This window comes from Phyllobates terribilis, unplaced genomic scaffold (genome assembly GCF_046119375.1).
Source record: "Phyllobates terribilis strain yellow unplaced genomic scaffold, ASM4611937v1 Scaffold_1__5_contigs__length_1240528914, whole genome shotgun sequence".
NCBI classification, from domain to species: domain Eukaryota; kingdom Metazoa; phylum Chordata; class Amphibia; order Anura; family Dendrobatidae; genus Phyllobates; species Phyllobates terribilis.
Window position 1 is genome coordinate 888,866,182 of NW_027362761.1, and position 1,101,445 is coordinate 889,967,626.

At 44.0% G+C, this 1,101,445-nt stretch overlaps 1 protein-coding gene across 4 annotated transcripts; it reads left to right on the forward strand.

Moving 5' to 3' along the window:
* Positions 1–11,212: 11,212 nt before the first annotated feature.
* Positions 11,213–931,511, forward strand: LOC141154249 (bifunctional heparan sulfate N-deacetylase/N-sulfotransferase 4-like). Of its 4 annotated transcripts, none has more exons than XM_073639869.1 (15): positions 11,213–11,754; positions 70,779–72,006; positions 303,761–303,848; positions 399,275–399,429; positions 486,457–486,642; positions 547,514–547,642; positions 764,306–764,488; positions 851,900–851,996; positions 861,695–861,818; positions 866,077–866,251; positions 872,768–872,938; positions 877,170–877,279; positions 895,383–895,485; positions 907,091–907,201; positions 931,196–931,511. In XM_073639869.1, the coding sequence occupies exons 2-15, from the start codon at positions 71,026–71,028 to the stop codon at positions 931,235–931,237; spliced, it is 2,655 nt and encodes an 884-aa protein (XP_073495970.1). In that variant the 5' UTR covers positions 11,213–11,754; positions 70,779–71,025; the 3' UTR covers positions 931,238–931,511. The 4 variants fall into 4 exon arrangements, 2 of the variants coding, with proteins under 2 accessions (XP_073495970.1, XP_073495989.1); XR_012247418.1 differs by having other exon boundaries at positions 11,214–11,754; positions 907,091–907,591; XR_012247419.1 differs by lacking the exon at positions 931,196–931,511 and adding an exon at positions 920,715–922,099 and having other exon boundaries at positions 11,214–11,754; positions 907,091–907,591.
* The last annotated feature ends 169,934 nt before the right edge of the window (positions 931,512–1,101,445 follow it).

The following is a 1,101,445-nucleotide window of genomic DNA, read 5'->3' on the forward strand; positions in this document are numbered from 1 at the left end:
GGAGGTTTCCTTTCATTCTCCCCCTGTACCATTTTTAATGGATCAATAAATTGTTGGCTTTTAAAGAAGATTGGTGAGTGCTACCTTTTTTTCCCTTTTTTTCCCCTTTTTGGACATTTACTCATTCACTAGTAAGCACCAGGTCGCATTGGACATTGTGGATTTTCTGGTCTCTCATCTGGATTGTGTTCCAAGGAATTTGCTCATCAGTTGTACAGGTGCGGACTTTTTTTCTTTGTACAGATCTATAAATGAGAAGGTGTGTCCAAACTTTTGGTCTGTACTATATATATATATATATATATATATATATATACATATATTAATTTTTTAACTCATTGGTGACTTTCCAAACACATGAATTCATTAAAAGTTAAATAATTAAGCCTAATTATTATTATTATTTATTATTATAGCACCATTTATTCTATGACACTTTACATGTGAAAAAGGGGTATACATAGCAAGCAACAAGTACAATACTTTGAACAAAAACGTGTCAGCGACTCTTATAGGAGGAAAGAGGACCCTGCCCGTGAGGGTTCACAATCTAACTGTATACACTAGACCATGCCCTGTGGCAGTTACAAGAAGAATTTTAACGGTTCCCATTATTTGCTTACTGAACATGAAACTCTACATCATAAATGGGGAGCATTAGTCATTATAAAGTTATATTAAGCAGTCATTCAATGCAGCGTGTTGTACCTTAATATGATATGTTTTTTTGAAGATTAAGTGGAAATTCACATTGAGCAGATCTATATTTTCAAAACAGGTCATTTGTACACCGATGAAGTTAACATCAATTTAACCCCTTCACACCGTGGCCATTTTCCGTTTTTTTCTTTTTCATTTTTCCATCAATATAGCTGTATAAGGGCTTGTTTTTTGCGGCACGAGTTTTACTTTCAAATTACACCATTTATTCTACCACATAGTGTAATGGTAAATGAGAAAACAATTCCAACTCCATTGCAAATAATGTGCAATTTCACAATTGTTTTTTGGTCATTTTATTTACCTTGTTCACTGTATGGTAAAACTATCCTGGCAATACATTCTCCAGGTCAGTACGAGTATGGAGATATTAAAGATATCATTTTTTTTTTTTATTTAGGAAGTGAAAAAAATTAGAACATTTGTAAGAGAAACATTTTTTGCTAATGTTGTCATTTTGCAAGACCCGTAACGTTTTCATTTTTCGGGATATGGGGCTATGTTAGGGCTTATTTTTTGCGCCCTGAGCTGAAGTTTTACTGATACATTTTTGGGGTAAATACAATGTTTAGATCTTCTTTTATTGCATTTTATTGTAATTTTGCAGCAGCCAAAAATATGTTTATCTGGTGTTTTTTTTTTTTTTTGTTACGCCTTTTAGTGATCTGATTAATTTATTTTATATTTTGATAGATTGGACTATTACAAAACACAGCAATCCCAAATATGTGCATTTTTTATTGTTTTATTTTTAATGGGGCAAAAGGGGGATGATTTGAACTATTTTTTTTTCATTTTTTTTTTTTCCACTTTTTACTTTTTCTGGAAAAGGGGAAAAAGCTGTTCACATCTTTTAGGTTGATATACTATAGGTTCTTATCATCTTTTTAAATTTGCTAATAAAGAGGAACAAAATGCCATTTTTTGCCCCTGTGCTAAAAGAGACCCTATAAAAAGGGGAAATGGTGAAAAAAAGTATATTTTAACAATAAAAACTGGATAAACTGTAAATATGAGCTTGGTAAACTCATTTTATATCTCTTTTTGACACATCTCAAAACCTCATGTTTCTGGTTATAATTTTATTAAAATAAATGAAGAAAAAAAAATTTGACTTCCTGAAGCCACCACTTTAAACTCCACTTTAAGTCTAAGACTAATGGCAACATATGTCGTGTTACACTGAAATCTCAGTGCCGCATTATGATATTGAGTCTAATAATTTCTTATGGAGACAAATTGCAACCTGTGACCTTCTGTGACTACGACACTGAGAGGCAAATGTTCCCAAATGTGTTTGATTTTCTGTCGCTGTTCACAAGTCACATGCGACTCACTTGCCATAGACCTCAATGAAAGTCATATGCAGTTGCTTTTTGGGTGCGACTTCTCTGCGATTTGGCTTTATGTTTACAGCAAAATCAAAGCTGTAAAATAATTACTCTTATGAGAATTGCTGTCACATGACACATTTTGTCGTGTAGCGCTTGCCTATATTTGAGTAAATCTGCATGCAATGCTCTCATCCAAATATCCACATAATGTACATGAAGATGATTTAAACTGGAGCTTCACACAATGTTGTCTGCCTTATAAATCACTACTGAAGTTGCTAGCAAATGTCCAGAAATGTTCCATACAAATTTTTAATGGAGTATTGGTTTCTTAAAACAAGAACTGTGTTTTAATATAAAGAAATAATAAGATAATAAATTAATAATCTTTATATGGAAACCTTTTTGATTCAAAACAATACACTAGTTCAATTCTGAACATTCACAAGTCTGGGATCAGTACCAGACAACGTGAACAATAAAATGTCAATTAACATTGTGCATTTTGATTTCTTTTCTGCACTGAGGAAAATCTGATAAAGAAATGTCCTATTTGCATTTAACTTAAGAAATTATACAAATCGATGGCACTACTATGTTCCCCTATAAAGCAAATCATATTTAATAGAGACAATTGGGCAAAATGTGAATTCACCAGGGCATAGTAAACTTGATTTAAAGAATAAACTCCAAATACTAACCTTACTTTAACCCTCATCTTTCTGACCCCTCAGCTCCTCACCACCACCCATCCAGTCCTCGCCACATCTTTAGATCTCCACTGATTGTGCTGAAACCCTCAGACCTCTCATGCTCGTATGGGGCTTCTTGCTTTGTGGAGGCTCAAGAGGGTTCTGCGCAAGTGCACGTAAAATCATGGAGCATGGCATGGCTTCATGACGCAGTGACTTTTCGTCCGCTTGCCGGAAGTCTTGGTCCAGTGTGGGAGTCTCAAAGATTTAATCGCGAGTGGTGGCGATCTGAAGATGTGTCGAGAACTGAACAGGTAATGCGGAAGGGCTGGAGAGGTGAGTAAAAGGATTTTTTTTATATATTTTATCATTTTGATGGCCATTTATGGTTCTGAAAAATGGCGGCTAATGGATGCAATTTTGCTGAATCCGGGCAAAGAGAATTACATTTTGGTGAATGCAGAATTTTTGTAAAATTTGTGTAAAATTGAGATCCATTCTAATTTATTTTCTCATATCTAATTTTTAACAGTACAACCACAACTGTTATGGCTCACCAAAATGCTTTGCATTTTTCACCTTCTTTCTGCTGCTTTCATTAAATGTTCTGTTGCTCTCTATACAACTATATAAATAAACTTCAATCTTAATAGATTTTTAGTGACTGAAGAAGTTCCATAGAGATCTGTTAGGCAAGGAAGGGGAGCTAAAGGCTGCCAGAAGGTGAGGAAGATGCTTCTTTCATCTAGAAAGATATATTCAAGATATAGAAATAAAATATATTCCAAAATAAATGTATTCAAAATAATCAATGAGAGTGAAAGATTGGGAGAGGGGAAGTGCTTAACATTTTACATTTATTTTGAAGAGAATCTAGTCTGAAGATATACTGATACATAAAAAGTACAAATGTAGCAAAAGTAAAAACGTACAATTTTATATAGAAACATATCATTATATTCGGTATTTTGTATATTGCATCCACAATGAGGCTACACTTGATCAGACAGATGGCTCAGTTGGGGGAGCAGTACTTGGACTACCTTGTGATCATCTAATGATCTAATGTCCTTAATTTACCACTGTCAGGACTAGAGAAGAGCAGATCTGACCAAATTCAAATTTGCCAAATTGTGCAGATTTTCCCAGGAAATTTGATTTGCGATAAAGCTATTTCTTTATGAATTGAATGTGGTTTATTATTCTCTGATATCTGACCGCCACTGTTCAAGGTATAATAATCCATAAGATGTCATAGATTGTAAGCTTGCGAGCAAGACCCTCACTCCTCCTGGTATCTGTTGATTTATGTGATTATTGTTATTCAGTAATGCCTTTGCTGCGGAATATGTTGGCACTATAGAAATAAAAAAATTATTATTATTAAAATTATAGCTGCAGGACATTATGAGAAAATCCATGCTACATCGTAAAATATTGTTAGCCTGCTCCCTGATGCTTCAGTAGTGTGGAAAATGGTGCCAGGCAAGTGTTTTTTTGCAAACCGAGAATCGAATTTTGAAATGTTTGAATTTGTGTGAAACATTAAATTTCAGGAAATTCGACTCGAACTCTATCCTCCTTGGATCGATCCACTCATGTCTAACTAAGAGTTATTAATACACGAGCAAACAATTAGGCAGTGAAAACTGCTTCATAAATGTATATGTTGGAGTAGAATTTAACAAAAGCAAATACAAGGTTAGGGTTAGTGAGTTTAGTTATGATTGTACCTACACATTAAAGAACATATATTTATGAGAATCTTCACCTAAGATAAATGCTCTTTTCTGACAAAAGTTAACTGGAATTTGGAGGATTTTCAAGAAACTCTGTAACCTTGTTGTTTTCTATATTCAGAGCCGGATACATTTAAGATCTTCCACTTGCACTTTGGCCTTAATTTCATTTCAACACACAGTATAACCAATGTTGAATACACAAAAATACCCGAGGTGTTCTCACACTCATGCGCACTTTGATATACCAAACAGTGCTGGAAAATGCAAAGGTTTTAAGAGCATTTCCATGTAAAATGTATTTATATATTGATGCAGTCAGTATTTTAAGGTTTAGGTTATCCATTATAAATTAAGGGTCTGGTTCCCATGGTTGATTTACAAGTGCATCTGTGTATCAGGGAGGCTGATTTGCTGCACCCTTGCACAGGTTAAAAAGAAAAGAGGCAAAAGACAAGATAAATTATGTTTGCTCTCACATTAAAATTGCACAATTTACTAACTAGGCAAAGCATTATAAGACAGGGAGAGACATTTACATACATATATACAGATTTATATTCATACATACTGACATACATGTAAGACTGAGAGAAAGATAGACAGATGGATAGGTAGATAGATGATTGATATAGATAGACAGATATATAAATAGACAGACAGATAGATTATATACTTAGAAATTACAGGGCCCATTGAAAAAATCCTTATGTGGCGCCCCCAAAAATGTGGCGGACTGGGTGGGGTAATACCTCTCAACTTTTAAAATCAGGGAGAGGGCCACATCTTATGACAGGTACACAGCAATTGTCAATGCTGATGCCCCTTAGTTTTCTCATACACTACTATTCTCCTTTCATGGCCCCATTGTGTATAATGCCCTAAAAAATGCCCCTCATACTGCATGATACTTCCACATTGAATTCCCCCTACAGACCCCCCCACACACATTATGATGGCACAGCAGTGGCTCTAGCAAAGTATGATACCATCACAATAAGCCCAACACAATATGATTCATCCTACAGCATAATGCCTCTAAAGTGACCCCCCCAAAGTGTGATGACCTCAAAGCTCTTCTACATATATCATTGAGGCCATACAGCCCTCTATACAAATTATGATGGCCCCCACAGTCCTCACACACAGTTTGAGGGCCCCCACACACAATATGATGCCCCCTAACAGATCATTCTGTCAGTGTGAGGCCCCCCACATACAGTATCATGTCACCCATAGCCTCCAAAAGTATGAGGGCCCCCACACAAAATATGATGTTCACTACAGATATCACAGGCAGTGTGAGTACTTCCACACACAGTATAATATCACCAGAGCTCCTCACAAATTATGAGGGCCCCCATAGCCCCACACACAATATAGGGTCCCCTACAGCACCAACATGCATATTGAGGGCCCCACACAGTATGAGGGCCCCTACATACAATATGATGAGCCCTGCAGCACTCCACTCAGCATAAGGGACCCACAGCACCCAACAAATTATGGGTACCACAACACTGTTGGATAGCACTGCAGTCCCCCTCTACGACCCCACACACTATGATGCCCCCACAAGAAATCATGTCACCCAAAAAGTATTAAGAATAAAAAAAAATACAAACTACTCAATTTCCTCGGTTCCCCCGATGTCTGCTTCAGTCACTGCACTGTGTCGACTAACACTCCGTCCGCACAGGAGACATGATGTAATAATGTCATCATACCTGTTGTGCTGAGTCACTCAGATGCACAGGCAAAGAAGTGCAGTACAGAGCTGACGGCTCCCTCCTGCACCATTCTATTCAACAGTATCTGCAACCTATGAATAGATAGAGAGATAGATAGATAGATCGATTGAACAACATGAATTATTACAATACTATAACATCAGTCAAAAGGTTGGATACATGAAGCACAGTTATTTATTAAAGTTGTTATCCTGGAAACAGGAAATATCAACCAGAGTAAGGATCTGAAAAACTTTGAAAATGGCCATAATATGATGGCTAGACAATTGGGTTAAACTCTCTACAGATCTTGTGGGGAGTTCCGGTATGCAATGCTAAAGACCAACTGTGCCAAAAGTCATTCAAAGAAGGACAACTGGTGATCTGGCAACAGAATAATGGGCACTAAACACCCACTGAGGCATATAAGAAGTTATGTCTTGCCTATTTGATCCAATTTTACAGAAGACTTATTGTAGTACAAATTTCTAAAAAGGTTAATGCTTGCTATGAGGAAAAGCTGTCAGCACACAGTAATTTGTGCACCATAACCACAAACTAGCCAGAGAGCCCATGCTCACCCCTCACACAATAGCAGAACTCTCAACATTATGCATGTGAACATTAGAATTGAACTACTGTTCAATGAAAGAAAGTGGCTTGGCGGTGTTGCTTACCTAAGAAAAAGATGGCAACAGGATGCATTATGGATTAAAGGCAAGCCAGCAGAGGTAGTGTGATACTCTAACGAATATTTTGCTGAGTAATTTTTAATCTTAGCATTTATGAGAATGACACATACAATTTCCCTCAATATTGTTGTAAACCAAGTAGAACCCTTCATGACAATGGTATTTCATGATGGCAGTCACCTCAAGAATACTTTAGCTTGAGGGAAATGTCAAAAAGGTTAAGTAAATGACTTGGCTTTGATCAAACATTTGTAGGATATGTTGGAAAAACAAGTCTGATCTTTGGAGGATCCATCTTCCAAATAACAGGACTTAAAAAATCTGATGTTTTCCTCAATTCTTTTAATATCAAAGAAATATGTTGATTACTTCATTACTGATATTACTACAGTGAACTGCAGAAATTTGACAAAACATATGTAGCATTTTTTTAACTTGACTTTCAATGCATTAAAGGGAACCTGTCAGGTCTGATAATGCTATTAACCTGCATATATGGAGTTAATCTGCAGGTTAGTAACGTTATGAAGGTGCACAGCAACTGTACTGAAAGTGCAGCACCCAAGATGAAATTAACTTTATTCTTTCAGTGAGCCACCGGCCTTCAGTCATGCACATGTGCCGGCAAAGCTACAGCCACCACTCACAGCACTGTGAGCTATACTTTGACTGACAGTAAGCTCTGCACTAATGCACTCTAGAATCATATGTCAGTTAAAGTATCAGGGCATGCTTACAGCCACTGCTCATTGTATAGTTGGTGGCACCCAGGAGGAAAAGAGTTAATTTTTTCTTGAGTGCTGCAATTTCAATATGGTAGCTGGGCACTTTTCTAACACTATTTACCTGCTGTTATGTACAGGAATAACTACTCTGTAAAGACTCGCATGGGACCAGCAATAGCGCAGTCAGAGACACACTTTGGGAAGCCACCACTGCAAGGTAAGTCCTTAAGGGCCGGGATATTCTACACCCTCTCCCAAAGGGGAGATTTACAGAGCCCTTCCCAGACTGCTGTCGCAGGATAGCTGGTGTCTGGTGACATGGACAATGTGGAGTCAGGTAACAAGAGTAAATCCAAAGCTAGCAGCATAAAATCCAAATGAAAACCAAAGAGAAACCCCAGGACAATAGCTGATAAAGGAGAACCAATAACGACCATTAGCAACTACTGAGAAGCAACCAGAGCTCAACCAGGAAGCACTCACCCACCAGGAAGCACTCACCAACCACTACGCAAGGGAACTGAATAAACCTCTCTGGACTGGATTAGGAGCAGGTCTTATATAGCCAGCCCAAATCTAAGGATAACAATCAGGTGATGCATTCCTCCTAGTCATGTCCAGGGAGCCACTCCCTGCTCACCTGCACAGCAGGGTGCACACATTCCCACCATTGGCTAACACCAGGCAAGGCAGCGTCCTGCATTGCCTGGCAATCGGGAGACACAGCGTCCCATGTCTCCTAGGCCGCGAAACAAGTGGGAAGCACGGCGTCCCGTCTTCCCACATCACTCACCACTTCCACACACGAAGCACCACTGTGTGTAGTCGCACCACCCAAGTGGGAGATAGCTCCATCCCCAGTGCAGACAGGTCGGCGGAGCAGTTTGAAAACCGAAGGAGGATGATTGCGTCCATGGCAGGTATTCCTAACACCTGCATATTTACCCTTTATCTGTAGGTTAATAGTGTTAGCCAATGTTACAAGTTTCCTATAACTGGATCATTATGTGGAAAAATATCTTGATGCAGAAAACTATAACTTGACCCTTAGCACATCACAAGCCAATTACTAGGTCAAGTTAGGGAAAGACATCCTACTGCATTGTAATCTGTATGTCAAATCATATAAAATAGAGGGTGTTCTTGTCTGACATCTTAGCATTTCTTCATACTGCATAGTCATAGGACAACATTATTTAGGTACGATGAAAAGGAAAGGATGAAATGTGATTTCTCCCATCAATAATTGTCAAGGGACCCTGAGAAACTGATAACACCACTCCTTTTTCCTTATACCATGCAAATTAGCTTCCCCAGAAGGATGACATTTTATACTAGCCAAACTGAACCCTTATCTGTAGACTACGGTTTCCGATTTTTTGCCATTCATCAGTACAGAGTAGGCTACTGGTTTGCTGCATTGGATGCCTTTGTTGCAGCTTGAAGCGGTACTTTTTTTTGCTGAAGAAACCAAGCTTCAGCATGGAGACTTACTAGCGACAATGTTCCATGAAAATAAATAATACACGTGATCTCTACAGTGTTTGTCAAAAGTCCAGGACACAAATGATTAAGCTTATAAGAAATTGCCTAGAAAGGTTAAGGATCATTATTAAATTACTGAATATTGATAATCCTGGTAATCTTCAAGTGCAGTAAAATGGAATTAATTTTATGAAATATTTTTCAAGGGGTTGTTCACAGCATTCAAACATATTCTTAATGTGCCCAGGATGGGGCAAATAAAGGATTCTCATCACCTACCACATTAGCTCTACTCTTCTGTTCTCTGTACTGTGTTATGCTGCTTGTTTCCTGGGGGTATCACATGGATGCTGCAGTGACCGCTAATCAGCTGTAGTAGTGATGTTAAATTATAAATAGAATTAGGCAGAATTACTAAACTGTCTGATTATTACTTAGACTAGACAGTCTTAATATGTGCCAAAATTATCACAGTGGTTCATGCTGGATGACAAATTTCTGGCATCCTTATAAATGTTGAGTAACTATGCCCCCGAACTAACCCTAACTATGCACTATCTTTTGGTTGTCTTACTTTGCTCTATTTTTCTATAGCTTAAAGGGGTTGTCCAGTCTTAACCTACAAGTCTTCAGTCAATATATTTGACAGCGGACTTGCGAATCCGCCCATCGTGCGCGCTGTGAGCTGAGAGGATTCTCTGATGCCTGTGCCAGGACCAAGCGGTCATGTGATTGCAAGTATGTGATATGCATACTTCTGGCCATATTCTGACTAGACTGTTTCCGACCTCACTCAATACAAGGCGCCCATCTAGTCGAAATGAGGCAGGAATATGTATATGACATACTTTCGGTCACATGTCTGCTCGGCCCTGGTGCCGGCACCAGAGAATCTTCACAGCACACAGTGCATCCAATGTAAGGATTCACAAGTCTGCAGTTACATTGAGTGACTGCAGAGTTGTAGTTTAAGACCGAACAACCCCTTTAATTTTGTTGCAATTTGGAGAAAATTGTTGCATTTTAAGTAGTCCCATTTTTAAGCCAAACCACCTCTTTTTCTATGAAGCCATGCCCTTTACTTTGAACAGCCTAAACAGTGTTCTTAACATATAAAATAGGTCTAAGACAAGGTGTGACCATTTTTTACAAAATGGAGCAAAGTTTGACACATTTTCTGCCAGCGTCAAGGCACTGCCAGCACATTGCCAGCTATATGATAGTAGCCAACTGATAAATTGGGGACCTAGAGCACAATGTGAAAAATTACTAAACAATGTCAACTTTTAGTATTTCCTGTCATTAATCTTAGTAATGTATGTTATTAAAATTACACTGCTCTAAAAAAATAAAGTCACAAGCTCCGCTCCAGCTGTGACCTGTCCTACAAGTCCACACATTTTAAAATAAAAGACAAAAGTCTATCTTTCTAGACATGTCACCCATCTCTGCTTAACAAGCACATTTGCCATCATGCCCCTTATAACAGTAAAAAAAATGTGAATATTCCTGTGTATAAATATTCAGTAACTGACAGCTTTCAGGACTCTCTGAAGCTGCTTTTCATGGGTGGGGAACTTCATATTTACATCCAGGTCATTGTACAAGTAAGCATGTGCTAAACAATGTAACATACATTAAGTTTTTTTTTAAAATAGTTTTTATCTACTTTTTTAATTGTGTGTATTGAATTCACATGAAATATGAGAACCTAATTATAGAGACTTGACAGGCACCTTCAATCAGTCAGTGATCGCTATAAGACTTTGCAGAATTAGTATAACACATGCCACCTAATTACTAAACCTTCAGAGTTTGTATTCTTTTACTTGCCTGACAGGACTGCTGAAGAAAAAAAAAAAAAACTAAGCAGCAGCCAGAATCCTCAGAATTTTTTATGACACCATTGATTGGAGGTGTCGGCAGCTGTATGTGGTATTACACTTCAGTCTGCATGGAACACAGCAGATGTGTAAAATAAGAAGAAGTGTCCCAATTGTATAGTGACAGATTTTGCAAATCCTTGAAGACTTCTAATAAATCACTCTGCTTTGAGAGGGATGCAGCTTCCATAGGAAAAGGATCCATGTGTTACATCCCACTATCTGGATGACATCACAACAGCTTCTAGCCCTTGAGAGTCCTGAGGGTGATCAGCTGAAGGAATTGGCTGCTTCTGCCAATCATAGTACTGCAAGGATGCTGTTATAGTGCCAGTGATGAGAGAGGCAGCAGCAAGATCTGCCTGTAGCCCAACAAGACATTCAGAGCAGAGGAGCAGGGAGCAGCTGGTGTTCCTGAGATTAAATAGTTTTCACAGCATTTCGGTGTGTGCTGTTCCCAGAATTCTCCCTCTTGTCCAAGAAGGAAGGTGCATTGTAACACTAGGCTGCACAGAAGTGTGAATCCTTCCAGCTGTCTGCATGCTTACAGAGCAGCACAGAGACTGCATGCATGCCTGTGTCTGCCTCTATAGAACATCACTGGCTTGGCTTTAAGGAGTTCAGTATCCTCAGCCTCCTTGGCGACTGATCCAGCAGAAGGTGAGATCTGACAGGTAGCCTCACCAACTGAATCTCCAGCTTCTTCTATCTTGTGCTGCATCTAGGAAGAAACACTCATCTGCTCCTTCCACAGGTAAATCCTTCTTTACAAAGAGTTGCTAACTAATTGCAGTTAACTATGTGTGTACCGACCTTAAGGATTATTTGTTATTGAGTATTAGTGATATTATTGATAGAATTGAACTAGTTTACTGGGTATTTGGAAAGAGGTTGACTTATTAATACATTATTATCTACCCCAGCTATCCAACCTATATAAGGAAAAAAAAGTGCAAACAAGAAAAAAGGATTAACTAACATGAAGTAATTGTCAGTTTAAGGTCGAATTAAAATAATTTAAGATCTTACATGTTGTACATAGTCATCAATGTTAGAACACAGTTTGCACAGTGACACTTGCAGACAGCTAGGTTGAATGAACAAGTGACTGGAATACTCTCCTATACAATGATCTGTACTGGAGGAGGTACTGACTAGTGACACTATACTATAGTAATACTATTGTCCTTCCTTGTGTCAAATTTTTTTCAGTGAATGTAGATGAAATAATAAGAATGTTTCATTTTTCTGCTCGTCTGTATTTTCTGATGTCTGATCTTTTTTTTTTCTTAAACTTAATGAAGAATAATTACAAACCATTCTCCAGCCATTATTCACTGGGATTATTCTGCAGCATATCCTCGCATTGCTTATTTTATTCGTCCATTGATCCTTTTTCTTTTTTTGATTCATTAGAGATGCTTCTCTGATAAAGACGGATTGTTTGCAAGTCGATTTTTCTTTTTAAAGTGCTGCTCGAAAATCAGTTTTCCCATTATTGATCTGAATTCTAGATTTGTTATTAGTCTGCCTATTTGTGACTGTGTTATCATATTGGCCATGAAGAAGGAATGTATTTTCCGTTTTAATAAATCACAGAGGACTGTGCATTGAACACTGATCTTCCATCTGCCCATAGGTAGCTCAACTTGGCAGAGAGTTAAAAAGTAAATCACATTGCTGTTCGGCACTGGTCATGCAGGAGAGTGCGATATATAACGGGAGTACTTACTTTACAAATAAGTAGTGATGGGACCAGGAACTGGTAACTTAATGTATGTCAAGCTAAAATGTTTATCACATATCACACACAGGTGTATATCATTTCACTCAACTATGAATTAATTTACTGTAATCAATGGTTTTACATAAATCTGCATATAAAGCTACTGTGTTCTGCCTCTTAGCACAATGCTAAAAAATGCATCCTTTAATGAGTTAAATGACAAGAACAGATCTGTTTCCTCCCTATATATGTAATAGCTTAGGAAAAAGGGCTAAGTTCGTTCAGTAGGTCTGATATATACCAAACTTACTAGTCTCTTCAACCATTATAATAGGACTAGGTCAATGTAGTTTATTGCTTCTTTGGTCTTTTCCTAGTCCAAGTTACTTGGCATATACTAGTAAACCTGTAAGTATATTGATCCATTAGTCTTCAGCCTCTGAGCCCCTGGTCAGTTCTGATCTTTATATGGCTGTATTTGGGGCTGACGGTTATGATGTTTGTTTGCTAAGTAACTTGTAGCATTCCTGTCAAAAGTAGCAACTAGAATGCATTTTGAAACTCCTTAAATTCTGGATAGGATAGACAGTGCTCCTATACTGATTAAGTCAGAGGCCAGCTCTTCAGCTAGAGAAATGCCACTGTTACAATCTATTTTTACTATGGTTCACAATGTTGTTGGTCTTCAAAGGATTTTCATCTGAAACTTTATGTGATTTATACTCCGCTCTAGTCATCCATTTCTAATCAGATGCTGTGACTTACCAGTAGACAGTTCATCGGTAATTGCATAAGGGAAAATGTAATTTATCTGCTTTAATAGTGACGGAGAAGCCTTTTAGCCCCTAGAGGAACTGAAGTGGTTAAGGTAAGGTTGACCTTGTTCAGGAAAACACTTTGTGCATTATTGATCAAATTTTCCAGAAATGCTAGACAAATCATATAGGCAGGGAGCTTTTTCAGCATTTGGAAACAAATAAATCTATTTATTTTGTTTTGCATCTAAAATTTAAACATATATACGCAAATGTCCACAAAATACAAACCTCTGTCCCCTTGTAACATCCCAAAATGCAATAGTCCTGCTTTCCTTCTGGTCAGTTCACTATAAAAGAGCACTTTGTTATGACCTCCAGCAACCAGTTACCAGCAATGTCTCCCTTGTCTAAGTTGCACTTTTACGTTTGTAAACCCAATCATCCTATAGTTTAGTATGCACTCTTCTTTTGTGATGTTATACTACTTCTTAGACTATGACAGGTTCATTTAGTTTAATTGGACTCTGGCATTAAGTAACCAACAGATGAATAATATAAATATATGAAAATGAAGTGTTCAGCTCCTAAGCCCAGAGCTGATTGATGGAATCCCCATAAATTTGATTTGTGAAAAAAGCGTAAAAAGTGTTTTAAAAGCATCAACATGCAAATTGTCTCTTCAGAGAGGAAGAGGACCAGAACTTTAGTGCCACCTATAGGAAGTAGCAATCCTAAAAGTCAATAGTGACCCTTTAACGAGACTTATAATATGACTTAGGATATAAGGCAGAACGAGAAACTCAATTTGCGACACAAATCTGTAGCTCTAAAAGTTGGACTCCAAAATAATGGTTAAGTTAGGTAGTTGTGGACAAGCCCTTAAAATAAATATTTAAATCATTGCTCACTTTATAAATATGTATGTAAATATTTGTGTTTTAACACATTTACATTAATAGACAAATCATACGCATATAGTCACATTATGTTTATACCTGTTTATGAATGACCTGTTTTTTTCTTCAGTCAGGTCTTCTACAATTGATGACATTGTTTGAATGCATTGATGGATGTCTTTCAGTCTTGAGGGAGTATAGTTTATTACCTGACTACTTATATAATGTATAAAGCCATACAATTTGTCATTGAAACTGGTGAGTTATGATATGGGTGTGGGTGTAAAACTGATATCTTGATCCTTTAGAGATGTGATTAATGGAAACATCCTATTAGTCAAAACTAATGGAAGTATTAACGATTAATTATATACCCGGAAAAGTTTCCTAGAATATTTTATAATTTGAGGTACCTATAAGCCTTCACATCAGTTACCCTGATTTACTGCAGTTATACAAAAGTCATTGTATAATTGTATTTAATTATGATGAGTTAAATAAGACATTGTTTATGTTAGATAATTCTGCAATATATCCATGACTGGTCACAGTCTTGTGACATAATGGATTTCTGACACATTATGCCTAAAATAATAATAATTAATAATAAATATGACTTAATAATAGCTTATAACAATATAATTACATGCTGGGGACAACACAGCTCTTACATCATCTTTTGTACAATTTCATTAATTTTGTCTGTTGAATAACTTAGTACGCACCAGGCTGTAATCCCCCGTTTCAGTGAGGGCTCCAGCGCTGAGCCCGCACTGAACCGGGCACATGTCAGCTGATTATTACAGCTGACATGTGCCTGCAACAGCCGCGGGTGGAATCGCGATCCATAATAAAAATATATAAAAAAAAAATAAAAAAATCTAAATGTTTAAATCACCCCATTCAAAATAAAATAATAAAAAAAAAACTACATACACATACTTGGTATTGCCGCGTTCAGAATTGCCCGATCTATCAATATAAATAAAGAATTAATCCAATCGGTAAACGGCGTAACGAGAAAAAAAATGTAAACACCAGAATTACGTTTTTTTGTCGCCGCAACATTGCAATAAAATGCAATAACGGGCGATCAAAACATCGGATCTACCCCAAAATGGTATCAATAAAATCTTCAGCTCGGTGCGCAAAAAGTAAGCACTCACCCGGCCCCAGATCCCCAAAAATGGAGATAGCACACAGAAGTGAGAATTACAGTTGTCCAAGAGTAGACAAATTCAAGCTATATTGTGTAATATTCCATCAGAAGAAAAAGCTTTCCATTGTAAGCTGCCTTTGAAAATGTGCATGTGTTATGTTTTAATCTTAGGCATCCAAGGTTTGACCTAAAGTGCGATCGGAATTGTTTCATCATTATTAAAATCACCAATTCTTTGAAGCACTTTTGTGTCCTACGCACCTAAGCATGCTCCATGCATTTATCTTCCTTCAGTAGACAAGTCTTTGTGTTTACTACCTTGTTCCAGATCTATTCTACTGTTTATATGTTTCAGTTCTCTCCCTAACATTATTCTGTACATGGTTAGATCTTTACGCTATTAATAACATGGTTGTTACGTTCTGTTGGACTTGCAGAACTTTCCAGTTGTTTCAAGGAATCTACAATGTTTAAATGTCATTAACACATTGTGAATTCATTAACCACCCTTATATTAAAAAATAAATCTAGTTATGATTAAACAAAGTATTAAGTTAGCTTTCACCCCTTCTTGCCAACTTTCATACAGTGTCATTCCTTTCTTCTGTTGCCCCTGAAATCCATTTCTCTATGTTTATTTAAGGGATATCATTCAATATAATGCAAAATGTAATGTCAACTGCTAATTGACATATGCTCCCTGGTGTGTGTCCACAGATCAGTTAGCAAACACAATTCAACATAATGTATATTAGTAGGCTTCAGGTTCAGACCCCCTCCCTCTTCCGTAATTTCAGCCTTATCTCTAGTAGTTTGTGTATGTCATGAGATACAGTGCCTAAGTAAGCAATATCCACTGATTCTCCTTGATTAATACAGTGATGGATACAAAAGACATGACATCTAGAGATCTGCTGAAAGTTCAAGAAATAGAGCTTTGCACTACAATTTATGAGATGATTGTAAAATATGCAGTGTGAAAAACTGTCAGTCTTCAAAGACATGTTCACTATAACTAGTGAGAAATTAAAATAAGCTGTCATTCTGAATGATTTCTTGTTGCGAAATGTCATCTCCCAGAAGACGTATTTGTTTTAATTAGCTAATAAATATGTTGAATGTGGCAATTAGATTGTAACTACTGTACTTGCTAACTTGCTATGTAGTAGATCCAGTATGTACACGCACACATAATGGTAAATAGATTATATATATATTAATTTAGGTGTATCCATATACATGGCCCACCCTGTATACATATATACATATACACATTCAGTTAGGGCCAGAAATATTTGGACAGTGACTGAATCTTAATGATTTGGGCTCTGCATGCTGCTATTTTTTAATTAAAAGGAAACCACAGAGATGCAACTGAAGTGTAGACTTTCAGGTTTAATTCACAGGTACAACAAAAATGTCCTGTGAAACGTATAGGAGTTACAACCATTCTCCTACAAAGTCTCCACTTTTCATGGGCTCAAAAGTAATTGGACAAATTAACTTCAACATAAATAAAATGTTCAATTTTAATACTTTGTAGAGATTGCTTTGCAGGCAATGACTGCCTGAAGTCTGGAAGCCACGGACACCACCAAACGCTGGGTTTCCTCATTTGTGATGCTTTGCCAGGCCTTTACTGCTGCTTACTTCAGTTGTTGCTTGTTTGTGGGTCTTTCTACCTTAAGTTTTGTCTTAAGCATTCAAAATTAATGCTCGATGGGGTTGAGATCTGGTGATTGACTCGGTTATTGCAGAATATTCCACTTCTTTGTCTTAAAATACTCCTGGTTTGTTTTCGCATTATGTCTTGGGTCATTGTCCATCTGTACTGTGAAGCGCCGTCCAATCAACCTTGCTGCATTTGGTTGAATCTGAGCAGAAAGTATGGCCCTGTACACTTCAGAATTGATCCGCCTGCTTCTGTCTTCAGCCACACCATCAATAAACACTAGTGACCCAGTGCCATTGGAAGTCATGCATGCCCATGCCACCACACTGCACACACCATGTTTTACAGAGGATGTGCTGTGCTTTGGAACATGAGCCATTCCAAGCCTACTCTATACTTTCTTCTTCCCATCATTATGGTAAAGGTTGATCTTAGTTTCATCTGTCCAGAGAATGCTTTTCCAGAACTGGGCTGGCTTCTTTAGATGTTTTTTGGTAAAGTCTGATCTGGCCTTTCTATTTTAAAAGGGAATCTGTCAGAGAGTTTTTGCTACCTCACCTGAGAACTCTATGATAAAGGCAAACAGACCCCCAATCAAAAGATGTATCATTTAATTTAGTGGGTGAAGTGCTATGACACAATCAGAGTTTTTAGATTTAGTATGCAGAAGAGCTGATAAAGCTACCCCCGCCCACACCAGGCTCTGTATTTACCTTGTCTACTAGTGAGCTGCGTATCACAGGAGGAGGCAGAGTTGGACTACCAGTCATGTACACATCAGACCTGGAAATGATAATACCCTGGTGATAAAACCTTCAGTATAAGTAAACAACAGCAAACAGCTTAATAAATGACACATCATTTAGTTCTATATTTTAACCCCTACCTTATTCTATGCTTAGATTACATAGCAAAAACCTGCTGACAAATTCCCTTTAAGGCTGATCAATTGTTTGCTCCTTGTGATGAAACTTCTGTATTTGTTCTCATGAAGTCTTCTCTATGGTAGACTTAGATACTGAAACATCTACTTCTTGGACAGGGTTCTTCACTTGTTTGGATGTTGTGAAGGGGTTTTTCTTGACCATGGGAAGGATTCTGTGAAGATCCACCACTGATGTCTTCTGTGAACGTCCAGGCCTTTTTAGATTCCCAAACTCACCCGTGTGGTCTTCTTTTTTTGCAGAATGTACCAAACTGTTTATTTGGCCACTTCTAACATTTCTGCTGTCTCTCTGATGGATTTCTTCTTTTTTTCTGCCTAATGATGATCTGTTCTTTTTTCAATTGAGAGCTCCTTTCTTTGACCACAGGTTGTGGGTTAACAACAACAGCTTCCAAATGCAAATGCCACACCTGCAATCAGCTCCAGGCATTTTATCTGTTTAATTAGTGATGGAATAACGAGGGAATAGCCCATGCAGCAGCCCATTAAAGTGCTTTTGACATAATTTTTCAATTATTTTGGTCACTTTAAAAAGACGCAGCTACATAATAAAGAGCTGTAATTCCTAAACTCCTACTACAGTTAGGATGTGAATACCCTCAAATTAAAGCTGAAAGTCTGCACTTTAAACCCATATTGCTTTTAAAACTGTATCATTAATATGTTTTGGTAAAATGACAATACTTGTCTCACTGTTAGGCGTCGGGCGTTTGCTGGATCTGAAATTGGTTAAGAATCAACAGTGGATTCTGTGGTCTCCCATTCCAGTCCAGATGCTGCTCAGCATCACTGTCGGTGCCAACGCCTAGCTGGTGCATGAGATGTACAAGTTCTCTTGGGTCTTGGTTCCTAGTAGTGTGAAGCATAGGTTGCGAAGGGGAACAGGGCTACTACAGCCTAAGTCCAGGATGCACTGCACTGAGCATGCCCGTGATATGGCGGACCGTGATTGGTGGTTTGGTGTCAGCTGATCCTGTGACCTGGCACCACCTGATTGGCCGCGGGTGACGTCATCAGTAGAGCGACCAATAATGCGACGGTGGGCTTGGCTTAGTCTTTAAATAGCCCGTCCACAAACATGGCGGTGTGCTCTGATCATTGAGCTGAGGTTGTGTTCATGTGTGCACGCTTGTCTATTTGGACTCCATGTGCTCTCTTGCTGCTTTAGCCTCGGACAGGCAGGTTTAGCAGGGGATAGGCAGTCTTAGCTGGAGAGAGGCAGGTAGTTCTGTCTGACAGTCTGGCTCCGACAAGGGGGTCGCTATACACCCCGAGCAGACTGCGGACTTCGTATTCCTTGCACCGCCTGTTAGCCATGTGGAGAGATACTCCGCAGTCCGGTAGCACACTGGCTGGGAGCACGTATACACCGGTGTGAGTCACACACACGTCCTAGCGCCTGCTGCGTATCCTCTGTGCAGTTAACATGGCTACGGCTACATTATTTGTCGCACATCTCTCGTGCAGTTAACGGACATAGTACGAATCCCTTTTCCCGTCCCGGTGTGCAGTAACACTGGAAGGATTTATATATTAGTTGGTTGTTTTACCTTCTTACCCGGAAGGTGTTCGTCTGCAGTCTTCCAGGCTGCATCGCGGACCCCGGGTTCGGTTGCTTTCCATTATTAATAAAGTTGTTTGCAACCGTCCCCTTAACACTCACTGTCCAAATATTTCTGGAGCTTGCTATATATGCAGTTGAAACCAGATGTTTACACACACTATATAAAAAGACACATATGCATGTTTTTCTCAATATCTGACATAAAATCAGAATAAACCTTTCCCGTTTTAGGTCAATTAGGATTACCATAATTTTTAATATTTGCCAAATGCCAGAATAATGAGAGAGAGAGGATGTTTTAAAGCATTTTTATTACTTACTGCAAAGTCAAAAGTTTAAATACACTAAAATTACTATGGACTGCCCATTTGTTTGGAAGCTTCTGCTTTTTTGGCAACATCTGAGTTAATTAGAGACACACCTGTAGATTTATTTTAATGCACACCTGAAACACACTGCTTCTTTGTGTAGCATCATGTGAAAGTTTAAAGCCAAGATATCAGGAAGCAAATTGTGGACTTGCACAAGTCTGGCTCATCCTTGGGTACAATTTCAAGATACCTGAAGCTGCCTCATTCATCTGTACCAACAATTATATGCAAGTACAAACAAGATGGGAATGTCCAGCCATCATACCGCCCAGGAAGGAGATGGGTTCTGTGTCCCAGAGATGAACGTGTCGTGGTCCGACATGCACATATCAACCCAAGGACAAAAGTAAAAGACCTTGTGAAGATGATTGAGGAAGCTGGTAAGATTGTGTCAAAATCCACAGTGAAACAAGTCTTGTATCAATATGGGCTGAAAGGCTACTCAAGGCACCGTGTGAATCTCAGATGGACTAGAGATTAAGATAAGTTTATTACTATTTCTTATTTGGTCTTACACATTTCTACCTATTCCAGTGGGTTGGGACGAAGGGATTAATTATAACCTTATTTGCGGGTGACTTTACACCAGTCTGAGGAATTTTATAATATTGATGTCTGGAATATTGCTATTATAGCTTTGGGAAATTTTGCATTGTGGATTGACTACATTTAGTTATTGTACTAAAGGCCAACTAATTGATATCATTTATGGCATCGCTCGAATCTTAGTTTGATTGGGGATGAAAATATTCTTAATATTTTTTTCGGACTTGCTCTGACTGGTATACATTTCTATCTATTTATATTAGTGGGCTACTGTAAATCAAAAACCTTCTATTTGTGCAACTATATCTATTTTTGCCCACTCCCCACTGATATGGTATTGTTGTAATTTTTTATATTGAGCTTGTCAATTATGACATGAATAGTCTACAATTGGTCCATTTATATGTATGTGTGTGGCATCTTTTGACTGTGTAGGGATACCTAGGGAAAGGAGAGGGACAGCCTCCGAGGAGCGGGGACACCATCTGAACCTTAGGGTGAAAAACACTCCGCTGTTAGATAGGGAGAGCAATCCTATTAGGTGCTATTCAGGGCAAGTTTGTCTGAATTAATTGCTAATTTCATATTATATTCTCCTTACATGGTATCCTGTCTTTGAGATAGATGTGTAGATTTTTCTCACTTGTACAATAGAGTACACTTTTAAGGATAATTATTAAAAATTAATTTTTATTGGGTATTTTTTCTGTCTATGGTTCTCTGGTAAATATATATACCCTATTACCAATTTAGTTTGGTGAATATTTTTCTGGTTTTACTTCCTAGTATGCATGGTACCCCTCATCCCTGTCCTGGTATGCATGGCACCCCTAATCCCTATCCTGGTATGCATGGCACCCCTAATCCCTGTCCTGGTATGCATGGCACCCCTCATCCCTGTCTTGGTATGCATGGCACCCCTCATCCTGTCCTGGTATGCATGGCACCCCTAATCCCTAGTAGAGTGGTACCATATGATGTCCTGTTTCATGTTTGGTGATAGAAGCTGTGGAAAAGTGACTGAAGAGTCATCCTTCTTATAATGTCCCATTTGAGACTCCCATGAAATGAAACATCATAGGAAGTAACTTGAAAAAAAAAACGGGAATTGGATGTTTCGCCCCCAGCAGGACGCCCCCAGAAGTTCGCCCCCAGCAATTCGCCCCCGGGTACATTTCGCCACGCACATTTCATCCCCAGCATTTGGCCCCCAGGATGTTTTGTCCCCGCACATTTCACCCCCGCACATATCGCCCCCAGTTCGCCCTGGTCCGGGGGCGAAACGTGCAGGGACGAAATGTGCGGGGGCGAAATGATAGGGGCGAAATGTGTGGGGGCAAAATGTACCTGGGGGCAAACTGATGGGGGTGAACTGCTAGGGGCAATTTGCTGGGGGCGAACTGCTGGGGGCAAAACTTCCTATAACCAAAAAAAACAGGCAACCCTTTAATGATCACCATTTACTACTGGCTAAAATTGACTTGCAATGTCTTAATAGAGTTCCCATCCAAAGATTTTTCTACATGAATTTTAGAGTTCAATCACATCTGCATAATAAAAATATCTTCGATGTTTGTCCTGCAAAGGTGGATAAATGGAATTAGTATGGCTTACCTTGTGTCATGCGAGAACTACGCGAGTGTGAGTTTTTTTTCTCGCCTAATATCTGTATGACATGTGAATGCAATCCGTATGCAATGTGTTTTTAACATCTTTTACATACTATAATACTCTATGTAAACTTAAAGCTAGTTGACAAAAATAAAAAAGCAATGTTTCATAAAGATATAGATAGATGATAGAAAGATATTAAATATATAATAGATAAATAGAAAGATAGATAGAAAAGATAGAATAGATAGATATCATGTACATATATCATTTCACAAGCTCCCTACATATTATAAATTTGCACCCTTTATTGCATTTCATGTCAAGTTTATTCTACAGTTTTTTTGGCTTGTTTAACCAAATAAATAAATGAAAAAAACAACATGGGGTCACCCATATTTTATGGAACCAGCAAAGGTCCATGGTTATTGCGTCCATCCCAGCCAAAAAATACCAGCCTGCACCCTCCCCAGAAGTGGTGCATCACATTAGGTGCACCAATTCTGGCACTTTGCCTTCACTGTTCCTGACTCGGTGCAGTGTCAATTGGGGTAATGGGACTTGGGGTTGATGTCAGCTATGAATTGTCCAAAATTACATCTGGCATCAAGCCCTGGTGTTAGCAATGGAGAAGTGTCTATCAGACACCCCCATTACTAACCCAGTAATAAAAAAGACACGCACAAAAAAAATTCTTTATTTAAATAGACAATCCACGATACTTTCCCTGCATCACCAATTTATTTAAAAAAACAGGCAGGTCTGACATAGTCCAGGGAATCCGACGTAGTCCAGGGAATCCGATGAAGTACACAAATGGATACCTGAAAAACATAAAAAGAGAGAAATATAAACAAGACACTCTTCCTCATTCACCTATTTATTAGAAAATAAGGATCCCACACAGGTCCAATGTGTTTCATTGATTCCCTCAACATTCTCTGATTCCGTTAAAAGCATTTGGAGCTACTGCAGGCTCATGCTGCACTCCACGACACCCGGCGGCTCTTAACAGTGGTGTAGTCAGTAACGATAACGCTCAACATAGTCGCCAAGCCACGTTGCCCTCTGTGAGATTCAGCTACTCTGATCAGCGCTATCGTTACTGACATCACCGTGGTCCAGAGTTTCCAGGTTTCACGGAGCGCAGCGTGAGCCGGGAGTGGCTGCTATTAAAAGCCTATGGAGAGTCAGAATGAGTCTCCATAGGCTTTTAACGACGGAATCGAGGATCGTCGTGGGAAGCGCTGGAATACGTCAGACCTGCATGGGACCTTTTTTTTCTAATAAACTGGACAGTGTCTTGTTTTTCTCCCTCTCTTTTTATGTTTTTCAGGTTTCCATTTGTGGACTACGTCAGTTTTGGTATACTAAATCCAGTTCCTAGGACTACGTCTGGACTGCATGTTTTTTTTTTTAAATAAATTGGTGAACCAGGGAATGTGTCGGGGAGTGTTTATTCAAATAAAGTATGTTTTGTTTGTGTGGGTTTTTGTTTGATTACTGGGTTAGTAATGAGGGTGTCTGACAGACAAATCTCCAATACTAATACCAGGGCTTGATGCCAGGTGTGATTTTGGACAAGTTAAAGCTGACATCAACCCCAAGCCCCATTATCCCAATTGGGGAGAGCGAAGGCAAAGTGCCAGACTTGGCACATGTAATGTGATGCGCCACTTCTGGGGTGGCTGCAGGCTGGTATTTCTTGGCTGCAAAGGACCCAACGGACCTTGGAAGCCATGGACCTTCGCAGCCTGATAATATCAGCTCTCAGCTGTCTGCTTTACCTTTACTGGACTAATAAAATAGGTGTGACCCCATGTTGTTTTTTTCACTCATTTTTTTATTTATTTATTTGGTTAAACAAGCCTAAAAAAATCTGTAGAACAACCTCCACATGAAAGGCACTTAAGAGTGCAAGTTTATAATATGTAAGGAGTTGTGAAATTATATATCTGCAGGATATCTATCTATCAGTTTTCAAGGTTCTGGATGTGAACTTCCTGTGCTTGGCTGGGGAAATTTCTTGGTTCCTTTGAGATGTGTGCGTAAAAATCGGATCGCATATGGGCGTATGCCGTTTTTTTCTTACAGCCATTGACTTGCATTGGTGAGTCTCGTCTGTTATACGCAACCACTCGCAGTATGCTGTGATTTTTTTCCTCAGTCCTAATACAGCTGAGGAAAAACTTACAGATCAGCACTTACTCATTGATTAACATTGGTCAGAGTGCAATGCGATTTTTTCTTATATTGCACTTGTCCGATTCGTATGCTAATGTGAGCTAAACCTTTAAGTGTATTTCATTATTAGGGGCTGTTTTTTCCCAGGGATCTATTTTAGATGGGTCCCAATAAATTCTTGCAAATTCTTATATTGGAGTCCAACAGGAATCATGGCAACACAGTATTTTTAATGGCAATAATATTGCTTTAAGTTACATTATTTTTCCTTGAAAAAATGCAACTGGAAAAATATTAGTGTGAAAAGATCTTTGTTTTTATAGTTGTCCTATTTGGTTTCATAAATTTGAGGAAACTTATTTGCAAAAACCACCCACAACTGCATGAAAAAGGGGCCTGCATGAAAAAAAACATGAAAAATATGGTGTCTACACTCACAACTGCATGAAAAATTAGGAATCTAAAGTGCAAATTTGAGCATCAATCTCCATCCAGGCTGTAAAAGAGATCATTCTTGAAGAATGGAAAAAAGATAAGTATTTCAATATGTTGCCGACTTTTTCATTCCATGCTCAGAAGACTAGAAGAATTGTTGCTGTCCTAAAAAATCATGGAGATCATACAAAACACTAGATGTACAGTACAGACCAAAAGTTTGGACACACCTTCCCATTTAAAGATTTTTCTGTATTTTCATGACTATGAAAATTGTACATTCACACTGAAGGCATCAAAACTATGAATTAACACATGTGAAATTATATACTTAACAAAAAAGTGTGAAACAACTGAAAATATGTCTTATATTCTAGGTTCTTCAAAGTAGCCACCTTTTGCTTTGATGACTGCTTTGCACACTCTTGGCATTCTCTTGATGAGCTTCAAGGTAGTCACCAGAAATGGTTTTCACTTCACAGGTGTGCCCTGTCAGGTTTAATAAGTGGGATTTCTTGCCTTATAAATGGGGTTGGGACCATCAGTTGTGTTGTGCAGAAGTCTGGTGGATACACAGCTGATAGTCCTACTGAACAGACTGTTAGAATTTGTATTATGGAAAGAAAAAAGCAGCTAAGTAAAGAAAAACGAGTGGCCATCATTACTTTAAGAAATGAACGTCAGTCAGTGCAAAAAATTGGGAAAACTTTGAAAGTCTCCCCAAGTGCAGTTGCAAATACCATCAAGCGCTACAAAGAAACTGGCTCACATGAGGACCGCCCCAGGAAAGGAAGACCCAGTGTCACCTCTGCTTCTGAGGATGTTTATCCGAGTCACCAGTCTCAGAAATCGCAGGTTAACAGCAGCTCAGATTAGAGACCAGGTCAATGCCACACAGAGTTCTAGCAGCAGACACATCTCTTCAACAACTGTTAAGAGGAGACTTTGTGCAGCAGGCCTTCATGGTAAAATAGCTGCTAGGAAACCACTGCTAAGGACAGGCAACAAGCAGAAGAGACTTGTTTGGGCTAAAGAACACAAGGAATGGACATTAGACCAGTGGAAATCTGTGCTTTGGTCTGATGAGTCCAAATTTGAGTTCTTTGGTTCCAACCACCGTGTCTTTGTGCGACGCAGAAAAGGTGAACGGATGGACTCTACATGCCTGGTTCCCACCGTGTAGCATGGAGGAGGAGGTGTGATGGTGTGGGGGTGCTTTGCTGGTGACACTGTTGGGGATTTATTCAAAATTGAAGGCATACTGAACCTGCATGCTACCACAGCATCTTGCAGCGGCATGCTATTTCATCCGGTTTGCGTTTAGTTGGACCATCATTTATTTTTCAACAGGACAATGACCCCAAACACACCTCCAGGCTGTGTATGGGCTATTTGACCAAAAAGGAGAGTGATGGGGTGCTACGCCAGATGACCTGGCCTCTGGCCTCCACAGTCACCAGACCTGAACCCAATCGAGATGGTTTGGGGTGAGCTAGACCGCAGAGTGAAGGCAAAAGGGCCAACAAGTGCTAAGCATCTCTAGGAACTCCTTCACTCCTTCAAGATTGTTGGAAGACCATTTCCGGTGACTACCTCTTGAAGCTCATCAAGAGAATGCCAAGAGTGTGCAAAGCAGTCATCAAAGCAAAAGGTGGCTACTTTGAAGAACCTAGAATATAAGACATATTTTCAGTTGTTTCACACTTTTTTGTTAAGTATATAATTCCACATGTGTTAATTCATAGTTTTGGTGCCTTCAGTGTGAATGTACAATTTTCGCAGTCATGAAAATACAGAAAAATCTTTAAATGAGAAGGTGTGTCCAAACTTTTGGTCTGTACTGTATACAGTTGAAAAATAAATGATGGTCCAACTAAACGCAAACCAGATGGAATAGCATGATGCTGCATGACGCTGCAAGATGCTGTGGTAGCCATGCTGGTTCAGTATGCCATCAATTTTGAATAAATCCCCAACAGTGTCACCAGCAAAGCACCCTCACACCATCACACCTCCTCCTCCATGCTTCACGGTGGGAACCAGGCATGTAGAGTCCATCCGTTCACCTTTTGTGTGTCGCACAAAGACCAGGTGGTTGGAACCAAAGATCTCAAATTTGGACTCATCTGACCTTTCCACTGGTCTAATGTCCATTCCTTGTCATGAAAATACAATACAGAAAAATCTTTAAATGAGAAGGTGTGTCCAAACTTTTGGTCTGTACTATATATATATATATATATATATATATATATATATATATATATATATATATATGTATATATATATATATATATATACACACACATATATCACAACCATCATCTTGAAATCTTCAAATTGATTGAGAGAGGCTATGCTACAGTAAAAGTGTAGATGGTACATCATGGTGGTGAATGCTTCTTCTATATATGTGATTGCTTTGTGTCCCTCTGAGTCCACGAACTGAAAATGTAGAATGACAGTCCTGTGATTAAATTTATTTATGGCATTTCATTTCATTGCATAGTTAGAGTTTATTTCAAAGCTTTGTAATGAAGACATCTAACAGAATAGTCTTTAAATGGCTAAATGCATTAAATAGTGAATTATACTCCTTGTTATAATTGGATAATATCTGTACAATGGTCGATAAATTACATTTTGTGTTTTTTGGAACATAGCTAAATGCAGCCAAAAAGCATCAATATTCTCATTGTGAAGTTGTGAAGTGGAAATGCTTTTTACCTGAAGGCAGTGCTATGACAGGAGGATAATGTCAAACATGACACAGACTTTCCTTTACTCAAAAAGACGAAATACTAGAAAACATAATATAATATTTTGAAATGTTGAAAATGTAAAGGATATTGACTTAAACAGGTTTAAAAGGTGTTTTATTTGAGCTGATAACAAGTCTGTAATAAGCCACATAGCATATTGCTCACATGGCTCCCTCCTGTGTTCCTTAATAGACTCCAACAAAATAGGCAATGTGATGTTTACTGGCTAAACAAAAATCTATAGATGATTATTTCTTCATTTGCTATGGGTCAGATACTTCATTTAGTTTATTCATTTACTCTTATTTATAAAACACTAACATAGTCTACATAATGTGTCCCTGGGGATCTCAAACTATTATTCTATCTTAGCCATTCATACAGGACAACATGTGTTTTGTAGAAAGCTTAATTGAACTATTGTATTTTTTGAGTACCCAAAGGAAACCCATAACAGCACAGGAAAGAATCCACAAACTCATAAACTTCATATTAGTGTTTCCCTAAAAAGATTGAGGCTCACTTCTTAAATGCTGCAAGGCAAGAAAGCTAACCAATTTGTAATAAAAGTTAAGGTAATTTTCAGGTGAATTTGGCATAGCTATAATTAGAGTTGAATGGATCTTTTGAAATTTGATGACTTAGCTGAATTTTCCCCAAAAAATTGATTTGCGGTAATAAATTCACGCCAGTCTCAATACGGGAAAGCTTTTAAATATTCAGAAAATACATGAAATACATGTGAGGAAAAGGAGAGAGATAGAATCCTGCTGACAATAAGAACTTACATTGTACTGGAGAGAGAGAGAAAGGACCACACTAACCAAAAGGGCTTACACTATACTGTATCGAAGAGAGAGGACCCATCATAAGAGCTGACACTCTTCAGGAGACAGAGAGCAAGATTACCTTGCTGACTATAAGAGCTTTCACTGTACAGGCAAAAGAGAGAAAGGACCCTATTGACCGTAAAAGCTTACACTCTACAAAGAGACCGACATACCCAGAAACCCTGGAGATGGAAAACGACTCTGCCATATAAACTGTGTTCTACTTGGAACTGCTGATCTGTGATGGGCCAAAAACTGACCACCATGGTAAAAGGTATGATAATCCATAAGTTAAGGAAATAGAGACTGTGAAGGGAGAAGCACACAATAGGGTTAAACCCTCATATAGGAGACAGTAAAAACAATAGGTTTGCTCACCTTGGGTGGTTGTGTGAAGACACAACTGCTGCAAAGGTTTAGATAGCCGGCAGCTGCTGCCCCGTGGCTGGGGGAAAGATCCGCCAGAGGGAAATTACCAAAACAGGATAAAAAAAAGTATAAAAAAGTCTCTTGCTGTGATATCCTTAGAAGGTTCTTTATTGTCCACTATGCGTTTCAGTGTCGTACTGACATCTTTATCAAGTGTAAAACCTGTTGTTTTTTTTTACACCTAATAAAGATGCCAGTACGGCATTGAAACGCATAGTGGAGAGTAAAGAAAGTTCTGAGAATACCACAGCAGAGAGACTTCTTTCTAGCAGCAGAGACAATTTTTAAATGTGTTTTTTTTTATCCTGTTTTGATTATATTCCATAAGTTGTCATAGCTGCAGGGCTTTATGGGGAAGCCCGGCCAGCAATGCAAAATTTCCTTAGCCTGCTCTCTGATGCTTCAGCAATGTAGGACATGGTGCCCAGCAAGTCGTTTTTCTTTGTTTTTTTTTTTGCAAACCATGAATCCAATTTCAAAATGTTTGAATACGTTTGAAACCATAAATTTCAGCAAATTTGACTCAAACGCAATCCTTCACTATTCAATTTGCTCATCTCTAGATATAATATTTGTAGGTGCTTACCTGCAACTTCAAGATTCCGAGCAATTAAACTACAGCTTGTCTGTGTATGGGGGTGTGAGAGTGCTACAATCTAAATACAGAGCTGAAAATGCTTTAATGTTGTGAAAAAGGGGCTTTAAACTGATTGAAAGAACTTTATCTGGCATTTTCATTGAACTTTTTTTTTGACAAAACATAAATGCAATGACAATTTTCCTACCTTTTTTTGCAAATATCAGAAATTGACAGAAAAAAAAGTTAGTCATAATGTATCTTCAATTTGAAACCAGCCAAAAATATATATCTAATCTTCAGAAGATGACTTGTGTGCATATCAGTACTGAGTCAAGATTATGTGAAATGTTGTTTTTTTTTGGCACGCGTCATATATTTAATTAACCTTTTAACATATAAATGTCTTTGAGGTCAATTAATAATGCCACTGTTATGATGGGTGGAACTATCTTCCATTTTAGGTTGCTTGCATTACCTTATTCCTTAGTATTTTATAAACTAAGGCTTTTGTGATACACTGAATATCATGTAAATTCAACTTCCAATGTAAAAATATCATGTTTAAATAATTATTATTCATATCATATTATTCTTTTTTATCTCAATATATGCCAGACTTGTGCCTTGTTAGCAATGAAAAAAAAATAATATATTTTTTTCAGAGTTTTTATGCAATTTTACAAATCTTGCAAATTTTTGTTTTGCATACGAAACTCGTAAATTTAGGAAAAATGAAAGCTGGTAGTTTCTAATGATCATATGTGGTCAACATTAGAAGGAACAATGTTTACAGAAGCATTCTATTATCAGGGATAGTCAACCCGTGTATTAGCTTTCAAGGAAAATTTATGACCCTTGAGATCCCTGTCATGCTGCAAGATAGAATTACAGACTTTGCAGGTCAGAGGGGATAAGGATGACAGAAACCAGTGAGATGATCTAGATATTTTTATTTCTGGAGTCAAGATCTTCGAATAAGCCAGGATTCTAACACTATGACATTGATGCACGCTAATGCGAGTAAGGCCGGGACATAGTTACATAGTTACATAGTTTATAAAGCAGAAAAAAGACAAGCGTCCATCCAGTTCAGCCTATTTCTTGTGCACTGCAGCTATTCCGCAGCGTTGATCCAGGGGAAGGCAAAAAAAAACCATGCGGTATAGGCCAATTTACATCATTGTGGAAAAAATCACTTCCCAACTCCAATCTGGCAGTCAGATTAAATCGCTGGATTAATTAACTATCACTAAGCATAAGATGTAATTTTATTGTTCTCAAGAAAGGCGTCCAGGCCTCTCTTGAACTCATTAAGTGAGTTGGACATCACCACTTCCTCTCCCAGAGAGTTCCAGAGTCTCACGGCTCTGACCGTAAAGAATCCCCTTCTATGCTGGTGCAGGAACCTCCTTTCCTCCAGACGCATAGTGTGCCCCCTCGTCTTTGTCACCATCCTTGGTATAAACAGGTCATGGGAGAGATCTCTGTACTGCCCCCTGATGTATTTATACATGTTTATGAGGTCTCCCCTAAGCCTTCTCTTTTCCAACGTAAATAGGCCTAATTTTGACAACCTCTCTGGGTATTCTAGTCCCTCCATTCCCTTTATTACCTTAGTCGCCCTCCTTTGTACCCTCTCTAGCTCCAATATGTCTTTCCTGTGCACCGGAGCCCAGAACTGTGCACAATATTCTAAGTGCGGCCTTACCAGCGCTTTATACAGAGGAAGAACAATGTTCTCATCATATGCCCCTATTCCTCTTCTGATGCATGCCATGACTCTATTTGCCTTCGCAGCTGCTGCCTGACACTGGGCACTCCAATTTATTTTACTGTTAACCAAGACGCCCAGGTCCTTCTCCATGTCAGATTTCCCCAACGGTTTCCCATTTAATATGTATGGGTGACTGATGTTTTTCTTTCCCATGTGCATGACCTTACATTTATCGGCATTGAACCCCATTTGCCATTTTTTGGCCCTACTCCCCAATTTATTTAAATCATCCTGTAGCTGTGCCCTATCCTCATCTGTATTAACTACTTTACAAAGTTTAGTATCATCTGCAAATATTGCTATTTTACTATGCAACCCTTCCACTAGATCATTAATAAATATATTAAATAATATAGGGCCCAAGGCAGACCCTTGAGGCACCCCGCTAGTAACCCTGACACACCCTGAGCTTACTCCATTGATAACCACCCTCTGCTTTCTATCACTCAGCCAGCTATTTACCCACTTGCACACATTATCCCCCAGACCAAGCAATCACATTTTATATACCAACCTTTTGTGTGGCACGGTATCAAACGCTTTGGAGAAGTCAAGGTATACAACATCCACTGACTCTCCCCGGTCCAGCTGTGAGCTCACCTCCTCATAGAAGGCAATTAGGTTTGTTTGGCAGGAGCGATCCCTCACGAATCCATGTTGATATGGAGTTAGACAGTTATTATCATTAAGATATTCTACAATAGCATCTCTAAGAAATCCTTCAAACAATTTACCCACAACAGACGTTAAGCTTACTGGTCTAGAGTTCCCAGGGTCACTTTTTGACCCCTTTTTTAATATTGGTACCACATTTGCTTGGCGCCAGTCTAGTGGGACAGTCCCTGTCCATAAAGAGTGCTTGAATATAAGATACAGCGGTCTGTCTATCACATTACTTAATTCTTTTAGTTCCCGGGGGTGTATGCCATCTGGGCCTGGTGACTTGTCTATTTTGATATTATTTAGGCGTTTCTGAACTTCCTCCTGGGTTAGGTGGGTGATATTTAGTGGAGGGTTTACTTTATCACTCTGCATTTCCTCCGATAAATTGTTTTCTTTTGTGAAAACAGTGGAGAAGAAGCTATTGAGTAGATTTGCTTTACCCTCATCGCCCTCTATGATTTTACCCAGATTATTCTTCAATGGGCCAACTCCATCAGTTTTAATCCTTTTACTGTTTATATAGTTAAAGAACAGGTTGGGATTCATTTTACTTTCCTTGGCAATTAGTCTCTCTGTCTCCTCTTTTGCTATTCTTATTTGTTTCTTACAGATTTTGTTTTTTTCCCTATAAGATATTAGCGCTTCCTCGCTGCCGTCTTGTTTAAGTTTACCGAAAGCCCTTTTTTGTTTTTCATTGCCCTCTTGACTTCCTTATTTAGCTACATTGGCTTCCTCCTATTCCTAGCCCTTTTATTCCCATAAGGTATGTATCTTCTACAGTGACTATGTAGGACTGTTTTGAAAATTTCCCATTTTCTATCCGTGTTCCTATTACAGAAGATACTATCCCAGTCTATAAGGTGAAGGGCATCTCTTAGCTGATCAAACTTTGCCCTCCTGAAGTTCAGTGTTTTTGTGACTCCCTTGCTGGGCACCCTACTGAAGCACATGTGGAATTGTATAATATTGTGGTCACTATTTCCCAGGTGCCCCCCGACCTGAACCCCAGTTATTCTGTCTGGCCTGTTAGTTAATATTAAGTCTAAAAGGGCCGTCCCTCTAGTTGGTTCCTGCACAAGTTGTGACAAATAATTGTCTTTGATAATTGACAGAAACCTGTTTCCTTTCTGAGATCTACAGCTTTCGGTTTCCCAGTCAATATCGGGGTAGTTGAAGTCCCCCATAATAATCACCTCGTTATTTTTTGCTACTTCGTCTATTTGTCTCATTAATAGACTTTCCGTGGCTTCTGCTATATTTGGTGGTTTATAACAGACTCCTATGTTAATTTTATTATTGTTTTATGCCCCATGTATCTCCACCTATAAGGACTCGACCTCCTCATTTCCCTCCCATACATCCTCCCTTATTGTAGGCTTTAGACACGTCTTTACATATAGACAGACTCCACCCCCTTTCCAATTTCTTTGATTCCTTCTAAACAGACTGTAACCCTGTAAGTTAACTGCCCAGTCATAGCTTTCATCTAACCATGTCTCGGTTATTCCCACGATGTCATAGTTACCTGTAGATATTTCTGCTTCCAGTTCATCCATCTTGTTTGTCAGGCTTCTGGCATTTGCTAGCACGCAGTTTACATGATTTTGTTTTGTTCCAATCTTCTCCCTGTGGATTGTATTAGAAATTTTCTTACCTCCCTTCCAAGTATCTTGTCTTGGACCTTCTTTGTCGCACTTCATATCTTTCATTAGTATGTTCTCTGGTTTCATGTTCGTGTCCGGCATTTTTCTTCCCATCCCCTCCTCTTCTAGTTTAACGCCCTCCTGATGAGTGTTGCGAGTCTCCTGGCGAATGTGTGTTTCCCGGGTTTGTTGAGGTGTAGTCCGTCTCTGGCAAGGAGTCCGTCATAGAGGTAATTCACACCGTGGTCCAGGAATCCAAATCCTTGTTGTCTGCACCATCGTCTCAGCCAGTTGTTCACATCAAGGATCCTGTTCCATCTCCTGACGCCATGCCCGTCTACTGGAAGGATAGAAGAAAAAACTACCTGCGCATCCAGTTCTTTTACTTTCTTTCCCAATGCTTCAAAGTCCTTGCAGATTGTCGGTAGGTCCTTCCTTGCCGTGTCATTGGTGCCAACATGTATCAGAAGAAATGGGTGGACGTCCTTGGAACTGATGAGCTTCGGTATCCTATCGGTAACATCCTTGATCTTCGCACCTGGGAGGCAGCATACTTCTCTTGCGGTTATGTCCGGTCGGCAGATAGCTGATTCTGTTCCTCTCAGTAGTGAGTCTCCCACCACCACCACTCTTGCAGCCCTACTAGTGATTCTCTATAAATCATCCGTGTGTGTACACTATGTAGAGAAATCTTATTGGCAAAGTAGTATTTTCTGTTGTAGGTCTACATAAAATTAAAACCCCACCAGTCACACTTCATTATTGGTAAAGGGATTAAATGATAGTAGCCACAGTCCTGATGCTGTAGATCTCAATAAGACTTGTGCATTTTGTGCCAAGAGTCATATATTTTTGCAAATAATGGGTTTAAATCTATCAAAGAACAGAAACCTTCCCAAACAAAATCTTTAGACAAAGGCATAGCTGTTTTTCACTGGCAAGGTCCACTCCAATTCTTGGCAGAACATGTGTGACTCCCATAGGGAGCCATATTTCTTCATTTTGAATATAGTAATGAAATATTCTATTACATTCTATTATGTGACATGGATGTCACATACAGTACTCTGGAGTAATGCTATCATTATATGTGGGTGCTGGCTCTAATATATTAATGTGGTACACTGCTTAAATAATCAAAATTAGAGATTGCTTCAATTATGGCTGCATTGAATGATTGAATTTGCTGAGGTGCTGAGGCAAGAGGAGGCTGCTCACACTGCTGTCCACCATGTCTTTGCGATCTAATTCTGGAGATACCTAGGTTGCTGAGGTAGGAAGAGGCTGCTCACACTGCTCTCAACCCTGTCTATTTGATCTAATACTGGAGTTCCCGAGGGGCTGAGGTAAGAGAAGGCTGCTCATACTGCTGGCTACTCTGTCTTATCGAATCCTATAGATACCATGGATGCTGAGGTAAGAAGAGGCTGCTCACACTGCTATCCACCATGTCTTTCTGACTTAATACTGGAAATATCAGGGGTGCTGAGGTAAGAAGAGACTGCTCACATTGCAGTCCACCCTGTCTTTCTAAATGACTGTTATCTCCAGGTAAGAGCAGAGGAGATTCCTAATGAACATGTTCACAGCTACCTCTCTTAACATTCTTTGAAAGGTTTCTGTTAGTATGAAAAGGTGGCAACCATATTAGTTTGATAGTAAAGATGTTCCTAGACATAGCAATTGTAATTTGCTAATTAAGTATTTGGGAAATTATAATGACATTTCCCTTAGTTATTTATTTTTTATTTAAGGGGTTAATGCATTTTCTACTTTGGAAATGTCTTTGCGATTATGATACAAAATTATCTGCAGTTTCTGCTTCAATCAGAAGCAATTCAAAGCTTCAAGTACAGAAATTTCAAAAATCAAATTCCCCTACATTTACCCTTTTAGCTTTTACGGAAACCATCCATGATTTTTTTTACAGGGGTCCTAATTTTTCCTGTAAGAGTCAGGTCCCACACCGCTGTAAAACAGTGTGAAACCCATTTGCAGGCCAATGGAAAAATTATGAAATTTTGATTTCCCTGCTGTCACCCCACTGCTTGTAGTGATTCTGCTAGTGAGAGCTTTTTAAGAATTGCAAATTCTATGGTTTGATAGTATATTAACATGTAACTCCATATTATCTATCTATCAATCTATCTATCTATCTATCAATTCCTTCATGGGAAGTTGTTAAAATTTCACTGAACGTGGAGGGATTGAGCCTAAATTTAATTGTGAAAGCATATTTTTGAATGTATTTGTTTAAATTCAGGAATGAAGAGTATGTTTGTAGTCCAGATGTTTGGCCATAGACCTGTCAAAAATAAAAAAACAATAAAAATGAATTTTAATAAACATTAATTACACAGGGCTCTCATTGCAAAGAGAGATGTGACAATCATAGTCTACTGTTCATATAAACAGCTTAATAACTTAGTGTTTCTCTCTGCTATCATCTGGGACCCCTATGATTCCACTACTTGTGATTCCTGTCAAACTAAGATGTGTGATTTTATTACAGTTTTTTATATTTCTTTTACTGATTATATTTATGTAAAATAGATCAACACTATTTGATAATTTTCTCATATGTTTATGGTATCATGCTAAGCCAGTAATATATTTGGGGTGAAGTGCACTAATTTGACCATTACAATACTCTTATTGGTAGAAACACTTATAGGAATTGTTCCTCTGAGATTGAAGAGTTCATGACTAAAATTCCATTGTTAAAGTACATGTATTCAATGTATTCTTTTTTTAATTAAATTGAGGAATTAAGTGTATGGTTGTAGACTAAAATAAATAACTTCAAAAATATGCTTTCACAATGATATTTTAGCTTGATCTTTTTCAACTTTAACCATTTCCAATGAAGGTATCTAATATAAAACCATAAGGCTATTGTTATGGTCTAATTAGGGGTTTTCTCCCAATACCTGTTACTATCATGCCAAAATATAATAAATATATGGGGAAATTCTCAATAGTTTGTCATGTTGTACATTAAATCAGTTGGCCAGCACTTCTTTCCGTAAAATAGCTGTTGATGGAGGATCAAGTGACCAGACCGTCTGTCAGCCTTCTCCAACAGAAAAGTAGCTTTTCCATGTGAGGTGTTTTACAATTGGATGAGACTGATGGACAGGTTTGTTCACATGCTCCTCCAGCAGCTATTTTATGGATAGAAGTGCCGGTCAATTTGTGAGGAAAGCTGCACTAAAAGGATAAAATGTTCAGCCCCTTTAATGTATATGTAATATGTATATGTAATCAGTAACTTTAAAAAATGCACAGGTAAATTTTCATACCCCCTAGAGCCTCTACTATTCTGGCTTCATAGATGGCAGCCGTATTTCAGTTCTGCCCTTCTTTTTATAAACAGTTCAGTAGATCTCATTGTTCTCTATTAGGGGAAATTGGTTATTGCAATTCTGAAATATTGCATACACCTTGGGCTAAATGATTGCCAGGTTTGAATGATAAAAAGTCCAAAAAAGCTGAAATTACCCAGTGACCTATAGATGAAGTAATAGATGAAGCCTCTGTCTGGATTCATTCATTTTCCGATTTAGTATTGTTGGATATTAACATTATAGTAAATACTCTTGGTTAACCCCTTCACGACCTTTGACACATATATACGTCAGAAGTCATGTCTCGGTCTTTGATTCGGGCTCGCATGCCAAGCCCGCTTGTTTCCTGGTACATGATGGTTGATTTAACCAGCCATCATGTGCCTTTAACAGCCACTGTTAACCTGTGAAGTGCCACTGTCAATTCACCCACCCTTCGTCGCACCCATTAAGTGTGTAGCATCGGCGTCTCTGCCTCCTGCCGGGCAGAGATGCCGTTCCCCTCACCGCCGCAGTCCAGGTCCGGCGTCTTCCCGCTCCCCTGCTGCTGTGCAGTTTCCCGGGCACTGTGCTTAGGGCGCGTGCTCCCTCCCTCTTAAAGGGGCCATGCGCGCCGTCCTATAGAGTCCCCGGCCAATGGCTGAAGGACTTCCCCTATATAAGGCACCTCCTCCAAAATGGAGGTGCCTGTGCAAAGTTGTTGTTCCGTGTGCTAACACTTACTTCAGCCCTCAGGTCCCACTGCCTGTCAGTCCTGCCCGCCAGTCAGTCTAACAGTCCAGCCCGCCAGTCTGTCTAAAGTCCAGCCCGCCAGTCTGTCAGTTACCTGCCGTGCCCACCAGCCTGTCTACCTGGAGCACCTGCCAGTTACCTGCCATGCCCGCCTGCCTGCCTAACCTGAGCACCCTCCAGTTACCTGCTGTGCCTGCCAGCCTGTCTACCTGGAGCACCTGCCAGATACCTGCCATGTCCAACAGCCCGTCAAACCGCAGCACCTGCCAAGTAACCTGTCATGCCCGCCTGCTTGCCTACCCAGAGCACCTGTCGGGCTATTAGCCGTACCTGCCTTCTTATCTACCTGGACCACCCGCCAGCCTGCCTGCCGTGCTCATCCGTTGTACCGGTCAGTTCCTGCCATCTTACCCGTGGGAGTCACCTGCTCTCACACAAGGTCGGTCCCAGAGTGGCACCTGGTCCACCTGCCTGGTCCTTCCCTGGTTCACGGAGTCGACTAAGCCGCCATGTGACCTTGGTCGGGCCGAGTAGGCACTTAGTCACACCCCTCTGGTCCCTCCTTGCACCGAAGCACAAAGGTTCCACCGCCCGGACCCGTAACAAAGTGATTGTAGGGCATTGATGGGTTGTCATACCAGTCAGGGGTGGATGATCACCTCGATGTCTGTTATTGCAATACTCCAGCTTTTAGCTGGCATTCATGGGAGATCATGATTTTCTATATACATAGCAGTGCTACTGCACTGCTAAGTATAACACAAGCAACCTCCCTTTTGCCCCATGAATAATAAAACAATTTTTAAAAAGATAAAAGATACACATATTGATGTCACTGCATTGATAAAAGTCTGATATATCAAAATATAAAGTAATTAATCCGATCGGTAAGCGGCATATCGACAAAAAAAATCTAAACAGAAGAATTATGTTTTTTAGCAGCTGCAACATTGCAAAAAAATGCAATAAGAGGCATATTCAAAACATTGTATCTACCTCAAAATGCAATAAATAAGCCCTTAGACAGCCCCATATCCCGAAAAATGAAAACATTACAGATCTCAGAAACTGGTGACAAAAGCAATTTTCTTTGTTACAAAGTTTCAAATTTTCTTTCACCACTTAAACAAAAAAAATATCTATATACACAGGTCTTGTATCTATATACTCATACTGACCTGGAGAATCATATTGCCAGGTCAGTTTTACCATACAGTGAGCATGGTAAATAAAAAACCTAAAAAAAACAATGGAAATGCAGTGTTTTTGGAATTTTAATGCATTTAGAATTTTTTTCCCCATTTTCCAGTACCCTATTTGGTAGAATAAATGGTGTTATTCAAAAGTACAACTTGTCTCACAAAATACAAGTCCTCATATGACTATGTGGATGGAAAAAAAAAAGTTATGGCTCTTGGAAGAAGGGAAAGAAAGAATGAAAACGAAAAAAAAAGAAAAATCACCTGGGAGTGAAGGAGTTAAGTCATTAATTCTACCTAGAATCAAATGTTTTTTATATTGACAAACTCAAATGCAAATGGCACTTGTACGACAGATGGAAAGTATTTTTTTTACGTATTAGAAATAAATGTTATGAAGAAGAACCAATGGTTCCAATGGAATTATATCATATTATTGGACAATGCGCAATCTGTCTATGTAAAGCAATCTTTCACAGCAAAGTTTTGGCCAAAAGTATCTTTTAAATAGACTCAAGTGTGTTTAAACTCATTCCTACATTGGCCAATATTTGTTTTAACATTTTTGTTTTTTCCTCCCTTTCTTCTAAAAACTATAACTTTTTTACAGAACAGTCCACATAGACATATGATGGCTTGTTCTTTGTGGTACACGTTATAATTTTGAATGACATCACTCACCTTACCAAACAATGTGGTGTGCTGTGAAATTATGGTATTGTTTTTTTTTATTTTATTCTATGGCCTTCATTGTGTGGTGAAAATCACCTGGCATCAAGATTCTCCAGATCAGTGCAATTTTTTTATTAGTTTAAAGGTGAAAAGTCACCAGAAATTTGTAAATGAAATGAAAATTGGAGGGGGGGGTTGGCTTGTTGTTGCGATTTTCCACGACCTTTTTAGATTTTCGGTCCACAGAGCTGTGTGAGGATTTTTTTTGCGAGGGAAGGAGCAAATGTTTTAATTGATACCGTTTTGGAATAGTTTTTGACATTTTGATTGCTCCTTATTGTTTTTCAGCATTTCTACTGTAGAACGAGCTAAAAAGCTTGTAACAGAACTTCAACATGATGTTTCAAGGATGGAGCGAGACTGCCATCTACTGGCCAGAGACAGTCAAGCGGAACCAAAATACACAAAGGAAGTTGCAGGCAGGGCAGATTCAGAGGCTGGACCCGATCAGGTGACTTCCAGGAAGGAGTTCAGAGAGATAAGAGGCCAGCGCGCCAAACCTGAGGGGTCTTTGGCGCCAAGCAGCAGAGAGGAGCAGACGTGCTCCCTGCGTCCTGAGAAACCCCGCGTGACAGGCCAAATCCAGAGGCCTGAGAGGTGCTCCAGCCGGCCACCGGTAAAAGAGCTCCGGATCCCTCACAGTTGTGACTCGAGTGCTGTGCCTGCTGAGGATACTAGGAACCTGATCGCTGTGCTGAGTGAGTTCGCGGAACCCGACGTCGGCCGCCGACAGACGAGGCCTGGACCCCCCTATCCAAGGCTCGAGAGACTGCCCCCAACAGCCAAGCAGAGAGGAGCTGCATACGTGAGCAGGGCCGTCACTTCCACTGCTCACCCACGGTACCGGGGACAATTGGGTTTAAGTACTCAGGTTGGGAGGGGGACGGTTGGGGCTTAAGTAGCACAACGTGATTTAATTGAATTCATCCGGAAAGAGACTCACGGCCTAGCGGGAATAACCGGTAACCCCCGCTAGGGCCAAATTCACGGTTAAAGAACTTGTGTGGTGCTTCTCATGCTTGAGGGCATCACCTTACTTTAAGAGACTGCGCCTTATTTTAAGAGACTGCGCCTTACTTTAAGAGACTGCGCCTTATTTTAAGAGACTGCGCCTTATTTTGAGAAATTTCGTATTTTTCTGATATTTCAAACCACTGTTCATTACCCTTGTTGCTAATCCCTTGTTTCAGTATACCTGTTGTATAAAACTGTTTACAAACATCTCTGACAGTTCTCGCCTTGTGTCTCTGTGCGTTGCATTCCGGCACCTGCATTACACTACAACCAACAAAAAACACAATTTTGGTGTTTTCAATTGTTTTCTGTTTATGGTCTTTACCAATTAGGTTAATTCATTGTACATTTTTATAGATCAAATGTTTATGGTTGCAATGATACCACATATATGTATTTTTTTAATACTTTTTTTTAATGGGGGGAAGGGTGATGATTAATGATGAGCGAGCACTTTAATGCTTGGGTACTCGTTGTTGGAGTTGAGAAAATTGGAATGCTGGAGTGCTCGAACCGAATATAGAGCCCAATGTAAATCTGAGGGAAACTCGAGCATTTTTCCGGCAGCTCCCCCCGGCGGTCAGCAGAAGGCCTAAAAATTGCCCAAATGACATGGGAACAGCATGGGGAAGACCCCTGGAAGCATTTCTGACTCCCAGGTCACTGCTGTCAACAACGTTGTCAGAGGTATTACGCCACTTTTACGGACTCACAATAAAACATACAAAAACGAAACCAAAATGGATTTTCCTGGGAAATATGTTAAGGAACATCCTTTCCAGGGTAATGATTTGTATATAAGGCAAAATAAATATACAAAAACAAAAATGCTCCTCCACACCTTGGGCTATGTTCACACGTAGCATTTTTGATGCACTTTTGCATTGCTTTCAACCAAGACAAATGCATTCACAGGGAAATGTCATTTTAACATTTTACAACCTTATCTGGCCATGTAGTGTGTGACACATCATCAGACACATCCTGTTTCATTTATGACGGAGGGACTCTAAAAGTCACAAAGACTATTTTTATATGGCAATTAGGCGGCCCTTACTATTCTTAAAGGGCGAGAGACGTAGAGGTCAGAGGGCCTGCTGAAAACAATGCTCCCATTATTAGGAAGTGTGTCTCCCATACTGTTTGCCTATGCAGTGAAGCAACGGCTGCCAAAAAATGTTAGGAACTCCTATGCCCCTTGCAAGAGATGTAGATATGTTGATATAGTACATATGGTGGTGGAGGATGAGGATGTGGAGAAGGAGGAGGACAAGAACAAATAGTCAAAATCAGGATCTGTATACCTATGTCTGAGTGTGAAGGCAGGTGAATAGGAATAAAGTTAGACCTCCCCAAAAAAATACACTATATTTCAGTTTATGTTATGCTGCTATCATTCGGTGGTGTTAAGAAGTCTGGCCTAATCCAGCCCTTGTTCATTTTTATAAGAGTCAGCCAGTCAGCATTTTCAGTTGACAGGCGTATGAGCCTATCGGTTATAATTCTACCAGTGGCACTAAAAACCCGCTCTGACAAAACACTAGCGGCAGTGCAGGCCAGGACCTCCAAGGCATAGAGAGCCAGTTCATGCCACATGCCCAGCTTGGATATCCAATAATTATAAGGCACAGAGGATGTTGGTACGGTAAGCAAGGTACTCCCTCACCATCTTCCGAAACTTTTCCTTCCTTGGGAGAATACCCCGCATCTCAGGGCCTGTGCGATGGGAGGGTCTGAGAAAACTGTCCCAGAACTATAACAGTGTTCCCATGCATCTGCTGGATTGCATTTGTGTCTCTCTTGCCTGTACTCCTTGGATGTCCAACGAACTGTGACCTCTGCCACCAGCATTTTCAGGTGGGAATTGTTTAAATAATTCCACATCAAGGGCCTTCTCGTACTGCCTCATTTTATTAGGCCTGTCCTGCAAGGGAATAAGAGACAGAAAGTTCTCCTTGTAACGAGGGTCTAGAAGTGTCATCAACCAGTAATGACTGTCACCCAAAATTTGGAAAACGCGAGGGTCACGGGAAAGGCAGCGCAACATAAACTCAGCCATGTGTGCCAGACTGCAAAGAGGCAAGACTTCCCTGTCCTCACCAAGAGGACGACTGACCATGCTCTCCTCCTCCTCTTCCTCCTCCTAACTGTCCTCAGGCCAGCCATTCTTAGCAGATGGTATGAAAGTTGTGCAGGTAGTACCGTCTATAGCGCAGGAAACTAGTTCCTGTTCTTCCTCCTCCTGTTCCTCATTGTCACCCAATCCACGTTGGGATGAGATGAGGCTGGGCTGTGTGTAATCACCCTGTATGGTTCCTTGCTCCATCTCATCGTGCTCCACCTGCAATGCATCCTCTTTAATTGAGAGCAGAGAGAGTTTCAGAAGACAGAGAAGCGGGCGTCATCGCCACTCACCATCTTGGTGGAGTCCTAAAAGTTTTGGAGGATGGTACAAATGTCTAACATCAATATCCACTCCTGAGGTTTTATGTGTGAAGTCTGACCTGAATACCGACGGCCTTGTTGATGCTCGTGGTCAACAACTGTCCTCTTCTTCTCACAAATCCATCCCAACCTGCCTGCTCTTTCAGAGCTGTCCACAACTCTTCAGCGTTGTGCGGTTTGTCACTTAAGCATATTAGCTTCAGCACAGCCTGTTGCTGCTTGGCCGATGCAGTGCTGCAGTGCTTCCAGCTTGCGATTGCTGTGGTCATTTCAGAGATGGAGGCTGAAGAGGAGGAGGAGGTGCAGAAACTGTAGAATGTGGGGCAACCCTGATTGACCCAAGGTCCGCAATCCTCAGTGTTGGGAGGACATGTTCCGTCCCAAGGTCCGACTGGGTCCTGGCTTCCAATATATTAACCCAGTTTGCTGTCAGCGAGATGTACTGCCCCTGCCCACAAGCACTTGTCTGTGTTTAGATGGACTTTCCCAGTAGATGCGTTGTTGAGGGCACGTCTAATGTTGAGGAACATGTGCTCGTGTAATGTGGGGATGGCACACCGGGAGAACTGAGTACTGAGTACCGAGGGATGGCTGCCGCTATCAGGTCGCGGAAAGCTTCCTTCTCCACGAGCCTAAAAGGCAACATTTCAAGCGCAAGCGGTGCTATTTGAAAATGTGCAACGACAGGTGTAGGGCGGGATGCATCTTGGCATATGCCATGGACGGGATTGGCGCGCATGCACAACAGCGGAACAAGCAGTGATGTCACCCGGATACACTGTTGCTGGACATTGGGGTTAGGCTCACTTAGTCGGGTGCTTTGCTGCCATGTGCCTGATCATGCTGGTGGTGGTCAGGCTGCTAGTTTTGCTATCCCTGCTGATGCTGGCCTGGCAGGTGGTGCAAATGGCCTTTTTGGGGTTATCTGCAGAGTCTTTAAAAAATAACCAGACTCGGGAAGACCTAACCGTTATACTTGCAATTTCCTTTGTGTTGGCGTTACAAGAAACGGGTGTCTGCGTCCACCACACTGCTTCTTCCTGCCTGTTGTGGTGCTACGCCTTTCTCACCCTGTGTGCTGCTGTCCTCACTCTGTATGTCCCCCTGCCATGTTGGGTCATTTACTATATCATCCACCAACTAGTCTTCCACTTCCGCACCCTGGTCCTCCTCCTGACTTTCTGGCAATTGTGTCTCATCATCATCATCATCCACCTCTTGCGACAGTAATTGCACCTTCGCTTGAAGGTGGCCAGGCAAGAGGCCCGAATCTACAAATGGAAATGTAAACAGCTCTTCTGAGTGTCCAAGTGTGGGATCAGTTGTCTCCGGGCACTCGGCATGGTGGGAGGAAGGAGGATCAGGGTGAGGAATATGCTGTCCAGACTCACGGCTACTGAGACTTGACTGTGTGGAAGACAGGGTGGTGGTGGGTAAGTAACTGGAAGCATTATCTGCTATCCAACCAATAACCTTTTGACACTGCACTGTGTTCAATAGTGGTGTTCTGCGGTCCCCTATTAATTGGGACTGGAAAGTCAAGCGACAAGATGTGGGTTTATGTTGTGGCACAATTTCAGCTTGCCCACGGCCACGTCCTCGGCCTCTGCATGCACCATCACCATCACGTCCACTTCCCCGTCCCTTGCCATGCACCTTGCCCATTTTTAATGGAGGACAATATTTTCCACGTTCACAAGAAATGGCTGATTTTTTAACACAGTTATATGTGATACGTCTGACAGAGAATAACAATTTTAAATAGCTGGCCTGTAATTTGCTAATACTATCCTTCACAGACACCTAGTGTGAATAGCTTGACCGACACACCGCAACGAAATGAAAATGGAAGAAATGTCAGATTTTGGAACACTCTTATAGGTGTTATGTCTGACAGAGAACCATGGTTTTAAATAGCAGGACTGTAATTTACTAATATTATTCTACACAGAAACCTAGTGTGAATAGCTTGACCGACACACTGCAACGGAATGAAAATGGGAGAAAAGTCTGATTTTGGAACACTCTTATAGGTGTTATGTCTGACAGAGAACCACGGTTTTAAATAGCAGGCCTGTAATTTACTAATACTATTCTTCACAGACACCTAGTGTGAATAGCTTGACCGAAACACTGCAACAGAATGGAAAAGGAGGCCAATATTTTCCACGATCGGTTTTAATTTCTGTATTTATATCACTGAAATATGGAACAGATCTGGCTTTATTCTGCAGTGAGAACAAGCAAATGGAGCAGAAAATTGGTGTACTCTGGATTGCTTTTTAAGCAAATAACCAGGATTAAGATAAAAAAATCTGGGGCTATGTCTACAAATATCTGTAAGAACAGCAGGAGGAAAGTTCAATGGACCCTCTTGCACTGCCTAATTCTTGCTATCACCACTGAAAATATGCAGCTGGATTAGTCCTCAGAAGGACTGTTAGTTCGGATGGATACATATATGTTATAGAATACCTATACTAACTATGATGAAACAAATCTCTCCCTGATGCAACAGCAGCTCTCCCTACTCTGCCTGGTTCCGGATTAGACTGTGACGAGCATGGCGGCGCCCGGTCTTATATACACCTGATGATGCTGTGCGGCCAGCCAATCACTGTAATGCCCACAACCAACATGGCTACGGCATTATTGTGCATGGCAGGCAATCTTTGCATGTTCATTGGCTCTCTAAAAGTGCCAAACATGCAGGGAGGGGACCCGAGTTTCAGCCCGAGCAACCCGGAAATACTCGCCGGGTGCAGAGCTCGTTGAGCACAGTGATGCTTCGGCGAATACCGATCAGTGGCGAACACGTTTGCACATCACTAGTGATGTTTAAAAGTTTTGTTTTTTTAATTTTTCAAAACATTTTTTCTTTAACTTTTTGCTGTATTTGTTAGTCCGTTTGGGGAACTGAACATCGTCTGATCACTTATGCTATGTATAGCAATACTGTATAGTATTGTTTTTCTGTGTATATTAAAAATAACAGTCTACTTTGAAAGCTAGCTACAGGCTAGGGTTCAATGGATAGTTGGGATGGCAGTCACAGGGTTCTCTATCACAGGGTTCCTCAACTCCAGTCCTCAAGGCCCACCAACAGGTCAAGTTTTCAGGATTTCCTTACTATTACACAGGTGATGGAATTATTGCCTGTGCAATACTAAGGAAATCCTGAAAACATGACCTGTTGGTGGGCCTTGAGGACTGGAGTTGGGGAACCCTGCTCTATCAGACCTCCAGTTGCCATTACAATCAATCTGCAACCTGCGATTGTCTAGCAGGGGTGTGATGAACTGGTGGAGTGGCAAACTTCCATGCTGATGTGCTGTAAATACCTTTGTTACAGATTGATAGTGTCATTTAACAGCCATGCACCAAGCTTCAATTCACCCGTGGCTCTTAGAAGCAGATCCTGGCTGTGGCATGCAGCCATTATCTGCCAGGTGTGTTTTCTCTGAGCCTGTTCAGTAAATCTGCTCTCAACTTGCGCCTTTCATGCATGGCAGATGTTACTAATGGGTTTAAAGAAGTCTATATTTTTTGCTGGTCAAATCCTCACTGTGGTGAGATGTTTGGACATTTACTGAAGTTTGCACTGTTGTATCAATTATGAGATTTCCCCTTGTCATGTCATAAATCAATTAACAAGTGCTAATCACTTCTGCATCCTGTCGTCACGTGACCTTGTCCTGCTGAAGATGTGTTACATGAGGACACTATAAATAGTGCAGAGTAATATATCTGTATACATTTTTTTAATTATTAAATGACCTGGAATCATTTTTTTTCAGGAAAAATCAAACATTTAAGCTTTTAAAATAATTTACACACCCTGAATCAAGCTGTTGGCACATGTACCGGTATGAATGATATGTACTACAGCACAGCTGGGTATAAAAACAGGTAAAGCTAGAAAGGTTATATGAAAATTTGATTCATTAAATCTATGTCAGTCTTCAGAAATATTTTACTGGCTTGATCCCTGGAGGATTACTACACTGTGTTTGTAGCATTGTGTCATGCAATGTTGTAAAGTTGCTGGTTTTTAATTACCGGTATCTATCTCCTTACCATTCATTGACCTTTGATTGGTTCTACATTTAGTGCTTGAGCAGTAGAGTTTAGTTTACAAGAACCTATAGTGTCTTAATAGAACAGTGCTGAAATACATTTATACTTTGACAATTGAATGACTCGATTTGTATCTAATTTATCCAGCTGACAAGAATTCCGAAAAGTAAAGCTTTAATAAAGGATGCTATGCACCAACAGTCTGTCAAAGGAACATCTAGTCTACTAATTAAATAGTAAGTTAGCCCCAGTGCCCCAACCTGCTGGTCACCGCTCCAGTAACAGGTTTCTGTCACTGCACTTTTAGTCCTCTCCTTGACACAAGGTGGCTATTCCTGTGGCAGCACATGACTGGAGCAGTGAGTAAAGGCTGCCGACTGCTAATTTCAATAACCAAGCCAGCTGTCTTTTCTATATATGTATCAGAGAAAGGGATGAGTTTAGCTGTTGAAATTAGCAATTAGCCTTCATTCTCTTCTCCAGTAATGTGCCGCCACAAGAGCATTGTCTGACTGTATATCTAGAAGTATTGGTGTAGCGAACAGTTAATAAGGACATCTTGGCTAAGTAAGTTAGTAAATTAGTATATTAGTAAATTGAATTACCATTGAATGATTATATATATATATATATATATATATATATATATATATATATGATATATATATTATATATATGTATATATTTATATATATATATATATATATATATATATATATATATATATATATATATATATATATATATATATGCTTTACATGTAGCTGGAAATGCCCTTTAACTGTTTTAATAAAATCCTTCAAAGACAATGGAGACCATTCATCCAAATTAAATACTCAAATTGCTTGACTTAAACTCTAGTGCCACCTATTGGAAGTTCCAATATTGCATCATAAAATAGGGCATGTGTTGTATCTTCACCAACACGATAAAAGCAGACGCAATCAGCATTAAGGAAAAAAACATTGACTATGAGTATGAACTGCTATATCAGAAATGCGTCAGTCCTTGTCATGTTTTTTTATCGATGATGATTAGTCTGTTTTTAATGTATTGGTGAAGATATTGGTGAACTTTCTTCATTGTGAACATTGTGCTGGCCTTTGTGGATGCGCGATGGATTATTAATGAAGAGAAGTGCCTGTGCGTTAAGTACAGTGAGCTGACAGACTTTATGATACATATATCATGAAGAATCAATCTATCAGTCATCATGGAGGATATAAAAGATTTTAATGGGTTTCAAACTTATATTATCTATTGTGATGCCACAGTATACTAAGTAGCAAGATTGTAATTTACTTACATTATAGAAAGAATATCCATTCTGAGTTCACCATGGTGGTCATGTCACAGGTTCCCAAACCATGCTCTGTCAGTGAACTTTGATTAATGATGTCCTCTGTTGGGGTGGGGTATTGAGCTGTATGAAAAATACAGGCATGGACCCAGCACACTGTAGCTGTATCCATGTAAGTGCTCCAATTGTCATGCTGTACAAGTAGAATAGAGCAGGAGTTGTTCTATCAATACTGCAAAGCATCTCTGATCAATAGATCACCTCATTCAGCCACATTAATATGACACTGTCGCTGTGTGGAGCCATATACAGTCACAAGATGTTATGTACAATCACATTAACTAGATTCATGTGAATGTGTAGATACAGTATGTATATATATATATATATATATTGTATATATGTCTAGGAGTGTAAAGACATAAAGAAGCAATCATGTGCAATCAGGGGGAAAGACATTTTAGTTTTGTAATGTGGAGTCCAGTTTCTGCATTCTCGACTATCAATATTTCTTTTGCACAGCGGTGCTTCTGACCACCCTCTATGCATAGAACAGCAAAACAGCTTAATTCAATTGATGCTACATTCATTTTCCATCTGAAAAATAAGGTGAAATCCAATTGATTGCTATGAGCACAAACAGTAACTTTGATAAGTGTAAATGGATGGGAACAATAAATGACCAGTGAATGGAAAAAAAATAATAAAAGTGTGTTTTGGTTAAAGGCTCTTGTACATAATTTAGCTGTATGAATGAAGACTGTTAAGTGGCACATGGAGTCCCTATGCCTCTGAATTTCATGTCCTGCCATATGGTATCTCTGTATGACGCTATATTATTGACATTTTCTCTAATAAAATATCTCTGTAATACACAACATTTTCCTGTAAGATTCTGAATGCTATATAAAATTAGAGGTATATGGAGACATAATAGGACCCCATAGTCTTCTCTGGGTGTTGTATAATGTTACATAAGTATTTTAACTCTGAGTTGGTATAGAGCCATAATGCAATCATGGAGGCTACCTGGTACTGGAGATGATCTTCTATTCAAAAGATCCTATTTGAATAAGAGCTGATCTGCTTTAGGCCTCCTTCACACATCCTAGTGATTCTTGTACAGGAAAATCCAGTACTGGTGAGATCTGTGGTCCATGACCGTATGCCATCTGTGTGTCCGTATGTGACATCCATCTGGCATCTGTGTGCTATCCGTATGTCCGTGTCCGTGTGCCATCTGTGTGTCCGTATACAGCATCCGTGTTTTGTCCAGGAAAGAAACAAATGCTTTTTATACAATTTATTTTTAAAATTTAATTGCAAGAAGTTTAACAACACAGGACTTGCAGGAGGGAGAGCAGATGATAGATAGATCGATAGATAGAATCAAATACATAAGGGAGATATATAATCAGTGCTTTGTGATTGTAGCTTACTGTACATGTAATTTCTTAATAAATGATTAAATTTCAGAAAAAAATGACGTGAGATCGCCCTACATTTTATTAACCAGCAGAGGGAAAGCGGACAGCTGGGGATGATGTTTATAGCCTGGGAAGAGGGTAATACCCATTGAGCTTCCAAGACTATTAATATCAGCGCACAGCTGTATACTTAGCCTTTACTAGTTATTAAAATGGGGGATCCCAGAGGCTAGGCAGACAGCGTCGGACTGATATTGATAGTCTAGGAAGGGGCCATGGATATTGGCTCCCTCCCAGACTAAAAACTTCAGCTCTCAGCCATCCCATAAATGGCACAGCCATAATATGTGACAATTCTGGCACTTAGCCTCCGCTCTTCCCACTTGCCCTGGTGCGATGGAGAGTGGGGTAATAGGATTGGGGTTGATGTCAGCTTTGTATTGGCAGCTGAGCAAACCAAGGGGTTAGTAATGGAGAGACGTCTATAAGACGCCTCCATCACTAACCCCAATAAAAAGTTTTAAAAGAAACACAGAGCCTGAGTAAAATCCTTTATTTGAATTAAAAAAAACACATTTATACTCACCTTACACCTATTCCTCTGTAGCTCATGTCCCCTGTGAAAAACATAAAACAAAAAAAGAATACAAAAATACTCATATTACACCTAATCCTCTGACGCCATTGGTACCTGTAAAAAAACTAACACAAAAACAACAATATCCCTCACCTGCTCCACACTGTAATCCATCTCTGCAATATTTAGTTTACAACCTGAATGGTGCCAAGATGTGACGGTCCAGGCTGTAAACCAGGGCACAATGAGGAGTTGCGAGTGCAGCTTCAGTGATGGGTGGTGACATCATAGAGGTTACCGCCTGTCACTGAAGGTGCGTTCCCACGGGCAGTTCACTGTAAGCCAGGATGATGAACTGCCGTGACCTCAGTGAGATCACCGCGAGCACCGTGAGAAAATTTTATAGTGTGTTTTTTTAAATTTTGTTCTTATTTTTACACCTGTTGTAGATAGCGGGGGCAGCCTACAACTCTCAATATTGTCTCTTGCTTTCTGTACCACTGATTCCCAGGTGCCGGTACGTGTCATGCTGATGACACTCGGATGTCATCTGTGCGTCATCCATGTGCATGTGTGCAGTACGCATTTAGTGCAAGCTGGGCAAAAAAAACTGATATGTCTGCTGGTTTATCACACAGACACAAAGTCTGTGTGAAAAACCTGACATGTGCGCACACCCATTGAATACAATAGGTGTGCGTATGTCCGTATTTGCGGCCCTTTAAAAATGGGCCACATGCGGACAATAAATACGGAAGTGTGAAGGGGATCTTACCTGGAGCAGCCAGCAGGATGAAGCCATGGTGTTACACTCCGAAAACTGTTTAGATCTGGTTACTGACAGAATTGGCAGAAGCTGATCGGTGGGGGTGCTGGGTGTTGGACCCTCACTGATCTGATATTGATTATAATGACCTATCAAGATCATAATTGCAGCAGTAGAAAATCGTTTTAAGTTTAGCTATATCATGTTAATAGATTTCCAAGCATATAATGAATACCCATAGGATTTAAAGAAACGTTCAGTTTTGCAGTTATTATTTAATAATGAAACACAAATTGCCAGGCATTAGATTTCTAACATTAAAACATTGCAATGATTTAAGAATTTTAGCCTTTGCCCATTTTCTTAACTGATCTTGGCCATTATGCATAGACTATGTAAATCAAAATTCGGTCTTGTGGGAGTATGAATAATCTTTGGCAGTTGACATTTAGACTAGTTCACATAGCTGTACCCTACTTAAATTGGTTCAAATTAAAGTATGGCTGTTAACCCTTTAACAAAGCACAGTCATATTAACGGAGAGATGGATAGATAGATGGATAGATAGATAGATAGATAGATAGACTAGGTTATATTATTGTGGTAGACTGAGCTTGAAATATGGTGAATTATCTAATTCAGCTAATGTATTTAAATTCATTCTAAAACTGTATAGTGCTGTTCTCTAAAGAAACCTACTCTATGCTTTCCATTCTGCTGCTCAGTGACATTCTGCAAAAATCCCCACTGACGGCCATAAGAAATTTTGCCTGAAGCCATGCATACACTATACAAATTTTCCAAGGAGTTTGTATTCAGTTCTATTTTTTTTAGTTTCATAATCATTTTAGTTTTAAATTTGTTTTCCCAGTCTGCGTTACTAACTTTAGCCTTACTCTAATATGCAGCTATATTTTATTTTTCTCTTCTTCCTTCTGTTATTTTATATGCAATTTTTCAATCTATTTCCATTCTAAAATTTGCATTTTTTATATTTATTTTTTAATTCATTTAAATTATGTTTAATAGTAAAGGTCTAGTCATAGCAGTTTTTGCACAAAAAATGCAGCAGCAATAATTCAGTAGTGTTGACTTAACACATTCTCTCTCTCTCTCATTATTCTGACATTTGGCAAATGTTAAAAATGATGGCAATCCTAATTGACCTAAAAAGGAAAGGTTTATTCTGATTTCATGTCAGATATTGAGAAAAACATGCATATGTGTATTTTTATATAGTGTATTTTTATATAGTGTATGTAAACTTCTGGTTTCAACTGTAATGTGAGTCTATATAATAATTAGATGTAATTATAAAATATCTCAGTCTCATAATAACTGTATATACTATTATTGTGTGCTGCGTGGAGATTTTCCAGTGAATTTTATGTATCAGAGCTTCATATGACTGTCCGCTGACTCCTACTTATAAGTGTTTCACAGGAGAAACCTATTACAAGCAGGAGGCAGGGAAGAATTTCTGAAGCTACATCAGATAAGATACACTGAAAATCTTGTGAACTAAGATATATTTTACACAGCATATCATGGTACTGTAATATGATTTTAACTTTTACCTATCTACAACAAATGTGAAGTTTTATTATATACTGTATATACCATTTCATCACTGGATGTTTCTCTTTGCTATTGGTTGGATTGGAGCCTTGACTGTGGTGAATCAGTGCGGTTATCCCTAATTATGGAAGCAGGTATGTCATTGTTTGGAGAACTACAACAGAATAAGGAATGTGATGATTAAAAATCTGTGCTGCCAAGTATCCAAAGTACGATCATAGACAGAGATGTGGTATGAATGCGGTTTATTTTGTCAAATGCGTTTCAAGGTTTTCAAGCCTCTTCATCAGGACAAAACCACATGACTGTGGTTGTGCACACAACCACAAATTAATAGAGACTAAACTATGTTTTGTCTGCATTCATTTATACTGATATAAGTATTATTAGTGCCTTATAAGCCACCTTCAGATGACTGTAATATGGACACATTTCAGCTTTCATATAATGGACATGGCCATGTTCCGAACTCTGGCAGTTTTATTAAACCAAATCAACAAAGGATCTGTTCAGTAAAACTGATAGAAATCTGGGCATATAATTTATAAGGCAATCACTAAGATTAACATGATATTATTTTTATTATTGTATTTTCCTGTTATTATTAACATCTAATCTCCCGATTGTATATTGAAATGCTGATCTGTAAGACTAAAGTAATACAAATTTAATATATATACAGGGTGGTCCAAAAGTAGGTGGACAGAAAATAATAACATTTATTTTGATTTATATATAAAATTATATTTACTAACACAAGCATAATATTGACAATTACATTTTATTGTCAACAATAATACAAAAGCCCTTAAATTTTATCTACGCAGGTGCTCAAACTGTTTTCCATTACAATTTGCACAGCTTTGAAGTCTGCCTCTTATGCTTCGACAAACTTTTTTGCACAAGTCTCTTTGGGTATTAATTTCTTGAAATGCATCTCTTATGTAATTTTTCAAATCACTGACACTTTTTGGTTTTCGACTATAAACTTTGTCCTTGAGTACTCCCCAAAAGAAAAAATCCATTGGGGTCAAGTCTGGTGAATGTGCCAGCCAATCAAGTGGGCCTCTTCGGCCAATCCATTTATTAGGAAATGTTTCATCAAGATACTCGTGGACTACTCTTGAATAATGTGGAGGGGCCCCATCTTGTTGGAAATAAAGGTCATTTGAATTAGGCTGTTGCTGTAACTAGGGAACAACTTGATTCATTAGAATTTCGAGATACTTATCTCCTGTGACTGTTCCATCAAAAAATATTGGTCCTAAAACACAAAAACTTGAAATACCACCCCAAACATTGACACCAGGCTCATTTATTTGTTGCTCTAATGTTAAATGCATGTTCTCATTATACCAGTAAATACAATTCTGTCTGTTAATATTGCTGGATAATTTGAAAGAAGCTTCATCACTCCACATAATGTTATCTAAAATTACTGGATTTTCTTCAATTTCGTTAAGCATAATCTCACTAAATTGCAGCCGCCTGTCTGGATCATCCTCCAATAAACCATGAATTAGACGTGCATGATAAGCTTTACACCCAATAGATTTCAGGCTTCGCATGATAGAAGCTCGTGAAATTCCCAATTCTAAAGAGGCTCTTCTGGTGGACTCTTTTTGACTCTGAACAAATGTTTCAGCAACAAGTTGTTTATTATCTTCTGTACAGACTGTTTTGCGTCGACCAGTTTTTGGAGCATTAAGGATTTAGCCAGTGGAATTGAATGTGTCACGGTTTGTCGCTTTGGGGCTTGAGTACCAAATGTTTCAACCCAATTTGCTCTAACGGTTTCAGCATTTTGAGATTTCCAATACTCTGTTAAAATCCATTTTCTTTGATCTGTATTTAAATTATTTGCCATTATGTGTTATCTGAATTATCTGAAAAGAAAACAGATTTGGGGGAGATCTATCCGTGAAAACTAGATCTGTGAAACTGGCTCAGTTGCCCTTAGCAACCAATCAGATTCCACCTTTCATTTTTCAAAGAGTTTGTGAGGAATGAAAAGTGGAATCAGATTGGTTGCTAAGGGCAACTGAGACAGTTTCACTTTACACCATGTTTGATAAATCTCCCCCTTCATAACCTTATTACACTTTCTGTCCACCTACTTTTGGACCACCCTGTATATAATATACAGTACAGACCAAAAGTTTGGACACACCTTCTCATTTAAAGATTTTTCTGTATTTTCATAACTATGAAAATTGTACATTCACACTAAAGGCATCAAAACTATGAATTAACACATGTGGAATTATATACTTTACAAAAAAGTGTGAAACAACTGAAAATATGTCTTATATTCCAGGTTCTTAAAAATAGCCACCTTTTGCTTTGATGACTGCTTTGCACACTCTTGGTATTCTCTTGATGAGCTTCAAGAGGTAGTCACCGGAAATGGTTTTCACTTCACAGGTGTGCCCTGTCAGGTTTAATAAGTGGGATTTCTTGCCTTACAAATGGGGTTGGGACCAGTCAGTGCGAAAAATTGTGAAAACTTTGAAAGTGTCCCCAAGTGCAGTTGCAAAAACCATCAAGCGCTACAAAGAAACTGGCTCACATGAGGACCGCCCCAAAAGAGGAAAACCAAGAGTCACCTCTGCTTCTGAGGATAAGTTTTTCCGAGTCACCAATCTCAGAAATCGCAGGTTAACAGCATCTCAGATTAGAGACCAGGTCAATGCCACACAGAGTTCTAGCAGAAGACACATCTCTTCAACAACTGTTAAGAGGAGAGTTTGTTTAGCAGGCCTTCATGGTAAAATAGCTGCTAGGAAACCACTGCTAAGGACAGGCAACAAGCAGAAGAGACTTGTTTGGGCTAAAGAACGCAAGGAATGGACATTAGACCAGTGGAAATCTGGGCTTTGGTCTGATGAGTCCAAATTTGAGATCTTTGGTTCCAATCACCGTGTCTTTGTGCAATGCGTAAAAGGTGAACGGATGGACTCTACATGCCTGGTTCCCACCGTGAAGCATGGAGGAGGAGGTGTGATCATGTGGGGGTGCTTTGCTGGTGACACTGTTGGGGATTTATTCAAAATTGAAGGCATACTGAACCAGCATGGCTACCACAGCATCTTTCAGCGGCATGCTATTGAATCCTGTTTGCGTTTAGTTGGACCATAATTTATTTTTCAACAGGACAATGACCCCAAACACACCTCCAGGCTGTGTAAGGGCTATTTGACCAAGTAGGAGAGTGATGGGATACTACGCCAGATGACCTGGCCTCCACAGTCACCAGACCTGAACCCAATCGAGATGGTTTGGGGTGAGCTGGACCGCAGAATGAAGGCAAAAGGGCCAACAAGTGCTAAGCATCTCTGGGAACTCTTTCAATATTGTTGGAAGACCATTTCCGGTGACTACCTCTTGAAGCTCATCAAGAGAATGCCAAGAGTGTGCAAAGCAGTCATCAAAGCAAAAGGTGGCTACTTTGAAGGACCTAGAATATAAGAAATTTTTTCAGTTGTTTCACACTTTTTTGTTAAGTATATAATTCCACATGTGTTAATTCATAGTTTTGATGCCTTCAGTGTGAATGTACAATTTCATAGTCATGAAAATACAGAAAAATCTTTAAATGTGAAGGTGTGTCCAAACTTTTGGTCTGTACTGTGTATATATGTATATATTTATCTGTAATATGGGTCTCTTTTCATCTCTTTTGATGTTTATCGTATATCCAATGATGAATGTAGCATATTGTGCTGACTTTATGTTAATTTCTATAGTGACTAAAATTGTAATAATAGTTAGAAACAGTTAATATGGTGACATGCATGAGGTCTTATACTGCAGTCTGAAATATGAAATAATAGGACAACTGTCTAGCTGCTTTGGTCCTTTTTTGTGTTTAGCACCAAGTTAGAACAGTTTTGTGCTAACCCTGCATACACTGCCTTACAATCACATTCTTTTCAATAAGTTGACAGCGTGTATATAGAATGTAGTAAAGTTTTCAGCTAATGATAGAATTGCCATTGAAGTGGGATGCAGATGTGGAGTAAAATAACATCTGATCACTACCAGTAACTGAAGGGTGCTGCCAATGTGTAGAAAACCTACTTTAAGTAATCACAAATGGAACAAACTAAGGTATAGCTCACAACCCTGAATCCCTGGATAACAATGAATATCCTAGATTTAGTTAAAGAATCACTTCCATAAAATGTTTATGCTCTTAATATATTGCAGTCATCATATTATATAGCACTGTGCACTTACAATTGCTCATTTTGCCCTTCTACCCAGTTATTTCTTCTCTTTTTCATTAGTTCTATGACATCACTTGATCAAAAACTGACTATCTGAATCCTTCTAAGCTCTATGTAGAAACAGGAAGTCTATTTTCCCTGTGTGAGTCATAAATCACTGCAAAAGTGCCTGACGGGGAGGAGGGAGCAACTGAGGAGTCAGAAGCTGAAGAGGGGAATGATAAATGCAGGGACAAGATACTTCCTGTTGAGAAAACAGAAGAATTCACTGGGTACAAATGCAAAATGAGCAATTGTAAGCACACAATGCTGTATAATATGATGATTGCAATATATTAAGAGGATAAAAACTTTGATGGGAGTGCTACTTTAATAAAATAAAAGGAGAACAGAAAAAATTAATTTAGAAACATTTAAAAAAAACATATGCTAAAAATACTGGGGTTGATAACATACATTAAGTGGAAGCATTAGTAATCATCAAGCTTAGCCTGTAAACTTTATTAATAGCTACATGAGTGAAACTATGAATAATGCAGTAGCTGCAGAGTGAAAAAGACAAAGTTATAAAGAGCAATAATGAAAAATGGAATAAAAGCATGTAAGTGTGCCAACCCTAGGGCTTGTACATAAACCATACCCAGGAGTTATGGTTTATCACTTTATACAGGCACCATGTCAGGGATGCCATATTGTCTGTATTGTTGACAATATTGTCAGTTGCTGTGTACTGTTATATTCTATGCTTTTGTCATTTTACATTGTGAATCACATGTATCTATTGACCCCAGATTCCAGGCTACATTGGAGCCAGTTCTAGCAGATAGGTCACATTTATTTTATGTTGACCTTATATTTTAATGTATAATAGAAGCGGAGTGAGACTTGACTGCCACTTTAATCACATTTTTCTGAAAATACATTTAGATAGGAAACGTTCAATAAATTGCTTGTCCTTTCTTCATTGGCAAGGGAAAATAAAATATAATAATATTTTAAAGGTTTCAAAGTACATGCAAGTCTTCTCTTTTGGAATTGGTTTGATCCAATGTACCACTAAATGTACCTTCATCACAGGAAGCATTTAATTGAAAGGGGTTTCAAAATGACTCTTGTCAATGAAGCTTCTAACCGTTAAGCTGTTATCTCTTTGCAGTCGGTGGCCTACTGCACAGGGAAAGTAGTTGTAACATTTGATAAACATGTGGACCAAGTTTACGAAAGCAAGAACTACTTTGTATTAGCAGACCCTTGGTCCTAGGTAATTGAGACGTTCTAAAGTTATCTATTTGCATTTTTAGACAACCCCACTAAACAAAAAGTAGCTTACATATTCACAACCCAGATCAAGCAAGGGGTTAAAGGGAATCTATCAGCAGTTTTTTGCTATGTAATCTGAGGACAGATTGAGGTAGGGGTTCACTGAATTCAGCTATTTGTCACTTACCAAGATATGTGCTATTTACTTACAGTGAAGGCTTTATCACTATAATATTATCACTGCCTGGTCTGATGTGCATGTTACTTCTAGTCCAATTCCACCCCCTCCTATGATAAGCATCTCACTGTCAATAGCCTATGTACATACAGAGCCTGGTGTGGGTGGGGATTGCTATCTGAGCTTTGCTGCTCTGCTTTATTCTACATCTAAAAGCTCTGATGGTGTCACAACTGCTGCACCCTTTAAACTAAGTGATACATCGTTGGAGTCAAGGTCTCTTTGTCTACATCATGCTGCTCTCATATGAAGTAACAAAAATTTGCTGATGGATTCCCTTTAAATCAATATATTGTAAGTGACTGTTAGGAGGGTGGTTGCAGACAACTTTATTAAAATGGAATGCAACCGACTCCGGGGTTCACGATGCAGCCTGGGAGGCTGCTGCCGAACACTTTCCGGGTGGAAAGGAAAGCGACAACTTAAAGACTAAACCCTTCCGTGTTTCTCCACACAGGAACGGGTATAGCGGTACGCTTTATCTCCGTTAACTGCACGGGAGATGAGCTTCCGGAGACGCACCTAACTGATTAACCCCTCCGTGTTAATGCACATGGAGCGGGTATAACGGTTCACACAATCTCCAAGAACCACAGGGAGACGTGTGACCGGGGGAGAAACAGTAGCCCTGTCTGCGATACAGGCGCTACGCAAGAGGAGTTGGCGCTAGGGTGCGGGTGTGACTACGCCAACAGGTACATGTGCCAACAGCCGGCGTGCTACCGGACTGAAGGGAGCTATTCCACGTGACAGACAGGCGATAGCCGTGAATAGGGCGTCTGCAGGCTGCTCGGGGTGTTAGGCGACCCCTTTGGCAGAGCCAGACTGCTAGATGAAGCCACCTGCCTACTTTCACTAGCCTGCCTACTTTCTCTAAACCTGCCTGCAGAAACTACGTGGAACCAGTCGTCCACACACCGCAACACATGCTCAATGATCTGAGCGTGTCGCCAAGTTTGTGGGTGGACCTTTTAAAGACTAAGCCCTGCCCACAGACGCGCCATTGGTGAAGTTACCCGTGGACCAATCAGGCGGTGCCAGGTCACCGAGTCAGGTGGGTACCAGACCACCAATCATGATCCGCCAGGTCACGGACATGCTCAGTGCGGCAAATCCTGGACTTAGATTCCACAAGCCCTGTCTCCCTCTGCAACCCAGGCTTAACATTGCTAGGCACAACTACCTGGGAGATAAACAGTGCTCGAGGACCAGCTAGGCGTTGAGGCTGATGACGATGCTGAGCAGCATCAGCCCTGGCTGAACCAAAATGGGAGACCACAGAAGGTCCTGGACCCATTTCAAATCCAGCACCAGACTGACGCCTAACATTATCCCCCCTCTAACATCTCCCTCCACTTGACCCTCATTTTCCTCCATGAGCCGGTGGGCAAGGATGTGGTCCATCGGGTCACAGAGAGGATTCACGAAACTGTGACCCCTTCGGTGTACAGGATACCTTTTTTTAGGGCGGGAAGCAGGATGGCAAAAAGTGACAGCTGGTTCTCTATGTGTGGGATCCTTCACAGGTGACAGAGGGAAAGGACCCGCCGGTCTCTGGCGGAAAGATTTATCTCTCACACAGACGGGACACGCGAGAACAATGTCCTTGACGTCCTTGCGCCACCGGGGCTATCAATAGGACCGTTGAAGGAACTTAGTGGTACGTTTGACCCCCAGGTGAGCTCCGGTCTTAGGGGCATGAGCCCAGGAGAGCACCATACTCCATAGATTAGGGGAAACAAATGACCTCTCCGACGGAACCGGGTTGGAGGACACTGCAGCCACCCTCTCCTCCTGAGAATTTTTTGCGACAAAATCTGACAAGGCCCGGGTCCTGGAAACAGACCAGGATTCTGTACTGGATGTCGCAACGATAGGAGGATCAGAGACTAACCTCCAGGTGACTTTGACCAAACACTGAGATGCACAATTCTCACTCCAGGAAAAAATTCTCCCCGTCTTCCAGTCAATGTGTGGAGTATGACAACGTAACCAGGGGAGACCCAGTAACACCTCGTCTAATCCACCGGAAATAATAAGAAGTGAGATAACCTCCCGGTGGCCCTGAGGGAATGACATGGTGAGAGGAATCGACTGATGGGTGATTTGCACATCCAGGAGTGAACCATTGGCAACACAAATGTTTATTGGTCTGGAGAGTAGCTCAATAGGTATGGCATGCCTCTGGGCAAATGTAGATGATAAAAAATTGTCATCAGCACCAGAGTCCACCCACACCTTGGCAGTAACTATAGATTTACCAAAGGACAATGTCACATTATATAATAATTTGGAGGAAGAAGTCCCGGACTTTAATACACCTCCTCCAACGGTGGTAAGACCTACTCATTTTACCGACTGCTTGGAACCCTTATTTACGGGGTGCTCCAAGAGATGTGCAGGTCGGGAACGAGAGGGACTAGACTCAGTCCGGGATATATCCATAGCCTCAGGCTCCGGGTCAAGAGTCTTGGATTTGGGTCTAAAGGCGCCTGGTGCCAACAGATGCTGAGGTCTAGCAACCTCCAGCTCTAACTTATGTTCCGCATGACGCAAGTCAATACGGTCAGCGAGAGATATGAACTCCTCCAGAGAGGTTGTAATTTCTCTGGTAGATAAAGCATCTTTAATATGCCCAGCCAGACCCCTCCAGAATACCGGAATAAGCGACCGCTCAGACCAATCCAGTTCAGCCGCTAGGGTTGAACTGGACGGCATAGTGGCTGGTGGTGACCGAACCCTGGATCAACGCAAGAAGCTGAGGAGCCATATGATGCGTGACCTGAGGACCCAGGAAAACATTTTTTAGGGTCTTAAGAAAAAGACCCGCGTTTACTACAACCGGGTCGTTCCGCTCCCATAGAGGAGTAGCCCACTCCAGAGCCCTGTGAGAAAGTAAAGAAATGATATATCCCACTTTGGCTCTTTCAGAGGGGAACCGTGCCTTCATCATCTCCAAATGAATGGAGCATACGTTAATAAAACCCCTACAGAGTTTACTGTCCCCAGAAAATTTCTCCGGGAGAGCAAACCGGGGTAATGGGGCACTTTCAGTGGTTGCAGTATTCACCGCAGCCGAGTTAATAATGTTGGCTGCTAGAGTAGCCGCCTGGGAAGCAACTGCAGTGATATCAGCGACCGAAGCAGTTTGTTCCAGAGTTCTAAGTCTGGCCTCCAGTTGCTGTATATACCGCTGCAGTTGTTGGTTGTCGGCCATGTTCGGCAAGACCCTGGCGCTCAGATACTGTTAGGAGGGCGGTTGCAGACAACTTTATTAAAATGGAACGCAACCGACCCCGGGGTCCGCGATGCAGCCTGGGAGGCTGCTGCCGAACACTTTCTGGGTGGAAAGGAAAGCGACAACTTAAATACTAAACCCTTCCGTGTTTCTCCACACAGGAACGGGTATAGCGGTACGCTCTATCTCCGTTAACTGCACGGGAGATGAGCGTCCGGAGATGCACCTAACTGAATAACCTCTCCGTGTTAATGCACACAGAGCGGGTATAACGGTTCACACAATCTCCAAGAACCGCAGGGAGACGTGTGACCGGGGGAGAAGCAGTAGCCCTGTCTGCGATACAGGCGCTACACAAAAGGAGTTGGCGCTACTGTGCGGGTGTGACTATGCCGATAGGTACACGTGCCAACAGCCGACGTGCTACCGAACTGAAGGGAGCTATTCCACGTAACAGACAGGCGATAGCCGTGAATAGGGCATCTGCAGGCTGCTCGGGGTGTTAGGCGACTCCTTTGGCAGAGCCAGACTGCTAGACGAAGCTACCTGCCTACTTTCACTAGCCTGCCTACTTTCTCTAAACCTGCCTGCAGAAACTACGTGAAACCAGTCGTCCACACACCGCAACACATGCTCAATGATCTGAGCGCATCGCCATGTTTGTGGGCGGGCCTTTTAAAGACTAAGCCCTGCCCACAGACGCGCCACTGGTGAAGTTACCCGTGGACCAATCAGGCGGTGCCAGGTCACCGGGTCAGGTGGGTACCAGACCACCAATCATAATCCCCCAGGTCACGGACATGCTCTGTGCAGCAAATCCTGGACTTAGAATCCACAAGCCCTGTCTCCCTCTGCAACCCAGGCTTAACATTGCTAGGCACAACTACCTGGGAGATAAACAGCACTCGTGGACCAGTTTGGTGTTGAGGCTGATGGTGATGCTGAGCAGCATCAGTCCTGGCTGAACCAAAATGGGATACCACAGAAGGTCCTGGACCCATTTTGAATCCAGCACACGACCGATGTCTAACAGTGACATTGAATCTTTTCCTGCAAAACTGTATGTCTATCTGCTCAGTCCCTTCTTAACAGATTGCCCACGTAGAAGTTATTTAAGCTATTTCCATATATACTACATATGTTGTATTGGCATCATTTACAAAGTAGTAATGTTAATATTTTATTCAATATGGCTTCAATGTAAAGACAGAAAAAAGCATGCAGCAGTTTTCTGGCTGGTGAACGAAGACATATTGCATCAGAACTGAAGTATCAAATGTTAAAGTGGAAACCATGATATCAGCATAGGCATCATTTTGGAGAAAATAAGTAAAAAGTGTCCCTAGCAAAGTATGAAATCAGACACTTTTTTTTTTATTTCTGTTTTTGGGCTGTAAACACAGGAACAGAAAACAAGATAAACTGTTTAATACCTAAATTGTAGAGCTTAGTACAAAAACAAAAAAGTGGATAGAGGGAGTTTGCTTCCAAATTATGTTCCATAGCTACAATAACAACCCGGCTTGGATTACCACCAATCATTTTCTCCATTGATTGCTTTGTATGTGTTGGTCTTGCCACTTATGTCATGAGCCAAAAAACATTCTAATCAGCCAGATTGTTTGTGCTTGCTCTTTGGAACAAGATGGATTATTGTATGCATTATAAATCCTAAATATGTCATGGTTTTTCCTTAGAGATAATAAGAAATAATCATGTGCACAGCAATTTTAGGATTCTGTACCTGTTTTACTGCATTTATACAAAATAACATAATTTTCGCTCTATGAATGAAATGTTCCAGTAATAGAAATCCAGAGTATGCAAAATATGAGCATTTCCTTATAAATGTCCGTGCGTTATGTACCTTCCTTGCACTTTGTCTTATATTTTATTAAAGCTGCTCCAGCAAGGGTTTTATTCCACATCATACTTACCTTGACACTGAACTCTTGGAGAAGGTGTCTTACCTACTGCTTTTGATTGTTGTGACCTTTGTAGTCCTGGCATGATTGCAGATCCATTTGTTTTTGTAAGTTTATATGAGGATTTTATAAACTGTTGACAAAATTACAAGAAAACACTGCCCTCTTGTGATTAAAAGAGATAAAACGGACTTGGTTGTGTAATGATTTGTAAGATAGTATGATTACCTTTATCTTATTTTGCAGGTCAGGCATCATAGATATATACAACAATGAGAAATAAAAGATTATTGATACACATAATTATAATAAAGGTCCTTTATTTTAGTAAATATTACAAGCAAACTGTATTATGTCTAACAAGTATAATAAATAGATACAACTTCATCGCATAATAGCAATAAAACATCTAACAAGCTGCAATATATAGCAATATAAACACTGATTATGTAAAGTCCTACTTATTATGCTTTCTCTCATACAGTTGCTGTGGGAACAAAATATGGAAATACAATTTCACAAACATAAACTGCAAAATCGAACAAGGTGAACTACACAATAAATAATTGTAGTCATCTGTATTTTGGTTTTGTTGCAGTTTTTCTGACACTGAGAATGCTTGCTCATTGTTCCTGCTGAACAGTCATCAATGTAAGTGGTTTCTCATTGGGAGGAATTAAATGAAGTGCCTCATCATTATGAGAATTGCTTGTTTGTTCTATGATACTGTAATTAATCATGGGAGTTTGTTTACGGGGAGAAAAAAGACAAATGATTGTTGTTGTTTACAATATCTGAAAGCAAAATAGTGCATGGAAATGTATATGTGTTTCCAGGCAAAAGCCAAGCAAAAAATAGCTAGTCAGGAATAAAATAGTTCCAGTCTCTTATTTAGCAGCCATAGAGTGACATTTTCAATATTTACATTCTTTACTATATAACGACCTTGCTTCTATCTAGATCATATTATGTAAATGGAGATCAGGAAAGTACAAATAGGGGTGCAGTAGTAACAGTTGTAACTGGTCCGTAGAAGTGTGAGTGCAAGCAATACGGCCATCGTCGGTATTGTTCTTTGTTAGTGTCACGTGTGTATCAGATGTGACAGACAGTCGCCCTGCAGTTGGTTGCAGGAGATCTCTTTGTGTGGCATTACAGACACCTTCTTAGATCTGTCTCACTCTAGTACCCAGCGGCTACCTCCCTCCGGATAATTGACACCCAGGCCTGGGTGTGTAAATAGTTCCTGTTTGCTATAGGGAGGTGCCGGTGATATTCTCATCACCCCTTGTAAAGCCTTGAAGCTGTTGCAGTCTGCTTACTTCCTCTCTGGTGCTAAGAGGACGTGTGTGTAACCTCTCTGAAGTCGGCTCAAGCTAAGTTACTTCCCCCATGTCTGTCTCTCCTTGCTGTCTTTAGTTGTTTGTGGGGACTAACTAGCGCTCATCATCCCCTTCCCTAGCCAGGGCCTAGCTCTAGGGAGATACAGGGTTTTAGGTTCCTGATCGGCGATTGGTGAGAAACCAATATAGGGACGGTAGAGAACACATGGTGATATCAGATCAATCTAAGAGGTCTGCACCCCCTCTTTCTTTAGTGTCTGGGCTCCCTTTCCCTCATCCCTTCGTGTTGCACTTTGTCTTTCCCACACTGTGCATGACAGAGATTAGTGGAGTAATGAATTTGAGTCGAATTTAATAAAATGGCACTATTTCCCACATTAATGAAGCATCACTGAATGGAATAACATCTTTTTGCGATGATGCATGGGTCTCCTCAAAATACCCTGCAGCTGTGACATCTAGTGAATCGAGTAAGGAAAATTGGCGTGCACACAGTAGTGGAGGCGGAAGGAGGTTCTTGATCCCTGAAGCATCTAGTCAAGAATAATCACTGCACACTCTTATTTCAATTGCAGTTTATTTTATTGAAAAACCACATGCAGAAGGGCATATGTTTAGAAAACCCTTAGGGTGCAGGAAATCAGAGTGACATAGGTAGCATTTCAACCTGGGTCTTATTCACACGGTCACTCTTAAAGGGTGAAATGAACATACAGTGAGTGACAACATATAAACAATATTTATATATCTCCATAATATATACAATATGTACCTTGGCAATATATTAACTATTACTTTACTCCATCATATATCTCAGTCATAGTACTTATCTTACATACTTACCTATCCCTCATGCCGCCATATGTTGCCAGCACACCATCATGAATCATTTTACCAGTGCCTCCTAGTCTCTTACTGTGATACACCACCATCAAACTGGGTGCCTCATTAATTGCTGTTGAATAATGCATAATACTGCTTATACCATTTTTGTACTGTTGCTGTTCTTATAGCCTTATACAAATTGTTTAATTTGGGTCTTTGTGTGTATATTGTATATATTGCATAAAATTATATGCAATGTCCTCGCCCCTCCTGTACCAGTCGCTGTCACATTGTGTTCAATATTATTGTAATTGTTCTTGTATTATACCCCTTTTTCACATGTAAAGCGCCATGGAATAAATGGCGCTATAATAATAAATAATAATAATAATATAAATATATTCCTTTCACCCTTCCAGAGCGACCGTTTGAATAAGACCTGGGACTGGGTCAAAACGTTGCGTATGTTCCTTTGATTTCCTGCACCTTAAGTGTTTTCTGAACATATGCCTTTCTGCACGTGATTTTGAAATAAAATAAACTGCATTTGAATTAAGAGTGTGGTGAAAATTACTGCCAAAATCGAGTGAATTATCACACCTTGTACAGTAGTGATCAGTATCTGGGCGATCACAGATCAGAAGTCCAATCTGGTGCAGTAGTGTGCTGAGCTGTCGGTTTTTTGATTGACAGCTCGCTGTCCAGGCTGAGACTGGGTGATTCTGGGCTGTCTACAGGTGTTCATTGTCCCAGGTGATTGCCTGGCTCCTTAGCTAGGCTGTTAGTCCCAGGCCTCTGCCAGACATAGCTCTAGCTACGTGCGTTTGGTTTTCTCTGTGCTTAGTATACTGCGTGATGATCTTTCATTGCCTTACCTTGGACCTCATTCTGACCCTCTGTCTGTTTAAACCCTTGGCTCTGATCCACTATCCTCCTGGTATTTTGACCTCTGACAATTACCAGACTACGCATTTGTCTCTTCTCTGTGTATATGACGTACCCTCCTGCCTTTTGACCTCAGACTCCTTGACTATCCTTATGCACGGCTTGTCCATGAGAAGTGACTAAGCGCCATATTTTCAAGCTGGTCAGGAGGTAAAAGATAGGTGGATACAAAATATTAAATATCAACAGAAATATCAGACTGCACCTGTGACTCTGTGCAGTTAATGTACATCCATCATTCTATCTCCCAATCTCCCATAATACTGTATGAGTGAACATGTGGAAAAAAAATAACTTAGACTGCTACCTTAAAATTTGTGAACCAATGGAAGTGGGCATTAGATGCAAGTTTTTGGAGAATTCGGACATATACACTATTTGGATTGAACTTACTGTACAGTACCTGAGGTCCGAAGATGTCACCATCTTTAGGTACCACACATCCAAGGTCGGTTTGTACAGCTTTCTCACAAGTAGCTTAAAGGGAACTTGTAAATTGAACTGAAAAATAGAGCTGCAAAAGGAATGAGGAACTGAGCTGAATAATTTACAGGATTATTGGAAAATATTCAGTACAACTTGAATTTTATTCAAAACCCTGATATTTACTGGCATGAGTCCAGTAGATGGTCTTACTCAGTGATTAACAGCTATTTCTGCATGCACAGTCATACATGGATGAATGTAAACCACTGAATAGGATCACCCACTGGACTCATATACATATTAACGCCAGGTGATTTCAATTAATAAAATGCCAGTTTTACTGAAACTTTTCCCACCGAAATGTATATCAATCTGATCAGCTCCTCCTGCTCTATAATATCCTACCTGCAGATTAGATACCATTTTCAACTTGACATGTTCCATTTAAATAATCCTTCTATTACTTCATAAAACATAAGCAATACAAGATTGTCAGATCTTATGTCATCCAATCCTATTGCATTTTACAATCTGGCACTGAAAGAACAGGAGTACAAAGCAAGCCATAGATGTAATGGCTAGCTTAAATAATCTAGGCATCAACACTAATCATTAATTATAATTATGTTGTCTATGACTGTGAAAATGACCATTAGAGACAGATATGACAATAACACTTTTCCCCCTATGGAAAATGATTCTAATTACTGGCAAATTATTTACATGTTCAGCCCTGCACAAATGTGAAAGTTCATCTACTGCAATTTAATTTTCCATAAAAACAGCCATTCAGAACAATATTCTTCAATGTCAGTAAAATATCAGGAAAAGATATGTTCAACACAAAATGAAGCAAAAAACTCAAAAAACTAAATATTCACATTACTTTCTTTAATGTGCATGTACACCATTTACCATTGGTCCAGCTTTCATTATTTTGAAGAATCTTGCAATTAGGTTTTCAAACAAATCTAAATGTATATTTTTCATATTGCTTGCTGCTTCTAAACATATTACATTTTAATTCTAAGACATTGAAAGCATTTTATCTATCCAAGACCAGATGCAGCAAGTACCATCTTGACAACTACATTATGAATTGTCCTAAAGTAAAATGTAAAAAACTGCAGTAGCGCTGCTGCTATAGTATGATCAGATAGGCAAAGAGCCGCAATCTCAAAGCACCGTATGCCCTGGTGCATATAATAATGAAATGATAAAAAGAAAAGAGATGCGCTGCAAACCACTCATAAAATACCAAGAGAGTGATTCCTACCTGTCTAAGAGAAAATGGTAGTCCAAATGAAGATATACGTGTGCAGCTTCCAGGGGTCCTTTGAAGAAGTCACAACTGCAACTAGAGGTGATAGACACGTGCCGGAGTCTGTAGAACAAGCCGTGAGTGTTTCAGAAAATGGGTTCAAGCAGCGTATTAGAGGGGATAGAGGGCTGCCTCATTCGTCAGGGATCCAATCCCTGACGAAGGAGGCCGTGACCTCAGAAACGCGTCGGATAAGCGCTGGACTGTTTTTCCCTCAGTGGAATCCCCCAGCTGTTGTGACGTCACACAGATACTATGCGCTCACTTCCTTGATCATCAGCTGTCCTGCAGGTGTGACCGGCCGGCACACCTACCAGGCTGTCTGCAGTCCTTCTCACCCATGATCTTCATCCCTGTATCCACCTAGTGCAATGGCTGCATGTACCTGAAAGCCAGAATCTCTGAGAGTCTCTGCAGCCCTCTATCCCCTCTAATACGCTGTTTGAACCCATTTTCTGCAACACTCACGGCTTGCTCTACAGACTCTGGCACGTGTCTATCACCTCTAGTTGCAGTTGTGACTTCTTCAAAGGACCCCTGGAAGCTGCACACGTATATCTTCACTTGGACTACCATTTTCTCTTAGACAGGTAGGAATCACTCTCTTGGTATTTTATGACTGGTTTGCAGTGCATCTCTTTTCTTTTTATCATTACATTATGAATTGGCTATAGGGCAGCCCACCTAAGCTGTATGTATACCATACTGCCCAAGACAAAAAAAATTATTAAAGCAATAGGCCATATCCATAGTTATGTTCTTCGCGATTTCACTTGAATTCGAACATTTTGAGTTTCAATTTGCAGTTCACAAAAAACTTGCCAAGCACCATTTCCCACACTACCGAAGCATCAGAGAGTGGGATAAGGAGCTAAGGTCATTTTGCTTGGTCGTATTTGCTTCCCCATAATGCTCTGGAGCTATGACATTTTACGGATTCTCATACACTGAACAGTGGTGGTCAGTACCTGGGCCATCATATATCAGTGGATACCATGGAAGCACAGTTCTCTAGAGTCACTAAGTCTCTCTTTTCTGTAGTGTGATGTACAATGAAAAATTACATTGTAGTAGGGTGTAAGCTCTTATGGTCAGTGAGGTCCTTTCTCTCTTTCCTGTAATATATAAGCTCTTATTGTCAGCGGAGTCCTCTTTCTCCTTCTCTCCTGTAAACTGTAAGTCCTTATGGTCAGCAGAGACATCTCTCACTCTCTTTCGCCTATAAGTGTAAGCTCTTATGGTCATTTGGGTCCTCTCCTGTAGAATATAAAATTTTATGGCCTCTTTCTCTTCTTTAGTTTGTAAACTATCATAGTAAGGAGGGGTCTCGCACTCTCTCTCCTCTCTCCACTTTCATTTTCAAGGCAATTCCAAGCTTTGCAATTTTGAGATTTGTGCAAATTTAATTATGCAAATCAAATATTTGGGTAAAAGTTGGTGCAATCAGCAAATATCCATCCTCTCTAATCTTCACCCTTCTCTGGCTCTTGAAAAGCCAGGTCACTTATTCAAAGATGCAAAGGTAGTAGGGTTGAAGGTGCCCTTAGCCAGTTCAAGTGTACACCAAGAGCCAGTGCTTATTAATAATAATAATGTTTATTTCTACAGTGCCAACATATTCTGCAGCACTTTACAATTCAGAGGGGACTTGTACGGACAATAAAGAGGTAACAGAGTAAACCCATAATTTAATAGATTCCAAAAGGAGTGAGGGTCTTGCTCGCAAGCTTACAGTCTATGAAGAAATAGGGGAGACATGAATGGCAAAAGGTAAAAAGTGCTTGTATTGTATGGTCCAGCCATCAATATAATAAATAGGTTATTCACAGAATGCGCCATGATCCAGTCACCAGCCAGTATGTGTACAAGTACAGGCACAAAGGACTATTAAGTGCTTGGAGGGTGTGTAAACAGATGATACAAGGGACCAGATTCGGAAGAATATTTTGAAGGGAAAGTCAGAAATAGTTAAGAGAGGTGAGTGCTTAGTTTCAACAGTCGTTTTGTACTCATAGACTACCTTCAAAGTTTTCACATCCTGACTACATGACATTATACCCATGCACAGGAAATATCCAGCACGTTGTTTTAATTGTTGGCTACTACAGGGTGCAGTGGTGTATCAGCATTTTATCTCTATATGCAATGTCTTTCAGCTTTAGCACTAACCTCTCCCCAAAGAACAAAAACTACAATTTTTTTTATACATACTACAACTGCTATATATTTTTCTCATTTGTAATGATCAGTGTATGAATGTAAATTTTTATTCATTCTTTTTTTAGGTGATGAAAAATATTAATTGTGATGATCAAAGAATTCCAGATGCACAACATTTTGATTCTACAGTCTACTGCGTATGCTAACCTGATTTAACTTGTCTGAAAGACTTTACTATAAATGCAGTGCAATGGTCACATAAACCTTTGTAGAGGAGTGCAAACTCACTTCATTATCCTGATCACATCATCACTTTAGTATGAAATAAAGAGACATTGGAGATTTGCAAAAACTAAATATACAAAGCAAAACATGAATCATATTGTAAAGCTGAGAAGGAGCTTCCGAACACTTGTAATTCTCTTAGCCACCTTTTGCCTTGTAAGTATAGTAATTTCTGCTTACTATTTGTATTCTGGTCACAAGCAGGCAATAGTACTTATTGAAACATCAACTCAATCTGGCTGTGAAGACTTAAACATGTTGCCATATCGGACTGTAGACATGAAATTAACAAGGCCAATCGAAACTTCCAAGACAGATCTCACGATATTACTTTTTGTGGAAAGTCAGTACTCACAGCTTGGACAGGATATCGTAGCAATACTGGAATCTAGTAGGTTTCAGTATGACATTGTAATTGCACCTGGAAAAGGAGATATTCCTCCCCTTACAAAGGATGGCAGAGGCAAATATGCGATTATAATTTATGAAAATGTTTTGAAGTATGTAGCAATGGATGCATGGAATCGGGAACTGTTAGAAAAGTACTGTGTTGAGTATAGTGTGAGCATCATTGCTTTCCACAAAGCTACAGAGAACAGCTTTCCAAGTTCCAAACTCAAAGGCTTTCCTTTACTTCTCTACAACAATGTAGCTCTAAAAGACTGTTTTGTAAACTCAAATTCCCCACTACTACACATAACAAGAGCTTCAACCATTGAAAAAGGTCATTTGCCAGGAGAAGACTGGACTGTTTTCCAATACAACCATTCTACTTATCAACCAGTGATTTTATCTGAGCTTCAAGCACCAGAGCAACATGAATACTCTTTATCCAGATCTTCCCATCATGCGACCGTCATCCAGGATTTAGGACTTCACGATGGAATTCAACGAGTCTTGTTTGGCAACAACTTGAATTTTTGGTTGCACAAGTTAATTTTTATAGATGCTATATCTTTTCTGTCTGGGAAGAAGCTTAGTTTATCTTTGGACAGATATATTCTTGTTGACATTGATGATATATTTGTTGGAAAAGAAGGCACTAGGATGAATGTAAACGATGTTAAGGTAAGTTCATTTAGCTTTGAAGATATATGTACATAATGATGAAAAATGTCCTGATTTGGTCACCATATGGTACATAAAATCTATGAAAATCAAAATGCTAGTTGAAATATGTTTAGTGCAAATAATTTTAAACTATTTGCCAAATTTTAAGATCATTGTAGCAATATATTTATATTCTGTTCAATACATCCACCTTACAAAATTAGGTATAATTATTATTATTATTATCTAGCAACTGTCAAACTTTTTTGGCAAATAAATTACTTAGTAATTTTTTACGGATGAATAACTTGAAACCCAATGATGCAAACTTAATTCTTATGCCATTATTATTTATTTATTTATTTTTAGATTCATGGATCTTAATCAGACAGATTGCAGATACTGCAAAGGGAACAGGAGAGGTAATAATATGAGTGCTGGTGCGGCAGTGGAGTCTGTCACTGAGGAATCACGATGCTGCTGTGTAGTGCTGCACAATTCGTAGCGACATATGTCACTGCCGCACCAGCACTCACATATCTAGCTCTGATGTTCTGTTTACAATACATGCAATCTGTTTATGAAGGTCTGGGATTGTGATCTGAAATATCACATGCATATAATTTTGGATTGCATAAAAATTTAATTTTGCATCTACTTCATTGGAGTGCTGAGTTATTCATCTCTGAATTGTACACGATGTACAACCCAGTTCACACAACTGTTAAAAAGACCAGGAGTGTCGTATTCTTACAAATCTATAGTTTTGATAGTCATTGCTTTATCCATCACAAGTCTCAAATACCATTTCTCACCACGGTATGAAAACATATCACTAGACCCAAAAAATCACATAAACACACTTTCAAGATGAAGAATACCTATAGGTACCACTTATAAGGTGCAAACACTCCTAATACAACCAGAATATAGCAGACAGTCCTGCCCACCACATGATGTCATCTTAACAGTGAATACCGCAAACAAATAGGACCCATAAACTCACATAAAGTGTCACTGGGCAGAGAGAGATACAGAGTGCTGTCCTATAAGAGAGATAGATAGAGGAGGATAGCATTCTATCTCTCTCTAGAATGCCCACCACTGTGGGATTCATTTACTATTTTGTCTATTTTTTTATACTAAGCACTTTTGAAGCACTGAAGCACTTTTCTACTTATGGGTTTGGAGAGAGTTTTGGACTTCGTTAGTTTCATTTGCTTACATTTTTTCCCCCATTACAAGTACACTCCCCTGATGACATCTCTAGACTGAGAAAAAGAAACGCGTTGTGAGGGATTTTTTTATGGAAATTAACATTTGAGGTCCATACTTGGGTACTGCCCTTGTTAGGGCAGCGGCAACTGCAAAGGGCACGACAGGGAAGTTAGACCTGGACATCAGCCTTGGACCATCCAGAAAAGCCTGTCTCGCATGGCAACCCCGTTTGGATAAATTGGGTGAGAGTGACACTTTTGTTGCACTATTATTTATGCACAGTGACACTTTATGTGAGTTTATGGGTCCTACTTGCTTGTAGTACTCACTGTTAAGGTGACATCATGTGGTGGGCATGACTATCTGCTACATGATGCTTGTATTAGGAGTGTTTGCACCTTATAAGTGATACCTATATGTCCTCTTCATCTTGAAAGTGGGTTTATGAACCCGGTTTTGGGCCTAGTGATATGTTTTCAGAAACCAGGGTTTCGAAAAAATATTGTATTGAAATGTTTAATTAAAAGTTATGTATTAAATTAATCTTTCAATGCTGTAAATATATTCAGAAAGATAGAATCTGCAGTTATTAGCAGGTGATAGAGCTATATTGCCTCACCATGGCATGTCCTCAAAATCCTCCCCACTGTCCATAGGTACAATGATTAATTAGATCACAAGATGATGGAGGTCTTTTGATTTACTCCAGAGACCACCTACCTAGCTATTTCTTCTGCTGCAAAGCCCCTAAATCAAGCCAGTGTCAGACCTCACTACTGACATCTTATTCTCCTCCAAAAATAAAAAGACAGGGCCTTGATAATCCAACTGCCTAATTCTTCTCTCTTGTGACATCCTCTGTTGGAGAGCGTTGGGAGGCGTTCAAACTTATCAGATATGTCCCATTGAAATTGACTATCATCTAACATTTAAGGGAGCCTTAACGCGAATCTTTCAACAGTTTTTGCTATCCCATCTGAAAGCAGAATGATATATGAGTAGAGATTCTGACTCCAGGGATGTATCATTTACTGGGCTGCTTGCTGCAGTTTTGATAAGATCATTGGTTTATCTACTGTAGTTCTCTGAATGCTGAGCTCTGTTCAACCCAGGACACATCACAGATTGGAAGCTTTCTGTGTACACTGTGCATGTGCAGAAAGCTGCAAATCAGTAGTGAGGCTGAGGTTATACAGAGCTCACGAATATGGACAACTACATGGCAGCAGGTTTACTAGTCTTCAAGTGATAATCTCCTGCTGATAAAACAGTGATGTTATCAAAAGTACAAACAAATATGTGACAGTTCTCTGAAACCAGGGTCTCTGTATCCACATTATGCTACTCCAAGATTATGTGGCAAAAACTTGGTAATAGATTCCCTTTAAGGGACTTTCTGACTCTAACATTGATACCTATGACCAATCACAATCACTGTTGCACCTGCAAATTCATAATAAGCCATTTTAATTGAAAAGAACAGATATTATTTGCAGTGTGAAATTTTAAGATAATATTTGTATCATGCAAAAAAAGAATATTGACATTAACTTTTTTTTCTCTAAACCTTTTGCAAGAGCGCAGGAGGTAAGGTCCCAGATGGCAGGTATTTCTTACTGAGATGGCTTTTATGTTGACTTGATTTTGGGTCTGGGATTTAGCAACCAAAAGAGCCTGGTGGGAAAAGCAGCTCTCATACTTCAGTCTGGGTCTTACTACCCTAATAAATGTATCTGGTCTACCTCAGGTAGTAGTAATGTGCTGAGGCTGGAAAAAGACAGAGCTAGTGCATAGTCTGTATGTCAGCCTGAGAGGTTCTTGTAATACCAAGTTGGTGAGACCATTTTATTTACTTTCCCTTACCCAGAGAGAAGACTGTTTTGTTATTCATTTGTGCTGAAATAGAACTGTTTAGTTATTCATTTGTGGTGAAGAAAGGCTGTTTCCTTTTGGAGCTTCAAAGTTTATGAAGGACAATAAACTTTATTCTGTTTTAATATCAAAACCCTTTCTCTGTGAATATCCAAGAGGCTACCAGACAGCTGAAACCCCTACACTTTGCAAATTTTAGTATAGTGTAGTGTAAGAGTGTTAATATATTCCCCGATCATCGTCTCCTCCAGTATCCAGCACCATTACGGTCTTCTTCTGAGTCACTTGATGGTAATTTAGAGTCTGCAGGCTATGTAGAAGCCGGAAGTCTCTTTTACAATATAAGCCTTCTGTAATGTAAGCATTCCAGTGTTTGACAGTACATTATATGCTATATATATATATATATATATATATATATATAAAATTATATATAATAAAAGCAACTCTCTGGTCACACAGAGCACTGTGTGATCCAGAGGGTCTGAATTGCCATCACACTACTCAAGAGAGGACCAGAACGGTGTTGGATATCAGAGAAGATGGCAGCCTCTTAATTAATAATACTGCTAAGAATTTCCCCAATTCTATAATATTGGGAATTTTGCCCTGTAGTAAGTATTAATGCCTATGTAAAAGAAAAAATAATAAAATACATCGGTGGCACCTATTCCAGGATACTGACACCTGGCTCTGCTACCTTGTAAGTCACAAGTAGTGTTGAGCAAATTTGTTTTGCATTTCAAATTTGTGTTCGTGTTTGGGGTTCCGGCTTGCTCGAGCTGAAAAATTGTCTCCGCCCACGAACATCCCTGATTTGCCACACTGTCACGCAGATAACATCGTGGCAAATCAGGGATGTTCGTGGGCGGAGACGATTTTTTGACGCGAACAAGCCGGAACCCTGAATACGAATACGAATTTGAAATGCTGAACAAATTCGCTCAACACTAGTCACAAGCCAGAAATGGCCTGCAGCTAATTAATCTTGTTATCTCGGTCACTAGGCTACAAATGCAGATCACAAGAGTCTAGCTGACTTTGCTCTGCACATTGAATACTTATTGAGCTCAAGTTTAGCTCAATTTTGTCAGTTAACTAAAGTGCTGCCTATGCGGGGCTCAACAGCCAGTGACAAATTCAGCATGACTGTTGCTCTCAGGATCAGTAGTTTAGTGACCAGAATAAAAAATATAATGATCACGACTCTCTAGGTTCCAGCAGGGCTAGCAAATTGCAATGGTTTCACCCAAATTAGCAGGCTCAAGACAGCTGCTCCCTCTACCCCCTGCAATCTTTGCTTCTGATCCAAAATACCTAAGATTACTGATTAGAGATGAGCGGTGTTCGACTAGAACTGTTCGCCAATCTCAAATTCGAGCTGTTTTGGGCGGTGTTCGAGTTGTTCGATGAACCCGAACGATTTGCAAAAAATTCGGCTGTTCGAGGTTATGTTCGATAACTGTTCGTGCACCAAAAGCGTGTCCTGCATGTCTGGCGCTATTTAGAGCACCAATCATGCAGGGATTGTCTGCCACTCACTGTAATGCCACAGCCATGGTGGTTGTGGCATTACAGTGATTGCCCAAATCGATGGGAACAGTGCCAACAGTGAAACATGAAAAGCCGGCAATTCAGCAGCGGCATACACCTGTACCCGACAATTTAGAACCGAAAGAATAGAGCTTCACACATAGATTAGATAGATATAAACATGTCAGCCACATATATACGAAGTACAGTGAAAGTGCTGCTTACTGTACTTGTCATTTAGCGTAAAGGATTTATCAAAAAAAATAATAGTGTTTTCATGCACCGTCTCTTTAAAAAAGCCGGCCGGCAATTCAGCAGCGGTACCCGACAATTTAGAATAGAAAGAATAGAGAATCACACATAGATTAGATAGATAGAAACATGTCAGTCACATATATATGAAGTACAGTGATAGTGTTGGTTACTGTACTTGTCATTTAGTATTAAAATAAAGGATTTATTATTAAAAAAATTGGCGTGGGGTTCCCCTTAATTTTAGGCTCTAGCGGAGGTTAAGCAGACGGCTGGGGCAGATGTTTGAAGCCTGGGAAGGGGGTAATACCCACGGAGCTTCCCAGGCTACTAATATCAGCCCCCAGCTGAATACATAGCCTTTACTAGCTATTAAAATGGGGGACCCCCCAAAAAACATGACGTGGGGTCCCCCCTAATTTAATAGCTAGCAAAGGCTAGGCAGACAGCTGGGGGCTGATATTAATAGCCCAGGAAGGGAGCCATGAATATTGGCCCCCTCCCAGGCTAGAAACACCAGCCGTCAGCCGCCCCAGAAATGGCGCATTCATAGGATGCGCCAATTCTGGCACTTAGCCTCGCTCTTCCACGCTGCCCTGGTGCGGTGGCAGGGGGTAATAGGGTTGGGGTTGATGTCAGCTTATAATGCCAGCTGACATCAAGCCCAGGTTAGTAATGGAGAGGAGTCTATAAGACACCCCCATTACTAACCCCATAGTCAAAGTTAAAAAAAACACAAACACCCAGAATAAAGTCCTTTAATTGAAATAAAGACACAATCCTTTATTGTTCTAAATTAAACCATACTTACCGTCACGCCCATTCCAGCTGAAGCCAACGATCTCCTGCAATAAAAGAAAAATAATAAAGCAACCTCATCCTTACCTTTTCATGGTTCCCACGACAGCTTCAGCTCTGCTACATCGAGATGACAGGCTGGACCGCAGCAGAACGCTGCAATCCAGCCTCTCATCCCGCAGACACTGAGAAGCGCAGGCTTGCTTGCGCTGCTCAGCGTCTCTCTGTGACGACATCCAGATGAGCCGAGTTCATGTCCAATGAACTCGGCTCACCTCATGCACGTCACTGACAGCGTGGAAAAATTCTCACGCTGAAGCGGTGAGTGCAGGAGAATTCTCCCACGCTGTCAGTGACGTGCATAAGGTGTGCTCATGTCCAATGAACTCAGCTCACCTCCTGCACGTCACTGACAGCGTGGGAGAATTCTCCTGCACTCAGCGCTTCAGCGTGAGAATTCTCCCACGCTGAAGCGCTGAGTGCAGGAGAATTTTCCCACGCTGTCAGTGACGTGCATAAGGTGAGCTCATGTCCAATGAACTCAGCTCACCTCCTGCACGTCACTGACAGCGTGGGAGAATTCTCCTGCACTCAGCGCTTCAGTGTGAGAATTCTCCCACGCTGAAGCGCTGAGTGCAGGAGAATTTTCCCACGCTGTCAGTGACGTGCATGAGGTGAGCCGAGTTCACTGGACATTAACTCGGCTCATCTGGATGCCCTCACAGAGAGACACTGTGGAGCGCAAGCAAGCCTGCGCTTCTCAGTGTCTGCGGGATGACAGGCTGGATGGCAGCGTTCTGCTGCGGTCCAGCCTGTCATCTCGATGTAGCAGAGCTGAAGCTGTCATGGGAACCATGGAAAGGTAAGGATGATGTTGCTTTATTATTTTTCTTTTATTTCAGGAGATCGTTGGCTTCAGCTGGAATGGGCGTGATGGTAAGTATGGTTTAATTTAGAACAGTAAAGAATTGTGTGTTTATTTCAATTAAAGGACTTTTTTCTGGGTGTTGTGTTTTTTTTAAATACTTTACTAGAAATTCATGGTGGTCATGTCTAATATTGGCGTGACCCCATGAATTTCGGGCTTAGGGCCAGCTGATAATGCCAAGCTGGCCCTAACCCCTTTATTACCCAGTGAGCCACCGCATCAGGGCCCTGGATGAGTTGGGTACAGCGCCAGAAGATGGCGCTTCTATGAACGCGCCATTTTCCGGGGTGGCTGCGGACTGCAATTTGCAGCGGGGGTGGCCCAGAAAGCTTGGGCCTCCCTGCGCTGCGGATTCCAGCCCCCAGCTGCCTAGTTGTACCTGGCTGGACACAAAAACAGGGCGAAGCCCCACGTCAATTTTCTTTAAATTATTTCATGAAATAATTAAGAAAAAAAGGGCTTCCCTATATTGTTGTGTCCGGCCAGGTACAAATAGGCAGCTGGTGGTTGGGGGCAGCCCGTTCCTGCCTGCTGTACCTGGCTGGACACAAATATAGTGCGAAGCCCCACGTCAATTTTTTTTAAATTATTTCATGAATTTCCTGAAATAATTTAAAAAAATTGAAGTGGTGCTTCGCACTATATTCGTGTCCAGCCAGGTACAGCAGGCAGGAACGGGCTGCCCCCATCCACCAGCTGCCTATTTGTACCTGGTCGGACACAACAATATAGGGAAGCCCTTTTTTTCTTAATTATTTCATGAATTTCATGAAATAATTAAAAAAATTTGAAGTGGGGCTTCGCACTATATTTGTGTCCAGCCAGGTACAGCAGGCAGGAACGGGCTGCCCCCAACCACCAGCTGCCTATTTGTACCTGGCCGGACACAACAATATAGGGAAGGCCTTTTTTTCTTAATTATTTCATGAATTTCATGAAATAATTAAAAAAAAAGTACGTGGGGCTTCGCCCTATTTTTGTGTCCAGCCAGGTACAACTAGGCAGCTGGGGGCTGGAATCTGCAGCGCAGGGAGGCCCAAGCTTTCTGGGCCCCCCCCCCGCTACAAATTGCAGTCCGCAGCCACCCCGGAAAATGGCGCGTTCATAGAAGCGGCATCTTCTGGCGCTGTACCCAACTCATCCAGGGCCCTGGTGCGGTGGCTCACTGGGTAATTAAGGGGTTAGGGCCAGCTTGGTATTATCAGCTGGCCCCAAGCCCAAAATTCATGGGGTCACGCCAGTATTAGACATGACCGCCATGAATTTCTAGTAAAGTATTTAAAAAAAACACAACACCCAGAATAAAGTCCTTTAATTGAAATAAAGACACAATTCTTTATTGTTCTAAATTAAACCATACTTACCATCACACCCATTCCAGCTGAAGCCAACGATCTCCTGCAATAAAAGAAAAATAATAAACCAACCTCATCCTTACCTTTCCATGGTTCCCACGACAGCTTCAGCTCTGCTACATCGAGATGACTGGCTGGACCGCAGCAGAACGCTGCCATCCAGTCTGTCATCCCGCAGACCCTGAGAAGCGCAGGCATGCTTGCGCTCCTCACTGTCTCGCTGTGACGGCATCCAGATGAGCCGAGGTCATGTCCAATGAACTCGGCTCACCTCATGCACGTCACTGACAGCGTGGGAAAATTCTCACGCTGAAGTGCTGAGTGCAGGAGAATTCTCCCACGCTGTCAGTGATGTGCATGAGGTGAGCTCATGTCCAGTGAACTCAGCTCACCTCCTGCACGTCACTGACAGCGTGGGAAAATTCTCCTGCAATCAGCGCTTCAGCGTGAGAATTTTCCCACGCTGTCAGTGACGTGCATGAGGTGAGCCGAGTTCATTGGACATGAACTCGGCTCATCTGGATGTCGTCACAGAGAGACGCTGAGCAGCGCAAGCAAGCCTGCGCTTCTCAGTGTCTGCGGGATGACAGGCTGGATGGCAGCGTTCTGCTGCGGTCCAGCCTGTCATCTCGATGTAGCAGAGCGGAAGCTGTCGTGGGAACCATGGAAAGGTAAGGATGAGGTTTCTTTATTATTTTTCTTTTATTGCAGGAGATCGTTGGCTTCAGCTGGAATGGGCGTGATGGTAAGTATGGTTTAATTTAGAACAATAAAGGATTGTGTCTTTATTTCAATTAAAGGACTTTATTCTGGGTGTTTGTGTTTTTTTTAACTTTGACTATGGGGTTAGTAATGGGGGTGTCTTATAGACGCCTCTCTATTACTAACCTGGGATTGATGTCAGCTGGCATTATAAGCTGACATCAACCCCAACCCTATTACCCCCTGCCACCGCACCAGGGCAGCGTGGAAGAGCGAGGCTAAGTGCCAGAATTGGCGCATCCTATGAATGCGCCATTTCTGGGGCGGCTGACGGCTGGTGTTTCTAGCCTGGGAGGGGGCCAATATTCATGGCTCCCTTCCTGGGCTATTAATATCAGCCCCCAGCTGTCTGCCTAGCCTTTGCTAGCTATTAAATTAGGGGGGACCCCACGTCATTTTTTTTGGGGGGTCCCCCATTTTAATAGCTAGTAAAGGCTATGTATTCAGCTGGGGGCTGATATTAGTAGCCTGGGAAGCTCCGTGGGTATTACCCCCTTCCCAGGCTTCAAACATCTGCCCCAGCCGTCTGCTTAACCTCCGCTAGAGCCTAAAATTAAGGGGAACCCCACGCCAATTTTTTTAATAATAAATCCTTTATTTTAATACTAAATGACAAGTACAGTAACCAACACTATCACTGTACTTCATATATATGTGACTGACATGTTTCTATCTATCTAATCTATGTGTGATGCTCTATCTTTCTGTTCTAAATTGTCGGGTACCGCTGCTGAATTGCCGGCCGGCTTTTTTAAAGAGACAGTGCATGAAAACACTATTATTTTTTTAAATAAATCCTTTACACTAAATGACAAGTACAGTAAGCAACACTATCACTGTACTTATTATATATGTGACTGACATGTTTCTATCTATCTAATCTATGTGTGAAGCTCTATTCTTTCTGTTCTAAATTGTCGGGTACAGATGCTGAATTTCCGGCCGGCTTTTTTAAAGAGACGGTGCATGAAAACACTAATATTTTTTTAAATAAATCCTTTACACTAAATGACAAGTGCAGTAACCAACACTGTCACTGTGCTTCTTATATGTGTGACTGACATGTTTCTCTCTATCTAATCTATGTGTGATGCTCTATTCCTTCTTGTCTAAATTGTCGGGTACCGGTGTATGCCGCTGCTGAATTTGCCGGCCGGCTTTTTTAAAGAGAGTGTCTTCTGAGCAGTTTGTCAGCTTTTGGACACCTTTGCAGGTGTTTTCTATGTGTTTCTATGTGTTTTTGTTTGCCTGCCATTGGTTTTAACGGTGTTCGACGGTGTTCTAAGGTGTTCGACGAACAGTTCGACGAACAGTTCCTCGAACATCCCGGTGTTCGACGAACCGAACCGAACCCGAACACTACGGGGGTGGCTCAACACTATTACTGATACTCCACATGCTATAAGTCAAATTATTTAACACCTGAAAATATGTATTTTTGGATATGTGGATGGATTGGCATTGGATTCCTATGGAAAAATTGCTGTAAATCGTTTATTAAGCTGGCCATAAACATCCGATATACAGTACAGACCAAAAGTTTGGACACACCTTCTCATTTAAAGATTTTTCTGTATTTTCTTGACTATTGAAATTGTACATTCACACTGAAGGCATCAAAACTATAAATTAACACATGTGGAATTATATACTTAACAAAAAAGTGTGAAACAACTGAAAATATGTCTTATATTCTAGGTTCTTCAAAGTAGCAACCTTTCGCTTTAATGACTGCTTTGCACACTCTTGGCATTCTCTTGATGAGCTTCAAGAGGTAGTCACCGGAAATGGTTTTCACTTCACAGGTGTGCCCTGTCAGGTTTAATAAGTGGGATTTCTTGCTTTATAAATGGGGTTGGGACCATCAGTTGTGTTGTGCAGAAGTCTGGTGGATACAAAGCTGATAGTCCTACTGAATAGACTGTTAGAATTTGTATTATGGCAAGAAAAAAGCAGCTAAGTAAAGAAAAACGAGTGGCCATCATTACTTTAAGAAATGAACGTCAGTCAGTCCAAAAAATTGGGAAAACTTTGAAAGTCTCCCCAAGTGCAGTTACAAAAACCATCAAGTGCTACAAAGAAACTGGCTCACATGAGGACCTCCCCAGGAAAGGAAGACCAAGAGTCACCTCTGCTTCTGAGAATAAGTTTATCCGAGTCACCAGCCTCAGAAATCACAGGTTAACAGCAGCTCAGATTAGAGACCAGGTCAATGCCACACAGAGTTCTATCAGCAGACACATCTCTTCAACAACTGTTAAGAGTAGACTTTGTGCAGCAGGCCTTCATGGTAAAATAGCTGCTAGGAAACCACTGCTAAGGACAGGCAACAAGCAGAAGAGACTTGTTTTGGCTAAAGAACCCAAGGAATGGATATTAGACCAGTGGAAATCTGTGCTTTGGTCTGATGAGTCCAAATTTGAGATCTTTGGTTCCAACCACTGTGTCTTTGTGCGACGCAGAAAAGGTGAACAGATGGACTCTACATGCCTGGTTCCCACCGTGAAGCATGGAGTAGGAGGTGTGATGGTGTGGGGGTGCTAAGTTGGTGACACTGTTGGGCATTTATTCAAAATTGAAGGCATACTGAACCAGCATGGCTACCACAGCATCTTGCAGCGGCATGCTATTCCATCAGGTTTGTGTTTAGTTGGACCATCATTTATTTTTCAACAGGACAATGACCCCAAACACACCTCCAGGCTGTGTAAGGGCTATTTGACCAAGAAGGAGAGTGATGGGGTGCTACGCCAGATGACCTGGCCTCCACAGTCACCAGACCTGAACCCAATCGAGATGGTTTGGGGTGAGCTGGACTGCAGAGTGAAGGCAAAAGGGCCATCAAGTGCTATGCATCTCTGGGAACTCCTTCAAGATTGTTTGAAGGCTATTTCCGGTGACTACCTCTTGAAGCTCATCAAGAGAATGCCAAGAGTGTGCAAAGCAGTCATCAAAGCAAAAGGTGGCTACTTTGAAGAACCTAGAATATAAGACATATTTTCAGTTGTTTCACACTTTTTTATTAAGTATATAATCCCACATGTGATAATTCATAGTTTTGATGCCTTCAGTGTGAATTACAATTTTCATAGTCATGAAAATACAGAAAAATCTTTAAATGAGAAGGTGTGTCCAAACTTTTGGTCTGTACTGTATATTTGCCTGCAAGTTTTTACAGGACTGGTCAACTTTATAACAAGTATGGGGTGTTTCATGATCCCCTTTAAGGGAGATAAGGATTACCAGTTTGATTTTAACTGTCAATCCTTGTGTTCTTGAGAGTATAAACCTCCTCTGGAGCAGGATATTTACCATTGACTCCTCTCTCTGAAAACATTGTATGGATGGTTTTAGATAGATAGCTGTCAGCTAAGCAAAAGCTTTACTAAAATCTTATGCATTGTACAGAAACTCATTGCTCAATATTAGATTCAATCAAGTCCTTTTGCCAAGAATAAATATCTCTAAAATTAACTTTCCTTTTTATTATAAATCAATGTACTTCAAAAGGGAAACCATTAAAGAACTAATAATGAATAGTCACTTTTGGATGCCTAAGTTTGGACATCTCGGGATTAACATCACAAATACTTTTCTGGGTTAGAAAGCTACTTTTTCCTTTAAAAAAGATGATTTTAGGTGGATGCAATAGGAATTGCTATTTCCAAATTATTTCATTTTATTTATGTAATAATTCTCTACTCTGTTTAAGCATGGTGTGGGTAGGAGGGGGGTGAAGATTTTGAGCAGCTTTTGTTTTCTTTTTATATTATGTTTTCATTTTATAAAACTTTATAAAGGTTATGTGAATGATAAGCATGTATTAATTCATTTAAAATTCAGCTAAAATTGATAAATGTAATTTATAGTATAGAACAAGCCATATTCCTAATAGTATCATTACAGTATGACTTCAGTACAGTGCTGCTCCTTTATAAAATCTCTTGTCTATAATTTGTCTGTTCTACAGAAATCAAACTAAACCTTTCCACAATAAATTATTTTAATTGTTTTAATATTAAGTATAATATAGTATATTTTTTTGAGTTTATTTTAATCAGTTAAAAAATAGTTTTTTAACTGTTGCAGTTTTGAAGATAAAGTTAGGACTAAGAGAAAAATTGAAGACATCTGTAACGATCGTGGCTTTCATTCTGGCATGGATTTTAAAAACTGCATCAAAAAGTCTGGATTTTCCAACTAAGCCTTATTCCATTAAAAATTAAATATTCCTATTTTAAAGACAATTATTTTTAATGATATAGATATTTTATGGAGAAAAAAACTTTTTTTATCTTTGTTGATTTTACCTTGCTTTAGATTGTAATCTTTGCTAACTATTTTTTTACTTTGATTATTCAATGCAAAAAAAGGTAATCATTGCTATGTGCATTAAATTAGCCAAACTATTGAGGCAGTTTGAAGAAAATAAATAGCAGATAAGTATTACTAGGTAATTATTCATGGGTAATTTTCAAGCCATTAACAGAAAACTTTCTTTAATCTATGAGCAATTTAGAATTTTTGTCCAATTGATAAAAAATGAAAATATCTATGAAAATTCATTGTCACTCCGAATACTTCCATGTCATTGCTGGCTTTCACAGATATATGTGACTCCTAAGACCCCTATATCAATGAGGAAGGCTTTGACATACAGTATGAGTGGTGGTAATCATCACAGACACATCAAACAATCTCTGTGCCTGCAGCACTCCTGAGCTGTACAAAGTGAACCAAACATCACCATTAAATCACCTTTGTCATTTATCTTTCAGCGGATGGCAATGCTGTGTGAATCTAATAGAAAACACACACAGAACAGGAGGTACTTACTATCATGGCATAAATATATTAGACAGAATATGCTCAGGAGAGGAATACACATCATGCATTTTAATGACTTTGTTCCTGCTTACCTAAACAAATTTCCATGTTTTTCTATATTATAAAATAATTTTTTTTTTAATAAATGCTTAGAAATGTTTAATCTAATAATTGGTCAGATGAATCAAATAATTGGATTTTGACTGAATATTAAGCAAACATAAATTTGAAAATTATAGTGATATCTCATAGATTAAGTCTTGGAGGAGTTGGCTCATGAATAACATTTATCACCCTCAGCGATCATGCATTTATCAACTATCTTTTGAATACATCATACCGGTAGTTCATTGGTCAACCCTTTTACAACCTAGCTACGCAAATTATGTGCAAATTCTGAAATCTTATTCTTCTCAGCAACCTTGTGATTACTAAACAAAATAGAAAAGTTACCCCATAGACAAAATTTTAAATATGTACAATATGTATATGTAGACATGTTAAATAGTTGCAGTTGGCCGTATACTGTGATCTATGGCACTTTTCCAAGAACGTATTCAGTTTGGAAAATGTAATTACAAGCACACTATAATAGAACTGATGGAAATGTTAATATATGGTCATCTCAAAATGCAAAACCAAAGGGACTTGATTTGTGTTTGTGCCTATGATCAGTGTTTAATCCAATTTATATACTCTCACTTCTGAAATCTTCAGAATCTCTCAATAATATGAAAAATATTAGGATAGTCAAAACTGAGACTTCACTTACAGGTAAATGAAGAAATGAACATGCTTAAATATCTTCCATAGGCTTTGAGATTGACCACACAGGCAAGGTTATTTCTTGACCACAAAGGACTATTAGGTGACTTTTTTTTTAATTGGAGGGTCTGACTGTTGCACTTACATGATGGAGACTATTATAAAAATAAATTTGCCATGAGCATCAATTTTGGATTTTTTTTAAATATTATCAATTCCCATAGAGATGTTTTGAGCTCACCTTCCTTTACTTTGCTTTACTTACAATCTATTTGTAATTACACATTGGATATTATGATTTATATGGTAAAATAGTAAAATATTAAGCATCAGCTAAATCATAACATTTTATAATCATGGTAAAAACATCTTTTTTCTCTTTCTTCAGTAGCTTCTTTTTTTCCAATTTATGTTTTTTTATTAGCAAACTATGAGAATTCAAGATTTTTTCCCATTCTAAGAAAATGTGTGCATAGGGTATTTCCATTGTGACCGGTTACTTCACTAATTATGCATATATACAGTTAGGTCCATATATATTTGGACAGAGACAACATTTTTCTAATTTTGGTTCTAGACATTACCACAATGAATTTAAAACAAAACAATTCAGATGCAGTTGAAGTTCAGACTTTCAGCTTTCATTTGAGGGTATCCACATTAAAATTGGATGAAGGGTTTTGGAGTTTCAGCTCCTTAAAATGTGCCACCCTGTTTTTAAAGGGACCAAAAGTAATTGGACAATTGACTCCAAGGCTATTTCATGGACAGGTGTGAGCAATCCCTTCGTTATGTCATTCTCAATTAAGCAGATAAAAGGCCTGGAGTTTATTTGAGGTGTGGTGCTTACATTTGGAAGGTTTTGCTGTGAAGTAAACATGCGGTCAAAGGAGCTCTCCATGCAGGTGAAACAAGCCATCCTTAAGCTGCAAAAACAGGAAAAAACCATCTGAAAAATTGCTACAATATTAGGAGTGGCAAAATCTACAGCTTGGTACATCCTGAGAAAGAAAGAAAGCACTGGTGAACTCATCAATGCAAAAAGACCTGGGCACCCACGGAAGACAGCAGTGGTGGATGATCGCAGAATAATCTCCATGGTGAAGAGAAACCCTTTCACAACAGCCAACCAAGTGAACAACACTCTCCAGGAGGTAGGCGTATCAATATCCAAATCTACCATAAAGAGAAGACTGCATGAAAGTAAATACAGAGGGTTCACTGCACGGTGCAAGCCACTCATAAGTATCAAGAATAAAAAGGCTAGACTGGACTTTGTTAAAAAACATCTAAAAAAGCCAGCACAGTTCTGGAAGAACATTCTTTGGACAGATGAAACCAAGATCAACCTCTACCAGAATGATGGAAAGAGAAAAGTATGGCGAAGGCGTGGTACAGCTCATGATCCAAAGCATACCACATCTTCTGTAAAACACTGCGGAGGCAGTGTGATGACTTGGGCATGCATGGCTGCCAGTGGCACTGGGTCACTAGTGTTTATTGATGATGTGACACAGGACAGAAGCAGCCGAATGAATTCTGATGTCTTCAGAGCCATATTGTGTGCTCAGATCCAGCCAAATGCAGCCAAACTGATTGGTCGTAGTTTCATACTACAGATGGACAATGACCCAAAACATAAAGCCAAAGAAACCCAGGAGTTTATTAAAGCAAAGAAGTGGAATATTCTTGAATGTCCAAGTCAATCACCTGATATCAACCCAATTGAGCATGCATTTCTCTTGTTAAAGACTAAACTTCAGACAGAAAGGCCCACAAACAAACAGCAACTGAAAACCACCGCAGTGAAGGCCTGGCAGAGCATCAAAAAGGAGGAAACACAGTGTCTGGTGATGTCCTTGAGTTCAAGACTTCAGGCAGTCATTGCCAACAAAGGGTTTTCAACCAAGTACTGGAAATGAACATTTTATTTACAATTATTTAATCTGTTCAATTACTTTTGGTCCCTTTAAAAACAGGGTGAAACTACTAAAACATTCATCCAATTTTAATGTGGATACCCTCAAATGAAAGCTGAAAGTCTGAACTTCAACTGCATTTGAAATTGTTTTGTTTAAAATTCATTGTGGTAATGTCTAGAACCAAAATTAGAAAAATGTTTTCTCTGTCCAAATATATATGGACCTAACTGTACACATATGGACATTGATTTGTATGCTGTGAATAGGGCTCTTCCTGTTTTATCACTACTGGGTTTGGTTATTTGACCCATTTTTTGTGTCACCTCGTCATTTATTTTGCTTTATTGGCAGTTGATGGGTGAATTTTGTCTATGGTTTTAAGGACAGCGAGGGAAAGTCTATGTTGAGTGGGGGCGGCACAACTTACGTTGCTTCTAGGGTGCCAACTTCAGCGGCAAGGTAGTACCAGACAGTAGGGCTGCCTAGTGATAAATTATTTTCCTCCCATCAGATCAATATCTCTCAATAAGTTGCTTATATGTGGGTGTATAAATATGTATATATATATATATATATATATATATATATATATATACAGTATATATATATATATATATATATATTTTTTTTTTTTTTTTAATACACCACAATCTTTTGACTATATGTTGTCCGTTTTTCTTTGTAATGCATATCCAATAAAATTTGTGTTTTATCCTTAATGAAGGGAATTTTTTTTATACTAGTGAGCACCTTGGAATTTTTTCCCCAAATATACTTTTCATACGTTAAACGATAATTATGGTAAAACTCTTACCTAATTCATACACAATTACATTTTTGTAACATGGAGAGTTAATTATATGTCTGTCGTAATAAATTATTTTGCACCATAATGAATGATGGACCAAGGATGTTATTTGTCTGTTTCAGTTAATAATGATTGCGTTGGTGACTGATATTTTCACAAAATACATTTTGCAGGAAGACACAATTTGTTGTACAAGGGCTGTTTGCTTTCTGCTCATTTCTTTGCAATTACTGAGACTGTTATAATTATCCAAAATGTGTGAAGTGTGTACAGAACTTTTCAAGACATTCCAACATTAATAGTTAATATGACTGTCACTGCCTTTCAGCTTATATATCTTTATTTACAACATGTAATTATTAAATATTTTTTTATTCAGATGCCAAACTGAAAATGTATGTAATTTCAAGAAAATATGTGATACAAAAGAAAAGACATTTCAATGCAGGCAATTTAAACAAAATGCCTTTTGGTTAAATTGTCATCAATAAGATTTAGATGTTTTGGATTACAATACTCAAGTATTAGAGCTCTTATGCTAAAAAGAAAAAGGACTGAATAAACATGGAAAACCATGCCAACGTTGACTTTGTCATTAGATCTTGTTCAAAATTGTATAGCTTTATACTTTATGATGAATCACGTACTTTTCATGAATGCAATAAAGAAAAGATTAAAGACTTATTGTCACTGACAAGTAATATATATTATTTTATATTTTGCTAATGGAGAAAGTAATCAGAGGAGATAGTAATCTTAACCTAGCTATATTTCCACACAACAGCTACATTCTTACCTTAAAGAAAACAAATTTTTTTTTTCAAGGGAAAATTGTATAAAACTTTTACAAAAACCCACACAAATGCCACATAAATGTCACAATGCTGTGTTCAAATAATTGTGTACTCCAACGCCCATATAATTGTTTAATAGGGTGTCCAAGTAATGCCATCATACAGTTTTGCAGGTCATTTCCACACTGTTTGAATGTAACAATTCTATGCAGGCTTCAAATATTATACCTTATAGTTCATAAATAATAATATTCTCATGTTGTTCCAGTAATAGTACACGATTCCAATATCATACAGTCACATTGACTCATAATAGTGTATAATCTTGTGTTTCCACATCACTATAGCTTTAAAAGAAACCTGTCAGCACTACCCATCCGCATTCTACCCCCAAAACTGTTTATATGATCATGATGCTCCCTGTAGATAATGTTATTCATCTACAATATCTGGTCTAATTCATAAGAAAATGAGTCTTATCTACTCCTGATAAGTCACTTTCCAAGCGTCTACCTCTCCGGCTTTATACCCCATACAGCACCATCTTCCTCTACTTGACTGACAGTTCACTGATGTGTAATTAAGCTAATGATCTTTCAGTCTAGCAGAGGAAGGTAGGGCAGGGCATGGAATAGAGCCTGGGAGGCAGAGGCTTGGAAAGTGCTTTGACATGCCCAGAGAACTTGACACTCATAGGCATATTAATTAAAATTGTGACTTTTTTAGCAAGATATCAACATATTGCATAACTAAAGATATGGATGACATATTTCAGAGAGCATTGTGACTATATAAATAATTTGGAGAGTGTGGAACTGCCTTCTGACCTCAAAGGACAAATAAATCAGCAGACTGTAGACTTGGGCACAAATTGAGACATGGCTGAAGAGGAGCTGAAACATATGCCATACTAAAAACATTGTGTGTTATAAAATATTGGTATAAATGAACATCTATTTGAAAATGACTTGTCTTATGAGTTACATATGTTATATATCATGCTACATGTGTTATTCAATACATTTGGTAATATTTTGCCTAATCATACAATTTTTTAACCCTGTGACAGTATTGAGAAATCTCTCTCATTGTGAATGACTAAGGACAACCTTGTTATGCAGGATGGTATCAAGCTTAACCTCTCCATGATCTTGCGATTTTCCAATTTTGCCCATTTGTTTTTTCCTCTCTTTATTCCAAGAGTCATAACATTTTTATATTTCAATCTCCATAGCCATATGAGGGCTTGTTTTTTGTGGGACGTATTGTACTTTTGAGTGACACCATTGATTTTTTCATGTGATGCGCTGGAAAGCAGGAAAAAATTCCAAGCGTGTTATAATTGCAAAAAAAAAGTGCAACTCCACTATTGTTTTTTAGTTTTTTTTATTTACCATGGCAGTAAGATTATCCAGGTCAATTCGAGTATGAAGATACCTAACATAGGTATAGTTGTTTTTTATTTAAGTTATGAAAAAAAATTCAGAAATTTGGAAGAAAAAATAAATTAGCTTATGTCGCCATTTGTCAAGAACTGTAGCATTTTCATTTTTCAGGTTATGGGGCTGTATGAGGGCTTATTTTTTTTGTGCCCTGAGCTGACAATTTTATTGATACTTTTTTGGGGTGGATACGATATTTTGATCACCTCTTATTGCATTTTGTTGCAATGTTTGGCAAAAAAACAAGAGGGGGGATTTGAACATTTTTTATTATTTTCATATTTTTAAAAACTTTTTTTTCTCACTTTTTACTATGTTTAATGATCCCCTCAGAAGACTTGAAGCTGTGATTGTCCTTTCACCTGTGCTATATATAGCAGTGTTTCACCACTGCTATGTGTAGCAGAAATTACGATCTCCTATGAATTCCAGCCACGGGCTGGCATTCACAGGAGCCTCGTAATGACAGGCACAGGGGTCATCAGCAACCCCCGGCAGATATGACAACCTATTGGCTCCCCGTAATCATGTGACAGGGGCGCTGATGGTTGGGATGAATGCTCTGCTTCCAGTTGGCACATTAAATCCTGCTGTCAGTGATTGACAGGATTTATCTGGTTAACCGCCACGGGTGGAGCACCCCTCCACCTCAGGCTGTTAAAGGCATATGATGGCTGATGAAATCAGTCATCATGTGTGAGGAAAGGCGTGGGCTTGCACTCCAAGGCAGGGACAAGACCTTTGATGTAAAATACATCAAAGGTCATGAAATGATTAACGGAGAACTTTATTTTCCTCTTCTGTTAGCCATCTGTAATATGTGTACAGTGTGTGCATTAAAATACTTACCCATTGCTGTCTTCAGTTGTTTCGAGCGGTACCTTCTTGTCAATTTTGCATCATGTGATCGCAGCTCTGATTTATTGGTTCACAGAGCGGGCTATTAGTTCCTTCATTAATTTAGAGTTATGAAAGCCTCATTCTGAATCTCATAGACATTTAATGAGAAAGAAAAGCCGCATAAACGTACTTGGCACAACCCCAATAACATGGAGCAGAAAAAGACCAGAGCTGCACTGGAAAAGGCGGAAGACAGTGATGCATAAGTATTTTTACGCCTTGGAGTTGCAACCAGTTTTGACCTTTATGACACCATTTTTTCCACTTTTTTCGTGTTTTAGGGAACCATAAATTTATTATTTTTTTTAGCTGCATAGTCATTTGAGGAATTTGTTTTATTTATTTCTTTGTTTCAATGAGTTCTATTTGACAGTGACATAATTTTGGGAAACACATAACTTATTAATAAACTATTGTGCTAAACAATATAGGAAAAATAGCAATTGTGACAATGATTTTGCATTTCAAATTTACTCTTTTGACTGTGCTACACAAATAAAATGTTAGCTATATTCTGTGGGTAGTATGATTATACCACATTTCTGTTATTGTATTGATTTTTTTACTTTAGTGCAGTAAATACACGCTTTGAAAAAGTATTTTGTATTTGAATTACCATATTCTGTGTCAGTAGGGCTATATGAGGACTTTATTTTTGAGTGAAAAGCTGTAGTTTTGATTAATGCCACTTTTTGGCACATTTGACTTTGTGATCACTCTTTATTATACTCTTCGGGAGCCAAAATAAACAAGCATTGGATACAATGGACATTTTATCTCACTATGTCCAGCAATGTGATCACCACAATATCAAATTCATATATTGATAAAAGGATTTATGTTTTGTTACTTTTACACACTAAAAAGACTTTGAATTTTTTTTTATTACCATTTTATGATTCCCAAAAATTTCTCATTTTTTCCTAGATGGAGATCTATGAGGGATTGTTTTTTTTGCGTGACAAGCTGTACTTTTCACTGGTATCATTTATGGATAAATATAACTTTTTGATCACTTTATAATTTTTTTTTCTTCTCCCTCTGTCAAACTCCTCACCTGCCAGTGTCCCTATTGACAGAAGCATGTTAAAAGTTATATTGCAGGGATTGGAGCAAGCTCTGGTCCCAGCACATAGAGGAGTTGCTTAGCTTTGCATTACAGCCTGACCTTGCTATGGATGGCGCAGACAAAACTCCTGGCATCCCTGAAATGTAACTGTTCTATCAATTGCAGTCAACTACTTGTAATCTGGGTGTACAGCTATATCCATTTGCAAGAAGTGGTTAATGCGCACATTGTACACACATTACTAAAGGAGTAGGCAATAAAAAAAATGCTGGTGTAATTCTTTAGAATTAACTTTGCTTCAACTGCAAGTTTGGTAATTCACTTTAAGAAAAATCATAGGCCTATCTTTCTGCATTGTGTATTGCATTAACCTAGTGTTTAAAATGATTTATGTTAAAGTGCCAGAGGGTTATTTTGGCAGGATAACTAAAAAAATCGAGTATGATTTATTTTCCCATCTGCTATCAACCCTGTGAGATGTAAATAAGCTGTCTTATTTCCATTGTGATGTTATTAATGTAAGGAATAAATGTAAGGAATAAAAATGGGGAAATTGTGTGATTTTTTTTTTATAATTTTTTATAGGGTTTTTTTTAAGTAGTAAATAAAGCTTGCTTAATCTTTGCCTTTTTGTATGTTCATTATGTGGAAGTATTTGATATCTTAAAAAATAAAAAAGCAAAAGAACATTGTGATATATAATTTATAATTTGGGATATCATTTATTGTTCTTGTCCAGAAAATAGTATATATCTTTAGTCGCTATGGACACATATTTTACACTATAAAATACCTATTGTAATTATACTAATAATTAAAATATTGATACCTACTTACAGATATATTTATGTATATACCGTACCTATATGTTATACAAAGACACAATTATACAGTTTGCCAAAGTACTCAAGAGATTCTTCAAATATTCGTATGTACATTTTTTGTATTCTGTATTTTCTTCTAATTTCCTTGGAGTAAAACCTGCAAGTTTTAGGAAGAGGTGGTAAGCACACTAGGAAGAGTGTTATTATTACTTATTTTATATTAGGTCATTTTTTCCAGGCCTATTTTATGGACTAAACTGCACAATAAGTATTGTTAAAAAAGGCCATAATGGGGCAGTTCTGGCAGGTTTCAGAGCACACTGATGTGAATTGGAGTGGTTTTTACACATAGCCTCTTTGAAGCTTTTTTCCACTACCCTGACTCAGCTATGCGGTTGCCATAAATGCATAAGAATAATGCCCCTACAGATTCCTATTTACATTTTCTACCAAGCTTCATGTTGTTATATGCCATTCTGCTTCACTTCCTGTGCCCCGACACCAGTTCTGCTGTCTTAGTGATCGCTGATTCTTTAGAATATTCTCCTCTCTTCTTCCTAGATTTCCCATTATTCCTCTTGCTGTGCTGAAAGCCAGCAGTGAGCACAGACCTGTAACTCCACTTAAATATCTCCCACTCCTCATGTCACACACAGCATCAGAACAACCTCCAGTACAGGACACTGAGATGAATAGAAGTAATGCACAAAGCAACATTACAACAGCACTGACAATAAAGATTATCCCATACTCCTCCTCGCTGAAATGGATGATGGGATGGATAGGATGGATATATGGATGGATGGGGTAAGATCTGAATGTATTTATATTATAAAGAAAATATAGCAGGGTGAATATACATATTAAACATTGTATACAGCAATGAATGTATATACACCCTGCTTTATACATGCAGATGCAAGGAAGAGCTGGCAGCATTCACAGCATTGAGCTTTGCTGAATGCAGCCCTTCCCACCTATGTGACAAGCCCTGCCCACTCATGACAAGCCCAACCCAAATATAAAGCCCCACTCACCCAAAAGCTTCTACAGCCAAGAATCTGACATGACATCACAGGAAGACAGGAAATTCTCAGCCTGAGGTTATGTGAACAGAAAAGCAGCACAGGTTCCAGCAGGAATTGGCGAAGTGAAGTGTTTATCTATGTCAGCTAGTTTACATGAAAGGAACATGTAAATAGCTGCTAACTTTAAATGCTGTAAAGTATAGAATTTTTTCCACTCCAATAAGTATTGGCTAGAAAAGATCAAATTAATTCCCTACAAAATGACTTCAAGTCAAATTTCATGACATTTTTAAGTTCTGGCAAATTCAAACATTTTTCAGTTTTATTCATTTGGATCGCAAAAAATTCCCAGTGCCTTTTGACTCATTGCTGAAGATTGTATCAGTTAAAAAGTGGGCTCACATGATGTCAGGTTCAACCACGCAGGCTTCCCAAGAAAGGCCTAAACAAAGTATCTTGCACTACTGAAGAACATGGAAAATGGAAGTAATAATCTCAGTCTGTAACTAATACATGATTTCAAGTGACAGGAAGATGCTGGACATGCAGTCTCTGTGACTAAATTATTCTGTCTCTGTGAGATACTACAGAATAGCACCTTAATAATAACATTTGTTGTTCATTCTTGATGAACTACACACAAGGAAGTGAACTTAATTCTCTTCAGTCCTAATTTTCTCACTGAATGAAATTACTGATAGAGGGCTAATTTGTCTAGAATTATTTTTTCTTTTTTTATAGGGAAAAGAAACTTCCCAACATTTTATAATTTTATATGCAGCTTTCTACTTTAGAAAATAGTTAATATAGTCATAGCCGAAAGTGTTGGCACCGTTGAAACTGTTCCAGCAAATGAACTATTTCTCCCAGAAAAGTATTGCAATTACACATGTTTTGTTATGCACATATTTATTTCCTTTGTATCTATTGTAACAACACAAAAAAAACAGGAAAAAAAACAAATTGGACATAATTTCACACAAAACCCCCAAAACGGGCAGGACAAAATTGTTGATACCTTCACAAAATTGAGGGTAAGAAAAGAACAGAATTGTCCAAGAAACTGAGAACCAAAATTGTCAAAAAACATCAACAATCTCAAGGTTACAAGTCCATCTCCAGAGATCTTGATGCTCCTTTGTCCACGGTGAGGAACATAATAAAGACGTTTACAACCCATGACACTGTAGCTAATCTCCCTGGACATAGTCGGCAGAGAAAAATTGATGAAAGATTGCAATTCAAGATTGTACAAATGGTGAATAAGCAGCCTCAATCAAGTTCCAAAGAAATTCAAGCTTTCCTTCAGGCTAAGTGTGCATCAGTGTCAGCGGGAACTGTTCATCGACATTTAGATTAAACGCTTGTGGACAGAAAAGACCAAGAGAGAGCTTTATGGTAAAGCACATCATTCTACAGTTTACCAAAATGGGACCTACAAACACAGTACCTACATTCAAATATGGTGGAGGTTCAAAGATGCTTTAGGGTTGTTTTGCTGCCTCTGGCACTTGCTGCCTTGACTGCGTGCAGCCCCATTCAAGTTCCAAAGAAAATCAAGCTGTCCTGCAGGCTCAGGGTGTATCTTTATCAGCGTGAACTATCCGTCAACATTTGAATGAAATTAAACGCTATGGCAGAAGACTCAGGAGGACCCCACTGCTGACACAGAAACATAAAAAAGTTAGACTGCAGTTTGCCAAAATGTATATGAGTAAGCCAAAATCCTTCTGGGAAAGAGTCTTATAGACAGAAGAGACCAAGACAGAGCTTAAAGCACATCATTCTACGGTTTACCAAAACTAATTGGGGCCTACAAAGAAAAGAACACAGTACCTACAGTCAAATATGGTGGAGGTTCAAAGATGCTTTGGGGTTGTTTTGCTGCCTCTGGCACAGGCTGCTTTGACTGTGTGCACGACATCATGAAATCTGAAGATTACCAAAGGATGTTGGGTTGCAATGCAATGACCAGTGTCAGAAAGCTGGGTTTGCATCCTAGGTCATGTGTTTTCAAGCAAGACAATGACCTCAAACATACTTTAGGAAGCACCCAGAAACGGAGGGAAACAAAGTGCTGCAAAATTCTGAAGTGGCCAGCAATACATCTGGATCTAAATCCCATTGAACACTTGTGGAGAGATTTTAAAATTGCTGTTGGGAGCAGGCACCCTTCAAATATGAGAGACCTGGAGCAGTTTGCAAAAGAAGAGTGGTCCAAAATTCCAGTTGAGAGGTGTAAGAAGCTTGTTGATGGTTATAGGAAGTGATTGATTGTAGTTATTTATTCCAAAGGGTGTGCAACCAAATATTAAGTTGAGTGTGCCAACAATTTTGTCTGGCCCATTTTGGGGGTTTTGTGAGAAATTATGGCTAATTTGTCTTTTTTTCTCTGTTTTTTGTTGTTTCAGTGCACACAAAGGAAATAAACATGTGTATAATAAAACGTGTGTAATTGCAATAATTTTGGGGGATAAATACTTCATTTTCTGGAACAATTCCAAGAGTGCCAACACTTTCAGCCATGACTGTATGTTTTAAAAAAATGTTTACATTTTTGTTTTGTTGTTTAATTGTCCAATGTTAAACTCATGCATGCTACACAAATACAATGATCTATTGCAGGTTCTGGCTTTTGTGACATGTACCTGTCTAGCTTTTCTTTTTATGTGCTTTGTGGGAAAGAAAGGCTATTATTTCTTACATACCTGTTTTACTAGGAAAATAGTAAACAATGTTCAGCAAGTGATGAAGTTCAAAAAATCTTTATTGTGCCATACACAGGATGCGACATTTCAACCTTTCACAGGTCTTTTTTAAGCATACAAACCAGTGCAACACAGCAGGTTTAAATAGTATATCCAATTAGACAGAACACCAATCAATATTTCACCACATGTAAAATACAAATGATTACACTAGTCCAGGTTTCAAAAGAGTTAAAGGGAGGATCAAAGTTGTGATGCTCCAATCATGGTAAAGCATCATAGACACCGTGGTAACAGTGGCCCAATCGGATAGGTGCAACACTGAGTATGCACGGAATCCATCCAATCACAGCTCCCAGTTATTGTGACAGCCCCGATCACATGACCCCAAACCCCTCAGCATTTCTACATTTTATACTGTATTTTTTGCAACTTTACTTGTTTAATATTGATGATTGAAAATACACAAAAATCTTTGGCATATCTATGCACGAGTGTAATTCATAATACCATTACATTTTCTTAGCAATTCTTTATGAAAAGGTTTTTAGCTTTTTAAGTATAATATTCCATCTGTTAAACAACACGTGTAAAATCATCAACACCTAATCTATTCTGAACCACAGCTGTCCCTAAAATTAATACAACTCCCACTAGAAAGGTTAATCACTGTGTATCAAGAGTGAAAATACACATTGTAAGTGTATGTTTTTTTAAATGACCTTTTGGTGCTTCTCATAGTCTATTCATCAGCAAAAAGAACATATATTGAGAAAATTGTGTAATTAGATTAAAATCATTATATTCTGACAGAATTAGTTGTCTTTAACTAATCCAGTATATTATTTTCTTGTGTTGGCAGGTCAGTGTGAGCAACACTGACTGAAAGCGATGGCACAGTAGGCAGTACTTGCCCGTAGGACATGTGGAAGAGCAAGGATCAGAATAGAAGACATACTGTGGCTTGCAAAAGTATTCATAACTTTGGCATTTTTCATGTTTTGCTACCTCACTACCTGGAATTTCACAGGTTTTTTTATGGTTTGCATCAGTTCATGTAAAGAACATGCCTACAGCTGTGAACATTTGGTTTTCTTTTCTTTTTGTGAAGGAAACAATAGATAGGACAAAATAGCTGAAAACTTCAGTGTGCATAACTATTCACCCCCTAAAGTCAGTACTTTATACAGCCTCCTTTTTCAGCAATTACAGCTGCAAGTCACGTTGGATAAGTTTCTATTAGCTTTCCACTTCTTGCCACTGGGATTTTTTCCCATTCCTCAAGGCAAAACTGCTCCAGCTTCTTCAAATTAGATGGTTTCCTTTGGTCAACAGCAATCTTCAAGTCTGGCCACAAATTCTGAATTGGATGAAGGTCTGGGCTTTAACTAGGCCACTCCAAAACATTTACATGCTTCTCCTTAAACCACTCGAGTGTTGCTTTAGCAGTATGCTTTGCGTCATTGTCTTGTTGGAAGGTGAACCCCCTTCCCAATGTCAAATCACTGACAGAACAGGTTTTGCTCAAGAATATCCCTGTATTTCGCACCAAATTTTTATCGCCACTTTTCGATAAAGGCCACCTCTATGGAGTGTATGGCTTATGTGATCGTATGGACAGATACTTCAGTCTCTGCTTTGGAACTCTGCAGTAGTGTTGAGCCACCCCCGTAGTGTTCGAGTTCGGTTCGGTTCGTCGAACACCCGTGTGTTCGCCGAACTGTTCGTCTAGCTGTTTGTCGAACACCTTCGAACACCGTTAAAACCAATGGCAGGCAAACAAAAACACATAGAAACACATGGAAAACACCTTCAAAGGTGTCCAAAAGCTGACAAACTGCTCAGAAGACATAACTAACACATGGAAAAGTGACAAGTACATATAGTCATGCGAAAAGAAAAGAGGTGGAGGAGTAAAAGGAGGGGGAGACACAGATATAGGCATGTCATGCCCTTCTAAAATGCAAAAAGTGAGAAGCCGACACGGCCAGTCCGTTCCTGCCCGTGCCACCTCCTTGTCGCCGGGTTTGTGCCAGAGCCGCGGTGGACCCTGACGGCCAGCCTCCCTCTCCCAATACTGGTGCCTGTCCGCTGGTGGGTCGAGCGAGCCCCCCTGTTGTGGAGGCAGCTCTAAGCTTTTTAATTTAAATTGTCTCTCTAATTTGAATGAATACACTTTAAATCCTTTTACAAGGATCTATTGGAGGGCAAGTCTCATGCCAGCAGCCACGTAATTCCAGCTCCAGTAGCGTCCACTAAAGCTGCTGCAGTTAAAAAGCTTTTTTAATGATCGAGCTCGGCTGTCCACCGCAAGGCGTCCTACCGCCAGTCCCAGCCCCTATGCCTTGGGGTGCCTCCTGATGCTCTTCACTGAGTATCCAGTGGTCCCGAAGCATTTCCTTTGAAAAAATTAAGTGTCCAAACTACTGGTGGTGTAGCTTGCTTAACAGCCGGGATAATCCGCTGACTATCAGACACTGCTACTAGGCACAAAGTATTTCCTGGGCTAGATGCAGTTAAAAAATTGTAATTAGATACTCTCGCTGGATGCTGAGAAAGCATTCCATAGAGTCTCCTGGCACGCCATATATTGTTCTCTTAAAAAGCTTGGGGTAGGGGTCTAGGGGACCCTTTTATAGCCAAAATCACGGCCCTGTATCGCAATACGTCACCTAGGCTGAAGATAAATGGAACTGTAGCACCCCGAGGGCTTGGTTGCTACAGAGGTATTGCACCTCACCCAGAGGTGTGATATCTCACTCTCAGGTAAGGATGGGGTGTGGATCAGGACCCCGACACCGGAATGCATTACACCACATTGCCGTGGGGCAGGGCGACCAATATGCCCCTGAGATGGGCATGACAGTCCTTTTCCCTGGCTGGAGTGGGGGGAGGGAACACTGAGGAAGGGGAACCCTGTAGTGCAGGAGCAGGGAGGAAGCAGTTCCTGGGTGCATTGAGAAGGGAGTATAAAAGGTGGGCACCATCTTAGTTCAGTGCAGAGAAGTCTGAGCAGAAGTGACAGGGAGCAGGGGCTCTGCATGAGCTCTGCTCCGGAGGCGGGTCTAGTAACAGAGGCCCAGGCCTGGAAGAGGGAGAAGGAAGGAAGAGGAGCGGTGAAGGCTCCAGGAACAAGGACCGAAGGAATCCCAGGGGTGCGGACGGGCGAGTCGCCATGGAACGCCCGAATCCACCTGCGTGGAGGGGTCAGGCCAAAGGGGGAGACCGGTCCCCGAAACTAGTGGAGGCGGGAAACGACCCTCAGCTAGAAACCGGAGGCTGTGACATTTTATGTGGCGCAGCCCCTCGCTACACCCGCTAGGAAGGCACCACATAGGGGCAGGGAAACTGGCGCCAAGTTTACCAAGAGGAGACCCGAGGCAGCCGGACAGAAGGGTTGGTAAGAAAGACCAGACAAAGGACACACAAATGGGGTCCTGTGAAGCGCTCCAAAGTTATCTGGGAGTTGTCTGAGCCCCTCACCTGGTGAGCACAGTACGACGTGGGCAGCCGTTACCTGCAGAAGTGGTCTGGATAATAAGAACTGTGAGTAAAGGCCCTGGACTGCATCACTGACTCCGTGTCGTTACTGCTGCTGCCCTGCACCATCACCCCCATCCTTCGCATGCACTGCCCTGAGGCTATACTCCTCCCGTGGGGAGGTATGCTACGCTCTGCTGCACCCACAACACCAGCCTCAGCGGTCTGCCCGGCAGCGGCGGTTCACTCTGACCGCAATCCACGGGTGGCGTAGTCGGACATTTAAACATCAAAACCACATAAATAGTTCCGCCACTGGTTTGACCGCCCTGAGCCACGGAAACAGGTCGCCTCCACGGAGACTACAACCACCAGCATCCACCAAAAAGGGTCCGGCTCCGGATATCCCAAAGCCCAGGGGGCGCGTCAGAACATTTTCATCACCTTTCATAATCACCAATGGGACAAGGCAGGGATGTCCTCTGTCCCCTCTCTTATACATCCTAGTGACGGAGCACCTGCTCTCATCAATTCGCCATAACCCCAATATTAGGTGGATTGAGGTGGGAGGCACCGAGTACAAGTGCTCTCTATTTGCTGATGATGTCCTAGTATATATCACTCAATCACATATATCCTGCCCTGCTGTTATGGCTGAAATAGATCAATTTGTTACATGGTCAAATTTTAAAATCAATGCAGCGAAGTCTGAGGCCCTCGATGTCTCCCTCCCCAAATCCATGCAGGATTCCATCCAGTCCAACTTTCCCTTTGCCTGGCCCTCACAGGGTATCAAATACTTAGGAATTCCTATTCATAGAGACCTCTCCCGTCTATGTTATCTTGATTTTGGGCCCTTTATTGAACAACTCCATACAGACCACGGTTGGCAGGTTAGAACTGTAAGATTTGCTACGTGAACCACTGGTGTTTTGTGGAAAAGCACATGTACACTGTGTTCCAAATTATTATGCAAAAAGTGTTTAGGAGTGATCAGGGAATAATTTGTTTGTTTGTCAGTTAAACTCATTGATGGTGATGTTTGTCAGGGCTCTTTATATCACTGTAAGCAATTGCAGACACCTGTGCTAATTAGTTTGGCAGGTGTGTCCAATGAAAGTCAAGACTACTTAAGAAGGCTGTCCCATATTATTAAACAGCCTACATTTTCTGCCAAAATGGGAAAGAAAAAGGATGTGTCGGCTGCTGAGAAGCAACAAATTGTGGAGTGTTTAGGTCAAGGCATGACTACAATCAACATTGTGCGATGATCAGGATGAAGTGTATTGGCAATCAAGAAGTATGTAGCTGATTCACAGTACACATGTGTGCGTGCTGATAAGGGCAAATTGAGGACTCTTTCCTACAGGCAATTACGTCAGGTTAAAAGAGCAGCGGCAAAAAAGCCTTGTCATAGCAGCAGACAAGTTTTTGAAGCTGCTGGTGCCTCCAACGTCCCCCGAACAACAAGATGCAGGGTCCTTCAGAGGTTTGCAGCTGTGCGTACACCATCCTGTCGACCTCCTCTTTCCACTGCACACAAGCAGAAACGGCTCCAGTGGGCCAAACAATACAGGAAGACAGACTTCAAAACTGTTTTGTTCACGGATGAGTGCCGTGCAACGCTCGATGGTCCAGATGGATGGAGTGGAGGATGGCTGGTTGATGGACACCCAGCGCAAACACGGCTACAGCGCCAACAAGGAGGAGGTGGAGTAATGTTTTGGGCTGGAATCATGGGGAGAGAGATTGTCGGCCCCTTTAGGATCCCTGAAGGGGTAAAGATGAACTCCATAATGTATGTGGAGTTTCTCAAACAGCACTTCCTGCCATGGTTCAAGAAGAAGAACCGTGTATTCCACAGCAACATCATTTTCATGCATAATAATGCACCGTCTCATGCTGCACATAACACATCTTCATCTCTGGCTGATATGGGCATAAAAGGGGACAAACTTATGGTGTGACCCCCATGCTCCCCTGACCTCTACCTAATTCAGAACCTCTGGAGCATCATCAAAAGGAGTGTCTATGATGGCAGGAGGCAGTTCACATCTAAGAAACAGCTCTGGGAGGGTATTCTGTCCTCATGCAAAACAATTGAAGCAGAAACCATCCAAAACCTGACAAATTCAATGGACGAGAGAGTTCAGAAGCTCCTTTCGAACAAGGGGTCCTATGTGCAAATGTAACATAACCTAGAATAAAGTTTTGATTTGAAAACTGTTTGATTTCTGTTTCTAATAACCTGCTAATGCTTATAATTTCAAAAATGACCACTTTTTTGGTCTTTATTAAAAGGAAAAGGTTGATCGAAGAGTGTGGGGGATCTAAGAGTGTGGCAACCCAGTAGTCAGGATTACTTCAAATTCTGACAATCTGAGGGTCATGTTGCAGGTAGTGCAGCAAGAAGGCACTTATGTGTCTTGCGCATCTCGGAGCCCCAAAATTATTTTCCCGGCTAGATGCAGCTAAAAATTATTATTAATTTTAAATCTGGTGGAGCTTAGTATAGATGGCCTAATAGAATCAGTACTGCACACTGCTACAAAGCCCAAATTATTTTCCAGCCAAGATACAGATAAACATGATTAGTAATTTTAAATCTGGTGGAGCTTAGTATAGATGGCCTAATAGAATCAGCACTGCACACTGCTACAAAGCCCAAATTATTTTCCAGCCAAGATAGAGATAAACATGATTAGTAATTTGAAAGCTTAAAACGGTTGGTGAGGTGATTTTAACCAATCATCAAGCTTTTACTCTCCCCAGGATGACACAGGGGTTGAAAAGTCATTTCGGATCCATGATTTGTTCATCTTTATGAACGTGAGTCTGTCTACATTATCAGTGGAGAGCCGCGTGCGCTTATCTGTCAGCACACCACCAGCAGCGCTGAACACACGTTCAGACAGAACGCTGTCTGCGGTGCATGACAAGATCTCCAAGGCGTAAGTGGCGAGCTCCGGCCATTTATCCAGATTGGAAGCCAAAAAAGAGCAAGGGTCCAGTGACACAGTCATGGCTTCAATGTTTACTTGGAGATACTCCTGAACCATCGTCTCTAGGCGTTGACTATGTGTCAGACTTCTTGTCTCCTGTGGCCTTGCAAAGGATGGGCTAAAAAAGTGGTGAAATGATTCCGCAAAATTGATGTTACCAGCAGATACTGTGTTTCTGTTACGGTTTGAGTGCTGAACACTCGACGGTCCCACGGTTGGCAAGTTGGAACTGTGAGATTCACTACGTGCACCACAGGTGTTTTGTGGAAAGTCACATGTAAGATTCTGCAACAGTCTCTGCTGATACTCCTGCATGCGTGCAACCCTTTCTATGGCAGGAATATTTTCTGCAAATTTACTTTTGTACCGGGGATCTAACAGTGTGGCAACCCAGTAGTCAGGATTATTTCTAATTCTCACAATTCGAGGGTCATGTTGCAGGTAGTGCAACCAGGAGCACCAAGTCCCTGTTGTGTTGGTGGCGAGGTAACAATCATGCTTCCTTCCTCTGTCCTCTCCCCCCAACCTCGCACAACAGAAATGTGATCAAGGTCTCCCTCATCTGATGAGTCTTCCATCAGTTCGTCCTCCACTTCTTCCTGGGCTCCTGCACCTTCCTCACTAGTTTGGCTGCTACCATGCACCCTGGTAAAACCATCTCCCCCACCCTCACATGCCTGCCGCCTTGGTGCTGCCGACCGTCTGGACCTTGCAGATGTAAGCCCTTCCGCATACAACCCCTCCTCCTCTACTTCCTCCACCTCCTCTTGTGCAACCACCTGACTCCGAATTCTGTTTAACATGTGCTCCAGCATGTAAATCACCGGAATAGTCATGCTGATAATGGCATCGTCAGCACTAAACATCTTCGTCGCCATTTAAAAACTGTGCAGAAGGGTGCATAGGTCCCTGATCTGAGACCACTCCTCCAGCGTGATTTGCCCCACCTCTGGATCTCGTTGGCCCAGGCTATACGTCAGAACGTATTGCACCAGGGCTTGTCGGTGCTGCCTCAGTCGCTGCCACATGTGCAGAGTTGAATTCCACCGGGTAGGCACATCGCATTTTAGCCGGTGAAGTTGCAGGCCCAACGACTTCTGTAGAGATGTAAGTCGCTGAGCTGCAGGATGCGAACGGCGGAAGTGAGCACACAGTGACCGTGCCCTCTGAAGAAGGCCATCTAGTCCGGGATAGTGGGCTAAAAATTGCTGGACAACCAGGTTCAACACGTGAGCCATACAAGGCACGTGTGTGACATTGCCTCGGTGAAGGGCCGCACCCAGGTTTGCAGCATTGTCGCACACAGCCTTCCCTGGTTGCAGGTCCAGTGGAGACAACCATTCATGAAATTGGTTCTCCAGAGCTGACCACAACTCCTCAGCTGTGTGACTCACATTTCCCAGACATTTCAAAGTAAAAACCGCCTGATGACATTGAGCCCTACTGCCAGCATAGTAAGGAGGTGTGCAGGATCCCTTCTGCGCAGTTAGAAAGCTTGTGGCATGACCAGACAGGCTTTGGGTGCAGGTGGAGGACCGAGAGAAGGTTGTGGGGGCAGAAGCAGTGGAGGAACTTTGAGATAAAGAGGATTGACACACAACTCGTGGGGATGGCAAGACTTGGACAGCAGCCCCTTGTCCTGCTGTCACCATAGTTACCCAGTGCCCAGTCAGCGACATGTATTGCCCCTGTCCATGCCTACTCGTCCAAGTGTCTGTGGTGAAATGCACCCTGTCACACACAGAGTTTCTCAAAGAAGCGGTGATGTTGTGTGCGACATGCTGGTGGAGCGCAGGCACACCTTTCTTTGAGAAGTAGTGCCGACTGGGCATCTGGTACTGGGGCACTACGACGGACATTAGGACTCGAAAATCCTCTGTGTCCACCAGGTGGAAAGGCAGCATTTCTGTAGCCAAGAGCTTGCAGATGGTGAAATTCAACCTCTTAGCTTTCTCATGGCTAGGAGGAAATGGTCTTTTACTTGTCCACATCTGAGGGAGCGAGGGCTGGCTATTATGCTTAGACGGGGTTGATAAGGGTGTCCCCGGCAAACTGCCGGTCTGTGAGGAAGATGCAGGCGGACATGTTAGGCTGCCTTGATCCAAAGGTGGTGCTATCGATGTCGGACAGCGCTCAACACCAGCTGGTGTTACCACCTCCAAAGAAAATGATGACCTGCCAATCACTCTGGCTGTTGCGGGTAAAGAGGTGGCAGGTCTGCGTCCCAAAACAGGTGTGACTGCTGTCCCCCCAGTCACAGAGGATGAAGAGGCCGCAGATGCACAAGATGGGGCAGACGGTGTTTGGCCTGGCCGACTAGGCCGCATTGTAGCACAGTGAGCTTCCCACTGCAACTTATGCTTCATGTCCATGTGCCGGTTCATGCATGAAGTACTCAAACTATGTATTTTTTGGCCTCTACTTAGCTTTTGTTGACAAATGTTACAGATAACACGAGTTGGGTCATCTTTATCGATCTGAAAAAATGCCCAGGCTATGCAAGGCTTAGCACCCATGCGACCTGAAGAGCCACCACGACTTGTGGTCAGAGGCAGAGTTGTGTTTGAGGATGCAGTTGTTGACGTGCTTCCAGTACTACGTCTCTGTCCAGGAAGGCACAACCTGACCTCGTCGTCACTAGCATCCTCCTCCACCTCCTCTGCTGACCTCATCTCTTGGCTGACTGTGGGTTGACAGTAAGTGGGATCTGCAACCTCATCATCATCACCCTGTGCGTTATCACACCCGTCGTCCTCAGAGCCAACCTGTTCCTGCCCTGACAAAAAACTAAAGTTGTCGCTCCAATCAGGTATTTGAGTCTCATCATCGTCTTCCTCATTGTCTCCACCAACAGGAGTTACAGTTTGGGAATGAGGGTCTACATTATGATTCTGGGAATCAGTGCAGATCATTTCCTCATCTGGATTCACAAAAGCGCTGGAGCCGACCTATGATTCCCAGGCTATAGTATGAGTAAACAGCTCTGCAGACTCAACCATCTGTTCTACCTCATACTCAGACGGGCAGCTGGAGATTTGGGAGCTGTGAGGAAGCAAGTGCGATTGGGGTGACACCTCTGAGGACTGGAGTATTTGTGATGTTGAAGTTGATGTGGAGGAGAGCCCACTTAAAGGAGCACTTGATATCCGTTGAAGCACCTGCTGTTTTTGTGGCTCATCTGGAAATTGTAGCGATTGGCGTGGCCGTAAGAAAAGGATCTTATCACATTGTCCGTTAAAAGAAGTAGACATTTTAGTTTGGCTGGAAGATGGTCTTTCTTCTGCAGATGTTACTGTTGCTTTAACACCTACCCCACGGACACAACCTTTTTTCCCCTTCCCAACACGCCTATTCCCCTTTCCACCAGCAGCAGGCATTTTTCCACTCATTTTGGTGGTTAACTAATTCACATCTCTGGAGTTTGCACAAAAAAACAATGGATGGGAACCGAGCAGAGCTGAATGGCCAAACTGTGGTATTAGGCCAAAACTATTGTCTGGGTTAGATGCAGAAAAAAATTATAATCAATTTGCAACCTGATGGAGGTCAGTATAGATGGACTAATAGATCAAGTCCCACACACTGCTAGAAGCCCAAATATTTTATCAGAGCTAGATGCAGAAAAAAATTATATTCAATTTGCAACCTGATGGAGTTCAGTATAGATGGACTAATAGACCAAGTCCCACACACTGCTAGAAGCCCAAATATTTTTTCAGCGCTAGATGCAGAAAAAAATTATATTCAATTTGCAACCTGATGGAGGTCAGTATAGATGGACTAATAGACCAAGTCCCACACACTGCTAGAAGCCCAAATATTTTTTCAGAGCTAGATGCAGAAAAAAATTATATTCAATTTGCAACCTGATGGAGGTCAGTATAGATGGACTAATAGACCAAGTCCCACACACTGCTAGAAGCCCAAATATTTTTTCAGAGCTAGATGCAGATAAAAATTATTTTTAATTTGCAACCTGATGGAGGTCAGTATAGATGGACTAATAGAACAAGTCCCACACACTGCTAGAAGCCCAAATATTTTTTCAGAGCTAGATGCAGAAAAAAATTATATTCAATTTGCAACCTGATGGAGGTCAGTATAGATGGACTAATAGACCAAGTCCCACACACTGCTAGAAGCCCAAATATTTTTTCAGAGCTAGATGCAGAAAAAAATTATATTCAATTTGCAACCTGATGGAGGTCAGTATAGATGGACTAACAGATCAAGTCCCGCACACTGCTAGAAGCCCAAATATTTTTTCAGAGCTAGATGAAGAAAAAAATTATATTCAATTTGCAACCTGATGGAGGTCAGTATAGATGGACTAATAGAACAAGTCCCACACACTGGTAGAAGCCCAAATATTTTTTGAGAGTTAGATGCAGAAAAAAATTAAATTCAATTTGCAATCTGATGGAGTTCAGTATAGATGGACTAATAGAACAAGTCCCACACACTGCTAGAAGCCCAAATATTTTTTCAGAGCTAGATGCAGATAAAAATTATTTTTAATTTGCAACCTGATCGAGGTCAGTATAGATGGACTAATAGACCAAGTCCCACACACTGCTAGAAGCCCAAATATTTTTTCAGAGCTAGATGCAGATAAAAATTATTTTTAATTTGCAACCTGATGGAGATCAGTATAGATGGACTAATAGAACAAGTCCCACACACTGCTAGAAGCCCAAATATTTTTTCAGAGCTAGATGCAGAAAAAAATTATATTCAATTTGCAACCTGGTGGAGGTCAGTATAGATGGACTAATAGACCAAGTCCCACACACTGCTAGAAGCCCAAATATTTTTTCAGAGCTAGATGCAGAAAAAAATTAGATTCAATTTGCAACCTGATGGAGGTCAGTATAGAAGGACTAATAGACCAAGTCCCACACACTGCTAGAAGCCCAAATATTTTTTCAGAGCTAGATGCAGAAAAAAATTATATTCAATTTGCAACCTGATGGAGGTCAGTATAGATGGACTAATAGACCAAGTCCCACACACTGCTAGAAGCCAAAATATTTTTTCAGAGCTAGATGCAGAAAAAAATTATATTCAATTTGCAACCTGATGGAGGTCAGTATAGATGGACTAATAGACCAAGTCCCACACACTGCTAGAAGCCAAAATATTTTTTCAGAGCTAGATGCAGAAAAAAATTATATTCAATTTGCAACCTGATGGAGGTCAGTATAGATGGACTAATAGACTAAGTCCCACACACTGCTAGAAGCCCAAATATTTTTTCAGAGCTAGATGCAGAAAAAAATTATATTCAATTTGCAACCTGACGGAGGTCAGTATAGATGGACTAATAGAACAAGTCCCACACACTGCTAGAAGCCCAAATATTTTTTCAGAGCTAGATGCAGATAAAAATTATTTTTAATTTGCAATCTGATGGAGGTCAGTATAGATGGACTAATAGAACAAGTCCCACACACTGCTAGAAGCCCAAATATATTTTCAGAGCTAGATGCAGAAAAAAATTATATTCAATTTGCAACCTGATGGAGGTCAGTATAGATGGACTAATAGACCAAGTCCCACACACTGCTAGAAGCCCAATTATTTTTTCAGAGCTAGATGCAGAAAAAAAGTATATTCAATTTGCAACCTGATGGAGGTCAGTATAGATGGACTAATAGACCAAGTCCCGCACACTGCTAGAAGCCCAAATATTTTTTCAGAGCTAGATGCAGAAAAAAATTATATTCAATTTGCAACCTGATGGAGGTCAGTATAGATGGACTAATAGACCAAGTCCCGCACACTGCTAGAAGCCCAAATATTTTTTCAGAGCTAGATGCAGAAAAAAATTATATTCAATTTGCAACCTGGTGGAGGTCAGTATAGATGGACTAATAGACCAAGTCCCACACACTGCTAGAAGCCCAAATATTTTTTCAGAGCTAGATGCAGAAAAAAATTAGATTCAATTTGCTACCTGATGGAGGTCAGTATAGAAGGACTAATAGACCAAGTCCCACACACTGCTAGAAGCCCAAATATTTTTTCAGAGCTAGATGCAGAAAAAAATTATATTCAATTTGCAACCTGATGGAGGTCAGTATAGATGGACTAATAGACCAAGTCCCACACACTGCTAGAAGCCAAAATATTTTTTCAGAGCTAGATGCAGAAAAAAATTATATTCAATTTGCAACCTGATGGAGGTCAGTATAGATGGACTAATAGACTAAGTCCCACACACTGCTAGAAGCCCAAATATTTTTTCAGAGCTAGATGCAGAAAAAAATTATATTCAATTTGCAACCTGACGGAGGTCAGTATAGATGGACTAATAGAACAAGTCCCACACACTGCTAGAAGCCCAAATATTTTTTCAGAGCTAGATGCAGATAAAAATTATTTTTAATTTGCAATCTGATGGAGGTCAGTATAGATGGACTAATAGAACAAGTCCCACACACTGCTAGAAGCCCAAATATTTTTTCAGAGCTAGATGCAGAAAAAAATTATATTCAATTTGCAACCTGATGGAGGTCAGTATAGATGGACTAATAGACCAAGTCCCACACACTGCTAGAAGCCCAATTATTTTTTCAGAGCTAGATGCAGAAAAAAAGTATATTCAATTTGCAACCTGATGGAGGTCAGTATAGATGGTCTAATAGACGAAGTACCACACACTGCTAGAAGCCCAAATATTTTTTTAGAGCTAGATGCAGAAAAAAATTATATTCAATTTGCAACCTGATGGAGGTCAGTATAGATGGACTAATAGAACAAGTCCCACACACTGCTAGAATCCCAAATATTTTTTCAGAGGTCAGCATAGAAGGACTAATAGAATGATGCTATGCCCAAAAGGTTTTACTTCACTAGGTGCAGCAAAAAAATTGGTATTCTATACACAGGTGTTGTAGCTTGCAACTCAGATAGGCTACTCCACTGACTAACACACTCTGCAATAGGCCAAAAAGGATTAGCTTTGCTAGATTTAGCCAAATGCTGTGAAAAAAACTTGCACAGCACTGGCACAGACCTGCCTGGCAAAAACTGATAGGAACTGATGTAACTTAGTCCTGAAAAGGACTGCAATTACAATTAGTCTTTACTCCCAACCTATCTATTTAAGAGCACAGACCTGCCTGATAAAAGTCGTAGGAAATGCTGTAACCTAGTCCTTAAAAGGACTGCAATCACAACTATTCCCTACTCCCAAGCTATCTGTAGATTTGTGCGAAAATTGGCTTTAAATTAACAAGGTATAGCGCACACAGCAACAGCGGTGCCGTCTAACACGCAGCTGCAGCAGTGAGAAAATGGTGGCGACGGGGAAAATGGCTGGGTCTTATAGGGCAAGGACATGTGACATACACTGCCAATGACACATGCCCTTGCTTGTGTGAAAAAAAAGCAGTTCGCTCCGTGTGTGCTCTGCTGATAGGCTGACAGATTGCACCTCCCCACTGTAAATGCGGGAAAGAGAAAAAAAAATGGAGATCTTCATTATTCCTGCAGAGATCCATCCCCTGCCCCTCCCCCCGCCCCGCTGAACACTCAAACTGCGTATTAACATTAATTTTCAGCATTACTGAGAAAAAATCCAGTTATGATTTTGGTGCACGAACAGTTATCGAACATAACCTCGAACAGCCGAATTTTTTTCTAATCGTTCGTGTTCGCCGAACGGCTCGAATACCACCCAAAACAGCTTGAATTTGAGATTGGCGAACAGTTCGAGTCGAACAACGCTCATCTCTACTCTGCAGCTCCTTCAGGGTTATCATTGGTCTCTGTGCTGCCTCTGATTAATGCCCTCCTTTCATGGGTTGAGAGTTTTGGTGGGCGTCCCTCTCTAAGCAAGTTTGTTGTGATACCATGTTATTTCCTTTTAATGATAATGGATTTGATGGTACTCCGGAGGATCATCAGAGATTGGGATATTTTTTTTAATAACCCAACCCTGACTTGTACTTCTCAACAATTTTGTCCCTGACTTGTTTGGAGATCTCCTTGGTCTTGATAGTGTTGTTTGGTTAGTGGTGCCTCTTGCTTAATGGTGTTGCAGCCTCTTTAGCCTTTCATAAAAGGTGTGTATATACTGACAGATCATGTGACACTTAGATTGCACACACATGGACTTCCTTTCACTAAGCATGTGACTTATGAAGGTAATTGCTTGCACCAGAAATTGTTATGGTCTTCATCACAAAAGAGGTGAATACACACACACGTGCCAATTTTTAGTTATTTGATCCCATAAATTTAATGTATGCCTATATTTTTTTCACTTCACATCACCAACTTAGACTACTTAGTGCTGATGTATCAAACACAAATTGGATTACAATTACAATTACAAAAATCTTTAAACACAGGTTGTAATGTAACAAAATAGGTAAAAAGCCAAAGAGAGTGAATACTTTTGCAAGCCACTGTACAAGTAGAACAGGAAACACCAGAAGACACATAGCCAGCAGTGACACATAGGGATGTAAGATGTAAATTCAGCACTTGCAGTATTGTTAGTTGTGGGAACAATCTTTTGTCTGCTATTCGCTGATTAATCAGACTAAGGCTGCGTGCCCACTATGCGTTTTTCAAGCGTTTTTGCTACAGAATTTCCGCAGCGAAAACGCTTAAAAAATGCTTGGTAAAACACGCCCCATGGTCCCCAATGATAATCCGAATGTGCTGTGCACATGCTGCGGAAATTTCCACTGCGGATTATCATTGCGGAAAAATATGCAGCATGTCCATTAATTTTGCGGACATGCAGCGTAATCGCCGCCATTGACTTGCATTGGACTGCGTAACATCCGCATCATTGCATCTGCACAAGCGGATATCACTCGGTTCAATGTGCGGATGGTACCCAGGTCTGGAGGAGAGGAAACTCTCCTCCAGACCTGGGTACCATAGAAGCTGTAAAAAAAAATGTAACCACTTCGCGCCAGAGCCTGTTTTTACCTTCGTGACCCTGCCAATTTTTTCAATTCCGACCACTGTCACTTAATGAAGTAATTACTCTGGAATGCTTCAACGGATTCCCCTGATTCTAAGATTGTTTTTTCGTGACATATTGTACTTCATGATTGTGGTAAAATTTCTTCGATATCACTTGCGTTTATTTGTGAAAAAATCGGAAATTTGGCGAAAATTTTGAACATTTTGCAATTTTCAAACTTTGAATTGTCATGCCCTTAAATCAGAGAGATATGTCACACAAAATAGTTAATAAATAACATTTAACACATGTCTACTTTACATCAGCACAATTTTGGAACCAAAATTTTTTTTGTTAGGAAGCTATAAGGGTTAAAAGTTGACCAGCGATTTCTCACTTTTCCAACAAAATTTACAAAAACATTTTTTTAGGGACCACATCTTATTTGAAGTGACTTTGAGGGGCCTTTATGACAGAAAATCCCCCAAAGTGACACCATTCTAAAAACTGAACCCCTCAAGGTGCTCAAAACCACATTCAAGAAGTTTATCAACCCTTCAGGTGTTTCACGGGAATATTTGGAATGTGGAAGAAAACAATGAACATTTAACTTTTTTTCACAAAAATGTTACTTTAGACTCAATTTTTTTATTTTCACAAGGGTAACAGGAAAAAGTGGAATGCACAATTTGTAGTGCAATTTCTCATGAGTGCGCTGATACCCCATATGTGAGGGAAAACCACTGTTTGGGTGCACTGCAGGGTTCGGAAGGGAAGGAGCACCATTAGACTTTTTGAATGTAAAATTTGTTTGAATAATTAGCAGACGCCATGTTGCGTTTGGAGAGCTCCTGATGTGCCTAAACAGTGGAAACCCCCCACAAGTGACACCATTTTGGATGCTAGACCCCTTAGGGAACTTATTTAGATGTGTGGTGAGCACCTTGAACCCCAAGGTGCTCCACAGAAGTTTATAATATTGAGCTGTAAAAATAAAATTTTCACATTTTTCCCACAAAAACGTTTTTCATCCCTTAATTTTGCATTATCATAAGGGTAATAGGATAAATTGTACCATGAAATTTCTTGTGCTATTTCTCCTGAACACGCTTAAACCCCATATGTGGAGGCAAACTACTGTTTGGGCGCACGGTAGGGTTTGGAAGGGAAGGAGCGCCATTTGACTTTTTGAATGTGAAATTTGCTTGAATAATTAGCGGACGCCATGTTGCATTTGGGGAGCCCCTGATGTGCCTAAACAGAGGAAACCCCCCACAAGTGACACCTTTTTGGTAACTAGACCCCTTAGGGAACTTATCTAGATGTGTGGTGAGCACCTTGCACCCCCAGGTGCTTCACAGAAGTTTATAATATTGAGCCGTAAAAATAAAATTTTCACATTTTTCCCACAAAAAATGTATTTCCTCCCCTAATTTTGCATTATCATAAGGATAATAGGAGAAATTGCACCATGAAATTTGCTGTGCAATTTTTCTTGAGTATGCCGATACCCCATATGTGGGGGAAAACCACTATTTGGGTATACTGCAGGGTTCGGAAGGGAAGGATCGCCATTTGACTTTTTGAATGTTAAATTTGTTTGAATAATTAGCGGATGCCATGTCGCATTTGGGGAGCCCATAATGTGCCTAAACAGTGGAAAACCCCCAGAAGTGACATCATTTTGGAAACTAAACCCCTTAGGGAACTTATCTAGATGTGTGGTGAGCACCTTGCACCCCCAGGTGCTTCACATAAGTTTATAATATTGAGCCGTAAAAATAAAATTTTCACATTTTTCCCACAAAAAATGTTTTTCATTCCCTAATTTTGCATTATCATAAGGATAACAGGAGAAATTGCACCATGAAATTTGTTATGCAATTTCTCCTGAGTACGCCGATACCCCATATGTGGGGGAAAACCACTGCTTTGGTGTACGGTAGGGTTCGGAAGAGAAAGGAGCGCTATGTTGGCTGGGATAGGTTGCAGACACCATGTCAAATTTGAAAAGTCGCTGACATGCCGAAACAGCAGAAACCCCCACAAGTGACCCCATTTTGTAAACTACACCTCTCAAGGAATTCATCTAGGGAAGTAGTGAGTATTTTTTAATTTTTTAATTAGTACCATTGGGCAGTGAAAAAAACATAATTATATATATATATACCACAAAAAAAGTTTTACCCTCAGATTTTACATTTTCACTCAGGGCAATGGGTAAAATTGGTGCTGAAATGTGTCACACAATTTCTTCTAAAAGTGGCAATACCCCATATGTGACTGTATCATACCACTTAGCCATACGGCGAGATCTGGGAGGGACGGAGCGCTATTTGACAATTGGAGAACAAATTATTGTAGAATAGGCATTTGGATTTGGGAGCACAAATTTTTTTGAATTTCTTTTGGGGGGCAAGGGCCATTTTGCTTTTCCAGAGCCTTTCTGCTACCAGTAACTTGGAATATTTTTAACAGATGACGGACCTGAGTGGGGACTAGCTTTTTTTGAGGACTGAGTTGACGCTTTTATTGGGAACATTTTACGTAACATTTATCCGGCGCTCGAGGCTGAGCACTTACATCGGGGTTTCCATCTAAATTTCCAAGTGATGTAATTCAGATGAAACCCCTGCGGGATCCATTCACTGTAATGAGGCAGCAGAGTTACTCTGGACTCCGTCTGGCCTCTGTTTAGCGGTGTTCTTTTTTTCAGAAGTGCACAAAACTGGGGCCAACCGCACTTTTATGCACGCCTAAAAAAACTGACACCGTGGGATCACAGTCCAGATGGCATCCACAGTGGCCTATATCTGCCTCATTACAGGGAATCTTCAGTCATGGGTTCCGTCTGAATCACGTATTTCAGAGATTTACATGGAAACTCTGGTGAAAGTGCTCAGCGCAGAGCACAGGATAAATGTGAGCAGAGCCTTACTACGATCTTTGGGAGACATAATAAACAAATCAGTAGCAGGTGAAGAATTGGTTTTTATTTTTTACGCCGTTCCTCATGCGGTATAAGTGATGAGATTACTTTATTCTTCGGGTCGGTGCGATTACAGAGATACCAGATTTATATCGGGTTTTTATGACTGACAGCTGTCACGCACTAAGAGACGCTTTTTTTTTTGCAAAATCTAGTTTTTGCATCGCCATATTTTGAGAGCTATAATTTTTCCATATTTCGGCCGACAGAGTCATGTGATGGCTTTTTTTTTTGTGGGATGAGTTGACATTTTTATTGGTACCATTTTTGGGTACTTAACATTTTTTGATCACTTTCTATTCCGTTTTTTGGAAGGTAAAATTGACAAAAACCAACAATTCAGGAATTGTTTTTTGAGGGTTTTTTTATGCCGTTCTGCGTGTGGTAAAAGTGGTAAGGCAGCATTATTCTTCGGGTCAGTACGTTTACAGCGATACTACACTTACTGTATATTTTTTTATGTTTTGGCGCTTTTACACAATAAAACAATTTTATAGAAAAAATATTTTTTTTGCATCGCTTTATTCTGAGAGATATACCTTTTTCATTTTTCGGCTGATGGAGCTGTATGGCGGCTTTTTTTTGCGGAACAAGATGACGTTTCAGCGGTACCATTTTTATTTCCATTTTGCTTTTTGATCGCATTTTTTTCCACCTTTTGTTTGGCGATATGATGAAAAAGCAGTTTTTTGCTCCGTTTTTTATTTATTTTTATTACGGTGTGCACAGAAGGAGTTAATTAGTGTGGCAGTTTTATAGATCGGGTTGTTTCGGACGCGGCGATACCAAATATGTGTACTTTTTTTGTTTTTGCATAAATATACGGATTTATTGGTTTAATATTTTATTTATTCATTTTTATTTATTTTGTGATTTTTTTTTAACAGTTTGAAAACATTTTTTCGACTTCTTTTTTACATTTTTACTTAGTCCTCTAGGGGACATTAATTTTTATTTTTCTAATCACTGATCTCATGCAATGTAATAGACATGTATTACATTGCATGACATCTTTGCTGACTGTTTCACAGCCAGTGCCTCCTGTTGGACTCAGCTGCAGGCTGAGCTCAGCAGGACACCATATATGGCAGATCTGGAGGCGGTCATGTGACCTCCAGCTGCCATAACAATGGCAAGTCCTGGAAGATATCAGGGGGCTGTCGAAGAGGTAAGTGGACGACCCCCTCTCCTCTCACTATCTTCTATATGCCGCGATCTCTATAGATCGCAGCATATATAAGACAGCAAAGGGTTAACATCATTGGGACCTGATCCAATCAGGTCCCGATGATGTCTCCTGTCAGAGCTATCGCTCTGCACCGGAACCGCAGCGCTTGCAGGACCCTGGGGGTCCTGAGCGCTGCGGGACCACCCACCGTTTTTAAACATCGGCGCTGCACAGAGCCCAGGCAGCACCGACGTTTATGTACAGTGGGCGGTCCTGAACCGGTTAAAATAAAAAAAGATTATACTTACCTTCCGATGTCCTCCCGGTGTTTTCTCCCCTCCGTCTGGTCTGCTGTATGGGTCGTGGTGTTGTGAAGGACCTGCCATGATGTCTTTGAGTCATGTAACCTGTCACATGACTCAATTACGTCACCACAGGTTCTTCACACTACCGTGAGCCGCCCAAGACACCGGACGCAGCACAGAAAACACCGGGAGGACATCGGAAGGTAAGTATAATCTTTATTTTTTATTTTTTACCATTCTTATTCTTTTTTTTTAACTATTAACTTGGTCACACTATATAAATCCATGCCGGGTGCATGGATTTATATAGTGTGAACAAGTTGTCAAGCACTTTTCCAAGTGATGCTAAAATCGCTTGGAAAGCGCTTGATAACCCGCATGCAGAAATGCATGCAAAAACGCTTGACAAACGCTTCCACCTGGCGGGAAAAACGCATGTAAAAACCGCATGCGTTTTTCCTGCCAGGGAGAAGCGGAAAAAATAAGCAGCATTTCTTCATCGTGGGCATATAGCCAAAGGATTAATCAGTAAACAAATGGATAGCTTTTGAAAGCAGTGATAAACAGGAAAATGTGTTTGTAGAGTTAGCAACAATTGTATTGTAATCAAGTCCAGAGATGATTTTTTTAGGTTTACAGCAGACAAAGGGTTAGTTGCAGGTCTGCATCACAAAGTAAATGTGAATTATAGAAACAAAAAAGGATTTGCTGAAATATTTGCCTGCTGACAGAACTGGGTAGACAAATTCAAGAGCACAAGGTAGCAAAGCATGCTTAATACTTAGTCATCGTGGAGTGTCAGAGTCAACTTTTAAAGGCCTTGGATGACAATGTCACAGTTGATCGATGAGTAACTTTTGAAACCCAGTGTAGAACACAGAAAAAGGCTGCTGCCATAAGGACAGGGGGCAAGCTCGGTGATAGAGTCAAACAGGTGTGTAGCAGTTTGTGCCTTTTAAGTTTCTAGCTGGCTACTTTTCCCACTAAAACTACTGTTTGTATCCACTGTTTAAATAATGGTAGAGTTTGGGATTTCCAAAATGTTTATACAAAAATCCTAGCACCTGCAAGAATCCGGTTTGTAGGAGTTTGGGCTTAGGGATTTTATCTAGGAAATGGTGCAATACTCATCTGTAAGGAGTTATAACTGGGGACCGGTATTGGAGAAAGGGGCCATGTAGTAGGAACCTTATAGCCACTCTCCTGAATTCTGATACATTTACAAGTTTATTTAGGTGCTAGAATGTTTTATGTTGATCTGTCTATCATACTGTTAGAAAAAGTAGTGACTGAGGTGCTCAAATTGACAGATTTGAGAGAATTCACTAACCCCTTAAAGCCAAAGTCAGTTTTCACCTTCCTGACGAGGAGATTGTTTTTTCTCGACACATTGTACTTTATAATAGTGGTAAATTAATGACGGTCTGATTAAATGTATGCATGAAAATATGTTAAATTTAATATCTAAAACAAGACCCCATTTTCAAATCTGTACCCCTCAATGTATTCAAAACCGCATACAGAAAAATGGTTAATCCTTTAGGTATACAGGAATTTAGCATTTTTATAATTTTCATAAAAGTAAAAGAATAAATTGCAAAACTAATTTTCTCCTGAGTACAAAGTTACCCCATATGTGGCCAGAAACTACTGTTTGAACACACGTCAGGGCTTGGAAGGCAAGGAGTGCTATTTGATTTTTGGAATGTAAATTTACCTGGAATAGATTGCAGACACCATATTGCATTTGCAGAATTTCTAAGGTGCCAAACAACAGAAACTTCTCACAAGTGATGCCATTTTGGAAATTATATCCCTCAAAAAATTCATGTGCGAGTATGAGGATCATTTTGAAGGTGCAGGGTCGTGAAAATTAAATAGTACGTTTTTTTCCATGAAAATGTTGATTTTAGCCCAAAATTTCTCAAGGTGAAGTGAGCAAAATGTTCCTCCACTGGGGTCCAAGAATCATTAGCTGGTCATTTTACCCAGTCAACTATCCTCTGAAGATATATTGCCTTTTGGAATTGTTTTTGTGCAAGCAAATGAATGCCTTTATGAGTGTGTTTCAGTGTAAGAATGTGATATGAAATTATAGGATTCAATGAACTAAAGGACGGGACAAATTTAAAAATTGTTGCAAGCATGCCTTCACACTAGTTCTGCCTTGGCAGCGTCTCCATGTGCCTTGTTTAGTTATCTAGATGCCTCATCTAACAAAAGTAGAGGTGAATATATTTAAAGAAAGACCTGATTTACGTAATGCTCGCTATATTTCTGTCATGTAAAATATGGATTTAAATATAAGCATTTTGAAAAAAGAAACTAAATGTATATTTGGGATTATTTTTCTGTGAAAATATACACCATAGAAATTCCTAATAGAGACAAAGAATAACCAGGGAACGTGGATTGGAAGGACCTGTCAAAGACAAGTATTTTTAGGCCGGACAATTCACTTTACCAAGCTTTTTCTACCAAGCCAAGAAACATAGAGTATAGACAAAATGCATTTTATATATATTATGTAGCACGGTGAGGGAATTTATTATTGTAAATGTCACCAAATTATATTGATTCCAATGAAGTGTATAAAGAGTGAAGACCAATCAAAGGTTAATTTTCGTATTACCTAGGAAGTTAATTTGCAACATGCTCATATTGATCCTAAAGATGAAACTTCAGATATTTTCGGTCCGGTAGTAAGGGCTACTATAGAGTTGGAGATGAATAGTTGTCATTTGAAGTCTTTTGTGCTCAAGATCCTTTTGATACTATTATCTGTTCTGAATATTTTAAGTAATGTCACCATGAAAAGTACAAATATTAAAGCTGGCAAGGGGCAGCTTCGTTGGGTATCATTATATATAGGGATTGACTGAGATAAGTGTTCATTGTCCAGAGCAGGTAACAATGACTTACTGTACATTGCAAACATTGCTAATATATATTTCTGCAGAAAATTAAAGGCAAATGTACAATTGTTTCCTGAATGCACTGTATGTCTAACCTACACCATCAAAAAACTTGTCAGTATCCTTTAAGAGCAAGATGATGATTTTTGAACATAGGATTCTGTATATATTGTCTTTCCCTTCTCTGTATTGTAAAAAACCAACCTGGTGATAATTAAAGAAGTTGTGCACTACTTTAGACTACCCACACAATGTATCCCCCCGGGGCCCCTAAGACTTTTTGTAAATACCTTCCGTTGCAGATAATGCCTGTGAGCGGCGCTATCGGTGACCGCTCACAGGCATCACATGACCCAGCGCTGATGTCATGACAAGTGAGGCGTGACTCAGCGCTGGAGTCCCCACGTTATCCCCCGCGTCACACCCAGCATCCACCGCTCCTTTTCAAAGAATGGGGAGAGGCAGAGTGCGCGGTGGATGCCGGGTATGATGCGGGGGGGTAACCCCACCCACAGCCTGGCATCCACCATGGAACCAGGAAGAAAAAGACCCTCAGCTGCTGCCAGCACTTGTAGGGACATCAGCGGATGTCAGAGCCGGCTGCAGCCGGGGGTCATGTGATGCCTGTGAGCGGCCAGTGATAGCGCCGCTCACAGGCATTATCTGCAACGGAAGGTATTTACAAAAAGTCTTAGGGGCCCTGGAGGGATACATTGGAGGGGTAGTCTAAAGTAGTGGACAAGCCCTTTAATGATTGTGGATTGTAGAAGTCTGAGTCTAAGGGCCAGCAAAATGTGAAATTATTTTTAATCCCTTAATGGCCAAGCCGATTGCCATCTAATGACCACGTCTCACTTTGAAAATCTGATATGTGTGCTCATATCAAAGAATAACTTTGTAAAGATTTTGCAAATCCATATAAATATGACATTTTATCTTTTATTTTTTTTTCTTAAATCTTTAATACATTTTTTTTTCTCGAAAAAAAAACAAAAACACGTACAGATGAACAGCCCCTTATCTGAAGTGGGTACATGATGTATGTGAAAGCCATGGATGGAACATATATGTGAAAAAATGTTCAACTGAATGAACGCTAAGGTATTTGTTCCAAAAGGTTCATTGCAGCCATATAGTTACATTGAAAATACGGTTGAAAAAAGGCATGTCTATAAAGTTCAACCGAGACAAAGGGAATGAGGTACAACAATAATGTACAACAATAATGTATAACAATAATGCATTATCCAGTCTGCCCCTAAAAATCTACTCTTTCTGCCCTGATCCCAATTGTTGATCCATTGGACCAAACATATGGAAAAAACGTAACACATTTACGCTATTATTTATGCTATTTTCTGTTATAAACATATAGAAACCATTTTTAAAACTATAATAAGTAATCACTGTGACCAGTAACCACGGTGACCAGCTCTTGAGGTAGACTATCCCACAGATTAATAGTTCTTATGGCAAAGAAGCCTTTGTAGATTGAACCTATCTTTATCAAGATGGAGGAAATGCCTCCTTGTCTTTTCAGGCAGGTTTACATGAAAGCACTTTTGACCATACTTTTTGCATGGGCCATTGATGTACTTATACAATCATGCATCATGTCGTCTTTTAGAATTCTCTTTCCTCATAACCATGCCTCTTATCAAATGCCTTTCCAAAGTCCAGAGCTACCCATCTGTCCAGGCTTGTACTCACCTCTCCATAAAAATGAAACAGGTTAGTTTGAGAAGTTCTGTCCTTTATCATTTAGAATATTTTTTATCACATATTCCTTTATATATTCTTTTACACACCCCTCACTAATTGTTCCCACAGTGGACACTAAGCTTACTGGTCTATATTACCCAAGAGAGACCAATCACTTGGTACAGGACCAATCACTAGAGAATCCCTAATAATTTTGTATAGGGACACAGGAGTAACTTAGCCAAGTACACGAAAAACCCTTAGATGCAACCCATCTGGGCCTAGAGGCTTGTTTACATTGATTTTGTGTAACTTAGCTTTAACCATATCTTACTCAACTGAGTATGTTAGATACCATATTAAGATCACTGAGATCGACTGCCTCCACCGCACTCTCTTTTTTGGTATATACAGAGCTAAAGAACCAATCTAGTAATTCTGACTTCTCTTGATCCTCAATGACCAACTCCATGTTAACATTATTTAGGTGCCCATTTGTGCAGACCTTGTTTTTTGGGGGATTTGTCTTGCTTTTCTTGGCTGCATGTCATTAATTTTCTATTTTAACTGATTTGATTACTTATCTACAGTTACATTCAGTTTTTTTAATTGCTGACGTCTCAGATTAATATTTTCTAAGTGCCCTCATTTTTATTTTGCAGTCTGATTGCCCAATATAAATGTAAACACTCCCCATTTATCATTTATCACTATTGCTATCTGACAGATGCTGCTTCCAGTTAATGTCCTGAAGTTCAGCCTTCAGTTTGGGAAAATTAGCCTTTTTAAAATTGTTTTGCCCTCCTGTCCAAGTATGTTTTTTATGGTGTAAGGAAATGGAAATTATATTCTGGTCACTTTTACCAAGCTTTTTATGAACAATGACATTTTCAACAAAATTTGTTATTAATTATTAGAAATGACCAGATGCAGCAGAGCATCGCCTCTTGTTGGATCTTTGACGAACTGGCTCATAAAATTATATTACAATTTGCTGAGCAATTTATTCCCTTTTGCAGTGGAAACAGAAACATGACTCCAATCAATAGCTGCATAGTTCTAATTTTCCATAACCACTACGGTTGCAGCCTGTGCAACAAGCATCATCTGATGACTCAGCTGACCCTCCAACTCCTCAGTGATGTTGGGTCTATAAACTACACCAAAAATGACTTAATCAGCATTTAACTTCTTATATAATTCCACCCACATGGACCCAACCTCCTTACAATCTTCTTCCCTTATTTCTTCTGTCACACGCGCTTTCATATCACTCCGAACATACAGAAATTCTCCTTCTCCTTTTCTAATTGCCCTGTCTTTCCACAAGAGCATAAAACCAGGAAGATTTACAGTATGATCTGATCAAGTGAAGAGGCCAACCATGTTTTAGCAACTCCAATTACATCAGTGTGTTCCACTAGTACCAAGATTTCAAGATCTTCCATTTTGCTTGCTAGACTTCTGGCATCTGTAAATTGACCTTTGAAGTTTTCATCTATTTTCTGATATTTACTTTCAGAAATGCTTATTTCTGAAATTTTCTTAGCACATTCTTCTTCAGTAGTTTTTGTAACACATTGATTACCTTATCCACTGACCTAATCTTCCCATCAAAGTCCATTTCTCCCCCTCCAATATAATCTGACCCTTCTCTAACTTACCTACACCTTTACTATTTGTCATGTCCTACTCCTTTCAACTCCTGTTTTGGACTCAAACTTGTTTAAAAGCCACTTATTTAGTGAACCTTAGAATTAGGCTGGTATAAAATAACCACCTAAGAACACCTGAAAGCAATTAACTCTTCCACCACCTAATGAGGTACAAAGCCATACAGCCCCCAGGAAAAATAGGTAAAGAAAGTTATACCACAAGCTGGATGAAATTGCACAAAACTCTGCTAAATAAAGCACTCATCCATTCACACTCAGCAGCAAAAATAGTTTTTCTTTACTCCCACTTTATTTCAAGCCACTTATTTAGCAAACTCAAGCTGAGTCCTCTGGAGTAATACAAGTTGATTCACTCACTACTTTACCTGTAAAAATTGCTGTAACTTCTAAAATAGAAGAATTATCATACTAAAGTTTGGTCTGTACATACCTTGGTTTTTGAGAAACTGATATTTTAAAGCAGGTGTTGAAAATGTCTACTGTTCCCATCCCAGCATGACTGCATGTGCCCCTCAATGCTGTTGAATGTATTTCGCAGGACGTCTGGGGTCATAGCCTGAATTTCTTGCTGTATGTTCCCTCAAAGTGCCTGTAATGTCCTTGGCTTTTTACTGTGCACCCGACCTTTCAAAAGGCCCCAAAGGAAAAAATCCATTGGACATTTTTGGATGGCCTCCATCATGCCTATCCAGTAATGTTCCTGTACATTCCAGCTTATTCACCAATGACAAAATACTTGGTTTAGACAGCGAATTTCAATTTCCAAACTTCTTTAGAAGCTCACTTTGGCTCCTCTTTAAGGACTTTGTTTTCCAATAAGTTTTCACAATGAAAACACACTCCTCCAAACTGTATCTATACATTGTTAACAAATGAATAAGTAATTTGGTAGAAGCGAGATGCAAGCACCACACATAAACTACCAATGTGTAGAAAGGTGTGCAGAAAGTCTATCTTGCAGTGGAGACAAATGGGGGGGCACAAGTTGGTGAGAGCACTCGGTGCGAGAATTTTTCATGTCGCTCTGCTTATACACAGCTGAACAGGATCCACTATTCACAATTACAATATCACTGTTGACCATGTTTCCCCTTTCATTATAATGACCTTTTCACATGCTAATTAGAAGATTGAATAGAAGCAATAGGGTCAGAGTTGTAAAGTTTATCAGAAGGACCTTGATTCAAAAAGGCTATCTTAGATAGGCTTCGTTCAAGCCACTTATTCTAGCAGATCGCAGAAAAAATCCAGCCTTCACCCTTTCACCTCCTATACAGAGATCTTGATTTAAAACTCTGTCAACTTTGTTGTATCAATGGAGTGGCTGCTGGCCAGAAGAGTGAGCTGGACGTGAGGATGGTCAAACTAGTTAAGGGTCAGATCGGGAGACCTTGGTGGCCATTCAATTTGCCACAACGACCAATCCACTTTCCAGGAATCTGTTCATGTACGAATGCTCGGACCTGACACCCATAATGTGGTGATGCACCATCTTGTTGGAAAAACTCAGGGAATGTGCCACATCATCATGTAGCAATTTCAGATATCCAGTGGCATTGAGGTTTACATTGATGAAGAATGGCCTCACTATCTTTGTACCCCATATACCACAGCATACCATCAAGATACGAGATGTGCAGCATCTGAAACAACGGATACTGGAAGCCTGTGCTAGCATTTCTTCTACGGTTTTGCTGTCAGTGTTTCAAGAGTGGGAGAAAAGGGTTGCATTGACAATCCAACACAATGGGCAGCACTTTGAACACATTTTATAAGTGGTCATAAACTTGTAAAAAACTCAAGAAAGAATACAGTTATGTTAAAACCCAGCACACCATTGTTTTTCGTATGAAATTCTCAATAAGTTTGATGTGTCACATGACCCTCTTCCCATTGAAAAAAATAAAGTTGGATCCAAAATGGCTGACTTCAAAATGGCTGCTATGGTCACCACCCATCTGGAGAAGTTTTCCCCCTCCCATATATTAATGTGCCACAAACAAGAAGTTGATATCACCAACCATTCCCATTTAATTTAGGTGTGTCCATATAAATAGCCCACCCTATATTTTCGATCACCAGTAAATTGGTCATGGGGGTTCACATAGGGTTCTAAAAAGGTCAATGGAGCTACTAGAGTTGAACAACTTTCTGATGTTTGAGCTATTCTGCAACATCCTGGCTGATTGGGCCAAGACTTGCGTTGCCTAACCAAAGCATCTAGGTGATCCATAAAGGCCAGTTATCCTGTAGGGTCTGTCTGAAGCCATCAGCCTGAGAAGGCAGACTTGGCTCAAGCCACATTGTTTAGCTGTACCCTGTACTTTACCTTTTAATTCCTATATAGGAAAATGGACTCATGGATGGGTTGACTGGATTGTGTCCTCAGAGTGGCTGCTTGTCAGACATGTAAGCAGGGCCGGCGTCAGCACCCGGTGTACCCGGGCAAGTGCCGGTGCCCTGGAAATTCAGAGGGGCCCACCACCCACTCACAGTCGGGGCCCACCGCCCACTCACTGTCGGGGCCCTGGCCGCTTCCTCGGCACCTGTTCAGTGACGTAGGCACTGCTAAATTGCCAGCACTTCAGACATGGCCGCGCACAGTGTGCTGTGTCTGCTAGTAATGACACGGCAGGATCGATGGCACTGCACCTTTAATTGTGCTTGTGTGTCGCCCCTGCCGCGTCATTACTAGCAGACACAGCCGCACAGCGCGTGGCCATGTCTGGGGGAGTGCCGGCAATCAAACACCGTCGGAGGTCCTGCACAGATGGGGGGGAGCGGCCCGGACCCGACCGCAAGTGGGCCCCTCTGATGTTCCAGGGCCATGAAGTCTGTGACACGCCGGGGGCGCTGCACTGCCCCTTACCTGAGGAGCTGCTGGACAGGACACTGGACCAGGGACAGGTGAGTGAGGCTTCCCAAATCCCCATATTAAAAATATTTGTAATGGGTCTGTGTGAGTGCATGTATGTGAATGTCAGTGTGTATGACTGTGTATATATATTTGTCTGTTTTATATATGTTTTTAAGAATTTGTGTAAAAATGTGTGTATGTCTGTATGTGTACATATCTGTGTACCATGTGTGCGTGCGTGTGTATGCGTACCGTGTGTACGTGCATGTGTCTGTGTACCGTGTGTGCGTGAGCATGTCTGCGTACCATGTCTGCGTACCGTGTGTGCGTGCGCGTGTATGTGTACCGTGTGTGCGTGCATGTGTCTGTGTACCGTGTGTGCGTGCATGTGTCTGCGTACCATGTGTTCGTGCATGTATCTGCGTACCATGTGTGCGTGCATGTATCTGTGTACCGTGTGTGCGTGCATGTGTCTGCGTACCGTGTGTGCGTGCATGTGTCTGCGCACCGTGTGTGGGTGCATGTGTCTGCGTACCGTGTGTGCGTGCATGTGTCTGCGTACCGTGTGTGCGTGCATGTGTCTGCGTACCGTGTGTGCGTGCATGTGTCTGCATACCGTGTGTGCGTGCGCGTGTCTGCGTACTATGTGTGCGTGTGCGTGTCTGCGTACTGTGTGTGTGTGCGCATGTCTGCGTACTGTGTGTGCGTGCACATGTCTGCGTACTGTGTGTGCGTGCACATGTCTGCGTACTGTGTGTGCGTGCGCATGTCTGCATATGTGAAGGATGAGGTGGCAGGCTGGGCCCTGTGTACTATATATATATTTCTCCGCCATATCTGTGCATCATGAATCATGTATGTGTTAAAGGGGCCCACAGAGACTCTTTCGCCCGGGGCCCAGAAAAACCTGGATCTGGCCCTGCATGTAAGCCTAAGGTTAGTATGGTCAAATTAGCTGAGTCTAGAAAACAGGACTAGTGTTGAGCCACCCCCGTAGTGTTCGAGTTCGGTTCGGTTCGTCGAACACCCGTGTGTTCGCCGAACTGTTCGTCGAACTGTTCGTCGAACACCTTCGAACAGCGTTAAAACCAATGGCAGGCAAACAAAAACACATTGAAACACATAGAAAACACCTTCAAAGGTGTCCAAAAGCTGACAAACTGCTCTGAAGACACAACTAACACATGGAAAAGTGACAAGTACATATAGTCATGCGAAAAGAAAAGAGGTGGAGGAGTAAAAGGAGGGGGAGACACAGATATAGGCATGTCATGCCCTTCTAAAACCCAAAAAGTGAGAAGCCGACATGTTCAGTCCGCTCCTGCCCGTGCCACCTCCGTGTCGCCGGGTTTGTGCCAGAGCCGCGGTGAACCCTGACGGCCAGCCCCCCTCTCCCAATACTGGTGCCTGTCCGCTGGTGGGTCGAGCGAGCCCCCCTGTGGTGGAGGCAGCTCTAAGCTTTTTAATTTAAATTGTCTCTCTAATTTGAATCAATACACTTTAAATCCATTTACAAGGATCTATTGGAGGGCAAGTCTCATGCCAGCAGCCGCGTAATTCCAGCTCCAGTAGCGTCCACTAAAGCTGCTGCAGTTAAAAAGCTTTTATAAGGATCGAGCTCGGCTGTCCACCACATGGCATCCTACTGCCAGTCCCAGCCCCTATGCCTTGGGGTGCCTCCTGATGCTCTTCACTGAGTATCCCGTGGTCCCGAAGCATTTCCTTTTAAAAAATTAAGTGTCAAAACTACAGGTGGTGTAGCTTGCTTAACAGCCGGGATAATCCGCTGACTATCAGACACTGCTACTAGGCACAAAGTATTTCCTGGGCTAGATGCAGTTAAAAATTTGTAATTAGATACTCTCGTTGGATGCTGAGAAAGCATTCCATAGAGTCTCCTGGCACGCCATATATGATTCTCTTAAAAAGCTTTGGGTAGGGGTCTAGGGGACCTTTTTATAGCCAAAATCACGGCCCTGTATCGCAATACGTCACCTAGGCTGAAGATAAATGGAACTGTATTACCCTGAGGGCTCGGTTGCTACAGAGGTATTGCACCTCACCCAGAGGTGTGATATCTCACTCTCAGGTAAGGATGGAGTGTGGATCAGGACCCGACACCTGCATGCATTACACCACATTGCCGTGGGGCAGGGCGACCAATATGCCCCTGAGATGGGCACGACAGTCCCTGTCCCTGGCTGGAGTGGGGGGAGGGAACACTGAGGAAGGGGAACCCTGTAGTGCAGGAGCAGGGAGGAAGCAGTTCCTGGGTGCATTGAGAAGGGAGTATAAAAGGTGGGCACCATCTTAGTTCAGTGCAGAGAAGTCTGAGCAGAAGTGGCAGGGAGCAGGGGCTCTGCATGAGCTCTGCTCCGGAAGCGGGCCTAGTAACAGAGGCCCAGGCCTGGAAGAGGGAGAAGGAAGGAAGAGGAGCGGAGAAGGCTCCAGGAACGAGGAACGAAGGGATCCCAGGGGTGCGGACGGGCGAGTCGCCACCGCACGCCCGAATCCACATGCGTGGAGGGGTCAGGCCAAAGGGGGAGACCGGTCCCCGAAACTAGTGGAGGCAATAAACGACCCTCAGCTAGAAACAGTAGGCTGTGACATTTTATGTGGCGCAGCCCCTCACTACACCCGCTAGGAAGGCACCACATAGGGTCAGGGAAACTGGCGCCAAGTTTACCAAGAGGAGGCCCGAGGCAGCCGGACAGAAGGGTTGGTAAGAAAGGCCAGACAAAGGACACACAAAGGGGGTCCTGTGAAGCGCTCCAAAGTTATCTGGGAGTTGTCTGAGCCCCTCACCTGGTGAGCACAGTACGACTTGGTCAGCCGTTACCTGCAGGCGTGGTCTGGATAATAAGAACTGTGAGTAAAGGCCCTGGACTGCATCACTGACTCCGTGTCGTTACTGCTGCTGCCCTGCACCATCACCCCCATCCTCTGCATACACTGCCCTGAGGCTATACTCCTCCCGTGGGGAGTTATGCTACGCTCTGCTGCACCCACAACACAAGCCTCAGCGGTCTGCCCTGGAGCGGCGGTTCACTCTGACCGCAATCCACGGGTGGCGTAGTCGGACATTTAAACATCAAAACCACATAAATAGTTACACCACTGGTTTGACCGCCCTGAGCCACGGAACGGGGTCGCCGCCACGGAGACTACAACCACCAGCATCCACCAAAAAGGGTCCGGCTCCGGGTGTCCCAAGGCCCAGGGGCGCGTCAGAACATTTTCATCACCTTTCACAATCACCAATGTGACAAGGCAGGGATGTTCTCTGTCCCCTCTCTTATACATCCTAGTGACGGAGCACCTGCTCTCATCAATTCGCCATAACCCCAATATTAGGTGGATTGAGGTGGGAGGCACCGAGTACAAGTGCTCTCTATTTGCTGATGATGTCCTAGTATATATCACTCAATCACATATATCCATCCATGCTGTTATGGCTGAAATAGATCACTTTGTTACATGGTCAAATTTTAAAATCAATGCAGCGAAGTCTGAGGCCCTCGATGTCTCCCTCCCCAAATCCATATAGCATTCCATCTAGTCCAACTTTCCCTTTGCCTGGCCCTCACAGGGTATCAAATACTTAGGAATTCATATTCATAGAGACCTCTCCCATCTATGTTTTCTTAATTTTGGGCCCTTTATTGAACAACTCCATACAGACCACGGTTGGCAAGTTAGAACTGTAAGATTCACTACGTGAACCACTGGTGTTTTGTGGAAAAGCACATGTACACTGTGTTCCAAATTATTATGCAAAAAGTGTTTAGGAGTGATAAGGGAAGAATTTGTTTGTTTGTCAGCTAAACTCATTGATGGTGATGTGTGTCAGGGCTCTTTATATCACTGTAAGCAATTGCAGACACCTGTGCTAATTAGTTTGGCAGGTGTGTCCAATGAAAGGCAAGACTACTTAAGAAGGCTGTCTCACATTATTAAGCAGCCTACATTTTCTGCCAAAATGGGAAAGAAAAAGGATGTGTCGGCTGCTGAGAAGCAACAAATTGTGGAGTGTTTAGGTCAAGGCATGACTACAATCAACATTGTGCAATGATCAGGATGAAGTGTCTTGGCAATCAAGAAGTATGTAGCTGATTCACAGTACACACGTGTGCGTGCTGATAAGGGCAAATTGAGGACTCTTTCCTACAGGCAATTACGTCAGGTTAAAAGAGCAGCGGCAAAAAAGCCTTGTCATAGCAGCAGACATGTTTTTGAAGCTGCTGGTGCCTCCAACGTCCCCCGAACAACAAGATGTAGGGTCCTTCAGAGGTTTGCAGCTGTGCATATGCCATCCTGTCGACCTCCTCTATCCACTTCACACAAGCAGAAACGGCTCCAGTGGGCCAAACATTACATGAAGACTGATTTCAAAACTGTTTTGTTCACGGATGAGTGCCGTGCAGCCCTCGATGGTCCAGATGGATGGAGTGGAGGATGGCTGGTTGATGGACACCCCACGCAAACACGGCTACAGCACCAACAAGGAGGAGGTGGAGTAATGTTTTGGGCTGGAATCATGGGGAGAGAGATTGTCGGCCCCTTTAGGATCCCTGAAGGCGCTAAAGATGAACTCCATAATGTATGTGGATTTTCTCAAACAGCACTTCCTGCCATGGTTCAAGAAGAAGAACCGTGTATTTCACAGCAAGATCATTTTTTTGCATGATAATGCACCATCTCATGCTGCACATAAAACATCTGCATCTCTGGCTGATATGGGCATAAAAGGGGACAAACTTATGGTGTGACCCCCATGCTCCCCTGACCTCTACCCCATTCAGAACCTCTGGAGCATCATCAAAAGGAGTGTCTATGATGGCGGGAGGCAGTTCACATCTAAGCAACAGCTCTGGGAGGGTATTCTGTCCTCATGCAAAACAATTGAAGCAGAAACCATCCAAACCTGACAAATTCAATGGACGAGAGAGTTCAGAAGCTCCTTTCGAACAAGGGGTCCTATGTGAAAATGTAACATCACCTAGAATAAAGTTTTGAGTTGAAAACTGTTTGATTTCAGTTTCTAATAACCTGCTAATGCTTATAATTTCAAAAATGACCATTTTTTTTGGTCTTTATTAAAATGAAAAGGTTGATCGAAAAGTTTGGGGGATCTAAGAGTGTGGCAACCCAGTAGTCATGATTACTTTGAATTCTGACAATATGAGGGTCATGTTGCAGGTAGTGCAGCAAGAAGGCACTTATGTGTCTTGCGCATCTCGGAGCCCCAAAATTATTTTCCGGGCTAGATGCAGCTAAAAATTATTATTAATTTTAAATCTGGTGGAGCTTAGTATAGATGGCCTAATAGGATCAGTGCTGCACACTGCTACAAAACCCAAATTATTTTCCAGCCAAGATACAGATAAACATGATTAGTAATTTTAAATCTGGTGGAGCTTATTATAGATGGCCTAATAGAATCAGTGCTGCACACTGCTACAAAGCCCAAATTATTTTCCAGCCAAGATACAGATAAACATGATTAGTAATTTGAAAGCTTAAAACGGTTGGTAGGGTGATTTTAACCAATCATCAAGCTTTTACTCTCCCCAGGATGACACAGGGGTAGAAAAGTCGTTTCGGATCCATGATTTGTTCATCTTTATGAACGTGAGTCTGTCTACATTATCAGTGGAGAGCCACGTGCGCTTATCTGTCAGCACACCACCAGCAGCGCTGAACACACGTTCAGACAGAACGCTGGCTGCGGGGCATGACAAGATCTCCAAGGCGTGAGTGGCTAGCTCCGGCCATTTATCCAGATTGGAAGCCCAAAAAGAGCAAGGGTCCAGTGACACAGTCATGGCTTCAATGTTTACTTGGAGATACTCCTGTACCATCATCTCTAGGCGTTGACTATGTGTCAGACTTCTTGTCTCCTGTGGCCTTGCAAAGGATGGGCTAAAAAAGTGGTGAAATGATTGCGCAAAATTGATGTTACCAGCAGATACTGTGGTTCTGTTACGGTTTGAGTGCTGAACACTTGACGGTCCCACGGTTGGCAAGTTGGAACTGTGAGATTCACTACGTGCACCACTGGTGTTTTGTAGAAAAGCACAAGTAAGATTCTGCAACAGTCTCTGCTGATACTCCTGCATGCGTGCATCCCTTTCTATGGGAGGAATAATTTCTGCAAATTTACTTTTGTACCGGGGATCTAACAGTGTGGCAACCCAGTAGTCAGGATTATTTCTAATTCTCACAATTCGAGGGTCATGTTGCAGGTAGTGCAGCAAGAAGGCACTCATGTGTGTTGCGCATCCAGGAGCACCAAGTCCCTGATGTGTTGGTGGCGAGGTAACAATCATGCTTCCTTCCTCTGTCCTCTCCCCCCAACCTCGCACAACAGAAATGTGATCAAGGTCTCCCTCATCTGATGAGTGTTCCATCAGTTCGTCCTCCACTTCTTTCTGGGCTCCTGCACCTTCCTCACTAGTTTGGCTGCTACCATGCGCCCTGGTAAAACCATCTCCCCCACCCTCACATGCCTGCCGCCTTGGTGCTGCCGACCGTCTGGACCTTGCAGATGTTAGCCCTTCCGCATACAACTCCTCCTCCTCTACTTCCTCCACCTCCTCTTGTGCCACCACCTGACTCCGAATTCTGTTTAACATGTGCTCCAGCATGTAAATCACCGGAATAGTCATGCTGATAATGGCATCGTCAGCACTAAACATCTTCGTCGCCATTTCAAAACTGTGCAGAAGGGTGCATAGGTCCCTGATCTGAGACCACTCCTCCAGCGTGATTTGCCCCACGTCTGGATCTCGTTGGCCCAGGCTATACGTCAGAACGTATTGCTCCCAGGCTTGTCGGTGCTGCCACAGTCGCTGCAGCATGTGCAGAGTTGAATTCCACCGGGTAGGCACATCGCATTTTAGCCGGTGAAGTGGCAGGCCCAACGACTTCTGTAGAGATGTAAGTTGCTGAGCTGCAGGATGCGAACGGCGGAAGTGAGCACACAGCGACCGTGCCCTCTGCAGAAGGCCATCTAGTCTGGGATAGTGGGCTAAAAATTGCTGGACAACCAGGTTCAACACGTGAGCCATACAAGGCACGTGTGTGACATTGCCCCGGCGAAGGGCCGCACCCAGGTTTGCAGCATTGTCGCACACGGCCTTCCCTGGTTTCAGGTCCAGTGGAGACAACCATTCATGAAATTGGTTCTCCAGAGCTGACCACAACTCCTCAGCTGTGTGACTCACATTTCCCAGACATTTCAAAGTAAAAACCGCCTGATGACGTTGAGCCCTACTGCCAGCATAGTAATGAGGTGTGCAGGATCCCTTCTGCGCAGTTAGAAAGCTTGTGGCATGACCAGACAGGCTTTGGGTGCAGGTGGAAGACCGAGAGGAGGTTGAGGAGGCAGAAGCAGTGGAGGAACTTTGACATAAAGAGGATTGACGCACAACTCGTGGGGACGGCAAGACTTGGACTGCAGCCCCTTGTCCTGCTGTCACCATAGTTACCCAGTGCCCAGTCAGCGACATGTAACGCCCCTGTCCATGCCTACTCGTCCAAGTGTCTGTGGAGAAATGCACCCTGTCACACACAGAGTTTCTCAAAGAAGCGGTGATGTTGTGTGCGACACGCTGGTGGAGCGCAGGCACACCTTTCTTTGAGAAGTAGTGCCGACTGAGCATCTGGTACTGGGGCACTGCGACGGACATAAGGTCTCGAAAATCCTCTGTGTCCACCAGGCGGAAAGGCAGCATTTCTGTAGCCAAGAGTTTGCAGATGGTGAAATTCAACCTCTTAGCTTTCTCATGGCTAGGAGGAAATGGTCTTTTACTTGTCCACATCTGAGGGACCGAGGGCTGGCTATTGTGCTTAGACGGGGTTGATAAGGGTGTCGCCGGCAAACTGCCGGTCTGTGAGGAAGATGCTGGCGGACATGTTAGGTTGCCTTGATCCAAAGGTGGTGCTATCGATGTCGGACAGCGCTCAACACCTGCTGGTGTTACCACCTCCAAAGAAAATGATGACCTGCCAATCACGCTGGCTGTTGCGGGTAAAGATGTGGCAGGTCTGCGCCCCAAAACAGGTGTGACTGCTGTCCCCCCAGTCACAGAGGATGAAGAGGCCGTGGATGCACAAGATATGGCAGACGGTTTTTGGCCCGGCCAGCTAGGCCGCATTGTAGCACACTGAGCTTCCCACTGCAACTTATGCTTCATGTCCATGTGCCGGTTCATGCATGAAGTACTCAAACTATGTATTTTTTGTCGCTCCAATCAGGTATATGAGTATCATCATCGTCTTCCTCATTGTCTCCAACAACAGGAGTTACAGTTTGGGAATGAGGGTCTACATTATGGTCAGAACCTTCTGCGTCTGGTCCTGGATCCGACTCATCAAGATTCTGGGCATCAGTGCAGATCATTTCCTCGTCTGGATTCACAGAAGCGCTGGAGTCGACCTATGATTCCCAGGCTATAGTATGAGTAAACAGCTCTGCAGACTGAACCATCTGTTCTACCTCATACTCAGACGGGCAGCTGGAGATTTGGGAGCTTTGAGGAAGCAAGTGCGATTGGGGTGACACATTTGAGGACTGGAGTATTTGTGATGTTGAAGTTGATGTGGAGGAGAGCCCACTTAAAGGAGCACTTGATATCCGTTGAAGCACCTGCTGTTTTTGTGCCTCATCTGGAATTTGTAGCGATTGGCGTGGCCGTAAGAAAGGGATCTTATCACATTGTCCGCTAAAAGAAGTAGACATTTTAGTTTGGCTGGAAGATGGTCTTTCTTCTGCAGATGTTACTGTTGCTTTAACACCTACCCCACGGACACAACCTTTTTTCCCCTTCCCAACACGCCTATTCCCCTTTCCACCAGCAGCAGGCCTTTTTCCACTCATTTTGGTGGTTAACTAATTCACAACTCTGGAGTTGTTTGCACATAAAAACAATGGATGGGAACCGAGCAGAGCTGAGTGGCAAAACTGTGGTAATAGGCCAAAACTATTGTCTGGGTTAGATGCAGAAAAAAATTATATTCAATTTGCAACCTGATGGAGGTCAGTATAGATGGACTAATAGAACAAGTCCCACACACAGCTAGAAGCCCAAATATTTTTTCAGAGGTAGATGCAGAAAAAAATATATTCAGTTTGCAACCTGATGGAGGTCAGTATAGATGGACTAATAGAGAAAGTCCCACACACTGCAAGAAGGCCAAATATTTTTTCAGAGCTAGATGCAGACAAAAAATTATTTTGAATTTGCAACCTGATGGAGGTCAGTATAGATGGACTAATAGAACAAGCCCCACACACAGCTAAAAGCCCAAATATTTTTTCAGAGGTAGATGCAGATAAAAATTATTTTTAATTTGCAACCTGATGGAGGTCAGTATAGATGGACTAATAGAGAAAGTCACACACACTGCTAGAAGGCCAAAAAATTTTTCAGAGCTAGATGCAGAAAAAAAATTATTTTGAATTTGCAGCGTGATGGAGGTCAGTATAGATGGACTAATAGAACAAGTCCCACACACAGCTAGATGCCCAAATATTTTTTCAGAGGTAGATGCAGATAAAAATTATTTTTAATTTGCAACCTGATGGAGGTCAGTATAGATGGACTAATAGAGAAAGTCCCACACACTGCTAGAAGGCCAAATATTTTTTCAGAGCTAGATGCAGAAAAAAATTATATTCAGTTTGCAACCTGATGGAGGTCTGTATAGATGGATTAATAGAACAAGTCCCACACACAGCTAGAAGCCCAATATTTTTTCAGAGGTAGATGCAGAAAAAAATATATTCAGTTTGCAACCTGATGGAGGTCAGTATAGATGGACTAATACAACAAGTCCCACACACAGCTAGAAGCCCAAAATTTTTTCAGAGCTAGATGCAGAAAAAAATTATATTCAATTTGCAACCTGATGGAGGTCAGTATAGATGGAGTAATAGAACAAGTCCCACACACAGCTAGAAGCCCAAATATTTTTTCAGAGCTAGATGCAGATAAAAATTATTTTTAATTTGCAACCTGATGGAGGTCAATATAGATGGACTAATAGAGAAAGTCCCACACACTGCTAGAAGGCCAAATATTTTTTCAGAGCTAGATGCAGAAAAAAATTATATTCAGTTTGCAACCTGATGGAGGTCTGTATAGATGGATTAATAGAACAAGTCACACACACAGCTAGAAGCCCAATATTTTTTCAGAGGTAGATGCAGAAAAAAATATATTCAGTTTGCAACCTGATGGAGGTCAGTATAGATGTACTAATACAACAAGTCCCAAACACAGCTAGAAGCCCAATATTTTTTCAGAGCTAGATGCAGAAAAAAATTATATTCAATTTGCAACCTGATGGAGGTCAGTATAGATGGAGTAATAGAACAAGTCCCACACACAGCTAGAAGCCCAAATATTTTTTCAGAGCTAGATGCAGATAAAAATTATTTTTAATTTGCAACCTGATGGAGGTCAATATAGATGGACTAATAGAGAAAGTCCCACACACTGCTAGAAGGCCAAATATTTTTTCAGAGCTAGATGCAGAAAAAAATTATATTCAGTTTGCAACCTGATGGAGGTCAGTATAGATGGATTAATAGAACAAATCCCACACACAGCTCCAAGCCCAATATTTTTTTCAGAGCTAGATGCAGAAAAAAATTATATTCAGTTTGCAACCTGATGAAGGTCTGTATAGATGGATTAATAGAACAAGTCCCACACACAGCTAGAAGCCCAATATTTTTTCAGAGGTAGATGCAGAAAAAAATATATTCAGTTTGCAAACTGATGGAGGTCAGTATAGATGGACTAATACAACAAGTCCCACACACAGCTAGAAGCCCAATATTTTTTCAGAGCTAGATGCAGAAAAAAATTATATTCAATTTGCAACCTGATGGAGGTCAGTATAGATGGACTAATAGAGAAAGTCCCACACACTGCTAGAAGGCCAAATATTTTTTCAGAGCTAGATGAAGAAAAAAATTATATTCAGTTTGCAACCTGATGGAGGTCTGTATAGATGGATTAATAGAACAAGTCCCACACACAGCTAGAAGCCCAATATTTTGTCAGAGCTAGATGCAGAAAAAAATTATATTCAGTTTGCAACCTGATGGAGGTCAGTATAGATGGAGTAATAGAACAAGTCCCACACACAGCTAGAAGCCCAAATATTTTTTCAGAGCTAGATGCAGATAAAAATTATTTTTAATTTGCAACCTGATGGAGGTCAGTATAGATGGACTAATAGAGAAAGTCCCACACACTGCTAGAAGGCCAAATATTTTTTCAGAGCTAGATGCAGACAAAAAATTATTTTGAATTTGCAGCGTGATGGAGGTCAGTATAGATGGACTAATAGAGAAAGTCCCACACACTGCTAGAAGGCCAAATATTTTTTCAGAGCTAGATGCAGAAAAAAATTATATTCAGTTTGCAACCTGATGGAGGTCAGTATAGATGGACTAATAGAGAAAGTCCCACACACTGCTAGAAGGCCAAATATTTTTTCAGAGCTAGATGCAGAAAAAAATTATATTCAGTTTGCAACCTGATGGAGGTCTGTATAGATGGATTAATAGAACAAGTCCCACACACAGATAGAAGCCCAATATTTTTTCAGAGGTAGATGCAGAAAAAATTATATTCAGTTTGCAACCTGATGGAGGTCAGTATAGATGGACTAATACAACAAGTCCCACACACAGCTAGAAGCCCAATATTTTTTCAGAGCTAGATGCAGAAAAAAATTATATTCAATTTGCAACCTGATGGAGGTCAGTATAGATGGAGTAATAGAACAAGTCCCACACACAGCTAGAAGCCCAAATATTTTTTCAGAGCTAGATGCAGATAAAAATTATTTTTAATTTGCAACCTGATGGAGGTCAATATAGATGGACTAATAGAGAAAGTCCCACACACTGCTAGAAGGCCAAATATTTTTTCAGAGCTAGATGCAGAAAAAAATTATATTCAGTTTGCAACCTGATGGAGGTCTGTATAGATGGATTAATAGAACAAGTCACACACACAGCTAGAAGCCCAATATTTTTTCAGAGGTAGATGCAGAAAAAAATATATTCAGTTTGCAACCTGATGGAGGTCAGTATAGATGTACTAATACAACAAGTCCCACACACAGCTAGAAGCCCAATATTTTTTCAGAGCTAGATGCAGAAAAAAATTATATTCAATTTGCAACCTGATGGAGGTCAGTATAGATGGTGTAATAGAACAAGTCCCACACACAGCTAGAAGCCCAAATATTTTTTCAGAGGTAGATGCAGAAAAAAATTATATTCAGTTTGCAACCTGATGGAGGTCTGTATAGATGGATTAATAGAACAAGTCCCACACACAGCTCCAAGCCCAATATTTTTTTCAGAGCTAGATGCAGAAAAAAATTATATTCAGTTTGCAACCTGATGAAGGTCTGTATAGATGGATTAATAGAACAAGTAACACACACAGCTAGAAGCCCAATATTTTTTCAGAGGTAGATGCAGAAAAAAATATATTCAGTTTGCAAACTGATGGAGGTCAGTATAGATGGACTAATACAACAAGTCCCACACACAGCTAGAAGCCCAATATTTTTTCAGAGCTAGATGCAGAAAAAAATTATATTCAATTTGCAACCTGATGGAGGTCAGTATAGATGGACTAATAGAGAAAGTCCCACACACTGCTAGAAGGCCAAATATTTTTTCAGAGCTAGATGAAGAAAAAAATTATATTCAGTTTGCAACCTGATGGAGGTCTGTATAGATGGATTAATAGAACAAGTCCCACACACAGCTAGAAGCCCAATATTTTGTCAGAGCTAGATGCAGAAAAAAATTATATTCAGTTTGCAACCTGATGGAGGTCAGTATAGATGGACTAATAGAGAAAGTCCCACACACTGCTAGAAGGCCAAATATTTTTTCAGAGCTAGATGCAGAAAAAAATTATATTCAGTTTGCAACCTGATGGAGGTCAGTATAGATGGACTAATAGAGAAAGTCCCACACACTGCTAGAAGGCCAAATATTTTTTCAGAGCTAGATGCAGAAAAAAATTATATTCAGTTTGCAACCTGATGGAGGTCTGTATAGATGGATTAATAGAACAATTCCCACACACAGATAGAAGCCCAATATTTTTTCAGAGGTAGATGCAGAAAAAAATATATTCAGTTTGCAACCTGATGGAGGTCAGTATAGATGGACTAATACAACAAGTCCCACACACAGCTAGAAGCCCAATATTTTTTCATAGCTAGATGCAGAAAAAAATTATATTCAATTTGCAACCTGATGGAGGTCAGTATAGATGGAGTAATAGAACAAGTCCCACACACAGCTAGAAGCCCAAATATTTTTTCAGAGCTAGATGCAGACAAAAATTATTTTTAATTTGCAACCTGATGGAGGTCAGTATAGATGGACTAATAGAGAAAGTCCCACACACTGCTAGAAGGCCAAATATTTTTTCAGAGCTAGATGCAGACAAAAAATTATTTTGAATTTGCAGCGTGATGGAGGTCAGTATAGATGGACTAATAGAACAAGTCCCACACACAGCTAGAAGCCCAAATATTTTTTCAGAGGTAGATGCAGATAAAAATTATTTTTAATTTGCAACCTGATGGAGGTCAGTATAGATGGACTAATAGAGAAAGTCCCACACACTGCTAGAAGGCCAAATATTTTTTCAGAGCTAGATGCAGAAAAAAATTATATTCAGTTTGCAACCTGATGGAGGTCTGTATAGATGTATTAATAGAACAAGTCCCACACACAGCTAGAAGCCCAATATTTTTTCAGAGGTAGATGCAGAAAAAAATATATTCAGTTTGCAACCTGATGGAGGTCAGTATAGATGGACTAATACAACTAGTCCCACACACAGCTAGAAGCCCAATATTTTTTCAGAGCTAGATGCAGAAAAAAATTATATTCAATTTGCTACCTGATGGAGGTCAGTATAAATGGAGTAATAGAACAAGTCCCACACACAGCTAGAAGCCCAAATATTTTTTCAGAGGTAGATGCAGAAAAAAATTATATTCAGTTTGCAACCTGATGGAGGTCTGTATAGATGGATTAATAGAACAAGTCCCACACACAGCTCCAAGACCAATATTTTTTCAGAGGTAGATGCAGAAAAAAATATATTCAGTTTGCAACCTGATGGAGGTCAGTATAGATGGACTAATAGAGAAAGTCCCACACACTGCTAGAAGGCCAAATATTTTTTCAGAGCTAGATGCAGAAAAAAATTATATTCAATTTGCAACCTGATGGAGGTCAGTATAGATGGACTAATAGAATGATGCTATGCCCAAAAGATTTTACTTCACTAGGTGCAGTAAAAAAATTGGTATTCTATACACAGTTGGTATATCTTGCAACACCGATAGGCTACTCCACTGACTAACACACTCTGCAATAGGCCAAAAAGGATTAGCTTTGCTAGATTCAGCCAAATGCTGTGAAAAAAACTTGCACAGCACTGGCACAGACCTGCCTGGCAAAAACTGATAGGAACTGATGTAACCTAGTCCTGAAAAGGGCTCCAATTACAATTAGTCTTTACTCCCACAACCTATCTATTTAAGAGCACAGACCTGCCTGATAAAAGTCGTAGGAAATGCTGTAACCTAGTCCTTAAAAGGACTGCAATCACAACTATTCCCTACTCCCAAGCTATCTGTAGATTTGTGCGAAAATTGGCTTGAAATTAACAAGGTATAGCGTACACAACAACAGCGGTGCCGTCTAACACGCAGCTGCAGCAGTGAGAAAATGGTGGCGACGGGGAAAATGGGTTGGTCTTATAGGGCAAGGACATGTGACATACACTGCCAATGACACATGCCCTTGCTTGTGTGAAAAAAAGCACTTCGCTCCGTGTGTGCGCTGCTGATAGGCTGACAGATTGCACCTCCCCACTGTCAATGCGGGAAAGAGAAAAAAAAATGGAGATCTTCATTATTCTTGCAGAGATCCATCCCCTGCCCCTCCCCCCACCCCGCTGTACACTCAAACTGCGTATTAACATTAATTTTCATCATTACTGAGAAAAAATCCAGTTATGATTTTGGTGCACGAACAGTTATCGAACATAACCTCGGACAGCCGAATTTTTCTCAAATCGTTCGTGTTCGCCGAACGGCTCGAACACCGCCCAAAACAGCTCGAATTTGAGATTGGCGAACAGTTCGAGTAGAACAACGCTCATCTCTAAACAGGACCAGGATCAGAACTGGATAACAAAATCATAGGATAAATACCAGGTGGTCAAGACCAGACCAATAGATAAAACACCATGGAAACAGGAGTAAATTGAGTAATCATGTGATTCTTCCCCATTAGTCACATAAGGCAGCTGATTATTTCTGATAAGCTGTTGGACAGCACACACCTTTTCTATTTGACTGGCACCACAGGTCCCAGCTACACGAGTGTACCTAACTGGGCAATGCATACACTGTGTAGAAATATTTGCCAGAACACCTCTTTCAATAGCACCTCCAGCTGGATGAATATGGCATGCCAGGCAACAGAGGCAGACATTGCTAGTGCAAGTCTTGGCAGAAATATAACAAGAGTGTGGATTTTGGCAATTCAACACTTGTTGTTTCCTGAAACCTCAAGAAGTTAGTCTAAAAAAACTCAGTTGCCAATGTGAAAATTAGATAATTTTCTTTCTTATTTAAAAATACAGATTATGATTAGTGTTGAGCCACCCCCGTAGTGTTCGGGTTCGGTTCGTCGAACACCGGGATGTTCGAGGAACTGTTCGTCGAACTGTTCGTCGAACACCTTAGAACACCGTCGAACACCGTAAAAACCAATGGCAGGCAAACAAAAACACATAGAAACACATAGAAAACACCTTCAAAGATGTCCAAAAGCTGACAAACTGCTCAGAAGACACTCTCTTTAAAAAAGCCGGCCGGCAAATTCAACAGCGGCATACACCGGAACCCGACAATTTAGACAAGAAGGAATAGAGCATCACACATAGATTAGATAGATAGAAACATGTCAGTCACACATATAAGAAGCACAGTGACAGTGTTGGTTACTGCACTTGTCATTTAGTGTAAAGGATTTATTAAAAAAAATATTAGTGTTTTCATGCACCGTCTCTTTAAAAAAGCCCGCCAGCAATTCAGCATCTGTACCCGACAATTTAGAAAAGAAAGATAGAGCATCACACATAGATTAGATAGATAGAAACATGTCAGTCAGATATATAATAAGTACAGTGATAGTGTTGGTTACTGTACTTGTCATTTAGTGTTAAAATAAAGGATTTATTAAAAAAAAAATTAGCGTGGGGTTCCCCGTAATTTTAGTCTCTAGCGGAGGTTAAGCAGATGGCTGGGGCAGATGTTTGAAGCCTGGGAAGGGGTAATACCCACGGAGCTTCCCAGGCTACTAATATCAGCCCCCAGCTGAATACCTAGCCTTTACTAGCTATTAAAATGGGGGACCCCCCCAAAAAAAATGACATGGGGTCCCCCCTATTTTAATAGCTAGCAAAGGCTAGGCAGACAGCTGGGGGCTGATATTAATAGCTCAGGAAGGGTGCCATGAATATTGGCCCCCTCCCAGGCTAGAAAAACCAGCTGTCAGCCGCCCCAGAAATGGCGCATCCATAGGATGCGCCAATTCTGGCACTTAGCCTCGCTCTTCCCACTGCCCTGTAGCGGTGGCAGTGGGGTAATAGGGCTGGGGTTGATGTCAGCTTATAATGCCAGCTGACATCAAGCCCAGGTTAGTAATGGAGAGGCGTCTATTAGACACCCCCATAACTAACCCCACAGTGAAAGTGAAAAAAAACACAAACACCCAGAATAAAGTCCTTTAATTGAAATAAACACACAATTCTTTATTGTTCTAAATTAAACCATGCTTACCGTCACTCCCATTCCAGCTGAAGCCAACGATCTCCTGCAATAAAAATAAAATAATAAACCAACATCATCCTTACCTTTCGATGGTTCCCAGGACAGCTCCAGCTCTGCTACATCAAGATGACAGGCTGGACCGCAGCAGAACGCTGCCATCCAGCCTGTCAACCCGCAGACACTGAGAAGAGAAGGCTTGCTTGCGCTCCTCAGTGTCTCGCTGTGATGGCATCCAGATGAGCCGAGGTCATGTCCAATGAACTCGGCTCACCTCATGCACGTCACTGACAGCATGGGAAAATTCTCCTGCACTCAGCTCTTCAGCGTGGGAGAATTCTCACGCTGAAGAGCTGAGTGCAGGAGAATTTTCCCAAGCTGTCAGTGACGTGCATGAGGTGAGCTGAGATCATTGGACATGAACTCACCTCATGCACGTCACTGACAGCGTGGGAAAATTCTCACGCTGAAGCGCTGAGTGCAGGAGAATTCTCCCACGCTGTCAGTGACGTGCATGAGGTGAGCTCATGTCCAATGAACTCAGCTCACCTCATGCACGTCACTGACAGCGTGGGAAAATTCTCCTGCACTCAGCGCTTCAGCGTGAGAATTTTCCCACGCTGTCAGTGACGTGCATGAGGTGAGTTCATGTCCAATGATCTCAGCTCACCTCATGCATGTCACTTACAGCGTGGGAGAATTCTCACGCTGAAACGCTGAGTGCAGGAGAATTTTCCCACGCTGTCAGTGACATGCATGAGGTGAGCTGAGTTCATTGGACATGAGCTCACCTCATGCACGTCACTGACAGCGTGGGAGAATTCTCCTGCACTCAGCGCTTCAACGTGAGAATTTTTCCACGCTGTCAGTGACGTGCATGAGGTGAGCCGAGTTCATTGGACATGACCTCGGCTCATCTGGATTCCGTCACAGCGAGACACTGAGGAGCGCAAGCAAGCCTGCTCTTCTCAGTGTCTGCGGGATGACAGGCTGGATGGCAGCGTTCTGCTGCGGTCCAGCCAGTCATCTCGATGTAGCAGAGCTGAAGCTGTCATGGGAACCATGGAAAGGTAAGGATGATGTTGGTTTATTATTTTTCTTTTATTGCAGGAGATCGTTGGCTTCAGCTGGAATGGGCGTGATGGTAAGTATGGTTTAATTTAGAACAATAAAGAATTGTGTGTTTATTTCAATTAAAGGACTTTATTCTGGGTGTTGTGTTTTTTTTTAAATACTTTACTAGAAATTCATGGCGGTCATGTCTAATACTGGCGTGACCCCATGAATTTTGGGCTTAGGGCCAGCTGATAATACCAAGCTGGCCCTAACCCCTTTATTACCCAGTGAGCCACCGCACCAGGGCCCTGGATGAGTTGGGTACAGCGCCAGAAGATGGCGCTTCTATGAACGCGCCATTTTCCGGGGTGGCTGCGGACTGCAATTTGCAGCGGGGGGGGGGCCCAGAAAGCTTGGGCCTCCCTGCGCTGCAGATTCCAGCCCCCAGCTGCCTAGTTGTACCTGGCTGGACACAAAAATAGGGCGAAGCCCCACGTTTTTTTTTTTTAATTATTTCATGAAATTCATGAAATAATTAAGAAAAAAGGCCTTCCCTATATTGTTGTGTCTGGCCAGGTACAAATAGGCAGCTGGTGGTTGGGGGCAGCCCATTCCTGCCTGCTGTACCTGGCTGGACACAAATATAGTGCGAAGCCCCACTTCAATTTTTTTTAATTATTTCAGGAAATTCATGAAATAATTAAGAAAAAAAGGCCTTCCCTATATTGTTGTGTCCGGCCAGGTACAAATAGGCAGCTGGTGGTTGGGGGCAGCCCATTCCTGCCTGCTGTACCTGGCTGGACACAAATATAGTGCGAAGCCCCACTTCAATTTTTTTAAATTATTTCAGGAAATTCATGAAATAATTAAAAAAAAATTGACGTGGGGCTTCGCACTATATTTGTGTCCAGTCAGGTGCAGGAGGCAGGAACGGGCTGCCCCCAACCACCAGCTGCCTATTTGTACCTGGCCGGACACAACAATATAGGGAAGCCCTTTTTTTTTTAAATTATTTCATGAAATAATTTAAAAAAAATTGACGTGGGGCTTCGCACTATATTTGTGTCCAGCCAGGTACAGCAGGCAGGAGCGTGCTGCCCCCAATCACCAGCTGCCTATTTGTACCTGGCCGGACACAACAATATAGGGAAGCCCTTTTTTTTTAAAATTATTTCATTAAATAATTAAAAAAAAATTGACGTGGGGCTTCACACTATATTTGTGTCCAGCCAGGTACAGCAGGCAGGAACGGGCTGCCCCCAACAAACAGCTGCCTATTTGTACCTGGCCGGACACAACAATATAGGGAAGCCCTTTTTTTCTTAATTATTTCATGAAATAATTTAAAGAAAATTGACGTGGGGCTTCGCCCTGTTTTTGTGTCCAGCCAGGTACAACTAGGCAGCTGGGGGCTAGAATCCGCAGCGCAGGGAGGCCCAAGCTTTCTGAGCCACCACCGCTGCAAATTGCAGTCCGCAGCCACCCCGGAAAATGGCGCGTTCATAGAAGCGCCATCTTCTGGCGCTGTACCCAACTCATCCAGGGCCCTGATGCGGTGGCTCACTGGGTAATAAAGGGGTTAGGGTGTCACGGGTGTGTCGCCACGAAGATCGTCACGATTACACAGCCTGACTTCTCGCAGCTGACTTTTTGGTACTTTGTGTTTTTCGGCAGTGAGGGAGTTAATTCTCTCTCTCTCTGTGCTAGACGAGGTCCAGCCTCGCCCAGCTGCAATCAATGCTGCTGTAGTGAGACTCCTTCAAATGCCTGCTGGTCTGTTAGGGAAGTGTCGGTGAAAGCATTTCATGCAGACTAACAGAGCTGATCGTGGTATTTGGAGTTTCAGAGATAAGTGTATTTGGAGCGTTTTTTCCCTTCCTCGCTTTATCATTTATCTCCTTTCCCGTTGGTGTTCCCTCTGTTGTAGTTGTGTAGTTTTTGTATGCAAGGTGGTTTTGGTTTTTCCCTTGTACTGTCTCGTTCGTCTAAGTACTGTGTGTGGGCATATTATTACTTGTCCCCTTTTGTTGTGATCGGGGTCCTTCTCAGGACTAGATTACTTAGGTGCAGGGATCCTCAGGAGGTAGGAGTTACGCTGGCGGCCTGGACCTCTGTACCTTTAACAGTACCTCCAGGTTGAGGGATTAGTCAGGGCCCCAGCTTAGGGTCAGCTTAGGCCCCCTACCTCCAGTATACAGAGACAGCGTGACATAGGGCCAGCTTGGCATTATCAGCTGGCCCTAAGCCCGAAATTCATGGGGTCACGCCAATATTAGACATGACCACCATGAATTTCTAGTAAAGTATTTAAAAAAAACACAACACCCAGAAAAAAGTCCTTTAATTGAAATAAACACACAATTCTTTATTATTCTAAATTAAACCATACTTACCGTCACGCAAATTCCAGCTGAAGCCAACGATCTCCTGAAATAAAAGAAAAATAATAAAGCAACATCATCCTTACCTTTCCATGGTTCCCATGACAGCTTCAGCTCTGCTACATTGAGATGACAGGCTGGACCGCAGCAGAACGCTGCCATCCAGCCTGTCATCCCGCAGACACTGAGAAGCGCAGGCTTGCTTGCGCTCCACAGTGTCTCTCTGTGAGGGCATCCAGATGAGCCGAGTTCATGTCCAATGAACTCGGCTCACCTCATGCACGTCACTGACAGCGTGGGAAAATTCTCCTGCACTCAGCGCTTCAGCTTGAGAGAATTCTCACGCTGAAGCGCTGAGTGCAGGAGAATTTTCCCACGCTGTCAGTGACGTGCATGAGGTGAGCTGAGTTCTTTGGACATGAGCTCACCTCATGCACGTCACTGACAGCGTGGGAGAATTCTCCTGCACTCAGCGCTTCACCGTGAGAATTTTCCTACGCTGTCAGTGACATGCATGAGGTGAGCCGAGTTCATTGGACATGAACTCGGCTCATCTGGATGCCGTCACAGAGAGACACTGAGGAGCGCAAGCAAGCCTGCGCTTCTCAGTGTCTGCGGGATGACAGGCTGGATGGCAGCTTTCTGCTGCGGTCCAGCCTGTCATCTCAATGTAGCAGAGCTGAAGCTGTCATGGGAACCATGGAAAGGTAAGGATTATGTTGCTTTATTATTTTTCTTTTATTGCAGGGGATCGTTGGCTTCAGCTGGAATGGGCGTGAGTGTAAGTATGGTTTAATTTAGAGCAATAAAGAATTGTGTCTTTATTTCAATTGAAGGACTTTATTCTGGGTGTTTGTGTTTTTTTTTAACTTTGACTATGGGGTTAGTAATGGGGGTGTCTTATAGACGCCTCTCTATTACTAACCTGGGCTTCATGTCAGCTGGCATTATGAGCTGACATCAACCCCAGCCCTATTACCCCACTGCCACCGCTACAGGGCAGTGGGAAGAGCGAGGCTAAGTGCCAGAATTGGCGCACCCTATGGATGTGCCATTTCTGGGGCGGCTGACGGCTGGTATTTCTAGCCTGGGAGGGGGCCAATATTCATGGCACCCTTCCTGGGCTATTAATATCAGCCCCCAGCTGTCTGCCTAGCCTTTGCTAGCTATTAAAATAGGGGGGACCCCACGTCAATTTTTTGGGGGGTCCCCCATTTTAATAGCTAGTAAAGGCTAGGCATTCAGCTGGGAGCTGATATTAGTAGCCTGGGAAGCTCCGTGGGTATTACCCCTTCCCAGGCTTCAAACATCTGCCCCAGCTGTCTGCTTAACCTCCGCTAGAGCCTAAAATTATGGGGAACCCCACGCAAATTTTTTTTTAAATAAATCCTTTATTTTAACACTAAATGACAAGTACAGTAATCAACACTGTCACTGTACTTCATATATATGTGACTGACATGTTTCTATCTATCTAATCTATGTGTGATGCTCTATTCCTTCCATTCTAAATTGTCGGGTACCGCTACTGAATTGCCGGCCGGCTTTTTTAAAGAGACGGTGCATGAAAACACTAATATTTTTTTTAATAAATCACTTTACACTAAATGGCAAGTACAGTAATCAACACTGTCACTGTACTTCTTATATATGTGACTGACATGTTTCTATCTATCTAATCTATGTGTGATTCTCTATTCCTTCTATTCTAAATTGTCGGGTACCGCTGCTGAATTGCCGGCCGGCTTTTTTAAAGAGACGGTGCATAAAAACACTAATATTTTTTTTAATAAATCCTTTACACTAAATGACAAGTACAGTAATCAACACTGTCACTGTACTTCTTATATATGTGACTGACATGTTTCTATCTATCTAATCTATGTGTGAAGCTCTATTCTTTCGGTTCTAAATTGTCGGGTATCGGTGTACGCCGCTGCTGAATTGCCGGCTTTTCATGTTTCACTGTGAGCACAGTTCCCATCGATTTGGGCAATCACTCTAATGCCACAACCACCATGGCTGTGGCATTACAGTGAGTGGCAGACAATCCCTGCATGATTGGTGCTCTAAATGGCGCCAGACATGCAGGACACGCTTTTGGTGCACGAACAGTTATCGAACATAACCTCGAACAGCCGAATTTTTTGCAAATCATTCGGGTTCGTCGAACAACTCGAACACCGCCCTAAACAGCTCGAATTTGAGATTGGCGAACAGTTCTAGTCGAACACCGCTCATCTCTAATTATGATAAGGAAAAAAACATTGCCAAATTAAAAAAATAATAATTTAATACAAAATCATAAACAATATGTCCTTTTCTGATGATAGCTTTAACACAATAAAAGTCATTGAATTTGTATAGCTTGGTTTTGAGTTACACTAGTCTACATTTTGTAGTTGTACAACTAAGTTGCAACTTTTGCCGGTTTTATGCCGGCATCAAAATATTTTTGAAATGTGGGTGGGCCTTAGGAGGAAAGAGGAGATGCTTGAAAAATTCATCTTGATTTACATCACAAAAATTTCATAAATTATGACAGAAATGCTTGTGGTGGCGCATGGCACTTGAAAGATGTGTCAATTTAAAACAAATATGTTAGCATGTTTTTGCTATGTAATCTGATGACAGCATGAGGTAGGGGTTAAAACACAGAATTCAAGGATGTGTCGCATGTCAAGCTGTGTACTGTTGTTTACTTGGACTAAAGGCTTTATCACCTGGTGATTATCATTGCTGGGACTAGCTGGCACATGGGCTCTCATCTAACTCTGCCCGCTTCTGTGATAAGCACCTCACTGTCTATAGCCATTGTATATACAGAGCCTGGTGTGGGCGGGATTAGCTTTCTCAGCTCTGCTGCATTGCTAAATCTAAAAACTCTGATTGTGTCAGAACCGCTGCGCCTACTAAACTAAATGATACATCGTTGGATTCAGGGTCTCATTGCCTACACAATGCTGCTCTCAGATGAGAAAGATAAAACCTGCTGACAGATTCTCTTAAATTAAGAGGTAAGAATTTTCATTAACTTCAGTGCACTCTTCATACAGACTGCCATATAAGACACCTGTCTTGATCACGGCCAGAGTCTTAATCGCAGCATCAAATGTGCAGCAATTTAAATCCGAAGATTGGCCACTCCTACTGCTGTGACACTGCTGTGACACAATTGTATTTATTTAAATAGTGAATACTATGACATCAGAAACTTATCATACATCAATAAGCTCTGTATCTCAATACATAATTGTCAATTTGTTCCTAATGTTTAGTCCATATAGAAATAAAAGATTGAGAATTGAAAGGCTTCCCTTTTCAGAAGTGTTTTCCTCCAGTTTCCACTACTTTTTTTCTCCGTTTTATTAACCCTTTCTTAACCCTTTAATAACTTAAATGTGCTGTTAATACGATTATGGCCCTCTAGAAAATTGTTTGTCTGCTTCTGAAGTATTAAGCATTATTCTTACTTTATACTGTATATCCAATAAATGCTCTGCTATCCTAGTTTTGAGTTTTTTAAATTTGGATCTTATCTACATCAAATGATAACACATATAATTGATCATGTACACTACAAAATTAATGTCACAATTTCTAAACTATTTAAGTGAACCTGGCTGATATCATACAACCAGTGCCTGATACAATGCTGCCTGTGGCTCAGCTAGTATGTATCAGCTGTAAGTTTCTTTTTAAATATAACGACTCTCTGACCAAAAAAACTTGAAAACTAGTTTTCTAGACATTGTATTTACACACCATACATTTTCTTCCCCAACGTAAAAAAAAATATTTTCTGTGATAACAAAGTTTTGGCTCCACTTGAATTCTGCTACACATTTGTTATTTTTTTAAGATGTTATCAGGGGAATAATTTTGAGGTGAATCTAAATCAAATTTCACAGATTATTCAATTTTGCTAAGATTGCAATTTTTTGCTATTTGATTCAGGCAAATTACCTGTCTCTCATCTGTATTTGTCAGAGATGTCACCAGTGTGGTCTTAACTGGACCATCCTTAGCTTCTTCTGGCTCCTGGCATATTTGACTTCTTTTGTGCAGATACCATCATAGCATTGCAGCCTCATCAGACTGAAATATGTCTTGCATGCTCAGCAACAGATGACACCAAATGTGGGCAGTGACGCCCTCATTGGTGAAAGGACTGAATAAGACACTCTGACTGGAGTGAGGATGAGCAACTAATATGGCCCAAAGGGGTAAAAGGGAGTCACCCTCCAACATAGATCCAAAAATGAGAAAAGACCCCTTTAATTAATATATAATAAAAAAATGTATCTTTATTGTCAAAAAAGAAACATGATCTAAAAACATCAAAAGACATATAGAGGGCGATTTGACATGATGCTGGAAAAATTAATGGTGATTACACATGGAGCCAAAACCATAGCATGTAAACTCATAATCATAATTAATGAACGATTTAAAACCAGTAAACGGTATATATATAATAACAACTGGGGAAATGTGTACCACAGTATAATAAAGTGTCTAGTGCTCAAAAAATTACCATACAAAAAATATATAATATCATTTATAGCACTGAGGTACACATTAATCATGAGCAATGCAGCATGTGAATACTATAGTAAAAGGAATCTGTGTGCAGTTGATTGGAAGGACATCACCAGATAATATGCCAAAATAGCATGCTCACAATATGCAGTGTATCCAAACAGAACACTAATACCATGCATCTCATATTCAACCATAATATACATTTTCATAGCAATAGATTCCACTTGGTCAAGCACTGTATTCTGTCTGGTTAGGCAAGGGACGATCATATGCCCTGCATGGACAATATTGCCTAAAGTAAAGTGCCTAGTGCATAAGGCTTGTAACATACCCCAAGATAACCCTTGTAGAATTCCTAATAAGCAACAGAGCTACCCACTGCAAATTATACTGTTACTCATGTTTCACCATATGCCCCTTAAGGTATGAGTGACGGTATGATTTGCAGTGGGTAACTCTGTTGCTTATTGGCAATTTTTTTAATTTTGTTGATATATTAATTAATGGGGTCCTTTCCTGTTTATGGATCTATGTTGGAGTGGGTATGAGCAGCAGGGAATATGCGGGCTAGGAGAGTATCATTTTTTAATTATATATTTGTATTACATTATTGGCAGTTTTTCTCATAACCAGATTTAATATAGATCACCAAATTAATATGAGCAAGCTTTTTACTATGTACAGTATCATTGCAAATGTGGGGCAAACATCTTTAGATTTTTTCACACTCTTTTTTCACTTCCAACTTGTAAGAACCGTTTAATTGCTGCTGTAAGAGATTGATAGCATACATCTAAATATTTTAACAGAAGCAATAGGAGCTAATTCCAATTACTGTTCTTAGAGACAGATGCTGGATGTGTAACACAGCTGACATCCATCCTCTTTGAAAGCTTTTTTTTTGCAACATAAGCTGTAGTTTTGAATTACACCAATCGCTTTACCTTACAATGTACTGCAAATGGGAGTAGAGTCCAAATTTACAGAAATGATGAAAAAAATGCAATTGTACTATAGCTCTTTGGGATTTAATTTTACTGTGTTTATTGTGCACTAAAAATGACTTGGCAGCATAATTTTCTGGATCAGTACGATTATTGCGCTTCCAAATTTGTTTCTTTTTGTCTCTATTTATTGGTGGAGACTTCTAAAAAAATGTTTTGTCTTACCATTTTTTGAGCTGATGTTTTATTGGTACCATTTTGAGGTGCATATGATGTGTTTTACTGCTTTCACTGCATTTTTTAGAGGGGTGTGGTGACTGAAAACTCGTAGTACTGACATTTAGATTTTTTTGTCTTTGCAACGTTTACCATAGGTTACCCTTAGGTTAATTCATTTTATATTTTGATAGACCAGACTTTTATAAATACACCAATACAAATATGCTTTTTTATATGTTTAATTTTAAGAAAAAGGGGGTTATACAAATTTTTTACTCTTTTTATATTTTATTTATGACTTTTTTTTACTTTAATGTTTAGTCACCTTAGGGTGCAAAATGACTATAAGAGGACTAGGATGGAAGCCATAGAGAGCGTTCAACAGGATCCGCCTGTGGAAGCAACTCATCAGCACCCTGCAATAAAATCATTGGGGCAAACGGGAGCCAGTGCACATTGGCATTCTCGTTATTGCAAGGCTGGACTGGCCATCAGGCCAATCTGGTGAAAACCAGATGGGCCAGTCTGGTTATGGGCCACATTGATTGCAACACTGTCAATAGTATCAACATTCTCAGAACGCCTATATTGTTAACAGTTGTGACAGAGCACAGAGCCACTGGCGGCTTGCTCCATTATTTACTCTAGAATGATGCAGGCTACTTTTAGCCTCCTGCTTAATAAAGGCCAGTGCCACAGATGGGACATTGGGTGGTGTGATGATGTCACTGTATCATACCACCCAAGCTGGCTCATTATGAAACACCATAGCGGGAAGACTGATACTATGGTGGACAGGGAACAAAAATTACATAAGTTTAAGGTTTATTTTTAATTTTACTTATATTATTGGGACTGAGAGGTGATTGGTGTGGGTATTATACTGTATGGGGGGCTGTGACGGACCATTATACTATATGGTGGACTGTGGGGGACTTCATACTGTTTGGGGGCTGTGAGGTGCATCAAACTAAGTTGGGAGCTGTGGCGTTCACTATACTGTGTGGGGGCTGTGGGGTTCAACAAACTGTGCGTTGGACTGTGTTTAACATTGTACTGTGTCCGGGTAGTGGTAGCAATACTGCGTGGAGTCTGCGATGGATATCATACTATATGAGGGGCTGTGGTGACCATCATACTATGAAGGGGTTGCTGAGGTGGACATTATACTGTATTGAAGACTGTGCAGACCATCATACTATATGGGGGCTGTGCTGGACATCCTACTGTGTGTGGAGCTGTGGGTCTCATCATACTTTCCGAGGGGGTCTATCATGCTGTATGGGGAGCTGTGGTGGACATCATACTGTGTGGAGGGCTGTGTTGGACATCATTCTGTGTAAGGTCATCAAAGTGTGTGGGAGCATTTTTTGGACCATCATACTCTATATGTGATAATGGTTATCATAGTTAGTGGGTGAGAATATTAAGTGGCTTCAATAATGGGAAAATAACTGTGTAAGGACCACAATACATATCCCTCTCTGTGTCTTTAAAAGTTGGGAGGTATGTCCTTTTGTGACTTTGTCTATGTGCTCTGTGATTTCCCTGTATTATTATTATTATTATTATTATTATTATTATTATTATTATTATGTGGTAGGGGGTTATTATTAGCATAAGGTGACAAAAGGGATTATTTTTAATAAAGGCACAGGATAATTATTAACATAAGGTGGCACATGGGGGATTATTATTATAATAAGGCACAGGGGGACATTATTTCTTTAGGTTGCTGTATAACTGTAAGGAGACATATGGGGGATTATTATAAGGAAGCACAAGGGAAAACTATTCCTATAGGGTGTTATATAACTGTAAGTAGGCATAGGGGTTATTACAAGGAGGTACAGGCAGGCATTGTTACTATTAGGAAGTACAGAAGTAACATTACTATATTGCTTTGTAAGGGCACAGAGGGCACACTGTTATTGTTTGAGCACAAAAGGAGGGTGTTATTACTTCACAGACCACAATTAATCCAACTTATGGCATGTCATGTCCCTGCCTTTGATGCGGGTTTGCACATTCAGCCTGCATCTTTCCCAGCACATGACAGCTGATTTAATAAGCCATCATGTGCCTTTAACAGCTGCGGGTAAAGCAGTACTCCGCCCACACCTGATAACCTGTTAACTCCCACAGTCAATTGCCTCTAGTGATGAGCGACCATGCTCGTTTAACCCTTCGCTTGGGTGCTTTCCAAGTATCTTTGACGTGCTCTTATATTAAGTTCGAGTCAATGCGTTTGCATGATTTATGACTGTTAGTCAGCCTCAACACATGTGAGATTTCCCTAACAAGCAGGCAATCTTTGCATGTGTTGAGGCTGACTAACAGCCATAAATCATGCAGACGCAGGGACTCGAGCTTAATATAAGAGCACGCTGAATATACTCGGAAAGCACCCGAGCATGCTCGGCGAAAGGGTTAAATAAGCACACTCGCTTATCGCTAGAGGCGATCAAAACATCATCTCTACCCCAAGATGGAATCAATAAAAATGTCAGCTCAGGGTGCAAAAAAATCATGATCTCCTATGAACCCCAGCTATGGACCTTCAGCAGACACTGGCTGTCATGACAACCCATGGAATAATGTGCTACCTGTCACCGCTTGTTAAATCCCGCTGTTAGAGATTGACTGTGGGAGTTAACAGGTTATCAGGTGTGGGTGGAGTACTGCTATACCTGCAGCTGTTAAAAGCACATGATGGCTTATGAAATCAGCTGTCATGTGCTTGGAAAGATCAAAACATCACATCTACCCCAAAATGGAATCATTAAAAATGTCAGCTTAGGGTGCAAAAAATAAGCCGTCACACAGCCCCATATCCCAAGAAATGAAAAGATCACGGGTCTTGAAAAATGGTGATAAAAGCAAAAAAATATATATATATCTTTCAAATTTCATTTTTTTTTTCACCAACTAAATAAAAAAACTATACATGTTTGGTATCTATGTACTTATATTCACCTGAATAATCATATTACCATGTCACTTTTACTATATAGTGAACATGGTAAATAAAATACTCAAAAAGCAGTTGTGGAATTGCACTTTTTTTGCAATTTCACCTCACCGCAATTTTTTCCCATTTTCCAGTACACTATGTGGTAGAATCATTTGTCATTCAAGAGTAGAACTTGTCCCACAAAATAACAAGCTTTCATATAGCTATATTGACAGAAAAAAAATAAAAAAGTTATGGCTCTTGGAAGAAGAGGAGGGGAACACTAAAACAAAAAACGAAGAGGTGAAGGAATTAATGTAATTAAAATACCCCTCTATATGAAGTGACATTAAAATGGTTCCTTACTGTCCATTAATAATATTTATAGAGGATCCCAATTAATCACACCATCATAAACTAGCACTTTATGCAATGTATGTACAGTCCCTCACATATTGATGTAGTTTTAAATATCATTATAAGCTAGCAGTTTGTCAATTGACTTTATCAATATCTATTGATCATTAGCTGTGATATTAAGATGTCAAAGGTGGAGAATTAATTAATTGATATAAGAATATTGGTTGCTTAATATGACATTAGAACTAGTGTTGAGCCACCCCCGTAGTGTTCGAGTTCGGTTCGGTTCGTCGAACACCCGTGTGTTCGCCGAACTGTTCGTCGAACTGTTCGTCGAACACCTTCGAACACCGTTAAAACCAATGGCAGGCAAACAAAAACACATAGAAACACATAGAAAACACCTTCAAAGGTGTCCAAAAGCTGACAAACTGCTCAGAAGACACAATTAACACATGGAAAAGTGACAAGTACATATAGTCATGCGAAAAGAAAAGAGGTGGAGGAGTAAAAGGAGGGGGAGACACAGATATAGGCATGTCATGCCTTTCTAAAATCCAAAAAGTGAGAAGCCGACATGGCCAGTCCGCTCCTGCCCGTGCCACCTCCGTGTCGCCGGGTTTGTGCCAGAGCCGCGGTGAACCCTGACGGCCAGCCCCCCTCTCCCAATACTGGTGCCTGTCCGCTGGTGGGTCGAGCGAGCCCCCCTGTGGTGGAGGCAGCTCTAAGCTTTTTAATTTAAATTGTCTCTCTAATTTGAATGAATACACTTTAAATCCATTTACAAGGATCTATTGGAGGGCAAGTCTCATGCCAGCAGCCAAGTAATTCCAGCTCCAGTAGCGTCCACTAAAGCTGCTGCAGTTAAAAAGCTTTTATAAGGATCGAGCTCGGCTGTCCACCGCAAGGCATCCTACTGCCAGTCCTAGCCCCTATGCCTTGGGGTGCCTCCTGATGCTCTTCACTGAGCATCCCGTGGTCCCGAAGCATTTCCTTTGAAAAAATTAAGTGTCCAAACTACAGGTGGTGTAGCTTGCTTAACAGCCGGGATAATCCGCTGACTAGCAGACACTGCTACTAGGCACAAAGTATTTCCTGGGCTAGATGCAGTTAAAAATTTGTAATTAGATACTCTCGTTGGATGCTGAGAAAGCATTCCATAGAGTCTCCTGGCACTCCATATATGATTCTCTTAAAAAGCTTGGGGTAGGGGTCTAGGGGACCAAAATCACGGCCCTAGGCTGAAGATAAATTGAACTGTATTACCCTGAGGGCTCGGTTGCTACAGAGGAATTGCACCTCACCCAGAGGTGTGATATCTCACTCTCAGGTAAGGATGGAGTGTGGATCAGGACCCGACACCTGCATGCATTATACCACATTGCCGTGGGGCAGGGCGACCAATATGCCCCTGAGATGGGCACGACAGTCCCTGTCCCTGGCTGGAGTGGGGGGAGGGAACACTGAGGAAGGGGAACCCTGTAGTGCAGGAGCAGGGAGGAAGCAGTTCCTGGGTGCATTGAGAAGGGAGTATAAAAGGTGGGCACCATCTTAGTTCAGTGCAGAGAAGTCTGAGCAGAAGTGACAGGGAGCAGGGGCTCTGCATGAGCTCTGCTCCGGAGGCGGGCCAAGTAGCAGAGGCCCAGGCCTGGAAGAGGGAGAAGGAAGGAAGAGGAGCGGAGAAGGCTCCAGGAACGAGGAACGAAGGGATCCCAGGGGTGCGGACGGGCAAGTCGCCACCGCACGCCCGAATCCACCTGCGCGGAGGGATCAGGCCAAAGGGGGAGACCGGTCCCCGAAACTAGTGGAGGCAGGAAACGACCCTCAGCTAGAAACCGGAGGCTGTGACATTTTATGTGGCGCAGCCCCTCGCTACACCCGCTAGGAAGGCACCACATAGGGTCAGGGAAACTGGCGCCAAGTTTACCAAGAGGAGGCCCGAGGCAGCAGGACAGAAGGGTTGGTAAGAAAGGCCAGACAAAGGACACACAAAAGGGGACCTGTGAAGCGCTCCAAAGTTATCTGGGAGTTGTCTGAGCCCCTCACCTGGTGAGCACAGTACGACGTGGGCAGCCGTTACCTGCAGACGTGGTCTGGATAATAAGAACTGTGAGTAAAGGCCCTGGACTGCATCACTGACTCCGTGTCGTTACTGCTGCTGCCCTGCACCATCACCCCCATCCTCCGCATACACTGCCCTGAGGCTATACTCCTCCCGTGGGGGGTTATGCTACGCTCTGCTGCACCCACAACACCAGCCTCAGCGGTCTGCCCTTCAGCGGCGGTTCACTCTGACCGCAATCCACGGGTGGCGTAGTCGGACATTTAAACATCAAAACCACATAAATAGTTCCGCCACTGGTTTGACCGCCCTGAGCCACGGAACCGGATCGCCGCCACGGAGACTACAACCACCAGCATCCACCAAAAAGGTTCCGGCTCCGGGTGTCCCAAGGCCCAGGGGGTGCATCAGAACATTTTCATCACCTTTCACAATCACCAATGGGACAAGGCAGGGATGTCCTTTGTCCCCTCTCTTATACATCCTAGTGACGGAGCACCTGCTCTCATCAATTCGCCACAACCCCAATATTAGGTGGATTGAGGTGGGAGGCACCGAGTACGAGTGCGCTCTATTTGCTGATGATGTCCTAGTATATATCACTCAATCACATATATCCATCCATGCTGTTATGGCTGAAATAGATCACTTTGTTACATGGTCAAATTTTAAAATCAATGCAGCGAAGTCTGAGGCCCTCGATGTCTCCCTCCCCAAATCCATACAGGATTCCATCCAGTCCAACTTTCCCTTTGCCTGGCCCTCACAGGGTATCAAATACTTAGGAATTCCTATTCATAGAGACCTCTCCCATCTATGTTATCTTAATTTTGGGCCCTTTATTGAACAACTCCATACAGACCACGGTTGGCACGTTAGAACTGTAAGATTCACTACGTGAACCACTGGTGTTTTGTGGAAAAGCACATGTACACTGTGTTCCAAATTATTATGCAAAAAGTGTTTAGGAGTGATAAGGGAAGAATTTGTTTGTTTGTCAGTTAAACTCATTGATGGTGATGTGTGTCAGGGCTCTTTATATCACTGTAAGCAATTGCAGACACCTGTGCTAATTAGTTTGGCAGGTGTGTCCAATGAAAGGCAAGACTACTTAAGAAGGCTGTCCCACATTATTAAGCAGCCTACATTTTCTGCCAAAATGGGAAAGAAAAAGGATGTGTCAGCTGCTGAGAAGCAACAAATTGTGGAGTGTTTAGGTCAAGGCATGACTAGAATCAACATTGTGCGATGATCAGGATGAAGTGTCTTGGCAATCAAGAAGTATGTAGCTGATTCACAGTACACACGTGTGCGTGCTGATAAGGGCAAATTTAGGACTCTTTCCTACAGGCAATTACATCACGTTAAAAGAGCAGCGACAAGAAAGCCTTGTCATAGCAGCAGACAAGTTTTTGAAGCTGCTGGTGCCTCCAACGTCCCCCGAACAACAAGATGCAGGGTCCTTCAGAGGTTTGCAGCTGTGCATACGCCATCCTGTCGACCTCCTCTATCCACTTCACACAAGCAGAAACGGCTCCAGTGGGCCAAACATTACATGAAGACTGATTTCAAAACTGTTTTGTTCACGGATGAGTGCCGTGCAACGCTCGATGGTCCAGATGGATGGAGTGGAGGATGGCTGGTTGATGGACACCCCACGCAAACACGGCTACAGCGCCAACAAGGAGGAGGTGGAGTAATGTTTTGGGCTGGAATCATGGAGAGAGAGATTGTCGGCCCCTGTAGGATCCCTGAAGGGGTAAAGATGAACTCCATAATGTATGTGGAGTTTCTCAAACAGCACTTCCTGCCATGGTTCAAGAAGAAGAACCGTGTATTCCACAGCAAGATCATTTTTATGCATGATAATGCACCATCTCATGCTGCACATAAAACATCTGCATCTCTGGCCGATATGGGCATAAAAGGGGACAAACTTATGGTGTGACCCCCATGCTCCCCTGACCTCTACCCCATTCAGAACCTCTGGAGCATCATCAAAAGGAGTGTCTATGATGGCGGGAGGCAGTTCACATCTAAGCAACAGCTCTGGGAGGGTATTCTGTCCTCATGCAAAACAATTGAAGCAGAAACCATCCAAAACCTGACAAATTCAATGGACGAGAGAGTTCAGAAGCTCATTTCGAACAAGGGGTCCTATGTGAAAATGTAACATCACCTAGAATAAAGTTTTGAGTTGAAAACTGTTTGATTTCAGTTTCTAATAACCTGCTAATGCTTATAATTTCAAAAATGACAATTTTTTCGTCTTTATTAAAATGAAAAGGTTGATGGAAAAGTTTGGGGGATCTAAGAGTGTGGCAACCCAGTAGTCAGGATTACTTCGAATTCTGACAATATGAGGTTCATGTTGCAGGCAGTGCAACAAGAAGGCACTTATGTGTCTTGCGCATCTCAGAGCCCCAAAATTATTTTCCGGGCTAGATGCAGCTAAAAATTATTATTAATTTTAAATCTGGTGGAGCTTAGTATATATGGCCTAATAGAATCAGTGCGGCACACTGCTACAAAGCCCAAATTATTTTCCAGCCAAGGTACAGATAAACATGATTAGTAATTTTAAATCTGGTGGAGCTTAGTATAGATGGCCTAATAGAATCAGTACTGCACACTGCTACAAAGCCCAAATTATTTTCCAGCCAAGATACAGATAAACATGATTAGTAATTTTAAATCTGGTGGAGCTTATTATAGATGGCCTAATAGAATCAGTGCTGCACACTGCTACAAAGCCCAAATTATTTTCCAGCCAAGATACAGATAAACATGATTAGTAATTTGAAAGCTTAAAACGGTTGGTGAGGTGATTTTAACCAATCATCAAGCTTTTACTCTCCCCAGGATGACACAGGGGTAGAAAAGTCATTTCGGATCCATGATTTGTTCATCTTTATGAACGTGAGTCTGTCTACATTATCAGTGGAGAGCCGCGTGCGCTTATCTGTCAGCACACCACCAGCAGCGCTGAACACACGTTCAGACAGAACGCTGGCTGCAGGGCATGACAAGATCTCCAAGGCGTAAGTGGCTAGCTCCGGCCATTTATCCAGATTGGAAGCCCAAAAAGAGCAAGGGTCCAGTGACACAGTCATGACTTCAATGTTTACTTGGAGATACTCCTGTACCATCGTCTCTAGGCATTGACTATGTGTCAGACTTCTTGTCTCCTGTGGCCTTGCAAAGGATGGGCTAAAAAAGTGGTGAAATGATTCCGCAAAATTGATGTTACCAGCAGATACTGTGGTTCTGTTATGGTTTGAGTGCTGAACACTCGACGGTCCCACGGTTGGCAAGTTGGAACTGTGAGATTCACTACGTGCACCACTGGTGTTTTGTGGAAAAGCACATGTAAGATTCTGCAACAGTCTCTGCTGATACTCCTGCATGCGTGCATCCCTTTCTATGGCAGGAATAATTTCTGCAAATTTACTTTTGTATCGGGGATCTAACAGTGTGGCAACCCAGTAGTCAGGATTATTTCTAATTCTCACAATTCGAGGGTCATGTTGCAGGTAGTGCAGCAAGAAGGCACTCATGTGTGTTGCGCATCCAGGAGCACCAAGTCCCTGTTGTGTTGGTGGCGAGGTAACAATCATGCTTCCTTCCTCTGTCCTCTCCCCCCAACCTCGCACAACAGAAATGTGATCAAGGTCTCCCTCATCTGATGAGTCTTCCATCAGTTCGTCCTCCACTTCTTCCTGGGCTCCTGCACCTTCCTCACTAGTTTCGCTGCTACCATGCGCCCTGGTAAAACCATCTCCCCCACCCTCACATGCCTGCCGCCTTGGTGCTGCCGACCGTCTGGACCTTGCAGATGTTAGCCCTTCCGCATACAACTCCTCCTCCTCTACTTCCTCCACCTCCTCTTGTGCCACCACCTGACTCCGAATTCTGTTTAACATGTGCTCCAGCATGTAAATCACCGGAATAGTCATGCTGATAATGGCATCGTCAGCACTAAACATCTTCGTCGCCATTTCAAAACTGTGCAGAAGGGTGCATAGGTCCCTGATCTCAGACCACTCCTCCGGCGTGATTTTCCCCACCTCTGGATCTAGTTGGCCCAGGCTATACGTCAGAACGTATTGCACCAGGGCTTGTCGGTGCTGCCACAGTCGCTGCAACATGTGCAGAGTTGAATTCCACCGGGTAGGCACATCGCATTTTAGCCGGTGAAGTGGCAGGCCCAACGACTTCTGTAGAGATGTAAGTCGCTGAGCTGCGGGATGCGAATGGCGGAAGTGAGCACACAGCGACCGTTCCCTCTGCAGAAGGCCATCTAGTCCGGGATAGTGGGCTAAAAATTGCTGGACAACCAGGTTCAACATGTGAGCCATACAAGGCACGTGTGTGACATTGCCCCGGCGAAGGGCCGCACCCAGGTTTGCAGCATTGTCGCACACAGCCTTCCCTGGTTTCAGGTCCAGTGGAGACAACCATTCATGAAATTGGTTCTCCAGAGCTGACCGCAACTCCTCAGCTGTGTGACTGACATTTCCCAGACATTTCAAAGTAAAAACCGCCTGATGACGTTGAGCCCTACTGCCAGCATAGTAAGGAGGTGTGCAGGATCCCTTCTGCGCAGTTAGAAAGCTTGTGGCGTGACCAGACAGGCTTTGGGTGCAGGTGGAGGACCGAGAGGAGGTTGAGGAGGCAGAAGCAGTGGAGGAACTTTGAGATAAAGAGGATTGACGCACAACTCGTGGGGACGGCAAGACTTGGACAGCAGCCCCTTGTCCTGCTGTCACCATAGTTACCCAGTGCCCAGTCTGCGACATGTAATGCCCCTGTCCATGCCTACTCGTCCAAGTGTCTGTGGTGAAATGCACCCTGTCACACACAGAGTTTCTCAAAGAAGCGGCGATGTTGTGTGCGACAAGCTGGTGGAGCGCAGGCACACCTTTCTTTGAGAAGTAGTGCCGACTGGGCATCTGGTACTGGGGCACTGCGACGGACATAAGGTCTCGAAAATCCTCTGTGTACACCAGGCGGAAAGGCAGCATTTCTGTAGCCAAGAGCTTGCAGATGGTGAAATTCAACCTCTTAGCTTTCTCATGGCTAGGAGGAAATGGTCTTTTACTTGTCCACATCTGAGGGACCGAGGGCTGGCTATTGTGCTTAGACGGGGTTGATAAGGGTGTCCCCGGCAAACTGCCGGTCTGTGAGGAAGATGCAGGCGGACATGTTAGGTTGCCTTGATCCAAAGGTGGTGCTATCGATGTCGGACAGCGCTCAACACCAGCTGGTGTTACCACCTCCAAAGAAAATGATGACCTGCCAATCACGCTGGCTGTGGCGGGTAAAGAGGTGGCAGGTCTACGCCCCAAAACAGGTGTGACTGCTGTCCCCCCAGTCACAGAGGATGAAGAGGCCGCGGATGCACAAGATATGGCAGACGGCTTTTGGCCCAGCCGGCTAGGCCACATTGTAGCACAGTGAGCTTCCCACTGCAACTTATGCTTCATGTCCATGTGCCGGTTCATGCATGAAGTACTCAAACTATGTATTTTTTGGCCTCTACTTAGCTTTTGCTGACAAATGTTACAGATAACACGAGTTGGGTCATCTTTATCGATCTGAAAAAATGCCCAGGCTATGCAAGGCTTAGCACCCATGCGACCTGAAGAGCCACCACGACTTGTGGTGAGAGGCAGAGTTGTGTTTGAGGATGCAGTTGTTGACGTGCTTCCAGTACTATGTCTCTGTCCAGGAAGGCGCAACCTGACCTCGTCGTCACTAGCATCCTCCTCCACCTCCTCTGCTGACCTCATCTCTTGGCTGACTGTGGGTTGACAGTAAGTGGGACCTCCAACCTCATCATCAACACCCTGTGCGTTATCACACCCGTCGTGCTCAGAGCCAACCTGTTCCTGCCCTGACAAAAAACTAAAGTTGTCGCTCTCATCAGGTATTTGAGTCTCATCATCGTCTTCCTCATTGTCTCCACCAACAGGAGTTACAGTTTGGGAATGAGGGTCTACATTATGGTCAGAACCTTCTGCGTCTGGTCCTGGATCCGACTCATAAAGATTCTGGGCATCAGTGCAGATCATTTCCTCGTCTGGATTCACAGAAGCACTGGAGTCGACCTCTGATTCCCAGGCTATAGTATGAGTAAACAGCTCTGCAGACTCAACCATCTGTTCTACCTCATACTCAGACGGGCAGCTGGAGATTTGGGAGCTGTGAGGAAGCAAGTGCGATTGGGGTGACACCTTTGAGGACTGGAGTATTTGTGATGTTGAAGTTGATGTGGAGGAGAGCCCACTTAAAGGAACAATTGATATCCGTTGAAGCACCTGCTGTTTTTGTGCCTCATTTGGAATTTGTAGCGATTGGCGTGGCCGTAAGAAAGGGATCTTATCACATTGTCCGCTAAAAGAAGTAGACATTTTAGCTTGGCTGGAAGATGGTCTTTCTTCTGCAGATGTTACTGTTGCTTTAACACCTACCCCACGGACACAACCTTTTTTCCCCTTCCCAACACGCCTAATCCCCTTTCCACCAGCAGCAGGCCTTTTTCCACTCATTTTGATGGTTAACTAATTCACAACTCTGGAGTTGTTTGCACAAAAAAACAATGGATGGGAACCGAGCAGAGCTGAGTGGCCAAACTTTGGTATTAGGCCAAAACTATTGGCTGGGTTAGATGCAGAAAAAAATTATATTCAATTTGCAACCTGATGGAGGTCAGTATAGATGGACTAATAGAACAAGTCCCACACACAGCTAGAAGCCCAAATATTTTTTCAGAGGTAGATGCAGAAAAAAATTATATTCAGTTTGCAACCTGATGGAGGTCAGTATAGATGGACTAATAGAACAAGTCCCACACACTGCTAGAAGCCCAAATATTTTTTCAGCGCTAGATGCAGAAAAAAAATATATTCAATTTGCAACCTGATGGAGGTCAGTATAGATGGACTAATAGAGAAAGTCCCACACACTGCTAGAAGGCCAAATATTTTTTCAGAGCTAGATGCAGACAAAAAATTATTTTGAATTTACAACCTGATGGAGGTCAGTATAGGTGGACTAATAGAACAAGTCCCACACACTGCTAGAAGGCCAAATATTTTTTCAGAGCTAGATGCAGAAAAAAATTATATTCAGTTTGCAACCTGATGGAGGTCAGTATAGATGGACTAATAGAACAAGTCCCACACACAGCTAGAAGCCCAAATATTTTTTCAGAGGTAGATACAGAAAAAAATTATATTCAGTTTGCAACCTGATGGAGGTCAGTATAGATGGACTAATAGAACAAGTCCCACACACAGCTAGAAGCCCAAATATTTTTTCAGAGGTAGATGCAGAAAAAAAATATGTTCAGTTTGCAACCTGATGAAGGTCAGTATAGATGGACTAATAGAGAAAGTCTCACACACTGCTAGAAGACCAAATATTTTTTCAGAGCTAGATGCAGACAAAAAATTATTTTGAATTTGCAACCTGATGGAGGTCAGTATAGATGGACTAATAGAGAAAGTCCCACACACTGCTAGAAGGCCAAATATTTTTTCAGAGCTAGATGCAGATAAAAAATATTTTTAATTTGCAACCTGATGGAGGTCAGTATAGAAGGACTGATAGAGAAAGTCCCACACACTGCTAGAAGGCCAAATATTTTTTCAGAGCTAGATGCAGAAAAAAATTATATTCAGTTTGCAACCTGATGGAGGTCAGTATAGATGGACTAATAGAACAAGTCCCACACACAGCTAGAAGCCCAAATATTTTTTCAGAGGTAGATGCAGATAAAAATTATTTTTAATTTGCAACCTGATGGAGGTCAGTATAGATGGACTAATAGAGAAAGTCCCACACACTGCTAGAAGGCCAAATATTTTTTCAGAGCTAGATGCAGACAAAAAATTATTTTGAATTTGCAACGTGATGGAGGTCAGTATAGATGGACTAATAGAACAAGTCCCACACACTGCTAGAAGGCCAAATATTTTTTCAGAGCTAGATGCAGAAAAAAATTATATTCAGTTTGCAACCTGATGGAGGTCAGTATAGATGGACTAATAGAACAAGTCCCACACACTGCTAGAGGACCAAATATTTTTTCAGAGCTAGATGCAGAAAAAAATTATATTCAATTTGCAACCTGATGGAGGTCAGTATAGATGGACTAATAGAATGATGCTATGCCCAAAAGATTTTACTTCACTAGGTGCAGTAAAAAAATTGGTATTCTATACACATGTGGTATATCTTGCAACACAGATACTCTACTCCACTGACTAACACACTCTGCAATAGGCCAAAAAGGATTAGCTTTGCTAGATTCAGCCAAATGCTGTGAAAAAACTTGCACAGCACTGGCACAGACCTGCCTGGCAAAAACTGATAGGAACTGATGTAACCTAGTCCTTAAAAGGACTGCAATTACAATTAGTCTTTACTCCCACAACCTATCTATTTAAGAGCACAGACCTGCCTGATAAAAGTCGTAGGAAATGCTGTAACCTAGTCCTTAAAAGGACTGCAATCACAACTATTCCCTACTCCCACGCTATCTGTAGATTTGTGCGAAAATTGGCTTGAAATTAACAAGGTATAGCGCACACAGCAACAGCGGTGCCGTCTAACACGCAGCTGCAGCAGTGAGAAAATGGTGGCGACGGGGAAAATGGCTTGGTCTTATAGGGCAAGGACATGTGACATACACTGCCAATGACACATGCCCTTGCTTGTGTGAAAAAAAGCACTTCGCTCCGTGTGTGCGCTGCTGATAGGCTGACAGATTGCACCTCCCCACTGTAAATGCGGGAAAGAGAAAAAAAAATGGAGATCTTCATTATTCCTGCAGAGATCCATCCCCTGCCCCTCCCCCCGCCCCACTGTACATTCAAACTGCGTATTAACATTAATTTTCATCATTACTGAGAAAAAATCCAGTTATGATTTTGGTGCATGAACAGTTATCGAACATAACCTCGAACAGCTGAATTTTTCTCAAATCGTTCGTGTTCCCCGAACGGCTCGAACACCGCCCAAAACAGCTCGAATTTGAGATGGCGAACAGTTCGAGTCGAACAACGCTCATCTCTAATTAGAACATGAATAATCCAGTATGACATCAGAACATAGAGCATTCAATGTTATATTAGAATATTGGTCATTCATTATGACATTAGAATATTGATAATTTAACAATTGATATTAAGGTGTGGATCAACCCACTTGATATTAGAATATTAATCATCCAATATGGCGCTAGAATGCTAAGATTATAATATGGTAATAAAATATTAGAATACGTTTATATATATTTATTTTTCTTATCAATTAAGACAATCTGGACTTGAGAGAGAAGACAAACAATTTTGCGAGCATGTAGTATATAGTAATTAGGTATACATATCAATTGATGGATGATGGGCCTGTAGTAACCATCACCCGTATAATATTGGGACTGAGAATGCTGTAAAACCTAATGAATGCACCTTTCAACATGTCTCATTGCTAATTGCCAATATCAAGAAGAAGTGGGCTATAGTGGTGGACACCATCACCAGATTGGCTTTAATAAGCTATGAAGACCCTCGTTCTTCCCTTTAGTCAATGATGGCACCAGATGGATACATGGTCGACAACATTTTCAAGTTCTTTTATCTCAGTTTTCATTAGTTCCAAATATTCATGTTTGTCATCTGGATAAGAAAAAGGAAAACATTTTTGTGGAATTTGAAAAGACCCATTCTCTATTTCTATTGCTTCTCTCACTTTTCATATTCCCATTCTTGAGAATTTTAATCACATGTGTTACTTGCATGATCAGTGGGGGATTCAGCATCTTGTCTTTCAGAATAGCAGCAGTTCAGACACTGCAGTCCAATGATGAGCTCTTTAGTACAAATCCTTAGCTAGTGATTAGTGATGAGCAAGCATGCTCGCTACTGCTCGGTGCTCCCCCGAGCATCTCATTGCTCAAGATGCTGGGAGCTCGCCGAGTGTTTCCGGGGTTGCTCGGCGGGAGCTCGGGTCCCCTCCCTGCATGTTTGGTGTTCTTTAAAGAGCCAATGAACATGCTAGGATTGTCTGCCACACACTGTAATGCCGTAGCCATATTGGTTGTGGCATTACAGTGATTAGCTGGCCACACAGCGTCATCAGGTCTATATCAGACCTGGCGCTGCCATGATTGTCACAGTCTACTCCGGAATCAGGCAAAGTAGGTAGAGGTGCTGCTGAGCTAGGGAGAGATTTGCTTGTTTCTAAGTTAGTGTAGGTATACCACCATATATTATACACATATCCATCTCAACTAACAGTCTTTCTGAGGACTAATCCAGCTGCATAGACATCAGTGCTAGGCAGGCAGTGTATGTGGCAGACTGCAGTGCATATAGCAAGAGGGTCCATTCCACCAGTTCTGTCAGCTTCTGGTGCATTTACAGATATTTCTAGAAATAGCCCCAGGTATCAGGGGCCAGGAATAATTTTTTTTTGGATCTTAATCCTGATTATTTGCTTAAAAAGCAATCAAGAGAACACTGTTTTTCTGGCCTCTATTTTCTTGCTGGCACTGCAGAATACATCCAGATCCTTTCCATATTACAGCTCTAAAAATCCATCTATTTAAAACTGTAGTTTGTCCGTCACACAGATCACATATAAGTGTGCTGAAAATTCTGCCATTTCTGGCCTCCATTAAAATTTTGTTGCAGTGTGTCAGTGAAGTTATTGACACAAAGTTGCTGTTAAAAATAGTTACCTACAGGCCAGCTATTTAAAACTGTGGTTTTGAGTCACATGTATCACATATCACTGCGGTTCATATCCAGCCATTTGTAGTGAACATGGAAAATATTGTCCTTCATTTAAAATGGGCAAGGAGCGTGGCAAGGGACTTCAAAGTGGACGTGATGGTGATGATGGTGCATGCAGAGGAAGAGGCCGTGGGCTAGCTGAAATTGTGCCACAACAAATACCAAAATCTTCTCGCTCGACCTTCCTGTCCCAATTAATAGGGTACCGCAGAACACCACTATTGAACACAGAGCAATGTGAAAAGGTTATTGGTTGGATAGCAGATAATGCTTCCAGTCACTTAGCCACCACCACCCTGTCTTCCACATGGTCAAGTCTCAGTAGCCATGAGTCTGAACTGCATATTGCTCACCCTGATCCTCCTTCCTCCCACCATGCCGAGTGCCCGGAGACAACTGATCCCATGCTTGGACACTCCGAAGAGCTGTTCACTTTTCCATTTATAGATTCGGGCTTCTCGGCCGGTCCACTTGAACCGAAGCAAGAGGAGATCGCATGTAGCAATGACCAAATATTTGAGCAGCCACAGTCACATGAAGGTGACTGTGGGAAACTGTCTCAAGAGGTGAATGATGATGAGACACAATTGCCAGAAAGTCAGGAGGAGGACCATGGTGCAGAAGTGGAAGACGAGGTGGTGGATGATATAGTAACTGACCCAACCTGGCAGGGGGACAGAGAGTGAGGACAGCAGCACACAGGGGGAGGTAGATGTAGCGCCACAACAGGCAGGAGGAAGCAGTGTGGTGGTCGCAGAAAGAAGGCGGGCAACTGTTCCCCGTAAAATCAACACGATGGAAGTTGCCAGTACAACTCTTAGATCTTCCCGAGTCTGTTTGTTTTTTAAAGACTGCCGGTAACCCCAAAAAGGTGATCTGCACCACCTGCCAAGCCAGCATCAGCAGCGGTAGCAAAACTACCAGCCTGACCACCACTAGCATGATCAGGCACATGGCAGCAAAGCACCTGACTAAATGGGCCGAACCCCAGGGTCGAGGAACAGCGGCACCACTGCTTCTTCCACTGTTGTGCGTGCAAACCAATCCTCTGTCCATAGCGCATGCGAAGATGCCACCTGCCCTGCACCTGTGGCTGCACACTCTCCACTAGCACGATCAGCAAGCACATTCTTGTCCCAGCTGTTGTCCCTACCCCAGTTCTTTGAATGCAAGCGCAAATACGCAGCCAACGCCCCAAAGGCCACACTACTAAATTCACACATTTTGCGAATGCTTGCGCTCGAAATATTGTCTTTAGGCTCAGGAAGACGGAAGCTTTCCGCAACCTGATGGCGGTGGCTATCCCTCAGTACTCGGTCCCCAGCCACCATTATTTCTCCCGGAATGCCGTCCCCGCATTACACGAGCACGTGTCCCACAACATTAGCCGTGCCCTCAACAATGCAGTTACTGGGAAAGTCCACCTAACCACGGACACAAGGACAAGTGCTTGTGGGCAGGGACGGTACATGTTGCTGACGGCACACTGGGTTAATATAGTGGAAGCCGGGACCCAGTCGGACCTTGGGACGGAACACGTCCTCCCGAAGCAGAGGATTGTGGGCCTTGGGTCAATCAGAGTTGCCCCACATTCTACAGCTCCTGCACCTCCTCATCCTCCTCTTCAGCATCCATCTCCGAAATGACCACATCAGTCGCAAGCTGGGACAACTGCAGCACTGCCTCGGCCAAGCGGCAACAGGCTGTGCTGAAGCTAATATGCTTAGGTGACATACCACATAACGCTGAAGAGTTGTGGACAGTTCTGAAAGAGCAGGCATATCTGTGGCTGACACTGCTGAACCTACAGTCAGGCATGGTCATGTGTGTGCCCATTTTAGAAAGTCACCTACAGCTTCCACTGCCCTTGCCGTGTTTCAGCAGCATTTGCAGCTTCCGGCACACCGACTGGTGTGTGATGTCCCCACGCATTGGAACTCTATATTATAGATCTTGGGAAGGATTTGTGAGCAGAAGAGTGCAGTTGTTGACTACCTGCATCAACAAGCTGTCGGTATTCAGGTCAGACTCCACACATAAGACCTCAGGAATGGACATAGATGTCAGACATATGTACCACCCTCCAAAACTTTGAGGACTCCACCAAGATGGTGAGCGGTGATGACGCCATAATTAGCGTCACCATCCAGCTTCTCTGTCTTCACAGTCAAAGAGGATGCATAACAGGCGGAGCACGATGAGATGGAGCAAGGAACCATACAGGGTGATTACACACAGCCCAGCCTCATCTCATCCCAACGTGGATTGGGTGACAATGAGGAAGAGGAGGAGGAAGAACAGGAACTAGTTTCCTGCGCTATAGACGGTACTACCTGCACAACTGTCATACCGTCTGTTCAGCATGAATGGCCCGAGGATAGGGAGGAGGAAGGAGAGGAGGAGAGCATGGTCAGTCGTCCTCTTGGTGAGGACATGGAAGTCTTGCCTGTTAGCAATCTGGCACGCATGGCTGAGTTTATGTTACGCTGCCTTTCCTGTGAACTTTGCGTTCTCCAAATTTTGGGTGACAGTCATTACTGGTTGGTGACATTTTTAGACCCACGCTAAAAGGGGAACTTTCTATCTCTTACTCCCAAGGCGGACAGGTCTACTAAAATGGGGCAGTAACAGAAGGCCCTTGTTGTGGAATTATTAAAAAAATTCCCATCTGAAAACACTGGCAGCAGAGGTCACAGTTCGTTGGACAACTAAGGAGTACAGGCGAGAGAGACACAACTCCAATCCAGCAGAGACAGGGGAACACTGTCAAAGTTCTGGGACAGTTTTCTCAGACCTTCCCATCTTACAGGCCCTGAGACGTGGGGTACTCTCACAAAGAGTGCAAAGTTAGGGAAGATGTGAGGGAGTACCTTGCCGACTGTACCAATGTCCTCCGTGATTCCTCTGTGTCTTATAATTGTTGGGTATCCAAACTGGACATGTGGCATGAATTGGCTCTCTACGCCTTGGTGGTCCTGGCCTGCCCTGCCGATAGCATTTTATCAGAGTGGGTTTTTAGTGCTGCTAGTGGAATTATAACGGATAAGCGCATCTGCCTGTCAACTGAAATGCTGACTGGCTGACTCTTATAAAAAAGAACAAGGGCTGGATTGGGTCAGAATTCTCAACATCGCCGAATGACAGCAGCTTAACATAAACTCAAATCCACTGTCTTTTTTTGGGAGGTCTATTCCCATGCACCTCTTCACACCTACACATGGGTATACGCTTCCTGATTTTGTCTATTTGCTCTTGTCCTCCTCCTTCTCTTCATCCTCCATCACCATATCATTCACCACCATATCTGCCATATCACCTCCTCTACGTGTCTTGCAAGGGGCATTGGAGCTCCTCCAAATTTTTGGCAGCTTTTGCATTCACTACATAGGCAAACACTATGGGAGACCCACTTCCTAATAATGGGAACATTTTTCATGAGGCCCTCTAAGTCTCTTTGAAGGGGCATTGGAGTGCCTCCAAATTTTTGCCAGCTTTTGCATTCACTGCATAGGCAAACACTATGGGACACCTACTTCCTAATAATGGGAACATTATTAGGAAGCCCCATTTTATTCTTCTTTTGTAGCGGGAAACACACATCAACCTCACAAAGGGAATACATATAAAAGTTTTCTCAATTTGTTTAAGTAACACAAAGTTTATTAGATTTTGTTTTCAATCATATATCACTAGTGATCATGGGCGAGCACTAAAATTCTCGAGTACTCGTTGTTCGAGTCGAGCAAATTGGAATGGTCCGAGTAACGAGCCCAATGTAAGTCTATGGGAAACTCTAGCATTTTTCTTACGGCTCCCCCCCGTGGTCTGCAGAGGACCTAAAAATTGCCCAAATCGATGGAAATAGTGCTCAAATGACATGGGAACAACATGGGGAAGACCCCTGGAAGCATTTCTGACTCACAGGTCACTGCTGTCAACAACGTTGTCAGAGGTATTATGCCACTTTTACGGACTTACAATAAAACATACAAAAACTAAACCAAAATGGATTTACCTGGGAAATATGTTAAGGAACACCCTTTCCAGGATAATGACTTGTATATAAGGCAAAATAAATAACCCAAAACAAAAATGCTCCTCCACACCTTGGGATATGTTCACACGTAGCATTTTTGATGCGTTTTTGAACTTTTGCATTGCTTTCAACCAAGACAAATGCATTCACCGGGAAATGTCATTTTAACATTTCACAACCTTATCTGGCCATGTGGTGTGTGAAACATCATCAGACACATCCTGTTTCATTGATGAAGGCAGAATCCTGAAAATCACAAACACTATTTTTCAGCCTTACTTTTCTTAAAGGGCCAGCAGTCGATCGTCGCTATTGTTAGAGAGCCATCAGCCAACTATGCTTTGTTGTTTCAATTATTAATGAGTGTGTCTCCTATACTGTTATTGCGTATGCAGTGACTGCAAGGGCTGCCAAAAATATGGACGCAACCCAATACCCCTTTGAAGACACATAAAAGAGGGTCTCAGTAAAAATAATGTTCCCATTATAAAGGAGTGGGTCTCCTATAGTGGTAATGCCCATGCTGTGACTGCAAGGGCTACCAAAATTTGGGAAAAACCCCACTAACAAATTAAAGACACATAGAGCTGGGCCACAGTAACGAGTACGACATGTTCCCATTAGAAAGGAGAGGGTCTTCTATTCAGTTATAGAGTATGCAGTGAGTCCAATGGCTGCCAAAATTTAGGAAAATCCTACTAACAATTTAAAGACACATAGAGCTGGGCCACAGTAACAACATTATCCCATTAGAAACGAGAGGGTCTACTATTCAGGTAAAGGGTGTGCAGTGAGTCCAACAACTGCCAAAATTTAGGAAAAACCCCACTAACAATTTAAAGACACATAGAGATGGGCCTCAGAAATGACATATTCATATTAGAAAGGAGAGGGTCTCCCATACTGTTTGCCTATGCAGTGACTGCAATGGCTGTCAAATATTTGGAGTCACTCCAATGCCCCTTGCAAGAGACGTAGAGGTCAGAGGGCCTCCTGAAAACAATGTTCCAATTATAAGAAAGTGCGTCTCCCATACTGTTTGCCTATGCAGTGAAGCAACGGTTGCCAAAAATTTGGAGGAACTCCAATGCCCCTTGTAAGGACGTAGAGGTCGGAGGGCCTCCTGAAAACAATGTTACCATTATTTATGTTAGCCTCTGTGTTGGGTATCTCTTCCTTTGACATTTGGCAGACCCAAAGGTAACAATAGCAATTACATCAGGACTGTACTAAATCCATCAGAGGAGTCAATATTCATCCATTTCAAAATTTCAATACACGAATATCTGCACATCATTATTCACCCCATACCCTCTTGTATTCAGAACCTTTTAGAGCACAGAACATCCCTCTCTCTTCTACACGCTATACAAGACATGTAATGGCCCCTTACCAGTGAGACCCATGTTGGACCTTGCAAAGGTCACTTACCAAAACCCAATGTGCAGCTCATATTTTTGTAATATGCCAGCTCTAGTGGATCGACTGTTACAACACCACCCATTGTGGCATATGATACATTCCTCTCCATGTGTCCAACCAACCGTACCCAGTCTGACTGCAATATGATACTGTATGATAGCACACTATTGTAAAATTTATTTCTTCAGGAATTGGGGTTGTAGGGTCGGGGTTAGGAAAAATATGTTAATCCACCAAGGAAGTGGGTATATGTCATTCTCTCTGTATCTTAGGTGAAGATCACACAGCAATTCCCCAGGGGGTCAGGATAACTCAAAAGTTGTACTCTCTACTTATCCTTACAGAAGCTCATAACTCCAGATGGATGTTAACTAGTGATGAGCGAGCATGCCTGTCATGTGAATGTAGCAGAGCTGAAGCTGTCCTGGGAACCATTGAAAGGTAAGGATGAGGTTGCTTTATTATTTTATTTTTAATTGCAGGAGATCGTTGGCTTCAGCTGGAATGGCCGTGATGGTAAGTATGGTTTAATTTAGAACATTAAAGAATTGTGTGTTTATTTCAATTAAAGGACTTTATTCTGGGTGTTTGTGTTTTTTTTTAACTTTGACTATGGGGTTAGTAATGGGGGTGTCTTATAGACGCCTCTCCATTACTAACCTGGGCTTGATGTCAGCTGGCGTTATAAGCTGACATAAACCCCAACCCTATTACTCCACTGCCACTGCTACAGGGTAGTGGGAAGAGCGAGGCTAAGTGCTATGGATGCGCCATTTCTGGGGCGGCTGATGGCTGGTATTTCTAGCCTGGGAGGAGGCCAATATTCATGGCACCCTTCCTGGGCTATTAATATCAGCCCCCAGCTGTCTGCCTAGCCTTTGCTAGCTATTAAAATAGGGGGGACCCCACGTCATTTTTTTGGGGGGTCCCCCATTTTAGTAGCTGGTAAAGACTTGGTATTCAGCTGGGGGCTGATATTACTAGCCTGGGAAGCTCCGTGGGTATTACCCCCTGCCCAGGCTTCAAACATCTGCCCCAGCCGTCTGCTTAACCTCCGCTAGAGACTAAAATAACGGGGAACCCCACGCCAATTTTTTTTTTAATAAATCCTTTATTTTAACACTAAATGACAAGTACAGTAACCAACACTGTCACTGTACTTCTTATATATGTGACTGACATGTTTCTATCTATCTAATCGATGTGTGATGCTCTATTCTTTCTGTTCTAAATTGCCAGGTACCCGTGTATGCCGCTGATGAATTGCCGTCCGGCTTTTTAAAGAGAGGGGTGCATGAAAATATGAGTGCACTAGTGTGTTCCCAGTGCCCTGCTATGTTTTTCATGCACCCTCCTATATACCCTGCCTGCCTGTCTGCCTATATATTTAGCCTGCCTGATGTTTAATTGAGCACTGTTCCCATCGATTTTGGAAATTTTTGACCTTCTGCAGACCGGCGGGGGGGACCACCAGAAAAATGCTCGAGTTTCCCATAGACTAACATTGGGCTCGTTGCTCGGGTCGAGCACCCGAGTATTCCAATGTGCTCGACCCGAGCTTCAAGCACCCGAGCATTTTAGTGCTCGCTCATCACTAATGTTAACAAAAACACTCATATGTCTTTGAGACACATAATGCATGCAACATGTACAAAGAAGGAATGAGTCAGATTGCCGAGCACGGAAACTCACCTGTCTCATTGCTGCTACAAAGAAGAGAAGAAATAGAGCATTGATAATTATGCACTCACCATAGTTTATATTTCTACTGTTCTCTGCATCTTCTGCATTGGTTAGGTAAGAGCCAGTCAGTTATGGATCTCAGTGGAACCTCCCAGAACTGTTAAAGTAGCCCTTCTTGTATTACAGCAGTTTCTTCCTTGTAAAAAGAGAGTGATTGCAAACAGAGAGAACTGTAATCACACACAGGATTCAGGTGGAAGTATAAGGGATTCACCAAAGTTTACTGAGTTATAGAAGAATATATAGCAAAGTCACGTAACTACCTTCATAATACGCAAATGGAAAGAAATCAACTTTAATAAGTGCAATAGTTTCTTCTCAGATAAAAGTCTGGGTGTTATGCCAAAAGAAAAACCCTACACTAATCAAAGACAACATAATTAGTTAAAAGCATATAAAAAGGAGTATAAGGAAAGTTAAATATTGAAAACATATAACATGCAAAAGTACTAGCGAACCATGGTTGGATATTTATAACTATTTAGCAAGAAATTCCTATAATTCACACCCTGCTTTAGATGTCTATCATTAACAAAAGAGTTGAATAAATGACTCAGATTAGGAAAAATAACCTCTAATCAATCCAAAGGATAGAGAAAGCATCATTGATATGTATGAAGATGACCAAGATAAGAAGTAATGTTAGTTATGCCAGATGTATTTTCCTACCATGTACTGTACTCAACATGACATTGGCAGATTGCAACAGACCACATGAGCATCCTAATCTTCCTCTAGCAGCATTGACTTTCCTACCTCTGGTTTCTTTCTTGACACCTAATTTGCACTTACTTCCAACTTGCTTCTCAGCCCAGAAAGAAGCCCTCATGTTTGTGTTCTCTTGTACATTCTATCAGTGGTCATGAGACTGTGTTCTCACAGCAGTCACATATGCCACAGGACATTGTTCAGGTGCAGTAGAAATTAAAAATCAATACTATATTTGGTGATCTAACATCATCTTCCATACTGCTGACATTCCCATCAATGAAGCTACCTTATTAACCTTATCATTTGTGCTTAGATATTCACTGCCATCTGACATTTAAACTATGCTTTCACATCTGCAAAAATATAGTTCTGATATTGGCAATCACACATCTACTGTTCATAGAGTGGGTTGTTGCCTAGAATTACAAATGAACACAAGTAAGGTGACTCACCCAGGGGAATGGGGGATGACTCGGTACCCGGGACTTTAGCCTGACCTTCAGGGATGTTGCGGTGGTCGGCTCCCAGGCCCGTACCCTGGGGTCTCTCCTAAAAAAGGGTGGATAATTTATTAAGTTTATAAAAGAGTTTGTGACGCCACCTGTGGCTTCTGGTGAGGATCACCAGCGCTGCGGAGTCCACTTAGGCCGATGATAAGGCAGCTCGAGGGTATAACTCCCCACAGGTGGAGCTAGGCCTCAGGGCAGTGTAGGGAAAGGGAATGCAGGACAGACGAGACCGAACCGGGTCAGAGCAGGAACAGGGACAGACACGATAGTCACTTCAGTACCTTTTACTGAAGGAAATTCAGGTACGTCCCGGAGCACTGTAGGGTGAAGGGTGCATGTCAGGATCCTCCCCAATGAGTGGGTGTAGGGCCTCCTGTTACTTGCCTCTGCGTAGTAAGTTTCTGACCTGCCTGGAGCTAGGCCTAACTTTGTCTCTGTCCTGCGCTGGCTGACCTTGTGGTAGGGCCTTTCCTTGGAGTACACGCTCCTCAGCTTGCGGGGCCTATGTGTCTCCCGACTCTGTTTTGTATCAGCACTTTAGCTATCCTGGGACTTGTAGTTCTCCAGGGATTCCGATTATATCTTACTGGGTCATAGAGATCCCGGTAAACTTCGGACCCGGTGTCCGGTAACTTCTTCGGGGTGAGCAAATTAAGCTCCTCTGCCCCCTATGTACTAACTCTCCACTCGCCTTCGGCCTACTCGGGCCCTCACTAGGCTACTCACACTAACGGCAGCTCGCCGCGCTTCACCGATCTTATGGCACCGGCACACCTAAAGCTCACTTCTCTGAGCTACACTGAGTCTTGACTGTGCTCCAATGCCGACTAACCTCTCTCAGGCTTCTCTACTGCAGGAACTCTCTCAACAGACTTGGTTCTCTGTCGACTCCAGTCTAGACTAACTACTGCCTGGCTCCACCTTCCCTATTTAAATCCCAAAAGGGCTCCCTCTGCTGGTCTGAGGTGGAAGGTGGAGATGTGTGAACGGTATGGGGGCCTCTTGTGGAGGAATCCATCAATGCACTCTTCCAGGATCTGTGATACCAAGCGCAGATGGGCGTCACATAAATTTACCTTAGTTTCTCTTTTTTTCCAAAATGATAATCTTAGGCATTTGGTGGGGGTTACTAATTGCATGAAGGAATTGGGGTCAAATAACAGCCATTCAGGGCTGAATACAGTGTTAGCTAAAATGGTCCAGAATTAAAATAGTAAAAGCGGACAGTGGTTACTTTAATTGTGAACAGGCAGGTAAATGGAGTTTTAAATGAGGTGGACGTAACAGTAGAAGAAAATAAGATCTGAATACAGATGTGCATATACAGTAAATGAGATGTGTGAAATACAACACAGCGAGAAAACATTTAACACTCACTGATCCTGTAGCAAGTCATTTATTTCAAGTTGGAGGAATCTATCACTATGGGACCGAAGACCATTCCACTGGTTGGTGGACATTTCAGATTATGGTAGAAATTAACAGCTTTTGCTGCGTGTAGAATAAGTAGAAATGAAGCTATTGCATGTGACGAGAAAACAAGTGTTGAGTGAATTTGTTCTGCATTTCAAATTCGTGTTCATGTTCGGGGTTCCGGCTTGTTCGTGTCAAAAAATCGGCTCCACCCATGAACATCCCTGATTTGCCATGCTGTCACGCATATAACTAACAAATTCGCTCAACACTAGAGAAAACCCCAGCAGTATATTAGCCCACTGTATTTTATTAGCTTCCAAAAATGTACTTCTTTTTGCAAGTATAACTGACTGAAAAGAACACAACATTCAAAAACATCACAATAAAGAGGCAGCGATATTTAGCAACATCACCGCAGTGCTGGTGAATCTCACCAGAAACCACAGGTGGCGTCACGAACTTTAATAAAATTAATAAACAACTATCAATGCTTTTAAAGAGAGACCCCAGGGTACGGGCCCGGGAGCCGACCACCGTGACATCCCCAAGGGCAGGCAAAAGGCCCGGGTACCGAGTCATCCCCATCCCCCCTGGGCTAGTCATCTCTCCTGGCGTCACGAACAGGATCACGTGCCCGCTGCAACACCGCAGTGTTTTGCCCGTTGCTACCGGGTACTGTGCGCCTTTATTAAAGTGAACTGTAGATTTGACTGTGGTGAAGATTGCCGCCATTGTTGGGCCTCCGAGCGGGAAGAATGGCGTAATCGTGGGATAATTAGGGGCGTACCTGCAAAAGAGCGCGAAGCCCCGGACATGCCCCACGCCTCGACCTCAAATCAGGAAGCGCCAGGTCCTGTAAGGAGCATCGCGGAACGCTCTGACGTAGGACGCAAGCGACGCAAGGTCCTGAAGATGACCGTCACCTGTGGAGCTGTGGCCTACCGGAAGAAAAACTAGAAGGTAGGTCACGGTTAACTAGGGGGGCGCCAGAATGTCCGACGAACAGCAGAACGCCGACATGCCGGTTAACGTCCCTGAAGCTCAGCCCACGCCCGATGATGAGCAGGCCGAAGCCGCCGCTCCACCAGCAGCGCCTGAAACACCTGTCATTCCTATGACTTTACCATACATTACTGGAGCAAAGTGGCTCCCCCAGTATAACGGCAAACCAGATACCCTGTCTGGATTCAAACGGAATATATGTGGTATCTTGGATATGTACTCCATGACAGGTAAACAAAGAGCCGCTGTCGTATTAGGACAACTGACTGGTGCTGCGGAACGGGAAGTGGAAACATGGTTGGCCGCAGACCAAGAGTCAGTGTCCACAATATTCCAAAAACTACAGACTGTCTTTGAGGACCTTACTGAGGCTAACCTCCGGATGAGGTTCTACAACTGTTCCCCACAGCCGGAGGACAATGTTTGGGACTACACCTGGCATCTACAGGGGGCTCTGCGGGCTCTTAAACAGGTCAGTCCAACCAGCAATGAAAATGAGAACAAAATGCTAAAGGACCAGTTTGTCCGGGGACTGAGGTCTCCAGAGGAGAGCAGGACTGTGCGTTGGTGGTCCCTGGATCATCCAGATGCCACCTTTGATAATCTTAAGGACATGGCTATAAAAGGACTGCTGCCCCTGGAAACAAATGCCATCCAATGTTACCAGGGTGTGGCTACCCCAGTACCTGCTACACCCACCTTTTCCCCAGTGGCTGCTGAAGCCAAGGTTCCAGCAACGTCCCCTAGAGAACTGGACAGTTTGTGCTCTGAAGTGCGTCAGTGGAGCAAAACCCTGACCACTGTGCTGAGTGCCCTGCAGCTGCGGATGGAGCCTGAGGAAGGAGGGAAGATCCTGTTAGCCGATAGCCCTGAGGATGTCCCCTGGATGTGAAGGAGGAGGAGGCCAACATCACCCTCTTCGAGGACCAGTGACCAGCACCGTCCGCCGAAGGACCCTGCCTGCTACCGATGCCGCAAGACTTGACACATCGCCCAGAACTGTCCTTTAAACGAGAAAATCCTGGGTCCGAGGGCCGACACCCAGGAGTAAACTCACCAGGCCCAACAGACTGGTACAACAGGTTCGTCAGAGGAAGACCTTTCCTGTCCATTGTATTAGATGGGATCCCGACGCATGCCCTGCTGGACACAGGATCTCAGGTAACCATCATGCCTGACGTCCTCTACAAGAGGTTCTGGTCCATGGACGACCTACGTCCGCCAGCTCCAAATATTTCTGTATATGCCTCAAACGGACTCCCCCTTAACCTACTCGGGGTTAAGAATGTGACTCTAAAGGTGGGGAGAGTGGAGCTGAAGGACCAGGGGCTAATTGTAGCATAGACTAATCCTGATGACACCAATCCGTATATGGTACTGGGCACTAACATTGTTGGTAACTGTTTGGAAGAAGTTGTGTTCTTGCTCCAACAGATAGCCGACACTGCCAGACCAAGACAGAGGAGGGCACTGCAGAAGGAGATCCGAGACCTGATGTATCAACAGCAAGTAAGGTTAACAGACGGTGAAATCAGTAACGTGCGGGTGACGGACCCAATACCCATTGTCATCCCCCCAATGAGTGAAATGTTTATCTGGTGTAGAGCAGCTATAGGTCTTAGAGGACAGAGCTATCAGGCGGAAGTAGAACCCCTTTGCTCCGAGCATAGACCCACGCTCTTAACCGCCTGGGGAGTGGTAGATGTACGCAATGGGAGGGTGCCCGTCCGTCTTCTCAACTTAGGGGAAGATGAGGTCAGATTGCCACGTTATGCCACTGTTGCCAAATTACATGCTGTAAATAACAATTGCATTCACGAGGCGGAGACCTTAACTTCACCAGACAAAGTGGAGGATAATGACCCTGCAACCCAGTTGGAGGATTGGTGTCAACAGCTCCATGTTGGGACCGACACCACTCCTGCCCATCAAAAACAGGGTGTACACCAGGCGGTTCAAGAGTACTCGCAGGTGTTCAGTAAACATCCACTAGACTTTGGGAGGATCAAGGGGGTTCAACATCAAATCCCCACAGGCGACCATCCCCCAATCAAAGAAAGTTACAGGCCTATGCCACCAGCTCACTACCAGAAGGCTAAGGAAATGCTGCAGGACATGAGGAAAGCGGGAGTAATAAGGGATAGTTGTAGTCCCTGGGCAGCTCCCCTAGTGCTAGTTAGGAAAAAGGGCGGGAGCATGAGAATGTTTAGATTACCGTCAAGTAAATCGCATTACACATAAAGATGCATACCCTTTACCAAGCATAGAGGAGTCCCTAGCTGCCTTAAAGTCTGCAAATTACTTTTCCACCCTTGACCTCACTATTGGATACTGGCAAGTAGCTGTGGCTGAGGAGGATCGGGAGAAGACGGCCTTCACTACCCCGATCGGACTCTGCAGGGTTCAACAGTATGCCGTTTGGACTCTGCAATGCCCCCGGAACGTTCCAGAGATTGATGGAGTGCTGCCTGGGACACCGCAACTTTGAGACTGTGTTACTTTACCTGGACGATGTAATAGTGTACTCCAGAACGTACGAGGACCACTTGAAACACCTGGCAGAGGTATTTGAGTCACTGTCCCGATACGGATGAAGTTGAAACTCTCAAAGTGCCACCTGCTCAAGAAAATGGTACAGTACCTGGGGCACATTGTCAGTCCAGAAGGGGTAGCACCAGACCCGGAGAAAGTAACAGCCATCCAGAAGTGGCCGGAACCGAAGAACCTCTAGGAGGTGCGTTAGTTCCTGGGAGTAGTAGGATACTACTGGAGGTTTGTAACAGACTACACTAAGAAAGCAGCTCCTCTGCAAGACCTCCTGGTAGGGCAGTCCCCCAAAGGCAATACCCCCCCATTCCACTGGGGTAAGGAGCAAGCCGAGTCGTTTCAGGAGATGAAGGAGATCCTGACAGGTGATGAGATCCTAGCCTACCCTGACTACAGCCAACCGTTCCTGCTGTATACAGATGCCAGCAATGAAGGGCTGGGTGCTGTCCTAAGTCAGAAGCAGAATGGCCAAGAGAAAGTGATCGCATACGCAAGCAGGAAGCTCCGCCCGACCGAGAGAAACCCAGAGAACTATAGCAGCTTTAAGTTGGAGTTCCTGGCCTTAGTCGGGGCCATCACTGAAAGGTTCAAGCACTATCTAGCATCCAGTAAGTTCACTGCCCTTACTGATAACAACCACTTGACCCATCTTGAAACAGCTAAGTTGGGGGCACTGGAACAACGATGGATGGCTCGGCTGTCAAACTACCAATTTACAATTAAATACCGGGCGGGCCGCAAGAACGCCAACGCCGATGCCCTATCTAGGATGCCTCACCAGTCAGACACAGTAGAAGAAGTGGATGACCTAGAAGAGATAGAGCTACCTGCCTTTCACCGGAGTGGGATGATCCACGAGCAACGAGCCTCCAGGAGGCCGCGTGGAAAGACGTTAAACCCCCAGCGACACCACAGCGGGAAAGAGACCCAAGACAGCGACCCGGTTGTCAGCCGCATCAAGGAGCTGATAACCCAAGAAGGTGCCTGCCTGGAGAAGGAAGCGTCTCTGCAAGCAAAGCAGCTGTGGAACGAGAGAAGCCGGCTGTTTATCTACTGTGAGAAGCTGTGCAAGAGGTACGTCAATCCAAAAACCCATGAGATGGTATGGCAGATAGTGGTCCCGAAGACAGACATCCAGATGGTATTAGAGGCTTACCATGATGAGGCGGGTCACTTTGGCTGCAAAAAGCTAGAGACCTTGCTGAAGTGTCGATTCTACTGGGTAGAAATGCGCAGCTCCATTGAGAGGTGGTGCCGGGACTGTGGCCCTGTGGCATAAGAAGAAAAGACTTCAGCAGCCAGAAGGCACCCCTGCAGCCCATCAAGATGACTCGTCCCCTGGAGATCGTGGCCCTGGACCATGTCAAGCTGTCCCCCAGCAGGTCAGGGTACTCTTATGCTCTGACCATGGTGGATCATTACTCACGTTTCCTAGTGGTCGCCCCCGTCAAAGACCTGACGGCAGAGACAGCAGCAAAGACGTTCCAAACATATTTCTGTAGACCTCATGGTTATCCTGAGCAGGTGCTGATGGACCAAGGCCCGGCCTTTGAGGCTGAATTATTTAAGGAGTTCTGCCATTTGTACGGGTGTAAAAATATAAGAACTACACCATACCACCCACAAACAAACGGTCTCTGTGAAAAGATAAACAACATCATAATCGACCTGCTAAAGACCATACCACTTGAGGAGAGAAACCAGTGGCCAGACCTACTACCTGACCTAGTAGATCTGTATAATCATATACCAGTAAGTTCCACCAATTGTACTCCGGCATATCTCATGCGGGCAAGGCCAGGAAAGCTGCCCATGGATCTTGAGCTTGGTTTTGTTGAGCCTGAAGCTGATATGACCACTGAGGACTGGGACAAGACCAGACAAGAGCAGTACAGAAGAGTACAAGCCTGTGTTGAGGACAGTCTCACTCGGGTGAGAGAAAAGCAGGAGGCGCACTACAACAAAAACGCACTCGCAGAACCTTTCACACCTGGTGAAACAGTATTGAAAAGGAAAAGATGAAACCACAAACTTGATGACTAGTGGGAAAAAGAACCCTACACTGTGTTACCATCAAGATTTGACAACAAGAAGACCTGCATAATCAGTCGAGATGGAGGAAAAACGTCTACAACAGTGTCCAGGGACCACCTAAAGTTGTGTCCAGACTTACTGAAACCTCAGGAAGAAGTGCCTCTCACAATCCCCGAAGAACCTAAAGAAGCGGTGATACACACTGACCTAGGAGACTTCCAAGCAGATTGACCTCAAATAGGAGGAGCAATAATCCTCCCAGTACTCCAATTCTACGAACAGCCAGAAAACCACAGCAAGTTGAACCTGTAAGCGCTGCAGAAGAGCCAGCTCAAGAAGTATCCCCGGATGAAGGATCCCCGGTAGGAGCAGAGCAAGAGGGCCCAGCCAATGGTGGACTTGCCAGTCCAAGAGAGAGGTTAAGGCAGTTTTACAACTTGGTCACATGTAGAACTGGTAGGGTAACTGAAAATGCAGACTCTGATACTCCACAGACCACCGCACTACGCAGATCAACACGTAGCACGAGAGGCAAACCCCCTGTTAAGTACACTCAGTAAATAGTTAAATTTCTGAAAATGTAGATAGTTACCCCTGCGGTATTAAAATTGTAATGTACAGTATTAATTGTGTATTTTCATGCATATGTATATTACTTTGTGTTTTGCCTAATGACTCCCTTATTGTTTACCTAAGAACTTCGTGGCTGAGGACTATGTGCAGCCCAAAAACTGCTTTTGTATATAACTGCGCCCCCTGGAGTGCCCTTCTAGGTGACCTCAGAAGGAAAACCTGTCAGGTTGGAGGTCCAACTCGGGATCTTCATGCCCTGCAGCCACCCCAGGGCCTACGTTGAGGGTTTAGGACAGGTCCCTCAAAACCACCAAGTACTCTACCCTGTGAGATGGACATCCTGTCTGGGAACCTCACCACAAGAGACTTGAATTCTGAGACTTTGTACCTGTTAATATTGTTATGTAATGTTTAAGATTGGTGCCTCCCATAAAGGGAAGATTGTTCATGTTTCCTATTGTTATTGTTTTATAAAAATGTACTTCAGCCCAGGAGTGCAGAACTTAACTAGGGGGGAATGTGACGCCCAGCGGCGCTTGGTATCACAGATCCTGGAAGAGTGCATTGATGGATTCCTCCACAAGAGGCCCCCATACCGTTCACACATCTCCACCTTCCACCTCAGACCAGCAGAGGGAGCCCGTTAGGGATTTAAAAAGGGAAGGTGGAGCCAGGCAGTAGTTAGTCTAGACTGGAGTCGACAGAGAACCAAGTCTGTTGAGAGAGTTCATGCAGTAGAGAAGCCTGAGAGAGGTTAGTCTGCAGTGGAGCACAGTCAAGACTCAGTGTAGCTCAGACAAGTGAGCTTTAGGTGTGCAGGCGCCATAAGATCGGTGAAGCGCGGCGAGCTGCCGTTAGTGTGAGTAGCCTAGTGAGGGCCCGAGTAGGCCGAAGGCGAGTGGAGAGTTAGTACATAGGGGGCAGAGGAGCTTAATTTGCTCACCCCGAAGAAGTTACCGGACACCGAGTCCGAAGTTTACCGGGATCTCTATGTCCCAGTAAGATATAATCGGAATCACTGGAGAACTACAAGTCCCAGGATCACTAAAGTGCTGATACGTAACAGAGGCGGGAGACACATAGGCCCCGCAAGCTGAGGAGCGTGTACTCCAAGAAAAGGCCCTACCACAAGGTCAGCCAACTCAGGACAGAGACAAAGTTAGGCCTAGCTCCAGGCAGGTCAGAAACTTACTACGCAGAGGCAAGAATCAGTCGGCCCTACACCCACTCATTGGGGAGGATCCTGACTTGCACGCTCTGGGACGTGCCTGAATTTCCATCAGTAAAAGGTACTGAAGTGACTATCGTGTCTGTCCCTGTTCTTGCTCTGACCCGGCTGGGTCCCCTCTGTCCTGCATCCCCCTTTGCGTACGCCGCCCTGAGGCCTAGCTCCACCTGTGGGGAGTGATACTATCTAAGCTGCCTCATCACTGGCCTCAGTGGACTGCAGTAGCGCTGGTGAATCTCACCAGAACCACAGGTGGCGTCACGAACTTTAATAAAACTAATAAACAACTATCAACACTTTTAAAGAGAGACCCCAGGGTACGGGCCTGGGAGCCGACCATCGCGACATCCCCAAGGGCAGGCAAAAGGCCCGGGTACAGAGTCATCCCCATCCTCTCTGGGTTAGTCATCTCCACTGCAAGTTAATCATGAACGAGCATTGTTATAAAAGCTAATTTCGCTATTGTCTTGCCATGTAAACAGGCTGACGATCATCTGATTCATTTGGTGAAATTATTTTTTATGCAGCTTAAAATATCATCATTCTCTGCTCTGCATTGTCCTGCACAAACAAGTTCTCTCTTATTTACAGTGCTCAGTGCGCATCATTTACTTTGGTCTTCCTGTAATGTAAAGCAGGCATTTAATAAAAATAAAGGTTACTGATTAGTGGTCACATCCTGTTGCTGGTCTGTTCATGTTAAAGGACCCTTAGTGTTTCTATTTGTGACAATCTAGCGTTTAATCTGAAATAGACAGCATGGGTAGATTTATCAACAATTTTCATTTTACATTGGATTAGATGCTTTCAACAAGTATCAACTCTAGCTTTATTTAATAAAAATTACATCAGGTTAATAGAAATAAACAAGAGAATATTAAAAATGGATGATTTCAATAAAATGTTGCCCTCTTTAGACTTGTCTTCTCGTGAAAATATGTATGGTCCCTTTAAACGTCATCAAATTACTCACAGAAGAGATGTATGGAGACTTCAACATTTTGTAACAAAAAGATTACACATTTTTTACCCATCCACACAAAACATATTCAAGGACAAATATTTTTCTTACAGATAAAGTGATATTTCATAGAGTTACAGGTGCATCTCACTAAATTAGAATATCATCACAAAGTTAATTTATTTCAGTTCTTCAATACAAAAAGTGAAACTCATATTATATAGAGTCATTACAAACAGAGTGATCTATTTCAAGTGTTTATTTCTGTTAATGTTGATGATTATGGCTTACAGCCAATGAAAACACAAAAGTCATTATCTCAGTAAATTAAAATAATTAACAAAAAACACCTGCAAAGGTTTCCTAAGCATTTAAAAAGTTCCCGTAGTCTGTTTCAGTATGCTCTACATTCATGGGGAAGACTGTTGATTTGACAGATGTCCAGAAGGCAGTCATTGACACGCTCCACAAGGTCCCAGAGTTCCAATTTTCATTTGGAAATCAATGTCCCAGAGTCTGGAGGAAGAGTGGAGAGGCACACAATCCAAGCTGTTTGCGGTCTAGTGTGAAGTTTCCACAATCAGTGATGGTTTGTGGAGCCATGTCATCTGCTGGTGTAGGTCCACTGTGTTTTATCAAGACCAAAGTCAGCACAGCCGTCTACCAGGAAATTTTAGAGCACTTCATGCTTCTTTCTGCCGACAAGCTTGTTGGAGATGGAAATTTCATTCTCCAGCAGGACTTGGCATCTGTCCACACTGCCAAAAGTACCAATACCTGGTTTAAAAACAACAGTATCACTGTGCTTGATTGGCCAGCTAACTCACCCGACCTTAACCCCATAGATTGGTATTGTCAAGAGGATGGTGAGAGACACCAGACCCAACAATGCAGACGAGCTGAAGGCTGCTATCAAAGCAACCTGGGCATCCATAACTCCTCAGCAGTGCCACAAGCTGATCACCTCCATGCCACTCCACATTGATGCAGTAATTAATGCAAAAGGAGCCCCGACCAGGTATTGAGTACATTTACTGAACATATATTTCAGTAGGCCAACATTTTGGATTTTAAAAACATTTTTCAAGCTGTTGTTATAAAGTATTCTAATTTACTGAGATAATGACTTTTGTGTTTTCATTGGCTGTAAGCCATAATCATCAACATTAACAGAAATAAACACTTGAAATACATCACTCTATAATGACTCTATATAATATGAGTTTCACTTTTTATATTGAAAAACTGAAATAAATTAACTTTGTGATGATATTCTAATTTAGTGAGATGCAACTGTTTCTCTGCTGAATTTGTGCTTATAAGTTGGTCAAACCATGCTCTGATACATATGACTGTTGCAGAAAAATATAACTACTCTGCCTCCTTCCCCTCGAGGATCAGTCAGTTTATATTACATTCCCTTAACTATCTACAGCAGTCTGAAAAGACCCTGTGAGAATTTTTTCTGTTCAACTGTGCTGAAACTACTAGTGATCTCATAAATTGGTGTATACATAAAGGTTTTATTAGAGAACATTATATCAAACTGGAAGCAAAGGATGAAAAGAGAGGGGAACACACACATAACATTTTTCTAAATCAGTTCTATAATTCATAGCTTAACACTAGGACTACTGGACTCGTGACCCCGCCTAGAACTACTGAAAGGAGTCATTTTGACTCCTTGCTTGTTTTCGTTTATTTTTAGAGTTTCATTTGTGGTTATTTATTAATAATTATATTTTTTGTAATGTATTATTATTGTGAGATCCAACAGTAATGCTTTTGATTGTTTTTTTTTCTGCTTTTCTTATTTTTCTACAGAAAATAACAATAATTATAATAGACGTTTTTCAAACATTTTTTTTTATTCAAGTGCACACATATAAACAACAACTGAGGAACAAAAAGCAGAGAAAATGTAGGTGGAGGAGCATAAAAATGAAAATATGGCGCAGAATTCACCTTCTAAACATTTGGTGTTTCGCATTTTAGGCATTGCCTTTGATTTATGGCAGTACATTGCCCACACAAAGACTTACCACAAGTCTTACAATTTCCGACAGATCTATTTTTCTTGCACTTTTCTTTGATCTGGCAAAATTTTGTTTGAACCATCACTTCTGAGCATGTAGAAACTTGGGACGTGGAACCCTTTTCCCTATCTGTGACATAAGGACCACTCAACTCTCTCACAAGCGTTTGCAAAAATGCCTTGCGTGACATTTTTGGGTGGGTAATCTCCTTGAATATTATCCATGCATTTATACCCGCAAAGTCTAAGGCATTTTCAAATGCATGAACAGGCCATCTCCTTGTGCATGTTCGTGTGGTATATTTTCGTGCCATCTGATCCACTACATCTACTCCATATTTTGTTTCATTGTAAAACTTTACCGTTTCTGGAGTTTTTTTAGCGGAATCAGACGCAACAACAACATCTGGATGGACGGAACTCAAAATGACAACATTTTTGTTGGGCTTTCCTTGATATACTGTAAGTGTAAAATTGTCTTCATTTCTAAACACTTTAGTGTTGTACAATTCCTCTTTCATGGATTTTATTTCTTTAGGCACTTCTCGCCTTATCTTGTTCAGTGTTCCCACGATGGTTGTTCCTTTGCTTTTTAGCTGTTTAGCTAATTTTACTGAAGTAAAATAATTATCGGTTGTAACATTGCGACCTTTTTTCAAAAACGGGTCCAATAACTTCATTACCACATGGTCAGCTAAACGGTCCTCAGCACGGCGTGTGTCATCTTTGCCTAGATAAGGGAAGCCATTTGCCAGATATTTGCGCCTCTTATCAACAGCTAGCCAATATTTGTGGCCATATGTATCTGGTTTGGAAGGCATGTACTGCGTGAATGGACACCTAGTTTTGCTTGGGAAAAGTTGCTCATCCACCGTTATGTATGGGCCAGGTTTGTAACACGCAATACAATTTTCAATAAACCTGTCCCACACAGTAGAAAATAGAGCAAACTTGTCCGTTTGCAGTCTCTCCGATCGAGTAGATTTCTCATCAAATCTGAGAAACCTCATAATTTCAACAAAGCGGTCCCTAGACATTGTCGCTTTGCAAAACGGTATTCCCCAGTCATTACACCAAATACTGCTAATCGAGTGACGGTTCGTGCCAGATATTCCACGAGCATAGAATATCGCAATGAATGCATCTAGCTCCTCATCAGATAGAGTTTGTTCAGCATTACACAGTAATACAAGCAGGTAAAACACAAGGAAAATGTGAAAAGTTGACATGTAAATTGAACTACATCTATATGAACATCAGGGTAAATAAGACAGAGTGAAAAAATTATGCACAAAACTTTATAGCAACATTTAGTGACAAAAGGACCTCAAAATATAGTAGGGAGTCAAAATGACTCCCTTCAGTAGTTCTTGGTAAATTTTGAAAAAAACGCGCAAATTTTTCACCAAAATTATTTATTCTCACAAAATCTTTTTTCACATCATATTTGAGGAAAAGTCACCGAGTTTCAAGCCGGAATTCTGAAAAATGTAGTCACAGAAGAGAAATAAAAAACGAAAGGAGTCAAAATGACTCCATCAGTGGTTCTAGTGTTAACTAAGCCTCCATTTGCCAAGTCTGGGTTCAGGAATTTTGCAAACTTCACAAATTCTATCTATTAAATTTAAACAAATATGATATTGCTTTTCATAGTGCAAAAGCATCCTACTATGGGAATAATAATAAAGTTAATTAAGATCTTAATTCATCAGTGGCCAGAACTAGAATCCTCTAAATTCTCATTCCCTTCAGAAAAAATGTTTTCAATCCCGAAGCTATTTTGAACTTTATTGCAGTTTTCTGTTGTTCACTTAAGAAAAAGATAAAACTATGACGTTCTTAAAGGGAATCTGTCAGCAGGTTTTTGCTATATAATCTGAAAGCAGCATAATATAGGGCAATTGAGCCTGATTCCAGATCACTTTTTAAGCTGTTTGTTGTAATGACCTTGTGCCAGTCATTACACTGGTTACCCATTCGCTGCAGGGTCCATTATAAACTCATTGCTCTCACCCACAAAGCTCTCCACAGTTCTGCACCATCTTATATCTCCTCTCTCATCTCAGTCTATCGCCCTACACGTGCCCTCCGTTCCACAAATGACCTAAGACTAACATCCCCCATAATCCAAACCTCGCACCTCCGTCTCCAAGACTTCTCTCGTGCTGCGCCAGTTCTCTGGAATGCTCTACCCCAGACGATTCTATTGATGCCTAGCCCCGATGTCTTCAAGCGCGCTTTAAAAATCCATTTCTTTAAACAAGCCTACCATCTCAAATAGCCAGTAAACTAACTTTCCCCTGTTCCCTCCTAAATACTATTCAGAATCTGCCCCCTACTGTTCATCTGTTCTACACCCTCCATGCACACGATAACTGCACTCGGTAATTGAGTATTGCACTTGAACATACAGGCTGATGACTGGATCATACAGCTTTATATGATAATCCTGACTTATTATAATTGCCTGACCTGAAATAACAAGCACTTTCCACCTATTGTGTCCCCCCATTTCCTTGTAGAATGTAAGCTTGCGAGCAGGGACCTCACTCCTGATGTAACTGTTAAACTGTCTCACCTTGTATTAAATTTATTGTTTGTACATGTCCCCACTTAATTGTAAAGTGCTGCGGAATATGTTGGCGCTATATAAATAAAAATTATTATTATTATTATTATAGATTGTTTCAATACAACCAGTGTTTTATTAACAGAAGATTATCAATACCTGACTAGGTCTCACATGCCCAGGAGTCAGGCTATTCTATGTAACCATTCCTCCATCACTCATTAGCAGCTCACTGACACTGTGCACAGGAAACTGCAAATTTTGAGTGTAGGTGGGGTTATTCACAGCTTAACATTACAGTATGACCACTGCTACATCTACAACAGAGAAAACAGGGATTCTATCAAAACTATACCAAGCAGCCCAGTAAGTGACACATCACTGGAATCAAACATTTTGAGATTTGATTCTCATCTTGCAAAAAAAAAAATCTTACCTTGCACAATTTTCCACACTTTTGAAGAATCAGAGAGCAGGCAAACGTTATTTTGCATTGCCGATCGGGCTTCCCCATAAAACCCTGGAGCTGGGACATCTTACGAGTTATACCTTGTACAGTGGTCAGGGCCGGCGTCAGCACCCGGGCAAGTCCAGGGGCCCTGAGCAGGCAGGGGGGCCCACTCACCATCGGGCACCCCGCCGCGCTATGGGACCCATGAGCGCAGAAGAGCGGTATCAGCTCCCTCTCCCCCCGTGCCTCTCCCCGTGCCTCCGCAGCAGCTCCAGTCTCTTTCGCGGCTGCTGCACTGTGACATCTTAAGTCAGAGGGTGAGATGACGTCTTTCCACCATGCCCTCTCCTGAGCCATCACAGCGCAGAGCGGGAAGACGCCGGTGACGTGTGTGATGAGCCCGGAGCAGCGGCAGCAGGTGAGACGTGAGGTAAGTATTTGATTTTTTTTTTTTAATGTATTGAGGCATGGGGCATTATAAGGGAGGAGGGGTGTGACATCCTACATGGGACATTATAAGGGAGGGAGGGGTGTGACATACTGCATGGGGCATTAAAAGGGGTAGAAGGGGGGAAGTGACATCCTGCATGGGGCATTATAAGGGGGGGAGAGGTGACATCCTGCATGGGGCATTAAAAGGGGGGCGGTGACATCCTGAATGGGGCACTATAAGGGGGGAAAGTGACATCCTGCATGGGGCATTATGTGAGGGGGGACAGCCTGCATGAGGCATTATGTGGGGGGGACAGTCTGCATGGAGCATTATGTGAGGGCACAGCCTGCATGGAACGTTAAATGGCACCAGTATTCTGTATGGAGCATTATATGGGGGCCAGTATCCTGTATGGAGTGTTATATGGGGCCAGTATCCTGTATGGAGTGTTATATGGGGGCCAGTATCCTGTATGGAGTGTTATATGGGGGCCAGTATCCTGTATGGAGCATTTTATGGGGGCCAGTATTCTGTATGGAGGACTATACTGTCTGGTCTGCACTGTGCGCTGTGAGGATTCGCTGGTTTCTGAGCTATTGTGGAATTTACAACAGATATTTGTCATGTAATGTAAGAAGTGAAATCTTTGGCATTGCACTATATATATATATATATATATATATATATATATATATATATTTCTCCGCTGTATCTGTGCATCATGAATCGTGGTATGTGTTAAAGGGGCCCACTGATACTCTTTCGCCCAGGGCCCACAAAAACCTGGAGCCGACCCTGACAGTGGTGGTGGTCAGTATCTGGGCCAATCGAAATCAGTGGTTTCCAGTGGAGTATCACAGCACCAATTTGGCCATGTGTGTACTTTACTTAGCGAAATCCGACTGATAGGTTCTCTTTAATTAATTCATTATAATTTTGGTTATCATGCATTGCTTTATGTTGTAATATAAATCTAATTTCTTTGCTAATAAATAGAATATTCTTAAATATTTGAAAAAGATACAGTAAAAATCTTATATACCTGTATTATTGGTGTTTTCAAATTATTCTACATGCTTACATGCGTTAAATTTAATACTTAAAATAAACTAAGACTTTATAAAATAAGAAAAATATTAAACAGTTTTTGTGTATTTAAAGTAGGTGAAAATGGTCACTGCAAAAAAAAATTGGCAAGCAATTTCTCAGCCACAAATTTGGCTGCCAGTTTACTCAGTATATAATTGTGCTATGAGGAAATTTTCAGAACATATGGCTTTCTTTTCAGCATACAATTTCAGTTTACCAAGTACAGTTGGTGTATTAAAATTCTGTCTTAAAGACAGAAAAAATGTTTTGAACAAAATGTGACCATTAAAGATATAATTATCAATTTTAAATAAAGATATATTTATTATTTAATTGATTACAATGAGTAAGTCAATAGGAAATTTGTAAATTGAAATGCGTTGGCTATGCGAAATTGCTAATCACTAAATTTTTATTTTGTTCAAAAACTTGTTAATTGTGCTTTTTTGTTCTAGCCCCATCCAGATACCCTTTTTGCCATGTAAACACTCCTGGCTGTGAATATTATAGTTTATTCAGCTAAAATACACTAATAAAACATTGATAAAGCTTAACTTACTTTTCCTTTGGTTAGAGGTCAGATGGGTGACCGTCTACCAAAATTAAAATTCATTCTTTGAAGTTAAGAGTTTTCATATCTTAGATATTTATGGCATATCAACTGGCTATCAATGGATATCATAATGTTCATCATGGTGAAGGGGAATGGGAACTTGGAGAGTAGATCAAGCGAGGACCAACTCCCCACAGTCGAGAATTTTAGTTTGAATTGTTCAAAAATATGAACAACATGTACTTGTTGCAGGAAGTTGGTAGGGTATTTTTTGGCTTCCTTTGGCAATGAGTTTTCCATGGGGACTTTGTTAGTTAAGAATTGGGATACCAGTCATAATATTACTAATATAAATCTCTGCTGATAATTTAGATACCTAATCTTTAGGTTATCAACTGTTTGATCATATAATTTCCTATGATCGTGGATTCATGGCTTAGCATTTCATCTTTCATTGTCCTATATGAGTGGATATAATAAAAAGCAATTTTTAACTTGACTCCTTAAAGTTTCTCTTCAAAACACTCTTTGTGATCACTTTACAATTAATAATATTATTTTATTCAAATTATCCATTTCTCATCATCAATCTTCACGCGGCCTAATATAACAGGAGAAACTGTGCAAAGTAATTTATAGTTTTGTGTGAAAAATGTAGTATATTTTATGCTTAAGAGTCCAGTGAACTCAAATTTAAATGGTTAAAAATGGTTAAATGAGTCAAAGTCCTGACTTGAATCCCATTAAGATGAGGCGGCAAGACCTAAAGAGCACAGCACAGCAATGTAAAAGTCTCATTGCAAAGTATTTCAAATATTAGGTTGCAGTTTTTACAACCATAAGTAGCACAACTAATTATGAGGTTTAGAGAGGCAAGTACTTCTACACATGAGTGATATGTTTTAAATACATTTTTATCTGCAATAATCATTTAAAAGATGCATTTTATGGTAACTTACGTTGTCTTTATTATATATTAAAATTATTTGAATAATATAAAGCATTTATATGAGACAAATAAGCAAAAAAAAAAAAGAAATTGGGTAAGGAGCAAATACTTTTATACAGCTTACAGCTTGGAAGCATAGCAAGTACAGCGATTTACATACTAAATGACAAGCTCTATTGAATCTTTGCAGCTTCTTTTGCTTTATGAAATACTACTTGCAGGTAGGAATACATATTTAACATTAAATATTTATTTTGAAGAATACTCAAGGAATCATCTTGACCATAAAGTATTTGCTACAAGAAGACAACCTGAAAGGATTTGTCTGAGGCTTAGAAGGCAATTTTTGGCAGATTTTGTGCAAGCCACTTTGCTTAGCCGGTATGTGGAAACCATGATCTCCCCCTTTAACCTATATGCATTAATCTGGACTTACAATGGGGCCCCTGGAGTTGAAACCACTTAGTAGTTATTTGTCAGAGGAGCAAGCTTGGGACATGAGTGGCTGATCTAGCCAGGTCAATAACTAAACAAGTACAAACTCAGGAGAAGTAATAAATTCAGAGAAAGGGGTCACGGTCTGGATGAATTACCGATTCAGATGAAGTTGGGATCAGAAGCAGTATCAACAGCATACAACAGCAAGGATAGCACATCAGGATTTTAGGAATAAGCCAAATACACTGGTTAATGATTCCTAGCATACTAAAGGGAATTTGAATAGGGTGTGGTGCTGTCCTATTGGACACATAAATTCTAATAACCCTACTGATTATCCCAACTATAGGCTGGTTAGCAGACACACACACTAGCTGGCTAGCACCCAGCAATACTAGCCTTCTTCATCTCCAGTCCTACCCACAGTGTCACTGCCATTACACCTGGTGGCAGAGACAGATACCCATGGAGCAGGTCACAGTAATATATTTCATAAATCCATTCGATATGATATATTAGAGAATATCCCACTCAATTAAAACAGCTCTCCCTCTGGCGGACTTGTTAGGGACATTATTTAGTTGCCCACTGGCCATTCCATTTCTACAATGAGGTGTTGCCATAAAATCATCTATCTACTTGAGATTCAGGAGTCAAACTGACAATCAACATTTTAAAATGACAAAATGAGCAGTTATTGGTTGAAGTTACTACACCTGTATAAATCAATTCATTATCTAAACCAGTTCAGATAATTCCCTCCCTCCCTGACAAGGCACGTTTTTTTCATTTTTTTGTACATGTCCGTTTAACATCAGCAAAATATAAGTTTTGCCTCTATATTTACATATGACTACATTTTTATATATTGGACATATTTTGCTTTTTCAATCGATATGAGGCTGGAAACAACAATTCAGACTGGCTGTGTCTCATATTTTTTAGTTTTGTGGGCAGTGGGGCATTTAAACATATTTGTTCTTTTTTTATTTCTGATTTCCTACATAACAGATTGACAGGGTCTCCTAGGACAGTGTTCCCCAAATCTAGTCCTCAAGGTCCACCAACAGGTCATGTTTTCATGATGATCAAGTGATCATTTTTTTTTGTTATGGTTGTTATCATTACAATATACCAGATCACATTTATTTATAATGGGTCATACAGCTTTAAATCTTTTATCTTAAGCCTAAATTTAGATCATCCTGAAAGTAACAACGATACAATAACAGATTGCATAACTGAGTGACAATTTAGTAAAGTACTTCAATCAATTTTCTGTACTTCCTTCATAGATTTGTTTCTACAGGCTGTGAAATTAAAACAGAAAAAAAATCTGAATTGCTGTTCCTGCAGGTCAGGAGATAGGAATTTGGCTCAATAATTGATTGGTAATAACTGATTTGACCTTTTTCATTCCTACCTCCTGCATGAGACCTACGCTATTGTTAGAAAATCTTATATCAGTGATGAGAGAGCCGGAGATGAAGCAAGGCTTAATTAAAAATACCTGTTGTGGAAATTGATGTAATAAGAAATGAAGCATCAGTGTTTTCAACTAAGGAAAGAAACAAAAATATAGGAGGAAGGAAACTTGGAAAAAAGAAAATACCAATACCACAATACCAGCAGTAAATTGAATAGAAATATTAAGTTATATTATGGTATAGCTATAGGGGGAGCAAAGGTAATAGTCACACTTTGGCCATCTCCTACATGCAAAAATAACAATGAATAATAAACTTCATAGGTTAGGTGGGGGAGGGGCTGTTAAAGATTTTGTATTGGGACCTAAAAGCTTGAAGTTCAGAGATAGTTCCAGGTTGATGCCCATGGGTGATACAAACCAATGGCTGATCACATGAAGTGGAAAAATTTGCTGTGTTTCCATAGCAAAATATGTGCTCTATGTGTTATCACTAATTGTGTTGTGGATTTCTGCAACATAAATGAGCATTCTTTATATTTGAAAATCCCCAACATGGTTGTTTATATATATATGTATATATATATATATATATATATATATATATATATATATATATATTTACAGTGATGGAAATAATTATTTGATCCCTTGCTGTTTTTGTAAATTTACCTGCTGACAAAGACATGAACAGTCTATAATTAAGGGTAGGTTAATTTTAACATTGAGAGATAGAATATCCAAAAAAAATCAAGAAAATCACATTGTATAAATTAGATAAATTTATTTGCATTTTGCAGTGAGAAATAACTATTTGATTCATCTGGCAAACAACACTTAATACTTGGTGGCAAAACCCTTGTTGGCAAGCACTGCAGTCAGACGTTTTTTGTAGTTGATGATGAGGGTTGCGCACATGTCAGGAGGAATTTTGGTCCACTCCTCTTTGCAGATCATCTCTAAATCATTAGGATTTTGAGGCTGTCACTTGGCAACTCGGAAATTCAACTCCCTCCACAAGTTTTCTATGGGATTAAGGTCTGGAGACTGGTTAGGCCACTCCATGATCTTAATGTGCTTATTTTTAAGCCACTCCTTTGTTGCCTTGGCTGTATGTTTTGGGTCATTGTCTTGCTGGAAGACCCAGCCACGACCCATTTTTAATATCCTGGCGGATGGAAGGAGGTTGTCACTCAGGATTTTACGGTACATGTCTTTGTTCATTCTCCCATTGATGCGGTGAAGTAGTCCTGTGCCTTAGCAGAGATTTACCCCCAAAACATAATGTTTCCCCCTCCATACTTGACAGTGGGGATGGTGTTCTTTGGGTCATAGGCAGCATTTCCCTTCCTCCAAACACAGCGAGTTGAGTTAATGCCAAAGAGCTCAATTTTGTCTCATCTGACCACAGCACCTTCTCCCAATAACTCACAGAATCATCCAGGTGTTCATTGGAAAACTTCAGACGGGCTTGCACATGTGCCTTCTTGAGCAGGGGGACCTTGCGGGCTCTGCAGGATTTTAAACCTTTAAGGCGTAATGTGTTACCAATGGTTTTCTTGGTGACTGTGGTCCCAGCTACCTTAAGATCATTAACGCGTTCCCCCCGTGTAGTTTTAGGCTGATCTCTCAACTTCCTCATGATTAAAGATACCCCACAAGGTGAGATTTTGCATGGTGCCCCATATCGTTCTCGATTGACAGTCATTTTGTATTTCTTCCATTTTCTTACTATTGCACCAAAAGTTATCTCCTTCTCACCCAACATCTTACTTATGGTTTTGTAGCCCATTCCAGCTTTGTGTAGGTCTATGATCTTGTCCCTGACATCCTTAGAAAGCTTTTTGGTCTTGCCCATGTTGTAGAGGATAGAGTCTGACTGATAAATTGAGTATGTGACAGGAGTCTTTTATACAGGTGACTATGTAAGACAGCTGTCTTTAATGCAGGAAACGAGTTGATTAAGAGCGTCTAACTGGTCGGTAGGAGCCAGAACTCATAATGGTTTGTAGGGAATCAAATACTTATTTCTCACGGCAAAATGAAAATAAATTTATCTAATTTATACAATGTGATTTTCTTGATTTTTTTTGGATATACCATCTCTCAATATTAAAACTAACCTACCCTTAAAATTATAGACTGTTCATGTCTTTGTCAGTGGGCAAACGTACAAAAACAGCAAGGGATCAAATAATTATTTCCTTCACTGTATGTATGTATGTATATATACAGTACAGACCAAAAGTTTGGACACACCTTCTAATTTAAAGATTTTTCTGTATTTTCATGACTATGAAAATTGTACATTCACACTGAAGGCTTCAAAACTATGAATTAACATATGTGGAATTATATAGTTAACAAAAAAGTGTGAAACAACTGAAAATATGTCTTATATTCTAGGTTCTTCAAAGTAGCCACCTTTTGCTTTGATGACTGCTTTGCACACTCTTGGCATTCTCTTGATGAGCTTCAAGAGATAGTCACCGGAAATGGTTTTCACTTCACAGGTGTGCCCTGTCAGGTTTAATAAGTGGGATTTCTTACCTTATAAATGGGGTTGGGACCATCAGTTGTGTTGTGTAGAAGTCTCGTGGATATACAGCTGATAGTCCTACTGAATAGACTGATAGAATTTGTATTATGGCAAGAAAAAAGCATCTAAGTAAAGAAAAATGAGTGGCCATCATTACTTTAAGAAAGTCAGTGCGAAAAATTGGGAAAACTTTGAAAGTGTCCTCAAGTGCAGTTGCAAAAACCATCAAGCGCTACAAAAAAGCTGGCTCACATGATGACCGCCCCAGGAAAGGAAGACCAAGAGTCACCTCTGCTTCTGAGGATAAGTTTATCCGAGTCACCAGCCTCAGAAATCACCGGTTAACAGCAGCTCAGATTAGAGACCAGGTCAATGCCACACAGAGTTCTAGCAGCAGACTCATCTTTTCAACAACTGTTAAGAGGTGACTTTGTGCCGCAGGCCTTCATGGTAAAATAGCTGCTAGGAAACCACTGCTAAGGACAGGCAACAAGCAGATGAGACTTGTTTGGGCTAAAGAACACAAGGAATGGACATTAGACCAGTGGAAATCTGTATTTTGGTCTGATGAGTCCAAATTTGAGATCTTTGGTTCCAACCACCATGTCTTTGTGCGATGCAGAAAAGGTGAACGGATGGACTCTACATGCCTGATTCCCACCGTGAAGCATGGAGGAGGAGGTGTGATGGTGTGGGGGTGCTTTGCTGGTGACACTGTTGGGGATTTATTCAAAATTGAAGGCATACTGAACCAGCATGGCTACCACAGCATCTTGCAGCGGCATGCTATTCCATATGGTTTGCGTTTAGCTGGACCATCATTTATTTTTCAACAGGGCAATGACCCCAAACACACCTCCAGGCTTTGTAAGGGCTATTTGACCAAGAAGGAGAGTGATGGGGTGCTACACCAGATGACCTGGCCTCCACAGTCACCAGACCTGAACCCAATCGAGATGGTTTGGGGTGAGCTGGACCGCAGAGTGAAGGCAAAAGGGCCAACAAGTGCTAAGCATCTCTGGGAACTCCTTCAAGATTGTTGGAAGACCATTTCTCGTGACTACCTCTTGAAGCTTATCAAGAGAATGCCAAGAGTGTGCAAAGCAGTCATCAAAGCAAAAGGTGGCTACTTTGAAGAGCCTGGAACATAGGACATATTTTCAGTTGTTTCACGCTTTTTTTTGTTAACTATATAATTCCACATGTGTTAATTCATAGTTTTGATGCCTCCAGTATGAATGTACAATTTTCATAGTCATGAAAATACAGAAAAATCTTTAAATTAGAAGGTGTGTCCAAACTTTTGGTCTGTACTGTATATATATATATATATATATATATATACACACACACACACACTCATCCATATTTATGTGAATGGGTTTTATTAAAATCCTAATCACATGTATTGTAATATAAATTTAAGAAGATTTTATTGAAATCTGCACCTCAATTCCACAGAGCATGAATTCACGCTTATGTCTTAATTTATTTCAACTATATATTAAATAATGACAATTGTTATTCTGTTTTCACAGTTTTTGCTTCACTTTTTTGCATGGGATTGGTAATAATTAAAAATATATTTCTTATAATTTCTTTTTTTTAACCAAGGATCTCACCCCCTCATACTTCCTACATACTCTTAGAAGGAGGAAGATACTGTATGTTGCAAAGTTTGTAAGAAATAATATTTTAAGTGCGTCAGCACTGTGGGTGCATTGGGAGCAGTTGCCTTCTACACCATCCTGTATGATAAAAACTACACAGGAGGAAAAAATAATACATTGTTGAACTGTGTAGTTATGCAGCTATGTAATTTAAACTACTCAGAATTCAGAACACAGATGGTCCAATGGGCCACCACATCTGTCCTTATTTTTTATTACGTCAATGATAATACAGAAAGTTTGAATAGCTTAAAAATATTTTTACAATAAAATAATATGGAATATTATAGATATGGAACAAGAATAGAAAAAAAAGACTGAGCAGCAAGTTCACAAATAATAATGCTATTGTTGTAACATTTTATTTTGAATTGTTTTTCTTAAAGCATAGCTGTCTCCAAACCTCACAGTACAAACTGCAATTATTATAAAATAGATCTATTTGGCCTTAGAAAACTGATGCACTCACTTTGAAAATCCATGTCAGAATGGTTGAATTATGTATTCAGATGTTAAAATTCGCAATTGGGTAAGAGATCACGAGTCTACATGTATTCAGTCTTCATCCACTTTGCCTGCAAGCTTGAGCTTGCATTATAAAATGTGAGATCTCAGCAGGAGGGAAACCTAGGAGATGTCAATCAGGATAGGTAGGCGGAGACAACGCAAAGGATTACACAGCAATTCTGACATTTATTTTCACAGTAAGAAAACCAGACCCATTAGATCTAAACAATCTATGTAAAGAGAATCTGCCACCAGATATTTTCCACCTAGTTTGAGAGGAGCATAATTTAGAGAGAGAGACCTTGATTCAATTGATGTGTCACTTACTGGGCTGCCTGTTGTATTTTCAATAAAATCACTATTTTATCAGTATGAAATTACTAGGAAACTAGTAAAGCTGCTGAAATGTAGGCCTCCATATTAATGAGCTCTGTATAACCCCATCATAAGCACTGATTGGCAGCTTTCTGCCTATGCACAGTGTACAAAGAAAACTGCCAATCAGTGATATGGGCAGGGTTATATAGTTCTCAGCATTCAGAGAACTAGCAGAACTGCAGCAAACTAAACAGCGATTTTAGGAAAAATATATCACACAGCCCAGTAAGTGATATATTGCTTGAATCAGGGTCTCTGTCCCTAGATCAAGCAGCTCTCAGATGGGGTAGCAAAAACCCGGTGACATATTTTTTTAATAATGTATACAGTTCACGTTGTGAAATCTGGTGATAACTCTGATTTAAAATTGTTAATCTTTACAAGTAGCTATCATTCATTTTTTATGTCACATTTTTATTAAACATTTAATTACTACAGTCTCTCCATCCTCTAGTGTTTAGTGGAGAGTCAACTGCACTTCCATACAAATATCAAAGCAAGCAAAACATTTCTTTTCCCACAACAACAGTAAGCAACATGCCCAATTCTGCGGTGAAGGGATCCAATTCATATGAATATATGTCAACAAGGAATAGATTATGTATTCGATCAATTAAAACTTAACTATTAATGATATCAATTAAAAGGGGGGCTTGGCCTACAAAATCGCACATATAACATAGTGATAAAACATAACACATGTAGAAGTGTCGAAATAAACCAGTGCAAATAATAAAATGGTTTGGGCTCACCCTTAATTATATCAGAGGAGGTTATCCATGGAATCATGAAGGGGCAATATATTATATGTGTGATTTTGTAGGCCAGACCTCCATTTTACTTGATATCATTAAAAGTTAGGTTTTAATTGATCTAATACATATCTTTTCCTTGCTGATATATTTTCCCACAACAGCCAGAGATTTAAATATATGTCCAAGAACATACAGTGGGTACGGAAAGTATTCAGACCCCTTTAAATTTTTCACTCTTTGTTTCATTGCAGCCATTTGGTAAATTCTAAAAAGTTTATTTTTTTCTCATTAAAGTACACTCTGCACACCATCTTGACTGAAAAAAAAACAGAAATGTAGAAATTTTTGCAAATTTATGAAAAAAGAAAAACTGAAATATCACATGGTTATAAGTATTCAGACCCTTTGCTCAGTATAGAGAAGAAGCACCCTTTTGAGCTAGTACAGCCATGAGTCTTCTTGGGAATGATGTAACAAGTTTTTCACTCCAGGATTTGGGGATCCTCTGCCATTCTTCCTTGCAGATCCTCTCCAGATTCCGTCAGGTTGGATGGTGAACGTTGGTGGACAGCAATTTTCAGGTCTCTCCAGAGATGCTCAATTGGGTTTAGGTCAGGGCTCTGGCTGGGCCAATCCAGAATGGTCATAGATTTGTTCTGAATCCACTCCTTTGTTATTTTAGCTGTGTGCTTAGGGTCATTGACTTGTTGGAAGGCTGTCTAGCATGAACTGCGCGGTTGAGATTTCCACTGAGTGTCTCAATGATATTGAGGTAAGGAGACTGAGATGGCCACTCCAGAGCCTACACTTTGTTCTGCTGTAGCCAATGACAGGTCGACTTGGTCTTGTGTTTTGAATCGTTGTCATGTTTGAATGTCCAAGTACGTCCCATGCGCAGCTTCCGGGCTGATGAGTGCAAATTTGCCTCCAGTATTTGCTGATGACGTGCTGCATTCATTTTCCTTCATCTTTACCAAGTTTCCTGTGCCTTTGTAGCTCATACATCCCCAAAACATCAGCCATCCATCTCTGTGCTGTACAGTAGGAAGGGTGTTCCTTTCATCATAGGCATTGTTGACCTCTTTCCAAATGGAACGTTTATGGTTGTGGCCAAAAAGTTCAATTTTTGTCACATCACTCCAAACTACTTTGTTCCAGAAGTTTTGAGGCTTGTCTCTGTGCTGTTTGGTGTACTGTAGGCGAGATACTCTGTGGCATTTGCTGTTAGAACCTTGCTGTTAGGTTTTTTTTCCTTTGCTGGTCACATGACCTTGTTGGCCTATTTAATCCTGCTCCGCCCTTCTGGCTTTGCTGGACTTCATTGTATATCTACTTTCTAGCTAGCCTGTGCTCTGTATCTAACTCTGTTAGTTTGCTTGGTCTACGGACCTCTATGTTCTATCTATTTTGTTTGTTCGTCTGTCTGCTACTATTTCTGTTAGGAGGTGTCCCATATTCCTCCCAGTCCTTAGTACTTGTAGGGATTCCCTCCCCACATCTATAGGTCTCCGTACAGACTAGATTAGGACTTTAGCAGGTCTGATCGCAGGATCAGGTTCCCTGTTACATCGTAGGGATTCAGCTGAGTCCTATAGTAGGGACAGATCTCCTCTCTTTCCTTAGCTTTGGTAGCAGAACATAACAGTAAGTCCAGCCAGCAAATTCTCTAAGGAAAGATTTTTCTGTTCCATCATGGTGTCGGTTCAGGATTTGGCTCATCGCCTGCAGGGACTCTCTCTGGAGGTGGCCGAGCTCCGTCAGCACGTGAGTAACTGTCCTGGAGCACATTTCTTGGAGCCTATGGTATGTTTGCCGGATTTATTTTTTGGTGAACACCGAGAATTTTTTTCATTTAAAAATGCTTGCTTATTGTATTTTCGTTTGAGACCTAAGTCCTCTGGGGATGAATCCCAGCGCGTAGGGTTCATAATGTCACTTTTGCGCAAAGAGCCTCAGGAGTGGGCCTTTTCTTTGCAACCTAGTGATTCATGCTTCAGATCAGTGGATAGTTTTTTTTCTGCTTTGGGACTATTATATGATGATCCTGACCGTGTCGCATCAGCTGAGACTGAGTTGAGACGTTTAAAACAAGGATCGGGTAATGTGGAAAAATATTGTACACATTTTCGTCGTTGGTCCACTCAAACAGGGTGGAACGATTCTGCTCTGAAAAGTCTATTTCTTGCTGGGCTCAGTGAAAGGGTTAAAGACCTGCTAATTGCTTATCCTACACCTGAGGATTTGCAACAGGCTATGCAATTAGCTATACGGGTGGATAGAAGACTGCGTGCTAGGGTTAATGAGAGCAAATCCTCTGCTATGTCAGTTTCTGGTTATGATAATGTGTGTATTAACAGTGGTGAACCGATGGAGATTGGATCGGTGGCACCTCGCTCTCAAGAAAAAGACCGTCGTTTTTCGGAAGGCTTGTGTTTCTATTGCGGAAAATCTGGTCATTTGATTAAAGGCTGTGAGCTTCGTATGAAGAAAGAAAAAAAAATGGTCAGTCACGCCCGTATTGCCTGTTTAAATTCCAAGGGTATATTTTTAGCTGCTTCCACGATTGCTCAGGAAAAATTGATGGAATTTCGGGTGTTTGTTGATTGCGGGTCTACACTGAATGTAATTGATGGGGGATTCGTGGAAAAACTCAATTTAAAACTTGAACCTTTATCATCCCCCATTGCTGTGGTTTCTGTGGATGGCTCCCCTTTGAAGAATATTACTCTCAAGGTCAGTGAATTTCCTCTCACTATTAATGGTGTTCACCATGAGAAATTGGATTTGGTAGTGTTGAATAACTTGCCTTCTCCAGTAATATTGGGTTTGCCCTGGTTAAAATTTCACAATCCTGTACTGGATTGGTCTACCAGTGAAATTAAATCCTGGAGCCATAAATGTGATGACAAGTGTTGTAACGGGCATATTGCAGCTTTGGATAGGGGAGAATTGCCTGTTCCTATTCAGGATTTTTGGAGAGTTTTTTCTGAGAAAGAATCGCAGGTTTTGCCTCCCCATAGAGACTAGGATTGTTCTATTGAATTTGTCCCTGGAGCGACTCTTCCTAAAAGTCGTTTATTTAACCTTACTATTCCTGAGAGGAAGGCTTTGGAGGAATACATACAGACAAGCTTGGCCGCCGGTCACATTAGGCCCTCTAAGTCTCCTGTGGTGGTTGGATTTTTTTTTGTAAAAAAAAAGGACGGCGGTTTACGTCCTTGTCTGGATTTTCGTGAGATTAACAAAATTACGGTACGCAATCCTTACCCACTGCCATTGATTCCTGATCTGTTTAACCAGTTATTGGGGGCCAAGTGGTTCTCTAAAATTGACCTTAAGGGGGCATACAATCTGTTGCGCATGAAGGAGGGTGATGAATGGAAGACTGCTTTTAACACTCCTGTGGGTCATTTTGAGAACCTGGTTATGCCTTTTGGTCTTACTAATGCTCCTGCATTTTTTCAGAATCTGATTAATGACATCCTTAGACCTTTGATCGGTAAAAATGTGGTTGTGTATTTGGATGACATTTTGATTTATTCGCCGGATCTGGAGTCTCATTGGCGGAGCGTGCGTGAGGTATTACAGTTATTAATGGACAATTCGCTTTTTGCTAAGCTGGAGAAATGTGAGTTCGCTGTACAGAGAATTAGTTTTTTGGGCTACATTATCTCCAGCAAAGGTTTTGAGATGGATCCGGTTAAGGTTCAGGCTGTGCAGGAATGGCCTAGGCCTATTGGTTTGAAATCGATACAGAGGTTTTTGGGTTTCGCCAATTACTATAGAAAATTCATAAAAAAAATTTCTAGTATTGTCAAACCTCTGACTGATCTCACCAGGAAAGGTGCTGATGCGGTTCAGTGGTCTTCTGAGGCCATTGAAGCTTTTGTGTATCTCAAGGAGAGGTTCACCTCTGCTCCCATCCTTATGCAGCCTGATATTACTAGGCCGTTTTTGGTTGAGGTTGATGCTTCCTCGTGGGGGTTGGCGCAGTATTGTCTCAGGATAACGGGGATGGATTACATCCCTGTGCCTTTTTTTCAAAAAAATTTTCGGAGACTGAACTGAATTACGATATTGGTAATCGGGAATTATTGGCTATTAAACTCGCATTTGAACACTGGCGCCACTTCTTGGAAGGTGCGGAATTTCCCGTTCAGGTTCTTACGGATCATAAAAATCTGATATATCTTGATGCTGCCAAGCGCCTGAATGCCCGTCAGGCTAGGTGGGCACTGTTTTTCTCGCGGTTTAATTTCTCCGTTACTTACATCCCTGGTACTAAGAATGTTAAGGCGGATGCCTTGTCTCGCAGTTTTTCTCCCATAGTCGGTGCTGAGAAAGAGGAAAACATTTTACAAGAAGGTGTTGTGATAGCTGCTTTAGACTCCGTTTTGGAAGATGAGATTCTTAAAGCTCAGGAGAATGCCCCATCTAACACTCCTCATGGGAGGTTGTTTGTGCCTGGGACCTTTAGGAGAGATTTGTTTGTTGAGTGTCACGAATCTCGGTTGGCAGGTCATCCCGGAATCTCTGAGACCAAGAGACTGGTGGGTCGCAGTTTTTGGTGGCCTGGATGGCAGAAGGAAGTCATTAAGTGGGTGCGCCAATGTACTATATGTGCTAGATCTAAGTCCTCACATACTCCTGCTGCGGGGTTGCTTTGTCCTTTGGAGGTCCCCAGTGCTCCTTGGACACATTTGGCTATGGACTTTATAACTGACCTTCCCCCCTCTGAGGGTTTTACTGTCATCTGGGTGGTCGTGGACCGTTTTAGCAAGATGTGTCACTTGGTTCCCTTCGTCAAACTGCCCTGCGCTAAAACTCTCGCTAAGGCCTTTGTCAAGGAAATTGTCAGACTTCATGGCGTTCCTACTGACATTGTTTCTGATAGGGGTCCTCAGTTCGTGGCTCGTTTTTGGCGTGCCTTTTGTGACAGGTTGGGAATTCATTTGTCGTTTTCGTCCGGATATCATCCTGAATCTAATGGCCAGACAGAAAGGAAAAACCAGGATGTTGAGCAGTTCTTGCGTTGTTTTGTGGCAGACAATCAAGAGGGGTGGTCTGAGTTTCTGCCACTTGCCGAATTTGCTCTGAACAATCATACATCTTCTTCTGCTGGTTGTTCGCCTTTTTTTCGTTGTTCTGGGAGACATCCGTCGTTTGGGTCGTTCTCCAAGTTGGGATCTGCCGTGCCTGAGGAGGAGAATTTTTCCGGTGATTTGGAAAGAGTTTGGACGGATGTGCGTGGTAATCTTCAGGAGGCCAACAGAAAATCTAAAGACTACTTTGATAGGAAACGACAGGAGGTTTTGTTCGCTGTTGGTGACATGGTTTGGTTGTCCTCTAGGAATCTGCGGTTGAGGATTCCTTCTAAGAAATTGGGTCCCAAGTTTGTAGGGCCCTTTAAGGTGCTTCAGGTTGTCAACCAATCTGCTGTTAGGTTGGAGGTTCCTACCTCCTGGAGAATTAATCCGGTCTTTCATGTCTCTCTGTTAAAAAAAGCTGTTGTGTCGGATGGTGACGCCTCTGCCTCTGTTCCTCCGGTGGTGGAGGACGGGGAATATGAAATTTCTCGCATCCTTGACTCTAGACGGTATAGAGGTAGTTTGCAGTATCTTGTGGCCTGGAAAGGTTTCGGACCCGAGGATAATTCTTGGGTGAGGTCAGATGATGTTTCCGCGTCCAGACTTATCAGAGCGTTTCACAGGAGATTTCCTGATAAGCCTGGTTCTAGGGGATCCAGAGGATCCTCTTAGAAGGGGGGGTACTGTTAGAACCTTGCTGTTAGGTTTTTTTTCCCTTTGCTGGTCACATGACCTTGTTGGCCTATTTAATCCTGCTCCGCCCTTCTGGCTTTGCTGGACTTCATTGTATATCTACTTTCTAGCTAGCCTGTGCTCTGTATCTAACTCTGTTAGTTTGCTTGGTCTACGGACCTCTATGTTCTATCTATTTTGTTTGTTCGTCTGTCTGCTACTATTTCTGTTAGGAGGTGTCCCATATTCCTCCCAGTCCTTAGTACTTGTAGGGATTCCCTCCCCACATCTATAGGTCTCCGTACAGACTAGATTAGGACTTTAGCAGGTCTGATCGCAGGATCAGGTTCCCTGTTACATCGTAGGGATTCAGCTGAGTCCTATAGTAGGGACAGATCTCCTCTCTTTCCTTAGCTTTGGTAGCAGAACATAACATTTGCGCAGCAATGGCTTTCTTCTGGCGACTCGACCACGCAGCCTATTTTTCTTCAAGTGCCTCCTTATTGTGCGTCTTGAAACAGCCACATTGCTAGTTTTTGAGAGTCCTGAATTTCAGCTGATGTTATTTGTGGGTTTCTCTTCGCATCCCGAACAATTTTCCTGGCAGTTGTGGCTGAAATTTTTGTTGGTCTACCTGAACATGGTTTGGTTTTTACAGAGCCCCTGATTTTCTATTTGTTAACCACAGTGTGAATGCTGCTGACTGGCATTATCAATTCCTTGGATATCTTTTTGTATCCCTTTCCTGTGTTATACAGTTCAACTACGTTTTCCCATAGTTCCATTGACAATTCTTTTGCTTTCCCCATGACTTACAATCCAGAAACGTTAGTGGCTGGATGAAAGATGCAAGAGTCTGTCTGGATCCCAGAAACTCACTCAGCTTTTATGCACACGCACTGATTACAAATAAACAGGTCACAAGTGAGGATGTTACGTTTAGTAGTCATTCAAACCCACTTGTGTCAAATTATGAGCATATTAGCAGGTCAAAATCACAAGGGTATGTGAACTTTTGATCTGGGTCATTTGGATGTTTTTGCTTGTCATTAAGATTTAAAAAGAGAAAACACAGTAGTTTGATAAAAAATGGCTTCACCCAACCAATATCCATGAGTGGAGAAAAAGTTTTTTTGTTATCATTCATATTCTCTGAAACAAAACCAAGAAAGCAAAAATTCTGCCGGGGTATGTAAACTTTTGAGCACAACTGTAACTAAGGGGATTTTTACAGGTTATTTATCACAGAGGTGCAGAATTAAACTTCTCATACTAACACAAAATTTATATGATATTCTCGCTATCACTATAATTTCTTTCTTTTGAAAAGGTCATGATTAGAGATGAGTGGATCGATATGCCGAGGATTGACTTCAAGTCATATTTCCAGAAATTTGGAGGTCCAAGCAAATTCAAAAACTTTCTGATTTGATTTGCGATGTCTGACCAAAAAAAGTGCCATTTCACACACTGCTGAAGATTCAAAGAGTGGGCTTTCGATCATGCACAGCAAGATGGCCTTATTCATAATGTCCTACAGCTATCACATCATATTCTTCTAGTGCAACCAAACAATATTAAAGATGGGTGCTGACCAAGAAGCACCATTTTAGGCTTGTAAAGTGTAGAGATAGGCTGTCAGAGCACACATTTCATTCCACCTAGGATTACATAGAGGTCTAATCTAATTGTGGAGTACTACTTTCAGTATTCAGACAAATTGAAAATGGGAGTGCTTGTCTCAGTCTGTGAATACTACTCCAAAGATTCAAGTGACATATAGCATAATGCTGTAACTGTAAAATCACTGTGGGACTGAATTAAGTGATCTGAGATACAGCTGATGAAATAACTGTTGAACACACCACCAATGTTCTATGTAAATACATTTCTAAGGTGCTATTGACATGAAATTCTCAGATGTTGGTATCAACCCATCCAATCCACAAGGGCAAAGAAATCAAACCATAGATGTCCATAAATTAAGTTATTAGTAATAATGAGAAATGACACAGGGAAAATGTATTGAACATGCTTACTCAAATGTATTTAATACTTCATAAAGAAGCCTTTGCTGGTGATGATAGTTTCACTGTTGTGCGTGCACGCCAATCCCCTGCCCATAGCACATGCCAAAATGCCTCCTGCCCTGCACCTGTCGTTGCACACTCTCAACTAGCACCATCAGCAAGCACGTCCAAGTCTTTGTCCCGGTGCAGCATTCAGTTGTCCCTACCCCAGTTCTTGGAACGCAAGTGCAAATACGCAGCCAACGCCCTACAGTCCACACTACTAAATTCACACATTTCGCGAATGCTTGCACTCAAAATGTTGCCTTTTAGGCTTGTGGAGACAAAAGCTTTCCACAACCTGATGGTGGCGGCCGTCCCTTGGTACTCGGTTTCCAGCCGCCACTATTTCTCTCGCTGTGCCGTCCCAGCATTAAACAAGCACGTGTCCCACAACTTTAGATGTGCTCTCAACAACGCAGTTACTGGGAAAGTCCACCTAACCACGGACACATGGACAAGTGCTTGTGGGCAGGGACGGTACATCTCGCTGATGGCACACTGGGTTAATATAGTGGAAGCCAAGACCCAGTCGGACCTTGGGATGGAACACGTCCTCCCAATGGCGAGGATTGCGGGCCCTGGGTCAATCAGAGTTTCCCCCACATTCTACAGCTCCTGCACCTCCTCCTCCTCCTCTTCAGCCTCCATCTCCGAAATGACCACATAAGTCACAAGCTGGAAGCACTGCCGCACTGCCTCGGCCAAGCGGCAACAGGCTGTGCTGAAGCTAATATGCTTAGGTGACAAAGTGCACAATGCTGAAGAGTTGTGGACAGCTCTGAAACAGCAGGCAGATCTGTGGCTGACACCGCTGAAACTACAGCCAGGCATGGTCGTATTTGACAATGGCCGGAACCTCGTGGTTCAGCGGTTTCTGAAAACCTACCCGGATCTGTCGGATCTGCTTGTCAAAGTAAGCCACCTGTGTGCCCCTTTTAGAAAGTCAGCTACAGCTTCCACCACCCTTGCCATGCTTCAGCAGCTTTTGCAGCTTCCAGCTCACTGACTGATCTGCGATGTCCCTACATGTTGGAACTCTACATTGCAAATGTTGGGAAGGATTTGTGAGTAGAGATGAGCGTTGTTCGACTCGAACTGTTCGCCAATCTCAAATTCGAGCTGTTTTGGGCGGTGTTCGAGCCATTCGGCGAACACGAACGATTTGAGAAAAATTCGGCTGTTCGAGGTTATGTTCGATAACTGTTCGTGCACCAAAATCTTAACTGGATTTTTTCTCAGTAATGATGAAAATTAATGTTAATACGCAGTTTGAGTGTACAGCGGGGTGGGGGGAGGGGCAGGGGATGGATCTCTGCAGGAATAATGAAGATCTCCATTTTTTTTTCTCTTTCCCCCATTTACAGTGGGGAGGTGCAATCTGTCAGCCTATCAGCAGCGCACACACGGAGCGAAGTGCTTTTTTTCACACAAGCAAGGGCATGTGTCATTGGCAGTGTATGTCACATGTCCTTGCCCTATAAGACCAAGCCATTTTCCCCGTCGCCACCATTTTCTCACTGCTGCAGCTGCGTGTTATACGGCACCGCTGTTGCTGTGTGCACTATACCTTGTTAATTTCAAGCCAATTTTCGCACAAATCTACAGATAGCTTGGGAGTAGGGAATAGTTGTGATTGCAGTCCTTTTAAGGACTAGGTTACAGCATTTCCTACGACTTTTATCAGGCAGGTCTGTGCTCTTACATAGATAGATTGTGGGAGTAAAGACTAATTGTAATTGCAGTCCTTTTCAGGACTAGGTTACATCAGTTCCTATCAGTTTTTGCCAGGCAGGTCTGTGCCAGTGCTGTGCAAGTTTTTTTCACAGCATTTGGCTGAATCTAGCAAAGCTAATCCTTTTTGGCCTATTGCAGAGTGTGTCAGTCAGTGGAGTAGCCTATCTGTGTTGGAAGATATACCACCTGTGTATAGAATACCAATTTTTTACTGCACCTAGTGAAGTAAAATCTTTTGGGCATAGCATCATTCTATTAGTCCATCTATACTGACCTCCATCAGGTTGCAAATTGAATATAATTTTGTTCTGCATCTAGCTCTGAAAAAATATTTGGGCTTCTAGCAGTGTGTGGGACTTGTTCTATTAGTCCATCTATACTGACCTCCATCAGGTTGCACACTGAATATAATTTTTTTCTGCATCTAGCTCTGAAAAAATATTTGGCCTTCTAGCAGTGTGTGGGACTTGTTCTATTAGTCCATCTATACTGACCTCCATCACACTGCAAATTCAAAATAATTTTTTGTCTGCATCTAGCTCTGAAAAAGTATTTGGCCTTCTAGCAGTGTGTGGGACTTTCTCTATTAGTCCATCTATACTGACCTCCATCAGGTTGCAAATTAAAAATAATTTTTATCTGCATCTAACTCTGAAAAAATATTTGGGCTTCTAGCTGTGTGTGGGACTTGTTCTATTAGTCAATCTATACTGACCTCCATCAGGTTGCAAACTGAATATAATTTTTTTCTGCATCTAGCTCTGAAAAAATATTTGGCCTTCTAGCAGTGTGTGGGACTTTCTCTATTAGTCCTTCTATACTGACCTCCATCAGGTTGCAAATTAAAAATAATTTTTATCTGCATCTAGCACTGAAAAAATACTTGGCCTTCTAGCAGTGTGTGGGACTTTCTCTATTAGTCCATCTATACTGACCTCCATCAGGCTGCAAATTAAAAATAATTTTTATCTGCATCTACCTCTGAAAAAATATTTGGCCTTCTAGCTGTGTGTGGGACTTGTTCTATTAGTCCATCTATACTGAACTCCATCAGGTTGCAAACTGAATATAATTTTTTTCTGCATCTAGCTCTGAAAAAATATTTGGCCTTCTAGCAGTGTGTGGGACTTTCTCTATTAGTCCATCTATACTGACCTCCATCAGGTTGCAAATTAAAAATAATTTATATCTGCATCTAGCTCTGAAAAAATATTTGGCCTTCTAGCAGTGTGTGGGACTTTCTCTATTAGTCCATCTATACTGACCTCCATCAGGTTGCAAATTAAAAATAATTTTTTGTCTGCATCTAGCTCTGAAAAAAATATTTGGCCTTCTAGCAGTGTGTGGGACTTTCTCTATTAGTCCATCTATACTGACCTCCATCAGGTTGCAAACTGAATACAATTTTTTTCTGCATCTACCTCTGAAAAAATATTTGGGCTTCTAGCTGTGTGTGGGACTTGTTCTATTAGTCCATCTATACTGACCTCCAACAGGTTGCAAATTGAATATAATTTTTTTCTGCATCTAACCCAGCCAATAGTTTTGGCCTAATACCACAGTTTGGCCACTCAGCTGTGCTCGGTTCCCATCCATTGTTTTTTTGTGCAAACAACTCCAGAGTTGTGAATTAGTTAACCACTAAAATGAGTGGAAAAAGGCCTGCTGCTGGTGGAAAGGGGAACAGGCGTGCTGGGAAGGGGAAAAAAGGTTGTGTCCGTGTGGTAGGTGTTAAAGCAACAGTAACATCTGCAGAAGAAAGACCATCTTCCAGCCAAACTAAAATGTCTACTTCTTTTAGCGGACAATGTGATAAGATCCCTTTCTTACGGCCACGCCAATCGCTACAAATTCCAGATGAGGCACATAAACAGCAGGTGCTTCAATGGATATCAAGTGCTCCTTTAAGTGGGCTCTCCTCCACATCAACTTCAACATCACAAATACTCCAGTCCTCAAAGGTGTCACCCCAATCGCACTTGCTTCCTCACAGCTCCCAAATCTCCAGCTGCCCGTCTGAGTATGAGGTAGAACAGATGGTTGAGTCTGCAGAGCTGTTTACTCATACTATAGCCTGGGAATTAGAGGTCGACTCCAGCGCTTCTGTTAATCCAGACGAGTAAAGGATCTGCACTGATGCCCAGAATCTTTATGAGTAGGATCCAGGACAGACGGAGAAGGTTCTGACCATAATGTAGACCCTCATTCCCAAACTGTAACTCCTGTTGGTGGAGACAATGAGGAAGACGATGATGAGACTCAAATACCTGATTGGAGCGACAACTTTAGTTTTTTGTCAGGGCAGGAACAGGTTGGCTCTGAGGACGACGGGTGTGATAACGCACAGGGTGATGATGATGAGGTTGGAGATCCCACTTACTGTCAACCCACAGTCAGCAAAGAGATGAGGTCAGCAGAGGAGGTGGAGGAAGATGCTAGTGACGACGAGGTCAGGTTGCGCCTTCCTGGACAGAGACGTAGTACTGGAAGCACGTCAACAACTAAATCCTCAAACACAACTCTGCCTCTCACCACAAGTCGTGGTGGCTCTTCAGGTCGCATGGGTGCTAAGCCTTGCATAGCCTGGGCATTTTTTCAGATCGATGAAGATGACCCAACTCGTGTTATCTGTAACATTTGTCAGCAAAAGCTAAGTAGAGGCCAAAAAATATATAGTTTGAGTACTTCATGCATGAACCGGCACATGGACATGAAGCATAAGTTGCAGTGGGGCACCTGTTTTGGGGCGCAGACCTGTCACCTCTTTACCCGCAACAGCCAGCGTGATTGGCAGGTCATCATTTTCTTTGGAGGTGGTAACACCAGCTGGTGTTGAGCACTGTCCGACATTGATAGCACCACCTTTGGATCAAGGCAACCTAACATGTCCGCCTGCATCTTCCTCACAGACCGGCAGTTTGCCGGGGACACCCTTATCAACCCCGTCTAAGCACAATAGCCAGCCCTCGGTCCCTCAGATGTGGACAAGTAAAAGACAATTTCCTCCTAGCCATGAGAAAGCTAAGAGGTTGAATTTCACCATCTGCAAGCTCTTGGCTACAGAAATGCTGCCTTTCCGCCTGGTGGACACAGAGGATTTTCGAGACCTTATGTCCGTCGCAGTGCCCCAGTACCAGATGCCCAGTCGGCACTACTTCTCAAGGAAAGGTGTGCCTGCGCTCCACCAGCATGTCGCACACAACATCACCGCTTCTTTGAGAAACTCTGTGAGTGACAGGGTGCATTTCACCACAGACACTTGGACGAGTAGGCATGGACAGGGGCGTTACATGTCGCTGACTGGGCACTGGGTAACTATGGTGACAGCAGGACAAGGGGCTGCTGTCCAAGTCTTGCCGTCCCCACGAGTTGTGCGTCAATCCTTTTTATGTCAAAGTTCCTCCACTGCTTCTGCCTCCTCATCCTCCTCTCGGTCTTCCACCTGCACCCAAAGCCTGTCTGGTCATGCCACAAGCTTTCTAACTGCGCAGAAGGGATCCTGCACACCTCCTTACTGTGCTGGCAGTAGGGCTCAACGTCATCAGGCGGTTTTTACTTTGAAGTGTCTGGGAAATGTGAGTCACACAGCTGAGGAGTTGTGGTCAGCTCTTGAGAACCAATTTCATGAATGGTTGTCTCCACTGGACCTGAAACCAGGGAAGGCCGTGTGCGACAATGCTGCAAACCTGGGTGCGGCCCTTCGCCGGGGCAATGTCACACACGTGCCTTGTATGGCTCACGTGTTGAACCTGGCTGTCCAGCAATTTTTAGACCACTATCCCAGACTAGATGGCCTTCTGCAGAGGGCACGGTCGCTGTGTGCTCACTTCCTCCGTTCGCATCCCGCATCTCAGCGACTTACATCTCTACAGAAGTCATTGGGCCTGTCACTTCTACCCGGTGGAATTCAACTCTGCACATGTTGCAGCGACTGTGGCAGCACCGACAAGCCCTGGTGCAATACGTTCTGACGTATAGCCTGGGCCAACGAGATCCAGAGGTGGGGCAAATCACGCTGGAGGAGTGGTCTCAGATCAGGGACCTATGCACCCTTCTGCACAGTTTTGAAATGGCGACGAAGATGTTTAGTGCTGACGATGCCATTATCAGCATGACTATTCCGGTGATTTACATGCTGCAGCACATGTTAAACAGAATTCGGAGTCAGGTGGTGGCACAAGAGGAGGTGGAGGAAGTAGAGGAGGAGGAGTTGTATGCGGAAGGGCTAACATCTGCAAGGTCCAGACGGTCGGCAGCACCAAGGCGGCAGGCATGTGAGGGTGGGGGAGATGGTTTTTCCAGGGCGCATGGTAGCAGCCAAACTAGTGAGGAAGGTGCAGGAGCCCAGGAAGAAGTGGAGGACGAACTGATGGAAGACTCATCAGATAAGGGAGAACTTGAACACATTTCTGTTGTGCGAGGTTGGGGGGAGAGGACAGAGGAAGGAAGCATGATTGTTACCTCGCCACCAACACAACAGGGACTTGGTGCTCCTGGATGCGCAACACACATGAGTGCCTTCTTGCTGCACTACCTGCAACATGACCCTCGAATTGTGAGAATTAGAAATAATCCTGACTACTGGGTTGCCACACTGTTAGATCCCCGGTACAAAAGTAAATTTGCAGAAATTATTCCTGCCATAGAAAGGGATGCACGCATGCAGGAGTATCAGCAGAGACTGTTGCAGAATCTTACATGTGCTTTTCCACAAAACACCAGTGGTGCACGTAGTGAATCTCACAGTTCCAACATGCCAACCGTGGGACCGTCAAGTGTTCAGCACTCTAACCGTAACAGAACCACAGTATCTGCTGGTAACATCAATTTTGCGGAATCATTTCACCACTTTTTTAGCCCATCCTTTGCAAGGCCACAGGAGACAAGAAGTCTGACACATAGTCAACGCCTAGAGACGATGGTACAGGAGTATCTCCAAGTAAACATTGAAGCCATGACTGTGTCACTGGACCCTTGCTCTTTTTGGGCTTCCAATCTGGATAAATGGCCGGAGCTAGCCACTTACGCCTTGGAGATCTTGTCATGCCCCGCAGCCAGCGTTCTGTCTGAACGTGTGTTCAGCGCTGCTGGTGGTGTGCTGACAGATAAGCGCACACGGCTCTCCACTGATAATGTAGACAGACTCACATTCATAAGGATGAACAAATCATGGATCCGAAACGACTTTTCTACCCCTGTGTCATCCTGGGGAGAGTAAAAGCTTGATGACTGGTTAAAATCACCCTACCAACCGTTTTAAGCTTTCAAATTACTAATCATGTTTATCTGTATCTTGGCTGGAATATAATTTGGGCTTTGTAGCAGTGTGCAGCACTGATTCTATTAGGCCATCTATAATAAGCTCCACCAGATTTAAAATCATTAATTATGTTTATCTGTATCTTGACTGGAAAATAATTTGGGCTTTGTAGCAGTGTGCAGCACTGATCCTATTAGGCCATCTATACTAAGCTCCACCAGATTTAAAATTAATAATAATTTTTAGCTGCATCTAGGCCGGAAAATAATTTTGGGGCTCCGAGATGCGCAAGACACATAAGTGCCTTCTTGCTGCACTAACTGCAACATGACCCTCATATTGTCAGAATTCGAAGTAATCATGACTACTGGGTTGCCACACTCTTAGATCCCCCAAACTTTTCGATCAACCTTTTCATTTTAATAAAGACCAAAAAAATGGTCATTTTTGAAATTATAAGCATTAGCAGGTTATTAGAAACTGAAATCAAACAGTTTTCAACTCAAAACTTTATTCTAGGTGATGTTACATTTTCACATAGGACCCCTTGTTCGAAAGGAGCTACTGAACTCTCTCGTCCATTGAATTTGTCAGGTTTTGGATGGTTTCTGCTTCAATTGTTTTGCATGAGGACAGAATACCCTCCCAGAGCTGTTGCTTAGATGTGAACTGCCTCCCGCCATCATAGACACTCCTTTTAATGATGCTCCAAAGGTTCTGAATGGGGTAGAGGTCAGGGGAGCATGGGGGTCACACCATAAGTTTGTCCCCTTTTATGCCCATATCAGCCAGAGATGCAGATGTTTTATGTGCAGCATGAGATGGTGCATTATCATGCAGAAAAATGATCTTGCTGTGAAATACACGGTTCTTCTTCTTGAACCATGGCAGGAAGTGCTGTTTGAGAAAATCCACATACATTATGGAGTTCATCTTTAGCGCCTTCAGGGATCCTAAAGGGGCCGACAATCTCTCTCCCCATGATTCCAGCCCAAAACATTACTCCACCTCCTCCTTGTTGGCGCTGTAGCCGTGTTTGCGTGGGGTGTCCATCAACCAGCCATCCTCCACTCCATCCATCTGGACCATCGAGCGCTGCACGGCACTCATGAGTGAACAAAACAGTTTTGAAATCAGTCTTCATGTAATGTTTGGCCCACTGGAGCCGTTTCTGCTTGTGTGAAGTGGATAGAGGAGGTTGACAGGATGGCGTATGCACAGCTGCAAACCTCTGAAGGACCCTGCATCTTGTTGTTCGGGGGACGTTGGGGGCACCAGCAGCTTCAAAAACTTGTCTGCTGCTATGACAAGGCTTTTTTGCCGCTGCTCTTTTAACCTGACGTAATTGCCTGTAGGAAAGAGTCCTCAATTTGCCCTTATCAGCACGCACACGTGTGTACTGTGAATCAGCTACATACTTCTTGATTGCCAAGACATTTCATCCTGATCATCGCACAATGTTGATTGTAGTCATGCCTTGACCTAAACACTCCACAATTTGTTGCTTCTCAGCAGCCGACACATCCTTTTTCTTTCCCATTTTGGCAGAAAATGTAGGCTGCTTAATAATGTGAGACAGCCTTCTTAAGTAGTCTTGCCTTTCATTGGACACACCTGCCAAACTAATTAGCACAGGTGTCTGCAATTGCTTGCAGTGATATAAAGAGCCCTGACACACATCACCATCAATGAGTTTAACTGACAAACAAACAAATTCTTCCCTTATCACTACTAAACACTTTTTGCATAATAATTTGGAACACAGTGTACATGTGCTTTTCCACAAAACACCAGTGGTTCACGTAGTGAATCTTACAGTTCTAACTTGCCAACCGTGGTCTGTATGGAGTTGTTCAATAAAGGGCCCAAAATTAAGATAACATAGATGGGAGAGGTCTCTATGAATAGGAATTCCTAAGTATTTGATACCCTGTGAGGGCCAGGCAAAGGGAAAGTTGGACTGGATGGAATCCTATATGGATTTGGGGAGGGAGACATCGAGGGCCTCAGACTTCGCTGCATTGATTTTAAAATTTGACCATGTAACAAAGTGATCTATTTCAGCCATAACAGCATGGATGGATATATGTGATTGAGTGATATATACTAGGACATCATCAGCAAATAGAGAGCACTTGTACTCGGTGCCTCCCACCTCAATCCACCTAATATTGGGGTTATGGCGAATTGATGAGAGCAGGTGCTCCGTCACTTGGATGTATAAGAGAGGGGACAGAGGACATCCCTGCCTTGTCCCATTGGTGATTGTGAAAGGTGATGAAAATGTTCTGAAGCACCCCCTGGGCCTTGGGACACCCGGAGCCGGACCCTTTTTGGTGGATGCTGGTGGTTGTAGTCTTCGTGGCGGCGACCCGGTTCCGTGGCTCAGGGTGGTCAAACCAGTGGCGGAACTATTTATGTGGTTTTGATGTTTAAATGTCCGACTACGCCACCCGTGGATTGCGGTCAGAGTGAACTGCCGCTGCAGGGCAGACCGCTGAGGCTGGTGTTGTGGGTGCAGCAGAGCGTAGCATAACTCCCCACGGGAGGAGTATAGCCTCAGGGCAGTGTATGCGGAGGATGGGGGTGATGGTGCAGGGCAGCAGCAGTAACGACACGGAGTCAGTGATGCAGTCCAGGGCCTTTACTCACAGTTCTTATTATCCAGACCACGTCTGCAGGTAACGGCTGCCCACGTCGTACTGTGCTCACCAGGTGAGGGGCTCAGACAACTCCCAGATAACTTTGGAGCGCTTCACAGGACCCCCTTTGTGTGTCCTTTGTCTGGCCTTTCTTACCAACCCTTCTGTCCGGCTGCCTCGGGCCTCCTCTTGGTAAACTTGGCGCCAGTTTCCCTGACCCTATGTGGTGCCTTCCTAGCGGGTGTAGCGAGGGGCTGCGCCACATAAAATGTCACAGCCTCCGGTTTCTAGCTGAGGGTCGTTTCCTGCCTCCACTAGATTCGGGGACCGGTCTCCCCCTTTGGCCTGACCCCTCCACGCAGGTGGATTCGGGCGTGCGGTGGCAACTCACCCGTCCGCACCCCTGGGATCTCTTTATTTCTCGTTCCTGGAGCCTTCTCCGCTCCTCTTCCTTCCTTCTCCCTCTTCCAGGCCTGGGCCTCTGTTACTAGGCCCGCCTCCGGAGCAGAGCTCATGCAGAGCCCCTGCTCCCTGCCACTTCTGCTCAGACTTCTCTCCACTGAACTAAGATGGTGCCCACCTTTTATACTCCCTTCTCAATGCACCCAGGAACTGCTTCCTCCCTGCTCCTGCACTACAGGGTTCCCCTTCCTCATTGTTCCCTCCCCCCACTCCAGCCAGGGACAGGGACTGTCGTGCCCATCTCAGAGGCATATTGGTCGCCCTGCCCCACGGCAATGTAGTGTAATGCATACAGGTGTCGGGTCCTGATCCACACTCCATCCTTACCTGAGAGTGAGATATCACACCTCTGGGTGAGGTGCAATACCTCTGTAGCAACTGAGCCCTCAGGGTGCTACAGTTCCATTTATCTTCAGCCTAGGTGACGTATTGTGATACAGGGACGTGATTTTGGCTATAAAAGGGTCCCCTAGACCCCTACCCCAAGCTTTTTAAGAGAATCATATATGGCGTGCCAGGAGACTCTATGGAATGCTTTCTCAGCATCCAACGAGAGTATCTAATTACAAATTTTTAACTGCATCTAGCCCAGGAAATACTTTGTGCCTAGTAGCAGTTTCTGCTAGTCAGCGGATTATCCCGGCTGTTAAGCAAGCTACACCACCTGTAGTTTGGACACTTAATTTTTTCAAAGGAAATGCTTCGGGACCACGGGATACTCAGTGAAGAGCATCAGGAGGCACCCCAAGGCATAGGGGCTGGGACTGGCACTAGGATGTCTTGCGGTGGACAGCCGAGCTCGATCCTTATAAAAGCTTTTTAACTGCAGCAGCTTTAGTGGACGCTACTGGAGCTGGAATTACTCGGCTGCTGGCATGAGACTTGCTCTCCAATAGATCCTTGTAAATGGATTTAAAGTGTATTCATTCAAATTAGAGAGACAATTTAAATTAAAAAGCTTAGAGCTGCCTCCACCACAGGGGGGCTCGCTCGACCCACCAGCGGACCGGCACCAGTATTGGGAGAGGGGGGCTGGCCATCAGGGTTCACCACGGCTCTGGCACAAACCCGGCGACACGGAGGTGGCACGGGCAGGAGCGGACTGAACGTGTCGGCTTCTCACTTTTTGGATTTTAGAAGGGCATGACATGCCTATATCTGTGTCTCCCCCTCCTTTTACTCCTCCACCTCTTTTCTTTTCGCATGACTATATGTACTTGTCACTTTTCCATGTGTTAGTTGTGTCTTCTGAGCAGTTTGTCAGCTTTTGGACACCTTTGAACGTGTTTTCTATGTGTTTCTATGTGTTTTTGTTTGCCTGCCATTGGTTTTAACGGTGTTCGAAGGTGTTCGACGAACAGTTCGACGAACCGAACCGAACTCGAACACTACGGGGGTGGCTCAACACTATTTGTGAGCAAAAGAGGGCAGTTGTTGAATACCAGCATCAAAAAGGCCATCGGTATTAAGGTCAGACTCCACATATAAGATCTCCGGAGTGGACATGGATGTCAGACATTTGTATCATCTTCCAAAACTTTGAGGACTCCACCAAGATGGTGAGCGGCGATGATGCCAAAATTAGAATTTTATATCTTTATGTTTGAAGCCAGAAATGTGGCAAAAGGTAGAAAAGTTCAAGGGGGCCAAATAATTTCACAATGCACTGTATGTACATCTTCCAAAACTTTGAGGACTCCACCAAGATAGTGAGCGGCGAAGATGCCATAATTAGCATCACCATCCCACTTCTCTTTCTTCTGAAACGCTCTCTGCTCGCAATTAAAGAGGATGCATTGCAGGTGGAGCACAATGAGATGGAGCAAGGAACCGTACAGGGTGATTGCACACAGCCCAGCCTCATCTCATCCCAATGTCGATTGAGGGACAATGAGGAAGTGGAGGAGGAGGAAGAACAGGAACTAGTTTCCTGCGCTATAGACGGTACTACCTGCACAACTGTCATAATATCTGTTCATCGTGGATGGCCTGAGGACAGGGAGGAGGAGGATGAGGAGGAGAGCATGGTCAGTCGTCCACTTGGTGAGCACACGGAAGTCTTGCCTCTTTACAGTCTCGCACACATGGCTGAGTTTATGTTATGCTGCCTTTCCCGTGATAAATAAATGAAGTCTGATTAAATAGGACAATATTCACAAGGGTGGACACCACCAATTGAACAATCAGTCTAAAAGGAAGGGGAAAAGGACGGAAAACAGATTGTGAATAAAAATGAACTTTTATTGATCACATAAAATCTATGAAAAATGTGAACTGAAGCATATATCCTGCAAGGATGTATATAGGGTCACTGCTAGATATTTTTAAATTGAGTAGCTGTGACCCTGTAGATCCTGGAATATGTAAGACAGCAATAAAGTTATGTGGTTCCACAACCAATGTCCCTTTAATTAAATGGTTGAGTGATATATCCAACTAGGAATCTAAAATATGCCTATCCCCAAGAAATATATGCAAAGTGAAAGTGACATCTGCACGAATTTCACGGGGAACTATATATAATAAAAGCATCCGCTGCAATCCTCATATAAAGGTCAGAAATTTCCTGAGGATTGCTATCATGTAGAGTCACTATTAATTGTGCCGGTGTTATGAGAGCTGACACACCGTTAATGGGGATCACACCAATATTACATGCGGTCATATATGTCATTCATGCGGGGACAGGAGTCTCAGTCACCGCAGTAGCCACACAAGGCAGAATGTGGCGTCTTGTGGTTAGATGAATGGATAGACCACCCGTCCACACAGTAACACCTGACAAGGAGAAGTGCGTTCTCCCAAACTGATCGCGTGCACGTTGTACGCACGCGGTCTGTATAGCCGGAGACAATCAAGCTCTGGAGAGACACTGCAGCAATCTTCTGTTCATGTCAACTGGTATGCCAGAGACATGAGCGGCACATGGGGACCGGACATAGAGAGCTTAGTAATGCTGTCACATATAATCACAGGACAGATCGCCCCTGATGCGCGTTTCGCCGCGGGTGCAGGCTTTTTTTATTGTCCTTACTGTCAAAGTTCTGGGACAGTTTTCTCAGACCCTACCATCACACAAGCCCTGATGCGTGGGATACTCTCTCAAGGAGGGAAAAGTTGCGGGAGATGCTAAGGGAGTACCTTGCCGACCGTACCAACAGCCTTCGTGATTCCTCTGTGCCTTATAATTATTGGGCATCCAAGCTGGTCACGTGGCATGAACTGGCTCTCTACACTGTTATGATCTGCAACAAATACTAAGGAAAGATAGGGGAAAGCTGTCCCTACAGTAAAATTAAGCTGAATCCCTACGATTTAGCGGGCTGACTGTTCCTAGCAAATAGACCCGCCTTAGTCCTCGGCTAGTCTGAATGAAGACCTATAGCATAAGGGGAGGGATCCTTAAAAGAACTAAGGACTGGGACAAAAATGGGACACCTCCTAAACAGAAAACAGAACACAAAAAGACAAACTGACAAAAAGGTAATAGAGGTCCCAGAAGGACCAAGCGAACTGACAGAGAAAGGCACCGAAGCACCTGGCTAGAGAAACAGTCAAACACTGAAGTCCAGCACAGCCAAAAGGGCGGAGCTGGAATATAAAGGCAGATGATCACATGACCGCAAAACACAAGATGGAAAAAACAAACAGGAGGGTTCTAACATACGCTTTGGAGGTCCTGGCCTGCCCTGCCGCTAGCGTTTTGTCAGAGCAGGTTTTTAGTGCCGTCGGTGGAATTATAACCAAAAGGCGCATCCGCCTGTCAACTGAAAATGCTGACAGGCTGACTCTTTTAAAAATGAACAAGGGCTGGATTGGGCCAGACTTCTCAACACCACCGAATGATAGCAGGTGTAACTCTATTCCCATGCACCTCTGTCTTCACACCCAGACATGGGTATACGCTTCTTGATTTTGTCTATTTGCTTTTATCTTCCTCCTTCTCCCCATCCTCATCCTCCACCACCATATCACCACCATATGTACCATATCAACATAAACTCATATTCTTTCTGATTTTGAGAAATTCAATTCTATTGTGACTGCATCTAATGTGTATTTTTTCCACTAGCGATCAAGATCATGTGCAAGGGCAGTTTTTTTTAAGTTATCAAACCTAAATTCTTTGAATTCCACAGCTGAAATTTTCTTAAAAAATCATGATTTTTTTTTATAAAATGCGAAGAAACTTTTGGGCAGAGAAATTGGTGTATTACCATGAAATCTGTGTTCTCTATTTGATAAAGCTTTTGCACAACAAACAGTTGCAAACCGTATTTCTGCATCTCTCCTCTCCTTGCAGAGTCAACACTTACCAGAAAGGGAAAAATTGTCAGAAAGGGCAAAATTGTTCAAAATTATCAAACCAAAATTATTTCACTTTCACGACCATGACTGTAATTTTATTTCAAGAAATTTACAATTTTTTGTTCCCTAATCATTTAAGCCCTTATTAGTAGCCCTTGTGCAAGGAGGGACAGAAAGGAAAAAAAAATAAAATTATCAGACCAGAATTCTGTAACTTCTATGACTGCAAATTTCTTAACCAAAATAATATATTTTTTCTAACATTTTTAGGAAAATTTTGAGATGGGAGAATTGATTTATTACCAGCAAATTCTGTTAACTCTGATTGGTGAATCTTTTGCACTGGGGACGGTTGCCGACCAAATGTTTAATCAGGTGTTCATTATGCCATCACTACAGAGTCAACCCTTCCACGAATGTGCTGCATCAAATACTAAATATTAAACTTAAATACTTTGAATTTTAGAAGTACAATTTTCCTTAAAAAAATTAACAATATTACAAATAAATAAGGTAGTAGCAGCAACAATTAGAATATATTTAACTTGATGGACCAGGTGGTTTACCTACCTGTGTAAGAAACTGATGCACATAAGTAATCAGAGTTGTATCACATGAACAACCAGGTTCAGTCATACCTGCACTGTGTCCTTTCTCTAGCAGATACCCTGAGCTCTGATTGCAGTATTCCTGGATCAACAGATTGTACCAGTTGCAAGAACTGGCACAGTTTGCTATGAGCGTACTGTCATGTCCAGTCTCTACTATAATGTTAGGATAGGATGCGTAGATTGGTTGGTGGCTTTGTCCCACCCATGTGGACACAAGGGGCCCACTGGAGTCAATGTGCAAGGCCAGATTAGAGGTGTGATGGATGAGCTTAGAGAATCAATAGACAGCACACATACATAGTGTCCAGCCATAGATTTTGCTTTAATGAAATGCTGTGGGGTTTATATTCGCCCTTGAACAGAAAGGGCTTTATGCCAAGAAGTAAGTAACTGTTTTCTGAGATTAGACATTGGATCAGCCTACCACCACAAGCATTGAAAACATTTGTCAAAATAAATCAGGCACGAATCAGTACCAACATTCCTTCACCCAGGGTGGACATACAGCCGGTGCAGCTGGTGCAGCTGCACAGGGGCCCCAGAGGGGAGAGGGCCAGACCTCTTCTAAAACTTCATGGTTAATCATAGATCCAGAGGCAGCATCAACATTACTTGGGGAGGAAGTGGCTGTACCTGAGTCATTTGCAGACAGAGGGGGCAATCCACTCTGCTGTACTCTGCAAAAAACGCTATACGGGGTCCCCTTCCTCTCCTCTTCCTGATGCTGCTGCTGGATTTTTGATGCCGGAGACTTGACTCACAAGACTGCAGGGGAAAATCAGTCATGCTGAGCCTCACAGTCAAATTGTGTGTGTGACTTCCTCAGTCCATCTGCATGGCTCTGTGGGGGAAGGGATGCTCTATGTGCCATAATACCAGTCCTTACAATATGCAGTCTTTCATGTTGATCTGCACGAGGTGAGTGAGAGGGGGGTTGCTAGGGAGGGAGAGACCATTGTGCTTCGTGTCTCCATGTCAACATTGCCCATAGCGAGTATAAGGAGTCTGGAGAGGGCCCCTTATACAGTACTAAGCCCTGCACACATTGGGGACTCATCCCGTGTCAGAAATTTAAAGACTGTTTTATGAGCACATCTATGATAGGCTCAACAGGGGATGAAGAACAAGTATCTTCTGTACCATTGAGTCATATCTTGGATCAGGAAGCTGAGAAGAGGACTGTGGGAAAGTGTGGCAATTACAGCCACTTGATAAAAATTTGTAAGAATTTTAACAAAATAAAACTTATGTTAAAGGGGTTGTCCATTACTTAGACACCCCATTCTGAATCTGAATGTTTGCTCCCAGTAAAATAACACGTTACATAATCTCACAAAATCCTAGGGAGACACCTCCGAAATGGTGCTGGCATCGGAGGTGAGTAGAGGTGTTGTTATTTTACTGGGGGGGACAAGCTGATTGACACAGGGTTGTCCGAGTAGTATAGTAGCAACCATATTTTGATATGATCTCTACTGTCCTACCATTTAAATATTTGCTGTTAATCACTGACATTTAAATTATGTGATTGCCAGTTTGAACGTGCAACTACTTCGTGTATCACAAAAATGTCATTGTGTAATGTGCATATTATATACTGTATATTCTTTTGTGCATGTGTACTATGTACATGTGTGTAATGTGTAAATGGTCATATGCATATTTTATTATATTGTGTTTAATGTGAATATACATGTAATTGTGTGTGTATATGGGTGGGGCCCAGACACAAGTCCCGCACAAGGGCCCTTCACTTTCAGTGTCCGTCCCTGCCTTCACCTATGCCTGCCTTTCTACATATCTTTCTTTTCAACTTATATAGTTTTATCCCCATATACTAATTGCAATCAAATAATATTGTGGGCGATTTCTTATTGATATGTCTTTTATATCTTTTACATTGTCTCAATATATTGATTTTCTACTTGTCTACCTATGGTATCTTCAGTATATATCTATCTATCATCTATCTGTCTGTATTATTTCTATTTCATGCATCATCTTATACTTAAATGTTATTATACTGAGTTTTGGCATAAACATATAAACTTTTGTCATATGTGTCTGTACAATTAAGAATATGCTATTTATATTGTCACTGCTATAAAGTGTTGTAAGGGAAATATCAAAATAAAATGGGTTATTCATAGAGTCATTTTATATGTTTTGATATCATTTTTATTGTGCTGCCTACATGTAGTGGAAATCCAGGATTCAACTTCAATTTTAATGACATCTGTAAAGCTTTGAAAAGCAAAGTGGAAATTATTGGATCCTAGAAATGCACAGCAGAGTCAATTTGAACAATTAAACCTAACTTGCCCTGCCAATAGCTGCATTACAGAGCACTATGAAATGAGTTGTATGGAACTCTTTAAAATGGTAATGTGAGTAAATTGCAGAAGCAACCATGACCATTGTCCTATTAATGACCTTGCATGAAGATACTTTGTCAGACTCATATTATGAACACTTATATTATGAAGATGTGTACACTTTATATAAGATATGTATCACAAATAAATAAGTGGGTTGCATATTGTCATTTATTCTTTAGTAGTAGATCAAAGGAAACATCCCTAATTATTTTGAATTAGTTCACATGGTATTAAAGCAGGAACAAAATACTACAGTTTACAAATCATGGCATATGACTCACCATTCTCTAACAAGTAAAATTGTTAAATACGAAATGTTAGCTTCAATTCATTAAACGGTTGTTTGGTCAAAAGTGATACGTCTGAAGTCACCCTGTGTGACTGCAGACTCATGAATCCCCCCAGCACAGGCACTGTGACAGTGGGGATTTTCCGGTATGAGACCCAGGACTGGAGGTTATGTATACGTTATACATATACCCGTTCATTCACTTGTATGGAAGAAGGCCACGCCCCATCTAGTGACGTGGACGGCGAATCCCCGCAGCGCACGGTGCCTGCGCTGGGGGGATTCATAGGTCTGCAGTCACACAGAGTGATTGCAGACTTATCACTTTTGACCAGACAACCCCTTTAAGACTGGCCTTGTGTATGCCAGTCTTAATACAGGGTGCACTGGAGTAAGATATGCTACATTTATTAAGAGGTGTGCACCTCTTTAATGAATATGGCACAATTTTCAACTGCTGTGTGCCACAGACAAAAATGTCCTCCAGACAAGGGCTGGCATACATTTCTGCTATAATTTACATCACTTTAGTGGCGTAAACTATGAAGAATTTGTTGATTGACCATTCCTCATTAGAGATGAGCGGTGTTCGACTCGAACTGTTCGCCAATCTCAAATTCGAGCTGTTTTGGGCGGTGTTCGAGACGTTCGGCGAACACGAACATATTTGAAAAAAATTCGGCTGTTCGAGGTTATGTTCGATAACTGTTCGTGCACCAAAATCATAACTGGATTTTTTCTCAGTAATGCTGAAAATTAATGTTAATACGCAATTTGAGTGTACAACGGGGCAGGGGGAGGGGCAGGGGATGGATCTCTGCAGGAATAATGAAGATCTCCATATTTTTTTCTCTTTCCCGCATTTACAGTGGGGAGGTGCAATCTGTCAGCCTATCAGCAGCGCCCACACAGAGCGAAGTGCTTTTTTTCACACAAGCAAGGGCATGTGTCATTGGCAGTGTATGTCACATGTCCTTGCCCTATAAGACCCAGCCATTTTCCCCGTCGCCACCATTTTCTCACTGTTGCAGCTGCATGTTAGACGGCACCGCTGTTGCTGTGTGCGCTATACCTTGTTAATTTCAAGCTAATTTTCGCACAAATCTACAGATAGCTTGGGAGTAGGGAAGAGTTGTGATTGCAGTCCTTTTAAGGACTAGGTTACATCATTTCCTACGACTTTTATCAGGCAGGTCTGTGCTCTTAAATAGATAGGTTGGGAGTAAAGACTAATTGTAATTGCAGTCCTTTTCAGGACTAAGTTACATCAGTTCCTATCAGTTTTTGCCAGGCAGGTCTGTGCCAGTGCTGTGCAAGTTTTTTTTCACAGCATTTGGCTAAATCTAGCAAAGCAAATTCTTTTTGGCCTATTGCAGAGTGTGTTAGTCAGTGGAGTAGCCTATCTGTGTTCCAAGCTACACCACCTGTGTATAGAATACCAATTTTTTTACTGCACCTAGTGAAGTAAAACCTTTTGGGCATAGCATCATTCTATTAGTCCATCTATACTAACCTCCACCTGGTTGCAAATTCAATATAATATTTTTCTGCATCGAGCTCTGAAAAAATATTACGGCTTCTAGCTGTGTGTGGGACTTGTTCTATTAGTCCATCTATACTGACCTCCATCAGGTTGCAAATTACAAATAATATTTATCTGCATCTAGCTATGAAAAAATATTTCAGCCTCTAGCAGTGTGTGGGACTTGTTCTATTAGTCCATCTATACTAACCTCCATCAGGTTACAAATTCAATATAATTTTTTTCTGCATCTAGCTCTGAAAAAATATTTTGGCTTCTAGCAGTGTGTGGGACTTGGTCTATTAGTCCATCTATATTGACCTCCATCAGGTTGCAAATTGAATATAATTTTTTTGCGCATCTAGCTCTGAAAAAATATTTCGACTTCTAGCAGTGTGTGGGACTTGGTCTATTAGTCCATCTATACTGACCTCCATCAGGTTGCAAATTCAATATAATTTTTTTCTGCATCTTGCTCTGAAAAAATATTAGTGCTTCAAACAGTGTGTGGGACTTGGTCTATTAGTCTATCTATATTAACCTCCACCAGGTTGCAAATTAAAAATATTTTTTATCTGCATCTAGCTCTAAAAAAATATTTGGGCTTCTAGCAGTGAGTGGGACTTGGTCTATTAGTCCATCTATACTGACCTCCATCAGGATGCAAATTCAATATAATTTTTTTCTGCATCTAGCTCTGAAAAAATATTTCGGCTTCTAGCAGTGTGTGGGACTTGGTCTATTTGTACATCTATACTAACCTCCACCAGGTTGCAAATTAAAAATAATTTTTATCTGCATCTAGCTCTGAAAAAATATTTGGGCTTCTAGCATTGTGTGGGACTTGGTCTATTAGTCCATCTATACTGACCTCCATCAGGTTGCAAATTCAATATAATTTGGTTTCTGCATCTAGCTCTGAGAAAATAGTTGGGCTTCTAGCAGTGTGTGGGACTTGGTCTATTAGTCCATCTATACTAACCTCCACCAGGTTGCAAATTAAAAATAATTTTTATCTGCATCTATCTCTGAAAAAATATTTGGGCTTCTAGCAGTGTGTGGGACTTGTTCTATTAGTCCATCTATACTAACCTCTATCAGGTTGCAAATTCAATATAATTTTTTTCTGCATCTAGCTCTGAAAAAATATTTCGGCTTCTAGCAGTGTGTGGGACTTGGTCTGTTAGTCCATCTATACTGACCTCAATCAGGTTGCAAATTCAATATAATTTTTTTCTGCATCTAGCTCTGAAAAAATATTTCGGCTTCTAGCAGTGTGTGGGACTTGTTCTATTAGTCCATCTATACTAACCTCCACCAGGTTGCAAACTCAATATCATTTTTATCTGCATCCAACCCAGCCAATACTTTTGGCCTAATACCACAGTTTGGCCACTCAGCTCTGCTCGGTTCCCATCCATTGTTTTTTTGTGCAAACAACTCCAGAGATGTGAATTAGTTAACCACCAAAATGTGTGGAAAAAGGCCTGCTGCTGGTGGAAAAGGGAATAGGCGTGTTGGGAAGGGGAAAAAAGGTTGTGTCCGTGGGGTAGGTGTTAAAGCAACAGTAACATCTGCAGAAGAAAGACCATCTTCCAGCCAAACTAAAATGTCTACTTCTTTTAACGGACAATGTGATAAGATCCCTTTCTTACGGCCACGCCAATCGCTACAAATTCCAAATGAGGCACAAAAACAGCAGATGCTTCAACGGATATCAAGTGCTCCTTTAAGTGGGCTCTCCTCCACCTCAACTTCAACATCACAAATACTCCAGTCCTCAGAGGTGTCACCCCAATCGCACTTGCTTCCTCACAGCTCCCAAATCTCCAGCTGCCCGTCTGAGTATGGGGTAGAACAGATGGTTGAGTCTGTAGAGCTGTTTACTCATACTATAGCCTGGGAATCAGAGGTCGGCTCCAGAGCTTCTGTTAATTCAGGCGAGGAAATGATCTGCACTGATGCCCAGAATCTTTATGAGTCGGATCCAGTACCAGACGCAGAAGGTTATGACCATAATGTAGACCCTCATTCCCAAATGTAACTCCTGTTGGTGGAGACAATGAGGAAGACGATGATGAGACTCAAATACCTGATTGGAGCGACAACTTTAGTTTTTTGTCTGGTCAGGAACAGTTTGGCTCTGAGGACGACGGGTGTGATAACACACAGGGTGATGATGAAGAGGTTGGAGATCCCACTTACTGTCAACCCACAGTCAGCCAAGAGATGAGGTCAGCTGAGGAGCTGGAGGAGGATGCTAGTGACGACGAGGTCAGGTTGCACCTTCCTGGACAGAGACGTAGTACTGGAAGCACGTCAACAATTGCATCCTCAAACACAACTCTGCCTCTGACCACAAGTCGTGGTGGCTCTTCAGGTCGCATGGGTGCTAAGCCTTGCATAGCCTGGGCATTTTTTCATGTCGATAAAGATGACCCAACTCGTGTTATCTGTAACATTTGTCAGCAAAAGCTAAGTAGAGGCCAAAAAATACATGGTTTTAGTACTTCATGCATGAACCAGCACATGGACATGAAGCATAAGTTGCAGTGGGAAGCTCACTGTGCTACAATGCGGCCTAGCCAGCCGGGCCAACCACCGTCTGCCACATCTTGTGCATCCGAGGCCTCTTCATCCTCTGTGACTGGGGGGGACAGCAGTCACACCTGTTTTGGGACGCAGACCTGCCACCTCTTTACCTCCAACAGCCAGCGTGATTGGCAGGTCATCATTTTCTTTGGAGGTGGAAACACCAGCTGGTGTTGAGCGCTGTCCGACATCGATAGCACCACCTTTGGATCAAGGCAACCTAACATGTCCGCCTGCATCTTCCTCACAGACCGGCAGTTTGCCGGGGACACCCTTCTCAACCCCGTCTAAGCACAACAGCCAGCTCTCGGTCCCTCTGATGTGGACAAGTAAAAGACCATTTCCTCCTAGCCATGAGAAAGCTAAGAGGTTGAATTTCACCATCTGCAAGCTCTTGGCTTCAGAAATGCTTCCTTTCCGCCTGGTGGACACCGAGGATTTTCGAGACCATATGTCCGTCGCAGTGCCCCAGTACCAGATGCCCAGTCGGCACTACTTCTCAAAGAAAGGTGTGCCTGTGCTCCACCAGCATGTCGCACACAACATCACCGCTTCTTTGAGAAACTCTGTGGGTGACAGGGTGCATTTCACCACAGACACTTGGACGAGTAGGCATGGACAGGGCGTTACATGTCGCTGACTGGGCACTGGGTTACCATGGTGACAGCAGGACAATGGGCTGCTGTCCAAGTCTTGCCATCCCCACGAGTTGTGCGTCAATCCTCTTTATCTCAAAGTTCCTCCACTGTTTCTGCCTCCTCAACCTCCTCTCGGTCCTCCACCTGCACCCAAAGCCTGTCTGGTCATGCCACAAGCTTTCTAACTGCGCAGAAAGGATCCTGCACACATCCTTACTATCCTGGCAGCAGGGCTCAACGTCATCAGGCTGTTTTTACTTTGAAATGTCTGGGAAATGTGAGTCACACAGCTGAGGAGTTGTGGTCTGCTCTGGAGAACCAATTTTATGAATGGTTGTCTCCACTGGACCTGAAACCAGGGAAGGCCGTGTGCGACAATGCTGAAAACCTGGGTGCGGCTCTTCGCCGGGGCAATGTCACACACTTGTATGGCTCACGAGTTGAACTTGGTTGTTCAGCAATTTTTAGCCCATTATCCCGGACTAGATTGCCTTCTGCAGAGGGCACGGTCACTGTGTGCTCACTTCCGCCGTTCGCATCCCGCAGCTCAGCGACTTACATCTCTACAGAAGTCGTTGGGCCTGCCACTTCACCGGCTAAAATGCGATGTGCCTACCCGGTGGAATTCAACTCTGCACATGTTGCAGCGACTGTGTCAGCACCGACAAGCCCTGTTGCAATACGTTCTGACGTATAGCCTGGGCCAACGAGATCCAGAGGTGGGGCAAATCATACTGGAGGAGTGGTCTCAGATCAGGGACCTATGCACCCTTCTGCACAGTTTTGAAATGGCGATTAAGATGTTTAGTGCTGACGATGCCATTATCAGCATGACTATTCCGGTGATTTACATGCTGGAGCACATGTTAAACAGAATTCGGAGTCAGGTGGTGGCACAAGAGGAGGTGGAGGAAGTAGAGGAGGAGTAGTTGTATGCGTAAGGGCTAACATCTGCAAGGTCCAGACGGTCGTCAGCACCAAGGCGGCAGGCATGTGAGGGTGGGGGAGATGGTTATACCAGGGCGCATGGTAGCAGCCAAACTAATGAGGAAGGTGCAGGAACCCAGGAAGAAGTGGAGGACGAACTGATGGAAGACTCATCAGATGAGGGAGACCTTGATCACATTTCTGTTGTGCGAGGTTGGGGGGAGAGGACAAAGGAAGGAAGCATGATTGTTACCTCGCCACCAACACAACAGGGACTTGGTGCTCCTGGATGCGCAAGACACATGAGTGCCTTCGTGCTGCACTACCTGCAACATGACCCTCGAATTGTCAGAATTCGAAATAATCCTGACTACTGGGTAGCCACACTCTTAGATCCCCGGTACAAAAGTAAATTTGCAGAAATTATTCCTGCCATAGAAAGGGATGCACGCATGCAGGAGTATCAGCACAGACTGTCACAGAATCTTACATGTGCTTTTCCACAAAACATCAGTGGTGCACATAGTGAATCTCACAGTTCCACCTTGCCAACCGTGGGACCGTCGTGTGTTCAGCACGCAAACCGTAACAGAAACACAGTATCTGCTGGTAACATCAATTTTGCGGAATCATTTCACCACTTTTTTAGCCCATCCTTTGCAAGGCCACAGGAGACAAGAAGTCTGACACATAGTCAATGCCTAGAGACGATGGTACAGGAGTATCTCCAAGTAAACATTGAAGCCATGACTGTGTCACTGGACCCTTGCTCTTTTTGGGCTTCCAATCTGGATAAATGGCCAGAGCTCGCCACTTACGCCTTGGAAATCTTGTCATGCCCTGCAGCCAGCGTTCTGTCTGAACGTGTGTTCAGACTCACGTTCATAAAGATGAACAAATCATGGATCCGAAACGACCTTTCTACCCCTGTGTCATCCTGGGGAGACTAAATACTTGATGATTTGTTAAAATCACCTCACCACCATTTTAAGCTTTCAAATTACTAATCATGTTTATCTGTATCTTGGCTGGAAAATAATTTGGGTTTTGTAGCAGTGTGCAGTACTGATTCTATTAGGCCATCTATACTAAGCTCCACCAGATTTAAAATGACTAATCATGTTTATCTGTATCTTGGCTGGAAATTAATTTGGGCTTTGTAGCAGTGTGCAGTACTGATTCTATTAGGCCATCTATTCTAAGCTGCACCAGATTTAAAATTACTAATCATGTTTATCTGTATCTTGGCTGGAAAATTATTTGGGCTTTGTAGCAGTGTGCAGTACTAATTCTATTAGGCCATCTATACTAAGCTCCTCCAGATTTAAAATTAATTATAATTTTTAGCTGCACCTAGCCCGGAAAATAATTTTGGGGCTCCTAGATGCGCAAGACACATGGGTGCCTTCTTGCTGCACTACCTGCAACATGACCCTCAGATTCTCAGAATTTGAAGTAATCCTGACCACTGGGTTGCCACACTCTTAGATCCCCCACACTCTTCGATCAACCTTTTCATTTTAATAAAGAACAAAAAAATGGTCATTTTTGAAATTATAAGCATTAGCAGGTTATTAGAAACTGAAATCACACAGTTTTCAACTCAAAACTTTATTCTAGATGATGTTATATTTGCACATAGGACCCCTTGTTCGAAAGGAGCTTCTGAACTGTCTCGTCCATTGAATTTGTCAGGTTTTAGATGGTTTCTGCTTCAATTGTTTTGCATGAGGACAGAATACCCTCCCAGAGCTGTTGCTTAGATGTGAACTGCCTCCCGCCATCATAGCCACTCCTTTTGATGATGCTCCAGAGGTTCTGAATGGGATAGAGGTCAGGGGAGCATGGGGGTCACACCATAAGTTTGTCCCCTTTTATGCCCATATCAGCTAGAGATGCAGATGTGTTATGTGCAGCATGAGACGGTGCATTATCATGCATGAAAATGATCTTGCTGTGGAATACACTGTTCATCTTCTTGAACCATGGCAAGAAGTGCTGTTTGAGAAACTCCACATACATTATGGAGTTCATCTTTACCCCTTCAGGGATCCTAAAGGGGCCGACAATCTCTCTACCCATGATTCCAGCCCAAAGCATTACTCCACCTCCTCCTTGTTGGCGCTGTAGCCGTGTTTGCGTGGGGTGTCCATCAACCAGCCATCCTCCACTCCATCCATCTGGACCATCGAGCGTTGCACGGCACTCATCCTTGAACAAAACAGTTTTGAAGTCAGTCTTCATGTATTGTTTGGCCCACTGGAGCCGTTTCTGCTTGTGTGCAGTGGATAGAGGAGGTCGACAGGATGGCTTATGCACAGCTGCAAACCTCTGAAGGACCCTGCATCTTATTGTTCGGGGGGCGTTGGAGGCACCAGCAGCTCCAAAAACTTGTCTGCTGCTATGACAAGGCTTTTTTGCCACTGCTCTTTTAACCTGACATAATTGCCTGTAGGAAAGAGTCCTCAATTTGCCCTTATCAGCACGCACACGTGTGTACTGTGAATCAGCTACATATTTCTTGATTGTCAAGACACTTCATCCTGATCATCGCACAATGTTGATTGTAGTCATGCCTTGACCTAAACACTCCACAATTTGTTGCTTCTCAGCAGCCGACACATCCTTTTTCTTTCCCATTTTGGCAGAAAATGTAGGCTGCTTAATAATGTGGGACAGCCTTCTTAAGTAGTCTTGCCTTTCATTGGACACACCTGTCAAACTAATTAGCACAGGTGTCTGCAATTGCTTACAGTGATATAAAGAGCCCTGACACACATCACCATCAATGAGTTTAACTAACAAACAAAAAAATTCTTACCTTATCACTCCTAAACACTTTTTGCATAATAATTTGGAACACAGTGTACCTGTGCTTTTCCACAAAACACCAGTGGTTCACGTAGTGAATCTTACAGTTCTAACTTGCCAACCATGGTCTGTATGGAGTTGTTCAATAAAGGGCCCAAAATTAAGATAACATAGATGGGAGAGGTCTCTATGAAAAGGAATTCCAAAGTATTTGATACCCTGTGAGGGCCAGGCAAAGGGAAAGTTGGACTGGATGGAATCCTGTATGGATTTGGGGAGGGAGACATCGAGGGCCTCAGACTTCGCTACATTGATTTTAAAATTTGGCCATGTAACAAAGTGATCTATTTTAGCCATAACAGCAGGGATGGATATATGGGATTGAGTGATATATACTAGGACATCATCAGCAAATAGAGAGCACTTGAACTCCGTGCCTCCCACCTCAATCCACCTAATATTGGGGTTATGGCTAATTGATGAGAGCAGGTGCTCCGTCACTAGGATGTATAAGAGAGGGGACAGAGGACATCCCTGCCTTGTCCCATTGGTGATTATGAAAGGTGATGAAAATGTTCTGACGCGCCCCCTGGGCCTTGGGACACTCGGAGCCGGACCCTTTTTGGTGGATGCCGGGGGTTGTAGTCTCCGTGGCGGCGACCCGGTTCCGTGGCTCAGTGCGGTCAAACCAGTGGCGGAACTATTTGTGTGGTTTTGATGTTTAAATGTCCGACTACGCCACCCGTGGATTGCGGTCAGAGTGAACCGCCGCTGCAGGGCAGACCGCTGAGGCTGGTGTTGTGGGTGCAGCAGAGCATAGTATAACTCCCCACGGGAGGAGTATAGCCTCAGGGCAGTGTATGCGAAGGATGGGGGTGATGGTGCAGGGCAGCAGCAGTAACGACACGGAGTCAGTGATGCAGTCCAGGGCCTTTACTCACAGTTCATATTATCCAGACCACTTCTGCAGGTAACGGCTGTCCACGTCGTACTGTGCTCACCAGGTGAGGGGTTCAGACAACTCCCAGATAACTTTGGAGCGCTTCACAGGATCCCCTTTGTGTGTACTTTGTCTGGCCTTTCTTACCATTGCTTCTGTCCGGCTGCCTCGGGCCTCCTCTTGGTAAACTTGGTGCCAGTTTCCCTGACCCTATGTGGTGCCTTCCTAGCGGGTGTAGCGAGGGTCTTTACCACATAAAATGTCACAGCCTCCTGTTTGTAGCTGAGGGTCGTTTCCCGCCTCCACTAGTTTTGGGCACCGGTCTCCCCCTTTGGCCTGACCCCTCCACGCAGGTGGATTCGGGCGTGCGGTGGCGACTCGCCCATCCGCACCCCTGGGATCCCTTCGTTCCTCATTCCTGGAGCCTTCTCCGCTCCTCTTCCTTCCTTCTCCCTCTTCCAGGCCTGGGCCTTTGTTACTAGGCCCGCCTCCGGAGCAGAGCTCATGCAGAGCCCCTGCTCCCTGTCACTTCTGCTCAGACTTCTCTGCACTGAACTAAGATGGTGCCCACCTTTTATACTCCCTTCTCAATGCACCCAGGAACTGCTTCCTCCCTGCTCCTGCACTACAGGGTTCCCCTTCCTCAGTGTTCCCTCCCCCCACTTCAGCCAGGGACAGGGACTGTCGTGCCCATCTCAGGGGCATATTGGTCGCCCTGCCCCACGGCAATGTGGTGTAATGCATGCAGGTGTCGGGGTCCTGATCCACACTCCATCCTTACCTGAGAGTGAGATATCACACCTCTGGGTGAGGTGCAATACCTCTGTAGCAACCGAGCCTTCGGGGTGCTACAGTTCCATTTATCTTCAGCCTAGGTGACGTATTGCGATACAGGGCCGTGATTTTGGCTATAAAAGGGTCCCCTAGACCCCTACCCCAAGCTTTTTAAGAGAATAATATATGGCGTGCCAGGAGACTCTATGGAATGCTTTCTCAGCATCCAACAAGAGTATCTAATTACAAATTTTAACTGCATCTAGCCCAGGAAATACTTTGTGCCTAGTAGCAGTGTCTGCTAGTCAGCGGACTATCCCAGCTGTTAAGCAAGCTACACCACCTGTAGTTTGGACACTTAATTTTTTCAAAGGAAATGCTTCGGGACCCCGGGACACTCAGTGAAGAGCATCAGGAGGCACCCCAAGGCATAGGGGCTGGGACTGGCGGTAGGGCGCCTTGCAGTGGACCGCCGAGCTCGATCCTTATAAAAGCTTTTTAACTACAGCAGCTTTAGTGGACGCTACTGAAGCTGGAATTATGAGGCTGCTGGCATGAGAATTTCCCTCCAATAGATCCTTTAAAAGGATTTAAAGTGTATTCATTCAAATTAGAGAGACAATTTAAATTAAAAAGCTTAGACCTGCCTCCACCACAGGGGGGCTCGCTCGATCCACCAGCGGACAGGCACCAGTATTGGGAGAGGAAGGCTGGCCGTCAGGGTCCACCGCGGCTCTGGCACAAACCCGGCGACATGGAGGTCGCACGGGCAGGAACGGACTGGCCGTGTCGGCTGCTCACTTTTTGGGTTTTAGATGGGCATGACATGCCTATATCTGTGTCTCCCCCTCCTTTTACTCCTCCAACTCTTTTCTTTTCGCATGACTATATGTACTTGTCACTTTTCCATGTGTTAGTTATGTCTTCTGTGCAGTTTGTCAGCTTTTGGTCACCTTTGAAGGTGTTTTCTGTGTTTCTATGTGATTTTGTTTGCCTGCCATTGGTTTTAATGGTGTTCGACGGTGTTCGACGAACAGTTCGACAAACTGTTCGGCGAACACACGGGTGTTCGACGAACCGAACCGAACTCGAACACTACGGGGGTGGCTCAACACTATTCCTCATCCCACTTGAGCTCTTCCCATTTTTCAAAAAGTTTGTGGAGGTTACCAGGGAGTGTTATGAAACTGACAAAAGTCTCAAAATTTTTGCTCAGCTTCGAGTTAAGAACAACAAAACAAAGAAGAAGATATCCAATTTAAAAAGTGCTCCCCAAAAAGGGCCAACAAAATCAAGGTAATTGAATAAAAATAGATGTATTTGTGAATTGTAGATTACTAAAAAAAATAAAATATTTTCTTTAAAAAGGTTTTCTCAAGTTTTTGTCTTCAGGAGCTTGCTGAGGGCAGTGTGCACCTGAGGATTGACACTAGAAGCCAGCAGCATTGCTAAGCCACAGGCCTGAATTGCGTGCATGTTGCCGGTCAAGTGAAGACTTCACACCAACACATCTCTTAGACTTCTATAAAGTTCATGTACAAACCCCCCCCTTACTATCCACATTTATTTAATTTTAAAATGAGGTAAAATTGATAACACATTAAAGGTTGAATATGGCAAAATGTATGTAAATTAAAAGCCGCAAAAGACACATCGATGTTACATATGTAATGGAGCCCTGAACAAACCGTTGATAAGATGGCAATAATAAATGAATACATTTAACATAAATATATTATATGGAAAAAACCTAAGTATAAACGATACCTGATAATGACAGGTTTCTATATTTTTTCCACTATTTCATTTTTACTGCCCCAAGATTATAGTCTGACACACATTGTAAGTTTAATGAAAATGCTAGTATATCCTTATCTCCTAGATTGCTCTGTATTCAGTGTTAATGTGTTTTGTACGCATGGTGCATATTGTGTTTCACCTCCCCATATGGTGTCCAGCCCAGCGATTTTAATTTGAGGTTTTTGAGTTGGTAAAGTATTTAAAACGGATCTTCCTATTTGCACACAAGGTTTAATAAAGAACTTTCTGTTCAAAGCATTTTGTTGTTTATAGGGAAGGAAGTGAACATGAGTAGAAATCTATTTCATAAATAGGATTAAATGAAAGTTTTTTTCTCATTGTATCCAGTTGTGCTGGACTTTCAAAATGACATTATTATCAAGGTGTTCAAATGCCAGCATTGCACCTTGAGGAATAAAAGTTGCAGACGTGGCGATCTGATTTTTGTTTACTTATAAAACTATATCTAATAGAACAAAATATATTCCCATAATATTCAATAGAGACAATGTTATAAATTATAAATGACAAGTATACCAAATACATTTTCCCACTTATTGAAGCCTCTTCCTTTTTCTTATATATGTTTCAAACCAGCTCCACTGCAATGACAAATCATTAATCAACAATCCCTTCCATTGTCATTACTGATATAAAAAAAACAATTGTATGATTTTCTGATTAATAGAACCAGCAGGGGTTAAGGAGTTCAACATATAAATCCATTTGGTCTCTTTTTGTAATACAATTTTTTTCCATATTTCCATCTCTACGGTTATCATGAAGTTGGAAAATGACCATACAGTGGTGGCCAAAAGTATTGGCACCCCTGCAATTCTGTCAGATAATACTCAGTTTCTTCATGAAAATGATTGCAATCACAAATTCCTTGGTATTATTATCTTCATTTAATTTGCTTGCAAGGAAAAAACACAAAAGAGAATGAAGCAAAAAGCAAATCATTGATCATTTCACGCAAAACTCCAAAAATGGGCCAGACAAAAGTATTGGCACCCTCAGCATAATACTTGGCTGCACAACCTTTAGCCAAAATAACTGTGAACAACCGCTTCCGGTAACCATCAATGAGTTTCTTACAATGCTCTGCTGTAATTGTAGACCATTCTTCTTTGGCAAACTGCTCCAGGTCCTTGATATTTGAAGGGTGCCTTCTCCAAACTGCCATTTTGAGATCTCTCCACAGGTGTTCTATGGGATTCAGATCTGGACTCATTGCTGGCCACCTTACAAGTCTCCAGTGCTTTCTCTCAAACCATTTTATAGTGCTTTTGGAAGTGTGTTTTGGGTCATTGTCCTGCTGGAAGACCCATGACCTCTGAGGGAGACCCAGCTTTCTCACACTGGGCCCTACATTATGCTGCAAAATTTGTTGGTAGTCTTCAGACTTCATAATGCCATGCACACGGTCAAGCAGTCCAGTGCCAGAGGCAGCAAAGCAACCCCAAAACATCAGGGAACCTCCGCCATGTTTGACTGTAGGGACCGTGTTCTTTTCTTTGAATGCCTCTTTTTTTTCCTGTACACTCTATGTTGATGCTTTTTCCCACAAAGCTCTACTTTTGTCTCATCTGACCAGAGAACATTCTTCCAAAACATTTTAGGCTTTCTCAGGTAAGTTTTGGCAAACTCCAGCCTGGCTTTTTTATGTCTCGGGGTAAAAAGTGGGGTCTTCCTGGGTATCCTACTATACAGTCCCTTTTCATTCAGATGCCGACGGATAGTACGGGTTGACACTGTTGCACCCTCGGACTGCAAGGCAGCTTGAACTTGTTTGGATGTTAGTCGAGGTTCTTTATCCACCATCCGCACAATCTTGCGCTGAAATCTCTCGTCAATTTTTCTTTTCCGTCCACATCTAGGGAGGTTAGCCATAGTGCCATAGGCTTTAAACTTCTTGATGACACTGCGCACGGAAGACACAGGAACATTCAGGTCTTTGGAGATGGACTTGTAGCCTTGAGATTGCTCATTCTTCCTCACAATTTGGTTTCTCAAGTCCTCAGACAGTTCTTTGGTCTTCTTTCTTTTCTCCATGCTCAATGTCGTACACACAAGGACACAGGACAGAGGTTGAGTCAACTTTAATCCATGTTAACTGGCTGCAAGTGTGATTTAGTTATTGCCAGCACCTGTTAGGTGCCACAGGTAAATTACAAGTGCTGTTAATTACACGAATTAGAGAAGCATCACATGATTTTTCAAACAGTGCCAATAGTTTTGTCCACCCACTTGTTTAGGTTTGGTGTGGAATTATATCCAATTTGTCTTTAGGACTATTCTTTTTGTGTTTTTTTATTGAAGACAAATTAGATGAAGATAATAATACCAAAGAATTTGTGATTGCAATCATTTTCAGGAAGAATTGCAGAGGTGCCAATACTTTTGGCCACCACTGTAAATTGTAAACTGGAAAATGTTGCTATATGGTATGTAAAAAGTGTAAGGCTAGTGGTTAGCTTAGCTGCTATCATTTCTACAAATATTTCTCATGTGTTCAGAAGTCCAAACATTTGACGAGCATCTGCAACAAGGTCATAAGCGGACAATTATTGATCTTATTTTACTTCTGCTGTTCCACTGGGTATGATGTTTTTTGTCTTACTGTAAGTCTGCCATATAAAATAGAAAAACCAGTAGGGTACATACAGTTCCGGGAGGGAATACATACCAAAAGGAGAGAACCCCACTAAATAACTCTCACTAACAGGACCTAAAATTTAGCTTTCATTAATTATATATAAAGGAGGGTGTAGAAATAAACCAATTAAAATTGCTTTGCCCCCAGTTTGCTAATTTGACACTTTATATTGAGCAAAATTTTCTGCTATTCCTAAATAAATGGCATTCTGGGTGCCATAGTTTATAAGCAAAACAGGGTAAACTATTAACCCCTTTATCCCCGAGGGTGGTTTGCACGTTAATGAACGGGCCAATTTTTACAATTCTGACGACTGTCACTTTATGAGATAATAACTCTAGAACGATTCAACGGATCCCATTGATTCTGAGATTATTTTTAGTGACATATTGTACTTCATGATAGTGGCAAAATTTCTTCGATATGTCTTGTGTTTATTTGTGAAAAAATCAAAAATTGTGAAAATTTTGCAATTTTCAAAATTTTAATTTTCATGCTCTTAAATGAGAGAGATATGTAACACAAAATAGTTTATAAATAACATTTCCCACATGTCTACTTTACATCAGCTCAACTTTGGAACCAATTTTTTTTTTTTGTTAGGAAGTTATAAGGGTTAAAATTGACCAGCGATTTCTCATCTTTCCAACAAAATTTATAAAACCATTTTTTTGGGACCACATCACATTTTAAGTGACTTTGAGGGGCCTTTATGACAGACAATACCCAAAAGTGACACCATTCTAAAAACTGCACCCCTCAAGGTGCTCAAAACCACACTTAATAAGTTTATTAACCCTTTAGGTACTTCACAGGAATTTTTTGAATGTGGAGAGAAAAAATTAGCATTTAACTTTTTTCACAAAAATGTTACTTTAGACCCCATTTTTTTTTATTTTTGCAAGGGTAACAGGAAAAAATGGACCCCAAAATGTGTTGTGCAATTCCTCCTGAGCACGTTGATACCCCACATGTGGGGGAAAACCACTGTTTGGGCATACAGCAGGGTTCGGAAGGGAAGGAGCGCCATTTTACTCTTTGAATGTAAAATTTGCTTAACTAATTAGCGGACGTCATGTTGCATTTGGGGAGCCCATGATGTGCCTAAACAATGGAAAACAGCCTCAAGTGACACCATTTTGGAAACTAGACCCCGCAGGGAACTTATATACTTTTGTGGTGAGCACCATGAACCCCCAGGTGTTTCACAGAAAATTAAAACATTGAGCCGTAAAAATAAAATTTTCACATTTTTACCACAAAAACGTTTTTCAGCCTTCAATTTTGCATTTTCATAAGAGTAACAGGAGAAATTTCACCACGCAATTTGTTTTAAAATTTCTCCTGTGTAAGCAGATACCCACTATGGGTCCGAAAACTACTGTTTGGGCGCACGGCAGAGTTCGGAAGGTATGGAGCGCCATTTGACTTTTTGAATGTAAAATTTGCTTGAATAATTAGCGGACGCCATGTTGTTTTTGGGGAGCCCCTAATGTGCCTAAGCAGTGGAAACCTCCCACAAGTGACAACATTTTGGAAACTACACCCCTCAAGGATTTTATCAAGGGGTATAGTGAACATTTTGAACCCAGAGGTAAGACACAGAATTTGATAATATTAGGTCATCATTAGTGATGAGCGAATGTGCTCGCCACTGCTCGGTACTCGCCCGAGCATCTCACTGCCTAAGATACTCAGCGCTCTGTGACTATTTCCTGGTTGCTCAGGCCGGAGCTCGGATCCCCTCCCTGTGTGTTTGGCTCTCTTTAGAGAGCCAATGAACATGCAGGGATTGCCTGCCACACAGTGTAATGCCATAGCAATGTTGGTTGTGGCATTACAGTGAATGGCTGGCCGCACAGAGTCATCAGGTCTATATAAGAACTGGCACCGCCATGCTCATCACAGTCTACTCTGGAAACAGGCATTATAGGGAGAGATGCTGCTGAGTTAGGGAGAGATTTGCTTGTTAGTGTAGGTATACCACCAACTAATCCAGCTGCATCTATTCATTGGTGACAGCAGGAGCTAGGCAGGCAGGCAGTGTATGTGGCAGACTGTAGTGCATACAGCACAAGGGGGTCCATTCCAGTTTTGTATGCTGCTGTTACAGATATTTCTAGAAATCAGGGGCCAGGGATAATTTTTTTTTTATCCTATTCCTGATTATTTGTTTGAAAAGCAATCCAGAGAACACCGTTTTTTGCTCCATTTGCTTGTTGCCACTGCAGAATACAGCCAGATAATTTCCATATTACAGTGATAAAAATCCAGAAATTTGTTGTGAACGTGGAAAATATTGGCCTCCATTTAAATTTTGTTGCAGTGTGTTAGTAAAGTTATTGACACCAGAATGCTGTGAAAAATAGTAACCTACAGGCCAGCTATGTAAAACTGTAGTTTTCCGTCACACTTATCACATATAAGTTCGCTCCAAACTCAGCCATTTCTGGCCTCCATTTAAATTTTGTTGCAGTGTGTCAGTGAAGGTATTGACACGAGATAGCTGGAAAAATAGTAACCTACAGGCCTGCTATTTAAAACTGTGGTTTTCCGTCACACGTATCACATATAAGTTCGCTCCAAATTCAGTCATTTCTGGCCTTCATTTAAATTTTGTTGCAGTGTGTGGACAAGTGCTTGTGGGCATGGATGGTGCATCTCGCTGATGGCACACTGGGTTAACATAGTGGTAGCCGGGACCCAGTCAGACCTTGGGATGGAACAAGCCCTACCGGCGCCGAGGATTGCGGGCCCTGGGTCAATCAGAGTTGCCCCCATATTCTACAGCACCTGCACCTCCTCTTCCTCCTCCTCTTCTTCAGCATCTATCTCCGAAATGACCACATCAGTCGCAAGCTGCAAGCACTGCAGCACTGCCTCGGCCAAGCGGCAACAGGCTGTGCTGAAGCAAATATGCTTAGGTGACAAACAACACAATGCTGAAGAGTTGTGGACAGCTCTAAAAGAGCACGCAGATTTGTGGCTGTCATCGCTGAACCTACAGCCAGGCATGGTCGTGTGTGACAATGGCCAGAATCTGGTGGCGGCTCTGAGGCGAGCTCACACGCGTACCATGCCTTGCCCATGTGCTTAACCTCGTGGTTCAGCGGTTTCTCAAAACCTACCCGGATCTGTCGGATCTGCTTGTCAAAGTACGCCGCCTGTGTGCCCATTTTAGAAAGTCAGCTACAGCTTCTGCTGCCCTTGCCGTGCTTCAGCAGCATTTGCAGCTTCCTGCTCACCGACTGGTGTGTGATGTCCCCACACATTGGAAATCTACATTGCAGGTGTTGGGAAGGATTTGTGAGAAGAAGAGGGCAGTTGTTGACTACCAGCATCAACAAGGCCGTCGGTATTCAGGTCAGACTCCACACCTAAAACCTCAGGAGTGCACATGGATGTCAGACATTTGTACCATCCTCCACAACTTTGAGGACTCTACCCAGAAGGTGAGCGGCGATGAAGCCATAATTAGTATCACCATCCCGCTTCTCTGTCTTCTGAAATGCCCTCTGCTCTCAAATAAAGAGGATGCCTTGAAGGCAGAGCACGATGAGATCGAGCAAGCAAACCAAACAGGGAGATTACACACAGCCTAGCCTCATCTCATCCCAACGTGGATTGGTTGACAATGAGGAAGAAGAGGAAAAGGAGGAAGAACAGACGGTACTACATGTACAACTGTCATACTGTCTGTTCAGCATGGATGGCCTGAGGACAGGGAGGAGGAGGAAGAGGAGGAGGATGAGGAGGAGAGCATGGATAGTCATCCTCTTGGTGAGGACACGGAAGTCTTTCCTGTTTGCAGCCTGGCACACGTGGCTAAGTTTATGTTACACTGCCTTTCCCGTGACCCTCGCGTTGTTCAAATTTTGGGTGACAGTCATTACTGGATGGTGACACTTCTAGACCCAAGCTACAGAAAGAACTTTCTGACTTATTCCCTTTCAGGACAAGCCTAATAAAATGGTGCAAGACGAGAAGGCCCTTGTTGTGGAATTATTAAAAAAAATTCGTATCTGAAAACGCTGGTGGCAGAGGTTACAGTCCATTGGACAACCAAGGAGTACAGGCGAGAGAGCCACAAATGCAATCCAGCAGAGGCAAGGGAACACTGTCAAAGTTCTGGGACAGTTTTCTCAGACCCTCCTATTGCACAGGCCCTGAGGCGCAGGGTACTCTCACAAGGAGTGCAAAGTTTCGGAAGATGGTGAAGGAGTACCTTGCCGACCATACCAACGTCCTCCATGATTCCTCTGTGCCTTATAATTATTGGGTATCCAAGCTGGACACATGGCATGAACTGGCTCTCTACGCCTTGGAGGTCCTGGCCTACCCTGCTGCTATTCTAGCGTTTTGTCAGAGCGGGATTTTAGTGCCGCCGGTGGAATTAATACCAATAGGTGCATCCGTCTGTCAACAAGGTGACTCTTATAAAAAAGAATAAGTGCTGGATTGGGCCAGACTTCTCAACACATGATAGCTGCGTAACATAAACTCAAATACAGTGTCTTTTTTTGGGGAGGTCTTACTCTATTCCTATGCACCTCTGTCTTTACACCCAGACATGGGTATACGCTTCCTGATTTTGTCTGTTTTCTTTTGTCTTCCTCCTTCTCTGCATCCTCATCAACCACTATATCACCACAATATTTACCATATCAACATATCTACGTCTCTTGCAAGGGGCATGGAAGTTCCTCCAAATTTTTGCCAGCAGTTGCTTAACTGCATAGGCAAACACTATGGGAGACCCACTTCCTAATAATGAGAACATTATTTTAGGAAGCTCTCTGACCTCTTCCTCTCTTGCAAGGAGCCTTGGAGTTCCTCCAAATTTTTGCCAGCCATTGCTTCACTGCATAGACAAACACTATGGGAGACCCACTTCCTAATAATGGGAACATTGCTATTAGGAGGCTCTCTTACCTCTACGTCTCTTCCAAGGGGCATTGGAGATCCTCCAAATTTATGGCAACCGTTGCTTTATTGCATAGGCAAACACTTTAAGAGACCCACTTCCTAATAATAGGAACATTGTTTTTAAGAGGCTCTCTGACCACTATGTCTCTTGCAATGGGCATTGGAGTGCCTCCAAATTTTTGACAGCCATTGCAGTCACTGCATAAACAAACAGTATGTGAGACACTCTCCTTTCTAATGGGAATATGTCATTACTGTGTCCCTGCTCTATGTGTTTTTAAATTGTTAGTGTTTTTTTTTCTAAATTTTGTCAGCCGTTGGACTGCATGCCCTATAAATGTATAGCACACCCTCTCCTTTGCAATGGAAACATTTCATTACTGTGGCCCTGCTCTATGTGCCCTTAAATTGTTAGTGGGGTTTTTCCCAAATTTTGGCAGTCCTGGCTTTCACAGCATGGGCATTACCAGTATAGGAGACCCGCTCCTTTAAAATGGGAACATTTTTTTACTGAGACCCTCCTCTATGTCTCTTCAAAGGGGTATTGGGTTGCATCCAAATTTTTAGCAGCCCTTACAGTCACTGCATACACATTAACAGTATAGGAGACCCACTCGTTAATAATGGGAACAACAAAGCATAACCGACTGATGGCTCTCTAATAATAGTGAGGGCCGATTGCTGGCCCTTTAAGAATAGTAAGGGCTGCCTGATGGCCCTATAAAAATAGACTTTGTGGCTTTCAGAGTCCCTCCATCATAAATGAAACAGGATGTGTCTGATGATGTGTCACATACCACATGGCCAGATTAGGTTGTAAAATGTTAAAATGACATTTCCCGGTGAGTGCATTTGTCTTAAAAAATAACGTAAAAAACAAAACAAAAAAAAAGAAAACAGTAGGATCTTTCTTTAGTATTAAAACCAGAGTCACCAATGTAACCTCAATGTAATGACATTGTTCAGCTCCTGCATCTCCTCCTCCAGTTTGGCCTCCATCCCCTTAATGACCACATCAGTCAGAAGCTGAAAGCACTGTAGCACTGCCTTTGCCAAGCGGCAACAGGCTGTCCTGAAGATAAAATGCTTAATGCTTTGGTGACAAACCGCCCACCGCTGCAGAGTTGTTGAAAGCTGTAACACAGCAGCCTGATCTGTGGCTCTCACCGCTGAACATAAAGACAGGCATGGTAGTGTGTGACAATGGGCAGAACCTGGTGATGGAGAAATGATAGCCAGAGTAGATACGGTTTCCCTCTATGCCTGTCCTTTCACCGAGCTAAAGAATATGGCTGTGGTGAAATACAACTCCCACTGAGAAGCAATTTCCACCCGGAAAAACATTGGGCCCACCAGAGGATTTGATTCTGAGGGCTCACCTTTCTCCTCCGCTCAAGAGCCCCATAGCTGCTGCAAAGTTTGCGCTATCATGATCTGTCCTGTTGGAGAAGCCAGGGCTCACCCGAGGATTCTCTGGTGGGACTGTCCAACCCTGCCGAGAAGCAGTCCTGGCTAAGAAAAGTGTGTGGGAAGGTTCCGGGACGCTCTATGGCTCCTTTTTTACTGAGGTGGTAACTCACGCAAACACGGGGAGAACATACAAAATCCTTGAAGATGTTGTCCTTGCTGGGATTTGAACGCAGGATCCCAGCACTGCAAGGCTTCAGTGCTAACCACTGAGCCAATGTGCCGCCGTTCACCCTCTGATAATAGACTGGAGAAACTTGCACCTACTGCCACTCTATCTTCTGCTCCTTTGTGAGAAACTAATGTATTTGGGTAGCCACTCAGTCTACCAAATAGAATTCCTGAGAAGGAAATTGGGGATTTCTTCGCTACTGGTACTGGGGGCAATGCTAATACCATGGCATCGTACCATAGTTCACTGGAAATATTACAGGCTGGGTAGGAGGCAAGCAGATTCCCACAGAAAAGTACCAGCAGTAATGTTCAGGGACCCTTGCTTGTGGAAGGCGGAGAGGATACCTAGAGAAATAGTGGCGGCTAGGGACCAAGTATGGACACTGGGCCGCCGCCGGCATGAGGTTGTGGAAAGCTTCCACCTCCACGAGCCTAAAAGGTCACATTTTAAGTGCAAGCAGCTTTAGAAGACTTCCTGGGAGAAATGACAGCTGGAGTAGATACGGTTTCCCAAGTCCTTTCACCAAGCTAAAGAATATGGCTGTGGTGAAATACAACTGAGCAAAAAAAGCTGTGGACTGGCTCCGTACCGTCCCTGGTCACATTCACCTGTCCACGTGTTTGTGGTTAGGCGGTCATTCCCAGTAAAGGCACTGGGGAGGGCATAGATAATGTTGTGGGACCCGTGCTTGTGGAAGGCAGAGACGACACCGAGATAAATATTGGCGGCTGGGGACTGAGTATGGACACCCGGCCGCCGCCATAAGGTTGTTGACAGCTTCCGCCTCCACAAGCCTAAAAGACCACATTTATGTGCAAGCAGCTGTCAAAAATTTGCCAGTGTAGTATTGCAGCCTGTGGGTGGGTGACTGCCTGGCTGCATACTTGCGCTTGCATTCCAAGGAATGTTGTAGGGACGACTAAACGCTGCACTGGGACAAGGATGTGGATGGTGATTATTGCAAGTCTGCAATGACAGAGGCATCTTCGCATGCGCCAAGGATCACTTGTAATGGACACATTTTTAGGCAGTGACCTGAGAGTCAAGGCTGCTTTCAGGGGTCTTCCTTATGCTGTTCCCATGTCTTTTCCACTCTGTATGCATGTGTCTGATGATGTGTCACACACCACAAGGCCAGATAAGGTTGTAAAATGTTAAAATCATATTTCCTAGTGAATGCATTTGTTTTGGTTGAAAGCAATGCAAAAGGGCAAAAACGCATCAAAAACGCTACATGTGAACATAGCCCAAGATGTGGAGGAGCATTTTTCTTTTTAGTTATTTATTTTGCCTTATATACCAGTCATTACAACTGAAAGGATGTTCCTTAACATATTTCCCAGGAAAATCCATTTTGTTTTTGTTTTTGTATGTTTTATTGTGAGTCCGTAAAAGTGGCATAATAGCTCTAACAACAATGTTGACAGCAGTGACCTGGGAGTCAGAAATGCATCCAGGGTCTTCCTCATGCTCTTCCCATGTCATTTGAGCACTGTTCCCATTGATTTGGGCAATTTTTAGGCCCTCTGCAGACCGCCGGAGGGAGTCGCAGGAAAAATGCTAGAGTTTCCCACAGACTTACGTTGGGCTCGTTACTCGGTCCGAGCATTCGAGCATTCCAATTTGCTTGACTCGAACAACGACTACCCGAGCATTTTAGTGCTCGCTCATCACTAGTCAACATATTGAATAAGTTGCCATTAGTCTTGAGCTCAAGTGCTCGCTACTTGAGTTTACATCAGATACTCGGGTATGCACGAAGTATCGCGGGTGCTCAAGTGACATGCTCGAGTCCCCGCCCGCATGTTTCACAGTTATTAGACACCCCAAAAAAAACATGCTTGTGCATGGCAGGTAATCCCCGTGAGTTTTTTTTGACTGTATAACAGCTGCAAAACATAAGTGGCGGAGACTCGGGCATGTCACTCGAGCACCCGCGATACTCGGTGCATACCCAAGCACCCGGTGCAAACTCAAATAACGAGCACTTGCGGTCAACACTAGTCGCCATATCGTCGTCATTTTTTTTCTTTACTTTTGAAAAATTCCCAACCCCAACACAACACTAACCCCAACCCTAATACACCCCAACCCTAATCCTAGCCCAACCCTGACCCTAATCCTAGGCCAACCCTAACTCTAGCACAACCCTAACTCTAGCACAACCCTAGCCCAACCCTAACCCTAGCACAACCCTAACCCTAGCCTAACCCTAACCCTAGCACAACCCTACCTTTAGCACAACCCTAACCCTAGCTCAACCCTAACCCTAGCCCTTGTATAACCCTAATCCTAGCTAGAGATGAGCGGTGTTCGAATCGAACTGTTCGCCAATCTCAAATTCGAGCTGTTTTGGGTGGTGTTCGAGCCGTTTGACGAACCCGAACGATTTGAAAAAAATCCGGCTGTTCGAGGTTATGTTCGCTAACTGTTCGTGTACCAAAATCGTAACTGGATTTTTTCACAGTAATGCTGATAATCAATGTTAATACACAGTTTGAGTGTACAGCGGGGTGGGGGGAGGGGCAGATCTCTGGATCTCTGCAGAAATAATGAAGATCTCCATTTTTTTTCTCTTTCACGCATTTACAGTGGGGAGGTGCAGTCTGTTAGCCAATCAGCAGCGCACAAACGGAGCGAAGTTTTTTTTTCACACAAGCAAGGGCATGTGTCATTGGCTGTGTATGTCACATGTCCTTGCCCTATAAGACCGAGCCATATTCCCCGTCACCACCATTTTCTCACTGCTGCAGCTGAGTGTTAGACGGCACCGCTGCTGCTGTGTGCGCGCTATACAGTATACCTGTGTGAATTGCAAGCGAATTTTATCTGAAATAGACAGATAGCTTGGGAGTAGGGACTAGTTCTAATTGCAGCCCTTTTGAGGGCTAGGTTACAGCATTTCCTACGACTTTTATCAGGCAAGTCTGTGCTCTTAAATAGACAGATAGGCTGGGAGTAGTGACTAGTTGTAATTGCAGCCCTTTTGAGGGCTAGGTTACATCAGTTCCTATCACTTTTTGCCAGGCAGGTCTGTTTTAGAGCTGTGCAAGTGTTTTTCACAGCATTTGGCTAAATCTAGCTAAGCAAATCCTTTTGGGCCTCTTGCAGTGTGTTAGTCTGTGGAGTAGCCTATCTGTGTGGCAAGCTGCGGTTTCGCTTTGCTCAGCCCTGTCCACCGCGTCTGCGATTTTGCTTTGCTCAGCCCTGTCCACCGCGTCTGCGGTTTCGCTTTGCTCAGCCCTGTCCACCGTGTCTGCGGTTTCGCTCTGCTGAGCTTTGTCCACCGCGTCTGCGGTTTCGCTCTGGTCTGCCTTGTCCACCGCATCTGCGGTTTTGCTCTGCTCAGACTTGTCCACCGCGTCTGCGGTTTCGCTCTGCTCAGCTTAGTCTACCACGTCTGCGGTTTCGCTCTGCTCAGGCTTGTCTACCGCATCTGCAGTTTTGCTCTGCTCAGCCCTGTCCACCGCGTCTGTGGTTTCGCTTTTCTCAGCCCTGTCCACCACGTCTGCGGTTTCGCTTTGCTCAGCCCTGTCCACCGCGCCTGCGGTTTTGCTTTGCCCAGCCCTGTCCACCGCGTCTGCGGTTTGGCTTTGCTCAGCCCTGTCCACCGCGTCTGCGGTTTTGCTTTTCTCAGCCCTGTTTACCGTGTCTGCGGTTTTGCTTTGCTCAGCCCTGTCCACCGCATCTGCAGTTTCGCTTTGCTCAGCCCTGTCTACCGCGTCTGCGGTTCTGCTCTGCTCTGTCTTGTCTACCGCGTCTGCGGTTCTGCTCTGCTCAGCCTTGACTACCGCACCTGCGGTTTCACTTTACTCTACTTGTTTACCGCGACTGCGGCTCTGAATTTGTCTCACAGTCTGTACAGGACCCTACCCAGCCTGCGCTCTAGTCTGCCTGTTCCTGTATTCCCCAGTGTGGGTCAACAGCCGTGTCTGGAGTCTGACCTGGAGTAGACCCTGGTCCCTCTGCTCGGTTCCTCCCTGGTGCACTGGCGTCGTATGCCGTCGTGCGACCTTGGTCGGATCGAGCAGATACTTAGTTACGCCCCTCCAGGCACTCTCTGGTTCATGGCACAGTGGAACCACTAAACACGCACACGCCAGTCAGTCCGGGCGTGTGCATTACAGCATGCTCAGGCCATGGTTCCCGTTGAGCCCCACGGCCTTCGCTCTCTGAGACGTTTTCCAGCGAATACGTGCATCTAGAAGAAATTTATTTATTTATTTATTTATTTTTTTGCTGCTAGCTGAGTTCCAGGCAAATTTCACACCCATCCAGATGGAGCTTTCTGCACTCGTTCCTGCGGATCCGGCACGGTACTTTGGGGATCCAAAACAAAGTCGTGCATTTGTGGAGCAATGCATGCTACACTTTAAGGCCTACCCTCTCTATTTTCCTTCCGATTGGGCTAAAGTGGCCTTTATGATTGACTACCTAGCGGGTGATGCCTTGAAATGGGTCACCCCCCTATGGGAAGCATGGGATCCTGTCGTCCTTGACCTGCAGGCCTTCCTGGTGGCCTTTTGTATGGTCTTCGAGGACCCTAACCCTGAAGTCCCTGCCGAAGCTTTACTTCCCAGTATCCCGGAGCAGCCCCGACGAGTAATGTGCGTGGGTAGCGCAACAGTTCTCCTGCCCGAAGAGACTGCTGCCCACCCAGAATCCACACCGGAGGACCCCCTGTTGCCTCCTGAATCCTCCGGGATACCACTTGATGACAATTGGAGAGAGACTTCCTTATACTCTGCACCTGATACCTCACCCGCTTCGTCCAGTGAGTCCGACCTAGTGTTCTCCGAAGCAGAGGTTACCCCCGAGTCTCTACACCCCTCCGATCAGGCGGAGGATCTCCAGTTGTCTCCTGAACCCTTCGGGGTGCTACCTGGTAGCGAATGGACAGAGACTTTCCTATACTCTGTACCTGATACCTCGGCTGCTTCATCCAGTGAGTCCGACCTGGTGTACTCCGAAGCAGAGGATACCCATGAGTCTCTTCACCCCTCCGACCTGGCGGAGGACCTCCAGTTGTCTCCTGAGCCCTTCGGGGTGCTACCTGGTAGCGAAAGGACAGAGACTCTCCTATACTCTGTACTTGATACCTCGCTCGCTTCGTCCAGTGAGTCCAACCTAGTGTACTCCGAAGCAGAGGTTACTCCCGAGTCTCTACACCCCTCCGACCAGGCGGAGGACCTCCAGTTGTCTCCAGAACCCTTCGGGGTGCCACCTGGTGGTGAATGGACAGAGACTTTCCTATATCCTGGATCTGATACCTCCCTCGCTTCGCCTAGTGAGTCTAACCTAGTGTACTCCGAAGCAGAGGTTATTCCCGAGTCTGTACACCCCTCCGACCAGGCGGAGGACCTCCAGTTGTCTCCAGAACCCTTCGGGGTGCCCCCTGGTGGTGAATGGACAGAGACTTTCCTATACTCGGCACCCGATACCTCGCCTGCTTCGTCCAGTGAGTACGACCTAGTGTTTTCTGAAGCAGAGGTTACCCCCGAGTCTCTGCACTCCTCTGACCCGGCACAGGACCTCCAGGTGTCTCCTGAACCCTTCGGCGTGCTACTTGATATCGTATGGACAGAGACTCTCCTATACTCGGTACCTGATACCTCGCCTGCTTCATCCAGTGAGTCTGAACAAGTGTTCTCCGAAGCGGAGGTTACCCCCGAGTCTCTGCCCGCCTCCAACCCGGTGTAGGACTTCCTGTTGTCTTCTTTACCCTCTGGGGTGCCACCTGAAGATATGTGGAGAGAGACTTCCTTGTGTGCTGTTCCTGGTACTCCACCCGTTTCGTCTGTTGCTGAGGATGGCTGGATAGGAGGTAGCATCCTAGCTAACCAGATGAGACCAGTTTTTCCTGTGGACAGTGGAAGTGATCTCCTTGAAGTGAAGGATTGGCCCTCGAATTCCCTGCGGAAGATTCTGGCAGGCCTGAAGAAGAGGGGGCGTAAGGGGGGGGGTACTGTAACATACCTGGCGGCGTCCTTGCATAGTGGTCCATCTCCCACTGTGCAAGAGTGCGCACTTGATCTCCAATCCAGAATGTCTCTCTGGCTTCCCTCCATGCTGTCTGTTTGCTTCTGTTTCTGCTGCTTAAGGGCGGCGACCGATCACATCCTGATTTTTGTACCTGCTGCAGGCACACCCCTTGTGCGTCCTCAGCCTATTGCTGTCTGTCACCTGGTATTTAAACCAGCTGCTCCAATTAACCCATGCCTGAGCATCTTGCCCTGTCAGTTGGCTTCTTGTCTCTGACATGCCAGGTCCTGTGTATGTTAGCTGTCTTGCAGTATCTGTTCCCGTGTCTGTACTGTGTCCTACCTGTGTACTCTAACCTGCAGTCTGTACACGCTCTCTAGCCTGTTGTCTTCTGCCTATCCTGGAGGCTGTATTTCCAGGCCCGTGTGAACACACTCCTAGCCTGTTCTTTCCGCCTTCTAGGGGCCGCATACCTAGACCTGTTCCTGTATCTTGCCTCTTCTTGTCTGTATACTCTCCTAGCCTGTTACCTGTTTTTCTCCATGTCCGTACCTTCCCTTTTCTTGCAGAATCTGATCCCTTACCTATCTCCTACTCATTGTCTCTGTACTCCCGTTTGTGAGTTTAGAGTTCACTCGCTACTTCATTGCAAGTATCCTGTGTGTACCTGGTTCTGCCTTTCCGTTCCAGTCTGTTCCGTGTGAACAGAGCCCTGTCCCCTCCACTCTGCCTTGCATGCCGCTTCGGCGGTTCTTGCCTGCTCAGCCCTGTCCACCGCGTCTGCGGTTTCGCTTTGCTCAGCCCTGTCCACCGCGTCTGCGGTTTCACTTTGCTCAGCCCTGTCCACCGCGTCTGCGGTTTCGCTTTGCTCAGCCCTGTCCAAAGCGTCTGCGGTTTCGCTTTGCTCAGCCCTGTCCACTGCATCTGCGGTTTTGCTTTGCTCAGCCCTGTCCACCGCGTCTGCGTTTTCGCTTTGCTCAGCCCTGTCCACCGCGTCAGCGGTTTTGCTTTGCTCAGCCCTGTCCACCGCGTCTGCGGTTTCGCTTGCTCAGCCCTGTCCACCGCGTCTGCGGTTTCGCTTTGCTCAGCCCTGTCCACCGCGTCTGCGGTTTCGCTTTGCTCAGCCCTGTCCACCGCGTCTGCGGTTTCGCTTTGCTCAGCCCTGTCCAACGCGTCTGCGGTTTCGCTTTGCTCAGCCCTGTCCACCACGTCTGCAGTTTCGCTTTGCTCAGCCCTGTCCACCGCGTCTGCGGTTTCGCTTTGCTCAGCCCTGTCCACCTCGTCTGCAGTTTCGCTTTGCTCAGCCCTGTCCACCGCGTCTGCGGTTTCGCTTTGCTCAGCCCTGTCCACCGCGTCTGCGGTTTCGCTTTGCTCAGCCCTGTCAACCGCGTCTGCGGTTTCGCTTTGCTCAGCCCTGTCCACCGCATCTTCGGTTTCGCTTTGCTCAGCCCTGTCCACCGCGTCTGCGGTTTTGCTTTGCTCAGCCCTGTCCACCGCGTCTGCGGTTTTGCTTTGCTCAGCCCTGTCCACAGCGTCTGCGGTTTTCTTTGCTCAGCCCTGTCCACCGCGTCTGCGGTTTCGCTTTGCTCAGCCCAGTCCACCGCGTCTGTGGTTTCGCTTTGCTCAGCCCTGTCCACCGCGTCTGCGGTTTCGCTTTGCTCAGCCCTGTCCACCGCGTCTGCGGTTTCGCTTTGCTCAGTTTTGTCTACCACGTATGCGGTTTTGCTCTGCTCAGCCTTGTCTACCGCGTCTGCGGTTTTGCTCTGCTCAGCCTTGTCTACCGCGTCTGCGGATCTGCTCTGCTCCGTATTGTCTACCGCGTCTGCGGTTTTGCTCTGCTCAGCCTTGTCTACCGTGTCTGCGGTTCTGCTCTTCTCTGTCTTGTCTACCGCCTCTGCGGTTCTGCTCTGCTCGGCCTTGACTACCGCACCTGCGGTTTCGCTTTACTCTGTTTGTTTACCGCATCTGCGGCTCCGAATTTGTTTCCCAGTTTGTACTGGACCCTACCCAGCCTGCGCTCTAGTCTGCCTGTTCCTGTATTCCACAGTGTGGGCCAACAGCCGTGTCCGGAGTCTGACCTGGAGTAGACCCTGGTCCCTCTGCTCGGTTCCTCCCTGGTGCACTGGCGTCGTATGCCGTCGTGCGACCTTGCTCGGATCGGGCAGATACTTAGTTATGCCCCTCCAGGCACTCTCCGGTTCATGGCACAGTGGAACCACTAAACACGCACACGCTAGTCAGTCAGGGCGTGTGCATTACAGACATGACCTGGCACATCAGTGACAAGAAGCCAACTGACAGAACAAGATGCTCAGGCAAGGATTCCAGGGAGGAGCTGGGTTAAATACCAGGTGACAGACAGCAATAGGCTGAGGACGCATCAGGGGAGTGTCAGCAGCAGCTCCAAGAAGCAGGAAGTTCGGCGAGCGTCGCCCTAAACAGCAAGAGCAAAGCAAAGCAGACAACATGGAAAGAAACCAGAGTGGCAGTCTGGACTGGAGATCAAGTGCGCGCTCTTGCACAGTGGGAGATGGACTACTATGCAAGGACGCCACCAGGTAGGTTATATAAGCTACACCACCTGTGTATGTAATACAAATTGTTTACTGCACTTAGCCAAGTAAAACCTTTTGGGCATATAAGCAGTGTGTGTTAGTCAGTGGAGTAGTCTATCTGTGTTGCAAGCTACACCACCTGTGTATGTAATACAATTTTTTTACTGCACCTAGCCAAGTAAAACCTTTTGGGCATATTAGCAGTGTGTGGTACTCATTCTATTAGGCCATCTATACTAAGCTCCACCAGCTTTCAAATTACTAATAATTTTTAGCTGCATCTTCCCTGTAAAATAATTTTTGGCATATTAGCAGTGTGTGGTACTTATTCTATTAGGCCATCTATACTAAGCTCCACCAGCTTTCAACTTGGTAATAATTTTTAGCTGCATCTTGCCTGTAAAATAATTTTGGGCATATTAGCAGTGTGTGGTACTCATTCTATTAGGCCATCTATACTAAGCTCCACCAGCTTTCAAATTACTAATAATTTTTAGCTGCATATTGCCTGGAAAATAATTTTGGGCATATTAGCAGTGTGTGGTACTCATTCTATTATTCCATCTATACTAAGCTCCACCAGCTTTCAAATTACTAATAATTTTTAGCTGCATCTTGCCTGTAAAATAATTTTGGGCATAGTAGCAGTGTGTGGTACTCATTCTATTAGGCCATCTATGCTAAGCTCCACCAGCTTTCAAATTACTAATAATTTTTAGCTGCATCTTGCCTGGAAAATAATTTTGGGCATATTAGCAGTGTGTGGTGCTCATTCTATTAGGCCATCTATACTAAGCTTCACCAGCTTTCAAATTACTAATATTTTTTAGCTGCATCTTGTCTGTAAAATAATTTTGGGCATATTAGCAGTGTGTGGTACTCATTCTATTAGGCCATCTATACTAAGCTCCACCAGCTTTCAAATTGCTAATAATTTTTAGCTGCATCTTGCCTGTAAAATAATTTTGGGCATATTAGCAGTGTGTGGTACTCATTCTATTAGGCCATCTATACTAAGCTCCACCAGCTTTCAAATTACTAATAATTTTTAGCTGCATCTGGCCTGGAAAATAATTTTGGGCCTGTAGCAGTGTGTGGTACTCATTCTATTAGGCCATCTATACAAAGCTCCCCCAGCTTTCAAATTACTAATAATTTTTAGCTGCATCTTGCCTGGAAAATAATTTTGGGCCTGTAGCAGTGTGTGGTACTCATTCTATTAGGCCATCTATACTAAGCTGCACCAGCTTTAAAATTAATAATAATTTTTAGCTGCATCTAGCCCGGAAAATAATCTTTCTTCCAAATAGTGGTAGCAATAGAAATATGGGGCGCGCGCCTGGCTAACAAAAATATACGCTTCATAACAAAAACACCAGCCTAGCGCACTGCATTAATAAGATGGCATCATCATCTCTCCCAGTGCTAGGCCTACTACGCTGGTTAGCATTCCTGTGCCTAAAACACAATGTATGGGTCCGCGCTAGCCACGATGCTGAGGTGTCTAACGCTTTATCACAATTCAATTGGCAGATTTTCACAGAGCTCCTCCCAAACGCCCACCCATCGGGCAACAGTTGCCCACCCTATGGGATCTAGTGGCGAATAGTTGATGCCATTAATCAGAGCGTCAGTTGCCCCGTCGATGTGGCAAGCATACGGTAAGGCATGGGAAGAGTGGACACGACTAGTAGCAGGCAGACGGGTTGACCAATGTGAACATGCCAGATTACAAGTCACCATAGAATTTCTCCGCCAGCTAATGATGAGGGGCATATCAGGGGCATCAGCGCAGCAGTGTCTGACCGGAGTAGCATTTCACTTCCAACTACTGAATTGGGGAGCTGTGACAAAGAGATTCATAATCAGACAATCCATAAAAGGGTGGAAAAGGGGTCAGCCAAGTCAGGAGTGTAGACGTCCCATCCCGTGTCACTAAAACTGATTTCTCACATCATATCCCTAACACCATTAACATTACACTCACAATTTGAAGCAACACTACTGTCTACTGCATTTGCGATTGCCTTCTTCGGGGCGCTATGCATAAGCGAATTAGTCCCTCAATACAAAATTACCACCAGTGGAGGCTTATTACACCAGGACGTAGTCATAGCCAATAATGCAATACGTCTACGCATACGCAAATCGAAAACTGTTCCAGCGGGCAGGGGCACTGGGGGAGTTCTACAACCCACAAACGGTACACTGAGTCAGGTAACTATAGTAAAAACATATATAACCATCAGATCACAAAGTATTTTCTTCCTATCACACATTGATGGAACGCCATTATCAAGATACCAGTTCCAAGCTATATTTAATAAATGCCTAACATCGGCAGGGAACCACCCCAAAGATTACGGGACACACTCATTCCGCATAGGCGCGGCCACTGAAGCAGCAAGAGCAGGACTGTCAGAAACGGAAGTTCAGAGGATAGGGAGATGGCAATCCACGAGTTTGGCGAGATACATAAGACCGGACTTGTTATCCTAATGTGGTTTGTTTCTTTTACAGGTGACGCTAAGCCAACAGTGTGGGTGTTAGGCCACTCGTATATATATTGGGCAGAAAAAAGGGCGAAAGTCCGCCCAGGCGGGGGGAAATTAGAGTTTCATAACACATATTTCAACTGGAGAGGTATTAGAGGCCTGCAATGGCCACAGGTAATAATGGAGGTAATCAAGGTAGGGAGAGAGGCAAGAGGTCCGGTCATCTTAGTTATACAGGCCGGGGGAAACGACCTAGGTCATCACAAGAGCGCATAACTAATGGCAATAATGAAACTAGACACTGAGCGCTTCAGAGAATTTTTCACAAAACTGACTGTAGTATGGTCAGAGATTGTGCCGATAGCGGTATGGCAAGGTCACGGCCATCGAACGGACAAGGAGGGTAACAAATATTTGGATGGCAGAATTTAAAAGAGACAGAGATGGTGAAGTGATACGACACCGACAACTGGAAGGAGAAAAAGCAGGCCTCATATGGCCCGACGGTGTTCACTTAATGGATATTGGACTGGACATATTCCTGTCAGGACTCCAGGACAGAGTGGAACAAGCATTAAGAGTGATGGATGGGGGTCAGAGTCCTGCATACGAGTGCGCAGGATCCTCCGTGGCCTGGAAATAGAAAAGACATGTTGGAGAGTTACACTTGTTGACCAACTTGCCGGTGTGGAGACACAAGGCATGCTGCAACAAGCTGAATTATTTTAGAAATAAAATGCCTTTCTAATGGAATGAGTATAAAGAGTTAATAAAGCTGTGACCGATCCTCACCCATCCAGTTGTAAGAGTTACATTATTGTATTGTCAAGGATAGGGGGGCGGCAGGGGGGCTGAGCTTCTGGGTTTGGTTGGGGGTCCCCACAGTCTGCCTAGGCTAGATGCAGTTAAAAATTCTTATTAGATACACAGGCGGTGTAGCTTGCTTCAGAGCTGGGCTACTACGTTGACTAGCAGACACTGAAGCTTTGCAGCAGGCCTCTGAGTAAACAGCTCTTCAGACTCAACCATCTGTGTTACCCCAAGCCATAGTGTATGTAGTTTCTTACGGTTAAAAGGGGGGGGGAGCGACCCAACCCACCTAGAATTGACGATGCCAACGTCACGTAAAACACAGCAAGGGGACTCCAAAAAGGGTCTCCATTTTTTCCAAAAATTGTGGCACAGACACCACTTAAGTGGCATCAATTGCCCCAGACTTGCTTAAAACGGTTGGTGAGGTGATTTTACCAAATCCTCAAGCTTTTACTCTCCCCAGGATGACAAAGTCCTTGTGGAACCATGATTTGTTCATCTTTATGAACGTGAGTCTGTCTACATTCTCAGTGGACAGCCGCGTGCGCTTATCTGACAGCACACCACCAGCAGCGCTGAACACACGTTCAGAGAGAACGCTGGCTGCAGGGCATGACAAGATCTCCAAGGTGTGAGTGGCGAGCTCCGGACATTTTTCCAGATTAGAAGCCCAAAATGAGCAAGGGTCCAGTGACACAGTCATGGCTTCGATGTTCACTTGGTGATACTCCTGTACCATCCTCTCTAGGCGTTGACTATGTGTCAGACTTCTTGTCTCCTGTGGCCTTGCAAAGGATGGTCTAAAAAAGTGGTGAAACGATTCCACAAAATTGCTGTTACCAGCAGATACTGTGTTACTGTTACGGTTTGAGTGATGAAGACTCGACAGTCCCACGGTTGGCAAGTTAGAACTGTGAGATTCACTACGTGCACCACTGGTGTTTTGTGGAAAAGCACATGTAAGATTCTGCAACAGCCTCTGCTGATACTCCTGCATGTGTGAATCTCTTTCTATGGCAGGAATTATTTCGGCAAATTTACTTTTGTACCGGGGATCTAAGAGTGTGGCAACCCAGTAGTCAGGATTACTTCGAATTCTGACAATCCGAGGGTCATGTTGCAGATAGTGCAGCAAGAAGGCACTCATGTGTCTTGCGCATCCAGGAGGACCAAGTCCTTGTTGTGTTGGTAGCGAGGTAAGAATCATGCTTCCTTCCTCTGCCCTCTCCCCCAAACCTCGCACAACAGAAATGTGATCAAGGTCTCCCTCATCTGATGAGTCTTCCATGCCCATCACCAGTTCGTCCTCCACTTCTTCCTCGCCTCCTGCACCTTCCTCAACAGTTTGGCTGCTACAATGCGCCCTGGTTAATCCCTCTCCCCCACCCTCCCATGCCTGCCACCTTGGTGCTGCCGACCGTCTGGACCTTGGAGATGTTATCCCTTCCGCATACGACTCCTCCTCTACTTCCTCCACCTCCTCTTGTCCCACCACCTGACTCCGAATTCTGTTTAACGTGTGCTCCAGCATGTAAATCACCGGAATAGTCAAGCTGATAATGGCATCGTCAGCACTAAACATCTTCGTCGTCATTTCAAAACTGTGCAGAAGGGATCATAGGTCCCTGATCTGAGACCACTCCTGCAGCGTGATTTTCCCCACCTCTGGATCTCGTTGGCCCAGGCTATACGTCAGAACGTATTGCACCAGGGCTTGTCGGTGCTGCCACAGTCGCTGCAACATGTGCAGAGTTGAATTCCACCGTGTCGGCACATCGCATTTCAGCCGGTGAACTGGCAGGCCCAACGACTTCTGTAGAGATGTAAGTCATTAAGATGCGGGATGCGAACGGTGGAAGTGAGCACACAGCGACTGTGCCCTCTGCAGAAAGCCATCTAGTCCGGGATAGTGGGCTAAAAATTGGAGAACATCCAGGTTCAACACGTGAGCCATACAAGGCAAGTGTGTGACATTGCCCCGGCGAAGGGCCGCACTAAGGTTTGCAGCATTGTCGCACATGGCCTTCCCTGGTTTCAGGTCCAGTGGAGACAACCATTCATGAAATTGGGTCTCCAGAGTTGACCACAACTCATAAGCTGTGTGACTCACATTTCCCAGACATTTCAAAGTAAACTCCGCCTGATGACGTTGAGCCCTGCTGCCAGCATATTAAGGAGGTGTGCAGGATTCCTTCTGCGCAGTTAGAAAGCTGGTGGCATGACCAGACAGGCTTTGGGTGCAGGTGGAGGACCGAGAGGAGGTTAAGGAGGCAGAAGCAGTGGAGGAACTTCTAGATAAAGAGGATTGACGCACAACTCGTGGGGACGGCAAGACTTGGACAGCAGCCCCTTGTCCTGCTGTCACCATAGTTGCCCAGTGCCCAGTCAGCGACATGTAATGCCCCTGTCCATGCCTACTCGTCCAAGTGTCTGTGGTGAAATGCACCCTGTCACTCACAGAGTTTCTCAAAGAAGCAGTGATGTTGTGTGCGACATGCCGGTGTAGCGCAGGCACACCTTTCTTTGAGAAGTAGTGCCGACTAGGCATCTGGTACTTAGGAACTGCGACGGACATAAGGTCTTGAAAATCCTCTTTGTCTACCAGGCGGAAAGGCAGCATTTCTGTATCCAACAGCTTGCAGATGGTGAAATTCAACCTCTAAGCTTTGTCATGGCTAGGAGGAAATGGTCCTTTACTTGTCCACATCTGAGGGACCGAGGGCTGGCGGTTGTGCTTAGACGGGGTTGAGTAGGGTGTACCCGGAAAACTACCGGTCTGTGAGGAAGATGCAGGCGGAAAAGTTAGGTTGCCTTGATCCAAAGGTGGTGCTCTCGATGTCGGAGAGCGCTCAACACCAGCTGGTGTTTCCACTTCCAAATGAAATGATGACCTGCCAATCACACTGGCTGTTGCGGGTAAAGAGGTGGCAGGTCTGCGTCCAAAAACATGTGTGACTGCTGTCCCCCCAGTCACAGAGGATGAAGAGGCCGCGGATGCACAAGATGGGGCAGACTGTGGTTGACCCGGCCCGCTAGGCCGCATTGTAGCACAGTGAGCTTCCCACTGCAACTTATGCTTCATATCCATGTGACAGTTCATGCATGAAGTACTCAAACTATGGATTTTTTGGCCTCTACTTAGCTTTTGGTGACAAATATTACAGATAACACGAGTTGGGTCATCCTTATTGATCTGAAAAAATGCCCAGGCTATGCAAGGCTTAGAGCCCATGCAACCTGGAGAGCCACCACGACTTGTTGTCAGAGGCAGAGTTGTGGTTGAGGATGCAGTTGTTGACGTGCTTCCAGTACTCCATCTCTGTCCAGGAAGGCGCTACCTAACCTCGTCATCAATAGCATCCTCCTCCACCTCCTCTGTTGATCTCATCGACTGGCTGACTGTGGGTTGACAGTAAGTGGGTTCTGCAACCTCGTCATCATCACCCTGTGTGTTCTCACACCCGTCGACCTCAGAGCCAACCTCTTCCTGCCCTGACCGAAAAGTCAAGTTGTCGCTCCAATCAGGTATTTGAGTCTCATCATCGTCTTCATCATTGTCTCCACCAACAGGAGTTACAGTTTGGGAACGAGGGTCTACATTATGCTCAGTACCTTCTTCATCTGGTCCTGGATCCGACTCCTAAAAATTCTGGGCATCAGTGCAGATCAATTCCTCGTCTGGATTAACAGAAGCTCTGGAGCAGACCTCCATTTCCCAGGCTATAGTATGAGTAATCAGCTGTGCAGACTCAACCATCTGTGTTACCCCATACTCAGACGGGCAGCTGGAGACTTGGGAGCTGTGAGGAAGCAAGTGCGATTGGGGTGACACCTCTGAGGACTGGAGTATTTGTGATGTTGAAGTTGAGGTGGAGGAGAGCCCACTTGAAGGAGCACTTGATATCCGTTGAAGCACCTGCTGTTTTTGTGCCTCATCTGGAATTTGTAGCAATGGGCATGTCTGTAAGAAAGGGATCGTATCACATTGTCAACGAAAAGAAGTAGACATCTTAGTTTGGCTGGAAGATGGTCTTTCTTCTGCAGATGTTACTTCCCCCCCACCGCGGGGGGGCTCGACCCACCAGAGGACAGGCACCAGTATTAGGAGAGGGGGGCTAGCCGTCTGGGTCCACTGCGGCTCTGGCACAAACCGGGCGACACGGACGTCGCACGGGCAGGAATGGACTGACCGTGTCGGCTTCGCACTCCAGCGTAGTCCCTCTGCCCGCTCGCGCCCGTAACCTCAAAGGGATGCGCAAGCGGCTTTTCTTCCCAGGGCTGTTCCACGCCCAGCAGGAACGTGGGGGAGCTCAGGTCGGCCTTCCACTGTACTCCTTTACCTCCCTTGCCCTCTTTCCTTCTTCCGTTCTCCATCTAACCCTTCGGCTCTGTGGTGTCCGTTCTCCCTCCAGCTCTCTCCTTCTCACAGGTGGACTACCTCGTGTATTCACACTGTGGCAAATCTTTTGGGCCCAGTCATAAGAAGTTGTCGAGGTAATGGATAATATGTGCCCCCTTAGAAACGTCCATTACAACCCATTCGAGGAAGCAACTGAACGCCTCAAATAGTGAGCAGGATCTTGACCACCCCATGGGCAAACAGCGATCTATATAGTATGTTCCTTCCCAGAAGCAGCCCAATAGGTGGACACTATTCGGAGGCACAGGTAGTAAGTAACCGGAACGCCGCATCAATGTCTGTTTTGGCCATTAGGGTGACCCTTCCCAACTTCTTGATCTGCCTGATTGCCTTGTCAAAGGATGTACAGTATATACTACTGTACTTGGTTCCGCGTCGATGTTGTCGCTTACTGACCTGCCCCTTGGATTTGACAAATGGTGGATTAGTCTGAATGTATTGGGTTCCGTTTTTGGCACAACTCACAACGGGGATACCACTACGTCTTGTAAGGAAAGTGTTCTGAATGGAACCGCCATTCTACCTAAAGATATTTCTTTTTTTAATTTTCTTGTCACGACGTCTGGGTGTTGGTAGGCTGATTTTAGATTTTTACTCCAGCCTTTCTTGATTTTAGAAGGGCATGACGTGCCTATATCTGTGTCTCCCCCTTCTTTTACTCGTCCACCTCTTTTCTTTTCACATAACTATATGTACTTGTCACTTTTCCATGTGTTAGTTGTGTCTTCTGAGCAGTTTGTCAGCTTATGGACACATTTGAAGGTGTTTTCTATGTGTTTCTATATGTTTTTGTTTGCCTGCCATTGGTTTTAACGGTGTTCGAAGGTGTTCGACGAACAGTTCGACGAACATACGGGTGTTAGACGAACCGAACTCAAATACTACGGGGGTGGCTCAACACTAATCCTAGCCCAACCCTAACCCCAGCCCAACCCTAACCCTATCCCAACCCAAACCCTAACTCTAGCACAACCCTAACCCTAGCACAACCCTAACTCTAGCACAACCCTAACACAATCCTAACCCTAACACTACAGTTTATTTTTTATGCCGTTCCTCATGCGGTATAAGTGATTAGACAAATTTATTCTTTGGGTCAGTGCGATTACAGCGAAACCAGATTGATATTGGGTTTTTATGATTGACAGCTGTCACACACTAAAAAACATTTTTTTTGCAAAGAATTGTTTTTGCATCGCCATATTTTGAGAGCTATAATTTTTCCATATTTCAGCCAACAGAGTCATGTATTGGCTTGTTTTTTGCGGGATAAGTTGACGTTTTTATTGGTACCATTTTTTGGCACGTGACATTTTTTGATCGTTTTCTATTCTGATTTTCTGGAGGCAGAATAAACAAAAAACAACAATTCAAGAATCGTTTTTTTTTTATGCTTGTGGTTAAATTCATAAGGCAGCTTTATTCTTCGGGTCAGTATGTTTACAGAGGTACCACATATATATAGTTTTTTTATGTTTTGGCGCTTTTACACAATAAAAAGTATTTTATAGAAAAAATACTTTTTTTGTATCGCTTTATTCTGTGAGCTATAACTTTTTTATTTTTTCAACTGATAGAGCTATATGGCAGCTTGTTTTTTGCGAGACAGATGACGTCTTCAGTGGTACCATTTTTATTTACATTCGTCTTTTTGATTGCGTTTTATTCCATTTTTTGTTTGGTGGTATGATGATAAAGCATAGTTTTTTGCTTCATTTTTTTTTTTTTGTTACCGTGTTCACTAAAGGGGTTAATTAGTGAGACAGTTTTATAGGTCAGGTCATTCCGGATGCGGTGATACCAAATATGTGTACTTTTATTATTTTGTTTTTTTGTGTTCATAATAATATTTACTGTATTTATGGGTACAGTATATATATATTTTTTTTATTATTATTTTTTATATATATTGACAATTTTTTTTTGGACTTTTTGACACTTTTTTTTACTTTTACACATTGTCCCACTATGGGACTTTCACTTTTTGCAATCTGATCGCCTGTATAGCATAGGAATGCAGCAGCATCCCTGTGCTTTACAGCCCGTCAGTGATGCACAGGAAGAAGTTACTTTGATCGCGCACTGCTCATGATCAAAGTAACTTCCTCCTGTCTGGTGACCCGAATGTCATCATGATGATATCTGTGTCACCATGACAACCACTGGGACCCGGCTCAGACAGTGCAGGACGTCGGAGAGGAGGTAAATATCGGCGCTTACCTTCCCTTGCTCCCGGATTGGTACGATCGACTTAGATTGCACCATTTCAGGGGTTAATGTGGAGGGAGCAGTGTGGGACCGCTCCTTGCACATAGCACCAGGTGTCAGCTGTGACAATCAGCTGACACCCTTCAAAGATCTCACCCGCACTTCCTGTGTGCGGGTGCAATCGCCAGGGCATATTATTACGTATCTGCCCCAAAAGGCCCAGGGTGTAGATACGTATTAATACGCCCCATGTCAGAAAGGGGTTAAAAAAAATCCCCCCTATATGTTTCATCGTTTACACGGAGTCATCAGTGGAAGGGACACAAACACAGTTTAACACAAGAGGGTTATTTACATTAAGAATATCCAAGCGGCTGTAACAGCTTGCATTATTTTAGAAGGAATCTGTCAGCAGGTTTTGCTATGTAATCTGAAGACTACCGGAGATATGGACTGAAACCCAGATATCAGCAATGTGTCACTTTTTTTTCTGTGTGCTGTTGTTTACTTTCAATAAAGCTTTTATCACCAGGAGATTATCACTACCTGGGCTACATTTCACGCACCTGCAACACCGCCCAGGCCCCCTCCTCTCATAAGCAGCTCACTGTCAATAGACAATGTACACAGAAAGCTGAGGTGTGGGCGGGGTTAGCTTTCTGAACTCTGCAGTATGCTACATCTAAGCCCTCTGATTGAGTCACAACTGGTGCACCCTATAAACTAAGTGATACATCATTGGAATCATGGTCTATTTTCCTACATTATGCTGCTCTCAAATAAGGTAGCAAACACATGGTGACAGACTCCCTTTGCTATTTCAAAAATTAAAGTGAGAGTTAAAAGTAAGGAGTTGTCCAAGCATATGATATTGATGACTTATCATTAGGATAGCTTTGATTACCAGACCAGTGGGTGTTCAATATTTGGCAACTCACCGATTAGATGTTATCAATTCTGAAGATGGCTAGATGTAAACAAAAGCATTGTTAGCGGTCAGGTACTACAAATAAGCTTTAGTTCTCTTCTCTTTGCCTATAGTCTTTGAAAAATCAGTCGACCCCCTTCAATTATATAAGTTAATTACCATTTTGGTAATTCAAATCTGCAGAGGGAATAAGATTACACTTTTTTTAGACATTACCACAGTGATATTGATGAATTATCCTTAGGATAGGTCGTAGCAGAGGCAGAAACTGACAGCTTGGGGCCCCTATGCAAGATATGTGCTTGGGCCGATCTACTCTCCTTGTATGATGACAAAGGTACAGATTATACATGTGGTATTTACATATATATGTATATATGTTGCAGGGATTTACTTGCTCTGGTAGGCATTAAACCTTAGGTAGCGTTCACACAGGCAAAACAGTTTTGGTCCAAACACGTGTAGTTTTTATTTCTATTCACAGGTTACACAGCGCCAAAGCTACAAAATCATAAAAATAAATCCCTAGCCTTGTCCAGGCATTGACTAAACATTAAAGACCCTGACTACTTCAGCTAGCCCCAGTCAAACAAAATGGCTATCATCTATAGCAGCCATTGATATTTGCATATACAGTATATATTTAAATATAGATATGGATATAGATATAAATATATGGAAAGATGCTTTTCTAATAGAGAAAGCTGATGGATTGATCTGGTAACATGCTGCTCCATCAGCGGTCACTTTATTCTATATCTAACAAGAGAGCATGGAGTTTAATAAAGAGAGGGCACTACGAATAACAAAAGTAACACGAGAACATGCTATGTAATAAGGGAAAGGGACTGTGCTATATAACAAGAGATGACACTATATAAGAGTGGGAAGGCTCTGTGCATATCAAGAGATGACACTCCATAATAAAGGATGTCACCATGCATAACAAGAGAAGATATTACATAATAAGTGATGATGCTGAACGTAACAAAAGAGGATGCCATGTAATATGGAACAGCACTATATATAACAATAAAGTACACTATATGCTAACTGATGGTGCTATACATAACAAGAGGGTACACAATGTAATAAAGGACGGCCCTATAGAAACATGATAGAGTACACGTTATACTAAGATTTAAAGCTGTGTATGATAAGTGAGTACCCTATAAACTAAAAACTGGTGCTATACATAATAAGGCTACATTCACACATCCATGTGAAGTGTAGGTTTGCAGCCAGAAATTTTGTTGGACAGCAAATGGACCCATTCAGTGTGTTTTATTTTGATTCTCAAAACTAGATCATAGTAGGACATGTTCTGGGTTTAATTTTTTTCATTCTCAGACCTTTCATTTTCACAGATGTGTAAATGGATATATGAAACTCTTTGGGTCCGTGTGATGTCTAATAAAAAAAATTCTAGCAGCACATAGACATTTCACACAAATGTGTGAATGTAGCTTAAGAGAGGTTGTTTTACATACAATATTATTACTCCGATCTTCTTTCGGTAAGACATACAGAATGTATAAAGAATAAATATTCACATATAGGGGTCACAACATTTTTTGGTCCAAAGGCCACATTGTCATGCAGAAACGTCTCCAAGGGCTGCAAAAAATTGAAAGGGGCACTTATATGAATACATCACCAGAACCACCATCAGTGCATTAATACATCACCAGAACCAAATTTTGAGTATTTGAGGAGGATTTGGAGAGTTTCTGCTCCTAAAAAATCAGCGTGAACACATGATAACTTAAGCTGAACAGAAACTCACCGAATTATCCTCATAATCTCACATCTCTAAGTTTTGAGGATTTTTTATTTTTAACATAGCCATGAAGCATGTTATGGATTGCTATATGTGTACAACATCAGAAATACTGTCAGCAAGCATGTGGCACTAGAACCATCATTATTACATAAATGCAGTGGCAGAATTACCATCAGTACATGATTGTGGAGTCAGAACCACCATCTGTACATGAATACAGCGCCGTAACCTCCGTCAGTACATGTATACAGTACCAAACTTAGTACAGTCATCAATTGCAATGTCACGTCAGCCCGATATAAAATTGTACCGCTTGAATCTATAATTACTAGTGTGTTCTTAACAATGGTAAGGAGATACTGGGATTCATTGTTACCAGTTACCAGTCATCATCAGATTGTGAATCAGTCGGTGAGCTGGAAGCTGCAAATGCTGCTGAGGCACGGCAAGGGTGGCGGAAGCTGTAGCTGACTTTAAAATGGGCACACAGGTGGCGTACTTTCACAAGCAGATCCGAGTAGGTTTTTAGAAACCGCTGAACCACGAGGTTAAGCACATGGGCCAGGCATGGTACATGTGTGAGCTTGCCTCGCCTCAGAGCCACCACCAGGTTCCAGCAATTGTCACACACAACCATGCTTGGTTGTAGGGTCAGCAGTGTCAGCCACAGATCTGCCTGCTCTTTCAGAGTTGTCCACAACTCTTCAGCGCTGTGTGGTTTGTCACCTAAGCATATTAGGTTCAGCACAGCCTGTTGCCACTGCAGTGCTGCAGTGCTTCCAGCTTGCGACTGATGTGGTAATTTCAGAGATGGATGCTGAAGAGGATGAGGTGCAGGACCTGTAGAATGTGAGAGCAACCCTGATTGACCCAGGGCCCGCAATCCTCGGCGTCGGGAGGACGTGTTCTGTCCCAAGGTCCAACTGGGTCCCGGCTTCCACTATATTAACCCATTGTGCCATCAGCGAGATGTACCACCCCTGCCCACAAGCACTTGTCCACGTGTTCGTGGTTAGGTGGACTTTCCCATTTACTTCATTGTTGAGGGCATGTCTAATATTGTGGGACACATGCTCTTGTAATGCAAGGACGGCACACCGGGAGAAATAGTGGCGGCTGGGGACCGAGTATGGAGGGACGGCCACCGCCATCAGGTTGCGGAAAGCTTCCATCGCCGCGAGCCATGTTAAAGGCAACATTTAGAGTGCAAGCATTCGCGAAATGTGTGAATTTAGTAGTGTGGCCTGTGAGGCGTTGGCTGCGTATTTGCGCTTGCATTCCAAGAACTGGGGTAGGGACAACTGAATGCTGCGATGGGACAAGGATGTGGACATGCTTGCTGATGGTGCTACTTGAGAGTTTGCAACGACAGGTCCATGGCGGGAGGAATCTTTGCATGCACCATGGACAGGGGATTGGCGTGCATGCACAACAGCGGAGGAAGCAGTGGTGTCTCCCGCAGACACTGTTGCTGGACCCTGGGGTTCGGCCCACTTAGTTGGATGCTCTGATCATGCTGGTGGTGGTCAGGCTGCTAGTTTTGCTACCCCTGCTGATGCTGGCCTTCAGGTGGTGCAATGGCTTTTTTAGGTTTATCTGCAGAGTCTTTAAAAAATAACCAGACTAGGGAAGACCTAACAGTTGAACTGGCAACTTTCATCTTGTTGGCATTATGAGGTATACTTTCCCGCCTTTTGTCTGAGGCCACCACACTGCTTCTTCCAGCCTGTTGTGGTGCTACGCCTCCCTCCCCCTGTGTGCTGCTGTTCCCGCTCTGTAGGTCCCCCTGCCAGGTTGGGTCAATTACTATATCATCCATGACCTCGTCTTCCACTTCCGCACCCTGGTCCTCCTGACTTTCTGGCAATTGTGTCTCATCATCATCATCATCCACCTCTTTCGACAGTAATTGCACTTTCCCACTGTCACCTTCGTGTGACCGTGGCTGCTCCAATATTTGGGCATCGCTACATGCGTTCTCGTCTTGACTCGCTTGAAGCTGGCCTGGAGAGAGGCCCGAATCTACAAATGGAAAAGTGAACAGCTCTTCTGAGTGTCCAAGTGTGGGATCAGTTGTCTCCAGGCACTCGACATGGTGGGAGGAAGGAGGATCAGGGTGAGGAATATGCGGTCCAGACTCATGGCTACTGATACTTGACCGTGTGGAAGACAGGGTGGTGGTGGCAAGTGACTGGAAGCATTATTTGCTATCCAACCAACAACCTTTTGACACTGCTCTATATTGAATAGTGGTGTTCTGCGGTCCTCTAGTAATTGGGACAGGAAGGTCGAGCGACAAGATGTGGGTGTTTGTTGAAGCACAATTTCAGCTTGACCACGACCAAGTCCTCGGCCTCTGCATGCACCATCACCATCACGTCCAGTTCCCTGTCCCTTGCCACGTGCCTTGCCCATTTTAAATGGAGGACAATATTTTCCACGTTCACGAGAAATGGCCGATTTTGGAATGCAGTTATATGTGATACGTCTGACAGAGAACCACAATTTTAAATAGCTTGACCGACACACTGCAACAGAATGAAAATGGAAGAAACGTATGATTTTGGAACAGTCTTAGAGGTGATATGTCTGACAGAGAACCACGGTCTTAAATAGCAGGCCTGTAATTTACTAATATTATTCTATTCAGAGACCTAGTGTGAATAGCTTCACCGACACACTACAGCAAAATGAAAATGGAAGAAATGTCTGATTTTGGAACGGTCTTATAGGGGATATGTCTAACAGAGAACCACGGTTTTAAATAACAGGCCTGTAATTTACTATTATTATTCTACACAGAGACCTAGTGTGAATAGCTTCACCGACACACTTCAACAGACTGGAAAAGGAGGCTAATATTTTTCTCGTTCAGTTCAAATTTATGGATTTTTATCGCTGAAATATGGAACAGATCTGGCTTTATTCTGCACTGAGAACAAGCAAATGGAGAAGAAAAATGGTGTACTCTGCATTGCTTTTTAAGCAAATAACCAGGATTATGATAAAAAGAAAAATTGTCCTGGCCCCTTTGAGGCTATGTCTAGAAATATTTGTAATTATTACAGCAGCAGCAGACAGGATGTTCAATGGACCCTCTTGTGCTGTATCATACACTGCAGTCTGCAATATACACTGCCTGCCTGCCTAGAACTGATTATATGCAGCTAGATTAGTCCTCAGAAGGACTGTTAGTTCAGATGCATATAGATATACGTTGGGGAATACCTATACTAACTATAAACAAGCAAATCTTTCCCTGACGCAGCAGAAGCTCTCCCTACTCTGCCTGTTTCCAGGGTAGACTGTGAGGAGCATAGCGGCGCCAGGTCTTATATTGACACCAAACAATGAGGAGGGCACCATCTAATAGACGGGATCTACCTGCAGCATCTCATAAAATAGTAAGTATGAAAACAGCAAAAAGAAGAGATGCAAAATAGCAGTGATCACCTAAATAATCAAAAAGTAACCAAATAATTATCAATAATAGCCAAGAACAAAAAAAATATATCAGTTTATTGAATACAAATAATTCCTGACACATATACACAAAATAACAAACCGACAGACAAGTAAAACACCATTAAAAATAGTAGTGAGAGAACACCACTATCAAAGGAGCCAGCTGGTACACTGAAAATGAGAAATAGTAAATAATAATGCAATGTGTAACAATACAGAGATAAGAATAAGAAAAGGAAAAAATTGCGTAATATCAAACGCACAGGTTCAATATAATATCTGTGGTCAATACTGCATAGACCCAGCAGTGCATGTATTAAAGAGGAGAGTAGCTAACAAAAGGCGTGTAAAATACACCAAAGGCTGAAACAGCAAAGTATAGCTTGAGGTCCCTATAGACAGACTAATGCAACCATTATCAATAACAGGGAGCCAAGCCTTATATAGACCTGATGATGCTGTGCGGCCAGTCAATCACAACAAACATGGCTACGGCATTACAGTGCGTGGCAGGCAATCCCTTCATGATCATTGGCTCTCTAAAGAGCACCAAACATGCAGGGAGAGGACCTGAGTTCCCGACCGAGCAACCGGGAAATACTCGTCGATTGCCGAGCTTGTCGAGCACAGTGATTCTTGAGTGAGTACTGAGCAGTGGCGAGCTCGTTCGCTCATCACTAATCGAAAGCACTGTGAAGAAATAGTTTAAAAGAAAATGCAACATTGAGAAACACTAAGCAGCTTATTATATTCCTGTAAATTCGTATTATAAGCTCTTATTTATTGCTTATTTAAAATACAACACTGGTATGTTTCTTAACCACTTCGCGCCAGAGCCTGTTTTTGCCTTCGTGACCGGGCCAATTTTTTCAATTCTGACCACTGTCACTTTATGAGGTAATTACTCTGGAACGCTTCAACGGATCCCCCTGATTCTGAGACTGTTTTTTTGTGACATATTGTACTTCATGATAGTGGTAAAATTTCTTTGATATCACTTGCGTTTGATTGTGAAAAAATCGAAAATTTGGCGAAAATTTTGAAAATTTTGCAATTTTCAAACTTTGAATTTTCATGCCCTTTAATCAGAGTGATATATCACACAAAATAGTTAATAAATAACATTGCCCACATGTCTACTTCACATCAGCACAATTTTGGAACCAAAATTTTTTTTTGTTAGGAAGCTATAAGGGTTAAAAGTTGACCAGCAATTTCTCATTTTTACAACAAAATTTACAAAAACATTTTTTTTAGGGACCACATCTTATTTGAAGTGACTTTGAGGAGCCTTTATGACAGAAAATACCCAAAAGTGATACCATTCTAAAAACTGCACCCCTCAAGGTGCTCAAAACCACATTCAAAAAGTTTATTAACCCTTCAGGTGCTTCACAGGAATTTTTGGAATGTGGAAGAAAACAATGAACATTTAACTTTTTTTCACAAAACTGCTACTTTAACCTCAAATTTTTAATTTTCACAAGGGCAGCCAGAAAAAATGGACCCCAAAATGTGTTGTGCAATTTCTCCTGAGCACGCTGATACCCCATATGTGGTGCAAAGCCACTGTTTGGGTGCACGGCATGGCTTGGAAGGTAAGGAGCGCCATTTGACTTTTGGAATGGAAATTTGACTGGAATGGATAGCGGACGCCATGTTGCATTTGGAGAGCCCCAGAGGTGTCTAAACAGAGGAAACCCCCAACAAGTGACCCCATTTTGGAAACTAGACCCCTCAAGGAACTTATCTAGATGTGTGGTGAGCACCTTGAACCCCCAGGGGCTTCACAGAATTTTATAATGTTGAAGTGTGAAAATAAAAAAACACATTTTTAACACAAAACTGCTACTTTAGCCTCAAATTTTTAATTTTCACAAGGGCAGCCAGAAAAAATGGACCCCAAAATGTGTTGTGCAATTCCTCCTGAGCACGCTGATACCCCATATGTGGTGCAAAGCCACTGTTTGGGCGCACGGCATGGCTTGGAAGGTAAGGAGCGCCATTTGACTTTTGGAATGGAAATTTGACTGGAATGGATAGCGGACGCCATGTTGCATTTGGAGAGCCCCTGAGGTGCCTAAACAGAGGAAACCCCCAACAAGTGACCCCATTTTGGAAACTAGACCCCTCAAGGAACTTATCTAGATGTGTGGTGAGCACCTTGAACCCCCAGGGGCTTCACAGAATTTTATAATGTTGAAGTGTGAAAATAAAAAAACACATTTTTAACACAAAACTGCTACTTTAGCCTCAAATTTTTAATTTTCACAAGGGCAGCCAGAAAAAATGGACCCCAAAATGTGTTGTGCAATTTCTCCTGAGCACGCTGATACCCCATATGTGGTGCAAAGCCACTGTTTGGGCGCACGGCATGGCTTGGAGGTAAGGAGCTCCATTTGACTTTTGGAATGGAAATTTGACTGGAATGGATAGCGGACGCCATGTTGCATTTGGAGAGCCCCTGAGGTGCCTAAACAGAGGAAACCCACAACAAGTGACCGAATTTTACAATCTACTCCTCTGTATAAATTAATCTAGTGGTGGGAAAATAAGTAGATAGGTAAATGGTCACTAAACCCATAGATGAATTCCCACAGAGGTGTCATTTCTATAATGGGGTCACTTCAGGGGGGATTATGCTGTTCTGGCACTTTTCAGAGTACCAGAGCTAAAGAATCCCCCCTGAAGTGACCCCATTTTGGAAATGAAACCCCTCTGGGAATTCATCTATGGGTTTAGTGACCATTTTAACTCAATGGATGATTTCCAGAAACCAGCACGCAATGGAAGGTTTAGATTCTGGAGAACCCCCCCTGGAAATTAAGTGAGCTCTACTCGAATGTGTCATTCACTAAATGAACCAAATGTTTGAATGACAAATTGGGATACATTTTTACAGTTTAAAAACGTGGTTCTGTGTGGAAGATTTTAAAGCAGTCAGTGACGCATAAGGCTGGCAATGATGGGCATTGTGGGCAATAGTAGCGGGTATCACGCCTCATTCCTCTCTTAGTACATACACGACATCTTTTCTGGGGGTTCCTTCTTGTTTCCGTTGCTGGAATAAGTGCAATAAAATGTCGCTCAGTGAGTCTTTTCACATCCTCAGATTCTAATGGATGAGCGGGGCTAACACTTTGAAAGACAAGATTTTCAATTACCTTTTCTTGATAATCAAGAAAAGGATCTGAATTTCCTGCTTTTTTGTACAACACAAAAGAATTGTATGTGGCCACCTGAAACAAATAAATAACCAACTTTTTATACCAGGTATAGGACTTTCTTGATACCTGGTATGGCTGTAGAACCTGGTCTGCAAGGTCCACACCCCCCATGTGTTTGTTGTAGTCAATGACTGACACAGGTTTTTGCTTCGGAGTGGTGGATCCTAGTTCTACAGTGGCCCTTGTGGCATCTGTGTGGATCGAGCTGAGGACAAAAATATCCCTCTTATCCCTATATTTCAGGGCAAGCAGCTCTCCGTTGCGTACAGCCCCTGACTGCCCCTTTTGAAACTTTTGGTTGACCAATGGTTGTGGAAACCCCTGACGGTTTTTACGGATGGTCCCACAAGCCCCGATGTTGTGTTCAACCAGACTTTTAAATAGGGGTATGCTGGTGTAATAATTGTCCACATATAGATTGTAGCCTTTTTGAAAAAATGGACTTATCAGCTCCCAAACAATTTTTCCAGATGTCCCCAGATAAGTAGGGCATCCTGGTGGGTTTAGTTGGCTATCTTTCCCCTCATATATGCGAAAAGCGGATGTGTATCCGGTTGAACTTTCGCACATTTTATAGAGCTTTATTCCAAACCTTGCCCTTTTAGATGGGATAAATTGCTTGAGGTGCAGTCTTCCTTTGAATTTTACAAGGGACTCGTCTATAGAAATATTTTGTGTTGGGGTGTAGAGCCTTAAGAATTTTTCTGACAAATTTTCAATGATGGGTCTAATTTTATATAACCTGTCATGTTCTGGGGCATTTCTGGGCAGGCATTGACTATTGTCGTTAAAATGCCAAAACCGCATGAGCATTTCATAACGGGTCCTAGGCAGAATGACTGAAAACATAGGGGTGGCTTGAACAGGGTGGTTGGACCAGTAGGATTGAATGCTCGGTTTTTTAACAAGCCCCATGGCAAATGTAAGTCCTAAAAATTTTTTTATTTCCGGGACATTAGTTGGTGTCCATAAATTTGCCCTAGCATAGTAAGATCGGGGATTCTGGCTTAGGAATTGGGATGCGTATAAATTTGTTTGCACGACAATATGCTCTAGCAAGCTGTCTGTAAAAAACAAATTAAAAAAATGAATTGGTCCAAAATCTTCCACCTCCACATTTATACCAGGAATGGCGTTGAAATCAGGGCTGAATGGAGCAGCCGAATCCGAAGCCTTCCATCTGGGAAATGCTAGATCATGTGGCAACGCCCCTTGTACACTGGGGTGCGCCAATTCACTAGTAGCAGGGACAGCGCTTGTACTGGGCAGTGTTCCCTGATTTGGAGACGTTTCTCCAGTATCGCTATTTGCCCCTATTGCTGTACTGGTCCTTGGGCTTGAGGATGGAACAGAATCACTGCTCATTTCTGGGCTCTCAGTGTCGCCGCTACTAAAACCCTCAAAATCCATATCTCCATCTGAGATTGCGCTGTCATCAGTGTCAGAACACAGCAGGGCATACACCTCCTCTGCGGTATAAGTCTGACAGGCCATTTTATTTTTATATTTTTTGACTGGACTGAACGGACCGGACTGAAAGGACGGGACCGGACTGGACTGACCGGACTGATCTGACAGGACTGACTGACTGATGTGACAGGACTGACTGACTGATCTGACAGGACTGACTTACTGACAGATCTGACAGGACTGACTGACTGACAGATCTGGCTGACTGACAGATCTGACAGGACTGACTGACTGACAGATCTGACAGGACTGACAGATCTGACAGGACTGACTGACTGACAGAGCTGACAGGACTGACTGACTGACAGATCTGACAGGACTGACTGACTGACAGATCTGACAGGACTAATAGAAAAAAGAGAGGGGTCGCTCACTGGTCTATTCGGGTGCTCTGAAGAAAAGAGTAATCTCAATAGCAAAAAGAACTTCGGCACTCCATACATGAAAATATAAGAAATATTGTATCTAGACTAATGTCATTTTGAAAAATGAAGGTTTTTTGCGCATAATTTGGCCAATTTATGTGTGCCCATCAACCACGACAAGGTCACCTTCGTATGATGGGAAACTACGCTATGCTACCACTGGATATGCCACTCTTGGGCTGTAAGCCTGTATGGACAATATGTCTCTGCTTGGGCTTTTAACCTACAATGTATGGGCTGGTAGAGCTAGTTAAAACCACCTGTGACTGAATGGGCGGGACACATGGTCAGAAAAAAGGCTGTCAAACTTCTAATAGTGTGAACACGTACCTGCTGCAATGCTCCAGGAGCGGGATCCCAAAAATGATTAATAGAAAAAAGAGAGGGGTCGCTCACTGGTCTATTCGGGTGCTCTGAAGAAAAGAGTAATCTCAATAGCAAAAAGAACTTCGGCACTCCAAAATGACATTAGTCTAGATACAATATTTCTTATATTTTCATGTATGGAGTGCCGAAGTTCTTTTTGCTATTGAGATTACTCTTTTCTTCAGAGCACCCGAATAGACCAGTGAGCGACCCCTCTCTTTTTTCTATTAATCATTTTTGGGATCCCGCTCCTGGAGCATTGCAGCAGGTACGTGTTCACACTATTAGAAGTTTGACAGCCTTTTTTCTGACCATGTGTCCCTCCCATTCAGTCACAGGTGGTTTTAACTAGCTCTACCAGCCCATACATTGTAGGTTAAAAGCCCAAGCAGAGACATATTGTCCATACAGGCTTACAGCCCAAGAGTGGCATATCCAGTGGTAGCATAGCGTAGTTTCCCATCATACGAAGGTGACCTTGTCGTGGTTGATGGGAACACACAAATTATGCGCAAAAAACCTTCATTTTTCAAAATGACATTAGTCTAGATACAATATTTCTTATATTTTCATGTATGGAGTGCCGAAGTTCTTTTTGCTATTGAGATTACTCTTTTCTTCAGAGCACCCGAATAGACCAGTGAGCGACCCCTCTCTTTTTTCTATTAATCATTTTTGGGATCCCGCTCCTGGAGCATTGCAGCAGGTACGTGTTCACACTATTAGAAGTTTGACAGCCTTTTTTCTGACCATGTGTCCCTCCCATTCAGTCACAGGTGGTTTTAACTAGCTCTACCAGCCCATACATTGTAGGTTAAAAGCCCAAGCAGAGACATATTGTCCATACAGGCTTACAGCCCAAGAGTGGCATATCCAGTGGTAGCATAGCGTAGTTTCCCATCATACGAAGGTGACCTTGTCGTGGTTGATGGGCACACATAAATTGGCCAAATTATGCGCAAAAAACCTTCATTTTTCAAAATGACATTAGTCTAGATACAATATTTCTTATATTTTCATGTATGGAGTGCCAAAGTTCTTTTTGCTATTGAGATTACTCTTTTCTTCAGAGCACCCGAATAGACCAGTGAGCGACCCCTCTCTTTTTTCTATTAATCATTTTTGGGATCCCGCTCCTGGAGCATTGCAGCAGGTACGTGTTCACACTATTAGAAGTTTGACAGCCTTTTTTCTGACCATGTGTCCCTCCCATTCAGTCACAGGTGGTTTTAACTAGCTCTACCAGCCCATACATTGTAGGTTAAAAGCCCAAGCAGAGACATATTGTCCATACAGGCTTACAGCCCAAGAGTGGCATATCCAGTGGTAGCATAGCGTAGTTTCCCATTATACGAAGGTGACCTTGTCGTGGTTGATGGGCACACATAAATTGGCCAAATTATGCGCAAAAAACCTTCATTTTTCAAAATGACATTAGTCTAGATACAATATTTCTTATATTTTCATGTATGGAGTGCCGAAGTTCTTTTTGCTATTGAGATTACTCTTTTCTTCAGAGCACCCGAATAGACCAGTGAGCGACCCCTCTCTTTTTTCTATTAATCATTTTTGGGATCCCGCTCCTGGAGCATTGCAGCAGGTACGTGTTCACACTATTAGAAGTTTGACAGCCTTTTTTCTGACCATGTGTCCCTCCCATTCAGTCACAGGTGGTTTTAACTAGCTCTACCAGCCTATACATTGTAGGTTAAAAGCCCAAGCAGAGACATATTGTCCATACAGGCTTACAGCCCAAGAGTGGCATATCCAGTGGTAGCATAGCGTAGTTTCCCATCATACGAAGGTGACCTTGTCGTGGTTGATGGGCACACATAAATTGGCCAAATTATGCGCAAAAAAACTTCATTTTTCAAAATGACATTAGTCTAGATACAATATTTCTTATATTTTCATGTATGGAGATCTGACAGGACTGACTGACTGACAGATCTGACAGGACTGACTGACTGACAGATCTGACAGGACTGACTGACTGACAGATCTGACAGGACTGACTGACTGACAGATCTGACAGGACTGACTGACTGACAGATCTGACAGGACTGACTGACAGATCTGACAGGACTGACTGACTGACAGATCTGACAGGACTGACTGACTGACAGATCTGACAGGACTGACAGGACTGACTGACAGGACTGACTGACAGGACTGACTGACAGGACTGACTGACTGACAGATCTGACAGGACTGACAGATCTGACTGGACTGATCTGACAGGACTGACAGATCTGACTGGACTGATCTGACAGGACTGACTGACTGACAGATCTGACTGGACTGATCTGACAGGACTGACTGATCTGACAGACTCACTAACCCTAACTCTTACTTTCTTTTTTATTTATTTTTTTTTTTACTTTCACAGTGGCAAGGCTGACAGCTCTTGTCACACTGTTTCTCCTCTGCTCTCTCACTGAGATCGGAGGAGAAACTGCATTTATCAGGCAGATCGCCCGGGAAAGTTTGTTGCTAAAACAAACTTCCCTGGTGATCTCTCTGATTGGCTGGTGTGACGCTGACATCATCGAGACCTGAGCCAATCAGGTCTCGATGATGTCAGAGGTCACAGCACCGGGATCCCCGCCGCTGACAGGTATGTGGGGGGTCCAGATCGCCGACCACCGGCTGTCCCTATCTTTTAAATGCCGCGATCGCTATGGATCGCGGCATCTAGAAGATAGGAACAGGTTAACATCATGGGGACCTGATCCAATCAGGTCCCCATGATGCCACATGTCAGAGCTATCGCTCTGAACCGGTACCGCAGCGCTAGCAGGACCCTGGGGGTCCTGAGCGCTGCGGGACCACCCACCGTTTTTAAACGTCGGCGCTGCACAGAGCCCAGGCAGCGCCGACGTTTATGTACAGTGGGCGGTCCTGAACCGGTTAATATTTCACAAATTTTACTTTATCAGTACATTAAAGGGCATAGTACAGTAATAATGACAACAAAATAAGTGTTGTCAGAAACATTCTGTGATTGTGACAATGTGTAAAGCTGTAGGTCTCGATGAGATCATAGATTTCAGATAGTCTAGTTTGAAAATAACCATTTTTTGTCATAGGAGACAAAACTCCACTTTCCTCAAATGTTAGTAGCCTGCTCACTTTTCCTAACCCAGAGTTCGTCTGACCTTTAATTAAAAAGAAAATTTGTTGTCCTTCGTTCTGAAGACAGCAAATAATGAACTCATTAAAATGAGGTTAGTGTTTGGCCCTAGAGCAGCAAGTGCTGAAGTCTCATTAGCAGCTAACAATTTGGAGCATGGCACATAAATAAAACTAATATGGCACAGCAAAATGTCTTGGCACATTCAATTTGAGAAGAATCGAATATGTATTGTCAGTGATAGCTAAGGCATGAAGTTTTAATGCACTTAATAAAGAAAAGTAAATTACTTTCTATTAGGCATGAAATGCTTGCAGAAAAATAGCCATGGAAAGTATGGAATGCAAATGAAGGGTTCAGCCATAATTAGCCACAACATTGTTACAAAAGATCAATCCGATGAAATAGATTCACCAATTAAGAGAAATACAGACAAGCCATCTTGACCCACAAACAAGTAAGGACATGGATTAATATGCAACATTTGCACAGTAGATAAAATGACATCTTCAACATGACATGCTAAAACCCTTAAGTGACAGAGCAAAGGGTAAATTAATAAAATATTAAAGCTAACTTTTACTGAACCATCACAAGTAATTAGCTTTAAGTGTTTTATTCAGATGTAGAATCTAAATATTAAGCAATGAAATGATTCAGTAACTGCATTCATTAAAGTCTTAGTGAGGTTTTCCAAACTTCAATATTTCCTAAGCTTTCTAATTAATAAAATATTTGAAGTATGTTTTAGCCTACTTGTCAGACACCCTTAACAAGCTAACGTTTATGATCATCCCTAACCATAGGACTCTAAGTGTATCTAATACACATTAACATGTAATCAAATACAGCAATGTGCCCAGTTGTTTCCCCTCTGCATGAGCATAAATATGAAAGCAATTCCTTTGAGTTATAATTTTCACATTATAGTATGCATTTATTAAAATTAATGTCAGGTCAAGACTTTTTATCAGAATGAAAATTGAATCAGTCTTTATATACTTTTTGTAATTCAAGATGAAAACAAAGTTCTCCCAGTCTGCAATATTAAACATTGCAAAAGTACAAAACTGGAGATAAAGGGCATTATATAACCTAGATTGTAAACTGTTCTTCATGAAACCCATGAAAGTAACTATTTAAGCAAAGTCACAATTAGAGATGAGCGGTGTTCGACTAGAACTGTTCGCCAATCTCAAATTCGAGCTGTTTTGGGCGGTGTTCGAGTTGTTCGACGAACCCGAACGATTTGCAAAAAATTCGGCTGTTCGAGGTTATGTTCGATAACTGTTCGTGCACCAAAAGCGTGTCCTGCATGTCTGGCGCTATTTAGAGCACCAATCATGCAGGGATTGTCTGACACTCACTGTAATGCCACAGCCATGGTGGTTGTGGCATTACAGTGATTGCCCAAATCGATGGGAACAGTGCTCACAGTGAAACATGAAAAGCCGGCAATTCATCAGCGGCATACACCGGTACCCGACAATTTAGAACAGAAAGAATAGAGCTTCACACATAGATTAGATAGATAGAAACATGTCAGTCACATATATATGAAGTACAGTGACAGTGTTGCTTACTGTACTTGTCATTTAGTGTAAAGGATTTATCAAAAAAAATAATAGTGTTTTCATGCACCGTCTCTTTAAAAAAGCCGGCCGGCAATTCAGCAGCGGTACCCGACAATTTATAACAGACAGAATAGAGCTTCACACATAGATTAGATAGATAGAAACATGTCAGTCACATATATATGAAGTACAGTGACAGTGTTGATTACTGTACTTGTCATTTAGTGTAAAGGATTTATTTAAAAAAATAATAGTGTTTTCATGCACCGTCTCTTTAAAAAAGCCGGCCGGCAATTCAGCATCTGTACCCGACAATTTAGAATAGAAGGAATAGAGAATCACACATAGATTAGATAGATAGAAACATGTCAGTCACATATATATGAAGTACAGTGACAGTGTTGATTACTGTACTTGTCATTTAGTGTTAAAATAAAGGATTTATTTAAAAAAAAATTGGCGTGGGGTTCCCCTTAATTTTAGTCTCTAGCGGAGGTTAAGCAGACTGCTGGGGCAGATGTTTGAAGCCTGGGAAGGGGGTAATACCCACGGAGCTTCCCAGGCTACTAATATCAGCCCCCAGCGGAATACCTAGCCTTTACTAGCTATTAAAATGGGGGACCCCCCAAAAAAATGACGTGGGGTCCCCCCTATTTTAATAGCTAGCAAAGGCTAGGCAGACAGCTGGGGGCTGATATTAATAGCCCAGGAAGGGTGCCATGAATATTGGCCCCCTCCCAGGCTAGAAACACCAGCCGTCAGCCGCCCCAGAAATGGCGCATCCTTAGAATGCGCCAATTCTGGCACTTAGCCTCGCTCTTCCCACTGCCCTGTAGCGGTGGCAGTGGGGTAATAGGGTTGGGGTTGATGTCAGCTTATAATGCCAGCTGACATCAAGCCCAGGTTAGTAATGGAGAGGCGTCTATAAGACACCCCCATTACTAACCCCATAGTCAAAGTTAAAAGAAAACACAAACACCCAGAATAAAGTCCTTTAATTGAAATAAAGACACATTCCTTTATTGTTCTAAATTAAACCATACTTACCATCACGCCCATTCCAGCTGAAGCCAACGATCTCCTGCAATAAAAGAAAAATAATAAAGCAACATCATCCTTACCTTTCCATGGTTCCCACGACAGCTTCAGCTCTGCTACATCGAGATAACAGGCTGGACCGCAGCAGAACGCCGCCATCCAGCCTGTCATCCCGCAGACACTGAGAAGCGCAGGCATTCTTGCGCTCTGCAGTGTCTGGCTGTGACGGCATCCAGATGAGCCGAGGTCATGTCCAATGAACTCGGCGCACCTCATGCACGTCACTAACAGCGTGGGAGAATTCTCACGCTGTAGCGCTGAGTGCAGGAGAATTTTCCCACGCTGTCAGTGACGTGCATGAGGTGAGCTGAGATCATTGGACATGAATGAGCTCACCTCATGCACGTCACTGACAGCGTGGGAAAATTCTCCTGCACTCAGCGCTTCAGCGTGAGAATTTTCCCACGCTGTCAGTGACGTGCATGAGGTGAGCTCATTCATGTCCAATGAACTCAGCTGACCTCATGTACGTCACTGACAGCGTGGGAGAATTCTCACGCTGAAGTGCTGAGTGCAGGAGAATTCTCCCACGCTGTCAGTGACGTGCATGAGGTGAGCCGAGTTCATTGGACATGAACTTGTCTCATCTTTATGCCGTCACAGCCAGACACTGCAGAGCGCAAGCAAGCCTGCGCTTCTCAGTGTCCGCGGGATGACAGGCTGGATGGCAGCTTTCTGCTGCGGTCCAGCCTGTCATCTCGATGTAGCAGAGCTGAAGCTGTCCTGGGAACCATGGAAAGGTAAGGATGATGTTGGTTTATTATTTTACTTTTATTGCAGAAGACATTGGCTTCAGCTGGAATGGGCGTGATGGTAAGTATGGTTTAATTTAGAACAATAAAGAATTGTGTGTTTATTTCAATTAAAGGACTTTATTCTGGGTGTTTGTGTTTTTTTAAATACTTTACTAGAAATTCATGGTGGTCATGTCTAATATTGGCGTGACCCCATCAATTTCGGGCTTAGGGCCAGCTGATAATGCCAAGCTGGCCTTAACCCCTTTATTACCCAGTGAGCCACCGCACCAGGGCCCTGGATGAGTTGGGTACAGCGCCAGAAGATGGCGCTTCTATGAACGCGCCATTTTCTGGGGCGGCTGCGGACTGCAATTTGCAGCGGGTGGGGCCCAGAAAGCTTGGGCCTCCCTGCGCTGCGGATTCCAGCTCCCAGCTGCCTAGTTGTACCTGGCTGGGCACAAAAATAGGGCGAAGACCCACGCATTTTTTTTTTAAATTATTTCATGAAATTCATGGAATAATTAAGAAAAAAAGGGCTTCCCTATATTGTTGTGTCCAACCAGGTACAAATAGGCAGCTGGTGGTTGGGGGCAGCCCGTCCCTGCCTGCTGTACCTGGCTGGACACAAATATAGTGCGAAGCCCCACGTCAATTTTTTTTTAATTATTTCATGAAATAATTTTTTTAAAAAAGGGCTTCCCTATATTGTTGTGTCTGGCCAGGTACAAATAGGCAGCTGGTGGTTGGGGGCAGCCCGTTCCTGCCTGCTGTACCTGACTGGACACAAATATAGGGCGAAGCCCCACGTCAATTTTTTTTAAATTATTTCAGGAAATTCATGAAATAATGAAAAAAAAATTGATGTGGGGCTTCGCCCTATATTTGTGTCCAGTCAGGTACAGCAGGCAGGAACGGGCTGCTCCCAACCACCAGCTGCCTATTTGTACCTAGCCGGACACAACAATATAGGGAAGCCCTTTTTTTCTTAATTATTCCATGAATTTCACGAATCTAAAAAAAAAATGCGTGGAGCTACACCCTATTTTTGTGTCCAGCCAGGTACAACTAGGCAGCTGGGGGCTGGAATCTGCAGCGCAGGGAGGCCCAAGCTTTCTGGGCCCCACCCGCTGCATATTGCAGTCCGCAGCCGCCCCGGAAAATGGCGCGTTCATAGAAGCGCCATCTTCTGGCGCTGTACCCAACTCATCCAGGGCCCTGGTGCGGTGGCTTACTGGGTAATAAAGGGGTTAAGGCCAGCTTGGCATTATCAGCTGGCCCTAAGCCCGAAATTCATGGGGTCACGCCAATATTAGACATGACCACCATGAATTTCTAGTAAAGTATTTAAAAAAAACACAACACCCAGAAAAAAGTCCTTTAATTGAAATAAACACACAATTCTTTATTGTTCTAAATTAAACCATACTTACCATCACGCCCATTCCAGCTGAAGCCAACGATCTCCTGCAATAAAAGAAAAATAATAAAGCAACATCATCCTTACCTTTCCATGGCTCCCACGACAGCTTCAGCTCTGCTACATCGAGATGACAGGCTGGACCGCAGCAGAACGCTGCCATCCAGCCTGTCATCCCGCAGACACTGAGAAGCGCAGGCTTGCTTGCGCTACTCAGTGTCTGGCTGTGACGGCATCCAGATGAGCCGAGGTCATGTCCAATGAACTCGGCGCACCTCATGCACGTCACTGACAGCGTGGGAAAATTCTCACGCTGAAGCGCTGAGTGCAGGAGAATTTTCCCACGCTGTCAGTGACGTACATGAGGTGAGCCGAGTTCATTGTCGGCTCATCTGGATGCCGTCACAGTCAGACACTGAGGAGCGCAAGCATGCCTGCGCTTCTCAGTGTCCGCGGGATGACAGGCTGGATGGCAGCGTTCTGCTGCGGTCCAGCCTGTCATCTCGATGTAGCAGAGCTGGAGCTGTCCTGGGAACCATGGAAAGGTAAGGATGAGGTTGCTTTATTATTTTTCTTTTATTGCAGGAGATCGTTGGCTTCAGCTGGAATGGGCGTGATGGTAAGTATGGTTTAATTTAGAACAATAAAGAATTGTGTCTTTATTTCAATTAAAGGACTTTATTCTGGGTGTTTGTGTTTTTTTTTTAACTTTGACTATGGGGTTAGTAATGGGGGTGTCTTATAGACGCCTCTCCATTACTAACCTGGGCTTGATGTCAGCTGGCATTATAAGCTGACATCAACCCCAACCCTATTACCCCCTGCCACCGCACCAGGGCAGCGTGGAAGAGCGAGGCTAAGTGCCAGAATTGGCGCATCCTATGGATGCTCCATTTCTGGGGCGGCTGACGGCTGGTGTTTCTAGCCTGGGAGGGGGCCAATATTCATGGCTCCCTTCCTGGGCTATTAATATCAGCCCCCAGCTGTCTGCCTAGACTTTGCTAGCTATTAAATTAGGGGGGACCCCACGTCATTTTTTTGGGGGGGGTCCTCCATTTTAATAGCTAGTAAAGGCTAGGTATTCAGCTGGGGGCTGATATTAGTAGCCTGGGAAGCTCCGTGGGTATTACCCCCTTCCCAGGCTTCAAACATCTGCCCCAGCCGTCTGCTTAACCTCCGCTAGAGACTAAAATTACGGGGAATCCCACGCCAATTTTTTTTAATAATAAATCCTTTATTTTAATACTAAATGACAAGTACAGTAACCAACACTATCACTGTACTTATTATATATGTGACTGACATGTTTCTATCTATCTAATCTATGTGTGAAGCTCTATTCTGTCTGTTATAAATTGTCGGGTACAGATGCTGAATTGCCGGCCGGCTTTCTTAAAGAGACGGTGCATGAAAATACTATTATTTTTTTTGATAAATCCTTTGCAGTAAATGACAAGTACAGTAAGCAACACTGTCACTGTACTTCATATATATGTGACTGACATGTTTCTATCTATCTAATCTATGTGTGAAGCTCTATTCCTTCTATTCTAAATTGTCGGGTACAGATGCTGAATTGCCGGCCGGCTTTTTTAAAGAGACGGTGCATGAAAACACTATTATTTTTTTTAATAAATCCTTTGCAGTAAATGACAAGTACAGTAAGCAACACTGTCACTGTACTTCATATATATGTGACTGACATGTTTCTATCTATCTAATCTATGTGTGAAGCTCTATTCTGTCTGTTATAAATTGTCGGGTACCGCTGCTGAATTGCCGGCCGGCTTTTTTAAAGAGACGGTGCATGAAAACACTATTATATTTTTTAATAAATCCTTTACACTAAATGACAAGTACAGTAAGCAACACTGTCACTGTACTTCATATATATGTGACTGACATGTTTCTATCTATCTAATCTATGTGTGATGCTCTATTCCTTCATGTCTAAATTGTCGGGTACCGGTGTATGCCGCTGCTGAATTGCCGGCCGGCTTTTTTAAAGAAAGCGTCTTCTGAGCAGTTTGTCAGCTTTTGGACACCTTTGAAGGTGTTTTCTATGTGTTCCTATGTGTTTTTGTTTGCCTGCCATTGGTTTTAACGGTGTTCGACGGTGTTCTAAGGTGTTCGACGAACAGTTCGGCGAACAGTTCCTCGAACATCCCGGTGTTCGACGAACCGAACCGAACCCGAACACTACGGGGGTGGCTCAACACTAGTCACAATCTGCATCATTTCCAACTACTAATTTTTAAATCTTTACTGTCTAAGAATTTGTCCCCCGCTAAGTGACATAAATTTAGAGAGGTGTAGTTTACATACATTTTCACAATTTCTGGTATGATGAATAAGTCATTGGCAGTTATGTGGAAACCATGCTTTAATAGCTTATACTAGAGATGAGCGAATCAGGCGGCGGAATTTAAATTTGCCTGTTTGCTTGTTTTTATTTGGTAAATTTGATTTGCAGAGAAGTTCTTCTTCACAAATTTCACGTCCCTTATTATCTTCTGAGGTCTCTCTCCAGACCACAAGAGCATAATAAACATAATGTGTAAAAATGTATTAAAATCATTTTACTCCCTTATGTACAGCACTAAACGTAACAATAGAAGATACTATGTAATAAGGGATGGTGCTATACATAACAAGAGGGGATGCTATGGAAAAAGGTTTTTTTTTCCCTTTCATTCAGTGCTGAACATAACAAGAGAAGACCCTATATACTAAGGTAAGGCATTGAACCTAAGTAAAGACCTTAAAGAACGGCGCTTAATAATAAGGGAGCTTCTTTTGCAAACAAGAGTATTGCTCCAATCATCTCTCTGCAAATAAAGCTACATTTACACAGAAAGATAATTGTTGAACAATCGTTCTTAAGATAGATTCTTTCAGTGTGAATAGACTGCTGATCACCCAAAGAATTAGCAAAACGCTCATTCATTGGGTGAAATAATATTTTGCGCAATGTAAAGAGGACTCGCGCTGCCGAGAACCATGGCCACTTATGTGTAATGAACAACTTATTACAGATCACTCAGTGTGCATCATTTACTGTGGTCTGTCTGTGTAAATTGGCTATTAAATGAATGCCGAGCACTAATTAGTTTACAGATCAGTAGTCGTTTAGTGGATGTGTAAACAGACCTTTGTATGGTGCAGTTACAGAATAAATATTTGCAGCCAGTAATTGTCTGCTGAAGCACCAATGGGTTCAACATGCTCACAACACCCCTAGATGAATTCCTTGATGGGTCTAGTTTCCAAAATGAGGTAACTTATGGGGGTTATCTACTCAATTGCTACTTCAGGGCTCACAAATGACACATGGTGTCTGGAATCTATTCCACCAAAATTTACATTCCAAATACCAAATGTCACTTCTCCCCTTCCAAGCCCTGCCGTGTGTCCAAACAGAACTTTTGACTACATGAGGGCTATCCACCAAGCTCAGAAGAAAGTGGGTGACAAACTGTGGGGTCTATTTTTTATGTTACCTCTTGCAAAAGTGAAAAAAAAATTTGGGCTAATGCAACATTTTCGTGAAAAAAATGAAAATTAACAAAATAACTGGTTTGCAAGCTGTGGTCAATCATTTTCATGGCCTGGGATAAATGGTCCAGGATCTTCCAGAATGGCTCCAATGTCAGAGAGCTGTTGAGACACAAACTTCTGAAGTAGTTCCCCTGACTATTCTCAATCCCAAGCTAAAACTTCCTGATCAGTTTACAGGTGACTTTAATTTTTTTCACTTTTAGAGAAAGAGTCAGTGGGACTCATTATATCAATGGTGGAGAGTGGCCCCCAAGCTTTGATCTTTTTCCAACCCCCTGAAACTCCAGAACACTCCACAGTTAAATTTTTCTTTGTAGCCTTTCTACCCCTGTATATTGTCCATGTAGCAGTAAACAAGCATTCCTATGTCAAAGTCAACATATTCCTGAAGAGTATTGAACATAGCTTGGGCTTTGGGCTATGGACGCTTAGTGGAATGACTTTTGCCATTAAATTTATACTGGACTTTGTGACCAAATCAATGACATTTCAGTACAGTTTTTTCCTCCAGAATCCCTTTAATCAGCCATGTCTTTAGCAATACATTCTTATAGGAACCTGATTATTACCAAGAATTCTGATTGAAGCCCACTACTGAACCTTCACTTAATACTTGTGTACCCACTTTAACTAGTGAAGAAACCTTGTAGATTGAAGAAACTCTGTCCCATCAACTGAAAAGGGTAAAGTAATTAAAGTTAGGTCTATGTTTATGCAATCGAGAGTCTGGACATCAGATACATGTCTGAGCAAAACGACCACCAGAGGGATGCCTATCTAGGCACACACGTATTTTACTATAATGATGCAAAATGATTTGCTTATCTTGTCCTGAAAAGTCTGAGTGGCTCAGGGTACAGATGAGCAAAAATGATTTAATGCAACTTGAATCTGTGTAGAATTTTAGGGATTTGGCTGGACCCAACCAATTTGCACAATTTGTTTTTTGATTTGCTTGAATTACCAAAGCAAAATAAACACTGACATTTAGCGCAATGCTTAAGATTGCATTAACCAGAGAAGGTTCAGATAACCCCAGGTGCAGCTGCAAATGTTTCTCTATAGTGCTTTGCAGCATCACATGATATAGCACAGACTGTATAAATCCCAAGGCAGGGCATGTAATAGCCATCTTAGAGTGATTGTGAATAGTGAGTTTGTATCAAAGCTCACAGCTCAGCAATATAGGGAGAAAAAGCCATAAAACATTTAAAATATAATAAACTATAGACAGTGTGTATACCACTGCATCCGTAAAAAAGATGAGTGCTATAGTTTGTGAATAATGCAAAGATTCTATTGATGGGAAAGAGAGATATAAAAGGGGCAGTAGCAGTGCAATTGATTGATCTAAGAGTGTTTTAATATTTCTAGAAGCTGTTCTGCTGCATGTAAAATGCCCCATTTTTCATTCTTCAAGCACAAAACTGCAACACGCTAACACAATATTTATGGAAAAAAAATCTAAACATAGTGTCTGTCAGAGTTTGTGTTTGTCACAAGCAATTGTACTGAAATTTATTGCATTTCTTGTTCAATTAATTTTGGGATGCAAAAAAATACTAGAAAATTTACCAAAATCAAGACATGTACAGTATGTAACTGCAACTGTCTACCTCGCAAAGTGTGTGTGTTAATAAATACTTTTTTTGCACACCTTTTTTAGTAGTAAATTTTACCATGTACACCCCACATCAGTAATGCATCCTGTTGCCACATTTGGCTTATCAGAAGAAGCCCTTTTTGGTTTTAGAAAAACGCAAATAACCGTGTTTTTTTGCACATTGGTTTTGTTGTACTGGTCAAACTTGACACCCATACATGTCATACCAATACTACAGCCTGCAGCAAATGCTGGCTTTTTGGATTTGTCACTACCTAGTATTTCTTGTTCCATCCTTTTTGGTAATTAGGGGATATCTGAGGTTGAAAACAGAGACAAAGTTAATTATACTTTAGTACAAATTGTATGGTAAATTAAATATGACAGTAGCACTGAACAGCATCTGACAATAAAAATATGGGAGCTGCGAGCAACAGCAGCACACCACGACTACAGGCACCAGTTGTTCGGGCAAGAGTACTGCCAAACACAGGTCACATTTGGCCTCCTTTACTTCCAGGAATTTTATTGGTTGAGGACATTAGCGAGTATATAGCACATCTCTCATCACAGTCAACGCAGGATGATGTTACCTCTGACAGCGATACTGTCAGTTTAAGTCACTGTTCTGCACAGTTCTCCTCTGCCACACTATGAGTTAATATTTTACATTGCAGAATTTCAAATCTGTCATGAGCAACAATTCCCAGAACATTGATACTGCACTTCGTTTTGGGCGAACTAACAGCAGCAGGTAGATGTGTAATGGAACATAGGCAGGGGAGGAGGCTGACAATTAGTGAGAAATTCATGATGACAATGACAATGCTATCATTGCAGTCTGGTACAGAAAGTGAACCAAGAAGACCCTCTGTCATGCTGATGAGCATGACAACAAGTATGCTTGATTGCTTGTGGAATGACAAGTGTATCAAATGCTGGCTGACCAGGAGTCCCCTTTTTACTCCCTGCAGAGCCAACGCTGCCGTGGCTTTGCCAGCTCTTGAGCTACAATGAGTAGGAGGCAGCAGCCACAGTTATTACAGTATCTATGATAAAGATGGACCTCTTGTTTTAACTGGCAATGTGATATAGTGATGCACTTTAGTAAATAGAGATGCACTGCCTAAATTTTCAAGCTTAGTCATAACTAGACTGTGTGCTTTCTCTGTCACATACTATGAGCCCCAGCCCTATGAACCTCTGGTCCAGTATATTTGGCCAGTGCCAAAAACAAGCCCAGTTTGTTCTGAGTGTATTGTTTTGTTCAGCCTTCAGTGTACTGTTAGAGATGATGAGTGTGACAGATGGCTTTGTCATGACAAATTGGATTAGATAGACTTCCGCAATTGTGTAAAACCTTAAAATTGTCAAAATCAATCAAGTATGGATCAATGCCAATTTTAATCACCTAAAGCCAATGAATAGAACAGCCACACCATCTGTTTGACCATTTCTTTGTGTTCTACACTGCAAATATCCAGTGCCAATATCTCCCACTCAGAAAGGTATCTCCTACCATACATCATCTTATATTCATACTGAGCTTGTGCTATGGCTGCCAGTGCTGGTCCTACACAGCTAGTCATCTCCATGTCCATCTCAGAATTTTCTATTCTGTGCAGTTACTGCCACTGCCATTACCAATTTACAGCCCCACATTGTTTTGTTTTCTACAGCTATACTGTGTCTCTGCTGCTTTGACAGCCAGTACTGACCCTAAACATCTAGATGTCTACTTGATTGTCCCAACATTTTCTATATTGTATATTGCTGCCTCTGCAACTTCTACTGCCACTATCAATAGACAGCCACACACAAATCCTGCTTTTCCATTGTGCTCTAAAACTAAACTGTACTTGTGCTGGGAATCCTAACCTTTAAATTAACTTTAAACTTCCTAAACTCCCAAAAAGAGTATATAATTTAGATTTTTTTGCACAGATTTTTAACCCCTCAAAGACTGTGATTTTCATTTTTGCATTTTTGTTCCCCACCTGCCTTCCCTTGTCTTCGAAGAGCCATTGATTTTAACATTCATGATACTGAAAACTTGAAAAAAAATTAAAGTGTGATGCAAAAAAAATTTGTTTACTTTTAATGGGAAAAATGGACGAGGTACTTGAACCTGCAATCACTTAAACAGTATACTGCAAAACTACAGGGTGGGCCATTTATATGGATAAACCTAAATAAAATGGGAATGTTTGGTGATATCAACTTCCTGTTTGTGGCACATTAGTATATGGGAGGGGGAAACCTTTTCCAGATCGGTGGTGACCATGGCGGCTTTTTTGAAGTGGGCCATTTTGGATCCAACTTTATTTTTTTCAATGGGAAGAGGGTCATGTGACACATCAAACTTATTGAGAATTTCATAAGAAAAACAATGGTGTGTTTGGCTTTAACGTAACTTTATTCTTTCATGAGTAATTTACAAGTTTTCTTTGTTTACAGCCATTGACATGTCGCAGAGGTTAACACGTGAGGAGCAGATAGAAATTGTGTTGATGTCTGGTGAACGCAGTACCCGGGTCATTGCAGCAGATTTCAATGCAAGACACCCTACGAGACCACCCATCTCCCATGCTACAGTTAGCAAACTGCTTGCAAAATTTCGTGAAACAGGTTCAGTGTTGGATTTGCCAAAATGTGGACGCAAATAAACTGTCACTAATGAAGAAACATCAGTGGCTGTCCTAGCTTCACTCAGAAAGAGCCCACAGCGTAGAACTCGCTGCATGTAACTGGAGAGTGGCATCAGTCGAACATCCCTTTGGCAGATATTAGCTACTCACAAATGGCACCCTTACAAAATCCAGCTGCTGCAGCATGTCAACGAGGATGACCCAGATCGGCGCACTGAATTTGCAGAATGGGCAAAGCAAAAATTGAAACAGGACCCTCAATTTACACAGAACATTATGTTCAGTGATGAGGCAAACTTTTTTGTGAATGGTGATGTTAACAAGCAAAACCACCGCTATTGGTCTGACACTAACCGATAGTGGATAGATCCATCCAAGACTGTTGGAGCAGAAAAATTTATGGTTTGATGGTATGGTGTGGTATATGGGGTACAAAGATAGTGGGGCCATTCTTCATCAATGGAAACCTCAATGTCACTGGATATCTGAAATTGCTACATGATGATATGTTGCCCTCTTTATGCACTGAAGATGGCACGTTCCCTGAGTTTTTCCAACAAGATGGTGCACCACCACATTATGGGTGTCAAGTCCGAGCATTCCTACATGAACAGTTTCCTGGAAAGTGGATTGGTTGTCGTGGGCCAGTTGAATGACCACCAAGGTGTCCCGATCTGACCTCCTTAGACTTTTTTCTTTGGGGTCATCTGAAGGCAATTGTCTATGCTGTGAAGATACGAGATGTGCAGCATCTGAAATAACGGATACTGGAAGCCTGTGCTAGGATTGCTTCTGCAGTGTTGCTATCAGTGTGTCAAGAGTGGGAGAAGAAGTTGCATTGACAATCCAACACAATGGGCAGCACTTTGAACACATTTTATAAATGGTCATAAACTTGTAAATAACTCATGAAAGAATAAAGTTACATTAAAACCAAGCACACCATTGTTTTTCTTATGAAATTCTCAATAAGTTTGATGTGTCACATGATCCTCTTCCAATTGAAAAAAATAAAGTTGGATCCAAAATGGCTAACTTCAAAATGGCCGCAATGGTCACCACCCATCTGGAAAAGTTTTCCCCCTCCCATATACTAATGTGCCACAAACAGGAAGTTGATATCACCAACCATTCCCATTTTATTAAGGTATATCCATATAAATGGCCCACCCTGTACAGTATTGCAAGATATACTGAAAATCGCAGTATCTTATGTATTTAAGCCACAACAGCATTTTGGCAATGATGGGTCTATCAGTGTCTTGTGATTGCATCGCTTGGGGCAGATGGGAGCCAGTATGTGAGCACCATTTCATTTAAATATTGCTGTAGATATTAACATTTATGTTTAAATGGTAAATAACCGCGATCAGAGCTGTGCTCTGTCAGTAGCTGTTATACACAAATGCCGACAATGCAGTATAGCTGATATCTACCGTTTGCACACACAAGCAACCCCACATGTAAAGGATTATGTGCTAAGGGTTTAACAAGCCATTGCTTCTTCACTTTCAAAATAGTAAATCTGTTGCTGTTTCCAAAAAAAGGATAATTTTTGGATGGCTTTGAAAATAGTTTAGCTTTTTTTACTTTCCAAACAGCAAACCTATTGGAGCTCCCAAAAACTGTTTAATTTTTAAAAGCCAAATTAAAAATCTACAGTTTTCCATAGCCCCATGGCTTCTTCTGTGTATACAATTACAAGCATTCCAGTAATGAAATTTGTGCTCATTTATTTGGCGCAAATCATATTTTTTGGGGAAAATTTGTTAAAGTCAGTGAATTCAAATTTCAAAAGATTCACTGATTTCTAGTTGCTACCTTGCGCTAATTTCCCACCCATTGTTGGCTAATAATACAGTTCCTATGTAGAAAGGTCTCTAAAAATTCCATAGCTACTGCATAGACCATCATTATGGAATATATGCCATTGTCAGAAATTTTAGAATGTAAGCCTAAGTAGACCCTGGTGGATCTGTACATGCAGTAATGATTTTGTTGTCTCCATCATAATGAAACAGACTACATATGATAATGATAACAACATTACAATAGATAGTATTTGCTACATCAACTCAAAGTCATCACAATAAGCCAAGATATGTGGGCCCACAGTATGTGCAGTAGGTCAAGATTAAATAAATATGGGACTGCAATAATTACAATGAGAATTATTTTATTCAAATAAAAGGCCAACATGAACAAAATGTCGGGAAAGTGACCAGTCATAGCAGAAAAAAATATTTAGATTGGGAGGTTGGTATTCTGAAAGATGTGGTTGTGTAGAGAAGTTCTACTGTATAGTGCATAACTGATTTAGACATTTGCCATCTAGATATGTGTAAATATTTCACAAAGGTTTACAACATGAAAATTATGTTTTTATCCTGAAATTTGAAAATTGAGAAATTCTAAAATGTGCAAGCTTATGTTCTTTCTAAGTTGATACTAGTGATTTTATAAGACTTGACAGCACTATTTTGGCACAGTTTCCATTATACACTGAGAGGCAAAAAGGAGAGAAAGAAAAACATCTTTCATTAACAAATGACAAGCAAAATGCAAAAATTTTTAGAAACTTTATATACGTATGTATAGTATATATATATATATATATATATATATATATATATATATATTTATATATACAGTATGTATATATAGGTTTATATATATGTATGTATATACACTTATACACTGCTCAAAAAAACAAAGGGAACACTTAAACAGCAGAATATAACTCCAAGTAAATCAAACTTCTGTGAAATCAAACTGTCCACTTAGGAAGCTGATTGACAATCAATTTCACATGCTGTTGTGCAAATGGAATAGGCAATAGATGGAAATTATTGGCAATTATCAAGACACACTCAATAAAGGAGTGTTTCTGCAGGTGGGAAACACAGACCACATCTTAGTACCAATGCTTTCTGGCTGATGTTTTGGTCACTTTTGAATGTTAGTTGTGCTTTCACACTTGTGGTAGCATGAGATGGACTCTACAACCAACAGAAGTTGCTCAGGTAGAGAAGCTCATCCAGGATGGCACATCAATGCGAGCTGTGGCAAGAAGGTTTGCTGTGTCTGTCAGTGTAGTGTCCAGAGGCTGGAGGCGCTACCAGGAGACAGGCCAGTACACCAGGAGACGTGGAGGGTGCCATAGGAGGGCAACAACCCAGCAGCAGGACCGCTACCTCTGCCTTTGTACAAGGAGGAACAGGAGGAGCTCTGCCAGAGCCCTGCAAAATAACCTCCAGCAGGCAACAAATGATCCTGTGTCTGCACAAACGCATAGAAACCGACTCCATGAGGGTGGTATGAGGGTCCAACGTCCACAGATGGGGGTTGTGCTCAAAGCCCAACACCATGCAGGACGCTTGACATTTGTGACAGAACACCAGGATTGGCAATGTCGTCACTGGCGCCCTGTGCTCTTCACAGATGAAAGTAGGTTCACGTCTGTCACGTATGCTCAGTGTGAACCTGCTTTCATCTGTGAAGAGCACAGGGCGCCAGTGGCAACTTTGCCAATTCTGATGTTCTGTGGCAAATGCCAAGCGTCCTGCACGGTGTTGGGCTGTGAGCACAACCCCCATCTGTGAACGTTGGGCCCTCAAACCATCCTCATGGAGTCGGTTTCTAACCGTTTGTGCAGACACATGCACATTTGTGGCCTGCTGGAGGTCATTTTGCAGGGCTCTGGCAGTGCTCCTCCTGTTCCTCCTTTCACGAAGGCGGAGATAGCTGTCTTGCTGCTGGGTTGTTGCCCTCCTATGGCCCCCTCCACGTCTCCGGGTGTACTGGCCTGTCTCCTGGTAGCGCCTCCAGCCTCTGGACACTACGCTGACAGACACAGCAAACCTTCTTGCCACAGCTCGAATTGATGTGCCATCCTGGATGAGCTGCACTACTTGAGCAACTTCTGTGGGTTGTAGAGTCTGTTTCATGCTACCACGAGTGTGAAAGCACAACCAAAATTCAAAAGTGACCAAAACATCAGCCAGAAAGCATTGGTACTAAGATGTGGTCTCTGGTCCCCAACTGCAGAACCACTCCTTTATTGAGTGTGTCTTGATAATTGCCAATAATTTCCATCTATTGTCTATTCCATTTGCACAACAGCATGAGAAATTGATTGTTAATCAGTGGTGCTTCCTAAGTGGACAGTTTGATTTCACAGAAGTTTGATTTACTTGGAGTTATATTCTGTTGTTTAAGTGTTCCCTTTATTTTTTATGAGCAGTTTATATACTGTATATATCGAAAACTTTTTGCAGTACAGTTTACCTATATAACATAAGGGAGATGTGTAATGTATTGACTTAACAATGGTTCCTTTTCCAATGTTCTTTAATCTTTAAAGACATTACTAGACTTTGAAAATATGAGAAGAAAAGAAAATATTCTTGAGTGGACATATGTTACATAGGCTAGTAATATCACAAAGTTATTCTGCATCAAATAGTTGCCCAGCTTCTTTTAAGTGTTTGGTATTGTATCTTTATGTCATGATTTCATGAATAAGAAAGGTTTTGAAAATATAATAGTTTGAACCCAATAGACCAAACTGTGTGTCTATGAACATGATTCTCTTTGAATAAATGTAATTTTAATTGATAATGAAATTCCTTGATTATTAGTAAGGTTTTACACTTTATTGTTGTTTCTGTTCATGATGGAAACCATAATACAATGGATCCATCACAAGACAGATACCCCAGGTGTTTGGTGAGTCTTATTGCCCTATATGGAGATATGTCATGTTCTTCATGGCTTCTAATCTTTTGAAATAATGGTAAAATAGAGATGCAGTGCTATTTGATGGATTCTATGATTGGTGCCATTGATGGCAACATGAACAGAGTCTACCTCTCATAGTTATTGAATAGATGTTTTTTTAATTTAAAAGGGTAAGTTTATTTACAATCTTCTTGGCTCTATAAGAAAAGATGCACTAGAGGACCAACTAGTCTTCTCTACAGATATATAAAAAATGTTTTTAATTGCATTTCATAAACTTCGTTGTTCTTAATGCACACTTTATACACTTCATCAGTAAGGTCTATTAGATTATTTGTGGACCAATATTACAGTACATTCTATTTATTTAGTGGCAGCATATTCCGCAGCGCTTTACAAATCAGAGGTTTCATGCACAAATAATATCAGACATTACAGAATAACATAATTCAAAAAATGAGACGTGAGAGCGCTGCTTGGAGCTTACAATCTATAAGGAACTGGAGTAATCACATACAAATAGTCTAAGCCACAGAGGTACATGTGAAATATATCGTATTAATGTCATCACAAAAACTGAATATAGAAACCTATAAAAATGACTACCATAAGCAAAATATAATTCAAATAATTAATCTTTATTAGAGTAATAATTATTTCATTAAAACTATTTAGAATTGTCATGTTACCAGAAATCAAAGGGGAAGTATACATCATTATTGTTCTAATATGATAATAAATGTCATGTCATAGGCTATATTGGTGATAAATATGCTAAGCAAAAAAAAGGAGCATGGACCGCACCTCCATAAATATGTTAAGGATGTTGACCCAGCTAGGAGCTTCCTCAATGATACATAAGTTTTATAAATACAGCATAGATGCATACATGCAAATTAATAAAATAGTATAATCCATGAGGAAACATACAGAGTAAAACTGATTCTAATTTCTTAAATGCATAGAGCACCATGCAATGAGATATGTGCCACAATGGTAGCTTAAAAGGGTTGTCCAGTACTTTCAAAAATATTCCAATGTGTTTTAATGATTAATAGAAGCTTCTTTCTAATTACCTCCTGGCACTGTTTCTGCCTGTGAGCGGCGCAATCGGTGGCCGGTCACAGGCAGCATGTGACCCCCCGCTGACGTCACGTAAAGTGAGGCATGACTCAGCGCTGGGGTCCCCATGGTGGCTGCTGGATTGTGGGTGGGGTTATTCCCCGCGTCACACCCAGCATCCACCGCGCGCTTTCCCAATGAATAGGGACAGGGAGAGTGCGCGATGGATGCCGGGTGTGACGTGCGGGGTAACCCTGCCCACAACCCAGCAGCCACCAGTGGAAAGTGGAAGAGGGACCCTCGGCTGCAGCCTGGACTTGTCATGACGTCAGTGGATGTCAGAGCCAGCTGCAGCCGGGGGTCACGTGCTGCCTGTGAGCGGCCAGTGATAGCGCTCACAGGTAGAAACAGCACCAGGAGGTAATTAGAAAGAAGCTTCTATTTATCATTAAAACACATTGGCATATTTTTAAAAGTACTGGACAAACCCTTTAATAATAAATCACTTTATATAGATCATGTTGAACATCAAAACTGGGCACAAAAGTCTTACAGGCAAGGTAAATAGTGAATATAGTCATCACCTAAGCTGCATAAGGATTGTACTACTCCACAAAAAAGCTCAATGTGTGTTTTGCCTCTGCTTCCTCAAGATGCATGTCTGAAGGGAAGGCGTCAATGAAACTTCCTCCGAAGCTTCGGAAGATGTTAGTCTTAGGCTGTGTGCCCTCTATGCATTTTTTAAGCTTTTCCGCAGTGGCAATTCTGCTGCAGAAACGCTTAAAAAACGCTTGGTAGAAGGTCTGTCATGTTTCCCAATGATAATCCGCATGTGCTATGCACATGCTGCGGAAATTTCCGCTGCAGATTATCATTGCGGAAAAATACGCAGCACTACCAATTATTTTGCGGAAGCCCTGCGTTTTCTTGCATTGGAACGCATGGAATCCGCATCATTGCATCCGTACATGTGGAATCCATGTGTTTCAATGTGCAGATGGTACCCGGGTCTGGAGGAGAGGAGACCCTCCTCTGGACCCAGGTACCATAGATCCTGTAAAAAAAAGAATAAAGTAAAAATAAATATTATACTTACCTTCTGATGACCTCCGGTGTGCTTGTCTTGGCTTGCCGGCAGATTGCGGTGGACTCAAGGACCTGCGCTGATGTCATTTAGTCATGTAATGGGTCACGAGACCGCTGACGTCGGCAGGTCCTTAAATCTACCGCGAGCTGCCGGCAAGCAGAGACAAGGACTCCGGGGGCCATCAGAAGGTAAGTATAATATTTATTTTTTATTTTTTTACCATTCTTTCATACACACTATATAAATCCATGCCGATTGCATGGATTTATATAGTGTAACCAAGTTGACAAGCACTTTACAACTGATGCTAAAATCACTTGGAAAGTGCTTAACAACCCGCATGCGGAAATGCATGCGAAGAACGCTTCACTTCCGCTTGCCCCTGGCAGGAAAAACGCATGTACAATCCACATGCGTTTTTTCTGCCAGGGAGATGCAGAAACGCTCAGGAAAAAATCCGGAGCATTTCTGCATCATGGGCACATAGCCTTAGATCATAAACAGAAACCGAAAGCACAGGCAAAATTATAGACAGTGATGAAAGAGGAAATGGAGAGTAGAGCAGAACTGTGGAGAGCTGTGTGGGTGAGTATGATACATTTATATTGTATTCTGTAGTAGAGGAAGGCAACAGAATTTCAGTTTTGGAAAGATTCAGTTCAGACAATCACTGGGGATTTGTAGTAATGTGGTACAGAATTCAGGAGATGTGTGTAATGGGTTGTGCTGAACACCAAATCTGCTGATGATTTCTCTAATACAGACTGTATAAAAAGAGAAAAATAAGGGCACCTAGAACTGATCCCTAAGGAACCATACTAGTAAGAGTAAAATAGGAAGACAAGCCCGTAAAATATACACTGAAGGAGTTTTCAGGGAAGTAAAAGGTGAACCATTCAAGAGCAGTCTTAGGCCAACAGAGCAAAACATAATGAGGCGGATTTGGTGGTCCATGGTGAAAAATCGAGCCTTATGAAGTTGTCCGGCGAAGCATGAGATAGGATTCATAGTATTCTCAAAATACAAATATAAACTCTTATCATCATAGAATTGCGTATTTTTCCAAATATGTTTTTAATTTAAAATAATTGCATATATTTTGGATTTTTTTCACATTGGTGTCATAGATTTTTGACAATGCAAAGCAATACTTGCGTTTTTGAACAGTGTTGTATATTATCTTTCTTCATTCTTTTATGTTTTTTAGGCACTACTAGACACGCAAAAATTACTGCGCACTCAGGTTGCAAATTTCACCTTCAATCTTGGATTTTCAGGGAAGTTTTTTCACACAGGTGAGTGCTTTTGCAAATTACCAACCAAATGTAAAAATCATACATGTTGATCTTATAATATATATACAGTATATATATATATATATATATATATATATATATATACTGTACATACATATATATATACAGTGGTGGCCAAAAGTATTGACACCCCTGCAATTCTGTCAGATAATACTCAGTTTCTTCCTGAAAATGATTGCAATCACAAATTCTTTGATATTATTATCTTCATTTAATTTGCTTGCAAGGAAAAAACACAAAAGAGAATGAAGTAAAAATCAAATCATTGATCATTTCACACAAAACTCCAAAAATGGGCAAGACAAAAGTATTGGCACCCTCAGCCTAATACTTGGTTGCACAACCTTTAGCCAAAATAACTGCGAACAACCGCTTCCGGTAACCATCAATGAGTTTCTTACAATGCTGTGCTGGAATTGTAGACCATTCTTCTTTGGCAAACTGCTTTGGCAAACTGCTCCAGGTCCCTGATATTTGAAGGGTGCCTTCTCCAAACTGCCATTTTGAGATTTCTCCACAGGTGTTCTATGGGATTCAGATCTGGACACATTGCTGGCCACCTTAGAAGTCTCCAGTGCTTTCTCTCAAACCATTTTATAGTGCTTTTGGAAGTGTGTTTTGGGTCATTGTCCTGCTGGAAGACCCATGACCTCTGAGGGAGACCCAGCTTTCTCACACTGGGCCCTACATTATGCTGCAAAATTTGTTGGTAGTCTTCAGACTTCATAATGCCATGCATACGGTCAAGCAGTCCAGTGCCAGAGGCAGCAAAGCAACCCAAAAACATCAGGGAACCTCCGCCATGTTTGACTGTAGGGACCGTGTTCTTTTCTTTGAATGCCTCTTTTTTTTTCCTGTACACTCTATGTTGATGCTTTTTCCCAAAAGCTCTAATTTTGTCTCATCTGACCAGAGAACATTCTTCCAAAACGTTTTAGGCATTCTCAGGTAAGTTTTGGCAAACACCAGCCTGGCTTTTTTATGTCTCGGGGTAAGAAGTGGGGTCTTCCTGGGTATCCTACCATACAGTCCCTTTTCATTCAGACGCCGATGGATTGTACGGGTTGACACTGTTGTACCCTCGGACTGCAGGGCAGCTTGAACTTGTTTGGATGTTATTCGAGGTTCTTTATCCTCCATCCGCACAATCTTGCGTTGAAATCTCTCGTCAATTTTTCTTTTCCATCCACATCTAGGGAGGTTAGCCACAGTGCCATGGGCTTTAAACTTCTTGATGACACTGCGCACGGAAGACACAGGAACATTCAGGTCTTTGGAGATGGACTTTTAGCCTTGAGATTGCTTATGCTTCCTCACAATTTGGTTTCTCAAGTCTTCAGACAGTTCTTTGGTCTTCTTTCTTTTCTCCATGCTCAATGTGGTACACACAAGGACAGAGGTTGAGTCAATTTTAATCCATGTTAACTGGCTGCAAGTGTGATTTATTTATTGCCAATACCTGTTAGGTGCCACAGGTAAGTTACAGGTGCTGCTAATTACACGAATTAGAGAAGCATCACATGATTTTTCAAACAGTGCCAATACTTTAGTCCACCCCCTTTTTTAGGTTTGGTGTGGAATTATATCCAATTTGGCTTTAGGACAATTCTTTTTGTGTTTTTTCATTGAAGACAAATTAAATGAAGATATTAATACCAAAGAATTTGTGATTGCAATCATTTTCAGGAAGAAACCGAGTATTATCTGACAGAATTGCAGGGGTGCCAATACTTTTGGCCACCACTGTATACAGTCATGGCTGAAAGTGTTGAAATTGTTCCAGAAAATGAAGTATTTCTCCAAGAAAATTATTGCACTCACTTATGTTTTTCTTATACACATGTTTATATCCTTTGTATGTATTGGAACAATACATAAAAAAAAAAACAGAAATCCAAAAAAAAAAACAGAAAAAAAAAGTCAAATTGGACATAATTTTTCATAAAACTCCAGAAATAGACCAGACAAAATTGTTGGTACCCTCAGCTTAATATTTGGTTGCACTCTCTTTGGAATACATAACTGCAGCCAGGCAACTACTTAAAATCACCTGAGGCTGATGGGGGGGGGGGGTGAAGTGCACATGTAAAGAAGAGAATTAGAAACAAATAGCGAAAATGACCAGCACATCCTAACTAATGTGAACAGGAGCCAACAAGAAAAATTCAAACTATAAAAAAGGGTCAAAGTTGGGTCAAGTGATTTTAAGTAGTTAGCTGGTCCACTCCTGACCCATAAATTGTAGCCTTCCAGCCCAGGAGAGGTGACAAAACAGGGCAGGGACCCGACAATGAAAGATGCCTTGACACTAGCTGTTGGGCACACATATATTGGCCAATCTGTGCGCTAAGTGCTTTCCTTTATTGTAATTTTTCATATTAATATTACAGATTTTTTTTTAAATATTTAATGTGTACATTTTTCAGCGCTTTCTTATGTTTCTATTGCAGTTATACAGTTTCAATATCTTAGAGCAATCACTTTTAGCAATTTAGGAGGCCACTTTGACCCTTTTTTATAGTTAGAATTTTTTTTGTTTGCTCCTGTTCACATTAGTTAGAATGTGCCGCCCATTTTCGCTATTTGTCTCAAATTTGAAGGGCGCCTTCTCCCAACAGCAATTTTAAGATCTCTCCACAGGTGTTCAAGGGGATTTAGATCTGGACTCATTGCTGGCCACTTCAGAACTCTCCAGCACTTTGTTTCCATCCATTTCTGGGTGCTTCTTGAAATATGTTTGGGGTCATTGTCCAGCTGGAAGACCCCTTACCTAAAACACAAACCCAGCTTTCTGATACTGGCACTGCATTGCGACACAAAATCCTTTTGGTAATCTTCAGATTTCATGATGTCTTGCACACAGTCAAGACACCCAGCGCCAGTGGCAGCAGAACAACCACAAAACATCTTTAAACCTCTACCACATTTGACTGTAGGTACTGTATTCTTTTCTTTGTAGGCCTCATTCCGTTTTTGGCAAACAGTAAAGATGTGATTTAACTAACAGCTTAACTAACAGCTCTATCTTGGTCTTATTTGTCCACAAAACGCTTTCTCAGAAAGATTTTGGCTTATTCATGTACATTTTGGAAAAAACTGAAGATTTTTTATGTCTCTGTGTCAGCAGTGAGGTCCTCCTCGATCCCCTGTCATGGTGTTTCATTTCATTCCAATGTCAACGGATAGTTTACGCTGACACTGGTGTACCCTGTGCCTGCAGGACAGCTTACATTTCTTTGGAACTTGATTGGGACTGCTTATCCACTTATCCGGACTATCCTGCATTGCAACCTTTCATCAATTTTTCATTGCCGTGCACATATAGGGAGATTAGCTACAGTGCCATGGGTTGTAAACTTCTCGATTACGTTGCGCCTTGTGGACAAAAGAACATCACGATCTCTGGAGATAGACTTGACTTGTGTAACCTTGAGATTGTTGATATTTTTTATCAATTTGGATTCTCAAGTCCTCAGACAGTTCCCTTCTCTTTCTTTTTCCCCTGCTTAGTGTGGTACAATGCAAAGATTGAACCAACTTTTACCTTTTCTATCAGGTTTCAGGCATGATTTTCATATTGCCCACATGTGTTACTTGCCACAGATGAGTTTCAACAAGCATGACAAGCTTGAAACAGAGTTGTTTACCCACAATTTTGAAAAGGTGATAGCATTTTTGTCCTGCCCATTATGGTTTTTTTGTGTGAAATTATGTCCAATTTGACTTTTTTTGCAGTTTTTTTTCTGTTGTTCCAATACACACAAAGGAAATAAATTAAAAAAAAAACGTGTATTTTCGATAATTTTCTGTGAGAAATTCTTCATTTTCTGGAACAGTTTTAAAGGTGTCAACGCTTTCGGCTATGACTGTGTGTGTGTATGTATGGTTCACATAACACCTTGGTACAGAGAGATTGTGGAACTGACCAAGTCTAAGAACCAATGGACTGCAGCATTGGCTGTCGCAACTCCTACTTCACTTACCCTGCCTGGAGTACTGTTCCTCATCCTGGCAAGAGGCCTCATGCATACCAGGTGACTGTAAATGGTGCCCAAGTGATGAGACTCAGAGAGTTTGGTGGCCCTGGTAGGAGCAACACTTCCACATGTGCTAGTCCCTGTAAAAGGGGTGGGGGTAAGGTGTATTCATGGAGACGCTAAAAGCTATCCCATGGCCCAGGTCAACATACCCACAGACTGTAGTTCTGTGTCCCACAAAGTGGGAGTGGTCAAGGACTTGTTGCATGCTATTGTTATTGGTTGAGATTTTCCTTTATTCTGGGAAATATTGGCTGAACCTGTAGCACCAAGTAGTCCGGTATATTGCTGTGAGTTGTCTATGGTAACATGTTCACATGATGTAAAGGATTAATTTCCTTTTATGTACTGGCTAGATAGGGGGACATAGTTTACAGAGCACAAACCAGCATCAGTACATGTGTAGCAGAGCTGTGTGAGGCTGCGTGTCAACAGAGCAGTATGGTGCTGGTGCAAGTGTTGTATGTTTCCTTGTACTACAGGACTGACTACGTGTTGCAAGCTGTGAGAGTCTTTGTATTATGCAGGTGGCAGAGCCTATGTGCATGATGTGCAGGCAGCAGAGCCTCTGTGCATGATGTGCAGGCTGAAAAGCCTATGTGCGTGATATGCAGATGACAAAACATTGCATGTAATCTAGGTAGCAGAGGCCTGTAGGCTCAGTGTGTTGGAAGATGGTGCCCAGCCCACAGCTATGGGCAGAAGGGGGGATATTTAGCAAAGCCAGGTATGACTGGGTTAAATCCTAGCTCTGCAGGGTTTGATTAGATGCACCTGACTAGTTTTTTACTAAGAACAAGTGTGTCAGTCTGCTGGATGGAGCAGAGTCGGGTGTGCTGCTGCTGAGTGTCCAGTTAAAATGTGAGCTGTTGCTGGGAGATAGGCATGCCAGGGTCTCTCTCTGAATGGAGACTACATGGGTCAGCTAGAAAAGCTGATCAGTCTGTTTGTGAGAGCTTCAAAGAACCGTGTATAAGCTGCAGCCTGTTCAATGTGATCTGTGCCCAAAGTTGAATACTTCTGTTTGGCACTAAAAGCTGGTGGAGCTCAGGCTGAAGGGGATATCAAGACAGGGTAGGGCCATACCTCTGCTTTGTATAAAGTTTGCTCCAGGAGAAAGGACTGTAATCTGTTCGGGTGAGCCCACGCTGACAAATATGTGCCCCTCTGAATGAACTGTTTATTTCCCGTGATACCTTTATGTCTAGAAGAGGCTATTTTTGATTTTGAATCCCCTGGAGTTTTATGAAAGCCATAAAACTGCACCTGTTTGGACTAAATCACATTGTCTGTGTGAACGCTATCTAATGCCTACCTGAGAGAATAAATCCCTACAGTATATATACATATACAGTGTGTACAGTTGTGCTCAAAAGTTTACATACTCCGGCAGAATTTTTCCTTTCTTGGCCTTGTTTCAGAGAATATGAAGGATAACAAAAAAACTTTTTCTCCACTCATGGTTATTGTTTGGGTGAAGCCGTTTATTTTCAAACTACTGTGTTTTCTCTTTTTAAATTTTAATGGCAACCAAAAACATCCAAATGGCCAAGATCAAAAGTTCACATACCCCAGTTCTTAATATCGTGTATTGCCCTCTCTACCATCAATGACAGCTTGAAGTCTTTTGTGGTAGCTGTGGATGAGGTTCTTTAATTTCTCAGATGGTAAAGTTGCCCATTCTTCCTGGCAAAAAGCCTCCAGTTCCTGAAAATTCCTGGGCTGTCTAGCATGAACTGCGCGCTTGAAATCTCCCCAGAGTGGCTCAATGATATTGAGGTCAGGAGACTGAGATGGCCACTCCAGAACCTTCACTTTGTTCTGCTGCAGCCAATGACAGGTCGACTTGGCCTTGTGTTTTGGATCATTGTCATGTTGGAACGTCCAAGTATGTCCCATGCGCAGCTTCTGGGCTGATGAGTGCATATTTGCCGCCAGTAATTGCTGATAACGTGCTGTATTCATCTCTCCTTGAACTATTACCAAGTTTCCTGTGCCTTTGTAGCTCACACATCCCCAAAACATCAGCCATCCACCTCTGTGCTTCACTGTAGGAATGGTGTTCCTTTCATCATAGGCCTTGTTGACCCCAATCCAAATGTAACGTTTATGGTTGTGGCCAAAAAGTTCAATTTTGGTCTCATCACTCCAAATTACCTTGTTCCAGAAGTTTTGAGGCTTGTCTCTGTGCTGTTTGGCGTATCGTAGGCGAGATACTTTGTGGCATTTGCACAGTAATGGCTTTCTTCTGGCGACTCGACCATGCAGCCCATTTTTCTTCAAGTGCCTCCTTATTGTGCATCCTGAAACAGCCACACTGCTAGTTTTCGGAGTCTAGAATTTCAGCTGATGTTATTTGTGGGTTTTTCTTTGCATCCTGAACAATTTTCCGGGCAGTTGTGGCCGAAATTTTTGTTGGTCTATCTGACCATGCTTTGCTTTTTACAGAGCCCCTGATTTTCCATTTGTTAATCACAGTTTAAATGCTGCTGACTGGCATTATTAATTCTTTGGATATTTTTTTGTATCTCTTTCCTGTGTTATACAGTTCAAATACCTTTTCCCATAGTTCCGTTGACAATTCTTTTGCTTTCCCCATGACTCACAATCCAGAAACATCAGTGGCTGGATGAAAGATGCAAGAGTCTGTCTGGATCCCAGAAACTCACTCAGCTTTTATGCACACACACTGATTACAAGCAAACAGGTCACAGGTGAGGATGTTACCTTTAGTAGCCATTCAAACCCATTTGTGTCACATTCTGTGCATGTTATCAAGCCAAAATCACCAGGGTATGTGAACTTTTAATCAGTTTTGATAAGGGTCATTTGGATGGTTTTGGTTATCATTAAGATTTAAAAAGAGAAAACACAGTAGTTTGTCAAGAAATGGCTTCACCCAATCAATAACCATGAGTGGAGAAAAAGTTTTTATGCTATTAATAGTGTTGAGCGAGCACTAAAATGCTCGCGTGCTCGAAGCTCGGGCCGAGCTCACCGTGATACTCGGGTGCTCGACCCGAGCAACGAGCCCAATGTTAGTCTATGGGAGGCCCAAGCATTTTTGCGGCGGCACCCCCGGCAGTCTGTAGAAAGCCAAAAAAGTGCCCAAAACGATAGTGACCATGCTCAAATGACATGGGGACACCATGGGAATCACCCAAGGAAGCATTTCTGACCCCCAGGTCACTGCTGTCAACAACGTGGTCAGAGGTATTAAGCCACTTTTACGGGCTCACAATAAAACATACAAAAACAAAACTGAAACTGTTTTCCTGTGAAATATGTTAAGGAACATCCTTTCCAGGGTAAAGACTTGTGTATAAGGTAAAATAAATAACCAAAAACAAAAATACTCCTCCACACCTTGGACTATGTTCACATTTAGCATTTTTTATGCGTTTTTGCACTTTTGTATTGCTTTCAACCGTGACAAATGCATTCACCGGGAAATGTCATTTTAACATTTTACAACCTTATCTGGCCAAGTGCTGTGTGACACATGCGTACAGTGCTGAAAAGACATGGGAACAGCATGGGGAAGAACCCTGGAAGCATCTCTGACACCCAGGTCACTGCCTAAAAGTGAGCCCATCAGAAGTGATCCTTGCCGCATCAGAAGACGCAGACTTGCAACTATCCCCGTTCAAGTCCTTGTCCCAGGGCAGTGTTCAATTGTACCTCCCCCATTCCTTGCAATGCAAGCGCAAGTATGCAGCCTGCCACCCACCCACCCCCAGGCTGCAATACCATACTGCTTGCTTGCACTTGAAATTGGGCCTTTTAGGCATGTGGAGGCGGAATCTGGCCACCACGCCATGGCTGAGTCGGCGGTCTGGTATCCATACTCAGTCCCCAGCCGCCCGGTGGCCGGGTGTCCATGCTTGGTACCCAGTCACCAGGGGGCGGCCGGGTGTCCATACTTGGTCCCCAGCTGCCCCACGGCCGGGCGCCTACACACGGTCCCCAGCCACCTGGGGGCGGCCGGGTGTCCATAAACGGTCCCCAGCCGCCCCTATTTGTCCCAGTGCGCCTTATACACAAGCGCGCATACCAAAACATTACCTGTGCCTTCCACAGTGCATTTAGTGGGAAGGACAGCCTAACCACAAACACGTGGACAAGTGAATGTGGCCAGGGATGGTCCATCTCACTGACGCCTTCACTGAGTTAATATTGTGGAAGCCGGGATACAGTTGGACACTGGGATGCAACACGTCCTCCTGACAAAGAGGATTGCGGGTCCTGGGTCAATCAGGCTTCAACACAAAGTACAGAAGGTAGACAGCAGCAGTGGTCGGCCTCCTACACAACGAGTAAATTATTCATGATCATGAGGCCATCCATCTCCTTAGCTTTCTGTTCCTTGGAATGCAAGCGCATGTATGTAGTAGTGGCTAGGCCTGAGGTGGTCAGCGTTTTGGCGCATATCCTACCTCCTCCGAGGATTCCTGGATGTTTTTCTACTACTATCCCAGTTCTATGACTCCCATTAAAACAAAGCTTCAGGTGATGAATGATGGATGAGGTGGTGGCAAAGGAGAAAGAGCAGGAGGAACAGGGACCATTCACATCAATATCAGGCCAGTCAACCACACAAGTCTTGTAGGATATGTTTCTGTACCTAATGAGTGGTTTGGCTACACAGTTATAGGGCATACAGTGAGTGCAATGCCTACCAAAAATTTCGAGGCACTCCAATGCCCCTTGGAAGTGACATGGAGATCAGAGGGCCTTAACTAAACCGTTTTTTCCATTTATAGCAACTGGGTCTCCAGTACACTGTTGGCCTCCAAAGACAACATCAATGCCCCTTGGAATAGACGTGGAGGTCACAGTAGCTTTACAAGACGGTTTTAATGCCCCTTGGAAGAGACGTGGAGTTCAGAGTGGTTTAACAAGACGGTTTTAATGCCCCTTGGAAGAGACGTGTAGGTCACAGTTGCGTAACAAGACAATTTTTATGCCCCTTGGAAGAGACGTGGGGTTCAGAGTGGTTTAACAAGATGGTTTTAATGCCCCTTGGAAGAGACGTGGAGTTCAGAGTGGTTTAACAAGACGGTTTTAATGCCCTTTGGAAGAGACGTGGAGGTCACAGTAGCTTAACAAGACGGTTTTAATGCCCCTTGGAAGAGACGTGGAGTTCAGAGTGGCTTAACAAGACGGTTTTAATTCCCCTTGGAAGAGACATGGAGGTCACAGTAGCTTAACAAGATGGTTTTAATGCCCCTTACAAGAGCCATACAGTAAAGCATATTAAAAACATTATTCCCATTATTGGGGAGTGGGTCTCCCATAGTCTTTGACTATGCCTTCCAAGCAAAAGCTGCCAAAAATTAGGACAGAGGAACTTGCAATGCTCATTACAAGAGCCATTCAATACAGCATATTAAAAACATTATTCCCATTATTGGTGAGTGGATCTCCCACAGTCTTTGCCTATGCCTTCCAAGCAAAAGCTGCCAAAAATTAGGATGGAGGAACTTGCAATGCTGGCAACACGGCCCACGGTCACTCTGGTGGTATAGTGGTGGTGGAGGCTGAGGATAAGGAGAAGAGCAAAAAACAGCCAAAATGAGTAAGCGTATACCCATGTGTGAGTGTGAAGCGGTGCATGGGAATACACCTCCCGAAATAACACAGCGGATTTGACTTTATGTTACTCTGCTGTTATTTTGTGGTGATGAGAAGTCTGGCCCAATCCAGCCCTTGTTCATTTTGATAAGGGTCAGCTTGTCAGCATTGTCAGTTGACAGGCGAGTGCGCTTATCAGTTATAATTCCCCCAGCGGCACTAAAAACACGCTATGATAACACGCTAGCGGCAGGGCAGGCCTCCAAGGTGTACAGAGCGAGTACATTCCAAGTGTCCAGCTTGGATACCAAATAATTAAAAGGCACAGAGGAATCACGGAGGACGCTGGTACAGTCGGCAAGGTACTCGCTCACCATCTTTTAAAACTTCAACTCCTTGTGAGAGTACCCCGCGCCTCAGGGCGTGTAAGCTGGGCGGGTCTCAGAAAACAGTCCCAGATTGTTGAAAGTGTTCCACTGCCTCTGCTGGATTGGAGTTGCATCTCTCTCGCCTGTACGCCTTGGTTTGCCAACGAACTGTGACCTCTGCCGCTAGCGTGTTCAGATGGGAATTTTTTTAACAGTTCTGCAGCAATGATCTTCTGGTACTGCCCCATTTTTGTAGACCTCTCCACCTCAGGAATAAGAGAGTGAAAGTTCTCCTTGTAGCGGGGTTCTAAAAGTGTCACCAACCAGCAATGACTGTCACCCAACATTTTGACAACGCGAGGGTCATGGTTATGGCAACGTAACATAAAGTCAGCCATGCGTGCCAAACTGGTAACGGGCAAGACTTCCGTGTCCTTGCCAAGATGACGACTGACCATGCTCTCCTCCTCCTCCTCCCCCTCCTCCCCCCTGTCCTCAGGCCACCCACGCTGAACCGACGATATGTTGTACAGGTACTACCGTCTACAGCGCATGATACCAGCTCCTGTTCTTCCTCCTCCTCCTCCTCTCCCTCATTGTCCCCCAATGCACATTGGGATGAGATGAGGCTGGGCTGTGTGTAATCACCCGCTATGGCTTCTTGATCCATCTCATCATACTCTAGCTGCAATGCCTCCTCTTTAATTCTCTGCAGAGAGCGTTGCAAAAGACAGACAGTGGGATTCTGACGCTAATGATGGCATCATCACCACTCACCATCTTGGTGAACTCCTCAAAGTTTGTCAGGATGGTACATATGTCAGACATCCAGGTCCACTCCTGAGGTCTTATGTGTGGAGTCTGACCTGAATATCGACGGCCTAGTTGCAGCTGGTACTCCACAACTGCTCTCTTCTGCTCACAAATACTTTGCAACATGTGGAGGGTAGAGTTCCAATGTGTGGGGACATCACACACCAGTCGGTGTGCCGGAAGCTGCAAACGCTGCTGCAACACAGCAAGGGTGGTGGAAGCTGTAGCCGACTTCCAAAAATGAGCTGACAGGCGGCGTACTTTGACGAGCACATCTGGCAACTCGGGGTACGATTTAAGAAACCGCTGAACCACGAGGATAAGCACATGAGCCAGGCATGGTACGTGTGTAATCTGGCCTCGCCTCAGAGCCGCCACCAGGTTACGGCCATTGTCACACATGACCATGCCTGGATGTAGGTTCAGCGGTCTCAGCCACAGACCTGCCTGCGCTTTCACAGCTGTCCACAACTCACAAGCAGTGTGAGGTTTATCACCTAAGCTTATGAGTTTCTGCACAGCCTGTTGCCGCATGGCTGAGGCAGTACTGCAGTGCTTCCAGCTTGAAACTGATGTGGTGAAATCTGAGATGGAGGCTGAACATGAGGAGGAGGAGGAGGATGATGCACAGTAGCTGTACACTGTGGGGGCAACTCTGACTGACATAGGGCCTGCGATCCTCGGTGTGGGGAGGATGTGTTCCGTCCCAAGGTCCGACTTGGTCCCGGCTTCCACTATGTTTACCCAGTGTGCCGTCAGGGAGATGTTCCGTCCCTGGTGGACTCTCCAGTAACTGCGTAGTTGAGGGCACGGCACATGTTTGGGGACACGTGCTTGTGTACTGCGGGGATGGCACACCGGGCAAAACAGTGCCGGCTGGGGACCGAGTACCGAGGGATGGCCACAGCCATAAGGTTGCAGAAGGATTCCGTCTTCACCAGCCTAAAAGGCAGCATTTCCAATGCAAGCAGTCGTGAAATGTGCGAATTTCGGACTGTGGCCTGTGGGGCATTGGCTGCGAATTTGTGCTTTCGTTCAAAGGTCTGGGATATGGAAAATTGAATGCTGTGGTGGGACGTGGACGTGGACGTTGATGCTGTTTCTTGAGAAAGACAGAGAGGAGGGGGCATCTTTGCATGCAGTATGGACAGGGGATTGCCTTGCATGCACAGCAGGGGGTTCTCTTACACTCACATCATTGGAAGAAGCAGTGGTGACACCCGCTGACACTGGTCATGGACCATGGTGTTCGCCCCACAAAGTCGGGTGCTTTGCTGACATGTGCCTGATCATGCTGGTGTTGGTCAGGCTGGTAGTTTTGTCACCCCTGCTGATGCTGGCCTGGCAGGTGGTACAAATGGCCTTTTTGGGGTTATCAGCAGAGTCTTTAAAAAAGTTCCAGACTCTGGAAGACCTACCGGTTGTACTGGCAACGTCCCTCGTGTTGGTGTTATGGGGAACGATTGCCCGCCTTCTATCTGCGGCCACCACACTGCTTCTTCCTGCCTGTTGGGGTACTCTGACTCCCTCCCCCTGTGTGCTGCTGGCCTCACTCTGCGTGTCCTCCTGCCACGTTGGGTCAGTTACTAGATCATCCACCACCTGCTCTTTTCCACTTCCGCACCACGGTCCTCCTCCTCACTTCGTGGCAATTGTGTCTCGTCATCGTCCACCTCTTGAGACAAATTGCCAGCGTCACCTTCCTGTGACCGTGGCTGTTCAAATATTTGGCCATCGCTACATGGGATCTCCTCTTCCACCACTTCAAGCGGAGCAGGCGAGGGGCCCAAATATGGAAATGGACCAGTGAACAGCTCTTCAGAGTGTCCAACTGTGGGATCAGTTGCTGTTTGATGACACTCGGAATGGTGGGAGGAAGGAGCATCAGGGTGAGGAGGAGTATGCAGTCGAGACTCACGGCTTCTAACACTTGACCGTGTGGACGACAGACCGGAGGTGGTGGTGCCCAGGTGGCTGGAAGTATTATCTGCTATCGAATTAATAACCTGTTCACACTGATCATTTCGCAATAGTGGTGCTGTTGTGTGCTTCCCTAGTAATTCGGTCAAGAACTGGGAGCGAGAAGATGTGGCTGTTGGTTGTGGCACATTTTCACCTTCGCCACGGCCCCGTCCTCTGCACGCACCATCACCAGAACGTCCAGTTCCACGTCCCTTGCCACGCGCCTTGCCCATTGTAAGTGAAGTAAAATAGCTTACACTCGCACTATCAATGGCAAAAGGGTAATAAAAAGGAGATTTGAACCGTGGAAGAGGAAAACTACAATTCTAGTTCTCTGGCCTACACCAGAATTTTTTAAACAGATATATTTGTGTCTGAACAGTCAGCGAGACACTCAAACCGTTGTTTTTTTTATGCAAAAAGGCGGATAACACCCAGATTTGAATCGTGGAAGAGTAAAACCACAGTTCTATTTCTCTGGCCTACACCAGAATCTTTTAAACAGATATATTTGTGTCTGAACAGTCAGCGAGACACTCAAACCGTTGTTTTTTTTATGCAAAAAGGCGGATAACACCCAGATTTGAATCGTGGAAGAGTAAAACCACAGTTCTATTTCTCTGGCCTACACCAGAATCTTTTAAACAGATATATTTGTGTCTGAACAGTCAGCAAGACAGTGAAACTGTTTTTTTTTATGCAAAATGTGGATTACACCCAGATTTGAACCGTGGAAGAGGAAAATCACAGTTCCAGTTCTCTGGCCTACACCAGAATCTTTTAAACAGATATATTTGTGTCTGAACAGTCAGCGAGACACTCAAACTGTTCTTTTTATGTAAAAAAGGCAAAAAAGTCGATAATACCGAGATTTGAACCGTGGAACTGCAAAACCACAGTTCTAGTTATCTGGCCTTCACCAGACTCTTTTAAACAGATATATTTGTGTCTGAACACTCACGGACACACTCAATTTTTTTTTTGGGGAGGGGGAAATACCCAAAGGTTAATAAGACGGGTATTTGTACAGTCTGACTGAGGAAAAAAAAAAAAAGTGGATTTAGATGAAAAAAAAGGATTTTTCCTGGCCCCTGAGACCTGGGGCTAAGTCTAGAAATTTGAGAAGCAGCACACAGGACTGCAATCCTGTGTTTGTTGGTATAACCACTGCATCTCCTAAACAGCCTGCCTGTCTGCCTACCTGATATATGGGATGGATATTAGTCCTGAGAAGGACTGTTTGTTTGATTTTGCAGGCTTTAGAGTCCCTAGCTCAGCAGCACTCTCCCTACACTGTCTTATCCGGAGCGACTGTGTCCAAGATGGCGGCACCCGGTTTTAAATACTCGAGGTGACTCTGTGTGGCCAGCCAATCACTGTAATGCCCACAACCAACATGGCTGCGGCATTACAGTGACTGGCTGGCAATCCCTGCATGTTCACAGACTCTGTAAAGAGCGCCAAACATGCAGGGCTGAGACCCGAGCTCCCGCCCAAGTAACCCGGAAATGCTCGGTGCTCGCCGAACATCCCGAGTAGTGAGATGCTTGGGCGAGTGCTGAGCAGTGTCGAGCATGCTCGCTCAACACTAGTTGTTGTTCATATTCTCTGAAACAAGGCCAAGAAAGGAAAATTCTGCCAGGGTATGTAAACTTTAGAGCACAACTGTATATGTCTGTATATACTGTATGTATATACTGTGTGTATATATATCTACACACATTTTTTATCACTACCCCAGCAACTGGTTTAGGTAGATTTAGGTAAACAAAAAACTACCTAAACCTATTGCTGGGGTGGTGATATCTAGAGATGAGCGTTGTTCGACTCGAACTGTTCGCCAATCTCAAATTCGAGCTGTTTTGGGCGGTGTTCGAGCCGTTCGGCGAACACGAACGATTTAAGAAAAATTCAGCTGTTCGAGGTTATGTTCGATAACTGTTCGTGCACCAAAATCATAACTGGATTTTTTCTCAGTAATGATGAAAATTAATGTTAATATGCAGTTTGAGTGTACAGCGGGGTGTGGGGAGGGGCAGGGGATGGATCTCTGCAGGAATAATGAAGATCTCCATTTTTTTTTCTCTTTCCCGCATTTACAGTGGGGAGGTGCAATCTGTCAGCTTATCAGCAGCGCACACACGGAGCGAAGTGCTTTTTTTCACACAAGCAAGGGCATGTGTCATTGGCAGTGTATGTCACATGTCCTTGCCCTATAAGACCAAGCCATTTTCCCCGTCGCCACCATTTTCTCACTGCTGCAGCTGCGTGTTAGACGGCACCGCTGTTGCTGTGTGCGCTATACCTTGTTAATTTCAAGCCAATTTTCGCACAAATCTACAGATAGCTTGGGAGTAGGGAATAGTTGTGATTGCAGTCCTTTTAAGGACTAGGTTACAGCATTTCCTACGACTTTCATCAGGCAGGTCTGTGCTCTTAAATAGATAGATTGTGGGAGTAAAGACTAATTGTAATTGCAGTCCTTTTCGGGACTAGGTTACATCAGTTCCTATCAGTTTTTGCCAGGCAGGTCTGTGCCAGTGCTGTGCAGGTTTTTTTCACAGCATTTGGCTGAATCTAGCAAAGCTAATCCTTTTTGGCCTATTGCAGAATGTGTTAGTCAGTGGAGTAGCCTATCTGTGTTGCAAGATATACCACCTGTGTATAGAATACCAATTTTTTTACTGCACCTAGTGAAGTAAAATCTTTTGGGCATAGCATCATTCTATTAGTCCATCTATACTGACCTCCATCAGGTTGCAAATTGAATATAATTTTTTTCTGCATCTAGCTCTGAAAAAATATTTGGGCTTCTATCAGTGTGTGGGACTTGTTCTATTAGTCCATCTATACTGACCTCCATCACGCTGCAAATTCAAAATAATTTTTTGTCTGCATCTAGCTCTGAAAAAATATTTGGCCTTCTAGCAGTGTGTGGGACTTTCTCTATTAGTCCATCTATACTGACCTCCATCAGGCTGCAAATTAAAAATAATTTTTATCTGCATCTACCTCTGAAAAAATATTTGGCCTTCTAGCTGTGTGTGGGACTTGTTCTATTAGTCCATCTATACTGACCTCCATCACGCTGCAAATTCAAAATAATTTTTTGTCTGCATCTAGCTCTGAAAAAATATTTGGCCTTCTAGCAGTGTGTGGGACTTTCTCTATTAGTCCATCTATACTGACCTCCATCAGGTTGCAAACTGAATATAATATTTTTCTGCATCTACCTCTGAACAAATATTGGGCTTCTAGCTGTGTGTGGGACTTGTTCTATTAATCCATCTATACAGACCTCCATCAGGTTGCAAACTGAATATAATTTTTTTCTGCATCTACCTCTGAAAAAATATTTGGGCTTCTAGCTGTGTGTGGGACTTGTTCTATTAGTCCATCTATACTGACCTCCATCAGGTTGCAAACTGAATATAATTTTTTTCTGCATCTAGCTCTGAAAAAATATTTGGCCTTCTAGCAGTGTGTGGGACTTTCTCTATTAGTCCATCTATACTGACCTCCATCAGGTTGCAAATTAAAATTAATTTATATCTGCATCTAGCTCTGAAAAAATATTTGGCCTTCTAGCAGTGTGTGGGACTTTCTCTATTAGTCCATCTATACTGACCTCCATCAGGTTGCAAATTAAAAATAATTTTTTGTCTGCATCTAGCTCTGAAAAAATATTTGGCCTTCTAGCAGTGTGTGGGACTTTCTCTATTAGTCCATCTATACTGACCTCCATCAGGTTGCAAACTGAATATATTTTTTTTCTGCATCTACCTCTGAAAAAATATTTGGGCTTCTAGCTGTGTGTAGGACTTGTTCTATTAGTCCATCTATACTGACCTCCATCAGGTTGCAAACTGAATACAATTTTTTTCTGCATCTACCTCTGAAAAAATATTTGGGCTTCTAGCTGTGTGTGGGACTTGTTCTATTAGTCCATCTATACTGACCTCCATCTGGTTGCAAATTGAATATAATTTTTTTCTGCATCTAACCCAGCCAATAGTTTTGGCCTAATACCACAGTTTGGCCACTCAGCTCTGCTCGGTTCCCATCCATTGTTTTTTTGTGCAAGCAACTCCAGAGTTGTGAATTAGTTATCCACCAAAATGAGTGCAAAAAGGCCTGCTGCTGGTGGAAAGGGGAATAGGCGTGTTGGGAAGGGGAAAAAAGGTTGTGTCCGTGGGGTAGGTGTTAAAGCAACAGTAACATCTGCAGAAGAAAGACCATCTTCCAGCCAAACTAAAATGTCTACTTCTTTTAGCGGACAATGTGATAAGATCCCTTTCTTGCGGCCACGCCAATCGCTACAAATTCCAGATGAGGCACAAAAACAGCAGGTGCTTCAACGGATATCAAGTGCTCCTTTAAGTGGGCTCTCCTCCACATCAACTTCAACATCACAAATACTCCAGTCCTCAAAGGTGTCACCCCAATCGCACTTGCTTCCTCACAGCTCCCAAATCTCCAGCTGCCCGTCTGAGTATGAGGTAGAACAGATGGTTGAGTCTGCAGAGCTGTTTACTCATACTATAGCCTGGGAATCAGAGGTCGACTCCAGCGCTTCTGTGAATCCAGACGAGAAAATGATCTGCACTGATGCCCAGAATCTTGATGAGTCGGATCCAGGACCAGACGCAGAAGGTTCTGACCATAATGTAGACCGTCATTCCCAAACTGTAACTCCTGTTGGTGGAGACAATGAGGAAGACGATGATGAGACTCAAATACCTGATTGGAGCGACAACTTTAGTTTTTTGTCAGGGCAGGAACAGGTTGGCTCTGAGGACGACGGGTGTGATAACGCACAGGGTGATGATGATGAGGTTGGAGATCCCACTTACTGTCAACCCACAGTCAGCCAAGAGATGAGGTCAGCAGAGGAGGTGGAGGAAGATGCTAGTGACGACGAGGTCAGGTTGCGCCTTCCTGGACAGAGACGTAGTACTGGAAGCACGTCAACAACTGCATCCTCAAACACAACTCTGCCTCTCACCACAAGTCGTGGTGGCTCTTCAGGTCGCATGGGTGCTAAGCCTTGCATAGCCTGGGCATTTTTTCAGATCGATAAAGATGACCCAACTCGTGTTATCTGTAACATTTGTCAGCAAAATCTAAGTAGAGGCCAAAAAATACATAGTTTGAGTACTTCATGCATGAACCGGCACATGGACATGAAGCATAAGTTGCAGTGGGAAGCTCAGTGTGCTACAATGCGTCCTAGCCGGCCGGGCCAACCACCGTCTGCCATATCTTGTGCATCCGTGGCCTCTTCATCCTCTGTGACTGGGGGGACAGCAGTCACAACTGTTTTGGGGCGCAGACCTGCCACCTCTTTACCCGCAACAGCCAGCGTGATTGGCAGGTCATCATTTTCTTTGGAGGTGGTAACACCAGCTGGTGTTGAGCGCTGTCCGACATCGATAGCACCACCTTTGGATCAAGGCAACCTAACATGTCCGCCTGCATCTTCCTCACAGACCGGCAGTTTGCCGGGGACACTCTTATCAACCCCGTCTAAGCACAATAGCCAGCCCTCGGTCCCTCAGATGTGGACAAGTAAAAGACCATTTCCTCCTAGCCATGAGAAAGCTAAGAGGTTGAATTTCACCATCTGCAAGCTCTTGGCTACAGAAATGATGCCTTTCCGCCTGGTGGACACAGAGGATTTTCGAGACCTTATGTCCGTCGCAGTGCCCCAGTACCAGATGCCCAGTCGGCACTACTTCTCAAAGAAAGGTGTGCCTGCGCTCCACCAGCATGTCGCACACAACATCACCGCTTCTTTGAGAAACTCTGTGTGTGACAGGGTGCATTTCACCACAGACACTTGGACGAATAGGCATGGACAGGGGCCTTACATGTCGCTGACTGGGCTCTGGATAACTATGGTGACAGCAGGACAAGGGGCTGCTGTCCAAGTCTTGCCGTCCCCACGAGTTGTGTGTCAATCCTCTTTATGTCAAAGTTCCTCCACTGCTTCTGCCTCCTCAACCTCCTCTCGGTCATCCACCTGCACCCAAAGCCTGTCTGGTCATGCCACAAGCTTTCTAACTGCGCAGAAGGGATCCTGCACACCTCCTTATTATGCTGGCAGTAGGGCTCAACGTCATCAGGCGGTTTTTACTTTGAAATGTCTGGGAAATGTGAGTCACACAGCTGAGGAGTTGTGGTCAGCTCTGGAGAACCAATTTCATGAATGGTTGTCTCCACTGGACCTGAAACCAGGGAAGGCCGTGTGCGACAATGCTGCAAACCTGGGTGTGGCCCTTCGCCGGGGCAATGTCACACACGTGCCTTGTATGGCTCACGTGTTGAACCTGGTTGTCCAGCAAATTTTAGCCCACTATCCCAGACTAGATGGCCTTCTGCAGAGGGCACGGTCGCTGTGTGCTCACTTCCGCCGTTCGCATCCCGCAGCTCAGCGACTTACATCTCTACTGAAGTCGTTGGGCCTGCCACTTCACCGGCTAAAATGCGATGTGCCTACCCGGTGGAATTCAACCCTGCACATGTTGCAGCGACTGTGGCAGCACCGACAAGCCCTGGTGCAATACGTTCTGACGTATAGCCTGGGCCAACGAGATCCAGAGGTGGGGCAAATCACGCTGGAGGAGTGGTCTCAGATCAGGGACCTATGCACCCTTCTGCACAGTTTTGAAATGGCGACGAAGATGTTTAGTGCTGACGATGCCATTATCAGCATGACTATTCCGGTGATTTACATGCTGGAGCACATGTTAAACAGAATTCGAAGTTAGGTGCTGGCACAAGAGGAGGTGGAGGAAGTAGAGGAAGAGGAGTTGTATGCGGAAGGGCTAACATCTGCAAGGTCCAGATGGTCGGCAGCACCAAGGCGGCAGGCATGTGAGGGTGGGGGAGATGGTTTTACCAGGGCGCATGGTAGCAGCCAAACTAGTGAGGAAGGTGCAGGAGCCCAGGAAGAAGTGGAGGACGAACTGATGGAAGACTCATCAGATGAGGGAGACCTTGATCACATTTCTGTTGTGCGAGGTTGGGGGGAGAGGACAGAGGAAGGAAGCATGATTGTTACCTCGCCACCAACACAACAGGGACTTGGTGCTCCTGGATGCGCAACACACATGAGTGCCTTCTTGCTGCACTACCTGCAACATGACCCTCGAATTGTGAGAATTAGAAATAATCCTGACTACTGGGTTGCCACACTGTTAGATCCCCGGTACAAAAGTAAATTTACAGAAATTATTCCTGCCATAGAAAGGGATGCACGCATGCAGGAGTATCAGCAGAGACTGTTGCAGAATCTTACATGTGCTTTTCCACAAAACACCAGTGGTGCACGTAGTGAATCTCACAGTTCCAACTTGCCAACCGTGGGACCGTCAAGTGTTCAGCACTCAAACCGTAACAGAACCACAGTATCTGCTGGTAACATCAATTTTGTGGAATCATTTCACCACTTTTTTAGCCCATCCTTTGCAAGGCCACAGGAGACAAGAAGTCTGACACATAGTCAACGCCTAGAGACGATGGTACAGGAGTATCTCCAAGTAAACATTGAAGCCATGACTGTGTCACTGGACCCTTGCTCTTTCTGGGCTTCCAATCTGGATAAATGGCCGGAGCTCGCCACTTACGCCTTGGAGATCTTGTCATGCCCCGCAGCCAGCGTTCTGTCTGAACGTGTGTTCAGCGCTGCTGGTGGTGTGCTGACAGATAAGCGCACGCGGCTCTCCACTGATAATGTAGACAGACTCACGTTCATAAAGATGAACAAATCATGGATCCGAAACGACTTTTCTACCCCTGTGTCATCCTGGGGAGAGTAAAAGCTTGATGATTTGTTAAAATCACCCTACCAACCGTTTTAAGCTTTCAAATTACTAATCATGTTTATCTGTATCTTGGCTGGAAAATAATTTGGGCTTTGTAGCAGTGTGCAGCACTGATTCTATTAGGCCATCTATAATAAGCTCCACCAGATTTAAAATTACTAATCATGTTTATCTGTATCTTGACTGGAAAATAATTTGGGCTTTGTAGCAGTGTGCAGCACTGATCCTATTAGGCCATCTATACTAAGCTCCACCAGATTTAAAATTAATAATAATTTTTAGCTGCATCTAGCCCGGAAAATAATTTTGGGGCTCCGAGATGCGCAAGACACATAAGTGCCTTCTTGCTGCACTACCTGCAACATGACCCTCATATTGTCAGAATTCGAAGTAATCATGACTACTGTGTTGCCACACTCTTAGATCCCCCAAACTTTTCGATCAACCTTTTCATTTTAATAAAGACCAAAAAAATGGTCATTTTTGAAATTATAAGCATTAGCAGGTTATTAGAAACTGAAATCAAACAGTTTTCAACTCAAAACTTTATTCTAGGTGATGTTACATTTTCACATAGGACCCCTTGTTCGAAAGGAGCTTCTGAACTCTCTCGTCCATTGAATTTGTCAGGTTTTGGATGGTTTCTGCTTCAATTGTTTTGCATGAGGACAGAAAACCCTCCCAGAGCTGTTGCTTAGATGTGAACTGCCTCCCGCCATCATAGACACTCCTTTTGATGATGCTCCAGAGGTTCTGAATGGGGTAGAGGTCAGGGGAGCATGGGGGTCACACCATAAGTTTGTCCCCTTTTATGCCCATATCAGCCAGAGATGCAGATGTTTTATGTGCAGCATGAGATGGTGCATTATCATGCAAAAAAATGATCTTGCTGTGAAATACACGGTTCTTCTTCTTGAACCATGGCAGGAAGTGCTGTTTGAGAAAATCCACATACATTATGGAGTTCATCTTTAGCGCCTTCAGGGATCCTAAAGGGGCCGACAATCTCTCTCCCCATGATTCCAGCCCAAAACATTACTCCACCTCCTCCTTGTTGGCGCTGTAGCCGTGTTTGCGTGGGGTGTCCATCAACCAGCCATCCTCCACTCCATCCATCTGGACCATCGAGCGCTGCACGGCACTCATCTGTGAACAAAACAGTTTTGAAATCAGTCTTCATGTAATGTTTGGCCCACTGGAGCCGTTTCTGCTTGTGTGAAGTGGATAGAGGAGGTCGACAGGATGGCGTATGCACAGCTGCAAACCTCTGAAGGACCCTGCATCTTGTTGTTCGGGGGACGGTGGAGGCACCAGCAGCTTCAAAAACTTGTCTGCTGCTATGACAAGGCTTTTTTGCCGCTGCTCTTTTAACCTGACGTAATTGCCTGAAGGAAAGAGTCCTCAATTTGCCCTTATCAGCACGCACACGTGTGTACTGTGAATCAGCTACATACTTCTTGATTGCCAAGACACTTCATCCTGATCATCGCACAATGTTGATTGTAGTCATGCCTTGACCTAAACACTCCACAATTTGTTGCTTCTCAGCAGCCGACACATCCTTTTTCTTTCCCATTTTGGCAGAAAATGTAGGCTGCTTAATAATGTGAGACAGCCTTCTTAAGTAGTCTTGCCTTTCATTGGACACACCTGCCAAACTAATTAGCACAGGTGTCTGCAATTGCTTACAGTGATATAAAGAGCCCTGACACACATCACCATCAATGAGTTTAACTGACAAACAAACAAATTCTTCCCTTATCACTCCTAAACACTTTTTGCATAATAATTTGGAACACAGTGTACATGTGCTTTTCCACAAAACACCAGTGGTTCACGTAGTGAATCTTACAGTTCTAACTTGCCAACCGTGGTCTGTATGGAGTTGTTCAATAAAGGGCCCAAAATTAAGATAACATAGATGGGAGAGGTCTCTATGAATAGGAATTCCTAAGTATTTGATACCCTGTGAGGGCCAGGCAAAGGGAAAGTTGGACTGGATGGAATCCTATATGGATTTGGGGAGGGAGACATCGAGGGCCTCAGACTTCGCTGCATTGATTTTAAAATTTGACCATGTAACAAAGTGATCTATTTCAGCCATAACAGCATGGATGGATATATGTGATTGAGTGATATATACTAGGACATCATCAGCAAATAGAGAGCACTTGTACTCGGTGCCTCCCACCTCAATCCACCTAATATTGGCGTTATGGCGAATTGATGAGAGCAGGTGCTCCGTCACTAGGATGTATAAGAGAGGGGACTGAGGACATCCCTGCCTTGTCCCATTGGTGATTGTGAAAGGTGATGAAAATGTTCTGATGCACCCCCTGGGCCTTGGGACACCCGGAGCCGGACCCTTTTTGGTGGATGCTGGTGGTTGTAGTCTTCGTGGCGGTGACCCGGTTCCGTGGCTCAGGGTGGTCAAACCAGTGGCGGAACTATTTATGTGGTTTTGATGTTTAAATGTCTGACTACGCCACCCGTGGATTGCGGTCAGAGTGAACCGCCGCTGCAGGGCAGACCGCTGAGGCTGGTGTTGTGGGTGCAGCAGAGCGTAGCATAACTCCCCACGGGAGGAGTATAGCCTCAGGGCAGTGTATGCGGAGGATGGGGGTGATGGTGCAGGGCAGCAGCAGTAACGACACAGAGTCAGTGATTCAGTCCAGGGCCTTTACTCACAGTTCTTATTATCCAGACCAAGTCTGCAGGTAACGGCTGCCCACGTCGTACTGTACTCACCAGGTGAGGGGCTCAGACAACTCCCAGATAGCTTTGGAGCGCTTCACAGGACCCCCTTTGTGTGTCCTTTGTCTGGCCTTTCTTACCAACCCTTCTGTCCGGCTGCCTCGGGCCTCCTCTTGGTAAACTTGGCGCCAGTTTCCCTGACCCTATGTGGTGCCTTCCTAGCGGGTGTAGCGAGGGGCTGCGCCACATAAAATGTCACAGCCTCCGGTTTCTAGCTGAGGGTCGTTTCCTGCCTCCACTAGTTTCGGGGACCGGTCTCCCCCTTTGGCCTGACCCCTTCACACAGATGGATTCGGGCTTGCGGTGGCGACTCGCCCGTCCTCGCCCCTGGGATCCCTTCATTCCTCGTTCCTAGAGCCTTCTCTGCTCCTCTTCCTTCCTTCTCCCTCTTCCAGGCCTGGGCCTCTGTTACTAGGCCCGCCTCCGGAGCAGAGCTCATGCAGAGCCCCTGCTCCCTGCCACTTCTGCTCAGACTTCTCTGCACTGAACTATGATGGTGCCCACCTTTTATACTCCCTTCTCAATGCACCCAGGAACTGCTTCCTCCCTGCTCCTGCACTACAGGGTTCCCCTTCCTCAGTGTTCCCTCCCCCCACTCCAGCCAGGGACAGGGACTGTCGTGCCCATCTCAGAGGCATATTGGTCGCCCTGCCCCACGGCAATGTGGTGTAATGCATGCAGGTGTCGGGTCCTGATCCACACTCCATCCTTACCTGAGAGTGAGATATCACACCTCTGGGTGAGGTGCAATACCTGTTATGTTCTGCTACCAAAGCTAAGGAAAGAGAGGAGATCTGTCCCTACTATAGGACTCAGCTGAATCCCTACGATGTAACAGGGAACCTGATCCTGCGATCAGACCTGCTAAAGTCCTAATCTAGTCTGTACGGAGACCTATAGATGTGGGTAGGGAATCCCTACAAGTACTAAGGACTGGGAGGAATATGGGACACCTCCTAACAGAAATAGTAGCAGACAGACGAACAAACAAAATAGATAGAACATAGAGGTCCGTAGACCAAGCAAACTAACAGAGCTAGATACAGAGCACAGGCTAGCTAGAAAGTAGATATACAATGAAGTCCAGCAAAGCCAGAAGGGCGGAGCAGGATTAAATAGGCCAACAAGGTCATGTGACCAGCAAAGGAAAAAAAACCTAACAGCAAGGTTCTAACAGTACCCCCCCTTCTAAGAGGATCCTCCGGATCCCCTAGGACCAGGCTTATCAGGAAATCTCCTGTGAAACGCTCTGATAAGTCTGGACGCGGAAACATCATCTGACCTCACCCAAGAGTTATCCTCGGGTCCGAAACCTTTCCAGGCCACACGGTCAGGATCATCATATAATAATCCTAAAGCAGAAAAAAAACTATCCACTGATCTGAAGCATGTATCACTAGGTTGCAAAGAAAAGGCCCACTCCTGAGGCTCTTTGCGCAAAAGTGACATTATGAACCCTACGCGCTGGGATTCATCCCCAGAGGACTTGGGTCTCAAACGAAAATACAATAAGCAAGCATTTTTAAATGAAAAAAATTCTCGATGTTCACCAAAAAATAAATCCGGCAAACATACCTTAGGCTCCAAGAAATATGCTCCAGGACAGTTACTCACGTGCTGACGGAGCTCGGCCACTTCCAGAGAGAGTCCCTGCAGGTGTTTAGCCAAATCCTGAACCGACACCATGATGGAACAAAAAAAAAAAAATCTTTCCTTAGAGAATTTGCAGGCTGGACTTACTGTTATGTTCTGCTACCAAAGCTAAGGAAAGAGAGGAGATCTGTCCCTACTATAGGACTCAGCTGAATCCCTACGATGTAACAGGGAACCTGATCCTGCGATCAGACCTGCTAAAGTCCTAATCTAGTCTGTACGGAGACCTATAGATGTGGGGAGGGAATCCCTACAAGTACTAAGGACTGGGAGGAATATGGGACACCTCCTAACAGAAATAGTAGCAGACAGACGAACAAACAAAATAGATAGAACATAGAGGTCCGTAGACCAAGCAAACTAACAGAGCTAGATACAGAGCACAGGCTAGCTAGAAAGTAGATATACAATGAAGTCCAGCAAAGCCAGAAGGGCGGAGCAGGATTAAATAGGCCAACAAGGTCATGTGACCAGCAAAGGAAAAAAAACCTAACAGCAAGGTTCTAACAATACCTATGTAGGAACCGAGCCCTCAGGGTGCTACAGTTCCATTTATCTTCAGTCTAGGTGACGTATTGTGATACAGGGCCGTGATTTTGGCTATAAAAGGGTCCCCTAGACCCCTACCCCAAGCTTTTTAAGAGAATCATATATGGCGTGCCAGGAGACTCTATGGAATGCTTTCTCAGCATCCAACGAGAGTATCTAATTACTAATTTTTAATTGCATCTAGCCCAGGAAATACTTTGTGCCTAGTAGCAGTGTCTGCTAGTCAGCGGATTATCCCGGCTGTTAAGCAAGCTACACCACCTGTAGTTTGGACACTTAATTTTTTCAAAGGAAATGCTTCGGGACCACGGGATACTCAGTGAAGAGCATCAGGAGGCACCCCAAGGCATAGGGGCTGGGACTGGCAGTAGGATGCCTTGCGGTGGACAGCCGAGCTCAATCCTTATAAAAGCTTTTTAACTGCAGCAACTTTAGTGGACGCTACTGGAGCTGGAATTACGCGGCTGCTGGCATGAGACTTGCCCTCCAATAGATCCTTGTAAATGGATTTAAAGTGTATTCATTCAAATTAGAGAGACAATTTAAATTAAAAAGCTTAGAGCTGCCTCCACCACAGGGGGGCTCGCTCGACCCACCAGCGGACAGGCACCAGTATTGGGAGAAGGGGGCTGGCCGTCAGGGTTCACCGCGGCTCTGGCACAAACCCGGCGACACGGAGGTGGCACGGGCAGGAGCGGACTGAACGTGTCGGCTTCTCACTTTTTGGATTTTAGAAGGGCATGACATGCCTATATCTGTGTCTCCCCCTCCTTTTACTCCTCCACCTCTTTTCTTTTCGCATGACTATATGTACTTGTCACTTTTCCATGTGTTAGTTGTGTCTTCTGAGCAGTTTGTCAGCTTTTGGACACCTTTGAAGGTGTTTTCTATGTGTTTCTATGTGTTTTTGTTTGCCTGCCATTGGTTTTAACGGTGTTCGAAGGTGTTCGACGAACAGTTCGGCGAACACACGGGTGTTCGACGAACCGAACCGAACTCGAACACTACGGGGGTGGCTCAACACTAGTGATATCAGAATGTGCCATTCAAGATAAGAGGTATTTTGAAATAGGATAGATATAACGCTATTTTTACTATACTTTTACTAGTATTCACGGGTGCTAATTTATTAATTTATTTGTCATCTACTTGGGGCTGCCATTTTTATTTGCTGGTTTGTCGGTACCACAGCACAACATTTACAATTTGCAAATACGGCAGACCCATGCCATAGGAGAATGCAGTCGGACACTTACTACATCTCCTATGCTGTGGCCCTATCAGATTTAAACTGTGCATCCCTCAGCATGTGCAATTTGCAGCTGTGTAGGGAGCCCAGCACCATTTTATTGTAGCCCAGCTCTGTGTGCTGAGCTTCAGTCTCCCTTTGTCATCGCTACTTACAGCAGTGAGCGATGATGGGACGTCCTGCCAGTTATGGTGACAGAAGGTATGGACACAGTGCTGCGACGGTGAAAACACGCAGGCAGCCTGACATTGTACTACTGATGCCAGGCTACCGAACTATACTCAACACTAGAAGGCATCATTGCCACAGTGCTGCTCATCACTGTAATAAAGCAAGGCTGTGGTGTTACTTCTTCCAGTGGTGAAAGCAGGTCGGTAGCCTGGCAGTAGTAGTACAGTGTCAGGCTGCCTGGCATGTTCTCGTGGCTCAGCTCAGTCAGTATAAAGCCTCATTCAGATGTGATGCACAGAAGTGTGAATGAGACTCTCCTGCTGCTTGTGCAAAGTGTATCATAGGCAAATACTGTCTGCACGTTCAACTTTAATGTGCAGAGGACTGTAACCATTGGCACAGTTATATTATTTGTTGTGCATTGTACAGGCCACAGTAATGTTTAAAAGATAACAAAATATCAAACTATTGAACCCCTAAAGTAAATGCTATAAACTGAAAAATAATCAAAATGGCAGAATTGTGCTTTTTTTTGGCCACTACACATCCCTAAATAATGTAATAAAGATCATCAAAACCTTATACAATCTCCAAAATGGTATCAATACAAATTTCTGCTCTCCATGCAAAAAACAAGCTCAAACACATCTCTATAAACAGAAAAATGAAAATATTACAAGTTCCAGAAAATGGTGCCACAAACCACATATTTTTAACTTTTGATTTTTTTTTCATTGGTTAAGAAAACAATCAATTCAATCATAATAACTAGTAGAATCCAAACAATGAATGATGGAATTTGAACCCAAAGCACAGGAAAGCATATCATGGGCAATTAGGAACCGTCTTTTATTTTAACTTATAGCTTTTGTCTATTAGTAAAGATGTAAGGTTGTGTCCTTTCTTAACTTTGCCTTTAGCTCAACATATCCAGAGATGCTACACAAGATTACTGATTTTTAAAATATGATTTTGCAATCTACAGCAGCTATAGCACTTACCATTAGCAAGTGTTAATTTCTTTTATGCCAAATCTCCACTATTTTTTCTTTATGTCGGGCAACAAAGCCACAAGCCAAACCAATTATATATCAATATAGCTGTAAACACTTCAATAAATAAATGCAAGCACTTTAGCACTCAGTGGAAGTAATTCTTTGGTTCAGTGTCAAAAGCTGCAGCAATTTTTTACTAACTATTGATGATGCTGGACATCACCTTTGCTAAATATTTTGGCTTTTTGCCTGATGTTGGGTTGGCTTAGCTGTCCAGAGGAAGTAGAAGCCCCAATTTGCCTTGTTAGCCCCAATGTTGGATTTTCCATACAAGTCTTGCTCTAGTACTTACTCTTTGACTGAATAATGTGTCTCCTGTCTTTAGGCCAGTTTATTGCTGCTGATTTGTCATGTACTCCAAACAGTTGCTACTAGAGATGAGCAGATTGTTTCAAATTTAAACTTGCTGGTTCAGCTGAAATTTCTCCCAAAATTAGATTTTCGGCAAACATATTTGCTGCAAATTACATTACTGAAAAGCCTTTAATTGACCGAAATATATACGTAAAACACTCTTAGTAGAGATGAGCAGATCTTTTGAAATTCAAATTCACGGGAATAGCTAAATTTTCCACAAAAAATTGATTTGTGGCACAGAAGTTTGCATGAATTTTGAGTGAGGGAAATCTATGATGTGCAGAAAGTGATTAATCCAGGTTAGGCAATACTCATTGTCAACACTATACTATGTAATGTGATAACTGCATCCAAGGATGATCAATACGATATATATAATTCACTTACCACTGGGATCTAGAGGAGATACAAACTGACTCTGCCATACTGACTGAAAGTCCTATGCTCCACTGGGAATACTGATATCTGAATGACTACCCATGTACAAGGTATGATATCTGATAGCTGTCACAGATATACGACATTATGGAGTAGCGAAAATGGCTTTAGCATTCACTCACTCAATGAAGGTGTCACTCAAGATTTGTTTTGGGAGGCGGTTAAAGTATCAAATCTCAAAGTGTTCAATTTCACAAAAAAACATGAATATCAGGAAATCTATACGCTCATCTCCTATGTGTGTGTTGAACCTGTTTTGAGCTATATAATGCAAAACACAGCCTTATTAATGTTCAAGTGACCTCAATCTATTTGGCTAGGGGAAAATGGATGGTAAGAGCTTTTAACCAGCAGACTAATTACCTACATACTGCTGTTTTTAACTTTGTAGGCTGTTCAAATTGTATAAACAGTTCAAACATTATTCATTTTTGGCAAGCAGATATCTGTTTTTCTGATGTTTCTGGTAGGCATTGCAAACAGAAGCTGTGTTTTTTTTCAGATGAATAGTTAAAAAATTACCCATTTGGGGAACATCAAGAGCTTTGTTTCTTGCTGACTGAAGTAGTAAAAACATTGTCACAACCAATCCAAAAATTATGCCTTTATTTAGAGAATGAAAACAGGTGTACTTAATGTGAAAAAGTAATGGCTTCACAAATAACAGTGAAAACAATATCCCTATTTAGGGATCTGCAACAGGTTTGCTATTCACAAAATGATTAAGTAATTACAAAGGCTTTTTATTATTATTATCATTATTATTATTATTATTGTTGTTGTTGTTATTATTATCAAGTCATTCAAAAATATTCCACATTTTTAGGGTGCAGGAACAGTCCAGCTGTCTTTAAAGTGAAAAAGCAATGGCTTATCTCCAACCCTTTCAAAAACAAATGTCAAAAAGTGTAGGGCCACAATGACAGCACTAGCCCAAGTACAGTCTAGCATTGTAAACCACAGTGGACAGGCAGCCAGGAGATATGGGGCTGGCTTAGCTGTTTAGTGGAAGTGGTGGAAGCCCCATGGTAGATAATTAGAATGGGATAGGCAGAAAATGTCTGGCAGTGTAGGGCCAGCAATGACATTCCTGGCAGCAGCGGTATGGACTAGCACTATAAAGCACAACACAGTTGACAGAAAGAAGATGTGTTGCTAGTGTGCTTCTGTAGTGGACGTGGGAGTCGCAGAAACTGCACTGTAAAAAATTAAGACAAGGAGATGTCTGGCAATGTATGACCAGCAATTTAAGCCCTAGCAGCATCAGTATGGTCTAGCACTATAAAACATGGTGGGCAGCCAGGAGAAAAGAGGCTGGCGTGCTTGTGCAGTGGCATTAGCAGCAGCATTAGCCACATGGTGGAGAATTAGGATGGAACAGGCAAGGAGATGTCTGACAGTTTAAGGCCAGCACCAGCAGTCCTGACAGCAGCAATACTACCGTATAAATTATATGATGGACAGATAGTTGATGCCCAAATGAGCACTGGCAGCAGCAGAATGGTGTACAAGACAGACAATGGACATTTAGCATTGCCATTAGTCTTAGATGAATGAAAGTTGGCACTGATATATGCCTGACCTTTGATAAATGTGAGATTTTCCATGCTGGTGGAGGATAACCTGGTCCACTCGGATATACAGCATGTTAAATAAGTATTGAACACATCAACAATTTTCTAAGTAAATATATTTCTAAAGGTGTTAATGACATGAAATTCTCACTAAATGTCGGTGACAACCCATCCAATCCACACAGGCAAAGAAATCAAACCATATATATAAATAAAGTTATGTGCAAGAATGAGAAGTGACACAAGAAAAAGTTTTGAACAAGCTTACTGAAATTTAATTAATGCTTCCTATAAAAGCCTTTGTTGGTGATGATAGCTTCAAGATGTCTCCTGTAATGAAAAACTAGTCACATTCATTGCTCAGGTGTGATTTTGGGTCATTCTTCCACACAAACAATCTTAAAATCCTGAATATTCCGTGGACTCCTTCTAAGAACTCCGAGCTTTAGTTCCTTGCATACATTTTCTTTTGGATTCAGGTCAGGTGATTGGCTGGGAAATTCTAGCAGCTTTATATTCTTTCTCTGAAACCAATTGAGAGTTTCCTTGGCTGTGTGTTTGGAATCATTGTCTTGCTGAAATGTCCACCCTAATTTCCTCTTCATTATCTGGGTAGATGGCAGCAGATTTTTATAAGCATGTCACAGTACATTTGTCCATTCATCCTTCCTTCAGTTACATTAAGTTTGCCAGTGCCGTATTCTGAAAAACAGCCCCACACGATGATGTTCCCACCTCCAAACTTTACTGTTTGTATAGTGTTTTAGTGGTGATATGCAGTGCGTTTAGCATCCAAACATGGTGTGTATTATGGCATCCGAAGAGTTACATTTTTGTCTCATTTAACCAGACTATATTCTCCCAGTATTTCACAGGCTTGTCTAAATGTTGTTGAGCAAACTTTAAACGCACTTGAACATACTTTTTGTTTAGCAATGGAGTCTTGTGTGGTGAGCCTGTATACAGACCATGGAGGTTGAGTGCTTTATTTATAGCTTTCTTTGAAACAATTGTACCTGCAGATTCCAGGTCTTTCTGTAGCTTTAGACAGGCGGCCCTTGCCTCTTGGACAACTCTTCTGATAATTATTTTCACTCCTCTGTCTGAAATCTTGCAAGGCACACCTGGTCTTGGCCGGTTTATGGTGAAATGATGTTTTTTCCACTTCCAGAACAGTGCTCACTGGAACCATCAGTATGTTTTGCAATAATAAGTTTGTGAAAGTCTTAAGACAGCTCACAGGTCATGAGATGTTTCTTGTGTGACACCTTGGTAATGAGATACCTTTTTATAAGCCATCAGATGAACTAGCTGATATTATTTTTCACTAAGTGGCAGGATTGCTTCCTGATTACTGATAAATTCCAGCTGGTGTCATGACTTTCCAAGACATTTTGCACCTTTCTTAATGTATTCAATACTTTTTCCCTGTGTTATTTCTCATTATTACACATAAATTAATTTATCGACATCTATGGTTTGATTTCTTTGCCTGTGTGGATTGGTTGAGGATTTCATGTCTATAGCACCTTTAGAAATATATTTACTTAGAAAATTGGTGACATGATCAATAATTATTTCACCCGCTGTAACAAAACCAGCAGCCATGAATACTTTCTCTAAAAGTACACTGAAGAATGGACATTTCATTATGATCATAGCAAGGAAAAGAAGGTGGCTTTAGCATGCAAAATGGATAAACTTGCTAGTAAACATCTTTCCTAGTAAACATCTATGTATTTGTCAAGCTATGACAGTAGAGCACAGCCATCCTATGTAAGCTCTTTGAAACTAGAGGTGACCAAAAAAACTAGTTGCCATTGAATACATTTGCATGAATCTCAATGCTGGAAAGCTTGTATTCTGCAGAAAATATACATGGTGGAGAGGAGAGAAAGAGAAAGAACCCGGTTTAGTATAAGAGCTTACATTCTATAGGAGAGAAAGAGAGGTTCCTTCTGACAATAAGCTTACACACTACAGAAGAGAGAGATAGAGGACTCCACTTATCATAAGAGCTTGTGTAAGGAGATGGACATACTGCCCATGTTCCCCCTTGAAGACACAAGCATTGCTATGGTGTATAATGTGTATTGTGTCATATGTTTTTAGTGATAGAGTTGTGCTCTGCCCATCTGCCCAGCAACAGGTAGTTATCAGGGGCAGACAGTATTAATAGTTGGGACTGTTCAAGAGTGGGAGGGGATAAAGTGAAGGGATAAAGACAGCTTCCTGTTAGAAAGTCAGTTCAGGCCTAGCTTGCAGCTAGAGCAGACCTTTGGCCTGGCTACTAAGCAGAGTCACATGACGTGGGTGTCCCCGACATGCTTGGAGACCGAAGCAGTAGATTGAGTGATCCCGAGCAGAGAAAGAGAGAGACATGATGAAAGGACAGAGTGGTGTACTGGAGACGGATCCAGGGACAGGATGCCTAGCGGTATGGCCCCAAGTTTATAACTCAGCGAGGTAACTGGCCAGGACGGAACAGAGAACGCGAGATGAAGCGAGTGCTCCGGGTGGGAGTTCCAAGTCATCAGCAAGGTGAGAAGCTAAGTACAGGCCATATTGGAAAACTAGTTTCCTTAAGAGGGAAGAGGATGTGGAACTGGGGAATTGAGAAAGGGACTCTCATTAACTGGACTGTAGTAGTGTGCTGGGTGGTGATGTAAACAGAGAAATTTGAGGAAGGAACAAGAGGACTTGTACTATATAGCGCCACCTATTGGAAGCAGCAATCCTACAAGTCACAATCAACCCTTTAACGAGTCGTGCAATATGACTTAGGATAAAAGCCAAATCAGAATCTCAATTTGCAGACACGGTGTTTCTGGCTGTTGGCCAAATCAGTTCTCATATTTTGCACTGACGAGGGCCAACAGCCCGAAACACCGTGTCTGCAAATTGAGATCCTGATTTGGCTTTTATCCTAAGTCATATTGCATGACTCGTTAAAGGGTTGATTGTGACTTGTTGGATTGCTGCTTCCAATAGGTGGCATTATAGAGTACAAGTCCTCTTTTTCTCTGAAGAGGCAATTTGCATATTACATTTCCCAGAGGAGCATTGCACGGCGAATAAGCCTCCTTACCTTGACATGCCAGAGCTGGTTTGTCACTCTCCATAAGGAGAAACGTTACCCCTTAGGAAGAAACAAGTAAACTTGAAGAGGTAGAGAGACTGTGGGTAAATATGCGTTCGTGAATTTATGCACCCACTATCTATTGTACATTGTTCCCACAAAGTTAATGTTGAGTTCAAGACTGTTTGTTTTTGGGTGGTTGTCTCCCTCATTGAACCGTCTAACATCCGGTCCTGATCAGCTGAAGTCACCAGCATCATGCGGCCTGCAAAGGCATAGCTCCCCTTAAGATGAAGTCCACACACCCAGCAAGGACACTAAATTTCATGTAACGTGCCGTGGCATAAGAGGCGAGTACATCACCCATGGCTACTACCCCGCACCACGTTAAAGAGGTGGAAAACAACTGAAGAGGGGAAATATCTCTGCCATACCAACTGCTCTACTGGGAACCACTGAGCTGTTATGGCCCTGGTACTGTGCACTACTGTACAAGGAACATTATTCTGTTTGCTGTCAAAGCTACACAGAATTATTGGAAAGTCAGCAAAGCCACACAGAAAGACATTAGCCCACTCTCTGATGCTTCAGCAGTGTGGGAAATAGTAGCAGACAAGGTTTTTATTCCTATTTTTTCAAACCACAAATCGATTCTCAAATTTTACTTTGCATAGATCTACGAATTTCAGGAAAATTGCATTGATCTCATTCCTTCGCGCATCAATCCGCTTATCTCTAACTGCAACCAATAAAGACTTCTATATATATCCACCAATAAATACATTTTTATAGCAAACATATCATAAAACATATTTATAGTCTCAGAGTCCTACATAATAATACTGAGGCTGGGAAACATACTCTATTGAGGGTACACAAATATGAAACAGCTCCAGGCTAGTTTTTTAAAAAGCTTGGTGACAACCAAGCTTATTCACTTTTAAAACCGAAGTCTTGTTTTGTCTCCGTATAAGGGTGGATCATTTTGGATGTTTTAATAATAAGCCTTGATAATTGATTCATAATTTTGCTATTAACAAATCTATTATGAATCCCCCAAAAGTCCTAGCTGATGACCTCTAACTCCTTCACGTTCAAATTAGTACATCTGTTTTGTCTCCATATAAAAGGGGATAATTTCAGGGCAGCTTATTAAAAAGTTAGTTCAATTACCAAATCATTTTGTGATTAGCAAATCAGCTGTGGATCCTAAAAAAAGCAATCATGTTTCAATCCTAGTTGGGAAACAACTTCTTCACATTCAAAATAATACATAAAAATGGGTTATTTTTTGGATAATTTTTTTCAAAAGTTTCTGTAATTGACTAATCATTTTGTGATTAGCAAAGCTGTTGAGGATGACAAGAAAAGGGATCATGCTTTTTTCTCGTAGTTGAGAAGCCATTACTTCTTCACATTCAAAACAATACACCTGTTTTTTGTAATAAAACAAATCATTTTTGGATAGCTTGTGAAAAGGCTATCACTTTTTTGCTTAGCAAAGTGCAAAGCTATTAATACTCCCCAAACATGAATAATTTTTGCATCCAACTGTATGACAATGCCATGGTTTCTTCAGTTTGCACTGCCTGTGTATAAAAAACAGCAATCTATGCATCTGCCCAAAAAAGGTATAATTTGTGGACTGTTTATACAATATAAATAACATGCAAAGTCTGAAACTGCAGTGTGGTTAAATAGGCTGCCAATTAGCACTGCTTACCAACCATTTTTCCCTAACTAGATTGATTGAGGTATCTTTGTCATTGAAAGGATATGTGTTCTTTACTGAGCACAAAGTGGATTCAATAGACTTCATGGAGAACTCAGAATGTTTTTCATAATTCCACACATTTTCCAGGCAATTAGAAGTTTTTTAATTAGGTGATTTACATATAAATTTAAAATAATTCTAACAGTGTGTATTACACAGTGTTAGGATTCCGAAAGCTGCAACGCTTCCGGAAAATCTGCACTGGAATGGGCAGCCATATTAATTAGATAATCCAATCTATATAACCTAGAATTAAACCAATGAATAGATACCCAGCAATAATTAAATAAATAATAGTAATACACGTAAAAAACATATGATATATAGTTTCAATTTTTTAAATAAAAGAGCATAAAAGATGTCCCACCACGACAAGTTGTACCCAATCAGTATGGTCCTTAACTCTAGTATCTCAACTTGCTATGTACATACATGCCTCACCAAAATAGACAGGGACAGAGAAGGATCTGCAACGGACAGTGATTTACACCTGCCGGTGGAAAGCTAAATAGACAAGGAGCTTAGCCCAAAAACAGGTGGGGGCACACCCTCAAATGTACAAAGTATACAGAACTAAACAAAAACTAAAAACATAGGCCAGCACAACTGTTGGAGCAATATGTTTGTGCATATCTACACTGTGGCCATTGACAGTCAAATATAACCTAGAATACAAACAATGATTAGATACTCTGCAGTAAGTAAATAGTAGTAACATATGTAAAAATGTAAGCTACATAAAAGTCTTATCCCAATTTCACAGTACATTTTAATTAATCATAGAATAAAAATGTTAGGTATGAGGAGATCCAAGATAGGGCCAAGTCTGTGATGCCAAGAGATGAGAGAGTCTGTAGTAAGAGGGAATGGTCTACTGTGTCGATGTGTCGAAGGCAGATGACAGGTCCAGGAAGAGGAGGACAGAGTAGTATCGCTTGGATTTGGCGGTTAGTATGTCATTGGTGACTTTAGTTAGGGCAGTTTCAGTGGAATGGTGTGGTCGGAAACCAGATTGTAAGCGGTCAAAGAGGGAGCAGGAGGAGAGGTGGGAAGACAGTTCAAAACCGTTGGGTTTTTCCAGTTTTGAGGCACTTTTTAGTTTCTCACCTTGCTATTTGCCAGCATTCCTCAAAATTGATGGATACATAGAAAGACATGTGCCTGAATGTATTTTACACATGCCTGTGGAAAGTGTGAATGTGCACCTACATATTACACTTATACCAACAGGTGTGCTGACTCATGCTTTTGGTTTTGTATAAAGTGAACCTCTCATGTCGGATAACACTATTACCTGAAAATATAGGGTAATTCTTCAGGTTAGCTCTAGAATCTATGTGCCAGTAGGCCTCAAAATAGGTGAGAACAGAGAAAGACCTGGATCTGAATGTATTTTTCACCTGCCTGTGAAAAGTGTGAATGAGCACCTACATATTACACTTAAACCAACAAGTGTACACTGTGCAGGCCTATGTTTTCACTTTTGTTTAAATGGGAACCTGTCATGTCATAAAAAGTTATTAACCAGTGTTAGAGAGGTACCTCAAGATATAGTATATCTTGACTTCAGCAAAGCATTTGACAAAGTATCTCACACCATCCTTATTGAAAAAATGACCAAGTATGCAATGGACCAGGCAACTGTTAGGTGGATTCATAACTGGCTTAGTGATCGGACTCAAAGGGTGGTTGTAAATGGCTTCACATCCAGCTGGATGAATGTCTCAAGTGGGGTACCACAGGGCTCCGTCCTGGGACCTGTATTGTTCAACATCTTTATCAATGATTTAGATAAAGGAATTGAGGGTAAACTGATTAAATTTGCTGATGACACTAAGCTAGGAGGGATAGCTAATACTAGACAAGAGAGAGAGAGGATTCAAAAAGACCTAAATAAACTGGAGCAGTGGGCAGCAACCAACAGAATGGTTTTTAACAGGGAAAAATGCAAAGTACTACATCTGGGCAATAAAAATGAAAAAAGCATATACAGAATGGGAGGAAAAGAGCTAAGCAACAGTAAATGTGAAAAAGACTTAGGTATACTAATAGATCATAGACTGAACATGAGTCAACAGTGTGATGCAGCAGCAAAAAAGGCAAATACAATTCTGGGATGTATTAACAGAAGCATACAGTCTAGATCACGTGAAGTCATTATCGGTCTTTACTCCTCTTTGGTCAGACCTCATCTGGAATACTGTGTACAGTTTTGGGCACCACATTTTAAAAAAGACATAGACAAACTGGAGCAAGTTCAGAGAAGAGCGACCAGAATGGTGACTGGTCTGCAAACCATGTCCTATGAGGAACGGTTGCAGGATTTGGGAATGTTTAGCTTGCAAAAAAGAAGACTGAGAGGAGACTTAATAGCTGTCTACAAATATGTCAAGGGCTGTCACATTGTAGAAGGATCATCTTTATTCTCATTTGCACAAGGAAAGACTAGAAGCAATGGGATGAAACTAAATGGGAGGAGACACAGATTAGATATTAGAAAAAACTTTTTGACAGTTAGGGTGATTAATGAGTGGAACAGGCTGCCACGAAAGGTGGTGAGTTCCCCTTCAATGGACGTCTTCAAACAGAGGCTGGACAGACATCTGTCTGAGATGATCTAGTGAAACCTGCTTTGAGCAGGGGGTTGGACCAGATGACCCAGGAGGTCCCTTCCAACTCTACCATTCTATGATTCTATGAACCGCCATACTGAAAATGTGGCATCTAGGAAAAAATTTACTTTATTCCTCTTGGCAGCCATCGGTTTTCCTTCATACAAGTGTGCTTTTAACTTGCAAATTAACTCTTTATCTGCCGGTTAATAGGAATTTGCGATGTGACAGGTTCCTTCTAAGCCTGTTATAACCCAAAATGCTTTGACATATGCCATATGTCAACCACCTCCAGCCATTGTCTCAAATATTTTAAAAGGGATATTTTTAAGGAATTATCTTTACTGGATGCTGCAATATTGTATTGAAATTATGTAATAACACATTTTAAAAGCAAAGTAATTAAAAAAAGGCTTAGTGTAGACAAATCTGTAGATATGTTTTCATAGCGTATTAGTCTGTGTTAAAAAAAAAATAATATAAAACCAACTTTAAGTAAAATACTGTAAAATCTATATTTAAAATTCATAGAAAATATGGAATTGTACTCCTTTATTCGTAAAGACACATAAAACCATTTTTAAAAGGCACCTAGCTAACCACATGGCTCCAGGCACTCATTCACTCATTTTTGTCATTCACATCTACGTAGCTCAGAATTTAATCAATTTTAAAAGCTATTATTCTTCTAGTGTAATTCGGACAATATAAGTGTAATATGAAATGTATAAATGACAGCTACTGTGTCCTTTCAATAAAGATTGATGCAATATAAAATCATAGACAGTTACGCCACATTAGTTTCAGCCAGAGTAACTATATCAGTTTATTGTAATCTTCTTAAAGGACATATAACAAGAATTAGGATATTATTTTGCTGTTCACAGAACTGGAGAGGACAGCCAAGGATGTAACATTGTTTTATTATGTACGCTAAAGCAGGGAGCAGAAGATTTGCCTAAGGAAGACAAAATAACTGTGCCTTTTTGTGAATGCATTCTCTTAAGCAGGGATTGAAAAATATATTAAGCAGTACAGCTCCATAGGCTGTACAGGCAAATATCAGCTTCAACGAGGCACTGATAAGAGATGATTTAACACAGTCATATTTTCCTTTTAAATCAAGGTATTTCAGACTTCTGTAAATTAAAGTTGCTTAAGATATTCAAAAATCCAACTAATTTATGCATATTGGCACATACTATGTATAGTCATCCCTACCTTCAACTTGCCATGAAAGGATGTACAGTATTTTTCACTAAACCGGTATGTACGATACAGTACACTTTATTGATCCCGAGGGAAATTACAGCATCACAGCAGCAGAACATAGACATGTATTACAACATAACAGTAGAATTTTGCAGTTATAATCTCTTACATTCCTATTCATGACCGGTCAAAACGATATACAATTAAGACACCAATAATATACCCATCACTTGGAGAATTTCACACTTAGGTAGTTGTTGTACATTCCCATAGCGGTTGCCACGAACAATTTCTTGTATCTCTCCTTCTTCCACTTTAGTAAGATTAGACGGTTACTGAAGGCGCTCCTCTGTCCATTGAACAGCTCTTATAATGGGTGTGCGTTGTTGCTCATTATCGCCAAACACTTCTGAATACTTTCCTCCACTACCTCCTCAAAAGTGGCAAGATGGCAGCCAACAGTCGCGCTTGCCTTCTTGATAAACTTATTTAGCTTATTAGCATCAGACATCCACACACTATTTCCCCAGCACATGATTGTGAAAAAGACGGCACTTGCCAATACGAACTGGTATAAAATTTCTAACATTTGCTGCACACATAAACTTCTGTAGGAAGTACAGTTTGCTCACATCCTTCTTGTAAATCCTCTCTGTATGGTACCTTCAGTCCAGTTTGCTCCCCAAGTGAGCCCCCAAATATTTACAACTCTCGATCTGCTCCATTTCCTGACCAGCAATAGTGACAGGTGAACAGTCCATCTTTCTACTGCTATATTTAACCCCTCAACAGCTCCTTAGTTTTCTTTATGTTTAGTTTTAAATAGTTAGCCTGGCACCACTCAAGAAAATCTGACACCACCCTCCTATATTCCTCCTCACCCCGGCCTCCCCTAAAGTATCCCACTACCACAGTCATCGGAGAATTTTTTGAGGCTGAAAAAATCTGATTTATACTGAAAATCTGCTGTATACAACGTGAAAAGGGCGACAGACCTGTTCCCTGCGAGGCACCTACACTGCTCAATAATCTGCCAGATACAACTGCTCCCATCTGTACATACTGTGGCCTATCTGACAGGTAGACAGTTATCCATCCCGTCCTCCACCTTCATAGCAGTCATGTTTTTGCATTGTAAAAGTGGCTGTAAGGTATTGAACACACTGGAGATGTTGAAGAACACTGCGTGTACAATGGTTCCATCACTGTCCAAAAATGAATGTACTGTATGTAACAGAGACATAACAGCATCGTCATGTAATATGTAGTAATGTAGTATGTATTTGGATATATGTATTTAGAATAGATTCCAGGTTTTATTGTATTTATTTTTGCAATATAATACATCTAAATACAGATATAAAGGGTGAAGAAATAAAATGGAGTTTAAAAATGAAACATAAGGATGATATTTCTGTGATACAAATCACAAGACAGAGATAATGGTCTATTATGGTACTTTTATCATGGCTTTTTAATTCACAACACAATTACATTTTGCCATTATTTTTCTGCACAAAACTTAATTATAGCCTGTGAAATATCATGTTTGAAAGGTACTGAGAAATTATATACCCAAGATTTATTACTTCATAAAATAATAGCTGTGATAATGAACTCACTTGTTTGTGGACGCAGATAGTAAATGGAAGCCATTTATTTTATTTAGAAGGGATGTTTCCCAATTGTGTTATATTTTAAGGCATTTTACTTTTGCTCTTTGGGAAACAGTAAAAAGACATAAAATATAAACCAATAATTCTCTACAGAGCAGCAGACAAAACAATGGTGCTTCACACTATAAAAAACAAGACTTGAGTAAAAGAGTAATAAACTAACATTTAATAAACAGGCTGTATTTCACATTGGACCCCCTATCATTACATAGTCAAGCCCGCTTTGTTGGGAACAAATAATTTCCACTAATAGTTAAATAAAAAAAATATATAAATAAAACATGCAGATAGCCCCATCTTTCTAGAATCTGCATGTTTCTCTGCACACACTACCATCATGGCTCATAAAAAGCTCCGTAACAGCTCTAGAAGAGCAATAAAACAATTTTTTAAAAATGGAAATTTATACTCAGGGGCGGTCATACCATTGGTTCAACCTGTGCATTCGCACAAGGGGCCAAGAGCTAAGGGGGCCCATTTCCACCTCCAAAGCAGATGGAATTTTACATTATAACGAGCTATTGGACTACAAAGGACCCATATATTATTTTTACACAGGGGCCCTGGTCTTTCAGTATCTGCCCCTGCCGATATTGGGGGTTATCAAGATTCTGTTTTATCTATAAAACTGAAGTGGTTTGACATAGTCTGGTTTCATTCTTTTTTGTTTTATGTCTAAAATCAAGTGTATTGCATCACATGGTGCCTAGACGTAACATGGATTTCTGCCAGTTTATTTATAGTCCAGAGAACCAGCCAAATTCATCAATCAGATTCATTACTGAAAGCAATGTAACTCTTGGACTAGCTATAAACAGGATTATATCATTCGCATATAACACCAAGCAGTCCTCAAGGTAACTCACTTTAATCTCTTGCTACACTCTAGTCTGACGGATCCTAACAGCTAGTGGTTCCATGGCAATGGCAAACAAAAAAGAGGATATAGGGCATCTCTGTCTAGTCTCTCTCCTCAAGGGAATCAACGAAGACATAAAACCATTAATCAGGACCTTGGCTTTTAGAGATCGATGCAATACTGCAATCCACCTTCAGAAGCCTGGTCCAAAGCCAAATTGTCAATGGGCCTTCTCAAGGTAGGCCCACTCAACCAAATCAAATACCTTAGCAGCATCCAGAGATGCCAAAGCCCAATCTTCCTGTCCTTTCCAACCTAACTATGCAATTACCTGCACTCTTCTTATATTATCGGATGAAGACCGACCCGAAATAAATCCGCACTGGTCTAGGTGAATAATTTTGTGAAGTACTTTATTTAGTCTATTCGTTAGAATTTTGGCCAAAATTTTATAATCTAAATTTAAAAGGGATATGGGTTTATAGGTTACACAATCTTTTGAAGACTTATCTGGTTTTAGTATTACCACGATATTGGCATCGTAGAAAGATTCGGGTAGAATGCCTTGGTTCCGCGAGGAATTATATATATTTCAGAAGCTGAGGGGCCAGTTGGTCTAAATATCTTCCATAGGGAGTCCATTTGGACCCAGGAACTTCCCTTGCACCATACCTCTGGCCGCTTTCATTATTTGTTCTTCAGTAATAGGAGTCTCTAGTATCAGAGCAGTTTCCTCTCCAAGGATCATGAGATTTATACCATCTATATATGCCTCTAGTGTTTCCTCTGGTTAATCAACCCGAGTGGTGTACAAGTCCTGGTTGAAATCAGAAAACACAGACAGAATCTCATGAGAATTGGACACCACCCTCCCTCGAGGATCACTAACCCGAAGGACTGGAGTAGAGACAGTATTATGGTTAACTATATGGGCTAGCAGATGCCCAGTCTGATTGCCAAGTGCAAAAAAAAGATTGGTAAAAAATAGATGTCTATCCGCTTAGCCTTTTATAAGTTGTAGATATTGTCTACCAGTCTGAAACCAGCTGTGTTTATTCGGGTCAGCGGGGTCAGACACAAAAGCAGTCTCTAGTGACCTACATCATGAGGCTAACTCCTCCTCCTCTCGAGAGAAGGAATTTTTAATATGGGAGATGGTAGATCTCAAACATCCCCCTCAAATAGGCCTTGAAGGCCTCCCAGGTCACTGTCACATCTCTTTCCCCAGTGTGAGTTTCTCAGAACAATTGAATTTGGTCAATTATTCTATCATTTTTCCCACATTTCAGGTGGGAGAGAGGTCAGCTTCAGTAATATTGGGGAATGATCTGAAATGCCCCTAGGTAGATATTCCAGGTGTGACACCAAATGAAGTGTCTCCACACTTCCAAACACATAGTCAATTCTAGTCGATGTGTTTCTAGGGAGAGTATGACAACCACCCCAACTCACCCACAAAAGCCTGTAAACACAAAGGCCCCTGAGCACCATCTTGCATAATGTTAACAGTTTATATTTCTAAGGGTCCATTAACAAGTTAAAGTCCCCTAAACAGAATGTTGAAGCAGAGGGATTTGTGGCTGCAAATATAGCATCCTCTTTTAAGTCTTCCAGATTAGTCAGAGGGGAATTGTACATTCAGTAGCTAGGATTACAATGAGTGAACCTTCAAGGTATGCATAAATGAATATATAACGACCTTCGGTGTCAGACCATAAAGATATTACCTCCCACCTGAGGAATTTATGCACAAGCACTGAAACTCCCCTAGTGTATGATGTTTCATAGGAATGTAGGAATCCCTGGTCCCCGGGCTTCAGCAAAAGACTACTTGTGCTTGAAGTGAGGTGAGTTTCCTTAAGGCACACCACCTGGGGGTTATATTTCTGGAAAAAAGAAAAGACTTAAACCCTTTAACTGGGTGTTTCCAAGTCCTTTACATTCCACGATAAGAAACGTATCTTAGCTATTATAAAACAACTGAAGGGTGTACAGCTCAATGCATCTCCTTTTGAAGATAGTGTATGCAGAGAAATCATCAATGCAAGAGAAATATACAACATAAAACAGGTCAGGTTCAACTGGAGCCATAGTATAAAGTAGTTGAACCTAAATTCACAAATCAGAGCCATCAGGTAACAAAGGTCCGATGCTTGTGGCACAAACATTAGAGGAGTTCATACAGTTGCATCGAAGCTATCATGCCACAGACTGTACTGTATATCCTGAAGGAAAAGATTGGGGGGTAAAGACTGTTCTTTCTAGTCAGAGTAAATGGGTTGGTGAGGACTTGAATTCAAGTAAGCCATCAGAATTACTTTCAAAAATCAAGGAAAAATAATAATAATAATAATAATTTTTATTTATATAGCGCCAACATATTCCGCAGCACTTAACAATTAAGCGGGGGCATATACAGACAATAAATTCAATACAATTTAAGACAGTTTAAACAGTTACATTAGGAGTGAGGTTCCTGCTCGCAAGCTTACATTCTTACAAGGAAATGGGGGGGACACAATAGGTGAAAAGTGCTTGTTATTTCAGGTCTGGCAATTATAATAAATAGGGATTTTTATAAAAAGCTGTATGATCCGGTCATCAGCCAGTATGGTTAAGTGCAATTCTCAAGTACCGAGTGCAGTTATCTTGTGCATGGCGGGTGTGGAGACAGATGAAGAGTAGGGAACAGATTCTGAATAATATTTAGAAGGAGGGAACAGACGAAAGTTAATTTACTGAGTAGTTAAGGTGGTAGGCTTGTTTAAAGAGATGGGTTTTTAAAGTGCACTTGAAGACATCGGGGCTAGGCATCAGTCGGATAGCCTTGGGTAGTGCATTCCAGAGAACTGGCGCAGCACGAGAGAAGTCTTGGAGACAGAGGTGTGAGGTTCGGATTATGGGGAATGTTAGTCTTAGGTCATTTGTAGAACGGTGGGCACGTGTAGGGCGATAGGCAGAGATAAGAGAGGAGATATAAGGTGGTGCAGAACTGTGGAGAGCTTTGTGGGTGAGAGCGATGAGTTTATATTTGACCCTGTAGCGGATGGGTAACCAGTGTAAAGACTGGCACAAGATAGAGGCATCGGTGAAGCGGCTGGACAGAAATACGACCCTGACTGCCGTATTCAGGATGGATTGGAGAGGAGAAAGTTTGGTAAGAGGGAGACCGATCAGAAGAGAGTTGCAGTAGTCCAAACGAGAGTGAATAAGAGCGACAGTCAGAGTTTTAGCAGTTTCAAAGGTGAGAAAAGGTCAGATTCTGGAGATGTTTTTAAGATGCAGGTGACAACAGCGAGTGAGTGATCGGATATGGGGAGTAAAGGAAAGGTTAGTGTCGAACATGACCCAAAGGCAGCGGGCGTGCTGCTTGGGAGTTATGGTTGAACCCTCCAAGGTAATTTTGATGTTAGGTAGAGTTGGGTTAGTAAAGGAGAGAAACACAAGAAGTTCAGTTTTAGAGAGATTCAGTTTAAGATATAGGGAGGACATGATGTTAGAGACAGCGGACTGACAATCCTTGGTATTTTGTATTAGGGTAGGGGTGATGTCAGGTGAAGAGGTGTATAGTTGGGTGTCGTCAGCATAGAGATGATACCGGAACCCAAATCTGCTGATTGTTTGTCCAATAGGGGCAGTGTATAGAGAGAAGAGGAGGGGGCCTAGGACTGAGCCCTGCGGGACCCCGATAGTAAGGGGATGAGGAGAGGAAGAGAAGCCGGCAAAAGATACCGTGAAGGAGCGGTCAGAGAGGTAGGAGGAGAACCAGGAGAAAATGGTGTCCTTGAGGCCTTTAGTGCAGAGCATAGTGAGGAGGAGCTGATGATCCACAGTGTCAAATGCAGCAGAGAGATCCAGGAGAATCAGCAGGGAGCAGTGACCTTTGGATTTAGCTGTTAGATCATTAGAGACTTTAGTGAGGGCAGTTTCAGTGGAGTGTAAGGAGCAGAAACCAGATTGTATAGGGTCGAGGAGAGAGTTATCTGAGAGATAGCAGATTAGATGGGAGTGGACCAAGCGTTCCAGGAGTTTAGAGATGAAAGGAACGTTAGAGACAGCCCTGTAGTTAGCAGTGCAGTTCTGGTCCAGGGATGGCTTTTTAAGTAAAGGGGTTATGATAGCATGTTTAAATGGGGAGGGAAAGATAGCTGAAGAAAGAGAGAGGTTAAATATTTTAGTCAGGTGAGTGGTGACCACCGGTGAGAGAGACTGCAGGAGATGTGAAGGAATGGGGTCACTGTTGCAGGTTGTAGGTCGAGAAGAAATGAGGAGCTTAGTAATTTCTTCTTCTGTAACAGGCTTAAAGATGGCTAGTGAGCTTAAAGTGCAGCAGGGAAGGGGAACCAGGCAACCAGGAGATCAGGCTGAGATGTCCTGATGGATGTAGTTGATTTTTTTCTAGGAAATAAGTGGCCAGATCATCCCTGCTGAGGTTGGTGGTGGGGGCCTGTGCTTTAGGTTTCAGGAGGGAGTTTAAGGTTTTAAAAAGTCGTTTTGGATTGTAGGACAGTGAAGATATGAGAATGGTGAAGTAGGATTGTTTGGCCAGATGAAGGGCAGAGTTAGAGGTTTTGAGCATGAATTTGTGTCACCCCAGGCCTGGATGCCACAAACTTGTAAGGCTGTGTCTGAGAGCAGGAGGGAGGTTCTCTGGTCATGGACCATTTGCATGCCGCACCTCCTGTCCCAGGCCAGTAGGGGGAGCATTCTGCCCCTATAAAAACTGGTACTGAGGGCAGGGTTAGGGAGACCAGGACCCACTTCTGAAGTATCCAGAAGGGTTCCCAGAAGAGAGGGACAGGTCAGCCGCAGCTGAAGAGTCCAGGAGGCAAAGGAGGAACAGAAAGCCAGGGACAGAGGCGACGAGAGCCGGTCCTGGCAGAGAGAGACTACACAACCGGACACTGGGGTCCGAGGCTGTCAGGGTTGCAAGCCCTGCAGCAGATAACAAACCCGCAAGGGATTTCAGGCCCCTTGGCCAAGAAGCCTGGAGGTTCCGCCACACAGAGGGTCCGGTACAGCACGGAGAAGCTACAGGTACCTAAGGCCCGAGTCGCAAGCCATACAGGCGTAGTACATGGCAAGCTCAGGGATGTGGGCTATCATACCACTAAAGGGGGAGATAGTCAGCAAGGGCAGAGAGAGAGAACGGTAGGCCTACCCACTCACCCTGACCAGTGGAGCTCGCCTGAATGCCCTCAGACACCCAGGTCCATTCCTACCCTGTACTCCTTTTGGGTCTATGATAAGATCAGTAAAAGACCCTGGACTGCATTATTGGACTCTGTGTGGTTACTGCTGCACCTGCACCATCACCCCCAGCATCCTATTACACTGCCCGTGGGGAGTTGTACTATTCCCTGCTGCATCCCCAACACCAGCCTCAGCGGTCTGCCTTGCAGCGGTGGTCCTCCCTGACCGCAATCCACGGGTGGCGTAGTCGGACATTACCTAAAACATATAAAGGGCTGCCACTGGTCAGACCACCCTGAGCCACGGGACCGGGTCGCCACTACTACTCCCAGCATTGCCATGAAGTCCGGTCTCGAGTGCCCCACGGCCCAGGGGGCGAGTCAAATTTATTGTGGATGAAGTCCTGTGCTAAAAGAGATTTTCTCCACTGAAGCTCAGCACACCTTGAGAAACGCTGAAGAAAGCGTGTTTGCATTGTGTGCCCGGGCTGCCGTTGTCTGTGTCGGGTCTTTCTGCGTGTAGAAGGTGCTGCTTCATCTAGGGTGCACTTCGGTGAATTATTGTAGTGTGGCAATGCTAAGTTCGGACAGGAGAGGAAGGAGATGGGGGCTAAAGATGTGTGGAGATTGTCCATAAGCTGCTGGGTATTAATGGTACGTGTATTCCTATAAGTGTAGTAAGTGAGGGTGTCCCGGGTGAGGAGACATTTCTTGACAGAGAAGGAAAGAAGATTGTGGTCCGAGAGTGGGAGAGGAGAGTTAGTAAAGTCATGCAGCGAGCAGAGACGGGAGAAGACCAGGTCCAGAGTATTCCCGTCTTCGTGCATAGGAGAATTAGTAAATTGTGAGAGGCCGAATGAGGAGGTTAGAGAAAGTAGATGAGAGGCAGATTGGGATCATTGATGGGGATATTAAAGTCTCCCATGATGATGGTGGGGATGTCACAGGATAGAAAGTGAGGAAGCCAGGTGGCAAAGTGATCCAGGAACTGGCGGGAGGAGCCTGAAGGGCGATACACAACCCCCACTCACACGGAGAAGGGTTTGAAGAGTCTGATGGTGTGCACTTCAAAGGAAGGAAACATAAGTGAGGAAACTGGGGGGATGACCTGAAAAGCACATTGTGGTGAAAGGAGCAAACCAACACCTCCACCCTGTCTATTCTCAGGTCTGGCGGTATGTGAAAATTTCAGCCCATCAAATGAGAGAGCAGCAGCTGCGGTGGTGTCTGAATGCTGGATCCAGGTTTCAGTAATAGCCAGAGGGTTAATGGAATTAGAGAGGAAAAAATTGTAAATGTAAGTTAGTTTGTTACACACAGACCGTGCGTTCCAGAGAGCACAGTGGAAAGCAATAGGAGAGGGCATGCACTGAATGTTAATAAGATTAGCCGGGTTTCTATAGGCAGCTGGAGGAGAGTGGTGTATGCTAGTGGAGGGAGACCCAGGATTGGGGGAGATATCGCCAGCGACTAGTAGAAGGAGAAAAATGAGAAAGAGCAGGTGGTGCAATGATTTGTATGAACGTTTTGAGTGCTGTAAGGAGGTAGTGGATGGTTTGGAGTGGGTGAGAAAGGTCAGTAGAGCCTCAGAGTTTTACATGGGAGAGGAGAGAAGGGAGGAGTTGATATGGAGAGAGTGCACAGAATGTCTTAAAGGGCGGGTGAGATGTGAGAAAGCAGAGGTTAAAACAAGTAAGAAGCAGATTGCTATGACCAATGCATAATGCAATACAACTGACCAAGAAGCAGCATGTTTGTATGAATATCTTATGCACCTTACGTGTCTCCTGCCCTGTCCAACTGCCGTTGTATAACTGCTTATTAAAAGCACTTTAAGCTATTGCACTTAAAGTCTGTTGCATGCGTGACCCAGCACGTGTTCTATCCTGAGTCACAGCTGAATATATATGAATTGAACTGTCTGCTAACATGCAGCACCAGTTGGCCAAACTGAGTAATTAGCCAATTAGCACAGGGCCAGAGCAGGCAATGCTATGCAGGATAAACAAACCAATATACAACAGAGGGCCATAAAACAGTGAAATAGATAGCTTTGAACACTTTAAAACAGAACCAAAGAAAAAAAAAAAATGGAAGATGTAGTTATCTTAGCTGGATTCTAGCGCTTCACCTTCCATCTTTTAGTCAGCCAGTCATCAGCATCTGTAGGAGTGGTAAATAAATGGGTCGGTCTCCATCAACCACTATGGTACGCCATAGAATATGGTACCTGGAGATCTTGCAGGCAATATTTCATGTTGATGAATGGAGCTTTTTGCTCCTGTAATTCAACGGAAAAGTCCAGGAAGATGGAAATAATGGCATTGTCAAACTGGATCTCTTCTTTTCATCTAGCCATGCAGAGTGTCTTGTCTCGGTTCTAACAGTTTAAGAGTCTGGCCAAGTGTGGCCTGGGTGGTGCCCCGGTGGGGGGGGTTGGCATGCACCCAATGAACATGTTCCACAGAAAAGGCCAAGGACAAGGGTGTATCAGGGAATAAACTCTTGAGCTACTTCTCAACAATTTTGTCAGGTTGCTGTCCATCTGCTCTTTAAGGAAGTCTGATAATGCAGAGATTGTTTCGGTTGAGTCAATTCTCCAAGTCATCTGCCTTTTGACACAAAAGCCCTGACCTCCCAGTGTGGTCTGGTATAGTATTAGGATTCCCTGCTGTGAGGTCATCTACAGCCGATACCCGATCACTCACCTCAGACACCCTTGATCTCCATTCTGCATATCGTGCCTGAGTAGGTCTGCATCAATTTTAACTTTGTCCAGTTTCCCAGTCAGGGAGGCAGTACTAGATGCAATAGCAGATAGGAGTTGATCGGATACCTGTTTCAGAGTCGGCTCGATCTCCTCCATCTGTTCCTCTGGGGATGCCTGTTCTTGTTTCTTGGGGGGATGATGAGTATGGAAGGGCTCGGTTGCTTGCCTCTTCTTGTGGGGTAAGACGGGCAAATTATTTTAGTCTCTCAGTAGCAGAATTTCTGGTTGGACTAATCATTTTGGGGGTGCGCAGCCCACGGAATTTGTTGCTTTTAGAAGAAATTATGCATAGTGTTGAGCCACCCCCGTAGTGTTCGAGTTCGGTTCGGTTCGTCGAACACCCTTGTGTTCGCCGAACTGTTCGTCGAATTGTTCGTCGAACACCTTCGAACACCGTTAAAACCAATGGCAGGCAAACAAAAACACATAGAAACACATAGAAAACACCTTCAAAGGTGTCCAAAAGCTGACAAACTGCTCAGAAGACATAACTAACACATGGAAAAGAGACAAGTACATATAGTCATGCGAAAAGAAAAGAGGTGGAGGAGTAAAAGGAGGGGGAGACACAGATATAGGCATGTCATGCCCTTCTAAAATCCAAAAAGTGAGAAGCCAACACGGCCAGTCCGTTCCTGCCCGTGCCACCTCCTTGTCGCCGGGTGTGTGCCAGAGCTGCAGTGGACCCTGAATGCCAGCCCCCCTCTCCCAATCCTGGTGCCTCATCAAAAGGAGTGTCTATGATGGCAGGAGGCAGTTCACATCTAAGCAACAGCTCTGGGAGGGTATTCTGTCCTCATGCAAAACAATTGAAGCAGAAACCATCCAAAACCTGACAAATTCAATGGATGAGAGAGTTCAGAAGCTCCTTTCGAGCAAGGGGTCCTATGTGCAAATGTAACATAGCCTAGAATAAAGTTTTGAGTTGAAAACTGTTTGATTTCAGTTTCTAATAACCTGCTAATGCTTATAATTTCAAAAATGACCATTTTTTTGGTCTTTATTAAAATGAAAAGGTTGATCGAAGAGTGTGGGGGATCTAAGAGTGTGGCAACCCAGTAGTCAGGATTACTTCGAATTCTGACAATCTGAGGGTCATGTTGCAGGTAGTGCAGCAAGAAGGCACTTATGTGTCTTGCGCATCTCGGAGCCCCAAAATTATTTTCCAAGCTAGATGCAGCTAAAAATTATTATTAATTTTAAATCTGGTGGAGCTTAGTATAGATGGCCTAATAGAATCAGTACTGCACGCTGCTACAAAGCCCAAATTATTTTCCAGCCAAGATACAGATAAACATGATTAGTAATTTGAAAGCTTAAAACGGTTGGTGAGGTGATTTTAACCAATCATCAAGCTTTTATTCTCCCCAGGATGACACAGGGGTAGAAAAGTCGTTTCGAATCCATGATTTGTTCATCTTTATGAACGTGAGTCTGTCTACATTATCAGTGGAGAGCCGCGTGCGCTTATCTGTCAGCACACCACCAGCAGCGCTGAACACACGTTCAGACAGAACGCTGGCTGCGGGGCATGACAAGATCTCCAAGGCGTAAGTGGCGAGCCCCGGCCATTTATCCAGATTGGAAGCCCAAAAAGAGCAAGGGTCCAGTGACACAGTCATGGCTTCAATGTTTACTTGGAGATACTCCTGTACCATCGTCTCTAGGCGTTGACTATGTGTCAGACTTCTTGTCTCCTGTGGCCTTGCAAAGGATGGGCTAAAAAAGTGGTGAAATGATTCCGCAAAATTGATGTTACCAGCAGATACCGTGCTTCTGTTACGGTTTGAGTGCTGAACACTCGACGGTCCCACGGTTGGCAAGTTGGAACTGTGAGATTCACTACGTGCACCACTGGTGTTTTGTGGAAAAGCACATGTAAGATTCCGCAACAGTCTCTGTTGATACTCCTTTCTATGGCAGGAATAATTTCTGCAAATTTACTTTTGTACCGGGGATCTAACAGTTTGGCAACCCAGTAGTCAGGATTATTTCTAATTCTCACAATTCGAGGGTCATGTTGCAGGTAGTGCAGCAAGAAGGCAATCATGTGTCTTGCGCATCCAGGAGCACCAAGTCCCTGTTGTGTTGGTGGCGAGGTAACAATCATGCTTCCTTCCTCTGTCCTCTCCCCCCAACCTCGCACAACAGAAATGTGATCAAGGTCTCCCTCATCTGATGAGTCTTCCATCAGTTCGTCCTCCACTTCTTCCTGGGCTCCTGCACCTTCCTCACTAGTTTGGCTGCTACCATGCGCCCTGGTAAAACCATCTCCCCCACCCTCACATGCCTGCCGCCTTGGTGCTGCCGACCGTCTGGACCTTGCTGATGTTAGCCCTTCCGCATACAACTCCTCCTCCTCTACTTCCTCCACCTCCTCTTGTGCCACCACCTGACTCCGAACTCTGTTTAACATGTGCTCCAGCATGTAAATCACCGGAATAGTCATGCTGATAATGGCATCGTCAGCACTAAACATCTTCGTCGCCATTTCAAAACTGTGCAGAAGGGTGCATAGGTCCCTGATCTGAGACCACTCGTCCAGCGTGATTTGCCCCACCTCTGGATCTCGTTGGCCCAGGCTATACGTCAGAACGTATTGCACCAGGGCTTGTCAGTGCTGCCACAGTCGAAGGGCCGAAGGGCCGCACCCAGGTTTGCAGCATTGTCGCACACGGCCTTCCCTGGTTTCAGGTCCAGTGGAGAAAACCATTCATGAAATTGGTTCTCCAGAGCTGACCACAACTCCTCAGCTGTGTGACTCACATTTCCCAGACATTTCAAAGTAAAAACCGCCTGATGACGTTGAGCCCTACTGCCAACATAGTAAGGAGGTGTGCAGGATCCCTTCTGCGCAGTTAGAAAGCTTGTGGCATGACCAGACAGGCTTTGAGTGCAGGTGGAGGACCGAGAGGAGGTTGAGGAGGCAGAAGCAGTGGAGGAACTTTGAGATAAAGAGGATTGACGCACAACTCGTGGGGACGGCAAGACTTGGACAGCAGCCCCTTGTCCTGCTGTCAGCATAGTTAGCCAGTGCCCAGTCAGCGACATGTAATGCCCCTGTCCATGCCTACTCGTCCAAGTGTCTGTGGTGAAATGCACCCTGTCACACACAGAGTTTCTCAAAGAAGTGGTGATGTTGTGTGCGACATGCTGGTGGAGCGCAGGCACACCTTTTTTTGAGATGTAGTGCCGACTGGGCATCTGGTACTGGGGCACTGCGACGGACATAAGGTCTCGAAAATCCTCTGTGTCCACCAGGCGGAAAGGCAGCATTTCTGTAGCCAAGAGCTTGCAGATGGTGAAATTCAACCTCTTAGCTTTCTCATAGCTAGGAGGAAACGGTCTTTTTCTTGTCCACATCTGAGGGACCGAGGGCTGGCTGTTGTGCTTAGACGGGGTTGATAAGTGTGTCCCCGGCAAACTGCCGTTCTGTGAGGAAGATGCAGGCGGACATGTTAGGTTGCCTTGATCCAAAGGTGGTGCTATCGATGTCGGACAGTGCTCAACACCAGCTGGTGTTACCACCTCCAAAGAAAATGATGACCTGCCAATCACGCTGGCTGTTGCGGGTAAAGAGGTGGCAGGTCTGCATCCCAAAACAGGTGTGACTGCTGTCCCCCCAGTAACAGAGGATGAAGAGGCCGCAGCTTTTGCTGACAAATGTTACCGATAACTCGAGTTGGGTCATCTTTATTGATCTTAAAAAATGCCCAGGCTATGCAAGGCTTAGCACCCATGCGACCTGAAGAACCACCACGACTTGTGGTCAGAGGCAGAGTTGTGTTTGAGGATGCAGTTGTTGACGTGCTTCCAGTACTACGTCTCTGTCCAGGAAGGCGCAACCTGACCTCATCGTCACTAGCATCCTCCTCCACCTCCTCTGCTGACCTCATCTCTTGGCTGACTGTGGGTTGACAGTAAGTGGGATCTCCAACCTCATCATCATCACCCTGTGTGTTATCACACCCGTCGTCCTCAGAGCCAACCTGTTCCTGCCCTGACAAAAAACTAAAGTTGTCGCTCCAATCAGGTATTTGAGTCTCATCATCATCTTCCTCATTGTCTCCACCAACAGGAGTTACAGTTTGGGAATGAGGGTCTACATTATGTTCAGAACCTTCTGCGTCTGGTCCTGGATCCGACTCATAAAAATTCTGGGCATCAGTGCAGATCATTTCCTCGTCTGGATTCACAGAAGCGCTGGAGCCGACCTCTGATTCCCAGGCTATAGTATGAGTAAACAGCTCTGCAGACTCAACCATCTGTTCTACCTCATACTCAGACGGGCAGCTGGAGATTTGGGAGCTGTGAGGAAGCAAGTGCGATTGGCGTGACACCTATAAGGACTGGAGTATTTGTGATGTTGAAGTTGATGTGGAGGAGACCCCACTTAAAGGAGCACTAGATATACGTTGAAGCACCTGCTGTTTTTGTGCCTCATCTGGAATTTGTAGCGATTGGCGTGGCCGTAAGAAACGGATCTTATCACATTGTCCGCTAAAAGAAGTAGACATTTTAGTTTGGCTGGAAGATGGTCTTTCTTCTGCAGATGTTACTGTTGCTTTAACACCTACCCCACGGACACAACCTTTTTTCCCCTTCCCAACACGCCTATTCCCCTTTCCACCAGCAGCAGGCCTTTTTCCACTCATTTTGTGGTTAACTAATTCACAACTCTGAAGTTGTTTGCACAAAAAAACAATGGATGGGAACCAAGCAGAGCTGAGTGGCCAAACTGTGGTATTAAGCAAAAACTATTGGCTGGTTTAGATGCAGAAAAAAATTATATTCAATTTGCAACCTGATGGAGGTCAGTATAGATGGACTAATAGAACAAGTCCCACACACTGCTAGAAGCCCAAATATTTTTTCAGAGCTAGATGCAGATAAAAAATATTTTCAATTTGCAACCTGATGGAGGTTAGTATAGATGGACTAATAGAACAAGTCCCACACACTGCTAGAAGGCCAAATATTTTTTCAGAGCTAGATGCAGATAAAAATTATTTTTATTTTGCAACCTGATGGAGGTCAGTATAGATGGACTAAAAGATCAAGTCCCACACACTGCTTGAAGCCCAAATATTTTTTCAGAGCTAGATGCAGAAAAAAATTATATTCAATTTGCAACCTGATGGAGGTCAGTATAGATGGACTAATAGACCAAGTCCCACACACTGCTAGAAGCCCAAATATTTTTTCAGAGCTAGATGCAGAAAAAGATTATATTCAATTTGCAAACTGATGGAGGTCAGTATAGATGGACTAATAGAATGATGCTATGCCCAAAAGGTTTTGCTTCACTAGGTGCAGTAAAAAAATTGGTATTGTATACACAGGTGGTGTAGCTTGCAACACAGATAGGCTACTCCACTGACTAACACACTCTGCAATAGGCCAAAAAGGATTAGCTTTGCTAGATTTAGCCAAATGCTGTGAAAAAAACTTGCACAGCACTGGCACAGACCTGCCTGGCAAAAACTGATAGGAACTGATGTAACTTAGTCATGAAAAGGATTGCAATTACAATTAGTCTTTACTCCCACAACCTATCTATTTAAGAGCACAGACCAGCCTGATAAAAGTCGTAGGAAATGCTGTAACCTAGTCCTTAAAATGACTGCAATCACAACTATTCCCTACTCCCAAGCTATCTGTAGATTTGTGCGAAAATTGGCTTGAAATTAACAAGGTATAGCGCACACATCAACTGTGGTGCCGTCTAACACGCAGCTGCAGCAGTGAGAAATTGGTGGCGACGGGGAAAATGGCTGGGTCTTATAGGGCAAGGACATGTGACATACACTGCCAATGACACATTAATTTTCAGCATTACTGAGAAAAAATCCAGTTATGATTTTGGTGCACAATCAGTTATCGAACATAACCTCGAACAGCCAAATTTTTTTCAAATAGTTCGTGTTCGCCGAACGGCTCGAACACCGCCCAAAACAGCTCGAATTTGAGATTGGTGAACAGTTCGAGTCAAACAACGCTCATCTCAAATTATGCATAAAAATCCTGTCCCCAGCAAGATATCAAATTACAGGAATTTAGGAAGGACAACACACTCAGACGTTACCAAAACATAGGGTCACCAGTGACGATATAGCCACATCTATTTTGACGGGAATTAGTTTATTAAAAAAATATAGAGAGAAAAAGTTCTCTCAAATGAGTGAGCTCAGTATTGTAGTATTGGAAAAAAAATAAATTCATAAATTAAAAAAGGAGAGATTGATTATAGTGTAGTCTGCTTGGTTTATGCCACCATGGTGTCCTATTACTTTACTTGAAAAATAATGCAAAATGCTAAGATTATTTCACCTGTTTGTCTCCTTATGTCTTGAACTAATACTACAGTCAAAAAAGAAAGTAGCATTCAAATATTATTTAAATATGCACAAATGTCACTGCAGTCATCTACATTTGTATACTGTATCTCTAATGATGTTTCTAACTCCATCGTGAGCACAGTTATTCCCCTATTTTTGTGTCAATATATCAAGAGTGAAGCTGTGAAAGCAGGACAGTTTCAGTTCTGAATTTTTGGTAATACTATACATTTGCAAAAAAATTCTAATGTTCAATGTTAAATGTAACTCATTAAAATTAGATGTCAAGACCTATTGTCTGTCACTTATTATTGGATCCTCAAAAAGCGAGTTACTTTGTTAAAAGAACAAAAACTTGCCTAGCCTGCGATAGGAGAAGTGCATGAAAATTGACTTGATTCCTTCAGTCGGAAGTTAAAAAATGTTGCAAATCCATGCATTTATGCAAAAATATGCACATTAGGTCACAATGTTGCCTTTGTTCAGCAGTTTTCCTGCTGGGAAGGACTCTGCATGCATTCAGTTAAAAGTGTTGTTATGTGTCTGGTTGTGCATATAAAGTATAACATATATTTATAAATTTACTGTACATATAAAATTATGTACTTTTAATAAGCAATTTGTGCATGACTTTATTTGAATAGCAGAAAATAGTAATATTTTTCTTGAATAACAAATTTGAACTAACTGTGCTAACATGTATAACATATCTAAAGCATATATTTGTATAAAAAACTTAGAGTATACATTAAATTTTCCATAATAAATGGCGATGATCAGTTTGCACAGGTTAAAATTCATATTTATTATAAAGTATTTGCTCTAACCCACAAACTAAGCAATTTTAGATTTGGTAATTGTGAAGAAAGAAAAAGGCTTTTTTAATTAGCACAACATTCTTTCCCATTGCAATCAGTAGAATGTCAGAATATAAACCTCTTTTTTTTACCACCTTGGATTTTTCAATTTTTCTGTTTTTTGCTCCCCTTCTTCCCAAAGCTATAACTTTTTTATTTTTCCATCAATATGGCCATCTGAGGGTGAGGGCTTACTTTTTGCGGAACGAGCTGTACTTTTGAACGCCACCATTGGTTTTACCATATCTTGTATTGAAAAACATGAAACAATTCCAAGTGCGATGAAATTGCAAAAAGTGCAATTCCACAATTTTTTATTTTTTTTTATTTTACCATGTTCACTAAATTCTAAAACTGATCGGCCATCATGATTCTCCAGGTCATTACTAGTATATATCAAACATATATAGATTCTTTTTTATTTAAGTGGGGAAACAAAATCCAAAGTTTGTAAAAAAAAATGGGGCTATTTTCCGAGACCCATAGAGTACCATTTTTCATTATCTGGGGCTTATTTTTTGCGTGCAGAGTGGACCTTTTTATTGATGCGCTTTTGGGGTAGATACAACGTTTTGATTGCCCGTTATTGCATTTTAATGTAATATTGCGTCTACCAAAAAAATGTAATTCTGGCGGTTTGATTTTTTTTTCCCGTTCCGCCATTTACTGATCGGATTCATTCTTTTTTTATATTGATAGATTGGGCAATTCTGAATGAGGCGATACCAAACATACATTTTTGATTGTTTTTAATTGTTTTATTTTGAATGGGGAGAAAAGGGGGTGATTTGAACTTTCATATTTTTTTTATTTTTTTAATATTTTTAAAAACATTTTTTTTTTTACTTTTCACATGTTTCAATAGTCTTCATGGGAGACAAGAAGCTGCGATGTTCTGATCATCTGTGTTGCACATAGCAGGGCTTCAGCCCTGCTATGTGCAACAAAAGTGCTCATCTGCTATGAGCGCCGACTGATGCGCGGCACTCATAGCAGATCGGCTATGACAACTACAGGGATCTCCTGCAGACCCCAGGGTGTCACTCCAACCCATCGGCAACCCACGATCATGCGACGGGAGTGCCAATGAGCGGGTCTTATGACACATTTCCAGTGCATGCTTGTTAATTAAATGCTGCTGTCAGAGTTTGACAGTGGAGTTTAACATGTTAACAGCTGCGGGTGGATCGCAATTCCACCAGCGGCTGTTAGGGGCACAGGACAGCTGTTCAAATCAGTGATTTTTTTCAGTCTTGTAGAATGAAATTGGAAAAGTATCTTAGCATATAAATTTAAATAATGATATTTCAGAACAATAGATTCCATAAGCGTAGGTGACGATAACATTATCTTTCAGAGAGCAACATGATCGTATAAAGAGAATGGGGGGGTACGACATTCACTGTGCAGAAAATGTAACATGCTATCTTTATTCTGCAAGATTATATATTAACGGTGATACCAAACTTATATACTATTTTGTCTTTTTCTAATTCTGCCAAAGAAAAACAGTTTTTGTAAAAACTAATTTTCTGACAGCTATAACTTTTTTTTTCAACAAAGCTGTGTGAGGGCTTCTGTTTTGTAGATTGAATTTAAAGGAACACTCCCCCTAAGCTTCTAATTCATTAAATGTGTGTATATATGCATGTAATGAAGTGTGAGGTTTTATCTGCTTCTTTAATTTATGTACATTTTGGGCTACATAAGAAATTTCTATTGCTATTTACTCCATTTTCTTGGAAGGGAGTATAAAGAAAAGCCAGCAATTCTGCCACTGTATTTTTGGGGTATGTTTTGGCTTTCACCGCACAGTATAATATGTATTCAGTGGGTCCTGTATGATTGTGGCAATACCACATTTAGATATTTTTCTTTATGCTTTAATAATTAATTTTGTGTAATAAAGCGATTTAGGTACACGGACGTTTCAATGACAACGTGAGATAAATTTACAGCTATGTCCCTTATTCTTTAATTGGTTGTCTACATGTTAAATAGCCATGTCTACCTCCACACCTACTCATTGGGTGAGTTTTTGTGGTGATTGACCAGTACTATGATACAATGCATTGATTACTTCATATGTTTCTCTATTAAATTTATTTTATATGTATTTCCAGCGTGTTTATTATGTTCCGTACAATTTTAGTGATTTGCTCTTTAGTTTGACCCCCTGTGCCTAACTATTATACGTTTGATTTATACAACATGTTCTCAATATTTTATCTAGGATTATCCACTGCCTCGTTTTTTGTCCATTGTGCTTTATGTTGATTTTTAGTGGTCATTTTCATTTGATTTGCATTTCATTTTATACTATCACCAATACACCTTTTTACAGCAGTCATTGAAAAGGACCTTTCACAACTTTTGAACTTATAAACTGTACATTCCTGCGCATAGTAGCAGGGATGTAGATAAAACAAAGACAATCATTCATCTGAGCATTTCTTTTTTTCAGCCATGTGGGCATCATAATGAATTGAAAATACACAGAGTTGAAAGAAATGAAATGCCCAGTTGAATCATAAAAAATCTAACACATTAGGTGCCAGTCATTTCAGTGCAATGTATCTCCACAATGGAGTGGAGAAAATAAAAATAGAGAAAAAAAGAACGATTTATCTTCATGCCTGCTACTACATACCAAAATGTACAGTTTATAAGGTCAAAAGTTGTGAAGGGTTCTTATTAAAGGGTCAAAATTCTCAGCACTGAGCATTAAGTAAACTGCAATCCCCTATAGGGTCAAAATGCAGCAGGTATCAGTTGTATCAAAACAGAGGTAGGGAGTGGACACCACCTAAATGACAACATTAATAGGCTGCAGTATAACAAAAAATCATTGTGGCCTAAGATCATCAGTAATATACCCTGCTGCATTGGCCATGATCAATTTTAGCAATGATCATTGCCTTTTAACCCTCTAGATTCTAATGTCAATCAAGAGAGTGGCAACAAGATGACTAAGGCCACATTCACACGTTGAATATTTGGTCAGTATTTTAGATCAGTATTTGTAAGCCAGAACCAGGAGTGGGTGATAAATACAGAAGTGGTAATGTGTTTCTATTATACTTTACCTTTGATTGTTCCAATCCTGATTTTGTCTTACAAATATTGATGTAAAATACAGACCAAATGATGAACGTGTGAACGTGGCCTTACAGTGGAACAGAGAGCTTTATCTTTAATCCTATAAAGATTCCGTGATCATAATTCAGGGAGCTTATAATTGTCATGGGAACCTAGGGCCAAATTATGGCTTTCAGTACAGTGGCCTATAAGCAGGGTCTAAAAGGCTGTGTCAGTGCACAAATAACAGGTCTCATACACTGCAGTGCAAAAGAATTGTTGTCACAATTCTGTTGTCAGATATCCTGAAAATATGAAAATATGTATGATGAAAATATCAATCACACCAATAAGCACTCACAAACAACAACAGAGTGGAACACCAGGGAGTGAAGGAAGGAAAAAACAAATAGGAGAGGATGAGGATTTGCACACAGCCGAAAACACCAAGCAACAGTCTTTAGACAAACACTCCAAACGCCTCCTCAAACAACCAACTTCTCCAGCTCCAGACCTTCGGCGTCGTCGTATATGTGCCCCAGCTCCTGAAAAAATTACTCAACCGTCCGAAGCAACTGAGAGTTTGCCGGGAGAGAGAATGCCAAGGCTTGTGGGTCACCCTGCAGGAGCAAAATTACAATCTCCACTCATTGCTCCTCAGTTTTTCAGGAGTGAGGATGTAATTTAAATTATAGCTTACAGGCCTCCCTGAAAACAACAAACTTGTCTCGCCCCCAAGAGAACCTGTCAGGCCAAGCAATCTTGGGCTCCACCTGAGGTTGCCTGAGAGTAGCGGTCCATAAACAAGCCGTACTAGGTTATCATGTAACCATAGTGCAAAGATCTGCCACCTCCAGGCTGAGTTGCTGCAGTTGCCCAGCCAGAGCAGTAATAGGATCCATAATGGATCAAAAATTAGTCTGAGCCAGTGTCAATGACACAACTCTGTTGTCAGATATCCCGGGGCTACGGGCTCCATTCCCTGTCGCTAACGCTAGGGTCACCCTAGCTATCTCTGCTCTCCAGATTACTTCTAAGGGTGAAGATGTAGTAGTGTATGAGAATGCACAAACCAGACTAACAAGGGATTAATGAAAATATCAATCACGCCAATATGCACTTAAAAACAACAGCATGAAACACCAGGGAGAGAAAGAAGGAAAAAAACACATAGGAGAGGATGAGGATTTGCACACAGCCGAAAACAACGAGCAACAATCTTCAGATAAACACTCCAAATGACTCCTCAAACAGCCAACTCCTCTAGCTCCAGAACCAGGCAACATTAAACTAACACTGGCATTCCTGATAGCCAGAGGCGAGTATATAGAGTGGGGAAAATAAGTATTTGATACACTGCCAATTTTGTAAGTTTTCCCACCTGCAAAGAAGGGAGAAGCCTGTAATTTTTATCGTGGGTACACTTCAACTGTGAGAGACAGAATCTTAAAAAAAATCCAGAAAATCACATTGTATGATTTTAACATAAACATGAAATAAGTATTTGATGCAATAGAAAAACAGAACTTAATATTTGGTATAGAAACCTTTGTTTGCATTTACAGAGGTCAGACGTTTCTTGTAGTTCTTAACCAAATTTGCACACACTGCAGTAGGAAGTTTGGCCCACTCTTCCATACAGATATTCTCCAGATCATTCAGGTTTTGGGGCTGTCGCTGGGCAACATTGAGTTTCAGCTCCCTCCAAAGATTTTCTATGGGTTCAGGTCTGGAGACTGGCTAGGCCACTCAAGAACCTTGAAATGCTTCTTATGGAGCAACTCCTTAGTTGCCCTGGCTGTGTGTTTTGGGTCATTGTCATTCTGAAAGACCCAGCCATGATCCATCTACAATGCTTTTACTGAGGGAAGGAGGTTGTTAACCAAAATCTGACGATACATGATCCCATCCATCCTCCCTTCAACACGAAGCAGTCATCCTGTCCCCTTTGCAGGAAAGCACCCCCAAAGTATGTTTCCACCACCATGCTTTATAGTTGGGAAGGTGTTCTTGGGGTTGTACTCATCCTGCTTCTTCCTACAAACACGGCGAGTGGAGTTAATAGTAAAAAGTTCCTTTTCAGTCTCATCTGACCACATGAACTTCTCTCATGCCTCCTTTGGATTCCCCAGATGTCATTGGTGAACTTTAAACAGGCCTGGACATGTGCTGGCATAAGCAGGGGGACCTTGCATGCCCTGCAGGATTTTAATACATGATGGCGTAGTGTTTTACTAATGGTAATGTTTGATTCTGTGGTCACATCTCTCTTCAAGTCATTGACTAGGTCCTCCTGTGTAGTTTTGGGCTGAATTTTGACCTTTATCAGTATCATCCTTATACCACGAGGTGAGATCTTGCATCGAGCCCCAGACCAAGGAAGATTGACAGTCATCTTGTGTTTCTTCCATTTTCTAATAATTGTGTCAACAGTTGTCCTTTTAACAAGCTGTTTGCCTAATGTCCCTGCTTTGTGCAGGTCTACAATTTTGTCCCTTGGGTCCTTAGACAGCTCTTTGGTCTTGGCCATAATGGAGAGGTTGGTGTGTGATTAATTGAGTGTGTGGACAGGTGTCTTTTAAAGAGGTAACAAGTTCAAATAGGTGCAATTAATATAGGTAAGAAGTGTAGAGTAACATAGTAACATAGTAACATAGTTTGTAAAGCCGAATAAAGACTTGCGTCCATCAAGTTCGACCTGTTAGTTCTGTAATTGCTAAAGTTGATCCAGAGGAGGTCAAAAACCCCAAATGATTTAGCCAATCTTCACCTGAGGAAAAATTCCCTCCCGACTCTGAAACCAGCAGTCAGAATAAATCCCTGTATCAACCTACTATTTTATTTTATTTTAAGACTAGGATGGCTTCTTTAAAAAAAAACTATCTAGTCTGTGAAAACTAGAATTCTTGCTGGTTGGTAGGTGATCAAATTTATTTCATGCAATAAAATGCAATTTAATTATTTAAAAATCATACAATGTGATTTTCTTTTTTTTTCTTTTTAGATTCTGTCTCTCACAGTTGAAGTGTAGAGAAGATAAAAATTACAGACTTCTCCATTTTTTGTAGGTGGGAAAACTTGCAAAATCGGTAGTGTATCATATACTTATTTTCCTCACTGTATAGGAGAGGGGAGTGGCCAACAACACTTCATAAGTGCTAGAAGCTCTGAACTGAACAGTTTAACCCCTACATTGCTTGCAGAAACCTGCACCGTTTAATATGATGGTGAAGAGCTTCTAATCAGTGCAGGAGTACAGGAAATCAGACAACGCAGTCTTCGGGCACCTCTTTGTCGAGGTAAACCCGTGACAATTGCAGTGCATGAGATCAGCAATCAAAGTGAAAAATATTCAAGTTCCATACTGGGACTAAGTAAAAATTAGTGTTGAGCCACCCCCGTAGTGTTCGGGTTCGGTTCGGTTCGTCGAACACCGGGATGTTCGAGGAACTGTTCGTCGAACTGTTCGTCGAACACCTTAGAACACCGTCGAACACCGTTAAAACCAATGGCAGGCAAACAAAAACACATAGAAACACATAGAAAACACCTGCAAAGGTGTCCAAAAGCTGACAAACTGCTCAGAAGACACTCTCTTTAAAAAAGCCGGCCGGCAAATTCAGCAGCGGCATACACCGGTACCCGACAATTTAGACAAGAAGGAATAGAGCATCACACATAGATTAGATAGATAGAAACATGTCAGTCACACATATAAGAAGCACAGTGACAGTGTTGGTTACTGCACTTGTCATTTAGTGTAAAGGATTTATTAAAAAAAATATTAGTGTTTTCATGCACTGTCTCTTTAAAAAAGCCGGCCGGCAATTCAGCATCTGTACCCGACAATTTAGAACAGAAAGAATAGAGCTTCACACATAGATTAGATAGATAGAAACATGTCAGTCACATATATAATAAGTACAGTGATAGTGTTGCTTACTGTACTTGTCATTTAGTGTAAAGGATTTATTTAAAAAAATAATAGTGTTTTCATGCACTGTCTCTTTAAAAAAGCCGGCCGGCAATTCAGCAGCGGTACCCGACAATTTAGAACAGAAAGATAGAGCATCACACATAGATTAGATAGATAGAAACATGTCAGTCACATATATATGAAGTACAGTGATAGTGTTGGTTACTGTACTTGTCATTTAGTATTAAAATAAAGGATTTATTATTAAAAAAATTGGCGTGGGGTTCCCCTTAATTTTAGGCTCTAGCGGAGGTTAAGCAGACGGCTGGGGCAGATGTTTGAAGCCTGGGAAGGGGGTAATACCCACGGAGCTTCCCAGGCTACTAATATCAGCCCCCAGCTGAATACATAGCCTTTACTAGCTATTAAAATGGGGGACCCCCCCAAAAAAATGACGTGGGGTCCCCCCTAATTTAATAGCTAGCAAAGGCTAGGCAGACAGCTGGGGGCTGATATTAATAGCCCAGGAAGGGAGCCATGAATATTGGCCCCCTCCCAGGCTAGAAACACCAGCCGTCAGCCGCCCCAGAAATGGCGCATTCATAGGATGCGCCAATTCTGGCACTTAGCCTCGCTCTTCCACGCTGCCCTGGTGCGGTGGCAGGGGGTAATAGGGTTGGGGTTGATGTCAGCTTATAATGCCAGCTGACATCAAGCCCAGGTTAGTAATGGAGAGGCGTCTATAAGACACCCCCATTACTAACCCCATAGTCAAAGTTAAAAAAAACACAAACACCCAGAATAAAGTCCTTTAATTGAAATAAAGACACAGTCCTTTATTGTTCTAAATTAAACCATACTTACCGTCACGCCCATTCCAGCTGAAGCCAACGATCTCCTGCAATAAAAGAAAAATAATAAAGCAACCTCATCCTTACCTTTCCATGGTTCCCACGACAGCTTCAGCTCTGCTACATCGAGATGACAGGCTGGACCGCAGCAGAACGCTGCCATCCAGCCTGTCATCCCGCAGACACTGAGAAGCGCAGGCTTGCTTGCGCTGCTCAGCGTCTCTCTGTGACGACATCCAGATGAGCCGAGTTCATGTCCAATGAACTCGGCTCACCTCATTCACGTCACTGACAGCGTGGGAAAATTCTCACGCTGAAGCGCTGATTGCAGGAGAATTTTCCCACGCTGTCAGTGACGTGCAGGAGGTGAGCTGAGTTCATTGGACATGAGCTCACCTCATGCACATCACTGACAGCGTGGGAGAATTCTCCTGCACTCAGCACTTCAGCGTGAGAATTTTCCCACGCTGTCAGTGACGTGCATGAGGTGAGCCGAGTTCATTGGACATGACCTCGGCTCATCTGGATGCCGTCACAGCGAGACAGTGAGGAGCGCAAGCATGCCTGCGCTTCTCAGTGTCTGCGGGATGACAGACTGGATGGCAGCGTTCTGCTGCGGTCCAGCCAGTCATCTCGATGTAGCAGAGCTGAAGCTGTCGTGGGAACCATGGAAAGGTAAGGATGAGGTTGGTTTATTATTTTTCTTTTATTGCAGGAGATCGTTGGCTTCAGCTGGAATGGGTGTGATGGTAAGTATGGTTTAATTTAGAACAATAAAGAATTGTGTCTTTATTTCAATTAAAGGACTTTATTCTGGGTGTTGTGTTTTTTTTAAATACTTTACTAGAAATTCATGGTGGTCATGTCTAATACTGGCGTGACCCCATGAATTTTGGGCTTGGGGCCAGCTGATAATACCAAGCTGGCCCTAACCCCTTTATTACCCAGTGAGCCACCGCACCAGGGCCCTGGATGAGTTGGGTACAGCGCCAGAAGATGGCGCTTCTATGAACGCGCCATTTTCCGGGGTGGCTGCGGACTGCAATTTGTAGCGGGGGGGGGCCCAGAAAGCTTGGGCCTCCCTGCGCTGCAGATTCCAGCCCCCAGCTGCCTAGTTGTACCTGGCTGGACACATAAATAGGGCGAAGCCCCACGTACTTTTTTTTTAATTATTTCATGAAATTCATGAAATAATTAAGAAAAAAAGGCCTTCCCTATATTGTTGTGTCCGGCCAGGTACAAATAGGCAGCTGGTGGTTGGGGGCAGCCCGTTCCTGCCTGCTGTACCTGGCTGGACACAAATATTGTGCGAAGCCCCACTTCAATTTTTTTTAATTATTTCATGAAATTCATGAAATAATTAAGAAAAAAAGGGCTTCCCTATATTGTTGTGTCCGGCCAGGTACAAATAGGCAGCTGGTGGATGGGGGCAGCCCGTTCCTGCCTGCTGTACCTGGCTGGACACAAATATAGTGCGAAGCCCCACTTAAATTTTTTTAAATTATTTCAGGAAATTCATGAAATAATTTTAAAAAAATTCACGTGGGGCTTCGCACTATATTTGTGTCCAGCCAGGTACAGCAGGCAGGAACGGGCTGCCCCCAACCACCAGCTGCCTATTTGTACCTGGCCGGACACAACAATATAGGGAAGCCCTTTTTTCTTAATTATTTCATGAAATAATTTAAAGAAAATTGACGTGGGGCTTCGCCCTGTTTTTGTGTCCAGCCAGGTACAACTAGGCAGCTGGGGGCTGGAATCCACAGCGCAGGGAGGCCCAAGCTTTCTGGGCCACCCCCGCTGCAAATTGCAGTCCGCAGCCACCCCGGAAAATGGCGCGTTCATAGAAGCGCCATCTTCTGGCGCTGTACCCAACTCATCCAGGGCCCTGATGCGGTGGCTCACTGGGTAATAAAGGGGTTAGGGCCAGCTTGGCATTATCAGCTGGCCCTAAGCCCGAAATTCATGGGGTCACGCCAATATTAGACATGACCACCATGAATTTCTAGTAAAGAATTTAAAAAAAACACAACACCCAGAAAAAAGTCCTTTAATTGAAATAAACACACAATTCTTTATTGTTCTAAATTAAACCATACTTACCATCACGCCCATTCCAGCTGAAGCCAACGATCTCCTGAAATAAAAGAAAAATAATAAAGCAACATCATCCTTACCTTTCCATGGTTCCCATGACAGCTTCAGCTCTGCTACATCGAGATGACAGGCTGGACCGCAGCAGAACGCTGCCATCCAGTCTGTCATCCCGCAGACACTGAGAAGCGCAGGCTTGCTTGCGCTCCACAGTGTCTCTCTGTGAGGGCATCCAGATGAGCCGAGTTAATGTCCAATGAACTCGGCTCACCTCATGCACGTCACTGACAGCGTGGGAAAATTCTCCTGCACTCAGCGCTTCAGCGTGGGAGAATTCTCACACTGAAGCGCTGAGTGCAGGAGAATTCTCCCACGCTGTCAGTGACGTGCAGGAGGTGAGCTGAGTTCATTGGACATGAGCTCACCTTATGCACGTCACTGACAGCGTGGGAAAATTCTCCTGCACTCAGCGCTTCAGCTTGAGAATTTTCCCACGCTGTCAGTGACGTGCATGAGGTGAGCCGAGTTCATTGGACATGAACTCGGCTCATCTGGATGTCGTCACAGAGAGACGCTGAGCAGCGCAAGCAAGCCTGCGCTTCTCAGTGTCTGCGGGATGAGAGGCTGGATGGCGGCGTTCTGCTGCGGTCCAGCCTGTCATCTCGATGTAGCAGAGCTGAAGCTGTCGTGGGAACCATGGAAAGGTAAGGATGAGGTTGCTTTATTATTTTTCTTTTATTGCAGGAGATCGTTGGCTTCAGCTGGAATGGGCGTGACGGTAAGTATGGTTTAATTTAGAACAATAAAGGACTGTGTCTTTATTTCAATTAAAGGACTTTATTCTGGGTGTTTGTGTTTTTTTTAACTTTGACTATGGGGTTAGTAATGGGGGTGTCTTATAGACGCCTCTCCATTACTAACCTGGGCTTGATGCCAGCTGGCATTATAAGCTGACATCAACCCCAACCCTATTACCCCCTGCCACCGCACCAGGGCAGCGTGGAAGAGCGAGGCTAAGTGCCAGAATTGGCGCATCCTATGAATGCGCCATTTCTGGGGCGGCTGACGGCTGGTGTTTCTAGCCTGGGAGGGGGCCAATATTCATGGCTCCCTTCCTGGGCTATTAATATCAGCCCCCAGCTGTCTGCCTAGCCTTTGCTAGCTATTAAATTAGGGGGGACCCCACGTCATTTTTTTGGGGGGGTCCCCCATTTTAATAGCTAGTAAAGGCTATGTATTCAGCTGGGGGCTGATATTAGTAGCCTGGGAAGCTCCGTGGGTATTACCCCCTTCCCAGGCTTCAAACATCTGCCCCAGCCGTCTGCTTAACCTCCGCTAGAGCCTAAAATTAAGGGGAACCCCACGCCAATTTTTTTAATAATAAATCCTTTATTTTAATACTAAATGACAAGTACAGTAACCAACACTATCACTGTACTTCGTATATATGTGGCTGACATGTTTCTATCTATCTAATCTATGTGTGAAGCTCTAGTCTGTCTGTTATAAATTGTCGGGTACCGCTGCTGAATTGCCGGCCGGCTTTTTTAAAGAGACGGTGCATGAAAACACTATTATTTTTTTTGATAAATCCTTTACGCTAAATGACAAGTACAGTAAGCAACACTGTCACTGTACTTCGTATATATGTGGCTGACATGTTTATATCTATCCAATCTATGTGTGAAGCTCTATTCTTTCGGTTCTAAATTGTCGGGTACCGGTGTATGCCGCTGCTGAATTGCCGGCTTTTCATGTTTCACTGTTGGCACTGTTCCCATCGATTTGGGCAATCACTGTAATGCCACAACCACCATGGCTGTGGCATTACAGTGAGTGGCAGACAATCCATGCAGGACACGCTTTTGGTGCACGAACAGTTATCGAACATAACCTCGAACAGCCGAATTTTTTGCAAATCGTTCGGGTTCGTCGAACAACTCGAACACCGCCCAAAACAGCTCGAATTTGAGATTGGCGAACAGTTCTAGTCGAACACCGCTCATCTCTAGTAAAAATGTAAAAGTCGAATAAGACTTGTAAAAAATGTGAAAAATACAAGCAAACAAAAAAAAATAGGAATCAACTGTTTTGCAACTAAAAGTGCAGCCTTTGTAGAAAATCATAAATAAACAAAACAGTACACTTAATTGTACTGAGCGACCCAAACAAAAAAAGCTGTCACGTTATCCCATACAGTGGGGAAGACAGTTTAAAAAAATATATAAATGTTTTAACATACTGACATGCAAGAAATGGAATAAAAAGCAATGAAAAAGTTGTATATAAAACATTTAAACCACTGAAAATGTCAAATCTTTTTCTAAAATTCAAGCCTTCATACTTCTCTGTTGGCAAAAAAATTACAGCTTTCAAAATATATACATAGTAACATAGTTATATTGATTAAAAAAAAAGTCACAGGTCCAGCTGGTTCAACCTTTCTCCACCAGTTATACATTCTCTATCACTAAATTATTTATAACCCACAATTCCATTTGCTGTGAGAAAGGTATCTTGCAATTTTTTAAACATTGCAATGCAAAAACTAATAATAGTTTGTAAAATATTATTTTAGTTTTCAAAAGTAGCAAATAGAGATGAGCAGATCTTTTGAAACTCTAATTCACACGCTTTGCCAGATTTTCTCCAAAATTTTGATTTGTGGCAAATTTGCTGCAATCTCAATACTGCAAAGCCTCTAATTCCTTGGAAAATATGTACAGTGCATTGTGAAAGTATTTGGCCCCCTTGAACTTTTCTACCTTTTGCCATATTTCTGGCTTCAAACATAAAGATATAAAATTTTAATTTTTTTGGGAAGAATCAACAACAAGTGGGACACAATCGTGAAGTGGAATGAAATTTATTTGGTATTTTAAACTTTTTTAACAAATTAAAAACTGAAAAGTGGGGCATGCAATATTATTCGGGCACTTTACTTTCAGTGCAGCAAACTCACTCCAGAAGTTCAGTGAGGATCTCTGAATGATCCAATGTTGTCCTAAATGACTGGTAATGATAAATAGAATCCAACTGTGTGTAATCAAGTCTCCGTATAAATGCACCTGCTCTGTGATAGTCTCAGGGTTCTGTTTCAAGTGCAGAGAGCATCATGAAGACCAAGGAACACACCAGGCAGGTCCGAGATACTGTTGATGAATTTTAAAGCCGGATTTGGATACAAAAAGATTTCCCAAGTTTTAAACATCTCAAGGAGAACTGTGCAAGCGATCATATTGAAATGGGAGGAGTATCAGACCACTGCAAATCTACCAAGACCCGGCCGTCCCTCTAAACTTTCATCTCGAACAAAGAGAAGACTGATCAGAGATGCAGCCAAAAGGCCCATGATCACTCTGGATGAACTGCAGAGATCTACAGCTGAGGTGGGAGAGTCTGTCCATAGGACAACAATCAGTCATACACTGCACAAATCTGGCCTTTATGGAAGAGTGGCAAGAAGAAAGCCATTTCTCAAAGATATCCATAAAAAGTCTTGTTTGAAGTTTGCCACAAGCCACCTGGGAGACACATCAAACAAGTGGAATAAGGTGCTCTGGTCAGATGAAACCAAAATCAAACTTTTTGGGCCACAATGCAAAACGATATGCTTGGTGTAAAAGCAACACAGCTCATCACCCTCAAAACACCATCCCCACTGTCAAACATGGTGGTGGCAGCATCATGATTGGGGCCTGCTTTTCTTTAGCAGGGACAGGGAAGATGGTTAAAATTGATGGGAAGATGGACAGAGCCAAATACAGGACCATTCTGGAAGAAAACATGTTGGAGTCTGCAAAAGACCTGAGACTGGGACGGAGATTTATCGTCCAACAAGACAATGATCCCAAACATAATGCAAAATCTACAATGGAATGATTAAAAAATAAGCGTAGAAAAAAGAGAGGGGTCGCTCACTTGTCTATTCGGGTGCTCTGAAGAAAAAAGTAATCTCAATTGCAAAAAGAACTTCGGCACTCCATACATGAATATATAAGAAATATTGTATCTAGACTAATGTCACTTTGAAAAATGAAGGTTTTTTTGCGCATAATTTTGCCAATTTATGTGTGCCCATCAACCATGACAAGGTCACCTTCGTATGATGGGAAACTAGGCTACGCTACCACTGGATATGCCACTCTTGGGCTGTAAGCCTGTATGAACAATATGTCTCTGCTTGGGCTTTTAACCTACAATGTATGGGCTGGTAGAGCTAGTTAACACCACCTGTGACTGAATGGGAGGGACACATGGTCAGAAAAAAGGCTGTCAAACTTCTAATAGTGTGAACACGTACCTGCTGCAATGTTCCAGGAGCGGGATCCCAAAAATGATTAATAGAAAAAAGAGAGGGGTCGCTCACTGGTCTATTCGGGTGCTCTGAAGAAAAAAGTAATCTCAATTGCAAAAAGAACTTCGGCACTCCATACATGAATATATAAGAAATATTGTATCTAGACTAATGTCACTTTGAAAAATGAAGGTTTTTTGCGCATAATTTGGCCAATTTATGTGTGCCCATCAACCACGACAAGGTCACCTTCGTTTGATGGGAAACTACGCTACGCTACCACTGGATATGCCACTCTTGGGCTGTAAGCCTGTATGGACAATATGTCTCTGCTTGGGCTTTTAACCTACAATGTATGGGCTGGTAGAGCTAGTTAAAACCACCTGCGACTGACTGGGAGGGACACATGGTCAGAAAATAGGCTGTCTAACTTCTAATAGTGTGAACACATACCTGCTGCAATGTTCCAGGAGCGGGATCCCAAAAATGATTAATAGAAAAAAGAGAGGGGTCGCTCACTGGTCTATTCGGGTGCTCTGAAGAAAAAAGTAATCTCATTTGCAAAAAGAACTTCAGCACTCCATACATGAATATATAAGAAATATTGTATCTAGACTAATGTCACTTTGAAAAATGAAGGTTTTTTGCGCATAATTTGGCCAATTTATGTGTGCCCATCAACCACGACAAGGTCACCTTCGTATGATGGGAAACTACGCTACGCTACCACTGGATATGCCACTCTTGGGCTGTAAGCCTGCATGAACAATATGTCTCTGCTTGGGCTTTTAACCTACAATCTATGGGCTGGTAGAGCTAGTTAAAACCACCTGTGACTGAATGGGAGAGACACATGGTCAGAAAAAAGGCTGTCAAACTTCTAATAGTGTGAACACGTACCTGCTGCAATGTTCCAGGAGCAGGATCCCAAAAATGATTAATAGAAAAAAAGAGAGAGGTCGCTCACTGGTCTATTCGGGTGCTCTGAAGAAAAAAGTAATCTCAATTGCTAAAAGAACTTCGGCACTCCATACATGAATATATAAGAAATATTGTATCTAGACTAATGTCACTTGATGGGCACACATAAATTGGCCAAATTAAGCGCAAAAAAACTTCATTTTTCAAAGTGACATTAGTCTAGATACAATATTTCTTATATATTCATGTATGGAGTGCCGAAGTTCTTTTTGCAATTGAGATTACTTTTTTCTTCAGAGCACCCGAATAGACCAGTGAGCGACCCCTCTCTTTTAACTATTAATCATTTTTGGGATCCCGCTCCTGGAACATTGCAGCAGGTACGTGTTCACACTATTAGAAGTTTGACAGCCTTTTTTCTGACCATGTGTCCCTCCCATTCAGTCACAGGTGATTTTAACTAGCTCTACCAGCCCATACATTGTAGGTTAAAAGCCCCAGCAGAGACATATTGTTCATACAGGCTTACAGCCCAAGAGTGGCATATCCAGTGGTAGCGTAGCCTAGTTTCCCATCATACGAAGGTGACCTTGTCATGGTTGATGGGCACACATAAATTGGCCAAATTATGCCCAAAAAACATTCATTTTTCAAAGTGACATTAGTCTAGATACAATATTTCTTATATATTCATGTATGGAGTGCCGAAGTTCTTTTTGCAATTAAAAAATAAACGTATCCAGGTGTTAGAATGGCCAAGTAAAAGTCCAGACCTGAATCCAATCGAGAATCTGTGGAAAGAGCTGAAAACTGCTGTTCACAAACGCCCTCCATCCAACCTCAATGAGCTTGAGCTGTTTTGCAAGGAAGAATGGGCAAGAATTTCAGCCTCTCGATGTGCAAAACTGATAGAGACATACCCCAAGTGACTTGCAGCTGTAATCGCAGCAAAAGGTGTTGCTACAAAGTATTAACTCAAGGGGGCCGAATAATATCTCACGCCCCACTTTTCAGTTTTTAATTTGTTAAAAAAGTTTAAAATAGCCAATAAATTTTGCTCCACTTCACCATTATGCCCCACTTGTTGTTGACTCTTTCCAAAAAAATTTGAATTTTATACCTTTATGTTTGAAGCCAGAAATGTGGCAAAAGGTAGAAAAGTTCAAGGGGGCCAAATACTTTCACAATGCACTGTATATAAAACTCTGAGGTCTGACTGTATTGTACCCTGTTTCATCTCTTTAAAGCAAAGACAGCACTATCAATGTCTATGTGACCGCTACAATCTGGTTAGGACAAAACATATGGTAAGTGGTAGTAATCGGCATCTGTATTTGGGTGGCATGTAAGGGTGTAATATTGGACTATTACAACAAGGCAGTGTGCAATTTTTTTTACAATATAAACACTTTATGAGTAGTCATGAGCGAGTATGTTTGGTTAACCCTTTTGGCGAGTATGCTAGGGCGAGTACCGAGTATCTTCAGCATACTCAGTGATATGTTTGAATCAATCCCGTGTGCATTACGTGCAGTGAAGCAACGGCTGCCAAAGATTTGGAGTAACTCCGATGCACGTTGCAAGAGACATAGAGGTCGGAGGGCCTCCCGAAAACAATGTTCCCATTATTAGGAAGTGGGTCTCCCATACTGTTTGCCTATGCAGTGAAGCAACGACTTCCAAAAATTTGAAGGAACTTCAATGCCCCTTGCAAGAGACGTAGAGGTCTGAGGGCCTCCTGAAAACAATGTTCCCATTATTAGGAAGTGGGTCTTCCATACTGTTTGCTTATGCAGTGAAGCAACGGCTGCCAAAAATTTGGAAGAACTTCAATGTCCCTTGCAAGAGACGTAGATATGTTGATATGGTACATATGGTGGTGGACGATCAGGATGCAGAGAAGGAGGAGGACAAAAGCAAATAGACAAAATCAGGAAGCATATACCCATGTCTGGGTGTGAAGCCAGAGGTGCATGGGAATAGAGTTAGACCTCACAAAAAAAAGACACTGTATTTGAGTTTGTTACACTGCTATCATTCGGTGGTGTTGAGAAGTCTGGCCCAATCCAGCCCTTGTTGATTTTTTTAAGAGTCAACCTGTCAGCATTTTCAGTTGACAGGCAGATGTGCCTATCAGTTATAATTCCATCAGCGGCACTAAAAAGCCGCTCTGACAAAACTATAGCTGCAGGCCAGGCTAGGACATCAAAGGCGTAGAGAGCCAGTTCATGCCATGTGTCCAGCTTGGATACCCAATAATTTTAAGGCACAGAAGAATCACGAAGGACATAGGTACTGTCGGCAAGGTACTCCCTCAGAATCTTCCGAAACTTTTCCCTCCTTGGGAGAGTACCCCGCGCATCAGGGCTTGTGCGATGGGAGGGTTTGAGAAAACTGTCCCAGAACTTTGACAGTGTTCCTCTGCCTCTGCTTGATTGCATTTATGTCTCACTCGCCTGTACTCCTTGGTTGTCCAACGAATTGTGACCTCTGCCACCAGCATTTTCAGATGGGAATTTTTTAAATAATTCCGCAACAAGGGCCTTTTCGTACTGTCCCATTTTATTAGGCCTATCCTGCGCAGGAATAAGAGACAAAACGTTCTCCTTGTACCGTGGGTCAAGAAGTGTCACCAACCAATAATGATTGTCACCCACAATTTGGACAAAGCAAGGGTCACGGGAAAGGCAGCATAACATAAACTCAGCCATGTGTGCCAGACTGCAAAGAGGCAAGACTTCCGTGTCCTTACCAAGAGGACGACTGACCATGCCTTCTTCCTCATCCTCCTCCTCTTCCTCCTCCTCCCTGTCCCCAGGCCATCCACGCTGAACAGATGGTATGACAGTTGTGCAGGTAGTACCGTCTATAGCGCAGGAAACTAGCTCCTGTTCTTCCTCCTCTTCTTCCTCATTATCACCAAATCCATGTTGGGATGAGATGAGGCTGGGCTGTGTGGAATCACCCTGTTTGGTTCCTTGCTCCATCTCATCATGCTCCTCCTGCAATGCATCCTCTTTAATTGTGAGAAGAGAGCATTTCAGAAGACAGAGAAGCGGGATGGTGATGCTGATTATGGCATCATCGCCGCTCACCATCTTGGTGGAGTCCTCAAGGTTTTGGAGGATGGTACATATGTCTGACATCCATGTCCGCTCCTGAGGTTTTATGTGTGGAGTCTGACCTGAATGCCGATGGCCTTGTTGATGCTGGTAGTCAACAACTGCCCTCTGCTGCTCACAAATCCTTCCCAACATCTGCAATATAGAGTTCCAACGCGTGGGGACATCGCAGATCAGTCGGTGTGCCGAAAGCTGCAAACGCTGCTGAAGCACGGCAAGGGCAGCGGAAGCTGTAGCTGACTTTCTAAAATGGGCACACAGGCGGCGTTTCGTGGCCGGTACCTGTTAAGCTCCGGTGCTAAACAAATGCACCATATTCTAATAAGCCTCCTGATGTATTCCTATGAGCATTAAAAAGGGATGAAATGCGTCGAGGTGTGATATGAATGTGCTCCCCTGGTATGAATGAAGCAGTGTAAGCTATAGTATTATTCGCTGGCTACCAATGGAACAGTGAAATCAAGGAGCTAGTAATTAACTTCTAGGCAGTGACCTGTGTTATAGACCATAATATTTGTGGGAGCTATCTGTAGTAAGCTCTAAGGTGCTCTGGGTGAATGAGGGTTATAATAAGGAGCTCTATGACAAGGCTCTATGATAGGCAATTGGGCTATTGTGCAATATATAACTGATTGCACTTTATGAAACAAGGAACTCTGTTACAGGACTCTATGACAAGTATTTGGGCTAGTGTGCAATATACAACTAATTGCACTTTAAGTAGGGGGACTCCTTTCTTGGTTTAGTGTTTTTATGCCCTCTTTCATTAGTTGGGGATTTGAAATATCAGTGAGTCTAGTACCTCCATATATTATGAGCTGATGCTGGACATTTATTTGTCATTTTTAGGTCTATTAATAACCATGCTGTGTCCTGCCTATGCAGGCACACTTGGGTAGACTGCACACAAGCACGGTGGATTTGGTGTATTATTATTTTATATATTCAATAAAAGTTATATTTTATTATGTTCCACTGCAGTCAGTAATATACACACAGGCGGCGTACTTTGACAAGCAGATTCAGCCGCTCCGGGTAGGTTTTGAGAAACCGCTAAACCACGAGGTTATGCACATGGGCTAGGCATGGTACATGTGTGAGCTCGCCTCACCTCAGAGTCACCACTAGGTTCCAGCCATTGTCACACACCACCATGCCTGGCTATATGTTCAGCGGTGTCAGCCAGAGATCTTAATGCTCTTTCAGAGCTGTCCACATCTCTTCAGCATTGTGTGGTTTGTCACCTAAGCAGATTTGCTTCAGCACAGCCTGTTGCCGCTTGGCCGAGGCAGTGCTGCAGTGCTTCCAGCTTGCGACTGATGTGGTCATTTCGGAGATGGAGGCTGACAAAGAGTAGGAGGAGTTGCAGCAGCTGTAGAATGTGGGGTCAACCCCGATTGACCCAGGGCCAGCAATCTTCGGGCCCGCAATCCCTGCCCACAAGTACTTTTTCACATGTCTGTGGTTAGGTGGACTTTCCCAATAACTGCATTGTGGAAGGCAAGTCAAATATTGTGGGACATGTGCTCGTGTAATGTAGGGACAGCACACCGGGAGAAATAGCGGTAGCTGGGGACTGAGTACCGATGGACGACCGCCGCCATCAGGTTGCGGAAAGCTTCCGTCTCCACGAGCCTAAAAAGCAACATTTCGACCTCAAGCATTCTCAAAATGTGTGAATTTAATAGTGTGGCCTGTGGGGCGTTGGCAGCATATTTGCGCTTGCATTCCAAGGACTTGGGTAGGGACAATTGAACGCAGCGCTGTGACAAGGATGTGGAAGTGCTTGCTGATGGTGCTAGTTGAGAGTGTTCAACGACAGCTGCAGGGCGGGAGGCATCTTGGCATGCGCCATGGACAGGGGATTGGTGTGAATGCACAGCAGCGGAATAAGCTGTGGTGTCACCTGCAGACACTGTTGCTGGACCCTGGGATTCAGCCCACTTAGTCGGGTGCTTTGCTGCCATGTGCCTGATCATGCTGGTGGTGGTCAGGCTTGTAGTTTTTCTACCCCTGATGATGCTGGCCTGGCAAGTGGTGCAAATGGCCTTTTTTGGGTTGTATGCAGAGTCTTTAAGAAATAACCGGACACGGGAAGACATAACAGTTGTACTGGCAACTTCCATCGTGTTGGCGCTACGAGGAACGCTATCCCACCTTGTGTCTGTGGCCACCACACTGCTTTCTCCTGTCTATAGTGGTGCTACGCCTCCCTCCCCTTGTGTGCTGCTGTCCTCACTCTGTATGTCCCCCTGCCAGGTTGGGTCAGTTGCTATATCATCCACCACCTCGTCTTCCACTTCTGCACCTTGGTCCTCCTCCTGACTTTCAGGCAATTGTGTCTCATCATCATCATCTGCCTCTTGCAACAGTAATTGCACTTTCTAACCGTCGCCTTCATGTGACCGTGGCTGCTCCAATATTTGGGCATTGCTACACGCATTCAGCTCTTGACTCGCTTGAAGCTGGCAGGGCAAGAGGCTCGAGTCTATGAATGGAAAAGTGAACAGCTCTTCTGAGTGTCCAAGTGTGGAATCAGTTGTCTCCGGGCACTCGGAATAGTGGGAGGAAGGAGGATCACGGTGAGGAATATGCGGTCCATACTCACGGCTAGTGAGACTTGACCATGTGGAAGACAGGGTGGTGGTGGTGACAAAGTCACTGGAAGCATTATCTGCTACCCAACCAACAACCTTTTGACACTGCTCTGTGTTCAATAGTGGTGTTCTGTGGTCTCCTAGTAATTGGGACAGAAAGGCCGAGTTACAGGATGTGGGTGTTTGTTGTGCCACAATTTCAACTTGCCCACGGCCACGTCCTTGGCCTCTGCATGCACCATCACCATCACGTCCACTTCCTCGTCCCTTGCCACACACCTTGCCCATTTTAAATGGAGGACAGTATTTTCCACGATCACGAGAAATGGTTGATTTTTGAACGCCATTATATGTAAGACATCTGACAGTGAACCACAATTTTAAATAACAGGCCTGCAATTTACAAATAGTATTCTGCACAGAGACTTAGCGTGAATAGCTTGTCTGACACGCTGCAATTAAATGAAAATGGAAGAAATGGCTGATTTTGGGACACTCTTATAGGTGATATGACTGACAGAGAACCACGGTTTTAAATAGCAGGCCTATAATTTACTTATACTATCCTTCACAGACACCTAGTGTGAATAGCTTGACCGACACACTGCAACAGAGTGGAAAAGGAGGCCAATATTTTCCACGTTCAGTTCAAGTTTCTGGATTTTTATCGCTGAAATATGGAACAGATCTGGCTTTATTCTGCAGTGAGAACAAGCAAATGGAGCAGAAAAATGGTGCACTCTGGATTGTTTTTTAAGCAAATAACCAAGATTAAGATAAAAAATTGCCCTTCGGACCTGATATCTGGGGCTATGTCTACAAATATCTGTAATTACTACAGCAGCAGACAGTACGTTCAATGGACCTTCTTGTGCTGTATCATACACTGCAGTCTGCCACATACACTGCAGTCTGCCACATACACTGCTTGCCTGCCTAGCACTGATTATATGCAGCTGGATTAGTCCCCAGAAGGACTGTTAGTTCAGTTGGATATATATATATGTTGTGGAATACCTATACAAACCATAAACAAATAAAGTTAATAAAAATAAACTATAAAGCAAATCTCTCCCTGACGCAGCAGCATCTCCTCCAACTCTGCCTGATTCCAGGGTACACTGTGACGAGTATAGCGGCGCCAGGTCTTATATAGACCTAATGATGCTGTGCGGCCAGCCATTCACTGTAATGCCCACAACCAACATGGCTACGGCATTACAGTGCGTGGCATGCAATCCTTGCATGTTCATTGGCTCTCTAAATAGCACCAAACATGCAGGGAGGGGATCTGAGTTCCCGCCTGAGCAACCCGGAAATGCTCGCCGAGCTTGTCGAGCACAGTGATGCTTGGGCCAGTACAAACAGTGGCGAGCACGTTCGCTTATCACTATACTTAATCCAAAATGGAACCACTAAAAACTTCAACTCATCCTGCAAAAAACAAGCCCTTACTCAGGTTTGTAATCTGTCAGTGGAATAATTTTGAATTTCCATGTTACTAGTAGTCCAAAGGCTTTGGAATAGCATGATAATGTGTCATTCCCGTGTCCCTAATGGGTAATGACCAAGTTGACATGATATGAGCCACTAGTTCAGTGTAATAAAGAACTGCCATTTGTGATAACAGACTGATGTTTGATCTAAAATGGAGCCTTTCCTTTAGGTTGGTCACATTTCTTTATGTCACATTATTTGCCTTAATTTTTCCTCGTGGGTCTGCAGCAACAATAAGCCTCGTCAATGATTGTGTGAACACAATCCGACCAGGTGAGCACGATTGTGCAATTTTTTCTATGCAATTTACCTAGATAAGACCCTAGTGTTTTTTTTGTCATTTTCTAGTTTTACAATTAAACTGTAGTTTGCATGCACATGTATGGCATTGCTGTAGCGGAAGTAGCGGAAGAGCCCACTTAACAATTTATGGGATGCGTGTCTCCATTAGCACAATCTGGGTACAATATATTGGTCAATAAGCGGACATATTTGCAATTCTCACTCTGTTTTTTTCCTGAATACACCTGTGGGATCAAAATAGCCACTGCAGCTACAAACTAATACATGAAAGGGTCTAGTTTACAACATGAGGTTAATTTTGACGTTTCTAAGTGGTTCTTAGGTACCTTAGAAGCTTCGCAAATGATGCCCACAAATTATTTCAGCAAATCTACTTTCTGAACGTCAAATGATGCTTATTCTGAGCCCTGAATTGTTGACAAATGATAATTTTCAATGACATATGAAGTATCCCTGCATTTGGCAGAAATTGCGTAACAAATTGTGAGGCCCATTTTCTCCTATTACCCCTTATGAAACTGAAAACTTGGCAGCTAATAGAACATTTTAGTTGTATAAATGTATTTTTTAATTTCACTGTCAAATGTTATCAAATTCTGTGAGGCACATGTGGGTTCAAAATACTTCACATGAGCAGTGTAGATTCTGAATTGGGTCACCTGTGTTTTTTTGTTTTTTTTGCTGACATGGCTCCTCAGTGACTCTGCAACTGTCACCCACAATCTATTCTAACAAAATCTGGATTCCAAGGGCCAAATAATGCTCCTTCTGTTTCAGATCTCTGCAGTATGCTCAAACGGTAGCAATGTAATTCTTCATTTGTAGTAATGGGTTAAAATTCTCACTACAACCATATATGAATTCCTTGAAGAGTTTAGATTCCAATAATTTACTATAAAATCTATAATTTCTTGTTTTCATATCTCAATGTTATGAAGCTCTGTTAAGCAACTGTTGGTACTACATGCTCAAAACATTTCTATATGAATTTCTTGAAGGGTCTATTTTACAATATTGAATTACTTGTTGGCGATTTTGTCACCCATGTGAATATGCAAATACAACATGGTGTTTTTATTCCAGCCAAATTTTAAATCCAATAATGCTGCTTCACTTTCAATTAATTTTCTCCAATTACCATTTGTGAAAATGACAATTTTGAGGCTTCATCAATATTTTACTGGAAAAAAATCATTTTTTTGGTATTTTCTTTCCACTGTGCATTAAGGGTAAACAAATTTCAAATTTAGTTAAAGTAGTTTTGAATAATTTGAGAGGTACCGTTTCTAAAATTGAGTCACTTTTGAGGTATGATCCAATATATAGGCCACCCAAGTCATTTCAAAATGAAATAGGTCATAAAAAATAGGATTTGTAATTTTCCTTGAAAAAATGAAAAATTTGGGCAAAATTGTAACTATTGCTATAAAATAAAAGGATGCTTACAAAATTAAACTGACATGAAATAAATAAGTAAATTGGAAATGTTGCTTGTTAACCACTTTATCCCCGAGGGTGGTTTGCACATTAATGACCGGTCCAATTTTTACAATTCTGACCACTGCCACTTTATGAGGTAAATACTCTGGAACGCTTTAACGGATCCCCCTGATTCTGAGAATTCTATTTTGTGACATATTGTACTTCATGATAATGGTAACATTTTTTTGATAACTCTTGTGTTTATTTGTGAAAAAAATGGAAATTTTGCAAAAATTTAGAAAATTTAGCAATTTTCAAAATTTTAATTTTCATGTCCTTAAACCAGAGAGATATGTCACACAAAATAGTTAATAAATAACATTTCCCACATGTCTACTTTAGATCAGCACAATTTTGGAACCAACATTTTTTGATAGGGAGCTATAAGAGTTAAAAGTTGACCAGCGATTTCTAAATTTTCCAGCAAAATTTACAAAACCATTTTTTTTAAGGACTACATCAAATTTGAAGTGGCTTTGAGGGGCCTTTATGACAGAAAATACCCAAAAGTGACACCATTCTAAAAATGCAACCCTCAAGGTGCTCAAAACCACATTCAAGAAGTTTATTAACCCTTCAGGTGCTTCACAGGAATTTTTGGAATGTGGAAGAAAAAAATGAACATTTAACTTTTTTCACAAAAATGTTAATTTAGACCCCAATTTTTTTATTTTTGCAAGGGTAACAGGAAAAAATGGACCCCAAAATTTGTTGTGTAATCTCTCCTGAGTATGCCAATACCCCATATGTGGGGGCAAACAACTGTTTGGGTGCACGGCTGGGCTCGGAAGGGAAGGAGCGCCATTTGACTTTTTGAATGTAAAATTTGCTTGAATAATTAGCAGATGCCATGTTGCGTTTGGAGAGCCCCTGATCTGCCTAAACAGTGGAAACCCCACAAAAGTGACATCATTTTGGAAACTAGACCCCTCAGGGAACTTTTCTAGATGTGTGGTGAGCGATTTGAACCCTAGGTGCTTCACAGAAGTTTAGAACATTGAGCCGTAAAATTAAAGTCTACACATTTTTGCAACAAAAATGTTTCTCAGCCCCCAATTTTTCATTTTCATAAGGGTAACAGGAGAAATTGCACCATGAAATTTGTTGTCCCAAGTATTACGGGTGGTCAAGTGATATACTCGAGTCCCCGCCCACATGTTTCACGGTTATTAGACACCCAAAAAAACAATATGCAGGGATCGCTCGTGCATGGCAGGCAATCCCCACGAGGTTTTTTTGGCTGTATAGCAGCTGCAAAACATATGGGGAGGAGACGCAAGCATGTCACGCCAGCACCCGCGATACTCGGAGCATACCCGAGAACTCGATGAAAACTCAAGTAGCGAGCAATTGCACTCACTAGTCACCATATCGTCATCATTTTTTTTCTTTACTTTTGAAAAAATCCAAATCCTAACCCTAGCACAACCCTAACCATAGAGTTTATTTTTTATGACGTTCCTCGTGCGGTATAAGTGATTAGACCGCTTTATTCTTCGGGTCGGTGCGATTACAGTGAACCCAGATTCATATCGGGTTTTTATGATTGACAGCTGTCACACACTAAAATACACTGTGTGCAGGATTATTAGGCAAGTTGTATTTTAGAGGATTATTTTTAATATTGATCAACAACTATGTTCTCAATCAACCGAAAAGACTCATAAATATCCAAGCTTAATATTTTTGGAAGTTGGAGTGTTTTTTTTTTAGATTTGGCTATCTTAGGAGGATATCTGTTTGTGCGGGTAACTATTACTGTGCAGAATTATTAGGCAACTTAATAAAAAACAAATATAATCCCATCTCACTTGTTTATTTTCACCAGGTAAACTAATATCAGTGCGCAAAATTTAGACATAAACATTTCTGACATGCAAAAAAAAAAAAAATAGTGATCAATATAGCCACCTTTCTTTATGATGACACTCAACTGCCTTCCATCCATAGATTCTGTTAGTTGCTTTGTTATGCACATGCCCGGACTGACTGGCGTGTGCGTGTTTAGTGATCCCACTGGACCATGAACCGGAGAGTGCCTGGAGGGGCGTAACTAAGTATCTACCCGATCCGACCAAGGTCGCACGATGGCTAACGACGCCAGTGCACCAGGGAGGAACCGAGCAGAGGGACCAGGTGCGACTCCAGGTCAGACCCCGGACATGGCTGTTGACCCACACCGGGGAATACAGGAACAGACAGGTTAGAGCACAGGCTGGGTAGGGTCCAGTGCAGACTAGGAGACGGGTTCAGAGCCGCAGATGCGGTAATCAAGCAGAGTAAAGCGAAACCGCAGGTGCGGTGGACAAGGCTGAGCAGAGCGAAACCACAGATGTGGTGGACAAGGCTGAGCAGAGCGAAACCGCAAGTGCGGTGGACAGGGCTGAGCAGAGCGAAACCGCAAGTGTGGTGGACAGGGCTGAGCAGAGCGAAACCACAGTTGCAGTGGATAGGGCTGAGCAGACCGAAACCGCAGGTGCAGTGGACAGGACGGAGCAGAGCGAAACCACAAGTGTGGTGGACAAGGCTGAGCAGAGAGAAACCGCAAGTGCGGTGGACAGGGCTGGGCAGAGCGAAACCGCAGATGCGGTGGACAAGGCAGAGCAGAGCGAAACCGCAGATGCGGTGGACAAGGCAGAGCAGAGCGAAACCGCAGATGCGGTGGACAAGGCTGAGCAGAGCGAAACCGCAGGTGCGGTGGACAGGGCTGAGCAGAGTGAAAACGGAAGTGCGGTGGAGAGGGCTGAGCAGAGCGAAACCGCAAGTGCGGTGTACAGGGCTGAGCAGAGCGAAACCGCAAGTGCGGTGGACAGGACCGAGCAGAGCGAAACCGCAAGTGCGGTGGAAAAGGCTGAGCAGAGCGAAACCGCAAGAGTGGTGGACAAGGCTGAGCAGAGCAAAACCGCAGATGCGGTGGACAAGGCAGTGCAGAGCAAAACTGCAGATGCGGTGGACAAGGCAGAGCAGAGCGAAACCGCAGATGCGGTGGACAAGGCTGAGCAGAGCGAAACCACACATGCGGTGGACAAGGCTGAGCAGAGGGAAACCGCAGGTGTGGTAGACAAGGTTGAGCAGAGCGAAACCGCAGATGCGGTAGACAAGGCTGAGCAGAGCAAAACCACAGGCGCGGTGGACAAGGCTGAGCAGAGCGAAACCGCAAGTGCGGTTAACAAAGCAGAGCGGGCAGAAACCGCCAGAGCAGTAAGTGAGGCAGAGCAGAGATAAACCACCAAAGCTGTGAGCAAAGACAGAGCAGAGGGGACAGGGCTCTGTTCACACGGAACAGACTGGAAGGGAAAGGCAGAACCAGATACACACAAGGTACTTGCAAAGAAGTAGCGAGTGGACTCCAAACTCACAAACAGAAGTACAGCGACAACGAGTAGGAGTTAGGTGCAGGTTCAGACTCTGCAGAAAAAGAGAGGAAACAGACAAAGAGACAAAACAGGTATCAGGTTAGGAGACAGTTCAGACAGGAACTGTACTGCAGCGAAATACAGGAACGAGCCTAGGTATAGCCAAGAGCTGGTTCAGACACTGCAGCAAAAAAGGAGGAAATGGACATAGAGACAAAACAAGTAACAGGTTAGGAGACAGTTCAGACAGGAACTGTTACTGCAGCGAAATACAGGAACGAGCCTAGGTATAGCCAAGAGCTGGTTCAGACACTGCAGCAAAAGGGAGGAAACGGACATAGAGACAAAACAAGTAACAGGTTAGGAGACAGTTCAGACAGGAACTGTTACTGCAGCGAAACACAAGAACGAGCCTGGGTATTCGGCCTCCAGAGGCAGAAACGAACAGGCTAAGAGCGTGCTCAGACAGGCCTGGGAATACAGCCTCCAGGAAGGCGGACAGGCAGGGAAAAACAGAACAGGACCTGGCACATTCAGAGTCGAGGATCAACCTGAATGTTAAAGTTGCTCAGGCATCAGCTTCCAGGTGAAGCTGGTTTAAATATCCAGTGACTGAAAGCAATAGGCTGAGGACGCATTAGGGGTGTGCCCACAGCAGCTACAAGAAACAGGAAGTTACCGGGCCGCCGCCCTAAGCAGCCAGAACAGAGGCAAGCAGACAGCATGTAAAGAAGCCAGGCTAGCAGACTGGACTGATGATCAAGTTTGCGATCTTGCGTAGTGCTAGATGGTGCCCTATGCAAGAACGCCACCAGGTATGTTACATGCTTGAACTGTTTTCGATCAACATTGCATGCAGCAGCCACCACAGCCTCACAGACACTTTTCCGAGAGGTGTACTGTTTTCCCTCCCTGTAGATCTCACATTTTATGATGGACCACAGGTTCTCTATGGGGTTCAGATCAGGTGAACAAGGGCGCCTTGTCATTATTTTTTCTTCTTTTAGACCTTTACTGGCCAGCCATGCTGTGGAGTAGTTGGATGCATGTGATGGAGCATTGTCCTGCATGAAAATCATGTTTTTCTTGAACGATACTGACTTTTTCCTGTTCAACTGCTTGAAGAAGTTGTCTTCCAGAAACTGGCAGTGGGTCTGGGAGTTGAGCTTCACTCCATCCTCAACCTGAAAAGGTCCCACAAGTTCATCTTTGATGATACCAGCCCATACCAGTACCCCACCTCCACCTTGCTGGCGTCTGAGTCGGAGTGGAGCTCTCTGCCCTTTATTGATCCAGCCTCTAGCCCATCCATCTGGCCCATCAAGAGTCACGCTCATTTCATTAGTCCATAAAACCTTTGAAAAATCAGTCTTAAGATATTTCTTGACCCATTCTTGACGTTTTATCTTATGTTTCTTGTTCAAAGGTGGTCATATTTCAGCCTTCCTTACCTTGGCCATGAGTATCGCACACCTTGTGCTTTTTGATACTTCAGTAACGTTGCAGCTCTGAAATATGGCAAAACTGGTGGCAAATGGCATCTTGGCAGCTTCATGCTTGATTTTCCTCAATTCATGGGTAGTTATTTTGCGCCTTTTCTGGCCAATACGCTTCTTGCGACCCTGTTGGCTATTTGCCATGAAACGCTTGATTCTTCGGTGATCACGCTTCAAATGTTTGGAAATTTCAAGACTGCTGCATCCCTCTGCAAGACATATCACAATTTTGGACTTTTCAGAGCCCGTCAAATCTTTCTTCTGACCCATTTTGCTAAAGGAAAGGAAGTTGCCTAATAATTAATAACACCTTATATAGAGTGTTGATGTCATTAGTCAACACCCCTCCTCATTAGAGATGCACGTCATCAGATTTACTTAATTGGTAGTTGGCTCTCAAGCCTATGCAGCTTGGAGTAGGACAACATGTATAAAAAGTATCAAAGTGATCAAAATATGCATTTGCCTAATAATTCTGCACGCGGTGTACGCTTTTTTTTTGCAAAGACTAGATTTTGCATCGTCATATTTTGAGAGCTATAATTTTTCCGTATTTCGGCCGACAGAGTTATGTCATGGCTTGTTTTTTGCGGGACAAGTTGACCTTTTTATTGGTACCATTTGTGGGCACGTGACATTTTTTGTTCGCTTTCTATTCTGATTTTTGGAAGGGAGAATAAACCAAAACCAACAATTCTGGAATTGCTTTTTTTTCTTACACCGTTCCGCGTGTGGTAAAATTGATAAGGCAGCGTTATTCTTCGGGTCAGTATGATTACAGCGGTACTACATTTATATTGTTTTTTTATGTTTTGGCGCTTTTACACAATAAAAACTATTTTATAGAAAAAATATTTTTTTGTATCGGTTTATTCTGAAAGCTATAACCTTTTTATTTTTCAGGCGATGGAGCTGTATGGCGGCTTGTTTTTTGTGGGACAAGATGAAGTTTTCAGCGGTACCATTTTTATTTGAATTCATCTTTTTGATCGCGTTTTATTGCATTTTTTGTTTGGTGGTATGGTGATAAAGCATTTTTTTTGCTTTTTTTTTTTTTTTTTTTTACCATGCTCACTTAATTAGTGGGACAGTTTTATAGGACAGGTCATTCTAGAGGCGGCAATACCATATATGGGTACTTTTACTGTTTTATTGTTTTTTTCCACAATAATATTTATTTATGGGTACAATATATTTTTATTTTTTTGGATTATTTTTTTCATTTTTTTTTATATTTTTACAATTATTTTTTTTTACATTCTGATTCTTTTTTTACTTTTACACCTTGTCCCACTATGAGACTTTCACATTTTATTTTCAGATCGCCTGTATAGCATACAGAGCAGCAGCAGCATCCTGTGCTATATAGGCTGTCAATGCTGCAGAAGGAGAACATTCTTTGGTCATGCACTGCACATGATCAAAGTATCTTCCTGCTGTCTGGTGACCTGGATGTTGTCATGATGACATCGGGTCATCATGTCAACATCTGGGAGCCATGACAGACCGCGTTGGATGCCGGCAGAAGAGGTGAATATCGGCAATCACCTCACCTTGCCCCCGCAATGCTGCGATCGACTTCGAAGCATTATAGAGTCCTTACCCCATAAAAGAACACATCAGCTAAATATGCAGCTTGGTCATTAAAGTCAAAATTGGCTCCATCACTATGGAGTTAGAAGAGTATCTGACTGTTTATTATGACAGTCGTGTCCTGTCACAGAGATATCAATAATTTTTGTCTCTTTAAATTTTTACATTGTAAAGCATTTTTTAATAGGCAAAACTTTTGTGTTTATTGAAATATCTTTACACATTTTATTAGTATTTTTTTGTAATTTTTTGTTTGCTCCACTAGGGGATTTGAACTTCAATGGGCTCAATCACTCATATAATACTTCTATATTATGCCTGTCAACAAAATGCTCACAGACATTGGTTTAGCCCATGCCTTGGTTGGGTCTAAGAAAAGTAGTACAATCGCAGATTAGTGGCCTTTGTAAGGCCTCTAGCAGTTATAGCAACCCACTGAAACCCACAATTGCAATGGAGGCCTATTGACTACTATTGATCTTTGCATCAGGAGGGTTAAATTGCCAGGGTCAGCATTAGCACTGATCCCAGCAGTTTAGGTAAGTAATTCAGTCCCATTCCTACCAGTGATCTCATGAGTGCTCTGTGAGCATTCACGAAAACAGCCCTATGAAAATGTAAATTGCAGGGCCGGTGCAGACTTCCTGCTGCAACATACATAACATAACTTAGTTTGTAAAGCCGAATAAAGACTTGCGTCCATCAAGTTCGACCTGTTAATTTTGTAATTCCTAAAGTTGATCCAGAGGAGGGCAAAAACCCCAAATGATTTAGCCAATCTTCACCTGTGGAAAAATTCCCTCCCGACTCTGAAACCAGCAGTCAGAATAAATCCCTGTATCAACATACTATTTTATTCTATTTTTAAGTATATGCTGAAATCTGCCTGGTATCTAGAAATGCATCCAGTCCCCGCTTGAACTGGTTTAGTGAATCCGACATTACCGTCTCCTCACTCAGTGAATTCCATATTCTCACTGCTCTTACCGTAAAGAACCCCTTCCTATGCTGGTGCTGAAACCTTTTCTCTTCTAGTTTTAGTGAATGCCCTCTTGTTACCGTAATATCCCTCCTTTTGAACAAATCCCTGGCAAGGTCTCTATACTGTCCCCTAACATATTTGTACACATTTATTATGTCCCCCCTCAACCTTCTCTTTTCCAGGCTGAATAGTCCTAGTTTTGCCAACCTCTCTGGGTACTGCAGTTCCTCCATACCCTTTATTAATTTTGTTGCCCTTCTTTGTACCTTTTCAAGCTCATTTATATCCTTTCTATATATTGGGGCCCATAACTGAGCACAGTATTCCAAGTGCGGTCTGACCAGTGCTTTGTACAGTGGAAGAACAATGTTCTCATCCTTTGCAGCTATACCTCTTCTGATACATCCCATTACCCTGTTTGCTTACAGCAGCGGCCTGACTTTGGGCACTCCAATTTAGTTTGCTATCAACTAAGATGCCCAAGTCCTTCTCCATCTCTGAATTCCCCAATGATTTCCCATTCAGTGAGTACTGGTGACTTCCATTTTTCCTTCCCATATGTATGACCTTACATTTCTCCTCATTAAACCTCATTTGCCATTTAATGCTCCACCTACCCAGCTTATCCAAGTCCCTCTGTAGGTCTGCACTATCCTCTTTCGTATTAATTGTTTTACATAACTTTGTGTCATCTGCAAATATTGACATTTTACTATTTATCCTGTTGACTATGTCGTTAATAAAGATATTAAATAACATTGGGCCTAGTACAGACCCCTGTGGTGACGCTTACCCAATCTGAGTATATTCCATTTATAACTACCCTCTGCCTTCTATCCTTTAGCCAGTTAGCTACCCACTTGCAGACATTTTCCCCCAGACCCATCATTCTCATTTTGTATACCAACCTATTATGTGGCACGCTATCGAACGCTTTTGAGAAGTCGAGATACACAGCATCCACTGGTTCCCCCTGATCTAGTCGAGAGCTAACCTCCTCGTAGAAGTCAATCATGTTTGTTTGGCAGGAGCGATTCCTCATGAATCCATGTTGGTTCGGGGTTAATAGATTATTAGCATCAAGATGCTCCGTAATTGCCTCTTTAATGAAACTCTCAAAAATTTTGCCCACAACGGACGTCAGACTCACCGGCCGATAGTTTCCGGCGTCACTTTTTGCTCCCTTTTTGAATATTGGTACTACATTGGCCTGTCGCCAATCAAGTGGTACAGACCCAGTCTCAACAGAGTCCTTAAATATAAGATATAATGGTCTGTCTATCACATTACTTAGTTCCCTTAGTACCCGTGGGTGTATGCCATCAGGTCCTGGTGATTTGTTTATTTTAATGTTACTGAGTCGTTTCTGTACCCCAACTTGGGTTAGATTTGTCATACTTAGTGGAGGATTAAGTTTGTCACTTCTCATTTCGCCTGTTAGTTCTATTTCCTTTGTGAAAGTTGTCGAAAAAAAATTATTTAATAGATTAGCTTTATCCTCATCTTTCTCTATGATTTTGCCTTCATCACTTTTTATCGGTCCAATATTATCCGATTTAATCCTTTTACTATTTATATACGTAAAGAACAGTTTGGGATTTGATCTACTTTCCCTAGCAATACGTCTCTGTTTCCTCCTTTGCTATTTTTATTTGTTTTTTGCAAGTTCTCGTTTTTTCCTTGTAACACATTAGTGCCTCCTTACTGTTTTCCTGTTTTAATCTCTTGAATGCCTCTTTTTTGCTATTTAACGCCCCTTTTACGTTCTTGTTCAACCATATTGGTTTCCTCTTATTTCTGGCCCTTTTATTCCCATACGGTATATATCTCTCGCACTGAGTATTCAGAATTCTTTTGAAGGTTTCCCATTTACTATTCGTATCCCTTTGATTAAGAACTTTGTCCCAGTCTATAAGCTGAAGGTTTTCTTTCAGCTGATCAAACTTCGCCCTCCTAAAGTCTAATGTTTTTGTTGTTCCCTTATTGATAACCCTACTGAAGGGCATTTTGAAATTGATTATGATCGCTATTACCTAGGTGCCCCCCTATCTGTACCTCAGTTATTCTATCAGGCCTATTAGTCAATATTAAGTCCAACAAGGCCTTCCCTCTCATTGGTTCCTGCACTAGTTGGAAAAGTTAATTATCCTTAATATTTGTCAAGAACCTTTTTCCTTTTTGAGATCTACAGGTTTCTGTTTCCCAGTCAATATCCGGGTAGTTGAAGTCCCCCATAACAATCACTTCATTATGTTTTGCTACTTTGTCTAATTGTCCTAATAGCAGATTCTCATTCTCCTCTGTTATATTGGGTGGCTTATAGCAGACCCCTAGTAATATTTTATTATTATATTTTGCCCCCTCTATCTCTACCCACATGGACTCGACCCCCTCTTCTCCCTCTCCTATATCTTCCCTTAGTCTGGGCTTTAGACATGACTTTACATATAAGCAGACTCCTCCGCCTTTCCCCTGTTTCCGGTCCCTTCTAAATAAACTATAATCTAATAAATTTACCGCCCAGTCGTAGCTATCGTCTAGCCAAGTCTCTGTTATACCTACGATGTCATACATCTCCTCCGATATAAGCGCTCGCAGCTCATCCGCCTTATTGGTCAGGCTTCTTGCGTTGGTCAGCATGCAAGATAAAACTTTGGGGTTATTTAGCATCCTATTCTTCTCTAACGATCTAGCTGTACTATCCACACCCCCCTCTCCACCCTCATTATATTCACTTCTCCCCGTCCCCCTTGCTTGCCTCACATCCTACCTATATCCTTGGTTTCCCCCCCGTCTCTAGTTTAAATACTCCTCCAACCAATTAGCCATCTTCTTCCCCAGCACTGCTGCACCCTCCCCATTAAGGTGCAGCCCATCCCTACGGTAGAGCCTGTAGCCGACCGCGAAGTCGGCCCAGTTCTCCATAAACCCAAACCCTTCTGCCTTACACCAACTCTTTAGCCACTTATTCACCTTCCTAACTTCCCGTTGGCGCTCCTGTGTGGCTCGCGGGATTGGTAGTATTTCTGAGAAAACTACCTTGGAGGTCCTTGCCCTAAGCTTCCTACCTAGATACCTGAAATCATTTTTAAGGACCCTCCATCTACCACTCACTTTGTCATTGGTGCCAATGTGGACCATAACCGCTGGGTCTTCGCCAGCCCCTCCCAGTAACCTGTCAACCCGATCCGCGATGTGCCGGACTCGAGCGCCAGGGAGGCAGCACACTGTTCGGCGATCCCGGTCTTTGTGACAGATTGCCCTATCTGCCCCCCTAATAATAGAGTCACCCACTACCAAGACCTGTCTAGCCTGCCCTACACTTCCCCCCTCCCCCTCATCACTGGAGCATACACTCCCCCGGCGGTAAGAGGACCTGTCGTGCTCCAATAATACCGGTTCTGAACCAGCCTTCCTATACTTCTTCCCTCCATCCCTCCTAACTGTTATCCAGCTCCCTGCCTGTTCAGTCTGCACTTCCCCACTAAGCTCCACCCCCAGTGTTGACCCATTGAGTGTCTGCTCGGTGAGCAGCAAACTCCGTTCCATGTTGTCGATGCTCCTCAGTATCGCTATCTGAACACTTAGATCCAGGATTTGGGCTTCCAAGTGCACGATATGCTCACATCTCTCACAGCAGTATGGATCCTTGAGCGGTAGCTCACAGAATGCATACATGGCGCAAGATGTACACTGCACGGCTCCGGCCCACATGGACGCCATTCTAAATATGGGGATACAGTCGGTATATATATACAAGTACAAAACACAATTATTTATATATAGGTGTATGGACGGGGATCAATTAGGGATGTGCAAGTGTATCGATTAGATATCGGCGCGGGATCAGTTAAGTATGGACAGGGGATCAATTAAGTATCAATTAAGTATGGACGGGGGAATCAGCTGAGTGGGTCAGGTAGATTAATTAAGTATGGACGGTGTGTCAATTAGCTATGGACTGGGGATCAATAATTGTGGACTGGGGAAATAATTAATTGTGGACTGGGGAATCAATCAATTAATTAAGGACAGGGGGTTAAATAAATATGGATGGGGGATAAGCAAATAAATAGGGACTGGGGATCAGTAAAAGTGGACAGGGTGAATCTATTAAATAGGACAAGGGGGTTCAATTGATTATGGGCTGGGGGGGTCAATCAGTTAAATGTGGTCAGGGGGATCACTTTAATATGGACGGGGGGTGGTCGGGGGTCAATTAAATGAGGATGGGGGGGTCAATTTAAATGTGGTCAGGGGATCAGTTAAATATGGACGGGGGTGATCAGGGGTATCAATTAAACTGTAGACGGGGGGGTGATCTATTAAATATGGACGGGGGGTGATCAATTAAATTAAATATGGACTTGGGGATACAAATACAATTACAATACAAATACAATACAGTACAGTACACACTCGGGTTCAGTAGGGCCACTTATCGCGGCCTCCTGCCCCTCACTCACCTCCTCTAGGGACGCTGCACACTATCACAGCGTGCTCGTCCCTCCGGTCGCCTCTTACCGGTCCTCCTGGTCACCACCACCTGGCGCCCTCCGCCAGCCGCTATCACAGCGCTCTCTTGCGCTCGTCCCTCCGGTCGCCTCCTACCGGTCCTCCCGGTCACCTCCGCCTGGCTACCTCGCCGGAGGGCCGCGAGCCGAGTAGGACCTCGCCGCACGCCTCACACCGCTCCCACAGCCACACCACGCGCGCTCTCTCACTTCCGGTCGCGCGCTCTCTCACTTCCGGTCGCGCGCTCTCTAAGTGACATTTTTGTCACTGGTTGTGAACTCGCTAAAGGTGTATAGAAAATTATTCCCATGAATTATTTTATGAAGCTGATAAGCAATATGGATTTGGGCACCATTTCAACTTTTAACTTTGTTATTGCCAATATCTAAAGCCCTGTGAAATTTACTACCCAGGAACAGCACTGGATCTATCAGCACCCAAGTCTGATTTTTGTTAGTTTAGACCAAGCATATTTAGATTCCATTCTTAGGAGCACAACACAAATATGGTAATCTAATTATGAAAAGCTAAACACCAGTCTATTTTAACATCTGGCTAATACATGTTGAAAAAAAACCCTAATTTTTAAAACTTCAGTGCCTGTGTTTTCTTTAATCACTGTTAATATCGCTGATCTTCCATTTTAATTATGCTGTCTCCTTACATGTCACTAGGATTTCCTGATATATACCTGCTATGGATACGACCAACAAATTTACTGTCTAAGGGTATATAAACACAACGTCTTTTATACAGCAGTGAAAAAAGCTTAATGGGGTATTACCATCTGCAAGATCTTATCCCAATGTGTAGTAGGTGTAATAATAGTAATAATATTAGCAAATACCTACAATTAGAAATGTAATATAGTTTTTTTTTATTCGCTATGTCTCTTTCCTCATGTGCAGGCATTGCAGGACCTTAGGCATCCATGGTTACAACCACTAGCAGCAAGCTAACTGTCACTATATCAGTGGTCATAACCATAGATACCTAAGGTCCTGCAATGCCTGCACATGAAGAAAGAGACATAGTGAATCAGAAAAACTATACTACATTTCTCATTGGATGTATTTGCTAATATTATTTTTATTATTACACCTACTACATGTTGGAATAGGATTTTGGAGATAGGAATAACTCTATAAGGACACAACAGCATCGTTTGTCTTTAAAGGAAAACGATCAGCAGAATTTAGCCCTATAAACTAAAGACATGGTTATAATAGCGCTGTGATGCTGATTAATATGATATCTGATTTGAAGGGATCCACTCAGTGGCTGCTGAATACTCACCTTATGAAGTTTTCAGAAAATGACATCTGCCGTGCTCCAGTGTGCTTTTGGATGGAGAGTGCAGGCAGGACTTTCTTCTTGTTCTTCACCACCCCCCCCCACAAGCCTCCTCTATTTCTTGTACAGGTCACTGATTCTTCAGTGACCTGCCTCCTTTTTAAAATTCAGTGCCGCCACCATCATTGTGTGGATGGTGCATTCACAGTGGAAGCCAGCGTCCTGTGTGCAGGAGTTCAATAAAATAGTGCCAGAGGCGGCGCATGCGCAAATCGAGATCTTGCCTTGGTTCAGAGACTAAATCTTGTTCTGCGCATGTGCCCTCTCCTGTGCCGTTTTATTGAATTTTATTTTATTGAATTTTAAGGAGGCAAGTCACTAAATAATCAGTGACCTGCACAAGAAACAGAGGAGGCTAATGGGGGGGGCATAGAACAAGAAGAAGACCCTGCCCCCATGTCGCGCCCAGAAGCAGACAAGATGTCATTTTCTGAAAACTTCAGAAGGTGAGTATTAAACAGCCACTGAGCGGATCCCTTCTCATCAGGTATCAGATTAATCAGCATCACAGTGCCATTATACCCATGCCTTTAATTTATAGGGCTAAATCCTGCTGACAGGTTTCCTTTAAGCCTTCTTTTCTGTTGTATTTTTTGTTTTCTTCCGTGTTTTGCCAGGGAGTAGGGGAATTGGGGGAAGGCTTCGAAGCTTGAAACTGTTAAAAGACTCAAAATGACTGAACAAATGTACAGCAAGTTGTTTTGACATTGCAGTGTATATTTTACTGTGTAGCATTTTGTAAGCACTTTAATAGTCGGATTTCAGGAGAAATCATCCTGAAAAAAAAGTCATGCACATACTCCAATCAGAGAGTGGAAACTCATCACTTGTCAAATTTCAATGTTATATATAGCAAAAAAAAGGTAAATCTATGAGTACCATCCCAATGGAGGCTAAAAGGACAGTCATTTGGCCTCTATAGTGTGGCCTGTGAACGCATATGGCAAGTAATACTGCAAACATAGCATGAAAGAAAATGTGAGTCATCCATCATTGTAAGAATGTGACTTGTATCTGAGATAATATGATTTACCAGAAGAGTTTATTTTGAACATTTTTCTATTCTCTAACAATTAGGATATTCTGCTAAAACATAAAAATAGCTCCATAGTTTTTAACTTTTAAGCTAAAAAATGTAACTTGCTCTTGTACACAGTTGGACATGACTATCCTTTCTATCTTTTTCAACTTTTACATTATTAGGTACTATTAAGGAGGATGAAGGAGACGACCTTTTGTTGTCATCAGTGGATGAGTTTTGGTGGTTCCCTCATATGTGGAGTCATATGCAGCCTCATCTTTTCCATAATGAGTCCTCATTGGTGGAGCAAATGATTCTCAATAAGGATTTTGCGCAGGTAAGATCAACACTGTTAAAGTAGTTCAAGAGGTGTTTTAAAATTTGCATTCTGGCTTCAACAGTTGTTCAAAAAATAAAGGGAACACTCAAATAACACATCCTAGATCTGAATGAATTAAATATTCTCATTGAAATCTTTGTTCTGTACAAACTTGAATGTGCTGACAACAAAATCACGCAAAAATCATCAATGGAAATCAAATTTATTAACCAATGGAGGCCTGGATTTGGAGTCACCCCCAAAATTAAAGAGGAAAAACACACTACAAGCTGATCCAACTTTGATGTAATGTCCTTAAAACAAGTCAAAATGAGGCTCAGTATTGTGTGTGGCCTCCACGTGCCTGTATGACCTCCCTACAATGCTTGGGCATGCTCCTGATGAGGTTGCGGATGGTCTCCTGTGGGATCTCCTCCCAGACTTGGACTAAAGCATCCGCCAACTCCTGGACAGTCTGTGGTGCAATGTGACGTTGGTGGATGGAGCGAGACATGATGTCCCAGATGGGCTCAATCGGATTCAGGTCTGGGGAACGAGCGGGCCAGTCCATAGTTTTAATGCCTTCATCTTGCAGGAACTGCTGACAAACTCCAGCCACATGAGGTCTAGCATTGTCCTGCATTAGGAGGAACCCAGGGCCAACCGCACCAGCATATGGTCTCACAAGGGGTCTGAGGATCTCATCTCGGTACCTAATGGCAGTCAGGCTACCTCTGGTGAGCACATGCCACCCCACACCATTACTGACCCACTGCCAAACCGGTCATGCTGAAGGATGTTGCAGGCAGCAGATCGCTCTCCGCGGCATATCCAGACTCTGAAACGTCTGTCACATGTGCTCAATGTGTACCTGCTTTCATCTGTGAAGAGCACAGGGCGCCAGTGGCGACTTTGCCAATCCTGGTGTTCTGTGGCAAATGCAAAGCATCCTGCATGGTGTTGGGCTGTGAGCACAACCCCCATCTGTGGACATTGGGCCCTCATACCACCCTCATGGAGTTGGTTTCTAATCGTTTGTGCAGAAACATGCACATTTGTGGCCTGCTGGATGTCATTTTTCAGGGCTCTGGCAGTGCTCCTCCTGTTCCTCCTTGCACAAAGGTGGGTTGTTGCCCTCCTACGGCCCCCTCCACCTCTCCTGGTGTACTGGCCTGTCTCCTGGTAGCACCTCCAGCCTCTGGACACTACGCTGACAGACACAGCAAACCTTCGTGCCACAGCTCGCATTGATGTGCCATCTTGGATGAGCTGCACTACCTAGTAACTTCTCTGGGTTGTAGAGTCCGTCTCATGCTACCACGAGTGTGAAAGCACAACCAAAATTCAAAAGTGACCAAAACATCAGCCAGAAAGCATTGGTACTAAGATGTGGTCTGTGGTCCCCACCTGCAGAAACACTCCTTTATTGAGTGTGTCTTGATAATTGCCAATAATTTCCATCTATTGTCTATTCCATTTGCACAACAGCATGAGAAATTGATTGTCAATCAGTGTTGCTTCCTAAGTGGACAGTGTGATTTCACAGAAGTTTGATTTACTTGGAGTTATATTCTGTTGTTTAAGTGTTCCCTTTATTTTTTTGAGCAGTGTATTATATTTGAAATCTCATTAATTGTACATAATTTCAAGATGCTGGGGTTGGTTGGAAGATTCAGGTTTCAAGAGGGTTGATTAGTTGAAGCAGTTGAAGGATTTATTCTCATTCTGATGATGTCCTGAATGGAGATGAAAGAACCCGAACTCAAGTTCTGGGTTTGTACTGGACAGTTAGTGTCCAGAATTAAACGTCAAACAAAGACTTCTCCCGGAAGTCCGTTGCAATGTTCGGAGTTGCGGGGGAAGTCTGTTGCAGAGAGAGAGAGAGAATTTTTTTCCAGCTCTAAATTTCGGTTCTCCATTGTTTTCAATGGGTTTCGGGTTCTGGTTCAAGTTTGGGTACAGTTCTGAACCTGAACTTCCATGAGTCCGCTCATCCTTAGTTCTGAAGTACACTTTCCCTAATAAAATGCAAATTGAAAGTATAGATAGTATAGCATTTGTAGGACTATAGGTTGAATTTAAAACACTGTAGGACTATAGGAAAATAGGCTGAATTTGATAGACCTGAGTCTTTATTCAACTTTAATTGAATTATAATCGACAACTGAATAATTCAAAATAAATAAAAATATACCAGGCCATAAAAAGTCCAAAAAATTGTTAGTGACCTGTGTCAAATGATATGTACAAACTATCTAAATTTACAGTGAATTGTAAAATTAAGATAATTGCAAACACTGCAAATAATCCATACTAGCTTCAAAAATCAAAGAAGTCATTTTTGAAAAAAAAAATATGCATATATTATATTCAAGAATATAGTTCCATTATGTAATTTATTTTTTAACTTCGACCAAAATGAATGAGACTTTTCCACAGAATAGCTTATTATGTGCTGATAAGACATGATATCATCTAAATACCATTACTTGCACTTAATAATGGAAAAGATAAAACTTCAATGCTTTGAAACTAAAAGTCAGCTAAATGTACCCAATGAAAGCAAGTTACAATATGTGTTAAAAGATTAGTTATTCCACTCAGGGTATAGTTGTTATGTCTCCAGCATTTCATTATATTGGAATCATTTTGTGGTTGACATTCACTATTAAATTACAAATACATTCTGATTACTTCGTGATAGATATCCGCATTGTAGTTGTTCATTTTTCCTAAGCGCAGATGTCTATTACATTTGCTATTTTCATAATATTAGAGCAATTTAAGATTCCTAACACTTGCTGCTTTTCCTTTGTTGACAAGAAAGGTGCTATTGTGCTGAATGGATACCACCTATTGGTGCTTTTTTGTGCCCTTTTTTAATTGATGAATAGAATATACCCTGCATAAAATGCACATTATTTAAATTTAGATCAATGTAAATTCTGTATAATCCACTGAATCATTATATCTATTTAAGAGCGTACAAAGGAATCCTATTGAGCATTCGGTGCATTCATTACCTTTTAAATAACCATGTTTGAAGTATTGGGCAGGGCTCAAAAGTAATTACAGTGCTTTGCAATTTAATATCTAAAGCTGATTAGAATCCAGAACAATCCCACTTGGTTGTTCTGCATTTCAAATATGTAGTCTAAATTTGAAGGTTATAAATCTTTGAAATTACATTATGAGGCACATTGCTTAAGCCAAGAGTGCTATAAAAATACCTAATCAATTAGGAATTAAATTGTATTCAGCTTTCAGAAAAGCATTAGTCCCAGTGATTTCTAATTACTTTACAGTGCCAGTAAGGTATTTCCTATTAGTAAACCACAATCATTCTTTCTACTGCATTAGGCACCTGTTCACATATAGTATTCTCTCATGTCATTTTTTTTTCTCTCAGTGGATTTATACTTTTTTTTTATATTCTCATATCTCTTTTGGAAGAATAAATCTATAACTCCATGCATTTGTTTCCAGTGTGTCCACAATAAATGAAATGCCCAGTTTTCAAAAATTACAAAAGGGAATTTATTAAGACCATTATTTCATACACTCTTTTTTAATCTACTGTAAAGTGCGCTAAAGTAAGATGCATCTAATTTAACAGGAAGAATCCAACCCTAATAAATCTAAAGCAAGTCTGGCCATTCATGCGTCAGAAATTCAAATCTAGATCAGCTCATAGCTACTTTGATTTACACAAATATTGTAAATTATAGTGTAAATCATAGTACATTTTTCATGATTTCAGAAGCCCCATCCCCATCTATGAAACTGACCCCTTTCTTAAAAAAATAGTATTTTGACAAAATCAAACAATATAAATTGTAATGTGAGTCATGCCCCAAAATTTGTTGCCTTTTCAATGACACAGTTCTGATACATGATTCTTCATATGTGTACTCCCATTCAGAACTTATTTTACATATGGTGTACTTCCAAGCAGTTCAGCTCTCTCTTCATTTCTTTTCAGACTCCCTCTTAATTCTCAGATTTCCCCCTGCAGTTCATTCCTTGATGCTGTGTTATAAATCTCCTGAAGCATCAATACAAAATTCAATGGTCACCTAGAGCCAGTACCATATCTTACTGATGTTGGGCCACAGCAATTATTCTTTCATTTATACTCTCGTAAAAAGCTAACATATACTGTAAAATACAATCAGTAGGTGACCAGTTATCTTCTACATTAAAACTGTATGACAGGAGCTCTAGCCATCATCGGTGACTGTGATAGGAGTCCACGTGGAGAACTTAAAAAGTATAGTCCATGCAATTGCATCACACAGAAATTTCTGGTGATGAAGACAGTGACTCCTTTAATGACATGTAAGTCCCAGGGGCTCATATATCTATATATATATATATATATATATATATATATATATTTATAGATATATATAGATATATTTATATATATATATATATATATATATATATATATAGAGAGAGAGAGAGAGATCTATATATGTATATTTCTAGATTGATAGTTATATATATTTATATACAGTGGTGTGAAAAAGTGTTTGCCCCTTCCTGATTTCTTATTCTTTTGCATTTTTGTCACATTTAAATGTTTCAGATCACAAAACAAATTTAAATATTAGAGAAAGATAACAATAAACCTAATAACTGGTTGGGCCACCATTAGCAGTATTAACTGCAATCAAGCTTTTGCGATAACTGGCAATGAGTCTTTTACAACACTCTGGAGGAGTTATGGCATGCATCTCTCATCTCTGCAAAATTGTTGTAATTCAGCCACATTGGAGGGTTTCTGAGCATGAACCGCCTTTTTAAGGTCATGCCACAGCATCTCAATCGGATTAAGGTCAGGCCTTTGACAAGGCCACTCCAAAGTCTTTATTTTGTTTTTCTTAATCCATTCAGAGGTGGACTTGCTGGTGTGTTTTGGATCATTGTCCTGCTGCTCAGCGCTTGAGCAGGAGAATTCTCCCACACTGGGATGGCATTGAGATGACAGGCTGGATAACAGCTGAGCGCTGCCATCCATCTTGTCATCCTTCAGAGACACTGCAGAGCACAAGCATGCCTGCGCTCTGCAGTGTCTATGAAGGATGGCATGCTGGATGGCAGCGCCCAGCTGCCATCCAGCCTGTCATCTCAATGCCATCCCAGTGTGGGAGAATTCTCCTGCTGAAGCGCTGAGCACAGGAGAATTTTCCCACGCTGTCAGTGACGTGCATGACGTGAGCCGAGTTCATTGGACATGACCTCGGCTCATCTGGATACCGTCTCAGCGAGACACTGAGGAGCGCAAGCATGCCTGCGCTTCTCAGTGTCTGAGGTGTGGCAAGCTGGATGGCAGCTTTCGGCTGTGATCCAGCCTGTCATGTCAATATAGCAGAGCTGGAGCCGTCCTGGGAACCATGGAAAGGTAAGGATGATGTTGCTTTATTATTTTACTTTTATTGCAGAAGACATTGGCTTCAGCTGGAATGGGCGTGATGGTAAGTATGGTTTAATTTAGAACACTAAAAAATTGTGTGTTTATTTCAATTAAAGGACTTTATTCTGGGTGTTGTGTCTTTTTAAATACTTTACTAGAAATTCATGGCGGTCATGTCTAATATTGGCGTGACCCCATGAATTTCGGGCTTAGGGCCAGCTGATAATGCCAAGCTGGCCCTAGGCCCTTTATTACCCAGTGAGCCACCGCACCAGGGCCCTGGATGAGTTGCATACAGCGCCAGAAGATGGCGCTTCTATGAACGCGCCATTTTCTGGGGTGGCTGCGGACTGCAATTTGCAGCGGGGGGGGGGGCAGAAAGCTTGCAGATTCCAGCCCCCAGCTGCCTAGATGTGCCTGGCTGGACACAAAAATAGGGCGAAGCCACACGTATTTTTTTTTTAATTATTTCATGAAATTCATGAAATAATTAAAAAAGGGCTACCCTGTATTTTTGTTTCTAGCCAGGTACAAATAGGCATCTGGGGGTTGGGGGCAGCCTGTTCCTGCCTGCTGTACCTGCCTGGACACAAAAATATGGCGAAGGCCACGTCAAATTTTTGGTGAAAAATTCAATAAAATTTAAAAAAAAAACACATTTAGGGACTGCATCTTTATTAACCCCTCCATGTGAGGGGTTAATAAAGATGCAGTCCCTAAATTATTATTTTTTTTTATTATTGTTTAATTAATTTTTCCCAAAAACTTTGACGTGAGCTTTGCCATATTTTTGTATGCCAACCAGGTACAGCATCCAGGAATGGGCTGCCCCCCACCACCAGATGCCTATTTGTACCTGGCCGGACACAACAATATAGGTAACCCTTTTTTTTTAATTATTTCATGAATTTCATGAAATAATTTAAGAAAAAATACGTGGGGCTTCGCCCTATTTTTGTGTCCAGCCAGGTACAACTAGTCAGCTGGGGGCTGTAATCCGCAGCGCAGGGAGGCCCAAGCTTTCTGGGCCCCACCCACTGCAAATTGCAGTCCGCAGCCACCCCAGAAAATGGCGCGTTCATAGAAGCGCCATCTTCTGGCGCTGTACCCAACTCATGCAGGTCCCTGGTGCGGTGGCTCACTGGGTAATAAAGTGATTAGAGCCAGCTTGGCATTATCAGCTGGCCCTAAGCCTGAAATTCATGGGGTCACGCCAATATTCGACATGAACGCCATGAATTTCTAGTAAAGTATTTAAAAAACACAACACCCTGAATAAAGTCCTTTAATTGAAATAAACACACAATTTTTTAATGTTCTAAATTAAATCATACTTACCATGACTGCTCCAGCTCTGCTACATTGACATGACAGGCTGGATCGCAGCCAAAAGCTGCCATTCAGCTTGCCATGCCGCAGACACTGAGAAGCGCAGGCATGCTTGCGCTCCTCAGTGTCTGGCTGTGACCGCATCCAGATGAGCCGAGGTCATGTCTAATGAACTCGGCTCAACTCATGCACGTCACTGACAGCATGGGAAAATTTTCCTGCGCTCAGCGCTTGAACAGGAGAATTCTCCCACACTGGGATGGCATTGAGATGACAGGCTGGTTGGCAGCTGAGCGGTAAAAAAAAGAAATAAAAAATTAAGCAAAAAACAATGCTTTATCATCATACCACCAAACAAAAAATGGAATAACACGCGATCAAAAAGACGAATATCAATAAAAATAGTACCGCTGAAAACGTCATCTTGTCCCACAAAGAAACAAGACATTATACAGCTCCATCAGCCGAAAAACAAAAAAGTTAAAGCTCTTAGAATAAAGCGATGTAAAATATTTTTTTCTATAGCTTTTATTGTGTAAAAGCACCAAAACATAGAAAAACAATATAAATGTGGTACCGCTGTTAACGTACTGTGCCAAAGAATAAAGCTCCCTTATAAATTTTACCACACGCGGAAGAAAAAAAAAAAAAAAAAAAATTCCAGAATTGTTGTTTTTTGTTTATTCGGCCTCCCAAAAATCAGAATAGAAAGCGATCAAAAAATGTGCCTGAAAATGGTACCAATAAAAACGTCAACTGATCCAGCAAAAAACAAGCTGTCACATGACTCTGTCAGCCAAAATATGGAAAAATTATAGCTCTCAAAATATGGCGATGCAAAAACTAGTTTTTACAAAAAAAATGCATCTTTTAATGTATGACAGGTGTCAGTCATAAGAACCCGATATGAATCTGGTATCGCTGTATTCACACCGACCCGAAGAATAAAGTCGTCTTATCACTTATACTGCACAAGGAATGGCATAAAAAATAAACTCCAGGGTTAGGATTGTACGAAGGTTAGGGTTGGGGTTGGGGTTATGGTTGGGCTAGGGTTAGGGTTGGGCTAGGGTTAGGGTTGCGGTTAGGGTTGGGATTTTTTTCAAAAGTAAAAGAAAAAAGATGACGATATGGTGACTAGTGTTGAGCGCAAGTGCTCACTACTTGAGCTTGCATCGGGTGCTCGGGTATGCAGTGAGCATCGCAGGTGCTCAAGTGACATGCTCGAGTCTCTGCCCCATATGCTTCACGGCCAGAAAAACCTCGCGGGGATTGCCTGCCATGCACGAGCGATCCCAGCATGTATATTTTGGGGTGTCTAATAACCATGAAACATGAGAGCGGGGACTCGAGCATGTCACTCGAGCACACGCGATACATAGTGCATACCTGAGTACACGATGCAAACTCAAATAGCAAGCACTTGTGCTCAAGACTAATGACAACTTATTCAATATGATGACCTAATGTTATCAAATTCTGTGTCATACCTCTGAGTTCAAAATTTTTGCTTGATAAAATCCTTGAGGGGTGTAGTTTCCAAAATTGAGTCACTTGTAGGGGGTTTCCACTATTTAGGCACATCAGGGGCTCTCCAAACGCGACATGGCATCCGCTCTTGATTCCACCCAATTTTGCGTTCAAAAAGTCACACAGTGCTCCTTCCCTTCTGAACTCTGCCGTGTGCCCAAACACTGTATTTTCCCCACATATGGGGTATTGGCGTACTCAGGAGAAATTGTACAACAGTTTTCGGGGTCCATTTTCTCCTCTTACCCTTGTAAAAATATAAAAATTGGGGCTAAAACATCATATTTGTGGAAAAAGTTTGATTTTTTTATTTTCACGGCTCCATGTTATAAACTTCTGTAAAGCACTTGGGGGTTCATGGTGCTCACCACACATCTAGTTAAGTTCCCAGAGGGGTCTAGTTTCCAAAATGGTGTCACTTGTGGGGGGTTTCCACTGTTTAGGCACATCAGTGGCACATCCGCTAACTATTCATTCAAATTTTACATTCAGAAAGTCAAATGGTGCTCCTTCCTTTCTGAACCCTGCCGAGCGCCGAAATAGTGGTTTTCCCCCACATATGGGGTATCTTCTTACTCAGGAGAAATTGCTCAATAAACTGCATGTTGCAGTTTCTCCTGTTACCCTTATGAAAATGCAAAACTGGCAGCTGAAACACATTTTTGAAGGAAAAATTTGATAATTTTATCTTTATGGCTCCATGTTATAAACTTCTGTGAAGCACCTGGGGGTTCAAGGTGCTCACCACACATCTAGATAAGTTCCATGAGGGGTCTAGTTTCCAAAATGGTGTCACTTGTGGGGGGTTTCCACTGTTTAGGCACATCAAGGGCTCACCAAACGCAATATGATGTCCGCTAATTATTCAAGCAAATTTTACATTCAAAAAGTCAAATGGCTCTCCTTCTCTTCCGTACCCTGCCGTGCTCCCAAACAGTGTTTTTTCTCCACATATGGGGTATCAGCGTGCTCACAACAAATTGTGGGGTCCTTTTTTTCCTGTTACCCCTGCGAAAACAAAAAAAATTGGGTCTAAAATAACATTTTTGAGAAAAAACTTAAATGTTAATTTTTTTCTTCCACATTCCAAAAATTCCTGTGAAGCACCTGAAGGGTTAATAAAGTTCTTGAATGTGGTTTTCAGCACCTTGAGGGGTGCAGTTTTTAGAATGGTGTCACTTTTGGGTATTTTCTGTCATAAAGACCCCTCAAAGTGACTTCAAATGTGATGTGGTCCCTAGAAAAATGGTTTTGTAAATTTTGTTGGAAAAATGAGAAATCGCTGGTCAATTTTAACCCTTATAGCTCCCTAATGAAAAAAAAATTTGGTTCCAAAATTGTGCTGATGTAAATTAGACATGTGGGAAGTGTTATTTATTAACTATTTTGTGTGACATATCTCTCTGATTTAAGGGTATAAAAATGAAAATTTTGAAAATTGCAAAATTTTCAAAATTTTCACCAAATTTCCACTTTTTTCACAAATAAACGCATCGAAGAAATTTTACCAAAGTCATGAAGTACAATATCTCACGAAAAAACATTCTCAGAATCAGGGGGATCCATTGAAGAGTTCCAGAGTAATTACCTCATAAAGTGACGGTGGTCAGAATTGTAAAAATTGGTCTGGTTATTAACGTGCAAACCACCCTCGGGGGTAAAGGGGTTAATTATTTACGTTTATCCTAGGTTCACACCACATTTTTGCTCTCTTTTAGCTATATTTTCCAACTGTATGCCAAATATGGAAGCAACAGAGATATGTCCACTATGGCACCATGAAAATAATGATTGACAATATGTATTTATTTATTTTGGTTGAAGACAGCTGATATTTTCTTCATCATACACCACACAATAGGCCTTCAGTAACACTGTCAGGATGAAATTATTAATGATTAGTGGATTTTATGGCCATGGGAAGTTTTATACACAGGCTTACAAGGCATAAATATTGACATACTTACATTTAGTTACATTTTTGCAATATTTAAGCATTCATTATTAACAAAGAGTTGAAAATCAATATAAATAAAATTGCATTTCTTGTTTGCATTAATGCTGGTGAAAGGCATAATGTCCTTGGCAAGTTTAATAAAGCAAAGAGTTTAAATACAATTGTCCAATAGCATGTAAATCTATGTTAGATGGAACACAATCAGAAAGACCTGTTTTTAAGGCTACATTCACACGTTGTGACGATGGTGAACATTGTTCTGCTCTTATTCTACAAAAATGCAAAAATATTGCATTTCTACTGCAATTGCACGCAAAAAATGCAACCAGATCACATTCTGTGAATGTAGCCTTACAGGTCCATATAATGATAACTACAGAAAATGCAATCTAAAGGCAATACATGTAATTATCTTTACCGTACTCTGGGTAGGTCTCAACACCTCTTCATTTTTATAATTTCAGAGAGATAGACTCTAATTTTTTCAGACTTTCTCCTGATTTCCAATGATATTTAAATCTATGATACCTACCACTTCAGAGACATAGTGGGTGATTCACCAAAGCTTGTTCACATGATTTCTGGTGAGAAAACCTTTGAAAAGTCTCATTTTTTGCGCAAGTGCGAGTTTGCACAAAAAAATCCAACTTTTGACGTGTTCACACCATTCACGGGGGCAGAGAGTGGCAACCACTACTCATCAAATTTATAACTAGTGGAGACGTTCACTACGCCAGAAATCTTGCTCCAACACTGATTGGAATAACATTTGAGACAAGGCACATAGAGCAGCACAACACTTCAGTACGCACCTCGCCTGATTCATTAAGAGGTGTGAGATTCAAAATGCCCCCTCATCAAGACTGGCAAGATAATCGCTGGTCTTGATGAATAGCCCCTATAGTTTCAATTTTTAGGACTCTCTAGGGTTTGTAGTTCAATGCAAACTCAATGACAGGCAGCATTGCAGCAATTTGTTCCTTTTGCACTCGTTGAGCTTCCACTATTCATTTTTATTTGCCACTCTCACCATACATAGCTGTACACTCTTTCCTTCATAGATATCTGTCAGTAAATCCTCAAGATGGCTGCTTGAACCCTTTCTCCAGTTACCTCAGGCATGTCTTATACACCCATCAAACTCCACATATTGGCTGTATTCCCACTTATCTGCTTTTATCTACTTATACATTTCCCTGGGCTATGGGAAAAAAAACATGCTAGTGGACATCATACAATGCAAAATATAAAGTTGTCTGGACCCCACATGCTGCTGTCATAGCAACAACACCATCTTTATCTCCTGTTTACTTCATTGGTTCTACTGCCTTCTAGGAGCTTCTAAGTGGGTTCAGTGACAATAGCCTTCTGAATCTTCTCAATCAACCAGTCACAGTTAGTGATCACTAGAGATGAGCGTTGTTCTACTCGAACTGTTCGCCAATCTCAAATTCGAGCTGTTTTGGGCGGTGTTCGAGCCGGTCGGCGAACACGAACAATTTGAGAAAAATTCGGCTGTTCGAGGTTATGTTCGATAACTGTTCGTGCACCAAAATCATAACTGGATTTTTTCTCAGTAATGATGAAAATTAATGTTAATACGCAGTTTGAGTGTACAGCGGGGCGGGGGGAGGGGCAGGGGATGGATCTCTGCAGGAACAATGAACATCTCCATTTTTTTTTCTCTTTCCCGCATTTGCAGTGGGGAGGTGCAATCTGTCAGCCTATCAGCAGCGCACACACAGAGCGAAGTGCTTTTTTTCACACAAGCAAGGGCATGTGTGATTGGCAGTGTATGTCACATGTCCTTGCCCTATAAGACCAAGCCATTTTCCCCGTCGCCACCATTTTCTCACTGCTGCAGCTGCGTGTTAGACGGCACCGCTGTGCTGTGTGCGCTATACCTTGTTAATTTCAAGCCAATTTTCGCACAAATATACAGATAGCTTGGGAGTAGGGAATAGTTGTGATTGCAGTCCTTTTAAGGACTAGGTTACAGCATTTCCTACGACTTTTATCAGGCAGGTCTGTGCTCTTAAATAGATAGATTGTGGGAGTAAAGACTAATTGTAATTGGAGTCCTTTTCAGGACTAGGTTACATCAGTTCCTATCAGTTTTTGCCAGGCAGGTCTGTGCCAGTGCTGTGCAAGTTTTTTTCACAGCATTTGGCTGAATCTAGCAAAGCTAATCCTTTTTGGCCTATTGCAGAGTGTGTTAGTCAGTGGATTAGCCTATCTGTGTTGCAAGATATACCACCTGTGTATAGAATACCAATTTTTTTACTGCACCTAGTGAAGTAAAATCTTTTGGGCATAGCATCATTCTATTAGTCCATCTATACTGACTAGTGTTGAGCCACCCCCGTAGTGTTCGAGTTCGGTTCGGTTCGTCGAACACCCGTGTGTTCGCCGAACTGTTCGTCGAACTGTTCGTCGAACACCTTCGAACACCGTTAAAACCAATGGCAGGCAAACAAAATCACATAGAAACACATAGAAAACACCTTCAAAGGTGTCCAAAAGCTGACAAACTGCTCAGAAGACACAACTAACACATGGAAAAGTGACAAGTACATATAGTCATGCGAAAAGAAAAGAGGTGGAGGAGTAAAAGGAGGGGGAGACACAGATATAGGCATGTCATGCCCTTCTAAAATCCAAAAAGTGAGAAGCCGAGACGGCCAGTCCGCTCCTGCCCGTGCCACCTCCGTGTCGCCGGGTTTGTGCCAGAGCCGCGGTGAACCCTGACAGCCAGCCCCCCTCTCCCAATACTGGTGCCTGTCCGCTGGTGGGTCGAGAGAGCCCCCCTGTGGTGGAGGCAGCTCTAAGCTTTTTAATTTAAATTGTCCCTCTAATTTGAATGAATACACTTTAAATCCATTTACAAGGATCTATTGGAGGGCAAGTCTCATGCCAGCAGCCGCGTAATTCCAGCTCCAGTAGCGTCCACTAAAGCTGCTGCAGTTAAAAAGCTTTTATAAGGATCGAGCTCGGCTGTCCACCGCAAGGCATCCTAGTGCCAGTCCCAGCCCCTATGCCTTGGGGTGCCTCCTGATGCTCTTCACTAAGTATCCCGTGGTCCCGAAGCATTTCCTTTGAAAAAATTAAGTGTCCAAACTACAGGTGGTGTAGCTTGCTTAACAGCCGGGATAATCCGCTGACTAGCAGACACTGCTACTAGGCACAAAGTATTTCCTGGGCTAGATGCAGTTAAAAATTTGTAAGTAGATACTCTCGTTGGATGCTGAGAAAGCATTCCATAGAGTCTCCTGGCACGCCATATATGATTCTCTTAAAAAGCTTGGGGTAGGGGTCTAGGGGACCCTTTTATAGCCAAAATCACGGCCCTGTATCACAATACGTCACCTAGGCTGAAGATAAATGGAACTGTAGCACCGAGGGCTCGGTTGCTACAGACGTATTGCACCTCACCCAGAGGTGTGATATCTCACTCTCAGATAAGGATGGAGTGTGGATCAGGACCCGACACCTGCATGCATTACACCACATTGCCGTGGGGCAGGGCGACCAATATGCCCCTGAGATGGGCACGACAGTCCCTGTCCCTGGCTGGAGTGGGGGGAGGGAACACTGAGGAAGGGGAACCCTGCAGTGCAGGAGCAGGGAGGAAGCAGTTCCTGGGTGCATTGAGAAGGGAGTATAAAAGGTGGGCACCATCTTAGTTCAGTGCAGAGAAGTCTGAGCAGAAGTGGCAGGGAGCAGGGGCTCTGCATGAGCTCTGCTCCGGAGGCGGGCCTAGTAACAGAGGCCCAGGCCTGCAAGAGGGAGAAGGAAGGAAGAGGAGCGGAGAAGGCTCCAGGAACGAGGAATGAAGGGATCCCAGGGGTGCGGACGGGCGAGTCGCCACCGCACGCCCGAATCCACCTGCGTGGAGGGGTCAGGCCAAAGGGGGAGACCGGTCCCCGAACTAGTGGAGGCAGCAAACGACCCTCAGCTAGAAACCGGAGGCTCTGACATTTTATGTGGCGCAGCCCCTTGCTCCACCCGCTAGGAAGGCACCACATAGGGTCAGGGAAACTGGCGCCAAGTTTACCAAGAGGAGGCCCGAGGCAGCCGAACAGAAGTGTTGGTAAGAAAGGCCAGACAAAGGACACACAAAGGGGGTCCTGTGAAGCGCTCCAAAGTTATCTGGGAGTTGTCTGAGCCCCTCACCTGGTGAGCACAGTACGACGTGGGCAGCCGTTACCTGCAGACGTGGTCTGGATAATAAGAACTGTGAGTAAAGGCCCTGAACTGCATCACTGACTCCGTGTCGTTACTGCTGCTGCCCTGCACCATCACCCCCATCCTCCGCATACACTGCCCTGAGGCTATACTCCTCCCGTGGGGAGTTATGCTACGCTCTGCTGCACCCACAACACCAGCCTTAGCGGTCTGCCCTGTAGCGGCGGTTCACTCTGACCGCAATCCACGGGTGGCGTAGTCGGACATTTAAACATCAAAACCACATAAATAGTTCCGCCACTGGTTTGACCGCCCTGAGCCACGGAACCAGATCGCCGCCACGAAGACTACAACCACCAGCATCCACCAAAAAGGGTCCGGCTCCGGGTGTCCCAAGGCCCAGGGGGCGCGTCAGAACATTTTCATCACCTTTCACAATCACCAATGGGACAAGGCAGGGATGTTCTCTGTCCCCTCTCTTATACATCCTAGTGACGGAGCACCTGCTCTCATCAATTCGCCATAACCCCAATATTAGGTGGATTGAGGTGGGAGGCACCGAGTACAAGTGCTCTCTATTTGCTGATGATGTCCTAGTATATATCACTCAATCACATATATCCATCCATGCTGTTATGGTTGAAATAGATCACTTTGTTACATGGTCAAATTTTAAAATCAATGCAGCGAAGTCTGAGGCCCTCGATGTCTCCCTCCCCAAATCCATATAGGATTCCATCCAGTCCAACTTTCCCTTTGCCTGGCCCTCACAGGGTATCAAATACTTAGGAATTCCTATTCATAGAGACCTCTCCCATCTATGTTATCTTAATTTTGGGCCCTTTATTGAACAACTCCATACAGACCACGGTTGGCAAGTTAGAACTGTAAGATTCACTACGTGAACCACTGGTGTTTTGTGGAAAAGCACATGTACACTGCGTTCCAAATTATTATGCAAAAAGTGTTTAGGAGTGATAAGGGAAGAATTTGTTTGTTTGTCAGTTAAACTCATTGATGGTGATGTGTGTCAGGGCTCTTTATATCACTGTAAGCAATTGCAGACACCAGTGCTAATTAGTTTGTCAGGTGTGTCCAATGAAAGGCAAGACTACTTAAGAAGGCTCTCTCACATTATTCAGCAGCCTACATTTTCTGCCAAAATGGGAAAGAAAAAGGATGTGTCGGCTGCTGAGAAGCAACAAATTGTGGAGTGTTTAGGTCAAGGCATGACTACAATTAACATTGTGCGATGATCAGGATGAAGTGTCTTGGCAATCAAGAAGTATGTAGCTGATTCACAGTACACACGTGTGCGTGCTGATAAGGGCAAATTGAGGACTCTTTCCTACAGGCAATTACGTCAGGTTGAAAGAGCAGCGGCAAAAAAGCCTTGTCATAGCAGCAGACAAGTTTTTGAAGCTGCTTGTGCCTCCAACGTCCCCCGAACAACAAGATGCAGGGTCCTTCATAGGTTTGCAGCTGTGCATACGCCATCCTGTCGACCTCCTCTATCCACTTCACACAAGCAGAAACGGCTCCAGTGGGCTAAACATTACATGAAGACTGATTTCAAAACTGTTTTGTTCACGGATGAGTGCCGTGCAGCGCTCGATGGTCCAGATGGATGGAGTGGAGGATGGCTGATTGATGGACACCCCACGCAAACACGGCTACAGCGCCAACAAGGAGGAGGTGGAGTAATGTTTTGGGCTGGAATCATGGGGAGAGAGATTGTCGGCCCCTTTAGGATCCCTGAAGGCGCTAAAGATGAACTCCATAATGTATGTGGATTTTCTCAAACAGCACTTCCTGCCATGGTTCAAGAAGAAGAACCGTGTATTTCACAGCAAGATCATTTTTCTGCATGATAATGCACCATCTCATGCTGCACATAAAACATCTGCATCTCTGGCTGATATGGGCATAAAAGGGGACAAACTTATGGTGTGACCCCCATGCTCCCCTGACCTCTACCCCATTCAGAACCTTTGGAGCATCATTAAAAGGAGTGTCTATGATGGCGGGAGGCAGTTCACATCTAAGCAACAGCTCTGGGAGGGTATTCTGTCCTCATGCAAAACAATTGAAGCAGAAACCATCCAAAACCTGACAAATTCAATGGACGAGAGAGTTCAGAAGCTCCTTTCGAACAAGGGGTCCTATGTGAAAATGTAACATCACCTAGAATAAAGTTTTGAGTTGAAAACTGTTTGATTTCAGTTTCTAACAACCTGCTAATGCTTATAATTTCAAAAATGACCATTTTTTTGGTCTTTATTAAAATGAAAAGGTTGATCGAAAAGTTTGGGGGATCTAAGAGTGTGGCAACCCAGTAGTCATGATTACTTCGAATTCTGACAATATGAGGGTCATGCTGCAGGTAGTGCAGCAAAAAGGCACTTATGTGTCTTGCGCATCTCGGAGCCCCAAAATTATTTTCCGGGCTAGATGCAGCTAAAAATTATTTTTCATTTTAAATCTGGTGGAGCTTATTATAGATGGCCTAATAGGATCAGTGCTGCACACTGCTACAAAGCCCAAATTATTTTCCAGTCAAGATACAGATAAACATGATTAGTAATTTGAAAGCTTAAAACGGTTGGTAGGGTGATTTTAACCAATCATCAAGCTTTTACTCTCCCCAGGATGACACAGGGGTAGAAAAGTCGTTTCGGATCCATGATTTGTTCATCTTTATGAACGTGAGTCTGTCTACATTATCAGTGGAGAGCCGCGTGCGCTTATCTGTCAGCACACCACCAGCAGCGCTGAACACACGTTCAGACAGAACGCTGGCTGCGGGGCATGACAAGATCTCCAAGGCGTAAGTGGCTAGCTCCGGCCATTTATCCAGATTGGAAGCCCAAAAAGAGCAAGGGTCCAGTGACACAGTCGTGGCTTCAATGTTTACTTGGAGATACTCCTGTACCATCGTCTCTAGGCGTTGACTATGTGTCAGACTTCTTGTCTCCTGTGGCCTTGCAAAGGATGGGCTAAAAAAGTGGTGAAATGATTCCGCAAAATTGATGTTACCACCAGATACTGTGGTTCTGTTACGGTTTGAGTACTGAACACTTGACGGTCCCATGGTTGGCAAGTTGGAACTGTGAGATTCACTACGTGCACCACTGGTATTTTGTGGAAAAGCACATGTAAGATTCTGCAACAGTCTCTGCTGATACTCCTGCATGCGTGCATCCCTTTCTATGGCAGGAATAATTTCTGCAAATTTACTTTTGTACCGGGGATCTAACAGTGTGGCAACCCAGTAGTCAGGATTATTTCTAATTCTCACAATTCGAGGGTCATGTTGCAGGTAGTGCAGCAAGAAGGCACTCATGTGTGTTGCGCATCCAGGAGCACCAAGTCCCTGTTGTGTTGGTGGCGAGGTAACAATCATGCTTCCTTCCTCTGTCCTCTCCCCCCAACCTCGCACAACAGAAATGTGATCAAGGTCTCCCTCATCTGATGAGTCTTCCATCAGTTCGTCCTCCACTTCTTCCTGGGCTCCTGCACCTTCCTCACTAGTTTGGCTGCTACCATGCGCCCTGGTAAAACCATCTCCCCCACCCTCACATGCCTGCCGCCTTGGTGCTGCCGACCGTCTGGACCTTGCAGATGTTAGCCCTTCCGCATACAACTCCTCCTCCTCTACTTCCTCCACCTCCTCTTGTGCCACCACCTGACTCCGAATTCTGTTTAACATGTGCTCCAGCATGTAAATCACCGGAATAGTCATGCTGATAATGGCATCGTCAGCACTAAACATCTTCGTCGCCATTTCAAAACTGTGCAGAAGGGTGCATAGGTCCCTGATCTGAGACCACTCCTCCAGCGTGATTTGCCCCACCTCTGAATCTCGTTGGCCCAGGCTATACGTCAGAACGTATTGCACCAGGGCTTGTCGGTGCTGCCACAGTCGCTGCAACATGTGCAGAGTTGAATTCCACCGGGTAGGCACATCGCATTTTAGCCGGTGAAGTGGCAGGCCCAATGACTTCTGTAGAGATGTAAGTCGCTGAGCTGTGGGATGCGAACGGCGGAAGTGAGCACACAGCGACCGTGCCCTCTGCAGAAGGCCATCTAGTCTGGGATAGTGGGCTAAAAATTGCTGGACAACCAGGTTCAACACGTGAGCCATACAAGGCACGTGTGTGACATTGCCCCGGCGAAGGGCCGCACCCAGGTTTGCAGCATTGTCGCACACGGCCTTCCCTGGTTTCAGGTCCAGTGGAGACAACCATTCATGAAATTGGTTCTCCAGAGCTGACCACAACTCCTCAGCTGTGTGACTCACATTTCCCAGACATTTCAATGTAAAAACCGTTTGATGACGTTGAGCCCTACTGCCAGCATAGTAAGGAGGTGTGCAGGATCCCTTCTGCGCAGTTAGAAAGCTTGTGGCATGACCAGACAGGCTTTGGGTGCAGGTGGAAGACCGAGAGGAGGTTGAGGAGGCAGAAGCAGTGGAGGAAAAATTACATAAAGAGGATTGACGCACAACTCGTGGGGTCGGCAAGACTTGGACAGCAGCCCCTTGTCCTGCTGTCACCATAGTTACCCAGTGCCCAGTCAGCGACATGTAACGCCCCTGTCCATGCCTACTCGTCCAAGTGTCTGTGGTGAAATGCACCCTGTCACACACAGAGTTTCTCAAAGAAGCGGTGATGTTGTGTGCGACATGCTGGTGGAGCGCAGGCACACCTTTCTTTGAGAAGTAGTGCCGACTGGGCATCTGGTACTGGGGCACTGCGACGGACATAAGGTCTCGAAAATCCTCTGTGTCCACCAGGCGGAAAGGCAGCATTTCTGTAGCCAAGAGCTTGCAGATGGTGAAATTCAACCTCTTAGCTTTCTCATGGCTAGGAGGAAATGGTCTTTTACTTGTCCACATCTGAGGGACCGAGGGCTGGCTATTGTGCTTAGACGGGGTTGATAAGGGTGTCCCCGGCAAACTGCCGGTCTGTGAGGAAGATGCAGGCGGACATGTTAGGTTGCCTTGATCCAAAGGTGGTGCTATCGATGTCGGACAGCGCTCAAGACCAGCTGGTGTTACCACCTCCAAAGAAAATGATGACCTGCCAATCACGCTGGCTGTTGCGGGTAAAGAGGTGGCAGGTCTGCGCCCCAAAACAGGTGTGACTGCTGTCCCCCCAGTCACAGAGGATGAAGAGGCCGCGGATGCACAAGATATGGCAGACGGTGGTTGGCCCGGCCGGCTAGACCGCATTGTAGCACACTGAGCTTCCCACTGCAACTTATGCTTCATGTCCATGTGCCGGTTCATGCATGAAGTACTCAAACTATGTATTTTTTGGCCTCTACTTAGCTTTTGCTGACAAATGTTACAGATAACACGAGTTGGGTCATCTTTATCGATCTGAAAAAATGCCCAGGCTATGCAAGGCTTAGCACCCATGCGACCTGAAATGCCACCACGACTTGTGGTGAGAGGCAGAGTTGTGTTTGAGGATGCAGTTGTTGACGTGCTTCCAGTACTACGTCTCTGTCCAGGAAGGCGCAACCTGACCTCGTCGTCACTAGCATCTTCCTCCACCTCCTCTGCTGACCTCATCTCTTGGCTGACTGTGGGTTGACAGTAAGTGGGATCTCCGACCTCATCATCATCACCCTGTGCGTTATCACACCCGTCGTCCTCAGAGCCAACCTGTTCCTGCCCTGACAAAAAACTAAAGTTGTCGCTCCAATCAGGTATTTGAGTCTTATCATCGTCTTCCTCATTGTCTCCACCAACAGGAGTTACAGTTTGGGAATGAGGGTCTACATTATGGTCAGAACCTTCTGCGTCTGGTCCTGGATCCGACTCATAAAGATTCTGGGCATCAGTGCAGATCATTTCCTCGTCTGGATTCACAGAAGCGCTGGAGTCGACCTCTGATTCCCAGGCTATAGTATGAGTAAACAGCTCTGCAGACTCAACCATCTGTTCTACCTCATACTCAGACGGGCAGCTGGAGATTTGGGAGCTGTGAGGAAGCAAGTGCGATTTGGGTGACACCTTTGAGGACTGGAGTATTTGTGATACTGAAGTTGATGTGGAGGAGAGCCCACTTAAAGGAGCACTTGATATCCGTTGAAGCACCTGCTGTTTTTGTGCCTCATCTGGAATTTGTAGCGATTGGCGTGGCCGTAAGAAAGGGATCTTATCACATTGTCCGCTAAAAGAAGTAGACATTTTAGTTTGGCTGGAAGATGGTCTTTCTTCTGCACCTACCCCACGGACACAACCTTTTTTCCCCTTCCCAACACGCCTATTCCCCTTTCCACCAGCAGCAGGCCTTTTTCCACTCATTTTGGTGGTTAACTAATTCACAACTCTGGAGTTGTTTGCACAAAAAAACAATGGATGGTAACCGAGCAGAGCTGAGTGGCCAAACTGTGGTATTAGGCCAAAACTATTGGCTGGGTTAGATGCAGAAAAAAATTATTTTTAATTTGCAACCTGATGGAGATCAGTATAGATGGACTAATAGACCAAGTCCCACACACCGCTAGAAGCCCAAATATTTTTTCAGAGCTAGATGCAGAAATTTTTTTTATTCAATTTGCAACCTGATGGAGGTCAGTATAGATGGACTAATAGACCAAGTCCCACACACTGCTAGAAGCCCAAATATTTTTTCAGAGCTAAATGAAGAAGAAAATTTTTTTATTCAATTTGCAACCTGATGGAGGTCAGTATAGATGGACTAATAGACCAAGTCCCACACACTGCTAGAAGCCCAAATATTTTTTCAGAGCTAGATGCAGAAAAAAATTATTTTTAATTTGCAACCTGATGGAGGTCAGTATAGATGGACTAATAGACCAAGTCCCACACACCGCTAGAAGCCCAAATATTTTTTCAGAGCTAGATGCAGAAAATTTTTTTATTCAATTTGCAACCTGATGGAGGTCAGTATAGATGGACTAATAGACCAAGTCCCACACACTGCTAGAAGCCCAAATATTTTTTCAGAGCTAGATGCAGAAAAAAATTATTTTTAATTTGCAACCTGATGGAGGTCAGTATAGATGGACTAATAGACCAAGTCCCACACACTGCTAGAAGCCCAAATATTTTTTCAGAGCTAGATGCAGAAAAAAATAATTTTTAATTTGCAACCTGATGGAGGTCAGTATAGATGGACTAATAGACCAAGTCCCACACACTGCTAGAAGCCCAAATATTTTTTCAGAGCTAGATGCAGAAAAAAATTATTTTTAATTTGCAACCTGATGGAGGTCAGTATAGATGGACTAATAGACCAAGTCCCACACACTGCTAGAAGCCCAAATATTTTTTCAGAGCTAGATGCAGAAAAAAATTATTTTTAATTTGCAACCTGATGGAGGTCAGTATAGATGGACTAATAGACCAAGTCCCACACACCGCTAGAAGCCCAAATATTTTTTCAGAGCTAGATGCAGAAAAAAATTATATTCAATTTGCAACCTGCTGGACGTCAGTATAGAAGGACTAATAGAACAAGTCCCACACACTGCTAGAAGCCCAAATATTTTTTCAGAGCTAAATGAAGAAGAAAATTTTTTTATTCAATTTGCAACCTGATGGAGGTCAGTATAGATGGACTAATAGACCAAGTCCCACACACTGCTAGAAGCCCAAATATTTTTTCAGAGCTAGATGCAGAAAAAAATTATTTTTAATTTGCAACCTGATGGAGGTCAGTATAGATGGACTAATAGACCAAGTCCCACACACTGGTAGAAGCCCAAATATTTTTTCAGAGCTAGATGCAGAAAAGAATTATTTTTAATTTGCAACCTGATGGAGGTCAGTATAGATGGACTAATAGACCAAGTCCCACACACCGCTAGAAGCCCAAATATTTTTTCAGAGCTAGATGCAGAAAAAAATTATATTCAATTTGCAACCTGCTGGACGTCAGTATAGAAGGACTAATAGAACAAGTCCCACACACTGCTAGAAGCCCAAATATTTTTTCAGAGCTAAATGAAGAAAAAAATTATTTTTAATTTGCAACCTGATGGAGGTCAGTATAGATGGACTAATAGACCAAGTCCCACACACTGCTAGAAGCCCAAATATTTTTTCAGAGCTAGATGCAGAAAAAAATTATTTTTAATTTGCAACCTGATGGAGGTCAGTATAGATGGACTAATAGACCAAGTCCCACACACCGCTAGAAGCCCAAATATTTTTTCAGAGCTAGATGCAGAAATTTTTTTTATTCAATTTGCAACCTGATGGAGGTCAGTATAGATGGACTAATAGACCAAGTCCCACACACTGCTAGAAGCCCAAATATTTTTTCAGAGCTAGATGCAGAAAAAAATTATTTTTAATTTGCAACCTGATGGAGATCAGTATAGATGGACTAATAGACCAAGTCCCACACACTGCTAGAAGCCCAAATATTTTTTCAGAGCTAGATGCAGAAAAAAATTATTTTTAATTTGCAACCTGATGGAGGTCAGTATAGATGGACTAATAGAACAAGTCCCACACGCTGCTAGAAGCTCAACTATTTTTTCAGAGATAAATGAAGAAAAAAATTATTTTTAATTTGCAACCTGATGGAGGTCAGTATAGATGGACTAATAGACCAAGTCCCACACACTGCTAGAAGCCCAAATATTTTTTCAGAGCTAGATGCAGAAAAAAATTATTTTTAATTTGCAACCTGATGGAGGTCAGTATAGATGGACTAATAGACCAAGTCCCACACACCGCTAGAAGCCCAAATATTTTTTCAGAGCTAGATGCAGAAAAAAATTATATTCAGTTTGCAACCTGATGGAGGTCAGTATAGATGGACTAATAGAATGATGCTATGCCCAAAAGATTTTACTTCACTAGGTGCAGTAAAAAAATTGGTATTCTATACACAGGTGGTATATCTTGCAACACAGATAGGCTAATCCACTGACTAACACACTCTGCAATAGGCCAAAAAGGATTAGCTTTGCTAGATTCAGCCAAATGCTGTGAAAAAAACTTGCACAGCACTGGCACAGACCTGCCTGGCAAAAACTGATAGGAACTGATGTAACCTAGTCCTGAAAAGGACTCCAATTACAATTAGTCTTTACTCCCACAATCTGTCTATTTAAGAGCACAGACCTGCCTGATAAAAGTCGTAGGAAATGCTGTAACCTAGTCCTTAAAAGGACTGCAATCACAACTATTCCCTACTCCCAAGCTATCTGTATATTTGTGCGAAAATTGGCTTGAAATTAACAAGGTATAGCGCACACAGCAACAGCGGTGCCGTCTAACACGCAGCTGCAGCAGTGAGAAAATGGTGGCGACGGGGAAAATGGCTTGGTCTTATAGGGCAAGGACATGTGACATACACTGCCAATCACACATGCCCTTGCTTGTGTGAAAGAAAGCACTTCGCTCCGTGTGTGCGCTGCTGATAGGCTGACAGATTGCACCTCCCCACTGCAAATGCGGGAAAGAGAAAAAAAAATGGAGATGTTCATTGTTCCTGCAGAGATCCATCCCCTGCCCCTCCCCCCGCCCCGCTGGACACTCAAACTGCGTATTAACATTAATTTTCATCATTACTGAGAAAAAATCCAGTTATGATTTTGGTGCACGAACAGTTATCGAACATAACCTCGAACAGCCGAATTTTTCTCAAATTGTTCGTGTTCGCCGACCGGCTCGAACACCGCCCAAAACAGCTCGAATTTGAGATTGGCGAACAGTTCGAGTAGAACAACGCTCATCTCTAATACTGACCTCCATCAGGTTGCAAACTGAATATAATTTTTTTCTGCATCTAGCTCTGAAAAAATATTTGGGCTTCTAGCAGCTTCTGCATCTAACCCAGCCAATAGTTTTGGCCTAATACCACAGTTTGGCCACTCAGCTCTGCTCGGTTACCATCCATTGTTTTTTTGTGCAAACAACTCCAGAGTTGTGAATTAGTTAACCACCAAAATAAGTGGAAAAAGGCCTGCTGCTGGTGGAAAGGGGAATAGGCGTGTTGGGAAGGGGAAAAAAGGTTGTGTCCGTGGGGTAGGTGCAGAAGAAAGACCATCTTCCAGCCAAACTAAAATGTCTACTTCTTTTAGCGGACAATGTGATAAGATCCCTTTCTTACGGCCATGCCAATCGCTACAAATTCCAGATGAGGCACAAAAACAGCAGGTGCTTCAACGGATATCAAGTGCTCCTTTAAGTGGGCTCTCCTCCACATCAACTTCAACATCACAAATACTCCAGTCCTCAAAGGTGTCACCCAAATCTCCAGCTGCCCGTCTGAGTATGAGGTAGAACAGATGGTTGAGTCTGCAGAGCTGTTTACTCATACTATAGCCTGGGAATCAGAGGTCGACTCCAGCGCTTCTGTGAATCCAGACGAGGAAATGATCTGCACTGATGCCCAGAATCTTTATGAGTCGGATCCAGGACCAGACGCAGAAGGTTCTGACCATAATGTAGACCCTCATTCCCAAACTGTAACTCCTGTTGGTGGAGACAATGAGGAAGACGATGATAAGACTCAAATACCTGATTGGAGCGACAACTTTAGTTTTTTGTCAGGGCAGGAACAGGTTGGCTCTGAGGACGACGGGTGTGATAACGCACAGGGTGATGATGATGAGGTCGGAGATCCCACTTACTGTCAACCCACAGTCAGCCAAGAGATGAGGTCAGCAGAGGAGGTGGAGGAAGATGCTAGTGACGACGAGGTCAGGTTGCGCCTTCCTGGACAGAGACGTAGTACTGGAAGCACGTCAACAACTGCATCCTCAAACACAACTCTGCCTCTCACCACAAGTCGTGGTGGCTCTTCAGGTCGCATGGGTGCTAAGCCTTGCATAGCCTGGGCATTTTTTCAGATCGATAAAGATGACCCAACTCGTGTTATCTGTAACATTTGTCAGCAAAAGCAAAGTAGAGGCCAAAAAATACATAGTTTGAGTACTTCATGCATGAACCGGCACATGGACATGAAGCATAAGTTGCAGTGGGAAGCTCAGTGTGCTACAATGCGGTCTAGCCGGCCGGGCCAACCACCGTCTGCCATATCTTGTGCATCCGCGGCCTCTTCATCCTCTGTGACTGGGGGGACAGCAGTCACACGTGTTTTGGGCCACAGACCTGCCACCTCTTTACCCGCAACAGCCAGCGTGATTGGCAGGTCATCATTTTCTTTGGAGGTGGTAACACCAGCTGGTCTTGAGCGCTGTCCGACATCGATAGCACCACCTTTGGATCAAGGCAACCTAACATGTCCGCCTGCATCTTCCTCACAGACCGGCAGTTTGCCGGGGACACCCTTATCAACCCCGTCTAAGCACAATAGCCAGCCCTCGGTCCCTCAGATGTGGACAAGTAAAAGACCATTTCCTCCTAGCCATGAGAAAGCTAAGAGGTTGAATTTCACCATCTGCAAGCTCTTGGCTACAGAAATGCTGCCTTTCCGCCTGGTGGACACAGAGGATTTTCGAGACCTTATGTCCGTCGCAGTGCCCCAGTACCAGATGCCCAGTCGGCACTACTTCTCAAAGAAAGGTGTGCCTGCGCTCCACCAGCATGTCGCACACAACATCACCGCTTCTTTGAGAAACTCTGTGTGTGACAGGGTGCATTTCACCACAGACACTTGGACGAGTAGGCATGGACAGGGGCGTTACATGTCGCTGACTGGGCACTGGGTAACTATGGTGACAGCAGGACAAGGGGCTGCTGTCCAAGTCTTGCCGTCCCCACGAGTTGTGCGTCAATCCTCTTTATGTCATTTTTCCTCCACTGCTTCTGCCTCCTCAACCTCCTCTCGGTCTTCCACCTGCACCCAAAGCCTGTCTGGTCATGCCACAAGCTTTCTAACTGCGCAGAAGGGATCCTGCACACCTCCTTACTATGCTGGCAGTAGGGCTCAACGTCATCAGGCGGTTTTTACATTGAAATGTCTGGGAAATGTGAGTCACACAGCTGAGGAGTTGTGGTCAGCTCTGGAGAACCAATTTCATGAATGGTTGTCTCCACTGGACCTGAAACCAGGGAAGGCCGTGTGCGACAATGCTGCAAACCTGGGTGCGGCCCTTCGCCGGGGCAATGTCACACACGTGCCTTGTATGGCTCACGTGTTGAACCTGGTTGTCCAGCAATTTTTAGCCCACTATCCCAGACTAGATGGCCTTCTGCAGAGGGCACGGTCGCTGTGTGCTCACTTCCGCCGTTCGCATCCCGCAGCTCAGCGACTTACATCTCTACAGAAGTCGTTGGGCCTGCCACTTCACCGGCTAAAATGCGATGTGCCTACCCGGTGGAATTCAACTCTGCACATGTTGCAGCGACTGTGGCAGCACCGACAAGCCCTGGTGCAATACGTTCTGACGTATAGCCTGGGCCAACGAGATTCAGAGGTGGGGCAAATCACGCTGGAGGAGTGGTCTCAGATCAGGGACCTATGCACCCTTCTGCACAGTTTTGAAATGGCGACGAAGATGTTTAGTGCTGACGATGCCATTATCAGCATGACTATTCCGGTGATTTACATGCTGGAGCACATGTTAAACAGAATTCGGAGTCAGGTGGTGGCACAAGAGGAGGTGGAGGAAGTAGAGGAGGAGGAGTTGTATGCGGAAGGGCTAACATCTGCAAGGTCCAGACGGTCGGCAGCACCAAGGCGGCAGGCATGTGAGGGTGGGGGAGATGGTTTTACCAGGGCGCATGGTAGCAGCCAAACTAGTGAGGAAGGTGCAGGAGCCCAGGAAGAAGTGGAGGACGAACTGATGGAAGACTCATCAGATGAGGGAGACCTTGATCACATTTCTGTTGTGCGAGGTTGGGGGGAGAGGACAGAGGAAGGAAGCATGATTGTTACCTCGCCACCAACACAACAGGGACTTGGTGCTCCTGGATGCGCAACACACATGAGTGCCTTCTTGCTGCACTACCTGCAGCATGACCCTCATATTGTCAGAATTCGAAGTAATCATGACTACTGGGTTGCCACACTCTTAGATCCCCCAAACTTTTCGATCAACCTTTTCATTTTAATAAAGACCAAAAAAATGGTCATTTTTGAAATTATAAGCATTAGCAGGTTGTTAGAAACTGAAATCAAACAGTTTTCAACTCAAAACTTTATTCTAGGTGATGTTACATTTTCACATAGGACCCCTTGTTCGAAAGGAGCTTCTGAACTCTCTCGTCCATTGAATTTGTCAGGTTTTGGATGGTTTCTGCTTCAATTGTTTTGCATGAGGACAGAATACCCTCCCAGAGCTGTTGCTTAGATGTGAACTGCCTCCCGCCATCATAGACACTCCTTTTAATGATGCTCCAAAGGTTCTGAATGGGGTAGAGGTCAGGGGAGCATGGGGGTCACACCATAAGTTTGTCCCCTTTTATGCCCATATCAACCAGAGATGCAGATGTTTTATGTGCAGCATGAGATGGTGCATTATCATGCAGAAAAATGATCTTGCTGTGAAATACACGGTTCTTCTTCTTGAACCATGGCAGGAAGTGCTGTTTGAGAAAATCCACATACATTATGGAGTTCATCTTTAGCGCCTTCAGGGATCCTAAAGGGGCCGACAATCTCTCTCCCCATGATTCCAGCCCAAAACATTACTCCACCTCCTCCTTGTTGGCGCTGTAGCCGTGTTTGCGTGGGGTGTCCATCAACCAGCCATCCTCCACTCCATCCATCTGGACCATCGAGCGCTGCACGGCACTCATCCGTGAACAAAACAGTTTTGAAATCAGTCTTCATGTAATGTTTGGCCCACTGGAGCCGTTTCTGCTTGTGTGAAGTGGATAGAGGAGGTCGACAGGATGGCGTATGCACAGCTGCAAACCTCTGAAGGACCCTGCATCTTGTTGTTCGGGGGACGTTGGAGGCACAAGCAGCTTCAAAAACTTGTCTGCTGCTATGACAAGGCTTTTTTGCCGCTGCTCTTTCAACCTGACGTAATTGCCTGTAGGAAAGAGTCCTCAATTTGCCCTTATCAGCACGCACACGTGTGTACTGTGAATCAGCTACATACTTCTTGATTGCCAAGACACTTCATCCTGATCATCGCACAATGTTGATTGTAGTCATGCCTTGACCTAAACACTCCACAATTTGTTGCTTCTCAGCAGCCGACACATCCTTTTTCTTTCCCATTTTGGCAGAAAATGTAGGCTGCTGAATAATGTGAGAGAGCCTTCTTAAGTAGTCTTGCCTTTCATTGGACACACCTGACAAACTAATTAGCACTGGTGTCTGCAATTGCTTACAGTGATTTAAAGAGCCCTGACACACATCACCATCAATGAGTTTAACTGACAAACAAACAAATTCTTCCCTTATCACTCCTAAACACTTTTTGCATAATAATTTGGAACACAGTGTACATGTGCTTTTCCACAAAACACCAGTGGTTCACGTAGTGAATCTTACAGTTCTAACTTGCCAACCGTGGTCTGTATGGAGTTGTTCAATAAAGGGCCCAAAATTAAGATAACATAGATGGGAGAGGTCTCTATGAATAGGAATTCCTAAGTATTTGATACCCTGTGAGGGCCAGGCAAAGGGAAAGTTGGACTGGATGGAATCCTATATGGATTTGGGGAGGGAGACATCGAGGGCCTCAGACTTCGCTGCATTGATTTTAAAATTTGACCATGTAACAAAGTGATCTATTTCAGCCATAACAGCATGGATGGATATATGTGATTGAGTGATATATACTAGGACATCATCAGCAAATAGAGAGCACTTGTACTCGGTGCCTCCCACCTCAATCCACCTAATATTGGGGTTATGGCGAATTGATGAGAGCAGGTGCTCCGTCACTAGGATGTATAAGAGAGGGGACAGAGAACATCCCTGCCTTGTCCCATTGGTGATTGTGAAAGGTGATGAAAATGTTCTGACGCGCCCCCTGGGCCTTGGGACACCCGGAGCCGGACCCTTTTTGGTGGATGCTGGTGGTTGTAGTCTTTGTGGCGGCGATCCGGTTCCGTGGCTCAGGGCGGTCAAACCAGTGGCGGAACTATTTATGTGGTTTTGATGTTTAAATGTCCGACTACGCCACCCGTGGATTGCGGTCAGAGTGAACCGCCGCTACAGGGCAGACCGCTAAGGCTGGTGTTGTGGGTGCAGCAGAGCGTAGCATAACTCCCCACGGGAGGAGTATAGCCTCAGGGCAGTGTATGCGGAGGATGGGGGTGATGGTGCAGGGCAGCAGCAGTAACGACACGGAGTCAGTGATGCAGTTCAGGGCCTTTACTCACAGTTCTTATTATCCAGACCACGTCTGCAGGTAACGGCTGCCCACGTCGTACTGTGCTCACCAGGTGAGGGGCTCAGACAACTCCCAGATAACTTTGGAGCGCTTCACAGGACCCCCTTTGTGTGTCCTTTGTCTGGCCTTTCTTACCAACACTTCTGTCCGGCTGCCTCGGGCCTCCTCTTGGTAAACTTGGCGCCAGTTTCCCTGACCCTATGTGGTGCCTTCCTAGCGGGTGGAGCAAGGGGCTGCGCCACATAAAATGTCAGAGCCTCCGGTTTCTAGCTGAGGGTCGTTTCCTGCCTCCACTAGTTCGGGGACCGGTCTCCCCCTTTGGCCTGACCCCTCCACGCAGGTGGATTCGGGCGTGCGGTGGCGACTCGCCCGTCCGCACCCCTGGGATCCCTTCATTCCTTGTTCCTGGAGCCTTCTCCGCTCCTCTTCCTTCCTTCTCCCTCTTGCAGGCCTGGGCCTCTGTTACTAGGCCCGCCTCCGGAGCAGAGCTCATGCAGAGCCCCTGCTCCCTGCCACTTCTGCTCAGACTTCTCTGCACTGAACTAAGATGGTGCCCACCTTTTATACTCCCTTCTCAATGCACCCAGGAACTGCTTCCTCCCTGCTCCTGCACTGCAGGGTTCCCCTTCCTCAGTGTTCCCTCCCCCCACTCCAGCCAGGGACAGGGACTGTCGTGCCCATCTCAGGGGCATATTGGTCGCCCTGCCCCACGGCAATGTGGTGTAATGCATGCAGGTGTCGGGTCCTGATCCACACTCCATCCTTATCTGAGAGTGAGATATCACACCTCTGGGTGAGGTGCAATACGTCTGTAGCAACCGAGCCCTCGGTGCTACAGTTCCATTTATCTTCAGCCTAGGTGACGTATTGTGATACAGGGCCGTGATTTTGGCTATAAAAGGGTCCCCTAGACCCCTACCCCAAGCTTTTTAAGAGAATCATATATGGCGTGCCAGGAGACTCTATGGAATGCTTTCTCAGCATCCAACGAGAGTATCTACTTACAAATTTTTAACTGCATCTAGCCCAGGAAATACTTTGTGCCTAGTAGCAGTGTCTGCTAGTCAGCGGATTATCCCGGCTGTTAAGCAAGCTACACCACCTGTAGTTTGGACACTTAATTTTTTCAAAGGAAATGCTTCGGGACCACGGGATACTTAGTGAAGAGCATCAGGAGGCACCCCAAGGCATAGGGGCTGGGACTGGCACTAGGATGCCTTGCGGTGGACAGCCGAGCTCGATCCTTATAAAAGCTTTTTAACTGCAGCAGCTTTAGTGGACGCTACTGGAGCTGGAATTACGCGGCTGCTGGCATGAGACTTGCCCTCCAATAGATCCTTGTAAATGGATTTAAAGTGTATTCATTCAAATTAGAGGGACAATTTAAATTAAAAAGCTTAGAGCTGCCTCCACCACAGGGGGGCTCTCTCGACCCACCAGCGGACAGGCACCAGTATTGGGAGAGGGGGGCTGGCCGTCAGGGTTCACCGCGGCTCTGGCACAAACCCGGCGACACGGAGGTGGCACGGGCAGGAGCGGACTGGCCGTCTCGGCTTCTCACTTTTTGGATTTTAGAAGGGCATGACATGCCTATATCTGTGTCTCCCCCTCCTTTTACTCCTCCACCTCTTTTCTTTTCGCATGACTATATGTACTTGTCACTTTTCCATGTGTTAGTTGTGTCTTCTGAGCAGTTTGTCAGCTTTTGGACACCTTTGAAGGTGTTTCTATGTGTTTCTATGTGTTTTTGTTTGCCTGCCATTGGTTTTAACGGTGTTCGAAGGTGTTCGACGAACAGTTCGACGAACAGTTCGGCGAACACACGGGTGTTCGACAAACCGAACCGAACTCGAACACTACGGGGGTGGCTCAACACTAGTGATCACCCTCTCAGATGTTAACCTTTTAGAGAAGTTTAAGTTGTTCCTTCAGTAGGAATTATTGGTGACAGTTACAAGATTATTTAATGACCTCAAAAAAGAGATATGGGAATTGGGTGGCTGTACTGCTAAGAGCAAAAAATGGATGAGGTTGTGAAGACTTTTTCTTCAAAGTGTGGTGTTAATGGTAATAATGGTATGCATATTTTGTTACTACTTGTTAACCTTTTTAATTATAGCATGACTTCTCACTACCTTTTAATGAAGATACATTTTATATTAAAGTTGATAAATAGTCATTATTATTGAATAATGAAGTCTAGATCTATCCTGTCCATATGAACCCCATATTACTTATAACTATGTTGCTTAGATCTAATAATTTACTACTCATAGTACTCATGTACTGTTATCTCTTCAAGTAAATTTTTTTTTTACTTTCATGTGCCTGAAGTGCCAGCCCCTCTCTGTTTTCAACAAAGATTGAGGGATGCTTCATGCTATTCAGGCTTGATAACACTTCTAATTGTAGCCACGCCATCTGATACTATTGTCAACTCCCCTTTTTTTTCTTTTTTAAAGTTATATTCTTAAATAAGCACTCGCACAAAGATTTTTTGAAACAAATCTGTATATATGTAAATGTAAGGTAATGTGTATGTGTTAAAATACTTACCTACTGGCACCTTCTCCTAGATCCAGTGCTATTCTGCTCCACTTCTCAGTGACATCATCGCTCTTCAAACTCTCTGGGACATACTGTGCTTTCCGTGACCTGGAAGTGACTTTTACAATGTAAGCCTATGGGATCTCAAAAAGACGCTGCATAAGGTTACATTGTAAAAAAGATTTCCATCATAAAGCATAAAACGAGTCGGGTAAACTTAAGTGCGGTGACATCACTGAGAAGAGGAGCAGGATGATGCCAGATCCCAGAGAAAATGGCAGTAGGTGAGTATATTAACACACATACACACTAAATACACATAAACAAAGAGTTATAAAAATCTTCATGGAATTGAATCTTTAAATGTTTTCCAAATGCCAGCATTTCTCTCAAAATTGATCTCTCACAACGTCTTTTGTTTTCTCTTGGAAATTGCAAAAAGCATTCCAGTTTTACCAGTGCATGAGTGATATTTTATGTTTGTAGGAAAACAAATTCTCCACTTCTGCAAGTTCCAGATTTTTAAGTCTGTATTTCCCATTGTTCTAGCATACATGTTTTACTGAAAAACACAGAGATGTCTTGATAGATTGTAAGAAGAATCTGCCCTTCATTTGTTCTTTAGAATTATCAGATATGACGGGTCATTAGCTTCTTCTGAAAGAGTCATTGTTCGATATTGAGTTGAGGACAGACTTTTACTCAGGTCCCAACAATACAAAACTAATTTTTTTTCTCTTCTCCTTAAGGTCTTTCACTCGCTACAGAAGGGATTCCTGTTATGCGATCAGGATCTCAACTTAGTTTTAGACCGTGCTTTTAATAGAGCTATTCTATCGGCCTTAACCTTTCATCCTGAACTGCAGCTTTCACTGAGCTTTACCTTTTTCATAAAGTTCTCTGACCCTACCGGCTAGTGTTGAGAACTCCATCCTGTCACAAATGTTTTCACCTTTTACTCTAATCCTCATTTCTCGTTTTTGTAGGACAGATCACAAATATTCATCTTAGTCCATCTTCTCATTCAAATCAGGTCAACTGTGAATCTAACCACCTCTCCTTTGAGATACTGAGAGAGAAATACTCAACTCCTTTGTCAAATATTGCAGATATACTATATGTAAAAAAAATGTTGGTTGTCGTTACTTGACTGGTATTGACCTTTTATGTGCTATTGTGATGCTAGCCACTATTCACTGACAAGCCGTGAGGCAAGGTAGTCAAACGTTTCAGAGTCAGATACCAAGAGAGCACGTTGTAAACTAAAGGGGAAATATAAAAGCTTAGTCTGAAATACATATCAGGAATTGAAGTTGGTCTGCGCTCTTTGGAGTCACAACAAATCATTAGTAAGGATAAAAATGTAGGTTTATTTTCTATGCATTTCAGAGTCCACCGACTCCTTTCTCAGGACAACCATACAAGTTGTATGGTTGAAAATTCCCCAAAATGAGGATGAAACCCATATTTGCAAAAAAAAGGCGAAGTTCCAGTAGACTGATTGATCCGACTGTTAAATGCAAATTCTCTAATGCTGATGGCTGATCTAGTCTGAATCCTGCATAATGCGAAGGTTGGCACCCTAATAGACCTGCGCAAAATGGCGCCCCCAGTCAACGGCGGCTTTCTCTCCTCTTACTGTTCCTATTTCAATCCTATGTCATAGAATTGGGCGTTCGTTTAATCCCAATGGGGAGATGGTTTTGAGGTAGAATATCCATTGGGCTTCTCTCTGTAGTATCAGTTTGTCCCAGTTTCTTCCCCTCACTGGTAGTGTTATTTTATCAATCCTCATAAATTAGATTTGTTAACCTGGCCCTGATGTACTTGATTTATGTGGTTGGCTACCGGTGTGTCTCTCTTAGTTAAGATGTCTCGCAAATGGTCATCAACCCTTCTGTGAAACTGTCTCCTGGTCTTCCCTACGTATTCAATGCCACATTCGCATGTAGCCTTGTAGATTTTGCTTGTGGATCTACAGTTGATAAACTGTCTGATGGAGTAGACACCCCAAGTGACATTTCTGCTATATTTTTTACCAACTGTAATAGCTTTGGATGCCTTACATCCACCGTATCTAAAACAGCCTTTGGTTTCACTGTGAAGCCAAGTCTGGGCAGTATTTGATTGGAAATGGCTGTGGACTAAGCTATCCCATATAGATTTGCCTTTCCTTTAAGTGATCTTGGTGACAGTTGTGATTTTGTCCCTGATGTCATCATCCATGATTAAGATGGGCCAATGTTGTTGAAGAGTATCTCTGACCTCCTAGGTTTTACTAGAAAACTTAGTGTTGTAAAGGGGAGTGTTCTCATCCTGATGTTTGGTATGGGAGAACGGAGTTGTCTGCAATTCCTACTCAGTGATTCCCTATAAGCCTCTTATAGAACTCTTTTGGGGTATCCCCTTTTCAAGAATCTGTTATGGAGATCATCAGCTTGTTCCTTAAAAGATAATTCAGCCCATACCTCTGAAGCATCCACCTCCACAATAAATGTTTTCTGGAAATCGGGTTGGATTAAAACTGGAGCAGACATAAAATACTCTATTTTTAATGCCCCATTAGCATCCAGTGACCAAAACTTAAGTTCTGGTCCCTCACGTGTGAGATCAGTTTAACTATCTGTGAGAAACCCTTAATACATTTTATGTAGTAAGCGGAAAATCCTAAAAAATATTTTAATGCTTTAATACTCCCAACACAATAACCATCTTTTAACCATTTATTAACCAAAAATGTAAAATAAAAAAATCACAGCATTTCTCACCTGTCTGCCAATAACCCATATGTCCCACAATGTGTCCCAACTCTGCTACATCTGGATGCATTGCTGAGCGGATGCATGATGCGCCCGCTCAGTCCTATATCCAGGAGATGCTGGTTTGAGCGTGAGAATGTACCTTCAGTTCTGAGCAGTAACAGGTGCTTCTCACAAAATTAGAATATCATCAAAATGTTAATCTATTTCAGTTCTTCAATACAAAAAGTGAAACTCATATATTACATAGAGTCATTACAGAGTGATCTATTTCAAGTGTTTATTAGTGTTAATGTTGATGATTATGGCTTACAGCCAATAAAAACACAAAAAAAATGATTTCATTAAATTAGAATACTTTATAACTCCAGCTTGAAAAATGATTTTAAAATCCGAAATGTTGGCCTACTGAAATGTATGTTCAGTAAATGCACTTAATACTTGGTTGGGCTCCTTTTGCATCAATTACTGCATCAATCCGGCGTGACATGGAGGCGATCAGCCTGTGGCACTGCTGAGGTGTTATGGAAGCCCAGGTTGCTTTGATAGCAGCCTTCGCCTGCATTGTTAGGTCTGGTGTCTCTCATCTTCTTCTTGACAATACCCCATAGATTTTCTATGGGGTTAAGGTCAGAAGAGTTTGCTGGCCAATCAAGCACAGTGATGCTGTTGCTTTTAAACCAGATATTGGGAGTATGGACAGGTGCCAAGTCCTGCTGGAGAATTACATTTTCATCTCCAAAAAGCTTGTCGGCAGAGGGAAGCATGAAGTGGTCTAAAATTTCCTGGTAGACGGCTGCGCTGACTTTGGTCTTGATAAAACACAGTGTACCTATACCAGCAGATTACATGGCTCCTCAAACCATCACTGATTGTGGAAACTTCACACTAGACCTCAATCAGCTTGGATTGTGTGCCTCTCCACTCTTCCTCCAGACGCTGGGACCTTGATTTCCAAATGAAATGCAAAGTTTACTTTCATCTGAAAACAACACCTTGGACCACTGAGCAACAGTCCAGGTCTTTTTCTCCTTGGTCCAGGTAAGACGCTTCTGGTGTTGTCTATTGGTCATGAGTGGCTTGACACAAGGAATGCGACACTTGTAGCCCATGTCCTGGATACGTCTGGGTGTGGTGGCTCTTGAAGCAATGACTCCAGCAGCAGTCCACTCCATGGGAATCTCCCCCAAATTTTTGAATGGCCTTTTCTTAACAATCCTTTCAAGGCTGCGGATATCCCAATTGCTTGTGCACCTTTTTCTACCACACTTTTTCCTTCCACTCAAGCTTCCATTAATATGCTTGGATACAGAACTCTGTGAACAGCCAGCTTCTTTAGCAATGACCTTTTGTGGCTTACCCTGCTTGTGCAATGTGTCAATGACTGCCTTCTGGACATTTGTCAAGTCAGCAGCCTTTTCCATGATTGTGGAGCCTACTGAAACAGACTAAGGAACTTTTTTGAACTCATAGGAAGCCTTTGCAGGTGTTTTTTGTTAATTATTCTAATTTACTGAGATAATGACTTTTGTGTTTTCATTGGCTGTAAGCCATAATCATCAACATTAACACTTGAAATAGATCATTCTCTTTTTAATGACTTTATGTAATAAATGAGTTTCACGTTTTGCATTGAAGAACTGAAATAAATTAACTTCTTGATGATATTCTAATTTTTTGAGAAGCAACTGTATGTCAATAAGGTGCCCAATCAACCCAATCATTTATGGCCTGCACCTTTCTAGGATCCATTTTAAACCTTTCAGCCGATACAATGAACCCCAGGAATGATATCTCTTGGACAGAAAAGGTACATTTTTCCAGTTTAGCATATAATGAATTCTCTCTAAGCTTGTTCATAAAATTTTGAAATACCACTGGCACATTGATTAAACCCAAAAGGCATGACAAGATATCCAAAAAGACCCTCAGATGTTAAAAACGCCATCTTCCACTCATCGTCCTCCCAAATGCGAATCAAATTTTAAGCCCCTTTAAGATCCAGTTTAGAAAACCATTTAGCCCCCATAAGCTGATTAATTAATGGGAGTGGGTAGGTATTTTAACCATTAATTTGTTTAATTTATGAAAATCAAGTCAAGGACGGAGAACCCCATCTTTGTTGTTAACTAGCGATAGGCAGACCCTTGGATAGTTGGTCCATTGGGTCCAGCCGAACATTTAAAAAAAGTTTGGTTTGGGTACCACAACGATACCCAAACTCGAACCCAAATCCCCAATGGGGAGCCCAAACATCAGGAATTTTCCGATGAACTTCAGTCACCTTATTAATGTCACTGCTCGGCACTGAAGACGCGTTTTTCACGCTCAACTCAGTGTCTCCTGGATGCATGACTGAGGTGTCACATCATGCCACCACTCAGCAAAGCATCCAGATATAGCAGAGTTGGGCTCTTTGTGGGACATATGGATTATCGGTAGACAGATGAGGAATACTGTGTTTTTTTATTTTTATTTGGATAATAATAAATGGATAAAAAAGGGTTGGGAAGTTTTTATGTCAAATTAAGGACTTTACACTGTGTGTGTTTTTTAACTTAAACTTACGGGGTTAGTAATGGGGGAGTCTGATAGACGCCTCTCCATTACTAAACTGCTGTACTTGATGTCAGCTGATATTACAAGGCTGACATCACCCTTAATACTATTACCACACATGCTACCGCAAAAGGGCAAGTGAGAGGAGACTGGCAAAGTGCCATAATTGGCACATCTAATGGATGCACCTTTTCTGAGGATGCTGCGGGCTACTATTTTTAGACTGGGGAGGGCCAATATCCATAGACCCTTCTCAGTCTGAGAATACCAGCCCCAAGCTGTCTGCTTTAGCTTGGCTGGTTATCAAAATGGGAGGCCCTACACTGTTTTTTTTAATTACTTATTTAAATAATTAAAAAAGGCATGGGACCCCTCTATTTTTGATAACCAGCCAAGATAAATCTGACATCTAGAGGCTGCAGCCCGCAGCTGTCAGCTTTACCTACACTGGTTAGCAACAATAGAAGGGACTTCAACCTTTCGGGCTGCCAAACCCAAACAGTAATATGGGCTTCCTGGAGAAGTTCATGTTCAGGGTCCATGCACCGACACTAGGTGTCCAGTACGGATCCTGAACCTTACCATTCAGAATCACCCATCCCTATTTTATGCAAAGAAAAATCCAGCAGGTACTGGCAAGAAGAAAGGACAGGTATGACTCTTTCATAAACATTTGTTAACATATTCTTTCATGGCAGCTCAGGTCCTGACAAATTATACAGGCAAGCTTTAGGTAATTTAACCTTATGGACAAGATCAATAACACAATCATAAGGATAATGAGGAGGTAAAATTGATGCCTCTTTTTCCAAGAACACATCTCTGAAGTCTTTCAGTTACCCTAGCAGACCCTCCAGACTAGGACATTTCTTATGACAATTGGGGCTCCACTTTCCAATATACTTTTGACACCAATCAATAACTGGATTGTGAATACATAGCCATGGAAACCCCAATACCAACCCAGCAAGTAAATTGTCCAACAAATGGCAGGAGATGAACTCAGAGTGAAGTGTTCCCACTCAAAGTGTGAACTCAACCGTTACCAGCTGGACAAGATTCTGGAGTAATGGTCTCTTGTCAATTCCAAAAATTTGAATGGGTCTTTCCAACCAAATTTTCCCTAACCCAGATTTCAGAATCAGTGACGTTGGTAGCAGATCCACAGACAATGAAAGTTAATGCAGATAACCATTGGTGTTTGAAAAGTAGTTTCACGATTATCAGTATTTTGTCGGAGGAGTAAAAAGGTACCTGGGAGTCTGGGTAACCTCTTTAACAATCACCCTGACTTAGGCGTTTCCTGTTGGCTGGTTTACTTGCTTGAGGGTATGCCGAGCAGTCCTTAAGGAAATGTCCAGCACCACCACAACAAAGGCTGAGTCCAAGATCGCACTAATGTCTCCTCTCAACGGCCTGAGAGCTGGCAGGTCTAACCTTCGTTGATTCCGCCTCAGGTAAGTGAACAGACTGGGAAAGAATGACCAAAACCCCCTTTCACTCATCATATATCTCCCAAATTCTTTGAACAATTCAAATGGCCTGAGTTATGGCCTTACCCAGGGAACAAGGTGGAGTATGCAGAGCCAGAGCGTCTTTAATAGTATCAGAAAGATCTCTATGGAACTGGTACTTGAGAGCTGCATCTTTTCCCCGCTCTTAAGAGGATCATTGCCGGAACTTGGAACTTTAGAACTCAGCAGTGTGATCCCCCTGTATCAGGCTCATGATCTTTGCCTCCGCAACCTGGACCCTGTCAGGTTTGTCATAGATCATCCTTAAGGCATCAAAAAAGGTGTCAACAAAAGACAGATCTGGGGCTAGCAGGGACAATGAAAATGCCAAGTCTGAAGGCCCCCTTGCAGTAAGGATATGATTATTCCCACCCACTGGAACTTATCCCCTGAAGACCTGGGTGGTAAGGCAAAAAATAGTCTATAGCTCTCCCTGAATACTCTAAACTAGTCTTTCGCCCCTGAAAATTTCGCAGGAAGTGCCAATACTGGTTCGGGAGAGACCAACTGTATGGCAGAAGGTACTGAAGTAATAACTATATTCGGTAGCAGAGAGTTTTGCGAAGCACCCATAGTACTATAAAACTGACCCTGAAGCTGGGACTGTGAAGGTTCTAGCTTCTGGTGCTCCGTTGGCAGATCCTCTACCATCTGGGTCAGATTTTCCACCTAATCACAGAGTGTACGAACTGGATCCATTGGTGGGGAAAAAAATGTATATGGCCAGTCGTAATGTGATGCTAGTTCCCTAAATGAACGTCTAAAAAGTTAAATTTAACTTTTGTGGATGTCAGATTCTCTTTAAGTAAAAGCTTTTAAGGAAGCGCTCATTTGGATAACTCTCATGGTAAAATATGTCTTGACACAAAATATGTGTGAGTGCAGCCTTATTTTCAATATATGATTGTATGTCAGAAAAGCAGAAAATTATCAAATTGATTCTGAGGATGATGCTGAGTATAAGTTTTGCAATAATTATTATAGGAAAGCAAACATTTTACACTGAAATTGAGTTCAGTGCCATATGGCAACCTTCATTTTATGTGTTCTTTCTTCTCTCATAACCTCTTCAGACAGAATCAATACTTTTATCTTTAGGACATAAAATCTGCGGCCCCTATAATTTCACATTTTTGTACTGAAGCATTACGCTATGCTCAGTTAGACAAAAGTCACTAACGATAGTGTAATAAAATCTGGATAAAAAGAGGATCATGTTGCAGTTTTACAACCTCAATTTTCTAAGGTATTAAATTCACTCAACTGTTATTTTCAAACAATATTTAAATTTACAAAATAGCCTTGAAAATGACAGGTTTAAATTGAAGGTCAGTATATCCTTTCTTGTCCACTTTTATTCTGCATGTTAGAGATAAAAGGCTATATGTTTTATGATCCAATCTGTTTATGCTTTTTTTATTATGTTTTGGTACATTGTATGACTGTATTTTAGGGAAAAAAAGATTAATCTGTAATCTTAGGTTTCTTTTCTCTTCAAGTTAACTGTTTAATGTCCATAAATATTAACATTTAAGACACAAACAAATCCTAAAATTGAAATTAAAGAGAACGTCAAGGTTGAATCATGTCTAATTCTTAGCATGAACTCTTAAGAATGCATGGGCCAAATTGTTTCCAGTTTCTGAAAATCTAATTCAAGTGGTATGTTATTGGGCTGTGTCCATCCAAAAAGTTGCAGATAGATTTTTTGCTTCAAAATCAGAAAGAAATATTTTTCTTACAGAGACGCACATCAAGCTCAGCGACTTCTGCCACTTAAGACTAGAACAACTGCAACACTGATTTAAAAGGGAACCTGTCATGTAAAATAACGCTATTACCTGTAGATATGGGGTTAATCTGCAAGTTAATAGCGTTCTGACACCGTGCGGCGCCAGCACTGAGAGCCTTGCTGCTGGGAGGAAATGAACATTGATCCCGCAGCAGCGATAGGGAGATTAAAACTTCTAGTAATAGGGGAGGTGCCGGAATGGTTTTTGTCACCACTCAGTGCATAGTGAGCGACGGCTGCAAAAGCACCCCCTGCTCTGACTGACAGCATCTCAGCCTAATGGGCTTTTTATTTTTTTCACCCTGAACATAAAAGGTCTTTTTTTATTTTTTATGTTTTAATTGTCCACTTTAGCTTGTTATGATCTGCAGCATAAACTAAGGAAAGAAAGGGTAAAGCTGTCCCTACAGTAAGACTAAGCTGAATCCCTACGATGTAGCGGGCAGCCTGTTCTTTGTGAACAGACCCGCCTTCGTCCTCGGCTAGTCTGAACGGAGACCTATAGAATAAAGTTAGGGGTCCCTAAAAGAACTAAGGACTGGGACAAAAATGGGACACCTCCTAACAGAAGTTGTTGCAGAGCAAAAGACAAACAGACAAAAAGTACTAGAGGTCCCAGAGGACCAAGCGAACTAAACAGAGATAGGCACCGAAGCACCTGGCTAGAGAGACAAGCAAAAAACACTGAAGTCCAGCAAAGCCAGAAGGGCGGAGCTGGAATAAATAGGCAGCTGGTCACGTGACCGCAAAACACAAGATAGCAAAAACTAACAGGAGGGTTCTAACAGTACCCCCTCTTCTATGAGGATCCTCCGGATCCTCCATGCCCAGGCCTATCAAGAAACCTCCTGTGGAAAGCTTTAACAAACCTAGGAGCAGAGACATCATCCGTCCTTACCCAGGAGTTGTCTTCGGGATCGAAACCCTTCCAGGAGACAAGATACTGTAATTTCCCTCTATGCCATCTTGTATTCAAAATACAAGAAATTTCATATTCACCGTCTTCCACCACAGGAGGAACTGTGACAGTGGCATCCCTATTAGAAACGTCAGCCTTTTTCAACAAGGAAACATGAAACACAGGATTAATCTTCCAGGAAGTAGGGACATCCAACCTGACAGCAGATGGGTTAACAACCTGAAGCACTTTAAATGGACGCACAAACTTAGGACCCAGTTTTTTAGAGGGAATCCTCAACCCGCAGGTTCTTCGAGGACAACCAAACCATGTCACCCACAGTAAACAAAACCTCTTTACGTTTCCTGTCAAAATACTTCTTGGACTTCTTGTTAGCCTCTTGCAGGTTGCAACTAGAGATGAGCGGTGTTCGACTAGAACTGTTCGCCAATCTCAAATTCGAGCTGTTTTGGGCGGTGTTCGAGTTGTTCGACGAACCCAAACGATTTGCAAAAAATTCGGCTGTTCGAGGTTATGTTCGATAACTGTTCGTGCACCAAAAGCGTGTCCTGCATGTCTGGTGCTATTTAGAGCACCAATCATGCAGGGATTGTCTGCCACTCACTGTAATGCCACAGCCATGGTGGTTGTGGCATTAGAGTGATTGCCCAAATCGATGGGAACTGTGCTCACAGTGAAACATGAAAAGCCGGCAATGCAGCAGCGGCGTACACCGGTACCCGACAATTTAGAATGGAAGAAATAGAGCTTCACACATAGATTAGATAGATAGAAACATGTCAGTCACATATATAAGAAGTACAGTGACAGTGTTGCTTACTGTACTTGTCATTTAGTGTAAAGGATTTATAAAAAAAAACATTAGTGTTTTCATGCACCGTCTCTTTAAAAAAGCCGGCCGGCAATTCAGCAGAAACATGTCAGTCAGATATATAATAAGTACAGTGATAGTGTTGGTTACTGTACTTGTCATTTAGTGTTAAAATAAAGGATTTATTTAAAAAAAAATTGGCGTGGGGTTCCCCGTAATTTTAGGCTCTAGCGGAGGTTAAGCAGACAGCTGGGGCAGATGTTTGAAGCCTGGGAAGGGGGTAATACCCACGGAGCTTCCCAGGCTACTAATATCAGCTCCCAGCTGAATGCCTAGCCTTTACTAGCTATTAAAATGGGGGACCCCCCAAAAAATTGACGTGGGGTCCCCCCTATTTTAATAGCTAGCAAAGGCTAGGCAGACAGCTGGGGGCTGATATTAATAGCCCAGGAAGGGTGCCATGAATATTGGCCCCCTCCCAGGCTAGAAACACCAGCCGTCAGCCGCCCCAGAAATGGCACATCCATAGGATGTGCCAATTCTGGCACTTAGCCTCGCTCTTCCCACTGCCCTGTAGCGGTGGCAGTGGGGTAATAGGGCTGGGGTTGATGTCAGCTTGTAATGCCAGCTGACATCAAGCCCAGGTTAGTAATGGAGAGTCGTCTATAAGACACCCCCATTACTAACCCCGTAGTCAAAGTTAAAAAAAAACACAAACACCCAGAATAATGTCCTTTAATTGAAATAAAGACACAATTCTTTGTGTCGTGCAGTGACGTGCATGAGGTGAGCCGAGTTCATTGGACATTAACTCGGCTCATCTGGATGCCCTAACAGAGAGACACTGTGGAGCGCAAGCAAGCCTGCGCTTCTCAGTGTCTTCGGGATGACAGGGTGGATGGCAGCGTTCTGCTGCGGTCCAGCCTGTCATCTCGATGTAGCAGACCTGAAGCTATCATGGGAACCATGGAAAGGTAAGGATGATGTTGCTTTATTATTTTTCTTTTATTTCAGGAGATCGTTGGCTTCAGCTGGAATGGGCGTGACGGTAAGTATGGTTTAATTTAGAACAATAAAGAATTGTGTGTTTATTTCAATTAAAGGACTTTTTTCTTGGTGTTGTGTTTTTTTTTAAATACTTTACTAGAAATTCATGGTGGTCATGTCTAATATTGGCGTGACCCCATGAATTTCGGGCTTAGGGCCAGCTGATAATGCCAAGCTGGCCCTAACCCCTTTATTACCCAGTGAGCCACCGCACCAGGGCCCTGGATGAGTTGGGTACAGCGCCAGAAGATGGCGCTTCTATGAAAGCGCCATTTTCCGGGGTGGCTGCGGACTGCAATTTGCAGCGGGGGTGGCCCAGAAAGCTTGGTCCTCCCTGCGCTGCGGATTCCAGCCCCCAGCTGCCTAGTTGTACCTGGCTGGACACAAAAACAGGGCGAAGCCCCACGTCAATTTTGTTTAAATTATTTCATGAAATAATTAAGAAAAAAAGGGCTTCCCTACATTGTTGTGTCCGGCCAGGTACAAATAGGCAGCTGTTGGTTGGGGGCAGCCCGTTCCTGCCTGCTGTACCTGGCTGGACACAAATATAGTGCGAAGCCCCACGTCAATTTTTTTTTAATTATTTCATGAAATAATTTTAAAAAAAAGGTCTTCCCTATATTGTTGTGTCCGGCCAGGTACAAATAGGCAGCCGGTGGTTGGGGGCAGCCCGTTCCTGCCTGTTGCACCTGACTGGACACAAGTATAGTGCGAAGCCCCACGTCAATTTTTTTTAATTATTTCATGAATTTCCTGAAATAATTTAAAAAAATTGAAGTGGGGCTTCGCACTATATTTGTGTCCAGCCAGGTACAGCAGGCAGGAACGGGCTGCCCCCAACCACCAGCTGCCTATTTGTACCTGGCCGGACACAACAATATAGGGAAGGCCTTTTTTTCTTAATTATTTCATGAATTTCCTGAAATAATTAAAAAAAATTGAAGTGGGGCTTCGCACTATATTTGTGTCCAGCCAGGTACAGCAGGCAGGAACGGGCTGCCCCCAACCACCAGCTGCCTATTTGTACCTGGCCGGACACAACAATATAGAGAAGGCCTTTTTTTCTTAATTATTTCATGAATTTCATGAAATAATTAAAAAAAAAATACGTGGGGCTTCGCCCTATTTTTGTGTCCAGCCAGGTACAACTAGGCAGCTGGGGGCTGGAATCTGCAGCGCAGGGAGGCCCAAGCTTTCTGGGCCCCCCTGCTGCAAATTGCAGTCCGCAGCCACCCCGGAAAATGGCGCGTTCATAGAAGCGCCATCTTCTGGCGCTGTACCCAACTCATCCAGGGCCCTGGTGCGGTGGCTCACTGGGTAATAAAGGGGTTAGGGCCAGCTTGGTATTATCAGCTGGCCCTAAGCCCAAAATTCATGGGGTCACGCCAGTATTAGACATGACCGCCATGAATTTCTAGTAAAGTATTTAAAAAAAACTCAACACCCAGAATAAAGTCCTTTAATTGAAATAAACACACAATTCTTTATTGTTCTAAATTAAACCATACTTACCATCACGCCCATTCCAGCTGAAGCCAACAATCTCCTGAAATAAAAGAAAAATAATAAACCAACATCATCCTTACCTTTCCATGGTTCCCATGACAGCTTCAGCTCTGCTACATCGAGATGACTGGCTGGACCGCAGCAGAACGCTGCCATCCAGCCTGTCATCCCGCAGACACTGAGAAGAGCAGGCATGCTTGCGCTCCTCAGTGTCTCTCTGTGACGGCATCCAGATGAGCCGAGGTCAAGTCCAATGAACTCGGCTCACCTCATGCACGTCACTGACAGCGTGGGAAAATTCTCAAGCTGAAGCGCTGAGTGCAGGAGAATTCTCCCACGCTGTCAGTGACGTGCATGAGGTGAGCTCATGTCCAATGAACTCAGCTCACCTCATGCACGTCACTGACAGCATGGGAAAATTCTCCTGCACTCAGCACTTCAGCGTGAGAATTCTCCCACGCTGTAAGTGACGTGCATGAGGTGAGCTGAGATCATTGGACATGAACTCACCTCATGCACGTCACTGACAGCGTGGGAAAATTCTCACGCTGAAGCGCTGAGTGCAGGAGAATTTTCCCACGCTGTCAGTGACGTGCATGAGGTGAGCTGAGTTCATTGGACATGAGCTCACCTCATGCACATCACTGACAGCGTGGGAGAATTCTCCTGCACTCAGCGCTTCAGCGTGAGAATTTTCCCATGCTGTCAGTGACGTGCATGAGATGAGTTCATGTCCAATGATCTCAGCTCACCTCATGCACGTCACTGACAGCGTGGGAAAATTCTCCTGCACTCAGCGCTTCAGCGTGAGAATTCTCCCACGCTGAAGCGCTGAGTGCAGGAGAATTTTCCCACGCTGTCAGTGAAGTGCATGAGGTGAGCCGAGTTCATTGGACATGACCTGGGCTCATCAGGATGCCGTCACAGCGAGACACTGAGGAGCGAAGCAAGCCTGCTCTTCTCAGTGTCTGCGGGTTGACAGGCTGGATGGCAGCGTTCTGCTGCGGTCCAGCCAGTCATCTCGATGTAGCAGAGCTAGAGCTGTCCTGGGAACCATCGAAAGGTAAGGATGATGTTGGTTTATTATTTTATTTTTATTGCAGGAGATCGTTGGCTTCAGCTGGAATGGGCGTGACGGTAAGTATGGTTTAATTTAGAACAATAAAGAATTGTATGTTTATTTCAATTAAAGGAATTTATTCTGGGTGTTTGTGTTTTTTTTAACTTTCACTATGGGGTTAGTAATGGGGGTGTCTTATAGACGCCTCTCCATTACTAACCTGGGCTTGATGTCAGCTGGCATTATAAGCTGACATCAACCCCAGCCCTATTACCCCACTGCCACCGCTACAGGGCAGTGGGAAGAGCGAGGCTAAGTGCCAGAATTGGCGCATCCTATGGATGCGCCATTTCTGGGGCGGCTGACGGCTGGTGTTTCTAGCCTGAGAGGGGGCCAATATTCATGGCACCCTTCCTGAGCTATTAATATCAGCCCCCAGCTGTCTGCCTAGCCTTTGCTAGCTATTAAAATAGGGGGGACCCCACGTCATTTTTTTGGGGGGTCCCCCATTTTAATAGCTAGTAAAGGCTAGGTATTCAGCTGGGGGCTGATATTAGTAGCCTGGGAAGCTCCGTGGGTATTACCCCCTTCCCAGGCTTCAAACATCTGCCCCAGCCGTCTGCTTAACCTCCGCTAGAGACTAAAATTACGGGGAACCCCACGCTAATTTTTTTTTTAATAAATCCTTTATTTTAACACTAAATGACAAGTACAGTAACCAACACTATCACTGTACTTATTATATATCTGACTGACATGTTTCTATCTATCTAATCTATGTGTGATGCTCTATCTTTCTGTTCTAAATTGTCGAGTACAGATGCTGAATTGCCGGCCGGCTTTTTTAAAGAGACAGTGCATGAAAACACTATTATTTTTTTAAATAAATCCTTTACACTAAATGACAAGTACAGTAAGCAACACTGTCGCTGTGCTTATTATATATGTGACTGACATGTTTCTATCTATCTAATCTATGTGTGAAGCTCTATTCTTTCTGTTCTAAATTGTCGGGTACCGCTGATGAATTGCCGGCCGGCTTTTTTAAAGAGACGGTGCTTGAAAACACTAATATTTTTTTTAATAAATCCTTTACACTAAATGACAAGTGCAGTAACCAGCACTGTCACTGTGCTTCTTATATGTGTGACTGACATGTTTCTATCTATCTAATCTATGTGTGATGCTCTATTCCTTCTTGTCTAAATTGTCGGGTACCGGTGTATGCCGCTGCTGAATTTGCCGGCCGGCTTTTTTAAAGAGAGTGTCTTCTGAGCAGTTTGTCAGCTTTTGGACACCTTTGAACGTGTTTTCTATGTGTTTTTGTTTGCCTGCCATTGGTTTTAACGGTGTTCGACGGTGTTCTAAGGTGTTCGACGAACAGTTCCTCGAACATCCCGGTGTTCGACGAACCGAACCCGAACACTATGGGGGTGGCTCAACACTAGTTGCAACGTACATTAGTCCAAACTCTCTCCAAATCACCGGAAAAATTCTCCTCCTCCGGCACCGCCGACCCCAGTTTGGAGAACGAACCAAAAGACGGATGTCTCCCAGTACAACAAAAAAAGGAGAACACCCAGCAGAGGAGGATGTATGATTGTTAAGAGCAAATTCTGCGAGAGGCAGAAACTCAGACCACACCTCTTGATTGTCTGCCAAAAAGCAACGCAAAAACTGTTCAACATTCAGGTCCTTACCTTCAGTCTGTCCATTAGACTCAGGATGATAACTAGACGAAAATGACAAATGAACTCCCAACCTGTCACAAAAAGCACGCCAAAAGCGAGCCACAAACTGAGGTCCTCTATCAGAAACAATATCCGTGGGGACGCCATGGAGCTTGACAACCTCATTAACAAACGCCTTAGCGAGTGTCTTGGCGCAGGGCAACTTAATGAATGGAACCAATTGACACAGCTTACTAAAATGGTCCACGACCACCCAGATGACAGTAAAACCCTCAGACACAGGAAGATCAGTAATAAAATCCATAGTGAGATGCGTCCAATGCGCACTAGGAACCTCCAGAGGGCAAAGCAAGCCCGCAGCAGGACTATGTGAAGCCTTTGACCTAGCACACACAGTACACTGACGCACCAACTTGATGACTTCCTTCTGCCATCCAGGCCACCAAAAACTGCGACAGATAAGTCTCTTAGTCTCTGAAACTCCTGGATGACCTGCCAACCAAGACTCATGACACTCCACAAACAAATCTCTCCTAAAGGCTCTAGGTACGAACAACCTCCCATGGGGAGTGTTAGATGGAGCATCATCTTGAGCATTCAGAATCCCATTCTCCAAATCAGAGTCCAATGCCACCACCACAACTCCTTTCTGCAAAATGTTATACTCCTCCTCAGCACCGACCATAGGAGAGAAGCTGCGAGATAAAGCATCGGCTTTAACATTCTTAGTACCAGGGATATAGGTAACAGAAAAATGAAACCGAGAAAAAAAAAGTGCCCACCTAGCTTGACGGGCATTCAAGCGCTTGGCAGCATCCAGATAGATCAAATTCTTATGATCTGTGAAAACCTGAATAGGAAATCTTGCGCCTTCCAAAAAATGATGCCAGTGTTCAAACGCAAGTTGAATAGCCAGCAACTCCCGATTTCCAACATCATAATTCAGTTCGGTTTCCGAAAATTTTTTCGAAAAGAAGACACAAGGATGTACTCCACCCTTGTTCTCTTGAGACAAAACTGCTCCGACCCCCACTGATGAAGCATCAACCTCAACCAAAAAAGGCTTGGTCTCATCAGGCTGCATAAGGATAGGGGCAGAACTGAACCTCTCTTTGAGATACTCAAACGCTTCAATGGCCTCAGTAGTCCACTGAGCCATATACGCACCTTTCCTGGTGAGATCGGTTAGAGGTTTAACAATTACAGAAAAATTCTTAATGAATTTCCTGTAATAATTGGCAAAACCCAAAAATCTCTGTATAGATTTCAAACCAACAGGCCTACACCATTCCTGCACAGCCTGAATCTTCACAGGGTCCATCTCAAAGCCTTGCTGGAGACAATGTAGCCCAGAAAATTAATTTTCTGCACAGCAAACTCACATTTCTCCAGCTTGGCAAAGAGTGAATTATCACTCAATAACTGCAAAACTTCACGTACACTCTGCCAATGGGACTCTAGATCTGGTGAATAAATCAAAATGTCATCCAAATACACAACCACATTCTTACCAATCAAAGGTCTCAGGATGTCATTAATAAGATTCTGAAAAAATGCAGGTGCATGGGTAAGACCGAAAGGCATTACCAGATTCTCAAAATGACCTACCGGAGTGTTAAAAGCAGTTTTCCATTCATCACCCTCCTTCACACGTAACAAATTGTATGATCCTCGGAGATCAATTTTTGAGAACCACTTGGCTCCCACTAACTGGTTAAACAAGTCAGGAATTAACGGCAATGGGTAGGAATTGCGTACAGTAATCTTATTAATTTCACAAAATACAGACATGGACGTAAACCGCCGTCCTTTTTTTTAACAAAGAAGAATCCGACTGCTACAGGCGACTTAGAAGGTCTAATGTGACCAGCAGTCAGGCTAGTCTCTATGTACTCCTCCAAGGCCTTTCGTTCAGGGATAGTCAGATTAAACAAGTGACTTTTGGGAAGAGTAGCACCCGGAACAAACTCAATGGCGCAATCATAATCCCTATGAGGAGGTAAAACTTGCGACTCCTCCTCCGAAAAAACTCTCCAAAAAACTTGAATAGGTACTGGTAATTCCCATTTTTCCACAGCCTCAATGCGAACATTACAACATTTATCATAGCAGTTCGGACCCCAAGACTTAATCACATTAGTAGACCAGTCCAATAAAGGATTGTGCAGTTTTAACCAAGGCAATCCTAGAACAACTGGAGAGGGCAAATTATCCAAAACAACCATGTCCAAAATTTCTTGGTGAACACCATTGATAGTGAGAGGAAATGCAGCAGTCTTGTGAGTTATACATTTCAAAGGAGTGTTATCAATTGCAACCACAGAAATAGGAGATGACAAAGGTTTGGATTTCAATTTAAGTTTTTCCAAAAACCTTTTATCAATCACATTAAGTGTTGAACCACAATCCACAAATACCTGAAATTCAATCAAATCTCCCTGCAGAGCAGTACTCCCAGAAAGGAACACTCCTGCAGAGCGTAAACAAGCTATACGGGCGTAACTGACCTTTTTTTTTTCTTTACTTAAACTACGCTCACAATACTTAATCAAATTTGCAAGAAACAGACTTGATAAACGAGGAGGAGGTGTTGCATTGTATGTTAGAAAAGTGTATATCTGCACAGAGATTGAAGCTTCAGAGACTGGGAGTTCTGTGGAAACTGTTTGGGTAAGAATACAAGGAGAGAACAACGGAAAGGACACCATTGTAGGCATTTACTACAGGCCACCTGGGCAAGCTGAAGATATGGATGAACTCCTTATGTATCAAATGACCAAGTTCTCCAAAAAATATGACGTAGTGGTCATGGGAGATTTCAACTATCCAGACATTTGTTGGGAATCTCTCTCAAGTAAAACTAACAGGTCAAGCAAATTCTTATCGTCTCTTGCTGACAACTTTATCTTCCAAAAGGTAGGGGAGAAAACAAGGGGATCTGCTACTTTGGATCTAATCCTTATAAACAGGGAGGAAATGGTTGAGGAGGTAAAGGTGGCTGGGACCCTAGGAGGCAGCGATCATGCTATTATAGAATTTTGGATAACTAGAGGAGGAAGACATGTGAAGACTCAGACTTCAAGGTTAGATTTTAGAAAGGCAGATTTTAAGAGACTCAGAAAGAGAATAGGAGGGATCCAATGGCTGGATGTCCTTAAGGACAAAAATGTCCAGGAAGGATGGGAAATTTTTAAAAATGAGATTCTCAAAGCACAATCGTTAACAATCCCGAAAAGTAGGAAGAATGGGAAGCATTTAAGGAAACCAGGATGGATGAACACAGAACTTAAACACATGCTAAAAAGAAAGAAAGAAATGTTTATTAAATGGAAAGAGGGAGGCATATCTAAAGAAGATTATAATGCAGTCTGCAGATCCTGCAGGGCACGTATCAGGCTAGCTAAAGCTGACAATGAATTAAGGCTTGCAAGAGATGTCAAAAGCAATAAAAAAGGATTTTGGGGGCATGTCAAAAGTAAAAGAAAAGTCAAAGATGCTATAGGATTTTTACAGGATGAAAATGGAGAAATAGTAAGAGAGGATGTTGAGAAGGCCGAACTTTTTAATTCCTATTTTGCATCTGTTTTCTCTCAGAAAGAAAATGTAACATCAACTGATCTTCACTGTCCTTTTAAAGGAATAGAGGAATCCAAGTTATCTGTAAACAGAAAGATTGTGAGGGAATATTTAGCTAACATAAATGAGTTCAAGTCTCCAGGTCCAGATGAATTACACCCCAGAGTACTGAAGGAGATCGTAGAAGAAATTTTAGAACCACTCTCCATAATCTTTGAAAATTCTTGGAGAACAGGAGAAGTCCCAGAAGACTGGAGAAGACAAATGTTGTTCCTATCTTCAAAAAGGGGAAGAAGGTGGACCCAGGGAATTATAGGCCGGTGAGTCTGACTTCTATACCAGGAAAGATCTTTGAACAAATTATTAAACAACATGTATGTAAGTATATGGATAAGAATGAAGTGATTAACCAGAGTCAGCATGGGTTTGTAACTAACAAGTCATGTCAGACTAACTTAATTTCCTTCTATGACAGAATCACTGACTGGGTGGATCAGGGAAATGCTGTAGATATAGTATATCTTGACTTCAGCAAAGCATTTGACAAAGTATCTCACACCATCCTTATTGAAAAAATGACCAAGTATGCAATGGACCAGGCAACTGTTAGGTGGATTCATAACTGGCTTAGTGATCGGACTCAAAGGGTGGTTGTAAATGGCTTCACATCCAGCTGGATGAATGTCTCAAGTGGGGTACCACAGGGCTCCGTCCTGGGACCTGTATTGTTCAACATCTTTATCAATGATTTAGATGAAGGAATTGAGGGTAAACTGATTAAATTTGCTGATGACACAAAGCTAGGAGGGATAGCTAATACTAGAGAAGAGAGAGAGAGGATTCAAAAAGACCTAAATAAACTGGAGCAGTGGGCAGCAACCAACAGAATGGTTTTTAACAGGGAAAAATGCAAAGTACTACATCTGGGCAATAAAAATGAAAAAAGCATATACAGAATGGGAGGAATAGAGCTAAGCAACAGTACATGTGAAAAAGACTTAGGTATACTAATAGATCATAGACTGAACATGAGTCAACAGTGTGATGCAGCAGCAAAAAAGGCAAATACAATTCTGGGATGTATTAACAGAAGCATACAGTCTAGATCACGTGAAGTCATTATCGGTCTTTACTCCTCTTTGGTCAGACCTCATCTGGAATACTGTGTACAGTTTTGGGCACCACATTTTAAAAAAGACATAGACAAACTGGAGCAAGTTCAGAGAAGAGCGACCAGAATGGTGACTGGTCTGCAAACCATGTCCTATGAGGAACGGTTGCAGGATTTGGGAATGTTTAGCTTGCAAAAAAGAAGACTGAGAGGAGACTTAATAGCTGTCTACAAATATGTCAAGGGCTGTCACATTGTAGAAGGATCATCTTTATTCTCATTTGCACAAGGAAAGACTAGAAGCAATGGGATGAAACTAAATGGGAGGAGACACAGATTAGATATTAGAAAAAACTTTTTGACAGTTAGGGTGATTAATGAGTGGAACAGGCTGCCACGAGAGGTGGTGAGTTCCCCTTCAATGGACGTCTTCAAACAGAGGCTGGACAGACATCTGTCTGAGATGATCTAGTGAATCCTGCTTTGAGCAGGGGGTTGGACCAGATGACCCAGGAGGTCCCTTCCAACTCTACCATTCTATGATTCTATGATTCTATGATTCTATGAAATGATCAGCTTTACCACAATAAAGACATAAACCTTCAGCGAATCTCCCATCTCTTTCTTGAGAGCGGAGTGACATCGCCCCAACCTCCATTGGTTCTCCGCTGTCAGAGCAGATTTTCTAGAAACTAGGACATGAAGTTACAGGAGTTTTTAGATCATTGACCCTGGAACTTATTCACCTGTCCACATGAACAGCTAACTCCATAGCTTCCTGCAGAGTCTCAGGTGCAGGGAATGCAATTAGTATATCCTTAACCCTTTCACTCAGACCAGCAAGAAATAAACATTTCAACGCCGAATCATTCCATTTAACTTCTGACGTCCATCTCCTGAAGTGTGTACAATAAATTTCAACATCATCTGACCCCTGATTCAAATGTATAAGTTCTGATTCAGCAGATGAGATTCGATCAGGATCGTCATATAATAGCCCCATAGCAGAAAAAAATTCTTCAACAGAACTTAAACACGGATCATTAGGTTGGAAAGAAAAGGCCCACCCCTGTGGTTCATTGCGCAAAAGTGACATAATAAAACCAATGCGCTGTGATTCATTCCCAGAGGACCGTAGTCTCAAACAAAAATATAACAAACTAGCATTTTTAAAGGAAAAAAAATCTTGCTGTTTACCATCAAAAACATCAGGCAGTCCTACCTTTGGTTCGACAAAATGCGCTCCAGGACAGCTACTCACGTGTTGCTGAAGCTCGGCCACCTCCAGAGACAATCCCTGCAGGCGTTGAGCCAAATCCTGGATGGAAACCATACTGATCCCCGAATTTCTTTCCTTATAGTTTTTTTTTGGGCTGGACTTACTGTTATGATCTGAAACATAAACTAAGGAAAGAAAGGGGAAAGCTGTCCCTACAGTAAGACTAAGCTGAATCCCTACGATGTAGCGGGCAGCCTGTTCCTTGTGAACAGACCCGCCTTCGTCCTCGGCTAGTCTGAATGGAGACCTATCGAATAAATGGAGGGGTCCCTAAAAGAACTAAGGACTGGGACAAAAATGGGACACCTCCTAACAGAAGTTGTTGCAGAGCAAAAGACAAACAGACAAAAAGCACTAGAGGTCCCAGAGGACCAAGCAAACTAGACAGAGATAGGCACCAAAGTACCTGGCTAGAGAGACAGGCAAAAAACAATGAAGTCCAGCAAAGCCAGAAGGGCGGAGCTGGAATAAATAGGCAGCTGGTCACGTGACCGCAAAACACAAGACAGCAAAAACGAACAGGAGGGTTCTAACATAGCTGCCGTACACTCCACAACCATACTAACCTGTTCCCGCTTGGTAATTTCAAGCCATAAATCTATTTGTATCAACTTTGCAACCTAGTAATTTCAGATTTTTTATCCCTTTTACTGATGTTGGACATACTGCTCCCTGTTTTTCGTGCTAGCTCATGAACTAATCCTGTATCCCGAGGTGGCGCACTGTTCTAATCAGCCTTCGGTGCACCAATAAGTTGCAATGACAGCTGAGGTCTGCTGACAACCCCCATGCCTGTCATGACAGAACTCCTATGAAAGCCAGCGTGTGATTGATGTTCATAGGTGACTTTGTAATTGTCATATTGCTACATATGGTACAACAGAATAGACGATCGCAGGTTCAAATCCCCCAAGGCTCTACAGAATACAGAAAAAAATAAAAAGAAATGTTTTTAAAACTATGAAAAAAAAACTATAAAAGTTCGAATCACACACCTTTTCCCCCATTCAATATAGATAAAATGAAAAAAATCACATGTGGTATCTCCACTTGTATGAAAGACTGATCTATCAAGATAAAAAATGTATTAATCCATTCCGTAAATGTTGTAATGAGAAAAAAAATCTAAGCGGCAAAATTGCGATTTTTCTAATTTGTTTTCATCACCACTTAAATAAAAATAAAAAAAAAATGCATGTTTGGAATCGCCATAATTGTGTTGACCTACAGAATGATATTGCCAGGTCATTTTTATTTTATAATGAATACTGTAAACGCAAAACCTAAAAAACAATGGCAGAATTGTGCTCTTTTAGCAATTTCACGAAATTTCAATTTTTTTTCTTGTTTTCCAGAATATTGCATGACAAAATGGATAGTGTCTTTAAAAACTACAATTTGTCCAGTAAAAAATAAAGCCTAATATGTCTATGTTGTTAATAAAAAAAAAGCTATGGCTCTTGGAAAAAGGAAGGAAATTTTTTTTTTAAAAAAAAAGGAAAATCATCCGATTGGAAGGAGTTAAATTATGTTAAATTCATTTCAGTTTAGTTAAAATGAAAGGATTGTCAAAAGTTAAAAAAAAAATTAAATATGTAGAACAATTAAAAAAAATAAGAGGTTAAGGTTTTCCATCTGTTTGACTAGTTGTATTGTAGGCACCACAAGACTTCTGACTGTTGTCACAAATTACTTTCGGTGTGTACCTATGCAGCGATTTCTTTATTAAGGGTTGAGCATTTTTTAAGAGTGGCAAAATTATTGTCCAAAAATATTTTCCCCACAAAAAAATTAATAAAAAAAAAACAGTAGCCTATATTCTGTCATTTGATAGGAAAGATCAATGTAAAATGGTAAATCAATTTTACAAAAATTGATTGTCTTTTATCATAATTTAAAATAATAAGGTTTTGAAAACTGCCATAAAATAACTAGGACATGCTGAATTTTAATAAAAAACACCCTGACCCTCAAAGAATGCAAGAAAGACAGCCCTAATAAATAAATACCATGATGCTATGCCAACTCCATTTTAAAAATAACCATGAAATGGTTGTGGTGGTGTGGTATTTGGCTGAAACATATTTTCCCATTCCATTCATACTTAAAAAATACCACCACAAATGTTGCTTGTCAGGGGCACACATTGAAATCATGGGCCGCATATAGCGGCAGACCACACGGTATGCCTCCGGATATTGTTAAAATTGTGATGGGGGTGGGAGGGCTTGATACCATTCGACACCAACTCCTCCGTCTCATGGGCCCAATAAAGGATGAGTGGTCTGGGCTATTAGTGGTGCTACACTGGTGATGGTATCAGAGAACGATATCTAAACCTACCGTAGTTCATCAGTTAGCTGAAGAACAACTCAAAATATAAATTCAGTTTTATATGGCTGACTTAATTAGCTTTTATTGTCATCTGAAAAGTTGTAGTAGCTCAAATTATCTTATCTGCAGTCATCCATTTATTTATCTATTTAGACAATGAAAATCTGAATAAGCACAAAATAACATTTATTTCCATAAGGTTGATACCAGTTTCATGTGCCAGTTTTTTTTCTCATACATGAAAAACAGTCCATATTTTTTCAGTGGACTAATTATTGATCCATATGTTAGATTTTACAAATCTTCTTGCATACAATTTTTTTACATGAGGAAAAAAATTGGCGAGTTTGTTCCACAACACAGATTCTATTTTTTCTTATGTTTTGGGACAATCAATCTACAAAAGAGGACAGGACATTTGAAAAGGTACGTTGATTGTAATGGGCCATGACCTATCCGGAAAAATATCGGACAGCACTCTCATGTATGAAAGAGATCTAAATTGAATTGACTGGATCAATTAAAATTATAATTTGCCTGTTCATGCAGATTTTCCTGGTAAATTCGACTTGCAGAGAAGCTATTACTAGTGAATTCAATGTCACTTACTGTATATGGCCCTGGAGTATTTCTAGATCCCTGAGCATAATAAATATATCATGTGAAAAAACAAAAACAAATACTTAATAGAGATGAGCGAACGTTTCAATATTTGGTTCGGATTACAATCGTCGAATTTGCAATATTCGCCAATTTATTAGTCGAATGTTCATCAAACGTTAGCAAACGCCATAGGATTCAATGGGCAAAAATAATGCATACACAACACCTTCAAACGAGCCCAAAACTTGTCAAAACACCTCAAATTATGGTTAGACACCTGGAAAGTGCCATCAATGGACCCAGAGTACAAGTACTATAATTATTATTACTATTACTGCGACATTTATTCCGTAGTGCTTTACATGTGAAAAGTAGTCACCGTCGATGACTCACCCACTGGTACAAGAGGAGAGAGGACCTTGCCTGCGAGGGTGCACAAATAATCTACAAGGGAAGGGTGAGGATACAGTAGGTCAGGGTACAGCTAGTCTTGCAGTGGTATGCTGGAGTGAGGGTTACTGCAGATTGTGCGCTTGTCACAAGAAGTGGGTTTTCAGCTTCCTTTTCAAGGTTTCCACGGTAGGCAAGAGTCTGATGTGTTGGGGTACAGAGTTCCACAGTAGCAGAGATGGACAGGACAAATTTTGTATGCGATTGTGACAGGAAAAGATAAGAGGGAAGTATAGAAGGAGATCTTGGAAGCATGGGAGGTTACGTGCAAATAACTAGTATAGCTAGACTAGGTTACATATGTACGGAGGAGACAGGCTTTCGATGGCTTGGTATGCCAAAGTTAGGCTTTTCAACTGGAGTCTCTGTGCAAAGTGGAGCCAGAGAAGGGATTAACAGAGGGGAGAAACCTGGAATAGCCGGGTGATAAGTGGATTAATCGGCCAGCACAGTTTAGGATAGATTTGAAGGGTGTGAGAGTGATAGAAGGGGGGTCACAGAGCAGAAGCTTGTAGTAGTTGAGGCGGGAGATGATGAGGGCATGCACTGGTGTTTTTGTAGATTCATGGTTGAGGAATGTGCGGATCCCCGAGATACTTTGGAGTTGGAGTCAGCAGCAAGTGGAAAGGGCTTGGATCTTACGTTTGAAGGACAGATCAGAGTCAAGCTTGCGGGACTGGAGAGAGTGGGCAGCCATTCACTTTGATGGCTATGTCAGTTAGAGGGTGAGTGAGATGATGGAAAGATAATGCATTCTGTTTTATCCATGTTAATTTTAACAAATCTAGCAGAGAAAAAAGATTAAATACAGGACACACATTGTGGGATTCTGTTTAGTAAGGAGGTGATATTAGGTCCAGAGAGGTAGATCTGTGTGTCATCAGCATAGAGGTGATACTGAAAGCCATGAGACCATTAGCTGTCCCAGGCTGAAGGTGTGGATGAAGAAGAGTCTGGGTCCTAGAACTGAACCTTAGGGGACACCGACATATAGGGAGTGAGATGAGGAGGTGGTGTGGACTGGAAGACACCGAATGTACTGTCGGTTAGGTATGAAAAGATTCAAGACAGGGCCAAGTCTGTGATGCTGAGAGATGAGAGTCTGTAGTAAGAGGGTATGGTCTACTGTGTCCAAGGCAGATGAGAGGTCTAGGAGGAGGAGGACAGAGTAGTCTGGCTTGGATTTGGCAATTAGTAGGTCATTGGTGACTCTAGTCAGGGCAGTTTCAGTGGAATGGTGAGGTCAGAAGCCTGATTGTACTCAGTCAAAGAGGGAGCAGTAGGAGAGGTGGGAGGACAGTTCAAATAGATGTGTTGATGTAGTACTTTGGAGGCATAGGGGAGAAGTGAAATGGGGCGATAGCTAAACATAGGATGGGTCAAGGGAGGGCTTTTGGAGGATGGGTGTGATCGAGGTATGTTTTAAAAAGGAGGGGAAGACGCCAGTTGTTAGTGACAGGTAGAAGTCGAGGGTTAGGCTTGGGAAGAAGACTGTGGTATGGTTTGGAATGAGGTGGGATGGTATTGGGTCAAGTTCACAGGTGGTGAGATGTGATTTGAAGTGTAAAGATGATCTTCCGTGATGGCAGAGAAGCTGGTTTTGGAGGAGGAGAGTTGAGTCATTATGAGAAGGGGCTGTTGGGACTTTAAGCAAAAGCTTTGCCCTATGTTGTCAATCTTCTGCGAAGAATGAGGCTAAGTCTTCAGGTGAGATGAGAGGAGAGCAAGGGATTGCTGGTGGACAGAGGAGGGACTTGAAAGTAATGAATAGCTGTTTAGGGTTATGAGTAGACATGAGCGTTGTTCTACTCGAACTGTTCGCCAATCTCAAATTCGAGCTGTTTTGGGCGGTGTTCGAGCCGGTCGGCGAACACGAACAATTTGAGAAAAATTCGGCTGTTCGAGGTTATGTTCGATAACTGTTCGTGCACCAAAATCATAACTGGATTTTTTCTCAGTAATGATGAAAATTAATGTTAATACGCAGTTTGAGTGTACAGCGGGGCGGGGGGAGGGGCAGGGGATGGATCTCTGCAGGAACAATGAAGATCTCCATTTTTTTTTCTCTTTCCCGCATTTGCAGTGGGGAGGTGCAATCTGTCAGTCTATCAGCAGCGCACACACGGAGCGAAGTGCTTTTTTTCACACAAGCAAGGGCATGTGTGATTGGCAGTGTATGTCACATGTCCTTGCCCTATAAGACCAAGCCATTTTCCCCGTCGCCACCATTTTCTCACTGCTGCAGCTGCGTGTTAGACGGCACCGCTGTTGCTGTGTGCGCTATACCTTGTTAATTTCAAGCCAATTTTCGCACAAATATACAGATAGCTTGGGAGTAGGGAATAGTTGTGATTGCAGTCCTTTTAAGGACTAGGTTACAGCATTTCCTACGACTTTTATCAGGCAGGTCTGTGCTCTTAAATAGATAGATTGTGGGAGTAAAGACTAATTGTAATTGGAGTCCTTTTCAGGACTAGGTTACATCAGTTCCTATCAGTTTTTGCCAGGCAGGTCTGTGCCAGTGCTGTGCAAGTTTTTTTCACAGCATTTGGCTGAATCTAGCAAAGCTAATCCTTTTTGGCCTATTGCAGAGTGTGTTAGTCAGTGGAGTAGCCTATCTGTGTTGCAAGATATACCACCTGTGTATAGAATACCAATTTTTTTACTGCACCTAGTGAAGTAAAATCTTTTGGGCATAGCATCATTCTATTAGTCCATCTATACTGACCTCCATCAGGTTGCAAACTGAATATAATTTTTTTCTGCATCTAGCTCTGAAAAAATATTTGGGCTTCTAGCAGTGTGTGGGACTTGGTCTATTAGTCCATCTATACTGACCTCCATCAGGTTGCAAATTAAAAATAATTTTTTTCTTCATTTAGCTCTGAAAAAATATTTGGGCTTCTAGCAGTGTGTGGGACTTGTTCTATTAGTCCTTCTATACTGACCTCCAGCAGGTTGCAAATTGAATAAAATTTTTTTCTGCATCTAGCTCTGAAAAAATATTTGGGCTTCTAGCGGTGTGTGGGACTTGGTCTATTAGTCCATCTATACTGACCTCCATCAGGTTGCAAATTAAAAATAATTTTTTTCTGCATCTAGCTCTGAAAAAATATTTGGGCTTCTAGCAGTGTGTGGGACTTGGTCTATTAGTCCATCTATACTGACCTCCATCAGGTTGCAAATTAAAAATAATTTTTTTCTTAATTTATCTCTGAAAAAATATTTGGGCTTCTAGCAGCGTGTGGGACTTGTTCTATTAGTCCATCTATACTGACCTCCATCAGGTTGCAAATTAAAAATATTTTTTTTCTGCATCTAGCTCTGAAAAAATATTTGGGCTTCTAGCAGTGTGTGGGACTTGGTCTATTAGTCCATCTATACTGACCTCCATCAGGTTGCAAATTAAAAATAATTTTTTTCTGCATCTAGCTCTGAAAAAATATTTGGGCTTCTAGCAGTGTGTGGGGCTTGGTCTATTAGTCCATCTATACTGACCTCCATCAGGTTGCAAATTGAATAAAAAAATTTTCTGCATCTAGCTCTGAAAAAATATTTGGGCTTCTAGCGGTGTGTGGGACTTGGTCTATTAGTCCATCTATACTGACCTCCATCAGATTGCAAATTAAAAATAATTTTTTTCTACATCTAGCTCTGAAAAAATATTTGGGCTTCTAGCAGTGTGTGGGACTTGGTCTATTAGTCCATCTATACTGACCTCCATCAGGTTGCAAATTAAAAATAATTTTTTTCTTCATTTAGCTCTGAAAAAATATTTGGGCTTCTAGCAGTGTGTGGGACTTGTTCTATTAGTCCTTCTATACTGACGTCCAGCAGGTTGCAAATTGAATATAATTTTTTTCTGCATCTAGCTCTGAAAAAATATTTGGGCTTCTAGCGGTGTGTGGGACTTGGTCTATTAGTCCATCTATACTGACCTCCATCAGGTTGCAAATTAAAAATAATTTTTTTCTGCATCTAGCTCTGAAAAAATATTTGGGCTTCTAGCAGTGTGTGGGACTTGGTCTATTAGTCCATCTATACTGACCTCCATCAGGTTGCAAATTAAAAATAATTTTTTTCTGCATCTAGCTCTGAAAAAATATTTGGGCTTCTAGCAGTGTGTGGGACTTGGTCTATTAGTCCATCTATACTGACCTCCATCAGGTTGCAAATTAAAAATAATTTTTTTCTTCATTTAGCTCTGAAAAAATATTTGGGCTTCTAGCAGTGTGTGGGACTTGTTCTATTAGTCCTTCTATACTGATCTCCAGCAGGTTGCAAATTGAATATAATTTTTTTCTGCATCTAGCTCTGAAAAAATATTTGGGCTTCTAGCGGTGTGTGGGACTTGGTCTATTAGTCCATCTATACTGACCTCCATCAGGTTGCAAATTAAAAATAATTTTTTTCTGCATCTAGCTCTGAAAAAATATTTGGGCTTCTAGCAGTGTGTGGGACTTGGTCTATTAGTCCATCTATACTGACCTCCATCAGGTTGCAAATTAAAAATAATTCTTTTCTGCATCTAGCTCTGAAAAAATATTTGGGCTTCTAGCAGTGTGTGGGACTTGGTCTATTAGTCCATCTATACTGACCTCCATCAGGTTGCAAATTGAATAAAAAAAATTTCTGCATCTAGCTCTGAAAAAATATTTGGGCTTCTAGCGGTGTGTGGGACTTGGTCTATTAGTCCATCTATACTGACCTCCATCAGGTTGCAAATTAAAAATAATTTTTTTCTGCATCTAACCCAGCCAATAGTTTTGGCCTAATACCACAGTTTGGCCACTCAGCTCTGCTCGGTTACCATCCATTGTTTTTTTGTGCAAACAACTCCAGAGTTGTGAATTAGTTAACCACCAAAATGAGTGGAAAAAGGCCTGCTGCTGGTGGAAAGGGGAATAGGCATGTTGGGAAGGGGAAAAAAGGTTGTGTCCGTGGGGTAGGTGCAGAAGAAAGACCATCTTCCAGCCAAACTAAAATGTCTACTTCTTTTAGCGGACAATGTGATAAGATCCCTTTCTTACGGCCATGCCAATCGCTACAAATTCCAGATGAGGCACAAAAACAGCAGGTGCTTCAACGGATATCAAGTGCTCCTTTAAGTGGGCTCTCCTCCACATCAACTTCAACATCACAAATACTCCAGTCCTCAAAGGTGTCACCCAAATCGCACTTGCTTCCTCACAGCTCCCAAATCTCCAGCTGCCCGTCTGAGTATGAGGTAGAACAGATGGTTGAGTCTGCAGAGCTGTTTACTCATACTATAGCCTGGGAATCAGAGGTCGACTCCAGCGCTTCTGTGAATCCAGACGAGGAAATGATCTGCACTGATGCCCAGAATCTTTATGAGTCGGATCCAGGACCAGACGCAGAAGGTTCTGACCATAATGTAGACCCTCATTCCCAAACTGTAACTCCTGTTGGTGGAGACAATGAGGAAGACGATGATAAGACTCAAATACCTGATTGGAGCGACAACTTTAGTTTTTTGTCAGGGCAGGAACAGGTTGGCTCTGAGGACGACGGGTGTGATAACGCACAGGGTGATGATGATGAGGTCGGAGATCCCACTTACTGTCAACCCACAGTCAGCCAAGAGATGAGGTCAGCAGAGGAGGTGGAGGAAGATGCTAGTGACGACGAGGTCAGGTTGTGCCTTCCTGGACAGAGACGTAGTACTGGAAGCACGTCAACAACTGCATCCTCAAACACAACTCTGCCTCTCACCACAAGTCGTGGTGGCTCTTCAGGTCGCATGGGTGCTAAGCCTTGCAAAGCCTGGGCATTTTTTCAGATCGATAAAGATGACCCAACTCGTGTTATCTGTAACATTTGTCAGCAAAAGCTAAGTAGAGGCCAAAAAATACATAGTTTGAGTACTTCATGCATGAACCGGCACATGGACATGAAGCATAAGTTGCAGTGGGAAGCTCAGTGTGCTACAATGCGGTCTAGCCGGCCGGGCCAACCACCGTCTGCCATATCTTGTGCATCCGCGGCCTCTTCATCCTCTGTGACTGGGGGGACAGCAGTCACACCTGTTTTGGGGCGCAGACCTGCCACCTCTTTACCCGCAACAGCCAGCGTGATTGGCAGGTCATCATTTTCTTTGGAGGTGGTAACACCAGCTGGTCTTGAGCGCTGTCCGACATCGATAGCACCACCTTTGGATCAAGGCAACCTAACATGTCCGCCTGCATCTTCCTCACAGACCGGCAGTTTGCCGGGGACACCCTTATCAACCCCGTCTAAGCACAATAGCCAGCCCTCGGTCCCTCAGATGTGGACAAGTAAAAGACCATTTCCTCCTAGCCATGAGAAAGCTAAGAGGTTGAATTTCACCATCTGCAAGCTCTTGGCTACAGAAATGCTGCCTTTCCGCCTGGTGGACACAGAGGATTTTCGAGACCTTATGTCCGTCGCAGTGCCCCAGTACCAGATGCCCAGTCGGCACTACTTCTCAAAGAAAGGTGTGCCTGCGCTCCACCAGCATGTCGCACACAACATCACCGCTTCTTTGAGAAACTCTGTGTGTGACAGGGTGCATTTCACCACAGACACTTGGACGAGTAGGCATGGACAGGGGCGTTACATGTCGCTGACTGGGCACTGGGTAACTATGGTGACAGCAGGACAAGGGGCTGCTGTCCAAGTCTTGCCGTCCCCACGAGTTGTGCGTCAATCCTCTTTATGTCATTTTTCCTCCACTGCTTCTGCCTCCTCAACCTCCTCTCGGTCTTCCACCTGCACCCAAAGCCTGTCTGGTCATGCCACAAGCTTTCTAACTGCGCAGAAGGGATCCTGCACACCTCCTTACTATGCTGGCAGTAGGGCTCAACGTCATCAGGCGGTTTTTACATTGAAATGTCTGGGAAATGTGAGTCACACAGCTGAGGAGTTGTGGTCAGCTCTGGAGAACCAATTTCATGAATGGTTGTCTCCACTGGACCTGAAACCAGGGAAGGCCGTGTGCGACAATGCTGCAAACCTGGGTGCGGCCCTTCGCCGGGGCAATGTCACACACGTGCCTTGTATGGCTCACGTGTTGAACCTGGTTGTCCAGCAATTTTTAGCCCACTATCCCAGACTAGATGGCCTTCTGCAGAGGGCACGGTCGCTGTGTGCTCACTTCCGCCGTTCGCATCCCGCAGCTCAGCGTCTTACATCTCTACAGAAGTCGTTGGGCCTGCCACTTCACCGGCTAAAATGCGATGTGCCTACCCGGTGGAATTCAACTCTGCACATGTTGCAGCGACTGTGGCAGCACCGACAAGCCCTGGTGCAATACGTTCTGACGTATAGCCTGGGCCAACGAGATTCAGAGGTGGGGCAAATCACGCTGGAGGAGTGGTCTCAGATCAGGGACCTATGCACCCTTCTGCACAGTTTTGAAATGGCGACGAAGATGTTTAGTGCTGACGATGCCATTATCAGCATGACTATTCCGGTGATTTACATGCTGGAGCACATGAATTCGGAGTCAGGTGGTGGCACAAGAGGAGGTGGAGGAAGTAGAGGAGGAGGAGTTGTATGCGGAAGGGCTAACATCTGCAAGGTCCAGACGGTCGGCAGCACCAGGGCGGCAGGCATGTGAGCGTGGGGGAGATGATTTTACCAGGGCGCATGGTAGCAGCCAAACTAGTGAGGAAGGTGCAGGAGCCCAGGAAGAAGTGGAGGACGAACTGATGGAAGACTCATCAGATGAGGGAGACCTTGATCACATTTCTGTTGTGCGAGGTTGGGGGGAGAGGACAGAGGAAGGAAGCATGATTGTTACCTGGCCACCAACACAACAGGGACTTGGTGCTCCTGGATGCGCAACACACATGAGTGCCTTCTTGCTGCACTACCTGCAACATGACCCTCGAATTGTGAGAATTAGAAATAATCCTGACTACTGGGTTGCCACACTGTTAGATCCCCGGTACAAAAGTAAATTTGCAGAAATTATTCCTGCCATAGAAAGGGATGCACGCATGCAGGAGTATCAGCAGAGACTGTTGCAGAATCTTACATGTGCTTTTCCACAAAATACCAGTGGTGCACGTAGTGAATCTCACAGTTCCAACTTGCCAACCGTGGGACCGTCAAGTGTTCAGCACTCAAACCGTACAGGAACCACAGTATCTGCTGGTAACATCAATTTTGCGGAATCATTTCACCACTTTTTTAGCCCATCCTTTGCAAGGCCACAGGAGACAAGAAGTCTGACACATAGTCAACGCCTAGAGACGATGGTACAGGAGTATCTCCAAGTAAACATTGAAGCCACGACTGTGTCACTGGACCCTTGCTCTTTTTGGGCTTCCAATCTGGATAAATGGCCGGAGCTAGCCACTTACGCCTTGGAGATCTTGTCATGCCCCGCAGCCAGCGTTCTGTCTGAACGTGTGTTCAGCGCTGCTGGTGGTGTGCTGACAGATAAGCGCACGCGGCTCTCCACTGATAATGTAGACAGACTCACGTTCATAAAGATGAACAAATCATGGATCCGAAACGACTTTTCTACCCGTGTGTCATCCTGGGGAGAGTAAAAGCTTGATGATTGGTTAAAATCACCCTACCAACCGTTTTAAGCTTTCAAATTACTAATCATGTTTATCTGTATCTTGACTGGAAAATAATTTGGGCTTTGTAGCAGTGTGCAGCACTGATCCTATTAGGCCATCTATAATAAGCTTCACCAGATTTAAAATTAAAAATAATTTTTAGCTGCATCTAGCCCGGAAAATAATTTTGGGGCTCCGAGATGCGCAAGACACATAAGTGCCTTCTTGCTGCACTACCTGCAGCATGACCCTCATATTGTCAGAATTCGAAGTAATCATGACTACTGGGTTGCCACACTCTTAGATCCCCCAAACTTTTCGATCAACCTTTTCATTTTAATAAAGACCAAAAAAATGGTCATTTTTGAAATTATAAGCATTAGCAGGTTGTTAGAAACTGAAATCAAACAGTTTTCAACTCAAAACTTTATTCTAGGTGATGTTACATTTTCACATAGGACCCCTTGTTCGAAAGGAGCTTCTGAACTCTCTCGTCCATTGAATTTGTCAGGTTTTGGATGGTTTCTGCTTCAATTGTTTTGCATGAGGACAGAATACCCTCCCAGAGCTGTTGCTTAGATGTGAACTGCCTCCCGCCATCATAGACACTCCTTTTAATGATGCTCCAAAGGTTCTGAATGGGGTAGAGGTCAGGGGAGCATGGGGGTCACACCATAAGTTTGTCCCCTTTTATGCCCATATCAGCCAGAGATGCAGATGTTTTATGTGCAGCATGAGATGGTGCATTATCATGCAGAAAAATGATCTTGCTGTGAAATACACGGTTCTTCTTCTTGAACCATGGCAGGAAGTGCTGTTTGAGAAAATCCACATACATTATGGAGTTCATCTTTAGCGCCTTCAGGGATCCTAAAGGGGCCGACAATCTCTCTCCCCATGATTCCAGCCCAAAACATTACTCCACCTCCTCCTTGTTGGCGCTGTAGCCGTGTTTGCGTGGGGTGTCCATCAACCAGCCATCCTCCACTCCATTCATCTGGACCATCGAGCGCTGCACGGCACTCATCCGTGAACAAAACAGTTTTGAAATCAGTCTTCATGTAATGTTTGGCCCACTGGAGCCGTTTCTGCTTGTGTGAAGTGGATAGAGGAGGTCGACAGGATGGCGTATGCACAGCTGCAAACCTCTGAAGGACCCTGCATCTTGTTGTTCGGGGGACGTTGGAGGCACAAGCAGCTTCAAAAACTTGTCTGCTGCTATGACAAGGCTTTTTTGCCGCTGCTCTTTCAACCTGACGTAATTGCCTGTAGGAAAGAGTCCTCAATTTGCCCTTATCAGCACGCACACGTGTGTACTGTGAATCAGCTACATACTTCTTGATTGCCAAGACACTTCATCCTGATCATCGCACAATGTTGATTGTAGTCATGCCTTGACCTAAACACTCCACAATTTGTTGCTTCTCAGCAGCCGACACATCCTTTTTCTTTCCCATTTTGGCAGAAAATGTAGGCTGCTTAATAATGTGAGAGAGCCTTCTTAAGTAGTCTTGCCTTTCATTGGACACACCTGCCAAACTAATTAGCACAGGTGTCTGCAATTGCTTACAGTGATATAAAGAGCCCTGACACACATCACCATCGATGAGTTTAACTGACAAACAAACAAATTCTTCCCTTATCACTCCTAAACACTTTTTGCATAATAATTTGGAACGCGGTGTACATGTGCTTTTCCACAAAACACCAGTGGTTCACGTAGTGAATCTTACAGTTCTAACTTGCCAACCGTGGTCTGTATGGAATTGTTCAATAAAGGGCCCAAAATTAAGATAACATAGATGGGAGAGGTCTCTATGAATAGGAATTCCTAAGTATTTGATACCCTGTGAGGGCCAGGCAAAGGGAAAGTTGGACTGGATGGAATCCTATATGGATTTAGGGAGGGAGACATCGAGGGCCTCAGACTTCGCTGCATTGATTTTAAAATTTTACCATGTAACAAAGTGATCTATTTCAGCCATAACAGCAGGGATGGATATATGTGATTGAGTGATATATACTAGGACATCATCAGCAAATAGAGAGCACTTGTACTCGGTGCCTCCCACCTCAATCCACCTAATATTGGGGTTATGGCGAATTGATGAGAGCAGGTGCTCCGTCACTAGGATGTATAAGAGAGGGGACAGAGGACATCCCTGCCTTGTCCCATTGGTGATTGTGAAAGGTGATGAAAATGTTCTGACGCACCCCCTGGGCCTTGGGACACCCGGAGCCGGACCCTTTTTGGTGGATGCTGGTGGTTGTAGTCTTTGTGGCGGCGATCCGGTTCCGTGGCTCAGGGCGGTCAAACCAGTGGCGGAACTATTTATGTGGTTTTGATGTTTAAATGTCCGACTACGCCACCCGTGGATTGCGGTCAGAGTGAACCGCCGCTACAGGGCAGACCGCTAAGGCTGGTGTTGTGGGTGCAGCAGAGCGTAGCATAACTCCCCACGGGAGGAGTATAGCCTCAGGGCAGTGTATGCGAAGGATGTGGGTGATGGTGCAGGGCAGCAGCAGTAACGACACGGAGTCAGTGATGCAGTTCAGGGCCTTTACTCACAGTTCTTATTATCCAGACCACGTCTGCAGGTAACGGCTGCCCACGTCGTACTGTGCTCACCAGGTGAGGGGCTCAGACAACTCCCAGATAACTTTGGAGCGCTTCACAGGACCCCCTTTGTGTGTCCTTTGTCTGGCCTTTCTTACCAACACTTCTGTCCGGCTGCCTCGGGCCTCCTCTTGGTAAACTTGGCGCCAGTTTCCCTGACCCTATGTGGTGCCTTCCTAGCGGGTGGAGCAAGGGGCTGCGCCACATAAAATGTCAGAGCCTCCGGTTTCTAGCTGAGGGTCGTTTCCTGCCTCCACTAGTTCGGGGACCGGTCTCCCCCTTTGGCCTGACCCCTCCACGCAGGTGGATTCGGGCATGCGGTGGCGACTCGCCCGTCCGCACCCCTGGAATCCCTTCATTCCTTGTTCCTGGAGCCTTCTCCGCTCCTCTTCCTTCCTTCTCCCTCTTGCAGGCCTGGGCCTCTGTTACTAGGCCCGCCTCCGGAGCAGAGCTCATGCAGAGCCCCTGCTCCCTGCCACTTCTGCTCAGACTTCTCTGCACTGAACTAAGATGGTGCCCACCTTTTATACTCCCTTCTCAATGCACCCAGGAACTGCTTCCTCCATGCTCCTGCACTGCAGGGTTCCCCTTCCTCAGTGTTCCCTCCCCCCACTCCAGCCAGGGACAGGGACTGTCGTGCCCATCTCAGGGGCATATTGGTCGCCCTGCCCCACGGCAATGTGGTGTAATGCATGCAGGTGTCGGGTCCTGATCCACACTCCATCCTTATCTGAGAGTGAGATATCACACCTCTGGGTGAGGTGCAATACGTCTGTAGCAACCGAGCCCTCGGTGCTACAGTTCCATTTATCTTCAGCCTAGGTGACGTATTGTGATACAGGGCCGTGATTTTGGCTATAAAAGGGTCCCCTAGACCCCTACCCCAAGCTTTTTAAGAGAATCATATATGGCGTGCCAGGAGACTCTATGGAATGCTTTCTCAGCATCCAACGAGAGTATCTACTTACAAATTTTTAACTGCATCTAGCCCAGGAAATACTTTGTGCCTAGTAGCAGTGTCTGCTAGTCAGCGGATTATCCCGGCTGTTAAGCAAGCTACACCACCTGTAGTTTGGACACTTAATTTTTTCAAAGGAAATGCTTCGGGACCACGGGATACTTAGTGAAGAGCATCAGGAGGCACCCCAAGGCATAGGGGCTGGGACTGGCACTAGGATGCCTTGCGGTGGACAGCCGAGCTCGATCCTTATAAAAGCTTTTTAACTGCAGCAGCTTTAGTGGACGCTACTGGAGCTGGAATTACGCGGCTGCTGGCATGAGACTTGCCCTCCAATAGATCCTTGTAAATGGATTTAAAGTGTATTCATTCAAATTAGAGGGACAATTTAAATTAAAAAGCTTAGAGCTGCCTCCACCACAGGGGGGGCTCTCTCGACCCACCAGCGGACAGGCACCAGTATTGGGAGAGGGGGGCTGGCCGTCAGGGTTCACCGCGGCTCTGGCACAAACCCGGCGACACGGAGGTGGCACGGGCAGGAGCGGACTGGCCGTCTCGGCTTCTCACTTTTTGGATTTTAGAAGGGCATGACATGCCTATATCTGTGTCTCCCCCTCCTTTTACTCCTCCACCTCTTTTCTTTTCGCATGACTATATGTACTTGTCACTTTTCCATGTGTTAGTTGTGTCTTCTGAGCAGTTTGTCAGCTTTTGGACACCTTTGAAGGTGTTTTCTATGTGTTTCTATGTGTTTTTGTTTGCCTGCCATTGGTTTTAACGGTGTTCGAAGGTGTTCGTCGAACAGTTCGACGAACAGTTCGGCGAACACACGGGTGTTCGACGAACCGAACCGAACTCGAACACTACGGGGGTGGCTCAACACTAGTTATGAGACACGTGTGATATGAGAGATGAGAAGTAGGTTTGTTTAACTGCAGTGAGCAATTGTGCAGCATGTTCAAAAAACTTTTGTTACTGGACTCCACTACCTTTCTTTGGCAGTCGCACAGTGATACGCCTTGTAGATGAGGGGCAGGAAGAACATGTGCTCAAGTAAATGACAAGCGCTGCATCAAGTGGCCCCTGCTCCTCTTTCTCACCTTAACATCACACACAGTACAGTCCTCAGTGGTGGCACCCCAATTACCCTTGTTTTCACCCATGTCACAACTCTCCAACCGGCCAAATAACTGTGGAGAAGCAAAGATGGGCGAGTCTGCAAAGCTTTTCACACATTCTATTCTGGGGCATCAGAAGTATGATCCAAAACTTCACAGACTCAAGAGGGGGAAAGCATGTGTAGCGATGCCCAAATTTTTTTTCACTTGATCCAGGCCCGGACGAAGTAGGGTCCGAGAAGGATCCAAACCCTCGTCACCAGACGTTAACCCCTGGGGGTGGGCATGGATGCGTTAGAGAAAGAAATAAATACACACCAGAACATGAGGAACTAAACTAAAAGAAAATAGGGATTGGAGAACTAAACTAATAAGACAACAGGGGTTATAAAACTAACCTACTAAACAGCCAGGGTTGGAGAACTAAACCACTATACACCAAGGGATGGAGAACTAAACCACTAGACACCAAGGTGTCACTATACAGCAAGTGTTGGAATCCCCAAGGCTTGCGGGACAAACCTCTGTATCTAACACTTCCTCCAGTGCTTCTGCATCCTCCACCTCCTCTAGGGCCTCCAACTGCGCCCTCAACCTCTGCCTTACTGAGACAAATGTTCCAACAGTGCAGAGAGAATCCCCCCCACCTCCAGACAGCGCAGCCAGGGCTCACTGCAATCAGGCATTGTTAAAATTAATATGCCTTGGGGATCGCAGTCATAAAGCTGAAGAGTTGTGGACAGCTCTCTAGGACGAGTTTGAGCAATGGCTGTCTGCACTGAACTTGAAGCAAGGCAAGGCCATGTACGATAACAGTGCAAACCCGGTAGCAGCCCTACGCTGTGGCAACCTCAGACATGTGCTTTGCATGACTCGCATCCTATCCTGATGGTACAGCAATTTCTCTGCCACTATTCTGGCCTGGATGAGCTGATGCACAAACCACGGTCTTTGCGTGCTCACTAAAAACTATAAAAATGAGCAGAATCTTTAGTATAAAAGGCAGACTACTAGACAACGAGAAAACTCCTTCATGATGATAGACGTCACTATCTACTTAGCTTGCTGGTACTTTTCTGTGGGAATGAGCTTGTCTCCAACCAGCCAGGAATATCCAGTGAATGGCACGCTACTGTTTGGTATTAGCACCCAGTACCAGAAGCAAAGCCATCCACAATTTCCGTACCTCAGGAATTTTATTTGGTAGTCTGGCTGAGAAAACATTAGTTTCTCACAAAGGAGCTGAAGACACTGAGAGACAGTAGGTGCAAGTTTCTCCAGCATGACCTGTTTGTTATTGTTAGATATTAGAGGCAGAATATAACTGGGCTTTGCCAATGTGCCATATTGCATCTTAAGTCTTATAGACCCTGCACTTGCGGCCTTACATTCTACAGGATGGTGGGGAAGGAGACAGGTCGTGGAGTTGCATTAACTCTGGTGGTGTTGAGGTGAGGTGGCAGCAAGGCAATGGTAAGCTGTAGGCTGTCTTGAAGACATGGGTTTTCAAGTTGTGTCTGAAGCATCCAAATGTGGTGGCTAATCGGACATGTTGAGGCACAGAATCCCAGAGAATGGGGGATATTTAGTAGAAGTATTGAAAGCGATTGGGTGAGGAACAAATAAGTGTGGAGAGAAGGAGGTCTTGGGAGGACCGGAGATTACGTAAGGGAATATATCGGGAGATTTGGTAAGAGATGTATGGAGAAGAAAGGTTATGGATGTCTTTGTACGTCACTGTTAGTAGTTTGAAATGGATACACTGAGCAATTGGGAGCCAGTGAAGGGATCTTATAGATTACAATCTTATGGATTGCTGGAGCTAGGTCACAGTAAAAAAAGCAGCCATAGAGGGTCTGAGAACCTTCCCACAAACTTTCCTTAGCCAGGGGTGCTTCTCGGCAGGGTTAGACGGGCCCACCAGAGAACCGGAGAATCCTCACGTGGGCCCTGGTTTCTCCATCAGGAGAGTTCATAGTGCAAATCTTGCAGGTTGTGATGATGATGAGGCCATCCATCTCCTTAGTTTTCTGTTACTTGGAATGCATGTGCAAGTATGCAGCCAGCCACCCACCCACAGGCCGCAATACTAAACTGCCACATTTCTGGACAGCTGCTTGCAGTTGGAATGTTGCTTTTTAGGCTCGTGGAGGCAAAAGCTTTTCACAACCTCATGGCGGCGGCGGCCGGGTGTCCATACTCGGTCCCCAGCCACCACTATTTCTCCCGGTGTAGTCTCCGCCTTCCACAAGCACGGGTCCCACAACATTACCCGTGCCCTCCCCAGTGCACTTACTGGGAAGGACCGCCTAACCACAAACACGTGGACAAGTGAATGTGGCCAGGGACAAAATGGAGCCAGTCCACACTAAAACAGCAGCCATAGAGTGTCCGGGAACCTTCTCACACACTTTTGTTAGCCAGGGATGCTTCTTGGCAGGGTTGGATGGGCCCACCAGAGAACCGGAGAATCCTCCGGTGGGTCCTTGCTTTTCCTTCAGGAGAGTTTATAGTGCAAACCTTGCAGCTGCTATGGGGCTCTTTTGCGGGGGGGAAGAAAGGTGGTCCCTCAGAATCAAATCCTCTGGTGGACTCAATGTTCTTCAGTCTGACACTGCTTCTCAGTGAGAGTAGTATTTCACAACAGCCATATTCTTTAGCTCAATCAAAGGACTGGCATAGAGGGAAACCGTATGTACTCCGGGTGTCATTTCTCCCAGGAAGTCCTCTAATGCAGCTTGTTGCATAAGCAATGGCAGCCCATCCCACAAAAGCTCACACTTCTCGGTGGTGCTTAGTCACAGACAAAGATCCTTCTTTATGCCTTGAATTTAATCACTGCAGAGTTGGACAATGGCATGATCTGCAATGCGTTTTGAGAAATAACGTGCATAAGCAAAGCCACGGTTTGTGCCACTGCAGGTCATTAAGTGAAACTCATACAGCTTTGCCATAGCCTGAAAGAGGGGAATCAAGACTTCCAAGACAGCCAAGAGTTCCCTGTTCTCACCAAGAGGACAAGTGTCCATGTTCTCCTCCTCATCCTCCTCCTCCTCATTATCAGCCAATCCGCATTGAGTTGAGATGCGGCTGTGCTGCATAGTTCCTTGCTCCGCCTACAATGCCTCCTCTTTAACTTTGAGCACCAACCGTTTCAGCAGACAGAAAAGCGGGATGGTGACGCTAATTATGGCATCATCACCGCTCACCATCTTGGTGGAGTCCTCAAAGTTTTGGAGGACAGCACAGATGTCAGAAATCCATGCCCACTCATCAGCTCTTATGTGCAGAGGCTGACCTGAATGCCGATGGGTGTGTTGAAGCTAGTACTCAACAACTTCCCTCTGCTGCTCACAAATCCTTTTCAACATCTGCAACATTGATTTCCAAAATGTGGTGACATCGCACAACAGTCGGTGAGATGGAAGCTGAAAACACTGCTGAAGCACTGCCAGGGTGACGGAAGCTATAGCTGACTTTCTGAAATAGGCACACATACGTTTGTTGTACTTTTATAAGCAGCTCTGGCAAATCTTGGTAGGTTTTGAGAAACCGCTGAGCCACTAAGTTGAGCATATTTAGTGATCTCTCATTACTAATGTGTACAGCTGTATGGAGAGCAATATCAGCACCGAAAAATTAAAAGATGAAATACAGACTGCTTTATATACCACGGTACTACGAAAACTAACTTGGATTATATCCTGTGTATCCTTGTGACAAAAATATCTGCACCAAAGAATTAATTTCACTAGAGTAGAACTAGTATAATGGTGACCGACTACTTTTCCACTACAGCCAAACCCAATTGATGGAGACCCAATTAGGATTTTCCACATTTCCATAAATTAGTGGCAGGCACCAGCAAAGTGGCATCAATTTCACTACAGTAGAAATTGTAGAATTTGAAACGACACCTCTTCCACTACAGGCATCCCAATAGATGGAGAAACCCAATCAGGATTCTCCACATTTAAAAAAATTACGGCCAAAAAACACCAAAGTGGCATAAATTTCAGTACAGTAGAAATTGTAGAATTAGGAATTACACCTCTTACCCTACAGCCAACCCAGTAGATGGAGACCCTATCAGGATTATCACATTTCCAAATATTAGTGGCAGACACCAGCAAAGTGGCATCAATTTCACTACAGTAGAAATTGTAGAATTAAGAACTACACCTCTTCCACTACAGCCAACCAAGTAGATGGAGACCCTATCAGGATTCTCCACATTTCCAAAAATTAGTAGCAGACACCAGAAAAGTGGCATCAATTTCACTACAGTAGAAATTGTAGAATTAGGAATGACACCTCTTCCACTAAAGCCAACCCAGAGACCCTATCAGGATTCTCCACATTTCCAAAAATTAGGGCCTAAGACCATCATTTCTGTGGCCATCAGGTTGGAGATGGTGGAGTTCAACCTCTTAGCTTTGTCATTTGTAGGAGTAAACAATTTATGTGACCATAACAGCGAGACCGAGGGCTGGCTGCAGTGCTGAGAGAAGGCGGAGTACAGTGAAATGGACAAACTGCTGGACCGTGAGTGAGTTGCAGGCGGAGATGTTACGGTGGATTGAGAAACATGTGGTGTGTTCAGTAAAACAAACACAGCAGGCATGTCCGCTTCCTTTAGAGCTGATGGGCTCTCACTCAGCCTGACTGGAGCAGGTATACAACCGGAGGTTCTGCGGTGGTAGACCTGCGTGACAATACTTTGCACCCTTGTGTTGAGAACAATATCTGCCCCCAAAAAAATAATTTCACTAGAATATAACTATTTTAATGGAGGCCAAAACCTCTTCCACTACAGCCAACCCAGCAAATGGAGACCCAACCAGGAGTGTTCACATTAAAAAAATTAGGGTCTGACACCACCGAAGTGGCATCAATTTCAGTAGATTAGAAATAGTATAATGGGGACAGACACCTCTTCCACTAATGCCAACTCAGTAAATGGAGACCCTATAAGGAGTCTCCACATTTTCAAAAATTAGTGGCAGACACCAGCAAAGTGGCATCAATTTCACCAGAGTAGAAGTAGTTTAATGGAGACAGAAACCTTTTCCACTACAGCCAACCCAATAGTTGGACCCCCCAACCAGGATTCCCCACATTTCCAAAAATTAGTGGCAGACACCAGCTAAGTGGCATCAATTTCACTGCAGTAGAAATTGTACAATTAGGAACCTAAACCTCTTCCACTACAGCAAACCCAGGAGTGCACCATCCTCTACAGTTGTTCACCACATGTCAGACTTGTACTCTGTTGTGCAGGTGCACAAGCTAGTCTAAAAAATGTGTGAAAGGACTCACAGAAATTGCTTCTGCCACTTACACTACTGCTGCTGCTAATATTTTGGCATTGACGAATTGACGTGCCAAAGGTTGGAAGTGTAGAGCTGCGATGAACTATGTGTGCCTAATTGCTTGCTTGGGGAAAACCTATCTTAAGGTTGTGTAAAAGCGTGTTTCGATGCTCCAGCATTCGCGGGTCCCTTTCCAGGGCAGAAAGCCTCTGGCAAAATTTACTCTTAAAACGTGGATCTAACAGAGTGGCAACCCAGTCGTCAGCACTATTTCGAATCATAACTATACTGGGATCATGTTGCACTCATATGTCTGGCTCTTTTATGAGGTTCAAGCCCATGCGGTGTTGGCTGGTTAATTCTGATGCTTGTCTCCTCCATCCCCTCCTGCCAAACATGAACAAAGAGGGGATGATTATCCTCTTCATGTTCTGACTATTTCTCGCCTATCACCTCTTCCTCTTTCATTTTTTCCTCGCCTTCACTAACACCTTCACTAACTGTTTTTCTGGTATCGAACCACCCTCCCTTGGTACCCTGAGGTGTCCCCTAGTGTATGATGTTAGTAACAGAAGAAAGTATTTTTTTACTATGGATGAGGCCTGTATAACATAGGAGGTTTTCTCCAAACTATTTCAAACTGAGATGTCCCTACTGTATAACGTTAGGAACCAAACAAAGTATTTATTTTACTGTGGATGAGGCCAGTATAACATAGGGGATGTTCTCCAAACTATTTCAAACTGAAATGTCCCTGCTGTATAACGTTAGGAACAGAAGAAAATGTTTTGTTTTAGTGTGGATGAGGCCTGTATGACATAGGAGATATTCTCCAAACTATTTGAGACTGAGATGTCCCTGTTGAATAACGTTAGGAACCGAACAAAGTATTTTTTTAGCGTGGATGACGCCTGTATAACATACATATTTCCAAAATTTAACAAATTTTGCTCACCTTTTGATCACGAATCCGAATGTGCCATATTCGTGTCGAATTTAAGTGTGGCGATCGGATTTCTAACATATTCATTCATCACTAATACTTAGGTTTCATACAGATGCAAGTTTTTTTCACATATAATAAAAACAGACCAAGTTTTATCAGTCATTTCCATCAGATTTTCATCAGCGTGTTAGCCCTGTTTCATGAGAGTTGGTCTGATTTTCAGAAATTTTTCTCATAAGTGGGGAAAATAAGTTTATCCACCTTCTTCTAACAGTCTGTTAAAAATGGACAGCACTCGGATGGCAGTCAAGTACGATCTATTTTTTCACGGACCCATAGGCTTGAACTGTCAATTTTGATATGACACTTGGATCAATATCGGACATGTCTCCATGATTTTGTGCATACCACCACGCTAAAAAAAATGGACATGTGCTTCATGGGCAATCGGACATGGGCCTCCTCATGCTAAGCCAGGATTTCCGGCGCTGATGAGATCCCGGAAGGTTCTGCGCAAGTGCCTGTTATGCCATGAAGTCTTTATGATGATGGGTGATGGTGAGGAGCATAGGGGCCGGAGAGATGATCGGTAAGGTGAGCATAAATATATGTATATTTTTTTCATTTATCGATGGCCTATTACAGTTCAGAAGAATGGCATCCACTTGCCACCATTTTGCTGAATTCGCAAATGAAGCGAACAACAAAAAATCTACATTTTTATTATTGTAGATTTTTGTAATCACTTCCACTCAAATATAATACCTCGTCTCTAGTCCTAAGTAATCAAGTTGGGTGAGTTCATGGAATTTTGTAAAAATTCAACAATTTCATGTTTATGTGTACAAATCTGAGAGAGCAGATTTACAACACCAACACTAATATGCACATAAATTAAAAAAAAATATCAAAAGGATAAAAAAATACAAGATAGAGATTGCAGTAAACATTTTTATTGAGAAAATTTGACCTCAAACAGCACATATTTTGATTAGATAGTTAACTGCTCATATTCTCTTAAACTTGTCTCTTATAACTTGGTTATAACTAGTGATGAGCGAGCACTAAAACACTCGGGTACTCGTTGCTCTGGTCGAGCAAATTGGAATGCTGGAGTGCTCGGTCCGAGTAACGAGCCCAATGTAAGTCTATGGGAAACTTAAGCATTTTTCCAGCGGCACCCCCCTCCCCCGGCGGTTTACAGAGGGCCTAAAAACTGCCCAAATTGATGGGAACAGTGCTCAAATGACATGGGAACAGCATGGGAGAGACCCCAGGAAGCATCTCTGACTTCCAGGTCACTGCTGTCAACAACGTTGTCAGAGGTATTACGTCACTTTTACAGACTCACAATAAAACATACAAAAATGAAACCAAAATGGATTTTCCTGGGAAAAATGTTAAGGAACATCCTTTCCAGGGTAATGACTTGTTTATAAGGCAAAATAAATAACCAAAAACCAAAATGCTCCTCCACACTTTGGGCTTTGTTCACACGTACCATTTTTGATGTGTTTTTGCACTTTTGTATTGTGAAAAATGCATTTACCAGGAAATGTAATTTTAACATTTTACTACCTTATCTGGCCATGTGGTGTGTGACACATTATCAGACACATCCTGTTTCATTTATGAAGGAGGGACTCTGAAAGTCACAAACACTATTTTTATAAGGCCATCAGGTGGCCCTTACTATTCTTAAAGGGCCAGCAGTTGGCAATGCTTTGTTGTTCCCATTATTAAAGAGTGGGCCTCCTGTACTGTTATTGCGTATGCAGTGACTGCAAGGACTGCCAAAAATTTGGATGCACCTCAATACCCCTTTGAAGAGACATAGAGGAGGGTCTCTTTAAAAAAAATATTCCCATTATAAAGGAGTGGGTCTCCTATAGTTGTAATACCCATGCAGTGACTGCAAAGCCTGCCAAAATTTTGGAAAAAACCCAATACCAATTTAAAGACACATAGAGCTGGGCCACAGTAACGACATGTTCCCATTTTTAGTAAGTGGGTCTCCCATATTGTTTTCCTATGTAGTGAATGCAATGGCTGCCAAAAATTTGGAGGAACTCCAATGTCCCTTGCAAGAAACGTAGAGGTCGGAGGGCATCCTGAAAACAATGTTCCCATTTTTAAGAAGTGGGTCTCCCATACTGTTTGCCTATCCAGTGAATGCATCGGCTGCCAAAAATTTGGAGGAACTCCAATGCCCCTTGCAAGAGACGTAGATATGGTAATATGGTAGATATGTGGTGATATGGTGGTGGAGAATGAGGATGAGGAGAAGGAGGAGGACAAGAGCAAATAGACAAAATCAGGAAGCTTATACCCATGTCTCGGTGTGAAGATAGAGGTCCATGCGAATAGAGTTAGACCTCCCAAAAAAAAGCACTGTATTTGAGTTTATGCTGCGCTGCTATCTTTCGGTGGTGTAGAGAAGTCTGGCCCAATCCAGCCCTCGTTCATTTTTATAAGCGTCAGCCTGTCAGCCTGTCAGCATTTTCAGTTGACAGGCGGATGCGCCAAATCGGTTATAATTCTACCAGTGGCAATAAAACCCCTCTCTGACAAAACGCTAGCGGCAGGGCAGGCCAGGACCTCCAAGGCATAGAGAGCCAGTTCATGCCATGTGTCCAGCTTGGATACCCAATAATTATAAGGCACAGAGGAATCACGGAGGACGTTGGTACGGTCGACAAGGTACTCCCTCAGCATTTTCCAAAACGATTCCCTCATTGTGAAAGTACCCCGTGCCTCAGGGCCTGTGCGATGGTAGGGTCTGAGAAAACTGTCCCAGAACTTTAACAGTGTTCCCCTGCCTCTGCTGGATTGCATTTGTGTCTTTCTCATCTCTACTTCATGGTTGTCCAACGAACATTAACCTCTGCCACCAGTGTTTTCAGATGGGAAGTGTTTTAATAATTCCGCAACAAGGGCATTTTGGTACTGCCCCATTTTATTAGGCCTGTCCGACAAGGGAATAAGAGACAGAAACTTCTCCTTGTAGCGTAGGTCTAGAAGTGTCACCAACTAGTAATGACTGTCACCCAAAATTTTGACAATGCAAGGGTCATGGGAAAGGCAGCGTTTCATAAACTCAGCCTTGTGTGCCAGACTGCAAAGAGGCAAGACTTCCGTGTTCTCACCAAGAGGACGACTGACCATGCTCTCCTCCTCATCCTCCTCCTCTTTCTCCTCCTACCTGTCCTCAGGCCATCCACGCTGAACAGACGGTATGACAGTTGTTCAGTTAGTACTGTGTATAGCACAGGAAACTAGCTCCTGTTTTTTCTCCTCCTTCTCCTCCTCATTGTCACCCAATCCACGTTGGGATGAGATGAGGCTAGGCTGTATGGAATCACCCTGTATGGTTCCTTGCTCCATCTGATCTTGCTCCTCCTGCAATGCATCCTCTTTAATTGTGAGAAGAGGGCATTTCAGAAGACAGAGATGCGGGATGGTGACGCTAATTATGGCATAATCACCGCTCACCATCTTCGTGGACTCCTCAAAGTTTTGGAGTATGGTACAGATGTCTGACATTCATGTCCACTCCTGAGGTCTTATGTGTGGAGTCTGACTTGAATACCGATGGCCGTGTTGATGCTGGTAGTAAACAATTGCCCTCTTCTGCTCACAAATCTTTCCCGACATCTGCAATGTAGAGATCCAATGAATGGGGACATCGTTGGAAGCTGCTAGCACAGCTGAAGCACGACAAAGGCGGAGGATGCTGTAGCTGATTTTCTAAAATGGGCACACTTTGAAAAGCAGATGCGACACATCTGGGTAGGTTTTGAGAAACCGCTGAACCACGAGGTTAAGCACATGGGCCAGGCACAGTAGGTGTGTGAGCTCGCATTGCTTCAGAGCCACCACCAGTTTCCGAGTATTGTCACACATGACCATGCCTGGCTGTAGGTTCTGCGGTGTCAGCCACAGATCTTCCTGCTCTTTCAGAGCTGTCCACAACTTTTCAGCGGTTTTTGGTCTGTCACCTAAGCATATTAGCTTCAGCACAGAATGTTACCTTTTGGACGAGCAGTGCTGCAGTGCTTCCAGCTTTCGACTGATGTGATCATTTCGAAGATGGATGCTGAAGAGGAGGAGGAGGTGCAGGTGCTGTAGATTGTGGGGGCAACCCTGATTGAACCAGGCCTGCAATCCTCGAGAGGATTAACCCAGTGTGCCATCAGCAAGATGTACCATCCCTGCCCACAAGTACTTGTCCACGTGTCCGTGGTTAGGTGGACTTTCCCTGTAACTGCACTGTTGAGGGCACGGTTAATGTTGTGGGACACATGCTTGTGTAATGTGGGGATGGCACACCAGGAGAAATAGTGGTGGCTGAGTATCGAGTACCGAGGGATGGCCACCTTCATCAGGTTGTGGAAAGCTTCCGTCTCCACGAGCCTAAAAGGCAACATTTTGTGCGCAAGCAGTCGTGAAATGTATGAATTTAGTAGTGTGGCCTGTGGGGCATTGGCTGTGTATTTTCACTTGTGTTCCAAGGACTGGGGTAGGGACAATTGAATGCTGTGCTTGGACAAGGAAGCGGACATGCTTGCTGATGGTGCTAGTTGAGAGTGCAGGGTGGGAGGCAACTTCGCATGAGCCATGGACACGGGATTGGCATGCACGCACAACAGTGAAAGAAGCAGAGGTGTCACCCACAGACACTGCTTCTGAACCCTGGGGTTCGGACCACTTAATCGGGTGCTTTGCTGCCATGTGACTGATCATGCTGGTGGTGGTCAGACTGCTAGTTTGGTATCCCTGCTGATGCTGGCCTGGCAGGTGGTGCAAATGGCCTTTTTGGGGTTATCTGCAGTCTTTAAAAAACAACCAGACATGGGAAGACCTAACATTTGTACTGGCAACTTCTGTCATGTTGGTGTTACGAGGAACACTTTCCCACCTTGTGTCTGCAGCCACCACACTGCTTCTTGCAGTCTGTTGTGATGCTACGCCTCCCTCCCCCTGTGTGCTGCTGTCCTCACTCTGCATGTCCCGCTGCCAGGTCAGTTACTATATTATCCACCACCTCGTCATCCAATTCCGCACCCTGGTCTTCCTCCTGACTTTCTGGCAATTGTGTCTCATCCTCATCATCATCATCATCCACCTCTTGCAACAGTAATTGCACTTTCCCACTGTTGCCTTCATGAGACCGTGGCTGCTCAAATATTTGGGCATCGCTACACAGGTTCTCCTCTTGACTCGCTTGATGCTGGCCGGGCAAGAAGCCCGATTCTACAAATGGAAAAGTGAACAGCTCTTCTAAGTGTCCAAGTGTGGGATCAGTTGTCTCCGGGCACTTGACATGGTGGGAGGAAGGAGGATTAGGGTGAGGAATATGCAGTCCAGACTCAAGGCTACTGAGACTTGGCTGTGTGGAATACAGGGTGGTAGTGATGGTGGTAAAGTGACTGGAAGCATTATCTGCCATCCAACCAACAACCTTTTGTCATTGCTCTGGGATTCAATAGTGGTGTGCTGCGGTCCCCTAGCAATTGGCACAGAAAGGTTGGGCGACAAGATGTGGGTGTTTAGTTTATTATGGCACAATTTCAGCTTGCCCACGGCCTCGGCCTCTGCATGCACAATCATGTCCACTTCTTCGTCCCATGCCACGCACCTTGCCCATTTTAAATGGGGGACAATATTTTTCATGTTCACTAGAAATGGCTGATTTTGGAACACTGTTATATGTGAAACGTCTGACAGAGAACCACAGTTTTAAATAGCAGGCCTGTAATTTACTAATATTATTCTTCACAGAGACCTAGTGTGAATAGCTTGACCGACACATTGCAATGAAATGGAAGGCAGAAATGGCTGATTTTGGATCACTGTTATATGTGATATGTCTAACTGGGAACCACGGTTTTAACCCCCTTACCCCCGAGGGTGGTTTGCACGTTAATGACCGGGCCAGTTTTTACAATTCTGACCACTGTCACTTTATGAGGTAATCACTCTGGAACGCTTCAATGGATCCCCCTGATTCTGAAAATGATTTTTCGAGACATATTTTACTTCATGATTGTGGTAAAATTTCGTCGATATTACTTGTGTTTATTTGTGAAAAAAACTGAGATTTGGCGAAAATTTTTAAAATTTTGCAATTTTAAAAATTTTAATTTTTATGCCCTTAAATCAGAGAGATATGTCACACAAAATAGTTAATAAATAACAATTCCCACATGTCTACTTTACATCAGCACAATTTTGGAACCAAATTTTTTTTTTTATTAGGGAGCTATAAGGTTAAAAGTTGAACAGCAATTTCTCATTTTTCCAACAAAATTTACAAAACTATTTTTTTAGGGACCACATCACATTTGAAGTCACTTTGAGCGGTCCTTATGACAGAAAAGACTCAAAAGTGACACCATTCTAAAAACTGTACCCCTCAAGGTGCTCAAAACCACATTCAAGAACTTTATTAACCCTTCAGGTCCTTCACATGAATTTTTGGAATGTGGAAGAAAAAAATTAACATTTAACTTTTTTCACAAAAATGTTACTTTAGACACAATTTTTTTTATTTTCGCAGGGGTAACAGGAAAAAATGGACCCCAAAATTTGTTGTGCAATTTCCTTTGAGCACGGAGATACCCCGTATGTGGGCAAAAAACACTGTTTGGGCGCACGGCAGGGTCCGGAAGGAAAGGAGTGCCATTTGACTTTTTGATTGTAAAATTTGCTTGAATAATTAGCGTACGCCATGTTGCGTTTGGAGAGCCTCTGATGTGCCTAAACAGTAGAAACCCCCCACAAGTGACACCATTTTGGAAACTAGACCCCTCAGGGAACTTATCTAGATGTGTGGTGAGCACCTTGAACCCCCAGGTGCTTCACAGAAGTTTAGAACATTGAGCCGTAAAAATAACATTTTCACTTTTTTTCCACAAAAATGTTTTTCAGCCCCCAGTTTTGCATTTTCATAAGGGTAACAGGAGAAATTGCACCATGCAATTTGTTTTGCAATTTCTCCTGAGTAAGCAGATACCCAATATGTGGGGGAAAACCTCTGTTTGGGTGCACGGCAGGATTTGGAAGGGAAGGAGCGCCATTTGACTTTTTGAATGTAAAATTTGCTTGAATAACTAGCGGATGTGCCCCTGATGTGCCTAAACAGTAGAAAACCCCCCACAAGTAAAACCATTTTGAAAACTAGACCCCTCAAGGATTTTATCAAGCGGTATAGTGAACATTTTGAACCCAGAGGTACGGCACAGAATTTGATAACATTAGGTCATCATTTTGAATAATTTGTCATTAGTCTTGAGCGCAAGTGCTCGCCACTTGAGTTTGTATCGGGTACTCCGGTATGCACCATCTATCGCGCATGCTCGAGTGACATGCTAGAGTCCCTGCTCACATGTTTCTCATGCGGGGATCACTCGTGCATGGCAGGCAATTCCCGCAAGGTTTTTGTGGCCACGAAGCATATGGGGCAGAGACTCGAGCATGCATACCCGAGCACCCGATGCAAACTCAAATTGCGAGCATATCATCAACCCTAGCTCAACCCTAACCCTAGCCCAACCCTAACACCAACCCCAACCCTAACCCTAGCCCAACCATAGCCCTAACCCCAACCCTAGCTTAACCCTAACCCCAACCCTAACCCTAGCCAAACCCTAACCCTAGCCCAACCCTAACCCTAGCCCAACCCTAACTCTAACCCCAAAACCTAACACAACCCTAACCCTAGAGTTTATTTTTTACGCCGTTCCTGTGTGGTATAATTGATTAGACGACTTTATTCTTCGGGTCGGTTCGATTACAGCGATACCAGAATCATATTGGGCTTTTATGATTGACAGCTGTCACACATTAAAAGATGCATTTTTTGGAAAATCTAGTTTTTGCATCGCCATATATTGAGAGCTATAATTTTTCCATATTTTGGCCAACAGAGTCATGTGATGGCTTATTTTTTGCAGGACGAGTTGACGTTTTTATTGTTACCATTTTCATGCACGTGAAATTTTTTATTCACTTTCTATTCCGATTTTTGGGAGGCAGAATAAACAAAAACCATCAATTCCGGAATTGTTTTTATGTTTTTTTTTATGCTGTTCTGCATGTGGTAAAATTCATGAGGTAGCTTTATTCTTCGGGTCAGTACGTTTACAGCGGTACCACATTTATATTGTTTTTCTATGTTTTGGCGCTTTTATACAATAAAAGCTATTTTATAGAAAAGAATATTTTTATGCATTGCTTTATTCTGAGATCTAAAGCTTTATTTTTTGGCTGATAGAGCTGTATGGCAGCTTGTTTTTTGCTGGACAAGATGATGTTTTCAGCGGTACCATTTTTATTTATATTCGTCTTTTTGATCGCGTGTTATTCCGTTTTTTGGGGGGTATGATGATAAAGTAATGTTTTTTTCTTCGTTTTTTTTTTTACTGTGTTCACTAAAAGGGTTAACTAGTGGGACAGTTTTATAGGTCAGGTTGTACTGGATGCAGCGATACCAAATATGTGTACTTTTATTGTTTTGTTTTTTTTCATAATAATTTTTATTGATGGGTACATTATATTTTTATTTTTGGTGGATTATTTATTTATTTATTTATTTTCTATTTTTTCAAATTTTTTTTTTCTATTTTTAACACTTTTTGGACTTTCATACTTTGTCCCACTATGGGACTTTCACTTTTTACATTTTAATCGCCTGTATAGCATAAGGATGGAGCACCATCCCTGTGCTATACAGGCTGTCAGCGCTGCAGATGCAGAAGATACTTTGGTCATGCATCGGGTCGTCATGGCAACACCCGGGAAGCCACAGCAGACAGCGCTGGCGACTGGGAGAGGAGATGAATATTGCGATCACCTCCCCTTGCCCCTGCAATGCTGCAATCGACTTTGATTGCCGAATTGAGGGGGTTAATGTGCAGGGAGCAGTGCAGGACCCTGCACTTAGTACCGGGTGTCAGCTGTGACTATCAGCTGACACCCCGCGGCGATCGCCCTGAACCACTTGTGTGTGGGTGCGATCGCCATATGAACTAAAAGTACGTCATTGGTCCAATCGGCCCAGGTCACCATGACGTACTATTAGGTCACACGTCAGAAAGGGGTAAAATAGCAGGCTTGTAATTCACTAATATTATTCTTCACAGAGACCAAGTGTGAATAGCTTGACCAACACACTGCAATGAAATGGAAGGCAGAAATGGCTGATTTTGGAACACTGTTATATGTGATATGTCAGACAGAGAACCATGGGTTTAAATAACAGCCCTGTAATTTATTAATATTATTCTACACAGAGACCTAGTGTGAATAGCTTGACCGACACACTGCAACAGAATGGAAAAGGAGGCCAATATTTTCCATGTTCAGTTCAAATTTCTGAATTTTTATAGCTGAAATATGGAACAGATCTGGCTGGATTAATATTTTCCATGTTCAGTTCAAATTTCTGAATTTTTATAGCTGAAATATGGAACAGATCTGGCTGGATTAATATTTTCCATGTTCAGTTCAAATTTCTGAATTTTTATAGCTGAAATATGGAACAGATCTGGCTGTATTCTGCAGTGCTAACAAGCAAATGGAGCAGAAAAATGGTGTACTCTGTATTGTTTTTAAGCAAATAAGCAGGATTAAGATAAAAAAAAAATTGCCCTGGCCCCTGATACCTTGGGCTATGTCTACAAATATCTGTAAGAACAGCAGCAGCAGGAACATGCTATGGACCCTCTTGCACTATATGCACAGCAGTCTGCCATATGTACTGCCTGCCGGCCTAACTCCTGCTCTCACCTTCACTTCTGAAAATATGTACCTGGATTAGTCCTCAGAAGGACTGTTAGTTCACATGGATATATAGATATATGTTGTGGAATACCTATACTAACTCTAAACAAGCAAATCTCTCCCTAACACAGCAGCAGCTCTCCCTACTTGGCCTGATTCCGGGGTAGACTGTGACGAGCATAGAGGTGCCAGGTCTGATATAGAACTGATGACGCTGTGCGGCCAGCCAAACACTGTAATGCTCACAACCAACATGGCTATGGCATTACAGTGCATGGCACGAAATCCCGTCCGAGCAACCAGGAAAAACTCGCTGAGCTTGTCTAGTACCGTGATGCTCAGGAGAGTACCGAGCAGTGGCGAGCACGTTCGTTCATCACTAGTTATAACATGAACTTTTATGTTGTCCAATCTGTGATGCGGATACCTTTGGACAGTAATGGCTCTCATTAATTTTGAAGTGACAAGGGTTGTTTTGCTTTTAGAAGTGTAGAAATCTAAATCACAATGTTCCTTTTTCTTTTAGGACCATGGTATTCCAACAAACATGGGTTATGCAGTGGCTCCACATCACTCAGGTGTCTATCCAGTACATGTGCAACTATATGAAGCCTGGAAGAAGGTATGGGGCATCAGAGTAACAAGCACTGAAGAATATCCTCATCTAAAACCTGCACGGTACCGAAGGGGCTTTATACACAATGGCATAATGGTAATTATGCATATATTTTTAAACTAAACTGATCTTATCTTGTTAACACATTTAGTTTTTTACATGTAGAATGTCCACTGTTAACAAATACTATATTCCTATAGCTCCCAAATTTATATACAGTAAGTAGGTTAAGACTCTATGCTAAAATATAAGACGAAATCATTGGCCCATTCAGTGCCTCAGTTTTTTTTGTGATTTTAATTGATATATTATTATTTTAAATTAATTGTTTTCTTATTTTCAGTATTAGGATGTATGAACATTATGGGGGAACCTCTTCAGGTTTACTTTCCATAATGAGGTCAATTGTGGGGTTTCTGCTGTTTTGACATGTCAGGGCCTCTTCAAATGTGACATGACAACCGTAATCTATTCCAGTAAAAATTGATCTACAGAATTCAGTTGGCACTCCCCTATATCGAGCCCTGCCATGTGTCCAAACAGTAATTTTCCACCACACATGGGATATCGGTGTACTCAGGAGAAATTGTAAAAAAAACCTTATGGTTAATTTTCTCCTGTTAACCTTGTACAAATGAAGAATTTGGGGCAAAACCAACATTTTTGGGGTACAAATGTATTTTTCCATTTTCACAGCTCAACGCTATAAAATTTTGTGAAGCACCTGTGGGTTCAACGTGCTCACCACATCTCTAGATCTATTCCAGTAAATTTTGCACTCCAAAAGTCAATTGGTGCTCCTTTTCTTTCAAGCCCTACTGTGTGCCAAAAGAGTAGTTTTCCACCACATATGGGGTATTGGCATACTCAGAAGAAATTGCTCAACAAATTTAATGGTCCATTTTCTCTGGTTTCTTTTGAAAAAAATGAAATATTTGGGGCAAAACCAACATTTTGTGGGAGAAATGTATTTTTTCATTTTCACAGCTCAACGTTGTAAAATTCTGTGAAGCACCTGTGTGTTCAAAGTGCTCACCACACCTCTAGATAAGTGCCTTCAGGGGAGTAGTTTTCAAAATGAAGTCAGCTGTGTGGGATTTCCACTGTTTAGGCTATGTGCCCACGATGCAGAAATGCTCAGGATTTTTTCCTGAGTGTTTCTGCATCTCCCTGGCAGAAAAAAACGCATGCGGATTGTACTTGCATTTCCGCATGCGGGTTGTCAAGCGCTTTCCAAGCGATTTTAGCATCACTTGGAAAGTGCTTGACAACTCGGTCACACTATATAAATCCATGCAAACAGCATGGATTTATATAGTGTGACCCGAGAGAATGTCAAAAAATAAAATAAATGTATACTTACCCTCCGATGGCCTCCGAGACTTGCTGGTCTTCTGTGCTGGCTGCCGGCTGATCGTGGTACGCTGTACTGAAGGACCTGCCGTCAGATGACTATGACGTCAGCGCAGGTCCACTTTCTGACTCCGGAGGGTGTGGACATGCCTGTCTGCCTCTCTGCTAGATTGTGGAGACAATACGGCGCCGGACTACTGGCAGCCCATTGCAGCAGCAGAAGCTTCTACTTTATTTCAGTTACAGATTTGTTACAGTTATTTTATTTTATTATTTTATTACCTTCTTTGGATTGCAACGTTCCTGTATACTCATATATTGGGGATGGAAGATACAACACTTCCCACACTATCAACTGCTGCTGGGCACACAGCACGAGATCTGCACCTGGATCTTCTTCCACCACTTACAAGTCTCCTGCAGGTACAGACACTCTGGGGCACGCAATACGGACCATCTCAGCTAATGCTACTGAAGGATGCATGCTGCTACCCACAGCCTGTGACAGGGATACAGCCATATGTGAGCGGTGGAGGTCACTGCATACGATCTGCCATGGAGAGGACTGGTGTGACGGGTGGAAACAATGACGGGATGGTGGACCCTAGGTCTGTTGCTAAACGAGCAGTGTATTCTAGGGATCGTCTTCTGGAATTGCGCAGGATAAAGTCTTCTCCAGCAGTGGAAATACTGAATGTTCCATGGGAAATAAGGAGACCTTTCCGAGGCTGCAGAGCAGGCAAGAAGATCAAGTCCTGGAGGAGAAGGTTTAAACCAGTGGTCCCATCCATTATCATGGGTAACGTACGATCGCTGGGAAATAAGTCGGATGAACTGCTGGCTCTGAGTAAGACCCAGAAGGAGTTTAGGGAATGCAGTCTCATGTGCTTTACAGAAACCTGGCTGCATGAGGAGGTCCCAGATTCATGTGTCTCGGTACCAGGGTTTCAAATGGTTCGGGCTCATAGAGAGAGAGTTAGATGCGGCAAGAAAAAAGGTGGAGGAGTGATACTCTACATTAACAACAGATGGTGCAATCAGGGGCATGTAACTGTTAAGGAGAAACATTGCTGTCCAAATATTGAACTGTTAGCAGTGGGCCTCAGGCCTTACTATCTGCCTAGAGAATTCACTCTTGTTATTGTAGTTGTGATGTATATACCACCATCTGCGAACCCAGAGGCTGCTGGGGATGTGTTGTCAGGGGTGATGGCCCGGCTTCAGACTAAACACCCAAACTCTCTAACTGTAATTTCTGGGGATTTCAATCGAGTAAAGATCTCATCTGCAATACCAAAGTTCTATCAATATGTCAAATGTCCTACACGGGACAACAACACACTGGATCTCCTCTTTGCTAATGTTAAGAATGCTTATTCATCGGCTGCATTACCCCACCTGGGGAAATCTGACCACAACCTCATACTATTGTCTCCTGCTTACCAACCAGACGTCCGTAAACAACCAGTGACAATTAAAAAGATAAGGAAGTGGTGTCCAGCAGCAGAGGAGGCATTACAAGACTGCTTTGATTGTACAGACTGGGAGGTGTTGTGTACCATGAAAGAGAATTGTGATGTTAATGAGATTACTGGCAGAGTTACTGATTACATCAACTTCTGTATGGACATAGTAGTACCTGTTCAAGAGATTCGGTGTTATGCAAACAATAAGCCATGGATTACAAAAGAGTTGAAACATTTACTAAACATGAAAAAACTGGCTTTTAAAAGGAAGGACAAGGAGGCATTGAAAATTATACAGCGAGACCTAAAGGGGAAAATTAAGATTGCCCGTGAGGCATTCAGAGTTAAATTAGAAAATCAATTTGCACAAAAAAGCTCCAGAGAGGTGTGGGCTGGAATGAAGCTAGTGACTGGGTTTAAGGCAAGGTCGGAGCAGGGGGGTGGTGGACTTAGAATGGCTAATGAAATGAATGAGTTCTTCAATAGATTCAGCAATAAAGGTGCGGTAGCAGCAGGGAAGGGGGAGGAGGCCGGGGAACAACTAGATAAATTAACAGGGGGTGAAATAGATCATTTCTCGGTCTCCAAAAATGACGTGAGGGACCAGTTTAGTAAGCTGGCCATTGGCAAAGCAGCAGGGCTTGACGGTCTCAGTCCACGTGTCCTCAGAGTGTGTGCAAATCAGTTGTGTACTGTCTTCCAGCATCTCTTTAACCAGAGCTTACAATCAAAGAGAGTACCAGTGCTATGGAAGACTTCCTGCCTGGTGCCGGTTCCCAAGACTACCTTCCCGGCTTCCCCGGGGGACTATAGACCGGTGGCCTTAACATCGCATGCGATGAAGTCCTTGGAGAGAATAGTACTTGCTCACTTGTGTCCGAGGGTGATGGCGCATACTGATGCTCTTCAGTTTGCGTACCGGCAGGGACTGGGGGTGGACGATGCTGTAGCATCTCTGCTACAAACAGTACATTCCTTTTTGGACAATGATGGAACCACTGTGCGTGCTTTGTTCTTTGATTTCTCTAGTGCGTTCAACACATTACAGCCACTCTTACTGCGTGGAAAGTTGATTAAAATGGCGGTGGATGAGGGACTTGTGAATTGGATAATTGACTACCTGTCGGATAGGCCACAGTTTGTTAGGTGGGGGACAGCTACATCAGATAGTGTACTGAGCAGTGTCGGAGCCCCGCAGGGAACAGTGCTGTCGCCATTCCTCTTTACATTGTACACAGCTGACTTTCAGTATAAATCAGACCGTTGTCACCTCCAGAAGTACTCGGATGACTCTGTGATAGTTGGCGGTATTGGGAAGGACCGGGATGAAGAGGAATATAGAAGGGTGGTTGCGGACTTTGTAGTATGGTGCCAGGCTAACCATCTAGAACTAAATGTTAAGAAAACCAGGGAGTTGGTGATGAGCTATGGAAGGTGCAAGAAGGTATGCCTACCTGTTACCATTGACGGTCAGGATGTGGAGATTGTGGACAGTTTCAAATATTTGGGGGTTTACCTGGATAGCAAGCTAGACTGGAAGTGCCACATGGAGAAGGTCTACAAGAAGGGGATGAGTAGATTGTACTTCCTAAGGAAGTTAAGGTCTTTTAATGTGTGTGGCAAAATGCTTGAGGTGTTCTACCAATCCATTGTGGCTAGTGCCACCTTTGCGGCAATAATTTGCTGGGGTAACAGTGTGCGTGTTGCTGACGCCAACAAGCTCAACAAACTTATAAAGAAGGCTAGCGCGACGGTGGGCCTACAGCTTGGGACTTTTGAAGAGGTGGTAGAGGATAGGATTAAGAAGAAGTGCAGAGCTATAATGGGCAACAACACACACCCGCTTTATGAACTGTTTGCGAAACAGAAGAGCACATTCAGCAATCGCCTAATACAACTAAGGTGTAAAAAGGAAAAATACAGGAGATCGTTTGTCCCAACAGCTATGGGGGTGTTTAACAAATGTCTGAAAAGCAATGTCTAAAGCATTCCAAATGTTATGTTATCATATGTGTCATGTTCGAGATCTGTGTTCTGCTGCTGTGATACCGCAATTTCCTCCGGGATAAATAAAGTATATCTTATCTTATCTTATCTGCCCGCGATCTATCAGCAAGCACAGGGAAGGAGTCCGGGGGCCGTCGGAAGGTGAATATAATCTTTATTTTTAATTTTATTATTTTTTACAGCTTTTAATGGTACCTGGGTGTGGAGGAGAGTCTCCTGTCCTCCATACCCGTTTACCATCCGCACATTAGAACGCGCCAATTATGCTAGTACAGATGCAGTCTTGCGGAATTGGCGCATTATAATGCAAGTCAATGGCGGCAAAAACACAGCACTTCCGCAAAATAATTGGCAGTGCTGCACTTTTTTACGCAATGATAATCCGCAGCGGAAATTTCCGCAGCATGTGCACAGCACATGCAGATTATCATTGGGGGACATGGCAGGCCTTCTACAATGCGTTTTTTAAGCGTTTCTGCAGCGTTTTTGTCGCTGCGGAAACGCTTAAAAAACGTATCGTGGGCACACAGCCTTAGACACATCAGGGGCTCTCCAAACACGACATGGCATCCGCTATTGATTCCAGCAAATTTTGCTTTCCAAAAGTCAAATGGTGCTCCTTCCTTTTTGAGCCCTGTCTTGCACCAAAACAGTAGTTTTTCACCACATATGGGGTATCAACATACACAGCAGAAAATGGTCCAAATAATTTGTTGTTCTATTTCTTCTGTTAGCCTTGTGAAAATGCCAAATTTGGGGCTAAATCAACTTTTGGGAGAAAAAGTAAAATTTTAATTTTTTCCTTCCACACTGCTTTAATTTCTGTGAAGCACCTGAAAAGTTAATAAACTGAATGTGATTTTGAGCACTTTGAGGGGTCCAGTTTTTAAAATGGTGTCACTTTTAAGTATCTTCTGTCACAAAGGCCCCTAAGAGTCATGTTAAACGTGATGTGGTCCCTTAAAATTGGTTTTGTAAATTTTGTTGGAAAATTTAGAAATTATTGATCAATTTTAACCCTTCTAACTTTCTAACAAAAAAATTATTGTTCAAAAATAATGCTGATGTAAAGTAGACATGTGGTAAATGCTATTTATCAGCTGTTTTGTGCACCAAATATACCATATTTTTCGGACTATAAGACGCTCTTTTTGCCTCCAAAATTTTGGAGGAAAATGGGGGGTGCGTCTTATAGTCCGATTGCTGGGGGTGTGAATATATATATGGGGTGTGGGGGGAGCTGTAGTGGTGGAGGAGCGGGGCACAGCAGGCATCAGTTGCCTGCTGCAGCCTACACTGTCCCCGCTGCTAAAGAAAATGAATATTCACTGACTATTCATGCTCCTTAATAGCAGCACACAGTGTAGCCGCACTGCGGCTCCTGCTGCTGCCGGAATCGCCTGTGCACGCTGTTAAAGGGTATGAATATTCAACCTCTCTCCACGCCCAGGGGCGTGGGGAGGGGGTGAATATTCATGCCCTCTAATGAGCGGGTACACAAGATAGCCGGCTGCAGCAGGAGCCACAGCGCGGCTCAGCTGTGTGCCGGCTATGAAGGAAAGTGAAGTCACTGCTCCCCGCACACACAGTCCCGGCGTGGGGAGCAGTGACTTCAGGCAGCTGATCTCTCCTTGTGAGCCGCACATGGCAGTGATGTCATGAGCGGCTCAAATAGAGAGATCAGTGCAGGCAGACAGGACGCAGTGCTGGAGGAGAGAAGAGAGGTGAGTAGGAGTGTTTATTTTTTTTTATGTGCAGCATGTTGGGATTTAGGGGGACCATGCATACTAGGATAGGGATTAGGGGTGCCATGCATACCAGGATAGAGAATAGGGGTGCCATGCATACCAGGATTGGGATGAGGGGTGCCATGCATACCAGGATAGGAATGAGAGGTGCCATGTATACCAGGACAAAGATGAGGGGTGCCATGCATACCAAGATAGGGATGAGAGGTGCCATGCATACCAGGACAGAGATGAGGGGTGCCATGCATAACAGCACAGGGATGAGAGGTGCCATGCATACCAGGATGGAGGGGTGCCATGCATACCAGGATGGAGGGATGCCAGGCATACCAGGATGAGGATGGGGACCACGTATAAAAGTAAGGGAGGGGGCATATATACCAGGATGGGGGATATTGTCAGAATTGGGGGACATTACCCCTATACCAGTGTCAGCAGAAGACCCCCTCCCCCTAAAAAGTGCATCATGACCACATTTTTTGCTTACATTTTTTTTTATTATTTTCCTCCTCTAAAACCTAGGTGCGTCTTATGGTCCGGTGCGTCTTATAGTCCGAAAAATACGGTAACTATCTGGTTTAAGGGCATAAAAATTCAAAGTTTGAAAATTGCAAAAATTTCTAACATTTTTCACAAAATTCTGATATTTTCACAAATAAAAGCAAAAAATATTGACCTAAAATTACCACAAACATAAAGAACAATGTGTCACAAAAAACAGTCTTAGAATCACTGGGATATATTAAAGCATTCCAGAGGTCATACCACATAAAGTGACACTGATCAGAATTGTAAAATTTGGACTGGTCAGGAAGGTGAAAACAGGCTCGGGAGTGAAGGGGTTAAATTCATATCTTTGTTGTAGAAAAGCAATTTTTTTTTTTTTTTAAATCCTCTGCACTATTTTCATGCTAAAATGCTAGAAATGGTGCAGTGGGACTGCACTGTTATAGCTCTCCAGCCTCTTTCCCTATTTCTCTGCACGCTGCCAGCCTCTGGTCATTGATTGACAGGTAACTCATACAGTGGGTACGAAAAGTATTCGACCCCTTTAAATTTTTCACTCTTTGTTTCATTGCAGCCATTTGGTAAATTCTAAAAAGTTCATTTTTTTTCTCATTAAAGTACACTATGCACCCCATCTAGACTGAAAAAAACAGAAATTTAGAAATTTTTGCAAATTTATTAAAAAAGAAAAACTGAAATATCACATGGTCATAAGTATTCAGACCCTTTGCTCAGACAGTCATATTTAAGTCACATGCTGTCCATTTCCTTGTGATGCTCCTTGAGATGGTTCTACTCCTTCATTGGAGTCGAGCTGTGTTTAAATAAACTGATAGGACTTGATTTGGAAAGGGACACACCTGTCTATATAAGACCTCACTGTTAGAACCTTGCTGTTAGGTTTTTTTTCCTTTGCTGGTCACATGACTTTGTTGGCCTATTTAATCCTGCTCCGCCCTTCTGGCTTTGCTGGACTTCATTGTATATCTACTTTCTAGCTAGCCTGTGCTCTGTATCTAACTCTGTTAGTTTGCTTGGTCTTCGGACCTCTATGTTCTATCTATTTTGTTTGTTCGTCTGTCTGCTACTATTTCTGTTAGGAGGTGTCCCATATTCCTCCCAGTCCTTAGTACTTGTAGGGATTCCCTCCCCACATCTATAGGTCTTCGTACAGACTAGATTAGGACTTTAGCAGGTCTGATCGCAGGATCAGGTTCCCTGTTACATCGTAGGGATTCAGCTGAGTCTTATAGTAGGGACAGATCTCCTCTCTTTCCTTAGCTTTAGTAGCAGAACATAACAGTAAGTCCAGCCTGCAAATTCTCTAAGGAAAGATTTTTCTGTTCCATCATGGTGTCGGTTCAGGATTTGGCTCATCGCCTGCAGGGACTCTCTCTGGAGGTGGCCGAACTCCGTCAGCACGTGAGTAACTGTCCTGGAGCACATTTCTTGGAGCCTAAGGTATGTTTGCCGGATTTATTTTTTGGTGAACACCGAGAATTTTTTTCATTTAAAAATGCTTGCTTATTGTATTTTCGTTTGAGACCTAAGTCCTCTGGGGATGAATCCCAGCGCGTAGGGTTCATAATGTCACTTTTGCGCAAAGAGCCTCAGGAGTGGGCCTTTTCTTTGCAACCTAGTGATTCATGCTTCAGATCAGTGGATAGTTTTTTTTCTGCTTTGGGACTATTATATGATGATCCTGACCGTGTCGCATCAGCTGAGACTGAGTTGAGACGTCTAAAACAAGGATCGGGTAATGTGGAAAAATATTGTACACATTTTCGTCGTTGGTCCACTCAAACAGGGTGGAACGATTCTGCTCTGAAAAGTCTATTTCTTGCTGGGCTCAGTGAAAGGGTTAAAGACCTGCTAATTGCTTATCCTACACCTGAGGATTTGCAACAGGCTATGCAATTAGCTATACGGGTGGATAGAAGACTGCGTGCTAGGGTTAATGAGAGCAAATCCTCTGCTATGTCAGTTTCTGGTTATGATAATGTGTGTACTAACAGTGGTGAACCGATGGAGATTGGATCGGTGGCACCTCGCTCTCAAGAAAAAGACCGTCGTTTTTCGGAAGGCTTGTGCTTCTATTGTGGAAAATCTGGTCATTTGATTAAAGGCTGTGAGCTTCGGATGAAGAAAGAAAAAAAAATGGTCAGTCACGCCCGTATTGCCTGTTTAAATTCCAAGGGTATATTTTTAGCTGCTTCCACGATTGCTCAGAAAAAATTAATGGAATTTCGGGTGTTTGTTGATTGCGGGTCTACACTGAATGTAATTGATGGGGGATTCGTGGAAAAACTCAATTTAAAACCTGAACCTTTATCATCCCCCATTGCTGTGGTTTCTGTGGATGGCTCCCCTTTGAAGAATATTACTCTCAAGGTCAGTGAATTTCCTCTCACTATTAATGGTGTTCACCATGAGAAATTGGATTTGGTAGTGTTGAATAACTTGCCTTCTCCAGTAATATTGGGTTTGCCCTGGTTAAAATTTCACAATCCTGTACTGGATTGGTCTACCAGTGAAATTAAATCCTGGAGCCATAAATGTTATGACAAGTGTTGTAATGGGCGTATTGCAGCTTTGGATAGGGGAGAATTGCCTGTTCCTATTCAGGATTTTTGGAGAGTTTTTTCTGAGAAGGAATCGCAGGTTTTGCCTCCCCATAGAGACTATGATTGTTCTATTGAATTTGTCCCTGGAGCGACTCTTCCTAAAAGTCGTTTATTTAACCTTACCATTCCTGAGAGGAAGGCTTTGGAGGAATACATACAGACAAGTTTGGCCGCCGGTCACATTAGGCCCTCTAAGTCTCCTGTGGCGGTTGGATTTTTTTTTGTAAAAAAAAAGGACGGCGGTTTACGTCCTTGTCTGGATTTTCGTGAGATTAACAAAATTACGGTACGCAATCCTTACCCACTGCCATTGATTCCTGATCTGTTTAACCAGTTATTGGGGGCCAAGTGGTTCTCTAAAATTGACCTTAAGGGGGCATACAATCTGTTGCGCATGAAGGAGGGTGATGAATGGAAGACTGCTTTTAACACTCCTGTGGGTCATTTTGAGAATCTGGTTATGCCTTTTGGTCTTACTAATGCTCCTGCATTTTTTCAGAATCTGATTAATGACATCCTTAGACCTTTGATCGGTAAAAATGTGGTTGTGTATTTGGATGACATTTTGATTTATTCGCCAGATCTGGAGTCTCATTGGCGGAGCGTGCGTGAGGTATTACAGTTATTAATGGACAATTCGCTTTTTGCTAAGCTGGAGAAATGTGAGTTCGCTGTACAGAGAATTAGTTTTTTGGGCTACATTATCTCCAGCAAAGGTTTTGAGATGGATCCGGTTAAGGTTCAGGCTGTGCAGGAATGGCCTAGGCCTATTGGTTTGAAATCGATACAGAGGTTTTTGGGTTTCGCCAATTACTACAGAAAATTCATAAAAAATTTTTCTAGTATTGTCAAACCTCTGACTGATCTCACCAGGAAAGGTGCTGATGCGGTTCAGTGGTCTTCTGAGGCCATTGAAGCTTTTGTGTATCTCAAGGAGAGGTTCACCTCTGCTCCCATCCTTATGCAGCCTGATGTTACTAGGCCGTTTTTGGTTGAGGTTGATGCTTCCTCTGTGGGAGTTGGCGCAGTATTGTCTCAGGATAACGGGGATGGATTACATCCCTGTGCCTTTTTTTCAAAAAAATTTTCGGAGACTGAACTGAATTACGATATTGGTAATCGGGAATTATTGGCTATTAAACTCGCATTTGAACACTGGCGCCACTTCTTGGAAGGTGCGGAATTTCCCGTTCAGGTTCTTACGGATCATAAAAATCTGATATATCTTGATGCTGCCAAGCGCCTGAATGCCCGTCAGGCTAGGTGGGCACTGTTTTTCTCGCGGTTTAATTTCTCCGTTACTTACATCCCTGGTACTAAGAATGTTAAGGCGGATGCCTTATCTCGCAGTTTTTCTCCCATAGTCGGTGCTGAGAAAGAGGAAAACATTTTACAAGAAGGTGTTGTGATAGCTGCTTTAGACTCCGTTTTGGAAGATGAGATTCTTAAAGCTCAGGAGAATGCCCCATCTAACACTCCTCATGGGAGGTTGTTTGTGCCTGGGACCTTTAGGAGAGATTTGTTTGTTGAGTGTCACGAATCTCGGTTGGCAGGTCATCCCGGAATCTCTGAGACCAAGAGACTGGTGGGTCGCAGTTTTTGGTGGCCTGGATGGCAGAAGGAAGTCATTAAGTGGGTGCGCCAATGTACTATATGTGCTAGATCTAAGTCCTCACATACTCCTGCTGCGGGGTTGCTTTGTCCTTTGGAGGTCCCCAGTGCTCCTTGGACACATTTGGCTATGGACTTTATAACTGACCTTCCCCCCTCTGAGGGTTTTACTGTCATCTGGGTGGTCGTGGACCGTTTTAGCAAGATGTGTCACTTGGTTCCCTTCGTCAAACTGCCCTGCGCTAAAACTCTCGCTAAGGCCTTTGTCAAGGAAATTGTCAGACTTCATGGCGTTCCTACTGACATTGTTTCTGATAGGGGTCCTCAGTTCGTGGCTCGTTTTTGGCGTGCCTTTTGTGACAGGTTGGGAATTCATTTGTCGTTTTCGTCCGGATATCATCCTGAATCTAATGGCCAGACAGAAAGGAAAAACCAGGATGTTGAGCAGTTCTTGCGTTGTTTTGTGGCAGACAATCAAGAGGGGTGGTCTGAGTTTCTGCCACTTGCTGAATTTGCTCTGAACAATCATACATCTTCTTCTGCTGGTTGTTCGCCTTTTTTTTGTTGTTCTGGGAGACATCCGTCGTTTGGGTCGTTCTCCAAGTTGGGATCTGCCGTGCCTCAGGAGGAGAATTTTTCCGGTGATTTGGAAAGAGTTTGGACGGATGTGCGTGGTAATCTTCAGGAGGCCAACAGAAAATCTAAAGACTACTTTGATAGGAAACGACAGGAGGTTTTGTTCGCTGTTGGTGACATGGTTTGGTTGTCCTCTAGGAATCTGCGGTTGAGGATTCCTTCTAAGAAATTGGGTCCCAAGTTTGTAGGGCCCTTTAAGGTGCATCAGATTGTCAACCAATCTGCTGTTAGGTTGGAGGTTCCTACCTCCTGGAGAATTAATCCGGTCTTTCATGTCTCTCTGTTAAAAAAAGCTGTTGTGTCGGATGGTGACGCCTCTGCCTCTGTTCCTCCGGTGGTGGAGGACGGGGAATATGAAATTTCTCGCATCCTTGACTCTAGACGGTATAGAGGTAGTTTGCAGTATCTTGTGGCCTGGAAAGGTTTCGGACCCGAGGATAACTCTTGGGTGAGGTCAGATGATGTTTCCGCGTCCAGACTTATCAGAGCGTTTCACAGGAGATTTCCTGATAAGCCTGGTCCTAGGGGATCCGGAGGATCCTCTTAGAAGGGGGGGTACTGTTAGAACCTTGCTGTTAGGTTTTTTTTCCTTTGCTGGTCACATGACTTTGTTGGCCTATTTAATCCTGCTCCGCCCTTCTGGCTTTGCTGGACTTCATTGTATATCTACTTTCTAGCTAGCCTGTGCTCTGTATCTAACTCTGTTAGTTTGCTTGGTCTTCGGACCTCTATGTTCTATCTATTTTGTTTGTTCGTCTGTCTGCTACTATTTCTGTTAGGAGGTGTCCCATATTCCTCCCAGTCCTTAGTACTTGTAGGGATTCCCTCCCCACATCTATAGGTCTTCGTACAGACTAGATTAGGACTTTAGCAGGTCTGATCGCAGGATCAGGTTCCCTGTTACATCGTAGGGATTCAGCTGAGTCTTATAGTAGGGACAGATCTCCTCTCTTTCCTTAGCTTTAGTAGCAGAACATAACACTCACAGCTCACAGTGCATGTCAGACCAAATGAGAATCATGAGCTTAAAGGAACTGCCCAAGGAGCTCAGAGACAGAATTGTGGCAAGGCACAGATCTGGCCAAGGTTATTAAAGAATTTCTGCATTACTCAAGGCTACTAAGAGCACAGTGGCCTCCATAATCCTTAAATGGAAGAAGTTTGGGACCACCAGAAGTCTTCCTAGACCTTCCGTCCAGCCAAACTGAGCAATCGTGGGAGAACAGCCTTGGTGAGAGAGGTGAAGAAGAACCCCAAGATCACTGTGGCTGAGCTCCAGAGATGCAGTAGGGAGATGGGAGAAAGTTCCACAAAGTCAACTATCACTGCAGCCCTCCACCCTTATGGCAGAGTGGCCCGATGGAAGCTTGTCCTCAGTGCAAGACATATGAAAGCCTGCATAAAGTTTGCTCAAAAACATATGAAGGACTTCCAGACTATAAGAAATAAGATTCTTTGGTCTGATGAGACGAAGATAGAACATTTTGGTAATAATTCTAAGCGGTATGTTTGGTGAAAACCAGGCACTGCTCATCACCTGCCCAATACAATCCCAACAATGAAACATGGTGGTGGCAGCGTCATGCTATGGGGTGCTTTTCTGCTGCAGGGACAGGACGACTGGTTGCAATTGAAGGAATCATGAATGTGTCCAAGTACAGAGATATCATGGATGAAAACCTCTTCCAGAGTGCTCTGGCCCTCTGAGTTGGCCGAAGGTTTACCTTCCAACAAGACAATGACCCTAAGCACACAGCTAAAATAACAAAAGAGTGGCTTCAGAACAACTCTATGATCATTCTTGACAGGCCCAGCCAGAGCCCTGACCTAAACCCAATTGAGCCTCTCTTGAGAGACCTGAAAATAGCTGTCCACCAACATTCACCATTCAACTTGACGGAACTGGAGAGGATCTGTAAGGAAGAATAGCAGAGGATCCCCAAATCCAGGTGTGAAAAACTTGTTGCATCATTCCCAAGAAGACTGTACTAGCTCAAAAAGGTGCTTCTACTCAATACTGAGCAAAGGGTCTGAATACTTATGACCATGTGATATTTCTGTTACGGATCCGGGTGGTCGACTCCGTGACCAGGGAAGGACCGAACAGAGGGACCAGGTGCTACTCTGTGGACCGATCTTGTAAGAGAGCAGGTGACTCCCACGGGTCAGAAGGCAGGGACTGACCGGTACAGCAGATGAGCATGGCAGACTGGCTGACGGGTGATCCGGGCAGACGGACAGGCAGGCATGGCAGGTAACAAGCAGGAGCCTCCAGGCAGGCTGACAGGTAGGCACAGCAGGTAACAAGCAGGAGCCTCCAGGTAGGCTGGCTGGTAGGCACAGAAGGTAACAAGCAGGAGCCTCCAGGTATACTGGCTAGTAGGCACGGCAGGTAACAGGCAGATGCTTCCAGGCAAGCAGGCAGGTTGAGTCCATAGACAGACTGGCGGACTGAACCGTAGGCAGACTGTCGGGCTGGAGAGTAGACAAGCTGGCAGACAGGACTGGTAGTCAGGCTGGCAAACTGGACTGGTAGTCAGGCTGGCGGACAGGACTGGTAGTCAGGCTGGCGGACAGGACTGGTAGTCAGGCTGGCGGACAGGACTGGTAGTCAAGCTGGTGGACAGGACTGGTAGTCAAGCTGGCGGACAGGACTGGTAGTCAGGCTGGCGGGCAGGCAGGACTTGTAGTCAGGCTAGCAGCGTGACCTGAGGACTGAAGCAGAGTTTATCACACAAAGCTACAACCTTGCACAGGCACCTCCATATTGGAAGAGGTGCCTTTTATAGGGGAAGTCCTCCGGCCACTGGCCGGGGACTTTTTAGGATGGCATGCGGCCCCTTTAAGAGGGAGGGAGTGCGCGCGCCCTAAGCACAGAGCCGGGGAAGCTGCGTGCACCAGCAGCAGCTGCAGGGAGGCTAGAAGACGCCAGAGCAGGACCGCAGTGGTAAGGGGGACGGCGTCTCTGCCAGCCTGGAGGCAGAGACGCTGATGCTACAGTACCCCCCCCCCTTTACGCCCCCTCTTTTTCAGGCCAGCAAGAAATTATTTAAGGAGAAGAGGGGTGTGGATGTTCTCCCTGGGCTCCCAAGTTCTCTCCTCTGGGCCAAACCCCTTCCAGTCCACCAGAAAAAAGGTTTTTCCTCTTACCCTCTTGGTGGCCAGAATGTTCTCTACCTCATAGACATCCTCAGCGGAGACTGGAGCTATGGAGGTACCTGGATTGTCGGAAAAAGAATTAAGCACAACTGGTTTGAGAAGAGATACGTGGAAGGAGTTGGGAATCCGCAAGGTGGCTGGGAGTTTTAACTTGTAGGCTACTGGGTTGATTTGCTTGAGGACTTCAAATTGGCCGATGAACCGTGGACCCAACTTCTAGGAGGGTATTTTGAGATGAACATGTTTGGAGGAGAGCCAAACCTTGTCTCCTGGACGGAATTGAGGTGGATCCAGACGTCTCTTATCAGCATGCTTCTTCATCCGCTCGGAGGATTGAAGAAGTGCGGATTTAGTGTCCTCCCAAATAGTGGAAAATTTGCTGACCAGAGACTCCGGGGCCGGGTTGTCCACTGAAGCGGAAACGGGAAACGGAATCCGGGGATGTTGACCGTAGACCACAAAGAAAGGGGACTTGGAAGAAGATTCGCTCTCTTGGTTGTTGTAGGAGAACTCGGCCCATGGTAGGAGCTCCACCCAATCGGTATGGTGAGCGTTGACGAAGTGCCGGAGGTAGCTGGTAAGGATCTGGTTGATACGTTCCACTCGACCATTGGACTGCGGATGGTAAGCAGAGGAAAAATCCAGGGTGACATCCAGCAGATTACACGTAGCTCTCCAGAAGCGTGAAGTGAACTGGACCCCTCAATCAGACACAATATGGAGGGGTAGGCCGTGGAGACCAATGATGTGATGGCTGAAGTCCTTAGCCAGCACAGATGCAGACAGGAGACCAGGCAGAGGGATGAATTGGGCCATTTTAGAAAAGCGGTCAGCGACCACCCAAATGTTCGTACACCCAGCAGAAACAGGGAGATCCGTAATAAAGTCCATAAAAATGTGTTGCCACGGGACAGCAGGTACGGGAAGAGGCAGGAGACGGCCGGCAGGAAGTTGTCTGGGAACCTTATTGGGGGCACAGGACGAACAGGCCGTGACGAAGTCTACCACATCCTGGCGCAGGGTAGGCCACCAGTAATGCCGGGTAATGAGCAGGAAGGTCTTCTTCTGGCCAGCATGGCCAGCTAGTTTTGATGAATGACCCCAGTGAAGAACCTTCTTACAATCCGGAACCGCTACAAACGTCTTACCGGGTGGGAGACGAGACTGATCCAAGGGGGCCACATTCATCACTTTGGAGGGATCGATGATATGCATAGGCTGCTCCTCTTGGTCGGAAGACAGGAAGGATCGGGACAAGGCGTCTGCTTTAACGTTCTTGTCCGCCGGGCAGCAAGGTAGGGTAAAGTTGAAGCGGGCGAAGAACAAAGACCACCGGGCCTGACGCGGATTGAGTCTTTGGGCATTCTGAAGATAAGCCAAGTTTTTGTGGTCAGTATAGATGACCACCGGGTGCAGAGTCCCCTCAAGCAGGAAATGCCACTCCTCCAGCGCCAATTTGATGGCCATCAGTTCTCGGTCTCCTATGGAGTAGTTGCGCTCAGACGAGGAGAAGAGCTTGGAGATGAAGCCGCAGGTTACCATTCCCCCGGATGGAGATTTCTGGGTGAGCACCGGTCCGGCTCCGGTAGAGGAAGCATCAACCTCCAGAAAGAACTGTTTGTTGTTATCCGGACGGTGCAGCACAGGGGCAGAAGAGAAGGCTTGTTTTAAGGAGAGGAAGGCCTCCTCCACTTCGGACGGCCATTCCTTAGGATTAGCTCCCTTTCGGGTGAGCGCAGAGATGGGAGCAGTCCGGGAAGAGAAATGTCGGATGAAGAGACGGTAATAGTTGGCGAAGCCCAGGTATCGCTGAATCGCCTTCAACCCCTCCGGACGGGGCCACTTTAAGACGGCAGAGACCTTCTCGGTGTCCATCCGTAGACCTGTCTTAGACATAATATAGCCTAGGAACGGAAGAGAGGACTGCTCGAAGAGGCACTTCTCAAATTTTGCATATAGGTGATTCTGCCTGAGCCTAAGCAGGACCTGACGAACATCGCTCCGGTGTGAGGGAAGATCTGGAGAGAAGACCAAGATGTCGTCCAGGTACACCACCACGCAAGAATATAAGAGGTCACAGAACATGTCATTAACTAATACTTGGAAGATGGCGAGAGCATTACAGAGACCGAAGGGCATCACACGGTATTCATAGTGACCGTCCTGGGTATTGAATGCTGTCTTCCACTCGTCTCTCTGGCGGATCCGGACCAAGTTATACGCCCCCCGAAGATCGAGCTTGGTGAAGATCTTCGCACCTTTAAGGCGGTCGTACAGCTCAGAGATAAGCGGCAGGGGGTATTTGTTTTTGATGGTGATTTGGTTGAGTCCTCTATAATCGATACATGGATATAGTGAACCGTCTTTCTTTTTAACGAAGAAGAATCCGGCTCCAGCTGGGGAGGAAGTTTTCCAGATGAATCCCCTATCCAGATTTTCTTCGATGTACCACGACATGGCCCGAGTTTCGGCCAACGACAATGGGTAAATACGTCCACCGGGTGGAGTGGCACCAGGTATCAGGTCGATATGGCCTATGAGGTGGCAGAGTCTCTGCCTCCTTCTTGTCGAAGACATCAGCATAGGTCCAGTAGGGTGCCGGTAGACCGGGTAAATTAGTCGGAGTGGAGAGAGGTCGAGCCAGGCGAACCGGAACCAGGCAGGTCTCATGGCAATCCTTCCCCCAACGGAGCACCTCACCGGATTGCCAATTCAGAATGGGTTCATGTTTCTGTAGCCAGGGTAGGGCTAGCAAAAGGGGATGAGAGAGTCCGGAAAGCACATGGAAGGAAATCCTCTCTGAGTGCAGCATTCCCATCTGCAGGGTTACGGACTCTGTGACGAGCAAGATGGTCACCGGAAGGAGTCTTCCATCCACGGAAGCGACTGCCAATGGTTCAGCCAGAGGTTTGGTAGGAATCTGATACTTCTCTACAAGGGACTGGGATATGAGATTCCCAGCGGCTCCAGAATCCAGATGTGCGGTTTCAACAATGTGGCTCTCTCCACAGGAAACAGAGATGGATAAAGTCAAGAACGGAGAGGATTTACTTTTGCCTAGGACGACCTCGCCGAGCGGTCCTAGACAATGGAGTTTCCCAGCTTCACTGGGCAGGAACAAATCAGGTGCTCCTTACTACCACAGTAGAAACAGCTCCCATCGGCTTGGTGTGTCTCTTGGAGAGATCTGACCATCTTGGTCTGGTCGATCTGCATAGGTTCGGGTGAGCGTGCCTGGGGAGTTGCAGGTTGGGAAGCAGGTTTCTGGAAAACAGGAGCGAGATGAGGAAATCTTCTCTCCCGGGTAGACTCCTTAGCACGTTCTAGGAAACGGATGTCAATCTGGGTAGCTAGTGACACCAGGTCATCCAGGGTGGTAGGAATGTCCCGGCTGGCTAACTCGTCCTTAATCCGACCAGAAAGACCCTACCAGAAGGTGGTCACCAGGGCCTCATTGTCCCAGGCAAGCTCAGAAGCGAGGGTACGGAACTGTATGGCATACTGGCCCACGGTGAGACTCCCTTGGCGGAGACGGAGCAATGAGGAGGCAGTGGAAATCCTTCATCCCGGCTTGTCGAAGACCCTCCGGAAAGTAGTAAGGAAAGCCGTAAGATCGGACACCAGGGGATCCCCTCTCTCCCATAGGGGGTTTAGCCATGCCAATGCTTCCCCGGTGAGGTGAGACATGATGAACGCCACCTTTGCCCGGTCGGAGGGAAACTGAGGTGCCAGAAGTTCAAAGTGCAACGTGCACTGATTCAGAAAGCCCTGACATAGGACGCGGTCACCTCCAAAACGAGGAGGCGCGGAAAGCTGGGGTCCTAGGCTGGATGCCGTGGTATTGGTAGGCAGCGGCGCTTCCGGAGCGGGTGTCGCTCGACTTGAGCCGGACACAGATGGAACAGACAGCGTGTCCAGGCGAGAGTTGACAGACCGCAGGTAGGTCAGGATGGTTTCCTTTTGGGATCTCTGACGAGAAACCTCTTGGTACAAGTCAGCAAGCAAAGGGGCCTGGGAGCCACCGGGTTCCAAGGCCCATGCAAACTGTTACAGATCCGGGTGGTGGAACCTCTGTGCTGCGGTGCAAGGAGGGACCAGAGGGGCATGACTAGGCATCAACTCGGACCGACCAAGGTTGTACGGCGGCTCAATCGACTCCGTGACCAGGGAAGGGCCGAGCAGAGGAACCAGGTGCTAGTCTGGGGACCGACCTTGTATGAGAGCAGGTGACTCCCATGGGTCAGAAGGCAGGGACTGACCGGTACAGCAGATGAGCATGGCAGGCAGGCTGACGGGTGATCCGGGCAGACAGACAGGCAGGCACAGCAGGTAACAAGCAGGAGCCTCCAGGTAGGCTGGCTGGTAGGCACGGCAGGTAACAAGCAGGAGCCTCCAGGTAGACTGGCTAGTAGGCACAGCACGTAACAGGCAGATGCTTCCAGGCAAGCAGGCGGGTTGAGCCCATAGACGGACTGATGGACTGAACCGTAGGCAGACTGTCGGGCTGGAAAGTAGACAAGCTGGCGGACAGGACTTTTAGTCAGGCTGGCAGACTGGACTGGTAGTCAGGCTGGCGGACAGGACTGGTAGTCAGGCTGGCGGACAGGACTGGTAGTCAGGCTGGCAGACAGGACTGGTAGTCAGGCTGGCGGGCAGGACTGGTAGTCAGGCTGGCGGGCAGGCAGGACTTGTAGTCAGGCTAGCAGCGTGACCTGAGGGCTGAAGCAGAGTTTATCACACAAAGCTACAACCTTGCACAGGCACCTCCATATTGGAAGAGGTGCCTTTTATAGGGGAAGTCCTCCGGCCATTGGCCGAGGACTTTTAGAACGGTGCACGCGGCCCCTTTAAGAGGGAGGGAGCGCACGCGCGCCCTAAGCACAGAGCCAGGGAAGCTGCGTGCACCAGCAGCAGCTGCAGGGTGGCCAGAAGACGCCGGAGCAGGACCGCGGCGGTAAAGGGGACGGTGTCTCTGCCAGCCAGGAGGCATTAACACTGATGCTACAATTTCAGTTTTTCTTTTTTAATAAATTTGCAAAAATTTCTACATTTCTGTTTTTTTTCAGTCAAGATGGGGTGCAGAGTGTACTTTAATGAGAAAAAAAATGAACTTTTTAGAATTTACCAAATGACTGCAATGAAACAAAGAGTGAAAAATTTAAAGGGGTCTGAATACTTTCTGTACCCAATGTATCTGAGAGAGTACTCCCAAACCTCACCCCACACCAACCAAAATCTCGCATATTTTTTGTGGGGTTTTTTTCACACGTATTTGGTCCTTTTATTTTGATAGATTTTGATTGTGCTTTTATTCATGATTTTTTTCAGGTGTTATATAGAAGCCTTTGAGAAAATGCCAAGAAAACATCATACCCAAAGCATTTTGCATTTGAAAATTAATAATTTCCTAGATGTTAAACCAAAATCTGACAATAATGTTTTTACCTAAAAATACTGTTAAAACATTTGAAATTATTTTTTAAAGTCTAAATTAACTTAGAAAATGCTGATAAAAACAATGTGGAAAAAAACTGCAAAGTGCTGTGTGAAGGGGACGGCGTCTCTGCCAGCCAGGAGGCATTAACACTGATGCTACAATTTCAGTTTTTCTTTTTTAATAAATTTGCAAAAATTTCTACATTTCTGTTTTTTTTCAGTCAAGATGGGGTGCAGAGTGTACTTTAATGAGAAAAAAAATGAACTTTTTAGAATTTAACAAATGACTGCAATGAAACAAAGAGTGAAAAATTTGGATTTGGATTTTCGGACCAGTGGATGGTTCTATCAGTGTCTGAAATTTATATAAAGGAGAAGGTAGAAACTCCTAAAGGAGAAGGTAGAAACTCAGTTAGTTCATCCATGAATTAAAAGTTAAGATCACACTACAGTACATGACTTATCAAAAGTTATTTGCTACAAATCAATTCAAAATTCTTGAGAAGATGTTTTCGGTAACTCACATGCATTAAAACTAGAGGTGCGGACTCTGGCAAGCTCATAGCAAGCACAATGTATTACAGCTTTACCATTGATTCAATCTGTGTATTATCATGGAAACAAAAATTACTTCTATGTAACTATCTCGTATTAAACTTAATTTAATTGTAGTATCTCCACTGATTTATTGTCTTTTAGTAGCCAACCTATAAGGTAGTTTTAAGTTTGATGAATTCTGCTTCATTTAGGTCATTAAATATAGAGCATACAATATTAAATCAGTAAATGTATAATAATTAAAAACGATTTTTATGAAATGTTACTATGAGTCATAAAAATGTAGATTCTCCCATGATCAGCTTATCTAAATCAATCTTTCTACTAGACAGTGGTATAAAGGTGTTTTCACACTGATGTTCACAGTTTCTGTCCAGATTTCACGATATATATCACGGGACATCTGTATAGACTCAGAGCCACATACAATGCCAATAGGATTCCACTGTAAAAAAAAGTAAAAAAAATAATAATAATACTGTGCCACTTACATTTCTTTACTGAATGCCTCTGGATGGAAAATTAACCAAAATTTTATATAAAAAAAATAAACTCAATTTAAGGAAAGAGAAGCTTTATCTGGCCTTAAAGGGTACCTGTCACCATCAAAATGCCATGCAATCAGCAGACATCATGATATAGGGGAGGGAGAGCTGAGAAGATTGAAATATAGATTTATCAGAAAAGATTCAGTTTAACCTGTGATTTCATAATTTAAACCTCTTCTCTTTTTTGGATTTTCGGACCAGTGGATGGTTCTATCAGTGTCTGAAATTTATCTCTGTGTGTAATTTATACAAGGAAGGCTGTCAGTCACCCAGTGGACTGAAAATCCCGGAAAGAGCAGAGATGAAATCACAGGTTATACAGATTTTTTCCTACATACCTATATATCAATCCATTCAGCTCCTCATGCTCGGTAACATGATGCCTACAGATTGGACTGCAATTTTTTTGGTGACAGGTTCCTTGTAAATATTGTAAACAGCTACCATTCTACCCTGGTATTCTGCTTAAAGGCATTTTTCACATGAAAGTGGGAAACAGGTATGTAATTTTTACCCCCTTCACACTCTAAGTCTGTTTTCACCTTCATGACCAGTCCAAATTTTACAATTCTGACGATTGTCAATTTATGTGGTAATAACTTTGGAAGGCTTCATCTGATCCCACTGATTCTGAGAATGTTTTTTCATGACATATTGTTCTTCATGATAGTGGTAAAATTTGGTCAATTTATTTACATTTATTTGAAAAAAAAATTGGAAATTTGGAAAATGTAGCAATTTTCAAACTTTTAATTTTTATGCCCTTAAACCAGAGAGTTATGTCACAGAAAATAGTTAATAAATAACACTTCTCACAAGCCTGCTTTACATCAGCACAATTTTGAAACATAATTTTTTTTGTTAGGAAGTTAGAAGGGTTAAAATTTGACCAGCGATTTTCATTTTTTCCAACAAAATTTACAAAACCATTTTTTTAGGGACCACATCGCATTTGAAGTCACTTTGACAACATTTGGAAAACTGAATCCCTCAAGGTACTCAAAACCACATTCAAGAAGTTTATTAACCCTTCAGGTGCTTCACAGGAATTGAAGCAGTGTGGAAGGAAGAAATGAACGTTTAACCTTTTTTCACAAAAATTTTACTTTAGACCCATTTCTTTTTTATTTTAGCAAGGGTAACAGGAGAAAATGGACCCCAAAATTTGTTGTTCAATTTCTCCTGAGCATGCCAATACTCAATATGTGGAGGAAAACAACAGTTTGGGCACATAGCAGGGCTCAGAAGGGAAGGAGCGCCATTTGACAATTTGAATATAAAATTTGTTGGGTTCATTAGAAGACACCATGTCGCATTTGGAGAGCCCCTAGTGTGCCTAAACAGTGGAAACCCCCCACAAGTGACCCCATTTTTTAAACTAGACCCCTCAAGGAATGTATTTAGATGTGTGGTGAGCATCTTGAACGCCCAGGTGCTTTATAGAAGATTATAATGTTTAACTATAAAAAAAAATCTAATTTTCCCACAAAAAATGTTCTTTAGCCCCAAATTTTGCATTTTCAAAAGGGTAACAGGAAAAAAGTGTACCACACAAATTGTTGTGCAACTTCTCCTGAGTACTCTGATACTCAATATGTGGAGGAAAGCTACTATATGTGCGCATGATAGGGCACAGAATGGAAGTAGCGCCATTTTATTTTTTGAACGCAAAATTTGCTGAAATCATTAACAGACACCATGTCGCATTTGGAGAGCCCCTGATGTGTCTAAACAGTGGAACACTCCCCCCCCCACAAGTGACCCGATTTTGGAAAGAAGACCCCTCAAAGAATGTATTTAGATGTCTGGTGAGCACCTTGAACCCACAGGTGTTTTACAGAAGTTTATAAGTTGAGTTGTGAAAATAAAAAAAATCACATTTTTCCCATAAAAATGTTCTTTTGGCCCCAATTTTGTTATGTTCACAAGGGCAACTGGAGAAATTTCCACATACTATTTGTTGTGCAATTTCTCCTGAGTACACCGATATGCCATAGTCGAAAACTCCTTTTGAGGCACAGTGCAAAACTCAGAAGGGAAGCAGTGCCATATTGAAATCCTGATTTTGCGGCAATGATTTGAGGGTGCCATATTACATTAGCCCCTAAGGTGCCAGAACAGCAGAAACCCCCCATAAGTGATTTAATTTTCCAAACTACACCTCCCAATGAATTCATGTAGGGGTGCAGTGAGCATGTTGACACCACAACTGCCTCACAGAAATGTATATCATTGGGTCCTGAAGAAAGAATAATACAATTTTTACCACTAAAATGTTGTTTAGCCCCAAATGTTTAATTTTGATAAGGGTTAAAAGGAAAAAAATGACCTCTCAGTTTGTTGTGCAATTTCTCCTGAGGGAAAGAGCGCTATAATATAGTGCAGATTTTCCTGTTATGGTTTGCAGGAGCCATGACCCACTGGGAGAGCCCCTGAGGTTCCAGCACAGCAGAACTTCCCCCATAAGTGACCCCATTTTACAAACTACAACTCTCAATGAATTCATCTAAGAGTGAAATGATCATATTGACAGCCCAGGTGTGTAACAGAATTTATACCATTGGGAAGTGAAGAAAAAATATTACAATTTTTACCACAAAAATTTTGTTTTAGCCTCAGATTTTACATTTTCACAAGGAAAAATGGGTAAAAATGGCACCAAAATTTGTCATACAATTTCTACTAAATGTGGAAATACCCCATATGTACGGCTTAGCCACACGGCGAGACTCTGGAGGGACTGAGCGCTATTTGACTCCTGGAGCTCAGATATTCCCTATAATAGTTTGCAGACTTCATATAAAAAGCCCGTAAGTGCAAGAAGAGCAGAATACCCCCATCAAGTGACCCCATTTTGGAAATTATACCCTTTGGGAATTTATCTACAAGTGTAGTGATGATTTTGACTTCAAGAGTGTTTTCCAGAAACAAGCAGCAGTGGATGTTGCTCAGTGAAAATATCAAATCCGCTATTGTAGTGCCAGTACATTTTAGTGCCCAGTTTGTTGCAGTGCACAGTAAGTTATGCCCAGCTTGTGCTTCTGGAGTCATGCACCCATGAATTAGGTGAGCTCTCATCACTCAGAAATGCCAAACTCTAAATGGGATTTGTTTTGGGGGGTGAGGAGCCGTGGTGTGTGTTCAGTCTTTTTACTACGAGTAACGTGGAAGTCCCAAATATTTCTGTTAACAGATGATAGACTTGAGTGGGGTCTTGCTTGTTTTGTGGATTGAGTTGAAGCTTTTTGGGGGAACATTTTACATAACCTTTAGGATCACATTTATCCTGCGCTCTACGCTGAGAACTTACATAGGGGTTTCCATCTAAATCTCCAAGTGACGTGAGTCAGATGAAACCCCAGAGGGAACCATTCACTATAATGAGGGAGCAGAGTTACTCTGGACTCTATCTGGCCTCTATTCAGTTGTATCCTTTTTTTCAGAGGTTCACAAAACTGCGGCCGACGGCACTTTTATGCACGCCTTTAAAGATGGATACCGCCGGATCACATGCCAGACTATGTCCGCGGTTCCTCCATCTGCCTCATTATAGGAAACCTTCCACTGGGGATTCCGTTTGAATAACGTATTTCAGAGATTTACATGCAAACTCCAGTGTAAGCAATCAGCGCAGAGCGCAGGATTTATGTGTGCCGGGCCTTACTGCGATATTTGGAAGGTAGAATGAACAAATTAACAGCAAGTCACAAATTGGTTTTATTTATTTTATACGCCGTTCCTCTTGCGGTACAAGTGATTAGATGTAGTGATAGGAGAGCACTAAAATGCTCGGGTGCTCCATGCTTGGGTCGAGCACATTGGGATGCTCGGGTGCTCGACCTGAGCAACGAGCCAAATGTAAGTCTATGGGAGACTAGCATTTTTCAGGCGGCTCCCCTCGGCGGTCTGCAGAGGCCTAAATATTGCCCAAATCGATGGGAACAGTGCTCAAATGACATGGGAACAGCAAGGGGAAGACCCCTGGAAGCATTTCTAACTCCCTGGCGACTGTTGTCAACAACGGTGTTAGAGGTATTATGCCACTTTTACAGACTCACAATAAAACATACAAAAACGAAACCAAAATGGATTTTCCTGGGAAATATGTTAAGGAACACCCTTTCCAGGATAATGACTTGTATATAAGGCAAAATAAATAACCAAAAGCAAAAATGCTCCTCCACACCTTGGGCTATGTTCACTAGTAGCGTTTTTTATGCGTTTTTGCACTTTTGCATTGCTTTGAACCATGACAAATGCATTCACCAGGAAATGTCATTTTAACATTTTACAACCTTATCTGGCCATGTGGTGTGTGAGACATGATCAGACACATCCTGTTTCATTTATGAAGGAGGGACTCTGAAAGTCACAAACACTATTTTTATAAGGGCCATCAGGCGGCCTTTACTATTCTTAAAGGGCCAGCAGTAGGCTCTCGCTATTCTTAGAGAGCCATCAGCTGGCTATGCTTTGTTGTTCCCATAACTAAAGATTGGGTCTCCTATACTATTATTGCGTATGCAGTGAGTGGCAGGTCTGCCCAAAATTTGGACGCACCCCAATACCCCTTTGAAAATTTGGACGCACCTCAATACCCCTTTGAAGAGACTCAGAGGACGGCCTCCTGAAAACAATGTTCCCATTATTAGGATACTGTTTGCCTATACAGTGAATGCAAGGGCTGTCAAAAATTTGGACCTACTCCAATGCCGCCTTGGAAGAGACGTAGAGGAGGGCCTCCTGAAAAAAAATGTTCCCATTATTTGGAAGTGGGTCTCCCATTGTGTTTGCCTATGTAGTGAATGCAAGGGTTGCCAAAAATCTGGAGGCACTCCAATGCCTCTTGAAAGAGACGTGGAGGTCAGAGGGCCTCCTGAAAACAATATTCCCATTATTAGGAAGTGGGTCTCCCATTGTGTTTGCCTATGCAGTGAACGCAAGGGTTGCCAAAAATTTGGAGGCACTCCAATGCCTCTTGGAAGAAACGTGGAGGTCAGAGGGCCTCCTGAAAACAATATTCCCATTATTAAGAAGTGGGTCTCCCATAGTGTTGGCCTATGCAGTGAATGCAAGGGCTGCAAAAAATTGGGAGGCACTCCAATGCCTCTTGAAAGAGACATAGAGAGCATCATGAAATTTTTTTCCCATTATTAGGAAGTTGGTCTCCCATAGTGTTGGCCTATTCAATGAATGCATGGGCTGCCAAAAATTTGGAGGCACTCCAATGCACATTGGAAAAGACATGGAGGAGGGCCTCACAAAGAAATGTTCCCATTAGAAAGGAGCGGGTCTCCTATACTTGTAATGCCCATGCACTAAGTGTATGGGCTGACAAACATTTACCCCTGGGGGGTATAAATGAACATACTGTATAAATTTTTTTTACAGGCATCATAAACACCCTTTAAAAAAATTATGTGAGTGTTGCATCATGGACCACGGTCACCCTGGTGACATGGTGGTGGAGGATGAGGATGAGGAGAAGGAGAAGGACAAGAGCAAATAGCCAAAATCAGGAAGCGTATACCCATGTGTGGGTGTGAAAAGTTGCATGGGAATACACCTCCCAAAAAAAGACACTGGATTTGAGTTTATATTACACTGCTATCATTCAGTGGTGTTGAGAAGTCTGGCCCAATCCAGCCCTTGTTCATTTTTATAAGAGTCAGCCTGTCACCATTTTCAGTTGACAGGCGGAAGCGCTTATCAGAGATAATTCCACCAGCGGTACTAAAAAACAGCTCTGATAGAACACTAGTGGCAGGGCAGGCCAGGACCTCCAAGGTGTAGAGAGCCAGTTCATTCCACGTGTCCAGCTTGGATACCCAATAATTATAAGGTACAGAGAAATCATTGAGGACATTGGTACGGTCGGCAAGGTACTCCCTCAGCATCTTCCCAAACTTTGCACTCCTTGTGAGAGTACCCCGCGTCTCAGGGCCCGTGCGATGTGAGGGGCTGAGAAAACTCATCCAGAATTTTGACAATGTTCCTGTGCCTCTGCTGGATTGGAGTTGTGTCTCTCTCGGCTGTACTCCTTGGTTGTCCAACGAACTGTGACCTCTGCCACCAGCGTTTTCAGATGGGAATTTTTTTATTAGTTCCACAACAAGGGCCTTCTGGTACTGCCCCATTTTTGTAGACCTGTCCCCCTCAGGAATAAGAGATATAAAGTTCTCCTTGTAGCGTGGGTCTAGAAGTGTCACCAACCAGTAATGAATGTCACCCAAAATTTTGAGAACTCAAGGGTCACGGGAAAGGCAGCGTAACATAAACTCAGCCATTAGTGCCACACTGCTAACAGGCAAGACTTCCGTGTCCTCACCAAGAGGATGACTGACCATGCTCTCCTCCTCCTTCTCATCCCTGTCCTCAGGCCATCCACGCTGAACAGACGGTATGACGGTTGTGCATGTAGTACCGTCTATAGCGCATGAAACTAGCTCCTGTTCTTCCTCGTCCTCCTCCTCTTCCTCATTGTCACCCAATCCATATTGGGATGAAATGACGCTGGGCTGTGTGTAATCACCCTGTATGGTTCCTTGCTCCATCTCATCGTGCTCCGCCTGCTATGCATCCTCTTTAATTGTGAGCAGAAAGCGTTTCAGAAGACAGAGAAGCGGGATGGTGACACTAATTATGATGTCATCGCCGCTCACCATCTTGGTGGAGTCCTCAAAGTTTTGGAGGATGGTACATATGTCTGACATCCATGTCCACTCCTGAGGTCTTATGTGTGGAGTCTGAACTGAATACTAGAGATGAGCGTTGTTCTACTCGAACTGTTCGCCAATCTCAAATTCGAGCTGTTTTGGGCGGTGTTCGAGCCGGTCGGCGAACACGAACAATTTGAGAAAAATTCGGCTGTTCGAGGTTATGTTCGATAACTGTTCGTGCACCAAAATCATAACTGGATTTTTTCTCAGTAATGATGAAAATTAATGTTAATACGCAGTTTGAGTGTACAGCGGGGCGGGGGGAGGGGCAGGGGATGGATCTCTGCAGGAACAATGAAGATCTCCATTTTTTTTTCTCTTTCCCGCATTTGCAGTGGGGAGGTGCAATCTGTCAGCCTATCAGCAGCGCACACACGGAGCGAAGTGCTTTTTTTCACACAAGCAAGGGCATGTGTGATTGGCAGTGTATGTCACATGTCCTTGCCCTATAAGACCAAGCCATTTTCCCCGTCGCCACCATTTTCTCACTGCTGCAGCTGCGTGTTAGACGGCACCGCTGTTGCTGTGTGCGCTATACCTTGTTAATTTCAAGCCAATTTTCGCACAAATATACAGATAGCTTGGGAGTAGGGAATAGTTGTGATTGCAGTCCTTTTAAGGACTAGGTTACAGCATTTCCTACGACTTTTATCAGGCAGGTCTGTGCTCTTAAATAGATAGATTGTGGGAGTAAAGACTAATTGTAATTGGAGTCCTTTTCAGGACTAGGTTACATCAGTTCCTATCAGTTTTTGCCAGGCAGGTCTGTGCCAGTGCTGTGCAAGTTTTTTTCACAGCATTTGGCTGAATCTAGCAAAGCTAATCCTTTTTGGCCTATTGCAGAGTGTGTTAGTCAGTGGAGTAGCCTATCTGTGTTGCAAGATATACCACCTGTGTATAGAATACCAATTTTTTTACTGCACCTAGTGAAGTAAAATCTTTTGGGCATAGCATCATTCTATTAGTCCATCTATACTGACCTCCATCAGGTTGCAAACTGAATATAATTTTTTTCTGCATCTAGCTCTGAAAAAATATTTGGGCTTCTAGCAGTGTGTGGGACTTGGTCTATTAGTCCATCTATACTGACCTCCATCAGGTTGCAAATTAAAAATAATTTTTTTCTGCATCTAGCTCTGAAAAAATATTTGGGCTTCTAGCAGTGTGTGGGACTTGGTCTATTAGTCCATCTATACTGACCTCCATCAGGTTGCAAATTAAAAATAATTTTTTTCTTCATTTATCTCTGAAAAAATATTTGGGCTTCTAGCAGCGTGTGGGACTTGTTCTATTAGTCCATCTATACTGACCTCCATCAGGTTGCAAATTAAAAATAATTTTTTTCTGCATCTAACCCAGCCAATAGTTTTGGCCTAATACCACAGTTTGGCCACTCAGCTCTGCTCGGTTACCATCCATTGTTTTTTTGTGCAAACAACTCCAGAGTTGTGAATTAGTTAACCACCAAAATGAGTGGAAAAAGGCCTGCTGCTGGTGGAAAGGGGAATAGGCGTGTTGGGAAGGGGAAAAAAGGTTGTGTCCGTGGGGTAGGTGCAGAAGAAAGACCATCTTCCAGCCAAACTAAAATGTCTACTTCTTTTAGCGGACAATGTGATAAGATCCCTTTCTTACGGCCACGCCAATCGCTACAAATTCCAGATGAGGCACAAAAACAGCAGGTGCTTCAACGGATATCAAGTGCTCCTTTAAGTGGGCTCTCCTCCACATCAACTTCAACATCACAAATACTCCAGTCCTCAAAGGTGTCACCCAAATCGCACTTGCTTCCTCACAGCTCCCAAATCTCCAGCTGCCCGTCTGAGTATGAGGTAGAACAGATGGTTGAGTCTGCAGAGCTGTTTACTCATACTATAGCCTGGGAATCAGAGGTCGACTCCAGCGCTTCTGTGAATCCAGACGAGGAAATGATCTGCACTGATGCCCAGAATCTTTATGAGTCAGATCCAGGACCAGACGCAGAAGGTTCTGACCATAATGTAGACCCTCATTCCCAAACTGTAACTCCTGTTGGTGGAGACAATGAGGAAGACGATGATAAGACTCAAATACCTGATTGGAGCGACAACTTTAGTTTTTTGTCAGGGCAGGAACAGGTTGGCTCTGAGGACGACGGGTGTGATAACGCACAGGGTGATGATGATGAGGTCGGAGATCCCACTTACTGTCAACCCACAGTCAGCCAAGAGATGAGGTCAGCAGAGGAGGTGGAGGAAGATGCTAGTGACGACGAGGTCAGGTTGCGCCTTCCTGGACAGAGACGTAGTACTGGAAGCACGTCAACAACTGCATCCTCAAACACAACTCTGCCTCTCACCACAAGTCGTGGTGGCTCTTCAGGTCACATGGGTGCTAAGCCTTGCATAGCCTGGGCATTTTTTCAGATCGATAAAGATGACCCAACTCGTGTTATCTGTAACATTTGTCAGCAAAAGCTAAGTAGAGGCCAAAAAATACATAGTTTGAGTACTTCATGCATGAACCGGCACATGGACATGAAGCATAAGTTGCAGTGGGAAGCTCAGTGTGCTACAATGCGGTCTAGCCGGCCGGGCCAACCACCGTCTGCCATATCTTGTGCATCCGCGGCCTCTTCATCCTCTGTGACTGGGGGGACAGCAGTCACACCTGTTTTGGGGCGCAGACCTGCCACCTCTTTACCCGCAACAGCCAGCGTGATTGGCAGGTCATCATTTTCTTTGGAGGTGGTAACACCAGCTGGTCTTGAGCGCTGTCCGACATTGATAGCACTACCTTTGGATCAAGGCAACCTAACATGTCCGCCTGCATCTTCCTCACAGACCGGCAGTTTGCCGGGGACACCCTTATCAACCCCGTCTAAGCACAATAGCCAGCCCTCGGTCCCTCAGATGTGGACAAGTAAAAGACCATTTCCTCCTAGCCATGAGAAAGCTAAGAGGTTGAATTTCACCATCTGCAAGCTCTTGGCTACAGAAATGCTGCCTTTCTGCCTGTCCGTCGCAGTGCCCCAGTACCAGATGCCCAGTCGGCACTACTTCTCAAAGAAAGGTGTGCCTGCGCTCCACCAGCATGTCGCACACAACATCACCGCTTCTTTGAGAAACTCTGTGTGTGACAGGGTGCATTTCACCACAGACACTTGGACGAGTAGGCATGGACAGGGGCGTTACATGTCGCTGACTGGGCACTGGGTAACTATGGTGACAGCAGGACAAGGGGCTGCTGTCCAAGTCTTGCCGTCCCCACGAGTTGTGCGTCAATCCTCTTTATGTCATTTTTCCTCCACTGCTTCTGCCTCCTCAACCTCCTCTCGGTCTTCCACCTGCACCCAAAGCCTGTCTGGTCATGCCACAAGCTTTCTAACTGCGCAGAAGGGATCCTGCACACCTCCTTACTATGCTGGCAGTAGGGCTCAACGTCATCAGGCGGTTTTTACATTGAAATGTCTGGGAAATGTGAGTCACACAGCTGAGGAGTTGTGGTCAGCTCTGGAGAACCAATTTCATGAATGGTTGTCTCCACTGGACCTGAAACCAGGGAAGGCCGTGTGCGACAATGCTGCAAACCTGGGTGCGGCCCTTCGCCGGGGCAATGTCACACACGTGCCTTGTATGGCTCACGTGTTGAACCTGGTTGTCCAGCAATTTTTAGCCCACTATCCCAGACTAGATGGCCTTCTGCAGAGGGCACGGTCGCTGTGTGCTCACTTCCGCCGTTCGCATCCCGCAGGTCAGCGACTTACATCTCTACAGAAGTCGTTGGGCCTGCCACTTCACCGGCTAAAATGCGATGTGCCTACCCGGTGGAATTCAACTCTGCACATGTTGCAGCGACTGTGGCAGCACCGACAAGCCCTGGTGCAATACATTCTGACGTATAGCCTGGGCCAACGAGATTCAGAGGTGGGGCAAATCACGCTGGAGGAGTGGTCTCAGATCAGGGACCTATGCACCCTTCTGCACAGTTTTGAAATGGCGACGAAGATGTTTAGTGCTGACGATGCCATTATCAGCATGACTATTCCGGTGATTTACATGCTGGAGCACATGTTAAACAGAATTCGGAGTCAGGTGGTGGCACAAGAGGAGGTGGAGGAAGTAGAGGAGGAGGAGTTGTATGCGGAAGGGCTAACATCTGCAAGGTCCAGACGGTCGGCAGCACCAAGGCGGCAGGCATGTGAGGGTGGGGGAGATGGTTTTACCAGGGCGCATGGTAGCAGCCAAACTAGTGAGGAAGGTGCAGGAGCCCAGGAAGAAGTGGAGGACGAACTGATGGAAGACTCATCAGATGAGGGAGACCTTGATCACATTTCTGTTGTGCGAGGTTGGGGGGAGAGGACAGAGGAAGGAAGCATGATTGTTACCTCGCCACCAACACAACAGGGACTTGGTGCTCCTGGATGCGCAACACACATGAGTGCCTTCTTGCTGCACTACCTGCAACATGACCCTCGAATTGTGAGAATTAAAAATAATCCTGACTACTGGGTTGCCACACTGTTAGATCCCCAGTAAAAAAGTAAATTTGCAGAAATTATTCCTGCCATAGAAAGGGATGCACGCATGCAGGAGTATCAGCAGAGACTGTTGCAGAATCTTACATGTGCTTTTCCACAAAATACCAGTGGTGCACGTAGTGAATCTCACAGTTCCAACTTGCCAACCGTGGGACCGTCAAGTGTTCAGCACTCAAACCGTAACAGAACCACAGTATCTGGTGGTAACATCAATTTTGCGGAATCATTTCACCACTTTTTTAGCCCATCCTTTGCAAGGCCACAGGAGACCAGAAGTCTGACACATAGTCAACGCCTAGAGACGATGGTACAGGAGTATCTCCAAGTAAACATTGAAGCCACGACTGTGTCACTGGACCCTTGCTCTTTTTGGGCTTCCAATCTGGATAAATGGCCGGAGCTAGCCACTTACGCCGTGGAGATCTTGTCATGCCCCGCAGCCAGCATTCTGTCTGAACGTGTGTTCAGCGCTGCTGGTGGTGTGCTGACAGATAAGCGCACGCGGCTCTCCACTGATAATGTAGACAGACTCACGTTCATAAAGATGAACAAATCATGGATCCGAAACGACTTTTCTACCCCTGTGTCATCCTGGGGAGAGTAAAAGCTTGATGATTGTTTAAAATCACCCTACCAACCGTTTTAAGCTTTCAAATTACTAATCATGTTTATCTGTATCTTGACTGGAAAATAATTTGGGCTTTGTAGCAGTGTGCAGCACTGATCCTATTAGGCCATCTATAATAAGCTCCACCAGATTTAAAATTAAAAATAATTTTTAGCTGCATCTAGCCCGGAAAATAATTTTGGGGCTCCGAGATGCGCAAGACACATAAGTGCCTTCTTGCTGCACTACCTGCAGCATGACCCTCATATTGTCAGAATTCGAAGTAATCATGACTACTGGGTTGCCACACTCTTAGATCCCCCAAACTTTTCGATCAACCTTTTCATTTTAATAAAGACCAAAAAAATGGTCATTTTTGAAATTATAAGCATTAGCAGGTTGTTAGAAACTGAAATCAAACAGTTTTCAACTCAAAACTTTATTCTAGGTGATGTTACATTTTCACATAGGACCCCTTGTTCGAAAGGAGCTTCTGAACTCTCTCGTCCATTGAATTTGTCAGGTTTTGGATGGTTTCTGCTTCAATTGTTTTGCATGAGGACAGAATACCCTCCCAGAGCTGTTGCTTAGATGTGAACTGCCTCCCGCCATCATAGACACTCCTTTTAATGATGCTCCAAAGGTTCTGAATGGGGTAGAGGTCAGGGGAGCATGGGGGTCACACCATAAGTTTGTCCCCTTTTATGCCCATATCAGCCAGAGATGCAGATGTTTTATGTGCAGCATGAGATGGTGCATTATCATGCAGAAAAATGATCTTGCTGTGAAATACACGGTTCTTCTTCTTGAACCATGGCAGGAAGTGCTGTTTGAGAAAATCCACATACATTATGGAGTTCATCTTTAGCGCCTTCAGGGATCCTAAAGGGGCCGACAATCTCTCTCCCCATGATTCCAGCCCAAAACATTACTCCACCTCCTCCTTGTTGGCGCTGTAGCCGTGTTTGCGTGGGGTGTCCATCAACCAGCCATCCTCCACTCCATCCATCTGGACCATCGAGCGCTGCACGGCACTCATCCGTGAACAAAACAGTTTTGAAATCAGTCTTCATGTAATGTTTGGCCCACTGGAGCCGTTTCTGCTTGTGTGAAGTGGATAGAGGAGGTCGACAGGATGGCATATGCACAGCTGCAAACCTCTGAAGGACCCTGCATCTTGTTGTTCGGGGGACGTTGGAGGCACAAGCAGCTTCAAAAACTTGTCTGCTGCTATGACAAGGCTTTTTTGCCGCTGCTCTTTCAACCTGACGTAATTGCCTGTAGGAAAGAGTCCTCAATTTGCCCTTATCAGCACGCACACGTGTGTACTGTGAATCAGCTACATACTTCTTGATTGCCAAGACACTTCATCCTGATCATCGCACAATGTTGATTGTAGTCATGCCTTGACCTAAACACTCCACAATTTGTTGCTTCTCAGCAGCCGACACATCCTTTTTCTTTCCCATTTTGGCAGAAAATGTAGGCTGCTGAATAATGTGAGAGAGCCTTCTTAAGTAGTCTTGCCTTTCATTGGACACACCTGACAAACTAATTAGCACTGGTGTCTGCAATTGCTTACAGTGATATAAAGAGCCCTGACACACATCACCATCAATGAGTTTAACTGACAAACAAACAAATTCTTCCCTTATCACTCCTAAACACTTTTTGCATAATAATTTGGAACACAGTGTACATGTGCTTTTCCACAAAACACCAGTGGTTCACGTAGTGAATCTTACAGTTCTAACTTGCCAACCGTGGTCTGTATGGAGTTGTTCAATAAAGGGCCCAAAATTAAGATAACATAGATGGGAGAGGTCTCTATGAATAGGAATTCCTAAGTATTTGATACCCTGTGAGGGCCAGGCAAAGGGAAAGTTGGACTGGATGGAATCCTATATGGATTTGGGGAGGGAGACATCGAGGGCCTCAGACTTCGCTGCATTGATTTTAAAATTTGACCATGTAACAAAGTGATCTATTTCAGCCATAACAGCATGGATGGATATATGTGATTGAGTGATATATACTAGGACATCATCAGCAAATAGAGAGCACTTGTACTCGGTGCCTCCCACCTCAATCCACCTAATATTGGGGTTATGGCGAATTGATGAGAGCAGGTGCTCCGTCACTAGGATGTATAAGAGAGGGGACAGAGAACATCCCTGCCTTGTCCCATTGGTGATTGTGAAAGGTGATGAAAATGTTCTGACGCGCCCCCTGGGCCTTGGGACACCCGGAGCCGGACCCTTTTTGGTGGATGCTGGTGGTTGTAGTCTTCGTGGCGGCGATCCGGTTCCGTGGCTCAGGGCGGTCAAACCAGTGGCGGAACTATTTATGTGGTTTTGATGTTTAAATGTCCGACTACGCCACCCGTGGATTGCGGTCAGAGTGAACCGCCGCTACAGGGCAGACCGCTAAGGCTGGTGTTGTGGGTGCAGCACAGCGTAGCATAACTCCCCACGGGAGGAGTATAGCCTCAGGGCAGTGTATGCGGAGGATGGGGGTGATGGTGCAGGGGAGCAGCAGTAACGACACGGAGTCAGTGATGCAGTTCAGGGCCTTTACTCACAGTTCTTATTATCCAGACCACGTCTGCAGGTAACGGCTGCCCACGTCGTACTGTGCTCACCAGGTGAGGGGCTCAGACAACTCCCAGATAACTTTGGAGCGCTTCACAGGACCCCCTTTGTGTGTCCTTTGTCTGGCCTTTCTTACCAACACTTCTGTCCGGCTGCCTCGGGCCTCCTCTTGGTAAACTTGGCGCCAGTTTCCCTGACCCTATGTGGTGCCTTCCTAGCGGGTGGAGCAAGGGGCTGCGCCACATAAAATGTCAGAGCCTCCGGTTTCTAGCTGAGGGTCGTTTCCTGCCTCCACTAGTTCGGGGACCGGTCTCCCCCTTTGGCCTGACCCCTCCACGCAGGTGGATTCGGGCGTGCGGTGGCGACTCGCCCGTCCGCACCCCTGGGATCCCTTCATTCCTCGTTCCTGGAGCCTTCTCCGCTCCTCTTCCTTCCTTCTCCCTCTTGCAGGCCTGGGCCTCTGTTACTAGGCCCGCCTCCGGAGCAGAGCTCATGCAGAGCCCCTGCTCCCTGCCACTTCTGCTCAGACTTCTCTGCACTGAACTAAGATGGTGCCCACCTTTTATACTCCCTTCTCAATGCACCCAGGAACTGCTTCCTCCCTGCTCCTGCACTGCAGGGTTCCCCTTCCTCAGTGTTCCCTCCCCCCACTCCAGCCAGGGACAGGGACTGTCGTGCCCATCTCAGGGGCATATTGGTCGCCCTGCCCCACGGCAATGTGGTGTAATGCATGCAGGTGTCGGGTCCTGATCCACACTCCATCCTTATCTGAGAGTGAGATATCACACCTCTGGGTGAGGTGCAATACGTCTGTAGCAACCGAGCCCTCGGTGCTACAGTTCCATTTATCTTCAGCCTAGGTGACATATTGTGATACAGGGCCGTGATTTTGGCTATAAAAGGGTCCCCTAGACCCCTACCCCAAGCTTTTTAAGAGAATCATATATGGCGTGCCAGGAGACTCTATGGAATGCTTTCTCAGCATCCAACGAGAGTATCTACTTACAAATTTTTAACTGCATCTAGCCCAGGAAATACTTTGTGCCTAGTAGCAGTGTCTGCTAGTCAGCGGATTATCCCGGCTGTTAAGCAAGCTACACCACCTGTAGTTTGGACACTTAATTTTTTCAAAGGAAATGCTTCGGGACCACGGGATACTTAGTGAAGAGCATCAGGAGGCACCCCAAGGCATAGGGGCTGGGACTGACACTAGGATGCCTTGCGGTGGACAGCCGAGCTCGATCCTTATAAAAGCTTTTTAACTGCAGCAGCTTTAGTGGACGCTACTGGAGCTGGAATTACGCGGCTGCTCGCATGAGACTTGCCCTCCAATAGATCCTTGTAAATGCATTTAAAGTGTATTCATTCAAATTAGAGGGACAATTTAAATTAAAAAGCTTAGAGCTGCCTCCACCACAGGGGGGCTCTCTCGACCCACCAGCGGACAGGCACCAGTATTGGGAGAGGGGGGCTGGCCGTCAGGGTTCACCGCGGCTCTGGCACAAACCCGGCGACACGGAGGTGGCACGGGCAGGAGCGGACTGGCCGTCTCGGCTTCTCACTTTTTGGATTTTAGAAGGGCATGACATGCCTATATCTGTGTCTCCCCCTCCTTTTACTCCTCCACCTCTTTTCTTTTCGCATGACTATATGTACTTGTCACTTTTCCATGTGTTAGTTGTGTCTTCTGAGCAGTTTGTCAGCTTTTGGACACCTTTGAAGGTGTTTTCTATGTGTTTCTATGTGTTTTTGTTTGCCTGCCATTGGTTTTAACGGTGTTCGAAGGTGTTCGATGAACAGTTCGACGAACAGTTCGGCGAACACACGGGTGTTCGACGAACCGAACCGAACTCGAACACTACGGGGGTGGCTCAACACTACTGAATACCGACAGCCTTGTTGATGCTGGTAGTCAACAACTGCCCTCTTCTGCTCACAAATCCTTCCCAATATCTGCAGTGTAGAGTTCCAAGTGGGAACATCACACACCAGTCAGTGAGCCAGAAGCTCCAAACGCTGCTGAAGCACGTTAAGGGCGGCGGAAGCTGTAGCTGACTTTCTAAAATAGGCACACAGGAAGCGTACTTTGGCAAGCAGATCCGGCAGCTCTGGGTAGCTTTTGAGAAACCGCTGAACCACAAGGTTAAGCACATGGGCCAGGCATGGTACTTGTGTGAGCTCGCCTCGCCTCAGCCGCCATCAGGTTCCGGCCATTGTCACACACAACCATGCCTGGCTGTAGGGTCAGCGGTGTCAGCCACATTTCTGCCTGCTTTTTCAGAGCTGTCCATAACTCTTCAGCATTGTGTGGTTGTCACCTAAGCATATTAGCTTAAGCACAGCCTGTTGCCACTTGGCCAAGTCAGTACTGCAGTGCTTCCAGCTTGTGACTGATGTGGTCATTTCGGAGATGGAGGCTGAAGAGGAGGAGTAGTCTGAGGAGGATGAGGTGCAGGAGCTGTAAACTGTGGTGGCAACCCTGATTGACCTAGGGCCCGCAATCCTCAGTGTCGGGAAGATGTGTTCCATCCCAAGGTCCGACTGGGTCCCGGCTTCCACTATGTTAACCCAGTGTGCCATCAGCGAGATGTACCGTCCCTGCCCACAAGCATTTGTCCACGTGTCCATGGTTAGGTGGACTTTCCCGGTAACTGCATTTTTGAGGGCAGGGCTAATGTTGTGGGAAAAGTGCTTGTGTAATGCGGGGACGGCACACCAGGAGAATTAGTGGCTGCTGGGGACCTAGTACCGAGGGACGGCCGCCGCCATCAGGTTGCGGAAAGCTTCCATCTCCATGAGCCTAAAAGGCAACATTTTGAGTGCAAGTAGTCATGAAATGTGGGAATTTAGTAGTGTGGCCTGTGGGGCGTTGGGTGCATATTTGTGCTTGCGTTCCAAAGACTGAAGTATGGACAACTGAACCTTGCGCTGGGACAAGGACGTGCTTGCTGATGGTGCTAGTTGAGAGTGTTCAATGATAGGTGCAGGGCAGGATGTTTCTTTCCATGCACTATGCACAGGGGATTGGCTTGCATGCACAACAGCAGAGGAAGCAGTGGTGTCACCCGCAGACACTGTTCCTGGACCCTGGGGTTTGGCCCACAAAGTAGGGTGCTTTGCTGCCATGTGGTTGATCATACTGGTGGTGGTCAGGCTGGTAGTTTTGCTACCCCTGCTGATGCTGGCCTGGCAGGTGGTGCAAATGGCCTTTATGGGGTTATCGTCAGAGTCTTTAAAAAACAACCAGACTCCGGAAGACCTAACAGTTGTACTGGCAACGTCCGTCTTGTTGGTGTTACGGGGAATGGTTGCCCGTCTTCTGTCTGCGGCCACCACACTACTTCTTCCTGCCTGTTGGGGTGCTCTGCCTCTCTCCCCTTGTGTGCTGCTGTCCTCCTACATGTCCTCCTGCCAGGTAGGGTCAGTTACTATATCATCTATCACTTCGTCTTCCACTTCCACACCCTGGTCCTCCTCCTGACTTTCTGGCAATTGTGTCTCATCATCGTCCACCTCTTTTGACACTTTCCCACCGTCACCTTCGTATGACTGTGGCTGCTCAAATATTTGGGCATCGCTACATGCGATCTCTTCTCGACCCGCTTCAAGTGGACCCGGCGAGAGACCAGAATCTATAAATGGAAAAGTGAACAGCTCTTTGGAGTGTCCATATGTGGGATCAGTTGTCTCTCGGCACTCGGCATGGTGGGAGGAAGGAGGATCAGGGTGAGGAATATCCCTTTCAGACTCACGGCTACTGAGACTTGACCATGTGGAAGACAGGGTGGTGGTGGTGGTTGCTAAGTGACTGGAAGCATTATCTGCTATCCAACCAATAAGCTTTTGACACTGCTCTGTGTTTAATAGTGGTGTTCTACAGTCTTCTATTAATTGGAACAGGAAGGTCAAGTGAGAAGATGTGGGTGTTTGTTGTGGCACAATTTCAGTTTGCCCACGGCCTCGGCCTCTGCATGCACCATCACCATCACCATCACGTCCAGTTTCCCGTCCCTTGCCACGTCCCTTGCCCATTTTAAATGGAGGACAATATCTTCTACGCTCACTACAAATGGCTGAATTTTGAGCGAACTGCGTGTGACGGACAAACCACAGTTTTAAATACCTGGCCTGTAGGTAGCTATTTTTAACAGTGCTGACCTCGTGTCAATAAGTTCACTGACACACTGCAACAAAATTTAAATGGAGGCCAGAAATGGCAATATTTTCAGTGCAATTATATATGATCCGTGTGACGGACAAACCACAGTTTTAAATAGTGCTGTATTTTTAGTGCTGTAATATGGAAAGGATCTGGCGGTATTCTGCAGTGCCAACAAGCAAATGGCTTACATAAACGGTGTTCTCTAGATTGCTTTTTAAGCAAATAATTAGGATTAAGATAAAAAAAAAATTATTCCTGGCCCCTGAGACCTGGGCCTATTTCTACAAACATCTGTAAAAGCACAAGCAGACAGAACTGGAACTCTTTTTTAATTAGAAAAGTACAAAAACACAACACAAATACAAACACTGTTCAAGATCAACTAAAACCCCAGCAAAGTATAGTCCCAGAACCCCAGCGAGTCCAAGAATCTCCAGAGTCCAGCAAAATACATGCACTCAGAAATGTCCTTACTTTTCCAAGGACCCCCCGGCAAGGGAAGACCTTACGTACTCCTTACTTTACCTTTTCCTTTTTTAATACATCCTTTCAAAATACCCCCAACATTCGCTTACATTCACACTCATTCACACCTAACCCCCTAACAAAAGAAAAACTAAAAAACCTGGCCCATCGCCCAAAATAAGAGACAGGCCATCTGTCCAAAAAACTTAACACCTATACACACGAAAAACCCTCTCTTTTTTTTTTTCATTTTTTAATTCCCCCCCCCACTACCATTTTTTAACACCCAAGGTCCCACCAGAGTCTGAGGCCTTACCACAACAAGGTCACACTAAACTTTGTGGCCTATTTCACACAAAAAGGTCCTTTTGCCTTTTCCGGCATCCCGCAGGACGTCCGATTTTTCCCACAAAACACCACAACCCCTCCCCCCTAAAGCCCCCCACCCAACCTAAACTACCCCCCCACACGCATCATAATACACATACCACTTAATATACATACAATAAACAATATGCAACATAACAGTACAATACACAACATAACAATATATCTAGACAACATAACAATTTACCCTAAGGAATTAGCTATAACCAAAATCAGACCCAAGTTTGGTGCTTGCAAACCCTATATTCTGGTTTCCAATATCACAAAACAAAAGACTACAAGTGAGGGTGGCAGCCCACCACCAGGGAACTGGAGACTACAGAGGCTCTCACCCTAATCTAACACACCATCCTGTCCCTCCCTAATAAAGAAAAAGGAAAACCTGTCCCTACCGCTCTACCAATCTTTCCCTAGCTGTCCCTCCTGTCTCTCACTGGCCCTCTCTACCAACCTAATACTAACTACCTGTCCCTGAAGACTGTCCCTATCTGTCCCTCCCTGACCCTACACAACTGTCTGACCCTACAAAATAAATATAAAATATAGAAAGAGACTAACTCACCCTATCACAGACACACGGAACCTATCTCTCCCTAGGGCACATTAAATGAGAACCCCCTCCATAGAAGGGAAGCCCTCCCTGCACCCAGCCTCTCATACTCCATACATACAGTCTCCCATGGAAGCAGCGCCAAGCCAAGTCCCAAAACTTCAAGGGGATCCGTTTAGAGTTTAATAACCCAAGCCCTACCTCCAGATCCCGGCTTGGGCAATCCTTGAGCGCCAAGGGCTTCTGAAAGTGGGTCAACAGGACCCTATTGTCAAGTAACCTCCTTGACAATGTCCTGATCTCCCACACTCCCAAACCCCACCGGCGGATCACCTTCAGAACCGGGGTAGCATAAGCCGGAAGATGCCCATGAGGCGTTCGAAGGTCCTTCACCTGCCCCCCGGTCTCCCATTCCTGGAAGAAAGGCTGAAACCACCCCCTACAGGAGCCCTCTCTAACTAGAGGTTGGCGATGTTTGCCTTAAGAAAGGTGTTTACTAGAAACACCACTGGGTTGACCATATACAACCCTCCTAGTCTCCTCGTGCTGTACGTGACCTCCCTCTTGATTAGGTTCAGCCTATTCCCCCGCAATAGCTGGATGAACAGGCTGTAGACCTGTGTCCAAAGAGGTTCTGGCAAGATGCAGACACTGCCCAAATATATTAATAAAGGGAGCAAATACCCTTTGGCCAGGCTAACCCTTTCCCTCAGGGTGAAGGACCAACCCTTCCACTGATCCACCTTCTGGGCGGCGATCTTAAGTCTGCCCTCCCAGTTTTGCTGGGGATAGTCCCTAGGGCCGAAACTGATGCCTAATATTTTTGCTGTGGCCTGGGGCCCTGGAAGGGTGTCTGGGAGATCAAAACTAGTATCTCCCCCTCCCAGCCAGACACTCTCACACTTATCCCGGTTGATCATGGACCCGGATGCCACCGAGTAGCGCTCCACCTCAGACATGAACCAATCTGCCTCCCCTCTTGAGGATACAAAAAGGGAAACGTCATCGGCGTACGCACTACCCTCAAGGTGGCCTCTGGCTCCACCCAGTCCATCCCGACTCCCACGAACGGTCCACGCTCCACCCTCCTTAAAAGGGGGTCGATCGTGAAGACACGCATAACAGTGGGCTCAAAGGACAGCCCTGGCGGACGCCAGACTTCACCTCTAAAGGGTGTCCGACCCAACCGTTCACGAGCGGAAAAGTCTCTGCCCCTTTGTATAACACTCTCAACCAATGAACAAACCTCCCGGGAAGACCGTACCTCAGAAGGACGGACCAGAGGTACTCATGGTTAACCTGGTCAAAGGCTTTCGCCTGGTCTAAGGGCAGCAAGTACCCCTTCCAGTGACCTGCCCTGCCCTGCTCCACTGCCTGCTAGACACCGACCACAGCACTAAATGTACTGCGGCCTGGAGCAGAGCAGTGCTGGGCCCCCGAAAGGAGCCAGGGTGCAAATTTCACCAACCGATTAAAAAGCACCTTTGCCAGAACCTTTCGGTCCGTATTGAGAAGCGCTATGGGACGCCAATTCTCAATACGGGACGAGTCTTTACCCTTTGACAGAATAATCAAGGTTGACTTCCTCATTGAGCTGGGCGGAGCGTCCGAGGAGAGACACTCATTAAACACCTCAGTCAAGAGGGGGACCAAGGAGTCCCTAAAAGTCTTGTAAAACTCAGATTTTAAGCCAACCGGACCAGGTGATTTTTTGGGCTGAAGCCTATCAATCGCCCATCTTACTTCCTCTTCCCTGATTGCTTCTGCCAAAACATGAAGAGAGGGGTCATCCCCTGGCTCAGGGATGGTTTCAGCCAGGAAAGCCGACATCTCATCTCGATCAGGTTCCCTCCTCCCCAAGAGGTGTGAGTAGAAGGATCTGACCACCTCCAGGATCCCTGATTTGTCGATCAGTCCTGTTACCACCTTACAACTCACTGACATCCTGCAGTTCCTGTAACGGTCGGGCGAGCGGTACCTCCCAAAATCCCTCTCAAAAACCAAGGATGTATGCCAAACAAACTGACACCCCTTGAGCAAGGTCTTCACCCTGGAGCTTTCCTCATGGTCCCCTACAGTCGAGACGAGCTGCTCGAGTTTCCTCCCCAGATCCCAATACAGGCAGCACCTGTTCAGGTCCCTGAGGCTCGAGAGCTGATGGAAGAACCTTGCAACCCTTCTTTTGAAGATCTCCCACCACTCAGACTTAGTGCTACAGAGACCCAAGAGAGATACCTGGCTCTGAAGAAATTCCTCAAAGGATTGTCCCACATCCGCTTCTTCCAACAGGAATGAATTCAGCTTCCATAGGCCTCTCCCCATCCGGGGGGGGGTCTCTGTAACATTCATGGAAAATAAAATAAAACAGTGGTCGGAGAATTCCACCTCCACAGCGGACACTGCTGAAGAGACGGCTTCCTCCTTTTAAAAAAAAAACTATCTATCCTAGACCTACTGCTACCCCTATGAAAGGTGAAACCCCCGTGATCTGGGTTGTGCCGGATGTGGACATCCACCAGGCGAGCTTCGCTTGCTATGCTATTATGAGTATTACTATCATAAGCCAGCTGGTCTGAGAGGCCTCCCCTATTACGGGTAGTGTTGAGCCACCCCCGTAGTGTTCGAGTTCGGTTCGGTTCGTCGAACACCCATGTGTTCGCCGAACTGTTCGTCGAACTGTTCGTCGAACACCTTCGAACACCGTTAAAACCAATGGCAGGCAAACAAAAACACATAGAAACACATAGAAAACACCGTCAAAGGTGTCCAAAAGCTGACAAACTGCTCAGAAGACATAACTAACACATGGAAAAGTGACAAGTACATATAGTCATGCGAAAATAAAAGAGGTGGAGGAGTAAAAGGAGGGGGAGACACAGATATAGGCATGTCATGCCCTTCTAAAATCCAAAAAGTGAGAAGCCGACACGGCCAGTCCGCTCCTGCCCGTGCCACCTCCGTGTCGCCGGGTTTGTGCCAGAGCCGCGGTGAACCCTGACGGCCAGCCCCCCTCTCCCAATACTGGTGCCTGTCCGCTGGTGGGTCGAGCGAGCCCCCCTGTGGTGGAGGCAGCTCTAAGCTTTTTAATTTAAATTGTCTCTCTAATTTGAATGAATACACTTTAAATCCATTCACAAGGATCTATTGGAGGGCAAGTCTCATGCCAGCAGCCGCGGTAATTCCAGCTCCAGTAGCGTCCACTAAAGCTGCTGCAGTTAAAAAGCTTTTATAAGGATCGAGCTCGGCTGTCCACCGCAAGGCATCCTACTGCCAGTCCCAGCCCCTATGCCTTGGGGTGCCTACTGATGCTCTTCACTAAGTATCCCCTGGTCCCGAAGCATTTCCTTTGAAAAAATTAAGTGTCTAAACTACAGGTGGTGTAGCTTGCTTAACAGCCGGGATAATCCGCTGACTAGCAGACACTGCTACTAGGCACAAAGTATTTCCTGGGCTAGATGCAGTTAAAAATTTGTAATTAGATACTCTCGTTGGATGCTGAGAAAGCATTCCATAGAGTCTCCTGGCACGCCATATATGATTCTCTTAAAAAGCTTGGGGTAGGGGTCTAGGGGACCCTTTTATAGCCAAAATCACGGCCCTGTATCGCAAAACGTCACCTAGGCTGAAGATAAATGGAACTGTAGCACCCTGAGGGCTCGGTTGCTACAGACGTATTGCACCTCACCCAGAGGTGTGATATCTCACTCTCAGGTAAGGATGGAGTGTGGATCAGGACCCGACACCTGCATGCATTACACCACATTGCCGTGGGGCAGGGCGACCAATATGCCCCTGAGATGGGCACGACAGTCCCTGTCCCTGGCTGGAGTGGGGGGAGGGAACACTGAGGAAGGGGAACCCTGTAGTGCAGGAGCAGGGAGGAAGCAGTTCCTGGGTGCATTGAGAAGGGAGTATAAAAGGTGGGCACCATCTTAGTTCAGTGCAGAGATGTCTGAGCAGAAGTGGCAGGGAGCAGGGGCTCTGCATGAGCTCTGCTCCGGAGGCGGGCCTAGTAACAGAGGCCCAGGCCTGGAAGAGGGAGAAGGAAGGAAGAGGAGCGGAGAAGGCTCCAGGAACGAGGAATGAAGGGATCCCAGGGGTGCGGACGGGCGAGTCGCCACCGCACGCCCGAATCCACCTGCGTGGAGGGGTCAGGCCAAAGGGGGAGACCGGTCCCCGAACTAGTGGAGGCAGGAAATGACCCTCAGCTAGAAACCGGAGGCTGTGACATTTTATGTGGCGCAGCCCCTCGCTACACCCGCCAGGAAGGCACCACATAGGGTCAGGGAAACTGGCGCCAAGTTTACCAAGAGGAGGCCCGAGGCAGCCGGACAGAAGTGTTTGTAAGAAAGGCCAGACAAAGGACACACAAAGGGGGTCCTGTGAAGTGCTCCAAAGTTATCTGGGAGTTGTCTGAGCCCCTCACCTGGTGAGCACAGTACGACGTGGGCAGCCGTTACCTGCAGACGTGGTCTGGATAATAAGAACTGTGAGTAAAGGCCCTGGACTGCATCACTGACTCCGTGTCGTTACTGCTGCTGCCCTGCACCATCACCCCCATCCTCCGCATACACTGCCCTGAGGCTATACTCCTCCCGTGGGGAGTTATGCTATGCTCTGCTGCACCCACAACACCAGCCTCAGCGGTCTGCCCTGTAGCGGCGGATCACTCTGACCGCAATCCACGGGTGGCGTAGTCGGACATTTAAACATCAAAACCACATAAATAGTTCCGCCACTGGTTTGACCGCCCTGAGCCACGGAACCGGGTCGCCGCCACGAAGACTACAACCACCAGCATCCACCAAAAAGGGTCCGGCTCCGGGTGTCCCAAGGCCCAGGGGGTGCGTCAGAACATTTTCATCACCTTTCACAATCACCAATGGGACAAGGCAGGGATGTCCTCTGTCCCCTCTCTTATACATCCTAGTGACGGAGCACCTGCTCTCATCAATTCGCCATAACCCCAATATTAGGTGGATTGAGGTGGGAGGCACCGAGTACAAGTGCTCTCTATTTGCTGATGATGTCCTAGTATATATCACTCAATCACATATATCCATCCCTGCTGTTATGGCTGAAATAGATCACTTTGTTACATGGTAAAATTTTAAAATCAATGCAGCGAAGTCTGAGGCCCTCGATGTCTCCCTCCCCAAATCCATATAGGATTCCATCCAGTCCAACTTTCCCTTTGCCTGGCCCTCACAGGGTATCAAATACTTAGGAATTCCTATTCATAGAGACCTCTCCCATCTATGTTATCTTAATTTTGGGCCCTTTATTGAACAACTCCATACAGACCACGGTTGGCAAGTTAGAACTGTAAGATTCACTACGTGAACCACTGGTGTTTTGTGGAAAAGCACATGTACACTGCGTTCCAAATTATTATGCAAAAAGTGTTTAGGAGTGATAAGGGAAGAATTTGTTTGTTTGTCAGTTAAACTCATTGATGGTGATGTGTGTCAGGGCTCTTTATATCACTGTAAGCAATTGCAGACACCTGTGCTAATTAATTTGGCAGGTGTGTCCAATGAAAGGCAAGACTACTTAAGAAGGCTCTCTCACATTATTAAGCAGCCTACATTTTCTGCCAAAATGGGAAAGAAAAAGGATGTGTCGGCTGCTGAGAAGCAACAAATTGTGGAGTGTTTAGGTCAAGGCATGACTACAATCAACATTGTGCGATGATCAGGATGAAGTGTCTTGGCAATCAAGAAGTATGTAGCTGATTCACAGTACACACGTGTGCGTGCTGATAAGGGCAAATTGAGGACTCTTTCCTACAGGCAATTACGTCAGGTTAAAAGAGCAGCGGCAAGAAAGCCTTGTCATAGCAGCAGACAAGTTTTTGAAGCTGCTGGTGCCTCCAACGTCCCCCGAACAACAAGATGCAGGGTCCTTCAGAGGTTTGCAGCTGTGCATACGCCATCCTGTCGACCTCCTCTATCCACTTCACACAAGCAGAAACGGCTCCAGTGGGCCAAACATTACATGAAGACTGATTTCAAAACTGTTTTGTTCACGGATGAGTGCCGTGCAGCGCTCGATGGTCCAGATGGATGGAGTGGAGGATGGCTGGTTGATGGACACCCCACGCAAACACGGCTACAGCGCCAACAAGGAGGAGGTGGAGTAATGTTTTGGGCTGGAATCATGGGGAGAGAGATTGTCGGCCCCTTTAGGATCCCTGAAGGCGCTAAAGATGAACTCCATAATGTATGTGGATTTTCTCAAACAGCACTTCCTGCCATGGTTCAAGAAGAAGAACCGTGTATTTCACAGCAAGATCATTTTTCTGCATGATAATGCACCATCTCATGCTGCACATAAAACATCTGCATCTCTGGCTGATATAGGCATAAAAGGGGACAAACTTATGGTGTGACCCCCATGCTCCCCTGACCTCTACCCCATTCAGAACCTTTGGAGCATCATTAAAAGGAGTGTCTATGATGGCGGGAGGCAGTTCACATCTAAGCAACAGCTCTGGGAGGGTATTCTGTCCTCATGCAAAACAATTGAAGCAGAAACCATCCAAAACCTGACAAATTCAATGGACGAGAGAGTTCAGAAGCTCCTTTCGAACAAGGGGTCCTATGTGAAAATGTAACATCACCTAGAATAAAGTTTTGAGTTGAAAACTGTTTGATTTCAGTTTCTAACAACCTGCTAATGCTTATAATTTCAAAAATGACCATTTTTTTGGTCTTTATTAAAATGAAAAGGTTGATCGAAAAGTTTGGGGGATCTAAGAGTGTGGCAACCCAGTAGTCATGATTACTTCGAATTCTGACAATATGAGGGTCATGCTGCAGGTAGTGCAGCAAGAAGGCACTTATGTGTCTTGCGCATCTCGGAGCCCCAAAATTATTTTCCGGGCTAGATGCAGCTAAAAATTATTTTTAATTTTAAATCTGGTGGAGCTTATTATAGATGGCCTAATAGGATCAGTGCTGCACACTGCTACAAAGCCCAAATTATTTTCCAGTCAAGATACAGATAAACATGATTAGTAATTTGAAAGCTTAAAACGGTTGGTAGGGTGATTTTAACCAATCATCAAGCTTTTACTCTCCCCAGGATGACACAGGGGTAGAAAAGTCGTTTCGGATCCATGATTTGTTCATCTTTATGAACGTGAGTCTGTCTACATTATCAGTGGAGAGCCGCGTGCGCTTATCTGTCAGCACACCACCAGCAGCGCTGAACACACGTTCAGACAGAACGCTGGCTGCGGGGCATGACAAGATCTCCAAGGCGTAAGTGCCTAGCTCCGGACATTTATCCAGATTGGAAGCCCAAAAAGAGCAAGGGTCCAGTGACACAGTCGTGGCTTCAATGTTTACTTGGAGATACTCCTTTACCATCGTCTCTAGGCGTTGACTATGTGTCAGACTTCTTGTCTCCTGTGGCCTTGCAAAGGATGGGCTAAAAAAGTGGTGAAATGATTCCGCAAAATTGATGTTACCAGCAGATACTGTGGTTCTGTTACGGTTTGAGTGCTGAACACTTGACGGTCCCTCGGTTGGCAAGTTGGAACTGTGAGATTCACTACGTGCACCACTGGTATTTTGTGGAAAAGCACATGTAAGATTCTGCAATAGTCTCTGCTGATACTCCTGCATGCGTGCATCCCTTTCTATGGCAGGAATAATTTCTGCAAATTTACTTTTGTACCGGGGATCTAACAGTGTGGCAACCCAGTAGTCAGGATTATTTCTAATTCTCACAATTCGAGGGTCATGTTGCAGGTAGTGCAGCAAGAAGGCACTCATGTGTGTTGCGCATCCAGGAGCACCAAGTCCCTGTTGTGTTGGTGGCGAGGTAACAATCATGCTTCCTTCCTCTGTCCTCTCCCCCCAACCTCGCACAACAGAAATGTGATCAAGGTCTCCCTCATCTGATGAGTCTTCCATCAGTTCGTCCTCCACTTCTTCCTGGGCTCCTGCACCTTCCTCACTAGTTTGGCTGCTACCATGCGCCCTGGTAAAACCATCTCCCCCACCCTCACATGCCTGCCGCCTTAGTGCTGCCGACCGTCTGGACCTTGCAGATGTTAGCCCTTCCGCATACAACTCCTCCTCCTCTACTTCCTCCACCTCCTCTTGTGCCACCACCTGACTCCGAATTCTGTTTAACATGTGCTCCAGCATGTAAATCACCGGAATAGTCATGCTGATAATGGCATCGTCAGCACTAAACATCTTCGTCGACATTCCAAACTGTGCAGAAGGGTGCATAGGTCCCTGATCTGAGACCACTCCTCCAGCGTGATTTGCCCCACCTCTGAATCTTGTTGGCCCAGGCTATACGTCAGAACGTATTGCTCCAGGGCTTGTCGGTGCTGCCACAGTCGCTGCAACATGTGCAGAGTTGAATTCCACCGGGTAGGCACATCGCATTTTAGCCGGTGAAGTGGCAGGCCCAACGACTTCTGTAGAGATGTAAGTCGCTGAGCTGCGGGATGCGAACGGCGGAAGTGAGCACACAGCGACCGTGCCCTCTGCAGAAGGCCATCTAGTCTGGGATAGTGGGCTAAAAATTGCTGGACAACCAGGTTCAACACGTGAGCCATACAAGGCACCTGTGTGACATTGCCCCGGCGAAGGGCCGCACCCAGGTTTGCAGCATTGTCGCACACGGCCTTCCCTGGTTTCAGGTCCAGTGGAGACAACCATTCATGAAATTGGTTCTCCAGAGCTGACCACAACTCCTCAGCTGTGTGACTCACATTTCCCAGACATTTCAAAGTAAAAACCGCCTGATGACGTTGAGCCCTACTGCCAGCATAGTAAGGAGGTGTGCAGGATCCCTTCTGCGCAGTTAGAAAGCTTGTGGCATGACCAGACAGGCTTTGGGTGCAGGTGGAAGACCGAGAGGAGGTTGAGGAGGCAGAAGCAGTGGAGGAACTTTGACATAAAGAGGATTGACGCACAACTCGTGGGGACGGCAAGACTTGGCCAGCAGCCCCTTGTCCTGCTGTCACCATAGTTACCCAGTGCCCAGTCAGCGACATGTAACGCCCCTGTCCATGCCTACTCGTCCAAGTGTCTGTGGTGAAATGCACCCTGTCACACACAGAGTTTCTCAAAGAAGCGGTGATGTTGTGTGCGACATGCTGGTGGAGCGCAGGCACACCTTTCTTTGAGAAGTAGTGCCGACTGAGCATCTGGTACTGGGGCACTGCGACGGACATAAGGTCTCGAAAATCCTCTGTGTCCACCAGGCGGAAAGGCATCATTTCTGTAGCCAAGAGCTTGCAGATGATGAAATTCAACCTCTTAGCTTTCTCATGGCTAGGAGGAAATGGTCTTTTACTTGTCCACATCTGAGGGACCGAGGGCTGGCTATTGTGCTTAGACGGGGTTGATAAGGGTGTCCCCGGCAAACTGCCGGTCTGTGAGGAAGATGCAGGCGGACATGTTAGGTTGCCTTGATCCAAAGGTGGTGCTATCGATGTCGGACAGCGCTCAACACCAGCTGGTGTTACCACCTCCAGAGAAAATGATGACCTGCCAATCACGCTGGCTGTTGCGGGTAAAGAGGTGGCAGGTCTGCGCCCCAAAACAGGTGTGACTGCTGTCCCCCCAGTCACAGAGGATGAAGAGGCCGTGAATGCACAAGATATTGCAGACGGTGGTTGGCCCGGCCGGCTAGGCCGCATTGTAGCACACTGAGCTTCCCACTGCAACTTATGCTTCATGTCCATGTGCCGGTTCATGCATGAAGTACTCAAACTATGTATTTTTTGGCCTCTACTTAGCTTTTGCTGACAAATGTTACAGATAACACGAGTTGGGTCATCTTTATCGATATGAAAAAATGCCCAGGCTATGCAAGGCTTAGCACCCATGCGACCTGAAGAGCCACCACGACTTGTGGTGAGAGGCAGAGTTGTGTTTGAGGATGCAGTTGTTGACGTGCTTCCAGTACTACGTCTCTGTCCAGGAAGGCGCAACCTGACCTCGTCATCCCTAGCATCTTCCTCCACCTCCTCTGCTGACCTCATCTCTTGGCTGACTGTGGGTTGACAGTAAGTGGGATCTCCAACCTCATCATCATCACCCTATGTGTTATCACACCCATCGTCCTCAGAGCCAACCTGTTCCTGCCCTGACAAAAAACTAAAGTTGTCGCTCCAATCAGGTATTTGAGTCTTATCATCGTCTTCCTCATTGTCTCCACCAACAGGAGTTACAGTTTGGGAATGAGGGTCTACATTATGGTCAGAACCTTCTGCGTCTGGTCCTGGATCCGACTCATAAAGATTCTGGGCATCAGTGCAGATCATTTCCTCGTCTGGATTCACAGAAGCGCTGGAGTCGACCTCTGATTCCCAGGCTATAGTATGAGTAAACAGCTCTGCAGACTCAACCATCTGTTCTACCTCATACTCAGACGGGCAGCTGGAGATTTGGGAGCTGTGAGGAAGCAAGTGCGATTTGGTGACACCTTTGAGGACTGGAGTATTTGTGATGTTGAAGTTGATGTGGAGGAGAGCCCACTTAAAGGAGCACTTGATATCCATTGAAGCACCTGCTGTTTTTGTGCCTCATCTGGAATTTGTAGCGATTGGCGTGGCCATAAGAAAGGGATCTTATCACATTGTCCGCTAAAAGAAGTAGACATTTTAGTTTGGCTGGAAGATGGTCTTTCTTCTGCAGATGTTACTGTTGCTTTAACACCTACCCCACGGACAGAACCTTTTTTCCCCTTCCCAACACGCCTATTCCCCTTTCCACCAGCAGCAGGCCTTTTTCCACTCATTTTGGTGGTTAACTAATTCACAACTCTGGAGTTGTTTGCACAAAAAAACAATGGATGGTAACCGAGCAGAGCTGAGTGGCCAAACTGTGGTATTAGGCCAAAACTATTGGCTGGGTTAGATGCAGAAAAAAATTATATTCAATTTGCAACCTGATGGAGGTCAGTATAGATGGACTAATACAACAAGTCCCACACACAGCTAGAAGCCCAATATTTTTTCAGAGGTAGATGCAGAAAAAAATATATTCAGTTTGCAACCTGATGGAGGTCAGTATAGATGGACTAATACAACAAGTCCCACACACAGCTAGAAGCCCAAATATTTTTTCAGAGGTACTGTAGATGCAGATAAAAATTATTTTTAATTTGCAACCTGATGGAGGTCAGTATAGATGGACTAATAGAGAAAGTCCGACACACTGCTAGAAGGCCAAATATTTTTTCAGAGCTAGATGCAGAAAAAAATTAGATTCAGTTTGCAACCTGATGGAGGTCTGTATAGATGGATTAATAGAACAAGACCCACACACAGCTAGAAGCCCAATATTTTTTCAGAGGTAGATGCAGAAAAAAATTATATTCAGTTTGCAACCTGATGGAGGTCTGTATAGATGGATTAATAGAACAAGACCCACACAGAGCTAGAAGCCCAATATTTTTTCAGAGGTAGATGCAGAAAAAAATATATTCAGTTTGCAACCTGATGGAGGTCAGTATAGATGGACTAATACAACAAGTCCCACACACAGCTAGAAGCCCAAATATTTTTTCAGAGGTACTGTAGATGCAGATAAAAATTATTTTGAATTTGCAACCTGATGGAGGTCAGTATAGATGGACTAATAGAGAAAGTCCGACACACTGCTAGAAGGCCAAATATTTTTTCAGAGGCACTGTAGATGCAGATAAAAATTATTTTTAATTTGCAACCTGATGGAGGTCAGTATAAATGGACTAATAGAGAAAGTCCGACACACTACTAGAAGGCCAAATATTTTTTCAGAGCTAGATGCAGAAAAAAATTAGATTCAGTTTGCAACCTGATGGAGGTCAGTATAGATGGACTAATACAACAAGTCCCACACACAGCTAGAAGCCCAATATTTTTTCAGAGGTAGATGCAGAAAAAAATATATTCAGTTTGCAACCTGATGGAGGTCAGTATAGATGGACTAATACAACAAGTCCCACACACAGCTAGAAGCCCAATATTTTTTCAGAGGTAGATGCAGAAAAAAATATATTCAGTTTGCAACCTGATGGAGGTCAGTATAGATGGACTAATACAACAAGTCCCACACACAGCTAGAAGCCCAAATATTTTTTCAGAGGTACTGTAGATGCAGATAAAAATTATTTTGAATTTGCAACCTGATGGAGGTCAGTATAGATGGACTAATAGAGAAAGTCCGACACACTGCTAGAAGGCCAAATATTTTTTCAGAGCTAGATGCAGAAAAAAATTAGATTCAGTTTGCAACCTGATGGAGGTCAGTATAGATGGACTAATAGAATGATCCTATGCCCAAAAGATTTTACTTCACTAGGTGCAGTAAAAAAATTGGTATTCTATACACAGGTGGTATATCTTGCAACACAGATAGGCTACTCCACTGACTAACACACTCTGCAATAGGCCAAAAAGGATTAGCTTTGCTAGATTCAGCCAAATGCTGTGAAAAAAACTTGCACAGCACTGGCACAGACCTGCCTGGCAAAAACTGATAGGAACTGATGTAACCTAGTCCTGAAAAGGACTCCAATTACAATTAGTCTTTACTCCCACAACCTATCTATTTAAGAGCACAGACCTGCCTGATAAAAGTCGTAGGAAATGCTGTAACCTAGTCCTTAAAAGGACTGCAATCACAACTATTCCCTACTCCCAAGCTATCTGTATATTTGTGCGAAAATTGGCTTGAAATTAACAAGGTATAGCGCACACAGCAACAGCGGTGCCGTCTAACACGCAGCTGCAGCAGTGAGAAAATGGTGGCGACGGGGAAAACGGCTTGGTCTTATAGGGCAAGGACATGTGACATACACTGCCAATGACACATGCCCTTGCTTGTGTGAAAAAAAGCACTTCGCTCAGTGTGTGCGCTGCTGATAGGCTGACAGATTGCACCTCCCCACTGTAAATGCGGGAAAGAGAAAAAAAAATGGGGATCTTCATTGTTCCTGCAGAGATCCATCCCCTGCCCCTCCCCCCACCCCGCTGTACACTCAAACTGCGTATTAACATTAATTTTCATCATTACTGAGAAAAAATCCAGTTATGATTTTGGTGCACGAACAGTTATTGAACATAACCTCGAACAGCCGAATTTTTCTCAAATGTTCGTGTTCGCCGAACGGCTCGAACACCGCCCAAAACAGCTCGAATTTGAGATTGGCGAACAGTTCGAGTAGAACAACGCTCATCTCTAATTACGGGATCTAGTTATAGTATTAAAATCCCCACCGAAGACCACCTGCCGGCTTGTAAAAAGTAAGGGCTTGACCTTCAGGAAGAGACATTTACTGTCCCACATAGATATTAATGAGCCGGAGCTCTTGTCCCCTCATGAAGACGTCAAGAACCAAGCACCTCCCCATTTCTACCTCAATCACCCGTCTGCATTCCACCAAAGCGGCCTTAAAAAGGACCACCACCCCGCTATACGGCTCGGCCGCAAGATACCAGTATGAGGACCCACTCCTCCACTCCCTTTTTGCTTTATAAATGGCCCCCATGTCCGTTAGTCTGGTCTCCTGCAAAAATAAAATGTCAGCCTCAACTCGGGTGAAAAAATCAAAGGCCGTAAATCTGGCCACATCTGACTTTATACTGGCGACATTAATCGATGCCAGAGTCAACGGGGTAGGTTCCGCCATCATGGGTGATTGAGTTAGATGGCCTTCTTTTTCACCATACCCCCCTTCTTCCTCTCGCCGTCTGAGGAGGAGCCCGAGTCACCCCTCCTCTTTAGGGATACTGAGATGTCCATGCCCACCACTCCAGCATCGGACACCTCCTTCCCAGTACAGGTTTCCTCGCCTCTAGACCCCGGGGCAGTCCCCCCCCCAGGGGAAACAGAGTCCCCCGGAGGACGGACCCCGCCGCCCCCTGAAGGCACCTCAGATGTTATCTCTGGCTCCTTACCCCCGACCTCCGACACAGCAGAGTCATCGAGAGCTTGGAACCGATTGGAGAGGGGGATCAGAGGGGAGCTGGTACGCCCTTCCGTAGGCACCGTAGCGGTCGGGGGGGGACTTTAGATTTTTTTGCCCTCCTCCTGTTCTTCTTCCTCCGACTACTGGTACTTTTGTCTCCCGATTTTTTTTTGGGCTGCTCCACCACCTCCTCATCCAGACTTTCATACTGGAAGGAGTTATCGGAAGTAGCCGCCTCCTCACATTCCATCCTCCTGATCTCCTCGCTCACCGTCTTCTCCCCCAGGGCCTCAGAGGCTCCGGCTGCAGCCTCCAGGGAGGGGACAGTCATCACCCCAGTCGCCTGAGGTTTATCCTGCCCCCTGTCCCTTCAGCGCCTCACCTGCTGCCACTGGTGGGCAGGTGTATTTGCCTCGCCTTTCCTCCCTGACCCCTCAGCTCCCCTCCCGCCCCCACCTCCAGTTCCAGCAGAGGATGCACCCCCCACGGCTCTCCCCCACCTGACCAGAGATGGTGTTGGAAAAGGAACGGGGGCAGCGGCTATACGTGTGACCTAGATCACCACACAGGTGGCACCTAATGTCACCACAGGCCGCGGCCTGATGACCTACCCCACCACACAAGGCACATTTCTGCACCTTGCAGCCTGCGCTGAAGTGGCAGGGGTCAACACACCTGTGGCAGACCTTCGGTTGCCCTGGTAGAAGATCAGGATCCTGTCCCTCCCCAGGAATGCCGAGGAGGGGATGTGAGTGACAGCACCACCTGAAACCTTCAACTTCATCATGAAGGTCCAGCCCCCCGACCAAATGCCAAACTCGTCCCTGTTCTTTTTTGGGACCTCCGTGACTTCCCCATAGCGAGAAAGCCACATCATGATATCGATCCCCGAGAGTGACTCGTTATTGGTCAGAACGGTCACCCTCTTTATGCCATTTTGGCGAGACACCGCCTGCACGGCAAAGTCTCGCCAGCCGGGCTCCCCCTTCACCAGTTTGAAATTCGACCAGAAAAGCTCTAAGCCCTCCGCCGAACAAAACTGATATCGAAGATGGAGGTACCAAAAGGATGGATCAGGGCAAAGATGTCAACCGCCCTGAAATCCATCTTCAGGAGGAGCTCCACGACCTTCGCTCTAGGCGGGCACGCTTCACTGCCCCTCCACCGAAGACGGACCACATTCCTCCTGGCCACCCCTTGCCCGGCTGTTGGGAGGGACCAAACCGTTTCCCCCTCCCTTTTATCTTGGAAGGCAACCAGGCCATGCCTGTCCAGCCAAAAGGCCAGGTCCACCTCTCTTCCCTCTACCATGATCGTCCATTTTCCCTTCTTGAGAGCCTCCAGAAAACGGCGTCGCAAGTCACCGTCCCTGAGATCCAGAGGTGAGGAAACCCCCCGATAGGACCCCGAGGCCCCGACCACTACCCCCGCAAAACTCCGGGGGCTCACGGCCGGGGGGGAGCAGATGGACCAGTCCCTTCCCCGTGCTTCCCGCTACCAACATACACTCCATTCATGCCCCCTACTGCAGACACACCGCCATTTGCATTCTCAACCACAGACACATCCATACCCACACCTTCCCCATTTGTGTCCACAATCACCACACTCGCCCCGCTCTCACTCCCATGCGCACTGGGGTTGGTGTTTTTTGTCTTTTGGGTACACTTTATGCACCATTACACTATTATCAGTGTTCATATTACCGGTGTTATTGGTACTATTAGTACCGCCACCTACTGGTGGCATCTTCCACTGCCGGAGGGTTCTGAGCACTGAGCGCTGTTGTCCCTTTATGGATCAAACTGCATGTCTTAAGGAGAGAAGCACCACTGCTCCCAGCACTCCTGGAGCTTCCTGCCTTACTGGCAGGAAGAGAGCCAGGTGTAGCTCCTCCTCCTCCTCCAACACCATCCAGCCCTGCTGCAGCACTCTTGGAGATCCGCAACTGCCCCAGGTAAGCCCCCAGGCACAGGGGACCCCGACAGGCAGACCCCCCCATCAGCCACAGCCGCAGCCCCCCCCGCTGGTATTAACCGCAACTATGGTCTCTGTTGCTCCAGGAGCTGCTGCCGGCGCCAAGCACCGCCCTGGGCGTAGCCACGCCCACGTGGGCAGACCCTGCCCGGGAAGCCACGCACCAGCGCCCGGCAGCACAGCACTCTGGAGCCACTCCCCCATGGGCGGACCCCACCTGGGAAGCCGTGCCCCCTGCACCCGGCTGTACAGTGCGGCCACTCCCACATGGGCAGGGGATGCCAGGGAGGCCACGCCCCCTGAAACCGGCCGCACCGGGACCCCCAAAGCTGAACCAGAGCCGGGTCTACTCTCAGGGGTCCCTGGTCCAGCGGCACCAGTTCCCAGGGGCACAGCACTCCCTAGAGTCACACCCTTGGCCACAAAGAGCTTGGCCACGGCAACTCCCGCGGCCGGCCCCAGGCTTGGCCACTCCCCCTCAGTGACCACCAGCGGTGGAGCCCCCAGCGCCGACCCATTACTGGGCCCCTGCGCCGGGGACCCCGACTTCGCTGCAGACCCCGTCAGGGGAGCAGGCCCCACCACCTTCTTATTGCAAGCCAGCTCTGCTGGAGCCACAGGCCCCACACTCTTTGCCCTGCCAGGTGCTTTACCAGGTGCCTGGGTCCCCAAAGGTGATCTAGTTTTAAGGGATCTGTGAGTGGGGGACCCAGACACCCCAGCACACGCCGCCGGAGATGCGGCCTCGGCTGTCTGAGTGCCGCCAGCGGTGCGGGTGGCAGCAGCAGTTATGCTCGTCACCCCCCGCATGGCAGCAGGCACACCAGGTGCCAGGCCAGCCCCTTCTCTCACAGGGGACCAAGCCTGAGCACCTCCACTGGTCTTTCCCACCACCGGGCCACACTCCTTGCCATATTCCATGTCAGACACATCCGACACACCACCTTCATTATTACAAACAGAGGCGGCGCTCTGCGTGCCATGGCCTACAGTCTCCCCGCTCCGTCGCTGCAGACCCACAACAGAGCCTGAGCCGGAGTGGGTAGCAGGTGCCGCACAATGGGACCGGGGGCCCCACAGAGGGTGACATACACAAATTTATGTGTTGCCGATGTTTTCTTTTTCTTAGCTTTTTTCTCCTTCTTCATCCCCATCACCGGTTGCCTCGTCCTCGCAGATCTCATCCCCGAACGTCAGCTGGTTAAAACGTACCGGGGACTCAATCTGCCTGATCTGCTTCATGATGAGGCAGCCCCCCTCACAACTACTACTGCCATCCTCATCCTCCTCTTTGCTCCCACTGCCCTCTGAAGGGCTAGAATCAGACGGGAGAGCCATCTGCTCAGGGGCTATCCCGCTATGCGATGCCTGGAGATCACTTACCAGGCCACCAGATGGTGGGTAGGGCGTGACCATCTCCTTGCAGTCCTCTTCCTCCTCCTCCACCACCACCACCAGGATGGCACACCGCCGGCTCTCCACCTCCTGAATGGCCTTCTTGATCTTTCTTAACGTGGCGGATAGCTCAGGCTTTTTGCTGCTAGAGGCCCTGTCGGACCTCTCCTGAGCTACTCTCAACTCCCCCCGAGAGGGATTTTAGCTTCTTTGAGGCGTCCTCATACTCGCAGAGGTGCGCATGGATGCGGGAGCCATAGCTGACAGTGGACTCCTTTGCCACCTAGGTGCCCCACTCAAGGGGCACCGCTGCAGCACCCCTGCTCATGGTCGACCTACCTCCGGGGGGAGGAGCCGCCATGGCCATGGCCTCGGGGGTACTTCTGGTCTTCATGCCGGACCCCTTGCCTTGTCCGGACCTGGTCATCCTAGCCGGGATGGTGTTCCTCCCGCCCCCAGCCGGCTTGGACCGGAGGGCAGGATCCACAATCAAGCCTAGCCAATCCACAAGCAAGCCTGCTTTACTGGGAAGGGAGCAGACAAAAAGTCCCAGATGGAAAAAACCTCCCTTCCCAGGAGCTCACTCCACACACCAAACACAGCCCTCGCAGCTCACAGCAGGCTCCGCCTCCACCTCTTCCTGTTTGGAGCTGCAGCAGACAGAACTGGAATGGACCCTCTTGCTATGTGCACTGCAGTCTGCTATATACCCGCCAGCCTGCCTAGCACTGATATCTCTGCAGCTGGATTAGTCCTCAGAAGGACTGTTAGTTGAGGTGGATATGTGTGTCTAATATGGTTTGGTATACCTACACTAACTAGAAACAAGCAAATCTCTCCCTAGCTCTGCAGCAGCTCTCCCTACACTGTCTGATTCCGGTGTGACTGTGATGAGCACGACGGAGCCAGGTCTGATATAGACCTGATGACTCTGTGCGGCCAGCCAATCACTGTAATGCCACAACCAACATGGCTGCGGCATTACAGTGTGTGGCAGACAATCCCTGCATGTTGATGCAGGGAGGGGACCCAAGCTCCCGCCGAGCAATTCCGGAAATACTCGGTGAGCGCTGAGCAACTCTAGCAGTGAGATGCTCGGGAGAGCATCGAGCAGTAGCGAGCATGCTCGATCATCACTAATTAGATGAATTTATTCTTTGGATTGGTGTGATTACAACAATACCAAATTTATATTTTTTTTTATGACCATTACACACTAAAAGATGCTTTTTTTTTTTTTTTTTACAAAAACTAGTTTTTGCATCGCCATATTTTGAAAGTTAATTTTTCCATATTTCTGCCAACAGAGTCACGTGAAGGCTTGTTTTTTGTGGGACAAGATGACATTTTTATTGGTACCATTTTCGAGCACATGAAGTTTTTTGATAGTTTTCTATTCCAATTTTTGTGAGGCAGAATTAACAAAAAACAGCAACTCAGGAATTGTTTTTTTAATTTTTTTTTTATTCATGTGATAAAATTGATAAGGCAGTTTTATTCTTTGAGTCAGTACGATTACAGCATGGTCGGGAACTACTTCCCAACCTGGACATATGGATACGTCTAAGGTCGTGAAAATAGCAAAATAGGTACTACTTACCTGCTTAAATGCCTTCTGCTACCGCACTGCCCTCTGCTGCCCCCCGTTATTCTTATATAAAAGCTCTGCAGTGAAGACATCCTGTCTACATCACAATGGCTACCAAAGCAGCCAATCACTGTGGTAATACAGATACCCGGTACCTGAGGTCAATGATTGACTGCAGCGTTCACATGTAAACAAGACTGGTGGGGTTTGGGGAATGAAGGAGAGGCACCTACAAATTTTATTATTTCAAAGGATTATTATCGGTCTTCAATTTTACATGAAAATGAACAACATTTATTTGTACATCAGACCTTGATCACAGACATACTATAGGCTGGCTAGTGTTCAGACTATTGATAATTCACTTACTCATGTATAGATGACAGGGATGGTCTTTTAATATAATATTATCTTGCTCTATTAACTAGGTTCTGCCTCGGCAAACTTGTGGCTTGTTCACACATACAATTTTCTACAAAGAATATCCTGGTGGACCAAGTGAACTGGATAAAAGCATCAAAGGAGGAGAGTTGTTCCTAACTGTGCTTCTCAATCCTGTAAGTTTTATTACAATAAATCTTACTCGAAAAATAGAATAACAAAGTCAGCAAGAAACAATGTCCGTCTTATCACTGATGTCAGTCCTTTATAAAGATTGATAGTTTGCTCTATTTATTACTAACATTTGTTTGATTTAACTCTGAAATTACCTTGACTTAGTTTAAAATGGCTTTAAAGTGAACCTGTCAGCAGGTTTTTGCTATGTAATCTGGCAGCAGCATGAGGTAGGGGCAGAGACACTGATTCCGGCAATGTATCACTTAGTTTACTGAATGCAGCAGTTGTGGTAGAGTCACAGATTTCTCTGCTGCAGATCTAGCAAAGCTCAGGTGTTGAACTTTTTATAACCCACCCACAACACAGCTTTCTGTGTACATTGTATAGTAATAGAAAAACGCTAATCAGTACAGAGGGAATGGATGGACTAGGATGCAGAAGACCAATTGTCCTGTAGTGATAATCTCCAGCTGATAAAACACTGATTGTATTGAAACAGTGAAACCCAGCTTAGTAAGTGACTCATCACTGTAATCAGGGTCTCTTCTCATGTATTATGGTGCTCTTAGATTACTTAACAAAGAGATGCTGACAGATTCCTTTAATTCTTACATGTAATAATATGAACTAAAAGATAACATTCCATTTGAGAAACCCCTTTTGGTGGCTTTGTTTTTATTTAATACATTTTATTATAATTCCTAATGATTATTAAACAGTGATTTGCAGATTAATTCGTTTATCTGAACATTCAGCAATATGTTGATGTAGCAACAGACCTCTATGGGTATGTGCAGATGATGGCCCCAATTAATTAACCCCTTCACTCCCAAGTCATTTTCCTTATGGAGCTTTTGTTTTTTGCTCCCCTTCTTCCCAAAGCTATAACTTTTTTATTTTTTGGTCAATATGGCTGTGTGAGGGCTTGTTTTTTGTGGGACAAGTAGTACTTTGGAAAGACACCATTGATTTTACCATATAATGTATTGGAAAATGGAAAAAAATCCAAGTGTGGTGAAATTGCAAAAAAAGTGCAATTCCACAATTGTTCTTTGTTTTTTACCATGTTCACTAAATGCTAAAAGTGACCTGACAAGATTATCGAGGTCATTCCAAGTTTGTAGATACCAAACATGTATAGGTTCTTTTTTTATTTAAGTGTTGAAAAAAAAAAAAAAGTTTACAAAAAAAAAAAATTCTGGAATTAATACTGGTGCTTCCTACACCAGTTTTACTAAAGACCGTGAAAGAATACTATGTGCACCACTTAATGAGTTTGGTGTAACTTATCAGTGTTGTTCATCTTCGTGCACCTCGCCAGAATGTTAAATCAAGAACTGGAGTAATATTTCTGGTGTAAGGAATTCCCCCACTTTTGAAGAATTTGATGGCCCAACGTAGCCATGCCGCATCCTACCTTGTCTCCTTCCCACCCCTGTCCACTGGCGTAAAGGAACCAAAAGGTCACACATTTTTAGTGTTGTTTTATGTCAATTAACAAAATATGCTAAATATTCATCATATACAGTACAGACCATTTCCGGTGACTACCTCTTGAAGCTCATCAAGAGAATGCCAAGAGTGTGCAAAGCAGTCATCAAAGGAAAAGGTGGCTACTTTGAAGAACCTAGAATATAAGACATATTTTCAGTTGTTTCAAACTTTTTTTGTTAAGTATATAATTCCACATGTGTTAATTCATAGTTTTGATGCCTTCAGTGAGAATGTACAATTTTCATAGTCATGAAAATACAGAAAAATCTTTAAATGAGAAGGTGTGTCCAAACTTTTGGTCTGTACTGTACATTTCTACATTAAAGAGACTTGCTGTTCATATGTTCAGGCTTTTGACCGTCTTTTAACAGCATCATGTTTCCAAGAATGTCTAGCAGGTGAAGTGACCTGACCATTCTTCCGGCTTCTTCCGTTTGGAAGACAATCTATACTTACAATATAAATAATAATATTTATTTTTATATAGCGCCAACATATTCTGCAGCCCTTTACATACATTATCATCGCTGTCCCCATTGAGGCTCACAATCTAAATTCCCTATCAGTATGTGTTTGGAGTGTGGGAGGAAACCTGAGAACCCGAAGGAAACAAACGCAAAGACGGGGAGAACATAAACTCCTTGCAGATGTTGTCCTTGGTGGGATTTGAACCCAGGACCCCAGCACTAGAAGGCTGCACAAATCAATGGAAAGCCTCAAAATATGCCGAAAGACACCTGGTGACTCCTTGTTTTTACGTCAAAACTCCTAGCGGTTTCTTCATTTTTGAATGGAGTTAAAAAAATGTGCAGAAAAAATGGCAGTAAAAATAAAGTGCCGCAAACATTATTGGAAAACGCACAAAATAAACATAAGCTTTCAAAAACAACAAAAAAAAATTGCTCAGGAAACAAGCAAATAATGCTAAAAAAATGTGCTTCCGTTTTATTAAGCACAGGAGAAAAGGAAATTATTTTGAAGCATCTTTCGCTTGAAAAACAGACAATTTAGGCTATCTGAAAAAGACGTTGAGTGCAAATACCTCAGATGTCCTGCTGTGGCCCAAGGTCTTTGTATGTGTTCAATGTAATTGTAAAGAACAAAAAATATCCTTTCAATCATGCATGAGATGAAATAGCTTCCTATGTCGCCTGCCATCATTCAGACAAAGCAGGATCAGATGAAATGTGGATGGAATCCCAATCACGCATAGAAAGACAAGTGATCACCACTTTAACCATATGTGCTACATACATGTGTGCCCTCTGGGTTCATTTACCATGGCTGCTTGTTATTTACCTGACTTCACTGGCTGAGGACATTTACTAGAACCAGGCACATCCTAAACATGATGAGAACATCATTTGTACTTGGTCTTGGCTGTCAGAAATGCAGAAAGGTTTGTCTGACCCTTGTTTTGATATAACTGACTTTTCAATGAATTCTGCTTCAGCTCTTTAAAGTATTATTTCTGTGTATTTCAGGCTCCAAATATTATACGGCTTTAAATGTTTTCAAGTATTTTTACAATAGTATTATCTGAATATATATCTACTTTTCATATGAAAATGGATTGCAATTATTCAAGCTTCTAAAATTATCATTTTTCTTTCTGCCTGCTGCACAAAGCATTATGTAGCAAGATGGTGACTTTTCTAAAAGGTCAGATATTTGATATGCATGATAGTAGCCAAAAGATCAAGACCCAGAGGAAGATCTGTACATTGCAGTTATTTATGGTCTAGTCACCATTTTCTGACCATCTGTCTGCTAATAATATTGAACTGATATTTCAACTTGTGAATGAACCATATGCAAGGTTCATAATGAGCTGAGAACATAACTTAATACTGTTTCACAGTGGCTGCGGGGATTGCGAGAAAAAATAATGTATCATAATCAATTAGTAAGTAAATAATACCAGCAAAATAGCATAAACATTCTTCCAAAAGTAAACAGTAACTTCAGCTCTTTTAGGAAATATCTATTTTGTTTACCAACATCAACATGTTCCCGAGAGATCTGTGTGCCACCAGTAGATTTTATACCACAAGTGCCCTATGATCCCCTATGCACCATAGCTAATGAAAACTACCCACAAGGGCCTTCATCAGCCAGTTATCTTACCCACCAATGTGCATGCGGGCATTCTCTGTCTCATATATCCTGGCACTGTTAGTTACTGGAGCGTTGTTGGACCGGGCATCTTATCTCTTATTGTAAATAATTTTTTGTCACTCCAGTCATTCACCCTCTTGACCATTTCAAATTCTGATGCCTCTAACAATCTTTTTATACTTATATGATTTTTTGTCAACTCAGGTATGAAATGCACACTTTGATCTTTAATGAACTATATCAAAAAGGATTTTATGCAATGAGCAATCCTTTTTTGTTAAAAGTTTCCTGTGAAAACAAGCTTATCATGGGATGCCCCCTACTGGGACCTCCAATGCTCAGCTGTAATCACTTTTCCCTCTCATCTGTGTGGTTGGGAAATGATAGGGTAAAAGTTCCAAACCCTGCAGATAGAGCTGTCATTGGACTCTGCTATTTGCATAAGTATGTTGTGTTAGCTAACTCCAGGCTGAAATTGGTAAGCATTTTATTTTGGTCATTTAGGATTGAATTGATTTTTGTCGGACAAGTTGAATTTTTCAATGCCAACAGACTAGGTGCATATTAATTATTTTGTTAAAAAAACAACAACAGTGTTGATGGTAATAAATAACATGTTAAAAGAGGTTGACTACATTTTTTAAAGCAGAGTTAAAACAGGAAATGTGGTAAAATAAAAAAAAATTACATTTACTGGGTATATTGGTATATCGCCCCCCAAATTCTGCGCTGCCACTCTGGTGGTCCCATTTGTATTTGTGAATTGTACTACAGTGATGCTGTGTCCACTGTATGCTATTGACCTCAGCAGCAAATCGCTGGTCCCTGTGGTCATGGGCCAACCATGCTACATCACTACAGGTCAACGCAAAGACAGGTAATATCACCAGAGTGGCTTTGTTGGATGATGGGGGATTTACTACTTGTGTATGTGCTGTTTTATCATGTTCCCTGTTTCAAGGCAGTGTTTTAAACATACTGGTCAACCATTTAACCTTCATCCTATGGGTGTTTATGATAGTGGTTTTACTTAATATGTGTAAGATTTTAATGTAACGTTTTTGCGGACTAAAAGATGCACCAGACCATTGTGCCGAGACTTCAACCTGCGCATGCGCCACCCCCAGCGGCCATTTTCCTGAAGCCCACCGGAGAGCAACGTGCAGAGTGGGAACTCCACTCATGCCTGCACCTCCGACATTTTCTTGAAGAACAGCGCAGGGACACCCACTCCTCCCAGTCCAGGGCCCTCAGCATCACCCCACTCCTGCTGCCGCTGGCTTACTGCAGCGGCGACCCTGCCTCTTGTGACCTCACTCCTCCGTGAGTGGCCCCCAGTAAGCTACATTCGGACTATAAGACGCACCCTGATTTTCCTCCCAAATTTGGGGGAAAAAAGTGGGTCTAATGGTCCGCAAAATGCGGTATTACTATTTTGCACAATAAAATCATGTATGATGAAGTAAAATTGTTGCTGCATTCTGAGATCCAAAACTTATTTTTCTGGCAGAGTAGCTGTATTAGGGATTGTATTTGCAGTTGTTGTTGCTAGTTATTTATTAGCATTAGAATTGATTTGCATATACAGATGTAGCGTTAATTATCTTTATTGGTGCATAGCGTTCCTGCACTATCTGCATAGCAGAACCATTCATAGACTTTGGATTAGAATTATCAGGCTACACAAAGAGAATTGCGTATAAATAGAGTAACACATGCTACGTTAATAGAGTAGCATGTCACCTGTAAAAACACATTTGCTACAGCTATATTTATTTTTTCTCGGGTTGTAAAAATTTGTTTTTTTATGCTGCAGGTGCATGACCTGCAGTGCACAATTTCTCTTGCTGTATATATGCATTTTACTTGTGGATTTTCTCTATAGACCTGAATGAGATGCATAAAAGTCACAGCTAAAAACAACTTATTTATGTAATCTGCACATGATCATTATCAGTAGAGTTTTATCCAAGCTAAATAACAGGAAGTTTCCAAAACAAAACAGTTTTCTTTAAAACATTCCATACCGTGCCAACAAGACATTGTGGAGGGCATAGTGTGTGAAGTAAATGAAAAAAAAAGACAGAAAGAAATTAAATAAAAATATACACCACTAGTTGACATTTTTCCAGAAAGGAGAACACAATTTTTCAAAAATTTCACTGCTCCTTTTGGTCGTTAAAAAAATAAAAGTCTGTTTACATTTTAACCCGATAAAGGTAAAAATAGAAAAGTGACATAAAAATTTAGACTCGTGTATGTAAAAAAAAAAAGAGGCAAACATTGTTGCAATATTCAAACTAGTAAAAATGTATAGAGATGGTAAAAGCATTTGAATGCTGAAAAAAATATTGCCTGGTCAGATATTGGAGAAAATAGATGGGTCCTGACTGGTTAAACCCACACAATATAGCTTTCATTTTTCTACATCAGTTTAATTCATCATAGGGGTTATCTGGGACTATTTTATTTTCTTCTCATAGGGCTAAGAACTGACAGGCAGGTTGTTGCTAACTTTCTGTCTGTTCTGCCTGACACTGGCTCAGAATGGCCATGAACTGCTCCTGCCGGCAATTCTATTGCTTTATTTCACCTCACATCAATAGAGTGGCTCTATCTCTTCTAGGCATCTCTGTCGATAGCGCGTGACTGCCAAAGTCATGCTGACTGACTGGCAGCTACCCACAGTTAGACAGCGAAATAAAAGAAGCTGTTCTGTCAACATGACATCATCATAAGCCACAGAATCACCGGCAGCAGCGGTCTGTGACCTCTCTGAGGCGGCAAAAATTGGAGTTGGACAGAACAGGCTGGTAGTTAGTAACTACCTGAGTGTATTTCTTAAGCACAGAGGGAAAAGATAAAAAAGTCCTGAACAACTCCTTAAAGTCTGAGCTATGATTGGCTGTTATTAATTTGTTATACATATTCTACATTGTTATGCCTGCCCCCAAGGTTCTGAACAAAGTATACAAAAGAGGCATCACTAAGAGGAGCTGTAAAATTAGCATTTTAAAAACGTGCATTTCTGGCAAAAAAATGTTTTAGTCTGATGGCTTATTGTGTCTAAACATGTGCCTTATTTATCACACCATGTCAGCCATTTGACGCATTTTCACAATTTACACCGTTTTTACTATCTCATAAATTCATCTTAAGACAATTTTCAATACCCCCAGTCTGTACAGATAGCAATATACTTATCTCCCTCTCAGTATACCGGTGCACATACATCCGGTAACATATAATATATTATATTCATACATATTATCTCCTTTATTTACCATGTAATTATCCAAGAGCTGCCTTACAATCAGTAATAATAGAGGAGTAGAAAATAAATGTACTAGATGGATGGACTCAAATGGCATTGCAATGGCATTACTACACATAATGGAAGAATAGGCAATAGAATAGGTAATATTTGTATGTTACTATTAATGTATACATTTTTAAATATATAGGTGTGAATCATTAGGGACAACTTTAAAAAGTTAAGTAAAGTAAATGATTTAAAGACCCTTTAAAGAAAAATATGAAGGGGCTTGATGGGATTATGTCCTTTGCTTGCCTTCTTAGAAAATGTCTTTTACAGATCCTTCCTTTTTCACACTTCTAAGCAGACAAAGGAGTCTTTGATGTAGATCAAAGAATATATTCCTGCGTATCATCTTTGTTTTCAAAATAATAAGGCCGCCATATAGTATGCACATTTATAGGAAATGATTGTCATTAGTTGTTTAACAGCACTGTGAAAGACAGGCTTTTGACTTTTCACACATAATACTGAGGCTTTCTCTATACACTGCCAAAGTATTCATGCTTTAGTTTAGATCAAACAGTTCAATTTACTTATTTCAGTCCAGCTGGGCCACACTAGAAAAAGTGCCTAGAGATAAAACCTAAGTAGTCAGTTTGTATTAAATTACTTTCTTTTCAGGTGAGCCTAAACTTTATCCATCTAAAATATGAAAAAATATCCTACATTTTTGGTGAGATTCATAGGGTCCGATTCATGAATGTGGTTGTGTGTAAAACACATTCAAATTTCACAAATTTCTTGCGCAACTCAAAGTTATGCAAGAATATTGCACCCTTTGCCATTTTTACACCAGTCTCAATCAGCTTCATCAAACTGGGTGTAGCATGGATGGATGGGCGGATGGAATGTGGTTAAGCCCTCCCATGAAAGTCATGAAAATTTAATCCATATTCCCTCAATGCGCTTTTGTACTTGCTCAGTAGGGTGTTGTATTGTATGAATGGAGGTACTCTCACCTCACAGCACATAAAGAAAAAAAAGATGTATATAATTTAAGAATACACTATAAGGATTCTACAGAGATACCTTGATTATTTATAAGATACAAACATAAAATAAGTACCTTTGTTGGACTGGAACTACTTCAGTATCATAGAAGTGATCAGACAATCAACAATCTGGCCTACAGCATTCCATGCTGGAACGCATTGAAAATCTTGGGCCTTAAAGGTGCCCATTGTGGGTAACACTATCTTACAAGTGCGGTCCAGACTGTAATGACAGAGGTACTTCTGGTCACGTCTGATGCAATATTTGCATTCCACAGTGGTACTCAGGATCGTCATTTCCATCCGCGGGACTGAAATTTCACTTACAGCCACCGGTTTTAAACTCCAGCTGCAATCTCCATTTGGGTGAGACGCTTAGCGTGATACAGCACACTCCCTTGACATTAACATGATGGAGCAGTATTGCACCACCAATATATCACTTCTTTTCACTATGTGCCTATCTAGGAGAGTGTGCCACTAGTGGCATAAGTTGAGTACCACTATGTACACGCTACTTTTCCTTTATATATTCATGTACACTACAGACCAAAAGTTTGGACACACCTTCTCATTTAAAGATTTTTCTGTATTTTCATGACTATGAAAATTGTACATTCACACTGAAGGCATCAAAACTATGAATTAACACATGTGGAATTATATACTTAACAAAAAAGTGTGAAACAACTGAAAATATGTCTTATATTCTAGGTTCTTCAAAGTAGCCACCTTTTGCTTTGATGACTGCTTTGCACACTCTTGGCACTCTCTTGATGAGCTTCAAGAGGTAGTCACCAGAATGGTCTTCCAACAATCTTGAAGGAGTTCCCAGAGATGCTTAGCACTTGTTGGCCCTTTTGCCTTCACTCTGCAGTCCAGCTCACCTCAAACCATCTCGATTGGGTTCAGGTCTGGTGACTGTGGAGGCCAGGTCATCTGGCTTAGCACCCCATCACTCTCCTTCTTGGTCAAATAGCCCTTACTCAGCCTGGAGGTGTGCTTGGGGTCACTGTCCTGTTGAAAAATAAATGATAGTCCAACTAAACGCAAACCGGATGGAATAGCATGCCGCTGCAAGATACTGTGGTAGCCATGCTGGTTCAGTATGCCTTCAATTTTGAATAAATCCCCAAAAGTGTCACCAGCAAAGCACCCCCACACCATAACACCTCCTCCTCCATGCTTCACGATGGGAACCAGGCATGTAGAGTCCATCCGTTCACCTTTTCTGCGTCGCACAAAGACACGGTGGTTGGAACCAAAGATCTCAAATTTGGACTCATCAGACCAAAGCACAGATTTCCACAGGTCTAAAGTCCATTCCTTGTATTCTTTAGCCCAAACAAGTCTCTTCTGCTTGTTGCCTGTCCTTAGCAATGGTTTCCTAGCAGCTATTTTACCATGAAGGCCTGCTGCACAAAGTCTCCTCTTAACAGTTGTTGAAGAGATGTGTCTGCTTCTAGAACTCTGTGTGGCATTGACCTGGTCTCTAATCTGAGCTGCTGTTAACCTGCGATTTCTGAGGCTGGTGACTCGGATAAACTTATCCTCAGAAGCAGTTGTGACTCTTGGTCTTCCTTTCCTGGGGCGGTCCTCATGTGAGCCAGTTTCTTTGTAGCGCTTGATGGTTTTTGCAACTGCACTTGGGGACACTTTCAAATTTTTCCCAATTTTTCGCACTGACTGACCTTCATTTCCTAAAGTAATGATGGCCACTCGTTTTTCTTTACTTAGCTGCTTTTTTCTTGCCATAATACAAATTCTAACAGTCTATTCAGCAGGACTATCAGCTTTGTATCCACCTGACTTCTGCACAACACAACTGATGGTCCCAACCCCGTTTATAAGGCAAGAAATCCCACTTATTAAACCTGACAGGGCACACCTGTGAAGTGAAAACCATTTCCGGTGACTACCTCTTGAAGCTCATCAAGAGAATGCCAAGAGTGTGCAAAGCAGTCATCAAAGCAAAAGGTGGCTACTTTGAAGAACCTAGAATATAAGACATATTTTCAGTTGTTTCACACTTTTTTGTTAAGTATATAATTCCACATGTATTAATTCATAGTTTTGATGCCTTCAGCGTGAATGTACAATTTTCATAGTCATGAAAATACAGAAAAATCTTTAAATGAGAAGGTGTGTCCAAACTTTTGGTCTGTACTGTATGTGCTAGATAAAAGTGATCTTCAAGCTAAGTGTCACTGTGTATACGCTAACTTTATTGTTATTTATCCATGCATGTGCTAGTTAAGAGTGATTTCTGCTCAGAATACAAGCTAAATACTATTGTGTTATACTCCTGTTGAACCTTTGAGACCATCAAAGGGGATATCCATCAAGTTCATAGATAGCTATATTTATTTGAGCTTAATATTTAGTTGTATTAGTTCATACTAGGCATCATATATTGAGTTTTTTAACCAGCTTATCACGGTTTCATATCTGACTGTGGCTTAGGGATGTGACGCGCCCCCTGGGCCGTGGGGTACTCGGTAGCCGGGCCGGTCCTGTATCGGGGTAGTCACGGTGGCAGTGACTCGGTCCATGACCCAGGGCAGTCAATTAAAGGGGAAAAAGTAAAAGGGGAATAAAGTTTTTATAGAGATAATGTTCTTGACGCCACCTGTGGTATGCGGCTATATGGGGCCGCCGCTGCGGTGCAGATCCTCTGGGGCTGATGGTGATGCAGCAAAGTTGGTTCAGCTCTCCACAGGCCAAGCTAAGTCCCAGGGCAGGGAATAGTGATGTTATGAGTTAGATGTTGCTGGTGCTGTGTAGTGCAGGGCTGGTGATGGCGCAGCAATAATTCTAGGACACAGTGGGGTGAAGTCTTCAGATTTTACTCACAGTTTTCACGTTGCTCCTGGTTACAACTGCCAGCTTATAACCACCCACATCTCCTGTGTTCACCAAGGAAGGGGTTCAGCAATCCCTCAGGTATTTCAGGAGTACTTAAACGGACCCCATTCTATGTTCATTCCTCGGTCGTCTTCCTGCACTGGCTCTCAGCCTCCTGCCCTGGGCCTTACAATCAGTATCCCAAACCGGTAGCCTCAGATCTTGTTGGGTGACCTTCAGTCCCCTGGACCCTCTGCGGCTACATTTTCGGCGATATAATTGTGGTAGTGGGCAGCTGCACCTTGAAAGTACAGTAGCCTCCGATTATCTAGCTGAGCCTGATTATTCTCCACTAGTTTAGGAGCCGGTCCCCTCTGGAGCCTGATCCCTCAACGTCCGTGTAGATTCAGGCGCATGGGTGGCTTCCTGTACTCACCGTGCCCCTGGGATCCTGGGCCTCTCAGACTAGGCCCGCTCTTCTCTCTCCACTCCTCCTGAGCAGAGCTCCTCCTGAGCTCCTGCTCCCAACTCTCTCTCCTTACAACTGACCTACTTCTAGATGGTTCCCCCTCTTCTTATACTCTTCCTGTCTGTGCTCCCTTCATCTACTTCCTCCACCCACACCCACTACATGGTTCCCCCTCTCTTGGTTCCCCCCCTTCCAACCAGGGACAGGGCTCAGCAGTGGATCAGTGCATCTTGCCCCTCCTGCTGGTCTGGAATGGTGTAGTGTTGGATGCAGGTGGGTGGGTCCCGGGCAGTACTCCCTCCTTACCTGAGAGTGGGGTACCACACCTCTGGGTGAGATGCAGTACCTCTGTGGTGACTAAATCTGCAGGGGCGCCACAGATGCCTTGAGTGACACCTCAGTCGCCCTATGGGATCTGTAGTGTGCTGCACTGTCAGCTTTGTGAATGATGGTTCAATCATCCAATCTGACCCTGGGGCTTTATGAGCTGTCAGCAGTTTGATTGACAGCCCTGCTAGCCATTCTGGTCTAGCCTGCAGGCATTTCCTCAGGTGCCTCCTGTCTTTAATTATTTACAAGCTATTTAGCTGGGTTGCTGTCTGCAGTCCAGTGTCAGTTGTATCTTTGCTTATTTAGGTGTGTGGGCTTGCTCTGTGTCTGACTTCTTGATCTTGTTGCTGACCTTAGATTTGTTGTGATCATTCGTGTGAATTATCCCTTCTGCTTTTGATGCTCTCTGACTTCAGGTATCTGACCCCAGACTTGGCCTCTGACTATTCGTTTTTTGTACTCCCTAGTTTTGACATACTCTCTGGCATTTGACCCTGGATTGTTAACTGACCACACCTTTGTCTTATCCCTCTGTACTACAAGCTCTCCTGGTATCTGACCTCGGACCGCCTGACTACCCTGTCACATGGCTTGCCAGTGAGTAGTCAATGTCACACAGCTATTACACTAGGTTATCTTATTCAGCATAATTTATCTTGAACCATATATATGTATGTCATATAGCATGACTTATCTTGAACCATATATATTGGGGTGTCTTTAGGAGCCAGGCAGAAATTACGCCTTATGTGATACTGCCCCATACCAAGCTTCATGACGATCAAGTGGTACTACATATGCACTTGTCACTTTAAATGTTTTAGATGGCACAAAACTAAAGTCATTTCAAATGGCAACTTTAGGGATTTAAGAAACACTAAAAGAAATCAAGATTAAAAATGTGGTTCTCAGTAAGTGTAATTTTTTTTCAGACCAAGCAGAGGGAAAAAATTATGGAATCACCCTGTAAATTTTCATTTCCAAAACTAACACCTGCATCAAATTAGATCTGCTCATTAGTCTGCATCTACAAAGGAGTGATCGCACCTTGGAGAACTCTTGCACCAAGTGGACTGACATGAATCATGGCTCCAACACGAGAGATGTCAATTGAAACAAAGGAGAGGATTATCAAACTCTTCAAAGAAGGTAAATCATCACGCAATGTTGCAAAAGATGTTGGTTGTTCACAGTCAGCTGTGTCTAAAATCTGGACCAAATACAAACAACATGGGAAGGGTGTTAAAGGCAAACATATTGGTAGACCAAGGAAGACATCAAAGTGTCAAGACCGGAAACTTAAAGCAATATGTCTCCAAAACAGGAAATGCACAACAAAACAAATGATGAATGAATGGGAGGAAACTGGAGTCAATGTCTGTGACCGAACTATAAGAAACCGCCTAAAGGAAATGGGATTTACATACAGAAAAGCTAAACATAAGCCATCATTAACACCTAAACAGAAAAAAACAAGGCTACAATGGGATAAGGAAAAGCATTTGTGGACTGTGGATGACTGGATGAAAGTCATATTCAGTGATGAATCGCGAATCTGCATTGGGCAAGGTGATGATGCTTGACCTTTTGTTTGGTGCCATTCCAATGAGATTTATAAAGATGACTGCATGAAGAGAACATGAAAATTTTAAGTCATTGATGATATTGGGCTGCATGTCAGGTAAAGGCACTGGGGAGATGGCTGTCATTACATCTTCAATAAATGCCCAAGTTTACATTGATATTTTGGACAGTTTTCTTATCCCATCAATTGAAAGGATGATGACATCATTTTTCAAGATGATAATGCATCCTGCCATAGAGCAAAAACTGTGAAAACATTCTATGAAAGAAGACACATAAGGTCAATGTCATGGCCTGCAATTAGTCTGGATCTAAACCCAATTGAAAATCTTTGGTGGAAGTTGAAGAAAATGGTCCATGACAAGGCTCCAACCTGCAAAGCTGATCTGGCAACAGCAATCAGTGAATGTTGGAGCCAGATTCATGAAGAATACTGTTTGTAACTCATTAAGTCCATGCCTCAAAGACGGCAAGCTGTTATTAAAGCCAGAGGTGGTGTAACAAAACACTAGTGATGTATTGGAGTGTTCTTTTGCGTGTTTGTTTTTCGTGATTCCATAATTTTTTCCTCAGATTTGAGTGATTCCATAATTTTTTCCCTCTGCTTGGTCTGAAAAAAATTACCCTTACTGAGTACCACATTTTTAATCTTGATTTCTTTTAGTGTTTCTTAAAGCTATAAAGTTGCCATTTGAAATGACTTTAGTTTTGTGCCATGTCTGTGATCTGCTTTTTTTCAACAACATTAAACAACTGAATGAACATTCTCCGAGCCTGGTGATTCCATAATTTTTGCCAGGGGTTGTACTTTCATCTCCTGGATACGACCCAGATTAATGAACCTGATCTCTGCCAGCTTATTTCACCATCCAGCAGCTAATATGTTGGTATTACCCAGGGGGCCCTGTATAGGGGTTAAAAGGAGAATGCCATGCTATTTCTCTATGACAGATTCTTTCAACAGATATCTCTCCCTTCAATATTGGCATCTAAACTAATCTCCTCTCATTGTTTTAGCACAAAAAGTTACACACTGCTTTTATAAATTGGAGCAGGAAATCTCCATTTTGAATACTTAAAGAAGTAATACTCTTTCAACTTTCTATTTAAAATCCTCATCCCCATATTAAAAATAATAAAGTTAACTGTTATTTACCCTCCACAGGTCTTGTAATGTGTCTCTGTTGCAGCTTCAGTGACTTTTTACTATGCTTTATTATTAGTGTTGTCTGCATGAGCATAGCTGGGAAGCCCAGTGATTGGCTGCAGCGCTGCTGATGTAACATCAGTATTGAAGCCTGTAAGCAATTTGAATAATTACTAGTGCAATGGTGGTCACACAATGCAGGACCTGGGGAGCTCATTTTATTATTTTTAATATGGAGATGATGATATTGGACAGAAAATTGAAAGATGAAATCCCCTTTTCCTGTATATTTTATCATAAATTTTCTTAAAATATACTTTTAAAACAATGCATATAAATTCCTGCCAAGAATCAAGATGATCAAAATGTATGCATGTAGGAAAAAGTTGGATGCATTTCTTACAAAAATGCCGACTTCTGTAATGATTAATAATGCAGATAAGTTTTATAATTCACTTGGATGGTTCCTGGCATTTCATTGAGATTTTAATCGCCATCAGTGATTTTCTCTAAGTCTCTTCTGGCATTATGCAAATTAAGAGATAATGACCTTGCACTGAAAATTAATTCTTGGCTCTTCAAGATAATAGCGTCAATGTAGATTGATAAAATGCTAAAGTGGGTGTGGTTGTGGACAAGCAGCAAAGCCTAACTCTATTTCATATGTCCATTTTAGTTACTGTAATTGATAAAAATTAACACTGAAATCTTACGTGCTCTAAGCCAGCACATCTTTGCTATCACACATCTTAGCAAGTACAATCATTTATACATAATATGCTCAGGATATTTAGATAATGAGAAGACGTTACATGGAAAGACTGTCTCGTTCTGCAGTTCAGGATTGCACTTAGTATTTTATACATTATGTCAGTAATGTTAAGCGTAGGGGAAGAGCAAAATTAACTTTCATAGCTCAGACTTATTTGCTCAGGGGATAGGGGAATTGAACTCCAAAGTGTTGTCATCGTGAGATCCAGTCCCTATAGCTTTAGCCTAAAAGAAGATAATGCAAGCCATTTTGAGTGAACCTTATTACATGCATTTATGCAGTAGTATCAGTGGTGTTTATATCATAAGGTTTTGTTTTGTATTATGCTTCCAGTGTTATGATAGAAGTATTAATAAAGCTCCCTTTGCCACATGGAATATTGCACACAATATATACTGTAATGTTCAGCCTCATTTATTTTCAATTACACAACGGTCATTCCTCTGTGTAGTGGAAAACGGAATATATCTGTGGTGCTAATTAAATTTATTGTACACATACAAATATCTAAATGACAGATTCACATGATGTAATAAAGTATATATCAAGTATGATGTCAATAGTCTACAAATCACAATGTCCAGTTAAAGTGGCCCTCTAGAGCTTCATAAAAATGTCATAATAAATGCATAATGAATAGTAAAATTTCCTTTGATTTCCAGTACCCTCTTTATTCCTGTAAACTCTATGTGAAGTGTAGTTTTGTGGTCTGACACATTCCCTCTTTTCTCAGCAGGTTTAGCCAAGAGAATGGGGAGTGTCTCAGGCTATGCACACTGTGTTTAAAGGGAACCTGTCACCAGGTTTTTGCTATCTCATCTGAGAGCAGCATGATCTAGGAAAATAAACCCTGATTCCAACGATGTATCACTTAGGTTACTGGGTGCAGCAGTTGTGACACAATCAGAGTTTTTAGATGTAGCATGTAGAAGAGCTCAGAAAGCTATCCACGCCCACACCACAGCTTTCTATATATATTGTCTATTAACAGTAAGCTGATTATCAGAGGAGTTGGCGTGATCAGACAAGGGCTCCCACGCTGCTGTAGTCCAGCAGTGATAATGATCTGATGTAAAACTTTCATTGTAAGTTAACTGATTTTTTTTTTTTCATTAAATGGCTCAGAATTTTTGGGGGGTTTTGTGATGCCATTTTCTGGGAACAGTAACATTTTTATTTTTCTGTTAATTTAGCTGTGTGGGGGCCTGATTTTTTGATGTTTTAATTGCTTTCTGTATTTTTTAAGGGTGTGTGGTAACCAAAAAACACATCTGACATTTTGTTTTTTTCTCTTTACAGTGTTTACCATACTGTTAATTTGTTTAACATTTTGATAGATTAGACTTTTATGGATGTGGCAATACTAAAAATGTTTATATTTTAAATTATTTTCCTTTTTTAGATTTAATGTAGAGTTTTTTTTGTAGATATCTGATGTGCTACTCATGAGAAATCTAGGGAAGAAGCCAAATGCAAATCAGGCATGGACTACTTCTTAAATGAATATTCAAAGTGAGCAAACTAGTTTTGTATCAGTTGTGACTTTTCTTTCTGTTTCTACAGCAATGCATACCTACTCATTATGGGGCCAATTCATGAAAACAGTTGGTGCCAGAAATCTGGTGACCTCGCAGACCAACAAATTCATCATAATTTAATCTACAGATATCTCAGAAATTACATTGACTCACATCCCTTTTTCTCTAGTATACTCATCATTATTAAGAATGACATTCAGTGGCTATTGAAAGTATTCACGCCCCCTTGGTTTTTACCTATTTTATTTCATTACAACCTGTGTTTAAATATTTTAGTAATCCGATTTGTATGTGATGTATAAGCACTTAAGCACTAAATAGTCTAAGTTGATGAAGTGAAGTGAGAATAATATAGGCATAAATTACATTTAAGGGATCAAATAACAAAAAAATTTGCATGGGCATATGTATTCAGTCCTTTTGCTTTGAAGCCCCTAAAAATTTCTGGTGCAAGCAATTACGTTCATAAGTCACATGCTTAGTGAAAGGAAGTCCACCTGCGTGGAATCTGTCACATAGTCTGTCAGTATATACACACCTTTTCTGAAAGGCCACATAGGCTGCAACACCATTAATCAAGAGGCACCAATAACCAAACAACACCATGAAGACCAAGGAGATCCCCAAACAAGTTAGGGACAAAGTTGTTGAGAAGTACAAGTCAGGGCTGGGTTATAAAAAAAATATCCCAATCTCTGATGCACCATCAAATCCATTATCCTCAAATGGAATGAACTTAGTATTACAACAAACCTGCCAAGAGAGGGCCGTCCACTGAAACTCTCAGCATGGGCAAAGAGGGCATTAATCAGACAGGCAGCAAAGAGACCAAAGGTAACCCTGAAGGAGTTGCTGAGTTCCTAAGCAGAGACTGGAGTATCTGTCCATACAACCACAAAAAACCATACACTCCATAGAGGTGGCCTTTATAGAAGAATGGGCAGAAACAAAACCTTTACTTACACGCAAAAATAGTAAGGGTCGTTTTGAGTTTGCCAAAAATCACGTGGGAGACTCTCCATATGTATGGAGGAAGGTGCTGTGGTCAAATGAGACCAAAATTTAACTTTTTGGCCACCAAATCAAAATGCTATGTCTGGCGCCAAACCAACACAACTTATCACCACAAGAACACCATCTCCACAGTGAAACATGGTGGTGGCAGCATCATGCTGTGGTAATGTTTTTTGGCAGCAGGGACAGGGAAAATGGTCCAAATCGAGGGGAAGATGGATGGTGTGAAATACAAGGAGCAAAACCTGTTTCAGGCTGCCAGTGATTTGAAACTGGGACAGAGGTTCACCTTCCAACAAGACTATGACCCAAAGCATATTGCTAAAGCAACACTCAAGTGGTTTAAGGGGAAGCATGTAAATGTTTTGTAGTGGCCTAGTCAAAGTCCAGACCTTAATCCAATTGAGAATCTGTGGTCAGACTTGTAGATAGATGGTTTCCTCTGGTGAACAGCAAACTTGAAAGAACTGGAGCAGGAATGGGCAAAAATCCCAGTGGCAAGATGTGTTAAGCTCATAGAAATTTATCCAAAGCAACTTGCAGCTGTAATCATCACAAAAGGAGGTTCTACAAAGTACTGACTTTAGGGGTTGAATAGTTATGCACACTGAAGTTTTCAGTTATTTTGTCCAATTTGTAGTTTGCTTCATAATAAAAAGAAAAACAAAAGTTCACAGTTGTAGGCACGTTCTTTATATAAACTGATACAAACCCTAAAAAACCTGTAAAATTCTAGGTTGAGAGGTAGCAAAACACGAAAAATGCCAACGGAGTGAATGCTTTCATAAGCCACTATAGAAAGCACCAGTCATCATGAATTGACTCTATAATATCCAGTCTTTTTATCTTAGCTGATTCGGTTTTTAGATTTAAAAAAAATTATATATTGATTATTTTATTATCTTTATCTTTCATCTATGTTTTAACTTTTTTTTACACTTAACATTTTCTGTTTCAGTGCTTGCTGAGTGTATGAGCTTTTTCAGATGTTTAAACAACAGTCCTCCCCTGCTGCTTCCCTCCTTTCTCGCTGCTTTCACTGAATTAGAAACTGCAGCTTTATCCCCTTCTCCCCAACAATGCTTAATATTGCATTTAATGTAAATTGTATTACTGATGGTTCTTGAGGGTAATGAGATAAAGCAGTCAAGGAAAGGTGAATTATTAGAAGGTGAGAACAGTGACACTTTCATGTAATAGATTGATGCCAGTTTTACGTTAATTGGATGTATTAGAAAGATTCTTATATTTACACTCCTTCTTATGTATGTAAAAAAATAAATAAAAGGTGTAGCTTCACTTTCAACCAGATTTAAAGGGAATCTGTCAGTAGGATCAACCCTCCTTAGCCGTCTATATGGACATGCAGGTCAAAGGAAGTTGAATAAAATAATACCTTGATATCTGCAATCTGATGTTTTATTCCGGAGAAATCCTTGTTTTTCTTACATGTAAATGAGCTGTTCCAGGCCCATATAGACTGCTTAGGAGGAACGATCCTACTGACCTTTAAATATACATAGCAAAACATTTAGCACCTTTGCACGTATTTTGTTTTACATTATTGATGACAATCTGGAGATATTTTGTTTTATCTCCTGTGTAGATGAGAAAATTGACACAAGGCAAATTAAATTCAATCCAAATTTCACAAAAAAGAATTGGATTCACAAGAACATGAATTTTTGGAGTTTCGATTTGCTTGAATTATGCCAAATATCGTTAAGAGTTAAACATTTACGGTGCTTTTTAATTGTCCTGGCACTGCAGTTGCCCTCCCAATGATTCAGTCTTCTCTTTTGTTTTACTTCTTCATTGTCTAAAGTCTTGATAAGGGCTCATGATATCATGTGGCTATGCATGTCATGATGTCACGTGAGACCTAGTGAGCATTGGAGGCGGAAATGGGAAACAATGAGAGCTAACGAAGGAAGAGACATTGATTAAACTCCTCTATCCTTTATTGGAATCAACAGCTGATTTTTTTTACACTGACATATTGAATAATTTTTTTACTGAAACCAAATACATTTTTTTTGTAATATTTAGCTTATTATACAGTATATTTAGTATATCTCACTACTGTATTATATTCTCAGTATTTAATTTGTAGAGCCATATAAGACCAGAGCAAGTCAAGTTAATTGGATCTTACCCATTCATTTCCAGATAGAAATCTTTAGTCTTTTATATTAGATTTCCTTTATTTACTCTATTTCTGCTTCTAACATTATCTATATTAGATTGGTATGAAATTGCTAATGGAACGCTTTGATATGAAGTATTTGTACACAACTTATGATGGAAAGTCCCTGGTGGCAGCTTGAAATTGATGAAAGCTACGTGGAAGTAAAAGTGGAAAGGCCACATCACTGATTGAAAAGGAAAAAACACAAGACATAATATAATAATACAGCTAATTAAAACAAAACATCTGTCGCTCATGAGCATCTATAAATATATTTAGGCTGTCTACAGTATATACTTGATGTTACACAGTTGGGAACAATTAATAAAAAGAAGTTCCATTCTATTCCCAAGAAACCCACCCAAAAATGTATATTTATTGCATACATGAAATCAATATAATTGTCTGTTTTTCAGGCAAGATACAATATTAAAGGTGACGTTCATGTCAGAAAAGTATGATTAATTAGTTGCTTGCATTTTGCACTGCTTTACTTAAACATCAATGAAGTAAAAACTACCATTATTAGAAAATTCAGAAAAAAGGAGAACGAGAGTTTATATTGGCTGAGATGATGCTGAAATATTAGATTTTGTGGACTGGTGATTTATTTTGCAATACAAAAAGATATTGGTGCATCTTTTCAAGTGAAGGTCTTAGAGGTAAATTGAGAGCCTCCAGGTTAGGAGGAAAATAAACTTCTGTTCTTTTCTGACATTCAATATAATATGAAATCTTGTTCTAATGACACAAAGGTAAATAGCTCAGGTATGGTGCTTCTTGTTTTAAAGTAATATGAGCACATATCTGAATACTGATGTGCAGGATTTCTCACCCAACACGAAAAGTATAATTTGAGAAAATAATCGATCCTATTATTTCGATTTTATTACTAACTATTCTAATTGCATGTAACAAATACAACACAATTTTCTATCAAAATAGTGTTAGGAACATGTGGATGTGTTCATCATTACCTTTTCATATACAGTCACGGCCAAAAGTGTTGGTGTCCTTGAAATTGTTCCAGAAAATGAAGTATTTTTCCCATAAATTTTTTACAATTACACGTTTTGTTATACACATGTTTATTTCATTTGTGTGTATTGGAACAACACAAAAAACAGAGAAAAAAAAGCAAAATGGACATCATTACATACAAAGCCCCAAAAATGGGCCAGACAAAATTGTTGGCATCGTTCCAAAAATGTGGGTAAACAACTTTGTTTCGAGCATGGGATGCTCATTCAAACTCACCTGTGGCAAGTAACAGGAGTGGGCAATATGAAAATCACACCTTAAAACAAATAAAAAGCGGATAAGTTGACTAAATCTTTGCACTGCATGTCTGTCTGTGCCACACTAAGCATGGAGAAAAGAAAAAGGAGAAGATAACTGTCTCAGGACTTGAGAACCAAAATTGTTGAAAAATATCAACAATCTGAAGGTTGCAAGTCCATCTCCAGAGATCTTGATGTTCCATTGTCCATGGTGCGCAACATAATTAAGAAGTTTACAACCCATGGCACTGTAGCTAATCTCCCTGGATATAGACAGCAGAGAAAACTTGATGAAAGGTTGCAACACAGGATAGTCCAGATAGTGAATAAGCAGTCGCAATCAAGTTCCAAAGAAATTCAAGCTGTCAGTGTCAGTGTGAACTATCCATCGACATTTGAATGAAATGAAATGCTATGGCAGGAGATGCAGGAGGACCTCAATGCTGAAACAGAGACATAAAAAACCTGGACTGCAGTTTATCAAAATGTACACGAGTTAGTCAAAATCCTGCTGAAAAAAGTCTTGTTGACAGATGAGAACAAGATAGAGCTTTTTGGTAAAACACATCATTCTACTTCACCAAAAACAGAATGAGGCCTGCAAAGAATAAAACACAGTACCTACAGTCAAATATGGTGGAGGTTCAAAGATGTTTTTGGGGTTGTCTTGCTGCCTCTGGCACTGGGTGCCTTGACTGTGTGCAACATGAAAGCTGAAGATTACCAAAGGATTTTGGGTCACAATATTATGCCCAGTATCAGAAATACTTCAAGGAACACCCAGAAATGGATGGAAACAAAGTGCTGGAGAGTTCTGAAGTGGCCAGCAATGAGTTTGGATCGAAATCCCTTTTAACACCCATGGAGAGATCTTCAAAATGCTGTTTGGAGAAGGCACCCTTCAAATATGAGAGACCTGGAGCACTTTGCAAAAAAAGAGTGGTCCAAAATGCCAGTTGAGAGGTGAAAGAAGCTTGTTGATGGTTAAAGGCAGAAATTATTTATTTAAAATTGTGTGCAACCAAATATTAAGTTGAGGGTGTCAACAATTTTGACCAACCCATTTTGGGGGTTTTGTGTGAAATGTTTTTTTGTGTTGTTCGAATACCCACAAAGGGAATAAACACATGTATAACAAAACATATGTAATTGCAATAATTTTCCAGGAGAAATAAGTCATTTTCTGGAACAATTTCAAGGGTGCCTGCCAATACTTTCAGCCATGACTGTATATGAAAACGTAATGATGAACACATCCATATGTTCCTTAAACTATTTTAATAGAAAATTGTGCTGTAGTTGCTATATGCAGTTAGAAAAGTTAATAATATAATCTAAATAATTGGGCGAATCACCGCCCCGCCAATTTCGAGTTTTAATTTTACACATTGCAGAAAATTCCATCAGCTGGGGTGCTTTTCTGCAAAGGGGACAAGACGACTGCATCGTATTGAAGGGAGGATAGATGGGGTCACGTATCGTGAGATTTTTGCCCACAACCTCTTTCCCTCAGTAAGAGCATTGAAGATGGGTTGTGGCTGGGTCTTCCAGCATGACAATGACCCAAAACACACAGCGAGGGCAATTAAGGACTGGCTCCGTAAGAAGCATTTCAAGGTCCTGGAGTGGCCTAGCTAGTCTGTCGACCTGAAACCCATAGAAAATTTTTGGAGGGAGCTGAAACTCAATGTTGCCCAGAGATGGCTCTGAAACCTGAAAGATCTGGAGAACATCTGTATGGAGAAGATCTGTATGGAGGAGTGGGCCAAAATCCCTGCTGCAGTGTGTACAAAATTGGTCAAGAACTACAGGAAACGTCTGACCTCAGTAATTGCAAACAAAGGTTTCTGCACCAAATACTAAGTTCTGTTTTTCTATTGTATAAAATACTTATTTCATGCAATAAAATGCTAATTCATTATGTAAAAATAATACAATGTGATTTTCTGGTTTTTACTTTTAGATTCTGTCTCTCACAGGTGAAGTGTACCTACAATAAAAATTACAGACCCCTCCATTCTTTGTAGGTGGGAAAACTTGCAAAATCGGCAGTGCATCAAATACTTATTTTCCCCACTGTATAAGGCTGGGTGCATTATATACAATGTTATGAGTCAAAGTGAAATCTTTCAAGTATACTGAACTTTTCTTTAACTCTGTCAGCACAGAATAAGTGTTCAAAACAAGCACAGGCGCTTGGTGCTTCATGGCGGCCAATCATTTATATACATCGTTCCACCTGCTGGTTTCCATCTATCTCCATCCTTCTCTGGCTCTAAGAAGCCAGAGCTGTCAAAGAAGAGTGAGTGGAGATAGAGGGAAAACAAGCAGGTGGGAAGATGTAAATAAATGATTGGCCGCGCCGTGAAGCACTGAGCGGCAGGACTTCAATTGAACAGTCATTCTGTACTGACAGAGTCCATTTAAGGGTAACTTGTCACCTCTAGGCTAAGTGCCCACGAAGCAGAAATGCTGCAGATTTTTTCCACATCTCCCTGGCAGGAAAAACGCATGCGGATTTTAAATGCGTTTTTCCTGCCAAGTAGAAGCGTTTGTCAAGCGTTTTTGCATGCATTTCTGCATGCGGGTTATCAAGCGCTTTTCCAAGTGCTTGACAACTTGGGACTTGAGACATTACCGCCACTACAAAGTGAGCCTGCTGTAATAGCATCCCGACACCTTGATTGTGACATTGCCCAAGAAGCCCAACCTTAGGCTGGGCTTCATTTAATGACTAACATGGCAGAAACACCTGGCAGCCCATCAGCAACCCACAACTGCGTCACAGGGGGTTGATGGGAGCAGGTGAGTGCATGCACTGGCCAGCTAAATGCCGCTGTCAGTGATTGACAAGTGCATTTAAATGCTTAAAACAGCAGCAATCAAGGTGAACTCTGATCACTGCTGTTACAGGCTTTCGCCGGCTATGTATCACAGCTGATATCTATCTGGTATGGATTGGGCTCAGCTCCTGAACCCGCACCATGAACGCACATCCCTATGGTGACAGTTTCAGTACGTCAGGGTTAGCAAATTTCACTTGTTTGTTCCTAAATGTGGAAAGACAAATGGAAACACATGTGAAAGAGCCCTAATAGAGTTAGTAAATGTGCCCCAAGCATATGAATGTTGTTACACACCACAATGCACCATGACATACACGCATTTTACAAAAATACATATAATTCCAGACACACAGACATATATGCAGACACGCACAAACACGCAGACATGCACAAACATGGAGACATGCACAAACACAGAGACATGCTCAAACACCAGTACATGAATACATCACATGAACCACCATCAGTACCCGGTACATCAATTGTAATGTCAGGTCACCGACATATACTTTTGTATAACATGAGCCTACAACTCCCAATATGTCCTTAAAAATGGAGACACTAGGAGTTGTTGTTACCAGTCATCATCAGACTGCAGACCATAGAGAAACTACAGTACTGATGAGACACAGGCAGTATCACAAATAAACATTTACATCCAGGTATCTTACCTGAGACGTCTTCTCTGATTAGAGTTGTTCTCTTTTGTTTCTCCATCTTGTCAAGATTCCATGATGATTTTTCTCATCCACAGCTCGTCTCTGCAGAGTTCCATCTTCTCCGTCTTCTACAGTGTAACATACCTGGCGGCGTCCTTGCATGGTGGTCCATCTCCCACTGTGCAAGAGCGCGCACTTGATCTCCAGTCCAGAATGTCTCTCTGGCTTCCCTCCTTGCTGTCTGTTTGTCTGTTTTGGCTGCATAGGGCGACGCCCGCTGAACTTCCTGTTTCTTGTACCTGCTGCGGACACGCCCCTGTTGCACCTTCAGCCTATTGCTGTCCATCTTTGGGTATTTATACCACCTTCTTCCTCAAGATGGCGCCTGAGCATTGTCTCCTGTCAGTCGGCTTTTTTGTCTCTGACATGCCAGGTCCTATCCTGTTAACCTGCCTGTTCCAGTAATTCCAGTGTGGGTCAATCCCCGTGTCCGGAGTTTGACCTGGAGTAGCACCTGGTCCCTCTGCCCGGTTTCTCCCTGGTGCACTGGCGTCGTATGCCGTCGTGCTACCTTGGTCGGATCGGCCAGATACTTAGTCACGCCCCTCCAGGCACTCTCCGGTCCATGGTCCAGTGGAACCACAACACCCGCACACTCCAATCAGTCCGGGCGTGTGCATAACAGCATGCTCAGGCCATGGTTCCCGTTGAGCCCCACGGCCTTCGCTCTCTGAGAAGTTTTCCAGCGAATACATGCATTAAAAATAAATAAATAAAATTTTTTTTTTTTTTTTCTCAGCTGAGTTCCAGGCGAATTACGCACCCGTCCAGATGGATCTATCTGCTCTCGTTCCTGCGGATCCTCCACGTTACTATGGGGATCCAAGACAAAGTCGTGCATTTGTGGAGCAATGCATGCTACACTTCAAGTTCTACCCTCTATGTTTTCCCACCGATCGGGTTAAGGTGGCATTCATTATGTCTTACCTGGCGGGTGATGCCTTGGAATGGATAAATCCCCTATATGAAACACGGGATCCGATCCTCCTGGACCTAATGGCCTTCCTGGTGGCCTTTCTAATGGTCTTCGATGATCCTAACCCGGAGGCTCCTGCTGAAGCTTCACCTCCCAATATCCCGGAGCAGCCCCGATGGGTAATGTGTGTGGGTAGCGCAATAGTCCTCCAGCCCAATGAGACTACTGCCCACCCAGAATCCTCACAGGGTGACAACGCTTTCCGGAATACTTCTCCCAACCTCAAGAGGCAGTCCAGACGTGCTAGACGTAGAGGCAAGCCGTCACGCCAGGGTCTGTCCTCCCTGAGACCTCCTGACCCCAACCTTGAAGTCCCTACTGAAGCTTCATCTCCCTGTATCCCGGAGAAGTCCCAATGGGTAATGTGCGTGGGTAGTGCTCTGGTTCTCCTGCCCGAAGAGACTTCTGCCCATCCAGACTCCACACAGGAGAACTTCCTGCACCCAGCATCAGATGCTTCACCCACTTTAACCGGTGTGCATGTCCAAGGATGCTCCAAAGCTGTGGTTACCTCTGAGTCTGTGCACCTCTACTACCTGGCGGAGGACCCCCTGTTGCCTCCTGAATCCTCCGGGATACCACTCGATGACAAATGGAGAGAGACTTCTCTACACTCGGTGCTCGATACTTTGTCCGCTTCGTCCTGTGAGCCTGACAATGGGTACCCCAAAGTGGTAGTTACCCCCGAGTCTCTACACCCCTCCGACCAGGCGGAGGACCTCCAGTTGTCTCCAGAACCCTTCGGGGTGCTACCTGGTAGCGAAAGGACAGAGACTCTCCTATACTCTGTACCTGATACCTCGCTCGCTTCGTCCAGTGAGTCCAACCTAGTGTACTCCAAAGCAGAGGTTACTCCCGAGTCTCTATACCCCTCCGACCAGGCGCAGGACCTCCAGTTGTCTCCAGAACCCTTCGGGGTGCTACCTGGTAGCGAAAGGACAGAGACTCTCCTTTACTCTGTACCTGATACCTCGCTCGCTTCGTCCAGTGAGTCCAACCTAGTGTACTCCGAAGCAGAGGTTAATCCCGGGTCTCTACACCCCTCCGACCAGGCGGAGGACCTCCAGTTGTCTCCAGAACCCTTCGGGGTGCCACCTGGTGGTGAATGGACAGAGACTTTCCTATATCCTGGATCTGATACCTCGCTTGCTTCGTCCAGTGAGTCCGACCTTGTGTACTCTGAAGCAGAGGTTACCCTTGAGTCTCTACACCCCTCTGACCAGGCGGAGGACCTCCAGTTGTCTCCAGAACCCTTCAGGGTGCCACCTGGTGGTGAATGGACAGAGACTTTCCTATACTCGGTACCCGATACCTCGCCTGCTTCCTCCAGTGAGTCCGACCTAGTGTACTCTGAAGCAGATGTTTTCTCTGAGCCTCTGCACTCTTCTGACCCGGCGGAGGACCTCCAGTTGTTTCCTGAATTCTCCGGGGTACCACCAGATAACAAAGAGACAGTGACTTTTCCTCATTATGTACCTGATAACCCGTCTATTTCTTCCTGTGAGCTTGACAAGATGTACCTCGAAGCAGAGATTACCCCCAAGTCTCTGTCCCCCTCCAACCCGGTGAAGGACTTCCAGTCGTCTCCTGTACCCTCTGGGGTGCCACCTGAAAATATGTGGAGAGAGACTTCCTTGTGTGCTGTTCCTGGTACTCCACCCGTTTCGTCTGTTGCTAGGGATGGCTGGATAGGAGGTAGCATCCTAGCTAACCAGATGAGATCAATTTTTCCTGTGGACAGTGGAAGTGATCTCCTTGAAGTGAACGACTGGTCCTCGAATTCCCTGCAGAAGATTCTGGCAGGCCTGAAGAAGAGGGGGCGTAAGGGGGGGGTACTGTAACATACCTGGCGGCGTCCTTGCATGGTGGTCCATCTCCCACTGTGCAAGACCGCGCACTTGATCTCCAGTCCAGAATGTCTCTCTGGCTTCCCTCCTTGCTGTCTGTTTGTCTGTTTTGGCTGCATAGGGCGACGCCCGCTGAACTTCCTGTTTCTTATACCTGCTGCGGACACGCCCCTGTTGCACCTTCAGCCTATTGCTGTCCATCTTTGGGTATTTATACCACCTTCTTCCTCAAGATGGCGCCTGAGCATTGTGTCCTGTCAGTCGGCTTTTTTGTCTCTGACATGCCAGGTCCTATCCTGTTTTCCTGCCTGTTTTCCAGTTCTGTGTCTGAACTGTGGTCTGTTCTTGTGAACACGCTTCTTGCCTGTTCTTTCGCCTTCTAGGGGCCGTATTCCTAGATCTGCCTGTCTGTGCCTTGCGGTATCAGTTCCCGTGTCTGAACTGAGTCCTGTCTATGTCTCCTGCCTTGCGGTATCAGTTCCCGTGTCTGAACTGAGTCCTGTCTATATCTCCTGCCTTACGGTATCAGTTCCCGTGTCTGAACTGAGTCCTGTCTGTGTTCTCTTGTCTGCCTATCCTGGAGGCTGTATTTCCAGGCCTGTCTGAACACGCTCCTAGCCTGTTCCTCCCGCCTTCTAGGGGCTGATTACCTAGACCTGTTCCTGTATCTTGTCTGTCCTGTCTGAACACGCTCCTTGCCTGTTTGTCCCGCCTCTCTGGGGGCCGTATTCCCAGACCCGCTCCTGTCTCCCGCTGCAGTGTCGGTCTCCTCCGTACACTCAGTTCCAGTCTGAACTCTTTCCTATCCTTTACCTGTTTTGCCTCTATGTCCGTTCCCTTCCTTTTTCTGCAGAGTCTGAACTCGTACCTAACTCCTGCTTGTTGTCTCTGTACTCCCGTTTGTGAGTTTTTGGTCCACTCGCTACTTCACTGCAAGTATCCTGTGGGTATCTGGCTCTGCCTTTCTCTTCCTGTCTGTTCCGTGTGAACAGAGCCCTGTCCCCCCTGCTCTGACTCCTTTGCTCACCGCTCCGGCGGTTCTAACCTGCTCTGACTCCTTTGCTCACCGCTCCGGCGGTTCTAGCCTGCTCCTTCTCGTTTGTTCACCGCTCCGGCGGTTCTAGCCTGCTCTGACTCCTTTGCTCACCGCTCCGGCGGTTCTAGCCTGCTCTGACTCCTTTGCTCGCTGCTCCGGCAGCCTTGCTCCGCTCGGACCCTTTTGCTCGCTGCTCCGGCAGTCTCGCTCCGCTCTTATCCTTTTGCTCACTGCTCCGGCAGTCTTGCTCCACTCTTGCTCACCGCTCCAGGCGGCCTCGTCCTGCTTTACTCTTGCTCACTGCTCCGGCAGTCTCGCTCAGCTCTGACCCTTTGTTCACCGCTCCTGGCGGCCTTGTCCTGCTCTACTCTTGCTCACCGCTCCAGGCGGCCTTGTCCTGCCCTGTTCTCGCTCACCTCTCTGGGCGGCCTCACTCTGCTGTTTGTCCGCCACATCTGTGGTTCTGTTCCTGAGTCCCAGTGTGTACTGGGTCCTATCCCGCCAGTGTCCCTACCTGCTAGTGCCTCCCTGTCTGCACTCTAGCTGTGCTTGCCTGTACCCCTCTGCCTGTGTTGTTCCTGAGTCCCAGTGTGTACTGGGTCCTATCCCGCCTGTGTTCCTACCTGCTAGTGCCTCCCTGTCTGCACTCTAGCTGTGCTTTCCTGTACCCCCCTGCCTGCATACCCGCCTGCCTGCATACCAGTCGTGCCTGCCTATACCCACCAGCCTGTGTGCCAGCCTACCAGTCTGTTCCTGTATTCCCCTGTGTGGGTCAACAGCCGTGTCCGGGGTCTGTCCTGGAGTAGCACCTGGTCCCTCTGCTCGGTTCCTCCTTGGTGCACTGGCGTCGTATGCCGTCGTGCCACCTTGGTCGGATCGGGCAGATACTTAGTTAAGCCCCTCCAGGCACTCTCCGGTCATTGGCACAGTGGAATCACTACATAAACACGCACACGCCAGTCAGTCCGGGCGTGTGCATAACATACAGCACATCCCGACATGATGCCCTTAAAGATAACAGTGTCACTATAATGCTCCTGAATAAAAATATCTGCCCTACGCTGAGCCCCTGTATAGATTATTAACCCTCACTATGCTCCCGGCACAAAATATGACCAACTCTCTTCCCCTCTTATGGTATGTGCCCTCCACATTGCCCTCTTTTCTGTACTGGGTCTCCTTTTCAGACTGTCCTCTCACACTGTGCCCCCCTTATACTGCCCAGTCTCTATACTGGGCCCCTTCATCACACTACCCATCCTCAGCATACAGTTCCCTCCTTACTGTGCCCTCACATTGTCCCCCCATACTGCCGCGTCTCTATACCTCCCCCCACACTACCTAGTCTCTGTTCTGTGTCCCCTCACACGTTTCTCCCCCATGCTGTCTCCTCACACCATTCCCTTGAATAGTCTCCTCACACATCCCCCCACTCTCCATACTGTCTACTCATACATCCCCCTTCCCCATTCTGTTCCCGCACCCATTTACTATACTGTTTCTTCACATATTCTCCCCATACTGTCTTCTAAAATTTCTTCCCCATCTCTCTCCAATTATAATAAATCTTCAGAAGAGCATGCAGACTTGCACAAAGACACACACACAGACATGCAGAAGCGCACATAAACGCATGTACACATACATGTGTGTGCATATTCGCCCATATACACACGCAGACATGCACACAGACATGCAGACATGCACACATACACAGGCAGCGCAGGCAAACACACTTGCAGAAATGCAAACACAGTCAGGCACAGACACACACACGTGCAGACACACAGAAAAGCACACACACAGAAATGCAAACGCAGTCATGCACAGAAACACAAGTTAAGACACACACAACGAAATGCAAATGCAGACATGCACAGTCAGATATGCACATACATACACAGAAAAGCACACGTAAACACATGTAGACATGAACACACACAGATACGTGCGCACGCACACACAGTCATACAGACACAAACAGATATGCACATGCATGCTGGCGCACGCACACACACACACACACACACACACACACATACATGTGCATGTGCAAACATGCACATGCATACGCATACACAAACAGACAAACATCTACAGAGTCATATAAGCATATACAAATATTAGGGGTGTTAACATTTTTACACTATCTTGGCTTGTTTCTTCTAGGGCGGGAAGCAGCCGTGCAGGGTGCACGGCGTGACATCACTTTTAGCAGACATGTCCCCCTCGAACTATAGAGGCCTGTGCGTGTGCCCAGGTGCTTCAAAAGGATCCGCGGACATGTGTGCTCCCCTGTCTCCCCTCGGCTGGTGAGCTATGCGTGTGCGCCCAGGTGCAGCGAAAGGGCCAACGGCCAAGCGCACTCTCCGTGGCTCCACTGGTGTTGCGGTCTGTGCATGCACGTGACTCCTGCTCCCCAGATTCCCTGCAGCGCACGCCCCTGCACTTTTATAGGGCTCACGGCAACAAATATGTATATATATATATATATGTTAGGCGTCGGTCTGTTGCTGGATTCGAAATTGGTCCAGGACCTTCTGTGGTCTCCCATTTCAATCCAGCTGGGGCTGATGCTGCTCCGCATCGCCATCAGCCTCAACGCCTAGCTGGTCCGTGAGCAATGCTTATCTCCCAGGTAGTTGTGTCTAGCAATGTCAAGCCTGGGTTGCAGAAGGAGACAGGGCTTGTGGAATCTAAGTCCAGGATTTGCCAAACTGAGCATCTCCGTGACCTGGCGGATCATGATTGGTGGGTTGGCACCCACCTGACCCGGTGACCTGGCACCGCCTGATTGGTCGACGGGTAACGTCACCAATGGCGCATCGGTGGGGAGAGCTTAGTATTTAAAATGCCCGCCCACAAACATGGCGACGCCCTCAGATCATTTTGCAAGTGTTGCTGTTGTGTGGACGAGTGTATTCCACGTGCTCTCTAGCTGCTCTCTCCGTGACCTGCCGATGCCAGAGTTATCTCGGCTGATTAGCACAGGTCACTCAGGTAGGCTTAGATTTGCTTAGGCAGGTAGCTACGTCTTGCAGCCTGGCTCAGCCAAAGGGGTCGCCTAACACCTCGAGCAGCCTGCAGACTCCCTGTCCACGGCTATCACCTGTCAGCCACGTGGAGTAATACCCTTCAGTCCGGTGGCACGCCGGCTGGAGGCATGTGTGCCCGTCGTGTAGTCACACACGCATCTTAGTGCCAATCCCTACAGCGTAGCGCCTGTATCGAAGACAGGGCTACTTCTTCTCCCCCGGTCACACGTCTCCCTGCGGTTCTTGGAGATTGTGTGAACCGTTATACCCGCTCCGTGTGCATTAACACGGAGGGATTAATCTGTTAAGTGCGTCTCCGGTCGCTCATCTCCCGTGCAGTTAACGGAGATAGAGCGTACCGCTATACCCGTTCCTGTGTGGTGAAACACGGAAGGGTTTAGTATTTAAGTTGTCGTTTTCCTTTCCACCCGGAAAGTGTTCGGCAGCATCCTCTCAGGCTGCATTGCGGACCCCGGGGTCGGTTGCTTTCCATTTAAATAAAGTTGTCTGCAACCGCCCTCCTAACAGTATCTGAGCGCCAGGGTCTTGCCGAACATGGCCGACAACAAACAACTGCAGCGGTAAATACAACAACTGGAGGCCAGACTTAGAACTCTGGAACAAACTGCTCCGGTCGCTGATATCACTGCAGTAGCATCCCAGGCGGCTACTCTAGCAGCCAACATTATTAACTCAGCTGCGGTGAATACTGCCACCACTGCAAGTGCTCCATTACCCCGGTTTGCTCTCCCGGAGATATTTTCTGGGGACAGTAAATTCTGTAGGGGTTTTATTAACGTATGCTGCATTCATTTGGAGATGATGGAGGCACGGTTCCCCTCCGAAAGAGCCAAAGTGGGATATATCATTTCTTTACTTTCTTACAGGGCTCTGGAGTGGGCTACTCCTCTATGGGAGCGGAACGACCCGGTGGTAGTAAACGCGGGTCTTTTTCTTTAGACCCTAAAAAATGTTTTCCTGGGTCCTCAGGTCATGCATGATATGGCTCTTAAGCTTCTTGCGTTGGTCCAGGGTTCGGCCACCGCCAGCCACTATGCCGTCCAGTTCAGAAACCTAGCGGCTGAACAGGATTGGTCTGAGTGGTCGCTTATTCCGGTGTTCTAGAGGGGTCTGGCTGGGCATATTAAAGATGCTTTATCTACCAGAGAAATTCCAACCTCTCTGGAGGAGTTAATATCTCTCGCTGACCGTATTGACTTGCGTCATGCGGAACATAAGTTAGAGCTGGAGTTTACTAGACCTCAGCATCTGTTAGCACCGGGCACCTTTAGACCCAAACCTAAGACTCTCGACCCGGAGCCTGAGGCTATGGATATATCCCGGACTGAGTCTAGTCCCTCTCGTTCCCGACCCGCACATCTCTTGGAGCACCCCGTAAATAAGGGTTGCAAGCAGTCGGTAAAACGAGTAGGTCTTACCACCGTTGGAGGAGGTGTATTAGAGTCCGGGGCTTCTTCCTCCAAATTAGCATACAATGTGACAATGTCCTTTGGTAGATCTACAGTTACTGCCAAAGCGTGGGTGGACTCTGGTGCTGATGGCAATTTTTTATCATCTACATTTGCCCAGAGGCATGCCATCCCTATTGAGCTACTCTCCAGACCAATAAACATTTGTGTTGCCAATGGTTCACTCCTGGATGTGCAAATCACCCATCAGTCGATCCCTCTCTCCATGTCATTCCCTCAGGGCCACCGGGAGGTTATCTCATTTCTTATTATTCCCGGTGGATTAGACGAGGTGTTACTGGGTCTCCCCTGGTTACGTTGTCATGCTCCACACATTGACTGGAAGACGGGGAGAATTTCTTCCTGGAGTGAGAATTGTGCATCTCAGTGTTTGGTCAAAGTCACCCGGAGGGTAGTCTCTGATCCTCCTATCATTGCGACATCGGGTACAGATTCCTTGTCTGTTTCCAGGACCCGGGTCTTGTCAGATTATGTCGCAAAGAACTCTCAGGAGGAGAGGGTGGCTGCAGTGTCCTCCAAACCGGTTCCGTCGGGAAGGACGTTTGTTTCCCCTAATCTACGGAGTATGGTGCTCTCCTGGGCTCATGCCCCTAAGACCGGAGCTCACCTGGGGGTCAAATGTACCACTAAGTCCCTTCAACGGTCCTATTGGTGGCCCCGGTGGCGCCAGGATGTCAAGGACTTTGTTCTCGCGTGTCCCATCTGTGCGAGAGATAAATCTTTTCGTCAGAGACCGGCGGGTCCTTTCCCTCTGTCACCTGTGAAGGATACCACACATAGAGAACCAGTTGTCACCTCTTGCCATCCTGCTTCCCGTCCTAAAAGAGAGTATCCTGTAAACCGGAGGGGTCACTGTTTCGTGAATCCTCTCTGTGACCCGTTGGACCACATCCTTGCCTCCCAGCTCATGGAGGGAAATGAGCATCAAGTGGAGGGGGATGTTAGAGGGGGGGATAATGTTAGGTGTCAGTCTGGTGCTGGATTTGAAATGGGTCCAGGACCTTCTGAGGTCTCCCATTTCAGTCCAGCCAGGGCTGATGCCGCTCAGCATCACCATCAGCCTCAACGCCTAGCTGGTCCACGAGCGCTGTTTATCTCCCAGGTAGTTGTGCCTAGCAATGTTAAGCCTGGGTTGCAGAGGGAGACAGGGCTTGTGGAATCTAAGTCCAGGATTTGCCGCACTGAGCATGTCCGTGACCTGGCGGATCATGATTGGTGGGTTGGCATCCACCTGACCCGGTGACCTGGCACCGCCTGATTGGTCGACGGGTAACGTCACCAATAGCGCGTCGGTGGGCAGGGCTTTGTCTTTAAAAGGCCCGCCCACACACATGGCTACGCGCTCAGATCATTTTGCAAGTGTTGGTGTTGTGTGGACGAGTGCATTCCACGTGCTCTCTAGCTGCTCTCTCCATGACCTGCCGATGCCAGAGTTAGCTCGGCTGATTAGCACAGGTCACTCAGGCAGGCTTAGATTTGCTTAGGCAGGTAGCTACGTCTTGCAGCCTGGCTCAGCCAAAGGGGTCGCCTTACACCTCGAGCAGCCTGCAGACACCCTGTCCATGGCTATCGCCTGTCAGCCACGTGGAGTAGTACCCTTCAGTCCGGTGGCACGCCGGCTGGAGGCACGTGTACCCGTCGCATAGTCACACACGCATCTTAGCGCCAATCCCTACAGTGTAGCGCCTGTATCGAAGACAGGGCTACTGCTTCTCCCCCGGTCACACGTCTCCCTGCGGTTCTTGGAGATTGTGTGAACCGTTATACCCGCTCCATGTGCATTAACACAGAGGGGTTAATCTGTTAGGTGCGTCTCCGGTCGCTCATCTCCCATGCAGTTAACGGAGATAGAGCGTACCGCTATACCCGTTCCTGTGTGGTGAAACACGGAAGGGTTTAGTATTTAAGTTGTCGTTATCCTTTCCACCTGGAAAGTGTTCGGCAGCAGCCTCTCAAGCTGCATTGCGGATCCCGGGGTCGGTTGCTTTCCATTTTAATAAAGTTGTCTGCAACCGCCCTCCTAACAATATATATATATTTTTTCCTCTCTCTCCTCAGCAGGGACCCAGCGGGGATTTCCACGATACCCCGCCAGGCCAATCCGACCCTAATCATACGGTCAGTGAGAACGGTGGGGATCATCATACTTTCTGTGGGGGGATATGGAGGCCCTCATTCCATGTGGGATGCTGTGTGAGATTATATGATCTGGGGGGCTCTGAAGACCATATTACCATGTGTGGGGTGCTGTGAGAAACATCATAATGTGTTTGTGGGGGCTCTGTAAAATCCATCATACTGTGGGCGAAGTTGTGGGCCATCATACTGTGTTGGGGAGCTGTGGGTCCATCATGCTGTGCTGGGGGACCGTGGAGACACCACACTGTGTGGGGGACCTCTTACTGTGCGGAGCTGTTGATCAAGTTACAAGGGTTAAATAACAGGAGGAGCATATGATATTTAAACTTTATAAAAAAATTTAAATTACATGATTTTGATTAGCTGCTAATAGTAACAATACACATTACAATAAAACTTATCGTGACATGTATTAGCAGTAGCAGCATGTCAGCAAACTTATTATATTCAGTATTAAGTGATACAATTAATATTAATAATGTGCAAAATTAATTTCAACCTTTTGGTTTGGCATTCCAGAACAGTCATGGTCCCTCATGTGGCCCCATGGGAAAATTAATTTCCCACCCTTGTCATGGATCAATCAATTCACAGTCACAAACTTTTCAGGTCCTGCAAGTTTCTATCTCTTAAATCTATTTCTATTATTACAAAAAGCGCTAGAAACACATTAGAGTGTTTTTTTATCGCCAACGTATGGGTATTAATTGTTTGATACTTATGGAATAAAATTTGAAGATTTTATCTACTTTTTGGATGTGCCGATCAACTTTAGTTTTCATGGATTAATTTCCTGGCTGTCAGCAATATTTTAAACTGCACCCATCGTATACAATGGACAGATCTATTCATTCACTGCATGGTGAGCAATTTATTTACTCCTGTTTTAAGTGTTTCACAATTCTAAAATCATCCTAAAATGGCTGCTTCTTTCCCTGCTAAGCTTTTATACTGGCTATGATATACTGACTATAATATCCTGGCTGCACTATTTTATGAGATAGCTGCAAAGTAGGTATTGTGGGGAAGCTCACATAGTTGTGTATGAGGTCTTGACAGTCTTCTGTGACTGATGCAATCTACTGCAATGTGAAAAAAAGCCGCAGCCATTTTTTTGGCAACATGCGTGAATCAGATTGCACATTTTTCAAATTTGCCAGGACCTGTGAATTTCATAAAATTCAATTTGAATTCGATTTGCATCAAATCGTTTCAAGCATTTCTAGTTTTTTCAAAGAAAGGCACTCAAAGTGGTAAAAAGATAACAGTACAGCATATTTCTGTTAAAGAAGCACTCCCATCAAAATTTTTATCCTAATAAATTGCCATCATCATATTATACAGTACTGTGTACTTTCAATTGCTAATTTTTCCGTTCTACCCAGATAATTCTTCTCTTTTCCATTAGGTCTATGACATACTTGTTAAAATCTGACTAGCCATATCCTTCTAAGCTCTATTTGGAAACAGGCGGTCAATTTTCCCTGAGTGAGTCATAAGTCACTAAAAAAGTCCATGACAAGGGGGAGGATTGAGCCACTGAGTCAGGAATTGAAGAGGGAAATAATTTCTACAGGGAAAAATACTTCCTGTTTCTAAATAGAGTAGAGAAAACAGAAGAATTAACTGGGTGGAAAGACAAAATGAGCAATTGTAAGTACACACTGCTATATAATATGATGATTGCAATATAGTAAGAAGATAAAAACTTTGATGGGAGGAGAGCTTCTTTAATAAACAATTAACAATCTGTTTTTGTACACAGGATGTATATTACTGATTGACTACAGTAATTAAATTTGACTCATTAATGAGATACAATCCAGATTCTGAAGAACAACTCTGATTACAGCATACCCTGGCTATTATAAGGAATTGTCGTTTGTAAAGGAAACTAGTAGAACAGAAGAAACAAGAAAAAAGAAGACAGTAAACTTTTCTGATCTTTTTTTCCGTAGTTACATGGCATATAAATAATAAATAGAAATGCAATTTAATGAAACAATATGTGGTGTGCAAATAATGAATATCATCTAGTAAATTATTCAGTAATGCTTGTGAAATAATTTGCCAGTCAGGATTGCTGAAAGTTTGGAATAAAATGGAATAATCTATGGCTCTAAGCATTATATATTTCCATTTTTATTTCTGGCTTTATTAATGGCTCCAGCTTCCATACTGATTTTCATGTGCAGAGGTATACACCACAACAGTAGTCTTTATATAATACATGTCAGTGGAACGGATTTGTTTGTCTGCTTGTAAATAATATTTATATCTCACATTCTTACAATAGAACCTGACATTTATACTGACAGGAGAGGAGGTGCTTACTAAAGCAGCCTATAATAGATCACTTTTGATCGATGCAGCTTTCTCCTTGCCCCAAATACTGGTTGACTGACATGTGCTCCCTCTCTTTTTAAAAAAAAAAGTGCTACGATTGGAGAAGAAATGTTGCAGAAAACCAGCAAACACACATACAGTATACTCATATATAGTTATCACATGACTTTTATGTCTCTGATTGTGGCTGATCATAGCACTTTATTAATAAAGCTTATGCTGATTTCCTCAGGGCGAAACTGAGAATTGTATATCTATAATTAGTATTATTAGAAGTTTACAATATCATTCTCATTATGCTTGCATCCATTTCTGAAGCAAGTTTACAAATGAAATATTGTATATCTCAATTAGTGGACCACAATTGTATACTTCAATGTGCCCATGGAAAGTCAAACCAATGTGCACCTATCCTGGCTAAGCCAGGCTCAACTTCCCTCCCCTATGGCCACCACACTTTGTTGTGCTTCACATCGGATCTTACAAGTAGCATATTGTGTCTCTGTGGCATCATCTCCCTAGGCTTATTAAGGCCCAGTAAGAGACACACCCATGTCTTAGTACTGAGACTCTAGAGTTCAGTTGTTGTTTGGAATGCTCTACCATCCTTCACCTTGTGTAGTCATTGCTGAGCCAGTTAACCCTATGTTAGCCACCTTCTGGATTAACCCATCAGTTGCAGCAAGCATAATAATCTGTTTTTGGACTTTGTGCATATTGATCAAAATGTCTGCAGTTCCTCTGCCTCCTCTGTTTGTTGCTTCAGACTAGCCATTTCTCTCTAGTCTGTTCTCCTGGCCCTGTGATTTCCAGGGTGCCCAAGTCCTCACTCTCCTGCTGGTCCTCTGACCAACTGTGCTGACACTATGGGTCTGTGTGTCCACCCTGACCTGTGCCTTCATAGGTCTGCCTCACTAGGTGAGCCTAACATGTACTGTTTGAGGAATGGGTTTGGGATGTTCTTTCTTAGGACTCTTATATTGGATGGTTGGCATAGTACACAGTGGTCATAGTAGATTTTTATTCATTGAAATTTATTATTCTAAAGGGACATAAAATCAACTTTAACTCTTTGCCTCCAACAGGACAACAATTTTAGTCAAGGAAAAAATTAATTACCTACAGTACAGACCAAAAGTTTGGACACACCTTCTCATTTAAAGATTTTTCTGCATTTTCATGACTATGAAAATTGTACATTCACACTGAAGGCATCAAAACTATGAATTAACACATGTGGAATTATATACTTAACAAAAAAGTTTGAAACAACTGAAAATATGTCTTATATTATAGGTTCTTCAAAGTAGCCACCTTTTGCTTTGATGACTGCTTTGCACACTCTTGGCATTCTCTTGATGAGCTTCAAGAGGTAGTCACCGGAAATGGTCTTCCAAAAATATTGAAGGAGTTCCCAGAGATGCTTAGCACTTGTTGGCCCTTTTGCCTTCACTCTGCGGTCCAGCTCACCCCAAACACTCGATTGGGTTCAGGTCTGGTGACTGTGGAGGCCAGGTCATCTGGCGTAGCACCCCATCACTCTCCTTCTTGGTCAAATAGCCCTTACACAGCCTGGAGGTGTGTTTGCGGTCATTGTCCTGTTGAAAAATAAATGGTCCAACTAAACGCAAACCGGATGGAATAGCATGCCGCTGCAAGATGCTGTGGTAGCCATGCTGGTTCAGTATGCCTTCAATTTTGAATAAATCCCCAACAGTGTCACCAGCAAAGCACGACCACACCATCACACCTCCTCCTCCATGCTTCACGGTGGGAACCAGGCATGTAGAGTCCATCTGTTCACCTTTTCTGCGTCGCACAAAGACACGGTGGTTGGAACCAAAAATCTCAAATTTGGACTCATCAGACCAAATCACAGATTTCCACTGGTCTAATGTCCATTCCTTGTGTTCTTTAGTCCAAACAAGTCTCTTCTGCTTGTTTCCTGTCCTTAGCAGTGGTTTCCTACCAGATATTTTACCATGAAGGCCTGCTGCACAAAGTCTCCTCTTAACAGTTGTTGTAGAGATGTGTCTGCTGCTAGAACTCTGTGTGGCATTGACCTGGTCTCTAATCTGAGCTGCTGTTAACCTGCGATTTCTGAGGCTGGTGACTCGGATAAACTTATCCTCAGAAGCAGAGGTGACTCTTGGTCTTCCTTTCCTGGGGCGGTCCTCATGTGAGCCAGTTTCTTTGTAGCGCTTGATGGTTTTTGCAACTGCACTTGGGGACACTTTCAAAGTTTGCCCAATTTTTCACACTGACTGACCTTCATTTCTTAAAGTAATGATGGACACTCGTTTTTCTTTACTTAGCTGCTTTTTTCTTGCCATAATACAAATTCTAACAGTAGGACTATCAGCTGTGTATCCACCTGACTTCAGCACAACACAACTGATGGTCCCAAACCCATTTATAAGGCAAGAAATCCTACTTATTAAACCTGACAGGGCACACCTGTGAAGTGAAAACCATTTCCGGTGACTACCTCTTGAAGCTCATCAAGAGAATGCCAAGAGTGTGCAAAGCAGTCATCAAAGCAAAAGGTGGCTACTTTGAAGAACCTAGAATATAAGACATATTTTCAATTGTTTCACACTTTTTTGTTAAGTATATAATTCCACATGTGTTAATTCATAGTTTTGATGCCTTCAGTGTGAATGTACAATTTTCAAAGTCATGAAAATACAGAAACATCTTTAAAAGAGAAGGTGTGTCCAAACTTTTGGTCTGTACTGTATGTTGTATTGCATATTACAGACTAAGCTAAAGTATCTCTCTGTCTTGAGTATCTAAACTTGGTCTCGGCCGCTCTAGGACTCATAGCAAACTCTTGTAAATATTAGGTTGAGAGATGTGCTTTACTGCAGTCAAATGTGAATTTGCAGGTTTGACTTGATTTGTATAAAGTCTGTCATTTTATAGATACGCAAGCCTAATATAGAATAGACCTTTGCCTTTTTTAGTTTAAGAAACACTTAATAGAAGTGTGTGGAGTGTATTCTCTGTATACCAATTTCTTCCATAGTTTAAGCATTCTGCCAATATGCTTCTTATAATTATTGTGAACGTATTGATACTCTTATGAAAATGTCTAATGCTGTATGAACCATCTGTGTTCGCCCTTATGAGACAGCTGGTGAGATTAAAACCCAAGGACATCAAACTTATACTTTTTTGCTATGAATTTTTGAATAGCAAGTAACAACTAGCTATCTCAGTTATTGAACAAAATGGTGAAAAAAAAGTAAAGAAAAATATTGCTGGTGCTTAATATACAGAGTAGAGCCTCCTTCAGATGACCTTTAATTTTATTTGCAAGAAAATAGTGACCATTTTTCTTCAGTGTGTCAGATCCAATTTTCCTCAATTTTTGGTCTATTTGTCCATTTCTACCATCAGTGTGGCATCCAATTTTATCATATATAAAAACTATTTTTTCCATACTTCTTCTATCTATTAAACAGTAAAAGACGGATAGCATTCAGATATTACACAGAAGATGGCATCTGAGTACTATCCATTATTTTCACGTACCTATTCACTTCAGTAGCCGAATTTGATCTGCAAACCAGATCAAAAATTGGTTTGTCTCTTTTTTTATTTTTTATTTTAATTTGTGGATAATCGGTCCACCCTAAAAGAGACATGTAAACATGCCCATAGACTATAATGGGTAGGTGTTCTGTCTGTGAAAAACCTGTGTAGAACATGCACATTGAATGTCTGAATAAAGTCTAATAGTTATATGAAAGCAATATAAGGCTCAATTCTATAAATCACCATGAATTTGAAAGAGTAAATACCATCTGTAAAATAGAGACTGTGTCATCAACCTATGTTATGCCACATGACCTATGGATGATCTTACAAAGTGACCTGGACATTATAATCCTTTCACATTTGTTGATAAGTATGTAAAAGTATTTATTTTTTTTACTTTCCTCTTGTCTCATCAGATAACGATCAGCATGCATCCATATACTCTAGTATATATAATGCTGGCAAAGCATAATTTTAATATTACCCTTAAAGATTCAGTTATTATCAACCAATCGATTTCTCGCAGATTGTGCAGTCACTGCATAAAATGTTCTTACACTGCAAATGATTGCAAACATTTACTCAATAATACCATAAGTTACACAATATTCGCCTTTAGTATTTGGTCATTCAGTTGGCAATTGTGATTTTAAGCAAATTAAAACATTTGGATACTAATAGAGTTAAGTGAACCCGAACAGTAAAGTTCGGGGTTAATAGCGGACACCCAGTGTCTGATGCTGAACTCCAAACACAGACTTCTCCTGGAAGTCCTTTTTATTGTTCGAAGTTCGGATGGAGAGAGAGAATCTGTGGGGGTATTCTGCTTCCTTTGGCAGCCCCCTAGCCCTTACTATGACCATTTTACAGCCCTTTTAGAGCACCAAAGTTCGGATCTCCCTTGACTTCTATTGAGTTCGGGTTCAAGTTCGGGTAGAGTTATAGTACGCGAACAAAACTTTGGACTAAAGTTCGGTTGAGCCCGAACATCCGCGGGTCTGCTCATCCCTAGATACTAATAATCTGCATGCACCATGTGTCATCAGGAGAGAAAAACTGGTATAGTTGCTTATAGAGAAGATTCTGGCGTAAATGTAGATTATATTCCGAATAGCAGCTCGCCATGTCAATTGCTGATTGTAAAGCTAATAGTCTACTGTTGTGTATAAAAAAATCTCTGAATAAATCAAGAGAGTCGTAATTGTTAGAAGTTCATGAAAAGGTTACACTGATGTTAGAAAAAGGACAAAAGGGAAAAAAATAATAGAGAACAGCTTTATATGTGTCTCTTGCTTTGCTCTGGATCCAGAGATGTGAAACTAATTTCTAAAAACCCTTGCTTTCATCGATATCCTCTGCTTTCTCATAGATGAACTTGTTAGTCATAGCACTGTTGAAAATAGATATATTTTATCTATCTATCTATCTATCTATCATTTATTTATGTATCATTTATCTATTAGTGATGAGCGAGTTTGTCTCATTTACTCTTTCGGCCAGCACGCTTGGTTGCTCGCCGAGTATTTTGGCATCCTCGGGGTTTCATTCATTATCACCGCGCCTGCAGGTGTCAGGACTGTTTGACAGCTGTGACACATGCAGAGATAGCTTGTTCACCAGGCTATCTCTGCATGTATCTCAGCTGTCAAACAGCCGTGACACTTGCAGGCGCGGCGACAATGAATGAAACCCCGAGCACGCCAAAATACTCGGCAAGCACCCAAGCGTGCTGGCCGAAAGCGTTAATGAGGCATACTCGCTCATCACTATTATCTGTCTATCTATCTATCTATCTATCTATCTATCTATCTATCAATGTATCTCTCATCTATCTACCTGCATCTCTGCCTATTTATTTAATATTCCTTCTATCTTTTATTCTGTTCAATCAGATTTGTCTATATCTATGTTGCATAGAAGCAGTAAATGTCAAATTCCCGTCCAAACAGATTGATGGAAGGTTGCACATGATAAATATCAACATAAAAGCAGAGAAGAAGAAAAAAGACACAGTAATAGTCTCTTTAGGATAAAGCTATAATATACGCACAATAAATTCTTTAAAAATCATGTATCATTATATGAAAGTTGCAAAATCAATGCTATCATTTCAACCACATGGCTCAGAGGAATTCGTCTCAGAAATCTAATACAGATGGTAGTAGCGTTTCAAATGAATGATATTACTTTTCTCCATAGTATCACAAATTTCATTCTAATCGCTAAAATATGACCTTTCTAGATATTGCAAAGCCCATGATTGGCATGCTTACTAAGACAAAAAAAAAAACAGACAAAAAAAAAACGTGCAATCAAATCTGCAACATACACAACTGAGTAAACACTCTGCAAAGAATTGTTACTTGAGAGAAATGCAATATCATCGAGCTGCAATATAGTTTTCATCAAGGCTCTGCATAAATAGATAGAGAAATATTCATAGCACTAAACTTGATATATATTTATGATTTTTGAGACAGATTTATGTTACTAAAGTTCCCCAGCAATGAAAGTACATTTCTTCTTCTGGGTACAAATAATTTATTTTGCAGAAACATTTTAAATAATACAATTTCATATTCACATTTGAAGGAAGGATTTGTCCCATACTGCATCAAAGGAATGGCTGGATTTTCTGTAGGGGACATCCTTCAAACTGGCAGTCAGTGTCATAAACATAAAAATATTGCTGTGATGATAAAAACTCAGTGGAAACATTTCATTTCATAGACGCGTGAAAAGCATTGTGTCAACTTAGGGTATAAGAGTTCAAATTGCATCTATAACACATTCTAGTATAGGTTTGTAAATTGTAACATGACAGACTCGGGACAGTATTTACAGTGCTCAGCATAAATGAGTACACCTCTTTTGAAAAGTTAGATTTTAATCATTGCCTCACTGAATACAATAACAATTTCCCAAATTTTGACAAGACTGACTTTCATAGAACATTTTTTAACTGATAACATGAAAGCGAGGTTAATAATATAACTTTCATTGCAAAATCTTCACTCAAATTAGTTGATGCAAAAATGAATGCACACCACATCAAAAATTACGATATCTAGTATTTAGTACTCAACTGGTCTCTTCAGAATTCCCCATAAGTATTCAATTTGGTTCAGATGAGATACATGCAGCACTTGGCCACTAAATCACTTTAACCCTGTTTTCTTCAGAAATGCAACAGATGTGTGTTTTGGATCATTTCAAGTTGGAAAAGTGCACATCTATCAAGGGCACATAGTGAAGGTAGCATCTTCTCTATCAATATAGAGCAGTATATCTGTGAATTCATTATACCATCAATGAAATGTAGCTCCCCGACACCAGAAACAACTGTGCCGCCCCACATCAGGACACTGCCACCACCATGTTTCACTGTAAGCATTGAGAAAACTGAATTAAAAAATACTGAGTGCCTATAGTGAAACATGTTGGTGTAAGTGTCATTATGTAGGGCTGCATGAGTACTGCTTGTGTTGGGGAGATACATTTCATTAATGGTATCATGAATTCACAGATATATTTCTCTATATTGAATGAGAAGATGCTACCATCAATCTGTTCCTCTAGTAGATGTACATTTTTTTCTAAATGCATGGTGCTTACAATGAATTATGGGGGGAAAAGGGTCCTTATGTGAGCCTGCATGAGTTCTGCTGGTGCCATCACTCCATACCCTTGGTATTGTAAGGTATTCATCTATTCATCACGCTGGGGGTACTCGCTTCACTGGATCAATTAAAGCACACATGCAACGTTTTCCGGTAATATGATGACCAGCAGTTTATTACACATCATAAACCGCTCATTACATCGTCCATCTCAGTGGCTCGCAGGAATGTTACACATGTATCCTAGAGCCTTTTCAGTGGCAGCTATGCCAGCTTGGCTTCAAATACAGACTTCAGCAAGGTACAGCAACAATATTCACTTAAAGCGCCGATTTACCTTTGCCGGGTCTCAGCTGCTTCTATCAGCTCGGTTCTGCCACAGCTGTGGCTTTAAGGCTCCCCAGATGTGGTCTCCAAGCCTCGTGCCTTCCAAGGCTACTGGTTTCCCAGACACAGAGATCCAGCCTCTGCCTTCCTGGCTAATGGAGTCCCAAACACAGGGACCAGGCTTCTTGCCTCACCAGGCCTCACCAAGCCTCTCTATCTGTTTCAAAACCACCAGGATTTATATATCCTTCTGTGCACACAGGACCTGTGATGATGTCACAATCATGTGATCAGTCACCTGAGGGGGAGGTAAATGGTCAGCCAGAACACACCCCCTGGACATTTTAGCAATGCAGCAAGCCGCTGCATTACAGTATACATGCGTTTTTCCAACTTGACAATGACAAAAACACACATCTGTTGCATTTCTAAAGAAGAACAGGGTGAAAGTGATTCAGTGGCCAAGTATGTCTCCTAATCTTATCCCAAATTAACACCTATGGGGAAATCTGAAGAGACAAGTGGAACATCACTCTCCATCTAGCATCCAAGCTCCAAATGAGGTCATTCTTGAAGAATGGAAAAAGATAGATATTACAATATGTAACCAACTTGTTCATTTCACACCTAGAAGACTTGGTGCAGTCATTAAAAATCATGGAGGACATATGAACTACTACTTTGCGTAACACTAAATATTTTTGTAATGAAAGTTACATTTTCAACTTTACTTTCATGTTTTGGTTAAAAAATTGTTCTATGGAACTCAGTCTTGTCAAAATTTTGGAAATTGTACTTGTGTTCTATGAGATATAAATTAATATCTTACTTTTCAATGATGGTATATTCAACTATGCAGAGCACTGTATGTTCAGTTATTATTAGAATCCATTTTGCAATGACTTCTTTTTGATCTGTAATATGAACAAACCTTTAGGCTCAGACTCCTTATTGATATCAACCAAGTGATACCCTGTGACAGCAGGTCTTGCGATATAGAATTAAAGGTTGCTAGTGAAGACTGCTAGGGGGAGTATAGTGCTGTACCGTATACTGTTTGTACTTGCAACTCAAAAATAAAGCAGTATTAATAAGAGATGAGCGGATCAACTCGCAAAGATCAAAATTGAGATTAAACTCACGGTTTCATGCTAATTCAAACATCTTGAAATTCAATTTGAGGATCAAAAAAAAACTTGCCTCGTACCATTTCCTACACTCTTGAGGCATCAGAGAGCAGACAAATGTCATTTTGTTACGCTGCACAGGCTTCACCATTATGCCTTGCAGATATGATATTTTACAGATTACCATAATTTGTACAGTGGTCATCAGTAGTGTTAAGCGAATTTGTTCGGCATTTCAAATTCGGGTTCGTGTTTGGGGTTTCGGCTTGTTCGCACAAAAAAATTGGCTCTGCCCACGAACATCCCTGATTTGCCACGCTGTCCGTGTAAACTACACAGTCTCACTGCGCATGCGCGGCAATCAGTGGGTCAAAGTGCATGCGCAGTGAAGCTGCGAAGTACACAGCCTCACTGCGGACACACGGGGACCCGAAGCCGGACATGTAAAACTGCGCATGCTCACCACAAATATCAGCGCTCACCGGGAGCAAATTTAAAATACGTGGGCGGCGCCAGCAGTGACTGGATGGTGCACCCCCCATGACTGAATATGAGGAACACACCCCTATCACACCCCCATTGAATTTGATTATACAGGGTGGGCCATTTATATGTGCAGAATCTGAAACAACAGATACTGGAAGCCTGTGCTAGCATCTCTACTGCAGTGTTGCTATCAGTGTGTCAAGAGTGGGAGAAGAGGGTTACATTGACAATCCAACAAAATGGGCAGCACTTTGAACACATTTTATAAGTGGTCATAAACTTGTAAAAAACTAATGACAGAATAAAGTTACGTTAAAACCAACCACATCATTGTTTTTCTTATGAAATTCTCAATAAGTTTGATGGGTCACATGACCCTCTTCCCATTGAAAAAAATAAAGTTGGATCCAAAATGGCTGACTTCAAAATGGCCACCATTGTCACCACCCATCTGGAAAAGTTTTCCCCCTCCCATATACTAATGTGCCACAAACAGGAAGTTGATATCACCAACCATTCCCATTTAATTTAGGTGTATCCATATAAATGGCCTACCCTTTAGTTAACAATTCTATTTCTTAGCCAAACTCTATAAAATATAAGGGTGGACACATCTGTGTGTTAGTAGATTGATCAGCAGGGATCTACAGTGAAATAATTAACCTAATTATGTGTGAATTATTGATACTAATTGTGTAGTAAATGTACGTTTGTTTTATAATTCATCTACTGGTATTATTCACCAGAAATAGAGTCCACAGAAATAACACACCCCTGTTTTATCAAGATTGGCGTTTAATACGCCATTTTTAATGAACAATCTAGAGTGAGTAGAATTACTCCAGTATAAAAAGCCGGTTTTGATGAAGAGTAAGCTGGAGTAATTCTACTCACTCAAATTATCTATACACCTTAACATGTTACTGTAGAAGTGTTCTCAATGGTTTGTCAATAACAAGTAGGCACAGCATTTTATAGAACCAAATTCATAAAGAGTATTCATAATTATTTATACATTTTATACCCTTATACTAAATTTGTTTTCATTATTTACTAAGAATTTTGTTAAAGTTATAATGAATAATCAAGTTTTAAATTATGAGTCACATACTAAGCATAATTCTTTCATGAGATTCATTGATAGATTCTGCAAATTTTAGATTAATGATCTGATGCATCTCTACACAATCTCAAGTTATAAAAAGGTGTAATGCAATACTTAGAGACTTTTGTGGGCCCTACTGTACATGCCTATTCCTCTAATTTTGTACAGAGACATACTGAGTTTTTTCTGTAGGATTTTAGATACAATATTTTGTAACAGAGAAGCTACTAAATTGGCATATTTAGGTGACATTTTTACCAACCTGTGATTGTATGCATCAGAAACTTGTTCTCTTTCTGGATTTGTTTAAATCTGGAATAAGGCCTGGTTGTTAGATGTCAAGAAAAAGATGGCAGGTTTCCACTCTACTCATCATTGTTTTAAACGACCAAGTAAACTTGCTAGGTAACCGATGTGAGGGCTCCTCTCAGCATCAAGAGCAGGCTCCTGTAGCATCGGCGTCCCTGCCCTCTGCTAGGCAGGGACGCTGTTCCCCTCACCTCTCTGCTCCTAGCCCGGCGTCCTCCTCCCGCTCTGCTGACAGCGCGCGCTCCTTCCCGGCCACTGTGCTTAGGGCGCGCGCGCGCTCCCTCCCTCTTAAAGGGGCCGCGCGCGCCGTCCTAAGGAGTCCCGGCCAATGGCCGGAGGACTTTACCATATATAAGGCACCTCCTCCAAAATGGAGGTGCCCGAGCAATGTTGTTGCACTGTTCACTACTCTGCTTCAGCCCTCAGGTCCAGTTGCCAGTTACCTGCCAGATACCTGCCAGATTCCTACCAGCTTGCTGTCTTATTCCTGCCTGATATTCTGCTACCTGCCTGCTAGCCTGAGGTCTGACGGTCTGCCTTACAACTCCTGTCAGTCTGTCTAAGGACCAGCTTGCCCGCTCACCTGGGAGCGCACATCAGCTACCTGCCTGCTTGCCTGAGGTCCGACGGTCTGCCTTCCAACTCCTGTCAGTCTGTCTATGGACCAGCTTGCCCGCTCACCTGGGAGCGCACATCTGCTACCTGCCTGCTAGCCTACCTGGAGGCTCCGCCGTCACGTGCTGTGACCACCTGCCTGTCCAGTGACTCCTGCCCGCTCACCTGGGAGCGCTCATCTGCCGCCTGTCTGTTGGTCTTCCTGGAGGCTCCGCCGTCACATGCTGTGACCACCCGTTTATCCAGAGACTCTCGCCTGCTCACCTGGGAGCTCACGTCTACCATCAGCCGCCACAGGTCGTACCAACCCTTTACCCAGAGACTGCCCCGGTCACTTGCCGTGACCATCTGCCCGTTCATCCAGAGACTGCCCCGGTCACTTGCCGTGACCATCTGCCCGTTCATCCAGAGACTGCCCCAGTCACTTGCTGTTACCTCCTGCCCGTTCATCCAGAGACTGCCCCAGTCACTTGCCGTGACCTCCTGCCCGTTCATCCAGAGACTGCCCCAGTCACTTGCCGTGACCTCCTGCCCGTTCATCCAGAGACTGCCCCGGTCACCTGCCGTGACCTCCAGCCCGCTCACTCAGAGACTGTCCCGGTCACCTGCTGTGACTGCCTGCCCGTCTTCTCTGGTCGCCACCCGCTCCCTTACAAGGACCGCCCCCTTGTATAGTAGCTCAGAGGTTCCGCCTCCCAGACCCGTTACAGTTTGCTCGGGCCATGGAACCCGGTGGCACCCAAGCTCCCTCACTCTCGGACCTGTGTCATGAACTGTCCCGTCAGAGGTCCCAACAGGAGTCCATCCTGGGTCACCTGCGGAATGTCAATACTCGCCTGGACACTCTGACTGCTCCACCAGCAACCACCGCCAGAGCCATGACTCGCAATCCGGCAGCTCCGCTGCCCACCAATACTATGGTATCCTACCCCGGACCCCGGCTTTCTGCACCTCCTCGCTTCGGAGGCGACTCCGCTCAGGCTCGGGGCTTTATAAATCAGTGCACCCTGCACTTTGAACTCCTGTCCCACCAGTTTAAATCCGACCGGGCCAAAATTGCCTTCATCATGTCCCATCTCACCGGGGAGGCCCTGGCCTGGCTAAATCCTCTATGGGAGAGAGGAGACCCCCTGGTGTCCGACTTGCCTGCCTTTCTCACGTCTTTCCGGAAAGTCTTCGACGAACCTCGACGGAAGACCTCATCCGCATCATCTCTGCTACGCCTCCGTCAGGGAAGTCTCACCGTGGGCCAATATGCCATACGGTTCCGTACCCTTGCCTCGGAGCTGGCCTGGGATAACGACGCTCTGGTATCTGTCTTCTGGGAGGGTCTGTCCGGCCGTATTAAAGATGAACTTGCCGGTCGAGACATTCCTACCACTCTCGATGACCTAATAACTCTTGCCACCTGGATTGACCTACGGTTCCAGGAGCGTGCCAAAGAGGTCACCCGTGAGAGGAGGTTTCCACGTCTAGCTCCTACTTTTCAGAGACCCGTCACTCCCTCCGTCTCTTCCCAGGTACACTCTCCTGAGCCTATGCAGGTCGACCAGACCAAGATGGTCAAAACCCGTCAGGACTTACGCCGTGCCGAAGGGAGCTGCTTCTACTGTGGCAGTAAGGAGCACCGGATCCGTGCCTGCCCGGAGAGGTCGGAAACGCCTGTGTCTAGGTTCGCTCAGAGAGGTCGACCTAGACAAGAATAAATCCTCTCCATCTCTGCTGTTGTCAGTCTCAATCGTCTGCGGGGAGAACCGTTATTTCGAACTAGCCCAACTTGACTCTGGAGCAGCCGGGAATCTTATTTCACAGTCCCTGGTAGAGAAATACCGCATCCCCACCAAACCTCTGGCTGTACCCTTGTCTGTTGCTGCCGTGGATGGGGGTCTCTTACCACGCCCCATCCAACTCATCACCGAATCCATTACTCTGCAGGTGGGAATGCTGCATTCTGAGAGTATCTCCTTTCATGTTCTGCCTGGACTCTCTCACGCCCTCTTGCTAGGCCTACCTTGGCTCCAGAGACATGCACCCGTGCTCGACTGGCAGACCGGAGAAGTCCTTCGCTGGGGACAGGACTGCCATAAGACCTGTCTGGTTCCCGTCCATTCCGTCCGTCCTTCTCCTACCCCAGCTAATCTACCTGGACTTCCGATTCCTTATTGGTCTTATGCTGATGTCTTTAATAAAAAGGAGGCAGAGACACTACCCCCTCATAGACCATACGACTGCCCTATCGACCTCTTACCTGGTACTACTCCTCCCCGTGGGCGTATTTATCCATTATCCGCTGCTGAGACCCGGTCGATGTCCGAATATATTGAGGAGAATCTGGCCAGGGGATTCATCCGGAAATCTACCTCCCCGGCGGGAGCAGGCTTCTTTTTCGTCAAAAAGAAGGACGGCTCTCTCCGTCCCTGTATAAACTATAGAGGCCTTAACCAGATCACGGTGAAGAATAAGTACCCCCTTCCGCTCATTCCGGAGTTATTTGATCGTCTGAGGGGGGCTAGAATCTTCACCAAACTGGACCTCCGTGGGGCGTACAACCTGGTTCGTATCCGTCAGGGGGATGAATGGAAGACGGCATTCAACACCCGGGACGGCCACTATGAATATCTGGTAATGCCCTTTGGTCTCTGTAACGCTCCTGCCGTCTTTCAAGAGTTGGTCAATGACATCTTCCGGGACCTTCTCTACTCCTGCGTAGTGGTGTACCTGGACGACATCTTGGTCTTCTCTCCGGATCTCCAGACTCACCGGAGGGACGTTCGTCAGGTCCTGCTCAGGCTCAGGCAGAATCACCTCTTCGCTAAATACGAGAAGTGCCTCTTTGAGCAGACCTCGCTTCCGTTTTTGGGCTACATTATTTCTCAGACCGGCCTACGAATGGATCCAGAGAAACTGTCTGCCATCGAGAAATGGCCTCGACCGGAGGGGTTGAAGGCCATTCAGCGATTCATGGGCTTCGCCAACTACTACTGCCTCTTCATACCACACTTCTCTTCCCGGACTGCCCCAATTTCCGCGCTCACCCGTAAGGGTACTAATCCCAAAGAGTGGCCGCCCGAAGCAGAGGAGGCCTTTCTTTCCTTAAAACAGGCCTTCTCTTCCGCCTCGGTGCTGCATCGCCCGGACGGCAACAAGCAGTTCTTCCTGGAAGTTGACGCCTCCTCCTCTGGAGCCGGAGCGGTACTTACTCAAAAATCATCTTCCGGGAGGATGGTAACTTGCGGCTTCTTCTCTAAACTCTTCTTCTCCTCAGAGCGCAATTATTCTATAGGAGACCGAGAGTTATTGGCCATCAAACTGGCATTGGAGGAGTGGCGTTACCTGCTCGAGGGGGCTCTTCACCTGGTAATAATTCACACTGACCACAAGAACTTGGCTTACCTCCAGCATGCCCAGAGACTTAACCCGCGCCAAGCCCGGTGGTCCTTGTTTTTTGCTCGCTTTGATTTTGTTCTTCATTTTCGCCCGGCTGACAAAAACGTCAAGGCGGACGCCTTGTCTCGATCCTTTCTGGTGTCTGATCTCGAGGAAGATCCGAAACACATCATCGATCCCGCCAGAGTAATGCAGGTGGCTCCCGTGAGTCTAAATCGTCTCCCTCCCGGAAAGACGTTCGTATCTGTATCTGATCGGGAGAAGATCCTTCACTGGGGTCACTCGTCTAAACTGGCTGGCCACGCCGGTCAGAAAAAGACCCTCCAGCTTATTACCCGGCACTACTGGTGGCCTACCCTGCACAAGGACGTAATAGACTTTGTTTCTGCCTGTGTGTCCTGCGCCCGCAACAAGGTTCCGAGACATCTGCCAGCCGGTCGCCTCCTTCCGCTTTCTGTACCTGCTGCCCCCTGGCAGCATATAGCAATGGACTTTATAACTGACCTCCCAGTCTCTGCCGGTTGTACGGTCATTTGGGTGGTTGCTGACCGCTTCTCCAAGATGGCTCATTTCGTTCCCCTGCCAGGCCTCCCGTCTGCACCCGAGCTAGCTAAAGACTTTATTCATCACATCTTTCGTCTTCATGGCCTGCCCCTCCACATCGTGTCGGATCGTGGGGTACAGTTCACCTCACGCTTCTGGAGAGCCACTTGTAAACTGCTAGACGTCACCCTGGACTTCTCTTCCGCTTACCACCCACAGTCCAATGGTCAAGTGGAGCGGATCAATCAGAACCTGACAAGTTACCTCCGGCACTTCGTTAATGCCCATCATTCAGACTGGGTGGATCTCCTACCATGGGCCGAGTTCTCTTACAACAATCACGAGAGCGAATCCTCCTCCAAATCCCCGTTTTTTGTAGTCTTCGGTCAGCATCCTCGGATTCCTTTTCCTGTCTCCACCTCTGTGGACAACCCGGCTGCGGAATCTCTCGTTAGCAAATTTTCCTCCATTTGGGAGAGTACCCGATCCGCACTCCTTCAGTCGTCCAAACGGATGAAAAGACACGCTGACAAAAAACGCCTGGATCCTCCACAATTTCGTCCTGGAGAGAAAGTCTGGCTCTCATCTAAATATGTCCGACTCAAGATACCTTCCTACAAGTTAGGGCCTCGGTTCATCGGTCCTCTGGAGGTCATCAGTCAGATCAACCCGGTGGCCTATAAATTGAAACTCCCGGCCAACTTACGGATCCCTAACTCCTTCCATGTATCTCTCCTCAAACCTGTGGTACTTAACTCTTTTTCCAAGTCTACAGGTACGCCTCCTGCTCCGGTTTCTGCTGAGGACGAGTTTGAGGTAGAGAACATTCTTGCCACCAAAAGGGTAAGAGGAAAGACCTTTTTTCTAGTAGATTGGAAGGGGTTTGGTCCTGAGGAGAGAACGTGGGAGCCCCGGGAGAACATCCATGCCCCTCTCATCCTAGCTAAATTTCTGTCTGGCCTAAAAAAGGGGGGGCCTAAAGGGGGGGGTACTGTAGCGTCGGCGTCCCTGCCCTCTGCTAGGCAGGGACGCTGTTCCCCTCACCTCTCTGCTCCTAGCCCGGCGTCCTCCTCCCGCTCTGCTGGCAGCGCGCGCTCCTTCCCGGCCACTGTGCTTAGGGCGCGCGCGCTCCCTCCCTCTTAAAGGGGCCGCGCGCGCCGTCCTAAGGAGTCCCGGCCAATGGCCGGAGGACTTTACCATATATAAGGCACCTCCTCCAAAATGGAGGTGCCCGAGCAATGTTGTTGCACTGTTCACTACTCTGCTTCAGCCCTCAGGTCCCGTTGCCAGTTACCTGCCAGATACCTGCCAGATTCCTGCCAGCTTGCTGTCTTATTCCTGCCTGATATTCTGCTACCTGCCTGCTAGCCTGAGGTCCGACGGTCTGCCTTACAACTCCTGTCAGTCTGTCTAAGGACCAGCTTGCCCGCTCACTTGGGAGCGCACATCAGCTACCTGCCTGCTTGCCTGAGGTCCGACGGTCTGCCTTCCAACTCCTGTCAGTCTGTCTATGGACCAGCTTGCCCGCTCACCTGGGAGCGCACATCTGCTACCTGCCTGCTAGCCTACCTGGAGGCTCCGCCGTCACGTGCTGTGACCACCTGCCTGTCCAGTGACTCCTGCCCGCTCACCTGGGAGCGCTCATCTGCCGCCTGTCTGTTGGTCTTCCTGGAGGCTCCGCCGTCACATGCTGTGACCACCCGTTTATCCAGAGACTCTCGCCTGCTCACCTGGGAGCTCACGTCTACCATCAGCCGCCACAGGTCGTACCAACCCTTTACCCAGAGACTGCCCCGGTCACTTGCCGTGACCATCTGCCCGTTCATCCAGAGACTGCCCCGGTCACTTGCCGTGACCATCTGCCCGTTCATCCAGAGACTGCCCCGGTCACTTGCCGTTACCTCCTGCCTGTTCATCCAGAGACTGCCCCAGTCACTTGCCGTGACCTCCTGCCCGTTCATCCAGAGACTGCCCCAGTCACTTGCCGTGACCTCCTGCCCGTTCATCCAGAGACTGCCCCGGTCACCTGCCGTGACCTCCAGCCCGCTCACTCAGAGACTGTCCCGGTCACCTGCCCTTAAAAGGACCGCCCCCTTGTATAGTAGCTCAGAGGTTCCGCCTCCCAGACCCGTTACAGCTCCTACAGCCCGTGTGAGGGTTACCATGATGAGAAATGGTACAGACAATGGCAGAAGAGGTGTTTATCATGACTGGCATTTCACACACCAGCAGTTGTTAATTTATTGCCAACTGGAGTAAAGTGCACAAATTTTAAAAAATTGGTGAATCTTTGGACTGTTCGTGCACTAAAAAAAATTACATCTACTTCAGTTTAGAACTAATGGGATTTCAGCTACAATGCCTGGCGTGCATTATAACAAATCTGTTACACAGCAGCATGCCTTTCCACTCTAAAAGAAAAATAAAAAAAAAACTTGTAAATTACTGTGCAAATATGGCTTGAGCCTTAATTTGTTACTTTTTTTCTCCAGAAAACTCACATAGGGAGCGCGAAAAATTCCTCCTAATATCTGGGTACTAGTTTAGACTCAGAGACTCTTACAGCAACTAATTTTATGAGGAAGTTTGCCCCCAAGTTCCTAATATATATTCATTACAACTTTTAAATCAAACCAAATAGAAGCAGTCAGCTATCTGATAAAAATTAAAAAAAAGAAAAGGTCATGAAAAACCGCTGTTAACTGTAAAAAAATGTATTATCTAAATTCTAATTTCACCACACCTGAAACGCTATAAAAATCCAAAATTGTTCTACTGTGGCACATTTTAGCAAATTCAAAAAAGGTATTAATATCCAGATAACACAGTTAAAAATTATTTTCTTTTCAAATGTTTAAGGTTATGATAAAAATTGAAAATAAACCAACAATTTTTCTTTTTTAATTGGCCAATTACTGTATATACATGTTAGAATTCACAATCTTGACTTCAGTTGCATTTTTCTTTCTTTTGTAATTGAATCTGTTCCTTCTCATATTAAATTATTCATAGGTTGGTTCTTCTCCTGTTGGTATTTGTTAAGTTCATTTCATTCTTTCAAACTTTATTTGAGGTTATCCATATCTAATTTCATTTTTCATACTTTCCTTATTAGATCCATCAATTATTAACAGCATTAAATTGAGGCTACATTTATTCAGGATGGCTTCCCAGTGCTGGACAAACAAAGTGTTCACTGCCAAGTGCAGAATTTCTGAATGTGTGAGATGCCCAGTCAGTACTATTATTATTTTCTGTCTAAAAAAAAATGAGAGTTATAGCTGCATGCTAATCTAAATGCATGTTTGATTTCAATGCAGAAGATCATTTGATTGAATTTTCTATTCCAACTCTTTAGTAACAGTACCATCTGTACCATGTTGAAAATTGTGGATATGTTAAATTAAAATGCAGAAAGCCTTGTCCTTCGAGAATAAGCATATTAAATATTCTTTCAACTGAGAACTTGTGATGAAGCATAAATCAATCTCTAAAAACTTTATATAATGTATATTGGGATTATGACATGCTGCAGAGTTAAATTTTCACTTTGCCATGAGATTTAAAATAGAATAATAACTAAGCTTTATGAATGTATAATACAAGTGCAAGTGTAACAAAAGATTTAGTTTAGCCTTTTCTTATATATTTTTTTTTTGTTACATTTATCAACTGAAAGAATATAAGCAACACTCCAGACGATGCAGATGCAAAAAAAAAGTAATTATTTGTGCGTGCGCATGATGGCAATGTTTTGGCTTTTAAGTAGCTGAGCCTTTGTCAAAGTTTTGTCATACTTAGCAAAAGCAAAGCTCCTTAGTACCTGAAAATTTGCCACATTGGCAAATAAATATCTTTTTTTTTTGCATCTGAACTTTTTGGAGTACTGCTGTTATTTTTATTTTTCCTATTTCATTAGTTGTTTGGGTTGCAACTATTGGATATGCACCAACTGCTACATTGAAGTTGGTGCTACCAGATTGGAGTGTACTAAAAAATTAATTTAACAAGTTTTGTGTGGATCAATTTCATTGTCATTCTACATTAGAATGAGTAAATTGAGTTTTTTTAGTGACTATAAACAAGGCAGAGATAGATCTAGGTTTTACAGCACCCGGGGCAAGAATTCCGTTTGACACCCAATCCGATACACAGATTAAGTGCTTTGTGTAGTCAACATGTGGCTGTCCATATGCAGTTTGCATACTTACAGTCATGTGCTGACTAGCTGTTCTTCATCATTCTCTCAATATTCAGAGAAATGCTACAGCTTCTGCTCCATTGAGAGAAGCAGGAAGAAGAACTAGTCTACAAGTGACCATAAGGATAAGAATGCTTGAACTGACAAGCAGAGCCAAGTCCCAACAGTAAGCATATAACATGCTGTTTGCATACTTCTGGCCACATTCCAACTTGATGTGCACAGCCTCTCTCAATGCAAGTGAATTGAACGAGGCCGTGCACTTCTAATAGACACATAACCCAATGTATGCAAATTGTTACGTGATCTCCCACTCACACTGCCGGCACCAGAATATCCTGACAGTGGGCAGTGTGCACTTTGTGAGTATTCAGAAGTCTGTAGGGATATATAGTGACTGGAGACTATGATCACACACCTGGACAACACCTTTAATGGTCCTAACATAAATAAAAACTTAACTTGTCAGATGGCACAATAATTTATTAATATGGTCATATAATCTTACAAGTTATGGATTGTTACCTGTGTATAGTATCAGAACCAAGAACAACACAAGAATATATCACCAGAACCATCAGTACAGAAATACATCACCCAAACTACTGTGAGTACAGGAATACATCAGTAGAACCCCCATTAGTACAAATATATAGCATCAAAACCCAAATCAGTACAGAAATACATCACAGTAACCACCAATAGTACAGAAATGAATCACTCGAACCACCATCTGTACAGAAATACATCACTAAATCCGGCATCACTACAGGAATACATCACCAGGAGAGTGATGTCAGCCACATGATTAGATGATCTGATCATACTGCTGATGACACCCTAACCTGGAAGTGCTGGCAGTCACGGCTTCAACTATACTCGTGCCCGAAAGATGCAAGTACAATTGAAAGCTGGGAGTCGGTGTGTTACACCTTCTCTGAGTCAGTTGTCAGTTCCTTCCATGGCCTTATGAGTCACCAGATCATAATAATACAGCACCAAGGGACCAATTATGCTGTTATTTGTTTATTAGACAATGCCACCATATAGGGCTAAAATAATATGTCCATACAAGCTATTATTTATCAAATTTCTGCTATGTTCAAATGTCTGGATTGGATCGTCATCAGAAATGCTTCTGATAACATCCCATACCAGTTTCATGATTGCTGCAGCACATTTCAAGTCAGGTGACAAAAGAATGACAAATCCCAACTTCCTGTGTTGGACAGAGCACCAGAGCAGCTTATGTTAGAGTCATTTGGTTCAACTTGGTGAGTATAGCATAATTTATTATTTAAAACTATTAACCGTCTGTCTGCATTTTTATTTCACTTGAAAATGCCTATAACTGTACAACTATCAGTTAAGATTTTCTATAAAATTTTGCTTTAAAATTGAAGAGGTTACACAAATATTCCATATACCTCTTTGGGAACTGTCTCTTATAGATTCATTTGAGAATTGCTCACATTTCTCTGGAATAAGTTCAATTATCTATTTTTGTATCTGTTTTGATGTAAGAGTTTTCCAATATTATCCAAAGTAATTAACTTACAGTGTGATGAATATTGTAAAAGTATTCCCCAGTGCCCATTTCAGGGAACTGAATGTACTTTTTACATATTTGGCACATTTGTCTAGAATTCATACAGATAAGATTGAAAAGAAAATGAACAAGTGATGATATACCACTGTGTAACAAGCAACATAAAAAGTACAATTCAAAAACACTTTCATAGACTGCTGCAATAGCTGTAGCATTGGTTACAGATAATTGTCTTAACATTTTATTAAAATGCTCATCCTTACTTTGTGATAACAGTTTTATGCACTATATTACCTAGAAAGTGTTTACAATATTGTTTAATTACTATTTCTGATCTTATGAATGCAATATTGTTTAATTATTACGTCTTATCTTATGAATAGAATACCAGAGACACAGTACATATTTGGAACACACACCTCAGCTGTAACATTAAAACCTACCTAATATTGTGTAGCCCCCCCCCCCAATGTTACCAACTAATCTCAGATCCATTAAGTCATGGACTCCACAAGACCTTTGATGGTGTTTTGTTGCATTTGTCCACAAAAAGTGGAAACGTGAGACCTCTGGGGATTGGACATGTTTTCTAAGCACTGGGGAATTTGGAGACTAAGTCAACACTCAAATCTTTGTCATGTTTCTAAACAAGTTTCTCAGTAGGGTATCCATTATTCTGCTGCTTATAAAGTCCACCAACATTAGGGAATTCTATAGCAATGAAGGTGTGTACTTGTTCTGCAACAATCTATGTGGAACATGTCAAAAGTAACATCTACATGAGTGAAAGAACCCAAGGACTCCCAGAAGAATATAGTCCAGAGCATCACACTGCCCCTTTTTCTTGCTGTAACACATCCCTGTTAGGCACCAGGCAGTTGCTGGATCTGAAATGGGTTCAGAATCTTCAGTGGATTCTGTTGTCTCCCATTCTGGTCCAGCCAGGGCTGATGCTGCACAGCATCACCTTTGGTCCCAACGCCTAGCTGATGCATGAGATGTGCAAGTGGTATCTTGTGTATTTGTGCCTAGCAACATGAAGCACAGGTTGCGGAGGGAGAAAGGGCTACTGCAGCCTAAGTCCAGGATGCGCCGCACTGAGCATGCCCGTGACATGGCGGACCCTGATTGGTGGTTTGGGAGTCAGTTGATCCGGTGACCTGGCACCGCCAGATTGGTCGCGGGTGACGTCACCAATGGTGCGACGGTGGGCAGGGCTTAGTCTTTAAAAAGCCCGCCCACAAACATGGCGGCGCGCTCTGATCTTTGAGCAGTGATGGTGTGGTGTGGACGCTCGGGCGTTTGAGCTCCACATGTGCTGTAGTTGAAATAGGCAGGTTTAGTGGAAATAGGCAGGTAGCTTGGTCTGGCAGTCTGGCTCTTACAAGGGGGTCGCCATACACCCCGAGCAGTCTGCAGACGCCGTATTCCCGGTACCGCCTGTGAGCCAAGTGGAGCGGTTCTCCTCAGTCTGGTAGCACGCCGGCTGAGAGCACGTATACCCGGCGTGTATCACACGCATCCTAGCGCCTACAGCGTAGTCCCTGTGTAGTTAACAGGGCTACAGCTACTTTCCCGGTCGCATATCTCCCGTGCAGTTAACGGAGATTTAGCGAACCGCTATACCCATTCCCGTGTGCAGTAACACGGAAGGGTTTATCATTTAAGTTGGTTGTTTTCCTTCTCACCCGGAAGGTGTTCGGCAGCAGTCCACCAGGCTGCATTGCGGACCCTGGGGTCGGGGGGCACACTCTATAGTGGACAGGGTCAGCATGGACAGTCAGAAAGATTTGTGGCTTTGTTATACACAGTAAACTGTGAAGCACACTTGATCGTCCACATAGTGTCCAATTAAATAAAGCATGGTTCATCTTCTTTCTTTCCTCCATGCTCTTGTTCTGATTTTTACATGTCCATTGGAGGTGCTCTTGGATGTGGACATAAGACATTATGGGTCCTTTGACTGGTCTTAAGCTAGACATTTTAAATTCAAAAAGCTTTGTGCTCTGACAGCTTTCTATAATAACCAACATTACCTTTTTCAGCAGTATGTGATTTATAAGCACTGCTTTGTGTCCACATCAGACAAGTGTATTTCACTATAACGGGAATAAAATTGTAGGTTGGAGTATGGTGCACAATGCTTTTGAGTGAGGAACATTTTAGCAGGCAGTACTTGACCCTTTTGAAACTGGGCACATGAAAAGATCACAGGAACATATGGATCTTGAATGATCTTGAATACATATTTTTGGGTAATGTTGTAGACAAAATTACTAATGTATGATGTGTATCCTGATAATTCCCCTTTAATTTGCAGCATATAGTAATTAAAAGAGACTATAAACTACTGATTACAGTGGACATATCCCTCAACTTTACAACTTAATTTTATTTGCTATCAGAAATGATATTATTATTATAGCACTAATACTATTTATGTAGAGGGAAGGATGCTTTCTGGATCACGTGAGGGGAGGCGTGATCCCTCCAAGCACCCACATCTCTCATACCACTTGCTCCGGGGATCTGCTTCTATCTCCAGAGGTGTCACGGGCCGAGACACCCTGGATCACTGCAGCACAACTTCACGTGTGGTCTTACCTAGCTCTGGCAGTGCTTCAATGCAACAACACTCACCTCTGCTTACCGGACCTGGATGTCAAACAGTGATTGCACCTATGAATCGCTGTCTCTCCGACACAATTGTGCATTAACATTTACGGAGCTTTGACTGACACGCCATACTTGCTGTTCTGGTTTGCAACAGTTTGCTTGCAACAGGTATACCCTTAAACAGGCTGCTATTTTATATTTTTTTCCTCACTTGCATTGTATATTATATTTAGCCTGGATGGTTTTCCATATATTATGTTTTAGAAGCCTATTGTTGTCTAGCATTTTATGCATTGACTCCTATTTTGCCATTCATTAACATGTTTTTTATTCACTGCTATTTGTAGTAAACTAAGGAAGTGATCACAACAAATTTGACCTTTATTAACTTTTAACTAACATCACCCTTTACTTTTGTTTTTGGTTGCCCGCCACCGCAGGTTTCTACATGTGCAGCCTTTAGGATTTTTAGATAGTGGTTTATTCAATTTATTTATTAAATTTTTTTACTATCAGGAATGTAATTCATCAGAAATGTAATTCATCAGAATGCTAGATTGGTACTATGTAGACAGCAAAGAAAAAAGGTTAGCTATAGTCATGATGTTTCATTTCCTATTTCTGTCTCATTTATGAATCCGATTTTTAAAAATGTATTTTTAATGGGGATCTTCTTTAAATTTTAGTCAAATGTAAATATTGTATTTAAGAAATTGCGCTCATAGTTACTTTCACGCTACGCAGTTCTTTAAGCCCTGTATCATTTGCTTATTAAATTGATTGAAATGATACAATATTTAGACTACAAGAATCAATAGATACACACTTCCTTTTACACGACGTTGCAGCAGTGGAGTACCAAGGGAAACCATCCTCTCTGGAATTTAGAAGAAACGGCTTGTCATTAAGCTTGCCAGGTGCTCAGTTCTTCACGTTTGTATGAGGTTTCTCTTATGCAAATTCACTTCCAGTGTCCCTTCTATTTATGAATACAGAAATGTACTCATGGGTGTCACATGTTTGAATAAACCTCTGGAGAAATCTCCAAAATAATGAGTTTATTCAAATAAAACAAATGAGGTATTAAAAACGCTTCTGTATTTAACACACATGCATTCAAGCTGGTAAATTATTTGTTTAGCTCTGAATGCACAGTGTGGTTGTAGCCAATAGCCAGGACTGGCTTGGCAGACATGCCCGTCTTTTCTGAATAAAAGCAGTATAGAAGTGAAAGCCTCTCCGTGCCATTTACGCAGGTAAAGTGCTTCCCTCTAGATTCCTACTGACGTAAATGGTGTTTTCAATGAGATAAACATTCTTTCAAAAGTAATTAGAAATGGTTGGTTAGCAGCTTTAATTCAGCTCTTAAATCAGTGGCTGTAAGGGAATAGAAATTCTTCATTTTCTTTGAATAGAAACCTATACAATGCAGTAATCAAGAGACATGTTGTCTGAAAATGGTTGAAAACCTAAATGTAGTATTTTGTAAAGTATGGATGCAAGACAGTATACACAAACGCCAATGTTTATGTCCAACAACCATGAATAACACTGTTTAGTAAATGGAAAATAGTCTATGATTATAAAATTGAGTCGGCTGCCGATTACAAGTTTCAGGATGCGCACTTCTGTTGTGTTAATTCAGCTGCATTTAGTTCTAAAGATTCAAGTGCTGGACGCAAATTATCATGGACAAATTCACTGATAACTCACCGTAGGCTCTTTATTATCCAGAAACATGAAATATCTATGGTCTAAGTCTTTTATATATTGGGGCATATTGTATCCCCTTTCCGACATGTGCTGTACATCTTATAGCACATATCGGGTCTCTCCCTTTGGTGCGGGCTCTGACGATGAGCCCGCACCCTTCCATGAACATGACAACTAATCAGCTGTCATATGCCCCTAACAGCCGTGGGTGGGATTTCATTTAACATGGCCGCGGCGGAAGGACGTCATAAGTCCCGCCCATCAGCGCCCATGTCACTTGACTGTGGGTCGCCGATGGGTTGACATGACTACCAGGGGTCTGCAGGAGACCCCTGCGGTTGTCATTGCAGGGAGGCTATGAGCACCTGCCCAGCGGTCAGTGCTCATAGCCAGTGAGCAATTTTGTTATACACAGGCGATCTCTTGATCGCAGATTCTAGTCTCCCATGGAGACTAATAAAGCATGTATAAAGTAAATTTTTTAAAAAAAAAAATATTACAAAAATTGAAAAAAATTTAAAAGTTTAAATTACCCCCCTTTTGCCCCATTCAAAATAAAACAATAAAAACAATCAAATATATAAATATTTGGTATCGCCACGTTCAGAATCGCCTGATCTATCAATATATAAAAAGAATTAATCCGATTGGTAAACGGCATAATGAGAAAAAAAAATTGAAACCCCAGAAATACGCTTTTTTGACTGTCACAACATTGAAATAAAATGCAATAACGGGCGATCAAAACATTGTATCTACCCTAAAATGGTATCAATAAAAACGTAAGCTCGGTGCACAAAAATAAGCCCTCACCCTGCCCCAGATCCTGAAAAATGGAGATGCTACGGGTCTCGGAACATAGCGACTTTTATAAATAGGACCTTACTTGGTTGTTAATATTTACTTGGCGATCAACTGACCATGGATCCTTTTCACCTTACAGCATCCTATAAATGCATATGTACAGTATTGAATAATATTAGGGTAAGTGCATGATTCATGAATAATCTCTGTGACAATTGTATGTTACCAATGGGGTTGCATTATCACATTACTTTATAGAACATTGCTTGGACTGTGTAGTATTTCTGTGTTCAGCTTATCATACTGAATGGATATATACATATATGTATTTATAATTGTTTACATTTAATATATTCAGGATGGGTTAGTGTAATCAGGAGTAGTGTTGAGCCACCCCCGCAGTGTTCGAGTTTGATTCGTCGAACACCCGTATGTTCCACGAACTGTTAGTCGAACTGTTCGACGAACACCTTCGAACACCGTTAAAACCAATGGCAGGCAAACAAAAACACATAGAAAACACATAGAAAACACTTCAAAGGTGTCCAAAAGCTGACAAACTGCTCAGAAGACACAACTAACACATGGAAAAGTGACAAGTAAATATAGTCATGCGAAAAGAAAAGAGGTGGAGGAGTAAAAGGAGGGAGAGACACAGATATAGGCATGTCATGCCCTTCTAAAACCAAAAAAATGCGAAGCCGACACGGCCAGTGCGTTCCTGCCCGTGCGACCTCCGTGTCGCCGTGTTTGTGCCAGAGCTGCGGTGGACCCTGACGGCCAGCCCCCCTCTCCCAATACTGGTGCCTGTCCGCTGGTGGGTCGAGCGAGCCCCCCTGCGGTGGAGGCAGGTCTAAGCTTTTTCATTTAAATTGTCTCTCTAATTTGAATGAGTACACTTTAAATCCATTTACAAGGATCTATTGGAGGGCAAGTCTGATGCCAGCAGCTGCGGGAATTCCAGCTCCAGTAGCGTCCACTAAAGCTGCTGCAGTTAAAAAGCTTTTATAAGGATTGAGCTTGGCGGTCCACTGCAAGGCGTCCTACCGCCAGTCCCAGCCCCTGTGCCTTGGGGTGCCTCCCGATGCTCTTCACTGAGTATCCCGGGGGCCCGAACCATTTCCTTTGAAAAAATTAAGTGTCCAGACTACAGGTGGTGTAGCTTGCTTAACAGCTGGGATAATCCGCTGACTAGCAGACACTGCTACTAGGCATAAAGTATTTCCTGGGCTAGATGCAGTTAAAAATTTGTAATTAGATACTCTCGTTGGATGCTGAGAAAGCATTCCATAGAGTCTTCTGGCACGCCATATATTATTCTCTTAAAAAGCTTGGGGTAGGGGTCTATGGGACCCTTTTATAGCCAAAATCATGGCCCTGTATCGCAATACGTCACCTAGGCTGAAGACAAATGGAACTGTAGCACCCCGAGGGCTCGGTTGCTACAGAGGTATTGCACCTCACCTCCTGTGGATCAGGACCCCGACACCTGCATGCATTACACCACATTGCCGTGGGGCAGGGCGAGCAATATGCCCCTGAGATGGGCACGACAGTCCCTGTCCCTGGCTGGAGTGGGGGGAAGGAACACCGAGGAAGGGGAACCCTGTAGTGCAGGAGCAGGGAGGAAGCAGTACCTGGGTGCATTGAGAAGGGAGTATAAAAGGTGAGCACCATCTTAGTTCAGTGCAGAGAAGTCTGCGCAGAAGTGACAGGGAGCAGGGGCTCTGCATGAGCTCTGCTCCGGAGGCTGGCCTAGTAACAGAGGCCCAGGCCTGGAAGAGGGAGAAGGAAGGAAGAGGAGCAGAGAAGGCTACAGGAACGAGGAACGAAGGGATCCCAGGGGTGCGGACGGGCGAGTCGCCACCGCACGCCCGAATCCACCTCCGTGGAGGGGTCAGGGCAAAGGGGGAGACCGGTCCCCGAAACTAGTGGAGGCGGGAAACGACCCTCAGCTAGAAACCGGAGGCTGTGACATTTTATGTGGCGCAGCCCCTCGCTACACCCGCTAGGAAGGCACCACATAGGGTCAGGGAAACTGGCGCCAAGTTTACCAAGAGGAGGCCCGAGGCAGCCGGACAGAAGCGTGGTCACTGGTGGGGTAAGAAAGGCCAGAGAAAGGACACACAAAGGGGGTCCTGTGAAGCGCTCCAAAGTTATCTGGGAGTTGGCCGAGCCCCTCACCTGGTGAGCACAGTACGACATGGGCAGCCGTTACCTGCAGAAGTGGTCTGGATAATAAGTACTGTGAGTAAAGGCCCTGAACTGCATCACTGACTCCGTGTCGTTACTGCTGCTGCCCTGCACCATCACCCCCATCCTCCGCATACACTGCCCTGAGGCTATACTCCTCCCGTGGGGAGTTATACTACGATCTGCTGCACCCACAACACCAGCCTCAGCGGTCTGCTCTGCATCGGCGTTTCACTCTGACCGCAATCCACGGGTGGCGTAGTCGGACATTTAAACATCAAAACCACATAAATAGTTCCGCCACTGGTTTGACCGTACTGAGCCATGGAACCGGGTCGCCGGCATGGAGACTACAACCCCCAGCATCCACCAAAAAGGGTCCGGCTCTGGGTGTCCCAAGGCCCAGGGGGGCGCGTCAGAACATTTTAATCACCTTTCATAATCACCAATGGGACAAGGCAGGGATGTCCTCTGTCCCCTCTCTTATACATTCTAGTGACAGAGCACCTGCTCTCATCAATTCGCCATAACCCCAATATTAGGTGGATTGAGGTGGGAGGCACCGAGTACAAGTGCTCTGCATTTGCTGATGATGTCCTAGTATATATCACTCAATCACATATATCCATCCCTGCTGTTATGGCTGAAATAGATCACTTTGTTACATGGTCAAATTTTAAAATCAATGCAGCGAAGTCTGAGGCCCTCGATGTTTCCCTCCCCAAATCCATACAGGATTCCATCCAGTCCAACTTTCCCTTTGCGTGGCCCTCACAGGGTATCAAATACTTAGGAATTCCTATTCATAGAGACCTCTCCCGTCTATGTTATCTTAATTTTGGGCCCTTTATTGAACAACTCCATATACACCACGGTTGGCAAGTTAGAACTGTAAGATTCACTACCTGAACCACTGGTGTTTTGTTGAAAAGCACATGTACACTGTGTTCCAAATTATTATGCAAAAAGTGTTTAGGAGTGATAAGGTAAGAATTTTTTTGTTTGTCAGTTAAACTCATTGATGGTGATGTGTGTCAGGGCTCTTTATATCACTGTAAGCAAATGCAGACACCTGTGCTAATTAGTTTGGCAGGTGTGTCCAATGAAAGGCAAGACTACTTAAGAAGGCTGTCCCACATTACTAAGCAGCCTACATTTTCTGCCAAAATGGGAAAGAAAAAGGATGTGTCGGCTGCTGAGATGCAACAAATTGTGGAGTGTTTAGGTCAAGGCATGACTACAATCAACATTGCCAAGACACTTCATCCTGATCATCTCACAATCAAGAAGTATGTAGCTGATTCACAGTACACACGTGTGTGTGCTGATAAGGGAAAATTGAGGACTCTTTCCTACAGGCAATTACGTCAGGTTAAAAGAGCAGCGGCAAAAGAGCCTTGTCATAGCAGCAGACAAGTTTTTGAAGCTGCTGGTGCCTCCAACGTCCCCCGAACAACAAGATGCAGGGCCCTTCAGAGGTTTGCAGCTGTGCGTAAGCCATCCTGTCAACCTCCTCTTTCCACTGTACACAAGCAGAAACGGCTCCAGTGGGCCAAACAATACATGAAGACTGACTTCAAAACTGTTTTGTTCACCGATGAGTGCCGTGCAACGCTCGATGGTCCAGATGGATGGAGTGGAGGATGGCTGGTTGATGGACACCCCATGCAAACACGGCTACGGCGCCAACAAGGAGGAGGTGGAGTAATGTTTTGGGCTGGAATCATGGGGAGAGAGATTGTCGGCCCATTTAGTATCCCTGAAGGGGTAAAGATGAACTCCATAATGTATGTGGAGTTTCTCAAACAGCACTTCCTGCCATGGTTCAAGAAGAAGAACCTTGTGTTCCGCAGCGAGATCATTTTCATGCATGATAATGCACCGTCTCATGCTGCACATAACACATCTGCATCTCTGGCTGATATGGGCATAAAAGGGGACAAACTTGTGGTGTGACCCCAATGCTCCCCTGACCTCAACCCCATTGAGAACCTCTGGAGCATCATCAAAAGGAGTGTCTATGATGGCAGGAGGCAGTTCACATCTAAGCAACAGCTCTGGGAGGGTATTCTGTCCTCATGCAAAACAATTGAAGCAGAAAACATCCAAAATCTTACAAATTCAATGGATGAGAGAGTTCAGAAGCTCCTTTCGAACAAGGGGTCCTATGTGCAAATGAAACATCACCTAGAATAAAGTTTTGAATTGAAAACTGTTTGATTTCAGTTTCTAATAACCTGCTAATGCTTATAATTTCAAAAATGACCATTTTTTTGCTCCTTATTAAAATGAAAAGGTTGATCGAAGAGTGTGGGGGATCTAAGAGTGTGGCAACCCAGTAGTCAGGATTATTTTGAATTCTGACAATCTGAGGGTAATGTTGCAGGTAGTGCAGCAAGAAGGCACTCATGTGTCTTGCGCATCTAGGAGCCCCAAAATTTTTTTCCGGGCTAGATGCAGCTAAAAATTATTATTAATTTGAAAGCTGGTGGAGCTTAGTATAGATGGCCTAATAGAATCAGTACTGCAAACTGCTACAAGGCCCAAATTATTTTCCTGCCAAGATACAGATAAACATAATTAGTAATTTGAAAGCTTAAAGCGGTTGGTGAGGTGATTTTAACAAATCATCAAGCTTTTACTCTCCCCAGGATGACACAGGGTAGATAAGTAGTTTTGGATCCATGATTTGTTCATCTTTATTAAGGCGAGTCTGTCTACATTATCAGTGGAGAGCCACGTGCGCTTATCTGTCAGCATACCACCAGCAGCGCTGAACACACCTTCAGACAGAACGCTGGCTGCGGGGCATGACAAGATCTCCAAGGCGTAAGTGGCGAGCTCCGGCCATTTATCCAGATTGGAAGCCCAAAAAGAGCAAGGGTCCAGTGACACAGTCATGGCTTCAATGTTTACTTGGAGATACTCCTGTACCATCGTCTCTATGCGTTGAGTATGTGTCAGACTTCTTATCTCCTGTGGCCTTGCAAAGGATGGGCTAAAAAAGTGGTGAAATAATTCCGCAAAATTGATGTTACCAGCAGATACTGTGCTTCTGTTACGGTTTGAGTGCTGAACACTCGACGGTCCCACGGTTGGCAAGTTGGAACTGTGAGATTCACTACGTGCACTACTGGTGTTTTGTGGAAGAGCACATGTATGATTCTGCAACAGTCTCTGCTGATACTCCTGCATGCGTGCATCCCTTTCTATGGCAGGAATAATTTCTGCAAATTTACTTTTGTACCGGGAATCTAACAGTATGTCAACCCAGTAGTCTGGATTATTTCTAATTCTCACAATTCGAGGGTCATGTTGCAGGTAGTGCAGCAAGGAGGCACTCATGTGTCTTGCGCATCCAGGAGCACCAAGTCCCTGTTGTGTTGGTGGCGAGGTAACAATCATGCTTCCTTCCTCTGTCCTCTCCCCCCAACCTCGCACAACAGAAATGTGATCAAGGTCTCCCTCATCTGATGAGTCTTCCATCAGTTCGTCCTCCACTTCTTCCTGGGCTCCTGCACCTTCCTCACTAGTTTGGCTGCTACCATGCGCCCTGGTAAAATCATCTCCCCCACCCTCACATGCCTGCCGCCTTGGTGCTGCCGACCGTCTGGACCTTGCAGATGTTAGCCCTTCCGCATACAACTCCTCCTCCTCTACTTCCTCCACCTCCTCTTGTGCCCCTCTTGTGCCACCACCTGACTCCGAATTCTGTTTAACATGTGCTCCAGCATCTAAATCACCGGAATAGTCATGCTGATAATGGCATCGTCAGCACGAAACATCTTCGTCGCCATTTCAAAACTGTGCAGAAGGGTGCATAGGTCCCTGATCTGAGACCACTCCTCCAGCGTGATTTGCCCCACCTCTGGATCTCGTTGGCCCAGGCTATATGTCAGAACGTATTGCACCAGGGCTTGTCTGTGCTGCCACTGTTGCTGCAACATGTGCAGAGTTGAATTCCACTGGGTAGGCACATCGCATTTTAGCCGGTGAAGAGGCTGGCTCAACGACTTCTGTAGAGATTTAAGTCGCTGAGCTGCGGGATGAGCGGAAGTGAGCACACAGCGACCGTGCTCTCTGCAGAAGGCCATCTAGTCCAGGATAGTGGGCTAAAAATTGCTGGACAACCAGGTTCAACACGTGAGCCATACAAGGCACGTGTGTGACTTTGCCCCGGCGAAGGGCCGCACCCAGCTTTGAAGCATTGTAGCACACGGCCTTCCCTGGTTTCAGGTCCAGTGGAGACAACCATTCATGAATCTGGTTCTCCAGAGTTGACCACAACTACTCAGCTGTGTGACTCACATTTCCCAGACATTTCAAAGTTAAAACCGCCTGATAACGTTGAGCCCTGCTGCCAGCATAGTAAGGAGGTGTGCAGGATCCCTTCTGCGCAGTTAGAAAGCTTGTGGCATGACCAGACAGGCTTTGGGTGCAGGTGGAGGACCAAGAGGAGGTTGAGGAGGCAGAAGCAGTGGAGGAACTTTGAGATAAAGAGGATTGATGTACAACTCGTGGGGATGGCAAGACTTGGACAGCAGTCCCTTGTCCTGCTGTCACCATAGTTACCCAGTGCCCAGTCAGCAACATGTAACGCCCCTGTCTATGCCTACTCGTCCAAGTGTCTGTGATGAAATGCACCCTGTCACACACAGAGTTTCTCAAAGAAGAGGTGATGTTGTGTGCGACATGCTGGTGGAGCGCAGGCACACCTTTCTTTGAGAAGTGGTGCCAACTGGGCATCTGGTACTGGGGCACTGCGACGGACATAAGGTCTCAAAAATCCTCTGTGTCCACCAGGCGGAAAGGCAGCATTTCTGTAGCCAAGAGCTTGCAGATGGTGAAATTCAACCTCTTAGCTTTCTCATGGCTAGGAGGAAATGGTCTGAGGGACCGAGGGCTGGCTGTTGTGCTTAGACGGGGTTGAGAAGGGTGTCCCTGGCAAACTGCCAGTCTGTGAGGAAGATGCAGGCGGACATGTTAGGTTGCCTTGATCCAAAGGTGGTGCTATCGATGTCGGACAACGCTGAACACCAGCTGGTGTTTCCACCTCCAAAGAAAATGATGACCTGCCAATCACGCTAGCTGTTGCGGGTAAAGAGGTGGCAGGTCTGCCTCCCAAAACAGGTGTGACTGCTGTCCCCCAGTCACAGAGGATGACGAATTGAATTTGCAACCTGGTGGAGGTTAGTATAGATGGAGTAATATAACAAGTCCCACACACTGCTACAAGCCGAAATATTTTTTCAGAGCTAGATGCAGAAAAAAATTATATTGAATTTGCAACCTGGTGGAGGTTAGTATAGATGGACTAATAGAGCAAGTCCCACACACTGCTTCAAGCCGAAATATTTTTTCAGAGCTAGATGCAGATTAAAATTATATTGAATTTGCCACCTGGTTGAGGTTGGTATAGATGGACTAATAGAATGATGCTATGCCCAAAAGGTTTTACTTCACTAGGTGCAGTAAAAAAATTGGTATTCTACACGCAGGTGGTGTAGCTTGCAACACAGATAGGCTACTCCACTGACTAACACACACTGCAAGAGGCCAAAAAGGATTTGCTTTGCTAGATATAGGCAAATGCTGTGAAAAAAACTTGCACAGCACTGGCACAGACCTGGCTGGCAAAAAGTGATAGGAACTGATGTAACCTAGCCCTCAAAAGGACTGCAATTACAATTAGTCTTTACTCCCAACCTATCTATTTAAGAGCACAGACCTGCCTGATAAAAGTGATAGGAACTGATGTAACCTAGCCCTGAAAAGGACTGCAATTACAATTAGTCTTTACTCCCAACCTATCTATTTAAGAGCACAGACCTGCCTGATATAAGTCGTAGGAAATGATGTAACCTAGTCCTTAAAAGGACTGCAATCACAACTATTCCCTACTCCCAAGCTATCTGTAGATTTGTGCGAAAATTGACTTGAAATTAACACTGAAAGTATAGCGCACACAGCAACAGTGGTGCCGTCTAACACGCAGCAGCAGCAGTGAGAAACTGGTGGCAACGGGGAAAATGGCTGTGTCTTATAGGGCAAGGACATGTGACATACACTGCCAATGACACATGCCCTTGCTTGTGTGAAAAAAAGCAGTTCGCTCCGTGTGTGCGCTGCTGATAGGCTGACAGATTGCACCTCCCCACTGTAAATGCGGGAAAGAGAAAAAAAAATGGAGATCTTCATTATTTCTGCAGAGATCCATTCCCTGCCCCTCCCCCCGCCCCGCTGTACACTCAAACTGCATATTAACATTAATTTTCAGCATTACTGAGAAAAAATCCAGTTATGATTTTGGTGCACGAACATAGCCTCGAACAGCCGAATTTTTTTCAAATCGTTCGTGTTCGCCGAGCGGCTCGAACACCGCCCAAAAAAGCTCGAATTTGAGATTGGCGAACAGTTTGATTCGAACACCGCTCATCTCTAATCAGGAGACCTCCTCTGGGGGTCACAAGTTATATATAAATTCTGTTTATTTGAACTATACGAGACATTGGGCTTTGGCATGTTGTACATTTTTTTAAGTGTTTTTATATGTTTGGCTTATTTCACAATAAAAATTGAGTAATTCTTTTAATATATGCAGGAGTACTCATCGATATGTGGTTATTTTCTACTTCTTTATATTGTGTCTCTGATTATCTACGTGATGTAGCAATCGTGTACCATATACAATAGTAATATATTTGCAGTGCACCCTAATATTTATATTTAGCCTTTGAGTATAGGGGGACCCCACATCATTTTTTAGGGGGAATCTCCACTATAAAAACCTGTAAAGGCTAAGCAAACAGCTGTGAGCTGATATTAATAGCCTGGGAACCTTTATGGCTATTGGCCTGTTCCCAGAATATTAGCATCAGCCCCTAGCCATCTGCTTTCCCTCTTCTGGTTATGAAAATTACAGGGGACCGAACGGGTTTGCCCATCAATAATCAAAACATGATGCTAAAAAGACTTATTGCACCCTATTAATCAGAGCCCTATTGTACCCTAAACATATCCCTGCTTGACAGCGGAAGTTGGCACCCTAATATGCGCTAGTGTCATGCCCATTTGTGGAAGGGCTTGCTTTTTTGTGTAACAACTTAAATTTTCATTTGGTGGCATTTTGTGGCACATACTTTTTTGCACCCAAAGTGAGGTCTAGTGAATGGAAAACCCGAATGGAAAGAAGATGGAATATAGAAGAGCCAATCAGAGGATCGTCAGGGGTGGGAAAAGTACAGGATAAGATTTTGTTGAAAAATAGAGAAAAATGATGAGTAATGGTCCAGAGTGTATCAGAAACTAATGATGTTCTATGGACTACAGATGCATGTGAAAATGATTCAATATTGCGCTAATAAAATTGAAGATTTTTCCCTTTGAGCTGGATTCATCTCAACATTCATAAGATTATTTTAACCCCTTCCTCTCTAATTCAAATAAAATGTAATCCATTTTTCCTCCCTGAATTGGCTAAATCTGCTTGAATCAAGTTTTGAGAGATTTCTTCAACTCAAGGAGGAAGACTAAAGAAATTAATTGAAATACAATACAAATTATATAACTAGTGGTCTTCCCAATTTGAAATCTTAAAGAAAAGGTTGTTATTCATAATTCAGCTAGTATGAATATCCAACTTTCAACTATTGATGGAGGAAACTGTAACAGGACACTAAACAAAGGAAAAGCCATTGAGAATGTAAGATGCACTGCTTTAAAATATCTTTCAGAATAGTAGTATGCAAATTGTCTCTTCAGAGAGGAAGAGGACTAGAACTCTAGTGCCACCTATAGGAAGTAGCAATCCTAAAAGTCAATATCGACTCTGTAATGAGCCTTGTCACATGACTTAAGTTAAAAGCCAGAGCCAGAATGAAAAATAGTATGTGTGTCATTTTAGGAAATAAAACATCTGTATTTGAGGGTCAAGTATGTGGCACATATAGACCAATGTGGAACATCTTTATGGTCTACACTTTCTATGATGTGCAGGTGCATAATTAGAATTCACGACAGAAAACTGCAGCAAAGTAGCAAAAATTAAAGATATGGATAATAGTGCTATTGTCTTATAGTAGAGAATATACACAATTAGTAGGCTCCCCAAACTCTCAGCGTAATAACTAGAGATGTACAAATTAATCTGTGGAGGATCAAGCTTGAGTCAAATTTCCTGAAATTTGTGGTTTCACATGAATTCGAGTATTTTCAGATTCGAATCATAGTGCACAAAAATAAAATAAAATTTGCACCATTCATGAGACTGCTGAAGCAAAGAGTAGGCTATTGTTATTTTGCATTGCTTTGCGGGCCTCCCAAAAATTCAAAGTAACTATGACATCTTACAGATTACCTTTTATGGGGGGGTCAGTACCTGGGCCATCACAGATTGCCGGTTCCCAGCAAAGCACAGTTTATATAGCAGAGTCATTTTCCATCTCCAGAGTCACTGGGTAAGTCTCTCTCTCCTGTAGAGTGCAAGCTGTTATGGTCAGCAATGTCCTTTATCTCTCTCTCTCTTTCTTATGTAGAGTGTAAGCTTTTATGATCAGCATTGTTCTTTCTGTTCTGTAGAGTACAAGCTCTTATGGTCAGTGAGGTCCACTCTCTCTCCTGTGGAGTGTGAGTTATTATTCTCTCTCCTCTCCCCATGTGTATTTTCTTAACAATTACAACAAACTTTCAAGTATTGAGATTCGCAAACATTTTCTGCAAATCTAATTTTTTGGGAAAATGTAGCGACGTTGGCGAATTTGAATTCCAGAAGATCTGCTCATCTTTAGTAATAACAGCTACTGTTGCCGTTATAGTTAGGTTCATGATAGCGTGGTATTATGAAATAAATCAGAACAGGATTTGAGTCTCATCTACTCCAGCAAAAAGGTATCTACTTTAACCTCCCCTAAACATTGCCTACCACTTGGTCTCCATAACTGAGACATGTCCCCCATAAGTTCTTGACAAACAACTGAAGTACTGTCCATCATTTATAAGCCAATTATTGACTTCTGCCATAGCTTTGCAAGCATGGCATGTGACTACTCAAACCAGTGATTGGCTGCAGTGGCAGACAAATGGCAAGACATAATCACAGCAGGACTGGTAGGAATTTATGGTGTAAGCAATTGTTATGTCCTCATTTCATGTACTATCCATACTCTTTGACAATCCTTCTAAATTCTCAGGAAACCCCTCTGCGTTGGATTTCAGTAGAAAATGTAAAGAATTGCGTTTTAAATATTGCAAGTTTTTAAATGCATAATAATTGGAAGTTTCATGGGAAATATAATGTATGTTCTCTTTTTCATATGTCAGTTTCTTTTGATTCTATAAGTAAATGTATTCAGACTGAGATGGGAACAATTACAATGTCTGCCATATCTTCCAGGAAACACAAGAGAAGTTGAGATACCACAGCAGGGACTAGAAACATATTGTTCGAGGATCTCTATTTTAAATAAACTGTTCGACCCCCTCACTACCACCCACAATATATTTACACCCTGCTTTAGCAAGCCCAAAGTGCTGCATATAGCGTTTTAACATCCTTAGGCTGTATATGCTTTAGTATTTTTATTGGTATAATAAATAGAGATGAGCGTTGTTCTACTCGAACTGTTCGCCAATCTCAAATTCGAGCTGTTTTGGGCGGTGTTCGAGCCGTTCGGCGAACACGAACAATTTGAGAAAAATTTGGCTGTTCGAGGTTATGTTCGATAACTGTTCGTGCACCAAAATCATAACTGGATTTTTTCTCAGTAATGATGAAAATTAATGTTAATACGCAGTTTGAGTGTACAGCGGGGTGGGGGGAGGGGCAGGGGATGGATCTCTGCAGGAACAATGAAGATCTCCATTTTTTTTTTCTCTTTCCCGCATTTACAGTGGGGAGGTGCAATCTGTCAGCCTATCAGCAGCGCACACACGGAGCGAAGTGCTTTTTTTCACACAAGCAAGGGCATATGTCATTGGCAGTGTATGTCACATGTCCTTGCCCTATAAGACCAAGCCATTTTCCCCGTCGCCACCATTTTCTCACTGCTGCAGCTGCGTGTTAGACGGCACCGCTGTTGCTGTGTGCGCTATACCTTGTTAATTTCAAGCCAATTTTCGCACAAATCTACAGATAGCTTGGGAGTAGGGAATAGTTGTGATTGCAGTCCTTTTAAGGACTAGGTTACAGCATTTCCTACGACTTTTATAAGGCAGGTCTGTGCTCTTAAATAGATAGATTGTGGGAGTAAAGACTAATTGTAATTGGAGTTCTTTTCAGGACTAGGTTACATGAGTTCCTATCAGTTTTTGCCAGGCAGGTCTGTGCCAGTGCTGTGCAAGTTTTTTTCACAGCATTTGGCTGAATCTAGCAAAGCTAATCCTTTTTGGCCTATTGCAGAGTGTGTTAGTCAGTGGAGTAGCCTATCTGTGTTGCAAGATATACCACCTGTGTATAGAATACCAATTTTTTTACTGCACCTAGTGAAGTAAAATCTTTTGGGCATAGCATCATTCTATTAGTCCATCTATACTGACCTCCATCAGGTTGCAAATTGAATATAATATTTTTCTGCATCTAGCTCTGAAAAAATATTGGGCTTCTAGCTGTGTGTGGGACTTGTTTTATTAGTCCATCTATACTGACCTCCATCAGGTTGCAAACTGCATATATTTTTTTCTTCATCTACCTCTGAAAAAATATTGGGCTTCTATCTGTGTGTGGGACTTGTTCTATTAATCCATCTATACAGACCTCCATCAGGTTGCAAACTGAATATATTTTTTTCTGCATCTACCTCTGAAAAAATATTGGGCTTCTAGCTGTGTGTGGGACTTGTTGTATTAGTCCATCTATACTGACCTCCATCAGGTTGCAAACTGAATATATTTTTTTCTGCATCTACCTCTGAAAAAATATTGGGCTTCTAGCTGTGTGTGGGACTTGTTGTATTAGTCCATCTATACAGACCTCCATCAGGTTGCAAACTGAATATATTTTTTTCTGCATCTACCTCTGAAAAAATATTGGGCTTCTAGCTGTGTGTGGGACTTGTTGTATTAGTCCATCTATACTGACCTCCATCAGGTTGCAAACTGAATATATTTTTTTCTGCATCTACCTCTGAAAAAATATTGGGCTTCTAGCTGTGTGTGGGACTTGTTCTATTAATCCATCTATACAGACCTCCATCAGGTTGCAAACTGAATATATTTTTTTCTGCATCTACCTCTGAAAAAATATTGGGCTTCTAGCTGTGTGTGGGACTTGTTGTATTAGTCCATCTATACTGACCTCCATCAGGTTGCAAATTGAATATATTTTTTTCTGCATCTACCTCTGAAAAAATATTGGGCTTCTAGCTGTGTGTGGGACTTGTTCTATTAATCCATCTATACAGACCTCCATCAGGTTGCAAACTGAATATATTTTTTTCTGCATCTACCTCTGAAAAAAATATTGGGCTTCTAGCTGTGTGTGGGACTTGTTGTATTAGTCCATCTATACTGACCTCCATCAGGTTGCAAGCTGAATATATTTTTTTCTGCATCTACCTCTGAAAAAATATTGGGCTTCTAGCTGTATGTGGGACTTGTTCTATTAATCCATCTATACAGACCTCCATCAGGTTGCAAACTGAATATATTTTTTTCTGCATCTACCTCTGAAAAAATATTGGGCTTCTAGCTGTGTGTGGGACTTGTTGTATTAGTCCATCTATACTGACCTCCATCAGGTTGCAAATTGAATATATTTTTTTCTGCATCTACCTCTGAAAAAATATTGGGCTTCTAGCTGTGTGTGGGACTTGTTCTATTAATCCATCTTTACAGACCTCCATCAGGTTGCAAACTGAATATATTTTTTTCTGCATCTACCTCTGAAAAAATATTTGGCCTTCTAGCAGTGTGTGGGACTTTCTCTATTAGTCCATCTATACTGACCTCCATCAGGTTGCAAATTAAAAATAATTTTTATCTGCATCTAGCTCTGAAAAAATATTTGGCCTTCTAGCAGTGTGTGGGACTTTCTCTATTAGTCCATCTATACTGCCTCCATCAGGTTGCAAATTGAATATAATTTTTTTCTGCATCTAACCCAGCCAATAGTTTTGGCCTAATACCACAGTTTGGCCACTCAGCTCTGCTCGGTTCCCATCCATTGTTTTTTTGTGCAAACAACTCCAGAGTTGTTAATTAGTTAACCACCAAAATGAGTGGAAAAAGGCCTGCTGCTGGTGGAAAGGGGAATAGGCGTGTTGGGAAGGGGAAAAAAGGTTGTGTCCGTGGGGTAGGTGTTAAAGCAACAGTAACATCTGCAGAAGAAAGACCATCTTCCAGCCAAACAAAAATGTCTACTTCTTTTAGCGGACAATGTGATAAGATCCCTTTCTTACGGCCACGCCAATCGCTACAAATTCCAGATGAGGCACAAAAACAGCAGGTGCTTCAACGGATATCAAGTGCTCCTTTAAGTGGGCTCTCCTCCACATCAACTTCAACATCACAAATACTCCAGTCCTCAAAGGTGTCACCCCAATCGCACTTGCTTCCTCACAGCTCCCAAATCTCCAGCTGCCCGTCTGAGTATGAGGTAGAACAGATGGTTGAGTCTGCAGAGCTGTTTACTCATACTATAGCCTGGGAATCAGAGGTCGACTCCAGCGTTTCTGTGAATCCAGACGAGGAAATGATCTGCACTGATGCCCAGAATCTTTATGAGTCGGATCCAGGACCAGACGCAGAAGGTTCTGACCATAATGTAGACCCTCATTCCCAAACTGTAACTCCTGTTGGTGGAGACAATGAGGAAGACGATGATTAGGCTCAAATACCTGATTGGAGCGACAACTTTAGTTTTTTGTCAGGGCAGGAACAGGTTGGCTCTGAGGACGACGGGTGTGATAACGCACAGGGTGATGATGATGAGGTTGGAGATCCCACTTACTGTCAACCCACAGTCAGCCAAGAGATGAGGTCAGCAGAGGAGGTGGAGGAAGATGCTAGTGACGACGAGGTCAGGTTGCGCCTTCCTGGACAGAGACGTAGTACTGGAAGCACGTCAACAACTGCATCCTCAAACACAACTCTGCCTCTCACCACAAGTCGTGGTGGCTCTTCAGGTCGCATGGGTGCTAAGCCTTGCATAGCCTGGGCATTTTTTCAGATCGATAAAGATGACCCAACTCGTGTTATCTGTAACATTTGTCAGCAAAAGCTAAGTAGAGGCCAAAAAATACATAGTTTGAGTACTTCATGCATGAACCGGCACATGGACATGAAGCATAAGTTGCAGTGGGAAGCTCAGTGTGCTACAATGCGGCCTAGCCGGCCGGGCCAACCACCGTCTGCCATATCTTGTGCATCCGCGGCCTCTTCATCCTCTGTGACTGGGGGGACAGCAGTCACACCTGTTTTGGGGCGCAGACCTGCCACCTCTTTACCCGCAACAGCCAGCGTGATTGGCAGGTCATCATTTTCTTTGGAGGTGGTAACACCAGCTGGTGTTGAGCGCTGTCCGACATCGATAGCACCACCTTTGGATCAAGGCAACCTAACATGTCCGCCTGCATCTTCCTCACAGACCGGCAGTTTGCCGGGGACACCCTTATCAACCCCGTCTAAGCACAATAGCCAGCCCTTGGTCCCTCAGATGTGGACAAGTAAAAGACCATTTCCTCCTAGCCATGAGAAAGCTAAGAGGTTGAATTTCACCATCTGCAAGTTCTTGGCTACAGAAATGCTGCCTTTCCGCCTGGTGGACACAGAGGATTTTCGAGACCTTATGTCCGTCGCAGTGCCCCAGTACCAGATGCCCAGTCGGCACTACTTCTCAAAGAAAGGTGTGCCTGCGCTCCACCAGCATGTCGCACACAACATCACCGCTTCTTTGAGAAACTCTGTGTGTGACAGGGTGCATTTCACCACAGACACTTGGACGAGTAGGCATGGACAGGGGCGTTACATGTCGCTGACTGGGCACTGGGTAACTATGGTGACAGCAGGACAAGGGGCTGCTGTCCAAGTCTTGCCGTCCCCACGAGTTGTGCATCAATCCTCTTTATGTCAAAGTTCCTCCACTGCTTCTGCCTCCTCAACCTCCTCTCGGTCTTCCACCTGCACCCAAAGCCTGTCTGGTCATGCCACAAGCTTTCTAACTGCGCAGAAGGGATCCTGCACACCTCCTTACTATGCTGGCAGTAGGGCTCAACGTCATCAGGCGGTTTTTACATTGAAATGTCTGGGAAATGTGAGTCACACAGCTGAGGAGTTGTGGTCAGCTCTGGAGAACCAATTTCATGAATGGTTGTCTCCACTGGACCTGAAACCAGGGAAGGCCGTGTGCGACAATGCTGCAAACCTGGGTGCGGCCCTTCGCCGGGGCAATGTCACACACGTGCCTTGTATGGCTCACGTGTTGAACCTGGTTGTCCAGCAATTTTTAGCCCACTATCCCAGACTAGATGGCCTTCTGCAGAGGGCACGGTCGCTGTGTGCTCACTTTTGCCGTTCGCATCCCGCAGCTCAGCGACTTACATCTCTACAGAAGTTGTTGGGCCTGCCACTTCACCGGCTAAAATGCGATGTGCCTACCCGGTGGAATTCAACTCTGCACATGTTGCAGCGACTGTGGCAGCACCGACAAGCCCTGGTGCAATATGTTCTGACGTATAGCCTGGGCCAACGAGATCCAGAGGTGGGGCAAATCACGCTGGAGGAGTGGTCTCAGATCAGGGACCTATGCACCCTTCTGCACAGTTTTGAAATGGCGACGAAGATGTTTTGTGCTGACGATGCCATTATCAGCATGACTATTCCGGTGATTTACATGCTGGAGCACATGTTAAACAGAATTCGGAGTCAGGTGGTGGCACAAGAGGAGGTGGAGGAAGTAGAGGAGGAGGAGTTGTATGCGGAAGGGCTAACATCTGCAAGGTCCAGACGGTCGGCAGCACCAAGGCGGCAGGCATGTGAGGGTGGGGGAGATGGTTTTACCAGGGCGCATGGTAGCAGCCAAACTAGTGAGGAAGGTGCAGGAGCCCAGGAAGAAGTGGAGGACGAACTGATGGAAGACTCATCAGATGAGGGAGACCTTGATCACATTTCTGTTGTGCGAGGTTGGGGGGAGAGGACAGAGGAAGGACGCATGATTGTTACCTCGCCACCAACACAACAGGGACTTGGTGCTCCTGGATGCGCAACACACATGAGTGCCTTCTTGCTGCACTACCTGCAACATGACCCTCGAATTGTGAGAATTAGAAATAATCCTGACTACTGGGTTGCCACACTGTTAGATCCCCGGTACAAAAGTAAATTTGCAGAAATTATTCCTGCCATAGAAAGGGATGCACGCATGCAGGAGTATCAGCAGAGACTGTTGCAGAATCTTACATGTGCTTTTCCACAAAATACCAGTGGTGCACGTAGTGAATCTCACAGTTCCAACTTGCCAACCGTGGGACCGTCAAGTGTTCAGCACTCAAACCGTAACAGAACCACAGTATCTGCTGGTAACATCAATTTTGCGGAATCATTTCACCACTTTTTTAGCCCATCCTTTGCAAGGCCACAGGAGACAAGAAGTCTGACACATAGTCAACGCCTAGAGACGATGGTACAGAAGTATCTCCAAGTAAACATTGAAGCCACGACTGTGTCACTGGACGCTTGCTCTTTTTGGGCTTCCAATCTGGATAAATGGCCGGAGCTAGCCACTTACGCCTTGGAGATCTTGTCATGCCCCGCAGCCAGCGTTCTGTCTGAACGTGTGTTCAGCGCTGCTGGTGGTGTGCTGACAGATAAGCGCACGCGGCTCTCCACTGATAATGTAGACAGACTCACGTTCATAAAGATGAACAAATCATGGATCCGAAATGACTTTTCTACCCCTGTGTCATCCTGGGGAGAGTAAAAGCTTGATGATTGGTTAAAATCACCCTACCAACTGTTTTAAGCTTTCAAATTACTAATCATATTTATCTGTATCTTGGCTGGAAAATAATTTGGGCTTTGTAGCAGTGTGCAGCACTGATTCTATTAGGCCATCTATAATAAGCTCCACCAGATTTGAAATTACTAATCATGTTTATCTGTATCTTGACTGGAAAATAATTTGGGCTTTGTAGCAGTGTGCAGCACTGATCCTATTAGGCCATCTATACTAAAGCTTCACCAGATTTAAAATTAATAATAATTTTTAGCTGCATCTAGCCCGGAAAATAATTTTGGGGCTCCGAGATGCGCAAGACACATAAGTGCCTTCTTGCTGCACTACCTGCAGCATGACCCTCATATTGTCAGATTTCGAAGTAATCATGACTACTGGGTTGCCACACTCTTAGATCCCCCAAACTTTTCGATCAACCTTTTCATTTTAATAAAGACCAAAAAAATTGTCATTTTTGAAATTATAAGCATTAGCAGGTTGTTAGAAACTGAAATCAAACAGTTTTCAACTCAAAACTTTATTCTAGGTGATGTTACATTTTCACATAGGACCCCTTGTTCGAAAGGAGCTTCTGAACTCTCTCGTCCATTGAATTTGTCAGGTTTTGGATGGTTTCTGCTTCAATTGTTTTGCATGAGGACAGAATACCCTCCCAGAGCTGTTGCTTAGATGTGAACTGCCTCCCGCCATCATAGACACTCCTTTTAATGATGCTCCAAAGGTTCTGAATGGGGTAGAGGTTAGGGGAGCATGGGGGTCACACCATAAGTTTGTCCCCTTTTATGCCCATATCAGCCAGAGATGCAGATGTTTTATGTGCAGCATGAGATGGTGCATTATCATGCAGAAAAATGATCTTGCTGTGAAATACACGGTTCTTCTTCTTGAACCATGGCAGGAAGTGCTGTTTGAGAAAATCCACATACATTATGGAGTTCATCTTTAGCGCCTTCAGGGATCCTAAATGGGCCGACAATCTCTCTCCCCATGATTCCAGCCCAAAACATTACTCCACCTCCTCCTTGTTGGCGCTGTAGCCGTGTTTGCGTGGGGTGTCCATCAACCAGCCATCCTCCACTCCATCCATCTGGACCATCGAGCGCTGCACGGCACTCATCCGTGAACAAAACAGTTTTGAAATCAGTCTTCATGTAATGTTTGGCCCACTGGAGCCGTTTCTGCTTGTGTGAAGTGGATAGAGGAGGTCGACAGGATGGCGTATGCACAGCTGCAAACCTCTGAAGGACCCTGCATCTTGTTGTTCGGGGGACGTTGGAGGCACAAGCAGCTTCAAAAACTTGTCTGCTGCTATGACAAGGCTTTTTTGCCGCTGCTCTTTCAACCTGACGTAATTGCCTGTAGGAAAGAGTCCTCAATTTGCCCTTATCAGCACGCACACGTGTGTACTGTGAATCAGCTACAAACTTCTTGATTGCCAAGACACTTCATCCTGATCATCGCACAATGTTGATTGTAGTCATGCCTTGACCTAAACACTCCACAATTTGTTGCTTCTCAGCAGCCGACACATCCTTTTTCTTTCCCATTTTGGCAGAAAATGTAGGCTGCTTAACAATGTGAGACAGCCTTCTTAAGTAGTCTTGCCTTTCATTGGACACACCTGCCAAACTAATTAGCACAGGTGTCTGCAATTGCTTACAGTGATATAAAGAGCCCTGACACACATCACCATCAATGAGTTTAACTGACAAACAAACAAATTCTTCCCTTATCACTCCTAAACACTTTTTGCATAATAATTTGGAACACAGTGTACATGTGCTTTTCCACAAAACACCAGTGGTTCACGTAGTGAATCTTACAGTTCTAACTTGCCAACCGTGGTCTGTATGGAGTTGTTCAATAAAGGGCCCAAAATTAAGATAACATAGATGGGAGAGGTCTCTATGAATAGGAATTCCTAAGTATTTGATACCCTGTGAGGGCCAGGCAAAGGGAAAGTTGGACTGGATGGAATCCTATATGGATTTGGGGAGGGAGACATCGAGGGCCTCAGACTTCGCTGCATTGATTTTAAAATTTGACCATGTAACAAAGTGATCTATTTCAGCCATAACAGCATGGATGGATATATGTGATTGAGTGATATATACTAGGACATCATCAGCAAATAGAGAGCACTTGTACTCGGTGCCTCCCACCTCAATCCACCTAATATTGGGGTTATGGCGAATTGATGAGAGCAGGTGCTCCGTCACTAGGATGTATAAGAGAGGGGACAGAGAACATCCCTGCCTTGTCCCATTGGTGATTGTGAAAGGTGATGAAAATGTTCTGACGCGCCCCCTGGGCCTTGGGACACCCGGAGCCGGACCCTTTTTGGTGGATGCTGGTGGTTGTAGTCTCCATGGCGGCAACCCGGTTCCGTGGCTCAGGGCGGTCAAACCAGTGGCGGAACTATTTATGTGGTTTTGATGTTTAAATGTCCGACTACGCCACCCGTGGATTGCGGTCAGAGTGAACCGCCGCTCCAGAGCAGACCGCTGAGGCTGGTGTTGTGGGTGCAGCAGAGCGTAGTATAGCCTCAGGGCAGTGTATGCGGAGGATGGGGGTGATGGTGCAGGGCAGCAGCAGTAATGACACGGAGTCAGTGATGCAGTCCAGGGCCTTTACTCACAGTTCTTATTATCCAGACCACGTCTGCAGGTAACGGCTGCCCACGTCGTACTGTGCTCACCAGGTGAGGGGCTCAGACAACTCCCAGATAACTTTGGAGTGCTTCACAGGACCCCCTTTGTGTGTCCTTTGTCTGGCCTTTCTTACCAACCCTTCTGTCCGGCTGCCTCGGGCCTCCTCTTGGTAAACTTGGCGCCAGTTTCCCTGACCCTATGTGGTGCCTTCCTAGCGGGTGTAGCGAGGGGCTGCGCCACATAAAATGTCACAGCCTCCTGTTTCTAGCTGAGGGTCGTTTCCCGCCTCCACTAGTTTCGGGGACCGGTCTCCCCCTTTGGCCTGACCCCTCCACGCAGGTGGATTCGGGCGTGCGGTGGCGACTCGCCCGTCCGCACCCCTGAGATCCCTTCGTTCCTCATTCCTGGAGCCTTCTCCACTCCTCTTCCTTCCTTCTCCCTCTTCCAGGCCTGGGCCTCTGTTACTAGGCCCGCCTCCGGAGCAGAGCTCATGCAGAGCCCCTGCTCCCTGCCACTTCTGCTCAGACTTCTCTGCACTGAACTAAGATGGTGCCCACCTTTTATACTCCCTTCTCAATGCACCCAGGAACTGCTTCCTCCCTGCTCCTGCACTACAGGGTTCCCCTTCCTCAGTGTTCCCTCCCCCCACTCCAGCCAGGGACAGGGACTGTCGTGCCCATCTCAGGGGCAAATTGGTCGCCCTGCCCCACGGCAATGTGGTGTAATGCATGCAGGTGTCGGGTCCTGATCCACACTACATCCTTACCTGAGAGTGAGATATCACACCTCTGGGTGAGGTGCAATACCTCTGTAGCAACCGAGCCCTCAGGGTGCTACAGTTCTATTTATCTTCAGCCTAGGTGACGTATTGCGATACAGGGCCGTGATTTTGGCTATAAAAGGGTCCCCTAGACCCCTACCCCAAGCTTTTTAAGAGAATCATATATGGCGTGCCAGGAGACTCTATGGAATGCTTTCTCAGCATCCAACGAGAGTATCTAATTACAAATTTTTAACTGCATCTAGCCCAGGAAATACTTTGTGCCTAGTAGCAGGGTCTGCTAGTCAGCGGATTATCCCGGCTGTTAAGCAAGCTACACCACCTGTAGTTTGGACACTTCATTTTTTCAAAGGAAATGCTTCGGGACCACGGGATACTCAGTGAAGAGCATCAGGAGGCACCCCAAGGCATAGGGGCTCGGACTGGCAGTAGGATGCCTTGCGGTGGACAGCCGAGCTTGATCCTTATAAAAGCTTTTTAACTGCAGCAGCTTTAGTGGACGCTACTGGAGCTGGAATTACGCGGCTGCTGGCATGAGACTTGCCCTCCAATAGATCCTTGTAAATGGATTTAAAGTGTATTTATTCAAATTAGAGAGACAATTTAAATTAAAAAGCTTAGAGCTGCCTCCACCACAGGGGGGCTCGCTCGACCCACCAGCGGACAGGCACCAGTATTGGGAGAGGGGGGCTGGCCGTCAGGGTTCACCGCGGCTCTGGCACAAACCCGGCGACACGGAGGAGGCACGGGCAGGAGCGGACTGAGCGTGTCGGCTTCTCACTTTTTGGATTTTAGAAGGGCATGACATGCCTATATCTGTGTCTCCCCCTCCTTTTACTCCTCCACCTCTTTTCTTTTCGCATGACTATATGTACTTGTCACTTTTCCATGTGTTAGTTGTGTCTTCTGAGCAGTTTGTCAGCTTTTGGACACCTTTGAAGGTGTTTTCTATGTGTTTCTATGTGTTTTTGTTTGCCTGCCATTGGTTTTAACGGTGTTCGAAGGTGTTCGACGAACAGTTCGACGAACAGTTCGGTGAACACACGGGTGTTCGACGAACCGAACCGAACTCGAACACTACGGGGGTGGCTCAACACTAATAATAAAGGCTCATTCACATGCACAGGTGTAAGGGGATTCCAGAGAATCTGAAGGCCGGAGAAACATAAAACAGTTCAAGCATGATAGAGGGAGAAATTGTGCCATGGAAGAACTGAGAAGATAACACATCTGTGTCTGTTTGTAACATTTAGTGTTGCTCAACATGTACACTATGAATGCCAGAGACACAAAATAGAGGAAGTCATTGAAATAGCATTAAACATTGCCACCATTCAGAAAGCACCGTGTGGGGTTATATAACTGCTTCAAAGGGTAACTTGATAGTCTTATTTATATAAAATATTTCAACAGCCACAAGGCTGGAACCTCTAAAAGCACATATAAAAAAATATTTTTTTTATTTCACCAAAGATCTCTTGTCTTATTCCCCTTGTTTCCAAAAGAGACTAACACAAATCACAACCTGCCCTTTTGGGGTATGTGTACACTGAGTTTTTTTGTTAAGATTTTGGAGCAGAAACTGTGATTATTTTTTTTAGGAGGATTTAAATAGTTTACGCTCAGGTTCTGCTCCAAAAACTCCTAAAAAGTCATGACCACATTCATCAAAGCTTTCATGCCAGAATTCTGGTGTAAAAGCTTTTAAAACTCTTAAGTGCCACTTGCTGCTGTGCCCAAATTTTGCAAGTTTTGCCATCTTCACAACAGTTTCTCCCAGCTCTGCTAAAATGGGTGGAGCAGTGGAGGGACAGGGGCACGGCAGGGTAGGTACACATCAGCTCCTCTAACTCATGATGAGCTGTGGAATTTCCTACACCAGAAATCTTACTCTAGTACAGGACTGGAGTGAGACTTCTGGTGCAGTGCACAGGCACATGCCATTTGTCATATGCTCCAGATTCATGAAGAGGTGTGAAACTCTTCATGAATAAAGAACATCTGACTTCAACATGCCCCTCATCAAGACCAGCTTTGTACATTCCTTAAGGATATATGCACATGGTGTTTTTAAGATGCTGGCGAAAAAGCCAAATGTTTTAGTCGAGATTATTTCAGGAAAACAATACTGGTCGTAAAAAATGTTTTAGGTCACAATGTAGTGCCCAATGTCAGAAAGCTAGGTTTGTGTCCTAGGTCATGGGTTTTCCAGCAGGATAATGACTTCAAACATACTGCAAGAAAAACCCCAAAATGCATGGAAACAAAGCGCTGGAGATTTCTGAAGTGATCTGCAATGAGTCCGGATCTAAATCCCATTGAACACCTGTGGAGAGATCTTAAAATTGCTAATGGGAGAAGGCACCCTTCAAATATAAGATGCGAGAGCCCTGGAGCAGTTTGCAAAAGGAGAGTGGTCCAAAATTTCAGCTGAGAGGTGTAAGAAGCTTGTTGATGGTTATAGGAAGCGACTAATTGCAGGTATTTATTCCAAAGCGTTTGCAAACAAATATTAAATTGAGGGCACCAACAATTTTGGTCAGCTCATTTTTGGCTATTTGTGTGAAATTATGTCCAATTTTCCTTTTTTTCTCTGTTTTTTTGTGTTGTTCCAAAACACAGAAAGGAGATAAACGTGTCTAACGAAACGTGTGCAATTGCAATAATTTCTTGGGAAAAATACTTCATTTTTTGGAACAATTTCAAGGGTGCCATCACTGTTGGCCATGACTGTATATATAAGTTCAAGTCTCTTGGGGGACGAGAGGGAGCTAAAATATAAAGAAAAATAAATGTACATAATACATAAAATCTTAAATCACCTCCCTTTTCCTATTCGAAAATGAAAAACAAAAAAAATCGACATATTTAGTATTGTCGTGTTCATATCTCTAAAAATATAAATATATTTAATCTGTATGGCTACACACTGAAAAGAGCAAAAAAATCGAAATTATAAAATTGCTCTTTTTTGGTTACCAAACTTCCCTACATGCAATAAAAAGTGATCAAAATGTTGAATGTACCTTGAAATGGTATTAGTTAAAATCAAAGTTAAGCAAACAAAACAAATAATACAGCAAAATGGATGGAAAAATAAAAATGTTTTAGGTATAAGAAATGGAGACACAAACCAAATATTTTTTCTAACACATTTCTGACTTTTTTCAACGCTTAAAAAATACTTCACACATTAGTAAGAGCTGTAAAAATAATAACCGTTCAGTATTTGGTTAGTATTTTACATCAGTATATGTAAGCCAAAATCAGGAGTGGAACAATCAGAGAAAAAGTATAATAGAAACACGTCACCACTTCTGCATTTATCACCCACTCCTGGTTTTGACTTACGTATAGGCAAATCTGCATGCAGAAACGTACAAGAATTGGTCATGTCCAGATTTTTTCTGTGAGTAAAATCCGCGCAGAAAAAATCCTGAACATGTGCACAGAAATTGCAGAATGTCATAGGAAGTCATGTGATAAGGTATGCAATGCGTTTCTGGAGCGTTTCCGCGCTGCAAATCCGCACCAAAAACACATTGTGGGCACACAGCCTTAGAATGCCAGAAGCTAGTGGTATATCAAATCAGTACTTAGAATTAAGGTTTTCACAGGATAATAAACATTTTCCTCCAATTTAAAACATGTATTAACTCATAGAAAGAATAAGTTGCATTCTCCTGCTATCCTGTCTGTATAGTCTCTTTTGCTTCCTCCCCTGCCCAGGAGCTGTGGTATGATCAGACCATGTTCCTGTACGGTCAGACACAGCCATTACACAGTACACAGAAGGGGCACATTTTTAAGATTATCTCAGCACAGGAACATTTTATTTAAACACATCCAATTTTGAAATGTATTTTTATTCCAAGATCTATTGATTAAAATGTACTTTGTTCCTCAGAAACCCCTTTAAATTCTAGCACAAAGCTAAAATCAGTGCTGTTATGTTACAACTACGAAGTTGATCATTTTATTTCTAAGAACAGCGTTCTGCTAGATTATTAACATGTGTTATGCTTGGCCCTCTGCTAATAGGAAGAGACATTCAAATCCATATAAAGTTGCCCTGAATGCAGATAAACCAAAGGACATAATACTGTAAGGCGGAAGTGACAATGATACCTGTACTGAAATACCTTTATGTCTATGCAGGTCATTGCCAACTCTTATGTATATAATTCTTATATTACAGTAAATCATGAATGCACTTCTTTGAATAATCTCTCTTTTTTTTATCCTGGTTGAAATGAAAACCAAAATTAATGCCGTTGATTGGTATATAAACACAATAATAAATCAAGGCTTTATTAAACATACTATGGAATTTTTTTAGTATTTCATTTTCAGAAATCAGGCATGAAATGTATAAAAATCACATTTCAAAATCAATTATTTTTCACATACTGAGACTTAATTTGCAGTAGCATTGTTTGTAAACTCATGACCTAGAAAGTTTCATTACTGTATACTCCTTCATTAATCTTACTCCGCATTACTCTTGTAAATCATGTTGAAGTAAAGGAAAAACATTATCTTTTATGTAATTATCAGTGTTCTTCATACCATACTCTGCTGACACATTTATAGAATGAACATGATTTTGTGAGGATAAAAGATCTAAAATTTTCATTCAATGTTATTAACATAACATAACAAGACATATTGTCAATTTGTCAACGCTATAACAATACAAAAGGAAAGGTCAGTGTTTGTGCTCCAAATATGAACAGTAATATTTCCTGGAGATAGAAATTAAATTAGTTATGAAGTTTTGGATTTTGTTGACAAATTAACTCATACTATTGATTCTTGTAGGAGCAATGTGCTGGAGAGTTCCAAAAAAGGCAGGTCATTCCCTTTCAGAATGCACAGTTTTCTATAGAAAGCAAGCAAACCATGCTTTATTTTTAATCCTCGGGTCCACTACTGAGTTTATGTTGCTCCTCCTGGTGTCTGATGTTGGGAGCAGTGCTAATGTCACATCAATGGATTGGAAGCCAACCACTGAGCTCAACAGCTCTGCTAACGTGACGGCAGTTTCGGCATAGACTTAGCGGTGGACTCCAAGAAAGTGCATAAAGCATTGTTTGTTTGTTTTTTCTTAAATTGCACCCGAGGACTGCGATTTCTTACAAGGAAACATCTCCTTTAAGAGCGCTTTTTTATGTTTCTGTAAAAAGTATCAGTACCATTGTGGAAAAATAATTCACTTCACTGTCTTGTTAAATAGGGATTGTCTTGTTTAAAAAGAAAACATCTATTAGGATATTTGTGGTTGATAGAGCAAAGATTCTGCTTTGGGAAATTCAGCATATAGGGTAGGCACAGCCTGGTTAATTGGAGAAAGGAGAGTTTAGTGAAGGGAAGACTGATTAGTAATCGGTGCGCTTTTCACAACAAGAATTAATCGGAAACAATGAGAGGTGTAGCCATTTCATGGTGAAAAAAGAGCAGATTCTGGAGATTATTTTCAGGTGCAGGTGCTTCAATATAAGGAGCAAAGGACAGAGCTTAGCCAAACATTATCCCAACACAGCAATTATTCTGCATGGGATTTATGGTAGCACTATATAATTTGGAAATGGTAGGTTGCGGTATATTAGTAGATGGGGGAAACACAAGAAATTCAGATTTTGAAAGATTCACTTTAGTTCACAGGACTTGACATTGGAGATAGGCCAGTGAGATCACCCTGAATCAATGGGGTTAATCCTAAAGGGAATTTGCATGTAGGATCAACCCACCTAAGTTGTTTATATGAGTAAGCAAGTCATAGAGTGTTGAATAAGATTATACCTTAATATCTGAAATCTGATGTCTTATTTCAAAGAAATCCACATTTTTATTAATATGTAAATAAGCTGTCAAGATCTATGGGCAGGACACAAATCTCCTTAAGAATCTTACTCCAGAGAATATTTTAAAAGAAAAGGGGAGTTACCAGTATGAGACATATAATGATTGACAATCTGCTCTCCTGATCTACATCCCTCACACTGGTAACACCTCCTTTCATTTAAAATAAGCTTTGAAGGCAAATTTTCTTGCAGATCAGTGTCCGACCAATAGATCTTAATAGCTAATTTACATATAAGAAAAACATTGATTTCTCAGGAATAAAACATCAATTCGCAGATATCAAGGTATCATTTTATTCAAGTTTATTACCTTCATGACCATATAGACAACTTAAAAGGGTTGATCCTACTGACTTAAACTTCCAGAAATATTAGTGCCCACTAATCTACTAGCTTAAAATGCTAGAGGACATCCATCGAAATAAGTGGATGCTCTGTAGTCCACCAGAGTTCTCAGCTCAGTTATCTAAATCAATAAATCCATATTCTCATAGCCTCCATTAAAACATTTTAAATAGAAACTATGATGAGAAATCTGATTTTTGTATTAATAATTTTATTCCGTTTGTCATTGGTTGAAATGAACTCAAAAGTATTTTTACATGACTATAATATGCAGAACACTTCTCTTAAATCCCAATATGACAAAAAAAATCGTCACATTTTAACTTTCAAGGGTTGCACAAATCTTTAAGCCTGCTCCATCAATGACACAATGATGTAGTGTATATAGGGGAATTGGTTGTATTTAGATTCAAAGTATTCTGCACATTTTTAGTTTAAATGCGGTTATCGCTGTCATTATTATTGAGGAGTGTACTGATGTTATCTCCAATAAAAGCGTAGAAAGAAATCAACCCTGCCAGAGTGTAACCTAGTTTAAATTACACAGATGGTGCAGACAGATGCTTTATAGCTGTTGATCTGTTCCCCTGGACTGAATCAAATATTTGTGATCAATTTTCCCTCTTATACTTTCCCCCCCTGGGTCTTGCACATTTGGCAATGCATTAATGTTTAAAGCCCTAGTGTACTTATGCATTAGGTGAAATGTATCTTGCTGGACAATATAACACAATACACTCATGCTCCTTTATTTTGCCATTGTAGACAATATACTTACCAAATGTGTTTGTCTAAATCATCAAATAAATAAAAATGAGAAAAAAATAAGCATGAGTTATATATATCCACGGATATCAGGTAAAGAAAGAATAAATGAATAGAAGTCATCTTGCCAATCTATGCAATATATGCATTCTATTATCATTTATTTATATAATGTATGTATCGTATTATAAATACATTAATCTCTTACATCTAGACATTAGAGATTAATTAAATGCATTAAACCAAAAAAGAAAAAATGTCTGTGCTATTTTACAAAAACTGTAAGACCCTTGTCCATGAGCTATGAACAAAAAAATGCCTCTCACAGAACTCAAGTTGTTTTTTTTCTCCTTTAAAAGTAGAGATGAGTGAATTGGATTAAGGAGAAATAAATTTGCCACAAATTTTATAAAAAATTAAAATCTTTTCAAGCCAAAATTCCCAAAAGTACATGCTACCTGCTGCCACCTTCCTGGATTCACACACAGCAAATCATAGAAAAGAAAGGTTAAAAAATGTAAAAAAATACTCATCTGGCCATCACTTGACCCACTGCACAGTTCTTCCTTGTTCCGGTAGTCTTCTTTGCTCTAGTGCAACCTTTACAAATCACCAGATTGGAAAAGGTCTGTACAGTGGGACAGGTGAAGTCCGGCTCTAGTTTCTGAAAATAATTCAGGTCATAGCAATGCATATTCAATTAGCATCAAATAAAGTTGATATGAGTTGAATTTCCTGGAGTGTTTCAATCAAATCTGTCAAAATCTAATTTTCGCAGATTCACCCATCCTTGTTCACAAGTTTTTATTGTGTTGTTTTTGGGGGAAAGAAAGGATTGAGGAAAAAGTACATCAAAAGTGAAGTAAAAAGTTATAAACAAAAGTAAATTGTTTGTAGTGTATTTTTTAGAATTTACTATTGACTTTCAGAAAGCAAAAAAGGTTAAACACTTGTAAGGTTTCTACTCACTCAGGTGCGTCGGGAGGCAAACAGGAAGCATGTTACTTTAAATGTCCATGTCAGTTTATTGCGTCATAAACCAGGCAAAAGCGAAAAGGATTGCAAACGGCTTTTAGTTCAGGCAAAAGCAAAATAAAGAGTCCTTAAGGCAAAGCCTCTGGTTAGCCAGTCCTGTGGGCACACAGGCTGGGTAGCATCCAGTCCACTGGCTCAGTCGGGTGACCGCAACACACTGGAGGCCTTCTCCCTCCAAACACACAGGCCATGTGCCAAACAACAGCCTCCACTTTATACCTTAACCACTCCCAGAGGTGAGGTATGTGGGTAGCCAGACCTGCCCATCTCTCCAACTACCGTAACCGGCTTCCAGTCCTCTTAATGCTTATGTGCACTAGAGCAACAATCCAGGTTACATCACAGAGGATAGCCATCTCTGTGATACATACCTCCCATCAACTATGTGTCCTTTAGCCACCTTACACACTGTAAAAATGCTATACTTTTGTGAAAGTAACTTATTCTCTACTCAAACGTTTCAGGGATTCTATCAGCGCTGATGAAACTAAAAGAAGTGCACAGGCATTTGATTTAAAACAGTCTCCAAATAAAAGCAAGACGGTCATTTATTTAATAGCTTCATGAATACAGGCATAATATGTATAAATGTAGGCATTTTTTAAAATAGTAATAAATAGCAAAATACATAGCTGCATAATAGGTGAAGACACTCCTTTTTTTCATCCATCTTAGTAACACCCCCTCACCAGTAATTTGTTTCAGTGTGTTTTTATGAGAATTACCACACCCTATAAGATTTTGGCAGGCCTGAAGACACTAACCCTTTCCTTACTCTAACACTTTATTCATTATATTTTTTGTGATTTTTTTTTTTTTTTGCATCAAAAATCTGTCAACTGCATGTAGGCTTTAGGCTTGTGTCACACAAAATTTTCCTCCATTTTGTCATCTGTGTGCCATCCATGTGTCTGTATTTTTGATTGTTGGATTTACATGCAACCTACTTGGGGCATCCATTTGGTATTCATATTTATAAAAAGTACAAGCTCAAGTACAGTTTCCTTGGCAAAAAAATAACAATGTATCCATAAAAAGCAAAAGCAATACAGATGTTCCACATGGGATACAATTTAGTTTGCACACCCGTAGGCTTGAATCTCCTATATTAGGAAGAGAATAGTGCATACTGCAATTTATTTCACAAGGAAAACTGTCATTTGAACCATCCTACTGAATTACACTGGTCAGTATGCTGTCAGATTGTTACAGCACAATTTTAAATAATAACCTTGTTTGAACAAGCGCTTAGAGTAAGAAAGGAAATTTTAAAGTAATACAAATTGTGTGAGTTTTTTTTAGCAGTTTGTGGCATTTTAATATGCTAGACCTACATTGTTTTTTGTTTCTGAGTTAAAAAGTATATATGTTAATGTGTTTTGGGCTTTTTTTGTGTTTTTGATATTACAAATTATGATTTTTTAATGCAGTCGTATTTGTAAACTTCACAAATTGAATGTTGAATTTGAGCTCGGACTCATTGGCAATATGGTCCATTTGGGTTGATCCCATAAAAGAGCTACATAGCACAAATTGCAGACCTGTCCAAATGTCAATGTTGACCACTGTCCACCTCAGAAAGTGCCTATAATGAGCAGATGGGTACAAAAACTGGACCAAAGACCATAAAGCAAGCTACAATGTGGCCTGTACTCACTATTTACATTTTATTTTATGACAAGGACGGCTTCTTGTGCATCAGTTTTATGTGACGGTTTGAGTAATGTTCTTGTGGAAAAACTTAGTCTTGACTTTCATGTAGTAAAATACTCGTCGTATATGGTAAATTCTCTAAATGGGATAAATTCAATAATGGCGTACCACAAGGTTCACCAATAGCCCAATTATTTTTATTCTTTTTATTACTGAACATGTTGATGTGATTGAGAGTAAAGTATCAGTCTTTGCTGATGACACAAAACTTTGTAGTGTAATAAAAACTGAGCTTGATAGTACAATATTACAGCATGATCTAGTTAAGACATCTGCATGAGCAAACACTTGGCAGATGAAGTTTAATTTTGATAAATGTAAATCAATGCTCTTAGACCTCGGAGTATTCAAATGCTGCATATACATTAAATGGAAATATACTAGGGATTATAGAACAGTAGGACTTGGTTATTGGGTATTCTGGTTACAAGTAAGCCAAGCAACAGTGCTCAATGTCAGGCAGCAGCTGCAAAAGCAAACAAGATTTTAGGGTGTATAAAAAGACCGATAAAATCCAGTGATCTCAATATATTGCTACTTCTTTATAAATCACTGCTGAGGCCACATCTAGAATATGAGATTTAGTTTTGGGCTCCACATATTAAAATGAAAATTGGGAAGTTAGATTCAGTTCAAAGGCGGGCAACTGGATTATTACAAGGGATGGAAGGCCTCTCATATAGTGAGAGGTTTGAAAAGTTGGGCTTGTTTAGCTTAGGAAAAAAGACACCTTCCAGGAGATCTTATTTATATGTATAAATACATAAGTGGTCAATATAAAGGACTGGCACATGACTTATTCCTTCCAAAGACCATACAGAGGTCAAGGGTGCATTTGCTGTATGTAGAAGAAATACAATTCTAGCACCTAAATAGGAAAAAGGTTTTCTTACTGTTGTTCGGAGCTCGCCGAGTACTTTCGAGATGCTCGGGCAGGAGCTCGGGTCCCCATCCTGCATGTCTGGCGCTATTTAGAGCACCAATCATGCAGGGATTGTCTGTCACTCATTGCAATGCCGCAGCTATGGTGGTTGTGGCATTACAGTGATTGCCCAAATCGATGGGAACAGTGCTCACAGTGAAACATGAAAAGCCATCAATTCATCAGCGGCATACACCGGTACCCGATAATTTAGAACAGAAAGAATAGAGCATCACACATAGATTAGATAGATAGAAACATGTCAGTCACATACATAAGAAGTACAGTGACAGTGCTGGTTACTGTACTTGTCATTTAGTGTTAAAATAAAGGATTTATTAAAAAAAAAATAATAGTGTTTTCATTCACCCGTCTCTTTTAAAAAGCCGGCCGGCAATTTATCATCGGTACCCGACAATTTAGAACAGAAAGAATAGAGCATCACACATAGATTAGATAGACAGAAACATGTCAGTCACATATATCATAAGTACAGTAACAGTGTTGGTTACTATACTTGTCATTTAGTGTTAAAATAAAGGATTTATTTAAAAAAAATTGGCGTGGGGTTCCCCGTAATTTTATTCTCTAGCGGAGGTTAAGCAGACGCCTCTGCATTACTAACCAGGGATTGATGTCAGCTGGCATTATAAGCTGACATTAACCCCAACCGTATTACCCCACTGCCACTGCTACATGGCAGTGGGAAGAGCGAGGCTAAGTGCCAGAATGGGCACATCCTATGGATGCACCATTGCTAGCTATTAAAATAGGGGGGACCCCACGTCATTTTTTTGGGGTACCCCCATTTTAATAGCTAGTAAAGGCTAGGTATTCATCTGGGGGCTAATATTAGTAGCCTGGGAAGCTCTGTAGGTATTACCCCCTTCCCAGGCTTCAAACATCTGCCCCAGCTGTCTGCTTAACCTCTGCTAGAGACTAAAATTACGGGGAACCCCACGCCAATTTTTTTTTAATAAATCCTTTATTTTAACAATAAATGACAAGTACAGTAACCAACACTGTCACTGTACTTATTATATATGTGACTGACATGTTTCTATCTATCTAATCTATGTGTGATGCTCTATTCTTTCTGTTCTAAATTGTCGGGTACAGGTGTATGCTGCTGTTGAATTGCCGGCTTTTTTAAAGAGAAGGGTGCATGAAAATCGGAGGGCACTAGTGTGTTCCAAGTGCCCTGCTATGTTTTTCATGCAGCCTCCTATATACCCTGCCTGCCTGTCTGCCTATATATTCTGCCTGCCTGACATTTAATTGAGCACTGTTCCCATCGATTTGGGCAATTTTTGACCTTCTGCAGACCGCCGGGGGGGACCGCCAGAAAAATGCTCGAGTTTCCCATAGACTTACATTGGGCTCGTTGCTCAGGTCCAGCACCCGAGTATTCCAATGTGCTCGACCCGAGCCTCGAGCACCCGAGCATTTTAGTGCTCGCTCATCACTAGTAACTATGTAATACGTGTCGCTTACCTAAGCATTGTTGCAGACCAAGTTCAGCTATTCATCCCCAATGGCAGTGGCCTCTTACTATGATATTGTGCAGTGCCAAACTGCAAAAGTTGCTCAGGAACTGTTTGTTAAACATGCCAGAGTTTATGGTGTTAACTTCTTTCTAAGTTCCCCAGATCTTAATTGGATCAAGCATCTTTTGCATGTGATAGAAAAATAAGTCTAAACTTCTAAGCTCTCACAACTTACAGGGCTTAGTGAATCTGTTGCCAAAATCTTAGTGCCAGGTTCAGAGGTCTTGTGGAGTCTTGATCTGCTAGTACTAGTATAATGCTAAGAAAATTATATACTGTTATGCCTCATTCAGACATCCGTGATTTTTCTGGTACACAAAAAACGGTCTGATTTTCATCAATGTTTTTGTTCAGATTTTCATCAGTTATTGGTCAGTGTTTAAGTTTCACCATCAGTGCTTCATCGGTGATTGGTCAGTGTTTCAGTTTCACCATCAATGCTTCATCAAGGATTTTGTTGTATTCAAAAGATAAATAAGTTACAAATCTTCTATCCAATGCAGTATTAAAAATGGTTACAAAAAGCGAACAACACGGAGTCTTTTTCAATTTTTCTATGAAGATAAATTCAACTTTATTAATACATATAGTTAATTTAGTACAAAAATTGTAAAAATAGACAAGATGTGAGCAGGAGGGGAATGGAAAATAGCAGCAAGAGGCGCAAACAATGACAAGGGAAAAAGTAACAGCACCTGGGAAAATTGAATTAAAGGGTGTCCGTGTGCACAAGCCTCTATAAAGCTACAATGCCTGAAACAGCTGAGAGGGTAAACGGTCAATATGTATATACTGCAATGTGATAAGCTGCGCAGACAGTAGCGATATAGTCAGGGTTAGTGCCCCCAAAAACAATCAGAGCATGAACACACAAACATTATAAGCCTCAGTACTGCTTACCCCCTGTCAGTGATGCGCCTCCAAAAAGTGGTATGGTTGGTACTGGCTTCCCGACGCGCGTTTCGCGTGGAGTACCAAACAGCTTTCTCAAGGGAAGAAAATGGACAGCACGCAGATGACAATGTGTACTGTCCATGATTTTTCACAGCACTTTAGACTTGTATAGGTAATTTTTATCCATGATTCAAATTAAAAATGGACATGCCTCCATGGTTGTTTTTGCATACACACTATCCGGAGATGTGTCCTTTTTGTGAAAAGCACAGTTAGAGTGTGTATGTGAAAAACGAGTGAGGTCTAATTCAGGTTATATTATTCTTATTGTATGAATGCTATTGCTGACTGGTGTTTTGAACTAAAGGGACCAGTTGTTCTTTCCGTGTAGCCTCCAAAAATTATAATCATCTAAAAGGGGAAAGTAAAATTACATTTCACCTATGTCCCTATATCTCAATTTCTCTTAACATACAGTATGTTGCATCGGTTCTCATGTGATTTGTGAATGGTTGGCGTCTGGGAAATTTATAGATTGCAAATGCCATATTTGTAAGGCAATGCATGTTTCCTGCCTCTTATCATATTAGTCCCTGCCAGGGTTGCCAACAGTCCAGAAATGACATAAATATATGGCAACTTTTTAAAAATTGACGTGCTTGTGATTTTTTCATTGAAACTGGAGGAACATATATTTTTATTACTGTAATTTTCGTTATTTTACAGTTCACAGTGAATGCTGCTATTTTGTTCATATCACTACTTTACATCGGGTGAGAAAGAAAAAGCCTTTAGAATCACCAGGAGGTTTTGGGAGATTTTTTCCGACTCTTTAAGGGATCTGGGGTATCTCCCAGATGTTCCAGAAGTATGTTACAATTCCTTATGTTGCAACATTCTAGTTGATTGGTCAGAGATGTTATTTAAAAATAATTTCTGTATATTTTTTTAGTTCTTATTTCTGGATTCTCCTTTGCCATTACTAGCAGGCATTGTTTATTTAAACATCTATATTCTGTAAAGTATAATTGTCTGCAGTACATGGTGATCAGTCATGTGCAATAGAATCTTCACTGATGATTAATAAGAGGACAGCATAAAGATATTCCAGGTATATCTGATTTTGTCATTCAATAAATTACACAAGTTTTGCATGAAATGAAAAATGTCTAGAGGGAAAGAAAATGAATAAACTCAGTCATTCTTCCGTGCCAGAGATAAATACTCCCTGACTAGCAGAACAGGAATCCAACAGCAATTTGCACAAAACAGAGCATGTGTTGTCATTTAATAACCAGGTGCATGACAAAGAGGAAAGTCTTTTTTTGCTAGCAAATATAATGTAATTGTCTAATTATATGGCCCAGCACAGTTGTCATTTCTGTTATCATAATGATGATTACGATAAGTTATAGTCTGTCATATTAATTGTGAAAATAATTTGGCAACGATATGTTTTTATGTAATAAGAAGACAATAAAACTCCATTTTAATAGCAGAGTATATCCCTGAGGGCTCGCACCCATGAGCACATAAGTGCTGTCTGATGTTTTATCGGATAGAACTTGACCCAATGTTATACTATGGAGCAACGCAGATCTGAGTTTTTTTTCTTATGCATGAGGAAAAAAAATTCCAACATGCTGTAAGTACTTCTGATATCAGGCCATGTGCACCCATATAAGTCTATGGGTATGTGTAAAACATTGGACTGCACTCGGATGTCATCCGAGTGCATTCCTATTACTGTGGACACAGACAATGGAGAAGATGGAGAAATTAAATTCTCCATCTTCTTAATTTATCCATCTTCTCGTGAACTGCGCTGTGATTCTTTCATGCAGGAGAATAGCATCACAGTAAACTGACACTTGGCTCAAACTCTGACAGAATTTCAGGCCAGTGTCATAAGAATAATCGGCCCAATTCTCTCATTTGACTGCAGCCTGATATTGAAATACAAGTGAATTTCAAGTCATATCTAACTTATATTGAAGGCTATGCGGGCAAAGTCATGTGCGACTTTTGTCCAAATCCAAAAACATGATGGTTGTCTTCCAAAAACAACACTACATCAGTCCACAGGCTGTGTGTGGTATTGCATCTTAGCCCCACTCACTTCAATGGAGTTGAACTGCAATACTTGATACAATCCATGAAAAAAGTATGCCAATGTTTAGGCAAAAAAGCAACAATGCTTTTCTACTCTGGACAATCCCTTTCATGACATTGCGTAATGTTTATTATATTTATTTTAGTATTTTGTATTAAAGAAGCCTTCCCACTAATTTTTTTTGTTCATTAAATGTGTAAATGTCTGTGCGTATGCATGTAATGTAGTGTGAGTGTATCAATATACTCACCTACCGCTTCTTTCTCCGGTATCCAGCAGTGGTCTTCTCTGCTTCTCAGTGACATCACAAGAATTACAACTTACCAGCCTATTCTGTACGCTATGCAGAAGTTAGAAGTCGATTTTACAATGAAAGCCTACGAACCTCATTCTCATACTCTATAGGCTGTCATTGTAAAATCGACTTCCCGGTCACTCAAAGTGATCCGGCCCGTCTGAAGAGTGGTGACGTCACAGAGAAGCAGAGAAGAACGGGGCTGGACACCAGAGAAGTGGAGGTAGATGAGCATATTAATACACTCACACTACATGCATGTACACACACATTTTATGAATGCAAAAGTTAATGGGAGGGCTTCTTTAAAAGTTTTCAAAGGGAAATTTCAGAAAAATGTTCAAGGGCTAACATTTCTCCTTGACATACCGGCTCTGGCATGTCAAGGTAAGGAGACTTATTCGCCATGCAATGCTCCTCTGGGAAATTTAATATTCAAATTGCCTCTTCAGAGAAAAAGAGGACTTGAACTCTATGCAATGATGAGGGCCAACAGCCCGAAACACCGAGTCTGCAAATTGAGATTCTGATTTGGCTTTTATCCTAAGCCATTTTGCAAGACTCATTAAAGGGTTGATTGTGACTTGTAGGATTGCTGCTTCCAATAGGTAGCGCTATACAATTCAAGTCCTCTTTTTCTCTGAAGAGGCAATTTGCAGAAAAATATTCAAAAAGATGGTCTGGAAAATTGGAAATAATTGGGAAAAATTTGTAATCAGCTTCCACCTAGACATTAAAGAAAAATATACACTGCTCAAAAAAATAAAGGGAACACTTAAACAACACAATGTAACTCCAAGTCAATAACACTTCTGTGAAATCTACCTGTCCAGTTATGAAGCAACACTGATTGTGAATCAATTTCTCCTGCTGTTGTGCAAATGGAACAGATAACTGGTATAAATGATCTGCAATTAGCAAGATACCACCTATAAAGGAGTGGTTCTGCAGGTGGTGACCACAGACCATTCTCTGTTCTCATCCCTTTTGGCTGTTGTTTTGGTCACTTTATCATTTTGGCATTGCTCTCATCCCTAGAGGTACAGTAGCATGAGGCGGTGTTTACAGTACAACTCACAGAAGTTGCTCAGGTAGTGCAGGTCATCCAGGATGGCACATTAGTGCAATCTGTGGCAAGAAGGGTAGCTGTGTCTGTCAGCACAGTGTCCAGAGCATGGAGCAGATACCAGAAGATGTGGAGGGAGCCATAGGAGGGCAACAACCCAGCAGCAGGACCATTACCTCCTCCTTTGTGCAAGGAGGAACAGGAGGAGCACTGCCAGAGCCCTGCAAAATGACCTCCAGCAGGCCACAAATGTGCATGTGTCTTCACAAACGGTTAGAAACCGACTCCATGAGGGTGGTATGAGGGCCCGACATACACAGATGGGGGTTGTGCTCACAGCCCAACACCGTGCAGGATGCTTTGCATTTGCCACAGATCACCAGGATTGGCAAAGTCACCACTGGCACCTTGTGCTCTTCACAGATGAAAGCAGGTTCACACTAAGCACATGTGACAGACGTGACAGTCTGGAGACGCCGTGGAGAGCGATCTGCTGCCTGCAACATCCTTCAGCATGACCGGTTTGCCAGTGGGTCAGTAATGGTGTGGGGTGGCATTTCTTTGGAGGGCCGCACAGCCCTTCATGTGCTCGCCAGAGGTAGCCTGACTGCCATTAGGTACCGAGATGAGATCCTCAGACCCCTTGTGAGACCATATGCTGGTGCGGTTGGCCCTGGGTTCCTCCTAATGCAGGACAATGCCAGACCTCATGTGGCTGGAGTGTGTCAGCAGTTCCTGCAAGATGAAGGCATTGAAGCTATGGACTGGCCCGCCCGTTCCCCAGACCTGAATCCGATTGAGCACATCTGGGACATCATGTCTCGCTCCATCCACCAATGTCACGTTGCACCACAGACTGTCCTTGAGTTGGCGGATGCTTTAGTCCAGGTCTGGGAGGAGATCCCACAGGAGACCATCCGCAACCTCGTCAGGAGCATGCCCAGGAATTGTAGGGAGGTCATACAGGCACGTGAAGGCCACACACAATACTGACCCTCATTTTGACTTGTTTTAAGGACATTACATCAAAGTTGGATCAGCTTGTAGTGTGTTTTTCCTCTTTAATTTTGGGGGTGACTCCAAATCCAGGCCTCCATTGGTTAATAAATTTGATTTCCATTGATGATTTTTGTGTGATTTTGTTGTCAGCACATTCAACTTTGTACAGAACAAAGTATTCAATGAGAATATTTCAATCATTCAGGATGTGTGATTTGAGTGTACCACCCCATCTGTGAAAGCCCAGTCTATCAGCATATAAAATTATAGAACCTATACAGTAAACACTGTAAAGCAAAAATTAAAAAAATGCCAGAATTTCCCTTTTTCAGTTATTGTTCCCCTCCCCCCAAAAATGGGTCCATTGATGGAAGGATAAAAAAAACATGCAGTTCTTAAAAAATATTGACTTAAGCCAATTTTTTTTTACAAATATTAATTTATATTACAAATATTTAAATTAATATTTTTTTCACCACTAATTTAAAAAAAAAAAAAAAAATGGTATCACCATAATCATTTTTACCTGAAGAATCATGTTACCAGCTCATTTTTACAGCACATTGAATACCGTAAAAACAAAACATAAAAAATAATGATAGAATTGCAGGGGGGGATGAGTTGCCATTTAATGCTCCTGGAATTTTTTCCTGTGTTCCAGTACAGTTTAATGACCGTTCATAAAAACAACAACTTATCCCTGAATAAAGAAGCTCTCATATTACTATGTTGACTGAAAATACAAGAAGTTATGATACTTGGAAGAAGGGGAGAAAAAAAAAACAGAAGCTCAAGAATAGAAATTAGTTGTGGCTGGAGGGGGTTATTTGGACAACCAGCAGAGCACATTTTTCAAGTTTTTTTTAAGTCTTTGGATAAAGCATCCTGAACCAACTCTTAATAATAGTAAACATCCTTATAAGACTACTATTATTAGTAGTAGTAGTATTATATTTTCTTGTAAATAATTGACCAACATTTTGCAAATTTTTGAGTAGTCCATGAAAAATCACTAAAAATCTTAGAGTAGAGTAAAATGTCCAATTTTAAAAAGATGGACAAGTTGAACATCATTTGTGGAGAAAAACAAAGTTTCTTGGTGGCAGGTTGATAAATCCCTGTGCCCTTAAACTATTGGTAAAAGAGCTTTGTTTAGCTCTCTGATGAATTTGGACTAGCATTTAGATGAAAATAGATTCACAGCTGTCTCTGGAGTTAACAGGTCGAAAATTGAATCACAGACGCATGTGGTGTCCCAAACTGGAAAAACAATTCTAAAATACAATGATATGTCAGCATGAATTTGTCACACTGACCATTTAACTGAACTGATTGCTACACGAGGTGCATTTTAACCTTACAGTTGATGGCACAATGGAATAAATGAATTAAGGGTTCATCATGGGGATATGTGTTTACTCATTCTTCTGACTTTATGTAATGGTGTTTAAATGTAGCATAGGATAGTTTTGATTTTTCTGGCTTGTTTGCTCAATGTGCTTGAATTTCCTTGTCAGAGCTGCTTAAACCTTATTGAAGGCATAACGAAGGACCTGTCATAAGACTCTGAGCAAGGGTGGCTATATCATTGGTGAAACTAGGGGCCCAAGAGGTAAGTGGGGCCCCATTTCCACCTCCAAAGAAGGTGGAATTGTGCATTATTATGAGATATTGGACTGCAAAGGGCCCATATATTGTTCTTGCACAGGTGCTCCCTCTGTGTGTGTCTGTCAGTGACTCTTACCTACAATATGTAGTCACCTTGAGCACTTCAGCAACCTCTGATAAAGGTAGTGAAATGATATCAAAAGAATCTTATAGCAACCATATCTTACATCTTAGAATAACATGGTCTTGCTACCCTACTGTTTTGGTCCTCAGTGGATCATTCAACTTTTCAGCATTATTCCAGTACTGTAGGTGCTGGAACTTCCTTTCCATTACTTCCTAGCATAAATTTACCCTTCCAATGTTTAAAACATGCCTGACCTTAATTGAAATGCAGCCTCCATGTTCTGACTGGTTCTGCTCTCCGATCTGTCAAACTGTATACAATGAGCAAACACCCAAACTCACTTCCTGTAATCTGTCTTGGTGTCTCTCCTGCTAGAAATGGATTAAGCTTCACTGTAGGCAATTGACAGCAACACATTGATTCCTACAAGACTTCATTTGAGTGATTTGGGGTGTAAGATGGCATATTATTTAAATAAAGGGATTTGAAGATTTCCAATATATAGCATTATCAAATGAGATGAAAGTTGCCTAACAGAACAATGACCATTTAATATTATTTACACAACAGGTTTATTTAGTACTATATAAAACTGATATTATTGTGATAACATGCCCAAAGTAGGACACATTACTCTCCTATGTGGAATGTAAGTTAGTAGGGATGAGCGGACCTGTGGAAGTTTGGGTTTTGGTACCCGACTCGAACTTTATTACAAAGTTTGGGTTGAGTACCAGAAGTGTACCCGAACTTTAACCAGAACCTGAATGGGGACCTGGACTTTTGAGTGGGAAAACTCTCTCTCTCTCTGACTTCCCCAGAACTCCAAACTTTTCAACGGACTTCCGGGAGAAGTCCGTGTTTGGCGTTAGAACTATACAGGTATGAACGCCGAACTTTTAAGTTTGGGTTCACTCATCTCTATCAATTATTGGTCTTTATTTCTGAAATACCTATACTAATAAGTGTCAGAAGAATTCCTGCTTAAAGGGCTGTCATGTGCATTCCTGAAGTCAAGTGCAAAAAACGCTATTTACCTGCAGATATGGGGTTGATCTTCAGATAAATAGCGTTAAAATGCTGCCTGTCCTCCTTAGGCTATGTGTCCATGATGAGCTTTTGGTGAGTTTTTGATGCTGCATATTTTTGCTGCATCAAAACTTACAGTTCCAGCAAAGTGGATGGGATTTATAGAAATCTCACGCCCACTAAGCTTTTTTTAACTCAGCATAAGCCGACCAATTTCTCTTTTGAGTACGCTGAACACATGCGCTTTCAGTGCATTTCCAAGGCGGATACACATCAAAAATGCATGTAATCCACACATGACTGTATCAGTAAAGTTTTTTCGAAAATTTGTGGTATAAAAAACAAAACAGCGGCAAAAACTCAATAAAAAGACATGTAAAAAAATGTACTTCAAAAGAAAATGAAAAAACCCAAGTGACCTAAGTTATCTAATAGGTGCAAAAATGGTGCAGCAAATCTGCAACATCAAAAACTCACCAAAAGCTCACAGTGGCAATTTAGCCTTACTGAAAGTGTCGCTACTGGGAGGAACTTAACTGAAGCTGCTGACTTTCAGTCATAGGAGCGTTCACAGTCATAATGTGAGAAGCCACTGTAATAACTCCCCGTCATTTTGATTGATAGCTCGCTGTCCACATATATGCTGCAGAATGGGCTGACAAAGTGCCAGGGAATGATCATAGCCACCGCTTACAGTATAGTGAGCGATGACTGTAATCGGTCTGTGTTCGCCCCTATGACTGAAAACTAGCAGCTCCCAGGAAGAGATCAATGAATTTCCTCCAGGTAGCCTTCCAATATGGTGGCCAGGCAGCATTTTTAGGCTATTTACCTGCAGATTAACTTTATGTATGCAGGTGAATAGCATTTTTGCATCGGACAAGCTCGCATAAGGAGTTACACTGTGTTTTAGGCCATGTGCACACATTCAGTATTCGGTCAGCATTTTACATCAGTATTTGTAAGTCAAAATCAGGAGTGGAACAATCAGGGGAAAAGTATAATAGAAACACGTCACCACTTCTGTATTTATCACCCACTCCTGGTTTTGGCTTACAAATACTGATGTAAAAACTGACCAAATACTCAAAGTGTGCACTGGCCTTTAAGGTTTTATTCACAGTATCCTCTGCTTACAGGACTTTCAGGGCAGGAGTAGAAGGTTAGCAAGAAGTTGTATTGGCATCGGAGGAGCCAGTATCAAACAGCTTGTATGCTCACAGGATGTAGGAATATTGGATCAAAACCTTCTGGAGTGTTTTTGCCTTTTGTGCATTTATAAAGACACCTTCTCAGGCTGTTGAGGCCTTTTGTTCTTAAATGTCAGTGCAGGTTCATACTGTGCAGAAGCCGTCTGCATTCATATTCTCAAACATAAGTCATTCGACATAGCACTGAGCATGAATAGATGGAAGGTCTGGAGATACGGACAATGTGGGCTAGCAGATCAGTTTTCATGTAACATGATCTAAATTATTAAATTATGATTATGGCACATCTATGTTATATGTGTGTGACCTTCTAACTGGAAAGTACAAATTTTCTATATCATATATTTAATACATAGCAATTATTATCAGGGCTAGTGTACATTTTATTACAGTATGTATAAAATTTCTGTATCAGCAGAAAATGACATATTGCATAAATCATGCCTTAAAGTGGTTGTCCAGGCAATGTATAAATAGAATGTGCAATATGCTGGATCCTATAAACGTGTAAATGTATTGATTACTTAGATTAAGCCCTGTGTCACACTCCCATTCATTGGCCCATCCTTACTGCAATTTTTCATTTTTGTTTGTATTTTTCATTTCCCTCCTTCTGAGAGCCATAACTTTTTAATTTTTCCATCAATATAGTTGTATGATGGCTTATTTTTTTTACATGACGAGTTATAGTTTTGAATGATACCATCCACTGTACAATACAATGTCCTGAAAAGTGCTGAAAAAATTAAAAGTGGGATGAAATGGTGGAAAAAATGCAATTCTAGTATTTTTCTGCTGTTTGACACTTACAGACTTCATTTTATGGTAAAAATGTTAACTTGGAAACACAAATTTCCAGGTCATGACAATTACAGGTGTATTAAATTTGTATAATTTTTTTTTTATTAAATGCTGAAAAGAATTCAGAAGTTTAGAGGAAAAAATGTTTGATTTGTGTCTCCAGTTGAGGAGAACCATAATGTCATAATATTTTTTATTTTTCTGTCTATTGAGCTTGTGTGAGGGTTTTTGTTTGCACCCTGAGATGATGAATTTATTGACACCAATTGGACTAAATACAATAATTTGATTAGTTTCTATTGCATTTTTAGGGAGGTTTGGCGACTGAAAAAAAAACCCAATTCTGGTGTTTTTATTTTTTCTCTTTACGGTGTTTACAGTATGGGGTACTTAATTTTACATTTTTAACCTCGTCACCCACCCCCATATTTTCACCTTCCTAACCAGGCCAATTTTTTTTAATTCTGACCAGTGTCAGTGTGATTCTGAGATTTCTTTTCATGACAAGTTGTACTTCATATTAGTGGTAAATTTTGGTCTACATGATTTGCCTTTATTTATGAAAATGTTGAAAATTTGACAAAAAATATGAAAATTTTGCAGTTATCAAACTTTGAATTTTTGTGCCCTTAATCCAGATAGTTATACCACACAAAATAATTCGTAAATAACATTAACCACATGTCTACTTCACATCAGCATCATTTTTGAAAGATAATTTTCTTTTTTTTTAGGAAGTTAGAAGGGTTAAAAGTTTATCAGCAATTTCTCATTTTTCCAACAAAATTTACAAAACCACTTTTTTTAGGGACCACATCCAATTTGAAGTGACGTTAAGGGGACTATGTGACAGAAAATATCCAAAAGTGACACAATTTTAAAAACTATACCCCCTCAAAGTGCTCAAAACCTCATTCAAAAAGTTTATTAACCCTTTAGGGACTTCACTGGAATTAAAGCAATGTGGAATGAAAAAAAATGAATTTTACTTTGTCCCATAAAAGTATGGCTTTAGCTCTAAATTTTGCATTTTCAAAAGGGCAACAGGAGATAATGGACCATACAATTTATTGTGCAATTTCTCCTGAGTACAACGATACCCTATATGTGGTGGAAAACTATAGAGCAGAGCAAAAAGGAAGCACCATTAAACTTTTGGAGCACAAAATTGGCAGCGATTGATAGCGATGCCATGTTGCTTTTGCAGAGCCACTGATGTGCCTAAACAGTGGAAACCCATGACAAGTGACCCCATTTTGGAAACTTTAACCCTCAAGGAATTTATCTAGAGATGTGGTGAGCACCTTGAACCGCAGGTGCTTCACAGAATTTTATAACGTTGAGCCATGAAAATAAAAAAATCAAGTTTTTCCCACAAAAATGTTGCTTTGCATTTTCATAAATGATAGCAGGAGAAAATGGACCATTCAATTTGTTGTGCAATTTCTTCTGAGTACACTGCTTCTCCATATGTGCTGGGAAACTACTATTTGGGCGCATGGCAGAACTTGGAAGGGAAAGAGCACCATTCGACTTTTGGAGCTCAAAATTGCCTGGAATAGATAGCGCTCGCCATGTCATGCTTGCAGAGCCCCTGATGTGCCTAAACAGTGGAAACTCCCACAAGTGCCAACGATGCGTTTTTTAAGCGTTTCCGCAGCGGCAAAAGCGCTGCAGAAACGCTTAAAAAACGCATGGTAGAAGGCCTGCCATGTTCCCCAATGATAATCCGCATGTGCTGTGCACATGCTGCGGAAATTTCCGCTGTGGATTATCATTGCAGAAAAAAACGCAGCACTACCAATTATTTTGCGGAAGTGCTGCGTTTTCGCCGCCATTGACTTGCATTAGAATGCATGGATTACGCATCACTGTATATGTAGATGTGCATTCCATGCGTTCTAATCTGCGGATGGTACCCAGGTCTAGAGAAGAGGAGACTCTCCTCTGGACCTGGGTACCATAGAAAACTGTAAAAAAAAAAAGAATAAAATAAAAAATAAATATATACTTACCTTCTGGCGGCCCCCGATGCTCTCCTCCTCTCATGCCGGCAGTTCGCGATGGACTGAAGGACCTGCACTGACGTCATAGTCATGTGATGGGTCACGTGACTCTGACGTCGGCAGGTCCTTCAGTGTAACGCGATCTGCCGGCAGCCGGAATGGTGAAGCAAGACTGAGGGGGCCATCGGAAGGTAAGTATAGATTTATTTTTTATTTTTTGACATTCTCTCGGGTCACACTATATAAATCCATGCTGTTTGCACGGATTTATATAGTGTGACCAAGTTGTCAAGCACTTTCCAAGTGATGCTAAAATCACTTGGAAAGCGCTTGTCAACCCGCATGCGGAAATGCATGTGAAGAACGCTTCAGATCCGCATGTCCCTGGCAGAAAAAACGCATGTACAATTCGCATGCGTTTTTTCTGCCAGGGGAGATGCAGAAACGCTCAGGAAAAATCCGGAGCATTTCTGCATCGTGGGCACATAGCCTAAAGGTGTGGTGAGCACCTTGAACCCACAAGTGCTTCACAGAATTTTATAACATTGACTCGTGAAAATGAAAAAATATATTTTTCCCACAAAAATGTTGCTTTAGCCCCAAATGTTTCATTTCCACAAAGGTAACAGGAGAAAATATACCATACAATTGGTTGTACAATTTCTGATTGCGCCAATACTCCATACGGGCTTGGAAGGGAAGGAGCGACAATTGAATTCTGGAGCCCAATTTTGGCTGGAATAGATTGTGGATGCAATTTACTTTTCTTAGTCCCTCTATGGGACTTTAATTTTTATCACTCTGATCACTTTTATAATGCTAGCCTCCAATGCTTGCCTCTGTTTGCCTCCCAAATGTTGTGATCGATATAGATCATGGCATTTAGGGGGTTAATCACCTGGGGGCAGTGCGGGCACCGCTTCTGGCAGGGTCGCTGTATGTACCCATACGTCAAAGGTCGGGAACCCCAATCCAACCATGAGGTATGGTTCCATCAAAGGTCTTGAAGGAGTTAATAGTCAGGATTTCGTCAGATGCCTAGATCCTTTTGTCTCTTCATGAATTCCAAGACAGACTGGATGATTTTCAGATCCATGTTCCATGGGGGCCATTTCACTCTTTCAGGCCTCATTGTTCTTTTTTGTGCATAAGATAGTTTTTATTGACATTGGCTGTATGTTTGTGGTCGTTCTCCTGCTCTAGAATACATTTGGTGCTAATCAAACATATTCCTGATGGTATTGCATGATGGATATGTATCTACCTATATTTCTCATCACTGAGGATGCCAAAAAGTGTCATTGGTAAGAGTGAGGACTAGTGTTGAGCCACCCCCGTAGTGATCGAGTTCGGTTCGGTTCGTCGAACACCCGTGTGTTCGCCGAACTGTTCGTCGAACTGTTCGTCGAACACCTTTGAACACCGTTAAAAACAATGGCAGGCAAACAAAAACACATAGAAACACATAGAAAACACCTTCAAAGGTGTCCAAAAGCTGACAAACTGCTCAGAAGACATAACTAACACATGGAAAAGTGACAAGTACATATAGTCATGTGAAAATAAAAGAGGTGGAGGAGTAAAAGGAGGGGGAGACACAGATATAGGCATGTCATGCCCTTCTAAAATCCAAAAAGTGAGAAGCCGACACGGCCAGTCCGCTCCTGCCCGTGCCACCTCCGTGTCGCCGGGTTTGTGCCAGAGCCGCGGTGAACCCTGACGGCCAGCCCCCCTCTCCCAATACTGGTGCCTGTCCGCTGGTGGGTCGAGCGAGCCCCCCTGTGGTGGAGGCAGCTCTAAGCTTTTAATTTAAATTGTCTCTCTAATTTGAATGAATACACTTTAAATCCATTTACAAGGATCTATTGGAGGGCAAGTCTCATGCCAGCAGCCGCGTAATTCCAGCTCCAGTAGCGTCCACTAAAGCTGCTGCAGTTAAAAAGCTTTTATAAGGATCGAGCTCGGCTGTCCACCGCAAGACATCCTACTGCCAGTCCCAGCCCCTATGCCTTGGGGTGCCTCCTGATGCTCTTCACTAAGTATCCCATGGTCCCGAATCATTTCCTTTGAAAAAATTAAGTGTCTAAAGTACAGGTGGTGTAGCTTGCTTAACAGCCGGGATAATCCGCTGACTAGCAGACACTGCTACTAGGCACAAAGTATTTCCTGGGCTAGATGCAGTTAAAAATTTGTAATTAGATACTCTCGTTTGATGCTGAGAAAGCATTCCATAGAGTCTCCTGGCACGCCATATATGATTCTCTTAAAAAGCTTGGGGTAGGGGTCTAGGGGACCCTTTTATAGCCAAAATCACGGCCCTGTATCGCAATACGTCACCTAGGCTGAAGATAAATGGAACTGTAGCACCCTGAGGGCTCGGTTGCTACAGACGTATTGCACCTCACCCAGAGGTGTGATATCTCACTCTCAGGTAAGGATGGAGTGTGGATCAGGACCCGACACCTGCATGCATTACACCACATTGCCGTGGGGCAGGGCGACCAATATGCCCCTGAGATGGGCACGACAGTCCCTGTCCCTGGCTGGAGTGGGGGGAGGGAACACTGAGGAAGGGGAACCCTGTAGTGCAGGAGCAGGGAGGATGCAGTTCCTGGGTGCATTGAGAAGGGAGTGTAAAAGGTGGGCACCATCTTAGTTCAGTGCAGAGAAGTCTGAGCAGAAGTGGCAGGGAGCAGGGGCTCTGCATGAGCTCTGCTCCGGAGGCGGGCCTAGTAACAGAGGCCCAGGCCTGGAAGAGGGAGAAGGAAGGAAGAGGAGCGGAGAAGGCTCCAGGAACGAGGAATGAAGGGATCCCAGGGGTGCGGACGGGCGAGTCGCCACCGCACGCCCGAATCCACCTGCGTGGAGGGGTCAGGCCAAAGGGGGAGACCGGTCCCCGAACTAGTGGAGGCAGGAAACGACCCTCAGCTAGAAACTGGAGGCTCTGACATTTTATGTGGCGCAGCCCCTCGCTACACCCGCTAGGAAGGCACCACATAGGGTCAGGGAAACTGGCGCCAAGTTTACCAAGAGGAGGCCTGAGGCAGCCGGACAGAAGTGTTGGTAAGAAAGGCCAGACAAAGGACACACAAAGGGGGTCCTGTGAAGTGCTCCAAAGTTATCTGGGAGTTGTCTGAGCCCCTCACCTGGTGAGCACAGTACGACGTGGGCAGCCGTTACCTGCAGACGTGGTCTGGATAATAAGAACTGTGAATAAAGGCCCTGGACTGCATCACTGACTCCGTGTCGTTACTGCTGCTGCCCTGCACCATCACCCCCATCCTCCGCATACACTGCCCTGAGGCTATACTCCTCCCGTGGGGAGTTATGCTACGCTCTGCTGCACCCACAACACCAGCCTCAGCGGTCTGCCCTGGAGCGGCGGTTCACTCTGACCGCAATCCACGAGTGGCGTAGTCGGACATTTAAACATCAAAACCACATAAATAGTTCCGCCACTGGTTTGACCGCCCTGAGCCACGGAACCGGGTTGCCGCCACGGAGACTACAACCACCAGCATCCACCAAAAAGGGTCCGGCTCCGGGTGTCCCAAGGCCCAGGGGGCGCGTCAGAACATTTTCATCACCTTTCACAATCACCAATGGGACAAGGCAGGGATGTTCTCTGTCCCCTCTCTTATACATCCTAGTGACGGAGCACCTGCTCTCATCAATTCGCCATAACCCCAATATTAGGTGGATTGAGGTGGGAGGCACCGAGTACAAGTGCTCTCTATTTGCTGATGATGTCCTAGTATATATCACTCAATCACATATATCCATCCCTGCTGTTATGGCTGAAATAGATCACTTTGTTACATGGTCAAATTTTAAAATCAATGCAGCGAAGTCTGAGGCCCTCGATGTCTCCCTCCCCAAATCCATATAGGATTCCATCCAGTCCAACTTTCCCTTTGCCTGTCCCTCACAGGGTATCAAATACTTAGGAATTCCTATTCATAGAGACCTCTCCCATCTATGTTATCTTAATTTTGGGCCCTTTATTGAACAACTCCATACAGACCACGGTTGGCAAGTTAGAACTGTAAGATTCACTACGTGAACCGCTGGTGTTTTGTGGAAAAGCACATGTACACTGCGTTCCAAATTATTATGCAAAAAGTGTTTAGGAGTGATAAGGGAAGAATTTGTTTGTTTGTCAGTTAAACTCATTGATGGTGACGTGTGTCAGGGCTCTTTATATCACTGTAAGCAATTGCAGACACCTGTGCTAATTAGTTTGGCAGGTGTGTCCAATGAAAGGCAAGACTACTTAAGAAGGCTCTCTCACATTATTAAGCAGCCTACATTTTCTGCCAAAATGGGAAAGAAAAAGGATGTGTCGGCTGCTGAGAAGCAACAAATTGTGGAGTGTTTAGGTCAAGGCATGACTACAATCAACATTGTGCGATGATCAGGATGAAGTGTCTTGGCAATCAAGAAGTATGTAGCTGATTCACAGTACACACGTGTGCGTGCTGATAAGGGCAAATTGAGGACTCTTTCCTACAGGCAATTACGTCAGGTTGAAAGAGCAGCGGCCAAAAAGCCTTGTCATAGCAGCAGACAAGTTTTTGAAGCTGCTTGTGCCTCCAACGTCCCCCGAACAACAAGATGCAGGGTCCTTCAGAGGTTTGCAGCTGTGCATACGCCATCCTGTCGACCTCCTCTATCCACTTCACACAAGCAGAAACGGCTCCAGTGGGCCAAACATTACATGAAGACTGATTTCAAAACAGTTTTGTTCACGGATGAGTGCCGTGCAGCGCTCGATGGTCCAGATGGATGGAGTGGAGGATGGCTGGTTGATGGACACCCCACGCAAACACGGCTACAGCGCCAACAAGGAGGAGGTGGAGTAATGTTTTGGGCTGGAATCATGGGGAGAGAGATTGTCGGCCCCTTTAGGATCCCTGAAGGCGCTAAAGATGAACTCCATAATGTATGTGGATTTTCTCAAACAGCACTTCCTGCCATGGTTCAAGAAGAAGAACCTTGTATTTCACAGCAAGATCATTTTTCTGCATGATAATGCACCATCTCATGCTGCACATAAAACATCTGCATCTCTGGCTGATATGGGCATAAAAGGGGACAAACTTATGGTGTGACCCCCATGCTCCCCTGACCTCTACCCCATTCAGAACCTTTGGAGCATCATTAAAAGGAGTGTCTATGATGGCGGGAGGCAGTTCACATCTAAGCAACAGCTCTGGGAGGGTATTCTGTCCTCATGCAAAACAATTGAAGCAGAAACCATCCAAAACCTGACAAATTCAATGGACAAGAGAGTTCAGAAGCTCCTTTCGAACAAGGGGTCCTATGTGAAAATGTAACATCACCTAGAATAAAGTTTTGAGTTGAAAACTGTTTGATTTCAGTTTCTAACAACCTGCTAATGCTTATAATTTCAAAAATGACCATTTTTTTGGTCTTTATTAAAATGAAAAGGTTGATCGAAAAGTTTGGGGGATCTAAGAGTGTGGCAACCCAGTAGTCATGATTACTTCGAATTCTGACAATATGAGGGTCATGCTGCAGGTAGTGCAGCAAGAAGGCACTTATGTGTCTTGCGCATCTCGGAGCGCCAAAATTATTTTCCGAGCTAGATGCAGCTAAAAATTATTTTTAATTTTAAATCTGGTGAAGCTTTAGTATAGATGGCCTAATGGGATCAGTGCTGCACACTGCTACAAAGCCCAAATTATTTTCCAGTCAAGATACAGATAAACATGATTAGTAATTTGAAAGCTTAAAACGGTTGGTAGGGTGATTTTAACCAATCATCAAGCTTTTACTCTCCCCAGGATGACACAGGGGTAGAAAAGTCGTTTCGGATCCATGATTTGTTCATCTTTATGAACGTGAGTCTGTCTACATTATCAGTGGAGAGCCACGTGCGCTTATCTGTCAGCACACCACCAGCAGCGCTGAACACACGTTCAGACAGAACGCTGGCTGCGGGGCATGACAAGATCTCCAAGGCGTAAGTGGCTAGCTCCGGCCATTTATCCAGATTGGAAGCCCAAAAAGAGCAAGGGTCCAGTGACACAGTCGTGGCTTCAATGTTTACTTGGAGATACTCCTGTACCATCGTCTCTAGGCGTTGACTATGTGTCAGACTTCTTGTCTCCTGTGGCCTTGCAAAGGAATGGCTAAAAAAGTGGTGAAATGATTCCGCAAAATTGATGTTACCAGCAGATACTGTGGTTCTGTTACGGTTTGAGTGCTGAACACTTGACGGTCCCACGGTTGGCAAGTTGGAACTGTGAGATTCACTACGTGCACCACTGGTATTTTGTGGAAAAGCACATGTAAGATTCTGCAACAGTCTATGCTGATACTCCTGCATGCGTGCATCCCTTTCTATGGCAGGAATAATTTCTGCAAATTTACTTTTGTACCGGGGATCTAACAGTGTGGCAACCCAGTAGTCAGGATTATTTCTAATTCTCACAATTCGAGGGTCATGTTGCAGGTAGTGCAGCAAGAAGGCACTCATGTGTGTTGCGCATCCAGTAGCACCAAGTCCCTGTTGTGTTGGTGGCGAGGTAACAATCATGCTTCCTTCCTCTGTCCTCTCCCCCCAACCTCGCACAACAAAAATGTGATCAAGGTCTCCCTCATCTGATGAGTATTCCATCAGTTCGTCCTCCACTTCTTCCTGGGCTCCTGCACCTTCCTCACTAGTTTGGCTGCTACCATGCGCCCTGCTAAAACCATCTCCCCCACCCTCACATGCCTGCCGCCTTGGTGCTGCCGACCGTCTGGACCTTGCAGATGTTAGCCCTTCCGCATACAACTCCTCCTCCTCTACTTCCTCCACCTCCTCTTGTGCCACCACCTGACTCCGAATTCTGTTTAACATGTGCTCCAGCATGTAAATCACCGGAATAGTCATGCTGATAATGGCATCGTCAGCACTAAACATCTTCGTCGCCATTTCAAAACTGTGCAGAAGGGTGCATAGGTCCCTGATCTGAGACCACTCCTCCAGCGTGATTTGCCCCACCTCTGAATCTCGTTGGCCCAGGCTATACGTCAGAACGTATTGCACCAGGGCTTGTCAGTGCTGCCACAGTCGCTGCAACATGTGCAGAGTTGAATTCCACCGGGTAGGCACATCGCATTTTAGCCGGTGAAGTGGCAGGCCCAACGACTTCTGTAGAGATGTAAGTCGTTGAGCTGCGGGATGCGAACGGCGGAAGTGAGCACACAGCGACCGTGCCCTCTGCAGAAGGCCATCTAGTCTGGGATAGTGGGCTAAAAATTGCTGGACAACCAGGTTCAACACGTGAGCCATACAAGGCACGTGTGTGACATTGCCCCGGCGAAGGGCCGCACCCAGGTTTGCAGCATTGTCGCACACGGCCTTCCCTGGTTTCAGGTCCAGTGGAGACAACCATTCATGAAATTGGTTCTCCAGAGCTGACCACAACTCCTCAGCTGTGTGACTCACATTTCCCAGACATTTCAATGTAAAAACCGCCTGATGACGTTGAGCCCTACTGCCAGCATAGTAAGGAGGTGTGCAGGATCCCTTCTGCACAGTTAGAAAGCTTGTGGCATGACCAGACAGGCTTTGGGTGCAGGTGGAAGACCGAGAGGAGGTTGAGGAGGCAGAAGCAGTGGAGGAACTTTGACATAAAGAGGATTGACGCACAACTCGTGGGGACGGCAAGACTTGGACAGCAGCCCCTTGTCCTGCTGTCACCATAGTTACCCAGTGCCCAGTCAGCGACATGTAACGCCCCTGTCCATGCCTACTCGTCCAAGTGTCTGTGGTGAAATGCACCCTGTCACACACAGAGTTTCTCAAAGAAGCGGTGATGTTGTGTGCGACATGCTGGTGGAGCGCAGGCACACCTTTCTTTGAGAAGTAGTGCCGACTGGGCATCTGGTACTGGGGCACTGCGACGGACATAAGGTCTCGAAAATCCTCTGTGTCCACCAGGCGGAAAGGCAGCATTTCTGTAGCCAAGAGCTTGCAGATGGTGAAATTCAACCTCTTAGCTTTCTCATGGCTAGGAGGAAATGGTCTTTTACTTGTCCACATCTGAGGGACCGAGGGCAGGCTATTGTGCTTAGACGGGGTTGATAAGGGTGTCCCCGGCAAACTGCCGGTCTGTGAGGAAGATGCAGGCGGACATGTTAGGTTGCTTTGATCCAAAGGTGGTGCTATCGATGTCGGACAGCGCTCAACACCAGCTGGTGTTCCCACCTCCAAAGAAAATGATGACCTGCCAATCACGCTGGCTGTTGCGGGTAAAGAGGTGGCAGGTCTGCGCCCCAAAACAGGTGTGACTGCTGTCCCCCCAGTCACAGAGGATGAAGAGGCCGCGGATGCACAAGATATGGCAGACGGTGGTTGGCCCGGCCGTCTAGGCCGCATTGTAGCACACTGAGCTTCCCACTGCAACTTATGCTTCATGTCCATGTGCCGGTTCATGCATGAAGTACTCAAACTATGTATTTTTTGGCCTCTACTTAGCTTTTGCTGACAAATGTTACAGATAACACGAGTTGGGTCATCTTTATCGATCTGAAAAAATGCCCAGGCTATGCAAGGCTTAGCACCCATGCGACCTGAAGAGCCACCACGACTTGTGGTGAAAGGCAGAGTTGTGTTTGAGGATGCAGTTGTTGACGTGCTTCCAGTACTACGTCTCTGTCCAGGAAGGCGCAACCTGACCTCGTCGTCACTAGCATCTTCCTCCACCTCCTCTGCTGACCTCATCTCTTGGCTGACTGTGGGTTGACAGTAAGTGGGATCTCCAACCTCTTCATCATCACCCTGTGTGTTATCACACCCGTCGTCCTCAGAGCCAACCTGTTCCTGCCCTGACAAAAAACTAAAGTTGTCGCTCCAATCAGGTATTTGAGTCTTATCATCGTCTTCCTCATTGTCTCCACCAACAGGAGTTACAGTTTGGGAATGAGGGTCTACATTATGGTCAGAACCTTCTGCGTCTGGTCCTGGATCCGACTCATAAAGATTCTGGGCATCAGTGCAGATCATTTCCTCGTCTGGATTCACAGAAGCGCTGGAGTCGACCTCTGATTCCCAGGCTATAGTATGAGTAAACAGCTCTGCAGACTCAACCATCTGTTCTACCTCATACTCAGACGGGCAGCTGGAGATTTGGGAGCTGTGAGGAAGCAAGTGCGATTTGGGTGACACCTTTGAGGACTGGAGTATTTGTGATGTTGAAGTTGATGTGGAGGAGAGCCCACTTAAAGGAGCACTTGATATCCGTTGAAGCACCTGCTGTTTTTGTGCCTCATCTGGAATTTGTAGCGATTGGCGTGGCCATAAGAAAGGGATCTTATCACATTGTCCGCTAAAAGAAGTAGACATTTTAGTTTGGCTGGAAGATGGTCTTTCTTCTGCAGATGTTACTGTTGCTTTAACACCTACCCCACGGACACAACCTTTTTTCCCCTTCCCAACACGCCTATTCCCCTTTCCACCAGCAGCAGGCCTTTTTCCACTCATTTTGGTGGTTAACTAATTCACAACTCTGGAGTTGTTTGCACAAAAAAACAATGGATGGTAACCGAGCAGAGCTGAGTGGCCAAACTGTGGTATTAGGCCAAAACTATTGGCTGGGTTAGATGCAGAAAAAAATTATATTCAATTTGCAACCTGATGGAGGTCAGTATAGATGGACTAATACAACAAGTCCCACACACAGCTAGAAGCCCAATATTTTTTCAGAGGTAGATGCAGAAAAAAATATATTCAGTTTGCAACCTGATGGAGGTCAGTATAGGTGGACTAATAGAACAAGTCCCACACACTGCTAGAAGGCCAAATATTTTTTCAGAGCTAGATGCAGAAAAAAATTATATTCAGTTTGCAACCTGATGGAGGTCAGTATAGATGGATTAATAGAACAAGACCCACACACAGCTAGAAGCCCAATATTTTTTCAGAGCTAGATGCAGAAAAAAATTATATTCAGTTTGCAACCTGATGGAGGTCAGTATAGATGGATTAATAGAACAAGACCCACACACAGCTAGAAGCCCAATATTTTTTCAGAGCTAGATGCAGAAAAAAATTATATTCAGTTTGCAACCTGATGGAGGTCAGTATAGATGGATTAATAGAACAAGACCCACACACAGCTAGAAGCCCAATATTTTTTCAGAGCTAGATGTAGAAAAAAATTATATTCAGTTTGCAACCTGATGGAGGTCAGTATAGATGGATTAATAGAACAAGACCCACACAGAGCTAGAAGCCCAATATTTTTTCAGAGGTAGATGCAGAAAAAAATATATTCAGTTTGCAACCTGATGGAGGTCAGTATAGATGGACTAATACAACAAATCCCACACACAGCTAGAAGCACAATATTTTTTCAGAGGTAGATGCAGAAAAAAATATATTCAGTTTGCAACCTGATGGAGGTCAGTATAGGTGGACTAATAGAACAAGTCCCACACACTGCTAGAAGGCCAAATATTTTTTCAGAGCTAGATGCAGAAAAAAATTATATTCAGTTTGCAACCTGATGGAGGTCAGTATAGATGGATTAATAGAAGAAGACCCACACACAGCTAGAAGCCCAATATTTTTTCAGAGCTAGATGCAGAAAAAAATTATATTCAGTTTGCAACCTGATGGAGGTCAGTATAGATGGATTAATAGAACAAGACCCACACACAGCTAGAAGCCCAATATTTTTTCAGAGCTAGATGCAGAAAAAAATTATATTCAGTTTGCAACCTGATGGAGGTCAGTATAGATGGATTAATAGAACAAGACCCACACACAGCTAGAAGCCCAATATTTTTTCAGAGCTAGATGCAGAAAAAAATTATATTCAGTTTGCAACCTGATGGAGGTCAGTATAGATGGATTAATAGAACAAGACCCACACACAGCTAGAAGCCCAATATTTTTTCAGAGGTAGATTCAGAAAAAAATATATTCAGTTTGCAACCTGATGGAGGTCAGTATAGATGGACTAATACAACAAGTCCCACACACAGCTAGAAGCCCAATATTTTTTCAGAGGTAGATGCAGAAAAAAATATATTCAGTTTGCAACCTGATGGAGGTCAGTATAGGTGGACTAATAGAACAAGTCCCACACACTGCTAGAAGGCCAAATATTTTTTCAGAGCTAGATGCAGAAAAAAATTATATTCAGTTTGCAACCTGATGGAGGTCAGTATAGATGGATTAATAGAACAAGACCCACACACAGCTAGAAGCCCAATATTTTTTCAGAGCTAGATGCAGAAAAAAATTATATTCAGTTTGCAACCTGATGGAGGTCAGTATAGATGGATTAATAGAACAAGACCCACACAGAGCTAGAAGCCCAATATTTTTTCAGAGGTAGATGCAGAAAAAAATATATTCAGTTTGCAACCTGATGGAGGTCAGTATAGATGGACTAATACAACAAATCCCACACACAGCTAGAAGCACAATATTTTTTCAGAGGTAGATGCAGAAAAAAATATATTCAGTTTGCAACCTGATGGAGGTCAGTATAGGTGGACTAATAGAACAAGTCCCACACACTGCTAGAAGGCCAAATATTTTTTCAGAGCTAGATGCAGAAAAAAATTATATTCAGTTTGCAACCTGATGGAGGTCAGTATAGATGGATTAATAGAAGAAGACCCACACACAGCTAGAAGCCCAATATTTTTTCAGAGCTAGATGCAGAAAAAAATTATATTCAGTTTGCAACCTGATGGAGGTCAGTATAGATGGATTAATAGAACAAGACCCACACACAGCTAGAAGCCCAATATTTTTTCAGAGCTAGATGCAGAAAAAAATTATATTCAGTTTGCAACCTGATGGAGGTCAGTATAGATGGATTAATAGAACAAGACCCACACACAGCTAGAAGCCCAATATTTTTTCAGAGCTAGATGCAGAAAAAAATTATATTCAGTTTGCAACCTGATGGAGGTCAGTATAGATGGATTAATAGAACAAGACCCACACACAGCTAGAAGCCCAATATTTTTTCAGAGGTAGATTCAGAAAAAAATATATTCAGTTTGCAACCTGATGGAGGTCAGTATAGATGGACTAATACAACAAGTCCCACACACAGCTAGAAGCCCAATATTTTTTCAGAGGTAGATGCAGAAAAAAATATATTCAGTTTGCAACCTGATGGAGGTCAGTATAGGTGGACTAATAGAACAAGTCCCACACACTGCTAGAAGGCCAAATATTTTTTCAGAGCTAGATGCAGAAAAAAATTATATTCAGTTTGCAACCTGATGGAGGTCAGTATAGATGGATTAATAGAACAAGACCCACACACAGCTAGAAGCTCAATATTTTTTCAGAGCTAGATGCAGAAAAAAATTACATTCAGTTTGCAACCTGATGGAGGTCAGTATAGATGGATTAATAGAACAAGACCCACACACAGCTAGAAGCCCAATATTTTTTCAGAGCTAGATGGAGAAAAAAATTATATTCAGTTTGCAACCTGATGGAGGTCAGTATAGATGGATTAATAGAACAAGACCCACACACAGCTAGAAGCCCAATATTTTTTCAGAGGTAGATGCAGAAAAAAATATATTCAGTTTGCAACCTGATGGAGGTCAGTATAGATGGACTAATACAACAAGTCCCACACACAGCTAGAAGCCCAATATTTTTTCAGAGTTAGATGCAGAAAAAAATATATTCAGTTTGCAACCTGATGGAGGTCAGTATAGGTGGACTAATAGAACAAGTCCCACACACTGCTAGAAGGCCAAATATTTTTTCAGAGCTAGATGCAGAAAAAAATTATATTCAGTTTGCAACCTGATGGAGGTCAGTATAGATGGATTAATAGAACAAGACCCACACACAGCTAGAAGCCCAATATTTTTTCAGAGGTAGATGCAGAAAAAAATTATATTCAGTTTGCAACCTGATGGAGGTCAGTATAGATGGATTAATAGAACAAGACCCACACACAGCTAGAAGCCCAATATTTTTTCAGAGCTAGATGCAGAAAAAAATTATATTCAGTTTGCAACCTGATGGAGGTCAGTATAGATGGATTAATAGAACAAGACCCACACACAGCTAGAAGCCCAATATTTTTACAGAGCTAGATGCAGAAAAAAATTAGATTCAGTTTGCAACCTGATGGAGGTCAGTATAGATGGACTAATAGAATGATGCTATGCCCAAAAGATTTTACTTCACTAGGTGCAGTAAAAAAATTGGTATTCTATACACAGGTGGTATATCTTGCAACACAGATAGGCTACTCCACTGACTAACACACTCTGCAATAGGCCAAAAAGGATTAGCTTTGCTAGATTCAGCCAAATGCTGTGAAAAAAACTTGCACAGCACTGGCACAGACCTGCCTGGCAAAAACTGATAGGAACTGATGTAACCTAATCCTGAAAAGGACTCCAATTACAATTAGTCTTTACTCCCACAACCTATCTATTTAAGAGCACAGACCTGCCTGATAAAAGTCGTGGGAAATGCTGTAACCTAGTCCTTAAAAGGACTGCAATCACAACTATTCCCTACTCCCAAGCTATCTGTATATTTGTGCGAAAATTGGCTTGAAATTAACAAGGTATAGCGCACACAGCAACAGCGGTGCCGTCTAACACGCAGCTGCAGCAGTGAGAAAATGGTGGCGACGGGGAAAATGGCTTGGTCTTATAGGGCAAGGACATGTGACATACACTGCCAATGACACATGCCCTTGCTTGTGTGAAAAAAAGCACTTCGCTCCGTGTGTGCGCTGCTGATAGGCTGACAGATTGCACCTCCCCACTGTAAATGCGGGAAAGAGAAAAAAAAATGGAGATCTTCATTGTTCCTGCAGAGATCCATCCCCTGCCCCTCCCCCCACCCCGCTGTACACTCAAACTGCGAATTAACATTAATTTTCATCATTACTGAGAAAAAATCCAGTTATGATTTTGGTGCACGAACAGTTATCGAACATAACCTCGAACAGCCGAATTTTTCTCAAATTGTTCGTGTTCGCCGAACGGCTCGAACACCGCCCAAAACAGCTCGAATTTGAGATTGGCGAATAGTTCGAGTAGAACAACGCTCATCTCTAGTGAGGACAAAAGGCACAATGTTTGGCCACGGAAGCTTAATTTAGCAGATGTAACGCATAATACTGTGTTAGGGTTGTGAATCCCACTATACTGTGTGTGGGTGTTGTGGCAGCCATCATACTTTCTGGGAGTTTTGGGGGCACTTTAGTGTGTACTGTGTGGTCATCAAACTTGGTTGGGGACTGTAGAGGCGATCATATTGTATGGGTGCTGTGGGAACATCAAACTTTGTGTAGTTAGCTATTATGGCATCATTGTGTCTGAGGGGCTATGGGAGCCATCATAATGTATGCGGGAAATGTTCGGGCAATCATACTATAATACTGTATTTGGGGGCTGATGAGAGCATCATACTGTGGGAGTTGGCTGTAGGGGCATCACATTGTGTGGTGGGACTGTGCATACATCATATTGCATGGGGGTCATTGGGGGCCTCATAATGTGTGAGGTAAAGACTATGGGTGTGTCATACCCTGTTTGGTCACCAGAGGCCTCACAATGTGTGTGGGGGAACTGTGATGGCATACTATTGTGTGGGGAGTCACTGTGGGGACCTCATAATGTTAATGGAGGTCCTGTGAACATCATACTATGTGTGGTATACTGTAAAGGCATCACAATTTGCTGGTGTTAATATGTGATCGTCATACTGTAATTGGGGAGTACTGTGGGAGAATTCACCCTGGGGGTATCATGTTGTGTTCAGGGGACATTTTTTTTTTTACATCATACTAAATAGGGGTCATGAAAGGGACATAATAGTGGAAATACTAAGGAGATTCAAAAGGTGCACAATTACTGTATAAATGCTGTAATACTTTTTCCTCTCCATGCTTTTAAAAGTTGAGACGTTTGCCTCTCTGTAACTGTGCCTATGTGCCATGAGCATGCCGGCTTTTGCAAATATTTTTGGGGGAGATGGGCCCAATTACGATGTTTGTTATTTGGCATCATGATTTCTATGCATACTGCTGTATAAAATGTTTGTGTGGCATACATCTTAACTGCTGCTCCCTTCGCAACATGATCAGGGATTTCAGGGCTATTTCAACAGATTTTTGTCTTCAAAAAGTCGCAATAACTATGCATGCTATTTTTGTCAAAAGTTTGTTAGTTTTATGCTGCTCTGGGTAGTAAGTGTGTACCGTTAACTATTTAAATAAGGTTCAATGATTTACATCTTTTTAAAAACTCACAAAAAAGTAATTTTCACTCTAGCAAAAGGTGGAAATAAAGGTGGAATAAAAAAGCTGTAAAACGGCTGTGTACAGAAGTGTAATATTTAAGAAGGTGTCAAACATATCAAACATTGTGCAGCACTTTATGGCAACACAGCCACAAGCAAAACTGTCTTTAAAGAGAGTCTATTAGCACAGAATGACTGTTTAATTAATTGTTTAGCTATGCCAAGGGTACACAAGCATCTGTGCTTGGTTTGAACTGGCATTTTGCGCTGACAGAATCCTTTTTAAAAATCCACTCATGATAATCCCCCCCCCCCCCACTGACTTGTGTACATGTCGCAGAGCATGCTCAAAACAGTTTTCAAGAACAAATCACTCCCTGACCCTCTTTTACCCATTTATTACCTTTAAAAAGTAAAATAATCCAAAGGGGTCCAAAGTAAATCCATCCCACTTCCCATTACGATCCAGATACAGTAATAAGACTTTCTTTGTATGTGTGTTTATTGCTTTTGACTAAAGCGGGGTTAGTAATGGGAGTGTATTATAGACGCCTTTTCATTACTAACCCCTGGGCTTGATATCAGCGGAGATTATACAGCAAACATCAACCTTAAAATATCACCTCACTTGCCAAAACACCAGGGCAAGCGGGAAGAGCCAGGCAAAGTGCCAGAATTGGCGCAACTAATGGATGGCCTTTTATAGGGCAGCTGCGGTCTGCTATTTTTAGGCTGGGGAGTGAAAAATATTCATGGACTTTCCCAGCCTAAGAATACCAGCCCCCAGCTGTCTGCTTTTCACTTGGCAGGAAATCAAAAATAGGGGGGACCCATGCCATTTTTTAAAATTATTTATTGGAGTGCTCAGGCACGCTCGTAACTCAATGGAGTATCGCGAGAACTCAAGCGCCATGCTCGAGTCCTCGCCCCACATGTCGTGTGCTAGCTGACAGCCAATAAACTTGTGGGAATTGCCTGACATGCACAGTAATGCAGTAATGTTTGATACTGGCATTACTGTGATTGGCTGGCCGCATCGTGTCATGGGGTCTTAAAAAAGACCCGGTGACGCGAAGCTCAGCACACTGTGCTCAGGAAGCAGTTCAGGGAGAGTTGTTATAGGAGGGGGAGCATATTTTAGAGCAGGTATTAAATCAGGGTTTATTGCCTTACAGTTCTTTAATACGTATACTGCTGCTGTAACCTAAAAACAACAGTCATTTTCAGGGCTAAATATTTTTAGGCCTAAATATTTTTCTTTCTGTAGTAAAACCGCTGTTACCTGCATTCAGTGGAGGGATAGTTTTGGACTAGAGTTAACTAGGTAGGGTTTAATATTGCAATTGCAGCACTTGTATACTGCTGCTGCACCATTAAAGGAAAAATCCTTTCCAGGGCTAAATATTTTCTTTTTCCAGTTTATACCAGAAAGCTTGCAGGCATATACATTATACCTAACTTAAAATGAGCAAAGCATGCAGCAATGGATGGGGAAGTGGACGTGCTGTTGATGGTTCATGTAAAGCCCGAGAACATGGGCCAGGTTAAATTGTATCTGCTGTGGGAGCACAACAAACACGCTCATCCACAAGACCTAGATTTCTGTCCCACTTTTCCGTGGGGCATGAGACACAACTCTTGAAATTAGAACAATGTGAACAGGTGGTTGGTTGGATGGCAGATAATGCTTCCATTATTTTTCCCAGCACCACCCTGTCTTCCACACGGTCCAGTCTCACTAGACAAGAGTCTAGACCACATAATCCTCACCCTGATTCTACTTTCTCCCACCATAATGAGCCTTAGGAGACAAGTGAAACCACACTCGAACACTCCAAGGAGATCTAAAAGGTAAAAGGCGGGCAACTGTTCCCCAGAGCACCCACAAGTGTCAAGTTCCTAAGCCAAGGGTTAGGTGTTCCCCAGTCTAGCACTTTTTTAAAGAAAGTGTGGATAATAACAGAATGGTCATATGTAACCTGTGCCATACCAAGGTTACCAGTGGCATGACCACTAATAGCCTGATCAGCATGCTCAAGCACAAGTCATCAAAGCACCCGACTAGGTGGGCCAAACACCTGAGTCCACAATCAATGTCTGCTGCTGACGCCACTGCCTCTTCCCCTGTGTTACGTGCTTGCCAATCCCCTGTCCATGACACAGGCATGGATGCCTCCCACTCTGCACCTGTGTAGCACATTCGCAGGCACCATCAGCAACCATGTCCACATCCTTGTCTCAGCACAGCGTTCAGCTTTCCCTAGCCCAGGCTTTGGAATGCAAGCAAAAACACTAAGCCACCCACCTACAACACCAAACACTAAGTGGGCACATTTCCAGACTGCTTGCCCGGGAAATGTTATCATTAAGGCTTGTGGACACTGAGGCTTTCCACAACCTCATCTGCTCAGCATGGATGGTCTGAATATTAGGAGAAGAGGTAGGAGTAGGAGAAGGAGATGAAGAGTCATCCTCCTGGTGAGGACAGGGAAGTCTTGCCTGTTGGGAGTCTGGCACATGAGGTTGACTTTATGCCCTGCTGCCTTACCTGTGACCCTCGTGTTATACGCATTTTGGCCAACACTGATTACTGGTTGTTTACACGTCTCGACCCATGCCTGAAGAAGTGCCATACCAGAAGGTCAATGTCAAACAATTAGTACATAAATTAACATTTGACAATGCTGGCTGCAGAGGTAATAGATACTTGGGCAACCAAAGAAGAGAGACAAGGGAGAAATACACTAGGTCCAAAAAAAGCAGGGGAACACTATCAAAGGTCTGAGATAGTTTCATTAGACCCTCCCCATGCCCAAGCCCTGATGCGTGGGGTAGTCTGACAAGGATTGAAAAGATTTTGAAGATGGTGAAGGAGTACCTAGCCGACCATACCAGTATCCTCCGTGATTCTTCTGTGCCATACAACTATTGGGTATCCAAGCTAGACATGTGGCATGAACTGTCCCTCTATGCCTTGGAGTTGTTGGCCTAGCCTGCCGCTAGCGTTTTGTCAGAGCTTGTTTTTAATGCCACCAGGGGCATAATATTTGATAGGTGCATCCGCCTGTCAACTGAAAATGTTGACATACTGACTGTTATTAAAATGACCAAGGCTTGCATTGGCCCAGACTTCTCAACCTCAACTGGATGACAGCAATGGAACATAAAGCCAAATCAAATGTAGGGTCATCAGGCGGCGCTCACTCAAACTCTTTATAGGGTTTTCAGGTGGCCCTGACTCAAAATCTTTATAGGCCGCCTGATGGGCACTAAAACTTTTTAGAAGGTCATCATGAGACCCTTGCTCTTAATTTTTCCAGAGTGATTATGATGCCCTCCTTCATAATTTATACAGGATGTGTATGAGGCCTACCTCTAATATTCTCGTAAATATATAGTACAGACCAAAAGTTTGGACACACCTTCTCATTTAAAGATTTTTCTGTATTTTCATGACTATGAAAATTGTACATTCACACTGAAGGCATCAAAACTATGAATTAACACATGTGGAATTATATACTTTACAAAAAAGTGTGAAACAACTGAAAATATGTCTTATATTCTAGGTTCTTCAAAGTAGCCACCTTTTGCTTTGATGGCTGCTTTGCACTCTCTTGGCATTCTCTTGATGAGCTTCAAGATGTAGTCACCGGAAATGGTCTTCCAACAATCTTGAAGGAGTTCCCAGAGATGCTTAGCACTTGTTGGCCCTTTTACATTCACTCTGTGGTCCAGCTCACCCCAAACCATCTCGATTGGGTTCAGGTCTGGTTACTGTGGAGGCCAGGTCATCTGGCGTAGCACCCCATCACTCTCCGTCTTGGTCAAATAGCCTTTACACAGCCTGGAGGTGTGTTTGGGGTCATTGTCCTGTTGAAAAATAAATGATGGTCCAACTAAACGCAAACCGAATGGAATAGCATGCTGCTGCAAGATGCTGTGGTAGCCATGCTGGTTCAGTATGCCTTCAATTTTGAATAAATCCCCAACAGTGTCACCAGCAAAGCACCCCCACACCATCACACCTACTCCTCCATGCTTCACGGTGGGAACCAGGCATGTAGAGTCCATCCGTTCACCTTTTCTGCGTCGCACAAAGACACGGTGGTTGGAACCAAAGATCTCAAATTTGGACTCATCAGACCAAAGCACAGATTTCCACTGGTCTAATGTCCATTCCTTGTGTTCTTTAGCCCAAACAAGTCTATTCTGATTGTTGCCTGTCCTTAGTAGTGGTTTCCTATCAGCTATTTTACCATGAAGGCCTGCTGCACAAAGTCTCCTCTGAACAGTTGTTGAAGAGATGTGTCTGCTGCTAGAACTCTGTGTGGCATTGACCTGGTCTCTAATCTGAGCTGCTGTTAACCTGAGAATTCTGAGGCTGGTGACTCACATAAACTTATCCTCAGAAGAAGAGGTGACTCTTGGTCTTCCTTTCCTGGGTCGGTCCTCATGTGAGCCAGTTTCTTTGTAGCGCTTGATGGTTTTTGCAACTGCACTTGGGGACACTTTCAAAGTTTGCCCAATTTTTCAGACTGTCTGACCTTCATTTCTTAAAGTAAAATGGCCACTCGTTTTTCTTTACTTAGCTGCTTTTTTCTTGCCGTAATACAAATTCTAACAGTCTATTCAGTATTACTATCAGCTGTGTATCCACCAGACTTCTGCACAACACAACTGATGGTCCCAACCCCAATTATAAGGCAAGAAATCCCACTTATTAAACCTGGCAGGGCACAATTGTGAAGTGAAAACCATTTCCGGTGACTACCTCTTGAAGCTCATCAAGAGAATGCCAAGAGTGTGCAAAGCAGTCATCAAAGCAAAAGGTGGCTACTTTGAAGATCCTAGAATATAAGACATATTTTCAGTTGTTTCACACTTTTTTGTTAAGTATATAATTCCACATGTGTTAATTCATAGTTTTGATGCCTTCAGTGTGAATGCACAATTTTCATAGTCATGAAAATACAGAAAAATCTTTAAATGAGAAGGTGTGTCCAAACTTTTGGTCTGTACTGTATATATGTTTACCCCCAGGGGTAAATGTTTCTCCAGCCCTTGTACATAGGCTTTACCAGTTTAGAAGTCCCACTCCTTAAAAATGGGAAAGAAATCTTTTCTGAGGCCCTCCTCTACATGTCTTCCAAGATGTATTGCAGTCTCTCCTTCTAATTTTTGGCAGCCCTTGCATTTAGTTCAAAGACTTTATGAGACTAGGAGTCCCACTATCTAACAATTTTAACAGAATGTGTATGAGGCCCTCTTTTATGTCTAATACAGGGTGTAATAGAGTCTCTCTTCCTTTTTGGCAGATTTTGCATTGTTCGCATAGTCTTTGTGAATTTCAGAGTCCCTTCTTCATAAATTAATTAATAAATAAATAAATAAAACAGGATGTGTCTGACCATGTCACACACACCACATGCCCAGATAAGGGAGTAAAATGTTAAAATTACATTTACCGGTGACTACCAGTGGGTGTAGTTTTATTTCCCCCTCTACTATGTCATCTACTGTAGTTATAGGCAATGGGGAAATACGGTGAGAGATGGGCCGGCTATTAAAGAGTGGAGGAGGGGTTTTTTAATTTTTTTTAATTTTTTTTCTCTATTACCTGCGCTGTGTATATTACTGTATCTCTGTGTGGGTCACATAACCCTTTATTGTCATGTAGCCATTGCTTCCTACTTTATTACTTGCAATCTGGGCACTAGAATTGGATGAAAAGACAAGAGGACATTACTGATGGAGCCAGAGCTGCTTTTTAATGATTGACAGTGTCCAGAAATGGCTTTAATAACAACAGGACATCATTGATGGAGGTGGAGCTACATTTTCATGATTGACAGGAGTCCTGCTGATGGTTTGAAGCTCTGGCCCTTTCAGATAGCAAGCACTCATATGCTTTCTTATGGCAAGCAGCACATTGCCGCATTGATCAGTTGAAGGGGCAGCACTCCAAAGCATCAATAGAATTTGTGCAGATAACAATGAAGTCTGTGATCTGAATAAGCCTGCTTAAGCCCCCGTCTCACATAGCGAGATCGCTAGCGAGATCGCTGCTGTGTCACGGTTTTGGTGACGCAACAGTGACCTCACCAGCGATGTTGCTATGTGTGACACTTTGCAACGATCAGGCCCCTGCTGTGAGGTCGCTGATCGCTGCAAAGTGTCCTGGACCATATTTTGGTCGTTGCTCTCCCGCTGGTCAGCACACATCGCTGTGTGTGACCAGCGGGAGCAGCGATCAGGCTGGTAACCATGATAAACATCGGGTTACTAGGGGCACATGCGCACCTAGTAACCCGTTGTTTATCATGGTTACGAGCCTGCTAAAGTGAGTGGTAACCTCCCGCTCACTGTAGCAGAGTGGTAACCATGATAAACAACGGGTTACTAGGTGCGCGTGTGCCCCTAGTAACCCGATGTTTACCATAGTTACCAGCCTGCTCCTGCTTCAGCAGGCTCGTAACCAGGAGCAGGACATCGTGGAAATATTCTTTCCACGATGTCGCTGCTCCCCTGATCGTTGGTGAGCCTGCCTGTTTGACAGCTCACCAGCGACCACATAGCGACGCAGCAACGATCCCTGACAGGTCGAATCGTTGTTGGGATCGTTGCAGCGTCGCTAAGTGTGACTGGGCCTTTAGACTCCTGTCAATCATTCAAAACTAGCTCTGCCCCATAAGGGACATCATCTTATTATTCCATCCTATTTGAAACACCATGAAAAAGCAAATGCCTCCATTAGTGACATTCCGCTCCATTCCTGATTGCCAGATGGGAAATAACAGAGCAGAAAGCAGTGGCTGCATGACAACAAAGGGCTATGTGACCCATACAGAGATGCACTCCTAGTGCAGGTAATAAAAGTATATTAGAGTTAGGACATATGAAAGGGGGTCAAATAGTAGTGAAAAACCCCTTTAGGTCTGTGCTACAGATGATCGGATACTCTATATAAACATTATACCTACTGTAGTGATTCCTAACTACATCCACTTGATTCTCACAGGAACATAAGATTTCAGTCATGTATGAAATGGAAATCTTGTTTTAATGCCGAGCATGTCATAAGACTGTTCACAAATCAGTTTCCTTGAAGAACTAACCTGAAGAACTGTCTTTACAACAGCTTTAATCTGTAAAAAATGTACTCATTAATTTTGCTGAATTATTATCTTCATTTGTCTGGGCATATGAATCTTTTGGCATATTTACTCAAATTTTTCGTATTGTATGATACTTGCATACAGTACATAATCGCCAAAGTGCTTATATTGCATACCATATTCAACTACAAACTATACAGTGGGCAGCACGGTGGCTCAGTGGTTAGCACTGCAGCTTTGCAGCACTGGGGTCCTGGGTTCAAATCCCACCAAGGAATTTGTGTTTTCTCCCCGTGTTTGTGTGAGATTCCTCTGGGTAATCCTGTTTCCCCCCACACTCCAAAGACATACCTATAGGGAATCTAGATTGTGAGCCCCGATGGGGACAGTGCCGACATACAGTAAATACAGTATAATAACTTGGCTTACTTATAGTAAATTAGCAGGTTGACCAACTACTAACACTAATGAGAAAGGTCATGTAAATAGGCAAGTAGGCGATATAAATATATAATTGTGAGGGAAACCTTAGGTTGTCTTTATCCACTTTGATGAGCCCTGGAATAGAACTACAAATGTGACAGTTGTTAACTTGATGACTACACCTCTCTCTAGTGATGGAGTACTGTGCATGCACTATATGCATAGTACCTTGCTAAAATTTAAGTGAATGAGACTTTTAAAATGAATGAGTTTCATATAACACCCTAAGGTTGCACTGGACATGTCTTTTTTGGCCACTCTCTGAAGTACATGCCCAACAGTGGTCACAGTATGGAATTTAGCCACCACAGGGACTCACTGCACAAAAGCATACGCTGCATCGTATTATTTTTGTGATAGCCCTCAGTATGGGACAGCATGCTCTGCTGCACCTTCCTATACAGCTAAATAAACAGCATATTGATGTATTCTGCTCACACTTTTGCCCTCAGGCATTTGGCAATGTAAATTATATACCCAAAGCTTTTCCTAGTGTATAATTTCAGCTACATTAACAAACACATCTTTTTGTGTGAAAAAGGTAACTTTTAAAGAGGACCTTGGAACAATTTTTGTGTTAAAAAGTGTACATGAAAATGCAGGTGTGGGAATGCAACGCACAGAGACACAAGGCAAGGACAGTCGGAGATGATTATAAACAATTTAAATATACATATAATAGGTATTCTGAACAAGGGGATAACAACAAGGGTATTGAACGGTAATTTGAAATATTAGCAAAATAGGAAGACTCTCAAAGTAATGTGGTGCACACAGTCAGAGGTGCACCAGTTCTTTATCTCTGTATATGGCCCTAGCGGGGGTCACCGGTTATTCCCGCTGGGCCGTAAGTCTTTTCGGGCCAAAATCAATTAAAGCAAGTGTAGCTTCTTCCGCCCCAACTGTTCCCCTCCCAACCTGAGTACCTAAACCCAACTGGCCCCCGTACCGTGAGTGAACAGTAGAAGTGACGGCCCTGTTCACGTATGCAGTTCTTATGCTTTCACTGACGTGACTTTCCTGGCTCAGCAGTCTCCCAACTCCTCTCTTCCTGGCCGTTGGAGGCAATCTCTCAAGCCGTGGATAGGGGGGTCCAAACCTCGTCTGTCGGCGGGCGACGTCGGGTTCCGCGAACTCACTCAGCACCGCAAGCAGGTTCCGACTCTCCTCAGTAGGCACAGCACTCGGGTCACATCTGTGAGGGATCCAGAGCTCATCGACCGGCGCCTGGCTGTGGCACCTCACAGGCCTCTGGCTTAGACATGCCACGCGGGGCTTCTCAACACGCAGGGAGCACGTCTGGTCCTTTCTGCTGCTTGGCACCAGAAACCCCTCAGGCTTGGCGCGCTGGCCCCTTGTACCTTGGAACTCCTTCCTAGAAGTCACCTGACTGGGTCCAGCGTCTAAATCTGCTCCCCCTTCAACTTCTCTTGTACATCTCGGTTCCGCATGGCTGTGTCTGACCAGCAGATGGCAATCTCTCTCTATCTTTGAAGCATCCTGTAGGAATCCTCTTAGAGGCCCTTTTGTTTCCATTACATTCCTCCCTCCTTTTTGTTCGCCAGTCCTCAGGCGAGTGGATTTCTTGCAGAATGGATGCCTCTTTCCAGGCAGTGCAAGTTCAGACAGTAGTTGGGCACACTCCTCTGTTTTCTGTTGGATCTGAGACCAGATGAACTCTTCTTGAGCATACCGGTTAGGAGGAATTCCGGCTTTAGCCCGCTCAGTTCTGTGGGGCTCCTCCTGCGGAGGTGACTCAGGAATATCTGATGAATCAACCACTGGGGATTGCAAGTCACTTCTCGATTCATTCTTGGTCCCACTTGGGGTTGGCATCGATGGTTCGGACGGTCCCAACTGCATTGTGGCCCATCCTTCTTCATCCCCAAGGTTCCTGTATGTGGCACCTCAGCCAATTCGTTTGAAGGTCCAACTTCGTTACAGGCCTCTGCTTCAGAGGAGCAAGGTCGCAGCATATTGCGGTGCAACACACTGGGTGCCGTGGCGTCATCCCCTTCGGGCTTGACCTCTTAGACTGGATTGTCAGGGTGAATATTCTTCACCACCTGATATGGTATCGCCTCCCAATGATGGTCCAGTTTACTCCCAAATCGTTTGGCCCCTACCAGCACACGGTCTCCTGGCTGAAGTGATCCACCTGAGGTCGGGGGCCGATCTGCATGCTCTACTTCCTGAAACTTCTGAGCAACCAATCTTCTCACCGTATGAAGCCGGCGCTTGTGCTCTCGAATCCAGGTACTCGGGCTACTGCCCAGGCCGGAGTCTTCTGAGTCTAGCTCTAGTTCAGTAATTTCTCGCCCACTCCTTCCAAACAGCAACATGTAAGGGGTGTAGCCAGTAGTCGCATGAACTCGATTGTTATACACCAGCTCGGACACAAATTCGGGCCACTTCATCTTTTTGTCCACTTCCAGCGTTCGCAACATTTGCAACAGGGTTCGGTTGAAGCGCTCGCATGCGCCGTTCCCTTGAGGGTGGTAAGGCGTTGTTCGGGATCGGTCGATTCCATAGATACGGTATAGTTCATCCATCACTCGTCCTTGGAAGCTGGCCCATTGGTCAGAATGTATTCGCTTCGGGCACCCATAAATATGGATGAAATCCTGGCAGATGGACTTAGCTGCGGCTTCTTCTATATGGTCTTTGGTAGGCGTCACTACTGCGAACTTGGTAAAGTGATCAGTAATTACCAAACAGTGTCCGTAACCATTGTATGAAGTTCCGATCATCAGATAGTCAATCATCAGGACTTCCAAGGGTGCAGAAGTTCAGATGGTCTGAATGGGAGCTCTTTGTTCCGGGGGCTTGTTCAACTCACACTGGCGACATGTTCGGAAGACCCCTTTGACTTCTTGCCACAGTTGAGGCCAATACACCAGCCGTTGCAACCACTGAAAGGTCTTCTCCACACCGAAGTGAGCACCTCTTCTATGAGCCTCCTGGGCTAGTTGCGTTACCAGCGCCTCTGGAACTACTACCTGCCAGGTAACATCAAACTCTCGAGGTAGTTGGATTCTTCGGCATAGCAAGCCATCCTTCAGGAAGAGCCTCTCCCACTGGCCTAGGATTTGTAGGGTAGTTGGAAGGGAAGCGGCCCTGGCCTCCTGGTTGGGTCTTTGACCAAGGGTGACCCATTCTCTCAGCTTTGCCAGCTCTGGGTCGGATCGTTGCAGATGTATCCACTCGTCCCTTGAGCGGCCCAGAATTTGAGTGGGCCTCGGCTCCTCTCTGGACCACAGCAGCGGCAAACCGGCTGAAATCCGGAATCTCGTCGCTTTTGAGCTCCTCATCTCCATCCCTCTTCGGCCCTTTCTGAGTGACCCGGGACAGGGCATCTGCATGAGTGTTCAGGGCCTTGGATTGATAGGCGATCTTATACTGGTATTTGGACATCCTTGCAACCCACCGCTGCTCTAATGCGCCCAGCTTGGCATTCTCCAAGTGGGCCAAAGCGTTGTTATCTGTCCGCACTTGCACTTCGGACCCCGACTAGTACTCAGCATATTTCTCGGTCATGGCCCACACCAGTGCCAGTAGCTCCAGTTTGAACGAACTGCAGTTGTCCGGATTCTTCTCCGTATCACGGAGCGGCCTGCAGGCATGCGCAATCACCCACTCTTTTCCTACTTGCACTTGAGCCAGCACTGCTCCCAGTCCATGCAAGCTTCCATCAGTGTACAACACGAAAGGCTGCGAAAATTCAGCGTACGCCAGAATTGGGGCATCCGTTAGGGCCATTTTCAATGCTCGGAATGCCTCTTCTTGTTGTGGGCCCCACTGAATGGGCTGCCGCATGGCTCCCCCAGCCGTTCCTCTCAGCAATTCATTGAGCGGGATCGCAATCTTAGCGAAGTCTTTAATGAATCTGCGGTAGTATCCAGCGAGCACCAGGAATGCCCTCAGTTATCTTAGATTGGCGGGTGTGGGTCACTTCTGCACGGCAGTTACTTTCTCCACAGTGGGGTGCACTCCCTCACTGGACACAGTGTGCCCCAGATATTCAATTTCCCGCTTGAAGAGACGACACTTACGAGGCTTAATTTTCAGGCCATGCCTCCGAAGCCGTTCTAACACTTGTTCCAGTCGGCCATGATCTTCAAACTTAGCGGAATAGATAATGATATCGTCCAGATATATTAAAGAGGCTTCAAAGTTGAGGTCTCCGAAGCATCTCTCCATCAGTCTTTGGAAGGTTCCCGGTGCATTTGTTAGCCCGAACGGCATCCGATTGAACTTAAACAGGCTCACAGGGATAACAAAAGCTGTCTTCGGACGATCCCTCTCAGCTACTGGGACCTGCCAATAGCCACTGGCCAGGTCGAGGGAAGAGAAGAACTTGGCGTTTCCTAGCGCAGATAGAGACTCTTCAATTCGGGGGAGTGGATAGGAGTCCCGTACTGTACAGGCATTCAGCTTCCGATAGTCTACACAAAATCTCTGGGTACCATCCTTCTTCCGGACCAGCACGATAGGGGCCGCCCAAGGACTCTGACCTTTGCGGATCACGCCGTTCCGCAACATGTGGGCCAACAGCTCTTTCACCTCCTGGTACATTTGAGGCGGGATCTGCCGATATCTCTCTCGAATGGAAACAGTATTTCCGGTGGGGATTTCGTGCTGAATGTCCCGAGCACACTCGAAATCGTCTTCATGTTGTGCAAACACTCCCTGATATCGCTGTAGAAGTTGTTCGATCTGTCTTACTTGTCCAGCAGAAAACTCAGTAAGATTAGCCTCCATTTTCTCCAAGAGGTGGCGCCCAGCCAACGGTTCTCTTCCATTCTCTTGGCTGTTGAGGGACACCTCCAGGGTCCATGGCTCTCCTTCCACAGGTGCCAGCCCTATAGCGTCAGCTCTGGTTAGGGCCTCTGGCATTATGCAAACTCGCGCCACCTATTGTCGGGGCAACAACTGTAAACTCATGCCACTTAGATTGATGCAACGCACGGGCACTCAACCCTGCTGCATGGTGGCCAGGGTCCGAGCAACCTGAAGTCCAGAGGGCGCTTCCACTCCCTTCATTGGTTCAATTTGAATGTCCACGCCCTCTAAGGACACATGTGCTAGCATTGGTAAAGTGAGTACAGTCTGTCCCACTGGCAGAGTCATTGTGGCTTCGGGTGGTATCGATACCTTACCAAGGTACTGAGAGGTAGCGGACAATTTTTGAATTTGACTGACCCGCACAAGATGCTGGAATACTCTCTTGTTAGCTGGGTCACGAGTGGCGTGGGTCCAGTTGTTTTTGTTACAGCCCTCATCCAGGAACTGTCCGACCTCCTTCAGCACATTCATGCCAAGGGTTACAATAGGCCCATCGCCTCCGGGCCCTGTGGTCAGTACTATCCCTTTCCGACCGAGGTCCTTTCCACATGCCCGGACAGACATCCATACTACTCCCGCTACTGGGATAGGTAGTTGATTAGCAGCCACCAGATTGACAGTGGGTTCCCGCCAGGAAAGAGCAACTTCAGGAAAGTGGCTTTGGAAATACGCCTCAGGCATAGTGGTCACCTGAGACCCAGTGTCTATTAGGCAGCGGATCCGCTACCCATTAAATTCAGCCCAGATAATGGGCCTCTCGGAGACAATATCTTCAGAGCTTCCTCTTCCACCCTCTGAAGCTCGAGACCCCACGGTATGCTTCACAACCGTGGGGCATCTTAGTTTAACGGCTGTCCCCACCTCCTCCTTTCTCGGTTTGGACAGTCCTTGGAGATATGCCCCCTACCACCGCAGGTCCAACACTCTGGTCCTCGTTCTACCGATAGGTCAGGTACATGACGTGTTGGGGCCTGGTAAGAACGTCTTTCTCGCTCTTGTCTTCGCCCACGTGAGGCAGTAGGATCCATCGGCAAGGAGGCAGCAGGGGTCTTTCTAATAGTGTTCAGCTCAACCCGAATTTCTTGAATTTCCTGACGTATCTCCCGTACCCAATAAGGCTCTTTGCTGGTGAATCCAGGGATAATTGTCTCATGACTTCTAACTGTGGCTTTGAGAACAGGAACTTCTTTCTCCAGGACTCTAGCTTCAGCCCCTACCTCCAGGAAGCCCAGATCAGGGCTCAAACACAGCCGCTCCTTCAAGATCTGCCTTAGGGAGGGGTCTTTCAAGCCAGCAATCAGTTGGTCACGCAACACTTCATCCAATGGTCCCAGTCCTCGGTTCCCATCTCGAGCTTTCTTAGTGATATGGACCGTCACTTCCTGTAATGCAATAACATACTGATTTGTGGTCTCATTTTCCACTTGGACCCGCTGAAACAACCGTAGGTGCAAGTGTCCAGGATCTGTGGTGTCACCGTGCATGTCCTCTAGGATTTTTATCACTTTGTCCACACTGTCACGGTCCCCAGGTGGGTGGTACATCACAGTTTGCCGGGCCTCTCCATTAAGGGTTAGGAGGGCCAGTTCCGCCTGGGCTGGGGGATCGAGGGGATACATACGTAGCATACTTCTCAGTGTTTCTACCCAGTGTAGCGTCGGCGTCCCTGCCTCCTGCTAGGCAGGGACGCCGTTCCCCTCACCTCTCCGCTCTGTGCCCGGCAGCTTCCTCCCGCTTTGCTGGCAGCGCGCGCTGCTTCCCGGCTTCTGTGCTTAGGGCTCGCGCGCGCACCCCCTCTCTTAAAGGGGCTGCGCGCTGGAGGACCTCACCATATATAAGGCACCTCCTCCAAAATGGAGGTGCCAGAGCCATGTTGTTGCAAAGCCTTTCAACTCTGCTTCAGCCCTCAAGTCCCGTTACCAGATACCTGCCAGTTACCTGCCAGATCTCTGCTTGATACCTACCTGATTCCTGTCTATCTGCTTGCATTCCTGCAGTCCGACAGTCTGCCTTCCAACACCTGTCAGTCTGTCTATGGATCTGCCCGCCCGCTCACCTGGGAGCGCTCACCTGCTACCTGCCTGCTAGTCTACCTGGAGGCTCTGCCGTCACTTGTCGTGATCACCTGCCTGTCCAGAGACTCCTGCCCACTCACCTGGGAGCACTCATCTGCTACCTGCCTGCTAGCCTACCTGGAGGCTCTGCCGTCACTTGCCGTGACCACCTGCCTGTCCAGAGACTCTTGCCCGCTCACCTGGAGCGCTCACCTGCTACCTGCCTGCTAGCCTACCTGGAGGCTCTGCTGTCACTTGCCGTGACCACCTGCCTGTCCAGAGACTCCTGCCCACTCACCTGGGAGTGCTCATCTGCTACCTGCCTCCTAGCCTACCTGGAGGCTCTGCCGTCACTTGCCGTGACCACCTGCCTGTCCAGAGACTCCTGCCCGCTCACCTGGGAGCGCTCATCTGCTACCTGCCTGCTAGCCTACCTGGAGGCTCTGCCATCACTTGCCATGACCACCTGCCTGTCTAAAGACTCTTATCCTGCTGTCACTTGCAGTGACCACCTGCCTGTCTAGAGACTCTTACCCTGCTGTCACTTGCCGTGACCATCCGCCTGTCAAGAGACTCTCCTCGTCACTTGCCGTGACCTCCTGCCCTTCTACCCAGAGACTGTCCCTGTCACTTGCCGTGACTACCTGCCCGCCTTCCCTGGGAGCAACCCGCTTCCTTACAAGGACTGCCCCTTTGTATAGTTGCTCTGAGGTTCCACCTCCCAGACCCGTTACACCCAGTCCCACAGTGACATGCCATCCCCCGTGAACTTGGGAAGATGATTGAGCATAGCCCCCAGGGGTATATGGTTCCGGCCAGACCCAGCCCCTGTTTGATCTGCCATCTCTGCGTCTGAATGTTTCATCCTGCCGACTACGCCAAATGTAATGCAGGTGCCAGAATGCAACACACAGAGACACAAGGCAAGGACAGTCGGAGATGATTATAAACAATTTATATATACATATAACAGGTATTCTGAACAAGGGGATAACAACAAGGGTATTGAACGGTAATTTGAAATATTAGCAAATACAAAGTATCTCAAAGTAATGTGGTGCACCCAGTCAGAGGAGTCACCACGTCAGTTCTTTATCTCTGTATATGGCCCTAGCGGGGGTCAGCGGTTATTCCCGCTAGGCCGCAAGTCTTTTCTGGCCAAAATTAATTAAAGCAAGTTTAGCTTCTTCGGCCTCAACTGTTCCCCTCCCAACCTGAGTACCTAAACCCAACTGGCCCCCGTACCATGAGTGAACAGTAGAAGTGGCGGCCCTGTTCACGTATCCAGCTCTTCTGCTTTCACTGGCATGACTTCGTGGCTCAGCAGTCTCCCAACTCCTCTCTTCCTGGCCGTTGGAGGCAGTCTCTCAAGCCGTGGATATGGGGGTCCAGACCTCGTCTGTCGGCAGGCGACGTCGTTTTCCGCAAACTCACTCTGCCCCGCAAGCAGGTTCCGACTCTCCTCAGTAGGCACAGCACTCGGGTCACATCTGTGAGGGATCCATTCCGGAGCGCCCGGCTGTGGCACCTCGCAGGCCTCCGGCTTAGACCTGCCACACGGGGCTTCTCAACACACAGGGAGCACGTCTGCTCCTCTCTGCTGCTTGGCGCCAAAAAACCCTCAGGCTTGGCGCGCTTGCCCCTTGTACCTTGGAACTAGAGATGAGCGGTGTTCAAATCGAACCGTTCGCCAATCTCAAATTCGAGCTGTTTTGGGCGGTGTTCGAGCGTTTTGAAAAAAATCCGGCTGTTCGAGGTTATGTTCGATAACTGTTCGTGCACCCAAATCGTAACTGGATTTTTTCACAGTAATGCTGATAATCAATGTTAATACACAGTTTGAGTGTACAGCGGGGCGGGGGGAGGGGCAGGGGATGGATCTCTGCTGAAATATTGAATATCCCCAATTTTTTTTCTCTTTCCCGCATTTACAGTGGGGAGGTGCAGTCTGTCAGCCTATCAGCAGCGCACACACGGAGCGAAGTGCTTTTTTTCACACAAGCAAGGGCATGTGTCATTGGCTGTGTATGTCACATGTCCTTGCCCTATAAGACCCAGCCATTTTCCCCATCGCCACCATTTTCTCACTGCTGCAGCTGAGTGTTAGAGGGCACTGCTGCTGCTGTTAGCGCTATATTGTGTAACTGAATTGCAAGCAAATTTTCTCTTAAATAGACAGAAAGGTTTAGGGAGTAGGGACTAGTTTGTAATTGCAGCCCTTTTGAGGACTAGGTTACAGCAGTTCCTAGCACTTTTAGCAGGCAGGTCGGTGCTCTTAAATCGACAGATAGGTTGGGAGTAGTGACTAGTTTTAATTCCAGCCCTTTTGAGGGCTAGGTTACATCAGTTCCTATCACTTTTTGCCAAGCAGGTCTGTTTTAGTGCTGTGCAAGTGTTTTTCACAGCATTTGGCTAAATCTAGCTAAGCAAATCCTTTTGGGCAAATTGCAGTGTGTGTTAGTCAGTGGAGTAGCCTATCTGTGTTGCAAGCTACACCACATGTGTATGTAATATAATTTTTTTACTGCACCTAGCCAAGTAAAACCTTTTGGGCCTGTAGCAGTGTGTGGTACTCATTGTAATAGGCCATCTATACCAAGCTCCACCAGCTTTGAAATTAATAATAATTTTTAGCTGCATCTTGCCTGGAAAATAATTTTGGGCATATTAGCAGTGTGTGGTACTCATTCTATTAGGCCATCTATACTAAGCTCCACCAGCTTTCAGATTACTAATAATTTTTAGCTGCATCTTGCCTGGAAAATAATTTTGGGCATAGTAGTAGTGTGTGGTACTCATTGTATTAGGCCATCTATACCAAGCTCCACCAGCTTTGAAATTACTAATAATTTTTAGCTTCATCTTGCCTGTAAAATAATTTTGGGCATATTAGCAGTGTGTGGTACTCATTCTATTAGGCAATCTATACTTAGCTCCACCAGCTTTCAAATTAATAATAATTTTTAGCTGCCTCTTGCCTGTAAAATAATTTTGGGCATAGTAGTAGTGTGTGGTACTCATTGTATTAGGCCATCTATACCAAGCTCCACCAGCTTTGAAATTAATAATAATTTTTAGCCGTATCATGCCTGTAAAATAATTTTGGGCATATTAGCAGTGTGTGGTACTCATTCTATTAGGCCATCTATACTAAGCTCAACCAGCTTTCAAATTACTAATAATTTTAGCTGCATCTTGCCTGGAAAATAATTTTGGGCATAGTAGCAGTGTGTGGTACTCATTGTATTAGGCCATCTATTCCAAGCTCCACCAGCTTTGAAATGAATAATAATTTTTAGCTGCATCTTGCCTGTAAAATAATTTTGGGCATATTAGCAGTGTGTGGTACTCATGCTATTAGGCCATCTATACTAAGCTCCACCAGCTTTCAAATTACTAATAATTTTTAGCTGAATCTTGCCTGGAAAATAATTTTGGGCATAGTAGCAGTGTGTGGTACTCATTGTATTAGGCCATCTATACCAAGCTCCACCAGTTTTAAAATTAAAAATAATTTTTAGCTGCATCCTGCCTGGAAAATAATTTTGGGCATAGTAGTATGTGGTACTCATTGTATTAGTCCATCTATAACAAGCTCCACCAGCTTTGAAATTAATAATAATTTTTAGCTGCATCTTGCCTGTAAAATAATTTTGGGCATATTAGCAGTGTGTGGTACTCATTGTATTAGGCCATCTATACCAAGCTCCACCAGTTTTGAAATTAATAATAATTTTTAGCTTCATCTTGCATGGAAAATAATTTTGGGCATAGTAGTAGTGTGTGGTACTCATTGTATTAGGCCATCTATTCCAAGCTCCACCAGCTTTGAAATTAATAATAATTTTTAGCTGCATCTTGCCTGTAAAATAATTTTGGGCATATTAGCAGTGTGTGATACTCATTCTATTAGGCCATCTATACTAAGCTCCACCAGCTTTTAAATTACTAATAATTTTTAGCTGAATCTTGCCTGGAAAATAATTTTTGGCATAGTAGCAGTGTTTTCTTCCCAATAGTGGTAGCAATAGAAATATGGGGCACGCGTCTGGCTAACAAAAATATACACTTCATAACAAAAAACACCAGCCTAGCGCACTGCATTAATAAGATGGCATCATCGTCTCTCCCAGTGCTAGGCCTACTACGCCGGCTAGCATTCCTGTGCCTAAAACACAATGTATGGGTCCGCGCTAGCCACGATGCTGAGGGGTCTAAAGCTGCTGCTAACGCTTTATCACAGTTCAATTGGCAGATTTTCACAGAGCTCCTCCCCAACGCCCACCCATCGGGCAACAGTTGCCCACTCTCCCTATGGGATCTAGTGGCGAATAGTTGATGCCATTAATCAGAGCGTCAGTTGCCCCGTCGACGTGCCAAGCATACGGTAAGGCATGGGAAGAGTGGACACGACTAGTGGCAGGCAGACGGGTTGACCAATGTGAACAAGCCAGATTACAAGTCACCATAGAATTTCTCCACCAGCTAATGATGAGGGGCATATCAGGGGCGTCAGCGCAGCTGTGTCTGACCGGAGTAGCATTTCACTTCCAACTACTGAATTGGGGAGATGTGACAAAGAGATTCATCTTCAGACAATCCATAAAAGGGTGGAAAAGGGGTCAGCCAAGTCAGGAGTGTAGACGTCCCGTCCCGTGTCACTAAAACTGATTTCTCACATCATATCCCTAACACCATTAACATGACACTCACAATTTGAAGCAACACTACTGTCTACTGCATTTGCGATCGCCTTCTTCGGGGCGCTATGCATAAGCGAATTAGTCCCTCAATCCAAAATGTCCACCAGTGGAGGCTTATTACACCAGGACGTAGTCATAGCCAATAATGCAATACGTCTACTCATACGCCAATCGAAAACGGTTCCAGCGGGCAGGGGCACTTGGGTACTTCTACAACCCACAAACGGTACACTGAGTCGGGTAACAATAGTAAAAACATATATAACCATCAGATCACAAAGTAATTTCTTCCTATCACACATTGATGGAATGCCATTATCAAGATACCAGTTCCAAGCTATATTTAATAAATGCATAACATCGGCAGGGAACCACCCCAAAGATTATGGGACACACTCATTCCGCAGAGGCACGGCCACGGAAGCAGCAAGAGCAGGACTGTCAGAAACGGAAGTTCAGAGGATAGGGAGATGGCGATCCACGTGTTTGGCGAGATACATAAGACCGGACTTGTTAACCTAACGTGGTTTGTTTCTTTTACAGGTGACGGTAAGCTAACAGTGTGAGTGATAGGTCACTCGTATATATATTGGGCAGAAAAAAAGGGTGAAAGTCCGCCCAGGCGGGAGGAAATTAGAGTTTCATAACACATATATCAACTGGAGAGGTATTAGAGGCCTGCTATGGCCATAGGTACTAATGGAGGTAATCAAGGTAGGGAGAGAGGCAAGAGGTCCGGTCATCTTAGTTATACAGGCCGGCGGAAACGACCTCGGTTATCACAAGAGCGCATAACTAATGGCAATAATGAAACTAGACACTGAGCGCTTCAGAGAATATTTCACAAAACTAACTATAGTATGGTCAGAGATTGTGCCGATAGCGGTATGGCAAGGTGCGCGAGACATCACGGCCATCGAATGGACAAGGCGGGTAATAAATATTCGGTGATACAACACCGACAACTGGAAGGAGATAAAGCAGGCCTCATATGGCCCGACGGTGTTCACTTAATGGATATTGGACTGGACATATTCCTGTCAGGACTCCAGGACGGAGTGGAACAAGCGTTAAGAGTGATGGATGGGCGTCAGAGTCCTGCATACGAGTACGCAGCATCCTCCGTGGCCTGGAAATAGAAATGACATGTTGGAGAGTTACAATTGTTGGCCAACTTGCCGGTGTGGAAACCCAGGGCATGCTGCAACAAGCTGAATTATTTTAGAAATAAAATGCCTTTCTAATGGAATGAGTATAAAGAGTAATGTGATAGACAGACCGCTGTATCTTATATTCAAGCACTCTTTAAGGACAGGGACTGTCCCACTTGACTGGCGCCAAGCAAATGTGGTACCAATATTCAAAAAGGGGTCTAAAAGTGACCCTGGGAACTATAGACCAGTAAGCTTAATGTCTGTTGTGGGTAAATTGTTTGAAGGATTTCTTAGAGATGCTATTGTAGAATATCTTAATGATAATAACTGTCTAACTCCATATCAACATGGATTCATGAGGGATCGCTCCTGCCAAACAAACCTGATCGCCTTCTACGAGGAGGTGAGCTCACAGCTGGACCGGGGGGAGTCAGTGGATGTTTTATACCTTGACTTCTCCAAAGTGTTTGATACCGTGCCACACAAAAGGTTGGTATATAAAATGAGAATGCTTGGTCTGGGGGATAATGTGTGCAAGTGGTTAAATAGCTGGCTGAGTGATAGAAAGCAGAGGGTGGTTATCAATGGAGTAAGCTCAGGGTGTGTCAGGGTTACTAGCGGGGTGCCTCAAGGGTCTGTCTTGGGCCCTATATTATTTAATATATTTATTAATGATCTAGTGGAAGGGTTGCATAGTAAAATAGCAATATTTGCAGATGATACTAAACTTTGTAAAGTAGTTAATACAGATGAGGATAGGGCACAGCTACAGGAGGATTTAGATAAATTGGGGAGTTGGGCCAAAAAATGGCAAATGGGGTTCAATGCCGATAAATGTAGGGTCATGCACATGGGAAATAAAAACAGCAGTCACCCGTACATATTAAATGGGAAACCGTTGGGGAAATCTGACATGGAGAAGGACCTTGGCGTCTTGGTTAATAGCAAATTAAATTGGAGTGCCCAGTGTCAGGCAGCAGCTGCGAAGGCAAATAGAGTCATGGCATGCATTAGAAGAGGAATAGGGGCATATGATGAGAACATTGTTCTTCCTCTGTATAAAGCGCTTGTAAGGCCGCACTTAGAATATTGTGCACAGTTCTGGGCTCCGGCGCTCAGGAAAGACATATTGGAGCTAGAGAGGGTACAAAGGAGGGCGACTAAGGTAATAAAGGGAATGGAGGGACTAGAATACCCAGAGAGGTTGTCAAAATTAGGCCTATTTACGTTGGAAAAGAGAAGGCTTAGGGGGGACCTCATAAACATGTATAAATACATCAGGGGACAGTACAGAAATCTCTCCCATGACCTGTTTATACCAAGGATGGAGACAAAGACGAGGGGGCACACTATACGTCTGGAGGAAAGGAGGTTCCTGCACCAGCATAGAAGGGGATTCTTTACGGTCAGAGCCGTGAGACCCTGGAACTCTCTGGGAGAGGAAGTGGTGATGTCCAACTCACTTAATAAGTTCAAGAGAGGCCTGGACGCCTTTCTTGAGAACAATAAAATTACATCTTATGCTTAGTTAATTAATTAATCCAGGGATTTAATCTGACTGCCAGATTGGTGTCGGGAAGTGAATTTTTCCTCAATGATGTAAATTGGCCTATACCGCATGGTTTTTTTTTTGCCTTCCCCTGGATCAACGCTGCGGAATAGCTGCAGTGCACAAGAAATAGGCTGAACTGGATGGACGCTTGTCTCTTTTCGGCCTTATAAACTATGTAATTATAAACTATGTAACTAAGTTAACAAAGCTGTTACCGATCCTCACCCATCCAGTTGTAAGAGTTACATTATTTTATTGTCAAGGAAAGGGGGTGGTAGGGGCGCTGAGCGTCTGGGTTTAGTTGGGGGTCCCCACAGTCTGCCTAGGCTAGATGCATTTAAAAATTCTTATTAGATACACAGGCGGTGCAGCTTCCTTTGCAGCTGGGCTACTACGCCCAAAGTATTGCCTAGGCTAGATGCAGTTAAAAATTCTACACTGACTAGCAGACACTGAAGCTTTGGAGCAGACCTCTGAGTAAACAGCTCTTCAGACTCAACCATCTGTGTTACCCCAAGCCATAGTGTATGTAGTTTCTTACAGTTAAAAGGGGGGGGGGGTGGCGACCCAACCCACCTGGAATTGACGATGCCAAAGTCACGTAAAACACAGCAAGGGGACTTCAAAAAGAGTCTCCATTTTTTCCAAAAATTGTGTCACAGACACCACTTAAGTGGCATCAATTGCCCCAGAGTTGCTTAAAGTGGTTGGTGAGGTGATTTTACCAAATCCTCAAGCTTTTAGTCTCCCCAGGATGACACAGGGGTAGAAAAGTCCTTGCGGATCCATGATTTGTTCATCTTTATGAACGTGAGTCTGTCTACATTCTCAATGGACAGCCGCGTGCGCTTATGTGTCAGCACACCACCAGCAGCGCTGAATACACATTCAGAGAGAACGCTGGCTGCAGGGCATGACAAGATCTCCAAGGCGTGAGTGACGTGCTCCGGACATTTTTCCAGATTGGAATCCCAAAATGAGCAAGGGTCCAGTGACACAGTCATGGCTTTGATGTTCACTTGGAGATACTCCTGTACCATCCTCTCTAGGCATTGACTATGTGTCAGACTTCTTGTCTCCTGTGGCCTTGCAAAGGATGGTCTAAAAAAGTGGTGAAACGATTCCACAAAATTGCTGTTACCAGCAGATACTGTGTTACTGTTATGGTTTGAGGGATGAAGACTCGACAGTCGCACGGTTTGCAAGTTAGAACTGTGAGATTCACTACGTGCACCACTGGTGTTTTATGGAAAAGCACATGTAAGATTCTGCAACAGCCAGCCTCTGCTGATACTCCTGCATGTGTGAATCCCTTTCTATGGCAGGAATTATTTCAGCAAATTTACTTTTGTACCAGGAATCGAAGAGTGTGGCAACCCAGTAGTCGGGATTACTTCGAATTCTGACAATCCAAGGGTCATGTTGCAGGTAGTGCAGCAAGAAGGCACTCATGTGTCTTGCGCATCCAGGAGGACCAAGTCCTTGTTGTGTTGGTAGCGAGGTAAGAATCATGCTTCCTTCCTCTGCCCTCTCCCCCCAACCTCACACAACAGAAATGTGATCAAGGTCTCCCTCATCTGATGAGTCTTACATGCCCATCGCCAGTTCGTCCTCCACTTCTTCCTCGGTTCCTGCACCTTCCTCAACAGTTTGGCTGCTACCATGCGCCCTGGTTAATCCCTCTCCCCCACCCTCCCATGCCTGCCGCCTTGCTGCTGTCAACCGTCTGGACCTTGGAGATGTTATCCCTTCCACATACGACATCTCCTCTACTTCCTCCATCTCCTCTTGTCCCACCACCTGACTCTGAATTCTGTTTAACGTGTGCTCCAGCATGTAAGTCACCAGAATAGTCATGCTGATAATGGCATCGTCAGCACTAAACATCTTTGTCGCCATTTCAAAACTGTGCAGAAGGGTGTGTGGCGCCCCTGAGGTTTCAGTCTTCACAGAGGTACTGCATCTCACCCAGAGGTGTGGTATCTCACCCTCAGGTAAGGAAGGAGTATGGCTCAGGACCCTAATACCTGCATCCAACACATACCCGCAGTGGGGGTAGGGCGAGATTGCTCCTAAGGGAGAGCACAGTCCCAGGTCCCTAGCTGGTGGGAGGGTCCTATGTAGTGGGTGTGGGTGGAGAAAGCAGCTTAGGGGAGCACATGACAGGGAGAGTATAAATAGTAAGCCATCTTAGAAAGAGCAAGCCAGTCAGAGGAGGAGAAGTGATAGGAGCAGAGGCTCTGCATGAGCTCTGCTCCATAGGCGGGCCTAGCCTGGGAGGCCCAGGACTGAAGGAGAGAAGAGAGGAGTGGGAGCAGGAAGGCTCCAGGAACCCAAGGGACCCTAGGGGTACGGGCCGTGCAGAAGGCCACCCGTACGCCCGCTGCTACCAGGAGGTAGAGGTGTCAGGCCAGATAAGGGGAACCGGTCCCTCAACTAGCGGAGAAACAGCAAGGCTCAACTAGAAACCGGAGGCTGCAGCATTTCATGTACTGCAGGCCAAAGTCCACACCAGTCTCACTAAGAAGGTAGCCACATAGGACCCAGGGGACGGAACACACGTCGCCCGCCAAAGCCCGAGGATACCGGATAGAAGTGTGACTGGGTGTGAGGTGCAGGGAGAAGGCCAGAGAATGGACACACAGAAGGGGGTCCTGCTAAGTACTCCGGAGCTATCTGGGGGTGGACTGAGCCTCTCAATAAGTACGCACAGCACGACGGGGGAGATTGCTCTGGTACCTGTAATCTGGACTGCAACAACTGTGAGTAAAGATCTTGGGACTGCATCACGCAGGCTCTGTGTTCATTACTGACTCCCTGCACTACAACCACCATCATCCACCCACACTGCCCTGAAGCTACACTCTTCCTGTGGGGAGTAATAATACCATTGCTGCAAAACCACCAGCTTCAGAGGACTGTTCCACAGCGGCGGCCCCTTTGGCCGCACTCCTCAGGTGGCGTAGTCGGACATTATAAAACCTATATATACAAATTACCATTGGATTGACCGCCCTGGGTCATGGACCGGGTCATCGCCACAGTGACGACAACCCCCAGCGTCTACCGGCCCGGCTCCGGGTACCCCACGCCCCAGGGGGCGCGTCAACTTCATAGGTCCCTGATCTGAGACCACTCCTGCAACGTGATTTGCCTCACCTCTAGATCTCATTGGCCCAGGCTATATGTCAGAACGTATTGCACCAGGGATTGTCGGTGCTGCCACAGTCGCTGCAACATGTGCAGAGTTGAATTCTACTGTGTCGGCACATCGCCTTTCAGCTGGTGAACTGGCAGGCCCAACGACTTCTGTAGAGATGTAAGTCGTTGAGCTGCGGGATGCGAACTGCGGAAGTGAGCACACAGCGACCGTGCCCTCTGCAGAAGGCCATCTAGTCCGGGATAGTGGGCTAAAAATTGCTGGACAACCAGGTTCAACACGTGAGCCATACAAGGCACATGTGTGACATTGCCCGGGCGAAGGGCCGCACCCAGGTTTGCAGCATTGTCGCACACGGCCTTCCCTGGTTGCTGGTCCAGTGGAGACAACCATTCATGAAACTGGGTCTTCAGAGCTGAACACAACTCCTCAGCTGTGTGACTCACATTTCCCAGACATTTCAAAGTAAACACCGCCTGATGCCTTTAAGCCCTGCTGCCAGCATAGTAAGGAGGTGTGCAGGATTCCTTCTGCGCAGTTAGAAAGTGGGTGGCATTACCAGACAGGCTTTGGGTGCAGATGGAGAACCGAGAGGAGGTTGAGGAGGAAGAAGCAGTGGAGGAACTTCTAGATAAAGAGGATTGATGTACAACTCGTGAGGACGGCAAGACTTGGACAGCAGCCCCTTGTCCTGCTGTCACCATAGTTACCCAGTGCCCAGTCAGCGACATGTAACGCCCCTGTCCATGCCTACTCATCCAAGTGTCTGTGGTGAAATGCACCCTGTCACACACAGAGTTTCTCAAAGAAGCGGTGATGTTGTGTGCGACATGCTGGTGTAGTGCAGGCACACCTTTCTTTGAGATGTAGTGCCGACTGGGCATCTGGTACTGGGGTACTGCGACTGACATAAGGTCTCGAAAATCCTCTGTGTCCACCAGGCGGAAAGGCAGCATTTCTGTAGCCAACAGCTTGCAGATGGTGAAATTCAACCTCTTAGCTTTGTCATGGCTAGGTGGAAATGGTCTTTTACTTGTCCATATCTGAGGGACCGAGGGCTGGCTGTTGTGCTTAGACGGAGTTGAGTAGCGTGTCCCCGGCAAACTGCCGGTATGTGAGGAAGATGCATGCGGAAAAGTTAGGTTGCCTTGATCCAAAGGTGGTGCTCTCGATGTCGGAGAGCGCTCAACACCAGCTGGTGTTTCCACTTCCAAATGAAATGATGACCTGCCAATCATACTGGCTGTTGCGGGTAAAGAGGTGGCAGGTCTGTGTCCAAAAACATGTGTGACTGCTGTCCCCCCAGTCACAGAAGATGAAGAGGCCGCGGATGCACAAGATGGGGCAGAGGGTGGTTGGCCCAGCCCGCTAGGCCGCATTGCAGCACAGTGAGCTTCCCACTGCAACTTATGCTTCATATCCATGTGATGGTTCATGCATGAAATACTCAAACTATGGATTTTTTGGCCTCTACTTAGCTTTTGGTGACAAATATTACAGATAACACCAGTTGGGTCATCATTATCGATCTGAAAAAATGCCCAGGCTATCCAAGGCTTTGAGCCCATGCGACCTGAAGAGTCATTACGACTTGTGGTCAGAGGCAGAGTTGTGGTTGAGGATGCAGTTGTTGACGTGCTTCCAGTACTCCGTCTCTGTCCAGGAAGGCGCAACTTAACCTCGACGTCAATAGCATCTGTGATGCCCAGCTGCGCTTGGTATCACAGATCCTAGAAGAGTGTATTGATGGAATCCTCCACAAGAGGCCCCCATAAACATTCACACATCTCCACCTTCCACCTCAGACCAGCAGAGGGAGCCCGTTAGGGATTTAAATAGGGAAGGTTGAGCTAGGCAGTTCAGTTCCTCTGAAGAGTTCCTGCAGTAGAGAAGCCTAAGAGAGCTCAGTCTGCAGTGGAGCTCAGTCTTGTCTAGAGAACTCAGTTAATAGTTCAGCTGTGGAGCACGAGGCTCCTGCTAGCTAGATTCAGGGAGCCCAGTTAGAGCTTAAGGTGTGCCGTCGCCATAAGATCAGTGAAGCGCGGCAAGCTGCCGCTAGTGTGTATAGCATAGTGAGGGCCCGAGTAGGCCGAAGGCGAGTGGAGAGTTAGCACATAGGGGGTAGAGGAGCTTAACCAGCTCACCCTGAAGCATTTACCGGACACGGATCCGAGCTTACCGGGATCTCTATGACCCAGTAAGGCATAACCGGAATCCCTGGAGAACTACAAGTCCCAGAATCGCTAAGGTGCTGATACGTAACAGAGCCAGGAGACGCTTAGGCCCCGCATACTGGGAGCGTGAACACCAAGACAAGGCCCTACCACAAGGTCAGCAAGCGCAGGACAGAGAAAAAGTTAGGCCTAGCTCCTGGCAGGTCAGAAACTTACTACGCAGAGGCAAGAAACAGGAGGCGATACACCCGCTCATTGGGGAGGATCCTGATATGCAGCCTTCACCCTACAGTGCTCCGGGATGTGCCTGAATTTCCACCAGTAAAAGGTACTGAAGTGACTACCGTGTCCGTTCCCATTCTTGCTCTGACCCAGCTGGGTCTCGCCTCTCCTGCATTCCCCCTGCATACGCTTTTCTGAGGCCTAGCTCCACCTGTGGGGAGCTATACCATCGAGCTGCCTTATTACTGGCCTCAGTGGACTGCTGCAGTGCTGGTGCTTCTCACCAGATACCACAGGTGGCATCACGAACTCTTATAAAATTAACTATTATCCACCCTTTTAAAGAGTGACCCCAGGGTACGGGCCCGGGAGCCGACCACCGCGACATCCCCAAGGCCAGGCAAAGGCCCGGGTATCGAGTCATCCCCATCCCCTGGGCTAGTCACATTCTCCTCCACCTCCTCTGCTGACCTCATTGACTGGCTGACTGTGGGTTGACAGTAAGTGGGATCTCCAACCTCGTCATCATCACCCTGTGTGTTCTCACACCCGTCGTCCTCAGAGCCAACCTCTTCCTGCCCTGACCGAAAAGTCAAGTTGTCGCTTCAATCAGGTATTTGAGTCTCATCATCGTCTTCCTCATTGTCTCCACCAACAGGAGTTACAGTTTGGGAACGAGGGTCTACATTATGCTCAGAACCTTCTTCATCTGGTCCTGGATCCAACTCATAAAGATTCTGGGCATCAGTGCAGATCATTTCCTCGTCTGGATTAACAGAAGCTCTGGAGCAGACCTCCGTTTCCCAGGCTATAGTATGAGTAAACAGCTGTGCAGACTCAACCATCTGTGTTACCCCATACTCAAACGGGCAGCTGGAGACTTGGGAGCTGTGAGGAAGCAAGTGCGATTGGGGTGACACCTCTGAGGACTGGAGTATTTGTGATGTTGAAGTTGAGGTGGAGGAGAGCCCACTTGAAGGAGCACTTGATACCCTCTTGAAGCACCTGCTGTTTTTGTGCCTCATCTGGAATTTGTAGCGATGGGCGTGTCCGTAAGAAAGGGATCGTATCACATTGTCCTCGAAAAGAAGTAGACATCTTAGTTTGGCTGGAAGATGGTCTTTCTTCTGCAGATGTTACTCCCCCCCCCACTGCGGGGGGGCTCGACCCACCAGCAGACAGGCACCAGTATTGGGAGACGGGGTGGGCCGTCAGGGTCCACCGCGGCTCTGGCACAAACCCGGCGACACGGAAGTTGCACAGGCAGGAACAGACTGGCCGTGTCGGCTTCGCACTCCAGCGTAGTCTCTCTGCCCGCTCGAGCCCGTAACCTCAAAGGGATGCACAAGCGGCTTTTCTTCCAAGGGCTGTTCCCCGCCCAGCAGGAATGTGGGGGAGCTCAGGTCGGCCTTCCACTGTACTCCCTTACCTCCCTCGCCCTCTTTCCTTCTTCCATTCTCCATCTAACCCCTCGGCTCTGTGGTGTCCGCTCTCCCTCCAGCTCTCTCCTTCTCACAGGTGACTACCGCGTGTATTCACACTGTGGCGAATCTTTTGGGCCCAGGCATAAGAAGTTGTCGAGGTAATGGATAATATGTGCCACCTTAGAAATGTCCATTACAACCCATTCGAGGAAGCAACTAAACACCTCAAATAGTGAGCAGGATCTGGAGCACCCCATGGGCAAACAGCGATCTATATAGTATGCTCCTTCCCAGAAGCAGCCCAACAGGTGGACACTATTCGGAGGCACAGGTAGTAAGTAACCGGAACGCCGCATCAATGTCTGTTTTGGCCATTAGGTTGACCCTTCCCAACTACTTGATCCACCTGAATGCCTTGTCAAAGGATGTACAGTATATACTACTGTTCTTGGTTCCGCATCGATGTTGTCATTTACGGACCTGCCCCTTGGATATGACAAATGGTGGATTAGTCCGAATGTATTGGGTTCCGTTTTTGGCATAACTTACAACGGGGATACCACTACGTCTTGTAAGGAAAGTGTTCTGAATGGAACCGCCATTCTACCTAAAGATATTTATTTTTTTAAGTTTCTTGTCACGACGTCAGGGTGTTGGTAGGCTGATTTTAGATTTTTACTCCAGCCTTTCTTGATTTTAGAAGGGCATGACATGCCTATATCTGTGTCTCCCCCTCCTTCTACTCCTCCACCTCTTTTCTTTTCGCATGACTATTAGAGATGAGCGGTGTTCGACTAGAACTGTTCGCCAATCTCAAATTCGAGCTGTTTTGGGCGGTGTTCGAGTTGTTCGACGAACCCGAACGATTTGCAAAAAATTCGGCTGTTCGAGGTTATGTTCGATAACTGTTCGTGCACCAAAAGCGTGTCCTGCATGTCTGGCGCTATTTAGAGCACCAATCATGCAGGGATTGTCTGCCACTCACTGTAATGCCACAGCCATGGTGGTTGTGGCATTACAGTGATTGCCCAAATCGATGGGAACAGTGCCAACAGTGAAACAGGAAAAGCCGGCAATTCAGCAGCGGCATACACCTGTACCCGACAATTTAGAACCGAAAGAATAGAGCTTCACACATAGATTAGATAGATATAAACATGTCAGCCACATATATACGAAGTACAGTGAAAGTGCTGCTAACTGTACTTGTCATTTAGCGTAAAGGATTTATCAAAAAAAATAATAGTGTTTTCATGCACCGTCTCTTTAAAAAAGCCGGCCGGCAATTCAGCAGCGGTACACGACAATTTAGAATAGAAAGAATAGAGAATCCCACATAGATTAGATAGATAGAAACATGTCAGTCACATATATATGAAGTACAGTGACAGTGCTGCTTACTGTACTTGTCATTTAGCGTAAAGGATTTATCAAAAAAAATAATAGTGTTTTCATGCACCGTCTCTTTAAAAAAGCCGGCCGGCAATTCAGCAGCGGTACCCGACAATTTATGACAGACAGAATAGAGCTTCACACATAGATTAGATAGATAGAAACATGTCAGTCACATATATATGAAGTACAGTGATAGTGTTGGTTACTGTACTTGTCATTTAGTATTAAAATAAAGGATTTATTATTAAAAAAATTGGCGTGGGGTTCCCCTTAATTTTAGGCTCTAGCGGAGGTTAAGCAGACGGCTGGGGCAGATGTTTGAAGCCTGGGAAGGGGGTAATACCCACGGAGCTTCCCAGGCTACTAATATCAGCCCCCAGCTGAATACATAGCCTTTACTAGCTATTAAAATGGGGGACCCCCCAAAAAAAATGACGTGGGGTCCCCCCTAATTTAATAGCTAGCAAAGGCTAGGCAGACAGCTGGGGGCTGATATTAATAGCCCAGGAAGGGAGCCATGAATATTGGCCCCCTCCCAGGCTAGAAACACCAGCCGTCAGCCGCCCCAGAAATGGCGCATTCATAGGATGCGCCAATTCTGGCACTTAGCCTCGCTCTTCCACGCTGCCCTGGTGCGGTGGCAGGGGGTAATAGGGTTGGGGTTGATGTCAGCTTATAATGCCAGCTGACATCAAGCCCAGGTTAGTAATGGAGAGGCGTCTATAAGACACCCCCATTACTAACCCCATAGTCAAAGTTAAAAAAAACACAAACACCCAGAATAAAGTCCTTTAATTGAAATAAAGACACAATCCTTTATTGTTCTAAATTAAACCATACTTACTGTCACGCCCATTCCAGCTGAAGCCAACGATCTCCTGCAATAAAAGAAAAATAATAAAGCAACCTCATCCTTACCTCTCCATGGTTCCCACGACAGCTTCAGCTCTGCTACATCGAGATGACAGGCTGGACCGCAGCAGAACGCTGCCATCCAGCCTCTCATCCCGCAGACACTGAGAAGCGCAGGCTTGCTTGCGCTGCTCAGCGTCTCTCTGTGACGACATCCAGATGAGCCGAGTTCATGTCCAATGAACTCGGCTCACCTCATGCACGTCACTGACAGCGTGGGAAAATTCTCACGCTGAAGCGGTGAGTGCAGGAGAATTCTCCCACGCTGTCAGTGACGTGCATAAGGTGAGCTCATATCCAATGAACTCAGCTCACCTCCTGCACGTCACTGACAGCGTGGGAGAATTCTCCTGCACTCAGCGCTTCAGCGTGAGAATTCTCCCACGCTGAAGCGCTGAGTGCAGGAGAATTTTCCCACGCTGTCAGTGACGTGCATAAGGTGAGCTCATGTCCAATGAACTCAGCTCACCTCCTGCACGTCACTGACAGCGTGGGAGAATTCTCCTGCACTCAGCGCTTCAGTGTGAGAATTCTCCCACGCTGAAGCGCTGAGTGCAGGAGAATTTTCCCACGCTGTCAGTGACGTGCATGAGGTGAGCCGAGTTCATTGGACATTAACTCGGCTCATCTGGATGCCCTCACAGAGAGACACTGTGGGCGCAAGCAAGCCTGCGCTTCTCAGTGTCTGCGGGATGACAGGCTGGATGGCAGCGTTCTGCTGCGGTCCAGCCTGTCATCTCGATGTAGCAGAGCTGAAGCTGTCATGGGAACCATGGAAAGGTAAGGATGATGTTGCTTTATTATTTTTCTTTTATTTCAGGAGATCGTTGGCTTCAGCTGGAATGGGCGTGATGGTAAGTATGGTTTAATTTAGAACAATAAAGAATTGTGTCTTTATTTAAATTAAAGGACTTTTTTCTGGGTGTTGTGTTTTTTTTAAATACTTTACTAGAAATTCATGGTGGTCATGTCTAATATTGGCGTGACCCCATGAATTTCGGGCTTAGGGCCAGCTGATAATGCCAAGCTGGCCCTAACCCCTTTATTACCCAGTGAGCCACCGCATCAGGGCCCTGGATGAGTTGGGTACAGCGCCAGAAGATGGCGCTTCTATGAACGCGCCATTTTCCGGGGTGGCTGCGGACTGCAATTTGCAGCGGGGGTGGCCCAGAAAGCTTGGGCCTCCCTGCGCTGCGGATTCCAGCCCCCAGCTGCCTAGTTGTACCTGGCTGGACACAAAAACAGGGCGAAGCCCCACGTCAATTTTCTTTAAATTATTTCATGAAATAATTAAGAAAAAAAGGGCTTCCCTATATTGTTGTGTCCGGCCAGGTACAAATAGGCAGCTGGTGGTTGGGGGCAGCCCGTTCCTGCCTGCTGTACCTGGCTGGACACAAATATAGTGCGAAGCCCCACGTAAATTTTTTTTAAATTATTTCATGAATTTCCTGAAATAATTTAAAAAAATTGAAGTGGGGCTTCGCACTATATTTGTGTCCAGCCAGGTACAGCAGGCAGGAACGGGCTGCCCCCATCCACCAGCTGCCTATTTGTACCTGGCCGGACACAACAATATAGGGAAGCCCTTTTTTTCTTAATTATTTCATGAATTTCATGAAATAATTAAAAAAAATTGAAGTGGGGCTTCGCACTATATTTGTGTCCAGCCAGGTACAGCAGGCAGGAACGGGCTGCCCCCAAGCACCAGCTGCCTATTTGTACCTGGCCGGACACAACAATATAGGGAAGGCCTTTTTTTCTTAATTATTTCATGAATTTCATGAAATAATTAAAAAAAAAGTACGTGGGGCTTCGCCCTATTTTTGTGTCCAGCCAGGTACAACTAGGCAGCTGGGGGCTGGAATCTGCAGCGCAGGGAGGCCCAAGCTTTCTGGGCCCCCCCCGCTACAAATTGCAGTCCGCAGCCACCCCGGAAAATGGCGCGTTCATAGAAGCGCCATCTTCTGGCGCTGTACCCAACTCATCCAGGGCCCTGGTGCGGTGGCTCACTGGGTAATAAAGGGGTTAGGGCCAGCTTGGTATTATCAGCTGGCCCCAAGCCCAAAATTCATGGGGTCACGCCAGTATTAGACATGACCGCCATGAATTTCTAGTAAAGTATTTAAAAAAAACACAACACCCAGAATAAAGTCCTTTAATTGAAATAAAGACACAATTCTTTATTGTTCTAAATTAAACCATACTTACCATCACACCCATTCCAGCTGAAGCCAACGATCTCCTGCAATAAAAGAAAAATAATAAACCAACCTCATCCTTACCTTTCCATGGTTCCCACGACAGCTTCAGCTCTGCTACATCGAGATGACTGGCTGGACCGCAGCAGAACGCTGCCTTCCAGTCTGTCATCCCGCAGACACTGAGAAGCGCAGGCATGCTTGCGCTCCTCACTGTCTCGCTGTGACGGCATCCAGATGAGCCGAGGTCATGTCCAATGAACTCGGCTCACCTCATGCACGTCACTGACAGCGTGGGAAAATTCTCACGCTGAAGTGCTGAGTACAGGAGAATTCTCCCACGCTGTCAGTGATGTGCATGAGGTGAGCTCATGTCCAATGAACTCAGCTCACCTCCTGCACGTCACTGACAGCGTGGGAAAATTCTCCTGCAATCAGCGCTTCAGCGTGAGAATTTTCCCACGCTGTCAGTGACGTGCATGAGGTGAGCCGAGTTCATTGGACATGAACTCGGCTCCTCTGGATGTCGTCACAGAGAGACGCTGAGCAGCGCAAGCAAGCCTGCGCTTCTCAGTGTCTGCGGGATGACAGGCTGGATGGCAGCGTTCTGCTGCGGTCCAGCCTGTCATCTCGATGTAGCAGAGCTGAAGCTGTCGTGGGAACCATGGAAAGGTAAGGATGAGGTTGCTTTATTATTTTTCTTTTATTGCAGGAGATCGTTGGCTTCAGCTGGAATGGGCGTGATGGTAAGTATGGTTTAATTTAGAACAATAAAGGATTGTGTCTTTATTTCAATTAAAGGACTTTATTCTGGGTGTTTGTGTTTTTTTTAACTTTGACTATGGGGTTAGTAATGGGGGTGTCTTATAGACGCCTCTCCATTACTAACCTGGGCTTGATGTCAGCTGGCATTATAAGCTGACATCAACCCCAACCCTATTACCCCCTGCCACCGCACCAGGGCAGCGTGGAAGAGCGAGGCTAAGTGCCAGAATTGGCGCATCCTATGAATGCGCCATTTCTGGGGCGGCTGACAGCTGGTGTTTCTAGCCTGGGAGGGGGCCAATATTCATGGCTCCCTTCCTGGGCTATTAATATCAGCCCCCAGCTGTCTGCCTAGCCTTTGCTAGCTATTAAATTAGGGGGGACCCCACGTCATTTTTTTGGGGGGGTCCCCCATTTTAATAGCTAGTAAAGGCTATGTATTCAGCTGGGGGCTGATATTAGTAGCCTGGGAAGCTCCGTGGGTATTACCCCCTTCCCAGGCTTCAAACATCTGCCCCAGCCGTCTGCTTAACCTCCGCTAGAGCCTAAAATTAAGGGGAACCCCACGCCAATTTTTTTAATAATAAATCCTTTATTTTAATACTAAATGACAAGTACAGTAACCAACACTATCACTGTACTTCATATATATGTGACTGACATGTTTCTATCTATCTAATCTATGTGTGATGCTCTATCTTTCTGTTCTAAATTGTCGGGTACCGCTGCTGAATTGCCGGCCGGCTTTTTTAAAGAGACAGTGCATGAAAACACTATTATTTTTTTAAATAAATCCTTTACACTAAATGACAAGTACAGTAAGCAACACTATCACTGTACTTATTATATATGTGACTGACATGTTTCTATCTATCTAATCTATGTGTGAAGCTCTATTCTTTCTGTTCTAAATTGTCGGGTACAGATGCTGAATTGCCGGCCGGCTTTTTTAAAGAGACGGTGCATGAAAACACTAATATTTTTTTTAATAAATCCTTTACACTAAATGACAAGTGCAGTAACCAACACTGTCACTGTGCTTCTTATATGTGTGACTGACATGTTTCTATCTATCTAATCTATGTGTGATGCTCTATTCCTTCTTGTCTAAATTGTCGGGTACCGGTGTATGCCGCTGCTGAATTTGCCGGCCGGCTTTTTTAAAGAGAGTGTCTTCTGAGCAGTTTGTCAGCTTTTGGACACCTTTGCAGGTGTTTTCTATGTGTTTCTATGTGTTTTTGTTTGCCTGCCATTGGTTTTAACGGTGTTCGACGGTGTTCTAAGGTGTTCGACGAACAGTTCGACGAACAGTTCCTCGAACATCCCGGTGTTCGACGAACCGAACCGAACCCGAACACTACGGGGGTGGCTCAACACTAATGACTATATGTACCTGTCTCTTTTCCATGTGTTAGTTGTGTCTTCTGAGCAGTTTTTCAGCTTTTGGACACCTTTGAAGTGTTTTCTATGTGTTTTCTATGTGTTTCTATGTATTTTTGTTTGCCTGCCTTTGGTTTTAACGGTGTTCGAAGGTGTTCAACGAACAGTTCGACGAACAGGTCGGGGAACATACGGGTGTTCGACGAACCGAACCGAACTCGAACACTACGGGGGTGGCTCAACACTACTTGGAACTCCTTCCTAGAAGTCACCTGACTGAGTCCACCGTCTAACTCTGCTCCCCCTTCAACTTCTCTTGTACATGTCGGCTCCGCATGACTGTGTCTGACCAGCAGATGGCAATCTCTCTCTATCTTTGAAGCATCCTGTAAGAATCCTCTTAGAGGCCCTTTTGTCTCCATTACACACAGTAGAAGGAATGTACATAAAGACGGTTTTGATATTTTTTCTCTACTCCATTGTAGAGAAACAGGTAGCCAAAATTGCTGGAGTCTGAAGCATTAATTTTCTTATTATTTAACTGCGTGCTTCATTTTGTTCAGTTCTTTGAGAGTGTACTTTCATCACACTATGACGCTGTTGAGTCATAATAATGCAATATGTTTCGGATCCGGGTGGTGGAACCTCTGTGCTGCGGTACAAGGAGGGACCCAGAGGGGCGTAACTAAGTATCAACTCGGACCGACCTAGGTCGTACGGCGGCTAACGACTCCGTGACCAGGGAGGGAACGAGCAGAGGGACCAGGTGCTACTCTGGGTACGACCTTGTAAGAGAGCAGGTGACTCCCACGGGTCAGATGGCTGGGACTGACCGATACTGCAGATGGGCACAGCAGGCAGACTGACGAGAGATCCGGGAAGATGAACTGGCAGAGACAGCAGGCGACAGGCGGGAGCCACTAGGTAGGCTGTCAGGTGGTCACGGCAAGTGACGGGAAGGAGCCTCCAGGTTGGCTGTCAGGTGGTCATGGCAAGTGACGGGAAAGAGCCTCCAGGTAGGCTGGCAGGTGGTCACAGCAAGTAACAGGCAGGAGCCTCCAGGTAGGCTGTCAGGTGGTCACGGCAAGTGACAGGCGGGAGCCTCTAGGTAGGCTGTCAGGTGGTCACGGCAAGTGACAGGCAGGAGCCTCTAGGTAGGCTGTCAGGTGGTCATGGCAAGTGACAGGCGTGAGCCTCCAGGTAGACTGACAGGTAACAGGCAGGTGCCTCCAGGTAAGCAGGCGGGCAAAGCCAATAGACAGACTGGCGGACTGAACGGAAGACAGACTGTCGGGCTGGAGAGCAGTCAGGCTGGCGGACAGGACTGATAGTCAGGCTGGCGGGCAGGACTAGTAGTCAGGCTAACAGCGGGACCTGAGGGCTGAAGCAGAGTTAAGAACACTGTGCATCAACTATGCTCGGGCACCTCCATATTAGAGGATGTGCCTTATATATGGAAGGACCTCCGGCAATTGGCCGAAGACTCCTTAGGGCTGCGCGCACCGGCGGCAGCAGGAAGAGGAGCACTGGAGAACGCCGGGCGGGGAGCGCGGCTGTGGGAGGACGGCTTCTCTGCCTGGCAGGGGGCAGAGGAGTCGATGCCATACAATATCTATAGGTAGAAAAAAGTAAATGCTCACAGTTCTGACCTAGATAAAAAGCCCATTTGGGTCAGGAACTGTGCTAGCATGGTCTTGTGAAACTGTCTCACATGACATAGTGAAACTATGTCTCACTGCCCCCCCATTTATGTGGCTCACAGTCAGATGGCCACATAAATGGGGTGAAGATCAGAACACAATGCACTGACCCAATTGTGACATCTGCATAGAAATACATGAAGTTGTCACTCTCGGCTCGAGAGAGCCACCAGCCAGTCCAAGCATTGCGTTCCGATCTCTGTCTGATTTATACAATTGTCTGACTGCTTCTTTACAGTAATACTTACCCTAGGTCCAGATTAAGTAGAAGCAGCCAAGTGCCAAGGTAAATATAACTGTTAGAGAGGGTGTCCTTGTCTGGTGAAGTCTCAGGTCACCCTGCTGGGCAATGTTCCTGGCCTCAATGGGCATTTTATTTATGTGAGAACTGTGAGCGTCTACTTTTTCCTACCTGTGGACACTGCCTATTTATGATATTACATTGAAATAGTGGGTTGAAAATAAATGCCCACAGATCTGAATGAAATGAAACACCCAGTTTAATGGTAAATAAATTAACATATTAGGTGTCAGTAATTTTGGCATCCTGCATCTCCACAATGGAGTTGGGAAAATAAAAAAAGAATACAATTTTTATATACATTCCTTCTGTTGTGTGCAGGAATCTACAACTAATAAGGCAACAATTTGTGAAGTGTCCTCTTTAAATCATGCATTTCTGCGGAGGTACTAAAGAATATGGGAGAAAAAGATAAATGAATGGTATCATAGCGGCCCACTAATGGCTTATGGAATAACATCAAACCCCGATTCTCTTCTTCAAAAATCTGTATATGCAAAGAACATAAAAGCAAACAATACATTATGTAAAGTTTTAATTTTCCTCTGATCGTTAGTTCTCTAACAACACAGTCTGCCACACAAAATACAGAGGCATGGGTATGTGTGTATGTGTGCCAAAGCTTCTTATTGCATAATCGTCAGCCAAACTGGTAAAGATTTGCCTGTGATAATCAGAAAATTATGAATAATCATACATTTCATTAGGATTCACAAAGACCTTTGCTGACCTTATACTGCGTTTCAGTTATTGTTCCAATGCCAGCTTCTCGGGGTCGTGTGACATTGGTCCTCTATGGTTTTGCATCCATAGCAACAAATGGCCTTGTAACCCTTGGTATACTAATGATGTTCACATTCACAAGGTCTTCTGCAGTACCTCAGTTTTTTCGAAAGAAGATAACATTTCCACCTTTGTCTCAGCAGGGTAAAAGTTGATATAATTTGGAGCACAGTTGCAGAGTCCCTTCGCTTGGTTTAGCTAAATTAATGAGTTTCCATCCAGTTGGATATTGATTAGCACAACCTCCTTGCTCCTTTATGCCCATGGTGACTTTCACAAAGAGTTCACATGACCTTACATAGCCCTCTTCCCTCAGGCAAAAGAAGGTAAAATGACATTTTGCTGAGGATGCTTTTAACACATGCCTTCCTGATGCATTCAGTATAAAAAACGTGTGATACATAGCATGCAAATATCCAGTTTCAGTACAACAGTATATAGCCTGAAAATGTTTAGCAATATTATACACTGATCTACCATAATACTGAGACCACCTACAGATGGATGAAATATAATTGATTATCTTGTGATAATGGCACCTGTCAACGGTTGGAATATGTGAGGAAGCCAATGGATAGTCAGGTCTTGTATTAAAAATTAAGAAGGAACTGAACAACTTTGAGAAGCATTACATTTTGAGGACCAAACAAATGAGTCATAGAATCTCCAAAAGGAAGGTTGTTCCTGCTAAGCAGTTATAAGTAACTATAGAAAGTGGTCAAATAAACAACAAACCGATGAACCTGTGACAGGGTCTTGTGTGCCCAAGAATCATTGCTAGAGGTGAGGAGCAAAGACTAGTCTTCTGAAACACTGTTGGCTATGCTAGAGGTCTATTGAGGTATTACTGAATTCATAGCCTGATACATGGAAAGTAATTTGGTGGTACAAGGCAGACCGGCACAATTGTAGTACGTGCGCCGGTTGTTTCTCTAGTCTAGACCGAGTACTACACTGGGAGCTCCTGACTAAAAATCACATGGCAGGAGAAAAGTTTACCAAGTTGTTCAATTGAATTCTTCCAACAGGAGGCACTTGAAAACGTTGCAGTATAACATTTTCCAATCTCTGCTTTTAAAGATTAGCTGTCACCTTTAGTATACACAGAATGCCCTTACATCCTTCACTCACACTCTTTGGCACAGTTCCTACACGCCTGCATCCAGGCCTACACAGGTCACTCAGTCAACCTTTATACCAAATTCATTAGTCATGCTCTTTATTTCACAATAGAACAAACAAAATAAACCTATAGATTCTTGGTGGTGACAGTTCAAGATAACTGCAACACTTTTGGTAGGCAGGTGACAAAAGACTGCTGCGACCCCACTGTATAATGTTACTCATGGGGTTTGAATTTGACTAATTGGCTGACTAATGTAAACAGACTGCAAATTCTGTTCACAATTCCATTAGTTCTTTTCTGCCATGCAGTTGATAGCCGTGCTATCTGATACCTGTCCTATTCTATCCAGTTAAAAAATAACTGAAATCTGACAAGCACATTTTACTGAACATTTACTGAAAATCAACTATATTCATCTAGATCTGTCAGCTATAGTGCCAGCCGTGCCCACAGTTTTTAAATAAGAAAATAATTCTATAGCTCTCCCTATTGCATTTTATCATTTGGGCTTGTAACAGTCAAGCGTATACTTATTTTAAAGGGAATCTGTCACCAGGTTTTTGCTACCTCATCTGGGAGCAGCATAATGTAGGAAAAGAGACCCTGATTCCAGTGATGTATCACTTAGTTTACTGGGTGCAGCAGTTGTGACACAATCAGAGTTCTTTAATGTAGGATGTAGCAGAGCTCAGGAAGCTAACCCTGCCCACATCACAGCTTTCTATGTACACTACCGTTCAAAAGTTTGGGGTCACCCAGACAATTTTGTGTTTTCCATGAAAACTCATACTTTTATTTATCAAATGAGTTGCAAAATGAATAGAAAATATAGTCCAGACATTGACAAGGTTAGAAATGATGATTTTTATTTGAAAGAATAATTTTCTCCTTCAAACTTTGCTTTCATCAAAGAATTCTCCGTTTGCAGCTATTACAGCATTGCAGACCTTTGGCATTCTAGCTGTTAATTTACTGAGGTAATCTTGAGAAATTTCACCCCATGCTTCCTGAAGCCCCTCCCACAAGTTGGATTGACTTGATGGGCACTTTTTGCGCACCATACGGTCAAGCTGCTCCCACAACAGCTTCCGCTTACATCTAGACTATTTGCGGCTGCAGCCAGGGGTCTCCTGTTCCGCGTATCAGGGTGAATGATGGGCTGTGGGCGGGGTTATCCCCCATCATGGCACACCCACGATCCACCGCGCGCTCTGTCAATGAATGCACGTGCAGTGGATGCCAGGTGTGACGGGATGGGGGATAACACCGCACACAGCCCATCACTCACCGTGGAACGCGAAACAGGAGACCCCTTGGCTGCAGCCGCAAATAGTCGTGACATAAGCGGAAGCAAGAGCCGGCTGCAGCCGGGGATCACATGCTGCCTGTGCGCGGTGACCCGAGTATAAGCCGAGACCCCTAATTTTACACCAAAAAACTGGGAAAATTTATTGACTTGAGTATAAGCCTTGGGTGGGAAATGCAGCAGCTACTGTTAAATTTCCATATCCTGGTATGTATGGCTCCCTCATCCCCTAATTGTGGTTTGGAAGGCTCCGTCATTCCCCTAATCCTGGTTTGTATGGCCCCCTCATCCTGGCTTGTATGGCCTCCTCATCCTGGCTTGTATGGCCCCCTCATCTTGTTTTTATATGACCACCTCATTCCCCCATCCCCACAGCACAGTTAAAAAATAAACACTAATACTCAGCTTCTTTCCTTACCTCTGCTCCAGCGCTGTCTGTCCTGTCTACAGCAGCTCCTGGCAGGATCTGAGGCACAGCACGCGCTCTCAGATACTGCCCTGAGTTGCTGCTGTCTGTAGATTCGCTCCTCTCCACGCCAGGACTAAGTGCGTGGAGAGGCACAAATCTGCATTCACTTTAGTAGCAGATGCTGCAGATGCCGCTATGAAGATTTAAGAATAATGCAATGAATACACAGGATTTCCTGGGTAAACTAATATTTTATCATTAAATATTATTGCTTATAGAACTTAATACAACTGAACGAAATTATTAAACAGATGATCAAAATATATAAACTATTCCATGAATATCTAACTATATTTTTAAATAAATCATCGGACAAAAGAAGTACGACACTATAATATATTTCTTAACAATATCAACCCAAAATATTTTTCTACACTACATTTCTTGTGAATACTTTTTGACTTGCACCTTGACGTTGGATCTCATTTTAACTCTTGAAAATGCAACATAGAGTTGGTCATGACCAAAAACGGGCTCCGGTAAATATATGCCAACACGGTGTAGAGTTTGACCTTGTGACTTGCTTATTGTCATGGCAAATGATGGTTTTACTGGAAACTGTCGACGCCGAAGCCTAAATGGAAGACCGGTGTCCGAAGGACATAAATCAATGCAGTGAATTAACACTTCGTCTACTTTTGCTGATCCAGTGATCACTCTTGATTGAATTATGTGGGAATGGAGTCCAGTAACAATAAGGCGAGTTCCATTACATAGACCATTTCTTGTATTTAGATTCCGCAGCAACATTACGATTGTTCCAACTGTATGTTGTAGTCTGTGGGATGGCATTCCTGATGGCGTAACACTATGTAAAAATTCAACTGGATAATGCTCTCATTCATCTTCATTGTCTACATCCACCGAATCATCACTTTTGTACAATTTATACTCTCCAGGCATTCTATCCATCACACGGGAATTTAGCAGAGCTACGTCATCATTCTTGTGACAGAGAATTGCATAGGAAGAGGCCATCTCAACACTGCTTTGGTCGTTCACATCAATTTCAACACGTTGTCCAAAAACATCACTTATGATGCAGTCAGTGCACAATATGTCTTCTGGTATTTCAATAATGTCTTCTCCGAGGATATATTCATTGCTAAGTTCACCATTACCAAGTTTAAGAAGCCAGTTGCTGTACTCTGGGTGAAAAGATTGCATGTTGTTAATTAGTTGGAGTTTATTAAACTGTTTCGAAAGGTCAGACATTTTTAAGCTGGACTCGATAATATTTGTTCTTGTTCCATTTGGTATAACTGGAAGGCATTGCCTAAAATCTCCGCCAATTACAAAAACTTTACCTCCAAAAGGAATTTCATTTTTTTCAGCAACATTTGTAGTCATAACTTCATGCAGAAGTCTGTCAATTAAGCTCAAAGCATATTTGGGTGCCATGGTTCACTCATCAAGTATCAAAAGATTTGCACTGTTTAACTGTCTTCCTGCAAATGTGTCTTGTTTTATTCTGGAAATGGAGATTTCATTGACTGGAACTAGTATCCCAAAGAGTGAATGCATAGTGCGACCTCCTCGTAAAAGGTTTGCTGCAATACCTTTTGTAGCCGATGGCAATACGACTTTTCCCAACCCTCTAACGTGATGCATTAAAACTTCATAGAGGTATGTTTACCGCTGCCTCCTGGACCGTCAATAAAGAAACATTTTGGCCTTTGATCTGCTTGGTTTTCTACAGCGCTCACAATAGTGTCATATGCAATCCGTTGTTGTTCATTTAAGGAGTTTTTCTTCTCTGTTGCCAACAATAATTCATAAGCTTCGTCATACTCTGGAATTTGTGGAACTTGACTTGCAGACTGTGGCAAATTAAAGTCTGAAAACATTTTCCATGCAGTAGTAGGACATTTTGGACATCTTGCATGGCATAAGATTCGCAATTTTGACAATTTCCACTTCTGTTGTGAAGACGTAAGCAGTAATCCTCAATTATATGTTCTTTGAAAGTTGTCCAAAGTTGAGCCGGATTTGTAGGCGGTCCAAATACACAAATGTAGGCAAACAATTTGCAAAGTTTCTTAGGCATATGTAGGGTAACTGCGTCTTCAAAAGTAAGTGTCCACACAGTATCATCCAATAGAAGTCCTAAAGCCAAAGCTGCAGCTTTAAATGTATCGTGCAATACTCCGTTAACTGTTTTCAAATCGTCGTAACTTCTAGCTCCTTTGACATGCAGTAGTAACAGCCGAAGGCAATATCTTTCTTGATCCTTGACACTAACAGTATACATGCGTCCAATTATTCTGCTAAGTCCTCGTTGTCTTGGATTCCAAACGTAATGCTCTGGAATCTCTCAATACAAATACTGCCTTGCGTTTTCGTCACGTTGGTTCAGCAAAAACCATTCCATTAATGTTGACCTCATGCTTAAAGTTTTTGAGACATCTTCGACTTGAGCATTTTCAAAGAAATAAAGCTGCTGTTGATTTGGTAAATGAATAGCTAAACGTATAATGGCATGGGACTGTGAATGCATTGGAAACGCAAATATCCTCCAAGCAGCTTCTGGAGCACTCACATATCTTGAATCAACAAAACTTGATGATTCATCGTGATTGACTGTTTTCTGTTGTATTTCAATGTTAGCTTTGTCATGCCCCTTGTAGATGTACTTGAAAAGATATTTTACACTTTTTATTGAAGCGCAGATTTCAACATTGATGTGACAGTTGTAGTGTAGTTGTAATAAGTATGGGTTGTATGGGACTATCCATGAGTTATTTATAATTTTTTGGTTTGTACAATGTTATCAATGTTTTGTCACCGGTAGGATGGGTAGCCATCCAAGTCTTTAACAGTGTGCTGTTTTAACTGCTTTGGAAACCCTTTTGTACAATTTCCGTTTTGCATGCATGGACTTTTTGGATTTGCTACACCTCATGGGCCACGAACCATATGACAGACTACAATATTATACAATTCAGGATACTTTTCTTGGTTTGGAATTTCAGCCCACACTATGTTGTCAATTTCTTCCTCCGTGCGAAACATGGAATCTGCGTCTAAGAAAATTAGTATATGGGCATGTGGAAGACCTCGTTTCTGAAACTCTATGACGTGTACCATTACTATGACTGTTCCAAAAAGCCCATTTTTGATGTCTTTAAAAAGGCTGCTGAGTTTTAGTCAAAATACGCGTGCAACTAAGTCCTGCCTGTGTTCAACTTGCTGCCAGGGTTCTAGATTTTCGGTAATTTCCAGCCATTTAGGAATACAGGTCATTGTTACAAAAATGTCAGGTCTTCCATACTTTGTTACTATTGCCATTGCATCTTGATAACGCTGTTGCATGTTGCGGGGGCTACCTTCAAACGACAACGGGAGAATAACTGTTTTTCCAATTGGAATTCCTTTTTAAATTGATTGTTTTTGAAAATGTTCTTGAACAACGCAGTAGTCTTCAACTTTAAGTTGTTTTTGGTTCATTCGTATGAAATTTAGACAATTAGCTTCAATTTTAACGTATGCGTCGACTAAGTACTGTTGTGTCAGTTTCCCACCGTTTAAAATAGGATTGAAGTAATTTCAGACAGACGGAAGAAAACTGTAGTACTGCAGTTGTGTAATTCTTCTTGAAGTTCCTTGCTGGTGTAGGTTTTCATGCCACACTTGATCACCTCTTGGAAAGAATAGCGGATACAGAAGAGCATCAAGGTTGCTGTGCAAAATGCTAATTTGTTGTGTTTTAGGAAAGAAAGGGTTGTTTTGGTCTGGCTTAAGACGGACTAATATATCCCTTTGAAAAGGAAGCTCTCCATCATCGTTTTGAAAAACAACTGTGACCTCACTTACACGTGGTTTGCTGTAACATCGGGGATCTTGTTTACGTTCTTGTTTAATGGCCATGATAATAGAAGGCATTTCACTCCCATTTTGTATAGCCCTCTGTTCCTCCTCAGCTTCAACGTCTTTTAGCATGCTATATGCGGAAGCAAATGGGCTGTTTTTTTGTAAATGTACGGCAATTAGGTTCATCAGTTCAGCATTACACTTTTCATTTTCTTTCAGGTTCATCCTTTGTTCTGTAGCCTCATTTGTATCAAAGATGTATAATTGTGCAAATTTTGGTGGTTGTTCTATTTCTGGGTGAAGCGTTCCAGTGCGGTGGTAGATCTGGCTGTGAATTTTAAAACAATACGGTCCGAATCCAGGGGGCGGTGCATGTTGGCACCAAATGAAGCAAACGCATGAGAACTGTTGATACTTCTGATATTTTCCATAAAATTTCTACTGTGTTCATGCGTTCCTTTCATCAACTGCTCAAACAGATCAGAGTAGTGACATCTCGGTAGCATAACTTTTCCTTTTTGTCAGCATTGAGTAAACTGATTGTCAGATGGTTTTTCATCAATGAAATTCAGAGAGTTGCATTTAGAACAAGCTGCATTCATATTCCCACAGTAGTGTTGAATAATTATAGTTTCATTGTCTGTTACGTAACGTGCAAGTTGTTGAATATTCTGCTGGGTTTGCCTTAGTTGGTAGAGCATTCGTTTTTTATAAATTTGGTGATCGTGTTTCTGTCTGTTTGCCATGGATTCTGGAGATTCATTCACCCGACATTGTCTATGGGATTCCGCATCGTGTTCCTGCCTAGCGGCAGTGTGTTGCGGTGTCTCCCATTCCCGACATTGTCTGTGAGATTCCACATCCTGGGCTTGTCTGGCGGCAGTGTGTTGTGGTGTCTCCTGTTGCTGATGTTTTCTGTGAGATTCCGCATTTTGGGCTTGTGTGGCAGCAGTTTGTTGTGGTGTCTGTTGCTCTCGAAGTTGTCATTTCCTTGCTGCTTCTGCTGCTTTTCTGTCATCCTCAGTGGCGTATTTTCGCTTACGACCCATTGGAAGACAGGAAGCGTAAATCGTGATAACATGCAGTAAAGAAGTATCTGTTCAGCACGCTGTGACTGGCAGAACGTGTTTAGTAAACGTGACTGAACTTTGTCACACTGTGACTGACAGAACGTATTCCTTAAACGTGGCAGAAGTACATCACACACTGTGACTGACAAAACATGTTCAGTACGTCATGGGCAGTTGGTGAGTCTCATGGGCGGAGTCAGCCCTGCAATTTCCTGACGGTGGCGTACTTATTTTAAATCCGGCGCCAGTTGGCCACGACCAATCAGCTGGCACCGGTCATCTCCCGGCTGCATCGCCGCTGACCTCCGTGCGGCAGATGAGCCGCTAACGGCTGCCATCTTGTTCGGAAATCCCGCGTCGCTGATTGGCCGCGGCCGGACCAATCAGCGATGCGGGATTTCCTGGACGGACAGACAGACGGGATAAGACGATCATATATATTAGATGTGCTTGTGAAGCTTGTCTAATGCTACTCTTTTCATATCTATGTCATGTTGCTCTAGGTGCTTGTCTCCATCTCCCATAAATTGACTTCAATATTACAGATGCATCTCACTAAATTAGAATATCATCAAAAAGTACATTTATTTCAGTTCTTCAATACAAAAAGTGAAACTCATACATTATATATAGTCATTACAAACAGAGTGATTTATTTCAAGTGTTTATTTGTTAATGTTGATGATTATGTCATACAGGAAATGAAAACACAAAAGTCATTATCTCAGTAAATTAAAATAATTAGCAAAAAACACCTGCAAAGGCTTCCTAAGCATTTAAAAAGGTCCTTTAGTCTGTTTCAGTAGGCTCCACAATCATGGGGAAGACTGCTGACTTGACAGATGTCCAGAAGGCAGTCATTGACACATTCCACAAGGTCCCAGAGTTCCAATTTTCATTTGGAAATCAAGGTCCCAGAGTCTGGAGGAAGAGTGGAGAGGCACACAATCCAAGCTGTTTGAGGTCTAGTGTAAAGTTTCCACAATCAGTGACGGTTTGGGGAGCCATGTCATCTGCTGGTGTAGGTCCACTGTGTTTTATCAAGACCAAAGTCAGTGCAGCCGTCTACCAGGAAATTTTAGGACACTTCATGCTTCCCTCTGCCGACAAGCTTTTTGGAGATGGAAATTTCATTCTCCAGCAGGACTTGGCACCTGTCCACACTGCCAAAAGTACCAATACCTGGTTTACAAACAACAGTATCACTGGGCTTGATTAGCAAGCAAAATCTATGGGGTATTGTCAAGAGGAAGATGAGAGACACCAGACCCAAAAATGCAGACGAGCTGAAGGCTGCTAGGCTGCTAAATTAACTTTTTTGTGATATTCTAATTTAGTGAGATGCACCTGTATGTTGTTTAGAAATCCCTGATGGGATCAGTGTGCGCATGTGCACCTCGCCGCTACCTGTCGCCTAGTGTCTCTTGGCATCAATAGGTCATCTGCGCATATCTGGGAGCCATGGCATTGTGTCCATGCTCCCGGGCAAGCGCATTGATGACTTGTTAGCTGGGTGGTGCTGGGGTGATGCGTGCGGCGTAGTTTGCATGCACCAAGCAACCCGATCTCATTGGATGGCTGTTAGTCATGTGACCACTACTATGGATACAAAAGGTCCTGCAGGATACCATATATGCACTGACTACCCTTAAGAAAGAACGTAATTTAACACACAAAATGCGTCTCTGTTCATGTGGTAACCACAAAGGCTAATCTATTTTATGAGTAAGAATATCTCTCTGTATTTTTAGGAAGTGACAGCTAAGAATAGATGTTTAGAGAATTAAGACAACTGTGTCTTCCCTGAGAGAATCCATATACAACCATGAGTGCATGTTTACATACTATATTTGTGGATACTTATATAATTGAGTCACTGGCGTTACCGCTTATTCTTTTTCTTTCTTATATAATTTTTCTAACGTCTACCTATTTTGCATAAATAAAATTGCCTTTTATACCTATAAACTACAGTTTTCCTCCAATTTTTATCATGTTATTTTGGAGTGGTTCTTTTCTATTTTGTGGATTGCTTAGACCACAATTTGTGGTGTAATCCACATACATTCTGTACCTGGATAAATTATTGTGTTTAAAAACCTTTTACAGTATCAGCAAAGTGAAGGCAATTTCTGAAAGCTCATGCACATGCTGCTTATTTTTTACTTGCAAATTTGAACTATCAAATGGAAAAAGAAAACCCAAGTAAAAATGTTATAAAAATGAATGCAAAAACACATAAAACAGGCATGTATTTTACGCAGAATTTTTCCTGCCAACATTCTGTTTTTTCAGTCTGCTTCAAATACTCAAGGTGTGCACAAAACCTTAACCCCTTTAAAGCCCATGATGTATTAATACGCGTCTGAGCCCTGAGCTTTAAGAGCCTGACCCGTATTAATACGTCATGGCAATCGCGCCCGCACACAGGCTGTGCGGGCACGATCACTGCTGGGTGTCAGCTGATTGTCACAGCTGACACCCGGTACTATGTGCAGGGTGCGGTCCCGCACCGCTCCCGGCACATTAACCCCCGCAATGCTGCGATCGAAGTCGATCGCAGCATTGTGGTGGCAAGAGAAGGTGATCGCAATACTCACCTCCTCTTCCGGCCTCCAGCGCTGTCAGACGCGGCTTCCCGGATGTTGCCATGATGACACGATGTCGTCATGACAACATCCGGGTCACCAGACAGCAGGAAGATAGTTTGGTCATGCGCAGTGCATGACCAAACGATCTTCTCCCTGTGCAGCGCTGACAGCCTGCATAGCACAGGTATGGTGCTACATTCCTGTGCTATGCAGGCGATCAGAATAAAAAAAGTGAAAGTCCCATAGTGGGACAGAGTATACAGTGGTGGCCAAAAGTATTGGCACCCCTGCAATTCTGTCAGATAATACTCAGTTTCTTCCTGAAAATGATTGCAATCACAAATTCTTTGGTATTATTATCTTCATTTAATTTGCTTGCAAGGAAAAAACACAAAAGAGAATGAAGCAAAAATCAAATCATTGATCTTTTCACACAAAACTCCAAACATGGGCCAGACAAAAGTATTGGCACCCTCAGCCTAATATTTGGTTGCACAACCTTTAACCAAAATAACTGCAAACAACCGCTTCCGATAACCATCAATGAGATTCCTACAATGCTCTGCAGGAATTGTAGACCATTCTTCTTTGGCAAACTGCTCCAGGTCCCTAATATTTGTAGGGTGCCTTCTCCAAACTGCCATTTTGAGATCTCTCCACATGTGTTCTATGGGATTCAGGTCTGGGCTCATTGCTTGACACCTTAGAAGTCTCCAGTGCTTTCTCTCAAACCATTTTATAGTGCTTTTGGAAGTGTGTTTTGGGTCATTGTCCTGCTGGAAGACCCATGACCTCTGAGGGAGACCCAGCTTTCTCACACTGGGCCCTACATTATGCTGCAAAATTTGTTGGTAGTCTTCAGACTTCATAATGCCATGCACACGATCAAGCAGTCCAGTGCCAGAGGCAGCAAAGCAACCCCAAAACATCAGGGAACCTTCGCCATGTTTGACTGTAGGGACCGTGTTCTTTTCTTTGAATGCCTCTTTTTTTTTCCTGTACACTCTATGTTGATGCTTTTTCCCAAAAAGCTCTAATTTTGTCTCATCTGACCAGAGAACATTCTTCCAAAACGTTTTAGACTTTCTCAGGTAAGTTTTGGCAAACTCCAGCCTGGCTTTTTTATGTCTCGGGGTAAGAAGTGGGGTCTTCCTGGGTAACCTACCATACAGTCCCTTTTCATTCAGACGCCGATGGATAGTACGGGTTGACACTGTTGTACCCTCGGACTGCAGGGCAGCTTGAACTTGTTTGGATGTTAGTCGAGGTTCTTTATCCACCATCCGCACAATCTTGCGTTGAAATCTCTCGTCAATTTTTCTTTTCCGTCCACATCTAGGGAGGTTAGCCACAGTGCCATGGGCTTTAAACTTCTTGATGACACTGCGCACTTAAGACACAGGAACATTCAGTTCTTTGGAGATGGACTTGTAGCCTTGAGATTGCTCATGCTTCCTCACAATTTTGTTTCTCAAGTCCTCAGACAGTTCTTTGGTCTTCTTTCTTTTCTCCATGCTCAATGTGGTACACACAAGGACACAGGACAGAGGTTGAGTCAACTTTAATCCATGTTAACTGGCTGCAAGTATGATTTAGTTATTGCCAACACCTGTTAGGTGCCACAGGTAATTTACAGGTGTTGTTAATTACACGAATTAGAGAAGCATCACATGATTTTTCAAACAGTGCCAATACTTTTGTCCACCCCCTTTTTTAGGTTTGGTGTGGAATTATATCCAATTTGGCTTTAGGACAATTCTTTTTGTGTTTTTTCATTGAAGACAAATTACATGAAGATAATAATACCAAAGAATTTGTGATTGCAATCATTTTCAGGAAGAAACTGAGTATTATCTGACAGAATTGCAGGGGTGCCAATACTTTTGGCCACCACTGTAAAAGTAAAAAGAAGTCTCAGAAAGTGAAAAAAAATAAAAAATAAAAAAATATAAAAAAAAATAAAAATAAAAAAAATCCATCAAAAATAAAAATATAATGTACCCATCAATAAATATTATTATGAAAAAAAAACAAAAACAATAAAAGTACACATATTTGGTATCGCCGCATCCGGAACGACCTGACCTATAAAACTGTCCCACTAGTTAACCCCTTCAGTGAACACGGTAAAAAAAAAAATTAAAAACTAAGCAAAAAACAATGCTTTATCACCATACGGCCAAACAAAAAATGGAATAACATGCGATCAAAAAGACGAATATAAATAAAAATGGTACCACTGAAAATGTCATGTTGTCCCGCAAAAAACAAGCCACCATACAGCTCCATCAGCTGAAAAATAAAGAAGTTCCAACTCTCAGAATAAAGCGATGCAAAAAATATTTTTTGCTATAAAATAGCTTTTATTGCGGGATTGCCTGCCATGCACAAGCGATCCATGCATGTTTTTTTTTGGGTGTCTAATAACCATGAAACATGTTGGTGGGAACTCGAGCATGTCACTCAAGCACCCGCGATACATGGTGCATAACTGAGTACCCGATGCAAACTCAAGTAGCGAGCACTTGCGCTCAAGACTAATGACAACTTATTCAATATGATGACCTAATGTTATCAAATTCTGTGTCGTACCTCTGGCTTCAAAATGTTAACTATACCCCTTGATCAAATCTTTGAGGGGTGTAGTTTCCAAAATGGGGTCACTTGTGGGGGGTTTCCAATATTTAGGCACATCAGGGGATCTCCAAACGCGACATGGCGTCCTCTCTCAATTCCAGACAATTTTGCGTTCAAAAAGTCACACAGTGCTCCTTCACTCCTGAACCCTGCCGTGCGCTCAAACACTGTATTTTCCCCACATATGGGGTATTGGCGTACTCAGGAGACACTGCACAAAAGTATTTGGGGTCCATTTTCTCCTCTTACCCTTGTGAAAATAAAAAAAATTAGGCTAAAACATCATTTTTGTGGAAAAAGTTTGATTTTTTTATTTTCACGGCTCCATGTTATAAATTTCTGTAAAGGACTTGGGGGTTCAGGGTGCTCACCACACATCTAAATAAGTTCCCTGAGTGGGCTAGTTTCCAAAATGGTCTCACTTGTGGGGTTTTTCCACTGTTTAGGCACATCAGGGGCACATCCACTAATTATTCAAGCAAATTTTACAATCAAAAAGTCAAATGGCGCTCCTTCCCTTCCGAACACTGCCGTGCGCTCAAACAGTGGTTTTCCTCCACATATGAGGTATCTTCTTACTCAGCAGAAATTGCACAACAAACTGCATGGTGCAATTTCTCCTGTTATCCTTATGAAAATGCAAAATTGGGGGCTGAAAACATTTTTGTGGGAAAAATGTGGAAATTTTATTTTTACGGCTCAATTTTATAAACATCTGTGAAGCACCTGGGGGTTAAAGGTGCTCAAAACACATCTAGATAAGTTCCCTGAGGGGTCTAGTTTCCAAAATGGTGTCACTTGTGGGGGTTTCCACTGTTTAGGCACATAAGGGGCTCTCCAAACGCAACATGGCATCCGCTAATTATTCAAGCAAATGTTACAATCAAAAAGTCAAATGGCGCTCCTTCCCTTCCGAACCCTGCCGTGTGCCCAAACAGTGGTTTTTCCCCACATGTGGGGTATCTGCATGCTCAGGGGAAATTGCACAACAAATTTTGTGGTCCATTTTTTCCTGTTACCCCTGCAAAAATAAAAAAAATTGGGTTTAAAATAACATTTTTGTGAAAAAAGTTAATTGTAAATTTTTTTCTTCCACCTTCCAAAAATTCCTGTGAAGCACCTGAAGGGTTAATAAAGTTCTTGAATGTGGTTTTGAGCACCTTGAGGGGTGCACTTTTTTGAATGGTGTCACTTTTGGGTATTTTCTGTCATAAAGACCCCTCAAAGTGACTTCAAATGTGATGTGGTCGCTAAAAAATTGGTTTTGTAAATTTTGTTGGAAAAATGAGAAATCGCTGGTCAACTTTTAACCCTTATAGCTCCCTAATAAGCACAATTTTGGAACCAAATTTTTTTTTTATGTAAAGTAGACATGTGGGAAATGTTATTTATTAACTCTTTTGTGTGACATATCTCTCTGATTTAAGGGCATAAAAATTCAAATTTAGAAAATTGCAAAATTTTCAAAATTTTTGCCAAATTTCCGTTTTTTTCAGAAATAAACGCAAGTGATATCGAAGAAATTTTACCACTATCATGAAGTACAATATGTCATGAAAAAACATTCTCATAATCAGGGGGATCTGTTGAAGCGTTCCAGAGTAATTACCTCATAAAGTTACAGTGGTCAGAATTGTAAAAATTGGCCTGGTCATTAACGTGCAAACCACCTTGGGTTGTAAAGGGGTTCATTTTGCTGTGTTGTTTCTTTATTGTTTACCTGAAGATATATATATCAGTTAAAAACATATACTGCATGTACGAAAAACGTTATACAGCGTCTTTATTCACATGAATTAAGATGAAAATATTATTATATTTGCAGATGGATACATTTTGATATACAGCATCTTATCTTGTGGCTAACTTATATGTAATTTTGTTGCCCTAACACAGACTGAATTTTGAGTACAGACCGTATTTTAAGTATTTCTTTAACAAGGTTCTCCAGAAAAAAAAAAATTAGCAGCTTGGGTTTTATTGTTTACTCTAAACAGAATGTGGGAAGTATCGAGGGATATTGTGGCATTGTGTGATAAATTGCTTTAATAAAACACAGTCTTCATTTTGTCTTTGTGCTCTCTTCTTATAGCTATCACACAATTTACAATGAGCACAAAAAATATATTGATAGAGGGACCAGATGAGAATGAGAGCATCTTAAGTAGGTTTCAGGCTTTAATTATCCTTTCTCCTGCACTGAGAATAAACAATACTTTCCGAGCTATAGAATACTCCAGCAGCGGTCATAAAGCATATTCCTGCATAAAACACTGCTGCAAGGCAGCTAATTACCTATGTTTAACTTGCATTAAATTATGCCTCTTGTCATTCAGCACAAGGGATGTCAGGCTGCAGAATTACATTTTAAATGAACTAAATGAGAAACTTTACCATCTAAGCTTATATATTAAGAAGTAAGCTGTATTTAACCATTTAATATGCCTAATGCTTCCATGAGATATAGGGTGCATTAACATTCTATACAGCGTTAGCGGGAACTGGATGCTATCATCCCATGCTATGTGCTCATGCTGTGTTATTACTTGTCTCTTCATTATATTTACATATTACATCCAGATCTTTGTATGTGAAAGGCAACAAGTTTTATCTTCTGTCACGTCTTCACACTGATGTGTTGTCTGAGACATAAAGTATGGCTCTCACTATAGCAGCTCTTTAAATTATGGCTAAATTAATGTTTCTTCCAGGCGTGTTAATGTTATCAGATTACTGGGAGAAAATTTAATTTAATACAGGATATACCATATATACTGTATGTATATGTATATATATATATATATATATATATATATACATGTGTGTGTGTGTGTTTGTATATATATATATAAATATATATATATATATATATGTATATATATATATATATATATATATATATATATATATATATATATACTGTACACTACCATTCAAAAGTTTGGGGTCATTTAGAAACTTCATTATTTTTGAAAGAAAAGCACTTTTTTTTTTCAATGAAGCTAACATTAAATGAAACAGAAATACACTCTATACATTGTTAATGTGGTAAATGACTATTCTACCTGCAAACGTCTTGTTTTTATTGCAATATCTACATAGGTGTATAGAGGCCCATTTCCAACAACCACCACTCCAGTGTTTTAATGGTACATTGTGTTTGCTAACTGTGTAAGAAGGCTAATGCATGTTTAGAAAACCCTAGAAAACCCTTGCACAAGTATGTTAGCCCAGCTGAAAATGGTTTGGCTGATTTGAGAAGCTATAAAATTGACCTTCCTTTGAGCTAGTTGAGAATATGGAGCATTACATTTGTTTGTTCTATGAAACTCTCAAAATGGCTAGAAAAAGAGAACTTTCATGTGAAACTCGACAGTCTATTCTTGTTCTTAGAAATGAAGGCTATTCCATGCGAGAGGTTGCCAAGAAACTGAAGATTTCCTACAACGGTGTGTACTACTCCCTATAGAGGAGAGCACAAACAGGCTCTAACCAGAGCTGCACAACTGAGCAACAAGACAAGTACATTAGAGTCTCTAGTTTGAGAAATCGACGCCTCACAGCTCCTCAACTGGCAGCTTCATTCAATAGTACACGCAAAACGCCAGTGTCGACGTCTACAGTGAAGAGGTGACTCTGGGATGCTGGCCTTCAGGGCAAAGTGGCAAAGAAAAAGCCATATCTGAGACTGGCTAATAAAAGGAAAAGATTAATATGGGCAAAAGAACACAGACATTGTACAGAGGAAGATTGGAAAAAAGTTTTATGGACAGACGAATCAAAGTTTGAGGTGTTAGGATCACATAGAAGAACATTTGTGAGATGCAGAACAACTGAAAATATGCTGGAAGAGTGCCTGACACCATCTGTCAAGAATGGTGGAGGTAATGTGATGGTCTGGGGTTGCTTTGGTGCTGGTAAAGTGGGAGATTTGTACAAGGTAAATGGGATTTTGAATAAGGAAGGCTATCACTCCATTTTGCAACGCCATGCCATACCCTGTGGACAGCGCTTGATTGGAGCCAAATTTCATCTTACAACAGGAAAATGACCCAAAGCACACCTCCAAATTATGCATGAACTATTTAGGGAAGCTGGTATTCTATCTGTAATGGAGTGGCCAGCACAGTCACCTGATCACAACCCCATTGAGCTGTTGTGGGAGCAGCTTGACCGTATGGTATGCAAAAAGTGCCCATCAAGCCAATCCAACTTTTGAGAGGGGCTTTAGGAAGAATGGGGTGAAATTTTTCAAGATTACCACAGCAAATTAACAGCTAGAATGCCAAAGGTCTGCAATGCTGTAATTGCTGAGAAGGGAGCATTTTTTGACGAAAGCAAAGGTTAAAGGAGAAAATTATTCTTTCTAATACAAATCATTATTTCTAACCTTGTCAATGTCTGGACTATATTCTCTAATCATTTTGCAACTCATTTGATAAATAAAAGTATGAGTTTTCATGGAAAACACAAAATTGTCTGGATGACCCCAAACTTTTGAACGGTAGTGTATATATATACAACCCCTGGCAAAAATTATGGAATCACCGGGCTCGGAGGATGTTCATTCAGTTGTTTAAGGTTGTTGAAAAAAAGCAAATCACAGACAAGGCACAAAACTAAAGTAATTTCAAATGACAACTTTATGGCTTTAAGAAACACTAAAAGAAATCACGAAAAAAAATGTGGTAATTTTTTTCAGACCAAGCAGAGAGAAAAAATTATGGAATCACTCAATTCTGAGGAAAAAATTATGGAATCATGAAAAGCAAACACACAAAAGAACACTCCAATAAATCATTAGTATTTTGTTGCATCATCTCTGGCTTTAATAACAGCTTGCAGTCTCTGAGGCATGGACTTAATGAGTGACAATCAGTACTCTTCATCAATCTGCCTCCAACTTTCTCTCACTGCTGTTGCCAGATCAGCTTTGCAGGTTGGAGCCTTGTCATGGACCATTTTCTTCAACTTCCACCAAAGGTTTGCAATTGGATTGAGATCCACACTGTTTGCAGGCCATGCCATTGACCTTATGTGTCTTCTTTCAAGGAATGTTTTCACAGTTTTTGCTCTATGGCAGGATGCATTATCATCTTGAAAAATTATGTCATCATCCCCAAACATCCTTTCAATTGATGGGATAAGAAAACTGTCCAAAATATCAATGTAAACTTGGACATTTATTGAAGATGTAATGACAGCCATCTTCCCAGTGCCTTTACCTGACATGCAGCCCCATATCATCAATGACTGTAGAAATTTGAATGTTCTCTTCATGCAGTCATCTTTATAAATCTCATTGGAACGGCACCAAGCAAGTTCCAGCATCATCACCTTGCCCAATGCAGATTTGCGATTCATCACTGAATATGACTTTCATCAAGTCATTCACAGTCCACGATTGCTTTTCCTTAGCCCATTGTAACCTTGTTTTTCTCTGCTTAGGTGTTAATGATGGCTTTTGTTTAGCTTTTCTGTATGTAAATCCCATTTCCTTTAGGCGGTTTCTTACAGTTCGGTCACAGACATTGACTCCAGTTTCCTCCCATTCGTTCCTCATTTGTTTTGTTGTGCATTTCCTGTTTTGGAGACATATTGCTTTAAGTTTCTGGTCTTGACGCTTTGATGTCTTCCTTGGTCTACCAGTATGTTTGCCTTTAACAACCTTCCCATGTTGTTTGTATTTGGTCCAGATTTTAGCCACAGCTGACTGTGAACAACCAACATCTTTTGCAACATTGTGTGATGATTTACCTTCTTTTAAGAGTTTGATAATCCTCTCCTTTGTTTCAATTGACATCTCTCGTGTTGGAGCCATGATTCATGTCAGTCCACTTGGTGCAACAGCTCTCCAAGGTGTGATCATTCCTTTTTAGATGCAGATTAACGAGCAGATCTAATTTGATGCAGGTGTTAGTTTTGGAAATGAAAATTTACAGGGTGATTCCATATTTTTTCCTCAGAATTGAGTGATTCCATAATTTTTTCCCTCTGCTTGGTCTGAAAAAAATTACCCTTACTGAGTACCACATTTTTTTTCTTGATTTCTTTTAGTGTTTCTTAAAGCCATAAAGTTGTCATTTGAAATGACTTTAGTTTTGTGCCATGTCTGTGATTTTTTTTTTTCAACAACCTTAAACAACTGAATGAACATCCTCCAAGCCCGGTGATTCCATAATTTTTGCCAGGGGTTGTATATATATATATATATATATATATATATATATATATGTGTGTGAATATACAGTATATATACAGTATATATATACAGTACAGACCAAAAGTTTGGACACACCTTCTCATTTAAAGATTTTTCTCTATTTTCATGACTATGAAAATTGTACATTCACACTGAAGGCAGCAAAACTATGAATTAACACATGTGGAATTATATAGTTAACAAAAAAATGTGAAACAACTGAAAATATGTCTTATAATCTAGGTTCTTCAAAGTAGCCACCTTTTGCTTTGATGACTGCTTTGCACACTCTTGGCATTCTCTTGATGAGCTTCAAGAGGTAGTCACCGGAAATGGTCTTCCAACAATCTTGAAGGAGTTCCCAGAGATGCTTAGCACTTGTTGGCCCTTTTGCCTTCACTCTGAGGTCCAGCTCACCCCAAACCATCTCAATTGGGTTCAGGTCTTGTGACTGTGGAGGCTAGGTCATTTGGCGTAGCACCCCATCACTCTCCTTCTTGGTCAAATAGCCCTTACACAGCCTGGAGGTGTGCTTGGGGTCATTGTCCTGTTGAAAAATAAATGATGGTCCAACTAAATGCAAACTGGATGGAATAGCATGCCGCTGCAAGATGCTGTGGTAGCCATGCTGGTTCAGTATGCCTTCAATTTTGAATAAATCCCCAACAGTGTCACCAGCAAAGCACCCCCACACCATCACACCTGCTCCTCCATGCTTCACGGTGGAAACCAGGCATGTAGAGTCCATCCGTTCACCTTTTCTGCGTCGCACAAAGACATGGTGGTTGAATCCAAAGATCTCAAATTTGGACTCATCAGACCAAAGCACAGATTTCCACTTGTCTAATGTCCATTCCTTGTGTTCTTTAGCCCAAACAAGTCTCTTCTGCTTGTTGCCTGTCCTTAGCAGTTGTTTCCTAGCAGCTATTTTACCATGAAGGCCTGCTGCACAAAGTCTCCTCTTAACAGTTGTTGAAGAGATGTGTCTGCTGCTAGAACTCTGTGTGACATTGACCTGGTCTCTAATCTGAGCTGCTGTTAACCTGCGATTTCTGAGGCTGGTGACTCGGATAATCTTATCCTCAGAAGCAGAGGTGACTCTTGGTCCTCTTTTCCTGGGGCGGTCCTCAAGTGAGCCAGTTTCTTTGTAGCAATTTATGGTTTTTGCAACTGCACTTGGGGACACTTTCAAAGTTTTCCCAATTGTTCGCATTGACTGACCTTTATTTCTTAAAGTAATGATGGCCACTCATTTTTCTTTACTTAGCTGCTTTTTTCTTGCCATAATACAAATTCTAACAGTCTATTCAGGAGGACTATCAGCTGTGTATCCACCAGACTTGTGCACAACACAACTGATGGTCCCAACCCCATTTATAAGGCAAGAAATCCCACTTATTAAACCTGACAGGGCACACCTGTGAAGTGAAAACCATTTCTGGTGACTACCTCTTGAAGCTCATCAAGAGAATGCAAAGAGTGTGCAAAGCAGTCATCAAAGAAAAAGGTGGCTACTTTGAAGAACCTAGAATATAAGACATATTTTCAGTTGTTTCACACTTTTTTGTTAAGTATATAATTCCACATGTGTTAATTCATAGTTTTGATGCCTTCAGTGTGAATGTACAATTTTCAAAGTCATGAAAATACAGAAAAATCTTTAAATGAGAAGGTGTGTCCAAACTTTTGGTCTGTACTGTATATATATATATATATATATATATATATATATATACACACACACATATGTACTGTATATATATATATATATATATATGCACTGTATTATACTGTATATCCTTGTTTAAATTACATTTATATATACTGTATATATAATGAAAAAAACACTAGGTTTAGATATGGTAGTTATCACATTCTTTATTACCTTAAAAGCTTTTTTAGTTTCTTAGAAATGGTATATTATTGAAAACATGGACAACAAAATCAATATTATATCATTTTTAATCTCAATTTATTTAATGGATAAAATTGCAAAGTGCGTGAGATAACAAGCAACTTTGCAATTTACTTCTGTAAGACAATCTTCCCAAGACTAAGTTATTTTTACTTTTAGTGATTACTGCTCATTGCTTAGGTTAATGGCCACCACTAACCGATCCAGGCAAAGAGAGCAGAGCTTTCAAACTGTTTCCAATAGAGCTTGTAAGTGCTGCCTTGAAGCTGATTGGACTACTGAATCCTGCCAGTCTCAGCGCTAATACACTCCTCCAGTGCTGCAGAGCAAAGCTCCATAATTGCAGAATAGTCTGAACTATCAATAAAGCAGGAACACATCTACATAATTTTTGGGAAGTTGGTTGAATTTTATTTAATAGAAATAAAACATTTTAAAGAGGTTGTCCACTACTTTAGCATTGATAACCTATCCTCAGAATAGGTCATCAATGTCTGATTAGTCAGAGTTCGACACCTGGCACCCGATGTTCTTGGTGTCGGTGGCGGCAGCCTCCGTCTGGAAATGCGCAATTGCGGAGTTGATCCGTTTTCTGATAGTGATTTGAATACTCCGCAACTGAGTATTTCCGGCTGCTTTCATTATGGCACGTACTTAGGTATGTGTCTCATGCTGCAGCGTGTTATATTTCACATATGTTTTTGATTCATCAATCAGGATGAATTATTAATCTCTTCTACTAGTGGTTGGGATGGCATATATATTGCTCTAATTCCTTTCTTTTTCTTATACTCCTTGAGAAAACCACCTGGTGAAACTTATGGTGGAGTCCTTGGATGTTTTTTTGATTTGGTGCTATTCCCTATTATATTGTATGTTTATTCTATATTTCCTCGGGTGTTTGTATTATCTTTATATCTATCCACTTGGACTTTTTTGTAATATGTAAATTTATTCACTCCGCTGCTATATATTTTAACTTTAAACTATGTATTTTGGGATATGAATGATGTCTTTTTTGGAAAGCGACAGTTTGTCAAAGCTCATAACTCTGTGATAGAGATTGTAAGAGAAAGCCCTAAAACACTGGATAAATACCCTATACAGTAATGTGTTGTACAACTGCAGCAATGAGGAAGATGTGATTAGTTGTCTATAATTAAGGCCACAGCCCCACTATCAGTATTTTTTCTCAGGAGTGGGGGGAGCCAAAACTCAGAGCGGGTGATAAATGTAGAATTGGTGACTTGTTTCTATTATACCTTTTCTCTGATTGTTCCTCACCTGGTTTTGGCTCCCACTCCTGAGAAAAAATACTGATCGAATACTGACCAGATACTGAGAGTGAGGCCGTGGCTTAATACAGAGATTCAGTTGATAGGGAAAGAGAGATCGGCCATGACTCCACTATCAGTATTTGGTCAGTAGTCGGTCAGAATTTTTTCTCAGGCCGCCGTCCGGAAATGCTCGACTGACTTGTTTCTATTATACCTTTTCTCTGATTGTTCCTCACCTGGTTTTGGCTCTCACTGCTGAGAAAAAATACTGACCGAATACTGTCCAAATACTGATAGTGTTGTTCGTGGCCTAATACAGAGATTCAGTTGATAGGGAAAGAGTGATCGGCCATGGCGCCCCCCCCCCCGCCCCCATGAATGAATCCGAATGCTGTTGGGGGAGAATAAACTTCATTTTTTCCCCACTGCATTCGGCTATGTGTAGGCGCTGGACAGCATAATCACGCTGTAAAACTGCAGATTAACTGCATATCTGCAGGTTAATAGCGTTATTTCTGGTGACAGGTTCACTTTAAGGCAGTGTTTAAGGTAAATTGATTGAAATAGGTTGGATACAGTCCTAGGAGACCTCAGAGTGTTAGGCCTCATTCACACATCGGTTTTTCTCTTATCTGTGATATTTTAAGGGCTGTTCACATGTACAATTTTCAGTGATCCGCAGAAAATATAATGGAGTTATGTTCAGATCAAAATTGACAATGCAATACTATGGACAAGTAAAAAAATCGGACCGCACTTGGATGCCGATTTTCATAGACTGTTAGAATGGAGAAGGTGGATAAACTTTTTTTTTCTCTATATATAAGAAAAACTGATGACACTCAAACCTACTCTCTGATTAAACGCTGATCAAATACTGATCAAAGTCTGATCAGAATAATCGATTCATTTTTCTCATACGTGAAAAATACTGATGTCTGAATTAGGCCTTATACATACTGTATCATATCAAGGCAATTGAAATACTTGTGATTCTGGGCGAATCTAAGTAGAAAAATGCCAAACCTGCCAATTTTGAATTTCAAAATATTTCACTGACTTTAACAAAGATATATTTTCTTGTCTCAATTATGGCATCAGTTATGATCAGTTGAGCCTAAAAACCTAATCCTGAAAGACATCATTAGGGTATGTGCCCACGTAGCGTTTTACAAGAGTATTTGATGCGGAATATCCGCAGCGGAAACGCTCGTAAAACTCTTGTTCTTCCGCACCCCATGGTCCCAAATGAGAATCCGCAAGTTCTATGCCACAGCGTTTTTGATGCGCACAAAAATCCGCAGCATGTCAATTAATTTTGCGTTTACGCAAGCGGAATTGCCTTTTCAATGCATTAAAAAACGCAAGGCAATTCGGCATGGCGAAAACGCGCAAAAATCGCGCTATAAACGCTTGCGAAATTCCACATGCGTTTTTCTGGGAAAAGACATGCGGAAATGAAGCGCAAATTTTCCACTTCATTTCCGTAACGTGGGCATATAGCCTAATGATTATAAACCCATCCTAAAATGATATGTTCACATAAGGGGGCTGATTCATTAAGGTGCTTATGCCAGAAATCTGCCGTAAACAACTAAATAAGTTGCAATATTTTTATATTGCACAAAAATATTGAAACTATTGTCGTGTACACACCAGTCCCAACCAGCTAGGCCAATATGGGCATAGCTTGGGATGGATGAGGCGTGATCACACCCGCCCATAAAATTCATCATAAATTATGCCACTAAAGTAGTGTAAGCTACTCCCCAAATGTATTCCAGCCCCCTGGCAGGTGTACATTTCTCGCAATGGACACCACTTAATAAATCAGATCAGTGTACTCCAGCAAGCACTTCATTAAGACTGGCAATCGCTACTCCAGTCTTAATGTACCATCCCAATGTCTTTTAGACAATCAACTTTTTCAGGAGGAAGATGCTTTAGGATACATGATCATCTTTTTTCCTGTAGCATCTTTTGTCCTTTTTTTGCATCTTTTCTGTAATTCTTGAATGCTTTTAGCCTTTGGTCTTTGACCATCAGCATTTTTTTACTTGGAATCTAGCGAGCAGATTCCAAGTGAAAGCAGCCTGATAATGGTCAGGTTACTTTTTTTAACCACTTCACACCTTTGGAAAGCTGAAGCAGTAAGGCTATGTTCTCATGATGAGCTTTTGATGTGTTTTTGATGTTGCAGAATTTCTGCACCTATTATTTAAATTAGCTTACTTGCGTTTTTTCATTGCGTTTTTGTGTATGTTTTTTTTGTCTCTGTTTGGTGTTTCATTATTTAAATAAGGCTGCTTTGTTTTTGATACTTTCTGTCTTTTTTGCTTTTACAATACTGCATTGATATACTTAGGTGAAGATGACATGCATTTTTGATGCGTTTTCACCTCGAAAACGCACTAAAAATGCATATGTCTTTTTTGCGGCGGATTTTATGCAACTTAGCGTACCAGAGACATGCTGCAGATTTAAAAAATGCACTGCAAGCAGGTTTACGCAGTGGATGAAAAAAGAACAGTGGGCATGAGATTTCTTTAAATCCCATCCACTTTGCTGGAACTCTATGACGCTGCATTTTTTAAGCAGTAAAAATACACAGCATCAAAAGGTCATCATGGGAACGTAGCCTAAAGAGAAACTCAAAAGACTGAATATATGCACAACAAGTAGTTTTTAAAAAGAAATACATATGTTCATTCATTTTAACATTTATATAGGCCTTTTTCAGGCAAGTTACATAGCATACTTGCCTGAAAAATAAGTTGTGTGAATATACCCTAATATTTATTTTTTATTCACTTATATTGCGCCATTAATTCCACAGCGCTTTACAGACATTATCATTGCTGTCTCCATTTGGGCTCACAATCTACATTCCCTATCAGTATGTCTTTTGGAGTGTGAGAGGAAACCCAAGCAAACATGGGGAGAACATACAAACTCCTTACAGATGTTTTTCTTGGTGGGATTTGAACCCAGGACCCCTGCGCTGCAATGCTGCAGTGCTAACCACTGAGCCACCTTGTTGCCCTGCCCTGAGATGTACTTCTTTGCTTTAAAACACTACTATTAAATACAGCTGCTAACTTGTTGCTAACATCCTCAAGGATCATTGATCCCAACAATAAATTCTCACTTAGTATATGGATTTTACAGAAAGATTGCTGAATGTGTCAAAAGTAACAATGAAACATGAACTGATCCTTATGTTGCTGTTTGCTTCATATTTGTTTCTGGGTAATTGCACACTATCCTTCAGAGCCCCCGGTCTTGATCCAGGAGTGTTTTAAATCTTGAGACATAATGTAAGGCACTCAGCGTTTAAATACAATCCAAATGGTCTTGTCATATTGTTTCTGATTAGGGACCTAATAAAAAGAAATTGCATTTTCGGCCTGCCCCTGCTGCTACTATTAAAACTGTGTTTCTAATACTTAGCACAAAAAAAATAACAAGCAAGTATTTATTTCCAGTTTCCCAAAGCCCATAAGAGATAACTACATGTATCTTGAACTGCCAATATATTAGCAGATATTGTTTCTGACCATGTGCACTGGACAGGAAAGCAGCTCTGGGCGACTTGTATAGTACACTGCATAGAACAGGAGCGAGCTAAGTAAGGGACATGACTGACTATGGCATGTTGTTTGCATTATTTACCGCTTGTACCTCTTTGGGATAAACACAAGGGAATCCCACATCAATATAAAGTGTAGGGGAAACTGAAACAGAAGCCAGCAGACTCAAACATTTGGAATAACGGGAAGAAAAGGTCACTTGAGCCAATTTGCCTTCAGTTTCCATGTATTTTTAGAAATCTTACATCGGTTGCAGAGTAAATATCTCTTGAGCACAAAATAAAACAACTTTACATTCTCTATTTTATTGCAGTTCATCGAAGGAGGAATACGCACACTCACAAGAATCTTAGATTTGTATTTTTTCAGATACTATGATTATAAGTAAAATGTTGCTAGATTCATTCTGGATAATAGATAATACAGTATATGTTGCACTGTGGCATAATCTCATTTAACTTAAATCAAGGAGACAAAACAGAATCTTGCAATGTATATTTACTTTGCTTCCTAATCTCTCTTGAAGTAGTTTTTTAGCAAATATGCAGTAAATATGTGGTATGTAATAAATATTTTGATCAGTTGCCTATATGATGCTTGGACATTGATCGGCAGACATCCTGCCCTCTGTCATGCTCCTCAGATTTGTTTATTTCTCCAATAGAATATCATGTTTTAGGTCAGAGCCGATGCAGACACTTGTTATTAACTTGTAGATGTTCCATTATCTGGTTAATAGATCTTTGACATGATCACCTTCTACACCACATTCCAAATTATTATGCAAATTGGATTTAAGTGTCATAAAGAAGCAATTTTTTTTTTAAATAAACTCATGGATGATATTGTGTCTCAGGGCTCTTTGGGTCACTGAAATTAATCGCAAACACCTGTGATAATTAGTTTGCCATGTGAGTCCAATTAAATAAAAAATACTTAAGAAGGACATTCCACATTATTAAGCAGGTCACAGGTTTCAAGCAATATGGGAAAGAAAAAGGATCTGTCTGCTGCCAAAAAGCATCAAATAATACAATGCCCTGGACAAGGTATGAAAACATTAGATATTTCACGAAAACCTAAGTGTGATTATCGAACTGTGAAGAGATTTGTGGCTGATACAGAGCACAGACGATTCGTGCTGACAAAGGCATAATGAGGAAGGTTTCTGCAAGACAAATTCATTGGATTAAGAGGGCAACTACTAAAACACCATTACAAAGGAGCAAAACAGGTATTTGAAGCTGCTCATGCCCCTGGAGTCCCGCAAACCTCAAGGTGTAGGATCCTCCAGAGGCTTGCAGTTGTGCATAAATCTACTATGTGGCCTCCCCTAAACAGTGCTCACATGCAGAAATGCTTGCAGTTGGCCCAATTGGCCCAGAAGTACATGAAGACTAATTTTAAAACAGTCTTGTTTACTGTTGAATCTCGTGCAACCATGGATGGTCCATACAGATGGCGCAGTGAATGTTAGTGGACGGCCACCATATCCCAACAAGGCTGCGAAGTCAGCAAGGAGGTGGTCTGACTGACTACATTCTTCCATGGTACAAAAAGAAGAACTGTGCCATCCATAGAAAAATAATCTTCATGCATCAAAGAATGCCTCTTAGTCATGGGCATAAAAGGAAAGAAACTCATAGTGTGGCCATCATTCTCCCCTGACCTCAATCCTATTGAGAACCTTTGGAGTATCCTCAAGCAAAAGATCTACAGTATGATGGGAGGCAGTTCACATCAAAACAGCAGCTCTGGGAGGCTATTCTGACATCATGCAAAGAAATTCAAGCATAAAATATCCAAACCTCACAAGTTTAATGAATGCAAGAATTGTAAAGGTGATATAAAAACTGGTCCTGTGTTAACATGTAATTTGGCCTGTTAAGATGTTTTTGATTGAAAAAGCTTTTGATTTCAGCACATGTGATCTCTTAATGCTACAAATTCAACAAATGATAATTTTCAGTTCTTTATAACCTATAAAATGTTTGGAAACTCCGTTGTGCATAATAATTTGGAACAGTTCATTTTGAGTTTTTAGTTTTGAAAAAATACTGTTCTCATTGAGAGGTTTGTCCAATAAAATATGATGATTTGAACAATCTACTGACTGATTTGCGTCGACTACTTAGGAGAATCATAGAAAACAAACAATTGGATACTAATTTGGAACACAGTTTATGTTACTTCATAATCCCTTAAAAATATCTGTTAAAATGAGTTTCCAAGAAAGTTCTCAATATTTTATTTTTTTTAATCTGATAACTAATCCGCTAAAGTTAGAGATATAAAAGAGCTGCATTTTCAGATCCACTTGTTGTGACTTGTTAAAGTATTCACTACCCTTGGCATTTTTCGTGTTTTGCTACTTTACAACCTGGAATTCCACTGTTTTTTTGAGGGTTTGCATCAGTTCATGTACAGAACATGCCTACAACGGTGAACATTTGGTTTTCTTTTTATTGTGAAAAAACAAATAGGACAAAATAACTAAAAACTTCAGTGTGCATAACTAGTTACCCCCCTAAAGTCAGCACTTTGTCCCTTTTAATAAGTCTCTATGAGCTTTCCACATCTGGTCACTCGGATTTTTGCCCCTCAAGGCAAAACTGCTCCAGCTCCTTCAAGTTAGATGGTTTCCTCTGGTGAACAACAATCTTCAAGTCTGACTACAGATTCTCAATTGGATTAAGGTCTGGGTATTGACTAGGCCACCCAAAACATTTATCTGTTTCGACTTAAACCACTCGAGTGTTGCTTTAGCAGTATGCTTGCTGGAAAGTGAACCTCCGCCCCATGCTCAAATCGCTGACAGACTGAAATATGTTGTGCTGAAGAACATCTCTGTATTTCGCACCATGCATCTTCCCGCTCGACCTGGACCATTTTCCCTGTCCCTGCTCCCAAAAAACATCCCCACAGCAGGATGCTGCCACCGCCATGTTTTACTGTGAGAATGGTGTTCTTGGGGTGATGATCTGTTTTGGTTTGGTGGCAAACATAGCGTTTACCTTGGTGGCCAAAAAGTTCCATTTTGGTCTCATCTGACCACAGCTACTTCATCCATATATATGGAAAGCACAGTACAGACACAATAGAAAGTACTAAACTATGTGTGTCGCTTCTGGCAGGAGCTGTGCACTCCTATCTCCTGAGCTTTGCACAACTCAGGGAAATGTTTTGAGTGATTAGTGGGAGTCTACTATATATACTTTACCCCTGTGCCTACAATTTCATATGGAGGCACATTGAAACTAAAGGCCCCGTCACACTTAGCGACGCTGCAATGATCCCGACAACGATACGACCTGTCAGGGATCGTTGCTGCGTCGCTATGTGGATGCTGGTGAGCTGTCAAACAGGCAGGCTCACCAACGATCAGGGGAGCAGCGACATCGTGGAAAGAATCTTTCCACGATGTCCTGCTCCTGGTTACCAGCCTGCTGAAGCAGGAGCAGGCTGGTAACCATGATAAACATCGGGTTACTAGGGGCACACGCGCACCTAGTAACCCGTTGTTTATCATGATTACCACTCTGCTACAGTGAGCGGGAGGTTACCGCTCACTTTAGCAGGCTCGTAACCATGATAAACATCGGGTTACTAAGTGCGCGTGTGCCCCTAATAACCCGATGTTTATCATGGTTACCAGCCTGATCGCTGCTCCCGCTGGTCACACACAGCAATGTGTGCTGACCAGCGGGAGGGCAACTACCAAAAAATGGTCCAGGACACTTTGCAGCGATCAGCGACCTCACAGCAGGGGCCTGATCGCTGCAAAGTATCACACATAGCGACATCGCTGGTGAGGTCGCTGTTGCATCACCAAAACCGTGACACAGCAGCGATCTCGCTAGCGATCTCGCTATGTAAGACGGGGGCTTTAAGGATCGGGAGCCCACCGATCTGCTTGGAATTAAACAGTCATTGGTTTACTTAATCTTTAAATGTCTTACTTCCATTTTAAACATATTTTTATAAAACAATTTTAGGTACAGAGCTTGAAAATATTAATTCCAAAAAACTGAAATGTGTAGTAAATGTGTACTTAAGTGAATATTTGTGTACAGTTTTTCTGAGCATATATATATATATATATATATATATATATATATATATATGGATGTATGCATTTGTAGATATGTAGCTTTGAATGTTCATGCATTTTTTGTGTTTATGTATGTATGTGTTTATGTGCATTTATTTGTTAATGTGTGTGATTTTGAGACATTGTTGCTAAATCACCTCGCTTTATACAGCAATTTAAGAGAGGAACAACTGGCTTGTGACAAAGAAAGCCAAATGAAACACCTGTCTGTTCGGTTACATGTCAAATTACCTTTATCCGCTTGACTGTACTTATTTTATTTGCATATGGGAATTTAACATCTATATGGATTTATCTTCTGTTTCTGAAATTATAATTATAATAAAAAAAAAATATCTTAGATACTTTAATAGTAAAGGAGTTGTAGTTTACAATGATGAAAACATTGGCAGCTGAGAATAGGAATCCTAGTTCTTCAAAGTACTTATAGGGATTTACCACTAATTTAACCCCTTAGTGAATTGTAACCTTAATGACCCGGCGACATTTTTGAAATCTGACCAGTGTCATTTCATGTGGTAATAACTCTGAAACGCTTCAACGTATTCCAGTGATTCTGCGAATTTATTTTTGTGATACATTGTACTTTGTTAGTGGTAAATTTAGGTAGATATGTTTTGTGTTTATGTTTAAAAATATCAGAATTTTGACTAAAATTTAGAAAAATTTGCAATTTTCAAACTTTCAATCTTTATATTCTTAAAACAGTTAGTCAGGCTGTACAAAATAATTAATAAATGACATTTACCATATGTCTACTTTACATCTACATTATTTTTCAACCATCATTTTATTTTGTTAGGATGTTAGAAAGGTTAAAAGTTTAGTAGAAATTTCTAATTTTTTCAAGAGATTTACAACACCTGCTTCTTTAGGGACCTACTCAGATTTAAATTGACTTTGCGGGGCCTATATATTGGAAACTCCCCAAAAGTGATACCATTTTAAAAACCGTACTCCTCATATATTTCAACACTGCGATGAGGAAATTTTTTAACCCTTCAGGAGCTACACAGGAATTAATGCAAAAATCAAATAAAAAAAATAAATTGTTATTTTTACTCAAAAAGATGCATTAGCTTAAATTTTTCTACTTTTACAAGGAATAGCACAAAAAATGGACTCCACAACTTGTTACCTAATTTCTTAGGATCGCGCTGATAGCCCACATGTGACCAGAAACCTCTGTACAAATGGCTGGTTTTCAGAAAGGAAGGAGCACCATTGAATTTTGGAACACAAATTTGGCTGAAATATATTGTCTTATTTGCAGGGCCCCTAAGGCACCCAAATAGCAGAAAATCCCCACAAGTGACCTCATTTTGGAAACTACACCCCTCAAGAATTTTATCCAGGGGCATAGTGAGCATTCTGAACTCACATGTAGTACACAGAATTTCATACCATTAGGTCCTCATACTGGACATTTTAATTTTTTTCACAAAAATGTTGCTTTAGCCCAAAATTTTTCAATTTTGCAAGAAGTAGCATGAAAAAGTGGACCATAAAGTTTGTTACCCACTTTATTCTGAGCATGGTGATACCCCACATGCAGTCAAAACATACAGTCAAACATAGCCCCAGACATCAGGGGCCAGGGCAATTTTTTTTTTTATCTTAATCCTGGTTATTTGCTTAAAAAGCAATCCAGAGTACACCATTTTTCTGCTTCATTTGCTTGTTCTCACTGCAGAATAAAGCCAGACCTGTTGCATATTTCAGCGATTAAAATCCAGAAATTTGAACTGAACGTGGAAAATATTGGCCTCCTTTTTCATTCTGTTGCAGTGTGTCGGTGAAGCTATTCACACTAGGTCTCTGTGTAGAATAATATTAGTAAATTACAGGCCTGCTATTTAAAACCATGGTTCTCTGTCAGACGTATCACCTATAAGACTGTTCCAAAATCATACATTTCTTCCATTTTCATTCCGTTGCAGTCTGTCGGTCAAGCTATTCAAACTAGGTCTCTGAAGAATAGTATTAGTAAACTACAGGCCTGCTATTTAAAAAACGTTGTTCTCTGTCAGACGTATCACATATAGCTGCGGTTCAAATCCAGCCATTTGTAGTGAACTTGGAAAATATTGTCCTCCATTTATAGATTGTAGCAGTGTGTCAGTGTGCACCATTTTACAGTTCCATTTGCTTGTTCGCAGAATACAGCAAGAATTCTTTAGTTTTAATTATATTACTGTATTGTGGAAACAGAGGAACTTTTTTCAATGATCAGACTCACGTGATCCATGACTGCCGTAATAATACAGAATTTTTTGTAGAGCGTGCCAAATATTCCACTCCTTGTAAAGTCAGCCACCTGTGTTTTGTTGAAGCAGTTGATACTTGCTCGCTGACAAACACCATACTATTGGGCGACTGTCTGAAACCGTGGCCATGAGACATTATCCCATATGACTGCCCTAATAATCCAGCAATTATTGTGAGCATGTCAAATATTACACTCTATTTAAAGTACTGCAGTTGAGGGTTCAAACCCATTCTCAGTTGGCCGCTGACAAATAGCATATCTGTGAACAATGTTGTCAGAGTATTACGCCACTTTTGCGGACTGACAAAAAAAAAAAAACATACAAGAAATGAGGTAAAATGGAAAAAATGTTAAGAAACATTCTTTACATGGTAATGACTTGTATATAAGGTCAAAGAAATAAAAAAAAAGAAAGTTATGGACTGTGGAAGACATTTATGCGACCAGAATGAACAATCATCTGTTGCTGGTGATGATACCACCTAGCAGCAGCACATGCTCCTATTGTAAATGTGTCTAACAGCGTTATCGATAGGGAATAGAATAGATTTAAAATTTTTATGGGCAGTACCAGCAGCACACAGGCAATAATATCTGGCTGGATCGGTGTAATACGCTATCCATACTGTGATACCTCACCCGTAAGAATTTCAGATAAGACAGTTAATATTCTAGAATATAGAATCAATTTGAATTGTCCTTCCCATTTTTAAGGAGTGTGTCTCCTATATTGTTATTGCATATGCAACAATTTCAAGGGCTACCAAATATTAGGACGCACTCCAATACACATTTGAAGAGACGTAAATTTTTTTTTTTAAAAATTAAAAAATAAAAACACAGTAGGATTTTTCTTTAGCATAAAAACCATACTTGCCACGCCAATGTAACCTAAATGTAATCACATTGTTCAGCTCCTGCACCTCCTCCTCCAGTTTGGCCTCCTTCTCCGAAATGACCACATCAGTCACAAGCTGAAATCACTGCAGCACTGCCTTGGCCAAGGGCAACAGGCTGTGCTGAAGATAACATTCTTAATGCTTAGGTGACAAACCGCCCACCGCTGCAGAGTTGTTGAAAGCTGTAACACAGAAGCCTGATCTGTGGCTCTCACCGCTGAACATACAACAAGGCATGGTCGTGTGTGACCATGGGTGGAACCTGGTGGTGGAGAAATGACAGCCGGAGTAGATACGATTCCCCTCTTTGCCAGTCCTTTCACCGAGCTAAAGAATATGGCTGTGGTGAAATACAACTCTCACTGAGAAGCAGTGTCAGACTGAAAAACATTGGGCCCACCATAGGATTTGATTCTAAGGGCCCTCCTTTCTCCCTTGCTCAAGAGCCCCATATTTGCTGCAAAGTTTGCACTATCATGAACACCCGAGGATCCTCTGGTCGGCCGGTCAAACCCTGCCAAGAAGCAGCCCTGGCTAAGAAAAGTGTGTGGGAAAGTTCCCAGACACTTTATGGCTGCTTTTTTACTGTGGACTCGGCTCTAATGAGATGTACCGTCCCTGGCCACATTCACCTGTCCACATGTTTTTGGTTAGGCGGTCTTTCCCAGTAAGTGCACTGGGGAGGGCACAGGAAATGTTGTATGACCCGTGCTTGTGGAAGGCAGAGACGACACCGGGAGAAATAGTGGCGGCTGGGGACCGAGTATGGACACTCGGTCACCGCCATGAGGTTGTGGAAGCTTCCGCCACCACGAGCCTAAATGGCCACATTTAAAGTGCAAGCAGCTGCCCAGAAATCTGGTAGTTTACTAATGCGGCCTGTCTTTGACTGGCTGAATACTTTCGCTTACATTCCAAGGAATGGGGTAGGGACAACTGGTGCATGATGGGAGGTATATTCGCATGTGCCAAGGATCACTTATGATGGGCACACTTTTAGGCAGTGATCTAGGAGTCAGAGATGCTTCCAGGGGTCTTCCCCTTGCTGTTCCCATGTCTTTTCCGCACTGTATGCATGTGTTTGATTATGTGTCACACACCACACGGCCAGATAAGTTTGTAAAATGTTAAAATAACATTTCCCAGTGAATGCATTTGTCTTGGTTGAAAGCAATGCAAAAGCGCATCAAAAACGCTACGTGTGAACATAGCCCAAGGTGTGGAGGAGCATTTTTGTTTTTGGTTATTTATTTTGCCTTATATACAAGTAATTACCCTGGAATGGATGTTTCTTAACATATTTCCCAGGAAAATCCATTTTGGTTTTGTTTTTGTATGTTTTATTGTGAGTCCGTAAAAGTGGCGTAATACCTCTGATAACATTGTTGACAGCAGTGACCTGGGAGTCAGAAATGCTTCCAGGGGTCTTCCCCATGCTGTTCCCATGTCATTTGAGCACTGTTCCCATATCGACTTGGGCAATTTGTAGGACCTCTGCAGACCGCCGGGGGGAGCCGACGAAAAAATGCTTTAGTTTCCCATAGACTTACATTGGGCTCATTACTCGGAACGAGCACTCGAACATTCCCATTTGCTCGACTCTAGCAACAAGTACCCAAGCATTTTAGTGCTCAGTCATCACTAGTCACTACTTGTTTCTCGCCAGAGAATCACAGTGATCGAGATGTTTGTTACTCCGTGGATATTTTTTGAATGTTCGGGTGGGAGCTTGAGTTCCCGCCCACCATGTTTGGCGAATATTAGGCGGCCAATTACCATGCAGTGATTGCCTGACAGTCACTGTTATGCCATAGCCATGTTGGTTGTGGCATTCCAGTGATTGGCTGGACACATAGCATCATCTGGTCTATATAAGACCAGGGACCCTATGCTCGTCACAGTCTACCAGTCAAACAAGCAGAGTAGGGAGAGGTGCAGCTGAGCTAGGGAGAGAATTTGAGCTTATTTTAAACAGAGGTTCCACACTATTATTATTAATCTACACTAACAGTCCTTGTAAGGGCTCATTCTGATGAATATTCATCCTGCTGATAGCAATAGTTAGGCAGAGTTTGTGGAGACCTAGTATAGTACAGAATAGAGTCCATTGCACGGTCTTTCTGCTGCTGGAACTACTATCAATAACTCTAGGTATCAGGTCTAATAATATTTTTTGTGCTCTTAATCCTGAGAATTTTGGTGAAAAGCAATATAATACACCATTTTCCTGCTCCATTTGCGTGTTAACAGCATACAGCCAGATTTGGTTGATTTGAAGTGCTGTATTGTGCTAGCAGAGAAACTTTCACAATACAGAATTATTGTGCTTGTGCAAGCTGTATTGTGCAAGCAGAGAAATTTGTCCGTCATCTCAGGTGGTCAAATATTACTTCCATAATAATCTTGAATTATTTCGGAAGCTGACAAATATTATACTCCATTTAAAGTCTGCCAGTTGTGTGTCCAAAACATATCCACACTTGGTCGCTGACCAATAGCATCGCTATATCAGCACTGCCTAAAATATTGGTCATCAGACGTGATCAAATATTACTGCAGCAACAACCCTGACCTTTTTGCAAGTTGCAAAATATTATACTCCATTTAAAGGCTGCTAGTTGTGTGTTCAAAACATATCCACACTTGGCCGCTGATCAATAGTATCATTTTACCGCCACAGCATCTCTACGTGGTCATCACACTTGATCAAATATTACTAATTAATTACTAATAATCCTGACATTTTTTGCAAGCTGCAAAATATTATACTTAATTTGGTAGATCGACTACCTTGGTTGCACATATAAGTACACAGGAACACTGTCTTTTTAAATCTTCTGCTGAGTTTATTAAGAGCACTGCATAAATTAAAGCAATGTTAGCAAAAACAAACATGGCCTTCATGGCCTAACAGGAAAAACAAAACATAACCATAACATATGGCAGAGTCCTTGCTGCTACGGGTAACCGCCCGCTTCAGGAACAAACAATGCCAGGTTTGTCTTTCCTAGATATGACAAAACAGCTCAGAACTTTCACCTCCAGGCTCACTGCACACCAAATGCTTGCCACAGACACAAGGTGGGCAACTGTTCCCCAAAACACCAATACGAGGGAAGTTTCCAGTCTAACCATTAGATCTTCCCGAGTCTGGCTCTTTTTTAAAGACTGTCCAGTTAACCCAAAAAGGCCATTTGCAACATCTGCCATGCCAGCATCAGCAGAGGCAGCAAAACTACCAGCCTGATCATCACCAGCATTCTACAGCAACAGCACATGACAGCAAAGCACCCAACTAGTTGGGCCGAACGCCAGGGTCCAGAGATGGTGCCTGTGGGTGACACCACTTCCTGTTCTGCTGTTGTGCGTGCACGGCAATCCCCTGTCCATGACGCAGGTAAAGGTGCATCCCACCCTGCACCTGTCGTTGCACACTTGCAACCATCCCCATCAGCAACCACGTCCACGTTCTTGTCCCAGCGTCGCATTCAGTTGTCCCTACCTCAGTCCTTGGAACGCAAGTGCAAATATGCAGCCACCCACCCCCAGGCTACAATACTAAACTGCCACATTTTTTGACTGATTGCACTGGAAATGTTGCCTATTAGACTCGTGGAGACGGAAGCTTACCGCAATCTCATGGCAGCTGTCCCTTAGTGCTTGGTCTCCAGCCGCCGCTATTTCTCCCAGTGTGCCGTCCCCTGCCTTACACAAACACGTGTCCCAGAACATTACCTGTGCCCTCACCAACGCAGTTACTAGGAAGGTTCACCTAACCATGGACACGAGGACAAGTGCTTGTGGCCAGGGACAGTACATTTCACTGTTGGCACACTGGGTTAATATTGTGGAAGCCGGGACCCAGTTGGGCCTTGAGTCAATCAGGGTTACCCCCACATTCTACAGCTCCTGCACATCCTCCTCCTCTTCAGCCTCCATCTCTGAAATGACCACATCAGTTGCAAGCTGGAAGCACTGCAGCACTGCCTCGGCCAAGCGGCAAGAAGCTCTGCTGAAGGTAATCTGCTTAGGTGAAAAACCGCATACCGCTGCAGAGTTGCTTAAAGCTGTAATAGAACAGGCACATCTGTGGCTCTCACCGCTGAATCTACAACCAGGCATGGTGGTGTGTGACAATAGCCGGAACCAAGTTGCGGCTCTGAAGCTTGGCAACCTTGCACACATACCATGCCTGGCCCATGTGCCCAATTTAGTAGTTCAGTGGTTTTTCAAAACCTACCCAGATATGCCTGAGCTGCTTGTGAAAGTACACCATGTGTGTGCCCATTTCTGAAAGTTAGCTATAACTTCCGCCGCCCTGGCAGTGCTTTAGCAATATTTGCAGCTTCCAGCTCACTGACTGGTGTGCGATGTCACCACACATTGGAACTCAACATTGCATAAGTTGGGAAGGATTTGTGAGCAGCAGAGGGCAGTTGTTAAGTACCAGCTTCAACATGCCCATCGGTATTCCGGTCAGCCTCCGCACATAAGAGCTGATGAGTGGACATGAAAGTCTGACATCTGTGCCGTTCTCCAAAATTTTTAGGACTCCACCAAGATCATGGTATACCCTATTGATACCGCTGTCAGCTGCATTTAGAATAGGGACAGGTGCTAAATATCATCAGCTGGAAACCTGTGTTCATTCTGGTCACATACATCTATATAATAGTCCATAACTTGATTTCATTTAAAAAAAAATCATTGACAGATTCATGGTTTTTAATATAGTCTGCACTCAGAAATTCATCAAAGCAGGCAGAGTTTCTTTTGCTACTCGATAGTTTGGTGCTGCCACGTACCCAAAAAAACCCTTGGGGGCTGGATAACATCTATTTTTTATTCTACAATATTACCTCTCTTATTTGCGATTCGTGTACGGGTGAGCTATAGCAGTAGGGATAGCATATTACAGGCATCTAGTCAGGGATGTATTATACTCCGTGCTGAAAAAAAAAATTCTATTCCTTATTGATACCACTTTTAGCTGCTTTTAGAATAGAGACAGGTGCTAGGTATCATTAGCTGGAAATGAGTCTTCATATTCTGGTCACTCATTCACCGATTCATATTTTTTAAAAGGGATTTGTACTAAGAAATTAATCAAAGTTGACAGAAATTTATCATAGTTGACAGAAATTCATCGAAGTTGGTAGACATTTTTCAAATTTGACAGAAATTAATCAAACTTAAAAAAATCTCCTGATTTAATGAGTCCATTGGCAGTTTCTCTGTAGCTTTGGTATGTAAGAGGTAGTGGTGGGAGACTTGAGGCTACTGGAGCTGGAACTCCAGTGCTTTATTTACATCCATTTCTGGGTGCTTCTTGAAGTATGTTTCGGGTCATTGTCCTGCTGGAAGACCAATGACCTAGGATGCAAGCCCAGCTTTCTGACACTGGACACTACGTTGCTACCCAAAAATCTTTGGGAATCTTCACATTTCTTGATGCCTTGCACACAGTCAAGGCACCCTGTGCCAGAGGCAGGAAAACAGCTCCTAAATATCTTTGAACCTCCACCATATTTGACTAGAAGTACTGTGTTTTTTTTATTTGTAGGCCTCATTCCATTTACAGTAAAGAGTTGAATGATGTGCATTACCAAACAGCTCTATCTTGGTCTCGTCTGTTCCCAAGACGCTTGCTGGCCCTCTAAAAATAGTGGAGGCTGCCTGCTGTCACTCTATAAATTGTGAGGACCGCCTGTTGTACTTCCATAAATTGTGAGGGCCGACTGCTGAACATCCAAATTTCAAACTTTACAGTATATGTACGAAAAAGAAAATTTGACCACCTCAGATGGATACGTTATATTGCAGTAGCAATATATGGCTATGCAACGCATAGCCGACTGATGGCCCTCTAGCAATAGTGAGGGCCGACTGCTGGCCCTTTAACAATAGTAAGAGCCCCCTATAAAAATAGGCTTTGTGACTTTCCGAGTCTCTCTTTCATGAATGAAACAGGATGTGCCTGATCATGTCTGACAAACCACATGCCAGATAAGGCAGTAAAATGTTAAAATTACATTTACTGGCAGATGCATTTTTCACCATTGAAAGCAATGCAAAAGTGCAAAAATGCATCAAAAACACTACGTGTGAACATAGCCCGATTTGTGGAGGAGCATTTTTGTTTTTGGTTATTTATTTTGCCTTACCCTGGAAAGAGTACCCCTTAACATTTTTACCAGGAAAATCCATTTTACCTTAATTTTTGTATGTTTTTTTGTCTGTCTGTAAAAGAGGCATAAGGCTGTGTGCCCACGATGAGTTTTTTAAGTGTTTCTTCAGCAGCAAAAACGCTGCAGAAACGCTTAAAAAACGCATGGTAGAAGGCCTGCCATGTTCCCCAATGATAATCCGCATGTGCTTTGCACATGCTGCGGAAATTTCTGCTGTGGGTTATCATTGCAGAAAAAAATGCAGCACTACCAATTATTTTGCGGAAGCGCTGCGCTTTCCCCGCCATTGACTTGCATTGAATCGCTTGGATTCCGCATCACTGCATCTGTAGATGCGGAATCCACGCGTTTCAATGTGCGGATGGTACCCGGGTGTGGAGGAGAGGAGACTCTCCTCCGGACCCGGGTACCATTGAACCTGTAAAAAAATGAATAAAATAAAAAATAAATATCATATTTACCTTCTGACGGCCCCCGCTGCGCTTGTCCTCCCTTGCCGGCAGTTCGCGATGGACTGAAGGACCTGCGCTGACGTCATAGTCATGTGACGGCAGGTCCTTCAGTGTAGTGTACCGCGACCTGCCGGCAAGCCAGGACGGAGTGAAGCAAGACTCCGGGGGCCATCAGAAGGTAAGTATAGATTTATTTTTTTATTTTTAAACATTCTTTACGGTCACCGTTTGCATGGATTTATATAGTGTGACCAAGTTGACAACCACTTTTCAAGTGATGCTAAAATCGCTTGGAAAGCCCTTGTCAACCCACATGCGGAAATGCATGTGAAGAACGCTTCACATCCGCTTGTCCCTGGCAGGAAAAACGCATGTACAATCCGCATGCGTTTTTTCTGCCAGGGAGATGCAGAAACGCTCAGGAAAATATCCTGAGCTTTTCTGCATCGTGGGCACATAGCCTTTTACTCTGACAAGATTGTTCACAGCAGTGATCTAGGATTCAGAGATGTTTCCAGGGGTCTTCCGCATGCTGTCCCCATGTCATTTCAGCACTGTTCCCATCTATTTGACCAATCCCATCGATTTGACCAATTTTTAGGCCCCCCCGATTTTCGGGAGGGGGGCTGCCGGAACAATGCTCGAGTTTCCCATTGACTTACATTGTACTCGTTACTCGGGTCGAGCACCCAAGCATTACGATTTACTCGACCCGAGTAACAAGTACCTGAGCATTTTAGTGCTCGGTCATCACTATCGGTATAAGTGATTAAATAGCTTTATTCTTTGGGTCGGTACAATTTCAGCGATACCAGATTTATATTTTTTTTATGTTTTGCTGATATCACACAGTATTTATGCTTTTTTTTATAAAAAAAATAGTTATTTCGTCGCTATATTCTTAGAGTTATTACTTTTTTATTTTTTTGGTGAACACAGCTGTATGAGGGCTTATTTTTTGTGCAACAAGTTTTTTTTCGGTACTATTTTGGGACCCATAACATGTTTAGATAGCTTTTGGTTCAGATTTTTCAGAGACAGAATGAACAAAAAACAGCAATTCAGTAATTGTTTTTATCTATCTTTTTTCACCGTTCACTGTGCAGTAAAAGTGATAAGACCGACTTATTCGTTGGATCTGAACAATTACAGCAATTCCAGATTTATATCTTTCTATTATGCTTTGCTGCTTTTACACACTAAAACCAATATTTTACAAAAATTAATTTTCTTTTTTATCACCATATTCTGAGAGCTATAACTTTTTTATTTTTTTCCCTAATGAGACAAATTAAGGCTTGTTTTTTGTGAGACAATTTGCCGTTTTTATATATACCAATTTTTTTTACATATGAATTTTCGCTCAATTTTTTGTGTGTCAGTTTGATGAAAAAGTGACATTTTGGTGTGTTTTTAAACTATTTTTTTTTTTACTGTATTTACGATACGGAATAAATAACATGCCAGCTTTATAGATCAAGTCATTATGGATGCAGCGATACCAATTTTGTGTAGTAAAAGTGATTAAGACCAATTTATTTGTTGGGTCTATACATTTACAGCGATACCAGATTTATATCGTATTTTTTTATAATTTGATATTTTTACAGACTAAAAACAATATTTTACCAAAATGAATTTGTTTTTGCATCACCACATTCTGAGATCTGTGACTATGTGTACTTTTTTATCTTTGTTTTATTACAAACGCTGAGTATTTAGTGGCAAAATGGGATTTCATGATCTTTCACCTGTTAAATCAGCTCCTTTATACATGGTACTCTGTCCGGCGGCAATCTCCTGGCACCAACATCTGGAGGGATGGAGACCTTCATGTTACCACTAATGTCAATACGGTTGTTCGGTCTTGGCAATCTCATTCCATCTGAATAGGAAGGGAGATATTTGATTCTGCTTAGTTGGAAGGCTGTGAATGCTGCAGCCAATCAGTGGTCGCAGTTTGGCTGAGCAGTCATGTGATGCCCCCATCAGATTATGATGCCAGGAAACTGGCAGGTGACGCAGTACCAAGCAGAAGAGCAGGAATAGTCCAGCAGGTATGTATAGTGTTTTTTTGTTTTTACACTACACTGAGTATTATTGTTATCTTTGAGGCTGTGTGCCCACTATGCGTTTTTCAAGCGTTTTTGCTGCAGAATTTCTGCAGCATATGCAAAATGCTTGTTAATCCGTGGCCCATGATCCCCAATGAAAATCTGCATGTTCTGTGCCCATGCTGCGGAATTTTCCGCAGTGGATTTTCCTTGCGGAAAAATCCGCAGCATGTCCATTATTTGTGCATTTCTGCATGCGGATTTGAGGTCCCAATGCATTTGAAAAACGCAAGTCAAATCCGCATGTAAAAACGCTGCAAAAACGCTGCAAAAATGCATGCAAAATCCCCAAGAGTTTTTACTGCCAAGAACATGCAGAAACGCTGTGGAAATTTTCTGCTTCAATTCTGCTTCGTGGGCACATAGCCTTAAAGTACCAGACAATCCCTTTAACAATCAAAAGTGTAACATTCCCCGAATGCTGTTGTCTTAAGCAATACATGATAACCAATCCATAGAGGACTTTATATTTGAAGCGTTACATTTACTTATCATTCTATGCTCTGTAAAGTCAATAGCTCAGGGGTATGCTGAGAAGAATACTGGTACTGAACCAGAAAATTACAAATTTAAAGTAAAAAGTATATTCAGTCATGTTATTGCCCTTGACCAATGTCCATAAAAACAACTAACTCAGCCAATTATTTAAACAGTATCTGCTGCGATAGTGAAATGACATATTTATTGCTTATTATACAAAATTAAATACAGCAATTTTATTAAAGGGACAGAAATTGTGTGAATTCACAGAATAATAAGTAAGTATATTGTCTGTTGTAATCCCTTAAAAATTTCTGTGATACAATTATTATTTTGTAGCTCATAGACAAAAGAATATAAAGCAAATGAACTAGCTTAAATAAATCTGTAAAATTTTTGAAAAAAGTTTGTTATTTTTCCAGATTGCTACTTTTACTCTTACAAAATATATTTATGCATGCATTCATATTAAAAATGGAGCCCCAGATGTAAGGCAATAGCAAGGACATAATTAGTTTAGATTCTAAAAATAAAGTGAACTTTACTGGTGCAAAGCTTGGTTTCCACATTTTCTGCTTTACACAGAGGCATAATGGTCACATGTGGTGGCACATCACTTGTTACAAACAACAGTTCAGCAATATGATGGTGACAGAGCTGTCCTTCAACTACCACAGTCCACCTCTGAGTGGTACCTGTGCCCTGGCCTGGCAAGTCCAGTTTACTTTCATTAGGACTGCCAGGTCCAGTCTATATACACTGCTCAAAAAAATAAAGGGAACACTTAAACAACAGAATATAACTCCAAGTGGATCAAACTTCTGTGAAATCAATCTGTCCACTTAGGAAGCAACACTGATTGACAATAAATTTCACATGCTGTTGTGCAAATGGAATAGAAAATAGATGGGAATTATTGGCAATTATCAAGACCCACTCAATAAAGGAGTGGTTCTGCAGGTGGGTACCACAGACCACATCTCCGTACAAATGCTTTCTGGCTGATGTTTTGGTCACTTTTGAATGTTGGTTGTGCTTTCACACTCATGGTAGCATCAGATGGACTCTACAACCCACAGAAGTTGCTCACGCAGTGCAGCTCATCCAGGATGGCACATCAATGCGAGATGTGGCAAGAAGGTTTGCTGTGTCTGTCAGCGTAGTGTCCAGAGGCTAGAGACGCTACCAGGAGACAGGCCAATACACCAGGAGACGTGGAGGGGGCCGTAGGAGGGCAACAACCCAGCATCAGGACCTCTACCTCGGCCTTTGTGCAAGGAGGAACAGGAGGAGCACTGCCAGAGCCCTGCAAAATGACCTCCAGCAGGCCACAAATGTGCATGTGTCTGCACAAACGGTTAGAAACCGACTCCATGAGGGTGGTATGAGTGCCTAACGTCCACAGATGGGGATTATGCTCAAAGCCCAACACCGTGCAGGATGCTTGGCATTTACCACAAAACACCAGTATTGATAAAGTCGCCACTGGCGCCCTGTGCTCTTCACAGATGAAAGCAGGTTCACACTGAGCACATGTGACATACGTGACAGAGTCTGGAGACGCCGTGGAGAGCGATCTGCTGCCTGCAACATCCTTCAGCATGACCGGTTTGGCAGTGGGTCAGTAATGGTGTGGTGTGACATTTCTTTGGAGGGCCACACAGCCCTTCATGTGCTCACCAGAGGTAGCCTGACTGCCATTAGGTACCGAGATGAGATCCTCAGACCACTTGTGAGACCATATGCTGGTGCGGTTGGCCCTGGGTTCCTCCTAATGCAGGACAATGCCAGACCTCATGTGGCTGGAGTGTGTCAGCAGTTCCTGCAAGATGAAGGCATTGAAGCTATGGACTGGCCCGCCCGTTCCCCAGACCTGAATCCGATTGAGCACATCTGGGACATCATGTCTCGCTCCATCCACCAACGTCACGTTGCACCACAGACTGTCCAGGAGTTGGTGGATGCTTTAGTCCAGGTCTGGGAGGAGATCCCACAGGAGACCATCCGCAACCTCATCAGGAGCATAGTAGGGAGGTCATACAGGCACATGGAGGGGTACCACACATGCCAGGATTGGGGGGTGAGGGGACCATGCATACCAGGATTGTGGGGTGAGGGGATCATGCATACCAGGATGAGGGGTACCACACATACCAGATTGCGGGGTGAGGGGTAGCACACATACCAGGATTGGGGGGTGAGAGGACCATGCATACCAAGATTGGGGGGTGAGGGGACCATGCATACCAGGATTGGGGGGGTGAGGGGACTATGCATACCAGAATAGGGATGAGGGGTACTATACATAACAGAATAGCAATGCAGGGTGCCATGCATACCAGGATGAGGGATGGGGTACCATTCATACCAGGATGAGGGGTACCATGCATACCAGAATAGGGATGAGGGGAACCATGCATACCAGGATAAGGATGAGGGGTGGCATGCATACTAGGATGAGGGATTGGGTGCCACGCATACCAGGTTTCGGGGATGAGGAGGCCATACATATCAGAATTGGGATGAGTGGTGCCATGCATACCAGGATGAGGGGTACCATACATACCAGAATAGGGATGAGGGGTACCATGCATACCAGGATGAGGGATTGGGTGCCATGCATACTAGGATGAGGGGTAACATACATACCAGAATAGGGATGAGGGGTACCATGTATACCAGGAAAGGGGATGAGGGGCCCATGCATACCAGGATAGGGATGAGGAGTGCCATGCATTCCAGGATAGGGATGAGGAGTGCCATGCATACCAGGATTGGGGATGATGGAACCATGCATACCAGGATTGGGGATGAGGGGTGCCATTCATACCAGGATTGGGGATGAGGGAGCCATGCATACCAGGATTGGGGATGAGGAACCTTGCATACCAGGATTGGGGACGAGGGGTGCCATGCATACCAGGATTGGGGATGAGGGGTGCCATGCATACCAGGATTAGGGATGAGGGGTGCCATGCATATCAGGATTGGGGATGAGGGGTGCCATGCATACCAGAATTGGGGATGAGGAAGCCATGCAAACCAGTATTGTGGACAAGGGAGCCATGCATACCAGGATTGGGGATGAGGGGTGCCATGCTGAATAGGATTGGGGATGAGGGGTGCCATGCATACCAGGATTGGGGATGAGGGAGCCATGCATACCAGGATTGGGGATGAGGGGTGCCATGCATACCAGGATTGGGGATGAGGGAGTCATGCAAACCAGGATTGGGGATGAGGAAGCCATGCATACCGGAATTGTGGATGAGGGAGCCATGCATACCAGGATTGGGGATGAGGGGTGCCATGCAGAATAGGATTGGGGATGAGGGGAGCCATGCATACCAGGATTGGGGATGAGGGAGCCATGCATACCAGGATTGGGGATGAGGGAGCCATGCATACCAGGATTGGGGATGAGGGAGCCATGCATACCAGGATTGGGGATGAGGAGTGCCATGCATACCAGTATAGGGGATGAGGGGTGCCATGCATACCAGGAAAGGAATTAAAAGTGCCATGCATACCAGGATAGGGATGAAGAGTGCCATGCATACCAGGATAGGGATGAGGAGTGCCATGCATACCAGAATGAGGGATACCAAACATACCAGGATAGGGATGAGGGATGGGGTACCATGCATGCCAGGATAGGGAGGAGGGGTACCATGCATACCAGGATAAGGATGAGGGGTGGCATGCATACTAGGATGAGGGATTGGGTGCCATGCATACCAGGTTTCGGGGATGAGGAGGCCATACATATCAGAATTGGGATGAGTGGTGCCATGCATACCAGGATGAGGGGTACCATACATACCAGAATAGGGATGAGGGGTACCATGCATACCAGGATGAGGGATTGGGTGCCATGCATACTAGGATGAGGGGTAACATACATACCAGAATAGGGATGAGGGGTACCATGTATACGAGGAAAGGGGATGAGGGGCCCATGCATACCAGGATAGGGATGAGGCGTGCCATGCATACCAGGATAGGGATGTGGAGTGCCATGCATACCAGGATTGGGGATGATGGAGCCATGCATACCAGGATTAGGGATGAGGGGTGCCATTCATACCAGGATTGGGGATGAGGGAGCCATGCATACCAGGATTGGGGATGAGGAACCTTGCATACCAGGATTGGGGACGAGGGGTGCCATGCATACCTGGATTGTGGACGAGGGGTGCCATGCATACCAGGATTGGGGATGAGGGGTGCCATGCATATCAGGATTGGGGATGAGGGGTGCCATGCGTACCAGAATTGGGGATGAGGAAGCCATGCAAACCAGTATTGTGGACGAGGGAGCCATGCATACCAGGATTGGGGATGAGGGGTGCCATGTGGAATAGGATTGGGGATGAGGGGTGCTATGCATACCAGGATTGGGGATGAGGGAGCCATGCATACCAGGATTGGGGATGAGGGGTGCCATGCATACCAGGATTTGGGATGAGGGAGCCATGCATACCAGGATTGGGGATGAGGAAGCCATGCATACCGGAATTGTGGATGAGGGAGCCATGCATACCAGGATTGGGGATGAGGGGTGCCATGCAGAATAGGATTGGGGATGAGGAGAGCCATGCATACCAGGATTGGGGATGAGGGAGCCATGCATACCATGATTGGGGATGAGGGAGCCATGCATACCAGGATTGGGGATGAGGGAGCCATGCACACCAGGATTGGGGATGAGGGGTGCCATGCATACCAGGATAGGGGATGAGGGGTGCCATGCATACCAGGAAAGGAATTAGAAGTGCCATGCATACCAGGATAGGGATGAGGAGTGCCATGCATACCAGGATGGGGGTCAGGGGTGCCATGCATACCAGGATATGGATGAGGAGTGCCATGCATACCAGGAGAGGGGTGATGGGTGACATGCATACCAGGATGAGGGATACCAAACATACCAGGAAAGGGATGAGGGATGGGGTACCATGCATGCCAGGATAGGGATGAGGAGTACCACACATATCAGGATTGGGGTTGAGGGGTGCCATGCATACCAGAATTGGGGGTGAGGGGTGCCATGCATACCATGATTGGGGGTGAGGTGTGCCATGCATACCAGGATTGGGGTGAGGGGTGCCATGCATACCAGGATTGGGGATGAGGGATCCATGCATACCTGGATTGGGGATGAGGGGTGCCATGCATATCAGGATTGGGGATGAGGGAGCCATACATACCAGGAAGGAGGATGAGCAAGCCATGCATACCGGAATTGTGGATGAGGGAGCCATGCATATCAGGATTGGGGATGAGGGGTGCCATGCAGAATAGGATTGGGGATGAGGGGAGCCATGCATACCAGGATTGGGGATGAGGGAGCCATGCATATCAGGATTGGGGATGAGGGAGCCATGCATACCAGGATAGGGGATGAGGGAGCCATGCATACCAGGATTGGGGATGAGGGAGCCATGCATACCAGAAATGGGGATGAGGGGTGCCATGCATACCAGGATTGGGGATGAGGGAGCTATGCATACCAGGATTGGGGATGACGGGGACATGCATACCAGGATTGGGGAGTGATGGGTGCCATGCATACCAGGATTGGGGATGAGGGGTGCCATGCATACCAGGATAGGGGATGAGGGGTGCCATGCATACCAGGAAAGGAATTAGAAGTGCCATGCATACCAGGATAGGGATGAGGAGTGCCATACATACCAGGATGGGGGTGAGGGGTGCCGTGCATACCAGGATAGGGATGAGGAGTGCCATGCATACCAAGATGTGGTTGAGGGGTGCCATGCATACCAGGATGAGGGATACCATACATACCAGGATAGGGATGAGGAATCGGGTACCATGCATACCAGGATAGGGATGAGGAGTACTACACATACCAGGATTGGGGATGAGAGGTTCCATGCATACGAAGATTGGGGGTGAGGGGTGCGATGCATACCAGGATTGGAGATGAGGGGTGCCATGCATCCAAGCATTTGGGGTGAGGGGTGCCATGCATACCAGGATTGGGGGTGAGGGGTGCCATGCATACCAGGATTGGGGGTGAGGGGTGCCATGCATACCAGGATAGGGATGAGGGGTGCCATGCATACCAGGATAGGGATGAGGGGTGCCATGCATACCAAGATAGGGATGAGGGGTGCCATGTATACCAGGATAGGATGGTGGGGACAGGATGGGGGCAGCACAAATACCAGGATTGGGGCAGTACATACCAGCATGGGAGACCATATACCAATAAAAATTCTCGCCACACGGGCGTAGAATGGGTTCAATAGCTAGTCTATAATATAACGGTAGATGCGTGTCTCTGTCTGAAGTCTTTATAGACTGCGCAAGCACGACCTGCCTGCGCAGTCTGGCTCCAGACAGAAGACCGCATCCAGCTGTTACAGGTAAGAGGAGTGTATGGTGCCAGAGATCACGGTATGCGTAGACATTGAATGCATACCGCGATCTCCGACGCCATACTTACATATTTACCTGACCGGGAGGAGCGTTGCCGCGGCGCCTCTCTTCGCCGGAGACCGGGGCAGGAGTGAGGCGCTGGATCAGAGCATGCGCATAGAGTTATCCGGCACCATTTTACTGAAGACACATTTGCAGTGTGTCTTCAGCAAAAGGGTACCGTACAAAGTGGTATGGGCACGCACATACTCCGGCGCCGCACTCCTCCCCTGGCCTCCGGCAGAGCAGGACACAGCAGCGCTGGAGCACAGGGAAGAAGATTGGGGGGTGAGAGGGCCACACATACCAGGATTGGGGGATGAGGGGGCCACACATACGAGGATTGAGGTGTGAGGGGGCCACACATACCAGGATTGGGGGATGAGGGGGCCACACATACCAGGATTGGGGGGTGAGGGGTAGCAATCATACGAGGATTGTGGGGTGAGGGGACCATGCATACCAGGATGGAGGGGTACCACACATACCAGGATTGTGGGGTGAGAGGACCATGCATACCAGGATTGGGGGGTAAGGGGACCATGCATACCAGGATTGTGGGGTGAGTTGATCATGCATACCAGGATAAGGGGTACCACACATACCAGGATTGGGGGTGAGGGGACCATGCATACCAGGATTGGGGGTTGAGGGGTACCACATATACCAGGATTGGGGGGTGAGGTGACCATGCATACCAGGATGAGGAGTACCACACATACCATTATTGGGGGATGAGGGGACCATGCATACCAGGATTGGTGGTGAGGGGACCATGCATACCAGGATTGGGGGGTGAAGGGACCATACATACCAGGATTGGGGAGTGAGGGGACCATGCATACCAGGATTGGGGGGTGAGGGGAGCCATGCATACCAGAATAGGGATGAGGGATACCATACATACCAGGATAGGAATGCAGGGTACAATGCATACCTGGATGAGGGATGGGGTGCCATGCATACCAGGATGAGGGGTAACATGCATACCAGAATAGGGATGAGGGGTACCATGCATACCAGGATAAGGATGAGGGGTGGCATGCATACTAGGATGAGTGATTAGGTGCCATGCATATCAGGTTTCTGGGATGAGGAGACCATACATATCAGAATTGGGATGAGGGGTGCCATGCATACCAGGATGAGGGGTACAATACATACCAGAATAGGGATGAGGGGTACCATGCATACAAGGATGAGGGATGGGGTGCCAGGCATACAAGAATGAGGGGTACCATACATACCAGGATAGCGATGAGGGGGACCATGTATACCAGGATTGGGGTGAGGGAGCCATGCATACCAGGAGTGGGGATGACGGAGCCATGCATACCAGGATTGGGGATGAGGGGTGTCATGCATACCAGGATTGGGGATGAGGAAGCCATGCATACCAGGATGGGGGTGAGGGAGCCATGCATACCAGGATTGGGGATGACGGAGCCATGCATACCAGGATTGGGGATGAGGGGTGTCATGCATACCAGGATTGGGGATGAGGAAGCCATGCATACCAGGATTGGGGACGAGGGGTGCCATGCATACCAGGATTGGGGATGAGGGAGCCATGCAAGCCAGGAATGGGGATGAGGGGTGCCATGCATACCAGGATTGGGGATGAGGGGTGCCATGCATAACAGGATTGGGGATGAGGGGTGCCACGCATACCAGGATTGGGGATGAGGGGTGCCATACATACCAGGATTTGGGATGAGAGAGCCATGCATACCAGGATTGGGGATGAGGGAGCCATGCATACCAGGATTGGGGATGAGGGAGCCATGCATACCAGGATAGGGGATGAGGGCGCCATGCATACCAGGATTGGGAATGAAGGAGCCATGCATACCAGGATTGGGGATGAAGGGTTCCATGCAAACCAGGATTGGGGATGAGGGGTGCCATGCATACCAGGATTGGGGATGAGGGGTGCCATGCATACCAGGATTGGGGATGAGGGGTGCAACACATACTAGCATTGGGGATGAGGGGTGACATGCATACCAGGATTGGGGATGAGGGGTGCCATGCATACCAGGATTAGGGATGAGGGTGCCATGCATACCAGGATTATGGATGAGGGGTGCAATGCATACCAGGATAGGATGGTATGGACTGCATGGGGGCAGCAAAAATACCAGGAGGGGGGCAGCATATACCGGCATGGGAGACCATATACCAATAAAAAGGCTCGCCACCTGGGCTTAGAACAGGTTCAAAAGCTAGTCAATATATCAATATATAACAGCAATCTTCAGAGGGTATTTCTTTTTCTTCCATACTCTTACAAGTATAAGATTTTTTTTTACTATTTCCAGGCAGATGCACCAAATTTATTTGATGCAAATCGAATTTCCCAGCCAATGTAGAGTGAATCTGCTGAATTTGAACCTTGACAGATTTGTTCACCTCTACTCTTGTTACTTTTCTCTATGATTGCAAGTGCAATAAAGAAATTGATGCTTCATAGCTGAATACAAAATCAATGTTGTATTTATTTTGTATATGTATATGTAAATATACTTGTATATGTACAACATCTTAACAGTTACAGCATCTAGATTGTGGTCAGACAGTCTTCATGAAAAGGAAAGTAATGCTATTGATATACGAGTTATAAATAGGGATGAGCGGACCCGTGGAAGTTCGAGTTTGTCAGTTTCAACCGAATTTTAGTTCAAAGTTCGTTTAGGGTACCGGAACGCTACCTGAACTTTAACCAGAACCCAAACCGCATAGAACTCAATGTGGACCCGAATTTTGGTGTTGTAAAATGGTCATAGCAAGTGCTAGGGGTCTCTCTCTCCTCCCGGACTTTCAAACACTAAAACGGTCTACCAGAAGAAGTCCGTGTTTGGAGTTTTGCATCGGATATGTTCGGTGTTCAAGTTCGCTCATCTCTAGTTATAAGTCTTAATAATTAAGAGTTTTTCCTATGAAGACGACCCTTTTATAAAATAGACCTTACCTTTCTTACTTTTATCCAACTGGCACCATGCAATGTTACATTTTCCCCTCAGCTTCCAATGCAATTGAAAAGTATATCTAGACAAGGTTTCTCCTAGTGAACTGATCATCAGCACAAGCTCATCTAGTCAAAAATATCTGCAGCAGCTTTACCTGCTATATGGTAACCATTCCAATAAAAGTTTGTGAATGACAAGTTTCACCAGAGTAAAATCATTGTTACAGAACAACTCTACATTAAAGCAGACAAAAGGCTGTTCTGACTAGGGGAGTCCCTTCTATTATGCCCCTATTCCCTAATTAGCTTGTTTACACCACAGATGAGAGCAATCAATAGAGCACTGCACATTTTGGAAAATTATGAAGACATGACCATTGTAGATCACCAATACAAGTGTACGGGTCTAAGAAATCACAGACAGCACTCAGTTGTCTTCTATGTGTTGTCCATTTTAAACATTGAAATGGGCAGGAGCAACTTTGCAACTTTTTTTGGCATACACAAAAATCATTGATGGTAAAAATGGACAGACTGACTTAACATTGATAAAAATCTGATCTAGTACACAGATGGAAATCTGTCCATTTTGTCAAATATAAGAAAAAAAACAAATGTGTAAATGAGACCTACAGTTCATAATCCCCTTAATTTTCTTGGTGGGCAGCATGGTGGCGTGGCAGCGCTGAAGTCATAGGTTCAAATCCCACCAAGTACAACATCTGCAAGGAGATTGTATGTTCTCCCCGTGTTTGCGTGGGTTTCCTCCAGGTTCTCTGGTTTCCTCCCACAGTCCAAAGACATACTGATAGGGAATCTAGATTGTGAGCCCCAATGACAGCAATGATAATGTCTGTAAAGCGCTGTGGAATTAATGGTGCTATATTACTGAACATATTAAATAATTGGATTAAAATTAGTTTTTTTTTCCTTATGCTGAGGCTATATGCAAATCCACATAGAGTCTTCGTAAATGCAGCACTAGTGTATTGTAACAATACCAATATTCACTAACTTTTGTGCGGTTTGTCACTGTAGTTCAACAGTGTCAGATCACACAAAAGATGCAGTGAACTGCAACTTTGATGCCTGAAGCATTGAGTCGCAAGCAATACGCGTCAATAAGCCTTTTTATGAAATGTGACATTTCGCTACAACAACTGCAGACAAAAAAATCAAAGGATAAATACTGCTGGTAACTTATATCTTTACTTTTGTGATTAAGGGTAAAATGATAAATTAATTGACATTTTTTTAATTATTTTATGTATTTTTTAACTGTGAGATGTCTCTATAGCTTCAAATATTTCTTTCTGTGACATAACTGTTCTGGCATCCACTCAGGAATGTTGCCGTCCACAGACATATTGACACACTCGGAAATGGTGCAATAATTGTCCTTGATTCCTAATGCAGCTCTCACAATAATGGTTTTCTTAAATAGATTTCTACATGGCAGTCATAAGCAGTATTGACTCTTAAAAGAGACAGGTACCTAGCAAAATAAAGAGCAGAGTGATTCATGATTCCTGTTTGTCTTTTCACATGATGCTATTTTCTACTTATTTGTGTTAGACTTATTTGATATATTGTTTAGGTGTGTTCACCCTGAGAATGCTTGCTATTGTTTGTTACCTTGGGGAAAGAAATCATTAAGACGTATTTGCTGGAGCCAAGTTATCACCAAGTGTTTTCTCTCCCTCCATTGGAATCTTACTGCCATCTACTGATCATGAGTTTTATTCCAGCATCCTATGTCTGTTATCTTTTACAGATAAGCATCTTTATGACGCACTTGTCGAATTATGGAAATGATCGCCTTGGCTTGTACACATTTGTTAATCTTGCTGACTTTGTACAAACATGGACCCACCTGAAATTGCAAACCTTGCCTCCATTACACCTAGCTCAGAAATATTTTGAACTCTTCCAAGAGCAAAAGGATCCACTCTGGCAGGTATTCACTATGTCTGCTTGATTTATCATTTGCCGCAATGTGCCTGTATATTATTATGTAATGCCAACGATTTTCAACAGGATTGCTAGATAACATGCTGTACTATTTTGTTATTTCCCCTCCCCCCACCTATGAAAAAGGGACTACCTTTATGTTGTTCATATAACACTAATATATACCATTTTATGGAAAGACAATTTACCTAATTGTATTCTTATGGAGAAGGAGAGTACTTGGAAGAATCCATGAAAAAAATGGAGAGAACATACAAACTCCAAGCATATGTTGTCCTTGATCAACCCAAGATCCCAGTATTGCTCTCTGCTCCACAGTTCTGCAAATCTGTTTATTATATGTAGCACATTTTTCATTTTCTTCATTATGACTGCTAGTATGTTTATTTAAAATGTGCTGTTCACCTTCACATAAGTAAAACTTGATAATTGTACTATGACTGCTAAAGGGTTTGTCCTGAGCAGCACAAAACTGCATTGGAAGGTGAGCTCTACTTATAACCTCATATCTACATATAACAGGTAGGGCGTGTACATGATTGCCAAGTATCATGCATGATGTTAGGTATCTGTAGGAGTGACATCATTGGCACTGCTCTCCTCCCGATGCAATAATAAGATGTGCAGTACAAAGCCTTTACAGTGATCGTCCCATAAATAATATATACTACAAAATAGCTGATAAATGTATGTTCGATGTAGGTCTGACAATCCCTCTCCTCAAAATTGAGAACAGGAGTACTAAAGTTCCCTGTCTGAATGTACTGCTGGTGAGCAAGTGCAATCACTGCTCTATTCACTTTCTATAGGAGTGGTGGTCCCACATGTTAAATACCACTCAATTCACAAAGATGACTTTTGCAACCGCAGTCTAAAGATCTTTGAGTGTGTCAACAACCATGCCCAAACAGCAATCATTTTTTTATCATCTATACTATGGATAGGTAGCACATTTCATTTATGGCACAACTCATTTAAGGCCTTTTCACACATAAGTGTTTTTGGACCAAGAATATGCAAAAAAATTTTTGACCGTTATTGAGTGATTATGCATTCTAAAAATCCACAGTGAAATTCACAGTGGAATTTTGCAACAAGAAATCAAGAAACCTAAAAATCACACAGCTCTCGTATTTAGAAAATGTATGTTCTAAAACGGACCTGGGCAAAGTATGGCCTATGAGCCACTTCCGACCCTCTGACTGTTCCTGTCCAGTTCGCCGACTGAGACAACTGAAGGGTATTTAACAGGGAGAAATGCAAGATTTTACATCTGGGCAAGAAAAATGAAAATGACATCTACAGAATGGGAGGAATAGAACTAAGCAACATCACATGTGAAAAAGACTTGGGTATACTAATAGATCAAAGACTGAACATGAGTCAACAGTGTGATGCAGCAGTAAAAAAGGCAAACAGTTCTGGGATGTATTAACAGAAGCATACAGTCTAGATCACGTGAAGTAATTATCCCCCTCTACTCCTCCTTGGTCAAAGCTCATCTGGAATACTATGTCCAGTTCTAGGCACCACATTTTAAAAAAGACATAAAAAAACTGAAGAAAGTTCAGAAAAGAGCGACCAGTATGGTGACCGGTCTGCAAACTATGTCCTATGAGTAATGGTTAAAGGACCTGGGAATGTTGAGATTGCGAAAAAGAAGGCTAAGAGGAGACTCAATAGCTGTCTACAAATATCTGAAGGGATGTCACAGTGTAGAGAGATCATCCTTATTCTCATTTGCACATAGAAACACGAGAAGCAATGGAATGAAACTGACAGGGAGAAGACACAGATTAGATATTAGAAAAAACTTTTTGACAGTGAGGGTGAGCAATGAGTGGAACAGGCTGCCACGAGAGGTGGGGAGTTCTTCTTCAATGGAAGTCTGCAAACAGATGCTGGACAGACATCTGTCTGAGGAGGTTTAGTGACTCCTGCATTGAGCAGGGGGTTGGACACTATGACCCTGGAAGTGCCTTACAACTCTAACTTTCTATGATTCTATGAATGAATAAATTTTATATCTATCCTTTGGATCCAAACTAAAACTAAAAGAAGAAAAGAAAAAAACATTTTGTAGCTCTCTAATACACTTTAATAATTAAATTGATAAATATTCCTCAAATAGTGCAAATGTAGAATTGTATAAATAGCAAGGGGGTAAAAAATATTTTTATCATAACCTCTTAAAACAGCTAATTGCTGGACAATACAGTACATAGAGCACACAAAAAACACACAAAGGTGCACTGAATAGAAAATACCAATATTAAGTCAGCCCTCAAATAAATGACACAAAGTTATATAGGTGGTACCTTTTAAGATATAATGGGGACCTCCAATACAAAGAGGCCCTCTAAACAAAAAAGTGCCTGGACGGTGGTCATAGAGAATAAACAATGTATGAATAATGCAACATTGAAGCCACCATCAAGAAAAGGAAGAAACAGTACACACAAGCAGGTGCACAATAAAGGTCAACCGGTCAATAAATCAGATGAATATCAGAGTATGATGATGAGTAGTGGTTAGGTAATGTCATGTACCACAAAAACCATCCAAATATACAATACACACGCGTACCCAATTCAAACCAGTGCACAATGAAGACCAACTGGTCACTGAGTCAATGCAGCATATCTGATATATTAATAGGTAAGGCTAAGTCATGTAATATGCCATAGACCCAAATATCCTCAAAAAATGCAAAATAGGCAGGAGGCACATATTGCTTAATGGAAAGTTGTTTTTTACTTATCTCAAATTTGGACTCATCAGACCAACGCACAGATTTCGACTGGTCTAATGTCCATTCCTTGTGTTCTTTAGCCCAAGCAAGTCTCTTCTGCTTGTTGCCTGTCGTTAGCAGTGGTTTCCTAGCAGCTATTTTACCATGAAGGCCTGCTGCACAAAGTCTCCTCTTAACAGTTGTTGTAGAGATGTGTCTGCTGCTAGAACTCTGTGTGGCATTGACCTGGTCTCTAATCTGAGCTGCTGTTAACCTGCAATTTCTGAGGCTGGTGACTCGGATAAACTTATCCTCAGAAGCAGAGGTAACTCTTGGTCTTCCTTTCCTGGGGCGGTCCTCATGTGAGCCAGTTTCTTTGTAGCGCTTGATGTTTTTTGCGAGTGCACTTGGGGACACTTTTAAAGTTTTCCCAATTTTTCGGACTGACTGACCTTCATTTCTTAAAGTATTGATGGCCACTCGTTTTTTTTACTTAGCTGCTTTTTTCTTGGCATAATACAAATTCTAACAGTCTATTCAGTAGGACTATCAGCTGTGTATCCACCAGACTTCTGCACAACACAACTGATGGTCCCAACCCCATTTATAAGGCAAGAAATCCCACTTATTAAACCTGACAGGGCACACCTGTGAAGTGAAAACCATTTCCGGTGACTGCCTCTTGAAGCTCATCAAGAGAATGCCAAGAGTGTGCAAAGCAGTCATCAAATCAAAAGGTGGCTACTTTGAAGAACCTAGAATATAAGACATATTTTCAGTTGTTTCACACTTTTTTGTTAAGTATATAATTCCACATGTGTTAATTCATAGTTTTGATGCCTTCAGTGTGAATGTACAATTTTCATAGCCATGAAAATACAGAAAAATCATCTTTAAATGCGAAGGTGTGTCCAAACTTTTGGTCTGTATTGTATATATATATATATATATATATATATATATATATATGAAAACTACCGCACTCCTGGGGTATAGAATAGCTCAAGTGGGGTACCAACCCGAAATTAATAAAAAATTAACTTGCCACTCAAATGACTCAAATAGATATTATATTTTATATTTTAGTGGAGGTGATGTACACAAGGCAAACGTTTAGGTTCCAGTGGACCTTCATCAGTGTACTACAAAAATAGCAAACAAATAGACAAAATTGTATAACAGAAAACAAGTAAAAAATAAATAAAAAAACAGTCAAGATTATTGCATAAGTAGCGATAAACAAAGTATAGATAGGTGAGTAGGGAAGGAAGGAGGATTAGGTTTAGAATATTGGGAAGGAATAAGGAATAAGTATGAGAACCTAACAGTGTAGTTGACTGAGATGCGTATAGGGCAGATGCCCAAGTGGTGCAGTAACTGCAAGGAGAATAGATGGTATAAGGAAGAGTAAAAGTACCCAAAAAGGATCCATAAAGATAGCGGAGGGTAGTTGTACATACCTTGGTTGTGGTAGAGACTGAAATGGAAAGTGCTGGCAAGGAAACGCGGTTTCCACTGCTCGTTCCAGATAGTGCCTGAGAGTAGAGAGACAGAGGCTGAATAAATAAGGAGTGGGCAGGATCAAGAAATGTGGAGTAGCCTGTTAATTGGTGGCAGTGGGAGAGAATCTCATGAAGGACCTGCGCGACCGGATATGACATCACGGTCAGGTCCTGTAGCGAAATGCAGCCCAATCATAGGTGACAGTGAAGAGAAGCCATGTAAGTGTCGTGCAGGACCTGCGCGGACGGAAGTGATACAGTGATGATGCGGCCAGGTCCTGTAGTGTGTAAAGGGCTCACTTGACCGGATGTGACTCGCCCCATGCGTTCCACTAATAACAGGATGCGTTCCACTGCGAGGAAATGATGATACAGAGCCCAGGTATTGATGAAGAGCATGAAAAAGAGACAAATGAATCCATGGGGAAGGAGCCAGAGGGATGGGACTCGGGATAGGGAACTTTGATTTATGTTTGATTCTGGAAAAGAGGAAAAACCAAAGTTAACATAGTATCAAGGCATACATGTTGCGCCTAATGTAAATGACATGCAGGGTGAATCTCTAAACAGTATAATGCACAACTACACGTCAAGTTAATAAATACTGTCTGATATGTATAAATTATCCATAATTTACAAATAATTCCTAGTAAATGTAAAACGACCAACCAAAAATATCATATGAATGAACATAACACATATTCTCTGTTTAGGCCTTTTGGACTTAATGTTTATAATTAATGGATCCAGTACGTTTCCCTGTATTTGAGCAGACAGACCCGATCTCCCCCCCGTCTTGGCAGAGCCACATGTTCTATTACCTGGAATTTGAGTTGCGAAACAGAGTGTCCAGTGGATGCAAAGTGATATGGAAGGGGTAACATTATGTTTTTGCAACGGATTGTGGCTTTATCATTCATCTTCTTCCCCTGACGAAGCCATCTTTTATGGTGATACGCGTGGGGTTACCATCCTCTATCCACCCATGAATTCTGCTATGGACATAGGTTTTAGTATGATTGTTTAAACTCTGTTCATTTTGTAAATTAGGGATAATTTATACATATCAGACAGTATTTATTAACTTGACGTGTAGTTGTGCATTATACTGTTTAGAGATTCACCCTGTATGTCATTTATATTAGTCATAACATGTATGCCTTCATACTATGTTAGCTTTGGTTTTTCTTCTTTGTCAGAATCAAACCTAAATCAACGTTCCCTATCCCGAGTCCCATCCCTCTGGTTCCTTCCCCATGGATTCATTTTTCTCTTTTTCATGCTCTTCATCAATATCTGGGCTCTGTATCATCATTTCCTCGCAGTGGAACGCATCCTATTTTTAGTGGAACGCATGGGGCATGTCACATCCGGTCACGTGAGTCCTTTACACACTACAGGACCTGGCCGCATCATCACTGCATCACTTCCGTCCGCGCAGGTCCTGCTCGACACTTACATGGCTTCTCTTCACTGCCACCTATGATTGGGCTGCATTTCGCTACAGGTCCTTACCGTGAAGTCATATCTTCACATTTCTTGATCCTGCCCACTCCTTATTTATTCAGCCTCTGTCTCTCTACTCTCAGGCACTATCTGGAACAAGTGGTGGACACCACGTTCCCTTCCCAGCACTTTCCATTTCAGTCTCTACCACGACCAAGGTATGTACAACTACCCTCCGCTATCTTTATGGATCCTTTTTGGGTACTATTACTCTCCCTTATACCATCTATTCTCCTTGCAGTTACCGCTCCACTTGGGCATCTGCCCTATATGCATCTCATTCAACTACACTGGTAGGTTCTCATACTTATTCCTTCCCAATATTCTAAGCCTAATCCTCCTTCCTTCCTTGCTCCCCTATCTATGCGTTGTGTATCGCTACTTATGCAATAATCTTAACTGTTTTTTTAATTATTTTTTACTTGTTTTCTGTTATATAATTGTGTCTATTTGTTTTTTATTTTTGTAGTACACTGATGAAGGTCCACTGGGATCGAAACGTTTGCCTTGTGTACTTCACCTCCATTAAAACATACTATATATATAGGCCGCATTAGGAGAACTTTTAGATACATACTAATGCGTGTATTTTTGATAATGAAAACCATATCTGCCCATGTGGGCCTATCACAAAATGATCATATACCAAGGGTTAAGTTACAGTGCCTAGTCATGTTAAGTAGATATCCAACGTTAAAAGACTATACCTACAGGGAAGCCAGGGAGGGCATCCACACCGGATATTACAAAAAGTATGATTATATAAAAAAATAATAAAATTAATGAAGAAATTATGAACAAATGATGAGGGTCTTCTAGCTCAGATGACGCAAATATAAGGTGACAAAAAAAGGTAGGAAAAGACGTGGTGAGGGGTGAATTAGGGAGGGACAAAAGAGGAACTGATGCTGATCCTAAGAACTAGGCCCTCTCCGGAAGCTGGTACCTACCTAACGTGGAGGTTGGCACCCTAGGGGTACTGCGCAAATGGCGCCCCCACTCCTTGATGGCTGTCACAAAAGTAAGAATTTGTGTGAATAGTTTATTTTTCCCAGTAAACCCTTCTAATAAAAAGGAATTTAATTTGAAAAACCCCCTTAACAGCAAAGATGAAGAAAGTTTGCCACATTATGTAATATAATGTTACATTGCCTTAGCTTTACTTACTGTCTCTAACATCTGTTAGCTTCATTGCTATATATTCCTCTACAGAGCCTTTTATTACACTACAAACCTTGACAGGCTTCTACAAGACAGATAAGAGGCTGTGATTGATTAAGGAATTCTAATCCAAATCTATTGATTTTATTTAACTGTGCATTACGGCAATTACCAAGCATGCCTGTAATCAGATAAATGAAATACCGTAGCTTCAATGTTATATTTATTATTAATGCAGAACGATCCCTGAGGTTCTGGATAATGGGCCAGTTTCATTCAATTATATTTTTTTCATGTAAGCTGTATATTGAACTCTGAAATCTCTACTGAAGTTTATGTATAGTAAGGAACAGTAAAATAATTTGAAACTGTCTGTCTTAGTCCCTAAGCAACAGGTTAAGATGTTTTCATACTATATCGGCATGATAAACGTTGATAATACTAAAGCTTATAACGCACATGAGTATCATGAGTTTTTGAAAACATGTATTAAAAGTATTACTTAAGACCATACAATCAATATCACAATTTTGTTGTAATTCATAAAATGCTATTAAAATAAAGGCAATATTTACATAGGATGAGAGCTTAAAAGGGGCATTCCCATCTTCAAGATCCTATCCTAATATGTTGTAGGTGTAAAAATAATAATAATAACATTAGCAAATACCTCCAACTAGAAATGTAATATACAGCGGGCAAAATAAGTATTTGATACACTGCCGATTTTGCAAGTTTTCCCACCTGTAAAGAATGGAGAGGTCTGTAATTTTTATTGTAGGTACACTTCAACTGTGGTAGACAGAAAAATCCAGAAAATCACATTGTATGATTTTTACATAATTAATTTGCATTTTATTGCATGAAATAAGTATTTGTTACAATAGAAAAACAGAACTTAATATTTGGTATAGAAACCTTTGTTTGCAATTACAGAGGTCAAATGTTTCCTGTAGTTCTTGACCATGTTTGCATACACTGCAACAGGGATTTTGTCTCTCTCCTCCATACAGATCATCTCCAAATCTTTCAGGTTTTAGGGATGTTGCTGGGCAAAACTGAGTTTCAGCTACCTCCAAAGATTTCCTATTGGCTAGGCCACTCCAAGACCTTGAAATGCTTCTTATGGAGCCACTCCTTAGTTGCCTTGGCTGTGTGTTTCGGGTCATTTGATCGCCCTCAAATCCACCTCAGTTGCCGCCCCTATTGTGAATGAATGAGAAGCAAATCTGCCTGCTTCTAAACCCAAAACTGATAAACATTTCCGAAAAACCGTCATAAACTGATACCGCGATAAAAAGGACCCATCTTCATGCTGCACTAAAGAACCAGAACTAATCTTTTTTTTCCCAAGGTATGCCTTGATGCAACCAACCAGGACATTTTTGATGTTCCCAACATACCCAACACTACTTTCCTTCTCCTTTCCGCCTGATCACATTTTGAGCACTGAACCCAAAATTCAACCAAGTCCTGTAACACCCCCATGTCCTGTTGCAATAAGACACCACCCTTAACCGAGGATGGTGATACCAACTCACTTATTCACATAGGCCCGAAAAAGGCCCACGAAAAGGCCAATTGAAACAAAACTACCTTAAATGGCAAACTGCAAACCTGGACTAAAATGCCCCCTAATTCCTCAAGCAATTTAACCGAAACTGGCCTATGAGAATCTACCTTCAAGTGCTGTTTCCGAAAACCTTTTAGCACCTGGATTACCAGAAGATTCTTAGTGAAATCCTCTACACCCCTAAACTTACAACCAAAAGCTAATTCCACTACCCACCTATTAACTCGAGTGACCGACCAATCTTCTGTGGCTACATGCCCCAACCAAGACTGCAAGGCCCCTTCGTGATCCTCCTCGGATACGACCTTGCCTAACTGCTCAACCCAGCTCACCCAATTCTTCCAAGCTGCCTCATATGTCACCCATATATTGTTTGCAAGAGAAGCCCTTATTAAATGTCCTGGTGTTCGCAAGCAATTTCCAAGAGCTATACTGGCCAACTGCAGCCTGTGGATTCCGCATTTAGTGCCAAAGTTTGAAAACGGTCCCACTACAAAGGAGAGACAAAGTCAGTTATTGAATTCTTGACCCCCGGAACATGTACTGCTCTCACCCAAGCAGTAAGATATAAGCACAAAATGACGCAACAAACAAACCACTTGAGGGGAAGATGCCGATAAGTTGTTTATCGCCATCACCACAGACAAGTGATCAAAGTGAAACTTGATCTTTTTATTGTGGAAAAACTCACCCCACACTGACAATGCCACAACAATTGGAAAAAATTCCAATAAAGTCAAGTTCCTGGTGAAACCGGCATCCACCCAACATTTTGGCCATCTGCCTACACACCATTGACCCTTCAAGTAAGCGCCAAAACCTGTACCACTTGCTGCATCGGTGAACAACTCGCAATCAAAATTCTTGACCGACTCTGTGATTATTATCGACCGACCGTTAAACTTCACCAGAAAATCTTCACAAACTACCAAATCTTCCTTAAGACCCTTTGTTAGGTGAAAGTAATGACAAATAGCAGTCACCCCAGCCATGGCTGCCGCCAATCATCGAGGAAAAACCCTACCCATGAGTATGATACGGCAGGCAATGTTAAGCTTTCACAGCAGCGATTGAAGTTCCTTCAATCTGATCTTTTTTATTTGAATTGCACTATGAACCTCTCATGCAGGGCCTTTATTTTTTCTTCAGGCAACCTACACTCCATTCTACTTGTCTATAGTAATCCCAAGAAAACTAAGACAAGTAATGGACCTTCCATCTTCCCTAGGGCCAAAGGAACCCCAAAATGCTGCACCACCCATTCGATAGACTTCAACAACAATTGATACACGGGTGAAGTTGGTGGACCTATGCATAAAAAATAGTCTAGGTAATGAATAATCTATGAAACCCTAGCAACATCCCGAAACGCCCATTCCAAGAATGAACTGAATGACTCAAACATTGCACAAGACAACGAACACCCCATTGGAAAACATTATCCAAGAAATACCCGACATCCCATAAACAACCTAACAAATGTAAACTTTCAGGATGCATTGGTAACTTGTAAAGCACCATTCCTGTACTTCCTAACCCAATCGACAGCCTGATCAAAAGAGGTATAAACCACTGGTCAAAGCTCTGGGTCTATGCCGTCGTTCACAGAAAATCCTTTCAGAAACAATAAATGCTGAGTGAGCCAAAATTCGGCTCCATCTTCTGCACCAGTCCCAAAGGAGAAACTGCCAAATTTGCCAATGGAGGAGAATAAAAGGGCCTGCCATGCGACCCTTCACCACCTCAGACTGAATTTTCTGAGTTACCACTGTGGAATGCTGATAAGCAGACTTTACATTCTTAAGCCTGAACGGAACTTCATGAACTGGTGCAGGTATTTTGAAACCGAGCTTAAAACCATTCTCTGACAACACTGCCTTCTCCCGATGAGGACATCTATTTAGATAAGGGGCCATCCTGTGAAAATTCACCAGAGTCTGTCCCCTTTCCACTCCCAGGCTTGTCCTTTCCTTTTGTAAAGCAGCGAGCTGATCCATGTGACGATCCATTGCATGAATAGCACCGGTGCTTAAACTTAACAGCTTGCTCCAAACTTGCATTGGCTCTCGTTAAACTGCCAACCCAATCGGAATTTTGACCCGACATTCCCAGCTTGCCTTGCAACTCCCGACGTTCTTTGCTGGCTGGAAAACCTTACTCCCCGATTAAAGGACTGACCAAAATGCACCGGTGCCATCACCTTCAGCCAAAAGCCTATGTCCTTTTGATTCCAGCGCAAACTGGGCCACACCGCCTGTCTCTGCCCTAAACTGTTTGTCGTTCCGCAACCATGTCTGGCCCCCATAAATATGATAAGCCTCCCCTATTGCATCTAAAAAACAAAATAAGCCCGAACAATTGTCTGGAGCTTTTTCCCCAATTACACTTGCCAATATTACAAACGCTTGCAACCAATTTGCAAAAGTCTGTGGAATTAACCACCATCTCCTCTTCTCCTCCTCTTTTTTGCTCTAGTCCTTCTTTTTCTCTTTATCCAAATTGAATTTCTCTAAAGATAGTAGCAAAAAAACTCAACATACTCATCCTTCCAAATTTTCTCCTTCACCTCTTTCTTTAAATGTGCCCCCAGAGGACCCTCAAAGCAGACAAATTCTATCACCCTCTTTCTCCTTCTCAGTTTGAACAGTTACGTACGTATCAAGCCCACTAGACGCTTGGAATGAAGCATCTTCCAATATCTGAACTGGAGAATTACCTCCGGCTTCCCAAACTGAGACAGGTGACCCCCCCGACCGCACTGTTATCTCTTTCCAAGCGACTCAATGAATCCCATACCTTGCCTAATAAGGGACCCATGTAGTTAGACACCCAGTTTCCTGTGTCCACTATGCCCCCGCTAACACCCTTATTAAAATTATTCTGTACTAGATCTGACAAAACGCTATTTTCTGCCCCTAACAAGGCTATACTAGGAAAAGACACCCAAGACAAGGAGCATACTTACCAGGCTGCGAAGGCACACTAAACCCACCAAAAGCAGTTCCTGAATCCCGCTGCTCCTGATCGCTCTGACCTGATGTGCTGTAGCACCGACCACCACCTTACCATAAGTCCCCAATCCAGGCAGATCCCGTTCAGCAGGCACAACCACAGATGACCGACCAAATGCTGAGCCTCTTTACTAGCTTAACCACCACTCCGACGTGATTCCTCATCGGTCCTCAAAGACCCCACCGGAAGGGCCCGCCATCATATTGCTGTAGCCTGATGCAGTAGAGTGCAGGAGCCTGGTCACATGATCAGCTGCAGGCCAAGGCTCCACCCCCGCTGGTCTCGGCTGCCTGGTAGGATTCCTCCTCGGCCTGGACCTGCAGCCCACAGCTGAGTGCTGCAGGTCCCCGCAAGAAGGGTCCCTGGTGGGACTTCTGTGGTGCCGCCGAGACCTAGTGGTTACATCTGGCGAGAGACGATCCGATGGCCTGGTCCTGCGTGACTGCCGTGTCTAGGTGGGTTCTGCCTCACTGCCACCCGATGGCCCACCGATCTCCACCGATCTATCTCCTGCACATGGGACAGCACGCTGGACCCATCATCCCTGCCGACAGCAGCCTGAAGCTGCTCCATGAGCAGGTCCATATCCGACATCTTCAGCATGCTTTGTAAGGCCACAGGAGAGCAAGTAAAAAACAGAGGGGACGCCTTCACTAGTTGTACTACAGTGCCCTGAATGCCACCACAGCCCCAACAACCCTAACTGATGCCCTAAACCACACCCCTTAATAGACCTCCCACTTAAACTTTTAACCCCAATACTCTGCTACGTGCAGGGCACTTAACCCCTGATTGCCCTACAAAGTCGAGTCATAGCACGCTCTGCTCATAGCTCTGCTATGGTTCCGCTTTAACCTTTATAGAGGTCTGTCTGAGGCAAAATTTTTAAAACAGACTGGGGTTTCAAGGTATACTGATCAGGCTCTTTTCAAGGAGTGCCATAAAAAATGGGTAATGTGGAGGACCATAGATGCAGTTGTTGGTCAAGGAAACTTAGTGCAGCAGGTGAAAGACACATCATTATGAGCAAGCATGCTCGGCCATGCTCGGTACACGATCGAGCATCGGGGTGCTCGGGCATGCTTTGTACTCAATTGACTATCCCTGGTGCTCGTGCACATGCTCGTATCCCCGCCACACATGTTTTTCAGCTGTTTTTCTGCCACCATGTTGGCTACTGGCATTATTGTGTTTGGCTGGCGGCATGTCTATATAAAACCTGGTGACGCGACACTCACCACACTGTAGCCAGAATTACTGCTGGGAGAACTGCTGGAGAAGGGCTAGTAGTGTATTACCAGCCTTGCTGCAGAAGAAAAAAATTAAACTCCTTATCAGGCATATATCTATTCTATTCTAGCTCTTATTAATACCATTCTTAACTGCAGACCTAATTTAATATGCACAAGACATGTGGTAAGGGATGGGGAGGTGGACGTGCTGCTGCTGATGGTGCACGCCGAGGTCACGGTGAAACTGTGCCTGCTGTGGGAGCACAACAAACAGGTTCATCCATGTCACCTACATAGTTTCCAGTCCCACTTTGCAGGGGGGCACGGGACACCACTCTTAAAGCCAAAACAGTGCAAACAGGTGGTCGGTTGGATAGCAGATAATGCTTCCAGCTTGTTTCACAGCACCATCCTGTCTGCTGCATGGTCCAGCCTCACTAGCCAAGATTCTGGACCACATAATCCAGACCCGCATCCTCCTTCCTCCCTCCATGGCGATCCCACACTTGGACACTCCAAGGAGCTCTTTACATTTCCTGAAGACAAGAGTGGGGAATGGCAATTAGTGTCTCAAGTGGTAGGTGATGATGAGTCACAATTGCCAACAAGTCATGTTGTTAAGTCAACAAGTCAGGAGGAGAACCAGAGTGCGGAATTGGAAGACAAGGTGGTGGATGATGAAGTCTCTGACCCAACCTGGCAAGGTGTCATGCAGAGCAATGCCAGCAGCTCAGGGGGGAGGAATCTACAGCACCGCAACATGCAGGCAGAGGAAGTGGGGTGGCCAGAGGGAGAAGGCGGGCAAATGTTCCCCAGAACACCCACATGTGGTTAAATCCCAGGGTAGGTATTCCCCAATCTGGAGCTTTTTTACAAACAGTGCAGAAGACAAGAAAATGGTTATTTTCAACCTGTGCTGTACCAAGATCAGCAGGGTCCTGACCACTACCAGCCTAACCACCACCAGCATGCTCAGGCACGTCATCAAAGCACCCGACTAGGTGGGCCGAACACCTGGGTTTACAATAAGTGTTTACCGGTGACACCACTGCCTCTTCCCCTGTGCTATGTGCTTTCCAATCCCCTGTTCAGGACTCAGACACGTATCCCTCCCGCCCTACACATGTCACTGCACATTCGCAACTACGATCATTAACCATGGCCATTCATCCATCATTGTCACAGCACAGCATTCAGCTGTCCTTACCCCAGGCTTTTGAACTCAAGTGGAAACACGTAGCTAACCACTCACAGGCCCAAATGCTAACCGGACACTTTTCCAGACTGCTTGTCCTGGTAATGTTGCCATTTAGGCTTGTGGACACTGAGGCTTTCCACAACCTCATTGCGGCGGCCGTCCCATGGTACTCGCTCCCCAGCCACCACTATTTCTCCCGGTGTGCCATCTCCGCATTACACAAGAAGCACGTGTCTCATACACATCTCCCATGCCTTGACCAACACAGTTACTGGGAAGGTCCACTTAACCACCGACACATGGACAAGTGCTTGTGGCTAGAAACGAGCGAATGTTGCAATATTCGGTTTGGATTACGATCGTCAAATTTGCAATATTCGCTGATTTATTTGTCGAATATTCCTCGAACATTGCCAAATGCCATTGGATTCAATGGGGGGCAAAAAGAAACGCATACACCTTAAAATGGGCCCAAAAGCTGTCAAAACACATCAAATTAGGAGCAGACACCTGGAAAGTGCCATCAATTGACCCAGAGTAAAAGTACTATAATTATTATTTATTATTATAGCGACATTTATTCCATGGCGTTCTACATTTGAAAAGGGGTCACCGACTGGTACAAGAGGAGAGAGGACCCTGCCTGCGAGGGCGCACAAACAATCTACAAGGGATGGGTGAGGATACAGTAGGTCAGGGTACAGCTGGTCGTGCAGTGGTATGCTAGAGCGAGGGTTACCGCAGATTGTACGCTTGTCACAAGAAGTGGGTTTTCAGCTTCCTTTTCAAGGTTTCCAAGGTAGGCGAGAGTCTGATGTGTTGTGATACAGAGTTACACAGTAGGGGAGAAGCACGGGACAAATCTTGTATGTGATTTTTGCAAGAAGAGATAACAGTGAAGTAGAGAAGGAGATCTTGGAAGGATGGAAGATTTTGTGCAGGTAAGTACAGGAGACTAGGTCACACAAGTATGGAGGAAACAGATTTCCAATGGCTTGGTATGCCAAAGTTAGCTTTCTAAATGGAGTCTCTGGGCAATGGGGAGCCAGGGCAGGGATTGACAGAGAGACGGGAGAAGCCGGGGAATAGTGGGGTGACAGTGGATTCGTCGGCCAGCACAGTTTAGGACAGATTAGAGGGGTTCAAGAGTGGTAGAAAGGAGGTCATAGAGGAGGAGCTTGCAGTAGTCGAGGCGGGAGTGGATGAAGGCATGCACTGGTGTTTCTGTCGATTCTTGGTTGAGGAATGTGCGGATACCAGAGATATTTTGGAGTTGGAGTCAGTAGCAAGTGGAAAGGGCTTGGATCTGACGTTTAAAGGACAGATCATAATGGGCAGCCATTTACTTTGATGGATAGGTTGGACCGGTGAATGAGATGGAGGAAAGATGATAAATTCGGTTTTATTCATGTTAAGTTTTACAAATCTAGCAGAGAGGAAATATGAAATAGTGGACACACATTGTGGGATTCTGGTTAGTAAGGAGGTGATATCAGGTCCAGAGAGGTAGATCTGTGTGTCATTAGCATAGAGGTGATACTGAAAGCCGTGAGACTCTACAAGCTGTCCCAGGCCGAAGGTGTAGATGGAGAAGAGCTGGGGTCCTTGAACTGAATGTTGAGGGATACTGAATGTCTGGTCAGTTAGGTATGATGAGACAGCGTTATGCATTGTAGATGAGGGCCAGAAAGAACATGTTCTCCAGTAGATGACAAGCGCTGCATCAAGTGGCCTCTGATCCTCATCCTCAACCTTAACATTGCACACAGTACAGTCCTCAGAGGTGGCACCCTAATTACCCTTGTTTTCCCTCACGTCACAACTCTCCAACCACCCAACTGACTGTGGGGAAACACAGATAGGCGAGTCTGCAGAGCTGTTCACACATTCTATTCCGGGGCATCAAAGGTCTAATCCAAAGCTTTACAGACTCAAGAGGGGGAAAGCATGTGTAGCGATGCCCAAAATTTTTTTCCGTTAATCCGGGCCAAGATGAAGTAGGGTCTGAGCAAAATCCAAACTCTCGTCACCAGATGTTAATCCCTGGGGGTGGGCATGGATGTGTTTGAGAACGAAACAAATACACAGCAGAACATGGAGAACTAAACGAATATACAACAGGGGTTGGAAAACTAAACTACTAAACAGCTAGGCTTGGAGAACTAAACTACTACACACCAGGGAATACAGAACTAAACCACTTGACACCAGAAGATGGAGAAACAAACTAATAGACAACAGGGGTTGGAGAACTAAACTACCAAACAGCTAAGGTTGGAGAATATAAGAAATACACACCAGAACATGGAAAACTAAGCTAATAGAAAACAGGGAATGGAGAACGAAACTAATAGACAACAGGTGTTGGAAAATGAAACTACTAAATAGCTAGGGTTGGAGAACTAAGCTACTACACACCAGGGGATTGAGAAGTAAACCACTAGACACCAAGGTGTCACTAGACAGCAAGTGTTGGAATCCCAAGGCTTGTGGGACAAATATCTGTATCTAACACTTCTTTCAGTGTTTCTGCCTCCTCCATCTCCTCAAGGGCCTCCACCTGCACCCTCAACCTCTATGTGTTTCAACAGTGGAAATAGAATCCCCCCCACCTCCATACCAGCCAGGGCTCACCGCAATCAGGCAGTGTTAATATTAATATGACTTGGAGATCGCTGTCATACAGCTGAAGAGTTGTGGACAGCTCTCCAGGCTGAGTTTGAGCAATGGCTGTCTCCACTGAACTTGGAGCAAGTCAAGGCTGAGTGCAATAATGGTGCAAACCTGGTGGCGGCCCAGCGCCGGGCAAACTCACACACGTGCCTTACATGGCTCGCACCCTCAACCTGACAGTACAGCAATTTCACGGCTACTATCCCGGCCTGGATGCACTGCTGCAGAAACCACGGTCTCTGTGTGCTCACTTAATATAAGAATAGCAGGATCTTTAGTATAAAAAACAGATTCGCCAATGTAACCTCTTAATCCTTGCAAGCTTCAACACAATGTTCACAAGGTAGACAGCAACAGTGGTCAGTCCTCTAGACAACGAGCAAACTCCTTCATGATGATAGAGGTCACCATCTCCTTAGCTTGCTGCTGGTACTTTTCTGTGGGAATGAGCTTTTCTCAAACCACCCAAGAATATCCAGTGAATGGCACGCCATGGTTTGGTATTAGCACCCAGTACCGGAAGCGAAGCCATGCACAATTTCCATATCTCAGGAATTTTATTTGGTACACTGGCTGGCCAAACATTAGTTTCTCACAAAGGAACTGTAGACACTTAGTGGTAGTAAGTGCAAGTTTCTCCAGCATAAGCTGTATGTTATTGTTAGATATCAGAGGGAGAGGGAGAACAAAATTGGACCTTACCAAGGTGCCATATTGCATCTTAAGTCTTATAGACCCTGCCTTTGCGGGCTTACATGCTACAGGATGGTGGGGAAGGACACAGTAGGTTGTGGAATTTCAGTAGCTCCAGTGGTGTTGAGGTGGCATTGAGGTAATGGCAGGCTGTAGGCTGTCTTGAAGAGATGGGCTTCAGGTTCCATCTGAAAGATCCGAATGTGGTGGCTAATCGGATGTATTGAGGCACAGAATTCCAAAAGATGGGGGATATTTGGTAGAAGTCTTAGAGGCGATTGGGTGAGAAACGAATAAGTGTGGAGTAGAGAAAGAGGTCTTGGAAGGACCGGAGATTACGTAAGGGAATATATCGGCAGATTAGTTCACAGAGAAAGGTTATCAATGGCTTTTTTAGGCCAGTGTTAGGAGTTTGAACTGGATACACTGGGCAATTGGGAGCCAGTGAAGAGATCTTATAGATTGCAATCGTATAGATTGCTGGAGCCAGTGAACAGTAAAAAAGCAGCCATAGAGTGTCCGGGAACCTTCACATAGACTTTTCTTAGCTAGGGCTGCTTCTCAGCAGGGTTGGCATGGCTTATCAGAGAACCGGAGACTTCTCCGGTGGGCCCTGGCTTCTCTTTCAGGAGAGTTTAAAATGCAAACCTTGCAGGTTGTGATGATGATAGAGGCCACCATCTCCTTAGCTTGCTGCAGGTACTTTTCTGTGTCTCCAACCTTGTCTGGAATATTTCCAGTGAATTATGGCATGCCATGGTATTAGCAGTGCACGCATTATCAGAAACAAAGCCATCCACAATTTTCTTCTCAGGAATTTTATTTGGTAGACAGAGTAGCTTCCCAAACATTAGTTTCTCACAAAGGAGCTGAAGATACTGAGTGGCAGTAGGTGCAAGTTTCTCCAGCATGTTAGATATCAGAGGGAGAACAGAGAGGGCTTCATGGTGGCTTGGTGGTTAGCACTGCAGCCTTGCACCCTGGGGTCCTGGGTTCAACTCCCACCAAGGACAACATCTGCAATGAGTTTGTATGTTCTTCCTGTGTTTGCAGGATGTTCTCCAGTTTCCTCCTCCCTTAAAAAGCACCCATACATTGTCTGGGAACCTTCACACAGACTTTTCTTTGCCAGGCCTGCTTCTCGGCAGGGTTGGACAGAGAACCAGAGACTCCTCCAGTGGGCCCTGCCTTCCTCTTCAGGAGAGTTCATAGTGCAAAGCTTGCAGCATAAATCAAATCCTCTTGTGGGCCCAGTGCTCTTTAGTCTGACACTGCTTCTCTTGTTTTTCACCACTGCCTTATTTCAGCTCTGTGAAAGGACTGGAATAGAGGGAAACCGTATTTACTCCGGCTGTCATTTCTCCTAGGAAAGTCCTCTAATGCAGCTTGAAAATAGCAATGACAGCCCATCCAACATCAGCTCACACTTCTCGGTGGTGCTTCGACACACAAAGATCTTTCTTTGCGTCTTGAATTTCATGACTACAGAGTTGGGAAATGGCCTGATCTGCAATGTATTTTGAGAAATAGTGTGCATAAGCAAAGCCACAGTTTAGGCCACTGAAGGTCATCATTAAGCAAAACTCATACAGCTTTCCCACAGACTGAAAGAAGGATATCAAGACTTCCAAGACAGCCAACATTTCCCTATCCTCACCATGAGGACCACTGTCCATGTTAGCCTCCTGCTCATTATCACCCAATCTGCATTGAGATGAGATGAGGCTGGTCTGTGTAGCATCATCCTGTATAGTTCCTTGCTCCGCCTGCAATGCTTCCTCTTTAATTGTGAGCAGCGAGCATTTCAGTAGATAGAGAAGTGGGATGGTGATGCTAATTATGGCGTTATCACCACTCACCATCTTGGTGGAGTCCTCAAAGTTTTGGAGGACAACACAGATGTCTGACATCTATGCCCACTCATCAGAAGTTATGTGCAAAGGCTGACCTGAATTCCAACTGGCGTGTTGAAGCTGGTACTCAACAACTGTGCTCTGCTGGTCACAAATCATTCCCAACATCTGCAACATTGGTTTTCCAATGTGTGGTCACATCACACACCAGTCGGTGAGCTGGAAGCTGAAAATGCTGCTGAAGCACTGCCAAGGTGGCAGAAGCTGTAGCTGATTTTATGAAATGAGCATCTGGGTAGGTTTTGAGAAACCGCTGAACCATTAAGTTGAGCACATTTAGTGCTCTCTCATTACTAGTGTGTACCCCTGTATGGAGAACAATAATAGCACCAAAGAATTAAAAGATAAAAGGTAGCCTGCTTTATATACCACGGTACTAAGAAAAACAATTTTGATTATATCATGTGTACCCCTGTGACAACAATATGTGCACCAAAGAATTATTTTCAATAGAGTAGAACTAGTATAATGGGGATCGACAACTCTTCCACTACAGCCAACCCAGTAGATGGGACAAAACCAGGAGTGTTCGCATTTCAAAAAATTAGAGCCTGACACCACCGTTTCTGTGGCCAACAGATTGGAGATGGCGGAGTTCAATCTCTTAGCTTTGTCATGTGTAGGAGGAAACAATCTTTTACGTGTCCTCAACTACAGGACCGAGGGATGGCTGCAGCACTGAGAGAGGGCGGAGTACGGTGAACCGGACAAACTGCAGGACCGTGAGTGAGGTGCAGGTGGAGATGTTACAGTGGATTGAGAAACATGTGGTGCGCTCGGTAAAACAAACACAGCAGGCATGTTTGCTTCTATTACAGCTGACAGGCTCCCACTCAGCCTGACTGGAGCAGGGAAAGAACTGGAGGTTCGCAGGTCGGAGACCTGTGTGACAATGCTTGGCACGATAACAGAGAAGGAGGAAGAAGCAGCAGATGTGTTTGATGGGGCGGCTGATGGTTGTTGAGGTCCACTGGTCCGCATTTTATCGTAGAGAGATTGCTAGTGTAAAGCATGTTGATTGCGTATGTGAAGGTTCCTGCATGTAGTAGTCAAATTATTGGACTTTTTCCCTCTACTGAGTTTTTTCTTGCAAAGTTTGCAGATAACGTGAGTTGGCTTATCCTTTGCGGTCTCAAAAAAGGCCCAGGCTAGGCAATCCTTGCTGCCCCTGCGTGCTGCAGACCCATGACCACTGCTGGCCACAGCCACAGTTGTGGCTAAGGATGCAGTGCTCATCGCGAATGCATCACTCCGTGGCTGCGAGGTAGCATGCAACATAACCTCCTTGTCTTCTTCCTCCTTCAACTCCTCAGATTAGCTACTCAGCTGTGTGCCTCTGGGTTAACACCAAGTGGGATCCCCAACCTCATCATCATCCAATGTGTTATCCCATTCCACGCCTTGAGAGTCACCCTCCTCCTCTTCTTGCCCTGACAGCACAATAAAGTCCGTGTGACCCTCAGGTATCTGAGTCTCATCAGGATCACTTCCCACCAGGGGTTAACGTCTGGTGACGTGTGTCCGGAAGCTGCTCGGACCCAACTTTTTTCTTACCTGTATGAAGAAAAGTATTTAACACAAAGAATTTGATGCTGAGATGTAGTCTGCTTGATATACCAATTTTGAGTTTATCATGTCTGTGTACCCATGTGTGTAGAACAACATCTGCCGCAAAGAATTCATTTCAGTAGCGTAGAACTATTATAATGGGGACCGACACCTCCCCCACTACAGCCAACTAAGCAGATGGAGACACAATCAGGAAAGTTAACATTTAAAAAAATTAGAGCCTAACACCACCAAAGTGGCATCAATTTCATTAGAGTAGAAGAAGTATAATGGGGACCGACACTTCTTCCACTACAGCTAACCCTGCAGATGGAAACTCAATCAGAAGTGTTCACATTTAAAACAATTAGGGCCTAACACCACCAAAGTGACATCAATTTCACTATCGTAGAAATAGTATAATGTAGACCAAAACCTCTTCCACTACAGCCAGCCCAGCGGATGGAAACTCAATCAGGAGTGTTCACATTTTAAAAAATTAGGGCCTAGCACCAAAAAAGTGGCATCAATTTTACTAGACTAGAAGTAGTATAATCGGGAACGACACTTCTTCAACTACAGCCAGCCCAGCAGATGGAGACACAATCAGGAGTGTTCACGTTTGAAAAAAATAGGGCCTATGACCATCAAAGTGGCATCAATTTCATTAAAGTAGAAGTATAATGTAGACCAAAACCTCTTCTACTACAGCCAACCCAGCAGATGGAGACTCAATCAGGAATGTTCACATTTAAAATAATTAGGGCCTAACACCAACAAAGTGGCATCAATTTCATCAGAGTAGAAGTAGCATAATGGGGACTGACAACTCTTCCACTACAGCCAACCCAGTAGACGGAGACCCAATCAGGAGTATTCACATTTAAAAAATTAGGGCCTAACACCTCCTTTTCCCTGGCCAACATATTGGGGATGGTGGAATTCAATCTTTTAGCTTTGCCATGTGTTGGATGAAACAATCTTTTACGTGACCACAACTACGGGACCGAGGGTGGGCTGCAGTGCTGAGAGAGGGTGGAGTACTTTGAACAGGACAAACTGCATCAATTTCACTAGAGTAGAAGTAGTATAATGGAGACCAAAACCTCTTCCACTACAGCCAATCCAGCAGATGGAGACACAATCAGGACTGTTCACATTTTAAAAAAATTGTGTTAACAACTGCAGCAGCAGCAAGAGCAGGCACAGAAGCCACGCTAAAGAAATCACAGACTGCAATTACGCGAGATCAATGCAGCACACTAAATACTACAACATCGCCTAGTGTGTACAGTCTGTGATTGGGGTGCAAAAGTCCTTGGAGATCCATGACTTGTTCATCTTGATGAAAGTTAGGCAGCCTACACTTTGTGGGGACAGCCGGCTGCGCTTATCTGTCAGGACACCATCAGCAGTGCTGAAGACACGTTCTGAGAGAATGCTGGCTGCCGGGCATGATAAAACCTCCAAGGCGTGACAGGCAAGCTCAGGCCACTCATCCATTTTTGAAGACCAAAATGTCAAAGGGTCCATACCCTCCCTTATGGTATTGATATTGAGTTCTAGATACTTCTGCACCATCCTCCCCAATTGTTCATCATGTGTTAGACTTGTACTCTTTTTAGCTGATGCACGAGCTGGTCTAAAAAATGTGTGAAAGGACTCACAGAAATTGCTTCTGTCACTTACATTGCTGCTGCTGCTAATATTTTGGCGTTGACAAATTGACGTGCCGAGGTTAGAAGTGTAGAGCTGCTATGCACACTGTGTGCCTCACTGCTATCTTGGGGGACACCTATCTTAAGGTTGTGCAAAAGCTTGTTTCGGTACTCCAGCATTCACGGGTCCCTTTCCAGGGCAGGAAGCATCTGGTAAAATTTACTCTTATAAAGTGGATGTAACAGAGTGGCAACCCAGTAGTCAGCACTATTTTGAATCATAACTATACGGGAATCATGTTGTAGATAGTGCAGCAATAAGACACTCATATGTTTGGCTCTTCCATGAGTTTCAAGCACGTGCTGTGTTGGTGGCTGGGTAACTCTGATGATTGTTTTCTCCGTCCCCTCCCGCCAAACATGAACAGAGAGGAGATGATTATCCTCTTCCTCCTCCATTTGTTCTTTGCCTCTGGCACCTTCACTAACAGTTTGTCTGGCATCACCAACCCCCCTCGATTGCGTTGACCCACTCTCCCTTGGCACCCTGAGATGTCCCCTACTTTATGACATTAGTAACAGAAGAAAGTATTTTTTAGTGTGGATGACTCCTGTATAACATAGCAGATATGCTCCAAACTATTTCAAACTGAGATGTCCCCTGCTGTATAACTATAAAAAAGGTCAAAGTTGCCTCCTAAATTGCTAAGAGTGATTGCTCTAAGACATTGAAACTGCATTACTGCAATAGAAACATAAGAAAGCATTACAAAATGTACACATGGAATATTTAAAAAAAAAATTCTGTAATATTAATATAAAAAATTACAGTAAAGGAAAGCACTTAGCGCATAGATTGGCCAATATATGTGTGCCCAACAGCCAACATCAAGGCGTCTTTCATTGTTAGGTCCCTGTCCTTCTCTGCCACCTCTCTTGGGATGAAATGTAAGCCTATAGTTTATGGGTAGTGTTGAGCCACCCCCGTAGTGTTCGAGTTCGGTTCGGTTCGTCGAACACCCGTGTGTTCGCCGAACTGTTCGTCGAACTGTTCGTCGAACACCTTCGAACACCGTTAAAACCAATGGCAGGCAAACAAAAACACATAGAAACACATAGAAAACACCTTCAAAGGTGTCCAAAAGCTGACAAACTGCTCAGAAGACACAACTAACACATGGAAAAGTGACAAGTACATATAGTCATGCGAAAAGAAAAGAGGTGGAGGAGTAAAAGGAGGGGGAGACACAGATATAGGCATGTCATGCCCTTCTAAAATCCAAAAAGTGAGAAGCCGAGACGGCCAGTCCGCTCCTGCCCGTGCCACCTCCGTGTCGCCGGGTTTGTGCCAGAGCCGCGGTGAACCCTGACGGCCAGCCCCCCTCTCCCAATACTGGTGCCTGTCCGCTGGTGGGTCGAGAGAGCCCCCCTGTGGTGGAGGCAGCTCTAAGCTTTTTAATTTAAATTGTCCCTCTAATTTGAATGAATACACTTTAAATCCATTTACAAGGATCTATTGGAGGGCAAGTCTCATGCCAGCAGCCGCGTAATTCCAGCTCCAGTAGCGTCCACTAAAGCTGCTGCAGTTAAAAAGCTTTTATAAGGATCGAGCTCGGCTGTCCACCGCAAGGCATCCTAGTGCCAGTCCCAGCCCCTATGCCTTGGGGTGCCTCCTGATGCTCTTCACTAAGTATCCCGTGGTCCCGAAGCATTTCCTTTGAAAAAATTAAGTGTCCAAACTACAGGTGGTGTAGCTTGCTTAACAGCCGGGATAATCCGCTGACTAGCAGACACTGCTACTAGGCACAAAGTATTTCCTGGGCTAGATGCAGTTAAAAATTTGTAAGTAGATACTCTCATTGGATGCTGAGAAAGCATTCCATAGAGTCTCCTGGCACGCCATATATGATTCTCTTAAAAAGCTTGGGGTAGGGGTCTAGGGGACCCTTTTATAGCCAAAATCACGGCCCTGTATCACAATACGTCACCTAGGCTGAAGATAAATGGAACTGTAGCACCGAGGGCTCGGTTGCTACAGACGTATTGCACCTCACCCAGAGGTGTGATATCTCACTCTCAGATAAGGATGGAGTGTGGATCAGGACCCGACACCTGCATGCATTACACCACATTGCCGTGGGGCAGGGCGACCAATATGCCCCTGAGATGGGCACGACAGTCCCTGTCCCTGGCTGGAGTGGGGGGAGGGAACACTGAGGAAGGGGAACCCTGCAGTGCAGGAGCAGGGAGGAAGCAGTTCCTGGGTGCATTGAGAAGGGAGTATAAAAGGTGGGCACCATCTTAGTTCAGTGCAGAGAAGTCTGAGCAGAAGTGGCAGGGAGCAGGGGCTCTGCATGAGCTCTGCTCCGGAGGCGGGCCTAGTAACAGAGGCCCAGGCCTGCAAGAGGGAGAAGGAAGGAAGAGGAGCGGAGAAGGCTCCAGGAATAAGGAATGAAGGGATCCCAAGGGTGCGGACGGGCGAGTCGCCACCGCACGCCCGAATCCACCTGCGTGGAGGGGTCAGGCCAAAGGGGGAGACCGGTCCCCGAACTAGTGGAGGCAGGAAACGACCCTCAGCTAGAAACCGGAGGCTCTGACATTTTATGTGGCGCAGCCCCTTGCTCCACCCGCTAGGAAGGCACCACATAGGGTCAGGGAAACTGGCGCCAAGTTTACCAAGAGGAGGCCCGAGGCAGCCGGACAGAAGTGTTGGTAAGAAAGGCCAGACAAAGGACACACAAAGGGGGTCCTGTGAAGCGCTCCAAAGTTATCTGGGAGTTGTCTGAGCCCCTCACCTGGTGAGCACAGTACGACGTGGGCAGCCGTTACCTGCAGACGTGGTCTGGATAATAAGAACTGTGAGTAAAGGCCCTGAACTGCATCACTGACTCCGTGTCGTTACTGCTGCTGCCCTGCACCATCACCCCCATCCTCCGCATACACTGCCCTGAGGCTATACTCCTCCCGTGGGGAGTTATGCTACGCTCTGCTGCACCCACAACACCAGCCTTAGCGGTCTGCCCTGTAGCGGCGGTTCACTCTGACCGCAATCCACGGGTGGCGTAGTCGGACATTTAAACATCAAAACCACATAAATAGTTCCGCCACTGGTTTGACCGCCCTGAGCCACGGAACCGGATCGCCGCCACGAAGACTACAACCACCAGCATCCACCAAAAAGGGTCCGGCTCCGGGTGTCCCAAGGCCCAGGGGGTGCGTCAGAACATTTTCATCACCTTTCACAATCACCAATGGGACAAGGCAGGGATGTCCTCTGTCCCCTCTCTTATACATCCTAGTGACAGAGCACCTGCTCTCATCAATTCGCCATAACCCCAATATTAGGTGGATTGAGGTGGGAGGCACCGAGTACAAGTGCTCTCTATTTGCTGATGATGTCCTAGTATATATCACTCAATCACATATATCCATCCCTGCTGTTATGGCTGAAATAGATCACTTTGTTACATGGTAAAATTTTAAAATCAATGCAGCGAAGTCTGAGGCCCTCGATGTCTCCCTCCCTAAATCCATATAGGATTCCATCCAGTCCAACTTTCCCTTTGCCTGGCCCTCACAGGGTATCAAATACTTAGGAATTCCTATTCATAGAGACCTCTCCCATCTATGTTATCTTAATTTTGGGCCCTTTATTGAACAATTCCATACAGACCACGGTTGGCAAGTTAGAACTGTAAGATTCACTACGTGAACCACTGGTGTTTTGTGGAAAAGCACATGTACACCGCGTTCCAAATTATTATGCAAAAAGTGTTTAGGAGTGATAAGGGAAGAATTTGTTTGTTTGTCAGTTAAACTCATTGATGGTGATGTGTGTCAGGGCTCTTTATATCACTGTAAGCAATTGCAGACACCTGTGCTAATTAGTTTGGCAGGTGTGTCCAATGAAAGGCAAGACTACTTAAGAAGGCTCTCTCACATTATTAAGCAGCCTACATTTTCTGCCAAAATGGGAAAGAAAAAGGATGTGTCGGCTGCTGAGAAGCAACAAATTGTGGAGTGTTTAGGTCAAGGCATGACTACAATCAACATTGTGCGATGATCAGGATGAAGTGTCTTGGCAATCAAGAAGTATGTAGCTGATTCACAGTACACACGTGTGCGTGCTGATAAGGGCAAATTGAGGACTCTTTCCTACAGGCAATTACGTCAGGTTGAAAGAGCAGCGGCAAAAAAGCCTTGTCATAGCAGCAGACAAGTTTTTGAAGCTGCTTGTGCCTCCAACGTCCCCCGAACAACAAGATGCAGGGTCCTTCAGAGGTTTGCAGCTGTGCATACGCCATCCTGTCGACCTCCTCTATCTACTTCACACAAGCAGAAACGGCTCCAGTGGGCCAAACATTACATGAAGACTGATTTCAAAACTGTTTTGTTCACGGATGAGTGCCGTGCAGCGCTCGATGGTCCAGATGAATGGAGTGGAGGATGGCTGGTTGATGGACACCCCACGCAAACACGGCTACAGCGCCAACAAGGAGGAGGTGGAGTAATGTTTTGGGCTGGAATCATGGGGAGAGAGATTGTCGGCCCCTTTAGGATCCCTGAAGGCGCTAAAGATGAACTCCATAATGTATGTGGATTTTCTCAAACAGCACTTCCTGCCATGGTTCAAGAAGAAGAACCGTGTATTTCACAGCAAGATCATTTTTCTGCATGATAATGCACCATCTCATGCTGCACATAAAACATCTGCATCTCTGGCTGATATGGGCATAAAAGGGGACAAACTTATGGTGTGACCCCCATGCTCCCCTGACCTCTACCCCATTCAGAACCTTTGGAGCAACATTAAAAGGAGTGTCTATGATGGCGGGAGGCAGTTCACATCTAAGCAACAGCTCTGGGAGGGTATTCTGTCCTCATGCAAAACAATTGAAGCAGAAACCATCCAAAACCTGACAAATTCAATGGACGAGAGAGTTCAGAAGCTCCTTTCGAACAAGGGGTCCTATGTGAAAATGTAACATCACCTAGAATAAAGTTTTGAGTTGAAAACTGTTTGATTTCAGTTTCTAACAACCTGCTAATGCTTATAATTTCAAAAATGACCATTTTTTTGGTCTTTATTAAAATGAAAAGGTTGATCGAAAAGTTTGGGGGATCTAAGAGTGTGGCAACCCAGTAGTCATGATTACTTCGAATTCTGACAATATGAGGGTCATGCTGCAGGTAGTGCAGCAAGAAGGCACTTATGTGTCTTGCGCATCTCGGAGCCCCAAAATTATTTTCCGGGCTAGATGCAGCTAAAAATTATTTTTAATTTTAAATCTGGTGAAGCTTATTATAGATGGCCTAATAGGATCAGTGCTGCACACTGCTACAAAGCCCAAATTATTTTCCAGTCAAGATACAGATAAACATGATTAGTAATTTGAAAGCTTAAAACGGTTGGTAGGGTGATTTTAACCAATCATCAAGCTTTTACTCTCCCCAGGATGACACAGGGGTAGAAAAGTCGTTTCGGATCCATGATTTGTTCATCTTTATGAACGTGAGTCTGTCTACATTATCAGTGGAGAGCCGCGTGCGCTTATCTGTCAGCACACCACCAGCAGCGCTGAACACACGTTCAGACAGAACGCTGGCTGCGGGGCATGACAAGATCTCCAAGGCGTAAGTGGCTAGCTCCGGCCATTTATCCAGATTGGAAGCCCAAAAAGAGCAAGGGTCCAGTGACACAGTCGTGGCTTCAATGTTTACTTGGAGATACTCCTGTACCATCGTCTCTAGGCGTTGACTATGTGTCAGACTTCTTGTCTCCTGTGGCCTTGCAAAGGATGGGCTAAAAAAGTGGTGAAATGATTCCGCAAAATTGATGTTACCAGCAGATACTGTGGTTCTGTTACGGTTTGAGTGTTGAACACTTGACGGTCCCACGGTTGGCAAGTTGGAACTGTGAGATTCACTACGTGCACCACTGGTATTTTGTGGAAAAGCACATGTAAGATTCTGCAACAGTCTCTGCTGATACTCCTGCATGCGTGCATCCCTTTCTATGGCAGGAATAATTTCTGCAAATTTACTTTTGTACCGGGGATCTAACAGTGTGGCAACCCAGTAGTCAGGATTATTTCTAATTCTCACAATTCGAGGGTCATGTTGCAGGTAGTGCAGCAAGAAGGCACTCATGTGTGTTGCGCATCCAGGAGCACCAAGTCCCTGTTGTGTTGGTGGCGAGGTAACAATCATGCTTCCTTCCTCTGTCCTCTCCCCCCAACCTCGCACAACAGAAATGTGATCAAGGTCTCCCTCATCTGATGAGTCTTCCATCAGTTCGTCCTCCACTTCTTCCTGGGCTCCTGCACCTTCCTCACTAGTTTGGCTGCTACCATGCGCCCTGGTTAAACCATCTCCCCCACCCTCACATGCCTGCCGCCTTGGTGCTGCCGACCGTCTGGACCTTGCAGATGTTAGCCCTTCCGCATACAACTCCTCCTCCTCTACTTCCTCCACCTCCTCTTGTGCCACCACCTGACTCCGAATTCTGTTTAACATGTGCTCCAGCATGTAAATCACCGGAATAGTCATGCTGATAATGGCATCGTCAGCACTAAACATCTTCGTCGCCATTTCAAAACTGTGCAGAAGGGTGCATAGGTCCCTGATCTGAGACCACTCCTCCAGCGTGATTTGCCCCACCTCTGAATCTCGTTGGCCCAGGCTATACGTCAGAACGTATTGCACCAGGGCTTGTCGGTGCTGCCACAGTCGCTGCAACATGTGCAGAGTTGAATTCCACCGGGTAGGCACATCGCATTTTAGCCGGTGAAGTGGCAGGCCCAACGACTTCTGTAGAGATGTAAGTCGCTGAGCTGCGGGATGCGAACGGCGGAAGTGAGCACACAGCGACCGTGCCCTCTGCAGAAGGCCATCTAGTCTGGGATAGTGGGCTAAAAATTGCTGGACAACCAGGTTCAACACGTGAGCCATACAAGGCACGTGTGTGACATTGCCCCGGCGAAGGGCAGCACCCAGGTTTGCAGCATTGTCGCACACGGCCTTCCCTGGTTTCAGGTCCAGTGGAGACAACCATTCATGAAATTGGTTCTCCAGAGCTGACCACAACTCCTCAGCTGTGTGACTCACATTTCCCAGACATTTCAATGTAAAAACCGCCTGATGACGTTGAGCCCTACTGCCAGCATAGTAAGGAGGTGTGCAGGATCCCTTCTGCGCAGTTAGAAAGCTTGTGGCATGACCAGACAGGCTTTGGGTGCAGGTGGAAGACCGAGAGGAGGTTGAGGAGGCAGAAGCAGTGGAGGAAAAATGACATAAAGAGGATTGACGCACAACTCGTGGGGACGGCAAGACTTGGACAGCAGCCCCTTGTCCTGCTGTCACCATAGTTACCCAGTGCCCAGTCAGCGACATGTAACGCCCCTGTCCATGCCTACTCGTCCAAGTGTCTGTGGTGAAATGCACCCTGTCACACACAGAGTTTCTCAAAGAAGCGGTGATGTTGTGTGCGACATGCTGGTGGAGCGCAGGCACACCTTTCTTTGAGAAGTAGTGCCGACTGGGCATCTGGTACTGGGGCACTGCGACGGACATAAGGTCTCGAAAATCCTCTGTGTCCACCAGGCGGAAAGGCAGCATTAATGTAGCCAAGAGCTTGCAGATGGTGAAATTCAACCTCTTAGCTTTCTCATGGCTAGGAGGAAATGGTCTTTTACTTGTCCACATCTGAGGGACCGAGGGCTGGCTATTGTGCTTAGACGGGGTTGATAAGGGTGTCCCCGGCAAACTGCCGGTCTGTGAGGAAGATGCAGGCGGACATGTTAGGTTGCCTTGATCCAAAGGTGGTGCTATCGATGTCGGACAGCGCTCAAGACCAGCTGGTGTTACCACCTCCAAAGAAAATGATGACCTGCCAATCACGCTGGCTGTTGCGGGTAAAGAGGTGGCAGGTCTGCGCCCCAAAACAGGTGTGACTGCTGTCCTCCCAGTCACAGAGGATGAAGAGGCTGCGGATGCACAAGATATGGCAGACGGTGGTTGGCCCGGCCGGCTAGACCGCATTGTAGCACACTGAGCTTCCCACTGCAACTTATGCTTCATGTCCATGTGCCGGTTCATGCATGAAGTACTCAAACTATGTATTTTTTGGCCTCTACTTAGCTTTTGCTGACAAATGTTACAGATAACACGAGTTGGGTCATCTTTATCGATCTGAAAAAATGCCCAGGCTATGCAAGGCTTAGCACCCATGCGACCTGAAGAGCCACCACGACTTGTGGTGAGAGGCAGAGTTGTGTTTGAGGATGCAGTTGTTGACGTGCTTCCAGTACTACGTCTCTGTCCATGAAGGCGCAACCTGACCTCGTCGTCACTAGCATCTTCCTCCACCTCCTCTGCTGACCTCATCTCTTGGCTGACTGTGGGTTGACAGTAAGTGGGATCTCCGACCTCATCATCATCACCCTGTGCGTTATCACACCCGTCGTCCTCAGAGCCAACCTGTTCCTGCCCTGACAAAAAACTAAAGTTGTCGCTCCAATCAGGTATTTGAGTCTTATCATCGTCTTCCTCATTGTCTCCACCAACAGGAGTTACAGTTTGGGAATGAGGGTCTACATTATGGTCAGAACCTTCTGCGTCTGGTCCTGGATCCGACTCATAAAGATTCTGGGCATCAGTGCAGATCATTTCCTCGTCTGGATTCACAGAAGCGCTGGAGTCGACCTCTGATTCCCAGGCTATAGTATGAGTAAACAGCTCTGCAGACTCAACCATCTGTTCTACCTCATACTCAGACGGGCAGCTGGAGATTTGGGAGCTGTGAGGAAGCAAGTGCGATTTGGGTGAGACCTTTGAGGACTGGAGTATTTGTGATGTTGAAGTTGATGTGGAGGAGAGCCCACTTAAAGGAGCACTTGATATCCGTTGAAGCACCTGCTGTTTTTGTGCCTCATCTGGAATTTGTAGCGATTGGCGTGTCCGTAAGAAAGGGATCTTATCACATTGTCCGCTAAAAGAAGTAGACATTTTAGTTTGGCTGGAAGATGGTCTTTCTTCTGCACCTACCCCACGGACACAACCTTTTTTCCCCTTCCCAACACGCCTATTCCCCTTTCCACCAGCAGCAGGCCTTTTTCCACTCATTTTGGTGGTTAACTAATTCACAACTCTGGAGTTGTTTGCACAAAAAAACAATGGATGGTAACCGAGCAGAGCTGAGTGGCCAAACTGTGGTATTAGGCCAAAACTATTGGCTGGGTTAGATGCAGAAAAAAATTATTTTTAATTTGCAACCTGATGGAGGTCAGTATAGATGGACTAATAGACCAAGTCCCACACACCGCTAGAAGCCCAAATATTTTTTCAGAGCTAGATGCAGAAAATTTTTTTATTCAATTTGCAACCTGATGGAGGTCAGTATAGATGGACTAATAGACCAAGTCACACACACTGCTAGAAGCCCAAATATTTTTTCAGAGCTAGATGCAGAAAAAAATTATTTTTAATTTGCAACCTGATGGAGGTCAGTATAGATGGACTAATAGACCAAGTCCCACACACTGCTAGAAGCCCAAATATTTTTTCAGAGCTAGATGCAGAAAAAAATTATTTTTAATTTGCAACCTGATGGAGGTCAGTATAGATGGACTAATAGACCAAGTCCCACACACTTCTAGAAGCCCAAATATTTTTTCAGAGCTAGATGCAGAAAAAAATTATTTTTAATTTGCAACCTGATGGAGGTCAGTATAGATGGACTAATAGACCAAGTCCCACACACCGCTAGAAGCCCAAATATTTTTTCAGAGCTAGATGCAGAAAAAAATTATATTCAATTTGCAGCCTGCTGGACGTCAGTATAGAAGGACTAATAGAACAAGTCCCACACACTGCTAGAAGCCCAAATATTTTTTCAGAGCTAAATGAAGAAAAAAATTATTTTTAATTTGCAACCTGATGGAGGTCAGTATAGATGGACTAATAGACCAAGTGCCACACACTGCTAGAAGCCCAAATATTTTTTCAGAGCTAGATGCAGAAAAAAATTATTTTTAATTTGCAACCTGATGGAGGTCAGTATAGATGGACTAATAGACCAAGTCCCACACACCGCTAGAAGCCCAAATATTTTTTCAGAGCTAGATGCAGAAAATTTTTTTATTCAATTTGCAACCTGATGGAGGTCAGTATAGATGGACTAATAGACCAAGTCCCACACACTGCTAGAAGCCCAAATATTTTTTCAGAGCTAGATGCAGAAAAAAATTATTTTTAATTTGCAACCTGATGGAGGTCAGTATAGATGGACTAATAGACCAAGTCCCACACACTGCTAGAAGCCCAAATATTTTTTCAGAGCTAGATGCAGAAAAAAATTATTTTTAATTTGCAACCTGATGGAGGTCAGTATAGATGGACTAATAGACCAAGTCCCACACACCGCTAGAAGCCCAAATATTTTTTCAGAGCTAGATGCAGAAAAAAATTATATTCAATTTGCAACCTGCTGGAAGTCAGTATAGAAGGACTAATAGAACAAGTCCCACACACTGCTAGAAGCCCAAATATTTTTTCAGAGCTAAATGAAGAAAAAAATTATTTTTAATTTGCAACCTGATGGAGGTCAGTATAGATGGACTAATAGACCAAGTCCCACACACTGCTAGAAGCCCAAATATTTTTTCAGAGCTAGATGCAGAAAAAAATTATTTGTAATTTGCAACCTGATGGAGGTCAGTATAGATGGACTAATAGACCAAGTCCCACACACCGCTAGAAGCCCAAATATTTTTTCAGAGCTAGATGCAGAAATTTTTTTTATTCAATTTGCAACCTGATGGAGGTCAGTATAGATGGACTAATAGACCAAGTCCCACACACTGCTAGAAGCCCAAATATTTTTTCAGAGCTAGATGCAGAAAAAAATTATTTTTAATTTGCAACCTGATGGAGGTCAGTATAGATGGACTAATAGACCAAGTCCCACACACTGCTAGAAGCCCAAATATTTTTTCAGAGCTAGATGCAGAAAAAAATTATTTTTAATTTGCAACCTGATGGAGGTCAGTATAGATGGACTAATAGAACAAGTCCCACACGCTGCTAGAAGCCCAAATATTTTTTCAGAGATAAATGAAGAAAAAAATTATTTTTAATTTGCAACCTGATGGAGGTCAGTATAGATGGACTAATAGACCAAGTCCCACACACTGCTAGAAGCCCAAATATTTTTTCAGAGCTAGATGCAGAAAAAAATTATTTTTAATTTGCAACCTGATGGAGGTCAGTATAGATGGACTAATAGACCAAGTCCCACACACCGCTAGAAGCCCAAATATTTTTTCAGAGCTAGATGCAGAAAAAAATTATATTCAGTTTGCAACCTGATGGAGGTCAGTATAGATGGACTAATAGAATGATGCTATGCCCAAAAGATTTTACTTCACTAAGTGCAGTAAAAAAATTGGTATTCTATACACAGGTGGTATATCTTGCAACACAGATAGGCTACTCCACTGACTAACACACTCTGCAATAGGCCAAAAAGGATTAGCTTTGCTAGATTCAGCCAAATGCTGTGAAAAAAACTTGCACAGCACTGGCACAGACCTGCCTGGCAAAAACTGATAGGAACTGATGTAACCTAGTCCTGAAAAGGACTCCAATTACAATTAGTCTTTACTCCCACAATCTATCTATTTAAGAGCACAGACCTGCCTGATAAAAGTCGTAGGAAATGCTGTAACCTAGTCCTTAAAAGGACTGCAATCACAACTATTCCCTGCTCCCAAGCTATCTGTATATTTGTGCGAAAATTGGCTTGAAATTAACAAGGTATAGCGCACACAGCAACAGCGGTGCCGTCTAACACGAAGCTGCAGCAGTGAGAAAATGGTGGCGACGGGGAAAATGGCTTGGTCTTATAGGGCAAGGACATGTGACATACACTGCCAATCACACATGCCCTTGCTTGTGTGAAAAAAAGCACTTCGCTCCGTGTGTGCGCTGCTGATAGGCTGACAGATTGCACCTCCCCACTGCAAATGCGGGAAAGAGAAAAAAAAATGGAGATCTTCATTGTTCCTGCAGAGATCCATCCCCTGCCCCTCCCCCCGCCCCGCTGTACACTCAAACTGCGTATTAACATTAATTTTCATCATTACTGAGAAAAAATCCAGTTATGATTTTGGTGCACGAACAGTTATCGAACATAACCTCGAACAGCCGAATTTTTCTCAAATTGTTCATGTTCACCGACCGGCTCGAACACCGCCCAAAACAGCTCGAATTTGAGATTGGCGAACAGTTCGAGTAGAACAACGCTCATCTCTATTTATGGGTCAGGACTGAACCAGCTAACTACTTAAAATCACCAGAGGCTGATGGGGGGGAGGGAGTGCACATGCCAAATAGAGTTGTGTCCACTAATTAGCATCACAGGTGTCTACAATCTTGTAATCAGTCAGTGGGAATGTATATAGAGCTACGGATACTCACTGTGCTGTTGACATGTGGTGTACCACACTCAACATGGACCAGAGGAAGCAAAGGAAAGAGTTGTCTCAGGAGATTAGAAAGAAAATTATAGACAAGCATGTTAAAGGTAAAGGTTGTAAGACCATCTCCAAGCAGCTTGATGTTCCTGTGACTACAGTTGCACATACTATTCAGAAATTTAAGATCCATGGGACTGTAGCCAACCTCCCTGGACGTGGCCGCAGGAGGAAAATTGATGACAAATCAAAGAGACGGATAATACCAATGGTAACAAAAGAGCCCAAGATAACTTCTAAAGACCTTAAAGGTGAAGTTCAAGCTCAAGGAACATCAGTGTCAGATCGCACCATCAGTCTTTGTTTGATCCAAAGTGGACTTCATGGGAGACGACCAAGGAAAACACCATTGTTGAAAAAAAATCATAAAAAAGCCAGACTGGAATTTGCCAAACTACATGTTGACAAGCCACAAAGCTTCTGGGAGAATAGTCTATGGACAGATGAGGCAAAAATGGAAGTTTTTGTTCACAGATGGAAAAATGAAGCATATCAAGAAAAGAACACTGTCCCTACTGTGAAACATGGAGGAGACTCTGTTATGTTCTGGGGCTGCTTTGTTGCATCTGGCACAGGGTGTCTTGAATCTGTGCAGGGTACAATGAAATCTCAAGACTATCAAGGGATTCTAGAGAGAAATGTGCTGCCCAGTGTCAGAAAGCTTGGTCTCAGTCGTAGGTCATGGGTCTTGCAACAGGATAATGACCCAAAACACAAAGCTAAAAACACGCAAGAATGGCTAGGAGGAAAACATTGGACTATACTGAAGTGGCCTTCTATGAGCCCTAACCTAAATCCTATTGAGCATCTTTGGAAAGAGCTGAAACATGCCATCTGGGAAAGGCAACCTTCAAACATGAGACAACTGGAGCAGTTTGCTCATGAGGAGTGGGCCAAAATACCTGTCGAGAGGTGCAGAAGTCTCATTGACAGCTACAGGAATCGTTTGATTGCAGTGATTGCCTCAAAAGGTTGTTCAACAAAATATTACATTAAGAGTACCATCATTTCTGTCCAGGCCTATTTCATGAGTTTAATTTTTTTTAAAAATCTGTGGAAGCAGGGTTGAAAAGCAATGACTGATTTTCATTTGTTCATTTTCATAGATTTTTAATTCATTATTGCTTTTGTCAGATTCAAGTTATTACTGTGACCATTGTGGGTTTTTCTTTCATTAAATGAGGGGTACGAACAATTTTGACCGTGTGTGCATATATATATATATATATATATCAGAGCTAGAAAGGCAGTCTATGTGGCAGACTGCAGTGCATACATCACAAGAGGCTCCATTCTAGTTCTGTCTGTTCCTGCTGTTACAGATATTTCTTAAAATAGCCCCAGGTATCAGGGGCCAGGGATAATTATTTATTTTATCTTAATTCTGATTATTTGCATATAAAGCAATCCAGAGAACACCGTTTTTCTGCTCCATTTGCTTGTTTCCACAGCAGAATACAGACAGATTCTTTCCATATTACAGCGATAAAAATCCAGAAATTTGTAGTGAATGTGGAAAATATTGGCCTCTATTTAAATTTTGTTGCAGTGTGTTAGTGAAGTTATTGACACGAGGTCGCTGTGAAAAAAAGTAACCTACAGGCCAGCTATTTAAAAATGTGGTTTACCACCACACGTATCATATATAAGTGTGCTCCAAATTCAGGCATTTCAGGCCTCCATTTAAATTTTGTTGCAGTGTGTCAGTGAAATTATTGACACAAGGTCGCTGTGAAAAATAGTAAACAATTGCTAGAAAGTCCGGAGGAGGACCTGGGTGCGGAAGTGGAAGACGAGGTGGTGGATGATATAGTAACTGACCCAACCTAGCAGGGGGACATGCAGAGCGAGGACAGCAGCACACAGGGGGAGGGAGGCGCAGAACCACAACAGGCAGGAAGAAGCAGTGTGGTGGCTGCAGACACAAGGAAAGAATGCGTTCCTCGTAACGCCAACATGACAAAAGTTGCCAGTATAACTGTTAGGTCTTCCCTAGTCTGGTTGTTTTTTAAAGACTCATTTGATAAACCCAAAAAGGCCATTTACACCACCTGCCAGGCCAGCATTAGCAGGGATAGCAAAACTACCAGCCCGACCACCACCAGCATGATCAGGCACATGGCAGTAAAGCACCAGACTAAGTGGGCCGACCCCCAGGGTCCAGCAAAACTGTCTGCGGGTGACACCACTGCTTGTTCCTCTGTTGTGCGTGCATGCCAATCCCCTATCCATGGCGCATGCCAAGATGCCTCCCACCCTGCACCTGTCATTGAACACTCTCAACTAGCACCATCAGCAAGCACGTCCATGTCCTTTTCCCAGTGCAGCGTTTAGTTGTCCCTACCCCAGTCCTTGGAACGCAAGCGCAAATATCCACCTAACGTCCCACAGGCCAAACTACGAAATTCACACATTTCGTGAATGCTTGTGCTCGAAATGTTGCCTTGTAGGCTCGTGGAGACAAAAGGTTTCCGCAACCTGATGGAGCCGGCCATCCCTCGGTACACGGTCCCAAGCCGCCACTATTTCTCCCTGTGTGCCATTCCTGCATTACACGAGCACGTGTTCCACAACATTAGCCGTGCCCTCAACTATGCAGTTACTGGGAAAGTCCACCTAACTACAGAAATGTGGACAAGTACTTGTGGGCAGGGACGGTACATCTCGCTGACGGCATGCTGGGATAACATAGTGGAAGCCGGGACCCAGTCAGACCTTGGGATGGAACATGTCCTCCAGACGCCGAGGATTGCGGGCCCTGGGTCAATCAGGGTTGCCCCCACATTCTACAGCTCCTGCAACTCATCCTCCTCGTCCTCCACTTCAGCCTCCATCTCCGAAATTACCACATCAGTCACAAGCTGGAAGCACTGCAGCACTGCCAATCGGCAACAGGCTATGCTGAAGCTAATATGCTTAGTTGACAAATCATACAATACTGAAGAGTAGGCAGATCTGTGGCTGACACCGTTGAAACTTTAGCCAGGTATGGTCGTGTGTGACAATGGCCGGAACCTGGTGGAAGCTCTGAGTCGAGGCGAGCTCACACACGTACCATGACTGACCCATGTGCTTAATCTCGTGGTTCAGCAGTTTTTCAAAACCTACCTGGATCTGTCGGATCTGCTTGTCAAAGTACGCCACCTGTGTGCCCATTTTAGAAAGTCAGCTACACCTTCCACCGCCCTTGCCGTGCTTCAGCAATGTTTGCAGCTTCCAGCTCACTGACTGATCTGTGATGGTCCCACGTGTTGGAACTCTACATTGCAGATGTTGGGAAGGATTTGTGAGCAGAAGAGGGCAGTTCTTGACTACCAGCATCAACAAGGGCGTCGGTATTCAGGTCAGACTTCACATATAAAACCTCAGGAGTGGACATGGATGTCAGACATATGTACCATCCTCCAAAACTTTGAGGACTCCACCTAGATGGTGTGCGGCGATGACGCCATAATTAGCGTCACCATCCCCCTTCTCTGTCTTCTGAAACGCTCTTTGCTCTCAATTAAAGAGGATGCATTGCAGGCGGAGCACGATGAGATGGAGCAAGGAACCATACAAGGTGATTATACACAGCCCAGCCTCATCTCATCCCAACGTGGATTGGGTGACAATGAGGAAGAGTAGGAGGAGGAGAAAGAAGAACAGGAGCTAGTTTTCTGCGCTATATACTACCTGCACAACCGTCATACCGTCTGTTCAGCGTGGATAGCCTGAAGACAGGGAGTAGGAGGAAGAGAAGGAGGAGGAGAGCATGGTCAGTCGTCCTCTTGGTGAGAACACGGAAGTCTTGCCTCCTTGCAGTCTAAATCCAAAGGCGGTGAAAGTAGAGATATACGTCCGCGCCGCTGAAAGATCCTCAAGTCAGGAACATGTAATAATATCCTTGTTTATTGGTAAATGCCTACGCGTTTCTGGGTGTTCCACACCCCTTCATCAGGGCACCAACAGATATATCAATGTATGCACTGAAACACTCCATTTATATACAGACAGCAAATGAAAAAAAAGGGTTCAAAAAGGAAGAGCAGAAAAAAACCAAACATAACCTTTGCACCTGAGGCCGTGTGCAAAAGAGAGAGAAAAAAAAAAAAAAAAAGGGGGCAAAAAGATAATGTTGTACAGAAAAGTATAAATAATCAAAGGTATCAGTCAAATGGAGTAATTACATAAAAGCAATATTACTTACTAACAAGGTTTTTTTCTGCTCTTCCTTTTTGAACCCTTTTTTTTCATTTGCTGTCTGTATATAAATGGAGTGTTTCAGTGCATACATTGATATATCTGTTGGTGCCCTGATGAAGGGGTGTGGAACACCCAGAAATTCGTAGGCATTTACCAATAAACAAGGATATTATCACATGTTCCTGACTTGAGGATCTTTCAGCGGCGCGGACGTATATCTCTACTTTCACCGCCTTTGGATTTATTCTGGTCCTGTGGGACACCCATTGGAGATCCGCTGCAGCTGCTTTTTATACGTTATGGTGGTTGTGTCCTTACACAACCAAACCAGGTGAGCACCACCTTTTTATTTTTCATTCCTATGTCTACAGGTGAAACTCTATTGGTCTTTGCTCTCTCTCTCTCTTTGTATTTCTCTTTGCAGTCTGTCACACATGGCTCAGTTTATGTTATGCTGCCTTTCCCATGACCCTCGAGTCGTCCAAATTTTGGGTGACCGTCATTACTGGTTGGTGACGCTTCTAAACCCACATGGAACATGGTGAGGGAGTACCTTGCCGACCATACCAACATCCTCCGTGATTCCTCTGTGCCTTATAATTATTGGGTATCCAAGCTGGACCCGTGGCATGAACTGGCTCTTTATGCCTTGTAGGTCCTGGCGTTTTGTCAGAGTGGGTTTTTAGTGCCACCGGTGGAATTATTACCGATAGGTGCATCCGCCTGTCAACTGAAAATGCTGACAGGCTGACTCTTATAAAAATTAACAAGGGCTGGATTGGGCCAGACTTCTCAACAGCACCAAATGATAGCAGCGTAACATAAACTCAAATACAGTGTCTTTTTTTGGGGAGGTCTAACTCTCTTCCCATGCACCTCTGTCTTCACACCCAGACATTGGTATACTCTTCCTGATTTTGTATATATGCTCTTGTCCTCCTCCTTCTCCGCATTCTCATCCTCCACCACCATATCACCAACATATGTACCATATCAACATATCTACGTCTCTTGCAGGGGGCATTGGAGTTCCTCCAAATTTTTGGCAGCCGTTGCTTCACTGCATAGGCAAACACTATGGGAGACCCACTTCCTATTTATTTCTGTTAATGTTAATGATAATGGCTAGTGTTGAGCGAACATGCTTGACACTGCTCGGTACTCGCCCGAGCATCACGCTACTCGGGATGTTCGGCGAGCACCGAGCATTTCTGGGTTACTCGGGTGGGAGCTCGGGTCTCCACCCTGCATGTTTGGCGCTCTTTACAGAGCCAATGAACATGCAGGGATTGCCAGCCAGTCACTGTAATGCCGCAGCCATGTTGGTTGTGGGCATTACATTGATTGGCTGGCCGCACAGCGTCACCTCGAGTATTTAAAACCGGGCGCCGCCATCTTGGACACAGACGGCTGGGATCAGACAGTGTAGGGACAGCGCTGCTGATTTAGGGAGAGATATATACTCCGAAATAGTTAGTGTAGGGTCTGTAAAGGCTGCCAGATCAAACAAACTATCCTTCTCAGGACTAATATCCATCCCAGATATCAGGCAGGCAGGCAGGCTGTATAGGAGACGCAGTGGTTATACCAGCAAAATGCTGCAATACAGTCCTGTGTGCTCCTGTTGCTGAAATTGCTGCACATAGCTCCAGGTCTCGGGGGCCAGGAAAAATCCTTTTTTTTTCATCTAAATCCTCTTTTTTTTTTCCTCCTTCACACTGTACAAATACCCATCTTATTAACCTTTTGGTGTCCCCCCCCCCCCAAAAAAAAAGTGTGTCTGTGACAGTTCAGACACAAATATATCTGTTGAAAATAGTCTGGTGTAGGCCAGAGAAACAGAAGTGTGGTTTTGCAGTTCCATGGTTCAAACCTCTGTATTATCCACTTTTGGGCCATTTGTATGTAAAAAAAAAACAGTTTGAGTGTGTCGCTCACTGTTCAGCCGCAAATATATATATTTAAAAAAGGTGTGGTATACACCAGTAAATTATAACTGTGGTTTTGCTGTTCCACGGTAAAAAATCTCTATTATCCTGCTTTTGGCATTTTTTGCCGTAAAAAAAAACCGAATAGTGTCTCCCTGATTTTTCAGACACAAATATATCTGTTGAAAATAGTCTGGTGTAGGCCAGAGAAACAGAAGTGTGGTTTTGCAGTTCCACGGTTCAAACCCTCTGTATTATCCACTTTTGGGCCATTTGTTTCTAAAAAAAAAACAGTTTGAGTGTGTCGCTCACTGTTCAGCCGCAAATATATATATTTAAAAAAGTCTTGCATACACCAGTAAATTATAACTGTGGTTTTGCTGTTCCACGGTAAAAAATCTCTATTATCCTGCTTTTGGCATTTTTTGCCGTAAAAAAAAACGAATAGTGTCTCCCTGATTTTTCAGACACAAATATATCTGTTGAAAATAGTCTGGTGTAGGCCAGAGAAACAGAAATGTGGTTTTGCAGTTCCACGGTTCAAACCTCTGTATTATCCACTTTTGGGCCATTTGTTTCTAAAAAAAACAGTTTGAGTGTGTCGCTCACTGTTCAGCCGCAAATATATATATATAAAAAAGTCTTGTATACACCAGTAAATTATAACTGTGGTTTTGCTGTTCCACGGTAAAAAATGTCTATTATCCTGCTTTTGGCATTTTTTGCCGCAAAAAAAAAACGAATAGTGTCTCCCTGATTTTTCAGACACAAATATATCTGTTGAAAATAGTCTGGTGTGGGCCAGAGAAACAGAAGTGTGGTTTTGCACTTCCACAGTTCAAACCTCTGTATTATCCACTTTTGGGCCATTTGTATCTAAAAAAAACCAGTTTGAGTGTGTCGCTCACTGTTCAGCCACAAATATATATATTTAAAAAAGTCTGGTATACAGCAGTAAATTATAACTGTGGTTTTGCTGTTCCACGGTAAAAAATCTCTATTATCCTGCTTTTGGCATTTTTTGCCGTAAAAAAAAAACGAATAATGTCTCCCTGATTTTTCAGACACAAATATATCTGTTGAAAATAGTCTGGTGTATGCCAGAGAAACAGAAGTGTGGTTTTGCAGTTCCATGGTTCAAACCTCTGTATTATCCACTTTTGGGCCATTTGTATCTAAAAAAAAACAGTTTGAGTGTGTCGCTCACTGTTCAGCCGCAAATATATATATTTAAAAAAGTATGATATACTGTACACCAGTAAATTATAACTGTGGTTTTGCTGTTCCACGGTAAAAAATCTCTATTATCCAGCTTTTATTATTCTTTCCGTAAAGAAAAACGGTAATAGTTTCTCCCTAATTGTTCAGATTGTTTAAAAGAGTCAGGTGTAGGCCAGAGAAATAGAACTGTGGTTTTCCTCTTCCACGGTTCTAATCTCCTTTATATTACCCTTTTTCCATTGATAATGCGAGTGTAAGCTATTTTACTTCCTTTACAATGGGCAAGGCGCGGGGCAAGGGACGTGGAACTGGACGTTCTGGTGATGGTGCGTTCAGAGGACGGGGCCCGTGGCCAAGGTGAAAATGTGCCACAACCAACAGCCACATCTTCTCGCCCCCACTTCTTGATCGAATTACTAGGGAAGCACAGAACAACACCAGTATTGCGAACTGATCAGTGTGAACAGGTTATTAATTGGATAGCAGATAATACTTCCAGTTACCTGGGCACCACCACCTCCGGTATGTCTTCCACACGGTCAAATCTTAGTAGCCGTGAGTCTCGACCGCATACTCCTCCTCACCATGATGCTCCATCCTCCCACCGTGCCGAGTGTCGTCAGACAGCAACTGATCCCACACTTGGACACTCTGAAGAGCAGTTCACTGGTCCATTTCCAGATTTGTGCCCCTCGCCTGCTCCGCTTGAAGTGGTGGAAGAGGAGATCCCATGTAGCGATGCCAAAATATTTGAACAGCCACGGCCACAGGAAGTAGACGCTGGCAATTTGTCACAAGAGGTGGACGATGACGAGACAAAATTGCCAGGAAGTGAGGAGGAGGATCGTGGGGTGCAAGTGGAAGAGGAGGAGGTGGTGGATGATCTAGTAACTGACCCAACGTGGCAGGAGGACGTGCAGAGCGAGGCCAGCAGCACACAGGCTGAGGGAGGCAGAGTACCCCAACAGGCAGGAAGAAGCAGTGTGGTGGCCGCTCACAGAAGGCTGGCAACAGTTCCCCGCAACACCAACACGAGGGACATTGCCAGTTCAACCTGTAGATTTTCCAGAGTCTGGAATTTTTTTAAAGACTCTGCTGATAACCCCAAAAAGGCCATTTGTACTACCTGCCATGCCAGTATCAGCAGGGGTGACAAAACTACCAGCCTGACCACCACCAGCATGATCAGGCACATGGCAGCAAAGCACTCGACTTTGTGGGGCGAACCCCAGGGTCCACGACCAGTGTCAGCGGGTGTCACCACTGCTTCATCCGCTGTTGTGCGTGCAATAGAACCCCCTGTTGTGTGTGCAAGGCAATCCCCTGTCCATACTGCATGCAAAGATGCCCCCTCCTCTCAGTCTTCACTTGTTATGGCAGTTTATCAAGAAACACCATCAACGTCCACGTCCCACCGCAGCGTTCAATTGTCCACATCACAGAGCTTTGAACGAAAGCGCAAATTCGCAGCCAACGCCCCACAGGCCACAGTCCTAAATTCGCACATTTCACGACTGCTTGCGTTGGAAATGCTGCCTTTTAGGCTGGTGGAGACGGAATCCTTCCGCAACCTTATGGCGGTGGCCGTCCCTCGGTACTCGGTCCCCAGCCGACACTATTTTGCCCGGTGTGCCATCCCCGCACTACACAAGCACGTGTCCAAAACATCTGCCGTGCCCTCAACAACGCAGTTACTGGGAGAGTCCACCTGACCACAGACACGTGGACAAGTGCTTGTGGCCAGGGACGGTACATCTCCCTGACGGCACACTGGGTAAACATAGTGGAAGCCGGGACCCAGTCGGACCTTGGAACAGAACACATCCTCCCCACACCGAGGATTGCGGGCCCTATGTCAGTCAGAGTTGCCCCCACAGTGTACAGCTCCTGCGCATCATCCTCCTCCTCCTCCTCATGTTCAGCCTCCATCTCAGATTTCACCACATCAGTTACAAGCTGGAAGCACTGCAGTACTGCCTCCGCCAAGAGGCAACAGGCTGTGCTGAAACTCATAAGCTTAGGTGAGAAACCTCACACTGCTTGTGAGTTGTGGACAGCTGTGAAAGAGCAGGCAGATATGTGGCTGAGACCGCTGAACCTACATCCAGGCATGGTCGTGTGTGACAATGGCTGTAACCTGGTGGCGGCTCTGAGGCGAGGCGAGATCACACGCGTACCATGCCTGGCTCATGTGCTTAACCTCATGATTCAGCGGTTTCTTAAATTGTACCCCGAGTTGCCAGATCTGCTCGTCAAATTACGTCGCGTGTCAGCTCATTTTCGCAAGTCGGCTACAGCTTCCGCCGCCCTTGCTGTGTTGCAGCAGCGTTTGCAGCTTCCGTCACACCGACTGGTGTGTGATGTCCCCACACATTGGAACTCTACCCTCCACATGTTGCAAAGGATTTGTGAGCAGAAGAGAGCAGTTGTGGAGTACCAGCTGCAACAAGGCCTTCAATATTCAGGTCAGACTCCACATATAAGACCTCAGGAGTGGACCTGGATGTCTGACATATGTACCATCTTGACCTACTTTAAGGAGTCCACCAAGATGGTGAATGGTGATGACGCCATCATTAGCGTCAGCATTCCACTTGTCTGTCTTTTGCAATGCTCTCTGCAGAGAATTAAAGAGGAGGCATTGCAGCCAGAGTATGATGAGATGGATCAAGAAGCCATAGCGGTCGATTACACACAACCCCGCCTCATCTCATCCCAACATGCATTGGGGGACAATGAGGGAGAGCAGGAGGAGGAGGAGGAGGATGAAGAACAGGAGCTTGAATCATGCACTGTAGACGGTAGTACCTGTACAACTGTCATACCGTCGGTTCAGCGTGGGTGGCCTGAGGAAAGGGGGGAGGAGGAGGAGGAGGAGGAGAGCATGGTCAGTCGTCATCTTGATGAGGACACGGAAGTCTTGCCGTTACCGGTCTGGCACGCATGGCTGACTTTATGTTACGTTGCTTTAACCGTGACCCTCGCGTTGTCAAAATGTTGGGTGACAGTCATTACTGGTTGGTGACACTTTTAGACCCCCGCTACAAGGAGAACTTTCACTCTCTTATTCCTGAGGTGGAGAGGTCTACAAAAATGGGGCAGTGCCTGAAGGCCCTTGATGCAGAACTGTTAAAAAAATTCCCATCTGAACACGCTGTAACGGGTCTGGGAGGTGGAACCTCTGAGCAACTATACAAGGGGGCGGTCCTTGTAAGGAAGCGGGTGGCTCCCAGGGAAGACGGGCAGGTATTCACGGCAAGTGACAGGGACAGTCTCTGGGTAGAAGGGCAGGTAGTCACGGCAAGTGACAGGGACAGCCTCTGGGTAGAAGGGCAGGTAGTCACGGCAAGTGACAGGGACAGTCTCTGGGTAGAAGGACAGCAGGCAGGTGGCTGGTGAGCGGGCGAGAGTCTCTGGACAGGCAGGTGGTCACGGCAAGTGACGGCTGAACCTCCAGGTAGACTAGCAGACAGGTAGCAGGTGAATGCTCCCAGGTGAGCGGGTAAGAGTCTCTGGACAGGCAGGTGGTCACGGCAAGTGACGGCAGAGCCTCCAGGTAGACTAGCAGACAGGTAGCAGGTGGACGCTCCCAAGTGAGCGGGCAAGAGTCTCTGGACGGGCAGGTGGTCCCGGCAAGTGACGGCAGAGCCTCCAGGTAGGCTAGCAGACAGGTAGCAGGTGGACGCTCCCAGGTGAGTGGGCAAGAGTCTCTGGACGGGCAGGTGGTCACGGCAAGTGACGGCAGAGCCTCCAGGTAGGTTATCAGGCAGGTAGCAGGTGAGCGCTCCCAGGTGAGCGGGCAAAAGTCTCTGGACAGGCAGGAGGTCACGGCAAGTGACAGCAGAGCCTCCAGGTAGGCTAGCAGGCAGGTAGCAGGTGAGCGCTCCCAGGTGAGCGGGCAGGCTGGTCCATAGAAAGACTGACAGGTGTCGGAAGGCAGACCGTCGGACCGCAGGCTTGCAAGCAGATAAGCGGATATCAGGCAGGTATCAAGCAGGAATCTGGCAGGTGACTGGCAGGTAACTGGTAACGGGACCTGAGGGCTGAAGCAGAGTGAAGGCTTTGCAACAACATTGCTCGGGCACCTCCATTTTGGAGGAGGTGCCTTATATATGGTGAAGTCCTCCGGCCATTGGCCGGGGACTCATTATGACGGCGCGCGCGGCCCCTTTAAGAGAGGGGGAGAGCGCATGCGCGCCCTAAGCACCGTGGCCGGGAAGCAGCGCGCGCTGCCAGCAGAGCGGGAGGAAGACGCCGGGCACGGAGCGGAGAGGTGAGGGGAACAGCGTCCCTGCCTAGCAGGAGGCAGGGACGCCGATGCTTCAGTACCCCCCCCTTTAGGCCCCCCCTTTTTTAGGCCAGAGAGAAATTTATCAAGGATGAGAGGGGCATGGATGTTCTCCCGGGGCTCCCACGTTCTCTCCTCAGGACCAAACCCCTTCCAATCTACCAGAAAAAAGGTTTTTCCTCTTACCCTTTTGGTGGCCAGAATGTTCTCTACCTCAAACTCGTTCTCAGCGGAAACCGGAGCAGGGGGCGTACCTGTAGACTTGGAAAAAGAGTTAAGTACCACGGGTTTGAGGAGAGATACTTGGAAGGAGTTAGGGATTCGTAAGTTGGCCGGGAGTTTCAATTTATAGGCCACCGGATTGATTTGTTTGATAACTTCCAGTGGGCCGATGAACCGAGGCCCTAACTTGTAGGAGGGAATCTTGAGCCGGACATACTTGGACGAGAGCCAGACTTTATCTCCAGGACGGAATTTTGGAGGATCCAGGCATTTTTTGTCAGCGTATTTTCTCATCCGCTCGGACGACTGAAGGAGTGCGGATCGGGTACTCTCCCAAATGGAGGAGAATTCGCTAACGAGAGATTCTGCAGCCGGATTGTCCACCGAGGTGGAGACGGGAAATGGGATCCGAGGATGCTGACCGAAGACTACAAAAAACGGGGATTTGGAGGAAGATTCGCTCTCGTGATTATTGTAAGAGAACTCGGCCCATGGTAGGAGATCCACCCAGTCCGAATGGTGGGCATTAACGAAGTGCCGGAGGTAACTGGTCAGGTTCTGATTGATCCGCTCCACTTGACCATTGGACTGTGGGTGGTAAGCGGAGGTGAAGTCCAGAGTGACGTCAAGCAACTTACATGTGGCTCTCCAGAAGCGTGAGGTGAACTGAAACCCACGATCCGACACGATGTGGAGGGGCAGGCCATGGAGACGGAAGATGTGGCGGATAAAGTCTTTAGCCAGTTCGGGTGCAGACGGGAGGCCCGGCAGGGGAATGAAGTGCGCCATCTTGGAAAAGCGATCAGCGACCACCCAAATGACCGTACAACCGGCAGAGACAGGGAGATCCGTTATAAAGTCCATAGCTATATGCTGCCACGGGGCAGCAGGTACTGGAAGAGGAAGGAGGCGACCGGCTGGCAGGTGTCTCGGAACTTTGTTGCGGGCGCAGGACACACAGGCTGAAACAAAGTCTATTACATCCTTGGGCAGGGTAGGCCACCAGTAATGCCGGGTAATGAGCTGGAGGGTCTTTTTCTGACCGGCGTGGCCAGCTAGCTTAGACGAGTGACCCCAGTGTAGGACCTTCTTCCGATCAGGTACTGTTACGAGCGTCTTACCGGGAGGGAGACGATTTAGATTCACGGGGGCCACTTGCATTACTCTGGCGGGGTCAATGATGTGCTTAGGTTCCTCCTCTAGATCAGATACCAGGAAGGATCAGGACAAGGCGTCAGCTTTGATGTTTTTGTCTGCCGGGCGAAAATGAAGAATGAAATCAAAGCGGGCAAAAAGCAAGGACCACCGGGCTTGGCGCGGGTTAAGTCTCTGGGCGCTCTGAAGGTAAGCCAAGTTCTTGTGGTCCGTGTAAATTATTACTGGGTGAAGAGCCCCCTCGAGCAGGTAACGCCACTCCTCCAGTGCCATCTTAATGGCTAACAATTCTCGGTCTCCAATAGAATAATTGCGCTCATTAGAGGAGAAGAGTTTGGAGAAGAAGCCGCAGGTTACCATTCTTCTGGAAGGCGACTTTTGGGTAAGTACCGCTCCGGCTCCAGAGGAGGAGGCGTCAACTTCCAGGAAGAATTGTTTGTTGCTGTCTGGACGATGCAGCACCGGGGCGGAAGAGAAAGCCTGTTTTAAGGAAAGAAAGGCCTCCTCTGCTTCGGGCGGCCATTCTCTGGGATTAGTACCCTTACGGGTGAGCGCAGAGATTGGGGCAGTCCGGGAAGAGAAGTGCGGTATGAAGAGGCGGTAGTAGTTGGCGAAACCCAGGAACCGCTGAATAGCTTTCAACCCCTCTGGTCGGGGCCACTTCTGGATGGCAGACAGTTTCTCAGGATCCATTCATAGGCTGGTCTGAGAGATTATATAGCCCAGAAACGGAAGCGAGGTCTGCTCAAAGAGGCACTTCTCATATTTAGCGTAGAGGTGGTTCTGCCCGAGCCTGAGCAGGACCTGACGAACGTCCCTCCGGTGTGTGAGAAGATCCAGAGAAAAGACCAAGATGTCGTCCAGGTACACCACTACGCAGGAGTAGAGAAGGTCCCGGAAGATGTCATTGACCAACTCTTGAAAGAAGGCGGGAACGTTACAGAGACCGAAAGGCATTACCAGGTATTCATAGTGGCCGTCCCGGGTGTTGAATGCCGTCTTCCATTCATCCCCCTGACGGATACGGACCAGGTTATACGCCCCACGGAGGTCCAGCTTGGTGAAGATTCTAGCCCCCCTCAGACGGTCAAATAATTCCGGAATAAGCGGAAGGGGGTATTTATTCTTCACCGTGATCTGGTTAAGGCCTCTATAGTCTATACAGGGACGGAGAGAGCCATCCTTCTTTTTGACGAAGAAGAAGCCTGCTCCCGCCGGGGAGGTAGATTTCCGGATGAATCCCCGGGCCAGATTCTCCTCAATATATTCAGACATGGACCGGGTCTCAGCAGCGGACAAAGGGTAAATGCGCCCACGGGGAGGAGTAGCGCCGGGCATCAGGTCGATTGGGCAGTCGTATGGTCTATGAGGGGGTAATGTCTCTGCCTCCTTTTTATTAAAGACGTCCGCATAAGACCAATAAGGAACCGGAAGACCAGGTAGGTTGGCTGGAGTAGGAGAAGGACGGACAGGATGAACGGGAACTAAACATGTCTTATGGTAGTCCTGTCCCCAGCAAAGGACTTCTCCGGTCTGCCAATCAAGCACGGGTGCATGCTTCTGAAGCCAAGGTAGGCCTAGTAAGAGGGCGTGAGAGAGTCCAGGCAGAACATGAAAGATGATGCTCTCTGAGTGCAGCATTCCAACCTGCAGGGTTATGGATTCGGTGATGAGTTGGATGGGATGTGGTAAGAGGCCCCCATCCACGGCAGCAACAGATAAGGGTACAGCTAGAGATTTGGTGGGAATGCGGTATTTCTCTACCAGGGACTGAGAAATGAGATTTCTGGCAGCTCCAGAGTCAAGTTGGGCAAGTTCAAAATAACGGTTCTCCCCGCAGATGATAGAGACCGACAGCAACAGAGATGGAGAGGGTTTACTCTTGTCTAGGACGACCTCTCTCAGCGATCCTAGACACAGGCGTTTCCCGACCTCTCCGGGCAGGAACGGATCCGGTGCTCCTTACTGCCACAGTAGAAGCAGCTCCCTTCGGCTCGGCCTAACTCTTGACGGGTTTTGACCATCTTGGTCAGGTCGACCTGCATAGGCTCGGGAGAGTGCGCCGGGGGAGTAACGGGAGAAATGACGGAATTCTGGAAGGTAGGGGCTAGACGTGGAAACCTCCTCTCACGGGTGACCTCTTTGGCGCGCTCCTGGAACCGGATGTCAATCTGGGTGGCAAGGGTTATTAAGTCGTCGAGAGTGGTAGGAATGTCTCGACCGGCGAGTTCATCTTTAATACGGCCGGACAGACCCTCCCAAAAGACAGACACCAGGGCGTCGTTATCCCAGGCCAGCTCCGAAGCAAGGGTACGGAACCGTATGGCATATTGGCCCACGGTGAGATTTCCTTGACGGAGGCGTAGCACAGATGATGCGGATGAGGTCTTCCGTCCTGGTTCGTCGAAGACTTTCCGGAAGGCCGTGAGAAAGGCTGGCAGGTTGGACACCAGGGGGTCTCCTCTCTCCCATAGAGGATTTAGCCAAGCCAGTGCCTCTCCCGTGAGATGGGACATGATAAAGGCTACTCTGGCTCGGTCGGTGGAAAACTGGTGTGTCAACAGTTCGAAGTGCAGAGTGCACTGGTTAATGAAGCCCCGTGCCTGGCTGGGATCTCCGCCAAAACGAGGAGGAGCGGAGAGGGGGGACCGGGAAGAGATGCCATGGTGTTGATGGGCTGCGGCGGTGCCGGGGTAGTAAGTGTGCGAGTGGAGGCCGCTCCCGAAGAGGTAGTCAAAGTGTCCAGGCGGGAGTTAACACTATGCAGGTGACTCAGGATGGACTCCTGTTTGGACCTCTTACGGGAAAGTTCATGACATAGGTCCGAGAGCGAGGGAGCTTGGGTGCCACCGGATTCCATGGCCCGAGCAAACTGTAACGGGTCTGGGAGGTGGAACCTCTGAGCAACTATACAAGGGGGCGGTCCTTGTAAGGAAGCGGGTGGCTCCCAGGGAAGACGGGCAGGTTGTCACGGCAAGTGACAGGGACAGTCTCTGGGTAGAAGGGCAGGTAGTCAAGGCAAGTGACAGGGACAGTCTCTGGGTAGAAGGACATCAGGCAGGTGGCTGGTGAGCGGGCGAGAGTCTCTGGACAGGCAGGTGGTCACGGCAAGTGACGGCAGAACCTCCAGGTAGACTAGCAGACAGGTAGCAGGTGAATGCTCCCAGGTGAGCGGGTAAGAGTCTCTGGACAGGCAGGTGGTCACGGCAAGTGACGGCAGAGCCTCCAGGTAGACTAGCAGACAGGTAGCAGGTGGACGCTCCCAAGTGAGCGGGCAAGAGTCTCTGGATGGGCAGGTGGTCACGGCAAGTGACGGCAGAGCCTCCAGGTAAGCTAGCAGACAGGTAGCAGGTGGACGCTCCCAGGTGAGCGGGCAAGAGTCTCTGGACGGGCAGGTGGTCACGGCAAGTGATGGCAGAGCCTCCAGGTAGGCTAGCAGGCAGGTAGCAGGTGAGCGCTCCCAGGTCAGCGGGCAAGAGTCTCTGCACAGGCAGGAGGTCACGGCAAGTGACAGCAGACCTCTAGGTAGGCTAGCAGGCAGGTAGCAGGTGAGCGCTCCCAGGTGAGCGGGCAGGCTGGTCCATAGACAGACTGACAGGTGTCGGAAGGCAGACCGTCGGACCGCAGGCTTGCAAGCAGATAAGCGGATATCAGGCAGGTATCAAGCAGGAATCTGGCAGGTGACTGGCAGGTAACTGGTAATGGGACCTGAGGGCTGAAGCAGAGTGAAGGCTTTGCAACAACATTGCTCGGGCACCTCCATTTTGGAGGAGGTGCCTTATATATGGTGAAGTCCTCTGGCCTTTGGCCGGGGACTCTTTAGGACGGCGCGCGCGGCCCCTTTAAGAGAGGGGTGCGCGCGCACGCCCTAAGCACTGTGGCCGGGAAGCAGCGAGCGTTGCCAACAGAGCAGGAGGAAGACGCCGGGCACGGAGCGGAGAGGTGAGGGGAACAGCGTCCCTGCCTAGCAGGAGGCAGGGACGCCGACGCTACACACGCTAGCGCCAGAGGTCACAGTTTGTTGCCCAACCAAGGCGTACATGCGAGAGAGATGCAACTCCAATCCAGCAGAGGCAGGGGAACACTGTCAACGTTCTGGGACAGTTTTCTCAGACCCTCCCTTCGGACAGACCCTGAGGCGCGGGGTACTCTCACAAAGAGTGGAAAGTTTCAAAAGATGGTGAGGGAGTACCGTGCCGACCGTACCAGCATCCTCCATGATTCCTCTGTGCCTTTTAATTATTGGGTATCCAAGCTGGACACTTGGAATGAACTCGCTCTGTACGCCTTGGAGGTCCTGCCCTGCCGCTAGCGTGTTATCGGAGCGTGTCTTTAGTGCCACTGGGGGAATTATAACTGATACGCTCACTCGCCTGTCAACTGACAATGCTGACAAGCTTACCCTTATCAATATGAACAAGGACTGGACTGGGCCAGACTTCTCATCACCAACAAATGACAGCAGAGTAACATAAAGACAAATCCACTGTGTTATTTCGGGAGGTGTATTCCCATGCACCTCTTCACACCCACACATGGATATACGCTTCCTCATTTCGGCTGACCAGGGTGACCATGGTCAGTGTTGCCATTATTGAAAGTACCTCCGTCCTAATTTTTGGCAGCTTTTGCTTGGAAGGCATAAGCAAAGACTGTGGGAGACCCACTCCCCAATAATGGGAATAATATTTTTAAGATGCTATACTGTATGTCTTTTGTAAGGGGCATTCAAGCTGTCTTGTTAAGCTACTGGGACCTCCACATCTCTTCCGAGGGTCATTAAAACCGTTTTGTTAAGCTACTGTGACCTCTACGTCTCTTCCAAGGGGCATTAAAACCGTCTTGTTAAGCTACTGTGACCTAAACGTCTCTTTCAAGAGGCATTAAAACCATGTCATTAAGCTACTGGGACCTCCACGTCTCTTCCAAGGGGCATTAAAACCGTCTTGTTAAGCTACTGCGACCTCCACGTATCTTTTGAGGGGCATTAAAGCTGTCTTGTTAAGCTACTGTGACCTCCACGTCTCTTTCGAGGGGCATTAAAACCATCTTGCTAAGCAACTGTGACCTCCACCACTTTTCCGAGGGGCATTCAAACCATCTTGTTAAGCTACTGGGACCTCCAGGTCTCTTTCGAGGGGCATTAAAACCGTCTTGTTAAGCTACTGCGACCTCCACCACTTTTCCAAGGGGCATTCAAACCGTCTTGTTAAGCTACTGGGACCTCCACGTCTCTTCCGAGGGGCACTAAAACCGTCTTGATAAGCTACTGTGACCTCCACGTCTCTTCCGAGGGGCATTAAAACCGTCTTGTTAAGCTACTGTGACCTTCACGTCTGTTCCGAGGGGCATTAAAACCGTCTTGTGAAGCTACTGTGACCTCCACGTCTCTTTCAAGTGGCATTAAAATCATCTTATTAAGCTACTGTGACCTCCAGCACTTTTTCAAGGGGCATTAAAACCGTCTTGTTAAGCTACTGTGACCTCCACCACTTTTCCGAGGGGCATTCAAACCATCTTGTGAAGCTACTGGGACCTCCACGTCTCTTCCAAGGGGCATTAAAACCGTCTTGTTAAGCTACTGTGACCTCCACGTCTCTTTTGAGGGGCATTAAAACCGTCTTGTTAAGCTACTGTCACCTCCACCACTTCTCCAGGGGGCATTAAAACCGTCTTGTTAAGCTACTGCGACCTCCACGTCTCTTCAAAGGGGCATTAAAAGCGTCTTCTTAAACCACTCTGAACTCCAGAGCTCTTCCTAGGGACATTGAAATGTTGTTTTTAATTACCTCTAACCTCCACGACCCTTCCAACGGGCATTGCATTTCCTCTTAATTTTAGTCAGCTTTTGCTTTTCAATGCAAAGGCGAAAACTAAGGGAGACCCACTCCCCAATAATGGGTAGGAGGTTTTTAATACGCTGCAATCCACGTCTGTTTCAAGGGGCATTGCATTTCCTCATAATTTTTGGAAAGCCTTCCATTCACTGCTTAGGCCAACAGTGTACAGGAGACCCAGTTGTTATAAATGGAAAAAATGGTTTAGTTAAGGCCCTCTGACCTCCATGTCATTTCCAAGGGGCATTGGAGTGCCTCAAAATTTTTGGTAGGCATTGCACTCACTGTATGCCCTCTAACTGTGTAGCCGAACCGCTTGTTTTGTTACAGAAACATATCCTACAAGACATATGTGGTTGACTGGCCTGATATTGATGTGAATGGTCCCTGTTCCTCCTGCTCTTTCTCCCTTGCCACCACCTCATCCATGATTTATAACCTGAAGCTTTGTTTTAACGGGAGTCATAGAACTGGGATAGTAGCAGGAAAACATCCAGCAATCCTCGGAGGAGGTAGGATATGCGCCAAAACGCTGACCACCTCAGGCCTAGCCGCTACTGCATACATGCGCTTGCATTCCAAGAAAACAAAGCAGATGCTAACTTCTATCATCATCATTATGCTCCTCACCTTGGCACTCTCAACTCCCCTGATGGAGAAGCCAGGGCCCACCGGAGGAGTCTGGTTCTCTGGTGGGCTCGTCCAATGCTGCCCTAAAGCAGGCCAGGCTAAGAAAAATGTGTGGGAGGGTGACAGGAGAAATAGGGGTGGCTGGGGACCGTTTATGGACACCCGGCCGCCTCCTGGCGTCTGGGGAACGTGTGTGGACACCCGGCCGCGTGGCGGCTGGGGACCGAGTATGGACACCCGGCTGCCCCCTGGCGGCTGGGGACCGAGTGTGGACACCTGGCCGCCGGGCGGCTGGGGACTGAGTATGGATACCAGGCCGCCAACGCAGCCATGACGTGGTGGCCAGATTCTACCTCCACATGCCTAAAAGGCCCAATTTAAAGTGAAAGCAAGCAAGCAGTATGGTATTGCAGCCTGGGGGTGGGTGGGTGGCAGGCTGCATACTTACCCTTGCATTGCTAGGAATGGGAGAGGTACAATTGAACACTGCCCTGGGACAAGGACTTGAACGGGGATAGTTGCAAGTCTGCAACGACACTTGCAGGGTGGGAGGCATCTTCGCATGTACCATGAACAGGGGTTTAGCATGCACACACTACAGCGGAACAAGCTGTCCTTCCCACTAAATGCACTGGGGAGGGCACAGGTAATGTTTGGGTATGCGCGCTTAGTCTTATGTATACGGCACACCGGGACAAATAGGGGCGGCTGGGGACCGAGTATGGATACCTCGCTGCCGTAGCAGCCATGAAGTAGTGGCCAGCTTTGACCTCCTGCAAACTAAGGGCCCCCTTTCAAGTGCAAGCTAGCAGTATGGCATTGCAGCCTGGGGGTGGGTGGGTGGCAGGCTGCACAGTTACGCTTGCATTAAAAGAAAACAAAGCAGATGCTAACTTCTATCATCATCATCATGGTCCATACCTTGGCACTCTGAACTCCCCTGATGGAGAAGCCAGGGCCCACCGGAGGAGTCTGGTTCTCTGGTGGGCTCGTCCAATGCTACCCTAAAGCAGGCCAGGCTAAGAAAAGTGTGTGGGAAGGTGACAGGAGAAATAGTGGCGGCTGGGGACCATTTATGGACACTCGGCCGCCCCCAGGTGGCTGGCCACCGTGTGTGGACACCCGGCCGCGGGGCGGTTGGGGACCGAGCATGGACATCCAGCCGCCCTCTGGCGGCTGGGGACCGAGCGTGGACACCCGGCGGCCGGGCGGCTGGGGACTCAGTATGGATACCTCGCTGCCGACGCAGCCATGAGGTAGTGGCCAGCTTCGGCCTCCTCCAAACTAAAAGGCCCCATTTCAAGTGCAAGCTATCAGTATAATATTGCAGCCTGCGGGTGGGTGGGTGGTTGGCTGCATATTTGCGCTTGCATTGCAAGGAATGGTGGAGGTACAATTGAACACTGCCCTGGGACAAGGACTTGCACGGGGATAGTTTCAAGTCTGCATCTTCTGATGCGGCAAGGATCACTTCTGATGGGCACACATTTAGGCAGTGACCTGGGTGTCAGAGATGCTTCCAGGGGTCTTCCCCATGCTGTTCCCATGTCTTTTCCGCACTGTATGCATGTGTCACACAGCACATGGCCAGATAAGGTTGTAAAATGTTAAAATGACATTTCCCGATGAATGCATTTGTCACGGTTGAAAGCAATACAAAAGTGCAAAAACGCATAAAAAATGCTACTTGTGAACATAGCCCAAGTTGTGGAGGAGTATTTTTTTGGGGGTTATTTATTTTACCTTATACACAAGTCTTTACCCTGGAAAGGAACTTCCTTAACATATTTCACAGGAAAGCAGTTTCAGTTTTGTTTTTGAAAGTTTTATTGTGAGCCCTTAAAACTGGCTTAATACCTCTGACCACGTTGTTGACAGCAGTGACCTGGGGGTCAGAAATGCTTCCTGGGGTGAAGCCCATGCTGTCCCCATGTCATTTGAGCACTGTCACTATCATTTTGGGCACTTGTTGGGGTTTTAAAAGACTGCCGGGGGTGCCGCCGCAAGAATCCTCGGGTCTCCCATAGACTAACATTGGGCTCATTGCTCGGGTTGAGCACCCGAGTAGCACGGCGAGCTCGGCCCGAGCTTCGAGCACCCAAGAATTTTAGTGCTCGCTCAACACTAATAATGGCGTAAAGCCAATGAAAACACAAAAGTCATTAACTCAGTAAATTAGAATAATTAACAAATAACACCTGCAAAGGCTTCCTACGTGTTTAAAATGGTCCCTTAGTCTGTTTCAGTAGGCTCCACAATCATGGGGAAGACTACCAACTTGACAGATATCCAGAAGGCTGTCATTGACACTAAGTAAATGCAAAGTAAATTTTGCGTTACATTTGGATATCAAGGTCCCAGAGTCTGGAGGAAGAGTGGGGAGGCACACAATCCAAGCTGCTTGAGGTCTAGTGTGAAGTTTCCACAACCAGTGATGGTTTAGGGAGCCAGGTCATCTGCTGGTGTAGGTCCACTGTGTTTTATCAAGACCAAAGTCAGTGCAGCTGTCTACCAGGAAATTTTAGAGCACTTCATGCTTCCCTCTGCCGACAAGCTTTTTGGAGATTGAACTTTTATTCTCCAGCAGGACTTGGCACCTGTCCACACTGACAAAAGTACCAATGCCTGGTTTAAAAGCAACAGTATCACTGTGCTTGATTGGCCAGCAAACTCGCTTGACCTTAATCCCATAGATAATCTATGGGGCATTGTCAAGAGGAAGATGAGAGACACCAGACCCAACAATGCAGATGAGCTGAAGGCTGCTATCAAAGCAACCTGGGCTTCCATAACACCTCAGCAGTGCCAAAGGCTGATCGCCTCATGAAACGCCGCATTGAAGCAGTAATTTATGCAAAAGGAGCCCCGACCAAGTATTGAGTGCATTTACTAAACATACATTTCAGTAAGCCAACATTTTGGATTTTAAAAACATTTTGCAAGCTGTTGTTATAAAGTATTCTAATTTACAGAGACAATGACTTTTGTGTTTCCATTGGCTGTAAGCCATAATCATCAACATGAACGGAAATAAACACTTGAAATAGATCACTCTGTTTGTAATGACTCTATATAATAAATGAGTTTCACTTTTTGTATTGAAGAACTGAAATAAATTAACTTTTTGATGATATTCTAATTTAGTGAGATGCACCTGTATATTGGCAAGGATTTGTGAGCATCAGAGAACAGTAATTGAATGCTAGCTACAACATGCCCATTTGTATTCCGTTCAGCCTCCGCACATAAGATCCGTAGAGTGGGCATGGATGTCTGACATCTGTGTGGTTCTCCAAAACTTTGAGAAATCAACAAGGTGGTGAGCAACGATGACACCATAATCAGCGTAACCATCTCACTTCTGTGTTTACTCAAACGCTCCCTGCTCACAATGAAAGAGGAATGCTGACCAGGTGGAGTTGAAGGAAGAAAATACACAGGGTGATACTATCCAGGCCAGCCTCATCTCATCTTCTCAGTGCGGATTGGGTAATAATGAGGAGAAGGAGGAGAAGGAACAGGAGATGGTTGCCTGCACTGTAGAGGGTACTACCAACAACAGCTTCTCGTCTATTCAACGTGGATGGCCTGAAGAGTAGGAGCAGAAGGAGGAGGAGAAGGAGAGTCATGCTCCTCATGGGGAAAGAGAATTCTTGCCTGTTGGGAGTCTGACAGGCATGGTTGACTTAATGTACAGCGGCCTTTCCAGTGACACTCGTGTTATACACATTTTGACCAATACTGATTACTGGCTGTTCACTCTTCTCAACTCACGCTAAAAGAAGAACTTTTCATCTCTCCTACCTACTGTGGAGAGGGTCAGTAAAATGGTGCAATATCAGAAGGCCCTAGTTGAACAATTAGTCAAAAAATTTTCATCTGACAATTCTGGCTGCAGGAGTCAAAGTTCTTTGTGCAACCAAGGAGTTGAGATGAGGGAGACACACTCCAGATCCAGCAGAGGCATGGTGAACTCTATCAAAGGTCTGGGACAATTTCATTAGACTATCCCAGCACCTATGCCCTGATGTGTGGGTGCTGGAAACGTTTTGGAAGATGGAGAAGGAGTACCTAGCCGACCCTACCAGCATCCTCCGTGATTCTTTTGTGCTGTACAATTATTGGATATCCGAGCTGGATACCAAGCATGAACTGTCCCTCTACGCCTTTGAGGTGATTGCGTGCCCTACATCTAGGGTTTTGTGTAAGCGTGTCCTTAGTGCTGCCGGTTGCATAATTAGTAATAGGCGCTTCTGCCTGTCAACTGAAAATACTGACAGGCTGATTCCTATCAAAATGAACAAGGCCTGGATTGACCTAGACTTCTCAACCCCACCGGATGACAGCAGCAGAACAAAAAGTCAGTTAAAGTGTTCCTTTTTTTCTGCTGTATTTCCATGCGCCACTTCCCACCCATACAAGGGTATACGGTTCTTGTTTTCTAATTTTTCGTGTCCTCCTCTTCCACTACAGGGTCATAATTTGACCCTCGATCTTAATTTTTCCAGGGTGTGTATGATACCCTAATACATAATTTTTTCAGGATGCGCATGAGGCCTACCTCTATAATTCTCTTACATATACATTGAGGAAAATAAGTATTTGATACACTGCCAATTTTGCAAGTTTTCTCATCTAGAATGGACAGGTCTGTAATTTTTATTGCAGATACACTTCAACTGTGAGAGACAGAATCTAAAAAAATCCAGAAAATCACATTGTATGATTCTTACATAATGAAATTGCATTTTATTTCATGAAAAAAGTATTTGATCACCTACCAACCAACAAGAATTCTGGCTCTCACAGGCCTGTTAGTTTTTCTTTAAGAAGCCCTACTACTCTGTACTCATTATCTGTATTAATTGCTCCTGTTTGAACTCATTACCTGTATAAAAGGCACCTGTCCACACACTCAATCAATCACACAACAACCTCTCCACCATGGCCAAGACCAAAGAGCTGCCTAACGACACCAGAGACAAAATTATAGACCTGCACAAAGCTGGAATGGGCTACAGGACAGTAGACAAGAAACTTGTTAAGAAGGCAAAAATTGTTGGCGCAATTATTATAAAATGGAAGAAACACAAGATGACTGTCAATCTTCCTCGGTCTGGGGCTTCATGCAAGATCTCACCTCGTGGGGTAAGGATGATTCTGAGAAAGGTCAGGAATCAGCCCAGAACTGGAAGATGTGAGCAAAGACCTGAAGAGCGCTGGGACCACAGTCTCAAACATTACTGTTAGTAAAACACTCTTTCGTCATGGATTAAAATCCTGCAGGGCATGCAAGGTCCCCCTGCTCACGCCAGCACATGTCCAGGCCTGTTTAAAATTTGCCAATGACCATCTGGATGATCCAGAGGAGGCATGGGAGAAGTTCAAGTGGTCAGATGAGACCAAAATAGTACTTTTTGGTATCAACTCTACTCACAGTGTTTAGAGGAGGAAGAATGATGAGTACAACCCAAAGAACACCATCCCAACTGTGAAGCATGGTGGGGGAGGCATTATACTTTTGAGGTGCTTTTCTGCAAAGGGGACAGGGCGACTGCATTATATTGAAGGGAGGATGGAGGATGGGGTCATGTATGGCGAGATTTTGGCAAACAACCTCCTTCCCTCAGTAAGAGCATTGAAGATGGGTCGTGGCTGGGTCTTCCAGCATTACAATGACCCGAAACACACAGCCAAAGCAACTAAGAAGTGGCTCCATAAGAAGCATTTCAAGGTCCTGGAGTGGCCTAGCTAGTCTCCAGACCTGAATCCAATAGAAAATCTTTGGAGGAAGCTGAAACTCAATGTTGCTCAGCGACAGCCCTGAAACCTGAAAGGTCTGATGAAGATGTGTTTGGAGGAGTGAGCCAAAATCCCTCCTGCAATGTGTGAAAACTTGGTCAAGAACTACAGGAAATGTCTGACCTCTGTGATTGCAAACAAAGGCTTCAATACAAATATTAAGTTCTGTTTTTCTATTGTATCAAATGCTTATTTTGTGCAATAAAATGCAAATTAATTATGTAAAAGTCATACAATGTGATTTTCTGGATTTTTTTTAAGATTTTGCCTCTCACAGTTGAAGTGTACCTACATTAAAAATTACAGACATCTCCATTCTTAGTAGGTGAGAAAACTTGCAAAATCAGCAGTGTATCAAATACTTATTTCCCCTCTGTATATATATGTATACCCCTCCAGGGGTAAATGTTTTAGCCCTTACACTTAGTGCATTGGCTTTACCTGTCTAGGAGTCCCACTCCTTCCAAATAGTAAAAAAAAATTTTCTGAGGCTCTACTCTGCATGTCTTACATGGTGTAATGGAGTGCCTCCTTCTAATTTTTGGAAGCTCTTGTACATAGTACATGTGCTTTACCACTCTAGGAGTACCACTCCTTTAATAATGGGGAAAAAATGTTTTCTGAGGCCCTCCTCTGCACATCTTCCAGGGGGTATTGCAGTCCCTCCTTCTAATTTTTGGCAGACCTTGCACTTAATGTATAGGCTTTACCAGTGTAGGAGTCCCACTCTTTATTAAATTGTCAAAAAATGTGTTCTGAGGCCCTCCTCTACATCTCTTCCAGGGTGTATGGATTAAAATCCTGCAGGGCATGCAAGGTCCCCCTGCTCACGCCAGCACATGTCCAGGCCTGTTTAAAATTTGCCAATGACCATCTGGATGATCCAGAGGAGGCATAGGAGAAGTTCAAGTGGTCAGATGAGACCAAAATAGTACTTTTTGGTATCAACTCTACTCACAGTGTTTAGAGGAGGAAGAATGATGAGTACAACCCAAAGAACACCATCCCAACTGTGAAGCATGGTGGGGGAGGCATTATACTTTTGAGGTGCTTTTCTGCAAAGGGGACAGGGCGACTGCATTATATTGAAGGGAGGATGGAGGATGGGGTCATGTATGGCGAGATTTTGGCAAACAACCTCCTTCCCTCAGTAAGAGCATTGAAGATGGGTCGTGGCTGGGTCTTCCAGCATTACAATGACCCGAAACACACAGCCAAAGCAACTAAGAAGTGGCTCCATAAGAAGCATTTCAAGGTCCTGGAGTGGCCTAGCTAGTCTCCAGACCTGAATCCAATAGAAAATCTTTGGAGGAAGCTGAAACTCAATGTTGCTCAGCGACAGCCCTGAAACCTGAAAGGTCTGATGAAGATGTGTTTGGAGGAGTGAGCCAAAATCCCTCCTGCAGTGTGTGAAAACTTGGTCAAGAACTACAGGAAATGTCTGACCTCTGTGATTGCAAACAAAGGCTTCAATACAAATATTAAGTTCTGTTTTTCTATTGTATCAAATGCTTATTTTGTGCAATAAAATGCAAATTAATTATGTAAAAGTCATACAATGTGATTTTCTGGATTTTTTTTAAGATTTTGCCTCTCACAGTTGAAGTGTACCTACATTAAAAATTACAGACATCTCCATTCTTAGTAGGTGAGAAAACTTGCAAAATCAGCAGTGTATCAAATACTTATTTCCCCTCTGTATATATATGTATACCCCTCCAGGGGTAAATGTTTTAGCCCTTACACTTAGTGCATTGGCTTTACCTGTCTAGGAGTCCCACTCCTTCCAAATAGTAAAAAAAAATTTTCTGAGGCTCTACTCTGCATGTCTTACATGGTGTAATGGAGTGCCTCCTTCTAATTTTTGGAAGCTCTTGTACATAGTACATGTGCTTTACCACTCTAGGAGTACCACTCCTTTAATAATGGGGAAAAAATGTTTTCTGAGGCCCTCCTCTGCACATCTTCCAGGGGGTATTGCAGTCCCTCCTTCTAATTTTTGGCAGACCTTGCACTTAATGTATAGGCTTTACCAGTGTAGGAGTCCCACTCTTTATTAAATTGTCAAAAAATGTGTTCTGAGGCCCTCCTCTACATCTCTTCCAGGGTGTATTGCAATCCCTTCTTTACATTTTTGCTAGGCCTTGCACCATGTGCATAGGCATTAGCAGTGTAGGAGTCCCACTGCTTTTAAAATTCTCTCTCTGGACATGAATCTCAGAGAAAATAGCCATGGACAGTGACTCACTACACACTTCCTGCGCACGTAAGTCCTCCTCTTCCAGGGTCAGTCTGCTGATGCTGCCAGTCACTCTCTTCAACTGAACTGCTCTCACCCTCTGCTCTTCACTAGTTACATTGAATATGGCCTTCTCCATCCCATCATTGTTGTGAGATATTTCTTCAATTTTTATTACAGCAATGGTGGTAAGATGTTCACTTCCCACATAATTTTCACTCAGCACATCAACAACTTTAGTTTCATTCAAGTCATATTCTTGCTTTTTCCCATCTTGTTCTATTTCTCTTTGTCTCTTGTCGGTGTCATCTGATGGAAATGAAAGTTCCTTCTGGTCACATAAATCTCTTGCACAGTCCACAACATGATAGCTTCTTTCCATGAATTCATTGACAAATTTTGTCTCTTTGTACAATCTTTTCTTAAGGCTTTGAACTTGGTGCATAGGCTTTACCAGTATAGGAGTCCCACTGTTTTAAAAATTCTTAAAAAATTTATTCTGAAGCGATCCTCTACCTGTCTTCCAGGGTGTATTGCAGTCCTTCCTTCTAATTTTTGGCAGCTCTTGCACTTGGTGCATATACTTTATGATTCTAGGAGTCCCACTACCTAACAATTTTAGGAGAATGTTTATGAGGCAAATGAATGCAATGAGAGAATGCAAAAATGGATCAAAAACGCTATTTGTGAACATAGCCTAAGTGGTTGAGGAGGCATTTTTTTTGCTCTCTTTTTTTAAAATTTGTCTTATATGCATGTAATTATAAAGGAAATAATGTTTCCTAACATATTTTTCTGTAAAATCCATTTTATCTTTGGTTTTGAATGTTCTATCGTCACTCCATAAAAGTGGCGCAATACTGTAAGGTGCCCCAGCGAGGTAGTCGTGGGCGAGCTGTAGCCCCCTCTCGCTATGGCACCCTACAGACAATACGTGTCCTCCCTCTGAAGTGTGGCTGTGTATGTAGTGCTCTTCACTTACTTCAAGCCATCCGATCGCGGCTGTCTCCAGGCAATTTTCTTCTGGGACCAGGGCAGCAATAATTTCAGAGGACACGAGGTTCTTAACCAGAACTTGGACTTTACTTGGGGAAGAGGAGTATATACAATATTTACAGTCAGATATAATGGATAAGGCCCGACAGGCAATCATCTCTCTCACATGCGCTGTTAACTGCTTCAGCCCTGGTTCCCTCTTTAAGCGGAGCATCTCTGTGGCTATAATCCCTGGCCCAAGAGAGTCCTCTGTATTGACAGTGACCTGGATCTGATATCTCTCCCCCACGTCTTAGCCTGGAGTCCTATTTAGCTTCCTCTGCTTCCTGCAGACTAGAAGTGCACCGTGTCCTCAGTACGCTTTGATGAGTTTCTCCGGTGGGCTGACAGGACTCGTGCTCTTGTGTGGGGAGACTTGCACTGGGATCCCACTGTCTGAGGGTGCGGAGCTCCTGTCTACCCTAGCAGCCACTATAATCAGGCTGTCTGAACAACTTGCAGTCTCAACTCGTACTGAAGAATCACTTCCTGATTCTGGAAACTAAACAGAGACTTTCCTAATATGCCCACCCTCAGTGAGCTGTCATCACAGAACTTTAACCCATCACTGTTTATAACTTTGCTGGCAGACTCAACCTGACATCTGCACCCAGTACAGTGGCATCTTGTGGCTGTTTTCAGGTACTGCAGCCCAGAAGGAATTATACCAGGAACAAGCTTTATATCTCTCTAGACTTGATAAGGGCACTAAGTTCCCCCTCTACTCTACTAACTGGACCACTAAAGCTAACCCCCTTAGCTTGGTCTACCACAGAGAGGGAGGTCTGACCTCAGGGACACTTCCTTTAACTATCTCAGTACCAAGGGAAGGCTACGCCCTTCCCCACTATTACAATACTCTGACAACATTGTTCCCAGTAGCAACCTGCGAGTCAGAGTTGTATACAGGCATCTTCCTCATGTTGTTCTTATTCTATTTGAATCATAGAATCATAGAATCATAGAATGGTAGAGTTGGAAGGGACCTCCTGGGTCATCTGGTCCAACCCCCTGCTCAAAGCAGGATTCACTAGATCATCTCAGACAGATGTCTGTCCAGCCTCTGTTTGAAGACGTCTATTGAAGGGGAACTCACCACCTCTAGTGGCAGCCTGTTCCACTCATTAATCACCCTAACTGTCAAAAAGTTTTTTCTAATATCTAATCTGTGTCTCCTCCCATTTAGTTTCATCCCATTGCTTCTAGTCTTTCCTTGTGCAAATGAGAATAAAGATGATCCTTCTACAATGTGACAGCCCTTGACATATTTGTAGACAGCTATTAAGTCTCCTCTCAGTCTTCTTTTTTGCAAGCTAAACATTCCCAAATCCTGCAACCGTTCCTCATAGGACATGGTTTGCAGACCAGTCATCATTCTGGTCGCTCTTCTCTGAACTTGCTCCAGTTTGTCTATGTCTTTTTTAAAATGTGGTGCCCAAAACTGTACACAGTATTCCAGATGAGGTCTGACCAAAGAGGAGTAAAGACCGATAATGACTTCACGTGATCTAGACTGTATGCTTCTGTTAATACATCCCAGAATTGTATTTGCCTTTTTTGCTGCTGCATCACACTGTTGACTCATGTTCAGTCTATGATCTATTAGTATACCTAAGTCTTTTTCACATGTACTGTTGCTTAGCTCTATTCCTCCCATTCTGTATATGCTTTTTTCATTTTTATTGCCCAGATGTAGTACTTTGCATTTTTCCCTGTTAAAAACCATTCTGTTGGTTGCTGCCCACTGCTCCAGTTTATTTAGGTCTTTTTGAATCCTCTCTCTCTCTTCTCTAGTATTAGCTATACCTCCTAGCTTTGTGTCATCAGCAAATTTAATCAGTTTACCCTCAATTCCTTCATCTAAATCATTGATAAAGATGTTGAACAATACAGGTCCCAGGACGGAGCCCTGTGGTACCCCAATTGAGACATTCATCCAGCTGGATGTGAAGCCATTTACAACCACCCTTTGAGTCCGATCACTAAGCCAGTTATGAATCCACCTAACAGTTGCCTGGTCCATTGCATACTTGGTCATTTTTTCAATAAGGATGGTGTGAGATACTTTGTCAAATGCTTTGCTGAAGTCAAGATATACTATATCTACAGCATTTCCCTGATCTACCCAGTCAGTGGTTATGTCATAGAAGGAAATTAAGTTAGTCTGACATGACTTGTTAGTTACAAACCCTTGCTGACTCTGGTTAATCACTTCATTCTTATCCATGTACTTACATACATGTTGTTTAATAATTTGTTCAAAGATCTTTCCTGGTATAGAAGTCAGACTCACCGGCCTATAGTTCCCTGGGTCCACCTTCTTCCCCTTTTTGAAGATAGGAACAACATTTGCTCTTCTCCGGTCTTCTGGGACTTCTCCTGTTATCCAAGAATTTTCAAAGATTATGGAGAGTGGTTCTAAAATTTCTTCTACGATCTCCTTCAGTACTCTGGGGTGTAATTCATCTGGACCTGGAGACTTGAACTCATTTATGTTAACTAAATATTCCCTCACAATCTTTCTGTTTACAGATAACTTGGATTCCTCTATTCCTTTAAAAGGACAGTGAAGATCAGTTGATGTTACATTTTCTTTCTGAGAGAAAACAGATGCAAAATAGGAATTAAAAAGTTTGGCCTTCTCAACACCCTCTCTTACCATTTCTCCATTTTCATCCTGTAAAAATCCTATAGCATCTTTGACTTTTCTTTTACTTTTGACATACCCCCAAAATCCTTTTTTATTGCTTTTGACATCTCTTGCAAGCCTTAATTCATTGTCAGCTTTAGCTAACCTGATACGTGCCCTGCAGGATCTGCAGACTGCACTATAATCTTCTTTAGATATGCCTCCCTCTTTCCATTTAATAAACATTTCTTTCTTTCTTTTTAGCATGTGTTCAAGTTCTGTGTTCATCCATCCTGGTTTCCTTAAATGCTACCCATTCTTCCTACTTTTCGGGATTGTTAACGATTGTGCTTTGAGAATCTCATTTTTAAAAATTTTCCATCCTTCCTGGACATTTTTGTCCTTAAGGACATCCAGCCATTGGATCCCTCCTATTCTCTTTCTGAGTCTCTTAAAATCTGCCTTTCTAAAATCTAACCTTGAAGTTTGAGTCTTCACATGTCTTCCTCCTCTAGTTATCCAAAATTCTATAATAGCATGATCGCTGCCTCCTAGGGTCCCAGCCACCTTTACCTCCTCAACCATTTCCTCCCTGTTTATAAGGATTAGATCCAAAGTAGCAGATCCCCTTGTTTTCTCCCCTACCTTTTGGAAGATAAAGTTGTCAGCAAGAGAGGATAAGAATTTGCTTGACCTGTTAGTTTTACTTGAGAGAGATTCCCAACAAATGTCTGGATAGTTGAAATCTCCCATGACCACTACGTCATATTTTTTGGAGAACCTGGTGATTTGATACATAAAGAGTTCATCCATATCTTCAGCTTGCCCAGGTGGCCTGTAGTAAATGCCTACAATGGTGTCCTTTCCGTTGTTCTCTCCTTGTATTCTTACCCAAACAGTTTCCACAGAACTCCCAGTCTCTGAAGCTTCAATCTCTGTGCAGATATTCGCTTTTCTAACATACAATGCAACACCTCCTCCTCGTTTATCAAGTCTGTTTCTTGCAAATAAGTTGTATCCTTTTAGCCTTTTATTCCAATCATGTGTATCATCCCACCAAGTTTCAGTGATTCCAATGACATCATATTCCTTTTCCTGCATTAGTAGTTCCAATTCTCCTTGTTTGTTGCCCATGCTTTGTGCATTTGTATAAAAACATTTTAGTTTGTGATTGGTTTCTCTTCCTCCCATATTTTTATTATTTAAATTGTTTTGTCTTTGTTCTTCCTTTCCACTTCCAGTAGCAGAGATCTCAATAGTATTTGTCAGCTGTATGGCTTTTTCTGGCCTTTTGCTTCCCTTCCCACATTGTTCTAGTTTAAAGCTCTTCTGATGAGTGTAGCAAGGCGACTTCCAAATACATGTTTTCCAGTCTTCGTAAGGTGCACCCCATCTCTAGCAAGTAGTCCATCGTATAGGTAATTCATTCCGTGATCCAGAAATCCAAATCCTTGTTGACGGCACCATCGACGTAGCCAGTTGTTCACCTGTAGAATCTTATTCCACCTCATTGTTCCATGGCCATCCACTGGGAGGATGGATGAGAAGACCACCTGCGCTCCCAATTCTTTCACTTTCTTGCCTAAGTCTTCAAAGTCACTGCAGATGGTTTCCAGGTCCTTTCTTGCGGTGTCATTTGTCCCCACATGTATTAGCAGGAATGGGTAGTGATCTGTAGGTCTGAAGAGTCTTGATATCCTGTCAGACACATCTTTAATTTTTGCTCCTGGAAGACAGCACATTTCTCTTGAGGTTATGTCTGGTCTGCAGATAGCGGCCTCTGTTCCTCTTAACAGGGAATCCCCCATGACCACCACTCTCCGTTTTTTCTTCACAACATTCTTCTTTCTCCATCCAGGAGGATTCTGAGGGCTTACAAGGTTATTCATTGCTGGCAAAGTCTTATTTTGCTGTATTTCTTCATGGTTCTCCTGCGTGAGAGCCTGGTTCTGGTTCCTGAGCAGTATGGGTGCTGACTGCCTCTCGATCCTCCTGCTTCTGTGGGTCACATGCTTCCATTCCTCTGTTTCGTCAGGTGCAGTTCGAATTTCTTCTCTTTCTGAATCATGAAGAGATAATTCTGCTCTGTCTAAGAACTCTTCACCTTCCTTAATGATTTTCAAGGTAGTTAACCTCTCTTCTAGATTTCGCAACTTTTCCTCCAACAGGGACACAAGCTTGCATTTCTGGCATGTGAAGTTTGGCTTTTCCACTGGCAAGTCTGTGAACATGTAGCAGGATATGCAGCTCACCAAATGGCTCCTGTACTCTTCCATGTTCTTATTGTTAATGTTCTGAAAACAGTGAAAAAAGCTTAAAAAAAAGCTTCAAAATGAATATGCAAATTATCTCCTCAGGACTCCTCCCCTGGTTTACCAATGTCCTCTTTTCAGCTCCAACAGCCAAAATCCAGTGTTCTTTGAGCTCGCGGAGACTCTTCACTTACCCCAAAATGCAGTGGGAATATGCAAATTATCTCCTCAGGACTCCTCCCCTGGTTTACCGATGTCCTCTTTTCAGCTCCAACAGCCAAAATCCAGTGTTCTTTGAGCTCGCGGAGACTCTTCACTTACCCCAAAATGCAGTGGGAATATGCAAATTATCTCCTCAGGACTCCTCCCCTGGTTTACCGATGTCCTTGAGTGCTGTTTACATCCATTTCAGCTATTTTCCTGCCCCCCAGCCTCCGGGTAGGGTCTGTTGGAAAAATGCTTGCGTTTCCCATTGACTTCCAATATACTCGTTACTCCAAGCGAGTGTGAGTGTCCGCCCTGCTCGATTCGAGTACAAAGCACTTGAGCATTTTAGTGCTCGCTCATCACTATACATCATTCTTACTTCCTTTGGAAATCAGATGTTCAGCAGTGCCATCAGCTCAGAACTGATAGCAACCACTTGGACTTAACTATACTTATCTACTGTTCGGGGAAGTTTGACCAGAAGTGATCTTCATGGAAGAATTGTGGCACCAAAAACCCATATTTTCCACATGGAAACAAAGCTAATTGACTCATCTAAGCATGAAAACATACCAATGTGCAGAAAAATGGCAGCAGGTGATCTGGACTAATGAGATAAAATTTGAAATAGTTTGCTTTAAAAGAAATCTGTTTATTTGCCAAAGGGCTCGTGCGCAGTACAGCAATGAGTTTCCACAGTGGAGGCTCCTTAGGCATTTGGTCAGATTAATGGTGTCCTCAATGATGAGAAATACAAGCAGATACTTATCTATCATGTTGTACAATCTGGGAGGCATCAAATGTATTCAGTAACAGGGTGGTCATACCAACTGATTAAGATTTTACTTTAGTTCCCAAACTTTGCATTTTTTTTAAATTGACAAAAATAAACGTAACGTTTCTATTTGTAAATATCTTCTTACTTTTCAACATCCTTTGCCAAAAAACTTTTGCACAATACTGTGCATATACATTTATATTTTGCACAGTACTGTGTAAGTATGTGTATAAAAATCTTATATACGGTATTTATAGTTACTGTAGTGATGAATATTAATATATAAGATCTGTATATAGATATACTGTACAGTGTGTGGTTATATACATAGAGATATATATATATATATATATATATATATATATATATATATACAGTGGTGGCCAAAAGTATTGGCACCCCTGCAATTCTGTCAGATAATACTCAGTTTCTTCCTGAAAACTGTTCGCCAATCTCAAATTCGAGCAGTTTTGGGCGGTGGTCGAGTTGTTGGGTGGTGGTTGTGGCATTACAGTGATTGCCCAAATCGATGGGAACAGTGCTCACAGCGAAACACGAAAAGCCGGCAACTCAGCAGCGACATACACCTGTACCCGGCAATTTAGAACCGAAAGAATAGAGCTTCACACATAGATTAGATAGATAGAAATATGTCAGTCACATATATAAGAAGTACAGTGACAGTGTTGATTACTGTACTTGTCATTTAGTGTAAAGGATTTATTAAAAAAAATATTAGTGTTTTCATGCACCGTCTCTTTAAAAAAGCCGGCCGGCAATTCAGCAGCAGTACCCAACAATTTATAAGACAGAATAGAGCTTCACACATAGATTAGATAGATAGAAACATGTCAGTCACATATATAAGAAGTACAGTGACAGTGTTGATTACTGTACTTGTCATTTAGTGTAAAGGATTTATTAAAAAAAATATTAGTGTTTTCATGCACCGTCTCTTTAAAAAAGCCGGCCGGCAATTCAGCAGCAGTACCCGACAATTTAGAATAGAAGGAATAGAGAATCACACATAGATTAAATAGATAGAAACATGTCAGTCACATATATATGAAGTACAGTGACAGTGTTGATTACTGTACTTGTCATTTAGTGTTAAAATAAAGGATTTATTTAAAAAAAAATTGGCGTGGGGTTCCCCCTAATTTTAGTCTCTAGTGGAGGTTAAGCAGACAGCTGGGGCAGATGTTTGAAGCCTGGGAAGGGGGTAATACCCAGGGAGCTTCCCAGGCTATTAATATCAGCCCCCAGCTGAATACCTAGCCTTTACTAGCTATTAAAATGGGGGACCCCCCCAAAAAATGACGTGGGGTCCCCCCTATTTTAATAGCTAGCAAAGGCTAGGCAGACAGCTGGGGGCTGATATTAATAGCCAAGGGAGGGTGCCATGAATATTGGCCCCCTCCCAGGCTAGAAACACCAGCCGTCAGCCGCCCCAGAAATGGCGCATCCATAGGATGCGCCAATTCTGGCACTTAGCCTCGCTCTTCCCACTGCCCTGTAGCGGTGGCAGTGGGGTAATAGGGCTGGGGTTGATGTCAGCTTATAATGCCAGCTGACATCAAGCCCAGGTTAGTAATGGAGAGGCATCTATAAGACACCCCCATTACTAACCCCATAGTCAAAGTTAAAAAAAAACACAAACACCCAGAATAAAGTCCTTTAATTGAAATAAAGACACAATTCTTTATTGTTCTAAATTAAACCATACTTACAATCACCCCCATTCCAGCTGAAGCCAACGATCTCCTGCAATAAAAGAAAAATAATAAAGCAACATAATCCTTACCTTTCCATGGTTCCCACGACAGCTTCAGCTCTGCTACATCGAGATGACAGGCTGGACCGCAGCAGAAAGCTGCCATCCATCCTGTCATCCCGCAGACACTGAGAAGCGCAGGCTTGCTTGCGCTCCTTAGCGTCTCTCTGTGACGGCATCCAGATGAGCCGAGTTCATGTCCAATGAACTCAGCTCACCTCATGCACGTCACTGACAGCGTGGGAAAATTCTCCTGCACTCAGCGCTTCAGCGTGAGAATTTTCCCACCCTGTCAGTGACGTGCATGAGGTGAGCTGAGTTCATTGGACATGAGCTCACCTCATGCACGTCACTAACAGCGTGGGAGAATTCTCACGCTGAAGCGCTGAGTGCAGGAGAATTTTCCCACGCTGTCAGTGACGTGCATGAGGTGAGCCGAGTTCATTGGACATTAACTCGGCTCATCTGGATGCCGTCACAGAGAGACACTGTGGAGCGCTAGCAAGCCTGCGCTTCTCAGTGTCTGCGGGATGACAGGCTGGATGGCAGCATTCTGCTGCGGTCCAGCCTGTCATCTCGATGTAGCAGAGCTGAAGCTGTCATGGGAAACATGGAAAGGTAAGGATGATGTTGCTTTATTATTTCTCTTTTATTTCAGGAGATCGTTGGCTTCAGCTGGAATGGGCGTGACGGTAAGTATGGTTTAATTTAGAACAATAAAGAATTGTGTGTTTATTTCAATTAAAGGACTTTTTTCTGGGTGTTGTGTTTTTTTTAAATACTTTACTAGAAATTCATGGCGGTCATGTCTAATATTGCCGTGACTCCATGAATTTCGGGATTAGGGCCAGCTGATAATGCCAAGCTGGCCCTAACCCCTTTATTACCCAGTGAGCCACCGCACCAGGGCCCTGGATGAGTTGGGTACAGCGCCAGAAGATGGCGCTTCTATGAACGCGCCATTTTCCGGGGTGGCTGCGGACTGCAATTTGCAGCGGGGGTGGCCCAGAAAGCTTGGGCCTCCTTGCGCTGCGGATTCCAGCCCCCAGCTGCCTAGTTGTACCTGGATGGACACAAAAATAGGGCGAAGCCCCACGTATTTTTTTTTTAATTATTTCATGAAATTCCTTGAGGCTATACTCCTCCCGTGGGGAGTTATGCTACGCTCTGCTGCACCCACAACACCAGCCTCAGCGGTCTGCCCTGCAGCGGCGGTTCACTCTGACCGCAATCCACGGGTGGCGTAGTCGGACATTTAAACATCAAAACCACATAAATAGTTCCGCCACTGGTTTGACCGCCCTGAGCCACGGAACCGGGTCGCCGCCACGGAGACTACAACCACCAGCATCCACCAAAAAGGGTCCGGCTCCCGGTGTCCCAAGGCCCAGGGGGTGCATCAGAACATTTTCATCACCTTTCACAATCACCAATGGGACAAGGCAGGGATGTCCTCTGTCCCCTCTCTTATACATCCAAGTGACGGAGCACCTGCTCTCATCAATTCGCCATAACCCCAATATTAGGTGGATTGAGGTGGGAGGCACCGAGTACAAGTGCTCTCTATTTGCTGATGATGTCCTAGTATATATCACTCAATCACATATATCCATCCATGCTGTTATGGCTGAAATAGATCACTTTGTTACATGGTCAAATTTTAAAATCAATGCAGCGAAGTCTGAGGCCCTCGATGTCTCCCTCCCCAAATCCATACAGGATTCCATCCAGTCCAACTTTCCCTTTGCCTGGCCCTCACAGGGTATCAAATACTTAGGAATTCCTATTCATAGAGACCTCTCCCATCTATGTTATCTTAATTTTGGGCCCTTTATTGAACAACTCCATACAGACCACGGTTGGCAAGTTAGAACTGTAAGATTCACTACGTGAACCACTGGTGTTTTGTGGAAAAGCACATGTACACTGTGTTGCAAATTATTATGCAAAAAGTGTTTAGGAGTGATAAGGGAAGAATTTGTTTGTTTGTCAGTAGAGATGAGCGGTGTTCGACTAGAACTGTTCGCCAATCTCAAATTCGAGCTGTTTTGGGCGGTGTTCGAGTTGTTCGACGAACCCGAACGATTTGCAAAAAAGTGCACCAAAAGCGTGTCCTGCATGTCTGGCGCTATTTAGAGCACCAATCATGCAGGGATTGTCTGCCACTCACTGTAATGCCACAGCCATGGTGGTTGTGGCATTACAGTGATTGCCCAAATCGATGGGAACAGTGCCAACAGTGAAACATGAAAAGCCAGCAATTCAGCAGCGGCATACACCTGTACCCGACAATTTAGAACCGAAATAGAGCTTCACACATAGATTAGATAGATAGAAACATGTCAGTCACATATATATGAAGTACAGTGACAGTGTTGCTTACTGTACTTGTCATTTAGCGTAAAGGATTTATCAAAAAAAATAATAGTGTTTTCATGCACCGTCTCTTTAAAAAAGCCGGCCAGCAATTCAGCATCTGTACCCGACAATTTATAACAGACAGAATAGAGCTTCACACATAGATTAGATAGATAGAAACATGTCAGTCACATATATATGAAGTACAGTGATAGTGTTGGTTACTGTACTTGTCATTTAGTATTAAAATAAAGGATTTATTATTAAAAAAATTGGCGTGGGGTTCCCCTTAATTTTAGGCTCTTGCGGAGGTTAAGCAGACAGCTGGGGCAGATGTTTGAAGCCTGGGAAGGGGGTAATACCCACGGAGCTTCCCAGGCTACTAATATCAGCCCCCAGCTGAATACATAGCCTTTACTAGCTATTAAAATGGGGGACCCCCCCAAAAAAATGACGTGGGGTCCCCCCTAATTTAATAGCTAGCAAAGGCTAGGCAGACAGCTGGGGGCTGATATTAATAGCCCAGGAAGGGAGCCATGAATATTGGCCCCCTCCCAGGCTAGAAACACCAGCCGTCAGCCGCCCCAGAAATGGCGCATTCATAGGATGCGCCAATTCTGGCACTTAGCCTCGCTCTTCCACGCTGCCCTGGTGCGGTGGCAGGGGGTAATAGGGTTGGGGTTGATGTCAGCTTATAATGCCAGCTGACATCAAGCCCAGGTTAGTAATGGAGAGGCGTCTATAAGACACCCCCATTACTAACCCCATAGTCAAAGTTAAAAAAAACACAAACACCCAGAATAAAGTCCTTTAATTGAAATAAAGACACAATCCTTTATTGTTCTAAATTAAACCATACTTACCGTCACGCCCATTCCAGCTGAAGCCAACGATCTCCTGCAATAAAAGAAAAATAATAAAGCAACCTCATCCTTACCTTTCCATGGTTCCCACGACAGCTTCAGCTCTGCTACATCGAGATGACAGGCTGGACCGCAGCAGAACGCTGCCATCCAGCCTCTCATCCCGCAGACACTGAGAAGCGCAGGCTTGCTTGCGCTGCTCAGCGTCTCTCTGTGACGACATCCAGATGAGCCGAGTTCATGTCCAATGAACTCGGCTCACCTCATGCACGTCACTGACAGCGTGGGAAAATTCTCAAGCTGAAGCGGTGAGTGCAGGAGAATTCTCCCACGCTGTCAGTGACGTGCAGAAGGTGAGCTCATGTCCAATGAACTCAGCTCACCTCCTGCACGTCACTGACAGCGTGGGAGAATTCTCCTGCACTCAGCGCTTCAGCGTGAGAATTCTCCCGCTGAAGCGCTGAGTGCAGGAGAATTCTCCCACGCTGTCAGTGACGTGCATAAGGTGAGCTCATGTCCAATGAACTCAGCTCACCTCCTGCACGTCTCTGACAGCGTGGGAGAATTCTCCTGCACTCAGCGCTTCAGTGTGAGAATTCTCCCACGCTGAAGCGCTGAGTGCAGGAAAATTTTCCCACGCTGTCAGTGACGTGCATGAGGTGAGCCGAGTTCATTGGACATTAACTCGGCTCATCTGGATGCCCTCACAGAGAGACACTGTGGAGCGCAAGCAAGCCTGCGCTTCTCAGTGTCTGCGGGATGACAGGCTGGATGGCAGCGTTCTGCTGAGGTCCAGCCTGTCATCTCGATGTAGCAGAGCTGAAGCTGTCATGGGAACCATGGAAAGGTAAGGATGATGTTGCTTTATTATTTTTCTTTTATTTCAGGAGATCGTTGGCTTCAGCTGGAATGGGCGTGATGGTAAGTATGGTTTAATTTAGAACAATAAAGAATTGTGTGTTTATTTCAATTAAAGGACTTTTTTCTGGGTGTTGTGTTTTTTTTAAATACTTTACTAGAAATTCATGGTGGTCATGTCTAATATTGGCGTGACCCCATGAATTTCGGGCTTAGGGCCAGCTGATAATGCCAAGCTGGCCCTAACCCCTTTATTACCCAGTGAGCCACCGCATCAGGGCCCTGGATGAGTTGGGTACCGCGCCAGAAGATGGCGCTTCTATGAACGCGCCATTTTCCGGGGTGGCTGCGGACTGCAATTTGCAGCGGGGGTGGCCCAGAAAGCTTGGGCCTCCCTGCGCTGCGGATTCCAGCCCCCAGCTGCCTAGTTGTACCTGGCTGGACACAAAAACAGGGCGAAGCCCCACGTCAATTTTCTTTAAATTATTTCATGAAATAATTAAGAAAAAAAGGGCTTCCCTATATTGTTGTGTCCGGCCAGGTACAAATAGGCAGCTGGTGGTTGGGGGCAGCCCGTTCCTGCCTGCTGTACCTGGCTGGACACAAATATAGTGCGAAGCCCCACGTCAATTTTTTTTAAATTATTTCATGAATTTCCTGAAATAATTTAAAAAAATTGAAGTGGGGCTTCGCACTATATTTGTGTCCAGCCAGGTACAGCAGGCAGGAACGGGCTGCCCCCATCCACCAGCTGCCTATTTGTACCTGGCCGGACACAACAATATAGGGAAGCCCTTTTTTTCTTAATTATTTCATGAATTTCATGAAATAATTAAAAAAAATTGAAGTGGGGCTTCGCACTATATTTGTGTCCAGCCAGGTACAGCAGGCAGGAACGGGCTGCCCCCAACCACCAGCTGCCTATTTGTACCTGGCCGGACACAACAATATAGGGAAGGCCTTTTTTTCTTAATTATTTCATGAATTTCATGAAATAATTAAAAAAAAAGTACGTGGGGCTTCGCCCTATTTTTGTGTCCAGCCAGGTACAACTAGGCAGCTGGGGGCTGGAATCTGCAGCGCAGGGAGGCCCAAGCTTTCTGGGCCCCCCCCCCCGCTACAAATTGCAGTCCGCAGCCACCCCGGAAAATGGCGCGTTCATAGAAGCGCCATCTTCTGGCGCTGTACCCAACTCATCCAGGGCCCTGGTGCGGTGGCTCACTGGGTAATAAAGGGGTTAGGGCCAGCTTGGTATTATCAGCTGGCCCCAAGCCCAAAATTCATGGGGTCACGCCAGTATTAGACATGACCGCCATGAATTTCTAGTAAAGTATTTAAAAAAAACACAACACCCAGAATAAAGTCCTTTAATTGAAATAAAGACACAATTCTTTATTGTTCTAAATTAAACCATACTTACCATCACACCCATTCCAGCTGAAGCCAACGATCTCCTGCAATAAAAGAAAAATAATAAACCAACCTCATCCTTACCTTTCCATGGTTCCCACGACAGCTTCAGCTCTGCTACATCGAGATGACTGGCTGGACCGCAGCAGAACGCTGCCATCCAGCCTGTCATCCCGCAGACACTGAGAAGCGCAGGCATGCTTGCGCTCCTCACTGTCTCGCTGTGACGGCATCCAGATGAGCCGAGGTCATGTCCAATGAACTCGGCTCACCTCATGCACGTCACTGACAGCGTGGGAAAATTCTCACGCTGAAGTGCTGAGTGCAGGAGAATTCTCCCATGCTGTCAGTGATGTGCATGAGGTGAGCTCATGTCCAATGAACTCAGCTCACCTCCTGCACGTCACTGACAGCGTGGGAAAATTCTCCTGCAATCAGCGCTTCAGCGTGAGAATTTTCCCACGCTGTCAGTGACGTGCATGAGGTGAGCCGAGTTCATTGGACATGAACTCGGCTCATCTGGATGTCGTCACAGAGAGACGCTGAGCAGCGCAAGCAAGCCTGCGCTTCTCAGTGTCTGCGGGATGACAGGCTGGATGGCAGCGTTCTGCTGCGGTCCAGCCTGTCATCTCGATGTAGCAGAGCTGAAGCTGTCGTGGGAACCATGGAAAGGTAAGGATGAGGTTGCTTTATTATTTTTCTTTTATTGCAGGAGATCGTTGGCTTCAGCTGGAATGGGCGTGATGGTAAGTATGGTTTAATTTAGAACAATAAAGGATTGTGTCTTTATTTCAATTAAAGGACTTTATTCTGGGTGTTTGTGTTTTTTTTAACTTTGACTATGGGGTTAGTAATGGGGGTGTCTTATAGACGCCTCTCCATTACTAACCTGGGCTTGATGTCAGCTGGCATTATAAGCTGACATCAACCCCAACCCTATTACCCCCTGCCACCGCACCAGGGCAGCGTGGAAGAGCGAGGCTAAGTGCCAGAATTGGCGCATCCTATGAATGCGCCATTTCTGGGGCGGCTGACGGCTGGTGTTTCTAGCCTGGGAGGGGGCCAATATTCATGGCTCCCTTCCTGGGCTATTAATATCAGCCCCCAGCTGTCTGCCTAGCCTTTGCTAGCTATTAAATTAGGGGGGACCCCACGTCATTTTTTGGGGGGGGTCCCCCATTTTAATAGCTAGTAAAGGCTATGTATTCAGCTGGGGGCTGATATTAGTAGCCTGGGAAGCTCCGTGGGTATTACCCCCTTCCCAGGCTTCAAACATCTGCCCCAGCCGTCTGCTTAACCTCCGCTAGAGCCTAAAATTAAGGGGAACCCCACGCCAATTTTTTTAATAATAAATCCATTATTTTAATACTAAATGACAAGTACAGTAACCAACACTATCACTGTACTTCATATATATGTGACTGACATGTTTCTATCTATCTAATCTATGTGTGAAGCTCTATTCTTTCTGTTCTAAATTGTCGGGTACCGCTGCTGAATTGCCGGCCGGCTTTTTTAAAGAGACAGTGCATGAAAACACTATTATTTTTTTAACTAAATCCTTTACACTAAATGACAAGTACAGTAAGCAACACTATCACTGTACTTATCATATATGTGACTGACATGTTTCTATCTATCTAATCTATGTGTGAAGCTCTATTCTTTCTGTTCTAAATTGTCGGGTACAGATGCTGAATTGCCGGCCGGCTTTTTTAAAGAGACGGTGCATGAAAACACTAATATTTTTTTTAATAAATCCTTTACACTAAATGACAAGTGCAGTAACCAACACTGTCACTGTGCTTCTTATATGTGTGACTGACATGTTTCTATCTATCTAATCTATGTGTGATGCTCTATTCCTTCTTGTCTAAATTGTCGGGTACCGGTGTATGCCGCTGCTGAATTTGCCGGCCGGCTTTTTTAAAGAGAGTGTCTTCTGAGCAGTTTGTCAGCTTTTGGACACCTTTGCAGGTGTTTTCTATGTGTTTCTATGTGTTTTTGTTTGCCTGCCATTGGTTTTAACGGTGTTCGACGGTGTTCTAAGGTGTTCGACGAACAGTTCCACGAACAGTTCCTCGAACATCCCGGTGTTCGACGAACCGAACCGAACCCGAACACTACGGGGTGGCTCAACACTATTTGTCAGTTAAACTCATTGATGGTGATGTGTGTCAGGGCTCTTTATATCACTGTAAGCAATTGCAGACACCTGTGCTAATTAGTTTGGCAGGTGTGTCCAATGAAAGGCAAGACTACTTAAGAAGGCTGTCCCACATTATTAAGCAGCCTACATTTTCTGCCAAAATGGGAAAGAAAAAGGATGTGTCGGCTGCTGAGAAGTAACAAATTGTGGAGTGTTTAGGTCAAGGCATGACTACAATCAACATTGTGCGATGATCAGGATGAAGTGACTTGGCAATCAAGAAGTATGTAACTGATTCACAGTACACACGTGTGCGTGCTGATAAGGGCAAATTGAGGACTCTTTCCTACAGGCAATTACGTCAGGTTAAAAGAGCAGCGGCAAAAAAGCCTTGTCATAGCAGCAGACAAGTTTTTGAAGCTGCTGGTGCCTCCAACGTCCCCCGAACAACAAGATGCAGGGTCCTTCAGAGGTTTGCAGCTGTGCATACGCCATCCTGTCGACCTCCTCTATCCACTTCACACAAGCAGAAACGGCTCCAGTGGGCCAAACATTACATGAAGACTGATTTCAAAACTGTTTTGTTCACGGATGAGTGCCGTGCAACGCTCGATGGTCCAGATGGATGGAGTGGAGGATGGCTGGTTGATGGACACCCCACGCAAACACGGCTACAGCGCCAACAAGGAGGAGGTGGAGTAATGTTTTGGGCTGGAATCATGGGGAGAGAGATTGTCGGCCCATTTAGGATCCCTGAAGGGGTAAAGATGAACTCCATAATGTATGTGGAGTTTCTCAAACAGCACTTCCTGCCATGGTTCAAGAAGAAGAACCGTGTATTCCACAGCAAGATCATTTTTATGCATGATAATACACCATCTCATGCTGCACATAAAACATCTGCATCTCTGGCTGATATGGGCATAAAAGGGGACAAACTTATGGTGTGACCCCCATGCTCCCCTGACCTCTACCCCATTCAGAACCTCTGGAGCATCATCAAAAGGAGCGTCTATGATGTCGGGAGGCAGTTCACATCTGAGCAACAGCTCTGGGAGGGTATTCTGTCCTCATGCAAAACAATTGAAGCAGAAACCATCCAAAACCTGACAAATTCAATGGACGAGAGTGTTCAGAAGCTCCTTTCGAACAAGAGGTCCTATGCGAAAATGTAACATCACCTAGAATAAAGTTTTGAGTTGAAAACTGTTTGATTTCAGTTTCTAATAACCTGCTAATGCTTATAATTTCAAAAATGACCATTTTTTTGGTCTTTATTAAAATGAAAAGGTTGATCGAAAAGTTTGGGGGATCTAAGAGTGTGGCAACCCAGTAGTCAGGATTACTTCGAATTCTGACAATATGAGGGTCATGTTGCAGGTAGTGCAGCAAGAAGGCACTTATGTGTCTTGCGCATCTCGGAGCCCCAAAATTATTTTCCGGGCTAGATGCAGCTAAAAATTATTATTAATTTTAAATCTGGTGGAGCTTAGTATAGATGGCCTAATAGAATCAGTGCTGCACACTGCTACAAAGCCCAAATTATTTTCCAGCCAAGGTACAGATAAACATGATTAGTAATTTTAAATCTGGTGGAGCTTATTATAGATGGCCTAATAGAATCAGTGCTGCACACTGCTACAAAGCCCAAATTATTTTCCAGCCAAGATACAGATAAACATGATTAGTAATTTGAAAGCTTAAAATGGTTGGTGAGGTGATTTTAACCAATCATCAAGCTTTTACTCTCCCCAGGATGACACAGGGGTAGAAAAGTCATTTCGAATCCATGATTTGTTCATCTTTATGAACGTGAGTCTGTCTACATTTTCAGTGGAGAGCCGCGTGCGCTTATCTGTCAGCACACCACCAGCAGCGCTGAACACACGTTCAGACAGAATGCTGGCTGCGGGGCATGACAAGATCTCCAAGGCGTAAGTGGCTAGCTCCGGCCATTTATCCAGATTGGAAGCCCAAAAAGAGCAAGGGTCCAGTGACACAGTCATGGCTTCAATGTTTACTTGGAGATACTCCTGTACCATCGTCTCTAGGCGTTGACTATGTGTCAGACTTCTTGTCTCCTGTGGCCTTGCAAAGGATGGGCTAAAAAAGTGGTGAAATGATTCCGCAAAATTGATGTTACCAGCAGATACTGTGGTTCTTTTACGGTTTGAGTGCTTAACACTCGACGGTCCCACGGTTGGCAAGTTGGAACTGTGAGATTCACTACGTGCACCACTGGTGTTTTGTGGAAAAGCACATGTAAGATTCTGCAACAGTCTCTGCTGATACTCCTGCATGTGTGCATCCCTTTCTATGGCAGGAATAATTTCTGCAAATTTACTTTTGTACCGGGGATCTAACAGTGTGGCAACCCAGTAGTCAGGATTATTTCTAATTCTCACAATTCGAGGGTCATGTTGCAGGTAGTGCAGCAAGAAGGCACTCATGTGTGTTGCTCATCCAGGAGCCTCAGGTCCCTGTTGTATTGGTGGCGAGGTAACAATCATGCTTCCTTCATCTGTCCTCTCCCCCCAACCTCGCACAACAGAAATGTGATCAAGGTCTCCCTCATCTGATGAGTCTTCCATCAGTTCGTCCTCCACTTCTTCCTGGGCTCCTGCACCTTCCTCACTAGTTTGGCTGCTACCATGCGCCCTGGTAAAACCATCTCCCCCACCCTCACATGCCTGCCGCCTTGGTGCTGCCGACCGTCTGGACCTTGTAGATGTTAGCCCTTCCGCATACAACTCCTCCTCCTCTACTTCCTCCACCTCCTCTTGTGCCACCACCTGACTCAGAATTCTGTTTAACATGTGCTCCAGCATGTAAATCACCGGAATAGTCATGCTGATAATGGCATCGTCAGCACGAAACATCTTCGTCACCATTTCAAAACTGTGCAGAAGGGTGCATAGGTCCCTGATCTGAGACCACTCCTCCAGCGTGATTTGCCCCACCTCTGGATCTCGTTGGCCCAGGCTATACGTCAAAACGTATTGCACCAGGGCTTGTCGGTGCTGCCACAGTCGCTGCAACATGTGCAGAGTTGAATTCCACCAGGTAGGCACATTGCATTTTAGTCGGTGAAGTGGCAGGCCCAACGACTTCTGTAGAGATGTAAGTCGCTGAGCTGCGGGATGCGAACGGCGCAAGTGAGCACACAGCGACCGTGGCCTCTGCAGAAGGCCATCTAGTCCGGGATAGTGGGCTAAAAATTGCTGGACAACCTGGTTCAACACGTGAGCCATACAAGGCACGTATGTGAAATTGCCCCGGCGAAGGGCCGCACCCAGGTTTGCAGCATTGTCGCACATGGCCTTCCCTGGTTTCAGGTCCAGTGGAGACAACCATTCATGAAATTGGTTCTCCAGAGCTGACCACAACTCCTCAGCTGTGTGACTCACATTTCCCAGACATTTCAAAGTAAAAACCGCCTGATGACATTGAGCCCTACTGCGAGCATAGTAAGGAGGTGTGCAGGATCCATGCTGCGCAGTTAGAAAGCTTGTGGCATGACCAGACAGGATTTGGGTGCAGGTGGAGGACCGAGAGGAGGTTGAGGAGGCAGAAGCAGTGGAGGAACTTTGAGATAAAGAGGATTGACGCACAACTCGTAGGGACGGCAACACTTGGACAGCAGCCCCTTGTCCTGCTGTCACCATAGTTACCCAGTGCCCAGTCAGCGACATGTAACGCCCCTGTCCATGCCTACTCGTCCAAGTGTTTGTGGTGAAATGCACCCTGTCACACACAGAGTTTCTCAAAGAAGCGGTGATGTTGTGTGCGACATGCTGGTGGAGCGCAGGCACACCTTTCTTTGAGAAGTAGTGGCGACTGGGCATCTGGTACTGGGGCACTGCGACGGACATAAGGTCTCGAAAATCCTCTGTGTCCACCAGGCGGAAAGGAAGCATTTCTGTAGCCAAGAGCTTGCAGATGGTGAAATTCAACCTCTTAGCTTTCTCATGGCTAGGAGGAAATGGTCTTTTACTTGTCCACATCTGAGGGACAGAGGGTTGGCTATTGTGCTTAGACGGGGTTGATAAGGGTGTCCCCGGCAAACTGCCGGTCTGTGAGGAAGATGCAGGTGGACATGTTAGCTTGCCTTGATCCAAAGGTGGTGCTATCGATGTCGGACAGCGCTCAACACCAGCTGGTGTTACCACCTCCAAAGAAAATGATGACCTGCCAATCACGCTGGCTGTTGCGGGTAAAGAGGTGGCAGGTCTGCGCCCCAAAACAGGTGCGACTGCTGTCACCCCAGTCACAGAGGATGAAGAGGCCGCGGATGCACAAGATATGGCAGACGGTGGTTGGCCCGGCCGGCTAGGCCGCATTGTAGCACAGTGAGCTTCCCACTGCAACTTATGCTTCATGTCCATGTGCCGGTACATGCATGAAGTACTCAAACTATGTATTTTTTGGCCTCTACTTAGCTTTTGCTGACAAATGTTACAGATAACACGAGTTGCGTCATCTTTATCGATCTGAAAAAATGCCCAGGCTATGCAAGGCTTAGCACCCATGCGACCTGAAGAGCCACCACGACTTGTGGTGAGAGGCAGAGTTGTGTTTGAGGATGCAGTTGTTGACGTGCTTCCAGTACTTCGTCTCTGTCCAGGAAGGCGCAACCTGACCTCGTCGTCACTAGCATCCTCCTCCACCTCCTCTGCTGACCTCATCTCTTGGCTGACTGTGGGTTGACAGTAAGTGGGATCTCCAACCTCATCATCATCACCCTGTGCTTTATCACACCCGTCGTCCTCAGAGCCAACCTGTTCCTGCCCTGACAAAAAACTAAAGTTGTCGCTCCAATCAGGTATTTGAGTCTCATCATCATCTTCCTCATTGTCTCCACCAACAGGAGTTACAGTTTGGGAATGAGGGTCTACATTATGGTCAGAACCTTCTGCGTCTGGTCCTGGATGCGACTCATAAAGATTCTGGGCATCAGTGCAGATCATTTCCTCGTCTGGATTCACAGAAGCACTGGAGTCGACCTCTGATTCCCAGGCTATAGTATGAGTAAACAGCTCTGCAGACTCAACCATCTGTTCTACCTCATACTCAGATGGGCAGCTGGAGATTTGGGAGCTGTGAGGAAGCAAGTGCGATTGGGGTGACACCTTTGAGGACTGGAGTATTTGTGATGTTGAAGTTGATGTGGAGGAGGCCCACTTAAAGGAACACTTGATATCCGTTGAAGCACCTGCTGTTTTTGTGCCTCATCTGGAATTTGTAGCGATTGGCGTGGCCGTAAGAAAGGGATCTTATCACATTGTTCGCTAAAAGAAGTAGACATTTTAGTTTGGCTGGAAGATGGTCTTTCTTCTGCAAATGTTACTGTTGCTTTAACACCTACCCCACGGACACAACCTTTCTTCCCCTTCCCAACACGCCTATTCCCCTTTCCACCAGCAGCAGGCCTTTTTCCACTCATTTTGGTGGTTAACTAATTCACAACTCTGGAGTTGTTTGCACAAAAAAACAATGGATGGGAACCGAGCAGAGCTGAGTGGCCAAACTGTGGTATTAGGCCAAAACTATTGGCTGGGTTAGATGCAGAAAAAAATTATATTCAATTTGCAACCTGATGGAGGTCAGTATAGATGGACTAATAGAACAAGTCCCACACACAGCTAGAAGCCCAAATATTTTTTCAGAGTTAGATGCAGAAAAAAAATATATTCAGTTTGCAACCTGATGGAGGTCAGTATAGATGGACTAATAGAGAAAGTCCCACACACTGCTAGAAGGCCAAATATTTTTTCAGAGCTAGATGCAGACAAAAAATTATTTTTGAATTTGGAACGTGATGGAGGTCAGTATAGATGGACTAATAGAACAAGTCCCACACACTGCTAGAAGGCCAAATAATTTTTCAGAGCTAGATGCAGATAAAAATTATTTTTAATTTGCAACCTGATGGCGGTCAGTATAGATGGACTAATAGAGAAAGTCCCACACACTGCTAGAAGGCCAAATATTTTTTCAGAGCTAGATGCAGAAAAAAATTATATTCAGTTTGCAACCTGATGGAGGTCAGTATAGATGGACTAATAGAACAAGTCCCACACACTGCTAGAAGCCCAAATATTTTTTAAGAGCTAGATGCAGAAAAAAAATATATTCAATTTGCAACCTGATGGAGGTCAGTATAGATGGACTAATAGAGAAAGTCCCACACACTGCTAGAAGGCCAAATATTTTTTCAGAGCTAGATGCAGACAAAAAATTATTTTGAATTTGCAACCTGATGGAGGTCAGTATAGGTGGACTAATAGAACAAGTCCCACACACTGCTAGAAGGCCAAATATTTTTTCAGAGCTAGATGCAGAAAAAAATTATATTCAGTTTGCAACCTGATGGAGGTCAGTATAGATGGACTAATAGAGAAAGTCCCACACACAGCTAGAAGCCCAAATATTTTTTCAGAGGTAGATGCAGAAAAAAAATATATTCAGTTTGCAACCTGATGGAGGTCAGTATAGATGGACTAATAGAGAAAGTCCCACACACTGCTAGAAGGCCAAATATTTTTTCAGAGCTAGATGCAGACAAAAAATTATTTTGAATTTGCAACCTGATGGAGGTCAGTATAGGTGGACTAATAGAACAAGTCCCACACACTGCTAGAAGGCCAAATATTTTTTCAGAGCTAGATGCAGAAAAAAATTATATTCAGTTTGCAACCTGATGGAGGTCAGTATAGATGGACTAATAGAACAAGTCCCACACACAGCTAGAAGCCCAAATATTTTTTCAGAGGTAGATGCAGAAAAAAATTATATTCAGTTTGCAACCTGATGGAGGTCAGTATAGATGGACTAATAGAGAAAGTCCCACACACTGCTAGAAGGCCAAATATTTTTTCAGAGCTAGATGCAGACAAAAAATTATGTTCAATTTGCAACCTGATGGAGGTCAGTATAGATGGACTAATAGAATGATGCTATGCCCAAAAGATTTTACTTCACTAGGTGCAGTAAAAAAATTGATATTCTATACACAGGTGGTATATCTTGCAACACAGATAGGCTACTCCACTGACTAACACACTCTGCAATAGGCCAAAATGGATTTGCTTTGCTAGATTCAGCCAAATGCTGTGAAAAAAACTTGCACAGCACTGGCACAGACCTGCCTGGGAAAAACTGATAGGAACTGATGTAACCTAGTCCTGAAAAGGACTGCAATTACAATTAGTCTTTACTCCCACAACCTATCTATTTAAGAGCACAGACCTGCCTGATAAAAGTCGTAGGAAATGCTGTAACCTAGTCCTTAAAAGGACTGCAATCTCAACTATTCCCTACTCCCAAGCTATCTGTAGATTTGTGCGAAAATTGGCTTGAAATTAACAAGGTATAGCGCACACAGCAACAGCGGTGCCGTCTAACACGCAGCTGCAGCAGTGAGAAAATGGTGGCGACGGGGAAAATGGCTTGGTCTTATAGGGCAAGGACATGTGACATACACTGCCAATGACACATGCCCTTGCTTGTGTGAAAAAAAGCACTTCGCTCCGTGTGTGCGCTGCTGATAGGCTGACAGATTCCACCTCCCCACTGTAAAAGCGGGAAAGAGAAAAAAAAATGGAGATCTTCATTATTCCTGCAGAGATCCATCCCCTGCCCCTCCCCCCGCCCCGCTGTACACTCAAACTGCGTATTAACATTAATTTTCATCATTACTGAGAAAAAATCCAGTTATGATTTTGGTGCACGAACAGTTATCGAACATAACCTCGAACAGCCGAATTTTTCTCAAATCATTCGTGTTCGCCGAACGGCTCGAACACCGCCCAAAACAGCTCGAATTTGAGATTGGCGAACAGTTCGAGTCGAACAACGCTCATCTCTACTCCCTAGATGTGGACGGAAAAGAAAAATTGATGAGAGATTTCAACGCAAGATTGTGCGGATGGTGGATAAAGAACCTCGACTAACATCCAAACAAGTTCAAGCTGCCCTGCAGTCCGAGGGTACTGGACAATGACCCAAAACACACTTCCAAAAGCACTATAAAATGGTTTGAGAGAAAGCACTGGAGACTTCTAAGGTGGCCAGCAATGAGTCCAGACCTGAATCCCATAGATCACCTGTGGAGAGATCTCAAAATGGCAGTTTGAAAAAGGCAACCTTCAAATATCAGGGACCTGGAGCAGTTTGCCAAAGAAGAATGGTATACAATTCCAGCAGAGCATTGTAAGAAACTCATTGATGGTTACCAGAAGCGGTTGTTCGCAGTTATTTTGGCTAAAGGTTGTGCAGCCAAGTATTATGCTGAGGGTGCCAATACTTTTGTCTGGCCCATTTTTGGAGTTTTGTGTGAAATGATCCATGATTTGATTTTTGCTTCATTCTCTTTTGTGTTTTTTCCTTGCAAGCAAATTAAATGAAGATAATAATACCAAAGAATTTGTGATTGCAATCATTTTCAGGAAGAAACTGAGTATTATCTGACAGAATTGCAGGGGTGCCAATACTTTTGGCCACCACTGTATATATATATATATGTATATATATATATATATATATATATATATAAATATATATATACATATATATATATATGTGAGTTTGTGTATACATATAAATATATATTATTTAGCATTATAAATATATATTCATTCTACAGAATCCATGTGATGACAGGAGGCATAGAGACATCTGGTCTAGAGACAAAACCTGTGACCGTCTACCAAAATTTCTTGTGATAGGACCTCAAAAGACTGGTGAGTATGCATTACATTAAGTTAAACTTTTTTTAATTCTTAATTTTGTTTCACATATATGTTGCAATACAGAAAAAGGTAGTACATTGTGTATAATGCTTAGAATAAAGAAACATCAGCACCATCCAATTTCAAGTTATTCATATATTTTGATGACGTTAATTTAATACTTTTTTTTAATACTTTTTGTAATTTTGCAGAGCCCCAGAACCTGGAAAGCATATTATCTTTGAAGATCTGTATTTTACCAGAACATTCTTAAGAATAATATTCAATCTTTGTCTTGTTAAATTCTTGAGATGCTTTCACTGAAACTAGAGTATAATGCAAAGAGACTTTAAAGTATGTCTGAAGAAAAACTATTCTACCAATATATGTCTAAAATAAAGATAATCAAATAATTTAAAATTCGAATTTGCACTGAATCAAATCTGCTGCAAATTGCAATACCTGCAAATTCCCTGAAAATGAGAGATCGGAAATACTTTAACCCCTTAAAGACTTATGACGTACTATGTCCGTCATAAGCCGTTTCCCTGCCTTTGATGCAGGCTCGCAGGCTGGGTCCACAGCTTTCCCATCATATAATGGCTGAAGTATTTGGCCATTATCTGCCTCTAACAGCCACGAGTATAGCGGAGCTCCATCCTGGGCTGTTAATCTGTTAAATGCCACTATCAATCTGTGCAACACGTTGGCAGGGGGGGCGCACCGTTCTGACCACCATGGGTGCTCCAGCGATATGTTGCCATGACAGCCAAAGGTCTGAGAAAGACTCCGGTGTCTGTCATCATGGTACTCCTGTGAAAATTAGCCTGTGGCTGGCGTTCATAGGAGACCGTGATTTTTGCTGTATATCACAATTGCAAGTTCCCCTAGGGGACTAACAAATACTGTGAAAAGTTACAATTTTTTTTTTAAAGGGAATGTGTCACCACAAAGAAACGCTATTCACGTGCAGATATGGGGTTAATGTGCAGGTTAATAGCATTACTAACCTGCCTGGCACTCCCGCACTTAGACATAAGCTGTGGGGAGAAAATGAATATTATTCTCCTCGGTAGTGCTTGGGTTCAGTCACCGCGCTGTGACCGTGACCCTGGTAGTGACTGACAAAAGCTCTGCATTGGGGCCAGCTGTCAGTCAGAGCCGTGGTCACGGTTTCAGCCGCTGTTCTTTATTCTCAGAGTGGTGACTGAACCCGCGCTGGTGCCGCCCCCTTGACTGAAAGCTAAATGCTGCCGGGGGGGAATAAAGTTAATTTTCTCCCCAAAGAGTTCATGTAAGTGGGTGCGCCGGGCAGGTTAGCAATGCTATTAACCTGCATATTAACCCCATATTTTCAGGTTAATAGTGTTTTTTTCTGGTGACACATTCCCTTTAAAAAATCTGAGAAAAAATTACACCCCTCCTCCCCCATTAAAAATTAAAGGGGATATCCGGGACATAAAAAAAGTGCCTAAGTACTAACAGGCAGGTAGTTGATACCTACCTGCCTTTTGTGCCCGGCACCATTCTTCGCCAGCACAGAGTGGTCACAGACTTCAACTGACATCATGTCAACAGAGCGGAAGTTTGTCTTCCTGTTGACAGAGCGGGACTAATGGTGCCATGCTGACTGACAGCAGGATCTCCGCTGCCTAATTGTCAAAGCCGGCTGTCAATCAACATGACGCCAGTAGTCCCATACTGTCAGCAGGAAGAGAACCAGTGCTCTGTTGACAGGGAGCAGATGAATCTCTGGCAGGAGCGATCAATGACTGGCACTGGGTACAACAGGCAGGTAGTGCCTCTGTTAGCATCTACATGACTTTTTCTTCAAAGGCCCGGATATCCCCTTTAAGTAATAAAAAAAAAATATATATATATACACATATTTGGTATCGCTCCATTAATAAAGTTTGCTGCAACAACAGAAAAAAATGTAATAGGCAATCAAAACAACGTATCTACCCTAAAATTATAAAAATAAAAAAAATATTGGCTCGGGGCGCAAAAAACAAGCCCCCACATAGCCCATATCTTGAAAAGTGAAAATATAACAACTCTTGTCACAAGGAAATTTTTTTGCTTTTTACAAAGTTCTGGATATTGTTTCACCACTTAAATAATACAAAAACTATGCATATTTGCTATCTGCGTAATCATACTGACTTGTAGAATCCTATTGCTAGGTCATTTTTACCGTAAAATCAAAGCTGTGAATAAAAAAAATAATTGTGAAATTGCACTTTTTTTTGCTATTTTGCCACATTTTGATTTTTTTCCCTATGTCCAGTACATCATATGTTAAAATAAATGGTGTCATTCAAAAGTACAACTCATCCTGCAAAAAACAAACCCTCACACGGCTATATTGACTGGGAAATTAAAAAGTTATGGCTCAAGGAATAAGGAGAGGAAAACGTAAATTAAGTGGTCTCTCCTTGCTACAGTAATGCCCAATATGTGAATGCTAACTATTTTTTAGGCACACTGTGGGGCTGAGAAGGGAGGGATAATTTGGATTTTGGAGAACAGATTTTGCTGGATTTCTTTTTGAGGGGAGCTGTAGCGCTTTTCCAGAGCCTTTGTGCTACCAGTAATGTGGAAGCCCGCCATAATTCTGTTAGCAGATGATGGGCCTGAGTGGGGACTTGCTTCTTTGTGGGATGAATGCTATTTTTTTTTATTTTTGTGCTCACAGAGCCATGTGAGGGCTTTGTGGGATGAGTTGGAGTTTTTATTGGTACCATTTTTGGGCACAATAGTTTTCATCACTTTCTATTCCACTTTTTGGGTGGTAAAATTAACAAATAACAGCAATTCTGCTTTTTGTTTTTTTTTTGTACCCTGTTCACTGTGTCATGAAAGTGATAAGACAGCTTTATTCTTCATTTTTTTATGCTTTGCTGCTTTTACACAATGGAAATAATTTTATAGCAAAAAAAATGTGTTTGCATGGCCTTAGACTTGATCTATAAAACTGTCAGAATATTTAACCCTGTAAAAATAGTGAACACCGTAAAAAATACATATAATGCCTAGCAAAAACAATGTTTTTTGTCATGATACAGCTGACAATTTTTTTTTACATAAATATTCATATTTATTGGCGTATTTTTTTTTCTATTTTTTGTTTTAGATTTTATTTTATTTTTATATTTTTACAGGGCTGTATTTAATCCTCTTTACTTTTTCACTAAGTCCCTCTATGGGACTTTAACTTTTATTACTCTGTTCACTGGTATAACACATTCCAATACACATGTACTGCAATGCATTACAGCTGTCAGTGCTACACTGTCAGAACGCCTTTTAGACCATGCTCCTGGCATGGTATAACAGGCTACTGTAGCTGGCATACCCTAAGGTCATTATGACACCCATTGTCAGCCCGCGATTACGTCATGAGGGTGCCAATCGGGTGGAAGAGGGAGCCCTCTCCTAGGCTTCTAATTGCTGCAATTGCTATTAATCAAGGTATTAAGGTATGCGGGCACTGCCCCTGGTTATGACAGACAAAGTTGTGTCTGCATATTTGGCATGACGTATCGGTACTTCCATTTGCATTAAGAACCTGCAAGATATGTCATACTGGTACGTCATATGTCAGGAAGGGTTTAAAAAAAATCAGGAGAAATTTAATTTAATAAATTTATACTTTAATTATTAACTAAATATATTTTGGCTTTGAAAATTTGTTGAAAATCTTTTTTGCCGCTTGGCCCTGTTATACAACTGAATTATACAAAATTTGTATTCATGCATTTCGGTAGATATAACTGATTATAACAGTAAGCTGTAATATAGCTTCAACTGTATAAACTCAATAGGCCAATCTGTCAGGTCTCAAAACATCTGGTAATTAAGTGCAATTGTAACAAAGAGAATTATATTAAGCTTAACATATTGTGAGTCTGCCAACAAAAAATTTACTGGCTGAACTGGGATGGCGTAATGAGAAATACTACCTTTCACAGTTCAGGGACGAACAGCTCTCACTGGTTATATGCTTTGGGTGATACTGTTTATGCAGCAAGAATGTAGCCAAGATGAGGAGTCATGGGAAATGGCTGTAGATTTACAGTAATTAAAGTATAAATAAATGAATGTCAGGAAATATATACCAAAGCAAAAATATCATCATCCCATCTTTTTCATTGGAAGAATATTCTATTGAAAAATAAAAATAAAGTTACAAAGGTAAGTCTAAAAGAAAACATTAAATATGAATAGAAAAGAGAAATATGTTACTGAATTGTGATATCAATATTCACAAATCTGAATAGAAGTAAAAGGCTCTCCCAAAATACACCCCTCTCCTGATGTTTCTACATTCAATAACAACATTTTGGCAGTAAAAGCTCTACCTTTCCATACATTTGATGAAAAAAGTGCAGGAACTCAGTTAACCTTTCCTTCGTTAATAGCATTGAATTAAAGGGTTATTCTCAAGTTGTCTTTTAAGCAGCACAGAACTCTGCATTTTCCTTAGTTTTAATACTTCCTGTCTTTAGTAGGGCAGGCTCTCCTCTTTGACTTACAGCTCTGGTGAATAGCTCAACTGTAGAATTAGTAGAACTATAAAGCTCAGCCCAAGTTCTGCTGTAGCACATTCAGCCATCAGTGGATTGATCTAAGTACTACGCTGTTATCAGTGTATTTAAAAATAGCAATATCAAGGCATTTGAACAAGCACACAGCTCTGGATAGTGAGAGCAGAGAGCATGATAAGCAGACCTGCTTTGAAAGCTGACAGCGTGTGATGTATAACTGCATCTCTTCAGAAGATGAAAGGTAGAGGAGGGGGGATAGATGTGAGCAGCTAACTGTTGTATAGAAATCAATGGGCTGCAGAGAGTTGACTGGGATGTTAAAAGTTATAGTTTCTTCTGGAATGTAACTACTGTACAATATGACAGATCTGGAGGCCAAGTTCCATGGAAACCAGCTGTACATTATAACAAATAAAAGATCCTTTTGTAGAGAATGACAGCAGATAGAAAAAGCAAGTCAAGCAACAAGCAACTTGTTTATTTTCATGCTGTATAACTAATTAAAGCAATTTAAGATCTTGAAAATATCCATTTAAGCAGAGCAAATAACATCACAACATTTGTTTTTCAAAAGCATTTAGACCAAAAGCATATGGTGAAGGCGGTGATAAATAGATAACCGGCACAAAGATTTGTTGACAATGTCCTGTTTCCACTAGATCTACATTGCTGGCTATGGATCAACAGCTGTTTGGGATTTGCAACCCAATGGCATAATGTGGGCCATTTTTGTAAAGAGGTCCTCCTCTCTTAGTGTATGCCACATGCCTGATAAGATATTATTTAACTCCTTAAAAGCCCAAGACGTACTAATACGTACCTGCGCCTTGGGACTTAAGAGCCAAGTACGGAATAGTACGTCATGGCGATCGCGCCTGCACACAGGCTGTGAGGGTGCGATCGCCGGGTGTCAGCTGATTGTCACAGCTGACACCCGGTGCTATGTGCTGAGAGCGGTCTCGCACCACTCCCGGCATATTAACCCACACAATGCTGTGATCGAAGTCAATCGCAGGATTGCGGTGGCAAGGGGAGGTGATCGCGATACCCACCTCTCCTGCCGGCGTCCAACGCTTTCTGCCGCGGCTTCTTGGATGTTGCCATGATGACCCGATGTCGTCATGACAATATCCGGGTCACCAGACAGCAGGAAGAAACTTTGGTCATGCGTAGTGCATGACGAAAGTATCTTCTGCATCTGCAGCGCTGACAGTCTGTATAGCACAGGCCTATACTATACAGGCGATCAGAATAAAAAAAGTGAAAGTCCCATAGTGGGACAAAGAATAAAAGTAAAAAAAATTGTTAAAAAATGAAAAAAAGAATAGTAAAAATATTAAAAAATTTAAAAAATAATCCACCAAAAATAATAATATAATGTACCCATCAATAAATATTATTATGAAAAAAAAAAAAAAACAATAAAAGTACACATATTTGGTATCGCCGCGTCCGGAACGACCTGACCTATAAAACTGTCCCATTTGTTAACCCCTTTAGTGAACACGATAAAAAAATAAAATAAAAAACTAAGCAAAAAACAATTCTTTATCATCACACTGCCAAACAAAAAATGGAATAACACATGATCAAAGAGACAAATATAAATAAAAATGGTACCACTGAAAACGTCATCTTGTTCCGCAAAAAACAAGCCGCCACACAGCTCCATCAGCCGTAAAATAAAGTTATAGCTCTCAGAATAAAGCGATGCAAAAAAATAATTTTTTCTATAAAATAGCTTTTATTGTGTAAAAGCGCCAAAACATAGAAAAACTATATAAATGTGTTACCGCTGTAAACGTACTGACCTGAAGAATAAATCTAACCTATCAAATTTACCACACGCGAAATGGCAATAAAAAAAAAAAAAAAAAAACAATTCCTGAATTGTTGGTTTTTGTTTATTCTGCCTCCCAAAAATCGGAAAGAAAGTGATCAAAAAATGTCACGTGCCTGAAAATAGCACCAATAAAAAAATATCAACTCATCCAGCAAACAACAAGCCATCACATGACTCTGTCGGACAAAATATGGAAAAATAATAGCTCTCAAAATATGGCGATGCAAAAACTAGATTTTACAAAAAAATGCATCTTTTAGTGTGTGACAGCTGTTAATCATAAAAACCCAATATGAATCTGGTATCGCTATAATCGCACTGACCCGAAGAGTAAAGTCGTCTAATCACATACCGCACGACGAACGGCGTAAAAAATAAACTCTAGGGTTAGGGTTGTGCTAGGGTTAGGGTTAGGGTTTGGCTAGGGTTAGGGTTGGGGATGGGGTTAGGGTTAGAGTTGGGCTAGGGTTAGGGTTGGGGTTGGGCTAGGGTTGGGCTTGGGGTTAGGGTTGGGGTTATGGTTGGGCTAGGGTTAGGGTTGGGCTATGGTTAGGGCTGGGGTTGGGGTTAGGGTTGGGCTAGGGTTGGGCTATGGTTGGGGTTGGGCTAGGGTTATGGTTGGGCTAGGGTTAGGGTTGGGGTTGGAGTTGGGGTTGGGGTTAGGGTTGGGCTAGGGTTAGGGTTGGGGTTAGGGTTGGGATTTTTATCAAATGTATAAAAAAAAAAAGGATGACGATATGGCGACTAGTGTTGAGCGCAAGTGCTCGCTACTTGAGTTTGCATCGGGTGCTCGAGTATCGCGGGTGCTCAAGTGACATGCTCGAGTCTCCGCCCCATATACTTCGTGGCCACAAAACCTTGCGGGGATTGCCTGCCATTCACGAGCGATCCCCGCATGGTTTTTTTTGGGTGTCTAATAACCGTGAAACATGCTGGCGGGGACTTGAGCTTGTCACTCGAGCACGCGCGATACATGGTGCATACCTGAGTACCCGATGCAAACTCAAGTAGCTAGCACTTGCGCTCAAGACTAATGACAACTTATTCTTATTCAGTATGATGACCTAATGTTATCAAATTCTGTGTCGTACCTCTGGGTTCAAAATGCTCACTATACCCCTTGATAAAATCCTTGAGGGGTGTAGTTTCCAAAATGGGGTCACTTGTGGGGGGTTTCCATTATTTAGGCACATCAGGGGATCTCCAAATGCGACATGGTGTCCGCTCTCGATTCCCTTCCCTTCTGAACTCTGCCGTGTTCCCAAACACTGTATTTTCCTCACATATGGGGAATTGGCGTACTCAGGAGAAATTGCACAAAAGTTTTTGGGGTCCATTTTCTCCTCTTACCCTTGTGAAAATAAAAAAAAATGGGGCTAAAACATAATTTTTGTAGAAAAAGTTCGATTTTTTTATTTTCACGGCCCCATGTTATAAACTTCTGTAAAGCACTTGGGGGTTCAGGGTGCTCACCACACATCTAGATAAGTTTCCTGAGGTGTCTAGTTTCCAAAATGGTGTCACTTGTGGGGTGGGGGTTTCCATTGTTTAGGCACATCAGGGGCACATCCGCTAATTTTTCATGCAAATTTTACATTCATAAAGTCAAATGGTGCTCCTTCCCTTCCGAACCCTGCCGTATGCCCAAACAGTGGTCTTCCCCCACATATGCTTACTCAGGAGAAATTGAACAACAAATTTCATGGTGCAATTTCTCCTGTTACCCTTATCAAAATGCAAAATTGGAGGCTGAAAAACATTTTTGTTGCAAAAATGTGAAAAATGTATTTTTATGGCTCAATGTTCTAAACTTCTGTGAAGCACCTGGGGGTTAAAGGTGCTCACCACACATCTTGATAAGTTCCCTGAGTGGTCTAGTTTCCAAAATAGTGTCACTTTTGGGGGGTTTCCACTGTTTAGGCACATCAGGGGCTCCTCAAACGCAACATGGCGTCAGCTAATTATTCAAGCAAATTTTACATTCGAAAAGTCAAATGGCGCTCCTTCCCTCCCGAACCGTGCTGTGCACCCAAACAGTGTTTTTTCCCCACATATAGGGTATCTGCATGCTCAGGGGAAATTTCAAACACATTTTGGGGTCCATTTTTTCCTGTTACCCCTGAGAAAATAAAAAAAATTGGGTCTTAACTAACATTTTTGTGAAAAAAGTTAAATGTTAATTTTTTTCTTCCTCATTCCAAAAATTTCTTTGAAGCATCTGAAGGGATAATGAACTTCTTGAATGTGGTTTTGAGCACTTTGAGGGGTGCAGTTTTTAGAATGGTGTCACTTTTGGGTATTTTCTGCCATAAAGACCCCACAAAGTGACTTCAAATGTGATGTGGTCCCTAAAAAATGGTTTTGTAAATTTTGTTGGAGAAATGAGAAATCGCTGGTCAACTTTTAACCCTTATATCTCCCTAATAAAAAAAAAAATTGGTTCCAAAATTGTGCTGATGTAAAGTAGACATGTGAGAAATGTTATTTATTAACTATTTTGTGTGACATATCTCTCTGATTTAAGGGCATAAAAATTCAAATTTAGAATATTGCAAAATTTTCAACATTTTTGCCAAATTTCCATTTCTTTCACAAATAAACACAAGTGATGTCAAAGAAATTTTACCATAATCATGAAGTACAATATGTCATGAAAAAACATTCTCAGAATGCGTTGAAGCGTTCCAGAGTAATTACCTCATAAAGTGACAGTGGTCAGAATTGTAAAAATTGGCTTAGTCATTAACGTGCAAAACACCTTGAGGGGTAAAGGGGTTAAGCTTCGAAATATAGAAATACCAAGACTAACAAGTACACATGGGACCAGCAATGAATAACAAGCACTGATGTAGCTGAACCATTGTCTGTCGGCTTCCTTGAGTACTCTAAAGAAAATTCTGAGATCTGAATCTTGTTGCAAGGATATTGTTCTGAACAAAAGTTAAAAATGGCTGTCACTTGTAAATGTCATGCCGGTGACACTGACCTTTTTTTTTCAAAGGTTCATTAAATTACCTTATTTCAGTTTTTATATATCTGGTCTGCATATTCGTAATAAAAAGTGCCAGTTCATTCTTTTTTCTGCACTATTCTTGAGTGTTATAACTTATTTTATGTTTTCCACTCATACTCCTTGAGAATCACAGATAGACTTAATCCTCTTGGCAAAGGGATTTTGGCTTTTTGGAACCTTCAACTCACTCAGCTTCCAGGGCAATAACCTCACCAGCTTCCCCTATATACGACTCTGTGTACAAGAGAACATATTTTCTATACTGTTGAACTATTTTATAACTTAAATATTACATATTTCCTAGGCACAACAGCACTTTACGTATTTCTACTGATGAATCCTTACATCCTAAGCAACTTTCCTAACCCAAAGACTTTTGAGGAAGTTCAGTTCTTTAATGGAAACAACTATCACAAAGGAATTGACTGGTAAGATGAATATATTAAGTTTGCAATTGAATGTTGATGCATTGAAATACCTGCCAATACATTGGAGACAGACATGTTTTATTACCTACACTTTTACATATCTTGAGTCAATTTCATAGTAAGGTCTGCATTATTCCATAGGACTCATGGGTTCGCTCACACTAACTTATAAAAAAATCGGCCTCATTCTCATCCAGGAGAGTGGTTCGATTTTTTTCTCACTTGTCAGCTATGTGCTGTGCTATTAATCTTTTACTATTTACAGTTTCCCATCTTACAGAATTCGGATGCCATACTAATGGTCTGTATTATTTCCGATTATTTTTTTCACACCCATCACATTTCGGAGTGAAATCGCAGCGTGCTGCAATTTTTTTTTTTTCATGCCAAATACAGCTGAGAAAAAATACTTAGCTCGGCATTGCCTCATTAAATAACATTGGTCCAAGTGCAATCGGATATTTTTATGAGTGAGCCCTAAAACTAATCATTAAGCACTTTACTGGAAAATATCATAATAAACTGGCTAATGAAAATGGAAAAAGATAACATTTAGTCAACAGTAAAAAAGGATACATTATGATAAAGAAAATGTATAGTATTAACACATCTGCTCCATTGTCTCTTCCTCTGAATTCATCCAGATCAGTGGTTACCATCGTGTAGCTCTGTAGTTGATACAAAACTACAACTTCCAGAATAGTACAGCAGAAGAGGTACTAATTGGAGACCATTACTCTATATTATAAATGTGATCAAAGTGCCAATCTCTGGTTAACACTTTACATTTAGCACACCCTATATTATTTTTTTATTATAATCTCAAATTAGTCATTGAGAGATTTAGCTGGATCTATATTACACAAAGATCTGCAAATCTGATATCCTAGAAAAAAAACTGCTAATACCAGATTAACAGGAAGAATCATGATGGCCTAGTATCTTATAGCTAAAACCTTGAAGTCTAAAAAACAGGAAAATTGTATATGCTTACTAATTGCCCCAAGTGGCTGGGTGAGTAGTGCCACTGTACAATGTTTATTCCGGAGAACTAAAACTAGTTCATATATTTTAGAATTTTTGGTTACCAAAATTTCATTCAGGAGAGAGCTCGTTGATATGTCTTTTTCTTACGGCTTTGTTTTGCACAGAGCCATATTAGGGTTATTATGAAGTGAATCTACTGTGCCACTATCTATGCTTCTGATTTCCATTGAAGGCATATACTTTTTGCAGAAATCTAGATAAAATACATATTGTGACATGTTCCACTGGACTTCATATGTCTCGAAAGTATTTCTGCATTTACAAAGCCCAGCATGGCAGTGCATTGAAGCCATGAGGCTTCCTATTTAGGACTCCCTTCTGACTCAATGCCCATGTGCTCTGAAGATGGAAGCTCTGAAGATTCTCAACATGCTGTCAATCAGGCTATGAGCTTTGTTATGATGTCTCGAGGTGCATTGTGACAGCATGGTGTACAGAGACGTCAGATGCCTAGTCGTGCTGAAAGCAAATGGACGTAAATTTCACTCACGTGAACGAGCACTAATCATGTACATGTTCTTGAAGTTGAATGCGCTCTTTACATTCATACTTCATTCATACTTCGTGACTGAGATGGCAGAGGCTGAGCTTATTATAATAAATTGTTGAATCATGTGATGAGCCCAGTACGGTAGCTAATGGCAAAGTCATTTTGGATGCTGCATTCTGCATAATTTACAGAAAGACCAAGATTACAATCTGGGTAACTAAAAATTCTCTCAGGGATGTTAACTTTGGCCTCTCCTAACCTTAAACACTTGTATTAAAGCGTATTACTTTTTTTCCAACAGTATTCCACAATTTTCAATTCCATTTTTTCCCCCCTTTTTCAAGGACCATAACTTTTAATTTTACTATCAACATATCTACATGAGGGCATGTTTTTTGCTGGACCAGTTTTAGGTTTGATTAAAAATGTCCGTTTTACAATAAAATGCACTGAAAAATGGAAAAAAAATGTAAGCGGGATGAAATGATGAAAAAGTACAATTTCACCATCGCTTTTTGGGACTTATTTTTACAGCATTTATTGCATGTGGAGATTATTTTTGTCTATGTGTGTTTTAAACATTTTTAATGTTTTATTTTACTTGCATCTATAACCAGTGGCGTAACTAGAGCCTGAAGGGCCCTGGTACAAGATATGGATGTCTTCCGTCCTGGTATAGATCCCTCATTATGGTATATACATGCCCTCCGTCCTGGTATATGTTCCTTATCTTAGGCCTCATCCTTTATTTGTCCCCCATCCTGGTATATATATCCCTCATTCTGCCACTGTTCTTTAATGTATAGAGAACAAGTAAACCATTATACTCACCAGAGGTGAACATAGAAGTCATGGGGCCCCATAGCAGAAGTATAATACACTCCCCATGGTCCTCCATATAGCGTAATGCATTACCTACAGTCCTCCATAAAGTATAATGCACCCCTCATAGTCTTCCCTGTAGCCTAATGCACCCCTCATAGTCCTCCATAATGAATAATGCACTCCCCATAGTCCTCCATACATTATAATGCACCCCTTATAGTCCTCCTTATAGTATAATGCACTCCCCATAGTCCTCCATATAGTATAATGCACTCCCCTTAGTCTTCCATACAGTATAATGCACCCCTCATACTCCTCCATATAGTATAATGCAGCTCTCATAGTCCTCCAAATAAGATAATGCACCCTCCATAATCCATCATACAGTATAATGCGTCCCCCATAGTACTCCATACAGTATAATGCATCCCCCCATAGAACTCCATACAGTATATTGCACAGCCCATAGTCATCCATATAGTATAATACACAGCCCATTCTGGTGTATGTTCTCCATCCCATATATATATATGGCTCCCATTCTGGTATATGGCCCCATCTTGGTATATGTCCCCCATCCTGGTACATGTCCCCCATCCTGGTACGTGTCCCCCATCCTTGTATATGGCCCCTATCCTGGTATATATCCCCAATCTTGGTATAATGTTCCCATCCTGGTATATGTCCCCCATCCTGGTACATGGCCCTCATCCTGGGCCCCATCCTGGTTTTTGTTCACTTCCTGGTATATGTCCCCAATCCTTGTATATGGCCCTCATCCTGGTATATGGCCTTCATCCTGGGCCTCATCCTGGTATATTGCCCTCGTCCTGGTATATGGCCACACTATTGTTCAATATACAGAAAAAAAAGAAAATAAAAGTTCCTACTCACCTTCCCAGTGATCCCACGCCATGTGGCTTCCACTTCTGAAGCCGGCAGCTGACTTCAGCGTGTGATGGGAGTCCCCGGTCACGTGCACGCCGACGTCAAATGCTGGCCTCTGATTGGCCAGCAGCGTGTATTGCGGCGCACGGACCTGATGGGTCTTTCCACTGCAATACACTTCTGCTGACTGTGCGTGCGCTATGAGCTGTGCATTATACTACATGGATGACTATGAGCTGTGCAATATATTAAATGGAGGATTATGGAGAGCCCGTTTATACTTTTTCTATGGAGCTCCATGTCTTCTATGTATGCCCCTGGTGAGTATAATGGCTTATTTTCTTCTATACGTTAAAGAACAGAGGCAGAACGAGGGACATATATGCCAGAATGGGGAATATATACCAGGCTGGGGCCCAGAATAAGGAACATATACCAGGATGGGTGATATATATACCAGAATGGGGCCAGGATAAGGGACATATATACCAGGATGAAGGACGCATATATAAAATTTATTCTGGGGGGTGCATTGTCCAAATCTTGCAACGGGGCCCATCAGACTATAGTTACTCCACTGGCTACAATGTTTGCTCATATAAATGCCACAACTGGTGATCTAGTATGCCAAACCTTGTACATGAGCTAAAATGTAGTAATGGAAAGTAGTAGAAAGAAGAGATAAAGATAGTAGACAGAGGATGAGTGTAGGAGCTAATGCAGTGTTCACTGTTACACCCTCAAACTTCATCATGATTAAATTTGTACCACTTCATTTATCATTGCAATCACCAGGGAATAAAGTAAAAAACATATCTTATACTTTCCCCCTGCCACACATGCATATACATACATATACATAAAAACACACACTGTGATCTCCACATGGTCCGCACAGAACCCTTTTCTAAAGTGGTCTTATATTTTGATTTATAAGATTTCATGCCATACATGCAGGGCAATATAATGATATTATCACTAATATAAATTGTTTGTTGTCTTTAAAAGGTATATGGATGTTTTCCCTTATCCTTCCAACACAACCTCAGATTTCCTGTTTGAGAAGAGTGCAAATTATTTTCATTCAGAGGAAGTGCCCAGGAGAGTGGCAGCACTGTTACCAAAAGCAAAGATTATTACCATTCTTATTGATCCATCTGATCGAGCATACTCGTGGTATCAGGTATTGTGTCTTTAGAAATTCAAGCTGAATGTTATAAACAATGCACACCCAAATACACAAACAATTACCTTATGTTTTGGACTATAAGACGAACTGGACCATAAGACACATTTAGGTTTTAGAGGAGGAAAATAGAAAAAAAATGTTGAACCTATCATCAGGATCAGGCATGTTAAACTAAATGTATGGGCAATAATTCGCTGCCCTACTGGTTTAATAGGTACCTTCACTGTAAAAAACTGTAGCCTGGTTGCTTGGGACTGTGGGTAGGGTCTTCAGCTCTGCTCCGACCCCTCAGCAGCCTCTTGTAATAGTATCTTCTTACTGTTTTAAATTTCACACTGGAGCAGTCTTAACTGTGGGTGGCACTTGCACACATTCACCTTACAGTGGGCTACAATAAAATAGAGATGGTGTCAGTGCATGCACACATTGATCTCCCGGATGTCTTCAGTAAAATGACGCCAGAGGTGCCGCATGTGCAAATTGAGATCTCTGCTCGTCATTGAGCCAAGATCCAATTCTGCGCATACATCGACATTGGCGCCATTTTCCTGAAGCCCACCACGAGCTCAACGTACGCAGCAGGCAATCTGTTCCTGCCTCCTTTTCTTCGTGCCACCAGGACACCCCATCCTCCCAGCCCAGGGCTTGCAGCATTGCCCCCACTCTTGCTGACGCCTGCTTCCAGCAGCGACAACCCTGCTGCTGCCTCCTGTGACTCCACTTCACCACCACCTCCCCTCAAATTTACATTCGGGCTATAAGACGCACCATTTTCCTCCCAAATTTTGTAGAAAAAAAGTGTGTTTCATAGTCCGAAAAATACGGTACATTGTAGTTACATCAGTATTGTGTCCATATCCCGGTACTAACTTTGGTGTATTTCATTTGTTTTATTTGTATATTCATCTTCATCATTTCTAATATTGTAGAAACAATACAACATAAATACTGACAGAGCCAGCAGCTATTAAAATGTTTGCTGGCACTACTATTTCCAAGGTGGCGGTTCTAATTTTCTTTGATGCACTTTGCTAAGACCATAGTATGACATTATAGTCAAATTGGTGGCTACTACATCTGTACATACTTGAGGACCCTAAACAGGTCTGGTCGCATAATTTTTAAAAGATTTCCAAAACAACACAGTTACGTACACATACAAATTTTTGCAACGTTTCCGCTTCATTGTAATTTTTTATTAAATTGAATTCACAGGTAGGGCACTGCACAGGATTGGGCCCATTCTAAGAGATGGCCACAAAGGGCAAATGTGATCAAAATAAAAATTCTTGACTTCTATTGCTCCTAATTTTATGTGGATATCTTCTTAACCATCATTTTTGGCGTATGTAAGAAGTTTTAGGGGGGAATCTACTGGGGTGACTTCTGGACCCTGTGCAGGACTGGGGACCTGCACAGGGCAGGTCACAATGGTCACAAATTCCTGGTATTCTGTATATATAATTTCTTTAACAAAATTCTAATTTTGTGTACAAATATTTAATTATTTTTTGGGTTGGATTAAGTTCCCCAGAAGAACACCGAGCAGGATTGGGTCCTTGCCCAGTCCCTCAAGGCTCATGTTATATGCAGCAGCATGTGAACAAGGGGAAAGAGGAAGAGAAACAGCAGGTGGATGTGGATGAAGACACTGAAATTTCACAGGCAGGAGACAGGCTGACAGCCAAATTTATGATGACATTGATAACATTGGCCATGATGACTAATAGTAGCAGAGGGGCGCAGAGAGTGAACCAAAGAGGCGAAAGTTCGACAAGCATGTCATTACAATAAAGCAAAAGGGTAACAATTGGATTCAAGGAAGAAAGTTCCAAATAAAAAAGTAAGCTTTATTCAACCATCTTAAAATAGTGGTATATCGAAAAAGATTTACCGTATTTTTCGGACTATAAGACGCACCAGACCATAAGACGCACCCCAAATTTTGAAGTGGAAAATAGGAAAATTTTTTTTTGATAAGACGGGGGTCCATCTTATAGTCTAAATAGGTCTCTTACCTGGATGGGCTGTGTAGCGGGGGACACAGGAGGCAAGGTCCTTCAGGAAGCCGGGCCTGGTGCTGGTGGCTTGAGCTGGTCACCTGGTGGCCTGGGTGCCTGGCGCTGGTGGCCTGGAGCTGGGCACCTGGTGGCCTGGCTGCCTGGTGTTGGTGGCCTGCAGTGGGTGACTTTTGGCCTGGCGCTGGTGGCCTTGGGCTGGGTGCCTGGTGGCCTGGGCGCCTGGTGTTGGTGGGCTGGGGGCCTGGTGGCTTGCGCTGGGTGTCAGGTTGCTTGCGCTGGGGGCTTGGGTGCCTGGGTGAGTGGTGGCTGGGGGCTTGGGGCCTGAGTGAGTGGTGGCTGGCGCTTGGGGCCTGGGTGAGTGATGGCTGGCGCTGGGGTTTGGGGCCTGGGTGAGTGATGGCTGGGAGTAGCGTAGCAGAGCGGCATGAGCAGCTTACGGTGGGCGCGGCCATCTTTCTGAAGCTGAGATCTACAGGAAAATGGCCGCCGGCGTAGCAGAGCACATGCGCCTGCTCCGGTGGCCATTTTCCTGTAGATCAGCTTCAGAAAGATGGCCGTGCGCACCGGAAGCCACTCATGCCGCTCACAGCAAGGAACCGGCCCCTGTACTGGGCAAGACCCCAGCTCCCAGGCAAATACCTCTTCTGCTGCCGCCACCTGCTGCCGATGCCACAACCTGATGCCACTTTCGCAGCCGCCACCTATCCCACTCCACCACCACTGGTAAGTTACTTTCAGACCATAAGATGCACCTCCCATTTTCCTCCCAAATTTGGGGGGGGTGGGAAAGTGCATCTTATGGTCCGAAAAATACGGTAATACTTTTTCCTACGACGTTTCAGACCATACCCAGGTATTTATTCACGGATAAATGTTTTATCTATGAATAAGGATCTGGGTATGGTCTGAAATATCGTAGGAGAAAGGATTCAATATTTTTGGATATAACAGAGAATGTGATGATTTTAAGATGTTAAAATAAAACTTACTTTTTTATTTGGAAAATAGCTGGAGCATTTCTTACTTGAATTTTCTTCGGCTTAGGCTTTCTCCTACAGTTGAATTCATACAGGTGAGCTGGTAATCATCTTTTTATCAGTTTCGACAATTGCATTGCCATGCTTTTAGACCTTAACTATGCAAGCAAAATGGGGAAATATTTTATGGCTTTCAAAAGGGAGTCCAAATTGACGTATTATCAGAATAAGCTGTGTTACCTGCTTGATAAAGGTTTCACAAAGCAGATGCCTGCTGTTTGCACAGCTGACCAAAAGAAATCTTCCCCGCTGCCCAAAAAGCCAAAACTGCCCCATTTGTGCCAGAGTTAGGGCCACAACAAGTAGTTGAGGTGGCAGCAAGAAATATTGTATATTTGACATGATGGACTAAAAGTTTAATCTTCCTCTGTGCCAACCTAAAGCTCCTCAGCAAAAAGAGATACATCGGAAGAACTGCCAGGTTCAGTCATAGCTAGACTGTGTCCTTTCTCAGGCAGACAACCTTAGCTCCAATCCAATGAACTTTTTGCTCCGCAGATTGGACCAGTGGCAAGAACTGGCCCAGTTTGCTATCGGCGTACTATCATGTTCAACCTGCAATGTACTGTTAGAGAGGGTATTCAGCATGGCCAGTGGTTTTATCACACCTTAGCGGACCAGGTTAACCCGCAAGTGTGGAAAACCTTATAGTTATTAAAATGAATAAGGTATGGATAAGTGATGACTTTTATTCATCTACGGCTGATGTGAATGCTTACATCAGCCATATCATATGCCTGTCCGCTGTCTGTCTTCCATCAACGTATAGGCAATCCCAAAGTTACAAACTAGATAGGTTATGTAAGTTTGTTTGTAACCCGAATTTGTGTGTAAGCTAGAACAGGGCTAGCAACAATAAAAAATAAAAATAATGATCTCATCCCTGACCTCTTTGGTTGCTCTCTGCCTGCCATTAAGTATTCTTTTTTCCACCATAGTGTGCCGCATCCCTGGCTTTTTCACTATAGGTCTGGACTTCCGGCTGCCTCCAGGCCTCTGAGGTGACTGTGTGTCGTAAGTGCTGTCTTATAATGAAGAGGATCCAGAGATGTGGCAAGCAACGGCAGAAAGAAGAGGACTGGACAGCAAGCAGCGGGGTGGTCGGGGAAGTGTTATTTATTTATTTTTTAAAACCAAAATTCCTTTTAACACTCAACCCTCCAGCCATGTCCAGGTCCTGAAGGTCACTGCATATCATAATAACGTGAACTGCTTTACCAGACATCTCCTTGAAAGATTTTTCATCTTTTACTACCATGCTACTACTGCTGTTGCCACTGAATGCCAGCCACACACCAGCCAGCCATGCCAACCACACACCTGTGTTTTAAAGAAATATACTATACTGCTGCTGCTGCCCTAGCATCTGCCACTGCCGCTGCACAGCAATGCTAGCCACACCTCTCTTGGCTGCATACTATTTTATTATACTATACGTACAGCTGATACCATTGCCTACACAGCCAAACAACTCCTTACCTGCCCTTTCATATCTTTCAATCGGGCAGCTTCTACCACTGTCTCTACAACCAGACGCTCACATACTGCTCCTGTGTTTTTCCAGAGTCTCGTATAGCTATATTATACTGTTGCTGAAAAGTATACTCTCTTCAGGGTGCACAAACATAAAATGGCTCCAAAACTAGGAATAAGTCATTGTTTCTTTACTTTGACAACAGCTAACCTGTTCCTGTTCCCTAAATAAAGGGATTTATTGTACAACTTCATATACATCCATTGTATTTGTCAAGAGCGTAACAATCCTATGGGCCACGGGGCAAGTTTTTATCCTGGGTTTTCCCACAATTACCAGGTTCTATTGCTTTTATCTGCCCCTGTGAGTCTGCTAGAATTTATAATATATGTTTACTTTCCCTAAAAAACAAAACAAACAAAAAAAATCACAAATATATAAACAATACAGTCCTACAGCTAGCAAATAGTGCCACTATACAAATAAATGCCAGCATACTGTTACTGAATAGAATCTACCATATTAACACCAATAATGCCAACAATACCACTACAGAAGGAATAAATAATACCTCCACTCCATGACCTCATACTACCACCACTTCGCAAACAAATAATATCACAATACTAATCTTAACAAAAACAACTGTACAGTTGCTGTGAATACTATATAGTAAATATGTAGTATATACAAATCAGTAACTCACCAGTGAGATTGTTTGAAATAGACATCATCTATTTTCCCTGTTCTTCTCTATCCAGCCTAGAATGACATAACAAATTCTTACCATTCACATCTTATTTCTGCACAATATAACACACAGAAATGTTTGGCTCATTGCTTTGAGCTAACTCTAAGACTCCAGTATCCTTCTTGTTTTCCATATGTACGGATGGGGTTATTCTGAGGGTTTTTTCTGGGCACTGTTTCCCCTTTGACTCCCTCAATATGTTTTTGTTGCCCTATTTGAGTGTGTGTTTATTAAATTATTATGTCCCCATTTGTGCTCCCATATAATAATTTTGTCACTCTTTGTGCCCCATAAATAATTTGATGCATTTTACTCCAGCACAGCCTTCATCAAGACTAGAATAAAAACATCAGTCTAATATTTTTTTTTACCAACAACAGATTATTTTAAGATTCACTTAGGCTTATGTTAAAGGAGTTGTCCGGTCAAAAGTGATAAGTCTGCAGGTGCTTTGTGTGACTGCAGACTTATGAATCTCCCCAGCGCACGCACTGTGCGCTGAGGGGATTCGCCGGTTTCTGAGCTGGAGACCGGAGGGTATGTATGACTTATACACACTCCCAGCCAGGGCAGTCCACAGGGCGAAGCCTCAGTCCATACATTTGTACAGAGTGAAGCCGTGCCCTGACTAGTGATGCAGTCGTCCAGTGGGCATGACCAACTAGAGAGAGTGGCCTCGCTACATACAAGTGTATGAAGCGAGGCTGCAACCAGTACACGGGCTGTGGCCGGGAGTATGTATAAGTCATGCATACCATCCAGCCCCGGCTCAGAAACCAGCGAAACCTTGCAGAGCACAGTGCTGGCGGGATTCATAAGTCTGCATTCACACAAAGTGTCTGCAGATATATCGATTTGGACCAGACAATCCCTGTAACACATGGCAGAGAATTTCCGACAGGGATTTGGCCAGAAAGCCATGGCAAAATTTGCTTGTGTCACACATGGATTTTATCCTGCAAATTGCAGCATATTTCACACCACTGTATTACAAGGCATTACATAGGGTAAAATCCCCACAAGGAAAACCATGTTGCAGATTTGAAAGTCCACAACGTGCTAAGAATTTTTGGCTGAATTTTTTTTGGTACTTGGAGTTGAGGGTCTTAAAACCCAATTCATTTATAGTATTATATTGTGCTGCTGATTTGTGTCACTTGAATATGTGAACATAGTCTAAAAGATTTTACTCGAAACAAATGTTTACATTCTTCATTTTGCCTTTAGCATCAAAGATCTCACAGAGATCCTACTGCCATGAAATATAGCTTCTATGAAGTCATAACTGCTGATCTTAAAGCTTCCATAGAGTTACAGGCTCTGCAGAAAAGATGCCTTCTCCCAGGCCGGTATTCCACACATATTGAAAGATGGTTGACCTACTTTCCCCCATCACAGGTAATGTAGATATTTATACATCTGTCTCCTATAAAATTAACATTTATTTTGCTTTCATTCAGGACATCTAACTTTGTACCAGATTAATGTAAATTTATGTAGGTGTACAGTAACTGCCAATTGAGGAGCTAGGTAAGATGATACCAACGTGTGTCCACTTGTACTTATGCTCCTTAGTTATGGACTCTAGTTTCTAACTTAGATGGCATGTATTTTATTGAAAAACTTCAGCAAATGGTAAATTCAAATATACTGTAACATTGTAATACAGAATATCTTTTCATTGCCATCAATCATTCCTATGAAATGGAAACATCATTGAGACAACCACCATTAATTTGTCTTGCACAGGAATAGTCATCTCAGAAAAGGAGTGTCAAAGTGCATAGAATACAGGGGAGTTGAAAATCTGTCAGAAAAAAGATGGTATCAAAGTTTGAGGTGCAGCAGGATCAAATCTACTAAGCCACGAATATGAGCATGCAGGTCAATGGAAGCTGAATAAAATGATATCTAGATATCGGCAATATGATGTCTTATTTCAGAGAAATCAACATTTTGCTTTTATATGTAAATGAGCTGTTCAGGACTATGGGTCGGACACTGATCTGCATAAGAATCTGCCTCCAGAGATTATTTTAAATGCAGAAGGAGTTACCATTGTGAGACATGTAAATCAGGAGGGCAGACTGTCAGTCATTACATGTCTCACACTGGTAACGCCCCTTTTCATTTAAAATAATCTCTGGAGGCAGATTCTCATGCAGATCAGTGTCCAATCCATAGTCTCTAACAGCTTAATTACATATAAGAAAAATATGGATTCTCTGGAATAAGACAACGGATTAAAGATATCAAAGTATAATTTTATTCAGCTTCCTATTACCTACATGCCCATATAGATGGCTTAGGAGGGTTGATTCTACTGACAGATTCCCTTTAAATTATATTTTTTTGTTTTTGATACTATAAGAATGTGGCGCCCCTGAGGGTTCGACCGCCACAGGGATGCTGCACTTCTTTAATGGAGTGTAATATTCCTCCTCTGAGGTAAGAACAGTGCGATGGTCAGGACCCTTCCTTCACATCCAACACCACATTTCTCCCACCAGAGGGGGCTAGAATACACTAGGTGCTGCCCTCCTGGTTACAGGGAGACTGGGGAACCAAGAGATAGGGGAACCATTTAGTGGGTGAGGGTGGAGGACTCACATTTTTGTGACACTTTAAAATTTCATATTTAATACACTGCCATCTTGGTTCTTGGTCCTTAGTCTAGTCTTTGCTGGTCCTTTCTGTCCGTCAGCCCGTCTGGCTGCCCTTCAGTCTGTCCCATGATGGTTCTTTGACTGTTCTACTGTGACCTCCTACCCTGAGCGTGGATCCTGTGTGGGCCTGCAGAGGACGGAGACACAGCCTTCGTACCTTAGCCTTGGGTCGAGAGGGGCAGGTTGCAGATAATGGATGTCTCAATCTGGTCAAGGACCATGACCAAGAAGGCCCGAAGCTCAAGAGAGTAGCTCCACAGCAAATGGATCCCAGGGAGGATGCAGACGGAGCGGTATACGCCACCTGTCCTCGCCAACCTGATATATTCAGAGGGATTCCGGCTGCAAAAGGGGTACCAGTCCCCGACACCCGACCTTGCTACTCCATGTCCTGGTCGGGAAAGCCCGGTAGGCCCTGAGGATCCCACCGGGTATCGGAAGCAGCGGAGCTGCCACCCGTACCCTTTTACTGAGAGGAGTTCAGAGGGAGACCCGGCCTATCTACACACACAGACAGGAAAGAGAACCCGGTCTGTAGTCTAGGAACACTCTGGTGCGGGGTCCTGATTGAACACTGGACTTACTCGGAGGTTGTCGGACCCCCCCGTCTCTGGTGACCGCAGAACTCCGCGAGGAGCAGGGAGAAGCTTTGCAGCTGTACTCTACAACATGAGTAAAAACACTGGAAGTTAACCCCTATGGCCTCCGGACTCTTTGTTCTGCATTACACCACATTACGCGGCACCAGACCTCCTGGACTACTACCCCCTCCATTCTGTCCCACTGCCCTGAGGCCCTGCTCCGCCTGTGGGGAGTAGTAACAACGACGGCCGCCATAACACCATGCCTCAGCGGACTGCAGCGGCGCTGGTGGTCTTCACCAGGTGCCACAGGTGGCGTAGTCGAGATCAGTCACTCAACCCGGACGAGCCCATACCATCTCTTTTGTTTTAGTGTGACGACCCTGGGCACGGGTCGGGTCCGGGCCACGGCTGCACCCCCATCAACAACTTAGGACCCATCTCCGAGTCCTCATCTCCCAGGGTAGGGCTTCCATTGGTAGTGTCACACAAGAACATGTCATAAAATTGAAAGTGGTATAGGTCTCTGTGCTTGGGTTCTATAAAATCTTTCAATGTTGAACCCAAGAACAGCCCATAGCTGCATAATCTGAAGTTTTATGATGATTCCTCCTGTAGTTTACATTGTTTAAGGAACAAATATTCATACTATTATACTCTCGCAGTAAAGTGTCAGTATGAAATAAAACATTATAGTGTGATTAATCATAATGTTTATTTTCTATATTGACACACTGTGTAGTAAAATCACCCAGTTGTGATATTTCTAATCCAACATGCTCCATTAACTATTTTACTTCAATAAATGTCTAATGATTGCAGGAATTTATCTCTGAATAACCTGTGACAATTTGCATAGAGAATGATTTTAGAACTAAAATCAATTTATCAAGCTTTCAACAAAGAAATATATAGTCACCTGCTTCTAGAAGAAGATGTCTATTATTATATATGCCCTAATCCAAGTTGAAAGTCATCTCATACATTATACCTATAGGTCACTTTAAAGGGAATCTGTCAGCATCCCTTTTCTATGTAATCTTGGAGCAGTATCATGTAGGAGCTGAAAGTCTGATTCTTGTAATGTGTTACTTACTAGACTGTGTGTTGCTTTTTTAATAAAATCAGTGTTTTATCAGCAAGAGTTAATCTGTTAGGAACTGACCTGGGTTGGAGTAGTGGTACTGCAATCACTAGGGGCTGTACTGGCAGGTAGCATACTCAGGAAAAGCCAGAGGTCGGTACACAGGAACAGCAGTATAGTCTTGAAGGATTTAGGAGATTGCGTAGTCAGGAAAAGCCAGAAGTTGGTGCACAGGAACAGCAGAATAATCTTGGATGAGGCAGCAGGTGAAGGGAGAGCTTGACTAAAGGCTGAGAGATCAATAATCTTGTAAGGAAGGAGGTGCCAGGCCAGGTTTTAATAGGATATTCAGTAAGGAACTCACAGGATGAAGCCAATCAGGAACAACACAGGTACTAGAATCTGGGCTAGCCAGGAATCGTCCAGCGAGCTGAATAGCTCAGAAGGAAGGGCTGCCGCTTGGTGCTCAAGAGCCCTGACATAATCACTAGAGGACTAGTTGTGTTGTGCCTCCTAGTCAACTGCTCTATATAAAGCTAGGGTCAGACGGCTGTAGGTTCTCTCAGATTCGGACATATGGTAATTATTTCCTTGATCTGAGGAAAAAAACTGGACATGTGTTCAGCCCCATAATATTGCATTGGACCAAGTGTGATCTGATGTTTTGTCAGATCGCACTTGGACGGAAATTACAACGGTGTGATCGAGCCTTAACCCCGCACCCACCCACAAATTAGCAGTTTTCTCTCAATGTACAGTGTATATAGAAAGCTGTCAATCAGTGGTGAGGCCTGTGCTGAGCATTCTGAGGACTTCTAGATACACAGCAGAGAAAACAGTATTAAAATGATAGCATGCAAACCAGCAAGTGACATATCGCTGGAGTCAGGGTCTCAGCCCCTATGTCATTCTGTTCATAAATTATATAAAACCCTGGTGACAGATTCCCTTTAATTATATGTTACAACTTCTACTGAAACAAATAATAACTAAATAATGCAACCAAGCCATACACATGTATAGATATGTGGTTTTGGAAAGTTCATTAATGAAATAGATATCCACCATTTAAGATTGAAGGAGATCAACTTCTGAAAAGTAGCTGAATCTGTCAGAACTCTTTACTTTCCTGAAGGCTCTGTACCCTTACAGATAATGTTTCCTACTTGTTATGTTTCTCATAATCTGACAATTATCAGATCTTAAAAATTCTGTTCATAAAGAATTTTAGTATATGTAGCATTACATTTATACTTTGGTAAACTGAAATAAAATTAGATAAAAATCTGTCATTCCAGCTGTTAATTATAGATGGGCAACATCTGAGAAGTGACCCAGCTAGTGTAATGGATGAAGTTCAGAACTTTTTAGGAGTTTCTCCTCATTATAATTACTCCGAGACTCTCACGTAAGTACATTAATCTCATTTACAATATTTCTATCAGCAGACCATAAGAAACATTATAGATCATTAATATTTACAAGGTTGATCAATTCAAGGGTGTTTTATCACTCCCAGCTAAAATATAGTTTGTGAACAACAATCAGCTTTGGGAAAACATGCTCATTTTAGGTAAATCTGAGCTTGGAGGATATTTGAAAACACATTTTACTTCATTTTCCAAGCACATTGTTTAAAATGCCCTCCAGGGGAATTAAGGCAAACATTATACAGTAGGCTGAGTGGATATAAAATCTGAGAAAGATTTACAGCACTATACTGGCACTTGTCCAGTGCTTCATTTAGATAAAGGTGTCTTCAAATGGAGATAGAACATATGACATCTAAGAGGGTCTAATTAATATTTATAGTCAGATTGGGAAATTATGGAGGTTTCACCTATTTTATTTTTGCTTAAAGTACTTGACATAAACAAGAAAGACTATATGTGTAAAATGATCAGTTTAGAGACAGAACAGTTACAAAGATTCTCAAATAGTTAGATTTAGTCTAGTTTCTAATTTGCTGCCAAAGCAATAAGTAAAAATTTGCGGCCTAAGATTTTGTTTTTGTATTCTCTATTGAATTATTTTTGCAAAGAGCATATCTATAATACTTAATATTGCTGCAATGTATCAATTCAGCAGCCTTTGTAGGGTTTTATTTTTGAAATGTTTAAAAAAATTGCCTTGTAATATACTGAAAATTAAAGAAAAATTATTGCACTGGAAAATATAGCAATTCCATGTGACGCTGAGTCACTTCCCACGGATAAGCCGTGAGTCAGGGAAGTCAAGGAGTCTGAGGTACATGCTCACCACTGCTCGGTACTTTCCCAAGCATCATGGTGCTCGAAAAGCTCAGCGAGTTTTTCCAGATTGCTCGGGTCCCCGCCCTGCATGTTTGATGCTCTTTAGAGAGCCAATGAACAGTCATTGATTGTTTTCCACACACTGTAATGCCGTAGCCATGTTGGTTGTGGACATTACAGTGATTGGCTGGCCACATAGCGTCATCGGGTCTATATAAGACCTGTTGCCGCTATGCTTGTCACAGTCTACCTCGGAAATAGGCAAAGTAGGAAGAGCAGCTGCTGAGTCAGGGAAAGATTTGCTTGTTTATAGTTAGTATAGGTTTTTCACAGCATATCTACAGTGAGTACGGAAAGTATTCAGACCCCTTTAAATTTTTCAGTCTTTGTTTCATTGCAGCCATTTGGTAATTTCTAAAAAGTTAATTTTTTTTTCTCATTAAAGTACACTTTAATCTTGACTGAAAAAAACAGAAATTTAGAAGTTTATGCAAATTTATTAAAAAAGAAAAACTGAAATATCACATGGTCATAAGTATTCAGACCCTTTGCTCTGTATTGAGTTGAAGCACCCTTTTGAGCTAGTACAGCCATGAATCTTCTTGGGAATGATGCAACAAGTTTTTCACACCTGGATTTGGGGATCCTCTGCCATTCTTCCTTGAAGATCCTGTCCAGTTCCGTCAGGTTGGATGGTGAAAGTAGGTGGAAATCCATTTTCAGGTCTCTCCAGAGATGCTCAATTGGGTTTACATCAGGGCTCTGGTTGGGCCAGTCAAGAATGGTCACAGAGTTGTTCTGAAGCCACTCCTTTGTTATTTTAGCTGTGTGCTTAGGGTCATTGTCTTGTTGGAAGGTGAACCTTCGGCCAAGTCTGAGGTCCAGAGCACTCTGGAAGAGGTTTTCATCAAGGATATCTCTGTACTTGGCCGCATTCATGTTTCCTTCAATTTCAACCAGTTGTCCTGTCCCTGCAGCTGAAAAACACCCACATAGCATGATGCTACCGCCACCATGTTTCACTGTTGGGACTGTACTGGGCAGGCGATGAGCAGTGCCTGGTATTCTCCACATACTGCTTAGAATTATCACCAAAAAGTTCTATCTTCTTCTCATCAGACCAGAGAATCTAATTTCTCATAGTCCGTGAGTCCTTCATGTGTTTTTGAGCAAACTCTATGGGGCTTTCATATGTCTTGCACTGAGGAGAGGTTTCCGTTGGGCCACTCTGGCATAAAGACCCAACTGGTGGAGGGCTGCAGTGATAGTTGACTTTGAGGAACTTTCTCCCATCTCCCTACTGCATCTCTGAGCTCAGTCACAGTCATCTTAGGGTTCTTCTTTACCTCTCTCACCAAGTCTCTTCTCCCATGGTTGCTCAGTTTGGGTGGATGGCCAGGTCTAGGAAAACTTCTGGTGGTTCCAAACTTCTTCCATTTAAGGATTATGGAGGCCACTGTGCTCTTAGGAACCTTAAGTAATGCAGAAATTATTTTGTAACTTTGGCCAGATCTGTGCCTTGTCACAATTCTGTCTCTGAGCTCCTTGGGCAGTTCCTTTGAGCTCATGATTCTCATTTGGTCCGACATGCACTGTGAGCTGTGAGGTCTTATATAGACAGGTATGTGCCTTTTCAAATCAAGTCCTATCAGTTTAATTAAACACAGCTGGACTCTAATGAAGGAGTACAACCATCTCAAGGAGGATCGCAAGGAAATGGACAGCATGTGACTACAATATGACTGTCTGAAGGACAAAGGGTCTGAATACTTATGACCATGTGATATTTAAGTTTTTCTTTTTTAATACATTTGCATAAATTTCTACATTTCTGCTTTTTTTCAGTCAAGATGGGGTACAAAGTGTACTTTAATGAGAAAAAAAATGAACTTTTAAGAATTTACCAAATGGCTGCAATGAAAAAAAGAGTGAAAAATTTAAAGGGGTCTAAACACTTTCCGTACCCACTGTATATATCCATCTGATCTAACAATCCTTCTGAGGACTAATCCAGCAGCATATATTCAGTGGTGAATGAAGATAGCAGGAGTTAGGCAGGCAGGCAGGGTTTGTGGCAGACTGCAGTGCATGTAGCACAAGGGGGTCCATTGCACATTCTGTCTGCTGCTGCTGTTGTTACAGATATTTGTAGACATAGCCCCAGTTATCAGGAGCCAGGGCTAATTTTTTTTATATTAACCCCTTTAAAGCCCATGACGTACTAATACTCGTCAGTGCCCTGGGCTTTAAGAGCCTGACCCGTATTAGTACGTCATCGTGATCGCGCGCGCACACAGGCTGTGCGGGCGCGATCGCCGCCGGGTGTCAGCTGATTGTCACAGCTGACACCCGGTACTATGTGCAGGGATCGGTCCCGCACCGCTCCCAGCACATTTACCCCCGCAATACTGCGATCAAAGTCGATCACAGCATTGCGGAGGCAAGGGGAGGTGATCGCAATACTCACCTCCTCTTCCGGCCTCCTGTCTGCCGCGGCTTCCCGGGTGTTGCCATGACGACCCGATGTTGTCATGACAACATCTGGGTCAGCAGACAGCAGGAAGATTGTTTGGACATGCGCAGTGCATCTCCAAACTATCTTCTCGCTGTCCAGGGCTGACTGCCTGCATGGCACAGGGATGGTGCTCCATCCCTATGCTGTGCAGGCGATCAGAATAAAAAAAGTGAAAGTCCCATAGTGGGACAAAGTAAAAAAGTAAAAAAACTCCCAAAAAGTGAAAAAAAAAAAATTGTAAAAATAGTAAAAAAAAAATAAAAAAAATAATCCACTAAAAATAAAAATATAATGTACCCATCAATAAATATTATTATTAAAAAAAAACAAACAAACAATAAAAGTACACATATTTGGTATCACCACGTCCGTAACGACCTGGCCTATAAAACTGTTCCACTAGTTAACCCCTTCAGTGAATACGGTAAAAAAAAAACAAAAAAAAAAACAATGCTTTATCATCATACCGCCAAACTAAAAATGGAATAACACGCGATCAAAAAAACGAATAGAAATAAAAATGGTACCGCTGAAAACGTCATCTCATCCCGCAAAAAACAAGCCACTATACAGCTCCATCATCCGAAAAATCAAAAAGTTACAGCTCTCAGAATAAAGCGATGCAAAAGAATAATTTTTTCTATAAAATAGCTTTTACTGTGTAAAAGCGCCAAAACATAAAAAACTATATAAATGTGGTACCGCTGTAAACGTACTGACCCGAAGAATAAAGCTACCTTATCAATTTTACCACACCCGGAGCAGAATAAAAAAATTTAAAAAAGCACAATTCCTGAATTGTTGGTTTTTGTTTATTCTGCCTCCCAAAAATAGGAATAGAAAGCGATCAAAAAATGTCACTTGCCTGAAAATGGCACCAATAAAAACGTCAACTCATCCCGCAAAAAACAAGCTGTCACATGACTCTATCGGCCAAAATATGGCAATGCAAAAACTAGATTTTACAAAATATGTGTCTTTTAGTGTGTGACAGCTGTCAATCATAAAAACCCGATATGATTCTGGTATCGCTGTAATCGCACCGATCCGAAGAATAAAGTAATCTCATCACTTATACAGCACGAGGAATGGCGTAAAAAGTAAACGCTATGGCTGGGGTTGGGGTTGTGCTAATGTTAGGGTTGGGGTTGTTTTTTTTTTTCAAAAGTAAAAAAAAAATATGGCGACTAGTGTTGAGCGCAAGTGCTCGCTACTTGAGTTTTCATCGGGTGCTCGGGTATGCACTGAGTATCGCGGGTGCTCGAGTCTCCGCCCCATATGCTTCGCGGCCAAAAAAACCTCGCGGGGATTGCCTCCCATGCACGAGCGATCCCCGCATGTTTTTTTTGAGGTGTCTAATGACCGTGAAAAATGCGGACAGGGACTCGAGCTTTTCACTAGAGCACCCGTGATACGTGGTGCATACCTGAGTACCCGATGCAAACTCAAGTAGCGAGCACTTGCGCTCAAGAGTAATGACAACTTATTCAATATGATGACCTAATGTTATCAAACTCTGTGTCATACCTCTGGGTTCAAAATGTTCACTATACCCCTTAATAAAATCCTTGAGGGGTATAGTTTCCAAAATGGGGTCATTTGTGGGGGAGCTCCACTGTTTAGGCACATCAGGGGCTCTCCAAATGCGACAAGGTGTCCGCTAACAAATTGAATGGAAAATCGGCTCAAATTGTTAGCGGACACCATGTTGCGTTTGGAGAGCCCCTGTGTGCCTAAACATTGGAGCTCCCCCACAAGTGACCCCATTTTGGAAACTAGACCACCCAAGGCACCTATCTAGATGCATAGTGAGCACTTGGAACCCCCAGGTGCTTCATAAATTGATTCGTAAAAATGAAAAAGTGTTTTTTTTTCCACTTTTTCATTTTTACGAATCAATTTGTGAAGCACCTGGGGGATCCAAGTTCTCACTATGCATCTAGATGGGTGTCTTGGGGGGTCTAGTTTCCAAAATGGGGTCACTTGTGAGGGGCTTACACTGTTTAGGCACATCAGGGGCTCTCCAAACGCAACATTGTGTCCGTTAACAATTTGAGCCGATTTTCCATTCAATTTGTTAGCGGACACCATGTCGCTAATTGTTCAAGCAAATTTTACAATCAAAAAGTCAAATGGCGCTCCTTCCCTTCCGAGCCCTGCCGTGCGCCCAAACAGTGGTTTTTCCCCACATATGGGGTATCTGCATGCCCAGGGGAAATTGCACAACAAATTTTGGGTCCATTTTTTCCTGTTACCCCTGCGAAAATAAAAAAAATTGGGTCTAAAGTAACATTTTTGTGAAAAAAGTTAAATGTTCATTTTTTTCTTCCACATTCCAAAAATTCCTGTGAAGCACCTGAAGGGTTAATAATGTTCTTGAATGTGGTTTTGAGCACCTTGAGGGGTGCAGTTTTTAGAATGGTGTCACTTTGGGGTATTTTCTGTCATAAAGACCTCTCAAAGTGACTTCAAATGTGATCCCTAAAAAAATGTTTTTGTAAATTTTGTTGGAAAAATGAGAAATCGCTGGTCAAATTTTAACCCTTATAGCTCCCTAACAAAAAAATTTTGGTTCCAAGATTGTGCTGGTGTAAAGTAGACATGTGGGAAATGTTATTTATTAACTCTTTTGTGTGACATAGCTCTCTGATTTAAGGGCATAAAAATTAAAATTTTGAAAATTGCAAAATTTTCAAAATTTTTGCCAAATTTCCATTTTTTTCACAAATAAACGCAAGTGATATCGAAGAATTTTTACCACAATCATGAAGTACAATATGTCACGAAAAAACATTCTCAGAATCAGGGGGTCCGTTGAAGCGTTCCAGAGTAATTACCTCATAAAGTGACAGTGGTCAGAATTGTAAAAATTGGCCTGGTCATTAACGTGCAAACCACCCTCGGGGGTAAAGGGGTTAATCATGGTTATTTGCTTAAAAAGCAAGGCAGGAAGTGTATGTGGCAGACTGCAGTGCATACTGCACAATAGGGTCTATTGCACGTTCTGACTGATCCTGCTATTACAGATATTTGTAGACATAGCCCCAGATATCAGGGGCCAGGGCTATTTTTTTTATCTTAATCCTGATTATTTTCTTAAAAAGCAATCCAGAGCACAGCATTTTTCTGGTCCATTTGTTTGTTAGCACTGCAGAATACAGCCAGATCTTTTCCATATTACAGTGATACAAATCCAGAAATTTGAACTGAACGTGGAAAATATTGGCCTCCATTTCCATTTTGTAGCAGTGTTTCAGTGAAGCTATTCACACGAGGTTGCTGTGAAGAATAGTATTAGTAAACTACATGCCCGCTATTTAAAACCGTGGTTCTCTGTCAGACGTATCACATATAACTGCATTCCAAAATCAGCCATTTCTGACTTCCATTTCCATTTTGTTGCAGTGTGTTTGTGAAGCTATTCACATGAGTTCGCTGTGAAAAAAAGTATTAGTAAACTACCGGTCCGCTTTTTAAAACCATGGTTCTCTGTCAGACGTATCACATATAACTGCGGTTCAAATCCAACAATTTGTAGTGAACATGGAAAATATTGTCCTCCATTTAAAATGGGCAAGGTGCGTGGCAAGGGACGGGGAAGTGGACGTGATGGTGCATGCAGAGGTCGAGGCCGAGGCTGTGGGCAAGCTGAAATTGTGCCACAACAAAAATATCTTGTCGCTCGACCTTCCTGTCCCAATTACTAAGGGACCGCAGCACACCACTATTGAACATAGAGCAGTGTCAAAAGTTTGTTGGTTGGATAGCAGATAATGCTTCCAGTCACATTGCCACCCCCACCACCACCCTGTCTTCCACATGGTCAAGTCTCAGTAGCCGTGAGTCTGGACCGCATATTCCTCACCCTGATCCTCCTTCCTCCCACCATGCCGAGTGCCCGGAGACAACTGATCCCACACTTGGACACTCAGAAGAGCTGTTCACTTTTCCATTTGTAGATTTGGGCCTCTCGCCCGGCCAGCTTCAAGCGAGTCAAGAGGAGAACACATGTAGCAATGTCCAAATATATGAGCAGCCATGGTCACATGGAGGCAATGGTGGGGGGAGTGTAATTATAGTCACAAGAGGTGGATGATGGTGAGATACAATTGGCAGAAAGTCAAGAGGAGGACCAGGATGTGGACGTGTAAGACAAGGTGGTGGATGATATAGTAACTGACCCAACCTGGCAGAGGGATATGCAGAGCGAGGACAGCAGCATACAGGGGGAGGGAGGCGTAGCACCACAGCAGACAGGAAAGCGTTCTCCGTAACGCCATCACGATGGAAGTTGCCAATACAATTGTTAGGTCTTCCCGAGACTCTGCAGATAACCCCAAAAAGGCCATTTGCACCACCTGCCAGACCAGCATCAGCAGTGGTAGCAAAACTAGCAGCCTGACCACCACCAGCATGATCAGGCACATGGCAACAAAACACCCGACAAAGTGGGCCAAACCCCAGGGTCCAGAAACAGTGTCTGGGGGTGACACCACTGCTTCTTATGCTATTGTTCGTGCATGCATATCCCCTTTCCATGGCGCATGCGAAGATGCCACCCGCCCTGCACCTGTCGTTGCACTCTCTCAACTAGTACCATCAGCAAGCATGTCCACATCCTTGTCCCAGCGCAGCGTTCATTTGCAGCTTCCAGCTCACCGAATGTGGTGCGATGTCCCCACGCGTTGGAACTCTACATTGCAGATGTGAAATATTTGTGAGCGGAAGAGGGAAGTTGTTTACTACCAGCATCAACAAGGCCATCGGTACTCAGGTCAGACTCCCCATATAAGACGTCAGGAGTGGACATGGATGTCAGATATCTTAACCATCCTCCAAAACTTTGAGGACTCCGCCAAGATGGTGAGGAGCGATGGCGCTATAATTAGCGTCACCATCCCACTTCTCTGTCTTCAGGAACGCTCTCTGCTCACAATTAAAGAGGATGCATTGCAGGCGGCGCATGATGAGATGGAGCAAGGAACCATACAGGGTGATTCCACACAGCCCAGCCTCATCTCATCCCAACGTGGATTGGGTGATAATAAGGAAGAGGAGGAGGAGGAAGAACAGGAGCTAGTTTCCTGCGCTATAGACGGTAGTACCTGCACAACTGTCATACTGTCTGTTCAGTGTGGATGGCCTGAGGACAGGGAGGAGGAGGAGGATGAGGAGGAGAGCATGGTTAGTTGTCCACTTGGTGAGGACATGGAAGTTTTGCCTGTTAGCAGTCTGGCACATATGGCTGAGTTTATGTTACGCTGTCTTTCCCGTGACCCTTGCGTTCCCCAAATTTTGGGTGACAGTCATTAATGTTCAGTGACATTTCTAGACCCATGCTACAAGGAGAACTTTCGGTCTCTTATTCCTGCACCAGACAGGCCTAATAAAATGGGGCAGTACCAGTAAGCCCTTGTTGCGGAATTATTAAAAAATTTCCCATCTGAAAACGCTGGCGGCAGAGGTCAATGTTCGTTGAACAAACAAGTAGTACAGGCGAGAGAGACACAAATCCAATCCAGCAGAGGCAGGGCAACACTCTCAAAGTTCTTGGCCAGTTTTCTCAGACCCTTCCATCGCACAGGTGCTGAGGCACAGGGTATTCTCACAAGGAGGGAAAAGTTTCAGAAGATGCTGAAGGAGTACCTTGCCGACCATACCAACATCCTCCATGATTCCACTGTGCCTTATAATTATTGAGTATCCAAGCTGGACATGTGGCATGAACTGACTCTCTATGTCTTGGAGGTCCTGGCCGGCCCTGCCACTAGGGTTTTGTCAGAGCGGATTTTTAGTGCCGCTGGTGGAATGAAAACCGATAGGTGCATCCGCCTGTCAACTGAAAATTCTGAGAGGCTGAAAAAAATCTCAAAAATGAGCAAGGGCTGGATTGGGCCAGACTTCTCAACACCACCGAATGATAGCAGCGTAACATCAACTTAAATACATTGCCTTTTTTTTGTGATGTCTAACCCTATTCCCATGTACCTCTGTCTTCACACCCGGACATGGGTATATGATTTTGTCTATTTGCTCTTGTCCTCCTCTTCTCCTCATCCTCCACCACCATATCTACCATATCACCATATTTACGTCTCTTGCAAGGGGCATTGGAGTGCCTCCAAATTTTTGGCAGCCGTTGCATTCACTGCATAGACAAACAGTATGTGAGATCCACTTCCTTATAACGGGAACATTTTTTTCAGGAGGCCCTCCTCTACGTCTCTTGCAAGGGCTATTGGAGTGCCTCCAAATTTTTGGCAGCCATTGCATTCACAACATAGGAAAACAGTATGGGAGACCCATTTTCTAATAATGGAAACCGTCTCCTTTCTAATGGGAACATGTCGTTACTGTGGCCCACCTCTATGTGACTTTAAATTGTTATTGGGGTTTTCCCAATTTTTTTCAGCCCTTGCAGTCACTGCATGTGCATTATCACTATAGGAGACCCACTCCTTTATAATGCGAACATTTTTTTTACTCAGGCCCTCCTCTATGTCTCTTCAAAGGGGTATCGAGGTGCGTTAAAATTTTTGGCAGCCCTTGCAGTCACTGCATACTCAATAACAGTATAGGAGACCCACTCTTTAATAATGGGAACAACAAAGCATAGCCGGCTGATGTCCCTCTACTAACAATAGTGAGGACCGACTTCTGGCCCTTTAGGAATAGTAAGGGCTGCCTGATGGACTTATAAAAATAGGCTTTGTGACTTTCAGAGTCCCTCCTTCATAAATGAAGCACAATGTGTCTGATCATGTCTCGCACACCACATGGTCAGATAAAGTAGTAAAATATTAAAATGACATTTACCGGTGAATGTATTTTTCACCATTGAAAGCAATGCAAAAGTGCAAAAACGCATCAAAAATTCTACTTGTGAACATAGCCAAAGATGTGGAGGAGCATTTTTGTTTTTAGATATTTATTTTGCCTTATACACAAGTCATTACCCTTGAAAGGATGTTTCTTAACATATTTCCCAGGAAAATCTATTTTGGCTTTGTATGTTTTATTGTGAGTCTGTAAAAGTGGCGTAATACTCTGACAACATTATTGACAGTAGTGACCTGGGAGTCAGAGATGCTTCCAGGGGTCTTCCCCATGCTGTTCCCATGTCAATTGAGCACTGTTCCCATCGATTTAGGCAATTTTTAGGCCCTCTGCAGACCACCAGGGGGGACGCCAGAAAAATGCTCGAGTTTCGTATAGACTTACATTGGGCTCGTTGCTCGGATCGAGCACTCGAGCATTTCAATTTGCTCGACCCGAGCAACGATTACCCGAGCATTTTAGTGCTCGCTCATCACTAGTCCAAGGTCAAAAGCCAGGAGGATACGTTATATATAGAGGGGTGAGACAAAATTGTATTCAGGTCACAGTCTGGGGTCAGAATTCCAAGAAGATAGCAGTTCGAGACACAGATGCTAGGAAAACGGATGGTCAAAGACAAATCCAAGATCAAGCACAAAAGATCAGAATATATGAATTGAGAACACAGAGCAAACACACTCCACTTGAGCTAAGCTACAATTGGCAATGTACTAATCATTACCAGCCAGCTAAATAGCCAAGTAATCACCCAGAACGGGCAACACCTGGAGGAAACCCCAGAGCCCTCGGCAGCTGAGCTGTCTTTCACAATTCTGACAGCTCAGCAGCACATCCTGGTCATATAGGGCAGCTGAGCTGTCACTCACAGCGTCCTTTGGACACTGTGAGTGGTGGAATCATGACATTCCTTTCTTGTTTTATTGGTTTTGTTATTACAAGTATTACAGTTATATTAATAAAGTAACAGAAATGGAGAACACTCATGGCTAAAAGACTCCTAGCACCCCAGAATGTATTAGTAATCACTAGGCACGGTATCAGATTGAAGTATCATAGCTAGCAGCAATGAAGAGAAATCTAGACAAAAAGTCTCTATTAAGTATATATACAGTAGTATATCAAATCTTCTTCTCTAGAGACTTCAGCCGAGATTGAAAATATGTCCAGGTCCTGTATTAAGAGTTATACTAACTGTCCCACTGTATTATGCAGTAAGGATAATGACATATGATCAAGGAGACAGAAATAGATTGTATACTTGTACTCATCTTTGCAGGGCCAGCAATCAGGGGTTCAGGGTATAAAGCAAAGATAAATTCCTCAACACACTTTTCACCGCCTCGCAGTGTGACTTCATCAGGAGGTGTAAGGACTAGGTCTCCAAGGTATACATTATATAGTGGCTGCCATGTTCATCATTGCCCATGTGTGGTGGCGCGCTTCCGCCATGTTGCCTTATCATCATGCAGGCGGAGCTCCATTCAGTGGGACAGTTAGTATAACTCTCCATACAGGATCAAGACATATTTTTAATCTAGGCTGAAGTCTCTAGAGATGCCGATTTGATATCCTATACAGCTGTGCTCAAAAGTTTACATACCCCAGAAGAATTTTTCCTTTCTTGGCCTTGTTTCAGAGAATATGAATGATAACAAAAAAACTTTTATTCCACTCATGGTTATTGGTTGGGTGAAGCCATTTATTGTCAAACTACTGTGTTTTCTCTTTTTAAATCTTAATGAAAACCAAAAACATCCAAATGACCCTAATCAAAAGTTCACATACCTCAGTTCTTAATACCGTGTATTGCCGCCTCTAATATCAATGACAGCTTAAAGTCTTTTGTGGTAGTTGTGGATGAGGTTCTTTATTCTCTCAGTAAAGTTTTTTCTCAGTAATTTGACAATAAATGGCTTCACCCAACCAATAACCATGAGTGGAGAAAAAGTTTATTTGTTATCATTCATTATCTCTGAAACAAGGCCAAGAAAGGAAAAATTCTGCCGGGGTATGTAAACTTTTGAGCACAACTGTATATACTTAATAGAGACTTCTTGTCTAGATTTCACTTCCTTGCTGCTAGCTATGATACTTCAATCTGATACTGTGCCTAGTGGTTACTAATACATTCGGGGGGCTAGGAGTCTTTTAGCCATGAGTGTTCTCTGTTTCTGTTACTTTAATAAATCTGTAATATTGGTTATATAATGAATTGTTGTTATCTTTATATTATATCTATTTAATAAAAATCATGTATTTTTTATCCCTACACTCTGTCATGTTCGTGATAGTTTTTTTCTGTTTTTCAGAGGGGAATTTACAATTATAGAGGATTAATATATGTTCTTTCTTATTACAAGTGACTATAATATGATATTTTAACTGTAATGTGAGTCCCTCCCTGAGAAGTTAGGTTACTCGGAGCCGGGTCAGTGTAGGTGTCTCGGGGTTGAAGTCGTGGCCCGGACCCGGACCGTGCCCAGGGCGGTCACATAAAAGATTTAATGGGCTTTCAGGGTTGAGTGGTAATTTCCGACTACGCCACCTACGGTTTCCGGTGATAGACACCAGCGTTGCTTCAGTCCACTGAGGCCGGTGTTAAAGGGGCAGCTTAGATGGGACGGCTCCCCGCAGGCGGAGCAGGCCTCAGGGCAGTGTGATAAGGAAATGGTGGGTGCAGTGCCACACAGGAAATAACAGGCTTAAGCAGGGTGTGAAGTCATCCAGGGTTTTTACTCACATTAAGATGGACTTTAGCCGCAAAGCTTCCCTCTGCTCCTCGCGGCGTACTGCGGCCACCGGGGAGAGGATCCAGCACTTTCCAGGTAGATCAAGAGCACCTGTCGAGACCCCTCTGGTGTGTGTTCCTCTCCTTGGTGAGTCCTCCCACTAAGTCTTCTCCTGACTGTATGTGTGGTTAGAACTAGGTGTAAGGCCGGGTCCCACTGGATAAACGCAGGTAGAGAGGTACAGGTGGCGTCTGCCGCTCCGTTCGTATCCCTCCTGGGATCCACTAAGCCTCCGGGCTTTTCCGACTAAGACTTGAAGTAATAAAGTCAGATATCGGGGGCCGGTCACCCCTCTTGCAGCAGGAGTCCCTCTGACTGGGCCAGAGTAAGAAATACAGGTGGCGTGTGCCACTCCGTCCGTATCCCCCTGGGATCCTTTTGCCTGTGGAGCTCGTCTCCTCTGCTCCCCTACAGGCCTTCTTAGGTAGGGACCTTGACCGGGTAGAGGCAGTGGTTAACTCCGACCCACTTCTCATCTCAAGGCCAGAGAACGAGGACCGTGTATCTTCAATAGGCTGCAGGTTTTAGCAGAAAGCCACAATCAGCGATAAAGATCACAATCAAAGACCTTGAACCTAAGATGGCTGTAGATTAAATATGAATGAATAAGTGTACCCTAAAAGTGTGTCCTCCACCCTCACCCACTACATGGTTCCCCCCTATCTTTGGTTCCCCCCATCTCCTATATCCCGGGCTGGGGCAGCACCCTGGTGCATTTAGGCCCCCTGCAGGACAGGAGTGGTGTAATGTTGAATGGTGAAGTTGGGTCCTGAGAAGTGCTCCATCCATACCTGGAAGAGGAGATACCACACCTCGGACTGAGGTGCAGTACCCATGTGGCGACTGAACCCTCAGGGGCACCACATTCCCCCCGGGTGAAACACAGCATGTCCGCGGGCTGCAAAAGAGTAAAAAGTGGTACAGACATTTCAAATTTTTGTATAACAGTAACAATAACAATCTTCTCTTTATGGGAGGTAAGGACACTTTAACGTTGCATGATATATATATATATAAATATAATATAGTATAAATGTAGAAAAACAGTAAAGAGACATTATGCATGTAGACAGACCAATAGAAAATATTATAGAAAAATTTCAGTTCAGCAGCATGAGGGACCTGTCCCAAACCCTCAACTTAGACCCTGGGGTGGCTGCAGGGCATGGAGATCCCGAGTTGGACCTCCAGGACAGCCACTCCAGACAGGTTTTGCTTCTGAGGTCTGAGGTAGAAGTAGAAGTGGTTTTGCATAAAACCAATAGGGAGCACCTAAATAGATGCAAAACTATATACAATGATGAGTCTGTCTACTGCCAGTGTCCGCAGGAACAAATGTCTCTTCCAACTTAAAACCGGGTGTATAAAAAGAAAACCAAAAACAGTTCACTCAACTGTTCACACAACAGGGAGATGCATCTCCCGGGGTTGCTTAGAAGTGGTATCCACACCGGGGAAAAGGCTCATTTTTACCAACTGACCCTGACCGGTCCTCTGTGGACAGGTGAGTGGGGGCATCCCCTTTGAACACCCTGTGGACGTCCAGGGCGTACCACCCACGCTCCCCGTGGTGGTGGGTGTAGGCCACCAAGTCGCCCGGGTAGAGGTTCCGGTCAGGGTGGCCTTGCTCCAGCCACGGCTCGACGTCCCGCCGGATCATAAAGACATCTCGGTGGAACTGGGGGCTGCGAATGAAGCCCCATCCGGTCTCCTGGTGGAATCGGACAATTAGGCCTTCCTCCTGGGCGCTTTGATGGGTGGCCTCTGCCTGGCGGGCCCCCGACTTTGCGGCCTTGGTTTGCACCTCCAGGCGCTCGCAGCTTACCTCCTTCTGGCATCTCTCCTTGTCAAATTGGTGGAGTTGCTCACGGCACGTCTCCTCCCTCCTCCGCGCTTCTGCCCGGGTCTCCCATGGGAAGCCCATTAGGTCGCCCCCCTGGTTGTCCCAGACATACTCGACTGCCGGCGGGCAGGTGACTGGAGGTGCAGGGAGCGGCAAGAGCGGAAGCTGCTGCGTACTCTCTACTAATGTGGACCAGTCCGGGTTGGGGCAGGTGGATTCCCCATAAAACGCAGGCCTCACTAGGCCAGTAGCCGGGAGGCATAACAGGTCTCTGGTGACGGCGGTGGATTAGGCCTCAGCCTCCAGAGCCGATAGCTGCTCCCATATGATGGCGCCCGGGGACAGGGGTGGCGGCAGGATGCTTAGGAGCGGTACAGTGCGTCCCGCGCCCGGGATAAGGGCATCCACCTTACCCGCTCCTGGGTTGCGCACGGCCTCCTGGGCTTCCTCCACCTGGGCTGCGGCCTCCATGGACCGACATGACGAGCTCTGGCGGCGGGCCCGGATCCTCTGCAACACCGCCTCTCTCCACTCCGTGGCGACCAATTGCTGGGCCTCTTCGACCCTCCGGGTCAGGTCCTGGGTTTCTCATCAGAGGAACTCGGCCTCCTCCGGGGTCAGGCGTATACCCTTCATGCCAAGGAAGGTGGCAGCTTGTGGAACAGCGTCGGAGGCCTCAGAGGACTTCTCTTCTGCTGCGTCCATCTTAGCTGCAAGGTGCGTTCTTTGTCTCCTCCTTCTTTTTGGGCGGCCCCATGGTGGCTGGCTGACAGGCACTTCCAGGGACGTCCCATCCGTTTTGACGGACACCACTGCACGGACTGTCTCTGCTGGAGGGGGCGGTCTGCACTTTTGGCACCATTGGGGAGCCAGGCCCACGATGGGAGGACTTTGGTCGCTGTCATTTTGGCACATAATGGCATCCGTTATTCTTGGGCGGTGCTACGCTAAATGTAAAACGACAGTCTTTTTATTGTAAAGGCGCACAGTACCCGGCGGCAATGGGGATTTTCTTTTCCGTTGCTGCGGGCACGCAGTCCTGCCGACTACTCCAAGTTGTGAGGCCCTCCCTGAGAAGTGGGGTTACTCGGAGCCGGGTCAGTGTAGGTGTCTCGGGGTTGAAGTTGTGGCCCGGACCCGGTCCGTGCCCAGGGCGGTCACATAAAAGATTTAATGGGCTTTCAGGGTTGAGTGGTATTTTCCGACTACGCCAACTGCGGTGTCCGGTGATAGACACCAGCGCTGCTTCAGTCCACTGAGGCCGGTGTTAAAGGGGCAGCTTAGATGGGACGGCTCCCCGCAGGCGGAGCAGGCCTCAGGGCAGTGTGACAAGGAAATGGTGGGTGCAGTGCCGCGCAGGAAATAACAGGCTGAAGCGGGGTGTGAAGTCATCCAGGGTTTTTACTCACATTAAGATGGACTTTAGCCGCAAAGCTTCCCTCTGCTCCTCGCAGCATACTGCGGACACCGGGGAGAGGATCCAGCACTTTCCAGGTAGATCAAGAGCACCTGTCGAGACCACTCTGGTGTGTGTTCCTCTCCTTGGTGAGTCCTCCCACTAAGTCTTCTCCTGACTGTATGTGTGGTTAGAACTAGGTGTAAGGCCGGGTCCCACTGGATAAATGCAGATAGAGAGGTACAGGTGGCGTCTGCCGCTCCGTCCGTATCCCTCCTGGGATCCACTAAGCCTCCGGGCTTTTCCGACTAAGACTTGAAGTAACAAAGTCAGATATCGGGGGCCGGTCACCCCTCTCGCAGCAGGAGCCCCTCTGACAAGGCCAGAGTAAGAAATACAGGTGGTGTGTGCCACTCCGTCAGTATCCCCCTGGGATCCTTTTGCCTGTGGAGCTCGTCTCCTCTGCTCCCCTACAGGCCTTCTTAGGTAGGGACCTTGACCGGGTAGAGGCAGTGGTTAACTCCGACCCGCTCCTCGTCTCAAGGCCAGAGAACGAGGACCATGTATCTTCAATAGGCTGCAGGTTCTAGCAGAAGGCCACAATCAGCGATGAAGATCACAATCAAAGACCTTGAACCTAAGATGGCTGTAGATTAAATATGAATGAATAAGTGTACCCTAAAAGTGTGTCCTCCACCCTCACCCACTACATGGTTCCCCCCTATCTTTGGTTCCCACATCTCCTATATCCCGGGCTGGGGCAGCACCTTGGTGCATTTAGGCCCCCTGCAGGACAGGAGTGGTGTAGTGTTGAATGGTGAAGTAGGGTCCAGAGAAGTGCTCCATCCTTACCTGGAAGAGGAGATACCACACCTCGGACTGAGGTGCAGTACCCCTGTGGCGACTAAACCCTCAGGGGCGCCACAGTAACATAATATTTTAATAGTTTGGACAGTTATGGTCATGGCGATAAAAAGATATGAATACTTATTTTATTTTTTACATTTTTTTTTTCATTTAACAGGGGAGAAAAGGGGGTGATTGCAGCATTCATGTTTTATAAATGCTTAAAATAAACAATTTTTTACATTTAAAACTGTTTTTACATGTTTATTTTAGTTCCTCTACGGGATTTGAACCTGTTGTTTGTACTATGAGAGATACACTGCAATATTTCTGTACTGTGTGCCACACCCATGTTTCTCTGTCATTTTCAGAGATAATGAATGGAGTGGAGATGCACATGCTCAAACTCCTCTTCATTCAGATGGGGCTCTGCAGAACCTCCTTCTCAGATAAAGGGTGGTTCCAGTGGATATAAATAGAGGATAACATTACATTTTGGGAAAATGTTTTCAATAGAAATACTGTACATAGATGACAGCTCTGGGGCTTTGATGAGTCCCCCAGCTTCCAATCCGATGCATCAGCACCTTGTAGTCATTCTTTGCGAGGAGGGGCTATGTTCTGCCTTCTACCTAATCATACATATGCCTGCTGGGAATAGAGCAATCTTTGCATTTTTTACTTGCTCCCTACACTTTCTAAAATGAGTCATAGATAACTGTATGCCCTTAATAGTTAAAGAGCTATGCCCACCTTATGCATTCATGGAATTTATGTATATTGGGATTTACATCTAGATCTATAAATAATTTTTTTAAGTCATTAAAGATGAGAAAATCTGCAGAAATTCAAATTCGGCAGATTGCTCAAATTTACCAATGAATTTCAATTTGCGTCGAATATTATGCTCTGGGGTCTTTTTAAACCTTAAGCGTAATAAATATAGGGTTAAAAAATAACTCACTACTTACCTTTCACACCACCGCAATTTTCTGTCTTGTGCTTCTTGCATACTCTCATTTTTTCCTCATAGATTCAGTACAGAAAAGGGCTTCTGGTGTCAATTACTGGATGGAGGCAAAACAAAATGTCTTGGGAAAAATAAAGGTCGCAAGTACATAACAATGGATATGGAGGTAAATATGTTATTTTTACTTTACACTACCATTAAAGAGGTTGTCCACTACTGTACAGAATGCCCCATCAATGTAAACAGTGGAAATAAGATTTTTTTGTAAGAACCTTGCACTGTCATTCTTGCTTGTGAGCGGCGCTATCTATGATTGTTAACTAAGCATCACATGACCCGGCTGCAGCCTCGGTTGACATCCGCTGATGTCACGTCACGTTTCGGCTACAGCCAGGCATGACCCAGTAATGCTCAACCCTTGATTGATGGGCTCTGGGTGGGGTTTCACCGCACATCACAGCCCAACATCCACCGCATGCTTTCTCAATGAATGTAAAGAGGGAAAGTGTGCGGTGGATACTGGGGTACGACTTGCGGTATAACCCTGCCCACAGCCCATCAATCAGGGAGGTGCGCGTCACTGGGTCAAGCCTAACTGTTTTCATGGAGACAGTGAATAGATCTGAATGACCAAGTATGTTTGTGTTTCCACATATTGTATTACAAATCATTCTTAGTTTACATAGTAGCAAATATTGGCATAGACATTGATTACAATATTTATTAACCACACATAGTCTCCATGAAAACAGAAAGAGTCAGTAGGGAACATGTAGGCTCTGGACCCTTAACATATAAAGGGACTGTTGGGATTTTTTTTTAAATACTGTATTTTGCGGACTATAAGATGCATCTGACCATAACACGCACCTCAAATTTTGGGGTGGAAAATAGGAAAATGGTGGAATGATGGAAAATGGTGGTGCGTCTTATAGTCCGTTTTAACAGTAGCTTACAGGGGAAGGTCAGCGACAGTGGATTGGGATCACAGGGGGCAGAGTCGCTGCTTCAGGAGACCAGAGGCTGTGGCAGGAGTATGGTTAGGTTGCGGGAACCGGGCTGGGAGGAGGGGCGTCCAGGCAGTGTGAGGCTGCAGGCTCATGGCTCTTTTAAGATGTCGGCATCGATGAGTTGAGTCCCTTTTGCCACTGATTTCCCTGCGGTGGACTTTGGGAAAATGGTGTAGTAATGTGTAGGATGATATAATATACATCACAAGTCTTCAAGACCGCTATTGTCCCTGATGCTGGTATTTTGAGGCCTATCAACCAAGTTGAAACAGCTACCTCTGAAATCCCTATAGCTCCACCACTGATCTTACTTGGATAGAATTTGGTTAGGTGAGGTATAACCCATTAAATAGTATTAAAATTGTGTTATAAGCACTCAGGAAATAGTTAAGATTCCAAACTTTTGTGGACAGGTAGTGTTGATATTGGATTTGGTGATCCCTATTACTATTACGTTTTTAACTATTTCAAGTAAACTCTGTAAATCGTAGTGAGACATTCACATGCAGGGAAGCAATGTTACCATAGCATGCTGTCTTTGTTTTAGAGCATAGCTATTAAGAAAATAAAGTTCAAATTAAAGTAGCAATATAAAAGGACATAATTATACACAGTGATGAGCAAAAGGGTAACAATATTTTGAACTTTTGAATTTCAGGCTCCATATCTCACCATCCACTACTGCTTCCAACTTGAGACTTTCATCATTTTATAGACATCTTGGCTATCTCATACATAAATTTGGTTTGCAACTAATTAGCATATGATTAGTTATGCAGATTCTTGTCATGTCACTGCATTGTTATTGTTTTGCTCCTGGTTGTTGAAAAATCCTTTTCTTCCTGTATACTAAAAATTACAACCTGTTCTCACATTCCATATTAGCACAGTGTGTTATCAAGTTGATTCCCAAGCGAAAGGTCACTGATTAAAATCAAGGAGCAGGCACGAAGAAAATTTTCTAAGAAAAGAGAAACAGCATCATCCAGCTCATCAATAGCGGTCTCTTGGCCAAGAGAATTGCCAAACTCCACCATGTGAGTGCCACGACTATTGGAAGAATACAAAATGAAGCCCATCCAGCCATTCAAAAGCCAAGAGGTGGACGTCCAAGCAAAACATCAAAGACAACAAGTCAGCTCATCACAAGGTCTATCAGTTCTGGAGCGACAAACACGGCAGTGGAGGTGGTTCGTATGCTTCATAATAGTGAGATCAAAGATATCCATGCAAGTATTGTGTTACGCACATTACACAAGTCTGGAATGGTGGCCCAAAAAAAGGAGAAGCATCGACTTCAACATTGTGATTAGTAGTGTCGGCTCGAGTTTGCAAATACGTTTGAAAAGTGGACAGTAAAATATTGGAAACGGGTGATTTGGAGTGATGACACAAAAGTCAATAGATTAAGCTTTGATGTGTGCAAATGGATCTGGAAGAAACAAGGGAAAAATGGGCTAATGGACTGAGAAATTGAAGGAACTGTCAAGTTCGGTGGAGGAAGCCTGATGATATGAAGTTGTTTCACAGCCAAAGGAGTTAGATACTTGACCAGGATCAATAATGGTCTTAATGCTGAGCTCTATGCGGCTATCCTACAAGATGAGTTACTGCGTGCTCTCGAGTACTATGGGTATGAAAAGGACGACATACACTGTGTGCAGAATTATTAGGCAAGTTGTATTTTAGAGGATTATTTTTATTATTGATCAACAACTATGTTCTCAATCAACCCTAAAGACTCATAAATATCCAAGCTTAATATTTTTGGAAGTTGGAGTGTTTTTTTTTTAGATTTGGCTATCTTAGGAGGATATCTGTTTGTACAGGTAACTATTACTGTGCAGAATTATTAGGCAACTTAATAAAAACCAAATATAATCCTATCTCACTTGTTTATTTTCACCAAGTAAACCAATATCAGTGTACACAATTTAGAAATAAACATTTCTGACATGCAAAAACAAAAACCAAAAAATTAGTGATCAGTATAGCCACCTTTCTTTATGATGACACTCAGCAGCCTTCCATCCATAGATTCTGTCAGTTGCTTGATCTGTTTTCGACCAACATTGCGTGCAGCAGCCACCACAGCCTCCCAGACACTGTTCCGAGAGGTGTACTCTTTTCCCTCCCTGTAGATCTCACATTTTATGATGGACCACAGCTTCTCTATGGGGTTCAGATCAGGTGAACATGTCATTATTTTTTCTTCTTTTAGACCTTTACTGGCCAGCCACGCTGTGGAGAAGTTGGATGCATGTGATGGAGCATTGTCCTGCATGAAAATCATGTTTCTCTTGAACGATACCGACTTCTTCCTGTACCACTGCTTGAAGAAGTTGTCTTCCAGAAACTGGCAGTAGGTCTGGGAGTTGAGCTTCACTCCATCCTCAACCCGAAAAGGTCCCACAAGTTCATCTTTGATGATGCCAGCCCATACCAGTACCCCACCTCTACCTTGCTGGCGTCTGAGTCGGAGTGGAGCTCTCTGCCCTTTATTGGTCCCTTTATTGGTCCAGCCTCTGGCCCATCTATCTGGCCCATCAAGAGTCACCCTCATTTCATCAGTCCATAAAACCTTTGAAAAATCAGTCTTAAGATATTTCTTGGCCCATTCTTGACGTTTTATCTTATGTTTCTTGTTCAAAGGTGGTCGTTTTTCAGTCTTCCTTACCTTGGCCATGTCCCTGAGTATCGCTCTGATATATGGCAAAACTGGTGGCGAATGGCATCTTGGCAACTTCACTCTTGATTTTCCTAAATTCATGGGCAGTTATTTTGTGCCTTTTTTGGCCAACACGCTTCTTGCGACCCTGTTGGCTATTTGCCATGAAACGCTTGATTGTTCGGTGATCACGCTTCAAAAGTTTGGAAATTTCAAGACTGCTGCATCCCTCTGCAAGACATCTCACAATTTTGGACTTTTCAGAGCCTGTCAAATCTCTCTTCTGACCCATTTTGCCAAAGGAAAGGAAGTTGCCTAATAATTAAGCACACCTTATATAGGGTGTTGATGTCATTAGACAACACCCATCCTCATTACAGAGATGCACATCACCAGATTTACTTAATTGGTAGTTGGCTCTCAAGCCTATGCAGCTTGGAGTAGGACATCATGTATAAAAAGTATCGAAGTGATCAAAATGCGCATTTGCCTAATAATTCTGCACGCGGTGTAGTGTTCCAGCAGGAAAACGACCGAAAGCATACTTCAAGATTGGCGAAGAAATGGTTCAATGACAATGAAGTAGAGATATTGGATTGGCTCCCACAGTCCCCAGACCTCAACCCAATCAAACACTTGTCGGTAGTTTTGAATAAAAAGCTGTTTACATACCAAAGTGAGTCAACCAGTATGCATCTGTAGGGGATCAGCCCTTAACAGACATTGAATGCACTGTGGCATTAAGAAACCATGCTCCCCTCTGGGTTTTCTGGGTTTGGACTAGTCGCCTCCCCCCTCAGTTTGCTTGGTGTGTGTTGGGAGAGATGAAGAACCAGGAAGCAGAGAGACCTCGTGTGTGTCTGAGGGAACAGAGAGACTGCTGCGAGTTCCCTGAAAAGGAGAGGTTATAAAAAGAAACTGTTAATCTATGAGAGATAAGAGTATGGACTTTAGCAAGATTTGTTGCCAGGATTGTGTCAAAGAGTAGAGAAATTCATCCCTTGTTGAAGAACAGTTTCCCTGAAGATTTGTGATCTGATGCAACAGACAACACAGAGTGTCAGCAATTCCTCAATAGTAAAAGTGAAACAAGATTTGCCTGCCTGCAGAGGAAAGAGAACCAGTATACCGTAGAAAGGACTCAAGTGAATTGATTCAGAACAGTTACACCGGGAACAAGCGTCGGCCGCCATCTGCATCTAATCTGTGCAATTTTGAGTGATTCACTAGTGTTGAACTGTGTTAGGGTTAAGTGTAGTTTTCCCTTAGTTAGCACGCTGTAGCAGCGTGGCCCAAATAGCGGAAAGCCAGGTTTGTGAAACTTGATGTGTACTGTTGTATTGACCTTTCATTGCCACAGCTGAAGCATAGTTTTGTGACTCGCTTCAGCTTTTTCTTCCTATGTTCATATTATTAATATTGTCATTGTGAATACTGTTATTCTCATTTCCCGGCATATATCCCCTTTGTACATAACAAAGCCGGAGTTTTGTTTCAGCCTTCTCATCTGCTATGCCGTACTTGAATCCTGCCTTGCATTGTTCTTTGGAAACCGCTATAAGTGGCGCTGTGAGCAGAGTATGGTAACAGAGATCGTCCAACAGCAATGTGGCTAATGTGAGTACCACAGGTATTGGTGGAACCCCTGCAAGGGCCCTCCCTTTGCGTATGTTGTTTAGTGTTCTTCCCAAATTTGATTGCCAGAATATGCCACTGACAGACTGGGTCACCAGATTGCAAAGCGCTGCCAAGATTTATAATGTCAGCCCAGAACTACAAGTTGAAATTGCTCTGCCCACCTTGGACGGTGAAATGTTTTCTTGCAATTGGAAGACACATGTAGCACCTTAGAAGAGGTGGTGACGTTTCTGGAAGAGATATATGGTGAAACGGCTAGTGCGGAGCATCTCCCCGCAAAATTCTTCTATCGGTTGCAACGAGAAGGGGAGAGAGTCTCCCAATGCACCACAGTTTTACAAGGAGTACTTGCAGAGGTACAAAAGAAAGAGGCAGACGGAGTATACGGCATCGGATCTGTAGACCAGATACTAAGGGAACAATTTATTCTGGGACTCTACAGTACTTTCCTGAGACAGATACTGTGTGAGCGAGTAAGAGTGAATTCAGCCTTAAGTTTCCGACAAATATTAGCAGAAGCGGTGGCCCGAAACAAAGAAGACAGCTGTGCCTCCGTAGTGGTGCATACTCAGGCCGCCATGACTATCAGGGGTAGAGGGAATAAAGAGCCTCTGTTCAGGGTGGTGCAGGACCTGCAGAGTTCACTGAATATTATGCAAGAAATAGTGACACAAATTGAAAAGAGAATGGGAACTGGCTCCGCCACTGAGATAACATACCCTGCCCTAGCAGCCCCTTATCGGACCTTCACTCGGGCTCCTGAACCTGGACCTCCCTACACTGGTCAGTTGAACCCTTACAGTCCCCCGTTTACAACGTCTGTGGGTTGGCCGTGTTATCAAGATCCTCATTATTACCCGCCAGTGGTTCCCTGGCCTGAGTTATTCTACCCGAGGCCCCAGCGTCCTTCACTGCAACTAGCCAGTTGAACGTCAAGGGCACATCCCGCATGCGGATGAAGAGAGGGATGTTAAGTTGCACAGTGCTGGCGATTGGAGGTGAAAAACACTTTGCTAGAGAGTGACAGAGTGACTTGCAGGGATATCCAGAGCCACCATTAAACTTCCGGGCCCTGCAGTAGTGGGGCGTACTGCAGGGGGGGTAGAAGGACAAACCACCCTGCACAACTCTGAACATCTGGTTGGAGGCTGTCCCATCCAGTGAGCCGAGTTGGAAGGTATCCCAGTGGACTGTTTGGTGGATACCGGGTCGCAAGTGATGACTATGCCCGAGTCGTATTTTAATCGTTATTTTCAGGCGATGGTCAAGCCAGAGCAGGAGATGCTAATTCGGGTGATGACGGCTAATCAGCAACCGATTACAGTCACGGGGGTTGTGTGGATGAACGTGTGGTTATGTGGATAAGATGTGAGAAGAAAAGACATCCTGTTGGTTCCCAAGCCATTTAAAGAAGATGTACTGGTGATAATGGGTATGAATATTCTGCGAGAGTAAGACCAGATTATGTTCACTAAACGGGCGCCTGGCTATTGGAAACAGGCCACCCCGCATAAGCCCACTCAGAAAGCGTTTCAACGGCTGATCCATGTTTGTGGGACACAGAAGAGCATCCCGATACACTAGTCTTTGGGAATTATCCGAGTGCCAGGAAGAGCATCCCTCACCCTCCCTCCTGGTCAGGAGACCATTCTCCCATGTCCCATGGCAACCTTAAAGGTATGGAGGTGGCTATTGAACCGATGGGCCTAGGTGAAATAGACCAGAACGTCCTGGTGGCCTGGACACTGGCAGTGGTCCAAAAAGGGAGAGTACCCATCTGGGTCATGAATATGGGGCAGAGAGAAGTCATTTACCCCCAAGAATGGAACTGGCTCGGGTGTACTTACATCGAAGTGAAGTGTTGAGTCCTAGAGAATTGAACCTGGCCCCGGTAGATGAAGCAGTCTGGTCCCTGGCCGTCACAGCCGAAGAGAAGAGGGGCACCGACTCCAGAATTGAATGAGCGAGCCCTCCTGACCCAGATGGAGGTGGATTTGAAAGCTCTCAATTCGGAACAGATACAATTGTGCTGAAGACTTTGGCTGCATGGACGCCATCACCCATAAGATACCGATGGGGGATTCGAGAACGATATCGACAGATACCCCCTAAGCTGTACAAAGAGGTGAAATCCCTGCCGAAACAAATTTTGGATCCGGGAGTGGTGCAGAGTAGTCAGAGCCCATGGGCAGCCCCAGTGGTGCTTGTCCTTCGTTTTTGCGTGGACTGCAGGTGGTTGAACGCGTGCACTGTGCGAAACTCTTACCCCTTGCCCCGTATTGAAGAGTCCCTGACTGCCCCATGTAAAGCAAAATACTTCTCTACTCTGGATTTAGCTAGCTGGTACTGGCAAGTACCAGTGGCAGAAAAGGACAAGGCGAAGATAGCATTCATACTCCCCATGGGACTGTTTGAATTTAATAGGATGCCATTCGGATTATCCAATACGCCGAGGACATTCCAGCGGTTGATGGAGAAGTGTTTGGGTGACTAAAACTTTGAAGATACTCTGATCTACCTGGATGACATCATCGTCTACTCTGCTACTTTTCAGGAACATCTGAACAGACTTGGGCAGGTGCTCGGATGATTACAGGCCCATGACCTGAAGGTAAAGCCGAAGAAGTGTCATCTTTTCAAGAAAGAGATCGAGTACCTCGGCCACAACGTGTCTCAGGATGGGGTCTTGCCTTCCCAAGCTAAATTAGCTGCGATACAACAATGGCCAGCACCTAGAAAACTTCGGGAGTTAAAGGCCTTCCTCGGATTGACCGTGTACTTCCAGCGGTTCATCAAAGACTATGCAAAAATATCGGGCCCCCTGCACGAACGGCTGAGGGGGACTGTTGGGGGACCAAAGAACCAGTGCATACCCTGGGAGCAGAAACAGGAGGAGGCCTTGTAGACAATGAAAAATGCCCTAATGTCAGCCCCCATCTTAGCCTATGCTGATTTCGACCTGCCGTTCCTCTTATACATGGATGGCAGTCTAGGAGCAGATTCAAGACGGGCATGAAAGAGTCATCGTCTATGCCAGTAATGCCTTGAGGGATACCGAGCGGGACCCCCACAACTATAGCTCCTTCCGGCTAGAGCTCCTCGCACTAGTATGGGCTATGACAGAGAAATTCACAGAGTACCTGACGGGAGCCAAGATCCAAGTGCGATCGGATAACAACCCATTGGCCCATCTGGACACTGCTAAGCGGGGGGCCCTGGAGCAGTGCTGGGTTGCCCGTCTCGCAAAATTTGACTTCTCGATACACTACCGCTCTGCCACGGAGAATACCAATACTGATGGATTGTCAAGAGTAACCTTCAAGACTCCAGATGAAGACTGCGATGAGCACCTAGAAGAAGAGGAGATCCCAGATTTCTGCAAATTCATGCCCATTGCAGTAGTGGCACAGTCAAGCGGGGAGGTTCGACCTCTACTCCAGTCACTGGGAAGGACTAACAAAGAATGGGGTCAGGTCCAAGATGTGGATGCAGGGTTGCAGCAAGTGAAAAGCTGGGTAGCCCAAGGAAAATGGCCTGACAAGGTAGAAAGAGCTGCCCTAGATCTCGAAACGAAGTCAATGATACACTAGTTGGATAGATTGAAAGTTTGAAAAGCCGTTCTATATCGCAAGTGGCAACAGCCTGTTGACTTAGAGGCGAGATGACAAGTAGTAGTCCCTGGACAGTGGCACGATAAATTGCCAAGGAAGCTCATGAGTTTGGGGCTCACTTCGGCCCGTGGAAGACTTACAAGTGGCTGCAGCGTTACGTACATTACCCCTGACTGGAGGAGACGGTTGATGAAGCGCACCAACAGTGCCGAACGTGTGACCTCACCCAAAGCACAGAACAGAGGGCACCTACTGACCATACAGACCAAAGAACCACTTGAAGTGTTGATGATAGATTACCTCCTCGTGGGACTATAGGCTAGAGGCCCACCGTACTGCCTGGTCATGACCGACCACTTCTCCAAGTTTACAGTGGTAACCCCGACTCGGAATCAGACGGCTGAGTCGACTGCGCAAGCCGTCTGTCAGGATTTCATCTGGGCTTATGGGTGTCTGAAGAGGATTCATTTAGACCATGGAGCGTGTTTTCAGGGCAAAGTGATGGAGGAATTGTACCGACTGTACGACATCGAAAGGTTCCGGACAACTCCATATCACCCCCAAGGGAATTGGGTCTGTGAGCGCTTCAACTGGACTCTGCTTCAAATGTTGTGGACATTAGAAGAAGATAAGAAGATGCATTGGCCTGACTACATACCCGAACTAGTCTGGACCTATAACAATCGGGTACACACCACCACAGGGTATACCTCATACACGTTACTGTTTGGTAGGGCCGGCCAAAAAATCATTGAGCTAAATCTGGAACAACCAGAGGATCTATTCGAACAATCTACCAGCTCCTGGGTGAAAGACCATCGGAGACGACTTCAGACTATCCACCGGCTAGCAGGCCAGTGATTGCAAGATGAGACACACAACAACCAACCGCCAATTCAGGAATTTCCGATCCAGCCTGGAGACCGAGTGATGGTGTGGAAAAAATACCCCAAAGGGAAGCTGAGCGGACGTTGGGATGTACAACCATACAAAGTGATGAAGAGAGTGTATCCCAATGGTCCAGTGTATGAAGTGCAAGCTGAAAATGAGGAGTCTGGTCAGAGAACTATACATAGGAATATGTTACGGCCATGCCGCTCTGAAGAACCTACATCTGTCCCCAGAGTTGCTCCTCCTGTTCCTTTATCAGGACCATTTTTCCCGGACAGTGACTGTGTTGAAGACTGGTGGACCATTTCTGAGTCCGCGGAAGGTCCCCTGTCCATGGGAGTTGACATTCCCGACACGGGTCCGTTGCCAGTTCTCGGAGGGGAGGAAACGAAGGCTCCAGGTGAACCTTCAGCTGAAGAGGACAGTCCTACGGCCGCTATGCCAAAGGAGGACAGTCAGGATCTCCGGAGATCCAGTAAGCCTTCCACCAGACAGGTACAATGCTGATCAGTTTATTTGGTCCACTCATATGTATTGTGATGAAAGTTGTCCTGTTATGCATATCGCTGCACAAAGCCTTATTCTTTTCAGAGCTAAACAGCGAGGCTAAGGACGGCCGTCTTTAAGTGGGGAGGCATGTAGGGGATCGGCACTTACCGGACATTGAATGCACTGTGGCTTTAAGAAACCATGCTCCCCTCTGGGTTTTCTGCTTTTGGACTTGTCGACTCCCATCTCAGGTTGCTTGGTGTGTGCTGGGAGAGATGAAGAACCAGGAAGCAGAGAGACCTCGTGTGTGTCTGAGGGAACACAGAGAATGCTGTGAGTTCCCTGATAAGGAAAGGTTATAAAAATAAACTGTTAATCTATGATAGAAGAGTATGGACTTTAGCAAGATTTGTTGCCAGGATTGTGTCAAAGAGTAGAGAAATTCATCCCTTGTTGAAGAACGGTTTCCCTGAAGACTTGTGATCTGATGGATCAGACAACACAGAGTGTCAGCCATTCCTCACTAATGAAAGTGAAACAAGATTTGCCAGCCTGCAGAGGAAAGAGATCCAATATTCAAGAGAAAGGACTCAAGTAAATTGATTCGGGACAGTTACATCGGAAACAATCGTCGGCCGCCATCTGCATCTGATCTGCGCAATTGTGAGTGACTTACTGGTGTTGAACCGTGTTAGGGTTAAGTGTAGTTTTCCCTTAGTTAGGACGCTGTAGCAGCGTGGCCGGAATAGCGGAAAGCTAGCTAGAGAATTAGCTTAGAGTAATTTGTGAAACTTGATGTGTACTGTTATATTAAGCTTTCTTTGCCATAGCTGGAGTTTTGTGACTCGCTTCAGCTATTTCTTTCTATGTTCATGTTATTAATATTGTCATTGTGAATATTGTTATTCTCATTTCCCGGCATATATCCCCTTTGTACATAATAAAGCCGGAGTTTTGTTTCAGTCTTCTCATCTGCTGTGCCGTACTAGAATCCTGCCTTGCGGTTTTCTTTGGACACCACTACACACCAACTTTGGGAACGTGTAGAAGAGACCTCGGATCAGATTTCGGTCGAGACATGCTGATTGAGAGCATGCCCAGAAGGGTTCAGGCAGTGTTGAAATCCAAAGGCGGATTTACAAAATAATAGCAAAATAATAAAAATTTTAATTTAGGTTTTTAGAAACAAAACAGTAACAATGAAGTAACATGACAAGAATCTGCATAATTAATCTTATGCTAAATAGTTGCAAGTCAAATTTATGTATGAGATAGCCAAGATGATTGCCTATAAAATGATGGTAGTCTCACGTTGCAAGCAGTAGTGGATGGTGAGATATGGAACCTGAAAGTCAAAAGTTCAAAACATTGTTACCCTTTTGCTTGCCACTGTATTTCTATTGTGTTAACTAATGAAATCATATATTGGTCATTAGCACTAATAATGTTTTTTCTTTTTTTCAGTCGAGACTATTTCTTTCGAGCTATTATCAGGAGCACAACATTGAATTGTCCAAACTTCTTCACAGACTGGGACAACCTTTACCCTCCTGGCTGAGACAGGAATTACAGAAAGTGAGATAGCATCAAGAAATGGACTAATACACAATTACAACCTTGTGGTTTCTCCACTGTGAAAAATGATCATATAAATCCCTTCCCTCACATTTAATGATTATCAGTAATGATTCCCCATAATAAGTCAAGAACATTTCTGAATGCACTTGGTGCTATATATCAGCACCATTACTGTCAGAGCTCAGATAGCAGCAAAGCTGAAAATTACTATAATGTACAAGATCTTTTCCTACATTAAACATGGGACTCATATGTTACCCATTTCCCTTAATAACAAGAGACTTCTCATAACTGTTTTATGATTGGAATCCTTCATTTAATACAACATGCACTACTGTCTGAGAAAACCAAAGCAATGGGCAGGAGTAGCTTGCAGTGGAACTGAAGGTTAGTTTTACAATCAGGTTGAATAAATCAGTATATATCTTCATAATAATATGCCATCTTGAACATTTATCATTCATAAAGTAATCTTAAATTTACTTTGAGCATTTGCAGTACTTAGCAAATTATGTTTCTTTCACCAATCATTTTCTTGATATTGGGGATTTTGCAATATGCATTTACAATGCTTTTGCAGAAGCAAAGGGGGTTCGCTGTGTGCAGTAACTCCAGCTGTTATGTTCAAAAGACTTTAGTTCAATAATAGCTTCCTGCAGCTCACAGAAGTGCTGTAAAAATCATTTTTTCCTCTTTGGTCATTGATAATTTTTTTCATCGTACACATCTACTTTCTAAATGTGTATTTGATTGTGTTTTTGACAGAAAATCCAACCTCAGTCTTTGCCGTAATGTCACCAGAGCTTTATAGTAATCCTTGAAAGGTCATCACTGCACAAAAGCTTTTAGTTCAATTATACTTGCAGAGTCACAATGGCTAAACTTTAAGAACCCAATTAACAGGTTTTAGTCCTAAAGACTTTAGCTCTTAGGGAACTAATGCAAAGGAATTTTCTGTTGTCATTTAATTCTCCAGTAACATGACATTTCAGCTGGTTCATTATAAAAAAAATGTTTAAAAACACAGTTAACTTATATTTTTATTTTGTGTTTGTTGGAGTACTATATAGTCCAAAGTCAGTTAGTATAAAATAATGTTTTTTAAATTAAACATTACAAAATAGACTTTCTATGTATTTAGATGTATTTATCTAAATAAAGTATAGTGTTTTGTTGTCATGTTTCAAAAAAGGTAGCTATTCTAGTCATTAGTATAGGATAAACACATTTATAAGGTACAAGCTGATTAGTCTGGACTAATGCAACTGCCTTTGTTTACAGAATTCAGGCTGTGTTATTCAGACCGGTCCATATTCTACCGGCATAGTTGTGTAGTCCACTTCAACTTCTATAAAATTATCTGAATGTAATCTCTGTATACCACTTACTAAAAATGTATTTTGGCTGTGTATTGAGAACAACCCTCTATAGCGGTACGGAAGTCAAGCTGTGTAGTCAGGACAGTCTTCAGTCTAGCTGTGTAGTTTGGCAGTCCTATATAACAGCAGTCAAGGTTAGTAATCTGCACAGTCCTCTATAACAGCAGTCAAGGTATGTAGTCTGGATAGTCCTCTATAACAGCAGTCAAGCTGTGAAGTCTGACAGTCTTCTATAACAGCAATCTAGCTGTGTAGCCTGGGCAGTCCTATATAACAGCAGTCAAGCTATGTAATCTGGACGGTCCTCTATAACAGCAGTCAGGCTGTGTAGTCTGGAAGTCATGTAGCAGCAATCAAACTGTGTAATCTGGACCCATGTTCAGGTTACCGAGCTTTTAAAGCAAAAATTGGCAAAAATGGGACCCGAACAAGAACATCCCTGGTTTTCCACGCTGTCATCTACATGTCAGCATGGGAATCAGGGGCTGTGACCGGCGGTAAGATTGCTACCGCCGGTCACAGCACTGCGGAATCATACTGAGAGGTGTCCATATACTGCGTGTCCCACTTCGATGTCCCTGATAGGACAGCCACATCCGGAGATGTGACTGTCCTATCAGGCAGCTGGCAATAAACTGACAGGCGCGCTATGGCTCCCGCAGCGTATCGCAAGCAGCTGCCAATACTTAGGTCACTGGAGTTCAAACTGTTATGATCTGCAACATGTACTAAGGAAAGATAGGGGAATGCTGTCCCTACAGAAAGACTAAGCTGAATCCCTACGATGTAGAGGGCTGCCTGTTCCTTGTGAACAGACCCGCCTTAGTCCTTGGCTAGTCTGAACAAAGACCTATAGAATTAAGGGAGGGGTCCCTAAAAGAACTAAGGACTGGGACAAAAAATGGGCCACCTCCTAAACAGAAGTTGTTGTAGAGCACAAAAAGACAAACTGACAAGAAGTACTAGAGGTCCCAGAGGACCAAGCGAACTTGACAGAGAAAGGCACAGAAGCACCAGGTTAGAGAGACAGTAGAACACTGAAGTCCAGCACAGCCAGGAGGGCGGAGCTGGAATATAAAGGCAGATGGTCACATGACCGCAAACCACAAGATAGAAAAGCAAACAGGAGGGTTCTAACAGTATCCCCTCTTTTATGGGGAACCTCCGGATCCTCCAGGCCCAGGCCTATCAAGAAACCTCCTGTGGAAAGCTTTAACAAGCCTAGGAGAAGAGACATCATCCGTCCGTACCCAGGAGTTGTCTTCGGGACCGGAACCCTTCCACGAGACAAGATACTGTAATCTCCCTCTATGCCATCTAGAATTCAAGATACAAGAAATTTCATATTCACCGTCTTCCACAACAGGAGGAATTGTGACAGTGGCGTCCCTATCAGATACGTCAGCCTTTTTCAACAAGGAAACATGAAACACAGGATTAATCTTCCAGGAAGTAGGGACATCCAACCTAACAGCAGACTGGTTAACAACCTGAAGCACTTTAAATGGACCCACAAACTTAGGACCCAGTTTTTTAGAGGGAATCCTCAACCGCAGGTTCTTCGAGGACAACCAAACCATGTCACCCACAGTGAACAAAACCTCTTTACTTTTCCTGTCAAAATACTTCTTGGACTTTTTGTTAGCCTCTTGAAGGTTACAACGTACATTAGTCCAAACTCTCTCCAAATCACCGGAAAAATTCTCCTCCTCCGGCACCGCTGACCCCAATTTGGAGAACGAACCAAAAGACGGATGTCTCCCAGTACAACAAAAAAAGGAGAATACCCAGCAGAGGAGGATGTATGATTGTTAAGAGCAAATTCTGCGAGAGGCAGAAACTCAGACCACACCTCTTGATTGTCCGCCACAAAACAACGCAAAAACTGTTCAACATCCTGGTTCTTTCTTTCAGTCTGTCCATTAGACTCAGATGATAACCAGATGAAAATGACAAGTGGACTCCCAACCTGTCACAAAAAGCACGCCAAAAGCGAGCCACAAACTGAGGTCCTCTATCAGAAACAATATCCGTGGGAACGCCATGGAGCTTGACAATCTCCTTAACAAACGCCTTAGCGAGTGTCTTGGTGCAGGGCAACTTAATGAATGGAACCAAATGACACATCTTACTAAAACGGTCCACGACCACCCAGATGACAGTAAAACCCTCGGACACAGGAAGATCAATAATAAAATCCATTGTGAGATTCGTCCAAGGCGCACTAGGAACCTCCAGAGGGCAAAGCAACCCCGCAGCAGGAGTATGTGAATCCTTTGACCTAGTGCACACAGTACACTGACGCACCCACTTGATGACTTCCTATTGACATCCAGGCCACCAAAAACTGCGACTGATCAGTCACTTAGTCTCCGAAATTCCTGGATGACTTACCAACCGAGACTCATGACACTCCACAAACAAATCTCTCCTAAAGGCTCTAGGCACGAACAACCTCCCATGGGGAGTGTTAGATGGAGCATCATCTTGAGCTTTCAGAATCCCTTTCTCCAAAACGGAGTCCAAAGCCGCCACCACAACTCCTTTCTGTAAAATGCTCTCCTCCTCCTCGGCACCGACCGTAGGAGAGAAGCTGCGAGATAAAGCATCGGCTTTAACATTCTTAGTACCTGGGATATAGGTAACAGAAAAATGAAACGGAGCAGTTTTGTCTCAGGAGAACAAGGTTGGAGTACATCCTTGTGCCTTCTTTTCGAAAAAATTTTCGGAAACCGAACTGAATTATGATGTTGGAAATCAGGAGTTGCTGGCTATTAAACTTGCGTTTGAACACTGGCGTCATTTTTTGGAAGGCGCTAGATTTCCTATTCAGGTTTTCACAGATCATAAGAATTTGATCTATCTGGATGCTGCCAAGCGCTTGAATGCCCGTCAAGCTAGGTGGGCACTTTTTTTTCCTCAGTTTCATTTTTCTGTTACCTATATCCCTGGTACTAAGAATGTTAAAGCCGATGCTTTATCTCGCAGCTTCTCTCCTACGGTCGGTGCCGAGGAGGAGGAGAGCATTTTGCAGAAAGTAGTTGTGGTGGCGGCATTGGACTCCGATTTGGAGAATGGGATTCTGAATGCTCAAGATGATGCTCCATCTAACACTCCCCATGGGAGGTTGTTCGTGCCAAGAGCCTTTAGGAGACATTTGTTTGTGGAGTGTCATGAGTCTCGGTTGGCAGGTCATCCAGGAGTTTCGGAGACTAAGAAACTTATCAGTCGCAGTTTTTGGTGGCCTGGATGGCAGAAGGAAGTCATCCAGTGGGTGCGTCAGTGTACTGTGTGTGCTAGGTCAAAGGCTTCACATACTCCTGCTGCGGGGTTGCTTTGCCCTCTGGAGGTTCCTAGTGCACCTTGGACGCATCTCTCTATGGATTTTATTACTGATCTTCCTGTGTCTGAGGGTTTTACTGTCATCTTGGTGGTCGTGGACCGTTTTAGTAAGATGTGTCATTTGGTTCAATTCATTAAGTTGCCCTGCGCCAAGACACTCGCTAAGGCGTTTGTTAAGGAGATTGTCAAGCTCCATGGTGTTCCCACAGATATTGTTTCTGATAGAGGACCTCAGTTTGTGGCTCGCTTTTCGCGTGCTTTTTGTGACAGGTTGGGAGTTCATTTGTCATTTTCATCTGGTTATCATCCTGAGTCTAATGGACAGACTGAAAGAAAGAACCAGGATGTTGAACAGTTTTTGCGTTGTTTTGTGGCGGATAATCAAGAGGTGTGGTCTGAGTTTCTGCCTCTCGCAGAATTTGCTCTTAACAATCATACATCCTCCTCTGCTGGGTGTTCTCCTTTTTTTTTGTTGCACTGGGAGACATCCGTCCTTTGGTTCGTTCTCCAAATTGGGGTCGGCGGTGCTGGAGGAGGAGAATTTTTCCGGTGATTTGGAGAGAGTTTGGACTAATGTACGTTGTAACCTGCAAGAGGCTAGCAAGAAGTCCAAGAAGTATTTTGACAGGAAACGTAAAGAGGTTTTGTTTACTGTGGGTGACATGGTTTGGTTGACCTAGAAGAACTTGCAGTTAAGGATTCCCTCTAAAAAACTGGGTCCTAAGTTTGTGGGTCCATTTAAAGTGCTTCAGGTTGTTAACCCATCTGCTGTCAGGTTGGATGTCCTTACTTCCTGGAAGATTAATTCTGTGTTTCATGTTTCCTTGTTGAAAAAGGCTAACGTGTCTAATAGGGACGCAACTGTCACAGTTCCTCCTGTGGTAGTAGACGGTGAATATGAAATTTCTCGTATTTTGAATTCAAGATGGCATAGAGGGATATTACAGTACCTTGTCTCCTGGAAGGGTTTCGGTCCCGAAGACAACTCCTGGGTAAGGAAGGATGATGTCTCTGCTCCTATGCTTGTTAAAGCTTTCCACAGGAGGTTTCCTGATATCCCTGGGCCTGGAGGATCCGGAGGATCCTCATTGAAGAGGGGGTACTGTTTGAACCCTCCTGTTAGTTTTTGCTATCTTGTGTTTTGCGATCATGTGACCTGCTACCTATATATTCCAACTCCACCCTTCTGGCTTTGCTGGACATCAGTGTTATTTGCCTGTCTATCTAGCCAGGTGCTTTGGTGCCTATCTCTGTCTAGTTTGCTTGGTCCTCTGGAACCTCTAGTACTTTTTGTCAGTTTGTCTTTTTGCTCTGCAACAACTTCTGTTAGGAGGTGTCCCATTTTTGTCCCAGTCCTTAGTTTTTTTAGGAACCCCTCCCTTTATTCTATAGGTCTCCTTTCAGACTAGCCGAGGACGAAGGCGGGTCTGTTCACAAGGAACAGGCTGCCCACTACATCGTAGGGATTCAGCTTAGTCTTACTGTAGGGACAGCTTTTCTCATTCTTACCTTAGTTTATGTTGCAGATCATAACAGTTATCAATTGCAACCACAGAAATAGGTAATGAAAAAGGTTTGGATTTCAACTTAAGGTTTTCCAAAAACCGTTTATCAATCACATTAAGTGTTGAATCACAATCCTCAAATACCTGAAATTCAATCAAATCTCCCTGCAGAGTAGTACTCCCAGAAAGAAACACTCCTGCAAGGCGTAAACAAGCTATACGGGCGTAACTGACCTTTTTTTTTCTTTACTTAAACGACGCTCACAATACTTAATCAAATGATCAGCTTTACCACAATAAAGACACAATCCCTTGGCAAATCTTCGGTCTTTTTCCTGAGAATGAAGTGACATCCCCCCAACCTCCATCGGTTCCCCACCATCAGAGCAGATTTTCTGGGGACTAGGACCTGACATTACAGGAGTCTTTACCTCATTGAGCCTGCACCTCAGTCTCCTGTCTATACGAACAGCTAACTGCATAGCATCCTGCAAAGTCTCAGGAGCAGGGAATGCAATTAGCAAATCCTTAACTCTTTCACTGAGACCAGCAAGAAATAAACATCTCAGCGCCGAATCATTCCACTTAACTTCTGAAGCCCATCTCCTGAAATGTGTGCAATAATTTTCAACATCATCTGACCCCTGATTCAAATGTCTAAGTTCTGATTCAGCAGATGAGATTTGATCAGGATTGTCATATAATAGCCCCATAGCTGAAAAAAATTCTTCAACAGACCTTAAACATGGATCATTAGGCTGGAGAGCAAAGGCCCAACCCTGTGGTTCTTTGTGCAAAAGTGACATAATACAACCAATGAGCTGTGATTCATTCCCAGAGAATCTTGGTCTCAAACGAAAATATAACATACAAGCATTTTTAAAGGAAAAAAAATCTTGCTGTTTACCATAAAAAACATCAGGCAGTCCTACCTTGGGTTAAACAAAATGCGCTCCAGGACAGCTACTCACGTGTTGCTGAAGTTCGACCACCTCCAGAGACAATCCCTGCAGGCATTGAGCCAACTCCTGGATGGAAACCATACTGATCCCCGAATTTCTTTCCTTTTATTTTTTTGGGCTGGACTTACTGTTATGATCTGCAACATGTACTAAGGAAAGATAGGGGAAAGCTGTCCCTACAGAAAGACTAAGCTGAATCCCTAAGATGTAGCGGGCAGCCTGTTCCTTGTGAACAGACCCGCCTTAGTCCTCGGCTAGTCTGAACGAAGACCTATAGAATTAAGGGAGGGGTCCCTAAAAGAACTAAGGACTGGGACAAAAATGGGCCACCTCCTAAACAGAAGTTGATGCAGAGCACAAAAAGACAAACTGACAAGAAGTACTAGAGGTCCCAGAGGACCAAGCGAACTTGACAGAGAAAGGCACAGAAGCACCAGGCTAGAGAGAGAGTAGAACACTGAAGTACAGCACAGCCAGGAGGGCGGAGCTGGAATATAAAGGCAGATGGTCACGTGAATGCAACCACAAGATAGAAAAACAAACAGTAGGGTTCTAACACAAACAGCTGAAGATTAGCTGAGCGCTCTGGTGATCTCACTTACTGCATTGGTGCTGTGTGAGATCTAATGCCGTAAGTGAGATCACTAGATTTCTCAGCCAATCTTCAGCTGTTTGAACTCCAGTGATCTCACTCCTGCAGCACAGCACTATACACTGACAGGAGTGATCACACTCCTGTCAGTGTATAGAGTGCTGTCTTCTATAGCAGTGACATCAGTGATGGCTGATGTAACTGTTGTAGAAGTGACCCGTATCGCTGTGGGACAATGGGATTACGTCATGATGGCGTACAGGTGAGGGATATGGTTGTTTTTTATTTTTTGCTTCTTACAGGAGACGAGAAATTCAGGGAGTGGGAGTTAGGTGAGTATATGGTGTTTTTTATTTTTAAAACCGTGTGGAATATTATTTAAATAAAATACTTTATTCTGGCTGTGTCTTTATTGAAAAAAGTCAAAAACCTTACTACAGGGTTAGTATTGGGGGCGTCTTATAGACCCTTCACCATTATTAACCTGGGCTTCATGTCAGCCGTCAATACAAGGCTGACGTGAACCTCACCCTATTACCCCATGCCCCTCCACTACACGACAGTTGGAAGAGTGAGGCTAAGTGCCAGATTTGGCGCATATTATGGATGTGCCATTTCTGGGTCCGCTGAGAGCTGATGTTATTAGCCTCGGAGGGGGCCAGGATCCATGGCCCCTTCCCTCGCTATTAATGTCAGCTCACAGCTGTCTGTTTAGCCTTTGCTGGTCAGATTTTATATTGTGACCCTACATAAATTTTTTTCGGGGGTCCCCCTGTGATTTAGCCAGTAAAGGCTAAGCAAACAACTGTGAGCTTTTATTAATAGACAGGGAACATCTTTGGCTAATGGCCCCTTCCCCGGCTAGTAATATGAGGCCCCAGTGGTCAGCTTTCTCTCTGCTGGTTATGAAAATGTTGCGGGAGCCCACGCCATTTTTTTTATTTAATTCTTCATTTTTTATAAGCAATAACATGCCCACTGTGCTTGTTTTTGATGCTGCATAAACTCTCCCACAGCATGTCAAATTCTGTAGCAAGACGCAAGTCTCCACTGCAAATTTTGACCAATTGAAATGTCATTACATGCTGTGGATCCACATGTACTGACAAAACAAGTGTGGCATTAGAACGCAGCATTTCAGACGCAGCGAAAATACTCACCAGTTGTCTGAAGGTAATCCAAGGGTTTGGGTACGTGCACACAATCCGGACAGGCAGCAATTTTGACGCAGCACACTTTATGCTGCATCCAAAGCGCTTCGTTCTACTGAACGCGGATTAATCCACATGCGTTCATTGAACCATGCGGATTCACCGCATTCAGTACATTGTACGGATCAGATTTCTCTTGTGGAGACAGCAACTCCGCAAGGGAAATTGACATGGTGCGGTCTTGAAAGACGCGCTTGCATGTCTGTGTCTGTGGGTGATCCATAGAAACAGATGAACGCATAGTGAACATGGGATTTCTACAAATCCCATCCACTATGCTGTAATATCTGGCCATGCGGGTTTGATTCTGCATAAGCAAGCTGCGTCAAACCCGCAGCAGCTCCTGATCGTGTGAACATACCATTAAAACAATGTCCCACGTTTCTTTTTTCAAATATCTTTAGCTCCAGGAAGCATTCATTGCTATACAAAAATGCATGCAAAAAATGCATGCAAAAAAGCACCAAAAACTCAGCATGTCAATTCTTTGTGCGTTTTTGCCACATTTCTTGCCTGCATTTTTAATGGGTGAAAAATGCTACAAAAACGCACAGAGAATTGACATGCTGTTAGGATCATTCAGCCATGGAGGGTCCTTGTTGGAGTCGGGGTATCCCCGTAACAAGAAATACACAGACACGTAGTGTATAATCAAGTACTGGGAAGCCCCTGAGCGCGTCTGCCTCTATAGGTGCAGTCCCTTTATTTATATTAATAATCATTTCATTCATTTTTTTTTTTTTTTGTCAGACATGCGCAGTAAAATGCCTTTGTTTCACAGGCAGCGAAATGATGATTCATAACAGTGGAATGTTGATAAGAAAGTTTCATAAACAGAAAAGTGATAATTAGTAGAAGGTTTCTGAGACAGCTAAAAACAAGTTACAATCTAGTTTCTGGGCGTCAGTCCAAATGTCCAGATAAGGGAAGAATAACTTCATCTGTGTCTTACATCGTAGTCTTGCGTGAAGTACAACTCCCATCATCCTCTCAGTCCCCCCTTTGATTCTTCCTTATGGACTTTTGGTAGAAGACCTGGTCCGGGAGTTCTTTTCTTTCATATTCTTGAGTCCATATTACAAAGCTTATTTATGCATATTAAAATAATTTTTAATCCTATTTTAAACACTACATATATGACTACTATAACTAGCACAATCTGTAATATACCTTGCAGAATTCCAGCCACCCAACCTCCAATACCCTTAAACCAGTTCTTTGGGTTGAGAAAGGAGAAGGTGTCTGACCACCAGCTATCTTTATTTTGATCATTGTGTCTGTCATATTCGTCCCACATCTGCATCAACATTGGATACACAAAGAAAGTGCTGAATATTTTATTAGGAATTCCCATTTGGACCACATGTGGCCTACCTGAAGGTCTAGGCGAGTTGTCGGCTGCTCTTTTGTATAGTGTGTGTTTAGGTACTGCTTGCATATCTACCTGCTGATTCTGAACTATAAATGTGGCCGGTGTTAAGCGTCCTAGAGTACATGCACCTTTTATTCCTACTGGGAGCCATTTGTATGCTCCATTTCCACAAATCCAGAAAGTTCCTTCAGGCAGATCCCATATTGCAGAGTGTTGGAGCACCAACCTATGTACCAAATCTAAAAATTTAGATACATTCTGAAGTATACACCAAGGGGGTTTTTGACCTAATGGACTACAGTATCCTGCATCTGGATTTTCACAAGTCGGTGTACCTGGGTCATATGCACTTGACTCATTACATAATATATTACCTGGTATCTTTGAACATGTATCATTGTTTCCATCGGGGAATAATTGTGAATATTTCCAACCATTATTGTGTATGTATTTTTCTACTATATCAGGTTTAAAAGGTTGAGAAGAAGATACTGTGCTACTAAAACTGAGTTGTATATTTTCTGTAGGAATTAACCCTAAGTCTGTTAGTCCCGTCTTATTTCTAGGAACCCATACACCTCCTTTAAACGCTAAATATTGTAAGTTGTTTATTTTTCCGGTCATATTACCTTGCCACCAGGGAAATCCCACCCACCCCACAACTGGGATGGCAACAGTGGTGTTCCATAATCTAGAATTAACGGTTTGGTTATTTGCTAATTTGTCTGAGCAATTAGTCCATGTAAACACTTCCAATTTTACTGCAGTTGGAGTTGTCAATAACACCTGATATGGACCCTCAAATCTGGGTTCTAGCGTTCTTCTGTTATGTCTTTTTACGTAAACTTCGTCTCCTGGTTGCAGCTTGTGCGTTCCCTCAATGGAATCTGGATCTGGAATGGAAGAGAACACTAAAGAGTGTATTTTAGACACATGCTTACATAAATTTTGTACATAAGCAGTTAAGCTTTCAGTTTCTAACATTAAAGTCTGTGGGAAATACAATCCTGTATTGGCAACTCTACCAAACAATATTTCATGGGGGGTGAGTTTGCTCTTTCCCTGGGGGGTGTTTCTGACTGAATACAATGCTATTGGGAGACACTCAGTCCATGGTTTCTGTGTTTCTGCCATGGCTTTCTGTATTTTTAACTTAAGTGTTCCATTCATTCTCTCAACCTTACCAGAACTCTGTGGGTGGTAAGGGGTGTGTAGTTCACTTTTTATACACAACATTTTCATTACATTCTGAAAAATCTCTCCAGTAAAATGTGTACCTCTATCTGACTCGATCACTTCTGGGATACCATAACGGGGTACCAGTTCATGTGCTATTTTTACTGCAGTGACTTTAGCCGTGGCTGTATGAACTGGATAAGCCTCTGGCCACCCCGAAAACATGTCCACACATACCAGTACATACTCATAGTGTCCATGCTTAGGCATCTGGATGTAATCGATCTGAAGTCTCTGGAACGGATATAGTGGTCTTACATGGTGCTTCTGGGGGGTCTTAACAGTCTGTCCTGGATTGTGGGCTAAACAGATTTCACAAGAACCACATTTTGCTCGAGCTACCTGGCCGAACCCTGGGGCTAACCACTTCTGTCTGACCCTCTGTATCATACCGTTTGCAGACACATGTGTAGGTCCGTGGGCTTCACTGACCACAACAGGGTACCACGCTCGGGGGAGACAAAGCTCATCTCCTTTTCTCCATAGTCCTTCTTTTTCTTCTGCCCCCTGTTTCTGCCACTCTTCTTTTTCTTCTCTACTCACCTGTTGGTGGGCTTCTTTGAGCCGTGTAATTAAGTCAAATTCTGATACTGCACTAATAGTGTGGTCAGTTGTCAGAGGTTTTACTGCAGCTCGCTTAGCAGCCTTGTCGGCTCGGTCATTACCCCTAGCTATCTCGGTGTCGAGTCTTACATGTGCAGGTACTTTTATTACTGCTACTTGTTTGGTTGAGGCAGCTGATTCTAGGATTTGTCTAATCATTTGTCCATGTTTTACTGGTTGACCTGAAGCTGTCATGTAACCTCTAGCTCTCCATATACATCCAAAATCATGTACAATACCATATGCATATCAGTAAAAATATTAGCGGTTTTTTCTTTTGCTAACTGTAATGCTCGTACTAGAGCTAATAGTTCAGCTTCCTGGGCTGAACAGCTGGCCTGCATTGGCTCAGCTTCAATAACATCATGATCTGATACAATGGCATAACCTGTGTGAAAGTTACCAGTTTCATCTGCATACCTACTACCATCTATATACATATGTAGGTCTGGATTGTCAAGAGGGGTGTCCTGTACATTAGGTAGCCCTTGTGTTTCTTGTTCTATACACTGTAAGCAATCATGTATTATATTGTCTTGTTCGTGGTATTGTAAAAAATTTTCATCTTCGTCTTCCTGACCTCCTTCCACTCCCCCCTTTGTCTCTAGTGGTAACAGAGTGGCTAAATTTAGAGACAATATGCGGCGAAAAGTGAGGTTTGGTGGCATTAGTAAGGAGCATTGTAATCTAAGATGTCTAGCCATTGAAATGTGTTTTGGCAATACCTGATTCAGTATGCCATGTACATCATGTGTAGTTTGTACTATTAGGGCATGGTCTAGTACTATTTCTGAGGCTTTTTCTACCAAAAGAGAGACAGCTGCTACTACTCTGACACATGATGGTGCAGCTTTGGTAACATTATCTAATTGAGCAGAATAGTATGCGACAGGTCTTTGTTTATTTTCATGTTTCTGTGTTAGTACTCCTGTAGCATGATTAGACATTTCCGCAGCCATTAATTGGAATGGTTTGGCGTAGTCTGGGATTCCCAAGGCCGGGGCTGACATGAGACCTTTCTTGAGGTCTTGAAAGGCTATGAGTGCTGATTCAGTTAACTGGAAAGGTTCGATTTTTAAACAATCATATAGAGGTTGCATAAGCTGACTAGCATGTATAACCCATTGTCTGCAGTGTGATACTATTCCCAAAAATGCTCTTAATGTTTTGTAGTTCTTGGGAGGAACAAGATCTCTAATGATTTTTAGTCTGTCGGCGGTGAGGTGCCGAATACCTTGTGAAATGCAGTGACCTAGAAATACTACCGTAGTCTTACAAAGTTGTACTTTTTTCTTGTTAACTTTACAGCCCATGTCTGCTAGAAATATTAACAACCTTATTGTGTTGCTGTTTGCGGACTCTTGAGCAGGGGCACATAACAATAGGTCATCAACATATTGGAGAATTACAACCTCATCCGTAGGTTTGAAATTTTGAAGAACTGATCTCATAGCTTCTGAGTACAAGGTAGGTGAATGTATCATACCCTGTGGTAATCTTGTCCATGCTAATTGTCTATTCTTAAATGTAAATGCAAACAGTTTGTAACAGTCTGGGTGTAATGGTACTGAAAAAAATGCATTTGATAAGTCTATGACAGAAAATACTCGTGCTGTTGCTGGGATCTGTGATAGCAACGTGTGTGGATTTGGCACAACAGGAGTAATAGGTTCCAAAATTTTATTTATCTCTCTTAGATCATGTACCATCCGGTACCTAGCAGCTGACCCCTCAGTAGATTTCTTTTTTACGGGGTACAACGGTGTATTGGCTGGTGACTTTACTTCTATCAGTACTCCAGTTTTTAGATAATCTTTTATCTGTTCTCCTATGGCGTGTTCTTGTTGGGCACTAATAGGATACTGTCTCAATTGGGGTAGTGTCACACCTGGAACAGGAGTGACTTTTACTGGAGCTATTGGCATTAGTCCTACATCGGTGTCATGTTGTGCCCATAATTTTTCTGGTACCTCAGAAAGATCTAAAATAATTTGGGTAGGGGCAGGATCTTTCTCATCCTCTAAGGCTTGGACTTTTACAATGTTTTCTAGAGACTCTTGGTCATCAGGCACCAAAATTTGGACTCTACCATCCTTTGTCTCTTACCACTCCTGCTTTTCTAGCCCGAATGTCCTCCCATAGTTTCCTGTTAAACCTGTCATGCCTTGCTACCTGAAAAGTTTTGCAAACTTTCCCTAAATTCTTAGTTGCTTCTACACCACACCTTTCTTTCACGATTGTATAGACATCTTGTTCATCATTTGTGGTCTTAGTCTGTTTGTTGCCCATTTTTCCTGACTATTCTTACCTTAGGAGGCTTTTTGGGTTAGATAAAATATATTCTATATTTTACCTTTCCTCGTTACCTATTCTGTCCTAAGGAGCCAGTATCTTGTTGCCCATTTTTCCTGACTATTCCTACCTTAGGAGGCTTTTTGGGTTAGATAAAATATATTCTATATTCTACCTTTCCTCGTTACCTATTCTGTCCTAAGGAGCCAGTATCTGAAACGGTTTCTCTGGACCGTTTTGTCTGAAGTGTAGAGTAATTCTAACACACATATATATGGCAACAAGGGCAAGACCAACAATACATAAAATGAACCATACAGTCTCCATTATATATCGTGTCCCTGGAGTATTATCATTACTTCCATGGGCTCATTCTGTCAATCTCTTATCCGTCAAAAAGGAGGACAAAGGTGCGGGAGTTAAGCGTGAGCGAAGGTTTCCCCGAAAGGACACAACCTTATGACTCAGTTAGGCAATCTCCGTAATACTTATGTCATCTACCTTAGTGCGGCTTATGAGGCTATTCCCGACATCCACATCTCTTTCATACCATCCGTTTCATAACCTTCTCTGACCTCTCCTTCGGCAGATCCTACAGTATATACATGAATGACCCGAGCTATAGGTATCCTTCTCTACTAGTTCCTCAATCCCAACACAAGATATGCATGAAATTTACGGACTATCGCAGAGCAGATGTAAGAGAACTAACAGTGTCTCTTACCTGGCCAGGTTTGTCATCTGCTGTTCCGATGTCCCAATCTCAGCGGTTACTCGTGCCGGTCGATGAACTTGAAGGAATACGCAGACCTCGGGTCCCTGTTTCGGGCGCCAGGAATTGTTAGGATCATTCAGCCATGGAGGGTCCTTGTTGGAGTCGGGGTATCCCCGTAACAAGAAATACACAGACACGTAGTGTATAATCAAGTACTGGGAAGCCCCTGAGCGCGTCTGCCTCTATAGGTGCAGTCCCTTTATTTATATTAATAATCATTTCATTCATTTTTTTTTTTTTTTGTCAGACATGCGCAGTAAAATGCCTTTGTTTCACAGGCAGCGAAATGATGATTCATAACAGTGGAATGTTGATAAGAAAGTTTCATAAACAGAAAAGTGATAATTAGTAGAAGGTTTCTGAGACAGCTAAAAACAAGTTACAATCTAGTTTCTGGGCGTCAGTCCAAATGTCCAGATAAGGGAAGAATAACTTCATCTGTGTCTTACATCGTAGTCTTGCGTGAAGTACAACTCCCATCATCCTCTCACATGCTGATGATTATTTTCTGCACCAAATATGCAAGTCAAAAAATACTCAACGTGTGCATGACACTTCATGTTTCTCATTCACTTTGCTGCAGAGGTTTTTGGTGCATTTTTTGCATGTGCTTTTGTACAGCAATTAATGCTTTTGTAGCTAAAGATATTTGAAAAAAGAAATGTGGGACATCGCTTTAAGGGTATGTGCACATGATCAGGAGCCACTGCAGGTTTGACGCTGTGTGCTTATGCCACCGCCCATCACAGCCACTGATTCCCACACTGTCATGGAGATAACAGCGTGGGAAACAAGGGATATTCGGGGCCCCTTTCGTGTTCGGGTTCGTGATAGGGTGCCCGAACATGAACACTTTTTTGATGTTCGGGTTTATTCGCCGAACCCGAACATCAAAACATTCGCTCATCTCTAGTCTGGACCACTTACTAGAACAGGATTATGAAAGTTTAGAATTGGACCACCTCATATAACAGCAATCTGCATGAATTTTCCAAACTGACAGCAGCTGTGGCTATGTTGTCTGCACTTCCCTTTAAATAGCAATCATGTAGTCTTGTCAGCCATCTGTATCATCCAGCTGGCTGTGTAGTCAGCTACACCCCTTATAGCATCATTCTGTGTTTATGGTTTTGACAGCCTACTGCAGCAGTAGTCTAATTGTGGAGCAAATATCACCTGCTAAAACAGCCATAGGATTATTTAGTCAGAATAGTCTCCTAAAATACCAGTTATGTGTACAGTAATCTTGACCAGAAGTCTTAAAAGGGTTGCCACACTTTCATTCTTCACTAGCACACTCTCTCCTGAATTCCCGCTTGCTTGAGGGCTATGTATTTTTGATGGACTAACATTTTGGACCAACAGCATAACCGCACCACTGGCCCAAGCTCTGTGCTCTCTGATGCTGCAAATAAAGGCAGCTGCCTTCAAAACTCTTTCACCTGATATTGTATATCCTATTTTTTTTCCATTTTAAACGAAAGCACAGACTGTAGTAATTCCTATAATAGTAGATTGAACTGCTCTTTTCCTTTTCCCAGCAACCTGAGCAATCTGTGTAGTCTGGAACATGGTGGAAGGAGTTTGGTTGGTTATACACTGCTCAAAAAAATAAAGGGAACACTCAAATAACACATCCTAGATCTGAATGAATGAAATATTCTCATTGAATACTTTGTTCTGTACAAAGTTGAATGTGCTGACAACAAAATCACACAAAAATCATCAATGGAAATCAAATTTATTAACCAATGGAGGCCTGGATTTGGATTCACCCCCAAAATTAAAGTGGAAAAACACAGTACAGGCTGATCCAACTTTGATGTAATGTCCTTAAAACAAGTCAAAATGAGGCTCAGTATTGTGTGTGGCCTCCACGTGCCTGTATGACCTCCCTACAATGCCTGGGCATGCTCCTGATGAGGTTGTGGATGGTCTCCTGTGGGATCTCCTCCCAGGCCTGGACTAAAGCATCCGCCAACTCCTGGATAGTCTGTGGTGCAACGTCACGTTGGTGGATGGAGCGAGACATGATGTCCCAGATGTGCTCAGTCGGATTCAGGTCTGGGTAACGGGCGGGCCAGTCCATAGCTTCAATGCCTTCATCTTGCAGGAACTGCTGACACACTCCAGCCACATGAGGTCAGGCATTGTCCTGCATTAGGAGGAACCCAGGGCCAACCGCACCAGCATATGGTCTCGCAAGGGGTCTGAGGATCTCATCTCGGTACCTAATGGCAGTCAGGCTACCTCTGGTGAGCACATGGAGGGCTGTGCGGCCCTCCAAACAAATGCCACCCTACACCATTACTGACCTACTGCCAAACCGGTCATGATGAAGGATGTTGCAGGCAGCAGATCTCTCTCCACAGCGTCTCCAGACTCTGTCACGTCTGTCACATGTGCTCAATGTGAACTTGCTTTCATCTGTGAAGAGCACAGGGCGCCAGTGGCGACTTTGCCAATCTTGGTGTTCTGTTGCAAATTTCCTGCACGTGTTGGGCTGTGAGCACAACCCCCATCTGTAGACGTTGGGCCCTCATACCACCCTCATGGAGTCGGTTTCTAACCGTTTGTGCAGACACATGCACATTTGTGGCCTGCTGGAGGTCATTATGCAGTACTCAGGCAGTGCTCCTCCTGTTCCTCCTTGCACAAAGGCAGAAGTAGCAGTCCTGCTGCTGGGTTGTTGCCCTCCTACGGCCCCCTCCGCATCTCCTGGTGTACTGGCCTGTCTCCTGGTAGCGCCTCCAGCCTCTGGACACTACGCTGACAGATCCAGCAAACCTTCTTGCCACAGCTCGCATTGATGTGCCATCCTGGATGAGCTGCACTACCTGAGCAACTTCTGTGGGTTGTAGAGTCCGTCTTATGCTACCACGAGTGTGAAAGCACAACCAACATTCAAAAGTGACCAAAACATCAGCCAGAAAGCATTGGTACTGAGATGTGGTCTGTGGTCCCCACCTGCAGAACCACTCCTTTATTGAATGTGTCTTGATAATTGCCAATAATTTCCATCTATTGTTTATTCCATTTGCACAACAGCATGTGAAATTGATTGTCAGCATGGACAGTTTGATTGCACAGAAGTTTGATCTACTTGGAGTTATATTCTGTTGTTTAAGTGTTCCCTTTATTTTTTTGAGCAGTGTATATTCTGGACCATTCACTATAAAAGTGTTTCTCAATGTTTCTAAGCCAAGTATTCCATGTTGTAATACACTGCTCAACATTGAAATTGCAACATCGAGAAGGAGTTATGTAAATCACAGCATGGATAAACATGTTAATCTTATGAAAATCATGAAAAAATACAAATAAAAATTTCAAAATATCTTGATTTATTCAGTATAGAGAAAAAGCTGCATGCACAGAAATACATGCACTTACACACCCTGGCTGCTATCAGTGAGATTATTAATGGTTGTCTAAGGAATGTTCTGCAAGGAAGGAGGCCAGACAATGTCCACAGTGACTATTGGTTTAACTAAAGTGAATGGCTCCCTCTGAGCTTTGTTGTGGATCCCTTTGGAAATGAGTTTTTTGGGGATTCTGATTAAAACCTTTACATAGTACTTGATGGAGAGCACTGTATTAATATGAACCTAGCCTAATTTTAACATTTACTCACTCCTAAACTCTTCCCCATCAACCATCACCCCTGCCATGTCATTATGAAATATTCTTTTTAGAAGACATGAGTGGACAAGAGGGGTTTGATATAGCTCAGGGCACTTCACACATAAAGAATCCCTACTGGACAGTTGCTAATTCACTTACATGCAGTGTATGACTTCATAAAATACATTTTTAGGTGTTTCTGGATTAAATAACAAACACCTGTATGATTCAACTTTTTTCTCTAACACCAATTTAATGGTGTTCTGAGTTTATGGGTGTCAAAACTAATACTTATAAGCAGGGTCGGACTGGGGTGCCTAGGGCCCACCAGGGGAACTGACTCTAGGGGCCCACACTACAGCCCACCATAAACGGTTTTATTACTTGTTATGCTTGTCTATAATGCACTATAGTTACATGATTGGCCGCGCTGTGGAGCACTGAGCGGCAGGACTTTGTTCGAACAGTCATTCCGTACTGCCAGAGTCCCTTTAATGGTAACTTGTCACCTTGAAAAACGCTATTTATCTGCAGATATAGGGGTAATCTGCAGGTAAATAGGGTTTAAAGCCTGGTTAGACGGCTTATTGGAAAAGCGTTGGCTACACAGAGAAAATTACATTTTATTCTCCCTGCCGCCACTCGCTTCCTGTCATAGGATCGGTGCAAGGAGGGAGACATTACAGTCACTGCGAACTACAAAGTGAGGGTGCTGCAATAACGTCCGGCACCTGGATTGTGACACTTCCATGGAGCCCAACCTCAGGCTGAGCTTCATTGAATGACGAACATGGCAGCAGCACCTGGCAACTAGTGCTGAGCGAGAATGGTCAGATAAGGTGTGATCCCAGCATGCTCAGGTGTTATCCAGGTATCTTGTAGTGCTCTGCTAATATGCTCGAGTCCCCAGGGTTGCAACACATGCAGGAATTGCCTGTTTGTTAGGTAATCCCTGCATATGTTGCTTCTGTCTACCGCCGCAAAACATGTTACCGCAGGGACTCGAGCATATTAGCAGAGCACTACAAGATACCTGGATAACACCCGAGCATGCTGGGATAACACCTTATCCGACCACGCTCACTCAGCACTACTGGCAACCCATCAACAATCTGCAACTGCGTCACAGGGGGCAGAAGGGAGCAGGTGACTGCATGCACCGGCCATCGTGCTAGCTAAATGCTGCTGTCAGTGATTGACAAGGGCACTTAAATACTCAAAACAGCAGCAGTCAAGGCGAGCTCTGATGACTGCTGTTACAGGCAGACGCCGGCTATATAACACAGCCTACATGTGCCCGGTATGGAGCAGGCTCAGCTCCTGAACCCGCTCGATACAAGTACAACCCTATGGTTATGACAAGGTTAGCAAATTTCACTTGTCTGTTCCTAAATGTGGAAAGACAAATGGAATTCCCTAACACATGTGAGTGAGTCCTAATAGATTTAGTAAAGGTGCCTCAAGCATATGAATGTTATTACACACCACAATGGACTCTTACATACACGCATCTTACAAAATACATATTATTCCAGATACGTAGACGCGCACACACACGCAGAAGCGCACACACACGCAGACGCGCACAAACACGCAGACGCGCACAAACTCATCAGTACATGAATACATCATCTGAACCACCATCATTTGTAATGTCAGGTCAGCCCCATATATCTTTGTATCACATAAACCTACAACTCCCAGTATGTAATTAACAATAGAGATACTGGGAGTTGTTATCAGTCATCATCAGACTGCGGACCATACAGGAACCACAGTACTGATGAGACACAGGCAGGATCACAAATGAACATTTACATCCAGGTATCTTACCTGAGACGGCTTCTCTGATTAGAGTCGTTCTCTCTCTTTTCGTCTCCCTCTTGTCCAGTCTCCATGATGACTTTTCTCATCCACAGATCGTCTCTGCAGACTTCCATCTTCTCCGGTCTTCTGCAGATCATCCCCACACGATGCCCTTAAAGATAGCAGTGTCATTATAATGCTCCTGAATAAAAATATCTGCACTGAGCCCCTGAATAAACCTAACTATTACAATGCTCCCTGCACAAAACATGACATACACTCTACCCCTCTTATGGTACCTGCTCTCCACACTGTCCTCTCCTTACCATACTGGGCCCCCTCTTCACATTGTCCTCTCACACTGTGTCCCCCCTATACTGCCCAGTCTCTATACTGTGCCCCTTCATCACACTCCCCATCCTCAGCATACTGTTCCCTCCTTTCTGTGCCCTCACACTGTTTCCCCCATACTGCCGCATCTCTATACCTTCCCCCACACTACCTAGTCTCTGTGCTGTGTCACCTCACACTTTTCTCCCCCCATACTGTCTCCTCACACTATTCCCCCGCTCTCCATACTGTCTTATACATCCCTTCCCCATTCTGTTCCCGCACCCATTCCCACCCCTCCCCTAGTTCACCATACTGTTTCTTCACACATCTCCCCATTCTGTCTCCTAAAATTTCTCTCCCATCTCTCTCCAAATATAATAAATCTTCGGAAGAGCACACAGACATGCAGAAGCACGCTTACACACATGAAAACAAGCGCACACGGACACATACTAAGGGCTCTTTCACACGTCAGTACATGCGGTGACCGTTTCCACACGTACCAGAGACACTGACACACGTAGACCCATTCACATGAATGCGTATGTGCACATGTCAGTGTGTTTCCACTTTCTACAGACCATGTGGTGTCCGTGGGCAAAACACGCTGGCATGTCTGTTTTTTACCTGCTGTCCAGACCGCAAAAAGTCCCGCACACTGATGACAGTTAGCACCCGGTGCTTGGGAAAAGCGCTGAGCGCTGCCCTCATCATAGATCCCTGCAGGCGCTGCAATCAGTACCAGCAGGGTCAATGATGAGAGTATTAGTCTATACAAGCTGTGTCCAACTGTAAAAAGAATAAAATAAAAAAAACCTTATACTAACCTCTACTAAGTGTCACCCACTGTAATCCGTGCGAGCGCTCACGCCGAGGAGAATGTCTCCTGCAGCGAGTGGGCTCCGGAGCTGCGCTCAACAAGCGGTGCCCTGTCATTCACTAAGCGCAGCTCTGGAGCAAGCTCGCTGCAGAAGTCATTCTCCTCGGCGTGAGCGCTCGCACGGATTACAGCGGGGGACACTTAGGAGAGGTGAGTATAAGGATTTTTTTATTTTATTCTTATTTTTACAGTTGGACACGGACACGGTGGGAGTAGACTACTACTCTCATCATTGACCCCGCTGCTGCTGATCACAGCGCCTGCAGGGATCTATGATGAGGGCAGAGCTCAGCACCCGGCTCTTGGGAACAGCGCTAACTGTATACTGATTCCCAAGCGCCAGTATGTGTCACTAAGGATGACACACAGGTGGACACGGATATCTCCAGTCCCATAAATATCAGGACATGTGAAAGAGCCCTAATATACACACGCAGATACACATACTCACAGAAATGGGGACAAGTACACACACAGGCAAGCACACACAGAAATGCACACGCAGTCATGCTCAGACACACTCAGACAATCACACACAAAAATGCAGACACGCAGGGAAGCACACACACACGTATGTGTGAAGACACATAAACACACAGGCATACACAATGGACACACACCGGCATATACACACACCGGCATATACACACACACACATACAGGCATATATACACACACACACAGGCATATAAACACACACACACAGGAATATAAACACACACAGGCATATAAATACACTGTACACACACACAGGTATATACACACACACAGAGACATACACACACAGGCATATACACACACTGTACACACACAGGCATATACACACACTGTACACACACAGGCATATACACACACTGTACACACACAGGTATATACACACACTGTACACACAGGCATATACACACACTGTACACACACAGGCATATACACACACTGTACACACAGGCATATACACACACTGTACACACACAGGCATATACACACACTGTACACACACAGGCATATACACACACTGTACACACAGGCATATACACACACTGTACACACACACACATATACACACACTGTACACACACACACAGGTATATACACACTGTACACACACAGGCATATACACACACTGTGCACACACACACAGGCATATACACACACTGTACACACAGGCATATACACACACACTGTACACACACAGGCATATACACACACACTGTACACACACAGGCATATACACACACACTGTACACACACACACAGGCATATACACACACACACAGGCATATACACACACACTGTACACACACACGCATATACACACACACTGTACACACACACAGGCATATACACACACTGTACACACACACATGCAGGCAGCATATACATAAAAATCCATACAAACACACAAATATTGCAGTACCTTGGCTTGTCTCCAGCCCATACAGTGTACAGACACGCTCCTAATGTGGGAGACTGCAGTGCAGGGCGCGCTGTGACGTCACTTTTAGCAGACGTGCTTCCCTGTCTGCTGAGTGTGACGCTGCAGTGCAGCCCCTGCTCTCCTGCTCCCAGGCCCCTCCCTCTACTGTCCTGGGCATCGCGTCGGTGAAAGTGCGTGCGCGCGCCCTTAAAGGGCCCACAACCACTTTTTTTTTTTTAAATTCTTCAGTTCCCTCTGCATGGGGCCCGGGGCCCACCGGGAAATTTCCCGGTGCCCCACCAGGCCAGACCGAGCCTGCTTATAAGACCACATTCAGTGAACTTCCACTGAAGTTGAGAGCCCTGCCATACTATGACATACACTTTAAGGATATAGAAGTTAAAACTGATAATATTTTGTATTAGATTTGAATACACTGAGGAAATTAAATTAGTGCTATAGAGAACTACTGAAAACTAAAATCAAGTAAAATATTAAAAAATGTAATGATCCATTTGTGTGCGTATACTATCTATCTATCTATCTATCTATCTATCTATCTATTAAAATATTGTTATATCTAAAAATGTATAGTTTACTTTTAGTTTTTCTAACCTCTTTCATTTCCTTTCTAGAGTTAATTTTCAATTGTTTTATTGTTCCAGTGTATTAACTTAATGAGGACATCAAAATGCGGTCTTAACTAATTCTGGAGAAGATCATAGCTACTGGAGATGATTTTTGCCCTCCTATACTGCACACTATGACATCAGTTTACAGAAAAGCAAATGAGAAAGAGAAAAAGACTATGTTTTTTTTCCACTGAGATATATTTATTTTTTACTTCTATTGTAATTAATATATATGTATTATATATACAAAGATAATAACCACTAAAAAACTAATTTTATTTGGAAAAAAAAGCTTTCTTTATTTATGCCTTTTATTACATCTGCTATGTTGAGCACTTTGATCTTTAGAGCAAAATAAAGATTTTTGTTGATATTGGCGCTTGACTGAATGTTTGTTTGCAAAGTCAATACTGTCATTACACAAGCATAAGCAGTAATTGTGACAGTTGCCAGCAGTCGGTCTGCAATCATTTCCTCCAAAAGCTTGTTGTGCTATTATGGCTCTTTTGACAAAAATCCTTTTGTTTTACATTTGTTGCGCTCAGTGGTGTAACTAGAGTGCTATAGGTTCCAGGACCAAATTTTGATCTAGACCCTCCCCCCAGGTAACTCCTGTGTCTCATTCATTTTGTTCTTTATCCCAGACTATATCTTATTTCAGGAAAGACTTGTCACATCAGAATGTAGCACAGAGATATCTAAGGGTGATCACGTCTAGAGCACCCTTCTCACTTTTTTTTCCAATTCTATACTGTGCCAGGTGATGAAAAGTGCCATAGAGCCGCCCTGGTACCCTACACAGTAACAGTACCTCCATTTTGTTCACCCATAGGTAACAGTATCCCCAAAAATAAAATATATTACAGTAGTGGTGTCCACCTTTGTGGCTCCCTTATAGTTGAAATGTCTCCACCCATACAGTATTAATGCATATGTACCCCTCTTTGGCTCCTTTACAATAGTAAAAATTCCCTGCTGTGCCCCACTACAGTAGTTATGGCAAAATACAAGAATAATTTTCCCTTCTCTGCTGTTCCTGTACAGTACTAATGTACACCCTTTTGCCCACATACACTATTAGCGTCCACCTTTTATGCCTCAATACAGTTTTAATGTCCCCCATTTGGCCCCATATGTTACGAAGCTATAGGGCATAATGGGGATATTAAAACCATATGGGGGACATTAATAATGCACATGGTCACAATGAGAGACATTATTATTATTATATTATTATTACATAGAGACATAAAGGGGGAAATTACTAATGTATAGGGCCACAATGGAAGACATTATTGATGCCCCACTATGTTGTCACACACATTAATAATGTCCTCTAATGTAGCTCTCTACATTAAAAATGTCCCACACTGTCCTATGCCCTAATAATGTCCCCATTGCGTCTGCCATAAGCTAATAATTTCACCCTTTGTGACCCCATAAACTAATAATGTTCCCATTGTAGCCTCATACGTTAATGATTTCTCCTATTTTGGCTACCATATACTTATAATTTCCCCAATTCTGGCCCCCATACATTTATAGTCATGGCCAAAAGTGTTGGCACCCAAGAAATTGTTCCAGAAAATGAAGTATTTCTCACAGAAAAGTATTGCAGTTACACATGTTTTGTTATACACATGTTTATTTCCTTTTTCTGTATTGGAACAACACAAAAAAGCAGAGAAAAAAAGGCAAATCAGACATAATTTCTCACAAAACCCCCCAATATGAGCTGGATAAAATTGTTGCCACCTTTCCAAAATTGTGTGTAAACAACTTTGTTTCAAGCATATGATTTTCGCTCAAACTCACCTATAGGAAGTAACAGGTGTGGGCAATATTAACATCACACCTGAAACCAGATAAAAAGGGGAGAAGTTGACTTAATCTTTTGTGTGTCTGTGTGTGCCACACTAAGCATGGAGAAAAGAAAGAGGAGAAGAGAATTATTTGAGGACTTAAGAACCAAAATTGTTGAAAAACATCAACAATCTCAAGGCTACAAATCTATCTCCAGGAATCATGATATTCCTTTGTTCATGATGAAAACATAATCAATAAGTTTACAACTCATGGTACTGTAGCTAATCTCCCTGGATGTGGATGGCAGCAAAACATTTATGAAAGGTTGCAACGCAGGGTAGTCCAGATGGTAGATAACCAGCCTTAATCAAGTTTCAAAGAAATTCAAGAGTTCCTGCAGGCTTAGTGTCAGAGCGAACAATCTGATGACATTTGATTGAAATGAAATGCTATGGCAGGAGACACAGGAGGATCTAACTGCTGACACAGAGACATTAAAAAAACTAGTCTGCAGTTTTGACAAAATGTATGTGAGTAAGTCAAAATCCTTCTGTGAAAGCATCTTGTGTACAGATGAGACTAAGATAGAGCTTCTTGGTAAAGCACATTATTTTACTATTTACCGAAAACTGAATGAGCCCTACAAAGAAAAGAACACAGTACCTACAGTCAAATATGGTGGAGGTTCAAAGATGCTTTGGAGCGGTTTTGCTGTTCTTGCACTGGGTGCCTTGACTGTATGCAAGGCATCATGAAATATGAAGGTTACCAAATGATTTTGGGTCGTAATGTAGTGTCTAGTGTCAGAAAGCTGGGTTTGGGTCCTAGGCCATGGGTCTTCCAGCAGGACAATAACCCCAAATATACTTCAAGAAGCAACCAGAAATGGATGAAAACAAAGCACTGGAGAGTTCTGAAGTGGCCAGCAATGAGTCGGGATCTAAATCCCATTGAACACCTGTGGAGAGATCTTAAAATTATCTTTTTAAATCTGAAGAAACTTATACAGATTATTTTGACCGTAGGTATCATCATTTTACAGTTTACAGTGAATGCAGCTGATGTCTTTATATCCGAATTATGGGCTATAGACAGGTATCACTTATAATCACAATGGCTTCTTATGGTTTTCCAAGAGGCATGAAAAAAAGCCTCAGATAAAACACACAAAGAATTAATTAGAAAATGCAGTAATATAAGGGTTAATCGAGATGGAACTGAAATAATATCAAAGAGATTTATCTTTAATATTAATTATTTATCTTTCATTTTAAATTTTAAATACAGCCCTCATTCAAAATGCCGTTAGAAAAAATAGGCATTTGATCGCTACTGATCATGATTTACAAGAAATAGCTGGGAACAAACCAATTTTCTCCTACAGAAGGAGTCGAAATTTGGGGAATATACTATCGCAAAACATATTTATATCAAACAATAAAAACATGTGGCTAAATAACCATAATTTGTCTGGGAACTACAAATGCGGTAGTTGTTCGTACTCTAAAATGCATATTACAGGTAGAAGTGTATGAGTAGGTCCTATTAACCATGAAATCAAAGATTTTATCTCTTGCCGAACCAAATACAAGGCATATGTTTTATTATGCTCTTGTCAATTCTTCTATATAATGAAAACCATGCGCCCACTCTTCATTAGGTTCAGAGAGCATTTTAACTCCATATCAACAGGAAAGGGATCACCAAAATTAATTAAACACGTCAGAGAATGTCACAATGCTGACCCATTCTGCTTACGACTTGCAGGTTTGGAACACGTTAAGCATTTTACTCATGGAGGTAATCATAATCGATTGTTGTTAGTCAGAGAGCGCAAATGGATATTAAATGCTGATGCACAAGGTCCACTAGGACTAAACGATAAATTGGACATGTTAGTCTTTCTGTAATAATAATTACTAGTGATGAGCGAGCACTAAAATGCTCGGCTACTCGTTGCTCAGGTTGAGCAAATTGGAATACTCGGGTGCTCGACCAGAGCAACGAGCCCAATGTAAGTCTATGGGAAACTTGAGCATTTTTCAGGCGGCTCCCTTCGGGGGTCTGCAGAGGGCCTAAATGTTGCCCAAATCGATGGGAACAGTGCTCAAATGACATGGGAACAGCATGGGGAAGACCCCTGGAAGCATTTCTGACTCCCAGAACACTTCGGTTAACAAGGTTGTCAGAGTATTACGCCACTTTTCCAGACTCACAATGAAACATACAAAAACGAAACCAAAATGTTTTTTCCTGGGAAATATGTTAAGGAACATCCTTTCCAGGTTAATGACTTGTAAAGAAGGCAAAATAAATAACCAAAACCAAAAATACTCCTCCACACCTTGGGCTATATTCACTCGTTGCGTCTTTGATGCGTTTTTGCACTTTTGCATTGCTTTCAACCAAGACAAATGCATTCACCAGGAAATGTAATTTTAACATTTTACAACCTTATCTGGCCATGTGGTGTGTGACACATCATCAGACACATGCATACAGTGCTGAAAAGACATGGGAACAGCATGGGGAAGACGTCTGGAAGCATCTCTGACTTCCAGGTCACTGCCTAAAAGTGTGCCCATCATAAGTGCTCCTTGGCGCATGCGAAGATGCCTTCCGCCATGCACCTGTCATTGCAGACTTGCAACAATCACCGTCCACGTTCTTGTCCCACTGCGGCGTTCAGTTGTCCCAACCCCATTCCTTGGAATGCAAGCGCAAGTATGCAGGCAGCCAGCCACTCACCCACAGGCTGCAACACTAAACTGCCAGATTTCTGGGCAGCTTTTTGCACTTGAAATATGGCATTTTAAGCTCGTGGAGGCGGAAGCTTTTCACAACCTCATGCCGGCGGTGGCCGAGTGTCCATACTCGGTCCCCAGCCGCCACTATATTTCCCAGTATCGCCTCCGCCTTCCACAATCACGGGTCCCACAACATTACCCGTGCCCTCCCCAGTGCACTTACTGGGAAGGACCGCCTAACCACAAACACGTGGACAGGTGAATGTGGCGAGGGACGGTACGGAGCCAGTCCACAACTTTTTTTTGCTGACAGTTGTATATAGCTCGATGAAAGGACTGGCATAGAGGGAAACCCTATCTACCCTGCATGTCATTTCTCACAGGAAGTCCTGTAATGCAGCTTGTTGCAGTAGCAATGGCAGCCCGTCCAACATCAACTCGCCCTTGTCAGTGGTGCTTTGACACACACACATCTTTCTTTGTGCATTTAATTTCTTGAATACAGAGTTGGACAATGGCCTGATCTGTAATGCGGTTTGAGAAATAACATGCATAAGCATGGCCGATCCACATTAAAAAAACAGCCATAGAGTGTCCAGGAACCTTTCCACACACTTTTCTTAGCCAGGACTGCTTCTCGGCATGGTTGGATGGTCCCACCAGAGAATCCTCTGGTGTGCCTTGGCTTCTGCCTCAGGAAAGTTCATGATAGCGCTAACTTTGCAGCTGCTATGGGGCTCTTGAGCGGGGGAGAAAGGTTAGCCCTCAGAATCAAACCCTCTGGTGGGCACAATGAGAAACAGCGTCTCAGTGGGAGTTGTATTTCACCACAGCCATATTCTTTAGCTTGGTGAAAGGACTGGCATAAAAGGAAACCGTATCTACCCCAGCTGTCATTTCTCCGTCACCAGGTTCCGCCCATTGTCACACACGAGCATGCCTAGCTGTATGTTCAGCGGTGAGAGCCACAGATCAGGCTGCTGTGTTACAGCTTTCAACAACTCTGCAGCGCTGGGCGGTTTGTCAATTAAGCATTAAGCATGTTATCTTTAGCACAGCCTGTTGCTGCAGTGCTGTCAGCTTGTGACTGATGTGGTCATTTCGGAGATGGAGGAGGAGGTGCATGAGCTGAACAATGTGATTACATTGTTGTTAAATTGATGACGCTGTTTTTTATACTAAAGAAAGATCCTATTGTTTTTTTTATTTTATTTTATTTTTTAAGACAAATGCATTCACCGGGAAATGTCATTTTAACAGTTTACAACCTTAGCTGGCAATGTGGTGTGTGATACATCATCAGACACTTCCTGTTTTATTTATGATGGAGGGACTCTGAAAATCATAAAGCCTATTTTTATAGGGACATCAGACGGCCCTTACTATTCTTAAAAGGCCATCAGTTCGCCCTAGCTATTGTTAGAGAGCCATTAGCCGGCTATGCTTTGTTGTTCCCATTATTAACAAGTGGGTCTCCTATACTGTTATTGCGTATCCAGTGACTGCAAGGGCTGTCAAAAATTTGAACGCAACCCAATACCCCTTTGAAGAGACATAGAGGAGGGTCTCAGTAACAAAAATGTTCCCATTATAAAGGAGCGGGTCTCCTATAAGTGGTAATGCCCATGCTGTGACTGCAAGGGCTGCCAAAATTTGGGAAAAACCCCACTAAGAATTTAAAGAGACATAGAGCAGGGCCACAGTAGCAAAGTACAACATGTTCCCATTAGAAAGGAGAGGGTCTGCTATACAGTTATAGGGTATGCAGTGAGTCCAACGGCTGACAATTTTAGGAAAAACCCCACTAAGAATTTAAAGACACATAGAGCAGGGCCACAGTAACAAGGTACGACATATTCCCATTAGAAAGGAGAGAGCCTGCTATACAGTTATAGGGTATGCAGTCAATCCAATGGCTGACAATTTTAGGAAAAACCCCACTAAGAATTTAAAGACACACAGAGCAGGGCCACAGTAACAAGGTACGACATGTTCCCATTAGAAAGGAGAGAGTCTGCTATACAGTTATAGGTTATGCAGTGAGTCCAATGGCTGACAGTTTTCAGAAAAACCCCACTAAGAATTTAAAGACATATAGAGCAGGGCCACAGTAATGACAAATTCCCATTAGAAAGGAGAGAGTATCCCATAGTATTGGCCTATGCAGTGAATGCAAGGGCTGCCAAAAATTTGGAGGCACGTCAATGCTTCTTGGATGAGACGTGGAGGAGGGCCTCATAAAAATGTTCTCATTAGAAAGGAGCAGGCCTCCTATACTTGTAATGCCCATGCACTAAGTGTATGGGCTGACAAACAATTACCCCTGGGGGGTATATGTGAACATACTGTATGAAAAAAATTTTTTACGGGCATCATAAACACCCTTTAAAAAAATTAGGTGGGTGTTGCATCACGGACCTTGGTCACCCTGGTGATATGGTGGTGGAGGATGAGGAGAAGGAGGAGGACAAGAGCAAATAGCCAAAATCAGGAAGCGTATACCCATGTGTGGGTGTGAAAAGGTGCATGGGAATACACCTCTCAAGAAAAGACACTGGATTGAAGTTTATGTTATGCTGCTATCATTCGGTGGTGTTGAGAAGTCTGGCCCAATCCAGCCCTTGTTCATTTCTAGAAGAGTCAGCCTGTCAGCATTTTCAGTTGACAGAAGGATGCGCTTATCAGTTATAATTCCACCAGCCGCACTAAAAACCCACTCTGATAAAACGCTGGTGGCAAGGCAGGCCAGGACCTCCAAGGCATAGAGAGCCAGTTCATTCCACGTCGCCAGCTTGGATTTTCAATAATTATAAGGCACAGCGGAATCACGGAGGACGTTGGTATGGTTGGCAAGGTACTCCCTCAGCATCTACCCAAACTTTGCACTACCTGTGAGAGTACCCCGCCTCTCAGGGCCTGTCCGATGGGAGGGTCTGAGAAAACTCTCCCAGAACTTTGACAGTGTTCCCCTGCCTCTGCTGGATTGAAGTTGTGTCTCTCTCACCTGTACTCCTTGGTTGTCCAACGAAGTATACCCTCTGCCGCCAGCATTTTCAGATGGGAATTTTTTTAATAGTTGCGCAACAAGGGCCTTCTGGTACAGCCCCACTTTTGTAGTCCTGTCTGCCTCAGGAATAAGAGATATAAAGTTCTCCTTGTAGCGTGGGTCTAGAAGTGTCACCAACCAGTAATGACTGTCACCCAAAATTTTGAGAACGCGAGGGTCATGGAAAAGGCATTGTAACATAAACTCAGCCATGCGTGCCAGACTAATAACATGCAAGACTTCCGTGTGCTCACCAAGAGGATGACTGACCATGCTCTCCTCCTCCTCCTTCTCTCTGTCCTCTGGCCATCCACGCTGAACAGACGGTATGACAGCTATGCAGGTAGTACCGTCTATAGTGCATGAAACTAGCTCCTGTCTTTCCTCCTCCTCCTCCTCCTCTTCCTCATTGTCACCAAATCCACATTGGGATGAGATGAGGCTTGGCTGTTTGTAATCACCCTGTATGGTTCCTTGCTCCATCTCATCGTGCTCCACCTGCAATGCCTCCTCTTTGATTGTGAGCAGAGAGCATTTCAGAAGACAGAGAAGCGGGATGTTGACGCTAATTATGGTGTCATCGCTGCTCACCATCTTGGTGGAGTCCTCAAAGTTTTGGAGGATGGTACATATGTCTGGCATCCATGTCCACTCCTGAGTTCTTATGTGTGGAGTCTGAACTGAATATCGACGGCCTTGTTGATGCTGGTAGTCAACAACTGCCCTCTTCTGCTCACAAATCCTTCCCAACATCTGCAGTGTAGAGTTCCAATGCGTGGGGACATCACACACCAGTCTGTGAGCTGGAAGCTGCAAATGCTGCTGAAACAGTGCAAGGGCAGCGGAAGCTGTAGCTGACTTTCTAAAATGGGCACACAGGCGGCATACTTTAACAAGCAGATCCGGCAGCTCCGGGTAGGTTTTGAGAAACTGCTGAGCCACGAGGTTAAGCACAGGGGCCAGGCATGGTAGGTGTGTGAGCTCGCCTCGCCTTAGACCCGCCACCAGGTTCCGGCCATTGTCACACGCGACCATGCCTGGCTGTAGGTTCAGCAGTGTGAGCCACAGATCTGCCTGCTCTTTCAGAGCTGTCCACAACTCTTCAGCATTGTGCGGTTTTTCACCTAAGCATATTAGCTTCAACACAGCCTGTTGCTGCTTGGCCGAGGGAGTGCTGCAGTGCTTCCAGCTTGAGACTGATGTGGTCATTTTGGAGATGGAGGCTGAAGAGGAGGAGGAGGCTGAGGAGGATGAGGTGCAGGTGCTTTAGACCATGGGGGCAACCCAGATTGACCTAGGGCCCGCAATCCATGGCGTCGGGAGGACGTGTTCCGTCCCAAGGTCCGACTGGGTTCCGGCTTCCACTATGTTAATGTGGCACCAAAGGGGTCCGGTTGCCACAGTGGCATTGCCTCCCTCACAAGAGGTGATGCCATGCTTGGAAGCAAGCAGGGGATCCCTTATTAGGTTTTGCTAAGCATGCAACACTGTCCTGGCTCCAGACCAGCAAGGGGAGTCCCTCCCCTTAGCAACTGGGATCTGGGGGTGGGGTTAGTTAGACTTAGTGTGAGGAGTTGAAGTGAGGACGTCGACGAGAGAGAAGCTGGGGAGTGGAGCTGCGCGGCAGTTCACCCCAGAAGGAACCAACACAGAGGAACTGGACATGGGAGTCCGAGGCTGTGGGGAACTGAAGGCCCAGCAGCAGAAACCAGAGGGCAGGAGACTGCAGGTCTCCTGGCCCCAGCAGACACCCGGAGGCTCAGCAGCACCGCAGGGCCCAGCACTGCCACGAGGGAGCGATGCATCAGCAAGGCTCGAGCTGCCTGCCATACGGGTGAGCACAAAGACGTTGCACTCAGGGACGAGGGCCACCGCACAGCTACAAGCAGCAGGGCCAAAGAGATTAGTGGAAAGGGAAGGCCTCCAACTTCACCTCGTGAGGTGGATTCCTTACTTGCTTCCAGGCTGCCCGGACTTCCACTTCTAGCCAGTACCCTAGTCCCGGTTTGCCTAATCACCGCCAGTAAAGATAAGAGGAGACCACCATTAAGTTGTGAACTGATTATTGCTGCACCATCAAACCCTGCACTACAACGCCCAGCATCACCTATAACATCTACACTGCCCTGGAGCTAAGCTCTACCTGTGGAGAGCCACACCAGCTTTGCTGCACTAACATCAGCTCCAGAGGTCCTGCTCCGCAGCGGCGGCTCCCTTTAGCCGCATACCACAGGTGGCGTCACGAACTTTGTACATAAAAACTATAAAATCCCCTTTTTACTGACCGCCCTGGGTCGCAGACCGGGTCACCACCGCTGTGACATCACCCCTAACAACGACCGGCCCGGCACCGAGTACCCCATGGCCCAGGGGGGTGTGTCAACTTTGCTTCACGAACAGGATTCACAAAGACCGGTATAACCGTGTCCTGTGTGCCATAGACTTTACTAAACGGTGTTATCACGTGGTTTGCCGCCCGCCGTGGAAAAGGCCCGATCCGGAACCGCCGGGTAAGAGATCCCTCCGCCTGCAGAGCAGCATACTGGTACGTCAGCAGACTCCCAGGACCTGGCTGAGGTTCACTAGGGGGGAGGAAGACGCCCAACCGGGGGGAGGATTCAGCTGCAGGCGCGACCGCGGCCACTGTAATGCCGTTATCAATGCCGTACATACCGGGGGCGGCGTGGTTGCCCCAGTACTCAGGGGAGTCGCACACCCTGAACAACTTTGAGGAGAGACTGCGCAGTTTGTTTAAAGTATACCCCCTGTCTGAGGAACAAAAAGTCAGCATCCTCATAGGATAGCTAATCGGTGCAGCCCAGAGAGAGGTGAAGTCCTGGCCGGGCAGAGACAAAGGCACTGTTAAACAAATACTGGCCCGATTGAAGGATAGCTTTGACACCCGCACCGCAGCAGAAATTAAGATGAAGTTCTACGGGTGCAAACAAAGAATGCAGGACAGTGTACGGACTATGCTCTAAACCTGCAGGATGCGCTGCGGGCCATCAAACAGGTAGACCCCGACAGTGTGCATGATGAGGAAAGATTGCTAACTGAGCAGTTTATTGAGAGGCTCCTTTCCAGCGCTCACAGGACACAGCTGCGCATTATGGCTCTGCAAAACCCTGATCTGGACTTTGCCCAATTTAAAGACAGAGCCATCCAGGTGCTGTGAGAATCAACCCCAGGCGGCACTGCATCCCTCCGGTGCCCCGCTATCACATACCACCAGGAGGTGGCATCCTTTCCCCCAGCACCTGTGGAGGCTGATGCGTAGACTCTAGATAATGACCCGTCTGCAGACCTACGCCTTCAGGTCCAGGAGCTGACCAAAAGTGTGGCTACACTAACTAAAACCGTGCAGGCCATGCAAGTGTCTTCAAAGGAAAAAATCCAGCTGGCTTCCAGTCCAGATGTCTTCCCGTGGTGATGACAGAGAAGAATTCCACCGACCAGAGGTAGGAACAGCAATCGCTACGACCAGGACGGACAACCCATCTGCTGCTGCTGTTAAAAGGCGGGGCACTACTCAAGATTCTGCAATTTAAACGAGAAACCCCTGGGGCAGAGGGCCAACCCCTAGGAATAAGGCAACCAGGCCCACGAAGCTGGCGAGACAAGTACGTGGGAGGACGACCGGTCCTACCTGTTGTGCTTGAAGGCATCCCGATGAATGCACTGCTGGACACTGGGTCCCAGGTGACCATGATGCCATATATCCTTTATAAACAATACTGGACTGATTCAGACATTACCCACAGTCCAGATGAACATCTTAACATCTATGCCAGCAATGGTCAGCCCTTGCCTCAGGTGGGGTATAAAGAGGTGACCAAAAAAGTTGGCAAAGTAGAATTGCTATCACAAGGAATGATTATTGTTGATATTGATCGCCGAGAAAGTCATCCCATGATAACCTTAGGCACCAATGTGATAGAAAATTGTCTTGAGAAATTATTGTTTTGTTGCAACAGGTTGCAGAGACTGCTAGTTCCAGTCAGCAGCGAGTTCTGCAGAAGAAAATCAGAGCCCTGACGAAAAGACAACAGGTTGAGCTGTCTGGTGGAGAAGTTGGCAGTGTCAGGATGAGTGATCCATTCCCCATTGCAATGCCCCCTAGGAGTGAAATGTTAATATGGTGTCGGGCAGCAATTGGTCTCAGGGGTCAAGATTATCAGGCCCTGGTAGAACCCATATGCTCTGAAAGTAGGCCCACCATCTTGACAGCCAGGGGGGTAGTCAATGTCCACAAGGGGAGAGTACCGATACGCATCCTGAATTGTGGGGAGAAAGAGGTCCATTTACCCCAGTATGCTACCCTTGCTAAGCTGTTCACTGTCAGTAACAACTCAATAAAGACAGTGGAACCCATGCTTCCGTCCAAACCGGCGAAGGATAATGGCTCCAAGGGGCAGATGGAGGATTGGTGTCAGAAGCTACAAGTGGGCACTGACTCCACCCCTTTGCATCAAAAGCATGAAGTATACCGGGTGGTCCTAGAGTATGAACGAGTCTTCAGAAAACACCCACTAGACTTTGGGCAGGTATAAGGGGTCCAACATCATATCCCTACGGGAGATGATCTTCCCATTAAAGAGAGATACCGGCCTGTACCCCCAGCTCACTATCAATGTGCCGAAGGAATGTAACGGGAGATGAAGGAGGCTGGGGTGATCAGAGATAGTTGCAGCCCCTGACAGCTCAATTAGTTCTCGTTAGAAAGAAAGATGGTACAATGAAGATGTGTGTTGATTACAGGCAGATTAACCGCATTACATATAAGGATGCCTACCCATTACCCAGAATTGAGGAATCATTAGCAGTATTGAGATCAGCTAATTATTTCTCCACTTTGGATCTCACCAGTGGGCATTGGCAGGTTCCTGTGGCAGAGGCAGACCGAGAAAAGACCGCGCTTACAACACTAATGGGCCTTAGAGAGTTCAACTGCATGCCATTCGGGCTTTGCAACGCCCCAGGAACCTTCCAGCGGTTAATGGAGTGTTGCCTAGGACACAAAAACTTTGAAACCGTCCTGCTGTACCTAGACGATGTAATTGTCTACTCAAAGACATATGAAGACCACCTGGAGCACCTGGCTGAGGTGTTCGAAGCCCTATCTGGTTTTGGCCAGAAGGTAAAGCCGTCCAAGTGCCACCTGCTGAAGCCCAAGGTGCAGTACCTAGGTCATGTGGTAAGCACCGAAGGTGTAGCACCAGACCCAGAAAAAGTCACCATGATCAAAGACTGGCCAAGACCCTCCACTATTAAGGAAGTGCGGCAGTTCCTCGGGCTGGTAGGCTGCTACAGGAGATTTATCAAGGGTTTTACCAACATAGCAGCACCAATGCAGGACCTCCTAGTGGGCCAGTCCAAGAAGGCCAAGAACCCGAAACCTCCGTTCAAATGGGGTAAACCAGAAGACGAATCCTTCACTCGACTGAAAATGGCTCTCACCGGAGACGAAGTCCTGGCCTACCCCGACTATGGCCAACCCTTTATACTTCATACAGATGCCAGCAATGTGGGATTGGGAGTGGTGCTGTCCCAGGTACAGCAAGGCAGAGAGAGAATGATTGCCTATGCCAGCAGGAAGCTCCGTCCAACGGAAAGGAACCCCGACAACTACAGTTTCTTCAAGTTGGAGTTTCTCGCCATAGCCTGGGCTGTAACAGAGTGCTTTAAACAATATCACGCCTCCTCAAGATTTACAGTCTTCACAGATAACAACCCGCTGACGCACCTGGAGACTGCGAAGCTTGGTGCCCTAGAACAACGATGGATGGCCCGACTGTCTAACTATGAGTTTACCATCAAGTATCGGGCGGGGCATAAGAACATAAATGCTGATGCGCTAGCCAGGATGCCCAACTTGCCAGATGGGGGAGAAGACCCGGAAGAGCTGGAGGAGATAGAGCTACGCGCTTTTCATCATCACGGGGTGACCCAGTGCTCCCACTGTGTGAGGGACAAGCGCTCCGCCGACAGAGAGGCCACGTTCAACCCATTGCCCCACCATGAATGGGCAGAGACGCAAGATAGCGACCCCACTGTCCGCCTGGTAAAGGAGTTTCTGACACAAGCTGACTCGCACCCTGATCCAGATGCTCCACAGGAGACCCAACAGTTGTGGAAGGAGAAGGGCAAGCTGTTCATCTACGAGGGAAAGCTGTGTCAAAGAAGTATCAACTCCCGGACACACGAACTGGTCTGGCAGGTGGTAGTCCCGAGGCGGGATGCACCAATGGTCTTAGAAGCGCACCACGATGGAGCAGGACACTTCGGGTGGAAGAAGTTGGAAGTCCTGCTATGTGAGCGATTCTACTGGGTTGGCATGAGGAAAGCAATCGAGAGATGGTGTCGAGAATGTGGTCCATTCAACCTGAGACGGAAAGACTGTGACAGCCAGAGGCCTCCCCTGCAGCCCATAATCACCAAACAACCACTTGAACTGGTAGCCTTGGACCTCGTGAAGCTAGCTCCAAGCCGTTCAGGCTATGTCTACGCTCTCACCATAGTAGACCACTACTCCCGGTTCTTGGTAGTAGTGCCAGTGAAAGACCAGATGGCTCAGACGGCGACCAAAGCATTCCAACAGCACTTTTGTCACCCACACGGTTACCCTGAATGGGTGCTTACCGACCAAGGTCCAGCCTTTGAAGCAGAGGTGTTCCAGGAATTCTGTAACTTGTACAGCTGCAAGAAAATAAGGATGACGCCATATCATCCCCAGACCAACAGGTTGTGTGAGAAGATGAACCAGGTGGTAATAGACCTGTTGAAGACGTTGCCCCTTGAAGAACGTAGCCTGTGGCCTGAGAAGTTACCAGATTTGGTGGACCTATGTAACCACATACCGAACTCCACCAACTGTACACCCGCTTACCTGATGAGAGAAAGACCTGGTAAGCTACCCATTGACTTAGACATGGGAGTTTTAACACCAGAGACGACATCACCAGATGCGGATTGGGATACTGAGCGGCAGCAACAATACCGCAAGGTGCAAGAGTGTGTTGAGAAAAGTTTGTCCCAGCCGAGACAGAAGCCATAGAAAACTTATAATCAGCACACACCTGCCGTTCCCTTATCACCTGGAGAACAGGTACTTAAGAGGAAAAGACGAGTCCACAAGTTAGATGACCAGTGGGAGGTTGAGCCATACACCGTCCTACCCTCGAATTATGACAACACCAAAGTGTGCCTCATCAGCAAAGATGGAGGGGAAACTTAAGCGGCAGTCTCAAGAGACCACTTGAAGATATGTCCTGAACAGTTGAAACATAAAGAAGAAGACCAAGACAGCCCTCAGCCCACAGAAGAGGTGGAAGTAACAGTCCAGACGGTCCTCGGAGAATTTCCCCTGTCTTGGACGCAGGTGAGCAAAGCAATTGTGGTGCCTGTCCTAACCTTTCTCCAAGCAGCCTCACCGGAAGCTGCAGAGGCTCCAGAACATCTGGAAAACCAGTCAGCCTCAGAGACAGATGCTTAATCAGCAGCAGATCAGGAGAATCTACCCTCTGCTAGCAGTGAACCTGTTTTACCCAGAGTGAGTCAAAAAATTCGTAGGAGATTACCCAGCCTACTGGTGTTACCTCAGACTACCTGTAGTGTAGTTCACACTGAACCCACCACATCAGGGGTAGACACTAGGGACCAGGGTAGGTCAGTGACAACAAATGTACTACATAGATCGACCCAGATTACTAAAGGTCAGCTCCCAGCCAGCTGGAGGAACTAAACGTATAAGAGAATTAAAGTGTATGTTGTATATAGTTGTACCCGTTAAATAATCTTGGATGTATATATTTGTTACATTTATGGACAATTGGACCACAGGACTAGGTGTGGTCAGGACAATATTGAAAATAGTTAATAATTGGCCTAGAAAATAAACCGCAGGCGTGGCTGAAGACCAGGCCCACCGAAAGAGTGCCCTGAAGCCATGCCCAGGGACGATACACAAAGTGGGTTGATGCGGTTCCCACCAGCCAAATTTTGGTTACCCAGATTGTGGCGTAAAGACTAAGCGCCGCAGTGACTGTTGTACGTTGTTGTTGGGTTTTTGTAATTTTTGACTTTGTAACCTGTTTGTAATGTGAATTGTTATTTGTTAATTTTAAAAGGTATCCTCAGTCCGAGAGTACTGAAGTTAACTAGGGGGGAATGTGGCAACCCAGGGGTCCGGTTGCCACAGTGGCATTGCCTCCCTCACAAGAGGTGATGCCATGCCTGGAAGCAAGCAGGGGTCCCCTAATTAGGTTTTGCTAAGCATGCAACACTGTCCTGGCTCCAGACCAGCAAGGGGAGTCCCTCCCCTTAGCAACTGGGGGCGGGGTGAGTTAGACTTAGTGTGAGGAGTTGAAGTGAGGACGTCGACGAGAGAGGAGCTGGGAGTGGAGCTGCGCGGCAGTTCACCCCAGAAGGAACCAACACAGAGGAACCGGACACGGGAGTCCGAGGCTGTGGGGCACTGAAGGCCCAGCAGCAGAAACCAGAGGGCAGGAGACTGCAGGTCTCCTGGCCCCAGCAGACGCCCGGAGGCTCAGCAGCACTGCAGGGCCCAGCACCGCCACGTGGGAGCGACGTATCAGCAAGGCAAGAGCAGCCTGCCATATGGGTGAGCACGAAGAGGTTGCACTCAGGGACGAGGGCCACCGCACAGCTACAAGCAGCAGGGCCAAAGACATTAGTGGAAAGGGAATGCCTCCAACTTCACTTGTTGAGGTGGATTCCTTACTTGCTTCCAGGCTGCCAGGACTTCCACTTATAGCCAGTACCCTAGTCCCGGTTTGCCTAATCACCGCCAGTAAAGATAAGAGGAAACCACCATTAAGTTGTCGACTGATTATTGCTGCGCAATAAAACCCTTCACTACAACGCCCAGCATCACCTATAACATCTACACTGCCCTGGAGCTAAGCTCTACCTGTGGAGAGGCACACCAGCTTTGCTGTACTAACATCAGCTCCAGAGGACCTGCTCCGCAGCGGCGGCTACCTTTTGCCGCATACCACAGGTGGCGTCACAAACTTTATACATAAAAACTATAAAATCCCCTTTTTACTGACCGCCCTGGGTCAAGGACCGGGTCAACGCCGCTGTGACATCACCCCTAGCATCGACCGGCCAGGCACCGAGTACCCCACGGCCCAGGGGGCGCGTCTTTAACCCAGTGTGCCGTCAGCGAGATATACCTTCCCTGCCCACAAGCACTTGTCCACGTGTCAGTGGTTAGGTGGACTTTACCGGCAACAGCGTTGTTGAGAGCACGGCTAATGTTTTGGGACACGTGCTTGTGTAATGCAGGGATGGCACACCGGGAGAAATAGTGGTGGCTGGGGGCCAAGTACCGAGGGACGGCCGCCGCCATCAGGTTGCGGAATGCTTCCATCTCCATGAGCCTAAAAGGTAACATTTCGAGAGCAAGCAGTCGTGAAATGTGAGAATTTAGTAGTGTGGCCTGTGGGGCGTTGGCTGCATATTTGCGCTTGCGTTACAAGGACTGGGGTATGGACAACTGAACGCTGCGCTGGGATAAGGACATGGACGTGCTTCCTGATGCTGCTACTTGAGAGTATGCAATGACAGGTGCAGGGCAGGAGGCATCGTCGCATGCACCATGGACAGGGGATTGGTTTGCATCCACAACAGCGGTAGAAGCAATGGTGCCACCCGCAGACAATGTTCCTGGACCCTGGGGTTCGGCCCACAAAGTCAGGTGCTTTGCTGCCATGTGCCTGATCATGCTGGTGGTGGTCAGGCAGGTCATTTTGCCACCCCTGCTTATGATGGCCTGGCAGGTGGTGCAAATGGCCTTTTTGGGGTTATCGGCAGAGTCTTTAACAAACAACCAGACTCGGGAAGACCTAACAGTTGTACTGGCAACTTCCTTTGTGTTGGTGTTACGGGAACGGTTGCCTGCCTTCTGTCTGCGGCCACCACACTGCTTCTTCCTGTCTGTTGGGGTGCTCTGCCTCCATCCCCCTGTGAGCTGCTGTCCTCGCTCTGCATGTCCTCCTGCCAGGTTGGGTGAGTTACTAGATCATCCACCACCTCGTCTTCCAATTCCGCACCCTGGTCCTCCTCCTGACTTTCTGGCAATTGTGTCTCATCATGGTCCACCTCTTGTGACACTTTCCCACCATCGCCTTCGTGTGACCGTGGCTGCTCAAATATTTGGGCATCGCTACACGCGATCTCCTCTTGCCCCGCTTCAAGTGGACCGGGCGAGAGGCCCGAATCTATAAATGGAAAAGTGAACAGATCTTCAGAGTGTCCAAGTGTGGGATCAGTTGTCTCTGGGTACTCGGCATGGTGGGAGGAAGGAGGATCAGGGTGAGGAATATGCGGTTCAGACTCACGGCTACTGAGACTTGACCATGTGGAAGACAGGGTGGTGGTGGTGGTGGCTAAGTGACTGGAAGCATTATCCAACCAACAACCTTTTGACACTGGTCTGGGTTCAATAGTGGTGTGCTGCGGTCCCCTATAAATTGGGACAGGAAGGTCAGGCGAGAAGATGTGGGTGTTTGTTGTGGCACAATTTTGGCTTGCCCACGGCCTTGTCCTCGGCCTCTGCATGCACCATTACCATCACGTCCAGTTCCCCGTCCCTTACCATGGGCCTTGCCCATTATAAATGGAGGACAGTATCTTCCACGCTCACTACAAATGACTGAGTTTGGAGCAAACTTATATGTGAGCCGTTTGACGGAGAAAACACAGTTTTAAATACCTGGCCTGTAGGTAAGTAGTTTGAACAGCAAACTGCTGTGAATTGCTTCACTGACACACTGAAAACATTTTTTAATGGAGGCCAGAAATGGCAGTATTTTCTGAAAACGTATATGTAATCCGTGTGACTGAGAAAACACAGTTTTAAATACCTGGCCTGTAGGTAAGTAGTTTGAACAGTAAACTGGTGTGAATTGCTTCACTGACACACTAAAGGAAATGTTTAATGGAGGCCAGAAATGGCAGTATTTTCTGAAAACGCATATGTGATCCGTGTGACGGAGAAAACACAGTTTTAAATATCTGGATTTCTAGCTCTGTAATATGGAAAGGACCTGGCTATATTCTGCAGTGCCAACAAGCAAATGGGGCAGAAAAAACGTGTGCTCTGGATTGCTTTTTAAGCAAATTATGAGGATTAAGATGCAAAAAAAAATATTCCTGGGCCCTGAGACCTGGGCCTATTTCTAGAAATATAACAGCAGCAGAAGGCAGAACGGGAATGGAGCCTCTTGTGCTATATGCACTGCAGTCTGCTATATACACTGCCAGCCAGCCTATATACACTGCCTGCCTGATATCTCTGCAGATGGATTAGTTAGTCCTCAAAAGGACTGTTTGTTAAGATGGATATGTGTAATGTACGTTTTTTTTCTCCCTACACTACCTAATACATGATTAAATCTCTCCCTGACACAACAGCAGCTCTCCCTACACTGTCTGATCCGGAGTGACTGTGACGAGCATGGCGGCGCCAGGTCGGATATACACCTGATGACGCTGTGCGGCCAGCCAATCACTGTAATGCCCACAACCAACATGGCTACGGCATTACAGTGCATGGCAGGCAATCCCTGCATGTTCATTGGCTCTCTAAAGAGCGCCAAACATGCAGGGAGGGGACCCGAGTTCCCGCCCGAGCAACCCGGAAATACTCGCCGAGCTTGTCGAGCACCATGATGCACGGGCGAGTACCGAGTAGTGGCGAGCGCGTTCGCTCATCACTAATAATTACCTTGCTAGTATTTATTGCACCTGAGAGAACTTTTTAATCTGTATGGAAATTTTGTTTTTAATTATGCACGTGTGTTATGTCCTGATAAAAGAAAATGCCCACCCATTGACCTCAGATTGGACCCGTAGAAGCACCACACAGGTGCGAAATGGCCGTCATCCACTTCCCCTTCCCCCGCACTGCTCACTCCTGCCTTGCAATGTACCACATGATGGATTAGCAGTTTTTCTGGATTAAAGGACATTTAATTGCAACATGATTGGTGAGTGGCTGCCTTTCTATTCTCTTCTTATTTACTTACAAAAGATCGATTACACTTCCCAAATTTGAATAATATACATTTTTATTTCTTAGTAAATACCAAAGCCTAGGCAGGACAAATAAAAACATTTAGAAATCCACGGTTTGCATTAAAACCTTTTTCCTAGACCAGAAACTGGCACTAGGATGCAACCCATATGAATGGTATTATAACCAACAGAGCCATGTAAATATAGTGCACATCTAAAGTAGGAATAAATAGACCTTACCCCTAAAGAGATATCAAATAGTATTCAATAATGAAGAGCGGTTCAATGAACATGTTAAGATAATAAGTAAATAAAAAGAAAAAGAAAATAGAAGAAGTTAGAACTGCGCAATATATTGCCATGTGCATAGTCACCCAGGTAAATTGGATCATAAGAAAAACTCATTAGTAGTGTTGAGCGATACCTTCCGATATCGGGAAATATCGGATCGGATTGGATCGGACCGATACCGAAAAAGTATCGGATATTGCCGATTCTGATACCGGAAACCAATGCAAGTCAATGGGACAGAAATATCGGAATGAAAATAAACCCTTTCTTTCCTTGTAGGTTAATTCTACATGAAGGAAAACAACTAAGAATAATGTAGAATGTATTGGGGGAGGTGGGGGAGACAATAAAGGCATAGAGGTTTAGCCCAATCAAATGGAATAGCAGGAATTAATATTTTTTTTAAGACGTTCTGAGTTACGGAAATATTGACTATGTTAAGTATTTTTATATTTTGTCAGATATTTATGTTTCACTACTTCCATGCTCTTCACCTTCTTTTTTACTTCTCCCACACTTTCTCCTTCATCATCCTCAGCATCTTTTTCATCCACTTCTTCTTCACCTTCTTCATCTTCTTCTTCTTCACCTTCTTCGTATTATTCTTTTTTTTTACATTCTTCATATTCTACTTCTTCATCTTCTTCATATTCTTCTTCATCATATTCTTTTTTTGTGACAGGCATTCCTGTAGTTGTTATCTATAAAAGGTTGGACATTACACCTTTCGTTCTGCCCGTCACAAAAGATTTACAACAGGATTTGTCCGCGTTCAGTTTGGCCTGCAGCAGCAGGTCTTTTCCAGGGGCACCACGAGGAGGAACGGACTCACCCCCATACACTGCTTAGTCATCTTCTGCTTATAATTTAGATATTATCTTTTGCTCTGATTTTTAGTCTTATGCTTAAAGTTCTTCCGCTTTTTGTTCTGCTGCTTCTTATATTTCTGCTTCTTGGTTTTCTGTCTCTTGTTCTTCTGTATCTTGGTGCTTGTCTTCTCTTCTTTGTCCTCTTGGTCAACTTCTTCAGGGTCATCTTCTTGGTCTTCTTCGGGGTGGTCTTCAGGGTCATCGTCTTCGGGGGTCCTCGTCTTCGGGGTCCTTGTCTTCTTCGGGTTGGTCTTCTGGGTCCTCGTCTTCGGGGTCCTCGTCTTCTTCGGGGTGGTCTTCAGGGTCCTCGTCTTCTTCGGGGTGGTCTTCAGGGTCCTCGTCTTCTTCGGGGTGGTCTTCAGGGTCCTCGTCTTCAGGGTCGTCGTCTTCGGGGTCCTCGTCTTCTTCGGGTTGGTCATCAGGGTCCTCGTCTTCAGGGTCCTCGTCAGGGAGATCCAGAGTGATTACCAAGAACCATTTCAAAAAGCTTGAACTTGGAAATGTAGCAGAAGGTACAAGAAGGCTGAGGAACTACCGAGGACCAGCTGATGGTACTGGAACCCGGATGGGTAGCAGAAGGTACAAGAGCCAATGGAACTACCGAGGACCAGCTGACGGTACTGGAACTCGGTTACAAAGCAGGAGGTACCTGTGCCAGAAAGCACTACCAAGGACCAGCAGACGTTGGTGGAACTTGGATACCGAGAAGGAGGCACCTAATCCAAAGGCACTGCCGAGAACCAGCTGACGGTACTGGAACCCGGATGAGTAGCAGAAGGTACCCATGTAAAAAAAAGTTTCAAGGCCGCGAGCCGGCCGCAGTTACCAAAACCCACAGTCCTACAGGGGGTGCTTGTCCTATTGGCACTATGGAACCAGCCTTCATTGCCAGATCCCACAGCCCACATAGCAGTCACCAAAACTGAAGGCACCATAGAGTCGGCTAACCCGACCGCAACACGACAGGACAACGCATTGGAGGCGAAGTGACGTTGACACTTCCCGGAAACAGCTGGCGTGCTGGAACCTGACTGGGCAGGAGGGAGTACCCGTGCCAAAGACACTGCCGAGAACCAGCTGACGGTACTGGAACCCGGATGGGTAGTAGAAGGTACAAGAGCAAATGGAACTACCAAGGACCAGCTGACGGTACTGGAAATCGGATGGGTAGCAGAAGGTACAAGAGCCAATGGAACTGCCGAAGACCAGCTGACGGTACTGGAACTCGGTTACAAAGCAGGAGGTACCTGTGCCAGAAAGCACTACCAAGGACCAGCAGACGTTGGTGGAACTTGGATACCGAGAAGGAGGCACCTAATCCAAAGGCACTCCCGAGAACCAGCTGACGGTACTGGAACCCGGATGGGTAGCAGAAGGTACCCATGTAAAAAAAAGTTTCAAGGCCGCGAGCCGGCCGCAGTTACCAAAACCCACAGTTCTACAGGGGGTGCTTGTCCTAATGACACTATGGAACCAGCTTTCATTGCCAGATCCCACAGCCCACATAGGAGTCACCTAAACTGCAGGCACCATAGAGTCAGCTAACCCGACCGCAACACGACAGGACAACGCATTGGAGGCAAAGTGACGTTGACACTACCCGGAAACAGCTGGCGTGCTGGAACCAGGCTGGGCAGGAGGGAGTACCCATTAGTGTTGAGCCACCCCCGTAGTGTTCGAGTTCGGTTCGGTTCGTCGAACACCCGTGTGTTCGCCGAACTGTTCGTCGAACTGTTCGTCGAACACCTTCGAACACCGTTAAAACCAATGGCAGGCAAACAAAAACACATAGAAACACATAGAAAACACCTTCAAAGGTGTCCAAAAGCTGACAAACTGCTCAGAAGACACAACTAACACATGGAAAAGTGACAAGTACATATAGTCATGCGAAAAGAAAAGAGGTGGAGGAGTAAAAGGAGGGGGAGACACAGATATAGGCATGTCATGCCCTTCTAAAATCCAAAAAGTGAGAAGCCGAGACGGCCAGTCCGCTCCTGCCCGTGCCACCTCCGTGTCGCCGGGTTTGTGCCAGAGCCGCGGTGAACCCTGACGGCCAGCCCCCCTCTCCCAATACTGGTGCCTGTCCGCTGGTGGGTCGAGAGAGCCCCCCTGTGGTGGAGGCAGCTCTAAGCTTTTTAATTTAAATTGTCCCTCTAATTTGAATGAATACACTTTAAATCCATTTACAAGGATCTATTGGAGGGCAAGTCTCATGCCAGCAGCCGCGTAATTCCAGCTCCAGTAGCGTCCACTAAAGCTGCTGCAGTTAAAAAGCTTTTATAAGGATCGAGCTCGGCTGTCCACCGCAAGGCATCCTAGTGCCAGTCCCAGCCCCTATGCCTTGGGGTGCCTCCTGATGCTCTTCACTAAGTATCCCGTGGTCCCGAAGCATTTCCTTTGAAAAAATTAAGTGTCCAAACTACAGGTGGTGTAGCTTGCTTAACAGCCGGGATAATCCGCTGACTAGCAGACACTGCTACTAGGCACAAAGTATTTCCTGGGCTAGATGCAGTTAAAAATTTGTAAGTAGATACTCTCGTTGGATGCTGAGAAAGCATTCCATAGAGTCTCCTGGCACGCCATATATGATTCTCTTAAAAAGCTTGGGGTAGGGGTCTAGGGGACCCTTTTATAGCCAAAATCACGGCCCTGTATCACAATACGTCACCTAGGCTGAAGATAAATGGAACTGTAGCACCGAGGGCTCGGTTGCTACAGACGTATTGCACCTCACCCAGAGGTGTGATATCTCACTCTCAGATAAGGATGGAGTGTGGATCAGGACCCGACACCTGCATGCATTACACCACATTGCCGTGGGGCAGGGCGACCAATATGCCCCTGAGATGGGCACGACAGTCCCTGTCCCTGGCTGGAGTGGGGGGAGGGAACACTGAGGAAGGGGAACCCTGCAGTGCAGGAGCAGGGAGGAAGCAGTTCCTGGGTGCATTGAGAAGGGAGTATAAAAGGTGGGCACCATCTTAGTTCAGTGCAGAGAAGTCTGAGCAGAAGTGGCAGGGAGCAGGGGCTCTGCATGAGCTCTGCTCCGGAGGCGGGCCTAGTAACAGAGGCCCAGGCCTGCAAGAGGGAGAAGGAAGGAAGAGGAGCGGAGAAGGCTCCAGGAACGAGGAATGAAGGGATCCCAGGGGTGCGGACGGGCGAGTCGCCACCGCACGCCCGAATCCACCTGCGTGGAGGGGTCAGGCCAAAGGGGGAGACCGGTCCCCGAACTAGTGGAGGCAGGAAACGACCCTCAGCTAGAAACCGGAGGCTCTGACATTTTATGTGGCGCAGCCCCTTGCTCCACCCGCTAGGAAGGCACCACATAGGGTCAGGGAAACTGGCGCCAAGTTTACCAAGAGGAGGCCCGAGGCAGCCGGACAGAAGTGTTGGTAAGAAAGGCCAGACAAAGGACACACAAAGGGGGTCCTGTGAAGCGCTCCAAAGTTATCTGGGAGTTGTCTGAGCCCCTCACCTGGTGAGCACAGTACGACGTGGGCAGCCGTTACCTGCAGACGTGGTCTGGATAATAAGAACTGTGAGTAAAGGCCCTGAACTGCATCACTGACTCCGTGTCGTTACTGCTGCTGCCCTGCACCATCACCCCCATCCTCCGCATACACTGCCCTGAGGCTATACTCCTCCCGTGGGGAGTTATGCTACGCTCTGCTGCACCCACAACACCAGCCTTAGCGGTCTGCCCTGTAGCGGCGGTTCACTCTGACCGCAATCCACGGGTGGCGTAGTCGGACATTTAAACATCAAAACCACATAAATAGTTCCGCCACTGGTTTGACCGCCCTGAGCCACGGAACCGGATCGCCGCCACGAAGACTACAACCACCAGCATCCACCAAAAAGGGTCCGGCTCCGGGTGTCCCAAGGCCCAGGGGGTGCGTCAGAACATTTTCATCACCTTTCACAATCACCAATGGGACAAGGCAGGGATGTCCTCTGTCCCCTCTCTTATACATCCTAGTGACGGAGCACCTGCTCTCATCAATTTGCCATAACCCCAATATTAGGTGGATTGAGGTGGGAGGCACCGAGTACAAGTGCTCTCTATTTGCTGATGATGTCCTAGTATATATCACTCAATCACATATATCCATCCCTGCTGTTATGGCTGAAATAGATCACTTTGTTACATGGTAAAATTTTAAAATCAATGCAGCGAAGTCTGAGGCCCTCGATGTCTCCCTCCCTAAATCCATATAGGATTCCATCCAGTCCAACTTTCCCTTTGCCTGGCCCTCACAGGGTATCAAATACTTAGGAATTCCTATTCATAGAGACCTCTCCCATCTATGTTATCTTAATTTTGGGCCCTTTATTGAACAATTCCATACAGACCACGGTTGGCAAGTTGGAACTGTGAGATTCACTACGTGCACCACTGGTATTTTGTGGAAAAGCACATGTAAGATTCTGCAACAGTCTCTGCTGATACTCCTGCATGCGTGCATCCCTTTCTATGGCAGGAATAATTTCTGCAAATTTACTTTTGTACCGGGGATCTAACAGTGTGGCAACCCAGTAGTCAGGATTATTTCTAATTCTCACAATTCGAGGGTCATGTTGCAGGTAGTGCAGCAAGAAGGCACTCATGTGTGTTGCGCACACAGCGACCGTGCCCTCTGCAGAAGGCCATCTAGTCTGGGATAGTGGGCTAAAAATTGCTGGACAACCAGGTTCAACACGTGAGCCATACAAGGCACGTGTGTGACATTGCCCCGGCGAAGGGCCGCACCCAGGTTTGCAGCATTGTCGCACACGGCCTTCCCTGGTTTCAGGTCCAGTGGAGACAACCATTCATGAAATTGGTTCTCCAGAGCTGACCACAACTCCTCAGCTGTGTGACTCACATTTCCCAGACATTTCAATGTAAAAACCGCCTGATGACGTTGAGCCCTACTGCCAGCATAGTAAGGAGGTGTGCAGGATCCCTTCTGCGCAGTTAGAAAGCTTGTGGCATGACCAGACAGGCTTTGGGTGCAGGTGGAAGACCGAGAGGAGGTTGAGGAGGCAGAAGCAGTGGAGGAAAAATGACATAAAGAGGATTGACGCACAACTCGTGGGGACGGCAAGACTTGGACAGCAGCCCCTTGTCCTGCTGTCACCATAGTTACCCAGTGCCCAGTCAGCGACATGTAACGCCCCTGTCCATGCCTACTCGTCCAAGTGTCTGTGGTGAAATGCACCCTGTCACACACAGAGTTTCTCAAAGAAGCGGTGATGTTGTGTGCGACATGCTGGTGGAGCGCAGGCACACCTTTCTTTGAGAAGTAGTGCCGACTGGGCATCTGGTACTGGGGCACTGCGACGGACATAAGGTCTCGAAAATCCTCTGTGTCCACCAGGCGGAAAGGCAGCATTTCTGTAGCCAAGAGCTTGCAGATGGTGAAATTCAACCTCTTAGCTTTCTCATGGCTAGGAGGAAATGGTCTTTTACTTGTCCACATCTGAGGGACCGAGGGCTGGCTATTGTGCCTAGACGGGGTTGATAAGGGTGTCCCCGGCAAACTGCCGGTCTGTGAGGAAGATGCAGGCGGACATGTTAGGTTGCCTTGATCCAAAGGTGGTGCTATCGATGTCGGACAGCGCTCAAGACCAGCTGGTGTTACCACCTCCAAAGAAAATGATGACCTGCCAATCACGCTGGCTGTTGCGGGTAAAGAGGTGGCAGGTCTGCGCCCCAAAACAGGTGTGACTGCTGTCCCCCCAGTCACAGAGGATGAAGAGGCCGCGGATGCACAAGATATGGCAGACGGTGGTTGGCCCGGCCGGCTAGACCGCATTGTAGCACACTGAGCTTCCCACTGCAACTTATGCTTCATGTCCATGTGCCGGTTCATGCATGAAGTACTCAAACTATGTATTTTTTGGCCTCTACTTAGCTTTTGCTGACAAATGTTACAGATAACACGAGTTGGGTCATCTTTATCGATCTGAAAAAATGCCCAGGCTATGCAAGGCTTAGCACCCATGCGACCTGAAGAGCCACCACGACTTGTGGTGAGAGGCAGAGTTGTGTTTGAGGATGCAGTTGTTGACGTGCTTCCAGTACTACGTCTCTGTCCAGGAAGGCGCAACCTGACCTCGTCGTCACTAGCATCTTCCTCCACCTCCTCTGCTGACCTCATCTCTTGGCTGACTGTGGGTTGACAGTAAGTGGGATCTCCGACCTCATCATCATCACCCTGTGCGTTATCACACCCGTCGTCCTCAGAGCCAACCTGTTCCTGCCCTGACAAAAAACTAAAGTTGTCGCTCCAATCAGGTATTTGAGTCTTATCATCGTCTTCCTCATTGTCTCCACCAACAGGAGTTACAGTTTGGGAATGAGGGTCTACATTATGGTCAGAACCTTCTGCGTCTGGTCCTGGATCCGACTCATAAAGATTCTGGGCATCAGTGCAGATCATTTCCTCGTCTGGATTCACAGAAGCGCTGGAGTCGACCTCTGATTCCCAGGCTATAGTATGAGTAAACAGCTCTGCAGACTCAACCATCTGTTCTACCTCATACTCAGACGGGCAGCTGGAGATTTGGGAGCTGTGAGGAAGCAAGTGCGATTTGGGTGACACCTTTGAGGACTGGAGTATTTGTGATGTTGAAGTTGATGTGGAGGAGAGCCCACTTAAAGGAGCACTTGATATCCGTTGAAGCACCTGCTGTTTTTGTGCCTCATCTGGAATTTGTAGCGATTGGCGTGGCCGTAAGAAAGGGATCTTATCACATTGTCCGCTAAAAGAAGTAGACATTTTAGTTTGGCTGGAAGATGGTCTTTCTTCTGCACCTACCCCACGGACACAACCTTTTTTCCCCTTCCCAACACGCCTATTCCCCTTTCCACCAGCAGCAGGCCTTTTTCCACTCATTTTGGTGGTTAACTAATTCACAACTCTGGAGTTGTTTGCACAAAAAAACAATGGATGGTAACCGAGCAGAGCTGAGTGGCCAAACTGTGGTATTAGGCCAAAACTATTGGCTGGGTTAGATGCAGAAAAAAATTATTTTTAAATTGCAACCTGATGGAGGTCAGTATAGATGGACTAATAGACCAAGTCCCACACACCGCTAGAAGCCCAAATATTTTTTCAGAGCTAGATGCAGAAAATTTTTTTATTCAATTTGCAACCTGATGGAGGTCAGTATAGATGGACTAATAGACCAAGAGCTAGATGCAGAAAAAAATTATTTTTAATTTGCAACCTGATGGAGGTCAGTATAGATGGACTAATAGACCAAGTCCCACACACCGCTAGAAGCCCAAATATTTTTTCAGAGCTAGATGCAGAAAAAAATTATATTCAATTTGCAACCTGCTGGAGGTCAGTATAGAAGGACTAATAGAACAAGTCCCACACACTGCTAGAAGCCCAAATATTTTTTCAGAGCTAAATGAAGAAAAAAATTATTTTTAATTTGCAACCTGATGGAGGTCAGTATAGATGGACTAATAGACCAAGTCCCACACACTGCTAGAAGCCCAAATATTTTTTCAGAGCTAGATGCAGAAAAAAATTATTTTTAATTTGCAACCTGATGGAGGTCAGTATAGATGGACTAATAGACCAAGTCCCACACACCGCTAGAAGCCCAAATATTTTTTCAGAGCTAGATGCAGAAAAAAATTATATTCAATTTGCAACCTGCTGGAGGTCAGTATAGAAGGACTAATAGAACAAGTCCCACACACTGCTAGAAGCCCAAATATTTTTTCAGAGTTAAATGAAGAAAAAAATTATTTTTAATTTGCAACCTGATGGAGGTCAGTATAGATGGACTAATAGACCAAGTCCCACACACTGCTAGAAGTCCAAATATTTTTTCAGAGCTAGATGCAGAAAAAAATTATTTTTAATTTGCAACCTGATGGAGGTCAGTATAGATGGACTAATAGACCAAATCCCACACACTGCTAGAAGCCCAAATATTTTTTCAGAGCTAGATGCAGAAAAAAATTATTTTTAATTTGCAACCTGATGGAGGTCAGTATAGATGGACTAATAGACCAAGTCCCACACACCGCTAGAAGCCCAAATATTTTTTCAGAGCTAGATGCAGAAAAAAATTATATTCAATTTGCAACCTGCTGGACGTCAGTATAGAAGGACTAATAGAACAAGTCCCACACACTGCTAGAAACCCAAATATTTTTTCAGAGCTAAATGAAGAAAAAAATTATTTTTAATTTGCAACCTGATGGAGGTCAGTATAGATGGACTAATAGACCAAGTCCCACACACTGCTAGAAGCCCAAATATTTTTTCAGAGCTAGATGCAGAAAAAAATTATTTTTAATTTGCAACCTGATGGAGGTCAGTATAGATGGACTAATAGACCAAGTCCCACACACCGCTAGAAGCCCAAATATTTTTTCAGAGCTAGATGCAGAAATTTTTTTTATTCAATTTGCAACCTGATGGAGGTCAGTATAGATGGACTAATAGACCAAGTCCCACACACTGCTAGAAGCCCAAATATTTTTTCAGAGCTAGATGCAGAAAAAAATTATTTTTAATTTGCAACCTGATGGAGGTCAGTATAGATGGACTAATAGACCAAGTCCCACACACTGCTAGAAGCCCAAATATTTTTTCAGAGCTAGATGCAGAAAAAAATTATTTTTAATTTGCAACCTGATGGAGGTCAGTATAGATGGACTAATAGACCAAGTCCCACACACCGCTAGAAGCCCAAATATTTTTTCAGAGCTAGATGCAGAAAAAAATTATATTCAATTTGCAACCTGCTGGAGGTCAGTATAGAAGGACTAATAGAACAAGTCCCACACACTGCTAGAAGCCCAAATATTTTTTCAGAGCTAAATGAAGAAAAAAATTATTTTTAATTTGCAACCTGATGGAGGTCAGTATAGATGGACTAATAGACCAAGTCCCACACACTGCTAGAAGCCCAAATATTTTTTCAGAGCTAGATGCAGAAAAAAATTATTTTTAATTTGCAACCTGATGGAGGTCAGTATAGATGGACTAATAGAATGATGCTATGCCCAAAAGATTTTACTTCACTAGGTGCAGTAAAAAAATTGGTATTCTATACACAGGTGGTATATCTTGCAACACAGATAGGCTACTCCACTGACTAACTCTTCAATAGGCCAAAAAGGATTAGCTTTGCTAGATTCAGCCAAATGCTGTGAAAAAAACTTGCACAGCACTGGCACAGACCTGCCTGGCAAAAACTGATAGGAACTGATGTAACCTAGTCCAGAAAAGGACTCCAATTACAATTAGTCTTTACTCCCACAATCTATCTATTTAAGAGCACAGACCTGCCTGATAAAAGTCGTAGGAAATGCTGTAACCTAGTCCTTAAAAGGACTGCAATCACAACTATTCCCTACTCCCAAGCTATCTGTATATTTGTGCGAAAATTGGCTTGAAATTAACAAGGTATAGCGCACACAGCAACAGCGGTGCCGTCTAACACGCAGCTGCAGCAGTGAGAAAATGGTGGCGACGGGGAAAATGGCTTGGTCTTATAGGGCAAGGACATGTGACATACACTGCCAATCACACATGCCCTTGCTTGTGTGAAAAAAAGCACTTCGCTCTGTGTGTGCGCTGCTGATAGGCTGACAGATTGCACCTCCCCACTGCAAATGCGGGAAAGAGAAAAAAAAATGGAGATCTTCATTGTTCCTGCAGAGATCCATCCCCTGCCCCTCCCCCTGCCCCGCTGTACACTCAAACTGCGTATTAACATTAATTTTCATCATTACTGAGAAAAAATCCAGTTATGATTTTGGTGCACGAACAGTTATCGAACATAACCTCGAACAGCCGAATTTTTCTCAAATTGTTCGTGTTCGCCGACCGGCTCGAACACCGCCCAAAACAGCTCGAATTTGAGATTGGCGAACAGTTCGAGTAGAACAACGCTCATCTCTAGTACCCATGTCAAAGACACTGCTAGGAAACAGCTGGCGGTGCTGGAACCCAGGGTAAATACTAAAAACAGAGTGGAGCCTGAGGCGTAATTGGAGCAACTTTAAAATCTGTAGTAGTGTGAATGTGGACAGAGCAGGAGAATTTGCCGAACACACAGCTGGGGAACAGCTGACGTTACTGAACCCCAATAACACTGGAGCAAGCGTTGACTGTGCAGACGGCACTTCTGAGCAGCAACTAGCGGTATTGGAGCCCAGGGTAAATACTAAAAACAAAGGAGCCAGAGGTGTAATTGGAGCAAGTTTTAAATCAGTAGTACAGTGGATGTGGACAAAGCAGGAGAATTAGCCGGACACACAGCTGGGGAACAGCTGACGTTACTGAACCCCAATAACACTGGAGCAAGCGTTGACTGTGCAGACGGCACATCTCAGCAGCAACTAGTGGTATTGGAGCCCAGGGTAAATACTAAAAACAGAGGAGCCAGAGGTGTAATTGGAGCAAGTTTTAAATCAGTAGTACAGTGGATGTGGACAAAGCAGGAGAATTTGCCGGACACACAGCTGGGGAACAGCTGACGTTACTGAACCGCAATAACACTGGAGCAAGAGTTGACTGTGCAGATGGCACTTCTGAGCAGCAACTAGCGGTATTGGAGCCCAGGGTAAATATTAATAACAGAGGAGCCAGAGGTGTAATTGGAGCAAGTTTTAAATCAGTAGTACAGTGGATGTGGACAAAGCAGGAGAATTTGCCGGACACACAGCTGGGGAACAGCTGATGTTACTGAACCCCAATAACACTGGAGCAAGCGTTGACTGTGCAGACGGAACTTCTGAGCAGCAACTAGCGGTATTGGAGCCCAGGGTAAATACTAAAAACAGAGGAGCCAGAGGTGTAATTGGAGCAAGTTTTAAATCAGTAGTACAGTGGATGTGGACAAAGCAGGAGAATTTGCCGGACACACAGCTGGGGAACAGCTGACGTTACTGAACCCCAATAACACTGGAGCAAGCGTTGACTGTGCAGACGGCACTTCTGAGCAGCAAATAGCGGTATTGGAGCCCAGGGTAAATACTAAAAACAGAGGAACCAGAGGTGTAATTGGAGCAACTTTAAAATCTGTAGTAGTGAGAATGTGGACAAAGCAGGAGAAATTGCCGTCCGCACAGTAGGGGAACAGCTGACGTTACTGAACCCCAATAACACTGGAGCAAGCGTTGACTGTGCAGATGGCACTTCTGAGCAGCAACTAGCGGTATTGGAGCCCAGAGTAAATACTGAAAACAGAGGAACCAGAGATGTAATTGGAGCAACTTTAAAATCTGTAGTAGTGAGAATGTGGACAGAGCAGGAGAAATTGCCGTCCACACAGCAGGGGATCAGCTGACCTTACTGAACCCCAATAACACGGAGGCAAGTAATGACTTTGCAGACGGCACTTCCGAGCGCCAACTGGCGGTGTTGGAGCTCAGGGATAATACTGAAAACAGAGGAGCCAGAGGTGTAATTGGAGCAACTTTTTAAATCTGTAGTAGTGAGAATGTGGACAGAGCAGGAGAAATTGCCGTCCACACAGCAGGGGAACAGCACACGTTACTGAACCCCAATAACATGGCAGCAAGTGTTGACTTTGCAGACGGCACTTCCGAGCGCCAACTAACGGTGTTGGAGCTCAGGGATAATACTGAAAACAGAGGAGCCAGAGGTGTAATTGGAGCAACTTTAAAATCTGTAGTAGTGAGAATGTGGACAGAGCAGGAGAAATTGCCATCCACACAGCAGGGGAACAGCAGACGTTACTGAACCCCAATAACAAGGCAGCAAGTGTTGACTTTGCAGACGGCACTTCCGAGTGCCAACTGGCGGTGTTTTGGGCTCAGGGATTATACTGAAAACAGAGGAGCCAGAGGTGTAATTGGAGCAAGTTTTAAATCAGTAGTACAGTGGATGTGGACAAAGCAGGAGAATTTGCCGGACACACATCTGGGGAACAGCTGACGTTACTGAACCCCAATAACACTGGAGCAAGCGTTGACTGTGCAGACGGCACTTCTGAGCAGCAAATAGCGGTATTGGAGCCCAGGGTAAATACTAAAAACAGAGGAACCAGAGGTGTAATTGGAGCAACTTTAAAATCTGTAGTAGTGAGAATGTGGACAGAGCAGGGAAAATTGCCGTCCGCACAGTAGGGGAACAGCTGACGTTACTGAACCCCAATAACACTGGAGCAAGCGTTGACTGTGCAGATGGCACTTCTGAGCAGCAACTAGCGGTATTGGAGCAGAGAGTAAATACTGAAAACAGAGGAACCAGAGGTGTAATTGGAGCAACTTTAAAATCTGTAGTAGTGAGAATGTGGACAGAGCAGGAGAAATTGCCATCCACACAGCAGGGGAACAGCTGACCTTACTGAACCCCAATAACACGGAGGCAAGTAATGACTTTGCAGACGGCACTTCCGAGCGCCAACTGGCGGTGTTGGAGCTCAGGGATAATACTGAAAACAGAGGAGCCAGAGGTGTAATTGGAGCAACTTTTTAAATCTGTAGTAGTGAGAATGTGGACAGAGCAGGAGAAATTGCCATCCACACAGCAGGGGAACAGCACACGTTACTGAACCCCAATAACATGGCAGCAAGTGTTGACTTTGCAGACGGCACTTCCGAGCGCCAACTAGCGGTGTTGGAGCTCAGGGATAATACTGAAAACAGAGGAGCCAGAGGTGTAATTGGAGCAACTTTAAAATCTGTAGTAGTGAGAATGTGGACAGAGCAGGAGAAATTGCCATCCACACAGCAGGGGAACAGCAGACGTTACTGAACCCCAATAACACGGCAGCAAGTGTTGACTTTGCAGACGGCACTTCCGAGTGCCAACTGGCGGTGTTTTGGGCTCAGGGATAATACTGAAAACAGAGGTGCCAGAGGTGTAAATGGAGCAACTTTAAAATCTGTAGTTGTGAGAATGTGGACAGAGCAGGAGAAATTGCCGTCTGCACAGCAGGGGAACAGCTGACGTTACTGAACCCCAATAACACGGCAGCAAGTGTTGACTGTGCAGATGGCACTTCCGAGTGCCAACTGGCGGTGTTGGAGCTCAGGGATAATACTGAAAACAGAGGAGCCAGAGGTGTAATTGGAGCAACTTTAAAATCTGTAGTAGTGAGAATGTGGACAGAGCAGGAGAAATTGCCGTCCGCACAGCAGATGAACAGCTGACGTTACTGAACCCCAATAACACGGCAGCAAGTGTTGACTGTGCAGACGGCACTTTCGAGCGCCAACTGGCGGTGTTGGAGCTCAGGGATAATACTGAAAACAGAGGAGCCAGAGGTGTAATTGGAGCAACTTTAAAATCTGTAGTAGTGAGAATGTGGACAGAGCAGGATAAATTTCCGTCCGCACAGCAGGGGAACAGCTGACGCTACTGAACTCCAATAACACTGGAGCAAGCGTTGACTGTGCAGATGGCACTTCTGAGCAGCAACTAGCGGTATTGGAGCCCAGGGTAAATACTAAAAACAGAGGAGCCAGAGGTGTAATGGAGCACGTTTTAAATCAGTAGTACAGTGGATGTGCACAAAGCAGGAGAATTTGCCGGACACACAGCTGGGGAACAGCTGACGTTACTGAACCCCAATAACACTGGAGCAAGCGTTGACTGTGCAGACCGCACTTCTGAGCAGCAACTAGCGGTATTGGAGCCCAGGATAAATACTAAAAACAGAGGAACCAGAGGTGTAATTGGAGCAACTTTAAAATCTGTAGTAGTGAGAATGTGGACAGAGCAGGAGAAATTGCCGTCCGCACAGTAGGGGAACAGCTGACGTTACTGAACCCCAATAACACTGGAGCAAGCGTTGACTGTGCAGATGGCACTTCTGAGCAGCAACTAGCGGTATTGGAGCCCAGAGTAAATACTGAAAACAGAGGAACCAGAGGTGTAATTGGAGCAACTTTAAAATCTGTAGTAGTGAGAATGTGGACAGAGCAGGAGAAATTGCCGTCCACACAGCAGGGGAACAGCTGACCTTACTGAACCCCAATAACACGGAGGCAAGTAATGACTTTGCAGACGTCACTTCCGAGCGCCAACTGGCGGTGTTGGAGCTCAGGGATAATACTGAAAACAGGGGAGCCAGAGGTGTAATTGGAGCAACTTTTTAAATCTGTAGTAGTGAGAATGTGGACAGAGCAGGAGAAATTGCCGTCCACACAGCATGGGAACAGCACACGTTACTGAACCCCAATAACATGGCAGCAAGTGTTGACTTTGCAGACGGCACTTCCGAGCGCCAACTAGCGGTGTTGGAGCTCAGGGATAATACTGAAAACAGAGGAGCCAGAGGTGTAATTGGAGCAACTTTAAAATCTGTAGTAGTGAGAATGTGGACAGAGCAGGAGAAATTGCCATCCACACAGCAGGGGAACAGCAGACGTTACTGAACCCCAATAACACGGCAGCAAGTGTTGACTTTGCAGACGGCACTTCCGAGTGCCAACTGGCGGTGTTTTGGCTCAGGGATAATACTGAAAACAGAGGTGCCAGAGGTGTAAATAGAGCAACTTTAAAATCTGTAGTAGTGAGAATGTGGACAGAGCAGGAGAAATTGCCGTACGCACAGCAGATGAACAGCTGACGTTACTGAACCCCAATAACACGGCATCAAGTGTTGACTGTGCAGACGGCACTTCCGAGCGCCAACTGGCGGTGTTGGAGCTCAGGGATAATACTGAAAACAGAGGAGCCAGAGGTGTAATTGGAGCAACTTTAAAATCTGTAGTAGTGAGAATGTGGACAGAGCAGGAGAAATTTCCGTCCGCACAGCAGGGGAACAGCTGACGTTACTGAACCCCAATAACACTGGAGCAAGCGTTGACTGTGCAGATGGCACTTCTGAGCAGCAACTAGCGGTATTGGAGCCCAGGGTAAATACTAAAAACAGAGGAGCCAGAGGTGTAATTGGAGCACGTTTTAAATCAGTAGTACAGTGGATGTGCACAAAGCAGGAGAATTTGCCGGACACACAGCTGGGGAGCAGCTGACGTTACTGAACCCCAATAACACTGGAGCAAGCGTTGACTGTGCAGACCGCACTTCTGAGCAGCAACTAGCGGTATTGGAGCCCAGGGTAAATACTAAAAACAGAGGAACCAGAGGTGTAATTGGAGCAACTTTTAAATCTGTAGTAGTGAGAATGTGGACAGAGCAGGAGAAATTGCCATCCGCACAGCAGGGGAACAGCTGACGTTACTGAACCCCAATAACACGGCAGCAAGTGTTAACTGTGCAGACGGCACTTCCGAGCGCCAACTGGCGGTGTTGGACCTCAGGGATAATACTGAAAACAGAGGAGCCAGAGGTGTAATTGGAGCAACTTTAAAATCTGTAGTAGTGAGAATGTGGACAGAGCAGGAGAAATTGCTTTCCGCACAGCAGGGGAACAGCTGACGTTACTGAACCCCAATAACACGGCAGCAAGTGTTGACTTTGCAGACGGCACTTCCGAGCGCCAACTGGCGGTGTTGGAGCTCAGGGATAATACTGAAAACAGAGGAGCCAGAGGTGTAATTGGAGCAACTTTAAAATCTGTAGTAGTGAGAATGTGGACAGAGCAGGAGAAATTTCCGTCCGCACACAGCTGGGGAACAGCTGACGTTACTGAACCCCAATAACACTGGAGCAAGCGTTGACTGTGCAGATGGCACTTCTGAGCAGCAACTAGCGGTATTGGAGCCCAGGGTAAATACTAAAAACAGAGGAACCAGAGGTGTAATTGGAGCAACTTTAAAATCTGTAGTAGTGAGAATGTGGACAGAGCAGGAGAAATTGCCGTCCGCACAGCAGGGGAACAGCTGACGTTACTGAACCACAATAACACGGCAGCAAGTGTTGACTGTGCAGACGGCACTTCCAGCGCCAACTGGCGGTGTTGGAGCTCAGGGATAATACTGAAAACAGAGGAGCCAGAGGTGTAATTGGAGCAACTTTAAAATCTGTAGTAGTGAGAATGTGGCCAGAGCAGGAGAAATTGCTGTCCGCACAGCAGGGGAACAGCTGACGTTACTGAACCCCAATAACACTGCAGCAAGTGTTGACTTTGCAGACGGCACTTCCGAGCGCCAACTGGCGGTGTTGGAGTTTAGGGATAATACTGAAAACAGAGGAGCCAGAGGTGTAATTGGAGCAACTTTAAAATCTGTATTAGTGATAATGTGGACAGAGCAGGAGAAATTGCCGTCCGCACAGCAGGGGAACAGCTGACGTTACTGAACCCCAATAACACGGCAGCAAGTGTTGACTGTGCAGACGGCACTTCCGAGCGCCAACTGGCGGTGTTGGAGCTCAGGGATTACAGTTCAGGTGGTAGAAACATGAACACAACAGGAGACCTGGATACTGTTGCCAACCAATTATTTATTCTGGAAGAGGACTGGCAAATTCATGAGAGATCCAGGCCTTGTTCATTTTGAGAAAAGTAAGCCGGTCAACGTTATAGGAGGATAGTCGCATGCGACGGTCTGTTAGTACACCACCTGCGGCACTAAAGACGCTTTCCGATAATACACTAGCAGCAGGGCAAGCTAGCACCTCCAATGCATACTGACTAAGCTCTGGCCATGTATCCAGCTTACAGACCCAAAACTTGATGGGAGAAGAGCCATCTGGGAGTACACTAAGAGGGCAAGACATGTAGTCTGTCACCATCTGACGGAAATGTTGCCTCCTGCTTACTGGAGCGGTCTGTGATGGTGTAGACATTTGTGGCGGCGGGGACACAATACTTTGCCACATTTTGGCCATACTGGTCTTGCCTTGTGCTGAGGCGCTGCTTCTGCTCCCTCTTTGTGCAGAGCTTCCTTCACTGCCTCGACGCACTGAGCTGCTTTGTAAAGCACTAGCAGCACTGCTCTCGGTTGGAATGGAGAACATGATGGAATGCACCAGTGTGTCTTGGTACTCCCGCATTTTACGCTCCCGGTTCAACGGTGTTATGAGGCTTTGTAAGTTGTCCCGGTAGCGAGGATCTAGGAGGGTGGACACCCAATAATCAGCCGTGTTGAGAATGTGGGCGATGCTGCGGTCATTTCTCAGGCACTGCAGCATGAAATCAACCATGTGCTGCAGACTGCCAACTGGCAAAGAAACGCTGTCCCCTGCTTGAGGCGTGATCTCTGCCTGCTCTGCATCACCCCACCCTCGCTCTAGATACTGACTAATAGAGCATTGGGTACCTCCCTCCTCTGGACAGATGTCTTCCTCATCCATTGACTCCTCCTCATCCTACTCACAAAGTGTCCCCTGCCTAGGCCTTTGTCAGGAACCACGTTGCGCAGACTGTAGAGAAGCAGATGGCATTTGTGACTCCTCATCCTCCACCTCTTCCAAAACCTCGTCCCTTAGTGCTTGCAGTGTTTTTTCAAGCAGGCAGATAAGGGGGATAGTCATGCTGACTAGTGCATCATCTGCACTCGCCATCCGCGTGGAATAATCGAAGGCACGCAAAACGTGGCAAATGTCCTTCATAGAGGCCCACTCAGTGGTGGTGAAGTGTGAACGGCGCGCACTGCGACTTGTTTGCGCCTTCTGCAGCTGGTACTCCATTATTGCTGCCTGCTGCTCACACAACCTCTCCAACATATGTAACGTTGAATTCCACCTGGTGGGTAGGTCACATATGATGCGATGTTCCGGAAGACGTAATCGGCGCTGCAGAGCTGCAGTACGTGATCTTGCATTGCTGGAACGCCGCAAGTGAGCGCACTCTATGCGGACCTTGTGAAGCAGTGCATCAAGATCCGGATAGTCCCTCAAAAAACTCTGCACGACCAAGTTGAGCACATGTGCCAGACATGGGATGTGAGTGTGGTTGCCTAGGCCCAGAGCTGCCACCAGATTTTGGCCATTGTCACACACTACCATGCCTGGCTGGAGAATCGCTGGCACAAACCACACGTCACTCTGCTGCTTGATGGCATTCCAGAGCTCCTGCGCTGTGTGGCTTCGATTCCCCAAATAAATTAATTTTAATACGGCCTGTTGACGTTTGGCCACGGCTGTGCTCATATCGGTCATCATAACAGGTAACCGTTCACGGGTCGATGTGGAGGTAGACCGTGACGGCTCCTGCAGTGCTGATTCAGAGTAACTGGAGTATGAGGAGGAGTCAATGTGCACAGACTGGATTCCTGCAATCCTTGGAGTTGGCAGAACACGTACAGCGCCACTCTCAAGATCTGTACCCGGCTCCACAACATTTACCCAATGGGCAGTGAGGGAAAGGTATCGTCCCTGTCCATGCTTACTTGTCCACGTTTAATTTTTCCCTCCACATGATGTTGCAGGGCAGGGACGGCTTGCCTGCTAAAATAAAAGCGGCTGGGCACGTTGTATTGTGGGACTGCCAATGCCATAATGTTACGGAAGGTGTCAGTCTCCACCAGCCTGAATGATAGCATTTCTAGGGCCAGTAGTTTAGCAATGCCAGAATTCAGAGCCTGTGCTCGGGGGTGGTTTGCCGAGTATGGGTGCCTTTTCTCCCATGCCTGTGCTAACAATGGCTGTAGACTGGCCTGGGAGTGTGAGGATGACAGGGAACGTGGTGCTGTGGGTGGAATTACACTGTGTCTCTGTACAACAGTGCCAGAGATTCTTCCATGGCGATCCTGTGGGGAAAACGAACCAGCTGTGTGTGAGCTGGAGGAAGAGGCTACAACACAAGCTGAAGAGGTGGTAGGTGGCGCTGTAGGTTGGCCTAGGTCTTCAGTGTGTTTTGTAACTCCACCACGTGCTTGGTCCGCACATGTTTCCACATATTTGTGGTATTGAGGTTGCTGACACTTTTCCCTCTTTTCACCTTCTGATTACAAAGCTTGCATTTGACAAAGCAAATGTCATCTGCAACTGTGTCAAAAAAGGACCAGGCACTGTAAGTCTTGGGAGCGCCCGCTTTGGATTTTGGAAGAGCCATGCTCCTAATGGGTGATGAAGTGAAGGCTACAGGCAACCAAGTCTGCCCCCTCCCTCTCCCTCCTTTTTGGGCTGTTCGGGGAATCTCTTCCTCAGAGCTGCTCCCACCACCTTCCTGTCCCTCACACCATGATGGGTCAAGGACCTCATCATCTACACCACCCTCTTCAAACAACTGCTTCTCCTGGGTAGTCTCGACAGCACAGTACACACCAGAAAGTGGCACCTGAGTCTCATCATCAGATGCATACTGAGGTGTGCTGCTGACCATAGGCACTGGCCCACCCGCCTCTTCAGATTCAGAGAGACAAAACGGTTGCGCATCACTGAATACTACCTCTTCTTCAAATTCTCGAATTCTGCTTGGCTGGCCCCCTCATTCCAAGCTAAGAGATTCAGAGAACAGAAGTAGAGATGGCTCCTGTCCAGGGCTCTCTGACTGCCTGGGCAATTTGGCAGGTGGTGAAGAGACAGATGGGTGCTCTTCAGTGCTCAGGACCTGAGAGGATCTGGAACTAATTGAAGTCGATGCGTTAGCTGCCATCCATCCGACAACGGCTTCAATTTTGTCCTCCCGCAGCAGTGGGGTACGGCTAGCTCCTACAAAGCTGCGCATAAAGGACTGTTCCCTGGTAAAACTGGGGGATGCTGAGTCACTGGTGCCCGCAGCAGGCACAGAATCCCCACGTCCTCTCCCAGCAGGCACAGAATCCTCACATCCTCTCCCTGCAGAAACTCCACGCCCACGCCCACGACCACATGCCTTACTCCCTGCCTTCTTCATCTTGGTAGACTGATAAAGATAGGCAGAAAAGTACTAAGGGCTTAGTGTGCTTATTCCTGAACAGCTGCAAACAGGTATAAGAAACGCTAATTTTCTAAAGTGTGGACTAGACTTTAATATGAGCTAATGTGGCCTACATAACTGTAAAGTGGAGTGTTTGGTGAACTTTATTTATGTTTTTTTTGTCACAAAAAGACACTGGATGTGCCTAAAGATGTAATACCGATAGTATCACAAACTTTTTGTAGCTATTACAATGTAGGAAGGTAACCTACAATGCAATAGATGAGGCTACAAAAAATAGGCTAATACTAATCTGGCTGGGGCTGCAGGGCCCAATGCTGCAGAAAGGCTCCTCTAACTACTCCTATATAGTGTGTTTGGAACCAATTTAGCTGAATACGGATGGAACCACCACACTAATAGGAGAAATCAGGAAAAATTATGAATTGGCAAAAAAGGACAATGTATGAAGCAGTGACACACACTGAGTGCACTACAACCAGACGTGGCTGAAGCACACACTACAGGGTGAGCTGCACTCACACACACAGACCTTGCAGACAGCGGTGAACAGTGCAGATGCAGAGCACTGTGCACTAGCGCTGCAAGACCAAAAAAATTTCTCTATCTACTCCTATATAGTGTGTTTGGAACCAATTTAGCTGAATACGGATGGAACCACCACACTAATAGGAGATATCAGGAAAAATTATGAATTGGCAAAAAAGGACAATGTATGAGGCAGTGAGACACACTGAGTGCACTGCAACCAGACGTGGCTGAAGCACACACTACAGGGTGAGCTGCACTCACACACACAGACCTTGCAGACAGCGGTGAACAGTACAGATGCAGAGCACTGTGCACTAGCGCTGCAAGACCAAAAAAATTTCTCTATCTACTCCTATATAGTGTGTTTGGAACCAGTTTAGCTGAATACGGATGGAACCACCACACTAATAGGAGATATCAGGAAAAATTATGAATTGGCAAAAAAGGACAATGTATGAGGCAGTGACGCACGCTGAGTGCACTACAACCAGACGTGGTTGAAGCACACACTACAGGGTGAGCTGCACTCACACACACAGACCTTGCAGAAAGCGGTGAACAGCACAGAGAACTGTGCACTAGCGCTGCAAGGCACAGCGATTTATAAAGTAGCTTGGGTAAAGCAGAATAGACCAAATAGGTAGCTAAAACTGTCCCTCAGAACAACAGCGTCCTATCCCTAACTGAATTCACAGCAGAGTGAGCTCAAAATGGCGGCGGCGGCTTTTATAGTGCATCATGACATCATTTCAGCAGCCAATCACAGCCATGCCATTAGTTAAGGTGCCTACATGCCTAACAGGATGTTCCCACACTTCTTAGGATCCTCATTGGCTGAATAAAATGAAAATGGCTCATTGCATTATGGGAACTTCCGATTCCGGTATACGATATTGCAAAAGTATCGGAATTAAGTATCGGAATTCCGATACCGCAAATATCGACCGATACCCAATATTTCAGCATCGGAATGCTCAACACTACTCATTAGTTTAATCTAATTCCCTTTTTCAGATTCAAAAGTACTAAAATTAAAGATGAAAAATGAAAGATCATATCTAGTATCATTATGTCTGATAAAATCTGATTTATCCAAATATATAATATTTAAACTAAGTGTTAAACACTGAAAAGAAAAAAAAATCAAAATGAAGGAATTGCCGTCTTTAGGTAGCTGAATGTCCCTAAAATAATACAAAAAAGTGTGATATGTATTCAGCATTAATGGAAACTACATACAGCTCAGCATGCAAAGAACAAGCATTGACCCACAAACATGGAAGGGTTATAAAAGTTACAGGTTTAAGAAAACAAGAACACAAACAAGAATTTTTTTCAAGGTTCTGATTTTTTTTAACTACTAAATTAGAAAAAAACTTACAACTTTAATATTGCTGTAATCATACTGATCTTACGTAAGAATCAATTGCTATATCAATTGTCATGTAATTTTTAACACACTATAAATGCTGTAAAAACAAAACCCAATTTCCTCCCCTTCTTCCAAGAGCCATAACTTTTTTATTTGTCCATTAGTATAGCCGTGCGAGGGCTTGTTTTCTGAGAGGTGAGTTGCACTTTTGAATGACATTATTCATTTTATTATGTAGTGTACTGGAAAACAGGAACTAAATTCCAAATGCGGTGCAATTGCAAAAAAGTGCAATTCCACAATTATTTTTTTTTTCTTTTCCTTTTTTTATTTACCATGTTCACTGTATGGTAAAAATGACCTGAAAATTGTTTTTGCTTTTGTTGCAATTTTTTATGAGACTAGTAGCATTTTCATTTTTTGGGATCTGGGACTGGGTGATGGCTCATTTTTCACTCCTTCAGCTGACATTTTTACTGATACTATTTTGGGGTAGGTATGAAGTTTTGCTCACCTCTTATTGCTTTTTTTTGCAATGTTGTGGCAGTCAAAAAAAACAGACAATTCTAGTGTCTTGATTTTTTTTATCATTATGCTGTTTATTGATCGGATTAATTTATTTTATATTTTGATAGATCAGACATTTCTGTACTCAGCGATACCAAATATGTGTATTTTTTCTTTTTTTTTTTTTAATGGGGCAAAAAGGAGGATAATTTGACATTTTTTATTTTTTTCATATTTTTAAAAACTTTTTTTTCACTTTTTACAATATTTAAAGGGAGCCTGACATGTAACCCATGCCGTCCAAACAAACAGCATTTGTGTGTTTGTTGTTAGATACCCTGCCTAACTAGCCCTTTATAGTGATTATCACAAAAATACTAGTGATGAGTGAGCAGCACTAAAATGCTCAGGTGATGATTGCTCGGATCGAGCAAATCATCATGCTCGGGTGCTCGACCCGAGCAATGAGCCCAATGTATGTCAATCCCCCATAAAATACTACTCAGCACCTTGGGCTATGTTCACACGTAGCGATTTTGATGCGTTTTTGCACTTTTGCATTGCTTTCAACGGTGAAAAATACATTCACCGGTAAATGTAATTTTAACATTTTACTACCTTATCTGGTTATGTGGTGTGTTAGACATTGTAGCATCGGCGTCTCTGCCCCCTGCTAGGCAGAGACGCCGTCCCACTCACCTCCTCGCTCCCCGCGCTCCCCGCTCTGCGTTCTCCAGCGCTCCTCTTCCTGCTGTCGGCGCGCGCAGCTCCCCGGGCACTGTGCTTAGGGCGCGCGCGAGCTCCCTCCCTCTTAAAGGGGCTGCGCGCGCCGTCCTAAGGAGTCCCCGGCCAATAGCCGAGGATCCTCCCATATATAAGGCACCTCCTCCAAAATGGAGGTGCCTGAGCAAAAGTTGTTGCACTGTGTTTCTGACCTCTTCTTCAGCTCTCATGTCCCGCTGCTAGCCTGACTACCAGTCTTGCCCGCCAGCCTGTTACCTGCCTTTTACCTGCCGTGCCTGCCAGCCCACTCACCAGGGAGCACTGCCCGTTACCTGCCTGTTACCTGCCATGCCTGCCAGCCCGCTCACCTGGGAGCACTTGCCGTGACCACCTAGAGACTCCTGCCGTCACTTCCCGTGACCACCTGCCAGCCCACCTAGAGACTCCTGCCGTCACTTGCCGTGACCACCTAGAGACTCCTGCCGTCACTTGCCGTGACCACCTGCCTGCCCACCTAGAGACTCCTGCTGTCATTTGCCGTGTCTACCTGATAGCCTACCAGGAGGCTTCCTCTCGCCAGCCTGCCTGCTGTGCCTAGCTGCTATTCCGGTCAGTCCCTGCCATCTGTACCGTGGGAGTCACCTGCTCCTTACAAGGTCGTCCCCAGAGTAGCATCTGGTCCCTCGGCTCGGTCCCTCCCTGGTCACGGAGTCGTTAGCCGCCGTACGACCAGGGTCGGTCCGGGTTGATACTTAGTTACGCACCTCTGGGTCCTTCCTTGCACCGTAGCACAAAGGTTCCACCCCCCGGACCCGTAACAGTTTGCTCCGGCCATGGAACCCGGTGGCCCCCAAGCCCCCTCGCTTACGGACCTGTACCAGGAGGTTTCTCATCAGAGATCCCAACAGGAAACCATTCTGAACTACCTGCGGAATGTCAACTCCCGTCTGGAGACGCTGTCTGTCCCACCTGTATCCACCTCGAGTCATGTGACTTCCGCTCTGGCAGCACCACTGCCCACCAATACCACGGCATCCAGCCCAGGTCCCCGGCTTTCTACGCCTCCCCGTTTTGGAGGTAACCACGTCTCATGTCGGGGCTTTCTGAACCAGTACACACTGCACTTTGAACTCTTGGCACATCAGTTCATCTCCGACCGGGCCAAGGTGGCATTCATCATGTCCCATCTCACTGGGGAAGCACTGGCATGGCTAAATCCCCTGTGGGAGAGAGGAGATCCCCTGGTGTCTGACCTATCGTCTTTCCTCGCTGCTTTTGGGAGAGTCTTCGATGAACCTGGACGGAAATCCTCTTCAGCCTCCTCTCTGCTACTTCTCTGCCAAGAGAGTCTCATCGTGGGCCAATATGCCATATGGTTCGTACCCTCGCTTCTGAGCTTGCCTTGGACAACGAGGCTCTGGTGTCCGTCTTCTGGGATGGTCTTTCCGGTTGGATTAAGGACGAGTTAGCCGGTCAAGACATTCCTACCACCCTGGATGACTTGGTGTCACTAGCCACCCAAATTGACATCCGTTTCCAAGAACGTACCAAAGAGATTACCCGGGAGAGAAAGTTTCCTCGCCTTGCTCCTACTTTCCAGAGACCTGCCTCTCAACCAGTCACTCCCCGGGTGCACTCGCCCGAACCTATGCAGATCGACCGGATCAAGATGGTCAAATCTCGCCAAGAGTCACGCCGAGCCCAGGGGAGCTGTTTCTATTGTGGCAGTAAGGAACACTTCATCCGTTCCTGCCCGGAGAAGCCTGGAAACTCCAGTGTCTAGGACCGCTCGGAGAGGTCATCCTAGGCAAGAGTAAGCCCTCTCCAACCCTGACTTTGTCTGTCTCTATCTCCTGGGGAGAGAACCGTCACTTTGAAATTGCTCATCTGGATTCTGGAGCTGCTGGAAACCTAATTTCTCAGTCCCTGGTAGAGAGATACCGGATTCCCACCAAACCTCTGGCTGAACCATTGTCAGTAGCCTCTGTGGATGGAAGACTCCTTCCTGTGACCATCCTGCTCGTCTCTGAACCCATAACCCTGCAGGTGGGAATGCTGCACTCTGAGAAGATCTCCTTCCATGTGCTGTCTGGACTCTCTCACTCCCTATTGCTAGGTCTACCCTGGCTCCAGACACATGAACCCGTGCTGAACTGGCAATCCGGTGGGGGCTGGATTGCCATAGGACCTGCCTGGTTTCCGGTTCGCCCGGTTCGTCCTCCACCTACCCCGGCTAATTTACCCGGTCTACCGGCACCTTATTGGTCCTATGCAGATGTCTTTGGTAAAAGGAAGCAGAGACACTGCCACTTCATAGGCCAAATAACTGTCCGATCGACCTGGTACCCGGCGCCACTCCACCCCGTGGGCGTATCTACCCGTTGTCGTCGGCCGAAACCTGGGTCATGTCAGAGTACATCGAGGAGAATCTGGCAAGGGGATTCATTCGGAAATGTACCTCCCCGGCTGGAGTCGGATTCTTCTTCGTTAAGAAGAAAGATGGTTCATTACGCCCCTGTATTGACTATAGAGGTCTCAACCAAATCACGGTAAAAAACAAATACCCCCTGCCGCTCTTCTCCGAGTTGTTTGACCGTCTTAAGGGAGCTAGGATCTTTACTAAGCTATATCTACGTGGGGCGTATAATCTGGTCCGAATCCGTCAAGGAGACGAGTGGAAGACGGCATTCAATACCCGGGACGGTCACTATGAATACCGTGTGATGCCCTTCGGTCTCTGCAATGCTCCCGCCGTCTTCCAAGAATTGGTCAACGACATCTTCCGTGATCTTCTTTACTCTTGCGTGGTGGTGTACCTGGACGATATCTTGGTCTTCTCTCCGGATCTTCCCACACACCGGAGGGATGTTCGTCAGGTCCTGCTTAGGCTCAGGCAGAATCACCTCTATGCAAAATTCGAGAAGTGCCTCTTTGAGCAGACCTCTCTTCCATTACTGGGCTATGTTATTTCCCAGACAGGCCTACAGATGAATCCCGAGAAAGTCTCTGCTGTCCTAAAGTGGCCCCGTCTGGAGGGGTTGAAGGCGATTCAGCGATTCCTGGGCTTCGCCAACTACTATCTTCTCTTCATCCCACACTTCTCTTCCCGGACTGCTCCCATATCTGCGCTCACCCGTAAGGGAGCAAATCCCAAGTAATGGTCGCCCGAAGCTGAGGAGGCCTTCCTTTCCTTAAAGCAAGCCTTCTCCTCTGCCCCAGTGCTGCACCGTCCAGACTGCAACAAACAGTTCTACTTGGAGGTTGATGCTTCCTCCTTCGGAGCCGGAGCGGTGCTCACCCAAAAATCTTCATCCGGGAGAATGGTAACCTGCGGCTTCTTCTTAAAACTCATCTCCTCGTCTGAGTGCAACTACTCCATGGGAGACCAAGAACTGTTAGCCGTTAAATTGGCGCTGGAGGAGTGGCATTACCTGCTTGAAGGGGCTCTATACCCGGTGATCATCTATACGGATCACAAAAACCTGACATATCTCCAGAATGCCCAAAGACTCAATCCGCGTCAGGCCCGGTGGTCTTTGTTCTTTGCCCGCTTCGACTTCGTCCTACATTTCCGCCCGGCGGACAAGAATGTCAAAGCCGACGCTTTGTCCCGATCCTTCCTGTCCTCCAATCAAGAGGAGGAGTCTATGCACATCATCGACCCCTCCAAGGTGATAAATGTGGCCCCCTTGGATCTGACTCGTCTTCCACCCGGTAAGATATTTGTAGCGGTACCAGATCGTGAGAGGGTTCTTCACTGGGATAATTCATCTAAACTAGCCGGCCATGCTGGCCAAAAGAAGACCTTCCTGCTCATTACCCGGCATTACTGGTGGCCTACCCTGTGCAAGGACGTGGTAGACTTCGTCTCGGCCTGTTCATCCTGTGCCCGCAACAAAGTTCCCAGACATCTTCCAGCCGGTCGCCTCCTGCCTCTTCCTGTACCTGCTGCCCCGTGGCAGCACATTGCCATGGACTTTATTACTGATCTCCCTGTTTCTGCCGGTTGTACAGTCATTTGGGTGGTCGCCGACCGCTTCTCTAAGATGGCCCACTTCATCCCTCTGCCTGGTCTCCCGTCTGCATCGGAGCTGGCCAAGGATTTCTTCCGTCATATCTTCCGTCGCCATGGCCTACCCCTCCACATTGTGTCGGATCGAAGGGTTCAGTTCACCTCACGTTTCTGGAGAGCTACCTGTAAGCTACTGGATGTCACCCTGGATTTCTCCTCCCCCTACCATCCACAGTCCAATGGCCAAGTGGAGCGTATCAACCAAATCCTTACCAGCTAACTCCGGCACTTTGTTAACGCTCACCATTCCGATTGGGTGGAGCTCCTACCATGGGCCGAATTCTCCTACAACAACCATGAGAGCGAATCTACTTCTAAATCCCCGTTCTTCGTGGTCTATGATCAACTTCCTCGGATTCCGTTTCCCATCTCCGCCTCGGTGGACAACCCTGCCGCGGACGCTCTTGTCAGAGAATTCTCCACCATTTGGGAAAATACTAGGTCCACACTTCTTCAGTGGTCCGAGAGGATGAAGAAACATGCTGACAAGAGACATCTGGATCCGCCTCAATTCCGCCCGGGAGATAAAGTCTGTCTCTCTTCCATGCATGTTCGACTCAAAATACCCTCCTATAAGTTGGGTCCTCGTTTCATCGGTCCATTTGAAGTTCTCAAACAAATCAACCCAGGGGCCTACAAGTTAAAACTCCCGGCCACCTTACGGATTCCCAACTCCTTCCATGTATCTCTCCTCAAACCAGTTGCGTTTAACTCATTTTCCAACAGTCCAGGTACTCCCCCTGCTCCGGTTTCCGCTGAGGACGTTTTTAAGGTAGAGAACATTCTAGCCACTAAGAGGGTAAGAGGAAAAACCTTTTATCTTTTGGATTGGAAGGGGTTTGGCCCAGAGGAGAGAAATTGGGAACCCAGGGAGAACATCCATGCCCCGCTTCTCCTTGAAAAATTCCTTTCTGGCCTAAAAAAGAGGGGGCGTAAAGGGGGGGGGGGGTACTGTAGCATCAGCGTCTCTGCCCCCTGCTAGGCAGAGACGCAGTCCCACTCACCTCCTCGCTCCTCGTGCTCCCCGCTCTGCATTCTCCAGCGCTCCTCTTCCTGCTGCCGGCGCATGCAGCTCCCCGGGCACTGTGCTTAGGGCGCGCGCGCACTCCCTCCCTCTTAAAGGGGCCAGGTGCGCCATCCTAAGGAGTCCCCGACCAATAGCCGAGGATCCTCCCATATATAAGGTACCTCCTCCAAAATGGAGGTGCCCGAGCAAAAGTTGTTGCACAGTGTTTCTGACCTCTGCTTCAGCCCTCAGGTCCCGCTGCTAGCCTGACTACCAGTCTTGCCCGCCAGCCTGTTACCTCCCTGTTACCTGCCGTGCCTGCCAGCCCGCTCACCTGGGAGCACTGCCCGTTACCTGCCTGTTACCTGCTGTGCCTGCCAGCCTGCTCATCTGGGAGCACTTGCCTGTTACCTGCCGTGCCTGCCAGCCCGCTCACCAGGGAGCACTTGCCGTGACCACCTAGAGACTCCTGCCGTCACTTGCCGTGACCACCTAGAGACTCCTGCCATCACTTGCCGTGACCACCTGCCAGCCCACCTAGAGACTCCTGCTGTCATTTGCCGTGTCTACCTGATAGCCTACCAGGAGGCTTCTGCTCGCCAGCCCGCCTGCTGTGCCTACCTGCTATTCCGGTCAGTCCCTGCCATCTGTACCGTGGGAGTCACCTGCTCCCTTACAAGGTCGTCCCCAGAGTAGCACCTGGTCCCTCGGCTCGGTCCCTCCCTGGTCACGGAGTCGGTAGCCGCCGCACGACCGGGGTCGGTCCGAGTTGATACTTAGTCACGCTCCTCTGGGTCCCTCCTTGCACCGTAGCACAGCGGTTCCAACCCCCAGACCCATAACAGACATGATTAGACACATCCATATAGTGCTGAAATGACATGGGAACAGCATGTGGAAGACCCCTGGATGCATCTCTGATGTGACCCTTTATTACTGTGGTAATAATACAGACATTTTTGGCAACATGACAAATATTAAACTCCATTTAAGATGGGCAAGGTGCGCTACAAGGGACTGGAAAGTGAACGTAATGGTGATGGTGCACGCAGAGGCCAAGGCTATGGGCAAGATAAAACTGTGCCTGCTGAGGGAGCACAACAAGAAGCCACATCATGTCGACCTAGCTTCCTGTCCCACTTTCTAGGGGGCCGTGTAATACCACTCTTGAAACTAGACTAGTGAGAAAAGATTATTGGTTGGATAGCAGATAAATAAATAATGCTTCCAGTCAGTTTGCAACCACCCCCATCGTGTCTTACACATGGTCCAGTCTCAATAGCCATGAGTCTGAACCACATTATTATTATTATTATTTATTATTAGAGCACCTTACATGTGAAAAATGGGTATAGGTAGCAAAAACAATTACGATAATCTTGAACAAAAACGTGACGGCGACTGGTACAGGAGGAGAGAGGACCCTGCCTGCGATGGCTCATAGTCCACAAGGGATGGGTGAGGAATAGGATACAGTAGGTGAGGGTAGAGCTGATCATGTAGCGGTATGTTGGAGGAGGGTTACTGCTGGTTGTACGCTTGTCAGAAGAGGTGGGTGTTCAGATTTCTTTTGAAGTATTCATCATTAGGTGAGAGTCTGATATGTTGGGGTAGAGAGTTTCAGAGTAGGGGGATGCACGGGAGAAATCTTGTATGCAATTGTGGGAAGAGGAGAGAAGTGTCACACTGGGTATGGGGAGAACCCAGAATATAATGACAGGAAAAGGGAAGGGTTCCCTACCAGTGGGGAAAGGTGGAGTGGAGACCCCTAAACAGCTCAAACTCCCGTATGGACCCTATATAGATTCTGTACCTATCGCTGACCAGGAGACCTGGCCCTAGCTGCCCTAAAGCTAGGTCCTAGTTAGGGAGGGGTGAGCACTAGTCAGCCCAACTGCAAACTAAAGTACACACAAGGGAAACAAACCATGGAATGAACTTAGCTTAAAGATGACACCGGGGAAAACAAGGCAACAACCCACGAAGGAACTCCAAGAAAATTCTAGCCAACTACTAAATTCCAATCATGAATAGATAAGAACAGTCTATCACCAGGCACGCTCTAGAGAACCTCAGTGTATATAAGGATACAGCAAGGGTGTGGTAATTAGCAGCAGAAGATGAGGATCACCGCTGGGTCCTAATGGTATAATACCCAAGTAAGGTTAGGACCACCGCTGGATCCTAGAGAGAGAGGGATCATGAAAGGATCAGGCAGATGTTTGCAAGGCCAAACACATTGACCTTCTACAGCCGGACCCCATATGACTGTCTGTCAAACCTGACACACCCGTGACAATAAGAGGGGAGTAGAGAAGGAAATCTTGTGAGGATCAGAGGTTGCGTGCAGTTATGTCAGAGATGTATAGAGGAGACAGGTTGTGGATGGCTTTGTATGCCAAGGTTAGGGTTTTCAACTGGAGTCTCTGGGTAGCCAGTGAAGGGATTGACAGAGAGGAGAGGCTGGAAGATAGTGAGGGGACAGGAGGATTAGTAGGGAAGCTGAGTTTAGGATAGATTGGAGGGGTGCAAGAGTGTTAGAAGGGAGGCTACAGAGAAAGAGCTTCAAGTAGTCGAGGCGGGAGATGATGAGGGCATGCACTAGTGTTTTTGCAGCTTCTTGTTTGAGGAATGTGCGGATCCGGGAGATTTTTTTTTACTTTGAGTCGGCATATTCCTCACCCTGATCCTCCTTCCTCCCACCACGCCTGGAGACAACTCATTCCACACTTGGGCATTCCGAACAGCTCTTCTGTTCTTCTTTCCATTTATAGATTCTGGCCTCTGGCTCGGTCTGCTTCAAGCGGGGAAACAGAAGATCGTATGCCCAAATATTTGAGCAGCCATGGTCACCCAAAGGTGATGATGGGAAAGTGCAATTACTGTCGCAAGAGGTTGATGATGATGAGACACAATGGACAGAAAGTCAGGAGGAGGACCAGGGTGCGGAAGTATAAGATGAGTTGGTGGAAGATGAAGTCAATGGGACGAACGCCATGGTCCAGAAACAGTGTCTGCGGTTGACGATGTCTCTCACCCTGCACCTGTCATTGCACACTTGCAACCATCACCATCAGCAACCACGTCCAGATCCTTGTCCCAGTGCAGCATTCAGTTGTCCCTACCCCAGTCCTTGGAGCGCAAGCAGAAATACACAGAAGAAATTATTTCTCTTGGTGTGGCGTCCCCACCTTACACAAGCATGTGTCCCACAACATTTCCCATGCCCTCACCAACGCAGTTACTGGGAAGGACCACCTAATCACAAACAAATGGACAAGTGCCTGTGGCCAGGAATGATACATCTCGCTGACGGCACGCTGGGTTAATTTAGTGGAAGTCGGGACACAGTCGGACCCTGGAATGGAACACGTTTTCCCCACGCAGAGGATTGCGAGGCCTGTGGCAATTAGAGTAGTCCCCACATTCTACAGCTCCTGCTCCTCCTCCTCCTTATCAGCCTCCATCTTCATCACTTGATTAAGTTTTTTCAGGAGATATTCCAAAATGTACTTAAACTCATGGGTGCTAATAACAATGAGCAGGACTGTATGCTAAGGTGACAAACTGCACACCGCTGCAGAGTTGTTGAAACCTGTAACAGAAAAGGCAGATCTGTGGCTCTCACTGCTGAAGTTAAAGCCAAGCATGGTCGTGTGTGACAATGGCCGGACCTGGTGGCGGCTCTGAAGCTAGGCAAGCTTGCACATGTTCCATGCCTGGCCCATGTGCTCAACTTAGTGGTTCAGCAGTTTCTCAAAACCTGCCTGGAACTGCATGAGTAGCTTGTGCACCATTTCCGAAAGTCACCTATAGCTTCCGCCACCCTCGCCGTGCTTCAGCGTTTGCAGCTTCCAGCTCACCGACTGGTGTGCGATGTCATCACACACTGAAAATCAACGTTGCAGATGTTTGGAAAGATTTGTGAGCAGCAGACGGCAGTTGTTGAGTACAAGCTTCAACACGCCCCTTCGGAATTCAGGTCAGACTCCGCACATAAGAGCTGATGAGTGGGCATGGATGTCTTATACCTGTGCCATCCTCTGAAACTTTGAGGACTCCACCAAGATGGTGAGCGGCGAGGATGCCATATTTAGTGTCACCACCCTGCTTCACTGTCTACTGACATGTTCGCTGCTCACAACTAAAGAGGAAAGAGGAGGCATTGCAACCGGAGCACGATGCGATGGACAAGGAACCATGCAGGGTGATGCTGCACAGCCCAGCCTCATCTCATCTAAATGTGGGTGATAATGAGAAGGAAGAGGGGGAGAACATAGACAGTCATCCTCTTGGTGAGGACAGGGAATTCTTGGCTGATGGCAGTCTGGACACATGGCTGCCTTTATGTTCACTGCATTTACCGTGAACCTAGCATTGTACACATTTGGGCATTACAGAAAACTGGCACAGCATGAGAGAAGTCTTGGAGACGGAGGTGTGAGGTTCGGATTAAGGAGGATGTTAGTCTTAGATCAGTTGCAGAAAGGAGGGCATGGGAGGGGCGATAGACAGAAATGAGGGATGAGGTATAGGGCAGTGCAGAACTGTGGAGAGCTTGATGGGTGAGAGAGATGAGTTTTAATGTATTCTGTAGTGAATGGGTAATCTAACCAGTGCAATGACTGGCACAAGGTAGAGGCATTGGTGAATCGACTTGATAGAAATATGACTCTGGCTGCTACTTTCAGAATGGATTGGAGAGAATAGAGTTTGTTTCCAGGGAGACCAAATAGAATAGAGTTGCAGTAGTGAATAAGAGCGACAGTAAGAGTTTTTGCAGTATCAAAGGTGAGAAAAGATCGGATTTTGGAGAAGTTTTTAAGGTGCAGGTGACATGAGCGAGTGAGTGATTTTCCATGGGAATAAAGGAAAGTTGTGTGTCAAATATGACTCCAAGACAGCAGGCGTGCTGAGTGGGAGCTATGGTGGCACCACCTAAAGGAAATTGCAAAGTCAGGTATAGGTAGTTTAGTAAAAGTCAGGTAGAGGTGGGTTAGTAAAAGTCAGGTAGATGTAGGTTAGTAAAAGTCTGGTATAGGTAGGTTAGTAGAGGGAGGAAACAGAAGGAGTTCATTTTTTGGAGATATTCAGTTCAGACCCTTGTTGAAGAATTATAAAAAAAAAATTCCCATCTGACAATGCTGGCAGCAGAGGTCACAAATAGTTCATTGGACAACCAAGGAGTACAGGCGAGGAAGACACAAACCAGATGGTACTCTGTCAAATGTCTGGGACAGTTTTCTCAGACTCTCCCTGTGCCCAGGCCCTGACACACGGGGTTTCTCTGACAAGGAGGGAAAAGTTTTGGAAGATGCTGAAGGATTACCTTGGCAACCCAGCGTCTTCCATCTGTGCCTTACAACTGTTGGGTATCCAATCTGGACACATGGCATGAACTGTCTTTCTACGCCTGGGAGGTCCTGGCCACTAGCGTTTAGATGAGTTTTAGTGCCACCGGGGACATTACAATATAACTGATATAACGGATAGGCGCATTCACCAGTCAACTGAAAATGCTGACAGGCTGACTCTTACCAAAATGAACAAGGGTTGGATTGGGCCAGACTTCTCAATACCACCATCGAACATAAACTCAAATCCAGTGGTTATTTTTTGGGGGGGTCTATTCACATGCAATATGTAAAAATGTATTATATACGCCTCAGGATTTCTTCTATTTTATGTCGCCCTCCTTCTTCTCCTTCTCTTCATTTTCCACTATCATATCACCAGGGTGATGATTATGATACGCATAGGAATTATTTTTAAAGGCCTACCTCTAACTTCTTATATAATATATATGTATATTCCCCAGGGGTGAATGTTTTTAAGCCCATGCACTTACAACCCCTGGCAAAAATAATGGAATCACCGGGCTCGGAGGATGTTCATTCAGTTGATTAATGATGTTGAAAAAAAGCAGATTACAGACATGGCACAAAACTAAAGTCATTTCAAAGGGCAACTTAATGGCTTTAAGAAACACTAAAAGAAATGAAGAAAAAAAATGTGGTACTCCGTAAGGGTAATTTTTTTCAGACCAAGCAGAGGGAAAAAATTATGGAATCACTCAATTCTGAGGAAACAATTATGGAATCATGAAAAACAAACACACAAAAGAACACTCCAATACATCACTAGTATTTTGTTGCACCATCTCTGGCTTTAATAACAGATTGCATTCTCTGAGGCATGGACTTAATGAGTGACAAGCAGTGACAAGTAGTACTCTTCATCAATCTGGCTGGTTGGAGCCTTGTCATTGACCATTTTCTTCAACTTCCACCAAAGATTTTCAATTGGATTGAGATCCGGACTATTTGCATGCCATGTCATTGACCTTATGTGTCTTCTTTCAAGGAATGTTTTCACAGTTTTTGCTCTATGGCGGGATGCATTGTCATCTTGAAAAATGATGTCATCATCTCCAAACATCCTTTATAGTGTGGAGCGAGCACTAAAATGCTTGGGTGCTCGAAGCTCGGGCCGAGCTCACCGTGATACTCGGGTGCTCGACCCGAGCAACGAGCCCAATGTTAGTCTATGGGAGACCCGAGCATTTTTGCGGCGGCACCCCCGTTAGTCTGTAGAAAGCCTAAAAAGTGCCCAAAACGATAGTGACAGTGCTCAAATAACATGGGGACAGCATGGGGATCGCCCCAGGAAGCATTTCTGACCCCCAGGTCACTGCTGTCAACAACGTGGTCAGAGCTATTAAGCCACTTTTACGGGCTCACAATAAAAAGTTCAAAAACGAAACTGAAACTGCTTTCCTGTGAAATATGTTAAGGATCATCCTTTCCAGGGTAAAGACTTGTGTATAACGTAAAATAAATAACCAAAAACAAAAATACTCCTCCACACCTTGAGCTATGTTCACAAGTAGCATTTTTTATGCGTTTTTGCACTTATGTATTGCTTTCAATCGTGACAAATGCATTCACTGGGAAATGTCATTTTAACATTTTACAACCTTATCTGGCCATGTGCTGTGTGACACATGCATACAGTGCTGAAAAGACATGGGAACAGCATGGGGAAGACCCCTGAAAGCATCTCTGACACCCAGGTCACTGCCTAAAAGTGTGCCCATCAGAAGTGATCCTTGCCGCATCAGAAGATGCAGACTTGCAACTATCCCCGTGCAAGTCCTTGTCCCAGGGCAGTGTTCAATTGTACCTCCTCCATTCCTTGCAATGCAAGTGTAAATATGCAGCCTGCCACTCACCCACCCCCAGGCAAGCAATACCATACTGCTTGCTTGCTTGCACTTGAAATTGGGCCTTTTAGGCATGTGGAGGCGGAATCTGGCCACCACGTCATGGCTGCGTCGGCGGCTTGGTATCCATACTCAGTCCCCAGCCGCACGGCGGCCGGGTGTCCACGCTTGGTCCCCAGCCACCAGGGGGCGGCCGAGTGTCCATACTCGGTCCCCAGCCGCCCCTATTTGTCCCAGTAACCTTCCCCACACTTTTCTTAGCCTAGCCTGCTTTAGGGCAGCATTGGCCGAGCCCACCAGACAAGCAGACTCCTCCGGTGGGCCCTGGCTTCTCCATCAGGGGAGTTGAGAGTGCCAAATGAGGAGCATGATGATGATGATAGAAGTTAGCATCTGCTTTATTTTCTTGGAATGCAAGCATAAGTGTGCAGTCTGCCACCCATCCACCCACAGGCTGCAATACCATACTGCTAGCTTGCTTGCACTTGAAATGAGGCCTTTTAGGCTTGTGGAGGCAGACGCCAGCCACCAGGTCATGGCTGCGTCAGCGGTCTGGTATCCATACTCAGTCCCCAGCCACCCCTATTTGTCCCGGTGCGCCTTATACACAAGCGTGCATACCAAAACATTACCTGTGCCCTCCCCAGTGCATTTAGTGGGAAGGACAGCCTAACCACAAACACGTGGACAAGTGAATGTGGCCAGGGATGGTCCATCTCACTGACGCCTTCAAACTGGGTTAATATTGTGGAAGCTGGAACGGGACACAGTTGGACACTGGGATGCAACACGTCCTCCAGACATAGATGATTGCGGGTCCTGGGTCAATCATGCTTCAACACAAAGTTCAGAAGGTAGACAGCAGCAGTGGTCGGCCTCCTACACAACGAGTAAATTATTCATGATCATGAGGCCATCCATTTCCTTAGCTTTCTGTTCCTTGGAATGCAAGCGCATGTATGTAGTAGCGGCTAGGCCTGAGGTGGTCAGCGTTTTGGCGCATACCCTCCAACCTCTGAGGATTGCTGGATGTTTTCCTGCTACTATCCCAGTTCTATGACTCCCGTTAAAACAAAGCTTCAGGTGATGAATAATAGATGAGGTGGTGGCAAAGGAGAAAGAACAGGAGGAACAGTTACCATTCACATCAATATCAGGCCAGTCAACCACACATGTCTTGTAGGATATGTTTCTGTACCAAAAGGAGCGGTTCGGCTACACAGTTATAGGGCATACAGTGAGTGCAATGCCTACCAAAAATTTTGAAGCACTCCAATGCCCCTTGGAAGTGACATGGAGGTCAGAGGGCCTTAACTAAACCGTTTTTTCCATTTATAGCAACTGGGTCTCCTGTACACTGTTGGCCTAAGCAGAGAATGGAAGGCTTTCCAAAAATTATGAGGAACTGCAATACCCCTTGAAACAGATGTGGATTACTGTATACTAAAAACCTTCTTCCCATTAATGGGGAGTGAGTCTCCCTTACTGTTCACCTATGCATTGAAAAGAAAAAGCTGATTAAAATTAGGAGGAAAGGCAATGCCCGTTGGAAGAGTCGTGAAGGTTAGAGGTAATTATAAACAACATTTCAATGCCCCTTGGAAGAGCTGTGGAGTTCAGAGTGGTTTAATACGACGGTTTTAATGCCCCTTGGAAGAGACGTGGAGGTCACAGTAGCTTAACAAGACCGTTTTAAGGCCCCTTGGAAGAGTGGTAGAGGTCACAGTGGAATAAAAAGACAATATTAATGCCCCTTGGAAGAGTGGTGGAGGTCGTAGTAGAATAAAAAGACAACATCAATACCCCTTGGAAGAGTGGTGGAGGTCGCAGTGGAAAGAAAGACAATATCAATGTCCCTTGGAAGAGTGGTGGAGGTCACAGTGGAATAAGAAGACAATATCAATGCCCCTTGGAAGAGTGGTGGAGGTCGCAGTGGAATAAAAAGACAATATCAATGCCCCGTGGAAGAGTAGTAGAGGTCACAGTAGCTTAACAAGATGGTTTTAATGCCCCTTGGAAGAGACGAGGAGGTCAGAGTGGTTTAACAAGACAGTTTTGATGCCCCTTGGAATAGATGTGGAGGTCACAGTAGTTTCTCAAGACGGTTTTAATGCCCCTTGGAAGAGACGTGGAGTCAGAGTGGTCTAACAAGAAGGTTTTAATGCCCCTTGGAAGAGACATTGACGTCACAGTAGCTTAACAAGACGGTTTTAATGCTCCTTGGAAGAGACATGGAGGTCACAGTAGCTTAACAAAATGGTTTTAATGCCACTTGGAAGAGACGTGGAGGTCACAGTAGCTTAACAAGATGGTTTTTATGCCCCTTGGAAGAGACATGGAGGTCAGAGAGGTTTAACAATATGGTTTTAATGCCCCTTGGAAGAGACATGGAGGTCACAGTAGCTTAACAAGACGGTTTTAATGCCCCTTGGAAGAGTGGAGGAGGTCGCAGTGGAATAAAAAGACAATATCATTGCCCCTTGGAAGAGTGGTGGAGGTCACAGTGGAATAAAAAGACAATATCAATACCCCTTGGAAGAATTGTGGAGGTCGCAGTGGAATAAAAAGACAATATCAATGCCCCTTGGAAGAGTGGTGGAGGTCGCAGTGGAATAAAAAGACAATACCAATGCCCCGTGGAAGAGACGTGGAGGTCACAGTAGCTTAACAAGATGGTTTTAATGCCCCTTGGAAGAGACGTGGAGGTCACAGTAGCTTAGCAAGATGGTTTTAATGCCCCTTGGAAGAGACGTGGAGGTCACAGTAGCTTAACAAGACAGTTTAATCCCCCTTGGAAGAGACGTTGAGGTCAGAGTGGTTTAACAAAATGTTTTTAATGCCCCTTGGAAGAGACGTGGAGGTCACAGTAGTTTAACAAGATGGTTTTAATGCCCCTTGGGAGAGTGGTGGAGGTCGCAGTGGAATAAAAAGACAATATCAATGCCCCTTGGAAGAGTGGTGTAGGTCGCAGTGGAATAAAAAGACAATTTCAATGCCCCTTGGAAGAGTGGTGGAGGTCGTAGTGGAATAAAAAGACAATACTAATGCCCCTTGGAAGAGTGGTGGAGGTCGCAGTGGAATAAAAAGATAATATCAATTCCCCTTGAAAGAGTGGTGGAGGTCGCAGTGGAATGAAAAGACAATATCAATGCCCCTTGGAAGCGTGGTGGAGTTCACAGTAGCTTAGCAAGACAGTTTTAATGCCCCTTGGAAGAGACGTGGAGGTCAGAGTAGTTTAACAAGGCGGTGTTAATGCCCCTTGGAAGAGACGTGGAGGTCACAGTAGCTTAACAAGACAGTTTTAATGCCCCTTGGAAGAGACGTGGAGGTCAGAGTGGTTTAACAAAATGGTTTTAATACCCCTTGGAAGAGACGTGGAGGTCACAATAGCTTAACAAGACGGTTTTAATGCCCCTTACAAGAGCCATATTGTACAGCATATTAAAAACATTATTCCCATTATTGGGGAGTGGCTCTCCCATAGTCTTTGCCTATTCCTTCCAAGCAAAAGCTACCAAAAATTAGGACGGAGGAACTTGCAATGCTTGCAGCACGGGCCACGGTCACCATGGTGGTATAGTGGTGGTGGAGGCTGAGGATAAGGAGAAGAGCAAAAAGCAGCCGAAATGAGGAAGCGTATACCCATGTGTGGGTGTGAAGCGGTGCATGGGAATACACCTCCCGAAATAACACAGTGGATTTGACTTTATGTTACTCTGCTGTCATTTGGTGGTGATGAGAAGTCTGGCCAAGTTCAGTCCTTGTTCATATTGATAAGGGTCAGCTTGTCAGCATTGTCAGTTGACAGGCGAGTGAGCTTATCAGTTATAATTCCCCCAGTGGCACTAAAAACACGCTCCGATAACACGCTAGCGGCAGGGCAGGAACTCCAAGGCATACAGAGCGAGTTCATTCCAAGTGTCCAGCTTGAATACCCAATAATTAAAAGGCACAGAGGAATCATGGAGGACGCTGGTACGGTCGGCACGGTACTCCCTCACCATCTTTTGAAACTTTCCACTCCTTGTGAGAGTACCCCGCGCCTCAGGGCCTGTAAGCTGGGCGGGTCTCAGAAAACTGTCCCAGAACGTTGACAGTGTTCCCCTGCCTCTGCTGGATTGGAGTTGTGTCTCTTTTGCCTGTATGCCTTGTTTGGGCAACGAACTGTGACCTCTGCTGCTAGCGTGTTCAGATGGGAATTTTTTAACAGTTCTGCAGCAAGGGCCTTCTGGTACTGCCCCATTTTTGTAGACCTCTCCACCACAGGAATAAGAGAGTGAAAGTTCTCCTTGTAGCGGGGGTCTAAAAGTGTCACCAACCAGTAATGACTGTCACCCAACATTTTGACAACGCGAGGGTCACGGTTAAGGCAGCATAACATAAAGTCAGCCATGCGTGCCAGACTGGTAATGGGTAAGACTTCCGTGTCCTCACCAAGAAGACGACTGACCATGCTCTACTCCTCCTCCCCCCTGTCCTCAGGCCACCCACGCTGAACCGACGGTATGGTAGTTGTACAGGTACTACCATCTACAGTGCATGATACCAGCTCCTGTTCTTCCTCCTCCTCCTCTTCCTCTCCCTCATTGTCCCCCAATGCACGTTGGGATGAGATGAGGCTGGGCTGTGTGTAATCGCCCATTACGGTTTCTTGATCCATCTCATCATACTCTGGCTGCAATGCCTCCTCTTTAGTTCTCTGCAGAGAGCGTTTCAAAAGACAGACAAGTGGGATGCTGACGCTAATGATGGCATCATCGCCACTCAACATCTTGGTGGACTCCTCAAAGTTTGTCAGGATGGTACATATGTCAGACATGCAGGTCCACTCCTGAGGTCTTATGTGTGGAGTCTGACATGAATATCGATGGCCTTGTTGCAGCTGGTACGCCACAACTGCTCTCTTCTGCTCACAAATCCTTTGCAACATGTGGAGGGTAGAGTTCCAACGTGTAGGGACATCACACACCAGTCGGTGTGCCGGAAGCTGCAAATGCTGCTGCATTAAGGTTAAGCACATGAGCCAGGCATGGTATGTGTGTGATCTCGCCTCGCCTCAGAGTCGCCACCAGGTTACGCCCATTGTCCTACACGACCATGCCTGGATGTAGGTTCAGCGGTCTCAGCCACAGGTCTGCCTGCTCTTTCACAGCTGTCCACAACTCACAAGCAGTGTGAGGTTTATCACCTAAGCTTATGAGTTTCAGCACAGCCTGTTGCTGCTTGGCTGAGGCAGTACTGCAGTGCTTCCAGCTTGTAACTGATGTGGTGATATCTGAGATGGAGGCTGAACATGAGGAGGAGGAGGAGGATGATGCGCAGGAGCTGTACACTGTGGGGGCAACTCTGACTGACATAGGGCCCGCAATCCTCGGTGTGGGGAGGATGTGTTCCGTCCCAAGGTCTGACTGGGTCCCAGCTTCCACTATGTTTACCCAGTGTGCCGTCAGGGAGATGTACCGTCCCTGGCCACAAGCACTTGTCCACATGTCCGTTGTCAGGTGGACTCTCCCAGTAACTGCTTTGTTGAGGGCACGGCAGATGTTTTTGGGACACGTGCTTGTGTAGTGCAGGGATGGCACACCGGGCAAAATAGTGTCGGTTGGGGACCGAGTACCGAGGGATGGCCACCGTCATAAGGTTGCGGAAGGATTCCATCTCCACCAGCCAAAAAAGCAGCAATTCCAAAAAGTCGTGAAATGTGCGAATTTAGGACTGTGGCCTGTCGGGCGTTGGCTACGAATTTGCGCTTTCGTTCAAAGGTCTGGGATATGGAAAATTGAACGCTGCTGTGGGACGTGGACGTGGACGTTGATGCTGTTTCTTGAGAAACTGCCATAACAAGTGTAGACTGAGAGGAGGGGGCATCTTTGCATGCAGTATGGACAGGGGATTGACTTGCACACACAACAGGGGGTTCTCTTACATGCACAACAGCGGAAGAAGCAGTGGTGATACCCGCTGACACTGGTCGTGGACCCTGGGGTTCGCCCCACAAAGTCGGGTGCTTTGCTGACATGTGCCTGATCATGCTGGTGGTGGTCAGACTGGTTGTTTTGTCACCCCTGCTGATGCTGGCCTGGCAGGTGGTACAAATGGCCTTTTTGGGGTTATCAGAGTATTTAAAAAAAATTCCAAACTCTGGAAGACCTACCGGTTGTACTGGCAACGTCCCTTGTGTTGGTGTTACGGGGAACGGTTGCCTGACTTCTGTCTGCGGCCACCACACTGCTTCTTCCTGCCTATTGGGGTGCTCTGCCTCCCTCCCCCTGTGTGCTGCTGGCCTCGCTCTGTGTGTCCTCCTGCCACGTTGGGTCAGTTACTAGATCATCCACCACCTCCTCCTCTTCCACTTCTGCACCACGGTCCTCCTCCTCACTTCGTGGCAATTGTGTCTCGTCATCGTCCACCTCTTGTGACAAACTGCCAGTGTCGTCTTCCTGTGGCCGTGGCTGTTCAAATATTTGGCCATCGCTACATGGGATCTCCTCTTCCACCACTTCAAGCGGAGCAGGGGAGGGGCCCAAATATGAAAATGGACCAGTGAACAGCTCTTCAGAGTGTCCAACTGTGGGATCAGTTGCTGTGTGACGACATTCGGCATGGTGGGAGGAAGGAGCATCAGGGTGAGGAGTAGTATGCAGTCGAGACTCACGGCTACTAACAGTTGACCGTGTGGAAGACCGACCGGAGGTGTTGGTGCCCAGGTGACTGGAAGTATTATCTGCTATCCAATCAATAATCTGTTCACACTGATCAGTTCGCAATAGTGGTGCTGTTGTGTGCTTCCCTAGTAATTCGGTCAAGAACTGGAAGCGAGAAGATGTGGCTGTTGGTTGTGGCACATTTTCACCTAGGCCACGGCCCCGTCCTCTGCACGCACCATCACCAGAACGTCCAGTTCCACGTTCCTTGCCACGCACCTTGCCCATTGTAAATGAAGTAAAATAGCTTACACTCGCACTATCAATGGCAAAAGGGTAATAAAAAGGATATTAGAACCGTGGAAGAGGAAAAACACAGTTCTAGTTATCTGGCCTACACTAGACTCTTTTAAACAGATATATTGGTGTCTGAACAGTCAGCGAGACACTGAAAATGATTTTTTTTATGGAAAAAAGACAAAAAAGTGGATAATACAGAGATTTTAACCGTGGAACTGCAAAACCACAGTTATAATTTCCTGGTGTATACCAGACTTGTTAAAATAGATATATTTGTGTCTGAACAGTCAGCGACACACTCAAACTGTTTTCTGTTTTTTTTATGGAAAAAAGGCAAACAGCTTGATAACACCCAGATTTGAACCGTGGAAGAGGAAAAACACAGTTCTAGTTATCTGGCCTACACCAGACTCTTTTAAACAGATATATTGGTGTCTGAACACTCACAGACACACTCAATTTTTTTTTTGAGAGGGGGAAAGGTTAATAAGACGGGTATTTGTACAGTCTGACTGAGGAAAAAAAACAAAACAGGATTTAGATGAAAAAAAATGATTTTTCCTGGCCCCTGAGACCTGGGGATAAGTCTAGCAATTTGGCCAGCAGGAGCACACAGGACTGTAATGCAGTGTTTGTTGATATAACCACTGCGTCTCCTATACAGCCTGCCTGCCTGCCTGATATCTGTGAGCGATATTAGTCCTGAGAAGGACTGTTTGTTTGATTTTGCAGGCTTTAGAGACCCTACACTAACTATTTTGCAGTATAAATCTCTCCCTTGCTCAACAGCACTCTCCCTACATTCTCTGATCCGGAGCGACTGTGTCCAAGATGGCGGCGCCCGGTTTTAAATACTCGAGGTGACACTGTGCGGCCAGCCAATTTCTGTAATGATCACAAACAACATGGCTGCGGCATTACAGTGACTGGCTGGCAATCCCTGCATGTTCATTGGCTCTGTAAAGAGCGCCAAACCTGCAGGATGGAGACCCGAGCTCACGCCCGAGTAACCCGGAAATGCTCGGTGCTCGCCGAACATCCCGAGTAGTGAGATGCTCAGGCGAGTACCGAGCAGTGTCGAGCATGCTCGCTCAACACTAATCCTTTCAATTGATGGGATAAGAAAACTGTCCAAAATATCAATGTAAACTTGGGCATTTATTGAAGATGTAATGACATCCATCTCCCCAGTGTCTTTACCTGACCTGCTGCCCCATATCATCAATGACTGTGGAAATTTGCATGTTCTCTTCATGCAGTCATCTTTATAAATCTCATTGGAAAAGCACCAAACAAAAGTTCCAGCATCATCACCTTGCCCAATGCAGATTCGCGATTCATCACTGAATATGACTTTCATCCAGTCATCCACAGTCCACGATTGCTTTTCCTTAGCCCATTGTAACCTTGTTTTTTTCTGTTTGGCTGTTAATGATGGCTTTGTTTAGCTTTTCTGTATGTAAATCCCATTTCCTTTAGGCGGTTTCTTACAGTTTAGTCACAGAAATTGAATCTAGTTTCCTCCCATTCGTTCCTCGTTTGTTTTGTTGTGCATTTCCTGTTTTGGAGACATATTGCTTTAAGTTTCCGGTCTTGACGCTTTGATGTCTTCCTTGGTCTACCAGTATGTTTGCCTTTAACAACCTTCCCATGTTGTTTGTATTTGGTCTAGATTTTAGACACATCTGACTGTGCACAACCAACATCTTTTGCAACATTGCATGATGATTTACCTTGTTTTAAGAGTTTGATAATCCTATCCTTTGTTTCAGTTGACATCTCTCGTGTTGGAGCCATGATTCATGTCAGTCCACTTGGTACAACAGCACTCCAAGGTGTGATCACTCCTTTTCAGATGCAGACTAACGAGAAGATCTAGTCTGATGCAGGTGTTAGTTTTGGAAATGAAAATCTACAGGGTGATTCCATAATTTTTTCCTCAGAATTGAGTGATTCTATAATTTTTTTCCCTCTGCTTGGTCTGTAAAAAATTACCCATACTGAGTGCCACATTTTTTTCTTGATTTGTTTTAGTGTTTCTTAAAGCCATAAAGTTGCCATTTGAAATGACTTTAGTTTTGTGTCATGTCTGTTATCTGCTTTTTTTCAGCAACATTAAACAACTGAATGAACATCCTCCGAGCCCGGTGATTCCATAATTTTTGCCAGGGGTTGTAGTACATAGGCATTACCAGGCTAGGAGACCCACTACTTAATTGTAGAAAAGACATTTTTAACTGTGGCCCTCAACTACTTTGACGAAACAGCTTATAATCTTAATCAACCAGACGGTTAGATTTGTTAAGCCAAGAGAAATACACTATTGTGTTTGTGTTGACTGGTGAATATATGTGTATTTTTGTGGTGGGTCAAGAAGAACAGACCAGTATTTGTATAAACTTGATTGTTATCTTCTCTTGCTTCTGAAACAATGATCTTTGTTACTATGCTAATTGCATATTGTGCTAAAGCTAGCTAGATGTTTATTCACAAGATCCCCCTGCTATACCAAGTATGTAAATTGATTAAAGGCTCAAACAATGAGACCTGAGCTCTATGGAATAATACCCTCCCTAATCCTTGACCTGTGGATGTGTACTTCAAAGGACAATTGAACTATTTAAGGAACATATGTCTCTGTAGGAGGAGATTAGAGACAGATAATTTAAAGAGACTTTACAAGGATAATCAAAGATCAGACTCTCTGCAGACCATTAGCATGGTAGCATGGCTTTATCCAAAGAGACATAGACACTGCAGGGGAGCAGCCATGGAGCAGAAGGGAGCAGCTAAGAGAGCCTGCGACTCTCAGATATGGCTCAACTCTGTGAACAGGAAAAATAAAACTGGACTCATCGAGTGGATGAGGAGCTCTAATGTATCACTGGTGCAAGAGAATGGCCTAAAGAAATATGGTGGCCCCCATCCAGGTTCGGTTGGAGAAGCTGATCCACATGGTTTTGAAATTTTTATTGGCAATATTCCTCAAGAGATCTATGATGATGCATTGATACCTGTTACGCAATATGAGGGAAAGACTAAGTGCAAAATGACGGGAAGAGGGGGAGGAAACCCAAACACTAGGTGTAGCATCGGCATCTCTGCCTTCTTCTAGGCAGAGACGCCGTCCCTCTCACCTCCTCGCTCCCCGCTCTCCTTCCCAGCCTGCTGTCAGCGTGCGCAGCCCTGTAGCTTCGGCGTCTCTACCTCCTGCCGGGCAGAGACGCCGTCCCTCTCATCAGGCTCCCCGCTCTCCTTCTCAGCCCGCTGTCTGTGCGCGCAGTCCCCCGGGCACTGTGCTTAGGGTGTGTGCACGCTCCCCCCCTCTTAAAGGAGCCGCGCGCGCAGTTTTAAGGAGTCCCCGGCCAATAGCCGAGGGTCCTCCCATATATAGGGCACCTCCTCCAAAATGGAGGTGCCCGAGCAAAGTTGTTGCACAGTTTCTGATCTCTGCTTCAGCCCTCAGGTCCCGCTGCTAGCCTGACTCCTCGTCCTGACTGCCAGCCTGTTATCTGCCCGTTACCTGCCGAGCCTGCCAGCCTGCTCACCTGGAGCGCTCACCTGTTACCTGCCTGTTACCTGCCTGTCTGCCAGTCCGCTCACCTGGGAGCATCCGCCTGTTACCTGCCCTGTCTGTCTGTCCGCTCACCTGGGAGCATCCGTCTGTTACCTGCTGTGTCCGTCAGCCCGCTCACCTGGGAGCGCCCACCTGTTACCTGCCTGATACCTGCCTTGTCGGTCTGCCCGCTCACCTGGAAGCGCCGGCCTGTTTCCTGCCAGCCTGCCTGGAGGCTCTGCCGTCACTTGCTGTGACCACCTGCCTGGTAAACCTAGAGACTACTACCTGCTCTGCTGTCACGTACCGTGACCACCTGTCAGTTACCAGAGACTTCTGCCTGCTTGCCGTGTCCATTCGTCATACTGGTCAGTCCCAGCCATCAGACCCGTGGGAGCCATCTGCTCTCTTACAAGGTGGTCCCCAGAGTAGCACCTGGTCCCTCAGCTCGGATCCTCCCTGGTCACGGTGTCGTTTGCAACCGTCCGACCAGGGTCGGTTCGGGTTGATACTTAGTCACGCCCCTCTGGGTCCCTTCTTGCACTTCGGCACAGAGGTTCCACCACCCGGACCCATAACAGTTTGCTCTAGCCATGGAACTCGGTGGCACCCAAGCTCCCTCACTCTCTGACCTATACCACAAAGTCTCCCGTCAGAGATCCCAACAGGAATCCATCCTGAACCACCTGCGGGGTGTCAACTCCCGCCTGGACACACTGACTGCTCCACCAGTAACCACCGCTCGTCGCACGACTCGCACCCCGGCAGCGCCGCTGCCCACCAATACCATGGCATCCTGCCCCGGACCCCGGCTTTCTGCACCTCCTCGTTTCGGAGGCGACCCCTCTCTAGCTCAGGGCTTCATAAACCAGTGCACCCTGCACTTTGAACTCTTGGCACATCAGTTTATCTCCGACCGGGCCAAAGTGGCATTCATCATGTCCCATCTCACTGGGGAGGCACTGGCATGGCTTAACCCCCTGTGGGAGAAAGGGGACCCCCTGGTGTCCGACCTGTCGTCTTTCCTCACTGCTTTCCGGAGAGTCTTCGATGAACCGGGACGTAAGACCTCATCAGCCTCCTCTCTAGTACGCCTCCGCCAAGGGAGTCTCACTGTGGGCCAATATGCCATACGGTTCCGCACCCTCGCTCCTGAGCTTGCCTGGGATAACGAGGCCCTGGTGTCCGTCTTCTGGGAGGGCCTTTCCGGTCGGATTAAAGACGAGCTCGCTGGTCAGGGCATTCCTACCACCCTGGATGACCTGGTGTCGCTGGCTACCCGGATTGACATCCGGTTTCAAGAGCGCACCAAAGAGACTACCCGTGAGAGAAGGTTTCCCTGCCTTGCTCCTACTTTCCAGAGACCTGTCTCCTCTTCTGTCACTCCCCGGGCGCACTCACCCGAGTCCATGCAGATCGACCAGACCAAGATGGTCAAATCTCGCCAAGAGTCTCGCCGAGTCGAGGGGAGCTGCTTCTATTGTGGCAGTAAGGAGCACCTGATCCGTTCCTGCCCGGAGAGGCCGGGAAACTCCAGTGTCTAGGACCGCTTGGAGAGGTCGCCCTAGACAAAAGTAAGCCCTCTCCATCCCTGACTTTGTCTGTCTCTATCTCCTGGGGAGAGAACCGTCACTTTGAACTCGCACATCTGGATTCTGGAGCCGCTGGAAACCTCATTTCCCACTCCCTGGTTGAGAAATACCGGATTACCACCAAGTCTCTGGCTGAACCATTGTCAGTCGCCTCCGTGGATGGAAGACTCCTTCCGGTGACCATCCTGCACATCACGGAACCCATAACCCTGCAGGTGGGAATGCTGCACTCTGCGGTAATTTCCTTCCATGTGCTACCCGGACTCTCCCACTCCTTATTGCTAGGCCTACCTTGGCTCCAGACACATGAATCCGTGTTGAACTGGCAATTCGGTGAAGTACTCCGGTGGGTGCCGGCCTGCCATAAGACCTGCCTGGTTTCGGTTCATCCGGTTCGTCCACCACCTACCCCAGCTAATTCACCTGGTCTTCCGGCTCCTTACTGGACCTATGCTGACGTCTTCAGTAAAAAGGAAGAAGAGACATTGCCACCTCATAGGCCATATGATTGCCTGATCGACCTGGTACCTGGCGCCACTCCACCCCATGGGCTTATTTATCCGTTGTCTGCGGCTGAAACCCGGGCCATGTCTGAGTACATAGAGGAGAATCTGGCTAGGGGATTCATCCGGAAGTCTACTTCCCCGGCTGGAGCTGGATTCTTCTTTGTCAAAAAAAGGATGGCTCGCTACGCCCCTGTATTGACTATAGAGGACTCAATCAGATCACGGTTAAAAATAAATACCCCCTGCCGCTCATCTCCGAGCTTTTTGATCGCCTTAAAGGGCCAGGATCTTTTCCAAGCTGGATCTACGTGGAGCGTATAACCTGGTCCGTATCCGTCAAGGAGACGAGTGGAAAACGACATTTAATACCCGGGACGGACACTATGAGTACCGTGTGATGCCCTTCGGCCTCTGCAATCCTCCCGCCGTCTTCCAAGAACTGGTCAACGACATCTTCCGTGACCTTTTTTACTCCTGCGTGGTGGTATACCTGGACGACATCTTGGTCTTCTCTCCGGATCTTCCCACACACCGGAGGGATGTTCGTCAGGTCCTGCTTAGGCTCAGGCAGAACCACCTCTAAGCTAAATACGAGAAGTGCCTTTTTAAGCAGACCTCTCTTCCTATGTTATCTCCCAGACAGGCTTGTGTATGGATCCCGAGAAGCTCTCTGCTGTCCTAAAGTGGCCCCGTCCGGAGGGGTTGAAGGCGATACAGCGATTCCTGGGCTTCACTAATTACTATCGTCTCTTCATTCCACACTTCTCTTCTCGGACTGCTCCCATATCTGCGCTCACCTGTAAGGGAGCAAATCCCAAGGTATGGCCACCCGAAGCTGTGGAGACCTTCCTTTCCCTGAAGCAAGCCTTCTCCTCTGCCCCTGTGCTGCACCGTCCGGACTGCAACAAACAGTTCTACCTGGAGGTTGATGCTTCCTCCTCTGGAGTCGGAGCGGTGCTCACCCAATAGTCTTCATCTGGGAGAATGGTAACCTGCGGCTTTTTCTCCAAAATCTTCTCCTCCTCTGAGCGCAATTACTCCATAGGAGACCGAGAATTGCTAGCCGTCATATTGGTGCTGGAGGAGTGGCGCGATCTGCTTGAAGGGGCTCTAAACCCGGTAATCATCTACACAGATCACAAAAATCTGGCATATCTCCAAAATGCCCAGAGACTTAATCCACGTCAGGCCCGGTGGTCTTTGTTTCTTGCCCGCTTCAATTTCATCCTTCATTTCCGCCCGGCGGACAAGAAAGTCAAAGCTGATGCTTTGTCCCGATCCTTCCTGTCCTCCGATCAAGAGGAGGAGCCTATGCACATCATCGACCCCTCCAAGATGATGAATGTGGCCCCCTTGGATTTGACTCGTCTTACACCCGGCAAGACGTTCGTAGCGGTTCCTGACCGTGAGAAGGTTCTTCGCTGGGGTCATTCTTCTAAACTAGCTGGCCATGCCGGCCAAAAGAAGACCTTCCTGCTCATTTCCTGCCATTACTGGTGGTCTACCCTGCGTAAGGATGTGGTAGACTTCGTCTCTGCCTGTTCATCTTGTGGCAGCAACAAAGTTCCCTGACACTTACCAGCCGGTCATCTCCTGCCGCTTCCCATACCTGTTGCCCCGTGGCAACACATCGCCGCTATGGACTTCATTACCGATCTCCCTGTTTCTGCCGGGTGTACTGTCATTTGGGTGGTCGCGGACTGCTTTTCTAAAATGGCCCACTTCATTCCCCTGCCTGGTCTCCCGTCTGCACCTGAGCTGGCTAAGGATTTTATCTGCCATATCTTCCGTCTCCATGGCCTACCCCTCCACATCGTGTCGGATCGAGGGGTTCAGTTCACCTCACGCTTCTGGAGAGCCACATGTAAACTGCTGGATGTCACCCTGGATTTCTCCTCCGCTTACCACCCTCTGTCCAATGGTCAAGTGGAGCGGATTAATCAGATCCTTACCAGCTACCTCCGGCACTTTGTTAATGCCCACCATTCTGATTGGGTGGACCTCCTTCCTTGGGCCGAATTCTCTTATAATAACCACAAGAGCGAATCATCTTCCAAGTCCCCATTCTTTATTGTCTATGGCCAACACTCCCGGATTCCATTTCCAGTCTCTGCTTCTGTGGACAACGCTGCCACGGAGTCTCTTGTCAGCGAGTTTTCTACCATTTGGGAGAGTACTAGGTCCGCACTTCTTCAGTCCTCCGAGCGGATGAAGAGATATGCTGATAAGAGACGTCTGGATCCGCCTCAATTCCATCCGGGAGACAAGGTTTGGCTCTCCTCCAAACATGTGCGGCTCAAGATACCCTCCTACAAGTTAGGTCCTCGCTTCATCGGCCCTTTCGAAATCCTCAAGCAAATTAATCCAGTGGCCTACAAGTTAAAATTCCCGGCCACCTTACGGATTCCCAACTCCTTCCACGTATCTCTCCTCAAACCCGTTGTCTTTAACTCTTTTTCCAACATTCCAGATACTTCCCCTGCTCCGATTTCCGCTGAGGACGTCTTTGAGGTAGACAGTATTCTGGCCACTAAGAGGGTAAGAGGGAGAACTTTATTTCTTTTGGATTGGAAGGGGTTTGGCCCTGAGGAGAGAACTTGGGAACCCAGGGAGAACATCCACGCCCCTCTTCTCCATGAAAAATTCCTTTCTGGCCTAAAAAAGGGGGGGCGTAAAGGGGGGGTACTGTAGCATCGGCGTCTCTGCCTTCTTCTAGGCACCGGAAATGGTTTTCACTTCACAGGTGTGCCCTGTCAGGTTTAATAATTGGAATTTCTTGCCTTATAAATGGGGTTGGGACCATCAGTTGTGTTGTGCAGAAGTCAGGTGGATACACATTGAAGCTTGAAGAGGACAATTTGCATATTCCAGGTGCCTTCTTGGAAAAGCAAAGAGTGTCCTTCAGCTAGAAGATCGTTGGGTACAGCCGGGACCAGCTGCTTGGAAAGCATCGCCAAACCAGGGATTGAAGCTTGAAGAGGACAATTTGCATATTCCAGGTGCCTTCTGGGAAAAGCAAAGAGTCTCCTTCAGCTAGAAGATCGTTGGGTACAGCCGGGACCAGCTGCTTGCAAAGCATCGCCAAACCAGGGATTGAAGCTTGAAGAGGACAATTTGCATATTCCAGGTGCCTTCTGGGAAAAGCAAAGAGTCTCCTTCAGCTAGAAGATCGTTGGGTACAGCCGGGACCAGCTGCTTGGAAAGCATCGCCAAACCAGGGATTGAAGCTTGAAGAGGACAATTTGCATATTCCAGGTGCCTTCTGGGAAAAGCAAAGAGTCTCCTTCAGCTAGAAGATTGTTGGGTACAGCCGGGACCAGCTGCTTGGAAAGCATCGCCAAACCAGGGATTGAAGCTTGAAGAGGACAATTTGCATATTCCAGGTGCCTTCTCGGAAAAGCAAAGAGTCTCCTTCAGCTAGAAGATCGTTGGGTACAGCCGGGACCAGCTGCATTTGTTTAATTTGTTTATTCTAGGGTATCACAAGAAAGAAGACAGACATCAAGTCAGCAGGGACAAGGAGCAGCATGGCAGATGTGACAACCTACATGGTGAACTGCAACATGTGCTACATGTTCACAGATCGACCAGAAGCTGAAACCAACTTCACCTGCCAGAAGTGTAGACTACTGGCTCTTTTAGAAGAAAAGGTGCGGGGACTGGAAGAAAGAATTGCGACATTAAAACTCATCAAGGAAAATGAAGACTTCCTGGACAGAACAGAAGCGTCACTACTGGTCACGGAAAGTGAAGGAAGCGTCAGAGAACCTCCAGAGGCAGACAAGTGGAGGCAAGTGACCAAAAGAAGCAAGAAGACCATGGAGACACCACCAACCACACAACTGAGAAACAGATTCCAAGGACTTGTGGAGGATGAAGATGGCACACCTAAGGATGAGGAACTACCAGCAAGCAAAAAAGAAAAGAGTACCCAGAAACACCCAGAAGCGACAAGAAAAAGGAAAACCAAGAAGGGAAGAAGAGTGGTGGTGGTGGGAGACTCACTACTGAGAGCAAGAGAAGCAGCTATCTGCAGACCGGACATAACCGCAAGAGAAGTATGCTGCCTCCCAGGGGCGAAGATCAAGGATGTTACCGATAGGATACCGAAGCTCATCAGTTCCAAGGATGTCCACCCATTTCTTCTGATACATGTTGGCACCAATGACACGGCAAAGAAGGACCTACCGACAATCTGCAAGGACTTTGAAGCATTGGGGAAGAAAGTAAAAGAACTGGATGCGCAGGTAGTTTTTTCTTCTATCCTTCCAGTAGACGGGCATGGCGTCAGGAGATGGAACAGGATCCTTGATGTGAACAACTGGCTGAGATGATGGTGCAGACAACAAGGATTTGGATTCCTGGACCACGGTGTGAATTACCTCTATCATGGACTCCTTGCCAGAGACGGACTACACCTCAACAAACCCGGGAAACGCACATTCGCCAGGAGACTCTCAACACTCATCAGGAGGGCGTTAAACTAGAAGAAGAGGGGATGGGAAGAAAAACGCCGGACACGAACATGCAACCAGAGAACATACTAATGAAAGATATGAAGTGCGACAAAGAAGGTCCAAGACAAGATACTTGGAAGGGAGGTAAGAAAATTTCTAATACAATCCACAGGGAGAAGATTGGAACAAAACAAAATTGTGTAAACTGCGTGCTAGCAAATGCCAGAAGCCTGACAAACAAGATGGATGAACTGGAAGCAGAAATATCTACAGGTAACTATGACATAGTGGGAATAACCGAGACATGGTTAGATGAAAGCTATGACTGGGCAGTTAACTTACAGGGTTACAGTCTGTTTAGAAAGGATCGAAGAAATCGGAAAGGGGGTGGAGTCTGTCTATATGTAAAGACGAGTCTAAAGCCTACAATACGGGAGGATGTATGGGAGGGAAATGAGGAGGTCGAGTCGTTATGGGTGGAGATACATGGGGCAAAAAACAATAATAAAATTATCATAGGAGTCTGTTATAAACCACCAAATATAGGAGAAGCCACGGAAAGTCTATTAATGAGACAAATAGACGAAGTAGCAAAAAATAACGAGGTGATTATTATGGGGGACTTCAACTACCCCGATATAGACTGGGAAACCGAAAGCTGTAGATCTCAGAAAGGAAACAGGTTTCTGTCAATTATCAAAGACAATTATTTGTCACAACTTGTGCAGGAACCAACTAGAGGGATGGCCCTTTTAGACTTAATATTAACTAACAGGCCAGACAGAATAACTGAGGTGCAGGTCGGGGGGCTCCTGGTAAATAGTGACCACAACATTATACAATTCCACATGTGCTTCAGTAGGGTGCCCAGCAAGGGAGTCACAAAAACACTGAATTTCAGGAGGGCAAAGTTTGATCAGCTAAGAGATGCCCTTCACCTTATAGACTGGGATAGTATCTTTAGTAGTGTTGAGCGAACATGCTCGCCCGAGCATCACGCTACTCGGGATGTTCGGCGAGCACTGCGCATTTCCAGGTTACTCGGGCGGGAGCTCGGGTCTCCACCCTGCATGTTTGGCGCTCTTTACAGAGCCAATGAACATGCAGGGATTGCCAGCCAGTCACTGTAATGCTGCAGCCATGTTGTTTGTGGGCATTACAGTGATTGGCTGGCCGCACAGCGTCACCTCGAGTATTTAAAACCGGGCGCCGCCATCTTGGACACAGTCGCTCCGGATCAGACAGTGTAGGGACAGCGCTGCTGATTTAGGGAGAGATATATCAAACAAATAGTCCTTCTCAGGACTAATATCCATCCCAGGTATATCAGGCAGGCAGGCAGGCTGTATAGGAGACGCAGTGGTTATACCAGCAAACGCTGCATTACAGTCCTGTGTGCTGCTCCTGTTGCTGAAATTGCTGGACTTAGCTCCAGGTCCCAGGGGCCAGGAAAAATCCTTTTTTTTATCTAAATCCTCTTTTTTTTTTTCCTCCTTAACAATGTACAAATACCCATCTTATTAACCTTTTGGTGCCCCCCCCACCCCAAAAAAAAAGTGTGCCTCTGATTTTTCAGACACAAATATATCTGTTGAAAATAGTCTGGTGTAGGCCAGAGAAATATAAGTGTGGTTTTGCAGCTCTATGGGCCATTTGTATCTAAAAAAAACAGTTTGAGTGTGTCGCTCACTGTTCAGCCGCAAATATATATATATTTTAAAAAGCCTGGTATACACCAGTAAATTATTACTGTGGTTATGATGTTCCACGGTAAAACATCTCTATTATCCTGTTTTTAGCATTTTTTGCTGTATAAAAATAATAAGTGTCTCCCTGATTTTTCAGACACAAATATATCTGTTGAAAATAGTCTGGTGTAGGCCAGAGAGACAGAAGTGTGCTTTTGCTGTTCCACGGTAAAAAATCTCTATTATCCTGCTTTTTGCATTTTTTGCTGTAAAAAAAAAAAAAATAGTGTCTCCCTGATTTTTCAGACACAAATATATCTGTTGAAAATAGTCTGGTGTAGGCCCGAGAAATACAAGTGTGGTTTTGCAGTTCCACGGTACAAACCTCTGTATTATCCACTTTTGGGCCATTTGGTGTATCTAAAAAAAACTGTTTGAGTGTGTCGCTCACTGTTCAGCCGCATATATATATATATTTTAAAAAGCCTGGTATACACCAGTAAATTATTACTGTGGTTTTGATGTTCCACGGTAAAACATCTCTATTATCCTGTTTTTGGCATTTTTTGCTGTATAAAAATAATAATAGTGTCTCCCTGATTTTTCAGACACAAATATATCTGTTGAAAATAGTCTGGTGTAGGCCAGAGAAACAGAAGTGTGCTTTTGCTGTTCCACTGTAAAAAATCTCTATTATCCTGCTTTTTGCATTTTTTGCTGTAAAAAAAAAAAAAAATAGTGTCTCCCTGATTTTTCAGACACAAATATATCTGTTGAAAATAGTCTGGTGTAGGCCCGAGAAATACAAGTGTGGTTTTGCAGTTCCACGGTACAAACCTCTGTATTATCCACTTTTGGGCCATTTGGATCTAAAAAAAACAGTTTGAGTGTGTCGCTCACTGTTCAGCCGCAAATATATATATATTTTAAAAAGCCTGGTATACACCAGTAAATTATTACTGTGGTTTTGCTGTTCCACGGTAAAAAATCTCTATTATTCAGCTTTTGGTAGATTTTTCCGTAAAGAAAAACAGTAGTGTCTCCTGACTGTTGTGACACAAAAATATATCTGTTGAAAATAGTCTTGCGTAGGCCCGACATCCCAGTGTGGTTTCGCAGTTCCACGGGTCAAATCGCTGTACTCTCCAGTTTTGGGCCTTTGGTATCTAAAAAAAAAGCAGTTTGAGTGTGTTGCTCACTGTTCAGCCGCAAATATCTCTATTTAAAAAAGTGTGGTATACCCCAGTAAACAATAACTGTGGTTTTCCTCTTCCACGGTTCTAATCTACTCTTTATTACCCTTTTTCCATTGATAGTGCAAGTGTAAGCTATTTTACTTCATTTACAATGGGCAAGGCGCGAGGCAAAGGACGTGGAAGTGGACGTTCTGGTGATGGTTCGTGCAGAGGACAGGGCTGTGGCCAAGGTGAAAATGTGCCACAACCAACAGCCACATCTTCTCGCTCCCACTTCTTGACCGAATTACTAGGGAAGCACAGAACAACACCAGTATTGAGAACTGATCAGTGTGAACAGGTTATTAATTGGATAGCAGACAATACTTCCAGTTACCTGGGCACCACCACCTCCGGTCTGTCTTCCACACGGTCAACTCTTAGTAGCCGTGAGTCTCGACCGCATACTCCTCCTCACCCTGATGCTCCTTCCTCCCACCATGCCGAGTGTTGTCAGACAGCAACTGATCCCACACTTGGACGCTCTGAAGAGCTGTTCACTGATCCATTTCCATATTTGGGCCCCTCGCCTGATACGCTTGAAGTGGTGGAAGAGTAGATCCCATGTTGCGATGCCCAAATATTTGAACAGCCACGGCCACAGGAAGTCAACGTTGGCAATCTGTCACAAGAGGTGGACGATGACGAGACACAATTGCCAGGAAGTGAGGAGGAGGATCGTGGTGCGCAAGTGGAAGAGGAGGAGGTGGTGGATGATCTAGTAACTGACCCAACGTTGAAGGAGGACATGCAGAGTGAGGCCAGCAGCACACAGGGGGAGGGAGACAGAGTACCCCAACAGGCAGGAAGAAGCAGTGTGGTGGCCGCAGACAGAAGGCAGGCAACCGATCCCCGTAACACCAGCACGAGGGACGTTGCCAGTACAATCGGTAGGTCTTCCAGAGTCTGGAATTTTTTTAAAGACTCTGCTGATAACCCCAAAAAGGCCATATGTTCCACCTGCCATGCCAGCATCAGCAGGGGTGACAAAACTACCAGCCTGACCACCACCAGCATGATCAGGCACATGGCAGCAAAGCACCCGACTTTGTGGGGCGAAACACAGGGTCCACGACCAGTGTCAGCGGGTGTCACCACTGCTTCTTCCACTGTTGTGCGTGCAATAGAACCCCTGTTGTGTGTGCAAGGCAATCCCCTGTCCATACTGCATGTAAAGATGCCCCCTCCTCTCAATCTTCACTTGTTATGGCAGTTTCTCAAGAAAAAACATCAACGTCCACGTCCACGTCCCACCGCAACGTTCAATTGTCCATATCCCAGACCTTTGAACGAAAGAGGAAATTCGCAGCTAACGCCCCACAGGCCACAGTCCTAAATTCACACATTTCACGACTGCTTGCATTGGAAATGCTGCCTTTTAGGCTGGTGGAGACGGAATCCTTCCGCAATCTTATGGCGGTGGCCGTCCCTCGGTACTCGGTCCCCCGCCGACACTATTTTCCCCTTTGTGCCATCCCCGCACTACACAAGCACGTGTCCCAAAGCATCTGTAGTGCCCTGAACAACGCAGTTACTGGGAGAGTCCACCTGACAACGGACACATGGACAAGTGCTTGTGGCCAGGGACGGTACATCTCTCTGACGGCACACTGGGTAAACATAGTGGAAGCCGGGACCCAGTCGGACCTTGGAACGGAACACATCCTCCCCACACCGAGGATTGCGGGCCCTATGTCAGTCAGAGTTGCCCCCACAGTGTACAGCTCCTGCGCATCCTCCTCCTCCTCCTCATGTTCAGTCTCCATCTCAGATATCACCACATCAGTTACAAGCTGGAAGCATTGCAGTACTGCCTCCGCCAAGCGGCAACAGGCTGTGCTGAAACTCATAAGCTTAGGTGATAAACCTCACACTGCTTGTGAGTTGTGGACAGCTGTGAAAGAGCAGGCAGATCTGTGGCTGAGACCGCTGAACCTACATCCCGGCATGGTCGTGTGTGACAATGGCCGTAACCTGGTGGCGGCTCTGAGGCGAGGTGAGATCACACACGTACCATGCCTGGCTCATGTGCTTAACCTCGTGGTTCAACGGTTTCTTAAATCGTAACCCGAGTTGCCAGATCTGCTCGTGAAAGTACGCCGCCTGTCAGCTCATTTTCGCAAGTCGGCTACAGCTTCCACCGCCCTTGCTGTGTTGCAGCAGCGTTTGCAGCTTCCGGCACACCGACTGGTGTGTGATGTCCCCACACGTTGGAACTCTACCCTCCACATGTTGCAAAGGATTTGTGAGCAGAAGAGAGCTGTTGTGGAGTACCAGCTGCAACAAGGCCATCGATATTCAGGTCAGACTCCACACATAAGACCTCAGAAGTGGACCTGGATGTCTGACATATGTACCATCCTGACAAACTTTGAGGGGGCCACCAAGATGGTGAGTGGCGATGACGCCATCATTAGTGTCAGCATCCCACTTGTCTGTCTTTTGCAACGCTGTCTGCAGAGAATTAAAGAGGAGGCATTGCAGCCAGAGTATTATGAGATGGATCAAGAAGCCGTAGCGGGCGATTACACACAGCCCAGCCTCATCTCATCCCAACGTGCATTGGGGGACAATGAGGGAGAGGAGGAGGAGGAGGAGGAAGAACAGGAGCTGCTATCATGCGTTGTAGACGGTAGTACCTGTACAAGTGTCATACCGTCGGTTCAGCGTGGGTGGCCTGAGGACAGGGGGGAGGAGGAAGAGGAGGAGGAGAGCATGGTCAGTCATCATCTTGGTGAGGACAAGGAAATCTTGCCCGTTACCAGTCTGGCACGCATGGCTGACTTTATGTTACGCTGCCTTAACCGTGACCCTCGCGTTGTCAAAATGTTGGGTGACAGTCATTACTGGTTGGTGACACTTGTAGACCCCCGCTACAAGGAGAACTTTCACTCTCTTATTCCTGAGGTGGAGAGGTCTACAAAAATGGGGCAATACCAGAAGGCCATTGCTACAGAACTCTTAAAAAAATTCCCATCTGAACACGCAAGCGGCAGAGGTCACAGTTCGTTGCCCAACCAAGGCGTACAGGCGAGAGAGATGCAACTCCAATCCAGCAGAGGCAGGGGAACACTGTCAACGTTCTGGGACAGTTTTCTGAGACCCGCCCAGCTTACAGGCCCTGAGGCGTGGGGTACTCTCACAAGGAGTGGAAAGTTTCAAAAGATGGTGAGGGAGTACCTTGCCGATCGTACCAGCGTTCTCCGTGATTCCTCTGTGCCTTTTAATTATTGGGTATCCAAGCTGGACACTTGGAATGAACTCGCTCTGTGCGCCTTGGAGGTCCTGGCCTGCCCTGCTGCTAGCGTGTTATTGGAGCGTGTTTTTAGTGCCGCTGGGGGAATTATAACTGATAAGCGCACTCGCCTGTCAACTGACAATGCTGACAAGCTGACCCTTATCAAAATGAACAAGGGCTGGATTGGGCCAGACTTCTCATCACCACCAAATGACAGCAGAGTAACATAAAGTCAAATCCACTGTGTTATTTCGGGAGGTGTATTCACATGAACCGCTTCACACCCACACATGGTTATACGCTTCCTCGTTTCGGCTGTTTAATCTTCTTCTCCTTATCCTCAGCCTCCACCACCACTATACCACCAGGGTGCCAGCATTGCAAGTTCCTCCGTCCTAATTTTTGGCAACTTTTGCTGGGAAAGCATAAGCAAATACCATGGGACACCCACTCCCCAATAATGGGACTTATGTTTGCAATATGCTGTACTGCATGGCTCTTGTAAGGGGCATTGCAAGTTGCTCCATCCTAATTTTTGGCAGCTTTTGCTGGGAAAACATAAGCAAATACTATGTGAGACCCACTCCCCAATAATGGGACTTATGTTTGTAATATGCTGTACTGCATGGCTCTTGTAAGGGGCATTGCAAGTTGCTCCATCCTAATTTTTGGCAGCTTTTGCTGGGAAAGCATAAGCAAATACTATGGGAGACCCACTCCCCAATAATGGGACTTATGTTTGTAATATGCTGTACTGCATAGCTCTTGTAAGGGGCATTGCAAGTTGCTCCGTCCTAATTTTTGGCAGCTTTTGCTGGGAAAGCATAAGCAAATACTATGGGAGACCCACTCCCCAATAATGGGACTTATGTTTGTAATATGCTGTACTGCATGGCTCTTGTAAGGGGCATTGCAAGTTGCTCCGTCCTAATTTTTGGCAGCTTTTGCTGGGAAAGCATAAGCAAATACTATGGGAGACCCACTCCCCAATAATGGGACTTATGTTTGTAATATGCTGTACTGCATGGCTCTTGTAAGGGGCATTGCAAGTTGCTCCGTCCTAATTTTTGCCAGCTTTTGCTTGCAAGGCATAAGAAAATACTATGGGGCACCCACTCCCCAATAATGGGACTTATTTTTGTAATATGCTGTACTGCATGTGACGCGCCCCCTGGGCCGTGTGTACATGTGTGTGGGATACCCGGTGCCGGGTCTCTGGGGTCTGTAGTCTCCATGGCGGTGACCCGGTCCCGTGGCTCAGGCTGGTCAAACCAGTGGCAATCTTTCTTAGGTTTTGAGGCTAAATGTCCGACTGCGCCACCCTTGGATTGCGGTCAGGGAGTACCACCGCTGCGAGGCAGACCGCTGAGGCTGGTGTTGTGTGTGCAGCATAAAATGGGATAACTCCCCTCGGGAGGAGTATAGCCTCAGGGCAGTGAGTGTGGATGATGGGGGTGATGGTGCATGAGCGCAGCAGGAATGACTCAGAGTCTTTGCAGTGCAGTTCAGGGTCTTTACTGATGATTATAAGGTAGACCCTCCTGGGAGTACTGGCTAGCATAAGAGGCCTGGTCAGTCTGTGAGCAAGCAGGAGTTCCCCTGGCCAGGTGGAGTTGTGAGCCTCCCCGTCTGTCTGCACTCTTCCTGGCTACCTTGCTGTAAGCGGGTAGAAGTAGCCCACGTCCCTGAGTGTACCGTGTAGTGCTCACCCGTATGGCTGGTGACTTGGGGCCTTCTGTTAGCCTCCGCTCCACGACGGCGGTGCTGGTCCCTTGCTTGTGAATGAGCCTCCGGGCTTCTATGGCCAGAGGACCTGAAATCCCCTGCCGGCTGGTTTCTGCTGCTGGATATATAAGTCCTCACAGCTTCGGACTCCTGTGTCCGGTTCCTATTGTCTTCTGCCACTGCGAGTTCTGCTCAGCTTCCAGCCCCTCGTCTTTAGCTCCTAGCTCCTACAGAGCTCCTTGCTGTTACTTTCCCTTGCTCTCACTCTGACTCTGACTGTTCTCTGTTCTCTGACTCACTCAACCCCACCCCAGATCCAGTTTATAAGGGCAGAATTCTCCCCTCCCAGGACTGGGGCAGGAGGATGTTGCATGTTTAAGGGATCCTGACCAGTAAACCTCCCACTTGCTCTCCGACGTAATCTCTATTACTGTGGTGACCAGACCCCTGGGGTGCCACACATGGCTCTTGTAAGGGACATTGCAGTACCTCATAATTTTTGGAAAGCATTCCATTCACTGCTTAGGCAAACAGTGCACAGGAGACCCAGTTGCTATAAATGGAAAAAAAGGTTTAGTTAACGCCCTCTGACCTCCATGTCATTTCCAAGGGGCATTGGAGTGCCTCGAAATTTTTGGTAGGCATTGCACTCACTGTATGCCCTATAACTGTGTAGCTGAACCGCTCTTTTTGTTACAGAAACATATCCTACAAGACATATCTGGTTGACTGGCCTGATATTGATTTGAATGGTCCCTGTTCCTCCTGCTCTTTCTTCTTTGCCACTACCTCATCCATCATTTATCACCTGAAGCTTTGTTTTAACGGGAGTCATAGAACTTGGATAGTAGCAGGAAAACATCCAGCAATCCTCGGAGGAGGTAGGATATGCGCCAAAACGCTGACCTCCTCAAGCCTAGCCGCTACTACATACATGCGCTTGCATTACAATAAAACAAAGCAGATGCTAACTTCTATCATCCTCATCATGCTCCTCACCTTGGCACTCTCAACTCCCCTGATGGAGAAGCCAGGGCCCACCGGAGGAGTCTGATAGTCCGGTGGGCTCGGCCAATGCTTCCCTAAAGCAGGCCAGGCTAAGAAAAGTGTGGGCAAGGTTACCGGTACAAATAGGGGTGGCTGGGGACCGAGTATGGACACCCGGCCACCCCCTGGAGGCTGGGGAGCAAGCGGGGACACCCGGCCACCAGGCGGCTGGGGACTGAGTATGGATACCAGGCCGCCGACACAGCCATGGCGTGGTGGCCAGATTCCGCCTCCACATGCCTAAAAGGCCCAATTTAAAGTGCAAGCAAGCAGTATGGTATTGCAGCCTGGGGGTGGGTGGGTGGCAGGCTGCATACTTGCGCTTGCATTGCAAGGAATGGGAGAGGTACAATTGAACACTGCCCTGGGACAAGGACTTGAATGGGGATAGTTGCAAGTCTGCAACAACAGGTGCAAGGTGGGAGGCATCTTCGCATGTACCATGAACAGGGGTTTGGCATGCACACACTACAGCGGAATAGACTCTCCTTCCCACTAAATGCACTGGGGAGGGCACAGGTAATGTTTTGGTATACGCGCTTAATATTATGTATAAGGCACACCAGGACAAATAGGGGCGGCTGGGGACTGCGTATGGATACCTCGCTGCCGAAGCAGCCATGAGGTAGTGGCCAGCTTCGGCCTCCTCTAAACTAAAAGGCCCCATTTCAAGTGCAAGCTAGCAGTATGAATTGCAGTCTGGGGGTGGGTGGGTGGCAGGCTGCACACTTACACTTGCATTAAAAGAAAACATAGCAGATGCTAACTTCTGTCATCATCATCATGCTCCTCACCTTGGCACTCTCAACTCCACCGATGGAGAAGTCAGGGCCCACCTGAGGAGTCTGGTTCTCTGGCAGGCTCGTCCAATGCTGCCTAAAGCAGGCCGGCTAAGAAAAGTGTGTGGGGGGATGTTCCAAGGAGAAATGGGGGCGGCTGGGGACCGTTTATGGACACCCGACTGCCCCCAGGCGGCTGGGGACTGTGTGGACACTCGGCCGCGGGGCGGCTGGGGACTGAGTATGGATTCCAGGCCGCCAACACAGCCTTGACGTGGTGGCCAGATTCCGCCTCCACATGCCTAAAAGGCCCAATTTCAAGTTCAAGCAAGCAAGCAGTATGGTATTGCAGCCTGGGGGTGGGTGGGTGGCAGGCTGCATACTTGCGCTTGTATTGCAAGGAATGGGGGAGGTACAATTGAACACTGCTCTGTGACTAGAACTTGCATGGGGATAGTTGCAAGTCTGCATCTTCTGATGCGGCAAGGATCACTTATGATGGGCACACTTTTAGACAGTGACCTGGGAGTCAGAGATGCTTCCAGGGGTCTTCCCCATGCTGTTCCCATGTCTTTTCAGCACTTTATGCATGTGTCACACAGCACATGGCCAGATAAGGTTGTAAGATGTTAAAATGACACTTCCCGGTGAATGCATTTGTCATAGTTGAAAGCAATACAAAAGTGCAAAAACGCATAAAAAATGCTACTTGTGAACATAGCCGAAGGTGTGGAGGAGTATTTTTGTTTTTGGTCATTTATTTTAACTTATACACAAGTCTTTTCCCTGGAAAGGATGTTCTTTAACATATTTCACAGGAAAAAAGTTTCACTTTCGTTTTATTGTGAGCCTGTAAAAGTGGCTTAATACCTCTGACCACGTTGATGACAGCAGTGACCTGGGGGTCAGAAATGCTTCCTGGGGTTATCCCCATGCTGTCCCCATGTCATTTGAGCACTGTCACTATCGTTTTGGGCACTTGTTAGGCTTTTAAAAGACTGCCGGGGGTGCCACCGCAAAAATGCTCGAGTCTTCCATAGACTAACATTGGGCTCGTTGCTCGGGTCGAGCACACGAGTATCACGGCGAGCTCGGCCCGAGCTTCGAGCGCCCGAGCATTTTAGTGCTCGCTCAACACTAATCTTTAGTAATAGGAGCACGGATAGAAAATGGGAAATTTTCAAAACAGTCCTACATAGTCACTGTAGAAGGTATATACCTTATGGGAATAAAAGGGCTAGGAAGAGGAGGAAGCTAATGTGGCTAATTAAGGAAGTCAAGAGGGCAATGAAAAACAAAAAAAGGGCTTTCGGTAAACTTAAACAAGAAGGCAGCGAGGAAGCGCTAATATCTTATAGGGAAAAAAACAAAATCTGTAAGAAACAAATAAGAATAGCAAAAGAGGAGACAGAGAGACTAATTGCCAAGGAAAGCAAAACGAATCCCAAACTGTTCTTTAACTATATAAACAGTAAAAGGATTAAAACTGATGGGCCAACTGATGTTGGCCCATTGAAAAATAACCTGGGTAAAATCATAGAGGGCGATGAGGGTGAAGCAAACCTACTCAATAGCTTCTTCTCCACTGTTTTCACAAAAGAAAACAATTTATCGGAGGAAATGCAGAGTGATAAAGTAAACCCTCCGCTAAATATCACCCACCTAACCCAGGAGGAAGTTCAGAAACGCCTAAATAATGTCAAAATAGACAAGTCACCAGGCCCAGATGGCATACAACCCCGGGTACTAAAAGAATTAAGTAATGTGATAGACAGACCGCTGTATCTTATATTCAAGCACTCTTTATGGACAGGGACTGTCCCACTAGACTGGCGCCAAGCAAATGTGGTATCAATATTCAAAAAGGGGTCTAAAAGTGACCCTGGGAACTATAGACCAGTAAGCTTAACGTCTGTTGTGGGTAAATTGTTTGAAGGATTTCTTAGAGATGCTATTGTAGAATATCTTAATGATAATAACTGTCTAACTCCATATCAACATGGATTCATGAGGGATCGCTCCTGCCAAATGAACCTGATGGCCTTCTACGAGGAGGTGAGCTCACAGCTGGACGGGGAGAGTCAGTGGATGTTGTATACCTTGACTTCTCCAAAGCGTTTGATACCGTGCCACACAAAAGTTTGTTATATAAAACGAGAATGCTTGGTTTGCAAGTGGGTAAATAGTTGGCTGAGTGATAGAAAACAGAGGGTGGTTATCAATGGAGTAAGCTCAGGGTGCGTCAGGGTTACTAGCGGGGTGCCTCAAGGGTCTGTCTTGGGCCCTATATTATTTAATATATTTATTAATGATCTAGTGGAAGGGTTGCATAGTAAAATAGCAATATTTGCAGATGATACTAAACTTTGTAAAGTAGTTAATACAGATGAGGATAGGGCACAGCTACAGGAGGATTTAGATAAATTGGGGAGTTGGGCCAAAAAATGGCAAATGGGGTTCAATGCCGATAAATGTAAGGTCATGCACATAGGAAAGAAAAACAGCAGTCACCCATACATATTAAATGGGAAACCGTTGGGGAAATCTGACATGGAGAAGGACCTGGGCGTCTTGGTTATTAGCAAATTAAACTGGAGTGCCCAGTGTCAGGCAGCAGCTGCGAAGGCAAATAGAGTCATGGCATGCATCAGAAGAGGAATAGGGGCATATGATGAGAACTTTGTTCTTCCTCTGTATAAAGCACTGGTAAGGCCGCACTTAGAATATTGTGCACAGTTCTGGGCTCCGGTGCTCAGGAAAGACATATTGGAGCTAGAGAGGGTACAAAGGAGGGCGACTAAGGTAATAAAGGGAAAGGAGGGACTAGAATACCCAGAGAGGTTGTCAAAATTAGGCCTATTTACGTTGGAAAAGAGAAGGCTTAGGGGAGACCTCCTAAACATGTATAAATACATCAGGGGGCAGTACAGAGATCTCTCCCATGACCTGTTTATACCAAGGATGGTGACAAAGACGAGGGGGCACACTATGCGTCTAGAGGAAAGGAGGTTCCTGCACCAGCATAGAAGGGGATTCTTTACGGTCAGAGCCTTGAGACTCTGGAACTCTCTGGGAGAGGAAGTGGTGATGTCCAACTCACTTAATGAGTTCAAGAGAGGCCTGGACGCCTTTCTTGAGAACAGTAAAATTACATCTTATGCTTAGTTAATTAATCCAGGGATTTAATCTGACTGCCAGATTGGTGTCGGGAAGTGAATTTTTCCTCAAAGATGTAAATTGGCCTATACCGCATGGTTTTTTTTTGCCTTCCCCTGGATCAACGCTGCGGAATAGCTGCAGTGCACAAGAAATAGGCTGAACTGGATGGACGCTTGTCTTTTTTCGGCCTTATAAACGATGTAACTATATGTAACTATGTAACTATGTAAAATGGTGTACTGTATTGCTTTTTAAGAAAATAATCAGAATTAAGAGCAAAAAAAAAATTATCCCTGATATCTAGGGCTATGGACATCTGTAACAGCATATCAAACAGGAGAAAAAAAGGAGTATCTCTTTTTTGTTTTAAAAAATATACACTTTTTATTGAAAAAATTCATTGAAAAACCACATAGAAATAAACATGATGGACAGAATGATGATACAATAGACATTCCGGGTACAGGCCTAAATGACCAAAAGTTTGGTCATCAAATGACTAGCAAATCTGAGATAGGAAGTAAAATAACACGAGTAGAAATTTATGTAATAGATATAAGTAGTTTATCTTGTATCTATGCCCGGAGTGCAAAAGGCTAAAAAGTATTGCGCCCCATTTTTTAGCCCTTTCACTCCGGGCCGGGCCAGAATTCCCCTAACTAATGGGTAAGGTCATTAATTTATGAGCATTTTAGAATTATTTGGGGCGCAATTCTCATAACTAGATGTATGTTCATTAAATGCACTCAATACTCGCTCAGGGCTCCTTTTGCATCAATTGCTGTATCAATGCGGCGTGGCATGGAGGCGATCAGCCTGTGGCACTGCTGAGGCGTTATGGAATCCCAGGTTGCTTTGATAGCAGCCTTCAGCTCGTCTGCATTGTTGGGTCTGGTGTCTCTCATTTTCCTCTTGACAATACCTCATAGATTCTCTATGGGGTTTTAAAAACATTTCTCAAGCTGTTGTTATAAAGTATTCTAGTTTACTGAGATAATGACTTGTGTTTTCATTGGCTGTAAACCATAATCATCAACATTAACAGAAGAAAACACTTGAAATAGATCACTGTTTGTAATGACTCTATATAATATATGAGTTTCACTTTTTGTATAGAAGAACTGAAATAAATTAACTTTTTGATGATATTCTAATTTAGTGAGATGCACCTGTTTATCTTGCTGTTCAATACTTATACCTATTAAACCGCCAATTCTGTCCCTCACTCAGCAGCACCTCTCCATAATCTGACTGTTTCTGGGGTAGACTGTGATGAGCATAGAGTCACCAGGTCTTATATAGACCCGATGACACTGTGCGGCCAGCCGGTCACTGTAATGCCATAACCAACATTACAGTGCATGGCAGGCAATCTCTGCATGTTAATTGGCTGTCTAAAGAGCGCCAAACATGCGGGGCGGGGAATCGAGCTCCCGCCCGAGCATCCCGGAATTACTCGTCGAGCGCCAAGCATCTCGAGCAGTGCATCAAAAGCATAAAGTGGGAAGTAAAAACTGGAGGTGCCTTCCCACTTTATGCTTTTGATGGATTTCTCTGCGGGTCAGAGTATGGTGAGATTTTTTTTCTTTTTTCAAGTCTTGCAACCATCTCGAGCAGTGAGATGCTCGAGCGAGCATGCTCGCTCATCATTCACTAGCAATAACCCTAACAGGCTAATTAAGGACTGAAACCTTGGTCAAAGTTATCTGAGCACACAAATCTCCAAGGGTGTCTAAATGCTTGTATCGGCACATTTTCCTTTTAGTAATTTTTAAAATCTAAAAAATGACTATATATTTTTTTCTCATAAATACTAAAGAAGTGTGTCATCTTTAATTTACTGCCTTTTAGAGATCATTTCATCTTTAACTTGCTCAGCTGTTCACAATAACAGTAATTTTGACCAGGGGTGCCCAAACTTTTACATGCCACTGTTTGTATATAAATAACTACAGTGGGGAAGAAAAGTATTTAGTCAGCTACCAATTGTGCAAATTCTCCCACTTAAAAAGATGAGAGATGCCTGTAATTTACATCATAGGTAGACCTCAACTATGAGAGACAAAATGAGAAAACAAATCCTGAAAATCACATTGTCTGATTTGGAAAGAATTTTTTGTACATTTTGGTGGAAAATAAGTATTTGGTCAACTACAAAAGTTCATCTCAATACTTGGCTATATATCCTTTGTTGGAAATGACAGAGGTCAAACGTTTTCTGTAAGTCTTCAGTAGGTTGGCACACACTGTTGCTGGTATGTTGGCCCATTCCTCCTTGCAGATTCTTCTAGAGCAGTGATGTTTTGGGGCTGTCGCTGGACAATACAGACTTTTAACTCCCTCCAAAGGTTTTCTATAAGGTTTAGATCTGTACACTGGCTAGGCCACTCCAGGACCTTGAAATGCTTCTAACAAAGCCATTCATTCATTGCCCTGGTGGTGTGCTTGGGATCATTGTCATGCTGAAAGACACAGCCACGTTTCATATTTAATGCCCTTGCTGATGGAAGGAGGTTTGCACTCAAAATCTCACGATACATGGCCCCATTCATTCTTTCATGTACACGGATGAGTCATCCTGGTCCCTTGGCAGAGAAACAGCCCCAAACCATGATGTTGTCACCCCCATGCTTCACAGTAGGTATGGTGTTCTTTGGATGCAACTCAGCATTCTTTCTCCTCCCAACACGACGAGTTGTGATTCTACCAAACAGTTCTACTTTGGTTTCATCTGACCATATGACATTCTCCCAATACTCTTCTGGATCATCCAAATGCTCTCTAGCAAACTTCAGACGGGTCCGGACATATAATTTCTTGAGAAGGGAGACACGTCTGGCACTGCAGGTTCTTAGTCCCTGGCGGCGTAGTGTGTTACTGATGGTAGACTGTGTAATGTTGGTCCCAGCTCTCTGCCGGTCATCACTAGGTCCCCCCGTGTGGCTCTGGGATTTTTACTCACCGGTATTGAGCTCATTTTAACCCCATGGGGTGAGATCTTGTGTGGAGCCCCAGGTCAAGGGGGATTATCAGTGGTCTTGTATGTCTTCCATTTCCTAATTATTGCTCCCACAGTTGATTTCTTCACACCAAGCTGCTTGGTCTTTTATACTGATAACAAGTTCAAACAGGTGCCAGTGCTGCAGGTAATGAGTGGAGGACAGAGGAGCCCCTTAAAGAAGTTGTTAGAGGTCTGTGAAAGCGAGAAATCTTGCTTGTTTGTAATTGACCAAATACTTATTTTCCACCAAAATTGGAAAAAAAGTCTTTTCAAATGAGATAATGTGATTTTCAGGATTTGTTTTCTTATTTTGTCTCTCAAAGTTGAGGTCTACCTATGATGTCAATTACAGGCCTCTCTCATCTTTTTAAGTGGGAGAACTTGCACAATTGGTGGCTGACTAAATACCTTTTTTTCCCCACTGTATATATCTATATATACATATATATATACAGTGGGGGAAATAAGTATTTGACCCCTTGCTGTTTTTGTAAGTTTGCCCACTGACAAAGACATGAACAGTCTATAATTTTAAGGGTAGGTTAATTTTAACATTGAGAGATAGAATATCCCCAAAAAAATCAAGAAAATCACATTGTATAAATTCAATTTTTTTTTGCATTTTGCAGTGAGAAATAAGTATTTGATTCCTCTGGCAAACAACACTTAATACTTGGTGGCAAAACCCTTGTTGGCAAGCACAGCAGTCAGACTTTTTTTTGTAGTTGATGATGAGGTTTGCGCACATGTCAGGAGGAATTTTGGTCCACTCCTCTTTGCATATCATCTCTAAATCATTAAGATTTTTAGACTGTCGCTTGGCTGGCAACTAGGAGCTTCAATTCCCTCCATATGTTTTCTATGGGAATAAGGTCTGGAGACTGGCTAGACCACTCCAAACTTTCAAAATCAGCAAGGGATCAAATACTTATTTCCCCACTGTATATATGGGATACCATAATACAAAATACTAACAAAAATGTGGGCCATTGATTGCAAACAAGATTTTTTATTTTGCACAGCCTAAAAAGTATTTTTTCTAACTAATTCATTCAGGACCATGCTACAAAAATGAATAGACCCATGTGAAAGTCTTAGGTTAATCTATAAAATTCTAATTAACAAGAATTTAACCTCAGGTGGGTCTAATTATTTGAAAGACAAGAAGGACGGAGCGTTTCAAATTGAATAAAAATATATAGACTTTATTAATAATTACATTACAACAATGCATATAAAACAGACATGGGTGGAAGGAATTGGAAAATAGCAGCAACGCCGCAGCAAGGCCAGGGGAAGTATCAAATGTCACATGACATAACAGCTGACAAAGTCAACAGGCATAAATTACATGTGGACCTAAGACGTTTAACATGGCCTTTTAATGAATAAGCAGTATAATAAATATGTATCGGCCATGATACAATGTAAAAAGAAGGCCTGTAACCAGGATTGGTGTCAGCAAAAAGACCAAACAAACATTATTTGTAAAGGAAAGTCATCGCTTACCCTGTATACCTACAGCACCAAGGATATCTAGTATATGCTAATTATTTATCTAACAAGTGTCCATCAGACAGTTGACTATAAAGAGGCACTACTTAACAAAGAAAACACCTTCCCATTTCATGTTGTTAGCAATTGAACCAAAGGGAAGACAAATGTCACAAGAGAAAGAAAATATTTATTTTTGTACACAAGAACAATGAAGGCTACAAAATCAGCAATGCTCTATTTATCAGTTAGAATATTGTAGTATAAGTGATACAGATATTTAACAAAGATGGAACTGCAACCATCTCACGGAGATTTCGAGGCTAACCAAGGAAGTTAACACCTAAACAGGTGCATCTGCTGTGTGAGAAGAGTTTAAGAAAATTTACATGAAAGTTCAATACAGATAGCTAAATAAGTAGAAAGCCAAGACAGGGTGAGTTTCACATGACACTTAATATTGTGTACACTGCAGAGGAATGGCATGCATGTGTATCGTCTACAAAGGAATCTTCTGCTAAACTGTATGCACAAAAATAACTGCCTACTAGTGTTGAGCGATACCTTCCGATATCAGGAAATATCGGATCGGATTGGATCGGGCCGATACCTAAAAAGTATCGGATATCGCCGATTTCGATACCGGAAACCAATGCAAGTCAATGGGACACAAATATCGGAATGAAAATAAATCCTTTCTTTCCTTGTAGGTTAATTCTACATGAAGGAAAACAACTAACAATAATGTAGAATGTATTGGGGGATGTGGTTGCCCAAATCGATGGGAACAGTGCTCACAGTGAAACAAGAAAAGCCGGCAATTCAGCAGCGGCATACACCGGTACCCGACAATTTATAACAGAAAGAATAGAGCTTCACATATAGATTAGATAGATAGAAACATGTCAGTCACATATATATGAAGTACAGTGACAGTGTTGCTTACTGTACTTGTCATTTAGTGTAAAGGATTTATTAAAAAAAATATTAGTGTTTTCATGCACTGTCTCTTTAAAAAAGCCGTACCCGACAATTTAGAATAGAAAGAATAGAGAATTACACATAGATTATATAGATAGAAACATGTCAGTCACATATATAATAAGTACAGTGACAGTGTTGCTTACTGTACTTGTCATTTAGTGTAAAGGATTTATTTAAAAAAATATTAGTGTTTTCATGCACCGTCTCTTTAAAAAAGCCGGCCGGCAATTCAGCATCTGTACCCGACAATTTAGAATAGAATAAATAGAGAATCACACATAGATTAGATAGATAGAAACATGTCAGTCACATATATAAGAAGTACAGTGATAGTGTTGATTACTGTACTTGTCATTTAGTGTTAAAATAAAGGATTTATAAAAAAAAAAATTGGCGTGGGGTTCCCCCTAATTTTAGTCTCTAGCGGAGGTTAAGCAGACGGCTGGGGCAGATGTTTGAAGCCTGGGAAGGGGATAATACCCACAGAGCTTCCCAGGCTACTAATATCAGCCCCCAGCTGAATACCTAGCCTTTACTAGCTATTAAAATGGGGGACCCCCCAAAAAAAATTACGTGGGGTCCCCCCCTATTTTAATAGCTAGCAAAGGCTAGGCAGACAGCTGGGGGCTGATATTAATAGCCCAGGAAGGGTGCCATGAATATTGGTTCCCTCCCAGGCTAGAAACACCAGCCGTCAGCCGCCCCAGAAATGGCGCATCCATAGGATGCGCCAATTCTGGCACTTAGCCTCGCTCTTCCCACTGCCCTGTAGCGGTGGCAGTGGGGTAATGGGGTTGGGGTTGATGTCAGCTTATAATGCCAGCTGAAATCAAGCTCAGGTTATAATGGAGAGGCGTCTATAAGACACCCCCATTACTAACCCCATAGTCAAAGTTAAAAAAAACACAAACACCCAGAATAAAATCCTTTAATTGAAATAAAGACACAATTCTTTATTGTTCCAAATTAAACCATACTTACCGTCACACCCATTCCAGCTGAAGCCAACGATCTCCTGCAATAAAAATAAAATAATAAAGCAACATCATCCTTACCTTCCCATGGTTCCCAGGACGGCTCCAGCTCTGCTACATCGAGATGACAGGCTGGACCGCAGCAGAACACTGCCATCCAGCCTGTCATCCCGCGGACACTGAGAAGCGCAGGCATGCTTGCGCTCCTCAGTGTCTGGCTGTGACGGCATCCAGATGAGCCGACAATGAACTCAGCTCACCTCATGCACGTCTCTGACAGCGTGGGAGAATTCTCCTGCGCATGCGGTGACCGTGAGAGACTCGGCTCATCTGGATGCCGTCACAGCCTGACACTGAGGAGCGCAAGAACAATAAAGAATTGTGTGTTTATTTCAATTAAAGGACTTTATTCTGGGTGTTGTGTTTTTTTTTTAAATACTTTACTAGAAATTCATGGCGGTCATGTCTAATATTGGCGTGACCCCATGAATTTCGGGCTTAGGGCCAGCTGATAATGCCAAGCTGGCCCTAACCCCTTTATTACCCAGTGAGCCACCGCACCAGGGCCCTGGATGAGTTGGGTACAGCGCCAGAAGATGGCGCTTCTTTGAACGCGCCATTTTCCGGGGTGGCTGCGGACTGCAATTTGCAGCGGGGGGGTGCCAGAAAGCTTGGGCCTCCCTGCGCTGCAGATTCCAGCCCCCAGCTGCCTAGTTGTACCTGGCTGGATACAAAAATAGGGAGAAGCCCCATGTATTTTTTTTTTTAATTATTTCATGAAATTCATGAAATAATAAAGAAAAAAAGGGCCTCCCTATATTGTTGTGTCCAACCAGGTACAAATAGGCAGCTGGTGGTTGGGGGCAGCCCGTTCCTGCCTGCTGTACCTGGCTGGACACAAATATAGTGCGAAGCCCCACGTCAATTTTTTTTAAATTATTTCATGAAATAATTTAAAAAAAAAAGGGCTTCCCTATATTGTTGTGTCTGGCCAGGTACAAATAGGCAGCTGGTGGTTGGGGGCAGCCCGTTCCTGCCTGCTGTACCTGGCTGGACACAAATATAGGGCGAAGTCCCACATCAATTTTTTTTTAATTATTTCATGAATTTCCTGAAATAATTAAAAAAAAAATGACGTGGGGCTTCGCCCTATATTTGTGTCCAGCCAGGTACAGCAGGCAGGAACGGGCTGCCCCCAACCACCAGCTGCCTATTTGTACCTGGTTGGACACAACAATATAGGGAAGCCCTTTTGTTCTTTATTAGTTCATGAATTTCATGAAATAATTAAAAAAAAAAATACGTGGGGCTTCTCCCTATTTTTGTGTCCAGCCAGGTACAACTAGTCAGCTGGGGGATGGAATCTACAGCGCAGGGAGGCCCAAGCTTTCTGGGGCCCCCCCCCGCTGCAAATTGCAGTCCGCAGCCACCCCGGAAAATGGCGCGATCATAGAAGCTGGATGCTGTACCTGGCTGGCATACAAAAATATGGCAAAGCCCACGTCAAAATTTTTGGGAAAAATTAATTAAAAAATAAATAATAATTTAGGGACTGCATCTTTATTAACTCCTCAAATGTCATTTAGTGTTAAAATAAAGGATTTATTTTAAAAAAAATTGGCGTGGGATCCCCCATAATTTTAGTCTCTAGCGGAGGTTAAGCTGACGGCTGGGGCAGATGTTTGAAGCCTGGGAAGGGGGTAATACCCACGGAGCTTCCCAGACTACTAATATCAGCCCCCAGCTGAATACCTAGCCTTTACTAGCTATTAAAATGGGGGACCCCCAAAAAAAAATTACGTGGGGTCCCCTCTATTTTAATAGCTAGCAAAGGCTAGGCAGACAGCTGGGGGCTGATATTATTAGCCCAGGAAGGGTGCCATGAATATTGGCCCCCTCCCAGGCTAGAATCACCAGCCGTCAGCCGCCCAGAAATGGCGCATCGGATAGGATGCGCCAATTCTGGCACTTAGCCTTGCTCTTCCACGCTGCCCTGGTGCGGTGGCAGGGGGTAATAGGGTTGGGGTTCATGTCAGTGCCAGCTGCCATGAAGCCCAGGTTAGTAATGATGGGCGTCTATAAGACACCCCCATTACCAACCTACAAAGTGTTAAAAAGAAAAACACACATTACACCCAGAAAAAAATAATTTATTTGAAATAAAACACACCATTTTATTTAATTCTTAGTTTACTAAGAAAAAAATAGTTACCTGTCCACGTTCCTGCGCTGATCTCCCATGCACAGCTGTCACATCTGGAGATGTGACAGCTGTCATGGCTGCTGTAAGCTCACGCTGCCGGGAACACGTCCGCTCCCGGCAGCGGGAGCCACTGACTGAGGTCACCGGAGTGCATTCAGGCAGCGCAGCTCCGGAGACCTCCTTTATGGCACTGCTGTACCGTGGGAATTTCTCATGATACAGCAAGGCCGTAAAGGAGCTAACCGGAGCAGCGCTGCCTGAACTCCGGCGAACCCGCTTATGCAGTGACGGGGCTGCTTTACAGCCCCGTCATTCTAGCGGCAGCAGCGGTTCAGAGCGGTCACATTCTATGTGGCTGCTCTAAACTGGAGATCATAGTGGGACACTCGTGGACTACTACGGAGGGGTAAGGATAAGGTTGTGGTTTATTATTTTATATTTTATTACAGGAGATCGATGGCTTCGGGGAATTAGGTGTCTAGGTGAGTATAGGTGTAGTTTTTTATTTTTTTACTTTATTTTAGGTGGTGATCGGCAGGGACAGGTAATGTATGAACTAATTTATTGCAGTTAACCACTGGCCACCAATGACATGTATTTAAAATTTATTGGGGACACAGTAGGGCAATTTAAATAGCAGGATCAGGCTGATGGGAACTACTGCTCCCATCGAGCTGATCCTGCTGGCACGAGTGGACGGGGGACAGACATAGGCCGATGGGAGTAGTAGTGTCACATCGGCCTATGTCTGCCTGCACGCACACCCGCAGACATCGCACAGACACCGCGCACACCCGCAGACATCGCACAGACACCGCACACACTCGCAGACATCGCACAGACACCCCGCACACACTCGCAGACATCGCACAGACACCGCGCACACACCCGCAGACATTGCACATACACCTCGCACACCTGCAGACATCGCACAGACACCCACACACACCAATCATGACCGGTCTGATGGTCTGGGAGGTGAGGCTGACCTGTGCGGCCGTGGTAAAGTTCATGTGAGTTCATGCAATGCAGTCAAGCATGAACTCACATGAACCCTCTGAGGGCACCGCGGCTACTTCAAATGAACAGCTGATCGGCATCACCTGAAACCTCAGCTGTTCATTTGAAATAACCTGCGGGAAAGCGTAGCACAGAACGGGAAAGCCGGCGGTGAAGTCTTTTCACTGCCGGCTTCCCCGCCCGGGTCCTTCTCTCCCCGCTCCTTGTTGCTGTGCTCCCCGCCCGGTCCTAACTTACGATCGGGATGGGAGGTGGCGAGGGGAGCGGAGGATCGGGGTGGGAGGCTGCGGGGAAGCAGTATGGTGCTGTGTGATTGTTTAAAAGCCGGCAGCTTTTTACCGCCCGCCAGCTTTTAAATAATCAGGAGAATTCTCTCATGCTGGGATGGCATTCTGATGACAGGCTGGATCGCAGCTGAGCACTGCCATCCAGCTTGTCATCCTTCAGAGACACTGCAGAGCGCAGGCATTATGGGAACTTCCGATTCCGGTATTTGATATTGTAAAAGTATCGGAATTAAGTATCGGAATTCCGATACCGCGAATATCGGCCGATACCCGATATTTCAGTATCGGAATGCTCAACACTACTGCCTACTATTTATCAGGGTCCATGCTAAAAAATATGAAGATTACTGGATCTTTATACTCTGGAGTGATGAGACCAAGAAAATTGTTTTTGGAAATATTGGCTTCAAATCTGTATGAATACAAAGAAAAATACATGATGTCTACAGTGAAACAGGGTGGTCGCAGTATTCTTAAGTGGGGCTGCATGAGTGCTGCACGTATCGAGGAGCTACATTTTATTGATGGTATCATGAATTTACAGATGCACTGTTATATATTGAAAGAGAAGATGCTACCATTAATTCGAGCCCTTGACAGAAGTGCACTTTTCCAACTTGACAATGATACAAAAAACACATCTAAGGCCAATGTTGTAATTCTCTCCATCCAGCATCAATTCATTATTCTGTTCAGTGAGATATTGATTAACACCTTCACCTCTAAAACCAGTTTTCACAGTCATGACCAGGCCAAATTTTACAATTCTGCCCAATGTCATTTTATGTGGTAATAACTCTGAAACGCTTCAACTGATACCAATGATTCTGAGACTGTTTTTTTTGTGACATATTGTATTTCATGACAGTGGTAAAATTTGGTTGATATGACTTGCATTTATTTCTAAAAATATAAAATTTTAATTCTTATGCACTAAAACCAGAAGGTTATGTCACAAAAAATTGTTAATAAAGAACATTTACCACATATCTATTTTACATTTACATAATTTTTTAAACATTATTTTTTATTATTAGAAAGTTCAATGGGTTGACCCCTTTACCCCCGAAGGTGGTTTGCACGTTAAAGACCAGGCCAATTTTTACAATTCTGACCACTGTCATTTTATGAGGTAACAACTCTGGAATGCTTTAGCGGATTCCACTAATTCTGAGATTGTTTTTCATAACATACTGTAATTCATGATATTGGTAAAATTTCCTCAATATGACTTGTGCTTAATTGTGAAAAAAATCGGAAATTTGGTGAAAATTTTGAAAATTTTGCAATTTTCAAAATTTGAATTTTCATGCCCTTAAATGAGAGAGATATGTCACACAAAATAGTTAATAAATAACATTTACCACATGTCTACTTTACATCACCACAATTTTGGAACCAAAATTTTTTTTTTTAGGAAGTTATAAGGGTTAAAAGTTGCCCAGCGATTTCTCATTTTTCCAATAAAATTTACAAAACCATTTTTTTAGGGACCACATCACATTTGAAGTGACTTAGAGTGGCCTTTATGACAGAGAATACCCTAAAGTGACAGCATTCTAAAAACTGCTCCCCTCAAGGTGCTCAAAATCACATTCAAGAACTTTATTAACCCTTCAGGTGCTTCACAGGAATTTTTGGAATGTGGAAGAAAAAAATGAACATTGAACTTTTCTTCACAAAAATATTACTTTGAACCCAATTTTTTTATTTTCGCAAGGGTAAGAGGAAAAAATGGACCTCAAAATTTGTTGTTCAATTCTTCCTGAGCACGTCAATAGCCCATATGTTTAGAAAAAACACTGTTTTGGCACACGCAGGGTTCGGAAGGGAAGGAGTGGCATTTGACTTTTTGAATGTTAAACTTGCTTGAATAATTAGAGGACGCCATGTCACGTTTGGGGAACCACTGATGTGCCTAAACATGAGAAACACCCACAAGTGACACCATTTTGGAAACTAGACCCCTCAGGGACCTTAACTAGATGTATGATGAGCACCTTGAACCCTCAGGTGCTTCACAGAAGTTTATAACATTGAGGCATAAAAACAAAGTGTTCACATGTTTCCTTCAAAAATGTTTTTCAGCCTCCAATTTTGCATTTTTATAATGGTAAGAGGATAAATTGCACCACGCAATTTGTTGCGCGATTTCTACTGAGTAAGCCGATACCCCATATGTGGGGGAAAACCACTGTCTGGGCACACAGCAGGGTTCGGAAGGGAAGGAAAGCCATTTGACTTTTTGAATGTAAAATTTACTTGATTAATTATCGGACGCCATGTCACGTTTAGGGAGCCCCTGATGTGCCAAAACAGTAGAAACCCCCCACAAGTGACACTATTTTGGAAACTAGACCCCTCAGGAAACCTATCTAGTTGTGTGGTGAGCACCTTGAACCTCCAGGTGGTTCACAGAAGTAACATAGAGCCATGAAAATAAAAAAATCTAACTTTTTCCACAAAAATGATCTTTTAGCCCCACATTGCACCCCAGAAACTGTTGTGCAATTTCTCCTGAGCAAGCTGATACCCCATATGTGGGGAAAATACACTATTTGGTTGCACGGCAGGGTTCGGAAGGGATGGAGCACTGTGTGACTTTTGAACCCAAAATTGGCTGGAATCGAGAGCGGATGCCTTGTCGCGTTTGGAGAGCCCCTGATGCGACTAAACAGTGGAATCCTCCCACAAGTGATCCCATTTTAGAAACTATACCCCTCAAGGATTTTATCAAGAGGTATAGTGAAAATTTTGAACACAGAGGTATGACACAGGATTTGATAATATTAGGTCATCATATTGAATAAGTTGTCATTAGTCTTGAGCGCAAGTGTTCTCTACTTGAGTTTGCATCGGGTACTCGGGTATGCACCAAGTATTGCGGGTGCTCGAGTCCCCGCCCCGCATGTTTCATGGTTGTTTGACACCTAAAAAGAAAAACATACGGGATCGCTCGTGCATGACAGACAATCCCCGCAAGGATTTTTTGGCTGCGAATCATATGGGGCGGAGATTCAAGCATGTCACTGGAGCACCCGTGATACTCGGTGCATACCTGAGCACCCGATGCAATCTCAAGTAGCAAGCACTTGTGCTCAACACTGGTCGCCATATCGGCATCATTTTATTTCTTTACTTTTGAAAAAATCCCAACCTTAATACAAGCCTAACCCCAACCCTAATACAACACCAACCCTAACAGAACCACAGCTCAACCCTAAACCTAGCACAGCCCTATTCCTAACCCTCGCACAACCCTATCCCTAGCACAACCCTAACCCTAGCACAACCCTAACCCTAGAGTTTATTTTTTATTCCTCGTGCGGCATAAGTGATTAGACGACTTTATTCTTCGGATCGGTGCAATTTCAGCGATGACAAATTTATATCGAGTTTTTATGTTTGGCAGCAGTCACACATTAAAAGACATTTTTTTTTGCAAATACTAGTTTTTGCAATAATTTTTCCCTATTTCGGCCAACAGAGTTATGTAAGGGTTTGTTTTTTACGGGACAAGCTGATGTTTTTATTGGTATCATTTTCGGGCATGCAACACTTTTTGATCGCTTTCTATTCCGATTTTTAGGAGGCAGAATAAACAAAAACCAACAATTCAGGAATTGTTTTTTGTTTTTTTTTATGCCGTTCCTCGTGTGGTAAAATTGATAAGGCAACTTTATTCTTTGGGTCAGTACGTTTACAACAAAATATTTTATTTTATCACTTTATTCTGAGAGCTATAGCTTTTTTTTCATCTGATGGAACTGTATGGCGGCTTGTTTTTTGCAGGACAAGATGACGTTTTCAGCTGTACCATTTTTATTTACATTCGTCTTTTTAATCGCGTTTTATTCCATTTTTAGTGTCGCGGTAGGATGATAAAGCAACTTTTTTTGCTTTGATTTTTGATTTTATTTTTTACCTTGTTCACTAAAGGGGTTTACAGTTTTATAGGTCAGGTTTTCCGGACGTGGCAATACCAAATATGTGCACTTTTATTGTTTTTTGTTTTTTTTTTCATAATATGTATTTATGGTTACAGTATACTTTTTATTTTTTTTGACTATTTTTTCATTTTTTTTTAATATTTTTACAATTTTTTTAAAAAATTTTTTCACTGATCGCTTGTATAGCATTGAGATGATCGCTTGTATAGCATAGAGATGCAGTAGCATCTCTATTCTGTGCAGCCTGTCAGCCCTTCACTGGCACAAGTTACTTTAATTGTGCACTGCGCATGATCAAAGTAACTTCCTGATACCTGGTCACACGGATGTCATCATGTCAATTTCTCTTGCGGGGTCACTAGTTTCCGCAATAGAAATCTGATCAGTACGATGTATTGAATGCAGTAAATCTGCAAGGTTCAATGAACACATGCGGATTCACCTGCGTTCAATAAAACGCAGCACTTTGGATGCAGCATAAAGTATACTGCATCCAAAGCGCTGCCTGTCCATGTGCACATTCCCTAACCCTTGGATTACCTTCAGACCAGGGATGAGTATTTTTGCTACGTCCAAAAAGGTGCATTATAATTCCGCACTTGTTTTGTCAGTACGTACGGATCCACCTCATGTAATGACATTTCAATCAGTCAAAATCTGCACAGGATTGTTGGGTCTCCGTTACAGAAATTGACATGCTGCGGGTGAGTTTATGCAACGTTTAAAATAACAAGCACAGTGGGCATGGGATTTCTTATAAATTAGATAAAATGAAGAATTAAATTAGAAAAATGGCATGGGGTGGGCTCCCGGGTCATTTTCATAACCAGCAGAGGGAAAGCTGACCACTGGGGGCTGATATTACTAGCCGGGAAAGGGGCCATTCGCCAAAGATGTTCCCTGGCTATTAATAACATCCCACAGCTTTTTGCTTAGCCTTTACTGGCTAGATAACAGGGGACCCCACAAAAAAATTGACGTAGAGTCCCCCTATAAAACCTAACCAGCAAAGGCTAAACAGAAAGCTGTGAGCTGATATTAATAACCAGGGAGGGGGCTATGGATCCTGGCCCCCTCCGAGGCTAATAACATCAGCCCTCAGCGGACCCAGAAACGGCGCATCCACATGATGCGCCAAATCAGGCGCTTAGCCTCGCTCTTCCCACGGCTGTGTTGCGGTGGCGAGTGGGGTAACAGAGTTGGGGTTCACATCAGCCTTGTATTGGCGGCTGACATGAAGCCTAGGTTAGTAATGGAGAGGCATCTATAAGACACCCCCATTACTAACCACGTAGTAAAGGTTTTCAACGCTTTTTCAATAAAGACACTGTCAGAATAACGTCTTTTAAAAAAATAAAGTTCCACACAGTTTTCAAAATTGATTTATTATTCACCAGGTCCCAGAATCCCTTGTCTCCTGTAAAAATAAATAAATAGATAAAAAAGAACCATATCCCTCACCTGTCTGCTGTCAAGAAGTAATCTGAGTGTCCCACAGCGATCACTTCTACAGCATCACTACAATCATTGATGTCACTGCTGTGGAAGACAGCACTTTACACTAACAGCAGTATAATCACTCCTGTCAGTGTATAGAGCTGTGCTGCAGGGTTCAGCTCACTTGAGTTCAAACAGCTGATGATCAGCTGAGAGCTCCAGTGATATTACTTACTGCATCAGTGCTGCATGGGAAAATTCTTACACAGCACCAGTGCCGTAAAGTGAGATCCCAGAGTGCTCAGCTGATCATCATGATCATTTGCCGAACAAATTTGCTCATCTCTAATGTTGACACCACCTGTGCCTCACAGAAATTTATTCCATTGGGTGGTGAAGAAAGAATAATTATATTTTTACCACTAAAATGTTGTTTTAGCCCCAAATTTTTAATTTTTATAAGCCCCCACAAGCGACCCCATTTTGGAATCTAGACCCCTTAAGGAATTTGTCTAGATATGTGGTGAGCACGTTGAAAGCCCAGGTGCTTCAAAGAATTTTAGAACGTGAAAATAAAACTGTGAAAATAAAAAAAATATTTTTCCCACAAAAATGTTGGTTTTGCCCCACATATTTCATTTTCACAAAGGTAACAGAAAAAAATGGACTTCTCAGATTGTTGTGCAACTTGTCCTGAGTGCACCAATACCCCATATGTAATCAGGACTGCTTTTGAGGCACAGTGCAAAGCTCAGAAAGTGAAGGAGTGCCCTACAATAGTGCAGATTTTACTTTTATGGATTGCGGGTTCCATGACACACTGTAAGCACCCATGAGGTGCCAGAACAGCAGAATATCCCCACAAGTGACCCATTTTACAAACTACACCTCTCAATAAACTCATCTAGTAGTGCAGTGATCACATTGACAACACAGGTGTGTCACAGAATTTTATACCATTGGCCAGTGATGAAAAAATATATTTTTTCCATAAAAATTTAATTTTAGCCTCAGATTATCCATTTTCACATGGTGAAATGGGTAAAAATGGCACACAATTTCTGATGAAAGTATAAATATCTCATATGTGGCTGCATAGTTCTGCTTAGCCACACGGCAAGACTCGGGAGGGATGGAGCACTGTTTGCCTCCTCAAGTGCCGATTTTCCTAGAATAGTTTGCAGACTCCATATACAGAGCACCTTAGTGCTAGAAGAGCAGAATCTCCCCCTCAAATGATCCCATATTGGAAATTATACCCCTTTGAGAATTTATCTACAGGAGTAGTGATGATTTGACTCCATGGTTGCTTTCCAGAAACAGGCAGCAGTGGATTTTGCTGAGTGAAAATAGCAAATTTTCTAATGCAGTACTAGTGCATTATAATGTCCGTACATTATTTTTCCAGTACATTGCAGTGCTCTATGCATTGCAGTGCCCTGTACATTGTGCCCAGCTTGTGCTTTTGGAGACATGCACCCATAAATTAGGGGGCCTCTCATCGCTACAAAAATGCCAAACATGTGAACACTAAATATGGTTTAGGCATTTTTTGGAGTTCAGAATGGGGAGGGGCATTTGGATTTGGGAATGCAGAATTTGCTGGATTTCTTTAGGGGATGAGGAGCTATAGTGCTTTTCCAGAGGAGCCTTTTTACTACCAGTTACATGGAAGCCCCCTATATTTCCATTGACAGATTAGATTATTAGATTGAGTTGAAGCTTTTATTGGGAACATTTTACATAACATTTTGGATCACATTTATCTCTACACTGAGCACTTACAGTACAGACCAAAAGTTTGGACACACCTTCTCATTTAAAGATTTTTCTGTATTTTCATGACTATGAAAATTGTACATTCACACTTAAGGCATCAAAACTATGAATTTACACAAGTGGGATTATATACTTAACAAAAAAGTGTGAAACAACTGAAAATATGTCTTACATTCTAGGTTCTTCAAAGTAGCCATCTTTTGATTTGATGACTGCTTTGCACACTCTTGGCATTCTCTTGATGAGCTTCAAGAGGTAGTCACCGGAAATGGTCTTCCAATAATCTTGAAGGAGTTCCCAGAGATGCTTAGCACTTGTTGGCACTTTTGCCTTCACTCTGCGGTCCAGCTCACCCCAAACCATCTCGATTGGGTTCAGGTCTGGTGACTGTGGAGGCCAGGTCATCTGGCGTAGCACCCCATCACTCTCCTTCTTGGTCAAATAGCCCTTACACATCCTGGAGGTGTGTTTGGGGTCATTGTCCTGTTGAAAAATAAATGATGGTCCACCTAAACGCAAACCGGATGGAATAGCATGCCGCTGCAAGATGCTGCGGTAGCCATGCTGGTTCAGTATGCCTTCAATTTTGAATAAATCCCCAACAGTGTCACCAGCAAAGCACCCCCACACCATCACACCTCCTCTTCCATGCTTCACGGTGGGAACCAGGCATGTAGAGTCCATCCGTTCACCTTTTCTGCGTCGCACAAAGACACGGTGGTTGGAACCAAAGATCTCAAATTTGGACTCATCAGACCAAAGCACAGATTTCCACTGGTCTAATGTCCATTCCTTGTGTTCTTTAGCCCAAACAAGTCTCTTCTGCTTGTTGCCTGTAATTAGCAGTGGTTTCCTAGCAGCTATTTTACCATGAAGGCCGGCTGCACAAAGTCTCCTCTTAACAGTTGTTGTAGAGATGTGTCTGCTGCTAGAACTCTGTGTGGCATTGACCTGGTCTCTAATCTGAGCTGCTGTTAACCTGTGATTTCTGAGGCTGGTGGCTCGGATAAACTTATCCTCAGAAGCAGAGGTGACTCTTGGTCTTCCTTTCCTGGGGCGGTCCTCATGTGAGCCAGTTTCTTTGTAGTGCTTGATGGTTTTTGCAACTGCACTTGGGGACACTTTCAAAGTTTTCCCAATTTTTCGGACTGACTGACCTTCATTTCTTAAAGTAATGATAGCCACTCATTTTTCTTTACTTAGCTGCTTTTTTCTTGCCGTAATATAAATTCTAACAGTCTATTCAGTAGGACTATCAGCTGTGTATCCACCTGACTTCTGCACAACACAACTGATGGTCCCAACCCCATTTATAAGGTTTATTAAACCTGATAGGGCACACCTGCGAAGTGAAAACCATTTCCGGTGACTACCACTTGATGCTCATCAAGAGAATGCCAAGAGTGTGCGAAGCAGTCATCAAAGCAAAAGGTGGCTACTTTGAAGAACCTAGAATATAAAACATATTTTCAGCTGTTTCACACTTTTTTAAGTATATAATTCCACATGTATTAATTCATAGTTTTGATGCCTTCAGTGTGAATGTACAATTTTCAAAGTCATGAAAATGCAGAAAAATCTTTACATGAGAAGGTGTGTCCAAACTTTTGGTCTGTACTGTACATCGGGGTTTCCATTTAAATCTCTGAATGACATAATTCACATGACATGCCCGATGGGTCCATTCACTATAATAAGGCCTCGCCTCTGTTCAGTGGTGTCCTTCTTTTCAGAAATGTACAAAACTTTGACTGATCTTGCTTTTGTGCACACCTAAAAAGACGGACACCACCCAATCATAATTCAGACAGCGTCGACAGCGTCTCTATCTGCCTCATTATAGGGAATCTTCTGTTGGGGGTTCTGTCTGAAACACTTATTTCAGAGTTTTTTACAGAAAACCCAGTGTAAGAGCTCAGTGTAGAGCTCAGGATAAATGTGTGCCAAGCCTTACTGCGATCTTTGGGGGGCAGAATGAGCAAGTCAATAGTAGGTCAAGAATTGACCGGGACAAGGCGTAGGCAGAGTAGGCACCCGCCTACAGCACTGCCTCCTGCCAACCCGAGGAGTGCACTCTTTGATGAGAAAAGAAAGGTGACATGGCTGAGTGCTTACGGCTGCCCAGCATCTTCCTACAGCCGCAGACATTCGGCTTAGTGATGGCAATTGTGCAGGCACACAGGGGAGCAGTGTCGGACAATGACACTGCTCACCCCTCTCTGTGCTGTGCCCCAGCTGTTGCTCCCACCTGCACTCAATTGTATTCATGTATGTCAGACGCAAATACAATTGATGCCATCAGCTCCCTGCCCTGATCTCCTGCAGAATGCAGGCCATTTCCGGCCTGCACTCTACTGGAGACGGCACACACAATGGATGGCGCGATACTTTGACATCATCGCACCATCCAGCGTTCACTGCAGTACAGTAAGCAAGAGGAGACAGCGGCCTTGGTTTAAAGGGAGCCTGAATTAGGTGAGTAAAAGTTATTTTTCTATTTTCCTTATATTTTGCCAATGTATTAAGGACATATGATAGGTTGGCTATGAGGGACATAAGAGGGGCTGGCTTTGGGTGAGATGAGGGAGCTGGTTATGGGGGAGTTGTGAAGAACTGACTATGGGGGAGATAAGAGGGGCTGACTATGGGGAAGATAAGAGGGACTGGTTATGGGGGACATATGAGGGTCTGGCTATGGGGACATATGAGGGGCTGTCTATGAGGGAGATGAGAGGAGATGGCTAAGGTGGACATATGAAGGGCATGCTATGATGGAGGAGATGAGAGAAGCTGACTATGGGGGACATTTGAGGGACTGGCTATGGGGGAGATTAGAGGAGCTTGCTATGAGGGAGATGAGAGGGGCTGGCAATGGGGGACATATGAGGGACTTGTTATGATGGAGGAGATGAGAGAAGCTGACTATGGGGGACATATGAGGGGCTGGCTATGGGGGACATATGAGGGGCTTGGTATGGAGTACATATGAGGGCTTGCTATGGAGGTTCTCATAAATCTACAACTCCCACTATGTCCTTAACAATGGTAAGGAGATTCTGTGAGTTATTAGTCTTTATCGTACTGCGGACAATGCAGGAACCACAGTACTGATGAGACATAGTCAGTATCAACAAGTAAACAATTACATCCAGGTACCTTATGGGTGACCTCTTCTCTGATTGAGTCTTTTCTTTCTTTCCGTCTCCATCTTGTCCAGGCGCCATGATGACTTTTTACATTCACATCTCATCACTCTATATTGCCTCTTCTCTGGTCTTCTGCAGCACATCGCGACACAGTACCCTTTAAAAATAACAATGTTATTAAAATGCCCTCTGCATGAAAATATCTGTCTATACTATGCCCTAAATAAGCCTTCACTGGTATATGGCCACACTGACACTTTCTGCCTTAATGGGCTATACCCACCACACTGTCTGCCATTATCAGCTATAACTGCTACAACATCCACCCCTATGAATGATGGCCTATACCATGGCTGTCTCCTCTCAAGTTTTCCCTTACACTCTCTATATCTCCACACTGTTCCCCCACCATGCTAACCTCTCTTCATACTGTGCCCCCCATTTCTCGCTGCCCCCTCTCCATATCCATTCTGTACCACCATACTGCCCCACATGTTGTCTTTTCCAAACTTTATCCCGCCTCACACTGTTCCCCTACATGGTATGATAGTGACCACAGCCATAACTACTACGCAGCAGGGTTATTGAAGGCTATAAGCATTCCTGAATAGATGCGTTTTTAGGTTGCCTCTCAAGGTTTCAAATGTGGGAGACAATAGAACATGTTGAGGCAATGATTTCCAGGTGATGGGGCATGCTCAAAAAAAATCTTGGCAGCAATTGGATGAGGAATGTATGACAGTGGAGGAGGTCTTATGAGGAACAATTATGTGCAGAAAAGTGTTTGGAGATGTATGCAAGGAGACTGATTATAGGCAGCATTATAAATCATTGTTTTTAGATTAAGCTGGATTCTCTTTGGAATTGAAAGCCAGTGAAGGGATTGGCAGAAGGGAGAGTCAGAGAAGTAGCGAGGCCACAGGGAAGTATATTGTAATAGTCAAGAGAGAAAATTTTGAGGGCATGCAACAAAATGTTTGTATATTTATGGTAGTTGAATAAACAAATTATGGAAATATTTTTGAGTTGGAGACGGTAGGAAGAGGTAAGGGCTTAGATGTGTGGCTTGAAGGACAAGGCAGAGTCAAGGGGTACACCTAAGCAGCAGACTTTTGATACAGACGAAAGTGTGATGGCTTTTTTGTGATAAATAAGTCTGCAAGGGGGATTGAGTAAGATGGAGGAAAGATAAAGATTTTGATTTTGTAACGAGTTTTACAAATTGTGATGAGGTATATCTGGATATAAGACACTCTGGGATACTGGACAACAGAGAGGTGACAGCTGAACCAGTTAAGTTGAGTATCATCATCATAAAATGTATACTAAAGGTATAGATGGAGAAGAGTAGGAGTGCCAGGACAAAATCTTAAAGTACAACAGGGATAGGGTGGGATGAGGATGTAGTATCGGAATGAGACACGCTAAATGAGCAGTTAGTGATGTATGAAGAGATCCAGGAGAGGGCTAAATTTTGATGCCAATGGAAAAGGGGATCTGTAGTAGAAGGGAGTGATCAACTGTGTCGAAGTCAGAGAACAGGTCTAGAAGAAGGAGTGTGGAATATTGTCTTTTAGCTTTAGCGGTTAGTAAGCCATTATTAATTTTGGTTAGGGCAGTTTCAGTGGAGTAGTGGTCATGAAAGCTGTATGGTAGGTTGTCATAGATTGTGTAGCCATCAAGTGGCTCTAAGAGCTGATAACCAATTAATCAATCACTGACAGCGACATTTGCCACGCACAGACAGGGAGTGCATCATTGATCCGGAACATCGGCGCCGCTATCACATCAGCTGAAGACCCCCATACCTGTCATCACGATCCTCCTGTGGCCGACATTCATAGATCGTGATATCTGCTATACATAGCAGTGCTGAAGCACCTGACATCTGACGCATCGCAGCTTCAAGTATTCGAAGAGGACTATTAAATAGAGCAAAAAGAAAAAAATGTTTTTACATTTTTTAAAAAAAAATGAAAAAACCCCACAAAAGTTCAAATCACACTAATTTTTCTCAATTAAAAAAAATAAAAAAATTCACATATTTAATATTGCCATGTTCATAAATGTCAGACCTATCAAAATATAAAATAAATTAATCTAATCAATAAATGGGGTAACAAAAAAAAATCAAAATGTCAGAAATATGTTTTTTCGCTGTCATAACACTGCAATGAATGGTGATCAAAACATTGCATTTACCCCAAAAATGGTATCAGTAAAAATGTCATCTCAGGGTGCAAAAAATAAGCCATCACACAGCCCCAGTGTAGCATCGGCGTCTCTGCCCCCTGCCAGGCAGAGACGCTGCCCCTCTTACCGCCGGGCTCCCCGCCCGGCATCCACCAGCGCTCCTCTTCCTGCTTCTGCCGGCGCGCGCAGCTTCCCGGGCACTGTGCATAGGGTGCGCGCTCCCTCCCTCTTAAAGGGGACGCGTGCGCCGCCCTAAGGAGTCCCCGGCCAATTGCCGGAGGTCCTCCCATATATAAACACCTCCTCCAATATGGAGGTGCCCGAGCAATAGTTGATGCACAGTATACTTACCTCTGCTTCAGCCCTCAGATCCCGCTGCTAGCCTGACCACTAGTCCTGCCCGCCAGCCTGACTATCAGTCCTGTCCGCCAGCCTGACTACTCTCCAGCCCAACAGTTTGTCTTCCGTTCAGTCCGCCAGTCTGTCTATTGGCTTTGCCCGCCTGCTTACCTGGAAGCACCTGCCTGTTACCTGTCAGCCTACCTGGAGGCTCCTGCCCGTCACTTGCCATGACCACCTGACAGCCTACCTAGAGGCTCCTGCCTGTTACCTGCCGTGACCACCTGTCAGCCTACCTGGAGGCTCCTGCCCGTCACTTGCCATGACCACCTGACAGCATACCTAGAAGCTCCCGCCTGCCACTCGCCATGACCACCTGACAGCCTACCTAGAGGCTCCTGCCTGTCACTTGCCGTGACCACCTGTCAGCCTACCTGGAGGCTCCTTCCCGTCACTTGCCGTGACCACCTGACAGCCTACCTCTTGACTCCCGCCTGTCACCTGCTGTCTCTGCCAGTTCATCTACCCTGATCTCTCATCAGCCTGTCTTCTGTGCCCATCTGCAGTATCAGTCAGTCTCAGTCATCTGACCCGTGGGAGTCACCTGCCCTCTTACAAGGTCGTCCCCAGAGTAGCACCTGGTCCCTCTGCTCGGTCCCTCCCTGGTCACGAAGTCGTTAGCCGCCGTACGACCTAGGTTGGTCCAAGTTGATACTTAGTTATGTCCCTCTGGGTCCCTCCTTGCACCGCAGCACAGAGGTTCCACCACCCGGATCCGTAACACCCAGATCACGAATAAGTTTTGGAATGCGAAATTGGCTGGAATAGATAGCTGATACCATGTCAAATTGTAGAACCCTTGATGTGCCTAAACAGTGGAAACCCCTCACAAATGACCCAATTTTGGAAACTACACCCCTCAAGGAACTTAACTAGAGGTTTGCCGAGCACATTCAACCCCTAGGTGCTTCACACAATTTTATATTGTTAAGCCTTGAAAATGAAAAAAATTAATCTTTCCTACAAAATTGTTGCTGTAGCCCCAAATATTTCACTTTCACAAGGGTAACAGGAGAAAATGGACCATACAATTTGATAGGCAATTTGTTCTGAGTACACAGATAACACATATGTGGTAGAAAATTACTGTTTGGGCACATAGCAGGGCTTGGAAGGGAAGGAGCGCCAATTGAATTCGGCAGTGCAATTTTGGCTGGAGAAGATTGCAAATGCCCCTGATATTCCAAAATAGCAGAAACCTCCACAACTGACCCCATTTTGGAAACTAAACGTCTTGAGGAATTCATCTAGTGGAGTAGTGAGCATTTTAAAACCCTCAAACGATTCACAGAATTGTATAACATTGGGCAGAGTGAATGGAAAATTACCATTTTTTCCACTAAAATGTTACTTTGGCCTCAAGTTTTCAATTTTCAAAAGGGATAATTAGAGAAAATGGACAACAAAATATGTTACGCAGTTTCTCCTGAGTGTGCCAATACCTCATAGGTAGTTGAAGTTCTGAAGGGAAGGAGCAGTATATTGTAATGCACATTTTGCTGGAATGACTTGAGGGTGCCATGTCACATTGGCAGAGCTCGTAAGGTGCCAAAACAGTAGAATCCCCATAAGTGACCTCATTTTTCAAACTACACTTCTCAATGAATTCATCTAGGGGTGCAGTGATCAAATTTGCACCCCGGGTGTTTCACAGAATCTTACACCATTGGACAGTGAAGAAAAAATAATTACATTTATACCACAAAAATGTTGTTTTAGCCCCAGATTTTACATTGTCACATGGGGAAATAGGTAAAGATGGCATCAAAATTTGCCATACAATTTCTGCTAAATGTGGCAATACTCCATATGTGGCTGTTCTGTACTGCTTAGCCACATGGCAAGGCTCGAGAGGGAAGGAACGCTATTCAACTCTTGGAGATCAAATTATTGTAGAATAGTTTGTGGGCTTTATATACAGAGCCCGTAAGTATCAGAAGAGTAAAATTCACCCTCAAGTGACCCCATTTTCGAAATGATAGACCCTCTAGGAATTTATATACAGTTGTGGGGCGATTTTGTCTCCACAGGTGTATTCCAGAAACAAGCAGCAGTGAATGTTGCTGAGTGAAAATTGCAAATTTGCCATTGCAGTGTCCAGTACATTGTAGTGCCCGTACATTTTAGTTCCTGTACATTGTGACCAGCTCATGCTCCTGGAGACATGCAGTAGTAAATTAGGCGGGCTCACAACAGTACAGAAATGTGGATGTTAACTGCTATTTAGGCACACTTTGGGCCTCAGAATTGAGGGGGCATTAGGATTTGGGAGCGCAGAATCTGCTGGATTTCTTTTGGGGGGCAAGGAGTCATAGCACTTTTCCAGAGCCTTTTTGCTACCAGTAAAGTGGAAGCCCCCTATATTTACATTGACAGATGACCGACCTCAGTGGGGACTTGTTTCTTTTATAGATTGAGTTCAAGTTTTTGCTGGGAACATTTTACATAACATTTGGGATCACATTTATCCTGTGTTCTACGCTAAGCACTTATATCGGGGGTTCCATCTAAATCTCTGAATGACGTGATTCAGATGAAACCTTTAAGGGATCTATTCACTATAATGAGGCAGCAGAGTTACTCTGGACACCGTCTGGCCTCTGTTCAGCTGTGTCCTTCTTTTCAGAGGTGCAGAAAACTGTGGCAGACCGCACTTTTATGCATGCCTAAAAAGATGGACATCGCTGGATCATAGACCAGACGGCATCCACTGTGTCTGCCTCATTATAGGAAATCTTCCACCAGGGGTTCCATCTGAATAATGTTTATACGGAAGTCCCAGTGTAAGAACTCAGCGAAGAGTGCAGGATAAATGTGAGCAGAGCCTTAGTGTGATATTTGGGAGGCAGAATGAAAAATTTAACAGCAGGTGAACAATTGGTTTTATTTACTTTTTATGCCATTCCTCGTGCAATATACGTGATTAGACAACTTTAATCTTTGGGTCGGTGCGATTATGGTGATACTAGATTTATATTGTTTGTTTCAATTTTTTTGCAAAACAAAGTTTTTGCATTGCCATATTTTGCCATATTTTGCGAGTTATAATTTTTCTATATTTTTGTCAGTCATGTTAGGGCTTGTTTTTTGTGGGATGAGATGACGTTTTCATTGGTACCATATTCGGTCACATATCAATAATTAATTGCTTTCTATTCCGTTTTTTGAGAGGTATTATGAACAAAAAAACAGCAATTTAGGAATTGTTTTTTTTATGCCATTCACCATGTGGTAAAAGTGATAAGACTGCTTTCTTCAGGTTTGTATGATTACAGTAATACCACATTTATATAATTTTTTTATGTTTTGGCACTTTTACACATTAAAAATTATTTTATAGAAAAAAGGATTGTTTTTGCATTGCTTTATTTTGAGATTTTTTTTATTTTTTTTTTACTTTTTTACCCTTTCCCAGTATGGGACATCAACTTTTCCTGCCCTGATCGCTGTTCTAATTTTTTGCAATGCTTTTGCATTGCAGGCATCAGATCAGCGTCATATCAGAGAGAAGCCCTGTCAGCTACTACTCTGAGTAGGAGCTTACAGGCTACCATCCCTGCGTGACCCTGCTGCCATCTTTCGGCCCAGGGTCACCATGGAGACCATCAGCACAACACGATAGCAATTGCGTTATGCCGATGGGAGCAGAGAGGGAGCTCCCTCCCTCTGCGATTCCCATTGATGTCACTGTCACCATTGACAGTGGCATAAGAGGGGTTAAACACCCTCGATCGGTGCTAGCATGGATTGTGGGCATAGCTGCAGGGTGTCAGCTCTCATATAGAGCTGACAACCACATTTGATCTCGGTGGTGCTTGACATGAGCCCGCACGATCATCACGCAGTATCTGTATGGCAGTTTGCGGGAACACAGCTCCCGCAGCGCTGTACCTATACGATGCATGTCGGGAAGGGGTTAAAATAATGTTCAAAGTGTTACTTTTGAGTTTGATATAAGTGTTATATTTTACTCTCATATTCTTTTTTCAAAATTTGAAAGGTTGCATGAAGCATGTAGCTGCAGAGTAGACAATTAATTAGCACAGTCCAGATAAAGAGCAGACAAAATATATTACCTTGACATTCAGCATATTATAAATGCCAGTGGGTGTAAATGGAACAATCCTCTTCATTTTCAACTTTGTTCAATTAAAGTTCATTTTTTACTGTTTTTTGAAATTTCATCTACAACTACTGCATGTGTTTCCTGCCAATGAAACTGGAGTAAAAAATATATATTAGCTACTGCTTTATGTTGTTTTCTTTAATGATTTAGAGAAAGCAACATTTTATGTTTTCATATGTGAACACCTATCAGCTCTTATTTTCGTATTATAGGCTTTATACGGATATAGTATTTTTTTTTTTATATTTATTGATTTACTGATTAAAGTTTCTGGCAGATTAATTTCAGTTCAAATATACAGCGTCCATTTTAGGACATGAACAGATATCAAAATCAAACATCAGAATGATGTCAGTTTGAGGCTAAATACCCTGTCTGAGAACTGATTCTGACAAGTGATTCTGACGAGTGATTTTGATAAGTGATTTTGAAAAGTGATTTTGACGAGTGATTCTGACAAGTGATTCTGACGAGTGATTTTGATAAGTGATTTTGAAAAGTGATTCTGACGAGTGATTCTGACAAGTGATTTTGACAAGTGATTCTGACAAGTGATTCTGACGAGTGATTTTGATGAGTGATTCTGATGAGTGATTCTGACAAGTGATTTTGACAAGTGATTCTGACAAGTGATTTTGACAAGTGATTCTGACAAGTGACTTTGGCAAGTGACTTTTACAACTGTAATAATAATAATAATAATAAAAAAAAAGTAACTGTTCGCTTATGGGCCTTGAACCCAAAATTCTGTGTCCCAAAGCCAGTGCACTAACCACTGAGCTGTAAACTCAGTTGTAAAACCTAGGAGTACTATTTGGTTAGATGATTTTCAGAGCACCACATGGATGTCAGACATATGTACCATCCTCCAAAACTTTGAGGACTCCACCAAGATGGTGAGCGGCGATGACGCCATAATTAGCATCACCATCCCGCTCCTCTGTCTTCTGAAACACCCTCTGCTCACAATCAAAGAGGATGCATTGCAGGCGGAGCACAATGAGATGGAGCAAGGAACCATACAGGGTGATTACACACAGCCCTGCCTCATCTCATCCCAACGTGGATTGGGTGACAATGAGGAATAGGAGGTGGAGGAGGAAGAACAGGAGCTAGTTTCATGCACTATAGACGGTACTACCTGTACAGCTGTCATACCGTCTGTTCAGCATGGATGGCCTGAGGACAGAGAGGAGGAGGAGGAGAGCATGGTCACTCGTCCTCTTGGTGAGGACACGGAAGTCTTGCCTGTTAGCAGTCTGGCACGCATGTCTGAATTTATGTTATGTTGCCTTTCCCATGACGCTCGCGTTCTCAAAATTTTGGGTGACAGTCATTACTGAATGGTGACACTTCTAGACCCACGCTACAAGGAGAACTTTATATCTCTTATTCCTGAGGTGGACAGGTCTACAAAAATGAGACAGTACCAGAAGGCCCTTGTTGCAGAACTATTAAAAAAGTTCCCATCTGAAAACTCTGGCGGCAGAGGTCATAGTTCATTGGACAACCAAGGACTACAGGCAGGAGAGACACAACTTCAATCCAGCAGAGGCATGAGGAACACTGTCAAAGTTCTGGAAGAATTTTCTCAGCCTCTCCCATTGCACAGGCCTTGAGGCGTGGGTTACTCTCACAAGGAGTGCAAAGTTTCGGAAGATGCTGAGGGAGTACCTTGCCAACTGTACCAACATCCTCCGTGCCTTATAATTATTGGGTATCCAAGCTGGATACGTGGAATGAACTGGCTCTCTATGCCTTGGAGGTCCTGGCCTGCCCTGCCGGCAGCGTTTTATCAGAGCGGGTTTTTAGTGCCGCTAGTGGAATTATAACTGATAAGTGCATCCGTCTGTCAACTGAAAATGCTGACAGGCTGACTCTTATAAAAATGAACAAGGGCTGGATTGAGCCAGACATCTCAACACCACTGAATGATAGCAGCATAACATAAACTCAAATCCAGTGTCTTTTTTTGGGAGGTGTATTCCCATGCACCTTTTCACACCCACACATGGGTATACGCTTCCTGATTTTGGCTATTTGCTCCTGTCCTCCTCCTTCACCTCATCCTCATCCTCCACCACCATATCAATAGGGTGACCGTGAACCATGATACAACACCTACATAATTTTTTTAAAGGGTCTTTATGATGCCCGTAAAAAATTTTTTTATACAGTATGTTCATGTATACCCACCAGGGGTAAATGTTTGTCAGCCCATACACTTAGTGCATGGGCATTACAAGCATAGGAGACCCGCTCCTTTCCAATGGGAACATTTTTTTACGAGGCCCTCCTCCACGTCTCTTCCAAGGGACATTGGAGTGCCTCCCAATTTTTGCCAGCCCTTGGAGTAATTCCAAATTTTTGGCAGCCGTTGCTTCACTGCATATCCAAACAGTATGAGTGACCGTCTCCTGTCAAATGGGAATTTGCCGTTACTGTTGCCCTGCTTTATGTGTCTTTAAATTTTTAGTGAGGTTTTTCCCAAATTTTGGCAGCCCTCGCAGTCACAGCACAGGCATTACCACTGTAGGAGTCCCTTTCCTTTCTAATGGGAATTTGTTGTTACTGTGGCCCTGCTCTATGTGTCTTTAAATTGTTAGTGGGGTTTTTCCTAAATTTTGTCAGCCGTTGGACTCACTGCATACCCTATAACTGTGTAGCACACCCGCTCCTTTGTAATGGAAACATGTCATTACTGTGGCCCTGCTATATGTGTCTTTAAATTGTTAGTGGGGTTTTTCCCAAATTTTGGCAGCGCTTGCAGTCAAAGCATGGGCATTACCACTATAGGAGACCCGCTCCTTTAAAATGGGAAAAAAAATTTTACTGAGACCCTCCTCTATGTCTCTTCAAAGGGGTATTGGGTTGTGTCTGAATTTTTGGCAGCTCTTGCAGTCACTGCATACGCAATAACAGTATAGGAGACCCACTCATTAATATTGGGAAAAACAAAGCATAGCCTGCTGATGGCTCTCCAACAATACCGATGGCCAACTGCTGGCCTTTTAAGAATAGTAAGGGATGCCTGATAGCCCTATAAAAATAGGTTTTGTGACTTTCAGAGTCCCTCCATCATAAATGAAACAGGATGTGTCTGATGATGTGTCACACACCACATGGCCAAATAAGGTTGTAAAATGTTAAAATGACATTTCCCAGTGAATGCATTTGTCTTAAAAAATAACATAAAAAAGCAAAACTGTAGGATCTTTCTTTAGTATAAAAAACAGAGTCGTCAATGTAACCTCAATGTGATCACATAGTTCAGCTCCTGCACCTCCTCTTCCATCTCTGAAATGACCACATCAGTCAGAAGCTGAAAGCACTACAGCACTGCCTTGGCCAAGCAGCAACAGGCTGTGCTTAAGATAACATGCTTAATGCTTAGGTGACAAACCGCCCAGAGCTGCAGAGTTGTTGAAAGCTGTAACACAGCAGCCTGATCTGTGGCTCCCACTGCTGAACATCGAGCCAGGCATGGTTGTGTGTGACAATGGGCGGAAACTGTTGACGGAGAAATGACAGCTGAAGTAGATACGGTTTCCTTTTATGCCAGTCCTTTCACCGAACTAAAGAATATGGCTGTGATGCAATACAACTCCCACTGAGAAGCAGTTTCAGATTGAAAAACATTGGGCCCACCAGAGGATTTGATTCTGAGGGCTCACCTTTCTCCCCCCACTCAAGAGCAACATAGCAGCTGCAAAGTTAGCGCTATCATGAATTCTCCTGATGTAGAAGCCAGGGCACACCAGAGGATTCTCTGGTGGGACTGTCCAACCCTGCCGAGAAGCAGTCCTGGGTAAGAAAAGTGTGTAGGAAGGTTCCCAGACACTCTATGGCTGCTTTTTTACTGAGGAGGAAACCTACGCCCACACGGGGAGAACATACAAAATCCTTGCAGATGTTGTCCTTGCTGGGATTTGAACCCAGGATCCCAGCGCTGCAAGGCTTCAGTGCTAACCATTGATCCAATGTGCTGCCATTTACCCTCTGATATCTAACAGGCTGGAGAAACTTGCACCTACTGCCACTCTATCTTCAGCTCCTTTGTGAGAAACTAATGTATTTGGGCAGCTACTCAGTCTACCAAATAAAATTCCTGAGAAGGAAATTGGGGATGACTTTGCTACTGGCTGTAATGCACATGCCTGGACGGACTGGCGTGTGCGTGTTTAGTGGTTCCACTGTGCCATGAACCGGAGAGTGCCTGGAGGGGCGTAACTAAGTATCTGCTCGATCCAACCAAGGTCGCACGACGGCATACGACGCCAGTGCACCAGGGAGGAACCGAGCAGAGGGACCAGGGTTTACTCCAGGTCACACGGCTGTTGATCCACACCGGTTAATACAGGAACATGCAGGCTAGAGCGCAGGCTGGGTAGGGTCCAGTACAGATTGGGAGACGAGTTCAGAGCCGCAGATGCGGTAATCAAACAAAGTAAAGCGAAACCGCAGGTGCGGTAGACAAGGCTGAGCAGAGCGAAACCGCAGATGCGGTAGACAGGGCTGAGCAGAGCGAAACCGCAGACGCGGTAGACAAGGCTGAGCAGAGCAAAACCGCAGACGCGGTAGACAAGGCTGAGCAGAGCGAAACCGCAGACGCGGTGGACAAGGCTAAGCAGAGCAAAACTGCAGACGCGGTAGACAAGGCTGAGCAGAGCAGAACCGCAGACGCGGTAGACAAGGCTGAGCAGAGCAGAACCGCAGACGCAGTGGACAAGGCTGAGCAGAGCAGAACCACAGACGCGGTGGACAAGGCTGAGCAGAGCAGAACCACAGACGCGGTGGACAAGGCTGAGCAGAGCAAAACCGCAGACGCGGTAGACAAGGCTGAGCAGAGCAAAACCGCAGACGCGGTAGACAAGGATGAGCAGAGCGAAACCACAGACGCGATGAACAAGGCTGAGCAGAGCGAAACCGCAGACGCGGTGGACAGGGCTGAGCAAAGCGAAACCGCAGACGCGGTGGACAAGGCTGAGAAGAGCGAAACCGCAGACGCGGTGGACAAGGCTGAGCAGAGCGAAACCGCAGACGCGGTGGACAAGGCTGAGCAGAGCGAAGTCACAGATGCGGTAGACAAGGCTGAGCAGAGCGAAACCGCAGACGCGGTGGACAAGGCTGAGCAGAGCGAAACTGCAGACGCGATGGACAGGGCTGAGCAGAGCAAAACCGCAGACGTGGTGGACAGGACTGAGCAGAGCAAAACCCAGATGCGGTGGACAGGGCTGAGATAAATCGCCGAAGAGGTAAACAAAGACAAAGCAAAGGGGACAGGGCTCTGTTCACACGGAACAGAAAGAAAGGCAGAACCAGATACACACTAGATACTAGCAAAGAAGTAGCGAGAGGACTCACAAACGGAAGTACAGCGACAACGAGAAGGAGTTAGGTGCAGGTTCAGACACTACAGAAAAAGGGAGCAAACGGACATAAAGGCAAAACAGATAAGAAGCTAGGAGACAGTTCAGACAAGAACAGTTACTGCAACAAAATGCAGGAAAGAGCCTAGGTAAAGCCAAGTGCTGGTTCAGACACTGCAGAAAATGGGAGCAAACGGACATAAAGACAAAACAGGTAAGAAACTAGGAGACAGTTCAGACAAAAACAGTTACTGCAACAAAATGCAAGAACGAGCCTAGGGAAAGCCAAGTGCTGGTTCAGACACTGCAGAAAAAGGACAGGAACTGTACTGCAACAAATACAGGAGCGAGTCAGGGTATGCGGCCCCCAGAGGGCGAGACGAACAGGCTAGGAGCATGTTCAGACAGGCATGGAAATACAGCCTCAGGAAGGCAGACAGACAGCTGGCTAGAGTACACAGACAGGACACAGTTCAGACACGGGAACTGATACCGATAGGCAGGAAACATAGACAGGACCTGGCATGTCAGCGACCAGAAACCAACTGACAGAACAAGATGCTCAGGCATGGATTCCTGGGAGGAGCTGGTTTAAATACCAGGTGACAGACAGCAATAGGCTGAGAACGCATTAGGGGTGTGTCTGCAGCAGCTACAAGAATCAGGAAGTTCGGCGGGCATCGCCCTAAACAGCAAGAGCAAAGCAAAGCAGACAACATGGAAAGAAGCCAAAGTGGCAGTCTGGACTGGAGATCAAGTGCGCGCTCTTGTACAGTGGGAGATGGACCACTATGCAAGGACGCCACCAGGTATGTTACACTGGTACTGGGGGCAGTGCTAATACCATGGCGCCGTAGCATAGTTCACCGGAAATATTCCAGGCTGGCTTGAGGCAAGCAGATTCCCACAAAAAAGTACCAGCAGTAATGTTCAGGGACCCGCACTTGAAGAAGGCGGAGACAATACCGGGAGAAATAGTGGTGACTGGGGACCGAGTATGGACACCCGGCTGCCGCCGGCATGAGGTTATGAAAAGCTTCCGCCTCCACGAGCCTAAAAGGCTACATTTCAAGTGCAAGCAGCTGCCCAGAAATCTGGCAGTTTAGCATTGCAGCCTGTGGGTGGGTAGCTGGCTGCATACTTGCACTTGCATTCCAAGTAACAGAAAACTAAGTAGATGGTGGCCTCTATTATCATGGCTTCACCTCAGTACTATAAACTCTCCTGAAGGAGAAGCCAGGGCCCGTCGGAGGAGTCTCTGGTTCTCTGGTGGGCCCGTCCAACCCTGCCGAGAAGCAGCCCTGGCTAAGAAAAGTGTGTGGGAAGGTTCCCGGACACTGTATGGCTGCATTTTTAATGTGGACTGGCTCTGTACCATCCCTGACCACATTCACCTGTCCACGTGTTTGTCGTTAACCGTAGAACGCATGACCATAAAAATCTACATTTTCACATACCTGGGGCCTTTTAGGCCTGTGTGCAAATAACATGGAATAACTCAAACAAAAATGACAAACAACTATATACCTGAGGAATAACTAGAGTTTCAAAATTCTAACTAAAGTAATCTTGCAGAAAATAGAAAACAATTAACAGGGCGGGCCTGCGAGGCCCCAGGTATGCGTTCTAGGGTTAAGCGGCCCTTCCCAGTAAGTGCACTGGGGAGGGCACGGGTAACCCTGTGGGACCCATGCTTGTGGAAGGCGGAGACGATACCGGGAGAAATAGTGGCGGCTGGGGACCAAGTATGGACACCCGGCCGCCGCCAGCATGAGGTTGTGAAAAGCTTCCGCCTCCACGAGCCTAAAAGGCCATATTTCAAGTGCAAGCAGCTGCCCAGAAATCTGGCAGTTTAGTTTTGCAGCCTGTGGGTGGGTGGGTGGCTGGCTGCATACTTGTGCTTGCATTCCAAGTAACCGAAAACTAAGCAGATGGTGGCCTCTATCATCATCATGGGCTCAACTCGGCACTATGAACACTCCTGAAAAACCAGGGCCCACTGGAGGAGTCTCCAGTTCTCTGGTGGGCCCTTCCAACCCTGCTGAGAAGCAGCCCTGGCTAAGAAAAATGTGTGGGAAGGTTCCCGGACACTCTATGGCTGCATTTTTAATGTGGACTGGCTCTGTACCATCCCTGGCCACATTCACCTGTCCACGTGTTTGTGGTTAGGCGGTCCTTCCCAGTAAGTGCACTGGGGAGGGTACGTTTAATATTGTGGGACCCGTGCTTGTGGAAGGCGGAGATGATACCGGGAGAAATAGTGGCGGTTGGGAACCGAGTATGGACAACCGGCTGCCGCCGGTATGAGGTTGGGAAAAGCTTCCGCCTCCACGAACCTAAAAGGCCACATTTCAAGTGAAAGCAGCTTTAGAGGACTTCCTGGGAGAAATAACAGCCTGAGTAGATATGGTTTCCCAAGTCCTTTCACCAAGCTAAAGAATATGGCTGTGGTGAAATACAACTCTCAGCAAAAAAAGCTAAGGACTGGCTCCGTACTGTCCCTGGCCACATTCATTTGACCACGTGTTTGTGGTCACTGGAGAGGGCACGGGTAATGTTGCAGGACCCATGCTTGTGGAAGGCGGAGATGACACCGGGACAAATAGTGGCAGCTGGGGACCGAGTATGGATACCCGGTAGCCGCCATCATAAGGTTGTGAACAGCTTCCCCCTCCACGAGCCTAAAGGGTAGAGATGAGCGTTGTTCTACTCGAACTGTTCGCCAATCTCAAATTCGAGCTGTTTTGGGCGGTGTTCGAGCCGTTCGGCGAACACGAACAATTTGAGAAAAATTCGGCTGTTCGAGGTTATGTTCGATAACTGTTCGTGCACCAAAATCATAACTGGATTTTTTCTCAGTAATGATGAAAATTAATGTTAATACGCAGTTTGAGTGTACAGCGGGGTGGGGGGAGGGGCAGGGGATGGATCTCTGCAGGAACAATGAAGATCTCCATTTTTTTTTCTCTTTCCCGCATTTACAGTGGGGAGGTGCAATCTGTCAGCCTATCAGCAGCGCACACACGGAGCGAAGTGCTTTTTTTCACACAAGCAAGGGCATGTGTCATTGGCAGTGTATGTCACATGTCCTTGCCCTATAAGACCAAGCCATTTTCCCCGTCGCCACCATTTTCTCACTGCTGCAGCTGCGTGTTAGACGGCACCGCTGTTGCTGTGTGCGCTATACCTTGTTAATTTCAAGCCAATTTTCGCACAAATCTACAGATAGCTTGGGAGTAGGGAATAGTTGTGATTGCAGTCCTTTTAAGGACTAGGTTACAGCATTTCCTACGACTTTTATCAGGCAGGTCTGTGCTCTTAAATAGATAGATTGTGGGAGTAAAGACTAATTGTAATTGGAGTCCTTTTCAGGACTAGGTTACATCAGTTCCTATCAGTTTTTGCCAGGCAGGTCTGTGCCAGTGCTGTGCAAGTTTTTTTCACAGCATTTGGCTGAATCTAGCAAAGCTAATCCTTTTTGGCCTATTGCAGAGTGTGTTAGTCAGTGGAGTAGCCTATCTGTGTTGCAAGATATACCACCTGTGTATAGAATACCAATTTTTTTACTGCACCTAGTGAAGTAAAATCTTTTGGGCATAGCATCATTCTATTAGTCCATCTATACTGACCTCCATCAGGTTGCAAACTGAATATAATTTTTTTCTGCATCTAGCTCTGAAAAAATATTGGGCTTCTAGCTGTGTGTGGGACTTGTTGTATTAGTCCATCTATACTGACCTCCATCAGGTTGCAAACTGCATATATTTTTTTCTTCATCTACCTCTGAAAAAATATTGGGCTTCTAGCTGTGTGTGGGACTTGTTCTATTAATCCATCTATACAGACCTCCATCAGGTTTCAAACTGAATATATTTTTTTCTGCATCTACCTCTGAAAAAATATTGGGCTTCTAGCTGTGTGTGGGACTTGTTCTATTAATCCATCTATACAGACCTCCATCAGGTTGCAAACTGAATATATTTTTTTCTGCATCTACCTCTGAAAAAATATTGGGCTTCTAGCTGTGTGTGGGACTTGTTGTATTAGTCCATCTATACAGACCTCCATCAGGTTGCAAACTGAATATATTTTTTTCTGCATCTACCTCTGAAAAAATATTGGGCTTCTAGCTGTGTGTGGGACTTGTTGTATTAGTCCATCTATACTGACCTCCATCAGGTTGCAAACTGAATATATTTTTTTCTGCATCTAGCTCTGAAAAGATATTGGGCTTCTAGCTGTGTGTGGGACTTGTTCTATTAATCCATCTATACAGACCTCCATCAGGTTGCAAACTGAATATATTTTTTTCTGCATCTACCTCTGAAAAAATATTGGGCTTGTAGCTGTGTGTGGGACTTGTTGTATTAGTCCATCTATACTGACCTCCATCAGGTTGCAAACTGAATATATTTTTTTCTGCATCTACCTCTGAAAAAATATTGGGCTTCTAGCTGTGTGTGGGACTTGTTCAATTAATCCATCTATACAGACCTCCATCAGGTTGCAAACTGAATATATTTTTTTCTGCATCTACCTCTGAAAAAATATTGGGCTTCTAGCTGTGTGTGGGACTTGTTCTATTAATCCATCTATACAGACCTCCATCAGGTTGCAAACTGAATATATTTTTTTCTGCATCTACCTCTGAAAAAATATTGGGCTTCTAGCTGTGTGTGGGACTTGTTGTATTAGTCCATCTATACTGACCTCCATCAGGTTGCAAACTGAATATATTTTTTTCTGCATCTACCTCTGAAAAAATATTGGGCTTCTAGCTGTGTGTGGGACTTGTTGTATTAGTCCATCTATACTGACCTCCATCAGGTTGCAAACTGAATATATTTTTTTCTGCATCTACCTCTGAAAAAATATTGGGCTTCTAGCTGTGTGTGGGACTTGTTGTATTAGTCCATCTTTACAGACCTCCATCAGGTTGCAAACTGAATATATTTTTTTCTGCATCTACCTCTGAAAAAATATTGGGCTTCTAGCTGTGTGTGGGACTTGTTGTATTAGTCCATCTATACTGACCTCCATCAGGTTGCAAACTGAATATATTTTTTTCTGCATCTACCTCTGAAAAAATATTGGGCTTCTAGCTGTGTGTGGGACTTGTTCTATTAATCCATCTATACAGACCTCCATCAGGTTGCAAACTGAATATATTTTTTTCTGCATCTACCTCTGAAAAAATATTGGGCTTCTAGCTGTGTGTGGGACTTGTTCTATTAATCCATCTATACAGACCTCCATCAGGTTGCAAACTGAATATATTTTTTTCTGCATCTACCTCTGAAAAAATATTTGGCCTTCAACAGTGTGTGGGACTTTCTCTATTAGTCCATCTATACTGACCTCCATCAGGTTGCAAATTAAAAATAATTTTTATCTGCATCTAGCTCTGAAAAAATATTTGGCCTTCTAGCAATGTGTGGGGCTTTCTCTATTAGTCCATCTATACTGACCTCCATCAGGTTGTAAATTAAAAATAATTTTTATCTGCATCTAGCTCTGAAAAAATATTTGGCCTTCTAGCAGTGTGTGGGACTTTCTCTATTAGTCCATCTATACTGACCTCCATCAGGTTGCAAATTGAATATAATTTTTTTCTGCATCTAACCCAGCCAATAGTTTTGGCCTAATACCACAGTTTGGCCACTCAGCTCTGCTCGGTTCCCATCCATTGTTTTTTTGTGCAAACAACTCCAGAGTTGTTAATTAGTTAACCACCAAAATGAGTGGAAAAAGGCCTGCTGCTGGTGGAAAGGGGAATAGGCGTGTTGGGAAGGGGAAAAAAGGTTGTGTCCGTGGGGTAGGTGTTAAAGCAACAGTAACATCTGCAGAAGAAAGACCATCTTCCAGCCAAACTAAAATGTCTACTTCTTTTAGTGGACAATGTGATAAGATCCCTTTCTTACGGCCACGCCAATCGCTACAAATTCCAGATGAGGCACAAAAACAGCAGGTGCTTCAACGGATATCAAGTGCTCCTTTAAGTGGGCTCTCCTCCACATCAACTTCAACATCACAAATACTCCAGTCCTCAAAGGTGTCACCCCAATCGCACTTGCTTCCTCACAGCTCCCAAATCTCCAGCTGCCCGTCTGAGTATGAGGTAGAACAGATGGTTGAGTCTGCAGAGCTGTTTACTCATACTATAGCCTGGGAATCAGAGGTCGACTCCAGCGCTTCTGTGAATCCAGACGAGGAAATGATCTGCACTGATGCCCAGAATCTTTATGAGTCGGATCCAGGACCAGACGCAGAAGGTTCTGACCATAATGTAGACCCTCATTCCCAAACTGTAACTCCTGTTGGTGGAGACAATGAGGAAGACGATGATAAGACTCAAATACCTGATTGGAGCGACAACTTTAGTTTTTTGTCAGGGCAGGAACAGGTTGGCTCTGAGGACGACGGGTGTGATAACGCACAGGGTGATGATGATGAGGTTGGAGATCCCACTTACTGTCAACCCACAGTCAGCCAAGAGATGAGGTCAGCAGAGGAGGTGGAGGAAGATGCTAGTGACGACGAGGTCAGGTTACGCCTTCCTGGACAGAGACGTAGTACTGGAAGCACGTCAACAACTGCATCCTCAAACACAACTCTGCCTCTCACCACAAGTCGTGGTGGCTCTTCAGGTCGCATGGGTGCTAAGCCTTGCATAGCCTGGGCATTTTTTCAGATCGATAAAGATGACCCAACTCGTGTTATCTGTAACATTTGTCAGCAAAAGCTAAGTAGAGGCCAAAAAATACATAGTTTGAGTACTTCATGCATGAACCGGCACATGGACATGAAGCATAAGTTGCAGTGGGAAGCTCAGTGTGCTACAATGCGGCCTAGCCGGCCGGGCCAACCACCGTCTGCCATATCTTGTGCATCCGCGGCCTCTTCATCCTCTGTGACTGGGGGGACAGCAGTCACACCTGTTTTGGGGCGCAGACCTGCCACCTCTTTACCCGCAACAGCCAGCGTGATTGGCAGGTCATCATTTTCTTTGGAGGTGGTAACACCAGCTGGTGTTGAGCGCTGTCCGACATCGATAGCACCACCTTTGGATCAAGGCAACCTAACATGTCCGCCTGCATCTTCCTCACAGACCGGCAGTTTGCCGGGGACACCCTTATCAACCCCGTCTAAGCACAATAGCCAGCCCTCGGTCCCTCAGATGTGGACAAGTTAAAGACCATTTCCTCCTAACCATGAGAAAGCTAAGAGGTTGAATTTCACCATCTTCAAGCTCTTGGCTACAGAAATGCTGCCTTTCCGCCTGGTGGACACAGAGGATTTTCGAGACCTTATGTCCATCGCAGTGCCCCAGTACCAGATGCCCAGTCGGCACTACTTCTCAAAGAAAGGTGTGCCTGCGCTCCACCAGCATGTCGCACACAACATCACCGCTTCTTTGAGAAACTCTGTGTGTGACAGGGTGCATTTCACCACAGACACTTGGACGAGTAGGCATGGACAGGGGCGTTACATGTCGCTGACTGGGCACTGGGTAACTATGGTGACAGCAGGACAAAGGGCTGCTGTCCAAGTCTTGCCATCCCCACGAGTTGTGCGTCAATCCTCTTTATGTCAAATTTCCTCCACTGCTTCTGCCTCCTCAACCTCTTCTCGGTCTTCCACCTGCACCCAAAGCCTGTCTGGTCATGCCACAAGCTTTCTAACTGCGCAGAAGGGATCCTGCACACCTCCTTACTATGCTGGCAGTAGGGCTCAACGTCATCAGGCGGTTTTTACATTGAAATGTCTGGGAAATGTGAGTCACACAGCTGAGGAGTTGTGGTCAGCTCTGGAGAACCAATTTCATGAATGGTTGTCTCCACTGGACCTGAAACCAGGGAAGGCCGTGTGCGACAATGCTGCAAACCTGGGTGCGGCCCTTCGCCGGGGCAATGTCACACACGTGCCTTGTATGGCTCACGTGTTGAACCTGGTTGTCCAGCAATTTTTAGCCCACTATCCCAGACTAGATGGCCTTCTGCAGAGGGCACGGTCGCTGTGTGCTCACTTCCGCCGTTCGCATCCCGCAGCTCAGCGACTTACATCTCTACAGAAGTCGTTGGGCCTGCCACTTCACCGGCTAAAATGCGATGTGCCTACCCGGTGGAATTCAACTCTGCACATGTTGCAGCGACTGTGGCAGCACCGACAAGCCCTGGTGCAATACGTTCTGACGTATAGCCTGGGCCAACGAGATTCAGAGGTGGGGCAAATCACGCTGGAGGAGTGGTCTCAGATCAGGGACCTATGCACCCTTCTGCACAGTTTTGAAATGGCGACGAAGATGTTTAGTGCTGACGATGCCATTATCAGCATGACTATTCCGGTGATTTACATGTTGGAGCACATGTTAAACAGAATTCGGAGTCAGGTGGTGGCACAAGAGGAGGTGGAGGAAGTAGAGGAGGAGGAGTTGTATGCGGAAGGGCTAACATCTGCAAGGTCCAGAAGGTCGGCAGCACCAAGGCGGCAGGCATGTGAGGGTGGGGGAGATGGTTTTACCAGGGTGCATGGTAGCAGCCAAACTAGTGAGGAAGGTGCAGGAGCCCAGGAAGAAGTGGAGGACGAACTGATGGAAGACTCATCAGATGAGGGAGACCTTGATCACATTTCTGTTGTGCGAGGTTGGGGGGAGAGGACAGAGGAAGGAAGCATGATTGTTACCTCGCCACCAACACAACAGGGACTTGGTGCTCCTGGATGCGCAACACACATGAGTGCCTTCTTGCTGCACTACCTGCAACATGACCCTCGAATTGTGAGAATTAGAAATAATCCTGACTACTGGGTTGCCACACTGTTAGATCCCCGGTACAAAAGTAAATTTGCAGAAATTATTCCTGCCATAGAAAGGGATGCACGCATGCAGGAGTATCAGCAGAGACTGTTGCAGAATCTTACATGTGCTTTTCCACAAAATACCAGTGGTGCACGTAGTGAATCTCACAGTTCCAACTTGCCAACCGTGGGACCGTCAAGTGTTCAGCACTCAAACCGTAACAGAACCACAGTATCTGCTGGTAACATCAATTTTGCGGAATCATTTCACCACTTTTTTAGCCCATCCTTTGCAAGGCCACAGGAGACAAGAAGTCTGACACATAGTCAACGCCTAGAGACGATGGTACAGGAGTATCTCCAAGTAAACATTGAAGCCACGACTGTGTCACTGGACCCTTGCTCTTTTTGGGCTTCCAATCTGGATAAATGGCCGGAGCTAGCCACTTACGCCTTGGAGATCTTGTCATGCCCCGCAGCCAGCGTTCTGTCTGAACGTGTGTTCAGCGCTGCTGGTGGTGTGCTGACAGATAAGCGCACACGGCTCTCCACTGATAATGTAGACAGACTCACGTTCATAAAGATGAACAAATCATGGATCCGAAACGACTTTTCTACCCCTGTGTCATCCTGGGGAGAGTAAAAGCTTGATGATTGGTTAAAATCACCCTACCAACCGTTTTAAGCTTTCAAATTACTAATCATGTTTATCTGTATCTTGACTGGAAAATAATTTGGGCTTTGTAGCAGTGTGCAGCACTGATTCTATTAGGACATCTATAATAAGCTCCACCAGATTTAAAATTACTAATCATGTTTATCTGTATCTTGACTGGAAAATAATTTGGGCTTTGTAGAAGTGTGCAGCACTGATCCTATTAGGCCATCTATACTAAAGCTTCACCAGATTTAAAATTAATAATAATTTTTAGCTGCATCTAGCCCGGAAAATAATTTTGGGGCTCCGAGATGCGCAAGACACATAAGTAGAGATGAGCGTTGTTCTACTCGAACTGTTCGCCAATCTCAAATTCGAGCTGTTTTGGGCGGTGTTCGAGCCGTTCGGCGAACACGAACAATTTGAGAAAAATTCGGCTGTTCGAGGTTATGTTTGATAACTGTTCGTGCACCAAAATCATAACTGGATTTTTTCTCAGTAATGATGAAAATTAATGTTAATACGCAGTTTGAGTGTACAGCGGGGTGGGGGGAGGGGCAGGGGATGGATCTCTGCAGGAACAATGAAGATCTCCATTTTTTTTTCTCTTTCCCGCATTTACAGTGGGGAGGTGCAATCTGTCAGCCTATCAGCAGCGCACACACGGAGCGAAGTGCTTTTTTTCACACAAGCAAGGGCTTGTGTCATTGGCAGTGTATGTCACATGTCCTTGCCCTATAAGACCAAGCCATTTTCCCCGTCGCCACCATTTTCTCACTGCTGCAGCTGCGTGTTAGACGGCACCGCTGTTGCTGTGTGCGCTATACCTTGTTAATTTCAAGCCAATTTTCGCACAAATCTACAGATAGCTTGGGAGTAGGGAATAGTTGTGATTGCAGTCCTTTTAAGGACTAGGTTACAGCATTTCCTACGACTTTTATCAGGGAGGTCTGTGCTCTTAAATAGATAGGTTGTGGGAGTAAAGACTAATTGTAATTGGAGTCCTTTTCAGGACTAGGTTACATGAGTTCCTATCAGTTTTTGCCAGGCAGGTCTGTGCCAGTGCTGTGCAAGTTTTTTTCACAGCATTTGGCTGAATCTAGCAAAGCTAATCCTTTTTGGCCTATTGCAGAGTGTGTTAGTCAGTGGAGTAGCCTATCTGTGTTGCAAGATATACCACCTGTGTATAGAATACCAATTTTTTTACTGCACCTAGTGAAGTAAAATCTTTTGGGCATAGCATCATTCTATTAGTCCATCTATACTGACCTCCATCAGGTTGCAAATTAAAACTAATTTTTATCTGCATCTACAGTACCTCTGAAAAAATATTTGGGCTTCTAGCAGTGTGTGGGACTTGTTCTATTAGTCCATCTATACTGACCTCCATCAGGTTGCAAACTGAATATATTTTTTTCTGCATCTACCTCTGAAAAAATATTTGGCCTTCTAGTAGTGTGTCGGACTTTCTCTATTAGTCCATCTATACTGACCTCCATCAGGTTGCAAATTAAAACTAATTTTTATCTGCATCTACAGTACCTCTGAAAAAATATTTGGGCTTCTAGCTGTGTGCGGGACTTGTTGTATTAGTCCTTCTATACTGACCTCCATCAGGTTGCAAACTGAATATATTTTTTTCTGCATCTACCTCTGAAAAAATATTTGGACTTCTAGTAGTGTGTCGGACTTTCTCTATTAGTCCATCTATACTGACCTCCATCAGGTTGCAAATTAAAACTAATTTTTATCTGCATCTATAGTACCTCTGAAAAAATATTTGGGCTTCTAGCAGTGTGTGGGACTTGTTCTATTAGTCCATCTATACTGACCTCCATCAGGTTGCAAACTGAATATATTTTTTTCTGCATCTACCTCTGAAAAAATATTTGGCCTTCTAGTAGTGTGTCGGACTTTCTCTATTAGTCCATCTATACTGACCTCCATCAGGTTGCAAATTAAAACTAATTTTTATCTGCATCTACAGTACCTCTGAAAAAATATTTGGGCTTCTAGCAGTGTGTGGGACTTGTTCTATTAGTCCATCTATACTGACCTCCATCAGGTTGCAAACTGAATATATTTTTTTCTGCATCTACCTCTGAAAAAATATTGGGCTTCTAGCTGTGTGTGGGTCTTGTTCTATTAATCCATCTATACTGACCTCCATCAGGTTGCAAACTGAATATATTTTTTTCTGCATCTACCTCTGAAAAAATATTTGGCCTTCTAGTAGTGTGTCGGACTTTCTCTATTAGTCCATCTATACTGACCTCCATCAGGTTGCAAATTAAAACTAATTTTTATCTGCATCTACAGTACCTCTGAAAAAATATTTGGGCTTCTAGCAGTGTGTGGGACTTGTTCTATTAGTCCATCTATACTGACCTCCATCAGGTTGCAAACTGAATATATTTTTTTCTGCATCTACCTCTGAAAAAATATTTGGCCTTCTAGTAGTGTGTCGTACTTTCTCTATTAGTCCATCTATACTGACCTCCATCAGGTTGCAAATTAAAACTAATTTTTATCTGCATCTACAGTACCTCTGAAAAAATATTTGGGCTTCTAGCAGTGTGTGGGACTTGTTCTATTAGTCCATCTATACTGACCTCCATCAGGTTGCAAACTGAATATATTTTTTTCTGCATCTACCTCTGAAAAAATATTTGGCCTTCTAGTAGTGTGTCGGACTTTCTCTATTAGTCCGTCTCTGCTGACCTCCATCAGGTTGCAAATTAAAACTAATTTTTATCTGCATCTACAGTACCTCTGAAAAAATATTTGGGCTTCTAGCAGTGTGTGGGACTTGTTCTATTAGTCCATCTATACTGACCTCCATCAGGTTGCAAACTGAATATATTTTTTTCTGCATCTACCTCTGAAAAAATATTGGGCTTCTAGCTGTGTGTGGGTCTTGTTCTATTAATCCATCTATACTGACCTCCATCAGGTTGCAAACTGAATATATTTTTTACTGCATCTACCTCTGAAAAAATATTTGGCCTTCTAGTAGTGTGTCGGACATTCTCTATTAGTCCATCTATACTGACCTCCATCAGGTTGCAAATTCAAAATAATTTTTTTCTGCATCTAACCCAGCCAATAGTTTTGGCCTAATACCACAGTTTGGCCACTCAGCTCTGCTCGGTTACCATCCATTGTTTTTTTGTGCAAACAACTCCAGAGTTGTGAATTAGTTAACCACCAAAATGAGTGGAAAAAGGCCTGCTGCTGGTGGAAAGGGGAATAGGCGTGTTGGGAAGGGGAAAAAAGGTTGTGTCCGTGGGGTAGGTGTTAAAGCAACAGTAACATCTGCAGAAGAAAGACCATCTTCCAGCCAAACTAAAATGTCTACTTCTTTTAGCGGACAATGTGATAAGATCCCTTTCTTACGGCCACGCCAATCGCTACAAATTCCAGATGAGGCACAAAAACAGCAGGTGCTTCAACGGATATCAAGTGCTCCTTTAAGTGGGCTCTCCTCCACATCAACTTCAACATCACAAATACTCCAGTCCTCAAAGGTGTCACCCAAATCGCACTTGCTTCCTCACAGCTCCCAAATCTCCAGCTGCCCGTCTGAGTATGAGGTAGAACAGATGGTTGAGTCTGCAGAGCTGTTTACTCATACTATAGCCTGGGAATCAGAGGTCGACTCCAGCGCTTCTGTGAATCCAGACGAGGAAATGATCTGCACTGATGCCCAGAATCTTTATGAGTCGGATCCAGGACCAGACGCAGAAGGTTCTGACCATAATGTAGACCCTCATTCCCAAACTGTAACTCCTGTTGGTGGAGACAATGAGGAAGACGATGATAAGACTCAAATACCTGATTGGAGCGACAACTTTAGTTTTTTGTCAGGGCAGGAACAGGTTGGCTCTGAGGACGACGGGTGTGATAATGCACAGGGTGATGATGATGAGGTCGGAGACCCACTTACTGTCAACCCACAGTCAGCCAAGAGATGAGGTCAGCAGAGGAGGTGGAGGAAGATGCTAGTGACGACGAGGTCAGGTTGCGCCTTCCTGGACAGAGACGTAGTACTGGAAGCACGTCAACAACTGCATCCTCAAACACAACTCTGCCTCTCACCACAAGTCGTGGTGGCTCTTCAGGTCGCATGGGTGCTAAGCCTTGCATAGCCTGGGCATTTTTTCAGATCGATAAAGATGACCCAACTCGTGTTATCTGTAACATTTGTCAGCAAAAGCTAAGTAGAGGCCAAAAAATACATAGTTTGAGTACTTCATGCATGAACCGGCACATGGACATGAAGCATAAGTTGCAGTGGGAAGCTCAGTGTGCTACAATGCGGCCTAGCCGGCCGGGCCAACCACCGTCTGCCATATCTTGTGCATCCGCGGCCTCTTCATCCTCTGAGACTGGGGGGACAGCAGTCACACCTGTTTTGGGGCGCAGACCTGCCACCTCTTTACCCGCAACAGCCAGCGTGATTGGCAGGTCATCATTTTCTTTGGAGGTGGTAACACCAGCTGGTGTTGAGCGCTGTCCGACATCGATAGCACCACCTTTGGATGAAGGCAACCTAATATGTCCGCCTGCATCTTCCTCACAGACCGGCAGTTTGCCGGGGACACCCTTATCAACCCCGTCTAAGCACAATAGCCAGCCCTCGGTCCCTCAGATGTGGACAAGTAAAAGACCATTTCCTCCTAGCCATGAGAAAGCTAAGAGGTTGAATTTCACCATCTGCAAGCTCTTGGCTACAGAAATGCTGCCTTTCCGCCTGGTGGACACAGAGGATTTTCGAGACCTTATGTCCGTCGCAGTGCCCCAGTACCAGATGCCCAGTCGGCACTACTTCTCAAAGAAAGGTGTGCCTGCGCTCCACCAGCATGTCGCACACAACATCACCGCTTCTTTGAGAAACTCTGTGTGTGACAGGGTGCATTTCACCACAGACACTTGGACGAGTAGGCATGGACAGGGGCGTTACATGTCGCTGACTGGGCACTGGGTAACTATGGTGACAGCAGGACAAAGGGCTGCTGTCCAAGTCTTGCCGTCCCCACGAGTTGTGCGTCAATCCTCTTTATGTCAAATTTCCTCCACTGCTTCTGCCTCCTCAACCTCTTCTCGGTCTTCCACCTGCACCCAAAGCCTGTCTGGTCATGCCACAAGCTTTCTAACTGCGCAGAAGGGATCCTGCACACCTCCTTACTATGCTGGCAGTAGGGCTCAACGTCATCAGGCGGTTTTTACATTGAAATGTCTGGGAAATGTGAGTCACACAGCTGAGGAGTTGTGGTCAGCTCTGGAGAACCAATTTCATGAATGGTTGTCTCCACTGGACCTGAAACCAGGGAAGGCCGTGTGCGACAATGCTGCAAACCTGGGTACGGCCCTTCGCCGGGGCAATGTCACACACGTGCCTTGTATGGCTCACGTGTTGAACCTGGTTGTCCAGCAATTTTTAGCCCACTATCCCAGACTAGATGGCCTTCTGCAGAGGGCACGGTCGCTGTGTGCTCACGTCCGCCGTTCGCATCCCGCAGCTCAGCGACTTACATCTCTACAGAAGTCGTTGGGCCTGCCACTTCACCGGCTAAAATGCGATGTGCCTACCCGGTGGAATTCAACTCTGCACATGTTGCAGCGACTGTGGCAGCACCGACAAGCCCTGGTGCAATACGTTCTGACGTATAGCCTGGGCCAACGAGATTCAGAGGTGGGGCAAATCACGCTGGAGGAGTGGTCTCAGATCAGGGACCTATGCACCCTTCTGCACAGTTTTGAAATGGCGACGAAGATGTTTAGTGCTGACGATGCCATTATCAGCATGACTATTCCGGTGATTTACATGTTGGAGCACATGTTAAACAGAATTCGGAGTCAGGTGGTGGCACAAGAGGAGGTGGAGGAAGTAGAGGAGGAGGAGTTGTATGCGGAAGGGCTAACATCTGCAAGGTCCAGAAGGTCGGCAGCACCAAGGCGGCAGGCATGTGAGGGTGGGGGAGATGGTTTTACCAGGGTGCATGGTAGCAGCCAAACTAGTGAGGAAGGTGCAGGAGCCCAGGAAGAAGTGGAGGACGAACTGATGGAAGACTCATCAGATGAGGGAGACCTTGATCACATTTCTGTTGTGCGAGGTTGGGGGGAGAGGACAGAGGAAGGAAGCATGATTGTTACCTCGCCACCAACACAACAGGGACTTGGTGCTCCTGGATGCGCAACACACATGAGTGCCTTCTTGCTGCACTACCTGCAACATGACCCTCGAATTGTGAGAATTAGAAATAATCCTGACTACTGGGTTGCCACACTGTTAGATCCCCGGTACAAAAGTAAATTTGCAGAAATTATTCCTGCCATAGAAAGGGATGCACGCATGCAGGAGTATCAGCAGAGACTGTTGCAGAATCTTACATGTGCTTTTCCACAAAATACCAGTGGTGCACGTAGTGAATCTCACAGTTCCAACTTGCCAACCGTGGGACCGTCAAGTGTTCAGCACTCAAACCGTAACAGAACCACAGTATCTGCTGGTAACATCAATTTTGCGGAATCATTTCACCACTTTTTTAGCCCATCCTTTGCAAGGCCACAGGAGACAAGAAGTCTGACACATAGTCAACGCCTAGAGACGATGGTACAGGAGTATCTCCAGGTAAACATTGAAGCCACGACTGTGTCACTGGACCCTTGCTCTTTTTGGGCTTCCAATCTGGATAAATGGCCGGAGCTAGCCACTTACGCCTTGGAGATCTTGTCATGCCCCGCAGCCAGCGTTCTGTCTGAACGTGTGTTCAGCGCTGCTGGTGGTGTGCTGACAGATAAGCGCACGCGGCTCTCCACTGATAATGTAGACAGACTCACGTTCATAAAGATGAACAAATCATGGATCCGAAACGACTTTTCTACCCCTGTGTCATCCTGGGGAGAGTAAAAGCTTGATGATTGGTTAAAATTAGTGTTGAGCCACCCCCGTAGTGTTCGAGTTCGGTTCGGTTCGTCGAACACCCGTGTGTTCGCCGAACCGTTCGTCGAACTGTTCGTCGAACACCTTCGAACACCGTTAAAACCAATGGCAGGCAAACAAAAACACATAGAAACACATAGAAAACACCTTCAAAGGTGTCCAAAAGCTGACAAACTGCTCAGAAGACACAACTAACACATGGAAAAGTGACAAGTACATATAGTCATGCGAAAAGAAAAGAGGTGGAGGAGTAAAAGGAGGGGGAGACACAGATATAGGCATGTCATGCCCTTCTAAAATCCAAAAAGTGAGAAGCCGAGACGGCCAGTCCGCTCCTGCCCGTGCCACCTCCGTGTCGCCGGGTTTGTGCCAGAGCCGCGGTGAACCCTGACGGCCAGCCCCCCTCTCCCAATACTGGTGCCTGTCCGCTGGTGGGTCGAGAGAGCCCCCCTGTGGTGGAGGCAGCTCTAAGCTTTTTAATTTAAATTGTCCCTCTAATTTGAATGAATACACTTTAAATCCATTTACAAGGATCTATTGGAGGGCAAGTCTCATGCCAGCAGCCGCGTAATTCCAGCTCCAGTAGCGTCCACTAAAGCTGCTGCAGTTAAAAAGCTTTTATAAGGATCGAGCTCAGCTGTCCACCGCAAGGCATCCTAGTGCCAGTCCCAGCCCCTATGCCTTGGGGTGCCTCCTGATGCTCTTCACTAAGTATCCTGTGGTCCCGAAGCATTTCCTTTGAAAAAATTAAGTGTCCAAACTACAGGTGGTGTAGCTTGCTTAACAGCCGGGATAATCCGCTGACTAGCAGACACTGCTACTAGGCACAAAGTATTTCCTGGGCTAGATGCAGTTAAAAATTTGTAAGTATATACTCTCGTTGGATGCTGAGAAAGCATTCCATAGAGTCTCCTGGCACGCCATATATGATTCTCTTAAAAAGCTTGGGGTAGGGGTCTAGGGGACCCTTTTATAGCCAAAATCACGGCCCTGTATCACAATACGTCACCTAGGCTGAAGATAAATGGAACTGTAGCACCGAGGGCTCGGTTGCTACAGACGTATTGCACCTCACCCAGAGGTGTGATATCTCACTCTCAGATAAGGATGGAGTGTGGATCAGGACCCGACACCTCCATGCATTACACCACATTGCCGTGGGGCAGGGCGACCAATATGCCCCTGAGATGGGCACGACAGTCCCTGTCCCTGGCTGGAGTGGGGGGAGGGAACACTGAGGAAGGGGAACCCTGCAGTGCAGGAGCAGGGAGGAAGCAGTTCCTGGGTGCATTGAGAAGGGAGTATAAAAGGTGGGCACCATCTTAGTTCAGTGCAGAGAAGTCTGAGCAGAAGTGGCAGGGAGCAGGGGCTCTGCATGAGCTCTGCTCCGGAGGCGGGCCTAGTAACAGAGGCCCAGGCCTGCAAGAGGGAGAAGGAAGGAAGAGGAGCGGAGAAGGCTCCAGGAACGAGGAATGAAGGGATCCCAGGGGTGCGGACGGGCGAGTCGCCACCGCACGCCCGAATCCACCTGCGTGGAGGGGTCAGGCCAAAGGGGGAGACCGGTCCCCGAACTAGTGGAGGCAGGAAACGACCCTCAGCTAGAAACCGGAGGCTCTGACATTTTATGTGGCGCAGCCCCTTGCTCCACCCGCTAGGAAGGCACCACATAGGGTCAGGGAAACTGGCGCCAAGTTTACCAAGAGGAGGCCCGAGGCAGCCGGACAGAAGTGTTGGTAAGAAAGGCCAGACAAAGGACACACAAAGGGGGTCCTGTGAAGCGTTCCAAAGTTATCTGGGAGTTGTCTGAGCCCCTCACCTGGTGAGCACAGTACGACGTGGGCAGCCGTTACCTGCAGACGTGGTCTGGATAATAAGAACTGTGAGTAAAGGCCCTGAACTGCATCACTGACTCCGTGTCGTTACTGCTGCTGCCCTGCACCATCACCCCCATCCTCCGTATACACTGCCCTGAGGCTATACTCCTCCCGTGGGGAGTTATGCTACGCTCTGCTGCACCCACAACACCAGCCTTAGCGGTCTGCCCTGTAGCGGCGATTCACTCTGACCTCAATCCACGGGTGGCGTAGTCGGACATTTAAACATCAAAACCACATAAATAGTTCCGCCACTGGTTTGACCGCCCTGAGCCACGGAACCGGATCGCCGCCACGAAGACTACAACCACCATCATCCACCAAAAAGTGTCCGGCTCCGGGTGTCCCAAGGCCCAGGGGGTGCGTCAGAACATTTTCATCACCTTTCACAATCACCAATGGGACAAGGCAGGGATGTCCTCTGTCCCCTCTCTTATACATCCTAGTGACGGAGCACCTGCTCTCATCAATTCGCCATAACCCCAATATTAGGTGGATTGAGGTGGGAGGCACCGAGTACAAGTGCTCTCTATTTGCTGATGATGTCCTAGTATATATCACTCAATCACATATATCCATCCCTGCTGTTATGGCTGAAATAGATCACTTTGTTACATGGTAAAATTTTAAAATCAATGCAGCGAAGTCTGAGGCCCTCGATGTCTCCCTCCCTAAATCCATATAGGATTCCATCCAGTCCAACTTTCCCTTTGCCTGGCCCTCACAGGGTATCAAATACTTACGAATTCCTATTCATAGAGACCTCTCCCATCTATGTTATCTTAATTTTGGGCCCTTTATTGAACAATTCCATACAGACCACGGTTGGCAAGTTAGAACTGTAAGATTCACTACGTGAACCACTGGTGTTTTGTGGAAAAGCACATGTACACCGCGTTCCAAATTATTATGCAAAAAGTGTTTAGGAGTGATAAGGGAAGAATTTGTTTGTTTGTCAGTTAAACTCATTGATGGTGATGTCTGTCAGGGCTCTTTATATCACTGTAAGCAATTGCAGACACCTGTGCTAATTAGTTTGGCAGGTGTGTCCAATGAAAGGCAAGACTACTTAAGAAGGCTCTCTCACATTATTAAGCAGCCTACATTTTCTGCCAAAATGGGAAAGAAAAAGGATGTGTCGGCTGCTGAGAAGCAACAAATTGTGGAGTGTTTAGGTCAAGGCATGACTACAATCAACATTGTGCGATGATCAGGATGAAGTGTCTTGGCAATCAAGAAGTATGTAGCTGATTCACAGTACACACGTGTGCGTGCTGATAAGGGCAAATTGAGGACTCTTTCCTACAGGCAATTACGTCAGGTTGAAACAGCAGCGGCAAAAAAGCCTTGTCATAGCAGCAGACAAGTTTTTGAAGCTGCTTGTGCCTCCAACGTCCCCCGAACAACAAGATGCAGGGTCCTTCAGAGGTTTGCAGCTGTGCATATGCCATCCTGTCGACCTCCTCTATCCACTTCACACAAGCAGAAACGGCTCCAGTGGGCCAAACATTACATGAAGACTGATTTCAAAACTGTTTTGTTCACGGATGAGTGCCGTGCAGCGCTCGATGGTCCAGATGAATGGAGTGGAGGATGGCTGGTTGATGGACACCCCACGCAAACACGGCTACAGCGCCAACAAGGAGGAGGTGGAGTAATGTTTTGGGCTGGAATCATGGGGAGAGAGATTGTCGGCCCCTTTAGGATCCCTGAAGGCGCTAAAGATGAACTCCATAATGTATGTGGATTTTCTCAAACAGCACTTCCTGCCATGGTTCAAGAAGAAGAACCGTGTATTTCACAGCAAGATCATTTTTCTGCATGATAATGCACCATCTCATGCTGCACATAAAACATCTGCATCTCTGGCTGATATGGGCATAAAAGGGGACAAACTTATGGTGTGACCCCCATGCTCCCCTGACCTCTACCCCATTCAGAACCTTTGGAGCATCATTAAAAGGAGTGTCTATGATGGCGGGAGGCAGTTCACATCTAAGCAACAGCTCTGGGAGGGTATTCTGTCCTCATGCAAAACAATTGAAGCAGAAACCATCCAAAACCTGACAAATTCAATGGACGAGAGAGTTCAGAAGCTCCTTTCGAACAAGGGGTCCTATGTGAAAATGTAACATCACCTAGAATAAAGTTTTGAGTTGAAAACTGTTTGATTTCAGTTTCTAACAACCTGCTAATGCTTATAATTTCAAAAATGACCATTTTTTTGGTCTTTATTAAAATGAAAAGGTTGATCGAAAAGTTTGGGGGATCTAAGAGTGTGGCAACCCAGTAGTCATGATTACTTCGAATTCTGACAATATGAGGGTCATGCTGCAGGTAGTGCAGCAAGAAGGCACTTATGTGTCTTGCGCATCTCGGAGCCCCAAAATTATTTTCCGGGCTAGATGCAGCTAAAAATTATTTTTAATTTTAAATCTGGTGAAGCTTATTATAGATGGCCTAATAGGATCAGTGCTGCACACTGCTACAAAGCCCAAATTATTTTCCAGTCAAGATACAGATAAACATGATTAGTAATTTGAAAGCTTAAAACGGTTGGTAGGGTGATTTTAACCAATCATCAAGCTTTTACTCTCCCCAGGATGACACAGGGGTAGAAAAGTCGTTTCGGATCCATGATTTGTTCATCTTTATGAACGTGAGTCTGTCTACATTATCAGTGGAGAGCCGCGTGCGCTTATCTGTCAGCACACCACCAGCAGCGCTGAACACACGTTCAGACAGAATGCTGGCTGCGGGGCATGACAAGATCTCCAAGGCGTAAGTGGCTAGCTCCGGCCATTTATCCAGATTGGAAGCCCAAAAAGAGCAAGGGTCCAGTGACACAGTCGTGGCTTCAATGTTTACTTGGAGATACTCCTGTACCATCGTCTCTAGGCGTTGACTATGTGTCAGACTTCTTGTCTCCTGTGGCCTTGCAAAGGATAGGCTAAAAAAGTGGTGAAATGATTCCGCAAAATTGATGTTACCAGCAGATACTGTGGTTCTGTTACGGTTTGAGTGCTGAACACTTGACGGTCCCACGGTTGGCAAGTTGGAACTGTGAGATTCACTACGTGCACCACTGGTATTTTGTGGAAAAGCACATGTAAGATTCTGCAACAGTCTCTGCTGATACTCCTGCATGCGTGCATCCCTTTCTATGGCAGGAATAATTTCTGCAAATTTACTTTTGTACCGGGGATCTAACAGTGTGGCAACCCAGTAGTCAGGATTATTTCTAATTCTCACAATTCGAGGGTCATGTTGCAGGTAGTGCAGCAAGAAGGCACTCATGTGTGTTGCGCATCCAGGAGCACCAAGTCCCTGTTGTGTTGGTGGCGAGGTAACAATCATGCTTCCTTCCTCTGTCCTCTCCCCCCAACCTCGCACAGCAGAAATGTGATCAAGGTCTCCCTCATCTGATGAGTCTTCCATCAGTTCGTCCTCCACTTCTTCCTGGGCTCCTGCACCTTCCTCACTAGTTTGGCTGCTACCATGTGCCCTGGTAAAACCATCTCCCCCACCCTCACATGCCTGCCGCCTTGGTGCTGCCGACCGTCTGGACCTTGCAGATGTTAGCCCTTCCGCATACAACTCCTCCTCCTCTACTTCCTCCACCTCCTCTTGTGCCACCACCTGACTCCGAATTCTGTTTAACATGTGCTCCAGCATGTAAATCACCGGAATAGTCATGCTGATAATGGCATCGTCAGCACTAAACATCTTCGTCGCCATTTCAAAACTGTGCAGAAGGGTGCATAGGTTCCTGATCTGAGACCACTCCTCCAGCGTGATTTGCCCCACCTCTGAATCTCGTTGGCCCAGGCTATACGTCAGAACGTATTGCACCAGGGCTTGTCGGTGCTGCCACAGTCGCTGCAACATGTGCAGAGTTGAATTCCACCGGGTAGGCACATCGCATTTTAGCCGGTGAAGTGGCAGGCCCAACGACTTCTGTAGAGATGTAAGTCGATGAGCTGCGGGATGCGAACGGCGGAAGTGAGCACACAGCGACCGTGCCCTCTGCAGAAGGCCATCTAGTCTGGGATAGTGGGCTAAAAATTGCTGGACAACCAGGTTCAACACGTGAGCCATACAAGGCACGTGTGTGACATTGCCCCGGCGAAGGGCCGCACCCAGGTTTGCAGCATTGTCGCACACGGCCTTCCCTGGTTTCAGGTCCAGTGGAGACAACCATTCATGAAATTGGTTCTCCAGAGCTTACCACAACTCCTCAGCTGTGTGACTCACATTTCCCAGACATTTCAATGTAAAAACCGCCTGATGACGTTGAGCCCTACTGCCAGCATAGTAAGGAGGTGTGCAGGATCCCTTCTGCGCAGTTAGAAAGCTTGTGGCATGACCAGACAGGCTTTGGGTGCAGGTGGAAGACCGAGAGGAGGTTGAGGAGGCAGAAGCAGTGGAGGAACTTTGACATAAAGAGGATTGACGCACAACTCGTGGGGACGGCAAGACTTGGACAGCAGCCCCTTGTCCTGCTGTCACCATAGTTACCCAGTGCCCAGTCAGCGACATGTAACGCCCCTGTCCATGCCTACTCGTCCAAGTGTCTGTGGTGAAATGCACCCTGTCACACACAGAGTTTCTCAAAGAAGCGGTGATGTTGTGTGCGACATGCTGGTGGAGCGCAGGCACACCTTTCTTTGAGAAGTAGTGCCGACTGGGCATCTGGTACTGGGGCACTGCGACGGACATAAGGTCTCGAAAATCCTCTGTGTCCACCAGGCGGAAAGGCAGCATTTCTGTAGCCAAGAGCTTGCAGATGGTGAAATTCAACCTCTTAGCTTTCTCATGGCTAGGAGGAAATGGTCTTTTACTTGTCCACATCTGAGGGACCGAGGGCTGGCTATTGTGCTTAGACGGGGTTGATAAGGGTGTCCCCGGCAAACTGCCGGTCTGTGAGGAAGATGCAGGCGGACATGTTAGGTTGTCTTGATCCAAAGGTGGTGCTATCGATGTCGGACAGCGCTCAACACCAGCTGGTGTTACCACCTCCAAAGAAAATGATGACCTGCCAATCACGCTGGCTGTTGCGGGTAAAGAGGTGGCAGGTCTGCGCCCCAAAACAGGTGTGACTGCTGTCCCCCCAGTCACAGAGGATGAAGAGGCCGCGGATGCACAAGATATGGCAGACGGTGATTGGCCCGGCCGGCTAGGCCGCATTGTAGCACACTGAGCTTCCCACTGCAACTTATGCTTCATGTCCATGTGCCGGTTCATGCATGAAGTACTCAAACTATGTATTTTTTGGCCTCTACTTAGCTTTTGCTGACAAATGTTACAGATAACACGAGTTGGGTCATCTTTATCGATCTGAAAAAATGCCCAGGCTATGCAAGGCTTAGCACCCATGCGACCTGAAGAGCCACCACGACTTGTGGTGAGAGGCAGAGTTGTGTTTGAGGATGCAGTTGTTGACGTGCTTCCAGTACTACGTCTCTGTCCAGGAAGGCGCAACCTGACCTCGTCGTCACTAGCATCTTCCTCCACCTCCTCTGCTGACCTCATCTCTTGGCTGACTGTGGGTTGACAGTAAGTGGGATCTCCGACCTCATCATCATCACCCTGTGCGTTATCACACCCGTCGTCCTCAGAGCCAACCTGTTCCTGCCCTGACAAAAAACTAAAGTTGTCGCTCCAATCAGGTATTTGAGTCTTATCATCGTCTTCCTCATTGTCTCCACCAACAGGAGTTACAGTTTGGGAATGAGGGTCTACATTATGGTCAGAACCTTCTGCGTCTGGTCCTGGATCCGACTCATAAAGATTCTGGGCATCAGTGCAGATCATTTCCTCGTCTGGATTCACAGAAGCGCTGGAGTCGACCTCTGATTCCCAGGCTATAGTATGAGTAAACAGCTCTGCAGACTCAACCATCTGTTCTACCTCATACTCAGACGGGCAGCTGGAGATTTGGGAGCTGTGAGGAAGCAAGTGCGATTTGGGTGACACCTTTGAGGACTGGAGTATTTGTGATGTTGAAGTTGATGTGGAGGAGAGCCCACTTAAAGGAGCACTTGATATCCGTTGAAGCACCTGCTGTTTTTGTGCCTCATCTGGAATTTGTAGCGATTGGCGTGGCCGTAAGAAAGGGATCTTATCACATTGTCCGCTTAAAGAAGTAGACATTTTAGTTTGGCTGGAAGATGGTCTTTCTTCTGCACCTACCCCACGGACACAACCTTTTTTCCCCTTCCCAACACGCCTATTCCCCTTTCCACCAGCAGCAGGCCTTTTTCCACTCATTTTGGTGGTTAACTAATTCACAACTCTGGAGTTGTTTGCACAAAAAAACAATGGATGGTAACCGAGCAGAGCTGAGTGGCCAAACTGTGGTATTAGGCCAAAACTATTGGCTGGGCTAGATGCAGAAAAAAATTATTTTTAATTTGCAACCTGATGGAGGTCAGTATAGATGGACTAATAGAACAAGTCCCACACGCTGCTAGAAGCCCAAATATTTTTTCAGAGATAAATGAAGAAAAAAATTATTTTTAATTTGCAACCTGATGGAGGTCAGTATAGATGGACTAATAGACCAAGTCCCACACACTGCTAGAAGCCCAAATATTTTTTCAGAGCTAGATGCAGAAAAAAATTATTTTTAATTTGCAACCTGATGGAGGTCAGTATAGATGGACTAATAGACCAAGTCCCACACACTGCTAGAAGCCCAAATATTTTTTCAGAGCTAGATGCAGAAAAAAATTATTTTTAATTTGCAACCTGATGGAGGTCAGTATAGATGGACTAATAGACCAAGTCCCACACACCGCTAGAAGCCCAAATATTTTTTCAGAGCTAGATGCAGAAAAAAATTATTTTTAATTTGCAACCTGATGGAGGTCAGTATAGATGGACTAATAGACCAAGTCCCACACACTGCTAGAAGCCCAAATATTTTTTCAGAGCTAGATGCAGAAAAAAATTATTTTTAATTTGCAACCTGATGGAGGTCAGTATAGATGGACTAATAGAACAAGTCCCACACGCTGCTAGAAGCCCAAATATTTTTTCAGAGATAAATGAAGAAAAAAATTATTTTTAATTTGCAACCTGATGGAGGTCAGTATAGATGGACTAATAGACCAAGTCCCACACACTGCTAGAAGCCCAAATATTTTTTCAGAGCTAGATGCAGAAAAAAATTATTTTTAATTTGCAACCTGATGGAGGTCAGTATAGATGGACTAATAGACCAAGTCCCACACACTGCTAGAAGCCCAAATATTTTTTCAGAGCTAGATGCAGAAAAAAATTATTTTTAATTTGCAACCTGATGGAGGTCAGTATAGATGGACTAATAGACCAAGTCCCACACACCGCTAGAAGCCCAAATATTTTTTCAGAGCTAGATGCAGAAAAAAATTATTTTTAATTTGCAACCTGATGGAGGTCAGTATAGATGGACTAATAGACCAAGTCCCACACACTGCTAGAAGCCCAAATATTTTTTCAGAGCTAGATGCAGAAAAAAATTATTTTTAATTTGCAACCTGATGGAGGTCAGTATAGATGGACTAATAGAACAAGTCCCACACGCTGCTAGAAGCCCAAATATTTTTTCAGAGATAAATGAAGAAAAAAATTATTTTTAATTTGCAACCTGATGGAGGTCAGTATAGATGGACTAATAGACCAAGTCCCACACACTGCTAGAAGCCCAAATATTTTTTCAGAGCTAGATGCAGAAAAAAATTATTTTTAATTTGCAACCTGATGGAGGTCAGTATAGATGGACTAATAGACCAAGTCCCACACACTGCTAGAAGCCCAAATATTTTTTCAGAGCTAGATGCAGAAAAAAATTATTTTTAATTTGCAACCTGATGGAGGTCAGTATAGATGGACTAATAGACCAAGTCCCACACACCGCTAGAAGCCCAAATATTTTTTCAGAGCTAGATGCAGAAAATTTTTTTATTCAATTTGCAACCTGATGGAGGTCAGTATAGATGGACTAATAGAACAAGTCCCACACACTGCTAGAAGCCCAAATATTTTTTCAGAGCTAGATGCAGAAAAAAATTATTTTTAATTTGCAACCTGATGGAGGTCAGTATAGATGGACTAATAGACCAAGTCCCACACACCGCTAGAAGCCCAAATATTTTTTCAGAGCTAGATGCAGAAAATTTTTTTATTCAATTTGCAACCTGATGGAGGTCAGTATAGATGGACTAATAGACCAAGTCCCACACACTGCTAGAAGCCAAATATTTTTTCAGAGCTAGATGCAGAAAAAAATTATTTTTAATTTGCAACCTGATGGAGGTCAGTATAGATGGACTAATAGACCAAGTCCCACACACCGCTAGAAGCCCAAATATTTTTTCAGAGCTAGATGCAAAAAATTTTTTTATTCAATTTGCAACCTGATGGAGGTCAGTATAGATGGACTAATAGACCAAGTCCCACACACTGCTAGAGGCCCAAATATTTTTTCAGAGCTAGATGCAGAAAAAAATTATTTTTAATTTGCAACCTGATGGAGGTCAGTATAGATGGACTAATAGACCAAGTCCCACACACCGCTAGAAGCCCAAATATTTTTTCAGAGCTAGATGCAGAAAAAAATTATTTTTAATTTGCAACCTGATGGAGGTCAGTATAGATGGACTAATAGACCAAGTCCCACACACTGCTAGAAGCCCAAATATTTTTTCAGAGCTAGATGCAGAAAAAAATTATTTTTAATTTGCAACCTGATGGAGGTCAGTATAGATGGACTAATAGAACAAGTCCCACACGCTGCTAGAAGCCCAAATATTTTTTCAGAGATAAATGAAGAAAAAAATTATTTTTAATTTGCAACCTGATGGAGGTCAGTATAGATGGACTAATAGACCAAGTCCCACACACTGCTAGAAGCCCAAATATTTTTTCAGAGATAGATGCAGAAAAAAATTATTTTTAATTTGCAACCTGATGGAGGTCAGTATAGATGGACTAATAGACCAAGTCCCACACACTGCTAGAAGCCCAAATATTTTTTCAGAGCTAGATGCAGAAAAAAATTATTTTTAATTTGCAACCTGATGGAGGTCAGTATAGATGGACTAATAGACCAAGTCCCACACACCGCTAGAAGCCCAAATATTTTTTCAGAGCTAGATGCAGAAAAAAATTATATTCAGTTTGCAACCTGATGGAGGTCAGTATAGATGGACTAATAGAATGATGCTATGCCCAAAAGATTTTACTTCACTAGGTGCAGTAAAAAAATTGGTATTCTATACACAGGTGGTAAATCTTGCAACACAGATAGGCTACTCCACTGACTAACACACTCTGCAATAGGCCAAAAAGGATTAGCTTTGCTAGATTCAGCCAAATGCTGTGAAAAAAACTTGCACAGCACTGGCACAGACCTGCCTGGCAAAAACTGATAGGAACTGATGTAACCTAGTCCTGAAAAGGACTCCAATTACAATTAGTCTTTACTCCCACAATCTATCTATTTAAGAGCACAGACCTGCCTGATAAAAGTCGTAGGAAATGCTGTAACCTAGTCCTTAAAAGGACTGCAATCACAACTATTCCCTACTCCCAAGCTATCTGTATATTTGTGCGAAAATTGGCTTGAAATTAACAAGGTATAGCGCACACAGCAACAGCGGTGCCGTCTAACACGCAGCTGCAGCAGTGAGAAAATGGTGGCGACGGGGAAAATGGCTTGGTCTTATAGGGCAAGGACATGTGACATACACTGCCAATCACACATGCCCTTGCTTGTGTGAAAGAAAGCACTTCGCTCCGTGTGTGCGCTGCTGATAGGCTGACAGATTGCACCTCCCCACTGCAAATGCGGGAAAGAGAAAAAAAAATGGAGATCTTCATTGTTCCTGCAGAGATCCATCCCCTGCCCCTCCCCACGCCCCGCTGTACACTCAAAGTGCGTATTAACATTAATTTTCATCATTACTGAGAAAAAATCCAGTTATGATTTTGGTGCACGAACAGTTATCGAACATAACCTCGAACAGCCGAATTTTTCTCAAATTGTTCGTGTTCGCCGACCGGCTCGAACACCGCCCAAAACAGCTCGAATTTGAGATTGGCGAACAGTTCGAGTAGAACAACGCTCATCTCTAGTTAAAATCACCCTACCAAACGTTTTAAGCTTTCAAATTACTAATCATGTTTATCTGTATCTTGACTGGAAAATAATTTGGGCTTTGTAGCAGTGTGCAGCACTGATCCTATTAGGCCATCTATAATAAGCTCCACCAGATTTAAAATTAAAAATAATTTTTAGCTGCATCTAGCCCGGAAAATAATTTTGGGGCTCCGAGATGCGCAAGACACATAAGTGCCTTCTTGCTGCACTACCTGCAGCATGACCCTCATATTGTCAGAATTCGAAGTAATCATGACTACTGGGTTGCCACACTCTTAGATCCCCCAAACTTTTCGATCAACCTTTTCATTTTAATAAAGACCAAAAAATGGTCATTTTTGAAATTATAAGCATTAGCAGGTTGTTAGAAACTGAAATCAAACAGTTTTCAACTCAAAACTTTATTCTAGGTGATGTTACATTTTCACATAGGACCCCTTGTTCGAAAGGAGCTTCTGAACTCTCTCGTCCATTGAATTTGTCAGGTTTTGGATGGTTTCTGCTTCAATTGTTTTGCATGAGGACAGAATACCCTCCCAGAGCTGTTGCTTAGATGTGAACTGCCTCCCGCCATCATAGACACTCCTTTTAATGATGCTCCAAAGGTTCGGAATGGGGTAGAGGTCAGGGGAGCATGGGGGTCACACCATAAGTTTGTCCCCTTTTATGCCCATATCAGCCAGAGATGCAGATGTTTTATGTGCAGCATGAGATGGTGCATTATCATGCAGAAAAATGATCTTGCTGTGAAATACACGGTTCTTCTTCTTGAACCATGGCAGGAAGTGCTGTTTGAGAAAATCCACATACGTTATGGAGTTCATCTTTAGCGCCTTCAGGGATCCTAAAGGGGCCGACAATCTCTCTCCCCATGATTCCAGCCCAAAACATTACTCCACCTCCTCCTTGTTGGCGCTGTAGCCGTGTTTGCGTGGGGTGTCCATCAACCAGCCATCCTCCACTCCATCCATCTGGACCATCGAGCGCTGCACGGCACTCATCCGTGAACAAAACAGTTTTGAAATCAGTCTTCATGTAATGTTTGGCCCACTGGAGCCGTTTCTGCTTGTGTGAAGTGGATAGAGGAGGTCGACAGGATGGCGTATGCACAGCTGCAAACCTCTGAAGGACCCTGCATCTTGTTGTTCGGGGGACGTTGGAGGCACAAGCAGCTTCAAACACTTGTCTGCTGCTATGACAAGGCTTTTTTGCCGCTGCTCTTTCAACCTGACGTAATTGCCTGTAGGAAAGAGTCCTCAATTTGCACTTATCAGCACGCACACGTGTGTACTGTGAATCAGCTACATACTTCTTGATTGCCAAGACACTTCATCCTGATCATCGCACAATGTTGATTGTAGTCATGCCTTGACCTAAACACTCCACAATTTGTTGCTTCTCAGCAGCCGACACATCCTTTTTCTTTCCCATTTTGGCAGAAAATGTAGGCTGCTTAATAATGTGAGAGAGCCTTCTTAAGTAGTCTTGCCTTTCATTGGACACACCTGCCAAACTAATTAGCACAGGTGTCTGCAATTGCTTACAGTGATATAAAGAGCCCTGACACACATCACCATCAATGAGTTTAACTGACAAACAAACAAATTCTTCCCTTATCACTCCTAAACACTTTTTGCATAATAATTTGGAACGCGGTGTACATGTGCTTTTCCACAAAACACCAGCGGTTCACGTAGTGAATCTTACAGTTCTAACTTGCCAACTGTGGTCTGTATGGAATTGTTCAATAAAGGGCCCAAAATTAAGATAACATAGATGGGAGAGGTCTCTATGAATAGGAATTCCTAATTATTTGATACCCTGTGAGGGCCAGGCAAAGGGAAAGTTGGACTGGATGGAATCCTATATGGATTTGGGGAGGGAGACATCGAGGGCCTCAGACTTCGCTGCATTGATTTTAAAATTTTACCATGTAACAAAGTGATCTATTTCAGCCATAACAGCATGGATGGATATATGTGATTGAGTGATATATACTAGGACATCATCAGCAAATAGAGAGCACTTGTACTCGGTGCCTCCCACCTCAATCCACCTAATATTGGGGTTATGGCGAATTGATGAGAGCAGGTGCTCCGTCACTAGGATGTATAAGAGAGGGGACAGAGGACATCCCTGCCTTGTCCCATTGGTGATTGTGAAAGGTGATGAAAATGTTCTGACGCACCCCCTGGGCCTTGGGACACCCGGAGCCGGACCCTTTTTGGTGGATGCTGGTGGTTGTAGTCTTCGTGGCGGCGACCCGGTTCCGTGGCTCAGGGCGGTCAAACCAGTGGCGGAACTATTTATGTGGTTTTGATGTTTAAATGTCCGACTACGCCACCCGTGGATTGCGGTCAGAGTGAACCGCCGCTACAGGGCAGACCGCTGAGGCTGGTGTTGTGGGTGCAGCAGAGCGTAGCATAACTCCCCACGGGAGGAGTATAGCCTCAGGGCAGTGTATGCGGAGGATGGGGGTGATGGTGCAGGGCAGCAGCAGTAATGACACGGAGTCAGTGATGCAGTCCAGGGCCTTTACTCACAGTTCTTATTATCCAGACCACGTCTGCAGGTAACGGCTGCCCATGTCGTACTGTGCTCACCAGGTGAGGGGCTCAGACAACTCCCAGATAACTTTGGAGCACTTCACAGGACCCCCTTTGTGTGTCCTTTGTCTGGCCTTTCTTACCAACACTTCTGTCCGGCTGCCTCGGGCCTCCTCTTGGTAAACTTGGCGCCAGTTTCCCTGACCCTATGTGGTGCCTTCCTAGCGGGTGTAGCGAGGGGCTGCGCCACATAAAATATCAGAGCCTCCGGTTTCTAGCTGAGGGTCGTTTCCTGCCTCCACTAGTTCGGGGACCGGTCTCCCCCTTTGGCCTGACACCTCCACGCAGGTGGATTCGGGCGTGCGGTGGCGACTCGCCCGTCCGCACCCCTGAGATCCCTTCGTTCCTCGTTCCTGGAGCCTTCTCCGCTCCTCTTCCTTCCTTCTCCCTCTTCCAGGCCTGGGCCTCTGTTACTAGGCCCGCCTCCGGAGCAGAGCTCATGCAGTGTTCCCTCCCCCCACTCCAGCCAGGGACAGGGACTGTCGTGCCCATCTCAGGGGCATATTGGTCGCCCTGCCCCACGGCAATGTGGTGTAATGCATGCAGGTGTCGGGTCCTGATCCACACTACATCCTTACCTGAGAGTGAGATATCACACCTCTGGGTGAGGTGCAATACCTCTGTAGCAACCGAGCCCTCAGGGTGCTACAGTTCCATTTATCTTCAGCCTAGGTGACGTATTGCGATACAGGGCCGTGATTTTGGCTATAAAAGGGTCCCCTAGACCCCTACCCCAAGCTTTTTAAGAGAATCATATATGGCGTGCCAGGAGACTCTATGGAATGCTTTCTCAGCATCCAACGAGAGTATCTAATTACAAATTTTTAACTGCATCTAGCCCAGGAAATACTTTGTGCCTAGTAGCAGGGTCTGCTAGTCAGCGGATTATCCCGGCTGTTAAGCAAGCTACACCACCTGTAGTTTGGACACTTCATTTCTTCAAAGGAAATGCTTCGGGACCACGGGATACTCAGTGAAGAGCATCAGGAGGCACCCCAAGGCATAGGGGCTGGGACTGGCAGTAGGATGCCTTGCAGTGGACAGGCGAGCTCGATCCTTATAAAAGCTTTTTAACTGCAGCAGCTTTAGTGGACGCTACTGGAGCTGGAATTACGCGGCTGCTGGCATGAGACTTGCCCTTCAATAGATCCTTGTAAATGGATTTAAAGTGTATTTATTCAAATTAGAGAGACAATTTAAATTAAAAAGCTTAGAGCTGCCTCCACCACAGGGGGGCTCGCTCGACCCACCAGCGGACAGGCACCAGTATTGGGAGAGGGGGGCTGGCCGTCAGGGTTCACCGCGGCTCTGGCAGAAACCCGGCGACACGGAGGTGGCACGGGCAGGAGCGGACTGAACGTGTCGGCTTCTCACTTTTTGGATTTTAGAAGGGCATGACATGCCTATATCTGTGTCTCCCCCTCCTTTTACTCCTCCACCTCTTTTCTTTTCGCATGACTATATGTACTTGTCACTTTTCCATGTGTTAGTTGTGTCTTCTGAGCAGTTTGTCAGCTTTTGGACACCTTTGAAGGTGTTTTCTATGTGTTTCTATGTGTTTTTGTTTGCCTGCCATTGGTTTTAACGGTGTTCGAAGGTGTTCGACGAACAGTTCGACGAACAGTTCGGCGAACACACGGGTGTTCGACGAACCGAACCGAACTCGAACACTACGGGGGTGGCTCAACACTACTAAAGGGCCACATTTTAAGTGCAAAAAGCTGTAAAAAATTTGGTAGTATAGTATTGCAGCCTGTGGGTGGGTGGGTGGCTGGCTGCATACTTGCGCTTACATTCCAAGAATGGGGTAGGGACAAGTGAACACTGCACTGGGACAAGGATGTGGATGGTGATTGTTACAAGTCTGCAATGACAGGTGCATGGCACGAGGCATCTTCGCATGCACCAAGGATCACTTATGATAGGCACACTTTTAGGCAGTGACCTAGAAGATGAGATGCTTCCAGGGGTCTTCCCCATGCTGTTCCCATGTCTTTTCAGCACTGTATGTATGTGTCTGATGATGTGTCACACACCACATGGCCAGATAATATTGTAAAATGTTAAAATTACATTTCCCAGTGAATGCATTTGTCTTGGTTGAAAGCAATTCAAAAGTGCAAAAACGCATCAAAAATGCTACGTGTGAACATAGCCCAAGGTGTGGAGGAGTATTTTTGGTTTTGGTTACTTATTTTGCCTTATATACAAGTTATTACCCTGGAAAGGATGATCCTTAACATATTTCACAGGAAAATCCATTTTAGTTTCGGTTTTGTATGTTTTATTGTGAGTCCGTAAAAGTGGCATAATATCTCTGACAACATTGATGACAGCAGTCTCCTGGGAGTCAGAAATGCTTCCAGGGGTTTTCCCCATGCTGTTCCCATGTCATTTGAGCACTGTTCCCATTGATTTGGGCAATTTTTAGGCCCTCTGCAGACCGCCGGGTGGAGCCACCTGAAAAATGCTCGAGTTTCCAATAGACTTACTTTGGGCTCGTTGCTCGGGTCGAGCACCCGAGTATTCCAATGTGCTCGACCCGAACAACGAGTACCCGAGCATTTTACTGCGCTCATCACTAGTTATCTCTAATGCTGATAATTGGAATTCATGGGATTATAATAACTTTAATTAACAAATAACCACATTTTTATATTTCCACTATAAGCACAATCATCCCAAAACTCCAAATCCTGCATAGAGAAAAATTTTTTTAGCATTTTTTTAATATCATGTTTAAAGTTTATCTACACTTGCCATCTTTTATATTTGCATTATGTGGTCATAAAATACATATGGATTTCAAATTCTTACACCTTACTTAAATAGGAACTCTACTTTTAACAAACTGAATAAATCAATAGTACAGTCAAGTTTAACAAACCTTATTATACAGCGTGAGCCATTTATATGGATACACCTAAATTAAATGGGAAAGGTTGGTGATATCAGCTTCCTGTTTGTGGCACATTTTGAAGTCGGCCATTTTGGATCCAACTTTATTTTTTTCAATGGGAAGAGGGTCATGTGACACATCAAACTTATTGAGAATTTCATAAGAAAAGCAATGGTGTCCTTGGTTTTAACATAACTTTATTCTTTCATGAGTTTTTTACAAGTTTATGAACACTTATAAAATTTGTTCAAAGTGCTACCCATTGTGTTGGATTGTCAATGAAACCCTTTTCTCCCACTCTTGACACGCTGATAGCAACACCACAGAAGAAATGCTAGCACAGGCTTCCAGTATGCGTTGTTTCAGATGCTGCACATCTCGTATCTTGATGGTATGGTGTGGTACATGGGGTACAAAGATAGTGGGGCCATTCTTCATCAATGGAAACCTCAATGCCACTGGATATCTGAAATTGCTACATAACTACATAATGATGTGTTGCCCTCTTTATGCACTGAAGATGGCACGTTCCCTGAGTTTTTCCAACAAGATGGTGCACCACCACATTATGGGTGTCAGGTCCGAGCATTCCTACATGAACAGTTTTCTGGAAAGTGGATTGTTCGTCATGGGCCAGTTGAATGGCCACCAAGGTCTCCCGATCTGACGCCCTTAGACTTTTATCTTTGGGGTCATCTGAAGGCAATTGTCTATCAGTGAAGATACGAGATGTGCAGCTTCTGAAACAACGCATACTGGAAGCCTGTGCTAGCATTTCTTCTGCGCTGTTGCTATCAGTGTGTCAAGAGGGGGAGAAGAGGGTCGCATTGACAATCCAATACAATGGGCAGCACTTTGAAGACATTTTATAAGTGGATATAAACTTGTAAAAAACTCATGAAAGAATAAAGTTACGTTAAAACCAAGCACACCATTGCTTTTCTTATGAAACTCTTAATAATTTTGATGTGTCACATGACCCTCTTCCCATTGAAAAAAATAAAGTTGGACCCAAAATGGCCGACTTCAAAATGGCCACCATGGTCACCACCCATCTGGAAAAGTTTTCCTCCCTCCCATACACTAATGTGCCACAAATAGGAAGTTGATATCACCAACCATTCCCATTTAATTTAGGTGTATCCATATAAATGGCCCACCCTGTAGAACTCTGCTTTCTTCCCCAATTACAAAAATCTTCTTCCTCTCCACTAACTCCTGCACTCACCATTCACTGTGAAAACACAGCTCAGATTAATTCTTCTCTGACAATTTTGACTGCCATCTCACAGTGGTGTCACAGCCCATTATATGCTATTGAGAGGGGAGATGGAGTAGATAGGAGCACAGTGAGAAAACAAGCAGAAGGAGACACAGACAGATTATGCTGAGATTTCTAACATGTTTTTTACCTCACGCTAGTGAAGGAATAAAGAAAAATAATCCTTTACGAAGTACTGTAATGTCCCAATAATCATACCAGCCAATTTCCTTCCACCAGCTCAGAGTGGATTGTAAATAAGACAGAGAAAGTCAGCGGAGGGGGAAAAAGTGAAAATTCAGTCATATAATAGCCAGAAATATTGTTATTTCATATGAACACACAAAACAACTTGAAAGTACACTACCGTTCAAAAGTTTGGGGTCACCCAGACAATTTTTGTGTTTTCCATGAAAACTCATACTTTTATTTATCAAATGAGTTGCAAAATGATTAGAAAATATAGTCCAGACATTGACAAGGTTAGAAATAATGATTTTTATTAAAAAGAATAATTTTCTCCTTTAAACTTTGCTTTAGTCAAAGAATGCTCCCTTTGCAGCAATTCCAGCATTGCAGACCTTTGGCATTCTAGCTGTTAATTTGCTGAGGTAATCTTGAGAAATTTCACCCCATCTTTCCTGAAACCCCTCCCACAAGTTGGATTGGATTGATGGGCACTTTTTGCGTACCGTACGGTCAAGCTGCTCCCACAACAGCTCAATGGGGTTGAGATCTGATGATTGCTCTGGCCACTCCATTACAGATAGATTACCAGCTGCCTGCTTCTTCCCTAAATAGTTCATGCATAATTTGGAGGTGTGCTTTGGCTCATTGTCCTGTTGTAGGATGAAATTGGCTCCAATCAAGCTCTGTCCACAGGGTATGGCATGGCGTTGCAAAATGGAGTGATAGCCTTCCTTATTCAAAATCCTGTTTACTTTGTACAAATCTCCCACTTTACCAGCACCAAAGCAGCCCCAGACCATCACATTACCTCCACCATGCTTGACAGATGGCGTCAGGCACTCTTCCAGCATCTTTTCAGTTGTTCTGCGTCTCACAAATGTTCTTCTGTGTGATTGAAACACCTCAAACTTTGATTCGTCTGTCCATAAAATTTTTTTCCAATCTTTTCCTTTTATTAGCATGTCTCAGATATGGCTTTTTCTTTGCCACTTTACCTTGAAGGCCAGCATCCCGGAGTTGCCTCTTCACTGTAGATGCTGACACTTGCGTTTTGCGTGTACTATTTAATGAAGCTGCCAGTTGAGGAGCTGTGAGGTATCAATTTTTCAAACTAGAGACTCTAATACACTTGTCTTGTTGCTCAGTTGTGCAGCGCGGCCTCCCGCTTCTCTTTCTACTCTGGTCAGAGCCTGTTTGTGCTCTCCTCTGACGGGAGTAGTACACACCATTGTAGGAAATCTTCAGTTTCTTGGCAATTTCTCTCATGGAATAGCCTTCATTTCTAAGAACAAGAATAGACTGTCGAGTTTCACATGAAAGTTCTCTTTTCTGGCCATTTTGAGAGTTTCATAGAACAAACAAATGTAATGCTCCAGATTCTCAACTAGCTCAAAGGAAGGTCAATTTTATAGCTGCTCAAATCAGTAAAGCAGCGCTGGAGCACAGGGAAGAAAGGTGAGTATAAGTGTTTATTTTTTTGTATGTGTGCAGTGTGAAAGGGATGAGGGGTGCCATACATACCAGGATTGGGGGATGAGGGGGCCACACAGACCAGGATTGGGGGATGAGGGGACCATGCATACCAGAATTGGGGGATATGGGGACCATGCATACCGGGATTTGGGGATGAGGGGGTCCATGCAAACCTTTACTGGGGGAAGAGGGGGCCACACATACCAGGATTGGGGGAAGAGGGGGCCCACACATACCAGGATTGTGGGATGAGGGGTACCATACATACCAGGATTGAGTGATGAGGGGGCCACACATACCAGGATTGAGGGATGAGGGGGCCACACATACCAGGGTTGGGAGGATGAGGGGACCATGCATATCAGGATTGGGGGGATGAGGGGACCATGCATACCTGGATTGGGGGATGAGGGGTACCATACATACCAGGATTGGGGGATGAGGGGGACCATACATACCAGGATTGGGGGGGTCAGAGGACCATGCATATGTGACGCTCGCAGCCCTCACCCTGGGAAGTTGGGTTACTAGGAGCTGGGTCAGATGCATGGTGGGTTGTAGCCGTGGCCTGGACTCGTTCCGTGCCCAGGGCCATCACATTTTAAAATGGTGTAATGGGCTTTCAGGGTTAGTGTTCATCGAGTGGTGATATTGACTACGCCACCTGTGGTGTCTGGTGATGGCCACCTGCGCTGCGGCAGTCCTCTGAGGCGGGATGTAGTGGCAGCAGGGGATGGTGCTACTCCCCACAGGCAGAGCAGGGCCTCAGGGCAGAGAGGCGGATGGAGGGAGTTGTAGTGTAGGAGTTCTGGTGCAGTGCGGTGCGGTGCAGAAATAAAGAGACCGGAGGCCATAGGGGAAGACTTCCAGGGTTTTAACTCACGGTGGGGCATGCAGCTGCAAGGCTTCTCCCTGCTCCTCACGGGGCTCTGCGGCCACCAGGACCGGGGGTCCAGCAACCTCCGAATAATTCAGGTGCTTTAGCCAGGACCCCGCACCAAAGTGTTCCTAGACTTCAAACTAAGTCCTCTCCTATCCGTGTGTGTAGAAAGGCCAGGTCTCCCTCTGGACTATGCACATAACAAGGGTACAGGTGGCGACTCCACTCCGTCCGTTACCCGGTGGGATCCACTGAGCCTCCGGGCTTCTCCGACTGAGACATAGAGTAACAAAGTCAGATATCAGGGGCCGGTACGCCTTTTGCTGCAGGAATCCCTCTGACTAGGCCAGAATAGTGAGGACAGGTGGCATATACCGCTCCGTCTGCATCCCCCTGGGATCCTTTAGCGGTGGAGCTAGACTCCTCTGCTCCAGGCCTTCTTGGGTAGGGACCTTGACCGGGTAGAGACAACCGTTAACTCTTGCCCACTCCTCGACTCAAGGCCAGAGTACGAGGACCGTGTCCCCATCAACTGCATGTTCACACAGAAAGCCACGTTCAGCGATGAAGATCACAATCAAAAGAACATAAGCCCAAGATGGCTGTTTATTAAATATGAAATATTAAGAGTAACCTAAATGTGCGTCCTCCACCCTCACCCATTACTAGGTTCCCCCTATCTTTTGGTTCCCCCATCTCCACTTATCCCGGCTGGGGCAGCACGCTGGTGCATATTAGCCCCCCCTACAGGTGGGAAAAGTGTAGTGTTGGGTGCGAAGGTGGAGTCCTGACAGTTGCATCATCCTTACCTCGAAGGAGAGATACCACACCCCATTAAAGAGGTGCAGTATCCCTGTGGCGATCGAACCCCCAGGGGCGCCACACATACCAGGATTGGGGGATGAGGGGACCATGCATACCAGGATTGGGGGTGAGGGGACCATGCATACCAGGATTGGGGGATGAGGGGGCCATGTATACCAGATTTGAAATGAGGGGTGCCATGCACATCAGGATTGGAGATGGTGGGGTGCCATGCATACCAGGATTGGGGATGAGGGGTGCCATGCATACTAGGATTGAGGGGTAAGGGGTACTATGCATGCCAGGATTGAGGGGTGAGGGGTACCATGCATACCAGGATTGGGGGGTGAGGGGAACCATGCATACCAGGATTGGGGGATGAGGGGTACCATGCATACCAGGATAGGGATCTGGGGGGGCCATGCATAGCAGGATTCGGATGAGGCGCCATGCAAACCAGGATAGGGATGAGAGATACCATGTATATCAGGATAGGGATGGGGGGGTACCATGCATACCAGGATTGAGGGTGAGGGGTGCCATGCGTACCAGGATTGGGGTTGAGGGGTGCCATGCCTACAAGGATTAAGGGTGAGGGGTGTCATGCGTACCAGGATTGAGGGTGAGGGGTGCCATGCGTACCAGGATTGAGGGTGAGGGGTGCCATGCATACCAGGATTGGGGGTGAGGGGTGCCATGCATACCAGGATAGGGATGAGGGCAGCACATAACAGGATGGGGGAACAAGATTGGGGAGCACAAATACCAGGATGGGGGCAGCACATACCAGCATGGGAGACCATAAACCAATCAAAATGCTCACCATGGCGTAGAACGGGCTCAATAGCTAGCATAAATATATATATATATATATATATGTATACAGTATATATATATATATATATATATATATATATACAGTACAGACCAAAAGTTTGGACACACCTTCTCATTTAAAGATTTTTCTGTATTTTCATGACTATGAAAATTGTACATTCACACTGAAGGCATCAAAACTATGAATTAACACATGTGGAATTATATACTTAACAAAATAGTGTGAAACAACTGAAAATATGTCTTATATTCTAGGTTCTTCAAAGTAGCCACCTTTTGCTTTGATGACTGCTTTGCACACTCTTGGCATTCTCTTGATGAGCTTCAAGAGGTAGTCACCGGAAATGGTCTTCCAACAATCTTGAAGGAGTTCCCAGAGATGCTTAGCACTTGTTGGCCCTTTTGCCTTCACTCTGCGGTCCAGCTCACCCCAAACCATCTCGATTGGGTTCAGGTCAGGTGACTCTGGAGGCCAGGTCATCTGGCGTAGCACCCCATCACACTCCTTCTTGGTCAAATAGCCCTTACACAGCCTGGAGGTGTGTTTGGGGTCATTGTCCTGTTGAAAAATAAATGATGGTCCAACTAAACGCAAACTGGATGGAATAGCATGCCGCTGCAAGATGCTGTGGTAGCCATGCTGGTTCAGTATGCCTTCAGTTTTGAATGAATGCCCAACAGTGTCACCAGCAAAGCACCCCCACACCATCACACCTCCTCCTCCATGCTTCACGGTGGGAACCAGGCATGTAGAGTCAATCCGTTCACCTTTTCTGTGTCGCACAAAGACACGGTGGTTGGAACCAAAGATCTCAAATTTGGACTCATCAGACCAAAGCACAGATTTCCACTGGTCTAATGTCCATTCCTTCTGTTCTTTAGCCCAAACAAGTCTCTTCTGCTTGTTGCCTGTCCTTAGCAGTGGTTTCCTAGCAGCTATTTTACCATGAAGGCCTGCTGCACAAAGTCTCCTCTTAACAGTTGTTGAAGAGATGTGTCTGCTGCTAGAACTCTGTGTGGCATTGACCTGGTCTCTAATCTGAGCTGCTGTTAACCTGCGATTTCTGAGGCTGGTGACTCGGATAAACTTATCCTCAGAAGCAGAGGTGACTCTTGGTCTTCCTTTCCTGGGGCGGTCCTCATGTGAGCCAATTTCTTTGTAGCGCTTGATAGTTTTTGAAACTGCACTTGGGGACACTTTCAAAGTTTTCCCAATTTTTCACACTGACTGACCTTTATTTCTTAAAGTAATGATGGCCACTCGTTTTTCTTTACATAGCTGCTTTTTTCTTGCCATAATACAAATTCTAACAGTCTATTCAGTAGGAATATCAGCTGTGTATCCACCAGACTTCTGCACAACACAACTGATGGTCCCAACCCCATTTATAAGGCAAGAAGTCCCACTTATTAAACCTGACAGGGCACACCTGTGAAGTGAAAACCATTTCCGGTGACTACCTCTTGAAGCTCATCAAGAGAATGCCAAGAGTGTGCAAAGCAATCATCAAAGCAAAAGGTGGCTACTTTGAAGAACCTAGAATATAAGACATATTTTCAGTTGTTTCACACTTTTTTGTTAAGTATATAATTCCACATGGGTTAATTCATAGTTTTGATGCCTTCAGTGTGAATGTACAATTTTCATAGTCATGAAAATACAGAAAAACCTTTAAATGAGAACGTGCGTCCAAACTTTTGGTCTGTACTGCATATATATATATATATATATATATATATATATATATATATATATATATATATATATATATATATATATATATATATATATATATATATATATGTATACACTGCTCAAAAAAATAAAGGGAACACTTAAACAACAGAATATAACTCCAAGTAAATCAAACTTCTGTGAAATCAAACTGTCCACTTAGGAAGCAACACTGATTGACAATCAATTTCACATGCTCTTGTGCAAATGGAATAGACAATAGATGGAAATTATTGCCAATTATCAAGACCTACTCAATAAAGAAGTGGTTCTGCAGGTGGGGACCACAGACCACATCTCTGTACCAATGCTTTCTGGCAGATGTTTTGGTCACTTTTGAATGTTGTTTGTGCTTTCACACTCGTGGTAGCATGAGACGGACTCTGCAACCCACAGAAGTTGCTCAAGTAGTGCAACTCATCCAGGATGGCACATCAATGCGAGCTGTGGCAAGAAGGTTTGCTGTGTCTGTCAGCGTAGTGTCCAGAGGCTGGAGGCGCTACCAGGAGACAGGCCAGTACACCAGGAGACGTGGAGGGGGCCGTAGGAGAGTAACAACCCAGAAGCAGGACCGCTACCTCCGCCTTTGTGCAAAGAGGAACAGGAGTAGCACTGCCAGAGCAAAATGACCTCCAGCAGGCCACAAATGTGCATGTGTCTGCACAAACGGTTAGAAACCGACTCCGTGAGGGGGGTATGAGGGCCTGACGTCCACCGATGGGGGTTGTGCTCACATCCCAACACCGTGCAGGATGCTTGGCATTTGCCTCAAAACACCAGGATTGGCAAAGTCACCACTGGCTCCCTGTGCTCTTCACAGATGAAAGCTGGTTCACACCGAGCACATGTGACACACGTGATAGAGTCTGAAGACGCCGCGGAGAGCGATCTGCTGCCTGAAACATTCTTCAGCATGAACAGTTTGGCAGTGGGTCAGTAATAGTGTAGGGTGGCATTTCTTTGGAGGGCCGCACAGCCCTCCATGTGCTCGCCAGAGGTAGCCTGACTGCCATTAGGTACCGAGATGAGATCCTCAGACCCCTTGTGAGACCATATGCTGGCACGGTTGGCCCTGGGTTCCTCCTAATGCAGGACAATGCCAGACCTCATGTGGCTGTAGTGTGTAAGCAGTTCCTGCAAGATGAAGGCATTGAAGCTATAGACTTGGCCGCCCTTTCCCCAGACCTGAATCCGATTGAGCACATCTGGGACATCATGTCTCGCTCCATCCACCAACGTCACATTGCACCACAGACTGTCCAGGAGTTGGCAGATGCTTTAGTCCAGGTCTGGGAGGAGATCCCACAGGAGACCATCCAGAACCTCATCAAGAGCATGCCCAGGCGTTCTAAGGAGGTCATACAAGCACGTGAAGGCCACACACAATACTGACCCTCATTTTGACTTGTTTTAAGGACATTACATCAATGTTGGATCAGCCTGTTGTGTGTTTTTCCACTTTAATTTTGGAGGTGACAAAATCCAGGCCTCCACTGGTTAATAAATTTGATTTCCATTAATGATTTTTGTTTGATTTTGTTGTCAGCACATTCAACTTTGTACAGAACAAAGTATTCAATGAGAATATTTCATTCATTCAGATCTAGGGTGTGTTATTTGAGTGTTCCCTTTATTTTTTTGAGCAGTGTACATACAGTATATATACACTATACTATATACAGCATATATATGTATAGTAGGGATTTGCTCTGGTAGGCAGCGGCAGGCACGCAGTAATAAGGCATCACACAGGTTTAAGGTACAAACTTCAGTGTTTTATTCACAATTTAAAGAGCAGGTGGCAGAAAGGGAAAAAAACAACGTAAATGTACTCCAACTTGGAGTACCACTGGTCTCAGACTCACCCTTGCATGGGACTGGCTTAACTAAGCGGCAGCCTGGTCACCACCAGTGATGTGGTTAGTTGCAAGCCATAGGCAACCACCAGGTGCCATTCCCAAGGTTGCTTGAATCTTTGTCACAGACCTTTCCAGCATGTATCCAAACAGCAACACAAATTCAGGCTCACTTCAGCCTAGCTCCTCACACACTGAGATTTCCCCCCTAACTTGCTTATGCAGGATTGATTGCTGCAGCTGTGTATGTCGGGTGTTGTGCTGAAAACCTGGAGAGTTAGGGAAAATCCAGGCCACATTTTATCTTGCTGGGAGAAATATACCTTCCATCCAGTACTACACTTTTCACTGCACCACATACCTCCCCCCTTTATTCAACCCTATGGGGATGGACACATGTCATACAGTGGACTCTGGATAGGGCATTTGCATTCCCCAGCAGTCTGCTTGCCCGATGTTCCACTGAAAACTTGAAATTTTGGAGGGACAGAAACCACCTAGTGACTCGCGCATTCCTCTCCTTAGCTTGACTCATCCCAGCAAGTAATAGCGGAGAGGCTCAAGTACCCACTTAATGGCCAGGCACTCTCTATCAACTATACTGTACCTTGTTTCGGCTGGGGTAAGCTTCTGGCTCAGGAAACTAATGGGATGCTCTTCCCCATTAACCTCTAGAGACAGCATGGCACCAAGACCTATCTCCGAGGCATTGGTCTGCACAATGAACTCCTTTTTGAAATTTGATGTAACCAAAACTGGTGTATCACACAGTACCGACTTTAATTTTACAAAAGCCTCCTCTGTCTGATCATTCCAGCGGACCATCACAGACTTTCTCCCTTTCAAGCAGTCTGTTAAAGGTGGCAAAGTCGGGAATAAATCGCCTGTAATATCCCCCCCAAAAAAAAAACTTAAGTGTGTCTGTGAGTGTTCAGACACAAATGTATCTGTTTAAAAGAGTCTGGTGTAGGCCAGATAACTAGAACTATGTTTTTCCTCTTCCACGGTTCAAATCTGGGTGTTATCAACTTGCTTGCCTTTTTTCCATAAAAAAAACAGTTTGAGTGTGTCACTGACTGTTCAGACATAAATATATCTATTTTAACAAGTCTGGTATACACCAGGAAATTATAACTGTGGTTTTGCAGTTCCACGGTTCAAATCTCTGTATTTTCCACTTTTTTGTATTTTTTCCATAAAAAAAAAAAACATTTTCAGTGTCTCGCTGACTGTTCAGACACCAATATATCTGTTTAAAAGATTCTGGTGTAGGCCAGAGAAATAGAACTGTGTTTTTCATCTTCCACGGTTCAAATCTGGGTGTTATCAACCTGCTTGCCTTTTTTCCGTTAAAAAAACAGCTTGAGTGTGTCGCAAACTGTTCAGACACAAATATATCTATTTTAACAAGTCTGGTATACACCAGGAAATTATTACTGTGGTTTTGCAGTTCCATGGTTCAAATCTCTGTATTATCCACTTTTTGGTCTTTTTTCCATAAAAAAAAACATTTTCAGTGTCTCGCTGACTGTTCAGACACCAATGTATCTGTTTAAAAGATTCTGGTGTAGGCCAGAGAAATAGAACTGTGTTTTTCCTCTTCCACAGTTCAAATCTGGGTGTTATCAACCTGCTTGCCTTTTTTCCATAAAAAAAAACTGTTTGAGTGTGTCGCTGACTGCTCAGACACAAATATATCTATTTTAACAAGTCTGGTATACATCTGGAAATTATAACTGTGGTTTTGCAGTTCCACAGTTCAAATCTCTGTATTATCCACTTTTTGGTCTTTTTTCCATAAAAAAAAAAACATTTTCAGTATCTCGCTGACTGTTCAGACACCAATATATCTGTTTAAAAGATTCTGGTGTAGGCCAGAGAAAAAGAACTGTGTTTTTGCTTTTCCACAATTCAAATCTGGGTGTTATCAACCTGCTTGCCTTTTTTCCATAAAAAAAAACAGTTTGAGTGTGTCGCTGACTGTTCAGACACAAATATATCTGTTTAAAAGATTCTGGTGTAGGCCAGAGAAATAGAACTGTGTTTTTTATCTTCCACGGTTCAAATCTGGGTGTTATCAACCGGCTTGCCTTTTTTCCATAAAAAAAAAACAGTTTAGTGTGGGCCCTGACTGTTCAGACACAAATATATCTATTTTAACAAGTCTGGTATACACCAGGAAATTATAACTGTGGTTTTGCAGTTCCACGGTTCAAATCTCTCTATTATCCACTTTTTTGTCTTTTTTCCATAAAAAAAAACAATTTTCAGTGTCTCGCTGACTGTTCAGACATCAATATATCAGTTTAAAAGATTCTGGTGTAGGCCAGAGAAATAGAACTGTGGATTTCCTCTTCCACGGTTCTAATCTCCTTTTTATTACCCTTTTGCCATTGATAGTGCGAGTGTAAGCTATTTTACTTCATTTACATTGGGCAAGGTGCGTGGCAAGGGACGTGGAACTACACGTTCTGGTGATGGTGCGTGCAGAGGACGGGGCCGTGGCCAAGGTGAAAATGTGCCACAACCAACAGCCACATCTTCTCGCTCCCAGTTCTTGACTGAATTACTAGGGAAACACACAACAAAAAGACCACTATTGCGAACTGATCAGTGTGAACAAGTTATTAATTGGATAGCAGATAATACTTCCAGTCACCTGGGCACCACCACCTCCGGTCTGTCTTCCACACGGTCAAGTGTTAGTAGCCCTGAGTCTCGACACCATAATCCTCCTCACCCTGATGCTCCTTCCTCCCACCATGCAGAGTGTCGTCAGACAGCAACTGATCCCACAGTTGGACACTCTGAAGAGCTGTTCACTGGTCCATTTCCATATTTGGGCCCCTCGCCTGCTCCGCTTGAAGTGGGGGAAGAGGAGATCCCATGTAGCGATGGCCAAATATTTGAACAGCCACGGCCACAGGAAGGCGACGCTGGCAATTTGTCACAAGAGGTGGACGATGACGAGACACAATTGCTACAAAATGAGGAGGAGGACCGTGGTGCAGAAGTGGAAGAAGAGGAGGTGGTTTATGATCTAGTAACTGACCCAACGTGGCAGGAGGACATGCAGAGTGAGGCCAGCTGCACACAGGGGGAGGAAGGCAGAGTACCCCAACAGGAAGGAAGTAGCAGTGTAGTGGCCACAGACAGAAGGCGGGAAACCGTTCCCCGTAACACCAACACGAGGGACGTTGCCAGTACAACCGGTATGTCTTCCAGAGTCTGGAATTTTTTTAAAGACTCTGCTGATAACCCCAAAAGGGCCATTTGTACCACCTGCCAGGCCAGCATCAGCAGGGGTGACAAAACTACCAGCCTGGCCACCACCAGCATGATCAGGCACAAGTCAGCAAAGCACCCGACTTTGTGGGGCGAACCCCAGGATCCACGACCAGTGTCAGCGGGTATCACCACTGCTTCTTCCGCTGTTGTGCATGTAAGAGAACCCCCTGTTGTGCATGCAAGGCAATCCCCTGTCCATACTGCATGCAAAGATGCCCCTTCCTCTCAGTCTTCACTTGATATGCAGTTTCTCAAGAAACAGCATCAACATCCACGTCCACGTCTCACCGCAGCGTTCAATTGTCCATATCCCAGACCTTTGAACGAAAGCGCAAATTCGCAGCCAAAGCCCCACAGGCCACAGTCCTAAATTCGCACATTTCACGACTGCTTGCATTGGAATTGCTGCCTTTTAGGCTGGTGGAGATGGAATCCTTCCGCAACCTTATGGTGGTGGCCCTCCCTTGGTACCCAGTCCCCAGCCGACACTATTTTGCCCGGTGTGCCATCTCCGCACTACACAAGCACGTGTCCCAAAACAACTGCCGTGACCTCAACAACGCAGTTACTGGGAGAGTCCACCTGACAACGGACATGTGGACAAGTGCCTGTGGCCAGGGACGGTACATCTCCCTGACGGCACACTGGGTAAACATAGTGGAAGCTGGGACCCAGTCGGACCTTGGGACAGAACACATCCTCCCCACACTGAGGATTGTGGGCCCTATGTCAGTCAGAGATGCCCCCACAGTGTACAGCTCCTGCGCATCATCCTCCTCCTCATGTTCAGCCTCCATCTCAGATATCACCACATCAGTTACAAGCTGGAAGCACTGCAGTACTGCCTCAGCCAGGCGGCAACAGGCTTTGCTGAAACTCATAAACTTAGATGAAAAACCTCACACTGCTTGTGAGTTGTGGACAGCTGTGAAAGAGCAGGCAGATCTGTGGCTGAGAACGCTGATCCTACATTCAGGCATGGTCGTGTGTGACAATTTCCGTAACCTTGTGGCGGCTCTGAGGCGAGGCGAGATCACACATGTACCATGCCTGGCTCATGTGCTTAACCTCGTGGTTCAGCGGTTTCTTAAATCATACCCCGAGTTGCCAAATCTGCTCGTCAAAGCACGCCGCCTGTCAGCTCATTTTCGGAAGTCGACTACAGCTTCTGCCGTCCTTGCTGTGTTGCAGCAGCATTTGCAGCTTCCGGCACACCAACTGGTGTGTGATGTCCCCACACGTTGGAACTCTACCCTCCACATGTTGCAAAGGATTTGTGAGCAGAAGAGAGCAGTTGTGGAGTAGCAGCTGCAACAAGGCCGTCGATATTCAGGTCAGACTCCACACATAAGACCTCAGGAGTGGACCTGGATGTCTGACATATGTACCATCTTGACAAAATTTGAGGAGTCCACCAAGATGATGAGTGGCAATGACGCCATCATTAGCGTCAGCATTCCACTTCTCTGTCTTTTGCAATGCTCTCTGCAGAGAATTAAAGAGGAGGCATTGCAGCCAGAGTATGATGAGATGGATAAAGAAGCCGTAGCGGGCGATTACACACAGCCCAGCCTCATCTCATCCCAACGTGCATTGGGGGACAATGAGGGAGAGGAGGAGGAAGAACAGGAGCTGGTATCATGCGCTGTAAATGGTAGTACCTGTACAACTGTCATACAGTCGGTTCAGCGTGGGAGGCCTGAGGACAGGGGGGAGGAGGAGGAGGAGAGCATGGTCAGTCGTCATCTTGGTGAGGACATGGAAGTCTTTCCCGTTACCAGTCTGGCACGCATGGCTGAGTTTATGTTACGCTGCCTTAACCGTGACTCTCGCGTTGTCAAAATGTTGGATGACAGTCATTACTGGTTGGTGACATTTTTAGACCCCTGCTACAAGGAGAACTTTCACTCTCTTTTTCCTGAGGGGGAGAGGTCTACAAAAATGGGGCAGTACCAGAAAGCCTAGCTGCAGACGTGTTAAAAAAATTCCCATCTGAACACGCTAGCGGCAGAGGTCACAGTTCGTTGCCCAACCAAGGCGTACAGGCAAGAGAGATGCAATTCCAATCCAGCAGAGGCAGAGGAACACTGTCAACATTCTGGGACAGCTTTCTGAGACCTGCCCAGCTTACAGGCTCTGAGGCGCGGGGTACTCTAACAAGGAGTGGAAAATTTAAAAGGATGGTGAAGGAGTACCTTGCCGACCGTACCAGCATCCTCCGTGATTCCTCTGTGCCTTTTAATTATTGGGTATCCAAGCAGGACACTTGGAATGAACTCGCTCTGTACGCCTTGGAGGTCCTGGCCTGCCCTGCCGCTAGCGTGTTATTGGAACGTCTTTTTAGTGCCGCTGGGGGAATTATAACTGATAAGCGCACTTGCCTGTCAACTGACAATGCTGACAAGCTGACCCTTATCAAAATGAACAAGGGCTGGATTGGGCCAGACTTCTCATCACCACCAAATGACAGCAGAGTAACATAAAGTCAAATCCACTGTGTTATTTTGGGAGATGTATTCCCATGCACCGCTTCACACCCATACATGGGTATATGCTTCCTCATTTCGGCTATTTTTTGCTCTTCTCCTTATCCTCAGCCTCCACCACCACTATACCACCTGGGTGACCGTGGTCCGTGTTGCCAGCATTGCAAGTTCCTCCGTCCTAATTTTTGGCAGCTTTTGCTTGGAAGGCATAGGCAAAGACTATGGGAGACCCACTCCCCAATAATGGGAACAATGTTTTTAATATGCTGTACTGCATGGCTCTTGTAAGGGGCATTGCAAGTTCCTCCGTCCTAATTTTTGGTAGCTTTTGCTTGGAAGGCATAGGCAAAGACTATGGGAGACCCACTCCCCAATAATGGGAATAATGTTTTTAATATTCTGTACTGCATGGCTCTTGTAAAGGGCATTGCAAGTTCCTCCATCCTAATTTTTGGTAGCTTTTGCTTGGAATGCATAGGCAAAGACAATAGGAGACCCACTCCCCAAAAATGGGAATAATGTTTTTAATATGCTGTACTGCATGGCTCTTGTAAGGGGCATTGCAAGTTCCTCCATCCTAATTTTTGGCAGCTTTTGCTTGGAAGGCATAGGCAAAGACTATGGGAGACCCACTCCCCAATAATGGGAATAATGTCTTTAATATGCTGTACTGCATGGCTCTTGTAAGGGGCATTGCAAGTTCCTCCGTTCTAATTTTTGGCAGCTTTTGCTTGGAAGGCATAGGCAAAGACTATGGGAGACCCACTCCCCAATAATGGGAATAAAGTTTTTAATATGCAGTACTGCATGACTCTTGTAAGGGGCATTAAAATCATCTTGTTAAGCTACTGTGACGTCCAAGTCTCTTCCAAGGGTCATTCATATTGTCTTTTTATGCCACTGGGACCTCCACGTCTCTTCCAAGGGGCATTAATATTGTCTTTTTATTCCACTGTGACCTCCACGCCTCTTCCAAGGGGCATTAAAACCGTCTTGTTAAACCACTCTGAACTCCACGTCTCTTCCAAGGAGCATTAAAACCGTCTTGTTAAACCACTCTGAACTCCACGTCTCTTCCATGGGGCATTAAAATCGTCTTGTTAAGCTACTATGACCTCCACGTCTCTTCCAAGGGTTTTTGATATTGTCTTTTTATTCCACTGGGACATCCACCACTCTTCCAAGGGGCATTGATATTGTCTTTTTATTCCTCTGCGACCACCACCACTCTTCCAAGGGGCATTAATATAGTCTTTTTATTCCACTGCGACCTCCAGCACTCTTCCAACAGGCATTGATTTTGTCTTTTTATTCCAATGAGACCTCCACCACTCTTCTAAGGGGCATTGATATTGTCTTTTTATTCCACTGGGACCTCCACGTCTCTTCCAAGGTGCATTAAAACCGTTTTGTTAAACCACTCTGAACTCCACGTCTCCTCCAAGGGGCATTAAAATCGTTTTGCTAAGCTACTGTGACCTCCACGTCTCTTCCAAGGGGCTTTAAAATCGTCTTGTTAAGCTACTGTGACCTACACGTCTCTTCCAAGGGGCATCAAAATCATCTTGTTAAGCTACTGTGACCTCCAAGTCTCTTCCAAGGGTCATTGATATTCTATTTTTATTCCACTGTAACCTCCACCACTCTTCCAAGGGGCATTGATATTGTCTTTTTATTCCAATGGGACCTCCACATCTCTTCCAAGGGGCATTAAAACTGTCTTGTTAAACCACTCAGAAATTCACGTCTCTTCCAAGGGGCATTAAAATCATCTTGTTAAGCTACTGTGACCTCCACGTCTCTTCCAAGGTCATTGATATTGTCTTTTTATTCCACTGCGACCTCCACCACTCTTCCAAGGGCCATTGATATTGTCTTTTTATTCCACTGCGACCTCCACCACTCTTCCAAGGGGCGTTTAAAACTGTCTTGTTAAGCTGCTGTGACCTCCACGTCTATTCCAAGGGGCATTAAAACCATCTTGTTAAACCAATCTGAACTCCACAGCTCTTCCAAGGGGCATTGAAATGTTGTTTTTAATTACCTCTAACCTCCACGACTCTTCCAACGGGCTTTGCATTTCCTCCTAATTTTAGTCAGCTTTTGCTTTACAATGCATAGGCAAACACTAAGGGAGACCCACTCCCTAATAATGGGTATAAGGTTTTTAGTACATTGTAATCCACGTCTGTTTCAAGGGGCATTGCAGTTCCTCATAATTTTTGGAAAGCCTTCCATTCACTGCTTAGGCCAACAGTGTACAGGAGACCCAGTTGCTATAAATGGAAAAAACGGTTTAGTTAAGGCCCTCTGACCTCCATGTCACTTCCAAGGGGCATTGGAGTGCCTCAAAATTTTTGGTAGGCATTGCACTCACTGTATGCTCTATAACTGTGTAGCTGAACAGCTACTTTTGGTACAGAAACATATCCTACAAGACATGTGTGGTTGACTGGCCTGATATTGATGTGAATGGTCCCTGTTCCTCCTGCTCTTTCTCCTTTGCCACCACCTCATCCATCATTCATCACCTGAAGCTTTGTTTTAACGGGAGTCATAGAACTGGGATAGTAGCAGGAAAACATCCAGCAATCCTCGGAGGAGGTACGATATGCACCAAAACACTGACCATCTCAGGCCTAGCCGCTACTACATACATGCGCTTGCATTCCAAGGAACAGAAAGCTAAGGAGATGGATGGCCTCATGAGTATGAATAATTTACTCGTTGTGTAGGAGGCAGACCACTGCTGCTGTCTACCTTCTGAACTTTGTGTTGAACCCTGATTGACCCAGGACCCGCAATCCTCTATGTCTGGAGGACGTGTTGCATCCCAGTGTCCAACTGTGTCCCGGCTTCCACAATATTAACCCAGTGTGAAGGCGTCAGTGAGATGGACCATCCCTGGCCACATTCACTTGTCCTCGTGTTTGTGGTTAGGCTGTCCTTCCCACTAAATGCACTGGGGAGGGCACAGGTAATGTTTTGTTATGCACACTTGTGTATAGAGCGCACCGGGACAAATAGGGGCAGCTGGGGACCGTTTATGGCCACCTGGCCACCCCCAGGCGGCTGGGGACAATGTGTGGGCACCCGGCCGCGGGGCGGCTGGGGACCGAGTATGGACACCCGGCCGCCGGGTGGCTGAGGACTGAGTATGGATACCAGGCTGCCGATGCAGCCATGACGTGGTGGCCAGATTCTGCCTCCACCTGCCTAAAAGGCCCAATTTCAAGTGCAAGCAAGCAGTATGGTATTGCAGCCTGGGGTGGGTGGGTGGCAGGCTTCATACTTGCGCTTGCATTGCAAGGAATGGGGAGGCACA

Bases quoted from the DNA above. Each gene is read 5' to 3' on its own strand.
- LOC141154249 (XM_073639869.1), top strand. From the start codon at position 71,026: ATGAATCATATTGTAAAGCTGAGAAGGAGCTTCCGAACACTTGTAATT. The intron at 399,430-486,456 runs GTAAGATCAACA...TTTTTCTTTTAG, and splicing joins TCAATAAGGATTTTGCGCAG to GACCATGGTATTCCAACAAA. The intron at 861,819-866,076 runs GTAAGATGAATA...TGTCTTTAAAAG, and splicing joins TATCACAAAGGAATTGACTG to GTATATGGATGTTTTCCCTT.